The 1011849-nt window shown below is 40.5% G+C and overlaps 14 protein-coding genes, 1 long non-coding RNA gene, 4 other non-coding genes and 3 pseudogenes across 45 annotated transcripts; 10 read left to right on the forward strand and 12 right to left on the reverse strand.

The window, feature by feature from the left end:
* Positions 1-747: 747 nt before the first annotated feature.
* On the reverse strand, positions 748-64854 carry HYCC2 (hyccin PI4KA lipid kinase complex subunit 2). Of its 5 annotated transcripts, XM_059878769.1 has the most exons (15): positions 64819-64854; positions 63985-64018; positions 49330-49429; positions 45382-45445; positions 41081-41157; positions 40075-40176; positions 32506-32685; positions 28953-29033; positions 27272-27387; positions 23565-23660; positions 20272-20388; positions 16375-16462; positions 13396-13555; positions 12499-12666; positions 748-8466 (listed from the first exon to the last, which is right to left on the reverse strand). In XM_059878769.1, the coding sequence occupies exons 5-15, from the start codon at positions 41129-41131 to the stop codon at positions 7865-7867; spliced, it is 1761 nt and encodes a 586-aa protein (XP_059734752.1). In that variant the 5' UTR covers positions 41132-41157; positions 45382-45445; positions 49330-49429; positions 63985-64018; positions 64819-64854; the 3' UTR covers positions 748-7864. The 5 variants fall into 5 exon arrangements, with proteins under 5 accessions (XP_059734752.1, XP_005202737.1, XP_005202738.1 ...); XM_005202680.5 differs by lacking the exon at positions 45382-45445; XM_005202681.5 differs by lacking the exon at positions 45382-45445 and having other exon boundaries at positions 64374-64854.
* Positions 29483-29587, forward strand: LOC112443626 (U6 spliceosomal RNA). Its single transcript, XR_003032030.1, has one exon. It is a non-coding gene; the product is annotated as a U6 spliceosomal RNA (small nuclear RNA).
* NDUFB3 (NADH:ubiquinone oxidoreductase subunit B3) lies at positions 64763-75728 on the forward strand. Of its 2 annotated transcripts, none has more exons than XM_005202601.2 (3): positions 64763-65182; positions 72256-72397; positions 75441-75728. In XM_005202601.2, exons 1-3 carry the CDS (start codon positions 65089-65091, stop codon positions 75595-75597), a joined length of 393 nt encoding a protein of 130 aa, XP_005202658.1. In that variant the 5' UTR covers positions 64763-65088; the 3' UTR covers positions 75598-75728. The 2 variants fall into 2 exon arrangements, with proteins under 2 accessions (XP_005202658.1, NP_788840.1); NM_176667.2 differs by lacking the exon at positions 64763-65182 and adding an exon at positions 65231-65273.
* Positions 75729-76802: 1074 nt separating this feature from the next.
* LOC784139 (heterogeneous nuclear ribonucleoprotein A1-like) lies at positions 76803-78082 on the reverse strand (annotated as a pseudogene).
* A 28883-nt stretch (positions 78083-106965) lies between these two features.
* On the forward strand, positions 106966-165235 carry CFLAR (CASP8 and FADD like apoptosis regulator). Of its 9 annotated transcripts, XM_005202603.5 has the most exons (11): positions 106966-107258; positions 107725-107814; positions 126402-127004; positions 129273-129378; positions 130931-131066; positions 132078-132163; positions 136106-136163; positions 142250-142299; positions 142985-143066; positions 157306-157822; positions 160106-165235. In XM_005202603.5, exons 3-11 carry the CDS (start codon positions 126643-126645, stop codon positions 160242-160244), a joined length of 1536 nt encoding a protein of 511 aa, XP_005202660.1. In that variant the 5' UTR covers positions 106966-107258; positions 107725-107814; positions 126402-126642; the 3' UTR covers positions 160245-165235. The 9 variants fall into 9 exon arrangements, with proteins under 9 accessions (XP_005202660.1, NP_001012281.2, XP_010800467.1 ...); NM_001012281.2 differs by lacking the exon at positions 107725-107814; XM_024999533.2 differs by lacking the exons at positions 106966-107258; positions 107725-107814 and adding an exon at positions 107840-108044.
* Positions 165236-199099: 33864 nt separating this feature from the next.
* LOC100848685 (caspase-10) lies at positions 199100-207115 on the forward strand. The gene is made up of 5 exons (XM_059878786.1): positions 199100-199241; positions 201773-202126; positions 203736-203829; positions 205971-206104; positions 206746-207115. Exons 1-5 carry the CDS (start codon positions 199177-199179, stop codon positions 206828-206830), a joined length of 732 nt encoding a protein of 243 aa, XP_059734769.1. The 5' UTR covers positions 199100-199176; the 3' UTR covers positions 206831-207115.
* Positions 207116-219174: 12059 nt separating this feature from the next.
* On the reverse strand, positions 219175-327365 carry FLACC1 (flagellum associated containing coiled-coil domains 1). Of its 2 annotated transcripts, XR_009491239.1 has the most exons (16): positions 326835-327365; positions 319952-320138; positions 319381-319455; positions 316733-316781; positions 314929-315062; positions 313361-313454; positions 310915-310976; positions 309209-309306; positions 307875-307927; positions 306700-306799; positions 304490-304593; positions 301207-301269; positions 297750-297839; positions 297523-297632; positions 267247-274313; positions 219175-219332 (listed from the first exon to the last, which is right to left on the reverse strand). XR_009491239.1 is itself a non-coding variant. In XM_005202673.5 (15 exons), the coding sequence occupies exons 2-15, from the start codon at positions 320062-320064 to the stop codon at positions 289332-289334; spliced, it is 1269 nt and encodes a 422-aa protein (XP_005202730.1). In that variant the 5' UTR covers positions 320065-320138; positions 326835-327360; the 3' UTR covers positions 288969-289331. The 2 variants fall into 2 exon arrangements, 1 of the variants encoding a protein (XP_005202730.1); XM_005202673.5 differs by lacking the exons at positions 219175-219332; positions 267247-274313 and adding an exon at positions 288969-289455 and having other exon boundaries at positions 326835-327360.
* Positions 264613-288338, forward strand: CASP8 (caspase 8). 2 transcript variants are annotated; one of them, NM_001045970.2, is made up of 11 exons: positions 264671-264811; positions 266766-266809; positions 267403-267465; positions 276707-277044; positions 279551-279656; positions 280613-280751; positions 280864-280908; positions 281481-281563; positions 283106-283247; positions 285399-285900; positions 287285-288338. In NM_001045970.2, the coding sequence occupies exons 4-11, from the start codon at positions 276740-276742 to the stop codon at positions 287418-287420; spliced, it is 1458 nt and encodes a 485-aa protein (NP_001039435.1). In that variant the 5' UTR covers positions 264671-264811; positions 266766-266809; positions 267403-267465; positions 276707-276739; the 3' UTR covers positions 287421-288338. The 2 variants fall into 2 exon arrangements, with proteins under 2 accessions (XP_005202672.1, NP_001039435.1); XM_005202615.5 differs by lacking the exon at positions 266766-266809 and having other exon boundaries at positions 264613-264811.
* Positions 289807-297516, reverse strand: LOC132343177 (acyl-CoA-binding domain-containing protein 6-like; annotated as a pseudogene).
* An 11047-nt stretch (positions 327366-338412) lies between the features above and the next one.
* On the reverse strand, positions 338413-411278 carry TRAK2 (trafficking kinesin protein 2). Of its 2 annotated transcripts, none has more exons than XM_059874761.1 (16): positions 398004-398022; positions 383515-383802; positions 377305-377499; positions 367280-367356; positions 366806-366922; positions 357768-357977; positions 357043-357121; positions 355993-356123; positions 355486-355560; positions 354130-354267; positions 351972-352051; positions 351470-351667; positions 349864-350162; positions 348063-348329; positions 343897-344002; positions 338413-342290 (listed from the first exon to the last, which is right to left on the reverse strand). In XM_059874761.1, the coding sequence occupies exons 2-16, from the start codon at positions 383603-383605 to the stop codon at positions 341612-341614; spliced, it is 2742 nt and encodes a 913-aa protein (XP_059730744.1). In that variant the 5' UTR covers positions 383606-383802; positions 398004-398022; the 3' UTR covers positions 338413-341611. The 2 variants fall into 2 exon arrangements, with proteins under 2 accessions (XP_059730744.1, NP_001193162.1); NM_001206233.1 differs by lacking the exon at positions 398004-398022 and adding an exon at positions 411083-411278 and having other exon boundaries at positions 341407-342290.
* Positions 411279-411539: 261 nt separating this feature from the next.
* STRADB (STE20 related adaptor beta) lies at positions 411540-442698 on the forward strand. The gene is made up of 12 exons (NM_001192081.2): positions 411540-411671; positions 415265-415362; positions 418776-418856; positions 433199-433298; positions 436505-436626; positions 437511-437619; positions 438459-438582; positions 439628-439799; positions 440100-440204; positions 440368-440612; positions 441614-441656; positions 442112-442698. The coding sequence occupies exons 2-12, from the start codon at positions 415351-415353 to the stop codon at positions 442253-442255; spliced, it is 1257 nt and encodes a 418-aa protein (NP_001179010.2). The 5' UTR covers positions 411540-411671; positions 415265-415350; the 3' UTR covers positions 442256-442698.
* Positions 442699-447996: 5298 nt separating this feature from the next.
* Positions 447997-571719, reverse strand: C2CD6 (C2 calcium dependent domain containing 6). Of its 5 annotated transcripts, none has more exons than XM_059876757.1 (18): positions 561973-562117; positions 558239-558325; positions 557619-557670; positions 556151-556296; positions 551402-551524; positions 543465-543509; positions 542500-542568; positions 539695-539774; positions 531226-531369; positions 521423-521528; positions 519048-519114; positions 514950-514993; positions 513520-513813; positions 498534-498585; positions 492861-492919; positions 455230-455304; positions 450637-454209; positions 447997-448476 (listed from the first exon to the last, which is right to left on the reverse strand). In XM_059876757.1, exons 1-18 carry the CDS (start codon positions 562048-562050, stop codon positions 448186-448188), a joined length of 5385 nt encoding a protein of 1794 aa, XP_059732740.1. In that variant the 5' UTR covers positions 562051-562117; the 3' UTR covers positions 447997-448185. The 5 variants fall into 5 exon arrangements, with proteins under 5 accessions (XP_059732740.1, XP_059732742.1, XP_059732741.1 ...); XM_059876759.1 differs by having other exon boundaries at positions 561912-562117; XM_059876758.1 differs by lacking the exon at positions 561973-562117 and adding an exon at positions 559823-559926.
* TRNAG-CCC (transfer RNA glycine (anticodon CCC)) lies at positions 566268-566340 on the reverse strand. Its single transcript has one exon. It is a non-coding gene; the product is annotated as a tRNA-Gly (tRNA).
* Positions 571720-574625: 2906 nt separating the features above from the next.
* TMEM237 (transmembrane protein 237) lies at positions 574626-597764 on the reverse strand. 3 transcript variants are annotated; one of them, XM_005202629.5, is made up of 14 exons: positions 596869-597390; positions 595559-595590; positions 594661-594671; positions 593695-593751; positions 591935-592012; positions 591639-591776; positions 585175-585295; positions 584090-584247; positions 581678-581801; positions 581203-581394; positions 579623-579696; positions 578882-578975; positions 578361-578482; positions 574626-576317 (listed from the first exon to the last, which is right to left on the reverse strand). In XM_005202629.5, exons 1-14 carry the CDS (start codon positions 596884-596886, stop codon positions 576256-576258), a joined length of 1281 nt encoding a protein of 426 aa, XP_005202686.1. In that variant the 5' UTR covers positions 596887-597390; the 3' UTR covers positions 574626-576255. The 3 variants fall into 3 exon arrangements, with proteins under 3 accessions (XP_005202686.1, XP_005202687.1, NP_001039665.1); XM_005202630.5 differs by lacking the exons at positions 591935-592012; positions 596869-597390 and adding an exon at positions 597637-597764; NM_001046200.2 differs by lacking the exon at positions 591935-592012 and having other exon boundaries at positions 596869-596988.
* Positions 597765-598908: 1144 nt separating this feature from the next.
* Positions 598909-640081, reverse strand: MPP4 (MAGUK p55 scaffold protein 4). The gene is made up of 21 exons (XM_024981291.2): positions 639742-640081; positions 638583-638704; positions 637096-637173; positions 633974-634054; positions 632014-632145; positions 630689-630770; positions 629132-629217; positions 626351-626422; positions 625641-625837; positions 622168-622232; positions 620244-620261; positions 619275-619313; positions 617386-617406; positions 613439-613453; positions 612278-612319; positions 611305-611475; positions 609475-609555; positions 605347-605440; positions 604860-604968; positions 603421-603555; positions 598909-599455 (listed from the first exon to the last, which is right to left on the reverse strand). Exons 1-21 carry the CDS (start codon positions 639896-639898, stop codon positions 599264-599266), a joined length of 1989 nt encoding a protein of 662 aa, XP_024837059.2. The 5' UTR covers positions 639899-640081; the 3' UTR covers positions 598909-599263.
* LOC112443617 (U6 spliceosomal RNA) lies at positions 601577-601680 on the forward strand. The gene has a single exon (XR_003032023.1). It is a non-coding gene; the product is annotated as a U6 spliceosomal RNA (small nuclear RNA).
* On the forward strand, positions 616310-616381 carry TRNAC-GCA (transfer RNA cysteine (anticodon GCA)). The gene has a single exon. It is a non-coding gene; the product is annotated as a tRNA-Cys (tRNA).
* Positions 640082-650324: 10243 nt separating the features above from the next.
* Positions 650325-711246, reverse strand: ALS2 (alsin Rho guanine nucleotide exchange factor ALS2). Of its 5 annotated transcripts, none has more exons than XM_002685510.7 (34): positions 711173-711246; positions 699076-699151; positions 697626-697780; positions 693842-694776; positions 690375-690732; positions 688857-689025; positions 687913-688009; positions 684610-684687; positions 681538-681720; positions 679599-679770; positions 677321-677501; positions 675498-675563; positions 671913-672075; positions 670341-670472; positions 669605-669733; positions 669168-669238; positions 668709-668775; positions 668244-668446; positions 668058-668123; positions 666917-667015; positions 666008-666172; positions 664341-664452; positions 664027-664104; positions 661779-661912; positions 660690-660857; positions 656969-657086; positions 655902-656059; positions 654938-655060; positions 654243-654419; positions 653491-653536; positions 653216-653277; positions 652483-652632; positions 652299-652395; positions 650325-651671 (listed from the first exon to the last, which is right to left on the reverse strand). In XM_002685510.7, the coding sequence occupies exons 2-34, from the start codon at positions 699093-699095 to the stop codon at positions 651633-651635; spliced, it is 4971 nt and encodes a 1656-aa protein (XP_002685556.1). In that variant the 5' UTR covers positions 699096-699151; positions 711173-711246; the 3' UTR covers positions 650325-651632. The 5 variants fall into 5 exon arrangements, with proteins under 5 accessions (XP_002685556.1, XP_005202743.1, XP_005202742.1 ...); XM_005202686.5 differs by having other exon boundaries at positions 660690-660854; positions 710763-711246; XM_005202685.5 differs by having other exon boundaries at positions 710763-711246.
* A 27712-nt stretch (positions 711247-738958) lies between these two features.
* On the forward strand, positions 738959-835584 carry CDK15 (cyclin dependent kinase 15). Its single transcript, XM_024981308.2, has 14 exons — positions 738959-739304; positions 740019-740168; positions 740370-740464; positions 749081-749160; positions 757612-757706; positions 758839-758901; positions 764500-764623; positions 766391-766511; positions 781930-782023; positions 793825-793888; positions 814808-814856; positions 818738-818877; positions 829959-830100; positions 832810-835584. The coding sequence occupies exons 1-13, from the start codon at positions 739182-739184 to the stop codon at positions 830066-830068; spliced, it is 1308 nt and encodes a 435-aa protein (XP_024837076.1). The 5' UTR covers positions 738959-739181; the 3' UTR covers positions 830069-830100; positions 832810-835584.
* Positions 835585-861178: 25594 nt separating this feature from the next.
* LOC132343179 (uncharacterized) lies at positions 861179-891283 on the reverse strand. Its single transcript, XR_009491885.1, has 2 exons — positions 886658-891283; positions 861179-862373 (listed from the first exon to the last, which is right to left on the reverse strand). It is a non-coding gene; the product is annotated as an uncharacterized lncRNA (long non-coding RNA).
* A 60862-nt stretch (positions 891284-952145) lies between these two features.
* On the reverse strand, positions 952146-953922 carry LOC107131512 (small ribosomal subunit protein uS8-like; annotated as a pseudogene).
* A 20139-nt stretch (positions 953923-974061) lies between these two features.
* Positions 974062-976268, forward strand: FZD7 (frizzled class receptor 7). Its single transcript, NM_001144091.1, has one exon. The coding sequence runs from the start codon at positions 974121-974123 to the stop codon at positions 975843-975845; it is 1725 nt and encodes a 574-aa protein (NP_001137563.1). The 5' UTR covers positions 974062-974120; the 3' UTR covers positions 975846-976268.
* The last annotated feature ends 35581 nt before the right edge of the window (positions 976269-1011849 follow it).

The following is a 1011849-nucleotide window of genomic DNA, read 5'->3' on the forward strand; positions in this document are numbered from 1 at the left end:
ACCACTCTTCTGGAACTGCTAATCTATACCAGCAATTTTGCATTAAGGCATAACAAGATATAAAAGGGAAGAGAAAGCTTTGGCTCATAAGCAAGGAATACCAGGCATGAGGAAAAAAGGTACAAGAGATTTTTCTAGAAAGTGCATGTAAAAGGAAAGGAAAAGGCAGCCTGGGGCTCAGGCCTTTGTTAAATCCATGTTCTAAGAGGTTAAAGTATCTTTAGAAAGACAATGTAGCATTGATCAAGAAGTTTAATGCTAAAGAATGAACTGCTGGTAGAGTATGAGAAAAGCACTTTCATACATTACTGAAGAGTGTAAACGGCACTGTAATAATGGTGGCTCCTCTTGTAAGGACCCAGAAAAGAAAATTAGTTCTAATGTCTCAGTACTAGAAACAGTTGTGCTTCACCTGGGAAACTGATTTATCTTAAGGATATCTCAAAATCACATTGTTAATCTCTCTCTTTGGCTGCTTTAAAGTTCAGAGATAAATATGTACCTCAACAGTAACATAAATGTTGACACATGTTTTATGTATTAATTTCACTCCTGCCTACATGTTATTTATTATTTTGGGTGCTATATGTAATTTTATATCTTGCCTAAATTTCCTTAACAGGGTATCGTATAAATTAAAAACTTCAGACATACATGAATAAAATTGCATGCTTTGAAAAATGCAATGAAGGACCATTTTAAGCTATGAAACTTAGGTATGATATAAATTAACTCAGGAAAATCCAGTCAAAAGCCAAATAAAGCTGTATTTTATACTGTACAAAAGAAAATTTACATCCTTAATGTAACTAGATACATCTAGGGAAAAATTACACATTTCTCAAGAAACACAATATTTAACATCTTAGATATGTTTCTGCATTGCAGACTGATAATGAATTTTATACATCTTTATTTATAATTTAAAATATTTTTTCATCTCTGGCAGATATTTACAAGGTCAACAGTGACTACATTTCACATTTCAACAATCAACAGCATTAACTAGTTCAGTAAGACAGTTAAGATAATGGCTTACATGCACCAATAAATATGATCTTAAATGTGCATTTCTTCTTCAGCTCTGAAAAAAATGTTTTCACTAGTCCTAGTTTGAAAGGACATCAGTCAATAGAGATCATATTTTCTTCCTGACTATCATATTTAAATTTTAACCAGCACTATTCTCTGAATACTTGGCAAGTTTACACCAAGCTATATAGGTTGATGCTGGTTAAGAAACAAAAACATAAGAGCTGACCTATTCAACCTGTAACCTTTTTGAAGCAAACATATGAAAGTTGGATATTTCCTGTATACTTGTCCATTGTGACAGAGATCAGATACATGATGTTACAGTAGTAAAAAACTCTTTAGAAACTATAGGTCAGGAGAGTCAAATTATGATGACAAAGTGGGAAAATTATCTTTGCACCATAAAAACTGTTTCACTTAACCAGTTAAACTGAATGTAAAGCCAGTATAAGTTTTAGAATAAGAATCAAAAAACCACCACTGTAACCACTGTAAAGCAGTTAATGAACTTCTTACAAATATTTTAAAACAACACAAAGAACATTTAGTATATGTCTCAGTTCAGTTTGGATGATAAAACTTAAAAAAAACATAAAAACCGACGTTCATAATTGTTAGAAAGCCAATCTTTTCTAAGATAGCAGATCAACACATCCATTACTTTTTAACTTCTATCTGATATAAAAAAAATAATACATAGAGCCTGTTTGGGACATCAGGTAATATATAAATTCATATCCCCCCAAATCATTATTTAACAGTTTAAGTAAATTCTTTAGTGCTTACTGAACTATTTTAAAAATAAGTGTTTTAACTTTTCTTAACCCAATCGTGTTTTTCTGCGAAGAAAAAAAATACCCAGAGTGATCGAGTACATAAATTATGTAAACAAACATAGTTTTAGCCAATATCATACTTACTAGAAATAACTGACATTGCTCACTTAAAATACACATTTCTATAATTCACCCTCAATTTTTTTAGGAAGTCACAATATTATACAGTATACCAATTACAGGAATTCTTTTCTCTCCCCCTTTTATTTAATACTGATGAGCAAAATCCTTAATTTGAATTAAGGAGACATGAAAATTTGCCATAAGAAATAATATTTGGACTTGACCCTTAACTGGTACTTTTGCTGGAAGTATAAATGTTGACATTTTACCAACATGATAAGAAAACCTCAAATGGAATCTTGTAGGTTCTGTATATCTGTTCCATATGGAAGAATATTTCCTCCAGGGCTAGAAATCAATCTTTCATGTTAGAAGGGGCCTCATTCCTTAACAGTTAGGTACTTCAAATTTTATATTTGGTTGATTCATTTTCTTTGGTAACTTTTGTAGTTTATGAAGGTGTGAACAATTTCCTCTGATATCATTAACACTACACTTTTGACACTCAAATACAGCAAACCAGATTGATATGAATTCTGTAGTTGGGGATGGACTGTCCAATTAAGTTCATTTTCTTTGAAAACAGAAGACTTTCTTTACTAAACCTACCTTCAGATACACAATTCTGAAAAAAAGACTCATTTATACTTTAAGCTATGCCTAATTCTCATTTTGGGTGTAAAAATCTGTATTAAACAGAAGAGCATAATAGCAGACATCTGAATATGACTTAATTTGTAAACATTTTCACAAAATCCAGAAACAAAACATAGAACTTATGTACCTGTACTATGCTGCCAGTTATTTCACATCATTGCCAGCTACCTGCTAACTTCTATCCTAAACTGTTTGCTCTTCTATTTCTCGTGTGACTAATGGCTAAGATTATAAACATACTGAAGAGACTGAAGTTAAATTTTGTGGTTATGTGGTCAGGTTCAGAAGCAATGTACCTACATGGGCAGGGGAAGGTTGGATGATTATATGACTCCTCTAATTCTAATGGGTTGGGATCACCACACAAATTTCTGGCACCACCAAAAATCCAACAGTTTAAGTGCACATTGGTTGACTCTACAAATAGTATTTCCTATATATGTTCAGTGCCAATATGATATACCCATTAGGTATACAATGTAGGTAATACTAAAATTTATGTCTTACATTATCAACACGACCACCTTGGCAATGGAAAGCTGTATCAATCTGGTGACTCTTGGGTTTTTTTTAGCACTGTTAACAATTTTATACTGCATCCCATTTTATAATCTGGCAAATATTCTAACATTTAGAGTTTAAGCTATCAATTATTTCTAGCTGATTTTCAAACAGCTTGTTTCTAAAAAGCACTTTTTAAAAAATTAAAGTATTTTTACAAATAAGTGTCTCAACCGACTTAGTGGTTTGAAACATGACAATAATCATTCAACTTGAAAGATAAAAAGTCTCAGGTTCAGACTGTTTACATAGCCATAGTATAGAAAAAATTGCTCTAAAATTGTTGTAGATTTTCTGACCACTGTCATGACTTATTAAACATTTTTAAACTAAAAAACAAGTATGTAACTGAAATACTGATTTTTAAAAAGCAAAACCATAAAACTTACTTTGTAATTCCAAGATCAGAAATGGAGAGAGCCTCCTTGCTAGTGTCTGTATAAATAGTGTACTACCCACTGAAGATACGTACTAATATTTTTATTTACAGATGAACATGCAGAGAATTAAATGAGACTTACTGATTGTCAACAATTAAAAGTACTCAAAAATGGACCCATATTAACTCGTCCGAGTAGGAAAAACACCCCACTTCATTAAAATAGTCACAAAAATGGTGCAAACAAAACTTAAAAGGAGTTATTCTCAGTACTTCAGTAAAGCTACCAAGTGGAATTTGAAAATGTAGGTTGGAAATATTGAGCTTATATAGCTGGGACTATCGCATTTAAGACATTTTATACCATATATACACTTTAGATGACATGGGTCACCATTCTGTTATGGAACCATAAGCTTCACTATAAATCTTTTTCCATCACAGAAGGAAATAATTGCTTGTTATCTATCTGGTCTGAGCACAAGGTTCAATCTCTTTACATGAGAAATTATGGAATCAAATTTATCTTTACTTTGCAATACTACACTGTGCAATACAGTTAACCTGCCACCTAGGTGACTGTGAAAGCTGGCTGATTCAAAAATTTCTTAAGATAGCTAGAAACACCGATTAAAGTCATTTTCGCTGGGTTTATTTTTGCATTTAAATAAATTCCCCCAAACATAATAAACTATAAAATGGCAGCATACAATTGTTAAGTGGCAGAAAACAGTAAGGCATAAATTAGAGTAAGAAAAATGTATCTATCCTTCCCCATCTATGTTTATTACTCTACATTTTTCTCTGGATTTAATACTTTTCTTAATGTGCTATATTCACCACTACTAGACCCAAACTGTAAAGAAATTGCAGAATTGGAGTGTGTTCCATAACCACACTCACCATATGATGAGTGAAAGGAGGCAGTGGGGTGTTAATATGCATTTGACAGGAGACAGGAGTTTGACTCTGGCTCTGCTTCTAAGTTATGTGACTTTGAGCACATTACAACCTTTTTGAGCCTCAGTTTCCTGAGAATGGATATGAAGGAGTGGGTGCTGGGAGACTCCTAGATTATCTCTATGGTCTCTTTAGAACAAAAAAATTGACTTTATAATAAATAGGCACAGGAGAATCATTGGGAAGGTAAGACTAGTGGTAATGATCAGGATTTCAAATTACAATCATCATGCTCCCATGCAGCTTCTCAAAATATTTTCATATTTAAAAATCTTACTACTAAGCTAGCTTTCATTTTACACTTGATTTGTTCTAAAATATATATGTGTTCTAGTAACATGATTTCAAATTAACATCATAGAGAAGAATTCTCAAAACTTGCAGATAATTTCCTTGTATTTCTTAATTGAACCTGGCATAGATAACATCAAATTGTTTTATTATAGAAAACAAGTATTTTCACCCTAACTAGCTTGTCCATAAATGAAAGAACTTTTTAAAATGGAAGTTAGGAAGTATAAAAACAAAAAGTTGTTAAAGGATAAAGCGTGAATATTGCTGGCATATATTTGTAACAGTTGTATATCTGAAAATTATTTTACATTAAATGCAATAATGCAAATGAATATTTTAAAAATCTCTTAGAAAATGTGACTATGGTTTATGACTGACTCATTCCATTTTAACTATATCTTGCACAGGAAATCTGTTCTAAGACACCAAATGCAAAATTTGAACTAAATGAAATATTTCTTCTTTGGGGCCAAATTATACCACTTAAAAGAATGGAACACAAATGTTAGAGGGTCATGAAACATTAACGGATATATGTATGTACAAAATATATATGAATACACATAGATACATGAAATCCTTTAAGTTGAAAGTTTTTCAAAACCAGCTTTTCAAGTGTAACATAAGATTTCTAACAAATCAGACAAAGGGTTTATTATGTCTTTTACAGTTCTTGCTGTAAATTTGGTATTATTTGGGGGTTTTTTTTGTGCTATAACTATAAGCATGCTAGATTTAGGTGCCAATAAATGTACAACTTGCTAAATTAAAAACAACCCTTCAGCCTCTTAAATCAACCAGGCAGTTTTACCATAAAGTGACTGATCTCCAGCCATGGTCAAGATCTTACCTCCTGTTAAGTATAATGCTCTTTTCTTTTCATACCTGAAACTTTGCTTTCCTTATTATGTTATATATCTTTACACCTCATTTATTTGGCTGCTTTTAATTCATTTATCTGACATCCCTTAGTTAAATTAAAAGAAAAGATATCTAAAATATGTCTTTGTGATATATACATATACACACAATATATATACACACACATACACACACACATATATATACACAAATCAATAAATCTCTATTTATCAACTTTTAGCTTTTCTTCAGACTTTGGCAATGTTATAGGTAATAGTTCAGGTCCTAGTTTTCCATTTTCATATGAGCTGAAAAATATTACACACCACCAAATTCAAACAAGCATCTCACTGTTTTCATAAAGATTCTAACAGAAAGTACCTTACAAAACCCCCCAAAATAAAAACCTCTTACAATAAAAAGGAAGGGGCTGGATTTTAAGATGTGAAAAAATGAGAAGCATTTTTCTGGTTATTTTATCAAAATCTATTGGAATTTTAATCAGTAGAGGTAATATTTCAAACTTTGTTAATTAGGAGAATACTTGCTTTCTGTAAATTCAGTATATTTTTCTTTTACAATAATAAAATAAGAATGTCTAAATGTACAAAGTATTCATCGCTCTGAATATTGTGTGGAAGAATGTATAGCAGTTCAAGTCATGATACACTGATTTTCAAAAACCAATATATTTTCTTCTATTTCAATCAAGCATTAGAGCCTGGGACCCAGATGAGTTCATAATGAAATCTTATCCAACCAAATCAGAACTAAAAAAAAATAATTTCTAAAAAAACCAATAATGCATTTTCATAGCCTCTTAGCACAGTTACCAAAAGCTACTTACATACATTCAACATCTAGCTTACTGGCATGATTTCAAAGACTTATAAAAATGAGAACTTTTGCAGATATATGATTAGAAGGTACACAAATTGCATTACATTAAACACAAAGGCAGTGTGGTCCTTGTAGGAGAAATCAAGTCAGTACCCCCTGGTAGAAATGCTCTATAAAAATGTGTCACATTGAAGCGTCAGTGTTTTCAGCCAATTATCTGTCCCTGATGTATTTCCTTGGAGTATATGACCTATCAGGACTTCAGGTTTCTTAATCCAAAATATCTGACTGAATTTAGGTACATCTAGAAAGCAGCTGAAAGGGTTTCTCCAATAATCTGACATCATAGAAAGTGGGTTGAGAAATCCCTCTCTTTACCTGAAGACGTACTTGTTCTACTTCAGTCATCATCAGCTCACAAAGAAAAAAAAAAAACAATCAAAACTTCCCCTCACACAAACAATTCCACACAATCTAAACAGAAACTGCCCCCTCCCCCCATAAAACCCCAGCACCGAAGTGTCAATCATTCCTGGGAAATAGAACAAGCCCCTTGGATTCTCTGATTTATTAGCTGTTCAAACTCAAAGGACAGAAATGACCTTATGTCCCTGTGGGGAGGAGGGAAGACATGTTAATAATGACTATAGAGCCATTGAGAAAGTGCATTATCTATTACACAATCAACTTAGAGCCCTGTCCTCCAACAGAGGTGGCCACAACTTGATTCAAATGCCTCAGTAATTGAACATTGTATCCTCGAGATAAAGGAGATGGGGGAAAAAAAGAGCCACCCTCATTTTAATGAAAAAGTGCAGCAGTCTACCACCTTTCCCCATGCTTCTCAAGAAAATGATTGCACAGACTCAGAGAAGTCCAAAGTCATAGCAGAATCTCTGAGGCACTCCTGGTTAAGAGAGAAAAAATATGATCCAGTTATCTTCATAGTTCTACAGATTATGAGAACAAACCCGTTTTTTTTTTTTTTTTTTTTAAACAAAAGCCGAAGTATCATTCATAGGGATCATATACACCATTTCCTCTAACATAACCTCAGTCTCACAGTGTTGAAATGGGACCGATCAGCCTACGATGGATTGCACATCACCCAAGGAGAAACGAAGGTGTGGAAAACGCGAACATTTTCTACTGCTTCACAAATACGTTTACAAGGAACAGGTGAAGAGACGATATAGGAAAGAGAGAAAAGAAAACCTTATTGCTGTTTCCATACAAAATACAGTATGAAGATACCTAAACTAAATCAGATCTGTTTATGATTACCAATGTTTTCACAATGTGGGATGAAGTGTCTTCTTGCACAATGAAATGTTCAGTCTAGAAGATAAGCAGAAAGATGAGAGAGAGGATATCAAGACTACACCTGGGATATTAGCTGCATATTGAAACTTGGGGATCGAGACTGCTTGGTTAAGGGAGCTCCTGGGCTGAGGAGCTCTTTACCTTCTGTAGCTTGACCTAGCCGGTCTTCCTGTAGACTGACCGTTGAATATCGATTAGCATTGTTAGCTGCTAGATTAGTAATACCCTCAGTGCCAACCCCAATGCTGGTACTTGCTTGACTGCCATTTACATAGTCAAATGATTTACTTGAGGAAGCACTGGCTGTCCGGATTAGATTAATGCTATTAGTTTTTGGCACCACCTGGCCAGCAGGCAGGCTCAGGTGTTTCTTCATCGGTGTCAGCTCAATTGAATCTACACTAAGATCAGTTGGTTGCTGTACATACTGCCTGCGAACTACTGAATCTCGAGGGCTCTCATTGGATTTGATGGCAGAAGTTGTTTCTTTATCCTTGGCTGAACGCCCAGTTGCTACTTTCCTTAAGCTTCCCCTCTGAGAAGAGGAGGATGGTTTGATCCCAATTGGCTGGCTGCTGAGGGAAGCCCCTGATGAAAATCCTTCATCTGCATCATTCAGGTTTACCGACTCCTCTCCTCCATTTATACCCTCAGCACCTAAAAAACAAATCAGACAGACTCAGCAATAGCTAAATTAAATAAAAAGCAGCCGTGAATAACAACTCAACTGACCTTTTCTCCTAGGTAATGTTTGCTATAGGTCAGCAATGACCCTTGCTACAAACACTTTCCCTAAATAATTTAGGGGAAGGAGCCTCAATCTATACAGAATTCTCATGTTATTTATTCTGTTCATTTAGCTTTGATTAGGCTAGCTTATGTAAAACTATTCACGAGCAAGTCTAGCGTACTATTAGTATCAATATTTAGACACACAACTGTAGGTAAAATAGTGACCGTAAATCTTTATGATACACCTTGTCAATTTGAGGTGAGCATATCTGTCTAAAAAAACAAAAATTTTCCTATCTTCCTTAACCTGTCATAAAATAGGAGACCCTTCTAATTTCAGTCACCCAGAATAATGTCAAAAACCCATCCCCAAACCCCTTTTAACTACTATGAAATTTTATATTTAACAGCTAATTGCTTCTAAATAGCTTTAAAATCTTTAACATGGAACTAGTACATTTTCTAACTCTAAACTAAAAATTCTACATTGCTTCTAGTAACTTCAGTCATATTTTGTCTTATGAACATGCCTACTCACTGGTTTCCATATTTTCTTGATCAGTTAATGTGAAAATATTTGATTAACAGAGAACAAAGGTAAGAACCAACAAGGATACTGAGGAAGAATTTTTTACTATTTTATAATATAATAAATAATATATAATAATTTTATGTTATATATTTATATAATATTTTAGATTTTAAATATTGAGATATATTATTTTGGGATCACAAAATACTTATAGTATTCCATTAAGTTTCATGCAGAAACTGTAGTTAACAAAAGAATTCTTATCTTGGGATTTTGTAAGAAAAGAAGCATGTATTCAGTTTGGGTTTTCAGAAAGCCCGATTCCTTTACTGAAAGTATGATCAACACTCTCTTAGAAAATAGAACATTTGCTTTTTTCAAAAACTGACAGAAGTTTGCTACCTTTAAAATATGTTTACCAGATTGTAAGAAAGTTCAGTCTAAATCTATATTCAGAAATCAATATTTTAGCTAAGGTAAACTGTTAGGACAGAAATCCAAAAAAATATCACTTTGAGATACAAGTTACCTAAGTAAAATATACACAAAATACTTAAACACAATCTTTATTTAACATAGTACTTGGAAAAATATAAATATTTTCTCATATGGATTAGTTATTTCTTTCCTTCAAAAGAAGAATGAAATAGGCTATCCTTAAAGCAAAAGGCATCTTCTTGTTATATCCAGCAGTTTAGTAATCTTTATTCATCATGCAAAGCCATATGAAAATGCAGCTGACACCACTTCTCTCAACCCCTTCCTCAAGAACAGTATATAGTGTACATCAAAATAAAAACTTTAAATTATATTTATATCACATCTAAGCAATTTATTTATAATTACTATGAAGAACTCCACAATGCCCAGGAAAAGATAGTTACTGGTTCAGAATTAAGATCAGTAATATAAAACTAGAAGTGAACAGAAATATGTCATTGGCTATACATATGGTTAGGGAAAGAGACTGAGAGACTTAGTGCTAGCTTCTGAATTTTGCCACATGCAGATCTGATGCCCAAGCAATATGGCCATAAAAGAGATATGACAATGTAGAAACCACCATGCAAGAGAACCTACTGATATTTTATATACTAGGAAATGCTATTTCAGTATAGTGGAACACTGAATATACTTTAATCACAAGCACGGTCCTCAGTTTAGTAATAATTTTAAATACAGCTTTAAAAGTCATAAATGTTACTTAACAATCAGGATAAAGGTAGGTGATGAATTCTCTCTTCAATTCCAACACGTAATAAATACAACTTTAACTGTAAAACTATTTAAAACCTTTAGAAAACATGTTTTCTTTTTTCGTTTGGTTGCACCACATGACTTGTGGGATTTTAGTTTTCTGACAACTGACTGAACCTGGGTCCTCAGCAGTTGAGAGAGCAGAGTCCTAACCACTGCAGTGCCAGGTGAAATTCCCTTCTTTTTCTTTTAGAAGGTCAATTATTGATGCTAAACCAAAAGCTCCAGCAGACTTCAGAATTACCGAAACTTTTCATTAGTTTTAATAATTTCCATATTTCTGTCTAAAAAACTTCAAGGAATAAAAAGGCTATTATGTCTAATAACATTTTCCTTCTAATTTTCTCCTTGGGTGATAATACTATTCATGAGCCAAAGATGAGACAACCAAAAAGATTTTTAATGAACTTTCCTATTTATGTTTGCTTTTCCTTAAAAATTAGCTTTTACTAATACTCATTTAAAGCTACAATTAAACTAGATTAAAAGGCGAAATAACTTAAGAAATTTCAAACACACCAATGGGATTCATTCCTTTTCTAAATGGCCATACCCCAGCTTCACAACCTGAAATTTTATCAGTAATAGGAGATATTAAAACAGGATGTTTTAACATTTAATGGGACATTTTAAAGGAATTACTATTTTTTCCTTTTTTCAAAGTGTATGACTTATGATTAATAGGAAAAAATGATTCTACCCAATCCCATACTTAAATTTCATCAATGTTAGTGATTATTGTACTACATTTAGCATGGATACTCCAATATTCTAACAATGGCAGTAGATACACTTCAAGTGGCTCATTTAGTCATCAAGAAAGTGGAGAACAGATGTTGATCAATTTAGGCCAACTATGAATTTGACATCTATTCATATACTTATTTTTACGCCTTATACAAGATACAACTGACTCCCAGGAATAACATAAAGAGATATAGAAAAAATGAAAAGGAAAGGCTGTGTCCTTCACACGGTTCTCTTCATAGTACCAACTTCTTTGGGTCCCTAGATCATGCACATGCAACACTGTTAAATGAAGTCAGGTCACTCTGGGCAAATGGGCAAGGGAACAGAAGGTAGATTTAGATTCTTACTGAGCATGCTCAAATTTTTAATGCACCAAAAAGCAAGAGATTTTCCTAAGGTGGAATAAATAAAAATAAGTAACCTATTTTAAAACTACTTGCTATATTTCATAAATTAGTGTACAAGTTCCACAGCAACAATACATTAAATAATGAAAAAACTATTAGGCCACAATATCCTCTTTTATAAAACCGATTTCTATGGCATTACATGTTAAACAGCAAATAAATACTTTCCTATCAGAGAGAAGTGTTCTTTTATAGATAATGGTCGTGGCTGTGATGGTGGTGGAGGGGTAAAAAAAAATTCTCATTTGAGATACCCATACTGTATAAACAAGGATCTATTAGGATTTATGACTTCTAAATAATACATTTCACTTCTGTTTGGGAGCTATATAAGATAGTCATTTTTTACAATAAATGATAAAAAGGTAGTGTGCACCAGGAGAGTACATTTATAGAGGAAAGATGTCAGTAGTTCAGACCCAGGCAACTTGATTTGAAGATTATAAGAAGCCAATCAATACTGGTTTATTCTGTCAAAGAGATAAGAAGTTTTTGTTAATTGGCCACCCTGGGACTAGAGACCAATCAGCCAGCTCCATTTCAGTCCCATTTCTCAAAGATAATGTACTAAAGCTTTAAAACTCTCCTCACCTATTTTCCAAATAATACATTATCAACTAAATGAAATTGATACACATTGAATAATAAGGCTCAGGTCCATTGGGTGCATTTTTCCTTTCCTGATGTTAGAATAAACATGCTCAGTAATGAAGAAATCCCAAGCATTTGCAGACCTTTTGGAGATAGGCCTCTCCCTTGTTAGTAGCCATGCCAAGCTGCTCTTTAATACACAGGGATGCAGACTCCAGGCCAGCACAAATGGTAACTAAAGATTGTACCTGACCTGGTGCTAGCATATAGGGGGGGTGCGCTTTGCAAGGAGAGTCTAATACACCCTGGGGTAGTGGAAACACACACTAGAATGGAAAGATGTTCTGCTTGGGGACAGAGAGCCAGGATCCTTCTCCAGCAACTGCCTCACTGACTTCTGCCTCCTCATCTCTGTCCTACCCTCTGTTGTGGCTGCTGCTGAGTTGGGCTCCGGTGAGCCGTGCTCAGGAGTCCTGTGCACCAGCACCTCCCCCTCTTGCACACGTTTGATCCCTAGGTCAGTGGAGCCGTGTTGGATCGGGGAGCCAGGAATACTCGAGTCAGCCTCGTTTGAGAAGTCAAAGCCATCTGGGATTCAACATATAAAATTTTAGTGCTTTTTTGCTGCTCTATTCTTTTCTGAGCATTTTGACCCAGGCAGATAAGAGAATGTATATATGGATATGACATAAACACAAACATTATTTATATAGTTACATGTGTGTGCACAGCATGCACACACATAAGGCAGCAGATGAACAATGTGAGGTTTGCAAATGAATAGGAGAAAAAAATAGAGATCATTAAAATGGCAATTAATCTCTCTTAGGCAAGACAGCTTGACTATTCAAGTAGCATATGCCTATGAAATACTGCTGGACTCAGCACTTACAAGACAAGGAAAAGAAAGATAAAAATCAGTTATTTTATGTATAGCTTGTATTATACCATTAGTTTGGCCAGTTATATAATTTTCTCCCACACTGCTCATACAGGTACCTTTTTTCAGAAACAAGCTTAAAGAAATTTTTTTTCTATTGTTATTACTAGTTAAAAAAAAATTAACTTGATCTTATTTTCTGTTTCAACATTCAGAGAGCAGTTTAAATAACATCTTTCTACTTTATAAAATATATATACATATTTATATTAAAATGAATTCAGGTATACAAACCACAGTTCTACTGCTATTTTTAACAACTAAACAATTTTACTTTAACTACAAGAGTACTATAATATCATGTGTAAATATAGTCTGTAAAAACAGTGATAAATTTACTTTAACCCATGAGCGGGCTATAGGGATTTTATATTCACCTTCTCTCCTCCATCTATGGCGACGGATTGAAGCTGTTGTAATCGCACTCCGAGAAATCCTCGGCACTGTTGGAGTGACTTCGACTTTAAGTACTTTCTGGCCTTCTTGTGAAGAATCAGGAGCATCAAATGGTAATGAATTTTTCATGGCATTGGCAACCTAAAATGATAAGTCTATATGTACTTACATCCAATATACAATTTATGCTTACTGCACATTTCATGTTTCCATACTTTCTTGAATATGTATTTAAAAGTTGCTCTACAAAATAGAAAAGTATAATGTGTCAGAAATGTTTATATTTCCACTGGTCTGTATTCTTTTGGGTAGGCTTCTAAGATGAGAATTCATTTAAAAATATGAGTCACACACCCTCATGGACTCTCTGAAGTTGCTGGCTTTCAAGGAGAAAATAGATTCCAAAGAGTTTTAAACATATGAACCCTGATACAAGAAAATTTGGAGTAAGTTTCTTTCTGATTCTTCAGATGATAAATAACATGCAAAATTTAATTTATAATTAAAAAAATTAGCTTTGTTTTCATGAGGAGACATCTTTCCTAAACCCATCTGGCACTTTGTTCCATCAAGTTCTGCCCTCTGTGGAGGAGAGTGAGGTATCTGGCTGGAAAGTAATAGCCATTGGCTGCTCCATGTTTTCTGACTGAGTAGTGCTGACCTAGCAAAGATCTTGAGCTAGAGGACCATCTTTCTCCTTCACTCTCCACTTGGACAGGACAAGTGAAATGGAGCAAGCTGGATACCCCTGCCTGCTCTGCCAACTCAAACCTTCTCTCCCAACTCAAACCTTCGCTCCAGTGGGCTGTTTCAACATCTTAACTAAAGGGTAGGGAGTGAAGTCTTTCAATCTAACCTTAATCAGCAATAAAGATGGTACTTGTTTTTCTATCTATCAACTATTTTATCTATTTATCATCTGGCTCTGTTTTTGAATAGAGAAAAGGAATGTCATTTCCTGGGTCCCTTGGAGACCCATAGCAATAAAGGATTATTCTAGAACTATAGATTATGAATCTCTTTACCTATATTGCCTTGGAAATGCCACTTCTACTTAATTTATAAGACAGGGATGAAATTATAAATTTAAAGAGTCTCGCAAATGCAAGGTGTTATTATCAAGGTGTAATTTTTTTATCTTCTTGTCCACTTGTTTTTTGTTTTTGGTCACACTGTGCAGCTTGTGGGATCCTGGTTCCCCAACCAGGGATGGAACTTTTGCCCTTGGCAGGGACAGAGCAGAGCCCTAACTAATACTGTCAGGGAATTCCCTATGCAATCTTTTTTTTTTTTTTTTTTTACAGTAAACTTTAGGGTAAAATTAGGGATGCTGACATGAGGAAAAAAGAAAATTCAAATATGAAAGAATTATATAAATGTCACTTCAATAAATTTATATTTATCTTAAACTATAAAAAAGACATGAAAAAATTACTCAAAAATTATACTCTTAAATTGTTGCAAGTAAAAATACATAAATAATTTTAAAAATACAACTATTTAAAAAAATATACAACTCTAAAAATACTAGAAAAAATTTAGAAAATACAGAAAATTGCAAAGAAATAAAAACTATCCAGCTGAATCACCTAGAGAACTATTAACATTTGTTATGTTTCCTTTGTCCTGTCTAGATTAAAAAAAAAATAGCTATATACTACTTTACTACTAACACAGCTAGCATGTTTCCTTAATATTAATTTTCAAATAAATAATTTCATCAAGTAAATAACTTAATGATTCTCTGTTGTAAAATAATGTTTAGAGTTCAGATTCCTTTGCATTTAAAACAAACCTTGATCTAGTGTTCACAATACATTAAAAAAATTTTTAAGTAGTTTCTTGGGAAATGTTGGTAAAGATGGGATAGTAGCTCAAAGAAAACACATATACATTACCAAAAGGATGTGCAGAGTTATGTCATACTGTTACTGGTAACAATAAAAAATGCCTCCCTCACCCTACTACTGGACGTTCAAATTTAGTTTTTTATTGACCATCTTACCTTTTGGAGATATAGTTATTTTTGGAAGAGTATGAAATTTTTATGTAAAACTAAATATTAACTTGCTTTTTTTGTCATGCCTGTTGATAACTAGTTCATATTAATTTTGGTTTTAGAAAACTGATGGTTTATGGACTTCCCTATAGGTCTAACGGTTAAGACTTTGCGCTTCCACAGCAGAGGGTACAGATTTGATACCTGGTCAAGGAACTAAGATCCCACATGCCATACTGCATGGCCAAAAAATAAAACAACGCCCCCTTCCCCCCTCCAAAACAAAACAAAAAACTGATGGTTTAGAATTTAGATGTTTATGTAGTTAAAAAAAATATCAACCTTTTTTGGTGATGTGTTCAGTCACTTAAATATAGATAGCCTTTCCTTCTCCAAAAATTTGAGCAAATATTTATAGCCTCTCTTCTTTCTTTTCTTAAAGGATTTCAAGACACTTAATTCTTTAATTTATTTGAACTTTATTTTGCTATGTTGTAAAATAAGAGGATCTAAAACAATTTTGTTTCCTTTCCAACTGTTGGTATGGAATAAACCTGTTTTCCCCCTCCAATGATTAGTACTGCCTCATACATTACATACTGAATTTTATACCAGTAGTACCCTTTTACGGAAAAGGCAATGGCACTCCACTCCAGTACTCTTGCCTGGAAAATCCCATGGATGGAGGAGCCTGGTGCGCTGCAGTCCATGGGGTCGCTAAGAGTCAGACACGATTCAGTGACTTCACTTTCACTTTTCACTTTCATGCACTGGAGAAGGAAATGGAAACCTACTCCAGTATTCTAGCCTGGAGAATCCCAGGGACGGGGGAGCCTGGTGGGCTGCCGTCTATGGGGTCGCATAGAGTCAGACATGACTGAAGCGACTTAGCAGCAGCAGCAGCAGCAGTACCCTTTTTAGGCACAGGAAAGTTTAACAAAAAGTAAATATAATAACTTACCAATAGTGGTTGAGAAAAGAGTTCTAGTTGAGCTCTATAGATGATGTCATCAAGGACTTCCTGGCCAAGGTCCCATTGTCCATTATACCTATGGAGAAGCAGATTACAGTCTCTAGCAAATATCTCTCATTTTCAATAACAATCTTTTTTATTGCTCCAAGTCCTATTATTTTGGTTCTGTAACAAGATTTTCACATTAATTTTTGCATCATGAATTTCTAAACTATCCCAATTTTGGTTACAAGAACAAAAAGAAAAATTTAAATATTAACATTTAAAATATTTCACAGATATCTCTTAAAGATAATTGGATTTTATCATGTGTTGATATCTGGGTTATCTATTTGAATTCATGAAAATCTGGGTTATGAACTATGTGACAGTATTCAGACTTCAGTTTCATGACTAGTTATATTTTAAAAGTACTGAAAGGGCTATGAATAATTATATGTCAACAAACTGGACAATCCAGAAAATGGATGAATTCCTAGAAACATACAATCTACCAAGACTGAATCATGAAGAAATAAAAATCTGAACACACCCATCACTGTACCCACAGGAAATTGAATCATTAATCAAAAACCTCCCAATAAGTAAAAGATGGTCCCAATAAGGACCAGATGGATTCATGAGTGAATTCTACCACACATTTAAAGAAATAATATCAATCCTTAAATTCTTCCAATAGTGAACACTTTCACAGTCATATCATGAGGCCAGCATCCCCCTCATACAAAAACCAAACAAGGACACTATAAGAAAAGAAAATTACAAGCCAATATACCTCTGAGAAACATAGCATAAATGCAAAAATCCACAGCAAAATATTAGCAAACTATATTCAACAACTGATCACATACCACGATCAAGTGGGATTTATCTTGGGATGCAAGGATGGTTCAACATCTACAATTTAATCAACTGTGTGTGATACACCATATTAACAAAATGAAGGATAAATCCATCATAATAGCAGATGTAGAAGAAACACTTGACAAAATTAAAAGCCCATTCATGATTAAAAAAACCTCTCAAAAAAGTGGGTACAGAGTAGACGTACTACAGTATAATAAAGGCTGCATATGACAAGCTCATAGTCAATAACTACTTAACAGTGACAAATGATTAAGAACAAGATCTCTCTAAGATCAAGAATAAGACAAGGATGCCCACTCTTGCCACTTTTATCCAACACAGAGCTGAAGTTCAAGCAAATAAAAAATAAAAGAAGTAAAACTGTCTCTGTTTGCAGAAGACAAGTTTACCTGTGAATAACATAGATTCGAACTGCATGAGATCACTTATATGTGAATTCTTTTCAATAAGAACCAACTACTGTAATACACAATCTGTGGTTGATTGAAGCCATGGATATGCAAGGCTGACTATAAAGTTATACTCAGATTTTCAACTCTGCAAATGGCACCCAAACCCACTCATTGTTCAAGAGTCAACTGTAGAAAACTCTAAAGAATATACCAAAAAAACTGTTAGAATAAACAAATTTAGTAAAGTTATAGGTATAAAAACAATATATAAAAATCTACTGCATTTCTATGCACTAACAACAAACTATCAGAAAGGGAAATTAAGAAAATCATCCCACTAAGTAAAGTCAAGTCGCTCAGTCACATTTGACTGTTTGCAACCCCATGGACTATATAGTCCATGGAATTCTCCAGGCCAGAATACTGGAGTGGGTAGCCTGTCCCTTCTCCAGCGGATCTTCCCAACCCAGGAATTGAACCAGGGTCTCCTGCATTGCAGGTGGATTCTTTACCAATTGATTCTTTACCAACTATCAGGGAAGCTACTAGTAACAAACTATCAGAAAGAGAAATTAAGAAAACCATACAGGTCAATACAAAAAACCAAGTAATCCAATTAAAAATAGGCAGAGAATTGAATAGACTTTTTCCCAAAGAAGACACACAAATGGCCAACAGGTACCTAAAAAAGGGCTCTACATCACTAATCACTAGGGAAATGCAAATTAGTATCATCTCACATCTGTGAGAATGGTTAGTATCAAAAAGACAAGAAATAACAAATGTTGACAAGGATGTGCAGAAAAGGGAACCCTGTGCATTACTGGTAGAAATGTAAATCGGTGGAACAACTATGGAAAACAATATGGAGATTCCTAAAAAAATTAAAAATAGAACTACTATATGATCCAGCAATTCCACTTCTATTACACACTGGAAGGAAACTTAATCACTATCTCAAAAAGATATCTTATACCCCCATGTTCACTGGAGCATTATGTACAGTAGCCAAGACATGGAAACAATCTAATTGTAAATTAACAGATAAAAGGATAAAAAAAATATGGCCTATATGTATATGTAAGTATGTATAAGGATTGCCAGAAGAAATATCAACCTCAGATACGCAGATGATACCACTTTAATGGCAGAAAATGACGAGGAACTAAGTGCCTTTTGATGAAAGTGAAAGAGGGGAGTGAAAAGGCTGGCTTACAATTCAACATTCAAAAAACTAAGATCAGGGTATCTGGTCCTATCACTTCATGGCAAATAGATAGGGACAATGTAGAAACAATGTCAGATTTCATTTTCCAGGGCTCCAAAATCACTGTGGATGGTGACTGCAGCCACAAAATTAGAAGATGCTTTGCTCCTTGGAAGAATAGCTATGACAAACCTCAAAAGTGTATTAAAAAGCAGAGACATCACTTTGCTAACAAAGATCCGTAGAGTCAAAGCCATGGTTTTTCCAATAGTCATGTATGGATGTGAGAGTTGGACCATAAAGAAAACTAAACACTGAAGAATTGACACTTTTGAACTGTGGTGCCAGAGAGCTCTTCAGAGTCCCCTGGACAGCAAGAAGATAGAACCAGTCAATCCTAAAGGAAATCAACCCTGAATATTTATTGGAAGGACTGATTATGAAGCTGAAGCTCCAATACTCTGGCCACCTGATGCGAAGAGCTGACTCACTGGCAAAGACCCTGATGCTGGGAAAAATTGAGGGCAAGAGGAGAAGGGGGTGACAGAGGATGAGATGGTTGGATGGCATCACTGACTCAATGGACATGAGTTTGAGCAAACTCAGGGAGATAGCTATCAACAGAGAAGCCTGACGTGCTGCAGTTCACGGAGTTGCAAAGAGTCAGACATGACTGAGCAACTGAACAACAAATATGTATTAGACAAACACACAGATGAACGGATAAAGAAAATAAGGTGTGTGTGTATACATATTTATTATACACACACATATTATATATACAATTACATACACACAATAGAATATTATTCATTTAAAAGAAGGAAGAAATCCTAGGACTTAAGACTCCACACTTCCAATGCAGGGGGCATGGATTTGATCCCTGGTTGGGGAACTCCCGCATGACACATGGTCAAAAAAAAAAAGGAAATCCTGCCATTTGTGACAACATGGATGGATCTTGAGGGCATCATGCTAAATTAAATAAGTCAGACAAAGACAAATGCTATATAATCTCATATACATGTGGAATCTAAAACAAAACAAAACAAAAAGAGTAACTGAACTCATAGATACAGAAAGATTGGTGGTTGCCAGAGGCTGGCAAAAAGGGTACAAAAGGGTTGGTTCAAAAGGTACAAACTTCTAGTTATAAGATAAAATCCTGGGTATATGATGTACACCATGCTAACTATAGTTAACAATACAGTACCGAATATTAAAAAGTTGTTGAGAGAGCAGATATAAAAAGTATAATTCATTTAAAACTACTGAAAGAAATTCATATTAGAAAAATAAGATAATGGGTCCATCATGGAACAAAATATTCCATGTTGTGAAACTAATAAGGAAAAAGGGAAATATTAAGTTTTAAAAGACTAGGAAGAATCCACACAATTTCACAGTACATCTACTTACATGGCATAATAAACTCCTGTGAGAAGCTGCACCATAAATTCGGGATCCAACACTATTCGACCACAGAGTTCTTTCCACTGTTTTTCATGTTGCCGTGGAAACCCACTCACACAAACCCTAGGAAAATACATTATTTAAGTGTGATTTGCTGATTCATTAAATAAAATATTTTTGTGTTCATAAGTTCACATATTCAACACTTACTGAAATATTTTTTAAGTACTTGTTATGTGTCAGTCACTATCATGGGTCTATGCATACAGTTGTAAATAGGTAAAAAGATAAAAAAAAAATCTATGCTCTCACAAAACACACATTCTAGTGGACTATAGCAATAAAAGCAATGAAAAAGTGAAAGGTGCTCTTTGTGACCCCACAGACTATATAGCCCACCAGGCTCCTCTGTTCATGGAATTCTCCAGGCAAGAATACTTGAGTGGGTAGCCATTCTCTTCACCAGGGGATCTTCCTAACCCAGGGATCAAACCTGGGTCTCCTGAATTATAGGTAGATTCTTTACTATCTGAACCACCAGGCAAGCCCTCAAGCAACAACTTTTCTCAAAATACTCAAAGGTATCTCTTTCATAATTCTCCTTCTCCCTCTTCACAAAAGAAATGCATAACTTTCACACGTCCCAAATTTTATCAGGATGGATTAGTGGATGATACAGAACTCTCAAAACAAATTTAAAGTGTCATAAACGATCCTCTATTTTCCATCTCATTAAAATATGCTTCCAGAAAAGTTATGTTTAATAATTAGCAGAGATGTTATATACCTCTATTATTTTAATAAATTAATTTATCAGAATAACTGCAATGGTGAGTTCAGAAGAAATTTTTTAGTGTTTAGTGCATTTTGGTCTCTGGAAATATTTTTATATTTTTAATTTACATATTTTCTTTGTGGCAGAGGTTTATAATTAGTTGATCAATAAAAGACCTTTAAGTATAACAGCACTATATTAGGATAAAATTTATGTGGATAAAGTGCAATACACATTCCATTTTAAGGAGAAAGACTACTAAAGAAAGACTATTTTTCATTTATTCCATATATGGATGATGGTATCATGGTATCAATTAGATCACTGTGTATTTACATTATATACATTAAAAATAGCAATTAACAATTATTTGTTTTATTATGTTAATATTTACATGCTGGAAATCATATAAAAAAGAATAAAAAATTTAAATGTTAACTTAAAAATGTATAAAGGCTATAAAGTTTTTCAAAATTCATTAGGGGACACGTGAGTAAAAGTTTGAGGATGGAGATCAGCCCTGGGATTTCTATGGAAGGAATGATGCTAAAGCTGAAACTCCAGCACTTTGGCCACCTCATGCGAAGAGTTGACTCATTGGAAAAGACTCTGATGCTGGGAGGGATTGGGGACAGGAGGAGAAGGGGACGACAGAGGATGAGATGGCTGGATGGCATCACTGACTCGATGGACGTGAGTCTCAGTGAACTCCAGGAGTTGGTGATGGACAGGGAGGCCTGGCGTGCTGCGATTCATGGGGTCGCAAAGAGTCAAACATGACTGAGCGACTGAACAGAACTGAACTGAAACTCGATCATCATTTGTTATTAAGGAACTCTGTAAGATGCCATACTAAATGTTACCAATTAGAGATATAGCCAATTTGTTTAATTGAGCCAAAAATAGTCATCTATAAATAAATTGATCTGTAGATATGCAGTAAGTGCTTAAACAATATACTCTCTTGATAAGAACATCTAGGTTAGAATAGTTACATGTATACGTATGGCTGAGCTCCTTCACTGTTCACCTGAAACTATCACATTGTCTGTTAATCAGCTATACCCCAATACAAAATAAAAAGTTTAAAAAAAACAAACAACATGTAGATTAGAGACAAGAATTCTGTTAGTCATTAATCTTGTTTTTATACACGAGTGGAAATAATACACTTTAAAATAATCTACAAATTTATAAATCAAATTAACAGCTAATTTAGACTGGCCTACCTCCAATTAGCAAAAGTGAGTTTTGTTATAAATAGGACCACAGTTTCCTCTCAGTAATACACCAGTATGAACCTGTGCAAAGCATTTGTAGTAGTGGCTGGGGGTGGGGCATGTGGGGCTGATCCTCATGATACCTTCCTGGTATTCACACCCTGTGTCATCCCCTCCTCTTGAGCATGGGTGGAACCTGTGATTTGCTTGTAACATGGAAAAGGTGATACCATTTTCATGCATACATGTACATGATTATGTGATTATATTACATAAGACTGTAGTGCATCGTCTCTTATTCCTCTGCTTTGAAGAAGTGAGCTGCCATGCTGTAGGCTGCCTAAATTGGGAGGCTCACATGGCAAGGAACTGACACTGGCCTTCAGCAGACAGTCCATATGAAATTGAAGCCCTTAGTCCTACAACTATAGGAACTGAATTCTGCCAAGATAAGTGTATAATTCCTCAAATGAACCTCAGATATGATGGCAACTCCAGTGGACATCTTAACTGCAGCTTGTAATACCCTAAGCAGAAGCCCCAGCTAAGTGACACTTAGATTTCTGACCCACAGAAAACTGAAATAATAAATGTATGCTATTTTAAGCAACTAAATTCATAGCAATTTGTTATGAAGCAATAGAAAAACTAACATAGCATTTAACTTTCAGGGGGTAGAGAAGGCTTACCCTTTTTATTTGTGCTTCCTCAAATAAAAATCAACTGAGCAGGATAAACTGAGTGTTCCTTCTATAATTAAAATTCCCCTCCTCTGTCTCCAAACCAATTTATATTAATTTTTTTTCAATAGCGGAAATAAAAATTTTAGCCCAGGTCTATTCATATTATTAGACATTCTGGTTTGGTAACGATTAGAATATACAACTATAAATGAGACATACACATAATTGATGCTAATCTTATCCAAAGAAGAGACAGTTATTTGTGGGATACAGAAAGGAAAAAGTTCACATTTCTTTACTTTCTCTATACAGAAGACTATTTATTCAAAACACTCGAAGTGACTTATAAAAACTGGCATCCAGGCAGTGATCAAGTATACCAATAAACCACCTTGAACCTAAATCATCTTGGCTTAGCTTGATGCTGAGCTACAAAGTACTTCTTTAATACCGAAGTACTTTCAAGAAATCATGATGTATGAGGAATGATAGAAAATTCCTATAGGAATATAAGTTTCCTGAGTTTTGTTTACTGCTGTATCACCAGGGGTTAGAACAGTGCCTACCAGCGAGAATGTGCTCAATAAAAATGTATGAAATAATGATAAGTATTCTGCTTACCTGGAGCCCATTCGGCAAAGAGACTGGTAAGATGAAGCAGGCATATACACGATAGCAGAATTATAACATAACATGAGAAAACTCAGGACTTCAAACCTAGAAAAAACAAAAACAAGGAGAAAAAGATTACAAATAATTATTTCTACTTACAGATTGTAGTAAATGATTTCTTTGTTGGATGGTTATAACAACAATGCCTTAATATTGATTTTCATTATTTCTCAATCAGATCATTGTAATATCCTCCTCGATAATTTCCCTATTTCCATTTGCCTTATTAAAGGTCAGAGTACTTGCTGCCATCTATATTTTCTTACTCAAAAATCCCCTATCATGCTTGAATAGGTCTTTACGATGAGTAAAGTCAATAGTGACAGACTATTATCTACTGTTACTATTAATCTACTGTTACTATTGACTGCATCGTAAAGACCAAACTCATCAAGGCATACAAGGTCCTTTAAAAATCCACCCTCAACCTACCTCTCCAACCTTATTTCCCTCCACTGTCTACCACATACACCATGATATTATAACAGTTTTCTTATATCATTCCATGAATAATGCCATAATCTTTCATAATACCTTGCCTTTTTTTTTTTTTTTTTTTTTTACTGATGTTACCCTTTCTTACTACAACACTTTTCACTTGGAAAACTCCTACTAAAAGGTTTCAAATCCTGGCTCAAATTTTAATTTCAGACATAAAGACATTCTTAATTCTCCCAACTAAAATAAACAAAAACTGTTCACCTGTATAGCTCTAATACACTATTTATCCCACTAAATCAGTTCTCTGTCTCTACCTCTGTTTTATCCATTCAGTAATAAGCAACTTTAGGACAGAGACCCTAATTTACTCATCTCTAACTCTAGTGTCAGACACGGTATTTAAAACATTATTATTGCTCAATTAATTTTTATTGAATGAATAAATGAATGCTTTCTTAATCTGTACAATAACTAACAAAGTGGCTCCTAAGCCTGAATGCACATTATAGTTATTTAAGGACATTCTGGAATAATATATTCCATGTCTCAACACAGACTGACCCAATTAGAATCTCTGAGGGCAGGACCCAGGAACACAGTACTTCTAAAAAGCTTGCCATAGGTGGTGAAGAGTATATTGAAAGTCTTTGTGCTACTTCTGAAATATTTTTTTTAAGTCAGAAATTATTTCAAAATGAAAAGTTAAAAACTGAGTTCAAAGTATGACACAGAAGCAGTTCACATCTTCAGATCCTTTCTCCTTCTCTATGCTGCTAGGTTCACTGAAGATTTATTTTCTGAAACTGAAGACTTATTTTCTGAAAGGATAAAAGAGAAGTTTCTACCAGGGAACCACCAAGCACAAGTGTGGTTTGGGTTGGAGTGGGGAGGATGGGAAGTTACTGAAAATAGAAAACTTAAGTAAAATGGGTCTTACTGGATACTGATACCTCAAGTTTTCCTTCCCCACTTGGCCATCAGAATGCTAGCAGCCCTCTGGTTAAGAAACTAGAAGAGTTTTCTTTAGAGAATTTGACCACCCTAAGAGTAAAGACTTAAAAATATGGACTTGGGAAGTTCACCAAATGAATGGCCCAGTGAGAAATTGTGAAGTTCATACTCAATGAGCCCCTACCAACATGGTCATAGCTTCTCATTTTTAAAAATTCCCTGCTCTTACACATAAGTATGGAAAAATGGATTATCAGACATCTGATGAACTTCATTAATAGGAAAATGAGGTCAAAATAAAGAAACAGGGGCAGGGGAACACAATTTGGGGGATATAATAAACATAAAAGAGAAAACAATAACTTTAAATAAAGCAAAGTATCATTAATATTCTAAAAAAAGAGATGCTGTTTCAAAAATAAAAAAACAACAAAAATCCAAATATGAACTATTTTAAAAGACCATTCAGAATGTACAAAATATGATACATTTTGTCCATATCTTTAAGTCTTTCCTCTTAGGGTGGTCAAATTCTATTCCAGATATACAAAATATGATGACAGAAATTAAAAACTCAGGAACAGAACTGGTGGATGAAGTTGAGGAAATATCATAGAAAGTGAAGCCAAAGGAAAAAGATATGGCAAATGGAAGAGGAAAGAGTACCACAACCAGAGCTCCAAATAAAAGCTCCACAAGAAAGACAATAAAAGACCAAATAAATAAAGGACAAATAATAAAAGACTAGATAAGATGGAGAGGCTAAACTAATTAACAAAAAATAATTAAGCAAAGTTCCCGGTCTGAAGGACATGAGTTTCCAAATCAAAAAGGCCCATGTACTGCTCAGCACAAACAGGAAATAAACCCACACCAAGAAATATCACATGGAATTTCAGAATACTAGGAACAAAGAATGAGGATCTAGGGTGCAAGAAACGGTGGATCCATCCACACAGGAAAAAGACAAAGGGAATTCCCAGGGTAACAGTGAGGGGAAATACCAAGATAAGAAGTATACACCAGGCAAAGAGGGAAACACAGTCCAGATTGCAGTAAGTCAAAAAAGGCTCTGGGAGCTCCTTTATCAGGAAGATAAAATTGAGAAAATAACTGGTATAAACAAAGTTTTGGAAGGCTATGTAGAAAACCGATAGAAAATTTACAGGGCTAAATTTACAAAGCACATAGTAAACAAAGAAAACAAAAGGTCAAAGATGAACTTCAAGGAAAACAAAAAGATAAGCAGGAGAGGAAAAGTAACCAGTCACAAAGCTCAGCTCTGAACAGTTCTGATGAGCAATGTTCATTCAAGGGGTTTCCCTGGTGGTCCAGTGGTTAAAGACTCCACAGTCCCAATGCAGGGGGCATGGGTTAAATCCCTGGTTGGGGAACTAAGATTCTGCATGCTGTACAGCACGGCCAAAAAAAAAAAAAAAATCATTCATAATAATGAGAAATTTAAATAATGAATTCTCCAGAATTACAAGATAACTATACTGAGAAGAAAGGACGAGAGAGCTAACAACCTAAAGTTTTATCTTTCATAGAGATAAGTTATTAGATAATGCCCCAAAGTGAAAAAATTTTAAAGCAGTAAATTACTACGAAGATGGTAAATATTAACAGCAAGATTTTTCAACCTCAGCACTATGGACATTTTGGCCTAGATAAGTGACTGTTGTGGGGCCCGGCCCAGGCGTGGTAGGATGCTGAACAGCACCCTGACTTTTACACTTGAGATGCTTGTAGCAGTCTTCCCTCCCACTTAGTTGTGACAATCAAACAAGTCTCCAGATGCTGACAAATGTTCACTGAAGAGGCAGAAATGCCCTGGTTGAGAACCACTGGTTAAAAGTTGTTACATCTAGGAAAGGAGAGTGGAAGGGACAGGGAGACAGAGACTGCAGTTTTTTGTAATAAACTCTAGAACTAATACATGTTTAACTTGGGGAAAAAAAAGTGTGTATTTCTGACATAGCTGACTGTACAAAAAAGTAAAACATATAGCAAAAACAACAGCACAATGAGATACCATTTTTCATACTCACTAAGAACAGATATAATAAAAAAGATGGAAAAAAAAAAAGTAGGTAAAGATGTTGAGAAACTGGAACTATCATACATTGCTGGTGGGACTGCAAAATGGTACACAATTCTGGAAAACAATATGTCTCTTCTTATACCAAACGTGAACCAAAGTAATTATAGCTAACTATTAAGTGTAAGTTAACAATTTTAACATCTACAGTTTTGATTATTACCGGTTTTGTGCAGTGAATGTTTCCCTCTGAGGATGAAGATCACTGTAAACAACCCTGATGAGATCATGCTGACATAATGCCCCTTCTGTCAAGGCCATGGATCCAATCGTGGAGGGCTATAAAAATAAGGTAAAGTATGAGACTGTGTCTTTAAAATAAAATAAAAATTTGTAACGTGAGAACATTTAATTCTGCTTCAACAAAAGGCAGTTTCAGACCATTTCTTCTTCTTTCAAAACCTCTTCAATTTTTCAATTATATATGTTCTATAGCTCCTTTTAAAACATATATACAATATATAAAACTAAAAATACACTGCTTTGGTTTTTGATATATTATGGAATGAATCTATATTTAGGACACAGAATAAGAAAAGTTGCTTAAAAGAATAATAATTAATTTGTTTGTTTCCAGAACTCAGAGCACTCTTGGGGACTATACATTCAAACCCAGAGGTTTGTCTAACTTCAGGGAGGCTGGTACTCTCATTAATCTTACATTAAGAAAGCAAGGTGTTGGAAGTTATAATTGTGTAATACAAACAAGAATAAATACTATGATCAAAAGTCTCTTTAACAGTGACATAATTGATTTCATGTTTCTACAGTTCAGTTCAATTCAGTTGCTCAGTCGTGTCCGACTCTTTGCGACCCCATGAATCGCAGCACGCCAGGCCTCCCTGTCCATCACCAACTCCCAGAGTTCACCCAGACTCACGTCCATCGAGTCAGTGATGCCATCCAGCCATCTCATCCTCTGTGGTCCCCTTCTCCTCCTGTCCCCAATCCCTCCCAGCATCAGAGTCTTTCAATTTGTAAATGTCTCACTATCCTCCATTTTATTTTATAACTTGATACACAGAACACTGTTAAAATCTAATGTTTAGAAATGTTCTATGCTAAAATCAGCCTTGGTTAAGTAAGAGGCATTCTAATGAAAAACAAAGTCCCAGGGGAATTAATTAAAAAATAAACAGCTGCATTGAGCTATGAAGCAACTAGATACTGCTTGCTGTTAAGAAAAGTGAATCTAATTTTTAGACTACTAGTGAATTAGTTAATTTAAATGCTTTCCTCACAACTTAATGCACTAAAGGGCCAACAGACAAGAAGCTTGATTTATGACATATATCCTTAAAGAGAGCAGGCAGGAGTTCAGGTCAATAGGAGCCATCTACCTACATAATTATCAGTGTTCTCACAATCTTCAACCAAATAAATACTGGAAAAATCAGAAGTGTAAGGTTATTGAATATCTAGAATGCATCAATCAGACTACTTTAAATGGAAATAAAATAATTACTGTGTTAATATTCTTCTAAGTAGTTATTTTCCTAAAAAATAATAAAAAGTAAATCAATCTAACATAGATCATTTCTAATTAATATAGATGACTTAAAAAATTTAAAGGAACATTTCTAAAAATTCATATAATAAAAAAGACCAGCGATGATATTGGTAGAAGAATAAAAAATAAACCAGAACTAGAGGAAAACTGTCCAATAATTAATTTCTATCTCTCCTGACAACAGCTCAGCTTTATATCACTAATAACAAACATCTACATTTAAAGAAACAAATCCGTAAAGATGTGTTAGGAATAATTTATCTCTAGTAAGAAACTGACTTTTGCTCAATATATTGATAATTTTTAAAAATTTTACCTCTCCAATCTTACTTACCTCATGATATATTGACGGCTTGGATAAGGAAGGGATGGTAAAAGACAGAACTTTATTGTTTCCATCTTTATCAGCAATTTCCTATGGTAGGAAAATGAAATAGTCACACAACTCTATTAAAAGAAATAATAATTGCTTTCTTAATTTAACAAATATATAATTGGCAATTGAGGAAGACTTTTAGAAATGGTAATAAAAATATTATTACCCTTCTGTATCTTTAACCAATTAGCCAATTTGTACACTTTGGTAGTTGAAGTCCTTTGGGAGACATTGAGAGATATAATAATACAGTTAATCAAAAATACCATGACAGTAAAGATATGAAATAGGCACACATATAAATCCTCATGATAAATTTGCAGGACAGCCATGGAGATTACAAGTAATCACATCTTTTAGTAGAAACTAGGTGAGTGGCAACCCACTCCAGTATTCTTGCCTGGAGAATCCCAGGGACAGAGGAGCCTAGTGGGCTGCCGTCTATGGGGTCGCACAGAGTCAGACACTACTGAAGCGACTTAGCAGCAGCAGCAGCAGCTGAGTTTAAAAGATTAATGGAAAGATAACACAGACGATTAGCATAGCCCTGGCCCTAGGATGACATGCAAATTTGTGAAGTGTTCCACATTTTTGGAATAGGAGAAAATATTTGCAAATGATGTTACAGATAAAATATACAAAAGCTCATACAACTCAAGAACAAAAAAACAAATAACCCAATTGAAAAAAGGGAAGACCTTAATAGACATGTCTCCAGTGAAGACATACAGATGGCCAGTAGGCACATGAAAAGATGCTGGAAGTGCAAGTGAAAGTGCAAGTCACTCAGTTGTATCTGACTCTTTGCGACTCCATGGACTGCAGTCCATGGAATTCTTCGGGCCAGAATACTCGAGTAGGTAGCCTTTCCCTTCTCCAGGGGATCTTCCCAACCCAGGGATCGAACCCAGGTCTCCGGCATTGCAGGCAGATTCTTTATCAGCTGAGCCACAAGGGAAGCCAAAGAATACTGGAGTGGGTAGCCTATTCCTTCTCCAGCAGATCTTCACAACCCAGGAATCAAACCAGGGTCTCCTGCATTGCAGGTGGATTCTTTACCAACTGAGCTATCAGGGAAGCCTCAACATCATTAATTTTAGAGAAACGCAAATCAAAACTACAATGAGGTACTACCTCACACCAGTCAGAATGGTCATCATTAAAAAGTCTACAAATAACAAATGCTGGAGAGGGTATGGAGAAAATGGAACCCTTCTACACTGTTGGTGGGAATGTAAGTTAGTAAAGCCACTACAGAAAATAGTATAGAGGTTCCTCAGAAAACTAAAAATAGAATTCCCATATAAAAGATTAAAATTAAAGGTCTTAGCCAAGACCGCTACACTTATTAAAAGAAAATTTTACAATTATTCAGTAATAAATTAATGACCTGAAATAAGCTACATATTAACATAATTATATGGTACTAGTCCAAGTGATTAATCATAAGTTCATACTTAATAGTTTTTACTGAACTACAGAAACATCCCTGTGGTTTTTAAAAAGCATTTTATCTTTCACTGAAAAAGTCATGGCATTCATTTCTACAGTCGTTGGCACCTCCAGTCTTCTACAGCTATCAGTAAAAACCTGCCTACAGACACCAGCAATTAGAGGGGTGAAATGCCCCTCCTGCACCAATCCTTTTGTCTATTGTCTTATTTTAATCTGTTTCTTTTAAAACCATATTAGTATACATGACTGGCATAAAATCCAGAGAGAGACTACCCTTAGTAGACCTAGAAGGAAGGTGGTCAGAGAGATGAGTGGTTGTACAGCATAAAAGGAAGAAACAACAATAAAAAACAACTATCATCACCAAAACACAAACCCAAAAGAACTTTTTTCCTTGAGAACCAGTTTCTGAGTTTAACATGTCACAGGAGAGTATCAGTCGCATGTGAACAAAGGCTATACCTCTAATTTTGGCAGGAAAGTGGTTTAAAAATCCCTAGAGAAATCATTTACCCACTCTGTAGTCAAACTAGTTACCACATCTGAGCCACAGTGTCTCAGAGAAAGTCTATACTAAGATCAATGGGCCTGATTTAAGTTAGGTGATAAAATTTTAATTTTTATCCCTAAATTTCAAATTAAGTCAAATACTTTTGATTTTTATCCATGTATATCTGTGGAGAAGGTGTTGGCTACTGTAGCAAGGGAGAAGTGCTGGGGTGAGAAAAGAAGAAAAAAGAGAAATGAATACACGAAAGAAATCCAGGGTGGTAAGAAAAACTGAGAACCACAGAGATGAAAGAACAAAGATATTAAGGGAATTAAAAGACGACAGAAACCCGAGGTTACATTTATGATACATAATTGAGTGTTTTTAAAATAGTACACTATTTTTAAGATACCAAAAGATAATTAAATCATAGCACCAACAAGTACTGTCAAGAACTTGTTAGGCATCCCCAAATTTTTTGCTTCATTTGTTCCACCACTGAAGTTTATTATACCAAACAATACAAATAACTTACATCAATAAACATTTACTAAGTGCCTGTGCTAAGCACTAGAGACATGATGATAGATAAAACAAAATTTCCTATTTTCAAAGAAAAATCAGGCAAGGTAGCAAAGTAATTTTATACCTACACCAGCTTTTCATTAAAACAACTCACCTTTAATTATGAGACCACTTCTATTAATACTACTACTACTTATAATAATAGTGGTAAACATTCAATAAACACCTCAGGCAACACACTGGGTACTTCTAATCACTTTTAATACTACTATCAATGTTTTATTTGTTTTACAAATGAGGCAACTGAAATCAAGGTATGAATTAACTTGCTTAAATTTAAAATAGCCAGCAAGTGGCAGGGCCTATTTTTAAACAAAATACAAGTGACTTCAAAGGCCAGGTTTCTTCCTTCAGATTTCAATGATGGAAATGCTCTTTAATGATTTTTAAAGAGATAATGCTTAAGAGAAATGGGCACTGGTGCAAAAGAATATTTTTTGTAGACTCAAATGTTTTGTGAGGTACTTTAGTTGAGGTACCTCTCATCTACAAACATAGTTTTATTATGCAAAGTGTTTGTTTACAGGGAATACACAGAATACTAGGATTCAAGGGGCTGGAATTTCAACACCAATGTTCTAAACGGGACACCATGAGAAAAAAAACAACCAGAATGTTTAAGGTACCTAAGAATTCCTTAAAAGAAAACAATTTCATGAACAATACAGTATCAGATACATAATGTTTTATCAAATGATTATTAAAAATAAATTAAAAAATTTTAATGTAAGGCATTACAAATATTAGTCAATTTAAAAATCAGAAAAATAAGCCATAAGTAATTTTATCAATTATAATAGTTTCACCTACTTTATAAAACGCATTACTAGCATACACTGAACACCTATGTACTCAATTTAATTAATTCAAATAAGTTATTCAACAGACATTTAAATTTCTTTTCCTCTAACTATTCTGTATTATTTCAGAAGACTTAAAAAAATATATTTGACATTTTCCAAACTATTACTTTCCACTTACCAAATTGTAAATTCCTAACAGAAGTGCTTCAATGCAACCATTACTCTGTCTGTCTCGGCTAACTGTAAGCCGTAAATAAACCCACATCAATTCTGGCAAGAACTGCAGTGTGAACCTCTTAAGTCGAACTTCAGAGCTACGATAGAGCTCAAACAGCTGGTGGCAGACAGGCTCCAGGAGCTAAAAAGAAAATAAAGTGCATCAGCTATTTCTATTCTTTTGGCTGTATTTTTTTACACATATATTTGTATTTTAAAAATAAATTATATGTTAATTTTTGCCTATTCGAAATCAGTGCAACCAAAACCTCAATCTCTGTTTATACAGAGACGACACATTGAACTGACCAATTCTGTAACTATAAGAAGTCCTTCATGCCCATATAATATCAACATCTCTTTCAACACACTGTACTATTTAACTTCTTAGATAATCAGTCCTTTAATATACTAGTTTACAGTTAGTGAGTTTCTTTTTCTGTTCTTACCAACCCTTACAATCTTCCATTTTTAAATTTCGATTGGAAGAAAAGAATGTCAAATGATATTGTCGGAAATAAACTTAAAATTTCAACTTTCAGTTCAGTTCAGTTGTTCAGTCGTGTCCAACTCTTTGCGACCCCATGGACTGCAGCATACCAGGCTTCCCTGTCCATCACCAACTCCCAGAGCTTGCTCAAATTCATGTCCATCGAGTTGGTGATGCCATCCAACCATCTCATCCTCTGTTGTCCCCTTCTCCTCCTGCCTTCAATCTTTCCCAGCATCAGGGTCTTTTCAAATGAGTCAGTTCTTTGCATCAGGTGGCCAAAGTACTGGAACTTCAGTTTCAGCATCAGACCTTCCAAAGAATATTCAGGACTGATTTCTTTTAGTATTTACTGGTTTGATCTCCTTGCTGTTCGAAGGATTCTCAAGAGTCTTTTTCAACACCATAGCTCAAAAGCATCAATTCTTCAGAGCTCAGCTTTCTTTATGGTCCAACTCTCACACACATACATGACTATGGGAAAAACTATCTTTGACTAGATGGACCTTTGTTGGCAAAGTAATGTCTCTGTTTTTTAATACGTTGTCTAGGTTGGTCATAGCTTGTCTTCCAAGGAGCAAGCATCTTTTAATTTCATGGCTGCAGTCACCATCTGCAGTGATTTTGGAGCCCAAGAAAATAAAGTCTGTCATTGTTTCCACTGTTCCCCCATCTATTTGCCATGAAGTGATGGGACCAGATGCCATGATCTTAGTTTTTGAATGATGAATTTTAAACCAGCTTTTCCACTCTCCTCTTTCAGTTTAATCAAGAGGCTCTTTAGTTCTCCTTTGCTTTCTACCATAAGGGTGGTGTCATCTGCATCTCTGAGGTTATTGATATTTCTCCCTGAAATACTGAATCTCAACTTTAGATTATGATTTAAACAAATTATATACCACTTAGTAGATAAAGGCACTTTGCAATACATAATATTTGGACATCTAAAATGCTAGTGAATATTTTAAATCAGTTCAGTTCAGTCGCTCAGCCGTGTCCCACTCTTTGTGACCCCATGATCTGCAGCACGCCAGGCCTCCCTGTCCAACGCCAACTCCCGGAGCTTACTCAAACTCATGTCCATTGAGTTGGTGATGCCATCCAACCATCTCATCCTCTGTTGTCCCCTTCTCCTCCTGCCCTCAAATTTTCCCAGCATCAGGGTCTTTTCAAATGAGTCAGCTCTTCACATCAGGTGGCCAAAGTATTGGAGTTTCAGCTTCAACATCAGTCCTGCCAATGAACACCCAGGACTGATCTCCTTTAGGATGGACTGGTTGGATCTCCTTGTAGTCCAAGGGACTCTCAAGGTTGTCTCCAACACCATAGTTCAAAAGCATCAATTCTTCTGCGCTCAGCTTTCTTTATAGTCCAACTCTCACATCCATACATGACTACTGGAAAAACCATAGCCTTGACTAGACGGACCTTTGTTGGCAAAGTAACGTCTCTGCTTTTTAATATGCTGTCTAGGTTGGTCATCTGCATATCTGAGATTATTGATATTTCTCCTGGCAGTCTTGATTCCAGCTTGTGCTTCTTTCAGCCCAGCATTTCTCATGATGTACTCTGCACAGAAGTTAAATAAACAGGGCGACAATATACAGCCTTGACGTACTCCTTTTCCTATTTGGAACCAGTCATTGTTCCATGTCCAGTTCCAACTGTTGCTTCCTGACCTGCATATAGGTTTCTCAAGAGGCAGGTCAGGTGGTCTGGTATTCCCATCTCTTTCAGAATTTTCCAGTTTCTTGTGATCCACACAAAGGCTTTGGCATAGTCAATAAAGCAGAAATAGATGTTTTTCTGGAACTCTCTTGCTTTTTCCATGATCCAGCGGGTGCTGGCAATTTGACCTCTAGTTCCTCTGCCTTTTCTAAAACCAGCTTCAACATGTGGAAGTTTGTGGTTCATGTATTACTGAAGCCTGGCTTGGAGAATTTTGAGCATTACTTTACTAGCATGTGAGATGAGTGCAACTGTGTGGTAGTCTGAGCATTTTTTGGCATTGCCTTTCTTTGGGATTGGAATGAAAACTGACCTTTTCATTTAAAGACATATAAGTAAAATAGATTACTTTTATATTTTAAGACTGACTTAAGTCTTGCTAATTGTATTTACTGGAAAGACTTTGAAACGGAGGAAATATATAGAAATAGCTTTTCCAATGTTTAACTTGATAATTTTTCATATAATATCACAAAATATGACATAAGGAACTTTATAATCTTAAGAAGAAAATGAGCAGTTTAAATAAACCTCTTCCTTCCTCCTAAACTTGTACTGTTAATTTAGAATGGTGTTGCTTGAATAACTTCACAAAACTGCTAGACTATACAAAACTGCCTATGATCTTAAAATGCAGATAAAACACTGAGAGGAAACTATAAAATAATGTTTAAATTGAAATTTAACACCAGTTTTTGTTTTTTAAAAAATTTTTATTGGAGTATAGCTGATTTACAAGGTTGTATTAGTTTCAGGTATATAGCACAGTGAATCAGTTACACATATATATATACCCACTCTTTTTATTTTGCTGAACCCTTTTCTTGTATTTATTAACCATCTAAAATTTAAAGAGGGCCTACATCATTCAAACTGTAAGATTTAGGAAGTAGCTTCGTGGTTTAAGAAGGATGAAACATACGATCTTGGCCCTTGGAAGTTCTCACAGAACTGTATTTAAATCAATTTGTTAAAGTTTGACAGACCTAAGGGATAAGCTTTGGCTTCCTTGGTGGCTCGGAAGGTAAAGAATCTGCCTGCAGTGTGGGAGACCCAATCCCTGGGTTAGGAAGGTCCCCTGGAGAAGGGAGTGGCTACCCACTCCAGTATTCTGGAGTTTTGTAAGACAGAGGAGCCAGGTGGGCTATAGTCCATGGGGTCACAAAGAGTCAGACATGACTGACTGACACGACTGAGTGACTGACTAAAGGATGAGCTTAGGTGTAATAGTGGAAAAAAATTACTGGACTAAGTCAAAGGTATCATTTAACATACTAAAGGAGGAGTATTCACTGTTAATGGTTGTCATGAGAGACATTCTTCAAATTAGACATTTTAACAAAATATCCACTATTTTTTAGATTCTTTTCTCATATTGGTCATTACAGAATTATTGAGTAGGGTTCCCTGTGTTATACAGTAAGTCCATATTAGTTATCTATTTTACATATAATAATGTAATAGTAGCTTTAAAAAAAGGAATAATTCAATAATTTATACACTTCTATTCTAAATGATAATATATATACACCCTTGTAAAACTGCTTGAATGTAGGTATATATGTTTCTAATAATCTAACATTTCAGAATAAAGTCATTACTTTCACAATAGTAAATTCAAGTCAACAAATCCTATATTGATTGTACAGTTAATATTATTTAGATGACTTAAGCTTAACTCTTAAGAACTCTAAAGCTAAAAAAAATTTACATACTTTATAGTCTACTAACCACCAAATGCTTTATATGAAATCACTATCACAGGATTTAACATCTTAAAAAAATGCCAACTCTCCCCTTACACTGAAGTCTAGACCAGTCAGACAATTTGTCCAAGGTCACAGAAATTAGTGGTGGAGAAAGACACCAGAATTCAGATCTTTTGACACAGATGATGTTTTCACTATACGACTCTTCTTATACCAGAAAGGAGGTGGAGGAAGAGGTGAGGATTGCTTAATTTCAAGCAGTACAGTCTATGCAGTGCCAATAATGAAGTAATGAACTTTTGAAAATGGCCAACTGCTGGTAACTTTTTAAAGTACTGAATACATTCAGCTCTTTAGGGGAATTAAACATTGTTGCCTTCATAAATTTATGTATTAAAAATATATGTCCATGTTTTAAATCTACTTTCCTCTTTAGTAAGACTCTAAAATTGCCTTCTGTAAATTTCATTGGCTGTGGTACTATTATGATTTGTCTATGTTATAAAGACCTTATTTCCTGTCCTCAGTAGCAAGTACATTAGCATGTAGAGACTGTATTTTAATAAGCACTGCAAAGAAATATAGATTAACCAAAATTAGTACTTTTTTTGTTTAAAAGGAGGGCAGGGGAGTGACTGGCAATCCAGTAAATTTTCAGATACCACTGCAAATAAGACTATTAAAAACTTGCCAATGTACTGTTAAAATCTTTAATTCCAAGCATATGTATCATGCTATCATGTTCTCAGTTTCTCAGAATCAGAAATGACCTCCCCACAGAATTTGAAAAAGAGAAAGGTGCTTCCCTGGCAGTTCCCGTGGTCAGGACTCTATGCTTTCACTGCCAAGGGCCTGGGTTTAATCTGTGGCTGGGGAACTAAGATCCCACATGCCATGTGGCACAGCATATAAATACGTAAATAAATAGACAGAAATATAGGTAGATAGGGTTTCCCTGGTGGCTCAGATGGTAAAGAATCCTCTTGCCAATATAGGAGATGCAGGTTCAATCCATGGGTTAGGAAGATCCCCTGGAGAAGGGGATGACAACCCACTCCAGTATTCTTTCCTGGAGAACCCCATGGACAGAGGAGCCTGGTGGGCTATAGTCCATGGGGTTGCAAAGAGTCAGACACAACTGAGCAACTAACACATACTTAAATGGTGCTATCACCTACAGCAAAAGATGTTAAGAATAATTTACACTTTCCTCAAACTTAGCAAATAGTTTTGACATGATAATTACTAAGAGGCATGCCATAGGATGAATGCATTGAGAGCAGTTTGGGTGGAATAATGGAGACTGAATCCAAATATGAGTGGGTAATGAAAAAATATGAGGAGAGGAAATGAGCACAAGTAGGCAGAGGCTGAACAGGAATACTATAAAGTTCACTGGGAAGGAGGACAGAAAAATGGTGTAGATAATAAAACAGGAGGCAAATCAAGGAAGGTTTTTTAAAAATAGAATATTGTCGTTTATCATATTCCTTTCATCAAGAAAGGAAAAAAAATCGACAGAAGAAAAAGAGCTGGCAATTGCAGGAGCAATCTTTGAGGTGGTTAGAGAAGATGAGATCCAGGCCCAAGTGGAAGAGATAGTTTTTGATACAATCTGAGACACTTCATCCACTAAATAGCAGAAATAGCAGGAGAGTCTGACTAGAGATGCTGGCAGAGAGGCAGAGTTGAGTAGGAAAATAGTTTCCAACTATTTCCTTCTTTTATAACGACACAGAAAGTAAACTGAAAATGAGGAAGGGTGATAAGTGTGAGGAAAAAGAAGGAATAAAATGAACAGTGGGAAAGTGTACAATGAAATATGCTCATTTTTAATTTTCAGTCCTGCATTTAAGTGGAGAAAGTCAACAAAACTGTTTTCTCCAGGTATGCTGAGTTGCTCAGGTACAGGCATGAAGTAGATGGATGGGTAGATTTTATCCAGTGTTGAGATTTTGCCCAAAAAAAATGAATTAAGGGAATGAGAAGCAAAGAAGCTGAGAATGTGTGCAAGGAAATGACTATAATGATGGACCATGAAAATGTAGCTAAGAAAAGAGGGAAGTGAGACATCTGCAGGGAGGCAGAAGAATAATTAAATCATAAAGAAGCAGTAGGGTCAATGGTTTTCTGGAAGCAGAAGAAGCAGAACTGCTGCAGTGACTAAGGGATCTGGAAGGAGGGAAAGCAGAAAAAGTAACATGTTGGTCTAGAGATTAAACAAGTTATAGTACAGGTTGGCCATGATATGGAATATTAAACTTCTACAGGAATTTCCTGGCAGTCCAGTGATTAGAACTTGGCCAAGGAATTCCCTCCATGTATTTCACTATTCTTCTAATCAATATTTACTAGTGATAAAATACTACATTCTAGGGAATTAACATACATACATATATATATATATAAACAGGTATAAAAATATATAACCCCTGCCCATGAAGAACTTACAATTTAAAAATAAAGCATAAAACAAATATATTTTAATAAGCAAAGCTTCATGTTAAGACAAAACAAGGGAATACATACATTCAATATTCACACAGAATTCTGAAAACTCCTGACCAAGAAAGATATGCATATGTGTCCCTTATCATACCTAAAGTTCCAAAACATTCAAAAATACACAGCAAGAGAAAAAGAAGCAAATGAGTCCTGCGGTTGCTGCTACAAATAGCAACAGATGCAAGCCCAACTGAGAGCCAATCCAAGTTTAGGAGATAGGAAAGAAAGAGGTCAATAAGCAAGCTTTTAGTGATAGGACAAAAATGAAGATGCACTTTAAGTTAAGCTGCTGGTTAGGAGATGATTACCTGAACTTCTTCAAACTCACTCCAGTACACAGCAGAGGCACTCTTGGAGGCTGTATCTGGGAAGATAAGAAGCTACTTTCCTGTGTGTTCCTTTCATTTCATTTTAAAGCATACATGAATCCAGTGGTGATAAAACTGTATGTCATACTATTATGTTAATGGAAAGGTAATGTGTGTATTTTGCATAAGTTAACATATAGAGTCAATAGCTGCACTTTTTTCCCCCTTCTAGCACAAGGCTAAACAACAGCAAACTCTTTTTCTAAGTTTATTTATTGTGATTATTTAGGCTTTCTCTGGTCATTTTCAAGCTAAGTTTACTAGCAGCAGCATTTCACATTACCAGTTTGACTGAATTCTCTGATTAGAGTGATTACACAGAGTTCTATATTGTCAATAGAAGGACTGCAAACAATACTTAAATAAATCTCAAACCGTGTATGGCTAAAATTTAGATTCCAGGAAAGGAAACATTCCAAAATAGGAAACAGAGTAAAGTTTCAAATTAAATAAATACTCTCCTAAGATGGTGGTCACTCAAACCAAGAATCAAAATGTATTGTCCTCAACCATAACAAATTTAATCAAAACATTAAAAAACATGGAGAGGGGGGTCATGGGGAAAGCCAAAGCAACTATCAGAATGAAAAACAGCAGAAAGAAAGTTTTCCAGTCCCATTGGAAGGATTAAACAAAACTTAAAGAAAACTACAAAACTTACATATATGTGTTTTAGTACACGTATTTCTTATGTAGTACAATAAAATCATTTTTCTTATAAACTGTCCTACCTCATTATTTGAGTCTTGAATAACTTTATAGAGGGCTGGTACCAGTGTTTTTTTCCGGTGTAAAGTTGCCGCATAATTGGTGATCTGAGTGTCAGGTAATGCCTAAAACAAAAATCAAAGGAAACTTAAAGTGAACTTAATATTTGAGAAGTCAAAACTTAAATTTATGAGTCCTTCTCAAAAAGATTTATAACAGAGTCAACTAAGAAAAGTAAAAAATAATTAATACATGAAATAACCATGAGCTAATAAAACAAATAAATTAGGATGTTATACAATTCTTCTAACTAGTCAACCATGAGAAATGATTAGAAATCACGTATTACACAAGCTTTGCTGAAATGAATCACTTCAGTCTAAAAAAAACAGTGTGGGATAACTTCAATTCCTGTATTTTATTTTCACAAAACACTTACATCTATAGTGTTAATAAATTATACAGTTTTTAGTCAAATTAATGAGTGATTTTTAATCACAGGAAATAAAAATATAAGGCACAAATTTGATTTCTGTGCCTTATTAAAGCTTGGAGGCTTCCCTTCTTTTATTGAATATATCTTAAAATTTATATATTACCTTATCAATCCTAACAACTAGATTCATTTTTACATATTATCTTCTGGCCATAATTCACATTTGTTGTTGTTGCTGAGTTGCTAAGTCATGTCTGACTGTTTGTGACCCCATGTACTCTGCAGCACAGCAGGCTTCCCTGTCCTTCACTATCTCCCACATTTGTTCAAACTCATGTCCACTGAGTCGGTAAAGTCATCCAACCATCTCTGTTGCTCCTTTCTCCTCTTGCCCTCCATCTTTCCCAGCATCAGGGTCTTTTGCAATTATTCACATTAGTGTCTTTTTAAAGAGGTTTAATTACAGAAACAAGTTATTTCATATATTGCCATTCCCACTTTATAACTTTTGTTTCAGTTTCTCCATGAACATATATACACTGAATTACAACATACAAATCATATAACACATTCTCATCCTCAATGCAATTTACCTTGAATTCTGATAACCATTCTTCCACAACACCACGTTCAGATCCCAGCATCTTCTTCTACCTTCTATTCCTCTTTTCTGGAAGAAAAAAAAAAAAGCACTGAATTTGAGGACAGTGTTACTTACAGAAACTATCAAAGTAAATGATGTGTGCCTTTCATTTAAGGAGAAACTCATCTAGTGCATATTTTAGATAAGGAGGCTTACTTTTAGACTGCCTTCCTGGAAGTAGCTTCAGTCATGTCTGACTCTTTGCAACCCATGGACTGAAGTCTGCCAGACTCCTCTGTCCATGGAATTCTCCAGGCAAGAATACTCGAGTGGGTTGCCATGCCCCACTCCAGGGGACCTTCCCGTCCCAAAGACCGACCTGTGTCTCCTGCAGCTCCTGCATCGCAGGTGGATTCTTTACTGCTGAGCCACTGGGCAAGCTCCAGTTTCAGACTAGTGTTCAATTAAAACAAAACTGTTTATAAAGAAATAAGTTCTATCTTTAACGATATGTTTGAAACCTAATTTCCTAATGCTTTTATATTTTCCCCAACAACTATATTCCAAAGTAACAAAAGCTAGTTTACTAAGTAAAATCAAACTGCATATTACCCAAGACAAATGTACAGTCCATGCCTAGTGTGTGTGTTTAGTCGTTCAGTTGTGTCCGACTCTTGTGCCCCCACAGACTGTAACCTTCCAGGCTCCTGTGTCCATGGGATTTTCCAGGCAAGAATACTGGAGTCGGTTGCCATTTCCTTTTCCAGGGGATCTTCCCAACCCAGGAATCGAACCCAGGTCTCCTGCATTACAGGCAGATTCTTTACTGACTGAACTAAAGGGAAGCCTTGCTTTTACCAAATATACAACTGGAATAAGTTATACATAATAGAATAAACAATGGGACAGATTTTTACAAAAGTAAAAAAGTTAGAAATCAAGGGTCATATATGTACAGCAAAATGATGATAAACATACACATATATACACACTATACAAAATAAGGCCATTGAAGAAGGTAGATTTATGTTTTCTAAAATGGAAAAATGTCCAGGTAGAAAAAGCAAGTTGTATAATAGTATATAAGTTATAATTCCATCAAAAATTATATAAATGTGAAAAGCTGGGAGGAAAAATATATAAACTACTCAGTGTTTACCTCTGAGGGAAGGATTAACTGAGGATATTCTAGTTGTCTAATTCTGAATTACAAAAATGTAACAATACATATGTATTATTTTTTAAGTGAGGCAGACAACAAAGATTTGGGGTTTTTAATTTATGACTCAAAAGGGTAACCAAAAGAAAAAAGAAATTTCTTGAGCAGGGAGGGAAATGTCTCCAAAGCAACTGAAATGAAAGTTCCTTTACTAAAAAGAAAATATTTCCTGAATGTGTAACATTTCATAATAAATTTCTATCCAAAAAAAGAAACTGGATTTTCTAATCCCCCCAACATTCCCTAAATACCCATATATAATGCACTGTAACAAGGAGTACAAAAAGGAATAAGAAATGCTCCTTATTTTCAAGTAGCAAATGCTTTTAAGATAGGCTGACAGATTTATTCAAATAAACTACAAAAGGAAAATGAGTGGATTAAAAGGGATGTTAAAAAAAATCAATAACCAAAATATGAATCTTATTTGGATTCTGATTCAAACATTAAAAAAGAGCTTAACATAACTGGAAAAGGTTAAACATGACTTATTGTATGACTTATTACTTAATACTGGATGATACTAAATCAAGGAATGATCAATTATTTTATATTTAATAATGGTATTTCAGTTAGGAAATTTCCCATACCCTTATGGCATCACCAAGTTAATGGACATGAGTTTGAGCAGACGACGGGAGATAGTGAAGCACAGGGAAGCCTGGCGTGCTACAGTCCCTGGGGTCACAAAGAGTCGGACACGACTTAGCGACTGAACAACAACAAAAAGTCCCACATATATTTGGAACTATTTATGAGCTGTTATTCCCAATTTTGTACCAGGACTATAGTATTTTAATTACTGTGGCTTTATAATGCACTTTATACACTCTATGGACAGGGAGGCCTGGCGTGCTGCAATTCATGGGGTTGCAAAGAGTCGGACACGACTGAGCGACTGATCTGATCTGATCTGATCTGATACACTCTATGGGGTCACAAAGAGTTGGACACGACTGAATGACTAACACTTTATAATAGTACATGTCCCATATTAATTTTTCCCTAAAAATGTATTTCATTATTATTGCCTGCTTTATTCTTCCAGTTAAATATTAGACTTGTACTGTAAGTTTTTTTTCTATACTCCATCCTCATAGGAATTAAATTTACAAATTAATTTCAAATGACATCCTCACATCATCGAGTCATACAATACAGAAGCACAGCATTGCTCTTTATTAAAAATCTTCTTTTTTATGCCTGTATAAATTCTGTGTTTTCTTCATACAGATCAGAACATTCAAATTAAGTTGATTCCTAAGTAAAATCTTCTCTGTTGGTTGGTTCCAGATCCACTGTGAAAACCAAAATCCAAGGATACTCAATTCCCACAGCTGGCCCTCCCTATCAGCATATTCAACCAACCATGTACCATGTAGCACTGCATCTATTTACTGAAAAAATCTGAGTATAAGTGGATTTGCTGAGTTCAAACCAGTGCTGTTTAAGGGTCAACAGTTTATAGTTTCTTGCTGCAACTGTGATTCTTTTTCATCATTTCAAACTAGCTATAGTTACACACACACAAATAAATACTTAAAAAAACAAAATGAACAAGTTTTTAGATAAATATTTAAAATACTGAAAATGACTTAAATTATGATTATTTATATGTTTTAGGAAATATCTATACTTTGACTACACTGACTTCTTTATAGAAAAGGACAACAAAAAGCAACTACAATTAATCAAAAAATTTTCAAATTCTTTACAAAAAACATCAACAGCTTTTAAAAATTAAAAAGAAAATCAAACATTATTTTTTGAAAGAAACACAAAACTTTTTAATCTGATATATACTGCACTGGAATCCCTAACTGATACAGGGCCCGGAATATACAGTTTGAAAAAGTTCCCCAAGTAATCCTGATGACTACCTTCAGTTTAAAAAAAAAAAGTATTACATCCAAGTTAAATTTCTCATTTTAAATTTCTATATGATATCTCCCATAAAAACAAATTTGCAATGTCAAATCACTTTGATTTCTATCAATATTGTTGTTTTTTTTAATGTGACTGCAAGTTAATTAACTTTAGACAGAAGAATATAGTGGTGTTAATAATAATTATAACCAAAACATCATACTTACCTGATTTTATGATACTAATTTTAAGACAGTAGTTTATTAACAAATATAAGTAGAAAATAAGAAATAACCCTTTATTAAAATGAAACAAAATGCTTAACTAAAGGATAAAAGCACAAACTTATCCATATAATCCCATAAGACTTTTAAAAATTATCCTTTACATTTCTGGCCACCTTTAGTCTCTTTACACTTGCCACATTCTCCTAGTTCTTTGTATATGGCTGTTCAATGTTAACCTCTTCATAGAAGTCCCCTGTGTCTATTTATACTGGCTGCCTCTATATGCTCTTCCCTCCAACCCTTAACACTCTGTCCTTTCCTTCATATCATTTTAGCAAAATCTGTAAATAATCTTTTTTTTTAATGAGGCATAGTTAACATACAATGTTCCAATTATTTACTTATTATTGGCTTTCCCACTAGAATTTGTACGTCACAAGGACAGGCACTGTGCACATAGCAGGCACTCAAACATCTGATTTAATTATCTGTGCTTATGAACTCAATTTATTTAGCACCTTTGTAATGACACTTATTTTTGGTCATAACAAAACCTGAAATATCTTCTGCATTTTCTGTTTAATTAAGCTTAATAATTTATTTTTTCCAAATTAAATACAGATGGAAGCTAAGAGCCTCTTTCAAAATCATCCAGAAACTTCTGACAGGCAGATATTCTCCCAGATGTAGGAGTCATTCATAGTAACCTTGCTCAGGTGTGAAATTAGAGACAGAGATCTGGCAATTTTGCCGTCTTTGAATTAACTGCCATGCGTCAGGCAATCTTCTACTAAGAAAATTATTACTGCAAAACTGTATTATACTGTGATATTTTGTAGACATTTTAAGTAACAATTAGGGGCAAAAATTCAGTTAACAATTCAACCCTATGTGGTTTACCTAAGATCAACTGAAATGATAACTGAATAAATGATTACACAAAGCTAAATTCCCAAAACACCAAATATGAATGATTACTGCTATTTCAAAATTACTTGCCTGGCTGATGAAAAGCATATTTGGACAATATACATCTTGATTTCAAAAATGTGAAAAAATGTGTCTTGAAAGTGAGAAAAAAGAAAGTTATCAGCAAGCCTTTTAAGTATAAACACTGTATCAGCTACTTTTTGGACTTTATCTGATTTAACGACAGGAAATAGAATGTAGTGGTTTAGACTCAATTTTTTGTCTCAGTAGACACTGTTTCACTCCTACATTTTACAAGCTTATTAATTCATTAAATTCAAGTTTATTACATAAATCCATTAAATTCAAGTTTATTATATAAGTCCATTACATGTTAACAAATAACATTTTAAAAAGAAACTTTATTTTTCCAAAACAAAAACAACTCTAGTGACAAGAATAGTGCTGTTTTACAATTTCTGCAAATTTTATACTTGCCTCTGCATCCAATCTGTTGCTGGAAATCTTCAAGGTATATTCACCAGAGAATGATGGTGAAAAAGTCAAATACTATCTTAGCATTAATATGAAAAATAGTTTTAACTCCACAGATCCACTTAAAGGATTCCCAGGACACATACTGAGCACAGACTCTGGAGCCAGATTAGGCTTTAGGTCACTAACTCTAGCGATGTTTATTTTTTTAAATTGAGTTATAATTAACATACAATATTATACTAGTTTCAGGTTTATGTCAGCAATTTGATATTTTTATACATTATGAAAAGATCATTGAAATAAAACCAGTTACCAACCCTCACCACACAAATTTGCTACGATATTATTGACTATGTTCCCTATGTGTGCATTACATACCTATGACCTATTTATCTTTGAACTGAAAGTTTGGACATCATTCTAACTATGTTTAAATCATCGTACCCCCTTACCAGCTATACTTAAACCTTGTGTTTCATTTCTTGCACTTCAAAAAGACAGGTAATAGATGTCTTAAGGTAAACACTGTATAAGTATCTACTACGAGCAGTACATAATTAATCTTCAGAATACTATGTACTATAAAATAGCTGTTATCCCTATCTAACAGATAAGAAAATTAAAGTGTAAAGTTTGAGTGATCCACACATGGCAACACAATTTAAGTGGCAGAGCTGGAATTTGAATTTAATACCTACTAAAATCTATAGTTGAAAAATGTAATTGTCCCTTTCTTACAGCTCATACTTCTCCCCCCAGAGCTTTCTGTTCTGATCATATTCACTTCTCAGTGTCTCTATCACTTCATGCACACCTTCACACCAGGGATTCTGTTCCAGCCTGTAGTGCTGTCCTACAATAACTATTCCAATCCTGTTAGTCTCAGCAGGCCTTTCTTGACCACTTATCTAGACAGTATTCCCCTTCTCCAGTATTTTCCATTCAAACAAATACAGTTCATTTTCTTCCTATGGACATGGATTTTATTCCTTGCTTACTAAACCTTACTACTTGTTGTCTATCTTTCCTAACAGATTACAAATCCCATGAGAATAGAAGGGTCATTTTCTGTTCTGCTCGCAATTAAGTGCTTACTATGAACTCCAAGCTAACAAGTATTTTACGGTATCCAGACATATAACAGGTACTTAATGTCTATTTAGAACTTCCCTGGTGGCTCAGACGGTAAAGCGTCTGCCTGCAGTGCAGGAGACCTGGGTTCAATTCCTGGGTCGGAAGATCCCCTGGAGAAGGAAATGGCAATCCACTCCAGCACTCTTGCCTAGAAAATCCCATGGACAGAGGAGCCTGATAGGCTACGGTCCATGGGGTCGCAAAGAGTTAGACACGACTGAGCGACTTCACTTTCACTTTAATGTCTATTTGCTGAATCAATGAACCACAAAGCTTATACGATCTTGGACAAATAACTTAAACCCTTTGGGCTTCAGGTTGCTACAATAATAAGTTACTTTCTAAATCTAAAATCCTATATATTTTAGTACCTTCTTTTGTAACCAGTCAGTTACAAAGAAAAAATTTAAATATATGTCTTCTAACTAGAATCAGCATCTTTTAGCATTTAGAGGTGGCTATGAACATAGTTATTAACATACTGCAAGTACTCTTTTTATTTAAACAGACAATACAGAATTCTGAAAATAATTTCTTCTGCTGCATATTATACTCATCCCATCACCTGGTATATAAAAGCTATATTTAAAAGCAAAAATCAAGCTGATATTCTAGCATGCAGATCAATTCAGGCCCATACTGCCTCACTTTCAGAGTATGAAACAAATTAAAAAGTCTACCACAGAAAATGATTATCTTTTTGGTGACCATGGAAATGGCAACCTTTATTAGCAAGATCTGAATAAAACAAAATAAAAAAAAATAAAGTGCTGAAATATGATCTTAAAGAGGTCAATAACTACTTGTCAGAAAGCAAACTCACAATATTTGTACAAGTACAGTAAGTTCTTCACTACCTAGACAGACATATATTGTGTCTTAGCTGATCATCAGTATATGTATTCTTCTTTAGAAACTGACAATTTAGAGAGAACTAGGCTTCCCTGGTAGCTCAGATGATAAAGAATCCACCTGCAATGCAGGAGACCCCGGTTCGTATCCCTGGGTCAGGAAGATCAGGAGAAGAGAATGACTACCCACTCCAGTATTCTTGCCTGGAGAATTCCATGGACAGAGCCCCCTGATGGACTACTGTCCACAGGGTCACAAAGAGTCGGGCACAACTGAGTGACTTGTTAGTCACTCAGTTAACAGGCAGTATGGTCTACTGGTTATGAAGAGTACAGGCTTTTGCTCTAGACTGCCTGAGTTTGAATTCCAGCTCCATGACCTTCAAGTTATATTGAGAAAGTTACTTAACTAATCTGTGGTCTCAAATCCCTCATTTATAAAATGGGAATTACCTATGTCAAATAATTTTTTTTAAAGATTAAATAAGTTAACAGACAGCAGTGAGCTAAACGATGATAACTGCTCTCAAGAATTTCTAATGGACCAAAATTATTGGATAAACAAAGCTATACAATTATCAGGGTGACATATGACAGTAAAAAATGGTTTTGTTATTGCAAATTTTCAAACAAGGTCAACAATTATCTATATATTTCAAGGTATAAGTATGAAACAAAGCACTTAACGCATGCTACTATTGTAAATACCAAATTCTAAGTAAAACATTAAAACTACACTGTCCGGTTTTAATTAATTAAAATAAAATAAAATTTAAAAATCAATTCCTGAGAATTTCCTGGCTGTCCAGTGGTTAGGACTCAGAGCTTTCACAGAAGAGGGTCTCAGTTTGATCCCTGGTCACAGAACTAAAATCCTACAAGCCACATGGCATGGCCCAAAAAATTAGAAAAAAAAAAAAAAAAAAACCACAAAACTGTACTATTAAAAAAAAACCCACCAGTTCCTTACTTGCACTAGCCACATTTCAAGCACTTAATAGCTGCATGTAGCTAGTGTCTCCTGTATTAGAAGCACAGATGTAGAACACAGACATTATCAAAGAAATTTCATAAACAGCATTGATCTAGATGTAGTTAGAAAATACAATTATGCTGAGTAAATTCAATAATTTAAGAGCTGCAAAGTTTAGGAAACAAAACATTTTAAAGACAACAATTAAAAAGGAAACACTTTCAAAAAGTAAAATTAAAAGGCAATAATTAAGATGTGATTATTTCAAGTCTCCTAGGTAAAAACTCCTTACAAATAGCTGTGAAAAGAAGGGAAGGGAAAAGCAAAGGAGAAAAGGAAAGATATACCCATTTGAATGCAGAGTTTCAAAGAAGACATAAGAAAGCCTTCCTCAGTGGTCAATGCAAATAGAGGAAAACAATAGAATGGGAAAGACTAGAGATCTCTTTAAGATAATTGGAGATACCAAGGGAACATTTTGTAAACAGAAGCTACCCACCAAAAATTACCAAAAATTCCAACATGTCTAACTATGGGAACTTCATTCTTTATCCTTTAAAAAGTTAAATTCTATGATTTTACCTCTGTTGTAAGATCAGTGTTCTAATGGAGGAGGTGGCACAGGAATGCAGCAGAGTTCAAGTATGGAATTCATTTGTTGAGACTTAAATATTTTCCAACTCTACAAAAAATGAAAATGAAAAACTGTAAAATACTGAGAGAAAATATTATCAAGAACGTAAAATAAAGGAGAAAGAATAATTTTGAAAATACATTTATAATACAGTGTACCCAATTTAAAAAATAATTAGGATTATTTTTAAGTTTTCTATAAGAACCAGGAGATACTCAAATACCATTATCAAACTTATTTTAAAAACATCAGATTTGGAGAAAAGTCTGAGTTTTAGTTTCAAATTTACCATTAAATATCTGTAAAGACTTCGAGTAAGCTATTTAAAATTTCTGGAGCTGAACCTGAATAATCTACAAAAATAAGTTACTTCCTAGTCAAAAAGCCTATAAATCCAATTTTTGAAACATTACAGTGATCTCACACACACACACACGTAACAATGAATAAAATTTTAACATACAGCATAAAATAGAGCTTAAATAATAAATATAAATAGCTACATTACAATTTTGCATGGATTTCACAGACTGAAAAGTTTATCGTTTTGAGAAAGAATACAGAAAATGCTATTACTTGAAGTTCTGGCACAAAACCATTAAAAGTTATTTTCAAACTGCTTAAAGTATACTTTTCTCATGAAGTCATAACTACTATCATGCAGTTGCTGACCACATTATACTCTACTTCTTTGATTCAAAATTCATCACAACTTCAGAATCTAAAACATCAAAAGTAAATTAACATTTTAAAATAGTTCATCACAAAATACTTTTTTAATACAAGGAATACTGCAATAAAATTCTCTTGGAGTTAAATGATGTTATCACTTTAAAGTCCCCAAAGTTTTTCAAACTGAAGACGCATCAGGAAACCTCCTACTCCAAGAATGGCAGCTGACTTTTCATCTCTTACACACTGGGCTATCACATTAAATTTTTTATTTCATGACAAGTTTTGCCATGGGGAAAAAACTTGAAAAGGACTAACAGAATGTCTCTGGAAAGATATACAAGAAATTGGTAACCCTTTGGGAAGAGACATTTGATGTTAAGGAGACTGTCTTTTTAACTTTGGGAATTTGGAACCACCGAGACATTTGCCAGATTTTGAAGCAGTGCAGGCAGGCAGACTTGATAGCTATGCTGGGAAGCTCTGTGGAGATAGGTCTCTGACAGACTTTCAAGGTTAAGGGTACAGATACTAGGCTCTCTATTGAGGAAAACAAAACCAAACAAGAAAACACAACAGGGCAAATGATAGGAAAACTAAGTAATTCAGAGTATGTTCTTTAACTACAGTAAATAATTCAGAGAATGTTCTTTAACTACAGTAATTAATAAATAACAATAATCGCTCAGTCATGTCTGACTCTTTGTGACCTCACAGACTGTAGGCTGCCAGGCTCCTCTGTCTCAGAATTCTTCAGTCTAGAATACTGGAGTGGGTAGCTGTTCCCCTCTCCAGGGGATCTTCCCAACCCAAGGACAGAACCCAGGTCTCCCTCATTGCAGGTGAATTCTTTATCAACTGAGGCACCAGGGAAGCCCATAATTAACAATAACTAATGATAATTAAAATAACAATAATAAATAAAAGGGCTTCCCTCGTGGCTCAGCTGGTAAAGGATCTGCCTGCAATGCGGGAAACCTGGGTTTGATCCCTGGGTTGGGAAGATCTGCTGGAGATACCAAGGGAACATTTCATGCAAAGATGGACTCGATAAAGGACAGAAATGGTATGGACCTAACAGAAGCAGAAGATATTAAGAAGAGGTGGCAAGAATACACAGAAGAACAATATAAAAAAGATCTTCATGACCCAGTTAACCACAATGGTGTGATCACTCACCTAGAACCAGGCATCCTGGAATGCAAAGTCAAGGGGGCCTTAGGAAGCATCACTACGAACAAATCTAGGAGGTAATGGAATTCCAGTCGAGCCATTTCAAATCCTAAATGATGATGCTGTGCAAGTGCTGCACTCAATATGCCAGCAAATCTGGAAAACTCAGCAGTGGCCACAGGACTGGAAAAGGTCAGTTTTCATTCCAATCCCAAAGAAAGGAAATGCCAAAGAATGTTCAAACTACCACACAATTGCACTTATCTCACACACTAGCAAAGTAATGCTCAAAATTCTCCAAGGCAGGCTTCAACAGTACGTGAACCGTGAACTTCCAGATGTTCAAGCTGGATTTAGAAAAGGCAGAGGAACCAGAGATCAAATTGCTAACACCCACTGGATCATCCAAAAAGCAAGAGAGTTCCAGAAAAACATCTATTTCTACTTTATTGACTACGTCAAAACTTTTGACTGTGCAGGATCACAACAAAGTGTGGAAAATTCTTCAAGAGATGGGAGTACCAGACCACCTGACCTGCCTCTTAAGAAATCTGTATGCAGGTCAAGAAGCAACAGTTAGAACTGGACATGGAACAACAGACTGGTTCCAAATTGGGAAAGGTGTACGTCAAGGCTGTATACTGTCACCTCCTTATTTAACTTACATGCAGAGTACATTATGTGAAAAGCTGGGCTGGATGAAGCACAAGCTGGAATCAAGACTGCTGCGAGAAATACTATAGCTCAATTGGTAAAGAATCTGCCTGCAATGCAGGAGACCTGGGTTCTATTCCTGGGTCGGGAAGATCCCCTGGAGGAGGAAATGGCAACCCACTCCAATATTCTTGCCTGGAGAATTCCATGGACAGAGGATCCTGGCAGGCCACAGTCCATGGGGTCACAAGAATTGGGCACAACTTAGCAACTAATTGACGATGATGATGCAGATGACACCACCTTATAGCAGAAATCAAAGAAGAACTAAGGGGCCTCTTGATGAAAGTCAAACAGGAAAGCAAAAAAGTTGGCTTAAAACTCAACATTCAGAAAACAAAGATCATGGCATCCAGTCCCATCATTTCACAGAAAATAGATGGGGAAACAATGGGAACAGTGAGAGACTTTATTTTTGGGGGCTCCAAAATCACTGCAGATGGTGTCTGCAGCCATGAAATTAAAAGATACTTGCTCCTTGGAAGAAAAGCTATGACCAACCTAGACAGCATATTAAAAAGTAGAGATATTACTTTGTAAACAAAGGTCCGTCTAGTCAAAGCTATGGTTTTTCCAGTAGTCATGTATGGATGTGAGAGTTGGACCATAAGAAAGCTGAGCACCAAAGAATTGATGCTTTTGAACTGTGGTGTTGGAGAAGACTCTTGAGAGTCCCCTGGACTGCAAGACCAAACCAGTCCATTCTGAAGGAAATCAGTCCTAAATATTCATTGGAAGGACTGATGCTGATGCTGAAACTCCAATACTTTGGCTACCTGATTGCACCTCATCTGAAAAGACCCTGATGCTGGAGAAGGGGACGACAGAGGATGAGACAGCTGGATGGCATCACCAGCTCAATGGACATGAGTTCTGAGTAAGTTCTGGGAGTTGGTGATGGACAGGGAAGCCTGGCGTGCTGCAGTCCATGGGGTTGCAAAGAGTCAGACACGACTGAGCGACTGAACTGAACTGAACTGAACTGAACCATCTATGGGTCAAAGAAGATATTAAAGCCAAAATCAGGGACTTCTCTGTCGGTCCAGTGGTTAAGACTCCATGCTCTAAATGCAGGGGACATGGGTTTGATCCCTGGTTGGGAAACTAAGATCCCATACACCATAAAGCATGGCTAAAAAACTTAAAAAAAAAAAAAAAAAGGAAAGAAACTAAACAAATAAATAAAAATGCAACTCCCAATAGCATTAAAAAAAGAGAGAGAGAGAAAAATCTAACAGAAGATATGCAAGACCAGTATACTGAAAACAAGAAGACATTTCTGAGAGATAAACTGAAGGCCATATCACGTTCACAGTTTGGCAGCTCACAGTAAAAACATCAGTTCTCCCCTAACTGATTTCTAGTTTCAAAGCAATCTTAATCAAAATCCCACTGCTCTCCTTTAAAAGACAGATTGACAAGCTGATTCTGAAATCCCTATGGAAATACAAGGAGCTAAGAATAACCAAGGCAACCTTTAAAAACAAAAATTGGAGGACTCCACTCCAAAATATTAAAACCTATTGTAAAGCCACAGTAATTAACTGTACAAGTATAGTAACTAAAACTTACCAATGAAAAAGTAAAGCCTAGACAGTCACATACAAGTAAGATTGTCTGATTTATGACAAAGGCAAATTGCAGTGCATTTGGGAAAAGGGTCTTTTAAATAAAAGATGCAGGGTCAACTGGATATCCCTATAGAAAATATTGTATCATGATCTCTAACCTTACACAATTCACAAAAATAAATTCCAAATAGAATGTAGATCTAAAAATGAAAGTAAACAAACCAAAAAAACCCATAGCAAAATATCTTTGTGTCTTTGAAGCAGGCAATTTTTTTTTTTTTTTACAATGTTGTGATAGTGAAGGTGAACAGCAAAGGGACCCAACTATACATATACATGTATCCATTCTCCCCCAAATTTCAATTCCATCCACTGCTAAGTCACTTCAGTCATGTCCGACTCTGTGCGACCCCACAGACGGCAGCCCACCAGGCTCCCCCATCTCCGGGATTCTCCAGGCAATAACACTGGAATGGGTTGCCATTTCCTTCTCCAATTCATGAAAGTGAAAAGTGAAAGTGAAGTCGCTCAGTCATGTCCGATTCTTTGTGATCCCTTGGACTGTAGCCCGCCAGGCTCCTTTGTCCATGGGATTCTCCAGTAAGAAAACTGGAATGGGCTGCGATTCCCTTCTCCAGGGGATCTTCCCAACTCAGGGTTCGAACCCAGGTCTCCTGCATTGCAAACAGATACTTTACCATCAGAGCCACCTGGGAAGCCCTTCAGGAGACAGGGAGGCAAGTATAAAGATTTACTAGTTCCCATCTGATACAGATCCACACTCCATTTGCAATGATCTAGTCTATACTGTCAGCTAAAGCTATTTCTGAATCTTATTTACAGCTATATATGGCCAAATGACTAAGTTTTGGTCATCAAGATCAGAGTTACAGAAATGTTTCTCTCTTTCCTTTTTTCCCCCCTTGGCCACGCCACATGATTTGCAGGATCTTAGTCCTCCAATCAGGGATTTAACCCGGGTCCATGGCAGTGAAAGCACCGAGTCCTAACTACTGGCCTACCAGGGAAATCCCTAGAAAGGTTTCTTAAAAGATGAAAGGTATGCCCCTTTTATCTTCTGCTTTTCTTCCTCCTTTCTTCTGCCTAGATCATGGATATGACAGCTGGATATACAGCAACCATTCTGTGATCTTGAAAACAGAAGCCACATGCTAAGGATGGCAAAGGAAAAAGACAATGAGACTGGTCCTTGACAAGCCTATGGTGCTGCTCTATCAGTCTTAGATTGTTATTTTTGAATTTGTTTTTACAAGACAAAGAAATTAACTACTATCTTATTTAAGCAATGGTTATTTCTTGTCTCTCTCTCTAGCAGCCCAAACAATTCCTATCTGGTAAGGTAAGAAAGAGATTCCAGCAACACATCTATGGTCTAAGATACCAATAAGCCATCTCAGTTATGCTTCAATGCTAATAAAGTGTTCATCTCCACTGAAATGGGGGGTGGGGTGGGCAGTTGTGGGGGGAGTATAGGAAGCAAGACTGACTAAAGAATCCACTCTATGAAAGTACACCACTATTATAGCTCAGATGGAGGGTGTTTATAATAGTTTACTACACTTTAAAGACTGCATAGTACAGTACTATAATTTCTTGCCAACATTTAGGAGTTATGTTCTAGAAAAGTAATGTGACTTATGGTGACTGGCCAAAACCAAATTATATGAAAATAAGAGGTTAGGAAAAATAAGCATTTTAACAGAAAATGTTAAATCAGCTATTTAAAACCTGTTCAAATAAAAACCAGTGAATTTTCTACATATTAACCCCTTCAAATTTCCAAGAAATACTACTGTAGCACAACAGTTTGATAAGGCTGATTCTCTCATATTATGATCAATATTCTACTTCATAAAGATTTTGAACCTGTTCTTCTTGGCTTGCCATTTTATGTCATTGGTAATTGTGTTTTTATTTTTGTTAAAGCTACAAAAATTTTCACATTTTTATAGTGACTGTATAATTTTTTGGGTTGTTTTTCATCCATACATTAAGAAAATAGAAAATAATCTGGTTTCTCTGTGGACTATTATAGACTGAATTTTTGTGTTGCAAACCACTTCAGTATTCTTACCTTGAGAACCCCAAGAACAGTATGAAAAGGCAAAATGATAGGATACTGAAAGAGGAACTCCCCAGGTCAGTAGGTGCCCAATTGGCTACTGGAGATCAGTGGAGAAATAACTCCAGAAAGAATGAAGGCATGGAGCCAAAGCAAAAACAATACCCAGGTGTGGATGTGACTGGTGATAGAAGCAAGGTCCGATACTGTAAAGAGCAATATTGCATAGGAACCTGGAATGTCAGGTCCATGAATCAAGGCAAACTGGAAGTGGTCAAATAGGAGATGGCAAGAGTGAAAGTCGACATTCTAGGAATCAGCGAACTAAAATGGACTGGAATGGGTGAATTTAACTCAGATGACCATTATATCTACTACTGCGGGCAGGAATCCCTGAGAAGAAATGGAGTCGCCATCACGGTCACCAAGAGAGTCTGATATGCAGTACTTGGATGCTATCTCAAAAACGACAGAATGATTTCTGTTCGTTTCCAAGGCAAACCATTCAATATCACAGTAATCCAAGTCTATGTCCCAACGAGTAACACTGAAGAAGCTGAAGTTGAATGGTTCTATGAAGACCTACAAGACCTTTTAGAACTAACACCCCAAAAGGATGTTCTTTTCATTATAGGGGACTGGAATGCAAAAGTAGGAAGTCAAGAAACAACTGGAGTAACAGGAAATTTGGCCTTGGAATATGGAATGAAGCAGGGCAAAGGCTAATACAGTTCTGCCAAGAGAACGCACTGGTCATAGCAAACACCCTCTTCCAACAACACAAGAGAAGACTCTACACATGGACATCACCAGATGGTCAACACAGAAATCAGATTGATTGTATTCTTTGCAGCCAAAGATGGAGAAGCTCTATACAGTCAGCAAAAACAAGACCAGGAGCTGACTGTGGCTCAGATCATGAACTCCTTATTGCCAAATTCAGACTTAAATTGAAGAAAGTAGGGAAAACCACTAGACCATTCAGGTATGACCTAAATCAAATCCCTTATGTTTATACAGTGGAAGTGAGAAATAGATTTAAGAGACTAGATCTGAAGATAGAGTGCCTGATAAACTATCGACAGAGGTTTGTGACATTGTGCAAGAGCCAGGGATCAAGACCATCCCCATAGAAAAGAAATGCAAAAAGGCAAAATAGCTGTCTGAGGAGGCCTTACAAATAGCTGTGAAAAGAAGAGAAGCAAAAAGCAAAAGAGAAAAGGAAAGATATAACCATCTGAAAGCAGAGTTCCAAAGAATAGCAAGAAGAGATAAGAAAGCCTTCCTCAGTGATCAATGCAAAGAAACAGAGGAAAACAACAGAATGGGAAAGACTAGAGACCTCTTCAAGAAAATTAGAGATACCAAGTGAACATTTCATGCAAAGATGGGCTTGATAAAGGACAGAAATGGTATGGACCCAACAGAAGCAGAAGATATTAAGATGAGGTGGAAAGAATACACAGAAGAACTGTACAAAAAAGAGCTTCACAACCAAGATAATCACGATGGTGTGATCACTCACCTAGAGCCAGACATCCTGGAATGTGAAGTCAAGAGGGCTTTAGAAAGCATCACTACGAACAAAGCTAGTGGAGGTGATAGAATTCCATCTAAACTACTTCAAATCCTGAAAGATGATGCTGTGAAAGTGCAGCACTCAACATGCCAGCAAATTTGGAAAACTCAGCAGTGGCCACAGGACTGGAAAAGGTCAGTTTTCATTCCAATCCCCAAGAAAGGCAATGCCAAAGAATGCTCAAACTACTGCACAATTGCACTCATCTCACATGCTAGTAAAGTAATGCTCAAAATTCTCCAAGCCAGGCTTCAGTAATACATGAACCGTGAACTTCCCGATGTTCAAGCTGGTTTTAGAAAAGGCAGAGGAACCAGAGATCAAACTGCCAACATCCGCTGGATCATGGAAAAAGCAAAAGAGTTCCAGAAAAACATCTATTTTTGCTTTATTGACTAAGCCAAAGCCTTTGACTGTGTGGACCACAATAAACTGTGGAAAATTCTGAAAGAGATGGGAATACCAGACCACCTGACCTGCCTCTTAAGAAACCTATATGCAGGTCAGGAAGCAACAGTTAGAACTGGACATGGAACAACAGACTGGTTCCAAATTGGGGAAGGAATATGTCAAGGCTGTATATTGTCACCCTGCTTATTTAATTTCTATGCAGAGTACATCATGAGAAACGCTGGGCTGGAAGAAGCACAAGCTGGAATCAAGATTGCCGGGATAAATATCAATAACCTCAGGTATGCAGATGACACCATCCTTATGGCAGAAAGTGAAGAGGAACTCAAAAGCCTCTTGATGAAAGTGAAAGTGGAGCGTGAAAAGTTGGCTTAAAGCTCAACATTCAGAAAACTAAGATCATGGCATCCAGTCTCATCACTTCATGGGAAACAGATGGGGAAACAGTGAAAACAGTGTCAGACTTCATATTTTTGGGCTCCAAAATGACTGCAGATGGTGACTACAGCCATGAAATTAAAAGACGCTTACTCCTTGGAAGGAAAGTTATGACCAACCTAGATAGCATACTGAAAAACAGAGACATTACTTTGCCAACAAAGGTCTGTCTAGTCAAGGCTGTGGTTTTTCCAGTGGTCATGTATGGATGTGAGAGTTGGACTGTGAAGAAAGCTGAGCGCCGAAGAATTGATGCTTTTGAAGTGTGGTGTTGGAGAAGACTCTTGAGAGTCCTTTGGACTGCAAGGAGATCCAACCAGTCCCTCCTAAAGGAGGTAAGTCCTGGGTGTTCTTTGGAAGGAATGATGCTAAAGCAGAAACTCCAATACTTGGGCCACCTCATGCGAAGAGTTGACTCATTGGAAAAGACTCTGATGCTGGGAGGGATTGGGGGCAGGAGAAGGGGACGACAGAGGATGAGATGGCTGGATGGCATCACCGACTTGATGGACGTGAGTTTGAGTGAACTCCGGGAGTTGGTGATGGACAGGGAGGCCTGGCGTACTGCAATTCATGGGGTCGCAAAGAGTCGGACACGACTGAGCGACTGAACTGAACTGAAAATTCATATACTGAAATACTAACCCCCAATGTGATTAGGAGGTGGGGCCTTTGGTGGGGGGGACGATTAGCTCATGGGGTAGCATCTCATGAATGGGATTAGTGCCCTTATAAGAAAGATCCCCAGTGAGCTCTCTCACATGTTAAAACACAATGAGAAGGCAGCCATCTCAGATATAGGAAATGGGTCATTAAATTTTCTGACAGTCTGCCAGCTGCCGTAAATTTTCTGGCACCTTGATCTTGGACTTCCCAAGTTCAAGAACTGTAAGAAATAAATGTTTGTTGTTTAAACCACCCAGTCTATGGTACTTTACTATAGCAGCCTAAACTGATGGAGAGAAAGGTCCTTTTCTATTTCTCCACTCCCTTGAATTTGGTCTAGCTTAGTGAACTTCTTCGACCAATAGAATACGGTGGAAGGGCTATTAAATAAGTTCCAAAGCCTAATCCTCAAAGAGGCCTTGCAGCCTTACAGATTCCACCTTTACCTTATTAGAAGGCTACCTTAAGAATGCCCTGTAAGGATGCCAAACTAGCCTACCAGAGGATGAGAAGCCACACTGAGAAGAAATGAAGCCCTTTAATGAACAGCCAGCACCATGTGCAAACATGCGAGTGCAAACATTTGCAGGTTGGCTAAACAGTTCCTTGTTGGTTTCACTTGGTTCTCTCATGCAGCTGAATCCACCTGAAAGGTTGACTGAGTTAGAAGGTCCAAGATGTTTGCACTCATATGTTTGAAAAACATTTGGGTTGTTTCCAATTTTTGGAGACTAGGAATAAAATTGCTATGAACATTCAGGTACAGGTTTTTATATGAGTTTACGCTTCAATTTCCCTGGAATAAATGTTCAGTAGTGCAGTTTCTGGGTTGTACAACTCTGTTTTTTCAAAGAAACTGAAGCTATAAATGGTGAAGCTGGGATTCTAATCTAGATAATCTGCCTCTAGGTCCTAACTCTTCACACTGTTTCCAGCGGTTGTAGAAACTGAGAGAAATAAATGGAATCAAAGAAACAGTATGGAGGTAGAGTCAACAGAACCTAGCATTGCTCAGATGAGGGGTATATGAATAAAGTGTCAAGACTAACACTAGGTTCCAGCTTCAGCACATTAGATAGATGATAAAATATGAATCGAACTTTAGATATGCTGTATTTAGGGGATATGCAGGGTTTCCTAGGTGCCACAGCAGTAAAGAATCCACCTGCCAATGTAGGAGATGCAGGTTTGATCCCTGGGTTGGGAAGATTTCCTGGAGGAGGAAATGGCAACCCACTCCAGTATTCTTGCCTGGAGAATCCTAGGGACAGAGGAGCCTGGCAGGCTACAGTCCATGGGGTCTCAAACAGTCAGACATGACTGAGCACACGTGCACAGTCTGATCTGCATGATCATTCCCATCTTGCAGGCAATTAGATTACAAAACAGAACTAGGTATCAAGAAAAACTCTGGTTAGAGACAGAGATTTGAGAATCATCACATTTATATGCTGAGTAACATCAGAGAGACAGGGTAGAAAATGACAAGAGATCTGACAACAGAACCCTGAAGAACAGAAATAATCATTCCCTTTAGTTTTTCTCCCCACAAACAATAAAACAGTAGGTACTGTGACAGACCGCAGATTCATATTAACTTTAGATCTTACAGCACTTCATGTCCACTTTATCAGTTTTACAATGCTATTATAAAGTATAAGGTATAGAGTAATATACTTTCCCCTCCCCCACTCTCTGTCTCATTTAAAAAGAAATATAAAAGGAATACAAGCTGATTAAAAAGTCTTAATATGTCAGTATACATTTGTCCAAACCCATACAGTGTACAACACCCAAACTGAACCCTAGTGTAAACCATGGACTTTGGGTGATGTCAATGTGGGCTCATCAACTGTGACAAATGCACCACTCTGTGGGGTGTATTGGAAGCCATGCATGTGTGAAAGGGTGTATAGGAAATCTCTGTATTTTATACTCAATTTTGCTATGAACCTAAAACTACTCTAAAAAGTCAATTAAAAAATAAAATTAAGCCTCAGTACAAAAGAATACGTAAAAAGCATAAATTTCACTCCTCTCTCAGCATCCAACTCCCTCCACCCATTTTACCAAAAAAAGATATGCAGAAAGGAATTTAAAGAGGTAAACTGACAAATCTTAGGAGCTAAATAAGAATCAAGCAATACCAAGGGTCAATGGATAATGTCAATTATACCCCAATAAAAAAAGCCAAGGATTCATAATGATAAAAGTGATAGATAAGTTTGATTCAAACCTTTTTGGAAGTTCAGTATTTTGCAATAGAATAAAATAACTATTATGGAATTCATGCTTTGCCATTTAACAATTTAAGTGCCACATACCATTATTTTATGACTACATTTTTTTGCAGTTGTATCTCAAACTGAGAAAGAACTATAATTTTATAAACAAAGTCACACCTCTTAATATATTACATAATTGAGTTTTTTACTCCTTTCTCCAAAAATAAAGTCCACACATTTATTTTTTCTCATATCTGTCATACCTGTTAGGAAGACAAACACCTAAATAGAACATCTAGGATTTATAAGGATGAATCATGAATTTCTAAACATATCCTGTGTCAAAGTCAACACATTCACAATTTCAAGTTTTTATATATATATATATATATATTTTTTTTTTTTTACCAAAAGATAAGTCTATATCTTCATCATATCATAGCAATATTGCAAGAAAATCCCTTTCATCAAGAAAACTTCCAGGCTTCCCTGGTAGCTCAGTGGTAAAGTATCCACCTGCCGATTCCAGAGACAAGGGTTTGATCCCTGATCTGGGAGGATCCCACATGCCGCAGAGCAACTAAGCCCTTGCACCACAACTATTGAGCCTGTGCTCTACAGCCTGGGAGCCACAACTACTGAAGCCCTAGAGCCCACACTCCAAAACAAGAGAAGGCACCGTAATGAGAAGCCCTCGCACTAAAATTAGAGAGTAGCTCCTGATCTCTACAACTAAAGAGCCTGTGCAGCAACAAAGACCCAGCACAACCAAAAAGAAGAAACTTCAAATTCTTATTTCTCAATTCTAGTTTTAGAACTAGATAGCTTTCAGAGACATTAAGAGAACAGGTTTGAATAATGCAAGAAATTAGATTGGTTTATGTAAAGGAGCTAAGTGCCAAGTAAAAACTAATTCCAACCAAAACATTCAGCTCAATTTTTATTTCTGGCAACTTTAGCTCCTGGCTAGAAAATCCATCCCAGTTATGACAATAAGTGGTAAAAATTTATTGAGCTATAATATATTGATAGATTTAGAAGCCCTTTGTCTCAAGCTAAAACTACTGTTCTGGTTCACACCACATTGGGAGAGCCTTAAATGAGATACATGATTCTCAAGTGGAAGCCTGTGGTAAACTGTATTATCTAGGGGATTTATTTTTCCTTCAAAATATATCTACCTTCCTCATATTCTACCTACTACTAAGATTCTTCAGCAAAGTGGAGATGATATAATGGATATGCATGTGTACCTTTTTTTCTTTTAACTCTTAAGATTATTCTGATATATATGTAACTCCTCACTTTCATGGAGAATTCCTGAATTAGGTCCAACTCTGCTTTTTAAAATTTTTTGAATATTTTCCAATCGTGTTTTTAAACACTGTATCAATAGCAAACAAAAGAAGCAGAGCTACAAAGCGGCAAGAGCACAGCAGAAAGCATAGCAGGTAAGGGGCTGTACTAACAGCAGCCCTAAGCAGCCTAGAGTTTTCTGTGCCAGCTCCCTTCAGAACCCATTATATTACATTTTAGATGAATGTTCAGCCCATCATCCTGAGAAAAACACACAGTCTACTAGTCAGATAAAAATGTAAAAAGAAGCTATTTTGGACATCAAAATAAACTAAGCCATAGAAAAAGAAAGACAAAAATTCCTCTGTTCTTGCATTAAAAGAACAATAACAAAGTATTATTTTGTGCAACTGATAACCTGTTTGGAGACTTCCTGCTCATATTTTATTATTTTAGTTTTTCATTATGTAGCATTATTTTTCTATTATAAAACCCAGTCAAGCTAAAAACCTTAATCGTTCTAAAACCTAATAAACTACTACAGAACACCAAAACTGTATGAAAAAAAAAACAATCCTAATCCATATTGCTTGTCAAGACAGTTTAAGAGCTGGATTAGAAAAACAGGCTTTCAAGGTCCATTTTCGAGCAAACAATTATACTTCTTCACGGCCTTTGTTTCAAATCCCTTACAAACAGCTTCAATACTGAAATGTACTAGAAAAGATAATTTCTAATCACATATAAATAATCAGCCAGTTATTATTATATTCTAATTTGGATTAGTGTCCCTTAAATCACTTGCTTTTTTCCTATTCAATGTTCAACTTTATTGCATTCAACAATGACACCTACTGGCCATTTAGAATCAGCCATTCTCTAAGACATCTCTAGTAGGCTGGTTACATAATAAGAAGAAACACATACATATACACACAAGATACACATAACCTGCATGAAAGCAGAGATTTGTTCATAGGTACTCACACTACAGAACTGCACCTAAAATAGAAGCAGAACTGTTCTTTGTGACTGAGTATTATTCCTGCCAAATGATAAAGAAGAATGAAATACCAAGTATCAAAATTTTATCTGAAATACTGATAAATATCCTTAAACATTTCGGAACAAACTCTTAATGATCCAACACTCTTTACCAAATGACAATTAGAGAAAAAAAGTTTCTAATTTAGTTTCTGGGATATACTAATATAAATCATCAATAATAGGAAAAAAAAGAATTTTGGAAAGTTCTTCTGACATGCAGTATTAAAAAAAGCTCAGGAAAATTATATACTTGCTAATAAATACTACATTAGTCTTTATAGTCTTAAGCTAAAAGCAACATTTCAATCAGCTTACATTTTAGAAATGTACAATGCCTCTTTTAAAACTGCTTCCCAATAAGCTATAAAAAATCAAGTTTTTAACATAGTGTGTCATTCCATAATACACAGTGAATGGAATTCCATTTTAATTCTACATTTCAAAGTGCAAATGAGTGACAGAAACTTAGAATTATATCTGTAAACACAGTTTACCTCTATCGGAGAGGGTCAAAGGACATACTTTTTAAACCTAATAAATAAATAATTCCTAACTAGTTTCCCAGACTTACGGAGCAAAGTACTTAAAATAACTTCCCCTTCTCCCCCAACCCCCCACCAAAATCAGACCACCATCTCATTTTCAGTCTCTAACGTCCACAACATTTAGGGAGTAAAAAAAAAAAAATTACCAACTAATTTTCTAGTCATTTTCCAAGTTGCACTTACCTTCTGCTATAGATTTTTGAGCGTCTCCACTTCCCTTAAGATTTGGAAAAAAAAAAAGAAAATTGTAGTCAGTCCTGACCCTTAAAACAAATTCACGAACTACAAAACGTGAACCTGGCCACGCTCATCTCAAACTAACACATCTCTCAACCCAAGTCCATATTTGGGATAAGCTCTTCGTGACTACTCTATCCTTCATGGTTCTTCGCCCACAGAGCCTGCCGGGATAGAAAACAGTCAAACCAACGGGAAAAAAAAAGAAAAAACTACTCAGACACATTAATAGGTTGCAAGACCTCCTCTTCCCAGGAGGGACAACCTAGTTGTTTGGGTAAATAACAGCCAAGGGTTACATAATGTATAGCTATAAAGAGTCTCAAGTATCTCACCGCCAATATATCTTTCTTCACCGCTACCCCCGTTTCCACTCTGAGAAATGGCCCTAGTAGAAGCAAACCCTAGGATTTCTCTCAGGTGTCTGCAATGCCGCGTCCTCTTCTCTCTCTGAGCTCCATACAAGGAATTCCTCCAGCCTTCACAACACCGTCTTGCTCCCGCCTCTCTCCGGTCTCCGCCAGCGCCACCGCAGCCCCCCACGCCCGAGGCTCCCACGTCGCCCCGCAGGGCTCAGCCTCCACCCGCCTCGGCTGCTTCTCCTCGCGACCCTTCCAAGCGGCTACCTATCTCCTAGTGGTTCCGGAACCACCAAAACTAGGGCTAACGCCTTCCCAGACCACTCTCGGCAGATCCCGTCTATAGCTCCTGTGGCCGGAGAAGAAGAAAATCCTTCCTATCTGGCACTCCGCGTCCCCCAAAGACAGCGCCGCCGCCTACCTGTCACCCCGCTGCCTCCGGCTTCTTACCGCCACCGCCTCCCGCAGCAGCCTGCCAACTGCAGCGCAACAACCCGCCCTCTCATTAGGTGATTCCACGCTCCAACAACGGTGCCGCTGATTGGTAGCAGAATGCCTGCGGCCCTCCCCCTGTGCAGCGTCTGAAGATTCCGGCCTCCTAGCAAGGACGACGTCGCGTCTTCCCCACCCTCTGTCCTCCACAGTTTCCCTTACCTCGGACAAACTACAGATACACAGATATGCGGGGGAAATGTCCACTTCAGGCCTGCTTCATGTCACCTCCACTGGTCCAGGAATCAGTGACCCAGGGCAAGAATGTTTAATTTATCCTCTGGTTTCCTGCCGTAAGTAACTCGAGGTGACAACTTCCGTTTCCGGTTGCCTCTGGCTAGAGGGGTGAATCTTGAGTGTCCTGAGAGGTCAGATTGCTGTCAGGTAAATTGGGGAGCTGTTGGGAGATCTCTCGCTCGGGAATAAGAACGAGACTCTATTCTGAGGATTGTCAAAAGGGAGAGACTAAATGGAGGATGATGAGAGTGCTCAAGAGGGAAAGAATCGAAGAACTAGCAGGAGAGAACTATGAAGTCCTGGAGTAGTGAGGGGTGGCTGTAGAAGGATGCAGTGAGAAATCAGTGTAGTTAAGTCCAGACCCTTTTTTCCCTCCTCTGCCACCCTCAACATCCCTCACCCCGTGTTTTTTGGTTTACCTTTGAATCGAATGATGGCACAACCATCCTCGAATTGAAAGTTTGTAAATTTACAATGCCTGCGTCACGAACCTGTGTTTGTTGTTCTTTAGTCGCTAACTCGTGTCCGGCTCTTTTGCGACTCCATGGACAGTTGCCACCAGGCTTCTCTGTCCATGGAATTTCCCAGACAAGAATACTGGAGTGAGTAGCCATTTCCTTCTCCAGAGGATCTTCCCGACCCAGGACCCGCATCTCCTGCATTGCAGGCGGATTCTTTACCGCTGAGCCACATGGCAGTTGCTCAATTGTCTCTGGCTCTTTGCGACCCCATGAACTGTAGCCCACCAGGCTCCTCTATCCGTGGGAGATTTTCCTGACAAATTACTGGACTGGATTGCCATTTCCTCCTCCAAGGGGTCTTCCTGACCCAGGGCTCCAACACGCATCTCCTGCATTGCAGGCGGAGTCTTTACAGCTGAGCCACCTGGGATGTATAGTATAATTTGATTTATTTGGTTTTTTTTGAAGATTTAATATTTATTTATCTGGTTGCAGTCGGGCCTTAGTTGCAGCACATGGGATCTTTGTTGTGTCGTGCGTGACCTTTCGTTGCAGTGTTTGGGGTCAGTGTTGTGGCAGTCAGCAGTTGTGGCACACCAGGCTTAGTTGCTCTGCATTGCATGGCAGATTCTAAACCACTGGACCACCAGGGAGGTCCCTGTAGTAACTTTTAAATAAGGTTTTTCTGGCATGAATGTTTATGATACAGAGTTAAAGTGAAAAGGTGATACAAAGTCATCACATTAATGTTTAGTGTGATTACACTTTTTAAATGCCTATACACAGATGCAGGGACTGGAAGGGACACTAAAGGTGAAACCAGTTCATTTGTCTTTAATTTTCTAATTTTCCTATGGTAACCACAATTTTTTAAATGAGAAATTGAAACATATACTTCAAGGTCTTTAGTAAACTGTGAAATTATGTATATTGTAAGTGGCATTACCCATTTATTTCCTTCTTAGGGAAAGTATGCCTGCACTCTTCCTGTACTAGAGCCAGCTCCCTTTAGTGGAGGTTGATCTTCACCAAACTTATAGGTTCACTTCATACATAGATAGAATGAGGTGGGGAAAAAAAATTAGTGATTACATGTTCTTTCCTTGTTGAACTAATTTCCGTGCTGTTCTTATTTGAGCAGCTCTGAAATGGAAATTAATCACTTCTTACTGACTCCTTGACACAGTTTAAGTCACTTTATCTAATTTTAATTTTTATTGTGACATATACATAGCAGATGGAGAAGGAAATGGCAACCCACTCCAGTGTTCTTGCCTGGAAAATCCCATGGACAGAGGAGCCTAATACATATAAGAAGGCTATATAAAGCATAAGTACATGTAAACATTATAATCAAGCAAACAATTGATCCTGTTCAGTTCAGTCACTCGGTCGTGTCCAACTCTTTGCGACCCCATGGACTGCAATACACCAGGCTTCCCTGTCCATCACCAACTCCCGGAGCTTGCTCAAACTCATGTCCATCGAGTCAGTGATGGCATCCAACCATCTAATCCTCTGTCGTCCCCTTCTCCTCCTGCCCTCAATCTTTCCCAGCATCAGGGTCTTTTCCAGGGAGTCAGTTCTTTGCATCAGGTGGCCAAAATATTGGAGTTTGAGATTCAGCATCAGTCCTTCCAGTGAATGTTCAGGACTGATTTCCTTTAGGATGGACTGGTTTGATCTCCTTGCAGTCCAAGGGACTCTCAAGAGTCTTCTCCAACACCACAGTTCAAAAGCATCAGTTCTTTGGCACTCAGCTTTCTTTATGGTCCAACTCTCATATCCATACATGACTACTGGAAAAACCATAGCTTTGACTAGACGGACCTTTGTTGGCAAAGTAATGTCTCTGCTTTTTAATATGCTGTCTACATTTGTCATAGCTTTTCTTCCAAGGAGCAAGCATCTTTTAATTTCATGGCTGCAGTCACCATCTGCAGTGATTTTGAAGCCCAAGAAAATCAAGTCTGTCACTGTTTCCATTGTTTCCCCAGCTATTTACCAACCTTCAGGTTAAAAAATAAAGCATTGCCAAAAGTTTAAAATATGCATTCTCAACAGAGATGATTGTCTTTAAGTCAGTGAAAATTGGTTCTTGTTGGGTAGGGGTGAGAGGGCAAAAAAAACCCCTTAGAGATATTAACAATACAATGGTTTATGGCCCTCCAAAAAGCCATAGTACATAAACTGGAGTATTAAAATTTCATGTGGAGGGGTAAGGTGAGAACATGATTAACAGGGACAAAAAGGTCTAAAAAAGCTCTTTTAGGGTACAGTAATTACAATACTTTGAAAAACACTGCCTTAGAAGTTCTGTGAATGAGTTTCTGTGATTCCATCTCCACCAGGAGGTAACCACTCTCCTAACTTATAATAATCATGTACTTGTTTCACTTAAATTTTTTCCATGATGCATTCCTAAAAAATGAATTGTTAGGTTTTTTTTTTCATTTATATAAATGACATTAAAAGTTATATATATTTTTTCTGACTCACTTCTTGCTCATTGTTTGTGAAATTCATTCATACTCTTCCATGGTTGTAAATTTGAGTTGTTTACAGTTTGGGGCAAGCATAAATAATATGACTAGAAAGATTCTTATAATATAAAACTGTTATACAGATGCAAGAGTTTCTCTAGAGCAGTGCTGTCTAATGCAGATATAATACTGTGGTTATTTTAAGTACCACATACTTAAAATTTTCTAATAGCCATATTAAAAAAGTATAAAAAAACAAAATTAATTTTTAAAATTTATTTGCTTTTAATTTGAGGGTAATAGCTTTACAATGTTGTGTTGGTTAAGAAACATAAAATTATTTTTAATAGTATATTTTATGTAGCCCAGTATATATATTCAAAATACTATCATTTTAAGATGTACTCAGTATTAAAAGCTACTAATGAAATGCATTTTCTTCATGCTGTCTTCAAAATTGATGTATTTTATTTTATCCTTACAGAATATGCTGTTTATATATATAAAAACACAGTGCCTATGACTGGAATTGCTAGGCCATAAGATATTCAAGGGACTTCCCATGGGGCTCAGTTGTTAAAAAAAACAAAACAAAACAAAAATCAACCTGCCAGTGCAGGACATGCAGATTCTATCTCTAGGTTGGGAAGATCCCCTGAGGGAGGAGGAAATGGCAACCCACAGTATTCTTGCCTGGAGAGTTCCATCGACAGAGGAGCCTGGCAGGCTACAGTCCATGGGGTCGCACAGAGTCAACACAGCTGAGCATGCACACATGCACGATATTCAAATGTTTACTTTTCTGGGTCATACCAAAGTTTTTTACAGTGGTTGTGTTAAATTGCATTCTTACTACCTGAGTGTGAAAGTGGAAGTCACATCATCACAGTGTGTTCTTACAGTCTTGCAAGGTTGGTTCTAACTTCATGTTATATGAAGAAACTAAAGTTCAGCAAGATTAAAATGATTTGACCAGGATTTTGCAGCTGTTAATGGTGCACTCAGGGTTTAATACCAGATCTGTACAGCACCAAAGTCTGCATTTCAGTAGAATTCCAAGATCAGGATATCATTGTTTGATTTATGGCTATTGTGAAGTAGAAATAATTTTTAAGAGTAAATGAAGCTTCCCTAAAAATATTGTTCAACTTTTTGTTCTTTTTGAAAATTTGTTGAAATATTTAGTAAATCCCTATGAAGGGACTCTTTCTGAAGTATTTTAATTAGATAGAAGAGAAAATACATTGAATTTATTAGAGGAAATTAGTTTAGGAGAATGAGTGTTCGTGTATACTTACTTTTTTTTCAAAGATTTATCTTCCAAATTAATATTTTGAGCATAGTAGTATTATAACTTTGAGATAGCCTTCATACCATAGTAATATATCAATTTTTATTTTAAAAATCAAGTTTTTTAATAAAAAATTAACCTTTGGTTTTGTATTTTCTTCTAAAGTACATTGATACTTTAGTAGGTTTAATGTTCTAGAATTGGTATTTCCAAAAAAAGAATTTGCCTTGTAATCCAAAGATTTTTGGAATGAAACATTATTTAAATTTTTTTTTTTTTTTTTTTTACTCAGGGAACTCAAACCAGGGCTCTTTGACAACCTAGAGTGGTGGGATGGGGTGGGAGGTGGGAGGGAGGCTCATGTATATGTAAAAGGGAGGGGACATATGTATCCCTATGGCTGATTCATGTTCATATGTGGCAGAAACCAACACAATATTGTAATTATCCTATCTTTCAATTAAAAATAAATTTAAAAACTTTTTTAAAACATAATCTGAAGAAGCCAACATTTTATCATTATAATTAAATGCTTCTAAAAGTATTTCTTTTGTGATAATGTATTGAATCTCAAAAGTCAGACTGAAATCTGAAACCATAATTTGTTTCCTTTATATTATTGAATCCACCGAACGGTAATGAAATAATGGATTAAATGTTTTATTCAAAGCTGTGAATGTTGTAGTTTTAACTTGTGTTTGTTGGGTATTGGTTTTTATTCTTTAAGTGAAATCATCAACATAACGTTTTAAATAAATTTAAATAATGTTTTAAACCAATTTAATGTCTATAAATAAAAACATTAAGTGTTGGCTGATTTGTAAAAATTACTTTGTACAATTTTGTCCCCCATATTCTGGGAACTATTGTTTAATGAAATGAGTGCTTCACATAATATGTCTTTAGTATACACTATCTAATAATTACCTGTCTTCTAAAATGCAGTGTAGGAATCCTGCCTTATTATTGGGTTTGTTTATAGTTATAAATGCAGACAAAACGGTAATAATTATTTGGTTTGGTTTTATTTCTGGAAAGCAGTGATTATAGAATTGCTACTGCTAATCTTACACAAATTACAGTATAGCATTATTAATTTATACCTTCGTAATTTGAAATTCATAACAATATAGCTGGGGACTGAGCTCAAGTTTATTTCTGTATTATTTTTAAAAATAACACTAGAAAACTGAAATCTTTATATACCTATTGGGGGCAATTTTATTTAAGCAAACTTATCAATTAAAAGGGGGTCCTAAGGACTCTGTTAATGGAAGAGAATATAAAATAGAGAATACTTAACGGAGGAGCCTGGTAGGCTATAGTCCATGGGGTCGCTAAGAGTTGGACACGACTCAGCGACTTCCCTTTCACTTTTCACTTTCATGCATTGGAGAAGGAAATGGCAACCCACTCCAGTGTTCTTGCCTGGAGAATCCCAGGGACGGGGGAGCCTGGTGGGCTGCCGTCTATGGGGTCGCACAGAGTCGGACACGACTGAAGCGACTTAGCAGCAGTAGCAGCAGCATGTATGTATATATCTGAATCACTTTGCTGCACACATGAAACTAACACAACATAGTGTGTGTGTGCGCGTGTGTTTAGTCGCTAAGTCATGTATGACTCTGCGACCCCATGGACTATAGCCTGCCAGACTCTTCTGTCCTTGGGATTTCCCAGGCAAAAAGACTGGAGTGGGTTGCCATTTCCTTCTCCAGGGAATCTCCCCAACCCAGGGATTGAAGCCACATCTCCTGCATTGCAGGTGGATTCTTTACCACTGAGCCACTGGGGAAGCCCAACACATGTAGGTCAACTATATTTCAATAAAAATTGTTTTTAAAAGTCTCTGTTGATCCACTACAAGAGTCAGCAAACTACAGCCTGCTGGCCAAACTCAGCCCATTGCCTGTTTTTATGTGGCCAGTGAGCTAAGAAGAATTTCTACAGATGAACATTTACAATCAATTTGATACTAAGGAACACTAAACTTTGAGCCCCAGTTAAACAAAATGTTACCCACTGAAAGGGAATTGCATTTTTTTTTTCATCAGAAGACTTGTATTACAAAAATTATACTCAGCTGTTATATTTTGAATTATATCAGTAAGATATTTATGGAAATTTGTTTTCTCTCCTGTTATATAAGTATCTACATAATATCCTTGATTTTATCTCGTGACCAACAAAGCCTAAAATATTTACTGTGTGGCTCTTCACAGAAAAAGTTCATGTGATCTGTATATATTAACCATAGTAATACTGCAGTTTTAAAAAATTGTCTGAAGAAAGCAAGTAACGAAACAGTATGTACGATATTTTATTATACATATTCATGCACTGTGAAAGACTAAAAAAAAAAGTAGACAGGATTGCTTAAAAGTTAGGTGTGAGGGCTCTGAAACGAAGCTTTAAGGTTCAAAGCCCAGCTGTACCATTGACTGTTTTTGTTTCCCTCAGGAAGGTACTTAGCTTCTTGGAGCCTCTTTGGCTTCACCTATAAAATGAAGATAATAATAGTAATCTAAGTTCAAAGAGTTGTTTTAGGAAGACTGTAACAGAGTCGACACTTAGATCGCTTTAACATAGTGCACCTGGCACATAGGGCATGGTAAGTGTTTGCTATTATTATAATTAAGAAAGAAACCAAATAGTAAATGTTTTCTTTTAGTGATGGGCTCTTTTTATATCTCGTGTATGTACATTTCTAAACAGTGAACATTTACTAGTTATGTAATAAGACACTTTAATAAAATTTCTTAACTTCAAGTTTTCAAGTATTGGCTCTCTTTTTAAAAGTCACTTTAAATGTTTTGCCTTAAAAAAAAAAGTAAACTTGAGTACTTGATATCTGTAATGTATGTATTTCTCCCTTAAATTAACTTTTTCTATAGACATGGCCCACGGACATGGACATGAACATGGTCCTAGTAAAATGGAACTTCCAGATTATAAACAATGGAAGATAGAAGGGACACCATTAGAAACTGTCCAAGAGAAACTGGCCGCACGAGGACTAAGGGATCCATGGGGCCGGTAAGAACAGTCAAATGATTTAGATAGAATTTATCCTAGAGAAAGACTATCTATGTTCCTTTTCAATATATTCTTTAAAAAAAAAATCAGTGAAAATGTCTTTTTACATTTAAGTTTTAAGATCAGCTTTATTAAAATATCACTTACAGTAAAATTGACCCTATTTTAAATGTATCATTCTGTGCATTTTGACAGATATGTACGGTTATGTGACCACTACCACAGTCATGATACAGAATACTTCTAGCATACCAAAAAGCTCCCTCATGATCCTTTGTACTCAGTGCAATCCTGCCTCTGGATCCTGGCAACCCTTGATCTGCTTTTTCCAGAATTTCATGCAATTGGAATTATACAATCTATAACCTTTTGTTCTGGCCACCTTTACTTAGCATAGTGCTTTTGAGACTCAGGTACATTGTTAACTTATAGCATAGTTTCTTACTTTTTTATTGCTGAGTACTGCTCCACTTATGCATATACGTCATTTTGTTTACTGTTCACCAGTTCCATCTGGGTTATCAGTTTTGGGCTATTATGAGTAAAGTTGCTCTAAACATTCAAGTACAAATCTGTGTGAGCATACGCTTTTATTTCTCTTGGATAAATACCTAACAGTGGGATTTCGGAATCATTTGAAAAGTGTTTTTTTGTTTTGTTTTGTTTTTTAAATGAAAAACTGCCAAACTGTTTTATAAAATGGTTGTACCATTTTGCATTCTCAACCAGCAATGTATGAGAATTTCAATTGTTCAGTGTCCTCATTAATAATTGGTATCGGGTCTTTCCTGACAGTCCAGTGGTTAAGACTCCATGCTTCTGCTTCTGTGCTTCCATTGTAGGGGGTGTGGGTTCAATCCCTGGCTGGGGAACTAAGATCCAGCATGCCCTGTGGTGTGGCCAAAAAAAAAATACTTGGTATTATCAGCCTTTTAATTTTAACCATTCTAGTGAATGTGATAGTAACATCTCTTTGGTTTTAATTTGCATTTCCATGAAGAATGAAGATCATGAGAATCTTTTCATATGCTTATTTTCCATTTGTATTTTTTCTTTGGTGCAATGTCTATTCAGATCTTTTGCCCATTTTATTTATCAGAATGTTTTTCTTTTGTTGAATTATAAGAGTATATATATGTTGCTTTAAATGATTTTATTTATTTATTTATTTATTTTTGGTCCCACTGAATGTGGGAATCTTAGTTCCCCAACCAGGGATCAAACCCAGGCCTTCTGTGTTGAAGCACAGAGCCTTAACCACTGGGCCACCAGGGAAGTCCCCAAGTCCTTTATCAGATAAAAGTTTTGTAGATTTTTTCCCAGAGTATGACTTATCTTTTCATTTTCTTAATAACGTCTTTAAGACAGTTTTAAATATTGATGAAGTCCCAATTTAACATTTTTTTCTTTTATGGTTTGTGCTTTTTGCATCCCAAGATTTTCCTAATCTTTATTCTGGAAGCTTTTATAGTGTTCTTTCTTCCATTTAGGTATATGATCCATTTTGAGTTAATTTTTAATGTCATATGAGATAAGGATGAAGGTTAAAGTTTTTGCACATAAACATCCAGTTCTAGCACTGTATATTAAAAGACTGTCTTTCCCTATTAGTTGACCTTGACACCATTGTCAAAAATCTATTGACAATATCTGTGTGGACTATTTCTGGATTCTTTTTGTTACCTTGATCAATATGTCTAACTTTTGTCAATACGACACTTATCTTCAGATCAGATAGTATAAAATGAGATGTCTGATTTTTAAAAAAAGGTAATGTTAGCTATTCTAGGTTCATTGTATTTATATTTACATTTTAGAATGAGCTTTTCAGTTTCTGCAAAAAACCCTGCTTGGATTTTAATTGGAATTGCCTTGCATCTTTCAGCTCGATTGAGGATGATTTATGTCTTAACAATATTGAATCATCTAGTCCATGGACAATTTAGATCCCCTTTAATTTTCTTAGCAGTTTTTATACAGTCTTGTACATATTTTGTTAAGTTTATCCTGAATTATTCCATATTTTTATGCTATGATAAATAGTATTTTTAAACTTCTGTTTCCAGGTGTTCATTGCTGGTATATAAAAATATAATTTCTTTTTATATATTGACTTTATCTTGTTACCTTGCTAAATTGAATTTTTAGTTCTAGCAGATGTTTCTCAGAGATTTCTTAGAATTTACTTCATAGAAAATGATTTCATCTACAAAGACCACACTTTTCTTTCAATTTTTTTTCTTGAGTTATTGCACTGTCTAACACTGCTAATATAATATTGAATACAAGTGGTGTATGTGGACATCCTAGTTTGTCCCTAACTGGGGGAAGCATGCAGTCTTGCATCATTAAGTAGGATGATTTATCCTTACTTGTGATAGACCCTTTTTCTCAGTAGAGCTTTCTGATTTGTTTCTCTCTGTGTTCTGTATACTCAAAAGAACTATTGCCAGAGCAAGAAATTAATCTTCTAAAGTCAGACTTATATGACAGGGGAAAGCAATGATTCATTGAATAGTAATAGTAGTATCTAGTAGTACTTTTTGTGCCAAAATACATCATATATTACTCTGTTTAATCTTTATAATGACACTATAAGGTTGATAGTAATCATTACTGAGTAGAAGAAATAGGCCCTGACAGATTAAGTAATTTATTGAGCCTAAAAGGTGTGTATCTCGTAAAGTGGCAGAGCTAAGATTAATACCTAAGTCTCTTAACTTCCTCTTTGCATGGGCAAAGCTACACAACTGACCTGTGATGGATAGGCCAAGGTGAGTCTTGCATTTGACAATTCTGTAACATTCTGAGTATTATGACTGAAATATGAAACCATCAAGTGCTTTTTCTTGTATTTCATATATGAAATGTGAGCATATAGAGCTACTTACCTTATACCACAGAACAATTCCTGTTGTGATCCACTTGAATTATCTTATATAAGGTAGCATTTAAGTCTGTTAGAAAGGTGAAAATCAAATTTATTTTACTCAATGAATAAGTCATATGTGATTATAATTTCCCCTTTTTTTTTCCCCTCTAGCAATGAAGCTTGGAGATACATGGGTGGCTTTGCAAATAATGTTTCCTTTGTTGGAGCATTATTAAAAGGATTCAAGTGGGGATTTGCTGCATTTGTGGTAGCTATAGGGGCTGAATATTACCTGGAGTCCCAGAAAAAAGATAAGAAACATCACTGAAGATAATACCTGGAAATATCTTTTAATGTCTTAACTTTCTTATAAAAAGATTTCTTCACTGTAGCCTACTCACCTGTGTGTTTATTCCTTAAGGAATACTAGTAAGATTTAATAAAATAAGAAAACATGTACCAGTCTGCTTTTTCATTCTTAAAAAAAGTGTGTCGAGCCATATCAGGTTTGGCTTGGAGAATACATAAGAGGTTGAGTACTGGCAGCAGTACATTCTGCAAATAACTGACAGCCAGCATATATTTGAACAAATGGATATGTTCTAATAGGTTTCTTTTTTTAAATTGTGTAAAACTGTGATAAAATTTGCCATCTTGTTTTTTTTAAGTGAACAGTCAGTGACATTAAATACATTCATAATATTGTGCTACCATTACCACCATCCATCTCTATAACTCTTTTCATCTTTTAAAATTGAAAATCTATGCCAATTAATTAATAACCCCCATCCCCCCCTCAGCCTCTGGCAACCATCATTCTACTTTCTTTCTCTATGATTTTTGACTACTCTATGTAGAAACATGCGGAATTTGTCTTTTTATGACTGGCTTATTTTATTTTGTATAATGTCCTCAAAGTTCATCTATGTTACATATGTCAGAATTTCCTTTCTTTTTAAGGCTGAATAATAATTCTGTTTTATGTATATACCACATTTTGCTTATCCATTCATTAATCAATGAACACTTAGATTGCTGATGGACACTTGAGTTGCTGCCACATTTTAGCTATTATAAATAATAGTGCTATGAACATAGGTGTACTCTTTTTTTTTTTTTTTTTTTTAATGTGGGATCTTAGTTTCCTGACCAGGGATTGAACCCATGTCCCTTGCCATGGAAGCATGGAGTTTTAACCACTGGACCACCAAGGAAGTTCCCAGATTTTTTTTTTTTTTTTAAAGAAAAGACATTTATTCAGCGTCATAATCAGACTATTACATTTAGCAATCAACAGCATGGGTGCAAAAAATCTACATTAAAACCCTTTGTTGGAATGCTTTACACTTTCCACAGAACAGAAACTAAAATAACCTGTTACACAATTAGTCACAAGTACAGTGCAAGTTTTTTTGCTCATACACATGAGTATTGTCTAAAACATGTCTTTGTAGCAGCTAGGCCCTGCTACCACTGTGCTTGGTTGAATTCACAAATCTGTTGAAACCTGTAGCTTCCCTGTTACTTCTCTGGCTCTCCTTTACTGCTAAGCTTTGTTTTCTGTCAGTAATTAAAACCTGCCACTGCCGTTGCTGCTGCCATAGCTACCGCCACTGCTGGAACCACCATAGCCACCTTGGTTTCATGGTTTGGCAAAGTATTGGCCTCCGCCACCATAGGGGCCAGAACTTCTGCTCCAAAGTTTCCCCTTTCATGGGTCCAAAATTTGAAGATTGATCATTGTAATTGCCAAAATCATTGTAGCTTCCACCACCTCCAAAATTGCTTCCACTACCACCACCAAAGCCACCTCCACTTCCACAATTGTTATAGCTGTCATAGCTTCCACTCCCACCATAGCCACTGCCCTGGTTTCCATAACCCTGTCCACCACTTCCATAGCCTCTGTGCTTCCTCCAGAGTAACCAGGGCTGCCTCCTCCATAACCACCATCATTACCAAATCCATTATAACCGTCCCCACTGCCACCATATCCGCCACCACTATGGCAGTCACAAAAGCCACCTCGACCACTGGCGTTTCCTCCACAACCAAAGTTGTTATTCCTGCGGAAATCACCTCCATGACCACCACCAAAGTTTCCAGAACCACTTCGACGTCTCTGGCTGGATGAAGCACTAGCCATCTCTTGCTTAGACAGGGCTTCTCTCACTTCACAGTTGTGGCCATTCACAGTGTGGTATTTCTGAATGACAATCTTGTCTACGGAGTCATGGTCATCAAAAGTTTCAAAAGCAAAGCCTCTCTTTTTGTCACTGCCTCGATCAGTCATGATTTCAATCATCAATTTTCCCATACTGTTCAAAATTATTTCTCAGGTGATGTTCTTCAGTGCCTTCTTGAATGCCACCAACAAAAATCTTTTTCACAGTTAAGTGGGCATGAGGTCTTTGAGAATCTCCTCTTGAGACGTCCCTCTTTGGTTCCACAACTCTTTCATCCACTTTGTGTGGCCTTGCATTCATGGCTGCAAGGCTTCTCCACCATGGCTTATGTGACAAACCCAAAGCCTCTGGAGTGCTTGGTGTTTGGAACCCTCATTACCACAAGTCTGTGAGCCTTCCCCATTACTCAAAATGGCTGCTCAGACTCTCATCGATTGTTTCAAAGCTCAATCCTCTGATGAAGAGCTTCCGCAGCTCTTCGGGGCTTTTGGAAGACTCTGACTTAGACATGACGGCAGGGCAGGGTTGGGGAGTGGAGACTTCCAACAATGCTTTCTCCGTGGCATCCACGGGCAGAAAGAAGTCCCCAGATTTTTAAGAGTTGACTTTGCTACTTTTACCATCCTCTGTAAGGGACCTAGCTTATACTATAAAATACTTGACTGCCTTGTTTATGATAACATGTGCAGCTATCGTGTTAGTTTTTCTTATGATACTTTCTACTCTTTCTTTAGTCCTAATTCTTTCACATAGTGAGAAGTTTGACATTTTTTCCTGTATTTTCTAACAATAGACATTCTCCCCATGTCATTGAATTTCCAAATTTTAATTAAATCCCTAATAGTTTAGACTTAAAACTCAGCTTGCTGAAGATGGGTAATAATTCTGCTTGAAAAATAAAGCTAATATAAAACTCCAAGGTGATTTTTTTTTTCTTTGTAAATTTCTTGTTTATAAATACAAACTTGGGAAATCACTAAATAAATGAAACAGATGAACTCCTAATAAGGTGTCAATGGTAAGTGGAATGTGCTAAAATGGAGTCATAAACAAGACTGCAAAAGAGGATAAGGAATGCATTTAACAGGGAACAAAGAGCAGTGGGACAAATAGAAATAGCAGATTAGATTTAAGCTTAATCAAATTAGTAATTATACCAGATATAAATGGTCTAAAAGTTAAACTGAAACATTCCAATTACAAGATAGATTGGCATCTTGGGAAAGATGCAAGACCCAACTATAAGCTGTGTATGTGAAAACCCCTATAAAGACATAGGGTAAAAGTAAAAGAATGGAAAAAGATATTCTGTGCAAATGCTAATGAATTCAGTTGTAGTGCAAAGAACATTGAAGTGGCTACCTAATATCACACAACAGATATTATTAAGAGGAGTGTTTTATGATTCTAGAAGTCAGTTCATTAAGATGACATAAAAATTTAAATATGTACAGAACTTCATCAAGGCAAATTGGAAGTGGTCAAACAGGAGATGATGAGAGTGAACATCAACATTCTAGGAATCAGTGAAATAAGATGGACTGGAATGGGTGAATTTAACTCAGGTGACCATTATATCTACTACTGTGGGCGGGAATCCCTTAGAAGAAATGGAGTAGCCATCACAGTCAAAAAAGAGTCTGAAATGCAGTACTTGGATGCAATCTCATAAACAACAGAATGATCTCTGTTCGTTTCCAAGGCAAACCATTCAATATCACAGTAATACAAGTCTATGCCCAGACCAGTAACGCTGAAGAAGCTGAAGTTGAACAGTTATATGAAGACCTACAAGACCTTCTAGAACTAACACCCAAAAAAGATGTCCTTTTCATTATAGGGGACTGGAATGCAAAAGTAGGAAGTCAAGAAACAACTGGAGTAACAGGCAAATTTGGCCTTGGAATACAGAATGAAGCAGGGCAAAGGCTAACAGAGTTCTGCCAAGAGAACGCACTGGTCGTAGCAAACACCCTCTTCCAACAACACAAGAGAAGGCTTCACATGGACATCACCAGATGGCCAACACAGAAATCAGATTGATTATATTCTTTGCAGTCAAAGATGGAGAAGCTCTATACAGTCAGCAAAAACAAGACCGGGAGCTGACTGTGGCTCGGATCATGAACTCCTTATTGCCAAATTCAGACAAATTGAAAAAGTGGAGAAAACCACTAGACCACTCAGGTATGACCTAAATCAAATCCCTTATGATTATACAGTGGAAGTGAGAAATAGATTTAAGGGACTAGATCTGATAGAGTGCCTGATGAACTATGGATGGAGCTTCATGACATTGTACAGGAGATAGGAATCAAGACCATCCCAAAGAGAAAGAAATGCAAAAAAGCAAAATGGCTGTCTGAGGAGGCCTTACAAATAGTTGTGAAAAGAAGGGAGGCGAAAAGCAAAGGAGAAAAGGAAAGAATGCAGAGTTCCAAAGAATAGCAAGAAGAGATATGAAAGCCTTCCTCAGTGATCAATGCAAAGAAATAGAGGAAAACAATAGAATGGGAAAGACTAGAGATCTCTTCAAGAAAATGAAAGATACCAAGGGAACATTTCATGCAAAGATGGGCTCAGTAAAGGACAGAAATGGTAGGGACCTAACAGAAGCAGAAGATATTAAGAAGAGGTGGCAAGAATACACAGAAGAACTGTACAAAAAAGATCTTCACGACCCAGATAATCACGATGGTGTGATCACTCACCTAGAGCCAGACATCTTGGAATGTGAAGTCAAGTCGGCCTTAGGAAGCATCACTACGAACAAAGCTAGTGGAGGTGATGGAATTCCAGTTGAGTTATTTCAAATCCTGAAAGATGATTCTGTGAAAGTGCTGCACTCAGTATGTTAGCCAATTTGAAAAACTCAGCAGTGGCCACAGGACTGGAAAAGGTCAGTTTTCATTCCAATGCCAAAGAAAGGCAATGCCAAAGAATGCTCAAACTACCGCACAATTGCACTCATCTCACACGCTAGTAAAGTAACGCTCAAAATTCTCCAAGCCAGGCTTCAGCAATACGTGAACCATGAACTTCCAGATGTTCAAGCTGGTTTTAGAAAAGGCAGAGGAACCAGAGATCAAATTGCCAATATCTGCTGGATCATGGAAAAAGCAAGAGAGTTCCAGAAAAACATCTATTTCTGCTTTATTGACTATGCAAAAGCCTTTGACTGTGTAGATCACAAGAAACTGTGGAAAATTCTTCAAGAAATGGGAATACCAGACCACCTGACCTGCCTCTTGAGAAATCTGTATGCAGGTCAGGAACCAACAGTTAGAACTGGACATGGAACAACAGACTGGTTCCAAATAGGAAAAGGAGTACATCAAAGCTGTATATTGTCACTCTGCTTATTTAACTTCTACACAGAGTACATCATGAGAAACGCTGGGCTGGAAGAAGCACAAGCTGGAATCAAGATTGCTGGGAGAAATATCAATAACCTCAGATATGCAGATGACACCACCCTTATGGCAGAAAGTGAAGAAGAACTAAAGAGCCTCTTGATGAAAGTAAAGAGGAGAGTGAAAAAGTTGGCTTAAAGCTCAACATTCAGAAAACAAAGATCTCAGCATCTGGTCCCATCACTTCATGGGAAACAGATGGGGAAACAGTGGAAACAGTGTCAGACTTTATTTTGGGGGGCTTCAAAATCACTGCAGATGGTGACTGCAGCCATGAAATTAAAAGACACTTACTCCTTGGAAGGAAAGTTATGACCAACCTAGATAGCACATTCAAAAGCAGAGTCATTACTTTGTCAACAAAGGTCCATCTAGTCAAAGCTATGATTTTTCCTGTGGTCATGTATGGATGTGAGAGTTGGACTGTGAAGAAAGATGAGCACTGAAGGATTGATGCTTTTGAACTGTGGTGTTAGAGAAGACTCTTGAACGTCCTTTGGACTGCAAGGAGATCTAACCAATCCATCCTAAAGCAGATCAGCCCTGGGTGTTCATTGGAAGGACTGATGTTGAATCTGAAACTCCAATACTTTGGCCGCCTGATGCAAAGAGCTGACCCATTGGAAAAGACCGTGATGCTGGGAAAGATTGAGGGCAGGAGGAGAAGGGGACGACAGAGGATGAGATGGTTGGATGGCATCACCAACTCACCAGACATGGGTTTGGGTGGACTCTGGGAGTTCGTGATGGATAGGGAGGCCTGGCGTGCTGTGGTTCATGGGGTCACAAAAAGTAGGATACAACTGAGTGACTGAACTGAACTGAACTTCAAAGAGTATAAAGCAGAAGCAGAACTGACAGAGAAATACGCAAGTCTCTAGTTAGAAATTTCAATAGTGCTTTCTTAGTAATTGAACTTCTTAAGTAGATAGAAAATTAGTAAGGTTCTAAAAAACTTGAACAACACTAACATCTTTTTTTTTTTTTTGGCTGCACCAGGCCTTGGCTGCAGCACACAGTGTAGTGTGCATGCAAGCTCTTTTAGCTGCAGCATGTGCAATCTTTACTTGGAAAGTTCCATGGACAGAGGAGCCTGGCATCGATAGTCCTTGGGTTCGAAAAGAGTTTGACACAACTTGAGTGACGAATTTGTGTGTGTGTGTGTGTGTTTGTAATCTTTAGTTACAGCTTGCAGGATCTAGTTCCCTGACCAGGGATCGAACCTGGGCCCCCTGTATTTGGGAGCTTAGAGTCTTAGCCACTGGACCACCAGGGAAATCCCTTAAATATCTTGATACAATATTTATAGACCACACCACCCAGTGGCAACCCACTTCAGTATTATTGCATAGAGAATCCCATGGACAGAGGAGCCCAGGAGGCTACAGTCTATGGGGTCCCAAGAGTTGAACATGACTTAGCAACTAAACACCACCCACCCAAAAAGAGTAGAGCACTCTTTTCAAATGTTCATGAAACATTTACCACAATAGACTATATTCTGGGCCATAAAATAATATATTTAAGAGGATTGAAACCAAACAAAATATATTCTCAGGCTACGAAGAAATTAGCATAAAAATAGCATCTGAAATCTACAAATATATGGAAATTGGACGGCACACTTATAAATAACCCCCTGCTCAAAAAGGTCTAGGGAAATTGGAAAATAACTTTAATTGAATGAAATGAAAACACAAATAGCAAAATTCATGGCATACAGCTGAAAAGATTGATCTCTAGCTCTGCAGGGTTGGAAAGAATCAGTCATGACTGAGCCACTGAGCACGCATGCACTGGTTAGAATGATAAGGGGAAAGAAAGACACAGGTCAGGAATATTAGTAAGGAAAGAAGAGACACCACTACAGATCCCATAGGGACATTAAAACAACAATAATATTTATTGGCAACTTTATGCCAATAAATTTTTATGAAATTGACTATGTCCTTAAGAGACAAACTGCCAAAGCTCACTCAAGAAGATAACCTAAATAGCCATATCTATATTAAAGAAACTGAATTTCTTGTTAATTATAAATTCATTTGCTCTGTTAGGTAGAGAAAAAAATGGAAAATTCAGTGCTTGATACATTTATGGTAGAGAATAACAGTTTTGTTCTCCAGTCTTAGAATTGATTTTCCTTGTCCATCATAATTTTTGCTGGAAGCAAGAAGTAAAGTTTTCTTTATACTTTAATTTCAAAATTATTGCCTGAATTTCTAAGGAGTTGCAAAGCTTACAAGCCACTGTCATCTTAGCTGTTACCATTACTTGAACTAGAGCCAATTAAATGTGATTCTTGTTCTTAAAATGAAAGTACATTTGAGAATAATGCTAATTATATGTTTACTAGCCTCACAGGTAAGCACTGTTGTTGTTGTTGTTCAGTCCCTCAGTCGTGTCTGACTCTGCAACTCCATGAACTGCAGCATTCCAGGCTTCTCCGTCCTTCAGTATCTCCTGGAGCTTGCTCAAACCCATGTCCACTGAGACAGTGATGCCGTCCAACCATCTCATCCTCTGTCGCTCCCTTCTCCTCTTGCCCTTAATCTTTCCCAGCATCAGGGTCTTTTCCAATAATCAGCTCTTCGCATCAGGTGGCCAAAGTATTGGAGCTTCAGCTTCAGCATCAGTCCTTCCAGTGAATATTCAGAGTTGATTTCCTTTAGGATTCACTGGTTTGATCTTGCTGTCTGAAGGACTCTCAAGAATCTTCTCCAGCACCACAGTTTGAAAGCATCAGTTCTTCGGTGCTCAGCCTTCTTTATGGTCTAACTCTCACATCCATACATGACTACTGTAGATGATTATTAAAAGTATTATTATCCCTTTTTGTATGTTGGCCAAGTCCATAGTAAAGTAACAAAACCCAAGATGACATAGCTAGTAAGTTCTAGTGTTAGATTTTGAATCCAGGTCGGACTCCATAATCCAAAGTTACCACTAAATTATGTTACCTATCATGTATCTGATAAGTACTATAAAATGCCATTAAAGTATCCTTTTGGATCTTTTCTCAGAGCTACTTTCTAATTATGCTTGAAGTAAACAGTAGGGATTTTTAAAAATCTAAAGTATGGAATGTAATATTTCATTGAAAAAGGAAATAATGAATATAGTCATTTTACCATATACTTGTACTTTGAATGGAACTGTTTTGATACACCTAATGAAACAGATTCAGACATTTTTTTAAAAGTAACATGAGGATGCTGGGGGACCATAGAAAATGTATACAAAGACAAAAACATGAAAAGAATAGGAGTTTATCCAAGTGGACAGTTACTATAATGGAAGAAACAGGAGAAAATAAAAAAAGGAGAAGAAGGGATTGCAGAAAATAGACAAGATGGAACAGCAGAAATGAACACTACTTGTGTAATAGGATGTATTTACAATTATCAACTTGCTACTTCAATCAAATATAGACCTTAATGATACTTGGAAAAAGGTGCTTTATATATATATTTAATTGTACTATTTGCTTTATTGGAATGATCTTGAGCATTACTTTACAGGAACCATGAACTTCCTGATGTTCAAGCTGGTTTTAGAAAAGGCAGAGGAACCAGAGATCAAATTGCCAACATCTGCTGGATCATGGAAAAAGCAAGAAAGTTCCAGAAAAACATCTATTTCTGCTTTATTGACTATGCAAAAGCCTTTGACTGTGTAGATCACAAGAAACTGTGGAAAATTCTGAAAGAGATGGGAATACCAGACCACCTGACCTGCCTCTTGAGAAATCTATATGCAGGTCAGGAAGCAACAGTTAGAACTGGACATGGAACAACAGACTGGTTCCAAATAGGAAAAGGAGTACGTCAAGGCTGTATATTGTCACCCTGCTTATTTAACTTATTTACAGAGTACATCATGAGAAACGCTGGACTGGAAGAAACACAAGCTGGAATCAAGATTGCCGGGAGAAATATCGATAACCTCAGATATGCAGATGACACCACCCTTATGGCAGAAAGTGAAGAGGAACTAAAAAGGCTCTTGATGAAAGTGAAAGTGGAGAGTGAAAAAGTTGGCTTAAAACTCAACATTCAGAAAACAAAGATCATGGCATCCAGTCCCATCACTTCATGGGAAATAGATGGGGAAACAGTGGAAACTGTCAGACTTTATTTTTGGGGGCTCCAAAATGACTGCAGATGGTGACTGCAGCCATGAAATTAAAAGACACTTACTCCTTGGAAGGAAAGTTATGACCAACCTAGATAGCACATTCAAAAGCAGAGTCATTACTTTGTCAACAAAAGTCCATTTAGTCAAAGCTATGATTTTTCCTGTGGTCATGTATGGATGTGAGAGTTGGACTGTGAAGAAAGCTGAGTGCCGAAGAATTGATGCTTTTGAACTGTGGTGTTGGAGAAGACTCTTGAGAGTCCCTTGGACTGCAAGGAGATCCAACCAGTCCATTCTGAAGGAGATCAGCCCTGGGATTTCTTTGGAAGGAATGATGCTGAAGTGAAACTCCAGGACTTTGGCCACCTCATGCGAAGAGTTGACTCATTGGAAAAGACCCATGCTGGGAGGGCTTAGGGGCAGGAGGAGAAGGGGATGACAGAGGATGAAATGGTTGGATGGCATCACTGACTCGATGGACATGAGTCTGAGTGAACTCCAGGAATTGGTGATGGACAGGGAGGCCTGGCGTGCTGCGATTCATGGGGTTGCAGAGTCGGACACGACTGAGCGACTGAACTGAAGAGTATATAAATCTGATATATTAACTAATGATGGCATGTAGTCATCATGATTAGGAAAACACTTAAAATTATGTTTTACAAAAATTACTAAAATTGACTGTGGTGAAGGTACAAATATCTGTGAATATAATAAAAAATCACTGAATTAAACACTTAAAAATAGGTTTAATTTTTGTATTGCCCTTAATTTCTATATTTTTGTATTCCTAATGCAGATGATATTACATACTGTATATAAAATGTTACGACAAAGATGGGGGATTTACTGTACTTTCTCCTCAGAGTATTCAGCTATCACTAGAAAACAGCATTCAGAGGACTCATCAGATTAAGTTTTTGTTTTTATTTTTATTTTTTTTATAAATGCTCCCAGAGTTAATCACATTCAGAAACAACCATCCACTCACAGGACTCAATTCAGAAACATCGGAGTGTAATATAGACATGGGAACATAGTCTGTTTTTCTGTTTGTTTGTTTTTTTTTATTGTTTTGAATAAAGAACCCACATTTTTTAATGTTTTTAATATATTGTTGAGGCACAGAGTCAGACACGACTGAAGCAACTTAGTAGCAGCAGCAGCAGCAGCTTATTATATAAAAGCTTAGTAGTTTAGCAACAAAAATTAAATGTTATTTCATGATGACCTCTCACTCACTTGGTAAGATGAGTTTCAAATTTTGAAATAATCCTCATGGGTCCTCAGAATTTCTAGAATTTCAAGATATTTAAATTAAACAGCTGTATTATTGAGATTACAGTCCTCCATGTGAATCCTGATTTACCTCAATATCAGTTAGCAACAAGAAAATGGTTTCTTTGTTTTTTTGCTTGTGTTTTTATTTTTCTTTTGGGCAGAAAATCAGCTTTAGGAATTTAGAAACTAGACCACATAATGGAAATTGCATTACCTGCCAATAGTTCTATTAGAAAGGGTCTACTGTAAAGAGTTTTGTTTTAACATGTTATGTTATATATAAAATATGTAATGTATTTTATTTTTATATAGTATTACATTTATCATATATTATAAATATAATTAACTATTCAAAATGCTAACTCATTAAATTATTAAATGTCGCTTATTAGATTGAATTACCTTTGATACATATAAACAATTTAAAACAAGCAAATTTAGCTATTTAAAAAAACAAGCAAAATCTTGTCTCAAGGTCTGCATATTTTTCTGGTAAATATCACATACAGAATTTTTTAAAAAGTAACTCTTTTGAAATGTGGCCCCAAAACTGACTAAAAAGGATTTTTGTTATGGCTAAAGACTTAGGTTTCTGGAACTCCCATGTGAAATAAGAACATTGAGTACACTTAAGAAGTAAATCAAGAAAAAAAAAGATGTAAATCTGAAAATTTTGTGTCATTTGGAAAAGTCTTATATTTTCAATTTTTGTTTTAAAACTGAAAGAGTAATTCTTAATCATGTTTCAAACAGTGCTCTGCAAAGCAAATTATGTCTTGAAAGAAATATTTTTCATTTGGATTCTTACTAATTATAGTATCTGTAATTTATTAGTTAAATCTAATTATAAATAAAACATTTAATACCCTCTGCAAATGTTTCACCTGCTTTAATTACTCAGTTCCCAAACCGAATTTGGAAATAACAGCATTTAACTTGCATTTTCCTGCTGATTTGATAATTAATCAAATATCTTTGTAAATGTACTTATTTTAAATACGTTGGTCAGAATTTTTTATGTTATTGTAGAAGAGTGAAGAGATTTTTAAAAAATCTTTGCATTATATATTTAAATGCTGACAATTAAGTGCATGTTTTCTGATTATAGCTTTTCTTGTGTTAAATGTATGATATATTTCATTTCATTTATTCTCTCGCTACACAGTTTCTGTGGGAAATACTAGCTGTTCAGAGACATAGTACTGAAGGCCAACTCTTTAGTACTATGGTTCACAGTAACCATAGCAATAACTGTCCTAAAAATAAAGAGTCCCTATATCAGCACAGATGGAATCATCTTACTGAGGAAGAATCAGGTTCACAGGCAGTGGTATCACCTGGACCCAGGAATCCCATGTGATAGTAACATAATCCAAGAGCATGAAGGTTTAATAAAGATATAAAAGCTTAAAATTAGATTTTATATTTAGACCAGGCTTTATAGTGAAACATAACTTAAAACTAAAACTGTATCTGTAGATGCTAAATAATTTTCCAACAAGGAAACATCACAATTCATATTTTTAGCCACACAAGGATTAAACTCAAGGTATTAATTCCTTCATTCATGGCTTGTAAATGTTTCCTTATATTTGGAACTGATTCTGAAGTTTGAGTCAGTGAGATTGATTCCTGACAGTGATCTTTCACTCCTGAAAATTGCACAGAACTTTGTACCCTCCTAGTAAAAATATATCTTGCCTTATCTTGTAACTCAGGTATTTTTATACTTGCTTTATTCTCTAGCAGGTTATAAATCCTTGAAAAACTTGCCTTATTTATTCTTTTATCTCCTACACAGTGCCTTACACATGATATAAGTTCAACAAATGTTTGATTTGGACTTAATTTGAGTTTTTTTAAATTGAAGCATAATTAACACGTTCATTTCAGGTGTGTAACACAATAATTTGATATTTGTATTTATTGTGATATGATCCACAATCTTTAGTTCGTACCTATCATCATACATAGACACAGAAGTTTTTTTCTTATGATGAGAAAGAACGTTTAAGACTTACTCTCTGGTAAACTTTCAAATATACAATACAGTATAGCAGCTATAGTCACCGTGCTGTACATTACTTCCCCATGACTTATCTATTTTATAACTGGAAGTTTATCCTTTCGACTCCCATCACCCATTTCACCCATCCTCCACCCTATACCTTGGCACCCACAGATCTGTTCGCTGTTATCTATGAGATTGGCTGCCTTTTTTTTTTTTTTGGTCTTTTTGAATTGCACATATAAGTGGGATTGCACATTTGATATTTTTGTTTCTCTGTCTGACTTGTTTCACTTAGCATAAAACTCTCTCTCTCAAGGTCCATTTTTGTTGTCACAAATGACAAGATTTTTCTTTTTTGTAACTGAATAATGTTTCATTTTATACATATATATACCACACTTTATTCATTCATCTGTCAATCTTTCACGTACCTTTTGGCCATTTGTATGTCTTCTTTTAAAAAAAATGTCCATTCATTAATTCTGTTTTTTAACAGACTTTATCACAATTCTTATAATGAGTATAAATCCTCATTTAAACTATTTATACACAATTACACTTCTTCTTTCACAGTACTTTGTGAAAAGGAAACCCTCAATATTTGCTGAATTGAACTGAACATACTTAAAGTAGTTTTACTTAAAATTTTTTCAAAATCAGTTTTTATGAGGACTATATATTTCTCTTTTTGCCTAACCACCTAAAATATATCCTTTAAAGGGGGAAGAAATAAAAGTAAGTGAGGGGACTTCCCTAGTGGTCCAGTGGCTGACTCCATGTTCCCAATGTAGGGGACCCAGGTTTCACCCCTGGTCAGGGAACCAGATCCTATATGCTGCAACTAAGTGTTCACATGTCACAAGTACAGATCCTGCATGCTGCAACGAAGACCTGGCACGGGCCAAAAAAAAGAGTACATGAGGAAATAAAAACATAACTATCAGATTTTGAGAGTTTCATAATGTCAGAAATCTTCATCTTGATCAAGCTAGAGAATTTCACCCAATTTATATATTGATCTCTTCTCTTTTTTATCTTCATAAAAGCATTTACCATACTTACCTCATATATTACATAATTTCTTCCCCCTTTCTACTATCCTGCAAAGTCAATTGATTATTCTTGCTAAGGTTAATGAATAGCATAATAAAACGTATGATTCCAAAGAGTTACAAAAGCTAAAATCACCTAGTGGCTTACTTTTGCAGCTATGTAGTGGGTTTGTGTGGCAGCCTGGGCTGTGTGAGAGAGTTGTGAATAATAGAGTGGGACTGACCTGGTCTTACAGATTAACAGGAAGCATTCTTGTCTGTGCTCAGGGTCCTGTGGTCTCCATAGGCCACAGGAGACACTGAGACATGATCTGTTTGCTCAGGAGACATGATCTGTTTGCTCAGCCATGAACCACATCCATTTGGCTGCAGTGCCACAAGAGTTTCAAAGCTCAACATCTAGCAACTCCTTGAAGCCCCAGGCTGTTTTCTCTGATGTCCCACACTCCTTTTCACTCCGTCTTACTTACTGAAACCTAACTCCTGCCACATATATAATAAGCCCCATTTCTTCAAGCCCTCAGCACAATGCTTATACTCAATTTACAATTTACCTCATTCCATTTTTGTTGTTGTTCAGTCACTAAGTCATGTCCAACTCTTTGGACCACATGATTGCAGCACACCAAACTACCCTATCTTCTGGAGTCTGCTCAAATTCATGTCCATTGAGTGTGTGATGCTATCTAATCATCTCATCTTCTGCTGTCCCCTTCTCCTTTTGCCCTCAATCTTTCCCAGCATCAGGAGCATTTCCAGTGAGCTGGCTCACTGCATCAGGTCGCCAAAATATTGGAGCTTCAGCTTCAGCATCTGTTCTTCCAATGAATATTCAGTATTCATTTAGGATTGACTGGTTTGACCTCCTTGCAGTCCAAGGGGCTCTCAAGAGTCTTCTCCAGCACCACGATTTGAAAGCATTGATTCTTCAGCACTCAGCCTTCCTTATAGTCCACCTCTCATATCTATACATGACTACTGGAAAAATCATAGCTTTGCTTAGACGGACCTTTGTCAGTAAAGCAATGGCTTTCTAATACGCTGTCTAGGTTTGTCATAGCTTTTCTTCCAAGGAGCAAGCATCTTTTAATTTCATGGTTGCAGTCACCATCCACAGTGATTTTGGAGCTCAAGAAAATAAAATCTGTCACTGCTTCCACTTTCCCCCCATCTATTTGCTATGAAGTGATGGGACTGGATGACATGATCTTATATATGTTTTTTATATTGAGTTTTAAGCAAACTTTTTCACTCTCCTTTTTCATCTTCATCAAAAGGCTCTTTAGTTACTCTTCACTTTCTGCCATTAGAATGGTATCATCTGCGTATCTGAAGTTGTTGATATTTCTCCTGGCAATCTTGATTCTAGCTTGCGATTCATCCAGCCTGGTATTTCGCATGATGTACTCTGCATATAAGTTAAATAAAGAAGGTGACAATATACAGCCTTATTGTACTCCTTTCCCAATTTTGAACTAGTCTGCTGTTCCATGTCTGGTCTAACTATTGCTTCCTGATCTGCATAAAGATTTCTCAGGAGACAGGTAAGGTGGTCTGGTATTCCCAACTCTTTAAGAATTTTCCACAGTTTATTGTGATCCACACAGTCAAGGGCTTTTTGGCATAGTCAGTGAGGCAGAAGTAGATGTTTCTCTTCTGGAATTCCCTTGCTTTTTCTATGATCCAACAGATGTTGGCAATTTGATCTCTGGTTCCTCTGCCTGTTCTAAACCCAGCTTGTACATCTGAAAGTTCTTGATTCACATACTGCAGAAGCCTAGCTTGAAGGATTTTGAGCATAACCTTACTAGCATGTGAAATGAGCACAACTGTATGGTAGTTTGAACATTCTTTGGCATTGCCCTTCTTTGGGACTGGAATGAAAGCTGGCTTTTTGGCTCAGCAGTAAAGAATCTGCCTGCAATGCAGGAGTCACAGGAGACACAGGTTCAAACCTTGGTCAGGAAGATCCTCTGGAGGAGGAAATGGCAAACCACTCCAGTATTCTTGCCTGTAAAATCCCATCGACAGAGGAGCTTGGTGTGCTACAGTCCAAAGGGTTGCACAGAGTCAGACATGACTGAGCATGAGCAGCCTAATTCTACTTTGCCTGACTGTTATCTTGCCTCTACCTTGTTAATTCCTTGAGACTAAGACCAGGTATTTTCATCTTTATCTTCTCACTATTGCCTTGTCATCCCATTCTTGGTCCAGATGGATCCAAAGGTTCACCAAAATAAAAATGAAGTTGTGTTTCAAAACTTCTTTGGTTTTAGCCTCCTTTGGCACCAGTGAAGCTGCACCACCCATTCTGACTTATTTTAGGATTGAACACATAAGCTACATGTGACTACAGGTAAGCATTTTCTATACAGCAGAAGTGTGACCAGGTGTTTTTAACAAAGAGCAACATGATTAGAAATTCACTGTGAGAAGGAAAATTTTTTAGTAACAACTATAAAAGCCATCAATTCCAAAAACTTAATCCTTTCAGTAATGTAAAAGCTGCCCAAATACTTTCTTCAACTTTATTTATACAAAAATGCCCTATTGTAGGGTTAGTATTTGTGCCAATAGCATTAGCATTTATTGCTCAATTATGATTTCAGCAGCAAGAATACAGGTATTTCTCTTAAGGCATATTTGATGTGAGGACATATTTCAATTCATTCTCCAAATTTATATAACAAATGCTATTGAAATTCCCAATTTTCAACCTGATGAAATTTTCATAACACCCAGGTGGATCCCAACATTGCTTGCTTAGCATTTGGTCACATGATTAGAAGGTTTAAATTATTTATGGAAATATTTTTATTGAGATATGATGGATATATAACTTTGTATTTGTTTTAGGTGTACATTATAATGATTTGGTTGTTGTCATTGTTCAGTCACTCAGTTGTGTCTGTCTCTTTGTGACTCCACAGACTGCAGCACGCCAGGCTTTCCTGTCCATCACCATCTCCCTAAATTTACCCAAACTCATATCCATTAAGTCGGTGATGCCATCCAACCATCTCATCCTGTGTCATCCCCTTCTCCTCCTGCCCTCAATCTTTCCCAGAATCAGGGTCTTTTCAAATGAGTCAGCTCTTTGCATCAGGTGGCCAAAGTATTGGAGTTTGAGATTCAGCATCAGTCCTTCCAGTGAATATTCAGGGTTGATTTCCTTTAGGATAGATTGGTTTGATTTCCTTGCAGTCCAAGGGACTCTCAGAGTCTTCTCCAACACCACAGTTCAAAAGCATCAATTCTTTGAAACTCAGCCTTCTTTATGGTCCAATTCTAACACCCATACATGACTACTGGAAAATCATAGCTTTGACTATATGGACCCTGGTTGGCAAAGTAATGTCTCTGCTTTTTAATATGCTGTCTAGGCTTGTCATAGCTTTTCTTCCAAGGAGCAAGCGTCTTTTAATTTCATGGCTGCATTCACCATCTGCAGTGATTTTGGAGCCCTAGAAAATAAAGTTTGTCACTGTTTCCATAGTTTCCCCACCTATTTGCCATGAAGTGATGGGACCAGATGCCATGATCTTAGTTTTTTGAATGTTGAGTTTTAAGCCAGCCTTTTCTCTCTCTTCTTTCACCTTCATCAAGAGACTCTTCAGGTCCTCTTCACTTTCTGCCATAATGCTGGTGTCATTTATATATCTGAGGTTATTTATATTTCTCCCAGAAATCTTGATTCTAGCTTCTGCTTCATCCAGCCCAGCATTTCACATGATGTACTCTGTATATAAGTTAAATAAGCAGGGTGACAATATACAGCCTTGATGTATTCCTTTCCCAATTTTGAACCAGTCTGTTGTTCCATGTCCAGTTCTAACTGTTGCTTCTTGACCTGCATACAGGTTTCTCAGGAGGCAGGTCAGGTGGTCTGGTATTCCTACCTCTAAGAATTTTCCACAGTTGGTTGTGATCCATATAGTCAAAGGCTTTAGCGTAGTCAATGAAGCAGAAGTAGATGTTTTTCGGGAATTCCCTCGCTTTTTCTATGATCCAACAGATGCTGGCAATTTGATCTCTGGTTCCTCTGCCTTTTCTAATTCCAGTTTGAGCATCTGGGAGTTTTGGGTTCACATACTTTTGAAGCCTAGGTTGGAGAATTTTGAGCATTACTCTGCTAGAATGTGAAATGAGTGCAATTGTGCTATAGTTTGAACACTCTTTGGCATTACTCTTCTTAGAGATTGGAATGAAAACTGACTTTTCTAGTCCTGTGGCCTCAGCTGAGTTTTCCAAATTTGCTGGCATATTGAGTGTAGCACTTTAACAGCATCAACTTTTATGATTTGGTGTATGTATATATTACAGTAAGTTTAGTTAACATCCATCATTCACAGTTAAACACTTTTTTTCTTTGCTATAAGAACTTTTAAGACCTATTCTCTTAAAAATTTCCCAGAAACTTTTCATAGAAAAACTGGTAAAAATGGTCGTGGCCTGTCTGGTTTAGCTCCTGAAGACTGGGGTAGGGGACATTTCCAAGTCAGGTCTGAACAGAGTGCTGAGAGCCAGAAATAGGAAATCCTTTCCAAATGGATTGTGTAATTACAAAGAGAGTGTACATAGATTAAAATTCAAGGGGACTGTCAATCCAGGAAGGCAAAGAACATAAATAGGACAATTCTGGACAGTAAATGACAGACCATCTGAATGAGAGCTGGAGACAGCTGGTATTGCCTGAGACTGGATCTCATGTTTTAGGGCTGATCTGATTCATTTAAAGAGTCTGGAATGGAGCAGACCCTAAACTTCATATTTTGTCGAAGTTACAGGAATACCATGTCTATTGTTCAGTCAGTTTTGGTCCAAAAGGAAAGTCGTGGGATAGGGTGATCAGTCAGTCATTTCATATCACTGGTTTAAAGCAACTTTTCATGTTATTTGGTACCATTTTATTCATGTTTCTTGTATTTGTGTTTCATTGAGTTTCTTTGGTCTATGGGTTTATAGTTTTTATCTAATTTGAAGTTTTCAGTCACTGTTTATTCCAGTGTTTTTTTCTGCCCCAATTGCCTATATTTTAGGTTGTTTAAAGTTTTATTAAACTTCCCTGATAGTTTTTTTTTCCTTCATGTGTTTCATTTTGGATAGTTCTGTTGTTTTGCCTTCAGATTCCCTAATGTTTTCTTTTTGCATATTTCATCTGCTGCTAACCTCATGCAATATATTTTTCACCTCAGACATTGTAGTTTGCATCTAGGATTTTAATATGGGTCTTTTAAATCTTTCATATCTTGATTGAACATGCTCAATATTTCCTCTACCTTCTTAAACATATAGAATAGTATCTGTTTTAATATCCCTGTCCTCTACTTCTATAAGCTATGGTTTTTCTGAGTCTGATTTTATTGATTGATTGTTGTCTTCCTTATGGTTTGTATTTTCCTGTTTCCTTGCATTTTCTTGTAATTTTTGAGTTAAATGCTAGACATTGTGAACTTTACATTTCTAGGTGCTGGATATTCCTGTATTTTTGAGTTTTGGTCTGGAAATGCAGTTAAATTATTTATAAATAGTTAACTCTTTAAAAAATATTTATTTATTTATTGGGCTGACTCAGGTCTTAGTCGCAGCATGCAGGGTCTTTGTTGTGGTGTGCAGACTTTCTAGTTGCAGACATTGCAGAGCTGCATAGGCTTATTTCCCTGACCAGGGATTGAACCCACATTCCCTAAATGGCAAAGCAGAGTCTTAAGCACTGGCCCACCAAGGAAGTCCCAAAGAGATAAATCTTTCTGAGGCTTGCTCTTCAGCTTTGTTTTATGGAACTGTTAGTCTAGGACTAATTTTTCTCTACTACTTAATGAAACACAAATTAAAAGATTTTCCATTTTGTGTGATATGAATTTGAACTGTTTTTGTCCCTGTATGAGCTTTGAGAATTGTTTCCTTTGTTCCTGTCAGGTAGTTCTTCCCCAGAATTGGATGATTTCTTTCCTCATATGCACAAATTCGTATTCAGCTGAAAACTTGAGGGACACTCTCACCTCTGGGACTTTGCCCTGTGAACTCTAGCCACTCTGTCTCCTCAATTTAAAGAGACTACCAGTAGAGGGATATATGACCATTAAAACAAAAGATAATTAAATTCTAGTTGACAAAAAGAAGAGAGTCAAAGACAGAACCATTATTTAAGGGACAAACGAAAGAAAGTCTGTAAAGAGATTGAGAAGGAAAGATCAGAGAGGTGGGAGATATATCTGGAGAGAGTTGGTTCCTAGAAGTGAAGAAAGAAAGGGTTGTTTCTGGTTTCTTCCCCTGACGGATGAGGTTGGTTTGGTGGCTTCTGAAGGCTTTGTGCCTGCATCCTGGTGGGAGGGGAGTTTTTTCCCTCTGATGGGCAGGGCCATGTGAGGTGATATGTTTTGGGGTGTCTGTGGGTAGCCCCGTCTGCTGGTGGTTGGGTGTGTGTTCCTGTCTTGCTTGTTGTTTAGGTGAGGTGTCCAGTGCTGCAGTACTGCAGGCAGTTGAGTGGTGCCAGGTCTTGGATTTGGGTGGAGGTCTTCGTGGGAGTTCTCTCTGAGTAATACTCCCTGGGGTCAGAAGTTCTCTGGTGATCTAACATCCTGGACTCAGCGCTCCCATCCCAGAGGCTCAGGCCCAACTTCTGGTCAGGGAACCAAGACCCCAGAAGCCGTCATGGCAATAAAAGGGATTAAAACAAACAGACCCCGCCTCCCACCACCCCCCCCCCCAAAAAAGCAAAATACAAAACCCAGACGAAGGGTAAAAGAAAAACCAGGCAGATAGAAACAAAAACAAAGGAACATACATACACACACACCCATATATACACAAAAGAAATCAAAACAGACCAAGGAAAACAAAACCCAAGAGTCCAACAAAGTCAGGTCAGTTCTTTTGACCCGATGAACAAAAGAAACAAAAATTAAATCAATCAGTTAAAAACAAAACTAACTAAAACAGAAAACAAAACCAAAGCAGAGTGCCAACTGAACAATAAAGCAAAGAAAACAAAACAAACAAAAATGGTGGGGGTAAAAAAGAAAAAATAGAAATGCAAAGTTAAACAGAAGTATGTAAAAAAGATCCACATATATTAAAGAAAAACAACAACAACAAAAAGAACCCCCAGAAAACAAACAAAACAAGCCAAAAAAGCACAGAACAGCAGAAAGCTAAACAGAAATAAAATATATAAAATAAAAAGTAAGATTTAAAAAAATCTCAAAAACCTAAATAGAAATAATAATAGTAATAAAAATAACAACCACAACAGAGAAAATAGAGAGAGAGAGAAACAAAAACAAAAACAACAAAAAAGGAAAAAAACCAGAACCCACAACAGAAGGAATCGAAACATAAGAATAATAATAAATATTTTCTCAGGTCTCAGCTGTCAGCATCCTTTCCCCTCACTGTGAGCCACAGCCCATCTCCACTTCCCTAGGAGGCCCTCCAGTGCCCGGGGAAAGCTGGTCGACCTGCTGTGAGGACAGACTCTGATCTGGCCCTACTGCTGGGTATGCTTGTCCCCAGTGTCTGCAGCTGCCAGAGCTAGAGGGTTTTCTTTTCAGGGAACATTCTGTGTCTTCAAATATTCCACAGACACAGAGTCTACCTAGTTGATTGTATGGATTTAATCTGCAGCTTGTGCGGCTGATGAAAAGGTTTTTGATCTTCTTCCTTAGGCACTCTGCCCCTGGAGCTCAATTGTGGTTTTATCCCCACATCTACCTGCTGGCCATCCATAAGAGTCTACTCCCAAGGCTGCCCTGGAGGACTTGGGTCCGCCCGAGTGATGACCAGAAGTGGAGATGGCATGGCTGCCTGGATCGTGGAGACTCCCATAGCACCAAGTGCACAGGGAAGCCGGTGGCCATGGGCACAAGAGATACGACTCTATTAGGAGTCTTTTCTAGCTTCTGGCAGCTGGTGTTTGAAGGGCTGCCCTCGCTGGGATCCTTCTCTATTGCTCAGGGGCCAGTGCTGGGGAAGAGAGAGCTACATTGATGGCTCCTCCCCCTGCATGTGAGTCAGCAGTAGCGCCCTGCTTCCAGAGCCGCCCTGTTTCCCTTAAAAGGCATTCCCTGCTGCAGAGTTCCTCCTTTTCTTCAGGTCATCTCCTCGCAATCAGTAGCAGTCCTCACCCTGAGTTTGCTCTCCAGTCTGGCAACCCACTCCACTACTCTTGCCTGGCAAATCCCACGGACCGAGGAGCCAGGTACGCTGCAGTCCATGGGGTCGCTAGGAGTCGGACACGACTGAGTGACTTCACTTTCACGCATTGGAGAAGGAAATGGCAACCCACTCCAGTGTTCTTGCCTGGAGAATCCCAGGGACGGGAGAGCCTAGTGGGCTGCCGTCTATGGGGTCGCACAGAGTTGGACACGACTGAAGCGACTTAGCAGCAGCAGCAGCTACATGCTCCAGCTCCCAGCTGCCATGTGCCATCTGTGGACGTGCATCCTGGGACAGGTTATGTAGGGCCGCGGCTCGGATTGTCTGTGTGGTTTTCACTTTATTCAGGCTGTCATGGATCAGCTCCTTCACCCTCTGACAGCCTCAAATGCTTTCCTTTCTGTCCCAACTGATTCCTCTGGATGTGGGAATCTCTCCTCTGCTTCAGCTCGCCCAGTACTGACTCTCCTCTTCCTTCTTTCTTTCTTTTGTCCTACCCAGATATGCAAGTATCCATATAATTCTTTCCAGTGGTCAGGGACTCCTGCTAGTATTCAGGTCGTATTCTGTGAGAACTGTTGCATCTATAGATGTATTCTTGATACATCCATGGAGAGAGATGTACTCCATGTCCACCTACTCCTCCACCTTCTTGAGCCCCTTCTGTTTCTTCCTTTTTTACTGCTGACTACTGTTCCATTTTATAGATATACTCACATGGTTTATCCATTTGCCTTTAGGCGAGTATTTAAGTTATTCCTAGTTTTGGATTATTATTAGAGGAGCTGCTATAAAAATTAATATGCAAGCCTTTGTATATATATTACATATTATTTCTCTTGAGTAGTGCTTAGGAGGGCTTTTGTTTTATTATATGCTAAGTGCAGCCATGAAATTAAAAGACGCTTACTCCTTGGAAGGAATGTTATGACCAACCTAGATAGCATATTCAAAAGCAGAGACATTACTTTGCCAACAAAGGTCCGTCTAGTCAAGGCTATGGTTTTTCCAGTGGTCATGTATGGATGTGAGAGTTGGACTGTGAAGGAGGCTGAGCGCCAAAGAATTGATGCTTTTGAACTGTGGTTTTGGAGAAGACTCTTGAGAGTCCCTTGGACTGCAAGGAGATCCAACCAGTCCATTCTAAAGGAGATCAGTCTTGGGTGTTCTTTGGAAGGACTGATGCTAAAGCTGAAACTCCAATACTTTGGCCACCTCATGTGAAGAGTTGACTCATTGGAAAAGACTCTGATGCTGGGAGGGACTGGGGGCAGGAGGAGAAGGGGACGACAGAGGATGAGATGGCTGGATGGCATCACCGACTCGACGGACGTGAGTTTGAGTGAACTCGGGGAGATGGTGATGGACAGGGAGGCCTGGCGTGCTGTGGTTCATGGGGTCGCAAAGAGTCGGACAGGACTGAGCGACTGAACTGAACTGAACTGAAGTGTACTTTATAACAAATAGCTAAACTGTTTCCCAAGTTTTATTATGTTACATTTCTGCCAGTAACGTATGTTGTAGTTATTTCACATTCTTACTGATTCTTCGTATTGTCAACTGTTTGGATTTTAGCCATTCCTGTAGGCTTTTAATTTTCATTTCTCTGATAACTAATGATATTGAGTAGTTTCTTATACACTTATTGGCCATTGTGTATCCTATTTTGTGAGGTGTCTGGGCAAAGTTTTTGCCCATTTAAAAAATGAGTCATTTGATTTATTATTCAGAGTAAGAATTCTTCATATATTCAGGCTTTATGTCCTTTGAAGATATATATTGAAGCCCAAATCTATGGTTTGCCTTTTCATTTCTTTAAATAAAACAAAACAAAACATTTATTTATGTATTTGGCTGCTCCAGGCCTTAGTTGTGGCACCCAGGATCTTTAGTTGTAGCATGCAAACTTTTAGTTTTGGTGTTTGAGATCTAGTTCCCCGATCAGGGATCCAAATCCACGCTCCTCAGTGGAAGTGCAGAGTCTTAACCACTGGGCTGCCAGGGAAGTCCTATTTTTATTTTTTTTCAATGAGGATATTTTCAAGGAAAGATTTAAAATTTTTGATTTGTAAATGTTTTCTGCTATAAGTTGTGCTTGTTTGTGCTCTAAGAAATCTCTGCCTACTCCAAAGTTTCAAAGATTTTTCTACTCTGTTTTCTTCTAAGAATTTTATAGTATACAGCAATGAAAATCAATTAACTGTACTGACATACAACACAATAAATCTCAATGAACATAATATTGAGCATAAAAAGAAAGGCACAAATGAATATGGTTTGTTTTCATCTGTATAGAGCACAAAAATAGTGAAAACTAAGCTATATTGTTTAGAGATGCATATGTAAATGGTAAAACTTATAAAGTCAAGAAAATTCTTATCTCCAAATTTGAGATAGTGGTTACCTCTTAGGGGAGAACGTGGGTCATGATAAAGGATGGGCACACAGGGGGCTCTGAAATGATCCTATTTTGTGCCTTTGGGTGGCAGTTACATGGATGTTTGATTTACCATTCTTTATTAATGTATGTATTTATGTTTAGTGCACATTTCTGAATTCTTTTGCATTTCACAATCTTTAAACATTCAAGGAGCCTTAACTACATTATTATTCTTAACTCTGGGATTAAAAAAAAGAAAAGAAAACCTTAATAGAAGGGTTGGAAAATAGAAAAACAGAAAAATAAAGATGAAAGACAAAGAAAAAATAGGACAAAAAGCACAGAGCAAGTTCAGGAGGGGCAATGTAAAAAAGAAGGAAAAAATGAAAGGAAGGAAGGAAAATAAAAGAAACAGAGAAAAATGGATAGGACAGATCACCAGCTAAATATTTAAAGTCTCCTAGAACTTAAGGATGTATTTCCAGATTGAAGACTCTGAGTGTGAAGCACAGTGAAGTCAAATAGTGGATGTACAGCATGTACTGTGAAATTTCAGAATACCTAAGAATAATGAAAAGATGCTACATACTTCTTATACTAGTCATAGTCCTCCAGAAAAATAAGACCAATGGTGTATAAAGAGATTTAAAGTGATTTATTTTGAGGAATCACCTCATTGGTTATGGAAACTACATCCTATGATTTGCAAGCTAAAAACCCAGGAAAGCCGGTGGTATAAGTCCCAGTCCAAGTCTGAAGGCCCAAGAATTGGGAACACTAACATTCAAAGGCAGTAGAGGATGGGAGAAAATAGTTGCAAGTGAAAGTGAAAGTGTTAGTCATTCAGTCATGTCCGGCTTTTTTCGACCCCATGGACTAGCCCATCAAGCTCCTCTGTCCATGGAATTTTCCAGGCAAGAATACTGGAGTGGGTTGCCATTCCCTTCTCCAGGGAATCTTCCTGACTCAGGGATCAAGCCAGAGTCTCCCACATTGCAGGCAAATTCTTTACCGTTTTCAATAAGGGACTTGTATCCAGAAAATATAAAAAATTCTGACAACTCAATAATAAAGAGACAAATAATTTTTAAATGGGTAAAGGATCTGAATAGACATTCCTCCAAGAAAAATATACAACTGACCAATAAGCTCATGAAAAAATGTTCAACATCATTAGTCATGAAGGAAATGCAAACTGAAACGACAATGAGATACCATTTAATACTCACTAGGTTGGCTAGAATCAAAAAGTCAGATAATAACAAGTGTTGGTATGGATGTGGAGAAATTGGAAACTTCATATACTGTTAGTGGGGATGAGAAATGGAGCGGTCACTTTAGAAAACAGCCTGGAACTTCCACAAATGATTAAATTAGAGTTACTGTATAAACCAGCAATTCTACTCCTAGGTATAAACTCAAAAGAAATGAATGTATGTCCATGAAAATACTTATACACAAATGTTTATAGCAGTATTCTAGCAAAAAACAACCCAAATTCCATCTACTAATGAATGTCTAAACAAAATGTGTTATATTCATACAAAGAAATATTACCCAGCCATAAAAAAGAACAGAGTTACTGATACATGACATAATATGGATGAACCTTGAAAAATCCTGCTAATTTTATGGGTGTGTTAAACCTACCTTGCACCCCTGGGATAAATCCCACTTGGTTGTGGTGGAAACCACACTTATTTTTAAATGTTACTGGATTCAGTTTGCTATTATTTTGTTGAGGACTTTTGCATCCATATGCATAAGATATTGCCTGCAGTTTCCTTTGCCGTGATGTCTTTGTCTGGTTTGGCTATTATAGTAATAATGGTCTCATAAACTGAGTTGGAGAGTATTCCTTTCTTTTTATTGGTTAAATTGTGTCCTACACCCTGTCCCTACCCCAGTACATATATTAAAGCCCTAACTCACATTCTGTGGGTTGTCTTTTCATTTTCCTGATTGTATCATTTGAAGCATGAAAGGTTTTAATTTTGAGGAAGTCACATTTATCTATTTTTTCCTTTGTTGCTAAGTCTTTGGGGTCATATCTAAGAATCCTTTGCCAAATCTAAGATCATTAAGTTTTACCCCTTTGTTTTTCCTAAAAATGTATAGTTTTAACTCTAATGCTTAAGTCTTTTGATTAATTTCACATTGATTTTTATATATGGTGTGAAATAGTGGTCCAACCTTATTCTTTGACCCATGGAAATATATTTGTCCCAGCACCATTTGTGGAAAAGACTATTTCTCCCATTGGATAATCTCAGCGCTCTTGTCTAAAATCAATTGACCATACATATATGGGTTTATTTCTGGGCTCTTCATTTTGTTTCATTGATCTATGTATCTATCCTTCTGCCAGTACCACACTATTTTATAATTCTTTTTTTTAAACTTATTCCTAAGTTTAGATGCCCTTTATAAAGTTGTGGATTCCCTGGTATCCATAGCCCTAATTCCTAGGACCTCGCAATGTTACTGTAGTCACAGATAAGGTCTTTAAAGAGGTAAAGTTAAAATGAGGCTTTTAGGATGGCCCTAATCCCTTATCTTATAATTCCTTATAAGAAAACATGCAGAAAGACACCGGCATGCAGAGGAAACAGCTTGTTGGGACACAGCGAGAAGACTGCTATCTAAAGTCCAGGACAGAGGCCTCAGAAGTAGCCAACCTTACTGATGTCTTGGCTTCAAATTTCTAACCTCTACAACAGTGAGAAATAATTTTCTGTTGTTTATGTTTCCTAGTCTGTGGTGTTTTTGTTATGGCAACTTGTTTTGCAGTGCATCCACTCCATGTGTGAGACTTCAAATTGTGGGGGGCTCCCATGTATAATCCCAAGCTGCAAATTGATATCATAGTCAGTTTGCATGAAAAAACGCAGTTCTGGCTTTTCTGTAACTTTTACAATGCTGTTTGTTTCACCTTGTGAGCCACAAGATTTTCCAGACCCCAGAGGCTTAGACAGGTCCACAGGGCTCAAGAAATTCCAGAACCCACTCCTTTTCTTATCTAAAGTGCCACTTGATTTGGTGGTAACAGTTGGTATGCTTGCAGGCAGGTATGTAGTCCAGGAAGGGTCAGAAGTCGGTCAGAGGCCTGCTTTCCTACTTCTGAAGCCTGAACAAAACTGTTTCCATTTTAATTTGTCTAACACAACCCCAGCAAACTAATACACTCCTCTTCTGTTTTTTGGAAGAGTTTGTAAAGATTATTCTTCCTTAAGAGTTTGGTAGAATTTACAAATGAAACTGAGTCTGAGCTTTTCTTTGTGGGTAGATTGTTAAATTTCTTCACCTTTTAAAAATTAATTAATTATTTTTTTATTTTTGGCAGTACTGAGTCTTCATTGCTGCACAAGGGCTTTCTCTACCTGTGGAGAATGAGGGCTACTCTCTAGTTGTATAGATCTACAAAGTGACAATCTGAGTAACTGTCTATTTCTTCTTGAGTCAGTTTTGATCATTTGTGTCTTTCTAGGAATTTGTCCATCTAGGTTGTCTAATTTGTTGTAGTACAATTATTCATAGTGTTCCTTTATAATCCTTTTGATTTCTGTTGGATCAGTAGTAATGTACCCTATTTCATTTCTGAGTAATTTGAAATTTCTTTTCCTCTTGGTCAATGTAGCCAAAGATTTGCAATTTTTTTCACCTTTTCAAAAAATTATTTTTGGGAACTTCCTTGGTGGTCCACTGGTTAAGAATCCACCTGCCAATGCAGTGGACATGGGTTTGAGCCCTCCTCTGGGCTCCACGTGCTTCAGGGCAACTAAGCCCAAGAGCAGCAACTACCGAAGCCCAGGCTCTAGAGCGCGTGCTCGGCAACAAGAGAAACCACTTCAGTGAGAAGTCCACACAACACAGCTAAAGAGTAGCCCCCACTCGCTGCAACTAGAGAAAGCCTGAGCACAGCAATGAAGACCCAGCACAGTTAAAAAATTAATAACTAAATTATTAAAAATCAGCTTTTTGCTTGTTTAATTGATTTTCTCTATTGTTTTTCTATTCCACTTTAATCTGTATTATTTTCTTGCTTCTGGCTGCTTTAGGTTTTGTTTGCTCTTCTTTTACCCATATCTTAAAGTCGAAGTTTAGGTTATTGATTTGAGATCTTTCTTTTTGCTTAATATGGACATTTAAAGTTATAAATGTCTCTCTAAGCACTGCTTTAGCTCTACTTCAAAAGTTTTGAAATGTTGTGCTTGATTTTCATTCACCTCAAAGTATTTTCAGATTTTCCTTTTGATTTCCTTTTTGACCCACTGGTTACTTAGGAGTGTGTTATTTATTTTCCACAGATTTGTTATTTATTTTCCACAGACTTGTAAGTTTTACCCATTTTCCCTGTTATTGGCTTCTAATTTCATTTCACTGTGGCCAGAAAACATACTTTATATTATTTCTGTTCCTTTAAATTTATTGAGGTGTGTTTTAGAGCCTGGCAGATGGTATAGCCTGGATAATATTCCATGTACACTTGAATATATATTCCTATATGGTGATAATGTACATTCTATTGCTGGGTGGAGTGTTCTATGGCTGTCAGTTAGGTCTAGCTGGTTTATGGCATTGCTCAAGCCTTCTATTTTTCTTTTTGACTATCTGTCTCATTCTGTCCATTATTGAAAGTAGAATGTCAAAGTTTTCAACTGTCATTGTTGATTCTTCTATGTCTTATTTATTGTTGTAAGAACCGTTGGACCTATGGAAGTCTCCATAGATTTTTTATTTTTTTAAATCCAGCCTAGCAAACTTTCCTTTTGGTTGGATCATTTAATCTATTTTAATTTAATGTTATTATTGTTACTGGATTTGCATGGCTCATTTTTCTTTTGGTTTTCTATTTGTCATATGTCTTTCTTGTCCCTCTGTTCCTCTTTTGTTGCTTTCTTTTACATTAAGGAAATATATTCTAATAAAGCATCTTAATTTCTTTAATTATTTTTCACTATATATTTTTCAAATTGTTTCAGAGGTTGCTCTGAGGTTTACCATATATAGCTTAATTTATCAGAAGCAGCTTTGGATTTACACCAGTTATTTCCAGTTTTATATAGAAACATTACTCGTGTATAGCTGTACTCCCTTCTTCCTGCGTGACCACCACTTTGTGGCATTTTATTATATATATATATATAAAGCATCAATTAATGTTATACAACCAACAATGCATTGTTATTATACTACTTTAGTCTGTAATCATTTCTTTATCCCAATGTAGCTTTTCTCCCACCCACCTCTTTTGTGCTGTTATTAGCAAATACATTACACGTATTAATTTTATGTTACAGGCACAATCATTCACTATTTTTTTTAAATAAAAATTCATTTATACTGTCTCTTCTAATTATACAATTGCCTTTTCTGATGTTTTGTTTTTCTTTTGGTATAAATTTGAATTACTGTCTGGGATTATTGCTTTCAACCTGTTATTTGCTTTTGTCCTTTAGTATTCTTGTAAGACACATCTGCTAGCAAAAATTCTCTCAGTTTTTGTTTGTTTGGGAAACCATTTAACCTTATTTCACCAACTTATTTTCATAAGATTGTTTCTTGGAGCACTTTGAGTATGTTATGATATTGCCTTCTGGTTTCTCTTGTTTTTCCTTAAAAGTCAGTTATTAATCTTACTGGCATTAACTTGTAGGTCATGAGTCATTTTTCTCTTGCTGATTTCAAGATTTCTTCCTTTGACTTTCAGCATTTTTGCTATGTTGTGTTTGTAGATCTCTTGCATTCATCCCATTTGGAATTTGTTGAGTTTCCTAGATATGTGAGATAGTTTTTCAATAAATTTAGAAAGCTTTTAGCCATTAATTTTTGAATATTTTTTCTGTTGCTTTTTCATTCCCCTGTCCTTCTAGTACTCCTACTATGCACATGCTGGTGTTCTTAATGATGTCCACATTTCTCTGAGGCTCTTTTTATTTTTCTCTGTTCTTGGGAACATAATCTCTATCTATCTATCTTCAAGATAGCTTATTCTTTCTTCTGCCAGTTTGAGTTTCCTGTTAAGCCTCTAATAAAGTTATTTTAGTTATTGTACTTTTCAAATTCAGAAATTTGTTTGCTTCATTTCTATAATTACAAAGTCACATCCCTGCTCTAGGGGCTAAATATATCTCTATTGATATTTCTATTTGGTATGACATTATTGTCATACTTTAATCATGCTTTTCTTTAGTTTTGTGAACATGCTTATAATAGCTACTTTGAATTATTTTTCTGATAAATCCAACATCCTGTTGCTCTCAAAGGCATTTCCTGTTCCCTATTTTCCCGATGGTTGGATCGTACTTTCCTGGTTCCTTGCATGCCTCATAATTTTTGTTAGAAACTGGACATTTTATTTTATATTTAAAAAAATTTAAACAGTTTATTTTCTATTGGGATATAGCCAATTAACAGTTTTGTGATAGTTTCAGTTGAAAAGCAAAGGGACACAGGCATACATATACATGTATCCATTCTCCCCCAAACTCCCCTCACATCCAGACTGCCACATAACTTTGATCCACATGCTATACAATAAGTCCTTGCTGGTTATAAGTTTTAGATACAGAAGGGTGTACAGAAAACTGGACATTTTAGATAATATAGCAACTCTGGGTACTTGTTTACTCCTCACTCACCAGCCTCAGCAACCTCTTTTATTTATTATAAGCATGCATGCTTATTTGTTTAGTGCCTGACTGGATTACTTTAGTGAAGTTTATCCCCTCCCACCTCCAACCCCCACCCCTTAAATTTTGCTAAACCTCTTCTGATGTTGTTATCTGGTATTATAGAAATCCAAGTAGGGCTCTGGGAAATGGAATATTTCCATTTGCAGTTATTTTTGCAACTTTCCTGTAAGTTTAAATATTTTTCAAGATAAGTTCAGAAACTTAAAAAAAAAATCAGAAGAAAGTAGTTGTGAGCATTAAAGCATATAGCGCTTTTACATTTGCTATTTATTATTTTCCAGTACATCAGCAACAAAACTGCTAGTGCTTGTTGCTAGAGACAACTAGAACTGCTTGGTAAGCAACCGCCCAGAGTTCTTAGCAAACACGTAGAGAAGTAAAAACAGGAAATAGACGACAAGGGGGCTGTGGCCTGGCACCGGTTCTACTGGAAGGGCGGGTGAGTGGGGTCTAACACAGTGAATGTCGGACCATCAGACTTTCATAAAGTGAAAAGTTTTTATAGGATCAGAGACAAGTCCAGGGAGAGGAAGCCCAGAGCGCTTGCGGACTGGACAGGAAAGCCACGTCTGCTTTCAGACTTTCGGTTTCTTTTTCTCCATCTTGCCTGCGGATTTTCAGGCGTCGGAGTGAAGTCTGGGCTGCAGCCAGAGGAGAGCCTCACCGCAGGCTGGACGGTAGGTGCACCCCCCCACCCCCACCCCCGACCCTCCCACGTTGCCTCTCGAGTTCACCCGGACTGGCGCTTCCTGGCACTGCGCCTGGGCGGGGGTGTGGGGCAGGGGGCAGGGGAGGGGTGGGACTTCTAGCAGGTGACTCAGTCCTGTAGAGAGAGAGAGAGAGATATATATATTATGTTCATGAATTTTTAAGTTTTTAATTGGAGGACAGTTGCTTTACAGCGTTGTGTTGGTTTCTGCGGAACAACAACCAAGAATCAGCCATAAGTATAGTACATCCGCTCCCTCTTGAACTTCCCTCCCACCCTCCAGGCCCCCATCCCACCCCTCTAGGTCCTCACGGAGCGTGGGGCTGAGCTCCCTGTGCTATACAGCAGCTTCCCACTAGCTGTTTTACACATCGTAGGGTATAAATGGCAATGCTACTCTCTCAGTTCCTCCCACCCTCTCCTTCCCCTCGTAGATCTGTTATCTTCGGTTTGCCCCCTGGGCCTAGACCAGCTGGAGCTGCCCCAATTCTCTGGAGGGCCGCCTGAGTCTCCCAGGATCCCAGGTACCCGTTTGGGCGCGGGATCGCCCAGACCCAGAGACTCGCCCAAGAATGAAGCCCCAGGACCGCAACTTTGGTGGCAGATCCCCAGTGTTTTGCAAACTTTGCTTAGGGACATCCCGAGGGTTGCTCCCTTCGGCGTGACCTGATGAAAAGTCTGGCAGCTTTCCTTTGGCAAAGTTGATGAGAACTGGGACTTTGTGTGCTGTAGTGTGTCTCCGCGGAAGCGTCTGGTAGGACGGGAATTTTTACTCTTTTGCAATAGCCTGGTGAAGTAGGTTAGGGCTGCCCTTTCTTAAAGCAGTGTGTGATGTGTGTTTTGGCAAACTGGAAGAACAGCTTCCCTTAGGAAAGTTCGCAATGACTGATGGATAAGACTTTTTGTAGAGCCTTGAAATAAACTTGTTCCTTCCTCCCCCGCTTTTTCCCTTAATAGGACCTGGGGAATGTCTGGTCAGGGCTTTTTTTTTTTTTTTTTAATATTAACAGTGGAAGGCAACAGAACAAAGGCCACTGAAATTCAGAACAAGTTTTTAGTTGAAGGTTACAGGAAGTAAGTTCAAGGACGCCAAGGTTCTCCAATAGTTTCATTTGTTGACATTTGAAATTTGTTTACACATTGAGACGAAGAGCCAGTAGGGAGCTTGTTGGACACCGACAAAATATGATTTAAAACTAGGATAGAGCTCTCAGGGTTGACCTGCTTCAGGTAAGAGATTTTAGATAAGATAAACGGAGTTCTGGGTAATTTCCCTTCAGTGATTCCCCTGAATAATCTTTAAAAAGTTTCTTTGGGAGAGCCAAAAAAAGAAAAGAAAAGAAAAGAAACTTGGCCTAACTCCAACACTTAGAAAAAAGACTAGGGTTTGTAAGGGAATTTTGAATGTGTTTGCCCTACAGAAGTTGCATTTTTAGTGTTAACACTTTTGTTCTACTTATAGCTTCTGGGTTGGACATCCTGATTAGAATGGTTTTTCCTAAGGACTTCATGTTTTATATTTGAAAGTGACATTTGCACTTCATTTAACACTGTTATTTATCATCTGGCACCCGCTCTCCAAGGTGAATCCACCTGCAGGCCCACAGGGGCCCCTTGCCCCTGCCCTCTGGAAATCTTGCACAACTGGGGAGTTGTGAGGGGATAGTCATGGGTAGTTTTTCTGAGTGGTGGCAGTGGACTTGTTCATAACTGAAAAGGAAGTATAGGTTTGGTCCCTGGGGTGACCTCAAGTCCCATTACCAGCAACGGCCATGCCCACTGCTGTCTTGGCTTGAGACAAGTAATCCCCCCACCCCCTGACCAACTCCAGGTGGGTTCTTTGCCCACACAAGGCAGAGTCTATTGTCTGGAGAGACAGCACGTAATGTGTACCTGTAGAGTTTTTAAGGTGTGGGGGCAAAGCGGTCTGGAGCAGGAAGTTTGTTTTGGGCTGTGGTTTCTGGCAGGCTGCCAGGCAGGAAGCCCACAGGAGCTTAATGCTTGCCTTGGAAGCCACAGCTAGGTGTGTCAGATGTTGTCCTCCAGTTTCTGTTCTGTCCGAAGTATAGTAAATCCTCAAAGTTCCATTCAGAGAGAATGTTGGTAAGTCCAGTTTGTTCCTAAGTCCAATAAAGTTAGCCTGGGTACCCAACTAACACAATTGGCTCTACAGTGGTGGTGGTGGTTTAGTCGCTAAGTCGTGTCTGACTCTTGCGAACCCATGGACTGTAGCCTGCCAGGCTCCTCTGTCCATGGGAATTCTCCAGGCAAAAAGACTGGAGTGGATTGCCATTTCCTTCTCCATGGCTATACAGTACTGTACTGTAATAGGTGTACAATACTTTTCAAACAAATAATACATAACAAACACAAAACCAAAGCTTTCTGTTTTGTTGTTGCTCTGGGGTAAATGATATAGTCATTAATCTTTTTTTTTCTTTGGTTTTTTTAAATCATCCATTCTTCAGTTTCTTTTTTTAAATTTTAATTTGTATTTTTTATGATAGGTCAAGAATTCTCTTACTTTCTTTTCTTTTTAATTTTGACTGCACCGAATGGCATGTGGGATCTTGTTCCTCAATCAGGGTTGGTATGATCTCAGGTGGCCTCAGCCTGCAGTGACTTGTAGGGGGGCTTCTGTTCTCCAGCCAGAGATTGAGGCTGGGTCACAGCAATGAGAGCACCAAATCCTAGCCACCTGACCAGTGGTCAGTGACAAGGCCCTGGTCCTTTGGTTTTGAGGAAAAGAATTCCCACAAAGACAGAAAGTAATGAAACAAGTTAAATATTTATTAGGAGGAAAAAGAGTACCATATGTGTGAATAGACACACGGGCAGACTCAGAGTGAGAGTCCCTGAATCTTGCCCTTGTGGCAGTTTTAATCACTGTTATGAGACATTTCTTCTGGGTTTCCTTTGGCCAATTATTTTGACTTGCCTGGTTCGGAGTCTGTATTTGGTATATCTCAAGATCCTCCTCCCATGTGTGTGTATGCATTCTTAGGTAAAATAGATTCTATCACAGAGGTGTTTGGGTAGACTATCTCTTGGCCTTCTTCTCTTTTGACCTCTAAGTAGCCTTTCTGCGCATGTATAGTCTAAGAGGTCTCCTGACTTTGAGAATGAGAAATGTGTGGCCTGCACAGGGCCCAGCCTCCTTGCTGTCTCTTTTTTTAAGGACTAAGTGATATCATTTATATAGTAAACATATACTAGTCTATTCAGGAGATTTATGTGGGCTGGAATCATTCAGGGAGCCTCAAGGAGTAGAGAAACCTGAATTAGAAACCTGAATTAGGCTTTGAGAAAAGTTTGCCTGCGTGCTCAGTCGTGTCCAGCTCTTTGCGACCCTTTGGACTGTAGCCTGCCAGGCTACTCTGCCCATGGAATTTTCCAAGCAGTAATACTGGCATGGGTTGCCATTTCCTTCTCCAGGGGATATTTCTGGCCCAGGGATGGACCCCATGTCTCTTGAGTCTCCTGCATTGGCAGGTGGATTCTTTACCACTATGTCACCTGGGAAGCTGGAGAAAGGTTTAGATATTAATTTAGAGGTGGAGAGTAAAGAGGACATTCCAGATGGAGGCAAATATTCTTGCAAAGTTACAGAGTTAGGACAGAGATTAAAGTATTAGGGAAGGAGTGGGGGACAGTCCAGCTACATTTAGGAGTTTACCTGCTATGTAAGTTTTCTGTGGCTGCCCTCAGTCTTCCTTTCTTAATTGTCCTGCTATTCTTGTCTTAGAGTTTCTGTTCACAGGGAATGACTCTCCTATCACTTTACTCATCTTCCTCCTGCTTCAGAACCCAAGCCTCTTGCACTGAAAGCACAGAGTCGTAAACAGTGGACTTTCAGTGATGTTCCAAGAAAACATTTTAAAGCTTACAGTACAGTACTTTGAAAGTACAGTAGTCCAGTAAATAGTTGGCCTACGGGGGCTGGCATCAAGTGAACGTCCTGGGCTTGTGATACTGCACTACCGTATTCGATACAGTGTGTGCCCTCAGTCACTCAGTCATGTCCGACTGTTTGTGACACCATCGGCTGTAGCCACCAGGCTCCACTATCCATGGACTTTTCCAGGCAAGGATACTGGAGCAGGTTGCCATTTCCTACTCCAGGGAAGCTTCTCAAACCAAGGAATTGAACCTGCATCTCCTGCATTGGTTGGCAGATTCTTTACCACTGAGCCAACAGTGAAGCCCCCATTGAGCCTCTCCTAGTTCTTAAACAACAACATTGTTACCCCATAGAATTGCAAAATCTTCCTTTCACAAGCTCTGTCTCCTGGATCTGACAATCAGGTTCTAAGCTTGTTTCTCATTCTACCACCATCTTCATCTTGCTTCCTTGTAGATGATGTAAGGATGAGTAGGCATGACCCAAGTGCCCGCCTGCTGGGGCCCTGTGATGATGACCAGTCTGTTCAAGGCCTAGGAGGGTGAACTTGGCAGTCCTGGCCAGGACTCCTCTACAACTTAATGTAGATGAGTGGGAGCTTACCACATATGACAATACTCAAGAAGAAAGTAGGTAAGGGAGGGGAGATAATTTTGGGTGCTTGCGCTCTCTAGGGGAAGTTTGCCCTAGTGAAAATTTGCTTTGATTCAGGAGGAGTGGGGCCACTGCATTAAGTAGTTTTCCCTAGTGACTCTGCTCATGTTTCAGTATGGTTAGATGACTCACCATCTCCTTTTGGTCTAGATTCTTTCTCCTTCTGGGATTCTTTCATTCCCGCATTTTCTGCAGCCTGTATCCAGCTATTGTGAATCAGAGAAGTGATGTGAGGTAATGTTATGTTGAAATTTGTAGGAGTTTCCATGAGAGTCATGGGGCTGAGCTTCATCAAAGAACTTTATAAGATATACCTTCTAATTTTATGTCATTTTATAATTGAGATCAACTATAATTTCTGGGCAATTTGCTATAATTAAAATGTATGATTGGGAAGCCAAATATAATAATTTTTTAATGCATCCTCTTAGTCACTGATGGGCTTCCCTGGTGACTCAGTTGGTAAAGAACCTGCCTTCAATGTGGGAGACTCGGGTTCAATCCCTGGGTTGGTAAGATTCCCTGGAGAAGGGCATGGCAACCCACTTCAGTATTCTTGCCTGAAGAATCCCCTTGGACAGAGGGGCCTGGTGGGCTACAGTCTGCAGGGGTTGCAAAGAGTCGACACAACTGAGTGACTAAGCACAGCACAGCCACTGATACATTATGTATTTTCATATACATAATGTATCAGTGGGTAAAAGTATGCATTAAATATTAAATTAAAAAAATGAAACATATGAAAAATTTAAAATGCGCAATAAATAATTCCAAAGTGGAATGCATTTATGCTTCTGCTTTAATACATGGTCTTCTAGACCGTTTCTGCAGCATTCCAGAAATCAGGACCCACGTGACGATTTGTTACTAAGCATGTTATTTTAAATAGTGGGCACAAAATGCCATCTTGTGTACTATCTTAGGGTTAAAATGCCTATGGATGGAGAAAAGCTGCTTTTGTTATATTGGCTGCTCAAATTGCCACACACAGAGCCCACATCCACAGGTTCTGTACACAAATGGAGGAGGAGGAGCATGGGTCCTGTGACGTTCAGCGTGGATGCACTGAACTCCCATAACGTGGTCAGGATCATGTAACCCTTTCTTCCTTTATCTCTTTAGAAGCTTCTGGATGACTCTCTCAGGCACTTCATCTTCATATCTCAGTGGGGATTCCCAGACACCTGAAAGTTCCAGGTTTACATGCTGCTTTCTGCAGCTGGGAAGGCAGGCTTCTCCACATTGCTACTCAGTTGTTTTGTATTGCTGGGAAATTACATCTGCTTGCATGCTGTGGGTCAGTGAACATGACTTGCTCTCCTGCCTCAGTGAACATGACCTGCCATGCCATGAGCAAAGCTGTACAAAGAAGGGAATACTAAGTGTATCTGTCCTGGAATAGGTTTAAGTATGCCGGGGACCAGTCATACTGGCAGTTATGCTACTGGGAACGTTACGTGCTTTTGATACCAGATGGTTTGCTGGCAAAGCTGGCATTCTGTGAGAAACATTGAAAAGCCTGATAAAGTGACATTTTACTGTCACCTACTGGGGCTATGCTGGGTGCCACAAAGCTTTATATACATAATATGGTGATGGAACAAAGGAGCTACTGACCAAGTCTGGGTGAGTTCTTCCCAGAAAAGCTTTACATGTAGGAAACACTTCAGCTGGCCCTGCAAGCTGAGCATGGTTTTGCCAGGTAATCCAGGCAAAGGTGCAAAGGTGTGGGTAAGAACTCCTTGTTGAGGTTGGTTTGAAGCCAAATGTGCGAGGTGTGTGTTAATGAGAGGTAAAGGCAGGTGCCAGACCTGGAAGAGTCTTGAATGCAAAGGAAATTGGAACCTGCGATGGGAGATAGGAGTCATTGAAAGGTCTGAAGTTAGGACAGTGCTTTGGTCCAAGCATGAACTTCAGAAAGTTCATTCTGATAGATCTCTTTGGAGATGGGGAGGCCACAGGCAGGAGGAACAGACAGGCCAGCGAGAAAGATGGATGCTAGGGCACCCCCTCATTTAAGAAGCAGGTACAGAAAGAGTGCTGAGGGGTTGGAGAAGGTTAGAGGGAAACAGTGTAAAATGTAGTGGTGTGAAGTCAGCCAAGGGAGAAGAGTTTCAAGGAAGAGTATCTAAATGCTTGGGTAAAAAATGACTTCCCTGTGACCATGGATTTGGCCACTAGGAGGCCACCAAGGCCTCTAGAAGAGCACCATCAGGTGAGGACACTCGGGTGAGGCGAGTGAGGCACTCATTTCAGGCCCATCATTTAAGGGGGTGTGAAAAATCGAGATAAATAATATTTTAATGCAAGATTTTGAAAAAATTGACATGAATGCTAAAAATCCATGATGAAGAAAATATCAGAATTCTCACTAAAGACAGTATCCACATTAATGAAGTTTCCTTTGTTTCAGGTTCCAGTATGGCACTGAGTCTCACTGTGTAAAGGGTGTGGGGTGGAGGGGACACCTGTGGAGGCATCTTGAGTTAATTGAGACACTGAAGGACCTGAAGCACGTGTTGCAGTCTCTCCCTTTCTGAAATCCCAGCTTCACATGAAAGGAGAAAGAGCGAAAGACTGGTTAAGTCCAGGGGATCTCAGGTGGAACGGGTTTTTTGGTTTTCTTTATTTTTAAGATGGAAGAGAATGAACATGTTTACAAGCTGAAGGAGGAGGAGTCCCTGAAGGTAGAGAGAGGTTGATGAAAGGGTGGAGACAAGAGGGCAAATGGGGAGTGGATGGCCCAGGAAGGTGTGGGACAGGAGGGGAAGGTGGAAGGTTGCAAGAGATCACTCAATCAACTGCAAGGTCAGTCGATGAGAAGTGGCTCCAGTGTGGTGTTTGGATAGAAGAAAGCTGTGAGGGTGGAAGGGGTGAAGGGGCTTTTGAAAGGAACTGACCGCAGTCCTGAAATAGCATGCCAAGCAGCAGTAAGGGGCCAGCTGATGTTGAAAACCACAAGAGTGTGGGATGATTTTTCCCATCCATTCAGCACGACTTCTACTCTAAATCTGTGAGTGGTGGACGCTCACCATCTGAGGATGGGATGCTGGCGTGACCATCCCGGTTTGCTGATGAGGAGTTTCGTGGACAGTGGAAATTTTAGTGCTCAAACTGGAAAGTTCTGGCATACCAAGGTATTGCAGAGCTGGTGGTGAGGAGGCAAAAGGGCAAGAGAATTGAGCTGCTAGCCAGAAAAGGGTTTGTAGCCCTTGCTTCTAGGTCCTATTTGGGGAGCTAAGAAAGTGAGGCCGTTGCCTTGAAGCGAATTCTGAAACTCTTTTCACTCATTCAAATACTAATTGAGTGCTTACTAGGAGTCAGGCACTGGGGTCTGTGCAGAAGATCTAACCACAAAGAAGACAACAGTGTTCTCTTGGAATATCCTTCTGTCAGTTGGTGTCAGTTGGTGCTCAGGACCCGTTCTCACTTAGGTCTAAAGAGTGGAAAACCACAAACTGCATTTCCCAGACTCCTTTATAACGTACATGTGGGCAGGATCTGTAACCAAGTGGAGGAGAGACCAAGTAGCTGGTTGCTCTTGTTGGTTTCCCTGCTGGCAAGCAGGGCGGTGGTGATGGGGTTCAAGCAGCACATTGTTAAGTCCAGTCACCAGCTGTGGGGACAGAAGAGGCAGATGGGGGGCTGATTGACCCTCTGATCTTGGGATCATTGACTGAGCTGTTCTTTTTTTTTTTTTTAAGATTTCTTTATTTTTGGCTGTGCTGGGTCTTCCTTGCTGGATGCGGGCTTTCTCTAGTTGTGGTGGGTGGGGGCTACTCTTTGTTGTGGTGTGCAGGCTTCTCATTGCAGTGGCTTTTCTTGTTGCAGAGCACAGGCTGTAGGGCACATAAGCTTTAGTAGTTACAGCACATGGGATTAGTTGCTCCTTGTGGGATCTTCCTGGACCAGGGATCGAATCTGTGTTCTCTCCATTGGCAGGAGGATTCTTAACCACTAGGCCACCAGGGGAGCCCCGAGGTGTTCTTCAGCTCTGTGCTACTGTTGACAGCCTCCTGCGTCCCCACTGCCTTGGCCAAGACGAGGTCTTTCTGGGAGCCCTGGGAATCTTTCTCAGAAGCTCAGTTAGGAGACCATTCCTCAAGTCCTTACAGCACTTTTGTAAGCTCCTGTATCCACCTATATCAATGTTTTTCAAAACACCTGGAGTGGTTTCTTCTTCTAGAAGCTGATACCCTTCCCTTTCCATTAACCAGTGGAAAGGAACCCTTATGACTTACATCTGCTTTATTTGGTGTATTCAGTGATCATTCGCAACTATTGAGAAGTGAAACTGGAACTGCTCTGACTCTGAAGGTGGGGGACAGTTTGTACCATGTGGAAATTTTGTGTGGGTGAGGAAACGAAGGAGAGACAGTCATTAAATTAAAATTTGCCAGAGAGGGGGTGCCAGAAAGGGGAATTCCTTAAAAATTCTAGAAACACACACAGCTGCCAGTTTTGCCCTGCTGGGAAAGGTGAATGACTTAAGACAGTGGGCGTGAAAGAACACTAACAGAAGTCTCAGTCACTCGGAGGGCTGGGTTTTTGAAAGAAGGAAGGAGAAAGAATTGCGCTTGGACAGCTCCTTTGTCTCTGAGTGAGGTGAAGCCGTTGACTTCAGAGGAGGTGTGTGGTGCTGAACTAGGCAGCTCAGGCAGGACAGGGCTGGTAAGTAATGAGCACTCTCCTTTCCCCAAACTCTAAACAACTCATTCTACCTGCCACCCCCCTCCGCATCCCTTCTACCCTATCTTTTTAAAATATATATTTATTTGTTTTTGGCTGTGCTGGGTCTTCATTGCTGACTTTTCTCTTGTTTCGGAGAGCAGGGACTATTCTTTAATTGCTGTGCCTGGGCCTCTCATTGAGGTGGCTTCTCCTACTGCAGAGCATGGGCTCTCGGGCACTTGGGCTTCAGTAGCTGGGACATGTGGACTCGGTACTTGCAGCTCCCAGGCTCTAGAGCACAGGCTCAATAGTTGTGGCCCAGTGGCTCAGTTGCTTTGTGGTATGTGGGGTCGTCCCAGATCAGGGATCAAACCCAAGCCTCCTGCATTGGCAGCTGGATTCTTTATCACTGAGAAACCAGGGAAGCCCCCCTTCTACCCTATCTCTTGAATCATGTTAAATAAAATTGGACTTGTTCTTTTTGATGGTAACTTTGGGATGCTTCTAGGCTTTCTTGTTCTAAGGATTGTCTATGTATACACCAAAAAAGCTCTGAAGCATTTTCAATGCTATGAGATAGTTTCTATATGGCATGCTCTGGTTGTTTCTATGCAGTACTTGTTAACTGAACTGGTAAGGGCTACATGCAGTAGAGAGAAAGAGAAACTCCTTTTTTTAGTTCAAGAACATATAGGGTTTCCTTTTAGCTAATTATTGTCTTCTAATTTTATTGCACTGTGGTCAGAGAATGTGGTCAGAGGTGTATTTATTTTACTGTCTGTATATCTATTGCTGAGCATATGTAGTAAAATATTACAAATTTAGTCACTTCCCCTCTGAATTTTTATCTAGTGATGTTTTGTTAATCCCACAACAGAAACCACTTTTCTGTGTTAATTATTCATTATTATTATATGTTTTAATATTTTTAATACACATATCCCTAAACAATATATGGTATTGTTACTAACATTTAGGGTCTTATGTAAGTTGAGAGTGCTCAGCATGTGTGCATGCTCAGCTGCTCAGTCGTGTCCAGCTCTTTTGCGACCCCCATGTACTGTAGCCTACCAGGCTCCTCTGTTCATGGGATTTCTGAGGCAAGAATACTGGTGTGGGTTGCCAATTCCTTCTCCAGGGGATCTTCCCGACCCAGGGATTGAACCTGCATCTCTTGTGGCTCCTGCATTGACAGGTGGATTCTTTACCGCTGCGCCACCTGGAAAGCCCCAAATTATTACTAACATTAAAGATCTTCAGTTCAGTTCAGTCACTCAGTCGTGTCCGACTCTTTGCAACCCCATGAACCGCAGATGCCAGGCCTCCCTGTCCATCACCAACTACCGGAGTTTACCCAAACTTATGTCCATTGAGTTGGTGATGCCATCTAACCATCTCATCCTCTGTCATCCCCTTCTCCTCCTGCCTTCAATCGTTCCCAACATCAGGGTCTTTTCAAATGAGTCAGCTCTTTGCATCAGGTGGCCAAAATTTTGGAGTTTCAGCTGCAACATCAGTTCTTCCAATGAACACCCAGGACTGATTTCCTTTAGGATGGACTGGTTGGATCTCCTTGTAGTCCAAGGGACTTTCAACAGTCTTCTCCAACACCACAGTTCAAAAGCATCAATTCTTCTGTGCTCAGCTTTCTTCATAGTCCAACTCTCACATCCATACATGACTACTGGAAAAACCATAACCTTGACTAGATGGACCTTTGTTGGCAAAGTAATGTCTCTGCTTTTTAATATGCTCCCTAGGTTGGTCATAACTTCCCTTCCAAGGAGTAAGTGTCTTTTAATTTCATGGCTGCAATCACCATCTGCAGTCATTTTGGAGCCCAAAAAAATAAAGTCTGACACTGTTTCCCCATCTATTTCCCATGAAGTGATGGGACCAGATGCCATGATCTTCGTTTTCTGAATGTTGAGCTTTAAGCCAACTTTTTCACTCTCCTCTTTCACTTTCATCAAGAGGCTCTTTAGTTCTTCTTCACTTTTGGTGTCATCTGCATATCTGAGGTTATTGATATTTCTCCCGGCAATCTTGATTCCAGCTTGTGTTTCTTCCAGCCCAGCGTTTCTCATGATGTACTCTGCATAGAAGTTAAATAAGCAGGGTGACAATATACAGCCTTGATGTACTCCTTTTCCTATTTGGAACCAGTCTGTTGTTCCGTGTCCAGTTCTAACTGTTGCTTCCTGACCTGCATATAGGTTTCTCAAGAGGCAGGTCAGGTGGTCTGGTATTCCCATTTCTTGAAGAATTTTCCACAGTTTATTGTGATCCACACAGTCAAAGGCTTTAGCATAGTCAGTAAAGCAGAAATAGATGTTTTTTTCTGGAACTCTCTTGCTTTTTTGATGATCCAGTGGATGTTGGCAATTTGATCTCTGGTTCCTCTGCCTTTTCTAAAACCAGCTTGAACATCAGGAAGTTCACGGTTCACATATTGCTGAAGCCTGGCTTGGAGAATTTTGAGCGTTACTTTACTAGTGTGTGAGATGAGTGCAATTGTGTGGTAGTTTGAACATTCTTTGGCATTGCCTTTCTTTGGGATTGGAATGAAAACTGACCTTTTCCAGTCCTATGGACACTGCTGAGTTTTCCAAATTTGCTGACATATTGAATGCAGCACTTTCACAGCATCATCTTTTAGATTTGAAATAGCTCAACTGGAATTCCATCACCTCCACTAACTTTGTTCATAGTGATGCTTCCTAAGGCCCACTGGACTTCACATTCCAGGATGTCTGGCTCTAGGTGAGTGATCACATGATATGGTATGCATGCTTTAGCAACTTTTTGCTTTAGCAGAAATATTTGTTTTATTTTTTGTCTGTTTGTGAGATTCATTCACAGTTCCTCATTTTTCATGGCTGTATTGTATTTTACAAAGGAGTGGGACATTTTATTCAGTCTCTTTTAGTAGACTTGTAGGTGGTTACCATTATTGTGTGCTAAGATTTACTGATGCTTGGAACATTATGTACACGTCTTGGTATTCTAAGAATTTTAAAAGCATATTCATTTAGGAATAAAATTTTCAAGTCATAGAGTAACATATGCTTTCATCTTTATCAGGTATTGCAACTTGTTCTTTAAAGTGGCCAAATCAATTTATAATTCCTCTAGCAATGTGTAAAGTTTCTAATTTCACTATATTTTCTCTGACATGTAGTAACAGATTTGACCAATGTGAAATAATATCTCACTGTAGTTTAAATTTGCATTTCTCTGAATACTATTTTGCCTTCAATATCTTTTCATATGGTTTGTGGCTGTTTGGGGTTTCTTCTTCTGGGAATTGCCTATTGCCTATTTTCTCCTTGGGTTGCTTGTCATATGCTTATTGATTTGCAGAAATGCTTTCCATATTCTGGCTACATCTACAAAATCACTTTTGTATTTGTAGGTTATAATAATGTTCTTGGAGAATCTTTTCTAGACATTTTATGTCCAGGACTTTAGAACTTGTGGAATTGGCTTGTATATGGTATGAGCAAAGGATCCCAGTTTATCCTTTTTGTATGTATGGAAAACTGTTGTCTCAGCACCCTTTCTGGACATTAATATTCTTTCCCTCTTGATTTACAGGACCACCTTAGTTGTCAGTGTGTGGATTTATTTCTGAGTTCTCATCTGTGTATTGGTTGCTTTATTACCTATTCCTGTGTCATATTACTATACATTTATAATAAATCTTGATATCTGGTAAGGCAGCTTCATTCAACTGGTTGTCCTTAAAGCTTGTACTGGCTATTCTTGGCCCTTCTTCTCCATATAAGCTTAAAAATCAGCTTGCCATGGTCCATGGCAAAATTTTTTCAGTGTTTGATTGGACTTAAATTTGTATAAATTCATTTGGGAATTGATATCCTCATGATATTGAATCTTCTGTCCATGATTATCATACATTTCTTCAGTTATCTTTGTCTTAACTGAAGTCTTCCTTAAAGTTTTATAATTTCTTCTTTAATGTCTTGTGTATCTTTTGAAAGTTTTTTTTTTGTATACCATATAACTTTTGCTGCTCTTGTAGATAGTATCTTTTTTAAAAAATTTACATTTTCTTCCTATTTTTTTGCTAATGGATAGAGATATAATTGACTTTCATTTATTAATCATATAATCCAAGCCTTAACCTCTTATGAATTCTAGCATTTTGTCTGTTGGTATACTTGGGTTTCCTATGTAGAAAGTCTTACTGCTTGTGAAGATTGGTATTTGGTTCTCTGGTTCTTATACTAATGCTCTAATTAAGGTTTTTTCTTATTTTAGTGCTAAGCTCTGTCCTCTAGTACAGTGTTGAATAGAAGGGTGATCATTCTTGTCTTGAGCCTCGTTTTTAAGGGAATGTTGCTAACATGTCACCACTAAGTATAATATTTGCTGCTGACTTTTATTTTTCTCATATTAATAATTACTATTAAACTAGTTATAAATTGCTGCCTCATAAGTCCCTTGCTTTAGATCCATAGATCACTGATTTTAGAGAATTCACATGTTTTTTATATTCAGTCTCCATACTCACAAGCAAGGTAAAACTGTCCATTTATCTAGGTCTTTATTAATGTCTTTCCAATAATGTTTTATAGTTTTTTTTCTGTTAATGTTTTGCGTATCTTTGTTAGACTCATTCCTACATGTTCTCTGTTTTTATACTATTGTATGTGGCACATCTTAAACAGCTTATCACTGGTTTTTAGCTGTTTTATCCTTTTGCTTTCCTACAAGTTTGCTTTCTTACATGCTCAACTGTATATTTGAGCAAACATTTTTTATGTTTTCTTTAGCATTTCGGTGTGTATTATAGTCATTTTTTCCATATTATCTAGTGCAGTTTCTCAGTTTTGGCACTGTTTTATTTAGGGCTGAATAATTCTTTGTTGAGGGGAATATCATTGTGTAATATTCAACAGCATCCCTAGCCTCTGTCTTGTAGATGCCAATCGCCCCACCTGGTTATGATGACCAAAAATGTCTCAAATTGAGTAAAAATTGTCAAATGTCCCTGAAGAGCAAAACTGCCCCTGATTAAGAACCATTAAGTTGGCCTGTCAAATTTCAAAAATTGCCCTTATCTTCTTGAACCTTTGAAAATACTTATTTTTTGTTTTTATTTTTTTAATTAATTAATTTATTTTAATTGGAGGCTAATTACTTTACAGTATTGTGGTGGTTTTTGCCATATATTGACAGGAATCAACCATGGATATACATGTGGCCCCCATCCTGAAACCCCCTCCCTCCTCTCTCCCCATCCCATCCCTCTGGGTTGTGCCAGTGCACTGGCTTTGAGTGCCCTGTTTCATGCATTGAACTTGGACTGGTCATCTATTTCACATATGGTAATATACATGTTTCAATGCTATTCTCTCAAATCATCCCACCTTCACCTTCTCCCATAGAGTCCAAAAGTCTGTTCTTTATATCTGTGTCTCTTGCTGTCTTGCATACAGGGTCATTGTTACCATCTTTCTAAATCCCATATATATGCATTAATATACTGTATTAGTATTTTTCTTTCTGACTTACTTTGCTCTGTATGATAAGCTCCAGTTTCATCCACCTCATTAGAACTGATTCAAATGTATTCTTTTTAATGGCTGAGCAATACTCCATTGTGTATATGTACCACAGCTTTCTTATCCATTCATCTGCAGATGGACATCTAGGTTGCTTCCATGTCCTGCCTATTGTAAACAGTGCTGTGATGAACATTGGGGTACATGTGTCTCTTTCAATTCTGGTTTCCTCATTGTGTATGCCCAGCAGTGGGATTGCTGGGTCGTATGGCAGTTCTCTTTCCAGTTTTTTAAGGAATCTCCACACTGTTCTCCATAGTGACTGTACTAGTTTGCATTCCACCAATAGCATAAGAGGGTTTCCTTTTCTCTGCACCCTCTTCAGCATTTATTGTTTGCAGACTTTTTGATAGCAGCCATTCTGACTAGCGTGAGATGGTACCTCATTGTGGTTTTGATTTGCATTTCTCTGATAATGAGTGATGTTGAGCAGAAGATACTTATTTTTAAACTCTTTCAGACACAGGTTCCTAGTATGTGAGTTTTACTTTGTCTACTGTCATGGTGCTTTTTTTGTTTATGCAGGTGATTTTTAATCATAGACTCACCTTCAGCAGAATGTATGTCTCATATCCTCTGGGTTGGGAAGGTGACCTTATGGGGGTGGCTTGGGTTTTGCCTCTCAAGACCTTACTGAACTTCCTTAGTCTGAAAGTAGTTTTTATGTTAATTTCTTGGTTTGGGATTAAAAGAAACTGTAACAAAGTAGTGAGTATTTGGACTGTAGCCCCACTTCTCCCTTTCATGCTCCCTTCTTTCAAGTGCCAATCGCTGCTGACCTCAGTTCACTGTCCCCAGCGCCGCCCCAACACATAAGCACTGGTATTTTGCTGCATCTGGTTGGCCTGGGTCAGCACAGGATCTGTAGTTTTCCTTTTGATATTTTCTTTGACTATGCCAGATGCTACCACTGAGTAATTTGGATTTTGCTGCCAAACTATACTTCCATTAGTACAGAGGGAAGACAGCACGCCAGTTCTCTTGCTGAGTGTGCGTGACTGGCAGAAGGCAGCCTTGGGTGTAATGGCTAGAGGAAACGAACTGAGCTGATCATATTTTAAGAAGCAATTATCTGATTTTGTTAACTCTTAATGGTATTATTATATCATTGATGGTTATGAATTATAAAAATTACTGTGTTTAAAAAGGGAATTGAACATTTCTTTTCTAATAGCTCTGTTTGATTCTTTTTCAGTATGTCTAGTGAATGTACATAACATCTCATTCCTTTTTTAAAAAAATAGTTTTGTTTACTTTTGGCTGTGCTGACTTTTCTCTAGTGGCAGCATGAGGGAGCTATTAGTGGCTTCCCATGGCAGTGGCTTCTCTTGTGGTGGAGCACAGGCTCTAGGGCTCACAGGCTTCAGTAGTTGCAGGGCATGGGCTCAGGAGTTGCGACTCCCAGGCTCTAGAGCACGGGCTCCATAGTTGTGGTGCATGGGCTTAGTTGCTCCACAGCACGTGGAATCTTCCTGCAGCTGCTGCTGCTAAGTCGCTTCAGTCGTGTCTGACTCTGTGTGACCCAATAGACGGCAGCCCATCAGGCTCCCCCGTCCCTGGGATTCTCCAGGCAAGAACACTGGAGTGGGTTGCCATTTCCTTCTCCAATGCATGAAAGTGAAAGTGAAAGTGAAGTCACTCAGTCGTGTCCGACCCTTCGCGACCCCATGGACTGCAGCCACCAGGCTCCTCCGTCCACGGGATTTTCCAGGCAAGAGTACTGGAGTGGGGTGCCATCGCCTTCTCCGGAATCTTCCTATCAGGGATCAAGCCTGTGTCTTGGATTCTTTACCAGTGAGCCACCAGGAAAGCCCCTCATTTCTTCTTGTGTTTACTTATTTTATACTTTCTAGTGTGTATAAGTATTTTACAGATTAATTTATAATAATAGCAACTGCAGAATTATGACTTTTAATGAATAGAAAAAGAACTTGCCTTCCTTTTTTGGAAACTAATAGGTAGGTTTAAAGTCTTGTTAGCCTGTGAGTAGAGTACAGATTTAGCCTCTGCAAAACACATAAAATTAGCATTAAGCTTTCAGATTAGAAAAATAATGAAGTAGTCTGAGTACCAGTTTTTCTACTTTGAGTAAACAATCATTTTAAATTTCATTTCTCCAGTTATTCAGAATGGCTATGTTTAAGTGAGGCTTGGATGAATGAACATGGGATTGGCATAGACACATTAATACTTATTAACAAGCCTACATTAACTGAAGTGTCTATTTTATTAAAAACTAACCCTTTTAGACTATCAAGAGGAAGGCTAGTGTGAATGGTGTGCATGAATGGCTTATTTTAAAATAAGATATTTAAAATTTTTTTAAATCAAATTTTAAATAAACATAATTTTGTTAATTTCAGACACTAAAGTACTCCTTAATATTTCCATTGGTGGGGAACTCCGGAACTCTAGGGAAATTGTGCTTCCTCTAAGAATCTTTCAGTTTTTCTTATTTTTGACAGCAAGGGCTATTTAACATCCCATATATCCCTTTTTGCTTTGATTACCAGGAAGCTCAGGACACATTCAGGGTCTGCTAAAATCTGTTTAGGCCTTTCTGGCCTGCATATTTGCATTGTATTCTTTATCCCTCCACCTCATTTTGACTTTCTAATCTAATTATTTTCCTCCTTGTTCTCATATAAATTTTTTTTCTACTTATGTGTTTGTTGTAAGATGCTTCATCTTTTGTAACCCGAGATTGTATATTAATAAATAAAATAGAATTGGTGTTCCTTTCAGTAAATCCTGCTAGTTTAATACACGTGTACACAAATATGCAGCAACAGTTATCAACCTACAGTTAGGTTATTTCCCAATTATTTTTTGCTAAGATTAGCTTTTAATCTGAAATGTTCTCTGCTAGAAACCAACAGGGTATTGTACCAGAACATAAGAGCTTATTTATTTATTTATTTAAAAAATTTTTTATTTTATTTTATTTTTTAACTTTACAATATTGTATTGGTTTTGCCATATATCAAAATGAATCCACCACACGTATACATGTGTTCCCCATCCTGAACCCTCTTCGCTCCTCCCTCCCCATACCATCCCTCTGGGTCATCCCAGTGCACCAGCCCCAAGCATCCAGTATCGTGCATGGAACCTGGACTGGCGACTCGTTTCATATATGATATTATACATGTTTCAGTGCCATTCTCCCAAATCATCCCACCCTCTCCCTCTCCCACACAGAGTCCAAAAGACTGTTCTATACATCAGTGTCTCTTTTGCTGTCTCGTATACAGGGTTATTGTTACCATCTTTCTAAATTCCATATATATATGCGTTAGTATACTGTATTGGTGTTTTTCTTTCTGGTTACTTCACTCTGTATAATAGGCTCCAGTTTCATCCACCTCATTAGAACGGATTCAAATGTATTCTTTTTAATGGCTGAGTAATACTCCATTGTGTATATGTACCATAGCTTTCTTATCCTTTCATCTGCTGATGGACATCTAGGTTGCTTCCATGTCCTGGCTATTATAAACAGTGCTGCGATGAACATTGGAGTACATGTGTCGTAAGAGCTTATTTAAAATAAAATATAGCTATGAAACTTTAAACAGTGATCCCCATTTATAACTTAAATTTTGAAAGAAAATAGGTTGAGTTCCAATGGAAGAAGTTAAGAATACACCCATGGCATGAACATCCCACCATTCCCACCCAGTTCCTGCATCTTTCTGCAGATCTGTTCAACATCCTTTTTTCTACTGATGCACTCAGCAATGCTAGTGACAATTGCTGTCCAGCAATGTGTTGTGAGTATGGGATTCTGACCCTCCTAAGGGGCTCAGGGTCCAAAGAGGTGATCAAAACTTGGCAAGGCTCATGTTCAGCCATGGTGGCAGGTCCTGTGAGCAGTCATGATGACACTGTGTAAAGTGCCTGTGACTTTGGGAGGATGGCAGCAGGTGTGAATGAGGGGTTTTCAAGTAGAACAACTGGGAAAAAAGGGTGAGGTAGAGACAGAAACTGGTTTTCTCCCATCATTTTTGACACCTTGCAGAGTCCCCTTTGCTAAGATTTCTGTTTGTTCAAGCCTACTGGGAGTTCACCAAAAAGGGGTTAACCCCCGTGACCTCAGTTTCTGTGGTCTAGAGAGCAGCCTAGTCATTGGGCTCTTCCTCTGCCCCTCACCATTCATCTGTCACTTCGTCATTAATTCCTTAGTAGTGATTTTCCACTTACCACACTTTATACTCTGATAAATTCTGATAAAGCACGTGGGATTTTTTTTTTTTTTTGAAATAATGTCTCTGGTTTCATTTCTTTTAAAATGTAGGTTATCTTCTTTGTCTGTCCTGATTTTGGGATCAGTTGCTTTGTCTCCGGAAAGGATCACTTCTGCAGACTTAACAACATGAGTTTAATCTGCTAAATTAGACCAGCAAGAAAAGAAGAGCCTATACCTGGACTTTGAGGCATATGTTATTTTGCTTGGAGGATTAAAAAAAAGTTCCCTTTTAACCACAGAACTCCTCCATTGGAAAGGATTTTGAAAGAAATGAAGAAAACCACCAGAAATGAAATCAGTAGCTTCATGGCCTTCTATTGACTGGACTAGACTTTTCTTCCTGCCATTCCTTGGAATGACACTGTACAGGATGTCTGCTGAAGTCATCCATCAGGTAGAAGAAGCACTTGATGAAGAGGAGAAGGATACACTCCTTTTTTTGTGCCGAGATGTTGCTGCAGATGTGGTTCCACTGAATGTCAGGGATCTTCTGGATATTTTAAGAGAGAGAGGAAAGCTGTCTTCTGTGAGCTTGGCTGAGCTGCTCTACAGAGTGAGGCGGTTTGACTTGCTCAAGAGGGTCTTGAATATGGATACCCCGACAGTGGAGGCCCTCCTGCGCAAGCACCCACATCTGATTTCAGACTATAGGTAATTCATCAGCCCCTCCCGAGGCTGCACCAGTAGAAGGGAGGGAGGGAAGAAGATCTAGACTTCAGAACCATAGAAACATAGAGGACATTAAGCAGGTTCATCCCTTTATCTACCCACCGATCTTATTGCCCTGTTGATGTTCATTCTTCTGAAATGTTTGAATCCTTAGTACATGTTTGCTTAAAGTAACTGTGTAGAAGGTCAGATTGAAACTGGAAAGGACAGATGGTATGTGTTTGCCCGATGGGTAGAATGGTAGAGAGACAAATGACTAAGATGAGATCTGCTGTGTTCTTTGCTAGCCTGTGATGTCAGAGCTGGGCAATTTCCTGTTCTGAGAAAAGAAAACAACAAGCCTGACAGTAATCTTCCTGACCTTTGAGAGCTTTGTGATCCTTCCTGAATTTCCTCCGGTCTTTCCCCTGCCAAGGAAGTTAGTGGGTGAGCTAGTTTTCAGTGAGTTTCTGTGAGGTTCCTACTCCCGGAGGCTCTGGAGAGCCCAGATTGAAGGTTTCTTCAATTAACCACATCTAGACTCCCTTAAGTTCAGAGAGGAATGGCCATTGGAGCTCCCTTTAGTTCAGACAGCCTTTGAATTGTTCCTTCCTCCTGGTCTGTCTACAATGCAGAAGACCCGGGTTCGATCCCTGGGTCGGGAAGATCCCCTGGAGAAGGAAATGGCAATCCACTCCAATAGTATTGCCTGGAAAATCCCATGGACAGAGGAGCCTGGTAGGCTACAGTCCATGGGGTTACAAAGAGTCGGACACGACTGAGCGACTTCACTTTTACTTTTCTGGTCACAGAGCATTCTCTTGAAGGCCCAGAGGAGCACAGAAAGGACAGGAAAGGCTGCATTTCTGGGGAAAGAAAGATAGTTTGTAACCTTAAATTTGTGATTCTTTTTTTCTCTGGACCACTGGGTCTTTAGTTATATCATTATTTGGAGATATCATCATTTGGAGATGATATACATGATTAAAAACTGTATTAAAGAGAGTTGCAATCAGTGTGGCCCTTGGAACGTGGATGAGACTTGAGATTAAAGGTCTGTTTGAAGCCTCAGAACCAATAGCCTCAGCCACATAGTCTGAGCCGGCCACTGCCATCAGTTGGGCCTTCATTTTCCTACTTGTGAAACCAAGAATAATATCTGATTTCACAAGTGTGTTTGTAAGGATTGATTGTGATAATTTAGTTTGTGAAGTACTTTTAAAAATTATTATATTTTAAATTATGTAAAGAACTTTTTAAAACCAGGTAGCACTCTACCAATATAAGGGTTAATTATCGTTGTTGCTGTTTTTCTTAATCATCTTCCATTTCTCCAACCATTATATGATGTCAGAAATCTTAAAACTTTTCAGGAGGCACTGACTGGGTTTTTGTGAAAAAAGTCAGGCGACTCTCTCCATCTTCTGTTTCCTTGCTGTAGTGAATGGAGGCAGTTTGGGGACCTTTGAGTAGAGAGGCCAGGGAATGCTAGATTCATTTATTCATCTATTGAGTGGGCTTTATTGTGGGTTGACATATGCGAGGTGTTTGGTAAGCGCTAAAGCAAAATGAAGAATCTTCCATTCTCAAGAATCTGAGAGTCTAATTGGGAAAATGGGCTTCTAAGCAGTGATGACAATGACCAGGCACTAATGACAATCATGAGATGTCCTTGGGAGCCCCGATAAAGCTTGCTGGTACTCCAGCTGTAACAGAGGTGACTAAGTGAGGAGGGGCTTTCTACACAGTCACAGTCTCCAGGATATAGATGCCTTTTACCTTTTGAGTTCTGGAGCAAGCCAGGACAGCTTACACGTTACTTTGATTCATGATCTTGTGATTCAAAGTATTGTCCCTGTATTAGCAGCTTCAGCATCACCTGGGAATTTGTTAAACTGAGGGGATGAGATCATTTTGAATTCTATTTACGTCTTTCATCTTAGTCATTTAGGTTCTTCATTTATTTCACTTATAACTTCTGGGAGAGCTAGGGGATTCTTTGGGGAAGTTTTTATTCTCTTGTTCTTTTCATAGCAGATGGAAAAAGAGGTACCATGTTCTACTGAAAACTCAGAAGGGATAAGTTTCCTTTTTGAATTTGCTTAAGATCTCCTGGGGTGATCTATGCTTTCTGTTTTCTGGGGGACACATTCAAAATAGGGGCAAGAATTAGTCTTTTAACCAGTTTTTGGCCTAGAGGAGACCTACGCTCTTAGTATTCTCACTAGGACTTGTGTCTGAATTTACTAAAGAACCTTGTCTGGTTTTCAGGGTGCTGATGATGGAGATTGGTGAGGATTTGGATAAATCTGACGTGTCCTCATTAATGTTCCTCATGAGAGATTATACGGGTCGAAGCAAGATAGCCAAGGATAAGGTGAGTTTTCTTTCTTTTTCTTGATTCATGTTCCCAAGAGTCTTATCAGAGGTTGGGAGTTGTTCTCTATGGTATGAAGAGAGGGAATCAGGCACTTAAGCAAGGAGGCCCAAATTGAGGGTGAAGGTGGGAAGGGAGAAGAATATGAAGGTTTTTTCATAGTAACACTGATGGGAAGAAAATTGGTTCCTGAATTGAGAGGCAATAGAGTGATGTTGGCTGGTGTGGCCCTGGGTGTGTGTTTCCTCCTTGTATTTTATCCTTTATTTGTATAAAATCATAGGCCTGGCTTATCCTTCAGCTTCTCTCCCTGGTTTGGCAGATCATCTGGGAAGGTTAGGAAGTCCCATCTGTTCACGCTGAGCGGAAACAGATGGGAAGTGCTGGCCCGCTGCCATCTTGCTCTCTGCTGTTCCCCTCTCCTCAGCCAGTTCAGGGTCAGTGTGGAGTCATCAGGCTTTGGGGGAGATGGGCAGGGGAAGGTCCTTGAGACTGATGAATCCACAGAGTGGCAGAAGTATAGATTTGCAGTTCAAAATGAGCTAGGGGTGAAATCTCAGGGATGCTATGGTCACTGGAAAAGTAGATCCCAGCTGGCCTGATATGTACTTCCGACCTGTGGACAGGCCAGGAAAAGCTCGGGTCTCTAGTATCAAGGATCTGCTTCTGAGGACTTTGGTAAATCATTGCTTAAGAATCTCCTCATGTTTCTTAATGATTGTTGTTTCATTTCTGAGATCTAGGAATATAGGGCAACTGTGTGCCCCTATTATCAAATGCAAAATGGAAAGTAAAATAAAAAAAAAAAAAACAACTCATTTTTTGGCGTCCCCTAGTCCACTTGTTTCTCAATCATTTATGTAGATTTAATTATGATTATTAATTGAAAAATAAAGATAGCACATTAGTAACCAAATGTTAAACAGAAAGAAAGTAAAACCAAAAGTGATGCCTATTTCTGAAATGTAGTTCTTTCACAATCCCTATGTTCCAGGCTGAACAAATAGCAAAATACCCTCACCTTGTAATTTTACCACCTCATGTCTGTCCACTGTATCAGAATGAACTGGAATTTCCAGCACTGGTTAAAATATTTTAGGAACTTCAGGGCTATATCATTTAGAATTTTTCTAGTAAAAACATTTCCCCAGCTACCGTCTCACTTCCCTTTTTCAGTAAATCCCTTAGAGTTTTTCAGTATGACACCAGCCTGACTTTTGGGAAGAGAATTAACACAGGAGGATTTTATTTTCAGGCCTGCTTTCTTAATCCTTCATGCAAAAAATGACTCATGCATCTATTCCCAACCTAGGTGCAGGTTGGCCCCCTCAAAGACTTACCTCTTTTCTGGGTAAATTCCAGGATTGTAATTTGCTCATGGTCTTGGAGAGACAATAAAACAAAGCACTCTGGTTTAGGATCCTTGAAGGTCACTCAGAGGACTCCTCTGGTCACATTTTCTTATTGTTATAAATTATGCAGCCTGAGGTTTGCATATGAGGCCTGATGGTCAGCCGTACTGACATTTGTTTTTTGTTGATGGTTCTCTTAGAGTTTCTTGGATCTTGTGGTTGAATTGGAGAAGCTAAATCTGGTTGCTCCAGATCAACTGAATTTATTAGAAGAAAGCCTAAGGAACATCAACAGGATAGACCTGAAGACAAAAATCCAGAAATACAAGCAGTCAGGTGAGCAGCATTTTGGCCCTCTCTGTGGCCTAATGAAGTACCTATGTGTAGTGGGTTAGGTTGGTAGAGATTCATGTGTACAATGGGTGGATGGAACAGAACCCGAATGTCCATGGCCCTCACCAGCCTGAGGCTAGCAATCAGAATCCTTTATATCCTCTATACCCTATATCTGTCTGCTAACTTCATCAGCAAGCACCCCTGACCACAGAGTCTTGGCCCTCTGCAAAATGCCACCAAGCAGTTCTTAACAGTCTGGTCTTTAAGAAGGAGTCTGCACCCCAACTTTCTGCACTGGCTGGTGGCACTGTGTGTACTCAGGGCTTCTGAGTCTATGCCAAGCCCTGCTGCCTTGCCTGACCACCATCCAAGCTCTGGAGACATCCTGTCCCTGGGGTCCTGTAACTGCCTTGCATATAACCTCCTCATGGAAAGGGGCATCTTTTCTGCTGAACCCCTTCCATAAAGGGGACCAGCACACATTGGCCTTCTCTCTCACAGCACCCCTTCCCATGTCTTTTATTTATTTATTATTTTATTTTATTTTTAAATTGGAGGCTAATTATTTGACAATATTGTGGTGGTTTTTGCCATACATTCACATGAATCAGCCATGGATGTATGTGTCCCCCATCCTGACCCTCTGTCTCACCTCCCTCCCCATCCCATCCCTCAATTCCCCTGTCTTTTAGACTCACACTCAGTATGGGCTCTGCTAGCAGTCTACCACCACCATAGAGCCTGAGGGCATGACTGATACCCAGTGATCTGCACACAGCCCTCCCCCATGCCCATGAATGATTCAAGATCAAGAATAGGAGTAGCACTTTTAGTCTGTTCTTAATGACATTGGGAGAAGAGTCATCTGATCTGACATTTTGAGTTCAGTAAGTGGCTGGAAAGTTTTGGGTATTTTGAAAGATCATGACTGACTCTGAACTGAGCCATTGTTGAAGATTCATTTGATGATAATTTGTCAGTCTTAACTCAGTGCCTCTCTTCTGCTTGCAGCTCAAGGAGCGGAAACAAATTATGTAAATGCTCGCCAGGCATCTCTGCCAAACTTGAGTGTTAAAGATCCTTCATATAACCTAAGGGTGAGTCTGGAGCAAATGTGTGGAATCCTGGCATGAAACAGTTTCAGAACTTTGACAAAAATGTACATATTCTCCTAGCATGTATTTCATTTAACATCTGAAAAAAATTGTGACAAATACGCATTTGTTTATAAAATATGTATAAATTCTTATAATTTCAAAGCTAATGTGTTTATTGAGATAACTTGGAAAATACAGAGAACTATATATAAAGGAAAGAAGATAAATCACCTCCATGTTAACAGTTGTTCCCCTCTAGTCTTTTTTCCCTGTGTGTTTATGTATCCCCATACACAAACATTTTTTCCGTTGTTTGTGTGTTCCTTTGAAAATTTACCTTTTTATTTTTTAATATTTATTTGTTATTTACTTGGCCGCACCAGGTCTTGGTTGTAGCATGTGAACTCTTTGTTGTGGCATGTGAGATCTAGCTCCCTGACTGGGGATCAAACTTGTGTCCCCTGCACTGCAAGACAGATTCGTAACCACTGGACCACCAAGGAAGTCTAGAGAATTTAACTTTTGAAATAAAAATGGGTAGGACATGCCCATGGACAAAAAACTCAAAAGGTGCTAAAATGATTTTTAAAGTCCGTTTCCTCTTACCCAGTTCCTTTCCCCAGAGGCAGCTGTTGTTATCCATTTTCTTCTCTGACCATTTGGAGGTAGTCTATGCACATATCATATTAATTTTTACTTTTTTTCTTCTGTACAAATGGTAGCATGCTATGCCCACTGTCCTGACCTGAGAATTCTTAGAAATTTTTTCGTATGAATCATATGGGACTGCCTCTATTTAATCATTGTTTTTAGAGATTGGACATAGTTTCCAAGTGATACTTTCTAGCTGTATCGCAATATGTTTTATAAATATGGATGTAGATGTTTTTTCTAATCTTTTGTTATATGACAATACTTCAAAATAAATATCCTTGTGTTTACCTCTTTGTGCATTTGCTTTTCATTGAGCTTATTTTAGTGATTTCAACAAAAGTGTAAAAGTGTTTTTGTCACTGAATGACTGATTTGTGACCGTAAATAACAGATAGTCACTTCTGGCGATTGTGTTAGTCAGTGGTGCAAGGTCATCATCAGAAAAATTGTTTGGTTAATCTTTTATACTGAGGATTTAATCTCATTGTAATCTCATCCTCATGCACATATAAGGATATATGGAATGTGTAGTCAGGACCACAGTTTATCATTTGTGATTAAATCATAAGCACTTTCATAAAAGTATGTGATGAAAATATTGACTATACCTATAATAAAAATAGTTTTGTGGAGGAGATAAGTTGTAAGACAGCATTAGGCAATAGAATTTCTGAACTCAGATGGATGGTGGTAGGGATTAACTGCCCAACCCTCTCATTAAATAAATAAGGACATTTAGGCCTAAGTAACCTAAGGGCCTCCTTTGAAGTTGAACTGATAAAAGAATCGGCCTGTAATGCGAGAGACCGGGGTTCAATCCCCGGGTTGGGAAGACCCCCTGGAGAAGGGAAAGGCTACCCACTCCAGTATTCTGGCCTGGAGAATTCCATGGACTATATAGTTCATGGGGTTGCAAAGAGTCAGACACGACTGAGCAACTTTCACTCAGGCCTAAGGAACATTGATTGCCCACCGTACCTGCTGCCAGACCTAGGCCATCCATACTCCTTCTACACCGTGGTGCATTTTTTCCAGAATTAAATATGCTTTTCTTCGTCCTTCTGAACCTCTGTGATACCAAATCATGAGAGAAGACTGATTTAGGATTCAGATCCCGATTTTCTGAACTTTCTTTGCTATGGCGTATCTAACAGAAATTATACTGTCATTCTTAGTTAAAAGTCTGCTGTATTTTTATTATTGCCTTTCTACTTTGTTAATGCAAGTAATTGGATTCACTGTCTTTGTGGCTTTTTAGGAACCCACATGCTCTGTAAATTTTGCCTTAAATTTGCTATATTAATCTGTGGCCTTGGTCATTCATTCATTTAGTTAGCAGGCACCATGGCGTATGAATTCCGTGAATTCCTCACAAGATTTAGGAGCCTGGATGTTAACTCATACAAGTTTGCAAAGGTGCTTTTAAAATTTCAGTAGCATTTGCCATCCCAAGTTCCAAAGATTCCTGAGTGCCCTTAGAGAAGTCTTACCCGCTTATCCCACCCTCAGTGTCCTATCTCTTTATTCTAAATGCCCCATCTCTTTATAAATTTTGTCCAAATTTAGCCCCTGAGTTCAAATACTTCCCTTTATGTGACAAAATACCTTTGGAAGTGTTAAAGTTGATTTCCAGAGATATAAACATTTCCTTGTTATTATTGATTTATTTATTTATTTTTTATTTTATTTTATTTTTAAACTTTACATAATTGTATTAGTTTTGCCAAATATCAAAATGAATCCACCACAGGTATACATGTGTTCCCCATCCTGAACCCTCCTCCCTCCTCCCTCCCCATACCATCCCTATTTATAATTTAATTCTGTTTTGGTCAAATAATTGCTCTGTATGATTTCTGTCCTTTAGAACTTATGGCACATTATACAGTCTACTTTGGTGAATGCTATATGCACTTTGTAAAAAAAAAAGAATGTTCTCAACTATTGAGTGAAATGTTTGATACATTACAGTTAGTTCAAGCTGGCTGAATGGTTTTCAAATACATTCTTTATCATTATTATTAAAAAAATTACAGTGGCATTGTAGGATACGTGATACCAACAGATGAATTAACAAATTGTGGGACTTTTCTGGCTGTCTAGTGGTTAGGACTCTGTGCTTCCACTGCAGAGGGCACAGGTTTGAGCCCATGTTGGGGAGCTAAGATCTTGCAAGCCACGCGGTGCAGCCAAAAAAAAAAGTTGTAACTCTGTACTGTAATGTTTTTTATATTTATCTAGAGTAAATCTAGCTTTGATTTGATGTTTTATCTCTTTAATCGTATGTAAAAGTGAATGCACACCCATGTGGGGTTTCAAATTCTAATATCATTATCCTCTGGCTAAGTCATTGGTTATTACTAATAAAAGCAATTTATGTGTTTTCTTTGATTTAGATGCACAGACTTAGCTATAGACACAGCTTAACAAATAGTGTACTTCTCTCTTTTGGCTAGGATAGCTTCAGAGGAGAGCTGTCATTTGAAAGCTGAGCGTATCAGATGGTTGACAGTGTGTGTTATGTGTGCCTTACACAGGACCTGTCATCTGGGAAGAGAAAGGGTCTGTTCAATCTTTCATTCTCTGATTCATCCCATTCTGGCCCTAAGAGAGGGTGGCTAATGTTCAAGAGCCACACCCACATGTGGCTTATGCATAGCTAGGCATTATAGAAAAATAAAAACTGGACATTTATTAAGCACTTCCATATGCTTAAAAGTCACTGTGCTGAGTGTCTTGTATACATTTAATCCTGAAAAATATTTATAAGGTAGGTACTATTATTGTCCTCATTTTGAAGATAAAGAAACAGACATATAGTTAAAGAATTTGCTCAAAGTTACATAGCTAATAAGTGGCAGAATTCTACCCCCACTCTTAATCATACCTGTACCTTGCCTCTGTGTTAAAGATCAGGCTGAATGATGTGATCTTTAACACAGAATTTTGAACGTTGCAAGTTCCAACAGCTTGTTCTAACTTTGAGTTATTGTGGCAACTCTCCTGTACCATGACGTCTGACTTTATTGAGCTGTTTTTGAAACATTCTAATATGCTAGTTGAATATATTTACACATTTATTGTATTTTCACTTTGAATTGCTGCTTTGGTCATAGACTATAGTTTTATGGAATTAATGTCTCTTGCTAGTTTTCTTTAGAAAATTTAACAGTGAATGTGATACTTTAATTTATTCCTAAGAATCCTATCAAGATATTTAAAGAGGTGTAATATAATATGACTCTGAAAAATGAACGGGGAGTGTGACCTTGTTTTTTATGTTTGAAGCTCCAGAATGGCAGGAGTAAAGAACAAAGGCTTATGATGGGACCACCTGACATTCAAAGTAAGACCAGCTTTTCTTTATATTCACTTTTAAAAATGCTTGATAATTCAAGTACAAAATGTTGCATGTTTAGAGTTGGCCATTCCTTTATCTACATATTTTAATTAAGGTCTCAAAATGAACAGTTGAACTCTTAAAATATATTCATTGGCATTTCTAGTTATCCATCAAATTAGCTTCAGTTCAGTTCAGTTCAGTTCAGTCCCTCAGTCGTGTCCGACTCTCTGCGACCCCATGAATCGCAGCACGCCAGGCCTCCCTGTCCATCACCAACTCCCGGAGTTCACCCAGACTCACGTCCATTGAGTCAGTGATGCCATCCAGCCATCTCATCCTCTGTCGTCCCCTTCTCCTCCTGCCCCCAATCCCTCCCAGCATCAGAGTCTTCCAAGGAGTCAACTCTTGGCATGAGGTGGCCAAAGTACTGGAGTTTCAGCTTTAGCATCATTCCTTCCAAAGAAATCCCAGGGCTGATCTCCTTCAGAATGGACTGGTTGGATCTCCTTGCAGTCCAAGGGACTCTCAAGAGTCTTCTCCAACACCACAGTTCAAAAGCATCAATTCTTCGGCGCTCAGCCTTCTTCACAGTCCAACTCTCACATCCATACATGACCACAGGAAAAACCACAGCCTTGACTAGACGGACCTTTGTTGGCAAAGTAATGTCTCTGCTTTTGAATATGCTATCTAGGTTGGTCATAACTTTCCTTCCAAGGAGTAAGCGTCTTTTAATTTCATGGCTGCAGTCACCATCTGCAGTCATTTTGGAGCCCAAAAAAACAAAGTCTGACACTGTTTTCACTGTTTCCCCATCCATTTCCCATGAAGTGATGGGACCAGATGCCATGATCTTCATTTTCTGAATGTTGAGCTTTAAGCCAACTTTTCGCTCTCCTCTTTCACTTTCATCAAGAGGCTTTTGAGTTCCTTTTCACTTTCTGCCATAAGGGTGGTGTCATCTGCATATCTGAGGTTATTGATATTTCTCCCGGCAATCTTGATTCTACCTTGTGCTTCTTCCAGCTCAGCGTTTCTCATGATGTACTCTGCATATAAGTTAAATAAACAGGGTGACAATATACAGCCTTGACATACTCCTTTTCCTATTTGGAACCAGTCTGTTGTTCCATGTCCAGTTCTAACTGTTGCTTCCTGACCTGCATACAGATTTCTCAAGAGGCAGATCAGGTGGTCTGGTATTCCCATCTCTTTCAGAATTTTCCACAGTTCATTGTGATCCACACAGTCATAGGCTTTGGCGTAGTCAATAAAGCAGAAATAGATGTTTTTCTGGAACTCTCTTGCTTTTTCCATGATCACATTAGCTTATTTGAATGTAAATACCTCTGACTTCATTGTTTTGGCTATATATTTTAAGGCATGTGACATTTATACCTCAAACAGAACTCTAACCAGGCCATGTTAAACATTAATCTAGCCATGGTCATAAGCCATGTTAAACCAATTACCTAGGAGCAGAAAGAAAAAAGGTTACTAGGATCTTGTTTTCAGAGAAGGCAATGGCACCCCACTCCAGTACTCTTGCCTGGAAAATCCCATGGACGGAGGGGCCTGGTGGGCTGCAGTCCATGGGGTCGCTAGGAGTCAGACACGACTGAGCAACTTCACTTTATTTTTTCACTTTCATGCATTGGAGAAGGAAATGGCACCCCACTCCAGTGTTCTTGCCTGGAGAATCCCAGGGACGGGGGAGCCTGGTGGGCTGCTGTCTACGGGGTCGCACAGAGTCGGACACGACTGAACTGACGCAGCAGCAGCAGGCTCTTGTTTTATAGCCCATTTAATAAATGTAGATTCTGTAAGATGACATTCTCCACCTCTACAAATAAAAGAATTAAAAAAAATCCTAGTCATCTGGTCCTATCACTTCGTGGCAAATATATGGGAAACAATGAAAACAGTGACGGACTATTTTCCTGGGCTCCAAAATCACTGCTCATGGTGAGTACAGCCATGAAATTAAAAGATGCTTGCTCCTTGGAAGAAAAGCTCTGACCAACCTAGACAGCATATTAAAAAGCAGAGATATTACTTTGCCGACAAAGGTCCATCTAGTCAAAGCTATGGTTTTTCTAGTAGTCGTGTATGGATGTTAAGAGTTGGACCATAAAGAAAGCTGAGGGCTGAAGAATTGATGCTTTTGAACTGTGCTGTTGGAGAAAACTCTTGAGAGTCCCTTGGACTGCAAGGAGATCCAATCAGTCCATTCTAAAGGAGATCAGTCCTGAATATTCATAGGAAGGACTGATGCTGAAGCTGAAACTCCAGTACTTTGGCCACGTGATGGGAAGAACTGACTCATTTGAAAAGACCCTAATGCTGGGAAAGAGTGAAGTCAGGAGGAGAAGGGGATGACAGAGGATAAGATGGTTGGGTGGGATTACTGACTTGATGGACATGAGTTTGAGCAAGCTCTGGGTGTTGGTGATGGACAGGGAAGCCTGGAGTGCTTCAGTCCATGGGGTCACAAAGAGTCGAACATGACTGAGTGAGTGAACTGAGTCAACCAAAAGATTTAAGGGATGTAAGATCTCTCTCATCACTCTTAAAACATCAGCTCTTGATGCTATCATTTTCAAGAAGGGTGCTTTTTGCTTGTCTTGAGTTCTCCTTGAAAAGAGGGCTGAGTCTTACTGTAGTGGATATGATTGTACTTAAGATGCGGGGCTGCTTAGACAGGTAAGGAGGGCTCAGTCTTCCCTGAGGAGCTTGGAATCTGTCCTATGTGCAGTGGCGATCCTGAGTGTACCGAGCAGGGTGGTGGCCTGATGGAAGCTTCCTTTATGTGGCAGGCCCCTTGCCAACATCCCCTGACTCAGCCCATATACTGTCTGTGTGCACCTCCAAACATTCTGCCCACATCAGCCAGATGGAGCAGGTCATGCCCATCATTCCATGCATAAAAGTCGGCCCTCCAGCCAGAGCTGTTGAAGAGTGAGTTAATTTCTGACAGCATGTTTCTTAAAACACCGGTGAGGTGGTAAGAGTTAGCTGTTTAAATTGGGAGAACTGGTAGATTTGGATAGGAGTTTAAAATAATCAGAGCTCTTTCCACTGGGCTCTGTGATGGCTGGTTTATCCTTGATGGTAATTATACAGGTGAGGTAGATGAAGCTCTCAATAGCCCTGAAGATCCTTAGGAGAGCTGGTTGCCTGCTCTTGCCTGGATATGGTTCATTTGCTGGTAAAAGAGAAAAGCATCCTGATAACTTGCCCTCAATTTAATAGAAGTTTAATCAAACCAAGTGTTCCTATTATTTTGGACTTCCAAATAGATTTCAACTGGATGATGATTACAATAACTGCAATTTATTAACACTTTTAGTAAGTGCTAAATACCCTGAGAAGTTTCCTAAAAAAAGGCAATGCCAAAGAATGCTCAAACTACCGCACAGTTGCACTCATCTCACACGCTAGTAAAATAATGCTCAAAATTCTCCAAGCCAGGCTTCAGCAATATGTGAACCGTGAACTTCCAGATGTTCAGGCTGGTTTTAGAAAAGGCAGAGAAACCAGAGATCAAATTGCCAACATCTACTGGATCATCGAAAAAGCAAGAGAGTTCCAGAAAAACATCTATTTCTGCTTTATTGACTATGCCAACGCCTTTGACTGTGTGGATCACAATAAACTGGAAAATTCTGGAAGAGATGGGAATACCAGACCACCTGACCTGCCTCTTGAGAAACCTATATGCAGGTCAGAAAGCAATAGTTAGAACTGGACATGGAACAACAGACTGGTTCCAAATAGGAAAAGGAGTATGTCCAGGCTGTATATTGTCTCCCTGCTTACTTAACTTAGATGCAGAGTACATCATGAGAAACGCTGGGCTGGAGGAAACACAAGCTGGAATCAAGATTGCCAGGAGAAATATCAATCACCTCAGATATGCAGATGACACCACCCTTATGGCAGACAGTGAAGAGGAACTCAAAAGCCTCTTGATGAAAGTGAAAGAGGAGAGTGAAAAAGTTGGCTTAAAGCTCAACATTCAGAAAACTAAGATCGTGGCATCTAGTCCCATCACTTCATGGGAAATACATGGGGAAACAGTGAAAACAGTGTCAGACTTTATTTTTTTGGGCTCCAAAATGACTGCAGATGGTGACTGCAGCCATGAAATTAAAAGACGCTTACTCCTTGGAAGGAAAGTTATGACCAACCTAGATAGCATATTCAAAAGCAGAGACATTACTTTGCCAACAAAGGTCCGTCTAGTCAAGGCTGTGGTTTTTCCAATGGTCATTTATGGATGTGAGAGTTGGACTGTGAAGAAAGCTGAGCACCGAAGAATTGATGCTTTTGAGCTGTGGTGTTGGAGAAGACTCTTGAGAGTCCCTTGGACTGCAAGGAGATCCAACCAGTCCTTCCTAAAGGAGATCAGTCCTGGGTGTTCATTGGAAAGACTGATGCTGAAGTTGAAACTCCAATACTTTGGCCGCCTCATGTTAAGAGTTGACTCATTGGAAAAGACCCTGATGCTGGGAGGGATTGGGGGCAGGAGGAGAAGGGGACAACAGAGGATGAGATGGCTGGATGGCATCACCGACTCAATGCACATGAGTTTGGGTAAACTCTTGTAGTTGGTGATGGACGGGGAGGCCTGGCGTGCTGTGGTTCGTGGGGTCGCAAAGAGTCGGACACGACTGAGCGACTGAACTGAACTGACCTGAAGTACCCTGAACTAAGATGGACATATTACATAGATTATTTTGTGTGTTTTCTTTTAATTCTGTTAAGCCATGATTATTAAAATATAAAAAAGTGAAAATTTCCTCTTAATTCTGAGTATCAGACATAACCACTATTAATGTTTGATCTATGTACCTCTAGTAAGTATATGGAATATACACACACACACATACATGATTTTAAGTACATTGGCTCAGTATTAAACATATTATTCAGTAATCTGTTTTTCACTTAATATATCCTGCATATCTTTTCATGTCAAGAACATAAAATCTCTGTTATCTATTTTAACATTGCATAGTATTCTATGTACCATTATTTATTTAACCAGTTTCTTGTTAGTAGACTTTCAGGCTCTTTCTAGCTTAGGGCCGTTACAAACAGTCCTTCAGTACCTCTCCATGACATTTTTGCACACTTTTTCTGTTATTTCTTATGATAAACTTCTAGAAGCAGAACATTGGTTTAAAGGATATTGCTAATTGTCCCTTAAAAAGTCTGTTTCAGCTTATACAGCATTACCATTTGAAAGTGCTCATTTCCCAAACTTGACCAACACTGGCATTTTCTTTGCCTGTCTTTAGATATTATTACTCATTTGTGCAGCAATCTTATAAATTAGGTGCTTATCTTAGAGATGAACAAAACAAGACAAAACAAAACCCCAAGAAACCCCAAGACTTCAGGAAGAAACTTGCCCAGATCACAGAGCTTACTAGTGATGGTGCTAGGGTTTCAGCCAGCCCTTCATGGCTTTAAAATGGGTGGCTTCTCCACTTCCCTGGGACTAGTAAAGTCATTTTTTATCTACTTTGCTTTAAGCTCATCTACATTTGCTAAGCCCACTGTCTGATATCTTGCCGTTGACATTTTATTTTACAATCTTCCATTGACACTGGATTAACAAAACGTGGCCATCTCTTCCATTAAGTGGTAAACTCACAAAAGCTTTTCCTTCTCTGAGTCTCTAAGGCTGCTCCCTTGAGGCATTGTGTGCAATTTCAGCACATGCAGTAAAGTTATTGATATATTAATTGGGAAGTAAGTTTATCAGATTCTCCCTATCAGGTTAAAAACTCCCCGTCACTGAGTTCTTACCTGGAAGAGGGCAAGGGAGAACCTTCTTTACTTCTATTTAGGTGGTTTTTCTACACAACCCGTTTGGCATGGGGACTTGTGTTTTGTTATCAGTTAGTTAAGTGTTTCAGTGTGAGGTTAGAAGCTTGGGGCTGAGTATAGCTGGGGAAAGAAGAGATAGTAGCGGGGAAGAAAATCGGGAAAGAGAACAGGTGTGACATAAAAGCTAGCAGGGACTAGGAACAGCCTTAGTTCTCCTTCAGTTTTGTAAATGATTTCTCTCTCACCCCCAGGAGAACCAGTGAAGAGACCCATTCAGGAATCAGGAGCATTTTTGCCTCAGGTACAGAATAAATGATCTGACTTGGTAGTGTAAGCACAGTATCTGTGGAGAACACTGATGGCTTTACAAATACCTGTCTATTAAGAATTCTTTGTGACAGTAGGATGCTGAGGATGCTATTCTGAGAGCGCTTCTGTTCTAAAGGGGAACCTTGGATGTAGCAAAGAAAAAGATGTTGAAGTGGATTGCATTAGTGAACTTTGGAATACAGGAAAATTCCAAGTGGCATTTCTCTTCTCAGCTGAGTGATTGCTGAGTAAATAAGTAAGCAATGACTCCAAACCTTGACTTGTTATGACTTTTTCTATGCTGGTACGTCTTCTCCATAACAGAAGGCAATAAAAGGCCTCCTTTTGTGTTGGTTTGGAAAAATATCACTTGTATAAACGCAGGTTGCTGTGGAAACTTATGACCAATCTTTTCTCTGTGTTTTACGTTATCTGTATCTCACAAAGCTAATGCGTAAAGGGACTGCAGGTTTCATTAAAGTTAATTAGAAACTAAAATAACTGGTTGATGTTGAAGGGAAATGTCAGTCATGGTGACTTCAGCCTGTGCCTATTGAGTAACTCATCTGCCAAAAGGAAATTTAAGGAAATCCAAAAGAAAAGATAGTATGGGGGGAGGACCTTGAGGTAAGAGAACAATGTTTAGCTTCTTTGACAATCCCTGCTTTCCTTTCCAGCACATAGTAGAAGAGAGATATAAGATGCAGAGCAAGCCCCTGGGAATCTGCCTGATAATTGACTGCATTGGCAATGACACAGGTAGGTGTGAAGGCTTCAGATGAATTGATGCTCCATAGTGAGATTGAGGCACACACAAGCAGTATTCATCAGAGGCATCAACACTAGCTGCTGTTTAACAAACCACTGCCCAAAAATGTGGTTTCACACAGGAAGGGTAGTTTCTTACTCATGTCTGGTGGGGATGGGGCTGGGGAGCTTCGTTGCAGGTGTACATCAGTGGTGTCATTGTCTGAGGGCTTGGAGTTGTCTTTGGAACCTCTATATATGGCTGGTGGATGACGGAAGTGAATGGAGAAGCTCAGAAGGACTTTAGGGACAGGCTTGAAAGTGATATGTATCATTTCTACCCACAATCCTTTGGTTAGAACTCATGGCCCCATCCAACCACAGTAGACAAGGAACTGAGTCTAGCTGTGTGTCAGGAGGAAAATGAAAGGGAGTTGGAGGAACCCATAGCGCTGTCTCTGGCACAAAGGCAAATTTTGTGAAAGTTGGGGAGGTCTTTTCTTTTCATGCTAGATGCTGCGGCAGGAAGGAGTCCTGAAATCCAAGGAGGGGTTAAAAATGGAAAGTTTTTCTGGGCTTCAGTATTATCAGATGCCCCATCATTTCACCTAGATAGGTCTTTAAAGCTTTTCTGGGGAATATTAAAAATAGGATAAATTTGTGCTCATTTAGAAGCACTGTGTCTACCATCCTGAACTTTGGTTATTGGCCTGAGTCTATACTGCCTGTTTATCCTTGTTTGGATCTGAATGGATTTTTTTTGCTTAGCTGTTGGATGTCTGACTCGAACTGAATCAATCACTGGTGATGCATCAAAAAATAATGAGAAGAGCTTATATAAGTGCAATAAAATTTGGTTCCATTTTTTATCTCTTTCTTGAAAGGATTGATCGTTTTATTTCCAGTTTTCCAGCTTCTCAACATTCTCTTAGAATGAGTCAGAACTGTGTTTTTTTAGGCTCACTTAAAATGTTACCATGGTGGAACTTGCCTGGTGGTCTAGTGGCTATGACTCTGCTCCCAGATCAGCGGGCCTGGGTTCGATCCCTGATTGGGAAACCAGGTCCACTTGCCTTAACTAAAGATCCTGCATGCCCCCCGAAGATCAAAGATCCTGTGTGCCACCACTAAGACATGGTGTGGCCAAATAAGTAAAAATAAATACGTATATATTTAAATATTACCATGGTGAGCTTTATGGGAAGAGAATCCAAGAAAGGTCCAATTAGCAACTATTACACTGAATTTCCTGGGATTTCAGATATGATCTTACTTTCTCCTGTCCTGTATTTAGTTAGATGTGAGAAATGCTGTCTCTTGAGCTATAGATGGGTCCTGTATTTATTTATTTTATTTTTCTTAAATTGAGGTGTATTTGATGTACAAGATTTGTTCTTTCTGTTTTAGCCCTTGCTGCTGCTGCTGCTGCTAAGTCGCTTCAGTCGTGTCCGACTCTGTGCGACCCCATAGACAGCAGCCCACCAGGCTCCCCCATCCCTGGGATTCTCCAGGCAAGAACACTGGAGTGGGTTGCCATTTCCTTCTCCAATGCACGAAAGTGAAAAAATAAAGTGAAGTCGCTCAGTCATGTCCAACTCCTAGCGACCCCATGGACTGCAGCCCACCAGGCCCCTCTGTCCATGGGATTTTCCAGGCAAGAGTACTGGAGTGGGTTGCCATTGCCTTCTCCAGTTTTAGCCCTTCAGTTCAGTTCAGTTCAGTTGCTCAGTCGTGTCTGACTCTTTGTGACCCCATGAATCGCAGCACGCCAGGCCTCCCTGTCCATCACCAACTCCTGGAGTTCACCCAGACTCACGTCCATTGAGTCAGTGATGCCATCCAGCCATCTCATCCTCTGTCGTCCCCTTCTCCTCCTGCCCCCAATCCCTCCCAGCATCAGGGTCTTTCCAATGAATCAGCTCTTGGCATGAGGTGGCCAAAGTACTGGAGTTTCAGCTTCAGCATCATTCCTTCCAAAGAAATCCCAGGGCTGATCTCCTTCAGAATGGACTGGTTGGATCTCCTTGCAGTCCAAGGGACTCTCAAGAGCCTTCTCCAACACCACAGTTCAAAAGCATCAATTCTTCGGCGCTCAGCCTTCTTCACAGTCCAACTCTCACATCCATACATGACCACAGGAAAAACCATAGCCTTGACTAGATGGACCTCTGTTGGCAAAGTAATGTCTCTGCTTTTGAATATGCTATCTAGGTTGGTCATAACTTTCCTTCCAAGGAGCAAGCGTCTTTTAATTTCATGGCTGCAATCACCATCTGCAGTCATTTTGGAGCCCAAAAAAATAAAGTCTGACACTGTGTCCACTGTTTCCCCATCTATTTGCCATGAAGTGATGGGACCAGATGCTATGATCTTCGTTTTCTGAACGTTGAGCTTTAAGCCAACTTTTTCACTCTCCACTTTCACTTTCATCAAGAGGCTTTTGAGTTCCTCTTCACTTTCTGCCATAAGGGTGGTGTCATCTGCATATCTGAGGTTCTTGATATTTCTCCCGGCAATCTTGATTCCAGCTTGTGTTTCCTCCAGTCCAGCGTTTCTCATGATGTACTCTGCATAGAAGTTAAATAAGCAGGGTGACAGTATACAGCCTTGACGTACTCCTTTTCCTATTTGGAACCAGTCTGTTGTTCCATGTCCAGTTCTAACTGTTGCTTCCTGACCTGCATACAGATTTCTCAAGAGGCAGATCAGGTGGTCTGGTATTCCCTTAGTATTCACTTAAGAATAAGGAAATGCTTTCTCAGAAAGAGATTGTGTGATCGTCCTCCTATTTTGGTTGTAACCAGTTTTGTTTCATTCATTAGCAAGAAGTTCCCAACTGGACTTGGTGCAGAATGTATAGCTGTTGTATGAGGAGAATCACAAAAATAAAGCCATGACTTGTGATTTTCATGGCTAAATTCCAGTGTCTACCTCTCTTGTTGAGTTATGAACCTCTTGTAGGCCGGGACTGAGTGTGTATTTGTATTTTTCTGTGTTATAGAGTTGTGATCAGAGTTGAGCCCTGGGATACCACCATGTAGGTGGGAATCATGGCTTTGCCGTGTCCTAGTTTGTTACCTGGGGCACTTTTTCTAGCCTCTCTGTAGCTCCATTTTCCTTCTGTAAACTGAGTTCATAACAGGACACACCTCATAGGGAGATTAGGAAGAGTGAGTGAGTCGTACTTGTAAAGAACTTAGGGCAGTGCCTTAAACACACACACACATACATTTAGCAGGCATTGAAATATCCATTTTGTGGACATTAGTTAATGTTACTTGTCCGTTTTGTTTGTTTAATTTTAGTTGTAAATTGCTGGGCTAGAACTCGCCATGGCTTTGAGCTTAGCACATGGAGCCTGACCCCAGATCAGTGAGGGACCAGAGAACTGGGTTCCAGAGGCCTGTATCAGTATCTGCAAAATAGCTCAAAGATATTGTCTGTTGATGGGTACACAGGACTTTGCCCCAACACTGTTCTTGACTTTGTTTCTCCCTGGTCTCACATTCCCTCCATTCCTTCCTTTCCTGATTAACAGCTGCTTGAATCTGCCCATTGGAACTCAGGGAGGGTCATGGAAGCTGGGTGAAGGCTGTTTTCTGTAATCAAAGAAATGCAGGGCCCCACAGGGCCCTGCACAGTATCACTCCTATCCCCATTTTCAAGATGAGCAACCAGAGCACAATAAACTCCCTTTCTAGCTTTTCTCATTAAGTAATAGAGCTGGGATTTGAAAGCTTGACTGCAAAGCCTCTGTTTTTAGCTACTTGGCTGTGAGTGCCATGAGGGTGGTAAGCTTCTGCTGTGTGTCTTCAGAACCTGAAACTGGGTGGCACATTAGAGTTCAGTAAATATTTGTTGGGTGAGTGAACGAAGGAATCAGCTCTGTTGGTCATGGTATGTTTCTAAAACCATTCCTTTGTACCTGTAGAATTGAGCAGACTCCCTTACACCTATCTGTTCCTGTCCTCACAAAAAAGTGGGACTTCTATCCAGAGTATGTGATTTCCCCAAAGCTTTATAGGTTTATTCTTCCTTTATTCCATAAGCGTTTATTGAGCACCTACCATGTGCAAATCACCACGCTTGGCCCTATGTGAAGCAGGTATAGAGGCCACAGGTAGAGACTGGCCTCAGAGCCATATTGTGAACAAAGATAAGGTTACCATTTGGCGGCTCATTCTTTTTAAAAATCTTTTTAACTTTTTTTTTGTTTTTAAGTGGCTCATCCTTGAGAAGACTCTTTAGAGAAGTCAGTAGCCTCTTCTTGGAGCAGACGTAGAGGCTTAAGGATTTGGGCTAATTGTCTCCGTTCAGTGGCTTTGTGCTTGGTGTCCTCAGGGTTGTGTCACCTGTGTCAGAGACCTAGCAAAGCTGGACTTACACGAGCTCCTGCTTCAAGGTGCCCTGACAGAGCATCTTGTTAAGGAGGGGAGAAGTGAAAGCCCCAAATCACAGACACGTGGACTCTGGACCTTGACCTTGGGCTCTGGCTGGGGTTTTTAGGCTGAATGAAAGATGGTGTTTGCAGATTTTAAGAGGATGTATTTATTCATCTTTTCTCCCTCACTGTTTCTGAAAAGCTTGAAGATTTTTGTGTGCTCTTTTAACTAGGCTAAGATGTAGATTTCTCTAACAGATACTGCACATTTTTCTGGGAAATTTGCGCAAGTAAACTTTCTCTTCTAACAGAGCAGCAGTGGTTCTGAAAGCCGAAAGTTGATCACAGAGAGAGCTTCGCAAGGGTGTTGACTGGAGCTTGGCTGCTCCTTGGGGTTATGCAGCCCCTTTCCTCGATTTCACTTAATGGAATGGGTGACAACCCAAATCAGCAGCATTTTCCTGTACTGATAGATATAAACAAATCTCAGCAAGGGGAATCAGAGCAGCCATGGTGGCCTCTGCTGCTGAGCTTTGAAAACATGTGGAAGTCTGACACCTGAGATGGTGATGGAGGCTACATTCCCTTAGAGCAGCCACTGTTGCCTGCCAGCTTGAGTGCCAAGGAAGAGAAGCCTCGCCCTCTTAACTCCCATGGCATTAGCAGACTATTAAAGATCCTTCCCTGGGAATTGGGCAGGGGGAGAGTGTATGGAACCAGGAAGTCTGTGGTGTATGCTTTTTTTTTCCTGGGCATTCTTTTTTAGTGTGGCTGTGCTGGGTCTTTGTTCCTGGGCAGGCTTTTCTCTAGTTGCAGTGAGGAGAGGCTACACTCTAGTTGCAGTGCATGGCCTTCTCATGGCAGTGGCTTCTCTTCATGAGGAGCATGGGCTGTAGGGCATGTGGGCTTCAGTAGTTGCAGGTCCTAGGTCTAGAGCACAGGCTTAATAGTTGTAGCACATGGGCTTACTTGCTCTGTGGCACGTGGGATCTTTCCAGATCAGGGATCTATCCTGTGTCTCCTGCATTGGCAGGCAGGTTCTTTACCACTGAGCCACCAGGGAAGCCCTTTCTGAGCATTCTTATCCTCTGAGACTTAAGCAACCATTCAGTTGGAAACCTAGAATCACTAATGAAATTTCCCTTTAAATCAATGTGTGTGTGTGTGCACGTGTGCCCTCAGCCATGTCTGACTCTTTGCGAACCCCTGATCTGCAGCCCTCCAGGCTTCTTTGTCCATGGAATTCTCCAGGCAAGAATTCTGGAGTGGGTTGCCATTCCCTTCTCCAAGGGATCTTCCAGACCCAGAGATCGAACCTGCATCTCCTGAATTGGTAGGCAGGTTCCTTACCACTGAGTTACCTGGGAAGCCCTTTAAATCAGTGCTACATAGCAAACCCCTTTTTCACAGACAGCACAAATCTAGGATATAAAGAAGAATTTTAGGTCCACAAGCCCTTATTGGAGACCCTTGTATTTCAAAATTTAAAAGTTCAGAATGATGATATGGTACATATACTGCAATTTATAGAACACTCCAGTGGGGTCTAGGGTAGTGCCCCATAATCTGTGATTATTTCTACAGCAAAAGAAATGAATATTTGTGCTAAGTGGAATAAAGGCTATAAATAGCTTTTCATTAGTTCAGGAAAGATTTTGTTACAAAACAAGTTAGGGAAAAGAACTTAAGTTCTTCAGAGCTTCTGGAGTTTTGGGATCGTGGAAAAGGTGTGGTGGGTATGTGGAAAAGCAGAGGACTTTAAGGCTGCCTAAGGAACCACAGAAGCCTCTCTTGACATGCACTTGACATGTTTATTATTAATATTGTTTTCTCCTAAGAAAAGCTAATCCTGAAGGAATTACTAGTCATCATTTGTAGCTTAAAAAAAACGTTTGTAAAGTAGCTTATAATTTTGTGTGTCCAGTAAATGGATTGTCCAGTAAAACCCCTGATCGGTGTATCTGAACAAATGGAAAGTCAGGTTTATACAAGCCCTACCCCCCTTCACTCCCCACTTCTTTTCTCACTCTTCTGTCTTTATTCACCATTTTCCTTCCACTTGGAGGCCTGTCCTTTGCCCTGCTGTTTTTTTGGGGGGAACCACAGCTGAATTACATCTTTCCCATAATTTCCTCTTCAGGTGTCTCGGACCACACTGACTTTCCCTACTCTGATCTCTTATTTTACCTAAACTCCTGCTGCTCTATGTGACATGTCAGTCATTGTTTTATGCACATTTATACACATCCGAGCACTCCGAGTCCAGCCTCCCAGCACCCGGCTCACTGCCGCCCCCTCTCCTATGTGATCATTCTGCTCCATGCCCTGACACACGTGGGGTGGCCACCAACCATGGCCACAAGCACCTTCGTCCCACACTGTCAGCGATCCACACTGATGCCCAAGGCCTCGGCAGAGCTGTCGAGGAAACCTCCTGCGGCAATGGCAAGCACCCTTTGGCCCATGGGGGCTCCTTTTCCGCAGGGGATTCCGCCGTTACCCTATGTTGGTGCACTTCACTGGCCGTCCACTTCACCTCCAAGAAAACAGTCTGTAAACAGACATGAAACCCTTTGGTGATAGAGGAGCCCAAGATTGGGCTAAAAGGAGACTGTGGTGTGCGATTACCCCTGGGGAGAATTCCTAAGGGAAGTTGATGACAGGTTGGGGAGAGGGGATGGAGTGTATCCTGGATAGATAGATAGTTTGGAGGGAATGGGAAACTGTTGGATGTCATAACTAGGTGAGGTGTGTGTAGAACAGGGAGCTGTGTGTGTGTGTGTGTGTGTGCCCGCGTGCCCACCTTTGGTTAGGAGTTGGGGAGGGAGGTCTTCTGGTTAAATCTTGCATCACTGTCGTAGGACTGAGAGCCGTGGTCAGGCAGGTGGAATACCGTGTTGGTTGGGTAGTCCACCCTGGCAGGCATCTCTGCCTAGAGCATACCTACAGCCTCCCATCTGGTTGGCAAGGTTTTCCCTGCTGGCCCCACTGGTATCTGCGTGCTCTCTCACTTCCACTGCGCTGTGGTGTAACTACCAGCACAGGTCCACATTCATCTTCACTCCTATGCCTCCTGGGTGCCTTGGTCTGCCTCCCAGAGCCCACTTAAGACCAGGACCCTCTTGGAGCCACCACCAGCACACGAGAGTCACAGCCAGCCCAGGACCTGGCACAATGTCTAAGCCTCCCATAGCAGTTGCTGGCATGAGGCACGTGGTAAGGAAGGTGTGCTCATGGCCACTGGCCCCACTCGTAGATGTAGATACCCCTCCTGCACCTCCTGCTGTGGCCACCATCGTGCAGCTGCTCACACCCACGGCGACCACCCCAGCCCACACCAGCCCACCCCTAACCCCACCCTATCCAACCCCACCTCCTTACCACCACCAACAGCAGGAGCCCTAGCACAAGCCCAGGAGCATCACTGCAGCCACGAGGGGCACCAGCCACAGCCCCTCAGCAGGGAGGAGGGCAGGCACTGGGAGGCCCCAGGTGGGTCATGGTGGAAGCAGTGCTGCTGAGAGGCCAAGCAGTGGCGAGGGCATCCAAGACGGAAGAAGCTGGTGGTAGACAGCTTGGAGTGGGCAAGGTTGCCACTGTGGACAAAAGGTGTGTCCTGGGGACAGTGGAGGTGGCCTGATCATGCTTGGGCTAGAGCTGCAGGGCCCCAGGGGGCTGCTGTCACAGCGCTGAGGCTGGCGGAGCAAGGGTGAGCTAAAAGGGTGGTAGGGTTGTGCCAGGGAGATCAGTAGGTGGCAGGGGGAGAAGAAGAAAGGCTTCCTTGACCAGGAATCAAACCTAGGCTGCAGTGAATCCTAACCACTGTACCACCAGGGAGCATCAGGGGTTTGTCCCTGGCCTGCTCCTGCTGAACCCAGCACCTCCATGCCACCCGCTCTGTGCCACCTTGGTGCCCACACCTGGCCCAAATGAAGTAGGACAAAGGCCAACAGAGTTTTGCCAAGAAAACCCACTGGTCATAGCAAACACCCTCTTCCAACAACACAAGAGAAGACTCTACACATGGACATCACCAGATGGTCAACACCAAAATCAGATTGGTTATATTCTTTCAGCCAAAGATGGAGAAGCTTTATACAGTCAGCAAAAACAAGACTGGGAGCTGACTGTGGCTCAGGTCATGAACTCCTTATTGCCAAATTCAGACTTAAGTTGAAGAAAGTAGGGAAAACCACTAGACCATTCAGGTATGACCTAAATCAAACCCCTTATGATTATACAGTGGAAGTGACAAATAGATTCAAGGGGTTAGATCTGACAGAGTGCCTGAAGAACTATAGACAGAGGTTCATGACATTGTACAGGAGACAGGAATCAAGACCATCCCAAAGAAAAAGAAATGCAAAAAGGCAAAAGATTGTCTGAGGAGACCTTACAAATAGCTGAGAAAAGAAGAAACGCCAAAGGCAAAGAAGAAAAGGAAAGATACATCCATTTGAATGCAGAGCTCCAACGAATAGCAAGGAGAGATAGGAAAACCTTCCTCAGTGATCACTGCAAAGAAATAGAGGAAAACAATAGAATGGGAAAGACTAGAGATCTCTTCAAGAAAATTAGAGATACCAAGGAACATTTCATTCAAAGATGGGCTCAATAAAGGACAGAAATGGTATGGACCTAACAGAAGCAGAAGATATTAAGAAGAGATGGCAAAAATACATAGAATAACTATACAAAAAAGATCTTCATGACCCAGATAATCACAATGGTGTGATCACTCACCTAGAGCCAGATATCCTGGAATGTGAAGTCAAGTGGGCCTTAGGAAACATCACTACGAACAAAGCTAGTGGAGGTGATGGAATTCCAGTTGAGCTATTTCAAATCCTGAAAGATGATGCTGTGAAAGTGCTGCACTCAAATATACCAGCAAATTTGGAAAACTCAGCAGTGGCCACAGGACTGGAAAAGGTCAATATTCATTCCAATCCCAAAGAAAGGAAATGCCAAGCAATGTTCAAACTACCACACAATTGCACTCATCTCACATGCTAGCAAAGTAATGCTCAAAATTCTCCAAGCCAGGCTTCAACAGTATGTGAACCAAGAATTTCCAGATGTTCAAGCTGGATTTAGAAAAGGCAGAGGAACCAGAGATCAAATTGCCAACATCCTTTGGCAATTATAGAAAAAGCAAGAGAATTCTAGAAAAATATCTATTTCTGCTTTATTGACTATGCCAAAACTTTTGACTGTGTGGATCACAACAAACTGTGGAAAATTCTTAAAGAGATGGGAATAGCAGACCACCTGACCTGCCTCCTGAGAAATCTGTATGCAGGTCAGGAAGCAACAGTTAGAACTGGACATAGAACAACAGACTGGTTCCAAATTGGGAAAGGTGTACCTCAAGGCTGTATATTGTCACCCTGCTTATTTAACTTATATGCAGAGTACATCATGAGAAATGCCAGGCTGGATGAAGCACAAACTGGAATCAAGATTGCCAGGAAAAATATCAATCACCTCAGATATGCAGATGACACCACCCTTATGGTAGATACTAAAGGGGAACTAAAGAGCCTCTTGATGAAAATGAAAGAGGAGAGTGAAAAAGCTGACTTAAAACTCAACGTTCAGAAAACTAAGATCATGGTATCTGGTCCCATCACTTCATGGCAAATAGATGGGGAAACAGTGGAGACAGTGACAGACTTTATTTTCTTGGGCTCCAGCATCACTGCAGATGGTGACTGCAGCCATGAAATTAAAAGACACTTGTTCCTTGGAAGAAAAGCAATGACCAACCTAGATAGCATATTAAAAAGCAGAGACGTTACTTTGCCGACAAATGTCCGTCTAGCCAAGGCTATGGTTTTTCCAGTAGTCTTGTATGGATGTGAAAGTTAGACTATAAATAAAGCTGAGTGCTGAAATATTGATGCTTTTGAACTATGGTGTTGGAGAAGACTCTTGAGAGTCCCTTGGACTGCAAGGACATCCAACCAGTCCATCCTAAAGGAAATCAGTCCTGAATATTCTTTGGAAGGACTGATGCTAAAGCTGAAAGTCCAATACTTTGGCTACCTGATGCGACCCTTGATGCTGGGAAAGATTGAAAGCAGGAGGAGAAAGGGGACGATAGATGATGAGATGGATGGCATCACTGACTCGATGGACATGAGTTTGAGCAAGCTCCAGGAGTTGGTGATGGACAGGGAAGCCTGATGTGCTGCAGTCCATGGAGTTGCAAAGAGTTGGTCACAACTGAGCAACTGAAATGACTGATATTCTTTGCTTCTCCAACAAGGGTGTGGGCTTCTTGAAGAATAGGAACTACATGGTTTACTTCATCTGTATCCCATAACCATAGTGTTTCTCTAACACAGGAAGAGGAACTTTGTAAAGCATGAGTTTTGAGGTCAAGCGAGTTTTAATAGATGAGAATAATTTGTTCCCCTTTAGGAGCTTTGCGATGCATGTTGGCCTTAAAGCTTCTGAGCAGTGTTTACTTCTGAGTAAAGAAACCTGGTTAAGTCTTGTCAATCTTGCATTTGTCCTTCATGTTTGACCTCAAAACTCCCCTTTCCACTAAGAATATGATGCACACTTGTGTTGCATTCATCTGCTTTGTAATAACTTGAGCTTGGTTTATTAAAGTTACTCAGTAAGTGATTGTAAATAGACTGGTGAAGCAGCCACCCTTTCTTTTATATTCTATACATTTATTTAATGAATCCCAGTTTGTAGGTAGTATTAAGATAAATGTGAGCTCATTTCAGTCAAAACACATTCTAACTGAATGTTGTCATGACATTTTACTATATTTGATTTTTTGGATTTCATCTCAGTAGTCCCCAAACTGGTGGGCAGTGCTGATTCTAGCTTTTCCCTAATAGCCCTGTACTGTCAGGCCAGAAGAAACCCCTTTCAGGAAGTTAATAAAGGAACAGCTGAATTTTACAGAGCTAGGGCTGGGTCAGGTGTGGAGTTTCCAAGATGAGTAGGAGAAATGGGACTTCTGCAGTCGGTTGAAGTTTTATTTTCCAAACTCAACACCCACATTTTTCTTCCTCTAGTTGCAAAGAAGGACAGGGAAGTTACTGTTGATGCATGGGGGTGCAGAATCTGAATCTGGCTACTGAGTCCCTTTTAGTTAGCTTTCACCCTAAGGGGCTTCCCAGGTGGCACTAGTGTTAAAAGAACCTGCCTGCCAATGCAGGAGACATAAGAAACATGGGTTTGATCCCTGAGTTGGGAAGATCTCCTGGAGAAGGAAATAGCAACCCACTCCAGTATTCTTGCTTGTGCAACCCTATGGGCTGTAGCCTGCCAGGTTCCTCTGTCCATGGAGTTGCACAGAGTCAGACACGACTGAAGTGACTTGGCACACTGGTTTCTAAGGAAGTAGATTTCATGCAAGAGAGGCATTGCAGGCAGGCTCTATGATTTGTGGTGAAGTGGCTGCCTTTATATTCTTTAAAACTAATATCTTAAAAATTTTTTTATTTACTTACTTTATATTTATTTTTGACTGTTCTGGGTCCTTGTTGCTGCACACGGGCTTTCTCTGGTTGTGGTGAGCAGGGGCTGCCCTGTTGTGGAGTGCTGGCTTCCCGCTGCAGTGGCTTCTCTTGTTGCGGAGCACAGGCTCTAGGCACACAGGGTTTGGTAGTTGCAGCACGTGGGGTTACCTGCCCCATGGCATGTGGGATCTTCCTGGACCAGGGATCGAACCCATGTCCCCTGCATTGGCAAGTGAATTCTTAACCTCAGGACCACAAGGGAAGTCCCCAAACTAATATGTTATATTTGAATAAGCACTCACAGTTTGCAAAGCATCTTGACAGAAATGTCAGTGAATCCTTACAGCCACCCTCTGGAGGACATGGTTTAGTCACTGATCCATTTTATAGATGAGTAAGTTACAGATGTAATTTCTTCAAAGCCACACTATCATGAACTTCATCCTGTATACACTGGCTTATATCCATGTTCTTGCTGGGTCAAGAAAACACAACAGCTAGCCTCAGTCCTCCCGGAGAAGGCAATGGCAACCCACTCCAGTACTCTTGCCTGGAAAATCCCATGGACGGAGGAGCCTGGTAGGCTGCAGTCCATAGGGTGGCTAAGAGTCAGACACGACTGAGCGACTTCACTTTCACTTTTCACTTCTGTGCATTGGAGAAGGAAATGGCAACCCACTCCAGTGTTCTTGCCTGGAGAATCCCAGGGATGGGGGAGCCTGGTGGGCTGCCATCTATAGGGTCGCACAGAGTCGGACACGACTGAAGTGACTTAGCAGTAGCAGCCTCAGTCCTCATCATCTGATAGAGAAAAAGGTGTGTTATTAATGGGAAATGCCAGCTGGGATCTCTTCAGACTGTGTCCATTGGGTGAGTGTTGCCTGAATATTTTAAGGGATCCTCTGTCTTTGTCTGAGGCCCATCCAGGTCTGGTGTTCTGATTGGCCTTATGCTTGGCCTTGAGAACCTGTATGGCTTTTGGATCCACTTCCAGCTTTATTCTTTTTCCTTCTCTTCTTCTAGACCGCAGATTCCCATCTCCTTCTTAGCTCTTGTGTTAGTGTAAGTTAGCCTTCTTTCAGGACCAGACAAGGTTTAGACCCGTATGTGGGTGGAAGAGTCAGGACTGAAACTCAGACCTTGTGATTCCAAGGCTTTCTCTTTTACCCAGTTTCATGCAGTGGCCTGCTGACTGCCTTGCGACAGCCCAGCCAGAGCCTGCAGGCAGCCCAGATCAAAGCAAGAAATTAAGTAAGGTGCAGGATAGCATGGGTTCTGTTCAGCCCCTGCATACAAGGATGGAAAGGGAGGAAGTGGCTTTCTTTCAAGGGCTTTGATAATGGAGTCAATCTATCAGTGAAAAGAGGCTTTTGAGGAGACTAACAAGTAAACAAAAGAGCTTTGAGTCTGGTGTTTCTCTGTTTGCTTCTGCCCCCTAGAGGAGAGAATGCTCCATGATTGGAGAGTGACTCCTGAAAGGGAGAGTTTGGAATAAAGCAGAGGGGATTGCACTGGGGTCCCTGTCCAGGTTCTCTCATGGTACAGCCCCACCTGAGCACAGAACTGGGCACTGAAGCCTTGCCTACACCCTCAGAAACCTTGCCTAGCGGGAGGTGCTGCTGCGCCTTGTCTACCACTCCGGGACCCTATGTAGACAAGTGAGGTTGCTTGTCATAGGATTTTAAAGAGATTGGCACCTTCTTTATATCTCTTCATTATGGCGTTTTGTACACACACACACACACACATATATACATATAATTCATTGGTTTTTTTGCCCTTACCTCCTGGTCTGGCAGAAGAACAACAGTGAATAGCTTAACTACATTCTTGCTGCTACTACTGCTGCTAAGTCACTTCAGTCGTGTCCAACTCTGTGCGACCCCATAGACAGCAGCCCACCAGGCTCCCCTGTCCCTGGGATTCTCCAGACAAGAACACTGGAGTGGGTTGCCATTTCCTTCTCCAATGCATGAAAGTGAAAAGTGAAAGTGAAGTCGCTCAGTCGTGTCCGACTCCTAGCGACCCCATGGACTGCAGCCTACCTTCTCTGCTCAGGACCTTTAAAGCCTCAGAAAAGAAAATGTTAGTTGCTCAATCGTGTCCAACTCTTTGCAACTCCATGGACTGTAGCCCTCCAGGCTCCTTTGTCCCTGAAATTCTCCAGGCAGGAATACTGGAGTGGGTAGCCATTTGCTTCTCCAGGAGATCTTCCCAACCCAGGAATAGAACCTTCACTGCAGATAGATTCTTTACCGTCTGAGCCACCAAGGTAAAGCCTCAAACTATGACACAAAAAGCAGAAACAGACCATGTTTAGAATTGTGATCCAGTGTCTCTTGAGCTTTCCTTACTCCTGTGTTTTTCATCTTTCTTTTTCCAGACATTCTTCGGGACACCTTCACTTCCCTGGGCTATGAAGTCAAGCATTTCTTATATCTCACTGTGAAAGATATAACCAACATTCTACGCCAAGTTGCCCAGATGCCCCAGCACCAAGACTCTGACAGCTTTGCGTGTATCCTGGTGAGCCGAGGGGGCTCCCAGAGCGTGTTTGGCGTGGATCAGACTCACTCTGGGGTCCCTTTGGATCATATCAGAAGAATGTTCATGGCAGACACGTGCCCCTCTCTCTCAGGGAAGCCAAAGCTCTTTTTTATTCAGAGCTATGTGAAATCAGAGGGCCAGCTGGAGGACAGCAGCTTCCTGGAGGTGGACGGGCCGTCAGTGAAAAGTGCAGACTCCAAGGCCAGACAGCCTGGGCCCTACCAAGATTTGATTCACCGAGAAGCTGACTTCTTCTGGAGCCTGTGCAAAGCAGATGTGTCCCTGCTGGAGGGGCCCTCCAGCTCACCCTCATTGTACCTGAAGTGCCTCTCCCAGAAACTGTGGAAAGAAAGGTGAGCCGCCCAATCTGTGATGGATCCTGGCCCCAATTGTTTATTTTCTGCTGCCAAGATGGAAGGGCCTTCCCAAGTGGTGCTAGTGGTAAAAAAAAACCCACCTGCCAACACAGGAGACATAAGAGATGTGGGTTCGATCCCTGGGTTGGGAAGATCCCCTGGAGGAGGGCATGGCAACCCACTTCAGTATTCTTGCCTGGAGAATCCCGTGGACAGAGGAGCCCGGCAGGCTACAGTCTTTAGGGTTGCAAAGAGACGGACATGACTAAAGCGACTTAGCACGCACACATGCGCCAAGATGGAAGTGCCGCTGTTTGATGCCCTTCTCTTCAGGGGGATTTTTTTCATTCCTTGTTGCAGTTGCCTTAAGAGTCTGAGATAGATTCAGCACAGTTTATGAATGCTTTGTGCCTTAGAAGGATATTTAGTAGAGCTTGTGGTTTGGATATTTTTCTTCAAAATTAAGAAATGTTTATTTTTTCATATTACAAAAGTAATGCATGCTTCTTACTGGGAAGAAAACCACCACCACCACCACCACCACCAAACCATGAGATATAGATGCTGAAAGCAGAACATAACAAGCAGTTTTAATCCATCTTACCAGAACCAACCTGTTAACCAAATCTCAATATATTACCTTCCAGATCTTTTTTGGATCCCATACAATTATACATAAGCATGTGTTTTAAGCCAAAATGAAATCATAATCTACTGTTACTTTATAACATGCTTTTAGTTTGTGTAACAGCTTATTTTTACATGTCAGGAATCACATTTCTATAGCATTTTACTACCTGCAGAGTAGTCCATAATATGGTTACAGCATAATTTCCTTGGCCAGTCTTTAGTCTTTGCTCAATATTTTGCATTGGGCAATGTTTTTACATCTTTTTAGGTCAGTATTTGTGCTTATTCTTAATTGTTTTATTGAAGGGAAAATTCCAAGAAGTGGAATTACTGTATCAAATGACAAGATGTTTTTACATCTTTTTAGGTCAGTATTTGTGCTTATTCTAAATTGTTTTATTGAAGGGAAAATTCCAAGAAGTGGAATTACTATGTCAAATGACAAGCATTAAATTATTAAATTACTGTGTCAAATGACAAGCATTAAAAAATATGTTTATTTATTTATGACCTCACTGGGTCTTCCTTGCTGCACTCAGGCTTTTCTTTAGTTGCAGAGAGTGATGGCTGCTCTTCCTTGCAGTCTGCGGACTTCTCATTGCAGTGATTTCTCTTGTTGCAGAGCACAGGCTCTAGAGTACGGGCTCAGTAATTGTAGCACACAAGCTTAGTTACCCTCTGGCATGTGAAATCTTCCCAGATCAAACGCTTGTCCCCGGCATTGGCAGGCAGACTCTTAACCATTGGACCACCAGGGAAGTCCAATAAGCATGTTAAAAACCTTTGATACATCTTATCAGATTGTCTTCTAGGACAGTTAGACCAGCTTTTAAAAAAATTTTGGCCATGCCATGTGGCTTGAGGGACTTTAGTTTCTCAATCAGAGATTGAACCCAGAACCCTGGTAGTGAGAGCATTGAGTCCTAACCACCAGACTGCAGGGAATTCCCATAGGGCTGCTTTTATGAGACTGTCTACATCCCTGAGTTTTCACTAATACTGTGTGCTCTTTTATTTCCCCACGTCTTGACAATTTGATGGGTAAAAAATGGTACCAGATAGTACAGGTTTGCAAGTCTTTGTTGCTTGGACATTTTTGATGATTATTGGCAAGAATACTTTTCTAAGGGAACCATCAGCAGTCTGGTGTTCCTTTAGGGGGAAGCAAGCCTCACTGTGCCTCAAATGAAGATTAGTAGTCCCTTTTCAGTTGCCCACTAATTACAATTTAGAGTATCTCCAAGTCACTTGTGAAAGGCATCTTTCGTCGCTTGGGGGACCCCAGGAATAAATCTCAGGGCCTGGGACACCTAGCCTCCTCAAGGATGGCTCAACAGTAAAGGGAGGGCTAGAGCAGAGGTGACTCAGCCTTCCAAGGTGGAAATGCCATGGGCCAGCCACATCGTTGGCCTGTCCTTTTACATTCATCCTGCATTTGCACAGAGTTGCCTCTTGGGGGAGGGGACTGTGGTCATCAAACCAGACTGCTGCAAACCTGTTTAGATCATTTGCTAAGCAGCTTGTAGACTATTTAGAAAGGGACAGTTTTACAGCACTTTCATATCTGTGAGTTGATTTCATTCTGATGATAATCTGTCTCCTCATTGATAATTGCATGGGATTAATTTTTGCCTTCTACGTTCCCTCCAGAAAGCACTCGCTCCTGGAACTCCACACTGAACTCAACCGCCTGGTGTATGATTGGAACAGCAAAGTGTCTGCTAAGGAGCGATACTATGTCTGGCTGCAGCACACTTTGAGAAAGAATCTCTTCCTCTCTCACAAATAAAAAGTCAACATCATGGCGGGTGAGAACCTGCTTCCTGTTGTATCTCCATATGGCAGAAAGCGCAGAGAACAGGCTGTCTTGTGTCTCTTTCCTTGGGCTTCCCTGGTGGCTCAGTGGTAAAGAATTCACCTGCAATGCAGGAGTGAGTCACAGGAGACGCAGGTTCAATCCCTGGGTCAGGAAGATCCCCTTTGAGGACGCATGGCAACCCACTCCAGTATTCATGCATAGAGAATCCCATGGACAGAGGAGCCCAGCAGGCTACAGTCCATGGGGTCCCAAGAGTTGGACACAACTTAGCAACTAAACTACCACCATCCAAAAACAGTGGAGCATTTTTTGCAAATGTTCATGAAACATTTACCACAACAGACTATATTCTGGGCCATAAAATAATATATTTAAGAGGACTGAAACCACACAAAATATATTCTCAGACTATGAAGAAATTAGCCTAAAAATAGCATCTGAAAAATCTACAAATATTTGGAAATCAGACAGCACACTTATAAATACCCCTGTTCAAAAAAGTCTAGGGAAATTGGAAAATATCTTTAATTGCATACAATGAAAATACAAATAGCAAAATTTGTGGCATACAGCTAGTAAGATTGATCTCTAGTTCGGCAGAGTTGGAAAGAATCAGACACGACTGAGCTACTGTGCGTTCTAGCACGCATGCACTAGCTAGAATGATAAGGGAAAAGGCACACAAATTAGGAGTGTTAGTAAGGAAAGACACCACTACAGATCCCATAGGGACATTAAAGCTGAAATTTTTATTGGCAGATTTATGCTCATAAACTTTTATGAAATTGACTATATCCTTAAGAGACAAACTGCCAAAGCTCACTCAAGGTGCAAAGAATCACATGGACAGAGGAGCGTGGCGGGCTACATGGGATCTCAAAGAGTTGGACATGGCACATATGCATACCTTTCCTCCTTGGATTGGAGAGCATGACCTGGAAGAGTATTATTGCTTAAAATATCCCGAAAGGGGGACCTCCCTGGCAGTTCAGAGATTAAGACTCTGTACTTCCACTGCAGGGGACTTGAGTCTGATCCTTTGTTGGGAAACTGATCCCATGTGCCACTTGCCACTTGGAGGGAAAAAAAAAAAAATACAAAGCAAAAAACAAAACAACAATAAAAGTTATTTATTAAATTATATTAAATTATATTATGTTGTCTGTTTACTTTTGTCACTTTTGTTAATACCATTTGTCAGCTCACAGATTTCAAGGAGAAGAGCGTTAAGGGTTTGCTTGTGTGTTTTGCTCACTGGCAAGGGTTATGGAGTGGAGTAGAAGCACTTTGATTCCAGGAGCAGGCCTTCAAGATGAGAGGAATAAGGACTTGCCATCCCTTGCCTACTTCACAGAATTGTTCCAAGGATGAAATGAGAGAGCCTTTATGATCATACCCAATGGCTGCACTGCTGATGCCATGCGCACATAGCTGTTATTATTAATAGCACACTGTGGAGGAGTTATTTTGAAAACGTTGAATCAAAGCTTGAAAACTGGTAAGGATTTTGGCAGGTTGAGATGGAGAAGAGAATACGTTGCAGAAGAAACAGATCAAATGAAGGAGCAGGGGAAATGCAAGGCATGTTTTAAAAACCGTGAGTGTAACTTTTAGCTGGAGTGTAGAATGTGAACAATGGTGACAAGCCAGGAGATGCCTGGCATGTGGTTGGCATGTGAAAAGCTGAAAAGACTAAAAGAGCTGTCTTTTAGTCAGCTCTCATGTAAGTTGTTTTTCCTCACTTTAATGGTGGAGTTTGAACTACTTTGACACTTTTGTTTATAAACATTTGATTATTAAATGCCTTATTTCATTGAGTATAGTTTTTAAGTAAAGTTTTTTAGGCATGCTAAAAGAGAATTATATTAGGAGAATATAATTATATTAGAGAATTATATCAATATAATGGATATTCATGTACCCACAACCCAGCTTAAAGGAAATGTTCTAAAATCTTCAGAGAAGACTCTGAAGATATTGCTTAAGTAATAGCCCTAAATATAAAAGAGATAAATATATTAAAATACTTCAAACTTTATAATAATCCCCCAACTGAAAATTCATCCAGTGTTCAGTAATAGGGGCATAATTATGCTGAAAAGTCCAGTGGTTGGAATTCTATATAACTGTTAAAATTATATATACAAATAATAAAGGCTTACATAAGTTGTTCTTAGCTCATCACACAAATTATCTCATTTAATCCTCAGAACAGCTCAGTGAGGTAGGTATTTTTGTCCCCTTTATTATTTATTCCCACTTTATAGATGAGGAGAGTGAACACAGTAATATTAAGTAGATTATCCGTGGTCACCCTAGCTGAGGATATAAACTCAAGCCATAATCAGAGCATTTAAAAAAGTATTTATTTATTTATTTGGCTGTGCCAGGTCTTAGTTGCAGCACATGGGATCTTCAGGCTTCATTGTGGCATGCAGGGTCTTAGTTGCAGCATGCAGGAATTTTTAGGTGTGATATGTGGGATCTAGCTCCCTGACCAGGGATTGAATCTGGGCCCCCTTGGGAGTGTGGGGTCCTAGCCACTGGACCAGCAGGGAAATCCCAACAGAGCCTTTACTTTTATAGTAAGTATATTTAAAGCAAAAACAAACAAACAAATGTCTCAGGAAAACAAAAGCCCAGAAAGAAATATTCCAAAAGTGGTGTACTGATGACAGGACTATGGCTGATATTTTTTCTGTTTTCCAAACCCTCATCTCTACATATTTGAGAATACTGCTTTCTAGAGTAAAGACTAGGTAATTCTTTCAACTTTTGACTCATTGGTTCTTCGGTGCTAAAGAAACAACTCTTCTCTAGTTCTGTCTTCACTTCTCTGTCTGGTCTTTAATCTTTTTCAGTAGCAGGATGCCTATTCTCAGGGCTGCTGTTCTAGGCCACTGGCTAGAAGGACTGACTCATCAACCTCAGTTCCACTGCAGCCCCCAACCCCTTCCATCCTTTTCCATGAATGAGCCATGGTTGGTGTCACTTGACACCTTCTGTCTGCAGTTTGAAATGGGGATCTCTTTGCTAAGATTCTAGGAGCAAGTTTTCAGGATTGAGGTCAGCCTTGTCAGTTTGTCTGTGTAGCAGACCCTGCTTACTGTCCCAAATACCATTCTCTTTATCCCTAGTAATAGAAGTCTTAATTTGATACTGAGCACAAAGCCTCACAGAATACAGCCTAGATGTCTAGGTTGTGCTACCATTAAAGAGTTCAGTTCAGTTCAGTTTAGTTGCTCAGTCGTGTCCGACTCTTTGAGATCCCATGAATCGCAGCACGCCAGGCCTCCCTGTCCATCACCAACTCCCAGAGTTCACTCAGACTCACGTCCATCGAGTCAGTGATGCCATCCAGCCATCTCATCCTCTGTTGTCCCCGTCTCCTCCCACCTTCAATCTTTCCCAACATCAGGGTCTTTTCAAATGAGTCAGCTCTTTGCATCAGGTGGCCAAAATATTGGAGTTTCAGCTTCAGCATCAGTCCTTCCAATGAACACCCAGGACTGATCTCCTTTAGGATGGACTGGTTGGATCTCCTTGCAGTCCAAGGGACTCTCAAGAGTCTTCTCCAACACCACAGTTCAAAAGCATCAATTCTTCGGCGCTCAGCTTTCTTCACAGTCCAACTCTTGCATCCATACATGACTACTGGAAAAACCATAGCCTTGACTAGATGAACCTTTGTTGACAAAGTAATGTCTCTGCTTTTTAATATGCTGTCTAGGTTGGTCATAACTTTCCTTCCAAGGAGTAAGCGTCTTTTAATTTCATGGCTGCAATCACCATCTGCAGTGATTTTGGAGCCCCAAAAAATAAAGTCTGACACTGTTTCCCCTGTTTCCCCATCTAATTGACATGAAGTGATGGGACCAGATGCCATGATCTTAGTTTTCTGAATGTTGAGCTTTAAGCCAACTTTTTCACTCTCCACTTTCACCTTCATCAAGAGGCTCTTTAATTCTTCTTCACTTTCTGCCATAAAGGTGGTGTCATCTGCATATCTGAGGTGATTGATATTTCTCCTGGCAATCTTGATTCCAGCTTGTGCTTCCTCTAAACCAGCGTTTCTCATGATGTACTCTGCATATAAGTTAAATAAGCAGGGTGACAATATACAGCCTTGACGTACTCCTTTTCCTATTTGGAGCCAGTCTGTTGTTCCATGTCCAGTTCTAACTGCTGCTTCCTGACCTGCATATAGGTTTCTCAAGAGGCAGGTCAGGTGGTCTGGTATTCCCATTTCTTGAAGAATTTTCCACAGTTTATTGTGATCCACACAGTCAAAGGCTTTGGCATAGTCAATAAAGCAGAAATAGATGTTTTTCTGGAACTCTTGCTTTTTCAAGGATCCAGCAGATGTTGGCAATTTGGTCTCTGGTTCCTCTGCCTTTTCTAAAACCAGCTTGAACATCTGGAAGTTCACGGTTCATGTATTGCTGAAGCCTAACCCTCCTACAAATGCTGTAGACCTGAGTTCAATCCCTGGGTCTGGAAGATCCCCTGGAGGAGGGCATAGTGACCCACTCCAGTATTCTTGCCTGGAGAATCCCAATGGACAGAAGAGCTGGTGGGCTATAGTCCATGGGATCACCAACAGTAGGACACGACTGAAGTGATGTAGCACACATACACACGGTTTGGCTTATACCTTGTTATTTGATTAAAATATTTATGCCTGTTTTAAGTTTAAAATAAAAATTTGCTTAGATCATTTTAATTTGTAATTATTGTTTTAAAATGTATGCATGGTTAAAAATGTAATGTTAAAACCTGAACTGATCAGCCTGATATTCTGTGATGACCTCAAGGGGTAGGATGGTAAGAGGAGATGGAAGTTAAGAGGGAGGAGTTATGTATATACACTATGACTGATTCATTTTGTATGGCACAAGTCAACATTGTAAAGCAATTATCCTCTAATTGAAAATAAATAAAAATAAAATTTAAAAACCTGAGCTGACCTAAGTTTTTGATATGTCTGGTGGTGTCATTTATTTTCTTTTATATTTTTGTGTTAGAGAGATGGAGATGCTTTCTTTGTTAAGACATTAGTAGGACTTGGACACTGTCCTCATAGGAGAGGTAATCCTCATAACAGATGTAATCCACAAGGAAGAGTTCTAACTGAATTATTAATATAGACCACCTTTTGGACCTGGTTTACAGTGGGTAAGAGTTTGAAAAATACATACACAGAACTGGGTATAAAAAAGAAATAGTAAATCTGCACATATGTTTAGGATTACCAAAGATAATGACTCCAAAGGACCCACTGTTTGTAAATCCACAATTTCTTGTTTCCCAGCCAGACCCTTTCTTGTCTACAGCATCCCCAGAGGTGGAAATGTAGTACTCAATCAAGACCATTAAGTGAAATGTCTGATTTTTCAAGAATTTATTCTCTCCTCTATTCCAAGAAACACTTACACTAAACATCTTCTTGTGCCATACCAAAGCTACCAGACCCATGCATTCAAATTTTTCCACTTTGGCTCTATCAAATACTTGATAAGCAAACATTCAAGAAATACAAATTCTCTTCAACAAATTCCTCTGCAATATCAGCTGGTATACACCAAGGACCACGGATTAATTGAACTCCCCACTAGATACATGGAGGGTCACCTAAAACGTAGGTTACAGGTGAACAAGTACTTGTATATACATGCTCATAGCAGTAAATTCACAGCAGTTGGAAGCAACTCGAATGTACATCAGCAGATGAATGGATTCAGCATACGTGGTATATCCATAAAATACAGTTATTTATCCATAAGAAAAAATTAAGTACTGATCAATGCTACAACACAGATGAACCTTGAAAACATTATGCTAAGTAAAAGAAGTCAGGCACAAAAGGTCACATATTGTATGATAGCATTTATGTGAAATACCCAGAATAGGTAAATCCATAGAGAAAAATAGCAGATTAGCAGTTGCCAGAGACTGGGGTAGGGGGTATTGGGGAAAGACTGCTTACGCGGGGACAAGGTCTCCTTTGAGGTTCTTAAAATGTTTGGAACTAGATAGAGGTAATGGTCGCATCAACACTGTAAATGTGCTAAATGTCACTGAATTGTACGCTTTAAAATAGTATATTGTATGTGAATTTCACCTCAAATTTTTGAAAAAATGGAAAAAAAGAGAAGATTAAGATAATTTATTAGTTGTTCCACAAACATTTCTCCCCAACTTTTTTTCTTTTTTAAGACAACTTATTTTTTAGAATAATTTTAGGATTACAGAAAATTTGTACAGAAAGTACACCTTGCATTATTGTGGTACAGTTGTTACTATTGAGGAACAATATTGATACATTTGTATTAAACTAAAGTCTACTAGCATTTACATTAGGGTTCACTCAGTGTTGTACAGCACCTGGTTTTGACAACTGCATATCAGGTATGTACCATTAATGTACCATACAGAACATTTTCACTGCCCTAAAAATACTTTGTGCTCCACTTACTCATCCTTCTCTCCCTCTAAGCCCTTGACTACCACTGATCTTTTTACTTTCTTTATAATTTTGCCATTTCTAGAATGCCATACAGTATAATAGCCTTCTCAGACTGACTTCTTTCACTCAATAAAATGCATTTAAAATTTCTCCATGTCTTTTCACAACTTGATAACTCAGTTCTTTTTACTTCTGAATAATACTTCATTGTTTAGATATACCAGAGATTGTTCACTCACTTACGGAAGGATATCTTGGTTGCTTCTAAGCTTTGGCATTATGAATAAAGCTGTTAGAAACATTCGTGTGCTGATTTTTGTGTGAATGTAGGTGCTCAACTTATTTGAGTGAATACGCAGGAGAGAAATTGCTGTATTGTCTGGTAACCCTATGTTTAACTTCCAAAAAAATGAAAAGACTGTATTCCTAAGTGGCTGTACTATTTGGCAGAGTTCTTTTGCTCCACATCCTTGCCAGCATTTGGTGGTGTTAGTGGTTTGCATTTCAGCTATTTTAGTAGATCTGTAGACTCTTGCCTGGAAAATCCCATGGACGGAGGAGCCAGGTAGGCTGCAGTCCATGGGGTCGCACTGAGCGACTTCCCTTTCACTTTTCACTTTCATACATTGGAGAAGGAAATGGCAACCCACTCCAGTGTTCTTGCCTGGAGAATCCCAGGGACAGAGGAGCCTGGTGGGCTGCTGTCTATGGGGTTGCACAGAGTCGGACATGACTGAAGTGACTTAGCAGCAGCAGCAGCAGCAGCAGTGATATTATATGTATATATATATATATGTTTTAATTGAAATATAGTTGATTTACGTGTTATATTCATATTCTTTTAATTTGCAATTATTTAATAACAAGATGATGAGTACTTTTTTAATCCTTATTTGACATCCGTATATCTTCTTCCAACCAGGAACTGAACCTGGGCCCTTGGCCCAGTGAAAGTGTGGAGTCCTAACTACTAGACTAACAGGAAATTCCCCATATATCTTCTTTGTTGAGATATATATCAAAATCTTTTGCCCATTATTTTTATTTTTAATTGGAAGATAATTGCTTTGCAGTGTTGTGTTGATTTCTGCCATATGACAATGCAAATCAGTCATAAGTATACATATAACCCCTCCTTGAGTCTCCCTCACACCCTCCCATCCCACCCCTCTAGTTGGTCATAGACCACCAGGCCGAGCTCCTTGTGTTATACAGCAACTTCCCACTTGCTATCTATTTTTGGCATGGTAATATATATATGTATATATATATATATAACATATATACATATAATATGGATTCTTTACTGTCTGAGCCACCAGGGAAGCCTGTGTGTGTGTGTGTCTGTGTGTATACACATACATATATTTCAATGCTATTCACTCAACTCATCCCACCCTCTCCTTCCCCTCTCAGGTCCATAAGTCTGTTCTCTATGTCTGCCTCCATTGCTGCCCTGCAGATAGGCTCATCAATACCATCTTTCTAGATTCCATATATATGTGTTCATATATGATATTTGTTTTTCTCTTTCTGACTTACTTCACTCTGTATAACAGGCTCTAAGCTCATTCAGATCAGTTCAACTGACTCATACTTGTTCCTTTTTATGGCTGAATAATATTCCATTGTATATATGTACTACAACTTTATCTGTTCATCTGTCGATAGATGTCTAGGTTGCTTCCATGTCTGGGCTATTGTAAATAGTACTGCAATAAACACTGGGGTACATGTGTCTTTTAGAATTATAGTTTTCTCAGGGTATATGCCAAGGAGTGGGATTGCTGGGTCATATGGTAGTTTTATTTCTAGTTTTTAAAGGTCTCTGCACACTGTTCTCCATAGGGGCTGTATCAATTTATATTCACACCAAAAGTGGAAGAATTATCCCTTTTCTCCACATCCTCTCCAGCATTTATTGTTTGTAGATTTTTGGTGGTGGCCATTCTGATCAATGTGAGGTGATACCTCATTGTAGTTTTGATTTGCATTTCTTTAATAAGGAGCAATTTGAGCCTCTTTTCATGTGTTGGCCATCAGTAAATCTTCTTTGGAGAAATGTCTGTTTAGGTCTTCTGCCTACTTTTTAATCAGGTTGTTTGTATTTCTAATATTGAATTCCTTCTATATTTTGGAGATTAATCCTTTGTCAATTGCTTCATTTGTAATTATTTTCTCCCATTCTGAGTGTTGTCTTTTCATTGTTTGTTGTTTCCTTTGCTGTGTAAAAGCTCTTAAGTTTAATTAGCTCCCACGTGTTTGTTTTTGTTTCTATTTCTAATATGCTAGGAGGGGAGTCAAAGATTTTACTGCAATTTATGTTAAAAAGTGTTCTGCCTATGTTCTCTTCTAAGCATTTTATAGTTTCTGGCCTAACATTTAGGTCTTTAATCCATTTTGAGTTTATTTTTGTATATGGTGTTAGGAAGTTTATGCATCAGTTCACTTCAATTCAGTCGCTCAGTCATGTCTGACTCTGTGACCCCATGAATCGCAGCACGCCAGGCCTCCCTGTCCATCACCAACTCCCGGAGTTCACTCAGACTCATGTCCTTTGAGTCGGTGATGCCATCCAACCATCTCATCTTCTGTCGTCCCCTTCTCCTCCTGCCCTCAATCTTTCCCAACATCAGGGTCTTTTCAAATGAGTCAACTCTTCGCATGAGGTGGCCAAAGTATTGGAGTTTCAGCTTCAACATCAGTCCTTCCAATGAATACCCAGGCCTGATCTCCTTTAGGATGGACTTATTGGATCTCCTTGCTGTCCAAGGGACTCTCAAGAGTCTTCTCCAACACCACAGTTCAAAAGCATCAATTCTTCAGCGCTCAGCTTTCTTTATAGTCCAACTCTCACATCCATACATGACCACAGGTAAAACCATAGCCTTGACTAGATGGACCTTTGTTGACAAAGTGATCTTTCTGCTTTATAATATGCTGTCTAGGTTGGTCATGACTTTTCTTCCAAGGAGTAAGGTCTTTAAATTTCATGGCTGCAATCACCATCTGCAGTGATTTTGGAGCCCAGAAAAATAAAGTCCAGTTTTCCCAGCACCACTTATTGAAGAGGCTGTCTTTTCTCCATTATGTATTTTTGCCTCCTTTGCCAAAGATAAAGTGCCCATAGGTGCATGGGTTTATCTCTGGGCTTTCTGTCTTGTTCCATTGATCTATATTTCTGTTTCTGTGCTAGTACCATACTGTCTTGGTTGCTGTAGTGTTGTAGTATAGTCTGAAGTCAAGAAGGTTGATTCTTCTAGCTCCCTTGTTTCTCAAGATTGCTTTAGCTATTGGGGGTCTTTTGTGTTTCCATACAAACTGTAAAATTTTTTATTCTAGTTCAGTGAAATACGCCATTGGTAATTTGATAGAGACTGCACTGAATCTGTAGATTGCTTTGGGTAGTATAGTCATTTCACAACATTGATTCTTCCAGTCCAAGGACATGATACATCACTCCATCTGTTTGTGTCATTTTTTATTTCTTTCATCAGTGTCTTATGGTTTTCTGCATACAGTTCTTTCATTTCATTAGGTAGGTTTATTCCTAGGTATTTTATTCTTTCTGTTGCAGTGGTGAATGGGATTATTTCCTTAATTTTTCTTTCTGAGTTTTCTTTGTTAGTGTATAGGAATGAGAGGGATTTCTGTGCATTAATTTTGTATCCTGGGAATTCATTAAATTCATTGATTAGCTCTAGTAATTTTCTGGTGGTATCTTTAGGTTTTTCTATCTATGATATCATGTCATCTGCAAACACTGAGAGTTTTACTTCTTTTCTAATCTGCATTTTTTTCTTTTCTTCTCTGATTGCTGTGGCTAGGACTAGTGGCAAGAGTGGGCACCCTTGTCTTCTTCCTGATCTTAGAGGAAATACTTTAAGTTTTTCACCATTGAGGATAATGTTTGCTGTGGGTTTTTCTTACATGGGCTTTTTTATGTTGAGGTCAGTTCCTTCTATACCCATTTTCTTGAGAGTTTTTAATCATAAATGGGTGTTGAAATTTGTCAAAAGATTTTTCTGCATCTATTGAGATTACCATATGGTTTTTATCTTTCAGTTTGTTAATATGGTTTGTCACATTGATTGATTTGCATATATTGAAGAATTCTTTTTTTTTTATTTTATTTTTAAACTTTACATAATTGTATTAGTTTTGCCAAATATCAAAATGAATCCATCACAGGTATACATGTGCTCCCCATCCTGAACCCTCCTCCCTCCTCCCTCCCCATACCATCCCTCTGGGTTGTCCCAGTGCACTAGCCCCAAGCATCCAGTATCGTGCATTGAACCTGGACTGGCATCTCATTTCATACATGATATTTTACATGTTTCAATGCCATTCTCCCAAATCTTCTCACCCTCTTCCTCTCCCACAGAGTCCATAAGACTGTTCCATACATCAGCGTCACTTTTGCTGTCTCGTACACAGGGTTGTTGTTATCATCTTTCTAAATTCCATATATATGCGTTAGTATACTGTATTGGTGTTTTTCCTTCTGGCTTACTTCACTCTGTATAATAGGCTCCAGTTTCATCCACCTCATTAGAACTGATTCAAATGCATTATTTTTAATGGCTGAGTAATACTCCATTGTGTATATGTACCACAGCTTTCTTATCCATTCATCTGCTGATGGACATCTAGGTTGCTTCCATGTCCTGGCTATTATAAACAGTGCTGCAATGAACACTGGGGTACATGTGTCTCTTTCCCTTCTGGTTTCCTCAGTGTGTATGCCCAGCAGTGGGATTGCTGGATCATAAGGCAGTTCTATTTCCAGGTTTTTAAGGAATCTCCACACTGTTCTCCATAGTGGCTGTACTAGTTTGCATTCCCACCAACAGTGTAAGAGGGTTCCCTTTCCTCCACACCCTCTCCAACATTTATTATTTGTAGACTTTTGGATCGCAGCCATTCTGACTGGGGTGAAATGGTACCTTATAGTGGTCTTGATTTGCATTTCTCTGATAATGAGTGATGTTGAGCATCTTTTCATGTGTTTGTTAGCCATCTATATGTCTTCTTTGGAGAAATGTCTATTTAGTTCTTTGGCCCATTTTTTGATTGGGTCATTTATTTTTCTGGAGTTGAGCTGTAGGAGTTGCTTGTATATTTTTGAGATTAGTTGTTTGTCAGTTGCTTCATTTGCTATTATTTTCTCCCATTCTGAAGGCTGTCTTTTCACCTTGCTGATAGTTTCCTTTGATGTGCAGAAGCTTTTAAGGTTAATTAGGTCCCATTTGTTTATTTTTGCTTTTATTTCCGATATTCTGGGAGGTGGGTCATAGAGGATCCTGCTGTGATGTATGTCAGAGAGTGTTTTGCCTATGTTCTCCTCTAGGAGTTTTATAGTTTCTGGTCTTATGTTTAGATCTTTAATCCATTTTGAGTTTATTTTTGTGTATGGTGTTAGAAAGTGTTCTAGTTTCATTCTTTTACAAGTGGTTGACCAGTTTTCCCAGCACCACTTGTTAAAGAGATTGTCTTTAATCCATTGTATATTCTTGCCTCCTTTGTCAAAGATAAGGTGTCCATATGTGCGTGGATTTATCTCTGGGCTTTCTATTTTGTTCCATTGATCTATATTTCTGTCTTTGTGCCAGTACCATACTGTCTTGATAACTGTGGCTTTGTAGTAGAGCCTGAAGTCAGGTAGGTTGATTCCTCCAGTTCCATTCTTCTTTCTCAAGATTGCTTTGGCTATTCGAGGTTTTTTGTATTTCCATACAAATTGTGAAATTATTTGTTCTAGCTCTGTGAAGAATACTGTTGGTAGCTTGATAGGGATTGCATTGAATCTATAGATTGCTTTGGGTAGTATACTCATTTTCACTATATTGATTCTTCCAATCCATGAACATGGTATATTTCTCCATCTATTAGTGTCCTCTTTGATTTCTTTCACCAGTGTTTTATAGTTTTCTATATATAGGTCTTTAGTTTCTTTAGGTAGATATATTCCTAAGTATTTTATTCTTTCCATTGCAATGGTGAATGGAATTGTTTCCTTAATTTCTCTTTCTGTTTTCTCATTATTAGTGTATAGGAATGCAAGGGATTTCTGTGTGTTGATTTTATATCCTGCAACTTTACTATAGTCATTGATTAGTTCTAGTAATTTTCTGGTGGAGTCTTTAGGGTTTTCTATGTAGAGGATCATGTCATCTGCAAATAGTGAGAGTTTTACTTCTTCTTTTCCAATTTGGATTCCTTTTATTTCTTTTTCTGCTCTGATTGCTGTGGCCAAAACTTCCAAAACTATGTTGAATAGTAATGGTGAAAGTGGGCACCCTTGTCTTGTTCCTGACTTTAGAGGAAATGCTTTCAATTTTTCACCATTGAGGATAATGTTTGCTGTGGGTTTGTCATATATAGCTTTTATTATGTTGAGGTATGTTCCTTCTATTCCTGATTTCTGGAGAGTTTTTATCATAAATGGGTGTTGAATTTTGTCAAAGGCTTTCTCTGCATCTATTGAGATAATCATATGGTTTTTATTTTTCAATTTGTTAATGTGGTGTATTACATTGATTGATTTGAGGATATTGAAGAATCCTTGCATCCCTGGGATAAAGCCCACTTGGTCATGGTGTATGATCCTCTTAATGTGTTGCTGGAGTCTGTTTGCTAGTATTTTGTTGAGGATTTTTGCATCTATGTTCATCAGTGACATTGGCCTGTAAATTTCTTTTTTTATGTGTGATGTCTTTGTCTGGCTTTTGTATCAGGGTGATGGTGGCCTCGTAGAATGAGTTCAGGAGTGTTCCTCTTTCTACAATGTTTTTGGAAGAGTTTGAGAAGGATAGGTGTCAGTTCTTCTCTAAACATATGATAGAATTCACCTGTGAAGCCATCTGGCTCTGGGCTCTTGTTTGTTGGAAGATTTTTTATCACAGTTTCAATTTCAGTGCTTGTGATTGGTCTGTTGATAATTTCTATTTCTTCTTGGTTCAGTCTTGGAAGGTTTTACTTTTCTAAGAATTTGTTCACTTCCTCCAAGTTGTCTATTTTACTTGCATATACTGCAAGGAGATCCAACCAGTCCATCCTAAAGGAAATCAGTCCTGAATATTCATTGGAAGGACTGATGTTGAAGCTGAAATTCCAATAGTTTGGTCACCTGATGAAAAGAACTGACTCATTTGAAAAGACCCTGATACTGGGAAAGGTTGAAGGTGGGAGGAGAAGGGGATGACAGAGGATGAGATGGTTGGATGGCATCACTGACTCAATAGACACGAGTTTGAGTAAACTCCGGGAGTTGGTGATGGACAGGGCATGCTGCAGTCCATGGGGTCAGAGAGAGTCAGACACGAGTGAGTGACTGAACTGAACTGATTTGCTCTTAGTAGTCTCTCATGATCTTTTGTTTTGATTGATTTGAGCCTTCTCCCTTTCTTTCTTGATGAGTCTGGCTAATGGTTGGTCAATTTTATCTTCTCAAAGAACTAGCTTTTAGTTTTTGATCCTTGCTATTGTTTGCTTCATTTCTTTTTTATTTATTTCTGCTCTGATCTTTTATGATTTCTTTTCTTCTGTTAACTAGGTGGGAGGTTTTTTGTTGCTGTTCTTGCTTTAGTGTAAAGTTGCCTTGAGAACCCCATGAACAGTATGAAAAGGCAAAATGATAGGATACTGAAAGAGGAACTCCCCAGGTCGGTAGGTGTCCAGTTGGCTACTGGAGATCAGTGGAGAAATAATTCCAGAAAGAATGAAGGGATGGAGCCAAAGCAAAAACAGTACCCAGCTGTGGATGTGACTGGTGATAGAAGCAAGGTCCAATGCTGTAAAGAGCTATATTGCATAGGAACCTGGAATGTCAGGTCCATGAATCAAGGCAAATTGGAAGTGGTCAAACAGGAGATGGCAAGAGTGAACGTCGACATTCTAGGAATCAGCGAACTAAAATGGACTGGAATGGGTGAATTTAACTCAGATGACCATTATATCTACTACTTCGGGCAGGAATCCCTCAGAAGAAATGGAGTAGCCATCATGGTCAACAAAAGAGTTCAAAATGTAGTACTTGGATGCAATCTCAAAAACAACAGAATGATCTCTGTTCATTTCCAAGGCAAACCATTCAATATCACAGTAATCCAAGTCTATGCCCCAACCAGTAATGCTGAAGAAACCGAAGTTGAACGGTTCTATGAAGACCTACAAGACCTTTTAGAACTAACACACAAAAAAGATGTCCTTTTCATTATAGGGGACTGGAATGCAAAAGTAGGAAGTCAAGAAACACCTGGAATAACAGGCAAATTTGGCCTTGGAATATGGAATGAAGCAGGGCAAAGACTAATAGAGTTTTGCCAAGAAAATGCACTGGTCATAGCAAACACCCTCTTCCAACAACACAAGAGAAGACTCTACACATGGACATCACCAGATGGTCAACACCGAAATCAGATTGACTATATTCTTTGCAGCCAAAGATGGAGAAGCTCTATACAGTCAACAAAAACAAAACCAGGAGCTGACTGTGGCTCAGATCATGAACTCCTTATTGCCAAATTCAGACTGAAATTGAATAAAGTAGAGAAAACCACTAGACCATTCAGGTATGACCTAAATCAAATCCCTTATGATTATACAGTGGAAGTGAGAAATAGATTTAATGCCTAGATTTGATAGATACAGTGCCTGATGAACTATGGATGGAGGTTCGTGACATTGTACAGGAGCCAGGGATCAAGACCGTCCCCATAGAAAAGAAATGCAAAAAGGCCAAATGGCTGTCTGAGGAGGCCTTACAAAGAGCTGTGAAAAGAAGAGAAATGAAAGCAAAGGAGAAAAGGAAAGATATCAGCATCTGAATGCAGAGTTCCAAACAATAGCAGGAAGAGATAAGAAAGCCTTCCTCAGCGATCAATGCAAAGAAATAGAGGAAAACAACAGAATGGGAAAGACTAGAGATCTCTTCAAGAAAATTAGAGATACCAAGGGAACATTTCATGCAAAGATGGGCTCGATAAAGGACAGAAATGGTATGGACCTAACAGAAGCAGAAGATATTAAGAAGAGGTGGCAAGAATACACAGAAGAACTGTACAAAAAAGATCTTCATGACCCAGATAATCACGATGGTGTGATCACTCACCTAGAGCCAGATATCCTGGAATGTGAAGTCAGGTGGGCCTTAGGAAGCATCACTATGAACAAAGTTAGGGGAGGTGATGGAATTCCAGTTGAGTTATTTCAAATCCTGAAAGATGATGCTGTGAAAATACTGCACTCAATATGCCAGCAAATCTGGAAAACTCAGCAGTGGCCACAGGACTGGAAAAGGTCAGTTTTCATTCCAGTCCCAAAGAAAGGCAATGCCAAAGAGTGCTCAAACTACCACACAATTGCACTCGTCTCACAAGCTAGTAAAGTAATGCTCAAAATTCTCCAAGCCAGGCTTTAGCAATACGTGAACCGTGAACTTCCAGATGTTCAAGCTGGTTTTAGAAAAGGCAGAGGAACCAGAGACCAAATTGCCGACATCCTTTGGGTCATAGAAAAAGCAAGAGAGTTCCAGAAAAACATCTATTTCTGCTTTATTGACTATGCCAAAGCCTTTGACTTTGTGAATCACAATAAACTGTGGAAAATTCTGAAAGAGATGGGAATACCAGACCACCTAACTTGCCTCTTGAGAAATCTGTATGCATGTCAGGAAGCAACAGTTAGAACTGGACATGGAACAACAGACTGGTTCCAAATAGGAAAAGGAGTACGTCAAGTCTGTATATTGCCATCCTGCTTATTTAACTTATATGCAGAGTACATCATGAGAAACACTGGACTGGAAGAAACACAAGCTGGGATCAAGATTGCCAGGAGAAATATCAATAACCTCAGATATGCAGATGACACCACCCTTATGGCAGAAAGTGAAGAGGAACTAAAAAGCCTCTTGATGAAAGTGAAAGAGGAGAGTGAAAAAGTTGGCTTAAAACTCAACATTCAGAAAACGAAGATCATGGCATCTGGTCCCATCACTTCATGGGAAATAGATGGGGAAACAGTGGAAACAGTGTCAGACTTTATTTTTGGGGGGCTCCAAAATCACTGCAGATGGTGGTTGCAGCCATGAAATTAAAAGATGCTTGCTCCTTGGAAGGAAAGTTATGACCAACCTAGATAGCATATTCAAAAGCAGAGACATTACTTTGCCAACAAAGGTCCATCTAGTCAAGGCTATGGTTTTTCCAGTGGTCATGTATGGATGTGAGAGTTGGACTATAAAGAAAGCTGAGCGCTGAAGAATTGATGCTTTTGAACTGTGGTGTTGGAGAAGACTCTTGAGAGTCCCTTGGACTGCAAGGAGATCCAACCAGTCCATTCTGAAGGAGATCAGCCCTGGGATTTCTTTGGAAGGAATGATGCTAAAGCTGAAACTCCAGTACTTTGGCCACCTTATGTGAAGAGTTGACTCATTGGAAAGACCCTGATGCTGGGAGGGATTGGGGGCAGGAGGAGAAGGGGACGACAGAGGATGAGATGGCTGGATGACATCACAGACTCAATGGACGTGAGTCTGAGTGAACTCCGGGAGTTGGTGATGGACAGGGAGGCCTGGCATGCTGCAATTCATGGGGTCGCAAAGAATCGGACATGACTGAGCGACTGAACTGAACTGAACTGAAGTTGTTTATTTGATGTTTTTCTCATTTCTTGAAGTAGGATTGTATTGCTATAAATGTCCCTGTCAAAACTGCTTTTGCTGCATTCCATAGGCTTTGGGTCATCGTGTTTTTGTTGTCATTTGTTTCAAGGCATTTTTTTTTTTTTTTTACTTCCTCTTTGATTTCTTCAGTGACTTTGGTTATTTAGAAGCATATGGCTTAACATTCATGTTTTTGTAATTTTTACAGTTTGTTTTCCTGTAATTGATATCTAACTTCATAGCATTGTGGTCAGAAAAGATGCTTGATTGATTTTAGTTTTCTTAAATGTACCAAGGCTTGATTTGTGACCCAAGATGTGATGTACCTTGGAGAATGTTCCGTGTGTATTTGAGAAAAAGTGTATTCTGCTGCCTTTGGATAGAATTTCCTGTGGATAGCAATTAGGTCTATATGTGTTATTCAATGTGTCATTTAAGGTTTGTGTTTCCTTATTAATTTTCTGTCTGGATGATCTGTCCATTGGAATAAATGTGTCTTAAATTCTGCTATTATTGTGTTGCTATCACTTTCCCCTTCTATAGTTGTGCATTTGCCTTAAGTATTGAGATGTTTCTATGTTGGGTGCATACATATTTATATAATTGTTATATCTTTTTGGATTGATCCTTTGATCATTATGTAGTGTCCTTCCTTATCTTTTGCAGCAGTTATTTTAAAGTCTATTTTGCCTAATATAAGTATTACTACTTCAGCTTTCTTTTGATTTCCATTTACATGGAATATCTTTTTCCATCCCTTTATTTTCAGTCTCTATGTGTCCCTAGGTCTGAAGTGGGTCTCTCGTAGGCAGCATATACACAGTCTTATTTTGTCATCTATTCATCCAGTCTGTGTCTTTTGGTTGGGGCATTTAATCCACTTACATTTAACAAAGCTATTGATATGTATGTTTCTATGGCCATTTTCTTAATTGTTTTAGGTTTGTTTTTTGTGAGTTTTTTCCTTCTCTTATGTTTCCTGCCTAAAGAAGTTCCTTTAGCATTTGTTGTGAAGCTGATACTGTGGTGCTGAATTCTCTTAGCCTTTGCTTGTCTGTAAAGCTTTTGATTTCTCCATCAATTCTAAATAAGATCTTTGCAGGATAGAATAATCTTGGTTGTAGGTTTTCCCCCTTTCATCACTTTAAATATATCCTACCACTCCCTTCTGGACTGTAGAGTTTCTGCTGAAAAATCAGCTGATAGCCTTATGGGGATTCCTTTTATGTTATTTTTCACTTTTTTACTTTCCTCTTGATGTTTTTAATATTATTTCTTTGTATTTAGTTTTTGTTAGTTTGATTAATATGTGTCTAGTGTTGTTGCTTGGAGAATCCCAGGGATGGGGGAGCCTGGTGGGCTGCCATCTATGGGGTCGCATAGAGTCAGACACTGAAGCGACTTAGCAGCAGCAGCAGCAGCAGTGTGTTTCTCCTAGGGCTTATCCTCTATGGGACTCTCTGTGTTTCCTGTCCTTGGGTGACTATTTCCTTTCCCATGTTAGGGAAATTTTTGACTATACTCTCTTCAAATATTTTCTCAGACCGTTTCTCTTTCTCTTCTTCTGGGACCCCTATAATTTGAATGTTGGTGCATTAAATCTTGTCCCAAAGGTCTCTGAGACTGTCCTCAATTCTTTTCATTCTTTTTTCTTTATTCTGCCCCTTCACGGTTATTTCCACCATTCTATCTTCCAGCTCACTTATTCATTCTTCTGCCTCAGTTATTCTGTTACTGATTCCTTCTAGAGTATTTTTAATTTTAGTAATTGTGTTGTTTATCACTGTTTGTTTATTCTTTATGTCTTCTTGATCCTTGTTAAATACATTTAATACATTCAAATAAAATAAATACATTAAATAAAACACATTTAATACATTATGTGTTAATAGTTTAGTCATGTCTGAGTCTTTGCAACCCCATGGAGTGGTAGCCTGCCAAGTTCCTCTGTCCATGGAATTTTCCAGGCAAGAATACTGGAGTGAGTTGCCATTTCCTTCTACAGGGGATCTTCCTGACTCAGGGATCAAACCCAGGCCTCCTACATTGCAGGCAGATTCTTTACCATCTGAGCTACCCCAGAAGCCCATTAATACATTAAATAGAATAAAATCCATTCTGCTTTCAAGATTTTGGAACTTCTTTATTATCATTACTCTAAATTCTTTTTCAGATGGGTTTCCTATTTCCTCTTCATTTATTTGGCCTTGTAGGTATTTACCTTGCTCCTTCAGCTGTAACATATTTTTTTGTCATCTCATTTTTTTTTTTTTTAATGAGTGGGACTGTGTTCCTCTCTTATTAATTGTTGGCTTAAGCTTTCCAGCACCGGAGTTTGTAGGCAGTTGGGTAGAGCTAGGCCTTGGTGTTGAGATGTGGACCTCTTGGATAACTCAGTGTAGTTAACATTCCCTGGGGCCTGATGTTCTTTGTTAGTCCAGCAGTTTGAACTTGGTGTTCCCACCACAGGAGCTCAGGACTGATCACTGGACTGTGAACCACAATCCCACAAGCCGTAGTTCAGTTTAACTCAGTTCAGTTGCTCAGTCATGTCCACCTCTTTGCAACCCTGTGGACTGCAGCATGCCAGGCTTCCCTGGCCATCACCAACTCTTGGAGTTTATTCAAACTCATGTCCATCAAGCCAGTGATCTTATCCAACCATCTCATCCTCTGTCATCCCCTTCTCCCACCTTCAATCTTTCCCAGCATCAGGGTCTTTTCCAATGAGTCAGTTCTTTGCATCAGGTGGCCAAAGTATTTGAGCTTTAGTTTCAGCATCAGTCCTTCCAATGAATATTCAAGACTGATTTCCTTGAGGACTGACTGGTTTGATATCCTCATAGTCCAAAGGATTCTCAAGAGTCTTCTCCAACACCATAGTTCAAAAGCATCAATTCTTTGGTGCTCAGCTCTCTTCATGGTTCAACCTTTACATCCACACATGACTAATGGAAAAACCACAGGCCAAGGCAAAAAAAAAAAAAAAAGGAAAGGATCAGAATAATAACAAAGAATAAAAAAATTATAAATTTAGAAAACTAACAGATATATTAGAGAAAATATGACTCTATAAGAAACAGGTACTGGAGGGTAAAACCAAACTTCAGTGGCAAAGAGAAAAAAATAATAACAAAAAAAACAAAAGGAAGTAGAGCAATAGCAAAGAGTTGAAAATAAAATTGATTTGGAAAACCAGCAGATATATTAAAAAAATTAAGAGTATATGTATGAAACAATCATTGGAGGGTAAAATCGGAGTCTGATAGTAAAGACAGAAAAAAATACTAAAAAAAAGAGAGTAGAACAATCATAAAGAGTAAAAACATGTTTCAAAAACTAACAGAAATAATAGAAAAATAAGAATATATATGAAATAGCCACTGGAGGGTAAACTCCACTGTGTGTGTGCATGCTCAGTATTGTCTGACTCTTTGGACCCCATGGGCTGTAGCCTGTCAGGCTGCTTTGTCTGTAGAATTTTCCAGGCGAGAATACTGGACTGGGTTGCCATTTACTCCTCCAGGGGATCTACCCAAAGATTGAATCCACATCTCCTGTGTCTCTTGCACTGGCAGGCAGATTCTTTACCAGCTGAGCCACTGGGGAAGCCCAAACTCCACTGGCAAACAACAACAACAAACCCTGAACAAAACACACATGGAAGCAACCTAGATGTGCATTGACAGATGAATGGATAAAAAGTTGTGGTACATGTATACACCATGGACTCAGCCATAAAAAGAAACACATTTGAGGAGGTTCTAATGAGGTAGATGAATCCAGAGCCTGTTATAGAGTAAAGTAAGCCAGAAAGAGAAAAACAAATATCGTTTATTAATATATATATATGGAATCTAGAAAGATGGTACCGATGAACCCATTTGCAAGACAGCAAAGGGCTTCCCTGGGGGCTCAAATGGTAAAGAATCTGCCTGCAATGGAGGAGACCCAGGTTAGATCCCTGAGTTGGGAAGATCCCCTGGAGAAGGAAATGGCAACCCACTTCAGTATTCCTGCTTGGAGAATTCCATGCACAGAGGAGCCTGGTGGGCTACAGTTCATGGGGTTGCAAAGAGTCAGAAATGACTGAGCGACTAACACTTTCACACTTTCAGTAGAGAAGTAGACATAGAGAACAGACATGTGGACACAGTTGGGGAAGGAGAGGGTTGGACAAATCGAGAACGCAGCATTGAAACACATACATTACCATATGCAAAATAGAGAGCCAGCGGGCATTTGCTCTGTGAAGCAGGGAACTCAAACCTTGTGCTCTGTGACAACCTAGAGGGGTGGGATGGGGTGGGACGCAAGACGGAGGTTCAAGAAGGAGGGGGCACAAGCGTGCTGATGTGTGTGCTAAGTCGCTTCACTCATGTCTGACTCTTTGCCACCCTATGGACTGCAGCCCACCAGGCTCCTGTGCCCATCGGATTCTCCAGGCAAGAATACTGGAGTGGGCTGCCATGCCCTCCTCCAGAACATATGTATACTTATGGCAGATTCCTGTTGCTGCATGGCAGAAACCAACACAATATTAGAAAGCAAGTATCCTCCCATTAAAAATAAATAAATAAATGATTTAAAAGGCAGAAAAATATCTTGGTTGTGGGGAGCAGGGCTTAGGTAGGGAAAGGCTAAGCAGTGGTGGGGCTTAGTCAGAGGTGGGGTTTAGGTGGGGGTGGGGTCACACCAGGAAGCTTCCCTCCCGAACCCTGAAGCACTCTCCTCAGCTGGCTTGGCGTTTTCTCCTCCCTTTTCCCTGTCATATCCAGAGAACATACCCAGGCAGAGAGGGGCCCTCGGAGTGGGCACCAGAGGGCAGAGGGAGTCCCAGATGGTGGAGGGCTTTTGGAAGGTGGAGGGGGGCCCCTGAGGATGTGGGGGTGCCCTGGAGGCTCCCTGGGGTTGAGTGTATGGGGAATGCCAGGTGCTTCCCCCAGTGGATTCTCAGACCTGGGGATCCCTCCCCTTCCCTCTGATCTCCAGGGTGGCTAAACCACTCTTCTTCCATCCCCTTTCCTAACTTCTCCTCAGCCACTATATTAACCTCCAGCCTGGACTTCTCTTCCCTTCCTGGCTCCCCCTACACTGTGCCTGGTCATGGGGCAGGGGGGCGGTCCTCCTGTTCCCCTGGTTGTTGAATGTTCCCTGCCAGCATCTGGTGAGTATCATAGGTATGAGGAGATATGGAAATCTGTGTCTGCTGCCTCTGCCATCTTGGCTCCACTCCTTTTGCCCATTTTTAAATGGTAGTTTCTTGCTGTTGTGTTTTAAGAGTTCTTTATATATTTTGGATGTAAGTCTTTTATCAGATGTACGTTCTGCAAATATTTTCTTCCAATCTGTGGTGTGTCTATTCATTTTCTTAGTAGTGTCTTTCACAGAGAGAAGTTTTATTGAAGTCCAGTGTACCAAATATTTTTTCATGGATTGTGCTTTTGGTGTTGTATATAAGAAATCACCAAATCTAAGGTCACCTAGGTTCTCTGTTAGTTTTATTCTACATATTGTAGAGCTCTGCCTTTTACATATAAGTTATGATCCAGTTTGAATTAATTTTTGTGAAAAGTGTAAGATCTGTATCTATATTAATTTTTGCATGTACAGTTGTTCCAGTACAAAAACACGTTTCTCCACTGAATTACCTTTGTTTCTTTGTTGAAGATTGGTTGGTTATATTTCTATGGGTCAGTTTCTGGGCTCTTTATTCTGTTCCACTGATCTATTTGTCTATTGTTTCTCTAATATGTCTACTGTAGTTCTATATTAAGTCTTTTTTTAAAAACTTTTAATTTTATACTGGAGTATAGCCAATTAACAATGTTGTAGCAGTTTCATGGCATGGCAGAGCATCTCAGCCATAAACATACGTGTAGCCATTCTCCCCCAAACTTCCCTCCCATGCAGGCTTCCACATAACATTGATAGAGTCCTCTGTGCTCTACAGTAGGTCCTTGTTGGTTATACATTTTAAATATGGCAGTGTGTAAAACTGTTTCATACTGTTTTTTGACTATGCCAAAGCTTTTGACTGTGGATCACAATAAATTGTGGAAAATTCTGAAAGAGATGGGAGTATCAGACCACCTGACCTGCCTCTTGACAAACCTGTATGCAGGTCAGGAAGCAGCAGTTAGAACTGGACATGGAACAACAGACTGGTTCCAAATAGGAAAAGGAGTATGTCAAGGCTGTATATTGTCACCCTGCTTATTTAATTTATATGCAGAGTACATCATGAGAAACGCTGGTTTGGGGGAAGCACAAGCTGGAATCAAGATTGCTGGGAGAAATATCAATAACCTCAGATATGCAGATGATACCACCCTTATGGCAGAAAGTGAAGAAGAACTAAAGAGCCTCTTGTTGAAAGTGAAAGAGGAGAGTGAAAACGTTGGCTTAAAGCTCAACATTCAGAAAACTAAGATCATGGCATCTGGTCCCATCACTTCATGGCAAATAGATGGGGAAACAGTGGCTGACTTTCATTTTCTTGGGCTCCAAAATGACTGCAGATGGTGACTGCAGCCATGAAATTAAAAAATGCTTACTCCTTTGGAGAAAAGTTATGACCAACCTAGACAGCATATTAAAAAGCAGAGACATTACTTTGCCAACAAAGGTCCATCTAGTCAAGACTATGGTTTTTCTAGTAGTCACGTATGGATGTGAGAGTTGGACTATAAAGAAAGCTGAGCATCGAAGAATTGATGCTTTTGAACTGTGGTGTTGGAGAAGACTCTTGAGAGTCCCTTGGACTGCAAAGAGATCCAATCAGTCCATCCTAAAGCAAATCAGTCCTGGGTGTTCGTTGGAAGGACTGATGTTGAAGCTGAAACTCCAATACTTTGGCCACCTGATGCAAAGAGCTGACTCATTTAAAAAGACCCTGATGCTGGGGGAGATTGAGGGCAGGAGGAGAAGGGGACAACAGAGGATGAGATGGCTGGATGGCATCACTGACTCAATGGACATGAGTTTGGGTGGACTCTGGGAGTTGGTGATGGGCAGGGAGGCCTGGGGTGCTGCAGTCCATGGTATTGCAAAGAGTCAGACGCGACTGAGCGACTGAACTGCACTGACATGTCCACCCCAAACTCCTTTATTATCCCTTCCCTGCCTTTCAGTACCGTAAGTTTATCTCTAAGTCTCTGAATCTATTTATGTTTTGTAAATCATTTCATTTGTGTAATTTCTTTTCAGATTTCCCGTATGAGGATATCATATTGTATTTCTTTTTCTGAATGACTTCACTCAGTACAACAATCTCTAGGTCCATCCATGTTGCTACAAATGACATTTTTTCACTATTTTCAATGGCTGAGTAATATTTCATTGTATAGGTATATACCACATCTTCCTTATCCATTCCTCTGTTGGTGGACATTTAGGCTGCTTGTCACATTGTAACTCAATTTTTAGTTTTTTAAAGAACTTGTATACTGTTCTCCATAATGACTGTACGAATTTACATTCCCACCAACAGTGCAGAAGGGTTCCCCTTCTCTCCACACCCCCTCCAGCATTTATTTTTTGTGGATTTTTGGATGATAGCCATTTTGACTTGTGTGAGGTGACATCTCATGGTACCTTTGATTTGTATTTCTCTAATAATTAGTGATGTTGCACATCTTTTCATATGCTTCTCTTGGCCATCTGTATGTCTTCTTTGGAGAACTGCTATTTAGGTCTTCTGCTCATTTTTTGATTGGATTGTTTGTTTGGACATTAAGCCTCATGAGCCGTTTGTAAATTTTGGAGACTAATCCCTTGTAAGTCACATCACTTGCAAGTATTTTCTCCTAGTCTATAGACTGTCTTTTCATTTTTTTTATGATTTCCTATTGTTATTCAAAACTTTCTTGAGTTTGGATTTCCCTTGTGGTCCAGTAGTTAAGAATTTACTTGCCAATGCAGGGGACACGGGTTCTGTCCCTGAGCATGGAAAATTCCATGTGACGAGGGGCAAATAAGCCTGCACTCTAGAGCCCTTGCTATGCAACTGCTGAGCCTGTGTGCCCCAGAGCCCATACTCTGCAACAAGGGAAGGCACCACAAGAAGCCCACACACTGCACTGGAGGGTAGCCCCTACTTGCCGCAACTAGAGAAAGCCCACACACAGCAACGAAGACCCAACACACATCAGATCAGATCAGATCAGTCGCTCAGTCGTGTCCGACTCTTTGCGACCCCGTGAATCGCAGCACGCCAGGCCTCCCTGTCCATCACCAACTCCCTGAGTTCACCCAGACTCACGTCCATCAAGTCAGTGATGCCATCCAGCCATCTCATCCTCTGTCGTCCCCTTCTCCTCTTGCCCCCAATCCCTCCCAAATAAAATTTTTTTTTAAAAAAGCTTGATTTTGACTAGGTCCCATTTGCTTTTGTTTGTTTTATTTCCGTCATTCTGGGAGACAGATCTAAAAAGATACTGCTGCAAGTTATGTCAGAGAGTATTCTATCTGTATTTTCCTCTAGGAGGAAAATAGTATCTGGCTTACATTTAGGTCTTTAATCCATTTTGAGCTTACTTTTGTGCCTTAGTGTTAAAAAATGACCTAATTTTTCTTTCTTTTTTTTTTTACATATAGCTGTCCAGTTTTCCCAGCACCATTTGTTGAAGAGACTGTCTTTCCACCTTTGTGTAGCCATGCCCCCTTTGTCAGACTAATTGACCATATGTGCATGGGTTTATTTCTATGCTTTCTATCCTGTTCCATTGATCTCTGTTTTTATTTTTGTGCAAGTACCATACCATATTTTGTTGACTGTAACTTTGTACTGTTGTCTGAATCTGATCCTGATTCCTCCAACTTTGATTTTCTTTCTAAAGATTGCTTTGGCCTATATTAAGCTTGATGTGCCTGGTGGGTAAGTTGGGAATTTTGAGTAAATACATCTGTATTTTTTGTTTCATTTTATACAGAGCACATATTATTGTAACTTCAAAATATAAGATAATTGCTTTTTGCTAAAAACATCTTTTAATATATATAAACACAATGTATTCACTTTAAACATAAATGACATAATATTTTAACACTGTTCACTTTTTATTTATGCAGTCATTCCTATATCTATATGTCTCAGTGTGATATTTGAGTCATTTCCAGTTTTTCACTGTTTGTATGATGATACAAGAAATATCTTTTCCTCCTTAGTTGGTAAGGACTTCCTGCCCCAGACCTAGGATTCTTACTCCCTCTGCTGGCGTAGGTAAGTCCTCTTTCAAGACTGAGCATTATTATGTCTCTTGTATCTTCAATCTCTTACTTTCTTCTTTGATTCTTCAGTCTGAAAACAAACTTTGCTTTCCCCTTCAAATAAACTCCCTTTCTTTCAAGCCACTGCCTTCTATGAAGTTTGGCGGTGGTGGTTTAGTTGCTAAGTCATGTCCAACTCTTGCAACCCTATGGACTGTAGCCCACCAGGCTCCTCTGTCCATGGGATTTTCCAGGTAAGAATACCAGAGTGGGTTGCCATTTCCTTCTTCATCTATGAAGTTTAGGTTAATCTATATTCTCCATTTCACCTTTCCCATTTATTCCATGCTCCCCTGCAATCAGGATTTCACATTACTCATTTAAACAAACCTACAAGATCCATGAGTCACACTAACCGTACTTACCAAACCAGTGGTCCTTAGATTCTATGGGGTACTTAAATGTGTATATCCCCAAAGATCACTCTCTTGTTTTTTCTCTATTTTTCTTTTGACAATGTTGTAGCTTCAATGACTACTCCTATGCCAATAACAAGATGGACATTTAAGCTTAGACTCTTCAAGTTCAAATCTCACCTTTTAACTTCCTGGTAGACTTTCCCACTTGATTTTCCCTCTGGTACCTCAAACTCGGGCTTCCCAGGTGGCTCAGTGGGTAAAGTATCCACCTGCAATGCAGGAGATGCAGGTAGACATGAGTTCAATCCCTGGGTCAGGAAGATCCCCTGGAGAAGGGCATGGCAACCCACTCCAGTATTCTTGCTTGGAGAATCCCATGGACAGAGGAGCCTGGTGGGCTACAGCCCATGAGGTCACAAAGAGTCACACATGACTGAAGCGACTGAGCAGGCATGCATGGACCTCAAACTCAGTATATTCCAAACATAAAAAAATCTCCATTCCAAAACTGCTCTTCTACCTGCATCTCCAGTTTTAGGTAACAGCATCATCCCAACATCATTTTCATCCCAGTCTACCCTCTCCTATGTTTCTATATCTGGCTAGTAACTAAATCAGGTTGGTTTTGCATCTACAATGTCTTTTCCATCTGGCCCCATCATTACACTTCCTCTGCCTTCATTACTCCATTGAACTATAATAGCTTTCTCACTGAAATTGCCCCCAGTATCTCAATCCTATGATCACATGTTAGGGAAATTAAAATGGAGATGGTCTTATTCAGGCTTTGGAAATAGAGGAGCAGGCCTCTGACTAACTTCTGAATTGCCTGGAACCTACCACCTGCATGCAAGCATAACAATTGTTACCAGAAAGTCAAGTGGCACTTTAGATAATGAAGGGTATAATATTTAGATAATAAAGGTCTTAGAATTTCTTAAGCCCTGGGGTTCTAGCCAACATCATCCCCAAACACCAGCACCACCACCAGAATCTAAGGAATCTTCTGGCTCACAAGGTGAATTAAATAGCGCTGTAAAAGTTAAAGGAAAACCAGAGTTGTGCTTTTTTGCACCGACAGATAATCACATCAATTTTCGGACCGAGGCTATAAGTAGGAACTCCCAAAGCCACAATGCAGACTCTCACCCGTGGGTTGGACGCTGTGTCTGAGACCCTTCTCAGTTCAGACTCCAGATTGCTGTTACTTCGGACATTTCCAGCGCTGTTCAAGTCTAGATGTAAGTTTCTGTGTAATTTGGTGCTGTATATGCTGTTACTTCTCTCTATTGTTTCTATTTCTTTTCTTCTAACGACTGTGTATTGAAATTTAAACTTCTACTAAAAATTGAAATTATTTATTTGTTTGTAAACTAGAGGTCTCTTTTTATAATGAATTCTTCTAACCTAAAACGAAAGTAAGACTTTTGGCAAAACATCATGTCATACATAGCAACCAAAAAAATCTTTCTCGATATGTCTTTGTCATTTTTCCTCCTTAAAAGCCTTCAAGATTCTCCACTGCATACACAGTAAGACTATGGCTGGAGGTTGGGATGAGGGACAGGATGGGAGAGTAGGGTGCTGCTGGTTTTAAATCTTGGAGTCTAAATGTCCCGAGAACTCCAGTGTCCAAGAGGAGAAGAGAAAATCTTGGCTCAAGAAGAGAGAGGGAGAATTCACCCTTTCTTCTCCTTTTTTGTTCTGTTTGGACCCTCAATGGCTTGGATGATGCCCACCTACTTTGGTGAGGGCACAATTTTTTTTTTTTTACTTAGTCTATTGATTCAAATGTTAATCTCTTCTGAAAAACATCCTTATAGACACACCCCAAAACAAGATTCACTTGATCTCTGGGCATCAAGTGCAATCTAGTTGACACATAAAATCAACTATAACAAGGCTGTTTGTGACCTGGGATTTTGACATATCTTAGATCTTCCTTTTTTTTCCTCTCTCTCTATTGAGCTATAATTCACATTTTATAAACTTCATCCTTTTAAAGCATACAATTCTGTGGGTTTTAGTATACTCATGGCTGTGCACTCATCACCAGGACCTAATTTCAGAATATTTTCATCTACCAAAAAGAACCCATACCTGTTAGCTACTATTCCTTATTTCTCCCTGCCTCCTAGTCCCTGGATTACCACTTTCTGTTTCTACACACTTTCTTATTCTGAATATTTCATATAAACAGATCATTCAATATGCGGCCTTCTGACTTCTTTGACTTAGCATGTTTTCAAGGTTCATTTTTTTGTAGAATATATAAAAGGACTTCATTTGCTTTTATGCCTGCATAGTATTTCAATGTATGGATATACCACATTTTGTGTGTCTATTTATCAATCGACGAGCATTTAGATAGTTTCCACATTTTGGCTGTTATGAACAATGCTTCTATGAGTATTCATGTGTAGATTTTTGTGTGGATATATATTTGTAATTCTCAGGTATAGACATGAAAGTGGAATTGTTGGGCTATAAGGTCAGAGTTGAATTGCTAGTAACTCTTATGTTTGCCTTTTTGAGGACTGCCAAACTATTTTTCAAAGTGGCTATACAACTTTACATTCCCACCAGCAGGGTATGAGGGTTTCACACAATCACCCCTCTGTAGCTTGGTTCAAATATTTCCCTTGAGTACTTAGGGTACTAGGATAAACTTTTTAAAATTTTCCTTCAGGTGTCTCTATTCTACTTCTGCCTTTCAGGCTTAGCTTAAATACCTCCTCCTACAAGGCATCCCCATCTGGATTCTTGCCTTGTTTTGCAGGGCTCCAATAGCACTTAGATGAGCTCCTTTTGTGGCATTACCTGCCCAGGTGTTACAGAAATTACATGACCTCATACGGAGTTAGTGGCAGTAGTAGCCTTGGGATCCAGAACATAGGATTTGGAGTTAGAGAGGCCTAAGTGTCAGTTCTGAATTTCCAACGCTTCTTAGGATTGGGATGATGGCAAAGTACTTTTTCTCTCTGAACTTTGACTTCCTCATCTATTGAATGTGGATAATAACACCTTAGAGAATTCATGCTTTACACACAGGAAGAGCCTGCTAAATATTTAATATTATTGAACAAAAGTTGGGAAAGTAATGTATTTCATGAACCAGGTGAGAAGCAATAGTTTAATCAAGTTGCCTCCCCAAATGGTAAAATATGTTCAATTGAAGAAATGAATAGAAGACCAACACTTAGACCTTGTCTGTCTTTTGGTTATCTTTTTTTAAAAATTGTAGTAAAATATACATAGCATAACATTTATCATTTTAACCATTTTCAGGTGTACAATTCAGTGGCATTAGTATAGTCACATGGTTATGCAATCACCTCCACTCAGTCTTGTCTTTCTTAGACACAGAAGTTCTTCAGATCATGCCTAGGATTTGGAAATGGCACTCTAATAATTTATTTCAGAGATAAAATATCTTTCTAAACTTTTCTATCTGGAGCTCTGTGCATTTGATTTACCTGAACTATTGTGTGGTGTCTTAAAGCCAAACTCCCTGGTTTAAATCTTGGCTCTCTCACCAGCTCCTTTTGTGATCTTGGGCAAATTGCTTAATTGTGTCTTAATTTTCATGTCTTAAAAGAGGGATCGCAGTATTTATTTTAGAGAGTTGTTGGGATAATTAAATGAGTAAATAGTTGTCTGGCACATAGCAGTTGGGATACAAGTGTTGGGTACTGTTTTCACAATGTGATATAATGCCTTTGAAGTCTTTTTCCTGCTGAACTGAAAGTGCTGGAAGGGCATAGACATCACCAACTTCACCTACTATTAATTGAGTTCCTTGCAAATACTTCCAAAAACGCTTTTAGTCCAGCCCCTAACCCCTCCATGTTTTTTTTTTTTTAACCTTAAATTTTTTTGTTGTTTATTTGCACATGTCCTAAGATGGCTGACAACTATTTCATGAGCTATTTGAGTTTTAGTGCATTTGGGGAAGGAATGGTTAGGAAAAACCAATACTTCCTTTTTTGACTCATTGTGGTGGGGGGGAGTGACCCCACGGAAAGGCTAGAGCATTAAGTGCCTTCCAGAAATTCATCTGTGGGGGCTCTTGGCTTTCCCTGGGAAAATCCCCAGCTCTACAATGGGAAGGTTGTACATCTGCCATTAGGAGACGCTATTTAATTATCCTAACCCCAGGAAAGGGGAGGAAGCAAGGCAAGTGAATTAGAGATGACAACAGCAATGCATAAAAGTTACCAAAATTAAATGATCCAGTTTTCATTTGCTGGGTCAGAAACTAGTTGAATTCTCTTTCCATACAAAGGGGAGCTTCCTGGAACTTGGAGCATGAACAGGATTCTGATTTCTTAAGTTCTGTTTTCAGAAAATTGTTCCACGAATTTTTAATCTCCAGAGGTTCAGTGAAATTTGATCAGAAGTTACACTGTCAACGCGCCACCCCCACCCCACCCCGGGCTGCGTCTCATACGTCAGCCTTTTCCCTTGCTTGATGTCTTAGAGACTTGCAAAAACTTCCATATTGTCAGCAAAGGCAGTATTTTTGCCTGGATTTACTAACTGTACCAGGGGGAAAAAAGTTTAGAAAACCCCTGGAAGGCTCCAACACAGCCCTTTCCTGGTTGAGATTTGCTAGTTCATAAACGGAGATAAAGTCTGGCAGACTCGCCAGAGCCAGAGATCAGAATCTTTAGGAAACTGCAGAACAAATTTACCGTGTTAGAATACATCTCCAGGAATCCAGCCATATTGCTTCTAGTATCAGAGTGTTACAACAGGGGAAGACCCTATGGATGATCACATTAAAAATGCCTCTTTTTTTGTTTGTTTTTAACAATAAAAGTAATATATACTCACTGCATAGAATTTGAGAAACTCAAACAAGAGCCAAGAATAACATTTATATTGTCTGTAATTATACTGCTGCTGCTGCTGCTGCTGCTAAGTCGCTTCAGTCATGTCCGACTCTGTGCGACCCCATAGACGGCAGCCCACCAGGCTCCCCCGCCCCTGGGATTCTCCAGGCAAGAACACTGGAGTGGGTTGCCATTTCCTTCTCCAATGCATGAAAGTGAAAAGTGAAAGTGAAGTCGTTCAGACCTGTCTGACTCTTCGAGACCCCATGGACTGTAGCCCACTAGGCTCCTCCATCCACGGGATTTTCCAGGCAAGAGTACTGGAGTGGGGTGCCATTGCCTTCTCCGGTAATTATGCTACTCTTTGTTACTGATGTTTTTCCTATGTTCTTCCTTTAGAAAGCCTTTTCTTATTTTGAAATACTGTTGCATAATGAATATATACCTCAAGTTCTTAAAGAATGAATAACTACATGGAAAGTTTTGTCAATTCACTTTTGCTCTTATTAGAATGATGTTATGACATTTACTGTAGAAAATACCATAGTTGATGAACTAGCCATCATGGAAATACTGACTTCCATAATTTGTCATTTCCTGATACATGCATTTCCCATACATAGAATAGTGCTCAATCCATTAATATGAGGTAACTGGTTTTCCTTAACAAACAGTAAACTTTTAATATTCAGATTACCTGTCCCTTGCTGCAAACCTCTGTATAGCCTTGCTCTCCCTCTCTCCCATCATCCTCTTCTGCTTCCTTGGAAGTTCTCGCATGGTCACCTGAGATGCTATCTCCCAGGCTTGAAATCCTAGTAATTCCCACCAAATAAACCTAACTCTCAACTTTTAGGTCGTGTGTATGTTTTTTTCAGTTGACAGTTTTGGCTGACTGATGAAGGGACCAGAGCAGATTCCTCTCCTTTGCCTGAACTCTGTGAGGACCTGGAAGCTTGTGCCCACCAGCCTCCTCAGGAGTCCAGGGAATTCTGAGTCTCTCTTGGTTCTATGATCTCCCATCTTTGGTCTCTGATCCTAAGTTGTATTCGGTGGGGGAAAATGTTACCTTGAAACTTGGTTTCAAGAAGAGGTACCTGGGTCACTCAGTTTTAACACTGAGTGGGAATACCCTCAGTCAGAGGTCTAGGAAGATTTTGCTCGAGCAGGGAACCCTCAGTGTTAAGGCACTGGGAAGACCAGCTTGGATACTGAGTGGTGGATACTCTCAGTTTAGAGACTAGGAAGACAGCTCAGTTAAACTCTGAATAAGGTAGGACTGGGATATTGGGAGGAAGACTTGGACTGTCATTTTTCATTGAAATGGCTACCTTACTAGAGTTTGTCGAAATAAAACCAAAATTTATGAGAGCTTTTGAGCTCCAAAGAAGGGACTCTTTCCTCCTGGCTGGCCTTTCTCAGACAACTGAGAAACTTGCAGGAGTGGTGGAGGCAGGTTGGCCCTATAGGGAAATGCACTCACATAATTAACAATCTGCTCAACCAGGGACGCAAATAATCTGAGATCTGAGCACCCATGGAAGTCTTATACACCACTGGGATACCCGAGGCATGAAAGAGGTGACAGAAAAACTCTGGGGCTAAACCAGAGGAGCAAGCCCCTAAACAGCACACTGGGCCCACCACACGGTCGTCAACAGCAATTTTATGTCAACAAACTGATTTCAGAATGGGAAACAAGGTTTTCAAAACAAAAGAAAAAAGAATGAAAGATCACCAGCCTCCAACTAATACCCCAGCCAGGTTCCTGTACAATACATCTGGAGATTATACTTCCAAGTATCTAATTGGCTGGGGAAATTATACTAAAGGAGACATCAACTTAAAATGGCCAAATTAGGGTTCTTTTCACATTCCAAAACTGATTTTTTGCATACGCAGTCAGAAAAAGCCAGCCGTAAAATCAAACAGACTGAATGGAATGCTTATTTTGATTGGTATTTAGAAGCTTCTAAAAGAGGAAATGATACAGTAACTTCTTTGGAGGAAACCAAAGAAAGGTTGTTTGAAACTATATCAGAATTTTAAAAAGTTTCTAGGGTTAATCCTATCTCTCGCTCTGTTCCTCCTTTGGCTGTTGTTGTTCAGTCACTAAATCTGGTCTGACTCTTTGAGACCCCGTGGACTGCACCATGCCAGTCTCCCCTGTCCTTCACCATCTCCCAGAGTTTGCTCAAACTCATGTCCTTTGAGTCGGTGATGCCATCCAACCATCTTATCCTCTGTCGTCCCCTTCTCCTCCTGTCCTCAATCTTTCCCAGCATCAGGGTCTTTTCCAGTGAGTTGGCCCTTCTCATCAAGTGGCCAAAGTATTGGAGCTTCAGCTTCAGCATCAGTCCTTCCCATGAATATTCAGGGTTGATTTCCTTTAGGATCGACTGGTTTGATCTTGCTGTCCAAGCGACTCTAAAGACTCTTCTCCAGCTCCACAATTCAAAAGCATCAATTATTTTGTGCTCTGCCTACTTTATGGTCCAACTCTCACATCTGTCCATGACTACTGGAAAATTATAGCTTTGATTATACTGAGTTTTGTAAGCAAAGTGAAGTCTCTGCTCCTCCTTTATCTGAACTGCCCAACCAAGAAGCTTTGTCTCTCTCTCTCTCTCTTTCTCTCCCCTGTTAACCCCACCTCCTATCATTTCTCCTTCCCCAGTAAAGGAAGGCAGAAAATCAGAAGTAATCATAGCTCCCTTCAGGGAGAAACCTATTACTGGAAGAGGCGAGCCGTCCTCAGTGTTAACTTGTACACCTTGGACCCAAACAAAACTTAGAGTCTAGCTAAGGAATTTTCTAAACCTAGTCAAGATCCAGCAGGATTTGCTAAGGAACTTGAGCTAACCATTTGAATCTATAAGCTGGTGTATTTAGAGCTGTATCAGTTAATACATCTATTGGTTTCTGAAAGTAAAGCAAAGGAATGGATAGAGAGAACAGGGTGGAAAGACTGTTTAGCAGATTTTGATTTACATACCTCATAGGATTGAGATAACTGCAAAAGGAATTAGTTCATTAATAACTCAAGTGTATTCCAGAGCTTTTCCCACAAGCAGTGAATTGATGACAAATTCAACAATGTAAACAAAGACCAGATGAATTATTCCAGATTACTAAGAGAGGTTTGAGAAAACTTTTAAACAGTATTCAGGCATGACACCTGAATCATTCTCTAACCACCAAAACAATCCTTTATTCCACTCTGACTTTCTAGAAGGTTTGATGAGGAAGTGGCTACTTGAATTGAGACATAATTTAGGTTGGTCTGCATTATAGACAAACACCCTTGCCACGCTGGCAGACAAACTTTTCAAAACCACTAAAAAGAAAAAGACACCTTTATAAAAATTATGAAACTTCAGTTGTGCCAATTAAGTAAACCAGGACAGTTGGTGGTTAACAAATCTGATCCACAACTGACAAAGAAAGCTTTTACTGCAACTGGCCTGGTCACCTAAAAAGGGACTGCAGCAAATTTAAAAGAAAATTTGAGGACAGACTAAATTGGGCTACTCTGAGTGGAGGACAAGGGGGGTCTTTCCCCTCCTCCTTTCTAATACCTTTGGGGAAGTGGAAATGAATATTCAAGGAAAATCGATTAAAGCCCTAATAGATTCTGGAGCCATCTCTTCAGTTTTGTGTGTGCCTAGTTGCTCAGTGGTGTCCAACTCTTTGCAACCCCAAGGACTGTAGCAAGCTGGGATCCTCTGTCCATGGGGATTCTCCAGGCAAGAATACTGGAGTGGGTTGCCATGCCCTCCTCCAGGGGATCTTCCCAACCCAGGGATCAAACCCAGGTCTCCTGCATCGCAGGTGGATTCTTTACTGTCTGAATCACCAGGGAAGCCGTACCAAAATAAAAGGCTCCCTTCCTTGGAGTAATACTTCAGTGCAAATGGTGGGGGTTTCCAATGCCTCCAGCAAGGCTTTTAAAGCACTGCCTTTAGAATTTAACTTATGAGAACTTAAATATCAAACACTCTTTTTTCCCAGTAGAAATTGCCCCTATTCACCTGATAGTTTATTAGAAACTTATGAAGCCCAGATTTTGTTTACTGCTAAGGGAGAAACGTTTTTAGACCTAAAAGATCAATCAGATTTCTCTCATCCCTTAATGTTCATGGTCCATGATAAAGGTGCTGCAGAAAAAGAAAAATTGCTAGCCTTGGTACCTAAAGAATTATGGGCATGTAATTCCACTAAGATAGGGAGAGTACATTCTACATCACCCGTTAAAACTACCATGGACCAAAATAAACCCCTGCCCAATATTCGCTAATATCCATTGACGCAGAAAGTTATAGAGAGAATGAAAGCCTTGATATCAGCTTACCTTAATAAAGGACTTACTGTGCCTTGCGCTTGTCCTTGTAACACTCCCATTGTGCCAGTTGAAAAACCTAATGGCAAGGGTTGGGGATTTGCACAAGATCTAAGATCTATCAGTGCTATTGTTATTCCTTGCCACTCTGTGGTTGGTACCTAACCCCTACACCTTACTACCCTGTATCCCTAAAAATAGTGACTTCTTTTCAGTGACAGATCTCTGCAGTGCATTCTTTAGTAGCCCTGTACATCCTGATAATCAATATCTTTTTGCCTTCACTTGGAATGAATGGCAATATACGTGGGCTGTGGTGTCACAGGGCTACACTGACAGCCCCACTTACTTTTCTCAGGTATTAAAAGCAGATTTAGAAGTTCTAGTTGTTCCTCATAAATCAGTCTTAATACAATATGTAGATGGCTCTCTGTTGTGTTTAAGTTCCTTAATAGTCAGTGAGACAGGCTGTACTTGCTCTAGAAGGTAGCTTCAAAAGGACATAAAGTGTCTATAGAGAATTTATAGTTTTGTAAAGCTAATGTAAAGCATCTAGGGCATGTGATATCTAAAGATGGGCTTTTAATTGATCTAGACAAAGTAATGGGCATTTTGGCCTTCCCTGCTCTGAGAAAAAAAGACAACTAAAGAGGATTTCTAGGTCTTGCAGTCTACTGCAGGACTTGGATTCCAAATTTAATAGCTCAACCATTATATGATTTACTTAAACAAGATCAAACTGAACCTGTTTACTGGAACAGAACACTCTAAAGCCATGGAGACCCTAAAGGGCTTCCTGGCAAAGACCCCAGCCTTAGGGCATTTACCCTTTTTCCTCTTTGTCCATGAAAACAAGGGAACTGCACTAGGAGTATTAACCCAACAGCACCGTGGCCACTATCGACAAATAGGATGCACAGCTAGATGCAGCAGACAAGGGCCTTTCTCCTTATCTCTGAGCTATCACTGCAACAGCTCTGATCTGTCAAACCACAGAGGAGATAGTTATGAATCACCCTCTCACTGTCTTTGTTCCACACTCTGTGGAAGCCTGACTAAACTCTCATCACACACAGCATTATTCAGCAAGTCGATTAATCTCTCATGAGATTGTCCTGCTCTCACCAAATATAACTCTCCACAGGTGTAACAAACAATGCAGCTACCTTGCTCCCAGAAAAATTGGATAATGCAAAGCATGATTGTATTGCCTTAACTGACAATCTTTTATACCCTAGGATTGACTTTCAAGAGAGTCCAATGGATAATCCTCATTTTATATTATTCACTGACAGTTTATATTTACAAGGGCCTCATGGAAAATACCAGGTTGGCTATGCTGTTGTTTCCCCAGTGTCTGTCTATCTTTGAAAATGGTCATTTGCCTAATGTCTCTTCCGCTCGACAGGCTGAGTTAATAGCACTAACCAGAGCCTGTCAGTTGGCAAAAGGAAGATCTGTCAATATCTACAAGGAGAGTCACTATGCTTTTGGAATGGCATATGATTTTGGTATACTTCGGAAACAAAGAGGGTTTCTAACATCCTCAGGACAGCCTATCAAAAATGGGAAACAAGTAGTGGAGTTATGAGACGCAATTCCGCTACCAAATGTGCTTGATATTATTAAGGTGTCAGGCCATTCAAGGACCGACACTGCCCAGGCAAAAAGAAACTTAAGCTAATCACGCCGGCAAGGCAGCAGCCTCTCAAATTGTTCACGACCAACTAACTACTGCCTTTCCCTTTCAGTCTCCCAGTAACCTCTCTAGCATGTTATTAAGATTTCGGAGAACAGCACCAGACAAGGAAAAATACACCTAGATACAGAAAGGGGGAAGATTCAACCCTAAAAGAGAGCTGTGGATAGGTCCAAACAGGAAGCCTGTCCTTCTGTTTGGAGCTTAGTATCCTGTTTTACAATATATTCATGAGTTAACTCATTGGAACCCAAATAAGATGGTGTTATGGGGTAAACAATATTTTTGGAAACCTTCTTCTACTACAGCTTGGGAAGATCTATTCAGGATGCAGTGCATGTCCAAAATATAATCCAGGAGAGCCATTGCATAAGTTCTCAGGGGAGTTTTCCATTACCTACAGGCCCTTTGGAAATGTGGCAGGATAGGTTTTATACAGATGCCTCCCCTGCAAGTTTATTAACATGTTCTTGTTATGATCTGTATGTTTTCATACTGGGTTGAGGCATTCCCAAGGAGAAGGGCCATGGCACAATTGGCAGAGAAGCTGCTTTTAGAAAGAGTGGTTCCCATCTGGGGAATCCCTCAGAACTACATAGTGACAGAGGAACTCATTTTACTGGACAAATTGTCAAGGAAGCTTGTAAAATTTGGCCAATTATGCAATACTTCCATTGTACCTATCACCCCCTGTCTTCTGGGTTAATAGAAATGCAAATGGAACAATTAAAAATCAGTTGGCTAAAATTACAGATGCTTATTCCTTATGCTCACCTAAGGCTCTTCCATTGGTCCTCCTCAACCTCAGATCCACTAATTTTGGCAAACATCATTTCTCTCCCCTTGAGATTGTTACAGGGAGACAAATGAGATTGGATGAAGGATCATATGATCCCACATTACTAAAGGCAGATATATTACAATATTGCAAGTGTTTAATCAAATTATTGGCAGATCCTTCCAAACTTGTTTCTGAAGCTTATCACAGTAATCTATCTTCGAATGAAGATCAGATGTCCTATGACTTACAACCAGGAGATTCTGTATATTGGAAAAGATGTCATTTAAAGGACTCCCTCCAACCTAGATGGAAGGGCCCTTATCAGGTTCTTTTAACAAGCTCATGTACAGCAAAACTGAAGTAAATTGACACTTGGATTCATCTTCCTCCCCTAAAAAGGGCTTCTGTACCAGACTGGCTTGTAGAGAGAGTTGGTGAGCTCAGACTCATCTCAAAGCAGTGCTCTGATAATAATAAAGTACCAATGCCAGAACGATCAGAAGGCAACGTCAGAAGCAGACAGCTGTGCCAAGATGCTAGACCTGACAGGTAGGATTGTTCACTACGTTTTCTTCTTGATTTCTTGGATTTGCACATGAATCAAATCTTTTTGCATCATGGGCCCTCTCTTATGAAAATTTTAGAAATCAATTAAATTGTTGGGTTTGTGGTCAATTACCTGCATCCAGTACCTCTGGTTTATCTTGGTGGGTTTCTCCCCACAAGGCTCTGACTGGATGGCTCTTAGAAAGTTTATTTTAGAAAAAAAGAATTATAGTTTGATCTGGGCTACTACTGATATCACTCAATGGGACCCACTCACTTGGCCAAACTAACATGCATATTCTGACCCTGGCCATAAATGTGAATTTTCCCTTAAGGTTACTCAAGCTAAACTGGAAGAAAAAGCTACATTTCAGTCAAAAAATGTTAACTCTAGACTGTTAGGAAGGACACTTCCTCAGTTATGGGTTGGGTTTATCTGGCTAATACCAGGCTCTGGTCATCTAAGCCTAAAGGCCCCCCAATCTGGGAACAATTAAATCATACTAAAGATAATCAGCATTATAACACTAAAAAATTAGGCTGGATGCCTTATGAAAATTGCCAGTGTATCATATATTATTTCCCTTAAAGATAGTGATTGGTTCGGAACAGATTGGATCAGACGACCAGAAATATACTGGGTGGCGGCTAATGGGACTTAGTGGCTTTGTGCGACAAATCTCTGGCCCTGGCTTCCAACAGGATGGCTAGAAAGGTGTACTTTAGGATTCCCTTGGGCTCAAGTCCACTTACGTACAAATTTAGATGTTACTCCAGCAAATTTACCATCAATATGAGCCTGATGGACCAAGAGATCTGTATTTCACTTAGCAGCTATTTTTGTGCTCTCAGTAGGATTGGAAAAAGTTATTTCTCACACTAAAGCCTTAACAGAATTCACTTAAAAGGCCTTAAATGATAGCAACCAGTTTATTAGCTTTCTAAATTTTGAGGTATCTATGATGAGTGAAGCTGTCTTATAAAATTGTGTGGCCCTTGATAAACCTAACAGCATCTCAAGGGAGCACTTGTGCCATCATTCAAACTAGTGTTGTGTTTGCATACCAGGTGAATCTTCTAAGGTAACACATTTAATGAGTCACATGAAAAATCAGATTACTTCCTTAGATGATCCACTTCCTAACCTTGGTAATCTTTTGGGAAGATAGTTTGGTTCTGGAAGCTCATGGCTTAAATCCCTACTTGTAACTTTAATAACTTTATTAGCTGTATTACTTGTAATCTGTCTACTTTATAAGGGTCTTCTTGCATTATACACTGTGTAACCAGGCTAGGCCAAATTAATGATAGCTAAACATCTTAAAGAAATAGTTACATTTATAACATAGAATAATTGTAATAGTGTGATTCTAGGTATGGGAAGAAGCAACGAGGGAAATATCTCCTGGATCCTAATAGGTTAGAAGATAGAGGATCCAGAGAATCTTTTATTATCTATCAATGGGTCTAATCCAGAAACTAACACCTGGAGTGACGTATCAATAAGAATTTTCACCTGATCTGGGATGAGCCTCCCAGCACAGTGGGACAAAAAGATGGTCTTGAAATGTCTCCCAATATGGTCGAATTTCCCACCATGGAGAGGGACTGTGAAATGAAATATTATTATTTCCTGCTATACCAGGAAACAATATCACAGCCATCAGGGATTTCAATCTTTCAAATGTAAATTTCTGAGCCCAAGTAGAACAATACCTCTATTTGGCAGCCATCAGCCACTTCCCCAGTAAGTGCTGAGGAGCTGGATGTGTGGGTGTGTGTTGGGGGGTGTGTGGGAGAAAGTTTGCCACCCCTTATGGTGAATGAAGAATTAAGGATGTGAACAATTAAGAAGCAGGATTTGGCCCCAGATAGCTGAGATGTATATGAAAGTAATGAATTCAGTGAACCCAGATGCTTGCATATTCCTATACATAGAAGGGCACTAAATCCTTTAATGAAAAATAACTGGTTTTCCTTAATTAATAATAATCTTTTAATATTCAGATTACCCGTCCCTTGCTGCAAACTTCTATTATATAATAGAATATTATGGAATATATAATATATATAGCCTATATGTATATTATATATATATATATATAGTAATATATAACCTGGCTCATTCCCTACTCAACCCACCCCCCACCCCCCACCAACCCCCACCTACTCCTCAAACAGTTCTCTCAGGGTCACCTGAGATGCTGTCTCCTGGGCTTGAAGTCCTAATAATTCCCACCAAATAGACCTAACTCTCCCAGTGGGGACATTTTGATTTGGGAGAACTCAGGGTCAACTGAGTTCCAATGAAAGCTCTCTCCAGACTTCCTAAAAGGGTTAACAGTGTTTGAATCAAGTTTTCCGGGCTATAGGTTTTTGAAGTGACCTCCCAGTGAATTTCATCTTTCAACACTTCTAGAGAAGTCTAAGGTCTGGAACAGAGAAGGTTAAAACTGAGGGAGGGCCTGGGAAGTTGGGGTGCTATGTTATCCTCATTCTCTAACCTGTGACCCCCACCTCATTATATCTTTCAGGCAGGTCATGGCATCACCAAGCCAAAGTTTGAATTCCACTTTAGATGATAACCGGCGAGTGAACTTTCGAGAGAAGCTTCTGATTATTGACTTGTCCCTGGAGAATCGAGACGTGGAGTGCTTGAAGTTTCTCTGCCAAGACTACATCACCCTTGGAAAACTGGAAAAGTGCAGAAGAGCCTTGGATATTTTTGAGTACTTGCTGCAACAGGAGCTGTTGAGTGAGGAAGACCCCGTCTTCCTAGCAGAGCTCCTCTACATCATAGAGCAGAAGATCCTGCTGAAGCACCTTGACTACACCAAGGAGCAGGTGGAATGTTGGCTGCAAACCCGCCGCAGGGTCTCCCACTTCAGGTGATCAAGATCAACATGGCAGGGCCATTGGGCTTTGAAAGGCAGGGGTTAAGGTCTTTAATCTTAAGATTAAAAATGAATTCGATTTGAAGCTTTTTTTCCCCCTTATCTACCTCCTTGGATGGTATGGTGATTCTAAACCAGGAGATTTCTCAGCTTCAGGTGCTGATGAGAAGGGAGGCTGGGAGGGAAACAAAGCTTTGAAACCCAGCTCAGGGCCTGAGAGGGGCCTCCTTTTGTTTTGCTTCTCACTGAGGAAGGAGGCCCAGCTCCAGGCAGCAGGCCCCACCTCCAGCCTTCCTCTTTGTCACCTTTTGTTTTGCTTCTCACTGAGGAAGGGGGCCCAGCTCCAGGCAGCAGGCCCCACCTCCAGCCTTCCTCTTTGTCAACGTGGGTGCTCTCAGCCTCCTCCCTCCTGTGAGTCACTGGTATGTCCGCCATTCGAAAAGAGAGTAATACATGTGCTTAGTCGCTCAGTCATGTCCTACTCTTATTGACCCCGTGGACCGTAGCCCGCCTGGCTCCTTTGTCCATGGGGATTCCCTATGTAAGAATACAAAAGCAGGTTGCCATGCCCTCTTCCAGGGGATCTTCCCAACTCAGGGACTGAACCCAGGTCTCCCACATTGCAGGCAGATTCTTTACAAGCTGAGCTACCAGGGAAGCACACTTGAAGCCAAATTGACAAAATGAAAAAGGAGATGTGTCTCTAGGGTAGGGAGGGATGTCATTTATGCCATGTCCAATTTCCCCAATTTGGGGGTGAAACCTGGACAGGTAAAATATAGGCATTTTGCCCAAAGAGGTAAAATAAAGGCAACAGACCTGAGGCAACACGTTATAAACTGTCCACTGACATAGTATCTACATCAAACAACCTCACAAGGAGGAGCCTTTGTGATATTATTTTATAGCTTGGACAATTAGAATGCTTCAGGTCTTAAGGCTTGAACTGACTCCTAGAACCTGAGCAACCCTTGGGTCAGTGAGAGAATTCTGGAAATTATTATCTCCATTCTGTTGGTTAAAAAGCTGAGGAATGGTCTTGGGCATACAGAACTGTTAATATGTGAATGAAGTATTCAGTTTTTCTTTTTTTTTTTTTTGGCCACACGGCCAGGTAGGTAGGCTCTTAGTTCCTCCACCAGGGATTATACCTATGCCCAACACTGGACTGCCAGGGAAGTTCCTAAATTCAGTTTTTCCAATTGTTGAGTGTATGGCTTTCCAGAAGCTGGGATAGTTTCCTTTCTGTAAGTGAACTTCATATTCACTGGCATTGGGTGCTCCCTGATGAGAGCCTATAAAGAAAGCCTGATTTCTGGAATGGAGTCTGGAGAAGGGTGGGCATGCCACAGTGGTGTTCTACAGCTTCTTAGTGGGATGTGAATCAGCACTGGACCTGGAATCAACAAGGCTCATAGTCGAATAGGTCAAATGGAAATACTAAAAGTTTCTGTTTTTAAATCTATAAAATGAGATTAATAGTTGTCTACTCACAGGGCTGTGATTATTCAAATGAGAGATAACGTTTGATAAAAGCTCTCCATTTTCTGCCTGTCCTCTGCAAGTGTGAGGCTTTAATTTGTTTCTTTGGTCTATGTCTTAGAAACCTGCTCTACGAACTGTCAGAAGGCATCAGCTCAGAGAACCTCCAGAGCATGATCTTCCTTCTGAATGAGTCAATTCCAAATGTCCAGATGGTGAGTGAGCCATACCCGATGGGATCTTTGTGAACATTGCCTTAATCAGTGCTTGGGATGATGTTGGAAAGGGAGACAGTATTAAACAAGGGTTAGAAACATGGATTGTGATGTGCCTGGAGTCTAGTTCTAGACTAACTCCTGAATGTAGGGCAAGTGACTGAACGTTTCTGAGTCTCCATTTTCTAATACAGCCTATTATAGACAATTATACTACTTCCTTCCAGGACTGTGAAGAGGATTAGATGAAATAATGTACATAAACTATTAGCGGGGGCCTATATTTTGCACCTGGTACGTGTGTGCATGCTAAGTCCCTTCAGTCATGTCCAACTCTTTGCCAGCCTTTGTACTGTAGCCTGCCAGGCCCCTCTGTCCATGGGATTCTCCAAGGAAGAAAACTAGAGTGTGTTGTCATGCCCTCCTCCAGGGGATCTTCCCAAACCAGGGATCGAACATCGTCTCCTACATTGCAGGCAGATTCTTTAGCACTAAGCCATCAGCGAAGCCCTTTGCATGTAGTAACTGTTCAGTAAATGATTGACTGCTATGGGCATTCACTGTGTCTTGTGACACAGAACTGTGCAGGGCACCACAGAGGAATGAGGAGGTGGTAGCTAATGGCAGAGTGGGATTCTGTTGTTCATCGCCTCCATTTGTTGAGGTTTTCGAGGGAGACTATCCTCTTCAGTGGACTCTTCGGTGTCTTCCATGAAGAGTTTTGTGAAAATCAAATGAGACGAATATTTGAGGGTGTTCTTTCTACAGGGTTGTACAGGAGCTTGGAGCCAATAGTAATTTTTAAAATATTAACATAATGCTGTCTGCTGATATTCTTGTTAGGTTGATCATAATTAAGGGCTGGAAAATAACTGTACATATCTCTTCCAGGCCACAGAACTTTTTATTTTTTGAGTTTCTAACAGCTTGTGACAAGCCAGTTATTTAATTTGAGAAGGGGCCAATTTTCAAATTTTACCCTATAACATTAATTTTGTTATTCAACTGTTATTTTCATTAGGTTTTAAGTTATATAATATTTGATTAACACCCAAAAAAGATGTGTAAAATGTATGGAAGTTATAGAATGTAGAACCAAGTGAGCAGCCATGGATTCCCTGTCCAACTCAGAAACGAGCACATCACCCATGCGAAAAGCCTGAGTGTAGCCCTCCCATATCACATTCTTTCCAGACTAACTGGTTATTATGGACAAATTTCTTCTCTCTCTTTTTTTTTTTTTTTAATTTTTTGGCTGCGCTGTGTGGCATGTGGGATCTTAGTTCCCCTGACCAGGGATCAAATTCTTGCCCCCTGCCTTGGGAGCGAAAAGTCTTAACCACTCTTCCCTGGGACTGCCAGGGAAATCCCAATAATTTCTTTTTTAAAGAAAAATCACTGAGGAGTGGAAGCTGTTTTACACGTGGTAGGTATAACAAGGACCATGTTTCCTGGTGTCAGACCTGTAGGTTAACTAATCTGCAGTTTAATTCTCTGTTTTGGCTATACTCTTTGAGTCCCTCCCCCACCCCCCACCACCACCTTTTCAGGGCCCTCAGGGATTTTAGCCTCTTGTGACTTTCCATTGTTTCTCTCTTCAGTCTTTATCCCAAAGATGGGCTGTGGGATCCTCGGGAATGGGGACTGAGTCTTACTCATTGTTAGAGCTACAAAACATTGCATAATTAGTGCTCTGCCACTTACTGGCTCTTGACCTTGGACAAGTTACTGAATTTCTCTGTGCCTCAGTTATTTTATCTTTAAAATGGAGATAATAATAGCATCTACTCATCAAATTGTTTCTGAGTAGTTAGTGAGTTGTGTATATTTGGTATGTGGTATCCCTGGGTCAGGAAGATCCCCTAGGGAGGAAATGGCACCCCACTCCAGTATTCTTGCATGGGAAATGCCATGGGCAGGAGCCTGGAGGGTTACAGTCCACTGGCTCCCAAAAAGTTGGACATGACTGAGTGACTAACACGCATACACACATTGATATAGATTGTATAGAGACTTACAGTTTCTATACTGTCTCTTTCCCTATACTATTTAGGTCCACCTGGATATATACTCTGCCTTATTTATTAATGCAATGGATAATCAGTAGGCAAGTAAAAGTGACTTCATTGATTCTCTTGCAGACCTCTAGAAGTTTCTTGATGTGTCTGGAGAAACAAGCTAAAATAGATGAAGATAATGTGACATTACTGGAGAATCTCTGCCAAAAAATTGTGCCAAACCTTATGGAAAAGCTACATAAATACAAAAGAGAGAGGTAACTAGCTTATGCTTGCTTGCTTGTTTGTACCAAACCATAAGAATTCTCAAATCAATTGGCCATGTATGATGTTTACACATCACTCTGATAATATTCTCTTGAAATCTATTTGCTCATTCAGCACATGTTTATTGAATGCATATTTTGTTCTAGGCACAGTTTTAGAAGTTGGAGCTACAGCAAGGTATAGAGCAAAGATCCTATCCTCTTGGCTCTTATATTCTAGTGGGAGAAAGTGGTTTTAGACAAATGTCTTCTTCTGATTCTTAAATAGAAATGAAAATAACAGAATGGTTTTGAATGAAATGACATAAAATAGGAGGCAGAATGGCACAGGAATTAAAAGTGGAACGCATGGAGTCAGATTGCCAGAATTCCACTTATTAATGGTTCAGAGGCCCTTTCCTCAGCTCCTCTGTGTCTCACTTTTCCCATCTGTAAAGTGAGGACAATAATTGTACTTGATTTGTGATTTTTTTTTTTTTTTAAGGATTAAATGACGTAATTCCTTAAAAATGCATGTCTGGCACAGAGTAAGCAATCAATACTAGGAATATGTTTGTTAGAAAGTCATAAAATTTTTCATATTCTCAAATATTACTATCAGAGAAGAATTTTATTTCTTTTTTGTTTTCCAGAAATGAAATTAAAAACCAGATGCTTCAGGCTGCTTTCACACTACGTAAAAAAGCAGTGTTCCTTGCACCACAGAAAAAATGGTGACCATGGAAGAGAGTTTTGATTGGATCTTAGACTTGAAAGACCCTTTGGTCATTGCTTCCAACCTCCCAGGCATCATAGAAATCAGTGGCAGTTCATTCTAGTAATAAAACTTGCCCTGTTTTCTAATACAGATTCTGTGTCTTTTTTTTTTTTTTTTCTTTCTGATAAGTCTAAATAGTAAAAGCTCTCTTTACTGAAGCCTTGGAGTGTAGTCTTGAATTTAATTGTGCACCCTGAGAAAAAAGAGATTAGCCTCGATTTGGGCATCTGTGAAATAAAAGGTGAGACCGGGTATATTTTAAGATTCCTTTTAGCTTAGAACCACTGTCCATGGCTTTGACTGAGCTTGAGTTTCCCTTATATATGCCCACCTATTGTTATAATTCTGTGTCCCCTCCGCACAGGCTTGTTTTGGACATTGGTTGATGATGAGATGGTGTTTCACTGCCCCTCTCTCTGTCCTCCCCTAAAATTTGGTCCATGCCACACTCATTTCTTGTTTGGTGTGAGGAAGGTGTTTGTGCAGGAGCTGCTTCTCTTGGGCCGCGAGCGGGATTGGCTCTTGGGAGATGACAGCCCAGTGTGAAGACAGACACATTCAGCTGCTCTGGGAGCAGAAAACTTACAATCTTGTATTAAATTCCATGTTGGAGTCAGGACATTTCAGACGCAGAACACCAAACCAACTAAAGCAAAGAAGAAAATTGGTTGCTTCTTTCACCTGAAAACACATAAATGGGAAGACTCCCTTCAAATGTGGCCTGAATTAGGCTGAAATCTGCACACAGCATCTCTCTCGGCCAGGGTCTCGGGGTTGGTCCCTGGTCCCTGTAGAAGATTAGGGTCCATGGCTTGGAATTCTCAGGTTTATTGTCAGGGCCAGTGGTTAATCTGTATCAAACCTGCTCCAATGCATCCTCTCAACTGGATACCTCTGGTGAGATGTTGTATGTGATAAGTTGTTTTTCTTTTTAACTTTTTTTTCTGGCAGGATCTGAGTCTTGTCCAAAGTCTGACGTTTGCTCTTAAAGGTGTGGTAAAAGTGACATATTTATATCTTTAAGCAGAAACTAAATTTCTGAAAGTAGAACCCTTTTAAAAAAACACTAAGGGAATTTCCTGTTTAAAGAAAGACCCATTTGGCATTTTAAACATTGTATTTAACATAACTTTTGCATATACAAAATTTTAAAAGAAAGTTTTTCTATTAACAATTTTAGATTGTATTACAGTTTACTGTTTAAATGTATTTTTGAACAGGTGCTATCTTTACATTGTTCAAAGATACGAAAATATGAAAAAGTGTTCCAGAAGAGTCTTGCCCCCATTTCTGTCCACTGAACGTTCCATTCTCCCTCCTCTTTATCCCATAGATAATTTCAGGGTTTCTTATTGCAAATGTAAATACAACAAATACAAATATAGGTGCATTTTACAGTAGGCATTTCTTAAACTATACACTCAACACTGTGACACTCACATCTCTCATGTGGTCTTATTTAAAATGTTTGTTTAAGGTGCCTGGACATATTGGTACAATTCTTGACTGGGAATAACTTTATGAACTTTGTGAACCAACCACTTGTAAATAGTAGTAATTGCCTTACCAATAAATAAAGAAAAATTTTCCCTGTTTACTTCCGAGTGGTATCTGATTTTACTTAATAACTTTTTTCTGCTTATATAGTGATATATGTTCATTGTGGAATATTTGGGAAATACAAGAACACACAAAAAAGGAGAGTTCATTCACTTATAATTTTGTTTTGGCATACACTTTCCCTTTATTTCACACTGCATTTGTCCTTGATCTTCCCTATCTCCTTTAAGTGAGTCTCACCTCCATGACCTGTCAATCAAGAATCCACAACACTTTGTCATTACCAGTATCTGTACTTGCATCCAAGTCTCAATTTCAAGTGTGCCCCTCTCTGACATCCACCTCTTCCTGTTCAGTCATTCGGTCTCACTTCCTCTGGGACCCTCCCTCTAGCTGTCTTCAGTGCTACCAGGGCCTCCAGTCAGTCCACTGGCCCTGTCTGCCATCTTTCCAATGCCAACATTGCCCCTCCCTCCCTCTCTCCCTCTTTTTCTGGAGTCATCATTAAACTCACTTTCTTGCACCATCCCTCAACACCCTTGGCCTTTAGAATCTAAACTCTAGAATCCAGACTCTGGTTGATCCCATAAGTCTGTTCACTCCATGTTTGTCCTAAAATTCTTGGCTGTGGCTGGTGTAAAAAGCCACAGACCAGGTCAACATTGCAGACCTGGTCTCATTTAAAGCCAGTGACTACAAACCTCAAAGAGATGTTCAGTGTCTCCTGGAAATCCTGTGACACTTCCCTAGTTCTGACAGGCTTTTGCTTTCTCAGATTATTTTACACCTTCTTTGGTCTGCTCAGACCTTTGTCATCCTCACGTCCCTCACGTTCATGTGACAGTCTCATTAATTTAAGGAAAGTGATCGGAAGAGACTTCTACCTTCTGCCATCAAGTCTCCCTGCCCACCTGCTCATTAAGCCTCCTTTGCTGATTTCTCTCCCGTCAACAACGGGTGAGCTGCCCTTGTTACTCCCAAGAGTTAATGACTTGTATAGGGACAGTGCCTTCCTGCTTACTCAAAGCTGTCACTCCACACCTTCCTTCCTATCTCCATTACCCCCAGTCCTTCCCAGATTATTCCCCTCAGGATACAAAACATGCTGTAATTTCTCCTTCCTTCAAAACAAAAACAAAACTGACCCCCCCCCCCGCCCCCCCCCCCCCTCAAAACAAAGCCTATCTTCTGTAGGAGGCTCTGAAGTAAACTCTGAGTGGAGGATTCTTGTTTGCTCAGGAAGTGCTCTCTGAGACACCAGAGGTTTGCTCAGGAAGTGCTCTCTGAAACACCAGAGGTTTGCTCAGGAAGTGCTCTCTGAGACACCAGAGGTTTGCTCAGGAAGTGCTTCCTGAGGCACCAGCAGGAAGAGGGGAGCAGGATAGGGAAGCGGAGGAGGCGGGTAAAACTGAGGCCAGGCCTCTGTTATCTCAGCCTGGTCTGGCTGGAGAACTCTCGACTGGAAATCATCCGTAGAGTCCCACTCTACCAGGGGCCAGGGAGCCAGGCTTTCATCTTCTCTCAGCCCCCCATCCTTGGCTAAGAGCTGCCCCAGGTTGGGGAACTTAAAACTTCCAAGTAGAGGGCAGTCCCTAAGATAGTCCCTCACACAAAGATGTGAACCTTTAGAAGCATCCCCTCTCAGCTGGCAAGCTCATGGGGATAGGGGAAGGTAGGGGGCAAGGTGGGGAGCCCAGGGGGATTAAAGAGGGTGAGAGGAGACCTGTGAGGAGCACTGCCAGCACCCCCTGCATCCCTCTTGAGCCCACATCCTCAGGTCTGCCCAATGTTTGCATTGGGCCACAGTAAAATCTGGGGCCCGTAAATCATATGTATGAAGATAAATACCCAATAAACCATTCTCTTCTCCTGCTGCTTCTTTGGAATGACTTGAAAGGCCAGGTTAGGATTTATTATTTTTGTGGTGTGCAGCATGTCTGCCCCTGCGGTCCCCAGCCCGCCCCTTTTCTGCCTACCCTCAGCTCCTTCCAGATGACCCAAAGCCCTAATATATGCAAAGGAACATGAAAAATGTCACAGAGTTAGCTCAGTGTTCCCTTAAGCCCAGAATTTTGTGGGAGAATTTTCTATGCTCTCAAACTGAAAGGTCAGATCTATTTCTTTAAAAAGCCTTACCTTTTCTTTACTAACCCACTCTAGATCTATCATTTGTGAATTTATCTAAGCAGAAACACTCTCTTCTCCAGACTATTTTAAACACATCAAAACAATGTTGAAAAACTAAAGAATGAACCACAAACTGGGACATGATATGTGCTATATATCTGTCTATCTACATAGATAGATAAATCTGAAAAGGGATACAGAAATACGTGGAACCAGTACCTGCTATAGTTTCGGTGGTAGTTGCTTCTGGGGTGGTGATATAATTAACATTGCCAAGGCAGAGATAATTTTGTTGGCTCACTTTTTATTGTCCTGAGCCATCCTGTGGCAAAGTAACCACTCTGATATATAACCTGGAACAAGATGTCTGCATATGGGAAACTCCCTTGGGATGCCTCTGAGTGCCCCAAGCCTGTTCTGATAAATTAGCATAAACCAAGGGGTTCAAATGCAGACCCAATTTTCTGCATCTGTGAGCCCCACTCCCACCCATGGCTGCTGCTATTTCTCCAGCTCCCAAATGCACAATCAGAAGCTCAGCACTGTATCTGATCACTCTGCATTGCTGCTTATTTCATCATTTGAAAGAATCCTCACCATTCCCCACCCCATCCTCACTCATGCCTTCCTAGCACCCCAGATCCGGCCGCCCTGCCAGGAGATAGTGAGTTTGTTTTGGCTAGGGGCTTCTTGCTGCTGCTGCCAAATTAGCAACTCCAGGCCTTGGGTCTAGCCACTTGCTGAGGCTAAAAATGAGAACTCTGTAACAGTGATAGAGAGGTGTTACTGTTCCCATTTTATAGATCAGAAAATCAAGGCTCAGAGATGCTAAGCAATAAACAAGATCACACTGTGAGAAAGTAGGAAGGACCAGATTTCAACTCTATTCAGTTCAGCTCCAAGTCTATGATCCTGACCTTTCTGAGTGCAAGACACTGGTTTTGTGAAAATATTTCCTGAAGGACGGAAGCCTGCATTGGGTAATTTACATCCTATCTTGTTTCTTGGGAGCTTCCCTGGTAGCTCAGTGGTAAAGAATCCGCTTGCCAATGCCTGACAATGCAGGAGTCTCAGATTTGATACCTGAGTCAGAAAGATCCCCTGGAGATGGACATGGCAACCCATTCCAGTATTCTTGCCTGGGAAATCCCATGGACAGAAGAGCCTGGTGGGCTACAGTTGCAAAGAGTCAGTATGACTTAGTGACTAAACAACAATAACAACAACTCTGTTCTTGGAAATGGAAGGCTGGCCTCTCCACTTGAGTTATCACCCTGAAATGGTCTAGGACAAGACAATTTAATCCACAGTTTCAAGCCTGTGAGAAATGACTTCACCCAGATTAAAGATAGAATATGAAAAAGGACAGTTCTGATATTTATAGGAAACGTGATTCATCCTGCCAGTAACTGGAGGCACAACTGTCTGTAGAAGAGTTAGATGGATTCAGTCTTCTCAGGCTCTAGTACTGGCTCCTTAGGTCTACCATCCCTGCGGGTGATGAAACCACTCCCCCTTGTTTGCTCTTTGTGTTCAATAGGAAGTTTCTGATGAAAATAATTCAGCAGCCGGAAGAGAACACATATAAGAACACTGAACAGGCTCTCAGATTTCAACAATCACCCCTTCTGGGTCCATCTACACCTTGTTGCCAAAATCTCGGCTGCCTGCCCAGCGATGCCAAACAGAAATACGAAAACAGCTTGGAGGAAACAGAAAAGAGTAGCCTTATTATTTTTACCAGGCAAAAGGGAAACACGGTAGACTAACGCCTCAAGAAGTATGCTCCTCCTCTCTCAGGAAAAGGGAGAAGTTTTATAGCCTCCTGAAAGTCCTATATTTTTTCTTTCTTTTTTTTTTTTCGCAAATTTTCAAAACGGCCACAGCTGGCATCAGGCAACTCAGCAATGAGATCTGGTGTCCCTGAAGTTATCTGACCATGACCTTCTTTCTGAAATGCAGAATGGTACAAAAGCGTATGGGGGGAAGAATGCCAGGTTCAGAGTACAACTCATATGAAGTCAGAGAGTAATTAGCTCTGATTAGCTTTGTTTCCCCACTCCATTACTCTTGCCTGAAAAATCCCATGGACAGAGGAGCCTGGTGGGCTGCAGTCCATAGGGTCCCAAAGAGTCAGACACGACTGAGCGACTTCACTTTCACTTTTCACTTTGATGCATTGGAGAAGGAAATGGCAACCCACTCCAGTGTTCTTGCCTGGAGAATCCCAGGGACAGGGGAGCCTGGTGGGCTGCCGTCTATGGAGTCGCACAGAGTCGGACATGACTGAAGTGACTTAGCAGCAGCAGCAGCAGCAGTTTTGTTTAGCTTTGTGAATGACAAGTCTAGCTACAAGTGTTTGTTAGTAGCAACAGCTAAAGAATAACCAAGATTGTTTAACTCTTATAGGCCTGTTTGGCCGGTGTATGCCAAAGGCCATTCATTCATTTCTGTTTTTTGCTGCAGCACTCTGATGCCTGGCCTCCCAGGTTACAGGCAGGGCAGTGTTTAATAGTCCTGCCCAAAGACCAAGGTACTTGAGAGCTAGCATGTCCTGAAGCAAGATGTCATCCCAGCCCCTTGCCAGGAAAATCCCATGGACTTGCTGCTACTCCCTTGCAGCAAGTAGCACTTCTCTATTTTGAAGCCATACAGTTCAGAATTCTCAACTCATCTCTCTTCTATACTCTCTCTTATTGTTCCTACTTTTGTCACACATGTGTGTTTATCTTTCCTTTCATCATAAACATCCTTTTAAAAGTCCTGTTTCTGTTTTTTTTTCAGTACATAAGTAACTAAGGATGAAAATCTCTAACAAAATTTGCAAAGCAAAACATACTTTAGGAACACACTGAGGAGGAATTTTAACCTGTTAGGGAGAATAACTTCACCACATCTTTCAAAAGTTGCACAATTCTAGGACAGAACGATTCATTACTCTTCCAAGAATTTTCCCCAGAAACCGTCATGTTCATCAAAAACACATGTTCATTACTGCACCATGTATAGTAGTCCAAACTGGAAATTACCCATAAACTCCTCAAGTTGAAAATTATTCCTTACAGAGAGGAATGGCTAAGTAAAATTTACATGTATATGATGATATGCTAGGTATGAATTGAAAGAATGAATTATGATTCTACGTGCAGACCTGGAATGATGCCCATTATATCTTGATAAGTAAAAAGAAAGCAAGCTGTAATATGTATGATTATAGCCCCCAACTGAATGTTGTTGTTGTTTGGTCACTCAGCTGTGTCCGACTCTTTGCAACCCCATGGACTGTAGCCCTGTCAGGGCCCTCTGTCCATGGGATTTCCCAGGCAAGAATACTGGAGTGGGTTGCCATTTCCTTCTCCTGGGAAGCCCCAATTAAATATTACTATATGTTAATATATATACAAATATATATGGGCTTCCCTGGTGGCACAGTGGTAAAGAACTCGCCTGCCAATTCAGGAGATGCGGGTTTAATCCCTGAGTCAGGAAGATTCACTGGAGGAGGAAATGGCAACCTAATGCAGTATTCTTGCCTGGAGATTCCCAGCGACAGAGGAGCTTGGCGGGCTACAGTCCATGGGGTCGCAAAGAGTCGGACATGACTGAGCTTGCACGCATATACACGTATATATGGTACATATATCATACAAATATACATATAATATATACATTATATATTACAGCCCAGAAATGGAAACCACATCTTCAATTTAATTTGAAAGGGAAAATGTAATAGGAAGAATGATTAACTAGCTGAAAAGGTTAGCTGCTCAAGGTAAAATGCCTCTAGGGCTGAGGGTGAGTACCCAAGGAGGAAAGAAATTTGGAAGACTCCTCCCCATGACCCCAAGGTTAGGAATCAGAACTGGCTGAAGAAGATGTGCTGTGTCCACGGATGACAGAGTATTTCCCTGGAGGGGATAGAGGGGTGGAGGGGGTGTGTGTGTCACAAGCCAGAGTTTGTCTACAGTTGGTAAGTGGGGTTGGCGGGCAGGGGACTGCCCACTGGGTGCCCACCCAGTTCTCAGGTCCCACAGGTCCTCTGCAAGCCTCCGGCAGCTGTGCCTGACGGGAGAAGAGGAGCAGCCCCACTAGGAAGAGAAGTTTCTCTCTCTCTGCTTTTGCTTGCCCTGTCCCTCCAGCGCCTTCTACCTACAAGTCTAAGAGTGTGCCGGCTGGCAAAGGTATTTCACAGCATGTAGCTACAGAATCATCAAGCCAGGCTAATAAGAGTGGATTTGAACTGAGAGGCAAAAGACTGTTTGCTTCTGGCATGATATACTGCTCCTGCTTCTGTAAACAAAATGGTATATGTGACATATTATGCATATAGATGCTATAATAATAATTATTCACACAGTATTATGTGTTTACTCTGAGTGCCAGGAGCTGTTCTAAACATTTTGCAAGTATTTGTATATGCTTAGTTGCTCAGTCGCGTCCAACTCTTTGCGACCCTATGAACTGTAGTCCACCAGGCTCCTCTGTCCATGGGGATTCTCCAGGCAAGAATAGTGGAGTGGGTTGTCATCCCCTCCTCCAGGGGATCTTCCCAACCCAGGGATCGAACCCAGGTCTCCTGCATTGCAGGTGGATTCTTTACTGTCTGAGCCAACAAAGGTTGTTAATATCTATACTGAAGCATCAAGTTGTTCAGTCATTGCGCAAGGTCACACAGCTAGCAAGTAGCATATCAAGAATCATGATGACTTTACAAGCAAAGAAAAAAGACTAAAAGAATCAAGATGTTATCAGTGGTGACCTCTCAAGGTGGCGTCGAAAAGGCCACAGGAGAGGTTTTCACTTTTTTATTGGTGCTTTAAATAACTAAATGATATTTAGTGATAAAATGACTGTTTTTTTTTATTTTGTTTTTGTTTCTCGGTGAGGGCCACCTCATGAGAAGAGTTGACTCATTGGAAAAGACTCTGATGCTGAGAGGGATGGGGGTGGGAGGAAAAGGGGATGACAGAGGATGAGATGGCTGGATGGCATCACCGACTCGAAGGACGTGAGTCTGGGTGAACTCCGGGAGTTGGTGACGGACAGGGAGGCCTGGCGTGCTGCGGTTCATGGTGTCGCAAAGAGTCGGACACGACTGAGCGACTGAACTGAACTGAGGGGTCAGGGTGGTATTTTTCCAAGAAGTAACTAAAATAATTAGTAAGTAACAACTCCCCGTGCCAGGCAGTAAGAAACGAACAGTCTTAGGAGAAGGGCAGGCAGTGTGTGAGGGAGGGAGTGGCAGTGTCCCGAGGGACAGATGGGAAGAGTTTGAGTCACCATGAGCCCTGGCAGCTGGTTCACATTGTGTGCGGTGTAATCTGTGCCTGGCTTCTTGCCTACCGTCCCCAGCCCTACAGCCTCAGAGAGTAGGTTGCCTGAGGGAACACGTATTTATGGAGCACTTGTAAGGTAATATCCATAAGCACCACTCTGCAGGGCAACCTTATCAGATCGTCATTTTAATCTCTATTTCCCCCATGAAAAGACCCAGCCTGGGAAGCAAAGAAAGGTGTCCAGGTCCTCAGCGACAGGCCAAGTTGAATGCTGATCCGTCTGATTCCAAAGTTCAAGCGCACCCAGCTGCTTTCTAGGTAGTAAAAGGCTAGGCTTCTTTCCCCCAACTGCCTCTGGAAGGCTGACCCTGGTGGCTGACCCAGCAGATTTAGATCCTTCCCCGGGGGCTTCCCTGGTGGCTCAGAGGTTAAAGCATCTGCCTCCAATGCGGGAGACCCGGGTTCGATCCCTGGGGCCGGAAGATCCCCTGGAGAAGAAAACGGCACCCCACTCCAGTATTCTTGCCTGGAGAATCCCATGGACGGAGAAGCTTGGTAGGCTACAGTCCACGGGGTCCAAAGAGTTGGACATGACTGAGCGACTTCACCTCCCCCTTCCAGGGATTGAAGGCTGCAGGTTAAGGTGTCAGTAGAGGGAGAGCCAGGCCAGAGATGCTGACATTGGCTTTCAATGAACCATCATTTGTCCTTCCTTCTAGGAGCTGCTCCTGAGCTATGTCCACGTTCAGACACTGTGGAGTTGGACCTGGGCAGACTGTGCAGAGCTGGCCACTTAAACTTTGGGAAGTGAGCTTGGAATTTCCAGAGAAAGCTTCAGGCGTAGAGAAGTGGCGGTCACCACTGCAGTGCTCAGTCCTGACACAGATGCACTGACTAGAGTTGGTGCTAATTGGGATCCACTCACGCTCTCTTTGCGGACAAAGGTCTGTATAATCAAAACTGATTTTTCCAGTAGTCATGTACAGCTGGACAATAAAAAAGACTGAGCACCAAAGAACTGATGCCTTTGAACTGTGGTGCTGGAGAAGACTCTTGAGAGTCCCTTGGTCAGCAAGAAGATCAAACCGGTCAATCCTAAAGGAAATCAACACTGAATATTCATTGGAAGGACTGATGCTCAAGCTGAAGCTCCAATATTCTGGCCACCTGATGCAAACATCCGACATATTGGAAAAGACCCTGATGCTGAGAAAGATTAAAGGCAGAAGGAGAAGGGGACGACAGAGGATGAGATGGTTGGATGGCATCACCAACTCAATGGACATGAGTTTGAGCAAACTGTGGGAAATGGTGAAGGACAGGGAAGCCTGGCATGTTTCCTTCCATGAGGTCGCAAAGAATAAAACACGACTGAGTAACTGAACAACACCACCTTGCCTTTGGTTATTAGTCCACTCTAGTTACCAGCAGGCTGGGTATGCATGGGGAAGGGCAGTGTTTAGCCAACTTCTTCTAGGACCTAGTCACCTACAGTGTGGTTGCCAACTTCAGAGGAGGGACCACCAGTGATACTGGATGGTGCATAGTCATACATTAAACCAGGGGACTACAAAGTGAAAAGTTCTTCTCTTTATAGTTCTTTTACGTCATTAGGGAAAGAAATCCATTGTTGGGACTTCCCAGGTGGTCCAGTGGTTAAGAATCTGCCTTCCAATGGAGGGGACAAGGGTTCAATCCCTGGTTGGTGAACTAAGGTTCCTCATGCTTCAGGGCAACTAATCCTGTGCACACAGCTCTGAAATGAAGACCCAGTGCAGTCAAAACAAAAACAAAAACAAAAAAATCCAAAAAAACAAAAACCCACTGTCACTGCCAATCTACCTATTTTGTCTCAAACTTTGCTGTTTTTTTTTTTTCCTTTTTGTGCATACACGGCATGCAGAAGTTCCCTGACCAGATATCGAAACTGTGCTCCCTTCTTTGGAAGCATGGAGTCTTAACCCCTGGACCTCCAGGGAAGTCCCTCATTTCTCTTTTTCATCAAGGAAAAAACTAGGCAATGGTATCTAACTAGAGGTTAGTAAACAGTGTCACATTTTAATTTTATTTATTTTTACAGCTCCTTTTCTGTAGCAAATGTAATGCTTCTACATTTACAGTAGTGACATAAAATTTCCTTTTAATATTTATTTGGGTCAAATTTTATTTAAGTAAAGAAAGAGAATCAGGTAAAAATTAAATAAATAAAAGAATGAGTAAATGGGGAATAGGAAAGAAATTGTTGAAGTCATTCAGGAATGGCTGAAGTGGGCAATGTGGTGCCATTCATGAGGAAGCCAGGCTGCTCTGAGAAGCAGCACCTAAATGGCCCAGCTGATGATTCAGCTATGGAAGCCCAGACTCTTTTGGGCAAGTTCTGGAATGAGGCTTGGTTAGAGATCAGTGATTTTGGTGTAACATAGGACTTTTTTTATATCTGAGTCTCACTGCACATGTTCTTTTTCAGTCTGGGAAACTGTGATGTGTGGGAACAGACTACCACCAGTTGACAGGAAGCCTGACTTTTCTTTTTGGATGCAAGGAAGTGTTTGGTAGCCAAGGAGACATTTGTTTACCAGTGGGAGATCCCAAAGCCCCCCATTTCCTGGTTCTTCTTCCTACGGTACCCCTTGGGACATTTAAAGCTGTTTCTCCTGGTATTTAACTCCACATTTATATCCAGCATACTTAGAGTCTGTCTTTTAATTAATCAATTTTATCGTGTAGGTCACGATCACTAATTGTGTTATTTGAATCTCCTATAGCCCTACTGCTTTTTCTCTCTGCCCTGTCAGTTACACAGAGGTGCACAAATATCTCATACTCCCACTGTGGACTTTCTACTTCTTATTTTAGTTCTGATCACTTTTGCTTTATGTTTACTTTGATGTTATATAATGATACCAGTTTTACATCCTGATACTTTTAGTGTTTCAGTGTCTTTACATTTAACCTCTGTCTGTTATAAGCAGTGTATTGTCAGTTTTGTTTTTTGTTTGTTTTTATTTGTTTAAACAAAATCCGGTCCTATAAATCTTTTCTTAAAATTAGAATTTGTAGTCCATCTCTGTTTAATGTACTTATTTATATAATATGCATAGCTTTTATAATTCATGTGCAGTTTTGTGTTTTCCTTGTGTCTGATCTGTAAAGTTTTGGTTTTATCCGTGTGCAAGAGCTATAAACCTAATGCATCTGTATGTAGCTTTATGTTTCTATATAAATACTTAGATATTATAATAAATGAAGTAAAAATTGGAAAAAAATACAAAATCAATACAAAACAAACACCGAAGAATGATGTGACGTGACTTTTCAATGAAAGAATAAATTGAGCTAAAAAAAGCATCATTTATTGCTACATTTCACTTAAATCTTCATAGTCTTTGACTTTCTTCATCAGATTCTTCACCATTTGGAGTCTTTTCAAAAGGTCTCAGTTTCTTTTCTCCTGCAGGATCCTTTTCTCTACCTTTATGGAAACATCTAGCAAGGTCTATGAGGAAAAACAGAAAAACAGACAATAAATGTCATTTCTTAAAAATGTAAACATTTTTTTCGACATAATTAAGATTTATACAATTTTCACACAACAGTAGGACACAATTTCTATTCAAGTTCCCATAGACTGTAAACTAGAAAACACTGGAACATATCCAAGGATGTAAAACAAGGTACAAACATTTCATGTTCTAAAGATATTGAAATTGTACAGAGTATGTTCTCTTATCACTGTGTAATTATGTTAGAAATCAGTATCAAAAGATACTGCTGATAAAGAATCCTCCTGCAATGTGGGAGACCTGGGTTCGATCCCTGGGTTGGGAAGATCTTCTGGAGGAGGGCATGGCAACACACTTCAGTATTCTGGCCTGGAGAATTCCATGGACTGTACAGTCCATGGGGTAACAAAGAGTCAGACATGTCTGAGTGACTTTATTATTCTTCATTAAATAGAGTAGGGAACCCAGAAGGGGGAGCGCTGTTATGGCCTGAGATAGTCAGTTCAGTCGCTCAGTCGTGTCTGACTCTTTTTGACTCCATGGACTGCAGCTTACTCCAATTTATGTCCATCGAGTCAGTGATGCCATCCAGCCATCTCATCCTCTGTTGTCCTCTTCTCCTGCCTTCAATCTTTCCCAGCATCAGGGTCTTTTCCAATGAGTCAGTTCTTTGCATCAGGTGGCCAAAGTATTGGAGTTTCAGCTTCAGCATCAGTCTTTCCGATGAATATTCAGGACTTATTTCTTTTAGGATGGACTGGTTGGACCTCCTTGCAGTCCAAGGGACTCTCAAGAGTCTTCTCCAACACCACAGTTTAAAAGCATCAATTCTTTGGTGCTCAGCTTTCCTTATAGTCCACCTCTCACATCCATACATGACAACTGGAAAAACCAAAGCCTTGACTAGATGGACCTTTGTTGGCAAAGTAATGTCTCTGCTTTTTAATATGCTGTCTAGATTGGTCATAACTTTTCTTCCAAGGAGTAATTTCAATTTCATGACTGCAGTCACCATCTGCAGTGATTTTGGAGCCCCCCAAAATAAAGTCTGTCACTGTTTCCACAGTTTCCCTATCTATTTGCCATGAAGTGATGGGACCAAATGCCATGATCTTAGTTTTCTGAATGTTGAGCTTTCGGCCAACTTTTTTATTCTCCTCTTTCACTTTCAACAAGAGGCTCTTCAGTTCCTCTTCACTTTCTGCCATAATGGTGGTGTCATCTGCATATCAGGTTACTGATATTTTCCCCAGGAATCTTGATTCCAGCTGTGCTTCATCCAGTTTGGTATTTTGCATGATGTACTCTGCATAGAAGTTAAATAAGCGGGGTAGCAATATACAGCCTTGACATACTCCTTTCCATTTTTGGGACCAGTCTGTTGTTCCATGTCCAGTTCTAGCTGTTGCTTCCTGACCTGCATACAGATTTCTCAGGAGGTAGGTCAGGTGGTCTGGTATTCCCATCTCTTTCAGAATTTTCCACAGTTTATTTGTTGTGACCCACATAGTCATAGGTTTTGGCATAGTCAATAAAGCAGAAATAGATGTTATTCTGGAACTCTCTTGCTTTTTCTATGACCCAAAGGATGTTGGCAATTTGATCTCTGGTTCCTCTGCCTTTTCTAAATCCAGCTTGAACTTCTAGAAGTTCATGGTTCATGTACTGCTGAAGCCTGGCTTGGAGAATTTTGAGCCTTACTTTGCTAGCCTGTGAGATGAGTGCAATTGTGTGGTACTTTGAGCATTCTCTGGCATTGCCTTTCTTTGGGATTGGAATGAAAATTGACCTTTTCCAGTCCTGTGGCCACTGCTGAGGTTTCCAGATTTGTTGGCATATTGAGTGCTGCACTTTCACAGCATCATCTTTTAGGATTTGAGATAGCTCAACTGAAATTCCATCACCTCCACTAGCTTTGTTTGTAGTGATGCTTCCTAAGGCCCACTTGACTTCACATTCCAGGATGTCTGGCTCTAGATGAGTGATCACACCATCGTGATTATCTGGGTCATGAAGAACATTTTTGTATAGTTCTTCTGTGTATTCTTGCCACCTCTTCTTAATATCTTCTTCTTCTGTTAGGTCCATACCATTTCTGTCCTTTATTGTGCCCATCTTTGCATGAAATGTTCCCTTCGTATCTCTCATTTTCTTGAAGAGATCTCTAATCTTTCCCATTCTATTGTTTCCCTCTATTTCTTTGCATTAATCACTGAGGAAGGCTTTCTTATCTCTCCTTGCCATTCTTTGGAACTCTGATCAAATGTGTGTATCTTTCCTTATCTCCTTTGCTTTTCACTTCTCTTCTTTTCTCAGCTATTTGTAAGACCTCCTCAGAAAACTTTATTGCATTTCTTTTTCTTTGGGATGGTCTTGATCCCTGTCTCCTGTACAATGTCACAAACCTCTGTCCATATGAAAGGGTAACAGGCAAGAAGGCCAGGGGTCTCCAAACGGAGGATGCAAGTGTCAGACATTTTTATCTCTCTTAAGCATCAGGAGGAAACAAACTAGTGATATTTTTTTCCCTTCTCTATACAAATTTAAAAGGAGGTTTCTCTTAAAATACTGTATTGCCATAATGACACCTGGTTTCACCTGAAGTTTACTATTCTCAAACCTTGAGTTAACCAATGCATTTTTCTTATGGAAATGTTTGTCTTAAGCTATGTTAATATACAATGCATTTACCCCAGACTCTGTCTTCAAGTCGGTTCTGCCTAATGGCTCAGAACCTACTTGACAAACCAGTATGTTATAGTCAGACACTGTTCCCCTAATCTATGTAAATGAAACTATTTGTATGGTAATGTGCCCTTCTACAAGATTCAAGTCATTCGTTTTATGGCACGGGATGACTCATTTGGTGCCAAGATTATCCCAAAATACATCTTATGGATGAGGGGCCTGGTGCCATTCTGAGTTTTAAGAAATTCCTTTCTTTCATTAACAGACTGCTAGTGACTATAAATGGCACCCCACTCCAGTACTCTTGCCTGGAAAACTCCATGGATGGAAGAGCCTGGTAGGCTGCAGTCCATGGGGTCACTTAGAGTCGGACACAACTGAGTGATTCAGTTTCACTTTTCACTTTCATGCATTGAAGAAGGAAATGGCAACCCACTCCAGTGTTCTTGACTGGAGAATCCCAGGGACTGGGAGCCTGGTGGGCTGCGGTCCATGTGGTTGCACAGAGTCAGACACGACTGAAGCAACTTAGCAGCAGCAACAGTAGCAGCAGCAGCAGCAGCAGCAGTGACTATATAACATCCAGCTAAGACTACACAAAAGCTCTGAGTGATCAAGCTTTGTCTCTGGCCCCAGCTTGAATACTTCTCCTCTGGAGGCCAAGGATCCTGGAGCCTTTTCATGGTTCAACAACAACCTTTCATCTTGGGGGCTCATCCAGGATCCTGCAGGACAAGGTAAGGATGCTTGGAGCTCTAGTTCTTTGTTCTCCTAGCGAACACGTTTTCTGCTGTACTTTACTAACTCTACGGTGTGGTTGTGTGAATGAATGAAACACCCTGTGTGAAGTAAGTGAGGAGCCCTGCTCTGCGGTTCCACAGGGATCTCATACAGCTTTGGCAGAAACTTGTCGGGGGTTTATACCAATCTGCCAATGCCAAGAGGCACCCAACATCTCCTTTGGGGACCGACCAGAAATGGGCAAAAAGTGTGGACCGAACTCTCCTTTCTAGGTCAAACTTTTCGGTCTCTTTGACCATTTCATAGCTCCTTGGGAATTAGAAGTACTGACCTAACCTATCGGATCATAGACTTAGAAGGGACTTGTGATCTATGCTGTTACTGTGTACTATTACTTAGGTCCCAAACTTGGATTGGTAGTCAGGAAGCACCTAGCCTCGCTAGGAATCGTAAGTTCAGAAGCTAGATGGAGCTCTAGCTCCAAGAGCATCTCTGAGGTTAAAGGTTACTCAGATTGGAACTACAATGGGTTTTTCCCTTTGGTAATGCTGGCTCTTAGTGGACCAGAGGAGGCTCTTATACTGGTGTGGTGACACTTGGAAGGAACATCACAGTTTTATGTTCATATCTGTCTTATTGTGGTCAGGAATATACTCAGGGTAACGAATGTTTCCCCCAGTGGTCTTAGGTTGGGAGGGATTCTGGAAGGTTACTCTGATTGCACTCCTGTTGGCATAAGAGATGAACAAGATTTTAATGGTGAGGAGCTGGATGTCAGTCAGGGATGCTATCAGGTCTACCCCTGGTGCATCCCCACCCCATCTCGGTGGTAGAACCGGGAGGGATGAGTATGATGCCTGCATCGGTAAGGGACAGACTAAGTCCAACTAGGAAAGAAAAGCTTTTGGTGTGAAGTCTGTCTACACCCCCATCTAGAGCAGGGAGGGATGCCTCTGGTAGAAAGATGGCGCTGGTCGCTTTTTTTTTTCTTACAGATGGGAGCTAACAATTCCGGTCTCACTCCTTTGAACTGTATCCTGAAAAACTGGGATAGATTTGATCCCCAGGGCTTAAAGAAGACACACCTGGTCTTCCTATGTGATACTGTATGGCCACGGTACCCACTGGAGGACAGCGAATGGTAGCCAGTTGGAGGGTCTCTTAAGTATAATACTGTTTTACAATTAGACCAGTTCTGTAGAAAACAAGGGAAATGGGTAGAAGTAGCATATGTGTTGCCCTTTTTCTCTCTGCAAAATATGCCAGACTTGTGTCCTAAGGATATAGATTTGTGTGTGACACCTTCAGCTCCCTCCTGTCCTCCTACTTCGCCCTCATACCCTGGGCTCCCAACTGAGCAAACTGAAAGCGAGAGAACCCGCCCCCCCCCCCCCCCTCCACCCAGGAAGGATTGCCTTGGTCTTAGTGGAAACCCAAACTGAGATTCAAACGGCCCAAGTAGAGGTCCAAACAACTCCTGTCTCAGTACGACCTCAGACTACTCTGGTTTCAATAGAGACTCAGACCATTGAAGTAAGAGATGCGATGGAGGACAGGAGACAAAGAGATAAAGAAAAACAGGTTTCTCCAATCTACCCCTGGGATCATATGCGCAGAGCAGCCACAGGGGCTGAGGGACAGCCACACAAGCTGTTTGCCTCTTCATGAAGCATCCACCGGGAGAAATAATCAGTCTATGAGAGTTAATAACTAAGAAATAAAAAGAATCAATGAGGATCTGGGAGACTATTTAGAGGACCCAGAAAAATATATTAAAGCTTTTAAAGGTGTTGCTCTGCTTTATGACCTTACTTGGAAGGATGCGTTGTATATCTTGGGACAAACGCTGACTCCCAACTCAAAAAGTCGAGTTTTGGGAAAAGCGGTTGCTTATGGAGATGAATGGCTTGGTAATGAATCAGTAGGGAAGAAGGAGGATGAGATAACCACCCTCCCTACTGGGAATCAGGCAGTCTCAATTACAGAACCAGATTGGGACTACAACACAGCTAAAGGAAGATGGGATAAGAGTCATGTTGTCGGATGTATTCTTGAAGGACTCAGGCAGGTGTGTTCTAAGCCTTTAAACTATGGCAAATTGGCAAACTTAGAACAGGAGGAGAAGGAAGCTCCTGGTAAATTCCTAGATAGACTGAGAGAAGCCCTTTGCAGATTCATTGAGACTGATCCTGAAAGAGAAGAGGGAAAAGTGATCTTAAAGGATAGATTTCTCACTCAGTTGGCTCCAGATATCCGCCTTAAGCTATTAAAACAGGCATATGGACCAAATCAGTCTTTAGATAATCGGTTACAACTGGCTCAGACAGTCTATTATGGTAGGGAATGTGAGGAAAAGAAAGAAAGGCAGAAAAAGACAAAGGAACAGGTGGAAGCTTTCACAATGGCTACGAGAACCGTTCTTAAACAGCCTGAGAAAAATGCCCAGAGGGACCCAGGTAAAAAGGGATGGGCTTGCTATTACTGTGGAAAGGAGAGGCACCTCAAGTGGGATTGCCCTCAGGAATCTAAGCCGCCCCCGGCTCCCTGTCTGGTCTGCAAAGGACCACACTGAAAGAGAGACTGCCCTCAGAGGCGTAGGTCTCAGGAGTCAGACTCTCAAGGCAATCAGAACTGAAGGTGCCCGGGGGTCCCCACACAAGCTCCCGTCCTAATTACACCTGAGGAACCCCGGGTATTATTAACTGTGGGGGGCCAATCCGTTGATTTCCTTTTAGATACAGGGGCAACTTACTCTGTGTTTACTGAAGCCCCTGGCCCACTTTCTTCCCGATCCGCTTCCATAATGGGACTGTCTGGATGAGCCAAAAGGTATTATTTCAATTATTCTTTAAGTTGTAACTGGGATTCCATGCTATTTTCACACGAGTTTCTGATCATGCCAGAGTCTCCCTCACCCCTATTGGGGAGGGATATACTGAGCAAATTCCATGCCTCTGTTTTTATGAATATGGAGCCCTCCCTTTCTCTCCATTTAATTGAACAAAATGTAAATCCTAGAATATGGGCTGATGGAAAATCTGTGGGTTGAGCACAAAATGCTATTCCTGTAGTTGTCAAGCTCAAAGACCCACACTTATTTCTACATAAGAAGCAGAATCCACTGAAATCTGAGGTTAAGGAAGGGTTAACACCCATCATCGAAAATTTAAAGGAGCAGGGACTATTATTTCCCTGTAACAGTCCATGCAACACTCCTATTTTGGGTATAAAGAAATCAAATGGTAAATGGAGACTAGTTCAAGATTTACAAATAATAAATGAGGCTGTAGTTCCTTCACACCCATGGTAACTAATCCTTATACTCTACTGTCTGAAATTCCTGAACGGGCCAAATATTTCTCAGTAACTGATTGGAAAGATGCCTTCTATTCAGTGCCTTTGGTGGAGGAAAGTCAATTTTTATTTGCCTTTGAAGACCCTACGCAGCCAGTTTCTCAGTTAACCTGGACAGTTTTGCCCCAGGGATTTCGTGACAGTCCTCACTCATCTGGACAAAGTTTGTCACAGGATCTACAAAACTTTAATAACTCTGAAGCAGTGGTGTTACAATATGTAGATGATATTCTGATCTGGAGAAGGGAATGGCAAACCACTTCAGTATTCTTGCCTTGAGAACCCCGTGAACAATATGAAAAGGCAAAATGATAGGATACTGAAAGAGGAACTCCTCAGGTCAGTAGGTGCCCAATATGCTACTGGAGATCAGTGGAGAAATAATTCCAGAAAGAATGAAGGGATGGAGCCAAAGCAAAAACAATACCCAGTTGTGGATGTGACTGGTGATAGAAACAAGGTCTGATGCTGTAAAGAGCAATACTGCATAGGAACCTGGAATGTCAGGTCCATGAATCAAGGCAAATTGGGAGTAGTCAAACAGGAGATGGCGAGAGTGAATGACGACGTTCTAGGAATCAGTGAACTAAAATGGACTGGAATGGGTGAATTTAACTCAGATGACCATTATATCTACTACTGTGGGCAGGAATCGCTAGAAGAAATGGACTAGCCATCATGGTCAACAAAAGAGTTCAAAATGCAGTACTTGGATGCAATCTCAAAAAAAACAACAGACTGATCTCTGTTCATTTCCAAGGCAAACCATTCAATATCACAGTCATCCAAGTCTATGCCCCAACCAATAACACTGAAGAAGCTGAGCTTGAACAGTTCTATGAAGACATTAAGACCTTTTAGAACTAACACCCAAAAAAGATGTCCTTTTCATTATAGGGGACTGGAATGCAAAAGAGGGAAGTCAAGAAACACCTGGAGTAACAGGCAAATTTGGCCTAGGAATACGGAATGAAGCAGGGCAAGGCTAATAGAGTTTTGCCGAGAGAACGCACGGGTCATAGCAAACACCCTCTTTCAACCACACGAGAAGACTCTACACACGGACATCACCAGATGGTTAACACTGAAATCAGACTGATTATATTCTTTGCAGCCAAAGATGGAGAAGCTCTATACACTCAGAAAAAACAAGACTGGGAGCTGACTGTGGCTCAGACCATGAACTCCTTATTGCCAAATTCAGACTGAAATTGAAGAAAGTAGGGAAAACCACTAGAGCATTCAGGTATGGTGACCTAAATCAAATCCCTTATGATTATACAGTGGAAGTGAGAAATAGATTTAAGGGACTAGATCTGATAGATACAGTGCCTGATGAACTATGGACAGAGGTTCATGACATTGTACAGGAGATAGGGATCAAGACCATCCCCATGGAAAAGAAACGCAAAAAAGCAAAATGGCTGTCTGGGGAGGCCTTACAAATAGTCGTGAAAAGAAGAGAAGTGAAAAGCAAAGGAGAAAAGGAAAGATATCAGCATCTGAATGCAGAGTTCCAAAGAATAGCAAGAAGAGATAAGAAAGCCTTCCTCAGTGATTAATGCAAAGAAATAGAGGAAAACAACAGAATGGGAAAGACTAGAGATCTCTTCAAGAAAATTAGAGATACCAAGGGAACCTTTCATGCAAAGATGGGCACAATAAAGGACAGAAATGGTATGGACCTAACAGAGGCAGAAGATATTAAGAAGAAGTGGCAAGAATACACAGAAGAACTGTACAAAAAAGAGCTTCATGACCCAGATAATCACGATGGTGTGATCACTCATCTAGAGCCAGACATCCTGGAATGTGAAGTCAAGTGGGCCTTAGGAAGCATCACTACGAACAAAGCTAGTGGAGGTGATGGAATTCCAGTTGAGCTATTTCAAATCCTGAAAGATGATGCTGTGAAAGTGCAGCACTCAATATGCCAACAAATCTGGAAACCTCAGCAGTGGCCACAGGACTGGAAAAGGTCAGTTTTCATTCCAGTCCCAAAGAAGGCAATGCCAAAGAATGCTCAAACTACCGCACAATTGCACTCATCTCACACGCTAGTAAAGTAATTCTCAAAATTCTCCAAATCAGGCTTCAGCAATATGTGAACCGTGAACTTCCTGATGTTCAAGCTGGTTTTAGAAAAGGCAGAGGAACCAGAAATCAAATTGCCAACATCTGCTGGATCATAGAAAAAACAAGAGAGTTCCAGAAAAACATTTATGTCTGCTTTATTCACTATGCCAAAGCCTTTGACTGTGTGGATCACAAGAAACTGTGGAAAATTCTGAAAGAGATGGGAATACCAGACCACCTGACTTGCCTCTTGAGAAATCTGTATGCAGGTCAGGAAGCAACAATTAGAACTGGACATGGAACAACAGACTGGTTCCAAATAGGAAAAGGAGTATGTCAAGGCTGTGTATTGTCACCCTGCTCATTTAACTTCTATGCAGAGTACATCATGAAAAATGCTGGGCTGGAAGAAGCACAAACTGGAATCAAGATTGCTGGGAGAAATATCATAACCTCAGATATTTAGATGACATCATCCTTATGGCAGAAAGTGAAGATGAACTAAAAGGCCTCTTGATGAAAGTGAAAGTGGAGAGTGAAAAAGTTGGCTTAAAGCTCAACATTCAGAAAACAAAGATCATGGCATCTGGTCCCATCACTTCATGGGAAATAGATGGGGAAACAGTGGAAACAGGGTCAGACTTTATTTTTTGGGGCTCCATAATCAGTGCAGATGGTGACTGCAGCCATGAAATTAAGAGATGCTTACTCCCTGGAAGGAAAGTTATGACCAACCTAGATAGCATATTCAAAAGCAGAGACATTAGTTTGCCAACAAAGATTCGTCTAGTCAAGGCTATGGTTTTTCCTGTGGTCATGATGTATGGATGTGAAATTTGGACTGTGAAGAAAGCTGAGTGCCAAAGAATTGATGCTTTTGAACTATGATATTGGAGAAGACTCTTGAGAGTTCCTGGACTGCAAGGAGATCCAACCAGTCCATCCTAAAGGAGATCAGTCCTGGGTGTTCTTTGGAAGGACTGATGCTAAAGCTGAAACTCCAGTACTTTGGCCATCTCATGCAAAGAGTTGACTCATTGGAAAAAACTCTGATGCTGGGAGGGATTGGGGGCAGGAGGAGAAGGGGGTGACAGAGGATGAGATAGTTGGATGGCATCACTGACTCGATGGACGTGAGTCTGAGTGAACTCCGGGAGTTGGTGATGGACAGGGAGGCCTGGCATGCTGAGATTCATGGGGCCGCAAAGAGGTGGACACGACTGAGAGACTGAACTGAACTGAACTCCTTGGAAGAAAAGTTGTGACCAACCTAGATACCATATTGAAAAGCAGAGACATTACTTTGCCACACCCAAGGTAAGAGAAACCCAAGTAAGATGGTAGGTGTTGCAAGAAGGCATCAGAGGGCAGACACACTGAAACCATACTCACAGAAAACTAGTCAATATAATCACACTAGGACCACAGCCTTTTCCAGCTCAATGAAACTAAGCCATGCCCTGTGGGGCCATCCAAGATGGGCGGGTCATGGTGGAGAGGTCTGACAGAATGTGGTCCACTGAGAAGGGAACGGCAAATCACTTCAGTATTCTTGCCTTGAGAACCCCATGAACAGTATGAAAAGGCAAAATGATGGGATACTAGTCAGGAAACATTTAACAGGAGGTTTCCTGTGTGCTGTTTTGGATCTGTCAGGAATTCTCTGTTCCTTATTAATTCCTGAATATTCAGGAATTAAGAGGAGAGGCAAGCCTCTCCCAGGACTGAGGAATCCAGGCATTTCCTTCATTAGTGCTTCTATATGGTGATAAGCACTCTCTTCCTTCTTGTGAACCATACGGTAATAGTGATTGTTTACAACTCTCTCTCTCTTTAATATGGATCGCCTATGTTTTGTAAGTCTGGAATTTTAATCTTTATCTTTGCTGAGAATAACTACCTTGTAAGACAGTATATATGCCCACACCATGTTGATTAAAACACCTTTGCTCCATCAGAGCTCTGGTCCCCATGTCTTTCTTTCTTTCTCGCTCACTCGCTCGCTCCCTCTCTTTTTCAGGCTGATCCCCTGGAGCACAGAGGCTCTCTGAGTTCACTTTCCTGCCCGGGCTTCTAAGACCCTCTTGAGAAGGCGCTCTGCGTTTTCACCCCATCGAGAGGGCGCCTGAGGCCTCCGTGAACAGAGCAAGTCCCGTGTCAGGGGCTTTATTGGCTTTCTGCATAAACCAAGGAATATCAGTCTCTTTCTCTCCTTTACTTTCTTATCATCGACTCCGGACCACCAAGTTCCGGTCCATTAAAGGACCTCAACAGATACTGAAAGAGGAACTCCCCAGGTTGGTAGGTGCCCAATATGCTACTGGAGATCAGTGGAGAAATAACTCCAGAAAGAATGAAGGGATGGAGCCAAAGCAGAAACAATACCCAGCTGTGGATGTGACTGGTGATAGAAACAAGGTTCGATGCTGTAAAGAGCAATATTGCATAGGAACCTGGAATGTTAGGTCCATGAATCAAGGCAAATTGGAAGTGGTCAGACAGGAGATGGCAGGAGTGAACGTCGACATTCTAGGAATCAGCGAACTAAAATGGACTGGAATGGGTGAATTTAACTCAGATGACCATTATATCTACTACTGTGGGCAGGAATCCCTTAGAAGAAATGGAGTAGCCATCATGGTCAACAAGAGTCCAAAATGCAGTACTTGGCTGCAATCTCAAAAAGAAATGATGCTTTTGAACTGTGGTGTTGGAGAAGACTCTTGAGAATCCCTTGGACTGCAGGGAGATCCAACCAGTCCATTCTAAAGGAGATCAGTCTTGGGTGTTCTTTGGAAGGAATGATGCTAAAGCTGAAACTCCAGTACTTTGGCCACCTCATGCGAAGAGGTGACTCATTGGAAAAGACCGTGATGCTGGGAGGGATTGAGGGCAGGAGGAGAAGGGGGCGACAGAGGATGAGATGGCTGGATGGCATCACCAACTCGATGGACATGAGTTTGAGTGAACTCCAGGAGTTGGTGATGGACAGGGAGGCCTGGCATGCTGTGATTCATGGGGTCACAAAGAGTTGGACATGACTGAGCGACTGAACTGAGCTGAACTGAACCCAAAACTAGACACAGATAATTGGCCACAAACCTAACAATTGGATTGATTTCTAAAACTAGCATAGGATCAGGCCTATGATAGAAAAGCATTTGATTTATATGAAAAGGTCTAAGAAGTCAAGAAAACATTGTAAATGATCATACGAATCAGTTTCAGCATCTTGGGCAAGTTGTCTACCTCTGATGTCGTCTTTTCATCCTGGTGTAGTGTAGTGTTTTTCTCTGTTTGAGCATCATTTTAAGGTGAGATCAGGTCAGCTGTCTTTTTTATAGGCCAATCTAGTGTAGGGGACTTTGGAAGTGGGAATTAATCTAAGAGTTAATTTTCCTTCAGTTTCATTGTGCATAAGCTAGTTAAGAGTACCTGATTAAAAAGTCCTTTCATCCTGGTTGGAGACAGTCTCTTAAATTGTCTTTTTTCAGTCCTGGCTGCAGGTCATGAGGCATCTGATCTTTATCCAAAGATAGATTGCTGAGACAAGCTTTAGAAACAAACTTGGGTGTTTTTTAAGAATTCAATTAAATTTTACATTAATATCACATAACAGCAAAGATCTATCTAAGAAATGAGTCTTACTACATGCAGACCTCCATTAACAAACTGGGATTTAACATATATTGAAACATCTTTTTCTTCCTAAAATTACCCTCATTTTTATCAAATATAACCAAATTAAGTTTAGCTTGTTTGCAAAATAGGTCTGTTCTCACTAATTTTAGTCTGATGATTTATATAACCATAATTGATCATAGACTTTTTATTTTGCTGAAAAATTTTATAGAGTCGCAGACTGAACTTTTAAAATAAAACAGGGCTGGGAAACTCACACCACAGGCTTATCACAGATTTTGTCTAACAAATCTAGGTGAATTCTTTCTTTTTTAAGGTCTCAAAAACTCCTTGAGATTTTTGTACCTGTTAATGAGATAACCTTCTTAGCTCATTTGATAAACTTACTGGAAACCTAAGAGTTTCAAATTTCTGGAGGAGTCAGATAGAGAGAAAATATAATTGCTTTGTTTATAACATATAATTTTACCAAGTTATTTTCATAATTAGTTTGAGAGGAAGGTTTTCTCTACTCCCAGAAAACACAAGATTCAAACCTGTAATTTTTCAGACAGAAACCATAAAAGTTATAAGATATTTTCTGGTTCATTCAGTCCTTTGTTAACTTTTGTGAAGTCATCAGGTTTTTCATTAGAATACCAGGACATATCAGATGGTTAAGAGCACCATATAATTTCTAGAATATCTGTATTAGTAATATTTACATTATAACATGAGAGGATTTATTACTCATTTGATAATATTTTTCATGTATTTTAACCAACCAAATAAACACAGCTTAATATCTCTCTTTGGGATGTTTCAGGGGCCCTCTGAAGCACCCTAAAGTTAGCTAGAAGTCAAAGGAACTTCAAAAGAATTCGATTTAGGAAACTTTGTCAAAAAAATCAATTAAAAGGGTTTAGAACATTTGGTCAGATTTAGTCAGTGTTGATGGGTGTATCATTTAGCTTGTTGATATGTCAGGATGGGCATATTATATACAGAGGCTCAAGGTCTAGTGCAAGTCGACTCTGCCATCTTGGACCTAACCAGTTTTGGCTTTAACCAGTTTTTCTATGGCTGTGTCATTTCTAACAAAATCCATTTATCTAACTATTTGTAATCCAATTTTATCCTGATTATGCATAACTCTTTTTAGTATTTTTTCATACCTTTTTTACTGAAAACATAGTTTTTACTTTCCTTTAGCAACCAAGAACTAACTTTTATATTAGCATTTTATAGATTGGTGAGCATAAATACCAGTGATAATTTTTAAAACCCTGTTTTTTTAGAACATTTTAGGATGGTACCAAACATTATTCATTTATAGTCCCAAGTCTTTTTAGTTTCTCTGTAAAAGGAAATTAGTGTTTAGTAGTAAATGTTTCAAAATCTTATTTTATTTGGAAATGATCTAACTATTCAATAGACTTCTAACACTTAGCACACTTAGCACAACCCTTAGAAATTCAAGTTACGCCAATCTGGAGAGACTATTTTAGACAGATATTCCTAAAGAATAATTATTTTTAATAGAGTTTATATAAAAGCTCATATCTCATTTACATTTTTTAGAAGTTTCTTCACTCGAGGTAATTTCCTTGTTGACAAACTTGTAACAGATATGATACTATTTAACTTATATTAATTTTAGGTACAATAAAAATATTTTACTTAATGTTAATTACTCTAAGACATGGTCTATATTAGATAGGTCAACAAACAAACATTAATATAAGGTATTTAATATTGAATATTTTCTAGTTCACATGAACCTGGAATTTATTGCTTATTTTAGAATTATTTGATTTGTAAGCACTTTTTTTAAGCCAATTAAATAAAGCTCATTTACAAATTAACCTCAAAAATATTACCCAGAGACAAAGACATACCAAGACATATTTAGACAGACACAATGTAAGATCTAGCTTCATTTTCTAAGCTTAGTCATGAATTAGATATTACAATATAAAATTTAGTAGTTTATAAACAACAGTTGGAGTAAATAAAATTTTTAAAGGCTTTTTTCCATTTTTTTTCATTCTCAGGTGTTAGAGATGGTCTAGATAAGTGTTCTTGAGAGCCCTCGTCTCAAGGTACAGGGAAAGAAAATCAAGTTTAACAAAATGGCGGCAGGTCTAAACCAAATGGCGGCCAGAAAAAGCAAAATGGCCATCAAAAATCAGAACAGAGTTAAAACACACACATACAAACGTGGCAGTCCTCATCAGACACTCTCTTAAATACAAGAATACAGTCTCTCAGAAAACCTCCTATAGAGACACAGAACTTCAGATCCAAGTATTAACAGAGTAAAGGAAAATATTTCAGATCTTCAAAGACTTCAAAGGGAGGAAAGGAAGCCAGGTTGAAAGAAGAAGGGGGAGGAGGAGGGAGAGGGGGGCAAAAGGGGTGGCCTTACAGACGTTTCTTGCCACATGCAGATACCCAGGCATTATGGCACTTTACCCTGGGCCTCCAGAGAAGGGAGGACTGGAACTCGGGCCTACCGGAAATCAGACCAGAACAGAACCAGAATTCGAGTTCTCTGCCAAGGGGAGGTGATCAGTTTCCAATTCTCAGCTCAGGCTGAGGCCCTTTGACCAGATTCCTTCGTCCAGAACCGGGGGACTAGAAAAAAGGGGAAGGATAGGAAGGATTAAGGAGAGGAAAGAGAGATGGAAGGGGAGAGAGGTCAATAAAGTCTCTTGTTCCTTACCGGTCAGGGCACTCTGGCCAGTTGTCTGCGTCAGGAGGAGACCAGGGACAAAAGGGTCTCAGTTGCAGCTGCTGGGTCTGGTCCATTGGCGGGCAAGCTGGCCCCTGAGTACCTCAAGTGGTCAGGATGTCAGTCTCCTCAAGTGGTCAGGATGTCAGTCTCAACAAAAAAGAATCCCACCAGAGTCGCTATTTGTTGCAGGAAGGGGGACCCCTTCCAGGGCCTGAAATTGGGCTCTTGTCTAACACTCGGAAACGAATTGTCTGAGGAGACGCATGTGCTGACAAAGCAAGAGATTTTATTGCGAAAGGGCGTCCAGGCATAAAGCAGTAGGGTAAGGGAATCCAGGAGAACTGCTGTGCTATGTGGCTTGCAGTCTGGGTTTTATGGTGATGGGATTAGTTTCCGGGTTGTCCTTAGCCAATCATTCTGACTCAGAGTCCTTCCTGGTGGTGCACGCCTTGTTCAGCCAAGATGGATGCCAGAGAGAAGGATTCTGGGAGGTCGTCAGACAGGTGGTGTCTCCTTTTGACCTTTTCTGAACTCTTCTGGTTGGTGGAGGCTTATTAGTTCCCTTTTCCTTACCAGGACCTCCTGTCGTGAAACAACTCATGCAAATGGTTACTATGGTGCCTGGCCAGAGTGGGCGGTTTCAATCAGTGTGCTTCCCTTAACAGATTGAGGCTTTTCCCTGTCATAGTGAACAGGCTAAGGAGATTATAGAGATTTCAATCCATGAAATTATCCCCAGGTTTGGGCTGCCACGGAGCCTTCAGAGTGACAATGGCTCCGCCTTTAAAGCTGCGGTAACTCAGGGAGTATCTAAAGCGCTAGGAATAGAATATCACTTACACTGTTCCTGGAGACCCCAATCCTCAGGAAAGCTTGAAAAAGCTAATGACATTATCAAAAGACATTTGCACAAATTAACTCAAGAGACACAGGACAATTGGATTAAAGTCCTACCCACAGCTTAAATGAGGACTCAAACTGCCCCCAAAGCGGGAGGGACTGTCCCCCTTTGAACGTATTTATGGATGGCCTTTCTTTTGCACAGACATTATTATAGACCCTGAAGCCTTGGAATTAACTAGTTATGTAACTCAGCTCTCAGCTTTTCAACAGGCATTAACAGAACTCCAGGAGACAACTCCTGACCCAGCCTCTGAGTCAAGCAAGGCTCTATTTGAGCCAGGAACCGAGGTCCTCATAAAAACATTGGGATCTGGGGTCCAATCCCTCGAGCCTCTCTGGGAAAGCCCTCACCAGGTTATTCTTTCTTCTCCCACAGCTGTCAAAGTGCCAGGAATTGATTCGTGGGTACATAACACCTGAGTTAAGAGGTGGCACCCTGACCAGAACTAAGTGACTTCATTTTATGTTTTTAGTTTCTATGCTCTGACTTTGTACTTTTCAGACGGGCCTGATAATCTATGTGAGCCTACTTCTGCTGATGCCAAAAGTCCTGAGTCTGCCATTTGATCTTCAAGACAATGCCTTTCTGTCCTGGGCTCATTCCTATGCTGAATTCCACCATCAGTCTAACTGCTGGGTCTGTGGAGTGCTCCCCTCTTCATCAGTGGAAGGCTTCCGGGGGTGGACATCTCCACTTCAAAAAGAAGACTTTCTCCAAGTCTGAGAATACCTTCAATGACAATCATTCGTGATGACTCTTCTTCATCTGATGACATCTAACAACCCTAAAATGGACTGGTGCAACACTTTGTACTTTAACTATGGACATAACGTGACTTTTAATTTTGATTATACATTGTCTCGGTTTAATGACTATTTTGCTACACATAAGGCAAATGGGTCTAGATCTAATGGTTTTTTACCTGACCTTTATCAAATATGGGATGAGGTTATATGGCTAACTCCTGAAAAAGGACGTCTAATGTCTACTGCCCCTATATGCTGGGAACAAACAGAGCTATTCCGAAAAGTTAGCCAACAATTTAATTACAGTGATTGGAAACAATTGGGATTTTTGCCTCAGGAAATATGCAACGTAATCATTCCCGTGTTTTCCAACCCCAGTTCAGGTCCTCCCTTTGTCTGGCCAGGCACTAATTGGGACTGGATATCTCAGTCACACTGGCTTGCTCCAAATGGGACTTATTGGATATGTGGCTCTTACCTATGGGCATGGCTTCCCCCTGGTTGGATAGGGAGATGCACCCTAGGTCTAGCCTTTACTCACGGCTTTATATTTTCAGAGCTTCCGGAAAAGCCTGTGAATTTATCCCACCTTAAAACTCGGTGGACAAGGTCTGTATTTCACTGATGTGATTATTTGGCTGCAGTGTTTGTCCCCTCTTTGGGAACTACAGATGTTATGCTACGAGTGGATGCTTTGACTGATTTTACTCAACAGGCATTACAAGAATCTCAAAAAGCTATTTCAGCTCTTAATGCTGAACAAGCACAAATTAGAAAGGTGGTTTTACAAAACAGATTGGCTTTAGATATTCTGACAGCTGCACAAGGAGGAACCTGTGCCATTATTCATACCCAGTGCTGAATATATAAACCTGATATGAGCACTAATGTTACTCATTTTACTAAACACATGAACAAGATTTCTGGGGCTATGGATACTCCTGAAGCCTCAATTGCCTCACTTTGGGAGACGTTAACTAGTTTCCCATGGTGGAAAACTATCTTAATTACAATAATTATGGTTGTTTTGTTTTTGCTGTTTGCTCCCTGCATCTGTAACTGTGTAACTGGATTTGTTTCTAGTCACATGAAAGCTTTTAAGTTACAAGTGGTTACTCAAACTCCTGCTACTGCTGCAGACTCTTCCAACTACTACTCAGGGCCCCTAGATCAGAAGGCCTCAGTATGACGGTTAGGAAAATATGTTGCCTCACCAATTTAGGAACAATGCCCCTTGTGAGCTTGGAAGCAGTTATGGAATGAGAACAACGCCCCATTTCGCTAGGCAACATAATTCTCCTAAAAGAAAAGCGGGGAATGAGAGGGTAACAGGAAGGAAGGCCAGGGGTCTCCAAACGGAGGAAATAGGCTGCAAGTGTCGCGCCTGGAAGGCTGTAGTCCATGGGGTCGCTAAGAGTCGGACACGACTGAGCGACTTCACTTTCACTTTTCACTTTCATGCACTGGAGAAGGAAATGGCAACCCACTCCAGTGTTCTTGCCTGGAGAATCCCAGGGACGGTGGGCTGCCGTCTGTGGGGTCACACAGAGTTGGACACGACCATAGTGAGCTGCTGCTAAGTCGCTTCAGTCATGTCCGACTCTGTGCGACCCCATAGACGGCAGCCCACTAGGCTCCCCCGTTCCTGGGATTCTCCAGGCAAGAACACTGGAGTGGGTTGCCATTTCCTTCTCCAGTGCAGGAAAAGTGAAAAGTGAAAGTGAAGTCGCTCAGTCGTGTCTGACCCTCAGCACCCCCATGGACTGCAGCCTTCCAGGCTCCTCTGTCCATGGGATTTTCCAGGCAAGAGTACTGGAGTGGGTTGCCATTGCCTTCTCCATTTAAATTTGTATACAGAAGGGAAAAAAATATCACTAGTTTGTTTCCTCCTGCTGCTTAAGAGAGATAAAAATGTTTGACTGCTGCTGCTGCTGCCACTAAGTCGCTTCAGTCGTGTCTGACTCTTGTGTGACCCCATAGACGGCAGCCCACCAGGCTCCCCTGTCCCTGGGATTCTCCAGGCAAGAACACTGGAGTGGGTTGCCATTTCCTTCTCCAATGCATGAAAGTGAAAAGTGAAAAGTGAAAGTGAAGTCGCTCAGTCGTGTCCGACTCTTCGAGACCCCATGGACTACAGCCTTCCAGGCGCGACACTTGCAGCCTATTTCCTCCGTTTGGAGACCCCTGGCCTTCCTTCCTGTTACCCTCTCAAACCTTGAGTTAACCAATGCATTTTTCTTATGGAAATGTTTCTCTTAAGCTATGCTAATATACTATGCATTTACCCCACTCTATCTTCAGGTCGGTTCCACCTAATGGCACAGAACCTACTTGACAAACCAGTATGTTATACTCAGACACTGTTCCCCGAATCTATGTAAACAAAACTATTTGTATGGTAATGTGCCCTTCTACGAGATTGAAGTCAATCGTTTTATGGCCCAGGATGACTCATCTGGTGCCAAGATTATCCCAAAACACATCTTATGGATGAGGTGCCTAGTGTCATTCTGAGTTTTAAGACATTCCTTTCTTTCATTAACAGACTGCTCGGTTCAGTTCAGTTCAGTCGCTCAGTCATGTCTGACTCTTTGCGACCCCGTGAATTGCAGCAAGGCAGGCCTCCCTGTCCATCACCAACTCCCAGAGTTCACTCAAACTCATGCCCATCAAGTCGGTGATGCCATCCAGCCATCTTATCCTCTGTCGTCCCCTTCTCCTCCTGCCCCCAATCCCTCCCAGCATCAGAATCTTTTCCAATGAGTCAACTCTTCCCATGAGGTGGCCAAAGTATTGGAGTTTCAGCTTTAGCATCATTCCTTCCAAAGAACACCCAGGACTGATTTCCTTTAGAATGGACTGGTTGGATCTCCCTGCAGTCCAAGGGACTCTCAAGAGTCTTCTCCAACACCACAGTTCAAAAGCATCAATTCTTCGGCGCTCAGCCTTCTTCACAGTCCAACTCTCACATCCATACATACCATACCACAGGAAAAACCATAGCCTTGACTAGATGGACCTTTGTTGGCAAAGTAATGTCTCTGCTTTTGAATATGCTATCTAGGCTGGTCATAACTTTCCTTCAAGGAGTAAGTGTCTTTTAATTTCATCACTGCAATCACCATCTGCAGTGGTTTTGGAGCGCAAAAAATAAAGTCTGACCCTGTTTCCACTGTTTCCCCATCTATTTCCCATGAAGTGATGGGACCAGATGCCATGATCTTCGTTTTCTGAATGTTGAGCTTTAAGCCAACTTTTTCACTCTCCTCTTTCACTTTCATCAAGAGGCTTTTTAGTTCCTCTTTACTTTCTGCCATAAGGGTCTTTCCATTCTATTGTTTTCCTCTATTTCTTTGCATTGATCACTGAGGAAGGCTTTCTTAGCTCTCCTTGCTATTATTTGGAACTCTGCATTCAGATGCTGATATCTTTCCTTTTCTCCTTTGCTTTTTGCTTCTCTTCTTTTCACAGCTATTTGTAAGGCCTCCTCAGACAGCCATTTTGCTTTTTTGCATTTCTTTTCCATGGGGATGGTCTTCATCCCTGTCTCCTGTACAATGTCATGAACCTCTGTCCATAGTTCATCAGGCACTCTGTCTATCAGATCTAGTCCCTTAAATCTATTTCTCACTTCCACTGTATAATCATAAGGGATTTGATTTAGGTCATACCTGAATGGTCTAGTGGTTTTCCCTACTTTCTTCAATTTAAGTCTGAGTTTGGCAATAAGGAGTTCATGATCTGAGCCACGGTCATCTCCTGGTCTTGTTTTTGTTGACTGTATAGAGCTTCTCCATCTTTGGCTGCAAAGAATATAATCAATCTGATTTCAGTGTTGACCATCTGGTGATGTCCATGTGTAGAGTCTTCTCTTGTGTTGTTGAAAGATGGTGTTTGCTATGACCCGTGTGTTCTCTTGGCAAAACTCTATTAGCCTTTGCCCTGCTTCATTCTGTACTCCAAGGCCAAATTTGCCAGTTATTCCAGGTGTTTCTTGACTTTGCTCTTTTGCATTCCAGTCCCCTATAAAGAAAAGGACATCTTTTTTGGCTGTTAGTTCTAGAAGGTCTTGTAGGTCTTCATAGAACCATTCAACTTCAGCTTCTTCAGCATTACTGGTTGGGGCATAGACTTGGACTACTGTCCAAGTTTTTGTCCAAAAATACTGTCCAAACTATTGAATGGTTTGCCTTGGAAATGAACAAAGATCATTCTCTCATTGAGATTGCATCCAAGTACTGCATTTCAGACTCTTTTCTTGACTAGATGGCTACTCCATTTCTTCTAAGGGATTCTTGCCCACAGTAATAGATATAATAGTCATCTGAATTAAATTCACCCATTCCAGTCCATTTTAGTTTGCTGAGAGACTGAACTCACAGCATAGCACATATATTACAAAGTGACCACCACCACACATCTAATTACCATCCATCCCCCTACAGTTGACCCCTTTCTTCCCTCACCCCTTGACTCTCCTCCCTTCTGGTAACCACTAATCTAGTCACCTTATCTATGAGTTTGTTTTTGTTTTATTTGTTCTTTTTTTTTTTTTAGATTCCACAAATAAGTGAAATCACATGGTATTTTTCTTTCTCTGCATAACTTATGTCACTTAACATAATACCTTCAAGATCTATGCATGTTATTACAAAAGGCAGGATTTCATTTTTTTATATGGCGTAGTAGTGTTTCATTCTCTTTATCCATTCATCCATTGTTGATAGGTTGATTCCATACCTTGAGTATTAGCAATAAAGTTACAATGAACATATGAGTGTATATATCTTTTTTTTTTAAATAAAATTTTATTGGAGGATAGTTACTTTACAATGTTGTGATAGTTTCTACTGTACAGAAAAGTAAATAAACTGTGCATGTTATATATCCCCCTTTTGAACTTCCTTCCCATTTAGGTCACCACAGAGCACTGAGTAGAGTTTCCTATGCTATAAGTAGGTTCTCATTAGTTATATATTTTATACATAGTAGTGTATATATATCAATTAATGCTTTTGTGTTCTTTGGATAAATGTCCAGAAGTGGAATAGCTGGGTCATATAATAATTCTATTCTTAAATTTTTGAGGTATCTCCATACTCTTTTCCATAGTGGCTACACCAATTTACTGTCCCACTAATAGTGTGTAAAGATTCCCTTTTCTTCACATCCTCTTCAGCATTTGCTATTTCTTGTCTTTATGGTCTTAGCCATTCTGATAGCTGTGAGAGCTATCTCATTGTGATTTTGATTTGCATTTCCCTAATAATTAGTGGGGGTGAACATCTTTTCATGTGTCTGTTTGCCATCTGTAGGTCTTCTTTGGAAAAATGTCTATCTAGTGCCTCTGTCCATTTTTAAAAAGGGTTGTTTTGTTGTTGTTGACTTGTATGAATTACATTTTGGCCACACTGCATGGCTTGTTGGATCTTAGCTCCCTGGCCATAAATCAAACCCATGCCCCCTGCAGTGGAAGCAAGGAGTTTTAGCCACTGGATCATGAAGGAAGTCCCTGTATAACTTCTTTATGTAGTTTTGATATTACCTCCCTATTGGACATAAGGTTTGCAGGCATCTCCTACTCAGTAGGTTGTCTTTTCATTTTGATGATGGTTTCCTTTGCTGTACGGAATCTTTAGTTTGATTCTGGCCTTTTCTTTCTGTCTTCTCCCTCTGGGACCCCTAAAATGTGAATGTTATTCTGTGTAATGTTGTCCCAGAAGTCTTCAAAGGTTTTTTTGTTCTGTTTCATATGTTTGTTTTTTGGTCACGCTGTACTGCTTGTGGGATTCAGTTCCCTGACCAGGGATTGAACCTGTGCCCTCAGCAGAGAAAGCATGGAGTCCTAAGCACTGGACTGCCAGGGAGTTCCCTAAAGTATTCTCACTTTATAAGATTCCTTTTTTGTTTTGCTGCTCTGAGTTCCGTTAGCTCACTGATTCTTTCTCCTACCTCATCCAGTTTCTTGTTGAATCCCTCTAGTGTATTTTTCAGTTCAGTTATAATTTCTATTTGGTACTTTCTTATACATCTTATCTCTTTGAAGTTCTCACTGTGTTCATCCATTATTCTCCGAAGTTTGGTGAGCATTTAGATGGCAGGTGCATCAGATACCAGCCAAGTAGAAGTTAAGGAGGAGGAGCTGTTGTGAACCAAGCCACTAGGTGGTCCAAGGAGTCTTCATATCTATACCCATCCTGGGCTGGTGGAGGTGGTATCTTCTTCAGCAAGATGCCTGGTAGGCACAGGGGTATTCCTGAGACCTTTTCATGGAGCTGTGAGAGCCCAGCTGGGCAGGGTCTGCCCACTTCTGTATCTCTATTTTTTCATGGATGATCCTGAGTCACTCTTACCTAGGAGTTCGAGGCCTCTGCTCAATCCACAACATGACTAAGTTTTCCCTTCACAGCCATGAATCATGCACTTAGTACACACCAATGCCCAATAACAGGCCAACAGTTTTTCCTCAAATGGTGTGTACTTTCCAGCTGACTTCAGGAGTTTATATGTCAAAAAACCCATCAGGGACCTATGACGTGGGGCTCTAAACTTCTGCCAGAAGCTCCAGTTTACAAACAGGGAGATTGCTGAAACCTGTGACTCAAATGGCAGATGTGGAAGGATTGCCACAGTAACCCTTTGGAGGGTTTCCAGAGTATTCCATTGATTGGAAGTCTCACTCAAATGTAGTAGTCTTTCTTTTAAAATGATGGATACATGCCATCAAGATCCCACATGGGGAATGTGAACAGGTGAGTAGCTGAGTAGTCCCACCAGTCACTGGGCCTTCTTTCTATTTGTTGGAGGCAGAGAGGACCAAAAGTTTGGCAATTGTCTCCTCTGGAATGAGAAGCCACATCCCTACCCAGGTAATGTCCGGGGATTTCAGCTGAGTACTAGGACTCTCTGACATGTCTGCATTAATAGCCTAGTTGTGTTGTTGCATGTGGGCCAACAAAAGGTCCAGTCCTTGCTGGGTGGTGCCTGGGTCTGAGCCTACCGGGAGGAGGCATTAAAAGCTTCCAGGAGCAGAGCTTTTCCTCAGTAAGGATCCACCTGATGTTGGATAGCCCAGGGAACTTAGGTAGCCTTGTGGAAGGATGCTGAAGGTGCATTGTAGCCCATTTCACATGGAGGGAAACATCCTTATGATCAGGTGAGAAGGATGCTGAAAAAAGCATTTGCAATGTTAACTGTCACATACCAAGTTCCTGTGACTTGGACAATAGTGTCTGTGACAGTCATAGTGTCAAGTATGGCTGGCACAAGGGAAGTGTCACCACGTTGAGCCCTGTCTAATCAATGGTAAGTTTCCAGGTACTGGAAGTTTTGTGCACAGGCAGACAGGACTGCTGAATAGAGTCTCACACAGCACTTTGGCTTCCTGAGGCTCAGCAGTGAGGGCAGACATTTCTTTTGCTTCTCCAAGCTGCCAATACTCTTTGGGGATCCAATAGCACGAAGCACTGGTTGTCAGACAAGTACACGGTCTTCCATGTGTCCCAGTAAGATGACCCTAACTACAGCAGCTCCTAGGTAGAAGGTGAAGGTGATTGTGGCTGCACATAGACAAATCAACACCATAAACCTCCCTTGTTATGGTGGGGGCCATAACAAGAGAGGTTTACAGGGACTTGGAGGGATCCATCCATAGTCAAGTTTGGGCAAAGGTCCTGGGGAGATGGCCTTAACCCCCAAACAGAGCATATTGTACGTTTGTTGTTCATCTTGGAGCCTGGGGTTGGAAGACTATAGTCACAGATGTATCAGTGTCCCCCACCATTGAACTCCAACCTCAGCATCTGGCTTCCAGTCCCCAGTGGGGACAGAGAGGTCTCAGCCCAACCCCTAGTCTTGTTTACTCTTGAAAGTTGAAAGGTCTGGGTAAAGGTTTCCAAGGTACTGATTCATCTCTAGTTTGTCAGGAGAGGTGAAGAGATTAGCAGGTGCATTAGTCATAGGTCAGTCATCTTTCAGAAACATTAGTCATAGATTGTGTAGACCCAGCAGGATGCTGGTCAAGCCTTGCATGGCCATGAGTTCCTTGGTGGATACCTCATTGATTTCTTCTTCTGAGACCTACTCATTTGAGTAACTGGACTCAGAGATCTCTAGAGGAAAAGCCCTTGCTTGATCATTGGTTTCTTCTTCTGAGACCTACTCATTTGAGTAACTGGACTCAGAGATCTCTAGAGGAAAAGCCCTTGCTTGATCATCCAGGAGACCATTCTTGCCTTATGACTTTCTATTGATCTTTCTGTTGTGCTACTTGGCGGTAACCACTTTTTCCATGCCTGGGGATTTGTTAGCTAAAAACCAGACCTAGGGTTTCCCTGGTTGTCCAGTGGTTAAGACTCCACCTTGCAATGAAGGGGACACCAGTTCCATCCTTGGCCTGGGAAGATCACACATGCTGTGGAGCAACTAAGCCCTGGAGGCACAAATACTGAGCTCATGCGCTGCAACTCCTGAAGCCTGGTGCCCTGGAACCTGTACTCCACAATGTGAAGCCACTGCAGGGAGAAGCCAGGACCCCACAACTATACAGCACCCTCTGCTCTCCAAAACTAGAGAAATGAAGACACAGCATAGTTAAAAAAAAAAAAAAGACCCAATTTTGAAAACAAACACACAAAAAACCCTGGACCTCTGGAAATTTACTTGCATTGAATAACCAGCAGGAAGGGTACAAACAAACCTGGAATTCTGAATGTGGTTAACAATCTCATCATCTACTGTTCATATTTCCTCACTGTAGACCCAAGGGACCACCAGGATAGCCTGCTCCTGCCTCGAGTTTGAAGAGAAGTATGGGTCCCAGGCTGGCCCCGCTGTTTCATCAGTGGCCCCAGGTCTCAGGCGAGGGATTCCTTGCTGTCACTGCATTGCTTGAGAATCAAGGGCAGCTTCCCTGCTAGCCTTCCACTTGGCCACTCTCTTCCCAGTTAGAGAGAGCAGGCTTTTCTGTTCTTGTTGTTGTTCTTTATTTTGTTCTTTTTAATCTATACCTTTTGGCAGCTCTGTGCTGTAGGCCTTTCTAGTTCTCAGCCTGGCATGGGAGATAGAAAGAAAACCTAGGGGACAAAACAGGGTGTCCTTCCTCAAATCTCCAGATCCCTCCCCAGTCTGCCTACTTCTTGGCACCCTTGAGAATCCCTTCAGGATATTTAGTTGTGATCTGTAGTCCATCACTCCCAAAGAAAGACAATGCCAAAGAATGCTCAAACTACCACACAATTGCACTCATCTCACATGCTAGTAAAGTAATGCTCAAAATTCTCCAAGCCAGGCTTCAGCAATATGTGAACCGTGAACTTCCTGATGTTCAAGCTGGTTTTAGAAAAGGCAGAGGAACCAGAGATCAAATTGCCAACGTCTGCTGGATCATGGAAAAAGCAAGAGAGTTCCAGGAAAACATCTATTTTTGCTTTATTGACTATGCCAAAGCCTTTGACTGTATGGATCACAGTAAAGTGTGGAAGATTCTTCAATAGATGGGAATACCAGACCACCTGTCCTGCCTCTTGAGAAATTTGTATGCAGGTCAGGAAGAAACAGTTAGAACTGGACATGGAACAACAGACTGGTTCCAAATAGGAAAAGGAGTACGTCAAGTCTGTATATTGTCACCCTGCTTATTTAACTTCTATGCAGAGTAGATCATTAGAAACGCTGGGCTGGAAGAAGCACAAGCTGGAATCAAGATTGCCGGGAGAAATATCAATAACCTCAGATATGCAGATGACACCACCCTTATGGCAGAAAGTGAAGAGGAACTCAAAAGCCTCTTGATGAAAGTGAAAGTGGAGAGTGAAAAAGTTGGCTTAAAGCTCAACATTCAGAAAATGAAGATCATGGCATCCAGTCCCATCACTTCATGGGAAATAGATGGGGAAACAGTGGAAACAGTGTCAGACTTTATTTTTGGGGGCTCCAAAATCACTGAAGATGGTGACTGCAGCCATGAAATTAAAAGACGCTTACTCCTTGGAAGGAAAGTTATGACCAACCGAGATAGCATATTCAAAAGCAGAGACATTACTTTGCCAACAAAGGTCCGTCTGATCAAGGCTATGGTTTTTCCTGTGGTCATGTATGGATGTGAGAATTGGACTGTGAAGAAGGCTGAGCGCCAAAGAATTGATGCTTTTGAACTGTGGTGTTGGAGAAGACTCTTTAGAGTCCCTTGGACTGCAAGGAGATCCAACCAGTCCATTCTGAAGGAGATCAGCCCTGGGATTTCTTTGGAAGGAATGATGCTGAAGCTGAATCTCCAGGACTTTGGCCACCTCATGCGAAGAGTTGACTCATTGGAAAAGACTCTGACGCTGGGAGGGATTGGGGGCAGGAGGAGAAGGGGACAACAGAGGATGAGATAGCTGGATGGCATCACTGACTCGATGGACGTGAGTCTGGGTGAACTCCAGGAGTTGATGATGGACAGGGAGGCCTGGCGTGCTGCGATTCATGGGGTCGCAAAGAGTTGGACACGACTGAGTGACTGAACTGAACTGATAGTCCATCACTTCCCAGGTGGCTCTAGTTGTAAAGAACCCACCTTACAATGCAGGAGATGTGGGTTCCATCCCTGTGTCAGGAAGATTCTCTGGAGGATGAAATGACAACCCACTCCAGTATTCTTGCCTGGAGAAGCCCCATGGACAGAGGAGCCTGGTGGGCTACAGTCCACAGGGTTGTAAAGAGTTGAATACGACTGAAGCACCTTAATACACACACACATACATATATCTATTTTTTCTTCAAATTATTTTCTCATTTAGGTTATTATAGCATATTGAGCAGAGTTCCCTGTGTTATACAGTAGGTCCTTCTTGCCTGTTGTTGTTATTGTTTAGTCATTAAGTCATGTCTGATTCTTTTGCAACCCCATGGACTGTAGCTTGCAAGACTCTTCTGTCCATGGGATTTCCCAGGCCAGCGTACTGGCATATGTTGCCATTTCCTTCCCCAGGGGGAGCTTCCTGACTCAGGGATTGAAGCCACGTCTCCTGCATTGGCAGGTGGATTCTTTACCACTGAGCCACCAGGGAAGCCCTCTTTGTGGCTTATCTATTTTAAATATAGTAGTCTGTACAGTTCAGTTTAGTTTAGTTGCTCAGTCATGTCTGACTCTGCAACCCATGAACCGCAGTATACCAGGCCTCCCTGTCTGTACGTGTCAATCTCAAATTGCCAGTCTGTCCCTCCCTCCCGCTCTTCCCCCCGGTAACCATAAATTCATTCTCTAAGTCTGTGAGTCTGTTTCTGTTTTGTAAATATGTTCATTTGTATTGTTTTTTTTAGGTTCCACCTGTAATCAATAATATATATTTGTCTTTCCATGCCTGATTTACTTCAACTTAGTATAATAATCTCCAGGTCCATCAATGTTATGGCAAATGGCATTATTTCATTCTTTTTAATGGCTGAGTGATATTTCAACATTTATATGTACCCCCATCTTCTTTATCCATTCATCTGTTGATGGACATTTAGGTTGCTTCCATGTCTTGGCTATTGTAACCAGTGCTGCGATGAACATGGGGTGCATGCATCATTTCAAACCATGGTTTTCATGGTTTTTATCATTTCAAACCATATGCCCAGAATTGGGATTGCTGGATCAAATGGTCGCTCTATTTTCATCTTCTGAGGAACCTCCATACTATTCTCTATAATGGTTTTGCCAACTTACTTTCCCACCAACACTGCAGGAGGGTTCCCTTCACTCCACACCTTCTCTAGCATTTGTTGTTTGTAGACATTTTGATGGTGGTCGCACCTACTGGTGTGAGATGGTACCTCATTGTAGTTTTCATGTGCATTTCTCTAATAATTAGTGATTTTTTAAAAGGATTAAAGGTTTTTTTCCATTTGTTTATTTTTGGTTGCACTGAGTCTTCATCACTGCATGCGGGCTTTCTCTAGTTGCGGCAAGCTGGGATTACTCTCTGGTTGCAGTGTACAGGCTTCTCCTTGTGGCCGCTTCTCGTGTTGCAGGGCATGGACTCTAGGGCGTGCAGACTTCAATAGCTGCTGCATCCAGGCCCAGTAGTTGCTGTGAGGCATGTGGAATCTTCCTGGACCAGGGATCACACCCATATCCCCTGCATTGGCAGGTGGATTCTTAACCACTGGGCTACCAAGGAAATCCCAATTAGTGATGTTGAACATCTTTTCATGTGCCTGTTGCCGTCACTCCCCTTCATTTTAATATAAGAAAAAATTCAAACTGAATCACATCATGAGGGCAAGAACTTTTTCTGTTTCTTTTACTGCTTTATGCCATAACAGTATCTAGCTCAAATTAGAGTCGCTCTCTCTCCCTGTCTCTCTCTCTATATATACATATATGTATATGTGTATATACACACACACACACATATATACACTCTCTATATATTTAAATGAATGAATGTTCTAATTAACCAGAATCCTAGGAGAAAAATAGTTGAGAACTTGTACGAAGGAAAGAACATATTAAATGTACTGGTTAAGTGCTTGAACTGAAAGTATTCTTAGAGATTGTCCAGCCTAACTCCCTTCTTTTGGAATGTAGAAACTGGACTGAGGGCTTAATCACCAGTCTGACCTCACTTCCCAGCTAGTTCTCTTTCCTATCTGCAACATGAGCAATCATGCAGCCAAGACACCAAGGAGGGTATGTCTCATTTGCTGCTGACACCCCCACACTCTCACACTGATTTGCTGAGTTTGCTCTGCCTGTGGAAACTCCAGCTGTTGTGTTCACAGGAGCACTAGCAATGTGTTCCTTATTTGACTTTCGTTATATTTTGGGGGTGTCTCTTGGCAAGAACACATCCCCTGAAGAAGCATTTTATTGTCCTTCTGGTAAGATTTATCTGGAATTTTATTAATAAGAAGGAACTGATTTGTCGCTGGAGTTGTCTAGGCTCGTGGCCCCAGGCATGTCCAGGTGCTACATTCTTCTAATCAAATGTATATAAAATGACAACTTTCTTCTGAAATCAACAAAGAGCCCATTTGGGTCCTTGTAGCTTTCCGGTTGGACATCCTTTTTTCCTGGCTCTGTCCTTTCCTCTCAGCTCTGCTTTGTACCAGAAGTTGCTGGATTTCTTAGAATTTCCTTGGCCCAATCTGTTAATGAACAGCATCTTCAGTTTTTGAGATCCAAACACCCAACTTCCTTAGTCATGGTGATTAATTCTCTCTTTCCCCACTGCTTAGATAATTAACAAGACAAAAAATATATATAATGGGAGATGTAGGGAAATCATGAGGAACCTTACCCCATGGGCTGACCAAATGCAGGGGTAGTTAGGAATTGTCAAGTTGTATGAGGGTCTTTTTTAATACTGTTCATGGGGTTCTCCAGTCAAAATACTGGAGTGTTTTTTTCATTCCCTCCTCAAGTAGACCACATTTTATCAGAACTCTCCACTATTACCTGACCATTTTGGGTGATTCATGAAGGCAGTGATTCATGAAGCTGAAGTTGAAGCGCCAATACTTGCCCACCTGATGTGAACAGCTGACTCATTGGAAAAGACTCTGATGGCTGGAAAAGATTGAAGGCAGAAGGAGAAGAGGGTGGCAGAGGATGGGATAGTTGGATAGCATCACTGATTCAATGGACATGAACTTGAGCAAACCCCAGGAGATAGTGAAGGACAGAGAGGCCTGGCGTGCTGCAGTCCATGGGGTCGCAAAGAGTCAGACACGATTTAGCGACTGAACAACAACAATGAAGGTGGGCTTAAGGAATCCTGGTGTGTACATAGCCGGCTCATGCACTTAATGAAAGTCCAACTGGGTCTGGTGGGGACACAGCTGACTGAACCATCCCGAGTGGATGATCGTGGGTGGCCACATGACTGATTTAGGTTTTTGGGCACTTCATGGGAAATAGATGGAGAAACAATGGAAACAGGGTCAGACTTTATTTTTTTGGGCTCCAAAATCACTGCAGATGGTGACTGCAGCCATGAAATTAAAAGACGCTTACTCCTTGGAAGGAAAGTTATGACCAACCGAGATAGCATATTCAAAAGCAGAGATATTACTTTGCCAACACAGGTCCATCTAGTCAAGGCTATAGTTTTTCCTGTGGTCATGTATGGATGTGAGAGTTGGACTGTGAAGAAGGCTGAGCGCCAAAGAATTGATGCTTTTGAACTGTGGTGTTGGAGAAGACTCTTTAGAGTCCCTTGGACTGCAAGGAGATCCAACCAGTCCATTCTGAAGGAAATTAGCCCTGGGATTTCTTTGGAAAGAATGATGCTTAAGCTGAAACTCCAGGACTTCGGCCACCTCATGCAAAGAGTTGACTCTTTGGAAAAGACTGTGATGCTGGGAGGGATTGGGGGCAGGAGGAGAAGGGAACGACAGAGGATGATATGGCTGGATGGCATCATGGACTCGGTGGACGGGAGTCTGAGTGAACTCCAGGAGTTGGTGATGGACAGGGAGGCCTGGCATGCTGCGATTCATGGTGTCGCAAAGAGTCGGACACAACTGAGCGACTGAACTGAACTGAACTGAACTGAGTACTCAGTCTTAGTAAGTCTTTCAGTTAGTACTCATTTCAAAACAAGATGAAAATTTTCCTTCAGAAAGTGATTTGAAGGACTTTCACTTGTGAGGTGTTGATCCATGATACTGAAGAGGCTGAAATGCAGAGGAGGTGTCATTGTGATGTCTAGTGGTGGCCCTGGCGCATCTATTTATCATCCTAGTCATACTGTTCTACAATACTTACTAGCACATTTTAGAGATTGCTTCAGATCATAACTTCTCCTCCTGTTCTCTGGATTGCCGTTTTACTCTTTTAATGGCTTTCTCTTTTGAACTGCTGCTGCTAAGTTGCTTCAGTTATGTCTGACTCTGTGCGGCCCCATAGACGGCAGCCCACCAGGCTCCTCTGTCCCTGGGAATCTCCAGGCAAGAATACTGGAGTGGGTTGCCATTTCCTTCTCCAATGCATGCATGCAGGCTAAGTCGCTTCAGTTGTGTCTGACTCTGTGCAACCCTATGGACAGCAGCCCACCAGGCTCCTCTGTCCACAGGATTCTCTAGGCAAGAATACTGTAGTGGGTTGCCATTTCCTTCTCTTTTGAACAGAAATCCCCAATTCTAACAGTCCAGTAGACCTTTCCCCTGTTTAGGATTAGCAGTTTTTGTGTCCTAGATAAGAGTCCAACCTCATGAAGACATTCTCTTAGGGTTTCTTATTATAGCTTGGTTGCTTTGCTTTTCATATTTAGATTTACGATCCTCTAGATTTGAATTTTCTACAGGTAGGAGAGAAAGATTCATTTGTAAATGGCTATCCAACTGATCTGTCATTGTTCATGTAAAGACCATTCTTTCCTCACTTCACTGCAGTGTCATCTTTATTAACCACATGGTCTTATATGTGTGAGACTTTCTTAAAAAAATAATAGGCTATTTTTTAGACTAGCTTTAGGTTTACAAAAAAACTGAGCAGAAAGTACAGAGTACCCATATGCCTCTCCCCCATCCTTCCTCTCCCCACACATTTTCCTCTATTATTAACATTTTGCATTAGTGTGGTACATTTGTTACAATTGATGAACCAATATTGGTACATTATTGTGTTAACTAAAATCCATAGTTTACACTAGGGTCCACTCTTTGGGTTGTACATATTCTATTGTTTGTTGTTGTTCTTCCTATTGGTTTTGCCAGATGTAAACTGTCATGTATCCTCCATGACATTACATTGTGGTGCAGAAGCCCCTGGGCTCCATCTATTCACTCTCCCTCTCCTAACCTCTGGCAACCACTGTTCTTTTTCCTGTCTCTCTAGTTTTGCCTTTTCCAGGATGTCATATTTTTGGAATCAAACAGTATGTAGTCTTCTCAGACTGGTCTCTTTCATTTAATAATGTACACTTAAGGTTCCTCCATGTAATTTCATGGCTTGATAGTTCATTCCTTTTTATTGCTAAAGAATATTCCATGGAGTGTAACCCACCAGGCTCCTCTGTCCATAGGATTTTATAGGCAAGAATACTGAAATGGGTTGCCATTCTCTTCTCCAGGGGTCTTCCCAACCTAGGGATTGAACCTGCCTTTCTTGTGTCTCTTGCATTGGCAGATTCTTCACCTCTGTGCTACCTGGGAAGCCCAAATATTCCATGATACGGATGCACCACACTTGGTTTATCCATGCACCAAGATGAAGGACAGATTGGTTGCTTCCAAGTTTTGGCAGTTATGAATTATGAATAAAGTTTATATAAATATTCATATGCAGGCTTTTGTGTGTGGACATAAGTTTTTAACTCCTTTGGGCAAATACCTATGAGCTTAATTACTGAATTGTGTGGCAAGAGTATGTTTAGTTTAGGGAGAAATTACCAAACTGTTTTCTAAAGTGTACCACTTTTCATTCCTACCAGCAATGAATAAGAATTCCTGTCACTCCACATTCTCACCAGTATCTGGTGTTGTCAATGTTTTGGATTTTGTTGATTCTAGAAGGCATATAGTAGTATTTCACTGTTGTTTTAATTTGAAATTTGCTAATGACATACAATGTTGGACATCTTTTCATTTGCTAATTTGCCACTGGTGTATCTTTTTTGGTGAGGTGTTTTTTTGCCCACGTTATAATTGGGTTGTTTATTTTATAAGTCTTCATTCTCTTTTGAAGAACAGAGTTCTTCATTTTAATGAAATCCAATTTGTCAATTATTTCTTTCATGGATTACACTTTTGTTGTTCTATCTAAAAATTCATCACCAAGCCCAGGGTTATCCAAGTTTTTTCTATGCTACCTCTTAAAAGTTATAGAAATTTGTGTTTTACATTTATATCTAGATCCATTCTGAGTTAATTTTTGTGAAAAGTGTAAGGTCAAAATCTAGGGTTTTTTCTTTTTTTCATGTGGATGTTATTGTGCCAGTTTTAATTTGATGAAAAACTATCCTTTCTCCATTTGATTGTCTTTTTTTCTCTGTCAATGATCTGTTGTCTATATCTGTGTGGCTCTATTTCTGGCCCCCTTATTCTGTTTCATTAGTCAATTCTTTCACCAGTAACACACTGTCTACTGTAGCCTTATGATAAGTCTGGAAGCTGTGTAATACCAGTCTTCCAACTTTGTTCTTTTTCCGTTTTGTGCTGACTATTCTGGGTCTTTGCTTTTCCATACAAACTTTAATATCAGTTTGTAAATATCCACAAAGTATCTTGCTGGGATTTTGATTAGGATTCTGTTGAATCTATAGATCAGTTTAAGAAGAACTGACATCTTAACAAAACTGAGTCTTCTTATGCATGAACATGGGACATTTCTCCATTTATTTAGACCTTTGATTTCTCTCTTCAGAATTGTATTGTTTTCTCATATAATCTACTGTGTATATACATACATATATATATATATATATATGTATGTATATTTATTTATTTGGCTGTACCAGGTCTTATTTGAGGCACATGGGATCTTCCATCTTCATTGTGGTGTGTGAACCCTCAGTTTGTGAGATCTTTAGTTGGAGCATGTGAGCTCTCAGTTGCGGCATATGGGATCTAGTTCCCTAATCAGGGATTGAATCCCAGGCCCCTTGCATTGGAACACTGGGATGTTAGCCATTGGACCACCAGGGAAGTTCCTCCCCAGAAAGTATTAACATGTGGTTTATGTTGGGGGATTTAGGACACAGGGTAACAGCTCAACCTCCACAGGGGCTAGAAACTGAGGTCAGCATGCAGGCAACTGGCACAGAACCTCAGTAAAGACCAGACACCAAGGCTTCCATGAGATTTCCTCACTGGCAGTACTTAGTGTGTATCATCACACCTCATTGCTGGGATGGAAAATTGCCCTCCATGACTCGATGGGGAGAGGACAACTGGAAGCTCAGCTTTGCTACCTTCCTGAACTCTGCCCAACTTGTCTCTTCCCTTGGCTTATTTAATATGTATCTTTTCCCTGTAATAACTTTAATCTGTATCTTTCCCCTATAATAACTATGAGTGTGTGTGTGTGTGTGTGTGTGTGTGTGTGTGCCTGCTAAGTCGCTTCAGTGGTGACTCTTTGCCAATAGACAGACTGAAGCCCACCAAACTCCTCTGTCCATGGGAGTCTTCAGGCAAGATTACTGGAGTGGGTTGCCATGCCCTCCTCCAGGGGTTTTTCCCAACCCAGGGATTGAACCTGTGTCTCTTCCATCTCCTGCATTGGCAGGTGAGTTCTTTACCACTAGGGCCACCTGGGAAGCTCCCAATTATGAGTGTAACAGCCTTCAGTTATCAAATCTCAGGGTGTTTGGGCTTGAGCTTGTAGTTGATGTCAGAAGTGACAGTGGCTTGTAGACCGTTCTCTAACTCTGTTGTGTATTTTATTCTCACAGCACCAATTAGCAATTAACTCAGTTCTCCACGAACACTGACCAGGTGTCTTACTGTTTAATTCACTTCTGACACCACCTACCTGGAGATCGCATCAGATTCCACAGGTTAAGTGTTCCAAAACTTTGCAATAGGTGTGTTTTCTCTTTTCCCTCCTCACTAGGGCACTGTAGATAAGCATGCCTATGCTTTCTCTGCCACCACCCGGTCTCACTTAAATTTCAGTTCTCCTTCTGCCCCGGTTCTCTCAAGGAACTCCATCTTCTGTTCTTGTAGGCTACGCAGGATGGGGTGGAAAGTGTCAAAAAAAACCCCAAAAAACAAAAAACAGGTGTGGCTCTCTATTGTCAGGTTTCCTGGGATTTGCTTTAGGCAGGTATAGTGATAAATAGGGCTTTCCTGATGGCTCAGATGGTAAAAGCGTCTGCCTGCAATGTGGGAGACCTGGGTTCAATCCCTGGGTTGGGAAGATGCCCTGGAGAAGGAAATGGCAACCCACTCCAGTATTCTTGCCTGGAGAATTCCATGGATGGAAGAGCCTGGTAGGCTACAGTCCATGGGATCGCAAAGAGTTGGACACAACTGAGCAAATTCACTGGTTAGTGATACATACAGACATGAAAATGACCGTCTTGAGGAAGTTTATACTCACAGATCCAGGAGGAGGGGCACATGAAGCAGGACCACAAGGGAGAAACCATTTATTTAATTAGGAGGCAGATGATGTGAAGGGGAAATATGGGCAAGAGATACCATGGTAGTTTCTATGGTAAGGAATCGACCAGGCATGGTAATCAGGCTTATGCTGAGTTAGTCTGCATCATTTCAATGGGCTCTGGGATGTAGGGGGTGCCCCTAGTTGTCTGGCACCTGTCTCTAGACTGATTGGGGCAGGGGTATAGTGGGCCAATGCATCAAGTCTTGATGAAGAAGGCAGCTGGGAGTAGGGACTCTGGATGGGTTGATTTGCATATGAAAGGCTCGCTAGCAAGCACTGTGTTTGTTCTTTCTAGGAATGAGACCCCTGGGAAGGGCAGCCTCTCGGGATGAGCAAGGCCTCAAAACATCAAAAAATACAAAGTAAAAACTGTGATTAATACACTGTCTTTTATTACTCCCACCAGAATGTGGCTAGCCTTTCCTCTTTAGTATATGGGGATACAGTTGTCCTAACTGTGGAGATTTAGCTGAAATTCTGAGCCACCAGGAAAAGTTCATTCATCACACTTGCACAAAAGAGAATGAGAAATGAGAAGAGACCATGGACCTGGCAATAATTTGCCCCTCCTCTGCTCTGTCATTGGAATGACCCTTGGCTCTGTAGAGGAAGAAAACCTTTTTCTCTCTACCCCATTAAGCTCTTTGCCTGAGACCCTGAAAATTAGACTGACAAAAGACAGATATACAAGAGAAAAACAGTTTATCATGCATGGAAACCACATCAAGTGCGAGAACTCTCAGGATGGGGCACTGAAAGGATGGTTAGAATTTGAGTTTGTATAGGATCTTATCAAGGAACAATAAATATGCACAGAAGTTACAACCCTAAAGGGCTTTAGGTTTCCAAGCGTGATAAAATTTCAGTTCAGTTCAGTCGCTTAGTCATGTCTGACTCTTTGTGACCCCATGGACTGCAGCACGCCAGGCTTCCATGTTCATCACCAACTCCTGGAGCTTGCTCAAACTTATGTCTTTACAGTCGGTGATGCCATCCAACCATCTCATCCTTTGTTGTCCCCTTCTCCTCCTGCCTTCAGTCTTTTCTAGCATCAGAGTCTTCTCCAATGAGTCAGTTCTTTGCATCAGGTGACCAAAGTATTGGAGTTTCAGCTTCAGCATCAGTCCTTCCAATGAATATTCAGGACTGATTTCCTTTTGGCTGGATTGGTTGGATCTTCTCACAGTCCAAGGGACTCTCAAGAGTCTTCTCCAACACCACAGTTCAAAAGCATCAATTCTTCAGCCCTCAGCTTTCTTTATGGTCCAGTTCTCACGTCCATACATGACTACTGGAAAAACCATAGCTTTGACTAGATGGACCTTTGTTGGTAAAGCAATGTCTCTACTTTTTAATATGCTGTCTAGGTTAGTTATAGCTTTTCTTCCAAGGAGCAATCATCTTTTAATTTCATGGTTGCAGTCACCATCGGTAGTGATTTTGGACCCCCCCAAAATAAAGTCTGTCACTGTTTCCATTGTTTCCCCATCTATTTGCCATGAAGTGATGGGACCAGATGCCATGATCTTAATTTTCTGAATGTTGAGTTTTAAGCCAGTGTTTTCACTCTCCTTTTTCACTTTCAACAAGAGGCTCTTTATTTTTTCTTTGCTTTCTGACATAAGGGTAGTGTCATCTGCATATCAGGTTACTGATATTTCTCCTAGGAATCTTGATTCCAGCTTGTGCTTCATCTAGTTTGGTATTTTGCATGATGTACTCTGCATATAAGTTAAATAAGCAAGTGACAATATACAATCTTAACGTACTCCTTTCAGCAGTCTGTTGTTCGATGTCTAGGTTCAGCTGTTGCTTCTTGACCTGTCTACAGAGTTCTCAGGAGGCAGGTCAGGTGGTCTGGTATTCCCATCTCTTGAAGAATTTTCCACAGTTTGCTGTGATCCACCCAGTCAAAGGCTTTAGCGTAGTCAGTGAAGCAGAATTAGATGTTTTTCTGGAACTCTCCTGCTTTTTCCATGATTCAATGGATATTGGCAATTTGATCTCTGGTTCCTCTGTCTTTTCTAAATCCAGCTTGTACATCTGGAAGTTCTTGGTTCACATACTGTCAAAGCCTGGCTTGGAGAATTTTGAGCATTAATTTGCTAGCCTGTGAGATGAGTGCAATTGTGCGGTAGTTTGAACATTGTTTGGCATTGACTTTCTTTGGGATTGGAATGAAAATTGACTTTTTCCAGTCCTGTGGCCACTGCTGAGTTTTCCAAATTTGCTGGCATATTGAGTGCAGCACTTTCACAGCATCATCTTTCAGGATTTGAAATAGCTCAACTGGAATTCCGTCACCTCCACTAGCTTTATTCATAGTGATTCTTCCTAAGGCCCACTTGACTTGGGACTCCAGGATATCTGGCTCTAGGTGAGTGATCACACCATTGTGGTTATCTGTGTCATTAAGATTTTTTTGTATAGTTCTGTGTATTCTTGCCACGTCTTCTTAATATCTTCTGCTCCTGTTGGGTCCATACCGTTTCTGCCTTTAATTGTACCCATCTTTGCATGAAATGTTCCCTTGGTATCTCTAATTTTCTTGAAGAGATTTCTAGTCTTTCCCATCTCTAATTTGTTCATGCAGGTCCATGTTGGTGCAGACTTTTTGTCTTTTTCATGGTCATAGACTTTCCCAGGAAAGGGATTCATGGCAATCTTCATTTCTCAGAAGTTTCTACTTTAAGTCAGGTAAGGGACACCACAAAAGGCTTCTTTTTGTATCTGCTAATCCTCATTTGCATCCAACTCAAAATAATCCGTAGGACAAAGTGGAATATTTTGAGTTGGCATATTCAGAGCGCTGACAACATGTTGTGTCAGATGAAGAGTGACTCATTCTCTCAGAAACTGAAAGTTTGTATCATAATGTAAATCACCAAAAAGTTAATTATATAACCCAGCTTTGGTGTCTCCTCATAACCCTCTCTTTTTGTTCTGTGAAACCTAATCATTGGGCAATTTATTAATGTTTAATATGAATGAATATAGATTTTATCAACACCTCTAAGGGCTTCTCTGGTGGCTCAGTTGGTAAAGAATACACCTGCAATTCAGGAAACCCTGGTTTGATTCCTGGGTTGGGAAGATCCCCTGGGGAAGGGACAGGCTATCCACTCTTGGACTTCCCTGGTGGCTCAGCTAGTAAAGAATCTGCCTGCAATTCTGGAGACCTGGGTTCAACCCCTCAGTTGGGAAGATACCCTGGAAAAGGGAACAGCTACCCATTCCAATATTATGGCCTGGAGAATTCCATGGACTGTATAGTCCATGGGGTTACAAACAGTCGGACACGACTGAGTGACTTTCACTTCACTTCAAGCTGTTTGTTGGAATGACTGTTATCTGGGCTCTTTGACTTAATCTCCTTTTGAATATTTTTAGAGAGGCAGTAGAAAAAAAAAAAAGTCTGATTTGGAGAGTTTATAACATGCCTAACCCCTGTGGCAGGAGACCTATTCCTAAAATCTGGCCTTTTTCTCACTAGCTAACTGTCCCTGCCTATTGGGTGTATCAAATAGCCTGGCTCTCAGGGTCAAGCTCAGGTTCAACATGCCATTTTTCTTTTCAAATTCTTCTTCTGAGAAATCCCAGTATGTTTGCAGAAACACTGGGTAAAATGCACTGTGTCCCAGGCAGTGTTAAACTCTAGCTTAGAGGCATTGAGTAATAATAGAGGACAGAGGCAGTTCATAAGTTACTGATATAGAAATAGCTATATGATAAAGTTAGATGAAAAATTATAGAACACACACAAATGTATACACATATACAAATGTGTATACAAAGATACAAATCATTTGTACAAAAATTAAAGTCAGTGCAAATACATGTTTGCTTTTCCTTTTGTATAGAATATCACAAGAAAGGTAACCCTGTGTTAACCCTCCTAATATTTCATTTTGCTTCAGGGTCTGTTGAGAACTGGATTCTGGAGGAATCCAAGTGAGCCTTTGAGGACACTTCTGGAGGAAGAGACAATGTCCTATGCAGGGAAGACACCAAATGCACTCTTTGCCTGCTTGGCTGTCTCACCTGGGCTTATCTGTGTCTGCACACTGGCTGTCCTACTGAGAATGGGTATATTGTAATTACGTTTACAAATAGCTTTGAGGAAAAAAGTCATTGCCAAATTTTTTAAATGAAAGTGTGTAACTGTTACTACCGTGGACATTCTTGAAATCCTTTTTGCACTGAGGGGCGGGGGGAATGAATTTCCCTTGAAGAAAGTGAGGATTGACTTCTTTTAGAAGGGAAAAAATATCTGATGGGAGGAAAAAGTAATCCTCCCATCTTCTGATGTTTTTTAAAAGAAGGAATTACTAGTGTTGCATGCAGATACAGTAGCTGGGTAGTCCTAGCTCAGACACTTCACCTTTCTTAACTTTGCTGTCCTAAATGTCTTCATAACACCTGCTGTGCCTGCCCTAGACTAAAAAATGTGTTTGCCAATGAGATAAATGAGATAAAGTAGGGAGAACTCTTTAAAACTGCCTCATGCTACACTCTACTATATATAAAATAGATAAACAATAAGGCTCTACTGTATAGCACAGGGAAATGTATTCAATATCCTGTGACAAAGCATAATGGAAAAGAATATGAAAGGATATATATATATATATATATATATACACACACACATATATATGAGTTATATACACCAGAAACTGACACAACACTGTAAACCAATTTTACTTCAATTTAAAAAATACAGTGGCTCTTAGATAGTAAGGATGGTAGCACAACAGTTTGAAAGTACTTAATGCCACTAAACTGTCCAGCTGAATATGGTTGGGATGGTAAATTTTATGTTATGTATATCTTTTCTTAATAAAAAAATTTTAATGGCTCTTGACATTTGTTCTTAGGGTATGAGACACCCTGCAGCTATGAATTTAAAAGATCCTTGCTCCTTGGAAGAAAAGCTATCACAGACCTAGACAGTGTATTAAAAAGTAGAGACATCACATTGCTGACAAAGGTTCATATATTCAAAGCTATGGCTTTTCTAGTAGTCATGTACAGATGTGAGAGTTGGACCATAAAGAAGGCTGCATGCTGAAAAACTGATGCTTTTGAACTGTGGTGCTGGAGAAGACTCTTGAGAGTCCCTTGGACAGCAAAGAGACCAAACCAGTCAATCCTAAAGGAACTCAGTCCTGAATATTCAGTGGAGGGACTAAAACTGAAGCTCCAATACTTTAGCCATCTGATGGGAAGAGCCAACTCATTGGAAAAGACACTGATGCTGGAAAAGATTGAAGGCAGGAGGAGAAGGGGACAAGAAAGGATGAGACGGTTGGAAAGCATCACCGACTCAATGGACAAGAGATTGAGCAGACTCTGGGAGAAGGTGAAGGACAGGGAAGACTGGCATGCTGCAGTCCATGGGGTCACAAAGAGTCGGACATGATTGAGCAAGTGGACAATAACAAGAGATACCAAAAGAATGGTTCCCAAAAAATGGTTCCTGGGGATGGGCATAGGGTGAAGCAGGAACTTGAAGGACTTTCACCTTGATTGCACTCATATCTTCAAGAAAATATTTAAAAAGCTAGGTTGGCGACATGAATATTGGCATCGCAGTCCAATAGTTACTTCAATTTCTTCCTTTCTAGATCAGTGGAATGGGTTCTGGTTTGCAGTAGTTACTTTTGTGGAAGTAGAGGGGGCAAGTACCATGACCCAGTAAATTTTGCAATAGACACTCCAGGGCCAGTTGATATAAGCCCTTCTACCTGCTCATGACTGTCTAGTTATCTCAGTACCAAAACAAAAATCAAAAACTTATTAATAAAACCCCAGCCATTAAAAACTTTTATTAGAGAATTGGCTGAGTCTCTCCCTACATGGCCTGGAAGAGATGAAACAGCTGGATTGGAATGCAACCTTTTTTTCCCCCACCACTCTCTTCAAGACTCTAGGGCCAGAGCCAAGGCCAACTTGAGAAAGGGGCAGGAGTGGCCCTGTCGAATCCACACAGCAGACTACCTGGCCTGCAGCCACCTGGCCTGTGGATCAGTTGTACATAATTCAATAGAGAAGTAACCAACCACAGAACATGCTTGTTCAGGGGATTTTTGTTTCACTGTCAGTATTTGTCCTTGACTAATGTCCTGAGGTTAGTCCAGATTAGTGTACTGCAGTTGGTGGGTAGGAGGGTTAGTCATTCCCAGCTTTCTTATGAAAATTTTCAGATTCAAATCTGTTTTTTGCTGGTTAGTAGCCAGGAGTCTCTGGAGCAGGCTGTCAATGGGAGCTGTGATTCAGGAAAGTGGAAACCTCTTGGCGTTTAAGTCAAACTAGGGTGTCCTCTGCCTGTGCTGGGCAGGGACCAGCTCCCCCGTGTCATGCCGAACTGCAACACATCCAGGCTTTCCAGCTTCCTCAGGAATAGCAACCAAGTACACTGTTCATTTTGATGTAAAAATCACACAGATGCATAGCTCAAGGTGGAGACAAGAAAACTCGTTCAGTTCAGTTCAGCCTCTCAGTCACTCAGTCATGTCCAACTCTTTGTGACCCCATGGACTGCAGCACACCAGGCTTCCCTGTCCATCACCAACTCTTGGAGCTTACTCAAACTCATGTCCATGGAGTCTATGGTGCCATCCAACCATCTCATCCTCTGTTGTCCCCTTCTCCTCCTGCCTTCAATCTTTCCCAGCATCAGGATCTTTTCCAATGAGTCAGTTCTTCATATCAGGTGGCCAGAGTATTGGAGTTTCAGCTTCAGCATCAGTCCTTCCAATGAATATTCATGACTGATTTCCTTTAAGATGGACTGGTTGGATCTCCTCGCAGTCCAAGGGACTCTTAAGAGTCTTCTCCAACACTACAGTTTAAAAGCATCAATTCTTCAGTGCTCAGCTTTCTTTTATAGTCCACCTCTCACATCCATACATGACTACTGGAAAAACTTTAGCTTTGACTAGATGGACCTTTGTTGGCAAAGTAATGTCTCTGGTTTTTAATATGCTGTCTAGGTTGGTCATAGCTTTTCTTCCAAGGAGTAAGTGTCTTTCAATTTCAAGGCTACAGTCACCATCTGCAGTGATTTTGGAGCCCCCCAAAATAAAGTCTCTCATTGTTTCCCCATCTATTTGCCATGAAGTGATGGGACTGGATGCCATTATCTTAGTTTTCTGAATGTTGAGTTTTAAGAATCTGGTTAGAGCAAGTAAATTAATACTGATCCTAGAAGATCACAAAAGGAATTTAACCAACTTGAGGGTTACAATTTACATGTTAATTATTTGTCTTCTTTTATTCATTAAAAAAATATTTTATTTTAGTTTTTCTGACCATGTTCCAAGGTATGTGGGATCTTAGTTCTCTGACCTGGATCAAACCCGTGCCTCCTACATTCGAAGCAGGAAGTCTTATCCATGGGACTGCAAGGGAAGTCCTTATAGGTTTTCCTTTTAAAAACAGATATAAGACTAAGAAAGCGTAGGATCAGTGCCTTACAAATGACAGGTTGAAGCCCTGAACCTCCCCAATCCATCTTCAGGATGGCTCCGTAGATGCCTGCAGTGGCTCATCCATTTCATCCAAGCTAGGGATTGGGAGATGGGTGTAAACGCTCAACTGCGACAATCTTGGGATCATGTGCTGGCCATGCAGTTTGTCAGTTGATTGACACTGAACTTAGTTTCCTCAACTGCACTATATGTCTAGTAATTCGTAGCCATTGTACAGATGTGAGATTATGTAACAGTGGTACTGATTATTTACCGAGAACTCCAGGAGGTCCAGGCATTCCTTTAAGTGCTCAATCTGTTTTATCTCCTGTAATTCTGCTCAGATAGGAACTTCAGAGCTGGGGCCTGAAGACTGGCAATTTAGAAACCTACTCAGTTAACCCTCAGATCAATCAAGTTGAGAACCATGGATGTGTACTAATGTTCAGACACTGATTAACCTCTTGGGGTTTTAGAGAGACACAAAAACCTCATCCTGCCACTCACTAGCTGAAGATACTTGTCTGAGTCTTTTACCTCTCCAAACCTCATTTTTCTTGCTCAAATGAGAGCAAAAATAGCATCCACTTCTGAGAATTACTCAGAAGGTGAAATGAACCAGTTTGGGTGGTTATACATGTGGCACACACAAAATCTTTATAATGTTAGCTGGTGCCTGTAGGCCAACTCCTTTTTCTTAGGTGACCTTCTGACCTCTGCGCCTAGGTCATCATGTTAGTTTAAATTTAGCACTTTCCATCCACATGGTTCATTTCAAATCCTAAGTTTTGGGGGAGGGGATAATGTGTTATGGTGGAAAAATCCTTGTTTTGGATCCAGCTGGACTGAGTTCGAATTTGTATATTCATTTGAGCCTCCATTTCCTCCTCCATGACATGGGGGATCCTCTACATTGTTGGGAGAATGAGAAATGATTGATGTAAAGGTACAACGTACAGGTATTGCATTATTATTGGTGTAGTTTTAAAATCTACAAGATGTGAAAACAAAAAGGCAGAAAGCTCTTTAAAAAATTCAAACAGGAAACAGAGGCAGAGGGTGGGGAGAAGGTGGAGGATGAAGAAAAGCTGCGGAGGTTCAGACTCCCAGAGGAGAGGTCTTCACATCACTGTCCCCTCCCCCCAACACCCCCTTCCCCACTAGGGGTCAGCACTGGACAAGGATGGTTACCTCTGCTTAGGGCTGGGCAGGACCCCACCCCCATTTGGTGCTGAATTTCCTCACAACTCAGCTAGAGATCTGTTTGGACCCAGGAAGAGCTCTCGCCAGATGATCGGGGAGCTTGTCCACGGCTGCAGTGTTAAGATTCAGGCCACAGAACAGAGGAAGCATTTTTCTCCGCAGACCCCTTTCAAGCGAGAATGACATTTTACTGGTCACAGGCAGTCTCAAGTCTGTCTTTAAAAATTAGAGAGCTGATAAACACTAAATGTAGTGATTAAAAATGCTTTCCAATAAAACATGTCCAGCTTCCTGGTTTTTAGTTTGCATGTTGACAAATTGTCTGTGGTCACCTCTGAATGTAGGGAAATTGGGCACGGTTCCTTTAAATAAGAAACATTTTTCTGTTCAAGTGAGTCACCTCGGTTTTCCAGCTTTCAAAATCAAGTTTATTTTCTAGTTCTTTCTGTTCAGGAATTTTCTTTCTCTCTTCCTGAAGACCAGAGTTTGCCCTTCTACTGGAAGGCAATGGTTTCACAGGTTCTCTTTCTTTTATCTCAAGATTTTTTTAAGCCCTGCTGAATTTGGTAGCAAATTCTGAACATAGAGAGGAGAGAACCAGGAAGTGAGTCTTCCAGGGGCAGGCATAAAAGCCTGGTGGAGGCATCGAAAGTAAAAGTAAACTTCTTCCTGGAGGCGTTTCCAACCCCACTTCTTGTCTCCCCCTCCCGCTTGTCTCATTTCCAGGGATTTTTCTCCAGCTTGGTTGTAAGAACCAGCCTCAGCAATCCGACGTGTGAAGTTAGGCAGTGTGGGGTCTTGTCGTTGGGAGTTTGGTGGCTGGGATGTTGCCAGGACTGTGTGGAGCAGGTGAGTGCCTGGTGCCCAGCTGGCTTCTGGATGCCGCCTTTCTCACTCAAGGACTTCCTTGGGGAAGTTACCTGCCAGGGTGCCAGGTTCTGAGTGGGTTCCTATCTGAACCACAGCCCCTGGCTTTGCTACTTTTTAATCTGAGGACTCTCCAGTTCCTCTGCTGCCCAGGGAAGAGTCCTGCCAGGGTGCCAGGTTCTGAGTGGGCTCCTATCTGAACCACAGCCCCTGGCTTTGCTACTTTTTAATCTGAGGACTCTCCAGTTCCTTTGCTGCCTCGAGTATAGGTACACTGTCTGTCTCCTGCTGGTTTACTTTAGATTTCCCACAAGGCTTTATTTACCTTCTAATGTTTATTTTCTTTATCGCTTGTCCTGGGGCAGAGGGTTGAATTGATCACTCAGTCAGGTCCCGATTCCCTATAAGCCTTTGGTCTTGGGGACCCACGGCCCCTCCCTCCACCTCCGCCCTGCTTTACCCATTTTCTTGAATCTCCCCACTCCCAACCTATCTCCTATCCTCCTCGCTGGCTCCCAAAGTGTGTGTGTTTGCTAGTCGCTCAGTCATGTCCGACTCTTTGCGACCCTAGAAACTGTACCCGCCAGGCTCTTTTGCCTATGGGATTTTCCAGGCAAACATATTGGAATGGGTTGCCACTCCCATCTCCCGGGGATCTTCCCAATCCAGGGATCGAAACTGCGTCTCCTGCATTGGCATGTGGATTCTTTCCCACTGAGCCACCTCCACATCTTATGATATATAGCCTTAATTGCTCTGTATCTTTGTGAAATGTACCATTGTTTTGTGTGTGTACACTACGTCTTAAACTGTGTGACCAGAGCAAGAAAGTAATTTCTCTGTACCTCTGTTTCCTCATCATTAGTGGGATTAACACTCCCTCAACAGGTAGCTGTGAGGATTTATTTGACAATAACAGCTTTAGCCACTTAGTGACTGGTGTTGCTCTGTACCCAGTAAGTGTTAGCAATTATTATTACATGTTATGTATTAGTATTCATATTGTATTTTGCTTGTTCTGTTTTTGACTTTTTATTTTATTTGCAAGTAAGCACTCTGTATTTTAATAGAACTTTAAGTTAAAGTACAGAGTTCTGTTCTTTAAGTGTTTTGCCTGGTCCCACTTTATAACCGCTGCTTATTATTCCATGACGGACAGTTTCTACAACTTATATAAGGACTATAGAAGAACTGGCCCACCAAGAACTTAGCTGGATCCAGCTTGCAAACCTTTGCCATTCTGATAGGTACAAAGTAGGTAGCTCATACCTACTTTGTAGTCCCCAGCTTAGTCATGAGTTTGAGTATCATTTGCACACTTTGGCCATCTGAGTATCTCTGTCAAGGAACTCTATAATCAGATCCACTGTCTTTCGTCAGGGTTTCTTTTCCTTGTTGATTTGCAGGAGACCTTTGTATTCAAGATATTTCTACTCCTGGGGCACAACCTGGGAACATGGACAAGAAAGATGTGGTCCCTGCCTTTGTGAAGATCACAGCCTAGGACAGGAACCACCCATAAAACAGCAGGACAGATATTGGGTGGATATTCAGGAGGTCGCAAGAAAAGAGCAAGGGGGGACTTCCTGGGCTAGGATTTAGCCACTAATAGGTTTTCCTTCTGTGGCTACCTTCTCACTCGGAGTTCTCAGGGCAGAGTCAAAGGAAGTTAAGGGCACAAAAGGAACACAGCACTCTTACCTAGCCCTGTGCAGGTGGAGGGGTATTTTCAGCTATCGCGTTAATCCACTCGGCTGTGAAATTTGCCCTCTGAAAGCTAATACTCCATTTGGGGAAAGAGAACATGTAGTTTCAAAGAAGAGAGGGTTTTTTTTTTTTTTTTTTCTTATTCTTTCTCTGCTTTAATCATCAGAAAACAACTGATGAGAGCCAAAGGCAAGGCTAAAGTGAGTTTTGTTGTCTGTTTTATCTCTAGGTCCCAGTCCATGGTGAGGGCCCTGGGATTTTATTTTTCCTTTGGTGAGTTTGGCTGGGCCTTTTGGGAGGAAACACTATGATTCTATAGTTTTCTAGACCTAGACTGCTGAGGGTGAGATCTGGTGGTCTTGGGGTCATGGAGGTGATCTTGTACGCAAATGTAGATGGGGGAAACCGTGGGAGTTTCTGTGGGGGTCAGTAGACCCTCTGAACCATACTGAGGGCCCCATAGTTTCCAGAACTCAAGATCACTCAGGAGTGCTCAGTGAGTATTATTGAAGGAAATCACTGAAGTCTTAATAATGAACCCATAAAAATCTGTACATTTCTGAAAAGGAAAAGAAAGGGTTCTTAGCTATCATTCAGTTCAATTTTTTCCTTTGGAATGTGGTACAGAAGCCCCAAAGAGAAAATGACCTGCCCAAAGTCACATAGCCAGAGGCAGGTCTCAGATGGCCAGGTCCCCACCCAGCACCTACCTCTTATTCCACGGGCTCCTTCTTGGAGATGGAGACGGGGTTGCTGCCTGGAGGCTGGCCTGCCTCACTCAGCCTATGGTGACTCAGGAGTTTTGAAAACAGGAAGTAAGCGAGCTACGCTGTTGGTTCTTCATTTGACTCTAATTCCTGTCTTAGATCTACTGAGAGAAGAGGCCCGTGAAGTGGCTGCTGCTGTGAAGGTTCCAGGATCCGCCTCTGGTAAGATCTGATGGGACTTTGGAGAGGGAAGGCCTTTGATTCTAGAACTCTCTAGGCTACCGAGAATGGGATCTGGCAGCTTCGGGGCCCATAGGGTAATCCTTGTATTTGAGTGTAGATGGAGAAACTTGGAGAGTTAGCCATGCCTCTGAAGGCCATGGTGAGGGTCCAGAGATCCCAGATGTCTGTGTCCCTCCAGCTTCGGTAGATGATGCATTCCTGGGTTTTAGAGGGAGAATACTCCAAGTATATTCATCTTTACAGAGGCCTCACCCTTATGCCAGCCAGACTTATCAAAGAACAGAAACCAAAATTCAAATCTCAACTGACTTTGCTGCTGTAGCTACCCATCTGCCGACCCACAGACCACCAACATAAACACACACACCCCTAAACAGACACACACAGAAACACACACACAGGGCTAAGCACTCAATTATTTATTTATTTCTCTTTCCGGGGTGGGGGTGGGGGTATTAAAAGGGTAAGGAACAGTACCGGGCATAATATAATGGCAGTAGATTGATAATCAGTATTTGTGGAGTTAAGCGTTCATAGGTGGAATTATGAATTTCATTCCAACATTGGTTTGGAAATGTGAGATTAAGCATTTACAGGTGAAGTTATACATTTGTTCAGTTTGGTAGGTTCTGAATTTGGTTGGAATGTGGATACCTTTCCTGGGCTGTGTGATAGTGCTGGCTGGGGCCCTGCAGTGAACAGAGCTTGTGTGGGCCTCCGGCAGGTTCTGGGGGAATCCCAATTTGGAGTGGGAACCCCAATTCAGAGTGATCCTCCTGGACTGGAGGGAATGGCCATCCTATTACCTAGGGCTTTCAGGTCTGAGACTAACTTTCCAGTACTCTTGAACTTTGAATGAGACACAGATTTTTGTCTCAGAAGAGGAATGCAAATTTTGGGTAAAACTTTCTCCAGCTTTGAGATAGTTTTCCATAAGACTGAGAGAGCTAAGATGCTGCTAGTATGTTGTTAGAAGGATTGTTTGTGATTAGATGAGATTTATTTGCAATTTAATTGTGGTGTAACAGGCAGTGCTAATTTGGGACTCTGGGATGAGGTGCTGAGATTTAAACCCAGGCTCCAGCACATACCAGCTTGGTTGTAAGGTTCTGACCTTCTCTTTGCTTTAGTGGATTTGTTAAGAATTTTTGTTTGTTGTTTCTTTTGGGAGTTTCTTTAAGAATTCCAAAGACTGTATAGTCCATGGGTTCACAAAGAGTTGGACATGACTGAGTGACTTTCACTTCACTTCACTTAGTCTTTTAAAATTTTAAGTAATTCATAATCTTTAAAACTATTTTGATTATGTGTCTTTATTAAATTTCTTCACTGGCTTCCAACTGCAATTAGAATGAAATCTAAATCTTTGCAGGGTCTGTCACTGAGCCTCTTGAGATGCTCAAATCTGGGCCTGATACCTCTCACTAGTTTATTTCTGAACTGATTTTTCATGGTAATAAAGTGAAGATGATAATAGCAATTTCTAGAGAGGATTGCAGTAAATGAGACAAGAAAAATATTTTTATGTTTATATGGTTATATGTTATAAACATTTATATATCATAATACAAACATTTGGCTATATAAAAACACTTTGGAGCACACATTATAAAAATAATAGATATAGTTACATATCATATAATACAAGTATATGTATGTGGGCTTATTACTTAGATATTGTATAATTGAAAGTAAAAGAAAACTTCTGAAGGCCTTTCCATTTCCACCCCTCTCCTCTATCTTGCATGCAATATACATCAATATATTCAAATTGATATATTCTACATATGTATATGCATACATTATATATGCATATATGTGAATAAAATTGGGAAAAACCCCACAAATGTGACCCCAAAATTACTTCTAAATTTTTCCAAGTGGTATTTTTCTTTTAAAAGTTCTCTAAGGAACAAGTGTTACTTTTACTATTTTAGGATGAGAAAAATAGAGCAATGAATATTCTTTTTAAAATATTACTCTAATAAAGTTTCTGGCTTATGAGCTCGTGCAATAAACCCAGATCCCATAAAAAAAGAAGTGCCTTTTAGTTCCTCTTCCTATAAAGCCTAATCTAGAGGTGGCCCGTGGTTAATGGTATAAAATCTAGAGCAGGTAATAGTGCTTCCCAGGTACTACGAGCAGAGAGATGGGTGACCTAAACAAAGACAATATTAAACCACAACGTGTTTTGGAAAATCTGGGTCAGGAAAGAAGCCTCGCCAGTACTTTCTCTACTAAGTGAAAGTAGTAGGGATGCGATGTAAAAATCACTTAGAAAGCACTGCCAGGCTATTGCAAAGAAAATGAAATGACCTGGTTATAGAGGATGGGAGCCAATCATGTTATATTCAAACTCATGTCATTCTGGCTTTGGATTGGATTTTTTTATACATCAGGAAATGCTGTTGAACATGTAACAAAAGCCTTAAAAAGCTTTATATCTTTCATCTCAATAATGCTATTTCTAAGAAATTATTCTAATAAAATAATCAGAGTTGCATTGGAGATTTGCATTGTAAGATCATCCTAAATGTCATCACTGACTCAATGGACATGAGTTTGAGCAAGTTCCAGGAGATGTGAAGGACGGGGAAGCCTGGCATGCTGCAGTCCATGGGGTTGCAAAGAGCCAGACACGACTAAGCAACTGAACAACAACAAAAAATGTCATCAGAGACTGGTTAAATTATTGCCCATTTGTATGATTATATAACTTACAGATTTTCAAATCCATGTTGTAGAAAAAAAAAGACATCGAGTTGTACTTATAATATTATCAGTGGAAAAATACACCTCAGAAATACAGTGTGTTCAGATAGGAGGGAAAATACATAAACAGTACTAAAATATTTGGTAGGAAAGACAGTAAAATTTTATTAGGTAGTTATCTTTTTTTAAATTATTTATTTGTTTATTTTTGGTCACACTGGGTCTTCACTGCTGCCTTGGGCTTTCTCTAGTTGCGGTGAGTGGGGGCTACTCTCTAGTTGCAGTGCACTGGCTTCTCATTGCTATTGCAGGGCACGGGCTCTAGGTACGCGGGCTAGGAGTTGTGGCGCATGGGCTCAGTTGCTCTGAGGCATGTGGAGTCTTCCTGGACCAGGGATGGAACCTGTGTCCTCTGCACTGGCAGGCAGATTCTTATCTACTGTACCACCAGAGAAGTCCTAGCTTTGTTTTTTAAGTTTTTTTTTAAATTGAAGTATAGTTGATTTTCAATATTGTGTTCATTTCTGCTGCAGAGTCAAGTGACTCAGTCACACGCACACATGCGCGTGCACACACACACACGTATACATATACATTATTTTTTTCAATATCCTTTTCCATTATGGTTTATCATAGGATACTGAATATAGTTCTCAGTGCTGTACGGCAGGACCTTGTTGTTTATCCATTCCATTTATAGGAGCTTACATCTGTGAACTGCAACCTGCCACTTCATCTCTGCCCCTACGCCCTCTACCTTGGCAACCACACGTCTGTTTCTGTTTCGTAGATAGGTTTCATTTGTCCTATTTTAGATTCCATAGATACATGGTATCATATCGTATTCATCATTCTCTTTCTGATTTACTTCATTTAGTACGACAATGCCTGATTGCTGCAAATTATATTATTTCGTTATTTTTTATAGCTGAGTGATATTTCATTGTGTATATATATACCAGATCTTCTTTATTTGTTCATCTGTTGATGGACACTTAGGTGGCTTCCATGTGTTGGCTATTGTGAATAGTGCTGCTATGAACATAGGAGTGAATGTATCCTTTTGGATTAGAGGTTTTGTCTGGATATATGCCCAGGAGTGGGATTGCTAGATTATATGGTAATTCTATTTTTAGTTTTCTGAGGAACTGCCATACTATTTTCCATAGTGGCTGTACCAACTTACATTCAGAGAAGGCAATGGCACCCCACTCCAGTACTCTTGCCTGGAAAATCCCATGGACGGAGGAGCCTGGTGGGCTGCAGTCCATGGGGTCTCTAAGAGTCGACTGAGCGACTTCACTTTCACTTTTCACTTTCATGCATTGGAGAAGGAAATGGCAACCCACTCCAGTGTTCTTGCCTGGAGAACCCCAGGGACAGGGAAGCCTGGTGGGCTGCCATCTATGGGGTCGCACAGAGTCAGACATGACTGAAGTGACTTAGCAGCAGTAGCAGCAGCATTGGCCATTTATATTCTCCTTTGGAGAAATGTCTCTCTGGGTCTTCTGCCCATTTTATAGTTGGGTTTTTTTTGTTGTTGTTGAACTGTATAAACTGTATATTTTGGAAATTAAGCCCTTGTCAGTTACATCATTGGTAAATATTTTCTCCTATTCTGTAGATTTTTCATTTTGTTTTTTTGTTTTTTTTGAAGGGAAGGATTTTTATTTGTTTTCTTCACTTCTTTGCTTGATACATATAGGTCTCAGTAAATTAGTGTTAAGTAAATGTATTCATTTTACATGTAACAAAGGCTGTGTGCCTGCTCAGTTGGTTTAGTTATGTCCTACTCTTTGTGACCCCATGAACTGTAGCCTGGCCAGGCTCTTCTGCCCATGGGATTCTCCAGGCAAGTATACTGGAGTGGGTTGCCGTTTCCTTCTCCATCATTTTGTTTTTGGTTTCCTTTGCTGTACAAAAGTTTGTAAGCTTCATTAGGTCCCATTTGTTAATTTTTGGTTTTGTTTCTATTGCCTTGGGAGACTGAAAACATTGGTACAATTTATGTCTGGAATGTTTTGATTAGGGCTTTTAACTTTGGATGATAGAATTATAGGTATTTTTATTCTTTTATCTTTCCTGTATTTTCTAAAATGAATACAAAAAGCATTGTTATCAGAGTCAGAAAATCATATCAGAAAATAATTGTTATACTATCAGAAAACAACTGCAAAGGGGGAAATAAGGAGATTCTGCTTTCATTTGATTCTTTGGTTGATTTTATTCTGTAAAATGATATTTTAGCAATGGTTAGAACTGTTAAAAGATCTAAGGACACTGGACTTAATGGTACTAAACAGAACTGGACCCAGTTCAGATCCTTTCCAGATTCATATACTGGAATAAAAATAGGACTTTAAGTAGAGCTTTTAATTTAAGTTCATGTACATTTAGCATAAGTAATACACGCAAATGGTAAAGATTCACACTGTGCAAAGGGTGCAGAATGTAGAGCAAGTCACTTCCGGTCCACACCCGGGCCTCCCCCACCCCCAGACCTCTAGTTCCTCTCCTCTCAGGCAACCAATGTATTTTCTTCAAAGATCTGTGAATACAAAAACTAGGCACTTTATGAGTTTGGTATGTCACTTTCCAGAATTTCTGTATCTTTTTTTTTTTCTGCTTTTATGTCTATAATCACTGAAAATCTAATTGTGTTGTTTGAGTGTTTCTGAAAAGTAGCTATATGATTCTTGGTTATTATATCTTCACTGACATAACACATCTTGAATATCTATGCATTTTAATTTTAGAAGGTGGAGGACATCTTCTTAAGTGCTGCACAACTTTCAGTGTATGACTATACTGTAGTTGACTTGAGTGAAGTAAGTGAAGCTGCTCAGTTGTGTCTGACTTTTTGCAACCCCGTGGACTGTAGCCCACCAGGCTCCTCCGTCCATAGAATTCTCCAGGCAAGAATACTGGAGTGGGTTGCCATTTCCTTCTCCAGGGATCTTCCCGACCCAGGGATCGAACCCAGGTATCCCGCATTGCAGACAGACACTTTAACCTCTGAGCCACCAGTAGTTGACTTAACCACTCCTTTATTGGAGGACTTTTGGGATGTTTCTAGTTATTTAAGCTTACATATCATGCTGTCGTGATATGTACAAACCCTGTAGAGCATATGTGCTCCTATAGAGTGTGATTTAAGAAATGAACTCACTAGTCTGTTTCCTGGAATGTCCAGCAGCTTTGTTTGTTGAACTTTGAACTTATGCTTTTAGGTGCTGGCCAAATATTTAAGATATCAAATATTTTTATAATAATTGATTGCTTTTGCAGTGAATGATCTAGGCTCTGCAGTCTTTGTGACTCCAATGTAAAACAAAATGCATCTTCCCAAGAAACTGTCCCTACAGTTCCCTAATCAAGAAAACGCTTTGTCTAAACAGTAATGCCAGCTCTAGACCAAAAGTGTGAAAAAAAGTTTTGCCAAAAAATTTTGCCATGATTCCAATTCTAAAAAAGGAAATAATCAGAGATATGCCCAGGATATATGAAAAAGTCCCTCAATGCAATATTATTTTAACAGTAAAAAACCAGAAAATTGCTTAAAATCAATTTTATTTTCACATGCTGGAATTCAAGAAATATTAAAAATATGCCAAAGAAGAATGTTTATGGTAAGGGTAAATGTTCGTTCTAATTATTGAGTGGGTAAAAAAAAAACCCAGGTGTACATATTTGTTTTTTATATAAATGTATCTTTATGTGTATGTGATGTACGATAATGACCACTGTGACGATGTTATAATTTATTGTATTTTCAATTTTTACCCTTCCCCCTCAAAAAAACCCCACTGTTCTATAATCAGCATTGGGAGGTTGGAAAAAGAAAAGCTAAAAAGCTTCAAAATCTTTTGGATTACTTTAAAACAAGTTATTTTTCTGTGGGCCACTTTTAAAAAATACTAAAATTTACCTTAATGTTTCTATTTTAACATCTGATGTACAAAATACACAGGTCCTGATTCACTCTATCACCCCTCAAGTGATAGTCAGGATTCATGGCTTCATCCAAGAATTCAGGAGCCTTGTTTCAGGGAGGAAAGAGATCCAAACAGGTGAAGATTATTTGATGTCAAGCAAAATGCCCAGAGGCACAGAGTCTGTGGGAACAAGCAAGTGATGGAGCTGAGGTTAAAGGTTTTCTAGTTCAAGGTTCGCAGACAGTAGCCCTGAGGTAAGGCAGCATTTGAGTAAGCCTTCAAGGAAAAGTTCTTCAACTATGAAGAGGTTGAAAATTGCTGCTTCCAGCTGAAGTTTCCAGTGAGGAAGCAGGAAAATTAGGAGGGTAAGAGAAGTGTTCAGGTTACATGAACAAGTGTTCATGTAAGTGTTCATATAACCACCTGCTGTGGGGCCGGTGGTGTCCAGCCCCACAGCCAAGGTGTTTCCTTTCTTTCAGGTGAACACGCCTTTATTCATTAGTTGTTGGTCGTTACTCTGCAAACATTATAGGTGTTACATACTCAAAGTGGGGCTTCCCTGGTTGCTCTGAAGGTAAAGAACCTATCTGCAGTACAGGAGACTTGGGTTCGATCTCTTGTTTGGGAAGATCCCCTGGAGAAGGGAATGGCTACCCACTCCAGTATTCTTGCCTGGAAATCCCATGGACAGAGGAACCTGGAGGGCTATAGTCCATGGAGTGGCAAAGAGACAGACGTGTCTGAGCGACTATCACTTTCACTTTCATACTCACAACACTGCAGGAGAGGTTATTCTTTTGATCTCACCTTACCGAGGAGAATCTCACCCTGAGAGGCTCTGAAGTGCCCAGGCCTGGGCCAGGCCCACCCTGGGTTCTGTTCTAAGTTCTGTCTGACCCCACAGCCCCACTGCCTAGACACTCAGCTGCTGGTGAGATTCCTGGCTTTGACAGTGACCATGTAGCCTGTCTCGAGTAGTCATGTCCCAGTCTCGTTACTATGCTGTGTCTGACATGAACCCTGCTCCAAGGGCTCCCTGTGCCTAGAATATAGGCCTATCAGAGCAGGAAAGGTGAAGGAGAAATCCATGGTGACTCAAGGGGCTCAAGGGGGAAAACTCCAGATTTGGGGCTACTTGTGTGAAGCTTGTCTGTGGTTTCCTGAAACACTACCCTCTCCTTTTCTTACCTGCTCAAATGTGTGTGTGTTAGTTGCTCAGTTGTATCTGCCTCTAGGAGACCCCATGGACTGTAGCCTGCGAGGCTCCTCTGTCCGTGGAATTCTCCAGGCCAGAATACTGGAGTGGGTAGCTATTCCCTTCTCCAGGGGATCTTCCTGACCCAGGGGTCAAACCCAGGTCTCCTGCATTGCAGGTGGACTCTTTATCATCTGAGCTACCAGGGAAGCCCACTCAAACAAGTAAGTATGTGGAAATAGGGCTTCCCTGGTGTCTCAGTGGTAACAAATCTGCCTGCCAATGCAGGAGACGTGGGTTTGATCACTGGGTCAGAAAGATTCCCTGGAAAAGGAAATGGCAATCCACTTCAGTATTCTTGTCTGGGAAATCCTATGAACAGAGGAGCCTGAAGGGCTATGGTCCATGGGGTCAAAAAAGAGTCAGACATGACTTATCGACTATACAACAGCAATATGTGAAAATATCCCATAATTTGAGTTGAAAGGCTGACCAAGTTCTTCTGGGTTCTGTTTCCAGTCTTGGGTTCTTGACCAGCTGAGAGAGCCAGTCTTGAGGCCCTTGGAGGACAACAGTGTCCTCCCACCACCATTGTTTCTGCCAGATCATATCACTTTTCCCACCTCCAACCCTTCCAATCTGTCCTCCACACTTCATTTTATTTTTTAAGTATAATTTTTCTTTTATACTGGAGTCTAGTTGATTTACAATTTTGTGTTAGTTTCAGATGTACAGCAACATGATTCAGTTACACATATATGTATGTCCCCCACACTTTAAATGTTAATACTAAATTGGATGACATCATTGTCGTGCTTACAACACTTTCTTAGTTTCCCATTACCTCCAGGACAGAGCCTGACCCCCTTGACCCATGGTCTGCGCCCTTCATAATGGTTCCTGGTCACAGTTCCATCCCTTTGTCTCACCATTCCCTCTTTCAGACTCTTCACGGTTACTTTTTGAGCTCCCCATGCCTGTCTGAACTGACTTGAACATTCTTGCCTCCATCTTTTGCACACATTATTTCCTTTAAGAATTGTCCTTCACCATCTTTTCCCCAAAGGTGACTTCTCTCCAGGAAGCCCTTCTCCCAGGTTGAGTTAAGGCTCTATATTTCTCCTGTGCTCTGGTTACAACTCTCTGACCACTGATTAGTTTGTAAATCTATTTTCCAAAACAATGTTATGTTCCAAAATGATAATGAGTGGGAACCTATTTGTGGGGTTTTTTTTTTTTTTCATTTTGTTTTTCTTCTTCCCTGTATCTTTAGCATAATGTCTGGCATATAATAGATGTAATAGCATTTGATGATGGAACAAACCAGTAAGTGGTAGTTTTCTTTCTCATCTGAAAATAACATTGTGTTTTAACCTAGGTAACAACTACATTCTCCTAACACTTGAAAAGCATGGCGCTCACCCAATGTCTCTATAATATTGGGGAGCAGCTGGGCAGTGACGACCTGGCTGCCCTCAAGTTCCTAAGCCGGGACCACATCCCATATAGGAAGCAGGAACCCATCAAGGATGCCTTGATGCTATTCCAGAGGCTCCAAGAAAAGAGAATGTTGGAGGAAAACAATCTGTCCTTCTTGAAGGAGCTGCTTTTCCGAGTGAATAGACTGGATCTGCTGCTTAACTACTTGTATACCAGCGAGGAGGAGATGAAGAGGGAGCTTCAGATACCCGGCAGGGCCCAGATCTCTGCCTACAGGTGGGGAGAACCTCCACGGGGTGGACCTGGGAGCTGTGGGTTTGAATGGATACATCTTTATGGGCAGGGCTGACATTGTATGTAGGTTGTCTGTGTGGAGTGACTTTGGAGGCTCTGGTAAGAAGTTTCACCATGGCCAGATTAAGAAATGTAGAGACTTAATGTAGAATTCAGAGAAAAAAAATACTAAAACCAATAAAGTAAAACTTTCTTTACATAGTGAAACATTACCAATAGGTACATGTGCTAATTGCTTCAGTCGTGTCTGACTCTTTGTGACTCCATGGACTGTAGTCCTCCAGGCTCTTCTGTCCATGGGGATTCTCCAGGCAAGAATACTGGAGTGGGTTGTCATTTCCTCCTCCAAGGAATCTTCCCAACGCAAGGATCGAACCTGCGTCTCTTACGTCTCCTGCGTTGGCAGGCGGGTCCTTTACCACTGGCACCACCTGGGAACCCACTGAAATTCAAGTAGCCATGCTTCAACCATTCTAACTCTCCTCTCTGTTACATGCCTGTTATCTCGATGCCTCTGCTTTGCTGGTGTTCACACCGTGCACTTAACTTTGCCTATTATTAAATAAAGCATTATAGCTTCCCACTCGAGAACCTGTCCCATCTACTTGTGGATGACTATGAAATTCTCCACAGGGTTTTAGGCTTTTATTACACACTTTAAGGCTTGTGTTACCAAGTTCTTCAGTGAGGTGTGTGCTGTCAGTCATTCTGGATTGGCCAGACTGGACCCCCACAATAATTGTTTTGTTTTGTTTTTTAATGGTATAAGATAACCATTAAAAAAAATGATTCATTTATTAACTTACTAACGGTTGTGCTGGGTCTTCAGTTCTGCACCTGGGCTTTCTCTAGCTGTGGCGAGTAGGGGTTACTCTTTGTGCAGTGCATTGACTTCTCATGGTGGTAGTTTCTCTTGTTGTGGAACACAGGCTCTAGGCACGTGGGCTTCAGTTGTTGCAGGACTCCGGCTTGGTTGTTTCACTGCACATGCTTAGTTGCTCCAGAGCAAATGGAATCTTCCCCAACCAGGGATAGAACTCGTGTCCCCTGCATTGGCAGGTGGATTCTTACCCACTCTACCACCAGAGAAGTCTTAAGATAATCACTTGTACTCTATCCCTGGCCATACACTGGAAACACCCACTGTAATAACCAATCATCCTAAAGGTTAAACAGCTTCCACAATCTCACTTCATAAGCCAGTCTGCAACACCCAATGACAGCTTAATCCCCATGACTCCAGATGCTGTCAGAAGAACGGCAGTGGCTTGGGCTGTCTGTCCTGCCAAAGGTTTAACACAGTAGAGAAATTATTTTTCTAATTGTTCTGGAGCCTATGGGCCTGAAATTGAGGCGTTAAGATGACGGGCTCTCTTTTGGAGGCTCTAAGGGAGAACCTAATTCATGCTCCTCTCCTGGCTTCAGGCAGTCGCAGGCAGCCCTTGGTGTCCTGCTTTCAGATGCATCACTCCAATCTTGCCTCTCTCTTCACCTTGTTTTCTCTCCTTTGTGTCTGTGTCTAAAGTTCCCTCTTCTTTTAAAGACACCAGCCGTCGGGTTAGGACCATCTTAATCCAGTCTACAGATGGACAAGGTAATGGGGGTATGAGGGGCCCAACATCAAAGGGTGAGGAGCAGGGCAACTGGGTATGTTCGGAGAGGAATGAGGAGATGGTGGTAAGGCATGGCCAGAGATGAAGAGGCAGACTAGGCTCAGTTCACAAAAGCCTGTGTTCCAAGAGGAGGTGTTTGGCCTTCCTATTGAAGGGAGTGGCTGGGAGAACATTGACTAGTTTTAATTGAAGAATTAGGGTTAAACTGATCTGTGTTTTGAAAAGAATAATATCAAAAATCAAGCTTTTTTTTTGTTCTTTCTTTGCAACAAGATCTTGATCTTATAGTGAAGGACAAGGGGAAAACACAATTGACTCAACTGATATTAACTGAAAGTTAAAATTGGGGAACTTTTAAAATTTTTAATTAAATTAAAAATATTTATTTAGTTATTTTGGCTGTGCTGGGTCTTCATTGCTGCATGCAGGCTTTCTCTAGTTGCAGAGAGCAGAGGCTACTCTTCATTATGGTATGCTCAATCTGGGGCTTGTGGGCTTCAGTAGTTGCAACTCTTGGGCCCTACAGCATGGGCTCAGTAATTGTGGCACATGGACTTAGTTACCCTGGAGCATGGGGGATCTTCCTGGACCAGAAACTGAACCTGTGTCCCCTGCACGAGCAAGTGGATTCTTAACCACTAAACCACCAGCGAAGTCCCTGGGGAATTTAAATTCCATTAAGAGTGGGATAGTTGAGCATGAGCCATGAGTCTTCAGTGTCACAACACCAGCCCCTTTCCAAGAACTCAACTCATAAATCATGTCATTAGCTGGTTTTATTTTAAAGGGAGGCCAGAGGATCAAGTCCACGCGATTCCATATATCAGATGGGAAATAACTTAAGAAAGTTAAAGTGTTTCTGTTTCCCCCTATAGGATTCTGCTTTTCCAGATTTCAGAAGATGTGAACAAAGTAGAATTGAAGGACTTTAAGTTTTTTTTGAGCCAGGAGATTGCCAAATGTAAGCTGGATGATGACATGGTAAGACCTGGTGTCTCACCTGAGGTGTAGCCCTGAGGGTGAGTCAGCTGGTGGGGATTACTGAGACTAAAGAGAGCTCTTGTCAGTAAAAGCAACCTGAATTCTCACTTTTTAACCAAGGGAGAAGAATGCCGTCTGAAATGAGTGCTGTAGATATGATGCCTTTGTATAATATAAGGTGCTGCTCACATTAATTATCAGGGACAAGACAGAGTGAGGAACAAAGGGAGAAGGCTGGTTGTGGGAGCCTAGGTCAGTGTGGGGGCCTGTAGAGCCAGGAGAGCCTGGTGGGCCTGAGACCATTTCCCCACTTCTGCAGTCTCTGAAAAACCTGGGACCTGGAACTCTGTGTGTGTGTGTGTGTGTGTGTGTATGGTATGGTGTGTCTATACATATATGTGTCTGTACTGTGATGTAATGCTGTATGTGTGTGTGTGTGTGTGTGGTATGGTGTGTCTATACGTATGTGTGTCTGTGGTGTGATGTAATGCTGTATGTGTGTGTTTGTCTGTGTGTGTGTGTTGCAGTGCCCTGGTCACTGCACTGTTGTTAAGGACCCTCAGCCTGGAGGTGAGTGGGTGCCAGAGGCAATGTAGGGTGTGAGGCAGTTCCCAGGGCTGTTGCCATGGGGACTGGGCAGCTGCATCTCAGCCATGTACCTGGGCTGCTTCACTGTCTTCACATAAAAGTGTCCATAGATGGTTGGGCCTAGAGACTGGGTGACATCTGAGGTGACTTCTTCTCTGTGCTATTTCTGTCTTTTGGGGCCAGAAAACATGAATTCCCTCCCTGATAGTTTATTGATTGGCTTTATAAGACCAGGATGTCCTCTTAAGAGGATCAGCTTGGGAAGCTAGGTGGGTGTCTAATTTGGAGAAAGTGGAAATAAAAAAATAATAATCTAAAAGTCAGTAAAACTCCATCCTGTTTTCTAACTTGACTTCTCATCCCTCTAGACTTTGCTTGATATTTTCGTGGAGATGGAGAAGAGGACCATCCTAGGGGAAGAGAACTTGGACACCCTGAAAAGAATCTGTGAGCAGGTCAACAAGAGCTTGCTGAAGAAAATCTATGATTATGAAGAATTAAGAAAAGGTATAAATAACCTGAGAGCTGTGAATCAGCAAAATGTAGTCTTAAATTGACAGATGCTTCTATGTCATAACTGTTTCTAATCAAATATGTGTATGTTTCTTTTAAAATTCAGAGAGAAGAATGAGCCTTGAAAGAGATCCATATGCATTTTCAAATGGTAATACTTGCAGATAGTTTTCAAGGTCTATTTAGTTAATTTACTTCCCAGGTGGCTCTAGTGGTAAATAAGCCGCCTGCCAATGGAGGAGATGCAAGAGATGCGGGTTCAATGTCTGGGTCGGGAAGATCCCATGGAGAAGGAAATGGCAACCCACTCCAGTATTCTTACCTGGAAAATCCCATGGACCGAGGAGCCTGGCAGGCTACAGTCCATGGCCTCTCAGAGTCGGACAATGACTAAACTACAAGCCTCATTGTCTCCTCTCTACAACCTTTACCACATCTGCATCTTAATGGACCTGCTTTCCTAATAGCAGCGATTACTAGTCACCTCTGCACTTTGGAAGATGTAAAAGGAGTTGTCAAAAGGCAGAGACCCTGTAGCCTCAGGCTGGCAAGTTTGAAATAACAGGCAGAATGAGTCAGCAGTAAGATTCTCCCTTATTCTGTGGACTGCAAGTATATTATGTTCAAGGCAGTCAGTGAATTTACATTTTAAAAGGGACCTTATGTTGTCCTGGGTGCCACCTCTTTACTAACCAATATCATCCCTGTCACATTTCATTCCAGACATGTCACAATCGCTTCCAGAGGAGGGCTACTCTAAGATGCCGGCCATGTCAGACTCTCCAGAACAGGACAGTGAGTTGCAGGTACCAGGAAATTCCCATTCTTTCCCCTTTTGTGCTGCAGATTCTAGTTATTGTGTTCCTGAGCTTTTTTTTTTTTTCCCCCAAATAAACTTATAAGGGACAGAAACATAGTGAAAAGTGTTGAGAACTATAGAAAAATTCCACAAAAGCACAAGTTTAAAATGTGACTTTGGAATTTGGTAAAGGCGATCTCTTTGGTTTCCCGTGTGTTAAATGTCTATTTTAAAACCAAAGATGTTGGAAGAGTTGGAGGACAGAGGAGTAGGGAGCCTCTAACCTGATCCCTTTAGCAGCTGCCTCAGCCTAAATGGGAGGGGGCTTTTGGGGGGAGAGTCAAACAGGACTGGAAGAAGCAAAGTCTTCGTTTAGCTTGGCATTTCAAAACTGTTTCTCCTTTGTAATTAGGCGTAAGCAGCAAATGTTCACGATCTAGTCATCTCTATGTTCTCCTCCCATTGAGCAGGCCCAAGAATTGCCTTTCCTGGTATCATTTCTGTTTCTGTAGCCTTCAACACTTGACCACCTTCTTAGTCATCAGCCCATTCACTCTTCCCAGGGAAGCAGAGGAATTGCTATAAGCCAAAAGTCTATTGAAAAAAACTTGAAATTAAGCTTAGGAGAGACCACTCACTAGTGGATTCCAGAGCAAATTACCAGACCTCTCTTGGTACGGGCATCAAGGATTAGCCAAAGTCACGTGGCACTTTATAATCAGTAAAGCATTTTGCTGACATCATCCCCACCCATCAGCTAATGACACCAAGGGCAAGAGAGATTCAATAACTTGTTCCAGGTTTGAGGGTATTGAGCCAGGAATTTAGCCCCCTAGTCTGGGGCCCTTTCATCTACCTTGAGGAATTGCATGGATTTCCCAATAAATGCTAAATATCTCAGCACTAAAACAGCCCTGGGGAAATCAGGAGGTCACAGGGTCACCGTCAAGTACTAGAACCTGGATAGTGTAACCCATAGCATAACCCGTCTGTCTCCTCCAGTCACTGTGGTCCTCAGAGCCAAGTTAAGCCATCAGCTTTAAAAATCCTGGGACCATGCTGTGTTGTGTGATGGATAGGTCCTCAGCTGTTAGCCCAGAGCATGGATGAGATGATCAGAGAGCCAAGGGAATCACAAGGTCACAAAGGGGCAACCTAAAGACGGCACTACAATAGTCCTTAGTCCAGCAACTCCTGACTGAGCTCTCTCAAATGAATAATAAATCCTAGTCCCTGACACAGATGTTCTGTGCCTTGAGCAGAGATGAGAATAAGTAATACTAATACAATATGACGACAACAGTATTAATATAAGTACAAATGCTCAGGAGACCCAAATATTGGGACACTGACTTTACACACTAAACTGTGGGGAAGAAGTCTGGGGATCCTTTGTCAGGGGAATGAATGGAAACTAGTTGCTTAGGGGAGCAGTGCCAGGTTGGGGTGGGGCCATGGAAAATGCATTCGCATCCCAGTTGGGCTTGGGTGATGCCTAACCAAAGCTGACCCAGAGAGTCAGCTCCTGGGTTGGATTTTTGTTTTCCAGACATCTGACACAGTTTACCGAATGACAAGCAAACCTCGGGGATACTGTTTGATCTTTAACAATTATGATTTTAGCATAGCACGGAAGCAGGTGCCTGAACTTCACGACCTTAAGGATAGGACTGGAACAGACTTTGATGCAGGTACAGTAGAACAGAAAAGAAATATTTCTAATACCTATGTTTTTGTTGAAAAGGGAGAACAAAAGCTGTATCAACAGGGCCACATGTTTCAAAAAGGTGGATCTAACCATATTTCCCTGTGGACACAAAGAACATTCTTATATATTTGCTAGTTTTCTGCTTTTGTTTTTTTTAAATTAATTTTTAAAATCAAATAAATATATTTATAAAGATAAAATATTAAATCTTACTAAAAGGCTACAAGCAACAATAAATTTTGTTTTTATTTATTTTTGGCTACACTAGGTCTTCGTTGCTGCATGCAGGCTTCTCTAGTTGCAGCTACTGGGCTTCTTGCTGTGGTGGGTTCTCCTGTTGTGGCTTGAGGACTCTAGAGTGCAGGCTTAGCAGTTGTGGTTCATGAGCTTAGTTGTCCAGTGGCATGTGGGATTCTAGTTCCTGGACCAGGGGACAAACTTGGGTCCCCTGCATTGGCAGGTGGATTCTTATCCACTGGACCACCAGGGAAGTCCCTAAACTTCATTTTTAATTCAACTAAATGCATAGAGCTTCTGGAGAGTGTATTAGGTGTTGAGTGAAAACATTGCTTTTGTATAAACCATTTACAGAAGTTGGGCTCTGAGTGCAGCAGAAATTGAGTTCTTAACATAAATAGCATTTTCAAATGTTAAACTAGCCAGAAATTCTTTGGCTCAGTCTTTTCTGGCTAAGATTGAGATCTTATAGGTTGAATGAAAAATAATTTGCATCATGTAAATGTAGATATGACGACAACTAAAACCAATAAAAGAAATAATCCAACCCAATCCATAGTGATATTAAGAATTTCAACTTGATAAAAGAATTTTTGAAAATGATGTTTATGAGTCATAACATCAGGTAATGACTTATTTCTTTTAAATAGAGTAGTGCTTAGAAAATTAAGATAGGTTGATTTTATTTTATTTTTTAGATAGGTTGATTTTAATCATCAGGAATCTGTGAATGTTTTCTGTTAACATTTGTTTTTTCAAGCAAGTCTATTCTAAGGTTTTTAAATAGCCATAGAGCTTAAGTTCACTGGCTACATCATTTATCATCATATATCTTGGTTTATTTTAATAAGAAAGGAAGCATATTAAAGAATATTATATTTACATAGTACTGGTAATATATAGATTTCTGCTGCTTCAACTAAATGTTATAAATGTTTAAGAACACCAAGTGCTCATCATCCACAATAGGAACTCAATACAAAAGTCTAAAATTTATAAATAAATAAGTAGAAATGTACCCAAATTCATTACAAAATGGAGGCTTATACCGCCTCCCCCAAATAGTTAAAAGTTGAAAGTGGTTGCCTTCACAGAAGTGGCTGGACAGAATATAACTGGGTAGTAGGAAAGAGTAGAGAAGGGGTAACTTATAAGTCTTTTAGTTCTACTTGACTTTTTAAACATTCATATCTTGTATTTTGATAAACAGCTCTGAGAAGATATAGGATAAAATAAGTATGGATTTTGTATTAAAAATTTGTTTTGCTTTCTTTCTGGTTATGTAAGTAGTACAGTTAGTTTTTAGACTGGTTCGGTAGTAAGCCTTAAAAATAGCTTACCCATCTTGTAGACTAGTTGAGAAAAGACAATAGCAGTCTCCCCTTTCTCATTTGCCTGAGAACTGGGAAATGTTTGCAGCTAGTGGCAGTAAATATTAGAAGCCTGTGGAATCCAGCCACTAACATAGTGGGTCTTGTTCTTAAATTCTGGTTCAAATTCTTATCTGATCAATGTTCTCTCTAGTTCTAGGTTGTGGTCTAGGAGTTACTGCCATATACTATTGACTTTCTTTTCTTTTGTTTTCAATAAGTGTATTTATTTTTGGCTGCATTGGGTCTTCATTTCTGTGTGTGGACTTTCTCTAGTTGCAGTGAGTGGGGGCTACTCTCTGTGTGGTGTGGAGGCGTCTCATCGTGGTGGCTTCTCTTCTTGCAGAGCGTGGGCACTAGAGTATGCAGGCTTCAGTTTGTTGGTATGCCCTGGGCTTAGTTGCTCCAAGGAATGTGGAACCTTCCTGGACCAGGATCTAACCCATACCCTCTGCAGTGGCAGGCAGATTCTTAACCACTGGACCACCAAGGAGGTCCAATATGACTTTTCTTATTTCACTTTTCAGACGCTTTGGATAAGACCTTTCGTGAACTTCATTTTGAGATAGTGCACTACAAAGACCTAACAGCAAAGGGAATCTGTGAGGTTCTAGAATCCTACCAGAAGAAGGACCACAAAAACAAAGACTGCTTCATCTGCTGCATCCTCACCCACGGAAACAAGGGCATCATCTATGGCTCCGATGGGCAAGAAGCCTCCATCTATGAGCTGACCTCTTACTTCACTGGCTTAAAGTGCCCTTCCCTTATTGGCAAACCCAAAATCTTTTTTATTCAGGCTTGCCAAGGGGACAAGTACCAGAAAGGTGTAGCCGTTGAGACCGACTCAGAACAGATGGAAGCCTATTTAGAGGTGGACTCATCACCTCAGAAGAGATATATCCCAGATGAGGCTGACTTTCTGCTGGGGATGGCCACTGTGAAAAACTATGTTTCCTACCGAAACATCTGGAATGGGGCCTGGTATATCCAGTCACTTTGCCAGAATCTGAGAGAAAGATGTCCTAGGTAATTTTTACTTATTCAATCCTACATTCATCTCCAAATATCTAATTGTGGATCACATAGCTGATTCTCAGGTCAGTTGCAGAGTGAAAGAGACAGCAAGTGTTAAGATCTTTAGTTCACAGATGGAAAAACCTGAGATGCTTACAGAGGATTTTCTTTTATTTAGCACTTCAAAGGACAATCAGTATATCATAGAGCTGGAGAGATGGCAAAATCATATAGTACAGCTCTGTTTTTAGGCAGAAACATGACTGAACCCACTCAACAAGTTTGGAATTTCAATGTTTAACATTCTCTTACTGTGTCAAAAGTGAAAGTGTTAGTCTCTCAGTTGTGTCTGACTCTTTATGACCCCATAGATTGTAGCCCACCAGGCTCCTTTGTCCATGCAATTTCCCAGGCAAGAATACTGGTGTGGGTTGCCATTTCCTCCTCCAGGGTATCTCCCCAACTCGGGAGTGAACCCAGGTCTCCTGCATTGCAGGTGGATTTTTTTTTTTTTTTAAACCATCTGAGCCACCAGGGAAGCCTTCTATAATATCTTACCAACCTCAAACCCTCTTGTGGGAGTTAAGAGCCAAAGAGTAGAAACCTTTTATATTCCCAATAATTTGACTTCTTTGAAGCTCACAAAATATGGGGAAGTATCTTTTCCTCATTTATTATCTTATGTTTCCATTAATTAAATGATAGTATGGCTTAGTTCACCTAATGTACATACAACCAGCAAATAAATAGCAAGAACTCCTCTCCAAGTTGCTTCTAGTTTTGTGTCTCATTATGTTTTAAGTGTGTGAAGAGCAAGAATTGTCCATGGCAGAGAAAGGACTGAGAGGGAACCATAACATCCAGGCTACATTTTCATTTTGTAACTTAGTGAATGAACCTGCAAGGTTCCAGGGGGCTAGCTACAGAATTGAATGAACAGGTTGCCCAACTAAACTTATAAGAGGTGCTGGTGAGAAAGGGGTGGAGTTGCTGCAGGAGACATTCTATTTCCACTTGCTTCAAGTTTGATGGGGCCATCAGTGAATCCACAGAAGAAATGCCAATTTGAGGCAGAGAATGTTGAGGGGCCTTGAGGAGATTAGTGGGTAAGTGACATCATACTTGGAGTTGAGTGAAGTACAAATAGATCAGGAGGGAAAGAAACCAAATCCAGTGTTGACACTGAGGTTTCTGATGGTCATAAGATCCCTAATAAACCAAGGGTAAGTTATGAAGCTCTGAGAACTTCTTTACCTAGAAAGCTGGGGTAGGCCTTGGTTTAACACCATATGAATTCAAATGCCCGATGTTTTGAGGGAAATAATTATCACTAACCACAGTAGATGATAGTGATTTCCTCCCATAGATGGTCACAAGGTTCTGTTACATTTTTCAGGGGTGAAGACATTCTGACCATCCTAACCAAGGTGAACTTCGAAGTAAGCAAACTGGATGACAAGCAACGTATGGCCAAACAGATGCCACAACCTACTTTCACACTGCGAAAAAAACTCTTCTTTCCTCTTAATTGATATTGTTTAGTTGTGTAACTAGACAATAGTTATGCAACTGAACAATAGTTAAAATGCTGCTACTTTATTCTCTTTCTTCTTCTTTTTATTTTCAAATAGCTGGGAAAGCATGGGAGTCAGGACAATATAATTTTAATGCAAATTCAAGCCTAAATCTCTGGCTTTGTAGACAGTAACAGTCATAGCTGTGGGCTTGATTTAAATTGTGTTTTTAATTTGATGAAAAGGTTTAAAAATGAACTAAAATGGATACAAAAAGCACAGTAAGTTTAAAAGAAATATCAAAGATCATGGAGGGAGATTTTTGTGATCTGACCTAGCTAAAAAATCCTGACTATTGAGGTTCAGGGTATAAAGTTCCCATATCCAGCCTGATTGCTGCTGGTGTGTATGATAAGCTGTCCTGGAAACATGTGACCCTCCTCTCCTTAGCCATGAGCAGACCCTGATTTTCAGTGTTGAAAACCACCACTCTTTAGACTTCAGTTTCAAAAGCTTAGAGATTATTTTCCTTTTAAAAAAAAAATTATTCATAAATTCAGCATTCAACCTACTTTTAAGAGAAATGATGTTAATATTAACTTGTTTTGTACTTCCAGTAGGTCTTTTCCCAAGCTATCCTTTATACTAATTTGCAAGATTTTTTTAAAATAAAAATTTTTTTAAAATTCATATATTAAAGATTTTTAAAATACCAAATGATTTTGTTTTTTTAAGAATCTTTCCAAACTCCCTTTTCAGCTTTTATATACATGCTTCTGCAGTGCTGAACATGTTTGCTTTTTTGCTAACAATGCAGTATGCCTTTTATACATTTGCTCTTTCTTTATATGTTCAATTCACTTAAATCTTTAGTAATTAATAATTAGTAATGTAATAAATATTTTTAACAGAACAAAATATAATTTTATCATACTATTCCTTGGAGATTGTTTTCATTTTTTTTTGCCAGTGGAACCTAGTCTTACAGGTAGAAAATGTTTGGGTCATAGATATGTTTTCCTTGAGCCTTCCAATATTTGTTCACATAGTTGTATTTCTTAAACATTTCTTGTCTAAAAAAACCCCACTTCTTCTCCATATTTAAAAATTGGAAGCTGTCACATAAAAACCAGAATACTTTCTTTTGATGATCAGAGTATCTGACCACATTTACACCATGCTCCTGTTTGGCAACAATGAAATGCGTTCACCGAATTTCCACAACCCTTACCCCATACCCCCAATCCCCACACCATCCTGCCCAATTCCCTCACTGAGACTGCTGCCAGTTACCATTTATCACTGTGCTTATGTGGTTATTTTTTCTTATGTTAAGCCCACTTCCCTTATTTATATTGCCTGCCTTCTAGACATTTGAATTCTGGGAATAGTTTAGAGACGATGACAGGAATCATCAGAAATTCTTCCCAAATCATAGAGTTGGGAACATATTGAGAAATAGGGGAGTAGCGACACATATAAGAGAGAAAAGGTTTGGGGGATCAATTCAACAAATTATCATTCTTGCTAGTGAAATGTCTGGGGGACAAAAGGCACACCCCAAAATATTGTCAACCTTTAATAGAAAGAAGTTCTTCAGGTAAGTGTCTTTGGTAATGAAATATGTAAAGGTGGAAGAGAAAATAGTACAAAGCCTAGAGACCCTCAGCTCTAGGTATAGAGACAATTACTTTTCAATGAAGAGTCATGAATGTCTATGTAATTGAGTTGAGAATTCAAACATTCTCAGTCACTCAGGAGAAAACAAATTGTGAAAAGTCACAAGTAGAATCAAGGCAAGGCCAAAAGCTAAACTCACCATATGCATTTCTCAAGAAAACCTCACAGGAGTTCTTAAGCCTACCAAAGATGGTTCTAACATCTTTGGTTCCTAACATCTTTGGTCACAGAGACCAACTCTTCTTCTCATCATTCTTGTGTTTCGTTGCCACCATCTTCTAAAGTGTCAGAATTATGCTCATAAACAGTAACAGAGGTAGATCTCCCAAACCGTTCATCATAAATTTCTTCATTTTTGGCAATTATCTTTTGCCTATAAAGAGAAGATTTATAGAGGTAAAGGGTAGAAAGGGATACAAGACATTTGGGAAGCAGAGAAATGTAGTTTTGTTCCTTCACTAGTTGGGAGTGGTCTCTTTCAATATTTGCAGTGATTTTGAATTTAGGGAGACATGAAATTTGGATTACCAAATTCCCATATGAAGAATTTATGACAAAATTAACACAGTGAACAATTTCCCTTTGTTAAGTATTGACCAAAAGTTACTTCAGTGATTTAAGATGTATCTTCAGGTAACAGTATAATTTCTGACCTGAGGTTGATTTTCACAGGAACCAAATGTGGCTGCATCTAAAGGTAAATTATTGACACCTGAGTCCCATGTAAAAAAAAAGACACCAACAGAAGACTCTTTAATGGGCTTCCATGATAGCTCAGTTGGTAAAGAATCCACCGGTAATGTGGGAGACCTGAGTTCAATCACTGGGTTGGGAAGATGCCCTGGAGAAAGGAAAGGCTACCCACTCCAGTATTCTAGCCTGGAGAATTCCATGGACTGTACAGTCCATGGGGTCATAACGAGTCAGACACGACTGAGCGACTTTATTCTTCTTCATTAAATAGAGTAGAGACGCCAGAAGGGGGAGCTCTCATGCCCTGAGATGGTAGCAGAGCCCCAAAGGAAGAAAGACTCCTCTTGTTTCCTAGGAAGAACTCAGGCAAAGAAAAGTCATGGACTCTGTTTACTATGCTGCTGCTGCTGCTGCTGCTGCTGCTAAGTCGCTTCAGTCATGTCTGACTCTGTGCGACCCCACAGACGGCAGCCCACCAGGCTCCCCCGTCCCCGGGATTCTCCAGGCAAGAACACTGGAGTGGAGTGCCATTGCCTTCTCCATGTGTTTGCTATAGCCCTCCCCTATTACTTTTTCCCCTCTATAAAAGCATTCTTCTTCCCTTGCTATGTGGGACCTTGCACATGGCTTGCCATATTTCCGTTCAGTTCACTTCAGTTGCTCATTCATATCTGACTCTTTGTGATCCATGGACTGCAGCACTCCAGGCTTCCCTGTCCATCACCAACTCCCAGAGCTTACTCAAACTCATGTCCATCGAGTCCGTGATGCCATCCAACCATCTCATCCTCTGTCATCCCCTCCTCCTCCCACCTTCAATCTTTCCCAGCATCGGGGTCTTTTCCAATGAGTCAGTTCTTCACATCAGGTGGCCAAAGTATTGGACTTTCAGTGTCAGCATCAGTCCTTCCAATGAATATTCAGGACTGATTTCCTTTAGGATTGACTGACTGGTTGGATCTCCTTGCAGTCCAAGGGCATTTCAAGAGTCTTCTCCAACACCACAGTTCAAAAGCATCAACTCTTCAGCTCTCATCTTTCTCTATAGTCCACCTCTCACATCCATACATGACTACTGGAAAAAACATAGCTTTGACTAGACGGACCTTTGTTGGCAAAGTAATGTCTCTGCTTTTTTTTTTTTTTTTTTTCCAGTTCCTCACAACTGATTTTATTAGCCAACATATACCAAAGATGGGCGGCAAAAGATGTGCCATTTTTGCAGTTTTCTTTCACCACTGGAGCCCTGTGCTGTTGTCGACCATAGTTTTCTAGTCTTTTGATTAAGCCTTGCCTGTCGTGTGCTGCTGTAACATCAAAGTAACTGCTTTGCACCCTGTCACCTCCTCTGGCAGGCACCCATCCTGGTCTTGGAGCGTGGGGTCAGCCCCAGACTGGAGCAGCAGCTCCACAATGTCCAAAAACTTACAGGCAGCAGCATAATGTAGAGCTGTTTGACCTTCATTGTCCTGACAGCTAATATCAGCTCTATATTGTAGCAAGACTGACTAGTTCCTTATGTCCTCGATCATAAGACCAGTGGAGTAGAGTTCTGCCCTCTTCATCTTTCATATTCACATCCATGTTTTTTGTTTTGATGACTTTGGTTATATGGTCAATGTTGTTTTCCCTGCAGTAATCAAATATGTCTTTATCTTCTTCCCTGATGATTTCTTCGTGATACAGAGAACTAAAAACTGGCCCACCAAAACCCGTATTTGCTTATTTTCCTTTGTTCTCTGGTGACTGAGGATTCCAACTTGGATCTAATTTTTTAACTACAGCAATATATTCCTGCATTGCTTGGCTGGAACACCAAGCGCTTTCCATGCTTCCCATTTTTGCTTTCCTTCAAAGTCAAAGAAGCTTGGTTTAGGTGTATTGCAATTTTCAACTTGTACCTGCTTGTACCTGGCATACAGATACAAGAGCTGCTCCCTGCTAGCCACTTGCACCAGGCCTTGGAGCTGTGCTGCAGCCTTCTCAAACAGCTCTGCCAGGCTCCTGGATGCCTCGATCTCTGGGCTCTTGGAGGGATTCCACATCCCTGGAGTCATCCCCCGAGTTCAGCTCTCCACCACTGTCGCCCGTGGTGGCCCCCGAGGGCAGGAATGACAAGGCCATGAGTCCGCCTGTCTTCTTCGGACCGACCGGGTGTGACACCAGCGTGGGAGCCTGGCCCACCAGTCCCGAGCTCAAGTTGCACCCAAGCTCACCTAACCCTTGCTTAACTCAGCCTCGCTCCCTCTATCCCCCTGGTCTCCCTGGGTGTGCAGGGAGGGTCCCACCACCCTCTGCTGCTCTCCCCCACTGCCCGGTCTCTTTTGGCTTCCCCAGGCTAACAGGGAGCTCGGGGTAGCCCAGATCGCTCTCGCGGCGCGGGGGTCTGTGAGCCACACAACCAGGGGGCCTGGAACAAGGCTTGTCTCTGCTTTTTAATATGCTGTCTAGGAGAAGGCAATGGCACCCCACTCCAGTACTCTTGCCTGGAAAATCCCATGGATGGAGGAGCCTGGTAGGCTGCAGTCCATGGGGTTGCTAAGAGTCGGACACGACTGAGCGACTTCACTTTCACTTTTCACTTTCATGCATTGGAGAAGGAAATGGCAACCCACTCCACTGTTCTTGCCTGGAGAATCCCAGGGACGGGGGAGCCTGGTAGGCTACCGTCTATGGGGTCGCACAGAGTCGGACACCTGTGAAGCAACTTAGCAGCAGTAGCAGCAGATTGGACATAGCTTTTCTTCCAAGGAACAAGCGTCTTGTAATTTCATGGCTGCTGTCGCCAACCGCAGTGATTTTGGAGCCCCCCAAAATAAAGTCTCTCACTGTTTCCATTGTTTCCCCATCTATTTGCAATGAAGTGATGGGACCAGATGCCATGATCTTAGTTTTCTGAATGTTGAGTTGTAAGCCAGCTTTTTCACTCTCCTCTTTCACTTTCATCAAGAGGTTCTTTAGTTCTTCACTTTCTGCCATAAGGCTGGTGTCGTCTGCATATCTGAGGCAGGTCAGATGGTCTGGTATTCCCACCTCTTGAAGAATTTTCCACAGTTTGTTGCGATCCACATAGTCAAAGGCTTTGGCATAGTCAATAAAGCAGAAGTAGAGGTTTTTCTAGGCTCTTGCTTTTTCAGTGATTCAGTGGATGTTGGCAATTTGATCTCTGGTTCCTCTGTCTTTTCTAAATCCAGCCTGAACATCTGGAAGTTCACAGTTGTTGAACAGTACATGTTGTCATGGACTGTTGAAGCCTGGCTTGGAGAATTTTGAGCATTACTTTGCTAGCATGTGAGATGAGTGCAATTGTGTGGTAGTTTGAACATTGCTTGGCATTTCCTTTCTTTGGGACTGGAATGAAAACTGACCTTTTCCAGTCCTATTGCCACTGCTGAGTTTTCCAAATTAGCTGTCATATTGAGTGCAGCACCTTTACAGCATCAACTTTTAGGATTTGAAATAGCTCAACTGGAATCCCATTATCTCCACTAGCTTTGTTCATAGTGATGCTTCCTAAGGCCCACTTGACTTCGCATTCAAGAATGTCTGGCTCTAGGTGAGTGATCACACCATCGTGGTTATCTGGGTCATGAAGATCTTTTTTGTATAGTCCTTCTATGTATTCTTGCCACCTCTTCTTAATATCTTCTGCTTCTGTTAGGTCCATACCATTTCTGTCCTTTATTGTGCCCATCTTTGTTTGAAATGTTCCCTTGGTGTCTCTAATTTTAAAGAAATCTCTAGTCTTTCCCATTCTATTGTTTTCCTCTGTTTCTTTGCATTGATCACTGATGAAGGCTTCTTATCTCTCCTTGCTATTCTTTGGAACTCTGCATTCAGATGTTTATATCTTTCCCTTTCTCCTTTGCCTTTCACTTCTCTTCTTTTCTCAACTATTTGTAAGGTCTCCTCAGACAAACATTTTGCCTTTTTGCATTTCTTTTTCTTGGGGATGGTCTTGATTACTGCCTCCTGTACAATATCATAAATCTCTGTCCATAGTTCTTCAGGCACTCTGTCTATCAGATCCAATCCCTAGAATCTATTTCTCATATCTACTGTATAATCATAAGGAATTTGATTTAGCTCATACCTGAATGGTCTAGTGGTTTTCCCTATTTTATTCAATTTAAGTCTGAATTAGGCAATAAGGAATTTATGATCTGAGCCACAGTCAGCTCCTGGTCTTGTTTTTGCTGACTATATAGGGCTTCTCCATCTTTGGCTACAAAGAATATAATCAGTCTGATCTTGGTATTGACCATCTGGTGATATCCATGTGTAGACCATGTTTGTAGACCCCAAATTGAAATTCTTTGGTGATTCCAAATAAACCCATCATTGCTGGAGAATAACTGGCAGTCTATTTGTTTTATGTCAACATTTGGTGGCCTATACAAGGACCAAAGATGATCCTCAATGGCTCTGGGACTGGTGAGCAGACAGGTGTGGTGCTCACAATTGAGCCCACTGAGTTCACTGTTTTTCTCAATGACCCTGGAGTTTGAAGGTATATCTTTCTCCTGGATCTGAACCCATGCCCTCTTTGCACTTGAAGCTCTCTGACTTTATTCAGAATCTACTTTAAGGTTTTGTGTTTCTGGTTAAGGCCTTGTTCTGTTTGTGAGTGCTCATTTGGCACTTTGGTCTGATTTTGTGATTATACTCCTTCAACTAAAGCTAGCTGAGAAGCTGTCAGCCCATTCCTTTGGGAACAGGAGCTGCTTCACTGAAGCTGAAGCTGTTGGCCCCTTCCTTTGGAACATGGGCTGTTTCCTGGAAACTGGCTGAAAACCCTCTGGACTGGCTACTTTGGGATCAAGCTGTTTCATTAGAACTGGCTGGTATTAGCTGGTAGGCTGTTTAAGCTGAAAGCTGTTTGAATTGAGCTGTTTGAGCTGTCAGTTATTTGAAAATTATTCTTTTATTCCAGAGAGAAACCTCTGAGAAAGGGGACCCCTGTTACCTAGATATTTTGAAATCCCAATCCCAGGGATTCCAACCAGTTTTATGTTTAGAAACTGTGGTCCTCAAAACAAAACAAAAAACTGTGGTCGTTCCTCATGTGCATTTCTAGCTAAATGGACTAGTCCAAATCAAAGGCAAGTTAGGATCTCAACGGCCATTATGGGGAGCTTTTGAAAACTCCAAACTTAATTTTCTTAAAACCAAATTAGACCACAATAGTTCAAAAATTTCCAGAACTGAGTGGAATGCTTATTTTGAACCTGATGAATGTCATGACTCTAAAATTGTCTCTCTGCAGAAATAAGATTTTTAAGGTTAACTGAGGCAAATAATTAAAGAAAGATAAAATGGCTGCTGAAGCTTCTGGCTTGTCTTCTTTGGCCTCTTTGTCTCAGGCTCCATCTCTGTTTCCATCTTGAGTCTCTTCTTTGGCTCTTCATGACCAGACTGCCTCTGGCACCATCTCCCTCCTTCCCTCCTATGCTGCTTACACTACTTTTATATCCTTTGTTTCCCTACAGTAATTCCTTTACTGAACTTTCCCTTCTTTCTGAAATTCTCCCCACTCCCTCTTCCTCTGAACTTGTCAGAACCTGTCCTTTTAAAATTAAGCAGTCTGAGAATCCAAATCCTTAATTTCTCATACTCCTTGGACTAAAGCTGAACTGTGAGCCATAAAGATTCAGAGTAACCAAAGAGCTTCACAGATTTGCTTAGGAGTTTACTATAGTCATTCAAACTTACTGACCTTGTTTTTCTAACTTATATAGTTCATATATGTGCTTGTTGGTGAAGACCAGTCACAGTATTGGATGAAACCTGCTAATTAAGAAAATCCTAACAGATCTCAAAAATTACAACCAGGAGACCTACTAACTTATATGGCTTGAGCAACTGCTAGATGACTTCATCCCATGATTCCTAGGGCTTTTCCAAAGCCTGTTGATTAGAAGAAAATTCAGGCTTGCACATAAAAATGTAACAAACCTGTTCATGACAAATTACAATTGACTTCAGATTGTTTTTAAAGAAAATTCTTGTCTTCCTAAAGAGTTTGATTCTACCCAGGAAGCTTTTAACTCTACTTATTAATGGGCTGAACTGAAATCTTCCCCTGCTAAAAGGACCCAACAGAATGGTAAATTTACATCCACTCCAGATTTAGTTCATCTGGCAAATCAGCTCTCTGACACTCATGGATGAGTCACCCATAAAGAAGACCACCAAAATTCTTATCTTCAATTTCACAAATTAAATTTCCTAAGCCAGACCAGAATCCTCCTAGTTTCTCCTGTTATTGCAAAGAGCCAGGACATTGGAAAAGAGATTTTACAGAGTCTAGCACTTCAGGTTGCTTCAGCTCTCTTAACCAGCCTTTCCAACATCCTTTCAATGCTCAGTGATAGGGCTCCAAGGAACTCCAGGGCTCTTCCCAATCCTCCCTCCCAACTGCTTTGAAGAAACTTTTCTCCAAGTTGGGAATGAATCTCTTTCAGTCCTAAAAGACATCAGAGCCACATGCTCAGTGCTCAGCCCCACTACAATAAAGCAGCCCTCGCCTCAGAGTTCTAAAACACTTCAAAGAGTGGGGACCTCTAATGAGCCACAAGAGGGTCCTGTCTCTGCACTTACTTCCTTTTGTTTAGGTCCTTTGAGACACACATCCCTTTCTCCTTCGTTCTCCCATCTCTACCCATTTATTAAGCTGAGACTTCTTACATAAGTTTCTTGCTGGAATTTCTTTCTCCCTATATAAAATCATTCTAGAATTTGACTACAATCATCAAAACAACCAACTAGGTGAATTAAAAGGCCCTGTGACATCTTTTATTTGCTCCATCTGTCATGGACCTAAAACTTATTCTGGAAACATTGATCATCTGTCCCTCCCGAATCAACTACTATCTTCCTTATGGGCAAACTCTCCAACTGATACTGGAAAAATTCACAGTGCACTTGCCATCAAGATATTCAAATAGATCCCTCAGAACCTCTTTCTGCTAAGCTAAGTCACTTCAGTCGTGTCCGACTCTGTGCGACCCCATAGACGGCAGCCCACCAGGCTTCCCCGTCCCTGGGATTCTCCAGGCAAGAACACTGGAGTGTGTTGCCATTTCCCTCTCCAATGCATGAAAGTGAAAAGTGAAAGTGAAGTCGCTCAGTTGTGTCCGACTCCAGCGACCCCATGGACTGCAGCCTACCAGGCTCCTCTGTCCATGGGATTCTCCAGGCAAAGGTACTGGAGTGGAGTGCCATTGCCTTCTCTAGAAAGAGGTTCTAGCAGAACCTCTTTCTAGCATTTATTAATACCCCATAAGTAAAGAAGGCCTTCAAGGCATAAAGCCCTTAATAGAAAATCACAAGGCTCAAGGCCATGGATTTAAAAATAATTCTCAGTCATAAAACTGAATAAACCCAGAGAGTCTCAGATAAACCTCATGTATTATTTTGCATTAAAAACTAACATAGGAAAGGGAGAGGAGTCTCCCAACATCACTTTAAAAGTGTTGACCTCAGAAGGTAACTTCTGTGGCCAGCAAATATCCCCCTCCTGACAGTGCCTGTGCCTTGACTTCATGAGGGAATACCTAGGTTCATTTCCACCCATTCCTCACCCATCACCACACAACATGTGGAATCACAGTCCCCTGATCAGGGATTGATCCCAGGCCCCCTGCAGTGGAAGCACAGAGTCGTAACCACTGGGCTGCCAGGGAATTCCTGTTATCGCTTTCTGAAGATAATTCAGCCACGTCTTTCTGAGCAGCATCATTCATACCTTAGATGAATGTTTTCTTCTGTCAGATTGTGTATGGTGTACTTAAACTTGTCTTCAGCTTCAGTAAGCTTGATCTGGAGTGTTTTCTCCAGAGTTGCTACCACAGCTTTCTGAAAGACAGGTACATTTTAATAGCCATCTTTCCTAAATTAGAGTCACCCAGGGCAGAGCTACATGGCAGGGGGTTCCTCCCTCCAGCTCCCATCCCCACTCCAGCCAAGATTCACCTCTCTCTGGAGTTCCATCTGGGTTTGGTAGAGGGTTGTGTTAAGTGATTCTAGGATAAGAGCTTGAGCATACAACTCTTCCTCTATGACCTGGGTAAGAAGAAATTGTTTCAGGACATTGCACTGATGTCTACGCATTTATCCCCTCATTCAGGACATTTGGATTAGAATGTGAAAGCATCAACTTTAGCCACTCCTTCTCCTGCTCTGTTACTATGCCCTGTTCATTCTACCCCTCTATGTCTCACTAGTCTATACCCCTCTCAACAGCCTCACTGGTACAGCCCTCACCAGAGCTCACATGGGTTGTCAAAACAGCTATCAATTATCCATTCATTAAATAAGGGTTTATTAAATATCTAGTATGAATTCCAACTACATGACTGTCTAGAAAATGCAAAACCATAGAGACAGTAAAAAGACCAGTGGTTGCCAGGAGTTAGGAAGGGAAGCAAGGAATGAATAGGAGGATGGAGGATTTTTAGGGCAGAGACACCATTCTGTATGATGCTGCAGTGGAGGCTGCGTGGCATGATGCATGTGACGAAACCTATGGGATGCAAACAGGCATGCCAACCCCGTATGCCAGCTGCTGTACTGTACTGCATGCTTCTGAAGGTACTGTGCTGTAAGATTAAACATGTTTTCTTTATTTTTTGTGTTTGCTTGTTTTTTATGCACATATTATTTGTATGAAAGGTATTACAAACCTATTAGAATACAGTCCTATATAGTCGATTGTGTTAGTTGGGTACTTAAGTTAACTTTGTTGGACTTTTGAATATACTCTCAGAATGGAACTTATTCATATGTAGGGACTTACTGTACAACACAAAGAAGGAATGCTAAGGTAAATTGGATTTTAGTTAATAATGATGTATTGATATGGATTCATCAAGGAGCTTCCCAGTAGCTCAGTTGTAAAGAATCTGCCTGCCAATGCAGGAGATGTGGGTTCTATCCCTGGGTCAGGAAGAGCCCCTAGAAAAGGAATGACAACCCACTCCAGTATTCTTGCCTTGGAAATCCCATGGAAATGGAAGCCTGGTGGGCTACTGTCCACGGGGTCCCCAAAGAGTCAGACGTGACTGAGAATGCATGCACCATCACTTTTATTGCAATGGCATTGGGCAAAGCACTGTACCAGGTCATTTGGCATTCTTTCATTGAAGTATCTATTTAAAAATGAACAAAATTAATTTATTTATTCTTTTAAAAATTTGCAGTTTACTGGATGTCTGTGATATGGTAGGCACCATTCTAGGAACTGAGGATTAGTGGCAAGGAAAGCAGCAGACAAAAATCCCTCCCTTCACTGAGCTTATCAGGTTGAATGATTATAAGTCAGTGTAGAAACATAAAGTGTTAGGCAGGTTGTTGAGCCTTTAAGTAGAGCAGGCTCTGAGAAGTTGGCATTTGGAGAAAGACTGGGAGGAGGTAGGGAAGTGAGCTGTGTGGATATCTGGTAAAGAGCTTTCTAAGAAGGGAAAAGATGGAGTGCAAAGACCCTGAAGTGGGAGAAATCTGGCCTGTTAAGAAACAGTATGCAGTCCAGTGTCACTGGAGCTACATGATGGCGAGAAGGAACAGAGGGAGACGAGGCAAGGGGAAAGAGCCACCAGCAGGCAGAACAGTCCCTAGCCCAAAACAGGACCGGGGAAATTCATGTTTCCACCATGCATGTATGTTAGTCGCTTCAGTCGTGTCCAACTCTTTGCAACCCCATACACTGTAGCCTGCCACGCTCCAGCCAGAATATAAAAACCCTGTTAATACACAGAGATTACTCAGCAGTGGGAGAAAACTAGCCCTAGATCAAGACTGCTGTAATTTTGCCTAAGAAAGCTTAAAAACCAAGGCTTGAAAAATCAAACTGTTTCCAAGTAACTTCTTTTTTTCAAAAAAAAAAAGGTTTTGTGTGTGTGTGTGTGTGTGTGTTTTAGTTTTTATTGTTTATTCAGCTGTGCTGGGTCTTTGTTGCTGCAAGGAGGCTTTCTCTAGTTGCAGCGAGTGGCGGCTACTCTCTAGCTGCTGTGCGTGGACTTCTCATTGCGGTGGCTTCTCTTGTTTTGGAGCACGGGTTCTGGGGCTCATAGGCTTTAGTAGTTGTGACATGTGGGCTCAGTAGTTGTTGGCTCCTGAGCTCTAGGGCACAAGCTCAGTAGCTGTGGTACATGGGCTTAGTTGTCCCCTGGCATGTGAGATCTTCCTGGGTAAGGGATTGAACTCCTGTCCTCTGCATTGGCAGACAGATTCTTTACCACTGAGCCACCAGGGAAGCCCATTTCCAAGTAACTTTACTGAATCCCAGAACAAAGGTTAATGATATTTAAAGAAGTACAAAAGTATTCAGCACCTAGTAAGGTAAAGGTCACAAAGGCTGGCATCCAATAAAAAAACCACCAGACATGCAAATAAGCAAGAAAATATGACCATGCATCAGGAGCAAAATAAATTAATTGAAATGGACCCAGAAATGACACAGTGATAGAATTAGTAGTCAAGCTCATTAAAGCCATTCTTACAACACACTGAGTCTACATCATACCAAAGTCCACCCGTTTACCTTGTAGGACATTATGACTGCTTGCCCAACAAAGCTGATGTCTTGCCTGGGCTCTACAATGTCATGCCATGCTTTCAGAATGGCTAATCTTTTCCCAAACAGGTCCATTCTGAATCCAAATTAAATTCACAGTGGAAGAAGAACCACAAGGCAGTTTGGGGGTTTGAACAATTTCCCTTCTGATACCTCCTTTATGGAAGCGCTATAATCTGTTCCAGAAAAAAAGTTCCTAGAGAGGCTGTAAGGGTGAGGTAAATACACTCAGAGTTTTAAGGAAAGACTTGAACTCACAGTTCCCAAGAGGCAGTATTGTAGTTTTCAGGGTCTCTAAATGGAAGAATCTGGCATTTTACTGTTTAAGGCCCATTTGTTGTTAGAGCCTTAAGAGAAGTACAAGGCATTTAACACTGAAGATCTCACAGTATATTGTTCATGTATTTGTTCAGATCTGGCTCTAAAAAGACAGCAATGGCTTTCTTTTTTCAGAGAGTTCTAAAATCCTTTTTGACAGTGAATCCAGCAAACTCAGCTTTGTGTGTATGTGTGCTAAGTTGCTTCAGTCGTGTCTGACTCTTCATGACCCCAAGGACTGTAGCCGGCCAGGCTCTTCGGTCCATGGGATTTTCCAGGCAAGAATACTGGAGTGCGTTGTCATTTCCTCCTCCAGGGGATCTTCCTGACCCAGAGATTGAACCCGTGACTCCTGCGGCTCCTGAACTGCAGGCAGATTCTTTACTGCTGAGCCACTGGGGAAGCCCTAACTCAGCTTTAGCTCTTTTGTTTTTCAATGGTTTGGGGAAAATTATCATAGATTCCATTTTATTGAGAATGTATCATTTTAGCAATGTATTTGTTAGAGGCTAATTCCACAGGAAAAATGAAAAAGCTTACCTCTTTTGTCTTTCTAAGCTCCTCTAATTGCAAGGTATCCCTTTCATGTTGTTTTAAGAGCTCCTAAAAAGAATTTTATTTAGAAAAGGTCAGCAACTGGGGTTCTGGCACTTCTTTCAGAAAATTAAGAAAGCCAGAATATGATTCAGGAATGCAATATTCACAAAAGTTCAGATGTTGCTTTAATAAAGCACACATTACAAAGTAGTGACATGACATGTTGAAGTTAAATGATGAAAATCTTACTCCTTCTCAACCTTAGTGTATCAAGAAGTATTAAAAGCAATCATATTTTCATTAAAGAGTTTTCTTTTGTTAGGGTACAGATTTAATGCTGTTAAATATCCAATTCTCCACAGACCGAGCTTTACATTCATTGCAATCCCACTTAAAATACCACTAGGCTTTCTTGACAAGATAATTATAAAATTTATATAGAAATTCAAAGGCTGAAGAAGAACCAAAATAACCTTGAAAAGCAAGAGCAAAGTTGGAAGATTTTTTTTTCTCCCTGATTTCAAGCTACAGAAATTAAGACATTGTTTTGTTGGCCTAAATATAGACAGATAGTTGAATGGAACAGAATGGAGAGAGTTTGCCCCCTACTCCCTCAAATACAACAAAGACATCAAGGTAACTTAATGGAGAAAGGGAGATTTTTTTCACCAAATCATTCTGAAACAATGAATATAAATATGGAAAAAATGACCTAAGACCTTTAACATAAAAAAACATTATTCAAAATGGATCACAGAATCATAAATGCTAAACTTATGAAACTTTTTAAAAACTAGAATATCTTCATGTTCTTGGAATAGGCAACAGTTTCAGAGGTGACAAAAAGCTATTACCATACAAGGAAAAAGTCGATAACCAACTTTTCATCGAAAGTAAAACTTTTGCATGTGGAGAGACAATGTGAGCAAAATGAAAAGGCAAACCACAGAATTCACAGCATGTATATCTGAGAAAGAACTGTATTCATAGTATAAAAAGTACTCCTACGTACCAATTATAAAAAGGTAAATAACACAATTTCTTTTTAACTGGCAAAAAACTTGAACCGAACTTCACAAAAGAAGACATATAAATGGTCCAATAACCATATGAAAATTTGCCTGACATAATTAGTCATCAGGGAAACTAAAATAATAATGAAATAGCACGTTATACCTATTGCTGTGCTGTGTTGTGCTCAGAAGCTTCTGTCGTGTCCAACTCTTTGTAATCTGATGGACTGTAGCCAGCCAGGCTCCTCTGGCCATGGGATTCTCCAGGCAAGAATACTGGAGTGGGTTTCCATGCCCTCTTCCAGGGTCATACGCATTGAAATAGCCAAAAGTAAAAGATCAGCAATACTCAGAAATTCGCTGGCAGTCCAGTAGTTAGGACTCCACACTTACTGAGGGCCTGAGGGCCTGGGTTCAATCCTTGGTCAGGGAACAAAGATCCATGGTGCAACCAAAAAACAAAATTAAAAAAAAAAAAGCTTCTTAAGGAAAAGATTAGTAATATTAATTGTTGTTGATGATATAGAACAACTGGAATTCTCATATAGTTGAGGTGCAAGAGAAAAATGTCACAACTTCTGTGGAAAATATCTTAGAACTTTGTTATAAATCCCTACATTAGAGTCCAGTAATAACACATCTAGGTATATATTCATGAGAAAGGAGAGAGTAAGTCTACAAAAATAGTTACACATGGTATTTATAGAAGCTTTGTTTGTAAAAATCAAAAAATAGAACCAATCAAAATCTCCAAAAACAGAAAAATGGTGAACACATTGTGTTATATTCCTACAAATAAATACTACTGTGCAATAAAAGGAAAAAACTACTGATACGAACAATGGATAAATTTCACAGAAATAATTGAGGGGAAAGAAGCTATGCAACAAAGCGCATACACTGTATGATTCCATTTATATGAAGTTTAAAAACAGGTGGAACTAATCCATAGTTGTTTCGCCTGTTCACTTGCTCCTTGGAAGAAAAGCTATGACCAACCTAGACAGCATATTAAAAAGCAGAGACGTTACTTTGCTGACAAAGGCCCATCTAGTGAAAGTTGTGGTTTTTCAAGTAGTCATGTGTGGATGTGAGAGTTGGACCATAAAGAAAGCTGAATGCTGAAGAATTGATGCTTTTGAACTGTGGTGTTGAAGAAGACTCTTGAGAGTCCATTGGACTGCAAGGAGCCAAACCAGTCAATCATAAAGGAAATCAGTCCTAAATATTCATTGGAAGGACTGATGCTGAAGCTGAAACTCCAACACTTTGGCCACCTGATGCAAAGAACTGACTCCTTAGAAAAGACCCTGATGCTGGGGAAGATTGGAGGCGGGAGGAGAAGGGGATGGCAGAGGATGAGATGGTTGGATGACATCACCACCTCGATGGTCATGGGTTTAAGAAAGCTCCAGGAGTTGGTGACGGACAGGGAAGTATGGCGTACTGTAGTTCATGGGGTTGCAAAGAGCTGGACATGACTGAGCAATTGAACTAGACTGAACTAAATCTATAGTTATATGAATAAAAAGAGTGGTTGTCTTGGGGCAGGTTTTGAGGTAGATAGGGGTTAGCTGCGAAGGGGCACAGGCATGCTTTCTGGGTTGATGAAATGTTCTAGGTCTTGATTTGGATGTTGGTTACATGGGGCTTTCCTGGTGGCTCAGATGGTAAAGAATCTGCCTGCAATACAGGAGACCTGGATTCCATCCCTGGGTAGGGAAGATCCCCTGGAGAAGGGAGTGGTTACCCCCTCCAGTAGTCTTGCCTGGAGAATTCCATGGTCAGAAGAGCTTGGTGGGCTACATTCCATGGGGTCGCAAAGAGCTGAACATGCCTGAGCAACTAACACTTGACTTCACTACATGGATGAACATGTTTGTCAAAACTCACCAAACATGAGTTGTACGTGTCCAGACTTGCTCAGTTTAGTTTGCAACACTGCCATTTCTCTTCAGTTACAGTCAAGGATGAGAAGATCATTCAGAAACTGAGATTTTGGCAAATAGGGAACTGTGGGCTTTGTATATGGTTTAGCATTCTATTATTTCCTATAAATTACAATTTTCATTCCAATAATCCTGTGGTAAGACTGTCTAGATAAAGAACCACATAATGACAGTCTGCTTGCAGAAGTTTCCAGGGAAGCTGGAAAAGTAGGACCATACCCCACCCAAAAACAAAGAGTTTACCTCATTACAGAGGCACCCCTGGGAACTGGACATCCCACCCAGACTGCACATTCAACCACTGATGTATTTGCACTGAGTTACCTCCTTCTCCTGATTGAAGTTCTCAAAGATAGCTGTGTAGGACTCGTTTATTTTCTTCCTTTCTTCTTCTGATTCTAACTCAAACTTTCTGGTTATCTTATGTTCTGTGGAGATGAGGAAATGATATATATGGGTAAATGTGGGAAAAATAAACACACAAAGAAAACCAGAATATCTGAAGATAGTAGAAATTCCAGACTGGGTCTTTGTGTGATCCAGGTCCTTTCAGCCTGGTGTTTAACCTCTGACGCTCACCTGGAGATGCCTGAGAATGAGGTGGATATGGCGATGGTTCTCCATCACATCAGCCGCATGCACTTCTAGTGCATGCATGTGTGCTAAGTTGCTTCAGTTTTTTCTGACTCTTTGTGACTGTATGGACTGTAGTCCTCCAAGTTCCTCTGTCCATGGGATTCTCCAGGCAAGAATAGAATACTGGAGTGGGTTGCCATGCCCTCTTCTAGGGGATCTTCCCCACCCAGGGATCAAACCTGTGTCTTATGTCTCCTCCATCAGCAGGTGGGTTCTTTACCCTTAGAGCCACCTGGGAAGCCCCTTATTTCTAATACCTCTGGTTCTTTTTGTGTAGTTTATTTTGGATCTGTTATTTATTATTTTAAACGTTGCCTCTGCTGAATTAATCACTATGTTTTCTTGGATACGCAAATCCTAAAATACAGTTCTTGGGTAACATGACTTTTCCAGCAATAAAATGTATTCTGTACTTAGCCCTGAGGCAGAGCTAGGCTTAATCATTTTGAGGGGCTGGAAGAGCTGCCAATAGAACTGTAATACTAAACAGGATGATGGACAGGTGAAGGTCTCACACAAATCTCTTCTTCAGCATCGTGGTGCTGGGGTTGGGTAGGGAGGCAAACCATGGGATCACAAGATAAGTCTGGACTAAGGTACACTGTGAGCAGCTAATGTCTGGTCTTCCAAAACCAGCTGTAGCATCTTAGCACAGACTTTGACAACATGGCATAGTTGTAGTATGAGTAGCTGGGAGTCTGGGCAATGACCTGGGCTGCTGCTGCTGCTGCTGCTGCATCTTATCAGTCGTGTCCAACTCTGTGTGACCCCATAGATGGCAGCCCACTGGGCTCACCCATCCCTGGGATTCTCCAGGCAAGAACACTGGAGTGGGTTGCCATTTGCTTCTCCAATGCACGAAAGGGTAAAGGGAAAGTGAAGTCGCTCAGTTGTGTCCTACTCTTAGTGACCCCATGGACTTCAGCTTACCAGACTCCTCCCTCCATGGGATTTTCCAAGCAAGAGTACTGGAGTGGGGTGCCATTGCCTTCTCCAACGACCTGGTCTACACCAAGATTCCAGGAAAGCCTCAAGCAGGAGCAGCCCCCATGCCCCATTTCCCAGCCTTGACTCCAGGGTCTTCAAGCTATCTCCTGGTTATCCAGGGAGGGAAGGGACTTGAGGATGAGCTTTCCCAGGGAGTATTTGCATTTAATGAGCGGTTCACTAGTCAGCTAAATCAGATCTGAATTGAGTTGTGCTAGGATGTGGAATAAGTTTATAGAGGCCCCACTTCTGCCTCAACTAGTCCTCTAGGTCAGGAAGCAGAAACTTCAGAGATTTCCCTCTCCTTTTTCCATTTATGAAAAAGCTCAGTGCAGGTAGGAGAGTCTCCTATAGGGCACTTTGTGTGATCCAGGCTCTGTACTAAGTGTTGGAAATGTTAAGAATACACAGCAATATATGAATATATCAAATCAACATGCTGTACACTTAATCTCAAAAAAATACCTCAATTGAAAAATACATCAAACATGGCTTCCTTTGGAGGGGACATGGCAGTATAAAGACTCTGCATGTAATGGATCATGTTGCCCCTCTCCCAAAAAGTGAGTATTTGGAACTAATTCAGGAGCCTTTTTTTTTTTTTTTTTTTCCTGGAACTTCAGACAAGTCTGCAATCCTACAGATGTCCCCAAGCTCAGTCCAGCTCATGATTGCCAAACTTGCAACCAGAGAGTTCTGGATGGTACAGTTTAGTCCCTTGGGTGGTTAAACACTCTAAAAGACTCCATCCTGTTGCACTTGAAGTCTCCGGACACTTTCCATTCAGGAGTCCAGCCCTGCAGCACATCATCTTTCAAGACTCCAAGGCCACCTTTCTCGAGTCGAGATCAACATTAATGCCAGTTTCTTGGGGCATCTGTCATCAAAAAGTCCAAAGTTTCTGAACTCACTTTGCTGTAACAGTATCCTTTCCCGTTCCAACTTCTCATCCTTCTCCCACTCTGCCTTCTTCTTTGACCACTTGTCCTCCATTTCATCATAAATGCTGTCCTATTGGGGGGACAAAGGTACCATGAAGAAAAGCATCCTGAAAGGCTGCACCCCAGCCTGAGGCCCAGTACTGAGCTCTCTGCAGCTTCCCTTACCGCAGCCCCTGGCTGTGGGCCTCCATACATTAACTGGTGGGCTTTGATTCCAGCCCTGGGACCCAAGACCCTAAAGATCAAAGCAGACTCTGTGTGGTGTTTGCCCTATTGGAACGGGGCTTCCTTTGAAGACAGGCAGTTGAGCACACTGCATGTGTTCATGCCAGCTCCCTCTGAATCATGAATTACTCATCAATAGCACAGTAGGAAACAAGGGAAATATCAAGATGCTAATTTTTTAAATCAACTGTCCTTGTTTGCCTGGGACTGAGCTGTTTCCTGGGACTCCAGACTATCAAGGCTGAACATTGGGAAGTCCCTGGCCACCCAGGACCCATAGTAGGGGCTTGCTGCCCCAGCCCTCCCTCGTCCACTTCCCGTTTCCTACTCTCTCATCCCCCTAGAATGAAACTGTGCCCTAATTCTGGCTTCCTGGGCTCCCATCAAACTAGCTGACAAATGGATGGGCTGTGTTGTGGGGTGCCCCCTGCTCCACTTGCTGAAGTTAGTGCAGAGTGATACAGCCTTTTTGGATGGCAATTTGGTCAAATGCGTCGAAGACCTTTCAAATGTTTCTTCCTTTTGACCCAGTGTTCTGCTAAAATTAAAGATATTACAAAGTACAGATCTTAAAAAGTGGTTTTCTTTAGAGTGGTGATAGTTCTTTTGGCTGTTGGTGTTGTTGATTTTTGAATTTCTTAAAAAAAAACACAACAAGCAGGTATTACTTTGTTCATGACAAACATATTCATCAATGGACTCTTTTAGGGTCCAGAGGCCAAACTGTCCTGCAAGGATGCCATAAAAGTCCGTAGGTTCACTTTTCTCCCTGGGTGCAGTGAGGGCCACTTAGGTTCAAGGAGACTGGGGATTTCAGGAAATTATTTTCCGGGCAAGCACTCTAAATTCATCTCAACATCATCAGCCAAGAAGGAGCCTTGCTTCTCTCTCATAATCCACCAAGGAGCTCTGAATCTCACCTGATATATATGAAACATATTCTTCAAATATTTATATTCTTTTCCCATCTCCTCTGAGAACAAAAGGAAAACAACAGAGTCGAGTCATCATTATTCCTCTGAAATACATGATTTCAAATTCATGTGAGAGCCCTCCTGCACACAATCCACACCTTGAACTCATCCCATCAGTGGTGAAACCATGGTGCTGCCTCAGCAGGCATACTGGAAGCTTATCAGAAATCAGATGCCTGGACCCCACCCTGAACCCACTGAGTCAAGGTCTCAGAGGCAAGGCTCAGTATCTGTTGATAATATGATGTCAGGTGATTCTGAGGCACCCCCAAATCTGAGAACTAATCCCTGGGGGCAAACCTACAACTGAAGGTAAAAGAGAAGCAAAACCTTCTGTCATTTTAAAATAACTTTCCTAGTGTATCCTGGTTTTGAAAACAATTATCTTTTATTTAAGACAAAAATCTTTTCTTTAGAAAATTGGAAAACTGGCAAGGTATTAATACTAATATCATTTTTTTTAATTGGAGGCTAATTACTTTACAATATTGTATTGGTTTTGCCATACATCAACATGAATCTGCCACGGGTGTTCACGTGTTCCCAATCCTCAACCCCCCTCCCACCTCCCTCCCCGTACCATCCCTTTGGGTCATCCCAGTGCACCAGCCCTGAGCATCCTGTATCCTGCATCGAACCTGGACTGGTGATTCGTTTCTTTTATGACTAATATCATCTTTTAAAAATATAACATAAAAAGGGAAAAATTTCTCCTTCTCCCTGTAGAGATTACTCTATAAACTCAGAATTCTGAATGATGCACACTTTGCCCTTCCCAAGGGCAGCATAAACAGTGGGATAAGTGGCCTACACAACCCTTATAGGTTATAAAGTCATACAAATCACAGTGTGCCTGTTAGCATTTGATGAAGCACCATTATTTTACCAGTGAGGAAACTTGCTGAATTGGAACATATTATATTTGTAGAACTTTTAAATATATTTTAAAAAGTGCTTTCATATTCTTACCACTGTGATAAAGGCAGGTATTATTGTCCTCAATTCCTAGGTGGGGATACTGAGACTCAATGAGGTGAAGGGACTTGTTCAAACCCCAAAACTTGGCTGTAGATCCTTCTAACTTCTTGGGGTAGAGAGGTTGTTTGTTGATATGGTTTGCCTTTTTTCAGTTTCATTCTCAATCACTCCCTCTTCCTGGGCTTTAGAAGCAAACTTCAAAAGTCTACCCAGAGTGCAGCCATGGCCATGGGAATTCCTTTGCCCTGGATCTGCATGGTCAGCCTCTGCCCCCTTACCAGGGTCATCTCCCAAAACCTTACCTAGTTTGTCCTGGGCAGCCAACTTTTCTGCCTTCAAGGCTGCTTTGTAGTTTTTCTCCAACTCACTGAGTTGTGCTGCGTGAGCTTCCTCGAGCTCCCTGTGGGGCCCCAGGAGAAGGCCACAGTCACCTGCGGAAGGTTCACCTGATCTCAGCTCCCCTCCTCATGCAGGCAGCTGGTGGGCAGGCAGTGGGGCCCTCACTTCCTGACACATTCTTCTGGCGTCCATCCAGAAACGATTGAGGAGACCTCTGTTTTCACCATCCACTATTTTGAATGGAGTCATCGGGGGGCCATAGACTACCCCCAACAACAGGGTCTTTGCTTACAGCAAAGAAACTGTGAGCTGATTAACACCCAGGATAATTTTAGAGCCTAAGTTCTTGCCAGGCTCCATTCCAGGAGGCAGATGTTGGCAGTGTTCAAGAAAGGCATTAAAACACAGGGCTGTAGGAGCTGTCAAGCCAAGAAAAGACCTGGAGGAACCTTAAATGCATACTGGTAAGTACAAGAAGTCAGTCTGAAAAGCCTACAGGCTGTATGATTCCAACTATATGAGATTCTGGAAAAGTCACATCTATAGAAGTGGTCAAAAGATCAGTGGTTTCCAGAGATTAGTGGGGAGACAGCAATGAACAGGCAGAGCCCAGAGGATTTTTAGGGCAGTGAGATTATTCTGTATGATATTGTAATGGTGGATACATGACATTAAACATTTATCAAAACCCATAGAATCTGCAGTATCAAGAGTGACTTCCCTGATGATCCAATGGTTGGGAACCTGCCTCCAAAGCAGGGGACACGGGTTCAATCCTTGGTCAGGGAACTAAGATCCCCCATGTTTTGGGGAAATCAAGGCCGAGTACCACAACTAGAGAGGCTCTTTCACTGCAACTAGAGAAAGCCTGCATGCAGCAATGAAAACCCAGCACAGCCAAAAGAAAAAAAAAAAAAAAAGGAGTGAACCCTAACAGAAACTACGACTTTGGGAGCAGGCTCATTGATTGTAACAAATACCCCTTGGTGGTGGGGCAGGACGTCAATGATGACGAAGGCTGTGCAGGTGTGGGGCCAGGGGGTATGTGGAAATTGTCTGTCCTTTATGTTTTACTGTGAATCTAAAAAATAGTCTATTAATAAGTAAGTTAATTCATTAATTTTAAAAAATTAAAAGCAAGTTTGCAACACTTATGAGGACTTCTCTCCAGCAGGACTAAGAAAGGGACTTTGTGGGTCTTCGCTTTCACACAGACAACACATTTCCTTTTTCTTCCCCTTGGTTTGTCTCTGCAGCTCTGGCTCCTGCCCTCCCATACTTTCTTCCCATTTTGTCCAGCCTTGAGCTAGCAGCCAAGACGGTTAGAGGAGAGGGGAGGAAGAAGAGGGGGGCAGGGAGAGACTGGGCTGAGAACAATAGTAGTTTACCACGGAAATCTCATAGAGAACTGAAAATTGTTTCTTCTTAGCAATCAACTGAAAGGGAGATTATAACTGAAATAACTGGATGATAAAGTACAAAGTCAGGAATAACCTCTGTGCTGTTTCAGTGGCCTCAGATCGAATCATCCTGCTCTCCAAAGACATGTCTCTTATCTCCCACCCCCACTTGCCACCCCACTGTCTGAAATCCCAGTGAACTGAAATCTCGCAAGGATGCAGGAACCTTAGGACCTGCAGTATACAGGAACTTGTGCCAGAGAGCATACCTCGTCTTGCTTTCAAAGTTCTTCTGCATCTCGGCACAGCGGAGATCCATTTCATTAGAGAGCTGGAAATGAGGCCAGGCCAGTATTAACAAGACAGGAATGAGGACCCCCCTCCCACTTCAACTTGCAAGTTCTGAGAAGCCTTCTCATTCATGGGGTACCCCCCCCCCACTCCCTTGATCTCTCCCACATAGTTACTGAAGGAATGAAACAATTCTTGCCTCTATGTCAGTTGGTTGCATGGAAACCATTCCTTTAGCTGTTTTTTTTTTTTTTCTCTTTGACTGGATGTAATCTCTATAAGACTCTTGAGAGTCCCTTGGACTGCAAGGAGATCCAACCAGTCCATTCTGAAGGAAATCAGCCCTGGGATTTCTTTGGAAGGAATGATGCTGAAGCTGAAACTCCAGTACTTTGGCCACCTCATGCAAAGAGTTGACTCATTAGAAAACACTCTGATGCTGGGAGGGATTGGGGGCAGGAGGAGAAGGGGACGACAGAGAATGAGATGGCTGGATGGCATCACTGACTCGATGGACGTGAGTCTGAGTGAACTCCGGGAGTAGGTGATGGACAGGGAGGCCTGGCGTGCTGCGATTCATGGGGTCGCAAAGAGTCGGACAGGACTGAGCGACTGAACTGAACTGAACTGAACCGAATCTCTATAAGGTCATGGCCTTTGGATCTGGGGATATGTAACTCAATCGAGCAATCATTTATTGTGCAAAAGGCTTGACCTGGAAACATCAAACAGGCCTAAGACTCAGGCCCTGTCTTCGATGAACTTAAAGACCATGTTAATAAGTCCTTGGCAGAATGACTGTGTTTCCAGAGGCAAGGAGTGCTCAGTTGTAGGTGACCCTCTGTTCTAACACATTGGGTCCTCTGGCTGGTGTCTCAGGAGGAATGGACACTGCCAGCTGGGATAAGGGTTGGGGGGCCAGGACTTCTCCCCTCTGTGCAGTCACACAACAATGTGGGGTGACAGGAGGAATGTGAGAATTACAATGTGAAGTCTCTCCATCGAAATAATCTCTAAATATGTCTTCAGTAGGGCCAGTGTTTTGAAAGCTTGTGTTTTGCCCAATAAACCACCAAGGTTGAGTTGAGTGATCTCACGCAAATTATTTAACTTCCTGAGTCTCAATTTCCTCTCTGTAGAAGGTGACCACAAAAACAAAACCACAAAAAGGTTTTCAGAGAAATACAGAGATGAATCACCAGAAGGGAAGGTCTCAGCCTGAGTCCTAGGCTGGGTCTCTATAGGATTCAGACACACCTGGGGTTGCCTGCTGGGAAGTCACCCTTCACACGTGGGTTCCAGTAACAGCAAGCATGGCGCAGGCTGGGGGTGGGGGGAGGAATGAGCGGATGGGAAAGAGATGTAAGTGTCGCTCTGGTTTATCACTCCAGCTCAGGACACCAGGCACCCCTGCTTGGGGTGGGGAAGAAGAGTCCTTGGTAAAGCAGATGGTAAAATCTAAAGGGAGTGTCACCACAATCCCCAGGAGACACAAAGAGTGCAAAGTGAAATCAACTGATTCAGGAGAGTGGGCTTCAGCAGTTTCAACAGCAACAGGAAGTGGGACTGGAGGCTTCTGGGTAGTTTTTGAGCAAAACTAAAGTACTGGTCATGCTGGTGCCATTAGCAAGAGTTTCAGCAAGGTCTGAAATTAATCTCACCATATGGCATAGTGGGCTCTGGTGGAAACTGTTGGTGTCCCCTAGTGGAGCAACCCACTCCAGTACTCTTGGCTGGAAAATCCCATGGATGGAGGAGCATGGTAGGCTACAGTCCATGGGGTCGTAAAGACTTGGACACCACTGAGCAACTTCACTTTCTTTCTTTCCTAGTGGAAAAGATAGTGGCATTGAGCATGCCAGAGATGCCCAGGGAGCTCCTGGAAATTGACTTAGGCCTGAAGATCAAACCAGTTAGTCTCGAAAGGAAATCAACCCTGAATATTTATTGTAAGGACTGACGCTGAAGCTGAAGCTCCAATAACTTGGTCACCTGATGCAAACAGCCAACTCATTGAAAAAGGCCCTGATGCTGGGAAAGATTGAGAGCAGGATGAGAAGGGGACGACAGAGGATGAGATGGTTGGGTGGCATCATCAACTCAATGGACATGAGTTTGAGCAAGTTCCGGAAGATAGTGATAGACAGGGAAACCTGATATGCTGCAGATAAATGGGATTGCAAAGAGTCGGACATGACTGAGCAACTGAACAACAATTAGAGGAAGGACTTGAGTTCTTGGCAGTTATGGATGAGGATGGAGTCAGAGAAATACGACGGGGTGACCACAGTCTTATCTGAAGAGCTGTTGCTTGGGCAACCTGGCTCCCATGAGCCAGGGACTTGGCCCCTTGCCTGGAACATAGCAGGTGATCTGAAGCTATTGGTCTTTCCCTTTCCCATAGCTCACTCAAGGACCACTCACCAATTTTTGGGCAGAACGATGGTCTCTGTTCATTTGCTCTATGATCACTGTCAGCTCTGAGATCTGTTCTTTGAGGTCAGCAATGATATCAGTCCTGCGGAACAAGTAACCCATCACCCACAGAGCTTCCAGGCTGTGCCGGCCAGGGCTCTCCCTGAGCATGGCTTGCTGGCCTGGTGAGAGCCAGGCTGTGTTCTGGACACTTCCTCCATCATCATGGGGTAGGGATGCAGGGGCAGAGGGTGGGCTGGGAGAAGGAAATTTGGCAGTAGGGTTGTTGAGCTCAAACACAGCCCTTTTGGGTAGACTGGCCAGAAGCGAGTAGGGGTAATTTGGTGACTCACTAGATTAGAAGAGAAAGAGCCGGATGTCAGAAATCTATTAGGGTTTGACCTTGACTCAGTAAAGATAGTTGAAATGGAGGAGGGAGAAGATCAGAGGATTAGGAAATGAGTTGAGGAGAATAGAATTGATGCTGACAGTGACTCACAGACAAGGAATGTACTGGAAACAGGACAAAGAAGGGATTTAAGATTGTGGCTTTCAGAATAGATTATGGATTTTTGTGTTTCTGGAAGAAAGTGAAAATGTTAGTCACTCAGTTTTGTCCAACTCTTTGTGACCCCATGGATTGTAGCCCACCAGGCTCCTCTGTCCACAGAATTCTCCAGGCAAGGATACTGGAGTGGGTTGCCATACCCTTCTCCAGGGGATCTTCCTGACTCAGGGATTGAACCCAGGTTTCCTGCATTGCTGGCAGACTCTTTACTGACTAAGGGAAGACCTGAATGGTCTTCACAGACAAGCAATGGGCTGAAAACAGGACAAAGAAGGGATTTTAGAGTGTGGCTTTCAGAATAGATTATGGATGTTTGTGTTTCTTGGGCCTCCATGAAATCTGTAAGATTATTCAGCTCTCTTTGATTGAGCTGGGGTAAACAGGGTGGCAGGCAGTGCAGCAGAGATGAGGTCCTTAATTCAACAGGTCGAGAAAAGAAGAGAGGATGTAGGAGGAGATGGGGAAAGAGGAGATATGAGTTAGAGATTCAGGAAGTAGAATGAAAAGGATGTGGGGACTGACTTTACATGGTCCTGGAGGATGGGGAGTGGGTGAGCCTTGAATGACAGAGGGGGTGGCATAGGCTCAACTGGAATGGAATCAGGCCAGAGTCTTACACACCACATCTCTCAGAGGCATTAGTGAGTGTTATCTTTGGACATAAGGAAAAAGATGCAGACTCGGGCCTCCCAGAAGTCCTGACTTTACTCTCAGTTCTCATTCTTCAAATTCAGACCATTGTATGAGTATTTCATCTACTCATTACCTTCAGGAACAACTACTCTCCTTTAGGATGAGTGACACCAACCCAGTCATTTTCCAGATCAGCTGCCTGACTTGTCCGTCCATCCTCCTGACTCCAGTGGGCTCTGAGCAGAGAGGTGGGTGCAGAGAGACGCCAGCACAGGGCTGAGCGAAGGGAGACTGTGGACTCGGCGTCAAGTGAGGGTTTGTCCTTGGGACAGGAGGGGAGAAGTCTGGGGAGCTGGAGGGAGTTCAAGGGCATTACCTGGAAATTTTGACTTTGCCCACGTCCTCCGATTCTGAATGTTTTTTCCTATCAAACATCTCATCTCCCAAGGTGACAGAAATCTGCTCCCTGTTCCGAATGAGGCAGTAGCCAGGTGACACGTTTATCACTTCCTGGGCATCAAGGTGGAATGTGAGGTCATATTGCAGACTTGTAGTGTTGGGATTGCTCCAGTATTCCTCTAGGGCCTTACTCACATCTTAGACCCATGAGGTGGGGTGTTCCCCTGTAGCCTCCCCCAGTTCCCTCTCTCCTGAAACCAAATTGCATGACTCAGCTGGTCCCTGGGTGTCCCCATAGGCTTCTCAAATCCAACATGTGCAAAACCCAAACGCTGACCCCTGCTCCCCCCTCTGCATTCTCCTTCCAGATGCCAGGAGGCAGCTGGGCGTTGTGGATGCTGCTCAGGTTTTGGAATTAGGTGGGCCTGAGTTTAAATCCTTACTCTGCCACTAGCCACAGTTATTCAGCATCTCTGAGCTTCAGTTTGCTTATCAGAGAATGAAGATAATAACTCTTCATCAAAGGGCTTTTTTGATGAATAAACAAAATAACACATGAGAAAATACCTAGCACAATTGCAAGCAAAACAAAACAAAACCCTCAAAAATCTAGTCAGTTCCACCAAATCATTCATCTACCAACCAGCGTGGACCAGGATAAGATGTACGGTCTTTTTTTAAAAAGACTTATTGATGTGGTCATTTTTTTCTTAATAAAAAAAAGTATTTATTGAATGTGTGTTACAATATTGCTTCTGTTTTATGTTTTGGTTTTTTGGCCCCAAGGCATGTGGGATCTTAGCTCTCTGACCAGGGATTGAACCGCACCCCCTGCATTGCAAGGCGAATTCTCAAGCACTGGACTACAGGCTAGTCCCAGATGTACTGTCCTGAGTTGTGCAGGACACCCTGTAGCATCTGTTATCTGCTAACTCTACCTCAACCTCATCCTGTCTTCACCACACGCCTGCCCCTCATGGTCCAAGGCCACTGGCATCTTGCTCCTTGGCTCTGGTGATCTCTTCTCAGTTGGCCTCTCTGCCTTTAGTCTGGCTCCCCTGAAGTTCATCATCCTCTCCACCTAGAGGGCTATTGTATTTTGGTTTATTTTTTTTCCTGACCATTAAGAGACTGTGTGATCTTCATATAAGACAGGCGGAGCAGGGGAAGAGAGGCAAGGAAAATAGATATAAGCAGAGAGTGTAAAAAGGGCCAATAATACCCCACGGGAGGGCATTTTCTAAAAATGTAAACCTGACCTGTGTCAGACCCCTAAAGGCTCCCGGACACCAAGAGAACTAGGTCTAAACCCCCAGGCAGGTGTCATGTCCTTCTGGGTTTGGTCCCGTCTCTTTCTCCAGCACCTCCTGTCCCTGCTTCTTTCCTCTCATCCTCCCATCCTGGCTCCTCTCAGGTGCCCTAGTGGTTTGTCCCCTTGTCTTTGTGGGTTCCCAAGTGCAGCAGAGGGTTTCCTGCATCTGGGCTTAAGCTGTTCCCTGGCCTGGACTGATTGCCACCATCTGGTTTCTGTGGGAGACTCGCCTCACCCTACACCCTACAAGGCAGCAGAAAGTGGTAATTAAATGCCTTCTCTGGGATCCAGCTGAGCTGAGTTCGAGTCCTGGTTCCACCCCTCTCCAGCGACACATTAAATGTGATCTTGATAGAGGCTCCTCAGGGGATCATTGCACAGATTCAAGGAAGTGAGTGTGTGTAAAAGATCTATGTCTTCACATAGCAGGTCATGTTAGCCCCACTGCCCTCTTCCCAGTTTTACTCACATTAGGTAATTTATTGCTCTCCTCTTGTTTTCCTAAATGGACTTTCATTCTGTAAGAGAAGGGCATGCTCAGAAAGCAGTTGGGTAAAAAGGAAGGTTGGTACACAGAGTGCGATGAAATGATGGGTAGTAAAAAAAGTAGGAAATCAATCCATCACTAGCCTAATAGTAGAACCATTCCGAAAACAAGGGCCTAGAAACTTGATATGAAGATCCAAGCACTCTCCTATGAGCCGGTGCCTAAACTTCAATGCACATGCTTTTTAGTGACATCCTTGCTGTGTCTGCACAACTGCCTTTCTTCCTGTTTGCACTGGGAATTGGTGTTCTGGGAACCTGAAAGTGCCCAGGGTTAAATAAATTCCGGGTAAGCAAAGTGTTACTGTTCTGAGACCTGGTGTTAACCCTGATTATAATTAATATTTTTTTCCAGATACAGAAACATGAGCAGAGGGTCAGGTACTCAAGTGTCGTAAGAGTATTTACAGGGGAGCTTACCAGGGATGTTGGAAGAGCCGTATAAGAGTAACTAACTTCTGCTATGGTGGCAGCAACGCAAATTGGATTGTGTCACTCTTCTCAGAATCCTCAGCTGGATTCCTATGTGTTATGCACTAAATTGTGTCCCTCCCATAATCCACCACATTGAAATCCTAGCACCTGCCATCCCAGAATGTGACTGTATTTGGATTTACGAACTTTAAAGAAGTGACTGAGTTAAAATGAGGCCATTAAGGTGGGTGCTAATACCATTTTCCTGGTGTTCTTGCAAGAGAGATTAGGACACACAGAGAGAACCCTGGATGTGCACGCACAAAGGAGAGACCCGGTGAGGGGGCGGCAGGCAGGCAGCCATCTGCAAGCCAGGGAGAGAGTCCTCACCAGAGATCAACCCTGCCAGCATCTTGATCCTGGACTTCCAGCTTCCAGAACTATGGGACAATAAATTTCCGCTGCTTAAGCCACTTAGTCTGTGGTTTTCACTGTGGTAGCCCCAGCAGTGAATACACCATCCCTTTTGGAGTGAAAATCAAAGTCCTTATAGTGGCCAGCACACTTCCCTGTGAGTTTCCTACTGTTATTGTAACAAATTACTATGAATTTAGTGGCTTAGAACAACACCTTGTTATGTTTAGTTCTCAAGTCAAAGTCTGAAACGGGTCTTCCTGGGCTAAAATCGAGGTCCGGTTGTCTTCCTCCTGGAGGCTCTGGGGGAGAATCTATTTCCTTGCCTTTTCCAGATCCTAGAAGCTGCCCCTACTCCTAGTAGCCTCGTCCTCTGTCTTCAAAGCCAACAAGGTCATCACTCCAACCTGTGCTTCTGTTGTTACGTCTCCTTCTCTGACACACTGACTTCCTCTTTCACAGGAAAGGAACTTTCGTTTTATATTAAGTCCACCTTTACATTACATCCTGGATAATCCAGCATGATCTATCAGCTGCTGAGCAACCTAATTCCATCCACCACCTTCATTTCCCCTCAGCAATTAACAGAACAAAGTGATGGTTTCCAGGGATTAGGACATGGACTTCTTCGGGGAGGTAGGGGGGCGATTGTTACTCTACTGACTGCATTCAGCATCTCTGCAACTTCTTTGAGCTCATTTCCCTACACTCTCTCCTCCCTTCCTCCACTAGCCCCACGTGGGACACTTTGCTTTCCAGGAAAACATCAGATGTGCCAAGCAAATTCCCACCCAGGGCCTCTATATTCATTGTTCCCTTTGCCAGGAGTGCTTGATTCCAATGGTCAGTGCAGTTCCTGCTGACCTCTTACCCAGGGATTGCCCTGATCTCTCTGTGCAAAATTACAACCCCACCCTCACCATCCCCTCCTCCCTATGCCTGCACTGTTTTTTCACATAGTGCTTGCAGTCTTTGGAAGGATTTACATGTTCATAGTCATCTCCCCAGCCCTCCCCACTAGAATGCAAGTCCAGGAGAGCAGAGACTTTGGCCGTGTTCATTGCTGTCCCCCTGCACCTGACTCAAAGTCTAGCAAATAGTGAGTGAGTGAGTGAGTGAAGTCGCTCAGTCGTGTCCGACTCTTTGCGACCCCGTGGACTGTAGCCTGCCAGGCTCCTCTGTCCATGGGATTCTCCAGGCAAGAATACTGGAGTGGGTTGCCATTTCCTTCTCCAAGCAAATAGTAGGTGCTCAGTAAATGGTTTCCAAATAAATAAGTAAATAGAACACAAAGTTTCATGCAAAGGCCTAAACCTAAATTACACTAGATAAGCTTATAAATGTGAATGAAAATTTTAATTGGTGAATAAAAACAGAGCTGCAATCTACAGAAATCCTTAGACATAGTAAAGTAATCAAGAAAAGGATGAGTGCACGCCATAAATCCGTGGGAGGCTTTTGGTCAAGGACGTGCATTCAACGCTTTTAGGGCAGGGAGGGGCTCTCTGGGGCACCCTGCTAAGAATTCCTTGGAAGTGACTTTGAAAGCAGTGAGGGCAAAGGGCCACAGAATCCACCTGTAGGAGCTGAGGTTTGGAGGAAATCCCAGTGCGTTCCGGCATTTCTCTTGCACACTTGGGAGCAGTTACCTCAAGTCAGGAAACGTTGTAAAGGCCTAGAAGTGGGATTATTTTATTCACATACCTCAAACCATTCTTGTCCCTTGGACGTGAAAATACTTACTTTGGGGAGACAACAGGTTTTGTTATCAGTTGGGCATAATTTTGTTTTTTTCCAGCTGGAGGAAGAGGAGAGAGCCTGACAGTGAAAAAAGAAATCATGAGAAAGAGAAAATTGGAAATTCAGGAACTTGCTTTGGCACTCTCAGGTAAGGGAGACCCCCACAGTAACCCCAAATTGGAAGACACGGTCTGCCAATGGGAATCTTTATAATCAGGATGGTCTGGGGAACCTCAGGCCAATGACCCTGGCACTTGTTCACTGACCAGGGGTTCCTGGGCTGAAGTCCTCTAGTTCTAGAAGCTCTTTGACCTGTATTGGGGTGGGGGGGGGCCTGCCATGGCCCTTTCCCTCCTGTGCTTACTCTGCAGATTCCTCATTGAAACCACACTCCGCCCCAGTTGCCCTGTCCAGAGTGCTGTGCAGCCAACAGGTGAGTAAAGCCGGGCTTTCTGGCCGCTTTGGGATTTTGCTGCCAAGCTGACTGTTTTGGAAATCTTGTGAGAGAAAGATGGCTGCCCCACTCCATGGAACCCAAGCCCTCAGGCCACACTCCATCCTGGATAATCCTTACTTGGGCTTCACTGAGGAGGTCTTGCTTGGTGGCTGAGGGGTCTTGATTAGCTTTCGTGGCCCCAAGTTCCAGGGATCCCAGCAGGTGCAGTAGACGAGGGGGTTGGGGTACATGGCAGGTCAGGGGCTGTCTTGGCTGCTTGGTCAGGAGGCCCCCACTGAAGTGGGAAAACAGCAGCAGAGTTACACTGTTGAGAGTCAGAGCAGCAACGCTTAGAGATGAATTGGGAAGAACCCAGGGAAAGCCCAAAGCACAGATGACAGATTCTGGAAGCTGTCAGTGTGATACAGGGTCTCAAACACAGAACAACACCTCACCTCTGGCCACCCAGGAGATTGACTTGAAAGCTGTTTAACGTCTGATGTTGTTGTTGTTTAGTTGCTCAGTCATGTCCGACTCTTTGCAACCCCATGGACTGCAGCCTACCAGGCTCCTCTGTCCACAGGATTTCCCAGACAACAATACTGGAGTGGGTTGTCATTTTCTTCTCCAGGGGATCTTCCTGACCCAGGATCAAACCTGCAACTCCTGCATTGGCAGACGGGTTCTTTACCACTGAGCCACCTGGGAAGGAGTTGCTGAGTGCTTACTATGAGCCAGATCCACAATAAGTGATCAGTTATTGTTATGCCAACTTTACAGATGAGGATAGTGAGGCTCAGAAAGGTAACGGAGGTAGCAAGGTGGAAACAAACACAAGTCTATCTGACTCCTGAGCACTTTCTCTTCCATCAGGTCACACTAAATGCCTGTAACAGGTAGGTCATGCGTAGCCCTTCCTAGAAAAGCAGCTCTGTTACTCAAATTACAGTGCAAGGGAACCTTTCAGGTTCTCTTTCCTGGTCACCAGCCTGAATTGCACAGCCAAAACTCTTCCTTCTTGGCTTCATAAAAACAAAAAACTCTGTAACAAAGGTTTGCATGAAAAACTATCAGATAAACATGAAGGCTTGATCATACTTGTTTATCTTCTTTCTTTTCCAGAATTCCACTAAAATGAGACTACAGATGAAGAGATATTTAATTCCATGAGAACAGAGAGAAGGAGAGAGGAGATTATACTGCACAATGATGTCCATACGGGCTCGGCACTGTGACTCCCTCACTTAGTACACCGTAGGAAACTACAGCTTATGAGCCTGCAAAGGACGTACAAACCAGCGGAAGCCAGTTTCCAGGAGAAAGCCCCCCAAGATGCAGGGTTGGAACTGGTAGATTATCTGATGTTTCGGATGGGTATTCGACATCTGTTGGAGCACATGATAGGTCGAACAGTGTTCCTTCCCCTTCCTCCCCTGCCCCACGTTCTAAGTAAATATGTTACCTTACATGCCCAAAGGGGCTTTGTAGCTGTGATTAAGGATTCACCTCAACCATAGTTTTTTTCCTTCTAGTTTTTATTTTTTATTAAAGTATATTTCACATACAATATATTCAGTTCAGTTCAGCTCAGTTGCTCAGTCGTGTCTGACTCTTTGTGACCCCATGGACCGCAGCACGTCCAAGTCCAAATTCAAGTGAGTCCAAGTCTTCTCCAACACCACAGTTCAAAAGCGTAGATTCTTTAGTGCTCAGCTTTCTTTATAGTCCAACGCTCACATCTATATATGACTACTAGAAAAACCATAGCTTTGACAAGGTGGACCTTTGTTGGCAAAGATATGTCTCTGTTTTTTAACATGCTGTCTAGATTGGTCATAGCTTTTCTTCCAAGGAGCAAGTGTCTTTTAATTTCATGGCTGCAGTCACCATCTGCAGAGATTTTGGAGTCCAAAAAAATAGTCTCTCACTGTTCCCACTGTCTATTTGCCATGAAGTGATGGGACCAGATGCCATGATCTTTGTTTTCTGAATGTTGAGTTTTAAGTCAACTTTTTCACTCTTCTCTTTCACTTTCATCAAGAGGCTCTTTAGTTCTTCCTCAATTTCTGCCATAAGGGTGGTGTCATCTGCATATCTGAGGTCATTGATATTTCTCCTGGCAATCTTGATTCCAGCTTGTGCTTCATCCAGCCCAGCATTACTCATGATGTACTCTGCATATGAGTTAAATAAACAGGGTGACAATATACAGCTTTGACATACTCCTTTTCCTATTTGGAACCAGTCTGTTGTTCCATGTCCAGTTCTAACTGTTGCCTTCTGACCTACATACAGAATTCTCAAGAGCCAGGTCAGGTGGTCTGGCATTCCTATCTCTTTCAGAATTTTCCACAATTTGCTGATATCCACACAGTCAAAGGCTTTGGCATAGTCAATAAAGCAGAAATAGATGTTTTTCTGTAACACTCTTGCTTTTTCCATGATCCAACAGATGTTGGCAATTTGATCTCTGGTTCCTGTCTTTTCTAAATCCAGCTTGAACATCTCGAAGTACACAGTTCACATACTGTCGAAGCCTGGCTTTGGAGAATTTTGAGCATTACTTTAGTAGTGTGTGAGATGAGTGCAATTGTGCAGTAGTTTGAGCATTCTTTGGCATTGCCTTTCTTTGGGATTGGAATGAAAACTAACCCTTTCCAGTTCTTTGGCCACTGCCAAGTTTTCCAAATTTGCTGGCATATTGAGTGTGGCACTTTCACAGCATCATCTTTTAGGATTTGAAATAGCTCAACTGGAATTCCATCACCTCCACTTGCTTTGTTTGTAGTGATGCTTCCTAAGGCCCACTTGACTTCTCATTCCAGGACGTCTGACTCTAGGTGAGTGATCATCCCATCGTGATTATCTGGGTCGTGAAGATCTTTTTTGTATTGTCCTTCTGTGCATTCTTGCTTCCTCTTCTTAATATCTTTTGCTTCTGTTAGGTCCATACCATTTCTGTGTTTATTGTGCCCGTCTTTGCATGAAATGTTCCTTTGGTATCTCTCATTTTCTTGAAGAGATCTCTAGTCTTTCCCATTCTATTGTTTTCCTCTATTTCTTTGCATTGATTACTGAGGAAGGCTTTCTTATCTCTCCTTGCTATTCTTTGGAACTCTGTATTCAGATGTTTATATCTTTCCTTTTCTCCTTTGCATTTAGCTTCTCTTCTTTTCTCAGCTATTTGTAAGGCCTCCTGAGACAACTGTTTTGCTTTTTTGCATTTCTTTTTCTTGGGGATGGTCTTGATTACTGCCTCCTGTACAAAATCATGAACCTCCATCCATAGTTCTTCAGGCACTCTGTCTGTCAAATCTAATCCCTTGAATCTATTTCTCAGTTCCACTGTATAATTGTAAGGGATTTGATTTAGGTCATACCTGCATGGTCTAGTAGTTTTCCCCTACTTTCCTCAATTTAATTCTGAATTTGGCAATAAGGAATTCATGATCTGAGCCACAGTCAGCTCCTGGTCTTGTTTTTGCTGACTATATAGAGCTTCTCCATCTTTGGCTGCAAAGAATATAATCAATCTGATTTTGGTATTGACCATCTGGTGATGTGCATATGTAGAGTCTTCTCTTGTGTTGTTGCATGAGGGTGTTTGCTATGACCAGTGCATTCTTTTGGCAAAACTCTGTTAGCCTTTGTCCTGCTTCATTCTGTACTCCAAGGCCAAATTTGCCTGTTATTCCAAATATTTCTTGACTTTCTACTTTTGCATTCCCGTCCCTTATAATGATGAGGACATCTTTTTTGTGTGTGTTAGTTCTAGAAGGTCTTGTAGGTCTTCATAGAACTGTTCGGCTTCTTCAGCATTACTGGTTGGGGCATAGACATGGATTAATGTGATATTGAATGGTTTGCCTTGGAAATGAACAGAGATCATTCTGTCATTATTGAGACTGCATCCAAGTACTGCATTTCGGACTCTTTTGTTGACTGTGATGGCTACTCCATTTCTTCTAAGGGATACAATATATTAGTTTCCAGTATACAACACAGTGATTTGACATTTATATACATTATAAGCTAATAAAAATCTATTAACCATTTGTCACATGCAAAGTTATTACAATTTTATTGAGAATATTCCCTATGCTATACATTATATCTCTGATAGTTATTTTATAACTGGTAATTTGTACCTCTTGATCCTCTTCACATATTTTGCCCAAGTTTTTACCCCTCTCTGGCAACCACTTTGTTCTCTGTATCTATGAATCTGTTTCTGTTTTGTCTTGTTTGTTCATTTGCTTTTTTTTTTTTAATTTTAAAAAGTCATTATTAAGGTTTTTGTTGAAAATAACTCACATTCAAAAGGAAAGGCCAATATGGTGTGTTATCAGAATAGAGTAAATCAGAGTTGATTGGCTGGTTAAAAAGTTGAAAGGAAACTGAGTTTTAAGAGAGTGTAAATAACTAACATATTTTAAAATGTTATATTAAAATTAGAAATTTTATACTAAAGATATACTAGAATACACTGGAATGTTTGCAAAAATGAAAAAGGGTGCTTTGTTTTTTAGATTCCACATATAAGGGAAATCACACTGCCTTTCTCTGACTTATTTCACTTGGCGTAACAGTCTCTAGGTCCATTCATAGTATTGCAAATGGCAAGATTTCATTCTTTTTTGTGACTCAGTAATATTCCATTATATCCCTCTTCACAACATTCTTTACTAAAATTTCCCTTGGGTTTTGGAATCAGTTGGGTCTGATTTTGCACAGGAAATCTGCTTATCATCTGTGGGACCCCAATAAATGTACTTTCACTTGTATGAGTGAAAACTTCCTCATCTGCAAAATGGGGAAAAAATTCATGCCTCCTCACTGGGCTCTCAGACACGTGAAATGAGACCATGTCAGGAAAGTTCTCAGCACACTGCCTTGCATACATTAGGGTTTCAAAAACTGGAAACTGAGTTTAGGAACATTATGAAAAAGGTATTCTGTTTACAGAAGCTTTTATTTCTAAATTTGTGGGAGAATAGTCTTTTTAAAAAAATATGTGTTAAATTAAATTATGTTCATTGTAAAGAAAATAACACAGAAAAGCCTAACTAAGTAAAAATAACCCCAAATACTAGCATCTAGAGATGACCACTGAAAATATTTTGGTGAGTGCCCTCTAGAATTCTCTCTAGCCTAGAGAAACAGATGCATAATTTTCCATAAATGAAAGCAAATTCTACTTACATCCTAGATATGCCTTTTTAAACACATAGTCGGTAACTATATACATATACAGTCATAGAATTATTTTTAAACTTAAGTTTACTGTGGAGAAATTTTTAAAATGTACAGAAGTAGACAAAAGAGTACAGTGAGCTCACACGTATTGTCACCTAGCTACAATAACTAGCAATTTATGGCTAGTCTCTTCCATCTTAGCTCACCTTTTTAAAAATTGGAGAATGACAGCTTTACAATGTTGTGCTGGTTTCTGCTGTACAACGTGAATCACCCTCCCTCTTGAGACTCCCTCCCCTCCCCCAGCCCCCCCCCCACCAGGTCATCACAGAGCACTGAACTGAGTTAACCCACTTTTCTAACACTAGATTATTTTAGAGCAAATTTAAAGCAAATCTATACTTTTAATTATTTAAAACAAACCTTTTAAACAAGACTGAGGACTTCCTTGGTGGTCCAATGGTTAAGAATCTGCCTGCCAAAGCAGGGGACACAGGTTTCATCCCTGGTCCAGGAAGATTCCATGTGCTGCAGGGCAACTGAGCCCACGTGCCACAGCTACTGAGCCCTCACACCCTGGGACCCACGCTGCACAGCAGGAGAGCAGCCCCCGCTCACTGCAGCTCGAGAAAGCCCACGTCAGCAACAAAGACTCAAGCGAACCAAAAACAAACAAACAAACAAAAGCCTGAAATTTGTTTCTATATTATCATGACTTTGTAAATTTCTCTTTTATGAATGTACCCATTTATATTTTTAGCTAGTTTTGTATTAATAAACATTTGCTTGTTTCCTTTTTTCCCGATGATGAGCAATGCCTTGGTGCATATTCTTTTGCTCTTAAAAAGTAAAGGCCTCCAAATACCCATGGGAATGATACTCCAAATTATTAACAACCAGTAAGACAAGGCTATGGAACAAGCAGAATAGTTGAGGGTTATGGGGTGGAACAGGGTGATAGAGAACCCCACTCCCATCCCCACACCAGGTAGTAACCACTCACTGAATCCTGAGGAAGTCTGGGGGTGCCAGGAGAATTGTGGAGGTAACCAAGGAGGCAGGCATGACATTTGAGGGGCTTGAACAATGTATATGCACAGCCAGTATGGCAGTATTTTTATATTTCAATAACTGTGCATACAAGCTAAATGTCAGCCCTCTGCCTTCATAGTCCCCCAAGAGGGAATCACTGTTAACAGCTTTTTGGGTATCTTTCCAGAAATATTCTATAATATTTAAAAAGTTTTTACATAAACAAGAACACACTTTACACACTACACCATGCCTTGCCTATTTTGGTGTATGTATATCTGGACTTTCCAGGTGGCTCAGTGGTAAAGAATCTGTCTGCCAGGCAGGAAACTCAAGTTTGATCCCCGGGTTAGGAAGATCCCCTGGAGAAGGAAATGGCGACCCACTCTAGTATTCTTGCCTGGGAAATCCCATGGACAGACGAGCTTGGCAAGCTACAAATCCAAGGGGTCACAAAACAGTTGGACACGACTTGGCAACTAAACAACAGGATATCTAATAGATATTTCCATATCAACATGGATAGATCTAATGCATACACAGTGGCTAGATGTGCATTTTATGGCTCTAAGACTATAGGGGTGTGTGTGTGTGTGTTTTAGAATCTTGCTCCTCATTCTTTTCCTTTCCTATATCTCTTTCTGATGATTTTACCCAAGACTTAGTGGACCGAATGTGCCAGTTGGTGACCCTGTAGTCACCAGTGAGCAGCTGAGCCTCCAGAAAGGTCACTGGTTAGCATTAACAATCAGAAGAAAAAAATTTTTATGAAACATCTTTCCAAAGAGCTTACCTTGGACTTCCCAAAGATTTGTTTTCCCCATGTAGTTTCTTTTCAATTCAAGAGGCTTAAAGTCACCATAAGGTTAGATAAACTCTTTTCATCAATGCAAAATAAAAATTAATTTTAGGTCAACTCTGGAGGGTTCCAGGATGCGAGACTGTAGTGGTCATTCCAAGTGATTGAAATGCCAGAGCAGAAAATCCACAGTTTTCCAGGGAATCCAGTCAAAGTCTTTCACAAAGGCTGACCTGGCATAAGCATGAATTTCCCTTCTGAAGACAGCCCAGTTTGAGTCTTTTAGTGTTGCAATGTAAGTCAAACTAGAGGAGAGAGTCACCCCTTCACTGAGACTCTCTTGTGAGAGTTAGAGTTGTGAGATTTTTCCTTAGCAGATGGTGGGGGAAGGTTTGTTTCTTTTATTGCTATGGAAACAGAACGGCAGCATCTCATTGGCTCAGGCCCTCAGCTCTTAAGAGAGAAGGCTGGAGAAGCAGCCATTAAAAAATTCTCCAAGACGTGAGACAAGATATGATTAAGACATACTACCAGAGGAAACAGAATTAAGTAGCACTCCTAGGCTTAGTAGGCTGTGGCAGGATCTGTGATGGGTTTTAGATTCTTATCATTTGCTCACAGAAACCTAAAACTCTAAAGCAGGCACTTTCTTCCTTGAATTTCAGGCTTTGAAATCTGTTAAAGCGCCAGTCCTCCGGGGCAGGAGACCTTTTCAGTTACCAAGAAGCTCAGATTTTTTCCCGGAAAGAAAACTGCTTTTACTCATTACACAAAAAAAGAAGCTTGTTTATCAAAGACCAGTAGCTTTTATTTTTATTCTACTGCACCTCACTGTATTTTACACATTTTATTTAAAAAATTGCATGAAATAATACCCTTATTACATACTATTTTATCTTTCTTTTTAAAATAATTTAAAATTTTTACTTATGTTTAAAAATTATTTTAAAAATTTATTTTATGTTGGAGCAGAATTAAGAATGTTGTGTTAGTTTCAGGTGTAGAGCAAAGTAATTTAGTTATACATATACATATGTCTATTCTTTTTCAAATTCTTTTCCTATTTATGTTACTACAGAATATTGAGCAGAGCTCCCTGCGTTATACAGTAGGTCCTTGTTGTCTATTTTAAATGCAGTAGTGTGTACATGTTAAGACCAAACTCCCAATCTATTCCTTCTTTTAACTATTTTTAACAATTCTTCTAGTTAAAATGAAAGCTGATTATAAATCCACCTTATTGATTTCATGATTTGCTGATGAGTCATACGCCAAAGCTTTTAAAACGTTGCTATAAGTTCATCCATTCATTCTACTCCATCAGTTCAGTTCAGTTCAGTCACTCAGTAGTGTCCGACTCTTTGCGACCCCATGGACTACAGCATGCCAGGCTTCCCTGTCCATCACCAACTCCTGGAGCTTGCTTAAATTCATGTCTATCGAGTCGGTGATGCCATCCAACCATCCCGTCCTCTGTCGTCCCCTTCTTCTCCTGCCTTCAATCTTTCCCAGCATCAGGGACTTTTCCAATGAGTCAGTTCTTTGCATCAGGTAGCCAAAGTTTCAGCTTCAACATCAGTCCTTCCAATGAATATTCAGGACTGATTACCTTTAGGATGGACTGGTTGGATCTCCTTGCTGTCCAAGGGACTCTCAAGAGTCTTCTCCAACACCACAGTTCAAAAGCATCAATTCTTCGGCACTCAGCTTTCTTTATAGTCCAAACTCACATCCATACATGACTACTGGAAAAACTATAGCTTTGACTAGAAGGAACTTTGTCAGCAAAGTAATCTCTCTGCCCTATAATATACTGTCTAGGTTGGTCATAGCTTTTCTTTCAAGGAGCAAGCGTCTTTTAATTTCACACATGCAGTCACCCTCTGCAGAGATTTTGAAGCACCAGAAAATAAAGTCTTTCACTGTTTCCATTGTTTCACCATCTATTTGCCATGCAATGATGGGACCAGATGCCATGATCTTAGTTTTCTGAATGTTGAGCTTTAAGCCTGGTTTTTCCACTCACTTCTTTCACTTTCATCAAGAGGCTCTTTAGTTTTTCTTCACTTTCTGCCATAAGGGTGGTGTCATCTGCATATCTGAGGTTATTGATATTTCTCCCAACAATCTTGATTCCAGCTTGCGCTTCATCCAGCCTAGCGTTTCTCATGATGTACTCTGCATAGAAGTTAAATATGCAGGGTGACAACATACAGCCTTGACGTACTGCTTTCCACATTTGGAACCAGTCTGTTGTTCCACGTCCAGTTCTAACTGTTGCTTCTTGACCTGCATACAGATTTCTCAAGAGGCAGGTCAGGTGATCTGGTATTCCCATCTCTTGAAGAATTTTCAGTTTGTTGTGATCCACATAGTCAAAAGCTTTGGTGTAGTCAATAAAGCAGAAGTAGATACTTTACTGGAACTCTCTTGCTTATGTGATGATCCAGCAGATGTTGGCAATTTGATCTCTGGTTCCTCTGCTTTTTCTAAAAACCAGCTTGAACATCTGGAAGTTCATGGTTCACATATTGTTGAAGCCTGGCTTGGAGAATTTTGAGCATTACTTTGCTAGCCTGTGAGATGAGTGCAATTATGCAGTAGTTTAAACATACCTTGGCATTGCCTTTTCTTTGGGATTGGAATGAAAACTGACCTTTTCCAGTCCTGTGGCCACAGATGAATTTTTCAAATTTGCTAGCATATTGAGTGCAGCACTTTCACAGCATCATCTTTTAGTATTTGAAATAGCTCAACTGGAATTCCATCACCTCCACTAGCTTTGTTTGTAGTGATGCTTCCTAAGGCTCACTTGACTTTGCATTCCAGGATGTCTGGCTGTAGATAAGTGATCACACTATCGTGGTTATCTGGGTCATGAAGATCTTTTTTGTATAGTTCTTCTGTGTATTCTTGTCACCTATTTTTAATATCTTCTGCTTCTGTTAGGCCAATATCATTCTGTCCTTTATTGTGCTCATCTTTGTATGAAATGTTTCCTTGGTATCTCTCATTTTCTTGAAGAGATCTCTGGTTTTCCCCATTCTATTGTTTTCCTCTATTTCTTTGCATTGATCACTGAGGAAGGATTGCTTATCTCTCCTTGCTATTCTTTGGAACTTTGCATTCAAATGGGTATATCTTTCCTTTTCTCCTTTGCATTTAACTTCTCTTCTTTTCTCAGCTAGGCAATGGCACCCTACTCTAGTACTCTTGCCTGGAGAATCACAGGGTGGAGGAGCCTGGTAGCCTGCAGTCCATGGGGTTGCTAAGAGTCGGACAGGACTGAGCGACTTCACTGTCACTTTTCACTTTCATGCATTGAAGAAGGAAATGGCAACCCACTCCAGTGTTCTTGCCTGGAGAATCCCAGGGACAGGGGAGCCTGGTGGGCTGCCGTCTATGGGGTCGCACAGAGTCAGACATAACTGAAGTGACTTAGCAGCAGCAGCAGCTTTTCTCAGCTATTTGTAAGGCCTCCTCAGACAGCTATTATGCTTTTTTGCATTTCTTTTTCTTAGGGATGGTCTTGATTACTGCTTCCTGTACAATATCATGAACCTCTGTCCATAGTTATTCAGGCATTCTGTCTATCAGATCTAATCCCTTGAATCTATTTCTCACTTCTACTGTATAATCATAAGGGATTTGTTTAGGTCATACCTGCACGGTCTAGTGGTTTTCCCTACTTTCTTCAATTTAAGTCTGAATTTGGCCATAAGGAGTGCATGATCTCAGCTACAGTCAGCTCCTGGTCTTGTTTTTGCTGACTTTATAGAACTTCTCCATCTTTGGCTACAAAGAATATAATCAATCTGATTTCGGTATTGATCATCTGGTGATGTGCATGTGTAGTCTTCTCTTGTATTGTTAGAAGAGGGTGTTTGCTCTGACCAGTGTGTTATTTTGGCAAAACTCTGTTAGCTTTTGCCCTGCTTCGTTTAGTACTCCAAGATCAATTTGCCTGTTACTCCTTGACTCTTACTCCTTACTCCTGTTACTCCCTGGTATCTCTTGACCTCCTACTTTTGCATTCCAGCCCCCTATCATGAAAAGGACATCTCTTTTGGGTGTTAGTTCTAGAAGGTCTTCATAGAACTGTTCAACTTCAGCTTCTTCAGCATTACTGGTTGGAGCATAGACTTGGATTACTGTGATACTGAAAGGTTTGTGTTGGAAATGAACAGAGATCATTCTGTCATTTTTGAGATTGCATTCAAGTACTGCATTTCAGACTCTTTTGTGGACTATGAGGGTTACTCCATTTCTTCTAAAGGATTCTTGCCCACAGTAGTAGATATAATGGTCATCTGAGTTAAATTCACCCATTCCAGTCCATTTTAGTTCACTGATTCCTAAAATGTTGATGTTCACTCTTGCCCTCTCCTGTTGACCGCTTCCAATTTACCTTGATTCATGGACCTAACACCCAGGTTCCAATGCAATATTTTTCTTTACAGCATCACACTTTATTTCCATCACCAGTCAGATCCACAACTGGGTGTTGTTTTAGCTTTGACTCCATCTCTTCATTCTTTCTTGAGTTATTTCTCCACTCTTCTCCAATAGCATATTGGGGACCTACCCACCTGGGGAGTTCATCTTTCAGTGTACTATCTTTTTGCCTTTTGTACTATTCATGGGGTTCTGAAGGCAAGAATACTTGCCGTTTCCTTCTCCAGTGGACCATGTCTTGTCACAACTCTCCATCGTGACCTGTCTGTCTTGGGTGACCCTACATGACATGGATCATAGTTTCAGTGGGTTAGACAAGGCTGTGGTCCATGTGAGCAGTTTGATTAGTTTTCTTTGATTGTGGTTTTTATTCTGTCTGCCCTCTGATGGATAAGGATAAGAGGCTTATGGAAGCTTCCTGATGGGAGAAACTGACTGAGGGGGAAACTGGGTCTTGTTCTGATGGGCAGAACAAAAGCTAGAGAGGTGATGGAATTTCAGGTGAGCTATTTCAAATTGTAAAAGATGATGGTGTAAAAGTGCTGCACTCAATATGCTAGCAAATTTGGAAAACTCAGCAGTGGCCACAGGACTGGAAAAGGTCAGTTTTCATTCCAATTCCAAAGAATGGCAATGCCAAAGAATGCTCAAACTACTGCACAATTGCAGTCATCTCACAGGCTAGCAAAGTAATGCTCAAAATTCTCCAAGCCAGGCTTCAACAATACATGAGCCATGAACTTTCAGATGTTCAGGCTGGTTTCAGAACAGGCAGAGGAACCAGAGATCAAATTACCAACATCTGCTGGATCATCAAAAAAAAGCAAGAGAGTTCCAGAAACACATCTATTTCTGTTGTATTGACTATGCCAAAGCCTTGACTGTGTGGATCACAATAAACTGTGGAAAATTCTGAAAGAGATGGGAATACCAGACTACCTGACCTGCTTCTTGAGAAACCTGTATGCAGGTCAGGAAGCAACAGTTAGAACTGGACATGGAACAACAGACTGGTTCCAAATAGGAAAAGGAGTACGTCAAGGCTGTATGTTGTCACCCTGCTTATTTAACTTATATGCAGAGTACATCATGAGAAATGCTGTACTGGAAGAAGAACAAGCTGGAATCAAGATTGCCGGGAGAAATATCAATAACCTCAGATATGCAGATGACACCACCCTTATGGCAGAAAGTGAAGAAAAACTAAAGAGCCTCTTGATGAAAGTGAAACAGTTGGCTTAAAGCTCAACATTCAGAAAACTAAGATCATGGCATCTGGTCCCATCATTTCATGGCAAACAGATGGGGAAACAGTGGAAACAGTGGCTGACTATTTTTATGGGCTCCAAAATCACTGCAGATGGTGACTGTAGCCATGAAATTAAAAGATGCTTACTGGTTGGAAGAAAAGTTATGGCCAACCTAGACAGCATATTAAAAAGCAGAGACTTTACTTTGTCAAGAATGGTCCATCTAGTCAAGGCTATGGTTTTTCCAGTAGTCATATATGGATGTGAGAGGTGGACTATAAAGAAAGCTGAATGCCCAAGAATTGATGTTTTTGAACTGTGGTGTCGGAGAAGACTCTTGAGAGTCCCTTGGACAGCAAGGAGATTCAAACAGTCCATCCTAAAGGAAATCAATCCTGAATATTCACTGGAAAGACTGATATTGAAGCTGAAACTCCAATACTTTGGTCACCTGATGCATAGAGCTGACTCATTTGAAAAGATTCCGATGGTGGGAAAGATCGAAGGCAGATGGAGAAGAGGATGACAGAGGATGAGATGGTTGGATGGCATCACTGACTCAATGGGCATGAGTTTGAGTAAACTCTGGGAGTTGGTGATGGACAGGGAGGTCTGGTGTACTGCAATTCATGGGGTTGCAGAGTCGGACATGACTGAGCGACTGAACTGAACTGAGTGACTGAACTGAAGTGAACTGAACTGATGGGTGAGGACATGCTCAGTGAATCTTTAATCCAATTTTCTGTTGATGGGCAGTGCTCTGTTCCCTCCCTGTTGTTTGACCTGAGGCCAAACTATGGTGGGGGTAATGAAGATAATGGTGACCTCCTTCCAAAGGTCCCATGCATGCACTGCTGCACTCAGTGCCCCAATCCTGCAGCAGGCCACTGCTGACTCACGCCTCTGCCGGAGACTCCTGGACCTTCATGGACAAGTCTGGGTCAGTATCTTGTGGGGTCACTGCTCCTTTCTCCTGGGTCCTGGTATGCACCTCCAAGAGTCTATTTCTCCAGTCCTGTGTAAATTCTGTCAGCTGTATGGTGGAGTTAATGGCGACCTCCTCCAAGAGGGCTTATTCCATTCCCAGGTCTGCCGCACCCAGAGCCCCTGCCCTTGTGGCAGGGCACTGCTGACCCATACCTCTGCAGGAGACACTCAAACACTCAAAGGCAGGTCTGGCTCAATCTCCATGGGGTCTCCTGGTGCACACAAGATTTTGTTTAAGCCCTCTGAGTGTCTCTGGTGGGTATGGGGTTTGATTCTAAATGCAATTTTGCCCCTCCTAACATCTTGCTGAGGCTTCTCCTTTGCCCTTGGATGTGGGATATCTTTTTTTTTTTTTGGTGGGATCCAACATTTTCCTGTCAACGGTTGTTCAGCAGCAACTTGTAATTTTGGAGTTCTCACAGGAGAAGATGAGGGCATGTCCTTCTACTCCACCATCTTGTACTTACTATCTATTGTGTGCCAGGCACTGTTGTGAGGTGTGGAAGATACTTCAGTTCCCCTGATCCAAAGAGCTTAGAGACTAGTATGGAAACAGACAATTAATAAATTCAATAAAAGCACAATGAAGCTTTTGTTGAGGGCCTTACCCCATGTCCTGGGAGTGGATAGAAAAGATCCCTTTCTAATTTAATGAGTCAGGCAATAGTTTTAACTAGAGAAAGAATTTAACTAGCTTTGTATATTAGAAAGATAAGTTTGACTGCAGTGTAGACAAACAATTGGAGGGGCCATGGGAGGAAAACCAGTTAGGAGTCTGTGGCAGTGGCCAAATGAGACCCAACAGTGGCCTCAACTAGGGAGAAGCAGTGGAGATGGAGAGAAAGAGGACACTATAGGGCTTGGTGACTGAAGGAGAAGGAGGAAGCGGTGATGATTCCTGGGTCTCTAGCTCAAGCAATTGAGTAGATGGTGGGGTCATTTATCGAGATGGGAAAGTCTGAGGAACAAACAAGTTCAGGGAAAAAGGTCATGATTTCTTAGATTATTGAGTCTGAGGTGCTAGGAAGACATCCAAGTGGTGAGGTCTGTTACAGAGTTTGTTACGTTTGGGGTGTTCAAAAGAAGAGTCTGGGCCAGAAACACTAGGAGTCTTCAAAGTAGATCATATTTTAAGCCAAGGTGGTGGATGAGATCATACAGGGAAAGGGTGTGTGTAAGAAGAGAAGAGGGTCTAGAACAGAGCCCTGAGAAACAATATTTATGACAGCATTTCTCAAACTGTGGGCCATGTATTAGTTAAAATATGTACAACTATCATGTGAATGATTGTGGCTTAAATCAAAGATGTTCATTAATTTCATGAAATACAAATTCTGCTGGTCATGCTACCAGAGTTGGTGCAGACTCAGAAATATCATTTTAGAACTGGGTTCTTTCCATTTTTCTGTCCTGCCACCCTCAGTGTGTTGACAGAGGGGAGCCTCATGGTTGCATGATGGCTGCCACGACTCCAAGTACCATGAGCAGACTGGGTGTTGTGTGTGTGTTAGATGCTCATTCGTGTCCGACTCTTTGTGACCCTATGGACTGTAGCCCGCCAGGCTCCTCAGTCCATGGGGATTCTCCAGGCAAGAATACTGGGGTGGGTTGCCATTTCCTTCTCCAGGGGATAATCCCAACCCAGGGATCGAACCTGGGACTCCCACATTGCCTGTAGATTCTTTACCATCTGAGCCACCAAGGAAGTCCCAAGATAGGGTGGGGATGACTTCAAAAGCTAAAAGGGAGGGAGAAAAACTACCAAGAGAAAAAGGGGATTGGAGATTTACTTTGAGTCTGTTTATTGGGTGAAAGTTTATATTTAAAGGCTGTCTTATGCCTTTAAATACAGGATTTGGGTCTCGTGTGGAGAGTGGCTAAAAACAAAGACACAAATGAAGTGGGTAAGGAAAACCCCAGCCATTTGTCTGAGGTTCAGCACTGACAACTTTGTGTTTTTTTCCCTCCTTTCCTTTTTTTAGACATAAGGACAACTTTAACAGCTCTAAAACAGCAGAAGGGACAGAAATGAAAGCTTCTAGGAGCTAAGTGTTAACTAGAACTTCTAGGAGCTAAGAGTTAACTGCTCTCTTTTTGGTTGAATTTAGAGAAACTTTGGCATTGCCTAAGAGGCTCTTTCCAAAAGACCCCATAAGGGAATTGAAGCTACTAAAGTTCTCAGCAACTTTCCCTAAAGCAATCTGTCTTAGTATTTGGAATGGAGGTGAAAGAGGCTAGAATACCAATAGTATAACCAAGTATAAGCTGAATAATGGAGAAGGCAATGGCACCCCACTCCAGTACTCTTGCCTGGAAAATCCCATGGTTGGAGGAGCCTGGTAGGCTGCAGTCCATGGGGTCACTAAGAGTCGGACACGACTGAGTGACTTCACTTTCACTTTTCACCTTCATGCATTGGAGAAGGAAATGGCAACCTACACCAGTGTGCTTGCCTGGAGAATCCCAGGGACAGGGAAGCCTGGTGGGCTTCCATCTATGGGGTCGAACAGAGTTGGACACGACTGAAGCGACTTAGCAGCAGCAGCAGCAAGCTGAATAAATGAATGAGAGAAACAGTGACTTAACAATTCACACATCATCAAAATTAGTTTGCACATTGGTTGGGGAAATGGGCATCATCTTCTGTAACACTGCAGACCTCTTGAAGTGGCAAATGTGATCAGCTGGTGATCGTTTATAAGCTTCCTTCCCATTCATGTGGCTGTAAGAGAATACTCCCAGTGTGGAAAAGTCAGTATTACTCTTAAGGAGCTCATCATTATTTTCATTTCTCTTTGATCATTCCTTGTCTTTCAAGATGAATTAAAGGTGCCACGCTAAATCCCAGAGACACATTCAATAGTTTCCGAATGGCCCCTAGCCAGGGAGCCACAGGAATCATGCACAAGCCCGCAGTGCCACTCTCTCACCTACACAGGGAGGCCGCTGTCCTGAGCCCTGGACTTTAGAGGGCTCTGTGTATCACAGGTATGCTCAAACACCTAACTTTGTTAAAGAGCACATGGGCACTCGATCTTGAACTCAGTTTTGGGATAGCGGGACCTGCAACCCTAAACATCCATTCTCATCATAAACATCATCAAGGACCCAGGGCAACAGTTTCAGCCATCTCTTGCCCTTTATCTTCAGAACAAAAGATGCCTGTGACCACATGCTATCAATGTTTCTGGGTTGTTCTGCTGCTAAGGTCAGAGACCCTGCTTTGGAATGCAGAAAGGACTAGGGCAAGAGCAGTGAGGTGAGAGGAAAGGGAACTTGTTCAAAAACTCTTAGAAAGCTTGAATGCTTGGATTCACCCATAATGAGATACTGTTTCCCAGTGACACTGAGCATTCATTTTTGCTTCATGTTTTCATTTGTAACTCCACAGGTGCTCATATATCGGAGTGGTACTTGGCAGGAACTACATATTGTGGCTGAAGAGCATTTTGCAGTATGGGTCCTGATTATCTGTAAATATATTTAGGTATAAAGATCTAGATGGAATGCAAATGAATCATGGTGCGAATTGTTCACATTATTGTATGAATTTCGTGGTTGCTTTGAGAGATGGTGAAATAGCTGTAAAAGTGGTAGTGAATTAAATGAAATCAAAATACGTTGTAATCTTCTGGCCCATTGTACTGTTTGAATATAATGTGAAATTCTTGCTTTTAAACAATTTTGCTGAGAAGGTAAAAAAAATTAAATTTAACGGAATTAAACTTTTTAACATATTTGACATTTATACTTTTTTCTCTATGGAGAAGGCAATGGCACCCCACTCCAGTACTCTTGCCTGGAAAATCCCATGGATGGAGGAGCCTGGTAGGCTGCAGTCCATGGGGTCGCTAAGAGTCGGACACGACTGAGCGACTTCACTTTCACTTTTCACTTTCATGCATTGGAGAAGGAAATGGCAACCCACTCCAGTGTTCTTGCCTGGAGAATCCCAGGGACGGGGGAGCCTGGTGGGCTGTCATCTCTGGGGTCACACAGAGTCAGACATGATGGAAGCGACTTAGCAGTAGCAGCATACTTTTTTCTCTAACTTCTCACATTACCTTTGATGTGCTTCACTCATGCTTTCTTACCCTAAAGAAAAAGCACTTCATGCCTGACAGTTGTGTTTTGGCATCTTTGGCAAACCTGCCCAGCATTTTTTCATTAAAAAAAAATTTGGGGGGGCATTTTAGCCTTACTTCATAAAAACTAATGAAAAAAAGAAAAACCAATACTAGCATAACTCAAACATATAATAAAAACAGAAACGAAAGGCAACAGCATGCTGAAAGCCTCAAATCTTTAGCCTTATTTCATCAGGTTTTTGAACTTCAAACACATGCACTGATAATCATTTGTGAAAGAAAACACAATCAAAGATGCTTGGAACATCACTAAATTATATATCAAAGAAGTGGGGACTCATTTCTCACAAAATGCTCATGTGAGCTTTAAAAAAATATAGCAGTTAAAATGTGACAGAGAAAAAAGAACATCAAAGAATCTTTTCTATTAAAATCCAACAATTTTCAATTTTTATTTCTTGGAAACAGTTTCTAAATAGTTAAGTATCAGTAGTCAGTTGTGGACCATCAGAAATGAATTGCTTCATACTTCCTGAGTCTTAAGGATCTGCATATCAACAACTTTAGGTTTTATTTTTTTGTTGCTGATGCTTTGCTGAGGAAACAATATGGTTATTCTATTTTAAAAACCTAAGAAAATACAGTGATATCTGTTTACTACTCATGACTATTGTTGGTTTGGCAAATAGAGCTTGTTCTCAGTACCCAAAACAACATAACAGAAAGGAAAGACTTTATGCAGGATTATCTGTGAAAAGAACTGGGACAAAACCACAGAAAGACAAAGGAAAATTTAAGAAGATACTCATGTTTATTATCTGATTTACATTCAACAAAGCAAAGGTAGGTGCACAAAGAGCCGTTTGACAAAGTCAAGCCCCAGATATCATACTACAGTATCTCGCCGGCAGCCACAGAGGGCCCCACGTCACTCCCTGACAGCTGTGAAGGCAAAGCGGCCACTCAGTGTCGACTCTGCTGTGCTGCGCTCAGGGTACAGGCTTGCAGGCATCCAACATCAGAGGAGTGGGCCACTGAACACCAGGAGCTCTGGTTCCAGATGTCAAGAGTCAATGTTTGAACAAGTACTAGTTAAGTACCAGAAAAAAATAACAGGCTTTGAATACTGTATAAAAATACACCTTTTCTAGAGAACAGGCTCTTGTGAGCTGCCGATAACATGCCTCCCTTTGTCAAAGTCTGTTTATTCAGGTCAAATCAAGGACATAGAGTACAAAATTTTTTTTAAAAACTACTTTAACAATGGTCATTAACTTTTTTCCAAGACCCATGGGTAAAGCTATTTACATAAGATTTGGGATCATGATAATTCTGGAGAACTTTTAATTCTGAATTCACAGGGAAGGTATCCCTCCTAGCAACAGGATACTCAGAAATACCTGAGGTATAATCATTGAGAGCCTTCAGAAGAAAAAACAAAGATTGGCGTTTTCCAAACTGGCATTAAAGTACCTACACAGTGGATATAAGAAAATTAAAATGTGAACAGTGCTAAAGCATAACAGATAAATTAAGAAAGAACTTGCTACAAGGCTCCAGTTCTTACTATCCTTTGCACACTATTTCATTATAATAGAGAGTCTCAGGCAGTATTCAAAAATGATTTTAGATGGAAATTTCAAAAACAACAAAACCCAATTTCAAAACAGGATTCATTTCTAGAGACAAGCAAGCATCAGTTTATAATCCTTGTGTTTCTGGTGGAACAGCAACATCAGTTTAATTTTCAAGAACCAAAGTCTGCTTTTCTTTAATCAGACAGGTTTATTTGGCTGTGAATATGCTCTTGCCCTGCCTCTAAAGCGATCATTTTAGCATCAGTTATTTTACAAATATACTAATTATACATAACATGCCCAAATCTTGCTTAACTTATAGCTGTTTATATAATATACATAAACTCTGATAATTTAACACTTTGTACTACTCTCTGGCCCTACATTTTCCTAGATCCTGATGTTTCTCGGCAACTGGCAATAGGAAGATTACTTTCTTAGAGAATAAATAAAAAGCTTAAAGAATTGTCTAAAATAAGCACCCCAGAGTTACTTTATGAAGTAGAAACTCAAATATTATCATTTAAAATGGGAATATTTTAGAAATTGAAGCATCAGGAATTCTTCTGGTTCACATTCAGGACACTGACATTCACTTACATACCAGCTGGAATCCTTTCTGAACATCTATGTATACAGTCTTCTGACTTCAGAAGGACTGAGCATGGGGGAGAAAACAGGGAGAGGACACTCTCACTTTTAATTTTGAGAAATTTATTTAGAAAAGTCTTATTAAAAGATCTTTAAAAAGCACAGAAAACCCACACATTTTACTACTGCATGTGTGTTTTGAGCACATGAAGCAGCTCGAGAAGAGAGAAGGCCCTCTTCTGGTCTGTAACAGGTGTACAGATGGGAGCCCCAGGAGCAAAACTCCCATCAAGAATACTTCAGAAAAGGCCTTGCACTTTAAGTCAGAACAAAGGGGCAAAAAATCTGCTAATGAAACACTGAAAAGATCAAGTAACATGCCTCCCCTTTTCAAAAATAACTAGCCCCCTTCTAGCTTCTCTCTATTATGCCTTTTGTGTGATGGCATTTCTTTCTGAACTTCATGGCCGAGATAAAGACCTTGGTCAGCAATACTCAAAAAACAGGTCTGTTTCTTCCTAATTCACAGCCTTGCATCACACCACTGGAAGCTGAAACCTAATCCCCGAGTTTCACTTTGCCATTTCACATAGTTAAAAACAAAAACAGAATCCCAGAGAAAAAACAAAAGCTTTGACTTTCCCAATGAAAAGTCATTCTCTAATTCTAGATATTAAGAAAAAGGCAAATGTGTCTTAATTTTATTTTATATTAAAAAACAATCTCAAAGCAAGCACCTGGGTTTTACTTCAGTTTATAATATTAGACTGTGCCTGAGAATTTTTGTGCAAATACATGTCATTCTTCATTAAAAACATGCATAGCATATTTTGGAAAAAGTTTACTTGCAATCAACTTTCCTTACAAAAACCCTTATAGACATAAACACACAACATTCTCAAATTCCTATTGATTGCACTTCTGGTTTAACCTTTCCAGCCTCCAAGGAAATTTGAAAGACATGTAACTATGTTCATACAACTTGGTCATTACATTTATTCAGAATAAATATTCTGAAAACGAGATTCCTTGGTTCCAATGTACCCACACTTCCCTTCTTAAAATAAATCTTTCCTACCCCCATCCCCAACTTACACTGTTTGAGGGGGATATTGTATAAAAATACAAATTAAAAAACTGAACACTTATTAATCACAAATGCAAAAGGAATGTGGATGACGTTTGGGCTTCCAGGGGTTCAAAGTCCTGAAAACAGAAAGCAAAAAGGGAGTCTCCACTACTCTGATCTTACGAAAAAGGTGAAATTCCTTGTTTGATAATGCAGTGAGCTTACTTTCTGATGGATGTGTAATTTAACCAGACGTTAACAGGGGCCAACATAAAGGCCATATCACTGTTGTCTCAGTAACAGACCGAGTTTACCCCAGAAACCTTCTGGAACAGCTTCTAAAGGCAGTGGTCCAAGCTGCTCCTTCTTCTATCCCATCTCCTAACCTAGGTCCTTCTTGCTTATGCTCACCAGAGGTAAGTGTACTAGGAAGTTCAGTATTTCTGGTGTGTTTCAATATTACTGGATTTATTTTCTAGTCACTTTTTATTTTCAAGACAAGAAAAACCAACTGAAGGACTACATTCAACCTTTTTTCTTTCCCTTGCCTCCAAATACTCATGACCCATTCATTTATACTTTCAAGTTATCAGACAGACCTCATGCTAATCCTGTTTCCATTCGTTCACCCTCCCCTTTCTACATTCACAACCCTTCTGCGACATTCCTTTTCTCTCAGACAAGACTACATATAAACAGTGCAAATCTTTCCTTCATGTGCTAACTTGATAAGACATCAGTCAACTGCTGAACTTCAGTCCTCCTTCAGGATATCCATTTTGGGGGATGATGTGCAAACTGGGGTGCTGAAGCTACCCAACATGACTGGAAGACTCTGATTCCTCCTCAGTCCACTCAGTAAATTGCTCCCTGAATTTAAATAGACAGCAGAGTTTGGTCTTTGAAGACCATTTTCTGCTTTTTGGCTTCTTCCATTTGCCTGGGCCTCGGGGGTCTTGATCACTCTGGCTATCCCCAGTCTCTTCAGCCTGTCCACTAAGTTCATCTTCAACTGGCCAACATCAGGAGGGTTTCGGGATGGTCTCAGGCCATACATCTCTTGGAGGAATGTTTCTGCTGGTCGGGAGGCCAAAAAATTTTCAGAGAGATGCACTCGAGGCTCCATGGGCAAAGGAGAAGGGCAAGGTGAATGAGATGGTGAATTTGGTGGTATGGAAGGGGTAGACAGGCCTCGAGGGAGAGGCTGGAGGAGGGGGTTCTCTGAAATTGGGCTGTGGTACACTTTAGCGGAGATGCCTCGCTCCTGTAGAAGTTTGGCCAAGCTCACGGTGCTGCTGAAGGTTATGGTGGAATCTCGTCGGTTAGTGATAGATTCACCAACGCTGAGCCTGTAGGACACGGCAGGAGAATTCATTGCTGTGTTTGATGAACTGCTACCACTGCTTGCACAGGATAAGGAAGGGAAGCCAGAGCTTTACAAAGGAAAAAAAAAAAAGCAGGAGGGAGTGTTTAAAAATAAAAAGTAATCCGAAGTGAGCATTTAAGGTAATTACAGTAGTTATCCATAGCATATGTAGAGGAACAGATAACACATCAGTATCTGAGGAATGAAAATCCTGATGTGTTACTTCAAAGATTGGTTATTTGTAATTTAGTCATTAACTTACTGAAACATATTTATTTTCACAGAATATGAAAAAGTTTACTATACTCTTAGATAAATTTATTCTTAAATTTTAACTCTAAAATATGTCACCTGTGGAAATATAATTAAAATTTATGATTAAAAAATCAAAGAAATTTAAATACTGAAGAAAATAAACTTTAGAAATTTTTATTAATATATCCATTCTGTAAAGCAAAATAAACCAAAAGATGATAACCCACAGTTTAACAATTCTTCAACCCTTTAGAAAATACAATATTTCAAAATTAAATCTAAGATGCTCTTTGAAGGAGAAACTTATTTCTTCATAATATTGTAATTATTCTAAATAATTAAATATTTTAAAATTATTTTAATAATTATTCTTCTCTACTTCTAGTTAACATTATCCCTGCAATGTTCTAGGTATCTCTGGAAACTACCGTAGATTCTTTTGGGAATTGGTAGGATAGAAACTACAGCAATATTGCTTATTGTTTTAGCCTGTGTAATACATGATTTGGACTGCCCAGAGGTTTCTGCCTTTGCCTTCTGCTTCTGGGAGGTAATCTATGCCATGTTTGCTAGAAGTATGTTTGTTCAGGAAGGAGACTGGCCACACTAGCTAGATCTTGGGGTGGACTTGGCCATAGCCTATAGTTGTAGGGACTGGCCATGCCAGAAAAACTAACCCTGTGATTCAGGGTTGAAGCTTTGGGTCAGTGGACCCGGGGGTGAGTTATTATATTTATAGTGAGTTATAACTATATGGGTAGTCAATCATGCCTTCCACAGTGAAAGCTCAGTAAAAAATCTGGACCCTGAAGCTTAGGTGAACTTCCCTGGTTGGCAGTACTCTGTGTGACTGTCAAACATCAATTCCAGGAAAGTAATGAACCCTAAGGAAGCTTCATGTGTAGAGTCCTCCCAGACTCTGACCTGTCAGAGTCTCTTCCTTCAGCTAATTTTATCCTGTAACCTTTCCCTGTAATAAATAGTAACCATGTGCACGATAGCTTTCAGAGAGTTCTGTGAGTCCTTCTAGAATATCAGTCTAACAAGAGCATGGTTTTGGGAATCTCCTGAACCAGCAGGTGGTATCAGAACAGAGGGCAGTCTTGTACCGAGAACTAGTTCCTCCAGTTGTTCCATTTGGCTAATACTCTGTATAGGCTCAGTTGGGTCATTTACTACCTCTCTATCCTTGGACCAGTCACCCAAAAGTTCTATGCCTCACTTTCTTCATTTAGACACTACATAATCGCTCTTTGTCTCCTTGTAAGAGTTATAATCATCAAATGATTATATTCTAAAGGCAAATTATCACAGAACATTAAAATTCTAGGAATTAAAAAGACAGTAATTAAAAAAAGAAATTTAGTAAAATATATTTGAAGAAAGTAGTAAGGATCCAACTGCCCAGCCCCTCTTACCTGGGGGTAACCTGAGTGATATCAGAGGGATGTAATATCCTACAGGTGGTGAATGTAAATGTCGAGTTTGTGCAGGACAGACACTTGCCTGGGTTTGAGGTTGCAACTGACGTGGAGAATTTTAGAGAATCAAACACAAAATTGAAAGACTAGGTTAATAATGTAGAAAGTTCATTATTAATAATATGACATTTATCAAGTATCTTTTATACAAAAATTCCACAATCTAGAGATGAAATATACACACTGTAATAGTATCCACTGATCAATACATAGCTGAATCCTTCAATAATTTGAAATTGTAATCAAACGGATTTAAAACAGCTTAGAAACAAGAGAAAAACACATTCTGAAAAAAAAAAAAAATCAAACCATCTAAAAACTAGTCATCAATCTTTCTAGCCAAACTACTCCAGTGGTTCTCAATGTGTGATTTGCACCATGTATTGCCAGGAGAAATATCAATAACCTCAGATATGCAGACGACACCACCCTTATGGCAGAAAGTGAGGAGGAACTAAAAAAGCCTCTTGATGAAGTGAAAGTGGAGAGTGGAAAAGTTGGCTTAGAAGTCAACATTCAGAAAACTAAGATCGTGGCATCTGGTCCCATCACTTCATGGGAAATAGATGGGGAAACAGTGACTGACTTTATTTTTTTGGGCTCCAAAATCACTGCAGATGGTGATTGCAGCCATGAAATTAAAAGACACTTACTTCTTGGAAGGAAAGTTATGACCAACTTAGATAGCATATTAAAAAGCAGAGACATTACTTTGCCAACAAAGGTCCATCTAGTCAAGGCTATGGTTTTTCCAGCGGTCATGTATGGATGTGAGAGTTGGACTGTGAAGAAAGCTGAGCACCGAAGAATTGATGCTTTTAAACTGTGGTGTTGCAGAAGACTCTTGCGAGTCCCTTGGACTGCAAGGAGATCCAACCAGTCCATCCTAAAGGAGATCAGTCCTGGGTGTTCATTGGAAGGACTGATGCTGAGGCTGAAACTCCAGTACTTTGGCCACCTCATGCGAAGAGTTGACTCATTGGAAAAGACCCTGATGCTGGAAGGGATTGGGGGCAGGAGAAGAAGGGGACAAAAGAGGATGAGATGGCTGGATGGCATCACTGACTCGACGGACATGAGTTTGGGTAAACTCCGGGAGATGGTGATGGACAGGGAGGCCTGGCGTGCTGCGATTCATGGGGTCTCAAAGAGTCGGAGACGACTGAGTGACTAAACTGAACTGAACTGATGGGATCTACAGGTCAGAACTACTTTCACAGCAACATTAAGATGCTGTCTGTCTTTCCTATTGGGCTGGCGTTTGCACTGCTGATGCAAAGGTGACACTGAATAAAGCTGTGGGCTCCTGAGCACAAAACAGGGCAAAAGCACCAAGTGGTACTAGCATCTCTCACTGCTGTCCAACTATGGTAGCAAAAAAAAGGTCAAATTCACATTAAAATGCCCTTGATGAAGCAGTATAAATTATTAAATCTTGGCCCTTGAATCTTTTTAATATTCTATGTGATGAAATGGGAAGTAAGTATTAAGTACTTCTTTGCAGCATACAGAGATACAATGCTTACATGAAGGAAAAGCACAAGTGCAATTAAGTTTTATCTTTTTTGACAGAACAGCATTTTTACTTAAAAGAACAATTAATACAAAAACTGCAGTTATTCAGATTTGCATATGTGGCAACATTTTTTTTTAACTTTTTATTTTATATTGAGGAATAGCCGACTAATAATGTGAGAGTTTCAGGTGGACAGCAAAGGGACTCAGCCAAACATATACATGTATCCATTCTCCCCCAAACTCCCCTCTTATTCAGACCATATAACACTGAGCAGAATTCCCTGTATTATACAGTATGGCAACATTTTCTTCAAAAAAAAAATGTAGTGAGCCTGTCTCTTCAAGAAAATAGCTGAAAGGATTTGCTGCCAGTGACAAAATTTGAACTTTGAAGTGAAAATGACTGTTTTGGTAGACTTGAACCCACCACTGAGAGCTTGAAAGCTTCCTAGTACTAAAAGACTTACCCAATGAGATAGGTGGGTAATATTACATGATTTTATTGTATTATATAATGAAATGTGTCAACATTTGGAAGATCTGCATAACTTAGTGAACCAATATTTTCCAAATGACCAGTGCATGATGTTATAAAATCGTGCATGGGTAAAAGATGTATTCAGAGTGTAGAACAGACTAATAGATTTTAATGTAACAAAGTACGAAAAGTTTTAGATTTACATTGTTATAAACCTTAAAGAAACTACCCCTTATCAAGTGTTGGTGTAATATTCACAAGTATCTGAAGAGGCTATTAAAACACACTTTCCTTTTCCAACCAGATATCTGTGTGAGGCTGTACTTCCTTTTTTTAAACTTTAAGTTTTTTTTAATTTTATTGAGGTATAATTGATTTACAATGTTGTATTTCAGGTATACAGCAAAATGATTCAGTTATATATATAAACATATATTATTTTATATTCTTTTCCTTTATAGATTATTACAAAATATTGAGTATAGTGCCCTGTGCTGTAAATTTGGTCCTTAGGTCCTTGTTGGTTATCGATTTTATATAATAGTAGTAGTGTGTATCTGTTAATTCCAAACTTCAAATTTATCCCTCCCTCCCTCCTTTCTTTTTCGGTAGACATGTATTTGTTTCCTACATCTGTGGATCTATTTCTGTTTGGTATATAAGTTCATTTATATTAGTTTTTTAAAAATTCCACATATAAGCAATATCATATAATATTTGTCTTTCTCTGTCTTGCATACTTCCCTTAGTATGATAATATCTAGGTCCATCCATATTGCTGCAAACACCATTATTTCGTTCTTTTTATGGCTGAATAATTCTGTTGTATTATGTAATATATATGCATCACATCTTCTTTATCCATTCATCTGTTGATGGACATTTAGTTTGATTCCATATCTTGGTTATTGTAAACAGTGCTGCAATGGATACTGGGGTGCATGTAGCTTTTCAAATTAACGTTTTCTCTAAATACATACCCAGGAATGGGATTGCAGGATCATATGGTAGCTTTATTTTTAGTTTTTAAGGAACTTTCATACTGCTGTCCACAGTGGCTGTACCAATTTACAGTCCCAACAGTGTAGGGTTCCTTTTTCTCTACATCCTCTCCAGCATTTATTATTTGCAGATTTTTTGATGATGGCAAGGCTGTATTTTCTTCAAGTGTGCATGCTCAGTCACTTCAGTCACATCCAACTTTCTGCAATCCTATGGACTGCAGCCCACTAGGCTCATCTGTCCATGGGATTCTTCAGGCAAGAATACTGGAGTAGGTTGCCATGCCCTCCTTTAGAGGATCTTTCCAACTCATGGATCAAGCCCGTATTTCCTGTGTCTCCTGCATTGTAGGTGGATTCTTTACCCCCTGAGCCAACTGGGAAGCTTGTATTTTCTTCATACTCTCAATCAAAACAACATATTGTAATAGACTGAATGTAGATGCTGACACAAGAATCCTGCTATCTTCTATTAATCTGTAAATTAGGGACTTGCAAAATTATAAAACTAAACCATTTTTCTCACTACTTGAAAAAATACAGCTGTTTTTCATAAAATATATTATTTGTGTTAATATGTAACTATTTTAAAATAATGAGTTAATAAATATTTTAATAATTTCTCAGTTTTTATTTCTAATATGGTAAATTATAAGTAGATACAACCCACACAGACATGCTCTCTGGAATTCTTCATGATTTTTAAGAATGTAAAGATGGGATGGGGAGGGAGGTAGGGGGGATGTTCATGTGAGAGGAGACATGGGTTAACCTATGTCTGATACATGTTGATTTTTGGTAGAAACCAACACAATACTATAAAGCAATTATCCTTCAATTGAAAAAAAAAAAAAGAGTTCAGAGAGATGCTGAGTCCTAAAGGTTTGTGAACCATTGACTGAATTGCTCTCTCCTCTCTGCCTGATCTATTTATGCAGGTTGGCTAAGACCTGGAGAGAATCAGAAGGGGCACTTACGCTATACATTTCTACTACCCTATTTTCAAGATGAGTACACTCCAGTAAGACTTAAGTAGAGGCAGTCAGCTGATCATACAGTGATGCAGAAAGCAAAGTACTACTGGTTACAAGCTATACTCTTCTCACCTGTAACTGGACCACCAGCTGAAGTCATGGGTGGCAGGAAGATTCCTGTTACTGGCTGGGATATTGATGTTTTCTGTTCCACTTGAAGAGGTTGCTGAACCTGAAAAGTGATACCCTCCTCTTCATCTTCTTCTAAATCTGAGAGGTGATAGATGGCATCCTTGGGCAACTGGGTAAAGCCTTTAGTGATGACACCTGGTCGTGGGTCAAGAATGGTTCCTAAATTTGGTTGAGCAAGTTGCTGCCATTGATGCAGAGTTTGTGATCCTGAGTATGCAAACAAAAAAAGGAACAGGTTTTAAATTTCCCACAAATATTAAATCTTGAAAGAAGCTAAAATTATGTGTGTAAAAAAGTAATGATAATAATAAAACTGTTTTTTCAGTCTTATTATTTTGGTAAAATTTGTACATTGAAGTTCTCTGTTGAAAACTAACAAGATGCTAAAGGTATGAATAATCATCTTTTTATTTCAAAAGTTAACTTTAAAAAGAACATCTAAAGCAGGGGTGAAAAAGCCAAGTCAACATGCTTAATAGGAACTAGAATGCTGAGGCAGTGATGAGAAGAGATATGTACAATGTGGGGCTGTGTTTTTCCAGGTGACAAAAATCAATATTCCTCTGTTTTGGAACTATGCTTACGAGCTTTGAACTCAAAAGCTAGGCTCCTATGTTGGAAGGCATCTTGAATTACAGTGATTTTTTGTATACTTCTCCACTGTGTTCATGTCCTTTCACCAGGATCTCAGGGAGAGTAGGAAAGCTAAGGAAATGATAAAAGGAGGACATATCCTCACTATTTCTGTCTGCAAATGCAGGTTAATGATCATCCCAAGTGCCTGCACCAGATGCAGTTGCTACTTGTCACTAAGAGTCATTTAATCCTAAAAATAGCTGCAAATATCTGCACTGACCATTAATAAAATGAACATAACACCTTTGAGTTTGAGAGGTCCTTCTAGGTTATCAACTCAAAATTCTGTCTAATGCAGACTCTTTTATGGTAATAGCAGAGGATCATTTGAAGATTGTCAATATTCCATGAAACAAAGAAATCTATTTTAAATTCAAGTCCCATTTTAAGACAGAATAGAAACTGACTTGAAATTAACAACATTTTCTAACTGAACAAAAGAAAAATACAGACACACATACCTCTAAGTAAAAGACACTCTTTGGGTAAAGAACTCTTTCTTGAAACAAAAGGTAGAGATGAAGTATTCCATCTAGATTATTTTTACTCATCTGTCATATCTCATTTATCTTATCATGAAAACTGCTATCAAGGATGTGTACATGCATTCTAAGTTGCTTCAGTCATGCCCAACTCTGTGCAACCCTACAAACTGTAGCCTGCTAGGCTCCTCTGTCCATGGGATTCTCCAGGCAAGAATACTGGAGTGGGTTGCTGTGCCCTCCTTCAGGGGGCCTTCCTAACCCAGGGATTGAACCCACATCTCTTACATCTTCTGCACTGGCAGGTGGATTCTTTTCCACTAGTGCTATCTGGAAAGCCCCACTATCAAGGATATTCCTCAGCAAAGGACAAGAAAAGATTACTTCTCTTCCCCCACATTTGTATAAAAACAACATCTGTAGAAGAGAACTGACAGCTGATGGCGTGGAGAATGCAAATCTCTTCATTAATTTTCCACAAAGTTCTGCAGTGCATGGTCACATGAACAGTGAAGATTTAGGGATAATAAAGATAGCTCCTGCACAATTACAAGAGACATGTCCTTTCCAGGGGAAGGCAAAACCATAAGCAACATCGCTTAGAAATGGCCCTCACTTATTACCTTCAAGGGGCTTGACAATTTGTAATTTTTCAGGCATAAAACCTCGAAGGCAACTGGCACTGCTTAGGTCTGTGATCTCCGATTGGTCGGTGTAGAGGGAGGCCAGGCTCTCTGTGGGCGTGCCACAGCCACTACCCTCTTCTTTCTGGTCAGCCAGAACTTGGATCTTCCGCTGCCATTCTTCTGCAAAGAACTGCTTCTCACTTAAGTAGTTCTGTCGCCGAAGACTAAGGCGATGAAGTGCTGTTGCCAAATCGCTCTCTGTAGAGGGTCCTGGTTGATCCGCCTTCTGGATGTTCCTATGGGAAAATCATATTCACTGACTACATCTGTGAGGGTCAGAAGCACAGCAAAGAGCTCTCCTTTCCACAATGGTGAATGTTCGAGAGACTGATCTTAAAAACACGTATTTTTCTTAGATAGCTGGAATACAGAAATAGTAACAAACCCAGATCTCTAATACTACATTGTACCATTTTTATAGATCATTTCAGATGACTTCAGATAGGCTATATTATGTTGTGTTTATTAAAATTTCTGTTTCACTTAATTCATTTAGCTATAAATGTTATCTTGTTTCACTGAATCTATAATACCATTGAGGGCAAGAGATATCATTATTTTATGTATTACTAAGAAATTAAAAATGCTACTCATTATACTACAACACATCATTAACAGCAAAAGATAAACAATTTCAAAAATATTAAAATGTGAAAAAATTTACTTTAGGCCATAAAATCCACTATGAATACTGCAGACATTTAAAAGAAAACAAGATTCATAAATACTGTATTTTCATAGTTCTGCAACACAGTTTTTCACTTCTCAAGATTAAAAAAATCGGAGATATCTTACAACTGATACCAAAAGAAAGAGTAGTAAGCCAAGTTTTAGGCATTCCACGTGTGAATTCACATAGATGTTCTTGTTAGATCTTTTCCTAAGGTAACTGTGTACAATGAGGTAGTATCAACACATAAGGCTACCATGGGTGCAGAATCTACCCCTAAGACCAGACAATACAATAAAAAACCCAGGGTAATGGACTTCTGCATTAGGAATGACTTCTCTCAGGTGCCAAACATCTAATTTTCAAAAACTTTCAGTTGACTTTCCAGTAATTCTCTTTAATTTCTAGTTAAACAAAATTCAATGAACTGAATTAATAAAAAAACAGAAACAGAAATCTCAATTTAAACAAATAGGAAATTAAGAGCAATCTAGTTTTCCTTAATAGGTATTCAAGATTATTGTTTATCGTAAAGGCACCAAAGCTGAAATTATGAGCACGGGTTATGAGAAACTATCATCTAATGCTATGCATAACTGCCAATGACCAAACAGATTCAAACAAATTTGATTCTGAACACAAAGACAGAGACTCAAATTTTGCCAAACCAGAGAAGAAAGAAGTAAAGAATTTTATAGTTCAATGCAAACTCCATTTTGAATATAATTAATTAAACCTTTCACTCCAGTGATCCGTCTAACGAATAATGATACAAGGCATCACTACTGAATTCGAACTGATAGTTCCTTTCAGTGTTGTCTTCAGACAGCACAGAACAATGCTGAAATTTGTGTGTGAATCCATGTTTCTTACCCTGGATCTTCCTCCAAGTTACTCTTCTGGGTTGTTTTGCCCTCTGTTGGTTCTAAGCCAGATTCAAATGGTTTTGCTGTCATGATGACACTCGAGCGGTTGGAGCCTGGGATGGGCAGTAGAATTGGGAATGGGACAGAGCGACCCCGGGTGTCATTGGCAGCCTTGACCGTGTCAAATACCCGTTTCTGTTGGGCTCTGTCAAAAAAGAAGTGTTTATTATTGCCACTGCCTACCATTGGAGTACTCTAGAAAAGATGCATGTAAATGCAGCTCATTAAAAACAAAGCCACCCTGAAGAGCCTCTGAAGTTTGGGAGAAATTATTAGAAAATAAATTTCAGGACAAGAGAATGCTCTCACAGATGGGAGCACTATCAGGAAAGAACTGAATAGTAAGAAGATATACTACTGAATCTCATAATACTGGTCACTTTGGATTGTAGCTGCTTTTCAATTTCCATCCCAATGGTCTAGTAACAACACATACGACCTGTACTTACTTTTGTTTAAAGAGAGAAGATTCCTCATCCAAACTCAACTTCTTACGCATGGTCCCCTCAATCTCAGCTGCCAGAGATTCCTAAGAAAAGAGTTTGAGGGTACTAACAGTGATTAACTAAGAAGCCTGTTATGAGAAATAAACGACCTTTCAATTATCTAATAGAATTCCCAGAATCCAATACTTTCAGTGTTATAGTAAAAGAAAACACAAGAAAACAGTCATAAGCTAAAATGCAGGGGAAGAAAAGAGACATTCTGGAAATGTAGCTTTTATACAAGAAACGACTACTTTTTCATCATATATATTTTTACAGGAAGCAATGGGAAAAGCCAATTATGATATATAAATGTATTACATATACAGATACACAAAAATAAAAGGTTTGAAAGGCTATAAACCAAGAGGTTAATAGTGATTCTGTGGAGGTCAGGATTTGATAGTATTTAACCATTTCTTTTTGGTCCTCTCTAGTTTCTAACTTTTCTATAATGAACATGTAAAGCTTTTACAATATAAAAAATTGTTTAAAATAAAAATCAGCAATCCTCTCCTTCCCCTGATCAAAGGTGAAAATTCAATTAGCATGGATGGTAGACTCAATGGGGCTGACAATGACTAGAATTGGAGGTACTGGTGTGAACTCATGATGTTAAATATGCATAGAAACATAAGATATGAATAGAAAGATAGATATACATGTGTTTATATGGGTGCATATGAACATACATATATTTCCTAGTTCTATCTGTTGAGAGGGACTGAAAGCAATAATAACTCTAGTGGCAAGGCATACCTAGCACCCAGATTTTGGTTCTAAGTATCATTCCTCACTAAAAATAACCAGAGCTCCTTGGAGAATGGCTGATCTGAAGGCCGGGCCAGGGAAAGGGCAAGAAGAGCCTGAAGGAGATCCTACTGACCACATCTGGGACAATTTAAGTATCAAAATAAAAAAGAGTAATGATGGCTTATAATCCACTGATTAAAATAGGAATTCATGGGTCTATACTGCATAACCTAAATGAACAAATGAATAAATAAATGAGACAGAAAAGTTCTGACAAAAGAATGCCAATTTTAAAAAGCTGAAAAAAAATGATGGAATTAAAAAGTCACCATTTGGCAACCATCATAGTAATAACTGAGTCAGATACATCCCAATTAATGGGTGCTAAAACTAGTGGGTAAAGCTTGATGGGGAACATAATATTTAAACAGTATCAAAGTATCACCCCAAAATAGTTATTTTGATCACTTGTTTAAAGTAGTATCTGACAATTTTCATCACTGAAAAGTTAATTAGTAATGTTAATTCAATTAACTAGTAATTAATTAACAATGACTAACCTTACAGTGAAAAAAAACTGGCAGATATTACCTTAACCAAGGGATCAAAGTTAATTAACATCATCAGTAATGGGACAAAAAGACAATGTGTGCCTCCCAATACAATGCACTGAGGAGAATATGGCATTATTTCTGCTGAAAATGCATTGCTGCTGCTAAGTTGCTTCAGTCGTGTCCGACTCTGTGCGACCCCATACACAGCAGCCCACCAGGCTCCCCCATCCCTGGGATTCTCCAGGCAGGAACACTGGAGTGGGGTGCCATTTCCTTCTCCAATGCATGAAAATGAAAAGTAAACGTGAAGTCGCTCAGTCATGTCCAACTCTTATCGACCCCATGGACTGCAGCCTACCAGGCTCCTCCATCCATGGGATTCTCCAGGCAAGAGTACTGGAGTGGGGTGCCATTGCATTACCTAAATCTAATTGTGGGGAAACAACAGACAAATCAAAACTGAAGACATTCTACAAAGGTCATAAATGACAAAACAAAGACAGAAGAACTGTTCCAGACTGTAACAACCCAATGCAATGTACCCTTCAAAGGTCATTGTTGGGACAATTGGCGAAATTTAAATGGGCTCTGTGGATGAGACAGTGATAGTATTGTATCAATGTCAATATCCTGGAGTTGATGGTTGTATGTGGTTAGGTAGGAGAATGTCCTTGAGAGGATCCTTTTTTTTTTTTAATACATACACACTGAAGTATTAAGGGGTAATAGGGTTACTAACAACCCTGTTACTCTCAAGGACCATCAAATCTTAAGCAAGTTTCCTTAAATACATAATATTTTTATCAGTTCCTTACCCCAGAGAAAACTCCATATGGCTGAGAGAAGTAGAGATGAGCTGCAGGGCTAGATCTACTGCGAAGTTCCTTTATTTCTTCTTGAGATTCATGTAGCATTCCAAGACACTCCATATTCCTGTCTTGTAACTCATGAAGCTGAAAGATTGGAGGGCGATTAGTGTACCTTATTATACTACAAAGTGACAACAGGAAAAAAAAAATTGAGATAAGTTTAAATTTTATCCAGAGGACTAACTTCATGAATTTAAATTTTCTACAAAGACTCTGAAACAGCCTAAGCAAGGAAAGTATATATATTTCCAGCTGCCAGATTTAGAGGTATCTTGGCCAGAATTATATACAAACATGATTTCCTAAAAATGTGAAAAGTAACTGAGACAACCATAGCTGTCAATTCAGTATTTAATGCTTCTTATATAAAAAAAAAAACTTATAGAGGAAGTATAGTAGCTATGGTCAAGTTAGTTTAGCACAATATTAGATATGTATATTTTTAAACATCTCTCTGAAGCTTGCAAATGACAAGATCAAGTCTATCAAGTCTATAAGATGTCAGGGTGCAGGTTTCTGTGGTGGTCGAGCAGTTAAGACTTCACCTGCCAGTGCTGGGGACAGTGGGTTCAATCCCTGGTCCAAAAAGATCCCACATGCCATGGAGCAACTAAGCCCATGTGCCACAACTACTGAGCCCAAGCTCTAGAGCCCATGAGCTGCAACTACTGAAGCCCATGCTCCACAACAAGAGAAGCCAACCACAATGAGAAGCATGCAACAGCAATTAGAAAGTAGGTCCTGCTCGCTGCAGCTAGAGAAAAGCCCGTAAACAGCAATGAAGACTCACCACAGCCAAAATAAATAAATAAATAAAATCTTAAAAAAAAAAAAAAAAGATATCAGGGTACTCAATCGACATAAAACAGGTAGTTTCTTCTCCCTTGTTTCAGAAACTTTCTTTTATAGTTAGAATACATAAGTGTGTTAAAACAGTACATAATTTTCAGAGTACATTCTAACTTCAAAAGGTTCTTCAAGTGTATGTATTATGTGGACTAGATGATCAGCATCACTAGGGCTAGAGGTGCTTATTAAAAATGGAGATTGCCCGATCATACATTCCTAAAAAATCTTATAATCTCAAGGTTTCCCTGCTAAGAAGGATGTTGTCATGTTATTATTAGTTTTAGAGACAGAATTTTTAAAAAGCTTTATTTTGTAGATCTCATAATTTCATTTTAATCTTCTGTGGTTATTTCAAACCTGGTAATCATCTTTAATCATTCTTATTCACAAAGAAGAAAGAAACTATTAATTCCTCTCTCCCATATTACACAAGATAAAGGAAGATCTCATTACCTCCATTGTCAATTGTCTTTGGGCATCTTTGGAAGCTTGGAGGTGAAGTCTCAGTTCTTCCTTCTCAATCACATGCTAACAACATATTAAAAGAGACATATGAAACCTTCTCACGTAAAATAGAGGTTACTCTCTTTTTAAGACATCTGGAGAATGTTTTCCAGGGGAGAGTCCAAAGGAATAGCAAAAGCTAATTTTTCAAAAGCCAAACAATAGCAATAAAATGGGCAGAACACAAAATCCATCAAGGTGTTTAAAGGACAAAGAGCATGAGTCAGTAGTTCATACCACAACTTTCTGAGGAAAAGAGAATTCCATTTAATGGAAAGAAATAATGATCTGAAAGTAGTTATTCACGATATTTTATGACAGAAGACTAAAACAGGAGTCAGAAAGACTACAGCACTGTAAAAGGGCAGGGACTATGTTTATTTTGCTTAGCACTTAACAGAGTGCATAAGTATTAGGTCAGTGCTTAACAAACATCTGTTGAATGAATGAACCTACTTCTTTAAGTTTGTGCTGAAGATCTACAATCTGAGACAAGAGAGAGGAAATCTCTTCTTGGTATCGAATCAGTTCATCACTCTTCCCAGACAATTCTTCAGTCATTCTGGACATCTGAGCATTGGTTTCACCTGGAAAACAAAAATCTTTTAATTAATATAAATATAGGACATTAAACTATGGCCTGTGGGCCAAATCCTGTTTTGTAACAAGCACTGGGCTATCATGAATTGATTTTTCTTTAACATAAATTTAAAGTAATAAACCTGAATAACCCAACAGAGAAAACTGAAGGTTCTTCTGAAATAGACAAATGCTGGGAATTTAATAAGAGGCACTGAAGCCAAAAAGAGATAACTTATAAAGGCAAACAAGCTAAAGATTTTGCCTCTGTCTTTTTCTTTATGAAGGATAAAGCTGAAAAAAGATAGGTGAATTATATATGTTTGCAAGTGCTGAGACACTATGTTTTTGAGTAATCATCAGGGATATAAATAAGGTCCCAAAAGAAATGAGAATCAAACTCAACAAATATAACAAAGGCTATACACTTACAGAGAGATTCAAACTTTTTCTCTAGTAAAGCTGATCTTTTCCCAACTGATTTATTTTTTTTTTAATTTAGGTAATAATACATGAAAGCAAAATATGTTCCTTTATAGAAACACAGATACTCACTGAATGTTATCTTTTACACCATCATTTAAGCTCTAGTTTTGCTACTAATCAGTTTCCTGACTTTGGCAATCATATTCTCTACAGGACTATTTCTGCACCAACAACATAAGAGTTTTGGTTCCTTTCATTTTAATATGCTGTAACAGGCAGAAATATAGGTCTTTATTTAATGATGACAAAGATATTTCTTAAAAATACAAATGGAACTTTATTTAGAGTTGTGGGCTCAATGTTATATTCCAAGATTTTTAGTAACTATTTAAATTGTTTCTTGACATGTTTTTATTGAAATCATTGATCTAATTTCTGAGTTAGTGATACACTATGAAAGAATTACCCAGAGGCTATAAAACAGAACACATTAATACTTACGAAGTTCTTTAACACAATCACTGACAAGCTGCTGTTCTTTCTCTTCATAGGTAATAGTTTCTGTCTTTATGTGACAAGCCTTCAAGGGAAAAAAAATCAGTATGTGATAATATCTTCTAATGATTTTCTAGAATTAACTAAAGAAAACTTTTAATACTCATTTAAGATAAAAGTTCATCACTTGCAAAGGAAAACAAAAACTCATAAAGCTTTATCTATCACAAAATAAAGACTATGGAATAGGACACGACAAGTATCTCCCCCTTATTCCTTGCAGGGCCTTTGCACACCACCCCCAGCCCCTGCTCTCCATCATATGTCTCTGATAGGCTAATCCTCAGCCTCAACTAAAATGTCACTTGTTTAAGTAGCACTGCTTTGATCCATTCTCTGACCCTCCCCCATTATATAAGCTCATGAAACATTTTCCAATACAGTTCTTACCTTGGTTGTAATGATTTAGCTATTTGTGTAAAGTCCACAACATATATATTGTATGCTGTGGTTTCCCCTCTTTCACCTGTCAGCTTGCTATTCATTTTTCAGTGGGCTCTAAGTAACAGTGGAAGGTAATCAGTCACCTGTGCCTTAGCTGCCACCCACTCCACCCCCAATGGAAGGTCAATAGCAAGTCCTTAGTTATGCCATATTTCACCCCAGTGCTACCTAGACCTAAACCTTATAGCCTTTAAGGTAAAGGAGAGTGAGAAATAATGTGACTGTGCCTTGGATCGAAGAAGCATATTCTCTTCTTCCAGTTCCTTGAGCTTTTCCTGCAGCATGTCCAATTGCAGCAAACCTTGAGATAAGCTAAAGGACTCATTGAAGCGAAGAGGTGTAGAGCAGCTGGAATCAGTTTCACTCTCTTCAGAAGCAATGGAGACAATTCGAAGCAACTCATCTTTCTTGGACAGCTCATGCTGCAGTTGATTAACCTGCACATCAAAAGGGCTTGATTTACAAGATAGTCTTTATTTTACATTATTTACAAGTAATATACCTTCTAATTCATGGGGCAATTGTTTCTCGCCATAAAACAAAATCATAAAATCAGCTTCTAGGTTCTATTGATTAAAGTAATAAGAGCTAAAAAGAGAGTCAAAAGCCTCATATATTTCCTGAGCTATAATTTCAGAGCACTAACTCAATGAATATAGTTTTTTCTATAGTAGGTGAAAAGAAAAGCCAATTTCCATATTCAATATAATAGGAATATAGGAGGAAATTTCACATAAGGTGACATATTCACAGTTCAAAACAAAACAGAAGAAACTTCAAAATATCAGAATAGAGCCTTATTTCAAATTCTCATTCTAAAGGTATTTTTCCCCCATAATTTCCATTTTATTTATTTATTTTATTATTAAAATATTGTATTGGTTTTGCCATACATTGACATGAATCCACTGCAGGGGTACATGTGTTCCCCATCCTGAACCCCCCTCCCATCCCATCCCTCTGGGTCATCACCGTGTACCAGCCCCGAGCATCCTGTATCATGCATCCAACCTGGACTGGTGATTCATTTCACATATGATAATATACATGTTTCAATGCCATCCTCCCAAATCATCCCACCCTCCACCTCTCCCACAGAGTCCAAAAGACTGTTCTATACATCTGTGTCTCTTTTGCTATCTTGCATACAGGGTTATCATTACCATCTTTCTAAATTCCATATATATGTATTAGTATACTGTATTGGTGTTTTTCTTTCTGGCTTACTTCACTCTGTATAACAGGCTCCGGTTTTATCACCTCATTAGAACTGATTCAAATGTATTCTTTTTAATGGCTGAGTAATACTCCATTGTGTATATGTACCACAGCTTTCTTATCCATTTGTCTGCTGATGGACACTTAGGTTGCTTCCATGTCCTGGCTTTATAAATAGTGTTGCGATGAACAGTGGGGTACATGTGTCTCTTTCAATTCTGGTTTTCTCAGTGTGTATGCCCAGAAGTGGGATTGCCGGGTCGTATGGCAGTTCTATTTCCAGTTTTTTAAGGAATCTCCACACTGTTCTCCATAGTGGCTGTACTAGTTTGCATTCCCACCAACAGTGTAAGAGGGTTCCCTTTTCTCCACACCCTCTCCAGCATTTATTGCTTATAGACTTTTGGATCGCAGCCATTCTGACTAGCGGGAAATGGTACCTCATTGTGGTTTTGATTTGCATTTCTCTGATAATGAGTGATGTTGAGCATCTTTCAAGTGTTTGTTAGCCATCTGTATGTCTTCTTTGGAGAAAGGTCTGTTTAGTTCTCCGGCGCATTTTTTGATTGGGTCATTTATTTTTCTGCAATTGAGCTGCAGGAGTTGCTTCTATATTTTTGAGATTAATTCTTTGTCAGTTGCGTCATTTGCTATTATTTTCTCCCATTCTGAAGGCTGTCTTTTCACCTTGCTTATAGTTTCCTTTGTTGTGCAGAAGCTTTTAATTTGAATTAGGTCCCATTTGTTTATTTCATGAAATTAAAAGACGCTTACTCCTTGGAAGGAAAGTTATGACCAACCTAGATAGCATATTCAAAAGCAGAGACATTACTTTGCCAACAAGGGTTCGTCTAGTCAAGGCAATGGTTTTCCTATGGTCATGTATGGATGTGAGAGTTGGACTGTGAAGAAGGCTGAGCACCGAAGAATTGATGCCTTTGAACTGTGGTGTTGGAGAAGACTCTTGAGAGTCCCTTGGACTGCAAGGAGATCCAACCAGTCCATTCTGAAGGAGATCAGCCCTGGGATTTCTTTGGAAGGAATGATGCTAAAGCGGAAACTCCAGTACTTTTGGCCACCTCATGCGAAGAGTTGACTCATTGGAAAAGACTCTGATGCTGGGAGGGATTGGGGGCAGGAGGAGAAGGGGACGACAGAGGATGAGATGGCTGGATGGCATCACTGACTCGATGGACGTGAGTCTGGGTGAACTCCGGGAGTTGGTGATGGACAGGGAGGCCTGGTGTGCTGCGATTCATGGGGTCACAAAGAGCCAGACACGACTGAGCGGCTGAACTGAACTGAACTGTTTATTTTTGCTTTTATTTCCAATATTCTGGGAGATGGGTCATAGAGGATCTTGCTGTGATGTATGTCAGAGAGTGTTTTGCCTATGTTCTCCTCTAGGAGTTTTATAGTTTCTGGTCTTACATTTAGATCTTTAATCCATTTTGAGTTTATTTTTGTGTATGGTGTTAGAAAGTGTTCTAGTTTCATCCTTTTACAAGTGGTTGACCAGTTTTCCCAGCACCACTTGTTAAAGAGATTGTCTTTTCTCCATTGTATATTCTTGCCTCCTTTGTGGAAGATAAGGTGTCCATAGGTGTGTGGATTTATCTCTGGGCTTTCTATTTTGTTGCATTGATCTATATTTCTGTCTTTGTGCCAGTACCATACTGTCTTGATGACTGTGGCTTTGTAGTAGAGCCTGAAGTCAGGCAGGTTGATTTCTCCAGTTCCATTCTTCTTTCTCAAGACTGCTTTGGCTATTTGAGGTTTTTTGTATTTCCATACAAATTGTGAAATTATCTGTTCTAGCTCTGTGAAAAATACCGTTGCTAGCTTGATAAGGATTGCACTGAATCTATAGATCACTTTGGGTAGTATATTCATTTTCACTATATTGATTCTTCCAATCCATCAATATGGTATATTTCTCCATCTATTAGTGTCCTCTTTGATTTCTTTCACCAGTGTTTTATAGTTTTCTATATATAGGTCTTTTGTTTCTTTAGGTAGATATATTCCTAAGTATTTTATTCTTTTCATTGCAATGGTGAATGGAATTGTTTCCTTAATTTCTCTTTCTATTTTCTCATTATTAGTGTATAGGAATGCAAGGGATTTCTGTGTGTTGATTTTATATCCTGCAACTTTACTATATTCATTGATTAGCTCTAGTAATTTTCTGGTGGAGTCTTTAGGGTTTTCTATGTAGAGGATCATGTCATCTGCAAACACTGAGATTTTTACTTCTTTTCCAACTTGGATTCCTTTTATTTCTTTTTCTGCTCTGATTGCTGTGGTCAAAACTTCCAAAACTATGTTGAATAGTAGTGGTGAGAGAGGGCACTCTTGTCTTGTTCCTGACTTTAGGGGAAATGTTTTCAGTTTTTCACCACTGAGGATAATGTTTGCTGTGGGTTTATCATATATAGCTTTTATTATGTTGAAGTATGTTCCTTCTATTCCTGCTTTCTGGAGGGTTTTTTTTTTTTTTTTTTTTATCATAAATGGGTGTTGAATTTTGTCAAAGGCTTTCTCTGCAACTATTGAGATAATCATATGGCTTTTATTTTTCAATTTGTTAATGTGGTGTATTACGTTGATTGATTTGCAGATATTGAAGAATCCTTGCATCCCTGGGATAAAGCCCACTTGGTCATGATGTATGATCTTTTTAATGTGTTGTTGGATTCTGATTGCTAGAATTTTGTTAAGGATTTTTGCATCTATGTTCATCAGTGATATTGGCCTGTAGTTTTCTTTTTTTGTGGCATGTTTGTCAGGTTTTGGTATTAGGGTGATGGTGGCCTCATAGAATGAGTTTGGAAGTTTACCTTCCTCTGCAATTTTCTGGAAGAGCTTGATTAGAATAGGTGTTAGCTCTTCTCTAAATTTTTGGTAGAATTCAGCTGTGAAGCCGTCTGGTCCTGGGCTTTTGTTTCCTGGAAGAGTTCTGATTACAGTTTCAATTTCCATGCTTGAGATGGGTCTGTTAAGATTTTCTTTCTTCCTGGTTCAGTTTTGGAAAGTTGTACTTTTCCAAGAATTTGTCCATTTCTTCCAAGTTGTCCATTTTATTGGCATATAATCGCTGATTGTAGTCTCTTATGATCCTTTGTATTTCTGTGTTGTCTGTTGTGATCTCTCCATTTTCATTTCTAATTTTATTGATTTGATTTTTCTCCCTGTGTTTCTTGATGAGTCTGGCTAATAGTTTGTCAATTTTATTTATCCTTTCAAAGAACCAGCTTTTGGCTTTGTTGACTTTTGCTATGGTCTCTTTTGTTTCTTTTGCATTTATTTCTGTCTTAATTTTAAAGATTTCTTTCTTTCTACTAAACCTAGGGTTCTTCATTTCTTCCTTTTCTAGTTGCTTTAGGTGTAGAGTTAGGTTATTCATTTGACTTTTTTCTTGTTTCTTGAGGTATGCCTGTATTGCTACGAACCTTCCCCTTAGCACTGCTTTTACAGTGTCCCACAGGTTTTGGGTTGTTGTGTTTTCATTTTCATTCATTTCTATGCATATTTTGATTTCTTTTTTGATTTCTACTGTGTTTTGTAGGTTATTCAGCAGCATGTTGTTCAGCCTCCATATGTTGGAATCTTTAATAGTTTTTCTCCTGTAGTTTAGATCTAATCTTACTGCATTGTGATCAGAAAAGATGCTAGGAATGATTTCAATTTTTTTGAATTTACCAAGGCTAAATTTATGGCCCAGAATGTGATCTATCCTGGATAAGGTTCCATGTGAGCTTGAGAAAAAGGTGAAATTCATTGTTTTGGGGTGAAATGCCTATAGATATCAATTAGGTCTAATTGGTCTATCGTCCTTTAAAGTTTGTGTTTCCTTGTTAATTTTCTGTTTAGTTGATCTATCCATAGGTGTGAGTGGGGTATTAAAGTCTCCCACTATTATTGTGTTATTGTTAACTTCCCCTTTCATACTTGTTAGCATTTGTCTTACATATTGCGCTGCTCCTATGTTGGGTGCATATAGATTTATAATTGCTGTATCTTCTTCTTGGATTGATCCTTTGATCATTATGTAGTGTCCTTCTTTGTCTCTTTTCACAGCCTTTGTTTTAAAGTCTATTTTATCTGATATGAATATTGCTACTCCTGCTTTCTTTTGGTCTCTATTTGCGTGGAATATCTTTTTCCAGCCCTTCACTTTCAGTCTGTATGTGTCCCTTGTTTCAAGGTGAGTCTTTTCTAGACAACATACATAGGGGTCTTGTTTTTGTATCCATTCAGCCAGTCTTTGTCTTTTGGTTGGGGCATTCAACCCATTTACATTTAAGGTAGTTATTGATAAGTATGATCCCATTGCCATTTACTTTATTGCTTTGGGTTTGACTTTATACACCCTTTCTGTGTTTCCTGTCTAAAGAAGATCCTTTAGAGTTGGTTTGGTGGTGCTGAATTCTTTGAGCTTTTGCTTGTCTGTAAAGCTTTTGATTTCTCCTTCATATTTGAATGAGATCCTTGCTGGGTACAGTAATCTGGGCTCTAGGTTATTTTCTTTCATCACTTTAAGTATGTCCTGCCATTCCCTCCTGGCCTGAAGAGTTTCTATTGAAAGATCAGCTGTTATCCTTATGGGAATCCCGTTGTGTGTTATTTGTTGTTTTTCCCTTGCTGCTTTTAATATTTGTTCTTTGTGTCTGATCTTTGTTAATTTGATTAATATGTGTCTTGGGGTGTTTTGCCTTGGGTTTATCCTGTTTTGGATTCTCTGGGTTTCTTGGACTTGGGCGATTATTTCCTTCCCCATTTTAGGGAAGTTTTCAACTACTATTTCCTCAAGTATTTTCTCATGGTCTTTTTTTTTGTCTTCTTCTGGGACTCCTAAAATTCAAATGTTGGGGCATTTAACCTTGTCCCAGAGGTCTCAGAGATGTCCTCATTTCTTTTAATTCGTTTTTCTTTTTTCCTTTCTGTTTCATTTATTTCTACCATTGTATCTTCTACCTCTGTTATTCTACTGTTGGTTCCCTCCAGAGTGTTTTTGAACTCATTTATTGCATTATTCATTATATATTGACTCTTTTTTATTTCTTCTAGGTCCTTGTTAAACCTTTCTTGCATCTTCTCAATCCTTGTCTCCAGGCTATTTAACTGTAACTCCATTTTGTTTTCAAGATTTTCGATCATTTTCACTATCATTATTCAAAATTCTTTATCAGGTAGATTCCCTCTCTCTTCCTTTTGTTTGGTTTGGTGGGCATTTAACCTATTCCTTTACCTGCTGGGTATTTCTCTGCCTCTTCATCTTATTTATATTGCTGTGTTTGGGGTGGCCTTTCTGTGTTCTGGCAGTTTGTGGAGTTCTCTTTATTGTGGAGTTTCCTCCCTGTGGGTGGGGTTGGTTGGACGGGTGGCTTGTTAAGATTTCCTGGTTAGGAAAGCTTGTGTTGGTGTTCTGATGGGTGGAGCTGTATTTCTTCTCTCTGGAGTGCAATGAAGTGTCCAGTAATGAGTTATGAGATGTCAGTGGGTTTGGAGTGACTTTGGGCAGCCTGTATATTGAAGCTCAGGGCTATGTCACCGTGTTGCTGGAGAATTTGTGTGGTATGTCTTGCTCTGGAACTTGTTGGCCCGTGGGTGGTGCTTGGTTTCAGTGTAGGTGTGGAGGTGTTTGATGAGCTCCTATCAATTAATGTTCCCTGGAGTCAGGAGTTCTCTGGTGTTCTCAGGATTTGGACTTAAGCCTCCTGCTTCTGGTTTTCATTCTTATTCTTACAGCAGCCTCAAGGCTTCTCCATCTGTTACTTCCAAGGCGGTTCCCTCTGTTTTAGCTTCTTCTGTTTGCTGGTCTCTTCAGTGTCTAATTTCCGCCCTGACACAAGGGGGCGGTGGTGGACACTTTTTTAGGCTCCCTTGTTCAGTCGTGCTGTGGGGAGGGAGGAACACTGCAAACAAATAACACTGGCATGTGCTTGCAGTGTCTCAGCCACACTGGGTTTGCCCCCGCTCATGGCGTGTGTACTTTCCCTGTCTACACTGCTTAGGCTCTAGGTTGCTCTGACGGAAACTGCTGCGGCCAGCCCTGGGTTGTATGCACTTCCCAGGTCTAAGCCGCTCAGGTTCAGGTACTCGGGTACTCCTCAAATGCACAGACTAGGTTGGGCCTGCGTTTTGTGCCCTTCCCACGTCCGAGCAGCTCAGGTGACCAGGTGTTTGGCGAGCACGGTTGCTGTGACTTATCACCTCCCCCGTCCCTCCCACTCGGCTTTCTGGGTGTACAACTGGTGCACCTTCTCAGGTGGATGTCAACCGTCCAGAATCCCAAGAAGTCTTGGTTAGCAATGAAGCCTGCTTACAGTTTGGTAAAGGGTGCCTCTCTGGGGCCGCGATTGCCCCCTTCCGGCTCTGGCTGCCCTCGCCTGCTTGTCTCTAGTGGGGGATGAGTCGGTCTGCAGCCAGCTAGCTCTGCTCAGTCTTTTGTTCTGGGAGTGGGCCTACTAGTGTCTTAGGTTAGGGCTTTTCGCGTAGCTCTAGTCAGTTCTTTGTTCTGTGAGTGGGCCTATTAGTGTCTTAGGTTAGGGCTTTTCGCGTAGCTCTAGTCAGTTCTTTGTTCTGTGAGTGGGCCTATTAGTGTCTTAGGTTAGGGCTTTTCGCGTAGCTCTAGTCAGTTCTTTGTTCTGTGAGCGGGCCTGGAGGTGTCTTAGGTTAGGGCTTTTCGCAGGGTACCTATCCCACAGTCTGGTTTGCTCTCAAGTTAGTTCCCTCAGATTGCCCTCAGGACATTCAGGCCTGGTCCTTACTCTAAGCAATGCAGCCCACACCTCCCTGCCCAGCCACCGCTTGCTAGTGGCCGATGTGGGCATCTCTGCTGCTTCTCTGCTGGGGGAGTTATCGTTGGGCACAGAATCTGTGGGTTTTAATTATTTATTTATTTTTCCTCCTGGTTATGTTGCCCTCTGAGGTTCCAAGGCTCGCCACAGACTCACCAGTGAGAGTGTTTCCTGGTGTTTGGAAACTTCTGTCTTTTTTAAGACTCCCTTCCCGGGATGGATCTCCGTCCCTAACCTCTTTTGTCTCTCTTTTTATCTTTTATATTTTTTCCTACCTCCTTTTGAAGACAATGGGCTGCTTTTTGGGGTGCCTGATGTCCTCTGACGGCATTCAGAAGTTGTTTTGTGGAGTTTACTCAGCGTTCAAATGTTCTTTTGATGAATTTGTGGGGCATAAAGTGGTCTCCCTGTCCTATTCCTCCATCATCTTAGGACCGCATCTAAGCTGTGTGACTCTATATGACTTACCAACTTTAATTCTAGGGAATTAGTACTTTAAACTCAAAGGCTTGACTGTTACTAAACACGATATCTTTATATAAAATATAAATGAAACTAGATAACAAGTTAAAAATTTTTTCCTTTTCTTGTTTGGGTTTTTGAAAAAAGATACTTTCTTTGGGTATCTATTACTTTGGGGTATATTTTAAAATACTAAGATAATACAAAAAGTCTACACAAAGGAATAAGAATAAAGTGTTAGAATTTGCAACCCAATGGTCTATACAGTCCATGGAATTCTCCAGGGCAGAATACTGGAGTTGGTAGCCTTTCCCTTCTACAGGGGATCTTCTCAACGCAGGGATCGAACCCAGGTCTCTTGCATTGCAGGTGGATTCTTTACCATTGAGCCACAAAGGAAGCCCCCAAATACTGGAATAGGTAGCTTATCCCTTGTCCAGTGGGTCTTCCTGACCCAGGAATTGAACCAGGGTGTCCTGCATTGCAGGCAGATTCTTTACCACCTGAGCTATCAGGGAAGCCATTAGAATCTAAACAGGATGCCACAAGTACGGTAGGTACTCAATATAGACTTTATATTGACCAAGGTAGAGTCACATGAGTACTCCTCTGTACATTAACATTTCATTTCTCTACTGGTTAGTTCAATGGATACCAACAGTTAACATGTGCTGGTATTATCTGTCTACCTATTGTCATCATTTCAGGGACACCAGGAAAATAAATTCTCCATTTCCCAAATCTAACTGTTTCATGCTGCAAATACTTGATCCAAGACATACTTGATCAAAGGCTTGTCCCAGTTGCTCCTCCAGGGTTTCATTCTGCTCAGACAATGCATGGTTCCTCTTTAAGAGAGCTTGTCCAATTCGAGCAGCTAGCTCCAGATCACGATCCCTCTGTTAAAACACCAAATACATGTCTTGAGTACAAACAAAATTAAGTAGTAGTTTAGAAATCCTGCAATCATTAAAAGTAATGTCCTAGAAAGCATCAAGGCCCATTTTAATGCCCAGATATACAAACGAATACAGGGCCTGACACACAAATGGTGTTTAAAATATGTGGTCAAATGGATGACCACCGTAGTTATAAATGCAAGAGAGTATTTCCTTATATTAAGTGAGATTTATTGATCATCCTATTAGTTAGGATACAGCAACTCTATCTTTAAACTTATGATATGCAAATTTAATAGCTTCTAAACGATCTTCAAGGTTTACTTTTTGTACTGGAGAAAAAGGACACATTCCTACCTCTGCCAGGAGATGTGTAACCATGTCGATGTCATTGTAAGTTTTGGTCATCTGCTCCACCCTGTCTGTGCCTAGAACTAAGATAGTTAAAACAACTGTTTATAGGATATAGAAATAACACAAAGTTTTAAATATTCATAAGAATTGAAAGATAACAACACAACAAACAACTCAGGCTTTTACAAAAAGTTATTTAGAATAAAAATACAGGTGAAAAAAGAAAAAGAAAGTAGATAGTTCACACGTTAGACAGTCAGGACAGACCAATTACTACAAACAAAATGTATATCATACAATGAATTAAGAAAGTATCAACTGGTCACAGGGTAGTCACCTCCTGACTATCTTCTCTTTCTGTGGTAAGACTGGAATTTTGTCTCACTCATGTTAGAAGATATAGGCCAGAGAATTAACTGAATCGTTTTATACCCTAGTCTAAAGTTATTGAGGGGTGAGTTTGTGAGGAGTTATTAAAAAAACTAAGATCATGGCATCTGGCCCCATCTCTTCAGCAAATAGATGGGGAAACAATGGAAACAGTGACAGACTTTATTTTCTTGGGCTCCAAAATCACTGCAGATGGTGATGGCAGCCATGGAATTAAAAGACACTTGCTCCTTGGAAGAAAAGCTATGACCAACATAGACAGAATATTTAAAAGCAGAGACATTACTTTGCTGACATAGGTCCATCTAGTTAAAGTTATGGTTTTTCCAGTACTCATGTATGAATGTGCAAGTTGGACCATAAAGAAAGCTGAGTGCCGAAGAACTGAACTGTGGTGTTGGAGAAGACTCTTGAGAGTCCCTTGGACTGCAAGGAAATCAAACCAGTCAATCCTAAAGGAAATCAGTCCTAATATTCATTGGAAGGACTGATGCTGAAGCTGAAACTCCAATACTTTGGCCACCTGATGTGAAGAACTGACTACTTGGAAAAGACCCTGATGCTGGGAAAGATTCAAGGCAGGAGGAGAAGGGGACAGAGGATGTGATGGTTGGATGGCATCACCGACTTGATGGACATGAGTTTGAGCAAGCTCCAGTAGTTGGTGATGGGCAGGGAAGCCTGGCATGCTGCTGTCCATGAGGTTGCAAAGTCGGACATGACTGAGTGACTGAACTGAATGTATAAAGGAAATTAATTAGAATTCTGTTGTGATTATTTTGAACATCTGTGATTAGCTATCATGTGAGCTAATATCAATAAATAAGAAATAGGACTTGCAGGACTTTTTGTAGTTTTATTGTGAATCATAACCCTTTTTAGTTTTAAAATTCTTTTTCTTTATAATAAACTTCATCATAGGTAGGCCCTTGCTATAAAATGAATTGTATATTATTATATTCCTTGTATTACTCAAATCCATTATTTCTGACACTCCAAATTCAAGAACTGCACTTGACTAATTTAGCTCCAAAGAAAAGAACAGATAGGACCCTAATGATTGTACAAGCACAATAAGCAATACCTTTCTAAAGCCAATGATGCATAATAAGAGAGGAACTTTTGACTTTGAAGAGCATTAATGAAACAGACTTGGGTTTGATTTAGACTGATTTTATAATTTGTTTGCCGTGAAATGTGAAAAAGCAGAGATTTGAAGCAGACAAGCTGAATTCATGTATTTGAGTGAACTTGAACAAGTCACTTATCCCTTCTGAGATTCAGATTCATATTTATAATATGGAGGTGACAGCATCTCACAAGGCCATTAGGAGGTTCAAATATGATAATTTACTAAGTACTATTTAATAAACTGCTGCTGCTGCTGCTAAGTCACGTCAGTCATGTCCGACTGTGTGACCCCATAGACGGCAGCCCACCAGGCTCCTCCGTCCCTGAGATTCTCCAGGCAAGAACATTGGAGTGGGTTGCCATTTCCTTCTCCAATGCATGAAAGTGAAAAGTGAAAGGGAAGTCGCTCAGTCGTGTCTGACTCTTCTCGACCCCAGGGACTGCAGCCCACCAGGCTCCTCCGTCCATGGGATTTTCCAGGCAAGAGTACTGGAGTGGGGTGCCATCGCCTTCTCCAAATAAACTGCTAAGTATCATATAACTATTCATAGCTATACTCTTTAAACACAACTGGTATGTATGAAACAGCCTCAATTTAAAATTCTCTGTAAACAATGCACTGACTTGGCAGCAGAAACTATGAGTTAAGTTATCTTTAGTTCCTTGGACCCATCTTAACACTTAAGATTGCTCAAAAGACACCAGTAGACAGGTTTTACTTTAATCTGAGCCTTTAATTTTTCTTCCCAGCTTCACTGCTCAAAATGAAAATAGCCATTACCCAGAGCAAATTATTAATGACAGTCTTAGTTCTAGTTAAAAGTAAAACAAAGTGCTGGATTGTCAGTGTTAAGAGATTGCTGGAAAAATTTTAAACTGAAAACTAACAACAACAGCAACAAAAACAAAAAAAACTAGAAACATTTTTATTACAAAAGAATTTTTATTTACAAGTAGATAAAATGGCTCTGTACTTTAACCACACAGGGATAAAAGAAATAGGCTTTTGGGCCTAAGGAATTTTCACAGTTTAACTTGGTAGCATAGCTCAGGAACAAAGATTAAAAATTAAGGCAGATACATACAGTGTGTGGTCTCTTCTACTTCCGGTCTCAATAATGGGGGGGGTGGGGAATTCAAGTCAATATAACTACACTCTAAACTACAAAAAACTAGCCAATGTTTGAAAAGACAAATGTAACACAGTGCAGTGAGTCTCAACTCCAGATTCTAACTGAGTTCATTTGGAGGGACCCCAGGGCACAGTAGTAAGGAAAACACGCCAGATGTTATAATGTGAAGCTAGGGATGAGAACCACTGAGCCAGGATTAACACTCAAAGTAAGAACCAGGAATCCTGGAAACTCAGTTAAAGACAGTTTTTATACAACTAATTTAAAAACTGCAAGATATGGCTTATATTATATGACTGACAAGAGTTGAAGATGAAGTGGAAATTTTAATTTGAAGTAAAACCTGTAAATTAAGAATGTAATAACATTATGAGATACAAGTCACACATGATAAAAGGGGACTTGAAAATGAAGGACCCAGGAATTATAGAAATGTCTGGAATAAAATACATTTTAGTGAGGAGAAACTAAAATATATTTCCTATAAATGCTAACCATCTGTCATAGTCTGATAATTTCAAGCTGAACCTTAAGAAGATATCTCCTTTAATGATCTAATTTTCTTATATGAGGAAACCTGACTGAGAGGAATTATGTGACATGTCTAAGATGGCAAAGCAAACTATTAGTGGCAAAGCCAAGATATAATAAGGAGGTGATAGCAGCTTCCACCTAAGTCCTAAGTCCTAAGAAAAAGCTTGGGGCTGCTCATTCTCAATGATGGGCTCTTTACACCATGTTGCTTTTTCTACCATAGTACCACCAAGATCAAAAGGCTCTTATCTGATGAAATATTAGAGTACTTATCTGTGAACACAAGTTATAAAACAACATAGGTCCTGATTTTGTTTTTAAGGTGTGAGTATATCTATACATCAGAGAAGGCAATGGCACCCCACTCCAGTACTCTTGCCTGGAAAATCCCATGGACGGAGGAGCCTGGTGGGCTGCAGTCCATGGCGTTGCTAAGAGTCAGACACGACTGAGCGACTTCACTTTCACTTTTCACTTTCATGTATTGGAGAAGGAAATGGCAACCCACTCCAGTGTTCTTGCCTGGAGAATCCCAGGGACGGGGGAGCCTGGTGGGCTGCCGTCTATGGGGTTGCACAGAGTCGGACACGACTGAAGTGACTTAGCAGCATATCTATACATATCTATACACAAGAGAGGTTGAAAGAACATACATCAAAATGTTAATAGTGATGATCTCTGAGTATGGATTATAGTTGATTTGTTGTTTTCTTGTCAGCTTTTTGCTAATTTTCAATGAAGAACAAATGTTATCTTTGCAATAAAAAAATAGCAGCTCTTAGTTCAGTTCAGTCACTCAGTCGTGTCTGACTCTTTGTGACCCCATGAACCGCAGCACGCCAGGCCTCGCTGTCCATCACCAACTGTTGGAGTCTACCCAAACCCATGTCCATTGAGTCAGTGATACCATCCAACCATCTCATCTTCTGTTGTCCCCTTCTTCTCCTGCCCTCAATCTTTCCCAGCATCAGGGTCTTTTCAAATGAGTCAGCTCTTCACGTCAGGTGGCCAAAGTATTGGAGTTTCAGCTTCAACATCAGTCCTTCCAATGAACACCCAGGACTGATCTGCTTTAGGATGGACTGGTTGGATCTCCTTGCAGTCCAAGGGACTCTAAAACACCACAGTTCAAAAGTATCAATTCTTCGGTGCTCAGCTTTCTTTATAGTCCGACTCTCACATCCATACATGACTACTGGAAAAACCATAGCCTTGACTAGACAGACCTTTATGGACAAAGTAATGTCTCTGCTTTTTAATATTCTGTCTAGGTTGGTCATAACTTTCCTTCCACGGAGTAAGTGTCTTTTAATTTCACGGCTGCAATCATCATCTGCAGTGAAATTAGAGCCCCCAAAAATAAACTCAGCCACTGTTTCTGACAGAATGTGGTCCACTGGAGAAGGGAATGGCAAACCACTTCAGTATTCTTGCCTTGAGAACTCCATGGACAGTATGAAAAGGCAAAAAGATAGGACACTGAAAGATGAACTCCCCAGGTCGGTAGGTGCCCAATATGCTACTGGAGATCAGTGGAGAAATAACTCCAGAAAGAATGAAGGGATGGAGCCAAAGCAAAAACAACACCCAGTTGTGGATGGGACTGGTGATAGAAGCAAGGTCTGATGCTGTTAAGAGCAATATTGTATAGGAACCCAGAATGTTAGGTCCATGAATCAAGGCAAATTGGAAGTGGTCAAACAGGAGATGGCAAGAGTGAACATTGACATTCTAGGAATCAGCAAACTAAAGTGGACTGGAGTGGGTGAATTTAACTCAGATGACTATTATATCTACTACTATGGGCAGGAATCCCTTAGAAGAAATGGAGTAGCCATCATAGTCAACAAGAGTCTGAAATGAAATACTTGGATGCAATCTCAAAAGCAACAGAATGAGCTCTGTTCGTTTCCAAGGCAAACCATTCAATATGACAGTAATCCAAGTCTATGCCCCAACCAGTAACGCTGAAGAAGCTCAATGGTTCTATGAAGACCTACGAGATCTTCTAGAACTAACATCCCAAAAAGATGTCCTTTTCATTACAGGGGACTGGAATGCCAAAATAGGAAGTCAAGAAACACCTGGAGTAACAGGCAAATTTGGCTTTGGGGTACAGAATGAAGCAGGGCAAAGGCTAATAGAATTCGTCCAAGAGAACGCACTGGTCATAGCAAACACCCTCTTTCAACAACTCAAGGAAGACTCTACACATGGACATCACCAGATGGTCAACACCGAAATCAGCAGCTCTTCTTAAAAGGCTCCAAAAGGGAAAAATGAATTTTCAAATGGTTAAGTATTTATTATGACAAAAAAGTTAGATAATGCAACCAGAATTCTCCAGTTTGTTTAGTCTGTAGACCACCAAGCCCAATGGCTGGGCTACCTCAACTGCACAGAGTTGCTCAACTGATAAAGGAACACAAAGGATTCTTCTCTGCAGCCTAATCAGTTCTGTCTTCTTTTTGTTAACACAATACTCCTGATAAAGATAGGCTGCTTGGAATGATTCCAAAAGCACTCAGGGCAAGGCTCTTAAGTGTTCTCTTGGCATTTAGGCATGGTGATTAAACATTTTCAAAGCAATAGACTAATTCCTCACTTTAATTCTGTAACCATGAATGCAGGGCCAAACAGACTGACTTTATTATAATTAATCCTATCAAATTCTACTTTCCCTTCAGTTCTCAGAGGTTAAAATAAAAATGCAAAATGGTACAGAAATTACCAATGCTCTGTGCTTGTTCCAGTCTAAGAAAGAATTATTCATCAGAGAGATGATAAACATTTTTATAGAACACCTTTGGTTTATGAAGGTTGTTAATTAATGTCCAGTGTTCCTGAAAAAACATGGGGGAGATGGTTTTTTTGTCACTAATTCTTTTTTTTCACTAATTCTTACTTTATAACACATAGTTTTACACCAACTCCACCCAATCATTTTCAGGACGGGAAATGCCAATGTTGACCCATTTTGATATCCCTGTTATTTACATGAGATGGTGCCTGAATAGTTCTCTCAAATGTCCTTTTTCAAGGTCTAGAGTTTTTACTGCAATTATTTAATTTTTAAAAGATTTCTGATCTTTCATCACTCTCCAATTCTTCCACATGAAAAACAAAACAAAACAAAATGAAACACAAACAGTTCCTGCATGACAGAGTAAAAGCTGAAATAGCTCCTGGTAACTACAGACAGGTTTTGAGGTTTTAACTCCAGAGAAGTGTTTTTTGCTACTATAATACAGAGAACATTTCTGCAATACAAAAAACTGCCTTCAAAAGAACTGAGATGGAACAAAAAGGAGGCTGATCATATGTTCCATCTAGGACAGCCTTTCTCAATGGGGTTCCAGGAGAGAATTAAGCCCCATAGATAATGATTTGAGAAACAATTTTCTCACTAATAATACCTAGATAGGACATGATGTATAAGTGATAAGGTAACTCATTCTACAATAGATGTCTTAGGGCAAATGACTTAATTCTTCCATGGAACTGGTCAAAAGGAATTATAAACCCGCTCACCTCTATGACTAGACTTATGATTATTGCTTCCTGAGAATTACCTGTTATATTTCCTTCCTGCAGGTAAAGGTTAATGAATTTCAAGGGCAGAGGAAAAGTATAACTATCAATCAGAAGTAATAATCTCTAAAACTGTACTTCTCTGCAAAATTCTGTACCCTCCTTCGTTTCTCAACTTCTCCATTTAACGTCACTATGAAGTGGCCAGTTTTGGTGACAATGCTTCAGATCACTGGTTCTCAAATCTGTGTGCATCAGCACCAGCAGGAGGACTTATTTAATTTAAACAGACTAGGCCCCACCCCCAGAGTTTCTGAATTAGTAGATCTGGGATGGGGACACAGGATCTGTGTTTTTAACAAGTACCAAGTGACATTTATGCCTTAAATATACTTATATAACCACCCCCCCCTTTCCTTATGCATTAGGAAGTGGTAAGGTGATCTTTTATTCCCAAATAAAAAATACCCTGAAAAGCAGATCAGGTTTCTACTTTGAGCCTTCACATGAACAAATGGTACTTTCTGTCATGGTGTGATCTGATTGCACTGCTTGTCCTACATGTCACTGTGGGCCTCTCTTAATAAAATTAGAAAACCCTGCAAGCGAAACCTTCTTTGAGTATCTTAAACTGTGTGTGTATGGCAGAGACTGTATGTGTGTCCGTCACTTCAATCATGTCCGACTGTTTGTTATCCCATGGACTGTAGCCCACCGGGCTTCTCTGTCCATGGGTTCTTCAGGCACGAATACTGGAGTGAGTTGCCATGTCCTCCTCCAGGGGATCTTTCCAACCAAGGGATCCAACATGCATCTCCTGTGTCTCCTGCATCGCACGTGGATTCTTTACCACTTAGCCACCAGGGAAGCCCATGGCAGGGACTAGGAGGGAATTATTTTTCTGGACCCATCCATTGTTTACTTTTAAAACACATGAAAGCAAACTCTTTCTGGTTTGGAAGGGGCTTCAGAGAACAACCAGGATCCTTTTATTCATGTGAGACAGGTTCCTATCACAAAACTTTCCCATTTCCTTCCAAATTTCATTATTTTCTTATGGTGCTTTGAACTTCTTTGTGTGAACTAAGAAAGAAAGTGCCTCTGCTTGGCACCTCTTTTTATTAGTTGTCATAATTCATTTTAATGAGCACGTGTCTATTGCCATGTGAGGGAACTAGGGACATGAAGGGGCTGAAACAGAACCAGGGAGCTGAACCCTAGGATCACTTGCCAGTGTCTATAGTAAATATTCAAAACCAAAAAATCTTGACATCTCAGGGGGACAGAAAACAGTGGAAAAAGGTGAGAGAATGGTTTGTATCATGCTTTTTGAGACCTTGGTCAATTTGCTAAATAAAGTAAATCATTTATCTTTTACATTCATAAGATAGGAATTCATAATGAAGTCTATTTATATTTGTGTGACTGTTAACCCAAAGAATTGATAACTTTAAAATAATAGTGAAATTAAAGTACAATATAGAGAAAAAGTAGGCTTCCCAGGTGGTTCAGTGATTAAAAAGAATCTGCCTGCCAATGCAGGAGATGCAGGAAACACAGGTTCAATTCCTGGGTTGGGTAGATCCCCTGAAGGAGAAAATGGCAACCTACTCTGGAAAATCCCACGGACAGAGAAGCCTGGTGGGCTACAGTCCATGGGATTGCAGGGAGTTGGGTATGACTTAGCAACTAAGCATGCAGTTACACAGAAAAAGTATTAGTGAACCAATGATAATCCTAATTATTTGCTTCATGATCTTAGTAAATCATATGTAGTTTAATTTTCAAATTGTTGACATGAAAATAGTACCATTAGATGAAAGGAATAGGACAGTTTTCCAGATCCTGGAAGTATGGATCTTGTAACATCCTATTAATCTCTAGTTTTAATTACACTCTTGTTTACCTTTAAACCAAGTATTTTAGAATCTGTTTACCTTTTATTTTCTAGTCTTTTTATGTAAAATTCATCCTAACAGCAACTCCATTAAATCATAACCTAAAACATCTTTCTAGCTAGTCTCCCCTCCCTGCCCCCTCCAGTGATGTATAGAACAAAGAACATGTAAACTAAGGGCACTTTCTGTACGACTTTATGAAAACAATGACAAACTAAATTTATCCCGATGAAAGTTCAGTTTGAAATTTTCTCACAAATCTAAAAACTCATGGCACAAAAGAAAATGGAATCTAAAAATGTTCCTTTTGAAAAGTATTTTCCAGAAATCTCAAGTGAGTAATTTCTCAAACTAGAAAGTTAAGAAAACCTTAAGAGACCTAATATTCAGCTACTTAAAAGAATAAACTGTACAGAAACAGTTTTATTTGAGTTCCTAATTCAAGTGTAAACAAAGTTTAAAATTCTTTTTTCTGAGCAGTAAGTAACCTGGTTGTAGGAAAGTACCATTAAAAGTTAATGATTACTATGAAAATGAGGATTTCACAACATTCTCCAGCTAGAATCTTTAAAAACATGGAAGCACTCACTAGGCAAATATCTAGGAGCTGATGCAACCTCATATCTAATTCAAATGAAAATAGTTTTATAAATATATCAATATTGAACTCAGAGACTCACTATGTATTCTAATAGCTATTATGCATACAACATCTTTATAGTGAATGCATTAAAAAAAGGTAAGCTCGGCCTGAAGGCAGATTTTTGGAATAAGGTCAAAAACAACAACAACAAAAAATCTCTATATTTTAAAGTTTAAAGAGTGTTCTATTTAATTTTGTCATTTTTTAAGAGTGTGGGATAAAACAAATCTATGTTTAGGACATATCTGACTTAGTTTCTCACTGAAATATTCTCTCTGAATCCTTACATAAATAATGAAGATGACTATATAGTGTGCATGTATTTCTCCTTGGCATTATTAAAACTACTTATGTATCCAGGAACTATGTTTCTTAATGACTTGACAAGTTCCTGTGACTATGTCAGTTTAACAGACTAAATATTAAATTATTAAGATAACAAATATAAAGGGATATTAAAATTTGAAACACGTTCACTACTTTTTAAAAAAAAAGTTTCCCTTTCTACTCAGTCTGAGGAAAGTATGAAGGAAAAGAGGAGAGAAATGGAAACCTCTGGGTATGCTCGCAACCCTGGACACTCAGAGTCTTAAAAATGATAAACTTTCTGCGTTCAGACACAACACAATTAGAGTCATCTCTTCATGTTGTTAAAGCAGTTTGAATTAAAGTAGGTACAAACTAAACAACATTTAGGATTGTCAAATATTGTAAAAGTCAACAAGACACTCATGATCTTTAGTTCAATGGATAAATTCAAATACTCACTCATATAACGGAAAGTCTCTTCAGCAAGTACTGGAGAGAGGGTGTCAGATGCATGTTGCTGCTGGTGTGGAGATTGAGTCCAATCTTGGTTTTCATAAAGAAATAGAGAGTCCACTCTGAGCTTATACTGGGGTAGTTGTTCTTCTAGCAGGCTCACAAGCTCAACTTCAGGGACATCTTCATTGGAGCAGACATCTGAGGAGAAGATTCCATGTAAATGAATCCAATATATTCCAATTTACTAGGCTACAGAGAAAAATCAGTGAAACTAGTTCTGTGAAACTAAGACAATCAAGAAACATTAGTCAAGATCATGTCGCCAATGATTTTTATTGCTGTATCCTGGAATTCCAGTTGGTCTTTCTCTAGGTTTCTTTACTATAAGAACTTCCACAGTAAAAATAATACCATGACTTTTAATTATATTCTATATTGCTTAGGGAATATAACTATGGCTTTAGGTTTAAAATTTATTTCCTCCTTATCAATCTATTTAGTGCCGCTTAAAAGACATGTGATCTCAAATAACTCATAACATTTGAGGGAAAAAAGGCAACAAGACAACCAGCAGAAAACAGTGAGTTCAAAAGGAATAAAATGATATGTTCTTCAATAATAGAATTTGACCTCTGTGGAAGGATTCTTCAAAATATGGAAAAGTTACATTTTACTATATTCTCCCAGAAGCTATATATAAAAAAATTAATATTTACTGGTTAAATGTTAAACAGTAATGTTAACATTCCAGCACAGTGTCCAACATTGGTACTAGAATAAGTACTTAATCACTTTTACTTTAAAGATGTGATACATTTAAAGTCTTGAATATCTTTTACATCACTACTCTCACCTGCACATCTCTAACTGTCCCTGCATATGCTTCTCTGAACACACTTGGGCTTCTCTATCTTTATGTGTTTGCTCCTGGCTTCTTATTCCAAATGCTGCTCATCATTTAACACCTTCCTAATTTAGCAGTTTACAAAAAAAAGTTACCCTTTTTAATATGCTTAAAATACTAGGGCTTAAAATACAGAAAATACAGGATGTCATCTCAACCCTCTCATTTTTTAAAGACATCGGGTATTTCCTTTGTGGGTGGCACAGAGAAACATGTTCTAACTCTGGCAAAGAACAACAAAATTTATTTTTAGAAAATGTACCTTAAAAAAGTAAATTTCAACTACTTGACTTTAATTCAAAAATGAGGAGGCTGACATTAATCAAATATGAAGAGGCTGACCATATTAGAAAATCCTATCCATATAGAAAGACAAGCAGTGGCTTCATAACCAAAACATGAGGTACACAATCACAGATATGAGGTACATTTAAAACCTTAAATGTGTGTCTGAAGAAGCTCCTCTCAACGCTTAGCAGATCGTTAAATAAGAACTCCAAAAATACATCCAAATAACATTACTATGAATTCTAGGTGACTATTCACATTTTTTTCCTGCCATGAATATATGACATACATATTATTATTATTAATATATGTGCAGGAAGAGAAGTTGACTATAAATACATGCAGAGCTAAAAACAAACTCTTAAATACTCAAGGGTATAATGCAAGTGATGAACAAAATTAATATTCATTAAAATAACTACTATTCCATATACATTTTAATAAGCATTAATGAAATTCTGTGAAAATTCAAGACTACCAGTTGCCTACTTCCAAAATGAGTATACAGTCATGGTTTAATAGATTTGAATAATATCCTTCAGACTAGCACCTCCTATTTGCTTCTGCATTTCTGATAATGTACTATTTAGTGATTTCCTAATTGTCCAATCCTAAAATTTTTATCCTCCAAATGTTCTTTTCTTGTGTTCACGTCTTTCTAGCCACACTGCCTCATTTAGATTCAAGGTCTCCTCTTGTTTTTCGGCCTCGAAGTGATCTGTTCTCATTACATTCATATTTTCCTCCACATCTTCATATCTTTCTTATGTTACTCTCCTATGCAAAGCTAAGAAAGGCTTGAATTTCATCTAGACAGAGTGTAAAAACCTAATGAACAGTGTTGTTGTTCAGTCGCTCAATCATGTCCAGCTCTTTGCAACCCCATGGAGCAGCATGCCAGGCTTCCCTGTCCTTCACCATCTCCCAGAGTTTGCTCAAATTCATGTCCTTTGAGTCGATGATGCCATCCAACCATCTCATCCTCTGTCGTCCCCTTCTCCTCTCACCTTCAGTCTTTTTAAGCATCAGGGTCTTTTCCAATGAGTCAGCTCTTCTCATCAGGTGGCCAAAGTATTGGCGCTTCAGCATCAGTCTTCCAATGAATATTCAGGAATGATTTTCTTTAGGATGGACTGGTTTGATCTCCTTGCAGTCCAAGGAACTCTCCAGAGTCTTCTCCAACACCACAGTCCAAAGCATCAATTCTTCGGTGCTCAGCCTTCTTTATGGTCCAACTCTCACATCCATTCATGACTAGTGGAAAAACCATAGCTTTGACTAGATGGACCTTTGTCAGCAAGGTAATGTCTCTGCTTTTTTAATATGCTGCCTATGTTTGCTATAGCTTTTCTTCCAAGGAGCAAGCATCTTTTAATTTCATGGCTGCAGTTACTGTCCACAGTGATTCTGGAGCCCAAGAAAATGAAAAGTTGAGACAATCAAAAGATCCTAGAAGGGTTGTGCCTGCTAGTAGTAGAATTAAATTAATGCTAGAATAAAGCATAATGGAATATGGTCTTGTGATCTACAAACTCAGATAGCAAAGATTAAAAAAAAGACCCAAAAGAACTGATCTTATCAGCAAATAATTTAAGGACCTGCCAAAATAACAGTTTTCCAAATAAGACAACGAAATTCAAACATCAATGTAACATTGAAAATATTTGATAACAAGTTACTAGAAATGCAAAGAATAAGCAATTTGTAACCCATTACCAGTTGGAAAATAAATCAACAGAAACAAGCCCAGTAATGACAAAAATGATAAAATTAGTAAAGAGAAATTTTTAAAAAGCCATTATAAATATGCTCAAAGATTTAAGAGGAAAACTTAAATTTGATGAAAAGAGAAACAAAAGTATACTTCTAAAATTCAAATAGAACTAGAGTGAAAGTGAAGTCACTCAGTCGTGTCCGACTCTTTGCGACCCCATGGACTGTAGCCTACCAGGTTCCTCCGTCCATGGGATTTTCCAGGCAAGAATACTGGAGTGGGTTGCCATTTCTTTCTCCAAGAGATCTTCCCAACCCAGAGACTGAACCCAGGTCTCCTGCATTGTAGGCATACGCTTTACCGTCTGAGCCACCAGGGAAGCCCCCCAGAACTAGAGTACAATATTGAAATTAAAAATTCACTGGATAGCATTAACATATTAGACACTCTCCAGAAGAAAAGAAAAGTAGACTTGAAGGCACAGCAATGGTAACTATCTCAAATGAAAAAAGACTAGGGAGAAAATCCAGAGCACTATTGACTTATGTAGACAAAGTTAATAAAACTAAGTTAAGCAAAGTTGCAGAATACAAAGTCAATATATAAATTTCATTTCTACATACTAGTAATAACACCTGGAAAATAAAATTGAATAAGCAATGTTATTTATTGTAGCAGGAAAAAAAAAGTAGGATTAAATTTAACAAAGTATGTGGAAGACCTGTGTAACAAAAATTGCAAGTACTATTTAGAGAAATTAAAGAAGACCTAAATAAATGGAGGGATATATCATGTTCATGGATTAGATGACTTAACAGTCTTAAGATGTCAATTTTCTATCAAGTATGTATCATGCCATTCAAAATTCCATCACTCTTTTTTGGCTGAAACTGACACATTGGTTTTAAAATTTATATAGAAATGTGAGAGGTCAAGAACGGCCAAAATAAGTTTTTAAAAAGAAGAGCAAAGTTGGAGAATGTATACTACCTGATTTCAAGATTTACTATAGATTTCTGTACAGGACCAATCCAAATTAATGCTTTTAAAATCCAGATTGTACAAACACTGTGTTGTCTTTTCATTTGTTAATAACTTCTTAAATTCCAAAAAATAACAATTAGCATTGGATCATTTGTATAAAAGTTTAAGTAAAAAGAAAGAAAAGAAACAAATTAAAAATAGTAATAAAATGATTTACTATAGAGTTATAGTAATCAAAACATTGTAGTATTTATGTAAAGATAGACTTGGGGATTAAAGAAACAGAATGGAGAGTTCAGAAACAGACCTACACATATAAAAATCAAATGATTTTTCAATGAAGTTACCAAAGTAATTCAACAGCATAAAAGACAATGTTTTCAACAAATGGTGCAGGAACAATTAAACATTTAACTGGGGGAAAAAATCTGGACCCTAACTTGATTATATATTCAAAATTAATTATAAAATGGACAGTTGACCTTAACGTAAAAGCAAAAACTGTAAAACTCTTAAAGGTAAAACTGAAGAGATATCTTTGTGATTCTGAACTATGCAAAGATTTCTTAGAAATGACACAAAAAATATGAACTATAAAAGCAAAACTTGATAAACTGGGCTCCACCAAAATTTTAAACTTTTGCTCTTCAAAGGACACCATTAAGTAGATGAAAAGGCAAATCACAGTCTGGAAGAAAATACTTGTACCCCTTTACCTAACAAAGAATTTACATAGAATATATAAAGAACATTTATAATTCAATAGTAGGACAAATATAAAAGTGAGCAAATGATTTAAATAGAAAACTCCAAGTACCTAGAAATAGCCGATAAGCACAAGAAGAGACTGAAAATCATTAGTCTTCAGGGAAAAAGAAACTAAAACCACATAGAGATACCAGACACACCTACTAGAATGGTTAAAATAAAAACACTGATGCTACCAAGTGTTATGTTGTGAAGAGGTCAGGAAACTATGGCCCAGAAGCCAACTCTAGCCTATTGCCTCTGCTTGGCTTTATAAATTAAGTTTTATTGAAACAACTATATATGTTCTTTTATGTATCATCTATGACATCTTTACTGCTATAACAGCAGCATTTAGTAGTTGTAACTTGGCAATAAAAACAAATGAACTGCTGACACACACCATAATGTTGATAAATCTCAAAAGCACTTTGCTGCATAAAAAATCCAGACACAAAAGACAGATTAATTTATATGACCTTCCAGAACGAGCAAATTTTTTCTGTTATCATAGTAACAAAAAGCACATTGACTGGAGTTAGCAGTTGAGGGGTGGAGAGATCTGGGTATGAGGGAACTTTGGGGGGATAATAAAAATATCTTACAACTTGATTGTACTGGTGGTTACATGAGTGTACATATTTGTCAAAACCAAACTCTACACTTAAAATGGGTGCATCTTAATATACATATCTCAGTACTGGTGAATAAAAACAGAGAAAAAACCCTACAGATTTAGATGCGTTTCAGAATTTTATGGAGTTTTAGAAAAGTAGTCTTGTGCATTTACTGTATGTTATATACCTCCAACTAGTTTTGTAGCAGTATTCCATATTTAAACACAATAATACATTTTTCAGCAAACAAACATTCAAACAAAGTGGGATAAATCTAGAAATAACTGGACAGGTCAGGTTTTATGGACCAATGAGTTTTAGAACCAAAGTGTAGAAAAAAAGTTGGGTATACAGAGTTTTTAAAATTTAGTCTTGCAGATGAGGACTTACAGGGTTGTACCTGTTTTGCAAACTTATATGTCCTGAGAGCTTTATGTGCCAGATACTGATGTTAAGTGACTGCAGAGCATAGATAGCAACTCTGTCTTTTCGGAGATAGGAAGATGAGAATAGGAAGATAAGATAAGGGAGATGAGTATGACGCAGTTTCTACTGGTCAGGGCTCACAGATATAGGGAGTCAGACATAGACAAGGAACAACATCCAAGGCAGATTTTGATAATGCAGTAAGAGGGGTCCCCAACCTCTGGGATCTAATGTCTAAAGATCTGAGGAGGAGCTGATGTAATATTAATAGAAATAAAGTGCACAATAAATTTAACATGCTTGAATCATCCTGAAACCAGCCCCTACCCCTGCCCCAATCCGTGGAAAAACTGTCTTCCATGAAATCAGTTGTGGTTGGGGACCACTGTGATAGGAGACCTGAGGAAGGAGAGATTAATTCAGTGGTCTCTGAGAAGACAAGGCTGGAGAGAGAGGCTGAGTTTCATCATGGCGGGTCTTAAATGCATTTTGTCCTGTAGGCAAGAGCACTTCATTTATTAAACTGGACTCACCAGTGATGCTCTCTGAGTCTCTGTGATTGATATTCATGAGGTTTTCTTCACCCATTGGTGCTGTAAAAGTGGCATCCTGGGATTGACTCATGCAAGATCCTTTTTTGTTTTGGTTGAGAAGGATAGCTTTGGTTTGAATCAGAGTAAAGGAAATCCATCAAGCCATTGAATAAAGAAAGGTTCTGGTCAAAGGGATATTTGCTTTTAAATAGATTTTTGTTTGATGAGTCAAATGACATCTGGAGCAGAGTCCTCTCATGTGATTATCACACCTTGGATGGTCATGACCTAAAACAAAGAACACATCAAGTGACTTTAGAATTCAGCATGCTTGTTAATAACAGCAATTCAATTACCTGGAATATATGTCATTAAGAATGTTTTCCTAATGATACACACACCACGTGGATAAATCTCAAAATAATTATGCTGGATGAAAGACGCCAGACAAAAAAGGTACATAATTTATGATTCCATTTATATAAAATCAAAAAAATGTAAACCTACCTACAGTGACAGAAAGCAGATCACTGGTTGCCTGGGGCTAGGGAGGGATTACCAAGGGACAGGAGAAAAGTTTAGAGGATGATAAATATGTTCATTATTTTGATGGTGATGGTTTCACAAGTATATACATGTCAAAACTTATCAAATTGTATATTTGAAATATGTGCAATCTAATGTAAATTATAGGGGCTCCCAGGTAGTGCCAGTGGTAAAGAATCTGCCTGCCAATGCAGGAGACACCAGAGACACGGGTTCAGTCCCTGGGTTGGGAAGATCCCCTGGAGGAGGAAATGGCAACCCACTCCAGTATTCTTGCCTGGAGAATCCCATGGACAGAGGAGCCTGGTGGGCTACAGTCCACGGGGTCACAAAGAGTCAGACGTGACTGAGCACGCATACACATAGAATGTAAATATAATTCATTAAAGCTGTTTAAAAAATGTAATCTACTGTTTAAAGTAAAATAATAATAATATACAGTGGGGTCTATAACATATATAGAAGTAAAATGTATTAAAACAATAGCACAAAGGCCAGGAAGAGAAAAATGGAAATTTACTATAGCAAGGTGTTTATACCATACAGGAAATAGTAAACTACTACTCAAAGCTGAACTACAAAAATGTATATATAAACTCTAAAGCAAACAATAACTTAAGAATTACAGATAATAAATCAAAAAAGAAGAGGAAATGGAATAATATTAAGCAGAGTTTCTCAACCTTGGTGCTACTGCTATTTAGGGCTGGATAATACTTCGCTGTGTGCATTGTAGGATGTTTAGCAGCATGATAGAAGAATCCTCTTCCCAGACCTGCTTCCAGTTTTAACAGCCCCCCCCCTCAATTCCAGACAGTATCAAATGTCCCCTGGGCACAGGGATAAATTGCTCCCAGTTGAAAATTACTGATATAAAAGATGCTCAACCTTACTTATAATTAAAATAAATTAAAATGTAAAGAAAATATTTTTCATCCATTAGATCAACAAACATTATGTTTGTTGTTGGAGGGGATATGGAAAAAGTGGTACTCATACTGTTGATAAAAGTGCAAACTGATACAAGCTTTCAGAAAGGCTATTCAGCAATGCCTACTACACTTTTCAATGCATATACACCATAATTTAACAATTTTACCAGTAAGAATTTATACGATGGATATACTCACAGAGTGTGCCAAGATGTAGGCATAAGGATGCTCATATAGTACTTTCTTAAAAAAAAAAAAAATACACACACAACTGGAATCAAAACATTCATAAAGAAACAGTTTACAGAGGAACACAAAACAATACAGTGCATTAAATACATGTGTGTACTTAAAAAAAACCTAATTGTTGCCAATTAAAAAACTGTTTAATATTAATTTTAACCCTAGCTTTATATCAAAAGACAACCTCTACTAAATAGTGTCTACTTAGCAACATGCAGCTTCTATTTATGGCTAAATCGTTCTCATGCCTACTATTTACAGGCATCATAAACACTGTGTTGTTTTTTTTTTTTAACAAGAGTCACCACCAAGAAATAGAGAAGACCAAAATACAAGCAGTAGAGGAGACTGAAAATGGTCACTAAGGTACTGCAGAGACACAATCCCAGCAAACACTAGGAAAGAGAATTTCCGAGATAGAATGGGCAAAAGAGTTAAACACACAGAAATGTCAAAAAAGGTATCTGGTTTTTAAAAGGGGGTATACAGAGACCATAAAATCAATAGTAATGATCTAGAAAGCAGTCCAACCAAGAGGTTAGGCCCAAAGCCAGGCTGTAAGTAATCACGAAAAAGAATGGAGCATAGTGAGCATACACCGAGGTTTGTAATATCCAGGCTTTCAGATTATCATGGACAAGTAAAATTTAAAAAAACCTCTGTGGTTATTGGCATAGGGTTGCTGTTTTTATACTTCATAAATGGATAAAAAATGTATAAGGAAAAAAACATAATAAACAACAGTCTTTACCAGAGAAGTTTATAATTTTATGTTGGTATAAGAAAAAATTTCCTATACTTGAATTCAGAAAACTAATAAATTTTTAAAATTCCATCTTATATAAACAATTATTTTCTTGAAATATGTTTGTCAATATAGTAATCTGTACAAGCCAGTGCAACATGAAGTAAAGCTGAAAGTATTTATTAGGTACTTTAATTTTAATTCCAGTTGTCAAAAACTCATTTTCCTATCCAAACTCAGTCTATTGCATGCAATTAAATTCTTCCCCATGTGCTATCTTACTGTCCAAGCTGTCATTTCCAAATTAACCACTGCAAGGGCAATGGAACTAAAATGGGATCAAACCAATTAAGATTTGCCTACACCCACCCCCTGAAGTTGAAGGGAAGAAGAAAGCACCTTCCCTGAAGAACTCGACCGCCAGGAGCCTGAACAGAATCTCAACTAAGAGTTCTGTCCACAAAGAATCGATAACCGTTGAGCTGGCAACTGAAAATCACATGTTATGTAAGTCCTTACAGCACATGTAATTTTTATCAAGTTCTTTCAAATTATAATACTCCAGTGCTATATTAAAAATAGAATGGTAATGCAAATATAAGAATAAACATGCTACTGTCTAATAGGTCATTAGTTCAGAGTCAGCAAATGTACTGACTGAATTTGACCTGCCACCTGTTCTCTGTAACCTGTGAGCCAAGAACAGGTTTCACATTTTTAAACTGTTGGGGGAAAGAAAAAAAATCAAAGTTAAAATGTTTCATGGATGTGTAACAAATATGTGAAATTCAAATTTCAGTTTCTATGAGTGAAGTTTTACTGGAGCAGAGCCACGCTCCCTTATGTGTCGTCAACTGGTTGCTTTCATGCTACGGTGGCAGAGCTTAGTAACTGTGATGAAAACCTTATAGTCAGCCAAAGCCTAAAATATTTACTATCTGACCTTTTATAGAAAAAGATTTCAGACTCCTGATCTAGTAGTAAAATAATTCAGACATCAAATAATCATCTGTATATATCAATAGTTTCCTAGTTCAAAATTCTGAAATAGGGAACCACCTACATTTAGGTATACTTATAATTAGATCACTATCTCTAAAGAATTTCAGTAAGAAACAGACTTCTACTTTCTATACCTACTAGTATATTTAAAAGTTATTTTCAAGTTCTAATAAAATATTTTTTAAAAGTCCATAAGTTACAAATTCGGAGAAGGTGATGGCACCCCACTCCAGTACTCTTGCCTAGAAAATCCCATGGATGGAGAAGCCTGGTAGGCTGCACTCCATGGGGTCGCGAAGAGTCAGACACGACTGAGCAACTTCACTTTCACTTTTCACTTTCATGCATTGGAGACGGAAATGGCAACCCACTCCAGTGTTCTTGCCTGGAGAATCCCAGGGACGGGGGAGCCTGGTGGGCTGCCATCTATGGGGTCGCACAGAGTCGGACACGACTGAAGCGACTTAGCAGCAGCAGCACCAGCAGCAAGTTACAAATTGCTTGTGAAGTGGAGAGGGAAGGGAAAGTGAAAGAAGGAAGAAAGAGAAAGAAGAGAGGCAGGATGAGGAGGAGGAGGATGAAAAGGAATAAAAGCAAATGCCTTTCATATGGTCCAAATGGGTTCTTAAACAAAATTGTGGTCCTTAATCATACTGTAATCAAAGACCACTGTGGAAATCTACTGATAACTTCGGGATCTTCTGCTTGCTACTCTGTTATACACTGGCTGGTTTAATCTCATATTTTCGTTATGATTCCCATTTTTGTTTTTTATGTTTACTATAGCACACAGGAACACAAAAAACTGTATGTGGGTGTTCACTGTGGATGCTGGTATCCATCTTTAGTCTAGAGAATTGCTTTTAAATTAGTTTTAGAGGTTTTGTTAATGATTTGGGCTTAACTGTCATATACAAGAATAGAGAAACCCAGGTGAACACAGAACTAAGTCCATCTCCAGAGTCATGCAGGAAGAATCTAGGTCTCCAGGGCAGTTCAGGAACCTGACCAACCTACACACTGTGCACCAGGTCAGGGGTGATCTGGAAGCAGTATGTTCTTCCTTATGACTCTTTAGGACTAAGGAAACCCATTGGCTGTGCCCTGGTCTAGGATCTGAACTCCTCCCTAGGATTAGTTTAGACTAGCAATTCTGACCGGAGAAGGCAATGGCACCCCCTCCAGTACTCTTGCCTGGAAAATCCCATGGATGGAGAAGCCTGGTAGGCTGCAGTCCATGGGGTCACAAAGAGTCGGACACTTACTGAGTGGCTTCACTTTCACTTTTCACTTTCATGCATTGGAGAAGGAAATGGCAACCCACTCCAGTGTTCTTGCCTGGAGAATCCCAGGGACGGTGGAGCCTGGTCGGCTGCCATCTGTGGGGTCGTACAGAGTTGGACACAACTGAAGTGACTTAGCAGCAGCAGCAATTCTGACATATAGGATACATATATATATATATATATATATAGCAATATAGGACAATGTATGCACCTTGGCATTAGACAAGCCTGAATTTTATCTCATTTACTGGTTTTCTGATTCTGAGCACATTACTTCCCAGTTTATAATTGTTGAGGCAGAAGTAATAATCAATTATTCTTTACAGGGAGGGTCAAGTATGATAAGCACCAAAATGAATAACAGAAATTCCTAACTCGGTAAAGATGTACAGTGGACACTGAAATGTGACACTCATCCCCTCCAGCTACCCCCTTTAACTTGGCCCTGAAGAAAAAAATGATGTCTTCTTAATATTTCTAAGGTTTCTGACCCAACAGTCAACTCTGAGCTCAGAATGGCTACTTTAAGTACGTATTAGATGTAGTCTAAAGATTACCACTGAAAAATCTTCATTTAGAAAGAGATAAAGATTAAGCAATAAAGCAACAAGTGCCATAAAGCAGGACCACTGAAGGAGATTATTACGGAACTGATTCCTTCATGGATTCTGGGGAAGGGCTGCTGACCATAAAAGCTTAACTGTAACTAGTGGCATTAGCTTCCTATTGCTGTTCTAATGAATCACCACAAATTTCAGTGGCTTAAAACAACACCAATTTATTATCTTACAGTTCTGGACCTCAAGGGATGAAAAACTTTCAGTGGATCAAAACCAAAAACCAAGGTATTTGCAGAGCTATGCTTCCTCTTTTGGCTCTAGGGGGAAATTCCTCTCCTGTCTTGTCCAGCTTCTAGAGCTGCAGTCCTTGGCTCAGGGGCCTTTCTTCCATCTTCAAAGCCAGTATCTCCGGATCTCTCTCTCTCTCTGCTTCCCCTGTCACATCACCGTCTTCTGCCAAATCTTCTGCTATCTCCCTCTTATGGACACTCATACTTTTATTTAAGGCCCAACTGGATTAGCCAAAATAATCTCCCCCTCTCAAAATCCTCAATGTGGTCCTTTCTGCAAAATCCCTTTGGCTGTATCAGGTAATATTCACAAGTTCCAGGAGACTAAGGTCTAGGTATCCTGGAGGGCCATTATTGAGCCTGTCACAGAGGTTAAGAACATGGATTCTGAACCCCAGTTCTACTACTAGTTGCATGACCTTGGACAAGTTACTTAACCTCGTTTCTTCATTTGTAAGTGGCCTTAATAACATGTCTCCTTTATGGAGATTAAGTGAGTTACAAGAGGATAATAGAAGAACCTGCCTCAGATGGTCACTGGGAAATTCCATGAGTTACTACATGTAAAGCTCTTAGAACAATACCTCAGAATACAGTAAATGCTATGCAAATATGAGTTATTATTATTTCTATCACCATCAAATAATACTATTTTATCTTTATCATTATAATTATTCAAGACTACAGAAAGCTGTACACACTGTAAAGCCTACGGTTGATTGCTTTATGATATCTTCTTGCAACTAAGAAGTCACATTTACTTCCTGTCCTCTGAATGAGTGATGCTAGTTTAGTGCCCTTTATCATTTTCTCTCTACCTCGTGATGCATAAATAGAAAGTCTGCAGCGTCACAGTCCTAAATGCAGTCAAAACTAAACTCTGGCAAGCACAAACAGTACATATCCAGTGCCTTTCCTAGTTCACACACACACACTTCCTTGAGTACTTTCTACTTGCTATGCTGGATCTATATTCATTCTTTTTAGGAACAACTTCACCACTTTTCTTCATAAAACAATCAACCAAGCATGCATTATTTAACAAGAAGCCAGCTTTTGTAATTCTTGCACATTTAGGAGAAAATAAACTAAACCGGCCCAGTGACTTATTTTAATAACAATGAGACATAAAAAGAACAAACAAAACATGTCATTGATATAAATACTGCTGGCAGAATACAACAGGCGGATGACTTAGTTTAGCTTAGCCATGGAAACTAAATGGTCAACAGTGAGGGCCTAAATATAGGTCCTGTGCCATTAAAAAAAAAAAAAAAATCTTGCTACTTCCTTAAAACAGGATACTCTGGCCCAAACAGCTTTACAGGATAGGCTAAAACAATTCAGGGACACTTCACTTGGACAAGAGTGCAGAGCCTATAATTACAGTAACTATAATGATGTGACAAATATTTAAATTGAAAAAATATACTTAAAATTTTTATTGTACAAATAATACTTTGGGGATTAATTTAAAATACATGCTGGCTGCTGATCTGCCTGCAGAAATGGGAACAGTGACAATCACTAATTCCAGCAGCAGCTCTGGTAGGCAGTGAGAACCTTAATCCAGACCAAAGATAAACTGTACAATTTCAAACATAAAATAAATGTACCACGTTCCTACATTAAACAACAGACTTTCAAGAGACTCATTAATTTTCTGGCTACATCAAAAGATAAAACTTACTGAAAAACCCCACAATAATTTTAAAGTCAGATACTAAACTACAAAAAAGTCTATAGGAAGGTTTCTGTGCTAAAAGCTGAAAAAGGGGTGGCGGCGGAGGGGTGTACCTCTGAAATCCACCCTGGATAGTGAGCAACAGATCTCACAAAGGCAGAGACCACACACGACGCCAGGGCCAGCTGCACGGGTGAGCCACAGTACACCGCCTCCAGTACACCACCTCCAGCACACCTATGCTACCAGCAGCTGTAGAGCTCACCCCAGGAGCTATGTGGTCCCAGCAAAATCTTGACCCCTTTTTTGTGTGTCATTCAATTTGATGACCAGTAGGGTTTCCAGAGTATAAAATACAGAGAGGCAGCTCTACTTACAAACAGGATGAATTCCAAAAGGCTGTGAAATCCATTAGTCTAAAAGTCCAAAACTATGAGTGAGATTTAGGTTTTTGGGGTCCACATTTCCTCTGAGCTGGTATATTTTTGGCATTAAAAAAAAAGTGTCCTGTTTTGTTTACAATGAACATTTACTGAGGCAGGCAACCCCTCCCTTCCACAATCTCCACCAACAGAAGGGAGGGAACCTCTGGCAGCTAAGGAATCCACACTAGAGTTTCACCTGCAGATTAGAAATGGCCATGATCCCACGGTGCCATCTGTGGTGTTTGATAAGTTTCCACAGAACCACTTTCACTCATCATACCCAGCCTTCAAGTTCTTGAACTTCAACTTTAACCTGAATTAGACTTTGACTAAACAGGCATCCCATTTTAGACATTCATATCTCTTCACCTTTGGCTGCCTGTCAAAGGTACTGGCACATCCTGGGACTGTCCTTAATAATCATTTTTGTTACCCAGTCATAAATTTAACATGCATAATTTTTTCACTTTCAGTTTTTTACACAATTTGTATTTTCATGGTGATCCATCTATCACCAGTACTGCTTTCAGAGACAAAATGGGGCTTTATAATATTTACAAGATACCTCAAAAGTATACACATATAAAATAAACATGCTATAAATAACAATGGCTGAGTTGGAAATCATTTCATCTACTGGTGATCGGCGGAGCTGAACTTGATCCGTAGCATCCATGGAGCTGAACTTGATCTGTAGCATCCATTGCCCCTATCCAGAACTTTCAGAAGTTACAGGTTTTAAGCAGACAAGCTTGTGTTTCAAAGGATTTATAAGAAAGAAAATCTACCATGCAAGGACAGGACTTTCTGTCCTATACATTTAGAGATGTAGTTTTCCACTTGATCTTAGCCAAAAGGCCCAAAAGCGATTGGAGAGACGTAATTTTAGATGTCGCTTATGCGTGACATTTGGTTTCAAGCCAAATATTGAAGAGGGTTTGAAGAAAAAATTAGTCTACTGTCCTGTCTGCAAAGATAATGAATTTATGTTTCAATAATCCAGTCTGAACTATGGCAGTAGAAAGGGATACTGTTTCTCTATCCTTCCTCAACAAACAGTAAATAGCAAGAGAATGGGTGACTGCTAATATGTATCTGATTCATCAGGGTCATCAAATCACTAAGAGCTAAAACCACCATGGTTGGATGGCATCACCAACTCGATGGACACGAGTTGGAGCAAGCTCCGGGAGTTGGTGATGGACAGGGAGGCTTGGCGTGCTGCAGTCCATGGGGTTGCAAAGAGTCAGACATGACTGAGCGACTGAACTGACTGAAAACCACCACAGCAACACTGAAGAAGATTTTCCAGGCAAGGAACCATCTGTGAGTCAATGATTAATTTTACAGCAGGCATATTATACAACTGTGGTTGTATATTCCATATAGTACCTTTTACAAAATTAGACAAATAATCCAAAAGAAAAAAAACATTAGGGACTTTTTTAAGAAAGCCAGGTCTAGTCGTTATTAGAAGCCTTCTGTTTCATGTTTGACACCTACATCCTCATCAAAGTACAATGACAATTATTAAAATATGATCCCAATCATGAGGAAAATGTTAAATCATACTCTCATGCCTACTCTTCAAGAAGTTAGGAAAGCAGGATTTAAAAGAAAATGTTAAGAAATAATATTTTATGGTGTTTAAATAAGTTTTACCTATCTGGAAAATTCATACACCCAGGTGTGCTGGCATCTTTTTTTTCAAGTTTTTTTAAAAAATTTATTTTTAATTGGAGGATAACTGCTTTACAATGTTGTGTTGGTTTCTGCCATACAACAGCGCGAATCAGCCATTAACATACGTATGTCCCCTCTCTCGAACCCCTTCCCCACCCCCCTAGTTTGAACAACTATGCCATCTAATAAAGATTATCATTACCATTGGATTTTATTTTCCAATTTTTGGAAGTATAATATTAAACATGTTAGTAAATGTGCTTCCTTTTTCCATTTGGCATTTCAATGAGTTACACACACTGGTGTTCAAAAGTTAAAGTCAGAAAAGTTAAATAAAACCTTTATATTTATAATGGATTATGAAATAAATTACATACCCCATTTATTTTTATAGGCTTTTCATTAATTATCCACAATCACCAATTGGTAATATTAAAACAGTCTTTCTGTGCCTCAGTTTTCTCATTTATAAAATAGGAGCAATAATAGGACCTATTTTATGTGGATTAAATGAGTTAATATTTATAAAGCATAAACAGTAGTATTTGGTACACAGTAAGCATTAGTTATGTGTTTAACAAAATGTAAAAGCTAAATAGATAAGGAGGTAGAATTATAAAATACAAATCACACCATTTCATGGTACCTGGTCATGGCACACAGACTTAAAAGAAACAGGACTCAGATCCTCTCCACATGGTCAGCAGCCCTGGCTCTCAAGAAGAACATGCTTTTAAAGAAAGCATGGTTCTGTATCTCATTGCTCTATATCTCTCTATATCTATATATATAGCAATAATTCAGGAGTTATTAACCGTTATTCTTACCTAAGGTAATCCTTTCTTGTCACTAATTACTGGCCTTAGAGGAACTCTTCTAATTCTATAAAAATTTACCCAAATAAAAAGCCCTTGGTGAGAATGCAGACTAATACAGCCATTCAGAAGACCCCTAGAAACTATGCTGTCAAATTAAGTACACACATACCCTTCAATCCAGCAGTTCTGCTCCTGGGTATATCTATCTTGAACAGATTCTCATATTAGCACATAAAAAGACAGGTGTCAGATTGTTTCTTGCCTTGCTATTTGTGATAATAAGGTGAGGGCCTGCTCCCTGGAGACTAATAGGTTAAATGTGGATACATACCATGGAGTAACACAGCACTAAAAATACAGTGCTGAGTGAATAAAGCAGGAAGCAAAATGAGAGATGCCACAATGCAATTCACATAAATTAATGTTTTCTGCATTATAAACATCAAAATGCTTGCCTTGATGAGAAGAGAGTGGGAGAATTTGGAGCAAGGTATGGAGATACAAGGGAAAAAATTTTAAAAACCGATGAAATCCTACTGTTGTTTAGACAGACTACTTATCGTACCATTACTATTGCATCTCTTCAGTCCTTAATGTCTGAACATGTACCTGGACATGAACACACTTGCTGGAGAGAGTATATGCAGAACTAGCAATCTCTGCGATGTAAACTATGTGGGGCACAGTTCCTGACAATTTCTTAAAAGGCCATGTTACTTTTCTATTACTATCTAGCTGCTCTAAAGCAGTATAACTAGATTTCAACTAAAAAAGTAGTTAAAAAATACAAAGTGAGATTAAGCCTTGATGTTGACATCTTCAGGTGTTTGGTTATCTGGTAAAAAAAAAATTTTTAAGGGAAAAATGCTAAAAGTTCAAAGATGACAAGAGTTTAAAAGTGGCATATAATAAGTTTATATTTGTTAAACAAACCTACTTACCATCTGATGAATAGCTCAAAATTACTAAATGCATACCTCAAAAGGGTAGACTGTTCACATTCACAAAATTTAGTGATTTTCTTCTCTAAGAGAAAGAGAAACTTGATACTTAACCTCTATCTGAAACTCTATCTAAGAGCACACCATCTTTGAACCACCCGGCAAAAGAACTACACAAGGTTACATAATCAATTCTAACACTGCAAAAGTCTTTTCAAGATAGGTTTTCTTATAACTTCTGTAAACAGTGGAGACTAAGTTTGATATGAATTACTGAAATTTTGTAAAGTTTTATAAATGGAGAAAATAAGCTACTGGAAGGATTATTATTATCAAATTAAACCTAATAAGGCACACATTTCATCATTTTAATATGCAACAGCAGAGCTCCTCTTAGGAAAGAAATGCTTTTTGTTTGGGAAAACACATGGAAAATGCACTTACGGTGGAAGGTAAGGCCTTGTAGCAACAAAGGAAGGCAAAGTGGCTCTGCATGAGCCCAGGGAAACAACTATATACTTTTCCCTCCGCTGGAGGGGAGAGAGAAGGGAAGGGAAAGAAGTCCCATCCAGATGGCAGTAACTCAGAGGTCACAGAACACTAGAATCTGCAGAAATCTTAGCGAAAGTTTAGGCTTCTTCATAACATAAAACTGAAGGCTCTTGAGCCAACTGTTTAGTTCTTAAAGGGTCTGTCTGGACACTCAGATGACATTTGGGTACAGATATATTAAAATATTCATTCACAAGAGCAGTTGCTGTCAGGAATTTATATTCTAGGATATTAATAAAGTCATTAGAGCTACCATATTTTAAATCTTTTTTTTTTTTTTTTAACAGAAAATTATGCCCTTTTGACTAAGTGAAAGTGTTAGTCGCTCAGTTCTGTCCGATTCTATGCCTCCATGGGCTGTAGTCCGCCAGGCTCCTCTGTCCATGGAGAGGCAAGAATACTTGACTGGGTAGCCATTCCCTTCTCCAGGGGATCTTTCCAACCCAGGGATCAAACCCAGGTCTCCTGCACTGCAGGCAGACTCTTTACCGTTTGAGCCACCAGGAAAGACCTTTTGACTAAAGTAATGGCTAAAAATGATAAAAAAAAACAATTATAGGTCTTCAAAGATGGATAATGCAGAGTAAATGGCATGATAGAGTTTGTGGTTTTCCTGTTCTCTTAACCAAAAATGAGGGGAAATACCTCAAGCAGAGGCATTTTATTTTATATAATAGATTCTGTGGGGACCAAAATATGTACGATACTTGCAGAACCAAATAAATCCTTCCCTAACAAATCAGAAAGCACTGTCTTTCAAGATTGACTGGTAAAATTTAAGTAGTAGAATAAATCCAAAGATACCATCACCTGAAAATCTACAAACATTTCATATAAGGTTAAGAAATAAACGGAATAGATATAATCATGCTGGCAACTTAAGAATATTCCTGTATAATCTGCTCTTCCAGACTTATCTTCAAATCAAACAGCCAAGAAGACACCTTGAAACAGACTTTCATAGAGCAATGAGGTAAATTCAAACTTTAAATACAGAAATTCAAGGAGAGGTTAAAAAATCTATGTCATTTCTTTTTTAAAGATTTTTACTGGAGTATAGTTGATTTACAATATTGTGTTAGTTTCGGGTGTACAGCAAAGTGAATCAGTTATACATATACATACATACCCACTCTTTTTAAGATTCTTTTGTGTCCTCATTTCTGTCTCCTCTGACAGTAAAATATACATTTGCTTTTGGTGGCTTTAAGATGATCCTAAATCCTTCAGTTATTTTAAACTTAACTACTTAAAGCCTTTTGAAGTAAAAAGTTTTCAAAAGCTGACACAAGAAAAACCCTAGGCAAGACAGCTCTTCAGATCAATGAAGTAATCAATGGCACCAGGACACGCAAGCTTACTTGACCAGGAATACGGTATAACTTAAAATAGGGGTGAGTGATGGTCAGGGTAGAATATGTATCATAAACATATTTACAAACATATATAATTCTAGAATTCTGCATATCTAAGACAAGTAACCATTTCAATAATATAATCCTACTGCACAAGAGACATTCAAATTATATTATGGACATAACATAATATATAATGACATAACAAAACATAATGAGTTTAGACATAACACTCATTATTTTCTAAATCAGTTGTTATGGTCAACTCCAGGACTTTGAGATAAGATTACCTTTTGAGGGTGAACTGACATGTGGTGGGTGATTTTGATTTGCTGTGAAATTCAGGAATCAAATAAGAACAAGTACTTTTTTTGGGGGGGTTGACTATTGGCGTGAGTCTGAGTGAACTCCGGGAGTTGGTGATAGACAGGGAGGCCTGGCGTGCTGCGATTCATGGGGTCGTGAAGAGTCAGACACGACTGAGCGACTGAACTGAACTGCATTGAACTGACTATTGGCTATCTGCAACACAGATAGACCATTAGATTCTGAGTTTGATGCATACAGTAACTAGATGGCTGAGGAAATTCAGGTATTCTCTTCCTCTATCTATCTTTAATAGCTAATATTCCAAGTGCCTCAGGATTTTATCATGAAAAAAACCCTCCTCTCCTTTATCTCCTCGGAAATTGCATCTGCTTCAAGGATTTAACTTCTAATTATACAGTAACTGGTCCTGAAGGCCCTATTTTCAGTCCAAATTGGCATTTCTTAGCTTTAAACTGGACTTCTAAGTATCAACTTATAATCAACATCATAAATTCACCACAGTGTTGGTTTACATTTGCTTTTAGAAATGAGTCATCCGATCCCAAAGTTGGGTGTATTTACAATGAAGCAAAATGACCTTTGTTTCCAAGTCTATCATGATTTTTTTAACAAGACAACTCCAAATATGAGACTGATTTTGACTTTAAATGGGCGAGTCTACAATCAAGAAAAGAACACATATTACCATATTACCATATGGTAACATATTACCATAAATTGGGAATACTTCTGTTTCTTATTCTGAGCTGCTAAAGATAGTACATGGACTATAGATCAAAAGAAATCCTTATTCCAAAAAATTAAGTACACCTCTATCTTAATATCTTGCAAATGGCAGGCATTCAATAAACATCTATTAAATGAATGAATCAATCTGTAGTCAAGTTGCTGCTGCTGCTGCTAAGTCGCTTCAGTAGTGTCCGACCCTGTGCGACCCCAGAGACAGCAGCCCACCAGGCTCCGTTGTCCCTGGGATTCTCCAGGCAAGAACACTGGAGTGGGTTGCCACTTCCTTCTCCAATGCATGAAAGTGAAAAGTGAAAGTGAAGTCACTCAGTCATGTCTGATTTTTCGTGACACCATGAACTGCAGCCTACCAGGCTTCTCCATCCATGGGATTTTCCAGGCAAGAGTACTGGAGTGGGTTGCCATTGCCTTCTCCACATCCTTGCAATCTGCAGTAGGGAGAAAATGGAGCCACGTGAGAAATAGAAGACTGAGACCACTTGAAAACTGAAGGCTTCCTTAGCCCGATTTACAAAGATCTGCATAGGCCTCTCCTGGGTTTCTGTAAGAAATGTGAGCATATACGTAGGGCTTTATCAGTTAAAACCATCAGTCACACTGAAGGTGAAAACATCCCCTAGAGATGGGTTTGACAGCAGTATGGCAAAAAAACCACAAAACCTTTAATATCTGTATCCTCTGCTTCTTGCAAGTTGACTTTACATCACTTTGCTTTTATGAAGGACCTACATAAGTACCTGTATTCACAAACAAAAAAAAAAAATCAAAGAGGATTTTGCTTTTATGAAAAAAGGCATTTGTTTTCCTGAGAATCGTTACAGAGGCAGTGGGCATCCCAGGCAGTGAGCGAGGCACCGTCCAGCTCCTTCCCAGGGATCTACATTCAGCATCTCATCATCCACTATGGCTTTGAACTGTGTTTGTGACCATCTGTGCTTCATCCTGACTTATTCTGTGCATCTGTGAGTAAGATGTGTCCTAAGGTAACTGCTTCACTTTACTCCAGCTTTCTAAAAGGTTTCATACGAGTGCTCTACTTTCTGATATCAGGGGAACCTTGTGTCGAACTCTCCCACACCACCCTCATTTTCTTCTCTTAGAAATATTGATAGTAAGATGTTTTCCCCCTAAAGTTAATACATAGTAATAAGAAAGGTCCAACAAACTGCAATGGGCAGGGAGAAAAGTCTTTAGATTAGAACAGAATAAAAAGAATTTGATGATGCAGGGGCATAACTATGACCAGCAATTTATGGTGACTGTGGTGATATGTGGGCTTCCCAAGTGACAGTGGTGGTAAAGAACCCGCTTGCCAATGCAGGAGATATGAGAGATGCGGGTTTGATCCCTGGGTTAGGACGATCCTCTGGAGGACGGCATGTCAACCTTCTCCAATATCTTGCCTGAAGAATCCCATGGACAGAGGAGCCCAGCGGGCTACAGCCCATAGGGTCACAAAGAGTAGGATATGACTGAAGCGACTTAGCACGCACACACATGGTGATATGCTCCAGGATTATGAGCTTTTAAAGACTTCTTTCTCCCTATGCTAAATGGTCTCAAGTGGCTAATTTTTTTGAGCTATGAAGTCCACTTTTAATTTTCTTTTCTCCCTCACCGGGAGGCTATCAACCTTTGCTGCCAGTGTGCCTCTCCCTTTCTAACCTGCTGTTGGCTGAGAAACCAGATAACCAGGTTATCAGAGAACCCAGAAGGTTCTGCTTGAGACTGAACCCTAGGACCTGTTTTTGACCCTTGGCTCACTCTTCAAGCACCTCTTTTTTCACCCCTCTAGCACTAGGGATTTAGCTGGCTGGCTTCTCTTCCTTTGACACTGTTGCCAAGTGCTTTTTTCAACCTGGTGTTCTTTTCTCTAGGCTGGCTATGAATACGTTCTGTCTTTAATCTTTACTGTCTCCTCTGAAAAGCATAGGTCCGTCTCTTTTGTGAGAAGTTTACTATGAATCACTCTAGAGACATACAGTGGAAACAAGGAGAAAATGGTTCAGGAAATCTTATAAAATCTGTATTGTGATTTTGCTCCTTAATCAGTGTTTACTGACTGCCCCACTTGGATACCCCCAGCAGACTACATGCTCAATTCTTTCCTGACTATACTACAAGCTCCTTGAATGAAGGTATTTTACTTTTGTATGCCCCAAACCAAACTGACACACAGTAGACTTGCAGTACATGCCCAACTATAATTTAATGATTAAAAATGTCAACACACTGAATTAAAGATGTAATTGAATGAATGAAATTGATTATTGGTACATTTCAATCCAACATCAACTAAATGAATTGCTCGGGAAAGCAAAATCAAGCTAAGATTCAATATTTGAAAGAAAACACTATATTTGCTTTATGAAAAACTCTGTATAAGAGTTTGCTGGTAAATGGATGATTTATCATCTTCATAGCAATAACACAGTACCCACTTTCCTTGTAATAACTAAAAAGAATGAGTTGTCAGTTTTGTCAGAAAGCTAAACCTGAACCTTTGACTCATTGCTTAGTTTTATCATGTTTTCCACAAATAGCATTTGCAGCTGTTTATGAACGCATTTAAAATGAGTTCTGTATCAAATAAGAAATGACCATCTTCTTTAAAAACTTAGCTACTAATATAAGTCTCATTTGTAATCTTTCAATTTTGTGACTAAAAATAAAACAAAGTCACACTCAGTGCTTTAGCCTAGTACTAGCTAAAAAGAGGAGAATGGTTGAAAGGACATTTTTTTTTTTTTTTAGGTTGTTAAATTATGTGCTTTAGGAGCAGTAAGTAGTGCCATCTCAGAGACACTGTAGTTGGTTTCCAGTCTCTTCCTTTCCTTCAGACAGAGACTGCTCTTTCTTAGCCAACAAGCTTCCCTTTGTTTTGATTTATATCACTGGCTGAATAACCCCAAAGCACCACACAACACGGTGCGGCATGGAATGGAAGACTGTGACTGAAAGCAATTAAGAGCTGCAGGCAGCGTTTTAGCACTCAGAACCCAAACACGGACTTACTTTCCACAAGTGATGGGTTTTTGAGAAATCCATTTTTGAAGCTGACATACATTTTAATTGTAAAGAAGTTAAGTTCTGAAAAGATCACAGAACCTTGTGGGGAGAGGCTGTTGCAGGTTCTTCAGCTACAGGCATCACACCATAAATATGCCCTCTGTTATCCTGTTAAATAACAATTCCATATCATATCTTCTCAGTCTTCTCTAAACCCCTATCTATGCTCCATCTCTCTCTCATTCCTCCCACCAATAAACCCACATAACCTATAGTAGCTGTCTCTCCAAACTCTGAGAATTGAGTACAAGCACAATGCCAATCATAAATCTACACACTTGTTGATGGCAGTGCAAATTAGCAAACCTCTAAGAAGAGGAACTGCATGGCTGAAAGACAAAAGGGGGAAAGAAACTTATTTTTCATCATTTCCTTCATTTCAACCCGTTAAAAAATAATGAAATGTACAAGTCTCTACTCCTGCCTAAACTGCTCTGCTGGTTATCTGTATACTCCATTAGCTTCACCTTCTTCCATGGCCTATTATCATGTCCCAAGTCTTCCATTTTATTAAAAACAGATAAAATAAAAATTTGAAAATCTCCCTTCCCCAAGACTCTGAGGTCCCTTCTAGCTGCTACCCTCTGTCCTCAGCCAAGTTTCTTCACAGAGCATTCACTCTCATGTTCTTCCCCTCGTCTCTCACTGTTACCTCAACCCCACTATAGTCTGATCTTTCCTGAAACCAGTTTCCCTTCAGTTGCCAATAGTGAAGTGAAGTCTCTCAGTCGTGTCCGACTCTTTGCGACCCCATGGACTGTAGCCTATCAGGCTCCTCCGTCCATGGGATTTTCCAGGCAAGAGTGCTGGAGTGGATTGCCATTTCTTTCTCCAGGGGATCTTCCTGACCCAGGAATCAAACCCAGGTCTCCCACATTGCAGGCAGACGCTTTACCATCTGAGCCACCAGCGAAGCCCTAGTGACTTCAGTTGCCAATCATCTCTGCTAACCAATCTAATCTACCTTCTTAGGTGTTATCTTGGGTTACTTCTGATTCACTATTACTGACCACTCCCTCCTTGAACTTTCCTCCTGTGGCTCTCATGGAGCCTATGATTTTACAATGAATGCTCTTTCTCAAATGCCTCCACTGGATCACCCAACTTCCTCCTTTTGATCCTTAAATGTTGGTATTCCCCAGAGTTCCAGTTTTGACCATTTTCTCATTTTTTTTTTTCATGTATCTTTGTACAAACCATTCAACACCACAGATTAAACCACCTCTTTCATGTTAATAACTCCCAAACAGACCAGACTTCTTCCTGAGCGCCACTCACATTTCTCACAGCTGATCATGATCCATGAACTGACCCACGGAACCAAAGATACCTCCTTTCTCTCACCTTGCTGCATTCAATCCATTATCAATCCCTGTGTAGTATAATACAACTGCACCCACTTCTCTTCATCCTCTCTTCCACCATCCTAATTCAAGCCATCATCATCTCTTAGAATATGAAAAACCTAACAGACTCTATTCTTAATCTCCTCTGTATTCTCCAAAAGAATAAAGCTTTAAAAATTAAACTCCTTTAAAAAAAAATTCAAGGATGTCCATAATATACAGAATAAAATTCACACTTCAGATCGCCAAGGTCCAGCCCCACCTGGCCCCTGACTACTACTCTTCCCTCATCTTGCACCACTCTCCTCCTCGCTCATACTCAGCCACAGGCCTTCTGTCATTTCCTTCCACTTCCTCATCACACTGTCTCCTATCTTGTGCCTTTGCAACTGTTCACCGTACCCAGAATACTCTTCCCTCTTGTATGTTAACTGCTTTTACCAGTTCACCTGATCTGAAGTAGACTCCCCTACCACCTTTATTTTCTAACTTTGCATTTAATGTTTCTTTCACAACATGTATTCCAATTTACATTCTGGAAGTCCTCTTCCAAACAGGAAGGAGAAAGGTGCTATCTTCTCCCTTTCCTCTCACTTGCTGACCAGAATGGATATATAATAGCAGGAGCTCAAGCAACTCAATAAGTATTTGTTGTTGAAATGAACTATTAACTGAACCTGGTGGGTGAATTCTTTCACCACTAACATGCGTAACTATCAACTTCATTGTTATACAACATAGTGTAACACTCTTAAATTAGACTCTATTTTATTTGAACTATTCCTTCATTCTTCATGACTTGTCAGAAAGCTTTCTAAAGAAAAAGAACTCGCAGTTTGGCAAGCTGACAGAGATATATGGATAAGCTTCAAAGACCTCAGTGATCTTTACAGCATGAATTAGTTCCACTTCTATACTACGGGTAGACTTTGTATGCTCATTTTCCAGCATGAATAAGCCATAATACAGAGTGTAATTAATCAGAATGTCCCCAAGGTTATGTGAGTCAGTAATAAAGCAACAATAAAGTCAGAACATTACATATTAAGAAGCCAGTTATAAAAGAAATTTTAATAAAATGATCACTATTAACAACTGGTCAACAAGCTGCTTTCAATAAATGCTTCTTGAATTAAACTACAAGTACTGAAAAGAGATAAAAAGTAATATCTTCCCTCTTAAAGGGAAGATAAAGATCTAAGAACTCTAATGAAGAGTTCTAATGAGCTCCATGATCTAGATTAGATCTAAGATTTGATGATCTAAGAAATCTGAGAATATAAGATAACACCACTAGATAAGAAATAAGTATTTAATGAGTATTGGAACAGAGCTGCTGTGTAGATAGTGAGTGGGGTGAGTTCTTTTCTAGCTGAAGTGGCCTGGCTTCACACAGGAGTAACATTTAGTACAGTGCTACTCAAGGAACACAGGATTCCTCAAGGATGGAAAGATTTCAGTACCAAGAATGGCAGTGTCTGGTAGGCAAAGGTTAAAGAAAAAGAGGCCCCAAAGCAAACAGCATGCACGCTAAGTCACGGCAGTCGTGTCTGACTCTGTGCGACCCCATAGACGGCAGCCCACCAGGCTTCTGTCCCTGGGATTCTCCAGGCAAGAACACTGGAGTGGGTTGCCATTTCCTTCTCCAATGCATGAAAATGAAAAGTGAAAGTGAAGTCGCTCAGTCATGTCTGACTCTTCGAGACCCCATGGACTGCAGCCTACCAGGCTCCTCCACCCATGGGATTTTCCAGGCAAGAGTACTGGAGTGGGGTGCCATTGCAAACAGCAGACAGAGCCAATTTGGCAGCAGTGTGAAGACCAACTGAAGTGGGAATGATTATGAAGAAGGTACTTGGAGTTTTAAATTAGACTAGTTCAGATTAGGAAGGGTGAACTTGATCCCTCAGGGAACAAGTTTCTTTCTTTTTTCTTTTTTTCTATTAAAACTTTTTTTTTTCCTACTATGAAACAATATTGTTTGGTCAGTTGGTCACATTTGTGTTCTAACTCTTTTTTTTTAAACTTATTTTTTATTGAAGTACAGTTGAATTACAATGTTAATTACTGCTATACAGCAAAGTGACTCAATCATACATATATGTATATTCTTTTTCATATTCTTTTCTGCTATGGTTTATCACAGGATACTGAATATAATTCCCTATTCTATACAGTAGGACCCTTGCTGTTTATCCATTTTATATATATATCAGTTTGCATCTGTTAATTCCAAACTCCTAATCCAACCCCTTCCCACCTCCCTCTGCCTTGGCAACTACCAGTCTATTCTCTATGTCCTTGATTCTATTTCTGTTTCATAGATAGTTTCATTTGTGTTGAATCCAGATATAAGTGATATCATATGGTACTTGTCTTTCTGACTTAATAGGACAATCTCTAGTTTCATCATGTTGCTGCAAATAGTATTATTTCATTATTTTTTATGGCTGAGTAGTATTCCACTGCATGTATACATCATATCTTCTTTACCCATTCACCTGTCAATGGACATGGTTGTTTCCACGCCTTGGCTATTGTGAATAGTGCTGCTATGAACACAGGGGTGCTTGTATCTTTTTGAATTATAACTTTGTCCAGATGTATGCCCAGAAGTGAGATTGCTGGATCATATGGTAATTCTATTTTTAGTTTTCTGTGGGATTTCCATACTGCTGTCCACAGTGATTGCACCAATTTACATTCCCACCAACAATGTAGGAGGGGGAACAAGTTTCTAAGTGGAAAATGACATTTGAAAAATAAATTTGGAGTCAGAATACAGGATAAATTTCAGGAATGGAGAGATTAGAGACAGAAAATTAAGAAATTTTATTATTATGCCTGAATTATTGTAATAAAGGCATAAACTATGTATACAGAAGCAGTAAGAAGGATGTGTGCAATTTGTGAAATGGTAAAATAAGACTTAACTGTTAAGTAGAGATTAGATGAACTTTATCCTCTCCTAAAAGATTATTACTTCTAATATACACCTCAATCATTTGGTTTAAAAACCTATACAATTTTCCTTGCCCCTCACTCCCTAGAGTTCTCTTTCTCAGACATTTGCTGTTTTCTGCCTCCCATCCCCCAGACTGGCTTTTCCAACCACATAATATATTCCAGCCAAAACAAAGGACTATATTTACTAGTTCCCTAGACACACCAGGAAATTCCCAAACCAATGACTTTGTTCATGCTATGTCTTCTTTAACATCCTCTCCCCATTCTATGTATCCAAAGTCTAGACATTATTCACATCCGAGGTCAATGCTACTTTTCCTATCTAGCTCTCCCAGAAGCCCCAACTCAGAGCAAGCATTGCCTCCCAATACTCTTCATTTTCCTCTAAAACACTCTTTTCAAAAAGCTTACACTTGTTCCTTATTTCTTCTGACAAACTGTAATCTCCATGGCAGACACACCCAATTTATTTCCTCCTCCTTTCATACGTAATTGAAGATCTTAATAAATAATACATGGCAACAGTAAAGATCTTGATAAATAATATATGGCAATTATATACAGCTAAAAGCACAGACTCTGAAGACAGCCTGTTTGAGTTTGAATCTTAATGCTGCCATTTATTAGCTATGCGACCATGGGCAAGTTACTTAGTCTCTCTGTGCTTCAATATCTTTATGCATAATGTAGAGACAATAAAAGTAGATCCTGGAGAAAGAAATGCCAACCCACTCCAGCATTCTTGCCTGGGAAATCCCAAGGACAAGAAGTCTGGTGGGCTACAGTCTGTAGGGTTGCAAGGGTCGGACACGACTTAGCGACTAAACCACCACAGCAAGAGTAGATATTTCATAAAGCTGTCAGAGGAGTTGGCTTAGAATAGAATAAGTACTATAAAACTGTCTATTAAATACAGTGGAAAAATACTAAATATTCTGTGATAGGTGAGTGAAGCTTTATTTACAGAAAGCAAAATGTCAAAAGCAAAGCCAGTCTCTAGGTACAAAATAGGTATATACAGATTCTTCTTAAATCTATGTATGCCCTAAGGGTTGCTGCTGCTAAGTCGCGTCAGTCGTGTCCAACTCTGTGAGACCCCATAGGCGGCAGCCCACCAGGCCCCCCTGTCCCTGGGATTCTCCAGGCAAGAACACTGGAGTGGGTTGCCATTTCCTTCTCCAATGCATGAAAATGAAAAGTGAAAGTGAAGTCGCTCAGTCGTGTCCGACTCTTAGCGACCCCATGGACTCCAGCCATGGGATTTTCCAGGCGAGAGTACTGGAGTGGGGTGCCATTGCCTTCTCCGGCCCTAAGGGTTAGCTGTGCCCTTTTAAATCTTCCTTATATTAACAACGGTCTTGTTATGTCAAACAATTTAGTTTGACGTTTCAACATTCTGAGAAAATATTTAGTTCAGCTTCCTGTGACAATAAGACACCCAATTGATCTTCTTGCCTCCAGTCTTACCCTCTTTATCCTTCCATGCTCACAGAGTATCTTTCTAAAATGCAGACCTAATGTTTTCCCACTGCTGCAAATCCCCTCCATTCTACCTCCCTTAGGATAAAGTTTAAAATCCTTAGAGTCTCATACACATTATCCAAAATGGCCCCTGCCTCGTCTTCAGAATCATCTCTCAACACTTTTTACCATGAAACCTAATCACCTGGCCACACCTCAAAGACTTTTTGTATGTCATTCCTCTGCTAGAACATCTCTCCATTCGTTTGCTAGGACCACCATAACAAAATACCGATGGATAAAGAATCCACCTGCAAAGCAGGAGATGTGGGTTTGACCCCTGCATCAGCCAGATTCCTTGGTGGAGGAAATAGCAACGCACTCCAGTATTCTTGCCTGAAAAATCCCATGGACAGAAGGGCCTGGCGGGCTATATAGTCCACAGGGTCACAAAGAGTCAGACACGACTCAGCAACTAAGCACAAGCACAGGCTAGGTAGCTTAAACAACAGAAGTTTATTTGCTCACAGTTCTGGAGGCTAGAAGTCCAAGATCAAAGTACCAGCAAGACTGGCTTCTCCCGAGGCTTACATATGGCTGCCTTCTCGAAGTATCCTCACATGGTCTTTTTTCTATGTGCACATGTTCTCAATGTCTCTTTTGTGTCCAAAGTTCCTCTTTTATAAAGATACCAGTCAGAATGAATTATACCCTAAAGGTCTCATTTTAACTTAGTTACCTCTTCAAAGGCCCTATCTCTAAATATAGTCATATTCTGAGGTTATGGGGTCTAGGGCTTCAATTTACAAATTTTGGAGAAACACAACTGAGCCCACAATAAGGCCTTCTTTTCTTTGGTCAGGCTAATTCCTATTTGTTTTTCCAAGATTGGCCCAAGTCTTCCTATCCAGGCAGATTTCATTGCCCTGTCTCTGTGTTCCCACAGTACTTCTGTGTGCTGCTCACTCATAAACACACTATCCCAATTGTCTCTTTCCTTCTTCAGATTGTATTCCTTAAGAGCAGAGAATAAATCTCTAGCACTTAGCACAGTATCTATCCCATTGAAGAGATTTATTAAAGATTTGATTATTTAGGGAACACAGAAGAAAGAATATGAGCTTTGAATAAAGGCAAGCATGAGTTCAAATCCTGGTTCTAATATGCACCTATGATTTTAAACTGGAGAAGGCAATGGCAACCCACTCCAGTGTTCTTGCCTGGAAAATCCCAGGGACGGGGGAGACTGGTAGGCTGCCATCTATGGGGTCACACAGAGTCGGACACAACTGAAGCAACTTAGCAGCAGCAGCAGCATGATTTTAAACAAGTCATTAAATGTTGATCTTCAATTCTACATAAGGTACTTATAAAGATAAATGACTTAATTATAATATAAGCATCCATTTTTTAGGGTTGGTAGATAGTGAGTGAGTGAAGTTGCTCAGTCATGTCCAACTCTTTGCGACCCCGTGGACTGTAGCCTACCAGGCTCTTCTGTCCATGGGATTTTCCAGACAAGAACACCCGACTGGGATGCCATCTCCTTCTCCAGGAGATCTTCCCAACCCAGGGATTGAACCTGGGTCTCCTGCATTGTAGGCAGAATGCTTTACCATCTGAGCCACCAGGGAAGCTGGTGGTACATAGTAGATGCTCGCTAAACATCAGAGTACAGATTCTGGGATTGCCTGGGTTTGAGACCCAATTTCCCCACTTAGTAGCTGAATGACCTTGGGTATGTTAACTTCCCCTCTGCTTCAGTTGCTTATCTAAATAAACATTTCTCACTGCTAATGTGGGGATGTTTACTATTATATGATCACTTAAGATCTAAACAAAAATGGCTGGATATCATGAGTAATTTACTTCCTTCAATTATAAAGTTATTTTAAATGTGAATATTACTTAAATGCCTCAGACTTCTTACCAACCACATAGGATAGTAACTAAAGAGGTTCAAAAACTGTTATGGATAATATAAGTAAAGATCAAAATAAACATTAAATAATAAATTTTCATGTGTCTCATTCCTTATTTTGGTGTTTAAACATCCTGAGTATTGAAGTAAAAATCTTATCAAGTTTTTCTACTCTCTGTGACTATGGATGTTAATCATTTGTAGTAGAGAATACTACTTCTTGGCTCAAATTTTCAATTTCAGAACCACTAAACCTTTGAACTAGAAAGGCCAATCCCATCATGGCTTACCTAAGTAAACAGGTGGATTTGTAATGGGCTCTTAGGGTCTTAATGAAAAGCTCTGTGAAGGACAGGCATTGCAAGCAGAGAGAACACCTGGTTCACAAGTACTAAAGCGGGGTCCATCTCTTATTCTAGATATTCAAGGTATGTAGTAGGAACTAGTATTAGAAAATAATGCTGGAAAATGCTTTTTAATCATCCAACCTTTAAGGTCAGCAATAGGTAAAAGTTATCTGACCTATAACTTTGAAGTAAGGCAGATCTAGGTATGAATCTCCACTTGTTACATAAGCACAGTTTTAGAGCCTTAGATTATGCAAGGGGGTTATTATAGTGATTAACTGATCAAATGCACATAGAGCTCATAACTGAGATGCCTGGCTGACTGGGAGGTACCTAGCCACACAGTGACCCCATGGACTGTAACCTGCCAGGCTCCTCTGTTCATGGAACTCTCCAGGCAAGAATACTGGAGTGAGTATCCATTCCCTTCTCCAGGGGAATTCTTCCTGATCCAGGAATCAAACCCAGGTCTCCTGCATTGCAGGCAGATTCTTTACCATCTGAGCCACCAGGGAAGGCCCAATAGTGATTAATCGATCAAATGTATGGAGAGCTTATAACTGATATGCCTGGCTGATTGAGAGTAATCAAATGTTTGTCTTTCTCACACCTGTAATCATATGAATAAACACCTGTAAAATATCTTAAAACCATCTTTCACGTAGTATGTATTTGCTGAGTGTCTGAGGCTTACTGAAAATGACTTAATTTTAAAAACAGAAAGCTGGCCAGTGCTTTCCCCAGCCACCCAGGCAGCCTTCCAGCTAGAGCCCCCGCCTCCACATCTCCTCCAGAAATTGAGACCCGATCATCCTGCTCACTCTGCAGCAAGAAATCCAGACTTTCAGGGAGAGGAGGGAACATCAAACAGAAAGTCTGCAAGGACATAGTCTCATCAGGAAAAACTCTCCCCAAACTGCAGAGCCTCAAGTCAGGGGGTAGGGGGTGTGGGATGGAAGAGGCTCCTCTAGTCAGCTGGGTGAGGTGAAGAAGGTAGGTGGGACTTCAAGTTCCGGAAACACCCTGGAATCTTCCCCAAGAGCTGTCAACAGGTCTCCCCTTCACACAGACTGCTGCTGCTGCTGCTGCTAAGTCGCTTCAGTTGTGTCCGACTCTGTGCAACCCCATAGATGGCAAGCCACCAGGCTTCCCTGTCCCTGGGATTCTCCAGGCAAGAACACTGGAGTGGATTGCCATGTCCTTCTCCAATGCATGAAAGTGAAAAGTGAAAGTGAAGTCGCTCAGTCGTGTCCGACTCTTAGCGACCCCATGGACTGCAGCCTACCAGGCTCCTCCATCCATGGGATTTTTCAGGCAAGAGTACTTTAGTGGGGTGCCATTGCCTTCTCCGTCACATAGACAGAAGTCAACAAAAAAAGAAACCTGCCTGATTAGAAGATAAAACAACAGAAAGCTGGGATAACGGCCGAGATAAACAAGTGTCTTCATCCCTGCCCATTCTCCTCACCAGTGTCTTTCACAATTTCTTCCCAAGTATCACCACACCAGCAGTAACATGCTATCTGGAGATCACTGTAGCTCAGACTTCCAATTCTATAGCAAAGATTAGAAGGCCAGGGGAAAAAAATCACTGAAATAGATAAAACAAAACTGGAAGAATTCATTTCCTTTTTTACCCTATAGTCCATTATCGCTTGATGAATTTCCAGTGAAAAGTTAGTTTTCGACGCAGAAACTGCAGGCTTCAATAAAAGGTCCTTGGGCAAGTAACTGAGTTCACGACAATTATAATAACCTAGAAATCTTTTAAGTGTTTAGGAGACTACCTTTACTCTGGTACTAAAAGGACGTCGGTTAATATCCATTATACGCTTCAAACTGAAGGCAAGCGTCTTTCTTTTAAAAGACGTGCGGTGTCTGGCTCAAAATCAATCGCAAGAAAAGCCCAACTCAACACAGAAAGAGCTCTTTTCCACACCCTCTCGTCTCACATCACAGATGGCAACCAAGGCTTGAGATTTAACATCCAGACACTAAAGCGGCTCATCGCTCAACGATGGGGCACCAGGTGGGTGCTGTCCGGCATAGGACGGGATGCTGCCAATCCTGAAAGGTGCAGCTGGTGTGAACCCCGAGGCCAGAGCCTAATGCCCATCACTTAGCACTTACACTTGGGAAACCACCCGCTTCCCATCGCGGGGCTGAGACAAGGGGAGGACCCAGTCCTCTGGTACCCCAATTCCGGAGTCCGCGCGTGACCTCCGAGAACCCGGAGAAGCGCGGGGCGGGGAAGCTCCTCCGCCTTCAAGGGAAGATGGCAAGGGCAAGTTCGGGTCGTAAACGGAAAGGTTACTCACAGGAATGACCTGGCGTCCTCTGTCCAACGCCCAAGCTCCCTCAGGGAAAAGTCTCCAACGAAGCGGCAGCTGGAGAGCAGCAGCCTGCGCGGCCGCCGCTGCCAAAAACTACCTGGGCGTGGCAGGGACGGGCGGGCAACTTCACAACATCATCATTCAGCGACTTCGGTTTTGCAGCGACGCCAGGTCAATGACAGCCCCCACACAATCGGGGAAGAGAGGAGGAGACCCATTCTCCCAGCAGCCTGCACGGCGCCAGCGCACGACCTGCTGGGAATTGTAGTTTCATCTCGGCCACGCCCCTTAACTCGAAGGCCACGCCCCTCCCTGCTAGCCCTGAAGCGGGAGGCGGGAGGCGGGGCAGTGACCCTGGGGCCGGGGTGGGGCGACTCCAGTCCCGGTGGGCTGCGGGGGTTTGGGGCAGAGTTCCAGGCCCACAGCCCCAGTCTGGGTCGCACCGCCCCCTTGGCTCCGCGGCCCGCGCTGGGAGCGGGCCTTGCGCTCTCGCTTTGCCCCTGGGCGGGCCGGGCGCCCAGGGCCCGCACCGCTGACCGCCTGAGGAGAACCGCTGGCCGTGGTCGCCGCCAGGGTAATGAGGGGAGGCCGGGCAGGGAGGGGAAGGGCTAGGGGCCGATCGCGAAGTGAGGGAGAGCGGCTTAGTCCGCGCGCGCATCGGGAAGCTCGAGGCTAGAACTCGCCGTCATACCTCCAGCCGGAGCCCGGGCGGCTGGCGGAGCCGTGGCGGGGGTCCGGCTTCTCATGAACAGCGGCCCCTGCGCCCCGCGCAGCTCCGGTTCTGCCCGGCGTCCCGGGCCGCGTGGCGGAGAGCACCTGCGTGTGGGTAGGCTGCGCTTGCTGGGGTCGGCGGCGCCAGGTGCGCGGGTCCGGCCGCCCGTGGTGCTCTCCCGGGTCCTGGCACCCCTATCCCTGCTCTCACTTTTGGCCGCACTCACCCACGCGTGGCGTTTCCAAACCCGAGACGCCCTCCGGCCCGGCTCCGTATGCCACCTTCTGCGAGTTCGCTACAAAGTCCCCTAAAGCAGGACTCGCAAGGAAGCTTTTATATAATTGAATGCAAGCTGTGTTTTCTCCTCGTTAGTTAAGTTCAGGGTTGTGTTTTTCCCTTGTGGATTTGTTGTGTCAAGCACCTTTTCCCTCAAAACGGGATTGGAATTTGTGACAGCGCGTACGTAGCAAAGAGCCTGGCCCACAGTAGGCGCTTAGTAAATATTTTTTGAAAGCTTGAGTCACGATGCTAAGTTTGGAAAATTCTACCGAGTTGTGCGTCGCTATAGTTAAGATTTTATGGGTTCCCAACATCGCTTTGAAAAGTACAGTAATTTTAAGGCTCCACAAAGATTTAAATCGGGCTTTTTTACATTCCCGGTAACAAGGGCCTCTGTAGGATGCTTAAATTAACTCAAAACCCGAGTTCTGTAATTTGCGCATTCTGATTGTTCCAGAAAGTGTTAACCTTTCAGATTAAAGTTTTCAGAGGAACCATTCTTCATTCATTCTTCATTCAGATGAAGTAATTCATTTGATCTGAATCACCTAGAATAAATTTATTTACAAAGCTATTTCCTGATTAGCTTTTTAGATACAAGTATGAGCGATCACAGTGATGTACATGTGAATACATTCAGAAATACAAGTCTCAACTATGAATTTTTTCAAAAAGATATTCATACCTAGTGAAAGCATGCAGGAGAAAATTATAACAGCAAATTTGCCCCCTCCCCCCGCCCTTACCGGGGACAACTGCTGCCTTGAGCTCAAAATGTCTTATAAAATTATCTCTTAATAGTCTGTCACATCTAAAGCAAAATCATCAGGGATTAAGCCCCGCACAGGGGCAACCCCTTTAGTACTAACAGTTTTCACAGATTGTGTCAGTTTCTTGTAAGTTTTCCTGAAAAAATAGATAATGTAGTTGGAGAAGGCAATGGCAACCCACTCCTGTACTCTTGCCTGGAAAATCCCATGCACGGGGGAGCCTTGAAGGCTGCAGTCCATGGGGTTGCTGAGGGTCAGACAGGACTGAGCGACTTCACTTTCACTTTTCACCTTCGTGCATTGGAGAAGGAAATGGCAACCCACTCCAGTGTTCTTGCCTGGAGAATCCAAGGGAAGGGGGAGCCTGGTGGGCTGCCGTCTATGGGGTCGCACAGAGTCAGACACGACTGAAGTGACTTAGCAGCAGCAGTAGCAGATAATGTAGTTAAAAATTTTTTTTGTTTAAGAAAGAACTTACTATTATTATGTGGAAAAAGCAGGAAACAATCATGAGAACTAGGAAATTCAGTTAATCACCACATCTCTAATCTTGGTTTGTGGGAATGTATGCTGCAAGTGGCCTGGACCTTGTTTGCCTGGGTCACTGCTGAGTGTCCCCAGTGCCCAACACAGCACCTGACCCATGACAGCCATTCATTAAACACTATGGTAAGAATACTTGATTGTTTCAGATAGCAATGTAATTACTTTCTGCATGTGAATGGTTTCTTCATTTACTTGGATTTTTTTTAGATTACTAGAAGTGAGGATTTTATAGGATCAAAAGGTATCAATGTTTTCATAGTTATCAAAACATTGCCAACTTGCTTTCCAAATGAGCCCTACCATTTGGTACTGCCACCAGTAATAACTGAGTGTACCTTTCAGAGCATCTTCTTAAGCTCTTATATGGATACAGTATTTGGTAATTCTAAGCACTTTCAGATGAAGCAATTCTTTTGATCTGAACCACCTGGAAAGTGGGCAAGGCAGGTATTGCATTATCCCTTTTGTAACACAGCAAACATCAGTGCCTTATTTTTATGATAATGAATGGCAGGAGACAAAAATAATCAAACCCTGTCAGGTCCCCCCCAACACACACCCATTCTTTACCTTTGGTCTGTAGTGAATATCATGAACAAATTGACTTCTTTCCTTAACAGTAAAATTAGATGCTGGTCTATAATTTCTGTGGTTTACAAAATCTTTTTCTTTGCCATTTGTTCAGATGTTTGCAGATGCCTTGATCAAACTGGGAATTTCATTAAAATGAAATAATGAGTCACAGTTTAGGTGAAAGAGAAATTGGGTAGGTGTAAGGGAATACCTTGCACTAGGAAATTTAGAACATTGCCACCCTTTTTAAGCAGAAAGATATGGGAATTTTGGCAGTGCTTTTGTAGCTTCCTGAATGTAAATGTAGTAAGTTACTATTTTAAACCTCTGCATCTGTTGGAGTCTTCATAAACTATTGAGATTAATATGCCATCAGTGAAAGTGGACAGGAATTATTTGTATAATAATCAGTATATTTTCGTATTTGTCAATAAATTCCAAGAAGAATGGAAATGAGAACTAAGAATCATAAGTTAAAAAAATTCAACCTACAGAAAATATTTTCACATTAAAACTGAAAAAAAAATTTTGTAAACATATGGCAAGAAGAAAATGTTATTAATTCCAAGTCTGTTACTAATCCTGATTCTTTCCCAAATTTGCTGATCAGTGACCCTAAATGATTTAATAGGTAACAAACTGATAAGGAAGCTTTGGAAGATTCAGAGTTTGCTTATAAGTAGAACCATTGGAAATTCTTGGGCATCATTTGTAGTAAAAGTAGGTCCAAAATTGCCTTTTTGTATTGTTTTTACATTTTGCTTAGGGTTCTTTGAAAGAAATAGTACAGATAAGGAAGAACAGATGCAGGTAATCAAGGCTTTGGAAATATTCAGAACCTCCTTTCAACTGCACTTTGCCTTTGTGATGGAAATCTGTGAAAGGGAAAGTCGCTCAGTCACATCAGGCTCTTTGCGATCCCATGGACTATATAGTCCATGGAATTCTCCAGGCCAGAGTACTGTAGTGGGTAGCCTTTCCCTTCTCCAGGGGATCTTCCCAACCCAGGGATTGAACCCAGGTCTCCTGCATTGCTGGTGGATTCTTTACCAGCTGGGCCACCAGAGATGCCCAAGAATACTGGAGTGGATAATATCTGATATCTCTTGTGATATCAGATCCGAAATGGCGTTCGGTAAACAGAAATGCTCTTTAAGAACACCTTTCAGAAATGTCAGTAGTCCTTGTGTCAGAGAACAGCTTCCCAAATAGTGGTGGGTTTTGGCAACTAGATCTTTAAGGAATTGTTATGTAAATATGTTATTTTGCTTCTGTTTTTTATACTAGGATATTTCACTGTCTTGAAGATTAAAGCAGAAATCTTCTTTGGAATAGATGGATTTTTGTTACTTTCTGTGAACTAAAGCGATTCAATGTCTCTTTTGGTAAGTTTTTATAAATGTGAATCTAATTTTGTATCAACAGAGTAGTTAGATATGATATTAGTGTAAAGCCATAAGAGAAGAGTACTCTGATGCAATGTTCTTACGCTCTGAGATGTTATTTTGATCTGAATGACTTCTGGTCTTTAAACATAAGTTAAATTCTCACTGAGTTTTTGTCTCTTTAAAAAAGAGCTTCTCCTATACTTTTCTGATATACTCCCTCTATTCCTTTGTCCCATACACACTTTTTCTCATACATTTACTATCCTTACGTATTCCTCTTCCATCCAGCCTTATTCTTTAAATCTTTCAGAAATCCCTTTTTACAAATTTCCATTTGACTAAAGGTAAGCAAAATAGTATGAAAAATAAGCCCCTTGACTTAGCAAGACAAGATACATTTAGATCAATGTATAATATGATATATAGATACTAACTTGGGTTTTGTTTATATGAAGTCCATGATATCTAGTCTAGATTAAGTAGTTTTAGGACTTTCATTGTGTCATATAAAATATAATACTTTATTTGAATATTTAAATTATTAAAGCAGTAATCTTTTAAAAAGTGGTGGGTGCATATGTAATTTTCAAATACTTTAATATATTATATCTCTCTTAGTCTTCAAAATTGTTAGTGATTGTCAGGGCAGGTGGTATAATCCTCATTTAGAGTTTGGCCTAAGATTGCAAAGAATTAGAGGCAAGGATCAAACTCATATCTGCCAATTCACTCCATCAGTTGCCAAATCTGAGAGCCAGAACTATGAAGTTAGACTATATTGTAGGTTATTTGGAAAATATAGAATGCATTCACTTTGTGTTTAAAGTAAAGTTTATCTACCTAAAAGGGGAGCTTTATATATCTGGAAAATACATTGAGGTGAAATATTACCTCATTTTTCTAAAGCAGGATCTGCAAACTTTTTCTTTAGAGAGCCAGGTAGGATTTGTGGGCCAGGTATATATAGGGCCAGGTATGATCTATATATCTATATACCCTATATATAGATCACTGCTTTAATAATTTAAATATTAAAATAAAGTATTATATTCTATATAAGACACAATGAAAGTCCTAAAACTGCTTAATCTAGACTAGATACTATGGACTTCGTGTAAACAAAAACCAAGTTAGTATCTATATATCTATATACCCTATATATCTATATAGGGCCAGGTATGATCTCCATTAAATTACTCTTCTGTTATCAAAGCAGCCATAGGCAATATGAGTTAAATGCAAATAAAGGTATCTGTGTTTCTGTAAAACTTTACACACTTAAACAGGTGGTGGGTCAGATTTGATTCATGGACCATAGTTTCTGCTCTAAAGGATTATCTAAGATTTAACAATTTATGTCAGTTTGTAGGTTGGATGAGATGTAAAGGGGCATTTGATAGATGAAAATCCTGAGATTCAAAGGGCTATGTGGTTGCCCAGGTTTCCAAATTTGGGGGGAAAGACATCTTATTTAATCTATTATTTCACAATTATGGATTTTTTGGGAAAAACAGAATTTGATAGTGGGTCATTTATATTTGTTCAGTTTGTTGATAATTTTAGTTTATATTCTTCTTGCAATGATGAAATATTTAGACTCTTTTGAATCAAAACCTTCATGCTTTCTCCTCAATGAGATATTTGTGCAACTCAGATAAAGTTAATGAAGGATTCTTCCCTGTTCAAAGTTTACTGTCTGTTTGACAGGTAGGAAATAGTGTTTTCAAAGGAGCAGCAAGTAACAAAATTCCACACTCTTAGAAAAAAAGCAGGTGTTCAGCATAAACCATGTTGTTTGCACAAACAGTTTAGGCACCATGATCCATTCTTATCAAGGAATGGTGGGAACCCTCCCAAAATCCGAGTTGCTAGATACCAGCCAAGTGTCAGCCTTGTAATCAGGCCTTTCCAAGAGAGCAGTTTTAGGTCTGCTATGTTAACCCCTTTTCACACAAAGTATTAGTGACTATTGTGAAAGATTCAGGGTAAATGTTGGAAAATATATTTAAGTACCAAATTACATATAAATGACCTAACTGGTGATTATTTTTTATATGAACAACAATAGTATCTTCAAAAACTGTTTTATTATAAATTTTTTCACCCTACACAAACCAATAGAAATTTGCAAAGGAAATGATTCTACAGCTATCTAGACACTCTTAGATCCTGTTGTTCAGGGGAAAATTTTACATAAAATGGTAGGGATCTATTTAAGAGTATTGTAGTAAGATTGATAACATATACATACTATAGGAATTAAATTTAATCAGTAATTTAGGCTAACTGGGAAAATTATTAGTTTGATTAGTGAGAAATTATGGCATATTTTTAGAGAAAGGAAGTTTGATTAAGTAAGTGACTAAAACCATTAAGTAGACATGGATGGATTTATCTTAAAGACTCAGTTGATGTTATACTTTAGTAGTGAAAAGTGAAAGTGTTAGTCACTCAATCTGACTCTGACTCAGTCACTCAGTCTGACTCAGTCACTCGTGTCTGACTCTTTGTGACTGCATGGACTGTAGCCCACCAGGCTCCTCTGTGCATGGAATTCTCCAAGCAAGAATACTGGAGTGGGTAGCCTTTCCCCACTGCAAGGGATCTTCAGGACCCAGGAATCAAACCCAAGTCTCCCGTATTACAGGCATATTCTTTACTGTCTGAGCCACCAGGGGCCCAATTATACATTAATGTTCATATAAAAATGAATGTTCATGAGATGCTTGACATTAATTAAAAATCTCTTTCATATAGCTTGTTTATACTTTTTGCGGGGCATATTTTCTTCCTAAATAATGTAACATCAGCTTCACATTGCTAGTATGTTTAGGTGTTACATTTCTTTATTGACAGTATGTGATAATGGAACCTTGAGTTAAAATACAGGAAAATGTAAATTGTGATAATGGAACTAAGTCTCTTAATTTGATTTGAGTTGGTTAGAAATCTTTATCACTTTATAAAACAACATTGGTTCCAAATATATGTGGTTTAAATATAGATAAACATGGTTCCTACACCTGAGGGAAAAAATCTGAGGATCAAGATAAAATGATATGAGTACAACGAAATAATCTCTAGCTAAATACTCAGAAGAAAACTGCAAAGATGATGAAAAAGTTAAATACTAGCACCTGCAGTAAGAATGAATTGATATTACCTCCAGGGTAGAGAGCAAGAGTCAGAGATAGCACCAAGTAACACCAAAGCAGATATGAAGTTTGTCTTCTGCATACCCAGCTGCTTTTCCCTTCTCCCCCCATATGAATCCTGGCTCCAGTTCAGGCTCCTGCATGTTGCCCTTTCTCTCTGTTCCTCACTCTAGTCAACAAACTTTTTTGTATCCATGTGCCACCCTTACAGTATTTTTGATTTTTCACTTATTTAATATATTTCTGACTTTACAGGATTGTTTCTGCACTTCACGAACACAAGTTGAATCACTCAGACCTGAAAAACAGTCTGAAACCAGTACGCATCAAAATTTGGTAAGAAAATGGTTGAGTACAAATGTTCTTCTTCTGCCTCCTGTAATGCCATTTTATAGAACATAATTCTTGGTCTCCTTTACCTCTTTTTCTTTTCTTCTTATTCTTTTTTCTTCCTCTACTTAAGCTGTTCTCCAGAAGTCTATAATTGATCTCTGCTCTTCTGCCTAAACAGACTCTCCCTGAGCAGTCTCACAGGCTCCTGTGGTTTCAGTTGCTCATATTTCAGATTGTCCAGAGGTACCTAAGGTTATCCTTCAGGTTGATAGGGGACCCGGTCATCAGGCAGGACTGATGATTCTCAAATTTTTACCTGCAACTTTGACTCTTTCTTGAGTATCAGATATGTCTATAGAATACCTCTGGCTAGAGTTTTCAAAGCTATCTCTATAGCAAATTGAGTAAAACCTTAATCTTCTCTCAGACCTCACTGACCTATTGAATTTCCAGCTTTGGCAAATGAAAATCCATCTGCTAAATCACCCTCACTGGGAACTTTGTAGTTATCCTCACACTGCCTCTTCCTTTGCCCTCACATCTAGTTATATACCAAGTCTCTGAAATGCCCATGAGTCCATCCCCTCCTTCACCTGATCACTGTTACTACTCAAATCTCATCATCTCTCACCTGGACTATTGTAGGTAAACTCATTGCTTGTAGTTTCCTAGTCATACGTATAACCTCTTATGATCTCTCACTTAGGTCAGTATTCAACAGTTACCTGAACAGGCCTGTTTGTGCCACTTTCCAGCTTTAAAATTGCCATTGATTTCCTAAATCCTATTGGATAGAGCCTAAATTTCTTAATGTGGTATAAGGACTTTTAATGGTGTGGAATATGTCTGATTTCTGAGTTTCATTTATTACTACTGAGTCTTAGCACATACTTTTATTTCTGCTTGAAATACCCTTCTCGATTTTCTGCCTCTAAAATTCTTCCTCTTGCTTAAAGAGTTGGCTCAAACATCACATCTGAAGCCTTTGCTCTTGTATCTTTAATTCTGTTATGCTCCTGCAAATCTTAGACATCCTCATAAAAAGGCATTTACTATATTAATCTCAGAATGATTGATGCATATGTCTCTCCACATGAGCCCCCCAAAATAGGCATCCTGTCTTCTTTATCATCCCTGGGTAATAACATTAAATAATATTTAAAGAAACATGCTGATAAATAAATTTTTCTCTGGGATCTTCCACCTTTAATCTCTAAATCTTTATTTTATAATTATTTCTATAAAATAGAACCTGCCTTGCAAATACCTTAGTCCTACAAAATAGAGTAATCTTAGTTAGTTTTGTTTATAAATTTATCCTGATCTTATCTTCAGTTGTCATCATTTTTGTCATTTCACTTTTTACTTACTTTTAAGTCTTCTAGTTACATACCCTTTTGTACAATAGAATACAGTATCCAGTCCTAGTTTTCATTCAAGTATTACCCTTCAGACTGAGGTAGAGTTTAGAAAGTAAAGTATCTGTTGTTGGCTCTTTGCTGTTACCAAGAGAGAGGCCTAGAATTCAGGAAACTTCCACAAGTGCTGCTTTTTTTTTCCCCCCCAGCAGGGGCGAGAAGTAGGGGAAATATTGTGGTAGGATACAAACAACATAAAATTTACCATCTTAACCATTTTTAAGTATATAGTTCAGTGGCATCAAATAATTCATAATATTGTACAAGCATCACTGCTCTTCATCTCCATAACTCCCCACCTCTTGGAAACCACAATTCTACTTTCTGTCTCTGATATTTGACTACTCTAAGTACCAGTATAAGTACTGTATTTATTATTTTCTGACTGAGAATTTTCAGTTAGCATAATATCCACAAGGTTCATTGGTATTGCAGCATATTGCAGAATTTCCTTAATCTTTAAGGTTGAATACTTCTTCATTATATGTGTACACTATATTTTGCTTCTTCATTTATTTGCTGTTGAAAACGGGTTGCTTCCACATTGCAGCTATTGTGAAGAATGGTGCTTCTATGAACATCAGTATACAAATCTCTTTGAGATTGTAATTTCAGTTCTTTTAGGTACATACCCAGAAGTGAAATTGCTGGATCATATGGTAATTCTATTTAAATTTATTGAGGAGCCACCATACTGTTTTCCACAGTAGCTGTACCATTTTACCTTCCCACCCATAAGAGTTCCAGTTTCTCTACATTCTCTCCAAAACTCAGTATTTTCTGCTTTTTGATAACAGCCATTGTAAAGGATGGGAGTTGGTATCTCATGGTAGTTTTGATTTATATTTGCCTAATAAACTGTGGGAAATTCTGAAAGAGATGGGAATACCAGATCACCTGACCTGCCTCTTGAGAAACCTATATTCAGGTCAGGAAGCAACAGTTAGAACTGAACATGGAACAACATTGTCTTTGAAAGGAGGTAGGAAAAAATATAAAAGATAAAAAGAGAGACAAAAGAGGTAGGGATGGAGATCCGTTCCAGGAAGGAAGTCTTAAAAAAAGAGAGAAGTTTCCAAACACCAGGAAACACTCTCACTGTGTTTCCTGTGGAGAGCCTTGGGACCTCAGAGGGCAACATAACCGGGAGGAAAAATAAACAAATAATTAAAACCCACAGATTCCGTGCCCAACGGTAACTCCCAGCACAGAAGCAGCTCAGATGCCCGCATCCACCACTAGCAAGTGGGGGCTGGGCAGGGAAGTGCCGGCTGCATTGCTTAGAGTAAGGACTGGGCCTGAATGCCCCGAGGGCAATCTGAGGGAAGTAACTTGAGATAACAAACCAGACTGTGGGATAGCTATCCCATGAAAAGCCCTAACCTAAGACACTACCAGGCCCTCTCACACAACAAAGGACTGAGCAGAGCTAGCCGGCTGCAGACCGGCCCATCCCCCACTGGAGACAGGCAGGTGAGGGCAGCCAGAGCCAGAAGGGGGCAATTGCGGCCACAGAGAGGCATCATCTACCAAACTGCAAGCAGGCTTCGTTGCTAACCAAGACTTCTTGGGATTCTGGATGGTCGAATTGCCTGAGAAGGTGCACCGGTTGTACACCCAGAAAACCAAGCGGCAGGGATGGGGGAGGCGATAAGTCGCAGCAACCATGCTCGCCAAACACCTGGTCACCTGAGCTGCTCGGACGTGGGAAGGGCACAAAACGCAGGCCCAACTGAGTCTGTGCCTTTGAGGAGTACCTGAGCACCTGAACCTGAGCGGCTTACACCTGGGAAGTGCATACAACCCAGGGCCGGCCTCAGACAGTTTCCCAGCAGAGCAACCTAGAGCCTAAGCAGTGTAGACAGGGAAAGCACACACGCCATGAGCGGGGGCAAACCCAGTGTGGCTGAGACACTGCAAGCACATGCCAGTGTTATTTGTTTGCAGTGTTCCTCCCTTCCCACAGCACGACTGAACAAGGGAGCCTAAAAAAGTGTCCACCACCGCCCCCTTGTGTCAGGGCGGAAATTAGACACTGAAGAGACCAGCAAACAGAAGAAGCTAAAACAGAGGGAACCGCCTTGGAAGTGACAGATGGAGAAGTCTTGAGGCTACTGTAAGAATAAGACTGAAAACCAGAAGCAGGAGGCTTAAGTCCAAATCCTGAGAACACCAGAGAACTCCTGACTCCAGGGAACATTAATTGATAGGACCTCATCAAACACCTCCATACCTACACTGAAACCAAGCACCACCCAAGGGCCAACAAGTTCCAGAGCAAGACATACCACACAGATTCTCCAGCAACATGGGGACATAGCCCTGAGCTTCAGGATAAAGGCTCCGCAAAGTCACTCCAAACCCATTGACATCTCATAACTCATTACTGGACACTTCATTGCACTCCAGAGAGAAGAAATCCAGCTGCACCCACCAGAACACCCACACAAGCTTCCCTAACCGGGAAATCTTGACAAGCCACCCATCCAACCCCACCCACAGCAAGGAAACTCCACAATAAAGAGAACTCCACAAACTTCCAGAATACAGAAAGGCCACCCCAAACACAGCAATATAAACAAGATGAAGAGGCAGAGAAATACCCAGCAGGTAAAGGAACAGGATAAATGCCCACCAAACCAAAGGAAGAGATAGGGAATCTACCTGATAAAGAATTCTGAATAATGATAGTGAAAATGATCCAAAATCTTGAAAACAAAACCGAGTTACAGATAAATTGCCTAGAGACAAGGATTGAGAAGATGCAAGAAAGTTTTAACAAGGACCTAGAAGAAATAAAAAAGAGTCAATGTATAATGAATAATGCAATAAATGAATTCAAAAACACTCTGGAGGGAACCACCAGTAGAATAACGGAGGCAGAAGATAGGATAAGTGAGATAGAAGATAGAATGGTAGAAATAAATGAAACAGAGAGGAAAAAAGAAAAACAAATTAAAAGAAATGAGGACAACCTCAGAGACCTCTGGGACAATGTTAAATACCCCAACATTTGTATCATAGAGGTACCAGAAGAAGAAGACAAAAAGAAAGACCATAAGAAAATACTTCAGGAGATAATAGTTGAAAATATCCCTGAAATGGGGAAGGAAATAATCGCCCAAGTCCAAGAAACCCAGAGAATCGCAAACAGGAGAAAGCCAAGGCAAAACACCCCAAGACACATATTAATCAAATTAACAAAGATCAGACACAAAGAACAAATATTAAAAGCAGCAAGGGAAAAACAACAAATAACACACAAGGGGATTCGCATAAGGATAACAGCTGATCTTTCAATAGAAACTCTTCAGGCCAGGAGGGAATGGCAGGACATACTTAAAGTGATGAAAGTAAATAACCTACAGCCCAGATTACTGTACCCAGCAAGGATCTCATTCAAATATGAAGGAGAAATCAAAAGCTTTACAGACAAGCAAAAGCTCAGAGAATTCAGCACCACCAAAGTAAAGTAGCTCTCCAACAAATGCTAAAGGATTTTCTCTAGACAGGAAACACAAAAAGGGTGTATAAACTCAAACCCAAAACAATAAAGTAAATGGCAATGGGATCATACTTATCAATAATTACCTTAAATGTAAATGGGTTGAATGCCCCAACCAAAAGACAAAGACTGGCTGAATGGATACAAAAACAAGACATATATAGCGGTCCATATGAGGTGATGGAATTCCAGTTGAGCTATTCCAAATCCTGAAAGATGATGCTGTGAAAGTGCTGAACTCAATATGCCAGCAAATTTGGAAAATTCAGCAGTGGCCACAGGAATGGAAAAGGTCAGTTTTCATTCCAATCCCAAAGAAAGGCAATGCCAAAGTAGTTTGAATGCTCAAACTACCACACAATTGCACTCATCTCACACGCTAGTAAAGTAATGCTCAAAATTCTCCAAGCCAGGCTTCAGCAATATGTGAACCATGAACTTCCAGATGTTCAAGCTGGTTTTAGAAAAGGCAGTGCAACCAGAGATCAAATTGCCAACATCTGCTGGATCATTGAAAAAGCAAGAGAGTTCCAGAAAAACATCTATTTCTGCTTTATTGACTATGCCAAAGCCTTTGACTGTGTGGATCACAAGAAACTGTGGAAAATTCTGAAAGAGATGGGAATACCAGACCGCCTGACGTGCCTCTTGAGAAACCTATATGCAGGTCAGGAAGCAACAGTTAGAACTGGACATGGAACAACAGAATGATTCCAAATAGGAAAAGGAGTTCGTCAAGGCTGTATATTGTCACCCTGATTATTTAACTTATATGCAGAGTACCTCATGAGAAATGCTGGGCTGGAAGAAGCACAAGCTGGAATCAAGATTGCCAGGAGAAATATCAACAACCTCAGATATGCAGATGACACCACCCTTATGGCAGAAAGTGAAGAGGAACTAAAGAGCCTCTTGAAGAAGAGAAATTGGAGAGTGAAAAAGTTGGCTTAAAGCTCAACATTCAGAAAATGAAGATCATGGCATCTCATCCCATCACTTCATGGGAAATTGATGGGGAGACAATGTCAGACTTTATTTTTTGGGGCTCCAAAATCACTGCAGATGGTGACTGCAGCCATGAAATTAAAAGACGCTTAATCCTTGGAAGAAAAGTTATGACCAACCTAGATAGCATATTGAAAAGCAGAAACATTACTTTGCCAACAAAGATCCATCTAGTCAAGCCTATGGTTTTTCCAGTGGTCATGTATGAATGTGAGAGTTAGACTGTGAAGAAAGCTGAGCACCGAAGAATTGATGCTTTTGAACTGTGGTGTTGGAGAAGACTCTTGAGAGTCCCTTGGACTGCAAGGAGATCCAACCAGTCCATTCTGAAGGAGATCAGCCCTGGGATTTCTTTGGAAGGACTGATGCTGAAGCTGAAACTCCAGTACTTTGGCCACCTCATGCGAAGAGTTGACTCATTGGAAAAGACTCTGATGCTGGGAGGGATTGGGGGCAGGAGGAGAAGGGGATGACAGAGGATGAGATGGTTGGATGGCATCACTGACTTGATGGACGTGAGTCTGAGTGAACTCTGGGAGTTGGTGATGGACAGGGAGGCCTGGCGTGCTGCGATTCATGGGGTCGCAAAGAGTCGGACACGACTGAGCAACTGAATTGAACTGAACTGATATATGTTGTCTGTATATAGGGGTCTTGAGAGACCCACGTCAAAACAAGGGACACATACAGACTGAAAGTGAAGGGCTGGAAAAAGATATTCCATGCAAATAGAGACCAAAAAAAAGCAAGAGTAGCAATACTCATATCAGATAAAATAGACTTTAAAACAAAGGCTTGAAAAGAGACGAAGAAGAGCACTACATAATGATCAAAGGATCAATCCAAGAGGAAGATATAACAATTATAAATATACATGCACCCAACATAGGAGCAGCGCAATATGTAAGACAAATGCTAACAAGTATGAAAGGGGAAATTAACAATAACACAATAATGGTGGGAGACTTTGATACCCCACTCACACCTATGGATATATCAACCAAACAGAAAATTAACAAGGAAACACAAACTTTAAAGGATACAATAGACCAGTTAGACCTAATTAATATCTATAAGACATTTCACCCCAAAACAATGAATTTCACCTTTTTCTCAAGTGCACACGGAAACTTCTCCAGGATAGATCACATCCTGGGCCATAAATCTAGCCTTCGTAAATTCAACAAAATTGAAATCATTCCAAGCATGTTTTCTGACCACAATGCAGTAAGATTAGATCTCAATTACAGGAGAAAAACTATTTAAATATTCCAACATATGGAGGCTGAACAACATGCTGCTGAATAACCAACAAATCACAGAAGAAATCAAAAAAGAAATCAAAGTATGCATAGAAACGAATGAAAATGAAAGCAACCCAAAACCTGTGGGATACTGTAAAAGCAGTGCTAAGGGGAAGGTTCATAGCAATACAGGCATACCTCAAGAAGCAAGAAAAAAGTCAAATGAATAACCTAACTCTACACCTAAAGCAACTAGAAAAGGAAGAAACAAAGAACCCCAGGGTTAGTAGAAGGAAAGAAATCTTTAAAATTAGGGCAGAAATAAATGCAAAAGAAGAAAAGAGACCATAGCAAAAATCAACAAAGCCAAAAGCTGGTTCTTTCAGAGGATAAATAAAATTGACAAACCATTAGCCAGACTCATCAAGAAACACAGGGAGAAAAATCAAATCAATAAAATTAGAAATGAAAATGGAGAGATCACAACAGACAACACAGAAATACAAAGGCTCATAAGAGACTACTATCAACAATTATATGCCAATAAAATGGACAACTTGGAAGAAATGGACAAATTCTTGGAAAAGTACAACTTTCCAAAACTGAACCAGGAAGAAAGAAAATCTTAACAGACCCATCTCAAGCATGGAAATTGAAACTGTAATCAGAACTCTTCCAGGAAACAAAAGCCCAGGACCAGACGGCTTCACAGCTGAATTCTACCAAAAATTTAGAGAAGAGCTAACACCTATCCTAATCAAACTCTTCCAGAAAATTGCAGAGGAAGGTAAACTTTCAAACTCATTCATGAGGCCACTATCACCCTAATACCAAAACCTGACAAAGATGCCACAAAAAAAGAAAACTATAGGCCAATATCACTGGTGAGCATAAATGCAAAAATCCTTAACAAAATTCTAGCAATCAGAATCCAACAACACATTAAAAAGATCGTACATCATGACCATGTAGGCTTTATCCCAGGGATGCAAGGATTCTTCAATATTGACAAATCAATCAATGTAATATACCACATTAACAAATTAAAAAATAAAAGCCATATGATTATCTCAATAGATGCAGAGAAAGCCTTTTACAAAATTCAACACCCATTTATGATAAAAACCCTCCAGAAAGCAGGAATAGAAGGAACATACCTCAACATAATAAAAGCTATATATGACAAACCCACAGCAAACATTATCCTCAATGGTGAAAAATTGAAAGCATTTCCCCTAAAGTCAGGAACAAACAAGGGTGCACACTCTCACCACTACTATTCAACATAGTTTTGGAAGTTTTGGCCACAGCAATCCGAGCAGAAAAAGAAATAAAAAGAATCCAAATTGGAAAAGAAGAAGTAAAACTCAGTGTTTGCAGATGACATGATCCTCTACATAGAAAACCCTAAAGACTCCACCAGAAAATCACTAGAGCTAATCAATGAATATAGTAAAGTTGCAGAATATGAAATCAACACACAGAAATCCCTTGCATTCCTATACACTGCTGCTGCTGCTGCTAAGTCGCTTCAGTCGTGTCCGACTCTGTGCAACCCCATAGATGGCAGCCCACCAGGCTCTGCTGTCCCTGGGATTCTCCAGGCAAGAACACTGGAGTGGGTTGCCATTTCCTTCTCCAGTGCATGAAAGAGAAAAGTGAAGGTGAAGTCGCTCAGTCGTGTCCGACTCCTAGTGACCCTGTGGACTGCAGCCTACCAGGCTCCTCCATCCATGGATTTTCTAGGCAAGAGTACTGGAGTGGGGTGCCATTGCCTTTTCCGTCCTATACACTAATAATGAGAAAATAGAGAAATTAAGGAAACAATTCCATTCACCATTGCAATGAAAAGAATAAAATACTTAGGAATATATCTACCTAAAGAAACAAAAGACCTATATATAGAAAACTATAAAACACTGGTGAAAGAAATCAAAGAGGACACTAATAGATGGAGAAATATACCATGTTGATGGATCAGAAGAATCAATATAGTGAAAATGAGTATACTACCCAAAGCAATCTATAGATTCAATGTAATCCCTATCAAGCTACCAACGGTATTTTTTACAGAGCTAGAACAGATAATTTCACAATTTGTATGGAAATACAAAAAACCTGAAATAGCCAAAGCAATCTTGAGAAAGAAGAATGGAACTGGAGGAATCAACCTGCCTGACTTCAGGCTCTACTACAAAGTCACAGTCATCAAGACAGTATGGTACTGGCACAAAGACAGAAATATAGATCAATGCAAGAAAATAGAAAGCCCAGAGATAAATCCACGCACCTATGGACACCTTATCTTTGACAAAGGAGGCAAGAATATACAATGGAGAAAAGACAATCTCTTTAACAAGTGGTGCTGGGAAAACTGGTCAACAACTTTTAAAAGAATGAAACTAGAACACTTTCTAACACTATACACAAAAATAAACTCAAAATGGATTAAAGATCTATACATAAGACCAGAAACTATAAAACTCCTAGAGAAGAACATAGGCAAAAGACTCTCTGACATAAATCACAGCAGGATCCTCTATGACCCACCTCCCAGAATATTGGAAATAAAAGCAAAAATAAACAAATGGGACCTAATTAAAATTAAAAAGCTTCTGCACAACAAAGGAAACTATAAGCAAGGTGAAAAGACAGCCTTCAAAATGGGAGAAAATAATGGCAAATGAAGCAACTGACAAAGAATTAATCTCAAAAATATACAAGCAACTCCTGCAGCTGAATTCCAGAAAAATAAACGACCCAATCAAAAAAATGGGCCAAAGAACTAAACAGACATTTCTCCAAAGAAGACATACAGATGGCTAACAAACACATGAAAAAATGCTTAACATCACTCTTTATCAGAGAAATCCAAATTAAAACCACAATGAAATATCATTTCACGCCAGTCAGAATGGCTGCTATCCAAAGGTCTACAAACAATAAATGCTGGAAAAAATGGAACCCTCTTACACTGTTGGTGGGAATGCAAACTAGTACAGCCTCTATGGAGAACAGTGTGGAGATTCCTTAAAAACCTGGAAATAGAACTGCCATATGACCCAGCAATCCCACACCGAGGAAACCAGAATTGAAAGAGACACATGTACCCCAATGTTCATCGCAGCACTGTTTATAATAGCCAGGACATGGAAGCAACCTAGATGTCCATCAGCAGATGAATGGATAAGAAAACTATGGTACATATACACAATGGAGTATTACTCAGCCATTAAAAAGAATACATTTGAATCAGTTCTAATGAGGTGGATGAAACTGGAGCCTATTATACAGAGTGTAGTAAGCCAGAAAGAAAAACACCAATACGGTATACTAATACATATATATGGAATTTAGAAAGATGGTAACAATAACCCTGTATGCGAGACAGCAAAAGAGACACAGATGTATAGAACAGTCTTTTGGACTCTGTGGGAGAGAGCGAGGGTGGTTTGATTTGGGAGAATGGCATTGAAACATGTATATTATCATATGTGAAATGAATCACCAGTCCAGGTTCGATGCATGATACAGGGTGCTTGGGACTGGTGCACTGGGATGACCCAGAGGGATGGTATGGGGAGGGAGGTGGAAGAGGGGTTCAGGATGGGGAGCACCTGTGTCCCTGTGGCGGATTCATGGCAATGTATGGCAAAACCAATACAATATGGTAAAGTTAAAAAAAAAAAAAAAAGACTTTGGCATAGTCAGTAAAGAAATAAATGTTTTTCTGGAAAAAAACTGGACATGGAACAACAGACTGGTTCCAAATAGGAAAAGGAGTATGTTAAAGCTGTGTATTGTCACCCTGCTTATTTAACTTATATGCAGAGTACATCATGAGAAACACTGGGCAGGAGAAAGCACAAGCTGGAATCAAGATTGCCGGGAGAAATATCAATAACCTCAGATATGCAGATGACACCACCCTTATGGCAGAAAGTGAAGAACTAAAGAGCCTCTTAATGAAGGTGAAAGAGGAGAGTGAAAAAGTTGGCTTAAAACTCAACATTCAGAAAATGAAGATCATGGCATCTGGTCCCATCACTTCATGGGAAATAGATGGGGAAACAGTGGAAACAGTGGCTGACTTTATTTTTCTGGGCTCCAAAATCACTGCAGATGTTGATTGCAGCCATGGAATTAAAAGACGCTTACTCCTTGGGAAGGAAAGTTATGACCAACCTAGATAGCATATTTAAAAGCAGAGACATTACTTTGCCAACAAAGGTCCATCTTGTCAAGGCTATGGTTTTTCCAGTGGTCATGTATGAATGTGAGAGTTGGACTAAAGAAAGCCAAGCACCGAAGAATTGATGCTTTTGAACTGTGGTGTTGGAGAAGACTCTTGAGAGTCCCTTGGACTGCAAGGAGATCCAACCAGTTCATCCTAAAGGAGATCAGTCCTGGGTGTTCATTGGAAGGACTGATGTTGAAGCTGAAACTCCAATACTTTGGCCACCTGATGCAAAGTGCTGACTCACCAGAAAAGACCAGATGCTGGGAAAAATTCAGGGCAGGAGGAGAAGGGGACAACAGAGGATGAGATGGTTGGATGGCATCACCGACTCAATGGACATGGGTTTGGGTGGACTCCAGGAGTTGGTGATGGACAGGGAGGCCTGGCGTGCTGCAGTTCATGGGGTCGCAAAAGAGTCGGACATGACTGAGCAACTGAGCTGAATGATTAGTGATGTTGAACACCTTTTCATGTGTTTATTGACCATATACATGTGTTCTTGGAGAAATGTCTATTCAGGTTCTTTGCCCATTTTTGAATTGGGTTGTTGGTGGGTTTTATTTTGTTTTGAGTTTTAGTTCAATTTGTATTCTGATTAACATCTTATCAGAAATGTGACCTGCAAATATCTTCTCGATCCACCTTGAGTTAGTTTTTGTTAAGTACGGTCCAGATCCATTCTTTTGCAGCTGGATGTCCAGTGTTCTTAGTACTATTTGTTGAAAATAGTGACCTAGCCCTATTAAATGTGTTGGCACACTTGTCAAAGTCATTTGACTATATACATGAGGTTTGATTTCTGAGTTCTCTGTTCTGTTGCCCTATATGTCTGTCTTTTCTGTCAGTACTGCATTGTTTTAAGTACTGTAGCTTCTAGTAGATTTTGAAATCAGGAAGAGTGAGTCTTCCAATTATTTTTTCAAGGTGTTTTTGCTATTTGAGATGCTTTGCATTTTCATAATATTAAATCTTACAGTCTTTGAACATGAGGTGTGTTTCCATTCAATAATGTCTTCTTTAATTTCTTTCGGCAGCATTTTGTAGTTTCCATTGTACAGGCCTTTCACTGCTTTGGTTAAGTTAATTTCTAAGTACTTTATTCTTTTTGATGCTATTATAAATGGTATTGTTTTCATCACTTTTTTCTAGACTATTCATTAGCCAAGTCTTTTGAATTTTTAGAAAATTATTTAAAAAGTTTGAGAAGGACAAGGACACTGCTATGATTTTTGCTTTTAATTCTCTAATTAGTTATCAAATCAAAAAGAGTGCTGAGGTTCAAAATGATTTACTCTTAGTAAACCTATTTTGTCTTCTTGTGACTGCTAATGTTGTTTTCTTAAGTGTCCATAACTGTCTATGTAGTAATTTGATACCAGACCTTACTGGGCAACAGCATCAAGCTTTCCCCTTTATAATTTTTCCCTTTTCTCAAAATTGAGTTAATGTTTGACTGTTTCCATTCTGGTTTCTCACCTGAGTTCTACTGTATTTGCAGACTTAATATTCTAGATGTAATAGGATATTTGATCTGGAGGTTTAAGCTATTTAAAACAATCTGTTTTGGTCTTCAGCTACTTAATTACAAATTAAGTGCATCTTTAGTTTAAAGAAGACTGTTCCCTAATGGAGTTGATGGATGCAAAATAGAGGTTTATTAGCCTGATTTCAACCCATCATCTGATAATCTGATGCCATATTTTTTCTAGCAGTGAACTGTAAGTCTCAATTCATTCTGTGCTCTAGCCTTCCTGACAGACTTACAGCTTATCACTTTGAATTTTTTAAAAATTGCTATATGCTCTTCATTCTCTCTCTTATAGTGTTCTTTAAATCTGAGTTTAATAAGACTACTATTCTAAAGAAATTGAATTGGTTTTTTTAGATTTCTTTCTTCATTGGGATTATTTCCAGTCATATGGTAGAATTTCTTTTTTACAGTCTTTTATCCCTCTTGAAGACTATTCACCTTTATTCACCTTTGCCAGGATCTTATAATTATATTCTGCTCTCTTAAAAGTTTAGGGAACATGTAGAATCAAATGTAAAAAGTGGTTAGCAGAATTCCTAGTACATAGTAATGTTATTTCTAACTGCCTCTTCATTCATTTTACCTTGGAGGTAATGACAAGATTCCTGCCACCTACTGGTGCCTGTAAAGGCTACTAAGTGTCTTGGAAATCCTCGTGGCTATCATATGACACCAGTGGTGCTGGTCACTTCTTTCTCCTGCATGTATGTTATTTTACTGCCCCTGGGATCTGGTGCAGACTTAGGACTCTTGACTCCATAGTACCCTGTGAAAGGCCACAGTAGTAGGTCATTAACTCAGGGTTTCTATACCCTATTCTTTTCTCCCATCTCTTGAGGTTTATTTTTCTTTCTGACCTCCCTTCTGATTCATCTCATCTTGTGAAAAACTTCTTCAGCTTCTTTTAATAAGCCACAGTGTGGAAATTGTTCCTTAACTGTTAACATCTCCACTAGTTGAGCAGAATAGCTGAATGTGTAATGATTGTAACTGGCAACCACTTGAAGCAAGAACAGCAGAATAGAATATTTTTCATCTATTTGCATATATTTTCATCTCTTCCCTTGATATATTTGTTAGATACCCCAAGGGCTCAACAGCCATTCTTAGCAGCTCCTGACAATGCTTCCTGAAAATTGAGCTGAAAAGTGTTCTTCACTACCTGTAAATCTGCTTCTCTAGCCCTACCCTACTTCACAGGCTGATAGGCATAACTTGTTAGCTATTGTGAATACTTTTTGGATCTTAAAATAGTCTCTCAAGCCACCTTTCAATACCTTCCTAATAAGCACTTATGTGTTTGAAAAGACAATATCAGTATTTTATACTGGAGTAAGGGACTCAGTTGGGGCACCAAAAAAGTTTATACCTATTTTGTTTTCATGTTTTCAAAACAATGCAGGTTGATGAGCCAACCCTTTCCTTGCGGCCTTCGTCCACTAGAGCCAGTGAAGTGATCTGTTCCACCAATGTTTCTCACTATGAACTCCAAGTGGAAATAGGTAATAATTATACAGTGCAATTATTTGACTCATCATTGTTAGAAATGAAATTGATGACAAATGATTATTTTGTTAGCAGTCTTTTTCTGTTGTTACCCACATCATAGAACTAAATGTTAATTGTGTCAATCAAATGGATCTATTAATTTTATTTGTCCTAAAACAGTAGCCAGATTTTTTTCAAGATTACCTTCTAGAATTTTTACTTTTTCACTGAAGTACTTGTAGAGGAGGAGGACACTGAATAAGTATTTGTATCTTTATTGTAGGAAACCTCTCATCATTTGTCTGAATTAAATCAAATCATGTGAATCTTTTCAGTCACAGTCCTTTAACCAAATTACTTTCTTCTAACTTAAAACCTTACCTAAAATTCCATTTGTAGTAGAAACTTTTTTCAGTTAGGTTTGGAACAGGCTGAGTTATCATTTATAGTCTTATACATGTGAAAATTTGTTTTGACTATTCAGAAACATCTGTTAAGCACTGCAAAAAGGTACTGTGTTAGGTGCCAGGGATATAAAGCCATGTAAAACACTTGAGGAGTTCACATCCTCTCTGGGAAGATAAACATGAAAGACAGCTTTGTCTTATGTACGGGAAAGTACTGTAGTAGAGCTATGCTAAGCGTTATGGGAACAGAGAAGATGGAGCATCCAACTGTTCATCGTGACTCTCCTAGGAGTCAAGGAAGATGGCAAAAAAGGGGCTGGATCCTGAAGTATGAGGAAAAGTTTACTAAATATTCTAGTCAGGGTTTTTGTTCAAACAACAGAATCAAAGAAGGAATTTTTTGAGCAATTTTGCTAACTCACAGAATCATTGGCTAGAAAAATACACTTGGAAAAAGCCAAGAGAAGCTCTGTGGCTAAAACCACAAGAAGGGTCACAGCATAAGAGCAGCCTCGCTAATGTACATGAGTAGGTGCTTTTACCACCAGACACTGGACCCCACTGGGGAGTTCCACACTTAAATGAAAAAAATTTCTATTAAAAATGGGATTTTAGATAAGTTTTAAGTGAATTCTGACTGCCCCTGCTTCCTTTGTCACTTACTTCATCCTCCAGTTGACTAAGCTTAGATCATTGACCCTCACCTGCTAGGGTCAAGGTGACAAAGAATAAGGATTTTACTTTTTATACAATAAAATAGCACTGGTAGAAAATGCTCCCCAAATTAAAAAGGACTTTCAGATGATGTCAATAAAAAAAGATTTAAAAAATACTCCAGTAGGTGACTGAGGAAGGACTATCAACGTGGTTGCTCTGTGCCTAGATTCAGGACCAAAGAGAACATAGGCAGTAAGGAGAGAAATCTGAAAAATAAATGGATACATCTGAAAAAGGAGGTTTGGAACATATTGTGGAAGACCTTATATGGAGTGTATAGAGGTTCACACTTTGTGCTAAAGAGACATTGTGGAATTGTGATGATGATAATAATAGCATCCAGTAGGCATTAGGCTGAACATTTTGTATGAATTTTTTCCATCTCGCTCATTTACTCCTCCCATTTAATAGATGAAGATACTGAGACTCTGAGAATTTAAGTAATTTGAAAGCAGACTTTTGTCCTTGTAAGGTCTAAGCTCTCAGCTGCTGCACTGTAGTACCTTTCTTTTGATAAAATGTTAAATTTAGGACAACTGGCAGCAGTTCCAGGCAATAACCTGAAAGACAGAGAAGATCACTGGTTTAAAACCAGAAGTATCATCCTCATCACCTGAGTCTTTTTAAAAATTGCAGTGTATGAATCCCATCAGACCTACTGAATCAAAATTTCTGGTGAATGGGACCTTGGCACAGGCTTTTGAAGTGGCTCCATCAGTGATTTTGGTGCATGTGCTGGTTCAGAATGTAGGGCAGGTGAGGAAGTCAGTCTATCCAGAGAATAAGGACAGGACTTGGGCAAGTGGTGCTGATACTGGGGAGAAAGGGATGAACCTCAGATTAACTTCACTTCAACAGTAAAAGTGGCAGAATTTGGTGACTGTGGAGAGAGGGAGGAAACTAATATTTATTAGATGTCTGTTAATAGATTACCGTTCTAGATGTTTTTAGTTTAAAAACTAACAGCAACAAATGCTGGTAAGTATGTCAAGCAACTGCAGTTCGTACACATCGCTTGTGGGAATGCAAAGTGGTTCAGCCACTTTCAAAAACATTTTCACAACTTCTTATAAGGCTAAATACATGACCCAGCAATCCCGCTTGAAGGTATTTGCCAGAGAAAAATGAAAACATGTGTCTACTTAAAGAATGTTTTTGGCAATTTTATTTCTATAGTCACCAAAGACTGAAAACAACCCAAGTACCTTATCAACTTATGAACAGATAAATAAATTGTGGTATGTACATTTGATGGATTATTACTCTGCCAGGCACCTCTGTCCCTGGGATTTTCCAGGCAAGAATACTGGAATGGGTTGCCATTTCCTTCTCAAGGGGATCTTCCAGATCCAGGGATCGAATCTGGGTCTCCACACTGCAGGCAGATTCTTTTACCATCTGAATATTGGAGTAGATTGCCATTCCCTTCTCCAGAGGAACTTCCCAACCCAGGGATTGAACCCTGGTCTCCTGCATTGCAGGCAGATTATTTACTGTTTGAGCTACAGGGAAGTCCTATTATTACTCTGCAATAGAAAGAAATTACTAAAACATGGATGAATCTTAAAAGCATTATGCTAAGTGAAAGAAGCCAGACCCTAAAAAACTGTACTCCTTATGATACTATTTACATAACAAACAAATTATATCAGTGGTTGCCGGGGACTTGGAGCAGGGGATTGCTGAGTAACATTCTGTTGTTGAAGTATGTCACAACTTGTTTATCAAGTCACAGTATTAGCCATTACAATAGGTATATAATGTTATACTGTGTTTAATTTGTGCTCCTCTATCTTGAACATCTTTTCATGTGCTTATTGGCCATTTCTTTTCTACTTTTTGGCTTGCCTGTTTAATCTTCTGCATAATTTTTAATTGGGATGTTTGTCATTTATTATAGAGCTGTAGGAGTTCTTTATGTGGTACCCTGGATGTGAGTCCTATCAGATACAAATATTGTTAATACTTTGAGTCAGTGGCTTGCCTTCCCATTTTCTTATCAGTGTTTTCTTGAAGAGCAAAAGTTAATTTTGATAAAGTCCAGGTTATCAGTTTCTCTCTTTGGTTTTTAACATGAGTTTTACGTCTGATTTTAGGAAGGGGATTTGACAACTTGACTTCTGTCCATCTTGCACGGCATACTCCTACAGGAACACTGGTCACTATAAAAATTACAAATCTGGAAAACTGCACTGAAGAACGCCTAAAAGCTTTACAGGTAACAATACAAAAAAAAAAAAGATACATCTAATTTAATGTCTATTTGAGGAGATACATTTGTAAGAACTTTTCTTTTTCACAAATTAGTACTTCTGTTAGAAAAAGGTAGATTCATTTCTTTTAATAAACATAAAAACAAATAAATTCAAACTTTGGTGTCTACTCTAAGTTCCTTCAAATGAATGTCATATTTGAAACACTGGTCTGAAATTAATTTAAATATTCCTCATCAGTCCAGTCACAAATAATAGGAAAATAGAAAAAAACAAAAGCAAACAGTTTCTTTTTCATACGGCTAAGTTAAATTAGCTTCTGAATTGATAAATTTTAACAGATTGCATTTCAGGAATATTATAATACTATTTCCATTGTCACTAATCATTTTTGATATAAAAAGAGAAAGGATTTCATTTTTATATTATCTCAATTTTTAATGTATTTAACATATTTGTGCACATGTACATTGAGCAGAAAAAGATTGGAAGAAATTATACTGAAATATTAACAGTGGTTCTATCATTTAGTGTTAGAAGGGACTTTTATCTTCATGTTTTAATGTATTTTTTAAATGTTTCTATCATAAGAACACAGAACAGTTATTGAATATGACCTCTGGAGTCAGACTGTCCTACTTTCATTAATTATGTGCTCTTGAACAAATTTTCTATCTTGTTTTTAAATATTCTCTTCTATAAAATGGGAATTACAATGCCACATACTCTGTGTAGTGGTTGTGAGATTGAAAGACGTGACAGTACAAGAACAGTGCTTAGTACTAAAAAACTCCATTATTAGTACTAGTAAGCTGCCACTGCTGTTATCTTCATTATGAAGGAAAAACCATTGTTTTTAAATGTCTTGTCTCTTGTGTGTCTATACTAGAAAGCAGTGATTCTATCCCACTTTTTCCGGCATCCCAATATTACAACTTACTGGACTGTTTTCACTGTTGGCAGCTGGCTTTGGGTTATTTCTCCTTTTATGGCCTATGGTAAGAAAACTCATTTTAGGTAAAATAACTCATGGTTTAGCCTGGATGATGTAATTTTAAGGATGAGTGTGATCTTAGATTTATGGTTTACTACTTTTAATTTATAAACCTGGCCAATTTTAGATTTCATGATATATTTCTATATCTGGTTCATGTTGAATTTAGTCTTCAGAAAAAAAGGTAGAATGGCTCTCATGATCAGTGAAACCACCTCTGATTTCTCCAAGAAATCCATGCCTTTGAACAAACTGTCTTTTTTCCCTTCAGTTTCCTTTCTCTGTCAATGGAGAGCTGCTATTTTTCTTCAAGTAGATGTAGTTTTCCTATTTGTGTACACCATCCCTGTCTTTGTTTCTCTGCATTTGTAAACTAATTTAACTGCATTGTAAACATCTGTGTATCTGTCTTCCTTCTCTGGATTTGAGCTTCTCAAGGGCAGGATCATGTATGTATTTTTCCTTTTGGTGTCCCCAGGTACTCATAAAATACCTAGCATAAAGTAGTGATCAGTAGGTGTGTCGAATAAATAAATGGATTTTAGAGGTTTGATTTTTTTTAGAATGCTTTTATGGATTGCCTGTGGGTTTAAAAATATATATATTCTCACACAGTATGTATTTTTTCACTAATATTGAGCATTATTTACTGTCCTAATCTCTAGCATGTCATTAGAAAAGTCTTTTTAAAGATTCTTGAAGGGAAATTACCTTTGCATAGGAAAATGGTTAGACTCTAAAATGTAGCATGAGTGTATGTGTTGATTGTTGATAAGAACATTTAAAACATAGAAACAAAGTCACTTTTAGTGTTCATCTGAGGATTTCAGGGGTCTCTTTCAGGTTCAGCAAGTCAACTCTTGAGGACTTACTTTCCTGAAGGAATGAGTGAAACTTTAATAAGGAACATTCTCTTTGGAGCAGTGAGAGGGTTGAACTATCTGCATCAAAATGGCTGTATTCACAGGTATGTACTTATTTGTACTTTACAAAATGAAAGAATTTGAGAGGAAGAAATATTTTAGGGAGCTTTTAGGAAGAAACAGTTGAGTGTTAAAATGGAGGATAGGAAATTTGCAAATGAATATTGGGGGAGGAAGGGACCAGTAGTTAAAGTAGATGCTTACATTTTTTGGTTCATTCACCAGAAATGTTCAGCCCACCTCCTCTGTGCCAAGTGCTTTGCTCAGCACTGGGGTGAAATGCCTGCTCTCCAGTGAGCTCATGTCTCAGTGATGAGGGATACAAGAACCTGCCTGTTTCAACTATAAGCTGTGGGGAGTGGGATCCTAGTTAGCTCTTGTGTTTTGTTTTTTTCTTAAGCAAATAAAGAGCTGCTTTACCTGCTTTTCAGCTTTATGTCATGTTTATATTGTATACAGGTTGTAACTAAACCTTTGATTTCTTAAGTGTTTTTGTATGTAGCACATTGAGATTATCATACTAAATACCAGTTCTCTAGTTGCCAAACTGTAGGTACAGAAGTGATCGGCTGAATGTTGAAAACAGTGCTGCTCTGAGATACTTGGGAAATTTTTTTCCTTTTTAATTAAGTTACTTTTAAATAAGCTTGTTTTCTTATTATTTTACCTCCTTAAAGCTTTTTTTCTTACTGTTTATTATTTCTTAGCAGCATTCTGGTTAACTGAAGATTTCTAACAGATAGTATTCTAATTAATCAAGCTTTTATTATACTTTACCAGACTATTGGCCATCCTGCTCTATTAGTTTCCAATTTTCCATGTTTCAAATGAAAAACAAGGCTCTTCTATATTTGACAAAGGAAATTTTTATATTAGGCATGTCTTTATAAGTTTTGTTAATACCATCAGAGGCTATCTTTTATTGGATAATATTGCATTTAACTTTAAATTATAACTTCGTGCTTTAAATATTATTTTATAAAGAGTATTTAATTTCCAAGGGAATACATGAATTTATTCTGACCATATTTCTATTCTTTCTTTCTTGGCCAATTTCTTAGTATTTAGGATTGTTTCTTTTTGTTCTAGGAGTATTAAAGCCAGCCATATCCTCATTTCTGGTGATGGCCTAGTGACCCTCTCTGGCCTGTTCCACCTGCATAGTTTGGTTAAGCACGGACAGAGGCATAGGGCTGTGTATGATTTCCCACAGTTCAGCACATCAGTGCAGCCGTGGCTGAGTCCAGAACTACTGAGACAGGTCAGGTGTGGCCATTGCATTGGGTTGTCTATGCGTCTTGAGTGTCTTCTGAGTTTGACAAAAGGACAATTGTGCCCTTACATTCAGACTGATGAAAGGCCTACTGCAAGACTTTTTTTATTCTTTCTTATCAAAATTATTGTTAGGAATTTTTAAATGTATATCAAATATTAGGTGTATCTTGATTTCTCACGAGTTTTTTCCATTATTAATCACCATCCTTTATCAAAAAAAAAGCATATGTATATAACTTTTTAAAGGGTATTTACACTAAAGGACTTCAAATTAATTGTTCTATAGGATTTACATGGATATAATGTAAAGTCAGATATTTACAGCGTTGGGATTACAGCCTGTGAATTGGCCAGTGGGCAGGTTCCTTTCCAAGACATGCACAGGACACAGGTAAGTGCTGCCAAAATTCCTGAACTACTTTCCCTTCACGAGATCCCTTATGTTCTAGATAATTTCTTTTAAACATCTTTTAAACTCTTAGGATCCTTACTGTCATTGTTATTGTTTTAATATTTTGCCTGAAAAAGGTTGAAGGAAAATTTTCTTCTTTTAGATGTTATTACAGAAACTGAAAGGTCCTCCCTACAGTCCATTGGATGCCAGTATTTTTCCTCAGTCAGAATCCAGAATGAAAAATTCACGATCAGGTGTAGACTCTGGGATTGGAGAAAGTGTACATGTCTCCAGTGGAACTCGCACCGTAAATAGTGACAGATTGCAAACACCCTCCTCAAAAACATTCTCTCCTGCCTTCCTCAGCTTGGTACAGCTCTGTTTGCAACAGGATCCTGAGAAAAGGTAATACCGGTCAGATCTAAATAGCATAAAACATCCGTGTTTCATAAAAGTTTTTGTGATATTTGCTTCATGCCAAGTTCAAATCTTCTATCAGTCTTTTTTCCAAAAAACTATAGACTAATCCAGAAAATACCACTGCCTAAAGCAAGTAGAGACAGTGAAGAAATGGGAAGAATACTAGGTTTGAAGTCAATACTTGGGCTTGAGTCCCCACTGTATCATTTCCTAACCGAATCCCCTTACAAAAATCAGTTAATGTTTCTGGACATGAGTTACTATGCTTATGTTAAGCCATTTTAGAAACTTCCAAGCAGTACAAGAGTGTTAGTTGCTGGTATTAAAGTAATTATTATCATAGATAACTATTAGCATTAATATTTTAGAAATAAGGTGTCAATTTTTTTTTTAAGCTCCTTAATGCCTAGGATAATTTGTTACAATTAGTTAGTGCCTAATAAATGTTAAGTCATGGAGTGAAAGTAAAGGTCACTCAGTCGTGTCCAACTCTTTGACACCATGGACTATACAGTCCATGGAATTCTCCAGACCAGAATACTGGAGAGGATAGCCTTTCCCTTCTCCAGGAGATCTTCCTAACCCAGGGATCGAACCCAGGTCTCCCACATTGCAGGTGGATTCTTTACCAGCTGAGCCACAAGGGAAGCCCAGGAATACTGGAGTGGGTAGACTATGGAGTGGGCAGCCTATCCCTTCTCCAGCGGATCTTCCCAACCCGGGAATCGAACCGGGCTCTCCTGCATTGCAGGCGGATTTTTTACCAACTGAGCTATGAGGAAAATCATGGAGTAGTTGAAGACAATCTCTAGAATTAATTAGTCAAGGTTGAAGCTAAGAATTGGACCTCTTTACATACATCCTTTTTCCTTTCGATTTTTGTATATTGAGTTTTATAGCTTTAAACTTATGTTCTAACAGTTTAAACCAAAATATCTACATTCTAATAGGTTCTTTTTTTATAATTTTTTAAAAAAAAATTTCAGGCCATCAGCAAGCAGCTTACTGTCCCATGTTTTCTTCAAACAGGTGAGCTAATTTATCTTTGTTGTCTAGATGTTTTTTAGTACTATTACAGTCACATCATTTTGTTAGCTTAATGGGACAGTTTGGTTACTGAGATTCTTAATAACTTTCTTACAAGGTAAAATTAAAACAAAACATTTTTGTAGACTTTCTAAAATAAAACAAATGGAATATCATCACATGTTACTTTATTCTAAGTTTATATTTTGATTAATTTAGAGGTATTTTTCTATATTGGCTAGAAATGATGGAGGGGCAAAATAATTCTGATAAAAATCAGTTTATTTGGTTAGTACTACTTCTTGTTTTCAGATGATCAGAATCAAAGGCATGTTTAAATGAAAATACCTAAAACAATTTAAACACTTATAACATGACTTCTTTAAAAGTTATTATTTTTTAAAAGTTAATGTATTGAATTTATGTGCCTTCAACCTTATTTTGAGTTTATTTAACAGATGAAAGAAGAAAACCAGAGTTCAATACTTTCACTGTTGCCTCCTCCTTGTCACAAGCCATCAATATCACTGTCTCCAGCATCACCGTGGACTGAGCCAGAATGTGATTTTCCTGATGAAAAAGACTCAAACTGGGAATTCTAGGGCTGCCGGATCCTTTTATGTCCTATATACTTGACACTTTCTCCCTGCTGCTTTTTCTTCTGTATTGCTAGGTACAAATACTAGAATTATACTTGAAAATACAGTTGGTGCACTGGAGAATGTATCATTTGAAACCACTCTGTTCAAAGGAGCAGGAGTTTATAGCCCGTTTGGTTAGCTCAGAGTGCTCTGACAACTCCAGGGAAACTTTGGAATTATTACTCTAACTACATTTAGTATCATCTGTAGATGACAGATGACATGAAAAAAATACTCTTCCCCAAGCTGTGACTAACTCTTCTTTTTGATCTCTCAGTATGATTTTTGAGCCAGTTAAATTTTTCAGAATTTTGCTGCCCTCAGGGGAATGAGCCCACAGAGGACAGTGCTTCTAAGTACATTTTTTACTTCCAGATCCTAGCCTTTTTGATCAGCCATTGTTAAAACAACAGGGTTTTATCCTGGCGTCAAACCCTTTTCTGATAGAAGGGAAAATGCTTATACTTTCCCACTTTCTTCTGTTAATATTTCTGGTAATGTCAAACTGAGCCTCACTCACATTAAATGATTCACTTGAAATACACACAGAAGTTGTAATTTGTTTTTTTTTTAAAGGGGCTAAAGTAACAGTTTTCTACTTATGTAAATTATAGATCCTAAATTCATGCACTCCATGGGAGCTCAATAAAGATTTATTGAATTGAGTTTATACTTAATAATTTTGTGTGGTTTGACAGAGCTAAAACATAGATTATAATTTGTTTTGCCAAGGAAAGCTCTTTCTCAGAGAAATAGATATATAACCTCTTGAACTGGGGACAACTTGGTATTTGATTCAGTGGAAGCAGATCTTCCAGCCCTTTATATGATTATTCTTGCTCCTGTAGGGGGTACAACATATAAAGACATAGAGAACTTGAGGTTTTACCTTATTAGCCAAAGGGGCTATGCTGTCTTAAAGGGAATATGTATTTTGGACTGTGATAAGTTGGGTTTACCTCAATTAGCAGATTTTACTTGCACACACTTGACATTACATTAAAAATTATTTTTAAATGATTGCTTTAAGACTTGATACTAATGAGATAAATAATATACAAATTAATAGTTAAAAACACAAATCTTTTCATGTTTATTGGCCAGTCTCCCTCAAGGATGTTTGGGTTACTCCATCAAGAAGCCTCCAAGACTTGCCAAAGTAGAGAGAGACGAGACAAGTACCAACTGAGGCTTTGAGGTGGGGCTGTAGTTGGGGGTCGGGGAGCTATAGTTCATCTCACTAACCTCCTAAATTCCCCTCAGCAAGAGGAACCATAGAGGAAATTCTCCAAAATCTGTGTGGAGAGTCAATATGTGTACTGCAAAAGGTGACTGGAGGCCAAGGTACAGTGCCTCTCAGTTCCACTATATTAGGGTTCTCCAGAGAAACAAAGCCAGTGGATTTTTTTTTTTTTAAGTAGTAAATATAGTTGACTTACAATGTGTTAGTTTTAGGTGTATAGCAAAGTGATATATGTATGTCTCTCTCTCATGTTCTCTTCAGATTCTTTTCTAGTATAGACTAAAAGATATTGACTATAGTTCCCTGTGCTATACAGTAGATCCTTATTGTTTACTTATATATAGTAGTGTGTATCTGTTAATCCCAAACGTCTGATTTATCCCTCCACCTACTTAACCCTTTGGTAACTGTAGGTTTTCTGTGTATTTGTAAGGTATTTTTTTTCATTGGAGGATAATTGCTTTACAATGTTGTGTTAGTTTCTGCTGTACAATAGTGTGAATCAGCTATATATGTGTGTGTGTATATAACCTCCTCCCTCCCACCCCAGTTCCACATTCTACTCCTCTAGGTCATCACAGAGCTTAAAAGGAACAAAAAAGGAATGAAATTGAATGAGATTTGGTCAGTTACAGTGATATGTATGACCCTAGAATCTGTCGTACAGAATGAAGTAAGTCAGAAAAAGAAAAATATTGTATATTAATGCATATATATATGTGGAATCTAGAAAAATGGTGATGAACCTATTTGCAGGGCAGAAAAAGAGATGCAGGCATAGAAAATGGACTTGTGGACACATGGTGGGAAAGGAGAGGGTAGGACGAATTGAGTTATCACTGACATACGTACACTACCATGTGTAAAATAGCTAGCTAGTGGGAAGCTGCTATGTAACACAGGGAGCTCAGCTCAGTTCTCTGCGATGACCCAGAGGGGTGGGATGGGGCATGGGGTGGGAGGGAGGACCAGGAGGGAGGGGGCATACGGATACTTACAGCTGATTCACGTTGTTGTGCAGCAGAAACTAACACAATATTGTAAAGCCATTATATCCCAATTAAAACAAATTTTTTAAAAACTGTTAACTTTTTTTAGTTAATGATTTGGGAGAATAGCATTGAAACATGTATATTATCATATGTGAAACAGATCGCCAGTCCAGGTTCAATGCATGGGACAGGTTGCTCAGGGCTTGTCCACTGGGATGACCCTGAGGGATGGGATGGGGAGAGAGGTGGGAGGGGGGTTCAGGATGGGGAACACATGTACACCCATTAAAAAGAAAAGAATTTTTAAAATAAAAATGGTTAACTTTAAAAAAAAACAAAACAAAAACAAAAAAATTAAACATCCCATAACCAGTTAAAGCTATGGTTTTTCTAGTAGTCATGTATGGATGTGATAGTTGGACCATAAGGAAGGCTGAGCACCAAAGAATTTTTGCTTTCAAAATGTGGTGCTGGGGAAGACTTTGGAGAGTTCCTTGGACTACAAGGAGATTAAACTAGTCAATTCTAAAGGGAATCAACCCTGAATATTCACTGGAAGGGCTGATACTGAAGCTGAAGCTCCAGTACTTTGCTCACCTGATGTGAAGAACTGACTCATTAGAAGAGACCCTGATGCTGGGCAAGATTAAGGGCCCAAGGAGAAGGAGGCGACAGGAGATGAGATGGTTGGATGGCATCGCTGACTCAATGGATGTGAGTCTGAGCAAACTCTGGGAGATAGTGAAGGACAGGGAACCTGGCATGCTGCAGTCCATGGGGTCGAAAAGACTTGGACGTGACTGAACAACAAAAGAAGTAGATATGGTAATTAACAGCCTCCCTCTGAGAGTGAATGCCTTAAATTTTGTTCCTGAGGATCCTGGAATGCTGTATCAGTTTTTTTTTCATCACTGTTATAACAAATTAACACAAATTTAGTGACTTCAAACAACCACAAGTTTATTATCTTACAGTTCTGGAGGTCAGAATTGTAAAATGATTTGGCAGGGCTACATTCCTTCTGCGAGCTCTCGAGAACTTGCTGCCTTTTCCAGCTTCTAGAAACTTCCAGCCTTCCTTTGCTTCACAGGCCAGCATTACTTCATTTCTGTTTCAGTGATCGCACCTCTGTCTTTCTCTGACTGACCCTGCTGCTTCTGTCTTAAAAACCCTTTTGATTATGTCAGGCCAATTCAGATTATCCAGAATAGCCTCTCTATCTCCAGATCATTAATCACAGCTTCAGAGTACCTTTTGCCATGTAAGGTAACATGGTCACAGGTTCCTGGGATTAGGTTGTAGATATGTTGTTGACTGGGGGTGGGGGTGGGGGCAGTTATTATTCTGCTTACCATATGTGACTGATCTCATCTTGGTATCTGCTTTCTGAAGGATCCAAACTAGCCTAGCCACTTTGGCCAAAATGTCCCTCCATGAGTTTCTACAGTACTTTCCCCAACAACACTTGTGACTCTAATTCTGTGTTTATGTCCCCAGTATACTGAGGATGTCTTGAGAACATTGTCTTATTCACGAGTATATAGTGTTTAGCAAAATGTTTGGCATTAGACATTTAATAAATATTTAAGGGATTCTTTGAATAAAGGGCATGGGTCTTCTGCTTTTGCTGATTTTTAAAAAGACTTGAAAAAAGTTTATTTCCATGGTAGGAGATTTTTGACTGTGTCACAGTATTGCCATTAAAAGTTTAATGAGGCAAAGTGATTTGAGATTTCCATCTAGTAAGTTATTTCCTCCTTTACTGCAAGCTAGTAGTAGTGAAAGTCACTCAGTCATGTCCAACTCTGCGAGCATATGGACTGTAACCTGCCAGGCTCCTTGTCTATGGAATTCTGCAGCCAAGAATCCTGGAGTGCATAGCCTTTCCCTTTTCCAGGGGATCTTCCCAACCCAGCTCTCCTGCACTGCACGTGGATTCTTTACCACCTGAGCCATCAGGGAAGCCCAGGAATATTGGAGTGGGTAATCTATCCCTTCTTCAGGGGATCTTCCCAACCCAAGAGTCAAACCAGGGTCTCCTATACTGCAGGCAGACTCTACCAGCTGAGCTACCAGGGAAGGCCTTACTGCAAGCTAGATCAATGGTTTTTTCCATAAGTGTTGTTTAGTTGCCTCTTAGCTGTCAAATACATTTCTCCATGCTTCCTCTGCTCTGCCTCACTGGAAATTAAACATCCCATGCTCCCTCACTCTCCCAGTTTCCAGGACTTCCCTGATGGCTCAGACGGTAAAGAATCTGCCTGCAAAGCGGGACATCCAGGTTCAATCCCTGGGTTGGGAAGATTCCCTGGAGAAGGGAACGGCAACCCACTCCAGTATTCTTGCCTGAAGAACTCCATGGACGAGGCTACAGCCCATGGGGTCGCAAAGAGTTGAACATGACTGAGCGACTAACACTTTCAGAGGGCAGAAGGAGAGAGAACAATTCTCACTCCTTGCCCCACTCCCCAGTTTCTTGTTGTGTCTCTCACTGGTTGTATCTTCTTTGACTTCTGGCTTTAGGACTTGGGTCACACCACTTCTTCCTGATGTCCTGAGGGGTGGTATTTTCTCCTCTTGCTAATCTCTGGATCGCCACATCATCCCTTTTAGTTTCTTAGCCCTGTTTTCCATTACCCATGAAACCAATTCCCTATGTTCCTTCTACTTGGAAGATCCAAGGGTATTTGTGCTTTCCAAGTCATACTCATTGATACATGCGCCGGCAACTTTGAGAATTGCTAGAAATTCTTGGTCTCCCTCCCAAAATTACTACTTTGATTATGCTATTAAATGAGTGATCAGGAATTAATGTTTTCCATCTATTTGAATTCTATTTGAACTCCATAGACTTTATGATTTATGGTAGAAAATGGAAACTGACAAAAATTCTATAAATTGAAATTCTTACTTTTCAAGAGTAAACCAAAGTTTAACAATATTCAGATATTGTATTTGGTAAGAATAGAACCAATCTCTTGGTTTAAATCCTATGCTGATTAGCTAGATACTGTAATGCAGTTTCTTTTTTTTATACAGTTTCTTCCTGAGTTCTGTGTTATTAAAGAGGCTGTTTCATAGTCAAAGTTAGAAAGTCACTCCAGTGTATTAGATGCCTCAGGTCTTAGTACTATTAAACCTGTTTTTTTATTATCTTTATAGTGTTAAAAGCTGTAGTATCAGATGATATTGAAATTAATAGATGTTCTACAGGCCCAGGGAGTTGCATACTATTGAATCTAGAGCTCAAGAGTTAAAGTATATTCATACCAAAGGCTAAACATACATAACTTCAAATAGAGACCCTGAAACTGGGTGGTCAGGGATAATTTAGAGCATAGCAAAGATTTGGGAAATAAGAGAATAGTGGAAAGGGGGAAAGCTGGGAAATAAAACTTTACTAATGAATACATATTTCTGAGTTTGTTCCCTAAGGTTCACAAACAAAAACACATTTACATCAAAAGTGTTTCTTTTTCATTTTAATTAAAACAAAATGGTTCTAACAAGATGAAATTTGGTTACTGATTCCTATCACACAAAAAGGACTGATCTCCAAACCATTTTGCTAATTGGAGAAATGCTATTCTTTTGGCCTCACATATCATTCTGAACTGTTTAACATTTGGATAATATCACAAATGAGCAAACATTTTTCAATATTCTCTTTTAATTTTTTTTTTTGGCCGCATTTTATGGATTTCATACTCTGGGATTGAATCATTTATATGAACTAAGCCTGCTGAAACCATTCGAGGACTTGTAAATTTTCCAGTGTAGCTTTCTCCTCTTTTGTTAACCTCTGGAGCAGTATATGGTCTTGCAAAGCGTTTGAACTGATTATGGCTATCATCTGGGCTCTTTTCTAAAAGCCTTGCTCTTGATTTTGCATTTTCAAGATGCTTAAATGAAGTCACATGTAATTCCTCAAATCTATCCGAACAATCCTAAACATTAAAATAAAAGATCAGGTTGGTGAGTTAGATTTCTTAAAAGTGCATTTTAGATTTACAAGGACTAAAGTTTATAATATTAACAAAGAATGAGAGCATTCAAATGTTTTATAGATGGTCCCTAAATTCAGACCCTACATTCAACGCCTGCCATCAGATACCATAGAAACCATACTTAAAATAATCTTATTGTTTCAAAGAATCTGTTGTTTCAAAAGATGCAAGATATGAAGCTGGAAACCAGAAATCTTAAGGGGTCTTCAGGAGTCAGACTCAGGCAAAGCCAGCCCTAATTCTCCTCTAATTTAGCTCTTCCCCAACCCCAAATATAAATTATGAACTCATTTCACTTTTTAAATCATCTAAACATTCTTTAAAAATTAACACCTTCTTTGATATATCCAACACACACATGCAGAGCTCAGCATCTATATGGTTATGTTTATTGTGATTTTTGTTGTTATTCAGTGGCTAAGTCGTGTCTGGCTCTTTGCAACCCCATGACTGCAGCATGACAGGCTTCCCTGTCCTTCACTATCTCCCAGAGTTTGCTCAAACTGATGTCCATTGAGTTTAAAATATTAAAAATTTTTGTGGACATTCTGAGACTAAACAAATTTTACATTTAAGAAAGCAACTGGAAGGAAATATGCCATAATAAATTTTTTTAAATGATGGTTATTTTAGGGTGGTGGGATTATGGTCTTTGTTTTCCTTTTTTTTTTCAAATCTGTATAATATGACCACATTAAAAATATAATCTATAAGTACCCATAGGAGGGTATGAAGTTATCAGCCATTTCTCAGATTAGCGTAAACTTTGCAGTTTGAGCAGTTTGTCACTTAAAACCTTGGGCCCCAAGGGAATGGCCACCCCATAAGCCTACTTTGATCTGGTGAGAAGGTGGGAGTAGATTAATACAGCTGGCAAGTTAAAAGAATTTAGGCAGGACTAAGAAGAATTAGGGCAACCTAACACAAACATAAACATAATTTCTTATTTTGTTTGGAAAAGTGATATTAAAGATTCCACTTATCTGAAGGAGCTTCAGAAAGTCTTCCCTCTCCAAAAACTATGAACATCTTTTACTTCCTTTTTCCTGTACATGCACACACACACTCATTAAATTACTGAATTTAGAAAAGAGAAATCCAAAGTTGAGAGAATAAGCTATGTTGATAATATTTACCCTGTGACTGATTTGCCTTACTATTTACTAAAGCTAATAATTTGCTTTCTATTTTCTCATTCAAAGATAGTTCTGCACGTCAAATGATCAATATTATGTCATTTTAGAATTTGTGTTTTCCCAACTGTGGGTCATGCCTATTTATATATACTAACAGAGAAGAGCAATGTTCCATAAAATTAAAATAAGTCCCTTCCATTCTAGATTTTAACTCTGCTTTTGAATTGTTTGTATAAAGTTGGGTAGCAGAGGTACCTTCCTAATTGTTTTATGTTAGTATCAAAAATAGATTTGAATTCTCATGTTTTTCAACAAGGCAGAGGGGTGGTGATGGAAAAAAGAAAAGAGTAGAAGCTAAATTTAAACTGTAATTCATAATTCAAGAGACTAAATTCTGCATATCTCTAAGGCTTAGAAGAATAACTGGCATGTAATAGGAGCTTCATATTTGTTTTAAAAACAAAGAAAATTAAGTGATCTGAAAAAAGACTATATACTTATATCTGCATGAAAAGACAGTCCCAGCCTTTCTGTAGTATACAGCCACTGCCCGTGGTTGCACGGGGTGTGGCTGCATAACAGCCCCCGGCTGAGGGGTCAGTCAGGGCTGAAACAGCTAGCCTTCCGTACACATAACTAACTGTGTACCCTGCGCAGGCTGTGTCAGCCTGGAGTCGGCCTGGAGGAAAGAGTACTTTTTTCTAATTCATGATCTGGGGTGGGGGGTCCCTTTTATCTATTTTATACAAAGGCACTAAGTATGTTAACAGTCCCTTGATTTTCTGACTACCTTTTGAATGAGGCAAGGTGATATTTGAATGTCAAAATTTTTTTAAATTTGGAGGTCTGTATATTTTAGGGCAATTAAGGTTACACACATACTTGCATGAAGACACATACACTCTACGTTATCTAAAGAACTTTGCCAAATAAAGAAATAAAAGACTTAGAAAAATATTATTACATGTGTAGTTCTTCTTGCAGTCCAATGAAGCAATGTCCTTGGAACAGATTTTCTTAGATGGATTCCTGTGCTGGGCGGTGTAGTTGGTAATACACTATCTATCTTGTTAAATGACTTTTTTTGTTTGCTGACACGATCTCTTTCTTTTCGGACCTTGGGCTTTAGATTTTCTCTCTTTAGTACTTCTGGGAAGAGAGATGGTTTTGAGTTTTTCTCAGCTATTAAAATTTTAAGCAACTGTGATTCAGGCACCCAGGCATATTTTTCGTTGCAAAGTTCATTTGGTTTGGTGTAAAGGGTTTGTATTTCTTCTTTGTAATGTGTAAATATTTCTAAATGTTGTTTTTTATTATTGTTGTTATTTCCTTTCAATCTCTGACAATACTGGTCTTCTAACTTTGATTTCTCTCCAGCCTCTGAATTGAGGCAAGTTAGATTATTATTTCTCCTGGAAGGAAAAGTGAATTTGTTTACATATTCCTCATCTCCATTTGGCATCTTGCAATTAGGAATTCTTTGATATGGTGACAATAATGCTTCAGGTTTTTCCTGTACCATCAACTTATAGGTGTTACAGTGATCCTTTTTGTCAAGAGACTTCATTTTTAGTGTCTTTTCAAAGCAAGCCTTTGATTGAGTTATTTTTGATTTACCATTCCAATTATGTTGGTCTTGACTCTCTGTTTTAAATTCAAAATTTTCTTCATGAGGAAACTGCATGAAACCATGTTCTTTCTTTTTTTTCTTAGGCACTGTATCTATAAGTCTTTCTGAAGACTTATTTAGTGGAATCACCTGAGTGTTTTTGTTGGAACAGGGTTTTACTTTAATTGATCTCAGTATTTTAGCTTCTTGAGAATGTCTTTTCTGTTCCTGAATTATTGGTGGGTTTTCTTTAATATTTTCTAAGGAAAAAACTTCTTTTTCTTCCTTTTTGGTCAACTCTGTTTCTACAAGTCTTTCCTCAGGAGCTTTTTGTAAAGTGGTTTTCTGAGCAATTTTTGAATATTTATTTTGCTTGTCTGAATGTTCCGCCACAAACTGATTTTCATCTCTTAAAGACAAATCTGGCTTTATACATTTTAGTGGTGTGGAACTAAAATTAACCAAATTTATGTGCTGGCTTATCCCCTTTAATTGCCTTTCTGTGATTAGTCCTGATTTTGACAGTTTTTCTATAAAAAGGCTCTGGAGGTGTTTGCTTAAATCAGCTTTTAGATCTAAAATTTCATTTTCTGATAAAGCTATAAGATAGCTTTGTAGAGATTTACTTAAGGGATATTTCATGTTTATTTCAAGTCTACTGCCAAAACTCCTGCTTGAAGTATCTTGTCCTAACTCCTGGAAAGATACTGAGGCACTTTGAGCTCTTAGAGAAGATACTTTTGAGCACATAGGGTCAGATTCTGTCTCTTTAAATAAACTGTTGTCTGAAAGGTTTTTCAGGAAATAGTTTTGGAGAACTTCATTTAAAAAAGATCTTAGTTTTATTTCCAAATGTTTATCTATGAAATGATGATTAAAATTATTTACAAAAGACATGATTTCTTTTACAGTTTCTGAATATTTCTCCAGAAAAATATTTTGTCCTTTTGGTTCTACTTTCTCATTCATCAAATACAGATTTTGATAGATTTTTGGTAAGTCTTCTTTGGTGATATGTCCTGATTCTGAAAGCTTTTCTACAAGGTAATGCTGGACATGTTTACTTAATTCAGATTTTAAATTTTTTATTTCTGACTCTGAGAGTTCTTCTAGAAATATACGCAGCTTTGGATTCAAAACAGGTTTTCTGTCCAATTTGTCTGCTGTATCAAAATTTTCTTCGATTTCTTCAAGGTCTTCTGTCTTATTTTGAAAAGGATGTTGAATTAGTCTTTCTAATTCTTTTTCTGGTGGTCTGTTTTCAGATTGATTATATTTGAAAAAAAAGTTAAATATGTTTTTCAAAAAAGATTTTAACATTATTACATCAGAGTCATTAAGTTTACCTGTTAATGAGGTACATAAGTTTTCTAAAGTAGAACTTGTATCATTTTCTTCTCTATCAAGTCTCTGACCATTATTACTTGGCAAATCTGATTTTTTATCTGGTGTCGACTGGTATTTTGAATCATGTGGGGATGTATTTTGGCCTTTGTCTATGAATTCAACTCTTTTAAAAGAAGAAGTGGTTTCTTGGTGAATGATGGCTGAATTCTGGTCTGAAAGAGGTTCTGCTTTGCCTCTGATTTCTGAATACTCCTCTGTGGAATCCTTTGGCTTTTCTTCAGCAAAAGCTGTCTCTGTATCCAGCAAAAAACCTTTCTGGTATTCTTGATCTAATTCTATCACTTTGATTATCCCTGATTCTAAAAGAGTATCTACAGGAAATGCCTGTATTATCTGGCTTATAACAGAATTGGCTGGTGGAAATTCTATTTCATTATTGCTTTCTTCATAGTGGGGAACTAGAACACTGGAAGAGAGCGAACTCTCCCAAGCTGTGGGTAACTGCCTCTGTGAGTCTATCTGTGTTTCACTCGCTTCCTTCACTCCTTTTGCCAACTCTGAGAAGATCGGTGCAGTGAATATTTGCTTTATAACATAATCATATACAAGGCTATTCAAATCTGGTTTGGAGCTAGATATTTCACTTTTTGAATGTTTCTTTTTGAAACTACTCTTTTTTTTAGTTGGAAAATCTATCTCACCAGGCTGTAAGTGTTTTTCAGAGACAGGTTCCTCTTCTGCCTCAGGAGAATTTCCTGGTCTGCCTTCTGAAAGTGAATCTGGGGGAATATTTTTAATTATTTGACTTAAAAGAGACTTTGAATTTAAAATGCCTCCTTCTGAATGCCAGTTACTTAAATCTTGACTTTTTTCAAATACTTTATCTTCTAAACTACTTGGTTGTTCATCATGGATAACCAGAAGTGGAGAACTGTAACTTTTCTTTCTTGCTTCAGGGTCCATAGAAATACCTGGTGTAGAAAATAATCTATCTGAAAGGTCTTGCAGATTTTTACTTAAAATTGACTTAAGCACCATTGATTGTTTTAAATTTTCTATGTGGGAAGTAAGACTTAATGATTTTGAGAGGCGACATTTATGTACATTTACTTTTCCAGTCACTGATGAGTCTCCCTCAAAGTTTGGTAAAGAAACATGTGGTAGTTTTTCTTGTAACATATTCTTAGCGTCTAAAGTCTTTATTGTGGTGATACTAGAATGATGAGCTAAATTATTCTTAGTGTCTAGAGTCTTTATTGTGATGATACCTGGATCATGGGCCACATTATTCATAGGGTGTGAAGTCTTTACTGTGGTGATACCAACATCACCAGCTAAATTATTCTTAGTGTCTAAAGCCTTTATTGAAATGATGTCAAGATTATGGGGCCAGGTTTTACTAGCAGGTCTTGAAGTTTTTGAATGTGTTGGGTAAGGAGGGTCTTGATCTTCATGCTCTATAATCTCTGCACTTAAAATATTTCTACATTTGAGCATATCTTGGTCTTTCCTTTTTTGAACTGACATTTTGTTGTTTATATTCCTTAGAAAAGGATCAAAACCATTCTTGATGTTGAATTTCTGGAATTATAATATTTAAAAAAGGTAAGAAATTCTGAAACATTTGAAATTTATAATAAAATTTCTACTTAATTTTCTGTGAGCAATCTTCCAATTTATTCATCTTCCTACCTTTTTACCAAGAGAAAACCAACTTTAATTATTTTAAAATATTTAAAGTTGGAATAATAATGAGAATCATAGTGCAAATTTTTCAAATTCCTAATTCTTATACTATGTTGTGTTCAAGAGCTTTTTGCTATCTGAAAGATTTTGAACACTTAAAAGGCACTCATCAATAGTTTTTCTTTAAGAACTCCATTTCCAGTGTTAGCTGAATTTGCTTAGACAAAAGCTAACATCATAATCTAAGTCCTATCCATATAAATATTTTAGTAGCAATGGGGGTAACTTTTTTAAAATGCAAGGCAAGTAATAGATATTCCATTAAAAGTATTCTCTAAAGATTGATTTGGGAGCATAGATCATTTGAGAATTTAAACAATGATGTCCTTAGTATGTTACAGTAGAATCTTGCTGTTTGATAAATATATATGCCTCCCTCAGAAACTGTAGAAAACAGTACACAAAGTTCCAAAGTACAGCGAAATGTCAGTGTAATAGTTACAGGCAATTTTGTAGCTCTGAGATTAGGCTATTCTATTATTGAAGTAGCCTTTCAAAATGAAGTCTCTTATTCAAACTTTTTGTTCATACTCCCATTATTCAATTTAAAAGGCAAAATGTGAAATAATCAACCTAGTATTTGTTTAGTTCATATGGTTTTCAAATGTTAATTGATACCCAGGCAACAGCATCAGAATCCTTGTTTTTTTTTTTTTAAAAATACAAATTCCAGGCTCCATTTCCAAATTCAGATTTATTAGGTCAGAGGTGGGACCTGGGAATGCGTATTTTTGTAAAGATAGGTGAGTGCTTCCAATGGGTAGTCTGGTTTTGGAACCACTGAATTACACAAAGTATTAGAGAAACCTATTATTAAGTATAATTGCTATTGGGATAAGAAAACTCAGGACTCACCTGATATGCTGGTTTGAATTCTGTATATTCTGGTTTGAAACATGGTGAAATGTATTCTTTTGGTGAGAAAACCACCTTATAAAAAGAGAAGTTTTAATTTTAGACTGCTTGTAATGAAAGGATACTTCCCAAGATAATTTTACTCATTCAATAGTTATTAAAGATAGTAAACATTTTAAAAACTAAAGAAATATTTTCCTCATAACTACTGTAATTTGCTAATAATCAAAAGAAGTTTATATCAGACATATATAATAATCTTCACTTCCCTGACACTACAATACTCTATCGAATCTGTAAAACCAAAATAATGCTCAGCAACTTTAAGCAGAAACAAAAGTAGAAAAGAAAACAGAACTGTTAAAACAAATTTAATCTAGTTTTAAAAGGTTGTGAAACACTTTAGATAATAAGTGGCATCTGATATTATAGTGAGACAACAATTTCAATGACTCTCAACCTGTAATTGTTAAATGGGTAACTACTGCCTAAGGAAACACTTTATGCTAAATCAAGGTGTTCAGGAAAATTACAGAAACACTGAATTTTTGCAGATGGAAGACACTTTGTATATGTGTGTGCTCAGTCACGTCCAACTCTTTGTGGCCCCCTGCTCTGTAGCCTGCCAGGCTCCTATGCCCATGGAAGTTTCCAGGCTAGAATACTGGAGTAGGGTGTCATTTCCCACTCCAGGGGATCTTCCCAACCCAGAGACTGAACCCACTGGTAGGCAGATTCTCAACCACTAGCACCACCTGGGAAGCCCAGAAGACGCTTCAGAGATAATCAAGACCTACTCTCTGTTTTACACAAGAACCTGCAGTTGAAGTTTTGCCCTAAGTTACCAGATTAAATCCTAGGCATTCTAAATTTTCATCCGACGTGCCTACTACCACACAATGAAAACTGCAGTGAAAGACAATGGCGCTTTGAAAATATCATAAGATGCATGTATACCTCCAACTCATTAATGATACTATCTCTTTGCAGAACACTTAGTATTATAAAGCACTTTTCTCTACACTGTTTCCTTTAGTCTGTAGCTGCTTCATTATATATCAAGTCAGTTAAAATAATTCAATGAATGACGCTTTCATAAGAAATGCTTTTGGTTTAAGTATTCGTTAATATTAAGCAGTCATAACATGACTTTATTCTTATATCTTCAGCAGTTTCCCATGTTATGTTATTAACTACTGTTAGACACTGACTTTAAATGATTTCTCCAAGTATCTCAGAATTCCCCACTACAGTTTCTCTCCTCCAGAAAAACGTGTCTTAATTTGGAACTCTACAAATACATCTCATTCTTTTCCACATCTGTTCTTTTGCTCATTTTATTTTTCCTTGAACTTTCCAAAATCTCTCTTTAAAAGTTTAAATTCTAACATTTGAAAGTTTGTTGCTTTAAGTCAATTTAGTAGAAAAATTAAAGTTAAATGAAATATATCTGACAAGGAAGTGGAAGAATAAGTAGTAGGAAAAAAAAATTAAAGCTCCCCCCTAATATATAAGCATGGAAAAATATATGAAAGGATACAAAATGTTAACGTTGTTTTCTCAAGGGAGAAAAATCTGGACAAAAGGTAAGATGATGACACTATTAAATTTTACTGTTAACTCTATATTATTGATTAGATGAACATCCAATACTTTTGTGAGTTAAAAAAATCCAGGACAGTTGTTATTCAGTCCCTAAGTCAATGTCCAACTCTTTGTGACCCCAGGAACTGCAGCACCCCAGGCTTCCCTGTCCTTCACTATCTGAGTTTGCTCAAATTCATGTTGAGTCAGTAATACCATCTACCCATCTCATCCTCTGTTACCCCCTTCTCCTTCTCCCTTCAATATTTTCCCATCATCAGGGTCTTTTCCAGTGAGTCAGTTCTTAACATCAGGTAGCCAAAGTATTTGTGTTTCAGCTTCAGCACCAGTCCTTCCAATGAATTTCAGGATTGATTTCCTTAAGGATTGACTGGTTTGATCTCCATGTTGTCCAAGGGACTCTCAAGAGTCTTCTCCAGCACCACAGCTCGAAAACATCAATTCTCTGGCTCTCAGCCATCTTTATGGTCCAACTCTCACATCCGTACATGACTACGGGAAAAAGCATAGCTTTGGCTATATGGACCAGCAAAGTGATGTTTCTGCTTTATAATACACTGTCTAGGTTTGTCATAGTTTTTCTTCCAAGAACCAAGTGTATTTTAGTGGCTGCAGTCACTGTCCGCAGTGATTTTGGAGCCCAAGAAAATGAAATCTGACGCTATTTCCCCAAATACCCTCCAGGGAAGCTTGCCTGTCACACAGAGCATGCCTATACAGCCAACATACTCCTTCATTCACAAACATAAAACAAACCAACAAAACTCATCAGATATGTGAGGAAAATCAGTATATGTAAGTGAAAGATCAATAAGAATAAACAGAGCTAACCCCAGAGTAAATAGAGCTATTTCTGAGGAATGCAGGGGGAGAATGACCCTTGGAAAGATTCAAAATAGTATCCTCAGAAATATTTAGAAGGGCATTGATTTCCACATAGCTATATAATCAGTTCAGTTCAGTTGCTCAGTCGTGTCCGACTCTTTGCGACCCCATGAATCGCAGCAGGCCAGGCCTCCATGTCCATCACCATCTCCCGGAGTTCACTCAAACTCACGTCCATCGAGTCAGTGATGCCATCCAACCATCTCATCCTCCGTTGTCCCCTTCTCCTCCTGCCCCCAATCCCTCCCAGCATCAGAGTCTTTTCCAATGAGTCAACTCTTTGCATGAGGTGGCCAAAGTACTGGAGTTTCAGCTTTAGCATCATTCCTTCCAAAGAATACCCGGGGCTGATCTCCTTTAGAATGGACTGGTTGGATCTCCTTGCAGTCCTATATAATAGGCACGTCAAATTTAATGTATACATAATAGGATTCTAGATTACCTCCCTGCTCCCCACTTCCCTCTAAACACACACACACACACACACACACACACACACACACACACACAAAACCTTGGCTTTTCTCTATTTTTCCTCATCTCAGGTAATGGTGCCACCTCTACTGAACTGTTAGACCAGAAACCTGTCTCAACCTTTCTTTCGTCCTCTTCATATGTAAGCCAGCATTAAGTCCTATGCCTATTGCCTTCAAAATATATTAAATATCCAATAATATCCTACCACCACCTACTACCCCTGCAGCACAAGTCACCATCATCTCTTTCCAACAAGAGTCTCTTAACTAGTCTCTTGCTCCCTGTGACACAGACTGAGAGTTACTTTCCCAAAATACATATTATTTCAAGAACCTCAATATTTTAGGAGCAAAAATGTCCCTTACTCAAAAAGCTACATCTTCCAGCCTCCTTTAAAAGACAGAAGTGGCCATGTAACAAGGTTCTGGCCAACTACATATAGCTGAAAACTGTTGGAAGATGCTTCTAAGAGTATATCTTAAAACAGAGGCAGACTGAGCTGACAGGTACTTAGTCAACCTTTATTCCTTTCTTCTTCCTGCCTGGAACACATCATGATTCCTAGAAGTACAGAGTTCATTTAGTGTTACTCTATACTAACATGCATATGCTGACAATAGATTCCAGAAAGAAAGGACACGTGGGTCCAGGATGACATCACAAAAACCACTGCACTACTATTTAAAGCAGTGTTTCTAAATTTTTGTTTATAATTCTTAACTGATTCAACAACTTCCACACATACTGAGTCTATTCATCCACAATGGAATGAAGCTAGAAATCAATAATAGAAGGAAACTGGAAAAATAACAAATATGAAGAAAGTAAACACTTGTAGCAATAAGTACACGCAGTGCCCAGAGCTTGATTTACAAATATTCTCTAGTAAAATAACCAGGACTTTATGTAGAAACTATTGACATGACTGGGTAAGAAAAATTCACTATGAGCCTGGAACATCATAGAGCACTAAAAACTATGAAAATGCTCAAAAAATAAAAGGATAGGGGCATGTCATTGGGACACAGGACACACTGAAAGTCCCAATGGCCAAAGCTTGAAAAATTAATACAACAAAATACATAATACCATAGATTATAATTATATATATATATATATATATATATAGCTATACTCATGAAAAATACACCCTTGAAAGTAGGCTAGAGTTAGGGACTTACTTCAAAAAATCCAAGCAGTGAAAGCAAAAAAAACAGTAACTGCACCGTAGAGAAACCTGGCAATCAAGACCTAAACGAGGTAGGGGGTGGGGGGGAGGCGGTCCTAAGATGGCAGAGGAATAGGATGGGGAGACCACTTTCTCCCCCACAAATTCATCAAAAGATCATTTGAACACTGAGCAAATACCACAAAACAACTTCTGAACACTGGCAGAGGACACCAGGCACCCAGAAAGGCATTGTCTTTAAAAGGAGGTAGGACAAAAGATAAAAAGAGAGACAAAAGAGTTAGGGATGGAGACCCGTCTGGGGCGGGGGAGGAGTCTTAAAAGAGGAGAAGTTTCCAAACACCAGGAAACCCTCTCACTGGCGGGTCTGTGGGGAGTTTTGGAATCTCAGAGGGCAACATAACCAGGAGGAAAAAATAAAATAATAAAACCCACAGATAACAGGCCTAACTGCAACTCCCAGTGGAGAAGTAGCCCAGATGCTCACGTCCACCACCACCAAGTGGGGGCTGAACAGGGAGGCCCCGGCTGCATTGCTTAAGGTAAGGACTGGGCCTGAATGCCCTCAGGGCAATCTGATGGAGCTAACGTGAGATAGCAACCCAAACCGTGGGATAGCCAGAGAGGAAAAAAAAAAGAAGAGGAAAGAGAGAGAGAACTTTCCTGCGAAAAGCTCTAACCTAAGGCACTGCCGGAGAAGGCGATGACACCCCACTCCAGTACTCTTGCCTAGAAAATTCCATGGACGGAGGAGCCTGGTAGGCTGCAGTCCATGGGGTCGCGAAGAGTCGGACACGACAGAGCGACTTCACTTTCACTTTCATGCATTGGAGAAAGAAATGGCAACCCACTCCAGTGTTCTTACCTGGAGAATCCCAGGGATGGGGGAGCCTGGTGGGCTGCCGTCTACGGGGTCGCACAGAGTTGGACACGACTGAAGCGACCTCAGCAGCAGCAGCAGCAAGGCATTGCCGGCCGGCTTACAGAACAAAGGACTGAGCGAATACCAAAGGAGAGTTAGCCGGCTGCGGACGGCCCATCCCCCACCGGAGGCTGGGAGGCAGGCAGGTGACAGCCAGAGCCAGAAGGAAAGGGGCAAACTCGGCCCCAGAGATGGCATCCTCTACCAAACTGTGAGCAGGCTCCCAGTTGCTAACAAGTCTTCCTGGGGTCCTGGACGGTTGACATCCATCAGGAGGGTCACAGCCAGAGATTAGCACCCCAGAAGAGACACACAGCACACCTGAGACAGCACTCCGGCTGCACACCCAGGAAACTGAGCAGCTGGGACTGAGAGATGATAAGATGCACCACCCAGCTGGGAAGAGTGTGCTTGCCAAGCACCTGGTTGCCTGAGCTGCTCCGACCTGGGAAGGGCACAAAACGCAGGCCCAACTGAGTCTGTGCCTTTGTGGAGTACCTGAGAACCTGAACCTGAGCGGCGTAGATCTGGGAAGTGTACGCAGCCCAGGGCTTGCCTTAGGCAGTTCCCCCGCAGAGCAATCTGGAGCCTGAGCAGTGTAGACCGGGAAAGCACACACGCTGTGAGCAGGTGCAAACCCAGTGTGGCCCAGACACTGCGAGCACTCCCCACACACGCCAGTGATATTTGTTTGCAGCATTCCTCCTTCCCCGCAGCACAATTGAACAAGTGAGGGTAAATAAATGACCACTTTCGCACTCTTGTGTGAGGGTGGACATTAGATACTGAAGAGACTTGCAAACAAAGCCAAAATAAAGAAGAGGGAATGGCTTTGGAAGTGACAGGTGCAACAGCTTAAAACCCTATAGTTAGCACTGGCATTGGAAGGGACCTACAGACCTTGAGAAGAAGTGTAAGGTCGAACAAAGAACTATCTGAAACTGAACTGACCACACACTGCCCTCAACAGCTCCAGAGTAATTCCTAGATATATTTTACTATTATCATTAATTAAAAAATTTTTTTTTTATTTTTAAGTTCTTTATTACTCCTTTAATTTTCATTTTTAAAACCTTCTATTACCTTGAAAAAAAGATGCTATTTTTAAAGCAAATTTCATATTTTTTATATATAACTTTTGCGATTTTGTTTTTTTATATTTTAATATTGTATTTTTGAGAGTCTAACCTCTACTCTAGATTTTTAATCTTTGCTTTTTGGTATTTGTTATCAATTCTATACCTTTAAGAATCCAATCTTCAGTACACATTTTTACTTAGGAGTGTAATTACTGGCTTGATTGCTCTCTCCCCTTTTGACTCTCCTTTTTTCTCCCCCAGGTCACCTCTATCTCCTCCCTCCCCCTTCTCTTCTCTGCTTAACTATTAACTCTATTAATCTCTTTGGGTGTTCTGGGCTATGGAGAAAACTTAGGGAACTGATCACAGGCTAGACTGGTCTCTCTCCTTTTGACTCCCCCTTCTCTCCTCCTGGTCACATCTCCTTCCTCCCTCTTCGCTTCTCTATGGAACTCCATGAACCTCTCTGAGTGTTCCAGTGTGGAGAGCAAATAGGGAATTTATTACTGGCTAGACTGCTCTCTTCCCTTTTGATTCCCTCTCTTCTCTTCCTGGTCACCTCTATATCCCTCCTCCCTCTTCTCTTCTTCATGTAACTCTGTGAACCTCTCTGGGTGTCCCTCACTGTGGAGAAGCTTTTTCACCATTAACCTAGATGTTTTATCATCAGAGCTGTATGGATGGAGACGTCTTGAGGCTACTATAAGAATAAGATGGAAAGCCAGAGGCAGGAGGCCTAAATCCAAAACTTGAGAACACCAGAAAACTCCTGACTCCAGGGACTATTAATCGACAAAAGCTCATCCAAAAGCTTCCATACCTACACTGAAACCAAGCTCCACCCAAGAGCCAACAAGTTTCAGAGCAGACATACCAAGCTAATTCTCCAACAAAACAGGAACATAACCATGAGCACAAAAATACAGGCAGCCAAAAGTCACACCAAACCCATAGACACCTCAAAACTCACTACTGGACACTTCATTGCACTCCAGAGAAAAGAGATCCAGCTCCACCCACCAGAACACCCATGCAAGCTTCCCTAACCAGGAAACCTTGACAAGTCACTCGTCCAACACCATCCGCAGGGAGGAACCTCCAGAATAAAGAGGAACCACAAACTTCAAGCATACGGAAATTCTGACCACCCCAAACACAGCAACCTAAACAAGATGAAAAGGCAGAGAAATATTCAGCAGGTAAAGGAACATGATAAAAGCCCACCAATCCAAACAAAAGAGGAGGAGATAGGGAGTCTAACTGAAAAAGAATTCAGAATAATGATAGTAAAAATGATTCCAAATCTTGAAAACAAAATGGGGTTGCAGATAAATAGTCTGGAGACAAGGATTGAGAAAATGCAAGAAAAGTTTAACAAGGACCTACAAGAAATAAAAAAGACTCAATCAATAATGAATAATGCAATAACTGAGATCAAAAGCACTCTGGAGGGAACCAACAGTAGAATAACTGAGGCAGAAGATATGATAAGTGAGGTGGAAGACAGAATGGTGGAAATAAATGAAGCAGAGAGGAAAAAAGAAAAAAGAATTAAAAGAAATGAGGACAACCTCAGAGACCTCTGGGACAATATTAAATGCCCCAACATTCGAATCATAGGAGTCCCAGAAGAAGAAGGCAAAAAGAAAGGCCATGAGAAAATACTTGAGGAGATAATAGTTGAAAACTTCCCTAAAATGGGGAAGTAAATAGCCACCCAAAACCAAGAAACCCAGGGAGTCCCAAACAGGAGCAAGCCAAGGCAAAACACCCCAAGACACATATTAATCAAATTAATGAAGATCAAACACAAAGAACAAATATTAAAAGCAGCAAGGGAAAAAACAACAAATAACACACAAGGGGATCCCCATAAGGATAACAGCTGATCTTCCAATAGAAACACTTCAGGCCAGGAGGGAATGGCAGGACATACTTAAAGTGATGAAAGAGAAAAACCTACAGCCCAGATTACTGTACCCAGCAAGGATCTCATTCAAATATGAAGGAGAAATCAAAAGCTTTAAGACAAGCAAAAGCTCAGAGAATTCAGCACCACCAAACCAGCTCTTCAACAAATGCTAAAGGATCTTCTCTAGACAGGAAACAGAAAAGGTTTATAAACTCGAACCCAAAACAACAAAGTAAATGGCAACGGTATCATACTTATCAATAATTACCTTAAATGTAACTGGGTTGAATGCCTCAACCAAAAGACAGAGACTGGCTAAATGGATACAAAAACGAGACTTTTATATATGTTGTCTACAAGAGACCCATCTCAAACCTAGGGACACATACAGACTGAAAGTGAAGGGCTGGATAAAGATATTTCATGCAAATGGATACCAAAAGAAAGCAGGAGTAGCGATACACATATCAGATAAAATAGACTTTGAAATAAAGGCCATGAAAAGAGACAAGAAGAACACTACATAATGATCAAAGGATCAATCCAAGAAGAAGATATAACAATTATAAATATATATATGCACCCAACATAGGAGCACGGCAATATGTAAGGCAAATGCTAACAAATACGAAAGGGGAAATTAACAGTAACACAATAATAGTGGGAGATTTTAATACCCCACTCACACCTATGGATAGATCAACTAAACAGAAAATTAGCAAGGAAACACAAACTTTAAATGATACAATGGACCAGTTAGACCTAATTGATATCTATAGGACATTTCACCCTAAAACAATGAATTTCACCTTTTTCGCAAGTGCATACAGAATCTTCTCCAGGATAGATCACATCCTGGGCCACAAATCTAGCCTTGCTAAATTGTAAAAAATTGAAATCATCTCAAGCATCTTTTCTGATCACAATGCAGTAAGATTAGATGTCAAATACAGGGGAAAAAAAACTATTAAAAATACAAACATATGAAGGGTAAACAACACACTTCTGAATAACCAACAAATCACAGAAGAAATCAAAAAAGAGATCAAAATATGCATAGAAACATATGAAAATGAAAACACAACAACCCAAAACCTATGGGATTCAGTAAAAGCAGTGCTAAGGAGAAGGTTCATAGCAATACAAGCCTACCTCAATAAACAGGAGAGAAATCAAATAAATAACCTAATTCTACACGTAAAGCAACTAGAAAAAGAAGAAATGAAGAACCCCAGGGAGAGTAGAAGGAAAGAAATCACAAAAATTAGGGCAGAAATAAAGGCAAAACAAGTAAAAGAGACCATAGCAAAAATCAACAAAGCTAAAAGCTGGTTCTTCAAGAAGATATATAAAATTTACAAACCATTAGCCAGACTCATCAAGAAACAAAGGGAGAAGAATCAAATTAACAAAATTAGAAATGAAAATGGAGAGATCACAACAGACAACACAGAAATACAAAAGATCATAAGAGACTACTATCAGCAACTATATGCCAATAAAATGGACAACTTGGAAGAAATGGACAAAATCTTAGAAAAGTATAACTTCCCAAAACTGAACCAGGAAGAAACAGAAACCTTAACAGACCCATCACAAGCCCAGAAACTGAAACCATAATCAGAAATCTTCCATCAAGGAAAAGCCCAGGACCAGATGGCTTCACAGATGAAGTCACCCAAAAATTTAGAGAAGAGCTAACACCTATCCTACTCAAACTCTTCCAGAAAATTGCAGAGGAAGGTAAACTTCCAAATTCATTCTATGAGGCCACCATCACCCTAATACCAAAACCAGACAAAGATTCCACAAAAAAAGAAAACTACAGATCAATATCACTGATGAACATAGATGCAAAAACCCTTAACCAAATTCTAGCAAATAGAATCCAACAACATATTTAAAAGATCATATATCATGACCAAGTGGGCTTTATCCCAGGGATGCAAGTTCAGTTCAGTTCAGTTGCTCAGTAATGTCCAACTCTTTGTGACCCCATGAACTGCAGCACGCCAGGCCTCCCTGTCCATCACCAACTCCTGGAGTCCACCCAAACCCATGTCCATTGAGTCGGTGATGCCATCCAAACATCTTATCCTCTGTTGTCCCCTTCTCCTCCTGCCCTCAATCCTTCCCAGCATCAGGGTCTTTTCCAATGAGTCAGCTCTTTGTGTCAGGTGGCCAAAGTATTGGAGTTTCAGCTTCAACATCAGTCCTTCCAATGAACACCCAGGACTGATCTCCTTTAGGATGGACTGGGTGGATCTCCTTGCAGTCCAGGAACTCTCAAATTGATGTTCAAAGCATCAATTCTTCAGCGCTCAGCTTTCTTGACAGTCCAACTCTCGCATCCGTACATGACCACTGGAAAAACCATAGCCTTGACTAGATGGACCTTTGTTGGCAAAGTAATGTCTCTGCTTTTCAATATTCTATCTAGGTTGGTCATAACTTTTCTTCTAAGTAGTAATCTCTTCCTTTTAATTTCATGGCTGCAGTCACCATCTGCAGTGATTTTGGAGTCTAAAAAAATAAAGTCTGATACTGTTTCCACAGTTTCCCAATATATTTCCCATGAAGTGATGGGACCGGATGCCATGATCTTTGTTTTATGAATGTTGAGCTTTAAGCCAACTTTTTCACTCTCCTCTTTCACTTTCATCAAGAGGCTTTTGAGTTCCTCTTCACTTTCTGCCATAAGGGTGGTGTCATCTGCATATCTGAGGTTATTGATATTACTCCCGGCAATCTTGATTCCAGCTTGTGCTTCTTCCAGCCCAGCGTTTCTCATGATGTACTCTGCATAGAAGTTAAATAAGCAGGGTGACAATATACAGGCTTGACGTACTCCTTTTCCTATTTGGAACCAGTCTGTTGTTCCATGTCCAGTTCTAACTGTTGCTTCCTGACCTGCATACAAATTTCTCAAGAGGCAGATCAGGTGGTCTGGTATTTCCATCTCTTGAAGAATTTTCCACAGTTTATTGTGATCTGCACAGTCAAAGGCTTTGGCATAGTCAATAAAGCAGAAATAGATGTTTTTCTGGAATTCTCTTGCTTTTTCGATGATCCAGCGGATGTTGGCAATTTGATCTCTGGTTCCTCTGCCTTTCCTAAAACCAGCTTGAACATCATGAAGTTCACAGTTCACGTATTGCTGAAGCCTGGCTTGGAGAATTTTGAGCGTTACTTTACTAGCGTGTGAGATGAGTGCAATTATGCGGTAGTTTGAGCATTCTTTGGTATTGCCTTTCTTTGGGATTGGAATGAAAACTGACCTTTTCCAGTCCTGTGGCCACTGCTGAGTTTTCAAAATGTGCTGGCATATTGACTGTAGCTCTTTCACAGCATCATCTTTCAGGATTTGAAATAGCTCAACTGGAATTCCCTCACCTCCACTAGCTTTGTTCGTAGTGATGCTTTCTAAGGCCCACTTGACTTCACATTCCAGGATGTCTGGCTCTAGGTGAGTGATCATACCATCGTGATTATCTTGGTCGTGAAGATCTTTTTTGTACAGTTCTTCTGTGTATTCTTGCCACCTCTTCTTAATACCTTCTGCTTCTGTTAGGTCCATTCCATTTCTGTCTTTTATCGAGCCCATCTTTGCATGAAATGTTCCCTTGGTATCTCTAATTTTCTTGAAGAGATCTCTAGTCTTTCCCATTCTGTTGTTTTCCTCTATTTCTTTGCATTGATTGCTGAGGAAGGCTTTCTTATCTCTTCTTGCTATTCTTTGGAACTCTACATTCAGATGCTTATATGTTTCCTTTTCTCCTTTGCTTTTTGCTTCTCTTCTTTTCACAGCTATTTGTAAGGCTCCCAGACAGCCATTTTGCTTTTTTGCATTTCTTTTCCATGGGGATGGTCTTGATCCCTGTCTCCTGTACAATGTCATGAACCTCAGTCGACAGTTCATCAGGCACTCTATCTATCAGATCTAGTCACTTAAATGTATTTCTCACTTCCACTGTGTAGTCATGTGGGATTTGATTTAGATCATACCTGAATGGTCTAGTGGTTTTCCCTACTTTCTTCAATTTAAGTCTGAATTTGGCAATAAGGAGTTCATGATCTGAGCCACAGTCAGCTCCTGGTCTTGTTTTTGTTGACTATATAGAGCTTCTCCACCTTTGGCTGCAAAGAATATAATCAATCTGATTTCAGTGTTGACCATCTGGTGATGTCCATGTGTAGAGTCTTCTCTTGTGTTGTTGGAAGAGGGTGTTTGCTATGACCACTGCGTTTTCTTGGCAAAACTCTCTTAGCATTTGCCATGCTTCACTCTGTATTCTAAGGCCAAATTTGCTTGTTACTCCAGGTGTTTCTTGACTTCCTACTTTTGCATTCCAGTCCCCTATAATGAAAAGGACAACTTTTGGGGGTTTTAGTTCTAAAAGGTCTTGTAGGTCTTCATAGAACCGTTCAACTTCAGCTTCTTCAGCATTACTGGTTGGGGCATAGACTTGGATTACTGTGATATTGAATAGTTTGCCTTGGAAACGAACAGAGATCATTCTGTCGTTTTTTAGATTGCATCCAAGTACTGCATTTCGGACTCTTTTGTTGACTATGATGGCTACTCCATTTCTTCTAAGGGATTCCTGCCCACAGTAGTAGATATAATGGTCATCTGAGTTAAATTCACCCATTCCAGTCCATTTTATTTCGCTGATTCCTAGAATGTCAACGTTCACTCTTGCCATCTCCTGTTTGACCACTTCCAATTTGCCTTGATTGATGGACCTGACATTCCAGGTCCCTACGCAATATTGCTCTTTATGGCATCAGACCTTGCTTCTGTCCCCAGTCATATCCACAACTGGGTATTGTTTTTGCTTTGGCTCCATCCCTTCATTCTTTCTGGAGTTATTTCTCCACTGATCTCCAGTAGCATATTGGGCACCTACTGACCTGGGGAATTTCTCTTTCAGTATCCTATCATTTTGCCTTTTCATACTGTTCATGGGGTTCTCAAGGCAGGAATACTGAAGTGGTTTGCCATTCCCTTCTCCAGTGGACCAGGTTCTGTCAGACCTCACCACCATGACCTGCCCATCTTGGGTGGCCCCACAGGGCATGGCTTAGTTTATTTGTCTAACTGAGTTAGACAAGGCTGTGGTCCTAGTGTGATTAGATTGACTAGTTTTCTGTGATTATGGTTTCAGTGTGTCTGCCCTCTGATGCCCTCTTGCAGCACCACATTAGCAAATTAAAAGATAAAAACCATATGATTATCTCAATAGATACAGAGAAAGCCTTTGAAAAAATTCAACAACGATTTATGATAAAACCCTCCAGAAAGCAACAGAGAAGGAACATACCTCAACATAATAAAAGCTATCTATGACAAACCCACAGCAAATTTATCCTCAATGGTGAAAAGTTGAAAACATTTCCCCTAAAGTCAGGCAAGGATGCCCACTCTCACCTCTACAATTCAAAATAATCTTGTTCGTTTTGGCCACAGTAATCAGAGCAGAAAAAGAAATAAAAGAAATTCAGATTGGAAAAGAAGTAAAACTCTCACTGTTTAGAGATGACATGATACTTTACATAGAAAACCCTAAAGACTCCACCAGAAAATTACTAGAGCTAATCAATGAATACAGTAAACTTGCAGGATATAAAATCAACACACAGAAATCCCTTGCATTCCTATAGACTAACAATGAGAAAACAGAAAGAGAAATTAAGGAAACAATTCCATTCACCACTGCAACAAAAAGAATAAAATACTTAGGAATAAATCTACCTAAAGAAACAAAAGACCTATATATAGAATACTATAAAACACTGGTGAAAGAAATCCAAGATGACACAAATAGATGGAGAAATATACCATGTTCATGGATCGGAAGAATCAATATAGTGAAAATGAGTATACTACCCAAAGCAATCTATAGCGTCAACGCAATCCCCATCAAGCTACCAACTGTATTTTTCAGAGAATCAGAACAAATAATTTCACAATTTGTATGGAATTACAAAAAACCTCGAAGCCAAAGCAATCTTGAGAAAGAAGAATGGAACTGGAGGAACCAACCTGCCTGACTTCAGGCTATGCTACAAAGCGACAGTCATCAAGACAGTATGGTACTGGCACAAAGACAGAAACATAGATCAATGCAACAAAATAGAAAGCCCGGAAATAAATCCATGCACCTATGGACACCTTATCTTTGACAAAGGAGGCAAGAATATACAATGGAGAAAAGACAATCTCTTTAACAAGTGGTGCTGGAAAACTGGTCAACCACCTGTAAAAGGATGAAACTAGAACACTTTCTAACACCATATATGAAAATAAACTCAAAATGGATTAAAGATCTAAACATAAGACCAGAAACTATAAAACTCCTAGAGGAAAACATAGGCAAAACACTCTCTGACATAAATCACAGCAGGATTCTCTATGACCCACCTCCCAGAGTAATGGAAATAAAACCAAAAATAAACAAATTACACCTAATTAAACTTAAAAGCTTTTGCACAATGAAGGGAACTATAAACAAGGTGAAAATACACCCTTCAGAATGGGAGAAAACAATAGCAAATGAAGCAACTGACAAAGAATTAATCTCAAAAATATACAAGCAACTCCTGCAGCTGAATTCCAGAAAAATAAAAAACCCAATCAAAAAATGGGCCAAAGAACTAAACAGACATTTCTCCAAAGAAGACATACAAATGGCTAACAAACACATGAAAAGATGCTCAATATCACTCATTATCAGAGAAATGGAAATCAAAACCACAATGAGGTACCATCTCACGCTGGTCAGAATGGCTGCTATCAAAAAGTCTACAAGCAATAAATGCTGGAGAGGGTGTGGAGAAAAGGAAACCCTCTTACACTGTTGGTGGGAATGCAAACTAGTACAGCCACTATGGAGAACAGTGTGGAGATTCCTTAAAAAACTGGAAATAGAACTGCCATACAACCCAGCAATCCCACTGCTGGCCATACACACCTAGGAAACCAGAATTGAAAGAGACACGTGTACCCCAATGTTCATCACAGCACTCTTTACAATAGCCAGGACATGGAAGCAATCTAGATGTCCATCTGCAGATGAATGGATCAGAAAGGCACATATACACAATGGAATATTACTCAGCTATTAAAAAGAATGCATTTGAATCAGTTCTAATGAAGTGGGTAAAACTGGAGTGTATTATACAGAGTGAAGTAAGTCAGAAAGAAAAATACCAATACAGTATATTAACGCATATATATGGAATTTAGAAAGATGGTAATGATGACCCTATATGTGAGACAGCAAAAGAGAAACAGATGTATAGAACAGTCTTTTGGACTGTGTGGGAGAAGGCGAGAGTGGGATGATTTGAGAGAACAGCATTGAAACATATATTATCATATGTGAAATAGATAGCCAGGCCAGGTTCAATGCATGAAGCAGGGTGCTCAGGGCTGGTGCACTGGGATGACCCTGAGGGATGGGATGGGGAGGGAAGGTCGGGATGAGGAACACATGTACACCCATAGCTGATTCATGTGAATGTATGGCGAAAACCACCACAATGTTGTAAAGTAATCAGCCTCCAATTAAAATTTAAAAAATGATAATAAACAAACAAAAAAGACCTAAACAGGTAGTGAAGGCAAATATCACTACCATATCATGAATCCTGATGCGATGTGCTGAGAAGGACATATCATCATTTTCTGCAAAAACTCATGAATCTGTTCATGATTCGGTTAGTTCAGTCACTCTATCATGTCCAACTCTTTGCGACCCCATGAATCACAGCACGCCAGGCCTCCCTGTCCATCACCAACTCCTGGAGTTTACTCAAACTCATGTCCATCAAGTTGGTGATGCCATCCAGCCATCTCATCCTCTGTCGTTCCCTACTCCTCCTGCCCCCAATCCTTCCCGGCAACAGAGTCTTTTCCAATGAGTCAACTCTTCACATGAGGTGGCCAAAGTATTGGAGTTTCAGCTTTAGCATCAGTCCTTCCAATGAACACCAAGGACTGATCTCCCTTAGAATGGACTGGTTGGATCTCCTTGCAGTCCAAGGCACTCTCAAGAGTCTTCTCCAACACCACACTTCAAAAGCATCAATTCTTCGGCACTCAGCTTTCTTCACAGTCCAACTCTCACATCCATACATGACCACTGGAAAAACCATAGCCTTAACTAGATGGATCTTTGTTGGCAAAACAATGTCTCTGCTTTTTAATACGCTATCTAGGTTGGTTATAAATTTCCTTCCAAGGAGTAAGCGTCTTTTAATTTCATGGCTGCAGTCGCCATCTGCAGTGATTTTGGAGCCTAAAAAAATCGAGTCTGACACTGTTTCCACTGTTTCCCCATCTATTTCCCATGAAGTGATGGGACCAGATGCCATGATCTTCATTTTCTGAATGTTGAGTTTTAAGCCAACTTTTTCACTCTCCTCTTTCACCTTCATCAAGAGGCTTTTTAGTTCCTCTTCACTTTCTGCCATAAGGGTGGTGTCATCTGCATATCTGAGGTTATTGATATTTCTCCCAGCAATCTTGATTCCAGCTTGTGCTTCTTCCAGCCCAGCGTTTCTCATGATGTACTCTGCATAGAAGTTAAATAAGCAGGGTGACAATATACAGCCTTGATGTACTCCTTTTCCAATTTGGAACCAGTCTGTTGTTCCATGTCCAGTTCTAACTGTTGCTTCCTGGCCACAGGACTGCAAAACGTCAGTTTTCATTCCAATCCCAAAGAAAGGCAATGCCAAAGAATGCTAAAATTACTGCACAATTGCACTCATCTCACACGCTAGTAAACTAATGCTCAAAATTCTCCAAGTCAGGCTTCAGCAATATGTGAACTGTGAACTTCCAGATGTTCAAGCTGGTTTTAGAAAAGGCAGAGCAACCAGAGATCAAATTGCCAACATCTGCAGGATCATCGAAAAAGCAAGAGAGTTCCAGAAAAACATTTCTGCTTTATTGATTATGCCAAAGCCTTTGACTGTGTGTATCACAATAAACTGTTGCAAATTCTTCAAGAAATGTGAATACCAGACCACCTGTCCTGCCTCTTGATCATGATTAGATGGGCACATATAGGGGGACATTATACAGGGTACTTGGCCAGAGCTCATCAAGATTTTTGAAGTCATAAAAAGAAACAAAATCAAAGAAAAGCAGAGAAACTGTTGTAGACCCAAGGAGTCAGGGAAGACATGACAACTAAATATAATGTGGTGCTCTGTACTGAAACCTGGAACAGAAATAGAACGTTAATGGAAAAAATAGTGAGACCCAAATAAAATCTGGATGTGGGTTATTAGTAATGTACTGATGTTGGTTTCTTAAGTTTTGGCAAATGTACTATGGTAATATAAGATGTTAACAATGGGGGACAATAAGTGTTGGTTAGACTGTGGAGATGGAGAAGGCAATGGCACCCCACTCCAGTACTTTTGCCTGGAAAATCCCATGGATGGAGGAGCCTGGTAAGCTGCAGTCCATGGGGTCGATAGAGTCAGACACGACTGAGAAGCTTCACTTTCACCTTTCACTTTCATGCAATGGAGAAGGAAACGGCAACCCACTCCAGTGTTCTTGCCTGGAGAATCCCAGGGGCAGGGGAGCCTGGTGGGCTGCCGTCTATGGGATCGCACAGAGTCGGACACGACTGAAGCGACTTAGCAGCAGCAGCAGCAGCAGACTGTGGAGAAAAAAGAACCCCTGTGCACTGTTGGTGGAAATGTAAATTGGTGCAGCCATTATGGAAGTCAGTATGGGTTTAACTATTGGGCTTCCCAGGTGGCACAATGGTCAAGTATCTGCCTGCCAAAGCAGGAGAAGCAAGAGACATGGGATCAACCTCTGGGCTGAGAAATCCCCTGGAGTAGGAAATGGCAAATGCTCATTTTCATGCCTAGCAAATTCCATGGACAGAGGACCCTGGTGGGCTACAGTCCATGGGGTCGTAGAGAGTCACACATCACTCAGTGACTGGGCACATACACACACAGACACACATGGGTTATAGTTGCCATATGATCCATCAATCCCACTTCTGGGCCTGTATGTGAAGGAAATGAAAACACTATCTTGAAGAGATATCTGCACTCCACATTCACTGCAGGTTTATTCACATTAGTCAAGACATGAAAATAACTTACGTGTCCATTGACAAATGAATGGATAAAAAAGTAAGAAACTATTGGTTTGCATGCATGGACCTGGAAGGCATTATACTAAGTGAAATAAGTCATAGAGAAAGACAGATATATATGTTCTCACTTACATGTGGATTCTAACTAGTCAAATGGTACAAACTCTCTGCTATAAGATGAATAATAAGTTCTTGGGTCTAATGTTCGGTATGGTGACTACAATTAGCATTACTGTACTATATATCTGAAAGTTGTTAAAAGAGTAAATTTTAAATGTTATCACCATACACATGAAGGTAAATATATGAGGGGATGGAGGTGCTAAACTTAATGTGGTAAACATTTTGCAATATATACACGTATCAAATTATCGCACTGTATACCTCACACTTACATATGTTGTGTCAATAATACCTCAATAAAGGGGAAAACAAAATGAGGGAAACAAACCAATGTAAATTGGTGCAGCCACTGTGGAAGTCAGTATGCATTTAACCATTGGGCTTCCCAGATGGCAGAGTGGTAAGGAATCCACCTGCCAATGCAAGAGATGCAAAAGATATGGGTTCAATCTATGGGCTGGAAGACCCCACCAGGAAAGTACCTCTAAATATTTTTATATCAAATTACATGGTCATCCTTGTTGCCACAGAGGTGTAGTGTCAAGTTTGCCAAATATACCCACAATTAGAGTTGGGCAGAGAGGATATCCTCAAGAAGGGTTACTGACAAGACAAAAATCTGTTAACCATATGGACAATTAATAAATAGCACTGAGACAACTATCTATCCATTTCAGCAAAATTATCAATAGACCCTTACCTCATACCAAAAACATCAAATATAGATCGATTAAATATAGAAAGTATACATAGAAAAACATCTAAGAAAATGCTGACATAATTTTGGAGACGGGAAGGATATTCTAAACAAGATGTAAACTAATAGCCATAAAGGAAAAGCTGCCAGATTTGACTACATAAACATTTCAAATTTCTATAAGGACCGTGAAGAAGTAAAAACAAATGTAAATAACAAACAGCACAGATAACAAAGTGTTGTTATTCAAAAATAAAAAGCATTTTCACACATAAATAAGCACACACACAACCCAATTTGTAAACATGAGCAGAGATTATAAACAGTCAAATAATAGAAATACAACTGGGTAATAAACACATGAAAACTGTTCACTCATTAATTTTCAGGACTATGCAAATTAGAATATCAATGGAATATCATCTTTGTGCATCAAATTAACAAAAACAAAAATGACCAGGCTGTGAGATAATGGATATTTTCCTACCTTTTGGATACAAATGCAAATAAGTAAATCTGGATTAAAGGATAATCTTGCAGTATCTATCAAAAGTAAATATGCTTATTCACTTTGATCCAACAATTCTGCTTCTCATATTTATCCTATCATATACTTGTACAAGTGAAAAAATAATGTATACCATTTAGTAAACGACTATTATGTTCCACGTCCTTTAAATTCTTTGAAATATTTGATAGTATAATCATTTTGCAGGTGAAAACTGAAACTCAGATGTAAATTGCCTAAGGTTATTTGACCATGGTAGTAGAAGAATTGGATTTGAATCTAGGTATTTATTCCTATAAAATCCAAGCTCTTTTCCCCATATCCTAGTTTCCTAATTCTCTTACCTCACCAAACACTGCCTTTCATTGGTAGGTAAATGCCCTCCTCCCTGCCCCTACCTTTCTTGAATCCTGACCTTTGGGGAAATGATTTCACATTCTGTCACTGTCAGGGTTTAGAGAGAAACTTATTATGCTATATTTTAAAAATCTTAATTTAGGAAGGGACTCTAAAAATGTGAAGGAACTATTGAAAGACTGTCACCTGAATCAGCTGTGAATTGAAAGAGATGTCAGTCCTTTCCAGTTCAGATTAGCATTCCAGAAGTTTGTCTCAAAATACAGCATTTCTTTAACACACTGTCTACCTTGGTTCATAAAAAACTCTTCTTTGAACTTCAAACTTCAAAGTTTATTTTACCATAGAATTCTGAAGATTTTGTGACTTGTTGATGAAGCAATTAGCTTAGACTTTAAGGAATTTGTTCTAGAACTCCAGTTTTCAATAAACAATCCTGTTGCCTTAGGTGATAGATTCTTTCAACTTTCTAAGTCTGTTGATTTTATATAACCTATGTTTTACAGGTTACCCACTGAATTTATCTTGTTTAACTTAATTTAGTTTTATCTCTCATACACAGGTGTGACTATCACCTTAAAGAAAAATATTTAAGGTAAGTTTTTTCCTTTTAAACATTAAACTTTATTTTGAAATAATTGTAGATTCATACAGTTGTAAGAAATAACACAGGGAGACCATGTACCTTTCATCCAGGTTCCCTCAATAGTAACATCTTGAAAAACTGTATAATGTCAATATCGGTCAGGATATTAACATTATACAGTTAAGATGTAGAATATTTTCACAAGGATCCCTAATGTCCTTTTATAGTCACAGCCATTTCTTTCCTGCCTCCATCTCCTAGTTAAGTAAGGCCTGGCAACCACTAACCTGTTCTGTATTTTTATAATTTCAAGAATGTCATATAAAAGAATCCATATAGTGTATAATATTTGAAGATTGGCTTTTTTTTCACTCAGCATAATTCTCTGGAATTTCATCCAGGTTGTTGTATGTGTCAATGTTCCTTTGAATTGTTGAGTATTATTCCATGGCATAGAGGTAGCACAGTTTGTTTAGCCATTCACCAATTAAAGAATATTTGTATTGTCTCCACTTTTTGGCTACTAATATTAATAAGGCTCTATGAACATTTTGTTCAGGGTGTTTGTGTGTGTGTGATTTTAAGACAATTTTTCTAGGATAAATGCCTAAGAGTATAATTGTTGGGTTACATGGAGGTTGCATAGTTAGTGTTTTTGAGAAACTGCCAAAATGTTTTCAGGAGTGGTTATAAAATTTTAAATTCCCATCAGCAATTTCTCCACATCTCACCAGCACTTAATTTTATTACTGTTTTTTATCTTAGGTAAGAGACTTAGGACAAGGTTTGGTTTGGTTTGCCCGTGGATGTCCCAATAGATTCAGCACTACTTCTTGAAAAGGCTATCATTCCTCCATTAAATTGCTTTTGCATCACTGTTGAAAATCAGTTGGGTGTACTTTTGTGTACATTTCAGGGATGTCTATTCTGTTCCACTGATCTTTGTGTCTCTCTTCTAATACCACACTATCTTTACTCTTGACTACTGTAGCTTAATTACTATAGCTGCTGCTGCTGCTAAGTCGCATCAGTCGTGTCCGACTCTGTGCGACCCCATAGATGGCAGCCCACCAGGCTCCGCCGTCCCTGGGATTCTCCAGGCAAGAACACTGGAGTGGGTTGCCATTTCCTTCTCTAATACATGAAAGTGAAAAGTGAAAGTGAAGTCACTCAGTCGTGTCCAACTCTTCACAATCCCATGGACTGCAGCCCACCAGGCCCCTCCGTCCATGGGATTTTCCAAGCGAGAGTACTGGAGTGGGTTTACTATAGCTAGTAGGCTTTAATATGGGAAAAGTGATTCTTCCCATTTTCTTCTTTTTAAAGATGACTTTAGCTACTCTAGGACCTGTGCTTTCTATATAAATTTTAGAACGGTTTTCTCTATATTTACAAAGAGCTGGTATTTAGATAAAAATTACATTAAATCTAAAAGTCAATCTGGGGAGAACTGACATCTTTACTATGTTGAGTTTTCCAATTCATGAATATGTTATGTCTGCAGGACTGCAGTTTTTGTGCTTCTAATGTCTGCCTCCTGGTGGGTGAGGCTTGTCTAGAGACTTGTACAGGTTTCCTGGCAAGAAGGGCTGGTGACTGTTCTCTGGTGGAGCTGGGTCTTGTTCCCTAGTGGGCAGGGTCATGTCTCAGGGCATGTCTAGAGGCAGCTTTGGGTTCAGGAAATCTTTAGGCTGCCTGTCTGTGGATGGGAAGGGCTGTGTCCCTATCCAGTTTGTTGTTTGGCCTGAGACATCACAGCACTGAAGCCTGTGGTCTATTGGGTGAGGCCAGATCATGGTGCTGAAATGTCAGCCTGGAAAACTCATGCAAATGAATGTTCTCTGATATATCCACTGCTGCTGCTGCTGCTAAGTCGCTTCAATCGTGTCCGACTCTGTGCGATCCCATAGACAGCAGCCCACCAGGCTCCTCCATCCCTGGGATTCTCCAGGCAAGAATACTGGAGTGGGTTGCCATTTCCTTCTCCAATGCATGAAAGTGAAAAGGGAAAGTGAAGTCGCTCAGTCATGTCCGACTCTTAGCGACCCCATGGACTGCAGCCCACCAGGCTCCTCCATCCATGGGATTTTCCAGGCGCGAGTACTGGAGTGGGGTGCCATTGCCTTCTCTGGATATATCCACTGCCAGTGTCTATATCTCTGCGGTGGGCCACAGCTGCCCCCTTCCTCCCCAGGAGACCCTCTAAGACCAGCAGGTAGGTCTGGCCCAGCCTTGTCCCAAATTACTGCTTTTGCCCTTATTCTTAATGTGTGTGAGATTTTGTGTGCACGCTTTAAGAAGGCAGTCTCTATTCCCTAATCCTGTGGAGCTTCAGGCAATCAAGCCCCACTGACCTCCAAAGCCAAATGCTATGGGGGTTCCTCTCCTTGGTTCCAGACCCTGGGCTTGAGGTCCTAACATGGGGCTCAGAACTCTCCTGGGGAGAACTTTTGTAATATAATTATCTCTAGTTTGTGGATCACCCACCTAAGGATATGGGATTTGATTATATCCAGAGTCTGCTTCCCCTACCAGTCTCATTGTGGTTCTGCCCTTATGTCTTTAGCTGTAGGTTATTTTCTGGTAGGTTTCAATCTTTTTCAATGATGATTATTCTGCAGATTATTTTGACTGGTATACTCATGAGAGCTGGTAAGCTTAGGGTCCTTCTACTCTGCCATCTTGGCTGCTCTCTCCCAACCATGTCTTTTAAATGGTGCATTTAGACCATTTATCATTTACTAAATTTCTACATCAGTTATTATTGACATGTTGGGACACCAGTCTGCCATTTAGTTATTTTTTTCCTGTTTGTTTCCTCTATTTCTCATTCTTTTTCCTCTTTTCTTACCTCATTGTGGGTTATTTGAATATTTTTTAGGATTCCACATTGATTTATAGTTTTTTAGGTTTTTTTTTAACAGTTTTCTTAGTGGTTGTGCTAGGTATTATAACATATTCACTTATTTCAATCTACTGGTATTGATATTTTACCTCTTTGAGTGAAGTATAGAAATCTTACTTCCATTTAGGCATTTTAATCATCCCAACTTTTAAAAAAATAATTGTCCTATGTATCTCCCCTACTTGCATTTCACATCTGCAGATTATTTTGGTCAGGAGGTGGTGTTATAATCTTTAATTTAATGATTACATACTATTTAAAAACCCATGAGAATTAGAATGCTGCTGCTGCTGCTGCTAAGTCACTTCAGTCGTGTCCAGCTCTGTGCGATCCCATAGACGGCAGCCCACCAGGCTCCCCCGTCCCTGGGATTCTCCAGGCAAGAACACTGGAGTGGGTTGCCATTTCCTTCTCCAATGCATGAAAGTGAAAAGTGAAAGTGAAGTCGCTCAGTCGTGTCCAACTCTAGAATTAGTTAGAATTCTAGTTAGAATTAGTTAGAATTAGAATAGGCTATAATATTTGCCCATTCTGCTGTTTCTTTCTTTCTATAGCTCCAAGCCTTTTTCTGTTATCATTTTCTTTCTTTTTAAAAAATTTCCTTTAGATATTCATTAGGGGTATGTTTGCTAGCAACAAATTCTCTTAGTTTTCCTTTGTCTAAGAATATCTTCTTTGCCCCATCACTCCTGAATTATTGCTGGGTATAGAATTTACAGTTGCCAGTTCTTTTCTTTTCATACTTGAAAAATATTGTGCCACATCCTCTGGTTTCCATGATTTTAAATGAGAAAATCACTATCATTCAAATAGATATTCCATGGTATGTTTCTATTCCCTATAGATTTCACTGTTTTCCTCTAGCTGCTTTCAAGACACTTTTTCTTCAATTTTTAGAAGTATAATGGTTGTGTGCCTTGAATTTCTTTGGGTTTACCCTCTTTGGGCTTTGCTCAGCTTCTTTAATCCACAGGTTTATGTTTTCCACCAATGCTGGGGTATTTTCAGCCAATATTTATTTGAATAATTTCTCCTTATCCTTCTTCTCTTTCTCCTCCTTCTCTTCCTCTCTCCTCTTCTACTAGGATTCTAATGAGTATCAATATTGTTATTGACAATATTGACAACTCATATTGTCATACTGCTATTGTTCTACAGATCCCAGAAATTCGTTTTTTTTTTTTTTTTTCCAGTTTATCTTCATTCTTTTGTTCAGATCGGCAAATCCTACTGATACTTTTTCAAGCTCACTACTTCTGTCCTCTATCATTTCCACTCTACTACTGACTCAAATTGATGAAATTTTAATTTTGCTTATTGTCTTTTTAAAAAAGCGTGGAGTATGTTTTTGGTTCCCTTCTATAAGGCTGTGTTAGGCTCAGATAATGGATTCTCCAGAAGCTAAGAAGACAGAGGCAATAAGGAGCTACACTTCTAGTGAATTTAGAGGATGGATACCTGTTGGTGGTCAACATCCACGTAATTCAGGTGTAGGAACAAGACCTGAGTGATAGAAGGCTCAGAAAAGGCCAGTAAAAAAAGAGGACTTCTGAAATAAAAATAAGATTATTTCATACTGAAGTCCTTTTTGAACAACTGGTCTATGGTAGCTTAGAAAGTGCTTTCTTGGACAACTGTTATACTGTTAAGGTGTCAGTTAATAGGCCTAATGATGATGATATTACTGAATTAAAGTGACACCAAGTCACTAGGCCTGTGGTTATTAGAAGCACTGAGAGAGCTCCTGTAAGGGGTCAGAGCTGGGACTTACTATGTGATATGGGTTTGGAGGCTCACTGTGTGTTGTCATGTAAGTAAAGACTTACTAGAAAGGTGAATACATAAGCTTGAATTAGGGCAATGGCAAATTCAAAGACAGTAAGTAAAACAAGGACTGTTGTCGTTGTTGTTGCTGTTGTTCAGTCACTCAGTTGTATCTGACTCTTTGTGGGCCCATGGGCTGCAGCACACCAGCTTTCCCTGTCCTTCACTATCTCTTGGAGTTTGCTCAAACTCATGTCCAGTGAGTTGATGATGCCATCCAACCATCTCATCCTCTGTTGCCCTGTTCTCCTCCTCCCCTCAATCTTTCCCAGCATCAGGGTTTTTTTCCAGTGAGTTGGCTCTTCACATCAGGTGGCCAAAATATTGGGGCTTCAGCTTTAGCATCAGTCATGTCAATGAATATTCAGGGTTGATTTCCTTTAGGATTGACTGGTTTGATCTCCTTGCTGTCCGAGGGACTCTCAAGCGTCTTCTCCAACACCACTGTGTGAAAACATCAATTCTTCAGCACTCAGCCTTCTTTATGGTCCAACTCTCATATCCATACATGACTACTGAAAAAATGATAGCACTGACTATACAGACCTGCTGGCAAAGTGATGTCTCTGCTTCTTAATACACTGTCTAGGTCTGTCATAGCTTTTCTTCCAAGGACGAAGCATCTTTTAGTTTCATGGCCGCAGTCACCATCTGCAGTGATTTTGAAACCCAAGAAAATAAAGTCTATCACTGTTTCCATTGTTTCCCCATCTATTTGTCAGGAAGTGATGGGACCAGATGCCATGATTTTTGTTTTTTGAATATTTGACTTTTAATTCAGCTTTTTTACTATCCTCTTTCACTTTCATCAAGAAGTTCTTTAGTTCCTCTTCACTTTCTGCCATAAGAGTGATGTCATCTGCATATCTGAGGTTATTGATATTTCTCCCAGCAATCTTGATTCTAGCTTGTGCTTCATCCAGCCCAGCATTTCACATGATGTACTCTGCATATAAGTTAAATAAGCAGGATGACAATATACAGCCTTGAAGTACTTCTTTCCCAATTTTGAACCAGTTTGTTGTTTCATGTCCAGTTCTAACCATTACTTCTTGACCTGCACACAGGTTTCTCAGGAGGCAGGTAAGGTGGTGGTCTGGTATTCCCATCTCTTGAAGAATTTTCCACAGTTTGTTGTAATCCACACAGTCAAAGACTTTGACATAATCAATGACGCAGAAGTAGAAGTTTTTCTGGAATTCTCTTGTTTTTTCAATGATCCAATGGATGTTGCCAATTTGATCTCTGGTTCCTCTACCTTTCCTAAATCCAGCTTGTACACCTGGAAGTCCTCAGTTCATGTACTGTTGAAGCCTAGCTTGAAGGATTTTGAGCATTACCTTGCTAGCTTTTAAAATGAGTGCAACTGTGCAGTAGTTTGAACATTCTTTGCATTGTCATTCTTTGGAATTGGAATGAAAACTGACCTTTTCCAGTCCTATGGTCACTGCTGAGTTTTCCAAATTCATTGACATACTGAGTGCAGCACTTTCACAGCATCATCTGTTAGGATTTGAAATAGCTCAGCTGGAATTCCATCACCTCCACTAGCTTTGTTAATAGTGATATTTCCTAAGGCCCACTTGACTTCACACTCCAAGATATCTGGCTCTAGGTGAGTGATCATACCATCGTGGTTATCCAGGTCATAAAGACCTTTTTTTGTACAGTTCCTCTGTGTATTCTTGCCACTTCTTAATACCTTCTGCTTCTGTTAGGTCCATATCATTTCTGTCCTATTGTGCCCATCTTTGCATGAAATATTCCCTTGGTATCTTTCATTTTCTTGAAGAGATCTCTAGTCTTTCCCATTCTATTGTTTTCCTCTATTTCTCTGCAACGTTCACTTAAGAAGGCTTTCTTATTTCTTCTTGCTATTCTTTGGAACTTTGCATTCAGATGGGTATATCTTTCGTTTTCTACTTAAATATTATGAAGGCTGTGGTGTTACTAATATTTGGTAGTGCTAGAGTTGTTCCCCCAATTAAGTGAATTAATAGATGACCTACTATAATGTTAATCATACAGCAAAGCCTATTGGTTGAGTAAAAGAGGAACTGGTGTTCCTTGCAGTAAAAAATGGCAGAAATTTTTGGGTTTTGCCATAAAATCTGCCAAAATTCTGCCATAAAATTTTGGTTTTATGGCAGAAATCAGTAGTTACATTTCCTGCTCACAGAGGGACTGCTATATCTAAACTTATTGACAGTTGTATAGCGTGTGTAAATGAATGTGATATGAGTCCTAATATATCTGTTGATCCAATAAACAATAAATATAAGGATAACCGATATACATATTAGTGTTATACATATTATACATATACATATATTAGTGTTATATGTAATACATATTACATATGTATATATACATATACTAATGATATACATATTAGTGTTCAGGTCTGTTCTTTGTGGTTGTGAATAGCTATTATTTGTTTCAATGTAAGTTGGACTAATCATTGTTGAATAAAACCATGCAGTGTTGATTAGTCAGTTAGCTGTGGGGAATAAAATACTTGAGAATATAATGATTAATACAACAATAAGAAGTTATTATTGTTGGGTTAATGAAAGAGACAAATAAATTTTCATTCATTTTGCTTCTCAAGGGTGAGTTGTTTTTGCATTTTAGTATATTTTTATTTCTGGGTTTGAAGTATATTTTTAAAATTTTAGTTGGAATATAATGATTAGGACTAGAATTTTTTATAAAATAGATGTATGGCAAAACCACTACAATATTGTAAAGTAAGTAGCCTCCAATTAAAATAAATAAATTAAAAAAAAGAAATAAAAAAATAGAAATAAACCATGATGATGTGTCTAGTTGTGGCATATCATTAAGGAGAGAGTTAACACCCAGTCTTTAACTTAAAAGCTAAATTAGTTTTTTAATGAATTTATAATATTGATGAAGATCATTTCTCAAAGTATCTCAGTGGAACTAATTCAAGGACAACAGTCATGACACTGTGATTTGATCCACAAATTTTAGAGCATTGTCCATAATCTAAGGTTGCTTGTTTTACACATCCTGGAGTAGCATCTGTTTTTAGGCTGAAAGAAGGAACAGCTCAACAGTGCAAAACATCTTTGGAGGAAATTAATATTTAGATTGTTATCTCTATGGATAGTACTACTTGGTTATCTATTTCTAATAATTGCAGCTCTCCTGGTTTTAGATCTGATGTATGAATCATATATGAAAGTCTTCACAGTCTGTGTATTCGTAACTTCAATATCACTGGTGTCCTATAGTTTTTATAGTCATAGAGGGATTATTTATTTCATCTATCATATAAAGAATTCATAGTGATGGCAAGGGAATTAAAATTAGGATGATGGCCGCTAAGATTGTTCAAACTTTTTCCACTTCTTGTGCATTTATTGTGCCTGTATGTATTAGCTTAGTTGTTAACATGAGTGAAATAATACATAGGACTAAGGAGCTAATTAAAAATATGATTATTAACATGTGATCATGTAAGTGCAGAAGTTGCTCTATAACAGGTGACACTGCATCTTGAAAGTCTCGTTGGAAAGGATATGCCATAGAGGTATATACGATTTCACCTACAACTTTGACAAAGTTATGTATATTTTACTAATATCACATTTATTGAGAAAGACATAATGGTGTTGGCTTGAAACCAGTAAAAGAGGGCTTGTTCCTTCCTTTCTTAGTTATTTTAAACTAATATAAGTGGGTTCCTCAAATGTGTGATATGGTAGACATCTATGTAATCATTCTAAGTTTGCAGTGGTTAGCTCTCTCATTTTTATACAAATGCTTCTCAGATTATAAAAATTCTAAGTATCACTGCTGTTAGTGAAATGAATGAGCCTATTGATGAAATAGTATTTCATGTTGTGTATATATCGGGGTAGTAGGAATATTGTTGTGATATTCCAGATAGACCAAGGAAGTGTTATGGGAAAAAAAGTTATATTTATGCCTACAAATATAATTACAAAATGAATTTTTGCTCATGCTGAGTTAAGTGTGTGGGAATCAATGTCTGAAGCCTCCTATAATGGTGAATACCACTTCTATTGATAGGACATAACGGAAATGTGCAACTACCTAATATGTATCATGAAGAGTGGTTTCTAGGGACGAGTTGGCTAAAGCAATTCCTATTAAACTACCTATTATAAAAAGGAGAGTAAAGCCTGAGGCTTATAATATAGCAGGGGATCATCTGATATTACCCCTGTGAAGAGTTGCCAGTCAGCTAAATACTTGCAGACTTCCCTGGTAGTTCAGACTATAAAGCGTCTGCCTACAATGTGGGAGACCCAGGTTCAATCCCTGGGTCAGAAAGATCTCCTGGAGAAGGAAATGGCAACCCACTCCAGTATTCTTGCCTGGAGAATCCCATGGATGGAGGAGCCTGGTAGGCTACAGTCCATGGGGTGACAAAGAATCGGATACAACTGAGTGACTTCACTCCTATTTAGTTGGAGTATTAAATACTCGTACTCCTACAGGAATAACAATAATTATAGTAGCTGATGTAAAATATGCACATGTATCAACATCTATGCCTACTATAAACATATGACTCTTGAGAGTCCCTTGGAATATTCTTTGTAAGGACTGATACTGAAGCTGCAGCTCCAATTACTCTGGCCACCTAATGTGAAGAGCCGACTTGTTAGAAAAGACCCTGATGCTAGAAAACATTGAAAGCAGGAGAAGGGGAGGACAGAGGACAAGATGGTTGGATGGCATCACTGACACAATGGACATAGTTTGAGCAAGCTCTGAGAGATGGTGAAGGACATGGAAGCCTGGCATGCTGCAGTCCATGGGGTTGCCAAGAGTCGGACAAGACTGAGCATACAACAACAACAATAAACATATGACTGGCTCATACGATAAACCCTAAGAGATATCATGGCTCATAATATGCCCATATACCATATACTATGCCTCAAAGGCTCTGTTTTCCTCAATAATAAGTTACAATATGTGAGATTATTCCAAATCCAGGTAAGATAAGAATATAAACTTCAGGGTGACCAAAAAATCAGAACAGATATTGGTAAAGAATGAGGTCTCTTCCTTCTGCAGGGTCAGAAAAGGTTGTTTTTAGATTTTGGTCTGTTTATAGTATGATAATTCCAGTGCTAGTGTTGGCAATGATAATAATAGTATACAGCTATAATTAGGAGAGATCACACAAATAATAATGTTTGGTATTGAGGTATAGTGAGTGCTTTTATGTTCATAATTGTGGTAATAAAATTAATAGCACCTGGAATTGTAGGAAACACCTGCTAAATATAAAGGAAGAAAAAGGTAAGATCAATTGAAACTCCTGCGTGAGCAAGGTGTTTGACTAGAGATGGGTATACAGGTCAGCCTGTACCTGCACCAGCTGCAAACAAGAGTAAGAAAGAGGGTGGAAGTAGTCAGAAGCATATGGTGTTCATATGAGGGAAGGCTATATTGGGTGATCCAATTATCAGTGGAACTAACCAGTTTCCAAAGCCTCCTATTGTCACAGGTATAGATGATATACCTATGAAGTGTGTGTGTGCGTGTGTGTGTGTGTTAGTCGCTTAGTCGTGTCCAACTCTTTGCAACCCCATAGACTGTAGCCCACCAGGCTCCTCTGTCTATGGAATTCTCCATGCAAGAATACTGTAGTGGGTTGCCATTTCCTTCTCCAGGAGATACCTATGAAGTATATCATATATAATGAAGAAAATTATTACAAATGCGTGGGCTGTTAAAATTACATTGCAAATCTGATCATCCCCAAGTAATGCTCTAGGTTGACTTAATTCAGCACTAATTAGTAGGTTTTGGCAGTACCCACTGTTCCAGCCCAGGCACCAAATAATAAATACAGGTAGCCGATTTCTTTATGATTGGTTGAGAATAATCAGTGGTTTATGAACACAGGCAAAAACGGCTGAGTAAGCATTAGATGGAAATTTAAAGACAGAGGTTGAGTCCTCTCATTGTGAAGTCCTGTGGCGAATTAAACATACTGAACTGCAAATTCAAAGAAACAGCCTCAATTCTGCTGGAGCTTTTCCTGCCTTTTTTCTCCCCAGTGGCAGAAGTAGACAGAAGCCAGTTGATTAGAGTATTTTATTGTTGTTTAGTTGCTAACTTGTGGCCAACTCTTTTATAACCCCATGGACTATAGCCTGCCAGGCCCCTCTGTTCCCAGAATTTTTCAGGCAAGAATACTGGAACAGGTTGCCATTTCCTATTCCAGGGGATCTTCCCAACCCAGGGATCAAACCCACGTCTCCTACATTAGCAGGCAGATTCTTTGCAACTGAGCCACCAAGGAAACCCCAAGAGTATTTAGCTGTTTACTACAATTTTGTGGGTACATAATCCCACTAATCTCATGAGGATTTAGCTTAACTAAAGTGTTTGATTTGCATTCAATTGATGTAGGATAGAGCTTTGCAATTCTTATTGCACAGGAATTAAGGAAATTATACGTGCAATGGCACCCCACTCCAGTACTCTTGCCTGGAAAATCCCATGGATGGAGGAGCCTGGTAGGCTGCAGTCCATGGGGTCGCTAAGAGTCAGACACGACTGAACACTTCACTTTCACTTTTCACTTTCATGCATTGGAGAAGGAAATGGCAACCCACTCCAGTGTTCTTGCCTGGAGAATCCCAGGGATGGGGGAGCCTGGTGGGCTTCTGTCTATGGGGTCACACACAGTCAGACACGACTGAAGCGACTTAGCAGCAGCAGCAGCAGCATAGCTTTGAAGGCTCTTGGTCTGTATTAACCTAAATTCCTATTCCAGTACTGAAAGGACTGGTGTAAGGGGTAAAAGTAATATAGATATTACAGCTATTATTGGTAGAAAAGTTGTTTGTTTTATATATTCAAATGGTCATTTTACTTTTATGTTATTGACTGATGGAAATATGGTTAGTGATGTAGAATATGTAAGTTGTATGTAGAAATGCAGGTTAAGAAGTGCTACGGTGGCTAATAGTGTAGGTAACATAAAGTGCTTATTTTTGTTATTTCTTGAATAATTACTCATTGGGATATGAATTCTGATAGTGGCAGGATGCCTTCTACTGGTAATAGAATGGTGAGGATAAGACTTGTAATGATGGGTATTTTGTTTCATGTGTGTGATAATGAATGCAGTGGTGGCTGAGCTGTGAATGAGTAATGTGAATATAGTGAGTGTTACTATAATGTAAATTAGTAGGTTTAGGATTGTTAGAGTCAGATTATATGATAGCTGTTATTCATCCTATGTGAGTGAGTGATGAATAAGCTATGATATTTTGTAGTTGGGTTTTATTCAGTCTACTTCGTCTTTCAATTATGATTGATAGTGTGGATATGATCAGTAGTAAGTTTAGGTTAATGGATGGTGTAATTTGGTATAATGTGGATAACGGTGCAAGTTTTGGTTTTATTACTAGAATTAAGCCTGCTGTTAGTGAAATGTCCTGTGTGACTTTAAGTACTCAGAAGTGGAAGGGAGATAGTCCTAATTTATAACTAGAGCTATTGTTATGATTATTGATGATGTTGGATTAAAAATGTTTACAGTGGTTCATTGACCAGAATATGGTAGGCTATTTATAAATAATATTGATCTGATGGCCTGTGTTAAGAAATATTGAGTTGATACTTCTATGGCTCATGGGTTAAAGTTTTTTATTAGAATAGGGATGATAGCTAATATATTTCGAATCCAGTTCAAATAAGTAATCAGTATGAACTAGTTATTACAATTACAGTCCCTGAAATAATGGTTATTAAGATAATGATAAAGATAATGGGATTTATTGGTAAAGGAAGGATATAAACCAACATTTTCAAGGTATGGGTCCAATAGCTTATTCAGTTGACTTTACTATAAAATATAGTGAAATGTAGTGGTATGAAGAATTTTGAATTCTTAAGGTTAGGTTCAATTCCTATAATTCTAGAAATAAAATAATTTAAACTTCTATTATTTACTCTGTCAAAGTGACTCTTTTATCAGACATATTTCTTATGTTTGTAGAGGGATGTTTGATGTTATGTTCAGTAGTAAAACGTCTCATATACACAAGGTTAGTGTTAGTTATAGAAAATTTTTTCAAAGTACATGTATGAGTTGGGTGTTGAGAATCGTGGGTGTTAATAGTAGTGTTTTGATAATAAAATTCATTGTTTATAGTTCTGGTGTACGGGATCATAGAATGCTCCTAGAAATAGGACTGTTGTGAAATGTTTATTATGATGGATGTTGGCATATTCTGATAGGAAAAATATAATAAATGAGCCTGCTACATATTCTATGTTAAAGGCAGATAAAAGTTCTAATTCTTCTTCTGTTAGACCAAAGGGAATCAATTAGTTTCTGCAGAATAAATACAATTTATTCTGAAATAAATTATATTATGGCTAGAGGTCATGATGTAAAAATTAATCATAGATGTTTTTGTGTTGTGATGCAAGTTGAGAGGGTAAAATCTATTTACTAAAAGGACTGATAAGAGGATAATTTCTAGTGTTACTTCACATGAAACTGTTTGTGCTACTGCTCCTAGGGATCCAATTAGAGCATATTTTGAATAATAAGCTCATCCACCTCACAGAATAGAATAGATGGCTAGGCTTGACACAGCTAGTAAGAATACCCCTAGATTTTTGTTGATGAGAGGATAACGTATAGGTAGAGGGATTCATATGGCTAAGGCTAAGGTTAGAGTTAAGATGGTACAATAATAAACATGGAGATAGATGATGTATTAAATAGCTGGTCATAGTGGTTCTTTAACGAACAGTTTGATTGCATTGGCAACGGGATATATTACACCATATGGTCCAATAATGTTTGGTCCTTTTTGAAGTTATGTGAGACCTAAAACTTTTTCTTCAATTAATATGACAAATGCCACAGCTAGAAGAATTGGGCCAATGAGTATTAAGATGTCAGTTATAAACATTTAATTAGGGAGAGGAGTTGAACCACAGTTATAAAGGGTTAAGTTTTATGCAGATCCCTAAAAAATTCTGATTTTGGGTAGTACATTTATAAAATAATTAAATTAAATAAGATTATATCATTAATAGATTTTAAGACACTTTTGTAAAGTAGAGCTTGTTTCTCTTGTCCTTTCCTACTGGAAGAAATATATAATAGAAATTAATCTGGATCTACACCTGTCCAGAAAAACATCTATTTCTGCTTTATTGACTATGCCAAAGCCTTTGACTGTGTGCATCACAAGAAACTGTGGAAAATTCTGAAAGAGATGGGAATACCAGACCACCTGACCTGCCTCTTGAGAAACCTGTATGCAGGTCAGGAAGCAACAGTTAGAACTGGACATGGAACAAATAGACTGGTTCCAAATAGGAAAAGGAGTACGTCAAGGCTGTATATTGTCACCCTGCTTATTTAACTTCTATGCAGAGTACATCATGAGAAACGCTGGACTGGAAGAAGCACAAGCTGGAATCAAGATTGCCGGGAGAAATATCAATAACCTCAGATAGGCAGATGACACCACCCTTATGGTAGAAAGTGAAGAGGAACTAAAAAGCCTCTTGATGAAAGTGAAAATGGACAGTGAAAAAGTTGGCTTAAAACTCAACATTCAGAAAACGAAGAGCATGGCATCTGGTCCCATCACTTCATGGGAAATAGATGGGGAACAGTGAAAACAGTGTCAGACTTTATTTTTTGGGGCTCCAAAATCACTGCAGATGGTGACTGCAGCCATGAAATTAAAAGACGCTTACTCCTTGGAAGGAAAGTTACGACCAACCTAGATAGCATATTCAAAAGCAGAGACATTACTTTGCCAACAAAGGTCCGTCTAGTCAAGGCTATGGTTTTTCCAATGGTCATGTATGGATGTGAGAGTTGGACTGTGAAGAACACTGAGCACCGAAGAATTGATGCTTTTGAACTGTGGTGTTGGAGAAGACTCTTGAGAGTCCCTTGGACTGCAAGGAGATCCAACCAGTCCATTCTGAAGGAGATCAGCCCTGGGATTTCTTTGGAAGGAAAGATGCTAAAGCTGAAACTCTAGTAGTCTGGCCACCTCATGCGAAGAGTTGACTTATTGGAAAAGACTGTGATGCTGAGAGGGATTGGGGGCAGGAGGAGAAGGGGATGACAGAGGATGAGATGGCTGAATGGCATCACCAACTCAACAGACGTGAGTCTGAGTGAACTCCGGGAGTTGGTGATGGACAGGGAGGCCTGGCGTGCTGCAATTCATGGAGTCGCAAAGAGTTTGACATGACTGAGCGACGGAACTGAACTGAAGTGAACTGAAACTATGTAGGTAGCTGGGCAGAGATGGTCTATGCTCTCCTGGTGCTACTGTGAGTTGCCTATTAAAACAATTTGGGAGAGGCAGAATTAAATAGTATAACTTGTTAAAATTAATGTTATATTTATTTATATTGCTTTATAATAATTTATAAGTTTATAATAAAACCATGACAAATAATATAAGTAACTTTACTTATGACAAGGTAATAAATTCATAGTGATAAAGTATATGCTTTCTTTTTTTATTTGAATGATTTTCACCAATAGACAGCTTTAATGAAAATATTTTACTAATAGAATGCTAAAGTCTTTCCATGAGATATAAGTAACCTTTAGGTTATTTAGGTGGAAGGAACTTTTAATATAATGAATTAAATGCAACTATTCATATAAATGAACACTTTTTCTATTGTCTGTACTCAATTCTTCCTGAGATGATTGTGTTAGTATCTTGATTAATTTAGTGAGCCTTTTATCTAGTTAATCCTATGGTTACCATGGTATTATATACTTTTCCATTTCTCTGCCTAATAATCCTCTATTTAGAGGTATTTATTTTATTTTTTAAACATAATTAAGATGTATACAATTTTCATAAAATAGGATACATATTCTGTTCAAGTTACCATAGACTAAAAATTAGGAGACACTGGAATATATCCAAGGACATAAAATAAGGTGCAAAAATTTCATAGTTTAAAGATATTGAAATCATACAGAGTCTGTTCTCTTATCACAGTGGAATTATGTTAGAAATCATGTTCTCTTAACACGGTGGAATTATGTTAGAAATCAATATCAAAAGATATTTGAAAATAACACATATATTTTCAAGAGCAATGTGACATTTACCAAGAAAGACCTTTACTTAGCCAATGAAAGCCTCAATAAATTTAGAAGACTAAAAGACCACAGAAGTTGATTGCAGAGAAGAAAGCATATAAATGAGGAATTAACATTAAAATTAGAAATTAATATCAAAGATACTTTAAAAACCCCATATATTTGAAAATTAAATGTCCACTTTTAAATGATGGATGTATCTAAGAAGCCATAAAAAGGAAAATAGGAAAATATCTTAACAGAATAAAGATGAAAAGAGAATTTACCAGGTTTTGTTGCACAGAGCTGAAGCTGCTCAGTGCAACGAAATACAATGTGGAGTCCTGAATAAAGTATGAAAACAAATAATGGACAGTAGCATAACATTTTGTGAGATTTGAACATAATCTGTACTTTATTTAATAATACTGTGTGTGTGTGTGTTCAGTTGCTTCAGACGTGTCTGACTCTTTGCAACCCTATGAGCTGTAGCCTGCCAGGCTCCTCTTTCCATGGGAATCTCCAGGCAAAAAAATTGGACTGGGTTACCATGCCCTCCTCCAGGGGATCTTTCCAACCCAGGGATAGAACCTGGTCTCCTGTGTCTCCTGCATTGCAGGCAGATTCTTTACTGCTGAACCACCAGTGAAGCCCATTAATAGTACTGTATCACATGTTAATTTCCTGTTTTGTTTTGTTTTTTACACAACATAGTATTTCTTTTTTTTTTTATTTTATTTTTAAACTTTACATAATTGTATTAGTTTTGCCAAATATCAAAATGAATCCGCCACAGGTATACATGTGTTCCCCATCCTGAACCCTCCTCCCTCCTCCCTCCCCATACCATCCCTCTGGGTCATCCCAGTGCACTAGCCCCAAGCATCCAGTATCGTGCATTGAACCTGGACTGGCATCTAGTTTCATACATGATATTTTACATGTTTCAATGCCATGCTCAGAATTGGATTGAAATTTCAAGCCTCAAAATTTTTTTTAAAAGAAAAGCACTAAGGTAATAAACTTTCTAGTCTTTTAGTAGTAATATCAGATGCCAAAATACATGAAACTATATAAAAATTTTGAGTGAACATAAATTAGAAATCTAGCATTCTATTCAGACTAAGTCAAACAAGTGGAATCAAAATGTCACAAATTTTTCAGCTAGGCAAAAATTCCTAAGTTTTCGAATATATATATTATACTATATAAGTATATGCCTTTTGATGACAGGATATACAGTAAATATTAATTAATTCAAAATAATATAAAATGTTAACAATGAGTTTTAAAGGATATATCAATATGCTTACGGATTTTCCTTTTCTATTTGTATTTTTCTGTCCACAGGCTTTATCTTGCATTAACTCATCTGAAAAAGAATGAAAAAAATAATATAATTAAGTCAGCACTTGTGGCATTTGATAAACATGTTATTCAGACACGTCTCTAGTGACTGTGTAGTACAACAGTTAAGGGAACAGGCTCTAAGCCGGATTGCCTAGACTCAGCCTCTGCAACTAACCAACCACCTAAATTTGGACATGTTATCCTGCTTCACTCTTTCTCAGTTTCCTCATCTGTCAAAGGGTGACGATCCTCTCTCACAGGGTTGTGTCATTTAAAGGCTAAAGCATCTAGCACTGTGTCTGGGACATAATAAGCACAAATGAATGTAAGTTTTGCTGTTAATTTTACCATCATTGTTGTTGTTCAGTTGCTAAGTGGTGTCCGACTCTTTGAAACCACACAGACTGCCCCGCATCAGACTTCCCCATCTTTTACTGTCTCTCAGAGTTTGTTCAGAGCCATGTCCATTTAGTTGGTGATGCTATCTAACCATCTCATCCTCTGCTGCCCACTTCTTTTGCCTTCAGTCTTTCCCAGCATCAGGGTCTTTTCCAATGAGTCAGTTCTTTGCATCAGGTGGCCCAAGTATTGGAGTTTCAGCATCAGTCCTTCCAATAACGGTAATGTCCTTTAGGATTGACTGGTTTGATCTCCCTGCAATCCAAAGGACTGTTGAGGGTCTTCTTCAGCACCACAATTCAAAAGCATCAGTTCTTCGGTGCTCAGCCTTCTTTATGGTCCAACTCTCATATCCTTACATGACTACAGGAAAAACCATAGTTTTGACTAGATGCACCTCTGTCAGCAAAGTGATGTCTCTGCTTTTTAATATACTATCTAAGATTGTCACAGCTTTCCTTCCAAGGAGCAAGCATCTTTTCATTTCATGGCTGCAGTCACCTTCTGCAATGATTTTGGAGCCCAAGAAAATAAAATCTGTCACTGTTTCCACTTTCTCCCCTTCTAATTTGCCAGAAAGTGATGGGACTGGATGCCATGATCTTCATTTTATGAATGTTGAGTTTCAAGCCAGCTTTTTCACTCTCCTCTTTCACCCTCAAGAGGCTCTTTAGTTCCTCTTCTCTTTCTGCCATTAGAGTGATATATCATCTGCATATCTGAGGTTGCTGATATTTCTCCCAACAATCTTGATTCCAGGTTGAGATTCATACAGTCTGGCATTTCAGACAATGTACTCTGCTTATAAGTTAAATAAACAGGGTGACAATATACAGCCTTGTTGTACTCCTTTCCCAGTTTTGAACCAGTCAGTTGTTCTATGTCCGGTTCTAACTGTTGCTTTTTGACCCCGCATACAGATTTCTCAGGAGACAGGTAAGCTGGTCTGGTATTCCCATCTCTTTAAGAATTTTCCAGTTTGTTGTGATTTACAGAGTCAAAGGCTTTAGTGTAGTCAATGAAGCAGAAGTAGTTTCTCCGGAATTCCCTTGCTTTCTCTATGATCCAGCAGACATTGGCAATTTGATCTCTGGTTCCTCTGCCTTTTTAAAATCCCATTTATACACCTGGAATTTCTCAGTTCATGTACTCCTGAAGCCTAGCTTGAAGGATTTTGAGCATAACCTTACTAACATGTAAAATGAGCACAATTGTACAGCGGTTTGAACATTCTCTAGCACTGCCCTTCTTTGGGACTATAATGAAAACTGACCATTACTCATTCTATTCTAACCCCTGACACACTGCACCCTTAGGTTTGTCATTAGTAACTCTACTAATTTGAATAGTATTGTTAAAATGCATACATTAAGTTATTAAAGTTAAATGTCAATATGCACTGTACTTGCACTGTACTTTATGTACATAAAAGACTGTCTTTTAATCACATTGTAGTCAATATATTGAATACTTCTACTTTTCTGGCTCTTAATGCCAGTTCAAAAAATGAAGTAAAAATTAAAAAAAAAATCACTGTACTCCAGGTGATTCTGAATATTTTGTGGCTGTCATGCACCTTATCACATATGTGCTTGCTGCTGCTGCTACTGCTAAGTCGCTTCAGTTGTGTCCAACTCTGTGCGACCCTATAGATGGCAGCCCACCAGGCTCCCCCGTCCCTGGGATACTCCAGGCAAGAACACTGGAGTGGGTTGCCATTTCCTTCTCTAATGCATGAAATTGAAAAGTGAAAAGTGAAAGTGAAGTCGCTCAGTCGTGTCTGACTCTTAGCGACCCCATGGACTGCAGCCTACCAGGCTCCTCCATCCATGGCATTTTCCAGGAGAGTACTGGAGTGGAAAAGTGCCATCATCTTCTCCCCATATGTGCTTGACAATGTTTAAGAGAACACTTTTACTAATCCTTCTTGGAGCCTCATTTTAGCCTATCCTCTGGCAGTCATTTGGGTGATCTTCCATCATACATTTGCTATACATACCCAATTCTGCAAAGCTGTGTGGAGACACACCCTACATTCTAGATACGTTTCATGAATAGGTCTGTATTTCCTCAATTCATGACACTAGAGAAGATTCTTACATAATAAACATAAAGAGCTCATAAAAGCATGGAGTGGAACAATCACGTTCTTCAGTGAATTGTGGTAGTATGCTTAAATATATGTACATACATATCAGTAGCCAGAGGGTATCAATGAAAGCAGCCGCAAAGGAACTGGGCTAGTATATGTCTCTAATTTGCTTAAAGGTAATGATCATGCAAGGAATTTATTAGCAAGAGTGCTACGTGAAACTTACTAAATAAACTCTTTACTATAGCATTTTATTTTATATAATGTATCCATAGAAAAATTAGGTTAATTATATAATTCTCCCTTTGAAGAAATAGTTGGAAGTATTAATAATAAAATAAGGAGCTTGCTTTGCTGTTATATCAGATTTACTCCAAAAGTTATTTTATGATTAGAATATTCCAAAGGATATTAGAAAGAAAGTTCTGGAGGAATCACATTATGGGTTTCCAAATATCCTAATCTTCCAGGATGTTTTATTACTCCTGAATATTATTCCAAATGGTCACTTTTTCTTCTAGGATAAATAATAATTTAAGTGTACTATAAAATTTTCCTGACATTTAAAGTATTCCAGACACTGACATACTATGTTGTCAAATAGTTTCCTGTACCACAATATATGTTCTTAGAATTGTTATTATTGTGTAGAACATATATACATATACATATGTATTCATATGGATAAATACAAAATATATGGCTAAAACATTAATTTGTAATAATTTTCATTTCACCACATCAACTACTGAGGTAAGTCAAATTTCCACTTCAGAAACTTTCTTCTAAAATTATACTTCTTAATCACAATTTCATCTGGTATTTTCCCTGTCTTTTTTTAAATACATTTTTCATCTTCTATTTCTCCATAAGTTCCTAGTTGGAGAACACTCTCTACAACTCAAGGATGCTTTCATGTTACAAAAAAAATGTTCTTGCTTGCTCATCTTCTGTCAAGTGTTTGAGCTATATTCTTATTCTCTCTTCATTTTAATTACATTTCTACAGTCTCCTCTGGATAGATATTCAGTTATTACACAGTCATATAACTGTCCCGATTGTTAAATATTAAAACATTTCTGTTGTTATTGTTGCTCAGTTGCCAAGTTGTGTCTGACTCTTTGTGACCTCATGAACTGCAGCACACCAGGTTCCTCTGTTTTCCACTATCTCCCGGAGTTTGCTCAAATTCATGTCTATTGAGTCAGTGATGTTATCTAACCATTTCATTCTCTGCCACCCTCTCTCCTTTTGCCTTCAATCTTTCCCAGTATCAGTATTTTTCAATGAGTCAGTTCTTCACATCAGGTGGCCAAAGTATAGGAATTTCCCATTTCCTTGAACCTCAATATGGCACAGCAAGGGACTTCCAGAACTTTGATCCAACAACATTATCTAATCTAGTTGTTCCATGCTTATGCTGTACTAGTTGTTAAATATTTTGATTATTCAGTTCAGTTCAGTCATTTAGTCATGTCCAACTCTTTGCGACCCCATGAACTGCAGCACGCCAGGCCTCCCTGTCCATCACCAACTCCAGAGTCCACCCAAACCCATGTCTATCGAGCCGATGATGCCATCCAACCATCTCACCCTCTGTCCCTTTCTCCTCTTGCCTTCTCAATCTTTCCCAGCATCAGGGTCTTAACCAGTGAGTTGGCTCTACACATCAGGTAGCCAAAGTATTGCAGTTTCAGCTTCAACATCAGTCCTTCCAGTGAATACTCAGGACTCATCTCCTTTAGTTGGATCTGGATCTGGTTGGATTTCCTTGCAGTCCAAGGGACTCTCAAGAGTTTTCTCCAATACCACAGATCAAAAGCATCAATTCTTCAGCGCTCAGCTTTCTTTATAGTCCAACTCTCACATCCATACATGACCACTGGAAAAACCATAGCCTTGACTAGATGGACCTCTGTTGCCAAAGTAATGTCTCTGCTTTTGAATATGCTGTCTAGGTTGGTCATAACTTTCCTTCCAAGGAGTAAGCGTCTTTTAATTTCACGGCTGCAATCACCATCTGCAGTGATTTTGGAGCCCAGAAAAATAAAGTCAGCCACTGTTTCCACTGTTTCCCCATCTATTTGCCATGAAGTGATGGGACCAGATGCTATGATCTTAGTTTTCTGAATGAGCTTTAAGCCAACTTTTTCACTCTCCACTTTCACCTTCATCAAGAGGCTTCTTAGTTCTTCTTCACTTTCTGCCATAAGGGTGGTGTCATCTGCATATCTGAGGTTACTGATATTTCTCCCAGCAATCTTGATTCCAGATTTTGCTTCCTCCAGCCCAGCATTTCTCATGAGGTACTCTGCATATAACTTAAATAAGCAGGGTGACAATATACAGCCTTGACAAACTCCTTTTCCTATTTGGAACCAGTCTGTTGTTCCATGTCCAGTTCTAACTGTTGCTTCCTGACCTGCATACAGGTTTCTCAAGAGGCAGGTCAGGTAGTCTGGTATGCACTCATCTCTTTCAGAGTTTTCCACAGTTTCTTGTGATGCACACAGTCAAAGGCTTTGGCATAGTCAATAAAGCAGAAATAGATGTTTTTCTGGAACTCTCTTGCTTTTTCGATGATCCAGCAGATGTTGGCAATCTGATCTCTGGTTCCTCTGCCTTTTCTAAAACCAGCTTGAACATCTGGAAGCTCATGGTTCATGTATTGCTGAAGCCTGGCTTGGAGAATTTTAAGCACTACTTTACTAGCGTGAGTGCTTTACTCACCTACTTTACTAGGTGAGTGCAATTTTGATTATTACCTTTGCGTTTACTGATATGTCAAGTATGTCTTCATGATGATATCACAGAACAATTCGTTGAATTAGAAAAACTTCATTAGGTATATCTACACATAGCCAGAATGTTTGTAAACACAGATAAATGTAATAAATGGCTTAGCAATATTATAATGCATGTAAAATAAATATTATCTAGGATCTTTCAGCCACTTGTATTTTGCTTTGCTTGATTTCCCACTAATACTGTAATTCCATAGTTTTTTCATGTCAGTAATCACAAACATCATGTGTAGTTAATATTTTGATGAAAATTCTTGATAATAATTGTTTTACATGAGTTTATGTTCTCAATTTCACTAAATATTTGAAAATTACAAGTATATATACAAATAATAACTTACCTAAACTACAAGGTCTATTTAAATTTTCCTTTGTGCAACAGTAAGGTGAACTCTGAAGTAAAAACAGACCAGAGAAGGTGAATAGAAAAAATAAGTATTAATATAATTTTTAAACTCAGCATTATTGATAGCTATAAATAATAATAAAATGGGATCTAGTGTTACCATTTGGCTTTATCTTAAATAAACAAAATAATTCATTGATAATTTAACCAGTACAATGGAGGTAGTGAGAGAACTTGAAACACAGTAATAATAGTTTATTGAGGTAGGAAATGGCAAACATCACAAAAAGTACATGATAGTACTTTGTATATTATTGACCTCTTTTTATTCCCCTAAGCCCCAGGAAACAAAAACAGTAACTTAAATAAAAATCAGTTCAGTTCAGTTGCTCAGTCATGTCCAACTCTTTGCAATGCCATGAATCGCAGCAGACCAGGCCTCCCTATCCATCACCAACTCCCGGAGTTCACCCAAACTCCTGTGCATCGAGTTGGTGATGCCATCCAGCCATCTCATCCTCTGCTGTCCCCTTCTCCTCCTGCCATCCCTCCCAGCATCAGGGTCTTTTCCAATGAGTCAACTCATAGGATTAGCATAAAATAAAGCATATATTAGAAGAGAATGCAAAAGTGATATCATAGAAAATGGTAGATTGCTCAAAGAATAAGTCCCTTCACTGAAACAAATATAATAAACTGTCAAAAGGTTGAAAGATCAACTAATTAAAACTTCATAATTTAATACAAAACTTAAAGCAACCAGGGATTGGTTAATGAAAAAAAAGGGCAGTTAAATTTTGGTGTTTTAAGAAATCAGTCAGGTCATTAACTGGATGCTGAGATAATGGAAGAAAGACTTTGATGACTGACCACAAATGACAAGGAATATAGTCTTTGAAAAAAAAATCATTCGAATGGTCATTAAAGAAACATGTGACCACAGCCCTCAAAAATAAAAAAAAAACAGGACTTCTCTGGTGGTACAGTGTTGCAGGCAGACAAAGTCTGCCTGTCAATGCAGGGGACATGGGTTCTATCCCTGCTCTGGGAAGATTCCACATGCTGTGGAGCAAGTAAGCTCATGTGCCACAACTACTGAGCCTGAGTGCCACAATTACTGAAGCCCATGTGCCATAGAGCATGTGCTTTGTGACAAGAGAAGCCACTGCAATAAGAAGCCTGCATGTTGCAACTAGAAAGTAGCCTCTGTTCGCTGCAACTAGAGAAAGCCCACACACAGCAAGAAGACATAGAGCAGCCAAAAACCAATCATCAATACCCTAGAGACAGAGAGAATTTCCAGTTACACTATAATATTTAAAATGCTCAATTTTCAACAAAAATAACATAGCATACTAAAGTATAGGAAATTATGGCCCATTCATAGGAAAAAATTTAATATAAATGTCCTGTGAAGAAGCCCAGATATTGGACTTAATAGACAAAGATTTTAAAACGAACTTTCTTAAATATGCTCAAAGAGCAAAAGGAAACCATGGGCAAACAACTAAAGGAAATCAATAAAAAAATATCAACAAAATGTAAATAAAGAGATAGAAATTATAAAAAGGAACCAAATACAAATTCTGGATCCGAAAGTACAATAACTGAAATGGAAAACTCTTGAGAAGTTCAACAGCATATTGAGCAGATAGAAGAAGGAATCATTGAATTGAAGATAGGACAATAAAATTGTTGAACCTGAAGAGAAGGAAGAAAAAAAGAATGAAAAAATGAACAGAACCTAAAGGACCCTGGGAACCACAGTCAAATGTACCAACATAAACATGGGAGTCAAGGAAGGAGAGAGAGAGAGAGTCAGGGAGAATATTTGAAGAAATAATGGCCAAATATTTCCCAAATTTAGTAAAAGTCATGAATCTACACATCCAAGAAGCTCAACACATTTCAAGGATAAACTCAAAGACATATATACACCAAGACCCAATAAAACTTTGAAAAGACAGAGAGGGAACTTGAAAGCAGCAAGGAAAAAAGTGACTCATCATGTATAAAAACTCTTCAGTTTTTGGCTGCAAAATTAACAGCTAATTTCTCGTCAACAAACCACATCAGTAGAGAGTGGAGAGAAAAAGATCATCAACCAAGAATTACATAACAAGCAAAACCATCCTTCAAAAATGAAGAATTAAGACATTCCTGGATCAACAAAAGTTAGAGGAGTTTGTCACTATTATTTCTTTGTTACAGGAAATGATAACGGAGTCTCTCAGGATAAAAGGAAAAGACACTAGACAATGACTCAATTAACAAAGAACTCTGGAAAAGGTATCTATGTAGGTAAATACAAAAGCCATCATTATCATACTTCTGGCTTGTAACTTCTAATATTTCCTACATGCTGGTGTACAACACTGTATTAGTTTTAATATACATAATGGTTTTATATATGTATATATTATAGAATGATTACATAATTTTAGTTTACATCCATCACCATACATTTATAATTTTTTTCCCGTGATGAGAACTTTTAAGATTTATGCTCTGCAACTTTCGAATATACTCACTGTATTGTTAACCACAGTATACATCACAAACCAAGGACTTATTTGTCTTATAACTGGGAAGTTTGTACTTCTGACCACCTTTACCCATTTGACCCACCTCCCAAAATGCACCTCTGGCACCCACCAATCTGTGGTATCAAAAATAAAATACTTTTGAATAAATTTAATCAAGGAGGTGAAAGACCTTTACACTGAAAACTGTAAGACACTGATAGAAAGAAACGGACAAAGACACAAATAAATGGAAAGATAGCTAATGTTCATGGATTGAAAAATCACTATGGCTAAAATGTCCAACTAACCAAAGTGATCTATAGAGTCAATTAAATCCCTGTACATTCCAATGACATTTTTCAGAAAAACATTTTAAAAAAAGTCCTAAAATAATGTATGAACTCCAAAGGACCCTGAACAGCCAAAGCAATCTTGAAAAAGAAAAATAAAGTTGGAAGTCTCACAATTTCTGATTTTGAACTGTATTACAAAGCTATTTTGTAAGCAAAACAGTATGGTACTGGCATAAAAACAGACCAATAAAACAGAATAGACAGCCCAGAAATAAACTGCCACGTATCTGGCCAACTACTATTTGATAGGATAGCCACAAAGTCTCACTGGGTAAAGTATAGTCTCCTCAATAAATGGAGTTGGGAAAACTGGATATCTCCATGCAAAAGGATAAAACTGAACACCTATCTGATATCACTCACAAAAAATTAGCTCAAAATGGATTAAAGGTTAAAATATAAGATTTGAAAATATAACACTCCTAAAAGAAAACTTAGGGAAAAAAACTCCTTGAATTGATCTTGGCAATATTTTTTTTAAATATGACACCAGAAGCAAAGGTAATAAAATAAAAAATAAACAAGTGAGGCTAAGTTAAACTGAAAGCTTCTGCACAGTAGGGAAACAGTCAACAAATGAAAAGGCAATCTAGTAATGGGAGAAAATATTTGCAAACCATACATCTCTAAAGGGGCTAATAGTCAAACTGTATAAAGAACTTATACAACTCAATAGCAAACAAACAAATAACCAGATTTTTAAAAGGAGCAAAGGAAAATGGTGGGGCAGAAGGACATATGTGCCTCTCCTCCTGAGAAAGCACCAAAACTGCAACTGGCTGTTGAACATTGACAGGAGAATGCTGGAACCCACCAAAAAAAAGATATCTCACATCCAAAGACAAAGAAGAAGCCACAATGAGATGGTAGGAGGGGCACAATCATGATAAAATCAAATCCCATACCCACCAAGTGGGTGGCCCACAAACTAAAGAATAGCAAAAAAGTTCTCTCACTATTTTAAAAGTTCTGAACCCTACGTCAGGCTTCTCAGGCTGGGGATCCAACAAAAAGAACTGGGAATCCCCAGAGAATCTGAACTTAAAGGCCAGCAGGATTTGATTACAGGACTTCCAAAGGACTGGGGAAAAACTGAGACTCCAACCTTGGAGGGCACAAACAAAATGTTGTGTGCACCAAGACCCAGAGGAAAGAACCAGTGACCCCACAGGAGACTGAACCAAAACCTGCTAGTGTTGGAAGGTCTCCTGTACAGGTGTGAATTGGCAGGGGCTCACGCCAGGGACAGTGGCACTGGCAGGAGCAGTCCTGGAAAGTCCCCTTTGGTGTAAGCCCTCTTGGAGGTCACCATTAACCCTACCAGAGAGCCAGTAAACCCCATGGCTGGGTTGCCCCAGGCCAAACAACTAACAAGATTGGCCCTGCCAACCAGAGCAAGACCCAATTTTCCCCACCACCAGTCCCTCCCATTGGGATGCTTACAAAAGCCTCTTAGCCAAAAACCACAATCCCACAGTGGCTAGAACAAAAACCACATTACGGAAAACTTAATCAGGATATTGCTGTTGTTGTTCAGTCGCTCAGTCATGTCCTATTCTTTGTGATCCCATGGACTGCAGCATGCGAGGCTTCCCTGTCCTTCACCATCTCCTGGAGCTTGCTCAAACTCATGTCCATTGAGTCAGTGATGCCATCCAACCATCTCATCCTCTGTCATCCCTTTCTCCTGCCTTCAATCTTGATCCTGCATGAGGGTCTTTTCAGGATGAAAAAGCAGACAGTTATGTCTCAGATGAAGGGAAAAGATAAAATCCTAGAAAAAAACAACTAAATGAAGTAGAAATAGGCAACCTTCCAGAAAAAGAACTGAGAACAATGATAGTGAAGATGATCCAGGATCTCAGGAAAACAATGGAGAAGATGCAAAAAATGTTTACTACAGACCTGCTTTTGAACTGTGGTGTTAGAGAAGACTCTTGAGAGTCCCTTGGACTGCAAGGAGATCCAACCAGTCCATTCTAAAGGAGATGAGTCCTGGGTGTTCATTGGAAGGACTGATGTTGAAACTGAAACTCCAATACTTTGGCCACCTGATGCGAAGAGCTGACTCATTTGAAAAGACCCTGATGCTGGGAAAGATTGAGGGCAGGAGGAGAAAGGGATGACAGAGGATGTGATGGTTGGATGGCATCACCAACTCAATGGACATGGGTTTGGGTGGACCCCAGGAGTTGGTGATGGACAGGGAGGCCTGGTGTGCTGCAGTTCACAAGGTTGCAAAGAAATGGACACAACTGAGCAACTGAACTGAACTGAACTGAACCAGAAGAACTAAAGAACAAACATGGATGAATAATACACAAGAAGGAATAAATGCAGAATAACTGAGGCAGAAGAATGGATAAATGATCTGGAGGACAGAAAGGTGGAAATCACTGCTGTAGAACAGAAAATAGAAAAAAGATTGAAAAGAAATGAAGACAGCCCAAGAGACCTCTGGGACAACATTAAATGCACCAATATTTGCATTATAGGGGTCCCAGAAGGAAAAGAAAGAGAGGACCTGAGAAAATATTTGAAGAGATAATAGCTGAAAACTTCCCTAACATGAGGAAGGACATACTCAACCAAGTACAGAAAGCACAGAGAGTTCTAGGCAGGAAAATTTCAAGGAGGAACACATGGAGACACATAGCAATCAAACTGACAAAAATTAAAGACACAAATAAAAGTATTAAAAGCAACAAGAGAAAAACAACAACATACAAGGAAACTCTCATCAGGTTATCAATTGATTTCTCAACAGAAAACTCAAGCCAGAAGGAAATGACATGATATATTTAAAGTGATGAAAAGGAAGAAACTTACGACCAAGAATACTCTACCCAGCAGGACTCTCATTCAGATTTGAGGGAGAAATCAAAATTTTTCCAGACAAGCAAAAGTTAAGAGAATTCAGTAGCTATTGCCTTTTCTCTCCAAAGCTCCAGATGTGTTTCTAATGAGCAGCCATGTTTAAAAACCACTGGACTATATGATGATCTTTTACTTTTATCCAGTTTGTTTCACTTTTTCTATTTCATATTCAGGGCCCCCATTTCATTTAGTTTGTTTTCCAACTCTCCATCTCTTCTTTTTCTTTTTGATGTTCTTTATCAAGGCTTTATCAAGTGTGTTAGAAAAGCTTTTGCATATATATATATATATATATATATATAGTGTGTACAATATATATATGTTTTAGAAAACTTATCAACTTTTGTCTAACTAAAAAATTTATGACATTTTGATTCCACTTGTTTGGTATGAATAGAATGCTAGATTTGTAATTTAAAAAATTAGATATGCAACAAGCAACAGAGGTTTACTGTGTATCACAGGGAACTATAGTCAGTATCTTGTAATAAGCTATAATGGAAAATAATATGAAAAATAATATATATGTGTGTGTAATATATATATAATATATATACATATATATAATATATACATGTGTATGTGTATAAAACTGAATCACCTTGCTGTACATCTGAAACATTGCTAGTCAACTATACTTCAATAAAATATACATTAATAAAAAAAAATAAAAGGGGGCAAAGGACCTGAATAGACATTCTTTAAAAGAAAACATCCACAGTCAACAGGGGAGTGCTCCAATTACTAATTTCATGCTCCAATATGAAAAAGTACTCCAATTACTCACCAATTACAAATCATCAAGTAAATGCAAATCAAAACCACAAGATCACCTCATAACTGTTCAGTTCGGTTTAGTTCAGTCGCTCAGTTGTGTCCAACTCTCTGTGACGCCATGGACTGCAGCATGCTAGGCCTCCCTGTCCATAACCAATTCCCAGAGTTTACTCAAACTCATGTCCATTGAGTCAGTGGTGCCACCCAACCATCTCATCCTCTGTTGTCCCCTTCTCCTCATGCCTTCAATCTTTCCCAGCATCAGGGTCTTTTCCAAGGAATCAGTTCTTCACATCCAGTGGCCAAAGTATAGGAGTTTCAGCTTCAACATCAGTCCTTCCAATGATTATTCAGGCCTGATTCCCTTTAGGATGGACTGGTTTGATCTCCTTGCAATCCAAGGGACTCTCAGGAGTTTCTCCAACACCACAGTTCAAAAGTATCAATTCTTCAGCGCTCAGCTTTCTTTACAGTCCAACTCTCACATCCATACTAGACCACTGGAAAAACCAAAGCCTTGACTAGATGGACCTTTGTTGGCAAAGTAATGTCTCTGCTTTTTAATATGCTATCTAGGTTGGTCATAACTTTCCTTCCAAGGAGTAAGCATTTTTTAATGTCATAGCTGCAGTCACTGTCTGCAGTGCTTTTGGAGCCCCCCAAAATAAAGTCTGCCACTGTTTCTACTGTTTCCCCATCTATTTGCCATGAAGTGATGGGACCAGATGCCATGATTTTTGTTTTCTGAAAGTTGAGCTTTAAGCCAACTTTTTCACTCTCCTCTTTCACTTTCATCAAGAGGCTCTTTAGTTCTTTGCTTTCTGCCATAAGGGTAGTGTCATCTGCATATCTGAGTTTATTGCTATTTCTCCTGGCAATCTTGATTCCAGCTTGTGCTTCCTCCAGCCCAGCGTTTCTCATGATATACTCTCCATATAAGTCAAATAAGCAGGGTGACAATATACAGCCTTGATGGACTCCTTTTCCTATTTGGAACCAGTCTGTTGTTCCATGTCCAGTTCTAACTGTTGCTTCCTGACCTGCATATAGACTTGTGCACATCAGGATCCAGGGACCCCACAGAGACAGAGAGAACTATGTCTGAGCATCTCCTGTGGAGGTGTGGGTCAGCAGTGGACTGCCACAGGGACAGAGGATCTGGGTGCAGCAGATTTGGGTATGGCATAAGCCCTTTTGGAGGAGGTCGCCATTAACCCCACCATAGAGCTACCAGAACTTACACAGGACTGGGAAATAGACTCTTGAAGGGCACAAACAGAACCTTGTGTGCACCAGGACCCAGGAGAAAGGAGCAGTGACCTCACTAGAGACTGACCCAGACTGCCTGTGAGGGTCTAGGAGTCTCCAGTGGAGGGATGGGTTGGTAGTGGCCTGCTGCAGGGTTGGGGGCATTGAGTGTAGCAGGACATGCATGGGCTCTTTCGAAGGAGGTTGCCATTATCTTCATTACCTCCACCATAGTTTCAGTTCAGTTCAGTTCAGTTGCTTAATCGTGTGCGACTCTTTGCGACCCCATGAATCGCAGCACACCATGCCTCCTTGTCCATCACCAACTCCCGGAGTTCACTCAGACTCACGTCCATCGAGTCAGTGATGCCATCCAGCCATCTCATCTTCTGTCGTCCCCTTCTCCTCCTGCCCCCAATCCCTCCCAGCATCACAGTCTTTTCCAATGAGTCAACTCTTCGCATGAGGTGGCCAAAGTACTGGAGTTGCAGCTTCAGCATCATTCCTTCCAAAAAAAATCCCAGGGCTGATCTCCTTCAGAATGGACTGGTTGGATCTCCTTGCAGTCCAAGGGACTCTCAAGAGTCTTCTCCAACACCACACTTCAAAACCATCAATTCTTCGGCACTCAGCTTTCTTCACAGTCCAACTCTCACATCCATACATGACCACAGGAAAAACCATAGCCTTGACTAGACGGACCTTTGTTGGCAAAGTGATGTCTCTGCTTTTCAATATGCTCTCTAGGTTGGTCATAACTTTCCTTCCAAGGAGTAAGCGTCTTTTAATTTCATGGCTGCAGTCACCATCTGCAGTGATTTTGGAGCCCAAAAAAGTAAAGTCTGACACTGTTTCCACTGTTTCCCCATCTATTTCCCATGAAGTGATGGGAACAGATGCCATGATCTTCATTTTCTGAATGTTGAGCTTTAAGCCAACTTTTTCACTCTCCACTTTCACTTTGATCAAGAGGCTTTTTAGTTCCTCTTCACTTTCTACCATAAGGGTGGTGTCAAAAGCATATCTGAGGTTGTTGATATTTCTCCCGGCAATCTTGATTCCAGCTTGGGCTTCTTCTAGCCCAGCGTTTCTCATGATGTACTCTGCATATAAGTTAAATAAGCAGGGTGACAATATACAGGTTTGACGTACTCCTTTTCCTATTTGGAACCAGTCTGTTGTTCCATGTCCAGTTCTAACTGTTGCTTCCTGACCTGCATATACGTTTCTCAAGAGGCAGGTCAGGTGGTCTGGTATTCCCATCTCTTTCAGAATTTTCCACAGTTTCTTGTGATGCACACAGTCAAAGGCTTTGGTATAGTCAATAAAGCAGAAATGGATGTTTTTCTGGAACTCTCTTTCTTTTTTCATGATCCAGCAGATGTTGGCAATTTGATCTCTGGTTCCTCTGCCTTTTCTAAAACCAGCTTGAACAACTGGAAGTTCACGGTTCACGTATTCCTGAAGCCTGGCTTGGAGAATTTTGAGCATTACTTTACTAGCATGTGAGATGAGTGCAATTGTGCAGTAGTTTGAACATTCTTTGCCATTGCCTTTCTTTGGGATTGGAATGAAAACTGACCTTTTCCATTCCTGTGGCCACTGCTGAGTTTTCCAAACTTGCTGGCATATTGAGTGCAGCACTTTCACAGCATCATCTTTCAGGATTTGAAGTAGCTCAACTGGAATTCCATCACCTCCACTAGCTTTGTTCGTAGTGATGATTTCTAAGGCCCACTTGACTTCACATTCCAGGATGTCTGGCTCTAGGTGCATGATCACACTATGGTGATTATCTGGGTCATGAAGATCTTTTTTGTACAGTTCTTCTGTATATTCTTGCCACCTCTCCTTAATATCTTCTGCTTCTGTTAGGTCCATACCATTTCTGTCCTTTATCGAGCCCACCTTTGCATGAAACATTCCCTTGGTATCTCTGATTTTCTTGAAGAGATCCCTAGTCTTTCCCATTCTGTTGTTTTCCTCTATTTCTTTGCACTGATCGCTGAGGAAGGCTTTCCTATCTCTTCTTGCTATTCTTTGGAACTCTGCATTCAGATGCTTATATCTTTTCACACTGTGGGGCCACCATAGTTTGGCCCCAGGTAAATAGCAGGGAGGGAACACAGCTCCATCCATCAACAGAAAATTGGATTAAAGATTTAATGAGCATGTCCCTGCCCATCAAAACAAGACTCAGTTTCCCCCTCAGTCAGTCTCTCCCATCAGGAATCTTCCATAAGCCTCTTATCCTTCTCCATCAGAGGGCAGACAGACTGAAAACCACAATCATAACTGTTAGACTGTCTCTTATTAAAAAGACAAGAGTTCAGACACTTTTCAAGGAGGTAAAGAAAAGGGATTCCTTATGCAATGTTGCTAAGAATGTAAATTGGTAACAAGTACTATGAAAAACCGGAGAAGGCAATGGCACCCCACTCCAGTACTCTTGCCTGGAAAATCCCATGGACGGAAGAGCCTGGTAGGCTGCGGTCCATGGGGTTGCTCAGAGTTGGACACGACTGAGTGACTTCACTTTCACTTTTCAGTTTCATGCACTGGAGAAGGAAATGGCAATCCATTCCAGTGTTCTTGCCTGGAGAATCCCAGGGACAGCGGAGCCTGGTGGGCTGCCATCTATGGGGTCGCACAGAGTCGGACACGACTGAAGTGACTTAGCAACTATGAAAAACAGTATGGATGTTCCTCAAGAAATTAAAAGTAGAGTTATATGATCCAGCATTCCCACTGCTGGGCATATACCAGAATTTATAACAATATATCAAAGAAATATCTGCACTTTAATGTTCATTGCAGCATTATTCACAATAGCCAAGGTATGGAAACTACCTACATGTCTATAGAAAGATGAATGGGTGAAGATGTGGTATCTATCTCAAAATAATATTATTCAGCTGTGAAAAGTAAGGATATAATGCCACTTGTGACAACATGGATGAAATCTGAAGGCATTACGTTAAGTGAAATAAGTCAGATAGAGAAAAATACTGTAGATCTCATTTGTAGTTAAATCTTAAAAAAAAAAAAAAAAAAAAAAAAGGCCAAACTGGTAGAAACAGAAAGTAGAATGGTAGTTACCAGCAGCTAGGGGCTAAGGGATAGGGAAATGCTGGTCAAAGGGTTCAAGACAGTAGTTATAAGATGGAAAACGTTCTAGAGTATAGCACATAAGTTCTGCATACAGCATAGTTACTATAGTTATTAACAGTAATATTGCATTTTATACTTGGCATTTGCCAAAAGAGTAAATCTTAAGTTTTCTCACTACACACACATGCAGGTAACTCTGGAAGGTGATGGATATATTAATTAACCTGATGATGATAATTATTTCACAAGGTATCCTTATATCAAATCATCACACTGTATCCACGTTGTGCTGTGCTTAGTTGCTTAGTCATGTCCAAATTTTTGGACCCCTTGGACGGTAACCCACCATCCTCCTCTGTCCATGGGGATTCTCCAGGCAAGAATAATGGAGTGGGTTGCCATGCCCTCTTCCAGGGGATCTTCCCAACACAGGGATCAAACGCAGATCTCCCTCATTGCAGGCAGATTCTTTACCATCTGAGCCACCAGGGAAGCCTGTATACATGTTAAATATATACAATTTTGTTTGTTAATGAAATCTCAGTAAACCTGGAGGAAAACATTCTCATATTTAATGGTGTAATGATGAAAATATTCTAGATCTTCATATAGTGAAATACACATTATCAAAACTCATTGAACTGTCCATATAAAATTGGGTACATTTCATGGTATGTAAATGTTATGGGTTGACTTTGTCTCTAAAAAAGACTTGAGACACAAAGTCCCTCAAAAAAGTTCAAAGTCCCAATAGCTCAGAATGTACCCTTACTTAAAAATAGAGTTATTGCAAATACAATAAATTAAGATGAGGTCCTATCGAAATAGGCTGGAACCTTAATTGAACATTTCTGATATCTTCATAAAAGAGAGACACACACAAGGAGAAGATGACCATGTGATGACAGAGGCAGAGTGGCAGTATATGGTTATAAGCCAAGGAATACTAAAGATTACTGGCCAATACCAGAAGCTAGAAGCACCAAGGAAGCATTCTCCCCTACAGGGTTCAGAGAGAGCCAGACCTTGCTGACACCTTTGTTTCAAACTTGTAGTCTCCGTAACTGTGGGACAATAAATTTCTGTTGTTTTAAGCTACCTGTTTGTGGATCATGACAAACTGTGCAAAGCCCTTAGAGAGATGGGAATACCAGACCATCTTACCTGTCTCCCTGAGAAAACTGTATGCGGGTCAGAAAACAACAGTTAGAACACTGTATGGAACAACTGAGTGGCTCAAGATCAGGAAAGGAGTTATGACAGGGTTGTCTGCTGTCACCCTATTTGTTTAACCTATATGTTTAGTGCATCATGAGAAATGCCGGGCTGGATGAGTTACACGTTGGAATCAAGACAGGTGGGAGAAACAACAACCTCAGATATGCAGATGATACCACTCTAATCACTAGTACTACTCTGGCAGCAAAGGAAGAGGAAGAGGAACTAAAGAACCTCTTAATTAGGGTGAAGGAGGAGAGTGAAAGAGCCGGCTTAAGACTAAATATTAAAAAAAAACTAAGATCATGGCATCTGGCCCCATTACTTCATGGCAAATTGGGGTGGGGGAGGGTGGAAGTAGTGACAGATTTCCTCTTCTTGGGCTCCAAAATCACTGTGGACAGTGATTGCAATCATGAAATCAGAAGACGGCTGCTTCTTGGCAGGAAAGATATGACAAACCTAGACAGTGTACTGAAAAGCAGAGACATTACTCTGCTGACAAAAGTCTGTTTAGTGAAGGCTATGGTCTTCACAGTGGTCATGTACGGTTGTGAGAGCTGGACTGTAAAGAAGGCAGAATGACAAAGAACTGATGCCTTTGGACTGTGGTGCTGGAGAAGACTCAAAGTCCCCTGGACAGCAAGATCAAACCAGTCAATCTTAAGGGAGATCAACCCTGAATATTCACTGGAAGGATGCTGAAGCTCCAGTATTTTGGTCATCTGAGGCAAACAGACTCATTGGAAAAGTCCCTGATGCTGGGAAAGATTGAGGACAGAAGGAGAAGAGGGTATCAAGGGATGAGATGGCTGGACGGCATCACTGATGCAATGAATGTGAACTTGAGCAAACTCCAGGAGATGGTGAGGGACAGGAAGGCCTATCATGCTGCAGTCCATGAGGCTGCAAAGAGTTGGACATGACTGTGCGACTGAACAACAACAACAACAGCATCCCTAGGAAAATAAGAGAAATTAATAAGGTATAATTAGTAAAATCATAATTAGGAAATTATTATAGTAATACCTCAATAAAGTTTATAAAAAACAAAAGAAAAAGAAAAGTACTATAAGATTTCACATTGATAAAATTAATAGTCCAAGAGTATCAACATGTTATTCAGAAAATATCTATAGGAAAACTTACACTGTAAACATGTAAACAAGTGTAAACATGTATAATATCATATAAGAAACAAATTGCCAGTCCAGGTTCGATACAGGATCCTTGGGGTTGGTGCACTGGGATGACCCAGAGGGATGGTACGGGGAGGAAGGTGGGAGGGGGGTTCAGGATGGGGAACATGTGTACGCCCGTGGCGGATTGATGCTGATGTGTGGCAGAACCAATACAGTATTGTAAATTAATTAGCCTCCAATTAAAATAAATAAATTTAAAATTTAAAAAACAGGAAAATTCTTAAAGAGACAGGAACACCAGACTGTCTTACCTGCCTCCTGAGAAATCTGTATGCAGGTCAAGAAGCAACAGTTAGAACTGAACATGGAACAGCAGACTGGCTCCAAATTGAGAAAGGAGTACGTCGAGGCTGTATATTGTCACCCTGCTTATTTAACTTCTATGCAGAGTACATCATGTGAAATGCCAGGCTGGATGAAGCACAAACTGGAATCAAGACTGCTGGGAGAAATAGCAATAACCTCAAATATGCAGATGACACCACCCTCATGGCAGAAAGCGAAGAAGAACTAAAGAGCTTCTTGATGAAAGGGAAAAAGGAGAGTGAAAAAGCTGGCTTAAAACTCAACATTCAAAAAACAAAGATTATGGCATCCGGTCCCATCAATTCAAGACAAATGGATGAGAAAACAATAGAAACAGTGACAGACTTTATTTTCCTGGGCTTCAAAATCACTGCAGATGGTGACTGCAGCCATGAAATTAAAAGATGTTTGCTCCTTGGAAGAAAAGCTATGATCAACCTAGACAGAATATTAAAAAGCAGAGACATTACTTTACTGACAAAGGTCTGTCTAGTCAAAGCTATGGATTTTCCAGTAGTCACATATGGATGTGAAAGTTGGACCCATAAAGAATGCTAAGTGCCAAAGAATTGATGCTTTGAACTGTGGTGTTAGAGAAGACTCTTGAGACTCCCTTGGACAACAAGGAGATCCAACCAGTCCATCCTAAAGGAAATCAGTCCTGAATATTCATTGGAAGAACTGATGCTGAAGCTGAAGCTCCAATTCTTTGGCCACCTGATGTGAAGAACTGACTTACTGGAAAAGACCCTGATTCTGAGAAAGATTGAAGGAAGGAGGAGAAGGGGACGACAGAGGATGAGATGGTTGGATGGCATCACCGACTTGATGGACATGAGTCTGAGCAAGCTCCGGGAGTTGGTGACGGACAGGGAAGCCTGGCATGATACAGTCCATGGGGTCGCAAAGAGTCAGACACAACCGAGCAACTGAACTGAACTGAACTGAACTGATGAGGTTGGTTTATATTACTGGTTTCTCACATCAGTTTTCCTTCAGGGGCTTTTTCTCCTTTACTTGATGATTATAAGTATGGTAGGAATATTTAATATACTTAGACACACTTCTACTTGGAGACATCTGAATGCATTTCCAATTTATTTGTATTTAATTTTTATTAATGAATTTTTGTTTTTCCTAGTCTTATACTTCTAATATGATGGCAGATACCTTTATTCAAAGTCTTTCTTTGCATCCCTGCCTTGAAAGCTACCTTTTGATTTTGAATCTGGGGAAACTAAGCTTGTGTTCTTCTTTCAAGCTAAGCTTAGACTTTTGCTTTGCCACTGAATTTCTGTTGGAGATAAATCCAAGTTCCTCCTTTTTATTCTACTTGGATTCATATGGATATTTTTCAACTTTACCTCTGATGGATGTAAGTCAGTTTTCAAAAGGCTTGGGTATCTATCTTTTAATTTTTCTTCTGGTAGAAAGAAGAGATTTTTCATTTTTTTCACTGGCATGGCTTCTTGCTGGTGTTCCTCTAAAGGTGGTATTTGGTTCTCTTCTGTTATTGACAGCCTAGGAATAGTGGACAATGGAGTATCTGTTTCCTTTGATGGCATGTCAGTTTTAGGAGCAACAACACTTGAATCATCTTTACTTGACTGGTTCAAAGTTGGTAGACTCAGGCCTTTCTTATCATCATTATCCAGTAACTAGAAAATATATCAATAAGACAGCTACCAATTAATCATTGCCAATTAAATTCTTTAAAACAAACTAAACTGGATTTAAAATCATTTGTACTTCTATCCTTTATCATAAAAGTTACCATCAATATTTGTAAATTATTACATTCCTTAAGAGTTGAGAAATTCTCTACTTGCCTGCACCATGGACTACAGAGATTATCCATAAAAATGATCATACTGCATTAAAAAGCAGTAGTTCTCATATATTCATATTTTATAAATCAGCAACATCTCAAAGAAGGAAAATCGAGGTGTCTGATATTTTACTGTTACTATACTATCACCAATATATTATAACAAAAGAAATATTAATAGCAAAATAATACAAAGAACAGTATCATAAAAACACAATTATATAATAAAAGAAATTTTAATAGTAAAATATTACAAGTAATAGTATCATAAAAGAAAGGATAAAAGTCTGTTAAGTAAATTAGGTGTATGAAAAGTTCCCTATATTGCCTTTTTTGTCTCTTCTTGGACTATGGAAAACAGTGTATATTGACTCTTCAACTGGTATTTGGGGACCCAGTGACCCAAGAATAGATAGAAATCATTAAATCCTATTTGTCAAGTAGTACAAAAGAACCTTTTATATTTTATTGGTTTCCATAGGGGTCCACTGGCTTTTGGAATTGATACCTTATGTAAAATTAGCTAAAAAGTAAGTAATATTATGTGAAATATATTATAAAATATAGACTACTATTATGGAGATTGCATATTACAGAGAGTATATAGTTACAGAGGAAAAGTACAGAATATAGTTAGGTCTGTGGCATCCATATCTGAGATGTAGAACTTCATGATTTTTTTTTAACTTGTTTCCCCCACTTTGGTTCGTAAACGCCTTTTGTCCCCTATAGTCATGTATACTTTAAAATGTTACAATTTAATGCTGAAACTTCCCCTTTAACAGTATAATTTAACTTAAATGAATCACATAACTGTACAAATATTGCTTATCAGAAATAACCATGAAGACCTAAATAACTTCTTGAGTGCTTTTTTCCTTCCATCTATAAATATTTTCTGTTTACAAATATTTCACCCCTTTATAAAACAGTAACTATTAGAGGTTCTCTTTCAAGTTTCCTTACCTCACTTGGAATAGTCTCAGCTTCCTCCTTTATAAGAGAGACACCTGTTAAGAAATTTATAGAAGTATTTTATTATATATAAAATAATAAACATTATGCATTAATAAAATATCATTACAATTTTTCTCACCAAGAATAAGTGCAATTTAAATCAAGCAGCTATTCAAACATAGACACTTTACATAGTTATAAAAACAGGCTGACGAATCTCTAGGAAGATGGAGGAGTAAATGAATAAGTATAAAGTGAAAAAGTATAATATGATAACACTTCAGATACATCAATATAAGACACTGAAACAGGCATATAATATTGGTTGTTCAGTCACTCAGTCATGTCCAGCGATTTGCAAACCCATGGACTGCAGCCTGCCAGGCTTCCCAGTCCTTCACCATCTCTCGGAACTTGCTCAAACTCATGTCCATTGAGTTTGTGATGCCATCCAACCATCTCATCTGTTGTCCCCTTCTCCTGCCTTCACTCTTTCCCAGCATCAGGGTCTTTTCTAATGAGTCAGCTCTTTGCATCAGGTGGCCAAAGTATTGGGGCTTCAGCTTCAGCATCAGTCCTTCCAATGAATATTTAGGACTGATCTCCCTTATGACCAACCTAGATAGCATATTCAAAAGCAGAGACATTACTTTGCCAACAAAGGTTCGTCTAGTCAAGGCTATGGTTTTTCCTGTGGTCATGTATGGATGTGAGATTTGGACTGTGAAGAAGGCTGAGTGCCGAAGAATTGATGCTTTTGAACTGTGGTGTTGGAGAAGACTCTTGAGAGTCCCTTGGACTGCAAGGAGATCCAACCAGTCCATTCTGAAGGAGATCAGCCCTGGGATTTCTTTGGAGGGGATGATGCTTAAGCTGCAACTCCAGTACTTTGGCCACCTCATGCGAAGCGTTGACTCATTGGAAAAGACTCTGATGCTGGGAGGGATTGGGGGCAGGAGGAGAAGGGGACGACAGAGGATGAGATGGCTGGATGGCATCACCGACTCGATGGACGTGAGTCTGAGTGAACTCCGGGAGTTGGTGATGGACAAGGAGCCTGGCATGCTGCGATTCATGGGGTCACAAAGAGTCGGACACGACTGAGCAATTGATCTGATCTGATCCTTTAATATTGATTGGTTTGATCTCCTTGAGAAACGACACCATAATTCAAAGTCGGAGAAGCCTTTTCTCTGACACCACAGTTCAAAAGCATCAATTCTTTTGGTGCTCAGCCTTTTTAATGGTCCAACTCTCACATCCATACGTGACTACTGGAAAATACATAGCTTTGACTAGATGGATCTTTGTCAGTAAAATAATATCTCTGCTATTTAATATGGTATCTAGGTATGTCATAGCTTTTCTTCCAAGGAGCAAGTGTCTTTTAATTTCATGGCTGCAGTCACCATCTGCAGTGATTTTGGAGCCCAAGAAAATAAAGTCTCTCATTCTTTCCGTTGTTTCCCCATCCATTTGCCATGAAGTGATGGGAGCAGATGCCATGATCTTTGTTTTTTGAATGTTTGGTTTTAAGTCAGCTTTTTCACTCTCCTCTTTCACTTTCATCAAGAGGCTCTTTAGTTCTTTGCTTTCTGCCATGAGGGTGATGTCATCTGCACATCTGTCATCTGCACTAACTGTTGCTTCTTGACCTGCATACAGGTTTCTCAGGAGGCAGGTAAGGTGGTCTGTTATTCCCATCTCTTGAATAATTTTCCACAGTTTGTTGTGATCCACACAGTCAAAGGCTTTAGCGTAGTCAAGGAAGCAGAAGTAGATATTTTCCTGGAATTCTCTTGCTTTTTCTATGATCCAATGGATGTTGGCAATTTGATCTCTGGTTCTTCTGCCTTTTCTAAATCCAGCTTGAACATCTGAAAGTTCTTGGTTCACATACTGTTGAAGGCTAGCTTGGAGAATTTTGAGCATTACTTTGCTACCATGTGAAATGAGTATAATTGTGTGGTAGTATAAACATTCTTTTGGATTGCCTTTCTTTGGGATTGGAATGAAAACTGAGTATATCTTGGTAAAAATCAAGAGGAAATAAAATAAATCCCAGATGGTCAGTGATAAGGTTGGTTTGGAAAAAGAGATTAGAATAAGGCTGTATATAACCAAAAAACTAAGACCTCTCAACAGAGGCTAACTGAAGCACTTACAAAATCTTCCTGAAAGTGAAAGTGAAGTCGCTCAGTTGTGTCCGACTCTTTGCGACCCCATGGACTGTAGCCTACAACGCTCCTCTGTCCGTGGGATTTTCCAGGCAAGAGTACTGGAGTGGGTTGCCATTTCCTTCTCCAGAGGATCTTCCCAACCCAGGGATCGAACCTGGGTCTCCACATTGTAGGCAGATGCTTTACCATCTGAGCCACCAGGGAAGAAATATGTTGGCTTCCCTGGTGACTCAGTCAGTAAAGAGTCTACTTGCAATGCGGGAGACCCAGATTCAATTCCTGAGTTGCGAAGATCCCCTGGAGAAGGAAATGGCAACCCGCTCCAGTATTCTTGCCTAGAGAATTCCATGGACAGGGGGAGCTTGGTGGATTACAGTCTATGGGGTCACAAAGAGTCGGACATGACTGAGTGACTAACACTTTCACTTTAGAAATATAAACAATACGTATTTAGCAAAGAAAAAAAGTCTAAAAGGGGAAAGGGATTAAATACAGAGATAAAATGGAATGCCTAAGTCTAATAAAAACAGAATTTATTAAGGTCACTATTAGCTGCATGACTACTGTCAGCTCATTTTTCTGAGCCTTGGTTTTCTCACAAGTAAATCAGATTAGAGACAGTTTATCTTATAGGAATGGTACAAGTATACAAACGTGTGCAGCAATGTGGCTAAAAGCTTGAGCTCTTGGATCAAACAGACAAGGTTCAAATTAATGGCTATGTGACCTCTCACTGACTTGATCCTCAGTTTTCTCATCTGTGAAAATGTGGATAAATAATAATAGCTTCCTCAGTTGACTGCTGTGAGGACTGATTTATATAATCCAAGTAACATGCCTGGAACATAGTGATCAGTAAATCACTTAGCTGTAACTACAGGAAGCTATTGGAATGCCAAAAGGAAAGAAGTCACCAGAGGATCCAATGGGATCTGAAATAAACTCCTAGGATAATTGAAAAAAATTAAAGAAAAATAAAGCTAGCAACCACTAGTGAGTGAGAAAGGTTAACCTCCAATATTCAACAGTGGTATTAAAGAGGGAAGCTGTGATTCTGCTACAACCTAAAACTTGAATGTTTCAGTTAAAGGGCAGATTAGAGATGAAATAGCTCTGCTAGGCTGGTTGATCCTCAGAATTTAGGAAATGAATATACCAAAGGCTGAGGTAGCTGGAGAAGTAGAATTAGATAAATAACCTGTGGCAAAAACTTATAACAATAAATCATTAATCCATATCAGCAGAATCCAAGATTTTGAAGATAGAGTATTATGCATCTATTTTAATTTACTAAGTGAATCTTTTAATAGATTTTTCTTAAAGCTGCATGAACAGTATCTTTTATTAATTAAATACACTACTGATAATTTGTAGAGAAGGGAATGGCAATCTACTCCAGTGTTCTTGCTTAGAGAGTCCCATGGACAGAGAAGCCTGGTGGCTACAGTCCATGGGGTCCCACAGGGTCGGGCACGACTGAAGCGACTTAGCATGCACACATGCACTGATAATTTGTATGAAGTTCTCAGATTTAATGCTAACTTTATTTCCTGTTCAACTTTTTCCCTTTTCCCTTTCTCTTACACACACATACACACCCTCCACATAAAAGAAATCAATAGGTCTACAGTTAACAATGTTTAACAACATACCTTTTCATAGACTATAGATAAGATTTAACTTTTTTCTTGTCCTTAAAGGAGGAAAGGAGTATCAAAAATAAAAATAATTCTTTATTGGGTCTAATTCTTTTCTTTGGAGTGTTACAAAATAAATACTATATACCAAGACTATAATGAAATGTATTTTTATTCCCTAACAAAAAATGAAATCTACTTAAAGCAGATTACTGGTTTGCTTTTTGTAATATAACCACCCTGTTTTAATTATCTTAATAATAAATACAAAAGTAAGTTAGTTATATAACCTGATGTTACAGTATCTGTAGGTCTCTCTTCCAATTGGCTTTCTGGTATCTCATTGATATTACTTTCCTAGAAGGAAAAAATAAAAAGAAAACATATTGGAGAAATGTTTAAAGAGCTAAAACACTTTTCTCTGCCTTCATAACTTCTTTTAACACTTTAAAAAAATTATAGAAGACAAGAAGAATATGGGTTTGTGAGAAAAGCAAAATTTGTGAGAAATAGTACTGTTGAAATAGTACTAACACCCTGGCTAGGAGCTTGATGTTCCAGGGAGAGAAGATCCAAGAATTGATGGGGTTTCTGAATGCTGAATGCATGAGAGAAAAAGAAGTAAGTCACAAAGGACCATATATTGTATGATTCCATTTGTATGAAATATCTACAACAAGCAAATCTATAGAGACATAAAGTAGATTAGTTATTGTTTAGGGCTTGTGGGGCATGGAGGGTTTGGAGGTTATAGGCCAAGAGGTTTGGGGTTTCTTTTACGGGTAATGGTAATATTCTCAAATTTATTACAACAGTGGATGCACAACTGTATGAATATACTTAGTGTCACTGAATTGTACTCTTAAATGGGTGAATGGTATAGTATCTGAATTATACCTCAACAAAGCTGTTAAAAACTAAACCTTATAAGTAATCAATATTTACTGAATGTCACATTATCAGAATATGAAAGTACAGAAACTATGCTCAAAATCCTTCAAGCTAGGCTGCAGCAGTGTGTGAACTGAGAACTTCCAGATGTAAAAGCTGGATCCGGAGATCAAACTGCCAACATACACTGGATCATAGAAAAAATAAGAGAATTCTAAAGAAAAACATCTGCTCCATTGGCTGTGCTAAAGCCTTTGACTGTGTGGATTACAACAAACTGTGGAATATTCTTAAAGAGATGGGAATACCAGACCACATTACCTGCCTCCTGAGAAACCTGTATGCAGGTCAAGAAGCAACAGTTAGTACTGGACATGGAACAATGGACTGGTTCCAAATTGGAAAAGAAGTACGTCAAGGCTGTACATTGTCACCCTGCTTATTTAACTTATATGCAGAATACATCATGAGAAATGCTGGGCTGGATGAAGCACAAGCTGGAATCAAGATTGCCAGGAAAAATATCAATAATCTCAGATATGCAGATGACACCACTCTTATGGCAGAAAGTGACAAGGAACTAAAGAGCCTGTTGATGAAAGTGAGAGAGGAGAGTGAAAAAGCTGGCTTAAAACTCAACATTCAAAAAACAAAGATCATGGCATCCAGTCCCATCACTTCATGGCAAATGGATGAAGATACAATGGAAACAGTGAGAGACTTTATTTTCTTGGGCTCCAAAATCACTGCAGATGGTGACTGCAGCCATGACATTAAAAGACATTTGCTCCTTGGAAGAAAAGCTATATCTACATCTAGACAGCATATTAAAAAGCATATTAAAAAAGCAGAGACATTACTTTGCCAACCAAGGTCTGTATAGTCAAAGCTATGGTTTTTCCCAGTAGTCATGTATGGGTGTGAGAGCTGGACTACAAAGAAAGCTGAGTACCAAAGAAGTGATGCTTTTGAACTGTGTTGTTGGAGAAGACTCCTGAGAGTCCCTTGGAGACTCTCAGCAAGGAGATCAAATCAGTCAATCCTAAAAGAAATCAACCCTGAATATTCATTGGAAGGACTGATGCTGAAGCTGAAGCTACAACACTTTGGCCACCTCATGCAAAGAGCCCACTCATTGGAAAAGATCTTGATGCTGGGAAAGATTGAGGGCAGGAGGAGAAGGGGATGACAGAGGATGAGATGGTTGGATGGCATCACTGATTTAGTGAACATGAGTTTGAGCAAACTCTGAGATGGTGAAGGACAGGGAAGCCTGGTGTGCTGCAGTTCATGGAGTTGTAAAGAGCCAGACATGATTTAGCAACTGAACAACAACAAGAGAGGGAAAAATAAGCAGTGTCTGATCATTATTTATTTAATTGGAGAAGAATTACTTTACAATATTGTGATGGTTTTGCCAAACATCAATATGAATCAGCCTTGGTATACTTGTGTCCCCGCCATCCTGAACTCACTTCCTCCCTCCCTCCCTACACTATCCCTTGACGTTGTCACAGAGCACTGGCTTTGGGTGCCCTGCTTCATGCACTAGTTATCTGCTTTACATATAGCAATGTATGTGTCTCAATGTTCTTCCATCAAGTCATCTCACCCTCTCCTCCTCCCACTGATTCCAAAGTCTGTTCTTTCCATCTGTGAGTACAAAGCAGCAAAGGAGACACAGACATAAAGAACAGGCTTTTGACCATTATTTTTAGCTATCATAATTTTAAAATAAAAATCTATATAGGGAACAATGTATTATGTTAATTACCTTAGGTTCTTTATGTTCTAATCCTGGGGTAAGAAGTCCTTCTAAATAGCTAGCTTTTTCTGCCCATGTACTTAGATGTCTATATTCTTTTTTCATTTTTTCCAGCCTAAAGAAAGAAATCAGTCACAGATTTAAAAAGTGACAGAAGAATATATATGGTATGAATCAAAGAACAACATATACAGTATGATACATTTATATAAAGTTCTTAAAGAAAAAATCAACAATATATTGTTTAAGGACACAAAGGAAAAAGAATGATTACAGTAAAATTCAGAGTAGTAGTTTCCTGGAGAGGGATGTAATCTTATAAGGGTACATAAAACACATTATAATATTGGTAATGTTGTATTTCTTAACCCTATATTGTAAATATCTAGCCAATGGTCTTATTATTTTTAAGTTATATACACATATATTTTAGAAATTATTCTATATATATTGGTTTCATTATGTAAACAATATATACATATTTTTAAAATTATTCAGTTCATATATATCATCAGTAATAAAATAAATAAAAAGAGAAGAATTTTCTTTCTAATCCAAGAAATTTCAAAAGATTTTCATAATCTAAATATATAATTGACAAGAATTAAATAGAAAAGAGGAAATGTTTCTCAATTTATTTCATAAGGACACTGATCTTGATAATAAAGCATAACAAGGACATTACAAAAAAGGAAAATTAGTTTAATCTCATTCACAAATAGAGATGCAAATCTTACAAATAAAATACAATTTTAGTACAAAAAAATCTAGTGGTATAAGGAAAAGATAATATACTATGAACAAGTTGGCTTTATTCCAGGAATATAGGGCTATTTTGACATTAACAACAAAACATATAATTTGCATACAATTTAGCTGATTGAAAGAGAAAAATAATTTGGCAAAATCCCATGGCCATTTATGATTAAAATAAAAAACTCACAGAAAACGAGGAAAAGAAGGAAATAATTTATTTGGTATAAGACATCAGCAAAAAAAACTACATAAATAATGTGTTTGGCTTTCTAATGCTATGAGCTTTGCCATGAAAGATCCTAAACAAAATAAAGATATCCACTATTTATAACAGACGTTAACTGGAGCTTCTAGCCAGCACAGAATGACAAGAAAACAAAGTTACGGATTAAGGACTGGGAACAAAGAAACAGCTGTTATTACCTATAGATGATTGTTTAAATAAACCCCCCCAAATGATACCACAATAAAGTATTATGAATATAAAAGTTTTGTAAAACAAGGAAAATTCCAAGATGATGATAGAAGCAGTGACAGTATAGTTTTTGAATCTTCCCAAATATCTACATAAAAACTCACAGTATCTGGCTAGCATACCCCAAAACTTACCGGCAACATTTACAACAAAATCATGTGACAAGGTTTTCCTATTAACCCCATACACATAAGACCTTCATGGTATCAGTGAATTATGGGGGAAAGCAACAGGTGTAACAGGGGCATCTGATGAATGTGAGAATAAGTCATCCCCAAACAACCAACAGGCAGTCACAAGAAAGCACAGCCAGCCAGTCTGAGAATAAGTCACAAGAAAGCACAGCCAGTTGAAACTGGGAGGGTTTTGCTCATTTCCATTAGCGAGCACATAGCTGAGTGCCAAGGATTCACGATAAGAACCAAGAGGACTGGAGTAGTCTAACTACTGAGAATAATCAAAACTGACCAGCTTGGTCTCTGCTTTGAGACAGGGCCTGCAGGAACCTGGGTTTCCTGCAATGTAGGCAGATTCTTTACCATCTGAACCACCAGGGAAGCCCCATTGTATTTTTAAACACCAAATAAAAACTTCAGAAATGGGAGCTCTGTGAAACTAGAAGAGTTTTCTAAACCAAGTCTTCTACAAAAATTCAGGAAAATTAATTTCATATAAGATAAGCAATAGAGAATTACCAGGGCCGAGGTATTGGGTTGACCAAAAGGTTTGTTCGTTTTTTTCCATAAGATGGCTCAAGCAGCACTTAATGGTTCAGTTCAGTCGCTCAGTCATGTCTGACTCTGCGACCCCATGAATCGCAGCATGCCAGGCCGCCCTGTCCATCACCAACTCCTGGAGTTCACCCAGACTCATGTCCATCGAGTCAGTGATGCCATCCAGCCATCTCATCCTCTGTCGTCCCCTTCTCCTCCTGCCCCCAATCCCTCCCAGCATCAGTCTTTTCCAATGAGTCAACTCTTCTCATGAGGTGGCCAAAGTACTAGAGTTTCAGCTTTAGCATCATTCCTTCCAAAGAAATCCCAGGGCAGATCTCCTTCAGAATGGACTGGTTGGATCTCCTTGCAGTCCAAGGCACTCTCAAGAGTCTTCTCCAACACCACAGTTCAAAAGCATCAATTCTTCAGCACTCAGCTTTCTTCAAAGTCCAACTCTCACATCCATACATGACCACTGGAAAAACCATAGCCTTGACTAGATGGACCTTTGTCGTCAAAGTAATGCCTCTGCTTTTCAATATGCTTTCTAGGTTGGTCATAACTTTCCTTCCAAGGAGTAAGCGTCTTTTAATTTCATGGCTGCAGTCACCATCTGCACTGATTTTGGAGCCCAGAAAAATAAAGTCTGACACTATTTCCACTGTTTCCCCATCTATTTCCCATGAAGTGATGGGACCAGATGCCATGATCTTCGTTTTCCGAATGTTGAGCTTTAAGCCAACTTTTTCACTCTCCTCTTTCACCTCCATCAACAGGCTTTTTAGTTCCTCTTCACTTTCTGCCATGAGGGTGGTGTCATCTGCATATCTGAGATTATTGATATTTCTCCCGGCAATCTTGATTCCAGCTTGTGCTTCTTCCAGCCCAGCGTTTCTCATAATGTGCTCTGCATATAAGTTAAATAAGCAGGGTGACAATATACAGCCTTGATGTACTCCTTTTCCTATCTGGAACCAGTCTGTTGTTCCATGTCCACTTCTAACTGTTGCTTCTTGACCTGCATACAAATTTCTCAAGAGGCAGGTCAGGTGGTCTGGTATTCCCATCTCTTTCAGAATTTTCCACAGTTTATTGTGATCCACACAGTCAAAGGCTTTGGCATAGTCAATAAAGCAGAAATAGATGTTTTTCTGGAACTCTTTTGCTTTTTCGATGATCCAGTGGATGTTGGCAATTTGGTCTCTGGTTCCTCTGCCTTTTCTAAAACCAGCTTGAACGTCTGGAAGTTCACAGTTCACATATTCCTGAAGCCTGGCTTGGAGAATTTTGAGCATTACTAGCGTGTGAGATGAGTGCAATTGTGCGGTAGTTTGAGCATTCTTTGGCATTGCCTTTCTTTGGGATTGGAATGAAAACTGACCTTTTCCAGTCCTGTGGCCACTGCTGAGTTTTCCGAATTTGCTGGCATATTGAGTGCAGCACTTTAACAGCATCATCTTTCAGAATTTGAAATAGCTCAACTGGAATTCCATCACCTCCACTAGCTTTGTTCGTAGTGATGCTTTCTAAGGCCCACTTAACTTCACATTCCAGGATATCTGGCTCTAGGTCAGTGATCATACCATCATGATTATCTGGGTCATGAAGATCTTTTTTGTACAGTTCTTCTGTGTATTCTTGCCACCTCTTCTTAATATCTTCTGCTTCTGTTAGGTCCATACCATTTCTGTTCTTTATCGAGCCCATCTTTGCATGAAAAGTTTCCTTGGTATCTCTAACTTAGTGGTTACCTTCACTCAAAACAATTTTGTTAGACTGTATTGTGACAGTTGCCATATAAGTATGCATTTAAACAATTATCAAAATTGGTGAACTTTTGTGTTATTGAGGACAGAAAAAAAGAAGCAACATTTTCAGCATATTTTGCTTCATTATTTCAAGAAAAGTAAAAACACAATGGAAACACAAAGATTTGTGCAGTGTATGGAGAAGGTGCTGTGACTGATTGAACATGTCAACAGCGGTTAGAGAAATTTCGTGTTAGAGATTTCTTGCCGATGATGCTCCACAGTTGGGTAGACCAGTTGGAGTTGATAGTAATCAAATCAAGACATAAATTAATCAACATTATATCATGTGGGAGGTAGCTGACGTACTCAAAACATCCAAATCAAGCACTGAAAATCCATATGTTTGGTTATGTTCATCATTTTGATGTTTGGATTCCACATAAGTGAAAAAATCCTAGACTGTATTTCCACGCACAATTCCCTACTTAAAACACATCAAAAACATTCTATTTTTAAAACAAACTGTGATGGGCAATGAAAAGTCAATACTGCATAATAATAAGGAATAGAAAAAAGATCACGGGGCAAGCAAAATGAACCATCACCAACCACCAAAGGCCAGTCTTCATTCAAAGAAGGTGATGTTTTGTATATGGTGGGTTTGGAAGGATGTCCCCTATTATGAGCTCCTTTTGGAAAACCAAATGATGAATTTCAATAAGTACCTCTCCAATTAGATCAACTGATGGCAGCACTCAACAGAAAGCATTTAGAATTAGTCAACAGAATCACATAATCTTCCATCAGGATAATGCAAGACCACATGTTTCTTTGATGACAAGGAAAAAACTGTCACGGCTTGGCTAAGAAGTTCTGGTTCATCCTCTGTATTCACCAAACATCACACCTTTGAATGTCCATTTATTTCAGTTTACAAAATTCTCTTAATGGAAAAAATTTCAATTCCCTAGAAGACTGTAAAAGGCACCTGGAACAGTTCTTTGCTCAAAAAGATAAAAGAGTTGGTAAGATGGAATTATGAAGTTGTGTAAAAATAGGAGAAGGTAGTAGAACAAAATGGTGAATACATTGTTCAATAAACTTCTTGGTAAAAATGAAAAATATGTCTCTTATTTTTACATAAAAAGAAAACAGAGGAACTTTTTTGGCCAACCCAATAGTTATAAGAAGAAGATAATACAGAGCAAAATAACATTCTTAGATTGCCGAAATACACAATAAAGATATTTGGGAGTCAGTGAGCAGAGGGGGACCCATTCTTCTAGAAAGAAGGGGGTTGGGTGGTACTACCATTCAAGAGAAGACAGAGCAACAGCCATCCATATCACTGGAATCCAAACAAGTTGAGGTTCAGCAGATGGACCTCAGGGAGCCACTCTGAGTGGAGAAGCTGTTATGATGATCCAGTTGTGTTTTACTAAGCCAAGAATTGAATAAATTTGTGCATTTCTGTCCAAGATGGTGAAAAAGCCTCTGAACTCATTCATCTCCTCCCAAAGATACATCTAATCTACAGCTATACAAGAAAGAAATCCAGAAATAGAAATCCTGCTGAAAGAAATCTAGAAATAGCTGAGCAACTCTGAAACACTGGACAAATGAAAGAAAACTCACAACAAAATGGGTAAGAGAGGCTGAGACACACTTTCACCATAAACCTAACCCTGGCATAATGCCATACAATTGGGAAGGAATCTACTTGAGGACAGAAAAGTTTGGATTCTACATCTAGTGCTCCAACTTCAACACTGCCACTTTAAAGACAGGCCCTGAAAACACTTTGCTAGGTCACACCTACCTTGTGACCAGGAGACACACAAGGTTAAAAAATAAATAAATAGTTCTTAATGGGTTCACTAAGGGCTTGCCATACCTGTTTGCCCAAGGCTCAGCACAGTTTAGGCAAATTTGTACATCTCCCAGTCCTTCCCCAAGAAAAGCCTACTTGAATTCTGTAAAAGCTGCTGCTTGAGGGTCAGGCCTCTAATTTAGCATGCTTTTAGGAGAAGGCAATGGCACCCCACTCCAGTACTCTTGCCTGGAAAATCCCATGGGCGGCGGAGCCTGGTAGGCTGCAGTCCATGGGGTCACTAAGAGTCGGATACGGCTGAGTGACTTCACTTTCACTTTTCACTTTCATGCATTGGAGAAAGAAATGGCAACCCACTCCAGTACTCTTGCCTGGAGAATCCTAGGGATGGGGGAGCCTGGTTGGGTTCCATCTATGGGATCACATAGAGTCGGACATGACTGAAGTGACTTAGCAGCAGCAGCAGCAGGAAACAAGGGAAGCCAGCAGACTCCATATCTCCCTTCTCTCCTAGCCTGATCCAGATCACCAGTATCTCCAAGGAAAGAGCTTGTACACACAATTGGCATCCCAGATTTTGTGACTGCCATCGGAGGTACAGGTCCCCAGATTGCCTGATGTCATAGTCAACAGGGTTTGCATCTTCCGGTCCACAGGACTACAGCACACAAAGAAGTTCTTAATGGGTATAGGAGCTACCAACCCTGTGCATATACACACAGACCCAGCACAGAGAGAACAGGAAAAAAAAGTCTTACCAGTTTCTCCTTGGAAGCGTTCTAACTACATACTTTTCCAGCATCTACCTGGGGGTTCAGCCTTCCAATCAGCCTGAATGTAGATGCTGACTGAAGTCCTCCTATTTGGGACACTGACAAGTCTTGACACACCCTCAAGTCTTGGGAGGGTCACTAAAAACAAAGAAGGTGACTGGGACAGTCACAAAGGTGTAAGGGACAACCAAGAACTTGGACTAGGCTGATGAGGTTCATTTCCTACATGAGACCACAATACCAAAACTAACAGAGGTGGTTGTTTTATCCGATGTTCAGGAACCAACATGGAGAGTTAGGAAAATGAAGTAAAGAGGAGTAAGTCCTAAACAAAAGAATAAAACTCCAGAAACATAAGTTCCAAACAAAAGAACAACATAAAACTCTAGAAACAGACATAAATGAAACAGAGATAAGTGACTTGCCTGATAAAGAAATCAAAATAACGCTCATAAAGATGTTATCAAGGTCAGAAGAAAAATTCATGAGCAAAGTGAGAATTTCACATAGAGGCAGAAAATACTAGAAAGGATCAAACAGAAATCACAGAGCTGAAGAATACAATAACTTAACAAAAATTCAACAGAGAGATCAAGAGCAAACCAGATGATTCAGAAGAAAGGATCAGTGAATGTGAAGACAAAGCAATGAAATTCATCCAGTCAGAGAAGGAGAAAAGAATGAAAAAGAGAGAAGATAGCTTAAGGAACTTATGATACACCATCAAGTAGACCAATATATTTATTACAGGGGAACTAGAAGGAGAGAGAAAGAAAGGGACAGGTGCTTACTCAAAGAAATAATAACTGAAAACTTTCCTAACCAGAGGAAAGAAACAGACACCAGATCAAGGGAGTCCAGATGGTTCCAAAAAAAGTAATCCAAAAGACTCACACTGAGACACATTAAAATTAAGTTGCTAAAAAAGAAAGACAAGGAGAGAATCTTAAAAGCAGCAAGAGAAAAACAATTTGCTATGTACAAAGAAGCCACCATAAGACTATGAACAAATCTTTTAGCAGAAACTTTGTAGGCCAGAAGAAAGTGATAATCATACACTCAAAGTGCTAAAGGAATAAAATGGACAACCAAATAAATCAGCCAAGACCATAACAAGAGACAAAAATTTCTTGTTTACTAACAAGACATTGTAAATCAGTTCAGTTTAGTTCAGTCACTCAGTTGTTCCGACTCTTTGCAACCCCATGAACAGCAGCATGCCAGGCCTCCCTGTCCATCACCAACTGCTGGAGTCTACCCAAACCCACGTCCATTGAGTCGGTGATGCCATCCAACCATCTCATCCTCCGTTGTCACCCTCTCCTCCTGGCCTCAATCCTTCCCAGCATCAAGGTCTTTTCCAATGAGTCAGCTCTTCGCATCAGGTGGCCAAAGTACTGGAGTTTCAGCTTCAACATCAGCCCTTCCAATCAACACCCAGGACTGATCTCCCTTAGGAGGGACTGGTTGGATCTCCTTGCAGTCCGAGGGACTCTCAAGAGTCTTCTCCAACACCACAGTTCAAAAGCATCAATTCTTCGGCACTCAGCTTTCTTTATAGTCCAACTCTCACATCCATAAATGCCTACTGGAAAAACCATAGCCTTGACTAGATGGACTTTTGTTGACAATCAGTTTACAATTTAGAATTGTAAATCAACCATATTCCAATAAAAATTATAAATAAATAAACTTTATTGAGGGCTTCCCAGATGGTACAAGTGGTAAAGAATCCACCTACATGCAGGAGACGTTAAGAGATGCAGGTTTGATCCCTGAGTGGGGAAGAACCCCTGGCAACTCACTCCAGTATTTCTGCCTGCAGAATCCCGTGGACAGAGGAGCTTGGAAGGCTGCAGTCCATAGGTTTGGAGAGTCAGACACAACTGAAGCAATCGAGCATGCATGCACAAATGTTATTAAATGAATAAAACATATGACTAGGGGAAAAAGGGGTTTCTTGATGACTCGACTCAATGTTTATGAATTAATTTATAAGTCTAGTAAACTATGCATACACATAAACATTATTTTTAACATATTCAAGAGTTCTATTTCTGGCAATGATGGAATAGGTTATTTCAGACAAACCATCTCACTGAACAACTGGAAAAAACTGGACAAAATATTAAAAAATTTTTTGTTTGGAAGCATCCGTCAGTTATAAAGGCAGCAAGGATTTTCAGATCTACGATTCCAGACAGAAAAGAAGTCTGGAGACTTTGAGCCCATAATTTGGAGCCATTTTCCTTCAAGGTATTTGTGGTGATGAAGAATTAAGAGCTCTGAGATAAATATGTAAGAACGAGGGAAAACCAGAGTTCAGACCCTGCTAAGGATGAGAAGCCATGGTAAACACCCAGGTTTTCAGTTGGGACCCTTAGGGTTCTTCCTCAAGAATAAATGCCTCCTTAAATATTGTACCCTGGTTGCCTCACATTAGTGTCATTCTTTTTTATTAATATTTTTTAATTAGAGGAAAATCGCTTTAAAATGCTGTGTTGATTTCTGCCATACAACAACACAAATCAGCCATAATTATACATATATCTGCTCCCTCTTGGGCCTCCCTCCCCTCCCTCTATCCAACCACTCTAGGTCATCACAGAGTGCCAGGCTGGGCTCTCTGTGCTTTATAGCAACTTCTCACCAGCTATCTATAGTAAACCATAAAAAGACTAATGTTCACAGGAATGAAAGCCCAAATCACTTCAGTCTCAACTGAATTAAGATGACCTAGGATTGCTTAGTGTTCCTAGGCTAGCTGGCAACCAGATGCAAATGTATTTATATACTATCTGTAAAAAATGTATAACCAAGATCCTCAAAGTAGTTCTACAGATTTTCAAATACAATGTTTGGCACTTGATAAAAACAACTAGACATGTGAGAACAGAAAATATGACTAAAAACTATGAGTAGATAAACCAACGACAGAAATAGACTTTTAGGAAATCCAAATAATCAAGTTATCAGGGATGAACTTGGAAATAACAATAATTATTATGTTTAAAGAACTAAAAGATAAGATTGAGGATTTTGGCAGAAAAGTTGCACTATGAAATAAATTATGAAAATTCCATAACTGAAAAGGAAATAACTGAAATGAAGAATTCAGTTGGCTTAACAACAGATAAAGAACAAAGATTCAATGATTATAAGATAGGTCAGAAGAAAATATCTAAACCATAGAGAAAAAAAGATAGGAAATATAGAAAAGACCGTAAGAGACCTATAAAATATATTGTTGAGTGAAGAGGCAGAGCAAATATTGTACTTTCTCCTTTATAATGAATTCTCACCCCTTTTCTTCCCATGTCATTGACTGTTTACCACAAACTCTTAAATATGCTAAAGCAAAACTCTGGAATAACCTCTGGGCACATGAAATATCACCATGATGAAGTTTTCCAGACCAACAGCAAGCCCTTGTCTCAAAGGAAAAAATTAATGTATACATAATACATAAATAAGATGAAAATTTTGTTTTGTTATGGTTTGGTTTTTTACCTTTCCCGGGGTTGTTGCTGAAGTTTTTCAAGTTGCACGACAGATGGCTGGTTGGACTGGGATGTAGCTGGCACCCCAACAGTAACATTCAGGTCTGGGGATAAGAATGCTGGATATGCTATTGGCTGTGGTATAATAACATTTCTGGAAAATGGCAATAAAGTTAAATATTAAAATTATACAAAAGTACACTTCTAAAATCAATGTTAGCTATTACTTTTGAATCACTCTCTCTTTTAAACTGTAAGCTCACATATCCACACTGGACCGCTAGAGAACAGAGCTAGGAAAGAGGAAGTCAGAAATACTCAGAGAGTGGCCTTTTGAGTACTCCTACTACTAAGATTTCAGAGAAGGCAATGGCACCCCACTCCAGTACTCTTGCCTGGAAAATCCCACGGGCGGCGGAGCCTGGTAGGCTGCGGTCCATGGGGTCGCTAAGAGTCAGACATGACTGAGCGACTTCACTTTCACTTTTCACTTTCATGCATTGGAGAAGGAAATGGCAACCCCCTCCAGTGTTCTTGCCTGGAGAATCCCAGGGACGGGGGAGCCTGGTGGGCTGCCGTCTATGGGGTCACACAGAGTCGGACACGACTGAAGCGACTTAGCAGCAGCAGCAGCAACTATATAAGATTATGGGTAGCAAAGATGAGAAAGGAGAGAAGGATCTGAAGTTCTAAGGAGATGTAGAAAGCATTTGAGCCCAGATTTCTCTTCTTATCTCTAGGTTCAAATCTTTATGTCATGGCCCAGTCAAGTGGACACAAAAAATTAACCATCATAAGTTCATCCCCCTGTCAACTTGGCACCCATACACATCTCCTTACAGCATGCTTTATTTACAAATGAGAAAATAAAAAGGTCATAATTCACCTTACATGATACAACTCTCCTTCATACATACAGCCAAAATCTCACTAGCTCCTTCCTTGTAAGAGTATGTAAAGTCCTTGGGTGATGTTTACTCTGATTAATATCCTGAAACTTAAATAACTATGACATAAGGTTACAATACTTAAATATTATGATATAAAGTGAATACACGTTATGTTACATGATAAGGAAATGAGAGAATAAAAAATTATATATATATATATATATATATATATACATATACACATAAAATTTTTTCCCAGGTTCCTGAGTAAATTGGCCAGAGCAGCATACCCAGAGGAATATGTTGTCTCCAAAACTCAAGAATCCCACTAGGTGGCATGTCTCTTTTTTGGTTGTAGGAGAGCCCAGACACAATAACTTACCCTTCACCTCAGCAGGAATATCTTAACAAGCCACATGTCTGGATCCCTAAAATTTCATGTAAGTAGTAAAAAAGTGTCAGAGTCGCTCAGTCATGTTCAACTCTTTGCAACCCCATGGACTTGTAGCCCACCAGGCTCCTCTGTCCATGGAATTCTCCAGGCAAGAATACTGGAGTGGGTAGCCACACCCTTCTCCAGGGGATCTTTCCAACCCACAGACTGAACCCAGGTCTCCTGCATTGCAGGCAGATTTTTTTTTACCATCTGAGCCACCAGGGAGGTAGAAAGTCCTCAAATTTTATCAGACTTACATTGAGGTAGAAAGCCCTCGAATTTTATTAGACATTTCCCATCTTCTAACATGCAAATATCTTACCAATAGGTCTACAGTAGTGCTGCTCACTAGGTCAAATCAGCATGTCATCACTGGAAGGGACAGTGTGTATCTTATATAAGAGAAAGTAATCAAGAGTCCTGTTTACTAAATTATAGAGTTGGGAAGAGATATATCTCTGAGGTAGGACAGAGAAGGTGTACTACTGGTCTTGCCTGTGGAAAGAAAACTGTTATGGATGGTCTTTATTAGCAAACGTGGAGAAAAAAAGTATTTGCTAAATAAAGAGTGGCAGGCCAGGTACTGAAGACGTGTTAATTTACTCAAGCAATAAAACCACATCTGGTACAGCAGTTGCATTTGGAGTCACCACCTGGTTAAGCTTACAATCATCTACTGTCATTCTCCAAGATACATCTGTTTCAGCACAGGCAAGATAAGTGAGTTGAATGGGGATGTGATGGGAACCACCATCTCTGCATCTTCTGCATCTTTCAAATCCCTGTGGTGGCACAAATCTCTGCCATCCCTCCAGTAATATGGTATTACTTTTGTTTTACCATTGGAACCTCTAGTGACTACCATTTGGTCTTTCCCACTGTAACATCCCTCATTCCACAGGTCAAGGGAGGTATTCATCAACTGCTGAATATGTCTATTTATGCATTCTGCTGCTGCTGCTAAGTCACTTCAGTCGTGTCCGACTCTGTGCGACCCCATAGATGGCAGCCCACCAGGCTCCCCCGTCCCTGGGATTCTCCAGGCAAGAACACTGGAGGGGGTTGCCATTTCCTTCTCCAATGCATGAAAGTGAAAAGTGAGAGTGAAGTTGCTCAGTCGTGTCCAACTCTTAGCGACCCCAAGGACTGCAGCCTACTCCTCCGTCCATGGGATTTTCCAGGCAAGAGTACTGGAGTGGGGTGCCATTGCCTTCTCCGATTTATGCATTCTAGAACTGAGGAAATAACTACAGGATGGATTTGGGGACCAACTGGGTCCCCTGTGAGATGAATCAGAGTTAAAACTTCCTTGACCACCTGATCTCCCTAAGCCCCTCTTCTAAGTGGCAGACAACTTCGACGTTTTGTTGTTGTTCAGCCGCTCAGTTGTGTCTGACTCTTTGCGACCCCGTGGACTGCAACATGCCAAGCCTCCGTGTCCTTCACCATCTCCCAGAGCTTGCTCAAATTCATGTCCATTGAGTCAGTGATGCCATTCAACAGTCTTGTCCTCTGTTGTCCCCGTCTCCTGCCTTCAATCTTTCCCAGCATTAGGGTCTTTTCCAAGGAGTCAGTTCTTCACATCAGGTGGCCAAAGTACTGGGGCTTCAGCATCAGCATCAGTCCTTCTAATGAACATTCAGGATTGATTTCCTCTAGGATTGACTGGTTTGATCTCCTTGCAGTCCAAGAGACTCTCAAGAGTCTTCTCCAATACCATAGTTCAAAAGCATAAATTCTTCGGCACTCAGCTTTCTTCACAGTCCAACTCTCACATCCATACATGACTACTGAAAAACCATAGCTTTGACTAGATGGACATTTGTGGGCAAAGTGATGTCTCTGCTTTTTAATATGCTGTCTAGGTTGGTCGTAGCTTTTCTTCCAAGGAGCAAGCGTCTTTTAATTTCATGACTGCAGTCACCATCTGCAGAGATTCTGGAGCCCAAGAAAATAAATTCTCTCAGTTTCCATTGTTTCCTCATCTGTTTGCCATGAAGTAATGGGACCGGATGCCATGATCTTCATTTTTTGAATGTTGAGTTTTAAGCCAGCTTTTTCACTCTCCTCTTTCACTTTCATCAAGAAGCTCTTTAGTTCCTCTTCACTTTCTGCCATAAGGGTGGTGTCATCTGCATATCTAAGGTTACTGATATTTCTCCTGGCAATATTGATTCCAGCTTGTGCTTTATCCAGCCCGGCATTTCTCATGATGTACTCTGCATAGAAGTTAAATAAGCAGGGTGACAATATACAGCCTTGACATACTCTTTTCCCAATTTGAAACCAGTCCATTGTTCCATGTCTGGTTCTTAACTGTTGCTTCTTGGCCTGCACACAGGTTTGTCAGGAGGCAGGTAAGGTGGTCTGGTATTCCCATCTCTTGAATAATTTTCCACAGTTTGTTGTGATCCACACAGTCAAAGGCTTTAAATGAAGCAGATGTTTTTCTGGAATTCTCTTGCTTTTTCTATGATCCAATGGATGTTGGCAATTTGATCTTTGGTTCTTCTGCCTTTTCTAAATCCAGCTTGAACATCTGGAAGTTCTTGGTTCACATATTGTTGAAGCCTAGCATAGAGAATTTTGAACATTACTTTGCTAGTGTGTGTGATGAGGGCAATTGTGCAGCAATTTGAGCATTCTTTGGCATTGCCTTTCTTTGGGATTGGAATGAAAACTGACCTTTTCCAGTCCTGGGACCACTGCAGAGTTTTCCAAATTTGTTGGCATATTGGGTGTGGCATTTTCACGGTATCATCTTTTATGATTTAGGTAACTTTTGTTCACTTGATCTAGAACTTCAATGCTAATACAGATCAAGCAAGAATTTAGTAGACTTCCTGTATTCTGGTTTCCAGCAATATCGTGATCCAATGCCATGGCTCTGCATGAGTCAGACTACTCTGTTTGCTGCTTCGACTCTGCTGTCCAGCACAGTACCCACACTTAACTTGTGACTCTGGGATCCAATTCCTCCCAATTCATTTAGGTTTTCCATTCCAGTGACTGCAGTTCCCACTGCAAGGTTTACTCAGAGAAGAACAATCACAGGGATCTTCAAGGGTGGGGATTCCCTCACAAACTTTTTTCTCAGCTTCATAAAAATCAGTGTGCCTTCTGCATGCAGCCTCTCAGAATAAGTAGGTCTTAAATGACAAATCCTCTCTAATACTGCTAAGTCACATCAGTCGTGTCCAACTCTGTGCGACCCCGTAGACGGCAGCCCACCAGGCTCCCCAATCCCTGGGATTCTCCTGGCAAGAACACTGGAGTGGGTTGCCATTTCCTTCTCCAATGCATGAAAGTGAAAAGTGAACACTTTTCACTTTTTTCTAACATTATAATCTCCCTAAACCTCTGAATCCCTTCCTCTACATTAAACTAAACTAGGTCTGGTTTTTCAATTCACTCATAGTGGGTTATCTTTTGGTCCATGTTTCAGTAACCAACACACTGTAAAGAGTTCTATGTAACCCCTCAAGCTGCAAATTAAACACAGAATCTCTACTTAGTTAGCTCATGTCAGTAAATTTTTTATATGACCCAACTTAATGGTCCTGTCACCATTATACATAATACCTTAAATATCCTTACCCCTACACATCCCCTGGATTTTTGTATACATAAATGAGAAAACTCAGGCAGTTCTTTTTAGAGTGTAATGCACTTCCTCGAGGGTCACACTTTGAACCTCACCTTTAGGAGCTTGCTGGGACTTGCATCTAGTTATAAGCCTAAAAGCAAAGAGGGGTTGTGAGGGTGAGTCTTGAGGAGAATCAACATCATCTTGCACGGCAACTGCCTCAGAAGAGGAGGTTACTATTTCCTCAAGCAATACAGAGTTAATCTTCTGAGATGGAGGCAGAAAGCCCACTTTCACTTTGCTACGGATAGAGACATCACTGGCAAAGGAGGTATATCAGAATTTATGGGCTCAGTGTCCCCAGTTTCATCAAGATTTTCTCCTATTTTCCCATTCTAACTTGAAGGTTCCACTTCAGTTCAGTCAAGTCAGTCGTGTCTGACTCTTTGAGACCCCATGAATCGTAGCACGCCAGGCCTCCCTGTCCATCACCAACTCCCAGAGTTCACTCAGACTCACATCCATCGAGTCAGTAATGCCATCTAGCCATCTCATCCTCTGCCATCCCCTTCTTCTCCTGCCCCCAATCCCTCCCAGCATAAGAGTCTTTTCCAATGAGTCAACTCTTCGCATGAGGTGGCCAAATTAGTCCCAATCAATATTCTCACTTTAAAAGTTGACACCTTGTGAAGCTGGGAGCTCAATTTGCCTTGTAATTCAGCCAGCTGCAAGATGAAATTCTGCCTTTGATTCTTAGTAATCTTAGTATTACGGCTACAGGAGATCAGGGTCTCCTTCAGAACACTCATGGAAGATTTCAGGTCATTTATACAAGGCTTGAGCTGGGAATTTGAATCCTTGAGCAAACTCATTATGTTCACTAGTTTGACAAAAATGTTTGAAAGTATCAAATATATAGTCACTCATATCTTTGCTTATAAATTGTTGATTAAGGATATCCAATGGTGATATTTTTCACATCACTATTGCCAGGTCATGCTGAGGAGTATCAGTGTCTCTTTACCACTAGAAATGGAGTCATTAGAGTCTTTAAATCTAATCAGATTAGAGAGCTAACTTCAGAAAACTCAGAACCAATTCAGAAAACTCATCCTTAATCTTCTGTTTCTCTCAAGCCACTCTCAGTATCAAAATCTGTATTAGTGAGAGGCATTCAGAGAAACAAAACAAGTAAGCTGGGAGAGGCAGCGGGGTAGGGGAGGGAGGGTGGGGGGAGAAAGAGAGCGAGAGGTTCAGACTCCAGATCCAGGAAGATCTGATGTTTCCATTCAAGTCCAAAGGCAGGAAAAAGCCAACATTTCAGTCAAAGGCCATTATTGAGAAGGAGGAATTCTCTCCTACTCGAAGAAAGGAAAGGTCAGATTTCTTTGTTCTATTCGGGCTTTCAACTGACTGGATGAAGCCTACCCAATGAGGGCAATCTGCTTTACTCAGTCTACTGATTTAAATGTTAATCTCATTCAAAACACTCTTACAAAAACATCCAGAATAATGTTTGACCAAATATCTGGGAACCCCATGGCCCAGTCAAGCTGACACACAGAATTAACTGTATACCCATCTAGCCATTGCCTTCATTCAGACTGTCAGTACCTCTCATGTAGACTACTGCAATAGCTTCCTCCAGTCCTTGATCTCCAATACTAAACTAATTCTGTCTATATTCAATCCTATTTACTCCCTCACTTAAAATTCTTCAACGGCTCTACATCTGAAGTATTTCCAAATTTTCCCAATAAAGAACTCCTGTGGGTAGAGGACAGTGAAGATATCTGGAAGTGTAGCTTAATGCAATCAGACACAAACCACATCATTTCTTGGAATCATTCTACCTGTGGCGGATTCATTTCGACATTTGGCAAAACCAATACAATATTGTAAAGTTTAAAAATAAAATAAAATTTAAAAAAAAAGAACCTTAAAAAAAAAGAAAATTTATGTGACTTTTAAATTCTACTATATAATATATAGATGTTAATTTTAAGATAACATTTCCCTTTCAAAATCTTTGAGCAAAGTAATACTCCAGAAAGATGCACCATATTTTCCAGTGCCTTTGTGTTGCACTGCCACATGTGGGAGGACTCAAAACAGTAACATTTACTCACATTTGAGAAGTATAAACTTACAATGATGATGATGGTGATGATAAAACATTTATTACTTCAGTAAGTAGTTAACAACTGAGAATTTTGTTATTTGCTACCATGTTCCAACTTATTTAACATTACAATAACTCAACTGAGTAGTTGTTATTTTTATTCCATTCAATAGATGAAGCACAAAGAGCCAAAGTAACTTGCTCAAGGTTGCACAGCCAGTACATGGGAGAGCCCGCATAGTCCGGTTCTAGAGCCTGACCTCTTGACTGCTACGTCTTGCCCTGACTGCTGCTCCAGCTCATCTCCTACTGCTCCCCTCCTTATTCCTGTGTACTTTGCAACCCACAACTAACCACTCACTGTTCCCCATCATAACATAGCCTCTTATGGCTCCCGCCATTTGTTCATGTGCCCTTAGGGAATGTGTCTCCTCACCCTTACAAAATCAGCACTACTCATTTTTCAAGTCTTACATCCAGTGCTTTTTCTTTTGTGGATCCTTACTTCATACTTTCCTCCTAACTCCCCTAAAAAGTATAGGAAGCTCCCTGGCTGTGTCCCACAGACCTCATGTTTATCTCTAGGAGGGCTCCATCTCATTCATATTACCCTATTTTTTACATGCTACCTTTGCATTAAACCTGGGGTACAGCAAACATTCAATAAGTGTCTATTGAATCAATGGATGGGTATGAAATAACAATCAATAAACATAAGAAAAACATTAAACTTTACCATTTCAACAAATCACCAATATCAAATGGACAAAATTTATTTTTAATGATAATGCTCAGTGTTGACAGAACAATCAGCTCTTCAGAATATAATTTCCTATTCTATACCTAATTTCCTCAATCCCATTTCAAGTATTTTCTATTCCTTATTCTTACATAGCACCATAGATTAAATATCTCTCTCAGGTGCTCATTTTTCTTTGATCTATCTTTACTGTTGAAATTTCAAGGCTAATTTACATACTATATTTTAAGTTACTTTTTGGCCTACTAATGGCATTTTTTGACCATAAGCTTTTTCCTGAAAGTTTAAAAGTAACAAACGGAGTGTGTGAAAATGAGCGTAATGCTACCATACTGCAGAACAGAAAATGCAACTATTAGGCACCTTGATCTTAAAAGTTCCTCACCTCTTTCTGCAAAAGGAATATCGCACTGGCCAACTTCCTGATTAGGCTTCCACTCCTTTCCCTCCTTTAGCCACAAAGTTGGCAACCCTTCTCTTCTTTTTCTTATCTCCAGACCTCCTCAACTACTCTCTCCAGGGCTACATCCAGAAACTCAAAATATCTTCCACCTGAGGCAAAACAATTCACTGCTTTCTTTACCTTGGAGACTAGCTCATTCTGGACATGTCTTAAGACAATCAAGATGTTCCACCAAATGGATTACATGTTTTAAATGATCGTTAATAAGACTTTAATACTTACGTCACAGGGTCTGTTCTTTCTGGAGGTGGTGCAATATCCATAAACATAGATGGCTTAATAATTTTCTGAAGTGGTTTTAACTGAAGAAAATAATAAGTACATATTAACACTGTTTAGTCACAATTTCAGTTCATCCTAATATGACTATTTCCTGGACTTATATGATTGATATATGTATATATATATATATACACACACATAATTATATAATGAAATGAGGAGGAAATGAATTAAGAGAGGAAGAAAGAATTAACATTGAGCGCTAAGTATCTGCCAAGAATTTTACATCTTCAATATTCTTTAATCCTCTCAATAATTCTATGAGGTAGGTAAGTATCTCTATTTTACAGGTAATACTAACAATCAGTAATTTGTTCAAGGGCTACCCAATAGGCACAAGAGCCAGGGTTTGAATGCAACTTCATTTCCCCAGTGCAAGTACTCGTTATACATTACCATAACAGGTAAGTAGGGAATATGTAACTGAAAAGTTCACAGACATAAAATCAAGTAGAACTTTTATTAAACTTCCCACTCTTTTCCTTATAATGCCTTCGTTCCTAGTTTTTAGTAGAATCCACCTAAATAAAATGCAAAACCTGCCCAGTTTATTTGAAAAGGATCTATCTCTGGGATTGTTACATGTTATATTCACACAACACCTACCTCAGAAATTAGTGCTCATGAACTGTGACTGTAACAAAAGGACTAAACAATTAAGGATCCCTATAAGGCCCAATTCATGATAAGAAAATAGGCAGAATGAACAGAAGAAAAATCAAAGGAGAAAAGAAAAAAAGCTCGTGTCTAACAGCTTTCATCATTACATATTTGTGATCCAAAATGTTATTTAAAAAATTATGATATACCATAGGTAAAATTTAAAAATGCATTTATAGGGATTTCTGAGTTAACCAGCAGTAGACTTATTTAATAAGACTGATCTACTGACTCTAAATTCCTAATTTAAAAAACCAAGAGTATAAAAAGTAGTAAAAGCTGAAAATTAAAGAGTATATGTAAAGTATAGGGGTCCCCAGACCACCTGATCTGCCTCTTGAGAAATTTGTATGCAGGTCAGGAAGCAACAGTTAGAACTGGACATGGAACAGACTGGTTCCAAACAGGAAAAGGAGTACGTCAAGGCTGTATATTGTCACCCTGCTTATTTAACTTCTATGCAGAGTACATCATGAGAAATGCTGGGCTGGAAGAAGCACAAGCTGGAATCATGATTGCTGGGAGAAATATCAATAACCTCAGATATGCAGATGACACCACCCTTATGGCAGAAAGTGAAGAGGAACTAAAAAGCCTCTTGATGAAAGTGAAAGAGGAGAGTGAAAAAGTTGGCTTAAAGCTCAACATTCAGAAAACGAAGATCATGGCATCCAGTCCCATCACTTCATGGAAATAGATGGGGAAACAGTGGAAATAGTGTCAGACTTTATTTTTCTGGGCTCCAAAATCACTACAGATGGTGACTGCAACCATGAAATTAAAAGACGCTTGCTCCTTGGAAGGAGAGTTATGACCAACCTAGATAGCATATTCAAAAGCAGAGACATTACTTTGCCAACAAAGGTCCGTCTAGTCAAGGCTATGGTTTTTCCTGTGGTCATGTATGGATGTGAGAGTTGGACTGTGAAGAAAGCTGAGCACTAAAGAATTGATGCTTTTGAACTGTGGTGTTGGAGAAGACTCTTGAGAGTCCCTTGGACTGCAAGGAGATCCAACCAGTCCATTCTGAAGGAGATCTGCCCTGGGATTTCTTTGGAAGGACTGATGCTAAAGCGGAAACTCCAGTACTTTGACCACCTCATGCGAAGAGTTGACTCACTGGAAAAGACTGTGATGCTGGGAGGGATTGGGGGCAGGAGGAGAAGGGGACGACAGAGGATGAGATGGCTGGTTGGCATCACTGACTCGATGGACGTGAGTCTCAGTGAACTCCGGGAGTTGGTGATGGACAGGGAGGCCTGGCGTGCTGCGATTCATGGGGTCGCAGAGAGTCAGACACGACTGAGTGACTGATCTGATCTGATCTGATCTGATAGGGGTCCTTTCTTCTATACAACAGAAGTACTAATGAGACTGGATTTATAAATGCCCCAAAGCTGTGACAATACGCAGAGATATCAATAGTTCTTTCAAATATTTAATAAGAATATATGTTGGTAGATTATTGGGTAGATTTTTCTAGAACAATTCCTTCAAAAGGTCATTACTGACAATAATTTCCACTATAGGAATCCAGCCTAAGGACAAAATGAAAGAAAAGGATAAATGTTAATGTATAAAAATCTTCACTGCAACTTTGGATATACATAGTAAATTTAAGGAGGTAGGCTTAAGCTAGAAAGATATCTTCTTTGGGCATATTACTTTCTTGATTAATCAAGAAGAGTTGACACTGAAACAATTATGGTGAGAAAGGACTCTATGTGATTAGAGCACAATATATCTGAATAACATAAATGACTCCATTTTAATGATTTTTTTAGATATAAAAATACACTCATTTCTTGAATATTTAATTTTGTTTTCAATCACATAAGTATATTTGTACACATACACTAACACACAAAAGTTTTAAAATAAAGACATCCTGAATAAAATATCATTTTAAAAATGTATAAACAAACAATGGTGAGGTTTCATTTTTCTTTAGACTAGAGAAAAATATCATTCTTTTTAAAAAGATTTATTTTAAAGAACATTATCAAACTGGAAAGGGAAGAGGCTCAGGAGGATTATATGACTAAAGAGCTGCAATAGAATTATTTTTAAAAGAGGGAAACTAACCTGATGTGAAAATCCATAACCAAAGTTTCCATAGGAGAACATAAATTCCACCTCCACCCTGCAGATAAACTAAATGTGCCAAATTTATTTTATTATTTGATCAGAAAGATATTTGAATGGAGAGTTATAGCAAGTGATATTTTTACTTCACAAATCTTTAAATTAGAAAAACCAAAGCATGAATCTCTTCATTAAAAATATTTTACAGAAGTAATTCCTATGTAGCAATCTATGGTGTTCTGGAAATGTTAAAAGAAAACTTAAGGAATATTATATGATTAAGATAGGAAAAATATCAATTTAAAATTGCTAACAATTATGCTGAGCTATATACATACATATGTATTCATAGCCATGTATATATGTTTTAAGTATTTATTCACACTTTTCCCATCTCTACTTTCATTTTAAGATACATTTTTTATTTAGAAAAAGTGATTTCATCTCTCTGAACCTCAGCTTGCTCATATGTGAAATGAAGGAGGGAATCAGAGGTTATGACCTCAAATGTTCTTCATTTTTTCTTTAACATTCCTTGTCCTCAATTTGGCTTTTGTAAGGAGAAGCCTCTGAGAGTAGATGATCAATTAATCAAGATAATTTTTAAGTACTTAAAAAGAAATTCAGTGAGAACTGTAAACACCAATTTAGAGACTGCTCAAGGAGGAAAATAATTCTTCCTCAATTCAGCAAGTGGGGATCCTGAGGCTATACAGTCAAAGCAGCAACAAGAGGCATTTTACCCAATGATTTCTAATTTTTGTGTTCACCATTTAGCAGTAAGATAGCAGCATTTTTTTTTTAAGTACAGATGAAGATTTTTTTGAGCAAATATTATACTTTCTCTTTAATATGTTTACATTAACTCAGTGACTGGAAGTGTAACAAAAGAATAAAAACAACATCAGAGCAAAGTTACACGAAATGTGCACACAAGGCTTTGGAAGTTTCAGTAAAGTTCTTACTGTATTTTTATTCAACACTTGGAGTTCTCCAGTAAAGCACCCTTTCTAGAAAAAGAAACAAGAAAATTATTAAATATAGAATTACTGATATAGTCATGGTGTCACTTGTAAATTATCTAAATCATTTCATAAATTAAAAAAAATCAGGTAATGATTTTTAATGCATATATGATCTAATAGCTAAAATATAAAAATAATGAATGTTTGGAAGAAAATAAAACTTCCAGGTTGTATCAGAAATAAATGTTAATATTTACATTTATATTTTAAAGAAAAATGCTCCTACTACTTCTACTTGGAGGAACCGCCAGGCCTACACTACTTTTGAGGGGAAAACATGGATCTATATGATAGGCTGACTCATGACAGAACTGAGTGCTTCTCTCATCTCTTGGGGACTGTTGGGATCTTTTTACCCAAGGAAACCTTTGGTATTGAGAGGATAACAGGCAGGAAGGCCAGGAGTCTCCAAACGGAGGAAATAGGCTGCAAGTGTCAGACATTTTTTCTCTCTCTCATAAGCGACAGGAAGAAACAAACTAGTGTTACATTTTTTCCCCTTCTCTATACAAATTTAAAAAGAGGTTTCTCTTAAAATTCTATGCTGCCATAGTGATATCTGGTTCCACCTGAACTTAACTTTTCTCAAACCTTGAGCTAACCAATGCATTTTTCTTATGGAAATGTTTGTCTTAAGCTATGTTAACGTGCTATGCATTTACCCCAGACTCTGTCTTCAAGTCGGTTCCGCCTAAAGGCTCAGAACCGACTTGACAAACCAGTATGTTACACTCATACATAGTTCATCAGGCACTCTGTCTATCAGATCTAGTCCCTTAAATCTATTTCTCACTTCCACTGTATAGTCATAAGGGATTTGATTTAGCTCATACCTGAATGGTCTAGTGGTTTTCTCCACTTTCTTCAATTTCAGTCTGAATATGGCAATAAGGAGTTCAAACAATAGTAAAGCATAATAAAACTAAAAGCTGGTTATTTGAGAAGATAAAATTGACAAACCCTTAGCCAGACTCACCAAGAAAAAAAGAGAGAAACATCAAATCAACAAAATTAGAAATGAAAAAGGAGAGGTTACAACAGACAATGCAGAAATACAAAGGATTATAAGAGACTATTGTGAACAAGGTAAGGAGCAGTGGCTGTGCTTTGCTGGAGCAGCCATGAAGAGATACCCCATGTCCAAGGTAATAGAAAACCAAGTAAGATGGTAGGCACTGAGAAAGGGCATCAGAGGGCAGACAGACTGAAACCACAATCACAGACAAGTAGCCAATCTGATCAAAAGGACCACAGCCTTGTTTAACTCAATTAAACTAAGCCATGCCCTGTGGGGCCACGCAAGACGGGTGGGTCATGGTGGAGAGGTCTGACAGAATGTGGTCCACTGGAGAAGGGAATGGCAAACCACTTCAGTATTCTTGCCTTGAGAACCCCATGACAGTATGAAAAAGGCAAAAAGATAGGACACTGAAAGATGGACTCCCCAGGTCAGTAAGTGTCCAATATGCTACTGGAGATCAGTGAAGAAATAACTCCAGAAAGAATGAAGGGATGGAGCCAAATCAAAAACAGCCAGTTGTGGATGGGACTGGTGATAGAAGCAAGGTTCGATGCTGTAAAGAGCAATATTGCATAGGACCCTGGGATGTTAGGTCCATGAATCAAGGCAAATTGGAAGTGGTCAAACAGGAGATGATAAGAGTGAACACTGACATTCTCAGATGACCATTATATCTACTACTGTGGGCAGGAATCCCTTAGAAGAAATGGAGTAGCCATCATAGTCAACAAAAGAGTCCGAAATGCAGTACTTGGATGCAATCTCAATAACGACAGCATGATCTCTGTTCGTTTCCGAGGCAAACCATTCAATATCACGGTAATCCAAGTCTATGTGCTGACCAGTAATGCTGAAGAAGCTTAAGTTGAACAGTTCTATGAAGACCTACAAGTCCTTCTAACTAACCCCCAAAAAAGATGTCGTTTTCATTACAGGGGACTGGAATGCAAAAGTAGGAAGTCAAGAAACACCTGAAGTAACAGGCAAATTTGGCCTTTGAGTACAAAATGAAGCAGGGCAAAGGCTAATAGAGTTTTGCCAAGAGACGAACTAATCATAGAAAACACCCTCTTCCAACAACACAAGAGAAGACTCTACACATGGACATCACCAGATGGTTGACACCAAAAATCAGATTAATTATATTCTTTGCAGCCAAAGATGGAGAAGCTCTATACAGCCAGCAAAAAGAAGACTGGGAACTGACTGTGGCTCAGATCATGAACTCCTTATTGCCAAATTCAGACTTAAATTGAAGAAAGTAGGGAAAACCACTAGACCATTAGGGTATGACCTAAATCAAATCCCTTATGATTATACAGTGGAAATGAGAAATAGATTTAAGGGACTAGATCTGATAGACAGAGTACCTGATGAACTATGGATAGAGGTTCGTGACATTGTACAGGAGACAGGAATTGAGACCATCCCCAAGAAAAAGAAATGCAAAAAAGCAAAACGGCTATCTGAGGAGGCCTTACAAATAGCTGTGAAAAGAAAGGAAGTGAAAAGCAAAGGAGAAAAGGAAAGATATGCCCATTTTAATGCAGAATTCCAAAGAATAATAAGGAGAGATAAGAAAGCCTTCCTCAGCAATCAATGCAAGAGAGGAAAACAATAGAATGGGAAAAACTAGAGATCTCTTCAAGAAAATTAGAGATACCAAGGTAACGTTTCATGCAAAGATGGGCTGAATAAAGGACAGAAATGGTATGGACCTAACAGAAGCAGAAGATATTAAGAAGAGGTGGCAAGAATGCACAGAAGAACTGTACAAAAAAGATCTTCACAACCCGGATAATCATGATGGTGTGATCACTCACCTAGAGACAGACATCCTAGAATGTGAAGTCAGGTGGGCCTTAGGAAGCATCACTATGACAAAGCTAGTGGAGGTGATGGAATTCCAGTTGAGCTATTTCAAATCCTGAAAGATGATGCTGTGAAAGTGCTGAACTCAATATGCCAGCAAATTCAGAAAACTCAGCAGTGGCCACAGGACTGGAAAAGGTCAGATTTCATTCCAATCCCAAAGGAAGGCAATGCCAAAGAATGCTCAAACTACTGCACAATTGCACTCATCTCACACACTAGTAAAGTAATGCTCAAAATTCTCCAAGCCAGGCTTAAGCAATACGTGAACTGTGAACTTCCAGGTATTCAAGCTGGTTTTAGAAAAGGCTTAGAGGAACCAGAGATCAAATTGCCAACATCTGCTGGATCATGGAAAAAGCAAGAGAGTTCCAGAAAAACATCTATTTCTGCTTTATTGACTATGCCAAAGCCTTTGACTGTGTGCATCACAATAAACTGTGGAAAATTCTGAAAGAGATGGGAATACCAGACCACCTGACCTGCCTCTCGAGAAACCTATACGCAGGTCAGGAAGCAACAGTTAGAACTGGACATGGAACAACAGACTGGTTCCAAATAGGAAAAGGCTGTATATTGTCACCCTGCTTATTTAACATCTATGCAGAGTACATCATGAGAAATGCTGGTATGGAGGAAGCACAAGCTGGAATCAAGATTGCCGGGAGAAATATCAATAACCTCAGATATGCAGATGACACCACCCTTATGGCAGAAAGTGAAGAGGAACTAAAAAGCCTCTTGATGAAGGTGAAAGTGGAGAGTGAAAAAGTTGGCTTAAAGCTCAACATTCAGAAAACGAAGATCATGGCATCTGGTCCCATCACTTCAAGGCAAATAGATGGGGAAACATTGCAAACAGTGGCTGACTTTATTTTTCTGGGCTCCAAAATCACTGCAGATGGTGACTGCAGCCATGAAATTAAAAGACTCTTACTCCTTGGAAAGAAAATTATGACCAACCTAGACAGCACATTGAAAAGCAGAGACATTACTTTGCCAACAAAGGTCCGTCTAGTCAAGGCTATGGTTTTACCAGTGGTCACGTATAGATGTAAGAGTTGAACTATAAAGAAAGCTGAGTGCCGAAGAATTGATGCTTTTGAATTGTGGTATTGGAGAAGACTTTTGAGAGTCCCTTGGACTGCAAGGAGATACAACCAGTCCATTCTAAAGGAAATCAGTCCTGAATATTCATTGGTAGGACTGATGCTGAAGCTGAAACTCCAATACTTCAGACACCTGATGCGAAGAGCTGACTCATTGGAAAAGACCCTGATGCTGGGAAAGGCTGAAGGCGGGAGAAGGGGACGACAGAGGATGAGATGGCTGGATGGCAAACACCAACTCAATGGACATGGGTTTGGGTGGACGCCGGGAGTTGGTGATGGACAGGGAGGCCTGGCATGCTGTGGTTCATGGGGTCTCAAAGAGTCAGATATGACTGAGCGACTGAACTGAACTGACTGATTGTGAACAAGTATATGGCAATAAAATGGATAACCTGGAAGCAATGGACAGATTCTTAGAAAAGATCAATCTTCCAAGAGTGAACCAGGAAGAAATACAAATTATGAATAACCCAATTACAAGCACTGAAATTGAAGCTGTGATCAAAAATCTCACAAAAAACAAAAGCCCAGAACCAGATGGCTTCACAGGAGAATTCTATCAAACATTTAGAGAACAGCTATTGCCTATCCTTCTAAAACTCTTTCAAAAAATTGCAAAGAAAAAAAAAAAAAATTGCAAAGAAAGGAACACTTCTAAAGTCATTCTACAAGGCCACCATCATCCTGATACTAAAACCAGAGAAAGACAATACAAAAAAAGAAAACTACAGGCCAATATCACTGATGAACATAGATGCAAAAATCCTCAACAAAATCTTAGCACATAGAATTCAGCAACATATCAAAAAGCCCATATACCATGATCAAGTTGGGTTTATTCCAGGGATGCAAGGATTCTTAAATATACATGAATCAATCAATGGGAGACACCATATTAACAAATTGAAAGATAAAAACCATATGATAATCTCAATAGATGCAGAAAAAGGCTTTGACACAATTCAGCACCCATTTATGATTAAAACTCTTCAAAAACTGGGCACAGAAGGAATCTACCTCAACACCGTAAAGGCCATATATGATAAGCAAACAAACAACATTTGATAAGCAAACAGCAAACATTATTCTCGATGTTGAAAAACTGAAAGCATTCGCCCTAAGATCAGGAACAAGACAAGGGTGTCCACTTTCACCACTATTACTCAACATAGTTCTGGAAGTCCTAGCTACAGAAATCAGAGAAGAAAAAGAAATAAAAGGAATCCAGATCAGAAAAGAAGAAGTACATCTGTCACTGTTTACAGATGACATGACACTGTACATACAAAACCCTAAAGATACTATCAGAAAATTACTAGAGCTAATCACTGAATTTAGCAAAGTTGCAAGATACAAAATCAATACACAGAAATCACTTGCATTTTTATATACCAACAATGAAAAATCAGAAAGAAATTAAGTAATCAATCCCATTCACCACTGTAACAAAGAATTAAATATCTAGGAATAAACTTACTTAAGGAGACAAAAGAACTGTACACAGAGAGTTATAAGACACTGATGAAAGAAATCAAAGATGACATAAACAGATGGAGAGATATTCCATGTTCCTGGGTAGGAAGAATCAATATTGTGAAAATGACTATACTACCATATGCAATCTACAAATTCAATGCAATCCCTATCAAATTGTCAATGACATTTTTCACAGAACTAGAACAAAAAATTTCACAATTCATAGGGAAATACAAAAGACCCCGAATAGCCAAAGCAGTCTTGAGGAAGAATAGAGCTGGAGGAATCAATGTTCCTGACTTCAGATTATACTACAAAGCTACAGTCATCAAACCAGTATGTTACTGGCACAAAAACAGAAATATAGACCAATGGAACAAGATAGAAAGCCCAGAAATAAGCCCATGCACCTATGGATACCTTATTTTTTACAAAGGAGGCAAGAATATATAATGGGGCAAAGACAGCCTCTTCAATAAGTGGTGCTGGGAAAATTGGACAGCTACATGTAAAAGAATGAAATTAGATTACTTCTTAACACCATACACAAAGATAAACTCAAAATGGATTAAAGATCTAAATGTAAGACCAGAAACTATAAAACTCTTAGAGGAAAACATAGGCAGAACACTCGATGACATAAATCAAAGCAAGATCCTCTATGACCATTACTAAAGTAATGGAAATAAAAACAAAAGTAAACAAGTGGGACCTGATTAAATTTAAAAGCTTTTACATGGCAAAGGAAACTATAAGCAAGCTGAAAAAACAACCTTCAGAATGGGAGAAAATAATAGCAAATGAAACAACTGACAAAAGATTAATTTCCAAAATATACAAGCAGCTCATACAACTCAATAGCAGAAAAACAACCCAATCAAAAAGTGGGAAAAAGATCTAAACAGACATTTTCCAAAGACATACAGATGGCTAACAAACACATGAAAAGATGTTCAACATTGCTCATTATTAGAGAAATGCAAATCAAAACTACAATGAGATATCACCTCACAGTGGTCAGAATGGCCATCACCATAAAGTCTACAAACCATAAATGCCGGAGAGGGTGTGGAGAAAAGGGAACACTCTTGCACTGTTGGTGGGAATATAAATTGATACAGCCACTATGGAAGATGGTATGGAGATTCCTTAAAAAACTAGGAATAAAACCACCATATGACCTAGCAATCCCACTCCTAGGCATATACCCTGAGGAAACCAAAATTGAAAAAGACACATGTATCCCACTGTTCACTGCAGCACTATTTACAATGACTAGAACATGGAAGCAACCTAGATGTCCATCGACAGATGAATAGATAAAGAAGTTGGGGTACATATACATAATGGAATATTAAAAAGAAACACTTTCGCATTAGTTCCTAATAAGGTGGATGAACCTAGAACCTATTATACAGAGTGAAGTAAATCAGAAAGAGAAAAATAAGTGTTGTATTCTAATGCATATATTTGGAATCTAGAAAAATGGGACTGAAGAACTTACTTACAGAGCAGGAATGGAGAAACAAACATAGAGAATAGACTTACGGGGAGAGGGGAGGAGAGGGTGAGATGTATGAAAAGAGTAACATGGAAACTTGCATTACCATATGTAAAATAGATAGCCACAGGAATTTGCTGTATGGCTCAGGAAACTCAAACAGGGTCTCTGTATCAACCTAGAGGGATGGGATGGGCAGGGAGATGGGAGAGAGGTTCAAGAGGAAGGGGATGTATGTATACCTATGGCTGATTCATGTTGAGGTTTGACAGAAAACAAAAAAATTCTGTAAAGTAATTATCCTTCAGTAAAAAATAAATAAATTAGGGAAAAAAAGAACTAAACTGAAACTGGAACTGACAGTTAAGAGAGTTTGTGGTCTGAGTCTTGTTTTGAGACATGTAAGAAAACAAAATAAAACAAACAAAAAGCATGCTTAGTCTTTTAGGTTGTATCATTACCCTTCGGGGCTTCCCTGGTGGCTCAGATGGTAAAGAATTTGCCTGCAATGCCTGAGACCCAGGTTTGATCCCTGGGTGGGGAAGATCCCCTGGAGAAAGAAATGGCTACCCATTCCAGTATTTTTGCCTGGAGAATCCCCAAGGACATAAGAGACTGGCAGGCTACAGTCCATGGGGTCACAAAGAGTTGGACACAACTGAACAACCTGCACTTACTTATTGCCCTCCAGGAAATAAAATTAAAAAAACATTATGCTGTTACAAACTAACTTTTTTTTTTGAGCCAGAGGGAAATATTGTTTACTGCACACGAATTTACTAAGCACCTAAGACAGAAAATAAGCAAAAGAAGTCCATTAAGTACAGATAAATCTTGAAAACAAACACCAACTGGACAATGTGATACCAAGGTGAAAAAATGATTTGATACATACCTGAATTACTTCATAAAGATGTACCTGAACACTCCCTAATAAGAGAAGATACTTTTTTGTATTGTCATGTTGCATTAGTTCTAAGCGAATATTATTCTTCTCATCATCTTGACGTCTGGGAACCTTAACACAAAATACATATGAAAAGAAACAATAAATTTTCAGTCTTAATTTCAGACATAATTTCTGAATAAAAACACCCATAAAATATATTTTTTGAAACACCCATTTCAAGTACCATGGACAGAGGAGACTGGTGACTTACAGAGCCATGGGGTTGCAAAGAGTCGGACACGACTGAGTGACTGAGCACATGTATTGTTAACTATAGTCACCATCCTATTCATTAGATCCCAAGGATTTACTCATCTTATAACTGGAAGTTTGCACCTTTTGATTACTTTCATTCATTTTGCTCACCCCCAAACCCCACCTCTAGCAACCATCAATCAGTTCTCTATGAGTTCATTTCCCTTTTTTTTTTCTGGCTGTGCTACATAGCTTGTAAGATCTTAGTTCCCTGATCAGAGATTGAATCCACACCCTGGGCAGTGAAAGCACAGGGTTCTAACCACTGGACCATCATGGAATTTCCTCAATTTTTTGGACTGCACATATAAATGATCACACAGTGCTTGTCTTTCCCTGACTTATTTCACTTAGCATAATGCCCTCAAAATGCATCCATGTTGCTGCAAACAGCAGGGCATATTTACGTATTTATTTTGGCTGGGTCTTCACTGCTGCGTGAGGGCATTCTCTAGTTGAGGACAGTGTGGGTTACTCTCTAGTTGTAGTGTGAGGGCTTCTTGCTGCAGTGGCTTCTCTGCAGAGCAGGGGCTCTAGGTGTGCGGGCTCCAACGGTTGTGGTACATGGGTTCAGTTGCTACATGAGCATGTAGGATCTTCTCAGACCAGGGATCAAACCCATGTTTGATCCTGCACTGGCAGGTGTATTTTTAACCACTGGACCCCCAGGAAGTCTCAGATGTGCAATATATAAAGTACAGGTGTACAACATAGTGATTCATAGTTTTTAAAGGCTGTACTCCACTTATAGTTCTATAAAATATCTGCTATCTTCTCCATGTGTAAAATATATCCATGTAGCTTACTTTATACCTAATAGTTGGTACCTCTTAATTTTCCATCCCTGTTTTGCTCCTCCTCCTTCCATCTCCCCACAGGTAGCCATTATTTTTGTCTTCTCTATATCTGTGAATCTTCGTTTTTCTTATATTCACTAATCTGTTGTATATTTTAGATGCCACATATAAGTGATATCATACAGTATTTGTCTCTCTTTCTGACTTATTTCACTTGGCATAATGCCCTCCAAGTCCATCCATTTTGCTGCAAATGGTAAAATTTCATTCTTTTTATGGCTGAGTAGTATTCTGTTGTGTATACATGTATGTATTATACCTTCTTTTTCCATTTATCTTTTGATGGACACTTAGGTTGCATCCATATCTTGGCACTATAAATAATGCTACTATAAACACTGAGGTCATTTAGATACAATCTATTGACTGCTTATTGTGGAAGAAAAATATTAGCTGTCAGTAGCCTCGTCCCACAACTTTCACGTTTCTTTTCCCATTAGTCCTCCAATATATTTCATACATTTTTGTTAGACTAATACTTAGTGTTTTTATTATGTATATGTAACTATTTTTAGGATTTAATAATACACTTACAATGATTATGTTTCTAGTCCTATATAATTTTTTTAATTTCCCTGGAATTAATGTCTTGCTTTTTTGTTCACATTTCTTTGTTTGCTTGTCCAATTTTCTATGTTAATATTACTAGATAATTCCAAAACTTTCCATTAGAGTTCCACTAAAACTCTCTTCTTATACTAATCAAACTAATACCTCCTATTAAAATAAACATAGGAAAATTATTTTGATTATCTAATGAAAATAAGCACCCTATTAATTTATATTTTTTCCAGTATTATTTGCAGGTTTTATTTAAACGAACATATATCTACAAAATTCCTGAAAACTTGGCAAAAAAGCATAGGAAAATTATTTGCAAAGTAAAAGAAATAATATGGATTGCATTTAGGAAAATAATGCTTTTTTAAACACGTTTAAATAAGTATTTTCAATACTCAACATTTAGGCAAAATGAAGTTTGAAATATATATATATACACACACACATATGTACACAAACACACACACACACACATATATACATATATATGACACAGAGAAAATATTTTAGGATTTCACTAAAATTCAACAGATGTAATAAAACTATCAGGAAACAGTTGGACTAATCAAGGAATCCTGAAGCTAAATGAAATAGTATCTCTCATTTTAAAGACAACTCTGAGATACATTTAGGATTCTAGGAAGTTTAACTGTAAACAGAAGTAAACTCAGCAGAGCAAGCCCTGGTGTGAGAGACGGTATAATGAAGTCGGTTGAAGCTAGACTGTATTCTCAGCTCCACCAATTACTAGTTCTATGACCTTAAGAAATTTCTTTAAACCTTACAGTACCTATTTCTTTATCTGCAAAACAAAGAATATATATAAGACAATAAGAATATATATAAGAGTATAGCAAAGGGTTGTTATAAAGACTAAATAAGCTAATCTGTGCAAAAGGAATGAGAGAGTCTATATAAGAAGACAGCAGAGAGGTAAAGGAAAAGGAGATGAAAAAAAAGGTGTGCTATGGCCTGAACATTTGGGTCCTCTCAAAAGTCATGTTGTAGCCTAAATCTCCAACGCAATGGTATTTGTTCATGGGGTGTTTGGGAGGTAACTAGGTCATGAGAATTGGAGCCCTTGTAAATTCTGATTAGTGTCCTTCTAAGGAGCCAGACACCCTGGAATGTGAAGTCAAGTGGGCCTTAGAAAGCATCACTACGAACAAAGCTAGTGGAGGTGATGGAATCCCAGTTGAGCTATTTCAAATCCTGAAAGACGATGCTGTGAAAGTGCTGCACTCAATATGCCAGCAAATTTGGAAAACTCAGCAGTGGCCACAGGACTGGAAAAGGTCAGTTTTCATTCCAATCCCAAAGAAAGGCAATGCCAAAGAATGTTCAAACTACCACACAATTGCACTCATCTCACACACTAGTAAAGTAATGCTCAAAATTCTCCAAGCCAGGCTTAAACAATCCGTGAACCGTGAACATCCAGACGTTCAAGCTGGATTTAGAAAAAGCAGAGGAACCAGAGATCAAATTGCCAACATCCACTGGATCATGGAAAAAGCAAGAGAGTTCCAGAAAAACATCTATTTCTGCTTTATTGACTATGCCAAAGCCTTTGACTGTGTGCATCACAATAAACTGTGGAAAATTCTGAAAGAGATGGGAATACCAGACCACCTGACCTGCCTCTTGAGAAACCCATATGCAGGTCAGGAAGCAACAGTTAGAACTGGACATGGAACAACAGACTGGTTCCAAATAGGAAAAGGAGTACGTCAAGGCTGTATATTGTCACCCTGCTTATTTAACTTAAATGCCGAGTACATCATGAGAAATGCTGGGCTGGAGGAAGCACAAGCTGGAATCAAGATTGCCAGGAGAAATATCAATAACCTCAGATATGCAGATGACACCACCCTTATGGTAGAAAGTGAAGAGGAACTAAAAAGCCTCTTGATGAAAGTGAAAATGGACAGTGAAAAAGTTGGCTTAAAGCTCAACATTCAGAAAATGAAGATCTTGGCATCTGGTCCCATCACTTCATGCAAAATAGATGGGGAAACAGTGTCAGACTTTATTTTTTTGGGTTCCAAAATCAGTGCAGATGGTGACTGCAGCCATGAAATTAAAAGACGCTTACTCCTTGGAAAGAAAGTTATGACCAACCTAGATAGCATATTGAAAAGCAGAGACATTACTTTGCCAACAAAGGTCCGTCTAGTCAAGGCTATGGTTTTTCCAGTGGTCATGTATGGATGTGAGAGTTGGACTGTGAAGAAAGCTGAGTACCAAAGAATTGATGCTTTTGAACTGTGGTGTTGGAGAAGACTCTTGAGAGTCCCTTGGACTGCAAGGAGATCTAACCAGTCCATCCTAAAGGAGGTAAGTCCTGGGTGTTCATTGGAAGGATTGATGCTAAAGCTGAAACTCCAATACTTTGGCCACCTCATGCAAAGAGTTGACTCACTGGAAAAGACCCTGATGCTGGGAGGGATTGGGGTCAGGAGGAGAAGGGGATGACAGAGGATGAGATGGCTGGATGGCATCACCGACTCGAAGGACATGAGTTTGGGTAAACTCCAGGAGTTGGTGATGGACAGGGAGGCCTGGCGTGCTGGGATTCATGGGGTCGCAAAGAGTTGGACATGACTGAGCAACTGAACTGAACTGAAGGAACTTCCTACCTTCCAGAAAAGCAAGAAATAAAGGTCTGTTTTTTAAGCCATCCAGTCTGTGGTAATTTGCTATAATAGCCCACCCTGACTAAGACAGGTGGAAGAGGGCAGATGGGAGGGGAAGAGTGAGATAGAGAAGAATGCATGTATGTGTGATAACACTGAGAATCACCACCAACAAGCTCTCAGAGAACACCATAATTATATATTTTACAGTAAGCTGCAAAAACATCAATATAGCCCATAATATAGAAATAAATACTGTAAAATACCAAATAAAAGAACACTGCTTTTGTTTTTTTCCTATCCCCTGAGGAAAAAACACATTAGTGTAGAATATTTCAAATTATAAAGAATACATTATTTTTTCTAGAAGAGAAATTTAACATTACCTGTACAGAAAAATACTTCACTTCATCAAATGTAATCATAAAGTCCTTTTCAGTGTTTTGGGATAGCAAGCTACAAGTTTTTGTACATTTCACCACATTGTTAATAGAGATGCGAATGAACAAATTACTGTAATGCTGGGAAATGACTGAAAATACATATTTAGGAAGCAAATTTTATTGTAATTGACAGTAACACATTGTAAAATTAACCCATTAAACAATTCAGGCCAAAACCTAAGACTCAATAAAATAAAGAAAGAAGTTACAGAGCATATTAAACAGTAAAGAAAGCATTTTAAAATAGTACTTTTGCCCACTGGTGGTAGGCACAATCAGGAAAAGACGGTTGATTCTTCATTAGATTACTTATGTTTTTATCCTCACATTTTCATTATAATTATTCTGAAAACTTTCCTATATATTATTTTTAAGGTAACCAAATATTCACAACACATACTTGAAAACTTTTTCTAATAATTATGTGGAAATTCAAAAAATATAATAATTCAGAATAATTTATTTTTAATTTTATTCTAATTTTAATTTCAATATATTTTAATTTAATCTTATCTTGTAATTCACTTTACTATCTACTTCACATATACTATATTGGTCAGTGTTTTTATCTTTCATAGCACTCCATGAATTAAAACAATTTTGTTTTTATGATTTATCTTTAAAACTCTGTTATATAGAATTCTCTTCAATAATTCACTTTATATAAAAAAGAACCATCAAGGCTTCATAATGAGGCTGGTTTTATGCCATAATAATCCAATAATAAGCATTCAACTTACTTAAAGTCACCGAGAAAAATAAATTCTTTAAACAATGTTTAAGAGATGCATAGAAATAAACTAGTACTATCATCCAAGAAGATAAATATTTTTTCTTAAACTTACATGATAATTGAGGTAGATTACAGATAGTTCAAAATCTTTTGTCACTCCCCACCTCAAAAAGTCAACTTAATATTTTCCTCTGCTCTTGAATCTGGCCTAGTCCTGTGACTATTTTAACATGCAATGGACATGACCATGGCTGAGATTAGGACAAGGTGAGAGTGGCACTACCCAGGGTACAAAGTTAAGTGGACACCAGAGACTTTAGTAATCAAGATAGTATTTTAATATTTTAAAATAAAAATTAATGATGAAAGACAAGACCCTGGGACTACATGGGTAGAAAGGTCCAGCCTCTCAGCTAAGTCCAGTCCTGCAGGCATTCTCATTAAGGCACCAGACACTTAAATGAGTTCTTTTGGACATACCAGCCCTTTTGAACTACAGCCCCAGCTGTGAAAATGTGAAGCAGAAGAACCACTTAGTGAATGCACAGATAATGATTGGTAGTAAAATGGTAAATGTTTTAAGCTACTGAGTCTTTGAGTGTTTTGTAAGGCAGCAATATATAACTGAAACAGTGACATATGATCATAGTATGATCGTTAAATCGAAAGAAAGGATACTCTTAGGCGTAAAATGTTTGCAGTTTCTTATATGAATGGCCAGGCAGCCGACCTATAACAATCAAAATAAAAACACAGAGAATGTATTTTTTAAAGTTAATTTTTCTTTCATTTTACTATCACCAAACTGTATTTTTTAAAGTTTCACTTTGTTAGTTTTTCTCATTAGAAATTTTTTATTAGCAATATCTAGTCACAGATATAAAACAGAAATACAGAAGAAAAATAGGCAAGATTTGTTCAAAGTAAACCTAAAATAAACAAGAATTAAAAGCCAAAAATGGTTCATTTATTAACTTCAATACAGCTGTCACTCTCTGAATCATTTTCATTTTACATTAGGTGAGGACATTTTACATTAGGTGAGATGTTATATTAAAACATAACATCTTGGGAATCCCTAGTATAGATAACAGTTTTTCTGCGAATCAGAATGTTTTCTATAATTTCAGTGATTATTAGAATGCTTATCTGACTCATAAAAATGAAAAATTCATGAATATGGTTATCAGAGACAGCCATTTTCTATTCATGTTTTTGATACCATGTAATAAACATTAAACTGTCTTCATATGAAATAAATAATTTATATGGGTTTATTGAGACTTAGTCATACATACCACATCCCCAAATGGCACCAAACTCGGTGCCTCATGTGTTACTTCTGGTGCTTTATTTTCAGACCCTTTAAGAGTTTTTCTCAGCATCTACAATGTAAATAAGTTGAGACTTTAGAAGGCAAAGAAGAATATAATTAGATAAAATATCACTTCAATTCAACAAGTATTTTATGAGTGTCTAGTATCAGATACTATATATTTTAGTATTATATATTCTATGACTTGAAAACTCATCTCTACCCCAAGCTTATTAAGTTAGCAGAGAAACAAAATGTGTACATTTAAATGTAAAATCATTAATGGAATTGTGAGACAGGAGAGAAGTACATAATAGCATGAACAGTGAGTTCTCCTTGCTAACAAAAAATGATCATCTCAATCTAATGTGGACTAGATCCTGTATCTCACAAACAGCAGTAATCCTGGTGCAAATTATTCCAGTATTCCTTCAGTTATCAGCCACTGCAGGGACTGCAATTACATCCTTTGGAATAATAGGTACCCTGGAAAGGACTAATAAATAGATGGCTTTTGGTTTTTGGTTGTGTGATTTCATCCAGAATAATTCAATCAATTGGTATCTGTGGGTTGATATTTAACTTTGTTTTTATTTTATTTTTTTAATTAAATTTATTTATTTTAATTAGAGGCTAATTACAATATTGTATTGGTTTTGCCATACATCAACATGAATCCACCACGGGTGTACACATGTTCCCAATCCTGAACCCCCTTCCCACCTCCCTCCCCATACCATCCCTCTGGGTCATCCCAGTGCATCAGCCCCAAGCTTCCTGTATCCTGCATCAAACCTGGACTGGCGATTCATTTCTTATATGATATTATACATGTTTCAATGACATTCTCCCAAATCATCCCCCCCGCCGAGTCCAAAAGACTGTTCTATACATCTGTGTCTCTTCTGCTCCGGTCACTACACATAATGGTTAGCATTTAAAAATTATAAAACATTTTAATACAGATTTTTAAAGTAAAGAGCAAGGGATGGGAAGGGGAATGAGAGGAAAGGTGAGGGGAATAGTGAACAAATGGTCTATTAAATCTAACCTGAAAAGGAGAATTATATTTATTCTCAACCAGTGCTGAACTTGAATCAACATGATCTTATCTATAAGGAAAAATTTCCCAAAAGCTTTGTTGTTATGTGTCTTTTAAGAATCACTTGTTTAATTCATATAATATGCATAAATCCTTAGTTATGTTGAAAATTTCATTTTAAAGGACAAAACAAATACTTGAGGTGTACTGAAAACATTTTTTTAATATATATCTTGGATCATTTTGTTATTGTTGCATCTGTGGTTTAATGTGCTTTTTATATATGATTAATTCACAAGTTAAGCTAACTGAATGACACTGTATTGTTACAAAATATCAATCTGTGTACAGTCTATGTGTATTTAATATGGAACACCATACTTTCTAATGTTTTAATGATCTTCTTATGGAAGTCTACTTTGAAAATGCATCTTAATGACTACAAAATAATTAGGAAAAACTTCTTTAGAATACTAATACTCAATTTAGCCTTAACAATTTGGCATTTTACTTAACAATCCTCACTTTATTATCTTTTTTACTTTTCCTTCCTCATATGAGCAGAGCTCTCTTCAATGGCAGCAGCATGAGCAAAACAACTCTTTGCCAAAATTCTATTTAGAACCTTGGACAAAACTTCTAAAGACTAGTCTCATAAAGCCTCTGACACCACATAGAATTTCTCCTGAACCTGTGGAGAATTTTAATTCCAGTTAATTCCACTTGCCTTTTTTCTCTGCTGCCTTAGGCCCCACCTTGAACAGAAGTCCCTCCTGGCACTTCTATTTAAAAGCCTCTACGTTCACTTACATCGCTCTGCACTTTGTCTCCAACGGCCTTTCTGGACCACTCTCCCCTATTCCACAGTTTTCCTTGAAAACCCACCAGCCTACATACAGGTTTACCTTCTCCTAGCATTCTCCCCCTCCTAGTGCTAATGGCAACATCACTATCCTTACATCAATTAACATTCACTGGTGTACTGGAGTGGAGAAAGCAATGGCACCCCACTCCAGTACTCTTGCCTGGAAAATCCCATGGATGGAGGAGCCCAGTAGGCTGCAGTTCATGGGGTCACTAAGAGTCAGACACGACTGAGCGACTTCACTCTCACTTTTCACTTTCCTGCACTGGAGAAGGCAATGACAACCCACTACAGTGTTCTTGCCTGGAGAATCCCAGGGACAGGGGAGCCTGGTGGCCTGCCGTCTATGGGGTCGCACAGAGTCGGATACGACTGAAGCAACTTAGCAGTAGCAGTGTACTGGCAGGATTATATGCCTGGCATTGTGTTGATTTCAGCTTGAAATGTTCCTGCCCTTGAGAAGTTCAGCCCAGTGTTGAAGACAAGTTAAAAAACAATGACAGTTTCACTATAAGAAAAACAAATGCTGAGAAGGAGTTTATCTTTACACATTCTCTGCACATATCTTATACATGGAAAAACAATAATTTATTCGATTGGTCAGATACTGTCATTCATTGTACAAGCTACAGGTGCATGGAATTCTTAAAAACAGTTTGGGTACTGAGTTTGCTAGTTAAGTAGGTCAATCAATTACATTACCTTGAGTAGAATATCTAGTCTACTTGGCAAATAGATAAACATTGATCACAAGAAATTTCATGGCAAAGCCCTTTTAAAAAGTTAGTAAACATAAAGATGCATCATACACTTTGGTTTTACAAAAAGAAATGTTTCAACTTGCTAAACTTTTCTTCGATGGCTGTCAGTAGTACACAAACTAGCAAATATTTTAAAATATATACTTCTTAATCTGTCCTTTCAGAGTAAGGTGGTGACATTTTAATGAGTAAGAAAATAACTATCTTTTTGAAATAAACTCACGTTAAGATGAGAACATTTTAAAAACTACTGGAAATATTTCCTTCTAATGTTACTTTATGTGTATGCAAATGTGTTATGAGCACACTTGAAAATTTAGAAACACTTTTGTTTAAAAAATTCACAAATGAAGAGTTTCAGCAGGTTGTGTGCTGTGTGCTGTGCTTAGTCACTCTATCGTGTCTGACTCTTTGCGACCCCATGGACTTCTCTGTTCATGAGGATTCTCCAGATCTTTACCAGCTGAGGTACCAGGGAAGCCCACCAGCAGCTTAAGAGACCACTTTTCCTTTTAAACGTAAAAAAATGAAAGCCCTCCCCAGAGTTTACCAGAACTAATTAATCAGAAAAGTAACATTTTATGCAAAACATGTGAGCTAAAAACTTTGAATAACATGACAGAAATGAAAAATGAGTACTGTGATTTAACAGGCTCAACGAAAAAGCATTGCTTCCAATTGGAATTTCGAATATTTAAAGGTATCTTTTCTAAATATAACAGCATTAAAAACCTAATACTGAAATACATTTGCCTTAAACCAGACCTTCAAACCACTACATCACTAAGTATTAAATCATGTTTTTCAAAAATAGTGATATTTATTGAGTTCTGTACCAGTAATAAACAAAATGAATTAAAAATCAGTTTTAGAAATATTGCTTATTTATAATTTTTAATTTTTGTATATTGTAGAATCTATAAAGTAAATTGCATTACATTTTATAAAGTATAAATAAATATTAAAAACATTGGTTAAAGATATTCACATATTTTTACTGATAATATTGTGCAGTCAAAGAAATTTGGAGAATACTGCTAAGAAGTCACATTTAGATGCCTATGTCTCTCTTTCCAAATCTGTCTTTCTGGAGGTTTGAAGCTGCCAGTTCCCACGTGTACGCCCATCTCGGCACAGTCTGCTCAGAATGAACACCTTCTCCATCTGATAGGCCCACTGCCTTCAATATGATATGGAGGTAAGAATTCCATAATAGTTTTCAACTGTGACTCATCACCAGAATTCTTAGCATAACAATAGATAAATGCACCAAATAAACTCATTAGAGAGTCTGGAAACAAACATTTATGCAAACTTCACTTGTGACAAAGATGGAACTAAAGAATAGTGAGGTAAAAAACACTCTCAAATGAGTAAGTAGAAATTGCCATACAGAAGAAAGAGAGAGAAAGAAGAAAAAGCAGAAAGAGAGAGAGAAGGGAAAGAAGAGAAAAGAATGAAGAGCAAAAGGGAAAAAAAGAGAAAAAAAGAACAGAAAACCTGACACATACCTCACAGTGCACACACAGAATCAGTTACAGTGAATTGCAGATCTCAATGTGAAAGGAAAAACGATTAAAAGATGATACAGAAGAAGATTTTCATGACGTTTTCATGATATAAACAATTAGAAGATGATATAGGTAGATTTCTAAAACAGAACACAGAGCAATAACCACAAAGAAAAAGTTTGAAACAGTAAACCACATTAAATTTAATAACTTTTGTTTATTAATGACACCGTTAGGAAAGTGAAGGGGCTTCCCAGGTGGCGCAGTGGTAAAGAATCCACCTCTCAATGTAGCAGTTGCAGGAAGCACGGATTCCAGTCCCTGGAAGAGGAAATGGCAACCCACTCCAGTATTCAGTTCAGTTCAGTTCAGTTGCTCAGTCGTGTCCGACTCTTTGCAACCCCATGAATCGCAGCACGCCAGGCCCCCCTGTCCATCACCAACTCCCAGAGTTCACTCAGACTCATCTCCATCGAGTCAGCGATGCCATCCAGCCATCTCATCCTCTGTCGTCCCCTTCTCCTCCTGACCCCAATCCCTCCCAGCATCACAGTCTTTTCCAATAAGTCAACTCTTCGCATGAGGTGGCCAAAGTACTGGAGTTGCAGCTTTAGCATCATTCCTTCCAAAGAAATCCCAGGGCTGATCTCCTTCAGAATGGACTGGTTGGATCTCCTTGCAGTCCAAGGGACTCTCAAGAGTCTTCTCCAACACCACACTTCAAAACCATCAATTCTTTAGTGCTCAGCTTTCTTCACAGTCCAACTCTCACATCCATACATGACCACTGGAAAAACCATAGCCTTGACTAGACGGACCTTTGTTGGCAAAGTAATGTCTCTGCTTTTCAATATGCTCTCTAGGTTGGTCATAACTTTTCTTCCAAGGAGTAAGCGTCTTTTAATTTCATGGCTGCAGTCACCATCTGCAGTGATTTTGGAGCCCCCAAAAATAAAGTCTGACACTGTTTCCCCATCTATTTCCCATGAAGTGATGGGACCAGATGCCATGATCTTCCTTTTCTGAATGTTGAGTTTTAAGCCAACTTTTTCACTCTCCTCTTTCACTTTCATCAAGAGGCTCTTTAGTTCCTCTTTGCTTTCTGCCATAAGGGTGGTATCATCTGCATATCTGAGGTTATTGTTATTTCTCCCGGCAATCTTGATTACAGCTTGTGCTTCTTCCAGCCCAGCGTTTCTCATGATGTACTCTGCATAGAAGTACAGGGTGACAATATACAGCCTTGACGTACTCCTTTTCCTATTTGGAACCAGTCTGTTGTTCCATGTCCAGTTCTAACTGTTGCTTCCTGACCTGCATACAAATTTCTCAAGAGGCAGGTCAGGTGGTCTGGTATTCCCACCTCTTTCAGAATTTTCCACAGTTTATTGTAATCCACACAGTCAAAGGCTTTGGCATAGTCAATAAAGCAGAAATAGATGTTACTGTCAGCAAAATCCCATGGACAGAGGAGCCTGCCGAGCTGCAGTCCATGGGGTCACAAAGAGTCAGACAGCACCGAGAACACACATACACACACACACACACACACACATACGCAGAGGAAAGTGAAAAGATAAGACACTGACTGGAAGATTTTTGCAACGTGTTTAGTATAACTGACAAAGGGCCTATAACTAGAATGTATACACAAAAGTATACAAACTAGTAAGAAAAAGTTAGACAATCCAACAGAAAAATGGAGAACAAGCACTTCACAAAAGAGTTTATAAGATCACTCATAATCATTTGGAAGGGAACTCACCCTCATTAGTCATCAGGGAAATGAAAGCTAACACCACAAAGAGATACCACTACATTTCCCTGAGATGCCTAACCATTAAGAGACGGGCACTATGAAATGGAAGGATGGAGATTATCTAGAACTCTAACACACTGCCAGTGGGAATATAAATTGGTATATTCTCTTTGAAAACCATTTGGTATTTGGTTGAATATATACATAATAATGACCCAGAAATTCCATTCTTAGATATATCCTCAACAGCATGTAAAAACATGTGTATCAAAAGACATATACAAGAACAGTTACAGCTGTATTATTCACCATAGCCAAAAAATAGAAACAACCCAAATATTCGTTAACAATGGAATGGATAAATATAATGTGTTATGTTCATACAATGGAATATTACAAAGCAAGGAAAATGAATAGCTACACATACACACAGCGTGAATGAATCTTACAAACAAAATATTGAACAAAACCCCCCGAAATACATATCTTTAACTGCACATAGGACATTCTGTAAGATGTACCATATACTAGCCCATAAAACCAGTTTCAATAAAATTTGGCAAAATTGAAATCAAACAAAGAATGTTCTCCTACTTCAAAAGAATAAATTATAAGAACACAAGGAAATTTGGGAAATACACAAATCCTGGAAATTAAAAACATTTGTAAATAAACTCTGGGCCAAAGAAGAAAAAAAGTCAGAATACATTATGAGCTGAATAAAAATGAAAACACAACACAAAACTCATGAAGTGCACCTAAAGCAGTGCTCAGCTGAAAATCAGCATTAAACATACTTAGAAAAATAAGAGCAAGCTCAACTCAAAGTAAGCAAGAGGAAGAAAATAAAGGTTAGAATAGAAATTATTAAGATTTAAAAAAATCAATGAAACTAAAAGTAGGTTCTTGAAAAGATCACCAAAACTGCCAAACCTTTAGCTATACTGATGAAGATAAAAGACAGAGGTTACAAATTACCAAAACCAAAAAAGAAAGGGGTATACCACTGATCTTACAAAATTAAAAGGGTTATAAAGAAATAGCATTGTATTAGTTCTTGTAGCTGCTATACAAATTGCTACAAACTTGGTGACCTAAAACAACAAAAATTTGTTTTTTCACAGTTGTGTAGACCAGAAGTCTAATATCAGTCTCCCTTGGCCAAAATTTTAAGGAAAAATCCAGTCTTATGCCTTATAGCTTCTGACAACAGGGCAGCATTCCTTAGCTTGTGGTCACATCACTACAACCTCTACCTCTGGTCACATTACCTTCTCTTCTGAGTGTGTCCAAATATCCCTCTATCTCTCTCTTATAAGGACATTTGTGATTATACATAGGGCCCATCAGATAATCCAGGATAATGGCCTCCATCACAAATCCTAAACTTCACTGCATCAGCAAAAGTTTATTGACATATGAGGTAACTACTTACAACCTCAAACAATTTTATGTTAACCAATTAGAAATTTAGATGAAATGGAAAAATGTCTATCAAGGCACATATTATCAAAATTGAATAAGAACATCTGGAAAGACTTACAACAACTAAAGAAATTAAATTACTAATTGAAGCTCTTCCTACCAAACCAAACAAAAACAACTTAGGCCCAAACTGTTTCACTGGTGAATTCTATCAAATACTTACAATCCTTAACAAACTCAAGGAAAAAGAAAAAAAGAAGAGGAAAGTACCCATCCCACGTTATTCTATGAGGTCAGTATTATATTAATACCAAAGCCAGACAGGCATCACAAGATGAAAAAACAATAAATCATTATTCCTTACAAACATAGAGGCAAAAATCTTCCACAAGATGTTAGTAAATTAAATCCAACAACATATTAAAAAGAACCATACACCACGACAAAGTGGGATTTTTCTCATCTGAAAAATCAATGTAATAAAATTAATATAATAAGTCATATTAGTATGTCCAATAAAGGACAAAATGACATAATTTAGCTAGATGCAAAAAATGTATTTGACAAAATCAAGATATATTCTTTTTAAAAAAAATATTTACTTATTTATTTGGCTGCACTTGATCTCAGTTGTAGCATGTAGGACTAGTTCCCCAACCAGGGATTGAACCTGGACCCCCTGCATTGGGAGTGCAGAGTCTCAACCACTGGACCACCAGGGAAGTTCTAAAATGTATTCTAAATAAAAACTCTGAACAGACAAGGAACAGAAGGGAAATTCTCCAACATCACACTCAATGGTGAAAGACTGAATGTTTCCCACTTTAAGATTGGTAAGGCAATAATGTTCACTCTATTTTTAATCAACATCGTACTACAGGTTCTATTCACGGCAATCAGACAAGAAAAAGAAAGAAAAAGTATCCACATTTGAGAGAAAGAACTAAAACTATCTTTATTTGCAGGTGACACCGTTCTGTATACAGAAATTCCTAAAAAATCCACCAAAAAAACAAGAGGAAGAGAGAAACTACTGGAATTAACAACTGAGTTCAGCAAGGTCTTAGGCTATAAGAACAAAATATAAAAATCAACTGCATTTCTATATACTAGCAATGAAAAATCTGGAAATAAAAAGAAAACAATTACATTAGAAATAGCATCAAAATAATAAAATACTTAGTAAAATTAAAAGAAGAAATGTAAGACTAGTACACTGAAAACTGTAAAACGTTCCTGAGTGAAATTAAAGATCTAAATGAATGGAAAACTTCCATGTTTATGACTGGAAAGATTCAATATTGTTAAAAAATCAATTCTCAAACTGATCTATGACTGTGTGTGTGCTCAGTTGTGTCCGACTCTTTGAGACTCTATGGACTATAGCCTGTCAGGCTCCTCTGTCCATGGAATGTTCCAAGCAAGACTATTAGAGTGGGTTGCCACTTCCTTCTCCAGAGGATCTTGCCAATCCAGGGATTGAACCCACGTCTCCTGCATTGGCAGGCAGGTTCTTTACCACTGAGCTGCTAGGAAGCCCAAACTGATCTACAGAGCCAACAAAATATACAAACCATTAGCTAGCTTAATCAATATACAAGGATAAGACACAAATAAGAAATAAGATCTTTGAAAAACCATAAAAGACTACTTTGCAGACCTCCAAATGTATTTTAAAACCTAAATATAATGTATATCTCCTGCTGCTGCTGCTAAGTCGCTTTAGTCATGTCCCACTCTGTTCGACCCCATAGACGGCAGCCCACCAGGCTCCCTCGTCCCTGAGATTCTCCAGGCAAGAACACTAGATCGAGTTGCCATTTCCTTCTCTAATGCATGAAAGTGAAAAGTGAGAGTGAAGTCGCTGAGTTATGTCTGACTCTTAGCGACCCCATGGGCTGGAGCCCACCAGGCTCCTCTGTCCATGGGCTTTTCCAGGCAAGAGTACCAGAGTGGGTTGCCATCGCCTTCTCCGTATAATCCCCTAAGGAAATACAATTCAACAAAATTGATGCTGTTAATGGTAAACAGTTTGAACAGACCACTTTCTATTTAAAAAGAGAGAGAGAGAGAGCTAGCAATGAGCTATCACCAATGAAAAGCACCGGGCCCAGATGATTTCACAGGGAATTCTACCAAATTCAAAAATTAAGTATCCCATAGCACCATTAACGAAAACTTTCCTATTCTTTTTACAAAGCAAGCATAGCATTGATACCTAAACCCATAAAGAAAATTACAGATGAATGCGAAGTTACTTCAGTTCAGTTCAGTTCAGTCACTCAGTCGTGTCCGACTCTTTGTGACCCCATGAATCGCAGCCAGGCCTCTTTGTCCATCACCAACTCCCGGAGTTCACCCAAACTCATGTCCATCGAGTCAGTGATGCCATCCAGCCATCTCATCCTCTGTCGTCCCCTTCTCCTCCTGCCCCAAATCTCTCCAGCATCAGGGTCTTTTCCAATGAGTCAACTCTTCGCATGAGGTGGCCAAAGTACTGGAGTTTCAGCTTCAGCATCAGTCCTTCCAATGAACACCCAGGACTGATCTCCTTTAGGATGGACTGGTTGGATCTCCTTGCAGTCCAAGAGACTCTCAAGTGTCTTCTCCAACACCACAGTTCAAAAGCATCAATTCTTCGGTGCTCAGCTTTCTTCACAGTCCAACTCTTGCATCCATACATGACCACTGGAAAAACCATAGCCTTGACTAGACGGACCTTTGTTGGCAAAGTAATGTCTCTGCTTTTCAATATGCTATCTAGGTTGGTCATAATTTTCTTTCCAAGGAGTAAGCGTCTTTTAATTTCATGGCTGCAATCACCATCTACACTGATTTTGGAGCCCAAAAAAATAGTCTGACACTGTTTCCACTGTTTCCCCATCTAGTTCCCATGAAGTGAAGGGACCAGATGCCATGATCTTCATTTTCTGAATGTTGAGCTTTAAGCCAACTTTTTCACTCTCCTCTTTCACTTTCATCAAGAGGCTTTTTGTGTCCAACTCTATGCGACCCCAAGGACTGTAGCCCACCAGACTCCTCTGTTCATGCGATTCTCCAGGCAAGAATACTGGATTGGGTTGCCATTTCCTTCTCCAGTAAATGAATATAACAAAAATATTGATACAAAGATACTAAATAATAAAAACAATCTAATACCGCAAAGAAAATAATATGCAATAATCAAGTGAGATTAATTCTAGGAATGTAATAAGTTGGTTCAATAATAGGAAACTCACTAATAATGAATCTCTCCTTATGATATAAGGAGAAAAATTATGCAATTATTTCCATATATATTTATTAATAAATGGCCTCGGATAAAATTCAACAACTTTTCCTGTTAAAACACTCACAAAAATAGCAATTAAGCCAGTACTTGAAGTTTGAACCTTCAAATATTTTATTTGGTGGAGAAATAGTGGAAACATTTACTAAGATCAGGAACAAGGCAAGGTTGTCTACTGTCTCTACTATGACTCAACATGTTACTAACTGGTAGCATTAGTCCAAGCAGTTAGGCAAGAAAAATCAAATAGAGGCAAGATCATCTTCAAATATATCTAAACCCTAGAGAATTAATAATACTACTAACTCAATTATTTAAAAAATTCAATAAGGAAGCAGGACATGAAATTAACATACAGACATCTATAGCCTTAATATAGACAAATAATTGAAGTATATAAAGCAGAAGAAGCCCCACCTGAGGAATAATCTTAACAAGAAGTGTGCAAAACTCTTAAGAGGAAAACTTTAAAACACTTCTGAAAGACACAAAAGTAGAGTTGAATAATGAAAAACATCTCTGGATAGGACAGACCAACATCATAAAGATGTCAGTTCTACTTAATTTACAAATGTAATGTAATCTTTAGTTTTTTAAAATCCTTTTATTATGAGATAAACAAGTTAACAAAGTTTTTATAAAGAATGAGAATAATCAGGAAGTTACAGGAAAAGAAAACTACAAAAAGGAAGGGGTCCAGCCCTACCAGACTTCAAAACATACTTTAAGTCTTTAAATAAAAGAGTACGGTCTTAACTACCTTTCCCAAGGTACAGTCATGAAATATATGGAAATGCCTACTAAATATGATTGACCTTGGGAAATGCTGCATTTCATATTCCCTTCTTGAATATTCACAAGGCATTCAGCACGTTAAAGATTCCTGCAACAAAGGATTTATCTTTTCTTAAAAAAATTGTAAGGTCTTGGCACTTGAATTGATAAACACCAATGGAATAGAATAGAAGTCCAGAAAAAAAACATATATGGAAGCTTAAATCTTATGCATAAACGAGGCATCTCAAAACTCTAGGGCAAAGATTGACTTTTTTTTTTTTTTTAAAGAAATGGTGTTGGGACATTTATTTGGGAAAAGAATAAATTAAATCCAGACTGCATACCACACATTACAAATAAATTAGGAATCTAAATATAAAAATGATATACAAGAACTAGAAGGCAAATTCAATTCCTTAAATTTGTGTACTGTTTGTTTCCTAATAGAACAATATCTTTATGTATATGAATTGTTTCCTGATAAATACTGTACTATTTTTTAAAAACTTAAGAACAACAAAGAATGCAAAATTTCCTAATAACACTCTAACAGACTTTGAAAATGTGAGTTTCAGTTTGATTCCCCTTTTCCATTTCCTCTAAGTTTTGGCAGTACCACCGCTGCTGCTGCTGCTAAGTCGCTTCAGTCGTGTCCGACTCTGTGCAACCCCATAGACGGCAGCCCACCAGGTTCCCCGGTCCCTGGGATTCTCCAGGCAAGAACACTGGAGTGGGTTGCCATTTCCTTCTCCAATGCATGAAAGTGAAGTCGCTCAGTCGCGTTCGACTCTTGGCGACCCCATGGACTGCAGCCTACCAGGCCCCTCCGTCCATGGGATTTTCCAGGCAAGAATACTGGAGTGGGTTGCCATCGCCTTCTCTAAATGGAAATTAAACTCAAGTTTCACACACTTCAGATACAAATTTACCTAATTAAAAACAGGACACCAACGCCATGTATAAGAACCTCAGGCACTGAAAAGAGAGCTAACTGATGTTTCTGGAGTTGAGCCCTTTAGACAAATGAATTCCCAGTGATGATTATGATGATGTTAGCAGCTAACAACTATTAACGCTTTACTTCGCACTGCATTAAATATTTTATATTATTACCTCTTTTAGTTCTTCAGACAACCCTTCAGGGTAGGCAGTAATTAAACGGGGCTCTGACAAGTTAAATAACTGTCAGTGCCCCACAAGAAAACTCTTCCTCAGGTGTTCAGTTCAGTTCAGTCGCTCAGTCGTGTCTGACTCTTTGCGACCCCATGAACTGCAGTACACCAGGCCTCCGCGTCCATCACCAACTCCCGGAGTCCACCCAAACCCATGTCCATTGTGTCAGTGGTGCCATCTAACCATCTCATCCTCTGTGGTCTCCTTCTCCTCCTGCCCTCAATCTTTCCAGCATCAGCGTCTTTTCAAATGAGTCAGCTCTCCGCATCAGGTGGCCAAAGTATTGGAGTTTCAGCTTCAACATCAGCCCCTCCAATGAACACCCAGGACTGATCTCCTTTAGGACGGACTGCTTGGATCTCTTTGCAGTCCAAGGGACTCTCAAGAGTCTTCTCCAACACCACAGTTCAAAAGTATCAATTCTTCTGCGCTCAGCTTTCTTTGTACTACCACTCTGCAAACGAGGGTTGTTTTCCCTCCCTCCACTGGCACACTGACCCCTTGGTCCTGCCTGACCCTCTATGGGGTCAGGGAACAGACTCCACCCACCAGACCCCGCACTTACATTCAGCAGCCGGTACCCAGGACCCTCCTTGGACTCGACTTTGGACAGATTAGAGGGCTTGTCCCGCCCCTGGACGTTCCAGGCTGTAGAAGAGAATTCCGACCCCCTCGCTTGCATGTTTTCCAAGTTGGTTTGGGAAATTCTCTGAAATAACGGTGCTGTGTACAGGGAATGGACCCGCCTGTTGTGATTATCTTCTGCGTTGGAAACCTTCTCCATGTCTTGGGGCGGCTCCATCCCTCCATCCTCGGCTGGGCAGGTCTGCGCACTAACCGACTGCCTGCTACTGCGCAGGCGCAGCCCTCCCCCACCTTTCCCGCGCTTTTCCTGTGCACGCACCCACACCACGTGACCTGCGCATTCAGGCCGGCCTCTGCCCCAGGCTGGAACAGGGGCTGTGCTAGTTTCAACTGCAAGCCCTTGCTTAGGCCGTTTCAGCCTCCCTTTGAAGGAAGTCTGAACTTGCTGGCTGACAGCAAAGCTCCTCAGCACGGTGATTGAATTTAGTTCGTTACCTGCCTGCCCTTTTAGTTCAGTTCAGTTCAGTTCAGTTCAGTCGCTCAGTCGTGTCTGACTCTTCGCAACCCCAGAATCGCAGCACGCCAGGCCTCCCTGTCCATCACCAACTCCTGGAGTTCACTCAGACTCACGTCCATCGAGTCAGTGATGCCATCCAGCCATCTCATCCTCTGTCGTCCCCTTCTCCTCCTGCCCCCAATCCCTCCCAGCATCAGAGTCTTTTCCAATGAGTCAACTCTTCGCATGAGGTGGCCAAAGTACTGGAGTTGCAGCTTCAGCATCATTCCCTCCAAAGAAATCCCGGGCTGATCTCCTTCAGAATGGACTGGTTGGATCTCCTTGCAGTCCAAGGGACTCTCAAGAGTCTTTTCCAACACCACAGTTCAAAAGCATCAATTCTTCGGCACTCAGCCTTCTTCACAGCCCAACTCTTACATCCATTCATGACCACAGGAAAAACCATAGCCTTGACTAGACGGACCTTTGTTGGCAAAGTAATGTCTCTGCTTTTGAATATGCTATCTAGGTTGGACATAACTTTCCTTCCAAGGAGTAAGCGTCTTTTAATTTCATGGCTGCAGTCACCATCTGCAGTGATTTTGGAGCCCAAAAAAGTAAAGTCTGACACTGTTTCTACTGTTTCCCCATCTATTTCCCATGAAGTGATGGGACCAGATGCCATGATCTTCGTTTTCTGAATGTTGAGCTTTAAGCCAACTTTTTCACTCTCCACTCTTTTTCACTTTCATCAAGAGGCTTTTTAGTTTCTCTTCACTTTCTGCCATAAGGGTGGTGTTATCTGCATATCTGAGGTTATTGATATTTCTCCCGGCAATCTTGATTCCAGCTTGTGTTTCTTCCAGTCCAGCGTTTCTCATGATGTACTCTGCATATAAGTTAAACAAGCCTGCCCCTTAATCCCTCATAAACCTTCTCTCTTCTCCATACACCTCCAAATACTATCCCCTGAGTTCCAGATGCTATATTTTTAACAGTCTACTTGGATACTTTTACTCGACTGTCCCATAGATTCATAACCCAACACATTAACATTCATCTTCCTTCTCAGACGTCTATGTTCCAAACACATTTCGTGTAGCAATGTCATATCCACAAAATCTTAAAACTTGACAGTTTTTAATTCATATCCTAAATATTTGAACCCAACTATTCCTCTTTATGGCTCCTCATTTAGGGTATCTCACATAGACGACTGCAGTGCTTTACTGCAGGGGTCCCTGGCCTACCATTATCCACCCTTCCCACTGCCCCAGTGTTCATGCAGCTTACCTTTTAAAACACACGGAATCAGAAATGTTCAGAGTTTCTTTAATCAACCACAAAAAATTCTTTAATACAGAAAACAAGGGACTCCAAAATGCTCTATATCACCTCAGGATCATTTCTTATGTCTATTCTATATGGAACCAGGTTTTCTTTTATTCAACGGTCACCTCAGAGTTTAGCCTTTAGTTAAGTTTTATAACCCCATACACATACCCCCAAAGCAGGATTAACTGCTATCTCCAAGCTTCTACTTGGCATATTCCTATTAGTGGGCTCACACTATTAGAATTAGTTGTTAATTTCAAAAAATAGAGTTCTTGGAGGTAAAAACCTGATCCTCATTTTTCACTCTTCAGGGCTCACCACACAATAGCTCAACATCCTTGACATGTTTGCTGTCATTTTGGGTCGTGTTTAATGACTGTTCAAAGAGACTTGCTGTCCATCAGCACACTCCAACTTCCTTAGGGTTCATGTGATGCAACAAAAATCTAACCTAAATCTAACCAAACCTCTAGCCCTAACTTCTGGGCTATAGGAAATTCAGGAGATACAAAATGGATGATACTTTCAGGAGAAAAAATTAAATAACAATATAGGTGGGACATTTAAAAAAATTGATTTGGATTCTTCATACACACACACACACACACAAAATGTGGGAATGTGTAGAATGGTATGGTCACCCTAGAAAAAGAGTTTGGCAATTTCTTAACAAACTAAACATAAAACTACCATACAACCCAGTGGTTGTATTCCTGGGTGTTTTTGTTGTTCAGTTACTAAGTCTTGTCCAACTCTTTGTGACCCCATGGGCTGGAGCACACCAGACTTCCCTGTCCTTCACTATCTCCTGGAGTTTGCTCAAACTCATGTCCATTGAATCAGTGATGCCATCCAACCATCTTATCCTCTGTTGTCCCCTTCTCCTCCTGCCCTCAATCTTTCCCAGCATCAGAGTCTTTTTCAATGAGTTGGCTCTTTGCACCAGGTAGCTAAAGTATTGGAGCTTCAACTTCAGCATCAGTCCTTCCAGTGAATGTTCTCAATTGATTTCCTTCACGATAGACTGGTTTGACCTTGTGAGAAGACTCTTGCGAGCACTCTTGGAGTCAGCACTCCAATTCAAAAGCATCAGGTCTTTGGTGCTCAGCCTTCTTTATGGTCCAAATCTCACATCCATACATGACTACTGAAAAAACCATAGCTTTGACTATATGGACCTTTGTTGGCCAAGTGATGTCTCTGCTTTTTAATAGACTGTCTAAGTTTGTCATAGCTTTTCTTCCAAGGAGCAAGCATTTTTTAATTTCGTGGCTGCAGTCTCTGTCTGCATTGATTTTAGAGCCCAAGAAAATAAAATCTGTAAAACTCACATTCATTCAAAAACCTATACACAAATTTTCATAGTAGTTTTATTCATAAATAAAAAAGTGGAATCAGCTCAGATGTCCTTTGACAGGTAAATGGTTAAACTTCAATAACTTGCAATGTGACTTTGCAATCAAAAGGGATGAACTATGGCCTTACAACATGGGTGAATCTCCAGGGAATACACTGAGCAGAAAAAAGCTAATCCCTAAAGATTATATACTGTATAATTCAACTTATTATTGAAATTATAAGATTTAAGAAATAGAAGACATAAGTAATTGCCAGGGCTTGGGGTTAGGGGTACAGGGAAAGGATGTAGGAAGGATATTGTCTGTTTATAAAAGGGCAACATGAGAGATTCTTACAGCTTTTAGACTTGGTAGATACACAAACATACACAATTGATAAAACTGTATAGAACTTAATATATACATAGACATACCCATACATGTAACAGTAGGGGGATTCCCTTTTCAGCAGCTCCTGACAGCTGGAGAATACCTTATAGACAAGCAAGATATTCCTAGTTGGCATGTGTATCAAATTTAGACCTATTCTCAGCGCCATCCAACTCCACCATCAACTTATCAGTCCTCTTCTATTCCACAACATTCAGTGGGTTGCTAATCAGGGCAGGCTCAGTTTTACTGAGGTGCTCAAGAGACTCTGAGACATCTTTTCCCACAGTGAGCCTTAATGTCTTGAGCTCTAAGTCTCATGTCAGTTGAGGCACCAATAGATACAGCTCTGAAGAGATCTCTTCCAGTGCAGGACCCACCTGAAGAGTGGGATTTCCGTGAAGGTCAAAGATCTCTCTGACAAAGAACTCAGGAACAGGTACGGTGAATTTCGACTCATACTTCTTGTCATTTAAAAAAAGAGGCAGGGGAAAAGGTCTGCAGAGGTCAAATGAGTGTTAACTTAATAAGCTCACAGGCCTCTCCTTTACTCTCCCGAACTCTTGGCCAGCTTGGCTTCTCTCTTGCCATATATGTTTCTTAAAGCTCCCTATATGATTCTGATGTGCAACCAGATATGGGAACTACTGGTATAGGTCTTAAAAAAAAAATAAACTTTTACAATTATATAACTTCTCAAACGAAAGTTACATTTCCTTTTTATTAGCCATCTTTCAAGCTAAATTACATTTTACTTATTACATGATACACAACCACTGAACCAGTTTCAAAAATGACAAAATTCATACTTCAATTTATTCAGTCAGGAAACATGAAAAATAAATAATGAAGGTCCTTTTCCTCTACTTCTTCTCTATTCTCTAAACTTATGTTTAAACTTGATAGATATTTTGTAACACTAAAGTTATGGCTTTTTTAAAAGCATTGTATTACTGCTTTTAAAGATAATGATTATAAATGCAACTAATCTGAAAAAACAGGAAATAAACACTTTCACCTGTTGGTTTCTAGTTCATTATCTCCTTCATCATAAAGATGATAATGCTATAGAAATTAATGTTTGGGTATAAATTACAGATACAATTTTAACATTTTCCATAATCCTGAGACATTTTTCAGTATTATATATCAAAAATCAATTCCAAATACATCTGTACATATATAAAAATACATTTACAAACAAGAATGGGAAAAATTCTAAATACTAGGTCATTACTCAGAAGGTGAGTTGGCACTATGAAGAGACTTTGATTCCTTTATCAGGATATTCTTCCACATCCGAGGAAAACATCAACTCTGGGAGAGAAAATGAACAAATCATACTTAAAATGATTTCCCAGCATCTCAAAAAGTTTTATAACTTACTAATGAACAGTCTTAAAATACTGACATATTATAGAATTATAATTCTTTATGTTATAAATTATTATTATAAATTCTTTATATAATTCTTATTATATCATATAATATAATTCTTACTTGAGTACAAGTAAGATTTCTTGATAGTGAACTCTGAGTTTTAAAAGATGAGCTATTGACAAACATACAAGTTTTGCATTTTGAGATGTACAAGTTTTTAATGCATTGTAACTCCTGAAAAATAAAATATATACAATAGAGACAATATAATAACTCATACCAGGAAGTTTAAAACACTTAGAGAATCCAGGATCATTAAACGGCTAAAGAAGTCTAATTCTATAGTGATCATGATAAGCTAAAATATAGGACACAGCCATAGAAGAGGACCTGGAACTAAGATTAGGTGTGTGCCAGGAAAGTTTAAATATGTGACCCCATTTAATCACCATGAACTCCCTTTAAGTGAGAATTATCTTCCCATTTTATATTTCCTTTTTTTTTTGTCCATATGGAAATGCTATTTGACTCACATAACCCTAAAAGAGAGCAGGATTCTGGAAATATAAGTAACATATACTTTATGATTAAGATTGAATACTGCATAAGCCAGCTGAATTAGCTTCAATCCCAGTGGAGAATGTTATTAACTGGCATTTCGACATTTCAACTATCACTAAGCATAGTCCCATAATTTACTAAAATACCAATAAATATTAAAAAAAGAAAACCTTAGGAATTTAGTAAAATAAAGTCCCCTGATGTAAACATTAGATGGAAAAAAAAACTTTGAATGATGAAAAACTACACCAAGTTAAAGAAAAACTGCAAACTACCTAAAGCCTAAGAAGATTTTTTAAAATATTTTAAATATATCTAAAAGGAATAATTAGTGAATAACACAAGAAAAGGTACATTCATGAATGAAAACACACAAGATTACATTTTTTGTCTTGGTTTTTACAAATGGAAATGTTGGAAAGATTCTCAGTTTCAAGATTTCTGAGACACAGGCTGTAATCAGTTGATCGAATTGTGGTTAAATGCTTTGTTTAACAAATCAAGAATGAAATAATAGCCAAAGTCCAGAAAACAGCAAAGAGATTCAAGGGTGAAACTGTGGAACATCTACCAGGAAACACAACTTACAATACAAATACTAAGCTGTTCTCAGAGCAATGCTGAAAGACGAGCAGTTTACAAATGTGATCCTTCTTCAGGTGTTCCAAAAAGGGTCTGAGGACTACAGATTAGTAAATCTCACTTTACTCTGGGCACTTTAAAGATTGCTAAACACTTCATTAGACAATGAAGGGTTAAGAATTTGTGCCAGGTAGAGGAGGAGGTAAGGGTAAATTCACCTGAATATGTGTCTAGCAGAGGCTAACAGATGAAGCATATGATTAATTTCAAATTTATGGGCTTCCCGAGAGGCTCAGCAGTAAAGAATCTGCCTGCAATGCAGGAAGCACAGCAGGAGCTGCAGGTTCAATCCCTGGGTCGGGAAGATCCCCTGGAGGAGGAAATGGCAACCCACTCCAGTACTCTTGCTGGGAAAAGCCCATGGACAGAGGAGACTGGAGGGCTATAGTCTATAGGTTCGCAAAGGGTCAGACACGACTTAGTGACTGAGCAGCAAGAGATACTTTGATCAGAAAGAGACTAAGAGAAAGGAAGAGCAAAGACTTTCTATAAAATACCTGAAAGGGTCCAAGAAAAGAAATATCTCCAAAATATGTGGAAACCCTCATTAAGTGCTCCAAGACTCCAGCTCTCCTACACACGCCTCTGTTTTTTGCAGCATTCAGTTTCACCACTTTATTGTTATACTTCTTGGGTTATTTTAAATGCATCTTTGTTATTGAAATGTTATAATACTATAAAGTATAAATGACATAATGCTATATCCATTAAAAGAAGATTTATGAAGTCATTATAGAAGATTTTATGATGTACTTATACTATTTTTTTCTTTAATACCTTCACTAAGATCCATGCCTGGCCTGTAAGACAAAAAAAGCCAAGATAACCCAACCAGAACGGCCACCACCAGATTCACCACAATCCATGGCTGAAGAACCTGCTCCTCAATTCCTTCTGCCCTAGAGGTACAGAAATACTCATCAGAAATGTCTTCATTGTGATCCATATATCCAGATATATCTATTTTGTAAATTTTAAAAAAAATTAGCCATCCTTATCTAGAGGAGTAACAAGCATAAAATAAAACTTCCCTATGAAATACACTATATATATCATGAGAATTTTAAAACCATAACTTAAAAGATTTAAAACATTGCTTACAAAACATTTCATTAAAAATGCAAGAGTATATAACAATAGTTATCCATTAACCAGTGGAATAGGGGGTTTTTTGGCCACAATTGTAGAAACAAAAACAAGGCCCTCATTACTATCTTGAAAAAACAAGAATAGCACCATTCCTCCCGCTGTTTCTATTATTACGATCAACAATTACAAGTGCTACTATGAATCCTTACCAGAGGCTACCGTTAACAGAAGAAGGTGTGTAAAGGTGGATTCTGTCACTCGTCATTTGTTGACTCAGAGATAATACAAGAGCAGTAAAGTACACTGAGAAAAGACAAATGAATTACTAATCCTGTACTTTTAACAACCCAGTTTGTTTGGAATTTATAAATAACTTTAAGGTCAAAAATAATCTGAGCTTTGGGAAATGATGACACAAAAAATTTTCATTTGGTCAATTTCAATAGGCTGGATAGTCTTACATTATTTTTCAATATAGGTAGAGAAGGGTCTTTAGATACTCACTATTTTATCATTAGACTGACAAGAATCTAGAAGATCATTTAAGAAATTAAATGATTCAAGGTCTTAAAATTAGTTTTATTAACATTCTCATAATTAGAACAAAATTTACTCCAAATTACCAAAAAGGTAAAAAAAAATAGTATTTGTTACTAAAATGCCCTATCAGCCTTATTTGTTTAATGTCAAGTAGAAAACACAAAAGTTAAATATTAAGTAATACAGAACAATAAACTTTAAAAAGTTAGATAACCTCTACTGAAAAATAATTCTAAACCTCCACTGAAAAATAATTCTATCAAAATTATACCTACCATAGTTTAATTACAAATTCCACTGAATATTGATATGAAATGTTTAGAAGTAGCAATAATATAAAATCATTTAAAAAATAAAATTATACTTTTTTTCTGATTCAAATTTACACAGTTATCAAATTATTTACTTACAGAAAGATGCTAAAGCTCTTGGATCCAGAGCAAGAAAATTTCGGATTGCTACTGACGTTTTAGCAAAGTCAATCCTAGAAAATACAAAAGCCTCTTGTCACAGTGTAGTTGTAAACATATTACAAAACTGTACAAAACTGTAGTCTCTAGGCAACAGTTTCTTCTCTATTTTAATGCTACCACATGTACTGTCTAGTATGAAGCTTTAAGTAGCTACAGTTTATACTTAACACATACAAAAGAATCTTATTTACAAAGGCCACATAAAACATTTAACTAAAAGACTATTTTAGTCATTATTCCTTTAGCATTAAGAAGAAACAAATTTGATCAGCTATTTCATTAGATTCTACTTCCTTTTATTACTCATATTGAGTGACAAGCTGTTGTTTTCTTAGTGGGTTAAATTGTGTTCCTAAAAAGACATATTGAACTTCTAAACCCTGGAACCTGTGAATGTGACCCTATTTGGAAATAGAATCTTTACTGATGCAGTCAACTTAAGATGAGGCCATTACAAGGGGCCTAATCCAATAAGACTGGTGTCTTTATAAGAAGAGACACAGATCCATGAACACACAGGTAAGACTGTCATCTGATAATTGAGGGAGAGGCTAGAGTAATGCATCTACAAGCCAAGGAACACCAAGGACTGCCAGAAACCACTGGAAGCTAAGAAACAGGCAAGAATAGACTCTCCATGGATCCCTCTAAAATGGAACCAACCTTGCCAACAACTTGGTTTTAGACTTTCAGATTCCAAAACTGTGAGAGAACACATTCCTGTTGTTTCAAGCCACCCAGTTTGTGGTACTTTTGTTACAGCAGTCCTGCTGCTGCTGCTGCTGCTGCTAAGTCGCTTCAGTCGTGTCCGACTCTGTGCGACCCCGTAGACGGCAGCCCACCAGGCTCCCCCGTCCCTGGGATTCTCCAAGCAAGAACACTGGAGTGGGTTGCCATTTCCTTCTCCAATGCACAAAAGTGAAAAGTGAAAGTGAAGTCGCTCAGTCGTGTACGACTCTTCGCAACCCCATGGACTGTAGCCCACCAGGCTCCTCCGTCCATGGGATTTTCCAGGCAAGAGTACTGGAGTGGGGTGCCATTGCCGTCTCCATTTGTACAGCAGTATAGCCAATTAATAATGTTGTGATAGTTTCAGGTGAATAGAGAAGGGACCCAGCCATACATATATATGTATCCATCCTCCCCCAAACCCCCCTCCCATCCAGGCTGCCACATAACACTGTGCAAAGTTCCAGGGTCTATACAATAGGTCCCTGTTGGTTATAGATACAGCAGTGTGTATGTTTGGGACTTTTTGAGTTGATTATATTTGGATGAAATTTTGGATTTAGAGTTGATGCTGGAACGGGTTAAGACTTTGGGGTATGTTTTTGCTCACAATTGTCCCATCTCCTCCCCTCAAAAAGAACAGAAACAGAATGGCTCTTTAAAAAGTCAAAATAATATTAATATCCTGTAATTCTATTTTGAAAATGTCATAGTTTGTCAGGGACACATTTTGCTCAACACTTCCTTCCGAAGAAAGTTAGAGGGGCCTACAGTCACAACAGTCTTACCTGTCAAAGGCTGAAACTGTACTCAGAGCCAAAAGCAAGTAGAGAAGACTCTGGAATGGATATGCTAATGTCTTGTATTGTTGCAGAAGGTTTGAGAGGTCAGAAAGCTCATCTCCTGCCAGAACATAGATCACAACAATGTTCCACACAGCACAGCCAGCCAGGAAGCCATGGGAGAAGACACCAATCATCCTGAATGGAAAACGGTTTTGTTAACATACACGAAAGACTAAAGCAAAAAGCTCATTCTTCAAATCTCTTCATGTGTAAGAATAAAGTTCAACATTTCACAGAAACAAGCTTTTCTTTTCTCTATACTAACAGGCAGATCATTTAAATCTAATTGAATGTTTGAAAACTATATCCACCCACCATTTTAAGCTGTCAATTTTTTAACATTATTGAACAATCAATTCTTAAAAAAAAAAAAATTGTGGAACATTAGTCTTTAGAAAAGTCCAACAAAATCAGTCACCGGAAAGCCCGATGCACCGACAGTGCAACATCTCTGGTCGTCCAGGAAGGTTTCATGTCCATTGACACATCGATCTTTTCTGTGGTCTTAATCAACTCTGCACGATCAGCAGCCTGGAATCGCCCTAAGAACACAACACACAATTAAAAACAACTCACAACAGAGAACCCTGGTGATCTTTCTTGTTATTCCACATTTAAGAACCCTCAGGTTGAGACTGAAATTTTACAGTTTTCTTGTCTTAAAATTCTCCCTGATTCGGCTCCTATTTCAGAAGCCTCTTTTCTCTCAGTTGCTAAAAACATACAATGTTTTAATCTTGAAGAGAAGTAAATGATGTCCATGTAATTTCTTCTCAACCCAAAACAGATGTTAAAGTAGCAGTCTTGGAAATCAATGTATTTAATGAAATACAATGAACTTGTAATTCAGAATGAAGTCTGGAAACCTTTAACATGATATAGTCTAAAACATTCTAATTTAGAGATTTTTACAAGTATCAAAGTGTAAATCCTACCACTATAAAGGTAAGTCAATATTTGAAAACACTTCAAATTTCTCAGGCAAAGATGCCAGCATATGTAGTATGGTGTTCTGTGGTGACAGAAAAGAAACAGATTGTTTCATACACTGGTCTTAAGATTCCCATGGAAACCATCAGTTCAAAGGTCAGAACTCAATACTGTGAGCAGAGCTTTATGCTTCTACTGCACACAAGGAGGCTCCTTCTCATTCATCAGCCAATCTACAAATGGACCTCAGGAAACTGGAAAGGTTCCATTATCTTTGAAAAACCTGGCTGTCAGACACTTTGGAGAAGGAAAGACAAAAGTGGGATACCTAATGTTCCCAAAGAAAAAGCAACTGCTGGGCAAATCACTGGTACATTTCATGGTCAGTTACTTTACTAAGGGAAGTTTCTGTGCTACAGGAAGCAAGAATAAAAATGAGGATTGAGTGATATTGCTTGAAAATCAGTTCAGTTCATTCAGTCATTCAGTCGTGTCCGACTCTGCGACCCCATGAGGCCAGCACACCAAGCCTCCCTGTCCATCACCAACTCCCAGAGTCCACTCAAACCCATGTCCATTGTGTTGGTGATGCCATCCAACCGTCTCATCCTGTCATCCCCTTCTCCTCCTGCCCTCAATCTTTCCCAGCATCAGGGTCTTTTCAAATAAGTCAGCTCTCCGCATCAGATGGCCAAAGTATTGGAGTTTCAGCTTCAACATCAGGCCCTCCAGTGCTTGAAAATAGACTGAAGCAAATTAAATGGCCACACGGTATACTAGTCCTGCTGCTTGCTGCGTGCATGCTCAGTCGTGTCTGCAACCCCATGGACTGCAGCCTGCCAGGCTCCTCCAACAGCCCTTAACTAGAAGTCATAAAACTTTGGTTCGAGTCCCTATTCTGTACTAATCAACTGTGAGACCCTGGGTGAGTCCGCCTCTCTGGGTCACAGGTTTCTCACTGGCCAACAAAGCCAAGATCCCTTAAGTGGGCTCTTAAGGAATCAGAATTCTAAAACAATTTACGCAAAATCTAAGTTGTAAATTTTAAGGGTTAACCTTTATGTTTTAGATGAGTTCTTTAGGCTGCATGTTCACAGCATATCCATGGGACTAATATATGGTTCTGATCATGCTTTCAGTAGGTTTTTCTTAAACACCACAGATGTAGTGTTATAACCAATGTGTGCTATATACAATGTCAGAACTATTTTTCTAAAAGAAAATATAGCTATAATGTTGTATTCCTCATTTAATATGGCAATACTCTCATGTATTTTCTCTTATTTATTTTTAATGATAGTATTTATATCATTACTTGCTCCACCACCAATATCACTACCAATTGCAGAAAACTGGTAAAAGTACAACAGAGAATAAAGAAATGGGTGGGGGGAGAGGGAGGTTTTTTAAATTACCAATCATCTCATAACCTAGAAACAACCAGCATTAACATTTTAGCATATTTTCTTCTAGTCTTTTGTCCTATGCATTTCTCTATAGTTCAAATCTAACTACAAGTATGTATGTTTGCTTTTCATTAGCATCTTAACATGAAGTGAAAAGTTCTCCCTAAACATTATTTTTAGTGGTGCAGAAGATTTCATTGTATAGATATGCCATAAACTGTCTGAAATCACTCCCCTTGTTTTTTGATCTCATTAATAATATGATGGTTTTTTCCAGATTTTTGCTCTCATTAATAACAATATGATTAGCTTTATGTTTTTCCAGTTTTTTGCTCTCATTAATAACAATATGATGATTAGCTTTATGTATAAATTTTTATCCACATTTTTACTTATTTCCTTAATTCAGATTTCCAGAAGTATAATTCCTAGGTCAAAGGATATCCTTGTATAATTCTTAAAGGGTTCATGTTCCAAAATAAGGACCTACTTACTGCTTTTTTCCACAAACACTTTGCCTACAGGCTGGCTAATGCCCGTGGGTGCAGTGAATACAGACTGTTGTTCTGGACTACTTTGCTCGTCAGTAATTATGTCTTCATCTTCAACTCCTAGTTCATTGGCATAATGTAATTCCGCTGGCTGGGTTTTCCTGTAATCAAGGAGAATGTAAGAAAAATGGATGATTTCTGACCTTTTATAGACCCAAATAAGGAGGTTCTTGTGAGTCTAATGGAAAGAACCCTGGATTTGGAGTCAGGAAATTTGGTTTTTACTCAAATGGATCAGTTATTAACTGTTATGTACAGCAAGTCACTTACATTTCTGTGGACCTCAGTTTTCTCATCTGGAAAATGAAGTGACTGAACTAGATTTGAAAGGTTCTTTATAGACTTAAAAGTATATGATTCTATATAGATACTGATCACTATGTTGTAGAGTCATTTCCAAATATGAACAACAACGTTATATAACTTCCAGTATACTCCTTTAGAGTCTACCATTCTATCTTACCTGGGACTTAATTTCCTATGAAATAAACATTTTATGTATTGTTAGAATAATCATAATTTTAATTCTATTAATATGAGAAAATAAATAATAGCCTACCTTATTATACTGCTACTGCTAAGTCAATTTAGGCATGTCCAACTCTATGCAACCCCATAGATGGCAGCCCACCAGGCTCCCCTGTCCCTGGGATTCTCCAAGCAAGAACACTGGAGTGGGTTGCCATTTCCTTCTCCAATGCATGAAAGTGATATCACCTTTAATTTTTAATATCTTTAATAGGTAATGTTTTTACTACTTATATAAAATCTTCTATTTGTGTTCCTCTTCTTTAGATACAGCTCCTAAATATTTTATTTATTTAAATATAATATTTTACTTTTCTCAGTGGGCTTACTCTTTTCAAAGTTATTCTTAGATTAGTTTAACTAATACCTTTGTAATACTACTTATGCGAGAGAACACAACTGCAAGCATTTAATAAGACTTAGAAGCTGCTTTTTGGGAGCTCCAAATTAAGCATCAGGGTATATCTGCAGAATATTTAGAAGGACAAATAAATCCTTACTTCGTCTTCCTTCGAGGTTTCTGAATAACTGGCTCCTCATCTGGCTCCACATTGATACCATTTTCATTTGGTAATAAAGATGGACTAGCTGTCTTCTTCTGGGTCAAGGTAGTCTCCAATTCTGAAAATAAAGCAGATTAAGTTTTTAAATAACTATGATGCAAAAAAGAAAAGTAGCATGTAAGATTTCTGTAAGACAAAAGAACTTTAAGAATTCTAATTGGCCCCCAATTTTTTTCACCACCTTATTAATCTTTAATTTTTAAAATTTTACACCTCTAAACATTCAACAGAAAATTTGAAATCATGATGCCAAACAACATGAAAAAAGAAAAATTAAGTCATCCAACATTGAGGGTATGTCAGAGCTCCAAGATTACCTCCAAGTTCTATGATTCTCTCAATGGACTCACAAGTCATTTACACTCACAGTTACGGTTTATTACAGGAAAAAGACACAAAAATCAGAAGAAGGAAAAAGCTCATGGAACAAAGTCCCAAAGAAACCAAGTCCAAGTTTCCAAGAGTCCTCTATCAGTGAAGTCACACAGGATGGTGCTAACTCTTCCAGCAACAAGTTGTGATGATATACATGTTCCTTGCTCTTTCCAGGGAAGCTCATCAGTCACTTAGCAGCCAGGAATTTTACTGGGGAGTGATCACAGAGGTACCTCCTGCCAAACACATACCAAAATTCTAGACTCCCAGAAGAAAAGCAGGTGCTCAGCATAAATCTCACTGTTTGCATAAGTGCACAGTGAGCCATCCTGACAGTTTATAGAGAAAGCTTTGTATCAGTGTAGACAACTGTTGCATAGGAAGCTGGAATGTTAGGTTCATGAATCAAGGTAAATTGGAAGTGGTCAAACAGGAGATGGCAAGAGTGAACATTGACATTTTAGGAATCGTGATCTAAAACAGACTGAAATGGGTGAATTTAACTCAGATGACCATTATATCTACTACTGTGGGCAGGAATCCCTTAAAAGAAAAGGAATAGCCATCATGGTCAACAAAAGAGTCCAAAATGCAGTATCTGAATGCAATCTCAAAAACGATGGAATTATCTCTATTCGTTTCCAAGGCAAATCATTCAATATCACAGTAATCCAAGTCTATGCCCCAACCAGCAATGCTGAAGAAGCTGAAGTTGAACGGTTCTATGAATATCTACAAGACCTTTTAGAACTAACACCCAAAAGAGATGTCCTTTTCATTATATGGGCCTGGAATGCAAAAGTAGGAAGTCAAGAAACACCTGAAGTAACAGGCAAATTTGGCCTTGGAGTACAAAACGAAGCAGGTCAAAGGCTAACAGAGTTTTGCTAAGAGAACACACTGGTCATAGCCAACATCTTCTTCCAACAACACACAAGAAGACTCTACAAATGGACATGACCAGATGGTCAATACCAAAATCAGACTGATTATATTCTTTGCAGCCAAGACGGAGAAGCTCTATACAGTCAGCAAAAACAAGACCAGGAGCTGACTGTGGCTCAGATCATGAACTCCCTATTGCCAAATTCAGGCAATAAACTGAAGAAAGTAGGGAAAACAACTAGACCATTCAGGTATGACCTAAATCAAATCCCTTACGATTATACAGTGGAAGTGAAAAATAGATTCAAGGGAATAGATCTGATAGAGTGCCTAAAGAACTACAGACTGAGGTTCGTGACATTGTACACGAGGCGTTGATCAAGACGATCCCCAAGAAAAAGAAATGCAAAAAGGCAAAATGGTTGTCTGATGAGGGCTTACAAATAGCTGAGAAAAGAAGAGAAGCTAAAGCAAAGGAGAAAAAGAAAGATATAAGCATCTGAAGGTAGAGTTCCAAAGAATAGCAAGGAGAGATAAGAAAGTCTTCCTCAGTTATCAATGTAAAGAATAGAGGAAAACAATAGAATGGGTAAGACTAGAGATCTCTTCAAGAAAATTAGGACATACCAAGGGAATATTTCATGCAATGATGGGCACAATAAAGGACACAAATGGTATGGACCTAACAGAAGCAGAAGATATTAAGAAGAGGTGGCAAGAATACACAGAAGAACTATACAAAAAAGATCTTCATGATCCAGATAATCACGATGGTGTGATCACTCACCTAGACATCCTGGAATGTGAAGTCAAGTGGGCCTTAGGAAGCATCACAACGAACAAAGCTAGTAGGTGATTGAATTCCAGTTGAGCCATTTCAAATCCTGAAAGATGGTATTATGAAAGGGCTGCATTCAATATGTCAGCAAATTTGGAAAACTCAGCAGTGGCAACAGGACTGGAAAAAGTCAATTTTCATTCCAATCCCAAAGAAAGGCAATGCCAAACAATGTTCAAAGTACCACACAATTACACTCATCTCACACACTAGTAAAGTAATGCTCAAAATTCTGCAAGCCAGGCTTCAACAGTACGTGAACCATGAACTTCCAGATGTTCAAGCTGGATTTAGAAAAGGCAGAGGAACCAGAGATCAAATTGCCAACATCCACTAGATCATCAAAAAAGCAAGAGAGTTCCAGAAAAACATCTAATTCTGCTTTATGCCAAAGCCTTTGACTGTGTGGATCACAACAAACTATGGAAAATTCTGAAAGAGATGGGAATACCAGACCACCTGACCTGCCTCTTGAGAAATACGTATGCAGGTCAAGAAGCAACAGTTAGAACTGGACATGGAACAACAGACTGGTTCCAAATTGAGCAAGGAGTATGTCAAATCTGCATACTGTCACTCTGCCTATTTAACTTATATGCAGAGTACATCATGAGAAATGCCAGGCTAGATGAAGCACAAGCTGGAATCAAGATTGCCGGGAGAAATATCAATAACCTCAGATATGCAGATCATACCACCCTTATGGCAGAAAGTGAAGAAGAACTAAAGAGCCTCTTGATTTAAGTGAAGAGGAGAGTGAAAAGGTTGGCTTAAAGCTCAACATTCAGAAAACTAAGATCATGGCATCCGGTCCCATCACTTCAGATCAGATCAGATCAGATCAGTTGCTCAGTCGTGTCCGACTCTTTACGACCCCATGAATCGCAGCACGCCAGGCCTCCCTGTCCATCACCAACTCCCGGAGTTCACTCAGACTCATGTCCATTGCTTCATGGCATGGCAAATGGGGAAATAATGGAAACAGTGACAGACTTTATTTTTGGGGGCTCCAAAATCACTGCAGATGGTGACTGCAGCCATGAAATTAAAAGATGTTTGCTCCTTGGGAGAAAAGTTATGACCAACCTAGACAGCATATTAAAAAGCAGAGACATTACTTTGCCAACAAAAGTCCGTTTAGTCAAAGCTATGATTTTTCCAGTAGTCATGTATGGATGTGAGAATTGAACTATAAAGAAAGCTGAACACCAAAGAATTGATGCTTTTGAACTGTGGTATTGGAGAAGACTCTTGAGAGTCGCTTGGACTGAAAGGAGATCCAACCAGTCCATCCTAAAGGAAATCAGTCCTGAATATTCATTGGAAGGACTGATGCTGAACCTGAAACTCCAATACTTTGGCCACCTGATGTGAAGAATTGACTCATTTGAAAAGACCCTGATGCTGGGAAAGATTAAAGGCCCTGATGCTGGAGGAGAAGGGGATGACAGAGGATGAGATGGTTGGATGGCATCACTGACTTGGTGGACATGAGTTTGAGTAAGCTCTGGGAGTTGGAGATGGACAGGGAAGCCTGGCGTGCTGCAGTCCATCAGGTTTCAAAGAGTCGGACACAACTGAGCAACTGAACTGAACTAAGAAAACTGTTTACCTGCCAAGTTCCCAGATTCCAGTCAAGCGGCCCTACAGCAAGTAGGCCTGTCCAGTCCTGCTGAGTTAACTCTTTTCTAAACACAAAGCATTAAATTCAGGCAAGTCAATAGAGCCTTCTAACCCACTAGCAACTCTTCCTATCTGGAAATACAGGAAATGGCTCCCTGGAATGCCCACAAAGACCCTAGAAATCTATTTTTAAAAGCACTTACAGCCTGGGCTGGAAATAGAAGCAGTACAGGCAACCACAGATGTGCTGGACAAAATAAAAATGAAACAAACATGTGGGAAGCTAGGCCTGTCGTGGCAGGTGCATTCTAGAATGGCAGTAAAGGTACTCTTTGGCCCAGGACTTAGTTGGGATCTTAATTTTCTAAAAACTATCACTTCTATAAATAAATTTGCTCCTGAATTATAAAGCTAGGTATTATGGTATCCATCTTGATTTTCAACTTTGTACCCTAACTGAATTACTGAGACAGTAGTTTTATATGTACCACAGCTTTCTTATCCATTCATCTGCTGATGGACATCTAGGTTGCTTCCATGTCCTGGCTATTATAAACATATACACAATGGAGTATTACTCAGTCATTAAAAAGAATACATTTGAATCAGTTCTAATGAGGTGGATGAAACTGGAGCCTATTATACAGAGTGAAGTAAGCCAGAAGGAAAAACATAAATACAGTATACAACGCATATATATGGAATTTAGAAAGATGGTAACAATAACCCGGTGTACGAGACAGCAAAAGAGACACTGATGTATAGAACAGTCTTATGGACTCTGTGGGAGAGGGAGAGGGTGGGAAGATTTGGGAGAATGACATTGAAACATGTAAAATATCATGTAAGAAACGAGATGCCAGTCCAGGTTCGATGCACGATACTGGATGCTTGGGGCTAGTGCACTGGGACGACCCAGAGGGATGGTAGGGGAGGGAGGAGGGAGGAGGGTTCAGGATGGGGAACACATGTATACCTGTGGCGGATTCATTTTGATATTTGGCAAAACTAATACAATTATGTAAAGTTTAAAAATAAAATTAAATTAAATTAAAAAAAATAAAAATAAATCAAAGGAAATAAACTGTTGGTAAAACTGTCTGAGGATCATTTCTGTCTCTTTTTCTCTCTTCTGCCCTCTACTTCTCCTCTTACTGCCCCCCGGCACTGTGGTATCCCACTTCAACTTGCCTCTCAAAACTGTGTTCCATTCTCCTGGCTTTTCTAGTTCCTGCTCTCTACTCCTGTAATCTCTTCATCTAATAAGAATCTATTGTTTTCTAAGAAAACAAAGAAATAGTCTTGGGAACTATTTTGTAATTAAACATTCATTGGGGCTAATGTTAATGGGAGAAAGCTAATCTTACAATCTTTGTTCCTTCCTTTTTTTTACTCTAATAAAATCTATTGTCATTTTCTAATTATTATAAAAGTTACACATACAATATATGAAAATTTAGTAAACATAAAGAAAGAAAATTTTTAAAAATCATCCCTAATTCTGCCTTCTAAAAATCTTACCACTGTTGACACTTTGCTATATCCTTCCATTCTTTTTACTGTATGTGTGTGTATGTACATATGTTCTGGATTGAATTGTCTCTCCTGAAAGATATACGCAAGTCCTAATCCCCAATACCTGTGAATGAGACTTTAGAAATAGGGTCTTTGCAGATGTGATCAAGTTAATATGAGGTTATGCTGGATTAGGATGGGCCCTAAATTCAATGGCTGGTGTCCTTATAAGAAAAGCCAAAGTTGGACACAGAAACACAGGGAAAAATGTGAAGATGGGGGCACAGAATGGAGTTATGCTGTTACAAGCCAAGGAATGCCAAGAACTACAAACAACCACCAGAATCTGGAAGAGGCTAGGGTAGATTCTTTCCTACAAACTTTGGAGGAAACATGGCCCTGTGGACACCTTGATTTTGGACTTCTAGCCTCCAGAACTGTCAAGAGACTAAATGCCCATTGTCCATTGGAAGGCATGCCGAGATCTAAACTTTCTATTTTGCTTCTGAAATTGCATCCCTTCTCTCATAATCTGTACATATATTCCCTCATAGCTCAGTTGGTGGTGGCTTCCCTGATGGCTCAGAGGGTAAAAGCATCTGCTTGCAATGTGGGAGACCCAGGTTTGATCCCCGGGTTGGGAAGATCCCCTGGAGAAAGAAATGGCAACCCACTCCAGTACTCTTGCCTGGAAAATCCCATGGATGGAGAAGCCTGATAGGCTACAGTCCATGGGGTTGCGAAGAGCCGGACACAACTGAGCAACTTCACTTTCACTTTTCAGCTCAGTTGGTAAAGAATCTGCCTGCAATGCAGGAGACCCCAATTCGATACCTGGGTTGGGAAGATCCCCTGGAGAAGGGATAGGCTACCCACTCTAGTATCTGATCTGGAGAATTCCATGGACTGGATAGTCCATGGGGTCACAAGGAGTCGGACACCACTAAGCAACTTTCACTTCACTTCACGATCAAAAGAGATCCTGTTAAATATTCCTGACTTAACCCTCTGGAGTTACCCTAGCAATAAAAATTTTAAGCAAAAACAAACAAACAAACAAACAAAAACTGGATATGAGTGGGGAAAAATAGAAATAGACAGGTTTTTAATCATATCCCTCAAACCACAACTGTTGTCACAACCTAACCTTGGTTTCTTTACATACCAAGAGGTAGCCTTGTTTTCTTCTGCCTCCGTTGAACAGGAGCTTCTTGATGTTCTATGGAGTCTTTGGTTGGTGGCTCGCTGCCCTCAGGTGGCCTGTGAACAGCAGTCTGAACAAGACCTTCCGAAGAAGCACTAGCTACAGAGATACAGAGTAGGGGGAAATGGGGATAACTTGAGCAGAGACTACCAGCTCTCAAAAATATGGGGAAAGGGGAACTGGAACGTTTCCTATCTAATATCCTCTTCTCTCACAGAACTAATTGTGCCCCAAGTCTTGATTTCCTCCCCACTTACCTGTAACTTTGGGCTTCAAGTTGAAAAAACAAAGAAATGAGGGAACAAGGAAGACTGAGGAAGAAAGAAACCTGGGGACTAGAAAGAAGAACAAAAGATGGGGAGGAGGAAAATCGCTTCTGAACTTTCAAAAAAGTGAAAACATGATAGAAACTGTCACCATAGGGAACTTTCTTATGCCTTGAGGATTATCAGCCTCTAAATATCAACAGTTTAGTCCTTCATTTATAAATTAACACATGATAAATTCATCATGGATAACTGGAGTTAACAGAGAACTTATAAATCTCTCCCCTCATTAAATCTTTGAACAGATTTTGACACATTTTGGCAGATCTGAATTCTGCTTCATACATTCCCTTGCCAGTTTCTTCACAAAAGAATACAAATGAGTGAACAAATGAACAGATCTATCAGTATCTTGGTATTATCAATAGTGTTCAATGAAATAGAAACTAAAATAAGCTACTTTTTGTCCACTAGGTTAACAAAAAAAAAATTTTTAAGTTGATATTTTCCAGCGTTCCTTAGCAAATGTGACACTCAAACTCTGTTGCTGGTACGAAGATAACTAAAGCTCTGTTAAAGGCAATTTAGTAGAAACATATTAATAATGCACAGGTCCTTTCATCAGTTTCACTGCTAGCAATCCATGTTATAGAAATATCTCTTCTTCCCCATCATCCACTATTTTATGTAGAAGAATTGCAAACTGTTGGAGTGAAAAATTTGAAATAACCTAATCGAACAACAACTTTAATAAAAGCCAGCAATACATCCCTTTGTCAAGAGCACTGATTTTTTTTTTCTTTTTCACAAGAAAAATAGTTGGTAGCTGGGATAGAGCTATACCTCTGTTCCTACAACTCACTCTTTATTACATTCTTCACCAGTGACCTTTTTAAGTCCATAGGTAAGACATGTCTGTACTTAATTGTGAGTACACTTTTAGAGCCTAGTATTTCAGCGAGTATCTTTGTGAATCTAAGTCTCTCTGCCTCTTTTCTTTTTGTTCCATGTCTGTATATTTTTCTGTATACATCCATCTCCATTTTTCTCTTTTCTTACACCCACCATCTATTTATTAGGCAATGATAAGCTAATATAAGTTTCCAACCAGGTATAAGGTAGGACCAGCTATGAGCTTTAGGACATTCATCCAGCAGTGGTGGACAGGACAAAGTGGGGTGGAAGGAAGCTAGAGGTACAGAGCAATGTTGGAGGCAACCCCCGTACCTCAGGTGAGAGGAGGAAAGGTGCTAGACTAACCAGTGGAGATGGCAGCAGGAAAAATACATTAAAACTACTATATAAAAAGCAAGCTTGAGCTTCCCTGGTGGTCTAGTGGTTAAGAACCTATCTCGCAATGCAGGGAACATGGGTTCAATCCCTGGTCCAGGGGATTGTGTCTCTAAATCCAGTATCTTGTTCAAGGGTCTGGAACTGATCACAGCTTAAGACAACTTACGTTATCTGGGGATAAAAGACCTCAAAGAGTCCAAGAAAGTTGTGGAAGTTAAGATTGGGGGCAGCACTACCCTTTATTCCACAAATGTTTCTAGATACTCCTCAGCCTGCCCATTGCCTTATCCCTCATTACCATCAAGAATCCCACTGCTTCAGAGTGAACTTGATCCTATCTTTAATAAAGCAGTGACTTGGGACTGTTAGGGCCTTGCCTCTCCCTGATCTGTGATGTTTATCATGTCCGAGGTCCTGGAAAAACTTGTGATCCCACAGAACAAAGAACAACTTCTTACCAAGCGGGGTTTTCGTTCTGGGCTTCTTTTTCTTAGGACGACTAAGTGGAATATCATCTATAAAAGAGAAAGAACACCAGAAAAGGCTGCCTAAAAGTCAATGCATGGAAAAGTCAAAAGGGAACTTTTAGTGGGGAAGACCTTTCCCTTCTCTTCCCTGGGTCCAGTCAACTTCTATACATTAGGGGAAGAAGGTGAGAAATTGACAAAGTTAAAGGAAGCCCAGAATGTAATACAGGTAGCTCACAGCTGGTCAGTAAAGTTATAAACTGTGACAGAAAGTGGGCTCATCAAATATTCATCTGATCCCCTACATTTCCCAGCCCCTTTGCACTGGGGCCTATGACTGGTTCTGACCAGGCTGTGAGCAGAAGTGTTCTGTGCCATTTGGGGGCCAAGACATTGAAAGAGCCAGTGAGTAACCCTCCAGCTTCCTCATCCCTTGCTGTGGCAACTGAGGGGGCCTCACGTTAAGATGGTAGAACTGCAGCATGGAAGTAGCTGAGATCACTGCATCATTAGTGAAGAGGGAGAGGAAGGTAACTTTCCTGGATTGCTCCTATGATGGACTTTGCATTAACCAGAAAAACCCCTTATGATATTAAGTAACTGTGATTTGGGGGTTAGTGTGATGTAACCCAGTCTATCCTGATGAAATGAGACAAAAGAAGATGTAGTCCCTATCACAGAACTATATGCAAGACAACAGTTATATTCTAGGTGACTCCATTCAGGGATGAATGTTTTTTAACTTTTAAGGTCAAATATCAACCACATAACTAGTGTCACATAGTATCAGCCATCCTTTAAAAATGGCAGTCATAGGAGATTAATATGATTTAAAAAATTGTGACATTATATACTATTCAGATTCAAGTTTAAGGGAAAATTAAGGGGGAAAAAACTAACTTTCAAACATCAAATACTGTATTTAGAAAATTTTACATTAACAGAAAACTAACTCACCTTGAATAGCACTTTACATGACACCACCAAATTTAATCAGGACAGAGACAAAAAGAGAAACTCTATTAATTAGAAATCTATTAAACTGTCAGATTGTAAATTGACTTATATCATTACAAATTTAAAATAAAATTAGCTTTCACAGAAAATAAGCTAATTTACAAACTAGCTTATTATTTATAAGTAATAAGCTGTTTAATAAGACTAACAAAATAACCCCAATATTTTCTGAACCTACATATACATACTCCCTGTCTATTAATAAAGTGGGTTAAACAGATTAAGGACTCTCATGTTGTCACTGATTAAAATCAGCTTAAACTCTGAGGAAACTATTCTCACAAACAAAAGAGGATCAGAATTCTGATCAACAAATCACTAAAACATTCAGAACAGACACAGTATACGAATATGTGGACATTCAGTCTTTGAAACAGAATGTTTAATTACAACTGTTATCTTAATGATTCAAGGATTTTTCATCTTTAAGCTTGAGGAAGTCTTTTCTGAATTATTATAATTGTGCAATGCTATGCTATGCTATGCTAAGTCACTTCCGTCGTGTCCGACTCTGTGCGACCCCATAGACGGCAGCCCACCAGGCTCCCCCGTCCCTGGGATTCTCCAGGCAAGAACACTGGAGTGGGCTGCCATTTCCTTCTCCAATGCATGAAAGCGAAAAGTGAAAATGAAGTCGCTCAGTCGTGTCCGACTCTTAGCGACCCCATGGATTGCAGCCTACCAGGCTCCTCCGTCCATGGGATTTTCCAAGCAAGAGTAGTGCAGTGGGGTGCCATTGCCTTCTTCGAATTGTGCAACGGTACTAGTCAAATTTTTTCACTTTGTTTATTTTGCATTTTTAAAACTAGATAATAAAATTACTGTAAATTATTTTTACCTTGGCACAGGTGGAAGGGCTCGTGGAGGACGCTATGGGAAAAAGAAAACTGCTTGTAAGTGAAGGCCTGGGAGCATCTTTACTTCACGTATTTTAAACTTTTGATAACCCTGTTCATCAAATGAAACCCAAGAGATACAGATGAGAATCAGATGGGCAATTTTAATTTTTTCTATCACTTCTAAATTTCACATAAAATTCCTTCCTTCCTATATTCCTATCTTCAGGCCAGGCACTGTTCTAAGCATTAGAGATACATTAATAAACAGAACCGAGAGATCCTTGCCTTATGCAAAGTACATCCTAATGGTTAAATACTAGAAGATAACATTAGGCATATATATTTTTATATATATGATGAAGAATGCTGCTTTAGTTAGGAAAAGTCTCTCTGAGGTATTTGAACTGAGACCTGAATAAGAAAGGAGCCAAAGGGGAGCAAATACAAAATATTTTACTGGAGGTTGGGCTTGGAGAGTTTCAGATAAAAGAAGGCCAATAAAGGTGAAGCACCATTATCAAGGCATGGGAAAATTAATTAGGAAGACCAACAGAAATAACTGAGATTTTGCTTTAATTCAATGGGAAGCCAATGGAGGTTTTAAGTCACAGAGTAAAATACTAACATTTATATAGTAACATTTTAAAAATGTTACTAACACAACACAGTAACCTTTTAAAAAATATACTCTGAATACAATGTGAAACACCCAATTTAGGGCAGAAAGAAAAAAATTCTAAATGTACTATAAATTTTCTACTTTACATGAACAAGAAAAGTGTTCACAACATTAATTGGCTATAGGCCAATATAAAATAACACACGTTTTAAGAAGTGCTTGCAGGTCACAGAAATTACAGTAAGTAGCACTCTGGAATCTTTCAAAATAAAATACTAACAAATATGTCTAGTAATCAGTTTAATATTCCAAGTATCTCAAGTTGCTTGCAGAAGACATTGATTTTGAAGGGTTAAATTTTAAACAACTCATTGCTTGTTCCACAACTGTCCCATTCAGCTATCCATTCGTTCAAAAAAGTGTGTTAATAAAAATGCTACAAGACTAAGACATCGCCGGCTGTCTTAGCACTATCCAGTAGCCAAAACTGAACTGGCAAAGGATGGGTACTGTTCCATCAGTCTACAAAACGGTATTGTTCTAAAGATGCTAACCAAAGACTCAGTTCAGACGACAACTCATTTCAAAAGTCCCGCAAAAATGACGTGTCATCCATCCAGAAACTCAACCTCTATGTTCCTCAAAAGTAGAAAGTCTCATCTGAACTGAAAGTAACTAAGGCTCGCTTACCACCTGCTTCTTCCCCATTGCGTCTAAAGCTTGGCTCTCCGGCGGCTGCCGGCTCCCAGGCGCGGGTAACTCACACCCCGCCGGGGTTCACACCCGCCTCGCTGCCGCGCGCGCAGGCGCAATGCGTCATCAAGCTGCGCCGCACAGGCCGTTCTGATCCCCAGCCTCCACGCAGCAGGGTGGGAGCGAAGGGGAGCACAGAGACCCGGTGTGGCTTTTCCGGGCTACACTTGCGGCGGGCGTTGGAGTCGGAACCCCGGGAGGGGAGACTCCGGCGGATGCGCAGTAGCAATCACGATTTTCCCCGTGGTCTCCCAAGTGGTTGCAGTGATTTGTTCGAGAGAAGTGAGAGAAGACCAGGATTAAAAGTCCCTGCTGGCAAACAAATCTCTTTCCTGGGCAGCTAAAACGCTCCCTGGGAGGAGTCGATAAGGGCCTCGCTGGCAACCCCCGCACCCGCAGGGGCGGGGTCTAAGCGAGTGAGGCGTCGTCATGGCAACACCCTCACTCAGACCCCCCCACCCCCACCCCCGGCCCCCCGGAAACTTCACGCCTGGCTCTCCGCCCGGCTTTTGGAGTTCGGGTCCGGCCCTGGGAAGAACTTCTAGCCCCCGCTCCCAATCCCTCTCCTGTGACCACCGAAGGGGCGGAGGCGCGAGCTTCCAGACTGGGGTTCGCCCCTTCTTGTCTCCAGCAGGTCGGTATCGGCCCCGCCCCAGAGGCTGCGGCCGCGTTAAGGCAGCGGCTGACAAGCCCTTCACCGCTCACCCGGTGGTCCTCTTCCACCCCGAGCCTGGAGTCGGCCCTCATGGCGTTGTGCCCGCCTGGGCTCCCTCGGCGCAAGTGCTGCCGGCGGGAGCCTGGTTCCCCGCAACCCTGCAGCCTTCGGGACCAGCGGAAGGCGGGGGCTCTGCGGAGCCGGACTAGGCCGCCGCCCCCGGGCCAGGTCTCCGCCCGCCTCCGCTTTGGCAGCCTTCGCGTTCCGAGGCTTCGGGGTTGAGAGACGCAAGCGTTTAGCCACCAGACCTAATGTTTAGGTTCGGGTATGAGTGAGTGTGTGTTGAAACAGGCAATTCTCAGATTTTCTCCAGTTGCTTACCCTCCATCCAAAGACGCACGACATAAAATCTGAGCTCACATAAGTGTTTTAAAATGACAGTTTTCTTCGTTTTGTTTGGTTGGGTTTCTGAGAAAAATAATGGTCACTTTAAATAAAAAACTACGAATATTTTGAAGCATACACTCAGTTTGCTCAAGTTAAGAAAGAGCAGATCGGATATGGGGAAAGTTAGGGAATGATCCTGTAGTCCTGTATGGATGGATGTGAGAGCTGGACCATAAAAGAAGGCTGAGCACCAAAGAATTGATGCTTTTGAACTATGGTGTTAAAGAAGACTCTTGAGAGTCCCTTGGACTTCAAGAAGATCAAACCAGTCAGTCCTAAAGTAAATCAGTTCATTGAAAGGACTGATGCTGAAGTGGAAGCTCCAATACTTTGGCCACCTTATGACAAGAGCAGACTCATTGGAAAAGACCCTGGGAAAGACTGAGGGCAGAAGGGGGCGACAGAGGATATAATGGTTGGATGGCATCACCGACTCAGTGGACAAGAGTTTGAGGAAATTCCAGGAGATAGTGAAGGACAGGGGAACCTGGCTGCTGTCCATGGGGTCCACATGACTGAGTGACTGAACATCAAGGGAGAGATCCAGAAGGTGAACATATATAAGGGCAGGAAGAGCGACTGGAAGTCTCCGAGTTCGTGGAATAACATCCTCATCCCCTTGTTTTCTTCATTGCTCTTTCCTAATTTAGGCATAAATGTAGATACTGGCTTTTAGGAAAATTAATGATTGCTACAGCCCTGATCAGAAGAAGAATTTTTCTTTGTAGCTTAATGTGTAAAATGAGAGCAGTGCTGTTTCTGTAAGTTTTGGTGTTAGAGGTGATTTGTATATTAATCCTTCCTTCTTGCAGGTAAACTGCATACTTTTTGAAAAATCCATGTTTATAAAACAAGTTTCATAAGGTAAAATACAGTTTCTGAAATTAAATACAACGTATTTTATTTAGGAAAGCTCTTTTTTATCTGAATCACACAAAGGCCACGTGAAATCTATGAAAGGTCCTCATACTCTGTGACTTAACATTGTTCTCTACCAACTGCTGCATATAAGGTAAAGGAAAACATTTTTTCCCCCTGAAATCCAAACAGATAACTCTACATAACCACACAAATTTCTTTCACATAAGATGAACAAACTGCAGCACTTTTGCAGCTGCACATATTATAATAGAGCAAATATGACACTGATGTTTTAGATTATAGCTGTTTTTCCAGCACTAGTGAACAGGTGAACATTGTTAAAACTCCAGTATTAAGCAGAAGGCCTCTTTAAGATTTTGTATCAGAGGAAACCCATGTTGCTGGTACCCACTGAGACTCCTCCTGAGCCTTCTGAACTGCAGACAGCAACTGGGCACATGCCTCTTCCAAGTTGTCATTCACAATCACATGGTCAAAAAACTGGCCAAACTGAGTCTCCATTTTTTGGGCTAAATCCTCCATCTCTTGTAGATCTTCATCCTTTAGGAAAAATAGAAAAATACAAATAGCAAACTTAATGAGATGAATAGAAATAATAGGCAGTTATGTTGTTATACTCAGAACTGTATCTGTTTATAAAAACAGGTCATGTAAATGTTCTCCACTCTAAACCACAAAACTTATGTTTTTGTGTTTAGTCTTACTTAATTTTTCCCAGATCAAGTTTTCATAAAGTTGAGTTAATAGTTTGTAGACAACCAATCCTCTCAACTTCCTATTTGGACTTAAATTATCTTATTCTATTATCTAAACACTTGGAGTTCTCAAACCCCATACAACATAAAACCAAAGAAATTTTATCAGTTAAATATAAATAAAAATTAAACATAAATTTCAAATGAACATTAATCTGATAAGAATGACATTATTTTGTAGACACAAATGGCCACTTTGAACATGATGCTATGACATGGGTCTTCAAATGAGGCATTTCTAAATTACTCTTCATGATGACTGACTTCACTTATCAGATCAGATCAGATCAGTCATTCAGTCGTGTCTGACTCTGCGACCCCATGAATCGCACCACGCCAGGCCTCCCTGTCCATCACCAACTCCTGGAGTTCACTCAGACTCACGTCCATCGAGTCAGTGATGCCGTCCAGCCATTTCATCCTCTGTCGTCCCCTTCTCCTCCTGCCCCCAATCCCTCCCAGCATCACAGTCTTTTCCAATGAGTCAACCCTTCACATGAGGTGGCCAAAGTACCGGAGTTTCCACTTTAGCATCATTCCTTCCAAAGAAATCCCAGGGCTGATCTCCTTCAGAATGGACTGGTTGGATCTCCTTGCAGTCCAAGGGACTCTCAAGAGTCTTCTCCAACACCACAGTTCAAAAGCATCAATTCTTCAGCGCTCAGCCTTCTTCACAGTCCAACTCTCACATCCATACATGACCACAGGAAAAACCATAACCTTGACTAGACGAACCTTTGTTGGCAAAGTAATGTCACTGCTTTTGAATATGCTATCTAGGTTGGACATAACTTTCCTTCCAAGGAGCGAGCGTCTTTTAATTTCATGGCTGCAGTCACCATCTGTAGTGATTTTGGAGCCCAGAAAAATAAAGTCTGACACTGTTTCCACTGTTTCCCCATCTATTTCCCATGAAGTGGTGGGACCGGATGCCATGATCTTAGTTTTCTGAATGTTGAGCTTTAAGCCAACTTTTTCACTCTCCACTTTCACTTTCAGCAAGAGGCTTTTTAGTTCCACTTCACTTTCTGCCATAAGGGTGGTGTCATCTGCATATCTGAGGTTATTGATATTTCTTCTGGCAATCTTGATTCCAGTTTGTGTTTCTTCCAGTCCAGCGTTTCTCATGATGTACTCTGCATATAAGTTAAATAAACAGGGTGACAATATACAGCCTTGACGAACTCCTTTTCCTATTTGGAACCAGTCTGTTGTTCCATGTCCAATTCTAACTGTTGCTTCCTGACCTGCATACAAATTTCTCAAGAGGCAGATCAGGTGGTCTAGTATTCCCATCTCTTTCAGAATTGTCCACAGTTTATTGTGATCCCCACAGTCAAAGGCTTTGGCATAGTCAAGAAAGCAGAAATAGATGTTTTTCTGGAACTCTCTTGCTTTTTCTATGATCCAGTGGATGTTGGCAATTTGATCTCTGGTTCCTCTGCCTTTTCTAAAACCAGCTTGAACATCAGGAAGTTCACGGTTCACATATTGCTGAAGCCTGGCTTGGAGAATTTTGAGCATTTCTACTGCTGTGAAAACTTCATTTAGTCAAGATCATTTGGCCTTCACTTGGCGATAATACATTAAATTCATTGCTATTATTTTCTTATTTGTCTACAATAATTAGTACAACTTGTCACAAATACAAATATAAATATGGGCACTGAGATCTTGTGGCAGTACTCCTTTACAAGGTGACCATACACAAGACCTAGAAACAATTTTGTTAACTTTTCAGATTGCCATAAAACTGAGAACAGAATTTAATTAAGACTCAGAGAATATATCCATAGACTCCACTGTTTGAAATGCAAACTGGAGAATCAAACTTCCATATAGTAGCCTTTGAAAAAATAACGAAGATAAAAATAACGAGAGGTAAAGGATAATACAAAGATACCTCATGCCCACTTCAGCAACACATATACTAACATTGGAATGATGTAGAGATTAGCATGGCCCCTACTCAAGGATGACATGCAAATTCATGAAGTAATCCATATATTTATTTTGTTTTACAAGATTAAAAAGTTCTGGAGATCTGCTTCACAATATGAACAGAATTAACATTACTTAACTGTACACTTAAAATGGGTAAGACGGTAAGTCTTGTTTTATGTTATATACTTTTTACCCCACCACATACACACACACATGCACGCGTGTGCATGCACACACAAGTGGATATAATGTCTTGATCTAGATGATGGTTACCTGGGTGTATACACACTATAAAAAATTCTTTGAACTGTACACTTAAGATTTATACACCTTACTGAATGTATGTTATGACTCAAAATATTTAAAGTATATTTAATTAAAAATATACATATATTTATGGAAAAATCACTGATTAATCCCACCTGGCCTGGCCCCTCTATTATTACTATAATTATTAATAAACATCTTTTATATTTTAATATATTTATAAAGAGATCTCATGTAATAGATGATATAATCGATTAGAGTATTTTATTTTTTTCAGGTTTACTTTTTTTTAATATAAATTTATTTATTTTAATCGGAGGCTAGTTACTTTACTATATTGAAGTGGTTTTGCCATACATTGACATGAATCCACCACAGAGGTACATGTGTTCCCCATCCTGAACCCCTCTCCCACCTCCCTCCCCATCCCATCCCTCAGGGTCATCCCAGTGCACCACCCCCAAGCACCCTGTCTCATGCATCAAACCTGGACTGGTGATCCATTTCACATATGATAACATATATGTGTCAATGCCATTCTCCCAAATCATCCCACGCTTGCCCTCTCCCATAGAGTCCAAAAGACTGTTCTATACATCTGTGTCTCTTTTGCTGTCTCTTATATAGGGTTATCGTTACCATCTTTCTAAATTCCATATATATGCGTTAGTATACTGTATTGGTGTTTTTCTTTCTGGCTTACTTCACTCTGTATAATAGGCTCCAGTTTCATCCACCTCATTAGAACTGATTCAAATGTATTCTTTTTAATGGCTGAGTAATACTCCATTGTGTATATGTACCACAGCTTTCTTATCCATTCATCTGCTGATGGACATCTAGGTTGCTTCCATGTCCTGGCTATTATAAACAGTGCTGCGATGAACACTGGGATACATGTGTCTCAATTCTGGTTTCCTAGGTGTGTATGCCCAGCAGTGGTATTGCTGGGTCATATGGCAGTTCTATTTCCAGTTTTTTAAGGAAAACTGTTCCACACTGTCCTCACTGTTCTCCATAGTGGCTGTACTAGTTTGCATTCCCACCAACAGTGTAAGAGGGTTCCCTTTTCTCCACACCCTCTCCAGCATTTATTGCTTCTAGACTTTTGGATAGCAGCCATTCTGACTGGCGTGAAATGGTACCTCATTGTGGTTTTGATTTGCATTTCTCTGATAATGAGTAATGTTGACCATCTTTTCATGTGTTAGCCATCTGTATGTATTTTAAAGTAAATTCAAATATTTTGCAAAATAAATAATCCATTTTAAGTACACACACGCAATTTCTGTGTGGTTTTGCAAATTGTGACTTGAGGGCCTTTTAAAGCTAGACCCAAAAAGAGAAGAAAAATAAGAGTAGTTATTAAACTTTATTTTAATATCTATAAATGATATTCAATAAGGATAATTCATAAGGGTAGTAATCATTAGAAACAAAAATTACATTCCTTAACATAGGGATACTGTGGAATAATACAGTAATTTTTTTGACTGGGGAAAAAAAACAATATACTCATCTATCTCCTCTGTATCTTACCTTGAACTTCATGTCCACAAAGTAGTCTGTAATAATCTTGGCATTTTTCCGAGATCGTTTCATACAACTCATGTTAGATGGCTTTATAAATATGACATAGGGCTTCAGTTCTTGGGTTCGAGCCACTTGAATACCCTACACAGAAAAATTAAATGCACATTTAAAACAGAAGTCCTTACATGTATATGTATGGCTGAGTGCCTTCGTTGTCCATCTGAAACTACCACAACATTGTTAATCAGCTCTACAAAATAAGAAGTAAAGTTTGGGGAAAACAATAATGAAAAAGAAAATGAGAAAAAAAGAAGCCCTAGTAGCTGAAATATCTCAAGAGAATATTAAATTGAGGATCTAAAAACATAAGTCCTAATTTTCTAGAGTCAACATGAATGTTCTCAAAATTTCTAAGACCAGAAATTAGCAGTTATTTTTAGCCAGAGTATATTCTCATGTGCTCCCAAGTCCTCAACTCTAAAAAACATTTTAATAATTAAGAGATGGAGTTCTGGAATCAAAATTAAGTTGAAATCCTGGCTCTTCCTCTTACTAGCCATGACACCGTTATTGAAACCTGAGAATAGGATTCTACACCTGATCTCACGGGCAAAAGACAAAGACAGACTCCCAAGGCCAGTCAGCTCCCTCACTTCTCTTTCCCCTGACATCTTCGTGCTGACCACAGCTTCAGCCCAAGCGAGAACAACTCTCTCGTCCTCTGATTAGCATACAAGGTAATATTTTTACATGACTACAGAAAACATGGAGTTGGTGATGGACAGGGAGGCCTGGCGTGCTGCGATTCATGGGGTTGCAGAGTCGGACACGACTGAGCAACTGAACTGAACTGAACTGACAGAAAACATAAACACAAGGTTTATAAAAATTTCGACAACACATTGTATGTTCTGTATCTCACTTTAACTCACTCACTCCTGCTCTATTCCACACATGGTCTCAGGGAGACAGCTATTGATATGATAACATGGGAACCTCATCTCCTTGCATAAAGCAACATTTTATTCCCTCCACAAGAAGTTACCTTGATGCCTTTGTAACCAAAGGCAAAGCAAGATTCTCAGTTGTTTTTTTTTTTTAAAGATCCTCAGTTTTCTTTATGGCTGTCTGCTCATTTCTGGGGGCTTTTCGCTTTGTTTTTTTGTTTTTTTAAATTTTTTATTTTATTTTCTGTTGTTGCTGTTGGTTTTTTTTTTGGGGGGGGTGGGGGACAGGTCTGAGAAACTAGATTTTTTTTCCCTCCAACTAAAAGGACAAAATAATGACAATTGATTTTTCAAGTAACATCCTGGTCCTTATATATGGGAAGTAGTCTTATCCTAACAGAATAAAGTGGCTCAACTACAGCTTAAAGCATGTGCAAAAAATGGATGACATGCATTCATTACTTTGGGGAGATGGGAAATATTCCACCATAGACCCACCTGAGGCTCTAGGTCCATAACACAGATCTTTCCATCATCAAGGACTGCTTGAACCGCATCCACACTGGTGCCATACAAGTGGCCTTTGTACTCACCATACTCGAGCATTCTGCAAGGGTGAGATAAAGAAAACAAGAACTGTTTGTACAGGTAAAATATTATTAGCAATAACATAGAGATAAATTCCAACAGAAGAGAGTAAAATATGTGGATCTTGATAAATGAATTAGTGGATATTCAACAGGAAAAATACATATTAGGAGATCTAAGACTTAAGTACTCCAAATTCTCTGAAATTTGCAACTCAGTTCAGCTCCTTCTCCAAACTCAATGAGTTAGTGTACTAGTAAATCAGTATACATTTTCTTAATTTTTCAGAATAAAAAAAATGTATCCCAGAAGTTTTGGACAAAGCATGAAAATAAGAGATCTATTTTAAGTATAAAACAACGAGAGGGGAGAATCAGATTCTGAATGTCTAGCTTACCTGTGACTGTACATGAGGCTTTCAAATGTTTCCTTTGACACATAGTGATACTCACGACCATCCATTTCATAACTCTTTTTGGAACGAGTAGTATCTGTCAAAATAGGGAATTTTTAAAAGACTTTAGAATCTACAAAATGTTTGGACTTATTACCCATATACATTTGGATAAAGATGATCAAAATAATTAATACATAAGCAGATAGATCAAATGCTAGAACAAAAAAGGGAGCCTGATTGGTGATAAGAAAGTAGAAGTTCCCATATCAAAATGAGCTAATCATAAGCCTTTGTTAAGTGTTTGTGGTGTAGACTAGACCAGAATGTATCGTATTTAAACCAAGATAAAGAGGCTCTAAAGGAACTCTTGCTGTTACTTCAGGACAGGAAGTGGTAAGTTATATGTGAGCCCTATGGTGCCTAAGGGCTTCCCAGGTGGCTCAATGGTAAAGAATCCACCTGCAATGCAGGAGACACAGGAGACATGGGCTCAGTCCCTGAGTTGGGAAGATCCCCTGGAAGAGGAAATGTCAACCTACTCCAGTATTCTTAACTGGAATATCCCATGGACAGAAAAGCCTGGTGGGCTATTGTCCATGGGGTCACAAAGAGTCAGACATGACTTAGTGACTGAGCACGCACACACAAGGTGCCTAAAGGCCCTCAGGTAGCAAAACCAGCAATATCTTATGTTTAGATAATGCATCTCCCAAGATCTCATTTCATCCTTCATATTCCTAGCTAGGTGAAATGCTGTTATTTGTAGTTTACTGATAAGTAACTAAAGATTTTAGAGAGTAACTAACTTGCTCATGTGAATAAAATTAATGAAAAACAAAGTTGTAAACAAGCACCTAGGTGTCCTGACTCCCAAACTAATCTCTTCTACCACAGCAGATTCTGTCAGATTTGAAATAAAGCCCCTGACACTCTGTAGTCTTGCTCAGATGCATTAACATCCAAGTAAGCTGGTGATCAGTTTTAGGGATCTCCAGAAAGAAAAGATTGGTAGAGTCTAGATTCAATCTGATTCTTTGATACAACCACTTTGTTCATAGATCTTCAACCTAAATAGTACCTAGTATAGAACAAGGAGTTCACTGACTACCTAAAAGTGATTCTTGTCTGCTTACCCATTTATTCAACTAGCATATACTGAGTGCCTATATTCCAGCTATCATGTTAATTTCTTAGAACACAAAGATGAATAAGACATGGTTCCAGCTCTGTGACCTGTATAAACTATAAAGCTGCTGGTTCCCTAACCTGCATTACAATAAATTCTCCTTATTCATAAAAAATTTGTATTTACATTTGATAAAGTTTAAAGATGAAATAGATCAACATCTGATGATACCAACACATGGAAATAACCAAAAAGGAACTTGAAATAGACCCTAAATGATAAAAGGAGTTCCCAACGTTTCAAGATACAATACTTTGGCCACTTGATGCGAAGAACTGACTCATTTGAAAAGACCCTGATTCTGGGAAAGATTGAAGGCAGGAAGAGAAGGGGACAACAGGATGAGATGGTTGGATGGCATCACCGACTCAATGGATGTCAATTTGAGTAAAGTCTGGGAGTTGGCAATGGACAAGGAGGCCTGGCGTGCTGCAGTCCATTGGGTTGCAAAGAGTCGGACATGACTGAGCGACTGAACTGAATTAACTGAACATTTCAAGAAGTTCAAAAACCAAAATTTTTTTCTTTATTCAAGCCTCTCTTTAGATCCTCAGAGTTCCTACAGTTATGCTACCCTCCTATACCTTTGTACTGAAAAAAAATCTAGTTCTCAGGTGATAGAAAATTATATTACTATCAGCCTAAGATCAGCCCTTCTCCTTGGCTTCTATCCTACTATGTTATATATGGTAGGCTAAGGTCTGTGAATTGGTGCATAACTTGAGGCGTTCATTCTGAGCTTAAAACTGTTCACTCAATTTAAAGAGCAAAGTATGGGCAACATATTCCCATTTTGAATGATGGTTATCCAGACAACATACAATTCTACATTTTGTGGGCATTTTATTTTTATCCAGGTTATTGTAAGTGGTGATTTCTTTATTAGTTTTTGCTTTGTAGTGCCCATTCTTACATAGGTAAACAGTACTTGGAAAGCACAACTTATAGGATGTGATCATAAAACAAGTTCATTTGTTTGGCCCTGGATAGAATTCTCAAATTCGTCTGATTACTCTTAGATTTGTTTGTTTGTTTGTTTTTTAAGAAAGGTTCAATATTATTTATGCCTGAAACTCCGTCTCAATAATTAAAACTCTGTTTCCATGTAATACTCAAAATTATGAACTTTATTTATATTTCAGGCTTCTTCTCCCCACAGCTGGCTCAGACTTGCTACACCAAGGGAAGCCTGACATCAGAGAAGTCAGAAATCAGGAAAGGGAGCTTGATTCTCTTCTCTTCCCTTTCATTGCATTCCTGCTGCTCCTCCTCCAGTTTTATAACTCTCCAAGCCTAAGTGCAGAGAGAGAGGAGGAACAAGCAGGGCAGGAAAACTCTTATTTAATTGATGCTGATGCTGGCTTCTCATGGCTCTTTTTAGACTTGCTGCTGCTGCTGCTGCTAAGTCACTTCAGTCGTGTCCGACTCTGTGTGACCCCATAGACGGCAGCCCACCAGGCTCCCCCGTCCCTGGGATTCTCCAGGCAAGAACACCGGAGTGGGTTGCCATTTCCTTCTCCAATGCATGAAAGTGAAAAGTGAAAGTGAAGTCGCTCAGTCTTGTCCGACTCTTTGCGACCCCATGGACTGCAGCCTACCAGGCTCCTCTGCCCGTGGGATTTTCCAGGCAAGAGTACTGGAGTAGGGTGCCATTGCCTTCTCCCCTTTTAGACTTAGCAGATGTTTAAATCTGGCTCTTAATCTCCCAGAGGATTCAGTGGACTATTTTGCAAAGCCTACCCCTCTACCACCACTACTGGGTATCTCAAATCCATCTCTATTCCACCTAGTCATTTGTGACTTCTTCCACACCCTCAGGTAACCGGGGCTTCACGTTTGATCTTCCTCTTGGGCAGGAACCAAGACAACCCCAGGCAGACTTTCTTCCACATTATCCACCCAGATCTGGTCTTTGGGGAAAAAAAAAAAAATCACAACTCTTTTGCAGTGATAGACTCTAAAATGGCAGCTACCTGCCCAAACAGCCTTTGGCCACTCTTCTAAACTCTCATGCTTTAGATATTTCAGATATAATTCTGATTCCAGTCTTCTGTGTCTCCCAAATAGCACAAAACACATATTAGGCTCTTTAAGTGGTTTTCCTAACTTCTTCTCTCTTGCTCTGAGGTAAAGGGGAAGCACCCACATCCACATGCTCCTTCACCTTGGATGGTATAATAGTTATTGTTCTTGTTCAGTCTCTAAGTTGTGTCCAACTCTTTGAGACCCCATGAACTGCAGCACACCAGGCTTGCCTGTGTATAGTTGATTTAAAATTATATGTGCATATATTATGGAGAAGGCAATGGCACCCCACTCCAGTACTTTTGTCTGGAAAATCCTATGGACAGAGAAGCCTGGTAGGCTGCAGTCCATGGGGTCGCAAAGAGTCGGACAAGACTGAGCGACTTCACTTTCACTTTTCACTTTCATGCATTGGAGAAGGAAATGGCAACCCACTCCAGTGTTCTTGCCTGGAGAATTCCAGGGACGGCGGAGCCTGGTGGGCTGCCGTCTACGGGGTCGCACAGAGTCAGACACGACTGAAGTGACTTAGCAGCAGCAGCAGTTCATATATTAAAATAAAAAATATGATAAAGCATTCAAAGAGCCAAGCACACTGCCAGGAGGATTGTAAATATTGAATGAATGCTAGCCATTATTATTAAATATTTAGTTTTCCTAAAAGGTTATGCATATGATTGCTAAGCAATGGAAAAAAAGAGTCACTTTTCAAAAGCCTAGCTAGCTAGCTACATGCTAGTAAGTCAATTTCCTCTATTAAAATAAGCTTAGTTAGAAATGCTGAGGACTATCTGTGTCTTACATTCTTACAACAAAGATGGTATAACATAGTTGGGATCAGTACATCTGAAAATCTTTTTGCATCTGTAAAAAGAAAATCTTACTCCAGTATGAACCACTATGAAAGATAAACATACGTGGCACGGCACTTTGAAAACGGTTAGGATTAAGTTCAATAAGTTGTCTTCTCAGTTCATTTACTCCAACACCAGAAGGTCCTAAACAAAACATCACATATGGAAATTATTAGAAGTGGATAAGCAGAGGTATGTGGTAAAACCATCACTTTGATCCTTTCCCTGAAGACACTTGAGAGCACATGTTTTTGCAGGGAAAATAACATAACTTCCATTCTCATGAATTGAAATAACTGGAAAATTCTTGGGAATTTCCCTGATGGAGTAACCCACACTTCTCCACCTGATGACCTGTGGAGTAACCCCCACTTTCAGAAAAGAAGTAGGGAATTGCAGGAATGTGGCACCCCGGAACACTTTGCCTAATGTTGGCTACTCTGAGAAGTCTCTAGCCTCGTGTCAGATCATTTGAGACACGCTGCCTTTCCTCTTCCCATGAAGTTCCCATGAAGCACAACCCAGAAACCGGCTTCCACAATGATAGAATGCAGGGACACATCCCTGACCACAAGTGGAGAAGTCAACACCCCCATGTGCAAGTGAAGGCAGGGCTGGCTTCCAACTGTGCAAGCCACAAGCCCACACTTAGCTGCTGCACTTGGCTTGATGCTCTTCTTTTGCCACATATATAGTCTTCATTTTTGAATAAGGGATTCAAAAAAAAAAAAGGATTTTTATTTTGCTGTGTCCTGAAAATTCTGTAGCTGGTCCTGGCTGTGAGGTATGTTGTTCTGCTTCAAAGGGGCCTGCCTTCACCACAACTGGAATACACAGAGAAGATGGCAGTAAGAGTAAGTTACTACTACTGAAGGCAGGAGGAGAAGGGGACCACAGAGAAAGAGATGGTGGGATGGCATCACTGATTCAATGGACGTGAGTTTGAGCAAGCTCCAGGAGTTGGTGAAAGACAGGGAAACCTGGCGTGCTGCAGTCCATGAGGTCACAAAGAGGTGGACACAACTGAGTGACTGAACAACTCCTATGGCAGGGACCAGCTTTGTAGACATCTGGGTCACAACGCAGGTCATCCCAGCGCTATATTTGCCCTGTTCTTTATCAACAAAGATACAGCCCAGAAGTGTTTTAGAAACTCTCCTAAAGGAGACAGTTACACACTTTTTAGGGAAATGGATCTTAAGCATTTTTATTCCTAATATAGACTAATGATGTGGTGGGGGGGTGGGGGGGGATGGGAAACATCTCATCCATGCTTCTAAAAGCACTGATGTATAGAACAATCTTATGGACTCTGTGGGAGAGGGAGAGGGTGGGAAGATTTGGGAGAATGGCATTGAAACATGTAAAATATCATGTTTGAAACAAGATACCAGTCCAGGTTCGATGCACGATACTGGATGCTTGGGGCTAGTGCACTGGGACGACCCAGAGGGATGGTATGGGGAGGGAGGAGGGAGGAGGGTTCAGGATGGGGAACACATATATACCTGTGGCGGATTCATTTCGATATTTGGCAAAACTAATACAATTATGTAAAGTTTAAAAATAAAATTTAAAAAAAAATTAAAAAGAAATAAAAATAAAAGAAATTCGAAACAGGACAAAAAAAAAATCTTAAGTTATGACCTCATCATATCACACCTTGTTGTTACACAGATTCATATACACCTTGACATACCACATTCAACTGTAGACATTAAAAGTATAATTAATAACGTTATACTTATAAACACACATTAAAAAAACGGTTTCGTCTTTTTTTTTTAAAATATGCAGGCTCACAGAGTCCTACTTTTACTACTACACCCAATGCAAGACTACTGAAGGCAGGGGAACCTCGCCGGGGATGGGGAGACTGCCCTCGGGACATACCCACGAGCACGATGAGGCGGTGCTTGTCCGTGGGGCGTCGCTGGTATCTCACCACCTCCTCGTACGGGGCGCCCACCGCGCCGGCGCAGCTGCTGGCGCTGCACCCCTGGGCGCGCAGCTGGCTTCGGTGGGCCCTGCGGCGGCACAAGCGCATGCTGCGGCGGAAACCCGCTGCCAGGGTGGAAACGGAGGGACAGTGAGATCCAGGGCAGGGGAACTCGCTTCCTGCGTCTGGCCTGGAGAAACAGGCGCCGACTGTGATTCGAAAGAGTTCATTTTATTTTTTTATGTGGGACCTTAGTTCTCCTCGGAGAAGGCAATGGCACCCCACTCCAGTACTCTTGCCTGGAAAATCCCATGGACGGAGGAGCCTGGTGGGCTGCAGTCCATGGGGTCGCTAGGAGTCGGACACGACTGAGCGACTTCACTTTCACTTTTCACTTTCATGCATTGGAGATGGAAATGGCAACCCACTCCAGTGTCCTTGCCTGGAGGGTCCTAGGGACGGGGAAGCCTGGTGGGCTGCCGTCTATGGGATCGCACAGAGTCGGACACGACTGAAGCGACTTAGCAGTAGCAGTAGCAATAGCAGTTAGTTCTCGGAACAGGGATGGAACACACGACCCCCTACAGGGGAAGGGCAGAGTCTTAACCGAGGGACCTCCAGGGAAGTCCCGGAAAGAGTTGACTATGTGTGTCTGAAGGTAGAAGATAGGAAGCAACAGAAAGGCTGCAGGGTCTGGAAAGCAGAATGTTGGTCCCTAGGCCTGGCTGCATACTGGAATCATCTGGGAGCTTTTAAAATTAAAAAATGGGGCCACTGACTAATTAAAAAAAAAAAACAAAAACAGAGAAAATAGTTTGAGAACACCCATCAGCAAAAGAAGCTTTCAGAAGAGCCAGGCTTATCCATTATGGTATGAATATAACTTAGCAAGTGACAAAGAGCCACCTGTTATTAATCATTACCTACCAATATAGAACTTCTGACCATAGCCAACAAATTCCTCCTTGTCTGGAACACAGCAAATGGCAGGAACAGAATATGTGAAGGAGAAAGAGAAGTTTACTTAGAAGAGGTACATGAAATAAATCTTTAAATAAATAAATCTTTAAATCTTCAAGCGACACTATTTCAGTAGATGGCAGCACAGCTGAATTTGTCCTTGGCAGCTTATTGAAAACTGTCCCAAGCACTTTCCATTTTATCACATGCACTAAACTATATAGAGACATGCTCCAGAAATTTAGCAACACACTGCATATATTCTGTCTAGTATAGTTGGAACAAAAATCTATTATAGGCTTCTTTAAAATTATAAGAAATACTGAGTCATAGTGAAAACACATATTTGGGTATACATTTTTAAATGTTCCCAAGGAAAACTGATTTTTTAAAAAAGAAACATACAAACTGGTTTTGGCTTTAACTCCTAGATATGGCGTTCTGTAGACCCAATAATTAATTTCTTTGTTAGAAATGGGTTGTTATTTTTTCCCTTATAAAATGGTTCATTCTGTAGAAAATTAGTATTTGCTTTATAGATGCAAATTCTTTCTGACTCTGAGAGACAAAAGAGTGGAAAACTGTGCCTAGTAGTAACATCTAGAGCTATTTTAAACTTCTGTCTCTGCTTCCACTGGGGTCTCAGAAAAATTATCGAAAACTATGGGGAAAAATGTTATAAAACTGTCATTTGAAATTACTTCTTACTAACGTATTCCTTTTCACTTATACAACTCTGTTCTGATCATTGAAATAATATAGAAAGAGCATTTATTCATAGAATGAAATGACATAAATCTTTCTTAACTTTTGTGTTTAAACACACATTTTAAAATATAAAGAAAACACACAAGTATCAACTCCATCTTCTGGTAAGAAAGCACATTTTTCTAACTGAAAATTGGCAATAAGTTTAAAAGAAAATGTTTACTTAGGGATATAGTCATAAGAGTACTTTCATTGTTCATTTAAATATATTTTCTATGACATTGAATGTCTCGTCATTGATTTCATCCTTAAAATATCATATCTTAAAACACTTCCAGTGAAGTATTCATGTTGAGGCATGTTTGAAAGATCTCAAACAGCTCTATTTGGTATACCAAGGACATAAAAATGAATAGTTACCTTCTGAAAGTTCCTCTGGATATTTTGGTAAGTTAAGAAACAGACATGAAAAAGTTAAGCCTTTGAGGAGATCAAGTTGGCAAACTGAAGACAAATAACAAACAAATGACACAAGTGAGGCATTCGTGTTACCCTTAGAGAGAGTTGTAAGCTGGGCAAGATGAACAGCACACAAACTAGACTCAGAAACTCACTGGACCTGTGTCTGCTGCCCAGCAGACTCTAACTTCCTGAAAGCTGCTTATCTCAACTCTCCTCAAAGGCCCTCTATCCATGCAGACTTCCCTCTACCCGGCTGGCACAGATGGGGATTGAAAGAGAGAAATTATAGGAAGTCAACTAATGTGAGCCTTCTCTCCCTGTCTCTGCCAGAGGCCATCTGCCTGCAACCCTGTGATGTGGAGGAAGTGGTGGAAGGGGCACTGGCAGCCTTGAGCCACACCATCCTCATTCCTTACCCATCCCAGGCCCAGTTACATATTCCACCTCCAGTTGGCCCCTTGAAGATAGGTGTAACTAAACACAGAGCATACTCTTTTCTTTGTTTTCTAGATGTCTTGAAACATCTATCATCCCTGTTTTTGTTTGTTTGTTTTTGGTAGCGGGGAGAGAGAGAGAGTGTGTGTGTATGTAAATTGAATTCCTAATTAGACTATACCATCCAGAGGTATTCAAAGAGGTCACATCATACTTCATTCAGAGACAAGTTGGGGATAAAACTTAAGAAACTTAACTGCCCGTTAAGTGCTCAAGGAACAGAATTGAGCATCTTAGAAAAAAATGCCAGCCTCAAGCCAATTGTTCCTTAATTGAGCTCCTAAGTGAGGAGGATTCAGAATGTACTTGAGAGTTCTCATGCTTTCAACCATGAGGAGTCCAGAAGGAGCGCTCTACCGTAACTAAGGGCAGCTGCACGCTTTCCTCTGCAGTTCTATCAGAGAACGAACTGCTGACTGCCCCTATATTTCTTTGTAATAATGCTGGCTAACCCTCATGCACTTATGTTCTAAGCATGTTTTATATATATAATTTTTCCCACTTTAGACATGGGGCACCTGAAGGATAAACTGTGGAAAATTCTTAAAGAGATGGGAATACCAGATCACCTTACCTGTCTCTTGAGAAACCTATAATGTGGGTCAAGAAGCAACAGTTAGAACCAGACATGGAACAATGGACTGGTTCAAAATTGGGAAAGGAGTATGTCAAAGCTGTATATTGTCACCCTGCTTATTTAACTTATATGCAGAGTACATCATGTGAAATGCTGGGCTGGATGAATCACAAGCTGGAATCAAGATTGCTGGGAGAAATATCAACAACCTCAGATATATAGATGTTACCACTCTAATGCCACAAAATGAAAAACTAAAGAGTTTCTTGATGAGGGTGAAAGTGGAGAGTGAAAAACTAGCTTAAAACTCAACATTTAAAAAACTAAGATCATGGCATCCAGTCCCATCACTTCATGGCAAATAGGGAAAAAGTGTAAGCAGTGACAGATTTTATTTTCTTGGGCTCCAAAATCACTGCAGACAGTGACTGCAACCATGAAATTAAAAGATACTTGCTCCTTGGAAGAAAAACTATGACAGCATATTAAAAAGCAGAGACATTACTTTACTGACAAAGGTCCATCTAGTCAAAACTATGGTTTTTCAGTAGTCATGGTACAGATGTGAGAGTTGGACCATAAAGAAGGCTGAGTGCCAAAGAATTAATGCTTTTGAGCCTTGGTGTTGGAGAAGACTCTTGAGAGTCCCTTGGATTGAAAGGAGATCAAATCAGTCAATCCTAAAGGAAATCAGTCCTAAACAGTTGGAAGGACTGTTGCCAAAGCTGAAACTCCAATACTTTGGCCACTTGATGTGAAGAGCCAACTTATTAGAAAAGACCTTGATGCCTGGAAAGATGGAAGGCAAAAGGAGAAGAGGGCAACAGAGGATGAGATAGTTAGATGGCATCACCAACTCAATGGACATGAATCTGAGCAAACTTTTGGAGATAGTGGAGGACAGAGGAGCCTGACATGCTACAGTCCATGGGGTCGCAAAGAGTTGGACATGACTTAGCTACTGAACAATAACAACAATAACCTGACGGGCAGAGAGGTTAAGTGACAGAGGAGCCTCCCAGTTAGTGAGTAATGGGCCAGAATTCACGCTTGGACATTCTGCCTCCAGTCCATGGCTTTGACCACTGCAACACTGCCTTTCCTCTCACAGATGTCTCAAGTACCTCTAAGCCTAAGCTGCAACTTTGGCATGCAGAGTGTCTCCAGCAAAATGACCAGTTGAACAGAACAAAGAAGGATGACTATAATCCAGAGGAATTAAGCATTAAACCAATCCCAAACACTGAACCAAGTGTAGATCATTAAATCACCCCTAACAGGCCAATTATCTAATTGAAAACAGGAAATTTAGAAAGAATATAAATGGTAAATAATTTCGGAGAATTTAGGTGAGTAGTTTCCCAGCTCCATCTGCCTCAATGCTATCTCTTTTATAACTAATATATATACAGCAATCTCTCTACTCTTATAAAGTGAAATCCATAGATATAATCTAACACATATAACTTTTAAAAACCAGTGCAATGCTCTGCATGCGTGTGTGCTGTCACTTCAGCCGTGTCCAACTCTTTGAGATCCTAAGGACTATAGCCTGCCAGGCTCCTCTGTCCGTGGGATTCTCCAGGCAAGAATACTGGAATGGGTTGTGCAATGCTCTAACTGGAATATAAAGAAAGTAAAAGGAAGCGATTTATATTTTAAAAGTCTGTATTTTAAAAAAGTATATATTTTGGGAATGACTTCTCTATTAAACAAGAGAAACTATTAGATGCCTATACCTGTCTATATTGAGGGCTTCCCTAGTGGCTCAGTTGGTAAAGAATCTGCCTGCAATGCAGGAGACCCAGGTTCGATCCCTGGGTAGGGAAGATCCCCTAGAGAAGGAAATGGCAACCCACTCTGGTACTCTTATGATGCTTACACCTATCTATACTGAAGAAGCCTGGCTTTAAAGGAAGTAAGAAGATCAGAAAATAGTCCTAATATGAAGTAGAGAAAAATACAGGAACAAAGTAACAAGTGGACATTAGAAAAAAAACATGTTCTGATAAATAGTAACAGATTAGATTCATTTATGTATATGGGAAAGGGGGAACTTGACATAAATGAAGTAGATGTAATGTATGCCAAAGTAATTATAGACTGATGAAGTGAAGAAAATGAGACATCATACACTAGAAGAGGGTGAGTAAGGTTAACACGCTCCCAAAGGTTGCCAGTGCCTAAATACTCTGTGGGATTTATTTTTTTTTACTAACGAGGTCAACAGTACTTTGAGGACCAGATACTGGATGAAACCATGTGTCATCAATAATGACAATAACATGTTAAAGAAAAAGAAAAGAATTGATTTAGTATAAATACCTCACTTTTCAGTGTATTTTCTATCAATATAGATTAGACAGAATGTGTGGAATAAATTATTCAACACTTGCAAAATAAATGTCTTTATTCTGTATAAATATCTGTCTCCATAATGACACTCTTCTAAACCAATGAGCTTTTCATGTTACATCTTGTGAAACCTTACATCACTATTGTGTATTAAAGAATTACTTACTCAGATTTGTAATGAGTTTTGTCCATTCAGGAGTTGGTGTAGGATGGTCCCACACTTGGCAGCTCAACTGGCATCCCCAACTCCCAGCAGTTGAAGGCCAGTAGTGCCCCCCAATCAATATGAAAACCAAAACAGTGCTCCCAGAGGGTTCCAAAATGTCCCTAATGAACAGCGCCTCTTAAGGTGAAGTTTACAATATCTCACAACCATACCGCTGACGTATTTCTTCACATCCTTAAAAAGTGTTTAACGTATACCAAAATTTGGATAACACATTTATAAACCAGTACCAAATATTCACATCTTACTTACCAGATTCAAATGTTTCTTCATCTGTCGTTTTTCCATGAGGCAAAACAGAAGTGTAGTTATGTTACTATCCATAGCAAGTCTATAGTTCAACAGTCTAATTCCCTGACCCTGTGTTTCTGCACACACAACACTTTTAAAATGCTTTTCCTAACCCAAGGCCAACTCAGGGGTGTGTCTGTGGCAATAAAGCTTTAAATGAGATATATACGCAGCTGGGCTGTGATGACAAGAAGGGATACAAGCAGGAGCTTAAAATAAATAAAATCATAAGATAGAAAAGGATAAATAAGATCAAAAAGAGACTCAGAGGGAAGGGAAAGGTGGAATGTCATGGTAAACTCCAATATCTGGTTGGATGGTACACAGCTTTGCTGCTAGAGGCCTGCCTGAAGCTTTGGAGGTCCATAAGCAAAGGGAGCAGGATGAGGGGAAGAAGCAGACAAATAGCTTGACAGGTTAGGGTTGTTTAGGTGACTGAAAAATACCTGAGATAATGCCTCATCAGTTAAAATGATTATTGTTAGTGTTTTAAAGAGACATTAAGCATTGAGAAGCTAGAATTTATATGCAGAGCAATTTGAAATATATAGCAATATTACTAATACATCCTTGAATCTGGTGATGCTACATCTATGGTCTACTCATGTATGAAATTGTTTATAATAGAAAATATTAGACATAATTCAAATGTCTACCAGTAAGTGATTATATAAATGCACAACAACTTACCTAATCAATAAGCTGTTTAAAAAAATATGAGGAGGCTCTTTATGTATTATGATGGAATCATCTCCAAAGATACAATTTTAAGTAAAAAAAAACAGGAACAGAACAGTGTATATAGCATACCATCAAAGAGTACATGCATTTGTGTTTTAAAAAGAGGTGAGAATGAGGTGTGTGGGAGAGGAGGAAAAAACATACATCATTGCACAGAATATGTCTGGAGGGATGCCAAAGAAACAGAGCATTTATTGCCTCAAGAAAGAAAACTGAGTAGGGAAACAGGAAGAGAGAGGGAATTTTACTGAATATATTTTCCTAGTTTTTTGAACTTGAAAGATGTGACTGGTTAACCTAATAAAAACTTTTCATTAAAATTATAGAAAGGAAATGAATATTACTGCTAGTTAAAACCACTCACCCAGGATGTATACTTGGTAGAATAAATATGTCAACATTATTCTGTAGTTGTTCTGGGAAATACATGTAAATCTTTGAAATACTCAGTATTTAAACATTTCATGTCATTCTTTAATTTCTAAAACTAGATTAACCTGTAAAGCCAAGACACATTCACTTATCAGACTAAAGACTCTCCATTTAGTCTTCCAACAAAATCCTAGTGATTCTTGAGTCAATCTTAGTTTTGCCACTAAATTTGAAACATCTTTTCCCAATTTCCAAAAAGTGTAAGGATAGAAATGTGAAAAGTTTTAATATATCTCTCAGAAATTTGGAACCCGTGACTATTGATCTGTACTAGAATCTACCAGAAGATGATATCAAACAATAACTGGATATTTTGCTTTTAAAATTTTGATATCTCAGTATTCCATAGTATTTCACAAAGAGCATGTGGATTCTAGAATTTCTCCTGAATGTTACTGAATGTAACACTAGAGCATTACTGTGTATTTCTGTGATTGTTTCCAAAAAGTGCTTTCTAGAACACTTTCTAAAAGGTTGGTCTGGAGCATGGAGACATCCTTCCAGCTGTGCTTCCCTTCTGAGTGTCAGAACCATAGGAAAATGCTGGGGTGGGGGCTTATTTTACACATTTCTTCCAGAGAAAAAGGTCCATGGGTCCTTTGACTGACTGCTTCAGAAAATCTATAGTTGAGCTGCTTTGTATCTCTCCTAGTAGTAAATCTATCAAGAAATGCTACCTGCTTCCACACATTTCTCATCAATCTTCATGTCATCATCTATAAAAGAGCAAGCATAGACAGGGAAAAAATGAAATTAAATGTGTTACTATCACAACAAAAATCCCCTGCTAAGTCATTCAGTCATGTCCAACTCTGTGGGACCCCATAGACACCAGCCCACCAGGCTCCTGCATCCCTGGGATTCTCCAGGCAAGAACACTGGAGTGGGTTGCCATTTCCTTCTCCAATGCAGGAAAGTGAAAAGTGAAAGTGAAGTTGCTCAGTCGTGTCCGACCCTCAGCAACCCCATGGACTGCAGCCCACCAGGCTCCTCCGTCCATGAGATTTTCCAGGCAAGAGTACTGGAGTGGGTTGCCATTGCCTTCTCTGCAAAAATCCCCTATGTATAGGCTATGGCAATGAAACTCAGACCACCGTATATCATGTTATTCTTACAGCAATCACTCACTCAGACAGATAAAAAGGACTCTATTGTACTAAATGAAAAAATATATATGTTATGGGAGGCTACAGGACATCACATGGTTAAAATTATAAAAGCATAGGCTTTTGAATGCTGGACAAATGATTTTACCTCTAAGCCTCCATTTTCTATCTATAAATGAGGGTAGTAACAATACATACTGTGTAGGATAAGATTGAGATAATGCAGGAAAAGCTCATACACATGGTAAGTGCTCAATAAGATTAACTATTTTTACCTTTAGTTGGGATATATATATATATGAGAATAAAAGAATATAACTTTCAAAATTGTTCAACTCAAAACTCTTTACAGTGTAACCCAAACACTGCATATGTTTTCTTTTGACTGACATCTTTTTATAAATTAGGGTATTAGTACACTATTAGGCACACAGAAAGAGCTTATTAAACAGCTGAATTGAAGTGAATTAAGAAAGCTACAGGAATTTTCTAGGTGGCTTTGGAAATGAAGCTTTTTTCCCCACAAATACTGTTTCCTACCTTCTTCCATAGAAATCGCTGGGTACAGATGATTGAAGCCGGGGGGCGGGGGGGGGGGAGAGAGAAAGCACAATATTTTATGCTATAATTTATCAGATGAATTTACCCACATTAATAAAAGTGAAGTGCCAAAATTATTCTCTAAAAATTCAGTGGAGACTTAGTAACAAAATGCTAAGTGAATATCCTATAGAAACCAATACATTCGTGAGCCTTGCTGGAAACGGAATCTGTTTGCTTCTGGCAAATCCTATTCCCTTCTATCCTAATAAACTCTGCAAGAGTTGCATTCTACTCATTTTGAATTAAGGCACTTATTATTGATTCATTATATTTTTAGAACTCAAACCTTGAATGAAAAGAAGAAAGAGAAAGGAAGAGAGAAAGAGGAAGAAAAGATGGAAGGAAGAGAGAGAAAGGAGGGAGGGAAACAGATGACAACTACAGTGAATCTTCAGTAAATAACTCTTTAGTAACTGTCTATAAACTAACATATGCTTGGAATTTTTCAATAACTCTTGAGTAATAAAGTTGTGTACACCTTCTGAATCAGTATCTTTACCTAAGATTTTTTTTCCTATAGTAACTTTCAAGCAGAACAGAATTATATGAAATAATGTTTCATTTTGATATTTCATATTTAGAAATATTTATTTGTAACATCATCTCCAAAAACTAAAAAGAAATGACTTGATAGTTCAGATAGTGCTGTCCTCCATCAAAAACATCTCTGCGAGAAATGATCCTTTAAGTCAGTGGGCTCCATACCTTGGGTTCTTGGACTCAGAAATATGTGAGGATAATAATACAGAGCTGCAAACTCTTTTCAAGATGGACTTTGCAAAAGTCTAACAGAAGTGGCACATAGCCTGTGCAAGCAAATTAAATGTTAACAAGTGGTCCTACTGGTTACCAGATACTGATTAAAGCTGAGTTAGACTTTTCATATGCCTTTGAGAAACAAAATAGGAAAATGAGTTAAAGAAGTCCTTCAATCTGGTTTGGTAAACAAAATTTTTTTCAAAGCACAGGGGAAATAACTAGAATATCACCATGAAGATGATATCATGACAAATGTTTCTCATAAAATGTTACATTAGAGAAAAAAGATAAAAGGTAGTACTGCAGCTGTTACTATAATCATGTCAAATACGGTTCCATAACTGGAAGGTAGTATGAAACTATTGCCAGTGTAAAGGAATTCTAAGAATTTATTTCCCAAAAAATGTCTTTATAGTTGTCATGTTTTCAAGAGAAAAAAAAATGGGAATTTTTGGCTTAGAGAACTGAGAAATAAAGAGGGTGAGAATTCTCTATGGGCAAGTCTACGTCTATGCCCTTCTCCCTCCTTGGGGTGCCTCTTCCCCTTCTGTAACTGCTGCCAGGGAGCATATCGGAAGGGCCTTGATCAGTAGGGTCTAGCTGCACTCTACAAGCTAACATCCCTCATTAAGGCAGTAAGTCGTTCACAAGCGTTTGCCACCGTGGATGCCTTTGCTGACCATTGCCCCACTGCCATTTGAAAATACTGTGTAGTGAACAAACTACACTCATCGAACAGTAATTCAGTCCCATGTTTACTTGTCAAAGGCACACGCGCTACACCACCACAAAGCCTTGCTTGCCAGTAGATGTACAATGCATGGACTAGCCATAGACACCTCAGGGGACTTCAAGCTGGGGAGTGAACCCTGAAAGTGTCACAACACAAGGACATTTGCATTTTTCACGAACTGAAAACTGAAAAGTCTTCTAAATCCCAAGGAATGAATGTTTACGGTAGGATTTCAGATGGCTGCCAGGAGGCCATTTGGGGCATGGGGACGTTTAAAGATCCTCCTTTGGGCAGGAAGCCAGTCCTGGAAGAGACGGAGCTGGCTTCCCCATGAGGCAAACGCTGGATTTGAGGTGTCAGCATACTCACAGATGGTGGATCTGAGGTGTTTGTAAGGCTGGTACGGCTGAGACCACCAGAACTCCCGTTGCTTCCTGTGCAAAAACAAATACACTGTGAGAAAAAAATAGAACCCAGGTTAACCCAGGTGAGATAGACCCAGGACAGAAAGTTTTCTAGAATTCTGTTGCCTCCAACCAAGTGAACAAGATTCCACCTCCAAAGTGTCAGTTGCTCAGTCAAGTCCGACTCTTTGCGACCCCATGGACTGGATAACCCGCCAGGCTCCTCTGTCCATGGAATTCTCCAGACAAGAATACTGGAGTGGATAGCCATTCCCTTCTCCAGGGGACCTTCCTGACCCAGGGGTCGAACCTAGGTCTCTTGCATTGCAGGCAGACTCTTCACCATCTGAGCCACCAGGGAAGCCTCCACACACATTGTCAAATACGTTCTGCAAATGTACAGTCTTTCTTATTTTGTCCTGCCTCATAGCATCTTCTCAGAGCCAAACCGATTTAGAGTTAACACCCAGCCCATGACCCTAGTTCATATGCCCAGGGCTTCAGTGCATGAGCCCTGGCACCCCCGTTTCTGGTGTGGTAGCCCGCTCCAGCAGGTCTCAGAATATTCACCACATGTTCTGGTTTCCCTCCCAAGCTGTGAGGCTCTCCATAGTCCCTTTAGAGCCACATGAATTTCAACTCCTTCTGTTGCCCTTTATTTGTGCTCTGATCCAATAAGCCTGTCATTTCTGTATGCTCCTTGCAAGACCCCCACCAGAGCCTCCACACCACTCCCTGCTCTGAGACCATGAGGACTAATCTCCTTAGGCCTTTATCCCTGGTGTGTGTCCTCAGCCCCCAAATTCGGGTCATTCCTTATCCTCTGCACATTAATCCCTGTTCCATCTACCATCTACCGCTCCCTGACACCCTTTCTCACACTCTCTAGAACTGGTAGAAAACCTTTAGTGAAGCCTCTCACCACACTTGACCTTCTTGGAGCTTCCCTGGTGGCTCAGATGGTAAAGAATCTGCCTGCAATGCAGGAGACCTGCGTTCAATCCCTGGGTCAGGAAGATTCCCTGGAGAAGGGAATGACAACCCACTCCAGTATTCTTACCTCGAGAATTCTATGGACAGAGGAGCCTGGCAGGCTACAGTTCATGGGGTCTGAAAGAGTCAGATATGACTGAGTGACTGATACTTGCACTTTCACTTTTCACCTTCTTGCCTTAACTAAACCCAGGTCCCCCGGAGGTCCCTGCTCCCCTTTCCTCTTGCTCCCAGGCTTGTGTGGGTAAACCAGCCCAGACTCGAGGGGGAGGGGAATCCTGATGTGCAGCTTAGCTGATTTCGGTCTTGTCAACATTCCCACTGTGACTGATTTCCAGCTGCCACCTGACGACACTGACCATGAGGAAGGGTGCACACGGGCTCTGCGGGCTGGCTCCAGCATACCACAAGGCCCTCACTCCACAGGGCCTGGAGGTGGGGGTCTCTGCCCTGCCATCTCCAGACCATTCTCCCTCTTCCCTAGAAGAGGCTCTCACTTTGAATACCCTCCTCCTGACTCTTCTGGAAGCCATTCTCAGATGATTCCTGCTCACTCCCATGCTCTTAACACTGCTAAGTCACTTCAGTCGTGTCCGACTCTGTGCGACACCATAGACGGCAGCCCACCAGGCTCCCCAGTCCCTGGGATTCTCCAGGCAAGAACACTGGAGTGGGTTGCCATTTCCTTCTCCAATGCATGAAAGTGAAAAGTGAAAGTCAAGTCGCTCAGTCGTGTCCGACTCTTAGCGACCCCATGGACTACAGCCTACCAGGCTCCTCTGTCCATGGGATTTTCCAGGCAAGAGTACTGGAGTGGGGTGCCATTGCCTTCTCCAGCTCTTAACACTGCTCCATCGTAATTCATGAATATTTTTATTTGGCACATTAATGCCTCTTCCAACACCCTGGCCTCTTGGTTCCTTGATCTCCTCTCTTCCAATGACCTTAGCTACTGCCTCCCACTGTCATCCCCTAGACCTTTCAGTTCCAAAAACTACAATCTCTATAATTTCAATTTCTAGCATCCCTTTCTTCTACCAGCAACTTCTGTCTTCCCACTCCAATAATCTATCAACCTCTTAGGAACCTATAATCCACTGACCTGACTTCCTTTCCACTGATCCTACACTGTCACCTCCCTCCTTAACATAAATGTCATGATCCTTCATAAAAGACACTCTCTTCTCCCTCTCTTAATTTACTGCTAAGTCTGACTCTCTGTCTAGTCTGGACCTGTCCTCCCAGGAAGCTGACCAAATTTATGTAAATTTGACTGTAAATTTATGAACTTGAAGCCTAAGTGGGCCCTTAATGCTGATGACTGTATTTAGTCAATCAATTTCTCTCCAGTTCTCATAGAAACTTTTCAAGCTTTCTCCTCTTTCCTTCCCCAAATCTCCTACCCACTTTACTCTCAGCCATGACATTGGTTGATAAGAAAATAAGAGCAGATGGAAGAGACTTTCCATAAGCTCGCACCATATCCCTCATCCTCAGCTGTGCCCACACTCTGCATTCTCTACTGCTGCGATTACTGTGGGTAAACTGTTCAGAATCCTGTACAAGGCCAACCCCTCTACTTATAGACTTCATCACCTCTCCATCTGCCTCCTCAAGGACTGATAACAGCAGCAATTCTCTCCTTTTTCTCCTGTATCAGGAAAGTTTCCCTCTCACTGGATTTCCCCCATTAGCATTATCTACCCCACCTAAAAACTCTCTCATACCACTCTACTTTCTCCTCTAGCTATTTCTCCACTGCTTTGCTCTGCCTTATACAAAATGTTGCAAAGACTTTTCTGTGCTCAGTTGTCAATGTCTTCAAATCCCCTTTTACTCAGATTTTGGCCCACCCCTCCACTGAAATTGCTTTTATCAAGATCACCAATGACCTCCTTTGCTAAATCCAGTGGTCAGTTCTCAGTCTCCACAACAGTGGTGAACATAGTTGATCAGCACACTCTAACATCATGATTTTCATCCTGTCTCATTGGCGATTCCTTCTCAGTCTCTTTTGCTGGCTCCATTTTCTTCTTTGTGATCTCTTAACATTGGCTGAGTCTTGGGCCTCTTATTCTATCTTCTTTCTCTCTCTAATCACTTCCTTGGGTGATGAGTTGAGATTCAGTAACTGAGCTTTCAACTCAGCCTTGAAAGGTTAATAGAGGGAGCCAGAACTACCTTTTAAACTTTAGTTTCCCAAGTACTAGTCTCTCTTTTCTAGTTGATATGATTATCCTGGTCCCTTTGGTATTTAAGATGTTTAGGGCATATTGACAAGTTGACATTTGGATTTATAGACCAGTGTGTGTTCATCTATCTGCTTGTCTCTCCTCCTATCTTAATTGCAGTAACACTGCTTATCTCCCTTAATTGCAAAAACCTGAGAAATATTTTATTTCCTGATGACTCAGTCTTGGGTCCAGGAATAATGACTTTTCTTACCTCTTCAGAAGTTGGTTAGAAGGGATTAGCCCAGCACAGGTATCAAGGTCAGAGATTTTCCGGGCCTGCCACCAGAGGGCATCATTCTGGTCCACAATCTGGAGGATGTCTCCTTTCTGGAAAGGCAGCCCGGCATCCATGCAAGGGATGGTGGGGTCCTCCTGGGGCCAGTACTCGATCATGGCACGAACATACACCTGATGGTAGGCACGTAATGACATCATCAGAAGAATCCTTACCCCCAGGTTGTTAAGACTTAAAATCATCTCTCTCACTCTTCTACCTACTAGTGCTATCTTTCCTCTCCATCTTCACCAAGAAGAAGAAATCCCTTCTTGAACTGAGTCTAAGAGCCATGAAAAAAAAAAGTGACTTTGGGAATAAAATCTTTTAGTTCTGAGAAGTTTCTGCTCAAATGTTCACCACTCCTGATGTTACTTCTTAATTTCTCAATACCCCCATTTTCTCTTACTGTGTTCATTTACTGATTTGCGTCTCATGTCATCAGTGTTGAAAAATATGCAATACAATATTGAACAAATGATCAACACATTACAGAGGATAGTAGTAAAATATAAAGTTTTTTTGTTTTGTGTTTTTTTTTTTTTTTTTTTGCTGTTATTGTGGAGGATTTACTGTGTGTGGGTAAAGGTTTTTACTGTGGGTAAAGGTTTTTACTGTGTGGGTCTGAAGGTTCAGTTAATTCTTACCGTCTTCTGGCTGTTAACAGGAGGGTCAGAAACTGGAACCACCTTGAACATAATTGTGCCACGAGACATGGCCTAGAAAATGTCAGAGGAGAGAATGGCAAACCTCAGACTTTACTGGGTTATTAGGGTTTGGCAGGTGAAAGTTAAAAACAATGTGTGCAGGTCAAATGGTGACATCTCCCACAGGGGCTTTTACAAGGGCTCAACAGCTAAATATCACCACCCAGAAACGGACATTAGAAGAACTTTAGCTTCACTTCTGTCCTGCTGTGTGGGGTCCAGGGTCCTGAGGCTGGACTCTCCTAGTACCCTCCACCTTGCTCTCATCAGGACACCACACTCAGCAAGCTCTTTTTCCCCCAAAGCATGAGGAGGGAAAGGAACTCTTTTTTTTTTTTTTTTTTAACCAACGAAGTATCATCTTTGTCGTGTGTAAGAACTTTTAGGTTCCTCACAGTGTAGAGTCATAGTAAGGACATCGTGACATCAGCCATGTATACTGTTGGGGTAGGTAGGAGTTAGTCATTTTCCCAGCTTCTCAGCAGTAGAGAATCCGCCTACTAATGCAGGAGTCCTCCCCTCCCCACCGCCCCCCCACCCCCGCCCCGTCAACCCCAACGCCCCCAGCCCCTGCCATTGGATCCGTGGTTCCAGAAGATCTCTTGGAGAAGGAAACGGGTAACCCATTCCAGTATTCTTGCCTGGAAAATCCCTTGCACAGAGAAGCCTGCCGGGCTACAGTCCATGGGGTCACAAAGAGTTGGACTTGTCAGACTGAACAGGCTAGGTGAAAAACTTCAGAATTGTCGCTTAATTACTATATCTCTGCTTAGAAATGCCAGGACCCTAGACAGTAATCATCAGAAACAATGACTTTGAAAACTTATTAATACTGTCCAAAAAAAAAAAAAATCAATCTTAAAGAGCTTTGCTTTAACTTCGTCTTTGTTTCAAGGATTAGAAATAATGTTAAATAAATACCCTCCGACAAAATAGTCTCACAATAAATGGTATCTATTACTGTCATTCCTTGCTGTCAAGGCTCATATATTCTCATATCTGTACCACCTCCTAACGCCTAGCACATATTGGACAGTCATATAAATATTTCATTCGAATGAGTGAAGGAGTGATAGCACTGAGATTCAAGTTGCACTCTAGTTAAAGCTTCGAGTCTTGCTTTTTGCGTTAGACCCTGAGTGCATGAGAAAACGAAGGATAAAAACCTTCTCCGACTTGCTGCCAGTGCTAAACTATTAATTCCCAACATGCAATAAAACTCCGTAGTTACCCGAGCCAGGTCAAAGCAGTCTCCAACTCTCCTTTCGATACGCGGGAGTAGAGCAGAAGTTTATGCAAATACTGGAAAGGAACTCTTGATCTGACTTTCACTCTTCATGTCTCTGTCAGTAAGTCTTTCCTAAACACTTGTTTCTGTATCAGGCAGCCTCATCTGATGGGGAAGAAGATCCCAAGTCTTCTCAGGGGTACTGACAAGCCTCTAAACTAATGGTAGAGGAGACAGAGAACCTCCTAGCTTGATGTGGGAGGTAGGAACACACCCCTCAGCCCCACTCCCCCAAAACACACACCATGACAGACACTGGAGATCCAGAGATGAACAAGAAAGATCTCATTCTCACTCAGGAATCTCATGACCCCACTGTCATGGTAACTCCACAGCTGGTACCAAAAGGACTGTGGTGGACACATGTGTATCTGTGACTGACAGTCCTTTAAGCTCTTTTGGCAGTACATTTTAAACCACAAAGAATCTTGCATAGCAGTTTGCAAAATATTTAGGTGCTTAATATACTCCTTAATGGGGGCTTCCCAGGTAGCGCTAGTAGTAAAGAACCTGCCTGCCAATGCAGGGGATGCAAGAGACTCAGGTTCAATCCTTGGGTTGAGAAGATCCCCAGGGAGAAGGAAATGGCAGTCCACTCCAGTATTCTTACCTGGAGAATCCCCATGGACAGAGGAGCCTGGCAGGCTACAGTCCATAGGGTCACACAGAGTTGGACACAACTGAAGTGACTTAGCAGGTACACATACTCCTTATTATACCACTTCTCATCTCAGTCCCTAAGGCACATCTATGAAAATCCAGAGTTCCCGCAAGAACCCAGTGTGAGAACCACTAGTACACGTAATATATAATAACCGACCTCAGGCCCCACAGGGGGGTGTGCAAGGGGAGAGCTGGGCAGGGCATGACGCTATGGCTATATTGACAGCTGAACGGTGACCCAGGCAATGGTTGGAAGGATGGGAATGAGAACTGAAAAGAAACCAAAAGCTCATATAACCAGGTCTTAAATCCCCATCTCAACCACAAGGACTGGCAGGGCCAGCAAAGATGTCCCCCTCCCCATTTGCTGCCCTCTGGGGACTTCTTTTCTACCTCAAAGCTGCCTCAAAGAAACTGCATAAAAATGTTAGGGGAGCAAGGGGTGGTTTGCTCAGGTTCAGACTCTCCTCCACAGTCTCACTCTGCCCACCCCGGGCTCAGTTTCCAACAGAGCAACCCAGGTGATGAGGACCTGGGCCGTCTTCCTGAGGCTGAAAGAGCAGCTTGGGAAGGGACATCTCCAGCAGGGTCCAGATCAACTGGGGAGAGGGAGTACATGAGGGGGATGAGATGCATAGAAACAGACAAGTTCTAGGGCCTGGAGAGAGTGGGCTGCCAGGAGGGACTCGAATCCCCCTCCCAGCGCACACGCCAGAGGCTGGATGCAACACGGAGTGAGTCATGGATAAAGTGAGGAGAAGACTTGTTACCAGAATGTGGATCACTTGCTCAGGGTCCAGTCCTTCAACTGAAACTCCATTCACTTCCACCAGTTTGTCCCCGGCGTATAACAGCCCTAGGCAAACCGGAACACAAAACAGATGGGTGCCAAATAACTCGCAAAAAGGGCGGCAGCCATCCCAACACTACTTAACAAACTCACTAACCTAAGCATGCTCTGACATCTTAAATTCTACTGTGAAACAATAGTAATAATAAACTGGTTATTTGAATTTACAAATAACCACCAAATTCAAACTGGTTATTTGAATTTACACTACCACCAAAGTACACGAGAATTGCCTTTTTCTACCTTTTCACCAACACTGGGCATTAACTAAAGGTGATACTTTTATTTTTGCTAATCTGATGTTGTAAAATGGAACTGGAACATTGGTAAGAAGATAAGACTAAAAATAAAGATGTCTATAATTTCCTTTGCTGTGCAAAAGCTTTTAAGTTTAATTAGGTCTCACTTATTTATTGTTTTTATTTCCATTACTCTAGAAGGTGGGTCACAGAGGATATTGCTGTGATTTATGTCATCAATTGTTCTACCTATGTTTTTCTCTAAAAGTTTTGTAGTTTCTGGTCTTCTTTTAGTTCTTTAATCCATTTTGAGTTTATCTCTGTGTATGGTGTGAGGAAGTGTTCTAATTTCATTCTTTTACAGGTATCTGTCCAGTTTTCCCAGCACCACTTAAATTTAAAAAATAAAAATAAAGATGTCACGGTCGTGAGTAAAGGTTAAATGAAAAGGAAATGGGGTGGGGGTATTCTTCAAAAGAGAAAGTGTAGAGAAACTTGGGGGTTAAGATTAAGCCTTGAGAATTATGAGGTAAGACAGTGGAGACAAGAAGCTTCTTGAAAATTTCAAGAAAGCTATCTTCAACAACATCAAATGTGCTAGAGAAGTAAAAATAGAACTGAGTCTTAAGGGAGGGCCAGTGGACTTAGCAACTAGGAAGTCTCTGGGTAATTTCTCTAAGAATGTTGGTGTATGAATTCTACACCAGGTTTCCGGGGTCATGAGCAGAGAGGACAAGGGACAGCAGGTAGATAACTGATGGTTTCAGAAGCACAGCAGTGAAAAGAAGGAAATTCAGTTCCCAGATAGAAAAGGCAAGCAACGACAGTCTGAAGATGTGGAAAAGCTGTGCCTTTAAGAAAGCAGAAGGACCAAGTGGAGAGTGAAAGTTGGGAATATAGAGAGAGGCAGACCTAGCCTTGAACCCTAACTCCAACTGTGAAACCTCAAGCAAGTTAGGTGGTTAATCTTTGTGAGCTTCAGTCTCCTCATCTATACAGTAGCATGATGATGCTTAGCTTGTTAGGTTTATGTGAGAATGTAAAGTGACAGAAAATTAATTTAATGCATAAAATGGAGGGACTCGGTGAGGAAGGGCAACGGGGTTGGTTTCTCTGGAATATTTCTGTCTTCCTTCTTAGTAACAAAGCAGTGGAACTTATTAAAGGCTCGACCTCACATAGGAGACAGGGGTCCCCTGTTTTCCCGGTCCCGCTTGCACACCGCTGCTCCAGCTTACCACTCCTCTCGGCCAGCCCACCATGGATGACTCTGGCCACCAGGATGTCCCCTGTCATCTCATGGCGCTTGATGGTAGCTCCCTGGGAAGAGAGTACAGTGGAACCCATTTTTTACGTAACATGACCACTTTCCTGGGGGCTTCCCTCAATGTCGTTCTGGTCTTTCAAACAAGGGAATTCATACCAACCAGGGTCATGGAGAAGGAAATGACAACCACTCCAGTATTCTTGCCTGGAGAATTCTGTGGACAGAGGCGCCTACAGGCAGGCTACAGTCCATAGGATCTCAAAGAGTCAGACAGGACTGAGTGACTATCACTCACACTCGGGGCCATATGTATACCATGTCATCAAAAAGGAAAGGCCATTTCACTCAGGTCTGCCAGAATCTCTATTCAACCACATAGACATCAAATAATATTGAGATCCTTCCAGAGATAAACAGAACTTCCACGATTCCAACCTAATCAAAGGAAATATGCTTAGAAAATCATATTAATGCCTTACTTAGCTTCCCCTTAACCGAGGAAAAAACCTAGGCAAATACATTAGAACTAGGTGAAATACATATACGTGTCACAGAGCCAAATAATAAAATAATTTCTTTTTTTCTCATAGCTGTTAAAAAAGAAAAACACTAAGCAGAAATCTTTCCTGGTGAAAACATTATAACCTGTAAAGTGCTTGAAATCACAGGCAAAATTGATTAAAATATATTTTAGCCATTATTATCATGGATTCCCTCGTGTTGCCTGAGTGCCTCACACTATAGGTGACCATAGACAAGAATATTGCCCAACAGTTATTTCAAGCTACTTATCACACTAAATTTCAAGAATCCTAAGATGAAGCAGTGATCTCTGCTAGAATCATATGAGGAAAAAGTACAACAGCACTGATTTTGACTGCTTTCCTCTGGCCAACTGAAGAAACAGAACAGACAAGCATTACAAAATTCTGTCGGCAACCATGCCTAGCTGGGAATAGGATTGCTATGATAAAGTCAGAAAGACAGGTAGGTAATCAGCAAATCAGCAGAATAGGGGAAACACATAACCCTCACCAAAAGGGAGAATAATTTGTAGCTCAAAGATATCCTTGATTGGATGGGGGAAGTTAATAGTTAAATAAAGAGAAATTATTAGTTTAAATAACACATGCATAAGGAAAACTGCCAGTGATTCTCTGTATGGCCTTTGAAACATTTTGCTTATTTTAAATTAAAGAAAATTTTTATTAAAAAAAATATTGTTTAAATAACTACTAGAGATAACTTAGCTCCCAATTAACCCTGGTGTAATCCTAAATGAAAAGATTTCCTTACCAGGGGCTGCTGGTTCTTTACCAAGCAAACAATCCTCATTGCTTCCTCACTCTCAGGGATGTTGTCTGGCAGTGGGGGAAGAAGGGGCTCAAAGTCCTTCTGAGCTACCGTGTCGTGGGCGCTGAGCAAGGCCTGGAAACAGAGAAGGAAAAGGCAAATGAACCTCACGCATAGAATGCACCCACCTAGAAGATGCTGACTCAGTACTGTGTGAGACACACGACGACAACCAACAGGGACGCGCCAGGCACAGTTCTAAGTGTTTTATGTGGATTAACTCAATCGTCACAGTAACTCTGAGGCAGGTGTGCATATATTTTTAACTTTTAAAATTTATTTTTATATAATTTTAAAGTTTACTTTCCATGTTCAGTTATTACAAAACACTGGCTGTGTTCCGTGTTTGTACAGTACATCCCTGTAGCCTGTCTCACACACAGTAGCTCACACTCCCCGCCCCCTCGCTCCTGTATTGGTCCTCCCCACTCGCACTCTACTGGTCGCTCCTAGCTTGTTCTCTGTATCTGTGAGTTTGCTCCTTTTTTGTCGTATTAGATTATTGTATTTTTTAGGTTCCCCATATAAGTGATATACAGTATGTCTTTCTCTGTATGACTTATTTCATTTGGCATAATTCCTTCAAAGTGTCCGTCCGTGTTGCTGCAAATAGCAAAATCTCATTCATTTTTATGGCTGAATGGTATTCCATTGTGTGTGTGTGTGTGTGTGTGTGTGTGTGTGTGTGTACCACATCGTCTTTATCCATTCGTCTGTTGATGGACACTTACGTTGCTTTCATACCTTGGCAACTAGTGCTGCTATGTACATTGGAGTGCTTGTATTTTTTTCAAATTAGTGTTTTTGGGGGGTATATACCCAGGAGTGGAATTGCTGAGTCAGATGGTAGCTCTATTTTTCGTTTTATGAAAAACCTCCATACAGTTTTCCATGGGGGCTGCATTAATTTACCAGGGTTCCCTTTTCTACACATCCTCATGAGGCAAGTATATTTACTGTCCCCATGTTATAGATAAGGAAACAAGGCACAGAGAGGGTAAGCAACACACAATTTATTCTTTCATTCCTGATAAAATGTATTCTGTCATGTTCTCATTTCCTGGAAACCCATGTAATCCATGATGCTCCTGTAAACTTGAACTACAAAATAATTATTGTAATAGTTTCCCCAGGCAAGGTAGAATGAGAGGCAGTAATCAAAACATCTTGCTGGTTTAATTTGTCAATGACACCTAAGATCCCATGTGAAACAGGATGAGAAAAAGCAGTCCCCTGGTTTAGGGTACGATCAGATAGTTCCGGTATGTTAAAATTTCATTTCATGGGGTGGGGAAGTAGTCATTCTACGACTCTGCTTGAGACTGGTGGACAGAACTCTGTTGGAACTCAGAGAAAATTCTGTAGGCTTATCTTGTGAAATAAAACTTTTTGACTCAAAAATTCCATTGCTCCAGATGCAGATATTCTCTTAAAGTTCTAATTTGTTGATAAATTGGTCTCAAAACCTGTAAGGTAGGGTTCTGTTCTGCAATCAAATGTTCTTTATATACCCCCTCATAGAGCTATTCATTATTATACTGTTTTTTCCAAATACCTTCATACACTTTATCTCTGAAACTTAAAATATTTCCCAGTTGGAAAGGATGTATGGTGCCTTAATTGTCCCCCAGAATTTTAGAGGAATGGTGGCTTTTCAGGGGGAAAACAAGATGCCATGGGAAGTCCTGAATGCCTCCATATAAATAGAGCCGGCTTGGCTCCATAACCAATGAGATTAAGTCGCCCATCAGTCACATCTGAGTCCCACATCTTTCAGTATAATCTGTTGGTTACCCACATACAGTAAAAGAACATCTATTCCAAGAGCACATCTTTATTTCTTCTTCCCAACTCTGTCAATGTGCTGGATGGTTATACCTTGTCAATTTTAGCAAGCACTTGCCTTAAAGTGTGGAGCCTGGAGGATCTGTCTTAGCTCTTGGATCTCAGGGGACTTGGGGGTTTCGCGTAGTATCTTCACTACCTGGTTGGTGGGAAAACATACATGTGAATTTTTAATAATCTTTATCACCTAGTTAACATCACCCAGGTTGGATAACAGGTATATTGACATGATATTTACCTAAGAAAAGCTGTTACTAAAGCCTTCTTCTTCACCTTTAAAGTCAGGTGAAATTAGCATTTTTTCCTTATTCACTAAACTTCATTACAGCCGATAGAATCCAAGACTGGGGATAGATCTAAACCACAGTGCCCTTGTCCTGGCACCTCACAGACTTGGGGGAAGGACTAACTTAATCGTGTAAGATCATATGTGCCAAGGCAGTTTCCCTCAGTGCCTCTAAAGTGACTGTTTGCTCATGTGAATGCTTTATGGGCAAGTTAAGATATCTGGGTTCTCCAGGTACAGGCTCAGTTACCTGGAAAACCAAGTAGCTTTAATCCCATGGGATGTTCCATTTTTCAACTAAAAAACGAAACGGTAATTTGTATTTTAAGGCTTTTATTTGATTAGTAATTTTAATGTTTGTTGCAACAATAAAAAAGTGTTAGAATAAATTCTGATCCCTTTGCTTTGGTTTAAGTGTAGACCTGGCTTCTGATAGAACATAAGAGCTTTCAAGAATTTAACTCTGTAAATCCTCACCAGTCAAGCAACATCACATCCAGTCAAATGAAAACAAGAGGTTTAGCAAACTTCACCTCCACTCACTAGGGTTACAGCTGAATAAAATCACATGTATGTGTTTCCCCATGGATAGCTAAGAACAATTTGAGTTGTTGATTACTGGAGTTTTGGCTGTAAGGCTTTATTTTTTTTCTTTTTAAAAGTTTCTATTAATGTGGTTTGGACAATAAATAAAAATAAAATGGATTATATTTATGCATCCAAATATTGGGCTTCCATGGTGGCTCAGATGGTAAAGAATCCACTTGCAAGGCGGGAAACCCAGGTTTGATCCCTGGGTGGAGAAGGTCTCCTGGAGGAGGGCATGGCAACTCCAGTATTCTTGCCTGGAGAATCCCCATGAACACAGGAGCCAGGTGGACTATGGTACATGGGGTTGCAAAGATTCAGACATGACTGAGTGGCTTTCATTTTTCAACAAATATGTATTGAACATTTACTATGTGCTAGGTATTGTTTTTTGTTTGTTTGTTTTTAAATATGTATGTATTTATTTACTTGGTTGTGCTGGGCCTGTCATAGCGCTTGAAATCTTTGATTTTTTTTCTGAAATGCAGGATCTAGTTCCCTGACGAGAGATCGAACCCTGGTCCCCTGCTTTGGGAGGGCAGAGTCTTAGCCACTGGACCACCAGGGAAGTCCCTAGACACTGTTTTAAGTGATGCAAATACAGCTGTGAATAGGCAGACACAAACCCCCACACTCATAGAATTTACATTTTTGTTAGGAGCCACAGAAAAGAAGTAAAATGTGTAAATAAAAAAAAGAATAGTTTTATTTGATGATGAAAAGAATTAAGAAGAAAAATAAAACAAGGAAGGTGGATAGAGAGTGCTATGAGGGGATTGCAGTTTTAGATGGGGTGACCAGAGAAAGTCTCTGTGAGAAGCTGACGTTTCAGTGGAAACTGGAAGGAGATGTAGAAGCATATCATGTGGATATATAGGCAAGAGCATTACTGATGTAGGGGATAGCAAATGCAAAGGGCCTGCAGCAGGAACATGTCTGATTCAAACATCCACAAGCGGTTCATGAGTCTGAAGCAGAGTGAATAAGGGAGAGGGTGGTAAGTCAACATCCAAGAGAGGTAGCACTATGTTTGCCTATATGATAGCTTTGATGTTTACTCTGAGATAAGAAGTTGTAGAAGAGTTTGAGCAGGGAAGTGACACATTTTGACACATCTTTAATTCAGAATGTCTTAATGGCTGCCATGACAGGAATAGATAGGGAGCAAGAGTAGAAGGAGACGACCAGGCAGGATGCTACATTGCAATTATCCATGTAAGAGAAAATGATGGCTATATGCAGTGATGCAGCAGAGGTGGTGTAGCTCAGCGTATTTTGAAGCCAGAGCTGAAGGACTGGGTGTGGGTATGAGAGAAAGAGAAAGTCAAAGATGATCCCAAAGATGTTGGTTTAAGCACCACAAAAACAAAAATTGTGCTCAGTCATGTCTGACTCTTTGCAACCCCATGGACTGCAGACCACCAGGCTCCTCTGTCGATGGAATGTTTCCAGGCAAGAATACTGGAGAGGGCTGCATTTCCTACTCCAGAGGATCTTCCCAACACAGGGATCGAACCCACAACTTTGTGCCTCCTGCATTGGCAGGAAGCTTCTTTACCACTAGCGCCACCTGGGAAGCCCCATGCAAGAACAAAAATAGATAGAAAAGGCTGGAGGAGGAGCAGCTTTGGGGTGGGGATGATCAGGAGCTCAGTTTGGGACCTGTTAAACTGGAGGGTCCATTAAACAGTAAAATGGGCAGGAGGCAGTGGATATAAGAGTATAATTTAGCGGAGAAGTCCAGACTGGAGAAGTAAAATTGGAGATCATTAGCAGAAAAACAGGAGAAGGCAATGGCACCCCACTCCAGTACGTTTGCCTAGAAAATCCCATGGACGGAGGAGCCTGGTAGGCTGAAGTCCAAGGGGTCGCTAGAGTCGGACATGACTAAGCGACTTCACTTTCACTTTTCACTTTCATGCATTGGAGAAGGAAATGGCAACCCACTCCAGTGTTCTTGCCTGGAGAATCCCAGGAACGGGAAGCCTGGTGGGCTGCCGTCTATGGGGTCGCACGGGGTCGCACAGAGTCGGACACGACTGAGGCGACGCAGCAGCAGCAGCAGCAGCATAACTGAGTCGAATATTTAGGGAAAAAGAGAAAAACAGACACATTTCTCTAGAAATGTGTTTTGTTTTAATTTGGGGAGGCAGGAGGCCAATTGTCTTTCTTCTTTTAAAGCTCAATTAGAAGCAAGGATTAGATGCATAGTCACCAATTAAATATTTAGAGCATTTAAACTAGCACTATGAGAAAATGGCATCATGTTTAAACTACTATTCTCTGGATGAAAGAAAGCACCTCACCTCACAGGATAACGCCTGTGCATGGGGTGTGGCAGGAACGAGCTTCTTCTCTTTGAATTCCTGGAGGCTGTCATAAACCTGCAGAGGGGCAGCAAGGAGAGAATGATGTACTGAACAAAGGTTTGCCAAGGGGAGAAGCAGCCTGGGCAACGGTGCCAGCAGGTAGGCAGCCTGTGTGCCAACCTTTAATAAGGCTTGTTAGGTTGCCAGAACTTTTTCACCTTATAATTAGAAGCTTGTACCCTTTGACCAACATCTCCCCATTTCCTCCATCCCCCAGCTCCTGGCAACCACTAATCTCTCTGTCTCTATGAGCTCCACATTTTTAGATTCCACATACAAGTGAGATGACATGATATTTGTCTTTCTCTGACTTATTGCACTTAACATATTGCCTTGAGATCCACCCATGCTGTCCCAAAAAAGGAAGATTTCCTCCTTTTATGGGTGAATAATATTCCATTGGACATCCCATTTCTGAGGATATTGTAAAATGAAATCATTATCTCAAAAACGTATCTGCACCCCATGTTCACTGAGGCTTTATTCATAATAGTCAAGGGCTTCTCAAGTGGCATTAGTGGTAAAGAACTCATCTGCCAATGCAGGAGATATAAGAGACCTGGGTTCGATCCCTGGGTTGGGAAGATCCCCTGGAAAAGGAAATGGCAACCCACTCCAGGATTCTTGCCTGAAGAATCCCATGGATAGAGGAGCCTGGCAGGCTACCGCCCATGGAGTCACAAAGAGTTGGACATAACTGCGTGACTTAGCAAGTACACAAAAGCCAAAACATGGGGGAAAAGAATCTGTGTCCAGCAATGGATAAAGAAATCAGGTATTTTAAAGCCAGTGCTGTAAGGAGTACTTCTGTGTTCACACTAAATACATTGACACCTCTTTTAAAAATATTAATATGCACCATAAGGCTGACCACATTTCACACCTAAGTGAAGGAAACACATCCCCCAAAAATAACTTCAAAAGGATCTTTCTTGATAATAACATTTGTTTAAAAGAACAAAATTTTAGTCAGATAGTAGACACTATTGTATAGTGTGAAATTTCAGCCAACTTATAAAAGAGAGCTTCAGAGTAAGAAAAACTTAAGATACCTAAACAGAACTGTGGACATTTCATTTCCTAATTTATAAAAACAAAGAGGAATGATATTTTAAAGCCTTTTTATTTGTCCTGAGTTGACCTCAAGGACAAAGGGTTATGGACAGCTGCTGGGGTTGCTGATGGCCATTTTCAGTGGCTGCTTTGTGATCCTGGGGCCCCTGGAAGAGAGGAAGGTGAGGGCAGAAAAGAGAGGAGCTGCTATATTCTTTTCCACTCAAGTAATTTCCTTCCTGAACTTGGGGTTGTGTAGGTCTTCCTTGAACTTTTTCCCTGTTGAGATTTCCCGCCATGTGACAGGCGACATTGCTGGATGAGCAGGTGCCACTCCCAAGGCCATGGCTTCAGAACAGTGGCGCACTCACCTTGAGCAGAGCCTGCAGCCACGGGGAGTGGAGGAGGTCATACAGGAGGCACACTCCGTTAACGTCTCGGCTGTAGAACAGGTTCAGCTCCTGTAGCACGAGCCTCAGGAGGTGCGAGATCCCTAGGAACAGGAGAGGGCAGAGATGGAGTGGCAGATGAGGGCAGAAAGAAGGGCAGGTGTAACAGGAAGGACAATTCAGACCATGAGGAGGCTCCAGGGGCTCAAAAGGAGAGGAGTGGACACTGCATTTAAAGCCGAAAGATCTACCTTCTGGCTCTGTTATCACTGTGTGTGCTTCAGAAAACCATCCAACTCTCTGGGAACTAGTTCCTTATAGAAAATGAGGGTATACTTGCTTTGCTATAGAGTTCTTGCTAACATTAGATGAACTAATAGATCACAATATACAGATGAAAAATTTTATGAGAGCAGTATTGCTTTCCCCTCCTCAGTCCTAACAGCCTCTGGTTTATTCCAAAATTATATAGTTGTTTTCTGGATCCTTCAAATATGCAGTCATCTGTATTTACCCTTTATGAAAATTCTTACTGAAAAACTCTCCCAACAGGCTCTTAGAAAATATTTACTCATGTATGTGCCTGCGCTGGGTCTTAATTGTGACACGCAGGCTCTTTCAGTTGCAGCTTGCGGAATCTTTAGCTGCAACATATGAGAGCTCCCCGACCAGGGATCGAACCTAGGCCTCCTGCTTCTGGAGTGAGGAGCCTTAGCCACTGTAGCACCAGGAAAGTCTCTCCCAGTAAAAAGGCTTTTAATACAAACCTCAGGGTTCCACTATTAAAAGGACTGGACAGATTTTAGCAAATGGTTGTTTTTATAAGTGTTTTCATAGAAATCCTATTTGTTGCAATGACATTCTGAATGTGAACAAGTTGCAAAGTTCTAAATAGAAGTAAAACATTGTGGGATAGGAAAAAAAGATTCCTCATCTACTGTATCGATTTCTTTCCTTTCTGCCTTAAAAATTGCTTGGACATATCACTAATAGATGCAACAGTACACTTCAGAGTGTATAACAAGTTCCATATAGAAATCAGAATAAATCTATCAGAATTTCTGCCCCTAAATTGGATCACATGTTTAGAGTGATACTGAAAGGCCTTTCTGGTCTAGAAAAGGAACTTGGCACCACATACCGTTCTCCGGATTGGTTCCCGTAGAGAGCTTCTCCTCCTTCTTGTCTTTTTCATCTGGAAGATCTGATCCTTTGTCTGACTGTATCATCCTCCTTGCCCAAGATTTCAGAGGGGATTCAGAGCTAGGGAACAGATCAACAAACAGCACACAGCTCATCCAGTCACACTGGCCCCATAGCTCTTAGTACATATAAAGGCATATATTTTCAACTAGCAATAGTCCAACTGAGCAAGTTGGACTCTGTGCTACATACACACCAGGATCCACATCAGATAAAATGGTCCTGGGTCCTGCCCAGTGGTACTTCCTCTCTAAATTCACCACCACCAGCTGTGTGGACAAGAAAACTCACAAAACATTCCTTCTATCCCCTCTTTTTTATTTTCATTTATTTTTAAATAAATACTTTGATACTTTATTTTTAATGTGTTTATTTATTTATTTGGCTGTGCTGGGTCTTAGTTGCAGCGTGTGGTATCTAGTTCCCTGACCAGGGATTGAGCCTGGGTCACCTGCATTGGGAGTATGGAGTCTTAGCCACTGGACCACAAGGGAAGCCCCTGTTCCCCTCTTTTTTTAAACAAAGGACCAAGTTATATTTGTTTATTTTCCACCTCTTTGCCTTGTTGATTTTACCACCATTCTGAGCTTGGAAGGGCCTTCTCTGGCCTGACTCCATCTAGCCTGTCGATCTGGCCCTGTTCCCTTTCATTACACCAATGGCACTGGTCACAGTTGCAAAACTTATGGATTACTGCTGAAAATACCATTAGAGTTTATTTTATATATTGCTATAAGTAGGTTTAAAGAAACAGAAACTCCAAACAATAGTGGCTGAACAGAGTAGAAGTTCATATCTTGCTCGTGTAAGAGTCCAGAGGCAGAGACATCCCAGGGCTAGTAGGGCTGCCCCACTCCTGAAGTTGTAAGAGAATAGGCTCCTTCCAGCCCACAGTTCTGCCTCCTCAGGATGCAGTGTGATTCTCATCTTCCTGCTCTAAGATGGTGGCTGGATCTCCAGCCCTCAGGCCTACATTTCAGCCAGCAGGACGAGGATCAAGAAAATGAGGGCAAAGCAGACATGCTCCCTGCTCTTTGAGTTAGTTTGACAGAGAGAAGTTACCCTACATGATGGGAAATCACTTCAGGCCCTGTAAACTTCCAAATGTCCCACTGGACTCTCACGTTGCTGAGAAAAACGAAACAAAAAACTTATAATTATCTGACCCCAGGTGGTGCTAATGGTAAAGAACCCACCTGCAAATGTAGGAGACATAAGAGACCTGTGTTCAATCGCTGGGTAGGGAAGATCCCCTGGAGAAGGAAATGGCACCCACTCCAGTATTCTTGCCTGGAGAATCCCATGGACAGAGGAGCCTGGCGGGCTATAGTCCATAGGATCACAAAGAGTCAGACACGGCTGAAGCGACTTAGCACACAAACACCAAAACTCAACTTCTCTTTATAAACACAAAGTATTTTTGCACAGTTTTAATGTACATTGAATTTTCTGGAATGTTACTACCATAACTGAAGAATGAATTTACTCCGTTTTGCTTGGACTTTATCAAGCCCACCATTTCAGAAAAACCATGTCATTGATAGTAAAGCTGCTTACAGTATATAACACACACTGCAACACACCAGGCTGCGGCTGTGTCTGTCTGCATTCAAAGCCGCTGATTCCCTAGAGAATTCTTTTATAGGTGCAAACGTGTTACTTCATTATATCTTTTGGTATAATGATATCCCATTTTATACATTGTAATAGTATCTTACCAGCCACATAATTTACTTAATTAAATAGAAATTAAGTAATTAGTAAATTACTAATTAACAGAAATTTACTTAATTTCTCTTTCTCATTATTACTAGGATTTTGTTTGTTTGTTTGTTTCATGTAAGTAAGTGCATTAGTCTGGGCTTCCCCAGAATCAAACACCGAGCAAGGATTCTAGTGAGGTGATTTGCTTGGAAGGTGATCCAGAACATTAGTAGGGGAGTGGGGTATTAAGACAGGGCAAGGGCGGAAAGACAGTAAAAGGTGTTATCAAGCAAGAAGCTGCTCTGGGTACTGTGGTGCTTAACCCATGGAGAAACAAGGGGCAGGGAGTGGGGTTATTCATCCCAATGCTGCCAGATACTGGTGGAGGGCTTTCCCCAGAAAACATTACTTCTGGGCCTTCCAGCCTGCTTCATGTGTGCATTCACAGAGTGTGGACGTAGAATACACCAAAAGGGACAAGGTAGGGCACTGATAGTACTTGTTACAGGAGGATAATAATGAATAAATCGGGAATTTTTTTAAAAGGAGCATTTCGCATTAGTTGTTAAGGACATGGGTATTGAATCGGATGAGGCTGAGACCACTGTCTAGAATCTAGACAGACTGTGGTGTTGACTCAGGGAGGATGTCTAGGAAAAGACAGATCATCATGTAGTCTCTCAATTCTAAGGCAGTGAGAAGAGCAAAGCAGAAAGCTGTTACGAAATCTTACACATTCTTGCCCAGTCACATTGAAGTTTTCTAGTTTGCTAGATTCTGCCAAAACTTGACATCATAAACTTTTGCCCTGCCCAGCACCACCCATCCTACCCAGCCCCAATTCAGTTTAAATCCTCCCTTGTTCCTGCATTCCAATTTTTGAGCCTCTATTGAATCATTTAGCACAACAGTTGCTTATACGACTCATCTTCCTCCCTGGAGGGGAGCACTACCAAGGTAGCATTTGAAAAGGGAGATGGGGTGTCTGCCAGACAAAATTCAAAGCAAAGAGATGAGTCTAACACCAAGCCATCATACTTGGGCAACTTCTTAAAATGCTTCTCACAAATTGTATGTTCTTGGTGAGGCAGTATGAATCAGACAATGATGCTATGTGTGCATTGTGGGCGAGCCATAGTTCTTCCATATTTAATGCCCAGATGACAGTGTGCCCTACCAGGCCTATCCATGCAGCATATGGGACACTGGAGACTGTAGACTCCTGAGATGAAACTGTGAGAGAAACTTACAGACTGTGGTTTCTATGTGCGTGTGTGCTAAGTCCCATCAGTCATGTCTGACTCTTTGCAACCCCATGGCCTGTAGCCCACCAGGTTCCTCTGTCCGTGGGATTGTCCAGGCAAGGATACTGTAGGGGTTGCCACGCCCTCCTCCAGGGGATCTTCCTGACCCAGGGGCGAACCTGAGTCTCTTTTGTCTCCTACATTGGCAGGCGGGTTCTTTACCACTAGTGCCACCTGGGAAGCCCAAACATTATCTGACATTGTTGTTCAGTTGCTAAGTCATGTCTGACTCCTGTGTGACCCCATGGACTGTAGTCCACCAGGCTCCTCTGTTCATGGGATTTCCCGGACAAGAATATTGGAGTGGGTTGCCATTTCCTTCTCCAGGCGATCTTCCTGACCCAGGGTTCAAACTCATGTCTCTTGCATTGGCAGGCAGATTCTTTACCACTGAGCCACCTGAGAAGCCTTAATAGAAGGTTTCTATGCTGCTGCTAAGTCGCTTCAGTCGTGTCCGACTCTGTGCGACCCTGTAGATGGCAGCCCACCAGGCTCCCCCGTCCCTGGGATTCTCCAGGCAAGAACACTGGAGTGGATTGCCATTTCCTTCTCCAATGCATGAAAGTGAAAAGTGAAAGTGAAGTCGCTCAGTCGTGTCTGACTCTTAGCAACGCCATGGACTGCAGCCCACCAGGCTCCTCCGTCCATGGGATTTTCCAGGCAAGAGTACTGGAGTGGGGTGCCATTGCCTTCTCCGAGAAGGTTTCTATAGTGAGTTCTAATTATCAAAGTGTGTATGTGCTCAGTCACTCAGTCACATCTGACTCGTGGCAACCACAAGGACTGCCGTCTGCCAGGCTCCTCTGTCCATGGGATTTTCCCAGCAAGAATATTGACTTCAGCCTCATTCCTTGTCAAAACTTGGATCGAGGCTGACGATCCTTGAGGCAAACAAATGCAATCTTACAGATAAGGAATCTGACACTCAGTGGGGTATTCAGTAGATTTCACAAGTAGTAAGGACAAATGTTTTCCTCCTTTTTTTTTCCATATTTAGCCCTGAAACATGGTAGTCCCTGGCAAAAGATTGTGATGTCCTTTCCTTGCCTGCCTTTTTATGACCGTCAGCTGAGACTTAATCTATTTCTGTCTTGAGGATGAGAATTCTTGATTGAGACTGTAGTAGCCAATCATAGGCAATCCTGAGCTAAGTAACACAGGAAGCATGGCCAATTCTTATTATTAACTTAGAAGCTGCATTAGTGTTATTGACACCTAAGAAATTTGCCCTAATGTTATTTTAAAAATCAGTATATGTGAACTTTTAAAAATATAGTGATTATTAAATGCCACAATCCTTACCCATATTATGCTTATTTTTCAAAACAATGCTTTCTACTAGACAAAGCTGAAAAAGCACTTTAAACTTAACGATGAGAAACAGCCTGTACAAAAATGGCTGGCTTCCTCTGGGTCAAAAGGCTGTTGACTGGGACTAAGACAAATGTTCAGCTTTACTTAGGCTCCACAGCAATTTATTATTTCATACTTAAGAAAGGGTTTCTCAAAGCAAAACCTGCTCTTTCAAAATCAAAAAATTCTCCATGCAACTAAAGCATTCATGCATCGATGCAACTAAAGCATTCAAATATTACTCACAATTTTTAGCTCTTAAAAATTGACAGAGGGCAGACATTTGTATTAATAGATTTCTTCTGGTAACTGGGGGTCATCTGGAAGGGTCTCTTACCTGCAAGACTGCAAACATGTAACGCTGCTCCTATGCAGAGAAAAGCTTTAGCAGGAAATACCAGTGGGCTATTAGGTACCAAAGTCACCTCACTGTTCTAGATAAAATCTCGGTGCATCCTCTTTGATCTAATCCACGGAAGCCTAACCCCGCCTCACCACTAAATTACACTTAAGCCTCCCCTGTTACAAATCTTCCTACGTGTTCCTAGCACTGGTTTCTTGCACTGGATCTGTAAAGTCCAACATATCATTTTCAAACCTTCGCTTTAGTATTTTCTGATGGCCAGCACATAGTAACCAAAAAAAGATGAATATTTTTGTTGACTATTTCAGGAAAAGACACCCCATGATAGACAATAGCATCTTTATTGAAATCTAAGGAAAAAACTGATACTTGAGAGTAAGCTGACTTACTAATCTCATTTTCTCACATTATGGTGAGGAAACAAATGGAAGACTCTTCATCCAGTAATAATGAGACTGATACATGATTTCCTTCTGGAAGTTCAGTTCAGTTCAGTTCAGTCACTCAGTTGTCTCCAACTCTTTGCAACCCCATGGACTATAGCACACCAGGTCTCCCTGTCCATTACCAACTGCTATAGCTGCTCAAACTCATGTCCATCGATTGGTGATGCCATCCAACCATCATCTCACCTTCAATCTCTTCCAGCATCAGGGTCTTTTCCAAGGAGTCAGTTCTTTGCATCAGGTAGCCAAAGTATTGGAGCTTCAGCTTCATCATCAGTCCTTCCAATGAATATTCAGGGCTGATTTCCTTTAGGAGTGACTGGTTTGATCTCATGGCACTCCCAGGGACTCTCAAGAGTCTTCTCCAACACAACAGTTCAAAAACATCAGTTCTTCTGCACTCAGCTTTCTTTATAGTCCAACTCTCACATCCATATTTGACTACTGGAAAAACCATAGCCTTGACTAGACAGACCTTTGTTGGCAAAGTAACGTCTCTGCTTTTTAATATGCTATCTAGGTTGGTCATAGCTTTTCTTCCAAAGAGCAAGGGTCTTTTAATTTCATGGCTGCAGTCACCATCTGCAGTGATTTTGGAGTCCAAGAAAATAAAGTCTGTCATTGTTTCCATTGTTTCCCCATTTGCCATGAATAGGAATAGGAGTACGTCAAGGCTGTGTATATTGTCACCCTGCTTATTTAACTTATATGCAGAGTACATCATGAGAAACGCTGAACTGGAAGAAACACAAGCTGGAATCAAGATTGCCGGGAGAAATATCAATAACCTCAGATATGCAGATGACACCACCCTTATGGCAGAAAGTGAAGAGGAACTAAAAAGCCTCTTGATGAAAGTGAAAGTGGAGAGTGAAAAAGTTGGCTTAAAGCTCAACATTCAGAAAACGAAGATCATGGCATCTGGTCCCATCACTTCATGGGAAATAGATGGGGAAACAGTGGAAACAGTATCAGACCTTATTTTTTTGGGCTCCAAAATCACTGCAGATGATGACTGCAGCCATGAAATTAAAAGACGCTTACTCCTTGGAAGGAAAGTTATGACCAAACTAGACAGCATATTCAAAAGCAGAGACATGACTTTGTCAACAAAGGTTCGTCTAGTCAAGGCTATGGTTTTTCCTGTGGTCATGTATGAATGTGAGAGTTGGACTGTGAAGAAGGCTGAGCTCTGAAGAATTGATGCTTTTGAACTGTGGTGTTGGAGAAGACTCTTGAGAGTCCCTTGGACTGCAAGGAGATCCAACCAGTCCATTCTGAAGATCAGCCCTGGGATTTCTTTGGAAGGAATGATGCTACAGCTGAAACTCCAGTACTTTGGCCACCTCATGCGAAGAGTTGACTCATTGGAAAAGACTGTGATGCTGGGAGGGATTGGCGGCAGGAGGAGAAGGGGACGACAGAGGATATGGCTGGATGGCATCACTGACTCGATGGACATGAGTCTGGGTGAACTCCGGGAGTTGGTGATGGACAGGGAGGCCTGGCGTGCTGTGATTCATGGGGTCACAAAGAGTCAGACACGACTGAGCAACTGAACTGAACTGAACTGATGGGATGCCATGATGGGACCAGATGCCATCTTAGTTTTCCGAATGTTGACTTCTAAGCCAATTTTTTCACTCTCCTCTTTCACTTTCATCAAGAGGCTCTTTAGTTCTTCTTCAGTTTCCGCCACAAGGGTAGTGTCATCTGCATATCTGAGGTTATTGATATTTCTCCCGTATATCTTGATTCCAGCTTGTGCTTCACCCAGCCTAGCATTTTGTATGATGTACTCTGCATATAAGTTAAATAAGCAGGGTGACTACATACAGCCTTGATGTACTCCTTTCCTGACTTGGAACCAGTCTCTTGTTCCATGTTCAGTTCTAACTGTAGCTTCCTGACCTGCATGCAGATTTTTCAGGAGGCAAGTCAGGTGGTCTGGTACTCCCATCTCTTTCAGAATTTTCTAGTTTGTTGTGATCCACACAGTGAAAGGCTTTGGCATAGTCAATAAAGTAGATATTTTTCTGGAACTCTTGCTTTTTCGATAATCCAACGGATATTGGCAATTTGATCTCTGGTTTCTTTGCCTTTTCTAAATCCAGCTTGAACATCTGGAAGTTCACGGTTCATGTACTGTTGAAGCCTGGCTTGGAGAATTTTGAGCATTACTTTGCTAGCTTGTGAGATGAGTGCAATTGTGCGGTAGTTTGAACATTCTTTGGCATTGCCTTTGGACTGGAATGAAAACTGACCTTTTCCAGTCCTGTGGCCACTGCTGAGTTTTCCAAATTTGCTGGCATATTGAGTACAGTGCTTTCACAGCATCATCTTTTAGGATTTGAAATAGCTCAACTGAAATTCCATCACTTCCACTAGCTTTGTTCATAGTGATGCTTCCTAAGGCCCACTTGACTTCACATTCTAGGATGTATGGCTCTAGATAAGTAATCACAAAGTCATGGTTACCTGGGTCGTGAAGGTCTTTTGGATAATTCTTCTGTGTATTCTTGCCACTTCTTCTTAATATCTTCGGTTAGGCCCATACCATTTCTGTCCTTTATTGTGCCCATCTTGGCAAGAAATGTTCCCTTGGTATCTCTAATTTTCTTGAAGAGATCTCTAGTCCTTCCCCTTCTATTGTTTTCCTCTATTTCTTTGCATTGATCACTGAAGAAGGCTCTCTTCTCTCTCCTCGCTATTCTTTGGAATTCTGCATTCAGATGCTTATATCTTTCCTTTTTTCCTTTGCTTTTAGCTTCTCTTCTTTTCTCAGCTATTTGTAAGGCCTCCTCGGACAACTACTTTGCCTTTTTGCATTTCTTTTTCATGGGGATGTTCCTGATCACTGCCTCGTGTACAATGTCACAAACCTCTGTCCATAGTTCTTCAGGCTGTCTATCAGATCTATTTCCTGGAATCTATTTGTCACTTCCACTGTATAATCGTAAGGAATTTGATTTAGGCCATATCTGCATGGTCCAGTGGTTTTCCCTACTTTCTTCAATTTAAGTCTGAATTTGGCCATAAGGAGTTCATGATCTGAGCCAGTCAGCTCCCAGTCTTGTTTTTGCTGACTGTATAGAGCTTCTCCATCTTTGGCTGCAAAGAATATAATCAATCTGATTTCGGTGTTGACCATCTAGTGACGTCCATGTGTAGAGTTGTCTCTTGTATTATTGGAAGACGGTGTTTGCCATGACCAGTTGTGTTCTCTTGGCAAAACTCTGTTAGCCTTTGACCTGCTTCACTTTGTACTCCAAGGCTAAATTGGCCTATTACTCCAGGTATTTCTTGCCTTCCTACTTTTGCATTCCAGTCCCCTATAATGAAAAGGACATCATTTTGGGGTGTTAGTTCTAGAAGGTCTTGTAGGTCTTCAGAGAACCGTTCAACTCCAGCTTCTTCAGCATTACTGGTTGGGGCATAGACTTGGATTACTGTGAATGGTTTGCCTTGGTAATGAACAGAGATCATTCTGTCGTTTTTGAGATTGCATCCAAGTACTGCATTTCAGACTCTTTTGTTGACTATGATGGCTACTCCATTTTTCTAAGGGATTCTTGCCCACAGTAGTAGATATAATGGTCATTTTAGTTAAATTTGCTCATTCCGGTCCATTTTAGTTCACTGATTCCTAGAATGTTGACGTTCACTCTTGCCATCTCCTGTTTGACCACTTCCAATTTACCTTGATTCATGGACCTAACATTCCAGGTTCCTATGCAATATTGTTCTTTACAGCATTGGACTTTACTTCCATCACTTTACATACACAACTGGGCGTTGTTTTTGCTTTGTCTCTGTCTCTTCATTCTTTCTGGAGTTATTCCTCCACTCTTCTCCAGAACGTATTGAGCACCTACTGACTGGGGGAGTTCATCTTTCAGTGTCCTATCTTTTTGCCTCTTCAAACTGTTCATGGAAGGTCCCCTACTAAGTGACTGTTCTGATCCTAACAGTCCATTCTCTATCTCAGGTGGGAGCTACCTCTTTTTCGAAATTTTCAGGGAGGTGACAGCTGGAAGAATATTTGGAAGCAGGATGAGAGAGGGTACATACCCCTGGCAGCCATGCAAAGAGTAAAGACCAAATGGCAGCTGTTAAAGGTTTACCAGCCCTTTCATCCTAAATTAGACAGATGGCATTCTGTTACTCTGTTGTAGATGGAAGCTCAAGCTAGGAATGTGATACATTTGTGACTGCTTGAGCACAGTGTATTTTATCAAAAAAACTTAACTTTATTTAAAATTTGCAACTGTTTTTCTACTTATGAGTAGCCCACTATGAAATAACATCTCTGGCACCTGCAGTAGAAAAAAGCACTGGAATTAAGAGTAGGGAAGTTTCAGTTTGGAATCCCAGTTCTGATAGCAAGAAAATCCCAGCCTCTGCTTGTCTACAAGATCAGGGGGTTAACACCTGCCCCATGGGGCTGTGGGCATTAGCACACATGTGTTAGACCTATGTAAGCTGCTGCATCAAGGCTAGGTATTTCTACTTGCAGGCACTGGCCTGGCGACTTATCCTCGAGGTTTTCCCCTCAAGGGAACTGAAAATTTATAGTTTTAATATGCTTTCTGAAAAGTATAAATACAGTGTGAAGAGTCAAGTAATGGAATAACTGGCTTTCAAGACTCCCAATAAAACAATGAATTGTAACTCTTCTCTTAGAATTAAGATAGCCTACTATCATTTGAGAACTTCAGTATAGGTTTCAAGTCTGTCAGTTTCTAGAATTATCCCTCTCTCTTCCTCTAAAGAGGTCATTCAGTAAATTTGTCTTTACAAGCCAAATGTGAAATCTGTGTTTATCCCAAAATCAAAACAATTGCTAATGGTAAACGTAAAGTGCTTAACATAAACTAAACTTTAAGCGTTGGTCTCTTTCCAATAATGACAGGTACATCCTGGTAAATGCTCCCTGAGAAGACATTACAACTGGTATGCAATTAAATAATGCCTAATATTTTTAGCCAGAATTTTAAATCCTCCATTTTCCCTCCTCTGTATCTGTTTAGGAAGGGAAAAAATTTAACTTCTAACTATCAAAATATATCTTATTCAAAGAAATAATAGTACCATTTCTCTTAAGACCCTTGTCCTCAGTTTATTAGGGTCAGAAATTTAATTTGTTCTTTGTCAACAAAGGTGCTCTAATTTATGTCTATTCTAAAGAAAGAGAGCTCTAAAACTCTGTGGGATCTCTGAGGCCTGTACAAAGAGGCATGGATTACAACGCAGGGGGCAAAGCCCCCACCCACAAATAACTAGACTCGGATTTCTTTTAAATTTTTAGGTGGCCCAGTGTCACTTCCTTCACAATCATAAAACAACCTCATAAATATGAATGTCTTTTATTATGAAAATTGCTGTTACATTACAGCCAACATTCCAAAACAGTATTTTAATAAACACTTGTCTTGATTACAAAGTAGAGCAGAAACCATGATCCTTTTTCAAAATCGATTAACATCTGCAGATGTTAACATGAAGAAGGAGGAGGACACTCCAAACGCTCACCCTGGTGTAGAGGAGATGAGATGGGGAAGAGCACCTGTTATCCAGAATAGCTACTAGTGTTATTTGTACAGTGTAAACCAACCACTTACAATAGGACATTTAAAAATGGTGAAAAGCAAAACAATAAAAGGCTGAGGTGTCACAATACTTTTGAGATGGGAAAAGCCAAAGTGAGTTTCCTTTTCCTTCCTCTCTGTGAGTTCAGTGCAAGGTACAGGGAAGAACCACAACACTAGGTCAAGGATGGATGCAGTTCTTTGCTTCCATATTTCCCAGTCTCCAGTCCTATTTTTAAAAACAGCTTGCATGTAAAAGCCCTTCAGGCTTTCACAGGTCCTGGAACACAGCGTTTGCACGTGGATGAATGAGGTTCCACAGCAGCTCAGAGTCAGTGTCTGAATTCCAGTGTATCCACTCTGGAGCATTGTAAGGAATCCAAGAACACAATTCCTATGTTCTTTCTCATTGGGAGGCAACAGACTCCTATTTGGGTGTGCTCCATGTTTGGGGTCAGGGTGTAGAAGTAGTAACTGCACAGAACCTTTCCATCACGAATAAATACCCTGGTGGAAAAGCTTAGAAAAAGTTAAAATTGCAGTTTAAAAGTTCCTCTTTCCCCTTCCCTCAGCAAAGAAGCATGGTGCACACATGATTGCAAGGAATTCTGGAAGGCATAGTGTGGCTACTATAGTTTCAAGTACAAAGTATTCCTTGCAAAGGGGTCTGGGGTGACTGTGGGCAAACCAGAAACTCAAAAATATTCATCAACCTCTTTAATGTAAGAAGCCACACTGAGAATTTTATCCTACAAGTTCATGAGCTGGCATACTCTTTACCATAGGAAGGGATAGCCTCGTTTCTCCAACAGCAGATGTATGATACTTGGAAAACTTAACACAGGCCAGGGACTGGTCTAATCTGATTTCTACCTCCTTTTCCGTCCTCCCTTTCCACCGGTCTTTTATTCTGGGCTCAGAGCTCCAATCACTAGCAAGGCTCAGAAATAACAACCAAAATAATACAACGTCCTAATTTCAACACTGTTCTTTTTTGCTGCTACAGGAAGACACCAGATGGTGCCGAAACACTCTGAATAGATAATCCAGTTGTCAAGCTGTTATGCAGCCTAGTTAAGCTTCTCACGCTGGATCTGATAGTAACATGCCTGAAAGAAAAGTTCAAAACCATTTAAAATTTACTTTAAAAGAAATTACATAAACATAACAATGCACATGGGACTAAGAAAAGAACTCCTTTATGAATACTGAGCGCTCAACAAAATCAGCTGCTCTCATATTTTCCCATTTTCTTCCAGTCCCCCTATCCTATCCCATGTCTACTTTGTCTAGTTGTAATTAGTAGAAATAAAACTTTGTAAAATTCTGATTCTAAAACAGACAAAAACATTTTTTTCAAGCTGTTTAACATCTGTTATTAAGCAGAAATATCTTAATTTGCTAAGCCACTACTGACTGGACATTTAGAATATGCTGATGATCAGTATAAGGTACACAAACAAGTGTAATCAGAATCACCAACATGTTTGATAAACACACAGGTTGAGATTAAGCATCATTCCAGACCTACTGAGTCAGAGGATTGGATAACTTGCTTTAGTATTTTGAGACTGACCAATTCTATTTTCTTTAATATAGTATATATTTTAAAATATTAACAATATGTGCTGTTTGCATTAAAATTTTATATAAAAGAAGGTGGTTAATGAAAGATTCACAATATTGTAAATGAAGGAGAGATTTTAACAAAATATTAAATAATATCTATACTTTACCTTCAAAGTAGTGAACATTATACCCTGTTCTCCATGCTGAAGATATGGGTCCATTAGATCCTCGATGAGGTGTACCTCAGAGCCTAAATTCCTAATCCTGCCCCAACGAGAAAGAGATATTGAGTTACTTCTGCTTATGTATGTCCTACTTCTGAATCTATTTAAGTTAGAAGAGATTGGTCACCTGGCCCGGAGCACCACATATAAAAAAACAGGGAATAAGTCATCCATGGACCATAGGAAGTCTTCCTGAAGTGATGCCAGGACACTCTGAGAGATCTCTTCAAAAGTCTGCTGGATGACTTTTAGTTTGTCTGATGGGGTAAACGTTGTGCTGTTGTAAACAAACAAACAAAAAAAACAATTAAAAACTAGAAATAAATGACAAAATATAGCCTATGGTTGTTTTCTTAGTAGAGCCATTTGACATTGTTTGACAATATACTCTAAGGGCTCATGTGCCTTAAGCTGGACACATCAGGCAAAAGGAGTCACCAGAAGGGATGACCTCTGTAAGCCTATGATTCTTTGAGGAAAGAAGCCTCCAGCTATGAATGGTTCACATGAAAGAATTCACTAAGTCATAGATCACCTCCTTTTACCCACATGGAACCTTATTGTCCTAATACATGCTCTTCTCTGAGTAAGAAGCTTAATTTCCCTTTGGCTAAAGATATGATTATGTAGATAAATTTCTGGGTAGGTTCTTCACCACTTCTGAAAATGCAAGGGCCTTGTAGAGTAAAAGGTAACCCAAATGTCTCAAGAGTCTTTCTGATATCCAGGCTGAGTTTGACACCATCTTGGGGAGTTGGGTGTGGGGGGACTAGAGTTTAGGTAAATATAAAATCGCATCAATATCTTAGTAAACTAACCACTCCTTTGATTTATGTAATTTTCAGCAAAGCAGAGATCACCTGATCTGTTGCAGACATTCCACAGCTGAGGCAAAACAAGCATCTTTCGTGGTTGGCAAAACCTGCAAAAAAAAAAAAAGGACTGATAAAGGTCAAAGAAGAAAGCTGTCTTTTGCAGTGACAATAAACATAAACGACACCAATCACAGAATGCGTGTCTTAAGTGAGTAACTTACGCTTGTATACTATACTATCAAAGTAAAATGGAAATTTTTTTGCTAATCCCCCACACCAAACAAAAGCATATTTGCTAAGGAAACCAAAATCCACTGTACCTTTTTATTCTCTCCAAGGACTGACAAGGTCACTGGCCAAAATTTCCTACAATGGAATCCATATGTTGTTAATATGTGTTTGTGTCTTATGGTAGATTAAGCCCCATAAAAACAGTTAATGACTAAATTGACTTTCCTGTCCCCACTTAAAATAACTATTTCAGTTACTTAGTTTTTACTACTGAACCAGTCCATTGAAAAAATTTACTTTCCAATTAAGGCTCAATCTCTTTTTTCTAATAGCACAAATCTATAATTATTGGGTGCTGTGGTAATCAGCTTCATCATAACACTTCTAAAAAGTATAATTATTGACTGTTTCCTTAGATTATAGGAAACAACGCCCTACAATAAAAAAGGGCACTTCTAAACTTTTAATTAGAAATTGTAGATGGGAAGGGAGGGAGGAAAGAGAAGAGAAAAGAAGGGAAAGAAGAATGCAAGAGACTGAATACAATTAACTTTTTCTGAAAATGTGAATGTATGTACTTGGCTTCGAAGAACTGCAAAATACCAGTCAGGAAAAACTCAAATTATTTACATATATTCAGAAGAATAATCAGATTTCAAACTCACATCTAAAGATTCTCAGAAATAAAGATTTTTAAATATCATTATTTTGCTAAAGACAGGCAATAAGTAATAAGTGCAAATCATATATTTAATTAAATATCAAAGTACCAAATTCCTGATAATGCTGTTTGCATTTTGAGTTAAAACCACTAGCTCCCATTCATAATTACTGTACTGACCTCTGCACCCCAAGGAAGCCCAAAAGAGCAAGGTCTGTCTGCTTATTTAGCCGGAGAACACATTCCCAGTAAACGTCCTCCTCACGATCATTATCCAGGGCGTACAGCATGAACAGTGGTGGGTAGAGCCGAGGTAGGAGTACAGGAAGCAGTAACCCAGAACCTGTTACCACATAGCTACAAAACATCACAGGGAGGCGGAGAACCCTTAACATTAAAACTGAATATAGAATCAAACATGGAGCTTCATTTTCTAGAAGTAGAAAGTAAAGGTGGGAAATTTTGAGTAAAGAAGCAGTTCTATTACTTCTTTTACGTAAGGAGTTAACATGAGAAGTTTACCTATGGCCCCAGAGTTTTGTTTTGGGTCACCTGTGAATTCTTTTCATAGGCTCAAAATCTAAATGAAAGCCCACTGTGTTTACATTTTAAGGTTGACTTCTCTGTTGAACTGTGGCAAAATGATCTACTTTGCTCATCAGCCTTTGTGCCTAGTCATCTGTGGTTACAGCTTCATGGCATTTGGCTAACAGAACTTGAGACCTAAAAGAAACCTCAGAGATCACCTAATCCAACCAAACTATTTTAAAAAGAAGGAAACAGATCTAGAGAAAAGAATTTTCCCTGGGATTCTCTGCATAAGATCACTTGGTTCCCATCCTCTTTCTTCACCATCTCCACCCAGCTCTACTCACCCTGGCTCTGGTGATTCAGATCTGGAATCTGACTTTCCAGTGCAGAAGGATTTCCTTTCGGTCGGCAGAGGGGCAGAGAGAGGAATTGTGCTGCCCTCTTCAGGAAGCTCAGGAAATAAGAACCTAAGGAAGAATAAAACAATCATTATACAGTTACACCTCTAGAGTGAATAAAAAGAGTAAAAACACATTTCCATTATTTAATCCACTTAAGGACCAATTAAATCAAACTTCATATCAATTATAAAAGAAAATGCCAATTCCCTTAAGAGTCTTAACTAATGCTTTTTACATAATAAAATTAACAATGTAGCTAATGAGTGTATATGTGCTCAGTCCTGTCCCACTCTTTGCGACCCTATGGACTATAGCCTGCCAGGCTCCTCTGTCCATGGGGTTGTCCAGACAAGAATACTGGAGTAGGCTGCCAATTCCTCCTCCAGGGGATCTGCCCGATCCAGGACTGAACCTGCGTCTCTTGCATCTCCTATACTGGGAGGCAGGCTCTTCACCACTGCACCACCTGGGAAGCCTCACAAAACATAAATGCTCGGGGATAAAACTTCCTATTAGACTTCGTCTTCTCCAGGTGTTAGGTTAGGCTAGGTTTTAGAGACACAACTTTGCCTAGAGATTAACTCCAAATAAGACTCCTATATGTCACACCAAAATTGGTATTAAAAATTTATTTTTAGCTTTCTATTATACTTAATGAGTAAGAAAGACATAAAGGAAATAAGTTACAATGGCTATGAACACAAAGTAAAAATGTGTTTTCACTAATCTACTGAAGGATCTATGGCATAAAACCATTTTCCTGATGAATAATTTCTGCAATAAAGAGGAACATTCATGATTACAGCTTTCCTCGCAAAGCTGTAATCTCTAGATTCAGGGTGAAGCCATCCAAGCATGAGTGTAAACTAGTATTTCCACACCCTGCTGACATGAAAAGCTCTCTCACCTCACCAGCTGGAAAATTCGCTTAAGGTAGGACTTAATCTCCTTCACAGCCTCCTGCAGTAGCCGGCGGTTGGCTCCCACACCCACATATGTCATTCTATACACTGCAACCAGAGTCTCCACGAGCCTGCCCAGCGGGTGCAGAGGAGTGTCGCAGGCCTGAGCAGGAGAGAACCAATGCAGCCAGTCAGTGTGCACCAACAGCGGAAACAATCAGAATAAACAATTTCATAAAGGATAAACAATTTTCAAAGCGCCAAAAGTCTACTTTTTGGACCAGGAATATTTAAATACTTCAACTTCTCTGAAAGCGTTAATTCTACCCAAATTATATGGAGTAGGAATTCTTAATCAAAGAATCCTATTAACATTTTGGAAAAATAGCTTTGGATACTGATATAGAATAACATCATTAAAAGAAAGGTTCTAAGGGAATTCCCTGGCAGTCCGGTGGTTAAGACTCTGCACTTGCACTGCATAGGTTCAATCTCTGGTCAGAGAATTGAGATCCCACATGCCATGTGGCCCAGCCAAAGGAAAAAAGAAAAGAAAGATAACATACCTTAAATGTCAAGAAAAATACATGAAATGTTACCTTGCAGAAAACTGAATAATGAGAGTTGAAACAGTCACTGTTCAGTTCCCTTGATTTCTTCTAATACTCCTTCCTGCAACCCTACATCAATGCCTGTCATACTTTAAACTGTGGTCTGATTTCACAGGATTGGAGAAGGAAGCAAAGACAGCATAACCATGGGGTGAGGGTGGGGTGCCTTCTTTATATAACTTTTAGTTTGTTAATGTTACAAACAGAAAGCCATTTTAAACTCTGACCCTAGATGTCCAGGATCCCCTTGAACATTTACAAAACTTATAAATTTCTACCATCATAATCAGCCAATCTTCAGGTGGAAATGTGTTCTTAGCAGTCAGAGAATTAACAAAAGACATATTAAGAAAGCAAAAACAGGATATGAGTAACAATAAGCTGTGAGTACATATGAATGATATACTGTGTTAGTTGTATCATTAATTAACAAAACCAGTATGGTTCCGATTCTCATTTACCTTTATTAAGTATTTCTTAATGTCATCATATTTCTCCACGGAGAAGGCACCAACATGCTGAGGAATGAATTCCAAACTCTCTAGTGTCTGAGTCTGTGAACGACTTAGTATCTCTGGACTATAAAAAGGGAAAACAAAGCCTATCATATATTTTAAGAAAGCAAGATAATTTTAAGTGCACATGAAGCTCTATTAAGGATGAAATGGAGCAACCATCACAGTGTTCAGACAAATGTACTTATAACTTGTAATTGTCCTATATTAGATTTATATAAGTTATTCAAAATAGCACTTAATGTTACTCCACACAAACCACAATAAATTAATGAAAATGTTGTGCCAATATAAACCCTGGTGTTGAAAAATACTGTTATACTGTTGTAAAATACTGTAATGTAGTATGTGTAATAGCCTGAAGAGAAAACCGGTGACAGACTTGTTAGTGATGATAGAAATGGAATAAAGGGGAGAGGGAGAGCTAAAGAATGAAGGAAAACAAATCAAAGGGCAAAGGGTGAAATGGAAATGAGCTCAAGATGTAAGGGGATAATGCGGACACTATAACACGTGGTGGGGTACGCACACAATGGGTAAAGGGAAGCTTCGGATGAAGAGGTTAAGATAAAACACATACCAGTCATCAACTGAAGTTTTTTGTATTGGCACTCTATCATTAGATTACAATTAATGAGAAATTAGAAACAGTGCACAATTAACATTGATACTATTTTAATAGTATCAATGAACAAATAAGATCTTTGTGGCAACAATGTGGTTTTACACAAAAGTTCATTCATTCTCACTTCTTGGAAATACCCAACAAAAGTTAACCAAGTTAACCAAGGTTAACTGGAAGACTCAAGTCTCAATGTCTTGGCCCAGGGGCTCTATCAGCGAAGGCTGACCAACTACATCCCATAAGGACACATCCACAGCTTTAATCAATCCTGGGAGTTTCCATTTCTTTCACTGATACAGTAGGAGATAAAAATCATAAACTTCATGAATGAAACACTATAATCAATTCCCACTGATCCCCAATACAGGAAAAAACAAAACCAAATCTTCTTTCTATACTGCAGGGATGAGAAAGTTCTTTAGATTCAAATGCTAATCAGTGCTTGTGGAAGTGACTGGCCAAGTTACATACAGAAATATGAAGAATGGTAGATGGAAAAGAAAAGCAGGAAAAAGAAAAAGGAAGAAAATAAGAAAAAGAAAGAAATGAAAAGTACATCTGTAATTTTTCTTTCAGCACTTCCAAATCATTGTGCCACTTCCTTTTGGCCACCAAGGTTTCTGACAACAAAGATGCAGCCATTTGAACTGAAATTGCCATATACATGCAACGCATAATTCCTCTGTAGCTGCTTTCAAGATTTTTTCTTCCAATTTGAATATGACATGTCTGTGCATGGATATCTGGTTTTTTCTAGGATGAAGTTTGTTCAGCTTCTTGAATGTGCAGGTTTATGTGTTGGGCTTTCACCAAGCTTGGGAGTTTTCAATCACTACTTATTCAAATATTTTCAGCTCTGCAATTTTTCTCGTTTCCTTCTGGGATTCCAAGGACACAAATATTAGACTGTCAGGTCCTTAGAGCTCTGTTCACTTTTTTTTTTCACACTCTGTTGTTCAGCTTAAATAATTTCTATTAGTCTATTTTCAAGTTTACTGACTTCTGCTGTCGTTTCCTATCTGCTACTGAGTCCACACAATGATTTTTAAAATTTTGCTTAATTTTTCATTTCAAAAATTTTGATTTGGTTCTTCTTTATATCCTCTATTTCTTTGCAGGTACTTACAATTTTAACATTTGTTTCAAGGATATTTACAATTGCTCATTTGAATGTTTTTATAATAGCTCCTTTAAAGTTCTTGTCATATAATTCCAAAATCTAGGTTAAGGGGTCATGGATATCTGTTGATTATCTTCCCCTGAATGAGTTGAGATTTTCATGGTTCTTTGATTGCCAAGTAATTCTGGTTTATTTCCTGGACATTTTGAGTATTACGCTATGAGATTCTGGGCCCTGTTTATATCCTATTGAGGATGTTGACATCCAAAACATAGTAAACATAGAACTGAAACTGTTGTCTTTACAAAGACCTGCTTATGAAGCTGGCGCTTGGGTGGCACCTGGGAACCAAACCCCCTATACGAATATGAAGCATTTCCTAACATAGGGTATTGTGGCGCTGCCCGTAAACTGTATTAACTAAGTGATTTACAGTGAACACATGCTTCCTTCCGCGACTGTGGGATTTTGGTAGCTGGTAGGCTTAAGATTGGAGAAGAAAATGGCAGCCCACTCCAGTACTATTGCCTGGAGAATCCCAGGGATGGGGGAGCCTGGTTGGCTTCCATGTATGGGATCGCACAGAGTCGGACACGACTGAAGCAACTAGGCAGCAGCAGCAGGCTTAAGATGCCTATGTGACCAGTCCCCATAAATACCTGGGGCAGTTCATCTCTAATGGGCTTCACTGAGCAGAAATACTGTGTTTGTGTGGCTGCATTTTACTGCCTGGGGGAGAGTGTGCTGTGTGTGACCCCTCAGAGAAGAGGCAGAGCACAGGAAGCTTGCACATGGATTCCTCCAGACTCTGCTTGTGTCTTCTTCCCTTATGACTGGCTGTGGAGCCTTACTGTGTTGCTGGAACAACTCTTACCTGTGAGTACAACTATATGTTGAGTCATATTATGAGTCCCTCTAGTGAATCACTGAATGTGTAGGTGACCTTAGGAGTCTTTCAAACAGCTGGTATTTTTGTTTCTGCTGTCTGTGGGCTGTGGTTCCAGTGTTAGCCCACTTCCCACGGACTATGCAGGCCTGTCTGGGTCTGTTCCGTGAGTACCACTCAAGTGTCAGTCTGGGACCTAGGTGGACTGCTTAGCTAATTAGAATCAAATCCACACATGAACAGGTATGGGGTGAATCCAGGAGTTCATAAACAACTTATCAGGGTTGCTTTCCAAAGTTCCTCTCTCTCCATGACCTCTCCAGCATTTTCTGATTCCCCCTGTAGGTAAGTCTTTCAGCCTGAAATTACCCACTTCCATAAAGTGGTGGGAGGACAGAGAGAGAAGCCAACATAGCAGTAAGATTTGGCCCTGACTCCTGGACCTGATGATCCATCAAGGGAGAAGAAGGCTCCACATCGTAAGAGTCCTGGCTCCTCCAAGCACTCCTGGCTGCTCCAGCTGGTACATCGCTGTCCTGCCACAGAAGTGCCTGTAGGCTGAAGCATGAGAAAGTGGAGGAGAGAGAAAACCCAGTGTTCCTCCTCCACTCTTTCTGAGCTCTAGGAGTCTCTGGCATCTTAAGCCAGAAATAGAGGGGTTTTTCTGGATCCCCACACCACAGTGTGTGCTTCTAGTTTCAAGTTATACTGAGTTCAAGCTGAGGAACATGGAGGTTAAAAAACTTGTAAACTTTCCCTGGTTGGGTGGCACTTTAAAATTCAGGTGTTCTCCCCCAATAATCTGCTGACATGTACTCTTCAGAGTTTTGAACAGCTCACCACGTATTCTGCCTGCATTTTATATTAATAGTTGAGTTCAGTAGAAGACACAGGGAGGCGTGTTTTATCCATCCTTACCCAGAAGTACATCGCTGACTTCTAAATTGTCCTTAAAACCTAAATGTGGAAATCCTTAACCTACTCGCTTTAGGTTTCATCTTCCACCAGACTCTATGCTGGGCAGGCATCCACGCACCTGTCTCTGTGTTGGCGCCGATTGGTGGTCAGGGCCACAGCAATATTGTCCCACGCTTTCCAAACTTCCCCTTGGCCTGGGTTCTCACAGCCGAGCTGATGCCAACATTCATCAAACACGGCTTTCCACTTCTCATCAGCCGGCACCGCCAGGTTTCCAAGCTTCCTGCTAATAAGGTTATGTCAACTTTTTATTGATCACTTATTTTTGTGCAAATATCCTAAGAAACAGAAACTTTCTAGTAATATACGAACTATAAATATTTCTATGACAAAAGCTGCCTAAGTTGATAGTGGCTCTGTTGTCTAAAGACTGAATAAGAAGTGTAAAGGGATGGTTTTTAGCTACTTAGTGTTTATTAGATACTAAAGTATATGAACTGTTAAGTATGAAGCACATCAGCTTGTCTCCTTTGCTTTCTACATTTCTACAGAATTGATTTTGAAAAACTGATTCCTGCTAAAAAGAGAAGTTTCTGTGCCTTGCATATCTCACAATGAGAACTGTAAAATACATTATGCACTGGGTTCTAAAAATACTCCTTAAGAATAAACATGCTACAGAAAGTATATCATGCTCCCATGAAAACAAAGAATCTGAGATGCTATCAAAATAAAAAAACAAAGCAGAAGCTGGAATCAGTAAAGGAAAATAAACGTGCCAAAAACCTAGAGAAAGAACACAATACACTTAGAGACCTTGATTTTCCCCATATATGCAGCGTATACTATTCCATTTATTGTATCTATAGGGCTGATCTTTACTTTTCAAAATCAAGTTGTGCAGGGCTTCCATTTTAAAAGGTTCTCTTTCGATCAATTTGGATACCTGTACCATTAACAGTAAGATTATTCCTGCACACAGAACTTCCATCAGTTTAAACATTTATGCTCTGAGGCTATAATCGAAGATAAGACTATAGATTTAGCTATCTGTAGCAGTTGTCAGTTTACAATTCAGGGTTATACACTACTAACAAAAACAGACTTTAAAAACCTGTTCTGCATTTGAAATATTAACCAGTTTTTACAAAAGCGAGACAACTCAAAACATTCAATAATTAATCCATAATTAATACTCATTACTCACAAAACTTTAGGTCGGTCTTTATCACTCTCATACAGACTAGGCTTGAAGTATGTTCCAGTGATTTTGATCCCAGATCCCCATTCTCCACTAAAATAACCTTCAATGTAATCTCCATTTGGCATAGTCAGTGTTCCCTAGGTAATGGTAGAGAAAATGTGGAATTACAAGAGGTACTTCCAGTCTTAAAAATCAAGGTGGGGGCATTAAAAAAAAAGAAAAAAGAAAAAGCACTACATGGTTGGCATTTTCACTTTTAACTAGCCCCTAATCCTTAAAAAAAAGTATATGTACACGTATGTGCAAAAAGAGTATATAAAAATAACCCATGGGTTAAAGAAAAAGAAATAACAAGAAAAATTGTTAAAATACATTGAGTTGTAAAAAATGAATACACAACTTATCTAAATTGATGCAATGCTACAAAAGCAGTGCTTAGAGGCAAATTTAAAACTGTAAATGTCTATATTATTAAAAAAAAAAAAAAGACCTGAAATCAATAATCTAAAATTCTACCTCACAAAATTAGAAAAAAGCAAACTAAACCCAAAGCAAGAAGATACTAAATATTAGAGTAAAAATCAATGGGAAAGAAAATAAGAGATAAAAAAAACAATGAAACCAAAAGTTGCTTCTTTGAAAAGATACTAAAATTTGACACACATTTAACTGGATTGACTAAGAAACAAAGACCAACACTTAACTAGATTGATCAAGAAAAAGAGAGGACATAAAATTAGAAAATCAACAGAGGATATTAAAATGCAATAAGCTATAAACAAGTAAATTCTTAAAATGTCAAAATATTTGAATATATACATTTCACCAAAGAAGACAGATGAATTGCTAGTAAGTACTTGAAGATATGGTCTATAATGAGATTATTAGTCACTAGGGAAATGTTAATTAAATCCAAGAGGTTTCAGTTCACATCCACTAGAATGACAAAGAGGAAAAAAAGAAAATAAAACGTATTGGCAAAGGTGTGAAGAAATTTGAATCCTTATACATTGACTATAGGAATGTAAAATGATGCAGCCACTGTGGAAAATAGTTTGGCCATTTCTTAACATGTTAAACATCAATTTTCCATAAACCCAGCAACTGTACTACTAGGTATCCACCTGAGAGAAATGAGAACACATGTTCACAGAAGAAGTTTTAAGTGGAAACGGAAAACAGAAACAAACTCAGAGAGACAGAAAACAAACCTGTGGTTTTCAAATGGGAATGGATAGAACATGGACAAATTAGTGGTATGGGATTAACAGACACAAAGTACTATGTACACAGTAGATAAGCAACAAGGATATACTGTGTAGCACAGGGAATTATACCCATTATCTTGCAATAACCTATGCAAAAATACTGAGTAGTCATGGTGTACACCTGAAACTAACACAATATTACAGATCAATCATATTTCAATTTAAAAAAGAAGAAAAGAAGTTGTAGTTAACTTCACTATACACAATAGCCTAAAGTTGAAAACAGTCTGAAGTTGAAAATAATCCAATGCCCATCAACTGGTGAAGGGACAAACAAAATGTGGTTTGGGGATGCTGTTCAGCAATAAAAAAGGAATAAAGTACTGCACATGCCACAATATGTAAAAATCTCACAAACATGCTAAGTGTGAGAAGCCACACAAAAGAAAACCCTTGTTGCATGATTCCAACTACATGAAAGGACCTGAAAGGGCAAATCTATAAAGTTTATCAGAGGTCATCTGGGACTGGAAGGAGAACCAGGGAATGACTATAACCGGGCAGGAGACGCTGATGGAAGTGATCTCAAACTGGATCATGGTAAGAGATCAGTCCTGGGAGTTCACTGGAATGACTGATGTTGAAGCTGAAACTCCAATACTTTGGCCACCTGATGCGAGAGCTGACTCACTGGAAAAGACCCTGATGCTGGGAAAGATTGAGGGCAGGAGGAGAAGGGGACGAAAGAGGATGAGATGGTTGGATTGCATCACCGACTCAATGGACATGGGTTTGGGTGGACTCCAGGAGTTGGTGATGGACAGGGAGGCCTGGCATGCTGCGGTTCATGGGGTCACAAAGAGTCGGACACGAATGAGCGACTGAACTGAACTGAAGTGAATGGTTGTACAACTCTGCATACGTACTAAAAAATCACTAAAATGCACACTTGAAACAGGTAAATTTTATTGGAGGTCAGCTTTTTTAAAGATCAAGAAAAAAATCAGTAAAAGATTATTAAGAGAGAGAAAGAAGTTTCCAACCTTTCCACTGAGGGTCCAGTCATCTGAAAATTCCCCTTCATAGATAGTATCATCTTCAGAAAGTAAAACCCCATTTCCCTATGTGAAGAAAAAAAAACAAAAATCACAACACATAAAACATAGGGCAACTTAGGGTAACACCTAACTTAGGGTATCTGTAGCCACATCCTCCAAAGCCTTACATAATCTTAAAAAAAAAAGATAAGAAAAATTGTATTAGGGAAGGTGGAACATTAATAAAAAGATGACTTAAAAATTAAGGACTAGGAGTTTAAAAAAGTCAACCGTAACTATATGCAAAACATTCCACTCACCATCATTTTATTAAGATGGAAGTTGCCTTCATAGTATAAACCAAACTGGGTAACTACTACACCATTGCCTTGGCATACATCATCTTGCCACAGTCCCATATACTTCTCCCCTCTGCAGAGAAATAGAAAAAAAAATTAAAAATAGAAATTTAAAAAAAAGAAATGAAATTAAAAAATCAATTATGATAAGGATGAGGTAGGGAAAAAACAATGATCACATGGAAGATACCAAGCATCACCCCTAGGTTAGTATCTGTCCCATTTCATTAATTAAAGTGTTAACGCTATCTCCTCCAACAGGGGAGAATGTGACTGCAAAACACATCCCACTCTGAGCACTGCCCTCTCGGGAACTGGTGGCTCAGATGATAAAGAATCTGCCTCAACTCGGGAGATCTGGGTTCAAACCCTGGGTTGGGAAGATCCCCTGGAGAAGGGAATGGCTACCCACTCCTGTATTCTGGCCTGGAGAATTCCACAGACAGAGGAGCATGGTGGGCTACAGTCCATGGGGTTGCAAAGAGTCAGACACCAACTGAGTGATTAACATACACATACTACCAGACACAGATCTGTATATATTTTCAGGGCTTCCTTGATAATTATAAAATATTAATTAATGCCAGAATTCAACTCAAAACAATGTCACTCAAGAGGTGAACTTAAAGCTATGCACAATTTTTCTTATCCAAAATTTATTGACTCAAATGGGGTTTATCAAAAAAGAAGGCTCATTCTTCTACCTACTCAAACTCAAGAGAAATCTTACTAATCTCCACTAAAAAAATCAAATGAGTACAAATTACCTGTTAAATAACCATGGATTTTAGTAACTACAGCAAAAAATTTTCAATCCCACATTATGACAATAACATGTGTGTGCTAAGTTGCTTCAGTCGTGTCCGACTCTGTGCGACCCTATGGACTACAGCTCACCAGCCTCCTCTGTCCATGGAATTCTCCAGACAAGAATACTGGAGTGGGTTGCTATGCCCTCCTCCAGGGCACGAGATCAAACCCACGTCTCTTACATCTCCTGCACTCGCAGGCAGGTTCTTTACCACCAGCAATACCTGGGAAGCCCCAACAATAACATGAGGGGCAGATTATATATTTAGTCTAAAAGCAAATCAGGCCAAACCAGATACAGAGGCAAAAGAACTATTTTCCTCCCCAAAGTTTAGTTCATTGAATTTAACCAAGTTTGATTCCTGGGTGGCTGGCATGGTAACAAGTCAGAGGCTTGACAGGAACAACTACATAGAAAGGTGTTTAGATACTATTTCATAATCCCAAAAGGGAATTTCCACTGATCTTGCTAACTTTTTATTCCTATTATCTACTGACTGCATTAAAGGTTTCTCTTTGTATAATAGTCAGATTTGGTAGCCCCTTTGAAACATGAAAAGCTTTGTATGGGTAAAGCTTTAAGGAAAATCATACCAATGTTAATTTTTAATGATCCAGATCTTGTACAGAAGTAACCTGTTGTTTGGTTCACAACCGAATGAATAAAATGACACCTGACAACTCTGTTTTCTTATTAAAAATGTTCTCAGTATTGTCCAATTAATACACTTAGCCTTCATAAAATCATCTTTTTTTAGAGACGAACAGGAACCTTATCCTCTCAACTAAACTGTGAGAGAAGAAGCAGAATACTGTACCTCGTGATATCATCAAAGACACCATATCCTGCTTTCTTATCCATTACCCACTGGCCAATGAACATACTGGGAGAAGAGGAAGTCAGCTTGCCGCTTCGCAGGAGACCATGACCATGACGCATATTATCTTGAAAACAGCCTTCAAACACTTCACCAGAGGCATAACTGTGGTTAGAAAGAATGGATAAAGATCACAAGCATACTGAATTCTGATGCTCATTTTTACAAAGTTTAGGAAATTCAAAATTATACTCATGTCTCACTGGTATTTGTTTATTTATATGACTATTTTTCACCATCAAAAATCTCACTTTTGAATGACTGAGTTTAAGAAGTTGAAGATGTTATGGGGGGAATTTTATGCTAACATGGGGGAAAATGTGCCCCTTATGGGAAAATGATAATGAGTGATCTCTGGAAGAATGACAGGTTTTATCCATACTAGAGCTATGCAATAAATATCAGATAAATTCACAAGCAAGAAGGAGATTCTATGAGAAAGTTATGGCTTGCAATGATTTTACAGTTTTAAGAACTAAATAATAAGCTAATATCTTCATCCTGTGATAGATGAGAGGCTGATATTTAAAAGAAGAGTCAACACATTTTCAGTCATTAAGGATAAGTAAAATTTACTGCTTGGAAATAGAAAATTCAGGTTTACATGATTTTTCTTTTAAATTTATTTTTAATTGGAAGATAATGGCTTCACAATATTGTATTGGCTTCTGCCATACAACAATGTAAACCCACCCTAAGTATATATACATGTCCTCCCTCTTGAACCTCTTTCCCACCTCCCACCCCATCCCACTTCTCTAGGTTGTCATAGAGTACTGCTGTGAGCTCCCTGTGTTAAACAGCAACTTCTCATTAGCAACCAGTCAGCAACCTTTCCAATGCTATTACCTATAGACTCCTTGACCACACATTTTTCCTTCTTTCCAATGGCCCACATAATGGTCTTCTTTGTTCAGTGCTTTGTTTGGGATTCTATATTCTCCGTATCTGCCAAGGAAAATAAAAACATTTTAAGATGCATATATGACATACTCACTTTTGGTATGAATATGTTGGTAAATGTAACAGGAACAGAGAAAAGATTTACCTAGAAGAGTAAATGGGTTATTGGTTTACGTGGTTTTCTATTACCTAAGCTATCTGGCAAGTATTAGAGGAATGGGATATCAACATCATTACAGAGTAATTAGGTGTTTTATCCCAAGTCCAATGAAAAACAGGAAATCTGTGTCCTAGGCCTATTTTTGCACCTAATCAGCTGCATCAGCTTGGGTAAGTCTAGGTACCCAGCTCCCTCATCTGTGTAATAAGGCAGGTAAATCAAGAGTATCTCAAGTCTCTTCTCATTCTGAAATTCTATGAAATAGAGATTAAAAGACATCAAAATTATATAAAATTAATTATAAAAATTATAAAAAAATATAAAATTAATTATATTATCACACACACAAAAATCACCTATCCAATTTATATAATAATCTTTTTATATAGTAAAATAAATTAGTTCTCTAACATGAAACAAAACACTTCATTGCCATACATTTATCATGTAAATACATTTATAGTGTTAGAAAACTTGACTTGTTTATATAAAAATAACATCATCTGAATATCATTAAGATAAATACAATTTAGAAGATTTCCCCTTCAACAGATCACAGAAATTAAAGATGAATTAAAATTACTGAAGGGAAAACTTCCTTTGTGTAAAGGGGGCACTTGATCTCAACAGTCTCAACATCAACATTACCCAAGGTTCTCAGTCCTTACAACTGAGAAATGGATAGAAAAAACAGTCCTATGTCAACAGATAGAAGCTGTGTAATTTAAGGTCATCAGCTGTCAAAGCAAATGATTCATTCTAGGTAAAACAAGGCTGCAGCCTGGATTCCTAGCTCTCTTCATGTTCATACCTGTACATAAGTCCTAATCCATTTCCAAAAACATAAAACAAAATTCTACTGTCTTAAAAATAACTGTGAGCACAAAATAATGCACTTTAAGACACTTATGTTCACAATGTCCTTACCCATCTTCCAAGCCATTCCTGAACATGCCAGAATACATCTTTCCATCTGGCCACTTCAAAACCCCTCTGGAAATGCATAAGCAAAGAATGATACATGTCAGTTAAAGTTTCCGATAATCAGTACTTTTTCAGTAGTTAGACTACCATCCTGACTCCAGACATGTATCAAATCATGAACATGCTAACCTGCCATGAGGCTTCCCTGAAAGCCAGCGTCCATCATAGGTTGCGTCCTTTAGGCGAGGATCCTTGTAGAAAGTGTATTTGGCACTGCGTGAAATTGGTGGTTCCTGCCTCTGAATACTGCTGCCACTTCCATAAGGTGGAAGATCAGACATCCCCCTCAAAGCCTGATCCACAGCTTGGCTTATAGCCCGGAGCCACTTTGTCTAAGAGCAAAAAGTACATGCCAGTAAGCTTAAGGCAACAACTCATCAAGCATTGCTTTAAATCTTGATAGCTTTCCTTACTGTGGAAATTTCATCTGACTCCTAACACTCTCTTTATTAAGTAATACTGACTGGCTCTTAAAATTGATTGCTTTATGTTTAAAATTCATTGCAAGCAAGAACAATTTGTATTTCTTCCTCACTACCATAAAAGACAGAAACAGTCAGGCCAAAGATGGAAAGAAAATACCATAAGACTAACCTTTTCCTGGGGTGTTGATGAAATGAGAGTGAACTGCTCCTCGGGTGTAGTTATCTTTAGGCCATTCCTAAAATGTGCACAAGAATAAAGGCCAGTAGGTAAAACAACCTGTTATTATAACATCAATCCTCAAACATGAAAAGCAACTTGTTTATTTCAAGAGGATGAGAAGTCAATCAGATGTAAATGCAGTCTTGCCCTGGGTTTGGGTCCCATAGTGGGGAAAGGACACAGTTTCTTTGCTCTGGGTTAAACAATGGGGATGTAAGCAGTGGAGAAGCCCTTCCAACACTCATCATGTTGGCTCTTCATGATCTTCCCGCTAGGCCACTTACTATCTATGTGTTGGGATGGTGAGCACTCTTGTACACAACAGCGAGGCTTCTTGAGCTTTTATTTGTCTAAGGAAGCAACCTGGGTAAGTAACACAAGAAGGGAATGTGGTAGGGGGACACTTACACACCACCAGCTTCTTCAGAAAGTGGCTCAGCCCACAGTGTGGCCAAAGGGAAAACATGGTGTGTGGAGAACTGAAACAAAGAATATGGAGACACGTCTGAGAAGGCCGATGTGGGCCCTGAAGTTGCTGCTGCAGAACCCCTTTCAAGTGGTTAAGTCCACCTCAGCCACATCCCCATAACACAGCCAACCCCAGTGGTCTCGCCATGTTTGCAGCTATGGACCCCTTCACATGGCTGACACTCATTTTCAATTTGGAAACTAAAACAGCTCCTGGAAGTCTAGCCTGTGCCACCAAGCAAACTAAACATTCTCTTTCACTCAAGTGTTTCAGTAAAATCACAACAGTTTATAAAATAAACTGATGGTACGATTAATTAAATACTCATAGTACTGCCCCTTCCATGGCCTCTTTTGAGGTGAGGAATCTAACCTACCTGGGCATGGACTAGGGCATCATTAAAGAGAATGAACCAGTTCACAGAAAACCTCCCAGCGTGCTGCAGGGACAGGGCCCGGTTGCTGCTCTCACACAGCAGCCGACGCTCGGGCTTCCGCAAGGAATCCTGGGATTGAAAACAAATACAAAATCAAAGTATCAAAATTATTTTATGCAAAGAGAAAAAGAAAAAAAAATACAAATTACATTTAGGAGAATTTGTTGGTCATAGCTTAGCTTGGTGTTAATAAACTTAAATTCAGATGGGATCCAAACATTTCATAAAAGCAGAGCTCAAAGGAAAATAAAAAAGACAGGAAAGTGGCTCAGTTGGTAAATCTGCCTGCTATGCAGGAAACCCAAGTTCAATTCCAGGGTCAGGAAGATCCCCTAGAGAAGGAAATGGCAACCTACTCCAGTACCCTTGCCTGGAGAATTTCACAGACAGAGGAGCCAGGTAAGCTACAGTCATGGGATTGCAGAGTTGGACATGACTGTGCTACTAACTTTCATTTTCTGGAACAAACAAAAGAAGAGACATATTCAGAAAAGATTCCCAGAGATGAGGGAAGGTGCTGATTCTCAGAACCCCCATGGCTGTGGCCCTTAGATCACCCTTAGAAAAGGGGTCACTATAGCACCATTACCGTAAACAAGTGAGGGGTCAAGAAAATTATGGCAGCTATTACAGCTATGCCTGCTGTCTGTGGGGTAAGACCATTGGCATAGTTTACCGTCATTTTTCCAGGAAAGGTCTTCCAGAAACTCAGTGTGTATTCTGCTTCCTTCCTTTTCCTGCCGAGATGGAGAGCAAGTGACTCATAACAAGAGCTGGAATCCTGCAGCTTCTGGTATTCTGGAGATGTCTAGAGGCCAATAATTAAGAGGGGGGGGTAACGGATATATAACAATAGTCCAGAATTTGTAGACTCATTGTGGTTTAAATAGGTAGTAATAAATTTAGGGAAGGAAGCCAGCCTAAGAAAAGACATGGTACACTATAGGGAACTGAGAAAAAAGAAGACTGTCTCCAGAAAATTCTACCACATACAGTTACACATGTATCACATACAGGTACATATGGAATAGGTGAAGAACTCAAGAGGGAAAAGAAACAAACACTGGCAGTTATCAGTAAGGAGAAAAGCAGAGAACTCAGGATAGGAGAGGAATTATCAATGGTTTTGGTCTCAGGATCCCTCTATTTTGCTTCTGTGGGCTATATCTCTTGATATTTACCATATCGGAAAATAAAGTTTAAAAAATTTTAAATCTTTATTAATTCAAATATAACAATTTTTAATGAAAATTAAAATTTTCAAAACAAAAAATGTTTCATATTAGAAGCAGCACTGTTCCACATTTTTTTAAATCTCTTTATTATGTGAGTTAAAAGATAATGGCCGGATTTTCATATCTGACACTGCATTTAATCTGTTGAGACTGTTTAGTTCAAACAAATGAAGAAAATCTTGCTTTATACAGTTGGAAATACAGCTGAAATTAGATCAGTTTGGGGTAACACCAAAACCAGACAAAAGAAAAGACCTACAAGACCACAATAGGATCAAATATAAAAAGACCACATAAATTCCTAGATCATTCTGAAGACAATATCTGTCCTAAATGAGGACCCCAAGATATAAAAAATTCTAAACTATAAGAAACCCTAGAATCATTATGGTTTCTCTAGAGCCCTTCAGAATGGAAACTAAAACAACACATTTCAGCACAAGTTCAAAAATGACTATCTTAGGACCGGCTTTAATATACACTCATATCCTAGAATGATGCTAATTATCTAGGACTCCACCTAACTAAGTTTATACAGAAAGTGATCTAGTTAACATTTGAGAAAATCCTATAACACTGCTGATTTTTCACAGCATATGTCAAAGTGACCCAAATACCTGGCATTAAGTCTACCATGAATCCAGGCCAGGTGCTAACGCCACACGGCCTTAGAAGGTGTGTCATTATAGGCAGGGTTTTAAACAGCTCTGTTTAACTTGTAACTTGTACTCAGTATGTACTCAAAGTTGGACAACTACTGAATGAGTAGCAAAACTGGGTCTCAGCTTTAGACTGACATAAAATGAATAAAATTAATCTTGTCAAGGCCCTGAAAGAAAATTGAATCCATAGCAAAGAACACAAGATAAACCTACAGTCATACTTTCTTCTTTCATTTCCCTGAAGAAAAATAAATTTAGTGGAGTTCCAGATCTTGGGGTAGAATAATTCAAACAAAAAACTATGATCCTTGGCGTCCCAAGTGTCCACAAGAGATACATATGTGAGCTTACCACTTCAAAACAAGTAGCAAGTTTTAGCAAAACTTTTGCATAACTATGAAGCCGTCTGATTGGCAAGAAAAACAGAGTATTCAAAATTTCCATCAACTGGGTGTTTTCCTCATCCACTTCTGATAAATCTTGCAACAGTTCCTGGTTTTTATTTAGGAAATCACTGAAGGTAGAGACAAAAAGGGATTCAGTTAATCATTTTGATATTGACAATATGCATGATATAAATAGAAGTATTTCACCACCTACTACTTTCTTCAAAATGTACATTTTTAGGTGCTATGAGAGAAAGTAACAGATGATTAATACAATGAAATAAACATGATATAATTAAAACAATTTCCCTGCCTATAAATATGGGATTTTTGAGTATGAAAAGTAGTAAATGGTAGCAACAGTAACACTGTAATAGATATGGTGCATCACAGCCTTGTGCCTAAAGTTCTAGGAAATCAATCATACATCCCACAGTTACAGGGAATAACTGGAGACAAGCTGACACAGTTACCTGTTAATTTCCAAGTAGGAAGTCACAGCAATAAATGGAAAAACCAACTGTTCTAAACACTTGTGCTAAACACAAATACTGGAAGAAAAACAAAGTTCTTTGCTCTAACAAAATTGGCATGGAATACTAAATACTGCTAATTTCTTTTTTTTCAATTTGTGATCATCTAATAAGCGTTTATTACAAAGGCGTATTAAAAGGTGGCCAGTACTACAATTAACAGCGAATAGTAAAGCAAATTGTATGTGTGGATTTTAATGCTGAGATCACTGAAAAAACATTTCAAACTGAAACTAATATTTACTTTTTATATTCAATTATGAAGTTAAGTCACTCAGTCGTGTCCAACTTTTTGCGACCCCACGGACTATATATAGTCCATGGAATTCTCCAGGCCAGAATACTTGAGTGGGTAGCCTTTCCTTTCTCCAGGGGATCTTCGCAACCCAGGGATCAAACCCAGGTCTCCTGCATTGCAGGCAGATTCTTTACCAGCTGAGCCACAAGAGAAGCCCATGTGTGTGCTCAGTTGCTCAGTCGTTTCCAACTCTTTGTGGCCCCATGGGCTGTAACCCGCCAGGCTCCTCTGTCCATGGAATTTTCCAGGCAAGAATACTAGAGCGGGTTGCCATTTCCTATTCCAGGGGATCTTCCCGATCCCGAGATCAAACCCACATCTTCTGAGTCTTCTGTATTGGCAGGAGGACTTTTTTTTATCACTAGCGGCTTCCCAGGCGGCTTCCCAGGTGGCGCTAGTGATAAAAAAATCCTCCTGCCAATATTGTAGACTCAAAGATGTAGGTTTGATCTGGGGATCAGGAAGATCCCCTGGAATAGGAAATGGCAACCCGCTCTAGTATTCTTGCCTGGAAAATTCCATGGACAGAGGACCCTGGCGGGTTACAGCCCATGGGGCCACAAAGAGTTGGAAACGACTGAGCAACTGAGCACACACAATATAAGTTCATGATTAAAATTTTACTGCAAATTTTAAGGCTGGTCAGTAACCATTGAGATTATCCACACCACACTAAAACACTTAAAAGATCTGTAAAGAAGTAAGAGGGCTTCCTTTGTGGCTCAGCTGGTAAACAATCTGCCTGCAATGCAGAAGACCTGGGTTCGATTCCTGGGTTGGGAAGATCCACTGGAGAAGGGAAAGGCAGCTCAGACGGTAAAGCGTCTGCCTACAATGCGGGAGGCCTGGGTTCGATCCCTGAGTTGGGAAGATCCCCTGGAGAAGGAAATGGCAACCCACTCCACTACCCTTGCCTGGAAAATCTCATGGACAGAGGAGACTGGTAGGCTACAGTCCATGGGGTCACAAAGAGTCGGACACGACTGAGTGACTTCACTTTCACCCACTCCAATATTCTGGCCTGGAGAATTGCATGGACTGTATAGTCCATGAGTTGGTGGAACAGAATAATAATCATTATCTGCCACTTAATGAACAATAATTATGTGCCAAGTACTGCCCTCACTGCTTTGTAAGCACGATACTATAACTTTTAGCTACAAGGCTTCAAAAACAAAACAATGTCACACAAGGCTATAAAACAAAAATGAGTAATTTTAGAATCCCTTAGAGAACTATGGAATAAAGAGATGTTTAACTCAGAAATTATAAAACATTATCTTGGAAAGATGGAAAAATATGTAATAATTTCCAGGAACCCGTAAGTTCAATGGCACAAACTGGACTGCTATACAATGTAATTAAGAGATCTTGGAGAGTGTGCTGCAGGGAACATGGCCCAGATTTTTGTTTATATTTGGCTTGTTGGATGGTCCTACTTACTCCTCCATGTTCTGCTGGGGAAACTCTCTTAACCTTACATAAGTATTCTGCTTTGACCAGCTCCTGAGAGATGGAGGTGGTACATGCTGAACACATAATCCCTCTGTCCACATTTCTGCTGGATGCCCAGTACTGGACCAAGAATATTCCAACTCTCGTGAACCTTATTATTTTTCTGAACTCACTGAAGTACTTGCCTATAAATCTTCCCAAAAGGAGCCCTAGTATGCGCTCAGAAAACCTGAACTACTCTGTTTAGCATATTTTCTCTTGGGAGTCTTTAATCCAATAGTGGCAATATTGCTCTTTCTTTATACGGTTAGGTTTGTACTTGTCACCCAAAAAATAAATACATTAAAGGTAGAAACAACCCAAGTGTCCGTCAACAGATGAATAGACAATCAAAATGTGGTATATTCCTAAAATGGAATATTATTCAGACACACAATGAGATGAAATTTTGATATATGGTATCACATGGATGGACTTTGAAAAATCATGCTTAAGGAGATAAGCCAGACACAGAAAGACAACTACTGTATGATTCCACTTATGTGAGGTACCTAGAGCAGGGAAATTGAGAAAGACAGGAAATAGAATAGAGGTTACCAGGGGCTGGTGGAGGAGGGGAAGTCATTTTTAATGGGTACAGAATTTTTGTTGGGGATGATAAAAAGTTTGGTGTGTAGACAGTGGCTTGTACAACACGTGAATGTACCTGATGCCACAGAAATTGTACCCTTAGGAATGGTTAAAATGATAAATATTATGTATATTTTACTACAATATTAAAAAAAAAAAAAAAACCTTTATGAAGATCAAACTACCAGGCTAGTCTGAGGTGAATGTCTAAGTGATAAACCAGCTGAGTGAGGAAAACGTGGGCAGGGTCACTACCTGCCTGTGGGCCCACTAGTATGTTCTAGAGATTCTCAAATGGTTCTTTTTAAATGAATATCTTAAAATTCTGATCTTGTAAACAGAAGTATAAAAAGAAGTTATTACTGCCTTTAACTATGTAAAACCATGGGATTCATGGACCATCACTTCGGAAAGGCTGCCCAAATCCAAATTTAACATCTGCTGCCATAGCTCAGAGTCACCCAGAGTTCATTAATTGCTTTCTACCCATCCAGGCTCTAGCAAGAGGCTTTCACTTACGTTATTGTGAACTCAACTCTTAAATACTAGCTCTTCCTAGGCACTCAAAAACACAGGCTGCTATAAAACATGTTCTTTGGTTGTTAGAATAACTGGAAACTATGCATTTGCTTACATGGCAGGTTTAGCAAGAAGCTGGAATCCTCCCATAACCAGGAAATTTGTAATAGATGTGCAATACCTTGAGCAAAAAAGAAAACACACAGATATTAGTGTAAAAGTAAATTTGCTCTTCAGAGTTTTGAACAAGCATCTGGAATAAACACTTCTTGGTATCTCATGAGTGAGTTTCACTTCAGAACTTTGTGATGTTAATAATCATGAACTACGTAGGGCATATTATGTGATCATCACAACAATCAGGAGTAAAAGGCCATTTTCGTAAAGATGTTAATAGGAATTTTTAAAAAAACACTTTAAGCTGTGCAGAAGATGCTAGAAGTATCTTTATTAGGTATGTTTTACTTTGGTAATTTAACCAATGTGAGAAAATACGATTTAAGTTATTGGATTTTAAAAAAATTTTCTCTAATCTTCACTTTAAGTCTTCCAATTAAGTCTTCAGAAATAAACAATAGGGAAGGTAAGAATATATGTTTAAAAGAGCTTAAGCGAAAAAGTGTTAGAAAGTGTTGGTAAAGTACTGATCTACAGTTAGAGGAAGTCGTGACATACTGCTTCGCACCACGTACATTTCTTCCACACTCCTGGGCCGGCAAATAAAATCAACTGACTTTGACAAAGACGACAAATTCCTGCTAAAAACACCCCAAGGTACTGAACACTTAAAAATAGTTACAATGGTAAATTTTATGTGTATTTTACCACAATTATAAATAATTTTTAAAATTCATACACAAATCAAGTTTTTTACCTGCCCAGTATATAGGAATACATTTTAAAAACCCAAGGAATCAAAATAAAAGCATTTCCAAGCATAAGTCCTAAAGTATTACAGCAGAAAAAGAGAAATACACATGAGATCTATACAAGTCAAAACAAAAAATTTATACCAATAAAAGCTGAAACCTTCACACATACAAAAATCTAGTTTAAAAAAGTAAATTCATATCAAATTATGCTACTTTTTATGTCCGAAAGAAGATGAGTTAAAAGACTCTAACAAGGGTAATTCCTCCCAGACAACAGCCAACAGCTTCAAATATACTCAGTTTTGCTTAGAACTAAAATCACATAATCCATCTGCACATTTATGCCTAAGTCTGTAAGGAAATACACTAAGATTATTAACAATGGCTGTTTCTGATAGTAGGATTATGAGTGACTTTAAAATCAATATTTCAGATCAATAGCATAACCTAATACATATTAAAGTACCACTTAAATTATGCCTCACATCACAATGCCAAAATGAAAATGAAAAAGGCAAAAGAAAAAGTGAGAAATACTGACTATTTCAAATACACTTGGGATATTTTACTTGAAAAACATGAAAAGAACCTTGGATCACTATCCTAGGTTTTATTACAATAAGATCTTTATTTTTAAACCCTCCTTTACACAACAGTGAAAAGCAGGCATTGGAAGAGCTCCATATTTACAATCATTAGTTGATCTTAAAATAATCTGTTTACTTATTTCTTCAAATTTTAGTATAATTTATTTAAGTACAAAATTGTTCTCTAAAGAGCCATCTTTATTATAGTACATTTTGTAAATTAAGAATACTATCATTCTGCTAGAATGCAGAAGGAAATTTGAGAATGCATTATTTCTTTTTAAAATTTTCCCCTCTTAGAGCAAACTAAAATTGTAGTGACATGGAGCTATATAGTTGTCTTAAGATTAAAGCACTGCTTTGCAATTTCTATTACCTTATAGAACTCTCCCTAATCTAGTCTCTTCTGATTAAGGAGCTGTTCTCCTTGGCAGAATAACCCTGCAGAGACTGAACATGACACGGGACTGGATACTTGCTCTGTATAACTATCCAAGAAGAGACTTGCATGCTTCAGGATGACCAAACTCCTGGCTTCCTTTATCCCCTGAAGGAAGCTGCTCAGTGAGGTTCCATGCTGACCAATTAGGTAACACAGCTTGCTGAATCGGCTTGCCACTTCCTGCAACAGCTGGACTGTATTTGCAGTGCCCAGATTTTCTGGAACAAAACGATGATGATGATGACATAACCTAAAGACTCATTATATAAATACTTTCTTATGATCAAGATTATGAATTTTCCTTTACTAAAAATTCTTAACATGTTGAAATGGACTCTCAACTATGGAACCCAAATAATTTATGGAACCCAAATAATCACAGTGGTTAAAATGCAGAGATCAGTGTCCAGTCATTTCAAGAACTTGTTAAAAACACATTCATGGGACCCCTATAGATTCTGACTCAGCAGCCAGAGTTTAGACACCAGGATGGATATTTTTTTAAAGCACTTTCCAGGTAATTCCGAAGACCAGCCAATATTTGATAACCACTGTGCAAATCCAACTCTCTTCTCATCTTGAAGTCATCTAAGGCCAAGGGAAAGGAAGTGAAATATCTACCTTTACACAACTGGTTAGTAACAGCCAGGAATTAAACTCACTTCTATAGCTATACCTTTGTCAACATTTCCCACTTTTACACTGACTTCAGCTCTGCTTGCCCCCTGGATAAGCCCTGTCCTTCCATGCAAAGAAAAAGATTCCAAAAAGATTGCCTTTGATCAGGATTAAGACTAAGTCTAAGACTGATTTAGACTGCCTCGGTTACTCTTAACTTTATAAAGGACATCAGGAGATTACTACTTTTTCCCAGTCCAAAATACCCAATTTGTAGGACTTCTAAGAAGTAAGGCTGATGAGCAGACCACATGAAACCAATATAGAAATCAGGAATCAGAACAGGAAAAGAGTAGGTTTCACTTTCTTTTCAGAGCAATCCAGGAAGCCTCCAGCTTGGACTGCTTCCTATCTCTTGCCAAAGTTCTAGGAAGCTGGGCCCACCCACTGGAGGAGTATTTATAGAACAGGAACTCTACAACATTTAAAAAAGCAAAACATGTTAAAAACAAAAACAAATGCTGACTGTCTCCAGCTTATATAGGGACTGAATTCAGAAAGACTGTAAGTTAGTTGTTTGAAAAATAGATGTTTTCCCATTAAAAACAATGGACTGACCTACACAAGCCAGTCACCCTAATGTGGAAAAGTGATGCATGAACAGGGCACAATTTAAGTACTAGAGTACTGGTCTGAATTCTGTGGCCTCACAGGGGGTCGAGTTCAGGTGAATGAAAGAGAAAAAAGGTCCTTTCCATTTTCTGAGAGTAGGGTCAAACCTACAAAAGCTTTTGACTAGGGGAAGTTAATCTTTAATAGCCCACCCACCCATCTCCATTCTGCATTCCTTTATAACCTCCTGGAGATCCCAGTATTGTATTTCTGGACAGTAGCACCCCACTGAGAACCACTGTAATCTATTTTCTCCATATTATCTCCTTACCTTCAATCCCTGTTGTCACTGATTACAGCTAAGGGATAAGATTTAATCAATTTCTGCTAACGTGGGGGGTAAGATCCTTAACATTCTTACAGTTATTCACATTTTGAGATATTACTTGTAAATCCAAATGAAGTTCTACTTGATAAAATTCTAAGAAGCAGAACAAAGAAAATGAAAATTTGGAGTAGTATATAAGCTATCTTGGGGCTTGCCTGGTGGCCTAGATGGTAAAGAATCTGCCTGCAATGCAGGAGACCGGGTTTGACCTCTGGGACCAGAAGATCCCCTGGAGAAGTGAATGGCAACCCATTCCAGTATTCTTGCCTGGAGAATTCCACGGACAGAGGAGTCCAGCGGGTACACGGGGGTCTCAAAGAGTCGGACATGACTGAGTGACTAATACTTTCACTTTACACTTTTAGGGTATCTTAGAACTAGTGCAGCTAGAAGTGTTGTTTAGAAGTCTGACTCCTAGGATCAACTTTTCCACAGTTGCTCTGCTTCTCTGCCATGGATCTTATGAAAGCTCCATGTTCTACTTCCATAAGTAACAGGACCTCTGCGGGTGCCAGGACAGCGGAGCTAGGCTACCAGCAAAGAGGAAATGGCTTGTAAGCTGTTGACCATCTGGGCACAAAAGAAGAGACTGGAAAGAAAGGAGCAGAGTACAACTCAAACAAAAAGTTTTCTTTATTTGTGATATAGGAAGAAGAGGTAAAACAAGACTCCTGATAACTGACTGGCTGGTACTTACCTAAACCAAGAAGAGGCCTGAGAATCTGGGACTTGATATCACTTAGTTTTGAATAGAAGCGTCTTTCAGTAGTAGCCAACTCATGGAGACTGGCAATATATCCCATAATGTTTTTGTCCACCAAGGCTAGATAACTGTCTTTTCCTGCTGTCACTCTGCTTATATACCCAAGCTAAAACAGGAGAAGAAAGAGATTAAAAATAAAATCTAATTTACTAGCAGTAATTTGGGTACTGAAGTTAGTTCATAACAGCTGGTGAGAGCCAAAAGCTAACTACGCAGGAATTCTGCAGCAAGTTGGTTATTAAATCATTAATAGTTTGAAAGTGGCAATAGTGAATTTACTAAAAAAAAAAAAAAAAAAAAAAGCCTGGAAAACATTACAAATCAGAGCTTTTGAGTTTACTTTTTAGGGCTGGTTTACCAGTATACTGTTGTTATATACATATAACACAATCTATATAACTATAAACATCTATAGTATTATTTATTGCCACAATACCTTTTATTTCACTTTACACAGAGTTAGAACCATAAATACTCTAAATATACAAAGATCCAAATGATACAAATACATGTCTCAGGACTTCTTTTTGCATGAAACAGATGAGAGCAGAGACCATCTCTATGCTGTATGTCAAAATATCAAGGATCTAGGAGCTATATTTTAAAAGCACAACAGATATATGGCAAAACCAATACAATATTGTAAAGTAATTAGCCTCCAATTAAAATAAATAAATTTATATTAAAAAAATAGATACGCAACAAGCAAAAAAAAAAAGTACAACAGAAAGAGATTTTCTTTAAAAGTGGACTTTGTCATTTATTCATGATAGCAGTGAACAAAAACATTTGATGTCTTTGTCACATATCCCTATTAAACTAGGCAACCAAGCTGCAGGCTCAATACACTATTAAGAGCCCATGGTAACTAAAGACACAGATTGAGCCTCATCGCTTTCATCAGCCCATTTTATCCTTTACCTGGACTGTGGAATCTTTAATGAGGAATGTGGAGTCAGGGCCAAGAACTACAAAGAGTCAATTAGTATGTCTGGAATAACAGGCTATATACAGGTCAAGAGTCAAATCTTGGCCAGTGTTACCTTTAACAAGAAAGATCTTGCCCTTATTACGCATTTAGCCAGAAAAACAAAGGATTAAAAAAAAAAAAAACAATCCATAGGATATATTATTCAGTAAGAATAAAAAACCCAGAATGCACAAGCTTTGAAGGTTAATTTCCTTGCAATGTGTGAGGAAAAAGAAAACTAGAAACAGACCAATGGTATTAAGTTTAAGAAAAAGAGGTAAGCAGTAAGAAAGCAAATAAATTCAGATCAACAACGGAAAAATAAGTTAACAGTAGTAAACAAAAGAAAAAGCTAAGAGAAGAGGGGAAGCGATGGAAAACAGTATGGTTGGTGGCCTGTCAGGTCTGCCACGAGCCCATCTCAGGCCCCTGCAATTTTCACTTTCTACTAACAGTTAAAAACTTGTTATTCAATTTCTATTCTGATTCATTTCTGAGGACTCCATTAACACAGTCAGAAAACTTTGCTGTGAAATAAATATTTTTAACATTCCTATGTGAGGGTGTTACATCAACAATCATTTATAAAGCATTTACTTCAACAAATATTTATGAAATATACATAAATATAGCTATAAATGAGAGAGCCTAAAATCCCTACTCTAATGAATTTTACAGTTAAGGAGGACAGACAATAAACAAAATAAGTAAACTCTATAGAGGGTGAGATGATGACATGCACTGTGGAGAGAAATAAGGCAGGAAAAGGAGATGAGGAGTGAAGGGGGATGGGAAGCAGCTTGCAATTTTAAATATATTAGTCAGGGACACTTAATAACAGGCATACATACAAACAGCAACAGTGTTACGGGATGTGGGCCTTAGGATCTAATTCCTGTTCACCTTACTACAGGAGAGGAGGACTGGCATCTTAGTACCACTGTGATTCTCTGGAAGGTTGTCACCTTCTGTCGGGTCCAGCCGGCCACTGTAACATAACCCAGGCTGGAAGTCTTCGGTATCCACTAAAAACAGGGAATAATCCTGGCCTGCAGCCACACTCCAGACTCCATTTTCACTGTTCACCTGCAGTGACAGGAAGACATGTCTGTCTGATATGAAGTAATCAGATGCAACTCCAAGTCCACGATAACTAGAATGTTAGGTTACCTGAACAAGTGAAATAAAAGTCACGTCTCAGAGGGCAAAACTCACCCAGAAACATACCCAATCAACTGCGGAACAGATGCAGCAGTGAAAAGGAACCCTGTTCAGCCAGTAAATGTAGAACTGGATTGTTAAGTCGCCAGTCCAGGTTCGATGCACGATACTGGATGCTTGGGGCTGGTACATTGGGACGACCCAGAGGGATGGTATGGGGAGGGAGGAGGGAGGAGGGTTCAGGATGGGGAACACATGTATTATCTGTGGCGGATTCATTTCGATATTTGCCAAAACCAATACAATATTGTAAAGTTTAAAAATAAAATAAAATTTAAAAAAAAACTGAAAAATTGGAATTCAAAAAGAAAAAAACTACACATTTGATATTTTAATTGTTATTTTTGGAAGCTGTCATAGGACTTAGCCTGTACTATAATCAAAGACCCAAAAACTTCTAGAGCCCTATTCTACAGCTAGGACACACCTTTGTCCATTCATATTCTGCTATGTACACAAAAATCAATGTAAAAAGAAAACCTAACTAGGCTAAATTCCATTCTGGCCAACTAAACCCATGAGTGCGAAAATTGCTTTCTGACTTGGAACTCACTAATTCTCACATGATTTCACTGTGTCCCAGGATGTTGCAACAGGCAGAAACCCCCAGAAGCCCATCTACAAGGATCCCCTAGACCAATGGTGCTCAACAAGAAGCTTTTGCAGCAGCAGCAGCAATCATCTAGGAACACATGAGAAATGCAAACTCAGGCCACAGAGCCACTGAGGGGAGGTACTGGGCAGTCGGCTTTGACAAGCTCTTCAGGTGTTTCTGATATATGCAAAAGTTTGAGAACCACTGCCTTAAACCAATGGCTTTAGGTTTCCAGGATTCCAGGTAGTGATTCAGGAGCCACCATGGAAAGGCAGGTGCCCGGGTTCTATCCCCACCCACCTCCATCCCTCAACTAAGACAGTCCTACAGTTATCTGTTTTATGTAGGGGATTCAGCACAAGGTTTCGTTTGAAGGAAGTGTTCTGCTACGAAAACCACTGCCCCATCCTGCAGACCCAGCTTCAGCCATGACTCGTATAACAATAAAGCAAAAAAATTTCTTATCTTGAGATTCCATGTCTAGATCTGGTTCACATCCTGGGTGATTAGGTGATAGTGTGTGTGTTACTATCACGCACATCTCCACTACTTTACAGTTATCCTCTTCAGGCATGACATTATCTTCTCAAATTCAGGCTATCTATAAAATTGACTTCCTGCTGGTTTTGCAAAGAATGAATTAAAATTTTTGCAGGAGGAAAGAGTTGTCTTCCTAGTTTCTAATCAAAACTAATTCAGGTCTCACTCTGCCTTGATTTTAATTCACACATTAATTTAAATGACTTCAAAATAATTTTCTCAAATAAAAAACCAAAATAAAACCTTCCCCCAAATAAAGACCAAACTAATGATGTTGCATTTTCAGAGGTATAGGTAAACAGTAATGAAACTAAAACCTTATAACAAACTCTATTCTCTCGTCTGACTCTAAAATGTTAAATAAAAATTGTATTTGCAGCATCTCCATGCTGGATTATAAAACTTTTCTTAGTAGGAATATAAGCATGTTCTAATTTATTCAAATGAACAGAAAACAAGAAACAATTATTTACCATATTTTTATGTGTAATAAAATATCAGAAATTGAATTTGCTGTTCAGTTGCCAAGTCATGTCCAACTCCTCAGGACACATTATTCAAAACTGAATAGCTGACCACTAAAACATTTTATGCTAAAAATATTTAAGATTGGAGCTAGAAATAACAACTGTTCTGTAATGTTTCATTTAAGACTTTCCTTCCCAGTAAAATTAGTTCACTGGAAGGAAAGGTAACAGGTAAAGGTCTTATGTAGTGATGGATGCACAGTGTACACTGAATACATGAATCACTGGAATACATATTAACTGTAGCTCATATGTTGAATCAGGTTCCTGAAACTCAAGTAAACATCCTTTTCTAGTCTCTAATACTCTCAGGGCAGAGAGCATGCATCAGGATGGAGAGGATTCAAATTAGAAACACATGAGCCCCATATCCCATTCTTTTAGGCTATTGGGCTATCATCATGCCTACTCTCTGCCCACAACACATCCGTTCCCCAAACAAACAGATCTCATATGAGGAGCCAATACTACTGATGAATTCTGTATTTCTGCAGAACATTGTGACAGAAAAAAAAGGGTGAGAAACGGTCCTCTAAAACTGCACCCATTACATAAACTAAAACCAATTCATACAGCAGTGAAGAAATTATCTATACTTTTAGCTTCCCTATAGAAAACAAAAAGGGTTACAAAAAGGTTTTACTACTGTGTACATAAAAACAAAACAAACCATCAAATAATGTTATGTAAAAGTTACACTTAAAAGAAAGTCAAACTTAAGTGAGAAGTCGAAGAGTAGGCATTATTCGGTGGTATAAAGCTTAGAAGTCAATCTCACAGTCCAAGAAACATTTGCTTTAAAATAACTTATTCATTTTTACTTAAAAAAAAAAAACAACACAGAACTATGAATACTTAGTGAAGCTAGGAAAAAAAGAAATATTAATACAAACTAACACATCAAAAATGGGGAACATTTTGCCTGAAAACAAGCAGCTTCAGTTTTTTAAAAATTTTAATGTACGTGATAACAAACAGGTTACAAGTATACAATTCTCCTAATTTTATAAAACAAGAATTGGAGAAATATAGTGTTATAACTTAGAATTCTGGAATAAGCTGCTGTAAAAGTTATCAAGATTACAAAAGTACCTTTGCAAGACGGGGAACTGTTGTTGGAAAATCTGAATGCCCAAGTTGACCAAAGGTGTTGCTCCCCCATGAGTAAACCTATTAGAAAACCACAGGAAACTAGGTAAGAGGCGTGCCACTGATTTTTGCATGCCAATTCTGAACTTTTATAGTAACACATATATACCAAGAGTTACACACAAATTACTTATCCTCGTCTTTCCACTCTTTAGAAAATTCATTTTAACTAACATTTCTCAGGACTTTATTACCTGCCAGGCCCTGTTCTTAATATATTTTGTGTATTAATTAATGTTTCACTATCACACAATCCTTTTTTTTTTTTAAACATATAAGGGAATTGACCCAGAGAGGTCACAAAATTTTCCAGGATTTAATCCCAGGAACTATCCTATACTGCCTCTTATAAAGAAAGTGATTTTTAAAAATAAAGCTAAGTACCATGAAGAAAAAGGAATCACGATTCTTTATTCTGTGGACAGGAGTAAAATGGAATAACTAGAAAGCTTTTCATATATGAAGAATCACATATATGAGAAGCATAAAGCACCTATGCACTAATATAGACAAACAATTCAACCAGATTACAGTAATTATGCTTAATGCAAATGATTTTGTTTATTCTGATTATAAAAGCAATTCATGACCACTGTACAAGACTGTGACAATACAAAGAAACAAAAAGAAAGTGAAAACCACTGATGAATCACCCACTCAGAGACAACTCCTACCTTGCTTTAGGAACATACACATATATAATTCCAGAAATTTTATTATCTACTAGATATAATGAATATACAAAATGTAAAGTATAAAGTGGGACTCTACTATCAATGCTGCTTTGTGACCTGATGTTTTTTATGTAATGCTCTGCACACTTACATCTTTCTAGGTCAATACGTATAGAGCTACAATATCATTTATAACTACATGAAACTCCACTGTGGGTGTAGTTTAATCAATTACCTAATGAAATAAGTACATTTATTAATAATTTCTTTTCAATTACTTACTATAAAAATTAATTAAAATTCTTTATATATATATATAAAATGTATCTGTTTCCTTAGGATAAATTTCTAAGCAAAGAACTTTGGGTCAATGAACATACACATTCTGATTTTTGCTATATACCAACAAACTGTCTTCCAGCAAAGTCCAATTTACATTCCCACCAGCAATGTGTATACCTTTTCCCCACATCCTCACCAACACTTAGCATTAAATGCAATCCCTGCTAATATGATAGGTGAGAAAATTTTGTTTTAATTTAAATTTGCTTACTGAGTAGCTGACCATCTTTTGTTGCTGGCTACTTCTATTTTTTCTTCAGTGAATGGAATATAAATGCTCTTAAACAATTTTTCTTTATGGATCAGGTCATATATGTTACAGTGTTTTTCCCCGTATATTATGTATCTTAAATTTGTTTGTGGGGTTTTTTGGTTTGTGTTTAGGTTTTTGCTGTGTGGGACTGTTGAATTATTATGTAGACAAACATATATCTTTACTTTCTAATTTCTGGTTTTGATGTCATATCTTATTCTACTCCTAAGATTACTGAAAAAATAAATCACCTAAATTTGTTCTTACACATGTAAGGTTTTATTTTTTAACATCTAGATCTTTACTCCATCCAGAATTAGCATATGTAAAGTTATCTTAATTTTCTTCTGCAAATAAGAAGCCAGTGGTTCCAACAGTATTCACTGAACACTCAAGTCTTGTTTCTCCACCTGATCTGAAATGCCTACTTTTTAAAATTTTTTTTAATTTATTTTTTAATTGAAGGATAATTGCTTTACAGAATTCTGTTGATTGCTGCCAAACACATGTACACCTATGGCTGATTCAGAATGCTGAAATGCCTACTTTTTATCACAGACTAAATTCTCATATATACTTATATATGAGAATATATAATATATACTCATATATTCTCATATATACTAAAATCTCTTATATCTCTATAGTGTATTTCTGTTATAATAATCTGTAGTTTTATAATATGTTTTATAAGGCTAATGCTTTCTTTTTCAGAATTTTTATGGCTCATCTCCTTTGTTTATTCTCCTAGAATAATTTTGGGAATCATTTTATTAAGTTGTAAATATTATATTGGAATATTCTGGGGATTGTACTGAATTTACACTCTACTAATTTAATGATCTAGGAGAAATGGTATTTTTGCAATGTTCAGTCTTCTCATCTAAAAAGAAAAATTTCCCTCTTTACTCCTATTTTCTTTTATAACTTAGAAGAGTTCTTGAATTCATGTCATGTGGGCTATATACTTTTCCTATTAACAATGTTCCTGTTTCCTTAACACTTGTTTTGTAATTGTGAACAGCTTTTTCCTTAAGCATGCTTTCTGCTTTACTTTATGTATATAAGAAAGCTAGAAATTTTTATGTTTACTTTGTAACTTACCATCTTCCTATTTTCTTATTTTTAAGCCTTTTTGATGATTCATCACATTAATAACAAATTATCCTTTTCTTTGCTAATATTTATATTTATTTATATGAGCTATAATAGCTTTTTGGTGAGACTATTATGTCATTTAAAATAAAGTGTTTAGAATCTTTTACTGACTGTTTATAGCAAGATAAAGGGACTGATGAAGAATCATTATATGAATATATTTAAGAGTATGTTAAAAAATCTACCAAAAAATATTTATATTTATTTATATGAGCTATAATAGCTTTTTGGTGAGACTATTATGTCATTTAAAATAAAGTGTTTAGAATCTTTTACTGACTTTTTATAGCAAGATAAAGGGACTGATGAAGAATCATTATATGAATATATTTAAGAGTATGTTTAAAAATCTACCTTCCTCAGATTTGTGTATGTGGGCATGGTTTTAAATGATTCTGGAAGTCACTTTCAGGTCTCACTATTTTAAGAGAGAAATGCCTTCTGTTTTCTTAATGTCTTACGTAAGTGTTTCCTTCATCAAGAAATAAAAGTTTACCAATACCTTAGAAAACTCTGAGTTCTATTTTTCCATAAGAGCACATTATAAAAAGCTTCTGTGTCAAGCAGACCAGTGTTGAATCCAAACTCTTACAGTCACACATGTGACTTTTGCCAAGTTACACAATTTCTCTAAATCTCCCTTTCCTTACGTATAAAATGGAAATAATACAGTGCAATGTAAAACACTGAAAAGATCAAATGAGATATAGGATTGTTGCCTGACATATAGCAGATAAGATTCTCAATAAATGATAGTCTAATCTCATCATGTTGGTCTTTCATGAAATCAAAATCAGCTTTTAACAGTTTGCCTCCTACCTGGGATTTTGCAGTAAGTGCAAGAGAATGGTAACCACCTGCCTCCAGATGGATTACTTCTTTACCGTCCAGACATTTTACACACAATGGTTGAAGCCTTAAAGAAAAACATACACACATACACACAAACTCAGAGGAAGAAGTATTCTCAGCAAGAATCATGGACTTTCTCAAATTATGTTTTCAAATAAACATTTCCAAAAAAAATTAAAATAAAAATACTGGATTTATATTCAATCTACTCCTAAATACAAGTAATTTTAAATGGTTTTAATTTAATCTTTGTCTGTTAATCACTAATTCACCACCATAATTCGAAATCATAAAACAACTAAATGATTCATATAGCACAGAGTATACTTTTTAATGAATTAGGTGCTTTCACTCTGCTAAGGAGAAAAGAGACATTTATATTAACTGGTTTAGATAATCATTCTATTTACACACTTTTACAAATATTTATTGCTAATATCAAAAGAATTTCTCTTAAAACAGTTTTTCCATGATATACATGAACAGACACGGTTTAATACAGTGGTTATAGTTATTTTGGCAGCAGCAGATAGACCTCTCTCAGGTTAAGAAAACTGTTGGCTCTTTTTTATAAGTTAAAAATGTGAACCATTCACATGTTCCAGTGACATATAATCTTATCCCAAACACCCCTTTCTGCATTCTAACATGAATAAACATCAAAGAAGAGATGGAAAAATATACCATGGATACTTAAGTCCTTTATTGTCAGGAAAAATTCAAGACTAAGAATGACTGGGGGGAGCAGATGGTGTTTGTTTTGGTTTTTTATCAGAGTTAATGGTGTATAACAATCTAGAGCTAGAAGGGACCAGATTTCCTCCAGAAGGAAGTGGAGATTTGGAGACCTTCAAGGGGGAGAAGTTATTTGTCTAAACTAATTCCTAACAGTAAACACTGGCAGCACTCACCTGGGCAGAACATCGCCATGCCCCAGCTGTCCTTCCTTCCCTTTCCCCCAGGTCCACACCTCTGTTCTCAGAGAAGGCAGGAGCGCGTCTGCTTCTCCACTGTATGTAGGGGTCAGAACCACTGTTCGAGTTTTTACCCGTGCAGCTTTCCTCAGGAGCCTGGGCGAGACTGAAAACAAACCAGAAATATCATGAGGGAATAGACAGATGAAAAGAAAGGTACCCTTTTAATAAACTGTTGATTTTCAAGTAAATATACTAACATGGTATTTGTGAAGCATATTCTATAGGTCTGCAAAACTGGGGATTAAGTGAGTTTGGTAAATACTGCCTACTACATTCTTCCTTCCTGCCCCTGTGGAGATTCACACACACATCAGCATGCTAAAGGTACAGACAAGTCCTGCAATTAAAAGCCATGTTTAAATCTGTTTAGCCCTACCCCACTTCCAAGCATTTGGCCACAAAATTCTTTTCTGTACATTTTTTATATAGAATAGCTATATGACATCCTATGTAACTGGTATTCTGAAGAACAAGCTTACCAAAGTACTGCTGCTGCTACCACCAAGTCGCTTCAGTTGTGTCCGCTTCTGTGCGACCCCACAGACGGAAGCCTACGAGGCTCCCCCGTCCCTGGGATTTTCCAGGCAAGAACACTGGAGTGGGTTGCCATTTCCTTCTCCAATGCATGTAAGTGAAAAGTGAAAGGGAAGTTGCTCAGTCGTGTCTGACTCTTAGAGACCCCATGGACTACAGCCTACCAGGCTCCTCCGTCCATGGGATTTTTCAGGCAAGAGCGCTGGAGTGGGGTGCCATTGCCTTCTCTGAACAAAGTACTACACTAAGGCTAAGAAATAGTTCTTCCATGTCAAAGCAAAATTAAAAGTAAAGCTTTTCCAAATGAAGGTCTTAAGTTCAAGCATACTGTAAATATTGTAACAAAAGATTTACTTTAGACATAAAGTGTTAGTTTTTAAGTGAGAAAATGGTTATGAATCAAAAATACTAAAAAGCTTTTGTATTTTGCCTGCTAACTTTATTTTATAGAGAACTTCAACTTTTAAAAAAGAATGCTGACATCTTTTACAGTGTTCTAAATTATACCAAAGGCTGTTATAACATTGTGAAAATCTTGTACACCAATCTGGTGACAGAATGTTTTGAAGAAAATCATCAAGTGTCACTAAGTACAGACTCAGTCACTTGATCACTAAGTTGTGGGTCACAAAGAAAGTGATCATCACTGGCTAAGATTACAATCTTTTCTGCTGAATGTGCCACTAGCTTACACAAGGTTCATAAGCAGAAGCATGTATCATGAAAAAGTGAGGGTCTAAAGTTATTTCTAAAGCACAGTAATATGTAACTTTAAAAAAATTAATTAATGAAATAAATTTTGATATTTGAATATGTTAGCTTTAATAATTAAGAAAGCAAATTTATTATAACACAATATGTGATGTCAGGAGCATCTTGGATTCACCAGAAGTCAGCTCAGAAAAGCTAGCTCCTTACCTTGTGACAACAAGCCAGGGAGAGAGAGTCTTCGGCTGCCTCCCTCAGACTCTTCTTCTCTGATATCCACAAGACTTGAACTCTTCTTTCCTTGCATTGACTCCTGTTTAACCTGTTCTTCTCTGCTATCTTTCAGACCTTCTGGGCCTATGGAACTGCTGCCTGCCAGAGCTCCAGGCTCACAAGGGGCTGTATTATAAAAGTTCATAACTTTCTTAAGAGACAAGGCCCCAGCTTCATATGTAGCAGCCACTCTCACACCAACAGCAGATGCACAAGAGACCACAAGGCTGTTGAGGGCTGAAGTGCTTGTGGTTGGTGGGCTGTGAAGATTAGGAATTGCTTCTTCTACAAGAGGCTAAAATATACACACATAAAACAGCATATAAAAATATAATCCCTTATACAACAAGTAATCAATACAAAGAAAATGTAACATCTATCACTATTCGCAAATATAAGACTGAAACAGGAGGTCTTCATCTCCAACCTAAAGGTATCCCTTCTTGATCATGTATTTAACACATTTATATGGAAAAGAGTACTCAAAGTACAGCTCCTTATAAAAAGTACTTCCTTTTGTTTGAGCGGGATTTTATCATGGTATTTAAAAATAAGTCCCAGCTGCTTTATAAAACAAAACACAGTAGAGGAGAGAGGGGAGGGAAGGTATGAAAAACAAAGCCTTTAACATGGGGTAATAGCCCTGGATAGAAGGTTGAAAAAGTATAAGCTTTACTATTGATCACTACTAGGAAAAATTATACAGATTTCTACTAAGAAATTATGAGAAAAAATTCTATTTTAAGAAAATTCTATTTTAGGCTTTTCCTAAAATATTTTATAGACAGAAATTTATATATGGCATACACAGGCAGAGAAATAAGTTATATCTCTAAATTATCAGCCCCCAAATTATGTTTTGAAGTTTATGTCCTCCTCCTATCTAATCAGGAGTTATTTTCCATGACCCAGGCACAAGGTAAACTGAAAGATTACTTTTGCTCTCATTACCATTGAGTAATGTGGTAGGTTAATCATTAAACACTTGGATCCAATGTGCTTAGTGTTATTCACAGCTGGATTAGAAAGCTAACTAAAGTTTTCTGGTATCCTAGTGAAAGATCAGTTAAAATTTACTCTGAGCTGTCAAGCACCACTGCTTACTAAAAAAGATAAGCCTACTAACCCACACAAAAAGCTTTTAGTTTATGAGCACAGGTCACAGTGAAAATTTTGTTTCCTATGCTACCCAAATATCCCAGAGGTGTGGGTATGCACACACACACGTGTGTGTGTGTGTGTATAATATTTCTTCATTTGTCCTGAATTGCAAACCAAACCCCCAATTTTTTTTTTAACACTGGCTTCTGATTTTCTTACAGGAAATAATGCCTATTCCCTGCACAGTGTCTGACATGTAGTAGGCACTCAACACATTTTGGTGAATTAAATACTAAATTCAAGAAGAGTCACTTCTGTGTGAGTCTTTAATTAAAATATCCAACAAAATAAACAAATAGACCATATAAAAAAAGTTAAATACAAAGTGTGTCACTTCCCTGGTAACACAGTTCCCATGATAACGTGTTCAGAAAAGCTAGTGTTGCTACTTCCACCCTCTATTTACAAACGCTCACAGGTGGTGCTAGCTGGTAAAAACCCGCCTGCCAATGCCAATGCAGGAGACTTAAGAAACGCAGGTTCAATTCCTGGGGCGGGAAGATTCCCTGGAGGAGGGCACAGCGACCCACTCCGGTACTTCTTGCCTGGAGAATGCTATGGACAGAGGAGCCTGGCAGGCCATAGTCCATAGGGTCGCAAAGAGTCGGACAGATTGAAGTGATATTAGCATGCATGCACATAACAGAAGCTTAAATAGTATTTACAGGTGACAAACTTAGGAAGTTCTTAGCATCAGGCTCAGGAAAATTAAAAAAAAAAAAAAACTCTACCTTATATAAACTTTATTGTCTTAATTTGTCCCTCTACTTAATTACATTTAACAATTCATAAAATAAGTAAATAAAACAAAAACACATGCCCAGCAATTCTGACAAAAGACACAATTTTAGTAGTCCCAGTCAGTAAAATTCAATAATGAGATATATACTTCATTACCAAATACTTTGGCTTATTTCATAAATATGTGATATTCTTTCAGTTACATCTGGCCAGAAGAAGAAAAGACTTATCCTAGACTACATAAATTCCTAAGGGTTAGCTGTATGACTGAGACACTCTTTACAAAGATGGGTGAGTTACACTTAGTTAAACACACAATGTCAAAACTAGCATAGGTAACCAACGCTTTAAATGTTTAACCAAATGATTGGGTCCAAAGAAAAGTGCAATTTCAATGATGACAATCTATTAATCAAATAAACAGTACAAAATAAACTTTTAACTTCAACTTTAACAAATCAGATGAATGACTTTTGACAAGTCAAAATCTAACTTTTTTATTAGCGTGCGCAAGTCCTGTTAAATTATTACTTTCACTTGGTTTAGATTTCCCTTTCTCCAAACAGCTTCTTAACTAAAAAAAAAAAAAAAAAAATCAAATATCTACAAGGTTCAGGGAGTAGACTGTGAAATAAAGACTGTTTCTGAAAACACCTCTAAGCCACATTTCTATCCTGAGCCAGTAAACAACAGTAAGGAAGAATCAAGAAGCAAGGTGGTTTCAAAAACCTGAAAACAATGCCACAGGGTAGCTCTTTTATTTGAGTCTTAATCACTAAATTGCCAGGGAAGTCCATATGATTAGATGTTCCTCTTCACATTTATTTTAGAAAAGCAAAAGCCTTCTACTAAGAGTAAAAAAACAAGTATCCTTTAGAACAATTTGTTTGAAGTAGGGAGACACAGTTTACTATATGGCCCTAGTAAATAGCTTCTCTCCACTTATTACACATTTTCCAACTAAAAATAGTTTAAACAAGTTGAAAAAAAAAAATTAAAGCCTCCGTCCAATAATGCCCAGTAAGGACCACTGATATAACTGAAAAGAATTCAAATATGTAATGCCAGTCAATTTTAAGTCTGCCCTCAATCAAGGGATCTACCACATAGCAAGCTTCCCTGATAAAGAAGGAACCTGAATAGTGCTACAAGTACAGATCAGAGAATTCTTTGTGAATATACAGTCATGTTAGATCAAACTTTTTGGGGAGCCCACCTTAGCCAGGGGGGGAAAGTACTTGGACAAGAAAAATGGGATTTTGCTACTTATAAAACAAGCCCAGAGTAACATCTTGCAACATCATAAAGAGCCAGAATTTGAACAAAAAGAGTAATTTTGAATCAATCCAGGGTTTTTCTTATCTAGGCTTGCATGATGAGATAGAATCATACTCAAAACTAAAAAAATTTTAAATGGTACCAACCCTTAGGTATTTAAAGTTTCTCAAGAAAAACTCAGATGGTTCAACTCCAGAAACACCTTTACAAAATTTAGCAGGTACCTGAGATGGCACTGGCTTTTCACCATTCTCGGAGCTTTCTCTTACTGAATGATCCGACAGTTTCTGCACATATTCATTTACTGCCTGAGTGTCAGGGTATGATGGTCTACTTGCAGAAGAAACTTCAGTTGTTCCCATGATATCTTGTGGGAAGGAAGTGGTTTGAACACTTGCGGTCTGAACATTTCCAACATTCAGTTCAGTAGCAGCAGGCGGCTCATTCTGCACAAGAGTGTTCTCAAACACTTCTCCCTGGGTGTCAAGGGTTTCAGAGGAGGGGCTGACGGTGGTGCTGGCCTGGATTTCTGCCTGGGATTCTGACAGTGTCACACCTAATGGACAACAGTGGCTGTCTGATATAATCACGTGGTCTTCCTTGTCAGTCATCGTAATCAAGAGCTGGCTGCATTGGTTGCATCTTTCTGGCACTGGCTTCAGATCCTGGGAAGGGAGGCACTGGACCAGTGCTAAGCTGTGGAAGGCACCGCAAGCAACTTGGAGCACTACTCGCCCAGCAAGGTGTTCCACCTTTTGTGGCTTTGTCACTGGAAAGGTGGTGGTGATGAGACCCAACTGACAACCAGTACCCCATGCCCAGATCTCTCTGCTTAGGGACAATGCCAGAGTGTGCTCCTCACCACATGCCAACTGCAAGATCCTGACCGCTAACAAAGGACTGGTCTCAGAATCAGAAATGCTGACAGGGTTTGGCTCTGGAACATATGGCTGGTTAGCTACCGCACACTGGCCAGCAGAGTTCTCCCCCCACATGTACACCACACCACTGTCTGTGACTGCTCCGGTGTGGAAACTCCCTGTTGCCACGGTAACAACATACTGCCCAACCAGGGCACTCTCCAGAATGGGGTTGCTTGGACAAGTCTCTGCTGGCTCACTTCTCCAGGGGAGAGTCCCAAAGCTGTAGACCTCACCATCTGAGGGTTTAAAAACAAAACAAAACAGAAACAAAAAGTTAGTGAATTAACTAGACATTTTCTCAGCTAACCTTTAGTCCCCTCTAGGTTTAACAAAATAGAATTTCTTTTTTTTTTTCCTTTTCTTAATTTTCAAGAGCACAGCTATAGAAATTTGGTTCAAGCATATAGCATTCCATACTTACTAATCTTTTAACAAAGAGCATCTTTGAACATTCAGAAATATGGTGACAATTTCTACAAATTGCAGGAGACAACTTCAAATGAAGGTGCTCCTCTTATTCAGCCTCATCCTAGCACTGATCATTACTAACGGCTCTCATCGTAGGCTATTACAGAAGTAGATTCCAAGTTCAAATACAGAACAATGATCATGATATGATTAGATAAAATAAGCAGAAAACAAAACAGATACATTCATTAATATCTATAAAATTCACTTCTAATGTTTAACAGAGCAGTAGATGAATATGCAATGGCATAAAAAATACTAGAGATTCACTTTGGCCAAAACTATGAAATCAGCTTTATATAACACCTCCAGGTTGGACTGAAAGCAGCAATATTAACAATATGTGACTGTCTTCATGTTTTGTACTATACTATGTGTAATTCTTAAATATTATATATAATATATATTGTGTACTAGACAGCCTTTCTGAGTTGCATTTAAAAAGCACATCACAACAAAACAAAGTAAAACACAAACGAAGTCATGACCGATAGCTTTAGACTGAAGGGTAACCGGCCAGCTTTAGAAATAAAAAGGAAGGCACCAGTGAGTTGGAGACATGAATGATGACAACCCATTTATGCTCACTTGTGCTATCAAGTCGTAATTTTACTGCAGGCACTGCAGGAATTTGGGGGCATGTATAAATGATCCATATTAGCTAAAAAATTTAAATGGGACAAAGATTTGGCCATGGATTTTGAAAAATACTAAACAAAGCCCACTATCTTTTCTTTCCTATATGACCAGGGATCTACCCATTTTTTTTTTAAATAAAGAAATGAGTACTATTCTTCCTCCACAAGCAGCGATTCAGTCACTGATGAAAAAAATGCTTATTTTATCTCTGGCCTATGATACATGGCAGATACAATTATATATTCAAATTAACTCACTACAAGATCTGTGTTAGGAAAAACACAACAGTGGCTAGAAGAAAGATCAGCTTTTGTTAGGGAATTTTTAATTTGGATAGAGTACTGAGAAAATAAGCTCACTGGTTAAGAGCTTTCAAACTTTTCTTCCCAAGTGATACACCTATCACACTTGTTTACCAAATCACACAGTTCACCAAAACTTTCAATTGGTATTATTCCACTGGAATAATAGGCTCTCTAGAGAAAACTGCAAGAAATGAATATTTAGACATCATTTAAAAATAGTATCCCACACAAACAGTGAGTCAATGAGGTGTCCTCACTGAATTAGGAGCTAATGGCTAACTTGAACAGAGACAAAGAAGCTTGAAATTTCTAGTATTCAATCAATACCATTTCCTCACTTAGAAAAGAAAGTACTGGAGATCTCTGTGCCATTTCAAGCTACACAGTTGTGTTGAGAGGAGATTTTTTGTTACTTTGACACTTAAACCAGAATACTGCTTACACATGAACATTATTTACATATTTTTTAAAGTTTTCCCTCAGATTTCCCAGCCTTTTAGGTTTGATTCTAGATGTTTAAAGATCCCATGCTCATGAAGGATTCCTAAACAGCTTACTGAAGGGCTCAAACAACAAGAGTAACAGAATTCCATTTATATATGCTTGAGAACTATACATTTTGAAGCCCATAGTATAGGTACCGAATATAGTTTACATTTAAAAAATAAGGCTTTTTCCAAATTTTGGCCTAATACAATAATAATGATAGTATTATGTATTATCATAACAAAAGTGACAAAATAACAAAGAAGTTAGAAAGAAATCTATGTTTACCCCATAAAACCACCAAGGTCAGCTTTAAGCTTTGTTTCCTAGAATTTGTCTTCCCTTAGTTCCTACAAGGAAAATACCAAAGCATTATTAAATACTTAACAAATGCTTATAGAGCAGAAATTTATAAATTAGTGGAGTTGATGGCAGTCCTGACCCAAATCAAATTTGCCATGACTGCACTGGCAAAATGCCATCAAAATTAAAGGTAGCTCTCTATATAAATTATAGCCTAGGTTTCTGTTACAGATTTATAGACTGCATTAAATTCTTATAAGCTGCCATTTATGCCTGAGAAAACCTAAGACAGTATAGCCAAGTGATTTTAAAAGCAGGCTTTGAAATCAGACTTTCTGGGTTCCCATCCTGACTCTGACCCTTTAAATAGCTGTGTGTGCTTGGTAAAACGATTTAACCTCCCTGACCTTCAGCTTCCTCATCTGTGAAGTGGGGCTAATAACAGCAGCTACCTCATAAGGTGGCTGTCAGGACTCGATGAGATAATACATATAAAGTGCTTAGCACAGTGCCTGGCACATATAATTGCTTAACAGACATTTGCTATTATTAGCATTATTATTTTGATACATTTAATGAACAAAGGTATAGCAACAGGATCTCTGAATACATAATCTTTGAAAAAATCTAATTTTTCATGTACTTATCACTACAAAAAAATTTAAGCTATAATTCTCCCTTTTATTCTAGCTAGGGAACATCTTAAATTTAAGAACTAATCTGATTTCTGATAAAGGGAGTAAGAACATATTTTGAAAACAAAAAGAAAATAAGCTCCAGCAAAGTCCATTGAGAACCCCGGGCACACAGGAAGCTCAGCTATTCTTACACACTCAGACACTGGTCAGAGTTTCGGTTAATGCTGGCTAAGCCATTCTCAGCACCTTCAGTCAGAAGCACTCCATGTTTCACTCCAAGGGCAGCGTGAAGAACAGTCTTTCCTCCCCAGCCTGGCAATCTCTCTGGTGTCACAGAACAGGACCCTGCCTGCCACACATGGACCAGGCCTCTTTCTTTGGATCCTTCAGCCTCTGTGGAACTACAAACATCAAGAAAAATAGCTTAATTGTTTCTGTAGTTCAGAACTATACCTTTTGTCCTTAATACTGTCATGAAGATTTATACCTTTTACCAGTACATGGGTGACTGGGTGACTGGGTCAGACAGGTTAGCTATTTTATGACTTGGTTACGACACAGAAGCAGAGGCAAAACAACTATTTATATGAGACCCTGAGGACAAATCCACAAATTACTTATTTCTATCTAAGAAGCCAACAAAACCTGGGCTATTTTTTGAAGTTTTTTGATTAACATAAAATTTCAAAATTCTAACTTCTCAATACATTAACTCCTCAGCTATTAAAGTTACAACATATCCACCATGGGTATACATGTGTTCCCCATCACACACACAAAAAAATATATAAAGTTACAACATATCCAAAGTTGGAGTCTTACTTTTAAATTTTTTTAATTTGGTAGAAAAAAAAACAACAAATAGATATCTGATGAGAAAGACAGGAGCAGTAGAGATCCTTATTTCACTTTATGCTAAGTTTAAGCTCTATAATTCCTATTTAAATTTTTAAGAGTTAAATTTATAACAGGTAAAATCCTTCATGCTTTACTTACATTTTAGCCAAAGAATTCTATCCATCTGATGACACTGGCTCAAAAATCATAAAACACACAGCTGTGTAATAATGATCATATCCTAACTGTCTCCCTTTCCAAGAAAAGGCCATATTAACATACTCTGGATTTCCTTTATATAAAGTCTTCCTTTGTGTCGCCACTGATGGGACATTTCTTTTTTCATAATCTTTTTTCTAGAACACTGATGCCAAAATTTTAATGATGTTCAGAAACTTTCTTTGACTTTATTTTGTAATACCTAGATTTTCTCTATTTGTGCTAAATAATATTCCTGTAAGTTGTAATTGGGCACATCCATGGTTTTATGAAAGGGAAGCCAGAAACCTAACCTCTTTTTCAAAATATCGTTCATGACAAGTTTTCCAAGAATATAATTATAAGTAATAAGGCTACTTTTGAAAAAACGGAAATTATGTGAGGAAAAAATGGCTTCAAAAGCTTTGCAATGATGAAATGAAGACATCTGTGCCTTTAGTAAGAAAGGGACTAGCAACAAAGTGAACCACTAACAAGCTTTATTGTAATTATCTTCTCTCTTTGCCAATCAACACAAATGTCGCTATTCCTACTTAATAACCATCAAGAAGAAAATTAAACTGAAGAGAAGCTACACATAAGTGGAACTGCTTGTTGTGTTTTCCTAGAAAGACAGAGGAGAAGGAAAAAATGGTTTTACCTTTTCTTCTTTGAGTCCATCGGTCAGTGGGAGCACTCCATCACCAAATCATTCTCTCCTTGCAAAAGGTAAAGACCTAAACGGCAAAACGCAGGTAAGCACAAAGAGCAGTAAAAGAACCCTTTGCTATTTTATCAGTCAGATTTTTCAAAAAAGGGAAAAAAAAAAAAAAGGCAGCCTTCCAACAAGTGCACGTTCACTGGGCAATAAATATGCAGCAAAACTATTTAAACTATTTCACATCCTGCCTGCCAAAGTTGAATCTCTAGACTGAGCCTGCCCACTAGCTTATAAAAAATGCCTGTTGAACGTCAAATGTAATTTCAAAGTGAGAAAAGACTACCTATGACCTCGCTGTACTTTGTCAAGCAACAGACTTTTTTCGTTTGTTTTATTACAAAGAAGTGGAATCCAAAAACTCAGTGTGTTACATATTCACTACATACACACTAAGGCTACTTTTTAAATGCTTCTGGGACATATGTACACTTAAATACCAACTAAATAAACAAGAAATTCTACAATCTCTCCAGTAATGTATCAGATTGAAGCAGTTTTAATTTACATTTTCCAGCAATGCCCACACACAAAATTACATCATTAGAACAAAGTTCTCCATTTATTGGAACCAGCAGTATTTTCCCCAAATCAATCTTAATTCAAAACCATAATCCAAAGGGCTAGAAGAAAGAAATCTGAATTTTAAAATATCATCTGCCATTTAATAGAAAAGAGTTATATGAAAATAACAGTACCAATATCATGATCCATCATTTCAGCAACTCAAAATTTAATAGTTAGAGCTAGCAATAGGAACAGGCAGACAGAAACGCTCAATGCATTTCAACTTAGAAATTCACATTTTTAAGGGCACCAAAGCTCATGAAAATAAGGGCAATGGGGTTTTAGATGTGTGAGTGATAAAAATACTGGGGCCAAATTTATTATTGTCCTGCAAAAGGATATGGCATGATCACAATGCTCTGCAAACCGCCCACACCGGCAGGAGAGATGTAAGATCCATCTGTTTACTCCAGGTTGCCTGTGAATTCTTACTGTTTCCCATCTGTGTATCTGGAGGAAATTACTCTCTACCTAGTGCTTATTTTAGAAAGGTTCTGAATCATTCCAAGTTGGATGAAGGGTACCATATAAATCAAAGATATATTTGAATAGATTTAGCCGATTCATCGGAAGAGACCCTAATGCTGGGAAAGATTGAAGGCGGGAGGAGAAGGGGACAAGAGGACGAGATGGATGGATGGCATCATCAACTCAATGGACATAAGTAAGAGCAAACTCTGAGAGATAGTGAAGGACAAAGAAGCCTGGCGTGCTGCAGTCCACAGGGTCGCAAAGAATCGGACACAACTTAGTGACTGAACACCACCACTTAATAAATGATTACTAAGTGGTACTATGCTTTGTGTGTGACAGTAATATACTTTTGGTAAAAAGGTACGACTTGATGGACTCGATGGACGTGAGTTTGAGGTGAACTCTGGGAGTTGGTGATGGACAGGGAGGCCTGGCATGCTGCAATTCATGGGGTCCCAAAGAGTTGGACACGACTGAGTGACTGAACTGAACTGAACTCAACAGTTCATAGCATAACAGAAAAGTTCTGAGGACAGGTCTAACCTTCGCTTATCTATCAGAGATCACAGAGTAACTGGTCCCTTGATACAAGTAACAATGCCCTGGAAGAAACCAGAGAACTGCTCGGGGAGGGTGCGGCAGTGTACAAACACACTTAATGCAACTGACTCACTGCCTCTGAGCTGAACTGGCAATCAAAACTGTGGAGAATCTTTTGGTAAAGTGACTGAAGCAGCTGACATATCTTCCCTTTTGGGGTCCTTTTTTTGAATAAAGGGCTTTCTTAAAGTAGATTACCCTTATGTGATATGATTTCTCACCAATAATCATTTTTTCAAATCCAAGTGAAATTAAAACTCTACAAACTGTTTTGCAACATTCCTTTGTTACTTTCTATCTATGGTAGGGAAGATAATGATCCCCAAGATGTCCATGTATCCTAATGTCCAGAACCTGGGAGTATATCAGGTTACACGGCAAAGGAGAAGTAAAGCTGCTAACCAGCTGGTTTTAAGTTGGGGAGATGATTCTATTAATAGCTATCCAGGTGGACTCAGTATAATCACAGAGTTCTTAAAAGTGGGAAAGGGAGGTAAAGGAGAGTTTGAAAAAGAGATATGATGATGCAGACAGGGTCAGAGAGCTGCTAAACTGCTGGCTTTGAAGATGGAAGGGAACAGCCCTAAGCCAAGGAACGCAGGTGGCCTCTAGGAGCTGAAAGGGGCAAGGGAACGGATTCTTTCCTAGATCCTCCAGAAAAAAACGCTCCCTGATGACACACTGAAACCTAGAGAGACTTGAGTCTGACTTTTAACCTAAAGAGCTCTAAGATAATAAGTTAGTGGAATTTTGAGCACTAAATTTGTAGGAATGCTATAAGCAGCAACCAAAAGCTAGTATACTATTTCACAGACATCTTTATCAATATTTATAGATCTAATTTTGTTTTAATGGTGTTTAATATACTTCTAAGAAGATATGCCCACCTGAAATTCAAATATGGCAATGACAAAAAAGGAAATGAGTACTAAGTAAACATAACTAAAAAGGAATATTACAGCTAAATGTGGAAAGCTTAAAAAGTTTTACCTCACATACTTAAAATATGTAGCATTTACCAAATCCAGTTAACCCAGTATTCTTCCTCAACTATGTACCGAAACAGAAACGTAAATTTAAAAATTTTGTTTTCCTAATATTTTTATGATCCCCCCCCTCGGGAAATCTATAAGACTTGCCTCAACCATTCAAATAGCATTTAAAGTTGCTTATGTTCTTCCTCTATTTAACATTTTTAATTGTTATAAAACTGTCTAATTATGAGGCTTCTTCTGAGGATATTTCTCCCCAGGTGAGTCAGGATCCCTGCACTCTGCTTTTCTTCTGTTACAGTAACTTTCCCTAACAGCCTTTATTATATTAACTAGCTCTGACCCCGGAGAAGGCAATGGCACCCCACTCCAGTACTCTTGCCTGGAAAATCCCATGGACCCTGGTAGGCTGCAGTCCTTGGGGTCGCTAAGAGTCAGACACGACTGAGCGACTTCACTTTCTCTTTTCACTTTCATGCATTGGAGAAGGAAATGGCAACCCACTCCAGTGTCCTTGCCTGGAGAATCCCAGGGACAGGGAAGCCTGGTGGGCTGCCGTCTATGGGGTCACACAGAGTTGGACACGACTGAAGTGACTTAGCATAGCATAGCATAGCTCTGACCCAGAAACTGTGTGATATTTACGGAGTCAAATAATGTGGGGTCCTCTTTTACTTCACCTGGCCTTTCCAGACACCAGTGGCATCTGTAAAAGAAGCAAAATAGACTCTGGCATCCCCTCCAACTACTAAGTACTATGAGCCACAGAAGAAAGCTACATTCAGTTTAAATATACCCCTGAACACTTCAAATGATCTCCTTCACTGTGAAATGTAAAGTAATCAAACTCTCAGAAGACCCTTTAAAACAAAAAGCAAATCTTGGTTCTTAATGAATTGATTCCATTGTTAGATCCCAGTGGACACACAACCTCCTGTTACATTTAACAGAGAGATAAGCTAACTTGTACATGCTGAGGATATGGTTTTAGTACCATGATCTGGAAGTGTCTAAAAAAAAAAAAAAAAAAATCTGGTCTAGATGTTCTAATTATCACTAGAAAGAAGAGCTGCAAACTATCTACAGGTCCATGATACCATAACCAGAAATCCAAAGGCCAAAAAACTCTGAAAACTAAAAGTTTTTTTCATTTAAGTCTTCTGGTGGCAAAATTTAATCTGACCTGAACTCACCCAAGAGCAAAACCTGACCAGAACTAAAGTGAGGCTATTTAGTTTTTACCCCTTTGGTGCACATCTTCATAAGTTCTGTCACAGAAGTATTAATACGAATGTAGGGTGGGATCAAAAGCCCCATAGCAAGTGTTATATATGGTTTATGCATCTTAGTCCAAAGATCAGAAAAACTCAGTTTCAAAACACGTCTTGCCCCAAGGGTTACAAGCAAGGGACTGGGAACCTGTATTCTAAAACTATCATTTTGGTAGGCATCCTCAACTTTTTAATGGCAATGGTTTACATCACTTGTTTCAAAAGTTTTAAGTCAATTTTACAGTGAACATAGTCACATACAGTGCCCAAATGAGTTTTGTAAGGAATACCCTCCCTGAAAATACTCTCTTGCCTCATCTGAGTGAAGCAAAGAAGCCTGGGCTCTTTAATTTCACACAAGGCTACCCATCTGGTGGAAAGTGGTAAACAAGGTGAGAGGTGCTGTGTCCTAGAACAATCAGGACTTAGTGATGTATTAGATATAAGGGGGAGATAAAGAAGAAGGAAGAATAAAAAATGACTTCTGACTTCTGCCTTGAGCAACTGTGTAGTGGTACCATTTACTGAAATGAGGAAAAGTGAGGGGACAGGATTCTGAAGTGGAAGGTAAGATTCTGGTTAGACAAGATTTTTTTTATATATAAATTTAAGGTGCCTGTGAGAAATCCAAGAGTACATATCAAGTGAGCAGCTGAATATATGAGTATGGTGTTCAGAAGAAAGGTCTTAACTGTTGACATGAACTTGGGAAGCATATGGACAATATCTGAGATCAACACAATGGACAGTGACAGTGGACACACAAAGAAAGGGAAGGCACAGAATCAAGCTGTAAGATGCCTGGACAGACAGCAACAAGCAAGGGCTGAGGTGGGAAGTGGCCTGAGAGGCAGAAGAAACGTGAGTCAGATGTGAGCACACAAAGCAAAGCAGAAAACGTTTCCAGCAGGAAGGACTGATCAGCACAGCTGGGGTCTCAGTTGGGGAATGAAAACCAGATTGGAGCAGGCTGACTGTAAGTGGGAGGTGAGGACACGAAAATAAAGTTGGTGCAAATGATTCTCTTAAAAAAAAAAAATGTTGAAATGGCAAACAGAAAGGAGCAGTCACTGGAGAGAAATATGAAGATCAAGAGTGTATTTTGGGGGAGCAGGGTAAGATGAGAGACAGGTGAATATGTCTGCAGGACGATGACACTGATCCTAGATATAAGGGGGACAAGGACAGAGGGCAAAACCAAAATCCTGGACAAAGTGGGAAAGGATAGCATTCAGAACACACATGCAGTGGGACTGATCTTTCATGAGAGGAAGGGTCTACATTTCAAGAAGAAACAAAATGGCAGGTATAAACACAGGCAGGATTATAGATTTCATGGTGGGCGGATAAGAGTCCCACAGGATAGCACCTGTGACTAGGACTTCACTGCATGTGTGCTGTTTTCTAATCTCACACCTGGCTCCATTCATTCCATCTCTTCGTTTTATTTTGCCACATTGACATATTTCTGTAAACTGCCTTGTAGGAACAAAGTAGAATATAAATAAACATTTTAAATATGGAACAGACTGAACTATTATCAATGAACTATTTTCCCCAATGCAAAGATAAAATTAAATTCTATGTATTCACATTTAGGAAACTTTATTCTCTGGACAAAGTCCATTTGCTTTAATAATTTAGTCAAAGTTAGCATACTAACTTTAAAATGCTTAAATTTCAACAATTAAAACCATATGTATTTTTCTTACCTACTATACTTCAGGTATGGAACCAATATAAAACTTCCATGGAAGCCCAAAACACCTTATCTTCTATTATATCCCAGCTGCTTAAAACAGTCCTGATATACAACAAGTACTCAATAAATACCTGTAGACAAACTGTGCTGTGCTTAGTCGTTCAGTCATGTCCGAATCTTTTCGACCCCATGGACTAGCCCGCCAGGTTCCTCTGTTCATGGGGATTCTCTAGGCAAGAATACTGAAGTGGGCTGCCATGCCCTCCCCTCCAGGGGATCTTTCCAACCTAGGGATTGAACCCATGTCTCTTAAATCTGCACTGGCAGGCAGGTTCCTTACCACTATCACCACATGGGAGCTGACCACCCCTTAAATCCTGACCCAGAGTTCATGAATTCAGTAAATTAATGCATATACATAAAGTCAGTAGGATGGCCAGAAAGTACTTACTTATAATGCTGTTACTAATGGGATAATGCACTTACTAAGTCATTGATTCAAAATATATTACAAACTCCGGGAGGTCAGAAACCATGACTTATTTATTGGTAAGCTCTTGTACCCATAGGAACCATTAGGTGCAAGCTGGCTACACGTAAGAGTACCCAGTGGAAGACAACCCTTGATCTTAAGTTCCTGTCCACAGACTTTCAAATGATTAGAAGGTTTCTATGCTTATATATAATTAAAAGTCAGTTTTAGACACAAAAGGGAATCTTCTCATAATAAAAACTCTCATCCATAATTTGCTAATGATCTTCCTAACAAGGAAGATGCTTTTCTTTCATGCCACTTCACAGATGTCAGATAACGCAGGAGAGAACAGTCCCTTTCTCCTTAGCACATGGAGACTTTTTGGTGTAATCAGGGACATTAAGGCTTCATAGTCTCTCTCTTTTTACTTATTTTTATTTTTTTATGGCCCGATAATCTCACCCTGGGGGCTTCCCTGGGGGCTCAGTAGTAAAAAATCCACCTGCCCAATGCAGGAGACACAGGTTTGATCCCTGGGTCGGTAAGATCCTCTAGAGATGGAAGTAGCAACCCATTCCAGTATCCTTGCCTGGGAAAACCCATGGACAGAGAAGTCTGGCAGGCTGCAGTCCATGGGGTTGTAAAAAAGTCCAACACTACTTAGTTACAAAATAACAACAACAACAAATCTTACCCTGAAACCTATTAAAACTGTATTCTTCTGACTGTTGAGAATCTTCTAAAATGAATATTGTTCATGGGAGGGGGGAAACATGGTAAAATAAACATCCCACAATACCCACTTAGCTCTTTTTTACACTCACTGCATACCTCTTTGAAATGCATTTGTTGGAAATACTAAAATTCCAAAGAAACATTCTGATAAATATTATAATTCTGCAAATGAATTTCAAATTCCCAGGTACTGCAACCATTTATGCCTATTATTACTTGACAGTGTATAACTTATGATATAAATTATGTATATATATAATTTATTTATATAATTTATTTATTTATATATTTATATATATAATTATTCCTTTAATAGTTTGCTACTATTCTTTCATTAAAATGGCTGCTTTTTTAAAAAAAGGCATTACAGAAATACAGTTCAAAGTATGTTGTGACTTATTTCTTATTTTACCGATCAATAATACCCAGTGCTTAAGGTCAAAAAGGGACCACAACAGGGAGTACACATGCCAAAATATACTTTTCTGGAGACATATTTCACTTAGAGTATTTTGAAAGTGCTAATACCAGGTACCTTGATTAGGCCTGAAAATATTCTTTTTAAACTTGAGTTATATTAGGGATCAGCCACTAAATTGACTATTCATAACTCAACCATTTAATACATTATCATCATGTTTACTTATTAATACCTGTAGAAAGAGAATTATTTTGCTTGAGCAATAACTAGGACACTTGTATTCACAGTATAAAACTTAGGATTACTACACTGTAATGAAATTTAACCAATGCAAACTTGAAAAAAAGTAAATGTTAATGACTATATGATACCTACAGTTATTTTGTATCTGAGTCACTGTCCAAATTCTCTTCAGGATTTTAGGATACAATGCACTCCCCTACACTCTGAAAGTTCACCATCATGTACTTCTCAAGGGTTTCTAGAACTTGAATTCCCCTGCAGCCTCTTAAGAAGGATCACTCCTCATATCCTAAGGAAAGCATTTCTCCCAGGAGCTCAAGTCAAACAGCAAAATAAACTTGAATAAATAATTGGTCTGGCTCCTTTCTTTAAAAAGCTTCACACAGTGGCTATGCAGTGGCACATTCTTTTCCTGCTGCAGGGAGAGAAGCTCCAAAGTAAAATAAACAGAGCATATCGAAGAGAGCCCAATTATAAGCAAAAATTATAAGGTTCTAGTTTCACAAACTATCTTAACCATACACAAGTCTTTAAAAACACAAATCCATGCACCTATCATTCCATTTTATATTTTAACACATTTTCATATCTGCTTCAGCTCTCTTTAAAACAGAAGAAAAAGTTATACAGAGACCTGAAGGAGTTCTGTCCAAACCTTCCTTCTCCAGGGTTACCCACTATTTCTAAAGTTAGTATGTATTTCAATGTATATTCTTGTATGTTTATGTAATTTCAGTAGATATACACATAACAATAAACAGTATATGTTATATTGTTTTAAAACTCTACACAGTTGCATAATACTGTGTGTATCTAACCTTTGGCAATTTGTTTTATTTTTACTCTATTATATATTTGAGGTGTATCCATGTTGATAAGCAAAGATCTAGTTCACTCATTTTTACCAGGGGATAGTATTTCATTGCATGAATGCTGCTGCTAAGTCGCTTAAGTTGTGTCCAACTCTGTACGACCCCATAGACAGCAGCCCACCAGGCTCCCCCGTCCCTGGGATTCTCCAGGCAAGAACAATGAAGTGGGTTGCCATTTCCTTCTCCAATGCATGAAAGTGAAAAGTGAAAGTGAAGTCCCTCAGTGGTGTCCAACCCTCAGCGACCCCATGGACTGCAGCCTTCCAGGCTCCTCCGTCCATGGGATTTTCCAGGCAAGAGTACTGAAGTGGGGTGCCATTGCCTTCTCCGTCATTGAATGAATAAACCATAGTTTATTCATTTCCCTACAAAAGTAGAGCTGGATTGTTCTACTGATTGCTATTTTTTAAGAACTGCTATCATCATCTTTGTTAGATGTTTGCTTACGAAACTGCCCTAAGTTTAGTTAAGAATTCAGCTCAAAAAGAAAAAAAAAATTCAGGTTGTGGAAGAAAATAATCCTAGAATGAAAAACCTACCCATATCACACTGACCCAGTCTTTTTTCCGTAGGAGTTAAGAAAGCTACATTTTCTTCAAAACAAAAAACTCTACAATAAAAGAGTAAGTCTGCAAGAGCCCCCCAAAGTACTCATTACCTTGCTGATTTGAATATCTGTGCTCTATCCACATGGAGAAGGCAATGGCAACCCACTCCAGTACTCTTGCCTGGAGAATCCCACGGATGGAGGAACCTGGTGGGCTACAGTCCATGGGTGCGAGAAGAGTCGGACACGACTGAGCAACTTCACTTTCACTTTTCACTTTCATGCATTGGAGAAGGAAATGGCAACCCACTCCAGTATTCTTGCCTGGAGAATCTCAGGGACGGGGGTGCCTGGTGGGCTGCCGTCTATGGGGTGGTACAGAGTCAGACATGACTGCAGTGACTTAGCAGCGGCAGCAGCAACAGCTCTATCCACATGGATCAATTAATTCACCTATTTAACCAATTGCTCATCTGTTCTATCAATTGTGTGATATAGGCAAATATCAGGACAAAATGTGACGATAGCACTGTTACATCTATAGAGGAATGGGAGGTGGAGACAGGAAAATAAATGGAGTGCTAAAAAGAATCAAGTCCAAGTTGGCTGATTTAATTTGTGGTTCCCATGCATGTTCTTAAGGACTGATATCCTGTTAAACCTACTGCTTTTATATTGATGACTGAATTACCTGGTCATCAATGAAGAGTTAAAAGAAAAAATTGCTAAAAAATTAAACTAAGTCTACCAGAATTATGTATATCCCTAATACAATCAGAATATGTGGTAGGTTTAATTTCACAAAGTAATTAAAATCCTCACAGCATTCCCCTGAGTGTCTGAGAAAAGGGCTCAACCTCACACTTTATTAAAGCAAGGCTTTTTTTACACCAGCCCAAAAATCACCACTCGTTACTTCCTTCACAGTTTTTCAACCCACTCCTTACCTAGTCTCATATTAATAAAGAATTACAAAAGGTTTTTACAAGTCAGTCATATTCTTTGGAAATACTTTTAAAATGGACCCAACACTACTACACTAAACCCATGTTTTTCATGAACAGGTAGAGGATAGTACTCTTTCCATCTAATTATATGAAAAAAATCAGCTTTCAGTGAGGTTCATATCATACCTTTTGCTTCTTTAACAGTCAAAATGTCCAAAGTAAGTCAATGATGACCTAAATTCTGTCAGGCTGAAATCTGGAGAGAAGGGATTCCAGTTCACATTATACGAATCAATTTTAAAAATAAGGGGCTTACATAATGTTACTCAAATTCTCCCCCTCAAATTACTTGCTTGGTACTTTATTTTCTGCATCATTATCTTTCCAAATTTTAATATTGTGAAACAGCTTTTAACATTTCTCCTTATAACTATGAATCTTACATCTGCCAATACTAGTCACAGTTTGCAAACTAAGTAATTAATTTAAACTAGGTATGGATTCCATCAGCATTTTCCCCGTTAAAAGACTCTAATGGAACACCAAAGTTACTACAGACCAACTTGAAATCATATTTTCTCTAAATATACCCCTGCATCATAAAACTATCTGGAAACTAACCCTTGATATTAAAAACTATAGCTCTTTTCTAAAAAAAAAAAATCAGTTCTCTTTCACATCATTTAGAAAACAGTAAGTCAGTGGGTCATGGTGTAGTGGAAAAGAAAATGACATAAAATGGCTAATATGTATTGAATATTTACATACAGTGCCAAGTTCAATAAAAAAGAAAAAAAAATACAATACATGAACCACTACATGTAAAGATACTGTTATGAAGAAAGTACTTTTATCCCCAGTTTAAAGACAAGGAAATTCAGACAGAGGAGTAACTTGCCCAAACTCAAAGATGTAGGTTGATGGGGCTCCAGGTACGCCCAGGTCTAAAGCCTAGGATCTTCACCATTATGCTTGTACTATTAAGATTAAAATACTGTAATCTACTGCAAAAACAAATTTTTCACTCTTTTAAATTCTTAATCACTAACTCAGAGGTCAAGTGGCCACTCCAAACCATCCCTATCTATGATAAACTGAAAAGATACTGGACCAACAGGTTTGCTGAATTTCTGTACTTGTTCAAAATAAACACACATCACACAATTTTATTTTTCTAAGCATTTTAAAGAACATTTACAGCCACCAACAAATCCAGAAGGCAACAGACTAAGGATGAGCGTTTGTTGCTGCTGCTATTGTTCAGTCGCCCAGTCGTGTCCAACTCTTTGCGACCCCATGGACTGCAGCACGCCATGCCTCCCTGAACCTCACCATCTCCCGAAATTTGCCCAAGTTCATGTCCATTGCATCGGTGATGCCATGGACAAATGGTGAGCGTGTGTATTCAACAGTTATTCCTTTTCCATTCTAAACCCAAAAGAAAATACTGTACTTGGATAAGCCACTTCAGCCAGTGTGTTTTTCCTATTCCCTCATCAACAAAGCCCTAAGCAATACACCACCACTTTAGCCAAACACACAAGGAGGACCAACACCAGCGTCAGTACCATTTCCTCACGAAAACCCCTGTTATTTTCCTCTTCACTTGTCAAAAGAACTTGCCACCCTCTGCTGGATCACTTGACACGCAAAAGGACTAACCTAAACTCCTAATTCTTAATATCATTTTCTTTTTCCACGACCGCCTTTTCAAGTCAGCGAAACCCTTGGTCCACTGTCCACCGCGAGCTGCATCCAGGGGCAACCCCTCCCGGGACACTCACCAAGGTTCGCGGCCAGGGACCCGAGTTTATCTGGTCGGCGCCAAGAGTGGGCATTCAATAAATCCTCCGGAATGAATGGCTGGAAGGCAGCGTGGGTGGAGGCGGGAAGGGGGGACGCGAAGAATTTCAGGAGGCTGAGGTCTCCGCAGTGGCGCCCCGTGTGAGGAGGGAGGAACCGGGGCGACTGGGAGAACCTGGGGCCGTTGGGTGCTCCTCCACAGGCAGGCGCAGCGGGGCGGACGCTGGCTTGGGAAGATGGGGGCGCCGTCTCCGCGGATCCCCGCAGAGCGCTCCTGGGCCTCTGCCTGCGCCTCCGCCTTTCTCTCGGACCCCGGCCGCCCTCAGGCTGGAGGCCCCGGCCGGTCAGCCTTCCGAAGCCACGGGCCAACCCGGGACCCGCGCTCGCTCACCTGACGCTCCACCAGCGGCACCGCCGTCTGCATCCGGCGAGAGCCCCGCAGCTCGGCGGGCCGTGAGATCAGCTGATTCATGGGGGGCGGGGCTTCTCAGCTCGGGCTGGGCGGCTTGCGAGTCTGAAGGCGGGAGGAGATCACCCCCGAAGAGGTGGGGTCAGATGCCAACGGCGTCTGGTAGGGATCAAAATTACTCAAGGGGCGGTGGGCACAGCGGGCAACGTCCCGGGGGTACTTGCCTCTCCCTTAAGACCAGGCAGAACCACCCCTCCTGAGATGCACTTGGACAGTGACGTAACGTGGCGTCGCCGCAGCCTAACTACCCGAGCGCTTCCATGGTAACGGACAACTAGGAGGGTGGTCGGGAGCCACAGTCATTTTGTTGCTACCTCAAACTGCCGAAGTCCGAAGGGTAAGCGCTACACTTGAAGGCGAAGAGGCTAAAATGTGAAATGTATTCAGACTGCTTTGATGGACTGTACCTACCCCAACGGTAGCCGCTTGCTCCCGCGAGAATGACGTCATCGCCATGCGGCGCGGGTTGGCGCTAGTGTTCATACTGTGTTTATACTGTTATTTAGACTCCAAAGGATGGAGTCTGGTCGGAGGGAATTAGTTGGTCTCTCCTATGATTCCCACTGGGCTCTCGAGTGTACAGTCTTAGTAAAGCCAGTTTGTTTGCCCAGCACACATTTTCACGACCTTTTGCTTCTTGCAGTCACTACCCCACCCCGTCTCAACTCGAGCCCCATAAGTCCCCTCGTGAAGATTTTCCGGAGACGCCACTCTTGGCAGAGAGTGGATGCAAACTTTACGGCTAGGCAGTGTGCCATCGCTGGACCTGCAAATCTGTATTCAGACCATCAGTGAGAGATGTGCAGTCAGGGTCTCACCGTCCTGTGCATAAATGGTCTATTGTGTTCACCAACATCTTCAACTCAGTGACCTCCTTGATCCTCCATCACCTGCAAAACTGTTAGCCTGTAACAATTCAAGCTTATACACTCTTGCGGCAGTTCTGGAAAAAACATAACCCCGAGGATTCGTACCACTGCAAACCAAGGGTGTCCAACTTCAGTCAGGACTACCATGTGGCAGGGCAACCTTGGTGAGCCCCAAACTGTCCTTAATATATTGCTACTCAGAATTTCTCTTATCTCTGTCCCCTGCTATTCCCAATCGTCACACTCCGCTAAGTTCTTACTGAACTCTACCCACCCACCCTTTCTGATGCAAATTTTAAAAAATAAAAAAAGTTTGCTTCCTACATTTCTGAGGAAAATGAGACCAGTAAGTCAGGAAGCAACAGTTAGAACTGGACATGGAATGACAGACTGGTTCCAAATAGGAAAAGGAGTAGGTCAAGGCTGTATATTGTCACCCTGCCTATTTAACTTATATGCAGTGTTCATCCGGAGAAGGCAATGGCACCCCACTCCAGTACTCTTGCCTGGAAAATCCCATGGATGGAGGAACCTGGAAGGTTGCAGTCCATGGGGTTGCTGGGGGTTGGATATGACTGAGCGACTTCACTTTCACTTTTCACTATGAAAAGGAGAAGGAAATGGCAACCCACTCCAGTGTTCTTGCCTTGAGAATCCCAGGGACGGGGGAGCCTGGTGGGCTGCCATCTATGGGGTTGCACAGAGTTGGACACAACTGAGTTGACTTAGCAGCAGCGAAGTTCATCATGAGAAACGCTGGGCTGGAAGAAGCACAAGCTGGAATCAAGATTGCCAGGAGAAATATCAATAACCTCAGATACACAGATGACACCACCCTTATGGCAGAAAGTGAAGAGGAACTAAAAAGCCTCTTGATGAAAATGAAAGAGGAGAGTGAAAAAGTTGGCTTAAAGCTCAACATTCAGAAAACGAAGATCATGGCATCTAGTCCCATCATTTCATGGCAAATAGATGGGGAAACAGTAGAAAGAGTGTCAGACTTTATTTTTGGGGGCTCCAAAATCAGTGCAGATGGTGATTGCAGCCATGAAATGAAAAGACACTTACTCCTTGGAAGGAAAGTTATGTCCAACCTAGACAGCATATTCAAAAGCAAAGATATTACTTTGCCAACAAAGGTCCGTCTAGTCAAGGCTACGGTTTTTCCGGTAGTCATGTATGGATGTGAGAGTTGGACTGTAAAGAAAGCTGAGCACCAAAGAATTGATGTTTTTGAAGACTCTTAAGAGTCCCTTGGACTGCAAGGAGATCCAACCAGTCCATTCTAAAAGAGATCAGTCCTGGGTGTTCATTGAAAGGACTGATGCTGAGGCTGAAACTCCAATACTTTGGCCACCTCATGCGAAGAGTTGACTCATTGGAAAAGACTCTGATGCTGGGAGGGATTGGGGGCAGGAGGAGAAGGGGATGACAGAGGATGAGATGGCTGGATGGCATCACTGACTCAATGGACATGAGTTTGGGTAAACTCCAGGAGTTGGTGATGGACAGGGAGGCCTGGCATGCTGCGATTCATGGGGTCACAAAGAGTCAGACACGACTGAGCGACTGAACTGAACTGAAGGATGAATTTCCTTAGCTCCCAACTGCTACCTTTACAAAGACTACCTGCAGCCCCAGCCTTCCTTTCCTTCTCTCTCTTTCTCCTTAGAAGTGTTCTGTCCTCTCAAGGTTAATCCCTTCCAATCCCCTTAGAGGCTTGCTCCATTACTTATCGCTTCCCTTTTGTGTATTTTCAATCTCTTTGTCCCTTGTTACCTTTATTCTTAAGGATATAAGCCTGCTCCTGCATATTCATCTTTTATTTCTTTTTCCTTTGTCCTCTCCTTGTTTACTTTCTGACCCCTCAATCTTCATCCCAATCTGCAGTCTCTACTTTTTCAGGAGGTAATGAAATCAGTAATTGCCTTCTAATTTTGAAAGCTAAAGATACAGCCTAAGAATGGAACCATTCTATGCAACCATTTGAAAGAAAGAAAATGTTCTATATGTACTGATGTGGAATGATCTGGAAGTTAGGTTAAGAGAAAAAATGCTAGAGGCTGAATCATGTGAATTGTATTCTACTAATTACATACATTAGAAGAGAGAGAAGATAAATATCCTTGTCTTTGTGTATTCATATTTTAACTCTGAAAGGATGCATTAAGATGACTGACACTGGGGAGCAGAATTGGGAACAAAGGTAGGGAAAAAATTCACTTTTCACTCTATGCCATTTCGCATTGTTTGAACTTGTAACTTTACAAATGTAGATTAAATATGCTTTTTCAAACTTATTTTTAAAGCTTTTAAATCTGGGGGGGAAAGGAGTATAATTTTCATTCTTATCTTCCTTTCCCTCTTTTCTTAACTTCTGGGACACATTCTTTCTGGGCTACTGGTCCTACTCCTTAGACCTTTCCTTTACCTTTTCAGACTCTTTCATTTGTCCCTTAAATACATGGGCTAAATAAATATTTGTTGTACATGTATTATGTGCCAGGCACTGCTCTAGGCACTAAAGAGACAATGAACAAAACAGACGAGCCCCTCCTCTCATGGAACTTGCACTCTGTGGTGGGGAAGACAGTTTCCAGCAGTAGCAGCCATCAGTTCCTCCCTTTGTGTATACAAATGCCACTCTTGACATCAAGAGATGGAGTCTGTTTCCTCTTCCCCTGAATATGGGCTAGGCTTATGTTTTTTTCCCCAACTAATGTGACAGAAATGAAGATCTGATACTTCTGAATGAAGGCCTTCTAACGAGCTGTATGTTTATTTAGTCCATGTATTTAAAGGACAAGTGAAAGAGTCTGAAAAGGTTAAGGAAAGGTCTAAGAAGTAGGAGGAAAGCCCAGAAGGAATGTATCCCAGAAGTTAAGAAAAGAGGGAAAGGAAGATGAGAGTGAAAATTATCCTCCTATAAATAAGTTTGAAAAAGCATATTTAATCTACATTTGTAAAGTTACAAGTTCAAACAGTGCGATATGGCATAAAGAGAAAATTGAATATTTTCCCTGCCTTTGTTCCCAATTCTTCTCCCCAGTGTCAGTCAGTTTAATGCAGCTGAGTGAGTGACATCAGCCAACGTGAAGGGGAGCATACACAACAGCCCAGTTAAGCCCTGCCTGAGTTTCTGACCCAAGTTTCCAAGAAATAGTAACTAATTGCTTCAAGCTGGTGAGTCTGGAATGGTTGATTACGCCACAATAACTGAAACATATGGGAAGAGTGAGAGATAATAAATAAATATAGCGGTGACTGGGGCTACCCAAGAGGCAAAATAGTGGAGTAGCTAAAAGCACAGGCTGGAGCCAAACATCCTGGGTTCAAATCTCAGCTCTTTGGACCTCTGTTTCTTCATCCATAAAACAAGGATAGTGGGACTTCGATGGTGGTCCAGTGGTTAAGAATCTGCCTTGCAATGCAAGGGATACAGGTTCAATCCCTGATCCAGGAAGATCTCATGTGCCCTGGAGCAACTAAACCTGTGGGCCACAACTACTGAGCTTCTGCTCTAGAACCCGAGAGCTACTGAGCCCTTGCGACACTACTAGAGAGTCCGTGCATGCGTGCATGGCCAGTCATGTCCAGCTCTTTGTGACCCCATGGACTGTGGCTCCTCTGTTCATGGGATTATCCTAGCAAGAAAACTGGAGTGGGTTGCCATTTCCACCTTCAGGGGTTCTTTTTGACCCAGGATTTGAACCTGCATCTCCTGTGTCTCTTGCATTGGGAGGCAGATAGTTTACCACTGAGCCACCTGGGAAGATGTAGGCAGTCCAAGATCTCACATGACTTGCAATGAAGATACTGCATGCTGCAAGACCCATCACAGCCAAGTAAATAAATATTTTTTAAAAACAGAAATAGTAAAGTCACTTTTACAGGGTGATAGAATTACATGTAAATTACTTAGAATAGTACCTGGCATATAAATGTTATATAAATGTTGTTATTTTGAACAATAAACAAAGGTAAGGGAATAGACAAGAAAGAGTGCGATTTTATGTAAGGTGGGTAGGAGAAACCTCTTTTTCTATTAATAAGAAGATATCTGAACAGAGATCTAAAAGTAAGTGAAGGCACAAACCGTATGAATATCTGACACTCCAGGCAACCCAAACAAGTATTCTCTAAGGCTAGGAGGGCAATGTGGCTAGAGCTGAATAAGAGACTAAAAGTGACTGAATGAGGCTAGAGTTGAATGAGAAGAGGATGAAAGGTAGGAGATAAGCTACTAACTGGTGGCTCAGCTGTAAAGAATCCTCCTGCCAGTGCAAGAGATGCGGGTTCGATCCCTGGGTCGAGAAGATCCCCTGGAGAAAGAAATGGCAACCCACTCCAAAATCCTATGGACAGAGGAGTCTGGTGGGCTAGAGTCCATAGGGTCTGAAAAGAGCTGGACACAACTTAGCAACTAAACAAAAAGATGATACTATGTAAGAATTTGGGCTCATAGAATTCTCTGAAAATATCTAACTGTGTGAAATCCTGTTCTGCCCATTTTTCCCAGAGCACAGAGTGCCTCATTCCTGATCTCCTCCCTGGACTCCCTTTCAGGGTAGATTGATAAGATCAGGTAAATAATGATCTGAAAGTAGAGGCAGATCCTCTGGGCTGGGGAAAGAATGGAAAGGACTTCGAGTTTATCTGAATGATAAGAGCAACCACTGTGGCTTTAAGCAGAGGGTGCTGTAATCTGGCTTCTGTTTTAAAGGAATGACTTCTGCTCTGGATCATAGTGATCATAGTATCAGATCAGATCAGATCAGTCGCTCAGTTGTGTCCGACTCTGCAACCCCATGAATCGCAGCACGCCAGGCCTCCCTGTCCATCACCAACTCCCAGAGTTCACTCAGACTCACATCCATCAAGTCAGTGATGCCATCCAGCCATCTCATCCTCTGTCGTCCCCTTCTCCTCTTGCCCCCAATCCCTCCCAGCATCAGAGTCTTTTCCAATAAGTCAACTCTTCGCATGAGGTGGCCAAAGTACTGGAGTTTCAGCTTTAGCATCAGTCCTTCCAAAGAAATCCCAGGGCTGATCTCCTTTAGAATGGACTGGTTGGATCTCCTTGCAGTCCAAGGGACTCTCAAGAGTCTTCTCCAACACCACAGTTCAAAAGCATCAATTCTTCGGCACTCAATCTTCTTCACAGTCCAACTCTCACATCCATACATGGCCACAGGAAAAGCCATAGTGTTGACTAGACAAACCTTTGTTGGCAAAGTAATGTCTCTGCTTTTGAATATGCTATCTAGGTTGGTCATAACTTTCCTTCCAAGGAGCAAGGGTCTTTTAATTTCATGGCTGCAGTCACCATCTGCAGTGATTTTGGAGCCCAGAAAAATAAAGTCTGACACTGTTTCCACTTTTTCCCCATCTATTTCTCATGAAGTGATGGGACCAGATGCCATGATCTTTGTTTTCTGAATGTTGAGCTTTAAGCCAACTTTTTCACTCTCCACTTTCACCTTCATCAAGAGGCTTCTTAGTTCCTCTTCACTTTCTGCCATAAGGGTGGTGTCATCTGCATATCTGAGGTTATTGATATTTCTCCCAGCAATCTTGATTCCAACTTGTGTTTCTCCCAGTCCAGTGTTTCTCATGATGTACTCTGCATATAAGTTAAATAAACAGGGTGACAATATACAGCCTTGACGAACTCCTTTTCCTATTTGGAACCAGTCTGTTGCTCCATGTCCAGTTCTAACTGTTGCTTCCTGACCTGCATACACATTTCTCAAGAGGCAGGTCAGGTGGTCTGGTATTCCCATCTCTTTCAGAATTTTCCACAGTTTATTGTGATCCACACAGTCAAAGGCTTTGGCATAGTCAGTAAAGCAGAAATAGATGTTTTTCTGGAACTCTCTTGCTTTTTCCATGATCCAGCAGAAGTTGGCAATTTGATCTCTGGTTCCTCTGCCTTTTCTAAAACCAGCTTGAACATCAGGAAGTTCACAGTTCACATATTGCTGAAGTCTGGCTTGGAGAATTTTGAGCATTAGTAGTTTAAGAGCAGAAGCAGCAAGAGCAGTAAGAGGCTATTGCAACACATAGGCAGTATCCACTAGGCACTGGTTGCAAGACCCCTGTGGGTAACAAAATCTGCAGATACTCAAGTCCCTTATAGAAAATGATATATTATTTACATATAACCTATGCACATACTCCCATATACTTTAAATCATCTCTAGATTACTTATAATAACTCATACAATGTAAATGTTACCTAAATAGTTGCCTGGCACAGCAAATTTAAGTTTTTCTTATTGGGACTTTCTGGATTTTTTTTCCAAATATTTTCAACCTATGGTTGGTTGAATCCATGGATGCAGAGCCCACAGACACAGGAGGATCAAGGCAAACAGTTTTGATATTTTGGCTAGACTGGAGGAGAAGGTGAAAGAAGTTGGATTCCTGATGTATTTTGAAAGTAGAGTCATGAGTATTTGCTCATGGATTAGACATGAGCTTTGAGATAAAAAGAGGAATTAAGGTCTGATTTGGGCTTCCCTCATAGCTCATTTGGTAAAGAATCTGCCTGCAGCGCAGGAGCTGCTGCTGCTGCTGCTAAGTCGCTTCAGTCGTGTCTAACTCTGTGCGACCCCATGGACTGCAGCCTACCAGGCTTCTCTGTCCATGGGATTCTCCAGGCAAGAACACTGGAGTGGGTTGCAGGAGACCCAGGTTCAATTCCTGTGTTAGGAAGATCCCCCGGAGAAGGAAATGGTAACCCACTCCAGTATTCTTGCCTGGAGAATCCCATGGACAGAGGAGCCTGGGAGACTCCAGACCATGGTGTCTCATGCATCGGACACAATTTAGTGACTAAACCACCACCAAGGTCTGAGTTGTTGGTAAAAATGCACTATTGTTTACTGAGATGGAAAAGACTGAAGAAAAGAGTATATCTGGGAGTATAGGGAGGAAGTACCAAATATTCTTTTTTTATATATATAGATTATATGGCTTATAAGCATCTGAATGGAAATGCCAGGTAGACAATTGCAGATACAAGTCTTGTGTTGGGGAGAAAGGTTACGGCTGGAGATAAAATTTAGGAACCTGTCCAAGGAAAAGATAAGCAGTCTTAGGTCCAAACTCTATCTAAAGACTAAGAAGATAGGGAGAATCTAGCCCAGAAACCTGCGAGTTTCTTTGAAAGGAGAAATAGAAAGAAGGCAACAATATCTAGCACGGAGGGGTTGTTGTCATTGTCGTTGTTCAGTTGCTCAGTCATCTCTGTTTGCAACCCCGTGGACTGTAGCACACCAGGCTCCTCTGTCCCCCACTATCTCCTGGAGTTTGCTCAAACACATGTCCATTGAGTTGGTGATGCCATCCAACCATCTCATCCTCTGTCGTCCCCTTCTCCTCCCACCTTCAGTCCTTTCCAGCATCAGGGTCTTTTCCAGTGTGTCAGTACTTTGCATCAGATGGCCAAAGTATTGGAGTTTCAGCTTCAGCATCAGTCCTTCCAATGAATATTCAGGACTGATTTCCTTTAGGATTGACTGGTTTGAACTCCTTGCTGTCCAAGAGACTCTCAAGAGTCTTCTCCAACACCACAATTTGAAAGCATCAACTCTTCTGCACTCAGCCTTCTTTATGACCCAACTTTCACATCCATACATGACTACTGGAAAAACCATAGCTTTGACTGTATGGACCTTTGTCAGCAAAGTGATGTCTCTGTTTTTAATACGCTGTCTAAGTTTGTCATGGGGCTTCCCAGGTGGCTCAGCAGTAAAGAATCCACCTGTGAAGCAGAAGATGCAGGAGGCCCCGGGTTCAGTCTGTGGGTTGGGAAGGAGGGCATGGCAATCCACTCCAGCATTCTTGCCTAGAGAATCCCATGGACAGAAGAGTCTGGCAGGCTACAGTCCATAGGGTCACAAAGAGTGGGGCATGACTGAAGCAACTGAGCACGCACGCACTAGGTTCGTCATGCCTTTATTTATTTCTATCATAGGTTTTTGTGAGTTTTTGGAAGAGAAAACACATATATAAAGCACTTTGCAAATTGTACGTTCTAAAATATATTTTATTGCAAGAGTATTTAAATTAGTCCGAGTATCATTACCTTCCAGTGGGCATATCACCCACCTCATGAACACACACATTCACACATTCATTCATCAATTGCCTCAGCGCAGGTAAACCACTGCCTTCAATCCTTTTGCCCTTTGAGCCCAGAAGGGGCTTATCTTGTATGACTTTTGTTGATGGAAAAATTAATCAATAGTCAATCTAAGAAAGAAATAGAAAATTTTACTTGAGGCAATCTGAGGATTATAACCTGGGAGAGTCTTTGAGAAAGCTCTGAAGAGTGTTCCACCCATTCAAGTTGAGACAAAGGAGTATATTATATACATCAAGTGTTGTTGACAGTTTACACAATCCAGATCTACATGTACAAAGTGAGTAGTGGGTCATAGATTGTCACAGCCCCTTGCAATATTTAGAAGGAAGATTATTTCCTAAGGAGTTGTTACCATTAATGAGATTCAGAAGAAATCCTATCTCCTAAGGAGGTCTGATTGCCGGGAGAAATATCAATAACCTCAGATATGCAGATGACACCACCCTTATGGCAGAAAGTGAAGAGGAACTAAAAAGCCTCTTGCTGAAAGTGAAAGTGGAGAGTGAAAAAGTTGGCTTAAAGCTCAACATTCAGAAAACGAAGATCATGGCATCCAGTCCCATCACTTCGTGGGAAATAGATGGGGAAACAGTGGAAACAGTGTCAGACTTTATTTTTTGGGGCTCCAAAATCACTGCAGATGGTGACTGCAGCCATGAAATTAAAAGACGCTTGCTCCTTGGAAGGAAAGTTATGTTCAACCTAGATCAGATCAGATCACATCAGTCACTCAGTTGTGTCCGACTCTTTGCGATCCCATGAGAATCGCAGCACGCCAGGCCTCCCTGTCCATCACCAGCTCCCAGAGTTCACTCAGACTCACATCCATCGAGTCAGTGATGCCACCAGCCATCTCATCCTCCGTCGTCCCCTTCTCCTCTTGCCCCCAATCCCTCCCAGCATCAGAGTCTTTTCCAATAAGTCAACTCTTCGCATGAGGTGGCCAAAGTACTGGAGTTTCAGCTTTAGCATCAGTCCTTCCAAAGAAATCCCAGGGCTGATCTCCTTTAGAATGGACTGGTTGGATCTCCTTGCAGTCCAAGGGACTCTCAAGAGTCTTCTCCAACACCACAGTTCAAAAGCATCAATTCTTCGGCACTCAATCTTCTTCACAGTCCAACTCTCACATCCACACATGACCACAGGAAAAACCATAGCCTTGACTAGATGAACCTTTGTTGGCAAAGTAATGTCTCTGCTTTTGAATATGCTATCTAGGTTGGTCATAACTTTCCTTCCAAGGAGCAAGGGTCTTTTAATTTCATGGCTGCAGTCACCATCTGCAGTGATTTTGGAGCCCAGAAAAATAAAGTCTGACACTGTTTCCACTGTTTCCCCATCTATTTCCCATGCTTTCTGCCATAAGGGTGGTGTCATCTGCATATCTGAGGTTATTGATATTTCTCCCAGCAATCTTGATTCCAACTTGTGTTTCTCCCAGTCCAGTGTTTCTCATGATGTACTCTGCATATAAGTTAAATAAACAGGGTGACAATATCCAGCCTTGACATACTCCTTTTCCTATTTGGAACCAGTCTGTTGTTCCATGTCCAGTTCTAACTGTTGCTTCCTGACCTGCATACACATTTCTCAAGAGGCAGATCAGGTGGTCTGGTATTCCCATCTCGTTCAGAATTTTCCACAGTTTATTGTGATCCACACAGTCAAAGGCTTTGGCATAGTCAGTAAAGCAGAAATAGATGTTTTTCTGGAACTCTCTTGCTTTTTCCATGATCCAGTGGAAGTTGGCAATTTGATCTCTGGTTCCTCTGCCTTTTCTAAAACCAGCTTGAACATCAGGAAGTTCACAGTTCACATATTGCTGAAGCCTGGCTTGGAGAATTTTGAGCATTACTTTACTAGAGTGTGAGATGAGTGCAATTGTGTGGTAGTTTGAGCATTCTTTGGCATTGCCTTTCTTTGGGATTGAAATGAAAACTGACCTTTTCCAGTCCTGTGGCCACTGCTGAGTTTTCCAAATTTGCTGGCATATTGAGTGCAGCACTTTCACAGCATCATCTTTCAGGATTTGAAATAGCTCAATTGGAATTCCATCACCTCCACTAGCTTTGTTCGTAGTGATGCTTTCTAAGGCCCACTTGACTTCACATTCTAGGATGTCTGGCTCTAGGCCAGTGATCACACCATCGTGATTATCTGGGTCATTAAGATCTTTTTGGTACAGTTCTTCTGTATATTCTTGCCATCTCTTCTTAATATCTTCTGCTTCTGTTAGGTCCATACCATTTCTGTCCTTTATCGAGCTCATCTTTGCATGAAATGTTCCTTTGGTATCTGATTTTCTTGAAGAGATCCCTAGTCTTTCCCATTCTGTTGTTTTCCTCTATTTCTTTGCATTGTTCGCTGAAGAAGGCTTTGTTATCTCTCCTTGCTATTCTTTGGAACTCTGCTTTCAGATGTTTATATCTTTCCTTTTTTCCTTTGCTTTTCACTTGTCTTCTTTTCACAGCTATTTGCAAGCCCTCCCCAGACAGCCATTTTGCTTTTTTGCATTTCTTTTCTATGGGAATGGTCTTGATCCCTGTCTGCTGTACAATGTCACGAACCTCATTCCATAGTTCATCAGGCACTCTATCTATCAGATCTAGGCCCTTAAATCTATTTCTCACTTCCACTGTATAATCATAAGGGATTTGATTTAGGTCATACCTGAATGGTGTAGTGGTTTTCCCTACTTTATTCAATTTCAGTCTGAATTTGGCAATAAGGAGTTCATGGTCTGAGCCACAGTCAGCTCCTGGTCTTGTTTTTGCTGACTATAGCATATTCAAAAGCAGAGACATTACTTTGCCAACAAAGATCCATCTAGTCAAGGCTATGGTTTTTCCTGTGGTCATGTATGGATGTGAAAGTTGGACTGTGAAGAAAGTTGAGCACCGAAGAATTGATGCTTTTGAACTGTGGTGTTGGAGAAGACTCTTGAGAGTCCCTTGGACTGCAGGGAGATCCAACCAGTCCATTCTGAAGGAGATCAGCCCTGGGATTTCTTTGGAAGGAATGATGCTAAAGCTAAAACTCCAGTACTTTGGCCACCTCATGCAAAGAGTTAACTCATTGGAAAAGACTCTGATGCTGGGAGGGATTGGGGGCAAGAGGAGAAGGGGACGACGGAGGATGAGACGGCTGGATGGCATCACTGACTCGATGGATGTGAGTCTGAGTGAACTCCGAGAGTTGGTGATGGACAGGGAGACCTGGCGTGCTGCAATTCATGGGGTCGCAAAGAGTCAGACACAACTGAGCGACTGAACTGAACTGAACTGAAGGAGGTCTGGCTAATACAGAAGCACAATACATAATAAAGGTGATGGAGGAGGGCCAAATGAGCAAAGAGAAATTTTATATATAATTTTTCTCATCTTGCCATCAAATAGGAATTTTATTTTGTCACTTTTAAAGAGAGGAAAGTAGGAGAATCATGCCTCAATTCTTCCCAGTGATCAGAGGACAGGAACAAGAGCCCATGTCAGTCAGGTTAGCTGGCAGAAGAAGCAACCACTTATGTCGCTTTCAATGAACTTCACTTCAACAAATTGTTGAATTGCTAGATCTCAAGAAACAATATTACTGAACAATTATTAAGTTTAAGGCACTGTAGCTAGTCTCTCGGAGTAGGCAATGGCACCCCACTCCAGTACTCTTGCCTGGAAAATCCCATGGACGGAAGAGCCTGGTAGGCTGCAGTCCATGGGGTTGCTCAGAGTCGGACATGACTGAGCAACTTCACTTTCACTTTTCACTTTCATGCATTGGAGAAGGAAATGGCAACCCACTCCAGTGTTCTTGCCTGGAGAATCCCAGGGACGGGAGAGCCTGGTGGGCTGCCGTCTATGGGGTCGCACAGAGTCAGACACGACTGAAGCGACTTAGCAGCAGCAGCAGCTAGTCTCTAGAGAATTAAAAAATAAGAAACATTGTCTAGGACCTTAAAATCTAACAAGAGAGACATACGGGCTTGAAAATTAGTGTAACACATGCCATGCTAAAAGAACATATATATAAGTAGATTCAACTCAGGTTTTGCATTACAGTACTAAATCTGGGATAATATCTAGAAAGATGTGTTTGGATGTGTTTTCTTTTTTTCCTTATAGGATCAGTTTCTTTCCAATAGGAAATCTGGGTTTGCTATTGTATTGACCTTTTTTTTTTTAATGCTTGGGTTTGGGGTATCTGTTCTTTGCCTTAATATCACATTCCCTTCCAGCCACTACCCAGTTTTCTATTCCACTTCACAACAAAACTTCCTGAAGGAGATGTCCCTGCTCCCACATCTCCTATTCTTTCTTTAACTCACCCTTGATAAAACCTCTGTCTATTGTTCCACTGAACCTACTCCTGTCAATGTCTACTGAAAGAAAAATGCATAACATAAAAGTTGTGAGTTAAGTTTTATTCAGGAACCTTCCTGAGGACAACAACCTGGAAGCCAGCCTCTCGGATAGCTCTGAGGAACTGCTCTGAAGAGGTAAGGGAGGAGCCAGTATATACATATATTAACTTTTTTTTTTTTGCTAGGAAAAACATGGAATCAAGCATCGAAAGACTACTGCTAACCACAAAGAACAGATATCTGAAGTTAATTATTTTATTTAGTGCTTTTCTATTTATATAGTCATGTATGGGTGTGAGAGTTGGACTGTAAAGAAAGCTGAGCGCCAAAGAATTGATGCTTTTGAACTGTGGTGTTGGGGAAGACTCTTGAGAGTGCCTTGAACTGCAAGGATATCAAACCAGTCACTTCTAAAGGAAATCAACCCTGAATATTCATTGGAAGGAATGATGCTGAAGCTCCAATACTTTTGGCCATCTGATACAAAAAGTGAACTCATTGGAAAAGACTCTGATGCTGGGAAAGATTGAGAACAGGAGGAGAAGAGGGAGACAGAGGATGAGATTGTTCGATGGCAGCACCAACTTAATGGATGTGAGTTTGAGCAAACTCCAGAAGATGGTAAAGGACAGGGAAGCCTAGCCTGCTGTAGTCCATGGGGTTGCAAGGAGTCAGACATGAATCACATGAAGGAATTGAAGCCCACTGACTTGTCCAAGTGAACCCAACTACTCTAAGTGGCCCGCATCTCCTAATCTAGATCTCTGAACTCCAAATTCTTTGTTTTGACCCCTACTTCAACTCTTATTGGATCAATATGTTGAATATAGAGTTCTGAACTAAGATTAAAAAGTCGGGTTCAAAAAGAGGAGGATAGAGTATGACAGAGAAGAAGTAACAGAGCCAGTGAAGGCCACTATTAGACACTGAGAATAACACTCATGGGAGGGCAGGCTTCAGGGACTTGTCTCAGAGTGGGATCAGCATGAACATAACATAAACCCTGATTTTAGGCTCCCATCCCCTATATGTATGTGAATATGAGTGGGTGTGGTGGTACATTCACACACATTTGTACATTATTACTTAATATAACTGCCGTTTAAAGGAATCTGAAAGTTCACACCCTAGAGAATATACTTTTCAACTTGTTAGGAAAACATTAAAAATAGTGATTAGGATATTCAGACAATCAGTGATTCAGGAACTTGTCCTTTGAAGAGATGGGAGTCGGGTGGGGAGAATCAAGGAAGCAAGGGAAGGTTTAGAGAGAGAAGATAGAAGCTCAGCCACGATTTGGAGGATGGGCATGAACAGGGGAAGGAAGAAGTGTCAGATGGGAGACACATGAAAGAAGGTCTGTTGCACAGCTACAGGTGTGGCCACAGTAGGGGATGACTGGGAAATTGTGGTGGGTGGAGCAGGATATGAGTCAGGTTGTCTGAAGCCAAACTGAAGAATTTAGACTTGATTTCACAGGTAACTAAGGGTCTATGGCTTCCCTGGTACCTCAGACAGTAAAGTGTCCGCCTGCAATGCAGGAGACCGGGATTCAATCCCTGCATTGGGAAGATCCCCTGGAGAAGGAAATGGCAACCCACTCTAGTACTCTTGCCTGGAAAATTCCATGGACAGAGGAGCCTGGTAGGCTACAGTCCATGGGGTCACACACTACTGAGCGGCTTCAGTTTGTACTTTTGTACTAAGGGTCTATGAGGAATTTTAAAAGTATACCACAGAAACATCTACTGAATTTCAAAGAAAAGTTGTAGTCTGCGTTTCTTATTTTACTTAACCATTAAAACAGAGGGTATGTGTGTGTGTGTGTGTGTGTTATACCTTTTATTCTTACTGAATTAGATTACATTTCTCTTTGAGGTCTTCCCAGGTAGTGCTAGTGGTAGAGAACCCACCTGCCAGTGCAGGAGACATAGGAGACATGAGTTCGATATCTGAGTCAGGAAGATCCCCCAGATTAGGGCATGGCAACCTACTCCGGTATCCTTGCCTGGAAAATCCTGTGGACAGAGGAACCTGGTGGGCTGCAGTCCACAGGGTATCAAAGAGTTGGGCACGACTGAAGCACCTTAGCACGCACACATTCTCTCCCAAGTTCCATAGCATAGTTTAAAACAACTTGTGTTTAGCTGCTCAGTCATATTCGACTCTGTGACCCCCATGGTCTGTAGCCTGCCAGACTCTTCTGTCCATGGGGATTCTCCAGGCAAGAATACTGGATTGGGTTGCCATGCCCTCCTCTGGGGGATCTTCCCCACCCAGGGATCGAACCCACGTCTCTCACACTGCAGGGTTCTTTACTGTCTGATCCACTAGGGAAGCCCTAAAACAACTTAGATCTTTGTGTTTTGAAATGCATCCTGAGATTCTAAGTAGCTGAGATTTTAAAGGGGCACCCAACTCTCTTTGACATCTGGGAGCATTTTACTCTATGGCCAAAATTCATGTAAGAAAATAATGACTGAAATGAGGAACAAAGTCCTGCTGATGACATACTATAATTTGGGGGAATGGTTTAAAAAGAAATGCTTCTACTCATCTTGTACCAAAAATAATCAGTGAGTTAAATGACTAACCAGCAGATATAGGTAAGCAGATGCTAAGTTGTTATTTTTTAAATGGAAACACATAGCTGTATGAGACTTGTTGAGACATATATTGATAAATCCCATATTATGACGTAGAAGTATCCATTAGAACAAGCATAATAAAAAGGAGCTTCCCAGGTGGCACTAGTGGTAAAGAACCCACCTGTACCTAAGAGACAAAGGTTCAATCCCTGAGTTGGGAAGATCTTCTGGAATAGGAAATGGCAATCTACTCCAGTATTCTTGTCTGGAGAATCCCATGCACAGAGAAGCCTGGAAGGGTATAGCCCTTAGAGTCAAAAAGAGTTAGACAGAACTGAAGTGACTTAGCATACACAGCACATTGTAATTTAAAAAGTATTTATATTTAAATGAAATGTTTTTTCTGGATCTGAGTTATTTTTATGTAATATGTGCCTAATAATATTATACTTTTCTCTTTTATTCTTCCCTTATTTCAGTTTCTTGACAAAACCCATTCTACTGATGTATCTTAGTCTTCTGATCTCAAGCTGGGCCCCACAAGTCACTGTTTTTCTTAAAAGTAAAGAGCAGTAGTCTGAGTTAAAGGGCATCCTTTGTTGGTGTGTATTACAAAGTGAAACTTGTAAATTGTTGTAAATATTTAAAGAAAGCATTTAGGGCCCAATGTGCAAAAAACAGCATCTCAAATATTTATTTGCAAGTGAGTTCTTTGAAACTTAGAACTTGGCCTTCTCATAGTCATAGTGAGGTAAATGATGGATTAGTTCCTGGGCTAATCTACAAATGTTATTTGATTTATGATGTTATTCAAATAATGTGCATTTGCAATTAAAAATGTGCCTTAAGCAATACTTCTGCAATGCTTTACAATTTAAAAAATGAGAAAGAAAACCCGTCCGTATTGAGTGAATAATTTTGCATGAATGCTGGTACTTAAAGAAAGGTGGGTTTTAAGGGTCAAGCATAAAAAGTTGGTTGGAAGTTGTGGAGTTCTAGAGCAGGAAGCAGCACCCCTGCCAGCCATATTGGAGCCTGGGCAACAGGAAAAACCTGCACTCTTATACATACATGGATCAAAATAAGCTCCCATATCTTATAATCAATTGGAAACAAAGTTATTAAAGCCCTATAGTTGGGAAAAACATAGGTAGATGATGGATATATAGATAGATAGATAAATTATAGATATAAAAATTTGCATGGCCAATCTCTTGCATATCCCTGTCAATCAAACCTCATAAACCGACCCAGCCTGTTAGGGTGGGTTTGGCTCCTATAGGAGCCAAATTTGGTTTACTCAGTCATAGTAACTGCTAGGCTTATGCATGTAGTAAAGGCAGTTGGAAGATTAAGAAAAGCTTATGAAGTAACTGGGTGAGGAAAAGAAAAAGATTTTTTTAAAGAAGGATGTGTACACTATTGATACTATGCATGAAATAGTAATGAGAGCTACTGTTTAGCTCAAGAAACCCTACTCAGTGCTCTATGGTGACCCTAATGGGAAGGAAATCCAAAAAAGAGGAAACATATGTATAACTGATTCACTTTGCTGTACAGTAGAAACTAACACATTGTAAAGCAACTGTACACCAATAAAAATTAATTTAAAAAAGAGTTCTAAGCCAATAGCAAAAACAAAAAGGATGTGTGTAAATTTGAGGAAGATTACCTGAAGTGGAATCACCTTGGCTGTGAAATGACAAAGTCCAAAGAAAATTGAGGTGAGTGTGTGGTGGAGGAGAGATTGGGGTTGGGGAGGGGCATTCTCTTGAGGAAAAAAGTTTGGAGGGAAGAAATGTCGATTTGACCTGTTTTCCATCCTGGCCACCTAGTGGTGCTGTTGGAACAGGGCTGGTTGCTTTCCAGAATGAAGGACTAGAGGGGATCAGGCATCCTGGGGTGGATGTAGGGAGAGGGAGTCTCAGATTCTGCCACAGAGTTTGTGGGGATCAGAAATTGACCACTCAGGTTTTTGTAAGTTGTGTTTATCTGTATTTACAGATCCACAATATACACATATTTTAAAGTGATAGTAAATTGCAGGAGAGGGTTTCAAGCATTTCTAAAACTACTAATTTTAGTACTGTGGAGGGTACTATGCTTCAACATGAAAAATGATGGGTTTTAAGGCTAGACCATTTTACTCTGACAGAGCAAGAAACTTTAAGGCAGCGTTAAAGAAGGTTATGAGAACATTTTAATCCATTTCACAGAAATTAACAATGATGAGTTATACAAAATTAGCATTATTCTTTAATCACCAGCATGAGCACTTCTGTGGTGGACTAGTTGTTCCGATAGTACACTGAAATTGTGAGGGGCTACGGGAAGAGATGCAGATGGCTGTGGAGGCCACGGGAGGAAGACAGCTCAGCCTCTGCTTCCAAGAATGCATGTTTCCTGTCAGAAGCGATGTTCTTTCACATGGTTTAGGGTGCCCTTCTGGACACCAGGAAACATAATTCCCTTCCATGTACAAGAGAACAGTGTGCTGAGTTGATGGACCCCCTGTGTGTCAGGGAAAAGGATGCCCATACCACCTGGGTGTTCACTGTGTGGAGATGTAATTAAGAGCATGGATCCCAGAATCAATACCAGTGTGTTTAAATTCTAATTCTGACACTTATACTCTAAGAAATTTTGAGAAATTCTCAGTTTTCTCATGTAAAATCAGGAGAATAAATGTCTCTGTCACAGAATTAAATGAGATAATGTATATGAAGTGCTTGGTTAGAACAGATTTTAAATAAATTTTAGCCATATTTAGGAGAAGGAAATGGCAGCCCACTTCAGTATTCTTGCCTGGAGAATCCCAGGGATGGAGGAGCCTGGTGGGCTGCCGTCTATGGGGTTGCATGGAGTCGGACACGACTGAAGTGACTTAGCAGCAGCAGCAGCCATATTTAGCTATTCCCTTCCCCAGGGGATCTTCCCAACCCAGGGATCAAACCAGGATCTCCTGCACTTCAGGCAGATTCCTTACCATCTGAGCCACGAGGGAAGCCCATGTTAGGTGGCAATGCCTTAAAAAAAAACCGGAGACCAAGAGCAGATGTGGAAAGTCTTTGCTGTGACATTCTTGATCAAGAATGAAAATGGTCAAGTAGATTTAAAATATGGACATCAGAGCTGTTCTTCTTTGATTTAAATCCTGGTTCCACCACAAGCTGGAATCAAGATCGCTGGGAGAAATATCAACAACCTCAGATATGCAGATGACACCACCCTTATGGCAGAAAGCGAAGAACTAAAGAGCCTCTTGATGAAAGTGAAAGAGGAGAGTGAAAAAGTTGGCTTAAAACTCAACATTCATAAAACTAATTCATGGCATCCGGTCCCATCACTTCATGGCAAATAGATGGAGAAACAGTGGAAACCATGACAGATTTTATTTTGGGGGGGCTCCAAAATCACTGCAGATGGTGACTGCAGCCATGAAATTAAAAGACGCTTGCTCCTTGGAAGAAAAGCTATGACCAACCTAGACAGCATATTAAAAAGCAGAGACATTACTTTGCCAACAAAGGTCTGTCTAGTCAAAGCTATGGTGTTTCCAGTAGTCATGTAGGGATGTGAGAGTTGAACTATAAAGAAAGCTGAGTGCTTTTGATGCCTTTGAACTGTGGTGTTGGAAAAGACCCTTGAGAGTCCCTTGGACTGCAAGGAGATCAAACCAGTCAATCCTAAAGGAAATCAGTCCTGAATACTCATTGGAAGGACTGATGCTGAAGGAAACTCCAATACTTTGGCCACCTGATGCAAAGAACTGATTCATTGGAAAAGACCCGGATGCTGGGAAAGATTGAAGGTGGGATGAGAAGGGGATGACAGAGGATGAGATGGTTGGTTGGCATCACCGACTCAATGGACATGAGTTTGAGCTAGCTCCGGGAGTTGGTGTTGGACAGGGCTGCCTGGCGTGCTGCAGTCTGTGAGGTTGCAAAGAGTTGGACGCGACTGAGCGACCGAACTGAGCTCCACCACCTTTTCTTGTGTGGCCTTGGTCAAATTGTTTAATGCTTCTGACCACAGAATTGTTATGAGTAAATACAAGTAAACCATGTGTCTGCCTTATTATTGTCATTTTTTCCCCCTCCCTTTAGCCTGAAGACTTAGACTAACTATATGAACAGTTGCCTCATCATGGAACCTGATTATGGTATGAATACAGATCTACTCTTTATAAAAAGAATGTGAAATCACTCCTCTTAAAAATTATAATATTATTGGTGTCCCCCATTTCATTTGGCACTAAATCATCAGTTTAAGTCATTTCTGGAATTTTCCCTTAATAAATCAAGACTCAAGAAATTAAAACAAACAAGCAATCATAACAAAAATTCAAATTTGTTATGCATTAGTTATGCATAACAGGGAAACAGGGAAACAACTAGTCTCTAGAAGGAGAATTTTATTTTTTGCTCATACTGGAAATAGTGTCTTTCTACTTTCCCTTCATCTACAAATATCCCAAGGATTCATGCAGTTTTAGACAAAGGATCCTCTTTAGGTATATCTCTTTAGGTAGCCTACCAGGCTCCCCTGTCCGTGGGATTCTCCAGGCAAGAATACTGAAGTGAGTTGCCATTCCCCTCTCCAGGGGATCTTCCCCATCCAGGGATTGAATCTGGGTCTCCTGTATTGCAGGCAGAGTCTTTACATCTGAGCCACCAGGATAACCCCTTAGGTAAAAAGTTCAGTGTAACTTGGTAGTTTCATAAGCTAAGCCATCTGTCACAGGAACACCTTATAATTAGATTTTTTTTTCCTACTTGTGAAACGTCTCTTAACCTGTCATTGCTTTCAGGTGGTTTTAGAATACGGGTCTGCACTCTCTGACATACATCACAGCAGGATCCTCTATGACCCACCTCCCAGAATATTGGAAATAAAAGCAAAAATAAACAAATGGGACCTAATTAACCTTTAAAGCTTCTGCACATCAAAGGAAACTATTAGCAAGGTGAAAAGACAGCCTTCAGAATGGGAGAAAATAATAGCAAATGAAGCAACTGACAAACAACTAATCTCAAAAATATACAAGCAACTCCTACAGCTCAACTCCAGAAAAATAAATGACCCAATCAAAAAATGGGCCAAAGATCTAAATAGACATTTCTCCAAAGAAGACATACAGATGGCTAACAAACACATGAAAAGATGCTCAACATCACTCATTATCAGAGAAATGCAAATCAAAACCACTATGAGGTACCATTTCACACCAGTCAGAATGGCTGAGATCCAAAAGTCTACAAATAATAAATGCTGGAGAGGGTGTAGAGAAAAGGGAACCCTCTTACACTGTTGGTGGGAATGCAAACTAGTACAGCCACTATGGAGAACAGTGTGGAGATTCCTTAAAAAACTGGAGATAGAACTGCCTTATGATCCAGCAATCCCACTGCTGGGCATACACACTGAGGAAACCAGAAGGGAAAGAGACACGTGTACCCCAATGTTCATCGCAGCACTGTTTATAATAGCCAGGACATGGAAGCAACCTAGATGTCCATCAGCAGACGAATGGATAAGAAAGCTGTGGTACATATACACAATGGAGTATTACTCAGCCATTAAAAAGAATACATTTGAATCAGTTCTAATGAGGTGGATGAAACTGGAGCCTATTATACAGAGTGAAGTAAGCCAGAAGGAAAAACATAAATACAGTATACTAACGCATATATATGGAATTTAGAAAGATGGTAACAATAACCCGGTGTATGAGACAGCAAAAGAGACACTGATGTATAGAACAGTCTTATGGACTCTGTGGGAGAGGGAGAGGGTGGGAAGATTTGAGAGAATGACATTGAAACATGTAAAATACCATGTAAGAAACGAGTTGCCAGTCCAGGTTCGATACACGATACTGGATGCTTGGGGCTGGTGCACTGGGACGACCCAGAGGGATGGTATGGGGATGGAGGAGGGAGGAGGGTTCAGGATGGGGAACACATGTATACCTGTGGCAGATTCATTTTGATATTTGGCAAAACTAATACAATTATGTAAAGTTTAAAAATAAAATTTAGAATACGGGTCTGCACATATGGAATTGCTCAGCATTCTTCAGTGTTCTATCTGTAGCTCACCGTTTTGATCCACAACAGGGAAAGCTGGGATGTGAGGAGAGCCTGAATGTGAGGCAGGGTCCAATAGTGTCAGAGTCAGGAGCACAGCACAGAATTTAAGTCTAGAAAACTGTAACTGGGGCATTGTGCATTACTGAGCTGAAGTTCCCAAGCTTCAGAGTCATCTTCTTAAATCAGGAGAACTTGTGAAATTTGGAAAATGGCCATCTTGCGCCACACAATTCCTCATTAATTCATTAGTTTTAAAACTGACTCTTTCTTGAAGGAAGTAGAAATAAAATGTAACTCTGGAGTTCACACCATCAGCTTCATTATGAAAACTGAGTACAAGGCAACAAATAACACTCTAACAGGCAATGATAGTATGATGTCATTACAGATCACAGATGCATGCAAAGGTGCAAAGGAGACCCAGATGCCACGCGCTTGCAGTTCTGCTTGTTGTCAGCAGACAGCACTCTCAGCATGTGGAAGTGTCAGGTCAAAGAATTCCAAGAAGAACTAAGGCAAGAGATTTCAGAATCATGCTCTAGCTTGTATTGGGACCAAAGATGATGTCACATGCCTCCTGATTAACAAATTAGAGTTACTTACCTATTACTGATTTATTCTAAATACAACTAATTTAAATATGTGTGTGCACAGTCACTCAGTCGAACCCGACTCTTTTTGACCCCGTGGACTGTAGCCCAGCAGGATCTTCTGTCCATGGAATTTTCCAGACAAGAATACTGGAGTGGGTTGCCATTTCCTGCTCCAGGGGATCGTCCCAACACAGGGATCAAACCTGAGTCTCTCGCATCTCCTGCATTGGCAGATGGATTCTTTACCACTGCACCACATGGGGAAGCCAGTTTAAATGTAGGCCTAATAATTAATAAAGAATGAGACCAAACAGAGAGATTTTGTGCTTTTTATGCAAATACAATTATCAGTGTGTCCTCATTAAATAAAATCTGGGGAATTTAGTAGTCTTTGAGCTGCTTTTTAAATATTTTCTACTATTTGTAGTTTAGTAGTCTTGGGAAGGGACCTTCCCTGGTGGCTCAATAGTGAAGAATCCACCTGCCAATATAGGAAACTCGAGTTCAGTCCCTGGCTGGGGAAGATCCCCTGGAGAAGGAAATGGCAACCCATTCCAGTATTCTTACCTAGGAAATCCCGTGTACAGAGGAGCCAGGTCACAAAGAGTTGGAAACAACTTAGTGACTAAACCCAAACCTAATCTTGGGAAAGTTAATTAAACTCTCTAAGATTCAGTTCCCTCATGACTAAGTGAGGCTACTACTCGTACCTACTCAATGTCAAGGAGTTGGAGGATCAGCCTGGAGTCTGGCATACAGTGAGCACTGATATGGTAACTGTTGTCGTTACTATTACTACTGTACTTTTATCTAAAGCCTCCCCCTACCCCCCACCTTGTTGAAAAAAGGCAGGGATATAAGGAAATAAATAATCAAACGCATGCATTTCATGTGAATGCATTTTCAAAACTGTTATTCTTTTTCTGTCTTGTTTAGAAAATTGTTAAACACACAGAAATGAACCTCCCTATAGCCATCACTCAGCTTAGCCAATGATCAACATTTTTACCAATTTTGGGTTTTTTATCCCCAATATTATTTTTATGAAATATTTCAAAGCAAGGAAATTAAATCATTCCACCTGCAAATACTTGAGTATTCATCTTTAACCATATAATTGTTTTAAAAACATAATCATCATGCAACACTGAAAATGAATTCTTAATGTCAACTAATACCATATTTACATACCCATATTTGTCTCAGAAATATCATTTTATAATTGTTAACGGGTTGGGACGTGAGGGGAAATGGGAAAATATTGGTCAAGGGGTACAAAGTTTCAGATATCCAGGATAAATACATTCTGGGGCTCTAATGTACATCAGGGTGACTATAGTTAACCATAGTGTATTGTATACTTGAAATTTGCTAGAAAGTGAAGTCACTCGGTTGTGTCCGACTCTTTGCAACCCCACAGACTGTAGACCACCAGGCTCCTCCGTCCATGGAATTCTCCAGGCAAGAATACTGGAGTGGGTTGCCATTTCCTTCTCCAGGGATGCTCCCAACCCAGGGATCGAACCCAGGTCTCCCATATTGCTGGCAGACGCTTTACTGCCTGAGCCATTTGCTAAGAGTAGATCTTAATTGTTCTCACATACTCAAAAGTTGTGAAGGGATTGATATGTTAATTAGCTTCCTTCTGGTAGACATTTTGCAAAGTATACATATATCAAAACATCACCTTGTATTTCTTAATTACATGCAATTTTTTTTGTCAATTATACCTCAGTAAAGCTGGAGGGAAAATCTGTTTTACAGTTAATTTATTTTTTAAAAAGAAACTGTTTTGCATTTAGTTTATTCAAATCAGGATCCAAATAAGGTCTACATATTGCATTAGTTTGTCCTGTCTCTTGACTTTTTCTTTTTTTACCATTGCTGCTTTAAGAGAAATCAGGTTTACTGACCTTTCTGATTTAGGGATTTGCTTCCTTGTGGCATTATGTAACTTTTCTGTTCTCTGTGTTTCTTGCAATCTGGTTTTAGATGCAGTTATTTGATTGGCTTCAGGTTAAATTTTTTTTCCTTAGTCAAAAATACATCACAAGTGATGCTGTGCAATTTCTATTGTATCATCACATCAGGAAGCACATAATGTCTGGATGTCCCAAATTTAGTGGAGCTAAGATTGATCTGAGGACTCAGATGGTGTCTACTTGACCCTTCATTGCAGAATTCTTTATCAATCTTCCACCTAGGGACTTCCCTGGTGGTCCAGTGGCTAAGACTCCATCCTCCCAAAGCAGGAGGTCCTAGTCAGGGAAGTGGATCCCACATGCCACAGCTAAGAGTTCGAATACCACAATTGAAGATTCTGCATGCTGCAGCGAAGATCAAAACTCCTGAGCGCAAAACTAAGACCTGGCGTGGCTAAACAAACATTAAAAAAAAATCTTTCACCTAACCATTTTAACATCCATTAATGATGGCTGCTTTGAAGTATTATTGCATTGCTACTGCTGCTACTGCTAAGTCACTTCAGTTGTGTCCTACTCTGTGCGACCCCATAGATGGCAGCCCACCAGGCTCCCCCGTCCCTGGGATTCTCCAGGCAAGAACACTGGAGTGGGTTGCCATTTCCTTCTCCAATACATGAAAGTGAAAAGTTAAAGTGAAATTGCTCAGTCGTGTCCGACTCTTAGTGACCCCATGGACTGCAGCCTATCAGGGTCCTCCATCAATGGGATTTTCCAGGCAAGAGTACTGGAGTGGGGTGCCATTGCCTTCTCCGATTATTGCATTAGGGACTGCATAATAGTGAATTTCTTACTTTTGTCATTTCTTCTGCATTTATTAGTTGGAATTCTTCCATGAAGAAGAATTTCCCCTTCATTAACTACTTGATAACCCTGGAAAAACAGTCTGTATAGAAGAGACAAAGAAAGTACTTGATTTTCCCCTTTATGTCTCAATAGCCTGAGTAATGAATTGCTGCACTAGAAACCTCCAAGTTGTCCTTTTTATTTCAAATAACTATAAAGTTATGGATTTTATGTATTTGGTGTGTGCCAATCCTTTATAGCCATTATTCTTTCTTGGTTTTCAAATCGTCCTCTCTTAAACCAAATGAGACTCTTTCAGGTTGGCTCCTATGTCCTGTTCATGGGGTCACAAAGAGTCGGACACGACTGAGCAACTGAACTGAACTGAACTGAACATGCTCATAGTTAAATTATCTGAATAATTACAATAATTATAATTATTCTTGTAAGATTCAGATATCAAATATATGTAAATATTGTTGTGATAAAAGAGATGACTCTTATTTTTTCCTTAATGATCATGTGTGTATGTGTCTTATTTTCCATCTCATTCTAATTAGCACATTATAGTGGTAATGACCTTTAGGATTCTATGAGAGAAAAAAGTTCTGTTCTAAGACTGCAAACTAGCTTGAGGTCCTGCCCTGACATGTCACTGTATTAATATATTGATCAGTTCAGTTCAGTCGCTCAGTCGTATCCGACTCTTTGCAACCCCATGAATTGCAGCACGCCAGGCCTCCCTGTCCATCACCAACTCCCGGAGTTCACACAGACTCACATCCATCGAGTCAGTGATGCCATCCAGCCATCTCATCCTCTGTTGTCCCCTTCTCCTCCTGCCCCCAAATCCCTCCCAGCATCAGAGTCTTTTCCAAAGAGTCAACTCTTCACATGAGGTGGCCAAAGTATTAGAGTTTCAGCTTTAGCATCATTCCTTCCAAAGAACACCCAGGACTGATCTCCTTTAGGATGGACTGGTTGGATCTCCTTGAAGTCCAAAGGACTCTCAAGAGTCTTCTCCAACACCACAGTTCAGAACCATCAATTCTTCGGTGCTCAGCTTTCTTCACAGTCCAACTCTTGTATCCATACATGACTACTGGAAAAACCATAGCCCTGACTAGATGAACCTTTGTTAGCAAAGTAATGTCACTGCTTTTGAATATGCCGTCTAGGTTGGTCATAACTTTCCTTCCAAGTAAGCGTCTTTTAATTTCATGGCTGCAATCACCATCTGCAATGATTTTGGAGCCCAAAAAAATAAAACCTGACACTGTTTCCACTGTTTCCCCATCTATTTCCCATGAAGTGATGAGACCAGATGCCATGATCTTCGTTTTCTGAATGTTGAGCTTTAAGCCAACTTTTCACTCTCCTCTTTCACTTTCATCAAGAGGCTTTTTAGTTCCTCTTCACTTTCTGCCATAAGGGTGGTGTCATCTGCATATCTGAGGTTATTGATATTTCTCCCAGCAATCTTGATTCCAGCTTGTGCTTCTTCCAGTCCAGTGTTTCTCATGATGTACTCTGCATATAAGTTAAATAAGCAGGGTGACAATGTACAGCCTTGATGTACTCCTTTTCCTGTTTGGAACCAGTCTGTTGTTCCATGTCCAGTTCTAACTGTTGCTTCCTGACCTGCATACACATTTCTCAAGAGGCAGGTCAGGTGGTCTGGTATTCCCATCTCGTTCAGAATTTTCCACAGTATATTGTGATCCACATAGTCAAAGGCTTTGGCATAGTCAATAAAGCAGAAATAGATGTTTTTCTGGAACTCGTAAATGTTAGTTACTTTTATGTGGACAGAAGGAGGTCGGGAGAGGGAAGGAGAGAGGGAGAGAAAATATTTCGTGCAAACTCCTGTCTCTCCACTACTGGGTAACATTTAAAGAACAACACAAGTGCTCACTAGATAGTTTTTGAATCAGTGAATGAATGGGTACCCCTCTGGGACTATTAGTTACCCTGTTACTCGAAGGCAAAGAGATGGACTAGATATCTTCAGCTCTCTTTCAGTCCTAGGGTTCTGTGGTTTCTTTGACTACTAAAAATTGGTTAGGTTGCAAATTTATTCTGTAGTCTTAAAAACAAAATACCTTCACATAAAAGGCAGGGAGAAAATATTCCTCAACATGTCCAGGAAAATCTAATAAATATCTTCAGTAATATGGATAAGCAATGCAAATTCATTAAAAAGGTGTGTACCAGTGGCACTAACTTGTGGCTGGAAGAACTTGAGTTGTGTCAAAGTTTATTCTATCCAACATTAGCTGTCTTGGTGTCCATTGTGCACATATGAAGGCAGGCGGCTGCCTTTCTGAGGTATACTCTCTTGCACTGATCAAGAAAAACTGCTGAAGTCATGAGGCTGCTCCAGGCAGAGCCCTCATGTGAGTCATATGAAAGCTCCCGCACTGCTGACCTCTGGCAAAAAAGGGAGTGAACAAGGAGAGGAGAAGCAGAGGGAGAGAGGTTCAAGTGCCGGTGTTCTCCTTGAACCTAGAAGATTATGGGTCAAGAGCTGTGTGCAAAGGCTCTGCAGCCTGGATGCAGCTGCCATCGCTGTCGGGAGGGAGGCAACGCACACAGCTGTCAGAGGAGTGCGCCTGTGATGACGGAGGCTGCGATCGAGGTATTCATATCCCAGGAGCATCTCCCTCTACTGATAAACAGAGTTCAGAGGCTCCCTTTCTGTAGCAGGGTCTGCTTTTCCTGCATTAGGACTAAGGCAATAAAAAGAAAATTCTATTAAAGTCACAAAGAATGTGTGGCTGTTGTTATCAAATTCGGGGATTTTCTTTTAAGCCAAAAGGGGAAAATAACCCTATGCTTTGGGCTGCACGAAATTCACTTGCCTTGCAGTCAAGAAAGTTATTCTCTTGAAATCTCTGAAGTACGAAATTAGCGAGCTGAACCTCAAAAAACAAGCTGCGGTATTTGGTATCCTATGGATTAAAATTTTCAGTTAATTAGCTCATGGCTATCAGCAATGCTGTACAGGAAAGTTATTCCCCTAAAGAGGTAAATTAAAGGGACAAGAAAAAGAAAAGTCTAGGTTTAACAGAAAAATTGGAACCCATCCATCAGAGAAATTTAGGTTAACCTAAGTGTCTAAAGACAGATTTTTTAGGTAAAGAAAGAATGTTGTGTTTTAGCAGTTGATATCATTATGGGTTTTTTGTTTTTTTAAAGGAACTGATGTTCAAGAAAGGTACATTTTGAAAGTGTGGGAAGCTTAGAAAACATTTGAAGAGTTAACATCAGGCAAATAAAGAAAAAGCGGTTTATGCTAGCCATTGTCTTGACTTTGCATAAATTTTATTCCTGCACTTTCCTTTTTCTCTAGCTAACAGACCTAAAAGAAGCATCATGTTCCATGACTTCATTTCACCCCAGGGGACTTCAGGCTGTGCATGCCCGGAAGTTCAAGAGTAAAAGGCCACGGAGTAACAGCGATTCTTTTCAGGAAGAGGATCTGAGGCAAGGTTTTCAGTGGGTGAGTGAGCAGCTGATGTTGATCAAGAGGAATTTAATGTGTACTTATCTAGGAAGGCTGGCCCTTTTTCCAAGACAATTACTAAGCAGACCTTCCCAAGCACATTCTGCAACGTTGTCTAATTTCTGTGGGGGAAAAAGTCAACACTAAAAAAATGCTCTTTTCTTTCCCCCCTCCTCACTCCTCATTCCTCTTATGCAGAGGAAGAGCCTCCCTTTTGGGGCAGCTTCATCTTACTTGAACTTGGAGAAGCTGGGTGAAGGTTCTTATGCTACAGTTTACAAAGGGATTAGCAGGTAAGTGACTCATTAGCTGGGAGAAACTTTAGAGATGAGGATTTCACCCCCAGGATTTGACATTATGAAGCCAGCTGACACATGGTAGAAATTCAGGACCTATGCAAGACCCCACTGTCAATATGGAATGACATAATGACTGAAGCAGCCTTGAAAGCAGACAGACTTCCCGTGCCCCAATTAAAATCAGCCCACTAAGATGTTTATCAGCTTTTCCTCCTTTTGAGTCAATTCAAATTAAACTTTCTCAATTACTGTCCATCACTTGGTGGGGAGTACAGTGGATAAGATGTCATATCCTACCTGAAACATGACAAGGGTTTCAGTAGCACCCTTGAGTTTGCTCCTTCCTTCTTTTACTTTGCCTTCTTAGAAGATACTGAAGTTGGTTTCTACAAAGTAAGACCTAGTACGCAAAGATTGATTTATCCTGGGTTTTCTACACTTGCAAATTACACAAAAATGGCTGGAGAATAAAAAAGACTGTTAATCCAGAAAGCGAATACCCATTTTGGTTAATAAAAACTATGTTAAACATATTTGAGAGAGTCATGAATTTCACTGCTTTTTCAAGGTGGGATAGTCAAGAAGGTCTGATTTCCTTAATTTACGTTACTCCAGTGGAGAAAAATAATGGCTCAAAGTGGTTTAATGTTAATTTTTAACAATTTAATATAAATACTACAAAACTAAGTATTTATTATGTATCTTAATACTTGTGGTATTGTTTTTACTTGTTAAAGGCGAGTTTGGAAGAGATACCATTTTAAATATTTTATGTATAAACAAGATTTAACTCACTTCCATAAACTATCTTAGGAACTAAGAATATAAAAAATTTCCTTCAAAATATTCATCCTAGTAACAGAATGAAAAAATACACTAGAAATATATACTCTGTCCAAGTTCACAGAGATGTATGTAACAGTATATTAATTGCAGCAAGACTTATAATAGAAAGAGTGAAAGCCTGGTTACCAATATCCATTAATGGAGGACTGGCTAAATTATTACTATATAGTGAAATAGTATGCAAACATCTAGAGTATAAGATAGACATATATGAAGAAAAACAAGTTACAGAACAATATATGATCTCATTTAGGAAAAAAAAGCACTGTTCATGTATAAATTTGTATGTGCTTAGAGGAATCTGGAAAAATCTAAAAGGGACCATTGAAAGTAGCTACTTTTAGTGGTTGAAACTGGAATGGAGGAAGATCACTCAAACTTTTCACTGTATTTCTTACCATAAAAGTGTTACATTCATAATTTAAAACAAGTTAAAACATACCATAAAGATAGATGTCAAGAAAGCATTTTATAAATTCAACATCAATTACTAGTTTTTAAACTCTGAACAAAATAGGAATAGAATGATAATTACCCATCATGACGTAGAGTAATTTCAGATCAACAACTTCTATACTTTTTCTTTGCTCAATACTACTGACATCACCATTAAGTTAGAGTAGGGCAAGACTGCCCATTATTTTCTATTGTTAAAGATTATCAGAAGGATTCTAGCTCATGCAACAAGGAAAAAAGACTGAATATAATTTTTATGGATTATAGAATTGTCTACTTAAAAAAACCCCAAGAGAATCATCTAAGAAACTTGAAATAGTGAGATAGAACAACTAGGTCATCAGTTATAAAATCAAAATATACTTGTTAACAATTGCCTTATGTATTAGCAATAAGCATTTAATGGAAAATATTGTAGGGGAAATTATTCTTAAAGTAGCAACAATAAAAAGTCATTAGCATTAAAAAATGGGCAGGATTTATATATAAGATTTACTAAAGGATATAAAAGATTTGCAAAAGCCAGAAAGGCATTCATTCTACTCGTATTTATTAAGCACTTACTATGTTGTTGCTGTTGGTTAGTCACAACTTACCAACTCAACCAACTTAACAACTAAATTAGTAAGTCGTGTCCATTTCTTTTGCAACCTCATAGACCATAGCCTGTCAGGCTCCTCTGTCCATGGGATTACCCAGGCAAGAATACTGAAGTGGGTTGCCATTTGCTTCTCCAGAGAATCTTCCTGACCCACGGATCAAACCAGCATCTCCTGCATTGGTGGGGTGGATTCTTTACCACTGAGCTACCAGGGAAGCCCTACTTACTATGTGCTAGGTACTATTTTAGCCAATAAGGATTCATTGAAGAAAAAAAGTGATAAGTACGGAGTGTATGTTCTAGTGATGATGAGAGAGGCAATAAACAAACTCTTTGACCAAGTTTGTCAAAGAGTGAAAATGTTGGGAAAGAATAAAACAGGGAAGAGGAATCGGGAGTGCCGGCATGGGGTGGTGAATTACTATTTTAAACAGAGTGGTGAGAGGCAGGCTTACTGAGAAGGGAACACTTGAACAGAGATTCTGACAAAGGTGAGGCATGAACTGCGTGGGTGTGTAGTGGAAGAGGACCTCAGGCAGAGGGAACAGCAAGCAGCAAACCCCTGAGGCAGGAGCATGCCTGGCATTAGAGGCAGTGGGTGGAAGGACTTGAAGGTAGGAGGAGTTGCAGATACAGTAGGGCCATTGTGTAGGATCTTGTAGATCATTCCAGGGACTCTGTAAGGACATTTAGATTAAAAAATCTAGTAATACAAAGATGTTAATGATTCTATAATTTAGAATTTTAATGCATTCTAAATATGTTCAAACGCTACAATAATTAAAGTAGTGTAGCATGAGTACAAGAAAAGACAGATCAAATAAATATGATTTGTAAAGCCCCAAAGAGTCACAAATCCAAATATTAGTAAGATCTAATATACAATCACTGTTCATGGGGTTCTCATGATTGTCGGGAGAAATATCAATAACCTCAGATATGCAGATGACACCACCCTTATGGCAGAAAGCGAAGAGGAACTAAAGAGCCACTTGATGAAAATGAAAGAGGAGAGTGAAAAACTTGGCTTAAAACTCAACGTGTAGAAAATTAAGATCATGGCATCTGGTCCCATCACTTCATGGCAAGTAGATGGAGAAACAGTGGAAACAGTGACAGATTTTATTTTTTTGGACTCCAAAATTACTGCAGATGGTGACTGCAGCCATGAAATTTAAAAGACACTTGCTCCTTGGAAGAAAAGCTATGACCAACCTAGACAGCATATTAAAAAGCAGAGACATTACTTTGCCAACAAAGGCCTGTCTAGTCAAAGCTATGGTTTTTCCAGTAGTCATGTAGGGATGTGAGAGTTGAACTATAAAGAAAGCTGAGTGCCAAAGAACTGATGCTTTTAAACTGTGGTTTTGGAGAAGATCCTTGAGAGCCCCTTGGACTGCAAGGAGATCCAACCAGTCCATCCTAAAGGAAGTCAGTCCTGAATATTCACTGGAAGGACTGATGCTGAAGCTGAAACTCCAATGCTTTGGCCACCTGATATGAAGAACTGACCCACTGAAAAAGACCCTGATGCTGGGAAAGATTGAAGGCAGGAGAAGGGGACGACAGAGGATGAGATGGTTGGATGGCATCACCAACTCGATGGACAAGAGTTTGAGCTAGCTCCAGGAGTTGGTGATGGACAGGAAAGCCTGGCATGCTGCAGTCCATGGGGTCACAAAGAGTCGGACATGACTGAGCGACTGAACTGAACTGAAATGAAAGGAGTTGAAAAAGAAAACATACAAGAACTAGAAGAATAAACAAGGGAAGTCTATATAACTTTTGGACTGGAAAGGTCTGTCTGTACATAACACTGAAGTCAGAACCTATTAGGGAAGATTGGACATGTTCATGGTTGCCCATCTATCCAAGTACATTCTGCTGCTGCTGCTGCTAAGTTGCTTCAGTTGTGTCCGACTCTGTGCGACCCCATAGACGGCAGCCCACCAGGCTCTGCCGTCCCTGGGATTCTCCAGGCAAGAACACTGGAGTGGGTTGCCATTGCCTTCTCCCATGTGTGAAAGTGAAAAGTGAAAGTGAAGTCGCTCAGTCGTGTCCGACTTGTAGCGACCCCATGGACTGCAGCCTACCAGGCTCCTCCATCCATGGGATTTTCCAGGCAAGAGTACTGGAGTGGCTTGCCATTGCCTGAGGACCCCTCAATTCTGAGCTACTTCAATAGAGGTTCACTGAAACAGTTACCATGGTCAAATTGACACAGGTAACCCTAGATCAAAATATAATGTGATCCTTCATCATAGGTGCTCTCAGCATCTTTAAAATGTTGATGTATAGCATGACTGTCTAAAAAAGATTAAGAAAAATTTTAAAGTAAAAGCATTTTCTAAACATATTTGACTTCCCTGGTGGTTCAAATGGTAAAGAGTCTGCCTGCAATGCAGGAGACCTGAGTTCAATCCCTAGGTCAGGAAGATCCCCTGGAGAAGGAAATGAAAACCCACTCCAATATTCTTGCCTGGAGAATCCCCTGGATGGAGGAGCCTGGAGGGCTACAGTTCATGGGGTTGCAAAGAGTCAGACATGACTGAGTGACATCATTTTCACTTTCATATTTGACCAGAAAATTTTTAGCATAGGGGGTGGGGAATATTTCACAGACCTATTCTCTGAGTAAAGCATTTTGGAAAATACTGAATGTCATAAGAAATTGAAAGTTTAAAATTTCAAAGAAATAATAAGGCAAACAAAAGAAATTGGTAAGAGGTATATGCAAAATACCTCCCCCCAAAATGGACAAATAGGGAAACTACAAAAAAACATAAAAGACCAATAAGCTTATAAAAATTCAGTTCCACAAGTAGTTGAAGGAATAGAAATTAAAATGGAATCATCCTTTTAATCTTTTAAAAAGACCAAAACTGAAGATAAAGGCATGCACCTGATAAACAAGCCCCACATTTGTGGAAGTATGTCAAAGGGACCCAGAAGCCAAGGAAAGGCTCCCAAGGAACAAATGTGGAAATTGAGCAACAAAATAAAATAGTATTGGGTTGTAAGCCAAAGTATAAAATGAGTACCTGTGAGTCCAAAGTGCTATGAATAAGTAGTTTGGTTGATTAATAAATGGGAGAGAAGAGGCCATTTCCAGACAATTTAAGTCACTATTCTACCTTCAAGCTGGCAGAGCATAACTTTCTACTCTTTAAGTGTGGGCTACTGAGAGTGACATTCCCCCAAAATACAGTATGGAAAGGGATTAGGGCGAGAATGAATTTACAGTGAAGAAACCTGATAGATATTACCTGAGCCAAGTGATTAAGGCCACATCAAAAGTCATGTATTATGATGACAGCATGTACCCCAACACAATGTGACAAAACCAAAACCCATGACCATGGTCTAATCATAAGAAAAACATCAGAAAAATTCCAATAAAGAGGTATGCTACAAAATACTTGACCAGTACTCCTCTAAATTGTCAGTGTCATCAAAAACAAGGAAAGTCTGGGAAACTGTCACGGCCAAGAGATGCCTAAAGAGACATGACAACTAAATGCAATGTTTGTCCTAGATGATATCATAGAATACAAAAAGGACATCAGGTAAAAACTAAAGAAATCCTGGTAAATCATATTTCAGTACCGAAATGTATCAAGTCAACCTGTTGCATACCTTAAATTTACAGGGTTATATGTATATACATTGTATATGAGTATACAATGCTATATATCTCAATTTTTGAAATGACTAAGAGGTAAATTGATTTTCATACATTTATACATATCTAGAAAGAATAGTTTCTGTGGGAAAGCATTTTGAAATGAAATTGGAAAGTTGTAATGTTATTTTAAAAGGAAATATGCAACAGCAGATGAATTTTTTAAACTTAAAAATCATCTACTGTGTAATCATTCCATCACTTTGGCATAGCAATATGCACACGTGCATTTTGTCTTTCACTTGCACGTAGATTGTTTAGTTACAAATATGGTGTGCTTGCTGTTATGTACTCTATTTTTCATATTATCATAAACTTTATGGCTTTTTAAAATTTAATTAATTTAATTTTTTAAAAGACCATACTGAGTCTTTGTTGCTGCGTGGGCTTTTCTCAAGCTGCGGTGAGCAAGGGCTATTCTCTAGCTGCAGTGGCCTCTCCTGTTGCAGAGCACGAGCTCTAGGGCATGCGGGTTTCAGTAGTTGCAAGGTGTGGGCTCAGTAGTTGTGGTTCCTAGGTGCTAGAGCACAGGCTCAATAGTTGTGGTGCATGGGCTTAGCTGCTCTGTGGCACGTGGGATCTTCCCAGACCCAGGAATCAAACCTGTATCTCCCCCTGTATTGGCAGGCAGACTCTCTACCACTGAGCCACCAGGGACGCCTCATGTTTCTTTCTATATGCCTCTGGACTTAACTTTTGTTATGAATGCAAAATATTCTACTATACTGATGTACCACACATTTTTTAGCTGTTTCTCTAATGTTGAACGTTTCAGTTATTTCTTTTTTTTTCTATTGTAACTAACACAACAATGTCTTTCATTACTTGGAATTATTAAAATCTTTGTTAATTAACATTATTGGGAAAAATCCCGAGTATGATAATCTCAAGGCTTTTCATATGTATGATCATGTTATGGTGGTGGTTTAGTTGTTAAGTTGTGTTTGACTCTTGCAAGCCCATGGACTGTAGCCTGCCAGGCTCCTCTGTCCATAGGATTCTTCAGGCAAGAATACTGGAGTGGGTTGCTATTTCTTTCTCCAGGAGATCCTTTCCACCCAGGAATTGAATCCAGGTCTCCTGTATTGCAGGCATATGTTGCAATACTGAGCTATGAGGGAATCCCATGATCATGTTGCAAAGTGGAAGTCATTCAGTCATGTCTGACTCTTTGTGACCCCATGGACTATACAGTCCATGGAATTCTCCAGGCCAGAATACTGGAGTGGGTAGCCTTTCCATTCTCCAGGGGACCTTCCCAACCAACCCAGGGATCAAACTCGGGTGTCCCGTATTGCAGGCGGATTTTTAACCAGCTGAGCCCCAAAGGAAGCCCAATAATACTGGAGTGGGTAGCCTATCCCTTCTCCAGTGGATCTTCCCAACCCAGGGTCTCCTGTATTGCAGGTAGATTCTTTACCAACTGAGTTAGTTATACTCTCCCAAATTTTACCAATTTACAGTGCAACCCACAAGAAGCAATACAATTTTACTGCAAAAAACCCTAAAGAATTCCTAATAAACTATGGACTTTAGTTAATAATTATATATCAATATTGCCTCATTAATTCAACAAATGTATGATACTAATATAAGTATGATAACAACAGAAGAAATTGGATGTGAGGTATATGGGAACCTTTTGTACTATCTTCTCAACTTTTCTGTAAATCTAAAACTGTTCTAAAAAATGAAATATTGAAGCAATAACAATGAAAAGCAAGGAATCTGTCTGGTGTCAGTCAGTGGGTGCTAGAATGGCCAGCCTCATGACCAGTTAGTGGTGCGACCACTCTGTGACACAATTTGGGAACATGTGTGCAAAACAATAAAAACTTGTGTGCTACATACTCTGATTTAGCAATTCTATCTCAACCCTGAAAAAATAACAGAGGCTATGTGAAAAGACTTATGTGCAAATACAAACAAATATGATTGTCAGGGTATTTTTATAACAGTCAAAAGTTAGAGACAATATTAAAATATTTGGATCTGGCAAAACACATTGTAACATATTTATCTGATAAATGTTATTATTAAATATCACATAATACAAGAATGATTAGAAGTCAAATGGAGAAAAAACTAATAATATGATATAAAACCTACTGTATTAAAAAAAAACAGTATAGTTACACTTGCATTAAAATCGTCTCTGTTTTCTGGCATTTAGCTCACATCAGTAAACAGAACAATGAATAACTGGAGAGTAGGAGGCGATGGAGAGAGAGAGAATGGTGGGACTGGGCAGGTTGGCACCCCACTCCAGTACTCTTGCCTGGAGAATCCCATGGACGGAGGAGCCTGGTAGGCTGCAGTCCATGGGGTCGCTGAGGGTCAGACACGACTGAGCGACTTCACTTTGACTTTTCACTTTCATGCATTGGAGAAGGAAATGGCAACCCACTCCGGTGTTCTTGCCTGGAGAATCCCAGAGACAGGGGAGCCTGGTGGGCTGCCGTCTCTGGGGTCACAGAGAGTCAGACACGACTGAAGTGACTCAGCAGCAACAGCAGCAGGATCCGATTGTAAGAATTTGACTTTTATTCAGGATGAGATGTGGAGACAATGTTGGGTTTTGAGCACAAAAGTGACTTGTTTTGACTTTCACTTTAAAAAGATTCCCTGGACTACCGTTGGGAGAAGATAGTGGGGGTACAAACATACAAGCAGAAACTCTGTAGGAGTTCATTACAATAGTTCAGATGAAAAATAAGGATGGCTCAGTGGTAAATAAAAGGAACAATATACATCGGAATATGAGGATGGCTTTGTTGGGTTTGTCTTCTGTGCTTTCCTGAATTCTCCATCTTTTCTGTAATGAATATATATCACTTTGGTAAAGAGAAAGCAATGGTTTGATATATACATGTGACTTTTAAAACTTTTTATTTTGAGAAAATTGTACATTTTATATGCTGGAATAAAATTTGAAGCAAAGTTACTTTTGTTAAGCCATCTCTAGTATAAATTGCTACTATGAGGCATGTCGACAAATGTATGCCCTTTCCCCCGACTCTTCCAGGATAAATGGACAACTAGTGGCTTTAAAAGTCATCAGTATGAATGCAGAGGAAGGAGTCCCATTTACAGCCATCCGGGAAGGTAAGAACAGTAGAGTGGACCCAAGAGATGTTTTAAGTTTTTGATTCGATAAAAACACATTGAATCTATCCATTCAGCATCTAGCTTTTATAGAAGTAATGTTGTAATTGCAATTTTATTCTTCACACCAGTTTTCCAAATCATTTTATTACTTACTCTTGAAGAAATTAGAATTCAAAACTATTATATTAATTGACCCAAACTATGAACTCAGTGAGTATTTACTAAATATTGTCTGTGAGCTTGGTCCCATGCTGCGTGCTAAGGCCATATCTATAAAACCCTAGAAATATCCATACAAAGGAGAAAATTAATGTACTTACAAATCCTCAGTAAGCAGCTTACCTGAAAATAAGTTCTTTAGATAGTATTTGAAAAACTCTCTGGAAAAACATGTATTTTTAGTGTTATGCCTATATTTTCTCTGAACCTCAGGTGGTAGAGCAAGTAGATGAGAAGTCTGGTGTCGGTAGGACTTGGGCTTGAATCTTAGAGGTCTACAGATTAGTAGTGCTGTGACCATGGGTAGATTACTTTTCCTGTTTAAGACGTCTATTGCAGAAAGACGATTTGTTGTTCAGTCTCTCAGTCTTGTCTGACTCTTTGTGATCCCAGGGACTGCAGCACTCCAGGCTTCCCTGTCCTTCACCATCTCCCGGAGTTTGCTCAAACTTCTCTCCATTGACTCAGTGATGGCATCCAACCATCTCATCCTCTGTTGTCCCCTTCTCCTCCTGCCCTCAATCTTTCCCAGCATCAGGGTCTTTTCCAATGAGTTGACTCTTCCCATCAGGTGGCCAAAGTATTGGAGCTTCAGCTTCAGCATCAATCCTTCCAATGAATATTCAGGGTTGATTGACTGGTTTGATCTCCAATACCTATTTCTTTGAGTTATTATGAGGGTTAAGTGACAATATGCATATAAAACACTAATCACAGGGTTCATCTTCAGAGTTCAACATGTTGGCAAATATCATATCCTTTTTGCTCCTTTCTTTTAGTGATGTCTCGTTCGCTATCAAGATAACTAAAAATTTATAATTTAAAAATCAAGAAGCCAGTACAGTGAAAATAAATCATTAAAATGCAACTTATTAGCCTTCTTACATGAGCCATTTGAAATAAAATGATAATAGAATTAGTATCTTTTTCATCAAAAACCCAGAGAAATGGCTCCTCTCTGGTCTTGCTTGTCCCCTTTTAACAACTTCATCTTCCCTTTTTTATGAAGCACATACTGTACACAAAGCATACTGCAGGGTGTTGTGAAAGATGAGAAGAAAGATCTGATCTTTGCTATATATCTTTTCAGTTGTAACAGAGCAGATGGTTCAGGTTGTAAGCAGTGTTATGATGAAGGTAAAAAGGACCTTGTAAACTGAGATGAGAACCAATCAGTCTCAGTATGGCTAATTGAGTCAATAGATTTTGAACTGAGCTTGGAGGATGGGTCATGCAAACAGGCTTGGGAAAAGCAATTCAGAAAATGAGTTTATAACTGAATTTGATGCCATTTTCAAAAGACTTCCAGAGCCCCTGGGAAATACGTCATTCTGAATTTCAGTAGAAGGACCAAATGGCTGTCTGATTAGCCGGGGCTTCAACCTAGTAGGATCAGGTGCATTCTGGAGGAAAGCGTGTTTTTAAGTGTTTAATATAATGGACTCTGTATTTACTGATGGACATATTAGTGGTCCCCATGAAAGGATGATCAGATTTAGAAAGAGATGTGTGGACAGGCTAAGGAGCATTTCTGAGCATAGTAGGCATCCTCAGGCGGCCAGCATCAGGCCTGGGTCTCTAGGCCCAGGTTCGCCCTCTTCTCACAGCGTTTCCTTTGTGAGGTGCGCTTGCCTGTTGCTACAGGCCTGCCTTGCTCAGATTTTCTCCGCAGCCAAGTTTTTTTTCAGGTTGACATTTGACTTTAAACAGCGAAAACTTTGCCAGTTTTGCTAACAGATGGTTCTCAGCATGGTTCAGAAATGCTGGATCTGCATTGTTCTGTATGCTAAATGTTTCTTTTATTTCTTATTTACTGAGAAAGTGCCTCTCCATCACAGGTGTTTGCAATTACATTTAGTATTCAACTGTGGACTTTCTTGGTTTGTTTTATGGACTTACCTTACTGAATGCTTTGCTTGTTTAATATGAAAAACCACAAAAGGATTTTTTTTGACACACTGGAGGTTGTTAGGCATCCAGTTTCCAACAACGCATGTTTCTTTTTTCACCAATGTAAATGCTGGGAGCCCTTGATAGAGGAGCCCTCTCTCTTCAAGAAGACAGAAGGCCTCATTTGAAAACTTTGGCACTGTCCCATTTTTCCTGTAAGAACTTTAAGGATGTGAGGCCAGGGAGACAGGAGGTTAAATGAGAAGGGCTGGAAGGCAAAAGAAGAACAGCTGGAGTTTGTTAGTTAAAATCCAGGGTCACTAGCTAAAAAGGCAACCGAAAGCCACGTGCAGAAAAACTAAATGAGCAATGCAGACTTCTCTAAAAAGCCTTGAAGTAGGAATTACTTTTCCTGAACAGTTTGGCTGCTCTAATGGTGTATCAGCCAAAGATTCATTGAGTAGGATTTTACTCCATGTGCAGTCTCTATATGTATAGGTAGAAAGCATGTGGCAATTTATTAATCTGGTCATTTGGAATATTATTTGATTGTAACATGTAATATAATGAAATTAGCAAAAGTATGCACAGTACTAAGGGCAATATACCTTAATACATGTGCCAAATATTTTTCATGTGTTAACCTCTTCCAGTCCTTTGGAGGTAGATATTATTATGATTCCTGTACAGAGCTGTGAGTCAAGCAAAATCTGAGTCAAAATCCATATGGGAGAGTGTATGGATTTTGACTTCATACACAAACACCTGGCCACCTACTATGGCTAGGTATTTTGCCGACTGCTATATACACAACAGTGGACACAATAGGCATATTGCCCATCCTTATTCCTTTGCTAGTTAAAAAGATTAACCACCTTCATTGAAACTTACAGAATCTTTCCCAATGGGCTCTATATTTTAAACATTTGTTTTTGCAACTAGGAGATAGCACTTTCATTGGAATAGGCTAATATGATGTTTTTATATAAGAACATGTTCCCTAGTTTTATTAACCTATGTATCAATGTCTTAATAATGTACATTATTTTAAATATCTGTCTATAAAAATAGAAACTGTTTAAAAAGCACTTCCAGGACTTTCAGCCCCTTAGCGGGATTCATTAGGAAGCATTCATAGAAATAATCTTTTTTGAGGACTGGGCACATAATATAATCTTCCCCCAACTTCAATCTTTTTTTTGAACCTTTACGTCAACTCTAGTTGGTAAAGTGTGTTTTTTGTCGTAGTGATGAAGGAGTTTGAACTTAAGAGAGGTTAGATAACTGGTCAGAGGTCACAGAGCTAGTAATCAGAGGCATTACATATTCAAATCCATTCTATTCTATTCTAAAGCCTTTCTACTTTATTACAGTAAAGTTAGAAATCCTTAACTCAAGGATTTTTTCCTTTTGCAAAAGTAAAACTAAAAAATAAAAATAGAAATCTATTTTATGAAGCATGTTGTATAAACATTAAGTAAATGCAAGAGAAACATTTTAAAGAAAATATACAATATTGTGTATTTATCAATTCTGATTCTTTCATATGCTCTATAGCACTATAATTCCAAATCTTTAAGTTAGAAAATGGTTTCAGCTGAGAATCTTTTAATATCATTCTCTAGTAGAAAACATTACGGAGTAATTATTTTCAGTCCATATATAAGAAAAAGCCAAAAACAGACAAAGGCACCTCTACAAGGTGATACAGTGAAGTCTTGTTTTTGCTCACTCAGTCGTGTCCGACTCTTTGTGACCCCACGGACTGCAGCATGCCAGGCCTCCCTGTCCTTCACCATCTCCCGAAGCTTGCTCAAACTCATGTCCATTGAGTCAGTGATGCTTAGTTGCTTAGTCATGACTAATTCTTTCCAACCCCATGGACAGAGGAGCCTGGAAGGCTATAGTCCATGGGGATTCTCCAGGCAAGAATACTGGAGTGGGTTGACATGCCCTCCGCCAGGGGATCTTTCCAACCCAGGAATCAAACCCAGGTCTCCCTAATTGCAGGCAGATTTTTTTTACCATCTGCGCCACCAGTTCAGTTAGTTCAGTCACTCAGTCGTGTCTGACTCTTTGAGACCCCATGAATTGCAGCTCGCCCGGCCTCCCTGTCCATCACCAACTCCCCGAGTTCACTCAGACTCAAGTCCATCGAGTTGGTGATGCCATCCAGCCATCTCATCCTCTGTCGTCCCCTTCTCCTCCTGCCCCCAATCCCTCCCAGCATCAGAATCTTTTCCAATGAGTCAACTCTTCACATGAGGTGGCCAAAGTACTGGAGTTTCAGCTTTAGCATCATTCCTTCCAAAGAACACCCAGGACTGATCTCCTTTAGGATGGACTGGTTGGATCTCCTTGCAGTCCAAGGGACTCTCAAGAGTCTTCTCCAACACCACAGTTCAAAAGCATCAATTCTTCGGTGCTCAGCTTTCTTCACAGTCCAACTCTCACATCCATACATGACTACTGGAAAAACCATAGCCTTGACTAGATGGACCTTTGTTAGCAAAGTAGTGTCTCTGCTTTTGAATATGCCACCTAGGTTGGTCATAACTTTCCTTCCAAGGAGTAAGCATCTTTTAATTTCATGGCTGCAATCACCATCTGCAGTGATTTTGGAGCCCAAAAAGATAAAGTCTGACACTGTTTCCACTGTTTCCCCATCTATTTCCCATTAAGTGATGGGACCAGATGCCATGATCTTCATTTTCTGAATGTTGAACTTTAAGCCAACTTTTTCACTCTCCTCTTTCACCTTCATCAAGAGGCTTTTTAGTTCCTCTTCACTTTCTGCCATAAGGGTGGTGTCATCTGCGTATCTGAGGTTATTGATATTTCTCCCAGCAATCTTGATTCCAGCTTGTGCTTCTTCCAGCCCAGCATTTCTCATGATGTACTCTACATGTAAGTTAAATAAGCAGGGTGACAATATACAGTCTTGACGAACTCCTTTTCCTATTTGGAACCAGTCTGTTGTTCCATGTCCAGTTCTAACTGTTGCTTCCTGACCTGCATACAAATTTCTCAAGAGGCAGGTCAGGTGGTCTGGTATTCCCATCTCTTTCAGAATTTTCCACAGTTTATTGTGATCCACACAGTCAAAGGCTTTGGCATAGTCAATAAAGCAGAAATAGATGTTTTTCTGGAACTCTCTTGCTTTTTCCAGATCCAGCAGATGTTGGCAGTTTGATCTCTGGTTCCTCTGCCTTTTCTAAAACCAGCTTGAATATCTGGAAGTTTACGGTTCACGTCTTGCTGAATCCTGGCTTGGAGAATTTTGAGCATTACTTTACTAGCATGTGAGATGAGTGCAATTGTGTGGTAGTTTGAGCATTCTTTGGCATTGCCTTTTTTTTGGATTGGAATGAAAACTGACCTTTTCCAGTCCTGTGGCCACAGCTGAGTTTTCCAAATTTGCTGGCATATTGAGTGCAGCACTTTCACAGCATCATCTTCCAGGATTTGAAATAGCTCAATTGGAATTCCATCACCTCCACTAGCTTTGTTCGTAGTGATGCTTTCTAAGGCCCACTTGACTTCACATTCCAGGATGTCTGGCTCTAGGTGAGTGATCATACCATTGTGATTATCTGGGTCATGAATATCTTTTTTGTACAGTTCTTCTGTGTATTCTTGCCACCTCTTCTTAATATCTTCTTCTTCTGTTAGGTCCATACCATTTCTGTCCTTTATCGAGCCCATCTTTCCATGAAATGTTCCCTTCGTATCTCTAATTTTCTTGAAGAGATCTCTAGTCTTTCCCATTCTGTTGTTTTCCTCTATTTCTTTGCATTGATCGCTGAGGTAGGCTTTCTTATCTCTTGCTATTCTTTGGAACTCTGCCCATTCAGATGCTTGTATCTTTCCTTTTCTCCTTTGCTTTCTGCTTCTCTTCCTTTCATAGTTATTTGTAAGGCCTCCCCAGACAGCCATTTTGCTCTTTTGCATTTCTTTTCCATGGGGATGGTCTTGATCCCTGTCTCTTATACAATGTCATGAACATGAATGTCCATAGTTCATCAGGCACTCTCTCTATCAGATCTAGTCCCTTAGTTCTATTTCTCACTCCCACTGTATAACCATAAGGAATTTGATTTAGGTCATACCTGAATGGTCTAGTGGTTTTCCCTACTTTCTTCAATTTAAGTCTGAATTTGGCAATAAGGAGTTCATGATCTGAGCCACAGTCAGCTCCCAGTCTTGTTTTTGCTAACTGTATAGAGCTTATCCATCTTTGGCTGCAAAGAATATGATCAATCTGATTTCAGTGTTGACCATCTGGTTATGTCCATGTGTAGAGTCTTCTCTTGTGTTGTTGGAAGAGGGTGTTTGCCATGACCAGTGTGTTCTCTTGGCAAAACTCTATTAGCCTTTGCCCTGCTTCATTCCGTATTCCAAGGCCAAATTTGCCTATTGACTTCCTACTTTTGCATTCCAGTCCCCTATAATGAAAAGGACATCTTTTTTGGGTGTTAGTTCTAAAAGGTCTTGTAGGTCTTCATAGAACCGTTCAACTTCAGCTTCTTCAGCGTTACTGGTTGGGGCATAGACTTGGATTAATGTGATATTGAATGGTTCGCCTTGGAAACGAACAGAGATCATTCTGTTGTTTTTGAGATTGCATCCAAGTACTGCATTTCAAACTCTTTTGTTGACCATGATGGCTACTCCATTTCTTCTAAGGGATTCCTGTCCACAGTGGTAGATATAATGGTCATTTGAGTTTAATTCACCCATTCCAGTCCATTTTATTTCGCTGATTCCTAGAATGTCAACATTCACTCTTGCCATCTCCTGTTCGACCACTTCCAATTTGCATTGATTCATGGACCTAACATTCCAGGTTCCTATGCAATATTGCTCTTTACAGCATCGGATCTTGCTTCTATCACCAGTCACATCCACAACTGGGGATTGTTTATGCTTTGGCTCCATCCCTTCATTCTTTCTGGAGTTATTTCTCCACTGATCTCCAGTAGCATATTGGGCACCTACTGACCTGGGGAGTTCCTTTTTCAGTATCCTATCATTTTGCCTTTTCATACTGTTCATGGGGTTCTCAAGGCAAGAATACTGAAGTGGTTTGCCATTCCCTTCTCCAGTGGACCACATTCTCTCAGCCCTCTCCACCATGACCTGCCCGTCCTGGGTGGCCCCACGGGCATGGCTTAGTTTCATTGAGTTAGACAAGGCTGTGGTCTGTGTGATTAGATTGACTAGTTTTCTGTGATTATGGTTTCAGTGTGTCTGCCCTTTGATGCCCTCTAGCAACACCTACTGTCTTACCTGGGTTTCTCTTACCTTGGATAAGGGGTATCTCCTCACCGCCGCTCCTCCTGAGCTTGAATGTGGAGTAGCTCCTCTTGGCCCTCCTGCGCCTGCGCAGCCACCGCTTCTTGGACCTGAGGTTGCTCCTCTCGGCTGCCACCCCTGACCTCAGACATGGGGTAGCTCCTCTCGGCCACGCTTCTGTGAGGCCCATTGCAGCCAGCACTCTTCTGCCACCAGGGAAGCCCAAAAATACTGGAGTGGGTAGCCTTTCCTTTCTCTAGGAGATCTTCCCAACCCAGGAATCAAACCAGAACCTCCGGCATTGCATGCAGATTCTTTACCAGCTGAGCTACCAGAGAAACCCAAAGGGGCCTTTAGTGACCTAATAATAACCTGTTATTGAAGATACAAGAGCCAGTCCTCAGCCCTTCCCACTCATCCGGGCTCCCCAAGTTTGGCTCTCTCCTCTTTTTAACTTTGAATTTCCTCCTTTCCACAGGTTTTCAATTCTCCCATTGTGAAATGGAAATCCCCTCCACTCTCTGTATTATGCTGCAGCAATCCTTCATTCCATGCTCCTGCCCTCCATCGATCACGTCCACAGGCCCTGCTGACCTCCTGTGGGACTTTGAACTTTAGAGTATGGTCACATCTTGCAGTCTTGCTCTAGAAGGCAGAACACCCCTTTCCTGGTCCTCCAATGGCCTCTATCTCTCCAGGCTTCCTCTCCTGTAGCCTGAAGCAGAGTTGATAAGCTTTCCAGAGAAAGGCATATTCAAAGTGCTCTGAGTTGACTGGGAAAATGGAATCTTTTTTTTTTTTTTTTTGCAACTTCTCTGGCCTGTAAGAAAAATAAGTTACGTAAATGCAATCATTGACTGACCATTTACTAAATAATGAAGTTTTAAAAATAGTTTTAAATATTATTTCACAACAAGTTTTTTCCAGGCTTGAAAAATCAGAATGCTTGATTTGAAATGTTTAAAAAACAAATGGTGCTTGATATTTTTAAAGAAGTATTTTCATGATCAAAGATTTAATTAAATTTTTGTTTAATTTTTCTAGCTTCACTCCTGAAGGGTTTGAAACATGCCAACATTGTGCTGCTGCATGACATAATACACACCAAAGAGACACTGACATTCGTATTTGAATATGTGGTGAGTTGTCCCAGCATTTTACAAAGTGTAAGGGAAAAGCCTGGTGCTTGTATGATGAATATGTTAATATTTTATGGCATGACAAAACTTTGATAACCATGTGAAAAGTGTCATGGAAATTTTCATTATTGGAAATTTCTCTATTGTTCTTATTCTTTTTTACTCACTATTTTTGTTGCCTTTTTCCCTCTCATGAACAAGAATAAACATTTCAAGTTTGCCTCCTAAATAAAACTTTTGCACTTATTTTTTAATCTAGTTTTAATCACTATGTGAGGAGAGACCAAAATTTTTTTCATTGACAATAATGACATAAACCACAGGGTTTTAAAAAACTCCATATGAGTTTACTAAAGAATAAATCATTTTGTATTTTTGAAAGATAAAAACCATTCAAATATAACAGAAAGAAAGCATAAGGTATGTGTACACAACTTGCTTTTCAGGACACTTGGAGAGTACAAATATCCCCACATCATTGTGTTCAGTGGCAGTCATTTAAAATGAACCTCTCTTGTATGATTTCAATACCTTTAGATCATGAAATTTTTACACCTTGTTTTACATTCCTGGATATGTTCCAGTGTCTCCAGTTTACAGTCTATGGAGATTTGAATAGAATTTGTATCCTACTGGTGTGTGAAAATTGTATAAATCTTAATTATGTTGAATTGGTTGACAGTGCTTATCAGGTCTACTATATCCTACTGCTTCTCAGTATATTCATTCTATTAATTTTTGAGTATGATATTGAAACTCCAACTAAAAATCTTCATTTATCTACTTTAAACAATTATAATATATAGAGGAACTATATGTAATCTTGTTCTGTATTTTCCAAGTCTCCTATAAATGTGTTATCATACTTTCATAATTAAAAAAATAATAAAAAAATAAGTAAAATGAGCCTCTCTTGTGTCAAGAAACAGGGTTCCTTCTAAGAGCAGCTAATTAGAAAGACACACTGTGTTTGACTTTAACAGTGGTGTCTCAGAAAACCTGGTTGTGTACCTTTTGCACATTATTCTCAAAAATTATAAACTTTGTAATGCCTCTGAGAGTCAAGTCTGTGGTCTGCTTTGTGACACTGACCAAGCACTACTAACATCACTCTCTCCACTATTTTGTGTAGCACACAGACCTGGCTCAGTATATGTCTCAGCACCCAGGAGGGCTTCATCCTCATAATGTCAGGGTAAGTACTTTGAGGGCTGGGACTCCCCTCTGGCTTGCCCACGGCAGGAGAATTCAGAAACAGACTGCCATCACAAACTGAAAGCCCATGATACTAGGTAAGAAGATGGACACCACTGATATTCTAGAGAAAAGTTAAAAAAAAAAAATCTGCCCTCAAGATATGGAGCAAAGTCCAGCTGCTTTCTGGGCAAGCTAACCCTGTCAGTCATCACCATCAAGCAAATGTGTCTTTAGAAGTATAATCCAATTAAAAAGAATCGCCTTAAAAGGAAAGAAGTGAAGTTAAGCTATCATAAATTAAATACTTTCTTCATAGCAGACTACTGTGCTCTGTGATAAAGTTCATGTTGCACTTAAAGTTCCCAACTAGGACTAGCAGACTACCTTGACTGGTTCTTTATCAGTTATCTGTTTGCCTGTTCTATAAAATCGTATTACATGCAGGACCAACTTCCATTTTTCCAGTTATTGGAATAGAAATAATATTAAACTCTTAACTAGCTATAATTCCACATTTGTTATAAATTTTAGAAACCATTTGTATGCCATATTTTTCATTCTCTAAGGTTTTATTGGCATTAATTGATTGGCCCTTAACATAACCATATGAGATTTGTATATGATGTACCCATTCATTTAACTAATATTTATGTGTTCATTTATTCATTCATTCAAGATATATTTGAGTACTCAGTACCATATTAAACCCTAAGGTTTCAATAATGAAAAAGTTGTGTTTCTTATTTTCAATGAGCTGAAGCCCAGCAAGATATATGGACTTAGATAGGTAGTGAGAAGCAAGGTGATGAGGGCTATGGCCATGTTAATTAGGAATACTATGAGGACTCATAGTAAGGGGACTCCAGTCATGGAGGCAAGGGGAAAGGAAGGTTTGAAGACAGGGTTTTGAAGAGAATTAAAACATTTAAAAATACTTAGAGGAAACTGAAATAGAAAACTAACTAAGGGGACCAAGAAGGAATGTCTAGTAGTGTGTTAAGGACTCTGATGAGGATGGAATCCATTAAATTATATGCATGATGATGGGATTTCTTTTTTATTTTTTTAATGGCAGCAAATAGAGGAGCAGAGAAAGTAGAAAGTTGGACTGATTGAGACATTGGGTCTGTGCCAGACATGTGAGAGGAAAAGACAGTTGGGCCACATATTTGGAGACTATCAAGAGAGAGGCTAAAGGGATGGGCAGGGGCTTCTACGCTGAGTCCAATCTGAGGGAAGGAAGTGAAGACTGATAGCTAGGGAGAGAGCAGAAGAGTCAAGGAACCAGAAGTTTGATTAAATAGAACAGTTGGAGAAAGAGTAACTGTGTGAAAGATAGAACATTTTCAGACTTGAGGGACTCTTGTAGCAAGCACTATGCTAAGTGTTTAGCAGGATAGAAAGATGCAGAAGACATGATTCCTATCCTCAAAGGAGGTAGAGCCTAAAACAGGAGGTAAGACATACACACCACCACTATTCCAGGACATTTGTGAATAATATCAAGTAAGAAATAAGACCTAATGTTGTAGATGTGCAAGGAAAAGATATCTTCTCATTTTAAGAGGTTTTGATAAGCCAGAACTTACAAGCTGCAATGCTTTTCAGAGGCTGGAATAGGGGAAGATGTTAGAGGAGGAAGGAATGTTTTCAGCGAAGGTTCAGAGCAGGGAAGTAGAGGGTGTGTTGAAGGAAGAAGATCCCAGCGCCACACGGACTGTTAGGGTCAAAGGGACTATGGTGTTTTTCACTCTCCAGGTGCTAGTCCATTAGTGGGTTATGAAATCAATCGGTAATCAGCAACCAGCATTTTTTAAAAAAATGAAATGGAATGGATGAGAAGAGAATGTGTATCTGTGTGCTAAATCAATTCAGTAATGTCTGACTCTTTGCGACCCAATGGACTGTAGCCGCCAGGCTCCTCTGCCGATGGGATTCTCCAGGCAAGAATACTGGCGTGGGTTGTCATGCCCTCCTCAAGGGGATCTTCCTGACCCACAGATCAAACCTGCATCTCTTACGTCTCCTTCGTTGGCAGGCAGGCTCTTTACCACTAGTGCCACCTGGGAAACCCTCCAGAGAAAGGAATAGAAAATATTATAGTATGCAACACTTAGTAAGAACAAGTTTTATTTTGTGCAGATTCTTTTCCATTAGAAACTGTGCTCATTTCTATGCATGAATGTGGAAACTGGAAGCATATCTATTTCTTATTGTGCAATGCAGTAAGAAAAAAAAAAACTTAAAACACTGGGTTGGTCTAACTTCCTTATTTTGCAGAATTAGAATTCAAGTTTGAAAAGAAATATTTTTCCTGAAGTTATAGAACCAGCTTTTGCCATTGCTCAAAGAGATTCTTGGTTGAGGTTCTTTTCCACTACTGCCATCCTGAATCTCTGGTCCTGTTGGCCTGAAACAGATACTGTCTTAGTGACATGGAGTACATGAGTCTGGGGGAATAGATTGGGTAGGTGGCTGAGAGCCTTACTTTCTAAGATGTGGACTTTATTTCTTAGACAGGAGAGTCATTAAAAGGGCTTGATTGAAAAAGAATAGCATGATCAGAAGGAAATTTATGTAATTGTGGTCTGTGGGAGAGATTAAAGAGAGGTGACTGGAATCAAGGATTTCAGTTAGGAGTTTGTCAATGTGGGCTAGCCCAGTGCTTCTCAAGCTTCAGTGAGCACACTAATGACCTGGGGATCTGATTCAGTAAGTCTGATTCAAAGCTCGAGGTTTGTGTTTCTAACATACTCTAAGGTGACACAGATGCTGCTGGTTGAGGACTAAACTTTGAATGGCAAGGTTATAGGTAAGAAGTGATAAAGGCCTAAATTAGGACAGTGAAGGTACGAATGGAAAGGACTGTGGAAAACAATAACAGAGAAGGGTTCGGCCAGGACACGAGGACAGCAGTGGTGTAGATGTGAATTGGTGGTGGAAGAAAGTGGACATATGGGCAATTGATTACTTCACCAGAATTGTTGGGAGATGGAAGAATCAACAGTGTTTTTTCTAGCTTTAATTAATTATGTGGATGATGGTGCCATTCACTGAAATAGAGAAATAGGAAAATAGATTCTGGAGGAACACAGAGAGTTAAGTTCTGGCATACTGGGTTTGAGGTGTTATGGGATGTCCAGGTGAACTTCAGACTATATGGGTCGAACAGTTCCAGAAAGAGATCTGAAGTGAAGCTAAAGACTTTCAAATTATCAGAATACAGTCGTTAATTGAAGCAATGTTAGTGGATAAGATGGGTAAGGGAAGCATGTATGGTGATAAGAGAAGGTCAATGATGGAGCCCTAAGGAATATCACCATATTAGATATCAGTAGAGAAAGTGGAGCCTATGGAAAGTACAGTCAGAGAAGTAGGAGAAAAATTAAGAGATTTTGGTACCAAGTGGGGGTAAGAGCATCAGGAAGGAAGATAGAAGCAACAAAGCCAGATCCTGTAAAGTGAAGGATCCACTGGATTTTCGTAGCAAAGGACATTGGTGGGACTTCCCTAGTGGTCCAGTGGCTAAGATTCCAAGCTCTCAATGCTGGGGGCCCAGGTTTGATCCCTTTCAGGGAACTAGATTGCACATGCTGCAACTAAATTTCAAACATCACAGCAATGATCGAAGATCCTGCATGCCACAACTATGACCTGGCACAGCCAAAAAAAAGAATATTTTAAAAAGACATTGGTGAGCACCGTGAAAACATTATGAATAAAGTGATCGCAGCAGAAACCATTTTGTAGGGGAAGGAATTTCACCTTTCAGAGGACAAACAGTTCTATATGATGGTGGGACCCAGTGTGTGACCATGGGAGCCAAGGGCTAAAGTGGGTTGGAGAAGCAGATCGTTGGAGCATGGAGGTTGGCTGGACATATTCACGTGAGCACTGATGTCAAGGGAACAACAGCTGTGATCCAGGTGTCCAAGTCTTGAGTGAATGATGGAGAGTGGTAGGAGTTGTGTGGATGACAGTGAGAAGAGGGGTAGAGGGGTAGAGAAAGATGGCATGGAAATCCAAGGACAAGGGTTTTTACATGAGGGTGGATACACTGGAATCAAGTTGATGAACACCAGGGTCTGGTCTGAGAAAAGCAGGATCCTGGGCAGTTTGCCTCCCACGGCACAGCTGTGGCTGTGTGGGCTCCATACAGGTCCCATATCAACGTCCCCAAGCCATTTAAGAATGTTAAAATTTTCTTGAGGCTCCTACTTCAGATGTTTGCTGCTTCTATGAGTCTTCTCATCACAGTTCTTTCTCTTTCTGGTACTTCAAACATACACACTGTTATTCATTTTTACCATTCACTTTTTATTCACTTGTTACTCATTTTTACCATCACTCTACTGTCAAGGCATAAAGGTCCTATACCGACATGTAAACACATTCTTAAATGGTTTGGGGACCTTGATATGGGACCTGCATGGAGCTCACATGGCCACAACTGTGCCATGGGAGGCAAACTCTCCAGGATCCTGCTTTGCTCAGACCATGGTGCATATCAACCTGATTCCAATGTGTCCAAGTCTTTGTTAGGTCATTACAGGTTCTATAAAAGCATCTCTGAAGTTCCTAGTTTCCAAGATGTGATGGAAAAAGTGAATTTATCTGCACAACTTTGTGTCTTCTATTAGGTCCATGTCCCAGAAATGCTGGGGCTGGCTCTTTCTTTTCAAAACTGCCAGAACATGTTCTCAGTTGGCATAAGTCTTTGTAAACACTAACGTTGGTGTTTGCATTCTCAGTTGCCAGTTGCACTGGAAAATAGCAAAAGACACTTAGAATACTAAGCTTTCTTTTTTTTCCCTTAGGCTTCTATATTGGTGGGAATCTACTAATGTCTTTGGTTTCTGTGCCTTGTAATCACCAGCAATGTTTTAAAATTTGGATCCAGGATGTATTTTTCCTTTTGCTTCCCCCCACCTTTTTTTTTTTCTTCTCTCTACTATTTATTCCTTATTCTCTTTTGATTTTTTTCTTGGTCTGATTTATTTTGGTGCCTTTTCCCTCTGAATCTATACTGTATATTTCCCTTGTTTTCACTTTGAACTTAAGACTTAAAAAATATGTTTAAAAAGATAATGGTTCCTGTATTTCCTAACACCATCTAAGGATATACTTCCCAGTCTGGACTCCCTGTGTTCTGTTTTTAAAAGGGTTTTATATCAGAGAGCCTGGAAAACTTAAGCAGTTGTAAACCTTAGAATATCATTTCCAGGTCGACTTTGATCTTGTATGCCAAGTTCATTGGTGGGAAAAAAATTAAATCTTTCACATCTAAATCAATAACTAGTGTTCCAAAGGAAACTTCAAAGTTTCACTTTAGATTTTTAAGGAAGGGTAATTCCTTCAGTATCAAAGAAATGAGATGTCAGGAAAAACCAGAATCCTTTTGTTTAGGACATGGTCTACTTATTTGACTTTCCTTGTCCTTTTTCTTCCTGTTTGAATGTAAAATCTTCTTTTTTTTTTTTTTGGTCTCTTAAGAGACACTTTTACTATATTCTTTCAGATGACTGGTTTTGATTTAGAGGAGAAATCAACACATAATGGCTCAAATCTGCTTAGATAAGGTGTTCATTCCTTCCAGCTTTTCATGTTTCAACTTTTGCGGGGCCTGGCATACATCCACCACCAACACGTTCTTCACAGGGACCTGAAACCTCAGAACTTACTCATCAGTCACCTGGGAGAGCTCAAACTGGCTGATTTTGGTAAGTCACCCCCTGAGTCTCTTTCTGGGCTATGAACAATGATGCTTTTGTGAGCAAGTGTTTAAAGCATCAATTAGGCCTGGACTTTGAAAAGTGGGGACCAGGGAACATGACATTTTTTGAAGATATCAAACAACCATACAGTAAGAGTGAGGCAAGACACTGAGAGAGACTGATCGCTTCTCAGGGTCCCATCAAGCCTCAGTGTAATCAGATCCTAAAATGTGAGCACCCCTATTACCTCACTGCTGTTTTTGATGCAGAGACTTTTGTAGAGTGAATGGTACTTCTTAGGTTTCCTTAAATCTGGGTGGATGTACAAATTCCATCAGACTAGATCAAAGCTATCCCAGGATGGCCAGATAAAGAGGTCACCCCCAGACTCTAGGCTGGACTCTTGCTGGAATGGAGGTTCCAGAACACCTATGTATCTATACAGGTGGGACTGTACGGTGTGTGTATGTGTGTGTGTTCAGTTGCTTAGTCCTGTCCAACTTTTTTGACCCTACGGACTGTACCCTGCCAAGCTTCTCTGTCCATGGAATTCTCCAGGCAAGAATACAGGAGTGGGTTGAATACAGAAGTGGGAGAATACAGAAATGGGAGTCTTCTGCATTGCATGCAGATTCTTTACCACTGAGCCACCAGGTACCTGAGGCTTTCATTCCCATCAGAGTGATGCAGATTTACCCTGAGTGTTTATCACTGTTTATAATTATACATATAGACATACATACATACTTATATGATGGTTTTGTCTCCTCCACTAGACTATAAGTGTTATGAGGGCAGCCTGGATCCATTTTTGCTTATCATTATATCCCTAGTGCCTGACACCATCACAGGTGCTCAGTAAATTTTTGTTGAAAAACTGGTTCCATATAAGCTGAGAAGACCCTCTTCTCTGTTTGGCAGATGTCAAATGACACTGCTATAACTGCAGTAAGCATGTAACAGACATTCGTTTATCAAATTCCCTATAAAAGTAAACTCATCTATTGAGATTTCATATGGCTATAGATCATGTGATTCTGTGAGATAAATAGCTAACTGACAAATGTACTGTTTTGCAGAGGAGTGCTTGAGAATGACTCATCTAAGTTCCTGCCAAACTAGCTAATGTGGATTAACAGTCCCTACCCTTTATCTACTAAACTGGGGATTCCTGAACTGCAGAAATGGAGGGTGGTCACATTAGTCATGAATTGATCTTCCCTTGCTGTTATAGAAACCTCCAATTACAGAGGTGTAAACATGCTTGGAGCTTAATTTTCTCTCGTGTAACAGCTGACCTAGGCAGTCAGAGCTCTGTGGAAGCCCCCAGATGTCTTGGCTCATGCTCCTTCTGACACGTGAGCCCCACCACCCCTAGGTGTTGCCCGCTGGCATATTTCAAGATGGCAGCCGCCTCCTCCTCACCACAGCCTGGAGGAAGGAGAAAAGGGACCAACATTTAACCCCTCCAGGAAGTTCACACGTCACTTTTATTCGTATCAAATAGGCAAAACTTTAGTTGCCTTGCAACACTTAGCTGCCAGGAAGGTCACATCTAGCTGCAAAGTAGGCTAAATTTAGAGAAATTAATGCGATGAAGAGGTACACAAGAATCAAGATAGTTGAGTAGTTCTATTAAAAGCACTGAAATTTGTGTATCATTTTAAAAATATTGTTTACTCTGCCAGCTGCACTCTCCTTGGCAGACTGTATCACTGTGCCTCTCAGGGAAGTCTCAGGACAACAAGTTCTGTGCTTTCCCCCTTCGCTCAGGTCTTGCTCGAGCCAAGTCCATTCCCAGCCAGACATATTCTTCAGAAGTTGTGACTCTCTGGTACCGCCCTCCTGATGCCTTGCTGGGAGCCACTGAGTATTCCTCTGAATTGGACATATGGTAAGAGCAAGTGCCAAGAAAATGTGAGTCATCCTAGCCATGAAGATTGCTTTATTAACCGTGTTACATTTTAGATAGTCATTCTAATGGCTTCCCAGGTGGCTCAGTGGTAAAGAATCCGTCTGCCAATGCAGGAGATGTAGGAGACCCAAGTTCAATCCCTGGGCTGAGAAGATCCTCTGGAGAAGGAAATGGCAACCCACTCCAGTATTCTTGCCTGGAGAATCCCATGGACAGAGGAGCCTGCCAGGCTACAGTCCATGGAGTTGCAAAGAGTCAGACATGACTGAATGACTGAGTATGCACACACAAACATTCTAATGATGACAATCACATTTGTATACAGAAATATAAGGTACTTTCAATACATATCTCATTTGATTTTTACAGTAAGTTTTAACAGTTAAATAAGTTGAGGCTCATAGAGGTCTTGCCCAAGGCATCTTCTGGATTCTATCCTTTTTTGTCAATGCTCCTTCTTCTAGCTCTTCTCTTAATCCTTTGTCTTTTCCTTTGTCTCCAGGGAAACATACATATGCTCCCAAACCACAGATCTCACACACACACACACACACACACACACACCTGCTTGTCTACACATGGCCAAACACAGTTCAGAGCCTGATGGAAAAAAAACATAAATACCAAGATTCTGTAGACCTGATTTTCATGTCAGTTCTATTTCTAATCATTTCTTCTGGATTATGTTATCTTCAAAAAACCATGTACCCTCTCTGTGTTTATGTTTCTTTGTTTTTAAAATAAGGGCAATATACTCTTCCCATGAAGGTTAAGGGGGACTGTGGTGTGAATATAAGAAATCAGATAGATGTTGTCAAGTAGAAACACATTGTTGGGAGGCTCTGGGATTGAAGAGGTGCAGTGGTGAGTGTGGGATATCAGTCACTCAACATCCCAGACCTGTACTGTTATGTTGTCTGCTTCTGATTCCTGGAAATATCCCAGTCATTTGTGTGGTGAATTTACAGTCACAGCCAGCACCTCAAAGGTAACAGAGTATACGGACTTCTTTCAATTCTTTAGACGGTCTTATATACACTGAAGGCCCTGTTTAAAAACACTAAGAGGCGAAACTAAGCTTTTGAATTTCCCAAAGTCTTGAGAAAAGTTGAAGAAAATTTCCTGCAGTGTATCTGGAGTCGTTGATTTCCCGATACCCAGTACCATGTCTCAGAATATCACCTGCTAGTCAAAACCCCCCTGAAACTGTCAGTACTCACTGCTCCATGCTGTCACTTCAAAGGCTTTCAGCGGGCTCTGGTTTTCTCAGTTTTTAATGATCACTTCCTAGTTGTGCTTCACAGACAGTGAAACTTCTGCTCACCACTTTTAAACATTGCTTTATTACTGAGCATTTAAAACATTCAAAATACATAAACATATATATCAGTGATTCTTCACCAGGATCAATTTTACTTCCCAGAGACCTTGGCAATGTCTGAGACATTTATTGTCACACTTGGGTAGGGGCGGGGTGCTCCTGGCATCTAGTGGGTAAAGGCCGGGGGTGCTACTAAATATCTTACAGTGCACAGGGCAGCCCCCCGCAACAAAGATGTATCCAGCCCCAAATGTCAATAGCATCAAGATTGAGAAACCGGATGTAGATTGAAAAGCATAATGAAGCGAACTCCATGAACCCACTACCCAACAAAACAACCAGAGCATGGTCAGTATTGCCACATTGGACTTCCCTGGTGGTCGGTGGTTAGGACTTTGCTCTTCCAGTGCAGGAGGTATGGGTTCGACCTCTGCTCGGGGAGCTAGGATCCCACATGCTGCATGGCACAGCCAAAAAATATATTTCCACATTCGCTTGTGTCTTTTTTCCATCCACCAGAGCCTGCCCCTCCACCGGAGGGGCTCTACCCTGAATTTTTATTCTTGTTGTCCATCCCTCACCTTTTTTTAAATAATACTTTTACATTTTTATGTATTTTAAAAATATTATTTTACCTACTTTTGAGTTTTTATAAAAATTGTACTATATTGCTTTTAGTTTTCTGTGATTTGCTTTTTTTAAACTCTGTGTATTTATAGGATTTATCCACGTTGATCTAAGTTACACTTTATTTTCTGTTGATGAACATTTCAGTTATCTAACTTGATGTTTTTGGTTTTGCTATTTTGAATATACTTGGTACTTATATTTAAGGATTTCTCTAAGAGTACTTCAAAGTAGATTTGCTGTGTCATGGGGTATATGAATGTTCAACTTCATGAAACAGTGTCCAATTGTTTTCCAAGTGGTTGTAACAATTTATGCATCAGCAGTATATCATGGTCCCTTATCCACATCTGTACTAGCTTTATAAAATCAGATTTCTTAATTTTTGCTAATCTTGTGGGAAGAATGGTAGCATGCTGTGATCAAATGTGCATTTCCCTAATTACTAATGAGGTTGGAAGTCTTTTCATGGATTATTCGTGGGGTTTCTCCTATGAAATACCTCTGTGTGTCTTTCATTTATTTTCTTTTGGTCTCTATGTCTCTGACAGTCTCTCCCTTTCTTTCTTTATTGATTTATAGGAGTTCTTATACTCTGAATACTAATCTTTTATCAGTTATGTGTGTTGCAAGAAGTCTCCCCAGTTCCTGGCTTACATTTTCATCTTAATGTTGTCTTTTTAAGCAAGAGTGCTTTGTTTTAATATTACTGACCTTAGCAGTCTTTTCCTTTATGGTTAGTCTTTTTGTTCCTTATTTTAAAAATCCTTCTCTCCCTGAGACCAAAGTGATATTATCTAATACATTCTTTTAACTGTAGAATTTTTCCTTTCACTTCAAATCTTTAGTATATGGGAAATTGACTTTCTCTGTACTAACCAATTGTCTCACCTCAATTTCTTCAGTGATCTGCCTTGCCAAATATCTCATATATCAGGTTTCTAAAGATGCATAGGTCTGTTTCTGGGCTCTCTACTCTGACTGGGGTCAGTTTATCTGTCCCTGTACCAGTGTCCCACTGTATTAATTTCTGTAGCTTTCTAATAATACTTGATTTCTGCTAGGACGAGTCTCACCACCTACTTCATCTTCTTCCTCAGGAGTATCTTGGCTATTTTTCCCCTTTGGTTCTCCATATAAATTTTACTGAATGTAAAAACCCTAGTGGGATTTTCTTTAGAATTACATTGAAATTATAGAACATTTTGAGGATAGTTAACACCTTTATAATACTGTCTTCCAATTTTAAAACAGTATAGTTCTCTGTCTGTTTAGTTCATCTATAATACCTTTTAGTAAAGGTATTATAAGCTCTTACATATCTAAAGTAAATGTTCTTTTCTTGTAAGTTGATTTCTGTTGTTTATTGTTTCTTTTGGTTCTTGCATATGGTATCTTTTTTCCATGCGTATTTAGTTGATTTTGACAATGATATGCTAATTCTCCTTGGAATTTTATTTGTGGGATTTTTTTTTTTTTTTTTGAGGGCTTGAATAAAGTGTAGTCTGTCAGAGAGGATTTGCATTTGATTCTGCTAGGTACATTTTTTTAAAATTATTATTGTATTTTACATAAGTGTGGGTCTCCTACTAAGATATTATTTCTTAATACCATTCCCTACTGAAAATAACTAGGCCTTTTTGGAGAAGTAGCCAGTACTGAGACTGGGGCAGAAAAAGTTTAAGATGAGCTAGGAACATCTTGTTAGGCCAGAATATTTTCTAATAAAGTGATCAAAAAATGATGGGAATATGTCAAAAGGATGTGGAAAGCAGCTTGAAGAGACTCCCACTGGCCAAAGCCAATACCTTCTGAGCATCCTAATAAATAGTGTGGACAATGTATTTTAACACTGAATAACATAAGAATATATGTCTATATGGAAGATAGACAGATAATAGATGGATAGATTGGATGGCATCACCGATTCAATGGACATGAACTTGGGCAAATTCCAGGAGATGGTGAGGAACAGGGAGGCCTGTCATACTGCAGTCCATGAGGTTGCAAAGAGTTGGACCCGGCTTAGCAACTGAGCAACAACAGATGGATGGATAGATGGGTGGATGGATGGACCCATAGATACATAGGAAGGGAAGCTCCTTCTTACAATATAATGCCAACTAATAACTGGGGAAGAAATGATAGAATTCAAAATATCACTATTTTGTAATATATATAGTAGTAATCAGTTCAAATGAGAATCATCAATCCTAAATTAGTGGGGAAGTTTTCATGAGAAATAAAATATTTATTTACATAGTCTCAAAGTACCTCTATACAAATTATTTATAACAAAAGAAAAAATAACAACTTTATATCAGAGGAACTTGGCAAACACCACCTTAACCAAGTGATTAGAGTCAGTATCATTAATAATGGGACTGACTACAGTCCATAGGGTCACAAAGAGTTGGACATGACTGAGCAACTGAGCATACTGACATCATTTGCCTCCTAACACGAATCAGAGGAGACAGTATCACAAATGTGGTTTTCCTGAAAAAAGAGCATAACCGGAGTCAAATCATGAAGCAGCATCAGATAAACTCATTTTGAGGAACATTCTATGACATAACTATACGGTACTCTTCACTTTATTTTTTAATACTTTTATTTATTTATTTGGTTGCACTGGGTCTTCATTGCTGCTCCTGGGCTTTCTCAGTTGCGGGGAGCAGGGGCTGCTCTTTAGCTGTGATGTGTGGAGGGCTTTGGTTGTGTCGTGTGGCAGGCTTCTCGTTGCGGTGGCTTCTCTTGTTGTCGAGCACGCGCTCTAGGGTATATGGCTCAGCAGTTGCAACTCTCGGGCTCTAGAGCACAGGCTCACTATGTGTGGCACACAGGCTGAGTTGCTCCACAGCATGTAGGAGCTTCCCAGACCAGGAATCAAACCTGTGTCTCCTACATTGGCAGATGGATTCTTTATCACTGAATTACCAAGGAAGCCCCTAGACTATACTCCTTCAAAGAGCTGTAGAGGAAGAAAAAAATTTCTTCTATTCTCTGAGGTTCAGTGGATGGGTCTGTGAAATAAGCTGACAAAAGACAGATGAACAGAAGAAAAGCATACATGTTTTATTTTATGTTAAAAGTTTTATGTGACATGGGGTAAGTGGCTTCATAAAAAGGAGAGAAAATCCCCAAAGAAACAGCTAGACTTGGAGGCTTTTATACCATTCTGACAAAAGATGATATACTCCTCTGTAAAGAGAAGTAACAAGACAAAGGAAAAGGGCTTCTGAAATCTTTAGGGTGATAACTGTGAGAAGGTAAATATGTGTATGGGGAACCCTAGTGGTGGATAAGGGTAACTTATCAACAACTGTTTACATACATTCTTCTTGGTGCCATCTCTGCATCTGGTGATAAGGTTTTTCTCCCCTCCAGGGCTGGGAAAGGGGTCATCTTCACAAGGGGATTTTATGTCCTCCTTATGGGCTTCCCTTGTGGCTCAGATGGTTAAGAATCTGCCTGCAATGCCAGAGACCCAGGTTTGATCCCTGGGCTTGGAATATCCCCTGGGAAAGGGAAAAGCAAACCATTGCAGTATTCTTGCCTGAAGAGTTCCATGGACAGAGGAGCCTGGTAGACTACAGTCCATTGTGTCGCAAAGAGTCAGACAGGACTGAGCACCTAACACTTTCACACTTTCAGACAGCCCAAGAGAAGCAAAATCTCATCCTGTGTCTGCTTTTTCTCAATTGCCTTCAGCTCATACTGATCCTTATACCAGAATGGCATATTTTGGGGGTGGTATTTTCTGTTCCTATATAGAGTCAATGTTTGAATAGACAAAAAAAAAAAAAAAATTTAGGGAAATGTTCCAGATTAAAGAGACTAAAGAAGCATGTCTACTAAACATAATGCATGGTCCTAGATTGGATACTGGGGGAGAAGGAGCTAAAGAACCCTCCTGGGACAATCAGTGGAACTTAAACATGGACTGTAGATTAGATAGCGGTATTGAGATCAGTATTAACTTTCCTGATTTTGATAATTGCATTGTTGTTGTGTAAAAGAATGCTTTTGTTCTTAGAAGATACATGTGGAAGTATGTAAGGGTGAAGAACCATGGTATCTGCCACTTATTCTCTATTGCTTCAGAAAAAAATTAGATAATAGATAGATGGATGATAGAAAAAATGATAAAACCAAAAAGGCAAAGTGTTGGCAATTGGGAATCTGTTTGAAGTATATAAGACAATTCTTTCTACTGTTTTTGTAACTTTAATTTTGAAATTATTTCAAAATTAAAGGTTAGCAAAAAAAAAAAGTTGAAAAAAACCTGGTGTTTCACCAAAGAGAATGAAGTAGCACTGGCTTTGTTAGAAGCACTGGCCCAGTACATAGTCAATATTTTCAGTTATTTACTATGTGTTTGAGAAGGATGTGTATTCCCAAATTGTTGGGTACAGGACTTTACATATGTTCAAAATTTCAAGGTTGTTACTTGTGTTATTCACAATTTCTTTATATAATTTTTGTCTGTTTAAGCTATCAGGGGAAGATATATTGAAGTTTTTGATTTGTCATATTTCTATTCATTTTTCCTTTATTTACTTTGAAGCTATTTTCATCAAGTGAAAATAAATTTAAAACTGTTCATCATTCCCTCATGCACTTCAAATATGACTTTGGAATAATTTTCCTCTTTTGATACAAACCCTTTAAAGCTTTCTTTAGTGTTGGCCTGTTGGTGTCAAACTCCGCTTTTGTTTCTTAAGATAAACTCTCATTGTTAAAGGTATCCCATTGCTGGGGGTGTAATTCTAGATTGACATTATTTTCTCTCAGAACTTGGAGGATCTTTTCCCATTTTGTCTTCCAGTGCTGCTCCTGTGAAGATTGCTTTTAGCCTAATTGTAGGGAAGTTTGATTTTGGCCTTATTGTCTTTCTCTTTTACAGGTGATCTCCCATTTTCTCTGGATATGATAAAGAATTTTTTTTGCCTTCATTATTATGCAGTTTTCACTATAATGTGTCCAATGTGGACTTCTTTTTACTTACCCTGCTTGGTGTATATTGTGCTTCTTCTAATTATGAATTCATGTTTTCCATCAGCCATTTTCTTTTTAGTGTTGCCTCTATTCCAGTCTCTCTTTCTGGAACTCCAATGAAAGATTATCTTTCTATCATCCTTGGCTCTTATCCTCTCTTTCATATTTTCAGTCCCTTTAACTCTCTGTGCTACTTTTGGGTAATTTCTTCATCTACCCATCCTTTAAACCCCTCTTAAACTATGTATCCCTTAGTTTTTACTGAATATACTAAAGTGTATGTTATTCCACTGATAAGTGTTTCATTAATTTAATCATGAATAACGATGTGATGCTCACAGAATAAAAACTCAGTCATAAGTTAAAATTATTGTCATTACTGTTATTAATTTGATGATTGTTGTTTGTCCAGTAAAACTCAAAAAGTAATGTATAAATAGAATAATCATTATCTTTCAGTATTTACTATAATGGTTTACTCTACATAACTGTTAGATATTAAGTGTTTACATTGGGAGGAGAAGGCAATGGCACCCCACTCCAGGACTCTTGCCTGGAAAAATCCCATGGACAGAGGAGCCTGGTAGGCTGAAGTCCATGGGGTCGCTAAGAGTCGGACACGACTGAACAACTTCACTTTGACTTTTCACTTTCATGCATTGGAGAAGGAAATGGCAACCCACTCCAGTGTTTTTGCCTAGAGAATCCCAGGGACAGGGGAGCCTGGTGGGCTGCCATCTATGGGGTCGCACAGAGTCGGACACAACTGAAGCGACTTAGCAGCAGCAGCAGCAACATTAGGAATCCTCTTCTATTTTTTTTCTTTTCAGGGTGAGGAAAATGAGCAAGGAAAAGATTTCCAGTTACAATGGAAGAAAAGGCCATGCAACCCCATAGGGTACAAACTGAACGCTTTTGTAAGGAAGCAGGTGACAGTGGTTGAGCATTAGAGCCTTTGTCCTAATGAAACTAATTTAACAAGAGCCTCTCATTCACAGTAAACCCTGGGAGCAACAGAGTCCTTGGCCCAAAGCAAACACTTAAAATATGGAAAATACACCAGTAAGACACATTGGTTATTCCCAGCACTTACAACCAACATCCTCTAATCTCCCATCATCTTTTCCTCTCTTTCTGATACTTTTTCAGACCTAAAAAGATTTCATTAGCAACTTCAGTGGGAAAAAAAAAACACACCTCAATGCTTTAGGATGATTACACTTTTTGCTTTTAATTTTTGTATTGTGTTAAAATATATATAACAAAAATTACCATTTTAACTATTTTCAAATGTACAGTTCAGTGGCATCAAGTCCCACCACCTCCACCATCCACATCTCCAGAACTTTTCATCATCCCAGTATGACTCTTTGTACCCATTAAACAATCACTTCTTTTTGCTCCCTCCTCTCAGTCCCTGACAACCACTATCGTACTTCCTCTCCCTGTGAACTTGACCACTCTAGTACCTCATATAAATGCAATCATACAGTATTTGTCCCTCCATGTCTGGCTTTTTTCACTTAGCATAATATTTTCAAGGTTCATTCATATTATGCTAAACTGGGTTTTAAACAAGAATTTCCTTTGATAGTCAACTCCTCTATTCAAAACTAACTGCAGGCAGATGCTGGATTTAGAACTACAGAAAGTTATCAGTGCCTGAGGGATTCTTTATGGTCAAATCTCCTGCTGCAAACTTCCAAATATAAAGAGTGGCCCAGGGAAAAGCAAATAGAAATATCATGTCACTGCCATATATCAGGCTGCTCTGAATTAACTTCAATAGTGAAAAGTGAAATATTGACTCACTTCTCCCAACAATGTTCTTGTAGACTCCTTGCATCTCCCCAAACCTAAAACTCCTGAGATGGTTTATTTCTCCAGAGATTGCCTGAAGAATTTGAGGAATCTTTTTCTCTCTTATGGGAAGAATTTGCTCATGCTCAGAATAGAGAAAAGACCAGGAAGAAAGCCAGAAAAAGCAGAAAACATGTTAGCTGTTTCTTCTAACGTGACTGAAGAACCACAGTTGGAGCAATAAAATGACCCAGTGCATCTCTCCCTTCTGGAAGGATTCACTGTTTGATGTCACCAGCTCTTTTTTCCCCTGCGTGTGAAGTTTCCCTTCATCTACATGGGCTGCCCCAAGGGTATCTCCACAGAGCAGAAATCCTCTGAGAAGCCTAAAGATATGTAGGGTAATAAGAGCCACAGGAATGAAGATTTAAGAACAAAACAGAGGAATAAAAAGAAATAGGAGCTGGCTCCCTATCTGGACATGAATGTTCAGAATACTTAAAATGTTTGCTTTAAGACTAGTCTGGGGTGGACAAAATAGATGATAGCCACACAACTTGCTTAAGAAACAAATAAAAACAATGAAAGTCACACAACTTGTTCACAAAGCAAATAAAAAAAAAAAAACAGTTCTGAGGAATAAATGGAAAAAATAAGAAAGTGAGTTGTACATTTTTTAAAAAACAGTACTTACCTGAAAAAAATCTTTCCTTCTTCAAACTTAAGGTGCACAGACTTATTTTCTTTCCAGTGCACTGATATTTATGATACAAATAGTCCAGCTTCTGAAATACAATTGATTTAGGAATTTTGTTTGTCTTGTAAGTATTCTAAGTGCATAAGTGCATTGCACATGCACACACACACACACACACACTCACACACACACACATATATTTTATTAGTCTGCCAGGCTCCTCTGTCCATGGAATTCTCCAGGCAAGAATACCGGAGTGGGTAGCCATTCCCTTCTCCAAGGGATCTTCCCCACCCAGGGATCAAACCTGGGTCTCCTCATTGTAGGCAGATTCTTTACCAATTGAGCCCCCAGGGAAGCCCTTATAAAAAACCTTAGACTCTAGATTGGTAGGTGAGGAAGGTTTAATCTGTCCCTAAGTGAAACTTAAAAAGAAAGACTCAAGAAAATGTCTATATGGCACCAACCGCACAAATGCAGATATAAATGGAATTTCAACCAATATTAGCATTTTATTCTTTTATGCAAACATCTCGTGTTATTTTGTAGTACTTACACAGAAGCCTTAAAGTCCAGCTTTCTCCAGTATATTTTACATAATTGTGCCCACTGTCCTAGTGGTGTAGAAGATAAAGGACACTAAGAAATTGTGTATGAAAAGGACTTCCTTTTTGGTTCCTCTCAGCCACCATTATAAAAGGACATAAAAAGGCAACAAGCTCTTTCTTAGCCATGAAAGCCTTTTGAGGGGAGGGAAGGCTCAGTAAACTAGCGATGACTATGGTTTAACCTTGTTTAGAACACCCTCAAGCCTTCTGGTAATTTGTGAGCTCCTGGGGTTTCTGGAGCTATTGTGATACTGGATGGAGAGTTGGTTCAAATCTTCAAAAGCCAGTACATTTTCATTTCAATTTTGTGTCAGTTAATAAATAATCACTTGTGTTTTATACCCACAGATACATAAATATATATTTGTGTGTGTTTTTCTTTTTCACTTCAAATTGAAATGGCTTGAGACCTTTCAAGAACGCAGAGAAAGCATGAGGGGAAGTGGGTGGAGACCATTTGATGGTATTCACCATCTCAGTTTTTCAGCTGGCTTGTCTCACAGTTGACATTGCTAGCAACCAGGATGTTTTTAAACCATTTGACAGTTTGCTATTACTTTCATTATTCTCCATGTATTGTTTAATTTACACCTTTTATATCTGTTGCTTTAAAGACAAGAAGTAAAAAGAATATGAATATTTAAAAGCAAGCCAGTAAGGAGTCTTAAAATGATAATAAAGAAATAGAGGAAAACAACAGAATAGGAAAGACTAGAGATCTCTTCAAGGAAATTAGAGATACCAAGGGAACATTTCATGCAGAGATGGGCTCAATAAATGACAGAAATGGTATGGACCTAACAGAAGCAGAAGATATTAAGAAGAGGTGGCAAGAATACACAGAAGAACTATACAAAAAAAGATCTTCACGACCCAGATAATCACGATGGTGTGATCACTCACCTAGAGCCAGACATCCTGGAATGTGAAGTCAAGTGGGCTTTAGGAAGCATCACTATGAACAAAGCTAGTGGAGGTGAGGGAATTCCAGTTGAGCTATTTCAAATCCTAAAAGATGATGCTGTGAAAGTGCTGCACTCAATATGCCAGCAAATTGGGAAAACTCAGCAGTGGCCACAGGACTGGAAAAGGTCAGTTTTCATTCCAATCCGAAAGAAAGGCAATGCCAAAGAATGCTCAAACTACCGCACAATTGCACTCGTCTCACATGCTAGTAAAGTAATGCTCAAAATTCTCCAAGCTAGGCTTCAGCAATATGTAAACTGTGAACTTCCAGATATTCAAGCTGGTTTTAGAAAAGGCAGAGGAACCAGAGATCAAATTGCCAACATCTGTTGGATCATCAAGAAAGCAAAAGAGTTCCAGAAAAACATCTATTTCTGCTTTATTGACTATGCCATAGCCTTTGACTTGTGGATCACAACAAACTGTGGAAAATTCTGAAAGAGATGGGAATACCAGACCACATGACCTGCCTCTTGTAGGTCAGGAAGCAACAGTTAGAACTGGACATGAAACAACAGACTGGTTCCAAATAGAAAAAGGAGTTTGTCAAGGCTGTACATTGTCACCCTGCTTATTTAACTTATATGCAGAGTACATCTTGAGCAACGCTGGGCTGGAAGAAGCACAAGCTGGAATCAAGTTTGCCAGGAGAAATATCAATAACCTCAGATATGCAGATGACACCACTCTTATGGCAGAAAGTGAAGAAGAACTAAAGAGCCTCTTGATGAAAGTGAAAAAGTTGGCTTAAAGCTCAACATTCAGAAAACTAAGATCATGGCATCCGGTCCCATCACTTCATGGGAAATAGATGGGCAAACAGTGGAAACAGTGTCAGACTTTATTTTTCTGGGCTCCAAAATCACTGCAGATGGTGATTTCAGCCATTAAATTAAAAGACGCTTACTCCTTGGAAGGAAAGTTATGACCAACCTAGATAGCATATTCAAAAGCAGAGACATTACTTTGCCGACAAAGGTCCGTCTAGTCAAGGCTATGGTTTTTCCAGTGGTCATGTATGGATGTGAGAGTTGGACTGTGAAGAAAGCTGAGTGCCAAAGAATTGATGCTTTTGAACTGTGGTGTTGGAGAAGACTCTTGAGAGTCCCTTGGACTGCAAGGAGATCCAACCAGTCCATCTTAAAGGAGATCAGTCCTGGGTGTTCTTTGGAAGGACTGATGTTGTAGCTGAAGCTCCAGTACTTTGGCCACCTGATGCAAAGAGCTGACTCATTTGAAAAGACCCTGATGTTGGGAAAGATTGAAGGCAGGAGGAAAAGGGGACAACAGAGCTTGAGATGGTTAGATGGCATCACTGACTCAATGGACATGAGTTTGGGTAAACTCCGAGAGTTGGTGATGGACAGGGAGGCCTGGCGTGCTGTGGTTCATGGGGTTGCAAAGAGTCGGACACGACTGAGTGACTGAACTGAACTGAACTGAATTCTAAAAATTCACCTCAAGATACTATTCACCAGATTTTTAAGAGACATTCATCTCATCAAAATTCTGTTTTCCTTTTTTTGGCCATGTAGAACAGCTTGCAGGATCTTAGTCCTTTACCAGGGATAGAACCCGGGCCCTGACAGCAGAAAGGTGGAGTCTTAGCCACTGGACCACCAGGGAACTCCCAAAATGCTTGTATCACACATCAGGATGTCTCTTGTACATGAGAAATCAGTAAAACACATACAGTGGACATTTTATCCAATTAGTTTTTTTAGCAACTGGGGATAAAGACAACCTGTTGTTTGAGGGAAAGGATAAAAACCTACAAAACTCAGTCTGATACCTCTTATTTATGTGTACACAAAATTCTGAGAATAAGTTAATTGACTATTTTACATGCAAACCGAATATTAAGTCATGAAAATTGTCTCTTGAAATGGTAAGATATGTTTAAATGTGCATACTTTTAAAAATATATATATTCTCTCCCCAAACTAGACATAACATAAAAATTATTCTTAAGCTTATTTATCAAGAAATCTTATTTCTGCTACACAAAATAAATTAAATAGCATGTGTCTATAGTCAGATGGAAAAGTGGAAATGTATCATGAAAAAGTATTAGGCACTCAGTTGTGTCCAATTCTTTGAGACCCCATGGACTATATAGGGTTCTCTGTGCATAGACTTCTCCAGGCAAGAATATTGGAGTGGGTAACTATTCCCTTCTTTAAGGAATCTTCCTGAGCCAGAGATCGAACCTGGGTGTCTTGAGTTGAAGGCAGATTCTTTACTATATTAATTTGAATAATATTAAAAACCATTTAAAATTAATTTCATAATAAACCTTTAATAATATGATGATAATCAGTTCTGAATATTCATTGGATGGACTGATGCTGAAGCTGAAACTCCAATACTTTGGCCACCTGGTGCGAAGATCTGACTCACTAGAAAAGATCCTGATGCTGGGAAAAATTGAAGACAGGAGGAGAAGGGGACGACAGAGGATGAGATGGTTAGATGGCATCACCGATTCAATGAACATGAGTTTGAGTAAGCTCCGGGAGTTGGTGATGGCCAGGGAAGCCTGGCGTGCTGCAGTCCATGGGGTCACAAAGAGTCGGACATGACTGAGCTACTGAACTGAACTGAACTGAACTGAATATGACGATCTATACTAAAATGTTTTACTTAAATTTTCTTCTTTATCATGCCACAGCAAAACATCAAGATGATTAAGGAAGTTTGCAAAATTATGTGTTATGGTGAAAGAGATTTGGAGTCAAAAATCAGAAAGTATTAGACCATGGGAATAATCTCTGTAATCAATTATTTGAAGTAAGTGAAAGTTGCTCAGTCATGTCCGATTTGTGACCCCATGGACTATACCATGGAATTCTCCAGACCAGAATACTGTAGTGGGTAGCCTTTCCCTTCTCCAGGGGATCTTCCCAACCCAGGGATCGAACCCAGGTCTCATTGGGTTCTGCATTGCAGGCAGATTGTTTACCAGCTGAGCCACAAGGGAAGCCCCTTGAAGCATTCTCAAAAAAGTTTTGTGAGAGTAAAAATGTGTGTTACCAGCAAAATCTTACTTCTTACTGTTCCTTAGGAATTACCCTCCAGTTTGACTAAGCAGGAAAGACAATTTATTTTAAGATGCATGTGCCTGAGTGCTAAGTCGCTTCAGTCATGTCTGACTCTTTGCGACTCTATGGACTGTAGCCCGCCAGGCTCATCTGTCCATGAGATTCTCTAGGCAAGAGTACTGGAGTGGGTTGGCATGCCCTCTCCAGGAGATCTTGCCAACCCAGGGATCAAACCCACGACTCCTGTGTCTCCTTCATTGGCAGATGGGTTCTTTACCACTAGTACCACCTGGGAAGTCCTTTAAAATGTGCATTCTCTGTTTAAATCAGGATGCATTTCAGTCAGTAACATCTTAGAATAGCCATCAACCATGCTGCAGTTGTGACTATAGTTACCCTTGTATGTGTGTGGACATCAAACATGTCAGCATCAAAACTTGCTGAATGGGAGTCAGTGACTTTGAAGACAGGAGAGCTTTATTTCTTTCTTTATTTTTTAACTCTTAGGAAACCAAATGGTTGTGGAGAATAAGTGAATCAGACATATTTAGCAATATTTTTTAAGCTGGAATCAAAAGTGTAACTTGTAATTGCAAGGTCAGCCTAGGAGCCCAGCACCAATAACTCTTAGTTCTTTTATTTTAAGAAATAAGGATTATTTTAAGAAATGCTGTATCATCAAACTCCTGGACAATACCATCAAAAGACGATATCATGGATATAAACACAGACATTAAACAGTCTTTGTCAAATGCTGAATGTGAGAAAGTTTGATGAGTACCTGAATCAATTTCTTTCATTTAATATTTTTCATTGTACAAGTATGATAGTTGATGAAATAATCTGTCTGATTAAATGTGTAACAGCCCTTTCAATGAGTATAAAAGAAACATTCTGATCATGTCATAGTTTAACTTGTGGGGTTTTTTTTTTTTTTTTGGTTTTTTTTTTTTTTTGGTTTCTTAAAAGTACATACAATAATGATGCTTCTTACAATGATAGCACCTTAGATTCAGTGAAAGAGGGTATTCAGTTTGGAGACTCAGTATTTTCTTCCTCTCTCATAAAATAGATAGTTAATGAGCTTGAATGAACTAAAATGTTTGCTATCTATACTGTGATCCTAAATGCCCAATGCGTTCCATTTTAACAAAAAGCTGCAAGCTGTTCTTATCTTTGTTTAACATAGGGACTTTTTTTGCCAAGACTTTTCATAGTGCATGGCCCATATTTAATTATCCTTAAAATATTTCTTAAGGGATGAAATGCTAGTAGTTCGGTTTTGCATGTATGGTTTCCTTGAAAGTATCGGGTTGACTCTTATTTCCTTTGTTAGGGGTGCAGGCTGCATCTTTATTGAAATGTTCCAGGGTCAACCCTTGTTTCCTGGGGTTTCCAACATCCTTGAACAGCTGGAGAAGATCTGGGAGGTAAGAGAAGAATTCCTCTTAGGAAGAAAAAATATATGCATATAAAACTTTGAACCAAATTTGCGTTAGAAACAAATGAAGCAGTCCATCTGCTTTGAGACATTAAGCCATATTTTGAGGTTGTGGAAACTGTGGTGTTTGCCAGGGGCTTAAGCACCTAGGGAATGAGTGGTTAGGAAGCCCCCCTTTGTCCCATAGATGCCCTTGAATCCTCCTGCTCCTGATGACTATTATCTTAACATCCAAGGGCAATTTCTGCCATTACTAACCTTCCCTGCAACCCCCAGGTCTAATTCTACCACATATTTGGCCATGGATCTTTGTCAATTGAAGATAAAACACTACATTTTCACAGAGCCCTGATAAAACAAAATGTTAGCTTCCCATGTTAGTGTGAGAGAAATATACTACTTATGCTCCAAAACTAGATTTCTAAGGTGACAGGATGCTTATGTATGTGTGTTTCCACTTCTTTATTCATTTTTTATCCCTCCCTCATTTGCACTATTGGGGCTTCCCTGGTGGCTCAGTGGTAAAGAATCTGCCTGCAATGCAGGAGACTCGGATTCGATCCCTGGGTTGGGAAGATCCCCTTACGGCTGACATGGCAACCCACTCCAGAGTGTATTCTTGCCTGGAGAATCCCATAGACAGAGGAGCCTAGCTATAGTCCGTAGATAGGGCTGCAAAGAGTCAGACACAACTGAAGCAACTTAGCACGCACATGCACGCAGTTGCACATTATGTACTTCATTTTTATGTCCCTTGTAGCTTATATTTTTGGATTTCCCTGGTGGTTCAGTGGTAAAGAATTTGCTTGCCAATGCAGGAGATGACAGTTTGATCCCTGGGTCAGAAAGATCCCCTGGAGAAGAAAATGGCAATCCACTCTAGTATTCTTGTCTGGGAAATCCCAAGGATAGAAGATCCTGGCAGGCTACCATCCATGGGGTCACAAAAGACTTGGACATGACTTAGCGACTAAACAGCAATAGTGATAGTCATTTATATATGGCTCTCTTTTTCTGATGATTTTTAAATTGTGGTTAAAGATATATATAGCATAAAATTTACCATTCTAACCATTTTTAAGAGTACAGTTCATAACATTAAATACATTCACCTTGCTGTGCAACCATCACCACCATCCATTTCCAAAACTTTTCATCATCCCCAACAGCAGCTCTGTATCCATTCAACCAGCCCCCCATTTTCCTGCCCCTAGCCACTGGTAACCTCTCATCTACATTCTGTCTGCATGAAATTGCCCATTCTAGGTTTTCATATAAGTGGAATCATACAGTGTTTGTCCTTTGTGTCTGGCTTATTTCACTTAGCATAATGTTTTCAAGATCCATCCATATTGTAGCATGTATCAAGTACTTTAAACTGGGGTGGGTAGGGTATTCCTTGTATCCTGGATTCGGATTCCTTTAAGTTTGCTTGTTTCAAGCAAGCATCTAGAGCATTCTTGCTAACAGCCTCCCAATCAGGTATCTGGGGAAATAATGCAAAGTGGGATTTTTGTGTGCAGGTGAGGAAACTTATCTTTTCTCAAACTCTTCGTGATTTTGACTTAATGTCATCAAACATTTTGCCTTGCAGGAATAATATAAAATTTCATTTTTGAATTATGTTTCCACTGCAGAGTCCTTCATTTATTAAAAATTTTAAAAAGCTGGGGATTTCCCTGGTGGTCCAGTGGCTAAGACCCTGTGCTTCCAACGCAGGGAGCCCAGGTTTGATCCCTGTTCAGGGAATTAGATATCACATGCCACAACAAAAGATCCATTGTGCTGCAACTGAGACCTGGCACAGCCAAATAAAAATAAATAAATAAATATTTGTAAAAGCCCATGTAAAAAACACTTATATCATTTTTTTAAGTTGAATTTTACAACATGAAGGTGAAGATAATCCTCAGGAAACTTTTAGGAAAAGGGAAGAGTTAGTTGCTAGTGTCTGGAGGGAAAATGACTCACATTTATGAAGATATTCTGTGCAAACCAGTCTAGTGCCACAGATTCATGACCCAGAAAACACAGTGTGTTGTGAACACTAAAATAGAATGTCCTTTGTGAAATTCAGATGTTTTATAGAGATTAATCACTGCCATTAAGCTTTCTTTTGGAAACACGGAGGATATAATGGAGGAACACAGGACAAATTGGGAAACATTCACACACTAAAAAAAATTTCAAGCCAAAAGATTTTTCTTCCTCAAAATTTCCCCGCAAGCACTGTTTATAATAGCCAAGTCATGGAAGCAACCTAGATGTCCATCAGCAGATGAATGGATAAGAAAGTTGTGGTACATATACACAATGGAGTATTACTCAGCCATTAAAAAGAATACATTTGAATCAGTTCTAATGAGGTGGATGAAACTGGAGCCTATTATACAGAGTGAAGTAAGCCAGAAAGAAAAACACCAATACAGTATACTAATGCATATATATGGAATTTAGAAAGATGGTAACAATAACCCTGTATACAAGACAGCAAAAGAGGCACTGATGTATAGAACAGTTTTTTGGACTCTGTGGGAGAGGGAGATGGTGGGATGATTTGGGAGAATGGCACTGAAACATGTATAATATCATATATGAAACGAGTCGCCAGTCCAGGATCGATGCACGATACTGGATGCTTGGTGCACTGGGATGACCCAGAGGGATGGTACGGGAAGGGAAGAGGGAGGAGGGTTCAGGATGGGGAACACGTGTATACCTGTGGCGGATTCAGGTTGATATATGGCAAGACCAATACAATATTGTAAAGTTAAAAAATAAAATAAAGAAAAAAAAGAAGTTAAAAAAAAATTTTCCCTGCAAGACTGATAAATGCTACTGATGAATGCTACCTTCAAAAATTATTACTGGATTCCATAACATCATCTAAGCTGGAGGTTCAGTTCAGTTCAGTTCAGTTGCTCAGGCGTGTCCGACCCTTTGCAACCCATGAATCGCAGCACACCAGGCCTCCCTGTCCATCACCAATTCCTGGAGTTCACCCAAACTCATGTGCCTCGAGTCGGTGATGCCGTCTGGCCATCTCATCCTCTGTCGTCCCCTTCTCCTCTTGTCCCCAATCCCTCCCAGCATCAGAGTCTTTTCCAATGAGTCAACTCTTCACATGAGGTGGCCAAAGTACTGGAGTTTCAGCTTTAGCATCATTCCTTCCAAAGAAATCCCAGGGCTGATCTCCTTCAGAATGGACTGGTTGGATCTCCTTGCAGTCCAAGGGACTCTCAAGAGTCTTCTCCAACACCACAGTTCAAAAGCATCAATTCTTCGGTGCTCAGCCTTCTTCATACTCCAACTCTCACATCCATAATGACCACAGGAAAAAGCATAGCCTTGACTAGACGAACCTTTGTTGGCAAAGTAACATCTCTGTTTTTGAATATGCTATCTAGATTGGTCATAACTTTCCTTCCAAGGAGTAAGCGTCTTTTAATTTCATGGCTGCAGTCACCATCTGTAGTGATTTTGAAGCCCAGAAAAATAAAGTCTGACACGGTTTCCACTGTTTCCCCATCTATTTCCCATGAAGTGTTGGGACCGGATGCCATGATCTTTGTTTTCTGAATGTTGAGCTTTAAGCCAACTTTTTCAGTCTCCTCTTTCACTTTCATCAAGAGGCTTTTGAGTTCCTCTTCACTTTCTGCCATAAAGGGGGGCATCATCTGCATATCTGAGGTTATTGATATTTCTCCCGGCAATCTTGATTCCAGCTTGTGTTTCTTCCAGTCCAGTGTTTCTCATGATGTACTCTGCATATAAGTTAAATAAGCAGGGTGACAATGTACAGCCTTGACGTACTCCTTTTCCTATTTGGAACCAGTCTGTTGTTCCATGTCCGGTTCTAACTGTTGCTTCCCGACCCGCATACAAATTTCTCAAGAGGCAGATCAGGTGTTCTGATATTCCCATCTCTTTCAGAATTTTCCACAGTTTATTGTGATGCACACAGTCAAAGGCTTTGGCATAGTCAATAAAGCAGAAATAGATGTTTTTCTGGAACTCTCTTGCTTTTTGGAGCCCAAAAAAATAAAGTCTGACACTGTTTCCACTGTTTCCCCAACTATTTCCCATGAAGTGATGGGGCCAGATGCCATGATCTTAGTTTTCTGAATGTTGAGCTTTAAGCCAACTTTTTCACTCTCCTCTTTCACTTTCATCAAGAGGCTTTTGAGTTCCTCTTCACTTTCTGCCATAAGGGGGGGCGTCATCTGCATATCTGAGGTTATTGATATTTCTCCTGGCAATCTTGATTCCAGCTTGTGTTTCTTCCAGCCCAGCGTTTCTCAGGATGTACTCTGCATAGAAGTTAAATAAGCAGGGTGACAATGTACAGCCTTGACGTACTCCTTTTCCTGTTTGGAACCAGTCTGTTGTTCCATGTCCAGTTCTAACTGTTGCTTCCTGACCTGCATAAAGGTTTCTCAAGAGGCAGGTCAGGTGGTCTGGTATTCCCATCTCTTTCAGAATTTTCCACAGTTTGTCATGATCCTCACAGTCAAAGGCTTGGCACAGTCAATAAAGCAGAAATAGATATTTTTCTGAAACTCTCTTGCTTTTTCCATGATCCATTGGATGTTGGCAATTTGATCTCTGATTCCTCTGCCTTTTCTAAAACCAGCTTGAACATCTGGAAGTTCACAGTTCACGTCTTGCTGAAGCCTGGCTTGGAGAATTTTGAGCATTACTTTACTAGCGTGTGAGATGAGTGCAATTGTGTGGTAGATTGAGCATTCTTTGGCATTGCCTTTCTTTCGGATTGGAATGAAAACTGACCTTTTCCAGTCCTGTGGCCACTGCTGAGTTTTCCCAATTTGCTGGCATATTGAGTGCAGCACTTTCACAGCATCATCTTTTAGGATTTGAAATAGCTCAACTGGAATTCCCTCACCTCCACTAGCTTTGTTCGTAGTGATGCTTTTCCAGGATGTCTGGCTCTAGGTGAGTGATCACACTATCATGATTATCTTGGTCGTGAAGATCTTTTTTGTACAGTTCTGTGTATTCTTGCCACTTTTTCTTAATATCTTCTGCTTCTGTTAGGTCCATACCATTTCTGTCCTTTATCAAGCCCATCTCTGCATGAAATGTTCCCTTGGTATCTCTAATTTTCTTGAAGAGATCTCTAGTCTTTCCCATTCTGTTGTTTTCCTCTATTTCTTTGCATTGATTGCTGAGGAAAGCTGTCTTATCTCTCCTTGCTATTCTTTGGAATTCTGCATTCAGATGTTTATATCTTTCCTTTTCTCCTTTGCTTTTCTCTTGTCTTCTTTTCACAGCTATTTGTAAGGCCTCCCCAGACAGCCATTTTGCTTTTTTGCATTTCTTTTCCATGGGGATGGTCTTGATCCCTGTCTCCTGTACAATGTCATGAACCTCCACCCATGGTTCATCAGGCACTGTCTCTATCAGATCTAGTCCCTTAGATCTATTTCTCACTTCCACTGAATAATCATAAGGAATTTGATTTAGGGCATACCTGAATGGTCTAGTGGTTTTCCCTACTTTCTTCAATTTAAGTCTGAATTTGGCAATAAGTATCTGATCCACAGTCAGTTCCCGGTCTTATTTTTGCTGACTGTATAGAGCTTCTCCATCTTTGGCTGCAAAGAATATAATCAATCTGATTTTGGTGTTGACCATCTGGTGATGTCCATATGTAGAGTCTTCTCTTGTGTTGTTGGAAGAGGGTATCTTCTATGACCAGTGTGTTCTCTTGGCAAAACTCTATTAGCCTTTGCCCTGCTGCATTCTGTATTCCAAGGCCAAATTTGCCTATTACCCCAGGTGTTTCTTGACTTCCTACCTTTGCATTCCAGTCACCTATAATGAAAAGGACATCGTTTTGGGTGTTAGTTCTAAAAGGTCTTATAGGTCTTCATAGAATCATTCAACATCAGCTTCTTCACTGTTACTGGTTGGAGCATAGACTTGGATTACTGTGATATTGAATGATTTGTCTTGGAAATGAACAGAGATCATTCTGTCGTTTTTGAGATTGCATCCAAGTACTCCATTTCAGACTATTTTGTTGACCATGATGGCTACTCCATTTCTTCTAAGGGATTCCTGCCCACAGTAGTAGATATAATGGTCATCTGAGTTAAGTTCACCCATTCCAGTCCATTTTAGTTTGCTGATTCCTAGAATGTCAACGTTCACTCTTGCCATCTCCTGTTTGACCACTTCCAATTTACCTTGATTCATGGACCTGACATTCCAGGTTCCTATGTAATATTGCTCTTTACAGCACCAGACCTTGCTTCTATCACCAGTCACATCCACAATTGGGTGTTTTTTTTGCTTTGGCTCCATCCCTTCATTCTTTTTGGAGTTATTTCTCCACTGATCTCCAGTAGCATATTGGGCACCTACCGACCTGGGGAGTTCCTTTTTCAGTATCCTATCATTTTGCCTTTTCATACTGGAGGTAGCCTAATGTAAATAACAGCTTTTAAGTTGCACATTTGAATTCTAGCCATTTTTCAGCTAAATGAATGTGTGCAAGTTATATAGTCCCTCTGAGCTTCAGTTTCCTCTTCTGTTACATGGGGCTGGTGATAATGATTTTATAACCTTGCTTTGAGAATTTTAAAAGAGCACGTGAGTAACAAGCACCACGTGCCCTACGTGCTCAACAAATGTTTGCTGTCTTTCTCTTTCTCTCTCAGAAATTATTTTCATAGTGATGTTTCAAAGACCAACCCAACTGTTGACAGGCATTTCCTAATATTTAACCTAATTGTTCTATTCTCTCTGTTAGTTTCTTGTCCACATTAGAGGAAGCAGAATTAACCCTGCCTAGATCTGACCCTGTGCAGCTGCTGCTGCTAAGTCGTTTCAGTCGTGTCCTACTCTGTGTGACCCCATAGACGACAGCCCACCAGGCTCCCCCGTCCCTGGGATTCTCCAAGCAAGAACACTGGAGTGGGTTGCCATTTCCTTCTCCAATGCATGAAAGTGAAAAGTGAGAGTGAAGTTGCTCAGTTGTGTCCGACTCTTCGCAACCCCATGGACTGCAGCCCACCAGGCTCCTCCATCCATGGGATTTTCCAGGCAAGAGTACTGGAGTGGGGTGCCATTGCCTTCTCCATCTGACCCTGTAAAAGTGATCTTTTACACACTTGAAAAGTTTTTCCTATTCATTTAATCAGGAAGCAATATCATTGGGTACTCATTATCTTATAAGATGTTACAAAACATTGGAAAAATGGAAAGAATAGGAAAAACGCATAATCTGTGCTTTCAACTGTTGTTCAGTCTAGGTGGGGTGATGGGTGGTATATAAGTAAATACATGCAAACAAACATGAACTATGTATAGATGCAAAAGATGTATGTATAACTAGATAGTTAACAACAATTATAATAGTGAGATAAGGTATGCCATTAGGATATTTGAAAAGTTGTATATAAATTGGTTTTTTAAAACATTACTTCCTATTTTTAAATGATTGTGTTCTTAAAGCAATCATTTTATAGTTCTTTGCATTTAGTGCAGCCTTTAGAAATCATAGAACACAAAGAATGAGTTACGACACTTCCCAGAATCTGATGGTTTTCTAGTTATTGGTTCAGGTTTCCAGGACTGGTCTTGGTGACTGTCCCTGACCATGTGAAGGATGTTTTAGGTATTAATAACTCGGTAAGTGAGAAGTTTGGACTTGTATCTGGACATAAAATACCCAAACATGAGTGATGCAACCAAAGCAAGCACATCATAACAAATGGGTCCAACAGGTCTTACCCAGGAAGCCATGTTAATGTCTAACATTATGCTTATCACACTGCAATAAATCAGAAGGACTTTATTTTGACATTTATGACAACTCATTACACATTTAAAACAAGTAAACACATTAGAAATAACACTGGCATGATGTTAGAGTCGCGAGTTCAGAACTCAGCTCTAACTTTAGGTTAGGAGGTAAAGCAAGCCTCACAACCTAACTTCTTGGGTCTTTAGTGTCTTCTGGTGTATTTGGTTTTCTGACTCCTGAACTTGTGACCTCTTTGAACAAAGTGTTATGAGACTATTGTAGCGCCTATCATTTTTAATCATAACATTCTTTTCTGTTTATTAAGTCTCCCCCTCCTCCACTTCTGAAGTTATTTCTCAAACTTATAGACTTGCCTAGCTCATTGTTGCACTCCAGTACTCTTGCCTGGAAAATCCCATGGGGGTCACAAAGAGTCAGACACGACTGATTGACTTCACTTTCAGCAACAGCAGCAGCTCATTGTTGAGCTTCAGACTGTACTGATGAGGAGATAGTTCCATATTGCTTAGCTCTCCTTACTGGGCACCAGGAGGTCAGATTCATTATGTCTCGTTTCCCCCCTTCTTCTGTCCAAGCAGGTAGAGACCCCAGTTTTGTTACCACATCTATAGTTTCATGCTCTGAGAACAAGGAAGAACCATATTCATCAGTGTGTTGTCTATTATACTATTACATCCCAAGTAGTTTGGAAATTCAAACACTACAAATGGCTCCTGAAGTGTGTTTTACTAAAAATGGTGTACATAGACAAAAAAGGAAAGCTGCTTCAGGCTCTGTGATATTTGATGTAGGGACTAGTGGGTATCTCCCAACCTCTAATCACAACTTTTCTTTACATGTATTCTGAGATCTCATTCTTGAGAAGTCCTGAATCTTTACTTATCATCTTTCTGAAATACCCCTAGGTGTGCATGTGTGTGTGTGTTTACACCTGAATGGCTGTTATTAATTTTTGATCAATTTTTTAGAAATCTAATTCTTTCAATAAATATTTTTAGCAAATAACACCGGATGTAGCTCTAAAATCCAAATAAAATAAACTATGCAGACTTTAAAGCCATTAATCAAAATGCCTTCAGTTTCCATTTCAACAAAGGCAGAAAACAGCCTCTGCAGCCCACTGTGGTTTCAAACATAGCACTCACTAACTGCCTTTTAAGAGCCTTCAGGGAGAGAGTAAATCAACTATTTTTGGTTTTCAGTTTCCCAGTCAGTGAAGTGGAGATTTAGTAATTTTCTCAAGTGAAAATGAACTCAATAATTTTCAAATAAAAACTGAGCATCAAATTTCCAAATAAAGGATATTGAATTTTTGTTTAAACTTTTAAAATCTCAAAGCTTAAAGCTTTTAGCACAATCTTCTAAAATTGTTGGTATCCATTGTTGGCTTTAATTACACAATAATACAAAGTAGCCAACAATTCTGGTAACTTTTGCCTTAGAGAAAATATGGATGTGGTCATTTTTATTTCCTTTATTGCTTTCTCTTCATTATCTTTGCTTTCTTGTCATTTTCTTGCTAGGCAACAGAGATGTAGGGGTATTTGTGAATCATTCTGCCCACTTGTTTACACACACATCTGTGCAAATACATAAGATGGCAGTTTAGCAAAGAAGAATTAACTCCCCATCCTTTGGCCCTCTCCCACAAAAGAAGAATTAGTCCAGTTGGTTTTTCAAAATGGATTCCAGGATTCTCAGTGTTCCCTCTGGCTCGGGGTGGCTGATAGGAAAAGCTCACAATCCTCTCAGTAGCTTTTCAATTTGTTTAGGGAATGGATCAAAGAAAGAAGCTTCTACTGGGTGGCTTGATTTTTTATTATTATTATTATTATTATATGAGGGAAAATGGCACTTTGTTATCTTTTGTTTGAGGACAAGCTTAACAGGCACCACAAAGTATACTTGTCAGCCAGAGTCCTACTCAGCTAACTGGTGGTTATTAAGAGGCTTCCAGATTCCTCATCAATTTTCATCAGTCGAGGCTTCCCAGATGGTGCAATGATAAAGAATCTACCTGCCAGTGCAAGAGACACAAGAGACACAGGTTCATTGGTAAGATCACCTGGAGTAGGAAATCAGTCATTGTTGGGCAGTTGATTTCCTGCCATAACAATTGGGCCAGCATCTGTCTCCAGCATTTTACAAATGGATTCACTAGGCTTCTTCTATGAGAGATGCTTGTATTGAGGTATGCTTCCCAGAAGAGCTATATTGTAGTGGTGTATGAAAGCTACTAATGTTTCATTAGTATTTCACAAAAACAATATTATTCTAGCTCCCAACTGACATTGAGCATTTATGATTATCTTAAAAGAATGGTAAGGTTTTGTCTACAAGGGAACTCAGAGTAACAGAGTCATTTAAAATCTGAAGTATTTTGACTTAAATTCTAAAAGATTTTTCTTTTCTTAGTAATTAAAAAGTAAAGCTTCAGTTTAGTAATCCAAAGCATAAGTGAGCTCTTTTTCAAGCAATGTTGTTACTATTATGATCCACCAGTTAAAAACCAAACACTATATTCCAAACTGCTGGGCCACAGAGAAAAGAAGCAGATAAGATGAATTCAGTAGAAAAGACTAGAGTTAGGTTTCGGATCATTTTTAGCCAACATTCCACTGCCTAAAGGTCAGTAATCTGAATCCTTTTTAATTTGAGCACATTGGTGAACAGCTGAATGCCCATGCTGAGGCATAATTTAAACTGTCAAATGTCTCCTGTTGAGATATATATATATATATATATATATACAGAGAGTTATCTGATGTAAGGCAAAGGGACACTTTGCCACTCACGTCTTTCTGTATTTCCAACTCCAAAGATAGCATCCCAATGTATGGTGATCATGCACTACATACAGTAGGCAAACTTCGTTTTATTGCGCTCTACTTTATTGCACTTTGCAGACATTGCTTTTTTAAAACAAATTGAAGGTTTGCAGCAATGCTGTCTTGTCAGATGATGGATAGCAATTTTTTAGCAAGGAAGCATTTTTAAAATTAAGGTATGTACATTGGTTTTTAAATTAAGGTATGCACATTGTTCTGTTACACACTTAATAGACCATAGTATAGTGTAAACATAACTTTTATATATACTGGGAAACCAAAAAATTTGTGTGATTCACATTATTACAGTATTAGCTTTATTGCTGTGGTCTGGAATTAAACCCAAAATATCTCTGAGGTATGCCTGTAGATATTTAGGGATGAGAATGTGACTTTAAGTAAGGTTATATGATCTGTATTAGTCAGGGTTCTCCACAGAAACAGAACTAATGGGAGATATGGAGGGGTGTGTGTGTGTGTATGTGTGTGTGTGTGTATACACAAGAGCCAATTCCCATGATATTTTATATTTATATACATATTTATATATATATATATATGTAGTGATTTATCATGGGAATTGGCTCGTGTGATTTCATGGAGGCTGAGATATGTCCTCTGCAAGCTGGAAAACCAGGAAAGCTGGTGGGATAAGTCCGTTTAAGGGGGCCACTGGTATAAGTCCCAGAATCTGAAGACCAGAGAACTAGGAGCTCCAAAGGCACGACAAGGTGGATGTCCCAGCTCAAAAAGAGAGACAAAAAATTTGTGCTTCCTCCACTCTTTTGTTCTATTCAGGCCCTCTACCGATTAGATGATGCCACCCAAATTGGTGAGGGCAGTTCTCTTTATTCCGTCTACTGATTCAAATACTAATCTCTTCCAGAAACACCCTCACAGTCACACTCAGAAATAATGTTTTATCGACTGTCTTGGGCATCCTTTAGTCCAGTCAAGTTAACAAGTTGACACACAGGACAATGGAAATATACTGCAATTTTGCCTGGGAAACTACAAATGTCGGAAACACTAAAATTTCTTTCTTGTACACATCAGCTGGCACAATGTGATATACATCCAGTTTTTCCCTGTTCCTCCCCGATGTGTCCTCCATGTCTCCACACCTGCTCCATCCACTTCATCTGTCCCCGAATCTTTGTCTTTATATAGGTGCTGGGAGTCCCTACAGAGGATACCTGGCCTGGAGTTTCCAAGCTACCTAACTACAACCCAGGTAATACTGATTTGAGCTTCCAAAAGCTCTGTGAGTTATCAGTGTAAGAGCACTGGCCACACAGACAAGGTATTTTCCTTTAATTGTTAACAGTGTAGACAGATATTTAGACTCTTATATTCCGTGACTAATCTTTTTATGAGGAAAACATTGAAATAGTAGTTGAGGTTAGATCAGTTTTCCAACTCTGTAAAACACAAGTAACAAGTGGAATAACAATTGGGAATGACTATTACTGTGGACTCCACATCCATTTCCAAACACCCAATGGTTTAAATGGAAAACTCAAAAGAAGGTCTCATTTTTGAGCCCAATGACTATCATTGAGTCTATTTGCTAGATTATTGTACTTCATAAAGTATAAAAAGAAAGCTATAGGGGAAGCAGAGGCTCCCTGGGCCTAGGACAGGCCAGGTAAGATGTCTCTAGATTATACAAGAGTTCATCCATTGTCTCTAGACCTAACACTTTGTCATTTTCTGTCCCATATTTGGCCCTCCAAGACTGGCTCCTGGGGGTGGATTTGGAAGTGTTGCAAGTATTCCAAGGGAGATGTTTTTGAGAAATGGTCCCAAGGACATGCCAGAGAGGTCAGATTACCTAGTTGTCACTTCAAGGACATTGAAACAAAAGAGAGAAGGCAAGCAATGAGCTATAGGATAAAGGACCACATCATGGCCATACCAGAGCTGGACTCTCGCAGGCAGGATTAAAGGGGAGGTAGATATATATAGTGTGGGAGACCTGGGTTTGATCCCTGGGTTGGGAAGATCCCCTGGAGAAGGTAAAGACTACCCACTCCAGTATTCTGGCCTGGAGAATTCCATGAACTGTATTGTCCATGGGGTTGCAAAAAGTCAGACATGACTGAATGACTTTCACTTTCACTTTCAGATATGTACACAATTAGGGAGAATGTGGCCCAAGTTTGATTTTCCAGTCTTTATATCCTTCCATTGTCCCATAACTAAAAATGGAATTTCCCTAAATTGTTGTATTACTAACTTTGGTATGAGGGGGTTTTTATGAGAGTAAGAAATTGTAAGAAAATTTAAAAGGCAATTAAAGTGGAAAACAAAAGACATAGAAGGCTAATTTTCTTTTATTCCTCCAGCATCTAATACTTTTACTCAAACAGCTGTATATAGGGTTCAGTCATCTTGAACTGACTAAGATTATGGAACACCTACAGCAGCTAAAGACCAACTCTAAAATCATTTCAGTTGCTTTGTGAATGATCTATATGCATTGTTAGATGGGGTTTGGATCATTACAAATAGTTTGCCATTTCTAATTAGCACTTGAGAAAAATGTCACTCTCTCACCTCAGGGCTTAGAATAATGCCTTTTCCATTTGGTCTGAGATAGAGAGAAAAAAGACCAGGCTTCTCATAGAGATGATGGTCCAGTTGACAATAAAGCCTATCTCCAGGTGCTTCAGTTTCTAGGAGAACTGGGTCTCATCTTTTTCCACCCTGCCTGTACCCCTCCCTACCTACTCTGCTCTCCAGGTGAAAATGGGACCCCTCAGCTTCCTAAAGTAGGTGCAGGCAGAAGTTTAGGGTCACAGATGGGTTGTAGAAAATAATTGGAATGATCTCAACACAAAGCTGCCACGGTGAGCATATGCTATTCCCTCAAACTTGAACTATTTGGGTTTCAGGTTGATTCCAGCAATAAACAGTGATCCTTGGTGAGAACAATAATGAAAGGAACTTGTCCAACATGCTTTCCTGCCAGATTCTGTACTAGATAAGATAACTGGGTTCCAATAAACCAGTGAGAAATATGTTGCATTTTTCATTTTGCTGTCATTTCAAAGTAATATGCAATTTTTTATTTATGAAGAAAATTCTCCAGGCCCAACATCAATAGGGTTCATATTTTGCATTGTTTTTCTAGTAAGGATTCAATTTAATTCAAATAAGTCAAAAAGTTTTGAGCACCTACTATCTGCCAGGCATTGTGTTATATGCTTGGCCTGCATAGATGAATTTGGCACATTCTTGGATCTCTAAGAGGTTGGGTTTGTAGTCACTCAACCACAGTCTTTCACCAGCTCAGCTTATGAGAGGGTGTTCATTTGCAAACCCTACTTCCATGGGCTTGGACAGTGTATAGACCATGGGCCCGGCTAGGCTTATGGAGGGAAGCAAATTGTAACCTTAGTCATAGCCAAGATGTGTAAACCTGAGCTTATAAATCTTAGAAGTCCAGCATATCCTGAGCGTGCAGTCAGTACTATTGATAGCTCAATCATAAGGAGTATGTTTTAAAACAACCACCCACATATGTGTTCCAAGAACATCCCCTTATGTGAATTAAGAAGTCCCTTCAAGCTATACCCCTCCTACCTCCATCCCCAAGCCATTGCTGCTACTTGCAGGCACTTGAGCTCCAGTGATTAAGGGACCAGAAGAGGGGATGGGAGCCAGATAAACATCACAGAGAACTGTTAACACTGTTCTTGATGAGATTTCCATTCCTTTCCTTTTCATTCCATAGGCCCTCAAGCTTTGAATTCAGCAGTACGATCACTCTGAGGGAGCTGGAGAGCTCAGAGCCTAGAGAGCCATCCAGTGTCCATTTGTATCCACTCTGCCCTTTCCAGACCTTGTCCGGACTATGTATGAACAACACAGTTTCTGTTTATACAGGTTTTTTAAAAAACACCTGGTACTGACCCAGCTGGACAGGTTTCTCTGACCAGTTACCTCTTTTCTTGGGGTGCTGATAAGCAGGTTGTCAGTTTTCTCACCATCAATTCAGACTCCCTTGCCAGATTAAATCTGGCCGAGGAAAGAGAGGTATATAATTTTATACCCTAGCCTTTCTTTCCTTCTTTCTTTCCTTCCTTCTCTCCCCCACCCCACCCCCCATTTTAAGCAAGCTGGCTGAGAACTCCGTGTCTTCCACTTCAAAGGGCCAGTTGTCTTATTTTGATGTGGGCAGATTGAGAAGTAGGCTTTGAAAAGTAGGCTTTTTTTGTTTAATCTTTTCTCCTGGGATAGCTTTCAGAGCAATATATCCAAGTGTCAGTGAAGGGGTTCTGACGAGCACGGATTCCCAGACTCTCAGCAGGATCATTCTCTAACAGAAATATAAAAGTGAAATATTAAAAACCCTGGAACGTGAACTCCATCTGCAGAGTAGCCAGTGTCTTGCCTTGCTTGCACCATGGGAAAAAAAGATCTCCTTGAAAAAAGAGGGAGGAAGAAAAAAGTGCTTTGAGTAAGAGGTTTACAGGTTTAGTAGAGCATAGTAACATCCCCTCAAAGAAGTGGGTGTTGCTCCGTGACCCCCCAAAACGCTCCTCCTTTGACTCAGCCGCCAGAACACTCACCCTCCCCAGCAACACACCCCCTTTTCACATGCTAACTGAGGCGCCTGTGATTGGCTGAACAATAAACTGGTCACACTTGCTAAAGGCCTGCCATCTTGCACACAATCAGCCAAGACACATTAATCAAACTGGCGGGAACAGGGGTCTGTGCCGGCCTCCTGCAGGGGGGGAGGGGAGAAGTTCAGTGACCCTTAGTAAGAGTCCACAGGAAGCAATGATAAAGAAGGCATGCTGGAGAAAGTCTAAAAAGGTTAAAGCCCCAATTGATGCCATGTCTGGGATGCACTGGGTTTTTGACACAGAGGATCCCAGAAGCTTAACGCAAACTGGATATTGGGCTTGACTGAAGTCTGCCAATGCAACAGTAGTGTGAATTTAAAGGGTGGACCCCTATAGACATTCTTACAGAGCTTTCTCAGGCCTCTTAGCTTCCCCTCCGGCTCCCAAGAAAATACCCCTCCTGTTTTTAGCCTCAAGCACATTGGGCCCAACTGGACCCGGTAAAAATAAAATGTACGAAAGGGGTAGAGATCCCTGGGTCAGGAAGACCCCTGGAGAAGGAAATGGCAACCCACTCCTATATTCTTGCCTGAAGAATCCCATGGACAGAGGAGCCTGGTGGGCTATAGTCCATGGAGTTGCAAAAGTGTGGACATGACTTAGCAACTAAAATAACAACAGCGAGGAACAGATGAACCTTTCAGGAATAATTAAGAGAAAGTATTGACTGGCAAGGTATTGGTCCTAAATTAAATATTTGGAGGACATTAAAAAGAGTTAATTTTGAGAGAAAAAGAAAAGTTAACATTTGTACTTTCAGTGGTAATATCTTCTGACTTTTCCAAATTCCCTTTAAAAAGCTCTGCCAATGGCAGTATAGAGCCAATAAGACCATACCTTAAAGACCAGTTTGCTAGAGGCTCACATAAGGCTTTTAAGAGAATCAACTAAATATTTAGACATTTCTTAGGTAAAGTAAACCGAGGCCTTACTCCTCTGGACCTTGTCCAGTCACCATCTCATTAGATGCAAAGATCCTGTGATAAAGAAAAACTTTTTTTTTCCTGCCCACATGATTGCAGCCCAGTTGTGGTTTTTTAATGTGTCATTGATTGTTTCATCCAACTCCTTTTGCTCCCCTGAAAGGGTCTGTCGTGGCTCTGTTTGCTTCCTTAAACACGGTTTTTGAAAGCGCTCACGCTGTGTGAGCTCAAATCCTAGCATTAATGTACTGCTGGGTTCATTTCACCACGCTCAAAAGCGCCTAGTTTAAATCCCTCTCAATTCCATTTGAGGCACCAGAAGACTTTATCCTTCTCCACTAATGGTTCCAAGTTTACATCTAGATACTGGGGGTCAAGGACAGGAGAGGATTTAGAAATAACAGTGCATGACATTAGTCAATGCATTTGCCAAATTGGCAATTAGTTCCTGATGTGCGTGCAAAGCATTTTATTCCTGTCTCTTTGATGCCTGTTCCTGTTGAGAAGGGAATAGAATCCACAGAGGCCTTCAAACTTTTAAAGAAATATCTGCTGAAAATCATGCCTGATTTGTGACATGAGCTCAGCTACAGGGAAGCATCCGGGATTATCCTGGTTCTTTCAGCCCCAGGAAAGAACGCCGCACATGGAAAGACTTTCCACTGGAAGAACTTGGTAGAAATCAAAAGGCAGGAAAACGGTTCTAAAAGTCCTGCAGGGACCCAGATTCAGATGTCCTATAAACGATAGGCAAATGGATCCTGCTGACACCTAGTTATTTTCAGTACGTCTGCTTTTTCAGTTTTTGACCACCAGGTGGAAGCAAGAAATAACATGGACGGAATACTGGCATCAGACAACATGAAAACAGCCATCTAGCCCCACCCTGGGAATGTTTTCTTTTGACCTGAAATCCAGCGTGAGCACTTCACTTCATGTGACACCGCTACAGGACAGAGGATGATTAAAAGTTTAAAATGATCTTTGTCCGTGTTGCGGTGACCAAAAGCTACCATGCTTTAGGCTCAGTAGGTCTTTGTGTGTTTGCTATGAACACAGCCTAAGCTGTGTGCATCGCATCCACTCGATTCAGTGAACTGTTAGACAAGGGAGTTGCTCAGTGGGCTGAACTAAGGGGAAGGATACTGATAAGAGAGATTTTAATTATCAGCATCAGTTCCAGGAGTGGCAGGTCCACGCTCCATCTGGCAACTTCTGGGGGTGCTTGAGGAAGTTATTCTTTTCCAGTTCCCTAATGTGTAAAAGGAGAAGGCAATGGCACCCCACTCCAGTACTCCTGCCTGGAAAATCCCATGGACGGAGGAGCCTGGTAGGCTGCAATCCATGGGGTCGCTGAGGGTCGGACACGACTGAGCGACTTCACTTTCACTTTTTACTTTCATGCATTGGAGAAGGAAATGGCAGCCCACTCCAGTGTTCTTGCCTGGAGAATCCCAGGGACGGAGGAGCCTGGTGGGCTGCCGTCTATGGGGTCACACAGAGTCGGACACGACTGAAGTGACTTAGCAGCAGCAATCTGTAAAAGTGAGAAAGATCCTATGATTTAAAATATGTTCCCCCTGGGTTGGGAAGATTCCCTGGAGGAGAGCATGGCAACCCGCTCCAGTATTCTTGCCTGGAGAATCCCCATGAACAAAGGAGCCTGGTGGGCTACAGTCCATGAGGTCGCAAAGAGACAGAGAGGCTAAGCACAGCATAGCACAGCATACTGTCTGCTGGGGTCCATGCTGGTCAGAATAGCACAGTTTTACACCTGAGGAAAGAGCAGCTTTCTCCCAGGTCCACCCAGAATTATTTCCTAGGCTGGGAAATGGGTCCATCCAAAGCCAAACCTTGTTCTCCTTCTACTAACTATGTTATGTCCCTGTCTCATTTTGCAGCCAACATAATGATTTGATATGTGTATATATTGCAAAATGATTACCACCATAAGTTTAGTTAACATCCACAATGCCTAACTTTTAGGCAGTGCCCACTAAAAGGTAGTTCCCGTCCTTTTTTTTTTTTGCACAGTGTGGAAGTTCATTCAGCTGCTCAGTGACGCGCCAGGGTTTAGACTCAATGACAGGTGTGTGAGAGATGATGCTATGCCTGTTTCTTTCTGTTTGTATGTGTGTTCAGTTGCTCAGTTGTGTCCAACCCTGTGACCCCATGGACTGTAGCTGGCCAGGCTCTTTTGTCCATAGGATTCTCCAGGCAAGAATACCGGAGTGGGTTGCCATTTCCTCCTCCAGGGGATCTTCCCAACCCAGGGATCGAACCCACATCTCTTATGTCTCCTGCGTTGGGAAGTGGGTTCTTTACCACTAGTGCCACCTAAGAAGCCCCTTCTTTCTGTTTAGCTCCCTTAGAGTTCTGGACTTCCTTCTACATGTCAGGCACACCTCCTAGGCCAGAACTGATTTGATTTTTGCTTGCTTGGGCTTAAACACAGCCTGAATTCACACACTGTAAGAGTTGACCTGCAATTTTCCAACACCTACCTGAGTCAGTCTGAGCACCTGTTAAAGCTGTCCTTTCTGGTGAAGGCTCTTTCCTCCTCATCCTGAACCACTGTGAGAGGCCAGCCCATGCTGTGGCCACAGGGCTCTTCCCCTGGAGACCCTTATTATCTTGGTGGATGTCCAGTAAGGACCGCTACATCACAGACGGCAATCTTGTTGTCATTGTTGGTTTCACCTAAATCTTGATACAGTGGAAAGAGCACTAAAGGTTTCTGCAATGCAAACCTGACCACTTCCAGTGATTCTAGTATCTTACACTTGCCCCTGTAACTGTCACATAAGAGTAAATAGATATCTATTAAATGAAATCAATAACCAGAAGTGAGGAAACCTGGGTTCCAGTTCCAACTGCATCCTCTGAACTAATAATCCTTGTTCTGCCTGCTTTATCAAGGAAGTACATGTAAGTTACTATTCACCTTTTGCTGGGTAAAATAACTGTTGCTTATCTGCTAACATGGTTAGCAGAAGGAGAACAAGGTTTGGCAGTGGACTGACCCATTTCCCAACCTAGGAAATGCCTCTGTGTGGACCTGAGAGAAAGCTTCTCTTTACTCAGGTGTAAAACTGTGCTTCTCTGACCAGAATGGACCCCAGCAGACAGTATAAGTTAGTATGAGTTAGGCACTTTACTGTAATATTGAATGATTTGCCTTGGAAAAGACCCAAGATCATTCTGTCATTTTTGAGATTACACCCAAGTATTGCATTTTGGACTCTTTTGTTGACCATGAGGGCTACTCCATTTCTTCTACAGGATTCTTGTCCATAGTAGTAGATAGAATGGTCATCTGTTCACTCTTGCCATCTCCTGTTTGACCCCTTCCAATTTACCATGGTACATGGACCTAACATTTCAGGTTCCTATGTAGTATTGTTCTTTTACCGCATCAGACTTTACTTTTACCACAAGACACATCCACAGCTGGGCATTGTTTCTACTTTGGCTTAGCCTTTTCATTCCTCCTGAGAAACCTGTATGCAGGTCAAGAAGCAACAATCAGAACCGGACATGGAACAACAGACTGGTTCCAAATTGGGAAAAGAGTGCATCAAGGCTGTATATTGTCACCCTGCTTATTTAACTTATATACAGAGTACATCATGCAAAATGAGCACAAGATGGAATCAAGACTGCCAGGAGAAATATGCAGATATGCAGATGACACCACCCTCATGGCAGAAAGTGAAGAGGAACTAAAGAGCCTCTTGATGAAAGTGAAAGAGGAGAGTGAAAAAGCTGGCTGAAAACTCGACATTCAAAAAACAAAAGTCACAGCATCTGGTTCCATCACTTCATGGCATATAGATGGGGAAACAACAGAAACAGTGACAGATTTTATTTTCTTGGGCTCCAAAATCACTGCAGATGGTGACTGCAGCCATGAAATTAAAAGGCACTTGCTCCTTGGAAGAAAAGCTATGACAAATCTAGACAACATATTAAAAAGCAGAGACATCACTTTGCCAACAAAGGTCTGTCTAGTCAAAGCTATGGTTTTTCCAGTAGTCATGTATGGATGTGAGAGTTGGACCATAAAAAAGGTTGAGCATTAAAGAATTGATGCTTTTGAACTGTGATGTTGGAGAAGACTCTTGTGAGTCCCTTGGACTACAAGGAGATACAACCAGTCCATCCTAAAAGAAATCAACACTAAATGTTCATTGGAAGGACTGATGTTGAAGCTGAAGCTCCAGTACTTTGGCCACATGATGTGAAGAGCTAACTCCTTGGAAAATACCCTGATGCTGGGAAAGATTGAAGGCAGGAGGAGAAGGAGACAACAGAGGATGAGATGGTTGGATGGCATCACTGACTCGATGGACATGAGTTTGAGCAAGCTCTGGGAAATGGTGAAGGACAGGGAAGCCTGGTGTGCTGTAGTCCATAAGATCACAAAGAGCTGGACATGACTGAGCAACTGAGCAACAAGGCACTTTACATACATAATTCTACTTGGCTTCACTACGGCCCTATCAGATGGGGCAGTGCTATCATTTCTACTTTACAGATGAGAGAGCTGAGGCTTGGGGAGGTATGTGACTTGCCCAGGGTTACCTGGCCAGGGTGACCCAGAATATCCAATCTGTTGGACTCCAAGTTGGTGCTCATAGGTGATTCCATAAGCAAATATAACTTCCAAGGACAAATATAATTTGGTAATAAAGCAATGCCCTAGGCTGACATTAGCCAATAACATTTTTCCATGTTCATTTTCAAATGATTATGTCCTTTAACCCAGATTTGCTTTTAGAATCTGTGAGCTTGGCAATAGGTTTCTGGAGTGCAATATGAGTGGAACCCTTGCCCTGGGACCCCAGGAGGCAACCCCTCCACCCCTCACTGCAGCTAACGAATCCACGTTGTTCACAGAGTCTGAATCACCATCAGGCTCATCGCTGTCACGCTTCTGGAGTATGGCAAAAGCTCCTGGGAGTTACAATTAACATCTTTATTAACCTGTCCCCCAAATAAGGCAGTGAAATTCGTTTATATACATGGCCCACTTTGATCTTCATTAATAGTCTCTACATTTATTTTTAGTTTTCTCATCTTTAATTTATTTTATTTCAATAATTAGTTTTTATTGGGGGAACTGGATGATCTCAGAGTAATTAAGACTATGAAAAATTGCAAATGAAAGAAAGCAGGTTAAAAAGAATTTTTTTCCAAGCAACATCCTGCTGTGTTTCTTCCCAGTTCAAGAAGAAAGCCTTAAGGTCATAAGTATCTTGGATCTGGTTCAAAACAGGCTCCTTCCCCAGCCCCATAGCCAGTGCCTGGCATTATGGATCTCTGTAAGATATACAGTGGGAATCACAAGTGGGCTGTCTTGAATTACTTTTACATTTTAAAAATAAGGTTTAGTAAATTTATCTCACTTTTTATTTTTTTACCCAAGCATCGATTTTTCATTTGTTCAACAAATATTTATTGAATGCTAGATGCTGGGACTAGGATTCAGAAATAAATAAGACATTGATACCTGCCTTCAAGGCATACAGTCTAGAGGGAGAAACAAATAAATAATACAATGTGGCAACTATTACTATAACAGGGTCCCCTGAGGACCTCTAGGAACACTAGGAAAAAATGCCTTGGTTGTCTGGGGAATCTAGGGACTGTTTGGGAGAAAGAGACATGCACTGGGTTTCAGGAATCATGAAGTGGGCTTTCTCTACGTGAGCAAGAGGGGAAGGACATTCCAGACAAAGGAACTCAACAGAGGAGTAGGGAAGCAGGTTTACTTAATATAAAAGTAGGTGAATTGCTCAGGGAAGCTAGAATGTTGGTTTTGTGGCAACTACTGCTAGAGATTGGAGCTTCCCAGGTGGCTCATTGGTAAATAATCCACTTGCTAATTCAGGAGACAGGTTTGATCCCTGGGTTGGGAAGATCCCCTGGAGAAGGAAATGGCAACCCACTCTGGTATTCTTACCTTGGAAATCCCACGGACAGAGGAGCCTGGCGGGGCTACAGTTCATGAGGTCACAAGAATCAGACACAACTTAGTGACTAAAACAACAATTGCTGGAGATTAACCTGGAAGGGTAGACAGCAACCAGACTGGAAAATTATTTGTAAACATCCTAAGGATTAGATTTGACTAATAAGCAAAGAGAAGGCATTGGATGGTTGTTCGTAGGGAAGAGATACGGCAGGATTTAAATTTTAGAAAAAATTGCTTGGAAGGCTATATGTAGAATTAAATTGGTGGTAGTCAGTATGGCAATGCTCTAGATTCTAGAAGATAAGTAGGAAGTCTCAACCAAAGCAGTGGCAATGGATGAGGAATGTTGGGACAAATCTAAAAATCAAGAAGGAGGTACAGTCAAGGCGAGATTGTAGCTGACTGGATTTGACCTGTGAAAGAGAAACTGAAATCCAGTGGGTGAGAGAAGGATAGTGCCATTTACTGGCACAGGAAATAAAGTGGGGAAGGAACAGATTGTGGAGAACGTAATGAGTATAAGGTTTGAACATTTTGAGTTTAAGCTATCTGTGAGACCACCAAGTGGGGATATCTAAAAAGCTATTATAATAGAAAGACAAGCCTGTGGGGACCTCCCTGGTGACCCAGTGTTAAGGACTCCATGTTCTGACTGCTTAGGGCCCGGGTTCTATCCCTGATAGGGGAGCTAAGTTTCCCACAAGCCACTCAGCATAGCAAAAAAAAAAAAAAAAGAAAGAAAGAAATAGAAGCCTGTGATTATAGAGGTCTAATATAGAAATACAAAATTGGAAGTCATCGGCTTAAAGTGGTATTTAAAACTCCAGGTGTGAATTTAGTTGCCCAAGGGAGAGTGTGTAGAGAAAGACTACAATGGAATTCATGGGAACCAATACTGAAGGATCTGGTAGAGGGGATGGGTTCTTTGAAAGCTGAGAAAGAAGAGCCAGAGGGGCTGGCAAAGACCATGATCCCATGAAAATCATAAATTAGAGGGGAGCACCAACTACCATGTCTGTGCATTTCCAGCACTGAACACAACAGCTGCATGTGGGGGCCCGTAAACGTTTGTAGAGACTACAGGGGAAATGATACATGTTGCCAAATGATGAATCATTAAATACCATAAACACTGAATGGCATGATCAAGCTATAGCTCAAACATCGATTTTGAAGGTGGACAGACATTAAACAGAGCACTGCCTCCAGGAGAGAAGAGACTCCTGACACCTTCTGTCACCTCCACCCTCTCCATCCACGCACCGGGAGCAAAGCCTAGCTTCCCCTTCTGCTATATAGACCATTACCTTAGGAACAGGCTTCTGAGGATGGAATACTTTCTTAGAGAATCCACAAAAAGTTTTGATGCATGGTTAGAATGGTGGGTAGGGCTTCCCTGGTGGCTCAGACAGTAAAGAATCCACCCCCAATGCTAGAGACCTGGGTCTGATCCCTGTGTTGAGACGATCCCCTGGAAAAGGAAATGGCTACCCACTCCAGTATTCTGGCCTGGAGAATTCCATGGACAGAGGAACCTGTCAGATGACCCCTGACAGTCCATGGGTCGCAAAGAGTCAGACACAACTGAACGACTTTCACTCTCTCTCTCTAGAATAGTGGTAAGCCTCCAATGCAAATTGAAGTGCCAAGTAGCGCCCTGCATGAGAGCACTGACTTTTGGTATCCCAATGATTCTCAAACAGGAATTGAGAGCCTGGTAATGCAAAGCCAAACTCAGACGTCTTGAGCAAAAGACTAAGGCAATTTCTAAGCCAGCCACCTGAGAAAGGAGGGCGAGCAGTTGGGAGGGTGTGAGTGTGTGTATATGGGCTGAGGCTGAGGGTGAAACAGAAGAGCTACAGACTTTTTGCAAAGCCACTTTAAAGTTCCTGCTGGAGATACCAAAATAAGGCTAACAGCATTATCAACTATCTAAATATATGGTATCTTAAGAATGCACTGGGTTCGGGAAATTCCAGAGGTGTAGATCAGTAGACCGGGCTGTAAGATAAGCGTAGGGTAATTGTGCTAAGACTATAGTAACTAGAAAATGTTTCACTTTGAGCTAAGGCTCCAAATGGTCATGGTGATATTTTATCAACCAACCAACAAACCTCTATTGACTTGAATCACTTGTGAAATGAGCTTTCTTAAAGGTTTATGAAAAATGCATTATTTTACTGTGGTAGCAACAGTTGGGCCCTCATTTTACTTTTACTCCATTCAGTTGGGAAATTAAAATGTTCAGCTTTTTTTTATTTATTTGCCACTTTACTTTTTAATTGAAGGATAATTACTTTACAGAATTTTGTTGTTTTCTGTCAAACATCAATAAGAATCAGCCATAGGTACACCCATGTCCCCTCCCTCTGGAACCTCCTTCCCATCTCTCTCCCCATCCCACCCCTCTAGATTGTCACAGAGCCCCTGTTTGAGTTCCCTGAATCATACAACAAATTCCTATTGGCTATCTATTTTACATATGGTTTGTAAGTTTCCATGTTACTCTCTCCCTATATCTCACTCTCTCCCTCCTCCCCTTCCCCTCGTCCCCCTCCCCCATCCATAGGTCTGTTCTCTTTGTCTATTTCTCCATTGCTACCCTGCTAATAAATTCATCAGTACCATCTTCTTAGATTCCATATATATACATCAGTATACGATATTTATATTTCTCTTTCTGACTTACTTCAATCTGTATAATAGGCTCTAGGTTTGTCCACCTCATTAGAACTGACTCATTACAACTGACTGCGTTCATTTTTATGGTTGAGTAATATTCCATTGCATATATATGCACCACAGCTTCTTTATCCATTCGTCTATTGATGGACATCCAAGTTGCTTCCATGTTCTAGCTGTTGTAAATAGTGCTGCAATGAACATTGAGTTACATGTGTCTTTTTCAATTTTGGTTTCCTCAGGGTATATGCCTAGGAGTGGGATGGCTGGGTAATATGGTAGTTTTATTCCTAGTTTTTCAAGGAATTTCCACACTGTCTTCCATAGTGGCTGTATCAATTTACATTCCCACCAGCAATGCAAGAGTGTTCCCTTTTCTCCACTGTCTCTAGCATTTATTGTTTGTAGACTTTTTGATGATGGCCATTCTGACAGGGGTGAAGTGATATCTCATTATAGTTTTGATTTTCATTTCTTTAATAATAAGTGATGTTAAGCATCTTTTCATTTATTTGTTATCCATCTGTATGTCTTCTTTGGAGAAAAGTCTGTTTAGGTGTTTTTCCCACTTTTTGATTGAATTGTTTGTTTTACTGATATTGAATTGTATGAGCTTGTATATTTTGGAAATTAATTATTTGTCAGTTGTTTCCTTTGCTGTTATTTTCTCCCATTCTAAGGGTTGTATTTTCACCTTGTCTATAGTTTCCTTTGCTGTGCAAAAGCTTTTACGTTTAATTAGGTCCCACTTATTTATTTTTGTTTTATTTTCATTAGTCTAGGAGGTGGGTCATAGAAGATCTTGCTTTGATTTATGTCATTGAGTGTTCCGCTTATGTTTTCTATGAGTTTTATAGTTTCTGGGCTTACATTTAGGTCTTTAATCCATTTTGAGTTTATCTTTGAGTATGGCATTAAGAAGTGTTCTAATTTCATTCTTTTGCATGTAGCTGTCCAGTTTTCCCAGCACACTTATTGAAAAGTGTATCTTTGCCCCAATGTATATTCTTGCTTCCTTTGTCAAAAATAAGGTACCCATAGGTGCATGGGTTTATCTCTGGGTTCTCTGTCTTCTTCCATTGGTCTGTATTTCTGTTTTTATGCCAGTACCATACTGTCTTGATGACTATAGCTTTGTAGTATAGTCTGAAGTCAGGAAGGTTGATTCCTCCAGCTCCATTCTTCTTTCTCAAGACTGCTTTGGCTACTTGGAATCTTTTGTGCTTCAATATGAATGGTGAAATTTTTTGTTCTAGTTCTGTGAAAAATGCCATTGGTAATTTGATAGGAATCACATTGACTCTGTGGATTGCATTTGGTAGTATAGTCATTTTCACAATATTGATTCTTCCTACCCAGGAACATGGAATATTTCTCCATCAGTTTATGTCAACTTTGATTTCTTTCACCAGTGTCTTATAATTTTTTGTATGTAGTTCTTTTTTCTCCTTAGGTAGATTTTTTTCCTAGATATTTGTTGTTGTTGCAGTGGTGAATGGGATTGATTCCTTAATTTCTCTTTCTGATTTTTCATTGTTAGTATATAGGTGTGCAAGTGATTTCTGTGTATTGACCTTGTATCCCATGACTGCTGATTTCACTGATTAGCTCTAGTAATTTCATGATAGTTTCTTCAGGGTTTTCTATGTATGGTATCATGTCATCTGCAAACAGTAAGAGTTTACTTCTTTTCTGATCTGGATTCCTTTTATTTCTTTTTCTTCTAATTGTCATAGCTAGGACTTCCAAAACTATGTTGAATAATAGTGGTGAGAGTGGACATCCTTGTCTTGTCCCTGATCTTAGAGGGAATGCTTTTAGTTTTTCACCATTGAGAATAATGTTTGCTGTGGGTTTATCATATCTGGCCTTTACTCTGTTGAGGTAGGTTCCATCTATGCCCATTTTTTGAAATGTTTTAATCATAATTGGGTGCTGAATTTTATTGAAGGCTTTTTCTGCATGTATTGAGATGATCATATGGTTTTTATCTTTCAATTTGTTAATATGCTGTATCACATTGATTGATTTGCATATACTGAAGAATTCTTGCATCCCTGGAATAAACCCAGCTTGATCATGGTGTATGAGCTTTTTAACATGTTGTTGAATTCTGTTTGCTAGAATTTTGTTGAGGATTTTTGCATCTATGTTTATCAGTGATATTGGCCTATAACTTACTTTTTTGTTGTCTTTGCCTGCTTTTGGTATCTGGGTGACTGTGGCCAGAATCTGGGTGATTGTGGTGTAGAATGTGTTTGGAAGTGTTTCTTCCTGTGCAATTTCTTAGAAGAATTTCAGAAAAATGTTTCATAGAATTCCCCTATGAATTCTGAAGCCATCTGGCCCTGGGTTTTTGTTTTTTGGGAGATTTTTGATCACAGTTTTGACTTTGTAATTGGCTTGTTCATAATTTCTGTTTCTTCCTGGTTCAGTCTTAGAAGGTTGAACTTTTCTAAGAATCTATCCATTTCCTCTAGGTTGTCTATTTTATTAGCATATGGTTGCTCATAATATTCTCCTATGATCATTTGTATTTCTGCATTGTCTGTTGTAACCTCTCCTTTTTAATTTCTAATTTTGTTGATTTGATTTTTCTCCCTTTTTTTCTTGATGAGTCTGGCTAGTGGTTTGTCAATTTTGTTTATCTTCTTAAAGAAAATATTCAACTTTCAAACTTGCCTCTTGCAATGTACTTTGCTCCTCCTGCCTCAAATTCCAATTGAACTCAAAGGAGAACTCCTTTAAAGAGAACTGCAGAAGGAGGAGATGGAGGAAAGAAAAGTGAAAGTGAAGTCATTCAGCCGTGTCCGACTCTTTGTGACCCCATGGATTGTAGCCCATGGAATTTTCCAAGCAAGAGTACTAGAGTGGGTTGCCATTTCCTTCTCCAGGGAATCTTCATGACCCAGGGATCAAACCTGGGTCTCCCACATTGTAGGTAGAGGCTTTACCTCTGAGTCACCAGGGAGATGGAGAAGAATATGGTCTAATGATTTACCATCATCTTTGGAAGGAAAAGGATAATAAGCTACCTACAGATGTATGATTTGAGAGGTTATTGAAACCAGAGAAACAGACTTGTCTTGAAATGGCATTGGATAAAATGACTGTTTTCCAGTAGTCATGTACGGATATGAGAGTTGGACTATAAAGAAAGCTGAGTGCCAAAGAATTGATGCTTTTGAGCGGTGGTGTTGGAGAAGACTCTTGAGAGTCCCTTGGACTGCAAAGAGATCTAACCAGTCCATCCTAAAGGAAATCAGTCCAGGTGTTCATTGGAAGGATTGATGTTGAAGCTGAAACTCCAATAATTTGGCCACCTAATGTGAAGAGCTGACTCATTGGAAAAGACCCTGATGCTGGGAAAGATTGAGGGCAGGAGAAGAAGGGGATGACAGAGGATGAGATGGTTTGATAACATCACCAACTCAATGGACATGAGCTTGGGTAAACTCCGGGAGTTGGTGATGGGCAGGGAGGCCTGGCATGCTGCGGTTCATGGGGTCGCAGAGTCGGACATGACTGAGCGACTGAACTGAACTGAAAATGACTGTTTGCGGATCACTCTCTCATTGATCGCTTGCAGTTTAACTACTGGGAAAAATCAATGGGGGCAAGGCAAGGTCACTCAGCAGCAAATTATCTGCATAAGCGTGGAGGGCTGGCCACAGACAGGCACAAGGCTTGCCTTTATAACAGCAACCTGGCTGACCCTGGACGCCTCAGCCCCTCTTTATGGGCTCACGTAGCTACAGAAGAGATGTGGGGAGAGAGTCAAGCCCAGTCTACACAAGACACAGAACTTTAAGTTCAATGTTGTGTCATGGCCTCCTGGGGCCACTCCTACAAGTCATCCTCTACTTTTTAGGGGCTGATTTTTCTCTCATAATGCTTCCTTTTTCACATCCTTGAAAAACATGTGAAGTAGGCATCAGACATGATGTTCGGTAATTTTTATGTCCATTGATTAGTTGAATTTTCACAAGCCCATGTAAGGAAATGGGCCTCAGAGAAGTGTGTGGGAGTTGCTGGTGAGTGGTCCACCCTGCCCTCCTTACTAGACCAGTGTCCTCTCCTTCATTTAGTGCTACTCTATAAACATCTGGAGGTCATTAAACATTGTGCATTTGTGTGTGCTAAGTCACTTCAGTTGTGTCCAACATTTTGTGACCCCATGCACTGTAGACCACCAGGCTCCTCTGTCCATGGGATTCTCCAGGCAAGAGTACTGGAATGGGTTGCCATGCCCTCCTCCAAGGAATCTTTCCAACCCAGGAATTGAACCTGTGTCTCTTATGTCTCCCACATTGCAGGTGGGTTCTTATCACTAGCGCCACCTGGGAAGACCCCATTAAATATCATCATAACACAATAATGGACCGATGTGGGCCTCCCCAGGCTCATTGACGCAGGCTCTGTGGGGTGAAGCTGAGGCTTCCTTTTGGTTAAAAACTCTCCCAGGTGATGCTAGTGTGCTGCTTGGCTTGAGGACCACTGTGTGAGACTAGGTGTCTCTTCAAAATGAAAGGTAGAACCAAGGAGAAAAAGTAAAAGAAATAAGACTGACGTTGATTGAACACCTACTACAGGCCAAGTGCTTAATCTTGTCTTATCCTCCCAGGCAACTGGAAAAGGGTTCCAACTTTACAGATGAGAAACTTCTGAGTCACTTAACTGTAGAGGTGGAGTAATTTCCCCCAAATCCCAGAGCTCAGAAGTGGCAGAAAGGAGATGTGTGAGCCCAGGCTGTGTTCATGTTGCTACACCACAAAGCTAAGGCACACACCTCCGGCCCACACCAAAGACTCAGAAATTAAGCCAGGCTTGTAAGAACTCAAGCTCGGAACACATTAGAATTTCAGTAGACTGAAACAGCAAGTTATGGGTTTCCAAGGAGAACAATAAGGCAGAGATACCTGGGAGGAAAGAGAAAGATGTGATATGCCACATGAGAGAAAGAGGCAGAAAGAAAAGCAGCAAAGGGTAAGGAAATACTTACACTACACTCACTGTTCTAATTCTCACAATAACCCCATGCAGTAGGAGCTCTAATTGTCTCCTTTCTGCAGATGGGAAAACTGAGACCCAGTGAGCAACACCCTCAAGTCACACAGCTGGTTAAGTGGCGTGTTGTTGCTCGGTCACCAAGTTGTGTCCAACTCTTTGCAACCTCATGGACTGCAGCAGGCCAGGCTTCCTGTCCTTCACCATCTCCCGGAGTTTGCTCAAATTCATGTCCATTGAGTCAATGATCTATCCAACCATCTCATCCTCTGTCGTCCCCCTCTCTTTCTGCCCTCAGTCGTTTCCAGCATCAGGGTCTTTCCCAATGAGTCGGCTCTTCTTCACCTCAGGTGGCCAAATTATTAGAACTTCAGCTTTAGCCTCAGTCCTTCCAACAAATATTCAGGGTCGATCTCCTTTAGAATTGACTGGTTTGATCTTGTGGCATTAGTGTGGATTCAAAACACAAGTCAGAGTCCCAACTACATACAGTTTACATTTCCCATCGCTTTTCAAAGGAAGAGAAAGAAGGAAAAGCCAAGAGGATTTATTTTGTTTAATGCTGAGGCCAGCACATTCCATTCATTATCTTAATATATCCATAAATTCAACAAATCACTTTGTCCTTGTGAGGTGACTATGACTTCCAACTTGAGGTACAGAAACAGGCTGGCCATAGTGAAAATGTCTTGCTTAAGGTCTCCATGAACCTGAAGCAGCAGTTTCAAACCCATGCTCAACAAGAATACTAAAGCCAGCAATTGTATTAAAAAACTAAATACCCAAACCCCAGCACCTAGGGCTCATCTAAGGGATAAATACAACATGGGAAAGCTTTGAACTGGATTTCACTACACTGATTGGAAATTGAGATATGACTGGTGAGGACATATTTTAATTTTGTTTGGCCAGGGAAAACTATCAATAGGCAGCAGAAAGTGGTTTGGAAATGAACGTTCTGAATGAATGCCAGGTATTCTGATCTTTACTGGTTATTTGAATTTGGGCACAATCACCCGAGAGAAAGTAAATAACCAGTTTAGACAAGGACTTCCCTTAGTGCCCACCTGGGACTGTAAAATGACAGCACAGTGGCTCACTTTTCTTTGAGTGGGGAAGGTATCCTTGCTTTATAATGTTGTGTTAAGTCTCCACTGTACAATGAACTGAATCAGCTATTTGTATGCATAGATCTCCATTTTGGACCTCCCTCCTAGCCCCAGCCCCCCACTCCACCCCTCTAGGTCAGCACAGAGCACTGAGCCGAGTTCCTGTGCTATACTGCAGCTTCCCACTAGTGATCTGTTTCACACATGGCAGTGCACAGAGGTCAAGCTCAATCTCCCAAGTGGCTCACATTTGATTGTATCTGATCTTGAAAACTCAGCTTAAATCATGTTCTTTGATCATGCCTTTCACTCCCCAACTCTTAACACCATAAAGTCCATCTTTAATTGAACTTCCTTTTGAAGTTACACAGTAATATGTAATTTTTGTTTGAAAATAAATGTAAGAAAATAAGCATAGAAGTGAATAGGGTAAGCCCCCATAACCATTATCACAATCAGGTGAGTGGTCTTCCTGGGTTCTTTTCTGTACACTTACAGACACCAATAGGTTGGTATTATCAAAACCATTTTTTGCCCGCTACATTAGATTCTTTTTTGAATAAACAGTCTTGGTGTATCCCAATCCTATAAGAGTTGGAAGAAGAAAACTTTTAAAACCAAAATGATTACATTTCAGACCCAAGGAAAGTATAAAGCAAAGATATAATTGTGGATGAGAGTTGAAATACTCTTTTCTCAATTTGGAGTCAGAAATAGGATTGAAGCAGCCCCAGCTTGTGTCATTGCAGCCCCTTTTATCACTTTACACAGAGTAAGCATTTAATAGTATTTCTTGAATGAATACAAAATCATCTCCTTTTACAGATTTCATTTTGGATTAAAGAGTGTCAATATTAAAAAAAAAAAAGAAAACCATGCGTCCACATGTAAATGTAGTAAGGAGTGCTCCAATGAAAATTAAAAATCTTATTATCATCCATGTTGGATTATTCAAGCCAGGATTCACTTCTGTGCGTGAAGTATACTGTACGTGACATATAAAATTAGTCCCATTCCTTTTTACCGTTTTTGAGTCTTTGAGACTTTGCCGCCTCACTTGTCACATGAATTTTCTTGGAGGGGAGCACTTTTGTTTTCTCAAATGAATTATAAGCTTGGTAAGAGTGGGGAAGTTTCTCACGATTACCTGTGTGTTCTCCCAGCACTCACACGTGTTCACACACCAGATGTCGAGTATTGTGACTGTATTAGTTTAGTTTGCTAGGAATGCCATAACGAAGTGCCACAAACTGAGTGGCTTAAGCCATGGAAATGTATTGTCTCACACTCTGGAGGCTAGATATGAAGCTGAGGTGTTGTCAGGATTCCTTCCTTCGAGGCTCTGACAAAAGGATTTGTTCAGGCCTCTCTTCTTGGCTTGTAAATAGCTGTCTCCTTCTGTCTCTTCATATTGTCTTTGTCTTCCTCCATACATGTCCATGTCTGTATCCAAAGCTTCCCTTTTTATTTGGACCCCGGTCATATTGAATTAAAGCCCACTCTAATGACCTCATCTTAATTAATTATATCTATAACAATCCTATGTCAAAATAAAGCCCAATTCTGAGGTATTTGGGGCTAGGACTTGGGCATATGAATTTGGGAGAAGGACACAATTCAACCCAGAATAGTGACCATCCACAGAATCATAAAATTTCAGAGGGAGACAAGCCTTTAATGTCATTTAGTTTGCCCATCTGATGACTGGATTCTGTCTTACCCAAAGCCAAGAGGAGCGTTTAGAATTTTAATAGTATTTTTGGCAACAGGATTTTAGGATTGTTTTTGTCTTTTAACATGTCCGTGTATGTTTTTCAGAATGGTTCCCGCTGCCTAAGCCTCAGAGCCTTCAGAATGTCTTCAACAGGTAAGAACCGCCTTGGAAAGCTTACCTTTCAGCAGGGCTGAAGGGACATTTCACTCAGCCTCAGTCCACTGAACACTCAGCCCCTGAGCACCTTGATCTGGGGGCCCAAACCCCATGAAGATGCCTCTTGAAGAGGCAGCCACCTGTGAGTCTGTTAGTTTTTCTCTATGAGCCATTTTACTTTCAGTGAGTTTGGTCATTAAAATTGTTTTGTGCCCCTCAACCATGCCCGAGGCCCTGAGAACGAGGGAGTGTTGGCCTGTAAGAAAACCTCGTGGGTTTATTATTCTTCGACACAGAGAAACCAAATAACATCATTGAGTGGCTATTGGAAGAGGGGGGCAACGTGATTCATGGAGGTCATGCTTTCCCAGGCCCTCTCTACGCAGTCTCAGCTCAGACCAGGGCAGACTTTTATTACCAGCTTTCAACAAATCCCTAGTTTCTTTTGCAAAGTAAAACAGATAATAGAGACATTCCCGGAATAGTTAGCTAACTAAGCTGTGCCAGGCAACCTCAGGGCTAAGAAGAACTCAGTGTTTTCGGACAATGACCAATTACAATAACCAGTATTATTTGATCTGAGAGTAATTAGCCAAGGCTCTGTTCTTTTTGCTTCAGTGAGGAGGCAAAAAGGGCAGTGAGGAAAACATCAGAGACAGGGGAAAGGAGCTCAAATGTCAAAGAAAAACACACTCTCGCAGGTGGGGAGAAGGGAAAGACATCCCAACTGAACGTTTGAACGCTGTTCTTCCCTGAAAATGTGGTAGGGTTTAACCCAGCCAAAGTTTGTTTGATTTTTTTTTTTCATAGTTACTGTTCATGTGCTTTAAAAAAGCCTCATAGAGAGTGAATATCAGAGCACAAAGAGTAAAATAGGTCGGAACACAGAACTGTGGACTAGCAAAGGATCTTTTTTTGGGAGGGACGATTCTCCCCAGGGTATCCCCGCGCTCCACTCTTATTTTCAAACACGCTATATCACCTGAAACTCTCCTGTTTGGAGACAGGTTCCAGGGAACTGCTGTTTATTATTTCATCCAAGAAGCGCAAACTTTCTCTTGCTAGCATAGTCAGGCTCCCCAACCCCTAGCTAGGGAAATCTGGACTTTAGTGCTGTCCTGTGGCTTTCTTCCATTTCACCACTGGCTTCCAAAATAATGGTAGCTCCAAACCTGCACACCATCTTACTACTCTATGCTGCTGCTCTTGGAACCGTCACATGGCAGGAACATCGCTGCAAGCCCCCCGCAGTTACCCTACCAGCCCTTCCTTCCAGGCTGAGTGGGACTTGGATTGGCCCAATATCCCTCTGGCTTTTCTGAACGTACGCAACACCTCTGCCTTAGCCCAGCTGCCTTAGCTCAGACTGTCTTTGCTCAGATTCTCAAAGTAAGGAGTAATGTCTAGAGATGTGCTATCTCATACCATAACCACTAACCACATGTGACTATTTCAATTTAAATTATTTAAAATTAGATAAAAAATTGAGTTACTCTACAGATTGATTGTATAGCATGAGAAATTATATCCAATATCCTGTAATAAACTAGAATGGAGTAAAATCTTCAAAAGAAAACCCCCCAAACTGAATCACAATGCTATACACCTGAAACAAGTGCAATTGTAAATCAGTTGTACTTCAATTCAAAAAAACAAAATGAGTTGCTCAGTTGCACTAGCCACATTTGAAGGGCTCACTAGGTACATGTGAGTAGTGGTTACCATATGAGATGGGGCAAAAATAGACTATTTCCATCATCATGGAGCAGGTGGCACTGGCAATAGGAGAACTTGATTGCCAATGCAGGAGACACAAGAGACGTGGGTTCGGTCTCTGAGTCAGGAAGATCCCCTGGAGAAGGATGGCAACCCACTCCAGTATTCTTGCCTAGAGAATCCCATGGACAGAGGAGCCTGGCAAGCTACAGTCCATGGAGTCACAAAGAGCTGGACATGACTGAAGCTACTTAGTTCATCATCACCGGAAGTTTTGTTAGACAGCACTGGCCTAGATTATCACATGAGAAAACTCTTGGCTTTGAGAAGGGTTTTGTCATGGAAAGGGAACTAACATTAGGACGGATGCCCTGGTTTAAGCACATATCCAACTCCACCATCCTATAGTGAAAATGGACTGGCTAAAAATTTTTTCAGAAGATTTCCCCTGATTCTCCTTTGAGACTGATACTGAGTCCTACTGATTTGTACCCGCTTACCCACTCCAGACTCCTATTTCATTGACCTGAAAACCTGTGCCTGGGCAGGGCACCCGTGATGGAGAAAATATCCGCCAGCCCTTTGGGTTACAATCTCTTAAACCAGCCTCCACCTCTGGTTCCCTTCTCTCCTAACTGGCCTGGAAATTTGCAAGGACTGGGGGTTTGAAAATTTCTTCTCTGCCTTAAGTCTGTGAAGCAATTACTCTTGAGTTTGAGAGTAAAGTTCTCTGGTTGCAGAAACAGCTTTATGTCATGGGAATCAAATACCTGAGTTTTTATGCAAATCTTATGCAAAAATTAGGCAAATTCCAAGTCAGGGTCAGGGCTTCCAGCATCGCTGCATCATGGTACCTGGGGAGGAAAGGGTATCTGTTGATGACTTCAGGTTGGTGTGTACATTCAGCATTAAGAAAGCCCATCTGTTTTTGTTTATTTGAGGAGTTGCATGGCAATGCAACTTAGTTCTGAAAGTCAGGCATTAGTTCTGCAGCTAACTGCCTCTCAGAATCAGCAGTTTTCTGTCTTGTGCTTTCCACTTGTAAACCTGTCTGTGGCCTCTAGAGATGGGTGTACTTGAATGATTGGCACTAGATTAGCAAAGACTTTCAGACTTTGTAAGTAAATAGGAAGCATGAAGACCCACCGGGCTTGCAGGGTCAGCCCCTGCCACTCTCCATGGCTTCATAGCAAGCCCGTCTTCTCTTTATCCCAGGCCCACCAGCTGGCCTTTCTTTCTTTCTTTCTTTAAAATCACTTTTCTCCGTCTCACGCTGGGGGTCTGCAACACCTGCCCCTCCCCCGCCCCAGATCCTCAGTTCTCAGCCCAAATGCTGCTTCCTCAGGAGAGTCTTCCCTGACCCCCTCCTAAGTCAAGTATCTGGACCTTCTTCACAGTTGTGTTTATGCATCTGTATGACCATTTAATTAGTGTCTGATTCCTCTACTGGATTAAGCTGCCAGAAGAGAGCATTCCTGTATCTCCCAGATCCAACCACCTACATAGTAGTTGCTCAACTAATGGATTTGCTCTACTCCAAATTTATAATTCAGCATAAGGTCAACTTGAGGACTTGTCCTTACTGTAATTTGGGTATTTAATTATCTTTCTTGCTTATGCTCTATCTCAGGGGAAACCAATAGAGCTTCTTCGAGAAAGCCCTGGGAGCTGAGCTTCAAAAATGCTGTAAACAAGCCTTTTTTCCCACTCAAGTTTCACCTTCCAGGATCTCTTCTCTCCTTCCTCCCATTCCAGAATTCTGTGCTCACCACCGTTGGAGCCTATTTCCAACTGGGCTTTTCTGCTTGCAAGGGGCTGCTGTATCCCTCAAAGAAAGAATCCTTAATTATATATTTCTGTTTCTATAATTACAATTTTCAGGTCTTTTATGTACACAGGGTACCCAGAGCCATCGTGGAGGGGGTGGGCTGGGGCCTGAATGATGGAATGCTGAAGTTTTGCCTTCATCTTAGTCACAGGACAGGTAACAGTTTCAGTGTGGGGGTTATTTTTCCATTGCCATCAACTTTACTAGTCCCAGGAAAACTCTATCTATCTGAAATTTTTCTAGCCACCTTCTTTTCTTTACTATTCTTCTTTCCCCCTTGACTTTTCAGAAATGAGGCCTCTGGAGAAATCCTGTGTCTCTCTCACTTTTCCAGGCTAGGCAGGGCTCCCGAAGCGGAAGATCTGGCCTCCCAAATGCTGAAGGGCTTTCCGAGAGACCGTGTCTCAGCCCAGGAAGCGCTGGTTCACAATTATTTCAGTGTCCTGCCGGCTCAGCTGCACCAGCTTCCAGATGGTGAGTGAAGGAGTGTGTGTGTGTATGTGTGTGGTGGCGGGGGGTGGGGTATACATGGACGCACATAAGTCTTGGTGTCTGTTTTCTTGAAGCACTGGAGAATCATAGAATTTGCAACCAGAAACATGCTTAGAGCTGGGAAAAGCAAGATGGGACAAAGTCTTGCCCAAGTTTTGTTTGTGGTTTTCTAAAACTCAAAAGCTGAGAGTTGAGGTGACACAGGCCTCCTTGTAACCATCCAAACATTTCCCCTATACACACACCTAGAAAGTAGAAGAGATGAAAGTTGCCTTTGAGTTTGCTTTCGCTAGCATCTGCCAGGAGAAGCCAAACCAAAGTTTCTAACAACCCCCTTTGCTCTTTCCGTTGAGTAAGATGATAGGTGACATGGATACATCAGGAGAGGAGAGCTGGGCCTGTCTTGATTGGAAATCTGATGCTGCCCAAGGAAGTGCGGGTGGGGCATGGGGAGCGGGGAGCATCCTCCCAGGCTGGATGCACACGGAAAGCACAAGTTACTCTGAAATCAGCCTTGCTGCCTGGGCCTGAAGTCATCCTCCAAATCTGAAAACTGCTGAGGGGTCATGTGGCTGGAGCGCTCCTCATGTTTCTCAGAATGTGGCAAGGAAGGGCTGTGCGGAGGTTGTGGGTACTGCAACCACGGCCCTGGCTGTTTGCCTGGGACCCTCCTTAGGTGGGATTGCTTTCAAAACACCCACCAATCAAGTGAAAACAGTTTTTAGAAGTCCTGAGCCAGAGAAAAGAAAGCTAAGGAAGGTTGTAGGGGCTCTGACTGAGAGGAGGGAACTGGGATGGGGTGTGGTCAGGAACTACTGTCCAAGAGGCTCAGATGCAGGGTCTGACTGATGTCTCCAGGATTTGCAGGCACAGCTCCACAGTATCTGGGATGTGATTTTGCATCTGTCCAAAGCTTTTAATTTGGGGTTTCTCAAGGTATTTTATTATTAAAGTGAGTCATTTAGAATCTCCAAAAATAACCATAATCATACAACCAGGGTTAATGTCATACTTAACCCTGTAAGAAAAATCGGTCATCAGTATTTATTAAGTTGCCATTAAGTGTCGAGAACATATTAAGTGCTATAACATTTGAGCGAAAAAGGAGGCTTGTCCCTGACCTCAAGGAGCCTATGAAGTGGGAGGAAAAGAGGGTGAGGAAGAGGAAACAGGACACCCTCGTACACATATTAGCACAAATCATATCTAAACAGCTAAAGTCTGTGCATAATCAGCTACAGATGTTCAGAGAATATGTGTGCACTGAAGGCAGTCCTCGGAGGAACCGCTGTAGAATAACTCCGGTAAGACAGATGAGACTGGAGGTGACTCCGGAGAGGAATTTGGAAGGAGGGGAGGGACACGGCTTGGCATATGGGTAGACTAAGAGACATTCCAGGCGACTTAACAATTCTTACTCCCTTCTTGGTACCTCCTCCCAAGCTTTATCCCCACCCCCCACTCCCATCTCAATACCCTCTTCCCAGTCTGAGCCCCAAGATCCCCCCTTCTTAGCCTTCTCCTCTTGAGATTGGGACTTTTCTAACTCCCACTTCATGCAAATATACATGCTGGGGGTGTGCACACACACATTCACACCCCTTCTCTCCACTTAACAACATATCTCCCATGAGAGACATATATAAATAAATAAATATAAATAAATCCTCCTCCAGGATTTATTATTCTAGGTCCTGAGAACTAATGAGGACCTTCAGAGTTTTCTGGGTACCAGCTTTTCCTTTAGAGTAATTAGCAGGAAACAATCACTGTGCAAACGGGATGTGTTTGTTAGAAACTCGGGTTTTGATTCTTCCTGGTCATCTGAAGCAAAGCCACCAACAGAGGGGCTCCATTGTACGTGTGTGTGCCTGTGTGTGCATACACGGGCACAGGAGAGGGACCCATCTGTATTCCTTCTCTGTTCACCCAGCCACAGAGCCCAAATCTACTTTGACACTTTTAGAAAAATGAAAAGATGGAATCTTGCAGGAGCCTGCCTGCGCTAACGGGGGAGATGAGGAGTGCTCACAGCAGGAGGGAAGTTGACTTTTCTTTATACATATAGGGGTTTTTCCATGCAGAGTTTAAATTATGCCTGATAAAAGGAGTTTCGTGGATGTTTCAGTTCTTTCAAATTCTCCTGGCTTCCTCCCAATTAAATGAGGTTTGTCAAAGCCACAGGGCTCTGCTGCTGCTGCCTCGGCCGACAAGCACTTCCTGCAGCGACATCTCGAATCCCCAAGGGAGAAGATGAAAGGGCCAGCGCCAAGAGACAGGGGAAGGGGGGCAGATTGTGTGTGTGTGTGTGTGTGTGTGTGTGCGTGTGTGTGTGTGTGCGCGCGTGCTTGTGGGGGTGCAGTGTGCAGAAACAGGTTTAGATACAGATTGACAGATAGGACGTGGACAAGAAGGTGGGGAAAGCACAACTAACTACCAGAGAAACTGGAAAGAAAAACAGAGGAAGAGAGAGCAGCACTGAAGCCAGTTTGGGCACCTTGAGAACAGTGGCCACCACCACGTGTGACATGATGTCACCATGTCTTCTAAGGGTGCCCTCTCTTGGCCTGGCAGTGCCAGTCTACATTTTCATTGTTCATGGCAATGAGCCTTTATTAAGAGCCTCCTTTGCAGATAGGGTGCACCAAAGGGTCCTCTCAGTTCCCAACCCTCAAGGACCCAGAGTCTCCATCCCAGGGGCAGGCTGTTCCAGGCGTAAGGACTGTGCAAAAGTCAGATATACTCTTGTGAGTGCTTTGTAAAGAGAGTTTCCCTGCCATAATTATGCAAGAAATTTTGCTCTCTGGTGGCAGTATGGAATCACTTAGTGGGTTATATTTGTATCATTTTATTATTCTGGCTTTATTCCGGTTGCAGGATAACAAAGTTGTCACTTTAAAATATATTCTGTTTCCCCTTTGATCTGGGAGATGCCAGCTCTTATTGTCTGCCCTCTGACGATTTAAGCATGAAGCCTGAGTCTGGGAACTGTGAGAAGAGTGGAAGGACAGCCTACATCCCAGCAAAAGCATGGCACACGAATCCGCCCCCCAAACGCCAGGGCTGTTCCTATCCATCCATGTGTGTTTCCATGAAGCTGAGAGGTCCCAGATACCACTGTCCCGAGGCTGTGGCAGTAAGCTTATGGCCAGAAGAAATCGAAGGGGAAGGAGTCACTTGCCACAAAATCCAGGAATTCTAGGCTTAGTTCTCCTTCGGAGAGCAATCTTAAGTGGAAAAGCGTGATTACTAGAATGGCAAGCATGTGGAAATTTCTGCCAAGCACTGACATCCTCCCTTATTGACTCTTGAACACCTGAAGAAACATTTGTGGAAGGAGAAATTATTGGTAGTCTCTCTCAAAACACACCCAACAGCAAGCTAATTGCTTTTGCAGATGGCCGGGGAGACGTTGTACCCACACAGCCATCGGCTTATGGCCACACTTGTGGTCCTCACAGCTGAGCCAGCAGTGCAGGATGTCAGCTGGGGCAGCTAGGACCTAAAATTAGGCCCTTGGCAACTCTCTAATCTTAGCTGCAGGTTCAGCTTCTTCGTTTAATTCCCTTTGCCCTCAGCATGAACTTGGGCTCTGGGAAAAGAACGCTGCTTAACGATTTGAAAGTGAGGGGAGTAGAAAATCATTAAGCTGCCCCTTCTAGAAACTGGCTCCACTCAGTTCTTGCCAGGCTTCCAAATGTTACCCTTGGAAAGTTAAAACTAATTTTGGAACGGAGCCATTTGGAACCACAGACACTGATCCAGAAAAGTGTTTTGTTTTTTTTTTTAATCTCGGGCAGTAAATGCCACGTGATTTAAGAGTCTGGTGCTTAAGCCATGGTCCTTGATCGTCAGAACATCAAAGGCTGTCTCTTTCTGTGGGTTGGTCCCATTTTGCTTTCCAAATCCCAGGCTTGAGCCTCTCCCATTCCTTCCTGGACTAAATCCCCCTTCTCCTTTAAAACAGGTTTCAGCATCTTAAAAAAAATTAAAACTTAAAAGTTTGCAATTGTTTCACAAGTAATTTTGCAAAAACAATTTACCAGAGTCCTTTTTGTCATCACATACTTTGGTACCTGTAGGCATGGCATTGACCTCTACCCTGGAGAAGGAAATGGCAACCCACTCCAGTATTCTTGCCTCGAGAATTCCATGGACAGAGGAGCCTGGCAGACTACAGTCCATGGGGTCTCAAAGAGTCGGACTCGACTGAGAAACTAACACTTCATCACATCACTCTACTATCTATACTCTGGTAATTCATCAGCAGGCCTTATTCATTTTGCCCCCTTAAAATCTGAGAAATTTTTTGTTTTGCTCCAATAAAAGAACTTCCAGCCTTCTTTTAATAATATCTCCTTAATATATTTGAAGGTTCCTCAATATCATATTATAAAGCTGGGTTCCCTTGACTTCTCTCTCCACATACACAAACCCCCAATATAGATTCTGTTTCTTTTACCTTTTAATTATTTTGTTTCATTATTCTATTCTGAACCTATTCCAACTATTCTGCTTATCTCGAGACTATGAACCCACCATAGGCTCAGATTTCTAACAGAGTGGGAGAATTATTTTCATTCATGGAAGATTATTTTCATTTTCATTCATTCATTATTTCATTCACGGAAGATTTGCTGAGGGTCTATTAGATATGAGGGGCTTCACTGGTGGCTCGGTGGTAAAGAATCCACCTGCTAATACAAGACATGTAAGAGACTCGGGTTCAATCCTTGAGTCGAGAAGATCCCCTGGAGAAGGAAATGGCAACCCACTCTAGTATTCTTGTCTGAAAAATCCCATGGACAGAGGAGCCTGGCAGGTTACAGTCCATGCAGTTGCAAAGAGTCATACAAGACTGAGCGACTAAGCACTTGAAGATTAGATAGGAGATTGAAGGACACAAAAATGAATTAGTCTTAGACTCTGTCCTCAAAGAGCTTACAGTCCTTAAGGAAATGAGACAAGAAGATAAACAGCCATAGACCAAGTGTGAAGTGCTCTGGGAGTTCAAAGGAGGCGAGATTAAACTCCAGCTGTAGAGGCCCAGGATGGGTTGGTGAGGTCTTGAAAGATGATAAAGTGAAAGTCGCTCAGTTGTGTCCAACTCTTTGTGACCTTGTGGACTATACAGTCCATGGAATTCTCTAGGCCAGAATACTGGAGTGGGTAGCCTATCCTTTCTCCAGGGGATCTTCCCAACCCAGGAATCAAACTGGGATCCCCTGTATTGCAGGCAGATTCTTTACCAACTGAGGATCAGGGAAGCCCTGAAAGATGATGGGGAGGAAGGATATCCAGGGAGAGGAAAGTCATCCTCCTCTGAATGCCATCTAATGTCATCCACAGGTGTCTTCTTTGTTAAAATAGTGCAATCCTGACTCATATTCCATCCTAAGTTTTACTCTTTGTCACTGTATGCCTTCTTGCAATGACATTCAATTTAAACATTCTTTAACATGTACTAGAAAAGCTTAGTTTAACTGTTTGTGTGCTAATGATATCAAATCTTACTCTGTTTATTGTTTTTATTGTCTAGTCTAGTCAAAGTTTAACCAGAATATTTTGTCATTCCACAGGTCAGGGTTTAGAGGCTGGGTTTGGTGGGGAAGGGAGATTCCAAGCCAAGTCTCTCAATCCTATTCTGTTTCTAGGAGTTTGTAATTTAACTCAGACTACTCTGTCTACACCCTTTGGAAAAGACTCTGATGCTGGGAGGGATTGGGGGCAGGAGGAGAAGGGGACGACAGAGGATGAGATGGCTGGATGGCATCACCGACTCGATGGACATGAGTTTGAGTGAACTCCAGGAGTTGGTGACAGACAGGGAGGCCTGGTGTGCTGCGATTCATGGGGTTGCAAAGAGTCAGACATGACTGAGCAACTGAACTGAACTGACTCTGTCTACTTTTTAAATCCTCCACTAATCAGTACTTAAAAAGCAAGTTATCCTCTATAACACACTTCTCCACCTTCCATGCTCAGTGTTGTCCCCAGCCCATTTTAATACACTAGAATACAAGTTGTTGGGTTGTGATTTGGCTTATGTGTTGTGTAGAGTTGCCTTGGTAGGAAAAATCTGACTTAACCAAGTTCCTCAGCTCTACCAAGCTCTTAAGTTGGTTACATTTGTTAGCATCATGAACTGAATCTCCAAATAAAGATAAATGCTTCAGGAAGGAGTCAGAGACCTTTTGACAAGAAAAGGATCTTGGGACTCACTGTTCCATATCTTCATTATATGGATGAGTCCCTAACACCCATAGAAGAAGAATAGTGTCTGCTATTTCTTGGACATCTATGTGTTTTACATAAATTCTCATTCAGATAGTAACTGGCAAGGATGGAGCTGTTTTCCTAATATTACATATTAAAAAATTGGGTCCAATTACTTAAAGTTACACCGCTAGTAAGTGGGAGAGGCAAGATTTGACTGTAGGTCAGCCTCCCAAGCCACTCTCTTCCACTCCTCATCCTAGGGAAGATGTCACATGCCCCCAGGTAACATATTTAATATCTCACAACTAAGAGGACTCAATCTTATCTTTAATAAAGACTCAAACCCCTGATCTCTTCCTTAATCTTTAATGTCATCTTGTCTTTGTTAGGGTTTTGTTTTGTTGGGGTTTTTTTGCGTGGGGTGGTGGTGGAGAATAACACAGTCACCCTTGGGTTTTAAGATTTCTTAATCAGTGGTGGTTATTATTTTTTCCTTACTATTACTTATTCGGAGAAGGAAATGGCACCCCACTCCAGTACTCTTGCCTGGAAAATCCCATGGATGGAGGAGCCTGGTAGGCTGCAGTCCATGGGGTTGCTAAGAGTCAGACACGACTGAGCGACTTCACTTTCACTTTTCACTTTCATGCATTGGAGAAGGAAATGGCAACCCACTCCAGTGTTCTTGCCTGGAGAATCCCAGGGACGGCGGAGCCTGGTGGGCTGCCATCTATGGGGTCACACAGAGTCGGACACAACTGAAGCGACTTGGCAGCAGCATTACTTATTCAGTTTTGTCAGAAAAATATCAGGAATCGAATCCAACAGAAAATTGGGCAAACATATAAAACAGCAAATTATACAAAGGAAATGAAAAGAGCACACTAACACGTGGGATAAATAGGCAGTCGAACTAGTGATTAAATAAATACAAATAACTGTTAAAGTAGTTATTTTTCCCTTCAACTTAATGACTCCCTGTGCTGGGAAGGTTGTAGTACGATGATTCTCTGCAGGCGGTGGTTTTAGTTGGGGCAACCTTTGCAAAGCATTTTGCCATACCTACCAGGAGCCATAAAAATAACATTCAACCTTATACTTAGGTTCCTGGAAATCATCCAAAGAAACAATTGAACAGGGGAAAAAAAAAAACCCTAGATGCATAAAAATGTTCATTGCAGTGTTGTCTATAATTTTTTTTAAATAAAGAAACTAAATATTCAACAGAAGAACTGGTTGGATAGATATTATTATATTGACTCAGCATACAGTACTATGTAACCATTTAAAATGGTAATTCGCAGGAGTGTAGAGTAGTATGGAAATGTTTATGCTAAAAGAAAGTGGGATACAAAATTGCATATTATAACGCACCAGTGAAAATGTATTATGCATATCAACAAAACTGGAATGTAGAGTACAAAAATAAAAATGCTCTTCTAGTTAAAGGGAATGGTGGGTAATTTTTTCCTTTTTTCAGTTTTCTTTCATGTGGATGTTATATTGCCTTTAGTGTTTAAAGGAATGAGGTAAGACAAATGGTACAGGGAGTTCAAGCTCTGAATTGAGAGCTAAAGAACCTAAGTTTTCTTCTTTTCTCCTCCAGCATCACATGTATTATTGGCCTTCATAAATCTCAGTTTCTCAGTCTGCACAATGGGTTAACATTAGTTTCCTGTACCCCAGATTAACAGAATGTTTATTTTATACAGCTTTTAACTCACTGAATTCAAGAGTTCAATGTAAATGTGGTCCTGGGAGAATGAGAGGAGGGAGGGAGAGGAAAAGATAAATAGGCACTAATTAATTTTAAAAGGAAAGATCATCTGCTTTAATCGGAAATGCATATGTGCTATGCCCCTAGTCAGAGTTTTAAGTGCACTCCGTGTTAGTTAGCAACTTCAATTTAAAGTACTGTGTGATCCTTTGGGCTTTGAAGATATGAAGCCTATATACATACACATGAGCTAAAATTACCGCACAGTCACGGAGGCTGTGTGCACTCTGAATAATTAAATGCACTAAGCAACTCCAGCTGATGGATTGATGATGTGTAAGAGCAGCGCAAAAACCACGTGACAAGGGAAATTACAAGACATTTAGAAATGATGGTTTAATTTCCAAGCTTTCTTTTCTACTTGTGCTTTCTCTTTCAGCCATTACAGGCTAGTAGAAGAGATTTGATTATCTTGTTTCCTGTGAAAGGTTATTTAGCCCCTCAATCCCATTAAGTCACTCTCTGCACTCCAGTGCACTGAGACTCCACCAGGTTATCAGCCCAGGAAGAGTAAATGGAGACACCAGGATCAGATTTCTAAAGGAAGGAAAGTTAAAGCAAAGTTTGAAAGCGGTGACAGCCAACAGCCAGGAGCTTAGAACTCAATTAGACTGAAAGACAACTATGGCATTATCTCATTCCGAAATGATCTAAATACATAAGAATCTAAAAGTTTTAAATAAACTTGTCGTACTGTCTGGATGACTGAATTTTCCTTCTCAAAAAATTTTTAAACACTCACTTTTGTATTTATTTATTCTAAGTGCAAAGCAGCTTCGATAATTATGCTGTCAGATTCAGTAAGCTAATGAGCAGTCAGCGAATGGAAGGTTTTGCATTTGTGAGATTGCTACAGGAAAACCACTCGGCTGCTTTTTTCCTTCTTTTTTTCTTCCCTCTTGTTTTCTTTTTCTTTTTCTATGAGTTGGGAAGGAGAGTCGGGCAGTCCATGGCCAAATTGGAATCCCTTTGATTAACTGGTTGCTTTCCCAGCACTGTTCTGCTGCACGTGTCCCCCCCACCCCCATCCTCCTTCCCGTCTCCTCCCTCCCTCTCTTTCACTTTCTCTCTCTCCCTCCCTCTCTCTCTCTCTGCCTCTCTCTCCCTCCCTGTCTGTCTCTCTCTTCCTCTTTCTCCCTCTCTCTCCCTCTCCTGCCCCTTTTTCTGCTCTCTCTCCTTCATCTCCCTCATTGCCGCTGAGGAACTGTTGCTTTTGAGGGACATTTTTCATGTCACTGTCCCCAAGGCAAGAGGATGTATCTCCCTGAGGGAAGCTCCCAAAATGGTTTGGACTTGAGCCAATTTGAGAGTTATCTGTAAAGTTTAATATGCACTGCTTATTTGAACTGTTTATGCTACAACAGGAGCTAAAAAGAAAGTAGAATACAAAATTGCACATTATAATGTGCCTGGGAAAATACATTATGCATATCAACAAGACTTGATGCCTCCCCTTTCCAGTCTGGCAAATATGTAATTCCAAACCCAAGGAGTCAGGGTTTACCCCAGGCAGCCAAGGCAGAGCAGGCATTGCAAGTTTATTTCTCCCCTTTTGGTGTGAGGAGCTTCGAGCAAACAATATTGATGCATTTTATGCTTGTGGTGCACCAAAGCTGGAGCTTCTCTTTTTGTGAAATTGTGCAGTATTTAGAGCAACCGGTTTGTGCAGCTTGTGAGCCTTGAAAAAGTGATGCCCAGGTAGAAAGATGTCCTGAGCAGGTTTTATCGACGTGCTTTCGTGACACTGTGGCTGTTGTCCCTGGATATTTTTCTCAGATGGTATCTGTGCTGATGCTACTAGCTAATAACAGTGGCTAGTTAACTAGTTAATAACTAGTTAATAACAGTGGCTACTAGTTATTAAGAATACATGGTGTGGGGCTTACTTGGTGGTCCAGTGATTAAGACTCCATGCTTCCACTGCAGGGAACTCGGGTTTGATCCCTGGTTAGGGAGCTAAGATGCCACAAGCAGCAAGGTATAGCATGTGTATCTTATTTCACTACTCTGGAAACCCCAATAAAAACTATAATAAGGGAATTTAACTTAATTAATTATATACATGAATGGGCTTCCCAAGTGGGCCTAGTGGTAAAGAACCCACCTGCCAATGCAGAAAGACGCAGGAGACATGGGTTCAATCCCTGGGTTAGGAAGACTCCCTGGGGGAGGGCATGGCAACCCACTCCAGTATTCATGTTTGGAGAATCCCGGGGATGGAGGACCCTGGTGGGCTGCATTACTTAGGGTCACAAAGAGTTGGACATGACTGAAGTGACTTAGCATACATACACACACACACACACACACACACACATATATATAGTATCAGAACAACCAAAGATGTTTGGCATGTATTATGTTCTTTAAACTTATAGCAATCTGCCCAGAAGTTTTATTATCCCCATTTTGCAGGTGAGCCCCTTAAAATGTTAACTTTTAGGGAACTTGGCCCATATCTTTAGCATAATAAGCACCCAGGAATAATATCCACTTAACAAACAAACAAATATTACCCATTTAACTCATTTATAAAAATGCAAACTGCCAGCATTCTAAGCTAACCAAATATATAATATACATATATTCTGCCCCCCCCCATTTTTTAATTTACAAAAGTTGCAGTTTAGAGTCTACTTAAATAGATTGCCAAAGCAATCTAATGTAACAGAAATTTGAAACTTTCCAAAATGTATCTGACCTAGCACCAGGCTCACTGCCTGTTGTCGCTGGGACTCCTTGGCTTGATTTTGGCCCTTGTTGTTAGTGTGTATGTGCCTCCCAGTTCCACTCCTAGTTTTACCACCTTCAACACCAAGCCTAGTGCCTTACCCAAGTGTTCATTTGGTAAATATGCATTGAAATGAATTGAATCGAACAGAAGGCACTTAACAGCTATTCAGTAAAGTGAGTTATCCGTGAGTCAGTATAAGTTATTGGTGGATAAATCCGGCTCACATTTTGACATCTCTTTGGGTGACAAATATTACAACAGACATAAAAAAACACATCGTGAAAGATTCCCAGGAAATAATATGTTGGTGCTTTTCTCTTTTGTTCCCTACAGAGGAATCATTGTTTACAGTTTCAGGAGTGAGGCTGAAGCCAGAAATGTGTGACCTTTTGGCCTCCTACGGGAAAGGTCACCACCCAGCTGGGTTTAGCAAATGCTGGTAAAAAGAAAGGGTGAGATTACCAAGATCTTCCAGGTAAGTGGTTCCAACAGTGTGGGGCCTAGGATGGAACTGAAAGTTATTCACTCTCCAGTGAAGACCTGGTTCCTGGGTTCAGAGATCTCTGTCCTGTGCCTGGCTCTTCATTCTCACTCTGGGCACAGAGGCCTAAGCTCCACAGGCTGTGAGAGGAGGTGGCATCAGTGTGCATCAGCTCCCCCTCCTAGGGGAGGGACAAGACTCCTAAGATGACCCGTACATGTCATTGTAAGGCCTTGAGCTGGTGCACCGGAATACAGGACTCCATTGGCATGTTGCTGCTGCTGCTGCTGCTAAGTCGCTTCAGTCGTGTCCGACTCTATGTGACCCCATAGACGGCAGCCCACCAGGCTCCTCTGTCCCTGGGATTCTCCAGGCAAGAACACTGGAGTGGGTTGCCATTTCCTTCTCCAATGCGTGAAAGTGAAAAGTGAAAGTGAAGTCACTCAGTTGTATCCCACTCTTTGCGACCCTATGGACTGTAGCCCACCAGGCTCCTCTGTCCATGAGAGTCTCCAGGCAAGAATACTGGAGTGGGTTGCCATTTCCTCCTCCAGGGCCATTGGCACGTTAAGTTCCCTTAACTATGTAATTCTCACTGTCAGCTGACAAGACAAAAATCAGATGTCAGGGTGACCAGCTTTCCCCATTTGCTCGAGACCAAGGGGTGCCCCAGGATGTGGGATGTTCAGTGCTAAAATTGACACAGTCCTGGATAAACCAGGATGGTTGGTCACCATAGCGGTGCAAATTACCACCTGGCTTGCCCCCAAGTGCCAGAGAAGACCTGATTCAGAGTCTAGCCCCACCTAGGAGGTGGTTTTGGAGGATTGTGAAAACCCAGTCATCACCGCTACAGGCTTTTGCACCACTGGTTACAGAGTGTCCTCTCCAGGGTGCGGTCTGGGAACCACCAGGACCTCATGGTCCTGGGAGACAGGAGCCATCCACAAATGTCACAGACTCAGCTGCTCTCAGGAGTCTCCTCCATCAGCCTAGGGCAGCCCAGACTTCCAAGGCAATCCTGAGGGAGAAGGGTGCTGTCGAGGTTTTTCCCAAAGCTTCCATACCCTAGAGTTCTGCTGGCAGGCACAGGAAGCCAGGAGGGACAACTCCTAAATCCACCACAGTCCAGACATTCGTAGATCTTATAAGAGCATTTCCACAGTGAGTAGAGGGGACAGTAATCCAGACAGAGGAGTCAAGGTGAGACCCATGCACAGAGCCAGCCATCCCTGTAGGTGACTCTGGCTATATCCCAGACCACAAACAAGCCTAAGGTTTGATCATACATCAGGCAACTACAGCTTGTCATGCTTCCCGACAGAACTTTTGGGGTCTAGATGGCAATGACTGGCATGCTTCCTGCACCACCCTCGCCCCATCGTCATTCACATAGCAGGATTCAGTTCTTTGCCAGTTTCTCTGTTAAAGACATATACACATCAAGAATGTCTGCCTTTCGGATTTTCTAAGATCATTGTGTTTAGAAATTTGGGGAGATCAGGGAAGTTTAGAATTATAGTTCTTCCTCAGGTATAATTCTGAAGTTTATATTTTGACAATATACAACTGGAATTACAATGGGCAATACAATAATAATATGGTATTTTGATAGTAAAATATTTCTAGAGCAGAGATTTTACTATGTAATTATGCCATTTTTAAACCCACTAGTTATGAAAGTAGGATGTACTTTAGCTACATTCTATAGCATGAAAGATTTGCCCTTGATAAAATTATCAAAGACATTGATGGAAATGGTCTTGGATGGTAGTGCTGCATAAGAATTAATAATTATTTCTATTGAGTTGTTATTCTGTTTTACTAAGCAACCAGAAGGTAGGGAGATTACCCGCCTCTCTGAACTACAGTCAAAGAATTGTTACCTGTAGGTGTAAATTGGTCACAATATAAAATCAATTAAAAGCAGCATGACAAATTTTGTGATGCCTGTGCCAGCAATTGAAGAAGGGAGAAGGCAGGCTGAGTATGCATTGGAGTAATCTGATGTCCCTAGGCCTCTGGTACTAATGCAAGGAGATAAACCCGTAGGAGATGAACCACAATAAGGAAAGGCTGGAACAATTAAACTGTTTAATAAATGGCTTGGGATGATCAAAATCTGGAAGTGCCAGAGTGAGGGACTAAAAGCGGTTATCACATGGACACTTGGGGCCTGTAAATCTTTTCCACTAAATTAAATTTATGTTAAAATATTCACTTTTCAGGAGATTCAAAATGTAAATTGGGATATTAGGACTTATAACTAGCAGCAATGCCTGAAAATTAAGACTCTGAAAAGATCCTCAAAATGTCAGTTTCAGGTATGGAGAAAATGTACACTAACATCTACAATAGAGAAATGGGACTAAACTCTGCTGGGAACATAACATGTGCCAAGCACTTTACAAATAGTTTCAAAGCTTTGTGCGTTTTGAACAGTTAGGGTGTGGTGAGGTGTAACTATAGTTTGTACATTTGGAGATAAATTTTGATTATTTTTAAAACTTTCTCAGGGAAAGCTTTCTTAGTTCTTATTACCAGGGTAAGATGCTACCTCTGTTCATATCTGTTATCAAGCTTTCTGTCAATATCTATGTAATTCCATCAATAACTTTGCAACAATATTGCACAGAATTTCCCCACTCAATCTGTAAGATGTTACTCATGATTTTCATTTTTTTATTCTTCATTCACTTCCAGGGCTATTTTACTGTTGCTTCAGTTTAAATTTGCTTCAGCTTACTAAGAAGCTACAAATCTAACTCCACACTGGACCAAGGGTTTTATACCATCACCTGTGATGTGGAACATTTTAAATACAACGTCCTAGGCAACAGCGCATAATACTTGAAGAAAAAGCAGTGAACAGTTATCGCTATTGTCATTTGCCTAGAATTTAACAGGGACTGGCTCAAAAATGAGACATAGACAGAAATCATCTGAGAAGAGAACTTCTGGATAATTTCATCCATTTTATTATTTGATAGAGAGATCCCTGGGCCAGAAGGAGCACAGGACAGATGGGGACAACAATTGAAAGACTTTGGAGACAGAGCACAGGCTTAACAGAGGCCTGTCACTCCTGTGTTCACTTACGATTTTCCCCAACAAAAGGACTTCTGTGGCCAAGGAGAGGATTAGGCTAAAGTTTAAAAAAGCCTCCAGGGAAGGTGGTTTCTTGGATAAAGTTGTCAACAAAAGTACTTGCTGAAGACTCTTTGTTATGATTTCCTAGGGGGCGCCTCTTCCTTTGCTAACTGGATTATCAAAACACATTACCACTCCATCCCAGCCAGACTTCAGTAGGAGTTTGGATTGAGATGCTGGTTAGAATTAAATTTCAGGCTGTCCTCTTCTGCTGAACTCTATTGTCTGTGATGATAGCAAAAGTGATGAGGAATCTCAGCTCTGATTTGATGGCAGAGATACCGAATAAAGGCCAAGAGTTCCAAAGTAGTAACTCAAGTCCTATTGCACCATCAGACACACATGCATGTGTGCACGCCCATAAGCCTCAAATAAAATGAGAGATCTGTCTCAGCTAACACGTGTTTCATTTTCTACAATGGGTCCTTCTGAAAGAAGCTGGGAAACTCAAATTACTTCATCTGAGGATCATCTACCCAGGAAATGTAGTAGCCTAGAAACCAAAGACTTCTATATGGCCTTTAGAAGAACAAGGCGGAACTAATTAAGAGAGAATTTAAAAATAGTACCTATGCACTCAAAGTCTGAGATGAAACTATATACAGATAGTCCAGAGAAATCTTCCTTACTGAGTATTCAATTTTAGTGAGGCATTTGGCAAAGCCTGTTCAGATATACCTGAAAGAGGGAACTGTGTGGGCTGGATGATGGGGTGTGTGTGCTCAAAGAACAGTGGCCTTGCTGGAGAAAGGCTGGCAGTGGTGTGGTATGAGGTTCAGCCCTGAGTTCTATTCTGGTCAAATGTTTTTATTAATCACTTGAATAAAATCAGAGAGGGCATGCAATTTATTCATACAACTCATTAAAGTAAGTACTGTGGCCATTCATTTATTACTTCCATTTTACAGAAGAAGGAAACTGAGGCTCAGAGAAGTTAACTAACTCCTCCATAGTAGCACACCAGAGTTAAGGTACAGATCTTAGGCCTGGCTGTCTCCAAGGTCTATCATCCTTCCAGTCATCATGTATCTATCAAATCTGTAGAACACACAACTCTCGAAGAAGCAGCTGATGTTTAGCATTGGATCATGATTCAAAAGACTGAGATATTGCCAAAAGCTGATGTGTACACTACACATTCGTCCTGGATTTAGAATGATCAAATTCCAGAACACTGACAGCACCAATGCTGTGTGGAGCAACAGGAACTCTAATTATTGGTGGGAATGCAAAATGGTAGAGGCCACTTTAAAATGCTGTTTAGCAGTTTCTTACAAAACTAAGAAACACTCTCTAAGATCCAGCAATCATGCTCCTTGCTATTTACCCAAAGCAGTTGAAAAATTATGTCCACAAAAAACCTGCACACAGATGTTTATAGCAGCTTTATTCCTAATCACCAAACCTTCGAAACAACCAAGATGTTGTTCCGGTTGAGGTCATCTACTCAGGAAATGTAGTAGCCTAGAAACCAAAGACCTCTATATGGCCTTTAAGGCCATATGCCGTTCAGTCACAACATATGAATAAAACAGACTGTGGTACATTCAAAAAATAGAGTATTATTCAACAGGAAAAAGAAATGGAGCTGTCAAGTCATGAAAAGACATGGAAGAAGCTTAAATGAATATTACTAAGTGAAAGAAGCCAATCTGAAAAGGCTACATCGTACATGAGTACAAATGACAATCTGAAAAAGGCAAAACTATAGAGACAGGAAAAAGATTGGTGGTTGCCCGGGGTTAGGAGGAAGGGAGTGATGAATAGGCAGAGCACAGAGGATTTTTAGGACCGGGTAACTACATATGACACCATAATGGTGGATACATGTCATTCATTATAAATTTGTCCAAACCCATAGACTATCACCAAGACTGAATCTAATTGAAACGGACTTTAGATGACAATGATGAGTGTGTAGGTTCATACAGTGTGACATATGTAGCATTCTGTGGGGGATGTTGATAATGGGGGAGGCTGTGCATGTGTGGGGGCAGGGTGTATACAGGAAATCTGTAACTTCTGTTGAATATTCCTCTGAGCCTAAAGTTGCTCTGAAAAGTATTAAAAAAAATTTTTTTTAATAAAATAAAAAAACCTGATGAACAGCAAGCCAATACATTTCTACCAAATTTCATGGTTTAATTTTTAAACTTTAGGTTTAAAATGTCAACAAGTTAAATAAAGTTGTGACTTAGTGGATATTGGATGGTGGATATTGGCTTAGTGGATATTTATATTTAAAGTATAATATGAATTAATAGTATGTTTGTGTGTTTGTGAACTCAGTTGTGTCTGATTCTTTGTGACTGTATGGACTGTAACCCACCAGGCTCCTCTGTCCATGGTATTTTCCAGGCAAGAATACAGGAGTGGGTTGACATTCCTACTCCTGAGGATCTTCCCAACCCAGGAATCAAACCCGTGTCTCCTCTGTATCCTGCATTGCAGTGGATTCTTTACAACTGCGCCACCTGGGAAGCCCCAATAGTAGGTTTGACTGACCACAAAAATAATGCTAATACTTGTAGGTGATTGGAGAAGGAAATGGCAACCCACTCCAGTACTCTTGCTTGGAAAATCCCATGGACGGAGGATCCTGGTAGGCTACAGTCCATGGGATCATAAAGAGTTGGACACGACTGAGCGACTTCACTTTCACTTTCACTTTTGTAGGTGATATAAATAAAGGAATAGGATGGTGTCCCAGAGAAGGGAATTAGTCAGATCACATCTAAATTATTGTTTAATTTAACTCTATTCATCACACTTTAAAAAAAATATTAATTTGGCTGCTTCAGGTTTTAGTGTGGCATATAGGGTCTTCGTTGCATGATGTGGGACATAGAGTGGTAGGATTTTCATGAGAGTCGGTAATGTTGTCTTCTAACTTTTCTTGGTATTTTTCAGTTCAGTTGCTCAGTTGTGTCAGACTCTTTGTGACCCCATGAACCACAGCACGCCAGGCCTCCCTGTCCATCACCAACTCCCAAAGTCCACCCAAACCCATGTCTGTTGAGTCGGTGATGCCATCCAACCATCTCATCCTCTGTCATCCCCTTCTCTTCCTGCCCTCAATCTTTCCCAGCATCAGGGTCTTTTCGAATGAGTCAGCTCTTCGCATCAGGTGGCCAAAGTATTAGAGTTTCTGCTTCAGCATCAGTCCTTCCAATGAATATTCAGGACTGATTTTGTTTAGGATGGACTGGGTGGATCTCCTTGCTGTCCAAGGGACTCTCAAGAGTCTTCTCCAACACCATAGTTCAAAAGCATCAATTCTTCGGTGCTCAGCTTTCTTCACAGTCCAACTCTCACATCCATACATGACCACTGAAAAAACCATAGCCTTGACTAGACAGAGCTTTGTTGACAAAGTAATGTCTCTGCTTTTTAATCTGCTGTCTAGGTTGGTCATAATGTTCCTTCCAAGGAGTAACTGTCTTTTACTTTCATGGCTGCAATCACCATCTGCAGTGATTTTGGAGCCCAGAAAAATAAAGTCTGACACCATTTCCACTGTTTCCCCATCTATTTGCCATGAAGAGATGGGACCGGATGCCATGATCTTAGTTTTCTGAATGTTGAGCTTTAAGCCAACTTTTTCACTCTCCTCTTTCACTTTCATCAAGAGGCTCTTTAGTTCCTGTTCACTTTCTGCCATAAGGGTGGTGTCAGCTGCATATCTGAGGTTATTGATATTTCTCCCGGCAATCTTGATTCCAGCTTGTGCTTAATACCACCTTGGAGTTATTCTCAAAAATTTTTGCCTTTTTTATAACAAGATACCTGGGAACATCCAATAGAGGTTACCTCTGGAAGAAAATAAATGACTCTGAAAAGTTACATTTCTTAGAACCAAAGTGCTTAGACTTTCCTGAAGGTTATGTTGACTAACACCTTTTTGTTACTCTCAATGCCCTTCATAAATAAATTCCCAAGAGTAGTTTTATTTTAGTTCTCTTCTCTAAACCTATTCACATTTTCTCCTTCTAACTCCTCTCCATCCCTAAGTAGGTTCATGGGCACCTGGTAAATGATCTGACATACTAGATAATGAATTCATTCAAGTTTATTAGCATCCTTGTAAACAATTGTTTCTTTTGAAAGAATTTTCATTGGGTATTACAAGAAAATATTGTGGGAGCCCCAAACTGAACCAAAATATAAAACTGAACCATCTATTCATTGATTTATTCCACAAACATCTGGACAGTAGAAATATAAAAATTAAGGTTCCCCCAAGGATCTTGTAGTCGAATGGGACATTAGCTGGAAATCAATACAAGATCTAATGACATTTCAGTCTTCCCTGTCATAAAGGAGATGACAATTAATCTTTGTCTTCAAATAAAAGTTGGCCAGGCAGGCGATTGGGAGTAAGGGTGAAAACAAGAAAGGACAGATGGTTTTGGCTGTAAGGAATAGAAAAACCCCATCCAATGGCTTAATCCATGAGAATATTAGTTCACATAAGAAGTCCAAAAGTATATGGTTCAGTGATTGATTAATTGATGGGTCAACGACATTATCAACAATCCAGTTTCCTTCCATCTTTCTTTAATTCATCTTCATGTCCTTTGTTGCCTTAATTCTCAGGCTGGTTCCTATCATGGTTACAAGATGCTGCCACGGTCCCCAGGGATCATATGTAGGTTTGACAATGCCCAGTTGAAGAGAGGGTGTCTCTTCCTGTCTGCTGCTTTTTCAAAGAAAGCAGAACCCTCTTCATATCTTACTGATCAAACTGTCACATATCCACTCCTAAACTGCTAGCAACAGAAATTAGATGACAGCTTTAAAATAGTCAGGATTTGCTACTCATCTGAAGCAGCAAATCACCTTTCCTGAGAGGCAAGTTCCTGAATAATCAGTTTTCTTTTAGCTGGAGAGGAGGGGAGAATGGCTATTGGACAGTCAACCAAAGGAACTGCCACAACATCTAATTGGCTGTGGCGTCTAGTGGTACAGGCAGCAGAGGAAGAATGATCGCAAGGCTTCCAGTCTGGGAGCCTGGATGACTTGTTATATCATCTTAAGTCAAGCAATTAGTTCAGCAGAAGAGGCTATGAGCTCATTTCTGGACATCTTGAGTTGTAGGTGTGCATCAGATAATTGGAACTGCTGACCTGGGACTAAGGAAATGAAGAGTAGCTACTTGTGGTTGTCACCTACATGCACGTCCCCGAAGTCCCAAAGATATGAGTACCCCAAAGAACACACACAAAGAGAAGAAACACAAGGGTGGGAGAAGGAAGAATCTGCAAAAGAGACAGGATATTAATGGCTAGAAACTGGAGGGGCAGGGCAGGCAACTAGAATCGTTCTGAGTGACAAGAGTCAAGAAGACTGTTTCAGTCTACAGTTTCTCTGTAGACTGCGGGGCCTACAGAGAAAATATCAGGAGGGTGTAATCCAAGGCAGTCCATGGATTTTATGGCTACTGGTCAGGGTTACCTCAAAGGGTTGGGGGGCAGTTTCCACGGAATTGTGGTCGCAGAAAAATGCAATGGATTAAAGAAGGAGTGATAAGAAAGTAGCAGCAGGACATATCTTTCAGAAACTGTCATGAAAAGATAAATAAGATGGAGTACTAGGTAGAATACGAAAGCACTGAGAGGGTCCTTCTTTTTTCTAAGCACAGGAGAGATCTCTGCACTTTATGAAGTGAAGGAAAAAGAAAAAAGTTGGGAGAACCAGCAGCTAGTCTAAATACACAGATGTGCTCCCTCCTTAGGCTTCTGCCTGGCTCCTCTGTCTGGAACTCTTTCCCGCAATTACCCACGCAGTCAGCGCTCTTACCAATTTCAAGCCTTTGCCCCAATGCCATCTATTAGTGAAGCCTACCCCGGCCACCCTGTTCAACACCCAAGCCGCCTGCTCACAAATCCCTCTAACCCTGTCCGGTTTTTCTAAAGCAAGTTATCACAGGATTTCATACTCTATAATTTATGGTTTACTTATTTATGGTGTTCATTGTTTTTCTGACCATTGCTAAAATGTAAGCTTCATGAGGATAGGAGACTTTGTTTTATTCACTGATGTATTTTGATCACCTTGAATAGTCTCTTGTACATAGTAGGTCCTTGATAAATATCTTTTGCATGAATGAACTCCTCTGCCACTTGTTTAATTGTGACCCCACCCTTCTTTAGCCCATTGACTCTGGGTTTTTTCCTTATATATTGCATATTGATGTTTTATATTTATTGTTTACAAGTGACCCTTGAAAAACTCAGGGGTTAGGGGCATCAACCGCCCCCCCACAGTCAAAAATTTGAATAAAACTATAGTCAGTCCTCTATGTTGGTGGTTCCTCCATATCCACGGATTCAACAAACCACAGATCTTATAGCACTATACTATGGACTACTGAAAAAAAAAAACCAATCTGCGTATAAGTGGACCCATGTTCGAACTCAGGTTGTTCAAGGGTTCTTTCTCCCCCTACTAGAAAATGAGTCCTGCAGGAGCAAGGATTTTAATGTTTTGTTCACTGATGTATCACAAGCATCTAGATGTGCATGACACATAATCTGTGTTTAATAAATATTTGTGGAATATATAATGAATGAATCAGTGAAGAATCAGAGATTGAAGGAAATGAGATTAAGAACTTACATTTGCCTGGAAGAGGATAAGAGACATGTATCCACTATGACAGGGAAAAAAGAAAAGTGCATGGGTGAAGATTGAGAAAAGACTAAAGACTACTCCATGTGGAGCAGGAGTAAGAGCCAGACTGCTTTTGGATCTGGCTGTGTGACTTTGGACAAGTTCCTACACTTCTCTGTGCTCTCATTTCCTCCTTTGTAAAATTGGGATAATAATAATGTTTATGTCACAGCGTTGCTCGGGAGGATCCAATGAGTTGATACATTTAAAGTATTTTAAACAGTGCCTGGCAGACAGTAAACACTATGAAAATCAGCTAACTTGTGGTGGTGGTGCTGTTCGGGGATGGTGGTTGTGATGGATGTCAGGTTGGTTCCAATTATGGTCATAAGAAAGTGGAAGATAAAAGGACCAGGGAAATGGTTGAAGGAAAGTTTCAAAGCCATAGGGTTCTAGCTAGCAAGGTGATGCAGGAGGCCAGAAGGACAATAAGAAACCAAGTAAAAGAGGTTTCTCATTCCTCTTCCCTGAAGGTCCAGTGGCTAAGACTCTGAGGTCCAGTGGCTAAGACTCTGAGCTTCTAATGCAGAAGGGCCGGGTTCAATCCCTGATCAGGGAACTAGGTCCTACATGCAGCAACTAAAAGACCCTACATGCTACAGTGAAGAGCAAGTGCAGTCAAATACATAAATAACAAATAAATATTGTTTAAAAAGAAATCAAGTAAAAGAGTTAAATTGGGATTTAGAGTGAAGTTGGGGGAGGAAAAGCCACAACACCCAGCGCTGGTTTGTGACTGTGGTTCTCTGTGGGAGCCTTGCTAGTTAAAGCCGCAGGCATTCTAAGAAGTGTGTGTGTGTGAGTTGCTCAGTCGTGTCCAACTCTTTGCGACCCCATGGACTGCAGCCCGCCAGGTTCCTCTATGGAATTTTCCAGGCAAGAATATTGGAGTGGGTTGCCATTCCCTTCTCCAGGGGATCTTCCCAACCCAGGGATCAAACCCAGGTCTCCCACATTGCAGGCAGATTCTTTACCATCTGAACCACCAGGGAAGCCCGTAAACAAAGTGCACTTGGGTTTTGTTAACCCTCTGCTCTAATAAACATTCAGAAATGAAGATTAGTGTTCTACAATTTGTTTCTCTCCAAATTCCAAATCCTGATAACTTGTATGAAATATAATAACAGGACTGATGTGTTTTGCCCTCCCTGAGATTTTTTTTTTTTTTTTGTCTTTTAGGTTTGGAGGTTTTTTGTGATTTATCATATTTAAATAAGGTTTGAGGAGACATCTAGGGGATTCAAGGCAGGAAATGCAAAAGGCCAGGCTGATGGCACTGACAGAACCCACTACAATGGCCACCACGGCCATGCATCTCTGGAAAAGACAATTCCCCACAAGGGTGGCTGGGGAAGGCAGATAAAAGACGGAAGTTGGGTCATGTGACAGGTGTCACTTGAGTAACGGTACTGGGGCCAGAGATAAAAGCACGCTCCTTTTGGTCACATGATGCAGCTTCATTACGCTCCCAGCAGGGGGTTAGAGAGTCTGGTTGCCATTTTTACTTATTTATTTATTTGTGTTTTTTCCCCCCTTATTCTGTGATAATGAAAAATGTTTAAACTCCCATCTCTGTGTTTAAACATTCTCCCTGCTGACAGCAGCGGGATACCCCTTGATCAACTGTCAGATTGGAAAGTGCAATTTCTCTGGAAAGTAAACAGCATGTTAGCTGGTTGGAAATAATTTTCTGTTTATTGGTAGCTGTTAGGCCAGGAGTGATGGAGCTCTGTGACAGCACTTGTCAAGTAAGGAATAAGAAACAAGTTTGGAAATACCTTTAAGGACAGAGCTCTGACAATAGGGCCTTACTATTTTTTGATAGAAATGTACTCTGAAAAAGTTAAAGTCATATGGGCAAAAAAAACCCCAGAAACTTTACCAGTGTTACCAGCTCCTGGAGATCCTTCTGGTAAAATTGACACTGACTCAAAGGAAAACTGGAGGAACACTGGAGTTGAAAAGCATCCTTAGCCATTGCTGGGCTTCCCAGGTGGTACTAGTGGTAAAGCTCATGCCTGTCAATGCAGGAGACATAAGAGACATGTGTTTGATTCCTGGGTCAAGAAGATCCCCTGGAGAAGGGCATGGCAACCCACTCCAGTAAATCCAACCCACTGAAGAACTGAGGCTCAGCCAAGGGTCCTGGATTCTGCTTGCAAATGAGAGGAAAACATAAAATTACCAATATAATAGAGAAATAAAGGGGTTTTTTTGTTTGTTTGTTTGTTTTTGCTTTTCACATTCATGTGTGAAGATAAATGCAAAAAAATTGAGGGAGGGGGTTTTAACTTTTGACTTAGGCATATTTAACTACCAGGTTTAATGGGTTTTGCGTAATGTGGGGTCTTTGTTTTTATAGAGTGGTTCCAAAGACATCACCACAGTCTTTTATTAATTAAACATAACCAGAAAAAAGTGGCTCCAGTAGAAGTAGTATATACTCTCAAGCAATACAGAGTCAACAGTTCATAACTATCTTGAATTAGGTTAAATCTGAGGTCCTGATTTGTCCCAGAATTTGCCTCACTTCTTCCAGATAGCTAGAGAAGTATATCCAGCTGCTGCCTAGTTGCCTTCACCTAGATCTTCCCAACAAATAAGTCTAGTCCTACACGTTCAATCATCTTCTCTCCCATATCATAAACAGAACAAAAAGGCTTTCTCCACTCCCATTTTGGTTAGTATCAGTGCCTTACCATCAGATGGTTGCCAGATCCCCCTCTCCCTGCCTCCAAAATACCTCCCAGTCCTTTTTCTCCTCTCCATCCCACAGCCTGGCCACAGACCTGTGGTTCTCAAAGTGAGGTCCCTGCACCAGCAGCATTGGCACCACCTGGGAAATGGCTAGAAATGTAAGTTCTCTGGTCTCACCCTAGACCTCCTGAAGCTTGGGGCTGGAGCTTAGCAAATTCACAAGGCTTCCAGGTGATCCTGATGCACTGAAGTTGGAAAACCACTGCCCTGGAGCAGTTCTCCAGGCCTCCAGTAGTCCCCTAACTGGCCTTCTTTCTTCTTTGGAGTAATTCTCCACACCAGTAGTTTTCAGCCTTGGTTGCACATTGGAATCGCCTGGAGAGCTTTTTAAAACTACCGAATACCTGAATCCTACTTCTGGGAATTCTTGCTTAATTGAACTGATGTGCAGCATTTGGCATCAGGATTTTTTTTTTAAAGCTCCCCATGCTATTCTGATGTGCAGCCAGGACTGATAAACACTGCTCTGCACTGAAGCAAATCAGATGATGTCACCATCCCCCCGGGAAAAGACTCCATCAGTCAAAAGATAAATTCTGAACGGGACCCTTCAACACCACCCCTTCCAACCTATCCATCTGGCTCCTCCATCCTCACGGCTCATTCACTCCCTCCATGCTCAACCAAACATGCTCATCGTTCCCCAAGTGCCGTGTTCTGTTCAAATCACTAGGCTTTGTTTTTTCTGTTTCCTCTGCTTGAAGCATCCCACCTCTTTCTTCTGCCTAATGAATTCTTCCTATTTATCCTTCAAAACTTAGCTCAAAGGTCAACTTCCCTGACTACTCCAGCCCAGAGTTAGTTGCTGCTCTCTCCTCTGGAATCCCAGAGCACTCTGTTCCATTTTGGTGTAATCACTAGCTGACATTTCTTTTTCTCCTTTGCTAAAACCATCTGCACCAGGAGCAGGAGAGAAGATTACTTAGTTTTAAAATTTTAGACACTGAAAAGATGCACAATAAACGTTGATTAAGCGAATGAATTGAAAATAAAATCAACCACATTTGCTGCCTTTCACTGAGATGGAGTTATGGTGTCATTTGGCTCTTCTTTCCAGAATCAGTAAAGCTCATATAGCTCTTCTCACATCTGTGGATGAGGAGTTAACCAGACACAGGTTCTTGACCTTTGTTTTCTAACCTTTAATAATAATACTTTGAAAGTGAGTATGAGGACTCATTGTACAACACCCATCAGATTGCTTGATGCAGAGAAGGCATGAAATAAATTAAAGCATTTATTATCATAATAAGTAAAACTAACTGAAAAGAAAGTCGAACTGAGCAGCACATCTGTTTACACATCTGTCTCCGCCTTCAGAGCATGAGCTCCTGACAGGCAGAAACTGTCTTATTTATCTGTGTGTTCCCTGGGGCTGGGAACTCAGTAGGCATTCATTAATTAATTCAGTCCCTCACTCAGCAGCATTTATTAAGCTAATGAATGCAATAAATGGTATTTGGGTTAGAATGATGGCTTGCTGTGTGAGGGCAGAGAAAGACTCACACATTCGCCCATCTTATAGAACAGAATCACAATCTTGGCAGAGGGAAGGTATCTTAGAAATCACTTTAAAGCTCCTTATTTACAGATGAGGAAATGGAAATACCACCACAGGGAAGCCATTTTCATTTCAATATTTAACAAAGACTTCCTGGGTTACAAATTGGTGCTGACCCTGTAGCAATATGTCTGTATTCATAACAGTTGAGGCTCACGGTGACTTGTTGAGTGAGCACCAGGACTAGGACAGCACCTGATTTTCCATGAGGTGAGAAACTGACAGATGGAGAAGAATTTCAGAAGAAAAATCATGGGTGGCACCTCTGAGTATGGTCAGTTCCAGATCATATAGTTGCTTTCCTGGAAAATAAAGCACATTTACTCAATATGCATTTAAGTTTGTGACTCTGACCTTTCAAAAGGCAGGCAGAAAGTCCAGTTTGGGTCATTTGCTGCTAAGTCACTTCAGTCATGTCCAACTCTGTGCGACCCCATAGATGGCAGCCCACCAGGCTCCTCTGTCCCTGGGATTCTCCAGGCAAGAACATGGGAGTGGGTTGCCATTTCCTTCTCCAATGCATGAAAGTGAAAGTGAAAGTCAAGTCACTCAGTCATGCCCAACTTAGCGACCCCATGGACTGCAGCCCACCAGGCTCCTCCGTCCATGGGATTTTCCAGGCACGAGTACTGGAGTGGGGTGCCATTGCCTTCTCCATTGGGTCATTTAACAGGTTCTTATTCAAGCAACAACAAAGAATGGATAAAAGCAATTAGCAGATAGGATCATGTAAATAAGCCTCTTTTTGTAAAAAAAATTAATCACTTCAGTAGAGTGTCCTGGTCTGAGTCACTCCCAAGAGGTCTTGAAAGCCACTTTCAGTTTTCAGGGCAGTCTAGTGTGGAGTTACCTGGGTGAGCCGCCTTGGACTGGCTTGGAAGTCAAGAAGGCTGCTCAGCAGGTACAGACAGAACAGCCAGGGCATTGGTCACAGATGTGCAGATGGAAAACCCAGGAGGCCCTTTGTATCAAATACCCAGCACCACTCGGTCTTGGCACCCAGATCTCCTGGAAGCTTCTCTGTGCAGGACTCTTCTGGGAGGCCTCCACACCCTCCCCAACCCTTATGTTCAGGCCTGAAAATGAAGCTTAGGCCTTGTATTCGTTTGCTTAGGATGCCCTAACAAAATATCACAGGCTGGGTAGCATAAACATAGGAATTTATTTTCTCAACAGTTCTAGAGGCTAGTAACCCAAGATCAAGGCATCTGCAAGGTTTGTTTCTTCTGAGGCCACTCCTTGGCTTCCAGAAGATATCTTCTCACTGTATCCTCAGCCTTTTATCTGTGTCCTAATTCCTTTTGCTTATAAGGACACCAGTTACGGTGGATTAGGACCTACCTACATGACTTCACTTTACCTTAATTACCTCTTCAAAGGTCTTATCTCCTAATACTCTTACTTTCTGACATATTGAGAATAGGACTTCAACATGTGAATCTGGGGGAGACACAGTTCAGTCCATAATAGGCCTCTTAGCTGCAAGATTGCTGACTTCTCTCTTGCATAAGATGAATGAATGAATGAACAAATGAAGACCAGCGGGACAATAAGCTGCAACCGATGCTACGTTTCCTCTGGCCACTCGGGGTTTTTCTTATGTCACCGTGTGAGAAGGGACTACATGAGGAGGTGGGGGGCAGTTCCAGGCAGGAATGGGGGTGGGCAGCCAGCAGCCCCCTCCACCCCAGATAACAAACTGCTCTCCAGGAACATGTGTTAGGAAAAGTGCTCGATCAGAGTGTCAACTTGTGGGCCGAGAAGGAACACTAAGTGGTTCTGTCTGTCACCTCCTCCGCCTCCACTGGAATTTGGCCACAATCTGATGGAAACACTTTGCCCACTTTCAGGAGAATTTCCCACTATCAGTGAGGCTGTTTTCCATACTTAGGCTATCACCAGAGGCTTTCGGAGCAGCGATACTGCTCTCTCCCTGGAAGGTGTGTGTATCTTGAGGGTAGCCTCCTATTCAGATGAAGAAAATGAAGCTCAGAGAGGATAAGTGACTTGCTTGAGGTCATACAGCTGAAAAAGTATGGAGCTGAACCAATTTGGTTCCAGGATTGACTTTAGAATCTGTGCTTTTACTCACTAGGATGCAATGTCTCTTTGAAGTAATAAACTTTAAGACAAATTCTAGAAGTTACTACTCTCAACTGTGCACAAAGTCTTAATGAAATCACTTTGAAAAGTGTCAAATAACCCCCTCAATGAGGCCATTGTTCTTACTCAGAGCCATCTACAATCCTCAGGAGAAAACTAGTCTCATTCAATTATATCAGACTCATCTTTAATCTAAAATGGTATAACTTCATTTGATTAGTCACCTGATTTCTCAGACTTTGATACAAATGAGTTTTGACTGTTGGTAAAAATCAAATCTACCTTTAAAGGATAAGCATTTGCCTCCATCAAGATACTCCAAAGTATGCACTTAAGTGTCTAAAAAGAAATGATCCAGATTGTATTTAACAGTATCTTTGGAATAAGTGATTCATCTTCCAAGGGGACTGTGTTAAAGGAGAGAGTCATGTGGGATGCATATGCTCTGGTATGTTTATTTAAAACATATCTTAGATTTCCTTATATATATTCACAAGTAACTTGCCTGGAAGCCCCAGACATTCAGCTCCTCTAAGGCAGAGGAACCTGACCAGATCATCCAGCCTTTTTCAACTTCATCTTGCCTGGACTTTTAAGCTCTTATTTAGTGGATTATAAATGTGAACAAAAGGGTTCACTAAGGAAAGGGACACCATCCTCATACACACCTTGAACCTGCTCTCTGTCCTGCAATGCTGAGCTCTAATAGACGGGGAAACAATGGAAACAGTGACAGATTTTATTTTCTTGGGCTCCAAAATCACTGCAGATGGTGACTGCAGCCATGAAATTAAAAGATGCTTGCTTCTTGGAAGAAAAGCTATGACAAACCTAGATAGCATATTTAAAAAGCAGAGACATTAATTTGCCAACCAAGGTTTGTCTAGTCAAAGCTATGGTTTTTCCAGTAATCATGTATGGATGTGAGAGGTGGACCATAAAGAAAGCTGAGAGCCGAAGAATGCATGCTTCTTAACTGTGGTGCTGGAGAAGACGCTTGAGAGTCCTTGGACTGCAAGAAGATCAAATCAGTAAATCCTAAAGGAAATCAAGCCTGAATATTCATTGGAAGGACTGATGCTGAAGCTGAAGCTCCAATACTTTGGCCACCTGATGCCAAGAGCCAACTCGTTAGAAAAGACCCTGATGCTGTTGAAGGTGGTTGAAGGTTGAAAGCAGGAGGAGAAGGGGATGACAGAGGATGAGATAGTTGGATGGCATCACCGACTCAATGGATATGAGTTTGAGCAAACTCCAGGAGATGGTGAAGGACAGGGAAGCCTGGCATGCTGCAGTCCATGGGGTCACAAAGAGTAGGACATGAGTAAGCGACTGAACAACAATAAACCAGAGATGGCAGTTACTAATAGTAACTAGAGAGTCTTGGGCTCTAAAGACACAAATAAGAGTATTGGAAGTCAGCAATTCTCTCACTGATGGAGCTACCCTGAATTTAAGTGCCTCCCAATTGCTAGAAATCTGGTGTTGCATTTGATCCCAAACAGTGCTGGTTAAATTTAGACAAGATTTCTTCATGTGGCTGGCCATGTGACAATCAGTTTCATGTCAGACAAAGGGTACCATCCTTCCATAGCCTCTCTCAGCCTCCAGCTCTTGATAAGTCAGGATAGCTAACATAGCCCAAAGACATAACTGGGCTTAGCCATTACATTAGACTCTCCTTTCAAATATATTCAAAGCACAACCTTCTAGTTTTTTGCTTTGCATAAGTTGGGTTCCTTCAAGCTTTTGTCACTTTTAGTTTTGCCTAAGCTACTGCCCACTTCCTGCCAAAGCTCCCCGTCTCACCAGACTGTGCTTCCCAGATGTTCGTCACCTTGAAACATCCCAGACGACAAAATGTATACACATTGTAATTGCCCAAGTAAGTCCATCTTGGCTCACTTTGCTCTGCTTCCCATTTGTCTTATCAAGTTAAACAGTAAAACTTTGATTGGTGTGGTAGACAGAATAATGACCCTCTAAAGATGTCCACATCCTAATCCAGGAACCTGTGAATATGTTACATTACATGACAAAGGGGAATTAAAGTTTCGGATGGAATTAAGGTTGCTAATCAGTTGACTTTAAAACAGGGAGATAACCCTGGATTAACCAGGTAGGCCTAAATGTTATCCCAAGGTCCTTAAAAGTGTAAGACAGGCAGAAGAGGAGGTCAGAGTGATGTCAAATTTAAGTAGATCCATTACTGCTGGCCCTGAAAATGGAGGAAGAAGGCCAAGAGCCAAGGAACCTGGGCAGCTTCTAGAAACTGGAAAGATCAAGGAGATAGATTCTCCCCTAGAGCCTCTGAAAAGGAACAGAGTCCTGCTGAGACCTTGATTTTAGCCTGGTGAGACCCACCTCAGACTTATAGACTATAGAATTTAAAATAATAAATGTGTGCTGTCTTAAGCCACTAAATTGATGGTGATATGATTTGTTACAGTAGCAATAGGAAACAAATGCAGATAACTGAGACCTAAATAACCAGAAAATACAATTTACTAATATTTTTTTCTGCTTACCACTTTTAAGAGAAACATACAAATCTCAAGAAAAATTTAAATCAACAATGTACTTTCAAGCAAGATCTTAGATTGAGATAGACTCTCAACTGGAAAAGTTGGGGGCCACAGGTTTCCTGGGGAGAGCGCTCAGCAAGTACACCTGTAAGGGGTAAACTCACAGCAGAAGGAGACACTGACCTGCATCTGAGGCCTTAGCTGATCCAACAGGCAACTCAGGAGCTGGGGCAGCCCTTCAAAATTGTACCAAACTGAGGCAATGGGACTGAATTTTTGTCTCTAGGTCCTCCAGCCTGGGAGGGAGTATAACCTTGGGCCAGACAGTGCCTGAGGGCTATGGGCCGTATCCAGCCAGGAACACACAACTGTGAATGGTCAGCAGCTGATGATCCCAGCTGCGAAGGACAGGTGGCCAAACCCTGAGGAGGGGATCTGGGCAAGCATAATAGTATTCACTACCAGCAGTCAATATTTCTAGGGTAGGAGAGATCTATCTGAGCTCTATTTGCATTCCATCCTATCTTGACACAATGGATAAGAAGTCTGATTTGTTTGGAGCTTCTTATGTAGCAGATTGAAGGCAAAAAGAGAAGAGGGCAGCAGAGGATGAGATGGTTACATAGCAGCACCGACTCAATGAACATGAATTTGAGCAACCTCCAGGAGACAGTGAAGGACAGGGGAGCCTGGCATGCTGGAGTCCATGGGGTCAGAAAGAATTGGACACAGCTTAGTGAATGAACAACAAAGGCAGCAGGTACTATGATTAAGGATCTACACTCATCATCTCTAATCCTAGCCAAGGAACTACTATCAGTTCCATTTCACAGATGAGAACACTAAGGCTCAGAAGCTCAGCCTGGTGACACAGCTTGCCCCAGGCCACCCAGCTTGTTTGAGTTAAGCAACAGAGCCATAAGCAACAGAGCCAGGTTTTGACATCAAAGCCAGTCGCCTTAATCCCCAGTCCACCACGGAGTTCAGGGAGCAAAAGAACATGTACAAACATCAGTCTGACACCGCAAGATCCTTGGCCATCAAAGAAAGATAAGATTATAATTGGTAAACTCTGCTTCCTAAATAGGAAAGGGGGCCCAAGACTGATCTATAATATATTAAATGACTGAAACAAAAAAGAACTTCTGGTGGCCCAGAAAGGTTGAGTAGATCGAAGTTTGTACTACACGCAATAAATCAAAGTTAATTACATTTTTGCTCCACACTGTACATGGTGAATTGGGTCATAATTTTTACGTATGCTTCAGTGTTCACTTTCCAAATGGAAGCTCCTAAGGGAAAAGCCTCGAGACGGTCTACCTTTCCTCATATGGCCCTTAGCACCACGTCAACACGGGACCGCACATCATAAATACCATTCGATGATTTTCTTGCCTGACTGCCGAGGCCCAGACCCCATCTAACGGCCTATAATGCAATACCACTCCCTGTAGCGGTCTCCCTGCGGGTTGGGTCTAGAAAATATGGTGCTCTGGAAAATGCTGTAAAAGCTCGCTCTTTAATAAGGAGCCCGGTGTCCCGTGATGGATGCTATAAAGTTTGGACCGGCTGGTGTGTTCATAGCCGTGTGGGCCCATTAACAGTGTCTGGTTCTGCAGTAACATACTTCATATCCTGGGAAGGGGAAGGTGGTCACCAGAGAGCAAAAGCGAAAGCATTTATTATAAATAACACTAGGTGACCCTGGAGTAAACACAGCTGTGCCCTCACAGTGTCTTGTCGGGCTGCTCCCTCAACAGATTAAAGAAATCCATGTTTTATGGGGCCATCACTTATTCTGTATATACACCACAGAAGGCGGCTTTTCCATCAGACCTTGCTGGCTGTGTATAAGGTTTCAAACCCTGGAATTGTATGAAGTGGAGAGGCTTCATGAAAAAAACTTATTCTTGCCTGTTCTAATATTTTAAAAGGGGGATGAGGATCACTTCCTATTTGTTCCTAAACGATTTACATGGCATTTCTGGCTCCGGACAACTTGTAGATGCCCTTCTGATTTCTCAGGCTCTTCTCACTCACCTCTTGCCCCTGTCCCAGCACACTTCCCTGCAGCCAGGGTGAGCAGAGTGAGCAGGAGACTTTATCTAGGAGGGGTTGGGGGAATGGGTCTGTCATCCCCCAGCTGTGAGGTTTGGGCGATTCCTTCAACTCACTGAGACTTATTCTTCTCATCCTCAAGTTGGGAGAAGGAACTCTGCTTCCTAGAATTGTGCTTAGTTAGATCAGTTGTCCCCAAATTGGAGAGCAGAGTGGGAAGGGAGTAGCAACACAGAGAAAGGCTCTTTAAACTGCTGGGAAGAAATAGAGTCACAGATTAAAAAACAAACTTATGGTTATGGAGAGAGGAGAGGAGATGGGGAGGATAAATTGGGAGACTGGGATAGACATGTACACACTACTATATACAAAACAGATAACTAATAAAACCTACTGTATAGCACAAGCAACTCTATAAAAATGCTCTGAAATGACCGATATGGGGAAAGAAACTGAAAAAAAAGTAGATACATGTATCTGTGTAACTGATTCACTTTGTTGTACCACAGAAACTAACACAACACTGTAAAGCAACTATACCCCTATAAACTGCTGGGGAAAAAATTTAAATGTACAATAATGTAAGAGTCTGAGTGAACTCCGGGAGTTGGTGATGGACAGGGAGGCCTGGCGTGCTGTGATTGATGGGGTCACAAAGAGTCAGACATGACTGAGCAACTGAACTGAACTGAACATTACTATATGATTATATACCTGTTGCTGCTGCTGCTGCTAAGTTGCTTCAGTCGTGTCCGACTCTGTGCAACCCCAGAGACGGCAGCCCACCAGGCTCTCCTGTCCCTGGGATTCTCCAGGTAAGAACACTGGAGTGGGTTGCTATTTCCTTCTCCAATGCATGAAAGTGAAAAGTGAAAGTGAAGTCGCTCAGTCGTGTCCGACTCTTAGCGACCCCATTAACTGCAGCCTACCAGGCTCCTCTGTCCATGGGACTTTTCAGGCAAGAGTACTGGAGTGGGGTGCCATTGCCTTCTCCATATACATGTTAATAAATATAAATATTTATTTGGTTTCCCTGGTGGCTTAGATGGTATAAAAAAAAAAAAAAAATCTGCCTGCAATGCAGGAAACCCATGTTCAATCCCTGGGTTGGGAATATCCCCTAGAGAAGGGAATGGCTACCCATTCCAGTGTTGTTGCCTGGAGATGAATTTAAAATCACACAAGGGCTATATAGATATTGTGTGTGTGTGTATATATATATATATATATATATATATATATAATACATATACATGTGTGTGTATAAAACCCTCGAGTGATTTCACACGTATGCAATTAGCACAGCAGTACACACAAGACTTACAAGTATACATGCCCTGGGGTTAGCTGCCAGGGGTGCCACACAGCACAGATGTGGCAGAACATTTACACTGCCCACTGTGGTGGTGAGTCAATGTCCTTATGGGGGTTTTCTCTCAAGTTTCCATTACTTCTCCAACCACTTCCTCCTCACTGGTCAGAATTAGGCCCAGAGAAGCTGGACTGTCTTCTCCACCTTCCACAAACCATGTCAAAAGGAGGAGACATCCTTAACTAGGTGTGTGAAAGTGAAAGTCGCTTCAGATCAGATCAGATCAGATCAGTCGCTCAGTTGTGTCCGACTCTTTGCAACCCCATGAATTGCAGCATGCCAGGCCTCCTTGTCCATCACCAACTCCCGGAGTTCACTCAGACTCACATCCATCGAGTCAGTGATGCCATCCAGCCATCTCATCCTCTGTCATCCCCTTCTCCTCTTGTCCCCAATCCCTCCCAGCATCAGAGTCTTTTCCAATGAGTCAATTCTTCACATGAGGTGGCCAAAGTACTGGAGTTTCAGCTTTAGCATTATTCCTTCCAAAGAAATCCCAGGGCTGATCTTCAGAATGGACTGGTTGGATCTCCTTGCAGTCCAAGGGACTCTCAAGAGTCTTCTCCAACACCACAGTTTGAAAGCATCAATTCTTCGGCGCTCAGCCTTCTTCATAGTCCAACTCTCACATGCATACATGACCACAGGAAAAACCATAGCCTTGACTAGATGGACCTTTGTTGGCAAAGTAATGTCACTGCTTTTGAATATGCTATCTAGGTTGGTCATAACTTTCCTTCCAAGGAGTAAGCGCCTTTTAATTTCATGGCTGCAGTCACCATCTGCAGTGATTTTGGAGCCCAGAAAAATAAAGTCTGACACTGTTTCCACTGTTTCCCCATCTTTTTCCCATGACGTGATGGGACCGGATGCCATGATCTTAGTTTTCTGAATGTTGAGCTTTAAGCCAACTTTTTCACTCTCCACTTTCACTTTCATCAAGAGGCTTTTGAGTTCCTCTTCACTTTCTGCCATAAGGGTAGTGTCATCTGCATATCTGAGGTTATTGATATTTCTCCCGGCAATCACTTAGTGGTGTTCAACTCTTTGGGACCCCATGGACTATACAGTCCATGGAATTCTCCAGGCCAGAATACTGGAGTGGGTAGCCTTTCCCTTCTCCAGGAGATCTTCCCAACCCAGAAATCAAACCCAGGTCTCCCACATTGCAGGCAGATTCTTTACCAGCTGAGCTACAAGGGAAGCCCAAGAATACTGGAGTGGGTAGCCTATCCCTTCTCCGGGGGATCTTCCTGACCCAGGAATCAACCGGGGTCTCCTGCATTGCAGGTGGATACTTTACCAATTGAACTATCAGGGTGGGTAATGTATCTATAATTTCACACAACTGGATTTTTGCAGAAAAAAGTTATCAGAGATCACTGGAACAAAAACAAACTCTCAAAGGTTCTGTTTATGTTTGAATTAGGTTGCCTCTCCTCCATTCCAAAAGAAAAAACCCAGCACATTATCTACTCAGATAATGCACTTTCACTGTCACGAGCTCAGGGCCATCAAGTGTTATCAGTCTGCCCGTGCTCTGAAGGCCCACTCTGTGTCAGGCATGCTGCTAAGCCCTGGGATTTCATAAGTCTCCACAACATCACCCCTGCCCTTGACGGGGAGGAGGCAGACAAGTCCATAAAGCATGTGTCAGCGATGAGATCTGTACAGAGTTATGGGCACAAGTCGGTTGTCTGGAGATCCAGAGAAGACTTCGTTTCCTAAGAAGTGAGTTGCATTTTACCAGATAAAGAACAACAGGGTGGATGGAGCAAGGTGTAAAGGACAGGGGGAATCTCATCTCTGAAGGCACGAAAGTGTAGAATTGCTCAGGTGGACTGCAGAGCAAGGGTGCACCATTCTGAATGACAAGAGAACAGAGGGTGTTAGAGAAGGCATCAGGAGATGCCCTGCTGCTGCTGCTTCTAAGTCTCTTCAGTCATGTCCGACTCTGTGCGACCCCATAGACAGCAGCCCACCAGGCTCCCCCATCCCTGAGATTTTCCAGGCAAGAACACTGGAGTGGGTTGCCATTTCCTTCTCCAATGCATGAAAGTGAAAAGTGAGAGTGAAGTTGCTCAGTTGTGTCCGACTCTTAAAGACCCCATGGACTGCAGCCCACCAGGCTCCTCCGTCCATGAGATTTTCTAGGCAAGAGTATTGGAGTGGAGTGCCATTGCTTTCTCTGCAGGAGATACCCTACTTTGTTGAAGAAGGGCAGCTTGTTGAGAGCTGCATATGTTCTGACTTTATCTTACAAGCCAAGGAGAGGGGTTAAAGTCTTATAAGGAGGAGACAGGCATGATGTTGGTGGTTAAATATATATATATTTCTTGTTTCTTGTCAGTAAATGAAAGGCATAGGGTATGGATTGGGACCCATTAGTCAAGCCTTAAAAAATCAGAATAGTATCTAGCCATGTTAATTACTGGAAGATCATAGGACATTTTGTAGGACGCTATTCTATTATTGGGCTTCCCTGGTGCCTCAATTGGTAAAGAATCCTCCTGCAATGCAGATGACCCCAATTCCATTCCTGGGTCAGGAAGATCCCCTGGAGAAGGGATAGGCTACCCACTCCAGTATTCTTGGGCTTCCCTTGTGGCTCAGCTGGTGAAGAATCCACGTGCAATGTGGGAGACCTGGGTTCAGTGCCTGGGTTGGAAAGAACCCCTGGAGAAGGGAAAGGGGTTCTCTCCAGTATTCTGACCAGGAGAATTCCATGGACTATATAGTCCATGGGGTCGCAAAGAGTCAGACACAAGTGAGCGACTTTCACTTCACTTCATTCTATTATCACTGTTAGGACACATAAACACATCAACGTACAAACACAACCTTTAACTTGTCACATGAAGATTTCCTCAAAACTGGAAACTGCTAATTTTATTTTTAAAGTTTTTAATATGACAGCTTTGCTTTTTAACAGCTTTTTTGGATATAATCCACTTATCATACAATCCACTCATTTAAAGCATACAATTCAATGGCTTTTGGCACATTGACAGTGTTGGGCAACCAACACCACAGTCCATTTTAGAACATTTTCATCACCCCAAAACCTTGTAGCCCTTAACCATCACCCCCAAACCCTCCAGTCCCCTCAACCGTAGGCAACCACTAATCTTTCTTTGTAGATCTATCCTGGATATTTCATATACATGAAATCACACAGTTTGTGGTGTTTTGTGACTAGCTTCTTTCACTTCGTATGAGGTTTTCAAGGTTCATGCATGTATATACTTAATTCCTTTTTATAGTTGAATAATATTCCATCTATGGATATAGCACATTTTGTATTTATGTATTCATCAGTTGATGGACATTTTGATTGCTTCTACTTTTTAACTATTATCAACAGTGCTACTATGAACATTCATGTACAAGTTTTTATATGGATGTATGTGTCTATTTTTCTTGGGTATATACCTAGGAGTAGAATTGCTGGGTCACGTGGTAACTCTGTCTTTAACATTTTGAGGAACTGCCAGACTGTTTTCCAAAGCAGTAGCACCATTTTACATTTCCACCAGCAGTGAATGAGAACAACCTATTCATTTTAATGCCAAATTCTCATTAACTCCTATAGGAATTCCCTTTGGATAGAAGGACTGGCTCCCAGCCTTCAATGCTGAAGGAAGAAGTATTTGCTGTGGCTGCCTTTGCTTTCAGCCCTGCTTGGAACTTATTTTAGAGTATCCAGGCCACCCTCCTTGGCTTCATGCAGACTCAACCTCTGGGACGGTTAGGATGGAATGCTTATTTTCCTGTTTCTCAGGAGTATTTTCAGGAGGGAAATTCTTTGTGATCCTTGGAATGGAATAGCACAATTTTGTAGAGTCTGTTGGTGGTGGTTGCCACAACAAAAGGAATAGCTGTAATACTTAACATCATTGAACGTTAGCCTTGGAAGGGACAGGCAAGAGATCATTTAGGCCAGGCATGGTAAATAAGCTGCAACAATCAGCTCAATTGTAGGCACATGGGATTATGAAGCCTGTCCAGGCTCAGGAGAAAGGCTGGGATTGATTAACGATGTCTGCCCTGGTGACAGGAGGGCACCAGTCATGGCACATGTGCTACCTATTTGCTTTCCCTGATTGAAGCCAGCCATAGTACAGCTGAGGCTGCAGCCAAGGTCACACAGCTGGTTAATGACAGAGTCAGGGCAAGAAATCATTTCAACATTTTTTTCCTCTGAGCCATACAGCCCCCAGTTCTGAAACGTGTCTCATAAAGGGACCTGCATAGGGACAGGACCACATCTACCAGTCAGCAGATCAGTTTCCACCCTGCTATGTTCAGACAGTTCTCATCAATGTCTGCAAGAATTATTCCATCAATATGAAAAAGGATATATATGTGTATAAGTGAGTCACTGCTGTACAGCAGAAATTAACACAACATAGTAAATCAATTACAATAAAATTTAAAAAAGAATTACTCCAAAACTCAAACTAGTTAATGATTATAAAGGCTTAGTAAATGCTAACTAATAAAGAGGGGCCATTCCCACCTCCTGAACCCCCATATCTCCAGCACTCACGTGGAACGCCCTTTGAAGTCCACAAATTTGATGCATTTGTACACAGGGAGTGTTGAGGGGGATGGGTTTGGACCAAAACAAAGAAGTTAAGCCACTTCTGATTTGAAAGGCAACAATTGTGTGTGCGCTTTCCACTTGAACCAAGAGAAAGAAGCTCCATATTCAGCCCTTATTCAGTAAGGATCAAGGTGATTCTAAGGGAGAAAAAATGATTTTTTATAGGGAAGAAATGAACATTATCTATAAAAGATAACTGTTTTTAAAATCCTCAAATCTGTTCACTTCATTAGGATGTAAAATATGTCTTTCTCCTTTTCCACTTTATTAATGAATTAAATTAGATACCAACAAAAAATTACATGGAAGAAATCAGAGACCTTTTGTAACTAATTCCTTTTCCTTTTAAATATCATTATATAAAAACAGATATAATACAAAAATGATCTTCCTTCTCCTTCTGTCCCTCTACCTCTTTTTTCCCTTTTCTTCCCATCATCACTAGAGACCCACCATATGTCCTGTATCCCACCAGGATTCAGGGGAGTGAGCCACAGTCTCTGCACCTGAAGAGCTCAGTCCCATGGGGCCTGTGCTGCTTCCCAACCCAGGGGGAGGCAGTAACCAAGTGGTTCCAGGGAAAGGCTCTGGAAGACCAGTAGGTGGTCCATGGGCAGAAATGCAGGAGAAAGCATTCCATGATGAGGATGCACAAAGGCATGGAAGGCTTCCAGAAATGCAAAATGTGAAGATGCTAAAGCAGAAGATGTATGTGGAGGAGGGAGGACTTTAGAGGAGGGAAGGTGGCCTCTCCTCTCAGGCTCCTGGAGAGAACCTGGCTCCAAACCCTTTATGTGGAGAAGACTGATTTTTTCATCAAATGGTTGAAATTAAATGCTGAATGCAGGCAGGTGTGTATGTGAGAGTCTAGAGAGGAGAGAGACTCATGTTTTATTTATCCATTCATTCTTTGATGGACATTTGGATTGTTTTCCCTTTTTTGGCAATTATGAGTAATGCCGCCATGAACATTCACGGGCAAGTTTTCAGGGGGCCCTGTGTTTTCATTTCCTTAAGTTATAGACGTAGGAGTGGAAATACTGGGTCAAATCAACTCTGTTTGACATTTTGAGAAATTGCCAAACTGTTTTTCCCAGATATCTTTTAAATCTGAATTTAAAAGATAATTTAAAACTTTCGAAATACATGACTTTCCTCCAACAATTATATAGCTGTGCTTCTCAAGGATTATGTGCATATTATTGTCAAATGACAAAACTAAAACAAGTTAGTAATGAGTTTGATGTCCTTTATTCAAGGGAAAACAACCCATGCCTTGGAGGAATACAGTGCTCTTCTCAAGGGGTTTTGGTCAAGAGTGAGGCTTTAGTCTATTAGAGGCAACAAAGGAGCGACTTGGAAATAGGGCATGACTGGCTGGGAGGTTGGGGCATTTCCTTATAAGGCTCAGGCCTGATTTTCCAGGGTAAGGTGAGCCAGCTGAAGCTGAACTGGGGGTTGTGATTGGTGATAGCTTGCCTTGATGGAAAGGTGTTTCCTGTTAAGTGCAGGTTGATTTAGGGTTGAAACTCCTGGCTTGAGCTGGGCCTTGGGTCAGCCTCCATTCTGTGAGTCCAGATCCATGAACTAACTTTATCATTATTTAAGCAGGGTGGGGTTTCCCAAGTGGCACTAGGGGTAAAGAATCCGCCTGCTAATGCAGGAGACATAAGAGACCAGAGATATTAAGAGAAGCAGGTTCGATCCCTGGGCTGGAAAGATCCCCTGGAGGAAGACATGGCAACCCACTCCAGTATTCTTGCCTGGATAATTCCATGGACAGAGGAGACTGGCAGGCTATGGTCCATAGGATCACAAAGAGCAGGACACAACTGAAGTGACTTAGCACACATGCACAAGCAGGACATTTAAAAATATTTATTATTTGTTTGGCTGTCTCGAGTCTTAGTTGCGGCATGCGGGATCTTCATGCGTGGCCCGCAGACTCTCTAGTTGTGGCTCACGGGCTCAGTTGCTCTAAGGCATTTGGGATCTTAGTTGCCAGACCAAGGATTTAACCAGTGACCCTTGCATTGCAAGGCAAATTTTTACCTACTGGACCAGGAAGTCCCAAGCAGGGCATCTCTTAGACCTGCAGTTCAAGGCTAGAGCAAATGAGACTCAGGGGGACTAGGACTAAAGAGATCTCCATCCTACCAGGAGATCACAGGTCAGTGCCTCAGACTCGTGCAGGAGTGGCTTTCTGCCTGCCTGGCTAAAACCTCTTGCTTTTATACAGAAACAATGGCTTTGAGCAATGCTCATATCTCTTAGATCTCCCTTCCTCTGTAACTGACCAGAGTCTATGGGATCAATTAGGTTGAAGGCAAAGGCCTTCAACTTGTGGGGCTTTTGAATTCCCACAGCAACTCTGTAAACACCAAGTGAAACCCTCATCATGACCGGAAGATCCAAGCAACAGTTCCTTTCCTGGGTCCCAGGAGCCCACATTGGGGAAGGCAATGGAATGAACAAAGGGGTCATTGAGCCTAACAGCAATGGGGTAGGGAAGGGCCTAGCCCAAAGATCTACTCCGAACCATGTGCTCTGGGTCCAGGTGCTTATTTATTCCTCTTTTTATAAAGGAGGAAACTGAGAGCTCGGACGCCCCACAGCAGTTAAAAAGGCAAGACAGAAATGAAGACAGAGTGGGTCTGCATCCCACCTGGGCCACCATAGTTGTGATCTGGGGCCTAGAGGCTGGAACAAGAGCGAGGGCCTGGCATCCACGCCACATCATTCAGGGGCCTTCCAGCACCAGCACCTGATCCAGCCCAGCAGAGCGGCTCTCCCTGATATTTTGGAAGCAATCATATATTTTTAATGACCTGCAAAATCTCCCTGTGAGAAGGGAGGGAGAGTTGAAATTACAGCCAAGCAATTTGCATTGCGAATAAGTTATCCTGCCTCCTGCTCTCCAAGAATATGCAGAAATAAATGCCTCCTAATGAACCCTGGGGGGCTGAGGCTTTGATATGAATTCTGCTGCAGGGGTAAAGAGTTCTAGCCAGACTGAAACTCAGCGTGAAGTTGGAGCAGGAGGGCTGGGGCAGTCCCCTTCAGAGCGAGGGAAAAAGGAAATTGGATTATCTTGCTAGCAGTTGGTGTTTTTCTATCTCTTAGAACCACAGATTAGTGCTCCCCTCCTTCAGATGGTTGGGGAGGGTGGGGAGAGATTCCATTTAGCCCTATTTCTCCAGCCGGCTGCTCACCTGCTTGTAACCCTTCCACCCTGGCCACTGTCAAGCTCCTTCTAGATTCCCTGGACATACAGAGACCAGGAGCTCCAAAGATTTTGCCTTTTCCAGAACTAAAAAAGACCTATTAAACACAGATGGGCTTCCCTGGTGGCTCAGACAGTAAAGAAACTGCTGCAATGTAGAAGACACAGGTTCCATCCCTGGGTCAGGAAGATCGCCTGGACAAGGGAATGGCTACCCATTCCAGTATTCTTGCCTGGAGAATTCCATGGACACAGGAGCCTGGTGGGCTGCAGTCCATGGCGTCGCAAAGAGTTGGACACAACTGAGTGACTTTCACTTTCTTTTTCATTAAACATAGATAGATGGATGGATAGATAGATAGATGATAAACAATCTTTCTATCTAAAGTCAGGTAACCTTTAGTTCTGGCTGCCATAAGGAAAACACCAGCGCCCACCCCCGACCTCTCGCCGCCCTCCCAGAGCCTACAGGGTCTGTGTTTATTCTGCACAGTGAAGTGTGTGTGTGTGTGGAGTGGGGACAAGTACGTGCTTGCAGGCCTGAGCTGTGTGGGGGCTGGCCTGTGAGCTGAGTGGTGTGGATCTGAGGGCATGTGGATGTGGTATTTGTGTGGGCTTGAGAGGTGTGGTAATGATGGTTTGTGTGGACTTGTGAAAGAGAGGAGGTGGGGAGGCCTGTTCACAGCCTCCCTGGGGAGTTGGTGGGGCTGGGCAAAAGCCCAGGTCGGACAAAGGGAATCCATCCGCAGCAGACCCAGAACTCCGTGCTTCTCTGCAGCTTCCTTGTCCTCACCTCTCCCCAGGACTGCAAACACATTCGTGACCCAGATTCTCACCCTCCCCTCTGGCCCTGCTCGAGGAGCTTGGAAGCTTAACAAAGGCCCTGAGACCTTGTGCCATGAAACAGGGCCCTTCAGAGGTTAAGAAGTGGGTGCATCCATCAGATAATTTGATTTCAAAGCCCACATCCACTGATCAGAAAGAGTAGACCATATTCTTCTATCCCTCTACTTATTTCCTCATCTGGGAAAACAGAGATGGTAGAGGATGTGGTAAATGCTTTATTGTTCAGTCGCCATGTACTAATAAATATGAGTTATTGGGGTGAATGGGTTGGGACTAATCAGCACTGTAGAATCCTATTATTGCAACCAGTGTTGGGGTAAGATGATTTAACCTTCCTTTTTTATTGAATGAAAGATTTGTTCAGTTCTGTAGTGCTTTACAATTTTCAAAAGCTTCACACACATGATTTCATATAATGCCATAATAACCCTTTTTTAAATTGTATAATCTCCTATCCCTATATGGCCTCCCCTCCCCCCCATTAGTCTCTCCTCTGTTTCTGTGATTCTGCTTCTTTTTTTTTGCTTTATTCACAAGTTTGTTATATTTATCTATCTATCACTATCTATCTACCTATCACTATAGATCTATCAATAGATAAATATATCGATAGAGCGAGCTGTCTATACACCTAGCGATCTATAAATCTATCACTATCTATATGTGATCGATAGTATTGTCTTTCTCGGACTTATTTCACTTAGCATAATGACCTCCAAGTCTATCCGTGTTGCTGCAAATGGCAAAATTTTGTTCTTTTTTATGGGCAGGTAACATTCCATCGTGCATATGTGTGTGTGTGTGTGCAAATATATATATACGTCATGTCTTCCTTATCCTTTCCTCTGTGATGGACACTTCTGCTGCTTCCATATCTTGGCACTGTAAATAATGCTGCTACGAACACTGGGATACATTTATCTTTTTAAATTAGTGCTTCTGTTTTTCAGATATATACCCAGCAGTATAATTTCTGGGTCATATGGTAGTTCTATTTTTAGTTTTGTGAGAAACCTCCATACTTTTTTCCACAGTGGCTGCACCAGTTCACATTCCCACCAACAATGTAGAGGAGCCCCCTTTTCTCCATACCTCGTCCACGTTTGTTATTTGTGTCCTTTTTGATGATGGCTATTCTGACAGGTGTAAGGTGATATCTCATTGTATTTCCCGGATGATTAGCGACATTGATCATCTTTTCACATGTAATTTAGCCTTTTTAAGATACTCTGAGGGACAGCAGGCAGAGGTTTGTGGGTTAGGGCCATACCCAAGGACATAAATAACCCTTGTTATAGGGAAGGTCTGTGCCGGCAAGGGTGTTTTCAGTGTATCCGTGCTGGTGATGGCACAGTGTACATTTGTTTCAGGAGCTTGTCTACATCAAGATGTCCCTGAAAAAAAAAGAGGAGCCATTATAGATTAAAAACAAACTTGAGCCATATTAAATCAAATTGAACTTGGGAGCACTGATTAGATCCTGATTTAAATGAATCAAGTATTTAAAAATTATGAGACAATCAAGAAAATATGAACATTGAATGGATATTAGATAATATTAAAAACAGATTGTTATAGAGAACAGACTTATGGACACGGGGGCAGGGGTTGGAAGGAGAAAGTGAAATGAATACAGAGAGTGTATGGAAACATATACACTAACATAGCTAAAATAGAGTGGGAATTTGCTGTATGACTCAGGGCACTCAAAGCAGGGCTCTGTGACAACCTAGAGGGGTGAAATGGGGAGGGAGGTGGAAGGGACGCTCAAGAAGGAGGGGATATATGTATACCTGTGGCTGATTCATGGTGACGTATGGCAGAAACCAGCACAATATTGTAATTATCCTTCAATTAAAAATAAATGAAGGGAAAAAATAAAAACGTATTGTTAATATTTTTAGATGTGTGCATGGCATTGTGGTTAGACTAAAAGCACAGACAGTTTTTATCTCTTAGAAAATATACTGAAATGGGTGGAATGATAAAATGTTCGGGATTCAAGTTAAAATAATCTATCTTGAGGTTTGGGAAGCAGGGAGAAGCAAATCAAATGAGATTGGCAAGCTGATGGTTCAAGGGGTTCCACTATACAATTAGATTTTCTCTAATCTCGTGTGTTCAAACATTTCCAAAATTAAAATATTAAGAAGGAAAGAAGCCGCCCTTTCTGGAGTTGCCACTTGGAAGGTGGCTTCTGCCCTCCCCCAGTGTCACCAGGACAAGACGATTCAGGCCCTTGACCAACAGGGAAGGGCACAGCTGAGCAGGGCATCCTAAGCCCTATAAATCAACAAGCACAGCTGAAGCCATTTAGTAGGAAGCTTGTTAATAAGAAAAATCTGGTTTAAATGGGTCATTTTATTGGGAAGAGGGAACAGAAGATGATGGATACCAGGGCCGCCCTGGCAGTGGGGAAGTTTATACTAGTGCCAAGCTCTTCCTCACAGGTTCCGATTGGATTGCATTAACTCCATCACCACCCTGAACCTTTTCCAGGATGGTGAACCCAAAGTGGGAGCAACAGGAGTGGGGGCTGGGCCTGGAGCATGTACAGGGGAAGGTACTGTTGGGTGATCAACTTCCTCATAGATGGGGGGTGCCTCCCAGGGGTGCTGGGAGTTTTCATATTCTAGAGAAGCCACATCTGGAATCTAGCATAGACTCTCATGGACCCAGGGCAGAAAAGTGAAGGAGAAAACAGTCAACTCGAAAGACAAGAAGGTTTTAAGTAGAGCACGTGCTCAGTCACTTCAGCTGTGTCCAACTCTTTGCTATAGACTGTAGCCCACCAGGCTCCTCTGTCGGGATTTTCCAGGCAAGAATACTGGAGTGGGTTGCTGGTCCCTTCTCCAGAGGATCTTCCCAACCCAGGGAACCTGCATCTCCTGCATTGCAGGCAGAGTCTTTACCACTGAGACAGCAGGGAAGCCCATAAGTAGAGTAACCTGAGCCAAAGACAGAAGGAAGGCCTCCTGTAGGAGTGGGACTTTGAAGGGGGATCTTAATGGAAAGAACCCAAGAGGGACCCTGAGAAATAACGTAGCCAAACCCAGGTGAGGATACTTGTGGTTAAATTGCACTGGAAAGTGGTTTTGATGAAAGAGGCCTTGGAGGGTCACATGACTTGGCTTGCTCAGCCCAAGGCCTAAGAAGACCTAAGCACCTGAATCCAGGTAGTGACAGGCCGAGGCAAGGGACCCTGGAGGAACCAGGAACTCAGCTTTCTATCCTTTCTGAATTTGCCAGCAACCCAGGGCTGCTGCAAGGGTCAGAGGAAGAGTGCTGAATTTGGAGTTAAAACACTCAAGTTCCAGCTTTGCTATTTCCCAGTGGCAAAACTTTGGGAAAGTGGCAAATCACTTGCATTCCATCAGCCTCAATTTCTCTATTGGCAACAGGATGAATGACATGTTTTGTTTTGTTTTGTTTTTTAACTTTTTATTTTATATTGAGATATAGCCAATTAACAATGTTGTGATAGTTTCAGGTGAGCTTGAAGGCACTCAGTGTTGCACAATGTATCCATTCTCCCCCAAGCTCCCCTCGCATCCAGCCTACCACATAACATTGAGCTGAGTTCCATGACCACACCTGTTTTACAGGTTGCTGAAGACAGTTATTTATGCAGTAGAAAGTGCATAGGATTTGAAGACAAGCTGTGGAGGCTCAAGTGCAGGCCTCACCAACCATGAGCTGTGGGCCTCTGAGGCAGTCAGTGCCTCTGAGGCCCTATTTCCTCATCTGAAAAATGGGAGAAGAATACCAGCTTAACAGGAAGACATATAGGGGAAATGTAATCAATTTATCACAGTGCCTAGCTCAGGAAAACACTCAATAATATTAGCAATTGGCATTAATAATATAATACACAAGAACAGAAAAGAGGTTAAATGTAGGTAGTCTCTAAGAATGACATAGAGAAAGCACCCTGCTTGAGAGAAGGAGCTCAGATCTTCCCAGACTTCGGGCATCTCAGCATTGACTTCGGGCACTTTGCTTTTATCTTTTCACAAAGAGCACAGGGACCACCCTGTTATAATACAGGCATCCTTCTGCATTGACAGGTAGCAGACCTGGTAGTGCCTATTAGATCAATAAAGTCACTTGATTGATCTGAGATCTTTCTCCACAGGCAGAAATGTACAGAAACTGTAGCCTGGGCATGATCAAGGTTTAAGAGAAGAGATAGGGAGCTTCAAAATTGGGAAAATAAAGGCAGACTATTGTTTTAATCTTGAGATTAACTGGGTGCCTTCAAAAGAAACTTTAACACGAACAGTGATTTGTAGGTCAAAAATCTTAGCATGAAGCAAAAAAAAATCTTGTTTGCATTATTCATACTCATGGGGGTGTGTGTGTGTGTGTGCATATATATATATATATATATCTTTAAATAAGACGTGCAGTCATTTTTCCCAGAGTTTGTACCTTGTGGTTACTAAAGAGACAGTTATGACACTTCCTTTGCTAAATTAAACCACGTTCACTTCACCCACATTTGTTCCTGGCTCTGCCACACAGTAACACCCCTCCGTGTCCTGGCCAGGCCTCTGCCTGGGCTGGTCCCCACCCCTCCCACAGAGCCGGAGGCAAGCCCAGCCGATGGCGGGATGTTTTCCTTCCCGTCTGCCCCACGGTTCCCTGATGGTAGACGCCTAGGGTGTGAAAGTGCACACCTCCAAAGTCAGCCTTCTGGTCCAAGAGGCCTCAGGAGGAAGCCAGCAGTCCCTCCATTTCCTGTGGGTGAAGGATTATGTGATGGAAACAGATCGCCCCCCATTCCTCTTCCCAAGTCACACACGCCCAGCCCAGCGCCTGAGTTAGCAAGCAAGTGACATCCAATTAAGGCTGGACTAAGACCCCAGAATTTAAAAATAGGTGTTTGGACTTTCAGGCTTTTTTGTGTCCTTCCGGCTCCATTGCCACACTCTTCTCTGTAGGGAGATACTGAGCTGGGAACAGTCCTGCATGCACAAAGGGTTACTCCCCTCGTGGAGGGGGGCTGGAATTCTACACCCCCACTGGTTTGCCTGCTGCTGTTTTCCTGTTGCTTTTCTCCCATTTTTCTTCTATCTTGAAGGCTCATTAGGAACTCTGTGAGTTAGAAGACGTTTGTGTCACCAGGCTCTGCACTGCCAGCTGGGCACCAGGCAGGGAATATGCACCCTGTTGACACGGGCCAGCACAGGCCAGGGGGCCTCACAGGCCCGCAGCACTTTTTACATGGAGATGAGCTGCCACTTGGCTCCTTCTGTAACTAATCACCAGTGTTGTTGAAATATTACTACTTCTGTTACAACCACTAATGCCCCAAATGAGGAACAGGTGCTTCAGGGTAACATCAAGCACGGATGTTACTTCTCATTGGGAGCTGCAGCCTGCCCAGTGAATATCCAGGGAACCCGTTTGATTTCAGGGCCATGTTGCTGCCTCTGTTGACAGAGTTGGAACAGTGCTGGGATCGGCAGATACAGGATCCCTGTATCCTGTATAAACCCAGGCTGCCCTGAGGAAGGTTTGAGGAGCACAAGATCTAAAAATAAAAAGAGAGAGACACAGGAGGAGGGAGTGCTAAGGGCATGAGCCTTGGAGTTCACCCAGCCTCAGTTTGAGTCTTAGCTTCAGCCTTCATTAGCTGTGAGACCTTGGACCACTACTTTCCCTCTCTGAGCTAGTCGCTTCATCCAAAACACAATAATATCAGGGTTGTTATGAGGGCTCAAAGTAATGTAAGCAGGTGGTGAGCACAGTGCCTGGCACCCAGTAGGGGCTCCATAATGGAAGCCGTTACAGTTACATTGCGCCGGGTGGCTGATGCCTTTCACAGAGCCCGTCCCCTCCTCCACACACACACACCATGCCTGACATGCCCAGGGTCCCTAGCAAAGTAACTGGCTTATGATTTATACTTCTCTCCATGCTGACCCCATATCCAAACCAGATGGAGATCGTAGTCATGCCAACAACCAGCATTTGCGTTTCCCTTCCTGGCTTATAAAGCACACACATCCACATCCCACTTCTCCATTCTCAGAGCTACCTTGTTGGGTATTTGTGCATCCATACTATTTTCAGAAGAGAAAGTGAAGGCTTAGAGAGGGTAAGTGAGGTGCCCAAAGTCACACAATGTACAAATGGCAGACCCAAGACTGAAGTTCAGTGTCCTTTCTGCCACTGCAAACTCCCTGTTGCTCAGCACCCTGCCATGAAAGGAGAAAAACATACCCATCCCCTCTCCGAGACAACACTTCGCATCTCTCCAGGGCTGTCTGCTAGGAAATTAACCAATTTACCTGTGACAATGCAGAAGCAGCTGTCAATAGCTTACCCTTCCCAAGGTAAATATTTGTATTTGGATGAGGATCTTTTATTGACTGGAAGAATTGATGCTTTTGAACTGTGGTGTTGGAGAAGACTCTTGAGAGTCCCTTGGACTGCAAGGAGATCAGCCCTGGGATTTCTTTGGAAGGAATGATGCTAAAGCTGAAACTCCAGTACTTTGGCCACCTCATGCGAAGAGTTGACTCATTGGAAAAGACTCTGATGCTGGGAGGGATTGGGGGCAGGAGGAGAAGGGGACGACAGAGGATGAGATGGCTGGATGGCATCACTGACTCGATGGATGTGAGTCTGAGTGAACTCCGGGAGTTGGTGATGGACAGGGAGGCCTGGCATGCTGCAATTCATGGGGTTGCAAAGAGTCGGACACAACTGAGCGACTGAACTGAACACAAAGGAATTATTTTCTGGTCTTATGCTGAGGGAATTACAATAACCCTCTAGGTGACTGCTTTTCCTTCTCTGTGGAAGACGTGTTACACACGTTGAGGCTATGACCACATGAAACGCAGGGAAGATATCACACAATTATAAAGCTGTCAGCAGGAATTCCCTGGTGGCCCAGGGGTTAGGCCTCCACACTGCCCCACTGGGGTCCTGGGTTCAATCCTTAGTCTGGGAACAGCAAGCAGTGTGGCCCAAAAAAAAAAAAAAGTTAGTAATCTTTAACTCAGTAAAGCATAGCCCAATAATTGCATCACTCTATACTAGATTTAATTCCATCTTCTCCCCCAACTAGACTCAGTACTGGGCTCTGGCTGAGTGGCTCTGGCCAAAGAGTACCAGTTTAACCTTTCTGGGCTGAGCTGAGGGAACCGCGAGCTTTTCAATGACATCCACATCTCTGATGTTAACAACACCCTGTGAGGCTGTGTGAGTTAGGTGCTATTTTCCCTTACACAGATAAGGATACAGAGAGGTTCCAAAGGCATGCCTGAGGTGCCCAAGATCCCAGGCTAGCATGCAGTGGTACCCGGACCAGTCCTGCCCTTTCAGAAGGGTGCCTCTTCTACTTCTTCCTGCAGACCTCGTACCTCCTGGGTGTTTGTGAAGTGAAGCAGCCACAAGTTTATTCTCCCACGTTACTCGGCACTGGCCATCTGCAGATGAAACAGTGAATCATGGAGACAAGTAGAACCCATGGAGGCCACCCTGTCCACCACCGCATTATATCTGAGTGTGGACCCTGGAACTCCACTGTGAGGTGGGTTTGAAGAGTGCATGGAGACAACTCTCTCCCCAAATAGAAGCCATGGGAAGTAAGCCTTAGCTGTCTTGTTAGCTAGGGTCGGGGGTTAAGGGAGGTTAGAGGTTGACTTAAGACATACTCTCTAAGAATGCGAAGAGTTAACTGTGTCTGTCATTTTCCTAGGACAAGGCAAGAAGTTGTGGGTTTATGTCATGACGCAAAGAAATAGGGTAGACATTAGAATGGTCTGACCATGAAGACCACTAAAATAGACTCATTCAAAAGAGGAGAGGATGCTGCTTCTTTGGAGATTTGTAGCAAGTTGGTTAGTTGCTGGGTAGGGTAGCATACCCATCATGGAGATGAGGATACTGAAGTTTAGGATTATTAGATTTCCCTTTGAGACTTATGGCCAACAACTGCTAGAAGATACCATATAAACAAAAAGCATAACTCACTTATTTTTAATTGAATAATCGTTACTTCTAATTTGGGATGATTTCAACAATGATTCTTCTTGTACTTCTATTTTGGCTCTCTAGGGGCAATTTGAAGTTTCCTGGTAATTTATCATTTTAACCACAGTTTTCCTGAGGCAGTAAGTTTATATGGGAAAAGAGTTTACTCCAAATCTTAAAGTTTTTTCCTACAGTATAATTTACCATCACACTAAACACACATGTCATTATCTCATAAGCTCATAATTGCCTACTCCTCTAACCTTGACATCTCCAGAACAGGTAGTCTCCTTCAAAGAATATATCATCGTAACACCAGTACAAAATGCAGATGACCCTGCATGACAGATAGAGAAGTTTTTTTTTGTTTTTTTTTTTTTAATGGAAATAACACCCAAGAAAGAGAGAAATAAAAGGCGCTCTGTGACCCTGACTTTATACTTTGTCCTCCATGGATTGGAAGTTCCTGCCCTTTGTACGCACAGATGAGGAGGCTGATCTGTACCCAGAGGGCAGGTGCTCCATAGCCTTTCTGGGAGGTGATGGTTTACACAGATCCAGACACACTCTGGTCCTCCCTCCCTCATTCTTGTGAGACAGCTCCCTGAGGAGCAAGTGGGGGACTAAACTGCCAGCCTTTGGGGCTGAACCTGTGGCTTTATTTTATCCTGCGCTCACCAGACAGCATGAATGATATAGAAACGAATCGAATCACTGACTGAAACTCTGGTACACAATAGAGCAGCATCTCCCAACCTTTCTCACAAACAGGCATATAGAAAAAATCACTCACCATAACAATAACATGATAATAATCCAGAGAAAGCAGATTAGATTGCTTGCAAGCAATCAGATGGCTCCTGCCACTCCAGGCCGTTCCTGACCTGCAAATGGGTGAAGGGCCAGTATTTTGTGCCACCCACTGGGAGGCTCTGGAGACAGCACAATGGTTAGAGCAGAGTGGTACCAGGTGGGAGACGGCTGTGCAGTTAGATGAGTTGGATTTTTTTTTTTTGAAATATAGTTGATTTACAATGTTGTGTTAATTACTGCTATACAGTAAAATGACTCAGTTACATAAACATATGCATACATTCTTTTCCATCATGGTTTATCACAGGATATTGAATGTAGTTCCCTGTACTATACGGTAGATCTTATTGTTCATCCATTCTGTATATACCAGTTTGCATCTGCTGGGAGGGATTGGGGGCAGGAGGAGAAGGGGATGACAGAGGATGAGATGTCTGGATGGCATCACTGACTCGATGGACGTGAGTCTGAGTGAACTCCGGGAGTTGGTGATGGACAGGGAGGCCTGGCGTGCTATGATTCATGCGGTCGCAAAGAGTTGGACACGACTGAACGACTGATCTGATCTGATCTGAACCTCAATCCATCCATCTCCCACTCCCCTCGACAACCACAAGTCTATTCTCGATGTCCGTGATTCTGTTTGTTTCATAGATAGATCCATGAATTTGTGGCATATTTTAGATTCTACATGTAAGTAATATCAGACGGTGTTTATCTTTCTCTTTCTGACTTGCTTCACTTAGTATGATACTCTTGAGGTCCATCCATGTTGCTGCAAATGGCATTATATCACGCTTTTTTATGGCTGAGTAGTATTCCATTGTATATATGTATCGTCTTTATCCATTCCTCTGCTGATGGACACTTAGGTTGTTACCATGTCCTGGCTACTGTGAATAGTGCTGCTGTGAAATAAGGATGCATGTATTTTTGAATTATAGTTTTGTCTGGATATATGCCCAGGAGTGTGATTGCTGGTTCATATGGTAATTTTATTTTTAGTTTTCTGAGATGGGTTAAATGTGAGTCCTGGCTCAGTCATTAATGGTCTTAGGTGAGTTGTTTAATCTCTCCTTGCCTCAGTTTCTTCACAGGTGTAATAGGATGAATAATAGTATGTACTTCGTGGGACTATTTTAAGGATCAAATGAGTTAATCCATGTAAAGTGCTTAGTAAAATGTCTAGCACAGAGCAAGCAACTGGAGAAATGGCATCTGCTGCTGTTACTGCTGTATTCACTCCACAGTCCCAGGGTCTGCTTCCCAGCAAAGAGCAAGCATAAACAGTAACATGCTCCCAATCCAGTTAGAAATCACACTCATATGATTCATGGTTTTCTCAAAATCTGTACCTGCTTTTTTCTTCTCTATCAGCCCATCTCTAATATGGCCATAGACGTCTAAGAGGGAGCAGTAAAAAAGGAAAGAAAATGGACTTGGGAGCAGGAATTTCACATCCCAGTCCTGGTTCTCCTGCTGGATAAATCACCTCACCATTCTGGTCCTCAAACTCTTCATGGATCAAGAGATGGTGGTTGACCAGATGACTACAGAGATCTTTCCGGCTCTAAGATGTCATGGAATGCTTTGTGAATTAGAATTGGAGTATGAGGTGTGTGTGCTTGGTCACTGGTGCCTACATCTGCATCACTGATTTCCAGGAAGATTAACACAAAAGGAGTTAATGTTTTCTCTGAGTCAGAACACCCAATACATCCCACCTGCCATAAGAACATATCTTCAACTCACCGTTGTTGCCCTCCCAATAGCTGAATTCTAAATTAGAGGCTTTTATAACTCAAGAATGAATCCGTAAATATGTCTCCTAGGTAACATCTTGTTAGCTTCATTGCTCAAAGCCCTTGAAAATAATAGAACTGCATTTCTTTTTAAAAATAGTAACTCAGACATCTCATTTAGGCCTCCCACCCAATTAGTCTGAATTAGTAAAATGTGTTCATTTCTTTCCCGATGAGAACATTGAATAAAAACATTGGATGAATACATTGTATTCATCTATGAGAAATACATATAAAATGTGATTTCCCAGCACCTAGGATTGTTCTTACCTAGCTCTGTTTTTTCAGAGGTGGTTATAACATGTACATCCTTCTTGCTATTAAAAATTAATATCTCAGCCCATATAGTCACTCAGAAATAACAGCCAGAGCAACATCTCAATTTAATCCTGGTCCTGACAAGAACCATCTCCCTCCTGCAGAGTTTGAGGAGAATTTTCTCTCCCTTTCTTTTTCCCCATCCTTCTAGAAAGGATGGCTCTCTGAAGCCATTTCTCCGACCACCTGTGTACCAGCTGTACTGCTCCTGCTGAATGTCAGAACATCCCAGCCCAGTGAAGAGGGGAGGTGGGGCAGAGCTATGTGGCCTGAAGGACTTGGCAGAACAAAGCCCCACTAAGCAGGGCCCTGTGTTTTCACTGACATGAATGCCCAGGGAAATGCTCTGGGAAGCCCAGCCCAGGCCTGTGTCAGAAAGACTTTCCTGGAGTTTGAACACATACCACAGGCTCAAAAGACCACCAGTCTCATCCAACCAGTAGAACAGTGTTTTCCAAGCCTTGGAGAGAGCTCAGACCTGCCGCTCAGGATGGGCTGGTAACCTGAAGTGGAGCCAGGCCAACAACTGGGTGTCCTCAGAGACGTCAAGAGGGTGTGAGAGAGCCACAGGGCCGGCAGGGGTGGCACTCATATGAGGACCGGCATCCAGGCGTGGGGAGGAGTAAGATGAATGTGGCCAGGACGTTTACTGCTCACTGCCTTTGACAAATGACGATGGTCAGCAGAATGAATTCACCAGGAAAGAAAACACAACTCACAGGGCAGCCACGGAGCCCTTTAAGAAGTGCCTTTTTTCTCCCCTAGTGGTGTGGCCATCACCAAGGCAGAGAGAAACAGGCCCCCAGGAGTGGCCTGGGTCAACCAGACTTCCCCATGACTTGCTTCCTGTGATAGGCAGAAGGGTGGCCCCCAAAGATATCTAGGTCCTAATCCCTGGAACCTGAAAACATTCCTTTACCTGGTGAAAAGGAATCTGCTGATGCAATTGAACTGAGGCTCTTGAGATGGAGAGATTACCCTGAATTATCTGGGTGGGCCCTGAATGTCATCACAAGTGTCCTTATAAGAGAGAGGTAGAGGGAGATTTGACTACAGAAGATGAGAGGGTGATATGAGGCCTGAAGCAGAGATTGGAGTGACGCTTCTTGAAAATGGAGGAAGGGGACTTCCCCTCCCATCTAGTAGTTAAGACTGCGCAGTCCCACTGAAGGGAGTGCAGGTTCAATCCCTGGTCAGGGAACTAAAATCCCACATGCCACATGATAATGGCCAAAAAAATGGAGGAAGGGCTACAGGCTAAGGAGTAAGGCAGCCACTGGAAACCAAAAGGGTAAAGAAGTAGATTCTCCTCTAGAGCCTCCAGGAGGGCCCAGCCCTACTAACACCTTGATTTCAACCCAATAAAATTGATTTCCCACTCCTGGCCTCTGGTAAGTACTGTAAGAGTATAAATTCATTTTATTTTAAGCCACTAAACGTGTGGCCATTTGTTTCAGCAGCAATAGGAAATTGCAAACGTTCCCAAGAGTAGGGGATGCCCCAGTGGCAGGACCTTCTTTTATGGCAGAGAAATTCCTGAAAGACAAAAAGGAGCGTCAGTGCACTTTTGGGTAGATACACCCCAGCCTAAACACCATGCCTCTTTGGCCAATGCTGGGAATGCCTGGGGCAGGGGTGGAGGAAGAGAACTGGCGTTTATTGAGCACCATATTTAAGCCTCACAGCAGCCTGGTGAGGTAGATGTTAGGACTCCAGGTTCTGGTGAAGAGCACTAAGCTGACATTTTGGTCATTTGTCCAAGGTCACAGCTCATCAGCTGCAGTTCCCCAGGGAAGCTTGCTCCCACTCCTCTGCCCTGTGTGCCCTTTGCTTAAGGATCCTCCACAGTGAGAGATGGGGGCAGGCAGTTGCTGTGGCTACAGTTTCAAGGAGCTCATTCATTCATTCATTCACTAAACAGTTAGCCAGCACCTCCCAGTTGTTAGGTCCTGTGCTGGAGGAAAAGAAGCGACCTTCTGCTGCAGGCCACTTACAAGCTGCTGCTGCTTCAGTCGTCTTCGACTCTGTGTGACCCCACAGACGGCAGCCCATCAGGCTCCCCCATCCCTGGGATTCTCCAGGCAAGAACACTGGAGTGGGTTGCCATTTCCTTCTCCAATGCATGAAAGTGAAAAATGAAAGTGAAGTTGCTCAGTTGTGTCCGACTCTTCGCGACCTCATCGACTGCAGCCTACCAGGCTCCTCCATCCATGGGATTTTCCAGGCAAGAGCACTGGAGTAGGGTGCCATTGCCTTCTCCGACTTACAAGTCAGGAGCAGACTTTTACAACACAAGTCATGTTGTCATTTCCCTCTGTAAACCCCACAGCCCACCTCAGGCAAGGATGGTTGGCGCAAAGGCTCACTCACAGTCCACAAGGAGAGTTCTCTTGTTTTCCCAAGAAGGAGCCAAAACTTGGCCTTGTTGGTGACTTTTCAGAACAAGGAATGCCCCTGTCTTGCACTCAGGGCACCTTCCTGGGGGTGCACATAGGTTTTCACCCCTAACCACCAGGGGTGAGTTCTGACTAATGATCAGTTTAGGGACACAGTCTGTGGCCAGTGGATCACACCTGCTACACTTGATCCAGAGTTCACCCGGCCTTATTCTATGACTTCAGGCTCTATGGGAGACCACTGCAGGGCCTAAGACTTGCAGTTGCATCAACTGCTCTGTCCCTCAGGTGTGGACCCGGAAGGCTCTGCTGAGTTTTGACTGGATGTCTCTCTATTTCGTCCTCTCCCATCAATGGTGCTGACTTTGTGTCCTGTTTGGTCTTCTCTTGTTGGTTGTTTCACATAGGATATTTTCAGTCTCAAATAACAAAATCCAATCCAAACTGTCTCAGATAATCAAGGTATTTTATTGGCTCCATTTAACTGAAAAAGTCTAGAGGTAGGGCTGGTTTCTAGGGAGGCTTGTTCTAGTGCCTCAAGCAATGCAGCCAGGCCTTTTGTTTTCTCTCCATTTCTCAGCTTTGTTTCCTCATCAGACTCTACCCATATGAAGTTCTCTTCTCATGACCCCCTAGAGTGGCTGGCAGTACCCAAAACTGAGTCTGGTTGGCTCTTATGGGCAGGCTAGGGTGACATTGCCAACTGGGAGCCAGTCTAGGCTAGGAGAATTGTTATGCACTGATGTTTTAGAGATGATCACATGCTCCCTATATAGCACTAGGGGAGGAATCATAGCTGAGAAGGGGAGTGTGATTTCCCACAGGAAACTGGGGCTGTCATGAAGAAAGGGAAGAGAAGAATGGATGATACTGGAGATCCAAACCAGAAAAAAAAAAATGTCTATGAAATGTCTACAAAACTGATAGGATTTTGTTGTTGTTTTGATCTTAAATGAACAAATGTTCTACCCTTCTTAATACTTCCTTAGAGTAAATAATCTTGCGAGGTCTTCCTTAATTTAGTACTTATAATATCACATACTCCATAACACCCTGGTGACCAGATTCCTTTTTCATTAAGGCTACTAGGCTTTTAGATGCCGACTCTTCCCTCTGTGAGCTCTGCATGTCCCCTAAAAGAAGCAGTGCTGAAATATTGCCCTTGATTAATCACAGCCCAATTATCTAGTTTGTGGATTATCAGGGCTCCTCCTTTTTTCTTCCCACATCCTGCCTGCCTTTTAGTCAACCCCTGCTCATTAACAAACCTGCCTGAAAAGATAGGGTAAAAAAAAAAAAAGAAAAAGAAATGGAAATGGAAATGGAACTCTAAATCAGCCAGTTTAGCTTCTTACCAACCCTGGTAAAAATGTTTGAGGAGGAAGTTGAAAAGAAGTGATGGCATGAGATTTACCTTAAATTTCCAAGATCTGTGATAACTTTGTGAACCCCTTCCACCCTTTTGTGAGCCTCTTCCACCCCTTACCCGATCCTTCTTAGAGATATTGAAAACAGCTGAATTCTCCAGAAAAGACACATTCCTCAGATACCCAGACATTTCAAACGGCTCCTAAGTATCTCAATAACTTTTTAAAATAAACTTTCTTTTTAAATCAAGATGATTGGTTTCTCTCTCTCTCCTTCACCGGAGTGTAGTTGTTTTACAATGTTGTTAGCCTCTGCTGTACAGCAAAGTGAATCAGCTATATGTATACATATATCTCCTCTTTTTTTGGATTTTCTTCACATTTAGGTCACCACAGAGCACTGAGTAGAGTTCCCTGTGCTATACAGTAGGTTTTCATTAGTTATCTATTTTACATATAGTATCAATAGTGTATATACATAAACCCCAATCTCCCAATTCACCCCACCACTGTCCTTTCCCCCTTGGTATTCATGCATTTACTCTCTGTGTGTGTCTCTATTTCTGCTTTGCAAATAGGTTCATCTATACCATTTTTCTAGATTCCAGATATATGCATTAATATATGATATTTGTTTTTCTTTTTCTGATTGAAGGGAAGACCTGTTGAAAGGATAAGAGCTCAAATCCACTCCCAGATGGAGAATTCAGACCCCACAGCTCAGTTTCCTAGTGTGTGGGAGTCAATAACACTTGTTTAACCTGGTAACCAAAGTAAAGGGGGTCGGGGGCAAGGTGGAGCTAGCAGGAACCCCTTCCAGCAAACCAGAGTCCTTCTATCACCTTCACTGAGCATCTGATCACTATTTCTACCTGCCACCCTCATCTAGCTGATTCCTCCTAATTCTGGAGGGCTGGATAAGGATTGATGACCACCTCTGGGTTTTCATGTCTCCTTAGAAAATTCAAACAAAAGAGAAAAGGACATCTGTTTTTTAAAGAACATTCTATCCCAATATCTAAAAACAAGTCATTTTCCTTTGGACTTATCTTTCTCCTGACCACTCCTGGTGGAACAGACTTCCAGTTCGACTACTACTGGAATTGGTAGGAGAGAAGAGCCAAGATTAGAAAGACCCAGCTCCTTCATGTCATCTTGTGAGAGTAACTCAGTGGCTTGAGGTTCAGTAGTGAAACTGGGGGAAATGTGTTCAAATGTAGTCCACGCATCCCACATTCAGCCTGTAAGTCTGAGTAGACAATCAGGGTTGGGGGCTTGTCTCAGTCTATTCAGGCTGCTGTAACAAAATAGACTGATGGTGTATAAAAAACAAAACAGTTGTTTCTCATAGTCCTGGAGGTTGGAAAGTCCAAGATCAAGGTTCCAGCAGATTTGGTGTCTGATGAGGACCGATGCATCCCTGGTTCATAGATGGCTGCTGGTCTTTTCACTACGTCCTCACATGGTAGAAGGGGACAGTTCTTGGGGGGGGGGGGGGGGGGGCGGTCTCTCTCTTTTTTTTTAATTAAAGAAAATTTAATTAACAAATTTCTACATTCAACATGGTCATGCCATTTTATAAACATACAAACATTCCATTCAGTAGCTCAGTCGTGTCCAACTCTTTGTGACCCCGTGGACGGCAGCATGCCAGGCTTCCCTGTCCATCACCAACTCCCGGAGTTTACTCAAATTCATGTCCATAGAGTTGGTGATGCCATCCAACCATCTCATCTTCTGTCGTCCCCTTCTCCTCCCTCCTTCAATCTTTCCCAGCATCAGTGTATTTCAAATGAGTCAGTTCTTCACATAGGTGGCCAAAGTATTAGAGTTTCAGCTTCAGCATCAGTCCTTCCAATGAATATTCAGACTGATTTCCCTTAGGTTTGACTGGTTGGATCTCCTTGCTGTCCAAGGAACTCTCAAGAGTCTTCTCCAACACCACAGTTTGAAAGCATCAATTCTTTGGTGCTCAGCTTTCTTTATAGTCCAACTCTCACATCCATACATGACTACTGGAAAAACCATAGCTTTGACTAGGCAGAACTTTGTTGGCAAAGTAATGTCTCTGCTTTTTAATATGCTTCCAGGTTGGTCATAACTTTTCTTCCAAAGAGCAAGCCTCTTTTAATTTCATGGCTGCAGTCACCATCTGCAATGATATGGAGTCCAAAAAAATAAAGTCTGTCACTGTTTCCACTGTTGCCCCATCTATTTGCTATAAAGTGATGGGACCAGTTACCATGATCTTCATTTTCTGAATGTTGACGTTTAAGCCAACTTTTTCACTCTCCTCTTTCACTTTCATCAAGAGGCTCTTTAGTTCTTCTTTGCTTTCTGCCATAAGTGTTGTCATCTGCATATCTGAGGTTATTGATATTTCTCCCGGCAATCTTGATTCCAGCTTGTGCTTCTTCCAGCCCAGCATTTCTCATGATGTACTCTGCATATAAGTTAAATAAGCAGGGTGACAATGTACAGCCTTGACATACTCCTTTTCCTATTTGGAACTAGTCTGTTGTTCCATGTCCAGTTCTTTAACTGTTGCTTCCTGACCTGCATACAGATTTCTCAAGAGGCAGGTCAGGTGGTCTGGTATTCCCATCTCTTTCAGCATTTTTCACAGTTTGTTGTGATAAACACAGTCAAAGGCTTTGGCATAGTCAATAAAGCAGAAATAGACATTTTTCTGGAACTCTTTTGCTTTTTCCATGATCCAGCGGATGTTGGCAATTTGATCTCTGGTTCCTCTGCCTTTTCTAAATCCAGCTTGAACATCTGGGAGTTTATGGTTCACGTACTGTTGAAACCTGGCTTGGAGAATTTTGAGCATTGCTTTACTAGCATGTGAGATGAGTGCACTTGTGTGGTAGTTTGAACATTCTTTGGCATACAAACAATATCTTCCATTAAATTACAATGTGCTCAGAGACAGTCATGTGTCTGAGTCATGTGGCCTCACATGTGGGGTTTAGGACAGCAGTTTCCTCAGAGGAGAAATTCAAATAAATGGTCACAGAACTTGACAATTATGGAGCTCTAAGGCTTCAGAGAGGAGGAAAAGGAGGAAGGAAGGAAACTATATATGAGGGAACCTTTGAAAACATCATGGAAGCTCACAGTTCTGTTGTCATAATCCATAATCCAAGTCTACCCAGAGGCCATTTCACATATTGAATTAAAGGTGGGGAGTTTGTGAAAAGACTATAATGATTATTCACCTTTCTAAAAACAGAAGAAATGCTTCTTCAAAATCAGTACTGATATTAGTATGGCTTATCAAGATGTCTCTACAGACTCCCAGAGTCCAGTTGGAGGAGTGTGTCCAGTAATACCTCTGGGAGGTGAGGACTGAGCTCCTTCCTGGGTCTGTTTTATTAGGGCACTGATCCCCCCTGTGAGGGTTCCACCCTCATGACCTAATCCCCTCCCAAATGCTCCACCTCCAAATACCATAATTTGGGGGATTATGCTTCAGCATATGAATTTTGCTGGGACACACATGTTCAGTCTACGGCGGGGCTGGCACTTTCTTTCACCAGCAGTGGAGTTTGGTGACTTGCACATTTATGGACAGAGAGTTAAATCAGACGTTGATGGCAACTTCTCCCAGCAATGTTTAGAAGGGTCATAAGCAACCCATGCCCTCAGCAATGTTAGAGGTGTCTGTCATCATGATAGCATGATGCACTGCTGGACTCAGAAAATAATGGACTTCAAATCCCCATTTCTCACCCAGGCCTGTGGCCAAGTGAGGCAAATAACAACTTCTCTGAGCCTCATTGTCTCATCTGGAAATGTGAACTTCATAGGTTGTTCTGAGGATCAAATACATTCATGGACATAGATGTGTGCAAACCACACTCCAAATCTGGATAATGATAATGGCAATCAGGATGCCTGGATAGATGCCGTCCTTCTTATGCCACAGTCAGTAAGTGAATAAACTTGGGAGGAGGGATGTTCCACCTGGACCACCCCCAGATGCCTTCCCTTGTGACAGTAATTGTCTCCTTAAAAACTCAAGCTTCAACTCTGCTCCAGCTGGGTTGACTTCACAGCTGCCTCCCATCCTACTAAGAGACATGCCCTCTCCCCACTGCCCATCATTTACAGTTCCCTCCCTGGTGGTAAGATGATAAAGAATCCACCTGCAATGCAGAGATACAGATTTGATCCCTGGCTTGGGAAGAACCCCTGGAGAAGGGAATGACTACCCACTTCAGTAATCTTGCCCAAAGAATTCCATAGAAAGAGGAGCCTGGCAAACTACAGTCCATGGAGTTGCAAAAAGTTGGACACAACTGAGCGACTAACACTTTCACTGCCCACTGAGGGCTGAGAACATCTGCCTTGGGCAACATGACTTCATTTGCTTATCCAGTCTCATCACTGCCCTAGTGATGGGCACCAGGCACGTCACACATAGACAACATTATGTAATCCTTATTTGTAGGTGACAGTATAGTAACAGTTGTTACTATTACCCATTTTCACATGGGAAGAATCTGAGACCCAGAAAAAGATTAGGCTGCTTGTCCTGGACCCTAACAAAAGGCTAGAGCTTCCCTCCAAGAAGCTGACAACTCCTCTTTAGGATGGTTGGTCCTCTGAGCCCCTGTAAGTTTCCCACCGGACCTCTGGACTTAGCTCCACTAAGTTCCATGCAGTTGTACCCTGGCCCCCACCCAACAACCTCACAAATGAACAGATGCCCATGAAGGAAACAAATCCTACTCCAGCTGGGTCTCAGGAACCTGAGGATTAATTTCCCTGCAAGCCAGTTTGTTAGACACTATGTTGGCAGATGAGGAGAGAAGCTATCAGTTCAATTCAGTTGTTCAGTTGTGTCTAGCTCTTTGCAACCCCATGGACTGCAGGATGCCAGGCTTCCTTGTCCATCACCAACTCCCGGAGCCTGCTCAAACTCATGTCCATCGAGTCAGTCATGCCATCCAATCATCTCATGCTTTGTTGTCCCCTTTTCCTCCTCCCTTCAATCTTTCTCAGCATCAGGATCTTTTCCAATGAGTCAGTTCTTCGCATCAGATGGCCAAAGAATTGGAGTTTCAACTTCAGCATCAGTATCAGTCACCCAAAAGAAGCTATAGAATCAGCCAATTAAGCAGCCAATGGTGCTGAACTAAATGTGACCTTATATTTAATTGTGGACGTTGTTTCTCAGCAGTTTCTCACTAGTCTGGGTTTGGGGAAAAGAATGGGACAGTAAGGGGAGTGTGAGCGTCAAGGGGAGAATCCCATTTATAAGGACACACGTCTGCTCTGCTCATTTCTTTCTTTCTTTCTTAAGGGGACAGTAGTATCAAGGATTCAGTGATCTCTACCACAGGGAAGTTGGGGAGGTATAGCCAATCTCTCAGCTGTAACCCAGGGGCAGCAGGCAAATGACAAGGGGACGAGGCCTCGTCAGTTGCATGAAACATTTACCTAATAGGCCGGAGACCCAGTTGCAGAAGCACATCTCTAACAGGGGTTAGGGGACAGTAGTAGAGGCAGGAGCCTGGGCTGTACTCTGCAGAAGCTCACACACAATTTGAAAACTTTTCTTTGCTGTGTACTCAGGCCACCAGCTTCATGATTGGGGAGCCCTGTTGGTCCCCTCGACACTTTCTCAGTAAAGTACTTGGAGCACAATTTCAGAAAATATGTGAGCCTAGAGAACAGTGGAGTTGAGGGTTCAGAGGGAGAATAAGACAATAGTGCTTCCATAGCTAGCTGGCACCAGTCAATCTGGCTGCTTCCCCAGGGCCTCTGTGGCAGCAAGGGTTGCCCGCCATTCAGGTCTCCCTCCGAGAAACAACTTGCCATTCAGCTGTAGGGAGTGCAGTGAGAGGACAGGTCCCACCTGCGAGAGCTTCAGGCCCACCTCAGTTCAGAGGCCATGCTCCTCCTGGGGCACCCCACCCAGTGACTGAGCTTGGAGGAGCACAGGGGCCTGAGGGATCCTCTAACAGGCAGTCTTGGCTCCAGAGTATGAAGCACCAGATGTATAACAATGGTGCTTGTTGTACACAAGGGAACTCAGAAGAGTGAGAGATTAACTCAGCTCAGGGGGACTCTGGAGGACTTCTTAACAGGCAGTATTAGTGTTCAGCCTTGGATGGTAGGAAGGGTGAAGTATTATAAGCAGAAGGAGGGGCAGAGATCCAGGGTCAGCAAAAGTCAGGAGGATTCCAGGCACAGTGACCAGCCCTGAAGCATGGAGTGTATGGTGTTTTAAAATGGATATAGTTAAATTATGGAAATTTTCAAATGCTAATGTATTTGGATTTTATTCTGTTGATACTAGGGAGTCATGAGGAGATGCCACCATAAAAGTGACCTGATCAGATCAGAATTTTAGAAATATACGTTCTTGACAGGACAAAAATACAGAACTTGGAGATGGGTAGAACAGTTAAAGACTGTTCTAACAGTGAGAGCGAGAATGATAAGGACCTGACTAGGTCAGAGGAGTGACCACGGAAAAGAAGGCTAAGAATGAGATTTATTGTAGAAGAGAATGAGGAGATGCAAAGAAGACATTGGGGTCATGAGTCTGAATTTTCTACAAAGTAACCTTAGAATGGGATTGAGTCAGAGAGAAAGAGCATGGGTGTTTCTAATAGGCTGAGGCTGAGCTAGAAGCAATTCTAGAGTTTAGGAGAATGGTAGGAGTAAAGATACAATTCTGGAAGTCATCTCTACTATCATCTTCCCATTTCTGGTCCAGGTGCTGAAAAAGAGAGAGAGTGAAAAGAGAACAGAATTAAAGACCTAATCTTGAGAGGGCCTCCATTTATTAAAGCATGAGTACTGGGAATGATTGAGATGACATCCTCAGAGTGTGACAGGGCAGATCTGCAAAGAGCTCCAAGCAGAAGGTGATGTTCAACAGCGTCAGGGCTATAGAGAGATCTTGTCACCAAGGATAGGGATCTGGACCACCGAGAGACTGTCAAGTGGAGAACACTAGGGTGGGCGTGGGACCTTCAAGAGAGTACTTATAGCAGAGAGCTGTGGGCAGAGGACAGCCTTAATCTAAACATAAGCCTTTTAATTTGAAAATCATTTCAAACGTGTGGAAATGTTGCAAGAACATAAATTGAACATAGAATGTCTATTTACTTTTTACTCAGTTTCTCCTATTGTTAACATTTTACCCATTTGTTTCATCATCTGCTCTCACGCTTTCTCTCCTTTATATATATATATTTATTATATATATGTAAATTATATGTTTACATGGACATATATGCACATATATGTAATATATTTTTCTGAGTCTTTTGAGAGTAAATACATGCGTATGAAAGTGAAAGTGAAAGGCACTCAGTTGTGTCTCTTTGTGATCCCATGGACGCAAGACCCCTGCCTGCCATGTTCCTCTGTCCATGGAATTCTCCAGGCCAGAGTGCTGGAGTGGGTTGCCATGCCCTCCTCCCAGGGATCTTCCCCACTCAGGGATCAAACCCATGTCTCCTGCATCTCTTGCATTGCAGGTGAATTCTTCACTGCTGAGCCACTGGAGAAGCCCAAATACATACATATATCACAGCCTTTTACCTCTAAATATATTAGTGTATATTTACTCAGAATACAAAGCTTCTCTTACATAAGCATAGCATATTATCAACTTCAGTAAATTTAGCATTGACACAATTCTTTCTCCAATTGACCCAACAATGTCCTTTTTAGTACTTCCTCCCCCCACCAAACTGGGTGGGTGTATAAGCTGTCCTTTGTTCCTGGGTTCTCAGGAGCCGTGGCCCCAGGGGTGAGGTGAGGTCTAGGTAGAAGGGAATGGTTTCCTCCATTAGCACCCACTTAAGCCACATGTCAGTTACCAACGGACCTAGCTCCCAAGGACAAGGCAGGATGCAGGTCTACATAGGAGGTTGCTGCTGCTGCTGAGTCACTTCAGTCGTGTCCGACTCTGTGCGACCCCATAGACGGCAGCCCACCAGGCTCCCCCGTCCCTGGGATTCTCCAGGCAAGAACACTGGAGTAGGTTGCCATTTCCTTCTCCAATGCATGAAAGTGAAAAGTGAAAGTGAAAAGTGAAAGTGAAGTCACTCAGTCATGTCCGACCTCAGCGACCCCCTGGACTGCAGCCTTCCAGGCTCCTCCATCCATGGAATTTTCCAGGCAAGAGTACTGGAGTGGGGTGCCATTGCCTTCTCCCATAGGAGGTTGAGTACAGGTCAAAGAGCAGACTTGTGTAGATGTCAGTCAGGCTAACCTCCACATGGGCTAAGCTCATGGCCTATGTGTTAGAAGAACTCCTTGCTAATTTCCTTCTCAGTTTTACACAAGAAAAAACATTTGTGAGTCTTCTAAGGCTTATTCAGCAGGGTAAACAGTACCTGACTTTGGCTCTATATTCTCTCTGGGCCAAGGAGGCATTTTTGAGCCTATGTTAATACATCTATGTCAATGAAAATGACTTGTTCATGGAATCCAACGGCATCTCAAGGACTTTATCACTTGCTTAAAGGAGATTCCACTGAAGCTTTTTTTGGGGTGATGGTATGTTTCTCTTCATGTTCCCACAGTCTCTGGCCCAAGAGGGATGCATACGGTTTTCATCCTTTTTGAGGCTGTTTACTTCCTGGATTGGCTATTTCTAACTCTGAGACAGAACACACCTGGTGCTAAACCAACTATAAACACAAAAATCAGCCTGAGAGGGAGGCACTTACAGGGGAGTTTCTGACCAGAATACTTTTACTAGGGTTCTTTGGCAACACAAAACTTTGTTCTCCTTAATAATTGTCTTCGTGGGTCTTGGTAATTCCCATAATTCCACTCTGGTATTCATCTTTTTACCAGATAAAATTATACAGCCACTTTGGGTTTCCTATTTTGTGTGGGTTGCCAGAAATCCCAGAACTACGTTCAGTATTCAATTACAACAAATATATCAGCATAGATTTTTCTTATATTTATATCTCCATTTACCATATATGTGTTATGGTTTATGTTTCTTAAATATATATGTATGTATAAATAGTAAATGGAGAATATGTATGATATCTACACATAGCATTTACTATTTTTCTGTGGGTTTCTATGTACGACTATCTATTTACTATGGTTTTATTGTACGTATGTCTTTAACATTAAACATCCTAAAATCATTTTGGGAAGCAGACAGGCCATGACTCAGGAATATACAGTTCTTTACAGGACACTTGTTTCCTTCTGGCCACTTATTCTAGCCATTCCACATATAAAAGCAAGTCCAAGACATTTTCTCTTGAGCCTGTTAACTACCCTCTCTCTCTTCCCATTATAAATGGCCTTGCCACAGAAGGCAATCCAGTTTGGGGTAGGAGTTCTTAGTTAAAATAGAAACTTCTCTCATTGGATTACATCCTGAGTTCTTGTGTTTATCCAATTTCTTCGGGGAATTCAAGTCTGATGCCGACAAAAGCCAAAGGGAACGCTGGTGCACAGGGGCACTGCCTTCCCAAGCTGACTTTTGTAGGAGATAAAGCCTTGCCCTGGGGAGACCTGTGCTCCCCCAGCCATGGCAGAGGAAGTGGGGAGGGTCGGAGGACAGAGCCTCCTCTCAGGTGACCTCAGAAACAATGTGGACTCCTACTTGATTATCCACTCAGGCCTATAGAGTGGGACCAAGAACCAGGGACAGGCGGGTCTGTGAGGAACTTTCAAGGCACTTCTCCCCGTGACACCGGAAACATCCCAAAGCACAGAAGATGCTTTTTCTCACAGTTGATTCTAGAGCCAAGTCTATGCTGGCTTTCTACTAAACACATATTTCTAGGAGGAACCAGAGAGGCTATAGAATATATACATAGGTGAAGTCATTTTACCTTTTCTCCACCATAGAAAAATATTGAGTTAGCCAAAAAGTTAATTTGGGTTTTCCTCAATAATAAAATAACCGACACTTGTACAAACTATCCAAGAGCCAGGCACTGTTCCAAGAATGTGTGCGCACACACACATCATCATCATCATCATCAACATCGTCATCCATAAAATAGATATATTATCATTATTCCCATTTTACAAAGAAGGAAACTGAGGCTCAGAGAGGGACACAACTTGCTCAAGGTCATGCATCTAGTAAGATGGCAGAGGGGGCTCTTGTACTCCAGGAGTCTGGCTTCTGAGTTTATATTTCCTACCATCTACTCTACTCATCTAGTGGCCCCTGTCCCATATAAGCCATAGGGAGTAGACCCCCTGGGACCCAAATAGGGTATAATATTGGTCTCAAGGCCCTGAAAATTCCAGAGAAGATTTGTTTAGTCAGACTGTGGCAACTTATTTCTTATCCACTGGCCAGAGATAATATAAAGTGTGCCAACTTAGAGTCTATATCTCTTCTGAAGAATTTCAGAAATACAACTCTTCAACTTCTAGAAGAAAGAAAGAATTTAGCTCACTCACCCACCCATGTTCACCACATGCAATGCACTTTGCTGGGTTCTAGAGAGATGATGATTCAGCCTCAGTGGTCCCTACGCTGTGAGAAAGGTGGTCCCTGTTAGTCCCAGATGTGACATAATGGGGGAAAGATGGAAGGATGCATCACCAGGTGAGGGAAGGCCTGAGGTAGGGAGACCCTCCTGCCCTTCACCTGCTGTGTAACCTCACGTTAACCCTCTGGACCTCAGTTTCCATGGCTGCAAAGTGAAGGGGTGGTTCAGGAGACTACTTAAAGAGTGCTTCTAGCTCTAAAGTTTGATGCTAACGGTGGTAGCTGTTAATGCTATAAAACATTTACATCTTCTGTACCAGCCATTGAGACAGGCTCTGTCCATATATCTTATTTTTCAAACAGGCATGAAAGACAAAATGCAGCAAACAGTGAAGATGATTCTACTCAGGCTATTGCAATAGGAAGAACATTCATTAATGAGGAAGGTACAAATGAAAAGGAAGGACCCTGAGGTTTTATGGAGGCAGGAAGACAAGGGAGTCATCGCCAAGTCTTTTGGGAGTCAGATGAAAGAATTACCTTGGAATATTCCATGGAAGACAGACTGGTCTTTTGTAGTTACCCATTTGCAGAACAAACATGGTGAGGGTTTCCTTAGCTGTTGCTGTTTTCCAGAAATGTAGAGCTTATATACTGTCTCAGGGGCCACATACTTCTGTGATGCACAAATGTATAACCCCATGGTACCTAAAACCACAAAATAAACATGGAAAATCTTCCTAAAGTATCTATTTTTACTTAAAACTGTGGGGGCAGTATCAATATTTTATATAAAACAAACGCCTTAAAAAGGAATGAAAATACGTACAATTTTAAAGTTTAAATCTTAAAGAGATTTTATCCTTAAATAGGGCCCCTTCTCTCTCTCTCAGCCATCGGTGTATCTCTATGAAAAAGTTTGAGAAGCACTGGTCATTTATTCTCTGACTAAATTATCAACAACAGCTCTTAGGTCATACATATGTTTTTTTGTCAGTACTTTGTGGGGGTGATGATGTTATCTTTTATGTGATGTTTTGTTTCTTCATGTGCCTCTATAACTTTTCCCCTAACCTCGTAATTTTTTTAATGATGTTTTATTCTGTAATATTACAGAAATGTTGCAAGAATAGTACAGAGAGTTCCTGTATACTCTTTACCTATACACTCCTTTTCTGCTAATGTTACCATCTTACATAACCATGGTATTGGGTTGGCCAAAAGGTCCATTCGGGTTTTTCCATCTCAGCTTATGAAAAACCCAAATGAACTTTTCGGCCAACCCAATACACTGGTTAAAACTAATATAATTAACATTGGCCATTACTTAGGTAAACTACAGACTTGATTTAAATTCCACCAGTTTTTCCACTAATGTTTTTTCACTGTTCTGGTATCTAATTCCACATTGCACTTAACATAAATGCCTTTTGATTGACTGAAAAAATCTCATGAAGCCTACTAAGTGCCAGTGGGCTTCCCTGGTGGCTCAGATAGTAAAGAATGTACCTGCAATACAAAAGACCCGGGTTTGATTTTCCTGGGTTGGGAAAATCCCCTGGAAAAGGAAATGGCAACCCACTCCAGTATTCTTCCCTGGAGAATTCTATGGCCAGAGGAGCCTGGTGGGCCACAGTCCATGGCATCACAAAGAGTTGGACACAACTGAGCAACTAACACACACACAAGTGCCAGGCACCACCCTACGTCTTGGGAACCAATGAAACCAACCGTCCTGGGTTTATAGCATATAAAGGACACTCACCATGGGGAAAGCAGCCCCTTGTGGTTCTGTGTTACCCAGACCTGAGGAATCTTAACTATCAAAGACTGTGTGTGTGGATCTGAAACCATCTGCAAATAGGTGTGCCAGCTCTGGTACACACCCATGGGTCTTCACGTAGAAGGCCCCGGGTGCTGACAGCAGTGGGGTTCCCCCAGCTCCTGCTCCCCAACTCCAGGCAGCATTTCTGAGCCATAATGTGACCCCCATTGGTCTCTGCATTGGGCAGCCCCCTTGGAGCCCAGTACTGAAAAGTTAGCACCTTTGAAATCAGATAAAGAGCATCAAGCCACAGCTGTGTTTGTTTTATAAATTAAAGGGCGAATCATTAAAATAATTGTTTTCCTGAAAATAAAGAGATTAAACAAGTCTCCCTTCTCCCCTGCAGCCTCCCTCTTCTTTTCCCAATTTGTCTGCAAAGGACTCCAACTTCAGGTTAAAGAGCAAAGAATTATCTCTGTTTCAATCTTAGGGACTGGACTGGCTCCATAACAGTTATAATCTCTTATCTGAACCCGCCTGGAGGCAAGGGGCCCAGTAGAGCTGAATTCTTTTCAGCATTAACTGCCATTCAAATGGATTCAGAATAGTTGAGCTTTTCCTTTAACGATGGGAGCCCTCAAGGTGATTCTCAAACTTCCCTGTTTAGTATTGCTTTTCCCCTAATTTCTCTTCTGTAGGAGGTTTGGTACATGTTGGGGATTTAAGATTTTCATACAGAAAAGGAGAATGCGTGTAAAAAGGGCTTAGAAAATCATCTAACAAGTAAGTGCTCCATAAATGTTATTGTTACTATGTGGGCTTCCCAGGTGGCTAAGCAGCAAAGAATCCAACTGCCAATGCAGGAGGTGTGGCTTCAGTCCTGGGTTGGGACGATCCCCTAGAGAAGGAAATGGAAACCCACTCCAGTATTCTTGCCTGGGAAATCCCATGGACAAACGAGCCTGACGGGCTACAATCCATGCAATTGCAAAGAGTCAGACATGATTTAGCAACTGAACACACACGCATTGTGACTCTATTGAAAAAGATCTATGAGAGACATTTGTACCTAATTTGGAAGTCAGTGAGGAGCCTTCAGGGTTTTTCAGGAGAATGATACGGTTGGATCAGGTAGGTGGTCCTTAAGGAGCTTAAAAACTAGTAAGGTCTTGGGATTTCCCTGGTGCCTAAGACTCTGTGCTCTCAACGCAGGGGTCCTGGGTTCGATCTCTGGTTCAATTCAGTCGTGCAGTCGTGTCCGACTCTTTGTGACCCCATGGACTGCAACACGCCAGGCCTCCCTGTCCATCCCTGTCCATCACCAACTCCCGGAGTTTACTCATGTCCATAGAGTTGGTGATGCCATCCAACTATCTCATCCTCTATCGTCCCCTTCTCCTCCTGCCTTCAATCTTTCCCAGCATCAGGGTATTTTCAAATGAGTCTGTTCTTTGCATCAGGTGGAGTTTCAGCTTCAGCATCAGTCCTTCCAATGAATATTCAGGACTGATTTCCTTTAACTTTGACAGGTTGGATCTCCTTGCTGTCCAAGGAACTCTCAAGAGTCTTCTCCAACACCACAGTTTGAAAGTATTAATTCTTCAGCGTTCAGCTTTCTTTACAGTCCAACTCTCACATCCATACATGACTACTGGAAAAACCATAGCTTTGACTAGGCAGAACTTTGTTGGCAAAGTAATGTCTCTGCTTTTAAATATGCTTCCAGGTTGGTCATAACTTTTCTTCCAAGGAGCAAGCCTCTTTTAATTTCATGGCTGCAGTCACCATCTGCAATGATAGGGAGTCCAAAAAAATAAAGTCTGTCACTGTTTCCACTGTTGCCCCATCTATTTCCCATGAAGTGATGGGACCAGATGCCATGATCTTAGTTTTCTGAATGTTGAGTTTTAAGCCAACTTTTTCACTCTCCTCTTTCACTTTCATCAAGAGGCTCTTTAGTTCTTCACTTTCTGCCATAAGGGTGGTGTCATCTGCATATCTGAGGTTATTGATATTTCTCCTGGCAATCTTGATTCCAGCTTGTGCTTCATCCAGCCCAGCATTTCTCATGATGACTCTGCATATAAGTTAAATAAGCAGCGTGACAATGTACAGCCTTGACATACTCCTTTCCTGATTTGGAACCAGTCTGTTGTTCCATGTCCAGTTCTAACTGCTGCTTCTTGACCTGCATACAGATTTCTCAGGAGGCAGGCCAGGTGGTCTTGTACTCCCATATCTTTAAGAATTTTTCACAGTTTGTTGTGATAAACACAGTCAAAGGTTTTGACATAGTCAATAAAGCAGAAATAGATGTTTCCGTGGAACTCTCTTGCTTTTTCAATGATCCAAGGGATGTTGCTACTTGATCTCTGGTTCCTCTGCCTTTTCTAAATCCAGTTTGGACACCTGGAAGTTCATGGTTCACATACTGCTGAAGCCTGGCTTGGAGAATTTTGAGCATTACTTTGCTAACCTGTGAGTTGCATGCAATTGTGCAGTGGTTTGAGCATTCTTTGGCATTGCCTTTCTTTGGGATTGGAATGAAAACTGACCTTTTCCAATTCTGTGGCCACTGCTGAGTTTTCCAAATTTGTTGGCATATTGAGTGCAACATTTTCACAGCATCATTTTTTAGGATTTGAAAGAGCTCAATTGGAATTCCATCACCTCCACTTTGTTTGTAGTGATACTTCCTAAGGCCCACTTGACTTTGCATTCCAGGATATCTGGCCCTAGGTGAGAGATCACACCATCATGATTATCTGGGTCGTGAAGATCTTTTTTGTATAGTTCTTCTGTGTATTCTTACTACCTCTTCTTAATATCTTCTGCTTCTGTTAGGTCCATACCATGTCTGTCCTTTATTGTGCCCATCTTTGCGTGAAAATTTCCCTTGGTATCTCTCATTTTCTTGAAGAGATCTCTAGTCTTTCCCATTCTATTGTTTTCCTCTATTTCATTGCATTGATCACTGAGGAAGACTTTCTTATCTCTGGTAGGGAACTGTTAAAAAATCCTGCATGCTGCAACTAAGACCTGGCGAATGCAAATAAATAAAGATTAAAGAAAAAAAAAATAGTAAGATCTAAATCATGCATACATAACAAGACATAAAGCAGGGAATCTAGTAAATATCTAATAATTATGCATTCATTTCACCTGCGTGATGTCATTTTAGCCTCATATCAAGCCTATTCAATAGCCGTTATTTTATCCCCAATTTACAGATGGAGTAATGGATGTTATGAAACTAGAAAAAGTAGAGCTCTGAGCCCAGGTGGTCTCCACATTTTCCTTTCTCCCAGAGAGGTGTGGTGGGAGTCCTCCGTCCCCATCCACTCTCCACCCAGCTCCCTCACAGCAGCATCTGTTGGTGTCTCTCTTCCCTCCAGACTGGAAGCTATTTAAAAGTAGAGTCTATGTAGTCCCATTTCACCTCGAGGGGCTAGCACAGAGTCCACCTCATGTGGATATTCAATAAAAAACAGTTTAAATAAACAGGCAAAGGGATGCGAATCTCGGGCATCTCTGCCTAAGAACTCCTTGTGTGCTTGTTGTGTTGATTCATCTCATGCTCCTGTTCTCACTTCTAGGACAACAGACTCTGTGGCCTATTTTACCAAAACGTCATGGACAATTAGCAATAGGAGCTCTAAAATGCTCAGAGAATGCAAAAACACAGCCAGGGTAACTAACTGTGGTCAGTGCCTCGACCTCTGTCATGAAAGAAGATCCTTAATTTTTTTTAAACAGGAAAATAAAGAGCCTTCCCCTTCAAGGAAGCATGGAGGTTCTACCCCATGAGCAAAGGCTGATGTGGCCTGGGAGATGAAGTCTGAGAGTCAACTTTAAGCCTGGAGGTCAGTCTACAAAGAAAATGTGCTCTGAGGGTCATTTTTGTGCCCAGGTGAGACTTAGAGAATTGGGGTAGACCTCAACCACAGCCGCTCTTCCCCAAAACAAGACGTCACACTTAACATTGAAAAAAAAAAAAAAAAAAGAATAAACAACCACAAACCTGGTAGGGTAGGCAGTGAATAGAAGAAAATGAACTCTCCCAGGCAACATTAACAAAATGGACTCTTCCAGTCAACATTAGAAATTCTTATGGGACGATCCAAGACTGAGCTCAATTTCTGGAGCCCCCTCCAGGCCTCCGAATGACCCACCAAAACATCCCTAGGGAGAAATCACAGGAGCAAAATGACAGACTGACAGAAGAAGGCCACTTTGCATGGCTAAATAGCAACAAAGCCCTCCATTTTAAAGGTACAGCACTCAAGACTTCCCTGGTGGTCCGGTGCTTAAGGCTCCCCACTGCCAACCCAGGGGGCAGGGTTAGATCCCTGGTCAGGGAACTAGGATCCCACATGCCCTGTGGTGCCACCAAGAGATACAAATAAGTAAGGAAATTTGGAAAAAGGAATATAAACTTGACATTATAGATTATATGATTGTACACCTGAGATAAGCAAGAGAAATAAATGGGAAAGCAAGAAGCATGGAAACAGTATGGGAACAACAACAAAAACCACTTCTGAAGGACAAAAGACGGCATCAGCAAATGGAAAGGCATAGTATGTAGGACAGGAAGACTAAATATCAAAAATGTAAATTCTTCAAATTCCCTCTGTAGTATGAGTCCAATAAAAATACCAAGAGGACTTTAAAAAAATACAGTACTCAACGTGCTCAAAGTGAAAAACCAAGCAACCCCTAGAAAAGGCACAAAAAGCAGTCTGAGCCAGACCAGACTTCCTGGGGAGGAGGCAGCCCGAGGTACCAGCAGCTGGGTGGGAGCCTGATGTCCCACTTCCTTTCCTCCATTTGCCCCCCCAATTTTAGCTTTATGGAGATACAATTGAAAAATAAAATGGAAGATATTTAAAGTGTACATTGTGGGGGGGTTGATAGGCATGTAAATGGTGAAAGGACGGTCCCGATCTAGTTAGTGAACACATCCATCACCTCACCCTCACATAGTCATCTTGTTTGTAGTCACTCAATCATGTCTGTTTGCAATCCTATGGACTGTAGCCAGCTGGGATCCTCTGTCCATGGGGATTCTCCAGGCAAGAATACTGGAGTGGGTTGCCATGCCCTCCTCCAGGGGATCTTCCCAATCCAGGGATCAAACCCAGGTCTCCCTCATTGCAGGCAGATTCTTTACTATCTGAGCCACCAGGGAAGCTCCTACTCTCTTAGCAAATTTCAATTATACAATAGTGTTATCAACTGTAGTCACCATGTTTTACATTACAACCTCATGATAATTTTTTTAAAAAGTGAAAAATATCAAACATTCAAAAAAGTAGAGAAAATAATACAATCAATCCCCATATACCCCTCATGCAGATTCAACAATTATCAGGATTTTGCCACATTTGTTCTGTCCCTTTATTTTGTTTCCCCCTTTGCTAAAATGTTTTATTTAAAGCAAATCCAAGAGAGCAAGTCCTTTTATCCTTCCATGCTTCCATATGCGTCTCTAAAAGAAAATAAAGCTGTTTCTGACACAACCACAACACTAGTATCATGCCCCCCCCAAAATAAACAATAATTATTTGGTATCCTCTAATACTAAGCCTCTCCTTGTGACTAGAAGAAACGACACCTCAGATCAGAATCAGGGCTAAGGAAAAGCTCTCCCCTCGACCCCCAGGCATGCTGTTTATGGGAGAAGAGCCACTAGCCACATGTGGATTCTCCAAGCCTCAATCCAGAGTCTTTGCCCTGGTTTCACAGGATAGATACTTCCCAGGCAAGTGGGATGGCTCTCTTTAGATCAAGAATTATTTTGTATTATTTATTTTTATTTATCTACTAATTTGGCTGTGCCAGGTCTTAGTTGCGGCATGCAGAATCTTCCATCTCTGTTGCAGCACTGAATCTCTAGTTGCAGAATCTGGTTCCCTGACCAGGGATCGAACCCAGGCCCCCTGCATTGGGAGCATGGAGTTTTAGCCACTGGACCATCGGAGAAGTCCCTAAATCAGGATTTTTGCCCCATGACCTGACCTCACCCCTGAAGCACTGTGTTTGTTTCTCAGAGCAGTTGCTGCCCTGAACTAATGTTAGGCCTAGTTCCCCACTTCTTTCAAAGGAGTTGCTCTTGGGTCTTGGATCCCTTTCTACACTGAATCCCTAGCTGACCAGCTGGTGAGTGAGCCAAATTCATTAACCTATCAACCCCCAGAGGAGGCCCTGCAAAGATAGACAGAGTAGGCATGAAGGCCCCACACTGGGTGCCTTTATCCATCCATCCACCACCCAAATATTCACTGAGGGCCAATGAAGACCAGGTACTGTTCTAGTTACTGTAACACTGCAGTGAGCCAAACAGACAAAATCTGTCTACATGGAGGTTACATTCCACTGGAGGATACACACAATGAACGGGTAACTGCATAAGACCCGAATGAAAGGGTCCAAACAATGCACTGCGTAAAATGTGGGTTATTGTGGAATTAATGAAGCGGAGACAAACGTGCTATGGAGGACAGGAACCAATCCCCAAATGCTCTGTCCAGGTCAGGTTAGAGCAAGATGTGAGTGTGATTAAAAGGCCTGACTGAATATTAAATAACGTAAACGAAACTACTGAGAAAAAATAATAAAGCAAGGCAGAAGGATATAAAATGTCAGGGGAGGTTAACATTTTAAATAGATTAATCTACACAGTAAGTAGAATGCCTCACTAAGAATGTAACTGGAGGATGGGAGCATACCTCCCCAGTGACTAGTACAGAGAAATCCAGAAACACTGAGGAGTCGGAAGAGGAAACGGAGGGTCTCTGAAAAACCTTCAGCAAGCAGAGTTAGGATTTCAGTCTCTAAGGGACCAGAAACTGATCCTCCAGCCATTGATGCTGTCCTTTCAGGCATCCTTTCAGAGTCAGGGGCTTCCCTGGGGGTCACCTGGTAAAGACTCTGCCTGCAGTGCAGGAGACCTGGGTTCAATCCCTGGGTCGAGAAGATCCTCTGGAGAAGGGAATGGCAACCCACTCTGGTATTCTTGCCTGGAGAATTCCATGGACAGAGATGGGCGACTGTCCATGGGGTCGCAAAGGGTCAAACATGACTGAGTAACAAATACTTTTTTTCAGAGACAGAAGGAAGGTGACACTCCAGGTAGGTGGAACAAGACAGGAGATGGTTCAGAGGTAAGAAAAAGCAATGCGTTTTTGGAGGATACGCTTTCTGGACCGGGTCTTGAAGCAGGGGTTAAGCTAAGCCAGGGAAATGAAAAGTGTGAAAATCCAAGATCAGGAAGAACAATTTTCTCTTTGGAAGTCCTTGGACGCATCGCAGGTTTGAGACGTGTAAGAAAGCCTGGCCAGAGGACTGCTTCTAACGAGCTGGCTGTGGAGGTGGGAGGGCTGGGCAGGGTGGCAGCAGGTGCTGGGGGCCGCCCTGGCCCCTTTGTCTCTCCAAAGATGCGTGGGAGGCAGCGAGGGCCAGAGGTTTGCTCAGCTCCTGAGCATTCCTGTTTATTCTTCTTCCTTTAATAATACAATGAGCTCATGGTCCCCAGAGGTGCCAGGAATGAATTAGCCATTCAGCTCACTGCAGCAAAACCACGGAGCATGAATGTCCTGCAGCAGGTAGGTCCCAGCTGTGTGTCTGAGGACAGCCAGGTGACACCACGACATACACACACACACACACACACACACACACACACACACACACACGGTCTCTGCCTTCCAGGAACCAACAACCTACCCATTGGCTCTACCGGCCAAGCAACAGGGGTGGGGCAGGGGTGGGGTCATGGCCGCTGGGGGAGGGAGAGGGAAGCCAGGTTGGCTGTTCAGACTACCAGGGAACAAAATGTTCCACTCCTCTTTGGAGGAAAATAATCCAGGAGATTCATTTCCTCTTTCTTTTTTTAATCTTCTTGCTTGCTATGGCACAGCCTCAGACTCTCTGAGGAGAGACACACTTAAATCACCTCTTTCTTTCCTACGTCTCAGCTCTGTCCACACTCCCTGCATGTATGTGAAACCCCCACGCTTACCCGCAGGAATCCTCATTCCTAGCCAGCTCTGCTGAATCTTGACCTGCTCTTATCTAGGGGTTCTCTTGAGCCCCCACCTTTCCACAGCACCCTGTGGAAACCCACTCCATGGTCCCTTTATTCTGAATTTTCCCCTCACTTTAACCCAAACCTGCTGACACCGGTCACCATCCTACCACTCACCATCCTACCACTCACCACCTTGCCTCCTCGTGGGTCCCCAAGACAAAAGGGGAAGGAAGAGCAAGTCAAACCTTGCCAAATGGTCACAGTCACTAGGTCCTTATCATCTGGTCACACCATCTTCTCTGGGTCCCCACCACTTCCTGGTTTCCATTTTCCCTTTAAGCATCCTCAGTGACCTCAGCCTTCAGGTCAATGGCCTGTTCAGTACCCTGACCACTCTCTTCTCTGCTCTACTCTACCCTGGTGACCTTGTCCCATGGGATGGGGGCCACAGCCAGACCACGTTTCACAGTCTGCCTCCCCTCAAGACCTGGAGAATGGTGCTGTCTTTTAAACCACAGCTTCCTCACCTGCTGACAGTCCCCACTGCCTCGCCCTTCCTAGACCAGGTCTTATCCTCACGGAGTCCTCTCATTCCTTGACCCTTCATAACTCACACAGTCTGACATCCCTCTTTTGTCTACACCTCAACACACACACATGTCCGCACACACCTCTCTGGGCTCTACCATGCCTTCTCTCCTGGTCTCCTTCCTTGCCACTGATAAACACTGCTGAACCCAAGGAAGAAATACTCTATGCAAAACTACCTTCTCTTCCCAAAGGATACTGATATGTATTGTGCCCTGACTACTGCCTAGATACTATTTTGTTCCAAGCTTTTCTTGTGGATTGTTTCACTTAATCCTCACAATAACCCATGAGGGTTATACAGCTAATACTCCCATTTTACATGGAAGAAACTGCCAAGCACAGAAAAGGAAATGAATTTGTCCAAGATCATGCAGTTGGAGGCTTTTTTACTACCATCAGCCACCTCTAGCCCCCATGATATTGTTTTGCCTTAGTAAAATGGCAGTAATCTTGTGCCTACAGATTTCTTGTGACTCATTCAAATCTGTTGTGTGCTTCACACAGTGGAGGAATCAATAAGGACATGTTGCTGCTGTTGTTGTTAAGTCGTTCAGTCGTGTCCAACTCTTGGTGACCCCGTGGACTGCAGCCTGCCAGGCTCCTCTGTCCATGGGATTTTTCAGGCAAGAATACTGGAGTAGGTTGCCATTTCCTTCTCCAGGGGATCTTCCTGACCCAGGAATCAAATCCAGGTCTCCAGCTTTAACAGGCGGATTCTTTACCACTGAGCCACCCAGGGAAGCCCCTAAGGATATGTTGGGAGTATTTAAATTACAAAAATCTGACTTGTGCATAAAACTTTAGATCACTCAAGTTCATGAAATGACTTCCAAAAGTGGGATAGCTAAAAAGAGGGATGTTTGGATGAAAGGCATAAGCATGCATATTGGGAAAAAATGTTTCTATTATACTTGGATTATCAGACTGTAAAATGTTGATGACATTTTAATGCTCACTCAGACACAAATTTCCAAGCGTTGATACACATAGATCCATTTAAAAACAAAATCAATGCTTGGAATAATCAGCTTTGCAAATATTATCAGAAATTTCTGAAACTCGATTCTTTATGTGATCCCAGGAAATGTGACATTTTGTGTCTCTAAAAACTGACCCCTGGAACAAGATAGCCAGAGATTTTAAAAAAAGAAAAGAAAAAAAAACTGTTATGCTCAGTTAACATAAGCATACAAATGCAGGCTTTGGTGCTGAAGCAAAGGATATCTGAGAACTATTGGGATCTTGATTGGCTTGTGGTTTACCAGGAAGTCGTCATTCTCCCTGCCATGTGGAACAATGGCATAATGACATGCAGAAGCTCTGTCATCACACTGAAAAATACCCTCGACCACTGCAAGAGAAAGTTTCAACTGGATACGTGTCTAGAATTCTGTCTTCTCTCTCTTCTCTCTCTAGTAATTCCTCCAACATCAAGGCAATTACAAGTATACAGCAGCTGCTCCCTGCCAGCCAGGTAACCAGAGTGACCCAGCTCTCTGAATTGGTCAAATTTACTAGCATCTCACATGCTAGTAAAGTAATGCTCAAAATTCTCCAAGCCAGGCTTCAGCAATACGTGAACCGTGAACTTCCTGATGTTCAAGCTGGTTTTAGAAAAGACAGAGGAACCAGAGATCAAATTGCCAACATCCGCTGGATCATGGAAAAAGCAAGAGAGTTCCAGAAAAACATCTATTTCTGCTTTATTGACTATGCCAAAGCCTTTGACTGTGAGGATCACAATAAACTGTGGAAAATTCTGAAAGAGATGGGAATACCAGACCACCTGACCTGCCTCTTGAGAAATCTGTATGCAGGTCAGGAAGCAACAGTTAGAACTGGACATGGAACAACAGACTGGTTCCAAACAGGAAAAGGAGTACATCAAGGCTGTATATTGTCACCCTGCTTATTTAACTTATATGCAGAGTACATCATGAGAAACGCTGGACTGGAAGAAGCGCAAGCTGGAATCAAGATTGCTGGGAGAAATATCAATAACCTCAGATATGCAGATGACACTACCCTTATGGCAGAAAGTGAAGAGGAACTCAAAAGCCTCTTGATGAAAGTGAAAGTGGAGAGTGAAAAAGTTGGCTAAAACCTCAACATTCAGAAAACGAAGATCATGGCATCCGGTCCCATCACTTCATGGGAAAGAGATGGGGAAACAGTGTCAGACTTTATTTTTCTGGGCTCCAAAATCACTGCAGATGGTGACTGCAGCCATGAAATTAAAAGATGCTTACTCCTTGGAAGGAAAGTTATGACCAACCTAGATAGCATATTCAAAAGCAGAGACGTTACTTTGCCAACAAAGGTCCATCTAGTCAAGGCTATGGTTTTTCCTGTGGTCATGTATGGATGTGAGAGTTGGACTGTGAAGAAAGCTGAGCACCGAAGAATTGATGCTTTTGAACTGTGGTGTTGGAGAATACTCTTGAGAGTCCCTTGGACTGCAAGGAGATCCAACCAGTCCATTCTGAAGATCAGCTCTGGGATTTCTTTGGAAGGAATGATGCTAAAGCTGAAACCAGTACTTTGGCCACCTCATGCGAAGAGTTGACTCACTGGAAAAGACTCTGATGCTGGGAGGGATTGGGGGCAGGAGGAGAAGGGGACGACAGAGGATGAGATGGCTGGATGGCATCACTGACTCGATGGACGTGAGTCTGAGTGAACTCCGGGAGTTGGTGATGGACAGGGAGGCCTGGCGTGCTTCGATTCATGGGGTCCCAAAGAGTCAGACACGACTGAGCGACTGAACTGAACTGAACTGAACTGAAAAACCAAACACAAAACAAAAAGAAAACTAACAAAAAGACAGTTCAAGGGTAAACACAAGAAATAGGGGAATATTTTCAGAAGTGGCTGAGGACCAGTGACTGCACAGAGTCAGAATAAGGCACACTGGAGCGTGTGCACCAGTAAATGAAGAGAAAGAACCACCTTTGCAACAGATGGGGAGTCAAACCCAAGTTCCAGAGATCATGGCAGTTGCAGCTCTGGCAAAACCTGTTATGCCCAAAGCAGCTTCACTTGTCTTTTAAGAACAGATGTCTCTTAGGAGTCAAGTGTCTGAAGGCAATTAACTAATCCTAACTCAGTGGGCCACTTAAGTATGTCTGCTTGGCAAGCAGCAAATGCTTCCCAAAAGGGTGATGGCAGAGTACAGTGGAAAGAAAATAAGCCGGAAACTGCAGAGGATGTGGGAAGACGGGCTTTCCAACCCTTTGCTGGGGAAGGTGGACACCATGACATGTTTGGCAAGAATCAGGCAGTACCTATTAAAGTTCCAAATGCACAAGCCCTTGGTACCAGCATTCCCACTCTGGGAAATTGAGCCTTCAGAAATGAAAGCACTCGACAGTAATATCATGTGAACAAGGCTACTGAGCGAGTGTTGTGTGCACGACCAAGCAACTGGAAACAGCCAGTCTCTCGGTATAGGACTGACTGGGTGTGTGATGGGCCTCTGTTGGCTGCCAGCTCATCACCATCTGTCCCCTTCTTCCTTGCTAACAGAAATTCAATTTCCTTTAGGTATTCATTCTCCAGGAAAGGGGACCTGCAGGCCCAGCCCCAGGGGAAAACCCATAATAGTCCAAAGTGAAAGAGATTTGAGATCTGTGGCTCCACTCTTGTCCCACCACTTCCAAGCCCTATGAGCTGCGTGTCTTCTAAGATTTGTACCAACTTAAATGGCAATCCACTCCAGTACTATTGCCTGGAAAATGCCATGGACAGAGGAGCCTGGTAGCCTACAGTCCACGGGGTCGCAAAGAGTCGGACACAACTGAGCGACTTCACTTTCCTTTAAATGATTATAGATTTTGAAAATGGCTCCTGTGTATATACGTTAAACAGGCCCACAGTCACACTTGCTCCTTAACCCCAGACGCAGCCCACCAGGTCCCGACTATGCCTATGCGCCACCTGTCCCCTTCCTCATGAGAATCCAGTAAACCAGCACTTTACCTTCTAAAAAAAAATGCTAACGGCTGTAGGACCAGCTGCTCTCGCTTTGGAAGGGATTTCTCTGCCTTCCCAGAGTTTTCATTACGAAGATATTCCATGCGTATCTATCACCTTTCCAGAGGGGAACATTTAAGATTTGCTTTCAGATCCCAGTCACCGTCTCTGCACTTATGACCACAGCTGCTGATGTAATTTGAGGAGATGTAAACACTTGCTGGCCTTTCTCCATTTATCCCCATTCTTCTCTCACTGTCCGTTTCCTCTCATACCCCTATGATTTTCTCCTTTTCCTGACATTAACTCTGTTGCCTCCACTGCCCCGTGCTCCTTAGTTGTCTCTGAACACTTGGTTTTTCTGAAATGCACTTTTCCATTCTCTGTTCATACAAAACTGATGGCTTCTTCTCCAGTGAGCTAGGAATTAGCAAAATGTGCCCCCAAAGCTGCTGTTGCATTTTCTTTTCTCCAGAGATGTCATTCTGGTATGTTTGTGTGTGGGGTGTGTGTGTGTGTGTGTGTGTGTGTGTGTGTATGTGTGTGCATACACATGAGTGTATTTTTAAAGACCTGAGGCTGCATCACTTGAGGATGAGCTGGTATAATGAACTCACAGAACCAAACTTGATCTATTCGGTTATAACAAAAAGTTGTTTTCTCCCAAGAGTAGCTTTGAGGCCTGGACAGAGGAACAACAGATTGGGGAACAAGCAGAGATGAGAGGGGATCCCAGCAGACCTGGGAGAAACACTGGAGGTGGCCAAGGTTAAAAAGAAATGGGACTTGTTGCCACTTTGCTCTTGGGATGCAGGACTCTAGGACTCCTGCCCTCAGCCACCCTTCTCCTGCCTGACTTCACGTTCTCTCCAGAGTCTGAGGCCAATGACCCTCAAGGAAATGTCACAGAGAGCACCTAGGTGGTGGAGTCAGACAGACCTGGGCTTGAATTTTAACATTGCCCCTTGCTATGGCCTTGGGAAAGTCACCTCTCTGAGCCCCAGGGGCCTTCTCTGTGAAGGGGGAATGAAAAAGAAAAAAAAAAATTCATATGGAGACCCCAGCTCCAGGAGTTATGGGCTCGGCTGCACAGGCCTCAGAATAAGGGTTTGCCAAAGGCTAGGGGCAGCTCATTCTGCCCTAAAGGAGACAATTAGCCCTGTTAAAGGGAACACAAAGCCAACCCTTCACAGTAGGCATTAATTGCAGCCCTACCGTAGGAACTGGCTGGTGCATCGCTCTGCCCTTTGACAAGTTTGTTCTATTTTTGTCAGGCTCCGGTCTAACCCTCTGACTCTAGGTCTGCATTTCTCCCTGGATGGACAGTTATTTCTTTTTTTAAGAAGGCATTTGTCATTTGGTATGCGCTTAAGCGAGAGAAAACAATTTGTCTCCATCCATTCACATTGCAGAAGGGGCCCAGCTTAGCCTCCCCCACATTATGGCCTGAGGTTCCCTGAGGATTTCCATGGTGACCTGGAAGAGAGACTGGTGTCTCAACCCAGATGCTGCGCTACTTGTGTGACCACAGACAGGGGAGAGACCCTCTGCTTAGGGCCTTGAGTGTTCACATGAAATGAAGCATTGGAAGAGGAGCGGTCTGCAGTTTCTTCCATCACAGGCCAATCTTGCCACATCCAGGCTCCTCCACTTCTCCACGAGATGACTGAGTCTGGGTTGCTTCCATGTAGAAGGGCCTCTGCCCTGCACCCCTATGTCCTCCTTATCTGTGACTGTGTCCGGAGAGCTAGGTGATCATGTATTTTAGAGAGAAAAGAACTCGCTCAACCATGCCTCCCAGGGGTCGCAGGAGGCCAGGCCAACCGTGCTCCTGCCCGTTCCCTTATAAACACGGAGCTCAAGTGGCAAGGGGTCCTCATGCTCCACTGAAATTCACACAGACCTCCCTGCAGCCTGGTCTCAGAAAGTTAACAGCCTGTATCCTCTGCGAACACCTGATGCCAGCAGGGCTTGGAGCAGGAGGGGCGGGAGGCAAACCCTGCCAGTACTCTCTCTCAGAGCCACAAAACTTGTAGCAGGAGGGCTGAGAAAAGATAAGCATAACGTTTTCATGGATCACAGGGCAAGGGGGAGAAGACATGGCTCCTCCGTTGTGTGCTGACAGCTAAACTACCCTGTCCCACCACTCCTCAGCTGGTCCCACGACCCGGGCCTCTGTCCACGGCCCCCTTCCCTTCAATAGTCGGCATTGTTGGGGGAATCTCGTCCTTTTGTTTTTCCATCCATTTGTACCTCGGCTCATTTGTTTTCCATTCTTGAGAGCAATTCATCTGCTCCTGGGCCCCACAAGGTCTTTCTCCCCTTGATTCCTAGACAAGATGCTTGGACAGGTCCATTGTCTTAACAGTGACCGACTCGCGGCATTTAGTAAAAGTCGTGTTTTAAAAAGAAAACCCAATGGAGATTCCAGCTTCTATCCATGGTAACTTCTGGGCGGTTCGGTGCTGCCGCTGCGTGGCTCAGCCTTTGTCTTCTTGTCTTCATCTGGGCTTTGGCATAGACCAAGTTCCACAGGGAAATCTGGGGAGATTCCCATGATGCCAGGACAATGGGCAGAGTTCTCGTCTGTTCCTCTCTGCCATCCCACGGCATGGTAAAGGCATCGGAAAATTATTCCATATTGAGAATGAAGGGGAGAGGGTATGAGGTCTTCTCTCTGCTGCCCTGTGGACAGACAGCCCTCTGTGTCTGTTCAAGAGAAGTGGATCAGAGGACAAAGAGAAAAAGCCAGTGGGGTTCAGGACGGTTTGGATCCAGTTTATACAAGGGAGAGGCAGAGGCTAAGAAGAGGTGTTACAAAGACCCGGCCCAGAGATCCCAGAGACGGCCCTCATCGTGCAGGGTTTTGTCAGAGCGCTAGCAGGTTTTGCCCTTGGTGCCCCAGAGAAATGACTGTTGCTGGGATGATTATGGGTGCAATTATCCCAGTTATTAATTCTCCACTGACTGTGGGAGTGGAGGGCGTGTCCTGCCCCATCCATGGGCTCTTTTGCTTCAGGTTTCCATTACCCCGCAGAGCAGGGGGCCTCTTCATGATCCACAGAACTGTCAAGACCACTAATGGCACCTCTTATCCCCAACAGAAAGTCTCACAGAATTACCGATAGAGGAAAGGATGCTGAAGAAGTGGCCAGAAGAGTCTTAAAGATTGGTTCTTCAGGAATAAAAAAAAAGAAAGGAAAATAAGAAAGATATAGCCCAAAGGGGAATTATTCTTTACCTAAGCCTCTGGTTTTCCAGGTGAAATAGCTGCAGATAAGGAAAGCATTTCTAAGCAAAGCTCTAGGGTAGCAGAGAAAGGGTCAGATACACTGCCCTCCGCCTAAGGCTTGGGGTTCATGATGTGTGGTGTAAGTGCACACACACACCTCGGTTCAGGTCCCAGGTCTCCGCGGTGGTCAGGAGATGCCACCAGCCTCGCTGATGTGTGGGGAGGCCGTCTCGGGAAGGCAGCCGGCACAAAGTTGCCTCTGCATCATGGTGGAGACTCAGCAGTCTTGGCAGAGACACCCAGTGCTGGCAGGAAATCTCAGCAGGGCGGCTTGTTTCCGCTCATCAAACACCAGTAGCTTTCACCGAGAGCAGCAGAAAATGGGAGAAATGTGTCTGATCGCATCCGGGCTGTGTGTCAGCACTTTTCAGAGGCAGAGTTAGTTGGGAGCCTAGCTTTGAAGAAGAGGTTGTTACTCTCTTCTGTCCCACAGTATCAGCCAAGGAAACAGTTGGCAGGAACTTGCTGGAAACTCAGCTGCCCTCCGCCTACCTCTGAGCAAACCGAGAGGGTCAGTTACTGAGATACAGGAGGTAATGACAGCCTTCACTCTCACCCTGCTCATCACGAAGCTTCCAATTACTCGAAAGGAAGGACTGCCCAGGAACAAGTGACTCAGGTCTCTCCTGCACCTTCTCCATGACCATCTTCCACTCCACCTCCTGACTGTTTCCCTCTTGTGGGTCACACCAAAGGCTGAGAAAGGACCCCTTTCATCAGTAGGGCTTGCACGTGTGTGGCAGCTCCCCATGGGAAAACTCAGTGAGACAATCTGAGAATGATCAGTGAATCAGTTTCCTGAAGATGCCCAAGCGTCCCCCCAAAAGGAAGTGTTCCTGTAACCAAGGACCCACAGCTGCTCCCCTCATAAGAGATCCCATGAATCTTCTCCCTGCGCAATTTCCTGCTCAGACTAGGGAAGAGAGTGGCTGTGTGGAGGACAGGATTTGTGTGCCAGAGTTGGATTCACTCCTGAAGGCCCAGCTCATATATCCAGCCATATAAAAGGACGTCTTTAGAGGTATTATGCCCCACATGCTCCAGAATGCTGCCCTGGAGAGTCAGAACTCTTTTTTATTTTTTTAATTGGAGCCTAATTACTTTACAATACTGTGGTAGTTTTTGCCATATATTGACATGAATCAGCCATGGGTGTACGTGTGTCCCCCATCCCAAACTCCCCTCCACCTCCCTCTCCATCCCATCCTTCTGCGTCGTCCCAGTGCACTGGCTTTGAGTGCTCTGTTTCATGCATTGAACTTGGACTGGTCATCTATTTCACATATGGTAATATACATGTTTCAATGCTATTCTGTCAAATCATCCCACCCTCACCTTCTCCCACAGAGTCTAAAAGTCTATTCTTTATATCTGTGTCTCTTTTGCTCTCTCACATATAGGGTTGTCGTTACCATCTTTCTAAATTCCATATATATGTGTTAATATACTGTATTGGTGTTGAAAGTCATAACTCTTAAGAAGAATGAGTTTAAAGAGATGACCAATCAGGGTGATCTCTGAAGTACCCTCTTACACATCCTGAAGTCCAAAAAGGTTATCACACAAGGAGCATCAGGACAAGCAATTCATGGGCCTCCCCAGCAGTCCAGCGGTTGAGATTCTGCCTTCCACAGCAGGGGATTCAGTTTCAATCCCTGGAGAACTAAGGTCCCAGCTGACAAGGAACCTTAAAATTAAACCAAAAAAAAAAAGACAAGCTATTCAAGACAGTGGTAGAGGACAATGTTCACCCTGTTTTATGACTTATTGTTTGTTTTCTTTATGCTTTTTACTTTTTTTGTTGTTTTTTTTGAGGTAGAGTATATACATTAAGGAGCTTCCTCGGTGGCTCAGTGGTAAAGAACCTGCCTGCCATGCAGGAGACACAGGTCCAGTTCCTGGAAGATCCGCGGGAGGATTGCATGGCAGACCACTCCAGTGTTCTTGCCAGGAAAATCCCGTGGAGGGAGGCGCCTGCAAGCTACAGTCCATGGGGAAGCACAGAGTCGGACATGACTGAAGTGACTGAGCACACGGGCACACACACATATCAAAGTGCACAAATCTAAACTAGATAGTGACGGACTTTTTACAGATACACACAGGCCTGTACCCCCACCCACATCAAGCTATAGACCTGCCCCAAGAGACTCTCTCAGGCCCCTTCCCAGTTAACCTCTAGCTCCAATACTTGGGCCACCTGATATGAAGAGCTAACTCATTGAAAAAGACCCTGATGCTGGTAAAGATTGAGGGCAGGAGGAGAAAGGGGACAACAGAGGATAAGATGGTTGGATGGCATCATCGACTCAATGGACCTGAGTTTAAGCAAGCTCTGGGAGATGGTGAAGGACAGGGAGGCCTGGTGTGCTGCCGTCCATGGGGTCACAAAGAGTCGGACAGGACCGAGCGACTGAACAACAACAACCAGGAGGAACTGCTTGTCTGCCTTCTGTCACCATGGGTGGTGCTGCCAACCCACCCCACAGAAGTGGACTCAGGACACTCTTTTTCATCTGGCTTCTTTTACCCAACAGTTTGCTTGTGACGCTGGCTCGTGTGGTTGAATGGAGGGGCAGCTCCGTCTTCCTCATGGTTGAGTTGTATTTGTTGTGTGAAATACCTTCATCTGTGTTAGTCCCTCCTGGCGTGAGTAAGGGAGAGCTGTGTGGGCCCAGGGCTTCTCCTGGCCAACCCAGAGATGGAGGCTGGAATCCAGGCCTTGGAAAGAGGAAACAAAAGGAGAAGACTGGCTGTAGAATCCTCAGGGAGGAAGGAAGGGAGCCAGCACGCGGTCTTGGGCCCTTTGTCCTGGGTGCTCCCACAGAGCTAGGAAGGACAGTTTCGGCCCAGCCTGTCTCCTGGCCCTTGCTCCTCGGCCATCACCCCCACGCCCACCCAAAAAGCCAGCTCTCCAAGGGCAGGGGGGATCCAGAGCCTTAAAGACTGCCCCACAAACCAGTATAAGGAGAGGCTCCTTATTTCATTCCTTTCCTTCTGGCTGACTAGCCAAACCAGTCGAGCATGACAACAGTCTGCCCATTAATGCCAGTGCCAGCCCCAAGCATCTGTTTCCATTTCTCTCCCATTTCCCGTGGGTGGTGGGTGGGAGCTCACTCCAGCTCCTCTCCACTTTTCCCTCCTGATCACAATCATTTGTTTTAACAGGACTGCCAGCGACTGTAGTACAAAACCCAGGCTGTGCCCACACAAAGCAGCGAGTACCAGCCGTGCCCACATCCCCAGGTTGGCCTCAAGTGAAATGAAAACAGCCCGCTCTGCCATTATCCTCCTTCCTGCTTGTCCTTCAGGCCCCTGGCTAGTTTTAAAGTTTTCCCACTGCCTGATGTGGCCTCCACATATCTGACCATCCCGCCTCTGGTTTCCAAAGACAAGTGCCAGGACCTAGTTTACACATGCCCAGTGCCTAGAAGGTCTGAAGACCAAGGAATGATTCTTTGCAAGGCAGCTTACCACAGCTGCTCTGGAAAGCAGGAAGCTCTCTCTGGGTGTGGGTTTTCTGAGGGAGTCTTGGCTTCAATCGAAACAGAAGGGAGCTTCTGAACATGTGAAAAGAGGTTGATTGCCTGATGGCAGAGCTGCCCCAGGCCACCCTTGACTATCCACTCTATCTGCCCTTTTCCACCCCAAACGATAGCCACCCAAACCCCTATCAAGGGGTCAAACACCAAGTCATCAGCCTGGTCCCCTAGCCATTGCCACACACTGAGTCTGATCCCAGGCCTAGCCTCGAAGCCTCTCTCCTTCAATTTTCTACCCATCATTCCCCCTACACACACACACTTGGCCCATAAGGCCATGCTTTACCCTTGACCTCAACCTGTGCATTCATTCAGAAGCAGAGCCACTGCTGGTGATTCATATGTGAACTCAAGGATGTTGGGATGTGGGATGCTCATGCACCTGGATTCCTAGGACCAGTCCTCCTGACTGATGTTCACTCTCCATGTGACTTTGGGCTCAGTCTCTGTGCTGAGCCTATGTTTTTACATATGCAAAATGGTGTAGAAATCAATGGACTTCCCTGGTGGCTCAGACAGTAAAACATCTGCCTACAATGCGGGAGACCCGGGTTCAGGAAGATCTCCTGGAGAAGGAAACGGCAACCGACTCCAGTATTCTTGCCTAGAAAATCCCATGGACAGAGAAACCTGGTAGTCCATGGGATCACAAAGAGTAGGACATGACTGAGTGACTTTGGGCTCAGTCTCTGCACTGAGCCTATGTTTTTACATATGCAAAATGGTGTAGAAATCAGTATCTTCACAACCTACTCCATAGAACTGTTTCTCACTGCAAAGTAACACATTTGTTGTAAATGATGCAAACAACCACAGCGTTGGGGAGTTAGGAGGTATGTAGGGGTGAATCTCAATTGTTGCTTTTTTCATCACTGGGTCCAGGTAGCTTCTGCCTGGCCAATTCCCTCCTTCACTGGAGGTTTGGTCCTGACACACAGTTCTTGGCTGTCCAGGAATAATAGTCAAGTTCCCAGGCATCAGGTCCTTACTGTATGCCAGGCACCATGCCAAGCAATTACATCCTCATCTCATTTAATTCTCACAAAATTTCTTTGAGGTAGGCATTGTTAATCTCACTGAATCTAGGAGGAAACTGAGAAGCACAGAGAGGCTAAGCAACTTGTCCAAGATCACACAGGAAGGGAACGGAGGAGCCAAGATTTAACTTTAGAACAACTTCTTTCAGTTACCAGGTTATACTGCTGTTACGAGATAAATTTATCCTCCCGAAACTTTTAAGTTGAAGCTCTAATCCTCAGTACCCCAGTCCCTCAGAAAGTAACTATATTTGAAGATAGGGCTTTCAAGACGTAATTAAGTTATAACAAGGCCATTACGGTAGGCCCTAGTCCAACCTGACCAGTGTCTTTATAAGAAGTGGGAGAGACACTAGGGATACCCTTACACAGAGGAAAGACCATGTGAGGATGCAAGCCAGAGAGGCCTCAGAAGAAACCAGACCTGCAGACACCTTGAACTTGGACTTCCAGTCCCCAAAACTTCCATTATTTAAGCCACCCAGCCTGTGGTATTTTGTTAACGCTAGCCCTAGCAACGGAGAAGGCAATGGCACCCTACTCCAGTACTCTTGCCTGGAGAATCCCATGGACAGAGGAGCCTGGTGGGCTGCAGTCCAGGGAGTTGCTAAGAGTCGGACACAACTGAGCGGCTTGACTTTCACTTTTCACTTTCATGCATTGGAGAAGAAAATGGCAACCCACTCCAGTGTTCTTGCCTGGAGAATCCCAGGGACGGGGGAGCCTGGTGAGCTGCCGTCTATGGGGTCGCACAGAGTCGGACATGACTGAAGAGACTTAGCAGCAGCAGCAGGAGCAGCCCTAGCAAACCAATACAACTCCTTCCTACATTTCGAGAATGTCCTGAACTATGGTCACTGCTCTAGGTGGCCCCACAGACCAACCAGCACTCAGAGGAGGAACGGAGAAATCTGGGGAAGAAAAGAAGGAGGAGGAAGGAAGCCACCCCGGTCTCCAGCCCTGGGCCCACTCCCACTGTCCTGAGCCCTTTTCCACCCAAGTGTCCCTGGGGCAATGTGACCCCTTGGTGAGTCCCTGCTCAGTGGTGGAGTCTCTCTGAGCCCCCTGACTTCCCCTGATGCAAGAGGACTCCCTGTATCCTAGCCAACAGGACCATGGATGCATATGGTCACTTGGGAACAAACATTGTGGGGGGATCTGTACTGAGGCAAACAAATCTCAGCACAAGGAGATGGTGTGAAGTCCTGGAAAGGAATGTGAAGGAGAGAGACCATTTCAGAGAGCTGCTACAGGCACTGGGGAAGCCTCTAGAAAGGCAGAGACAAGAGAGGCTCCCTGGGCCGGTATAGGAAGCTCTGAATAGGAACAGGCTTCAGAGCTGCCTCTATGGCCCCGTTTCAGCCTATCCACCACATTGGCTTTCTCTCTCCCCTTCCCCACTTCCGGACATTAGCCCAAGGCCCTGGGGCTCACTGATTTAACCCAGCCCAGCAGGTCAAGAGCCAGTATTGTAAAGCTCCTCTGGTTCATGGCAACTTGTACAATCATTTCCTCTCCTCTCACTCCCGAGACCCTGTCCCAGGCCCTTATACCATTTCCCATTGCTGCTGCAACAAATCAGCACACATCTAGTAGCTTAAGACAACACACTTTTATAATCTTCCTCTTCTTTAGTCAGAAGAATCACATGGGTCTCACTGGCCTAAAACCGAAGTAAGGGTGGGGCTGCGTTCCTTTCTGAAGGCTGCAAGGCAGGATCCATTTCCAGCTTCCCACAATCCTTGGCTTGCTCCATCTTCAAAGTCAGTGGTGGCTGGACTTTCTCACATTGTATCACTCTAACTCCACCCTGCTGTCTCCCTCTATTACTTACAAGGACCCTGTGATTACACTGGGCTCCCTCAGATAATTCAGGATTATCTCTTTAAGTCAGCTGATTAGCAACCTTAATTTCCCAGTGCCAAGTAACATGACATACTCCTGGGTTCTGGGAATTAGGACTTGGACATCATTGGGAGGCCATCAATCTGTCTATTATACCCCTGAATTTACTCACTCCCCACAGAGGCCAAGGTACTATAATAAATGTATTCCACCTCCCTCCCCTTCTCTGCCATCTCCCACCTCACTTTCCCTTCAGAATAAACTCTATCGCTTAGCCCACCCCAGTATGGAAACAGCATGTCCGGGCTCTGTGTGTCCCTCTGGATCCACTGGGCACTTCCTTTAGGATGCCTGTCCATGTGGTGTGTTGTCCAAATCCAGGACTGGCCGCAGGAACAGATGGCTGCTACCGATGGCTAAGGAGGTCCAGCTAGTTCTCCTGGGCCTCCAGGTCTTACACCTCACAGACAGGATGTCCCACTGGGTTAGGAATCCCATTTCTCAACCCTTGTGACCATAACAGTCCAATCATCCAAAAGCAATTAATTTCTGAGAGACTTAAATCTGCCAAAATGTCAGGTTTCCAATCCCAGAGGCAGGGCAGGGCATTCCTTCTCCATCTTGGAGCTAGAAGACTGGTTAGCACAGAACCGTAGGAAAAAGCACTTCAGTTGTCTGGAGGGTATGTTTCCATCAGATCATGGAAGCTTGATGACTCACATTTTCCCAGCATCCAAATACTCTTGTTAAGTGGCCTGAGAGTTTCTTACTGAGTGTTTTAAATGAGTGCATCAAATATACAACCTCTTCCACCCTCACAACTCCAAGATAACCCCACATGTGTGATTTCTTCCTTCCGAGCCTATCAAAGGGGCTTCTCAGGTGGCACTTGTGGTAAAGAATCTGCTTGTCAATGCAGGACACTCAGGTTCAATCCCCGGGTCAGGAAGATCCCCTGGAGGAGAAAATGGCAACCTACTCCAGTATTCTTGCCAGGAAAATCCATGGACAGAGGAGCCTGGAAGGCCACAGTCCATGGGGTTGCAAAGAATCAGACATGACTGGGCACATACTATGAAAACCCCTCACAACAGGCACCCAAGGGCCACATCCTCGTATGCTGAAGCTTTATCTATCCCCAGGTGTCTGAATGAGCTACCAGCCTTTGGTGCAGGTGGACAAGCAGACAGGAGAATGGGGGTGGAGGGATGGGATTCACCTTGTCCCTAGTTGAGAACATTTCTGGTGTGCTGTGAGGTAGAACTACAGAATGGGAAAGTTGGAAGAAGAAAGAGAGATCTCAAAGCTCACCTAATTAAACCCTCTCTTTTTAAAAATATAAGAACAGTTTGAAAAGCTAAAGCTTGTAAATGATTATTGCTCTTGTCAATTTCCTCACCATCACCACTGTGAGAGAGCCTGGATTCCACTATGCGCTGAGAATCACTTTATTCAGGGTCTTTTCTAGGGAACTGCATTTTCTCACCTCCCCTGATGTAGAGTCACTATTAACCCCTCTGGCTTTTAAAGGCAGAAGGAAAATAGGCTCACTTTTAGGAGCTTCCCAGGTGGCACAGTAGTTAAAGAATCCCCTTGCAATGCAGAAGACTTGGGTCAGATCCCTAGGTTGGGAAGATCCCCTGGAGAAGAAAATGGAAGCCTACTCCAGTATTCTATGCCTGGGAAATCCCATAGGCAGAGAAGCCTGGTGGGCTACAGTCCATGGGGTCGCAAAGAGTCAGACATGACTGAGCACACGCATACACACACACACACACACACACAAGTTGTCAGAGCACTTACTCTTGGGTGGAGCTGCTATGGGCATGCACTGGCCCCTAACTCCCCTATTTTGAAAGGCTGAAAAGTCAGTCTCAGTGGGTTTATGACTCTATAGACCAATGTGGAGAAGGCTGCAGGAGTGAACGTCTGTGGGGCGACTTGAACAAATCACTCACGTGTATGGACCCCTGACGGAATTCCACAATTCCAGATCCTGGCACTTTATATGCAACTACTTCATTTGATCATCACACCGACCCTTCATAGTCACCCTGGTTTTGCAGATGAGGAAAGTGAGGTACCCAAAGAATAAGTAACCTTGACCTTTCCAAGGTCAAGAGGATGCCAAGTTGCAGATCCAGGATGTGAATCCCAGGTCCAATCCCTCATCCCCATTGGCTGGGTGCAGAACATTTTGGGACCCCATTTTCCCACCCCTTCTCCTTGTTCTCTCTCACCCCGGATCTGCCCTCCTCACAGAGCTGCCAGCAGGGTGACTCATATCCATTGCCTTGCCCAATGCCCTCCCCACCCCCAACCCCCACTTTCAGGCCTGAAGTGCTATTTCTAGAGGGAAGAATCTAGGGAGGAGCACAGGAGTGGCTGTTTTCAATTCTAAACTCTAAAGCACCCAGCATAGTGTTCTTAAGTGAAGATGAAGATGCTGTTGGCGGTGATGACAGTTAGAGGGGAGCAGGAGGCTGAAACATTAGGGACAGGGCAGGACAAATTCAGGGAGACTATCATTTGCTAAAAACCTACACCAAAATCTATGCCACAGAATTGCTGTGCTCATGACTGGACTTCCATTCCAACCCAAACGTCCTGAGCAGCCATCTGGGGGCCTCCCACCATCCTGTGGATGGAGCCAAAAGATGGCTGGGGCTCTCCGGTTCTCACAGAGCTGACGCCCAGAGCGCGGATGCTGCCTCCTCTGGGAGGCTCCAGGGAGCCTGGAGTCGGAAGCTAGAGAGAAGCTCCCCACCCCTTGAACCTGTCTCCAGCTAGAGACGAGGCGCTTGTCAAAGCCCCTTGGAATTGCCGGGGTAGGCACAATATAAACATTCATGTAGTTACAGGATAATAATTACAGCTTCCCTGTACATAACACCTCTCTTCCCCAGAGCAGCCGGCTTCTCCCATTATCTCATTAATCCTCCTGTCCCTGGGAGGCAGGGAGGGCCCCAGTGTGATCACCAGCATTTCACTGAGGGAGAAGGGAGGGAGGAGGAGCTTGCCCGGGGTCACACACTTAGTCATGTGGTTTAAGTGTAGTTTGTGCTGGGGCCCTGACCAGAAGTCAGAGAAATAGTAATAATGGCAGCCCTTGGTTGAGTGCTTTAGTGAAAAGACACCAGACAGCCATGGGCATGGTTTCCCTCTGTCCTCCAACAGCCTGGTAAAGCTGGGATTATTATGGTCCCATTTTACAGATGGGGAGACTGAGCTCCTCACTAGGTATCAGAGGCATACAACCCCACACACTTAACTCTTCTCTTCAGCAGACATCTAACAGTCTGTTCCTGAATCAGGTCCCCTTCCCAGAGCAATAATAGGTAAACAAAAGTGGTGTACGTTATTCAGGAGAGAGGGTGAAACCCTCCCCTCATCCCTGGGGAAGATCAGAGCTGTGGCTAAGCAAGCTGCTGCTGCTGCTGCTAAATCGCTTCAGTCGTGTCCGACTCTGTGCGACCCCATAGACGGCAGCCCACCAGGCTCCCCCGTCCCCGGGATTCTCCAGGCAAGAACACTGGAGTGGGTTGCCATTTCCTTCTCCAAGGCATGAAAGTGAAAAGTGAAAATGAAGTCGCTCAGTTGTGTCTGACTCTTCGAGACCCCATGGACTGGAGCCCACCAGGCTCCTCTGTCCATGGGATTTTCCAGGCAAGAGTACTGGAGTGGGGTGCCATTGCCTTCTCCAGCTGAGCAAGCAGGAGGCTGCAAAAGCAACTCGTTCTGTAGCTTTATGGAATCAATAGAAAAGCCTTGATTGACTGAGAGCTGCACCCCACCCCCACCCTCCTCCAGTTCTATGCCTGTTTCCTGGCTCATCCTTTTGACGGGAGGACAATTACCACTATTCATATCCAGCCGGAGGCCACCTGCCAAGGACCCATTCTCATGCACATCGAGCTAAAGATCAAGCACAAAGCAGGACAATCTGGGGTTTTCCACCAGACCTGGGAGTGGACCCTCTGTGCTTACCCGCCTTGAGGCATTTAGGGTTCTCTGCAAATTCCAGGGACCCAGCCCACCCCGGGAGACCCAGTCAGAGATGCCTCAGGCTAGCTCACTCACACCAGGGCCTCAAAAAACTGAGAGCTTCAGCCCATAAGAAACTGGTCTTTGGTGTTAACTTAAGCCGCTCAGTCGTCACTCTTAGTGACCCCATGGACTGTAGCCTAGCAGGTTTCTCCATCCATGGGATTTTCCGAGCAAGGGTACTGGAATGGGTTGCCATTTCCTTCTCCAGGGGATTTTCCTGACCCAGGAATTGAACCCAGGTCTCCCACACTGCAGGCAGGTGCTTTACCCTCTAAGCCAGAGGTGATTTGGCCACTTGATGGGTAGAGCTGACTCACTGGAAAAGAACTAATGCTTGGAAAGATTGAGAGCAGGAGAAGAGGGTGACAGAAGATGAGATGGTTAGATGGCATCACTGACTCAGTGGCCATGAGTTTGAGCAAACTGGGAAATGGTGAAGGACAGGGAAACCTAGAGTGCTGCAGTCCATGCAGTCACAGAGTCAAACGTGACTCAGTGACTGAACAACAACCACAATGAGACTGGAAGTCCTGACCCCCATGGAGTGTCCCTGAGGTGGCTTTGGAGCCAGCTCATACTGACTCAACAGAGCTGAGTGTTAGTTTCAAGAATTTTGTGAGATGCTTGATGTCATATCAGTCAGTCAGTCAGTTTAGTCAGTCAGTCATGTCTGACTCTTTGCGACCCCACGAACTGCCAACATGCCAGGCCTCCCTGTCCATCACCAACTCCCAGAGTTTACCCAAATTCATGTCCATTGAGTCGATGGTCCCATCCAACCATCTCATCCTCTGTCGTCCCCTTCTCTTCCTGCCTTCAATCTTTCCCAGCATCAGGGTCTTTTCCAATGAGTCAGTTCTTTGCATCAGGTGGCCAAAGTATTGGAGTTTCAGCTTCAACATCAGTCCTTCCAATGAACACCCAGGACTGATCTCCTTTAGGATGGACTGGTTGGATCTCCTTGTAGTCCAAGGGACTCTCAAGGTTGTCTCCAACACCATAGTTCAAAAGCATCAATTCTTCTGCGCTCAGCTTTCTTTATAGTCCAACTCTCACATCCATACATGACCACAGGAAAAACCATAGCCTTGACTAGACGGACCTTTGTTGACAAAGTAATGTCTCTGCTTTTTAATATGCTGTCTAGGTTGGTCATAACTTTCCTTCCAAGGAGTAAGCTTCTTTTAATTTAATGGCTGCAATCACCATCTGCAGTGATTTTGGAGCCCAGAAAAATAAAGTCAGCCACTGTTTTCACTGTTTCCCCATCTATTTGCCATGAAGTGATGGGACTGGATGCCATGATCTTTGTTTTCTGACTGTTGAGCTTTAAGCCAACTTTTTCACTCATTAAGAGGCTCTTTAGTTCTTCTTCACTTTCTGCCATAAGGGTGGTGTCATCTGCATATCTGAGGTTATTGATATTTCTCCCAGCAATCTTGATTCCAGCTTGTGCTTCAACCAGCCCAGTGTTTCTCATAATGTACTCTGCATATAAGTTAAATATAGGTGGCTTAAAATCAGTCCTGGTGGGAGTATTAAGATCATGTTAATTGACAAATGCTACGAATCAGCTCCACCCCTCCCCTGCCAGTTGTTAAACATTTACCAACACACCCTCTGCCTAGTGGGAGCTTCCAAGAACATCTAAAAGTGTTATCAGAAAAATGAAGGCCAATCTCTCACGGAGGCCGAGTGAACGGTGTTCTTCTTTACAGCGTGGACTGCCTTTCTCTTTGCCATGTTTCTGGGCATATCTTGCTACCCAGATCGTTGCACAGTCACATTAGGCCAGAGATTGAACCATGCTTTCTGCAAGATTATTGCAAATTTTTTGGTGTATTAGAATAAACTGAATTTTTTTTTAAGTTTCAGTTTCCCCTATCGGAATCTATAGAGGATCTTCTATAGATCAATCTATAGGTGTCAGAGACAAAATTTTTGTAAGGAAAGGTTTATCTGGCTACCTTTATCAGCTGTTGCCTTTGAATTTGGAATAACAACAAAGCCTTTCCCAGCTCAGCCTTGAGAGCATTGCCTATAGCCCAGACTTCAAATGGACCTTCTCAGAGTGTGTCTCAGAGTGACACTCAGTAGCCCAGCTGATTTTTATCAAAACAATCACAATCACTTCATATGAGAAACAGACGGGCAAGAGAGACTCCTCCGTGGGTGGCTTGGAGGTAATTTTCACGGTGAAATGCCTTGTGAATAAGACAGTGAGGACAGTGACAGCCTCCTGGGGTTGCTGCTTTATGTCCCAGTATGAAGTAATTAAGAATGTGAATAAAGCCCAAGCTTGTGCCAAAACCTCCAAACACCATCAAGTGAATGTTCAGTGAAGTTGTTACAACTGCTATCTCTTTGCGAGGCATCTATTTCACCTTATTCCCAACTCTGCACCCCTTCATCCTCACAGATTCCTCACATCCCTGACCCAAATCCCAAAGGCCCCTGCAGCTCCCACACGCTGTGGTTGTACAAGGAAAGCATCTCACATCCACTGGGCTTTTCTCAAGGACCCCAGACCTCCGCAAAGTCTCCCTGCTCAAAGCTCCTTGAGCCCTGGCTCTGAGCTGCCCTCTGGACGTTGTATCTCTTCAACTGGGAAGGAGGAGCCTCAAGCGCCATTCATTCATTCAACAAATGTTTACTGATCACCTACCACATTCCAGGCCTGGTTCTTCGATGGGGGTACATCGAAAAACAATGTGGACCTATCCCTGCCCTTGGGGAGACAGCTGAACAAACAGAAAATTGGGGGCACATCCAGGAGGGCTCCCTACCCAGTGTTGGTGCATCAAAGTCTTTCCGGAAAGCAACAGGTCGGATGTGAGCTAAAGGGTGAGAAGGAAATATCGAGATCAGGGCTCTGCAAACTTTTCCCATCAAGTTCCGTCCAGTCCTGTGATAGTATGACAGCCCATTTGCAAGTATTTCAAGCTTTTTGGGCTCTATGGTATCCACTGTAACTCTTGCACAGCAGTTCAAAAGCAGCCACTGGCAATACCGAAGCCAATGAGTATGTCAATGTCTCAGTAAAACTTTATTTATGGATGCTAAAATTGGACTTCCATATAATGGTCAGAGTTACACAATACTCTTGCTTTGATTTTTGTTTTGTTTTGTTTACTGTTAAAAAACATAAAAACCAATCGCTTCTCAGCCTTTTGGCTAAGAAACCATTCTTAATTCATGGGAAGATTCAGTCCCCAGATGTGGATGGAGGGTGTTGGTGAGAAGGTAGAAGTGGGGTTCAGGGTTTTTTAGGCTGAGGGCCTGGAGGTGGCAGAGAAGAAGGTGAGCCCAGATGGGACCCTGTTGGCCCTAAAAAGAAATTTGGATTTACCCTGTGAGTCAGAGATGGGTATTCAGAGGGGGAGTCACTTGTTAATGAAATATTTATTACATGTCTACTGAATGCCAGGCACCATCCAGAGGGCTACTTGTAGACTGGGTAGTCAGGAAAGGTTTTCCAAGGAGACAGCATCTGAGCTGAGATCTGAACTACAAGACCAGGTTTATGAGGTGCTATAACCCTTAATTCTTACAATTAACTGCAAGGAGAGATTAACTGATGTTCATTTTACAAGTGAGAAAATGGAGACTCAGCAAGGTTAAGCAAGTTGCCCAAGGTCACAGAGCTGAACGATGGCAGAGAACCAAGATTTCAACTGCTCTGCACACAAACCCTGCCTCTAGCCTTTATTAACCATGTAACCTTGGCTAGTGACCTCATCTCAGAGTCCCCATACACCAGTTATGAGCGCCTTTCTTTCTTCTATCAGTAAGTATGTTTGTAAAGCCTGTGCACTCAAAAAATCTGTATTGAGGGAATTCCCTGATGGTCCACTGGTTAGGGTTAGGCACTGTCACTGCCAGGCCCCGGGTTCAATCCCTGGTTGGAGAACTAAGATCCTGCAAGCCTTGCAGCCAAAAAGAAAAAAAAAAAAAAGATGTCCTGAGGGCCTACTACATGCCAGGACTCTTCTAGGTGCTTGATAGGGATAATGAACAAAAAGCTCTTGGGGCAGTGAACAAAACAAAGATCCCTACACCCTCAGAGGGCAGCTATAGGGTTTGGATTGAGTGGTCAGGGTAAACCTCACTAAGGATATGACTTTTGAAAAGACTCAAAAGAGAGGAGGGACTTTGTTATAAGAGAATTTTGGGAAAGAGTTCCAGGCAAAGGAAACAGCCAGTGCAAAGGCCCTGAGGCTGAAAGCAGGATGGAATGTTCAAAGAACAACTAGGAGGTCAGTGTGGTTGGAGCAGAATAAGGGGTGTGAAAAGTGGTAAGATGTGATGTCTGAGAGGTAAAGCGGAGAAGCTGAGGAGGGGTTAAGAAAGCTTACCGTGGTTTTACTCTAAGTTTGCAGTTCAAGCCTCAAGCATCTAGATGTCCCCCAGGGCTATGATTTCATGTCTCTGTGACAAAGAATCTCTACCCATCACCGCCCACTGTGATTGTCAGCCAGGCTTCTCTCTGCACGAAGCAGTAACAGCAGGAGAGGTGCTGGCATTGGACAAGGACCAGGAGGGACTTTCCATCAGATACCCAGATGGAGAGGATTAATTCATTCTCTTCAGTTCTCTGCAGTATGAGATGGCCTAGGTTACACAGAGCTCCCTAACTTCCCAGCCCTTAGAGAGTGGGCTATGTTACAAGGGACAGGTTGGGTTTGGGAATCATGCAGGAAGGTTTCAGAGGTTTTCTTTTTTCTTTCAAATCCTCGGTATTCTGCAAGATGCAGGCGGCTCTAGCCCAGTCTTAGGATGATAAGAACACACTGAGAGGCAGGCTAGGCGCCAGACTGCTCAAAAAAGACCCCGAAGATCTCTCTTTCCACCAGCCTCCACTTCATTCATGGTTGGGGAGGGTTTGGGGTGAATATTAGAGAAGAACAGGAGGGAAGCTTCCAAAGCACCCTGGGATGCACTTGACACTCATTCCCCACTTCTGTTATGAATCTGGTTGGTTTAGTTGGCTTGTTTTGGCTGCTTAGCTTATGAGCTCTTTGTTCTCTGACCAAGAATCGAACCCATGCCCCCTGCAGTGGAAGTGCAGAGTCTTATAACCACTGGACTGCCAGGGAAGTCTCATAAATCTAGTTTACTATGTGTCCAGGCTTCCTGTTTGCTTGTTTTTTTTTTTTAATGGATTTGTTTGTTTTTATTTTCTTCTATATCTGTTTCTGAGTTTAGTTCCTTTGCTTTAAATGCATCAGTGATGGCTCAAACCAGGTATGGGTTGTAACTTAGACCTTGGGGATTCCTAATGGCCTCCCTCCAGCCCCTCACTTCACTTTCCATCACCCTGCAAGTGAAGTGAAAGTCACTCAATTGTGTCCAAGTCTTTGCTATCCCATGGGCTATACAGTCCATAGGATTCTCAAGGCCAGAATACTGGAGTGGGTAGCCTTTCCCTTCTCCAGGGGATTCTTCCAAACCCAGGGATCGAACCCAGGTCTCCTGAATTGCAGGCGGATTCTTTACCAGCTGAGCCACAAGGGAAGCCCAGGAATACTGGAATGGGTAGCCTATCCCTTCTCCAGCAGATCTTTCTGACCCAGGAACCAAACCAGGGTCTCCTGCATTGCAGGCGGATTCTTTACCAACTGAGCTATCAGGGAAAGCCCCCTATCACCCTGCGGAAGTAGCAGATGGCCCCAGAGCATCTGCCAGCATAAAGGTGAGATGTCCCTGGTCTTGAGACCAGTATAGTGTCTTGACTATAGTCAAGCTCCTCTTGACTATCTGACAGAAACAGACTCTTTTGTGTGCATCCCAGGGAATTTCTTCTGTCCTTAAGGAATCTAAAAGTAGCCAGGTTCCAGTTCTGCCAAGAAATCCACTTTCTAGACAAGGAAAATTCTTGGAGCAAAAAGCATGCTATGCCACTCGCCCCAACATGCACCATGGGGCACCTATAAATAAATCCATTGTCTTATCTGAGCTCAGTGTGAATTCCTCAGCAGTTAAAAATGTTGGTTTGTTTTCTCCAGATCTTTATAGGCTGGTATAATTTCATTAGATACATTTCCTTCATTCCTCCCTTGCTACTCCCAGCTAAGAATCCCTTTACCTTTTGACACCTTCCTTTTTTGCGTCTCTGAGATCTTCACCAGGCATTGTCCTAAGTTATTCCCCTGCAGAGAATTAACAAATAACCAAGTAGTCAGTCCACTTCCTGTTCCATTTATCCCTTAGCACTCTAGGAATGTGCTCGTTTAAGTGAAGTTTTCTGCAGGCACATCTAAGAGGGTGTAGAGATGCACAAAGAGACGAACACTGCTTTTTTTTTCCTTTAAAAAATTTTATTTTTAATGACATGAAGTCTTTTCTTTCAACATCCAGAATGCAAAGACATTGATTCCTGGGGAGAAAGATGATTGTTTCCAAGCCAGCAGGGAGAAAGATTGTCTTATACCTCCTTTGTCTTCTACCTGGGGCTCAACTGGACCAGTCAGTCCTTCAACAGAGAAGGCTCCTGTTGCAAATGCCAGAGACCAGCAGGCTGAGAATAGGATCGTTCAACCCTGAGATGGAAACTCTGGTCTAAATAAAACCCAGCCAAAATTTTTATTACCTGAACCATGAAGCCTCACCAGCCGCAAGAATCTCAGGACCTTGTCTGAGAAGTGGAGGTGCCTCTGCATTCCTGAGCACAGGAGTCAGACTTGCCAGTCTCTCTGCCTGATATCATAAGGCCACGAGATCTAGTGGTTAAGGGCATGGGTGCAGGGTTTCTAAAGCACGTGCCTAGTTTCCGAAGCCTGCCTCAACCCCTTTCTACCTGTGCTAGCTTGGATAAGTTACTTAACAGCTCTGTGACTCAGGCTCCTCATTTATAAAGTGGGGATAAAAAAAAAAGCAGCTACCTCTTAGGGTTATCACAAGGGTTAAATTAAATTATATATATATATATATATATATATATATACAGCAATTAAAATAGTGCCTGTTGCATTGTAAACATTATATAAGCACTAGCTGTTTTTCACTACTGTCATTGCAGTAATACGTGATAATAGATAAAAAGCACATACCTCTCTTGTGGGCTGCACAAAGCCAGGTTTTGGCAAATCCTTCATTCTTTAGATATTTATATGCACCAAGAGTGGGCTCAAGTGCAGAACCTTTATAAATGCACCGGCCCATGCTGAGATGCTTTCACCCTAAGGCCTCTCTGTGAGCCTCTCCTCTAGCTTCCTGCCCCTGAGCTGGCGGCCAGTCTCAGCCCCACATCAAGGTCAGAAAGGAAAGCGACAGAGGACCAGCTGCTTCATCTCCTTCAGTCTGGGGGAAAGCAGGCAGCAGTGACAGTTAGGACCTTGGCAGAAGTGAGGTCCCTAGACAAGGAATGACCAACCAAGCATGAGACAGAGACGCACTCTCCTCCTGTCACACTCCACCCCCAGCACACAACCTCACAACACCCCAACACACACACAAGACTCCCAACACTACACAGTTCCCCAAGACCACACCACAACACCCCCCCAACGCTACACATCAACACACACACAACTCCACAACACCAGCAACACCCTCTACAAACATGCCACCCAACACACACAATGCCCCTCACCCTACACAATAACCCAACACGAACGCAGCTACACAACACCCCAACACACATAGACACTGACAACGCTGTCCTGTTCTCCAGCCCCTCCCTCTTTGCCTTTTCTCTAGGACAGACCTTCACAGGGAAGCACTCCAGTCCAGTGTGTGATGTAGAACAAGAGCAGAAGGTGGGCAGAGGGGGACTTCCTGGTGGCCCAGTGGCTAAGACTCCGTGTTCCCAATGCAGGAGGCCCAGGTTCGATCTCCGGTCAGAGAACTAGATCCCACAAGTCGCCACTAAAAATCCTGCATGCAGCAACTAAAACCCAGCACAGCCAAATAAATAAATAAATGTTCTTTTTTAAAACGAGTGAAGGTGAGGGAAAGGAGCGGAACAGCATGCAGACACTGGAGTAGAGGTCTGAAGTGGATCTGGGCTCGTCTATGTACTACCCGTAGAACCTGGCAGGGGAACTTATCTCTCTGAGCCTCTCTTGCCTTGTCTGCAAAATACTCATCATGTCTACATTAGGAGAATGTTGTTGGGATTAACCCAGATCATAAGCAGAACATACTCGGCACAGGTGCCTGGCATACAGCCCATCACCACCCCCTGTAAGCGGAAATGGTGTGGTTGTCACTGATTGTGATACTCCTGTTGCTGAAATGGGGCCGACTAAGGGAGAGGAAAGACGTGGTGAAGAAGCTCAAGTGAACCATGGAAAGAAGGGTGTCTCCCCGCCCCAGAAAGAAATCAGCACCTTTGTCTTCTAAAGTAAGTTTCCACAGCAGCCGTAGGAACTCACATCTGTCATGATCTCCACCTTAGGTCCTCCAAGGGGACAGTCATTAGTAAACATATTAATTCGCATCATGCTATCAACCCAGATCAATTCTTTGACCAGAAGAATCCTAACTTTACTGGACCAGCTGCCTCTCAGCAGGCGAGAACGTGGTTGTGTTTCCTGCGATCAGAGAGTACACTAGCCCCCGTCGCGTTCTCACACTTGACCATCCTCCACTACTGAGCAAGCCCTGGCAGGACCCCAGTTCACTCCTGAGGACCATCCAGTGTGGGGACATTCATCCAGGTTCTCCCTTCTAGCCGCAGACATCCCATCATTCTCTCCCACAAGGGCTCTTCTTTTTTAAGGTTCCAGATCCCTTTAAGAATCTGGTGAAAGAGACAAAGTCTTCCTTGAAATTTTCTTCTGACCAACTTCTGGGCCCCCTTAGGCCCCCAGTTCCAGAAGATGTGGGAAATTCCAGCGCCTGTTTCCCGTCTTGGCTGTTCCCAGCAGGGCTGACTGGAGCTTGGCTTCTCTGAGGATCAGAGAGTCCTTCCACCTGGCGGCCTGCTCAGAGCCAGCTTGTTAAAGTGAGCCGCCCAGGATGCACCACACAGCTCGGCTCAGAGCCTCAGATTCCGGCAATGAACCAAAGAGGGCCAGGCAGAGCACACACACCCGCTCTGTTCCTCCAGCAGCTGGTGATGGGGGGGTTTGAAGGGGGGTTGCAGGACCTTGTGTGTCTGTGCAGTTGTCATATTTGCTAAAATATCCCACTTTCCTGAGTAGTTCGTGCATACTCAGCTGTGTTCAACTCTCTGTGACCCCATGGACTATAGCCCACCAGGTTCCTCTGTCCCTGGGATTCCCCAGGCAAGAGTACTCAAGTGGGTTGCCATTCCCTTCTCCATGGGATCTTCTGGACCCAGGTATCGAATCCTGTGTCTCCTGCATTGCAGGCAAATTCTTTACCACTTGAGCCATCAGGGAAGCTGAAGAAAACTTAGAAAAAAGAAAAAAGCCTGGGCCAATTTCCCAATATTCTATAGTCAGAGAGGAGTATGTGGTTCTAACCAGGTATCGGGAAGAACAGAAGCCCTCACGTCTGCTATAGCCAACATGGAGTCTGGCAGGAATAACTAACTAACCAGGTGTCCATTCTGAGCGATGAGCTGTCATAACCATTTAGCTGAACCCCCTCAACAACCTATGTGGTGGGAACTAGTATTATCCTCATTTTATAGAGAAGGAAACAGGAACACTGGGGTGAAAGAATTTGCCAAGACCCCAGCATGGAAGAGCGGGGATCTGGCCTCAGGGAATCTTAACTCCTGAGCCCAAACTGCTAATCTCTGTGCCGTACCACCTCTGCTGTGCTTGCCTCAGCATTGTTATTGTGGAAACGGTGAGGAGAGGGCAGGAGAAAAAAATCAACTTTCCCATAGTGTTCACCTCTGGCAGGCTCTCCAATGCTATCACACACCACCAGATTCAAATCTAGAGAAATGAGGTAACAGTTTGGTCCCCTGATGCCCTCTAGTCCCTCCTGCCCATGAATTTCAGATGCCCAGAAACAAAAAGCGCAAGAGAGCTACAGGGGTTGAACTAAATACCAAAGGGCTTGCTTCTCTATCAAACTAAGCCATCCAGGCTTTTCACACTCAGACCAGACCTGGTCCCTGATTTTTCCACCCAGACCCACTCCTTAAGCAAGCACCCTGTAATGCTGCTAGCCAATCACCTTAGCGCGTCCACAATAACCAGAAGAGTAGTAACTAGACCAAGACGCTAAATACACGTCCCTGTGGCCATCCAAATGTCACCAGAACACTTGCATCTGAGTTATGTAAAGTGAGATACAGCTTTCAACTCAAGATCTAAAAGAGAAAGGCATTGAGCCCAGGCAGTACTCTGTCCTAAGTCATTCAAGAAGAACCTAATTACAAATTCTTGCCCCAAATCCCTGCCATATGAGCACAAGTTCTAAAATACAGGCTGTGTACAGAAGCCCAGGAGTCTCAGTCACATTTCTACCAATAATATCATAGTGTTGAAACAGGACTGTATTTTTTTTTTTTTTACCAAAATCCCTTACTTTTGAACACCTGGCAATGCTAAGAACGGCTTCCACATCCACAATGCCAGAGGGCCACTCTGGAGATGTTCCAGATTGATTCGATAACTGCTCTGATCGATACTTGAGAACTGCATGGGAACAACAACCCATCTTTGTCACCATGCAGGGGACTTGAGGTAAAACCCCAGAAGCTACCAAGAGACACAGCTTGATTTCTTCCCCTCATACTGTCAAGCTCCTGACACCCCTTTCATTGACTTTTTCTCGTGAAGGACCAAAGTGAGAAAACAGTTTAGAAGGTCTCAATAGAACCTAGGGAATAACCTCCTTTTAGATTTGGAAAATGAGACCTGGAGAAGTTAAATCACATCTCCCAGTGTATCTATCAGGAAGGTCCCTGTGTTTGGAGACAGAAACTTTGGTGGGAGTGCTAGTTCTACCCCTTTGATATCTCACTGACCTTGGCAGAGTTACTGATAAGCCTCAGTTTTCACATCTGCAAAAGGGGACCATAAGCCCCAACTCAAGGAACGGATGCAAGGATCCCATGGGATACTGCAGCATGTGCAAGTGCTTTATAAAATGTAACAGGTTATGTCAACAGTGTATAATGAAAGGCACATCCCACCATGCCACTCCTGTTCTTTTCTCTATTGAAAAGACCAGAGAAGCAGTGGTGGAAGTTGGGAATGTTCCTGCTGCCTCCCTGCAGGTTGGGTTCTTTTTTACTTAGGATTCTCTTTTCTTTTCCTTAGGACTGGGGAAGAAGGAGTGGGATTGGGGGTGGGGGAACCTGGCCTAATCTTAACAGCCTCTAGACCCGCATATGTCACTGCTGTCAGCAGAGGACAAAACCCAAAAGGAGAGCAGGGAAAAATAAATCTTTTGTTTTTGAAGCTAAATAGCCCAAAATGCAGCTAGAAAATTTCCATAAAGATTTGGCTTTCACCAACACGGAGCGGAAACAAAGCTGACCCCTCCCCTGGCCATGCCCTCTGACCCATCTGCCTGGATGACCCCTTCTCTCTCAGCCTCAGGGTCAGGTTTCAGGGTTTTCCTCGGGGCAGGGGGGTGGGGGGTGAGGTGGGCTTGGTGCTTTTGGGGGGTGGGGGTGAGTGTGTTCGCACTAGCCCCAGTTTCCATGTGGCTGGAGGAGTTTGCTGGTTAATATTCATGAACAGTGATCTGCGCCTGCTGCAGTTTCTTGGGGGTGGGTTTAGCAGGAGGAATATACTACAGAAACAATCCTCCTACCACCACCTTTGGAAGTTCAGGGTTCAGGGCTCAAATTGTAAATATTGAGTAGGGCAGGCCCCTCTTCCTTCTGTTTTCTCCTCACCACCCCCTACCCTCACCCCGTATACATTAAATCCATTCTTCCTATGTAACAAGGGCTACCGCGTTTCCTCAGGGCTCTGTTCCATTTGGGTCTGTGTCCATAGATTTTCCAAAAACATCCATAAATCCCTTCAGCCACCACAACACAACTAATGGCGATTCTTGTTTGCTGTTCAAGTTGCCAGTCCTAAAGCTGGGAAGAATATTCTGTCCTTCTATCAGACACAGGTCTACCAGTCAGAGGAGGAAGCCTGGGGCCTTCAGGATGAACTCAAGAACAAACGGTAAAGGGTAGGAGTCTGAGGTAACTTCCATTCATTTGGGAAAGCCTGGGGTGGCGGGGGTGGAAAGTGTCTTCCTCCTTTCCCATAGTTAGTCCCAATGTAGCTGGAATATTCTATCAAGTAGGAATATTCTAATTAGCAGCAGGTGAAGGCCAGAAAAAAAAAGAGCAGGGGGCTCTGGGAAACAGAAGACTCAGTTTTGAGGCCCATCTTTGCACTGAAGCTGTCTCATCAGGAAAATGGAAGAAAGGAGACTGGCTTTCTCTACCTCATAGGAAAATGGGGAGGACAGAAGGTGATGGTGATTTTGGAAGCGGTTGGACTTCCCTGGTGGCTCAGACTGTAAAGAATCTGCCTGCAATATGGGAGACCTGGGTTCGATTCCTGGGTTGGGAAGATTCCCTGGAGGAGGGCATGGCAACCCACTCCAGCATTCTTGCCTGGAGAATCCCATGGACAGAGGAGCCTGTTGAGCCACAGTCCATGGCATTGCAAAGAGTCAGACACAACTGAGAGACTAACCCTTTGGGGAACAGCTGAATGTACATGTGGCTGCAGAGCCCTGGCTTCTGGTTGTTGCTAACTGCATGGCAACAGTAAAATAAGGACATGCAGATTCTGAGATGGACGTGACCAGAGGCTCGTGATGAGCCTTTCTCTTGGATTATCTCATTTAACACCCACATTAGCCTTGTAGGCTGGGTACTTTTCTTATCCCCTTTTTCAGAAGAGAAAACAGGCTCAGCAAGTTCAAGTATAATAACTCACTCAAGGTCCAACGACAAGGTGGTGATGGAGCCAGGCCTCAAACCTGGGTTTCCTATATGACCTTGGATGAACTAGGTCAGATCCTTGAGCCTTAGTTTCCTCATTTGTAAGAAATAAAATGGGCTGCACAGGATGATCTGTGAAACCCCTTCAGGCCTAAGAATACTGGGCTGCCACTCCCAAAAATTCCCCCTGAGACTACATCAACGGGCCAAGTCCACATTTCCTAGGTGGGGACACCCTTAGCAAAGGTCTGGGGAGTAGACACACTGGCAGCTTGTCAGTCCACCCACACATGCATGCACACGCACACACACACTGGCTCCCTGCTGTCTCTTCCAGCCCAGTATCTCCTGTTGGCCACAGCAGAAACCTGGCCTGTGGGGTCCGTGCCCAGTGACAGGAACTCCACAGGGCTGAGAGGCCACAGGCTACAGAGCAAGCCAGACGGACACGGCTTTTCCCAAACAGAGCAAACACTCTCCCTGGCACCCGGCCTCCCTGGCTCTGTAAGCAAACCCAGACAAAAGGCCACCCTGCCGCCGCCTGACAGGCAGCCCACCAGTCCAGTGCCCATGTCCCTCCGTTGGCCCATTCTCCTAGCATCCTCCCGGGGGGGCTGCTCAATTCCCCTCAGAGGGTCCTGCAGGAAGGCAGCAGGGCCAGAGCAGGCTGAGGCAGCCCGGCTCTCCGTCCAGTCTCCCCACAGGCAATTTCAAAGGCTCGACTCTGTGGGAGTTGCTGGGGATGCTCCAAAACCGGATGGCTTCAGAGCCTTCAGAAGGATTTCCTGTCTCACCTTCACCCCTGCTGCCTACTCTTCCCAGAATATGAGATGCGTGTATTCCGGAAAGCTCTCGCTGACATGTGAGATTACCTTCCGAGCCGTCATAAACATACCAGGAGGCAGAGTCAGAGTGTGGTTTAGAGGAAGAGACTTGGCCACCAACTGACTCCCTTGGCACAGTCTCTTCCCACGGAGGGCTCTGGAATGCCATACCTCAGTTTCCCCCAGGGGAAAAGTGAGGCCCAGTGCAATCTGAGGCTGGCTTGACTGTTGGGAGTATCTCTGAGACTTCAATACACACAACCAGGTACAACCAGGTCATTCGGACCTGAATGGTTTTTTTTCGGGTTGTACTGAGATACAATTGACACAAAACACTGTGTAAGTTTAAGGCTTACAACATATTGGCTTGATCCATTTATAAATTACGAAATAATGGCCATCATTATTAGCCCCCGTCTCCACCCTGTCGCACAGTTACCATTTCCTCTTTGTGGTGAGAAAATTTAAGATCTACCCTTAGCAACACTGAAGTACATGAAACAGTATTATTAGCTTTAACCACTGTGTTGTACATTAGATCCCCCAACTTGTTCATCTTACACCCACAAGCTTAAACCCTTTGACCAATATCTCCCCATTTCCCACATCCCTCATGCCAATAACCACTACTCTACTGTTTCTCTCAGTTTAGATTCCATGTATGTGAGATCATACAGTATATCTTTCTCTATCTGACTTATCTCACTTAGTCTAATGCCCGCAAGGTCCATCCAAGGTGTTGTCAATAGTAGGCTTTCATTCTAAACCTGAATTTTTTTTGGCCACACTGAATGGCTTATGGGATCTTAGTTCCCCCATCCAGGGATTGAACCCGCACCCTTGGCAGTGAAAGCGCCGAGTCCTAACCACTGAACCACCAGGGAATTCCCCTAAGCCTAAATTCTTATAAGATATAAAATTTTCTATTTATCAACTCACGTCTGATACTGATCTCGTGACCTCCACACTCCTGGCCTGAGTCCCTGAGATTCAGAGTAGAGAGTGGCCTTAGCATTTTACTAGGCCACCCACTCCAGTGTTCTTGCCTGGAGAATCCCAGGGGCGGGGAAGTCTGGTGGGCTGCCGTCTATGGGTCACACAGAGTCGGACACGACTGAAGAGACTTAGCAGCAGCAGCAGCCTTTTTTTTAACCTCAACAGAATAATCTGTTCCCTTTGTCAGCTGGTAAATGAAATTCATGTGAAAAATGAAAATCCCTGTAGAATCCCTGAAACTCAGTTATAAAATGCTAGGGAAATGGTATCTTCACTGACAATTCAAGTGACCAGTTAGTTGTCAGCCACAGGCACAGTCAGGGCTTCTGGTCAATTTTTTTTTTCCCTTCTACATGATGCAGGATCATCTCTCTAAACACAAGGGGAAAAACAGAGGCCCTAGAATGTTTTTCCAGGTTCCTCCCAAGTATACATTCTTGTTTTTAGATTTCCCAATTTCTTCCACTGGCCAAAGGCAGGGAAGTGTATAGCCAGGTGGGGCTCAGGATTTAAAGGCAGTGTTTATCTCACAAACTCCTCTGTGGACATGAGGACAGCCAGAGTCTGATAAGCCGGACTAATCAAGTTGTGTGACTGTCCCTGCTTCATTTTTCTCCACCTATAAAAATTGGGAGAGGCTTCCTTAGGTCTAGACTTCCCTGGTGGCTCAGATGGTAAAACGTCTGCCTACAATGAGGGAGACCCAGGTTCAAACCCTGGATCGGGGAAGATCCCCTGGAGAAGGATATGGCAACCCACTCCTGTACTCTTGCCTGGAAAATCCCATGGATGGAGGAGTGTTATAGGCTACTGTCCATCTGGTAGCAGAGTCAGACATGACTGAGCGACTTCACTTTTCACTTTCCTTAGGTCTTAGCACAATAGAGGCTTCCTTAGCACAATAAAGAAGCACATGAAACACCAGGACAAGCATTTAGGGAAGATAAAAATCCTGCTTGAGGATTTCAGGTATGTTTTTCTTTGATAAATGAAGAAGAGAAAATTATGGTTTGTGTTCAAATTTCCCTGGGCCTTCACTGATTTTTTAGGGTTTCCCTGGTGGCTCAGATGGTAAAGAATCTGCCTGCAGTGCAGGAGACTCAGGTTCGATCCCTGGGTCTGGAAGATCCCCTGGAGAAGGGAATGAAAACCCACTCCAGTATTCTTCCCTGGAGAATTCCATGGACAGAGGAGCCTGACAGGCTACAGTTCATGGCATTGAAAAGAGCTGGACATGACTGAGTGACTAACACTTTCACTTTCCTGCTGACCTTTATATGGATTTGGTAAAGGGGGCCATCTCTGAGACCCAAGGGGCTTGGATTAAGAACAAAGTGTACCCCCATGAGGGCATTACCCACCTCTGTGGCACCACACTTACTGCTCCCTCCAAAACTGTGTGGTCTTCAAATAAAGCAGCTACTTTTGAAATGATTTTGAGCTGAATTTCTAGACCCAGTTATACTTCTGTGCAAACCCACCCATCTCTTCCCAAGTGATCTCCTTGGAGGCCACAGTCAACTTTGGCGAGGGGAGGCTAGTCGGGGCAAGAGCCACAGATCTAGCGCTGTGGCAAGAACAAAGCTGACAGACTCACCAGGGCAGGATCCAGTGACCTCAGGCCCAGCTGGGCTATAATCAACTTGGCTGAGCTGCCATTCCCCAGGGTTAAGGCTAACAAATCCCAAAACATACTTAACCACCACTTAAGCTATTAGATAAGGCCAATTGCCTGTCCAGACCTGGGACTACAGCTCTTAATAAAAAAAAAAAAAAATTAACAGATGTTGGCATCTTTTGAGAAATGTGTTTTCAGAGAGTTTTTTTTCTTTTACAATCTAAAAAATAATATATTTGATTACATTAAAAACCCAAGACCAATGCCCAGCCTATTAATAAGTAAGCAACAAATACTTTTTTATAAATGCATTCATCCATTCATTCATGCAACAGCTACTTACTGAGCACCTACTGTGTACCAGGCATTATTCTAGGCTTTCAGGGACACTGTTGTGAATGACACAGATAAAAGTTCCTCACATAAGAGGGCAATAAAGAAATAAATTCATAGTATCACCTAAGAATGTAGGCTATGAAGACAAATTAGATAAGGTAGAGGGAAATGGTGGCTCCTCTCTTAGGGTCATGAGGGAACCTCTGAAACCATCTGAGTGAAGGTTTGATGGGAGTGTGGAAGCTGAATATGTATCTGAGAAAGAACCTTCCATGAAGAAGGAACAGCAAGGGCAGAAGCCCCGAGGCAGGAATACGCTCGGCACATCTGAAGAGTGGCAAGGAGGCCGGTGGCTGAGGCAAAGAGAGAGAGGGAGTGAAGAATAAGAGGAGATGACCTTGGAATGGCTGCTTGGATCAGAACAGGCTGGGTTTTGAAGGCCATGGTAAGGCTGTGGGGTTTATACTGAGTGCAAGAGGACATGATAGAAGGGCTTCAAGCAGGGATGTGATTCTCCACTATGAAGGATAAATGCAGAAGAGTCAGAATGGAAGATGGAAGATGGCAGAGACCAGGTGAAAGATAATGGTGTCTCTGGCCCAAGCAGAAGCATTGGAAGTCAGAAGTGCTTATACACTGGACATACTCTTAAGGTAGAGCCCAACAATCTAATCTGATTTGTCAACAGATCAGAATGAATGAGTCAAAACTACTTTTCAGAAAAAGATCTCCTGGGACTTCCCTGGTGGTCCAGTGGCTAAGATTCTGTGCTCCCAATGCAGGGGGCCTGGGTTTGATCCCTGGTCAAAGAACTAGATCCTACATGCTACAACTAAGCACAGCCAAATAAATATAATATATATATTTTTTAAGTTAAAAAGATCTCACAATATATAAGTCAACTAGGCCTCTTGAAGCTGAGAGAAATTTCTACAGGGGGCTTTTTATTTTTATATTCACTTTTCTTTCTTTTTCAAAGATAAACAGTTCACCCATTTCTTCTACCTCACCCTCCCTGACACCCACCACATGCCTCTTCACTTTTCTTAATTTCATTCAGTTTGTCACTGATGGGTTATTAGAGTTACTATGACAATAAGCAGAGTTTAGTGATACACCCAAATAAAACTCCCCTTGGCATGTTTTTCAGGTACCAGGCCCAGGAGCTAAGACCGCACCAAGTCATTCTTTAGAAATCCCACTTCTGGTGTGCTTATACTGTATGCTACCTGGAGATACGTAGGCCTAGAAAGAGCTAGCTCATCTAGAACAGCATATTGCTAACCTTGAAAACAGCAATGAAAAGTATAGATGGGAACTGTGGAGCAAAGGCCATGTGATTTTTTTTCCAGCAATGAAAACTATGAGAAAACACTTGTTTTTAAGAAGAAAATATTTCAAAACTCTAGACATATAAAAGGGGAAATGCACAACATTTTAGAATCTAGGCAAAACAAGCAAAAATAAAACAAAAACAAAAAAAGCCTCACTGTGAATTGTCCCCTGCGCCATTTCCACCCACAGCAATGTGACAAATTAGATGCCTGAGGTCACACTCCAGGCTGAGACCCAGACCTCCTTTTTCCTTTTATTCCTAAATTGAACCCTCCCCAGCAAGAGGGATCTAAAGGAAACTTGGTAAGGATAAACAAAACTCAAGGGAAGCACAGATATGCCGTTTATTATAACATGCTTCATCTTGCACTTTGTACAAGGTGTGCTTGGATCAGAATATCAGGGATTATAAAAAGATCTGATTTTCCCTGCCTAGAATCACAGAATGACAGATATACAAGAACACTGAAATTATCTGGTCCAGATTTAACATATTTGACAACAGGAATGTCAGGCCAGAATGCTTCTGGCAGCCTGGGCTGGTGCATCTGGGTTCACTATCAGCCCTGATCTTATCCAGCTCCCTCACTCCACAAGAGGAGCTTGACATCCGAGAAGGTGTAATGATCAGTTATTCTTACAAGACTTGTGATATGTTGAGGGATGGGGGGCTGAAGGGACATCCTCTGGGACAGAATTTGGCAGAGGACAGGAAAGAGCAGGAGGACCCCACCAGAGACTGCTTCCTCTATAATGTGACCTATGGCACTCACAACCCCTAAATCCAGTGGAAAAACTAGCTCCAGTATGTTACAAAGAATAAAGGAGTCCCCAAAATAAAAAAGAGGAACAGTGATCAGTTTGGGGATATAGTTGTGATCAGTTATGGGGATAAGATTTGTAGAATTGCTGGGGCCTGAGTCAAATGGAGGAAGCAGATGAAAGGATATAAGAGAGAAATATTTCAAGTGGGTACAAAAACCCAAGGCTGCCAACATCATATGTGTGAGAGATGGAAAGCCCTCACTCCCTGGTTTATTCCTTCATTCAGTCGATGAATATGGATTGAATACCTACTGTGTGCCACACAGAGCAGGAGATGCTGGGCCTGTGACAGCGAACAAGAGTGTGACGCCTCATGGTGTCCATGACAAAGAGGCTGCAGAAGTGTCACAAAAAGGAAAGGAAGCACAGAGCATGGGCATGTGTGAGGGACACCTCCCTGAGACCTGGGGGAAGGAGACAGGAGTCTCAGCTGAGTGGGGGAGAGAGAGGTTCTGGCTGAGGGAGGAAGATGTGCAAAGATCCAGGAGGGATGGAAGAGCAGGTCAAGGTGGTGGAAGCTCTTCAAGCCAGAAGGGAGAGTTTAGATTAGGAGAGGCAAGGCAGAGGAAACCACTGTGAGCCCTAAATAAGCCCTGAAAAACAGTATGCAAGTAAAGCTGTTCGACCAGGAAGAGGAGGTTTCTATCTAGCCAACTAGGAGGTGGGATTTCTGACCTTAGGATAGGAAGTCTAAATGGCATGAGCCTTGAGCTTAGAAAACAGACAGCCCAGCAATGCAGACAAAAAGTGTTCATAGTCAGAAGGAAATAGAAGGTGGGTGATGTAAAGATGAGAGCTGAAGGGAGCCAGAGAAGGACAGGGCATGGATAACAATGGCAGAACCTTATTTTAGCAAGAGTGCTGATAATAGAAGCCAGAATTCTCTGCCAAAAAATCCAGGAAGCTGGAGAATGCCAAATGCTGGCAGAGGTGTGGAGACTTAGGGGCCTTTGTACATGTTGATGGGATTGTGGGCTGTTGTGGAGAAGGCAATGGCACCCCACTCCAGTACTCCTGCCTGGAAAATCCCGTGGATGGAGGAGCCTGGTAGGCTGCAGTCCATGGGGTTGCTAAGGGTCAGACATGACTGAGCACTTCACTTTCACTTTTCACTTTCATGCATGGAGAAGGAAATGGCAACCCACTCCAATATTCTTGCCTGGAGAATCCCAGGGATGGGAGAGCTTGGTGGGCTGCCGTCTATGGGGTCGCACAGAGTTGGACACGACTGAAGTGACTTAGCAGCAGCAGCAGCAACTCTGGGGAGCAATCTGGAAATTTGATGATATTAAGCATAGGTAGATCTTATAACCCCCTTCATGGATCACAGCCTTGTCATGGCAGAGTGGCTTGCATAACTCAATGAAGCTATGAGCCTTGCCATTCAGGGCCACCCAAGATGGATGGGTCATATTGGAAAGCTGCAGTCCATGGGGTCAAAAAGAGTCAGACATGACTTAGCAACTAAACAACAAAGAACACATAACCCAGAAAATCCCCTCCTGGGTATAAATCCCAAACACATTTTCTATTATATAATGGTGATTGCAGCATTATTCATGGCAATGGGAAATTGGAAGCAATCTGAGTGTCCATACTGGGAAAGTAGGTAAGAATGGTAAGCACGAAACATAGAATCAGTTCAATTCAGTTCCGTCACTCAGTCGTGTCTGACTCTTTGTAACTCCATGAACCACAGCAGGCCAGGCCTCCCTGTCCATCACCAACTGCCAGAGTCTACCCAAACCCATGTCCATTGAGTCGGTGATGCCATCCAACCATCTCATCTTCTGTCGTCCCCTTCTCCTCCTGCCTCAATCTTTCCCAGCATCAGGGTCTTTTCAAATGAGTCAGCTCTTCACATCAGGTGGCCAAAGTATTGGAGTTTCAGCTTCAACATCAGTCCTTCCAATGAACATCCATGACTGATCTCCTTTAGGATGGACTGTTTGGATCTCCTTGCAGTACAAGAGGCTCTCATAGAATATTATGCAGCAATTTACAACTTGATGTGATGCAAAAAAATAAATAAAAGGCAAAATGAGATATGTAATAATACTATTTATATAAACCAAAAATAGATGCTCAGAAAATTTAACACTGTAATTTGCCCAAGTCCTTCTAGTCAGCATTCCTGATACCCCTTTTCTGGATTATTTTTTCCATAGCATTTAACCACCATCTAACATACTGATAATTTTCTTATTTTTATGCTTATAGATTATTATCTTTCATCCCCTGTTAGCATATGTACTCCATAAAGGCAGGGAATACGATGGCTTTCTTCACTAAATCATCCCCAAATGCCTAGCACATAGTAGGTACTCAACAAACACTGTTGAGTGAATCAATGAATAAGACATTATCTTTCTTGCAAGAACATAAACAAACCTTAAAAGACGCTTGCTCCTTGGAAGGAAAGCTATGATAAACCTACTCAGCATATTAAAAAGCAGAGATATTTCTTTGCCAACAAAGGGTCCATCTAGTCAAAGCTATGGATTTTCCAGTAGTCATGTATGAATGAATGTGAAAGCTGGACCATGAAGAAGGCTGAAAGTGAGAGTGAAAGTCACTCAGTCATGTTTGACTCTTTGCAACCCCATGGACTGTAGCTTGCCAGGCTCCCCTGTCCATGGAGTTCTCCAGACCAGAATACTGGAGTGGGTAGCCATTCCCTTTTCCAGGGGATTCGTCCCAACCCAAGGATCGAATCCAGGTCTCCTGCATTGCAGGCAGATTCTTTACCCTCTGAGCCACCAAGGAAGGCCAAACATATCAGAGAACCAAAGAACTGATGCTTTTGAATTATGGTGCTAGAGAAGACTCTTGAGAGTCTCTCGGACTGCAAGGAGATCAAACCAATCAATCCTAAAGGAAGTCAACCCTGAATATTCATTGGAAAGACTGATGCTGAAGCTGAAGTTCCAATATTTTGGCCACTTGATCTGAAAACCCGACTCATTGGGAAAGACCCTGATGCTGGGGAATACTGAAGGCAAAAGGAAAAGCGGGCAGCAGAGAATGAGATGGTTAGATAACATCACCCACTCGATGGACATGAATTTGAGCACACTCCAGGAGATAGTGAAGGACAGTGAAGCTTGGCATGCTGCAGTCAATGGGATCACAAAGAATCAGACACAACTTAGAGACTGAACAACAACAACAAAATAAACCCAAAGATCCACTTGAAGCAAATGAGAACAGTGTGAAAACAAGAGCTTGGCCAAGAGGTGTGTAAAGGGATGAAATGGAGGCTTAGCGGCCATGCTGCACAGAATGTCCTGCACTAAGAAGCATGTCTCTGGTTTCCTATCTCCATTCTCTCCTACCTTCCAATGGCTAGCCAGGACCTGTGATCAACCATGCCTGACTTTTCCAAGATACCGGATCTTAAAAACAAAAGTCTGATGACTGTGTAAGTGCTCATCCAGGGAGATCAGAAGTTTGAAGGAGGCCAGATGAGTGTCTGTCTCCAAACCCATTTTAGGAAATGTATTAGCTAGGGATTCTGCCCTAGTCCCTTAGAAGTTTGGCTAATTTTCAAATTTGGAATTCAGATTTGGTTCATATTAGCAGGTTTAAAATAAAACAAAGACTGTATTCACGCTAGCACGCTTACAAGTCACAGGTTTCCTCACCAGTAGCATGAGAAATATCTGGGGAGCTTTGGAAACACAAATTCTCAAGCTTAATCCTTATGGAGATTTGGATTCAAAAGATCTTAGGGGGGCCAAGAATGCGGTATGTTTTGTTTTCACTCCTCAGGGGACTGTGGCCCATCCAGAACTGAGCATCAGACAGTCAGAATCCCAGTCTGGTCCCCACAGCTAATCTGGCCCTCCCTGAGGAGAGAAGAAATCCTGGCTTAGCCTTCATCCCCCACTGAGAATGCTCCAGGGGGCTTCTGGAAAGAAGCCGTAGGAACTCTGGGTAGAGGTGGGCAGACAATGGGCCAAAAACACCCCCTCAGTCCAGCGCTAGTTTCGGCATTCCAGGCCCACCCACCTGGGCCCTTGGTCACCAGGAGACTTCACTCGCACACACAAGCCCTAACCTGCCCCGGAGCTTCCCAAGCAGCGCTCTGAGCCTGCTCGGAACAAAGGCGATTGTTCTCATAGGACTGTCTGTCCATCCTTGTCTTCCCTTCCCATCCCTCCAGTCTCTGCCCCTGCCTTGTAATCCCTGGGAGGGAAGGGATTCTAATATTATTGCTCTTGGCTACTTTTTCCTCTCCAACTTGAAAGTCCCACGCTCCTGCGTGTGGTTGTTTGTGCATGGGCCCCTCCCCCACCAAGAGAACACCCTCCAGCTGTCCAAGGTGCATTCTCTGCACTGGAGGCTGAGATGTGGGTGGATGAGGGATTTTGTTTAAACACACACTTGGAGTTGCAGACCTTCCTGTGGGAATCATCCTCTATTAGTTAAAGGATGGATTGTGCCGGTCCCTGCCCCCACCTGATGAAGCAGTAAATTGTAACAAGAGAATCTGGCTAAACGAGTTTCCGATTCAAACGTTATCTTGTGGACAAAGAACCCTTTGAATATGGTTTCTGTGTTTGGCTTCTTGCGATGGAGTGGAAAGTTATGTTTTCACTGGTGCTGGAACTCTTCAGCAGTGCCGGACAGTGGCCGTTCACCAAGAGGACAACCTTGGGGCAGTCAGGGACCACGTGGCCAGGAGAGCTGTCGCCAGGCCGTATCCTGCCCATGAACCCGGGGACACTGATGATATTTAGGTGGTCCGTCCCCTTTGGTCACTGAGCATCATCAATAGGCAGAGAGCCCCTTTTCTCGAAGAGGGTATAACCCAAACATGCTCAGGGAGGGTGATTGATAGAAAGCTCCCATTTTAAAAGGATTCCAAATCTAAACAGAATGTGTCTGCTTACTGACAAAATTAAATTACCCTCTGCTGGAGGAACTTCTCCTTCCAGGGAAAACAGAGTTATAGTTACAGATAAAATAGAAACTTGGGCATAAATTCTTAGAGGCTTCTAAGAGCAAAAGTGAGTGAGATTGTTAAATTTACAGGCTTAATTTTATTTTATGTTTGTCTCACTTTGATGTACTTCATAAATGAGAAGGTACCAAATAAATAAATAAATAAATGAGAAGGTACAAAAAAAATTTGTGTGTGTGTGTGATATTTGAAAGGTCAAAAGTCCACTAGACACTGGTTGAAAGCCCCTAGAGGTCTGGGTCTTACTGAACTCTCTTCTCTTGGCTGCTCTGGAAAGTATCTCTGTTTCTCCCCACAAACAGATAACCAGGCCGCCCAGGAGGAAAGGAAAAGGCAGAAACTTTCTCTGTTCTGCAGCCCCTCTTTCTCAGGAGAAGGTTACATTCAACATCCTGCCTTCCCGGACATTTCTTGTCAAGCCTTTCTCCTCACCTTTCCTCACTTCCAGAAATGAGGCCAATGTAGCAAAACAGGAAGCTGCCTGTAGGGATTTCAGTTTCCAAACTGGCCAACAAGAGTGTTGTTCCAGGCAATTGTTTCATTTATTCGATGGTTCGTCGTTGCGTTTCTGCTTCAGGTCGCCACAGTTCTGGGCTCTGAGAGGGATAAAGGAGTCTTCGAGGGAACTCACGTTTGTAAAATACATTCCCGTTTATAAGATGCTTTCACCTGCCGTAACTCAGACAGATGCCAAGGGAGAGGGGAAAGTGGCTTCTGGATTGAAAATGCTTAGAGCCTGGCGAGGGAGTTCAGATTGCAGAGAGGAAACCTCCAGGGAAAGGCACAAGGCCTCGCTTAATCCAGGCCAGACCTGTGAGAGACATATCCAAAGTGCGACAGGCCAGAAAAGAGAGATCAGTAAGACCCGGGCCCCCAGGTGCTCTTGACCAAAGAGTCTAGAATTTCCAATTCTGTGGGTTTGGTTTGTTAAGTGTTTCAGCTGGAAAGACTTCCTCTGAGGCCCAAACCTCAACGATAACGCCCCTTTCTTTCCTTTGAAGTTGGTTTCCAATCTCTTCTCCAACAGAGAAACTTTATCTCCTGTATTCTCTGCACTCTTCTGGGTTACTTCCATGGTCATGAAGCCGGCGAGTCCACGCCCAGCTGGACCCGGCCACGGCCCTGTTCTGAAGAGAGGTGTGCCGTCGACACAAGCTTATGTTTAGGAGGAAATTCGCTTTTATTTTGCTTTTGATTAATGTGCTAAGATGTTACATTAGGAAAAGCGCCCTCCACTCCCCTCCATCTCTGGGCCCCACTGGGCTGGGTGGGTTCTCAGGAGAGCTGCTGAGGCAAACGAGCATTCCCGGGGCTTGGCAGGACTGCACGGTTGTGAGACGACGGCCCTTCCATCACACTGTCATCGCACTGCAGAAAACACCCTAAGCGGCCCAGCTGCAGCGCTGCTGGCAAAACAGAGCTGTCCCTGGGCAGGTCACCCAGCCAAGCCCTCCACTCCCTCAAAGCCTCCCTCCCACGTCTGCAGTAGGTGGTGGGTGCTTCACTGGTCATGAGACCACTGACCCATCCCTGGGCCAGGGAGGGCACTCAGTCTCCACCCTGAACAGACTCGTGAGGACCATTTACTACCACTGTTACCAAAACCACCCACCAAGATATGCTCCAAGACAGTTGCCTAGACTCCCTGTCAACCAGATGCCATTCCTTAACTCCCTCCTGCAGAGAAACTGTGAAGCCTTGACTGTTGGTATGGCAGTGGTTTTAACATTTACTCGGAAACAGATTTAATGAGCACCTATTATCTCCATTTCACGTGTATTCATCTTCTGAAAGTGAAAAGTATTAGTCACTCAGTCATGTCAGACTTTTTGTGACCCCATGGACTATAGCCAGGCTCCTCTGCCCAGGGATTCTCCAGGCAAGAATACTGGAGTGGCCTGCCATTCCCTTCTCCAGCGAATCTTCCTGACCCAGGGATCAAACCCAGGTCTTCTGCATTGCAGGCAGATTCTTTACCACCTGAGCCACTGGGGAAGCCAGTAGGTGACCGCCAGTGAGAATACAACAGGGATGGAACCTGGCCATCACAGTTTATTGGAGGAACATCCAGGACAGTGGTAGCTGTTTATTCTCCAGTCTTCCTGAAAAATGCCCAGATGCTTTCTCCCCATGTGTTTGGCTCCTCCTTCACCTCTACCCTGAGAAATAGCCATCACAGCTAGATAGAGTATCAGAAAACAAGAGCACAAAAGAGTGAGTTTAAAGTCAGACGAGTTCAAATTGCAGTTCTACTATTGGGTTGGCCATAGAGTTCATTTGGATTTTTCCATAAGATATTACGAGAAAACTCAAATGAACATTTTAGCCAACCCAATTCTTCCTTATTATGAGGTGTTAAGCTATTTAACGTGGCTTCCCTGGTGGCTGAGACAATAAAGAATACGCCTGCAATGCAGGAGACCCGGATTTGATCCCTGGGTTGGGAAGAACCCCTAGAGGAGGGCATGGCAATGTACTCCAGTATTCTTGCCTGGAGAATTCCATGGACAGAGGAGCCTGGCAGGCTACAGTCCATGGTGTCACAGAGTTGGACACAACTGAATGACTAAGCATGTGCATGCAAGTTATTAACATCTCTGAGCTCAGTTTCTTCATTTATAAAAATGGTGATAATAAACCCAATCTGTTAACAAGTGCAGATCACCAATTTTAGCGCCAGACACGCAGTACATCTGCTGCATGGTAACTGCTACTGTTGTGCAAGTCACCCAGTCATGTCCGACTCTTTGCAACCCCACAGACTGTAGCCCGCCAGGCACCTCTGTCTGTGGGACTTCCCAGGCAAGGATACTGGAGTGGGTTGCCACTTCTTTCTCCAGGGAATCTTCCTGACCCAACTCTTCAGCATCTGAGCCACCAGGGAAGTTACTGTTGTGGTGGTTACTTATTATTATTACTATTGCTCCAGTTGTGTTATTAACAGGATTGTGCTTAGTGAAGGAGGGGAGCCTTTTAGCAATAAGTAATATGGGGAAACCTTGGGAGAAAATCCCTTCTAGGGAGCAGCATACCTAAGACTCGAATGGGAACATACCACAGCGTACCAATGTAGATTTTTCACTGGAAGTGGCATTTTTCAGTAACAAAAGCAAATGTTCCATCTTTTTTGGAGGAAAAATCTAGTTGATTTTTTTACTTACATGTGATCACTCAATGATTCATCCACCCCTGGGGATGCATTGTCTTCAAAAAGATTAAGATCCTCTCTGCCAAGTCTATGAGTAAGGACAAACAAAAGATGCTGGGTTGGAGTCTTACTCTAAGGTACCAGAGGGAGGAAGCCAGGCACCAGAAACACTTATTTTCCCTTAATTTTCTTTTAAAGGGTTGGTAGATCATGATTTTATTTATGTATTTATTTATTTACTTATTTATTTTTGGCTGCGCCGGGTGTAGCAAGTGGGGGCTACTCTTCACTGAGGTGCGCGGGTTTCTCACTGCAGTGGCTTCTCTTGCAGATCACAGGCTGTAGAGCTTGGACTCAGTCATTGTGGTACATGGGCTTAGTCTCTCTGCAGAATGTGGGATCGAACCCCTGTATTGGCAGGTGGATTCTTAACCACTGTAACATGAGTCCCAGTGGATCATGATTTTTTAAATTATCATCATTTAAAATGTTTAATATGGGAACATGTGTTATGTTTTGTTGTTTTGGCTTTCCTCTTTTTAGCTTGGGGCAGTCAGAGAGTGTTACAAGAGAGAATTATAATTTGAAGTTTCCTTTATCACCTTATACAAGCCAGAGAAAATAAACAACTGTCTGAATTCACCCAGGAATCAGTCCATTCAGACCTGATCAATAGTTTATAGCTGAGCTTACGGAGGTCAGCAAGGAAAAATATAGAAAAACTTACATGTTGACTTGGGTTTTACTGTACAGAAAGGACTTTCATTCTTAAAGATAATCTCTATTTTTTACAAGGCCCAAGAAGATAAACTAGGCATATACCCCTCAAGCATTTAAAAAAAAGTCTTTCAATCAACACAATAACCATAAAATGATTTTCATGACGTTCATTTTCAGGTTTTCATTTTGAGCCCAATTCACAATTTGAGTACAGTTTTCCTATTTTTATTGCCAATACATTGAATACATATATTTCTCACTGTTTAAATCAGAGGGAGAAGTTTCATCTAAGATTATTTATTTTCCCTCTTTAATTTTAATACATGTGCCTCTGGAGAATATATCTTTTGTATGATTCTACCTTTAAAAAACCAAAGGAAAAGAGATGAGATACTATTGGCTAGTTACTTTAAAGGGTTATTTGGAGGGGTCTCTCCTGAACTTATTTTTTTTTTATAAGTCATATTTCAAGGCTTTGATCTTGACAGGCCTGAAATACTACCTCACAATTACATCATAACTATGAAATGACTTTTGTTGGCTAGTGGAATAACTTTTCAAAAAGTTTCCACCAAATGCACAAATATTACAGTGAAAGGATGTCAGAGTATTTCAAATGATTAGTGACGGTATTAAAATTGCCAGTATTGCTATATATTGTACCCCTAGGAAATTAAGCATATTTATGGCGAGGCCTTCATCTAAGTAGTCTGGCTGGGTTTTTTCCTTTTTCCTTTTTAAAGTGATTGGTAATTTCTTCTCTTAGTCTTTTTCACATGCTTTGCTCTTTCTAACGAGAAGGCAATGGCACCCCACTCCAGTGTTCTTGCCTGGAAAATCCCATGGACAGAGGAGCCTGGTGGGCTGCCATCTATGGGGTCGCATAGAGTCGGACACGACTGAAGCGACTTAGCAGCAGCAGCAGCAGCTCTTTCTAAAAGCCATTTAAACCATTGATTTTTTTTCCAGTGAGGAAAAACAGCATATATTCAAACAAGAGTTAGTGAAGCAACCAAACCAAATATCTACTACATCTCAAATATTTATTAATTCAATAAATATTTACTAGAGAGTCATAACATATCATATGGTACAAATTCAGCTATGTGCACTTGGCCTGTCTCTTCCCTACCAAAAAGGAAGAAAAATAGTACTCTCAATAGTGTGGACATTCCAAGCACCGAGTCACTCAATGACAGGCCCCAAATTCAGCAACATGGGGAGGAGACTGCTGTTTGCTTGGCTTGGTTTTACTTTCCCAGTACCCCTTAAAGGTGAGGCTAAATGTAAGGCCCACATTTGAAAGATAAGTGTTTGGGGGTACACATGCATTGGAGAAGGAAATGGCAACCCACTCCAGTGTTCTTGCCTGGAGAATCCCAGGGACGGGGGAGCCTGGTGGGCTGCCATCTATGGGGTCGCACAGAGTCGGACACGACAGAAGCGACTTAGCAGCAAGGGTCTCTAAATAAGAGCCAGCTGATTCATTTGGTTCCCAAGCAAAAGCAAATAAAATAACAATCTGATCCATTGTTGGAGAAAAACATAGCGAGGACTGTCCCTGTATTGTATTTCATGAGCCAGTGAGGATAACCTTGACTCCAAGATTACATAGACTTATTTGCCCTACCCCTTGTGGTAGACACTCAGTACAATGCAGTTAAGTAAGATTCACCTGCTATATACTAGACTCTGTTCTGAAATTACAGGGGAAAATTAAGGAGAAAATTCCTGGATTACTTAGTGGACATTTTAGAGGTATGAGAACAAGATTATTCATATACATGTATGCATGCACATACACATAGAATTTGAGAATGAGTCACATTTTTTTGTAGAGTGGGCCAATCTTGACATGCCCTTTCCTAAGCTAATAAATTAATCTTTACTTTCCTTATTAGGAGCTATGAGTGTGTCAAATGACATACAGTTAAAAGATGAGATAATAAGACAGATATTTGTTTAAACTTCTGTTTTTAGAATTACTTATTGATGGAGTTGGAGATTTGGTTGCCCATGGTAGCAGTGCTTTAGCACAAGCTAATGATTTTAAAACAAAAGCGTAAGCACACAGAGTTAATTTGCAAATCAGAGACACATTAGCCAGTGAAAGGCTTTATTGGTAACATGTATAGTAAGTATACATTGTATACTTGTACGCCATAGCATGGAAGTTAACTGACATGTCACAAGTTAACTGACGTGTCCATGGGTTCAGTGAATTACCTCCCTGTCTCCAATGTTACTTGCACCAAATCTGAAATGCATCATGCCAAGTGTTTTCCCCTCATTGTTTTAACGAAGGGTATTATTAAGAAAAGCTAATCCACCTGTTTCTAATTCTGTTAAGCTTATTCCCTTAAGATGTTACCTTGCCAGAGCTAACTCTATCCCCAGAAAAATCTTTTTACTCCTTTTTTAAAGGTTTATTTGCAAACAGGTGGTCCTTCACACAGCTGGGGCCTCCCAAGCCCTCAACTCATATTTGATTCAAACTCAGGATGAGTCTTGTTTAATCACTTGGGTTGGAAAACATACCACCCCATGTACAGGAAGAGAGAGCAGTGAAGCAAGCACTGAGTTTTCTCACAACTCAAAACTAATCGCCCTCTTTCCTTATAGGATTAAATGGAAATTGTGAGGGTTACATGTAGTACCTGATTCAAGCTGAACTTTTCCGTTCAAGAGGAAAAGAGGTGATCAGATGGGGAATGTGACTTTTAGACTGAGGGCCATCCTGTGTGTGGGGGCAGCATCGTCTTTTGGGATTACATCAACAGATCTTGGTAGCTTTATTTTATAACTAGAAAGGATAGGAGGAAAAGCAAAGGACATCCTCATTAAAGCTGATTTACTGGAGAGGCTCAAAATCCTCCTTTCCTCTTTGGTATCACCCGAGTTACTCATGCCAATTTGTGGAGCTGTACATCATTATTTTAATTGTCTGCAGCCCTTGGGTGAGTTTTAATAATCTCACTGGCTTGGCTGCAAGCAGGGCTCTGGACACTACAGTTAAGAGTTTTCACATAGATTACAACGTAAAGAATATGGCCAATAATATTGTAATGACTTTGTATGGAGATGTATGGTTACTAGAGGCCTTCCCTGGTGACTCAGTGGTAAAGAACCTGCCTGCCAATGCAGGAGACACGGGTTTGATCCCTGGATCAGGAAGATCCCCTGGAGGAGGAAATGGCAACATACTCCAGTATTCTTGCCTGGAGAATCTACTGGACAGAGGAGGCTGTCAAGCTACAGTGCATAGGTTTGCAAAAGAGTCGGACATGGCTTAGCGACTAAACAACAAATATGGTTACTAGACTTAACAGAGTGATCATTTCATAATGTATGCAAATATCAAGTCACTATGTCGTACACTTGAAATGAACAAGATATTGTACGTCAACTACATTTCAATTTTTAAAAAATTTAAGCGTTTTCACAGAGATATTTGGTGGCCATCAATTTGGGTGGAACGAAAGGAACATTGCTGAGAGAAATGTCAATAACCTCAGATATGCAGATGACACCACCCTTATGGCAGAAAGTGAAGAGGAACTCAAAAGCCTCTTGATGAAAGTGAAAGTGGAGAGTGAAAAAGTTGGCTTAAAGCTCAACATTCAGAAAACGAAGATCATGGCATCTGGTCCCATCACTTCATGGGAAAGAGATGGGGAAACAGTGGAAACAGTGTCAGACTTTATTTTTTTGGGCTCCAAAATCACTGCAGATGGTGACTGCAGCCATGAAATTAAAAGACGCTTACTCCTTGGAAGGAAAGTTATGACCAACCTAGATAGCATATTCAAAAGCAGAGACATTGCTTTGCCAACAAAGGTCCGTCTAGTCAAGGCTATGGTTTTTCCAGTGGTCATGTATGGATGTGAGAGTTGGACTGTGAAGAAAGCTGATCGCCAAAGAATTGATGCTTTTGAAGTGTGGTGTTGGAGAAGGCTCTTGAGAGTCTCTTGGACTGCAAGGAGATCCAACCAGTCCATTCTGAAGGAGATCAGCCCTGGGATTTCTTTGGAGGGAATGATGCTAAAGCTGAAACTCCAGTACTTTGGCCACCTCATGCGAAGAGTTGACTCATTGGAAAAGACTCTGATGCTGGGAGGGATTGGGGGCAGGAGGAAAAGAGGACAACAGAGGATGAGATGGCTGGATGGCATCACCGACTCGATGGACATGAGTTTGAGTGAACTCCGGGAGATGATGATGGACAGGGAGGCCTGGCATGCTGCAATTCATGGGCTCGCAAAGAGTCGGACACGACTGAGCGACTGAACTGAACTGAAAGGAACATAGTCCAAACTTTGGAACAAGATTTGGTGTGAGTTGGTTTTTTTTTTTTTTTTTTCCCCTTCTCATAACATATGAGCTGATTTTCTTCTGATGTAACAAAGATAAATTGGAATCAGGCTCTGGCACAGGTTTTTATTTGATCAACAAAACACAGCATAAAGAATAGTCCTGCTCACAGACAAAGAAAACAAACTCATGGTTACTAAAGGAGAAAGCAGGGAAGAATAAATTAGGAGTTGAGGATTAGCAGCCACAAACTACTATATATAAAATAGATAAACAACCAGACCCTACTGTATAAATACAAGGAACTATATTCAATTATCTTGGAAAAACCTATAATGGAAAAGAATATATACATATATAATCTGAATCACTTTGCCATACACCAAAAACCAACACCTTGTAAATCAACTATACTTAAATTTAAGGGAAAAAAAAAAAAATTCCTGCATGTCTCTGCTTTTCACAACTCCTTCTTTTGTGGGTTTGTCCCTGCTGAAAAATTTCCCTTTTCTCCAACCCTCCTCACAAGTTCCCTAGAGGAAAAAGCCCTAAACAAAAGCTCTGTTTGCACAGAATGCTAATTATTCAACCCTAGAGTGTCAGTGAGGTCAACTTCAGTAGACAGAAATATCCAGTCTACAGAAAGGGAAATTAGCCCAGGCTGGAATCAGCTGCACAAGCATCCTTTCTATACAACTCCTTTCTCCTTCGTGCACCTTTCACCCTGGAGAACACGTAGTCCCAGATTTCTCCCCAATCCCCACTCCCCAAGTGCTCAGCTGCAGCCTTGACAGAGTCCACCCATAGCCCTGGGTGTGTCCTGCCTGAACTTCTGCTCTTCACTCAAAGCCACTTGATGAATAGAAACTTGAAACGTTCTTTGGATGTTCCTGGTGTTTGAATCACTATATAAAATGTGTTTGACATTAAAAAGTTTGGAAATTTTTGGAGTGAGAAAGGGGGAACAGTGAGGGGAAATGCAGGAACTGTCTTCCTGTGTTATCTTGGGATGGATCCACACAGAAAGCCAGAGGGCAGGCTCTGGAGGACAAGTGTGGCATGAGGGACATCTGGACAGCCCATCACTGATACTGATATTGCTGCCACCCTCTGTCTCGGCTTTTCTTGTAACACCCTTCAGCATCACTCTAGATCTATGTGATTCTAAATCTCTGTGGCTACATGAAGAAAACTGAAGTCCAACTGAAGTAGAAGTAAAATTATTTTCTTGTAGTTTGCTTTTAAGTGAGTATTAGAAAACAAGTTGAGGAGGCAAGCTGAGTTCTCTGGAGAATCTCTTGGATTGTAAGGGAGGTGTAGCTAAGGGTGGGCTTCCCAGTGTAGCTCAATGGTAAAGAATCCACCTGCCAATGTAGGAGACACAAGAGACACAGGTTCCATCCCTGGGTCGGGAAGATCCCCTGGAGGAGGAAATGGCAACCCACTCCAGTATTCTTGCCTGGGAAATGTCATGGACAGAGGAGCCTGGCGGGATACATACAGTCCATGAGGTTGCAGAGTCAGACACAACTGAGCCACTAAGCATGCATGCACGCAGCTAAGGGCCCAGCAGAAATTTCTCTGATGTAAATTCATTGGAGTTGCCAGGGAAACTGGCGTGGAGAAGTCAGCTCAAATAGGCCTTATTAATAAATAGCTCAGATTCACTGTCACACACAAGGCAGGGGATGGACGTGACATGGCACTGGGAATGGAAGATGGGGTGAAGGCAAAGAGCGGGGTGAAATAACCAGAGTTACATGGATACAATGAGACAAGGGCTGTTGAGCACATGTAAAAGACTGGTTGATGCTGAGATTCAGGGGGAAAAAAATCTTGTTTTAAACAAATCAATACCATATTTGTGCCATGGAAGTATGAAAAGTGAGGATGAAGCAGCCCCAAACGTTCACCAAGAGCACCTACCTTTTTGGAGATACAACCATCTATAAAGTCTCTGATTTCCCAACATGCTGCCTTCCGCTCCTCTCAGGGCAGAGTGATGTCAGTTTATGAAGCATAAGTGAACAAGGGTAATTTAACTTTGAGGATTTCACAACAGGCTTCCGATAATTGGAGACAGCCTGGTTGTTGTGAAGCTGAAGCTAGAAGTTCCTGCCATCCCACAAAACTGGGTTTAGAGCAATAGACTGACCGCCTCAGGGAAAAAAGAAAGAAAGAAACAGGAGTAACCGAAACCCCTTCCCTCCTTTGCAGGTAACTAATCATAAAAAGAAGAAGCAACAGTAATTAATACATGATTTCATGGCCTCAGAGTTCCATCCTTCTGGGATCCAGCTGTGGGGTTGGTATTGCCAAGCTCCAGTCTTAGAGAGGGGAGCCTGCCTGGGCCAAGGGCACTGTGGAACCCGGGACAGCTGGGTAGAGGCCTGGCCAGGAGCCTCTGAAGGTGAATCATGCTGGTTGGTAAGTTTCCTTAAGCAAAGAGCTCACACGCACACACGTCCTTAATGGAGGACAAATTTCAATAAACATTTCCTTCTGAGCAGAGTTCAAGGCACAGGTCAGCTTTCTCCCATGGAAAAGGCGGGAGCTAATAGAAATGCCTGCACCCTCAGGTTTTCTTGATGAAGTCTTTATATTTCATTATTTGCCACAAGCATTATAATATGTCCATGTTGAAATGAATGAGCCACCTAACATGGATACCGCCCAGCTTATGGCTCCACCTCCTGCTGGAAAAAGTCTCTGAAATCCTTCAGCTCTGAAATAAGTCCTTCCTCCTGTGCCCCCAGCCAAGCCTTTGTGACAGTAGCCAGAGCTGTTTTCAATACTCTGCAGCTCAAGTCTGCATCTAAAGTGAGGATAGGCTCGGCATCCTCCAGGGAGGCTATCGGGCAGATGCTCACTGAATATCCCCCTTCTGCGTGTCCATCCCCATGAGAGGCCCTGAGGGAGTACAGAGGAACCTAACCCAGAAGTTCCTGGGTTGACAAATTCAGGATTTAGTTGGGGAGCCAGATGCCAAGGCGACTCACATGATAGCAGCTCCTGAATGGGGGCCATGGTTGCTAGGCAGCTGGTTCAGAACAGTTATTTGAGTCAGGAAGTCAAGTCCTGCTTTTAGCTCTGCCCCTTGACATGTGAGATAAGTCACTTGTCTTGGGATCCTCTGCCTACAGTGTAATACATATAATTAGAGAATTACTTAACATCTCTCCTATAATGAGTTGCAGTTGCATATGCCCAGGTATATTTTAATGATTCAGATTAAAAGGGAACATCATTTTGTTCCCAGATCATCTTGAGTAAGATCCAAGAACCTTTTCCCACCAGCTTCACAGGTCATTATTATGTTCATCTAGTCTCCTCCAAAATGCCATTCACGAATTTAGTAAGTATTTACTAAGAGAATGAACAAAGCACTCATGCCACCATTTCAATTTCTTGGAATCATCTGTTGGCTCCTCATGGTATAATGTTTAGCATTTAGACAACTCTGCCCCTCACTCTATCATGGACCCCTGCTTGGTATCCAGTCCCCCCTTTTCTAGTGGTACCCCCTCAGTGGCTTTAGGAACAACCCCTCCCTAGTGGATACAATCATCATGGTTCTTTTATACAATGGGGGGGCTTCCCAGTGGTAAAGAATCTGCCTGCCAATGAAGGAGATGCAAGAGATTCAGGTTCAGTCCCTGAGTCAGGAAGATACTCTGGAGGAGGAAATGGCAACCCACTCCAGTATTCTTGCCTGGGAAATCTCATAGACAGAGGAGCCTGGCTGGTTACAGTCCATGGGATCACAAAGAGTCAGACAAAACTGAGCATGCACACACACAGGTCTAAGCTAAGCTAGAAACATAACATCAGAATTTCAGTCTGGAATGTTCTTGCAAATGATCAAAGTTCAACTGAGACGTTGTTCAGTCACTCAGTCATGTCCAACTCTGCAACCCCATGGGCTGCCAGTCTCCCCTGTCCTACACCATCTCCTGGAGCTTGCTCAAACTCATGTCCACTGAGTCAATGATGCTATCCAACCATCTCATCCTCTGTTGTCCCCTTCTCCTCCCGCCTTCAATCTTTCCCAGCATCAAGGTCTTTTCCAGTGAGCTGGCTTTTTGCATCAGGTGGCCAAAGTATCGGAGCTTCAGCTTCAGCATCAGTCCTTCCAATGAATATTCAGGACTGATTTCCTTTAGGATGGACTGCTTTGATCTCCTTGCTATCCAAAGGACTCTCAAGTGTCTTCTCCAACACCACAGTTCAAAAGCATCAATTCTTGGGGGCTCAGCCTTCTTTTTGGTCCAACTCTCACATTCATACACGACTACTGGAAAAACCAGTTTTGACTACCCGGATCTTTGTTGGCAAAGTAATGTCTCTGCTTTTTAATATGCTGTCTAGGTTGGTCACAGCTTTTCTTCCAAGGAGCAAGTGTCTTTTAATTTCATGACTGCAGTCACCATCTGCAATGATTTTGGAGCCCAAGAAAATAAAGTCTCTCATTGTTTCCATTGTTTCCCATCTATTTGCCACGAAGTGGTGGGACCAGATGCCATGATCTTAGTTTTTTGAATGTTGAGTTTTAAGCCAGCTTTTTCACTCTCGTCTTTCACCTTCATCAACAGACTCTTTAGTTCCTCTTCACTTTCTGCATAAGGGTGGTGTCTTCTGCATATCTGAGGTTATTGATATTTTACCCAGCAATCTTGATTCCAGCTTGTGCTTCATTCAGCCCAGCATTTCACACTATGTAGTCTGCATATAAGTTAAATAAGCAGGGTGGCAATATACAGCCTTGACATACACCTTTCCCAATTTTAAACCAGTCCGTTGTTCCATGTCTGGTTCTAACTCGTACTTCTTGACTTGCATACAGGCTTCTCAGGAGGCAGGTAAGGTGGTATGGTATTCCTATCTCTCTAAGAATTTTCCAAAGTTTAGGGAGGGAGGTGGGAGGGAGGGTCAGGGTGGGGAACACATGTACACCCATGGCTGATTCATGTGAATGTATGGTAAAAACCATGACAATATTATAAAGTAATTAGCCTCCAGTTAAAATAAATTTAAAAAATAAAAAGGTTAAAAAAAAAGAATTTTCCATAGTTTATTGTGATCCACACAAGCAAAGGCTTTAGCATAGTCAATGAAACAGAAGTAGATGTTTTTCTGGAATTCTCATGCTTTTTCAATGATCCAACAGATGTTGGCAATTTGATCTCTGGTTCCTCTGCCTTTTCTAAACCCAGCTTGAACATCTGGGATTTCTTGGTTCCCGTACTGTTGAAGCCTAGCTTGGAGAATTTTGAGCATTACTTTGCTAGCATGTGACATGAATGCAATTGTGTATATCAACTGAAACTACAGTGCCCCGAAGAGATTATTCCTTAGCTTCTGCTGCCAGGACCCCAGGACCTGCTCTGACTTCTGTCCTCTCTGAACCTGTGTTTTCTGCTTTCCCTTTAGCTCTGTGACCTACCTTCATATCCTCAATAAATATCTTTTGGGCTTAAATGAATTGGAGTTGGTTTCTTTTGCTTGCAGTTGAAGTAGTCTATCCATCACACATACCTTCAGATTGTTACACTAAGATTCCAAAGTAGAAAAAGAGAAGGGAAATTTCAGAGTTAAGGAAGTTTTCAAAATCTAGTCCAATACTTTTGTTTTGCAGACTATCAGACCCAGAGGAGTTAGGTGACTTGACCAAAATCCTAACATTGGTTGGTAACAGCCTATAGCCCATGCTCTGCAACAAGAGAAGCCACCGCAATGAGAAGTCCATGCATTGCAACTAGGGAGTAGCCCCCACTCGCTGTAACTAGAGAAAGCCTGCATGCAGCAACAAAGAACCCAGAGCAGCCAAAAATAATTTTTTTAAAAAAACTACTTAACAATGAAATATAGCCATCAAGAAACTCATCAAATTAGAGGATTAGTAATATGAAAGTGTGATTTAAAAGACTAGCAATAACACTGAATCCAGAGAACTAAACCTCTGAAGAAATAAATAAATGCAGATCAGAATGTAGGTACTATAAATCCAAACAAATTTAAAATAATAGAAGTATCAAAAATTGGGAGACAGAAAGAAATATGACAGCACCAAAACATCTAGTCACCTTATAGGAAGTCAATCAAAACGACCCACCCAAACTTTATTTTCATCATCGCTTTATTTTTTCTTAACCTTGTTGTTGTTGTTCAGTCGTTAAGTCAGGTCCAACTCTCTGGACCCCACGGACAGCAGCAGGCCAGGCTTCCCTGTCCTTCACTATCTCCTGAAGTTCACCCAAGTTCATGTCCCTCACGTCATTTCTTAACCTGGGAGTGATCTTTTAGGAATTAACACATCTTATTATTCAGGAACAGATACTTGAAGTTCATCCATTTCAACTAAGTGCTTTTCTTCTGTTAAGTTCGTAAAACCAAACCTAATGTTTTTAAATTACTTTTAAAAGCATGCATAATATGATCCTATTACTACAAGATTATTGCTGCCCCCTCCCCTTATTCTTTCTCTCTCTTTAGAATATACTTACTATATGTTATATATTCATTATTTTTGAATGGTAATAGTAGCAATAGGTAATTCTTATTATCTGTTTTCTTTGTTGTGTTGCTGTTGTTCAGTCACTAAGTTGTGTCTGACTCTTGGCAACCCTATGGACTGCAGCATGCCAGGCTCCTCTGTCCTCCACTATCTCCTGGAGTTCGCTCAGATTCATGTCCATTGAGTCATTCAATGATCTCATCCTCTGTTCGCCCTTCTCCTTTTACCTTCAGTCTTTCCCACTATCACGGTCTTTTCCAATGAGTTGTCTCTTCACATCAGGTAGCCAAAGTATTGGAGCTTCAGGTTCAGCATCAGTCCTTTCAGTGAATATTTAGGGTTGATTTCCTTTAGGATTGACTGGTTTGATCTCCTTGCTGTCCAAGGGACTCTCAAGAGTCTTCTCTGGCACCACAGTTCGAAAGCATCAATTTTTTGGCACTCAGCCTTCTTTTTGGTCCAACTCTCACATCCATATATGACTGCTGGAAAAACCATAGCTTTGACTATATGTACCTTTGTTAGCAAAGTGATATTTCTGCTTTTTAATACGCTATCTAGGTTTGTGATAGCTTTTCTTCCAAGAAGCAAGTGTCTTAATTTCATGGTTTCAGTCACCATCAGAAGTGATTTTGAAACCCAAGAGAATAAAATCTGTCACTGCTTCCTCTGAGGCATTTTATTTGCATGTATGTATTACATCCCTAGAAAAAGAATCCAAGGATTTTCCCTCCTGTGTGTTTTCACAGTCCATGATGCCAGCTGAGGTTGTCAGTACAGTGAAACCAAACTGATGGGAGGGGTACAGGTTATTGTGCCATTATTCTAGATCTTTGAGTCACACATCAAATCTGGGGCTGATCACTCCACAGTTACTTAGCCTGCCTGTGAGGTTCACAGCAATTTTCCCAGCCCTGTGATCATTGATGATTTCAGATTCTCCAATGCAACCATGCTTCATCATCTCAGTTAGAAACCTGACAATGACTTTGGAGCATGGCCTAATAATCACCTGGCATTTGCTTCTCTTTTCAGCATTGATGATACTCTTGAGAGCATCAGCCAGGACATTCATGCACATCATTATGGCAGCATGGAAAGATAGCGGAAAGAACATATTACCTTTACTACACTGTGTGAAGCACCATGTTAAGTGCTTTATATGCATCTACATACTTGATACTTATAAGATTCTTAAAGGGTAGATACGATCATCACCCCCATTTTACAGATGAGGAAACAAACATAGAGATGCTTCCTATCATGGCACAAGTAGTAACTGGAGGAGCTAAGAGTCAAACTCAAGACTTCAGGCTCAAAAGTCCACGCTCTTAGCCATCACCCTATATTGCTTGTCCACAAGTAGGTAGGTAGGTCATTCTTTGTTGTCCTTGTACTTTAAATTTTTAATTGATGATTATGTGTCATTTTTTAAAAATGTCATTACCTAACTATAAAAGAGCTCATACTTGGAAGACAGGATGAATACTCCAAGTATCATACAGGCCCACTGAGCAGAGCCTAAAATAGCCCCCCACACATCCTCCTCCTGACTACTCATCTAGGCGACTTCTGGGGGGTGGGGGGGGGTGGGGAGCGGTGTTCAGAGGATTAACTCCTTCACAAACTAACATAGGCTTTGAACAATAGGTGGTCTGAGACTTTAAAAATAATCATTGCACAAGTGTTGAATCGAAATTCAAAATAGCATACCTGTGTTTTATTGGCTTTGGACAGATTAGCTGGAGAAAGTATGCACCCTTAAGAGATTGCCTCAGTGAGAGAAGGAAATGTGTGTCAACAAAAGGTTGAAGAAGTCCCAGGTGTAGGCAGTCACGGGTCTGGGTTGCTGTATCTCTAAACCATTTGCTGGACTGACACAGAACCGTTTCAAATGATGTAACTTAACCAGTGCGATGCCATTCAAGCGCTATGTGATAAGGGTGGTGGGGGGGGGTGCTCCTAGGAGGGTGGAGGAACAGCTGTTTGTGTCACCTGGGAAGGGCACCCACATACAAACCTCATCTCTTTGACAACGATGCTAAAGTCCCGCTGTCACTGTCACTCACCTGCAAAACTAATGACTAAAGGGGAGAAGGAGAGGAAACGCCTAGCCTCTGCAACAGAAAAACTGGGAGAGGGACAGAGCAAGTTAATAAATAAAACAAGAGCCTGAAGGGAAGAGCTGCTTTGTCAGAATATAAATATTTCCCTTCCCCTTTTATCTTTAATGTAGTGTGAGAAGCTTATTAAAGGGAAACGCATCTCTGTCCCTGGAGCCCTCGCACAAGCCTTGCGGGGAGCTGCCTGCCGAACGGGCTTGCCTAGCCCCACGCTTATAAACTCTTCCCTGCTGGAAGTGAGCATACCGTGCAGAGCAATAAAGGGCTGAGGGAAGAAAGGGAAGCCATTGTGGCCATTACGATCTTTATCTCGATGGGCCTGGTGTCATGTTATGTTAATCGCTGGGTGATGCTGAGAGACTGAGAATGCCTATCTGCTCAAAGGCTTGGCTTCAGATTCCAAGGAACGCTGGCATTGCTAGCCTTACTCCACTCCATTAAAGAGGACGATATCCAAAATTTAGACAAAGGGGAATTTGTCTCCATAAGACAGATGTAAAAACTGACAGGGGAAAGGGGCCAGGAGGTCCTGTAAGTACGCCTCCTCCAAGGAACCCAGCAGACCTCACACCTCCAAGAAGACAGCCAGCCTGGGCAGTCTCCATGTCCAATCTTCCTGCTCCCAGAAACATCATTATTCCAACAGCACAGAATTCCACCCTCCATGTTTTTTTCCCAAAAGCTCTAAAAAGAGGATGGAACCTTCACAGCCTCCAAAGCAACTCAGGCTAGCCCAGAGCCTTGCTCACAGTAGGTACCCAAGAAGCTTGAGTGGCATGACTCAGGGTCTGTGCTGGTCCTGTTTATCATTGTATGTGTAGATACATACAGCGTATGTATGTATACAAACACAAGCACCTAGCACAGCACCCAGTACGCACAGTATGGGATGGAAGAATTGAACACATGCATCTGGAGGCAGTGAAGATGTCTTTTTGGTTGGCTATCTTTGTTGCCTCTTCAAAGGATCTCAGTTCTGATCAAGTCTGGGGTTCCACAGCACTCTGGGACTATCACATCTTTGGTGACCATTTAGAGATATTCAGCCATGTGATTACACAAGAAAAAGCCATCCATTCATCAGGCACCATAGGCTAGCCAAAGGCGGGTGGGGGCATGGGTTGGAGACAGCTAGAAACAGCTGCCCAGAGGTGCTTCTCCTTCATTCCTCTGGACTGAGCTTGCCCAGTGGAGCTGGTCCCCATTGCTGTACACTACACCCACCCCTAGTATACACATGCGTTTTTATTTCTACAATGTAATTAATGGAGGGGACAGAATATTTTTTAATCAGCATTTCTGGCTCTCTGGCCAGGGTATTCATATATCCTTTGCACTTAGCAAGGGTTTTCTGCCATTTCCAATCCACCAGGAATCATGTAATCATCCCTCCTGAGCAACCTTCTCTGTATCCCCGTTCAGGCCCCTCCCCAGTACACTGTCTTTTTTGGTCTCGTCCTCACCAATTTTGTGCGTCTGGTTTTCTCTCCCACTGAACCCCATCTAGGCTGAAATAAAGACTCAGCTACAAATGAGAGGGCTCAAGTCATTGCTATTCCACTGCGCTCACCACTTTCGGTCCCAATTACATCTTATAGCAATGTCTGTGTTACAGGGAAGTGTATAATTCAAGGATGATGAGCCATCCTTAGCTGGTTCCTAGGGAATTCCCTGCCCACTATTCTAAACATTGCCTAAGAGCTATTTACAATACCTGATTTCATATTCCGCCTCCTGCATAAGCCCTGTCCGGCCTCCCCTTGGCCTCAGCCACTCTGGGGGCCTGGAATCTTGAGAGGGTCTATTTCCAATGTTCCCACCAACAGGCCAGAGGAGGAGGTGGGGGGGAAGGGCGGCATGCACATATCTGAGGAGCGGCTGTGTGGGAGAGGGATTAAATTTATACTGTGAAGATCAATGGAAGCCTTGGAGAGGCAGATTTCAGTTCAATATAATGAAGGACTTTTTAACAATTAAAGCTGTCAGAAAAATGGAAGGGAACCCTTTTAGAGACCCCTGTCTCCCTGGAGTTCAAGGAGGAGTGAGATCTCTCCAGCCAGAACTGCCTGATGGCCAGCAACACACACACCTCCTCCCATTTGTCAGTGTGATTAAGCAATGCCTCCATTTCTAAAGCCAGACTGCCCAGGTGCAAATCCTGCCCTAAAACTCACTAAGTCTATGATCTTGGGCAAGTTATTTAGCCTCTCCAAAAAATGCAGATAAAAACACATTAGACTTTCTGGCAATTGTGAGGGTTTGTGTGTGTGTGTGTGTATGTGTTTTTAAGGCTTATCAAAAGAGTCTTTAAGCAGTAAGATAGTGTTCTAAGCCTTTGGGTTCTCAAGGCTCTTACTGGTTTATACAAGTAGTAAAAGAGAGGTCACCATTTTTCACTAGCTACAACATAAAACAGCATTTTGTAATTAATTGTTATTTTACATACCTACATATGTAACACAAACCTTAGTGTTTAAACTTTCGGAAATTGTGATGAGGAAAATTTTTTAAACCAACAAATTGAACTGCAGAGGGGAAAGAAAGGTAGAAAACAAAACTTATTTATTCAACCAATTTTATTAAGCACTCACCTCATGCAAAGCCTCTAGGGAAACACAAATATGGCTGGGACGCAAATCTGCCTGCCTGGGGCTTGCTGTGTTAGCAAATAACTGCCTCTGACCCTTCCATTTGAAAAATGGGCCATGTTCCACAGGCTCTGTAAAATTAAAATGCTCTGTAGGGCATTTTAGATTGGTTTATACTCTAAAATAAATGGGCAGGACAAGAATATAAAGTATGGCAAAAAATGTACCACTTAAATTGTTTTCGCATTTTCCATTAAAGTTTAGTTTCTCTAAAGATTGTGATCATGTTGATAAACTACGTACATATTGCCTAGGAATGAAAAATAAATTTTTTTCCCTTTCACTTGTACTTAGCACAGTTCTTGGTTCTGAAAGCCCTCTGCCTAAAAAGGACATGGGTAGAAATAAACATGGGATGCCCAAAATATCTTTTTTCTATGGGTTGTAGGCATCCACATTTGGAAAAGAAAACCTTCTCTTTGGTAGCTGCTGTGGTCTGCAGCACAACTTTCAAATATCCTTCTCGGCAGCTTATTAATTCACTGGAATACTCAATGGGAAACATGACTTTTCCTTGACCCTGCCGTTTCTACAGTATTCTCATTCTCAATTGAACATAGAGGATGCTGGTGGCCTTCTGAGAAACCAGAAACTTTAACCCCCCTCTGCCTAGACCTAGATCTCTTTAAAACCATTAAAGAACCATAATAATTACCCTTTATTGAACATTTACAACATGCCAGACACTAAGGTCACTGCATTATCTCATTTGATCTTCATAATCCTGTGAAGCAGGTGTTTGTATTATCACCATTTTACAGATGAGGAAACTGAAACCCACAGCAGTAAGCAGATTGTCCAAAGCCACAAAATAACAAACTGCTGAACATGCATTTTAAAAAATATTTATTTTATGTATTTATTTGGCTGTGCTGGGTATTTGCTGCGGCACCCAGGATCTTCGGTCTTTGTTGCTACATGCAGAATCCTTAGTTGCAGCATGCGGGACCTAGTTCCCTGACCAGGGATCAAACCTGGGCCCCCTCCTTAGCCAATGGACCACTAGGGAGGTCCCTGAATAAGGATTTAAATCTACAAAACCTCTGCTCTCAACCATTACTTTCAAACTGCATCTCCAAAGAAAGAGAAGTCCCCACCACAACAAATATAAGAACTTCCAGAATAATTAATGGGAAAACTACTTCATCACTCCCCCTAGCAGAGTGAAAAATGTGATCTGGCCCTTGGGGGAGGCCCAGCATCCTATAGACCTTACAGTGACCCAGTATCCCAAGAATGTCCTGTTCTTGTGATGTCCTCTTGGACAGCTGGCTGCAAAGCGGGTATTTAGATAGAAACACATCCTCAAGGAAGCTTCCATAAAAAACATGTGCTCACTCTGTCTGTTTGCTTTCTGGGGCTTTCTCCAGGCCAGACATACTTAGGTGCTTAGAAGCAGAGTCAACTTCTTCCCTTTACTACTTTCCTTCCCACTAGTTTTTTTTTTTTTTTTTTTTCTTCCAAGTGAAAACTAGGTTCAAAGTCCTGTTCTTTTATCCACCAACTGTGTGATTTTGGACTTCTCTTTACGTTGGTTTCCCCATCTATAAAATGGGCCCAATAAATAGTCACCATCTCAAAGGGCTGTCGTGAGGACAAAGATTCAAGGAGACGGTGCCAGTTAAGGGTTTAGCGCAATGCCTGGCATGGTAAGCCTTTGATAAACATTAGCTGTTAATAAACATAGTAACGATACGACTAATACCAGACACTGGAGTCTGTCAGTTGGCTTTGTCTTAACTGTTCGGCTGGAATTTAAGCCAGGGTATCGTCAACACTGGGTGCTAAGACACAGCAGGACCAATATGGTCTTCAGAACTAAGGCTTTAAAACAATGAGTCATCTCTGGGAGCAGTGGACTAGCTTGATAAATTTTGGGCCAGGGGAAGAGGAGGAGTGAAGTTTCACAGGTAAGCCAAAGCCCCTTTTGCTAGAGTGAGAAGTCTGTCGCCTCTTTTGTTTATTTCTTCTCTAAATGTTTCCTCTCCCACCTCCTGGGCTGTTTTCAAAACTCCTCCATTTTGGTAGCAGCTCTTCACAAGTCTGCTGGAGGCCACAGGAATGGGCCAACAGTCCTCTCCCCAGCTCAAAGAGCCAGCAGGAGCTGCCCCAAGCCCCTCCCCTGACTGTGGGGTCCAGCTGGCTCCACAGTAGTTTCTGCAGCCCCCTTTCCAGCACCTTCCTGACACAGCACAGCTGTGGGGGCTCAGCTCAGACTGTGGCCCATAAGCAGAGCAGACGCGTCACGAGCACCCTGTGCAACTCTCGGCACAAGCCAGCCTGAGGCCCCTCGCTTCGCCAGTCACCTGTGACCTTTCACTCTGGAGCGCCCACAAGTCATTTCCAATGTGAGGTCAGCATGAAGCAGAGATAAATAAATAGATAGTTGATAAATAGATAGGTAAAGTCAGGTCATCATATGCAAAGTTCTTAGATTAAATCACAGGGCCCAAGAGCCCAAACATGTGAATTCTAGTTTTGTCATTCTCTGAACCCTTAGACAATTCAATCCACCATCTTGGGCTTCAGTTTTCTCATCTGTAAAATGAAAGAGAAAAATTACTGAACTCTGATGTCCTTTCTGAAAAATAAATCCCTCAAACCATTCTCCAGTTCAGTCTCTCCTTTTTAGTCACAGGATGGGCTGGCTCCTAGTTCAGTGCCAGACTCCCCTTATAATTTTGATACAAACTCAATGTCATCACAAAAAGCCAATTCATTTGTTCATCAAGATTATTAATTCCAAAGAACTAAATCGACATCTATCTAAGGAAGGCATAGAGATGGCCAACAGGCACATGAAAAGATGCTCAATAATGCTAATTATTAGAGAAATGCAAGTCAAAACTAGAATGAGGTGCCACCTCACACCAGTCAGAACAACCATCATCAAAGAAGTCTACAAACAAGAAATGCTAGAGAAGGTGTGGAGAAAAGGGAACCCTCCTACACTATTGGTGGGAACATAAATTGGTGCAGCTATTAAAAAGAACAGTATAGAAATTCCTTAAAAAATTAAAAATAGAGCTACCATATGATCCAGCAATCCCACTCCTGGGCATATAACCAGACAAAACTATAGTTCAAAAGGATACATGCCACCCCTATGTTCATTGTAGCACTATTCACAATAGCCAAGACACAGAAACAATCTAAAGGTTCATCAACAAACGAATGGATAAAGATGTGGTATGTATATACAATGGAATACTATTCATCCACAAAAAAGAATGCAGCAATATGGGTGGAACTAGAGAGTATCATACTAAGTGAAGTAAGTCAGAAAGACAAAAATAAATACATTATAATATTTGGAATCTAAAATACAACAAAAATGAACTTATCTGCGAAAAAGAAATGGACTCACAGACATAGAGAACAGACTTTTTCTGTAGGGGAGGGATGAAGTGGAAGCTTGGAGTATATACAGAACAGATAACAAGGTCCTTGTGCATAGCACAAGGAAATACAGTTAATATCCTATGGTAAACCACAATGGAAAATAATATTTTAAAAAAGCATATGTATATTATGGAATTAATAATCTTTTTAAAAATTGAAGTATAGCTGATTTACAATGTTGTGTTAATTTCTGCTGTATAGCAAGGGAGGGTGGGGGAAGTTATATATACATATGTACGTACATAAAGACATGTATATATATATAACTGAGTCACATATATATGTATAAGCATATATATATAAATATAACTGAGTCAGCTTGCTATAGAGCAGAAATTAACACAACATTGTAAATCAACTATACTTCAGTTTTTAAAAAGATTATTAATTCCATGATGGCAGGGATACATTCATTACCTTACCAGCAGTGCCTGCTGCTGCTGCTAAGTTGCTTCAGTAGTGTCGACTCTGTGCGACCCCATAGACGGCAGCCCACCAGGCTCCTCCGTTCCTGGGATTCTCCAGGCAAGAACACTGGAGTAGGTTGCCATTTCCTTCTCCAATGCATGAAAGTGAAAAGTGAAAGTGAAGTCGCTCAGTCGTGTTCGACTCTTAGCGACCCCATGGACTGCAGCCGACCAGGCTCTTCCGTCCATGGGATTTTCCAGGCAAGAGTACCGGAGTGGGGTGCTATTGCCTTCTCCAAGCAGTGCCTAACACACTGTAATCTGTAAATATATATAAACACATATTTTTTAAAATAAATGAAGGCCATGGGATTTTATTTCATCCTTTAAGAGGTGCCTTACTTCCCTGGTGGCTCAGCTAGTAAAGAATCCACCTGCAATGTGGGAGGCCTGGGTTTGATCCCTGGGTTGGGAAGATCCCCTGGAGAAGGGAAAGGCTACCCACTCCAGTATTCTAGCCTGGAGAATTCCATGGACTATATATAGTCCATGAGCTTGCAAAGAGCCAGACAGGGGACTGAGCAACTTTCATTTTTTTTTTTCATTCATTCAATCATGTACACCAGCATCTGACTGCAGTGTAACTACCCAGGACTTGAATAAACGTCTGTGACCACTTAAAAACAAAGTAACTGCTGACTGAGAAGGGGGATTAAAAGCAAGGAGAGATTCCTCAACACATGAATGAGAGAGTTAGCTAAGAAATAAAGGGCTTCTCTGTTCCCCTCCCCCCAAGATTTCTGATAGCCAGCATTCTAATAAAAGTTGCTTTTACCAACTTCACACTTTGAAAGCCAAAATTAACACCATTTAACGGAAGGCCCCAAATAAACTCAGAAGGTAAGACCCAAACCAGGGAGGGACTTCAATTTACACAGGGAAAGGAAACCTCAAAGCCTTCTCAAGCTCCCTCCAACCTCTCCTAACCATCTCTTCAACCTGCCACCCTCCCTTAGGGACCCTGCCAGGTCGCTCGGACCCAGCCACGCCTCGGCTCCTCCCTCAGGTGAAGCTGTTCTCAAATTAAATCACAAAGAGGGGCAGCCAGTCTGCAATGATCTGTGTTTATTTAGTAAATGGGTTGATTGCCCTCATTTGTGGCGATTAAGAGTTAATTTCTCAATGCAAAGAGGACCATTTCTCGAAGGGCAGCCCCAGATAATTAAGACAGGGGAAGAAACAAAAATCAAATACCTTCCCCCAACCCCCTGGCCCCTGACCAACCGATTTTGGCCTTTCGGTGGCCCCTCCTGCAAGGGGCCACAGGCTCCGGCTGCAGTGAGTTTCTGACCCAGTAGAGATAGGATTTGGTAAACAAAGGCTTAGGAATTCTTTAGGTGCCTTTAAACTGACATCTGGCAAATTCGAGATCCCGTCACAGTTTCTCCTCCGCGCCGCGCCCCCCACCCCCACCCCCACCCCCACCCCCACCCCCCTGTTCCCCGGCTTTGAAAAGCAAATGTTTTGAGGTTTGTGTTCTCTTCCATTCACAGCGTTTTTAATCAAGTGGAGTCAAACCACTTTGTCTACACCTTAATTGAAGAGCCTGGCTCGAGAGCTTAAAGTACTATTTTACAATAGGAAGGAGGGGCAGGGAGAGGCGGAAGGGAGTAAGTGGAAATGTGAACGAGAAGAAAAGCGGGGGGTAAGTGGCCCTCAAGGGCGCTCTCAGACCGCGCGCTCGCCTTCAGGGCACACGTCGGGCACAGCGAAGGGGCTGCTCTGTGCCACTCCGTCAGGAGCTGAGAAGAGGCTGGCTTGGCTTCGAGGGTCACTTCCACAGAATACACGACAAAGCCCCTATTGTGAGAAGTCGTGGCCCAGGGGAGGAACCCCAAAGAAGCCTAAGGCTCTCCTTGGGCCAGATCACAGAGCCCAGCTTCCTGGCCTTATCAATGAAGACACGGGCCCACGGAGGTTAACCGATTCGCTCAAGGCCAAGGCGGTTAGTGGCTGGATCAAGACCCGGGGAATTCCTTTCATTTCCTTAGCTGTAACTGAAGGCTTTCTCCTGTGTTTGATACTCTGGAAAGAGAAATCCTAAAACGAGTGTCCCTAGACTCGGGAAGACAGTTAAATGACTTCCTATATTTTTCCAAGTGAAACAACCAAACATTCTCACCTAGTCTTCTCAACTGTTTGGGATCCCAGCTGTACATTCCAGGGCACATGGGAGATTTTAAGTAGATTCTCTGGGGTAGGACTCAGGAACTAGTTTTGTTTTTTTAAAGTAGATTTTTTTAATTATTAAATTTCTCCACCACTAACCACCCCCACCCGCCATGGCCACCTCCCCTTTGAGGATCTCCCTTTCAACTTGTTCTAATTACTACTGTTTCTGCTGCTGCCTTCATGTCACTTAATTTGGTTCATGTATCCCAAAGCATGTTCAATTTAAAACATTTCACTGTCGACCCATGTTTAGCTTGTGGTCTGTCATGATCCCCAGATCTTGTGTCCTTAGCTAGTCTTTCACAACCCTGTATTTCTGCAACTTAGAGGTTTAAAAAATTTTTTTTTCACTTAACTTCATCTGACTCAATCCCACTCAATTTGATTCAATAAATGGAACCTTATGAAAGGCAAAACAGAAAAATAAGACATCGTTTCTCTTCTCAAGGACCTTTGAGATGAATACGTGGTATAAGATAGGCCCTAAAAGAGAAGAGAGAATAGAAGTAACATCAAAAGAGCTATAGAACCTTCAGAGAAAGACGGTGAAGGAAACTGACATTTGATGAGTACCTACTATGTGATGAGATATATTAGAATCAGGAGATATGAGATATATTAGAATTAGGAGATATGAGATATATTAGAATTAGGAGATATGAGATGTATTAGAATTAGGCTTGGCTGAGAGGCATAAGAAATCCTAAAATAACACTGGCTTAAACAAGACATAAGTTTATTTTGATCTCATATTGGAGAATCCCGAGGGAGTTCATCATAGGCTGGTATAGTCCACCACAGTGCTAGGGACCACGCTCCTTCTATCTTTTTCTCCTTTTCAAGGTCACTTCATGGTCTATAATAGCCTCCAGAGTTCCAGCCTTTCAGGGGAGGGGACATAGTTCCAGCTGTGTTGTTGCACACACACAGCTGATATTCCACTGGCCAGAACTTAATGGAAGGACCCAAGGGAGGTTTTTATATGGGGTCTTTATTCCAAGTGGTCATATGTCTGGGGCCTCCACTACCGTGAAAGAAAGGAAAAACATATATTGAGGAGCAATTAGCAGCATCTGCACCATGCTAAGGACTTTATATATTTTCAGTTCAGCTCAGTTCAGTCACTCAGTCGTATCCAACTCTTTGAGACCCCATGGACTGCAGCACACCAGGCCTCCCTGTCTATCGCCAACTCCCAGAGCTTGCTCAAACTCATGTCTATCGAGTTGGTGTTGCCATCCAACCATCTCATCCTCTGTCATCCCCTTCTCCTCCTGCCTTCAATCTTTCCCAGCATCAGGGTCTTTTCCAAAGAGTCATTTCTTTGCATCAGGTGGCCAAAGGACTGGAGCTTCAGCTTCATCATCAGTCCTTCCAATGGATACTCAGGACTGATCTCCTTTAGGATTGACTGGTTTGATCTCCTTGCAGTCCAAGGGACTCTCAAGAGCCTTCTCCAACACCACAGTTCAAAAGCATCAGTTCTTCGATGGTAACCTGTCTTTATGGTCCAACTCTCACATCCATACATGACTACTGGAAAAACCATAGCTTTGACTAGCCAGACTTTTGTTGGCAAAGTAATGTCTCTGCTTTTTAATATGCTGTCTAGGTTGGTCATAGCTTTTCTTCCAAAAAGCAAACGTCTTTTAATTTCATGGCTGCAGTCTGCATCTGCAATGATTTTGGAGCCTAAGAAAATAGTTTCTCACCGTTTCCATTGTTTCTCCATCTATTTGCCATGAAGTGATGGGACCAGATGCTACAATCTTTTTGAATGTTGAATTTTAAGCCAGCTTTTTCACTCTTCTCTTTCACCTTCATCAACAGGCTTTTCAGTTCCTCTTCACTTTCTGCCATAAGCGTGATGTCATCTGCATATCTGAGGTTATTGATATTTCTCCCGGAAATCTTGATTCCAGCTTGTGCTTCATCCAACCTGGCATTTTGCATGAGGTACTCTTCATAGAAGTTAAATAAGCAGAGTGACTATATACAGCCTTGACATACTCCTTTCCCAATTTTGAACCAGTCCATTGTTCCATTCTGGTTCTAATGGTTGCTTCTTGACCTGTATACAGATTTCTCAGGAGGCAGGTAAGGTGGTCTGGTATTCCCATCTCTTTAAGAATATTCCACAGTTTATTGTGATCCACACAGTCAAAGGCTTTGGCATAGTCAATAAAGCAGAAGTAGATGTTTTTCTGGAATGCTCTTGCTTTTTCTATGTCCAACAGATGTTGGCAATTTGATCTGATTTTAGAGCATTTCTCTTTCTTATAATAACTCAGAAGAAAGAGGTTTCCTGTGCCTTTATAGATAATTCCTATCTTGAAACACTTTTGCAAGCATTCAATTGAGTCAACTCAATGACAACTGCAGTCCTAGGAAGTATCTTTTCAAATGCTTTACTCAGGCCATTGAGCAAGATGAAGGTGACTGCAAGACTGAGCCTTGTTAGTCAAGCCTGAATGGATGCCTCTCCTGGGTTGGTGCTGATACTTGGAGGTCAGCCTTCCAAAAGCTATGGGCCCATGCCCCAGGAGAAAGCCAGAAGAGATCTGTGTTTTCACCCTTTTGCAAACCCCAGCACTATGGTTAGAAAGGGTCTCTCTAGTTGCTAGAGCAGGCAGAGAGGCAGGTGACTTCATTAATGGGGATAGTGGAATTCCAAGGTAAGGAGCTAGGAAACAACTCTGTTTCCTGGTTTCTGCTCATTCCTTTCTCACTGAATGTTTCTCAGCTCTTTGCCAATATGTTTTACACTCAGATTCCCCAAATGAAAGGATCTGATTGGGTGGCCAGTGGGCATATTTGTTGGACAGAGGTCTCATGCCAGACAACCTCATGGCTAGGTCAGATGCTTGCCTATTCCTGGCTCAGTCATCTGAGGGGAGGGTTAATGTGGTATAAGGTACACGGATGGCAACATCATCTGAGGAAATGCTATGAATTAACTGTTGGGAATAGAAGCTGTTACCTTTTAGAATAGCCACTGGGAACTCATTGAGCTTCATAAATGAGATCTCAGGCCCAACATCACACCCTGCAACCAATCAACCAACAACACCCCTCCCCCGCCCCTGCGTTTTCTCTTTCTGCGTGCACATGCGCACGCACACACACACGCGCGCGCACACACACACACACACACCCCCCACATATCTCATCCTCATTATTTCATCCTTCAGTTCAAAACATCATCATGTAGAGTAAGGAGGACTCTATGCAAGGCCAAAGACCTTCTATGAGCCATGAGCAACACAATACATTGCTTTGCAATATGAGTCTGGGTCAGAGGTTCTCGTATCTGACTAATTCAAAAGAATCACCTGATGAGCTTTTAAAAATTAAATCCCAAGTCCAACGCCAGAGATTCTGACTCAACATGTCTGAGGTGGGGCCCAAACTTTTGGAAAAATTCTTTAGGTGGTGCTGATGACCAGCCAGTTTTGAGATCCACTGCTCTAGCTCTCATCTTCACTTTTCTAGAAGGCACTGGGGCTTTTATTACTACTGTGAGCAATTGTTCTTGCAGCTTTTCCTAGCTCTCTGCTGACTGTCCTGGCCTGCCAAAATGGGAAGGCCTGGTACCCTGTCAAATTTTCCATCTGCCCTCGTGGGCTGGGGCAGAGCACTGACATCTCCTAATCTAGAAACTCACTGGTGCAGTTTCAGTGATGGGAATTAAATTGCTCCTTGGAAAATTAGAAAAAAGTAGTGGTCATTACCAAGTGGGTTTGAAACCTGTATAGGTATAATATTCAGGGGGTCATCACCAATCTGGGCTTGATAACCCAAGCCTAGAAATTCTGGGACATCTCTAAATTTGGGGATGGCTTTTGATCCTTTTGAAACAAAAGGACCAATATTAGTGAAATTTGCCATGAAGACATCAAGTAGCAGTGCAATGTGAAGTGAAAAATGTTATATAGACCAGGTTTTAGTCCAAGCTTTGAGTCTATAAAAAGGAGCTTATACTTGGAACTGTGAAGCATTGTTATAAAATTTGAGTTAGTGTACCTAAAGCAACTGGTATCTTATAAATGGTTGTCATTCTATTAAAAATATAACTATTTCTGATGCTCAAAATCATCTGAACAGAATAAGTCCTACAAATCCAGTGGTGTGACAGGATCAGTACTCAGGGACTTGTGAGAGCTGATTATGTGTATCTTTTCCAAACTCCAAGTCCAGTGATATTATGTGACATGAAATTAGCCATGGTATCAGTATTTACACCATGGAAATTGGCAAATGTACATCGGTCAGGGGTTTTTTTCCCTAGAGGGCTAGTTGGTAGACACTTCCCAGCACACTACTGTAAAAAAATCACAACCTCAACAAAAAGCCAGCACCAGAAAATATGCACTTAACTTGCTCTTTTATTTTATATCTATGATTTGCATCCATATAACTAAACCAGGATTCTGCCCTCATGATTTTTTGCCCATAGATTACAAGCATTTTGCAAATATTATCTCATTATTTCTCACAACACCCTGGAGAGCTAGGGATGTTAAGTGACGCCTGAGGCAGCACAGGAAATCAAATGGTGAAAAGCAGAACTAACCTAGTCTGTACTAACCACTTCTGCCACCCTTCCCACACATCATTATTGTCCAAACTGGCATAAAGACATGGGTAAATTCTTGTCTGGAAAATCCCATGGAGAGAGGAACCTGGTGGGCTATATAGTCCATGGGATTGCAAAGAGTCAGGCACGATTTAGGGACTAAATAACAACAAAACAATTACCAGTGATGCTTTAATCTCACAACCCAAATAGCCAAAGTCTCTCTACAGACTTGATCCAAGTCCTTGGTGTGTGTTGTGCTGTGCTTAGTCGCTCAATGGTATGCAACTCTTTGTGACCCCGTGGACTGTAGTCCGCCAAGCTCCTCTGTCCTGGGGATTCTCCTGAAAGAAAACTGGAGTGGGTTGCCATGCCCTCCTTCAGGGGATCTTCCCAACCAGGGCTCAAAGCCAGGTCTCCCACATTGCAGGCAGATTCTTTACCATCTGGGCCACCAGGGAAGCCTTTGGTCCTTGAGTACCAATCTGACTCCCCAGAATGGCTACCTTCTGAACTTGGAGGTTTTTCTGCAGGGCTGCTGATAGCCTTGTATTAATCAACTGTCCCATATTCTTTCTCCTTCTAGACCAAAGACATGTGTTTGAAAAAACAGTTGACCAGAATTAGGATTCTGTTCTGACTTCAGCAGATGCAAGTGGCATTATAATCAACCAACTCATGTTATCTGTGACCCTTTCTCTGAACACTCCAAAGTCAGAGACCCAAGAGTTGTTTTTCTCTGAGGCATTATCTCCATAATACTTTGGGAAGGAATAAATAACCCTAGTGGTGAACCATCTCTACAATGGCTCACCCTCTAATGGGTTTTCACATTCTAGAGGAATCCCTACTACCCTTTGATTGTGGATAGACCTAGTTTCTTGCTTCTAATGCATGGAGTAAGGCAAAATTGAGAGGATGTCACTTCCAAGATTAGATTACAAAAAGACCATGACTTCCATCTCGGGGCAGGGGAGGGGAGGCAGGAGTCAAAGTGGGCCACATGAGAGGTGAACACTGTAAGGGACCCATGTCTCTGGCCAACAACTAGAAAGAAGATTTGGTACACATGCATGACAGAATATCACTCAACCATTAAAAAGAATGAAATAATGCCATTTGCAGCAACATGGATGGACCTAGAGACTATCATACTGAGTCAAGTAAATCAGAGAAGAAGAAGCACTGTATGACATCCCTTATATGTGGAATCTAAAAAAAAAAAAAAAATGATACAAATGAACATACAAAACAAAAAGAGACTCATAGGCTTAGAGAACAAAATTATGGTTGCTGGGGGGAAGAATGGGGGGAAGAGATAGTTAGGGAGTTTGGGATGGACCTGTACACACTGCTATATTTAAAATAGGTAACAAGGACTTACTGTATAGCATATGGAACTCCTCTCAGTGTTATATGGCAGCCTGGATTGGAGGGGAGTTTGGAGGAGAATGGATGGATACATGCATAGGTATGGCTGAGTCCCTTTTGCTGTTCATCTGAAACTATCACAACAGTGTTTGTTAATCAACTATACCCATACAAAATAAAAAGTTTTTTTTTTTTTTATAAAAGAAGCTGAGGCCTGCCAAAAGCCTTGTTATGAGCTTGGAAGTGGATCTTCCTTCAATCGAGCCTTGAAATAACTGCAGCCCTGACCACATCCTGATGCAGTCTTGTGAGAGACCCCAAGCTAGAGGATCAAGCTAAGCATATCCAGATTGCCTAACACAGAGAAACTGTGAGATATTGAATATTTGTTGTTTTAACCTGTTGTGTTAGGGAGTGATGTGTTATACAACTACAGATAACTAATACAGTCCTCAACCAGCAAGGAAAATGGTGGAATAGACACAATCACTGAATCTGCCACACAAACCACCTCCACTTGTAGGGTCTAGAAGAATTCAGCATGGCCCCCCTCTAATTCTCCTAATTCAATCTAGACATTTCTAACTTGCATTAATACCTGAAAGTCTGCCTTAGGGATCAAAATGTTCCATTTTTTGAATGATCCAACACTCCCAACTAAAGTGAAAAGAAGCCAAAGGCAACCTGGCCATTGGTAATCACAAATCCTCAATGTTATAAAGTCACAAATTGTCTGGTAAAAGAGAGGCCAGAAAGCATATGCTAAAAGCTGCCCTTTCTGGTCTTGCATGAGTAATTCCTGAAGCTGGAGTTTCACTACAACCACAGGATTGTGGCACTACGAAGGTGGCCATTTTCAAATCTGGCCTGACATCAGAATGAAATTCAACTAGATAAACCTGGGACTTGGCCAAGATAAGTAATATTTAAATAACTGGAGCCAATGAATAGCATCACTTTTCTATGGAACCACATGACTATGATGTGAAGAAATAAAAGCTTTTGTTGTTTTAAAGGGCAGAGACAATTGGAAGTTTTGCAGCAGACGGTTAGAAAATTTTCCACCCTTAGCTTTCCAAGGAAGATACCAGTTAGTGGCTTTGGGAGTTGGGTGTGGAAGGTGTTACTTGGAAAAGACAATTAAATTGATTCTAAACAGATGTGAACCAATGTTACTACATCCATCACAGAGCCTAAAACAGACTATTTAGCCCCCTACACAGTGAGCTTACTTTTCTGAACTATTCCCTGTTATTCCTTAGCTCCTTGAAATCAGCATGCTATGTCAGGTAAGGCACAGAAAGCTACCACACCTCTCTCATAAACAGTGAATTTTTATTTTCCAGATAATTTTGGAGTGTTTTTTTTTTTTTTAATCCTCCTAAAAAACACAAAACACTCCCCCCAAAATTGGCCTTTGCTTCTCTGTTTTTTGCGCTTGTCTACCTGAGTCAGAGCAAGACTCTCATCTGTGATACAGTTCATCAAGATAAATGGGGATGGGTTTTCTGCATCTAATACACAGATTGTTTTAAAAAATATTTCATTTGTCCCTTGAATTTTTAAATGGCTATTTTTTCCCCTCTTAAAAAAAGAATTATCCTTATTACCTCATCAGGCAGCTGTCTGAGGCTATGAGGAGAAGAAGCTCATAACTAAATTGGTTTAGTTGTATTTAAGACAGTATTTTATCCTGTCGGTTTTCATTTTATTAGATGACAGTGCTTGCAATTTCTCCCTCAATAAGCAAAGATGACTTAGATCAGTGGCCTGATGAATAAGCATGAAAATTTGATTTAGGAAAGGAGAACATCCTGGAGCTCACAGAGAGAAAAAAGGATTTCCAACCCCCCACCATACACACATTTTAAATGACAAAGCAAAGAAGCTGCATTGTCTTTAAACAGCATCTTTCAATGCAATCAATATCAAGGCTCCCCAATGTTAGGTGATAAGAATAATAATTTAGAAAGAAAAAGAGGAGCCCTTGAAAAAATACAAAGAGAGAAGGAAATATGTTTAAAGAAAATATTATTAATCTTTCATATTACCTTGAGGCAGATTGCCCAAAAGAAAAGAAAAGAAGAAAAAAAAAGTCCTGGGTGTGAAGGGAAAACTGATCCTTTGGAAGAAAAAAGACGAGGATTCCTGTTGAGGACCGGATGGAGAATGTGAGCAGTCTGACACCCTACCTTGGCCTAAATGATTCAGCCTTCCAGACCCATTAACAAGAGTGGAGGACAAAGAACTGTGAAGTGCAAGAACAGATTCCCCATAAACCAGTAATAGAAAATAAATAAAAGAAAAACAGAGGAGGCCAAAGTCTCCTATGGAAGGGAACCCAATTAATTGTCTTCGGTTTCAGGATTAGTCTTTTCTTGCTGGAGAAGAGGCTCACCGGGGGCAGCAGAGGCAGCAACTTCTAACTTCTGCAAACATGCATCCTGATCAGAATCCCTCAGGGCTCTAGCGCCTGGAACTGAGCTGGCAGGAGGAAGGGCTAGGCCAGGAGTAACGTTTTTTAAGGCAAAGGATAGCGCGGGGGTAGGGGGGGAGGCGGGGGGAGGTAGAGGGAATGTCACAGAGAAGATTTTTCCTTGCTTAGCATGGAAATTCCATGGGAATTCATGCTATTCCTCTCAGTCCGGTGGGAGGGTAGTAACATCCCCCACCTCCACCCGCTGTAACTTCTGATTTCGCCGGGAGTAACCAGAGAGCGCGCGCCAAGGCCCAGTGCCTTCAGCGGGGCGAAGATTTGATCGAGAACAAAAGAACGCTTGCCAATCAGAAAACGCTACCCGAGAACAAGAAGTACTTCTCTTTGTGTTTTGAAAACTCTTTAATTAGCAAATGCCTTTGGTTTCTAATACGCATTAAAACTTTTCTACGCAGATTCCAAGAATCGAATCATTGCTTCCGCGACGAAGGTGGGACTCCCAAGGGCCACACGCCGCAGAACTAAAGAAAATAGGGCAATTAAATACTCGCTGTAAACCTGTACAGTGTTCCTGGGCACTCGGCCGCAGGTTTTTTTACAATAATTTCCCGCACTAGTTTTCTTATGACTTCACTAAAGCTATACCAAATCCCTAGACTCTGGGCCGTACGTGCGGGCAGGGTGGCCTGATGCCTGGGTCCCCCGCGCCCGCCGCTCGTCGGCCCTGTCCCCTTGGAGGGGTCGACACTTCCTCCTGCCTTAAGCCGGCCCCCTCTGCCAGACTCCTACTTCTCTTCGGCCTCGGCCCCTCCTCTTTTTTACAACCCGGAGAGGGGGTGAGCGGGGATTGTGGCTTCACGTGGTCTGAGTGTGCGGAGAGAAAAGCAATCCGCGAGGCGCACCCATTTCTTGCCCCATTCCGAACCCCACATTTAGGATCCTGCTACCTAAAAGGCCCCCGCCAAACCCAGCATTTTCAGCCCAAGGAGGGCTAAACACGACTCGGGGTCACGTCTCTCTCCGCGGAGGCAGTACTCTTATTCTCAGGCTCTCCATGCAAAAGCTCTGCCCGGTGTGCCCTTCTGTTCAGGAATGTGTATTTTAGTGTACCCGGAAGAGGAACAAATCTTTGAAGCAAATTCCCTTTCTGATGCGCTTCTCTACCCCCTCCCCCTAGTGAATTCAGGGTAAAAGTTTTTCTTAACTTTTCCCTCCCAGCCCCCTGCCCCTCCCCTCAGGAATCCGCCCAGAGCTCCGCAGACCTAGCCTCTCGCGTTCCCTCGCCCGCCCCTTCCGACTTCCACCCAATCCGAAGGCAGTCACACAGAAAACAAAGGCTGCTATTGGGCCTCCCTGGAGCTCGAGGGCCCGCCCCCGGAGTGGTTTGTGAATGGGGGGAGGGGAGGGGGCGGGGCGGTCCGGAACCCTGAGAGCCCGACGCTTCTTCTGTAGAGTTGCGCGGCTCCAAGGCGTTACTCTGCGCTCCCTCCCGGCGGGCAGCGCTCCCTCACCGCTCAGAGTTGCGCGGGGCTGGAGAGGCCAGGGCCAGGCCGCGGGCACCAGGACCTCGCAGCTTCGGACGCAGTGTGACTGGATTTCTTAAAAGAACTCGCCGAGCTCTTGGCTCCAAGACGCCGATCGGACTCAGAGCGAGAATCAGCCGTTTGGCTGAAAGTTGGAGCCAAGCTTTTGGGGCTGAAGAAGGAGCGAGGAGCGGAGAAGGAGGCGAAGGAGGAGGAGGAGGCGGCGGCGGCGGCGGCGAGCCGAGCCTCGAGGAGAGAAGGCGGAGCAGCACCGTTGAGGCGGCGGCTTTGGCTAGCAAGCGGCGGCGCCGGGCTCTCGCTTGCCGGGGGCCAGACTTGGTGTGTAGGGGGGCGCGCGCCTTATTGAGCTCAGTGAGTCAGGAGACTTGGGCAAACTTTGAAGGGTAACCGGAGACGCTTGTTGCTTCTCGCCGCAGAAAAAGCCGCACCGTTACGTCGCATCGAGAGGAGAAGGCGGCCCCCCCATCTGCGCCCCCAGCCCAGGGAGACGAGTTTGGACCCCAGGCGGCTGCGCCAGTGCTGGGCGGAGGCGGCGGCGCCCCCGTGGCGCGAGCACCCCAGCTGCAGCGCCCTCTGTTCCGCGCCGCCCACGGCCCAGCCCCGGCGCCTGGAGGACTCTCATGCGCCCGGCGCAGCGGCGCCTCCCCGGATCCCAGCCGCTCCCGGCTGCCTGGTCGCATTTCTCGGGCTGAGAGTGCCGCTGCACCCGCGGCCGGCGATGCGGGGCTCCCGCGCGGCGGCGTCGCGCTTGCCTCTGGACCTTTGCACCGTGGTGCTGGCGCTGCTGGGCTCACTGCCCGCGGGCGCCGGGGCGCAGCCGTACCACGGAGAGAAGGGCATCTCAGTGCCAGACCACGGCTTCTGCCAGCCCATCTCCATCCCCCTGTGCACGGACATCGCCTACAACCAGACCATCCTGCCCAACCTGCTGGGTCACACGAACCAAGAGGAAGCGGGCCTCGAGGTGCACCAGTTCTACCCGCTGGTGAAGGTGCAGTGTTCACCCGAGCTGCGCTTCTTCCTCTGCTCCATGTACGCACCCGTGTGTACAGTGCTCGACAAGGCCATCCCTCCGTGCCGCTCTCTGTGCGAGCGTGCCCGCCAGGGCTGTGAGGCACTCATGAACAAGTTCGGTTTCCAATGGCCTGAGCGGCTGCGTTGCGAAAACTTCCCCGTGCACGGCGCTGGCGAGATCTGCGTGGGCCAAAACACGTCGGACGGCTCCGGGGGCGCGGGCGGCGGCCCCACCGCCTACCCTACCGCACCCTACCTGCCCGACCTGCCCTTCACCGCGCTGCCTCCGGGGGCCGCTGACGGCCGGGGCCGCTCCGCTTTCCCCTTCTCGTGCCCCCGCCAGCTCAAGGTACCCCCCTACCTGGGCTACCGCTTCCTGGGCGAGCGCGACTGCGGCGCCCCTTGCGAGCCGGGCCGCGCCAACGGCCTTATGTACTTTAAGGAGGAGGAGAGGCGCTTCGCCCGCCTCTGGGTGGGCGTGTGGTCTGTGCTGTGCTGCGCCTCGACTCTCTTCACCGTGCTCACCTACCTAGTGGACATGCGGCGGTTCAGCTACCCGGAGCGGCCCATCATCTTCCTGTCGGGCTGCTACTTCATGGTGGCCGTGGCGCACGTGGCCGGCTTCCTGCTGGAGGACCGCGCGGTGTGCGTGGAGCGCTTCTCCGACGACGGCTACCGCACGGTGGCGCAGGGCACCAAGAAGGAGGGCTGCACAATCCTCTTCATGGTGCTCTACTTCTTCGGCATGGCCAGTTCCATCTGGTGGGTCATCTTGTCGCTCACTTGGTTCCTGGCGGCCGGCATGAAGTGGGGCCACGAGGCCATTGAGGCCAACTCGCAGTACTTCCACCTGGCCGCCTGGGCTGTGCCCGCTGTCAAGACCATCACCATCCTGGCTATGGGCCAGGTGGACGGGGACCTGCTCAGCGGGGTGTGCTATGTGGGCCTGTCCAGCGTGGACGCGCTGCGGGGCTTCGTGCTGGCGCCCCTGTTCGTCTACCTCTTCATCGGCACGTCCTTCCTGCTGGCGGGCTTCGTGTCTCTCTTCCGCATCCGCACCATCATGAAGCACGACGGCACCAAGACCGAGAAGCTGGAGAAGCTGATGGTGCGCATCGGCGTTTTCAGCGTGCTCTACACGGTGCCGGCCACCATCGTTCTGGCCTGCTACTTCTATGAGCAGGCCTTCCGCGAACACTGGGAACGCACCTGGCTCCTGCAGACGTGCAAGAGCTACGCGGTGCCCTGCCCGCCCGGCCACTTCCCGCCCATGAGCCCCGACTTCACCGTCTTCATGATCAAGTACCTGATGACCATGATCGTCGGCATCACCACTGGCTTCTGGATCTGGTCGGGCAAGACCCTGCAGTCGTGGCGCCGCTTCTACCACAGACTCAGCCACAGCAGCAAGGGGGAGACTGCGGTATGAACCCCGGCCCCTCCCCCACCCTTCCTTCCCGCCGCCGGGGGTGGGAAAGGGGCGGTAGGGAAAGAACTGCGGGGTGGGGGGACTTGTTTCTGGAACCTCCTTCCGCTCCAGTGAGAAGTGACCTGGAAATGAGAAGATATATGTAGATATATGTGGGTTGGGAAAAGAGGCCTGGGTGGAAAGACGGTTTGGATGAAAAGACTTCTGGCAAAGACTTGCAGGATGATGCTGGTGATGTTAACAGTGACGTTAATCATGTGCGGTACGGGCCGCCCTGGGCCTGTCGAAAAAGATTGAGATCAGAAGGTTGCTGTGAGTTCTTCCCGGCTCTGGGCCGAACTGGGACTGTGAGCGATTCCCCTGATGCAAGACAAGTGGCCTGTCCTCACTCCTGTGAGGCCCGGGTGAAAGGTACAGCTATCTGCGGCCGCCGCTTTGTTGGGAAAAGGGAGGACTCCCTGCAGTGTCCTTGTCAAGCGGTGGTCAAACCATAATCTCTTTTCACTGGGGCCAAACTGGAGCCCAGATGGGTTAATTTCCAGGGTCAGACATTACAGTCTCCACCTCTGCCTCCTCCCCGCCTGTTTTTCTTCCTCTACTCCTTTCAAGTCTTGTAAAATAAGCATTTTGAAGTCTTGGGAGGCCTGCCTCCTAGAATCCTGATGTGAGGATGCAAAAAGAAATGACAACATTTTGCAACAAGGAAAAGGAGGCTAGTAGTAGGTATTTCTACTACTTTTTTATTTTCTGGGGAAGCAGGCAGAAGAAAGAAGGCTGTTTTATTTGGTTTAATATCCTGAAAAGAAGTGATGACTTGTTGCTTTTCAAAACAGGAATGCATTTTTTTCCCCTTGTCTTTGTTGTAAGAGACAAAAGAGGAAACAAGTGTCTCCCTGTGGAAAGGCACAACTGTGAAGACAGCAACTTTTATAGGCAAAGCAGCGCAAATCTGAGGTTTCCCTTTGGATGTTAATTTGGTTGTAATAAACATTCCTTTTTAAGGAAAAGTGAAGGGCGCTGTGCTTCCATACCCCTTTCTGTCAGAGGTACTGACTTGGCTAAAGGAAATGCAAGGGGTTTTGCTGTGTTTAAGTAAATTTAATTCAGAACACATGATCCAACAGGCTCTGTTAAAACATTCAGGGAAATCTCTCCCTTCATTTTCTTTTTCTTCCCTTAAACCTGCATTTAGGTTTTGTTTTTCGATTTTTTTTTTCCTTCCAATTTGAATCCTCTAAGATAAAAGGAGAAGCATAATGCCTTTAGCCTCATAATAAAGGAACGTTAAATTTTTTTAAAAGTCAAAGGAGCATTTTGTCCTGTTTTCTTTGTTCCATAAATCCGTTTATAAAATATCATGTGTATGCTGACCCTGTCTTTGTGTGGCTGGGTGGGGAGGTGACCTGCAGAAATGACAGTGAGTGAAGAGGACAGTTCAAACCATGGGCCTCATTTTTAAGGAAAGTCGTTAAAAGAAGGTAAACTTCAAAGTAAGTCTGGAGTTCTTTGAAATGTGCTGGATGACTTAAATTTATTAATCTTAAATCATGTACTTTTTTTCCCTCTATAATAGAACTCCAATTCCTTTGCATAATGGTCTAAAGCTGAACAGAGAATCATGGGAGCTAACCTTTACTCCACCTTTGACATCACCTTCCAATCCAGCAACACTATCCTGTTTCTCAAAACGGTCTTTAAATGCTGTTTGAAACAGTTTTTAAATCATAGAGGGTACTACGAGAGTACAAGTTGCTTTATACATGTAATGTTCAGTTGAGTGAAGCTGCTTTTTATATTAAAGTTTAACATTGACCTTATGTTTCTTAAACCTCCAAAACTGTCTCATTTGTCAGATTTTTAAAACGCCCACTACACAGTTTTTGGCATCTTTTGTGTTATATCTCTTGCATGTGAAATTTGTAAAATAGAGACGAGTGCAGTATGTATATTTTGTAAATCTTCCATTTTTGTAAGAAAATATATATTGTATTTATACATTTTTACTTTGAATTTTTGTTTTGTTTTGCCTTTTAAAGTCTACAAGGAAGCCCCACTTTATCACATGTACAGATCACAAATAAATTTTTTTTTTTAATACAAAGTGAACGTTTATTTAGTTTATAGTTCCTATATAAGCCAAAGAACAGAATTTTGTATTATGGAAAGATGGTATGGAGGGACACCCACTGAATATGTCCCTCATAAAAGAAGACACTTACTCCTTGGAAGGAAGGTTATGACCAATCTAGATAGCATATTGAAAAGCGGAGATATTACTTTGCCAACAAAGGTCTGTCTAGTCAAGGCTATGGTTTTTCCTATGGTCATGTATGGATGTGAGAGTTGGACTGTGAAGAAAGCTGAGTGCCGAAGAATTGATGCTTTTGAACTGTGGTGTTGGAGAAGACTCTTGAGAGTCCCTTGGACTGCAAGGAGATCCAACCAGTCCATTCTGAAGGAGATCAGCCCTGGGATTTCTTTGGAAGGAATGATGCTAAAGCTGAAACTCCAGTACTTTGGCCACCTCATGTGAAGAATTGACTCATTGGAAAAGACCCTGATGCTGGGAGGGATTGGGGGCAAGAGGAGAAGGGGACAACAGAGGATGAGATGGCTGGATGGCATCACTGACTCGATGGACGTGAGTCTGAGTGAACTCCAGGAGTTGGTGATGGACAGGGAGGCCTGGCGTGCTTCGATTCATGGGGTCGCAAAGAGTCAGACACGATTGAGCGACTGAACTGAACTGAAAAGAAGATGTTATATATATGAAGGTCTTTTTTCCTTGCCTTTTAAAATACAGAGTTTAATGAATGCCTTAACTGTCCTTTAATTTTTTTTTTTTTTTTCTGTTGTTGTTGCTTCCTGCCTCTCTTCCCACCACCCTGGGGCACAGACACCCCTAAGCGTTTTCACATCCTGCCCTGAATCATTTACTGAAGGTACAGAATAAGCATCTCTTTTAGAGAGGTGCTGTCTGATCCATGTTTTTACTACCCTTCAGGCATGGAGTCCATATTTGAAAGAGGACTAGATATTTTTGGTCCACTTTTCTGGAGATATTTTCCTTGGGGAGAATGCTATGAATGTTTTTTTTTTTTTTTTTTTACTGATTCTAAGGCCCCTTATTTGAATTGTTAGGGCTTAAATCCTTTGGGTTCAGGTGACTGGAAGGTCTGTAGTTGATTCCAGAGATTATAATGGGAGCCTTGCTCTGGGAGCCTCCCTGGCTGTAGGCTTCACTCTCCCTTCTAGGTCAACTGAGCTGGAGGTCAAGTGATTCCCCGAGGTGGCAGTGACTCAGCAGCTCCAGCAGTAATAGACTCCACGCCTGACCCCGGCATGGCCTCAGAAGCCACTGAAACTATTCTTTCCTCTTGCCGGGGAGGCTAACTTTGGAATCAGATTAGACGAAGAAGCCTTCACTATCCAGGCGCTTTGATATTCAACAGTCCCTCAGGGAAATGATAAAGGCATTCTAAAGACTTCCATTTTCATGCTTCACCAGATTCTTTTTTTCCCCACTTTAATTCAGGTGTCTGTCTAGAGTCCACTCATTCTCCGCAGCCATCACAGCAACAGACAGGACGCTGCTGTTTCTCCTGTCCTCCCTCAGCTCTAAATTTCTGCACTTCTAAAGCTCAACAGAAACAGTTTCTGTTTTTGTTTTAATTAACAGGCTCACACACACATGGCTGGTGTGTTTTACAAACACAAAGAATGAAAACCAGTGACAGAGAGTCCTCACCAGGAGGAGGAAGGCGTGCAACCACACAGTGTGTGCAAAGCGGCTTTAAGATCCTCCTGGGTTTTGAACATCACAATGGGTGTGAGGTCATCTTAAACGGTGAAGATTTTGGCGGCTAGGAAAGAAAAAAAAAAAAACGACTTCAAGTCTCTTAAGGTTTATCCAGTTTTTGCTCATAAAATGACACCTTTTAGGTTAAAGCATGCCTCTTTTAACACCACACTAATACTGCCTGTTAAGAATGTTTGCTTTTAGAGTCGATGGAAGGCTCCCAATGGGGTTTTTTGCTCTCAAATTAACTGCTAAAGGCACTTAGACCCTTCTGTGGGGAGAGCGAGGTGGTTGCTCCTGTAAATGTGTCCCCTTCCTCTCGTCAGCATGGCCTCGTCCTTCAGAGCTCTCGCAGACTGAAGAGCACTGGTCTTTAGTGAGGGAACAAAGACTGCATATGAATAAATTACTACCTGCTTTTTTGTAAGCAAAGATGAAAGGGTTCTGTTTTGTTCCTTTCACACTGTGGTGCGTCCTAAGGTAGTAGATTCTTACCTAAGAATTTTAGAGGCTCAAGGATCTTTCAGGAGGTACATCTTCGCAGAAAATAGGTGAAAGAAAGTGTGTATGGAAGGGCATGTGTGGAGTTGAGGAAAAACACTGGTGGGAGTTTGGTGTTAATCCCTAGATGAGGAGCAGAAAGACTTGTGAAAATTGACTTCAGTTTATCAAACAAAATTAGTCTATACAATATGCAACACCTAATCTTTTAAAGTAGGTTTGTGAGAATCTTGGCAAGAAACAAAAGCCCTATTGACAACATCTTACCCATTAAAAGTAGGTTTGTTTTTTTTTAATGTGCTTGATAGAAAATAGTGATATTAGCAATAGTGATATTAGTTCTCTGGACAGAACTACAGGAGTCTAACAGCTGTAGGTTTGAACCCTGTAATTATACTGGGAAATTCTCTTCTAACTCTCCCATCTTTAATTTCACTGAAAAGGCAGGTGGCTATTTATAGATAGTATATTTTTGTATATGCATATGTGGACGGTGAATAACAGTCTAACAGGGCTTCAGGAAATCCTACGTGTGGGTCTGTTCTATTTTTCTCTTATTTCACTCTCAGTGACATTAATGTAATTTAATAAAACTTGGTTCTTCAACTCTTACTTTTCAACTTGTAACATTTCTTACCTCTGAATCTATATTCCTCACATTTCATAAAAAAGTAAACTAGTTAAAAGGGTACCATTAAAATGTCAAGTCTTTGGTAAACACACATTGTGCCTCTTACTCTCTGGTTGAAAAAAAAAAAGTTCTAATTGGAATTTTCTCAATTAGTACCACAGTGGTGGAAAAAAGGAATTTTGACCAAGACAATTGTTTATTATAAGTGATCCAGTCCAAGAAGTACTAACCAAGCAGCCACTATAGAAAACGTGCTTTCCCAGGGGCTGGAGGGATTCAAGATAAAAAAAAAGACACTCCACCTGAGGTAACCTGGAGCCTAATTCAGGGTGAATGAGCACAGCCTCCCCAGTGGAGGAATAAGCAAATAATTATCTTTCTAGACAGAATGTGGTAAGTCATCACAGAGGCCCAAATGTTATTTGGAATAATATTACTTGACATTTGGTGGCATTTACTGTTTTAAAAGCTGCTTTCACACTCATTATTTGACTTTATCCTCAAAATTATTGTAACAATCTTATGACATGGAATAAATCCTATTATAAAAATGAAGAAGCTGAGGAGCTTAGTGTGTTGAAGTGACACGGAAAGAGGAAGGGATCATATCCCATCCTCAGATTCTGAGCTCAGCCCACTTTCTGTAACATGTCACATAGCCCCTCTCTAAAGGTACTGTGAGGGTGAGTCATGGGAAGGATGCTTCTAATGGCAGAGGGTGTGTATCCAGCAAGAATGCCTTTCCCAAGAACTCAGATTATGTGATTCTCCATAATTTTCATCCTCTTAGATCGGTTCCTTCATCTCCAGAGGCCTTTCTTTCATCAGCTGAAGATGACATCTGAGATGAAGACCTTCCTCCAGGGGCCTGTGATTCCATGCGGCCAGTATGAAGGCCGAACTGACTCATCCATTTGTGGACTGTCCACGGCTATTTTGAAATCCCTGACTAGTTGTTTTACCCTCTTGTAGACCAATGTGTCCCACCTCTCAGCCAGCCAAGCCAGTGTGTGCTCAGTGAAGGAAGATGAACTTCCCATTGGCCTTTTTAAGCACAATTCAAAAAGTAAGATCATCACTGTATTACTGTACACTGAAGTCAAAATGCAAGATTGGGGGCTATCTAATCTCTTGAGCTAGCTACCATGCCTCTCCTCATGCCTCTTTGTAGCAATTGCTTTCTGCCACTGGAAGCATACCTTCCTCAACACCAAAGGGCTATGTTGCATCATATCTTCCTGGTTTCTCTCAAAGACCACATCCATATTTCCTGGTTGGCTGCAGTCTTCTAACTTGGAATTCCCATTACTGGATATTTCTCAGCCAAGTCAACATTCTATGTGGCTGAACTAATAGGACAAAGGTTTTTGATTCTGAACAGTTATACCAGCCAAAACCTTAAATGCTTCTCTAGGTCATTGTCCCTAAAGCCTTTTTCAGAAGACTTCAAACTAACAAAATAAAACTGGAGCTACTGTGAGGGATTCCATCGTGCCTTGGCTGGGGGTCTACCTCACTTTGGAATGGTCCTTTTGGGGAGCTCAAGTCCACCTCTTTTGCTATTGACCTTTCTTTAAACTGCTTCCCACCTACAAATCTATTTATGTGGTATAGCCCTGGCATCAGTTCAGCTTTGAGTTCAAGAAGTGGGTCTCCAAGAGATGGACATATCGGAAGCAAGAGAGGGCATTTAGGAGGTAGAAACAAAGGGAGGAAGAGTAAGGAGATAAAGTGCCCTATACTCCATGAATGGAAACAAACTGCTCAACTGGTTTCAGTAAGACAACCACCTAATATTACTCACTCTTAGAAAATGTGATCCTTCAACTTCAGCATGGTATTGCAGACTCTGGAGGACAATTCATTCAAAGAGAAAGCATCTTGGGGAGGGTATGGTGGGATAGCAAATAGGAAGTGTAGTAACCAATAATGAAACATGTGTGGCATAACCTAGCACCAGTTATATATTTTCATTTCCAAAGGAAAACAAATGGCATGTAGCATTTAGTTCCAGATTCCAAATCTGGGATAACTGGAAGGAGAGATGAGTGGCAGCTGGTCCCTGAGTTGCTTTTTGCAGCAGACATACAGAATAAGCCCTCGAGTTAAAATCATGAATTATCTTCAATGCCAATAAATCATCTCTTGAGGACCTAGGACATGCCAGATGCTATGCCAGGCCCTGGATATAGCAGACTGACTTCTGGAAATTGTTATCCTGAGTCTTAGCCAGAACTAAGCACATACTTCTCACCTCATATATTTCCCACCCCAACCTCTAGAATAGGGAATAGGCCAGAAAAACCATTCTTAGTGTTTACAAACTCTTTCTCCCCACTCTACTAAAGTACAATAAGTGGTTAATGGTATCTTGATCACACTCTGAAGATGGAGAAACTGATGAGGCTAAAAGCAGCTTGAGTGTCACAAGTAAATAAAAGCCAGGCCATAGTGAAGGACACACTCAGGATTCCCAAAGACCCTGAATGTGGCCATCTTTTCCACCAGAGCAGTGGGCTTCAAGATATGATGTGGCCAGAAGAAAAGGGACCAAAGGGGAACAGGGGAGTGATGGGTGATTTCCCAGCTTTAGGAAAGGGAGAATGATTACACAAACACGTTGCCAAGGGCAGTGAAGACTGGCTCTTCATACTTTGTTGATATAATCATTGTCTTTATCATTGCTAACATGTATTAAATATTGGCCATGTGCTAAGCTGTATGTACAACACAACACAGTATAGCAGTTAAGATAATCCACAGCCCGGAACCACAGTACTTGACACCTAATAAGTGATGGATAAATGTCAGCATTACTATTATTAATATATAATTATTTCATTTATCCTTCACAATAACTCTGAGAGGTAGGTATCATCCCCCCCACCCCCCAGTTTACAAGCTCTGAAAGGTGAGCCTCAGAGCAGCAAATTGACTATAGCCTGTGCCCCTAGTCACCCAGCTACAGATATTTACTGAGGTCTCAAAATCTTCTAAGCATCATTCTTTTTAATTTAAACCAGGATTGAAGTGAGGGTAAGCAACGAGAATAAGTTACATCAGGACAGAATGGAATCAAGCAGGACTTTTGCAGTGCTAGTCCCAGGAAGTGTTTTGGTTTTTTAGTGAGAAGTAGAAGACTCATAAGTGCTATTTAAATTCTGAGGGCTGGATGCTCCCTTGTTCTTGCCTGACTTTCTAATTTGGAGTTCAAGGGCCTGGCAGCAAGAAGGAACCTGTGGAAGTGCTTCCCAGAACCGCTCCCCACCCCAGATGCAGCCCCTCGAAGGGGTGGTTTGAGTCCCTCAAGAGGCTTACTCAACCTTCCGTGCCAGTTCCAGCCTGAGAGTTGGGACAGGGGCTTAGAGGGAAGACTCCTGCTCCTTGCTAACCAGGAGTCAGTGAGTGGGAGCATAAGGACAACAGCCCTCGTGTGGCAGAGACCCCCTTCCTAAAGCCCCGTTGCAAGAATCACAGGAGCCTCCACAGTACTGTTATCATGGGTATTATATCAGTGTTATATCAAAATGATAATATGGTAGCTTACTCTGTACAGGTTCTGTGTGAAGCACCTGCATTAACTCGATCTATACAACAACATTATGAGTTGGAAACTATTCTTTTTCTCATTTTATAGGCTCTCAGTATGGGATTCTGGAATCTCACTGAGCATCAGAGTTGAATAAGAGAGCACGTATGGAAGCATCCTACCCTAAATACCCTTATATTGTCTCCAGGTTACGGAAGGGGCAACTGAGGCACAGAGAATTGATCTGGGCCTTAAGGATGTAGTGCATGTGTGCATGTTCAGTCATTTTTAGTCATGTCCAACTCTTTGAGACCCCGTGGACTGTAGCCCTTCAGGCTCCTCTGTCCGTGGAATTCTCCAGACAAGAATACTGTTGTGGGTTGCCATGCCTTCCTCCAGAGGATTTTCCCAAACCAGGACTCAAATCTGCATCTCTTATTGTCTCCTGCATTGGCAGGCGGGTTCTTTACCACTAGCACCACCTGGGAAGCCCTTAAGATGTTCAGTTCAGTTCAGTTCAGTCGCTCAGTCATGTCCGACTCTTTGCGACCCCATGAATCGCAGCGCACCAGGCCTCCCTGTCTATCACCAACTCCCGGAGTCCACCCAAACTCATGTGCATCGAGTTGGTGATGCCATCCAGCCATCTCATCCTCTGTCGTCCCCTTCTCCTCCTGCCCCCAATCCCTCCCAGCATCAGGGTCTTTTCCAATGAGTCAGCTCTTCACATGAGGTGGCCAAAGTATTGGAGTTTCAGCCTCAGCATCAGTCCTTCCAATGAACACCCAGGACTGGTCTCCTTTAGGATGGACTGGTTGGATCTCCTTGCAGTCCAAGGGACTCTCAAGAGTCTTCTCCAACACCACAGTTCAAAAGCATCAATTCTTCAGTGCTCAGCTTTCTTCACAGTCCAACTCTCATATCCATACATGACCACTGGAAAAACCATAGCCTTGACTAGACGAACCTTTGTTGGCAAAGTAATATCTCTGCTTTTGAATATGCTATCTAGGCTGGTCATAACTTTCCTTCCAAGGAGTAAGCGTCTTTTAATTTCATGGCTGCAGTCACCATCTGTAGTGATTTTGGAGCCCAAAAAAATTGTGGCATATTTTAGTTCGGTTCCCCCTCGGAGTGCTCTTTAACAAAAAGAGACTGAGGGGAAAGAATGAAAACAATTCCAGGGACTGTAGTTCAATTCTTCTTCCTCCCACCCCTAGCTCTGGAAAGTGTGAATTCTCAGGGAACACTCTGTTTGTTGTTGCTGTTCTTTAATAAAAACAAATAAAACAGCAAAAATAAGTCCAGTGCATTTGCAGAGAAAGAAGTGAGAGAGCAGTGCCTCTGCCCTGATGGTGAACACCAGGAACCCTGAACCCACTGCACCTCGCCTGCCACATTTCTGCAGGCTTAAGACATGTGCCTGTGAGATAACTGGATTTCCGACCGGGAGAAGGGTGTAGTCGTAGGGGACTTCATAGCAGAAACTGGTAAATTAGAACTGCAAACGGTTTTGCCCAGTACAATTATCTGCCAATCTTCTCATCAAACCCTGATAGTTAGATATAAGGAGAATCCAGACCCCATTAGTTTATGGGACTAGGTGAGCTTTAGATTGCTTAGAAATTAGAGTCTCACAGAAAATCGAGTCATGCATAAAAGAAATGAAAGGTAGGTGGTAGTGGTGGTGGTGGTGGTGGTGTTGGTTGTGTGTTTGTGTGTGTGTGTGTGTGTGTATGTGCAGACTATTGCAAATAAAAGGAAGCTTGCATGTGAGAGACAGTTCAAACTGAAATTTGATGCTCTAATGGGAGGCTGACTTGAGGGGAAAATCTAAATGTGAAGGTAAGATCTTTTTAAATTTAATATGTTATTTAAAATATATCTTACATGTATTCTACCCCCCACCTCCTCTTTTTTCCTTTCTCAGTCCTTTATGATTAACACTGAATACTGTGGTAATAGCTGCATTTCTCATTGTTAACTTCTGGGTCTCATTCAGTGAGGGTTGACATGGATGTCAAATGGCATCCATTTGACACCCTTGCACAAAGACACATACCAGCCTAGAAGGAAACTAATTTTTAGCAGAAAGGATTTGTTGCCATTTTCATCACCATCTGCACTTAGCATTTCCAAGGAATAAAACTACTAAATAACATATTTTCTTTAGGAAAAAGTCAATGCCATATTAATTTGCCACCAGTACTTCCGACTTCCAGCAGAGCACACATTTGCCAATGCTTCTATCAGCTTTCTTAAAAAAGCCAAAAGGCTTGATAAAGTCAGAAGAGCCCCAGAAAATGAGAACAAATGTTCAAACCAAATCATCCTCTCAAGTCACAAAGACATTTCATTTTACTGCTAGAACCAGTGGCTGACAAAAAGGAAGGCTAAAAATTAAGCTTTCAAGTTCTCCATTCGGGGTTTGGGGTTCACTTAGGGGAATTCCCTCCACAAAAGCAGATTCATGTTTCATCTAAGGTGGGAATCTATTTCACTCTAAGAGGTAAGTGAAACAGCAAGGAAATTCAGTTAATTCATCTCTGATGAGAGGAAGGAGACACACAGTTCCTCCGTTCACCAAGTGGTTTTTGGTCTACAGATTGTACCCATGTTTACTCCATATAAACAAGTCCGCTTTCAGTGCACACCACTGCTATCATGCATTTATAACTGCTCTGTGCTCGTCTCTCAGCATCGCCCAAATCTGTCTGATCCGTTGCAGTGCTGGCTGAAAAAAATCTAAACTCGATCTCTGCTGTCCAATCAGAATCCACCTGAAATGCCTTTCTTATTTTGAAACAATAAAACACAATTTTTTCCTAGTCAAACCACCAACTTGGGAATCTGCTTATGAATAGAAATACTAAATGGGTTCCACCTCCAAGACAGATACAGCATGGGTAGGATAAACATTACAGTGTCTCTTAATCCTGGCTATTTGATTTTTAAAAATGAAACAGCTTAACCCAGGGTTAGCCTTCTGCATAGGACCAGCCTTTAAGAAAAAGCAGAATGGAGTTAGCCTCATTTTCCTCAGAGACACTTCTTTTAACCTAGAGATCCTTCTTACCTGTCACTCTGAACTAAGAAAAAGGAAACACAAAGATGGAATGAGTTTGGGGAAAAAAAAAAAAGATCAAAGGGAAAACCCAGGAAGGAGAGAGCGCAAGATAGCAAGAGAAAATTCTGAACACAGCCCTGCTTCTGAGCCACTGACACCTCAATTCAATCATTCCTTTGACAACTACTAGTTGACTTTCCATCTTTAGTCTCATCCCCTGTGCCCCCAGAATTATAAGTGGTAACATTGAGGGTTTTGATGTACCAAGCACAAACTCAGAGTATACTAAGCACATCTTATCTCATTTGATTCTCTCAACAACTCTCTGAGATGGATACTATTATCCCAGTTTAAAGATAGGGAAAGCTGAGTCACCAAGAGGTTAAGTTACTTGCTCAAGACCTCTTGATTGCTATGCAGTACTGCATTCCTCTTCCTGCTTTTTTTCCCCTACCCTGACTACTGAATTATTGTTGTACATAGAATAGCTCTGTTTCTTTGAAATATCTCTAAAACTGTGATTAGCTTTTCTCGGGATTGTGAAATATATTTATTCCAAGTCATGTGTTCCTGGTTAGCAGGGTATTAGACCCTGTTTTTTCCATGATCTATGTTTAATGACTTCACCCCACATGGCAGGGTATCACAGGAGAATCATGGCCACCAGTGGGGGAGCTGATGACTGGTGGAGCCAAAGTGGATTTGGACTGAGTTCATCTAGTTGTGTTCTTACTTTAAAGGGGTTGCAGGGGAGCCCAATAAGAGCCCCCCTTGGGCACAGTGACTCCAGAAGATCAAGATCCAAGTCCACATGACAACTGTGTGTGCTCCCCAAGTGTTCACTCTGAGTCCAGTCTCCAAACCCGCCCCCCCATGAAAATGAGTGATTTGAGAAATAATGACAGGTTCCCTAAGGAGTTTGGGGGTTGTTTGGGAAAATGAGTTAATGGCTCCCTCACAACATTAAAAAAAAAAAAAAGTCAGTGTTATTATTCCAGTCTGGGGGAGTATCTTGGGCTCAGTTGTTTAGTGCATGATGCCGAGATGGTCAAAGGACAAAAGGATGTCTCCAAGCCAACTAGGCTCTGCCATCTCCTAACCTGACATGCCCTCTTTCTCTACCAGAAGCATCCTGAGTAAGAGAGCACTGCTGGAAGAATAAAGTCCAGCAGGCATCTCTCTAGAGAGATGTAACTAGTAATTGTAACTCCTCTATGGGACTCGCCTCAGGGGAGAAGAGGTGGTTATAAGGGAAATTGTGCTCCCCTGTTGTTGTCAGGGCTGGTTTGCTCCGCTGTCTTCCCCTGCAGTCCTGCAGGCTCTTAACATTTAAGAAGCACTGTGGCTGCCACGACATGGTCGGTATTTCACTCTGCCAGCAGCTGCAATTTATCTTTGGCTCTATCCTCTCCCTTAACCTGGAGTCAGCCAACCAACCTGGATTCCAGTTCCCCTATGACCACCATCTCCTTCTTAGATAATGTCTCCCTAACTGGGCTCCCAGCCTTCACTGTGATCCCTCCTCCAAGTCATCCCAGTCCATGCCAGAAGGAAACATGGTAAACGCAACTATGTCTCTTCCTTATTGAAAACCCTAAACTCAGCATACAAAGTCCTCTGTGGTTTCTGTCTAACTCTCCAGCCTCAGCTCTCAGCATTCCAGCTCTGCGAAGAGTACGCTGGTAGTGCTGATCTACTTAACACCTGTCCTACACACTCATGATTCACACAAATTATTTTTTTACTATTATTATTAAAGTATGATTGATATACAATATTGTGTTAGTTTCAGGTGTACAGCAAAGTGATTCAGTTATTTTTTTTCAGGTTATATTCTATTATGGGTTATTATAAGCTATTGAATATAATTTCCTGTGTGTCTGTGTGTCTGTGTGTGTGTGTGTGTGCACTCAGTTCCTCAGTAATGTCTGACACTTTTGTAACCCATGGACCGTAGGTTGCCAGGCTCCTGTGTCCATGGGATTTTCCAGGCAAGAATACTGGAGTGGGTTGCCATTTCCTATTCCAAAAGATCTTCCCAACCCAGGGATCGAACCCACATCTCTTGCATCTCCTGCATTGCAGGCAGATTCTTTACCATTGCACCACCCATTCCCCATGCTATAGGGAATCCTATACAAGTAAACTTGTTAGGGAATCCTAACAAGTAAATCTTTGTTGATTTTCTATTACAAAATTATTTGTTGATGAAAGGGAGAATTTGTAGCTATTTTGACTGCTGAAAGTTTCATGCCCCTTATTGGATGCACTCCAGCTCTCTTCAAAAATAGTCAGGAATATAGATCCAGAAGGAAATCAGAGTGGAGACCAAAATACCTCCACCATCACCCTGGGACACTCCTACATCACTCCAGGACAACTAAGGGAATTCCAAGAAGGAATACTGTTGGACTTTAAGCAAGGTCATTATGTATTATTAGTACCTAGGCAGTGATTTGCCTTATATTTAGTTTCTGGTGCCCAGTGTAATATCCAATACAGAGAGATGCTCAGTGTACTGGGTTGGATAGTGTCCCCCGCCAAATCCATGTCCTTTCCAGAACATCAGAATGTGACCTTATTTGGAAATAGGGTCACTGCAGATGCAGTTAATTGAGTTAAGCTGAGATCATACTGGAGTAGGGTGAAACCTTAATCTGGTTTGAATATTGTCCTTGTAAGAAGAAGAGAGACACACAAAGAGAACATCATGTGATAACAAAAGCCAAGATTGGAGTGATGTATCTGCAAGACAAGGAATGCCAAGGATTGCTGGCAACCACCAGCAGCCAGAAGAGGCAAGGACAGTTGTTCTTCTGGAGCCTACAGAGAGAGCATGGTCTTGTTGACATCTTATTTCAGACTTCTAACCTCCAGAACTGTTAGAGAATAAATTTCTGTTGTCTTAACCCACCTAATTTATGTAACTTATTAGAGCAGACCTAGGAAGTTAGTGGAGAAGGCAATGGCACCCCACTCCAGCACTCTTGCCTGGAAAATCCCATGGATGGAGGAGCTGGTGGGCTGCAGTCCATGGGGTAGCTGGGAGTCAGACATGACTGAGCGACTTCACTTTCACTTTTCACTTTCATGCATTGGAGAAGGAAATGGCAACCCACTCCAGTGCTCTTGCCTGGAGAATCCCAGGGATGGGGGAGCCTGGTGGGCTGCCGTCTATGGGGTTGCACAGAGTCGGACAAAAATGAAGCAACTTAGCAGCAGCAGCAGGAAATTAGTATACTCAGTGAATGTCTGTTTTGATAAAACAATGAAAGAAGCACAGGTGGAAAATTATTTGGAGCCAAATAAAGTATTAGCACCCTTAGACATATGACTTACAGGTTATCCGGCAAAATCAATTTCTCCTGCTCCATGGCCCATAACTAGATCAGAGCTGAACACATAGTTGGAACTCTACTAGTTTTGCTGTAGACTGGCTACAATACCTCACTCCAGTTAGAGAACAAAACTAAGAACTTAGAGGTCCTTTGCAAGGAAGCATAGATCATTTTGAAAATCTGATGTAACTATGGGCTCAGTCTCCAGAAAGATGCATAATATGGTCATATATGCCCAAGATTGCAGATAATTTCCACCTACCCAAAACCCATTGAATCAAGATTAAGAACCCCTGAATTAGAAGATACAGGCAGACTATTTAGGCTTTTTCACCAGTTCTTTGGACACACTGAAAACAGAGAAAAGCAAGAGTTGTTTTTCCTTTTTCAAAGGCCTTGCCAAATCTGAAGGCCTCCATCATTTGCTTGGTCTTCAGGGCCTCACCAAAGAGTGAAGACAGGCTATGGGTGAGCAACCCAGTCTAGAGACCTGAATTCTAAAGCTTTGCCATTTAATTATTTTGTTCTTTCTCTCTTCTCTTCACACTCAGCTTTAGTAAAATGTGGATGCTTTTGGGGGTCAGAGGACAGGTTAATGAGATAATGCTGGTAAAGTACTTTGCCCCAGGGAAAGGTTCCTATGTAAACATGAGATATTATTAGACATTATCAAACTTCAGCCTTGCCAGCATTGACCTAGCCAGTGGTGAGTCCTTTTTCTTATCTACTGTTTGGCCAAATTGGGTTCTTTCTCTAAAGCAGAAAGTATGGGAGGTCTCCTGCAGCTAGTGTTGGGGATTCTGATAAGTGGACCCTATCACCTCCCCTTGAGCAGTGCAAACAGCTCATTTGACTACATTTGATTAAAGGCTCCATCCTTTACTAACAGTTAGCCCTAAATCTCTCTGTGCATACAAATTAAAGCAAAATCTTTAGGGAGTTCTTCCTTTGCTGTGTGTGTTAACTTCGATGCAAATTATTCAAATACATCAACAGGAAAATAAATGGTATTTCATGTTTGGTGGTTGCAATTTTTTTTTATCACCTAAAAGGATTTTAGAATTTCCCCCCTTTACTTCTGGTGTTCTTGGGCAATTTGAAAAAACAGAGAAACGTGATGACCATTGGTTTCAGGGACATTGGTTTTAGAACTAATAAGCATAACAAAAAAAGAAGAGGAATTTCTACAATTAGTAAATTGTTGTTATACTCAAATGTTTCAAGCTAACATTTTTTTACACTCCAAAAAAAGGCAAAAGAAAAAAAGGGCAATTGCTTGAGTTCTATGGGAATTTGTTTTTTTAAAAAAAAAAAACCTCAAGGGAGCTTTTTTCATCATCAGAATTGACAAGGACATGGTGAACTAAGAGAAACCTAAAATGACAGCAGTAATTTTCATCAACATGAAGATGACATGGAATTTTAACTCAGACCCTTAAGAAATCCCACTACAAAGGGAAAAGTGTTCACCCACAATTACCCACTCCTCATGCCACATACTAAGGGTATCTGACATATGATATTAGTCAGTGCTCTGCATTTGGTCAAAATACATATTACCAAAATTCACCAGTCATGCATTTCAACCAGAAGAATGGTCTTTCAAAGAGATTATTGAACCCTAACAATGCAGAGTTTGAGCATCTTCTCTCCTTCCTTCCTTCCCCTTTCCCTCCCTCCTTTCCTCCATCTTTCCCTACTTCCCATTATGTATCAGGCACTGTGCTAAGCAAAGGGGAACGACATACATCGTACTCCTGTAAGATTAGGAGGTTTTGGCAGTTATCTCAAGTTTGGACAGACAAAGATGCACTTTGGGATAAGGAAAATGTCTTTGATGTGTGTGGGGGGCGGGCAGGAAGTTGGAGGAGAAGAAGAAGGATAATTGCTAAGAATGATTGCCCTTGGGAGGTCCTATTTCAAGGTCCTATTTTAAGACAATTTTGAAAGGCATAGTCATGAGCTACTGCTAATATTCCCACCGTGTTACTTCCTCTACTTTCCCTCCAGTGGATCAAACATTTAACTCAGAACTTAAATGACTCCCCTCAAAAACCTATGATATAAATCTTTGTATCCAGGACACATGTGTTGACATCATAGGCTAAATTATGAAGGTATGGTGTTCTCTTTTCCTCTCTGAATAGTGTCGTAGGAACATTCATGCCTCATCAAAAAGGATAAAGGATGAATGAAAAGGACCCCAAAAAGGTTTTAGAAGAGGTATACATTGAAGTTGTTCAAATACATTTTTAGCATTTACTAAAAATAGCTCTGATTGCAGGAGAAAATAAAGTAGACGAAAAGCTTCTAATCAGATTTATGCTATCTGATCATGCAATTACACCCGGCTTTTAGGCCATTCTAACAAGTTTATTTGAAAAGGAAGAGAGATCATTGTTTATTGGAATGGCAATAATTTGGGTTTCTTTAATTGACTCCTGGTGTGAATAAGTTGATGCCTGCTGTTCTCTAAGAGGCAACATGGAAAGTTTCCAGGAAAAGTTCACATTCCAGGGACAGCTTTGGAATCCACTTTCCATTGCAACCTAAGTCTGCCACTGGGGCTTAAGTTCTTCCCAAGGAAACACCGGCCTTCAAAGGCAATTTCACCAGGTGGCAGTCACTGCAGCTGCACCAGGGGTTGGACAAGGAGCCCAGCATTAAGCAGGGCCATCAAGGCAATGGAAGGCATCTCTGAAACCTCACCTTCCCTGTGTCCAAAGCACGGAGGTCGCCAGAGGCTGTGACTTCAGGAGCCAACAGTGAGCGTTTGGAGACCGCATTAACAATTTGACACTGAGTCAGTCCAGAGGGGCTACAATGAAGTGGGGGAGGAGAGTGCAAAACCTTTCTCCTCCCAGGGCTCTCAAATGCCCAAAAGCAGTGTTGCCAGGTGCCTGCTAAAAATGAGTACATTCCAGAGGAATTTAATAAAGTGCAAAATAAAACTAATCCATACCTACTTGAAAGCAGAGGCACATTTTGAAGTCCCTCACTGCTCTAAGCTCTAGTAAACTGACATTTTCTTTATGGGAGTTTCAGGTAAGAAGGAAGGTAGCCAGCCACTGGGGGCCTGAAAGAGGAAGTGGGGGGTTCAAAGCCTGGTTTGATCCTTAAGGCCTAAAAGGTGGCTGGCTCTGGACACAGTTCTAACAGCTGCCATGTGCTTGGCACACCTGTGGCGAGTTCTGCCTCAGTTCACCCTTACAATGACCTTGCAAGGTTCACGGTATTATTCCAATTCAGCAGATACGGAAAAAGAGGTTGAAGGAGGTTAAGTAACTGGTCCTGGATCTTCTGGCCAGTATTTGAGTCTAATATCCCAGTTTCCTCTTTTTTTTTTTTTTTTTCCTATTTGCTTTTACCTTTCCATTAAATGAAGAGTCATCAGCCAAAGGAGAAAAGAAAGCTTCCCCCATTTCTCCATCTGGCCCACATGGTTCGCTTGAAGGATGTGCTGAACCAGGATAGGAGCAGAGCAACTTCTCTTTCCTCCTCTATTTCTCTCAGCACCTGCCAAACAACTTTCAAAAAACACACTCCTACCCACTTCCATCAGACAGAAGATGGAACACTCCCAATAGTCAGAACCGACTTTTAAAGCACAAATTGCAAGTCATGCTGCTGCTTCAAAGCTTTCAATGACTTCCCATCCCAAACCCGTTAACACTAACTCACAAGACCCCACCTGACCTGGTTTTTACTCCCCCCACCCTCATCCTTTACTATCCTCCCCTGCACCAACTTCTCCCCCCACCACACCCCACACCACATTGGCCTCCTCCCCTTGGTCAGATCCACCAAACACTCTTACCACAAGGCTTTCAGTGAGGGAATGCCGTGCTCCTACTGCTTCCACTTAGCTCAGCAGGCTCCTTTTCTCTAACGGTCTCAGCTGAAATGTCCCCTTCAAGACGATCTCACCAACTCTACTATCTAATCAGGTGCCTCCCTACCCCATCATTCTCCATCCACATTCCCTGTTTAATTCCTTTTTGAAACTTATTATCACTTGTAATTATGTATTTTTTGTTTCATTGTGTACTTATGGTCTGTCACCCCATCTGGGCTCCTAACACAGTGCCTGGCACATATTAGATGTTCAAAACATATTTGTTAAATGAACAAATGTGCTAGCTCCAAAAACTGTTTTATTATTCTTGACAGAATGGCAATAAAAACCAGTCTCCTCCTGAAAGGTTATCGAGCTCTCCAGAGAAGGGGGAGGTCTGGGTGTTTATACATGGCTGAGCACTGGTGCAGAAACACATATTGCAAACATATTCTGCACAGTATAAAAATGATTTTGTCCTCTCAGCAACCCTCCTTCCTTCTGAGAACTTCCAACGTGCACAGAATGACCATGAACCCCCCATGCTGGTATAATGTGGACCATCACGGTCTCTTCCCTGACCCAGTCTCCATGAACATGGCTGTTCGTGGTGAGGGTACCCATCTGACCTAAGCTGGGCCAAGTTGAGCTTTCCCTTGGGACTCAGAGTGGGAAGTGAAAAGGAAATCAGTCTCTTTTGGGGTCTCTGGGTTGCAGGATGTAAAAGGCCAGAAGCCATTAGTGGCCATCCGATGATCCTCAGAAATGAGAGGCAGCAATAGCATCCGGCTGCCATTTCCATCTCAGATTCTGCTTGTCCCTGAGATGCAGGAACTCAATATCATCAGCATCAGGTGTGCTTAGTCTCTCAGTCGTGTCTGACTCTTTGTGACCCTACAGACTGCAGCTCCTCTGTCCATGGGGATTTCCCAGGCAAGAATACTGGAGTGGGTGATCATTCCCTTCTCCAGGGGATCTTCCCAACCCAGGGATCAAATCTGGGTCTCTTACATTGCAGGAGGATTCTTTACCAGCTAAGCCACCAGGGAAGCCCCATCAGCATCATAGTTCACCCTTTTTTGCTTAATCTAGTTTGCCTTAGGTTTCTGTCATTTGTAACAAAAAGAGTCCCAACGAACAAAACAAACCTTTCTTTAAAAAAAAACAAATTCTATTTAAATAAATAATTGGCACAATAAGAAAAAATTAGGATGCCTTTCTTTTTTTTTCCTTTTTTTTCACTTGTTCTTTTTTTTTATGGATGTTATGGTTATGAAATTACAATGATTTTTTAAATTTAAATTTATTTATTTTAATTGGAGGCTAATTACTTTACAATATTGTATTGGTTCTGCCACACATCAACATGAATCCGCCATGGGCGTACACATGTTCCCCATCCTGAACCCTGCTCCCACCTCCCTCCCCGTACCATCCCTCCGAGTCATCCCAGTGCACCAGCCCCAAGCAAGGATACTGTATCAAACCTGGACTGGCAATTTGTTTCTTATATGATATTATACACGTTTCCATGTTGTTGTTATTGTTGTTGTTGTTAAGTCACTTCAGTCATGTCCAACTCTGTGCAATCCCATAGACAGCAGCCCACCAGGCTCCCCCGTCCCTGGGATTCTCCAGGCAAGAACACTGGAGTGGGTTGCTATTTCCTTCTCCAATGCATGAAAGTGAAAAGCGAAAGTGAGGTCAGTCGCTTAGTCGTGTCCGACTCTTATCGACCCCATGGACTGCAGCCTACCAGGCTCCTCCGTCCATGGGATTTTCCAGGCAAGAGTACTGGAGTGGGGTGCCATCGCCTTCTCCGACATGCCATTCCCCCAAATCATCCCACCCTCTTAGGATGCCTTTCTAATCATCCTCTAGGTCTGCTTCCTTTTCTCCAGGAGACTTTCCCATATGCACTTCTTACTGCCCAAAGTATCTCTCACCCTGGTGAATACCCAACGGCACCAACTTCTAAAACACAGTGGTAATTGGAAAAGGGGTGAGAAATATCGAAGCAAATGCAGCAACAGATTCGGAATGCATTGACACCCACCTGGCATCTCCACAAAGACTGGGTGTCTGTCCAGGTCCTCCAAGGAGCAGACACCACGAGGGGATTAGATGTGCAAGGGATTTATTATGAAAAACGCCTGTGAGGGAAAATGGGAAGGGAGCCAGGAGAACTACCAGGGACAGGTCTGACCACATGAAGAGGGGAGAAGAAAGTTTGCATTGGAAGCATCTTAGACTCGATGCAGTTCTGAAGAAGCAAGGCTGCCAGAAGTCCTGGAGCCAAAGTCACTCCCACCAGCAGTGCCTCCCAAGAGCTAGCCTGCCTGCCACACCAACTCCGTCATTCTCAGTCCTCCACAAGGAATGGTCTGCGGGAAGCTTGGCCTCCGTGCCAATGTGATGATGGCGCTCAGAGTGCACAGGTGGGGTCCTCAATCAGTTATGCTCTGCACAGTCAGAGATCCGAGAGGTGCTTCTTCATGGCCACCACAATCGGCCTGTTTTCTTCACAAGACCCCATCCAGTACCTATTTTTCCAACCTATTTCAAGAGCACTTGAATATCGTCTGCTCCTCTGCCCTGATCCATACAAGCCAAGGTACTCCGTCCCTCTGAATTCCCATAGCATCTCTCCACTCCTCTCTTACACAACTGAATACTTTCTATATTGTCTTACTGTCTTGTAATACTTTCCATTTTGTGTTGTGTGTGTTATATGCAGCACACCCAGATACAACTAATTCCTGGAAAACATGATTCTGTAAGGGGGAGGAGGCTACTTGTCTCCTTGCTAACCCTGAGCACCAGAATCCTAAAATGAATATTGCGAGTTTGCTTCCCTTAGATATCTGCCGTATTCCCTTTATTCTCAGACTCTATTTGTTCACATCTTCACCTTTCTAAAATTGGGATGCTGCTTATATCACGGCAAAGAAATTTGCCACCTGCTGGCAGGAGAGTGAGTTGAGACAGAGTTGTCATTGTCTACCCATGGGAGAGCTTAGCGAGGCATATTTACAATAAGTGAAGCAAATATTTATTGCTGAAGGCATGACTACACTTTCATGTTTTCATAGCAAAACAACAGCCAAGCATTTCAGAGGACACAGAAAGGGGATTTGCCAGTCTACACAATGGGCACTGTAATTACATACAATAAAAAGTGACACATCTCTTAGGAGAAACAGAATTTTTAAAGTTAAAGGAGGTTGGAACGATCAATTCACTCATTGCAAAGTCACCCGCAGGTGCCAAATATCTTTCTGAACCTTCTGGATGACTTTCAAGACAAGCTGTTTACCTTCCAGGAAGGAGTAATTTAATTAAGAGTAGGACAAAACTATGAGTTTAACTGAACAAGAAATACAAATGAATCCCTAATAGTCTGTTGTTGTTGTTGTTGTCGCTTAGTCTCTAAGACATGTCTGACTCTTTGGGGACTCCCCATGGACTGTAACCTGCCAGGCCCCTGGTAGTCTGCAATATGACTAACAATTAAAAGGCCTGGCCTGCACTTGCTAAGGAGGTCAAGATCACTAGGCAAGGTGAAGAGAAGCTATAATGCTACATACAGCTGCCAGTGGTCAAAAATGATTCAGGAAGAATCATCAGGCTGAATTTTAAAAATGTTTATCCTCATAAGTTGGATGGAGCACTGAAAAAAAATGTTGAGATAAATGTTATTTTTAGTGTTCAGATTTACTGTAGTTTCTTATCCTTAAAACCTGTTATTAAATCAAGAATATATCTTAAAATATATGACGTCTTGGAATTGAGGAATTAGGTTTAACATACTAATAAATGGAATGGTTAACTTTTGATTCTATGTTAACACCCAAAGAATTTGTTAAGAATAATGAAATCTACACCCTGAAATGAGAATCTGTACAGTTTACAATATTGAATTGGCAAAGCTCAGTATATGTATCACAATTTACTCTTTCTCCCTCACCTATGGAAGACATAAGTAAAATCAGCTGTGGAACTCTTTTTTGCTAGGCTGGGGTCCTGTGGAATTATTTTCAATCAAGTATTCTAGGAAGCCACGACCAACTGCTTCTACTTGGTGCATAACAGTTAACCTATATGCCATGCCTGTGATATATTCTTTTGTAGACTTAACTCCAAAGAAAATGCAAGGAGTTTTAACCCCAGTCTCCTTTCTCTCCATCCTAAGGATTAGTGAAAACTCACAACAGTGTGGCCAAAAGGACCATTTGGGGATTAGCTTGGAATCTTCTTGCAAGTTCTAGAATCTCTAGACCTTGTGCCCTCGTGTTGCTGTGGCCATCCCACCTTGTTAATAACCACAAAATATTTGTTTACATATTTACTCCTATACAGCTTTTAAGTACCAAGCACCTTTCAATTGTAGAGTAGGAAATGGCAACCCACTCCAGTATTCTTGACTGGGAAATCCCACGGACAGAGGAGGCTGGCAGGCTATAGTCCATGCGGTCACAAAAGAGTCAGACATGACTGAGCGACTAAACAACAACAACAAATCTTTCACTTGATGCATATGAAAGATTTTCTTTCTAAAAATATGCCATACTTATGCTTGTTTACTACCTATTCTGCTAACTAATGAAAATATCGGTGTAGTATGTCATAAAGCTGAATGCACTAACCAAGAGTTCTGTGTCTTTATTCTCTTGGTCTTTAACCAGTGTGCACTATCCTTTGTTAGAAAGGATAAGAATCACTTCCTGCTTAGAATCCAAGCTGAAAATGTGTTCCCACTTCAGAGTGTCTTGAAACTTCCTGTGTCACACCATTAAGATTCCCCCAGGCAAGAGCAGCTTGGAGTCTTAATACTTAATCGTGCCCCTCCCTGTAATGTGTAGGCTCACTGTAACATGTCTTCTTTTCCATTGCTAGGATGTAAACTTCCTGAGCCCAGGAACTATATATTTATCTATTTACCCATATCACACTATCTTTTATCAAAGCCTTCATGTAGATGCTCCATAGTTTTTCCTTTTTTTTTGAATGTAAAAACTATCTGGAAAAGGCTCAAAGACAGAGAACATTTCCACTGCACCAGACTACACCTCTATTCCAATCTGTTGTAAGTCCTGGATCTGAAGAAAGAGCTAAGGAATTTTGTTTCTCTTATTACATCCTCTTCATCTCCATCCCCAAGAATTCCTGATATTCAAGGAATTCCTCAGTCCAAAAAATAAATAACCATAGAGTCTCCTACCTGCTGCATGTGGTTCTCAATGCTGGCTGAACACCTGAGGAGCTCCTGTGAATAAAAATGATCAGTGTCAGGACCCTACTTCAGAATAATCAGGATCAGTGGGGGAGGCACATCATTTCTCCTAGTCCTTGCATAGCCCCATGTGACAGATGCTATTATCCTCATTTTCCAGATGAGGAAACTGAGGCTCAGAGATGGGAATAATTTTTCCATTACACATCTATCAAGAGTTGGCACAAGCCTAGTCCCCAAATGACTCTCAAATATATGTTGTTTTTGTTAAGTGTCCTCAACAGCATCTTTTAACGACTTGTGAGGTAGCACCACCCAGAGCCCTCACTCGGCTAAGCTTCAGGCAGGCTGGTATCAAACACAGAGACCCATTCATCCGCATACACAGCTGCAGAGGAGGACCTTGGCTTGCCAAGCAGAGCAGCCACAAACCCTAACTGTCTCTGAATTGTCAACTGTCCCATTACATCTTGGCACCACGACCAGGATGACGGTTTTCTCTTGAGAACCAGAAGGTTAGGGCAGCATAAATGTTAGAATGGATGGCCAAGCCAAAAGCCAACATCTTTTCTAAAGATTACTGTGCATTTTGAACACTTTAATTCTTGAATGAGGCTATGTGTTTAGATTTCAGTGAGTATAATAAGGACATGGGATGACATTTGATTTAAAAAAAAAAGATGAAAATGAATTAAATGGATTGGTATAGGTGAGCCAAAAGTGAGAACAGCTTGCCTTCTTCCCCATCTCTATTGATTTCATCTATCCATTCGCTAGACAAAACAAGAAAACTCAAAGTGATTCTCTGTAAGATTAAAGGATTCCCCTAAAAATGCCCATCTTTATTAGTTAGAGAATCTCATCAACTTTCTTCCCCGCAAATGCTGCATGAAGAGCTACTTTACCCTGTTCTTCTTAGCAAATCTGAAGCTGCTAAGACATTTTGGGGTGGGTGGAGGAGACGCCAGGCTCCCTGGGTTCTGTTGGAGGCAGACTTCTTTCCCCAGCTTGTGGCAGACTGGGGACAAGCCTTCTACAATATGGATTTCGTTGTCTGAACTCCCTCAATTCAGCAACGCCCCTTGTCAGAGCACAGAGCCTGCAGTTATATCACAGATCAGCCCAGGAAACAGCGAGTCATGAATCACGGAGGCACATGGATTTCTGCCGAACAAAGAAAGCCAGCTCTGGGAAACTTTCTGGCCCTGGCTTTCCCTCTGTCCCAGTGGAAAAGCAGGTAATTTCCAACTGGTCCTGTAGAAAACCAGTACAAGGATCATGCAAGGCAGGTGTATCCAACCCAGTCCATTGCTTTATCTTCTCACATATACAAATACTATTTTTCATACCAGCTGCATCCTAAACCCCGAGTTAAGATGGTGATTAGTGGTGGTGGTGGGTGTCTCAGTAGGAGCTTTCTTAAGAAGAAAGGGCTTTGATTGAGCCAATGAAAGCTGTTGCCAGGGAACCAGATGCCATGAACAGGCCACTCCAGCAGCATAAGAATACAAGCCTGGAGTGCTGGACTGAGCGTTAAGTGTACTTGGCAGCCGAGTCCTACGAGGCCAGTTAACTCTTTGTGCACCTAACCATGTCTAGACAGTGAATCAAGACAAGGATTTTTGTAAAATCTGAAAAGCTGCCCCTCCTCTCAGCCAATTCCATTGGAATGTACTCTTTCAAAGAGGTTTTTCCTACCTAACAACTGCCCTGTGAAACCTGCTTTAGAAGGGGTTGGCATCAGAGGTGGGCGTGTGCAAGGACTGGTTAAGGCCCAAGGTTCTGCAGAGGACATGCTCACATCTGACCACACTTTTTGTGACACTAGTGGGTCCTCTGGACTCTCAGTAGGCCTGCATCGGGTCTTTGGCCTCTGAGAAAGGACTTTGCTGCTCTAGGTGAATCTGCTCTGCAAGATCAGAAGGAGATGCTTCTTCCCTCCTTAAACACCTACTTATGGAGCTTCCTAGGGCCAGCCGGAGGTTGGCAACCTCTGCCCCACTTTAATATTGTTGCCTGGAGGAGTGTAGGCACAGGCTGGCTTTCTGGGGAAATGGGGAAACAGGCAAAGCCACTGAGGATGGGCCTCATGAACCCACTTCCCAAGGGAGACTTACCCACTGTCTTGCCCCAACTCTTCCTCTCCCTCATTTCTCCCCCATCAGTCCTAAACCCAGGCATGTGCTCTGGGTCCCCTTCCTATACAGTATGGTTAATGCCATCTCTGCAGAAGGACTTGCATCTGAACTCGGCTCTCCAGAAGATATGAATGCTTTCCCAAAGGAAACTATAAAGGTTGAGTCACAGACAGTGGGCTTACCTGTGGGCCAGGGGCTCCTGGTACAAAGTGAACTCTAGCAGCAAGGGCCTTGAGGTGAAGTTCTCCCAGAACCCAGGCTCCGTGATGCCCCTTCCTCTTCCTCAGACTGTCAGCTCCAGCTTCCTGGCAGCTCCCTTCCTGGGCTAAGAGTGAGGACACTGATTGGTATATCAAAACCTCACTAATGTGGGCAAATAGAGGGGAGGTATTTGTGTACCTTGGGTTATACAATACATATGTCCCTGGAAAGATACAAATGCTTTGTACATCAAATTAGCATTTTGCTAAAATGATTAGCAGACAGCTCACAATTTTCACTCCATAGTAGTTAGAAAGTATAAAAACCATTACCATCACATGGTTTAAAGAGTGAACTGGGAGCCAGGTGATGGAGAACTATCTAGTTGTGCAGCCCCAGCGACTTACTGTGAACAACACATGAGATTCCCTAGTGTGAGAAAATGGCTTTCAGGACATCATTTTGTATAACAAAGCTTCACCACTGTGTGCTAATGGTGGGAGCAGAATTTCTGTGTATTCTCAATTGTGCGATGCCATTCAGCTCAGTTCGGTTCACTCAGTGGTGTCCGACTCTTGGCGACCCCATGAACTGCAACATGCCAGGCTTCCCTGTCCATCACCCACTCCCAGAGTCCACCCAAACCCATGTCCATTGAGTCGGTGATGCCATCCAACCATCTCACACTCTGTCGTCCCCTTCTCCTCCTGCCCTCAATCTTTCCCAGCATCAGGGTCTTTTCCAATGAGCCAGCTCTTCGCATCAGGTGGCCAAAGTATTGGAGTTTCAGCTTCAATACCAGTCCTTCCAATGAACACCCAGGACTGATCTCCTCTAGGATGGACTGGTTGGATCTCCTTGCAGTCCAAGGGACTCTCAAGAGTCTTCTCTAACACCACAGTTCAAAAGCACCAATTCTTCGGCTCTCAGCTTAATTTACAGTCCAACTCTCACATCCACACATGACCACTGGAAAAACCATAGCCTTGACTAGACAGACCTTTGTTGGCAAAGTAATGTCTCTGCTCTTTAATATGCTGTCTATGTTGGTCATAACGTTCCTTCCAAGGAGTAAGTGTCTTTTAATTTCATGGCTGCAGTCACCATCTGCAGCGATTTTGGAGCTCCAAAAAATAAAGTCAGCCACTGTGTCCACTGTTTCCCCATCTATTTCTCATGAAGTGATGGAACCAGATGCCATGATCTTAGTTTTCTGAATGTTGAGCTTTAAGCCAACTTCTTCATGCTCCTCTTTCACTTTCATCAAGAGGCTCTTTAGTTCCTCTTCACTTTCTGCCACAATGGTGGTGTCATCTGCATATCTGAGGTTATTGATATTTCTCCTGGCAGTCTTGATTCCAGCTTGTGCTTCCTCCAGCCCAGCGTTTCTCATGATGTACTCTGCATGTAAGTTAAATAAGCAGGGTGACAATACACAGCCTTGACATACTCCTTTTCCTATTTAGAACCAGTCTGTTGTTCTATGTCCATTATGTATTGAAAAAAATTTTTTTCTATTTACTGAGCAGGTACTGTGTGCCAGGCACTACACCCAGTGTCTTACATAAGTCATCTTATTTGTTAATTAAAGAAACATCACTGTACCAATAATTAATGAAAATCAAAAGAAAACAATTTACCTACCACCATGTAATGACACAAATAAAGTATTTTACCTTCTTACTCTAATATTCAATGGTTCTAAATGATCAGAATCTGTGTACTTCTGATGAATGACATTTGCTCTGAGACTCTCCACTTAGAATTAAAATCAGTGTTCTCATCGCCCCTCACAAGTTTCCCTTCAAAGGTGTGTTATGTTTGCCCCTGGTGACTGAGCTGCTAGCCAGAATGATTGATTTCCCACATGTTAGGAAAGAATCAAGAATGTGTGATTTGTATTTCTTCTCCAACCTTACTATCTCTCCATCGTAAATTTAAAAGCTTGAAATTACTATGAGCATTCCTACTAATAAAATGAAGCCCTGAGCAAAAGCAAAGCTAAATATTTTAGACTCTCAACGCAAACTGTTCAGAAAGATCTGAAGTAAATAGATCTCCAGCCCCCTCGCTCCTCAACTAGATGAACCATGTGGTCATAATTTATCCATGAGAAGAAGAAGGGAGCAGGGAGTCATGGCTGACACTTTCTCCCTTGCTGTGATTCTAGAGTATTCTTTATTCCCTTTTGTATTTTCTTCTTTCAAACCTGATCTGGGCCGCATGAGAAATTAACCCTAGCCTCTGAACAAGCCAAGGAAGACATCTTCAGCAAGTCTGTGCATCTTCCAGCAAATTGAGAGCTCTGTATCTCCCTCATTAATTCTCTTGGTGCCCTGTCAGCCTCTAAATATCAAGGTTTTTGTTGGTCAGTGACTTTCACCTATGACCCTAAACTTTGTTTTTGTTGTTGTTCAGTCATTAAATCATGTCCGATTCTTTGCAACTCTGTGGACTGCAGCACACCAAGCCTCCCTGTCCCTCACAATCTCCAGGAGTTTGCCCAAGTTCATGTCCATTGAACCAGTGATGCCATCGAACCATCTCATCCTCTGCCTCTCTCTTCTTTTGCCCTCAGTGTTTCCCAGCACCTTCAGTGTTTCCTAAGCTTTATAGTACAGGCGAATTACTAACTACTGAAACAGGCTTTAACCTAATTCTCTCCATATACCAGTCCTACTGGCTCAAAGATCCTCACATATCTCTCTGAACATGTTAAAAAGCAAGTCACAAATGTTTATTCAACTGTTACTATATATAAGGGGTGCTAGGGGAAGTACTGGTGGCCCAGACAGTAAAGAATCTACCTGCAATGCAGGATTCCTGGGTTCATTCCCTGGGTTAGGAAGATCTCTTGGAAAAGGGAATGGCAACCTACTCCAGTGTTCTTGCCTGGAGAATTCCAAGGACAGAGGAGCCTGACAGGCTACAGTCCATGGGGTCACAAAGAGTCAGACACGACTGAGCAACTTTCACTTTCAAGAACTATAAGATGTGGTCTCTACCTTCCAAAGATTTCCAGTCTAGTCGGGAGTATAAAACACAAGCAAATAGAGCTTTTCATAATGCAAAGCCATGCTGATTGTGACATACACAGCCCACATTTTTAATACTTTTTGTTTGGACTTTCTTGGACAATTTTCTTTGGTGCTTGTGGCAGATGACCACAGATGGCTTTACCAATCTTCATTCCATGTCCCTTCAGTGCGGGATGCTGGAAAGCTAAAAATGTGATTGCCTGGCCTCCACTGCAACTAGATTTGAAAGATCAAGTGAAGAGAAGAAAGGTTGAAGAGATGTGACTATTTTGAGGTTATCACAGCTGCTGGACACAAATCCAGTGTCCAGTCACAAGTTTGATGGTAGTGATGGCCTCAGTTAGCAGCTTCCAGACTGGTGGATATTAGCCAGGATGTAATTTAGCTTCTTATGAATCATTGCTGCTACTCTGTTGCAGAAGCGGGATGACCAATAGGCTGGGATTAGGGCTTCCCAGGAGGTGCTAGTGGTAAAGAACCTGCCTGCCAATGCAGGAGACAGAAAAGACACAGTTCTATCCCTGGGTCGGGAAGATCCCCTGGAGGAGGGCATGGCAACCCACTCCAGTATTCTTGTTTGGAGAATCCCACGGACAGAGGAGCCTGGAGGGCTACAGTCCATGGGGTCTCAAAGAGCTGGACACAGCTGACCGACTTAGCACTCATGCAGGCAGGACCAAATTTGGACTAGGTCTTATGTCGCCTCTGGTTTGTCTGGCTTTGTGCAAATCATTTTTTTTTTTTTTTACATGTACACACTGCTTTATTTTTTTATTTTTGGCTGCACTGGGTCTTCATTGCTGTGCAGGCTTTTCTCGAGCTGTGGCAAGCGAGGGCTACTTGGCCACAGTGTGGCAAGCCTGGGGTGCTCAGGCTTCTCACTGCGGTGGCTTCTCTTGTTGTGGAGCACAGGCTCTAGGCACATGGGCTTCAGTAGTTGCTGCACAGGGGCTTGTCACTTATGGCTCATGGGCCCTAGAGTGTGCAGGCTTCAGTAGATATGGCATACGGGCTCAGTTGCTCCACTGAATGTGGGATCTTCCTGGACCAGGGATCGAACCCCTGTCCCTGGCATTGGCAGGTGGATTCTTATTCCTGAGCCACCAGGGAAGTCTTGTGCAAATCATTTCATTTCTCTGTGTTCTGGCCTTGCCTTATGGAGTAACTAAGACAGCAGCAATGATTTGTCTTGTAGGCTGCCTGAGCAGGTAACTAGAATTCCTAGACCACATTCTCACACTGCCCTTTAAAGGGGTATAAGGACCTGCACCATCCCATAGGCTACTTCGCCAACGTGGCATCCATTTACTGCAAAACACTCTGGAGCAAGGGACAAATTCCTGGACGTGCTGGGGACATGGCCACTGAATAACATCTCTTTTCTTTGTTTCATGTGGTTTCTATTTATTTACAGAGCGCCATGGTTATTCATGATGCTTTACAAACCATAAAAACGAGGTCTCCACCCTATAGAATTTACAGTGTAATTTAAACAGACATGCTGCATGGGCTGACAGGTCAGGCATGCCAGGAGATGGTGTTGGTGTTATATAACATGGGTGTGGAGGGTTTCTTCTTGAGTTATAAATACTTTCCAGTTACAAGGGCCTTTCATCTGGGATCCCCTAGCACTTTAGAATAGCAATAACCTCGATTGCTTTCTAAATGCACTTTCCATAAACTGCTGTAGGGACTGAGTAAATGCTTTTAAATGTCTATTAATTGATCTGTACATCTGTTCATTGTCTGTATTAAACAGCATGGATGTAAACACGACAGTTCAAGAGAGGCCCTCTTTGGGCTATGGTTTGGCTGCTCCCAGACTACCATCCCAGCCTGGCTGCACAGCATTGGGAGAGCCAGATGGGCACCCAGCTATTTTCCCAGGTGAGATGCTCATCCAACCTAGACTCAGAAAGACCACTTCCTGGGGACTGGCTTCACCACCTATGCATGAGTTAACATTTCCAAGTCAGGTAAGCTCAGAGAAAGAATTGCCAATGGAAACCTTGGAGTTATTCCGTAGCCAACAACAATGGCTCTCATCCAAGTTCCAGTCACTCCATCACTTTCCTCTTATGCTCCTTATTGTCTCCCTTGAGCAGCGGCATTTTCAAAATGTTGTTCTTCTTCAGTCACTAAGTCATGTCCAACTTTTTGTGGCCCCATGGACTGCAGCATACCAGTCTTCCCTGTCCATCACTATCTCCCAGAGCTTGCTCAAATTCATGTCCATTGAGTCAGTGATGCTATCTAACCATCTCATCCTCTGCTGTCCTCTTCTCCTTTTGCCCTCAGTCTTTCCCAGCATCAGGGTCTTTTCCAATGGGTTGGCTCTTTGCATCAGGTGCCCAAAGTATTGGAGCTTCAGCTTTAGCATCAGTCCTTCCAATAACTATTCAGGGTTGATTTCCTTTAAGATTGACTGGTTTGATCTCCTTGCTATCCGAGGGACTCTCAAGAATCTTCTTCAGCACCACAATTTGAAAGCATCAATTCTTTGACACTCAGCTTTCTTTTTTATTTAATCAATTTATTTTTAAATTGAAGGATAATTGCTTTACAGAATTTTGTTAGTTTCTGACAAACATCCACATGAATCAGCCACAGCTACACATACATCCCCTCCCTCTTGAACCTCCCTGCCATCTCCCTGCCATCCCACTCCTCTAGGTTGTTACAGAGCCCCTGTTTGAGTTCCCTGAGTCATACAGCAAATTTCCGTTGACCATCTATTTTACATGTGGTAATGTAAGTTTCCATGTTCCTCTCTCTATACATCTCATCCTCTCCTTCCTCCCCACCCCCACACCATGTCCATAAGTCTCTTTTCTATGTCTGTGTCTCCACTGCTGTGCTGCAAATAATTTCATCAGTACCATCTTTCTAGATTCCATATATGTGAGTTAGTATACAGTATTTTTATTTCTCTTTCTGACTTACTTCACTCTGTTTAATAGGCTCTAGGTTCATCCACCTTAGCATTCCTTTTTATGGCTAAGTAATATTCCACTGTATATATGTACCACAGCCTCACTAATCCTTCATCTGTTGATGGACCTCTAGCTTCCATGTTCTAGCTATTGCAGATAGTTCTGCAATGAACATTGGGGCACATGTCTTTTTCAACTTTGGTTTCCTCAGAGTATATTCCTAGTAGTGGGATTGCTGGGTCATATGGTGGTTTTATTTCTAGTTTTTAAAGGAATCTCCATACTATCTCTTCCATAGTCACTGTATCAATTTATATTCCCACCAACAGTGCAAGTGACTTCCCCTTCTCCACACCCTTTCCAGCATTTATTATTTGTAGACTTTTTGATGATGGCCATTCTGACAACTGTGAGGTGATAACTCATTGTAGTTTGATTTGCATTTCTCTAATAATGGATGCTCAGCCTTCTTTATGGTCCATCTCTCATGACTACTGGAAAACCATAACTTTGACTATATGGACTTTTGTCGGCAAAGTGATGTCTCTACTTTTTTCTAAGTTGTCTAGGCTTGTCATAGCTTTCCTTCCAAGGAGCAAGTATCTTTTAAATTCATGGCTGCAATCACTGTCCACATTGATTTTGGAACCAAGAAAATAAAATCTGCCACTATTTCCATTTTTTCCCCATCTATTTACCATGAAGTGATGGGACAGGATGCATGATCTTAGTTTTATAAATGTTGAGTTTTATGCCAGCTATTCCACTCTCTTTTTTCACCCTGATCAAGAGCCTTTTTAATTCATTAGAGTGGTATCATCTGCATATCTGAGGTTGTTGATATTTGGCAATCTTGATTCCAGCTTGTGATTCATCCAGCATGGCATTTCACATGATATATTCTGCATGTAAGTTAAATAAGCAGGGTGACAATATACAGCCTTGATGTATTCCTTTCCAAATTTTGAACCAGTCCATTGTTCCATGTCCAGTTCTAACTGTTCCTTCTTGATTCGTATACAGGTTTCTCAGGAGGCAGGTGAAGTGGTCTGGTACTCCCAACTCATTAAGAATTTTCCAGTTTGTTGTGATCCACACAGTCAAAGGCTTTAGCGTAGTCAATGGAGAAGAAGTAGATGTTTTTCCAGAATTCCCTTGCTTTCTCCATGATCCAATGAATGTTGGCAATTTGACCTCTGGTTCCTCTGCCTTTTCTAAATCCAGCTCGTACATCTGAAAGCTCTTGGTTCACATATTGCTGAAGGCTAGGTTGAAGGCTTTTGAGCATAACCTTGCTAGCATGTGAAATGGCAGCATTATATATCATTACATTTGGTATGGAATTTTCCCTTCTATGTCTCACTCAAAGGCTATTTAGCAAGTGACTATTCCTGGCCTATTTAACAAATTCATTCAAATCCAGGGGAAGTTTGGCATGGGATGCCAGGTCCTAAAAGTTCAACCCAGAAGTTTATGATAAGCTAACATCCCTTGTTCTATCCATCCTTTATATTGTTCTCAGAGTTATCGTTCTAAGATACAGGTAGATTCACAACAACCCCCTGTTTTCAAAATCCTACTAGAAGATTGAAGTCCAAGATGACTTTGCAGGGACATGTTGCCTTCGTGGTCTTGGCTACCTGGCCTGTCTTTCCAGCTTCATCTCTGTCCATGGGAGCTGAAGCTGTGGCTACACCTAAGAAGCTGGCTATACTAAAGAAGGTGGCCCTCCCCTAGAGATCTCAGATTTTCCTGTCCATGACTCCTGCCCCTCTCATCCTCCCTGCTCACCATCCATGAATGTCCATTAAAGCCCACCTCTAGTACCCCTCATCCTTGTGGCCTTCTACAAGGCCCACCACCATGCATCACCCTACCATCACCACACATCACCCAGCCATCACCATGCATCATGCCACCATCACCACACATCACGCCACCACCACCATGCATCACGCCACCACCACCACACATCACCCAGCCGTCACCATGCATCACGTCACCACCACCACGCATCACGCCACTACCACCATGCATCATGCCACCACCACCCTTGCTTCTTTTCCTAGAGCACCTGCTCATTTCCACCTCCAAATCACTGTTGTCACATCATCTTCCAGTTGCTGGCCCCCACACACCTGTCTTCTCACCCTGATGGGAGCTTCTTGAGGGCAGAGACCACATCTCACATGTAGTAATCTCCTAGTAGAGTTTTGTTGAAAGGTCATTTTGACCTTTCAGGGATGGAGAAGACGATGGGAGAGAACGTGCATGCACTTCAGTTGTGTCTGACTCTTTGTGACCCCATGGACTGTCACCCCCCTGGTTCCTCTGTCCATGGGATTCTCCAGGCAAGAATTCTGGAGTGGGTTACCATGCCTTCCTTCAAGGAATCTTCCCAAACCAGGGATCCAACTCATGTCACAGCAGCCGGGCTGTTAACTACTAGCACCAACTGGGAAGCCCATGGGAGAGAGCATCAATGGCTTAAAAACCCTGGAAACTATTGGAACCTTCATTTTGTAGAATTTTGTCTCATCTGCTGTAAGGAGTTCACTCTATAATAATGCTGACCAATGGCTTTCAGATTATAAAGTGCTAAATTCAGTTTTTTATTTTCTTTGCTCTACATTTTTTTAGATTTTAGCTCAAAATCTAAAGTATGCATAACATAAAATGTATCATTTTAATAATTTTAAATGTACCATTCATTGACATTAAATACTTTCACATTATTGTGCAGTTATCACCACCACCCATTGCCAGAACTTTTTCATCTTCTAAAATTGAAACACTGTACCCATTAAACACTAACTTTCTATTCCTTTTCCCACATCTCCTGGGAAACATCATTTTAGTTTCTGTCCCTATGAATTCAACTATTCAAAGTATTTACCTCATACAATTGGAATCATGCAATGTCAATATTTGTTCCTTTGTGACTGTCTCATTTCATTCAGCATAATGTCTTCAAGAAAATCCAACCAGTCGATCCTAAAGGAAATTAACCCTGAATATTCATGGGAAGGACTGATGCCGAAGCTCCAATACTTTGACCACCTGATGCAAAGAGCTGACTCTTTGGAAAAGATTCTGGGCTGGGTAAGATTGAAGACAAAAGGCGAAAGGGGTAGCAGAAGATGAAATGATTAGATAGCATCATTGACTCAATGAACATGAATTTGAGCAAACTCTGGGAGATAGTGATGGACAGGGAAGACTGGTGTGCTGAAGTCCATGGGGTCACAAAGAGTCGGACACAGCTTAACAACTGAACAACAACGTCTTCAAGGTTCATCTATATTGTAGCGTGTATCCAAATTTATTTCCTTTTCAAGGGTGAATAATATTCTGTTTTATATATTTGTCACACTTTGTTTTTCCATTCGTCTATCATCTGTCAAGTGAACAGTTGAATTTTTCCCACATTTCAACTATTGTGAATAACATTGCTATAAACATGGATGTTCAAATATCTAAGTCCTTGCTTTCACTTCTTTTGGGTCATATACCCAAAAGTAGAATTACTGGATCATATGGTAATTTATGTTTAATTTTATGAGTAACTGGCATACAGTTTTTTCTTTATGTATTATGCCAAATGGCTTGTAGATGTTAGCTCCCATCAGTTCAGTTCAGTTCAGTTCAGTCGCTCAGTCGTGTCTGACTCTTTGCGACCCCATGAATCACAGCATGCCAGGCCTCCCTGTCCATCACCAACTCCCAGAGTTCACTCAGACTCACATCCATTGAGTCGGTGA

Source organism: Bos taurus, chromosome 2, assembly GCF_002263795.3.
Source record: "Bos taurus isolate L1 Dominette 01449 registration number 42190680 breed Hereford chromosome 2, ARS-UCD2.0, whole genome shotgun sequence".
NCBI classification, from domain to species: Eukaryota; Metazoa; Chordata; class Mammalia; order Artiodactyla; family Bovidae; genus Bos; species Bos taurus.

What these genes read in the sequence shown, in the direction of transcription:
- HYCC2 (XM_005202680.5), bottom strand. Translation starts at nt 41,131, where the DNA reads ATGCTGGGATCTGAACGTGGTGTTGTGGAAGAATGGTTATCAGAATTC. An exon ending in TTCAAGACTCAAATAATGAG is followed by an intron (nt 32,686 to 40,074) that starts GTAGGACAGTTT and finishes TTTTCTTTTTAG; the next exon opens with CTCCTGGAGCCTGTCTGCCA. An exon ending in ACATTCACTGCACAAAACCG is followed by an intron (nt 23,661 to 27,271) that starts GTAATAATCAAA and finishes TGTTTTTTCTAG; the next exon opens with GTTTGAAGTCCTGAGTTTTC.
- NDUFB3 (XM_005202601.2), top strand. Translation starts at nt 65,089, where the DNA reads ATGTCCACTTCAGGCCTGCTTCATGTCACCTCCACTGGTCCAGGAATC. An exon ending in TTATCCTCTGGTTTCCTGCC is followed by an intron (nt 65,183 to 72,255) that starts GTAAGTAACTCG and finishes CTTTTTCTATAG; the next exon opens with ACATGGCCCACGGACATGGA. An exon ending in CTAAGGGATCCATGGGGCCG is followed by an intron (nt 72,398 to 75,440) that starts GTAAGAACAGTC and finishes TTTCCCCTCTAG; the next exon opens with CAATGAAGCTTGGAGATACA.
- CFLAR (XM_005202603.5), top strand. Translation starts at nt 126,643, where the DNA reads ATGAAATCAGTAGCTTCATGGCCTTCTATTGACTGGACTAGACTTTTC. An exon ending in CATCTGATTTCAGACTATAG is followed by an intron (nt 127,005 to 129,272) that starts GTAATTCATCAG and finishes TCTGGTTTTCAG; the next exon opens with GGTGCTGATGATGGAGATTG. An exon ending in CAGGAGCATTTTTGCCTCAG is followed by an intron (nt 142,300 to 142,984) that starts GTACAGAATAAA and finishes TTTCCTTTCCAG; the next exon opens with CACATAGTAGAAGAGAGATA.
- LOC100848685 (XM_059878786.1), top strand. Translation starts at nt 199,177, where the DNA reads ATGCCAGAACGATCAGAAGGCAACGTCAGAAGCAGACAGCTGTGCCAA. An exon ending in CAAGATGCTAGACCTGACAG is followed by an intron (nt 199,242 to 201,772) that starts GTAGGATTGTTC and finishes TATATCTTTCAG; the next exon opens with GCAGGTCATGGCATCACCAA. An exon ending in CGCAGGGTCTCCCACTTCAG is followed by an intron (nt 202,127 to 203,735) that starts GTGATCAAGATC and finishes TCTATGTCTTAG; the next exon opens with AAACCTGCTCTACGAACTGT.
- CASP8 (XM_005202615.5), top strand. Translation starts at nt 276,740, where the DNA reads ATGGCGCTCACCCAATGTCTCTATAATATTGGGGAGCAGCTGGGCAGT. An exon ending in GCCCAGATCTCTGCCTACAG is followed by an intron (nt 277,045 to 279,550) that starts GTGGGGAGAACC and finishes TTCCCCCTATAG; the next exon opens with GATTCTGCTTTTCCAGATTT. An exon ending in CTGAGAGAAAGATGTCCTAG is followed by an intron (nt 285,901 to 287,284) that starts GTAATTTTTACT and finishes TACATTTTTCAG; the next exon opens with GGGTGAAGACATTCTGACCA.
- FLACC1 (XM_005202673.5), bottom strand. Translation starts at nt 320,064, where the DNA reads ATGTACCCCAACCCCCTCGTCTACTGCACCTGCTGGGATCCCTGGAAC. An exon ending in AAACCTGTTGTCTCCCCAAA is followed by an intron (nt 316,782 to 319,380) that starts GTAAGTATTTTC and finishes CTTCTCTTACAG; the next exon opens with AATGAAAGTCCATTTAGGAA. An exon ending in GGCTGCCCAGGACAAACTAG is followed by an intron (nt 307,928 to 309,208) that starts GTAAGGTTTTGG and finishes TTTTGTTCTCAG; the next exon opens with AGGAGATGGGAAAAGAATAT.
- TRAK2 (XM_059874761.1), bottom strand. Translation starts at nt 383,605, where the DNA reads ATGAGTCAATCCCAGGATGCCACTTTTACAGCACCAATGGGTGAAGAA. An exon ending in AGACTCAGAGAGCATCACTG is followed by an intron (nt 377,500 to 383,514) that starts GTGAGTCCAGTT and finishes TCTTCTCCTCAG; the next exon opens with ATGTCTGCTCCAATGAAGAT. An exon ending in AGCTGGTGGTCCAGTTACAG is followed by an intron (nt 344,003 to 348,062) that starts GTGAGAAGAGTA and finishes TCTCCACGTCAG; the next exon opens with TTGCAACCTCAAACCCAGGC.
- STRADB (NM_001192081.2), top strand. An exon ending in GTCCAGAACTACTGAGACAG is followed by an intron (nt 439,800 to 440,099) that starts GTCAGGTGTGGC and finishes ATTGTTCTATAG; the next exon opens with GATTTACATGGATATAATGT. An exon ending in AAGACATGCACAGGACACAG is followed by an intron (nt 440,205 to 440,367) that starts GTAAGTGCTGCC and finishes TTCTTCTTTTAG; the next exon opens with ATGTTATTACAGAAACTGAA.
- C2CD6 (NM_001078059.2), bottom strand. Translation starts at nt 571,659, where the DNA reads ATGGAGCCGCCCCAAGACATGGAGAAGGTTTCCAACGCAGAAGATAAT. An exon ending in CTGGGTACCGGCTGCTGAAT is followed by an intron (nt 558,326 to 571,422) that starts GTAAGTGCGGGG and finishes TTTACATTGTAG; the next exon opens with ATGCTGAGAAAAACTCTTAA. An exon ending in CAGCAACAACCCCGGGAAAG is followed by an intron (nt 521,529 to 531,225) that starts GTAAAAAACCAA and finishes TTCTTTCTTTAG; the next exon opens with GCTGGAAAAAATGAAAAAAG.
- TMEM237 (XM_005202629.5), bottom strand. An exon ending in CTTGAAGCCCAAAGTTACAG is followed by an intron (nt 591,777 to 591,934) that starts GTAAGTGGGGAG and finishes GTATCTCTGTAG; the next exon opens with CTAGTGCTTCTTCGGAAGGT. An exon ending in TCGGTGCATCGGGCTTTCCG is followed by an intron (nt 581,395 to 581,677) that starts GTGACTGATTTT and finishes TTTTCCATTCAG; the next exon opens with GATGATTGGTGTCTTCTCCC.
- MPP4 (XM_024981291.2), bottom strand. Translation starts at nt 639,898, where the DNA reads ATGAGCTGTGTGCTGTTTGTTGATCTGTTCCCTAGCTCTGAATCCCCT. An exon ending in GGCTGCAGGCTCTGCTCAAG is followed by an intron (nt 637,174 to 638,582) that starts GTGAGTGCGCCA and finishes GCCCCTCTGCAG; the next exon opens with GTTTATGACAGCCTCCAGGA. An exon ending in TTATGGACCTAGAGCCTCAG is followed by an intron (nt 603,556 to 604,859) that starts GTGGGTCTATGG and finishes TTTTCTGTGTAG; the next exon opens with GGTATTCAAGTGGCTCGAAC.
- ALS2 (XM_002685510.7), bottom strand. Translation starts at nt 699,095, where the DNA reads ATGGACTCAAAGAAGAAAAG. An exon ending in CATGGCGATGTTCTGCCCAG is followed by an intron (nt 688,010 to 688,856) that starts GTGAGTGCTGCC and finishes TTTTTCTTTAAG; the next exon opens with GCTTCAACCATTGTGTGTAA. An exon ending in GAATGTCTGCAACAGATCAG is followed by an intron (nt 652,633 to 653,215) that starts GTGATCTCTGCT and finishes TGTTTACAACAG; the next exon opens with CACAACGTTTACCCCATCAG.
- CDK15 (XM_024981308.2), top strand. Translation starts at nt 739,182, where the DNA reads ATGGGTCAAGAGCTGTGTGCAAAGGCTCTGCAGCCTGGATGCAGCTGC. An exon ending in TGAGGCAAGGTTTTCAGTGG is followed by an intron (nt 740,169 to 740,369) that starts GTGAGTGAGCAG and finishes CCTCTTATGCAG; the next exon opens with AGGAAGAGCCTCCCTTTTGG. An exon ending in CTTCAGAATGTCTTCAACAG is followed by an intron (nt 814,857 to 818,737) that starts GTAAGAACCGCC and finishes TCACTTTTCCAG; the next exon opens with GCTAGGCAGGGCTCCCGAAG.
- FZD7 (NM_001144091.1), top strand. Translation starts at nt 974,121, where the DNA reads ATGCGGGGCTCCCGCGCGGCGGCGTCGCGCTTGCCTCTGGACCTTTGC.